This window comes from Phyllobates terribilis, unplaced genomic scaffold (assembly GCF_046119375.1).
Source record: "Phyllobates terribilis strain yellow unplaced genomic scaffold, ASM4611937v1 Scaffold_2__4_contigs__length_985480577, whole genome shotgun sequence".
In the NCBI taxonomy this organism is placed as follows: Eukaryota; Metazoa; Chordata; class Amphibia; order Anura; family Dendrobatidae; genus Phyllobates; species Phyllobates terribilis.
In genome coordinates this window covers 361,669,998-362,524,168 of record NW_027362762.1, presented here as the reverse complement: position 1 = coordinate 362,524,168, position 854,171 = coordinate 361,669,998, and the positions used below count along the sequence as shown (strand labels likewise).

At 43.4% G+C, this 854,171-nt stretch overlaps 1 protein-coding gene across 4 annotated transcripts; it reads right to left on the bottom strand.

Annotated features, from left to right (window-relative positions):
- Nucleotides 1-4,054: 4,054 nt before the first annotated feature.
- On the bottom strand, nucleotides 4,055-811,331 carry ARHGAP6 (Rho GTPase activating protein 6). 4 transcript variants are annotated; one of them, XM_073664706.1, is made up of 13 exons: nucleotides 810,459-811,329; nucleotides 114,482-114,641; nucleotides 76,584-76,655; nucleotides 66,727-66,983; nucleotides 56,777-56,972; nucleotides 53,011-53,066; nucleotides 49,827-49,977; nucleotides 47,091-47,239; nucleotides 41,958-42,137; nucleotides 35,256-35,353; nucleotides 13,785-14,038; nucleotides 9,381-9,464; nucleotides 4,055-8,203 (listed from the first exon to the last, which is right to left on the bottom strand). In XM_073664706.1, exons 1-13 carry the CDS (start codon nucleotides 810,999-811,001, stop codon nucleotides 7,512-7,514), a joined length of 2,892 nt encoding a protein of 963 aa, XP_073520807.1. In that variant the 5' UTR covers nucleotides 811,002-811,329; the 3' UTR covers nucleotides 4,055-7,511. The 4 variants fall into 4 exon arrangements, with proteins under 4 accessions (XP_073520807.1, XP_073520810.1, XP_073520811.1 ...); XM_073664709.1 differs by lacking the exon at nucleotides 810,459-811,329 and adding an exon at nucleotides 349,426-349,642; XM_073664710.1 differs by lacking the exon at nucleotides 810,459-811,329 and adding an exon at nucleotides 141,334-141,775.
- Nucleotides 811,332-854,171: the final 42,840 nt, after the last annotated feature.

Sequence of the window (854,171 nt, the reverse complement as noted above, 5' to 3'; positions counted from 1 at the left end):
GGCTTTTGTAGAATATGTCAATCAAAACTCAAAATGAAATAACAATACAACATACACTGCTCAAAAAAATAAAGGGAACACTCAAATCACACATCCTAGATCTGAATGAATGAAATATTCTCATTGAATACTTTGTTCCGTATGTGCTGACAACAAAATCACACAAAAATTATCAATGAAAATCAAATTTATTAACCAATGGAGGCCCCAAAATTAATGTGGAAAAACACACTACAGGCTGATCCAACTTTGATGTAATGTCCTTAAAACAAGTCAAAATGAGGCTCAGTATTGTGTGTGGCCTCCACGTACCTGTATGACCTCCCTACAACGCCTAGGCATGCTCCTGATGAGGTTGTGGATGGTCTCCTGTGGGATCTCCTCCCAGACCTGGACTAAAGCATCTGCCAACTCCTGGACAGTCTGTGGTGCAACATGATGTTGGTGGATGGAGCGAGACATGATGTCCCAGATCTGCTCAATCGGATTCAGGTCTGGGGAACGGGCGGGCCAGTCCATAGCTTCAATTCCTTCATCTTGCAGGAACTGCTGACACACCCCAGCCACATGAGGTCTGGCATTGTCCTGCATTAGGAGGAACCCAGGGCCAACTGCACCAGCATATGGTCTCACAAGGGGTCTGAGGATCTCATCTCGGTACCTAATGGCAGTCAGGCTACCTCTGGCGAGCACATGGAGGGCTGTACGGCCCTCCAAAGAAATGCCACCCCACACCATTAGTGACCCACTGCCAAACCGGTCATGCTGAAGGATGTTGCAGGCCGCAGATCGCTCTCCACGGCATCTCCAGACTCTGTCACGTCTGTCACATGAAAGCAGGTTCACACTGAGCACATCTGTGAAGAGCACAGGGCGCCAGTGGCGACTTTGCCAATCCTGGTGTTCTGTGGCAAATGCCAGGTGTCCTGCATGGTGTTGGGCTGTGAGCACAACCCCCATCTGTGGACGTCGGGCCCCCATACCACCCTCATGGAGTCGGTTTCTAACCGTTTTTGCAGACACATGCACATTTGTGGCCTGCTTGAGGGCGTCTTGATAATTGCCAATAATTTCCATCTATTGTCTATTCCATTTGCACAACAGCATGTGAAATTGATTGTCAATCAGTGTTGCTTCCTAAGTGGACAGTTTGATTTCACAGAAGTTTGATTTACTTGCAGTTATATTCTGTTGTTTAGGTGTTCCCTTTATTTTTTTCAGCAGTGTATAATGTCAACCATTCGGAAGTCTTCTGCTAACAAATCATTTGACACAGGAAGTAATACATATTCCTCTTCTTTATTGAAGCATTTTTATTTTTGGGGTAACGTGCAGCTTACTAGCATGTGCCCATCATGATTTTCTATGTACAATAGCAGAACGACAGATACACTTTTAAATACTAGTATTTTTCGAGAAACCTATTTGCACAGAAATTCCCTTACAATCCAAGTATACTGTCATGTTCTCTGCTGGAAAAGCCTGACACAAACTGCCCAGCACTGTGTACCAGACGCCCAGCAGCAATGTATACAAAGTACATTACTCACAATGATCAATCTCACAGGATAAAAAGAGATACATATGAAAGCACAATAACCGAGCGGCTTATCACTTCCGTGTTAGAAAGCATACAATGTCAGCACAAACTGAGATATAATCCATATACTGAAACAAATACTATAGTCAAGTATTACTTTACTTTTCTTAAAGGGCGTGAACACTGAAAATGTGTGTTTTTATTATGATTATTTATTGAAATGATTTTTCAATGATAGAAAATGATGGCATAAAGCTGCTATGTGCCTCTTTTTCCCCACTGGATGGATCGCGACTGCTTGGATTCTCAACAATCCTCAGAATGGATGTAAAGTGCACACCATGCAGGAGTAATTGGCAATAGACTACTGTCCCTTTTTTCTGCAGGAACAGCAGGAGGTCCCAGATGTTGGACTTCGCCAATATGAATGTAATGATATATCCTAGCACTGTGCCATAGCATTTTTAAATGAAAATACCCTTTAGACTCTAGAGTCCTTGTATACGTGCTATGTTTTGCTAGACAAGTCCCAAAGTAGGTTGTAGAAAGTGGGGAACATATACAGGTTGACTAACATAAATATCCTCCTAAAACTTTACTTTTATTATATTAGTTTAAAAAAATTCCTAAAAAAAATTGTGTGAATATGCACTAACAAAATATAGCAGTAATTGATGTAAGGATTATCACAGAGGTACCTGATTAGATATAGTCAATACATCAATTCATAATGTGTTCCTTCACTCTCGTCTCATAGTGGACGTCAATGCCCCAGATATAGGGCTTTCTCGTGTCCTTATAAAAATATGACCTGCTCTAAGGTGGTCCTAGTTTACAACTGACCTAGCTGCAATAAATAATGATAATATACCGCATGGGATATAGTGTATGGTTGCACTTACTCACAGACAAGTCCATATAGGGTGCATTAGGGACAGACGACTTGTGAGTGGGGGCGCAAATTGCATATTGTTGTTAGGGTGCCATCCCCTGTGGTCACGTAGGGCCACTCTAGGGGATACCAGGGAAATACAAAAAAACATCTGACTATCCCTTTGGTCTTGTCCTTGAGTAAGTTCAACTATACACTATATCTCATGCGGTATATTATCATCATTATTTATTGCAGCTAGGTCAGATGTAAACTAGGACCACCTTAGAGCAGGTCATATTTGTATAAGGACACGAGAAAGCCCTATATCTGGGGCATTGATGTCCACCATGAGAAGAGAGTGAAGGGACACATTATGAATTGATGGATTGAATATATCTAATCCAGTATCTCTGTGATATAATCCTTACATCAATTACTGCTATATTTTATTAGTGCACATTAACACTATTTTTGTTGGAATTTTTTTAAACCAATATAATAAAAGTAAAATCTTAAGGGGATATTAATGTTAGTCACTTTGATTCATTCTCCTGTAAATATGTAATTTTGGTCAGTTAACATATACAAGTCTCCACATGTGTCTACGGAGATTCAGCATGTCAGCGGCTCTCCATAAAACCAATAATGGCATGAAGTGATTTTTCCTACCAGCATGCCACTCCTAGGGAGAGAACTGCTGATCCCCAGTGATTGAGTGATTTTTTAAATTCCTTTACAGTAGGAAATATACATCATGGTGATGTTAAAGGAAATCTGTCAGTAGATTGTTGCTATGTAATCTGAGTACAGCATGAAGTAGGGGTTAAAACTCGGAATTCAATGATGTGTCACTTATCAAGCTGTTGTTTACTAAAAGTGAAGGTATCACTAGGACATTATCAGTGCTGTGACTAGCTTGCACATGCCTACTGGTCCAACTCGGTCCCATCCTGTGATAATCAGCTTACATCAACTGACAATGTACACAGAGAGCCTGGTGTGGGTGGAACTTGCTTTCTCAGCTCTGCTGCATTCTTCATCTAAAAACTCTGATTGTGTCACAACTGCTGCACCCAGTAATCTAAGTGATACATCATTGGGTTCAGGGTCTCATTGTCTACATCTTGCTGCTCTTAGATGAGGTTGAAAAAACCTGCTGACAGATTCCCTTTAATGTAGAAGTCATATGCGAGTGATTGACCACCAGGGTCACCTGCAGCTAATAAAACAAAAACTCAAAAGATAAGTACTGGAACGGCAAAAAATTTGTAGCCTAAGTTATTTTTACGCACATACAATTTTCAATCAGGATTGGTAGTGAAATGACTGAGGCTGTGGTCATTATATAACACTCTCATTCTTATACTCTTGCATCCCTTGACTGAACTTGATGAACTTTTGCATTTCTCCCACTGCAATAATTATCTATGTATGTATATAATTATGTAATCGCTCATCGGACCATACATTGGTCCACCATATGGCCCATGTCACATCACGTTCCAGAGATATGATATCCCATACATCATTTTATATCAAGAGGCACTGTTGTAATACATCAACCACTAGTCTCTTCCAATCTATTCTGTGACTGGCAATTATTCCTAATTTCTCTACGCCTATCTTCTCCAATTTCCTGATTTTCCTACTTGTAAAAGAGAGATGTAGAAAATAGCTATACTTTGAAGGACTGCACTCCCTGTTATAAAGTTGAGGGATTACCAAATGTCCTTATGTTAAAGGGGTTATCCGGGACTTTTTTTTTTTTTACTTTAGGCTTAAGATCTGTTGTACCCGGATCCGGTTCAGAGCGGTCACTGACCGCTCTTGCAGGCGATTCTACTGCTTCCCGCCCATTGACAGAGCATCTCTTCCTCTTCCAGGCTGCTCTGTCAATGGGGCGTGACTGCCGACATCCTGCTGACTGACAGTTGGCTTCCTGCAGTTAGGCAGCGGGGAACTGGTTGTCAATCAGCATGACATCGGCAGTCACGCCTCATCAACAGAGCAGAGCGGAAGAGAGGCCGCTGCTCTGTCGACGTGATGTCAGCGGAAGCTGCAGAAATGCCGGCCGAAGCAGTCTGTCACCGCTTTGGGCTGGCAGTGGCCTACGGTGGGCAGAACAGGCTGATAGTTAGCAACGCACCTGCCTGTTAGTTCTTAGGCCCATAGTAAAAAAATTAAATAGTGCCAGATAACCCCTTTAGCTTAGTTTGCGCTTTATGCAGTGCTCCTAGGGAAGAACATTATGTATTTCATCTGTAATTCCCTGATATATTAAAAACTCAAAATGAATAAGACTTACAATTTCCAAACTTTGGAACATAAGAATAAAAAAGCAATGCAAATTATAATGCCTCCGGATTGTGAACACTTTGGACTAAAATGGTTACTGTTGAATATTTTTCTATAATGCTATATATAAAGTACCTGCATAATACTGTGCTATATTGTATGTGCAATGAGACATGTATAATATATACATGAACAAGACGACAAAAATACCCAATAGATTACATTTGTCACCACTTAATAAAAAAAAATGCAGTCTGCATGTGAACATTTTATACAGGCCTTACCACAAAAGCTACATGGTTTATGATGCATCAAGCAGTTACCAACTTGCTGTACCTATCACATTAATGCAATGTCATTAAAATCAATCTGCTTGGAAATGAACTTGATCCAGTACCAAAAATCTTATTACAGTAATGGACTATATTGAGACACCAACGCCTATTGTAATAATGGACTATATTGAGACACCAACGCCTGTTGTAAGGATTTACACTTTTTGATAGTTCTGTGGTTTAGAGGCAGCAGACTGCGTTAGTTTTCCAATGACAAAGCTTCCATTCCTGGGCTCAGGAGATTCAGGAATATTGATATCAAAGCCAACATTTTAACTGATTTTAAAGACTTGAATATGTATGACCTTTTCTTAATCTGGCCACATTAGATGGCGGTCAGCAGAACTATCCTTCTGCAGATGGCTACTTTTCCCGATTCCCCCGTATATAGACATGCTTGACTGGGTGCTTCTGTGTTATCAATGAGAGAGCTACTGCAAAAATTACCTGTCAGCAGCTTATCTCTCCGCTTATCAAAAGGATCGGGAGATTGAGATCCAACCTCCTAATCCTTATGTTCCCTGATATAACCTGTCGAGAGAAAGTTGGGAGGCCACCATACACATTGAATGATAGGAAGATCTGCCGAAATCGTAGGCTTTGGACAACTTTAACCTAATGTATTTCCTCTGGGATAGGTCATCATCATCAGATCAGCACCAATTAACATTATGTAGTGACCATGAATGGTACTACAAGATTTCACCCAGAGAAACAGAAAAAGCGTGCAGTACCATTCACTGCCACTACACATTCAGCTGATCACTAGGGCTGTCTGACACCCACTGATCTCATATTGGTAAATCCCTTTAAAATCTGTACATTTATATGGATGCAAATATGGATTCACTTAATACTGCTATGACAACATTAAATCCATAGATTATAGGGGCTAAGTCATTGTCATGGCGTAAACCGCAGAGAAGTGTTGTGCCTGTAACTTAAATTTCACGGGATTAAAATATTATCTTTTTTTTATTTATTATACATGAAGTGTTTCATATAAAAAGAGCTGGAGTTTTATTTATTCTTTGATAACTATTTGGATGGTTCTGTTCTAAATCCCGTCAATCACATCTACACAGCAATGGTGATCACATAGCATGGTGGCAGTATGTAAATGTCATTTAAAAGGGATTTTCTCAATTTTGGATGTTATGCCCTACCTATGGGATAGGGAATAACTCCCTGATCGCTGGGTGTCTAACCGATGGGACCCCAACTGATCCTGAGAACCAGAGCTCTGAAGAGCAGTGTATGAATGGAGCAATGGTTGATCATGTGCAGATCCGCTCCATTCATTGTTAATGGGAAAGCTGGAGGTAATTGAGCGCAGCGCTCGGCTGGTCTTCAGCACTAGAATGAATGAAGAAGATGTGTGCATGATCGGCCACCACTCCATTCACACGAGCCCTGGTTTCTCAGGATTGATGGGGCTCCCAGCGGTCAGACCTCCTACTATCGGGAAATTATCCCCTATCCACTGGATAGCGGATAGTTTCCAAACTAGCGACAACTCCTTTAAGTCAATAAATCATCTTAGAAAAATTCACTAACTTTACATATCCTGTTTGTAAGATAGCCGGTACTGGACAGTAGGCAAAAGCAGTTCTCTTTTAATGACTTGCAATATTTAATATATATATTTCTAATCTACAGTGATTCCAGTTTATTGTTGGGAAACAATACAGGAAACTACACAAGATAAATATATATTTATATATGTATATTTGTATATATTATATATAAGTTGTATTATCACTTTGCTTTCCCACAACAGTGCTCCACAGGCGCGCCTGTAATGTGGCAGCGCAGCCCTGAAGTGGTTAACAATGTTTGCACACAGGACCACTGCTTAAATCCTCCTATAGTAGCAGGCTTGGCCTGAAATCTGACCTACTGATTGAATTGTGTCTATGTACACAGATACAGGAACATGCTTCAGTTATGGTAGTGCCCCACAATATGGCTTCTCTCGTAGCTAACTTTCCAAGCACGGCTTAAAAGAACAGTTCTATTCTTAAGAAATTTCAAAGCACATAAACCAGCTTGTGCATATCTGATATAAAAAAAAGATCCACATGGCAAAACAAGTGCAGTGATGAAAGAAAAAAAATAATATTTTGCTGATTTTTTTTTTCTGTATGTGCCTACAAGTTACATCCCAGTATAAAATATGATTTTTCTTAGGGAATGTATAAGCTATTTGGCCACTAATTGTAGTATTTCTTTAAAAGTCAGTAATCAGAAATACAAGTACTGCATCAATGACAAACTTATTTGCTAGTTGGATACAGAAAATACCAAATGGGTGGTTGGCAGTGATCATATATGAGGCACGGTCCAATTTAAAAAAAAAACCTAAATTTAAAACGTGTAAAAAAATAAAAGGATCACTTTTGATAACACCATTCTTTGTTTCAGTCCTTTAGCAATATCGGCGTTTGTCTTTATTACGTCAGAACCATCATACTAAGGTTTCAGGTAGTGTATCTGGATTATCGGCGGACAGAAGCTCCCATATCTGCCATCTTTCTCTTTGCCATTCTTGCCAGTCTGGATCTGTTAAAGTTTTACTGTTTTGGCTGTTGGCGGGAGATTTTAATGAAGTCTGTCTATTTTGAACAGATTGCTCAGAGGGTTGAGTCCTTCCTAAAGATGTCCCTACGGCCGTCTCAGACCTGGGTAGTCTCCATATGGCCTGTTCAGCTGAAAACACTGGTGAGCGATGTGGCTGTGATGCACCTTGTTTTAAGGAGCCAGGATAGGGTGGAGGAAGCCTTGCTTCATTTCTGTTAATGTCAGGATGCCGTAAATTTAAAGGCGGTGGTCTATTTTGAGTGCAAGTTTTCTGTACATTGTCCTCCGTGACATGTTCTGTACTACTCAAGACCATGTTCTGTTCACATCTAGACCTGTGTTCAAGGTTTCTTCTAGCCGTCTCTGTTTGTGGAGTGCTGCTAACACGTGCCACCGAATTGTGTGGCCGGCCGTCCTGAAGAGCAGTTGAGGTGTGTGTCCTTCGTATATTGAGCTTGTCATTGTCTACTTCTACTGTGGAGTTTTTACACGAAGGCCAATTCGGTGTCAGATTACTTTGTGAAAGTGAATACTGCCCTTGATGTAAGGAACTGCTCTCGTAGATATTCCCATATGAACCTGAAGGAAAAATAAAAAATATATAGTAAAGCATGATAGGTCAGCAATGGCCACACAATGGCACAGACTTCTACATTTAGATCTACAGAGTAGCAGTAAGGCTATGTGCCCACGATGCAGAAATGCTCAGGATTTTTTCCTGAGCGTTTCTGCATCTCCCTGGCAGAAAAAAACGCATGCGGATTGTACATGCGGATTGTACATGCGTTTTTCCTGCCAGGGACAAGCGGAAGTGAAGCGTTCTTCACTTGCATTTCCGCATGCGGGTTGACAAGAGCTTTCCATGCGATTAGCATCACTTGGAAAGTGCTTATCAACTTGGTCACACTATATAAATCCATGCAAACAGCATGGATTTATATAGTGTGACCCCAAAGAATGGTTAAAAATAAAAAAATAAATGTATACTTACCCTCCGATGGCCCCCGGTGTCCTGCTCACTCCGTTCTCCCTTGCCGGCAGCAGTGGATTGAAGGACCTGCCGACGTCAGCGTTGCGTGACCCGTCACATGACTCTGACGTCAGCGCAGGTCCTTCAATCCACCGCGAAGTGCTGGGAAGCGAGGAGGAGCGCAGCGCGGGCCGCCAGAAGGTAAGTATATATTTATTTTTCATTTAATTCTTTTTTTACAGATTTTTTAATGGTACCTGGGTGTGGATGAGACTCTCCTCTCCTCTACACCCGGGTACCATCCGCACATTAGAACGCGCCAATTACGCAAGTACAGATGCACTCTTGCGGAATTGGCACGTTCTAATGCAAGTCAATGGCGGCGAAAACGCAGCACTTCCGCAAAATAATTGGTAGTGCTGCGTTTTTTTCCGCAATGATAATCCCCAGCGGAAATTTCCGCAGCATGTGCACAGCACATGCGGATTATCATTGGGGGACATGGCAGGCCTTCTACCATGCGTTTTTTAAGCGTTTCTGCAGCGTTTTTGCTGCTGCGGAAACGCTTAAAAAACGCATCGTGGGCACACAGCCTAAAAGCTGCTCACCAGAAGTCTCACTTAAGGAGGAGCACCTGACCCCAAGTAACCAGGAAGTAAGAAGTGACTGCATAACTGCAACTTGGGAGTACCCCTTTAATAAGATGGGTTTTATTTATGAAAACGAATGCAGTTTGCTATCCCTTAGTCTATGTGATGACACAACAAGCATCATACTGTGCTCTACCTGTCATTCCTTGATCTTTTGATGCTGATTTTAATGTTGAGTGCCATGTTCCCCATATGTCTAAGTTCTCCTGTGGAATAGAATCTGCAAAAAAAACAACACATAATAATTCTGCAAGTGAAAACACAAAAAAAAACACATTACAATTCAAGAATGAGCAACATTAGGGCTGAATTCACAATTTGCACGTTTTGGCAGATGCGCTAGAAAAACACATAAGCCAAACAAATCTATAGCGCCCCCCCCCCCATTCACTCAATGAATGTCAATAGAGGGTCTATTTGACCTGTTGGGTTAATATATGTTGTTTTAACTTTTTAAACTTTTTTAAATTCTATGGTGTAAGCAGACCCTGAGATGAAACAAGAAAAGAGATACAAATATTAAAGCATTAGGACAGCTAGTTCTATCTTAAAACATATACCAACAAATGTTAAAGAAGCCTTCCCATGAAGTTTTTTTCACTGAATCTGTGCATATAAACTCCAGTGATATCATAAGAAGACAGCAATCATTGGAGAAGGACATCATGGTTGGAAGAATAGAAGGAACAAGGTGAAGAGTAAGACCAGTAACCCAATGGTTTCATACTTTCAAGATAACGGTGGAGAAGACAATGGTGGACTTACTCGTATCTAGGCTTGCACAAGATCGATCATCCTACAGAGTGTTCATCCATCCATCAAGTAGCCATTGCCCAAGATCGAGCTGAAAGCCATTAAAATAAAGTGTATGTAATGTAGTGTGTGTGTTAATATCCAGCGTCGTTCTGCTCCTCTTCTGAATGACATTACTACTTCAGACTCTCTTGGTCACACTGCACTCTGTGGCAGGGGAGTATACTGTATATACACACACACTATATTACATACACATATACACAGATTTAGTGAAAAAAACTTCATGGGAGGGCTTCTTTAATAGATCTAGTAATTATAGGATCTTTATTTGTATGGAATATTTGGATTCGATCAGGCCTTTTTGTTTTTCCAGTATTTTAAAGCAAGAATAAAACTACAGATAGATTTTGATGGCACTATCAAACATATTAAATACCCTGTCCGAAAGTGAAAAATGATAGTATGACCACAACCTTAAATTTAAATATAAGTAAGGAGGGACTTAAAATAAGTTAGGTGTCCATATATAACACTTGAAACGGTCAATCTCCTGGTGCCATATCTTTATGATTGAGACTATTTTAAGGTCATACCTAGAATTGAGCAGATCTTCGCTGGGTTTCCTGAATTTTCCAAAACAATTTCATTTGAGAGAGATATTGCCCTCCTTGTTTATAGTGTGTGAATAAAAAAATGCAGCTTTTAAAGGTGCTGTTACTGCAGTGTATCACTCGATTCACATTCACACTGACTATGTAGGTACTGAACTTCCCTGTATCAATTGAATCTTTGGATTATTATCCACAGACGAAGACTATCATTTCCATTTTCAATCTGCTTCAGCCCGGCAATAGTACACCACAATCAGATTAGACCTTTTTTATATCCTTACGTGGAATGAGCTGTGTGCTCTGATCTCCTACCCCTATGTACAAGCATAAAATGGCTGTCTCCATCTGGCTGGGATAGCCCTCCTGATTGGCTGTACTACAACGATGTGACATCATAGCTGCATGGCATTAACGGGCAACTGGTGAAAAACGTATTTAGCCTCTCGTTGATACTTCAGCAGTGTGAAATGGAGTTGGGCATCTTTTTCTGTTTTGTCAATCCTCGCAAATCAAATCACAAAATGTTTGAACTCTCAAGGACCTGCAAATTTCAAGAAATTCGACTCAAACTCATTACACACAACTTTTTTTTCAGGGAGCATAGCTACAGTATAGGTGGTGCAAAGTTGAAAAAACAAAAAACAAAAGTCAAGGTGCCTAAAAGGGTCCAAAGGCACTTTCTGTCACATTGGAGCACTGTAGTATTACAAATTATGTGGTTGGTGGTAGGTGAGAGGCCTGGGACTTATATATCATTGCAGCCCTGGAGAATTAGGTTAAGTTCACACGTAGCATTTTTGCAACGTTTTTCCGGCTGCGAAAACGCTTGTTAATCGGTCTGCCATGCATAGCAATGCGAATTCGGATGTGCTGTGTACATGATGCGTTAATTAACGGGCTGAATTCACATTGCATTGCAAAACGCATCATGGCCATTTCTAGCGCGATCACACCGCGTATTCGCGGCCATTGATTTACATTGAAACGCAGCAAACCCGCAGGCAAATGTGGATTTGCTGCGTTTCAATTAAATTCAATGGCCGCGAAATGATCGCGATGCGTGTGGTACTCGGGATGAAGAGGAGATTACAACTCCTCTACTCCCGATAACAGCGGGAGCGGCATGGATGGTAGGAGAAGTAGTCTCCTCTTCATCCCGGCTACCACATGTGATAAAAAAAAAAAAGAAAGAAAAAAGTTAAAAATAAAAATTGAATCTCTATACTCACCTGTCCGGCGGCCCCCGGCAGCCGGTGGTACTTACAGGACCTGCTCTGACGTCACATATCAGCTGATGGTCACGACAATACCATGCTGACGTGAAAACCAACCCCATTGCCCCACTCGCCACCGCTACAGGGCAGTGAGAAGAGGCTAAGTGCCAGATTTGGCGCATCTTATGAATGTGCCATTTCTGGGGCTGCTGAGGGGTGATATTAATGGCCGCAGAGGTGGCTAGTATCCATGGCCCCTTCCCTGGCTATTAATATCAGAAGGCAGCTGCCTAGTTTAGCCTTTGCTGGTTCGATTTTATAGGGGAACCCTACGTCAATTTTTTTCTGGGGTCTCCCTGTAATCTAGCCAGTAAAGGCTAAACAAACAGCTGTGGGCTGATATTAATAGCCAGGGAACATTGTCACTAATGGCCCCTTCCCCGGCTACTAATATCAGCCCCCAGCGATCAGCTTTCCCTCTGCTGGATATAAAAATGACGCGGGAGCCCACGCCATTTTGTTTTTTACATTTTCGGCTCTGTGCCCACGATCCAGACATAGCAGCGCTTTGGACGCATATTTTTTGCTGCATCCAAAATGTTGCATTATATATTGAACGCAGGTAAATCCACATGTGTTCACTGAACCATGCGGATTTACCGCATTCAATACTTTCTAGCGGTCAAATTTCTGTTGTGGACACTAGCGACTTCGCACGAGAATTTGACATGCTGCGGTACTGAAAGACGCGCCGCATGTCATTGTCCACGGGTGATTCGCCACCTCTGATGCACGCATAGTGGACATGGGATTTCTAGAGATCCCATCCACTATGCTGTAACATCTGGATGCTGCAGGTTTGATGCTGTATAAACACGCAGCGTCAGACCTGCAGCGGCTCCTGATCGTGGCCACGTACTCAAACTCACCCGCAGCATGTAAATATCTGTAGCGGACACGCCAGTCTCCGCTGCAGATTTTGACCGATTGAAGTGTCATTATATGCAGTGGATTCACATTTACCGACAATAAAATTGCGGCATTAGAACACCGCGTTTTGGACGCAGCAAAAATAAGCTGTGTCCAAAGTGCTGCTGAGTGCTGATCCGAGGGACGTCGCAGCTAACGAACCAGCTGTGAGATGTTATTAATGACCACGGACCATGTTTGCCTAATGGCACCTTCCCAGGCTAAAAATAGCAGCTCACAGCAGCTGCATAAATTACGTGAATAGAAATCCTAATGAAGATTGGGTGAATGGGACTAGCTGACACCTAGCTCTTTGGTTTGGATATGACAAGGAGTCAATCAGACCTTTTCATGACCAAACTTAATTAAAGTAAAGTAAAGAGTTAAATAAATACACAGACACAGTGTAAACACTTTATTTTAATTACAACAAACACATTCTTTAATCATTCAAATTAACCAATATACTCACCCCAGTTCTGTTGGTAATCCAAGGTTTAAGCAATGTCCCACCAAATAACTTTATTTAGCTCCAAAAATCATTCATTGATGTACAAAAACGCATCAAAAACGCATGCATTTTCCCTGCCAAGGAGAAGCAGAAACGCACAGAAAATTTCTGCTTTAAATACGTATCGTCCGCACATAGTCTTAAGGTGCCAGCTCTCCATATTTTAGGAGAATCTCAGGAAGCTAAGACAAACAGTTCTCTGACATGAAAAATGACAGTCATGAGGGCACTTGTAAGCTTTTGTTGCCCAGTACTTTTGTTTAACTGTTATATTTTTGTAATGTCATGCTCTAAACATATTTCCTCCTCAAAGATTATCTTCAGTAGTACTTGTACGCATGGGAACTCCATTGTTCCAATACAATCAGTTTGCATGTATGATGCGGCCTCCCTCCACACCCAACTGGGGTTGCAATGAATGGGTGGATCAGAAAGCACCGCCCGTACACAGCCTGTAAATCTATAAATTTACTACATACCTTTAGGACACCACTGTGCTGAGGCATTTTCCTTGGTCTTGGAGAGTAAATGACTAACTAATGTCTGGTGGTCAGCAGCCTTCAGGATCTTCTCAGAACTATTTTCTTGCCTTGCAGTTGCGGATCGGTCAGACAATACTGGGGAATTATTGTCATATGGAGATAAATCACCACTGGATACTTTATTAGAGTCCGTAGACGAGTGTCGTCCTTCAATGGAAAAAGAACCCTCAGATCTCAACAGTTCTGGACTCCTGTAAGAAAATGATATACTCAGTTACGGATAATCTGTCTTTAGTTCAGGAAGGCAATCATTATAATAAGCTTACATCTCTACATTTTCACTTATAAAATACAATGGATTTTCCAGACACAGAGACTAGGTGCACATGTCATATATTTGGCGCAGATTATATGTGCATGCCTTGGTGCAGAAACTCACCAAAGGAGCAACATAATGGCAGGCCAAGCATTTAGGGTCCCCATTGAAATGGATAAAATCCACACTAAAAAAGTGCATTTTCACAAGAGTAATTGACATGCTATGGATTTTAAAAAAATGCAGCAAAAGCCAGGTTCTGCATACAAAAGCAGCATGTGAATGAGATGTAAGGGGTTCTCCGAGAATAAGCCAAATTGCATCAAACTGCAGATCGTCCTGGTCATGTGATAGTATGGGCTGCAAACTGAAGACATACAGCTCCCAAAACCTGCGTCTCAACTGACAAAAGCTGTATCACACAATCCTTCATTCGGCGGCCAGGAGCATGACTGTGATACATGAAGAAATATATCTCTTCCTCACTGAGCACACAGGGGGCTTTCTCCAGCTTCATCCTCTTCAATATGTATTTGTTTCCAGTTGGGTACAGTCCGTATCTGTTCACTGACAGCTTTATAGCAGGCTGATGGAGGAGATAGAGGAGGAGGACAAGAAGGAGGAGGGGGGGGTGAAGCTGGAGATCTTCTCGGGGAGCACAATGTAGTGTGCTTCTCATATCACTGCCGTGCTCCTGTCCCTGACTGAGGCATGTGTGATACAGCTCTTGGCAGTTGAGACATGCATCTTAGGATCTGTATGTTGTCTTCAGTCTGCAGTCCATACTGACATGGGACTAGGAAGGGCTGCAGTTTGATATATATGAAGGACTCCATTTTATCTAATTCTAGGAGAAACGTTTTAAGGTAAAACTCATCAACTTTTCAGGTACTGTAAAATGCTGTGAATTTTCTATGTGTAAAATCTGCACAAAATAAGCGACGTGTGAACCCAGGCTGAGGGTCTTTTACACAGGGGATGATCTGCCCTTAATGAGCATCACTCAATGAACCTGGTCGCTCGTTTACCTCATTTTAAATTATGAAAAAAAATCACAATATTTTGTAGAAAAGATTGATCATATGGTCCTCTGTATGAAAACCTTTACATTGTTGTTAGCAGCACATCCCCTGCTTCCATTCAGGGACGTATTGCTAAGCAATGATAAGTTTTAGATCAGCGTAAAAGATACAATCAAAGATAACCAAGCTGGTCATTTCCTCGCTGACTATGATGATTGGAAATCATGATTTGATCCTATGATCATTGCCCCATGTAAGAGACCTTTAGGTAATGTAATGTTATGTAAGGTATGCAGCTCTCTGGTCCCTTTTAGTTTACTAATCAGCATTGAGGTTACCCGTTATTTAACAAAGCATATAATATTATTCCTCTAAATAGCCACAAGGGGGCAGGAAAGTACTACAAATTATTCTGAATTTACCTATTGAACAATGGAACACACCATACAGATAGGCATAATACCGCATAACACATTTTACAATACAAAAAAATACTAAGTAAGTTCATGCATTTCAAAGCTGCAGTTATTATTAAACTGTCTCCTTATGGCACTCATTAGACCCAAGTTGACATACAGTATATAAAGCGGACTTTATAATCAAAAACTGTACATTTCACTAAGGAAATACATGAGAAGCTTTCTGAATATTTATGAGGTCTGCAGAAGAGTAATACCAAACAGTTGCAAACTCCTATAAAAAAAATTATATTCTTGTGAAATAAGCAAAAAAAAAAATCAAGAAACTGCTAAAGTACATTATTTTCAGGTCAACAGGAAATCTATGAAAAGCATGGCAATGGCAAGTATTTTTCCAATTAAGAATCTGAAAGACAAACAGTGCTTCGTGGAGGTGTGTTACATAACTATATAGGCACGCGGTGGACATGGAGAGAAGGGGCAAGCCAATCATATCCTGCCATCAAGCTTAATTGCTTGCAGAAAATAAGGAGGAGGAATGCAGTAAGGCTAAAGGCAGCTGATAAAATGGAGGATAAGGGTTGCACATCTTCACCACAGAGGGATAAAACAAGGATTGTTATGACTGACTAGATCTCACAAAAATGCTTTAATGTGGTCCAAAAATAATCTAGCTATGTACAGTATATATAGAGATAGATAAATAGCGAAAATGGCCAGCACATCCTACCTAATGTGAACATGAGTCAACTAAAAAAAAAATCAAACTATAAAAAAGGGTCAAAGTTGCCTCCTAAATTGCTAAGAGTGTTTGCTCTACGATATTTTCGCTGTTTGTTTCTAATTTTCTATTTGGCATGTGCACTCCCTCCCCCATCAGCCTCGGGTGATTTTAAGTAGTTAGCTGAACCACTCCTGACCCATAAATTGTAAGCTTTCAGCCCAGGAGAGGTGACAAAACAGGACAGGGACCCAACAATGAAAGATGCCTTGACGCTGGCTGTGGGCCAATCTATGCGCTAAGTGCTTTCCTTTACTGTAATTTTTCATATTAATATTACAGAATTTTTTTAAAAAAATATTTCATGTGCACATTTTGTAATGCTTTCTCATTTTTCCATTGAGGTAATGCAGTTTCAATGTCTTAGAGCAATCACTCTTAGCAATTTAGGAGGCAACGTTGACCCTTTTTTATAGAGATAGATAAAGCCATGGATAATTTATTGATAGATCAGCGGTGAACAACCTGGTTAGCTGCACAGGGGTCCTGCAGTTAAAGGGGTCCCTGCTACTGCAAAGAAGATATATGTAAAATATAAAAACTTGCCTCAACCAACAGATTTTTGAACAGTCCTTATCTGTTCCATTTTATATATACACTGCTCAAAAAAATAAAGGGAACACTCAAATAACGCATCCTAGATCTGAATGAATGAAATATTCTCATTGAATACTTTGTTCTGTACAAAGTTGAATGTGCTGACAACAAAATCACACAAAAATCATCAATGGAAATCAAATTTATTAACCAATGGAGGCCTGGAATTGGAGTCACCCCCAAAATTAAAGTGGAAAAACACACTACAGGCTGATCCAACTTTGATGTAATGTCCTTAAAACAAGTCAAAATGAGGCTTAGTATTGTCTGTGGCCTCCACGTGCCTGTATGACCTCCCTACAATGCCTGGACATGCTCCTGATGAGGTTGCGGATGGTCTCCTGTGAGATCTCTTCCCAGACCTGGACTAATGCATCCGCCAACTCCTGGACAGTCTGTGGTGCAACGCGACGTTGGTGAATGGAGTGAGACATGATGTCCCAGATGAGCTCAATGGGATTCAGGTCTGGGGAACGGGCAGGCCAGTCCATAGCTTCAATTCCTTCATCTTGCAGGAACTGCTGACACACTCCAGCCACATGAGGTCTGCCATTGTTCTGCATTAGGAGGAACCCAGGGCCAACTGCACCAGCATATGGTCTCACAAGGGGTCTGAGGCTCTCATCTCGGTACCGAATACAGTCAGGCTACCTCTGGCGAGCACATGGAGGGCTGTGCGGCCCTCCAAAGAAATGCCACCCCACACCATTACTGACCCACTGCCAAACCGGTCATGCTGAAGGATGTTGCGGGCAGCAGATTGCTCTCCACGGCATCTCCAGACTCTGTCACGTCTGTCACATGTGCTCAGTGTGAACCTGCTTTCATCTGTGAAGAGCACAGCGCGCCAGTGGCGACTTTGCCAATCCTGATGTTCTGTGGCAAATGTTAAGCATCCTGCACGGTGTTGGGCTGTGAGAACAACCCCCATCTGTGGACATCGGGCCCTCATACCACCCTCATGGAGTCAGTTCCAACCGTTTGTACAGACACATGCACATTTGTGGCCGGCTGGAGGTAATTTTGCAGGGCTCTGGCAGTGCTCCTCCTGTTCCTCCTTGCACAAAGGCGGAGGTAGCGGTCCTGCTGCTGGGTTGTTGCCCTCCTACGGCCTCCTCCACGTTTCCTGGTGTACTGGCCTGTCTCCTGGTAGCGCCTCCAGCCTCTGGACACTACGCTGACAGACACAGCAAACCTCCTTGCCACAACTCGCATTGATGTGCCATCCTGGATGAGTTGCACTACCTGAGCAACTTCTGTGGGTTGTAGAGTCCGTCTCATGCTACCACGAGTGTGAAAGCACAACCAACATTCAAAAGTGACCAAAACATCAGCCAGAAATCATTGGTACTGAGATGTGGTCTGTGGTCCCCACCTGCAGAACTACTCCTTTATTGAGGGTGTCTTGATAATTGCCAATAATCTCCATCTATTGTCTATTCCATTTGCACAACAGCATGTGAAATTGATTGTCAATCAGTGTTGCTTCCTAAGTGGACAGTTTGATTTCACAGAAGTTTGATGTACTTGGAGTTATATTCTGTTGTTTAAGTGTTCCCTTATTTTTTTGAGCTGTTTATATATACAGTACAGACCAAAAGTTTGGACACACCTCATTTAAAGATTTTTCTGTATTTTCATGACTATGAAAATTGTACATTCACACTGAAGGCATCAAAACTATGAATTAACACATGTGGAATTATATATTTAACAAAAAAGTGTGAAAATATGTCTTATATTCTAGGTTCTTCAAAGTAGCCACCTTTTGCTTTGATGACTGCTTTGCACACTCTTGGCATTTTCTTGATGAGCTTCAAGAGGTAGTCACCGGAAATGGTTTTCACTTCACAGGTGCCCTGTCAGGTTTAATAAGTGGGATTTCTTGCCTTATAAATGGGGTTGGGACCATCAGTTGTGTTGCGCAGAAGTCAGGTGGATACACAGCTGATAGTCCTACTGAATAGACTGTTAGAATTTGTATTATGGCAAGAAAAAAGCAGCTAAGTAAAGAAAAACGAGTGGCCACCATTACCTTAAGAAATGAAGGTCAGTCCAAAAAATTGGGAAAACTTTGAAAGTGTCCCCAAAAAACCATCAAGCGCTACAAAGAAACTGGCTCACATGAGGACCGCCCCAGGAAAGGAAGACCAAGAGTCAGGGCTGCCCAAGCCCTATTTCAGGATACTATTAGTATGTTATGAAAAGGAAAAGGATGAATAGGCAGCATTTGCATTAGTGGTAACTAATTTTTGGGTAAACTCAAGAGCAGATATCTATGAAAAGCCAGTGGAAAATATTCTCAAAACATAAGGATCTTGGCTGCAACATGTCCTTAAAGATTCATTGCTTACATTCGCATCTAGACTTTTTTCCACAAAACTGCAAAGTAGTGAGCACGGTGAGAGATTTCACCAAGACATTGTGGCTATGGAGAAAAGATATCAAGGAAAATGGAATCCTTCAATGCTTGCAGATTACTGTTGGACAATTGCAAGAGATGATCCGATGCAGGAGTACAAGAGACAAGCAAAAAAAGAGTTGTCACTGAATGATGACCAAATTTTGTAGTGCAATTTCTGTAACTTTATGATTCGTGTCATGGATACAAAGCTGGGGGAATTCACGCAGATCCCACCACTGTTACTACTTTGCCACAGATGACACTGGAGAGTTCACACAGATCTCACTGCGGCCATCAGTTGTCAAGGAAATGCAACTCCGCTGCCTCCAATCTTCAGGACAATTATGTAACTGGCTGACAAGTGATGGATGAGACCACGGCTGTTTCAACTACTAGGCTGGTTATTGGGGAACTAACAGTGAGCGTATGGTATATACACCTCCGATTCCAACACATGGAATAAACCCACCGTACGGTCACTGCCAGCTCCGCAATAACAAAAAAAATACTAGCGGCTACCACCAATCATTTATACAGGCGGTTTGGACACCCGTTACAGGTAGCGTATGGCTTCAGGGGTACGGTTTACAGAACAAGAAGAACAGTGCTATTAAATATTATATATTTAATCCAGAAAGTTAGGCAGTGTTTATAAAATATATACAAGATGATACAAAATAGGAACAAACAATACGATATATACAATTACATGAAATAAAAAGGAATAACAAAAGAAAACTACTCAACCTGGTCGCGGAAATTGCTCAGACCTTAGCGGAGGGAAGAACTCCGGTTGGGAAAATGGACAGAACCACAGCAAACTATGTCTTTCAAGGACTGACAAATGGCCCAGACCCAAATACTGATTTTTATTAGCTCAAAGTTACGCCCACACACCTCCCCATGATTAGCTAATTTTGGGGTGGATTGTGCATGTGCTGGGACTGTTAGAATTTAAGGAGATCCTCAACTTACAGGATATCTTCGCACCTGAAGGTTCTTGGTAGATATTGACGTCTTATTTCTTATCATGATTTTAACATTACATAGGGATCAAACATCTATTGGATGGTTCGTATAATCTATTAAGATCGTTATCAAGTTGGAGGGGCTCTAGTGGCTCCACGGTGATGTGAATGAATGCGTTCTGTTTGTCCCTCTGCTACAATGCCGAAAATCTATGTCCCATAAATATCGGATCGATACAAAACCCCAATATTCATATCTGGACAATGAAAACACAACTTCTGGACCACTCTCAAAAAAATCCTTTGAACCCAGGATGCTTCTTCCTTGGAGCAAAGGCAGCCTCTGCACTTCTCCTTCCCAGCGTAAACAGATCTCACGGGTTACTGTCTTTCCCTAGCAGATATCCTGTTTTAATCACCTGTCCACGGCAGGAGGTCTCTGCTTCAAATGTTGTTTTAATTAGTTTCTCTCCCCTTAGCTATAATTAATCCCAAAAAGGAAGGTCAGAGTGTCAGCTCTTCTCCAGTGATAGGTAATTTTCTCTCTTCCTCATATGTTCAATGTCTCTGAAGTTGTTTTATGGATTTTAATTTTCCTCTATGACAATTCACAATAATGTTTAGACATGTTTTAGTTATTTGAATTATTGCGAAGTTTCCTCTAAATAAATACCAGAAAATTGGCATAACAAAATATTCTGTATCTTTACATTTTCAAAAATAATAATGTTTCAAAGTACTGAAACTTTTATGCATTAATTATATGTAGCAGTAAAAGGAAAACTCTTTGATATCATAGAAATAAGAGTCAACTCCAAATTTTAATTGTCAGATTTGAATTCAGGAGGTCAAAATCATTAAGAAGTCATAATCATCATTTCAGAACTGAACCTGACAACTTTTAACAATATGTAGAACAGTGTAAGCTTACATAGCAGATTTAACCCTTATACCACCCACCTTATTTTTTCCAAAGTTCTACATGGCAGTTTAGCTGTGATTTAAAAGAAAAGATGCAAACATAATGCCGGGGTGAAGACTATTATTTTCTACCACATGGAGTGATACATTCTGTACAGTTTTATTGTCGCTTAGGGTTTATTATAATCTACTGAGCAGGTTCTTTAGTCTTTGTGACATTTAAGGTGTGTGGGAGTTGTGACTCATTTTATGAAATTACATTAAGCCTACCTGTTGCTACGTTACATGGTGACTATTGGTTGGATGTGGCTCCCGCATTATTGTATGTGCTGCATTCAGAAAGGCTACTGTGCTGCTATGTAGTTTGTCACGAAGCAGTCTGTCGCCTGACCTGTCCATAGATTGTTAGCCCTGCGCGAGCAGTCTGCCCAGTAACAAAAGATAGGAAGGCAAAAACTACATCTAAGACAGTCAAATAGGGAAATAAATGACACATCAATGAATTTCTGGGACAGATGGATGACAGGAGAGAAGGAGACACTGGGATTATCCACAGTCATGGTGCATTAGGATACCTTACTCTCTTACTCACATTTGACATTCTTTCCTGCCATTGCTTTAAATAGAAAATATGCTAAAGTTTCTTAATACTTGAATGCCTTAATTTTCTAATATATTTTGGTGATAAAATGTTGTCCCAGGGAGCTACTTGCTGATGTTACTGTTGGGTCTTATGCAGCTTATTCATATAGACTTCTCTATGGAAGTGGTGTGTTCATCCCGCCTATGGATGCTTATGTGCATTATCAGGCTCAAAGACCAGGCAACAGGGATAGTCTATTTCTTCCTTTAAATGTGCAAGAACAATATCCATCCAGCATCAATTGTGTCTTTGCAGCGGTATCATATTTCTATATCAAAATAAAAAGAATTTTGTAACTACACAGCAAATATACCATTAAAATGTTCCCACAAGGTAAAGTTCTGTGCACTGCTGGGTGAGAGCTGATTAGTATATGTGAAAATTTGTATAAAATGTGATTTCCTTCTTGCGAATGACCTAAAATGGTCCCTGCCATTTTATACAGAAGACTGCATCAGCCAGGGAAGGATTACATAACCTCAGGTGTGGTTGGATGGGCTTGCCCATAATACCATGTTGCTATCACATCACACGATATAGCACAGCCAATCAGGAGGGACTATAATAGCCTCTACAAAAGCAAAGGTAGGGAATGCAGCAGACATTTTGTGATGAATCAGGATAGTGAAAGGATTTCACAGATCCCAGCTTAGAAAAAAGATAGGAAGTGAAAGTTGCAAAATGCTGAACAAGCTGTACAGCTAGAGTGTGACAGCAGAGCTTTGAATGTCATCCGTTTACCCATAAACATATATGCTAAAGTCAATTTAACATAACTAACATGGTGTTTGCATTAAAAAGCTTTAAATGAATATGATACAGTCCTAGGAGACCTCATACACATTTTCAGGGCAAACGAGGCTTTAGAGAAGTTTCAACTCACAGTGAATCAAATTACTGTGAACCGAATTTCCAATTTCGGACAAAATTTGACTAAAAATCTAGCTAATTTGTCTCTAGTCCCAATGCAAAAATCTATAGAATTTTTTTTGAAAGCCTGATAAGGTGACTTACCTCACCCAAAAGCAAACAAATGCAGCTTGTCACACAAAAAAGTATACCAAGATGCAGTCTATCAAACACTCTCCAAAAAGGCCCCATTTGCTGAAGCTTAGAGAGAGCTTATTTTATTTATTGCCTGGGCTGCCACCCCTATGTCCTCTAGGTCTCTAACACTGGAGGTCTGACATCCTGAAGGCGAAACAAGTGGTTACAGGGAAGTGAGCACTATGGTAGTCACACACACCTCCCCTTGATATTATGGATGGATATCTCATTAAGGTAAGAAACTATGACAAATCCTTGTGACATGAAAACCTGAACCTGAAATATAGTAAATTAATGCAGCAATGGGTCTGTCATTACAAGACATTGTACAAAAATATTGTTTCTAAATAACTCTGTGATCAAAAAAAGTATACAAGCTGTCCCACCAGCGACAAGGTGACCCTAAATTGGGACGGTACCTACACTGTCTATATTAAAAACCTTTTTTTGTCTTGTTTGCATTCTGTGCAAATTAAGGGTGTGGCATCCCCTTTGTTGAGCTGATTAGTATATATGTAGCTTACCACCGGCCTAGGTGGTCTGAAGTTGGGACCCGGTCCTATTTGTCTACCCTTTTATATGCATTACTTCAACTTTGATATACAGTAAGGTTTTTAATATAGACAGTGTAGGTACCGTCCCAATTTAGGGTCACCTTGTCGCTGGTAGGATGGCTTGTATACTTTTTTTGATCAAAAATAGTTCACTAAGTACCCTATATTTAATATGCAACTTTGCTTTACATTTATATATAATGATGGTAGGGTATGAGATATATTTTTTGTCTTTTGCAGGTTTTGCTTCTTTTTGCTAGTGTGAACATGCTCCTATTTCTTGCATGTGTACCATCTTAGACCTCAGTTCACATTGCTTGTTTGTTTTTTTTTTGTTTTTTTTAAATAACTCTCTGGTATAATGCTATTCCTTGCAAGTTGTGATGCGCGAAGGTGCTTGAATAAGGGGTTATCCGAGCACGCTCAGCAGCTAACCGAGCATCCTCAGCGTGCTCGCAAAATAGGTTCGCGTTGCAGCGGCTGCATGATTCGTGGCACACATGCAGGAATAGCCTTTCAAACAGCAGCGAATCATGCAGCCGCGGCGACGCAAACCTATTTCGTGAGCACAGCGAAGATACTCAGTTAGCACCTGAGTGTGCTCGGATAACCTCTTATCCAAGCACGTTCGCGCATCACTACTTGCAAGTAATTCATCTGGTGTATGGAGTCTTACTGCCGTGCTTCCTTGAAAAAAGCATGCAAATCAGCTCTCTTCTGATGAAGGAACACTGTTTCTCTAAATAACAAGACCAATGCCCCAAAACTTTCAGTGTACCGGCTCCATGGTGTCACTGTGCTAGCATATGCCACTGTATATTACAGAAGGAAGAGTGAATAGTCATGTATGGTTTATCAAGTTACCTTGAAAGACAATTCTTACAGAGCCTACAAGTAGTATTCAACCCCCTGCAGATTTAGCTGGTTGACACATGCGGAATTAACTTGGCATTGTGACATTTGTACTGTAGATCAGCCTGGAAGTGGGAAATGCACTGCAGCAAATTTTGTTTTTGTTTTGTTTTGTTTTTTAAAAAACGTTAAAAGTTAATTCAGAGAGTCATTTATTATTCAACCCCTCAAACCACAAGAATCCTGTTTGGTCCCCCTAAAGTATTAAGAAGTAGTTCAGGCACCAAGAATAATGAGCTTCACATGTGTGGATTAAAGATCTCTTTTGCCAGCCTTTTCTGACTATTTAAGACCCTCCCCAAACTTGTGAACAGCACTCAGACATGGTCAACATGGCAAAGACAAAGGAGCATTCCAAGGCCATCAGAGACAAGATCGTGGAGGGTCACAAGGCTGGCAAGGGGTACAAAACCCTTTCCAAGGAGTTGGGCCTACCTGTCTCCACTGTTGGGAGCATCATCCGTAAGTGGAAGGCTTATGGAACTACTGTTAGCCTTCCACGGCCTGGACAGCCTTTGAAAGTGTCCTCCCGTGCCGAGGCCAGGCTTGTCCGAAGAGTCAAGGCTAACCCAAGGACAACAAGGAAGGAGCTCCGGGAAGATCTCATGGCAGTGGGGACATTGGTTTCAGTCAATACCATAAGTAACGTACTCCACCGCAATGGTCTCCGTTCCAGACCAGCCTGTATGGTACCTTTACTTTCAAAGCGTCATGTCAAGTCTCGTCTACAGTTTGCTCATGATCACTTGGAGGACTCTGAGACAGACTGGTTCAAGGTTCTATGGTCTGATGAGACCAAGATCGAGATCTTTGGTGCCAACCACACACGTGACGTTTGGAGACTGGATGGCACTGCATACGACCCCAAGAATACCATCCCTACAGTCAAGCATGGTGGTGGCAGCATCATGCTGTGGGGCTGTTTCTCAGCCAAGGGGCCTGGCCATCTGGTCCGCATCCATGGGAAGATGGATAGCACGGCCTACCTGGAGATATTGGCCAAGAACCTCCGCTCCTCCATCAAGGATCTTAAGATGGGTCATAATTTCATCTTCCAACAAGACAACGACCCAAAGCACACAGCCAAGAAAACCAAGGCCTGGTTCAAGAGGGAAAAAGTCAAGGTGTTGGAGTGGCCTAGTCAGTCTCCTGACCTTAACCCAATTGAAAACTTGTGGAAGGAGCTCAAGAATAAAGTCCACATGAGACACCCAAAGAACCTAGATAACTTGGAGAAAATCTGCATGGAGGAGTGGGCCAAGATAACTCCAAAGACCTGTGCCGGCCTGATCAGGTCTTATAAAAGACGAATATTAGCTGTAATTGCAAACAAGGGTTATTCCACAAAATATTAAACATAGGGGTTGTATAATAATTGACCCACACTTTTATGTTTAAAATTTAATAAAATTCAACTGAGCAACATAACTTTTTGGTTTGTAAGATTTATGCTTCTGTTCATAAAACCTACTCTCGTTTGCAGTTTGAAGGCTCTAACTTATTTGCATCTTATCAAACCAGCTAAATCTGCAGGGGGTTGAATACTACTTGTAGGCACTGTATGTGTCACATTGATTTAGAACCTTTATATAGTTAAATATTGTACAGTGTAGCCATTCTTAACTTTAATATTGTTTTATGATTCCTGTAATACTGAATGATTAGAAAAAGCAAGAGGATTTCCAGAAACTGACATAAATAGTCATACAAGAGGAAAAAAGTAACGTTAAAGCTGCTCTCCGAAGCTAGCTTTAGTAAGTTTTCCTGAGAGGCTACTCCTAATATTTCTCACCCAAGAAGCATAACATATTTGCTTTATTTAATAAAAATGTAAAATCTCAACAGACTTCTTACAATTAATTGCGTCCTTTCATTTACAGAATTTGTCTAAATACATGCCATTCCCAAGTTTCTAAATTTCTTTACTCAGAACTCAGTTCTTGACCCCAGTATTCTGGCGTTGTGCCTAGACGTTCATCTGAATCCACCCTTTTTAGAGCTACATCTGCTATTTACTCAGTTCTCTTCAGTCTATGATATCATGCTGTTATTGTATGTACTTTATAAAGTCATGGTTTTCTTTACCATCCGAAGGTCAGTGCAAAGAGGATCAGGATTGCTGGTTGTTGAGACAGGGATGACAGTTTTATGGATATACTTATTTAACAGATATGTCAGCTAAGCACTGCTGCATAGCTATCTGTTGCAGGGGCGGCATACCACTGATGTAGCCGATGCAGCTGCACCGGGGCCCAGAGATGGAGAGAGGCCCTTGCAGGGCGGCTAATAATGAGGGCAGTCTGGCCTGTTTCTCAGAGCCCATGGACAGATTTCCCTAATTATGTGTGGTGAGAAGGGAGCGATCCCTGGAGCTCCGCTGCCTACAGGAGAAAATGGCACCGGAGCGGCAGGAACACGCCCTCTGCTTCCTGCCAGCGCTTTCTTTCTCTGACACAGGCACGCGCGGCTTGATGAGGTCAGCATGCAGCGCGCGCCTGTGTCATTTAAAACGTTGCCAGCGACGACAATGATGCGGGGGAACAGATGGAGAGGTGAATGTTGTGGTTTTTTTTTTACCAGTGCACTGGGTAGAGGACAATGAGTAGTGGTGGGGGAGAACAATGATGGTGGTGGTGGAGAGGACAATGGTGGATGTGGGGGAGAGGTCAATGATAGGAGTGGGGGAGGGGACAATGATGGAGGTGGGGGAGAGGACAATGATGGGGGTGGGGGAGAGGGCAATGATGAGGGGGAGAGGACAATGATGGGGATGGAGAAAAGAATAATGAGGGGGGTGGGGGGAGAGGACATTGAGGGATAAGGGGGAGAGGACAATGAGGGGGGTGTGGGATTGGAATCGGAGTAAGAGGGGCCTATAATGGACTTATGAACTGGGGGAGGAGGAGTAGGCCTTTAGATATGTATGTAAAATGATTTGGGTGGTGGAGAGGGTGCTTAGTCCCTGATAGCATCCTCCCCCATCCCACAATTCATTATGACACTGTCAGGGACTTAAAATGTATTAATGTATTGGGCAGTGGAAGAGGAGAGGGTAAGGTGGCTAGAACACTTTATAATGAATTGAAAGGTGGGAGAAGATGTGTCAGGGACTTGTAATGAATTGGGAGGTAGCAGAGAATGTTAAGTACTTGATAATGTCTTCTCCCAACCTCAAATTCATTATGATGCTACCATGCTATCAAGTACTTATAATGAATGGGAAGGGGGACACAGGACAGGGACCAAGTCTATGTGCACACGTTCAGGATTTGCAGGAGAAATGCTGCATGTCCTAATGTGTTGGCATGAAGAACGCTGCATCAAATACATTTTTTTGACATGCTTTTGTTATGCATTTTCCCCCACTCATTAGTATGGGTGAAATAACACTGCAAGAATTGACATTATGCAGATTTTCATCTGCTGCAAATCTGCAAGGAAAAAAAGCAATGTGTGCATGAGACTTCAGGGATCTTATTCACTTTGCTTGTACTGTAAAACCTTCCGTGTGCACATAGCCTTACAGTTAATTGGGGAGAGTAACAGAGACTGAATAATTTATATTATTGGACGGTGGAGATTATAGTTAATGGGGGGGCACAGTGCAGCTTTTCACTTTAGATTTTGATTATTGCGTGGCTAATAATATATTAATGATGGGGTACATATCGGTATTCAGTTCAGGGGTCGTGACTAGAAGAGGTCTACGTGAAAGTGACCAGATGGAGAAGAATTATTTTAACTGACGGCACACGGGACTCGTAGAATTTTATAGGTTCATTCACACATCCTTGAAAATCACGGATCTGAGAATGAGATCCGTGAGGGTCAGAGAATGTCCTGTTCTAATCTGATTTTGAGGATCAGGATAATACATGCTCTATATGGCTGTAAGAGCGTCAGCACACCAACACTGCATACGGATACAGGAATGTAGCCTTATTTTGTATAGCACTGTCAATTAGTATATAGTGAACTCACATATTATGTATAGCGCCGTCCTTCGTTACATAGTTTCATCTTTTATTATGTATAACACCATCTGTGAAGAACAGGGGTCTTCCGTGGCCGTAATACAACTCAGACAACACAGGGTGAGGGTAAACAAGTGTGGCAATATTTTATTGAACCACCAAATGGACAATAAACACATAGAACAGTCCCAGCAAATACCCAAGATGGTGCAAAATTAGCCTCACCCTTGTGCTGGCCTGCCTGGGAATAGAACAGCAGCAACTTTGGGACTTTCAGGGCCAACTACCTCAACCAGTGGCCCCCCTGCTTTTGGTGGGCCCCCACAGAGAGGAGGTAGCGGCAGGCTTAGGAAGCTGACAGTCCATCGAGGTACAAGGCCAGGAGACTCGAGGGTCCCACCCTGGCCTCTCCGACAGTTTCTATGGGGCCAGATGACCGGCTGGTCCTAATCTGGCTTCTCCGAATGTCTCTATGGGTTTCAGGCGACCGGAGGGTCCCACCTGGCAACCCCAAACAACATATCCATGGGGCCAGGTGACCTCACTATCTCAATCTGGTCTCCCCAAATGTATCCATGGGTTCTCTGATGGTCAATGGAGCAGATCTGTATCCTTCCAGTCAGGGCCGTATACCCTTAGGCCGGAATCATGTTGAATCCAAATCTGTGTCTCTCTGGATCGAGCCATGCTACCAAAGCTGCTGTTCTGACGAGTGTCTCTCCAATTCTCCTTGATTCCTTTTCCAGCAGGATAGAAAAGCCCTTTTTATATTTACATACGTGGTTAAGGTCATCAGTCACAGATCGGAGAGGGGGGGGAGGTGCAGTGCTCAGGTCTCATTGTTTGAACTAATTCCCCTGCTCTTGTAAATAAACTAGTTGACTTTAGTACAATAGGTAATTAGCATATTAAAAACATTATTGTTTCCAAACCAAGAGAAATCAATATTCAGGTTTATACATACTATAGTATGTCTTTCCTGACCAGCCAAAGAAAAACACATACTTTCACAAGTCGACACAAAGATAATAGTGTATTTCTCTTGGCTTAACAAATCTGAACATCTGGCTGATTAAGATAAGAAGTTGTTTCGTCACACCATCCCTTATTATGTACAATCCTCTCTAGTTATATATGGTGCCGTCCTTTATTATATAGCTTCCTCTGCTGTTATGTACAGTACCGTCCCTTACATAGTGTATTTTTGTTATTCACAGTGCCCTCTTTTATTACATAGTCCTCTCTTGTTAGATATAAATATACTGCTGATAAAGCAGCCGGTGACCAGAAGACCAGTCCATCAGCCTCCTCCATTAGAAAAGAAGCTTTCCCATGCTCCATCAGCCGTCACTGCATTATATATCTAACAAGAGAGGGCGCTATGTAATAAAAAACAGGGTGTTATATAATACGATATGTAAGGGACGGTGCTGTACATAACAAGAGATGGCACAGTGTAATAAGGAACGGTAATAAAGGAGACTATGTAAGATATATACACTGTATTATGTATATATTCTGTATATATATTTAAAGGAGAGGATAAGACAAACTATATTAATTAAGCGCACATTCTATTCATATTTGAAAATAATCTTCTGTGTGGTATATGACAACTAGCAAGATGGCGACCGTAGTGTTGCAAGTGTAAAACGCATGCCCGGTGACGTCACGATATGGGCGGACTAAGTTCGCTCCGGTCATGTGACAATACAATGTGGGCCTCATGGGAGACATGCGCAGATTGAATTTTGAGACGCCGAGAATAGCGTGGAGGAAGTAGGAAGTGTGGCCATGCATGATTGCTGCGGGGTGAGTCGCACCCTCATATGTATTATTTATAATTTACACCTGGCACTAATAATTATCAATCAAAGCACTTGTCACTTTATGAGAGTTATGGATCATAATATTGAAGATAATAATGTATTTTCTAAACTTATCACTAAGTATTTAACTTGAACGTTATTTTGAGACATGCACTTTTGCACCCTATGCACTTGAACTCTGCTTGAAAAAGGTTCTGTGAACCGAAACGTTGCCTTTTGGGCTCAATAAAGTCAATTTTTTTCTAAAAAATTATTTGGAGTGCTGCCTTTTGATATACCTTTTTTGATATGCAACAGTTTGGACAGACTGTTTGGAGGCCTGGCACCCATCAGTGAGTAATGATTAAATGGTGCTGTTTTCAACATATACTTATATATATATATATATATATATATATATATATATATATATATATATATACATACATACATATACATACACACACACATATACATATATATATATATATATATATACACACATACACACAGGGTGGTCCAAAAGTAGGTGGACAGAAAATAATAACATTTATTTTGATTTATATATAAAATTATATTTACTAACACAAGCATAACATTGACAATTAAGTTTTATTCTGAACAATAATACAAAAGCCCTTAAATTTTATCAACGCAGGTGCTCAAACTGTTTTCCATTACAATTTGCACAGCTTTGAAGTCTGCCTCTTACGTTTCAACAAACTTTTTGCACAAGTCTCTTTGGGTATTAATTTCTTGAAATGCATCTCTTATGTAATTTTTCAAATCACTGACACATTTTGGTTTTCGACTATAAACTTTGTCCTTGAGTACTCCCCAAAAGAAAAAATCCATTGGGGTCAAGTCTGGTGAATGTGCCGGCCAATCAAGTGGGACTCTTCGGCCAATCCATTTATTAGGAAATGTTTCATCAAGATACTCAGGGACTACTCTTGAATAATGTGGATGGGCCCCATCTTGTTGGAAATAAAGGTCATATGAATTAGGCTGTTGCTGTAACTGGGGAACAACTTGATTCATTAGAATGTCGAGATACTTATCTCCTGTGACTGTTCCATCAAAAAATAAAACACCAAAACTTGAAATACCACCCCAAACATTGACACCAGGCTCATTTAGTTGTTGCTCTATTGTTAAATGCATGTTCTCATTATACCAGTAAACACAATTATGTCTGTTAATATGGCCGGATAATTTGAAAGAAGCTTCATCAATCCACATAATGTTATCTAAAATTACTGGATTTTCTTCAATTTCGTTAAACATAACCTCACTAAATTGTAGCCGCCTGTCTGGATCATCCTCCAATAAACCATGAATTAGACGTGGACGATAAGCTTTAGAACCCAACAGATTTCAGGATTCGCATGATAGAAGCTCATGAAATTCCCAATTCCAAAGAGGCTCTTCTGTGGACGTTTTTGGACTCTGAACAAATGTTTCAGCAACAAGTTGTTTATTATCTTCTGTACAGACTGTTTTGGGTCGACCAGTTTTTGGAGCATTAAGGATTGAGTCAGTGGCATTGAATTTGTCACGAATGCGGTAAATGGTTTGTCTCTTTGGGGCTTGAGTACCAAATGTTTCAACCCAATTTGCTCTAACAGTTACAGCATTTTGAGATTTCCAATACTCTGTTAAAATCCATTTTCTTTGATCTGGCTGATGTTTTGGTCACTTTTGAATGTTGGTTGTGCTTTCACACTCGTGGTAGCATGAGACGGATTCTACAACCCACAGAAATTGCTCAGGTAGTGCAGCTCATCCAGGATGGCACATCAATGCAAGCTGTGGCAAGAAGGTTTGCTGTGTCTGTCAGACTAGTGTCCAGAGGTTGGAGGCGCTACCAGGAGACAGGCCAGTGCACCAGGAGACGTGGAGGGGGCCGTAGGAGGGCAACTACCCAGCAGTAGGACCGATACCTCCGCCTTTGTGCAAGAAGGAACAGGAGGAGCACTGCCAAAGCCCTGCAAAATGACCGCCAGCAGGCTACAAATGTGTATGTGTCTGCACAAACGGTTAGAAACCGACTCCATGAGGGTGGTATGAGGGCCCGACTTCCACAGATGGGGGTTGTGCTCACAGCGCAACACCGTGCAGGACGCTTTGCATTTGCCACAGAACACAAGGATTGGCAGTCGCCACAGATGAAAGCAGGTTCACACTGAGCACATGTGACAGACGTGACAGAGTTTGGAGACGCCGTGGAGAGCGATCGGTTGCCTGCAACATCCTTCAGCATGACCAGTTTTGCAGTGGCTCAGTAATGGTGCGGAGTGGCATTTCTTTGGAGGGCCGCACAGCCCTCAATTTGCTCGCCAGAGGTAGCCTGACTGCCATTAGGTACCGAGATGAGATCCTCAGACCCCTTGTGAGACCATATGCTGGTGCGGTTGGCCCTGGGCTCCTCCTAATGCAGGACAATGCTAGACCTCATGTGGCTGGAGTGTGTCAACAGTTCCTGCAAGATGAAGGCATTGAAGCTATGGACTGGCCCGCCCGTTCCCCAGACCTGAATCCCATTGAGCACATCTGGGACACCATGTCTCGCTCCATCCACCGACGTCACGTTGCACCACAGACTGTCCAGGAGTTGGCGGATGCTTTAGTCCAGGTCTGGGAGGAGATCCCACAGGAGGCCATCCGCATCCTCATCAGGAGCATGCCCAGGCATTGTAGGGAGGTCATACAGGCACGTGGTGGCCACACACAATACTGAGCCTCATTTTGACTTGCTTTAAGGACATTAAATCAAAGTTGGATCAGCCTGTAGTGTGTTTTCCCACTTTAATTTTGGGGGTGACTCCAAATCCAGGCCTCCATTGGTTAATAAATTTGATTTCCATTGATGAATTTTGTGTGATTTTGTTGTCAGCACATTCAACTTTGTACAGAACAAAGTATTCAATGAGAATATTTCATTCATTCAGATCTAGGATGTGTTATTTGAGTGTTCCCTTTATTTTTTTGAGCAGTGTATATTATCACAATGGCTAGAGGAACTTGTCTTGTCTAGCTGTACTAGGTATGTACTCCCTTTTATGTACCCACATATAAAATCGACAGTTTTGCAGCACATATGAGATGCGTAGGTGGCAGAGACCTGTAATAAGGAGTTACAGTATAGAATCTCTGAGTCTTGTTATACGGGTTCTGTCATACACTACAGTGCCTTGAAAAACTATTCATACACCATGAATTTTTCCACATTTTTTCACGTTACACTGACAAACTTAAATGTATTTTATAGGGATTTTACGTGATATACCAACAAAAAGTAGCACATATTTGTGAAGTGTAAAGGAAAAATGATACATGATTTTCTAAATATGTTAATAGTATAAATCTGAAAATTGTGACACACATTTGTATCCCGTCCCAATGAGTCACTACTTCGTAGGACCACCTTTCGTTCCAATTATTGCTTCAAGTCTTTTTGGGTATGTTTCTACCAGCTTTGCACATCTCGAGGATGAAATTATTGCCCATTCTTCTTTGCAAACTAGCTCTACCTCAGTGAGATTGGATGGAGAGCACATGTGAAGAGTAATTTTCAAGCCTAGGCACAGATTCTAAATGCGATTTAGGTCTGGACATTGACCAGGCCATTCAAATACATGAATATGCTTTGATCTATTCTAAACCATTCCATTGTGGCTCTTGCAGTATGTTTAAGGTGGGTGTCCTCCTTGAAGGTGAACCTACGCCCCAATCGCAAGTCTTTTGCCTCTAACAGATTTTCCTACAAGACTGCCCTGTAGTTATCTCCATCCATCTTCCCATCAACTCTGACCAGCTTCCCTGTCCTTGCTGAAGAAAAACATCCCCACCGAATGATGCTGCCACCACCATGGTTGACGGTGGGGAGGGTGTTTTCAGGGTGATGTGCAGAATTAGTTTTCTGCCATACCTAGCATTTTGTATTTATGTCCAAAAGTTCTAGTTTGGTCTCATTTAACCAGAGCACCTTCTTCAACATGCAAGGTGTGTCCACTACATGGCATGTGGAAGAAGGTGCTGAGTTCTAAGAAGCAAGAGACACCTTTTATAGTGGCTCTCAACAATGTCTAAAAAATGGGCGTTTAGAATGGGGAAACTATTTGATTGAAAAGCTCAAAAGGTACTAATAGATGCTATTTCCACATGGACTTAGAAACTCCAAACTAAAATCTGGTTAACACAAAAGTGAATTATTCTTTCAGACCACTTTTTTTTTTCAGCTAAATACAAGCTAAGAATTCATGGCCAAGCCAAGGAGGAAAACTCTCCTTTTGCCAGTGAAGAAGTGTAGAAATGAAGGGAGGTTTCTTCTTCAGGCTGTTACATCACAACCACACAGTCTTGTGAGAAGGAAGAAGAGAATAATGACTGTACCTGTGACATATATAGAATTCTACATTCTAAGTACCTTGGTCAGACCCTCATGATCCTTAGAATGACTGTGTGCAGGACCTTAATTACTCAAGACTTAGGACTGGCATGGGTTCTTGAGGTCAGACCCCCATCAATCATAATACAGTATTACAATAGAATACCTACAGGATTTGCTGGTACTTTTAAAACTTTTTTGCATTTTTTGTACATGTAGTGTTCATTTTGAATCCACTAACTTTAGGATCTAGTTATTATATATTAGTTTTATGACACCAATAGTTCTGATGATGGCATATCACTAACAAACTGGAACAATTCAAACAATATATATAGAAAACTGATATCATTGTAATTATTCTGCAGAGTTTCTTTCAAACTCTAATGAATAATTATTTTGCTCTGCTGTTTGCTACGCAGCAGTTCAAGTATTGCTACACTGGCTGTCACCAGTTTGTACCGCATATAGTTTTTCTACGCTGTCGTAGAGTTCTGTAAATGAGCACTTGGTAGGTCCCAGTGAAAATGACAGAGCAAGATAACTAACTGCATAGAAGTTTTATTCTCTTTCAGTACTTTGGGGGCCCAGTATAAATACACACGTTTTTTTCCTTTTTAGCAGAATGATATGTGTTTAGATGATTAAGCCTTTCTTCTAGAAAACAGACATCAGAAAAGTTCTAAAATAAGCTGTAAACATATTTACTTACGATGACTGAGAAGCTTTTCTTCTAAGTAGATAATCCACTACATCTGGATCAGTTTCTAAAAGGCTAAGGAGAACTTCATTCTGTAAATCAGGAGGCACCTATATTAAAAAAGGATAAAATAAATATATGAGCTTGGACGTAATCCAATACCCAAGCTGACAGTCTCCAACTTTTTTAGAACTGCTTTTCTAAAGGGCCATATATAATTATATTTACTGTATTTTTCGGACTATAAGACGCACTGGACCATAAGACGCACCCCAAATTTTAGGGTGGAAAATAGGAAAAAAATTATTTTTTATAAGATGGGGGTCCGTCTTATAGTCTGAATAGGTATCTTACCTGGGGGGGGCGGTGGAGCTGGGGTCACAGGAGGCAGGGTCCTTCAGGAAGCCGGCAAAAGTGGAGGCATGCTGGTACCTGGTGGGTTGGTGCCCTGGTACCTGGGGGCCTGGTGCCCTGGTACCAGGTTTACTGGGGGCCTGGTGCCCTGGTACCTGGGGTGCTGTTGGCCTGGTGCTGGTGCCTGGCGCTGGGGTGCTGGGGGCCAGGGTGCTGGTGGCCTGGTACCTGGGGTGCTGGGGGCCGGGGTGCTGGTGGTCTGGTGCTGGTGGCCTGGGGTGCTGGGGGCCAGGGTGCTGGTGGCCTGGTACCTGGGGTGCTGGTGGCCTGGTGCAGGTGCTTGGGGGCTTGGTACCTGGGGTGCTGGTACCTGGGGTGCTGGGGGCCAGGGTGCTGGGGGCCTGGTACCTGGGGTGCTGGTGCCTGGGGTGCAGGTGCCTGGTACCTGGGGTGCTGGGGGCCGGTGGCCTGGTCCTGGTGGCCTCGTACCTGGGGTGCTGGGGGGCCTGGTGCTGGTGTATTGCTGTGGTGGTGGAGCGGGATCGCAGGGCGGCGGAGGAAGAAGACGTGAGGCGGGCCGGTATCTGGCAGGGGGCTGGGTCTGGTCGGGTACCGGGGTCGGTGTATTGCTGTGAGCGGAGTTTGCAGAGCAGAGTGAGCGGCTTCTGGTGGCCGCGGCCATCTTTCTGAAGCTGTGCTCTACAGGAGAATGGCCGCCGACCCAGCAGAGCGCATGCGCCGGCTACGGCGGCCATTTTCCTGTAGAGCACAGCTTCAGGAACATGGCCGCGGCCACCGGAAGCCGCTCACTCTGCTCTGCAAACTCCGCTCACAGCAATACACCGGCCCCGGTACCCGGCCAGGCCTGGCCCACCTCACCTCCTCTTCCGCCACCACCCTGCGATCGAGCTCCACCACCACCGGTAAGTTTCATTCAGACCATAAGACGCACCCCCCATTTTCCTTCCAAATTTTGGGGGAAAAAAGTGCGTCTTAAGGTCCGAAAAATATGGTAGTTATGCTTGGATCAATTTTTCCACCTTCTAAAAAGCATTGGAACTTGCTTGCAATATGACACAGATTTTGATATGAAAAACGTGTGAAGAACTATATGTTGTCTAACTGTTTAAGTTTGTGTAATTGAACAAAACAAAAAACAAGTTTTCCCCTACCCATAGAATAAAGGATAACTTGCTGATCCAACAATTGGGTCCCCAATCGATCCTGAGATTTGGACTCTGAAAACCCAGGAAGAGAGCTTTGCAACCCTGATCCAAATGGTGGCTGAGGTGCATATGCTTTGTCTCCACTCTGTTCATTGTCAATGGTACTGCTGAAATTAGCCAAGCTAATTGGCTTTCTCCCAAAAATCTCCATATCCTTTAAGAAGGGCTGTGATTTGATTCTTGCATGCCTGTTAGATATATATTAGGCGTGCTAGAATACCATTACACCATATAATACCGTATCTTATCAAGTACAGAAGCTGGAAATATGCTATTAAATTGTTAGGAGTGTTAATACAGGTTAGGCACTGTTCACATCTCATTTGGAGCCTACATTTAAGGTATGCATTCAGAGGATCTCCCATAGTGTACATCTACTGTAAGACTACAGGAAAAATATAATCTTGGATCTCTTCTTGGATAAGGTCAGATTGGATACATCCACCTGGATGCAACCCTCATTTGGATAACTATATAGACTCATTCAGACATTTCGGAAAATACACCATCTTAGACACAAATAGGAGACAACCATCCAACACCTGCGCCCAGTAGAGAAGGCCCATACAATTTTTGAAAACCAAAAAGAAATCATCATCAAACCTGCAGACAAGAGGGGTGCAATAGTCATGATGAACAAATAAGACTACACGAAGAAAGCACAAAGACAACTCTACTACAAAAAATTGGGGTCTGACACTACACAGTACTATTACAAGGAACTAAACAAATTGTTCTCTTGTCTGCCTGAGACATCCATAAGAGCTGATGACCTTATACCAGAGAGTCCAAGAACAGGGACATTTTATATACTTGCCAAAATCCACAAATCTGGAAATCTAAGAAAACCAATCATTTCATGTGTGGCACCCTTACTGAGCAAGTTTCTGGATAGGTAGAAGGTGTTCTTAAACCCCTGGTAAAGGATACACCCAGCTACATTCAGGACACAACTAACCTAGTGAAAAAATTGGCAGCAATAGGTCTAACACATATTTGCGGTCACGCGCCTACTGCTCCCAGTACCGGAGAATCCTTACACCATGCAGTGCGCGTGATGTGAGGATTCATAGGTCTACAGTCACATAAAGTGAATGCAGGCTTGTAGCCTCAGACTGGACAACCCCTTTAACTACAGCTGTGGTCCCTTCCTTTTGATTATAGCAAGGGGTCCTAGAAGTCAGATCTTTAACAATCATGAAGTTATGGCAAAGCCAAACAATATGCCATCTGGTCTTATCATGGAAAAACCCCTGTCATGATAAAGGACTGGCAAAACAAATGTTAGACCACCATACAGGAATGTTGAACTGTGATAGAAAGGGACAACAAGGAATGTATGGAAACCTGATTGCATGACAGTTGGGAGTACTGTAATTATTACCCTTCTATGACCAGGAAAAATAAGGTTTGGGCTAATGTTTTAGACTATTCTGTTATTTGATTTTTAATTACTGTTCCTTTATGCTCATTTGCAATACTTAGCATGTGATGGGAAACACGAATGTTTTGGCTTCACATCAAAGATACTTGAGTAATGTTTTTCCATTGTTATTATTTCCTGGCTAAAAACATCAGACGAAAAGTAACGAAAAAAGCATTCGGCATTGCTGTGTCAGCAATCCATTAAAGAGGTTGTGTTTAAAATAAAAATGAATACAGCATATTAATATAATTTCATTATTAGGCCATGTTCACACATTCAGTATTTGGTGAGTTTTTACATCAGTATTTGTAAGTCAATATCAGGAGTGGAACAATCAGAGGAAAAGTAGAATAGAAACACGTCACCGCTTCTGTATTTATCACCCACTCCTGGTTTTGGCTTCCAAATAGTGATATAAATATACTGATCGTGGCCTTAGGGCTCCACCAATGTCCCATTGTTGGGCTTGGTCTCATTTCCGAATTTGCTTTGACACAGTGAAGAGATTCCCCCCCCCCCTCCTTGTGTCTGTCATGTGTATAGAAGGGGCTGGGCTAGTCATTATAATGAGCCAGCTCCCTTCATACAGTACACGTCACCAACAGAGGGGGCTGAAGAGAGAGCTGCCGGTCCACAAAACCAGTACGGACAGCAGGACATTGATGCAACCTTGATAATAACAGTATATTAGTAAAATGTATTTTTTTGATTTTCCACACTTCTGAATGACCCCTTAAAGCACTGCCATAAAAGAGTATACCAATCAAGGGCAATTTTCAGGACTTAAGAGCCTTTTACAAAGAGCGATCTTATGAACAATCATTCATACAAACATTAATTCGCAGTCAATTCACAGTGCAAACATGTCCAGCGACAAGGCAAACATGTATTTGCTCATTTCATAATCCACAGCACATCTTCCCAGGTAAATGGGATATGCTATTAATAATCCACTGTACAGGGAGAGTGGGGGGAGACGAAAGATAGAAATTGAAGAGGAATATTACATGGCGATTACTTTATAATAAACAAGGATTCTATGTAAATCTAAAAACTTTATAGTTGTGCAATGTCACTGTGGCAATAGTAATAGATGCATTCCACTCAATAATTGACAAGTAATTTGGAAGCCACTTATATAAATTTAGTACCACTGTCTGATATTCTAGTATAAAGTGGACTTTATAAAATTAAAGGGAATCTGTCAGTAGGATCAATCCTCCCAAGCCATCTATAAGGGCATCTAGGTCATAGAAAGCTGAATAAAATGATAAGTGCTGTGATCTGATGTCTTATCCCAGAGAAATACATGTTTTTCTTATATGTAAATGAGCTTTTCAGGGCTATGGGCCAGACACTGATCTGCATGAGAATCGGCCTCCGTAGCTTATTTTAAATAAAAAGGAGAGTTACCAATGTGAGACACATAATTAATACAGTAGAACTGAACTTTGTCTCCATACAAACACAGAGATGGAAGCTGAAACTGAGAGGAACCTGCAGATGTGTTAGGTATAATCACACACAGCTCTGCAGTGAGATCAGGAGAGCAGAGAGCGGCCATCACACATCACACTGGGAACTCTCCCTTTAATTTATAATAAGCTCTGGAGGCAGATTCTCATGCAGATCAGTTTCCGGCCAATAACATACAGTATAAGAAAAACGTTGATTTCTCTGGACAAAGACACCAGATCACAGATTTCAAGGTATCACTTTATTCATCTTGCTATGACCTACATGCCCATATAGACAGCTTAGGAGGGTTGATCCTACTGACCGATGCCTTTAAGAATTTTATTTTGGCTCCTTTGTGCTAGAAAAGATTATGCCAGATATTTGGCATACCCTACTAACGTTTAGAAACTTACTGCCGCAAAAGGTCAAAAAGTTAAACTTTTCAACTTTTTGATATCAAAGTGTTAAATTTCCCCCAATGTATCCTACAACAGGCCGGGTGGATAAGTCCATCTTGTGAATTACTGTATATTCTGTACAAAGTAGATCCTGAGGAAAGTAGTAGTCAATTTTACTCCTATTAGGGAAAAAATCCTTTCTGGCAATCAGTACAAATAACTTTTGCCAATATCCCATCTCTGGAAATCTATTTTAATCTCTTTTAATATATTATTACTGACTTGAGTGGACTAAAAATATAACCTTTATTAGTTTCAATAAAATTTGCGAGATTCTCAATTCTACCTTATACAAGTCTATCCAGCAGCATTTATTCCCTATAATTGGGGGGTAATTCTATATGTCTCTGATAGCAAAGGCAGTATAGAGTAGCTGATAGAGGAGACAGAGAAAAGTCTCCTACGTTACCAGACTAGCTCTGCCTGTGAACCGCCTGTGCAACTCCGCTCTGCTCCACCAGGTGCTCACGGCTGAGTCTCCTCTGATCCCTAGTGCATTACAACTCTATTACACCCTTTGCTGCAATTTCATCTCTGCTTCATCGTATCCTCTGGATGCCGATTGCTACTATTTTTGCCATTCTGCCACAAAAGCTTCCATTGTTCCATCCGGAGCTCCTTGCTACACCCATGTCACCTGTCAACAAAACTACACAAAAACGGCTCACTAAGGGCTCTAACAATCCACCTCGCCTTGTGAACTATAACATTATTTTAAGGAATTATTGTGTCCTCACTAGAGTGGGTACTAATCAATTAGTGCGACATGGCACATTAGCGCTCACAGTAATCTGTGGCTGCTCTATGGGAGCAGCGAGAACCGCCTCTTACCTGACAATATCTCTGCCTCTTCTGTTGATTAGCTGGCCTAGTGCAAAGTTATCGTTCCAGCACATGAGACGTTGCGCCAGGCCGGCTGATCTAAAGAAGTGCTGCGGATGTCACTAGGTAGGTAGGTGGGTTGTTCTCACGGCTAACATCCACAAATTGCTGTCCAGACTGATGGACTGGGTCATGCAAATCGATTCACATACTTTTCATGTTTATATTTTTGTACACATCAACACTAGTTATTAGAATTTGTTTCAAACTATTTTACTATCATTATAAATGAATAATAATAATAATAAATTATGGTGCTCCATATTATTTATAGGATGGATATTGCTTACATTTTTGGGACTGGGTGGAATTTTTATCATGGTTTTATTAAATGTAGGTAAATCAGTTATGAATATATCAGCATTATTATTTTGTGGATACAATGTCTGGTAATAATGAATGCCGTTTCCATTATGATGCCACATTCACACGTTCAGTATTCGGTCAGTATTTTACCTCAGTATTTGTAAGCTAAAACCAGGAGTGGGTGATAAATACAGAAGTGGTGACGTGTTTCTATTATACTTTTCCGCTGATTGTTCCTCTCCTGGTTTTGGCTTACAAATACTGATGTAAAATACTGACCAAATACTGACTGTGTGAACGTGACCTAAGAGATCACATTTCCATGTAAAATAATGAGCCATATATTTACATATTTTAAAGTTGAATATCTTGTAAAATAAAGCTACTCACCATCTTCTGGGAATCCCATGTTGTTATTTTAAAGTGACCATAACTCAAAGCTAAAATATGTACTAATGAATCTAAACATATGAATAAGCTGCCCTCCTAACATAATAGTATGCAACCAAAATGATGAAAGCTAATTTAATGCTTTAGAAAAACTGCCAGGTTTCCATACACAAACCTTTTTTCACATTTAGGGATGACTAAAGTATTTACTTACCATAAAAAGATTTTCGTAATTTTCAACCATCTTCTGTACCACGGAGATAATGGTCGTACTCTCTTCGGCCCTGGCAGTACTTTGAACTGTAAACTCTTTGTCAGATGACTTCTGCTTGTGCAACAAATTAGGCCCAAAAATTGTTGCCAGGTTTAATGAAGTCATTTTATTCCCAGTAATCTAATAAAAATCACATTAGGTAGATCAGAACATGAACAGAAAGCACAAAATAGAATTTTTATGAGCAACTTTCTTACCTCTAGAGAAGCACAGCCTATTTCTAGGGTTAGTCATATTAAAAAGACATTTAAACAGCTTGAATTTATCTCTCTGTATCTGACATATACACTGCAGGTGTCTATTTACTGTTTAATATAATCTGTAGGGCTCTGCAAATCTAATTCTATATTTTAGTGCAAGGCTGGGGCTATATGGCAACTTTGACCACGGTACCAATCGCTATGTGCCACTAATACATACTGGGATGAAGGAGTTGCAGGAAATCCAAGCAGTTCATATTTTTGCAACTTGGTTGTTGCGCTAGCCTGGAGGCCACGCTAGCCTGGAGGCCGCGCTAGCCTGGAGGCCGCGCTAGCCTGGAGGCCGCGCTAGCCTGGAGGCCGCGCTAGCCTGGAGGTCGCAACGTGACCCCATTCACTTACATTCACTACGATGTAACAGCTGTACAGAGCACTCTTTTGCTGTTCGGAGCCCCAAGTTGCCATGTAGCTCCAGTCAAACTTAAATGCTGAAAAAAAATTCAGCATATTCTCCTAGTCCCTTGTCTGTGTTAATTGCTAATGTCATCAGATACAGTCATGAACAAAAGTGAATACTGTGTAAGACCATACCTGGACATAAACAAAATCTGATCCTTTGAAGGTCTCAAAAATTGTTAAATGCAACCTCAGATGAACAAACACAGATGACAAATAACTGTCATTATTTGTTTAAAAATATTAGGCCTCAATGCGGAAGCCAGTGTGTGAAAAATTAAAGAAGAACTCCCATTAAGTTTTTTATACATTAAATGTGTGTACATACACTGCTCAAAAAAATAAAGGGAACACTTAAACAACAGAATATAACTCCAAGTCCATCAAACTTCTGTGAAATCAAACTGTCCACTTAGGAAGCAACACTGATTGACAATCAATTTCACATGCTGTTGTGCAAATGGAATAGACAATAGATGGAAATTATTGCCAATTATCAAGACACCCTCAATAAAGGAGTGGTTCTGCAGGTGGGGACCACAGACCACATCTCAGTACCAATGCTTTCTGGCTGATGTTTTGGTCACTCTTGAATGTTGGTTGTGCTTTCACACTCGTGGTAGCATGAGGTGGACTCTACAACCCACAGAAGTTGCTCAGGCAGTGCAGCTCATCCAGGATGGCACATCAATGCGAGCTGTGGCAAGAAGGTTTGATGTGTCTGTCAGTGTAGTGTCCAGAGGCTGGAGGCTCTACCAGGAGACAGGCCAGTACACGAGACATAGAGGGGGCCGTAGGGGGGCAACAACCCAGCAGCAGGACAGCTACCTCCGCCTTTGTGCAAGGAGGAAAATAAGTAGCGTTGTTTAAATATACTTTGCCGCATTTGGCATGCGGCCGGAGATGTGTCCCGTGTGGTCTTCGGATGGACAGACCTCCTGGCTGGAGTGAAGTTGGGTACCAGCTGGCAGGTCCCACCCACAGCATCGAGTGGTTATTCCTACACGTTAGGTTCACTCCCCATATTTACGTCACCTGGTCTGCGTCTGAGCGTGTCTCATGACACGCGCACCGGATGTGAGGTTTGCGCGTCACGTCCGGCACTTGCGTTCCGCATATCAGATGTAACTTTGCCGGAACCGGAAGTGACGCGTCCGCGCGATTAGGGAGCGCGGCTGATATAAAAATGACTACAAGCCTATCTGGAAATGGCGCCGCCTCCAGGATAGGCTTGGCGACGGACACCAGGATCACACTGAGTGAGATGACACCCCTTTCTCCCCTGATGAGTTACTGAGGTGATGAAACGCGTTGGGAGTGGTGTTCCACATGTAGTTGGAGGCTGAAGAGGTTTTGATGCCCCACTACAGGGAGCAGTCTTAAGGGAAAAGGCGAGAACCGACTCTGTATACGGTGAGGTTGTTCCATAAGTATGTTTGAAGTGTGAACGCCCACTATAATCATAGAGTATCTGTTAAGGTTCATCAGCGCTGGGACATTCTCTTGACAGCCCCATTAGTCTTTGCCATTAGTCTTGGTTATGGTGGGTTATTTCTGGGTAATATACCGTTAAAATCCTGTATATAACGAGTTTCTAATTAGTGTGGTTATGTACTACCACTGGCAGGCGCTTACCTGATTTTTAGGTCCCAGTGACTTTTTGTATCTCTAATTTTACCTATTTATTCATTAAAGGTTATGTTTTAACCTCTTGCACCACTTTATTTGCTATAAATTTTTTCAAGGAGGAAAATGAGTAGCACTGTCAGAGCCCTGCAAAATTACCTCCAGCAGGCCACAAATGTGCATGTGTCTGCACAAATGGTTAGAAACCGACTCCATGTGGGTGGTATGAGGGCCCGACGTCCAGAGATGGGGGTTGTGCTCACAGTGCAACATTTGCCACAGAACACCAGGATTGGCAAAGTCGCCACTGGCGCCCTGTGCTCTTCACAGATGAAAGCAGGTTCATACTGAGCACATGTGACAGAGTCTGGAGACGCCGTGGAGAGCGATCTGCTGCCTACAACATCCTTCAGCATGACCGGTTTGGCAGTGGGTCAGTAATGGTGTGGAGTGGCATTTCTTTGGAGGTCCGCACAGCCCTCCATGTGCTCGCCAGAGGTAGCCTGACTGCCATTAGGTACCGAGATGAGATCCTCAGTCCCCTTGTGAGACCATATGCTGGTGCAGTTGGCCCTGGGTTCCTCCTAATGCAGGACAATGCCAGACCTCATGTGGCTGGAGTGTGTCAGCAGTTCCAGCAAGATGAAGGCATTGAAGCTATGGACTGGCCCGCCCGTTCCCCAGACCTGAATCCGATTGAGCACATCTGAGACATCATGTCTCGCTCCATCCACCAACGTCACGTTGCACCACAGACTGTCCAGGAGTTGGCGGCTGCTTTAGTCCAGGTCTGGGAGGAGATCCCACAGGAGACCATCTGCAACCTCATCAGGAGCATGCCCAGGCATTGTAGGGAGGTCATACAGGCACGTGGAGGCCACACACAATACTGAGCCTCATTTTGACTTGTTTTAAGGATATTACATCAAAGTTGGATCAGCCTGTAGTGTGTTTTTCCACTTTAATTTTGAGGGTGACTCCAAATCCAGGCCTCCATTGGTTAATAAATTTGATTTCCATTGATGATTTTTGTGTGAATTTGTTGTCAGCACATTCAACTTTGTACAGAACAAAGTATTCAATGAGAATATTTCATTCATTCAGATCTAGGATGTGTTATTTGAGTGTTCCCTTTATTTTTTTGAGCAGTGTATATACATGTAATATAGTGTGAGTGTATTAATATACTCATGTACTGCCACTCTCTCCGGTGTCCAGCGCCATTTTTCTTCTCTTCTCAGTGATGTCACCGCAATTGAGACTAGCCAGCTCACTCTATGCTCTCTGTAAAACAGATTTCCGGCTCACGCAATGTAAGCTTGAGGAGCCTCATTCTAATGGCCTTTAAAGGGGTTTTCCGATGAACAAAGTTAATTTTAATCAACATTTTAATCAATAGATCTTTAAATAATAATAAGTTCCACAATTTGATGTGTTTAATAAAAATGTTCCTGAGCTGAGATAATCTTATAAATGTGCCCCTGCTGTGTAATGGCTGTGTCTGTGCGGGAACATGGTCTGATCATACCACATCTCCTGGGCAGGGGAGGAAGCAAAAGAGTATACAGAGATTACAGCAGGGGATCACAGCTGATTATTTCTTTGAGGATAAACATTGCTTAAAAACAGGCAGCAAAATGTTTTACATCAAAGAAAGAATCGGCTGTGATCTCCTGCTGTAATGTCTGTATACTTTTTTGCTTCCTCCCCTGCCCAGGAGCTGTGGTATGATCAGACCATGTTCCTGTACGGTCAGACACAGCCATTACACAGTACACAGCAGGGGCACATTTATAAGATTATCTCCGCACAGCAAAACTTTTTAACACATCCAATTGTGGAACTTATTATTCCAAGATCTATTAATTAAAATGTACTTCGTTTGCATTACAACCCCTTTAATAAGGGCTGTATTCCCTTCACTGACATCCTGATCTGCACATATACTGGAGTGATTATAGTGCAGTCAGTGTGTAGCGAGTACTGACTGCACACTGCCCAGTGACGGGAAGCAAGTGGCTGCAGGAAGAATATAACTTAATTTTCTCCTTGCACCTGCACTTCACATTAAAAAGCCAAATAGATTAAAAACGGTATATAGCTGCAGATAAACAGTATTTACAGGCAACCATAATGGTTATTTGCTGACACGTTCCCTTTAAAGTGTCACTATCATTATGCTTTCAGCATATCCAACTGTCCTATAAGACTCTTATGATTCATAAAGTCTTAATTACATTTCATATTTTTGGAGAGATATTGAGCCTTGATTGGCCATTCTTTTACACATTTCCTTACAGGGGATGTCCATTACTAGGACAACCCCTTCTCAATCACTGTTTTCAAGAAGTAAAATAATAACACTTACATTCACCTTCGGGCAAATTTATGCGACCCCTGTGGACAATCAGTGGCTGTTTCACTCTCTCTTCCTTTGGATATTACTGACATCCAGAGGAAATGAGAGCTGCGGCTGCTCTCTGGCTTCCTCCGGATGTCTGATTGGTCCGAAGGAGGGGAGAGAGAAGTTGCTGCGTGACATAATGTCACCTGAGCCCCGGGAGAGCCAGTGCCTACACCGCTGGAACAGCGCCCACACCAGAGGTGAGTATAGTTGTTGTTATTTCACTTGAGGAAACATAGTGATTGAGAAGGGGTTATGCGAGTATTGGACAACCCTTTGTTGATTCCTTTTTAATTCGTAAAACCCATTTTTAGTGGCCAAATGTAAAGTCATCTTTATATAATAACAGATTTTTCTTATACAAGCAAGAAAATATTGTTCTCTCACATCTTGCCCTTCTTTATCAGTTGCGTCTTCTGCATGGCTAGCCACAGTAGACAGGAACTGTAACAATCTATGTAGAGTATCACAGTTACAAGGAGGTAGGAGGTAAAGGAGGAGCTGCAAGGCTGCCAGCTGATCTTCAAGATCTAACACTGTAAAGACAGACATAAGTATGGTAAATACATGTACATAAAAAAATGTTCTGTTATTATTGTTCACACAGAAAAAAAAGGATTTGTCACATATACGATCAGCATAATACTACTACTACTAACAGGTAAAGTGAATGAGGCTGAGTGCCCACGATGCGGATTTTATGCATTTCCGCCACGGAAATGCATTAGAATCGCTTGGTAAGAGGTCTGGGATGTATCCCAATGATAATCCACATGTGCTGTGCACATGCTGCGGAAATTTTCACTGCAGATTATCATTGTGGAAGAATCTGCAGCACTACCAATTCGGGCGCGATTTCGCTGACAAATCGTGCCCATTGACTTGCATTGAACTGCATAACATCCGCATGTATACATGCGGATGTTATGCGGTTCAATGCGCGGATGGTAGCCAGATCTGGAGAAGAGGAGACTCTCCTCCAACCCAGGTACCATGGTACAGGCAAGTAAAAAGAGAATAAAGTAAAAAATAAAAAAAAATTATTCATAGTCACCTCTCCGGCGGCCCCCGATCTCCTCCCGGCCGAGTCCTCTCTCTTCGGCGTCCCGCGTTGTACTGGCAGGACCTGCGGTGACGTAATTTAGTCAGCTGGTGGTCACGTGACCACTGACGTCAGCGGTCAGGTGATGGTCACGTGACCATCAGCAGACTAAATGACGTCAGCGCAGGTCCTGCCAGTACACCGTGGGACGCCGAGGAGAGAGGACTTGGCCGGGAGGAGACCGGGGGCTGCCGGAAAGGTGAATATAAGGTTTCTTATTTCTTTTTACTTTTTTAATTCTTTTTTTTACTTTAGATGCAGCATTTGAAGCAGAAATCTCCTCATAAGTTGATCACAAAATATAAATCCATGCCAGTTGCATGGATTTATATTGTGTGACCAACTTGTCTCAAGCCCTTTTCCAAGTGATGCTCAAAATTGCTTGGAAAAAAGCTTGAAAAAAAAGGAATGCATAAACACATGTAAAAACGCTGAAAAAACACATGTAAAATCCGCATGTGTTTTTTCTGCCAAGGAGATGCAGAAATGCTCAAGAAAATTCTGCTTCAAATCTGCATCGTGGGCACATAGCCTAACAATGATTATCTTGTAAAAGGGAATCTCTCACCATGTTTTTGCTGCCCTGTTTGAGAGCAGCACGATGTAGAGGCCGTAGACACTTGGTTTATTACCTGGAAAAAGGCGCCAAAACTAGGTTGTGTGAATCTAAAACCTTGTTATTGACGCGCCCCCTGGGCCGTGGGGTACTCGGCAGCCGGGCCTATGGATGCCGGTATGGGGAATATCACGGTGGCTGACCCGGTCCGTGACCCAGGGCGGTCAGTAAAAAAAGGAATTTATAGGGGATTTGGGAAGTTCGTGACGCCACCTGTGGATTTTTTATTTCATAAATCAATAGTACACATGAAAATAAGCAACTTTGATATACATTATCAGAGAGATCTGCTTCTTTCTCTGCCAGAAGTGATCAGTTATCAAAATTCTCAGTTCTGAGGTAAAATCTGTATTCAGTGAGGACAGACTTTACCATTACGAGATAGGAGATGGCAGAGCTTCCATATACACAGAATCTCATCAGTAGTAGCTGCCATCTCCTCCCTCATGGAATACAGATTTTACCTCAGAATTGAGCATTTTGATAATGACTGATCAATTCTGGCAGAGAAAGAAGCAGATCTCTCTGGTAAGATATATTAAAAGTTGCTTATTTTCACGTGTACTATTGATTTATGAATTACAAATTAAAACGACGGTTACACTTTAAAGGATCTCCCCCTGATAACTTGTTGCCAGGTATCACAGGACGCCTTTAGAACTATTAAGAAATATACACAGTGCTTCAGTAGGTCTTCTTGGTTTTGTCACCACAAAAGGCCCCTACACAATAGTAGGCAGGTGGATTTAATCTTATCGCTGATAGGTGTAAAATAAAAATAATTATATATATACACATACTGTACAATCATGGCCAAAAGTGTTGTCACCCTTGAAATTGTTCCAGAAAATGAAGTATTTCTCCCAGAAAATGATTGCAATTACACATTTTTGTTATACACGTTTATTTCCTTTGTGTGTATTGGAACAAAGGAAATAAGTGTATTGGGTTTGTGTGAAATTATGTCCAATTTGCCTTTTTTTTCTGTTTTTTTGTGTTGTTCCAATACACACAAAAGGAAAGAAACATGACTGTATACACACACATATATATATATATATATATATATATATATATATACACACACACACACACAATATATACAAAGAATGTAAAGAAACAATTGTCAATTTGCTATAACATGTATTAGGCTCTGTTTACATCTGCAACAAAGATTTTTTTTTTCAATCTTGTTGCAAAAAATAGTTTATGCAGTGATATTTTTCTAAAAACAACATGCAGCATGGCAGAAACCAGAAGACTTCATTATAAGTCCGTTGGTTCTATCTCAGGTGCCACTGGTTTTCTGTGTAATGGAGGCCGCAAATCATTGGGGCTATAGTGATAAGCGTGGATGTAAACAGAGCTTTATTTTAATAGTAAGAAGGAACATATAAAATCGTACTTATGGTATGTATAAAAGGCGTGTAAAGTTCTCTGCTCAGAAGCGGATCAGGCATGTCTCTGAGAAATTCCTTTAACAAGGCAGCAACATCATGAACGCTGTGCTCTTCTTCTAGAACTACATCGACACCACGGTCAAACTCTTCACGGAGCTAAAAAGCACAAGAAAATCTTATTATATAAAGTAACTAAACAAGCACACTACAACTTGCTAGAATCTACACAGAGAAAGAAACTACAGCAGCAGCAGATCAGTGATTTTCCATGGTGTAGGCTGCAGAACAAATATTACAAATATTATCAACCCGCGCTAGGAAAACGCCATTGTTTTTCTTTTTAACCCACCCATTCCGGACTTGACCAATTTCCGCTTTTGCTCTTTCGTCCCACCCCAACCCCTTCTTCCAAAAGTCATAACTTTTTTATTTTTCTATTCACATAGACATATGAGGGCATGTTTTTTTGCAAGTAGAGCTGTACTGTTGAGTGACTCCATTCATTTTACAGGAAAAAAAAATCCTAGTGTGGTGAAAATGCAAAAAAACAAAAAACAAAACACAATTCTGACATTGTTTTTTTGAGAATTGCTTTTTCAACATAATTTGTGTGGTACCAATGACCTGGCATCATGATTGTCCAGGTCAGTATGATTACGGCAATACAAAACTTGTCCATTTTCTTATCATTTTTGTACGGAAAAAAAAATGGAAATTTGTAAAAAAATAAAATAAAATTGGGGATTGTGTCGCCATATTCCAATACCTGTAAACTTTTCATTTTTTATTCTATGGAGTCCTGTGAGGTTTTGTTTTTTTGTGGGTCAAGTCAATGTTTTTATTGCTGTTACTTTGGGAGAGTTGTAACATTTGTACAGCATTTTTGCACCATTGCTGAAACCAAAAATATCTAAATTTTGGCATTTTTAATTTTTTTTCTCTGTGCGATTGAGTTAATTTTATATTTTGATAGAGCTGACTTTTATGGACATGATGATATCACATATGTGTATTTTTTTAACATCACTATTTTTAATGGGGGGAAAGAGTGGTGGGTGATTTAAAATGCGTCTGTTAGAGGCAGATGCTGGCTGTGGCATGCAGCCATTATCAGACAGGTCTTGGGTTGCCTCAGCCTATGATCCTGCTACACCTATAAATGTACGTCAGGAAGGGGTCATTTACTACTTGCATTAAGGAAAAATAGGAATAGAGATGATCGAATCTTTTGAAAAATGAATTCACCAGGTTCGACAAATTTTTCACAAAATGTTGATTTGCAGCAAATCAATTTGCCGTGAATAGCAATACAACAATTACAATATTTGACCTGAAAGATGTGAATAACACTCTGAGTTCCCCTAGGACTATATTGAACCTCTTTCAAGGTCATTAACACAAACACAGCCTTGATAATACAACCTAATGGTGACCCGGCAGTAACCAACGGCCCATTTAATAACACCGCTGAACAGAGACTTTTAATGCTATTCAAAATTTTAAAATGGTACAAAAATTATCCCTTTTTTTTATATAGTTTGTGATACGCTATCACAAACTGTTGGTGTAGTTGTTAGAGGTAACTTCACCCTGTTGTGACTGAGATGAGTGATGTGCCTTTCATTGCTTAATGCCCTCCACTTTCTGGAGGCAATTGAGATTATGGTTTGTAGTACTACTGCCCAGACGGTTGATGCCAGTGGTGTTGGTGGTGCTTCTGCTGCTGGTAGTGGCTTCCACATTCTTAGCCATGGTATGAGGTTTTGTTATGCTACCACATCTATTGCCACTGCCACTTTTTCTTTTACCATAAATTTTATAAAACAATATAAATTATCTTTTGTCAATCTTTTCAACCCCAATTATTTAACTTTTCCCAAACAAGCTGCAATATAGATGTGATGTGTACAGATATCAAATTGGACTAGTAAAACAGGTCTTCAAAAGCAGATATAGACAGTTAGATGTCTATATTTTTAAACATTTTTTTCTATTTTTTTAAGCAAAATCCAACCCCATTCCTAAAAATGACGCCATAAAAATTGCTAGATAGATGTATGACCAAAAGCCAGCATTTACAACAGGGTGCTGTAGTGGTGTAAAATTGGTCTACATATGTAAAATTTGTCTAGTAAAACAGAAAATTGTTTGTGGCACACACACTTTGTGAAGTAGAAAGCAGTCAAATTTTGCTGAATTTTCCGCAAAAATAATTATTCCCGCATTCACCAAAGGTATTGCAGATGAAATTCAGAAACACAGTATAGTGGTTTGTGACATGCAAACACACTGTAACTAACACTACTTTCAGATTTATTTTCTGTAAAAAAAATTGTGCAGTCTTGTTGCTGCTTTCAAGCGCATGAAAAATGGAGAAAAAACTTGTAATTGTAATTTAAATGCAGTAGGACATATACCAGAAGCACCATATCACTGATCAATCAAACTGACTCTTGCAGTGCAGCTGGTACCTCTTCTATCTCTCTCTCTCTATTAATTAAATCTCTGCATTATTCACAGACTACTATACTATGTCCATTGTTTTAGGGCTTTCCTGTCCTATCTCTATTGCTGAGCTATGAACTCTGACGTCCTCTCACTATCCTAAAATGAATGCTGCATTCCATGATTAAGCTTTTATGTAGGATATAATATTCCTTCATGATTGGCTGTGCTATTCCATGTGATGCGATTGCTGCAAGGCATTATTGGGAAGCCTAAATGGCCGTACCTAAGATCATGTCAGCCTTCTGTGGGTGATACAATCTTTTGCAATTTATTAAAAGGTGGATGGCATATTTTTATCATTTCTTGTAAAATTAATTGCACATTTCATCAAATTCAACTCAAATTTGACTGCAATGAATCAACTCACTCATCTCTAAATAGAAATATACTTAACATATTGGGGGTAAAAATTTGCATCCATAACTGGTTTTCCCTTTCAATGTAACGTGTAAGATAGGAGTTAGTAGCAGATCAGTGCACTACTAAGCACATATTGATATCGGCTGTATATGCCTAAAAATATCTTTAATACATTTTTACTGCTAATAAAATTGATGATCTCAAATAAAAAAGAAAATATTCTCATCTGATTAACCCAAATGTGAAGTTTATAAAAATATTTTGTATTACTGATCATATTGATGAGCGGTTATAAAAGCGATGTACATAATAATAGCTTACCTGCCGTACTCTCTTTTTGGAACTTCCAACTCTAAAGATCCCTACCGTCTGTAAACCTAAAAGAGAGCATTCTGTAAGTATATTTTTAATTCTGTTAAATTCCTTCTCAAGATTTTAAAACTTTAACACAAAAGCAAAAAATGTGCGCTGTTTAAGGTAAAAACACAGTAGATTAGAACATGTAGTGTTACAAAATTCCATATGGAAATATTCCAATAACAGTAGTTTAGAAGCCCTGTATTTATGGCAGCCTATTGTCTACATCAGAGGTCCCCAACCGCCGGTCCGCGGACCAGGACCGGGCCGTTGGGGTTTTTCAGCCGGTCCGCGGGGAGAGGGGGCCCCTCCAGCCTCCAGCAGGGCCGCCATCAGGGCATGACTGCCCTGACTCCAGTATGGGGCCCGGCCGGTAGGAGCCCCCTCGGAGCCCCCCTCTTGTGCGTCTCTCTCCTCATGGGGCCCCCGGCCGCATGCTAAGCGCCGGGTCCGGGACATCTTAGCGCTGCGCTGCTGCGGCAGCACCTTCATGATTCCCCTGACTTCCGGTCATGTGACGGCGCCGTCACATGGCCGGAAGTCAGGAGAACCTGGTGTCAGCGATTTGGACGAGCGCCAGGATTCTGCAGGGATCGCATGGGGGTAAGTATAACAAGTTTTATTTTTTTTTAAATACAATTAACTAGGAGTGGGGGGAATGGGAGATGCACATGGGGGGAGGGGAGAGATGAGTGATGCACATGGGGGAGGGGAGAGATGAGAGATCCACATGGGGGGGAGGGGAGAGATGAGAGATGCACATGGGGGGAGGGGAGAGATGCACATGGGGGGAGGGGAGAGATGAGAGATGCACATGGGGGGAGGGGAGAGATGAGAGATGCACATGGGAGGGAGGGGAGAGATGAGAGATGCACGGGGGGGTGAGAGATGCACGGGGGGGTGAGAGATGCACGGGGGGGTGAGAGATGCACGGGGGGGTGAGAGATGCACGGGGGGTGGATGAGAGATGCACGGGGGGGTGAGAGATGCACGGGGGGGATGAGAGATGCACGGGGGGGTGAGAGATGCACGGGGGGGATGAGAGATGCACGGAGGGGATGAGAGATGCACGGGGAGTGGATGAGAGATGCACGGGGGTGAGCTGCACATGGGGGGGTGAGAGATGCACATGGGGGGGTTATGTTTACATAACTTTGTTGCCTTATGAAGGGCGGGGGGGGCCCCCAAAAATTTCTTGCACAGGGGCCCACTACAGTCTGTGTCCGCCCCTGGGATGAAGTAAATGCAGCTGAACAGCAGCTGTCAGGACAGCTGCCCTGTCCTGCTGCAGGGCGTGATGGGGCCTCAGTGATGCGGCTCCTGGCACAGCACATTATGTGGGGCTCCTGGCATAGCTCCTGGCGGGGACCTGGTCTACACTATATGATAAGTATGCACTAAACTCCAAATCCCTCCATTACCCCGCCCCCATATGACCAAAGCCCCACCCACCCCACCCCCTCCTTGCTGGGCCATGGAAAAATGATCTTGCTTCAAGCCGGTCCCTGGTGCAAAAAAGGTTGGGGACCACTGGTCTACATTATGTAAAGGTGGAATTCTAGGGAGATAGAAATGCATTCCAATCTACTTACTGTCTAAATCTAAAAAGACACAAACCACTCTCCCTATTTTTATATGTAACTTCATGTGATTTTACTACTTCTCGTTCTGACCTCATGTCATTGCACTGCTGCTGTTATTAAAGGGAATCTGTCACCACTTTGGAGTTATAAGACCTCTACTATGGACATACAGGTTATAGAAAAGTAAATCTATACTTACCTGTATGGCCCATAGTAGAGGTTTGATTGCAGAGAAAAGCACTTTAATCAATTCTATTTTGTATAGGCTTGGCATCCCCCGGACACCAAGCAATCCCCACCTATGTGCTTATTATTCCCCCAAATCCCCGCCTATATGCTTAATTATCATATTCCACCCCTCCCCTGCACGTCACAGGACCCTGTGACAGGCCCTGTGACGTGCACTGTGCTCCCTGACTTCCCGGGCATGCGCAAAGCACCTACTCACATAGAGCGCGCTTTGCTTCATCCCGGCCCAGTCTCTCCGTGCTCTGCGCCGCAGGGTTCTATTGCGCAGGCGCCAGGGAGTCACTGTCCCTTCCTGGCACCTGCGCAATAGAACTCTGCAGCGCAGAGCACAGGCAGACGGGTCCGGGATGAAGCAAAGCGTGCTCTATGTGAGCAGCGCTTTGCGCATGCCCGGTAAATCAGGGAGCACAGTGCATGTCACAGGGCCCTGTGACGTGCAGAGGAGGGAGGGAATATGAGAATTAGGCATATGGGCGGGGATTTAGGGGACTAATAAGCACATAGACGGGGATTGCTTGGCATCCGGGGATTGCTTGATGTCCGGGGGACGCCAAGCCTGTACAAAATAGAATTGATTATTATAGTCTGTGTGCAGGTTTAAAACCTCCCCGCCCCCTTACTCTTGTTCTGCACTACATGTCTGCACCTTCACAGCTTGTATGTGATATGACTTATCATTTCGCTCTCCCTGCTCCACCAGCTCTCACTCCACATTCCTTGACAGGTCATATGCTAGCTGTGAACTTACTGACAGGCAGTACAGAAAGAGAGGGAGCGTGAGGGGATACATCTAACAAGCAAACTGACTGTGATAAGTCTTGTCCAGGGGGCTGGCTTGAGTAATAAGCAGCAAGACACAAGTCACTTATTTCTGAGGGAACATCCCAGAAAGGAGGGGGAGCACACAGATGCAGCAGTCCTCTGATGTGAGGTGACAATAAAAAGTAGTAAAATCACACGAAATTACATATAAAAGCAGGCAGAGTGGTATGAGTCTTTATAACTTTAGACAGAATGTAGATTGAAATACAGTTTTATCTCCCAGGAGTGCCCCTTTTAAATTGGTGGAAGCAAACAAAGAATAAAATGATAACTGTCCTTGTATGTCTTCTGTCGAGACACTTCCATAGCTAAGGAATCATGTAAAATAAAATAAAAATGATCAGGGAAATTTCATTATTCGAATGCAAAACTTTGTCACCATATAGAACTAGAATTTAAAAGATGATGAAACAACTAGAAAATTAAAAATGTCAGATTGTGCGTTAGTATTTTGTGTTAGAATGTGCTAGCATATATTAGCACGTTAGCGGACCAGCCATACGTATCCTTTTAGGCATAAATGAGGCTGTTGAGTTAGGGTCAGGAGACCTGTGGCCAGACTAGACATTGTGGTCTGTAGTCAGATCATGAATGTCAGACTCATGAAATCGGCCTTATATGTATCTTTTTATAACTATAGAATAATCAGCAAATCTTTGATAACATGGCACCAATAAGACTATACTGATGGAGGATTAAAAAAAATATATACTAAAAAAAAGATTTACTAACTAATGTTTATGGTTCTACAATAAAAAGTAATTGCTTATTTTGGGATTGCTTACTAATTTCATTCTTAGTAATGTAATTGCAAGAATGCTTGTGGTGTAATGAAGCAAGCTGTTTATAGTTAGATCTGTCCCATAATAACCAAAGCGTAACGAATTTGCAACAATCAGCCGCTCATGCTAAAAACAGCTAAATAATAACAAATACACATATACTGTATATAGTGGACTAAGAGACCCTGTAAGTATATGACAGCTTTTTCTGAATATTCATTCACAATAGACTGTATTTTACTACTGTACCATTAGTCTTCATGTAACCCCTGGAAACATCAGCCTAACACTTACCATTCTTTTCTAAATGTAGACAGCAGCTGTCCACAAGCCTGGGAACTTGTCTGTAGATAGGGTTCAGACTGAGCTTTTTATCCCTTTCCTTTTCTTTCTTGCTTTGTGCTTCGGCTGGCAAAGACAGCTGTAGCGCCTCTAGGAGTCGAGACTGATTGTCATCAAGATCTGTGATGGAGTCCACAGACATTGCACCCTGCAACACATGAAAATCAGCCTAAATTTATGGCAATAACACAAAACCCTTTTAGTGCTAATACATTGCATTCTGCAATACTCATAGTCTTGTAGCAGAATATGAAAAGTCTTGAGTCCCTCATACATATTAAATGGCTGTCAGACAAACGACGATTCGACTGATCAATCAACCATCAGCCATCTCTGATCCTCTCTCTAACATAGGAGCACTCACTTAGACATATTTACCAGAGGTTTTACTGCGGGAGAACAAAACAATCATCAGTCTAAAATCAGACATGCCCAATCGATATCTCCCTCAACAATCAGTACCATCTGCTTATATTCATTTCAATATCAGGGGGTGCGGCCTGCTCCCGGCTGCAAGTAGCTGTCAGTTTCCTGATAATATCTGCTTGTATTCAGTTCTAGATCATGGGGCGTGGCATACTCCATGATCTAGGAGTGCAGGGAAAGAGATATTATCAGGAGCCTGGCTTCTGCTAGCAGCGAGGGGCAGGCCACGCCCCCTGATATTGGACTGAATACAAGATGGTATCAGGGGGCTGACTGCTGCTAGCAGGGGGGAGCAAGCCACGCCCATACCACGCTCCCCGATATTGGACAGTATACAAGATGGTATCAGGGGGCTGGCTGCTACTAGGAGCCAAGAGCAAGTCACGCCTCCTGATGTGTGACACAAAGTCCCATAAGTGAGGGGGGCACCAAGGAGCAGTTTAAGCGTCACAGAATTACAGCTACTGTGAGGATGGAAAACAGCACTATTCATGTTATCCCAAAAGTTTATGAAGGTATGAATAATTATTTATCTCCCTGGAGTACACCTTTAAATTTGGCACAACAGAGACAAAAACTAGAACTGAACATTCCTCAAAAATTCCCTACAGCAACATTGGAGGAACTGCAGTAATTTCTGGCAAGTACTGGTTGGGACAAAAATCTTCTGATTTCTTCATATGTCTGGCCTGTAGGATAGGGTGGCAAGATGGAAGCCTTTTCTTTCAACAAAAAAAACATCTAAGCCCGGCTATGTTTTTCCTAAAACCAACATCAAGTCTGACAAAATCATGGGGGAAAAAGTGTTTTGGTCTGATGAGACCAAGTTTGAACTTTTTTGCCATAATTCCAAAGAATATGTTTGGCGAAAAGCCAACATTGCGTATCACCAAAAGAACACCATACCTATAATGAAGCATGGTGGAGGCAGCATTGTGCTATTGGGCTGTTTTTCACGAGCTGGAGCTGGAGCTGTAGTCAAGATGGAGGGGAATTAAGAACAGTTCCAAATAATCATTAATTTTATATCAGACTTCTGCTAAAAAGCTGAATATGAAGATGAATTTCACCTTTCAGCACAACGACCTTAAGTATATCCATATCGACAAAACAATGGATTTGTCAGAAGAAGATCAAAGTTTTGGAATGGGCCAGCCAGATCCTATCCTTAAATCCAATTGATAATCTGTGTGTTGATCTGAAGATGGCTGTACACAGGAGATGCCCTCACAATCTGACAGATTTGGAGCGCTACTGCAAGGAAGACTGGGCAAAGATTGCCAAGTCTAGATGTGCTATGCTGATAGGCTCCGACCCAAAAAGACTGAATGCTGTTAAAAAAAATCAAAGGGTACTTCAACAAATTAGTTCAAGGGTATATACATTTATGTAACCATATTATTTTAGTTATCTATTTTTGTTTTTCCAACTGAATTGTACAGATTATGGGTGAGACTAAAGGTGGTAAAAATGCTGAAATAATTTTTCTTGGTAAGGGTGTGTAGACTTTTTACATCCACTGTAACTGTGACCCTGTATTGTATGTAACAACAGCCATTATTCATGCCTATGAGTGAGAACTGTACATCAATGATCAAAGCTCACACATACATATACAGGCTGGTCCAAAAGTAGGTGGACAGAAAGTGTAATAAGGTTATGAAGGGGGAGATTTATCAAACACTAAATTGCAGCCGCCTGTCTGGATCATCCTCCAATAAACCATGAATTAGACGTGGACGATAAGCTTTCCACCCAATAGATTTCAGGATTCGCATGATAGAAGCTCGTGAAATTCCCAATTCCAAAGAGGCTCTTCTGGTGGACGTTTTTGGACTCTGAACAAATGTTTCAGCAACAAGTTGTTTATTATCTTCTGTACAGACTGTTTTGGGTCGACCAGTTTTTGGAGCATTAAGGATTGAGCCAGTGGCATTGAATTTGTCACGAATGCGGTAAATGGTTTGTCTCTTTGGGGCTTGAGTACCAAATGTTTCAACCCAATTAGCTCTAACGGTTTCAGCATTTTGAGATTTCCAATACTCTGTTAAAATCCATTTTCTTTGATCTGTATTTAAATTATTTGCCATTATGTGTTATCTGAATTATCTGAAAAGAAAACAGATTTGGGGGAGATCTTATCTGTGAAAACTAGATCTGTAAAACTGGCTCAGTTGCCCTTAGCAACCAATCAGATTCCACCTTTCATTTTCCAAAGAGTCTGTGAGGAATGAAAAGTGGAATCTGATTGGTTGCTAAGGGCAACTGAACCAGTTTCACTTTACACCATGTTTGATAAATCTCCCCCCTCATAACCTTATTACACTTTCTGTCCACCTACTTTTGGACCACCCTGTAGAGCAGGGTTCCCCAACTCCAGTCCTCAAGGCCCACCAACAGGTCATGTTTTCAGGATTTCCTTAGTATTACACAGGTGATAATTGCATCACCTGCACAGGCAATAATTCCATCACCTGTGTAATACTAAGGAAATCCTGAAAACATGACCTGTTGGTGGGCCTTGAGGACTGGAGTTGGGGAACCCTGCTGTAGAGTACATGCACACATGTGGGTATCATTGAAAAAATGAATTCAGTATTACTATTTACCAGACTGTTTTTTAACGTTGTGTGATGTATTCATCAGTATTGTGCTTTAGGCAGTGCTGGCAACGGAAATACATATATTTCAATGTGTTTTTTGTGTGAGTGAGTTCATTTGTAAACCCTTTTAGACACAGTTTGATGGTAAATGAGGAAGGCGTAGGGCTTGATATGAGTCATCTGCCTTGATTAAGGAAGATAATAGTTGCAATGAATTTTTAAGTTCCAAAATATTCACTGTTTCCCACAGCAAGAAGGAATAATCACAAGCAATGTTTTCTTGGCCAAGTTATGTATTTATTTGATCTGGAACTGAGAATAACTTTGTGGTTTGTTTGTGATGAAATTAAAGGTCCAAGAAACTTGGGAGGGAGATGAGGACCGGCAAACAATTAACTAGAAAAACTGATGTTTGTTCTTACATATAAACAGACTGTGTATTCATTGGATATGGTTATTTTACAGTTTGTAGAAGTAGCAATGATTTCGTTCATCTTGCGTGCTGCAAAGGCTAGTATTAATATTGTACAGTTAATGTATAAATATATGTGTTTCATTGGTTATAAAAGGTCATCCTTTTACATTTTTTTTCTTACAGGAATACAGGTGTAAAATAAAAACAATGATGACACCCTACCTGGGTCAAGCAATGACTCTACGGTGCTTTTCCGATCTTTCTTAATCAGCTTCAGTTGTGACGTTAAGTCTACAGTCACTGCTGCAGCCAATCTCTGAGTTCAGCAACTCTGCATCTGTAGATGGTATGAGCAACTGAGCTTATTGATTGTCTGCAGTGGTGTTATGCTTTGTATTTGTAATGTCACCTGTGCAGCAGATCAACAAAGCCCAGAGCAGTGATGGTGAGGCAGTGTGTACTCTGGGAAGGCGAGTATATCACTGTTTGTTATTTTACTCTTGTGCACACCTATGGGTAAAAAAAAATTGGAAAGGGACAACCTCTTCAAAAAGAATCTGTCACCAGATTTTTGCTATGTAATCTGAGAGCAGCATGATGTAGGCAAAGGGACCCTGATTCCAGTGATGTATCACTTAGTTTACTGGATGCATCAGTTCTGACACAATCAGAGTTTTTAGATTTAGCAATGGAGCAGAGCTAAGAAAGCTAAACCCGAACACACTAGGCTCTTTATGTACATAATCTATTGACAGTAAGCTGCTTATCACAGGAGGGGGCGGAGTTGGACTAGCAGTCACATGCACATTAGACCTTTCAATAATCTACTAGTGATAAAACCTTCACTGTAAGTAAATAACAGCACACTGCTTAATAAATGACACTTAGTAGAATTCAGTGTTTTGACCCCTACCTCATGCTGTCCTCAGATTACATAGCAAAAAACATCCTTTATAGGTAAACTGTTATGTGAAAAAACGCTATTAACCTGCAGGTTAATAGCGTTCTGAGCCTGCTTACTGTCAGCACTCAGACTCCCGCTGCCGGGAGGAAATAAGCTTTATTCCTCCTGGTAACGTTCAGGTTTCAGTCATGGGGGCGGCACCAGCATGGGTTCAGGCACTGACTGATAGCCGGACCTAATGATGAGCGAGCTGTCAGTCACTGCCAGGGGGGCAAGGTTACAGCCGTCACTGTTTATACAAAGAACGGTGACTGAATAGGATAGCCCAAGAATATATATGACGGGTATACCCCTTTGAGTACTGCACTTGATAAGCTGCATAAAGATCCAAGTCATACGAACAGCAGCGACATATCTGTTAACAGCCACTACCAATCTTTAAATCTTTATCAGCTTATTTGAGAGAAAAAAACAAGGACAAAGGCTTGGATCTGCAATTTAATAAAAAAAATAAAAAAAAAACTTTTAATTAGCATAGCTACTAATTATCCCACCAAAAAGATAAAATATATAAAAAAAAATAAATAAATAAAATAAAATGAAAGGGATTTGAGAAGTATGTTATTAAAATGAGCAGAACATCTGACATTGTTCTCTGGTTTCTATCAAGTATGGTAGCAATTAAAAGCTGACAACTGCACTACCTCATCAAGTTCTATTATTTTATTGCTTCAATATGCAAGGCAAACTGTGAAATTGAGGAAATGAATAGAAACTCAAGTGATCGAGCAGAAAAAACAAAGTTAGACTAAATGAGCACAAGATCTGCAGCCATATCCTGGATTCGTGTGATAAGAAATGGCTGATCTTCACGGCACTGCACATTTGACATTGTGCAATAATTTGAGTACATTGCTTCTATTACGACATAATTTAATAAAATAACTCAAAGTTTGGTACTGGATACTATTAGAGGAGATATAGCAATTATCTCCCGATACAGAGGCTTCAGATTTGATCTATCTTTATTTCTTATCTTTCACAATATTTCCCTACCCAACTAATTGGCAACAGATAATATGAAACACTGTAAAAAGCACATTAAAGTTTGCGCAAAAGTTTGAAAGTTATCCCATATCCTATCGCTGAGGGTCCAATCGCTGAGACACCCACCGATCCTGAGAGCTTTAAATATCTTGTGTAAGTGGAGCAAGACTCGATCATCTTACTGTCACTCCATATATTATTGTTGAAGCGTGGAAGACTCCGTCAACTGCGGCACTCCCATTAAGAATGAATGGAGCAGCAGTGTGCATGTTCGAAATAGCTCCCCTCATACGAGGCCATTCAGAGCCCCATTTCTTGGGATTGGTGAGCAATTACAGCCACTCATAGCACTGAGAGTAGTGGCTGAAAGCATAGCACTGACTGACACCCGGTTCTGGACTGCTGCTCAGATGAACTAGCTTGATGGGTCATGCTTACTACCGCCACTCTGAGTGCGGTAAGCGGTCATTGCAATTGCTCCAGGCACACCGGTATGACTGAAAGCCGGCCGCTCCGGGAAAAATACAATTATTTTACTCCCAGGTGCCGCACTTTCAGTACTGCGGCCTGGCATTTTCATGCCGATATTAACTTGAACATTAACCCCAGTCCGCAAGTTAAAAACATTATCCGATCCGATAGGTTCCCTTTAAAGTGGCTATACACTTTCAGTGTCTGAAGAACACTAAGTTACGTGACATCTGTTCCTCCAATACCCTCCATACAGATGCACACTCAGGTTGACTGATTGTGCATGTGTTCTCCATAGGGAATAAGCCTGTGCCAAACACTTATGATGACAAAATATTCCCTAAAAGAACAAAGGATCGGGCACAATGAAATCCAACTTGGCCAATCCATTTTTCCCCAACTTCTGCCATCAGGGGAGATTCATTATTACTCTATACAAATAGGATAGTCAATAACTACCAACATATAAAGCATGTACTTACAAGTTAATTGCTAAAGACATACCTGAACTATATATACCGCCCAGAGAAAAAATAGGTGCATATAGTCTCTTACAATGAATAAATTTTATTGAAGATAAATAATAAAAAAAACATATATATTCACCAGAGAAATGCAATGGAGGACCACATGGTACATCAACATAGTTAAATTCTCTGGTGAATATATATGTTTTTTAATTATTTATCTTCAATAAAATGTATTCATTTTACGATACTATATGCACTTGTTTTTTCTTTGGGCGGAATAAATAGGATAGTCAGATGATCCCGCTGAAATCATTGAGTTTGGCTGATTTTTATATTCATCTGATTTCTTATAAAACAATTTGGGAAGGCACTCACTTGCTGGATGCATTCTTAAACTACTTTCCCATGATGAGCTTTTGGTGCGTTTTTGATGCTGTATATTTTTGCCCAGTCAAAAACGCAGCATCTTACAGTTCCAGCAAAGTGGATGGGATTTATAGAAATCTCATGCCCATTCTGCTTTTTTTTCACTCAGTGTATACTGACTTGTGGTGCGTGTTTCAAATCCGCAGCAAATCAATTTCTCTTGTGGGTACGCTGAGTTTTCTGTGCGGATTTCCCCATAGACTTGCATGAGATGCAGAAAATCCACAGGTAAGAAAAGCACATGCTTTTTAAGTACATATCAAAAATGAATGTAATATGCACTTGAGTATATCAATAAAGTTTTGTCAAAGACAGAAAATATTAAAAACAAAGCAGCTTTATTTAAAGCATGGCACACCAACATAGACAAAAACCGCAGCGTCAAAAAACAAGATAAAAACGCATGTTAAAAAAAACACACAAAAACGCAATGAAAAACCGCAAGTAACCTAATTTAAATAATAGGTGCAGAAATGGTGGAGAAATTCTGCAACATCAAAAAAGCACCAAAAGCTCATTGTGGAAACGTAACTTTATAGGTGCAGATAGGTCCTATTTTGGGTGTAGTAAAGTCCAGTTCAGAATTACAAAGAAAACCCTTTTCACCTTTACCTCTTTCCTTCTCACTTGTTTGATTTATTACTTTCTCCCTCCTTTTAGATGTATTCAGAGAGTTTATGGAGAATTTCTATTTCACTGGCATTGCAGTCTAAGAGGTCTATGTCTTCACATGACTAAACTTGAAACACGATTTTCATATTGGTAAATGATGAGCAAGACATCTTTTATGGCTGTGGATCCACAAAAGTGGTACCATAAAAAGTAAATGAGCAGCCATGCCGTAGTAAAAAAGTGTTACAGTTATCTGCCAACTTGGCATAAAGAGTTCCTGAGTTTTCGTGCCTGGGATTAGCACATCTGTGCAACCATTCATTATTATACGCATACTGTTATCTAAAGGAATAAATATATGACTGATGCTGAGCTTAAGTTTCCACATAGCCATAGTTATTAGGAATTGCTTGTTTCTGATCAAATGTAGCATTAATTGCCAAGTCTAACGACATATATATTTTTTTTATAAACAATAACTATAATATTAGCAATGCTAGTGGGGTCTGCCTACAAATATTTACTGATACATGGACTGCCTTGTTTTGCGAATGTCTGAAAATTATGAACATTGCCAGGACTGAGGCCAGACATTTTCCAAAGTGACTCCTTCGGCTTTATTGAAGTGAATGGCTCCGTCAGGGCTCTGTTGAACATTCCATTGGAATACTGTTTAGGGGATTTTGACCGAAAACCTGAACACTGCTCAGCAGAGAGGACTACATGTTGTGGTAGACTGGCTTACTTGGCTGCTCACAGAGGTAGACACAGAAACATTTCTCATTTGAATCTTCTACTGGTTCATTAAAAGGGTACAGCATAAACCAGTGCAAAGTTCAGCAAAACAAACATGGCCTTTCTGGCATAACGCAAAAACAAAAAATAACATAGCAAAGTCCATATGGCTGCGGGGATCCGCCCGCTCAGGAACACAACAGTAATTAATTTATACTATGAACACAGCTCTGAAGCTCTCGCCTCCAGGCACACCGAACACTGAATGATCCAGAAGGCTGACTATTTACCTTCTGGACCACACCCTGGGGTTGAGATATGGTGATCAGCCTCCCAACCACTCTTCAGCTGTTAACAAAAAAAAAAACAGCCCTTAACATGACCGATTAACCCATTTCAGCACTTCATGTGCGTGAGCATTTTTCCGAGGTTCATATCACTGAAGCAAACAACCTCAGTAATACATATCTCCCCTCCAGTACTTTACCAGTGACCTTGTCACAATGTGTATAAAATATCCTCTATGGGTTGTCTGAAATGTTTATAAACTTCTCGGATAGCAGTAAGTGTAATAAAAATGTAAAAACCCCTGACGTCTCATTTAGTCTGTGTTTACTCATCCTGTACGGATAATGTGCCATCCGATGCATATGACTGCTGCAGTCAACCGTTGGCTTTAGTGGTCTCATGCCATACATGTAGGCATCACTGCTAATGCCAGTGATCGGCAGCAATGGTCACATTCACTTGGACTACATATTGCTGCAGGAAAGTAAACACAGACCGGTGGAGCTTTAAAAGGGGAGATATGATTAATTTATTTTTTTATTTTATTGCATTTTGATGCAGTTTGTGAAGTAAAAAAAAATCTCAGACAACCCCTTAACCAAATGTATTTATGTTTAGATCTTAGGCTAGCTTCTTCGATGTATTGAATCTAGGAGAGGGAAATCTTACATAAAAACTTCTTACGTTTTCTTTTTAGTAAATAGAGAAAATGAGGCCTTTTACAATCAGAACATGCTAGAGGGGTTTAGTAAAACTTGTTATGAAAAACAAAAGAACTTTATATAAAAGGTGACATCAATTATGGTTTAATTCCTGCACAGTGCAGATGAATGTGTATTTTTCCAGTGTGGTATGAATATAAATCTGCATCCCAAAGCCAACCAACCAGCCAACCCACATGACTTTGACAGTTTGAGAATGACCCATGTTATTTTGCAGATACAAATCTATTTCTAAAATATTATGGAATGACATTTTGTTACATTCGGCAGATCTGCAATTTGTAACTTTCGCTGATATGAAATATCTCTAGTGATCAGCGCAAGTGCTCGTTACTCGACTTTGCCTAGGGGGCTCGGGTATGCACCGAGTATCCTGGGTGCTCGAGTGACATGTTCGAGTCCCCGCGGCCGCATGTTTCGCAGCTATTAGACAGCCACAAAACATGCAGGGATTTCACATGCAAGTCAGGAAATCCCCGTATGTTTTGTATCTGTCTCACAGCCGCGAAACATGCTGGCGCGGGGACGGAAACATGTCACTCGAGCACCCAGGATACTCGGTGCATACCCGAGCCCCCTAGGCAAAGTTGAGTAATAAGCACATGAGTTTAACACTAAATATCTCACACAGCATGTGGCATAGACAGAGCAAAATGTAAAACTGAGTATTTAGCAAACAACATTTAGAAAGAAAACTAAAGATATTAGATTATTTTCCTTGTCTGAAATGTATAGTATAATAATGACCCATTGCCAGTCCCATCACCGAACTTGTCAGCTCACCCTCCTGCGTGCGCGCGGCGCTGCCTCCGGTGTGTTGGGAGAAGTGGATTCGTTCGGTGTTTCTGAAGTGGAGCTGAGAGATGAATTACTACTGGAGAGCTCTTTGTTCTGTCTTCTGGATCCAAATGGAAGGATAGATGTTACAAAGTCGGAGACCTCCTTCTGCTCATCTTTTTGAGAATCTTGCTTCAGCTTGTGCGCCCGGTCGTTGGCGATAACTTGTGATAATGCCATACCGAATGCCTGTGGTAAGAATTCTAGAATAACAGAGAAGAATAATTATCACCACGCTGGATATCACTCACACTAATTAAAAACAACAGCTTCTGCTGACACTAGCTTTTACTTTGTGGCATTTTAAAAGCTTTCCAAGTTGACATCTAAAAAACATGAATCCATTAGCTGTTCACAGAGCCCTATATTTATGAATGTATCATTCTACCACTGAATCAAATCTTTTCCAATGAGACTGTCTTTATTGCACTCATACTGCACGATGTAGACTCTGTTCCTGCGCTGTAAAGAGTTATTCTAGTGATATAGATGCAAACATTGAAGGACATTTTAAGACATCGATGTAAACTTCCAACTTTATGTGCTGACATTCTCCACTGAGCCTTACTCCTCTGTCCGTGTGCAGGGATGACATTTCAGGGTCGGCCAGTATGTTTTTTGAGTAAGCTAATGCAAACATTGGGAGGAAATAGAAATTTCATGCACATGTTGCCCCTGTTGAAATTCATACCTAGCCTCACCCCTCCCCCCAGGATATCACAGCATGTATTTCTATGCAGCAGTCACGCCTGGGTCGGGAGAGCCACCGGCCTGTCCAAGCATTGTGTTGCAATCTTTGTCCGAGTCATATGGCCGTCTGACTCTTCCCTATGGCAACAGTGCTATCCAATGAGCGACCATACTTTATATAAATTTCCTAGAATTAAAGATCAGTCACCTGATTTCACATTTTAAAGAAGTACCTTCATATAACTTTTTATTCTTGTCTAAATGATATGTATTATAGTTAATATACTCACTGATCGCCGTCTTCCCTGCTTTCCAGCACCACACAGGTCCTCTTCTCATATTAATAAAATTCTCACTCGCTGAATCACACTGTGCTCTATGTGTGACCCGTCAGTGGCTTTCACAATATAAGTCTATGATCCTCGTTCTGATGCTCCATAGGCTTACACTACAAAAGCGACTTCCGTCTCACACACAAACCCCAGTGTGATCCAACAAGTCAGAATTGCAGTCACGTAAGTGAGAAGAGGAGCTGAAAACCAGTGCTGAAAACTGGGGAAGTATATTAACGCATCTATACTACACACATATTAGAGAGGTTTAGGGAATACCATTTTTTGTGGGAATGCTTTTTTAATTTGAATACATTATTAAATAGAATTTTACGCCACACAAAACTGATGTACTTACTTTGAAAATCTAGGACTGAATCATTTCTTTGTACAGTTTTCCCTCCAGCTACTGCTTGATTCATAACAAATTAGGTCAGGTCAGGTCTAAAATATCTAATTAATGATCTATGTAGATTAGATTTTGAAATCTTGTGACAGAACCCCTATAAAGAAAAATATAAAAAGCTATGCTGGTCTATGGTAAGACTAGTAAAGGTGATTTTGAGTCCTGCCATATGGACACAAGGGTCTACTTGTTTGGATTTTTGCCAGCCTGAGGCTTTTATTCGTCTCTGTTGAGATAACCTGAGTGTTTGGCCATAAGGGATGAGGATTATCTCTGATTTGTTTAAATTTAGGTAAAATTATTGTCAATGTGCTTTCTGTGATAGAAATCGGAGTCTGACCCTCGAGTTTCTGACATGGATATTGTGACGCTGAATCACTACTCATGGGCAAGCCGCGAGACAGGGTAGTCAGGAGGTCCGAGGTCAGATACCAAGAGGGCTAGTAGGACAGAGGGGTAAGACAAAGGTGTGGTAAGGTAACAGTCTAGGGTAAAATGCCAAGAGGGTACGTGAAGACCAAGGAGTACAAAAAACGGATAGTCAGAGGCCAAGTCTGGGGTCAGATACCTGAAGTTAGAGAGCGTCAAAAGCAGAAGGGATAATCCACACGAATAGTCACAACAAATCAGAGGTCAGCAACAAGATCAAGAAGTCAGACACAGCATAAGCACAGACACCAAACTAAGCAAAGCTAGAACTGACACTGGACTGCAGACAGCAACCCAGCTAAATAGCTTGAAAATAATTAAAGACGGGAGGCATCTGGGGAAACGCCCGCAGGCTAAACTAGATTGAGTAGCAGGGCTGTCAATGAAAATACTGACAGCCCAGCATGCCCCAGGATCAGATTGGATGACTGGACCGTCACTCACAAAACCGACAGTCCAGTTCAGATCCCATAGGGCGGCTGAGCTGTCACTCAAGGAGTCCCTAGGCCACAGTCAGATATGAAATCATGACAGATATGCGGTTGATCTGTTGCTGGATGTGCAGCAGATAATGATCTGCATGAGGATTAACACTATTGTCATTGCTTGGGGCTAATCATTGGCTTTTATATGCAGAATCCATTAATATCAGAAACCTGCTACTTAGTAGCTTCCACAATGGCAGTAAAATACGATTGGAGACTTCCGTCTGCACGTGAATGGGGATGGAGAAAACTTGGTCAGGAGGAGCAGCATTGTGATCAGGAAAAGCAGATTTATGTAATAGTTAAACACTATTACTAGCACTATATTATAATTTCCAAGGCTAGACACTGAAGAAAGGCAAACAGCAAAAATAACCAAAATCAGTCAATGCGTATATGAAATGTCTCAAAGTAAAAAAAAATATTAAAATGTGCTATCCTGTAAGCTGGCAATGCTGGAAAGTGTAGGAAACCTATTTAAAGTGGAAGAAAAAAAATGCAGCTATTGCCCAGGATGAGTCAGTCTACCACCACCCATAACGCAGAGATGGGATCTCTACTGTTCTCTCTTGATCCTACAACTTTAAATAGATAGCACTCGTAAATGAAAATTGGACGTCGGAATGAGTCCTTATATTGAATCAACTAAGCTTTTACAGGTGTGTTTGTATAAAAGCTTGTCAATTGTTTCTCACAGCAACCAACAGAACCATGAATGCAACTCTGGAGTATAGATGGTAACTCAGATAAACATGTCAAGATATTTGACCTTTCATGTGGATTAAGCCATTATAAAAATTCAAAAATTGGTGTTCTCAGATGACTAGATTCCTATATTTATGTTTCGTATTTTTTTCTATAACAGCAAAATAAAAGTCCAATTATTTTATTATCACTTTGATTCGATAAGGAATGCAAACCCTAAAGATAAGTTGTAATATCAAAAAACAACATTTAATATGAATTATGCCATATCTACAAAGGCCTTCTGATGATAACTCCCTAAAACGGATCTGAGCAGTGTTGCAGAACATTGAACAGATAATCATAAAATGCCATAATAAAGGGTTATTAAAAAGTATATGACATCATGTAAGTTACTGGAGCAAGAAAAAAAAATCAACAAAACAAATTGCAGGAAAAGGAAGGCTAAAAAGAAGAGTTGAAATCCTGGAAATAACTAGGTTTAACATTTAGTCCTGAAATGGAAATTTAAACTCACTGATCTACAGCAAAACGATTGGTTACTCAAACAAAATAAACAGAACCATTGGTATAGTGATACAACAAGTCTATTTTACATTCCATCATTGATGCTACCAGTAGGAAATATTTTAAAGGGAATCTGTCACTTGACTTTGCTACCACATCCGTAGGGGCAGAGACCCTGATTCCAGCTATGTGTTACTTACAGAGCTGCTTGCTGTTTTGCATATACCAGAATGGGGGAGCATATACCAGGATAGGGGACCAGGATGGGGGAGCATATACCAGGATGGGGAAGCACATACCAGGATAGGGGAAGCATTTACCAGGATGGTGGACCAGGATGGGGGAGCATATACCAGGATGGGGGAGCATATAATAGGATGGCGGACCAGGATAGGGGAGCATTTTATAGGATGGGGAAGCATTTTATAGGATAGAGAAGCATATACCAGGATGGGGGAGCATATAACAGCATGGGGGGGACCACGATTGGGGAGCATATAACAGGATAGGGGACCATATTCCAGGATGAGGACCAGGGTGGGAAACCATATGCCAGGATGGGGGACAAGGAAGGGGGAGCATATACTAGGATAGGGGACTAGGATTGTGGAGCATATAACAGGATAGGGGACCAGGATTTTGGAGCATATGCCAGGATAGGGGACCAAGATTTTGGAGAATATACAAGGATAGGGGACCAGGATGGGGAAGCATGTATCAGGATGAAGGATGTATCAGGATGAAGGATGGGGGGGGGAGCATATACCAGGATGGGGGGGGCATATACCAGGATGGGTGAGCATATATCAGGATGGGAGACCAGGTTGGGAGAGCATATACCAGGATAGGGGACCAGGATGGGGGAGCATATACCAGGATGGGGGAGCATATCCCAGTATGGGGGAGCATATACCCAGGATGGGAGAGCATATACCCAGGATAGGGGACCAGGATGGGAGAGCATATACAAGGATGGGGGATCATATATCAGGATGAGGGAGAATATATCAGGACGGGGGAACAGGATTGGGGAGCATATACCCAGGATGGGAAACCAGGATAGGAGAGCATATACCTGGATGGGGAACCGGGATTGGGGAGCATATACCAGGATAGGGGACCAGGATTGGGGAGCATATACCAGGGTAGGGGACCAGGATGAGGAAGCATATATTAGGATGGGGAACCAGGATGGGGATAGCATATACCAGGATGGGGGCGTATATATCAGGATGGATGGCCAGGATTGGGGAGCATATATCAGGATAGGGGACCAGGATGGGGGACCATATACCAGGATGGAGGAGCAGGATGGGGGAGCATATACCAGGATGGGGGACCAGGATTGGGGAGCATACACATATATATATATACACTGCTCAAAAAAATAAAGGGAACACTCAAATAACACATCCTAGATCTGAATGAATGAAATATTCTCATTGAATACTTGTTCTGCACAAAGTTTAATGTGCCGACAATAAAATCACACAAAAATCATCAATGGAAATCAAATTTATTAACCAATGGAGGCCTGGATTTGGAGTCACCCCCAAAATTAAGTGGAAAAACACACTACAGGCTGATCCAACTTTGATGTAATGTCCTTAAAACAAGTCAAAATGAGGCTCCGTATTGTGTGTGGCCTCCACGTGCCTGTATGACCTCCTTACAATGCCTGGGCATGCTCCTGATGAGGTTGCAGATAGTCTCCTGTGGGATCTCCTCCCAGACCTGATTTTTGTGTGATTTTGTCAGCACATTCAACTTTGTACAGAACAAAGTATTCAATGAGAATATTTCATTCATTCAGATCTAGGATGTGTTATTTGAGTGTTCCCTTTATTTTTTTGAGCAGTGTATATTCCATATACTGGAATCGGAGGTGTATATACCATATGCTCTCTGTGAGTCCCCAATAACTGGCCTACTAGTAGAAACAGCGTCGGCCTCGTCTATCACTCGTCAGTCAATTGCACAATTGTCCTGACGATTGAAGGCAGCGGAGTTGCGTCTCCCTAAAAAATTAGTGGCAGCGGTGGGTTCTGCGTGATTTCTCAGGTGTTCTCCGCGACAGATAAATCGATAGATATGGGATAGATCAATATTAGATAGAGAGATTTATAAATAGATAGATATACTTAATAGATAGATAGATAGATAGATAGATAGATAGACAGATAGATAGACAGATAGATAGACAGATAGATAGACAGATAGATAGATAGATAGACAGATAGATAGACAGATAGATAGACAGATAGATAGACAGATAGATAGACAGATAGATAGACAGATAGATATGTGTATATTTCATACATACACAGTGGGGGAAATAAGTATTTGATCCATTGCTGTTTTTGTAAGTTTGCCCACTGACAAAGACATGAATAGTCTATAATTTTAAGGGTAGGTTAATTTTAACATTGAGAGATAGAATATCCAAAAAAAAATCAAGAAAATCACATTGTGTAAATTAGATATTTTTTTTGCATTTTGCAGTGAGAAATGAGTATTTGATCCCTCTGGAAAACAACACTTAATACTTGGTAGCAAAACCCTTATTGGCAGTCAGACGTTTTTTGTAGTTGATGATGAGATTTTGAGGCTGAAGCTTGGCAACTCGGAGCTTCAACTCCCTCCATAAGTTTTCTATGGGATTAAGGTAATTTAGGCCACTCCATGACCTTACTGTGCTTCTTTTTGAGCCACTCCTTTGTTGCCTTGACTGTATGTTTTGGGTCATTGTCGTGCTGGAAGACCCAGCCACGACCCATCTTCAATGCTCTTACTGAGGGAAGGAGGTTGTTGGCCAGAATCTCGTGTTACATGACCCCATCCATCTTTCCATCAGTACGGTGCAGTCGTCATGTCCCCTTTGCAGAAAAGCATCCCCAAGTATAATGTTTCCCCCACCATGCTTCACGGTTGGGACGATGTTTTTAGTTAGGGTTGTACTTATCCTTCTTCTTCTTCCAAACACGGCGAGTTCAGTTAATGTTAGAACCCTCCTGTTTGTTTTTTCCATCTTGTGTTTTGCGGTCACGTGACCATCTGCCTTTATATTCCAGCTCCGCCTTTTTGGCTGCGCTGGACTTCTGTGTTGTTTGCCTGTTTTGCTAGCCAGGTGCTTCTGTGCCTATCTCTGTCAGTTCGCTTGGTTCTTCTGGGACCTCTAGTACCTTTTTGTCAGTTTATCTTTTTGTTTTCTGCAACAATTTTCTCTGTTCAGGAGGTGTCTCATTTTTGTTCCAGTCCTTAGTTCTTTTAGGGACTCCTTCCCTTTATTCTATAGGTTTTCGTTCAGACTAGCCTAGGACTAAGGCGGGTCCGTTGGCTAGGAACAGGCAGCCCACTACATCGTAGGGATTCAGCTTAGTCTTACTGTAGGGAAAGCTTTCCCCTTCTTTCCTTAGTAATTGTTGCAGATCATAACAGTTAATGCAAAGAGCTCAATTTTTGTCTTATCAGACCACAGCACCTTCTCCCAATAACTCACAGAATCATCCAGGTGTTCATTGGCAAACTTCAGACAGGTCTGCACATGTGCCTTCTTGAGCAGGGAGACCTTGCGGGCACTGCAGGATTTTGTACCTTTAAGGCGTCGTGTGTTACCAATGGTTTTCTTGGTGACTGTGGTCCCAGATGCCTGGAGATCATTAACATGTTCCCCCCGTGTAGTTTTAGGCTGATCTCTCACCTTCCTCATGATCAAGGATACCCCACAAGGTGAGATTTTGCATGGTGCACCACATATATCTATACATATATAAATATTACTATCGTTATTTTTCAATGCTTCAGCTACCCAATTGAAGTTTTTATCAAGCAACTAAAAGTCTTCAGTTTTGAAGCTGAAACATTGTACCTAGATGGGTGAATAAACCTCAAATTTTTTTCACTTGAACCCTTTGAATTCTGCCTCCATTTTCGTTTCTTTTGTACATCCAGAAGACTTTCCTGGCTACAACCCCGGGAGGGATTGCACTACCGACTGGAGACTATTTTGCTATATACAGTATATACACACATGGTCAAAATTGTTGGTACCCCTCGTTTAATGAAAGAAAAACCCACAATGGTCACAGAAATAACTTGAATCTGACAAAAGTAATAATAAATTAAAAATCTATGAAAATGAACAAATCAAAGTCAGATATTGCTTTTCAACCCTGCTTTCACAGAATTTTTAAAAAAAATTAAACTCATGAAATAGACCTGGACAGAAATGATGGTACCCCTGAAAATAATGTGACAAAAGGGACATGTTAAATCAAGTTGTGTCCACTAATTAGCATCACAGGTGTCTACAATCTTGTAATCAGTCAGTGGGCCTGTATATAGGGCTACAGATACTCACTGTGCTGTTTGGTGACATGGTGTGTACTACACTCAACATGGACCAGAGGAAGCAAAGGAAAGAGTTGCCTCAGGAGATTAGAAAGAAAATTATAGACAAGCATGTTAAAGGTAAAGATTATAAGACCATCTCCAAGCACCTTGATGTTCCTGTGACTACAGTTGCAAATATTATTCAGAAATGTAAAATGCATGGGACTGTAGCCAACCTCCCTGGACGTGGCCGCAGGTGGAAAATTGATGACAAATCAAAGAGACGGATAATACGAATGGTAGCAAAACAGCCCAGGATAACTTCTAAAGAGATTAAAGGTGAACTTCAAGCTCAAGGAACATCAGTGTCAGATCGCACCATCCGTCGTTGTTTGATCCAAAGTGGACTTCATGGGAGAAGACCAAGGAGAACACCATTGTTGAAAAAAAATCATAAAAAAGCCAGACTGGAATTTGCCAAATTACATGTTGACAAGCCACAAAGCTTCTGGTAGAATGTCCTATGGACAGATGAGACAAAAATGCAAAAAAGGAAGTTTTTGGCAAGGCACATCAGCTCTATGTTCACAGACAGAAAAATTAAGCATATCAAGAAAAGAACACTGTCCCTACTGTGAAACATGGAGGAGGGAGGCTCTGTTATGTTCTGGGGCTGCTTTGCTGTATCTGGAACAGGGTGTCTTGAATCTCTGCAGGGCACAATGAAATCTCAAGACTATCAAGGGATTCTAGAGAGAAATGTGCTGCCCAGTGTCAGAAAGCTTGGCCTCAGTCGCAGGTAATGGGTCTTGCAACAGGATAATGACCCAAAACACACAGCTAAAAACACCCAAGAATGGCTAAGAGGAAAACATTGGACTATTCTGAAGTGGCCTTCTATGAGCCCTGACCTAAACCCTATTGAGCATCTTTGGAAATAGCTGAAATATGCCGTCTGGAAAAGACAACCTTCAAACACGAGACAACTGGAGCAGTTTGCTCATGAGGAGTGGATCAAAATACCTGTCGAGAGGTGCAGAAGTCTCATTGACAGTTACAGGAATCATTTGATTGCAGTGATTGCCTCAAAAGGTTGTTCAACAAAATATTAAGCTAAGAGTACCATCATTTCTGTCCAGGCCTATTTCATGAGTTAATTTTTTTCAAAAATTCTGTGGAAGCCGGGTTGAAAAGCAATGACTGACTTTCATTTGTTCATTTTCATAGATTTTTAATTTATTATTACTTTTGTCAGATTCAAGTTATTTCTGTGACCATTGTGGCTTTTTCTTTCATTAAACGAGGGGTACCAACAATTTTGACCACTTGTGTAGATATAGGTATATAGATATCAATATCTGGCCATTTATACATATGTGCTGGCTATCATTTGTACTGTTGCATACAGAGTAAGCGTAGTTTTATATTTATTTTCTTAAATCAATTGTACACATGAAAATAAAAAACTGTGTACTATATCCTATATCAGTCCTCCTGGGGTACAATCTGTATTCAGTAAGGACAGACTTTCACATTACTGGGATAGGAGATGATAGTTGGTGCTCATAAAGTTTTATGTAGAGCTATAACATTTGTTTCAGGATAGCAGCAATAGAATTTCTGGGTCTATCTCTAGCTCCTCCCTCCTCTATAGAATTTTAAAAGCACCAACTTTCATCTACTCTCTCAGTAATGGCAAACTTTGTCTCCACTGATTATATATTTGACTCATAAATTGAGAGTGAATGATCAGTCCAAGAGGAGAAAGAAGGAGATTTCTCTGACAAGTTATACTACAAAGTAGCTTTTTATCATCTGTACTATTGATTCATGAAATAAAAATTAAAGTGAACGTTACTCTTAAAATATTTTATTCCGTAGGTGGCAACTTGATTCATATTCAGCATTGTGTTTTACCTTTATCTTTGTTTTTCTCCTTCCCCAAAGAATCCAGTTTCTTTCTTAAAGATTTTTTCCTCTTTTGCCCATCTAAAATAAGAAACACAATATAATTAAGATGTCTTATAAATATTATATGTCAGTTTGATGCAAATTAGAATTGAATGTGTTTATTATTTGTACAGAACATTCCCGATTACATAATATTCTAGGAAATTTATTATTATGGGAAGATGATAATAACAGTGTAAAATCTCTCAGGAATTAAGAACAGTGTTCAAGAATAATTCAGTTCATTTAATATGGCCCCTGTGCCCAAGACTTCCAAGGCTGGAGTCTTTCCGTCCTTCTCTGTTAAAGCATCTTTCCAATGTTTCTTCATCATTTCTAGTAGCGCTGTGTCTCTGGGTACATTGTTAATATGCAATTTGACGGTAAAATTACAATATATTACTATAATACCATAGCTGTTCTTGCAGGATGTGCTTTGTATTGAAATTAATGGAATTGCTAAGATACCGTGTTAGCAGCACTACTACAGAAGCTCCCAGGAGGTTCAGAAATATTTTTAGTATCTTTTCCACAAAAGAAAGACCATGCACTGAATGGTACAACTGATGAATATGCCGTAATAAAAGCATCACTGAAAATACGGCACATGGAAAAGTGTCACCAAATCACGTTTTCAACACATTTAAATAAAGATAAAGTGTACAACCCCTTTAAATCCCCGTAGATGGTATAAATAAGATTTCAGATTGTGGTTTCATTCAATGATTACCAGTCTTCCTTGTACAAGGGTGCTTAAAAAATAGCAGTCGCTAATAGTAATACCCACCTGACTTCTCAACACAGAAAGAGCATGGAATTATTCTGAATTATTTCTCCAACAAAACGATATATAGCTGTAATCAAAATTATCCCCCCTCATTGTAAGGCTATGTGCCCATGTAGCAGATTTGATTCAGAGAGTTTTTGCCTCTCTCTGGCAGATAAAAACGCATGCAGATTTACATGCATTTTTTCTGCCAGAGAGAAGCGTTTTTTCAGCGTTTTTAAATGCGTTTTTTCAAGCACTTTTCCAAGCGATTTTGAGCATCACTTGGAAAAGTGCTTCACAAGTTGGTCACACAATATAAATCCATGCAACTGGCATGGATTTATATTGCGTGGCCCACTTAGATGCTTTAAATGCTGCATCTATAGTAGAAAAAAAAAAAAAAAAAAAACCCGCTCCCAGCAGCGATCCTCTCACCTCAGCGTCCCGCGGTGTACTGACAGGACCTGCGGTAATGTCATTTAGTCAGCTGATGGTCACGCGACCATCACCTGACCAAATGACGTCACCGCAGGTCCTGCAAGTACACCGCAGGACGCCGAGGAGAGAGGACGCGGCCGGGAGGAGACCGGAGAGGTGAGTATACAGGTTTCTTTTATTTTTAACTTTTTATTTCTTTTTTTCACCGCGTGGTATCTGGGATGAAGAGGAGTTGTAGTCTCCTCTTCATCCTGGGTACCACACGCACCGCGATTACGCCGAAAATCCGCGGCCATTGAATTTAATTGAAAAGCAGCAAATCCACATATACCTATGGGTTTGCTGCGTTTCAATGTTCCTCAATGGCCGCAAATTTGCAGCAAAATCGCGGTATGCTGCATTTTGCAACACAATGCGAATTTGGCGCGCTAATTAGCGCATCATGTGCACAGCACATCCGAATTCACATTGTTTTGCATGGCAGACGGTTTTACAAGCGTTTTCGCGGCCGTAAAAACGCTACAAGAACGCTACGTGGGCACATAGCCTAAATCAGGTTTTATTTTTGCAAAATGTACAAACTTTCTGCTGTTTGCAATAAACCAATAACACAAGAACAATTTCAATATCCCAAAACATCTAATATAACAAGTGGTTTCTCCAAATTCAGCACAAAATATAACTTTTAATAATTTCTCTAGTCTCAGAATTCTTCAACCTCTTCATGACAAGTGTGTTTAGTACTTAGCAGGACATCCTTTGGTTGATATGAGCTGCTACAAACATGATTCATAATACTAGTTTCTAGCAGCGTTCCTGAGCAATGGTAGCCCATTAGTCGTAAGTAATGGCCTCCAGTACACTAATATTCTTGGATTGGCAAGCTGCACCCGCCTTCTTCAAATCCCACCATAAATTTTCTATGGGGTTCAAGTCAGGTGGCTGTGATGGTCAATCCAGGATTTTCAAGAACTTCCTTTGAAGCCAAGCTTTGGTGAACTTTCAGGTATGCTTGGGATCATTGCCCCATTGGAAGGTCTAGTGATCCCAAACTTCAGCTTCCTTAAAGAAGACTTGACCTTTTCTCCCAGAATTTCCTGAGGTTTCATTGAATCAATCTTGACATCTACAAGGTACAGATTTCCAGAAACAAAAAAAGCAAAGCACCCCAGAGAATCACTGAGCCACCGCCATGGCATTTTGTCCAGTATTTGAAGAAATCCCGTGTTTTATTAGTGGTGTTGAGGTATATAATTTGTTCTTTTGTGAACGGTTAATTGCAAACAGCAGAAAGTTTGTACATTTTGCTAATAAACCTAATTAACAATGTGGGTCAAATATTGTTTTCAACTGTATCTATCTGCACAAATCCCCCTACTTTATGCAGATCATAGATATATTCAAATTCCCTTTTGCATATTACCCTAGATGCTGCGGCTGCAGCTTTCTATACCTAGGTGAAATATAAAGAGCACTCCTGTGGAGCAGAAATATTATCCACGTATAAGGCCCACTTCCCATCATGTGTTTGCGATTATGTTTAACATATATGCTGGGAAAATCGTCCAACTTATACATTAAAGTACCATACCGAAATTATTTATTACATTTCCCTGGTAGTTTGCCATCATTAATATATGTTCAGGGTATGTATTGAAATACTTACCAGTTGCTGTCTTCTGCACCGCTCCGGTCCTCTCCTGTACCACATGACAGCAGTTGTGACTAGCCGGCTAACTCCAGTGTTTGATGTGTTACGGAAGTCACTTCTCAATGTAAGTCTATGGGAACAAGGCTCTCATACACTTACATTAGGAAAGGAAGTAACGCTTAGCGGTGAGATCCAGCAAAGAAGAGCAGCGGTCACAAGTTGGTGTAGAGGGACCGGAGTAGCACTGGAAATGGCAGAAGACAGCGCCAGCTAAGTATTTGAATGCAAACACTGAACATGCATTAAAGGGAATCTGTCACCAGGTTTTTACAACCTCATCTGAAGAATAATGTAGGAGAAGAGACCCTGATTTCATCTCAATGATGTATCACTTAGTTTACTGGGTGCAGCAGTTGAGACACAATCAGAGTTTTTAGATATAGCATATTGAATAGCTCAGAAAGCTAACCCCAACCACACCACAGCTTTCTATGTACAGTCATGGCCAAAAGTATTGAGAATGAGACAAATAGTAATTTTTCCAAAGTTTACTGCTTCATTTTTTGTAATGGCAATTTGCATATACTCCTGAATGTCAAAGAGTGATCAGCTTAACAGCAATTACTGTACTTGCAAAGTCAATATTTGCCCAGAAAATGAACTTTAACCCCCAAAACACATTTCGACATCATTGCAGTCCTGCCTTAAAAGGAGCAGCTAACATCATTTTAGTGATTGATCCATTAATACAGGTGTGGGTGTTGATGAGGACAGGGCTGGCGATCAATCAGTCATGATTAAGTAAGAATGACATCACTGGACACTTTAAAAGGAGGCTGGTTCTTGGTATCATTGTTTCTCTTCAGTTAACCATGGTTATCTCTAAAGAAACACGTGCAGCCATCATTGCACTGCACAAAAATGGCCTAACAGGGAAGAGTATCGCAGATACAAAGATTGCACCTCAGTCAACAATCTATCGCATCATCAAGAACTTCAAGGAGAGAGCTTCCATTGTTGTCAAAAAGGCTCCAGGGCGCCCAAGAAAGACCAGCAAGCGCCAGGACCGTATCTTAAAACTGTTTCAGCTGCAGGATCGGACTACCAGCAGTGCCGAGCTTGCTCAGGAATGGCAGCAGGCTGGTGTGAGTGCTTCTGCACGCGCTGTGAGGCGGAGACTCTTTGAGCAAGGGCTGGTTTCAAGGAGGGCAGCAAAGAAGCCACTTCTCTTCAGAAAAAACATCAGGGACCGACTGATATTCTGCAAAAGGTACAGGGAGTGGACTGCTGAGGACTGGGGCAAAGTCATTTTCTCTGATGAATCCCCTTTTCGATTGTTTGGGACATCTGGAAAACAGCTTATTCGGAGAAGAAGAGGTGAGCGCTACCACCAGTCTTGTCTCATGCCAACTGTAAAGCATCCTGAAACCATTCATGTGTGGGGTTGCTTCTCAGCCAAGGGAATCGGCTCACTCTCAGTCTTGCCTAAAAACACAGCCATGAATAAAGAATGGTACCAGAATGTCCTCCAAGAGCAACTTCTCCCAACCGTCCAAGAGCAGTTTGGCGCCCAACAATGCCTTTTCCAGCATGATGGAGCACCTTGCCATAAAGCAAAGGTGATAACTAAATGGCTCATGGAACAAAACATAGAGATTTTGGGTCCATGGCCTGGAAACTCCCCAGATCTTAATCCCATTGAGAACTTGTGGTCAATCATCAAGAGACGGGTGGACAAACAAAAACCAACAAATTCTGGCAAAATGCAAGCATTGATTATGCAAAAATGGACTCCTATCAGTCAGGATTTGGTCCAAAAGTTGATTGAGAGCATGCCAGGGAGAATTACAGAGGTCTTGAAGAAGAAGGGGCAACACTGCAAATATTGACTTGCTGCATTAACTCATTCTAACTGTCAATATAACCTATTGGTACTCATAATATGATTGCAATTATATTTCTGTATGTGATATAAACATCAGACAAACACTAATAAAAACCAGAGGCCAGCAGATCATGTGAAAATATAATTTTGGTGTCATTCTCAAAACTTTTGGCCATGACTGTACATTGTACAGTGACAATGAGCTGCTTATCAGATGAGGGGGAGTGGTTGGACTAGGAGGCATGTGAGCTGTAGTCCAGGCAGTAATAATCTCCTGGTGATAAAACACTCATTGTATGTCAACAACAGCATACAGCCTAATAAGTGGCATATCCCTGAAATCTGTGTCTCAGTCCTTACCTCATACTGCCCTCAGATTACACAGCAAAAAACTGCTGACTGATTCCCTTTAATGATAACGAACAAATAGTGAAAATAGAAAAACCTCTAGAATGATGTTTTAAATGCAGGTTGCTACTTATGCATCCATGGCATTCTTCACCCACAGACTACATCCATCCATCATGAGCTTTTCAATATTGGATTAAGCTCCTGGAAATAGAAATCTGCAATTATGTACTTTCTAAGCACAAAGAGAGTTTTGCTTAACAAAAAGGAAAGGAGCTGCCAGCAAATGTGCATTGCCCGATCTTCAGTGTAGTTATGAGATTATTTCCATGGGGCAATATATAACAATAAAGTCCAACCTGACATGTCAACTCCATGGGAGCAAAGAAAAAAATCTTTAGTTGCTAAAGGCCTACCAACAATAAATATTTGTTAAAAGCAGTGCTTTTCTTTTTAGGCTATGCCCTAACATACTGTAAAGTAAATGTGCAATACAAAATCTCAGTAACATTTCTCCAGAGACCCCAGTAGAACCTCCCTAAGGAAAGAAAGACTGAAAAAAAGCAACGTTTCTAAACAACACATGTAGCTGCCTCTACCAGAGAAATCATCTGCCAAATCCAAAGACATTGCCTTCAGGGACTACCTAGAAATCATTATGTGTACATGTGGGGTCTAAAAGACCAAAGAACTGAAATAAACAGTGGACAATTATGGAGTCTTCTAATGTACGAACACACATGTAAATTCTTTCATAGCGCTTATCACAGAATATTTAAAAATATAGTTAGTGCGATAAAAATCTCTTTCAGAACTTTAATATTGAACTTCGGTGGGGTCTAACTCTCGGATCAGTGGACTCTCGGCATTTACAGATCCCCATACACGGACTGTTTCTGGCATGTAAACCATGTCCATCTGTAACTTCCTAACATCATTTCCATATTTTTCATTCACACACACACTGGTATCTAATGTTGAGCCCCTGCCAGAGTTATACCGGTTTAACATTCCTATCTTATTTATTCCCACAGACTATCCATCAAAGAAACATCCTTTTATGCAAGACAACAAAATGAAATGCAGCCTGACAGTTTACACCTGTTACCTGTACTGTAATATATAGAGTTATATGAAAAAGTTTGGGCACCCCTATTAATCTTAAGCTTAATGTTTTATAAAAATTGGTGTTTTTGCAACAGCTATTTCAGTTTGATATATGTAATAACTGTTGGACACAGTAATATTTCTGCCTTGAAATGAGGTTTATTGTACTAACAGGAAATGTGCAATCTGCATTCAAACAAAATTTGACAGGTGCATAAGTATGGGCACCCTTATCATTTTCTTGTTTTAATACTCCTACCTACTTTTTACTGACTTACTAAAGCCCTTTTTTGGGTTTTGTAACCTCATTGAGCTTTGAACTTCATAGCCAGGTGTATGCAATCATGAGAAAAGCTACTTAAAGTGGCCACTTGCAAGTTGTTCTCCTGTTTGAATCTCCTCTGAAGAGTGGCATCATGGGCTCCTCAAAACAACTGTCAAATGATCTGAAAACAAAGATTATTCAACATAGTTGTTCAGGGGAAGGATACAAAAAGCTGTCTCAGAGATTTAACCTGTCAGTTTCCACTGTGAAGAACATAGTAAGGAAATGGAAGAACACAGGGACAGTTCTTGTTAAGGCCAGAAGTGGCAGGCCAAGAAAAACATCAGAAAGGCAGAGAAGAAGAATGGTGAGATCAGTCAAGGACAATCCTCAGACCACCTCCAGAGAGCTGCAGCATCAACTTGCTGCAGATGGTGTCACTGTGCATCGGTCAACTATACAACGCACTTTGCACAAGGAGAAGCTGTATGGGAGAGTGATGCGAAAGAAGCCGTTTCTGCAAGCACGCCACAAACAGAGTCGGCTGAGGTATGCAAAAGCACATTTGGAGAAGCCAATTTCTTTTTGGAGGAAGGTCCTGTGGACTGATGAAACCAAGATTGAGTTGTTTGGTCATACAAAAAGGCGTTATGCATGGCGGCAAAAAAACACAGCATTCCAAGAAAAACACTTGCTACCCACAGTAAAATTTGGTGGAGGTTCCATCATGCTTTGGGGCTGTGTGGCCAATGACGGCACCGGGAATCTTGTTAAAGTTGAGGAACTCATGGATTCCACTCAGTATCAGCAGATTCTTGACAATAATGTTCAAGAATCAGTGACAAAGTTGAAGTTATGCAGGGGATGGATCTTTCAGCAAGACAATGATCCAAAACACCGCTCCAAATCTACTCAGGCATTCATGCAGAGGAACAATTACAATGTTCTGGAATGGCCATCCCAGTCCCCAGACCTGAATATCATTGAACATCTGGGGGATCATTTGAAGAGGGCTGTCCTTGCTCGGCGACCATCAAACATAACTGAACTGGAATTATTTTGTCAAGAGGAATGGTCAAAAATACTTTCATCCAGGATCCAGGAAATCATTAAAAGCTACAGGAAGCGACTAGAGGCTATTATTTTTGCAAAAGGAGGATCTACTAAATATTAATGTCACTTTTCTGGTGAGGTGCCCATACTTATGCACCTGTCCAATTTTGTTTGAATGCAGATTGCACATTTTCTGTTAGTACAATAAACCTCATTTCAAGGCAGAAACATTACTGTGTCCAACAGTTATTACATATATCAAACTGAAATAGCTGTTGCAAAAACACCAATTTTTATAAAACATTAAGCTTAAGATTAATAGGGGTGCCCAAACTTTTTCATATAACTGTATGTGTATGTACGATACAGACCAAAAGTTTGGACACACCTTCTCATTTAAAGCTTTTTCTGTATTTTCAGGACTATAAAAATTGTACATTCACACTGAAGGCATCAAAACTATGAATTAACACATGTGGAATTATATATGTCAGGCAAAATGTATTTTTGTCCTAGTTTTAAAAATGAGAGATGTCTTAAATCTCCACCCCCTGTTCATTTGGAAGAGGCTACATAGAACTTCTCTGCTTTCCCCAAACCAGGAATTTTTATGACCGCCATAAAGCCTCAGCCCAGAGCAAGCATTCTGGTCTAAACTGGAAATTCCCTCCAAGATCCTATTGTCTAACTGTACAAACTTTTAATGTCGATTTTAATAATGCACATGACTGTCACAAACACAGGGACCACATTTTTGAGATGTTCACCTTTTTCCAATTGTGAAGGTGTGGTTTTCATGGCTGGAAGACCACCAGGAACCTGGGAAATGGCGTCTGAGCGTCATAGAGATATCATATTTGATATCCATCTTCATGAATATTGGTGACGGCAAACATGATGTCTCCATCTTGGATGTGGGACACCCCCATACCAAGATATGACATCTGAAGGATTTTCATGTCTTATGCAGCTGGGTGGGTTCACAAAACCGAGCCCCCATGTGAGGTAAGCAACATGGGTGTCTCCTTGAGTTTTGGCCCCTTACTAAAAACCAGAACGGCCATTTTACTTCATTCTTACCCGGGACGTCAGACGCATGCACTCCTCGCTGCGTGGAAGAATCACATTTAATTTCCGGGGATCCGTCCCCCCACAGAATCTGAGACCATCACCTCGTGGCGCAGGTTTTGCTATTATTTACCCCTTTTATTTTAATAACTGTTTCATGCATATATGTAAATTGTCTCTTTTATAATATCTTGTATATCTTTTGTAAACACTGCCCACTTTCGGGAGTAAATCATTATTATTTACCAGCTTCGTTCTTCTTGTCCTATGTCGAGCAAACACGTTCCTCACCCGCTAATTCACGTTACCTAACGGGTACCCGATCCACCTGTTAAGCGATCGGTGGTGGCAGTATACCAGTATTTATGTGATATTGTGGTTTGAGGGTGGCTGGACGGAGGTATATATACGTTCCTGGAAGGAACTGGTGGTATATATATGTCCTGTCACATCACGTGCCACAATAGTCGACATAAATTAGAGCAGCTGCGCCTGTGCTTATCCTCGGTCAATACCGTGTTTGACCAGCAGGATAAGGGGGCGCCAGAGGGCTGCAAGGTCTGACCAAGTGTGTTTTCGTGACAATATACTTAACAAAAAAGTTTGAAACAACGGAAAATATGTCTTATATTCTAGGTTCTTCAAAGTAGCCACCTTTTGGTTTGATGACTGGTTTGCACACTCTTGGCATTCTCTTGAGCTATACATACAGTACAGACTAAAAGTTTGGACACACCTTCTCATTTAAAGATTTTTCTGTATTTTCATGACTATGAAGTTGGACCGTTTAGTTGGACCGTCATTTATTTTTCAACAGGACAATGACCCCAAACACACCTCCAGGCTGTCTAAGGGCTAGTTAACCAAGAAGGAGAGTGATGGGGTGCTACACCAGATGACCTGGCCTCCACAGTCACTAGACCTGAACCCAATCAAAATGGTTTGGGGTGAGCTGGACCGCAGAGTGAAGGCAAAAGGGCCAACAAGTGCTAAGCATCTCTGGGAACTCCTTCAAGATTGTTGGAAGACCATTTCCGGTGACTACCTTTTGAAGCTCATCAAGAGAATGCCAAGAGTGTGCAAAGCAGTTATCAAAGCAAAAGGTGAACTTTGAAGAACCTAGAATATACAACATATTTTCCGTTGTTTCACACTTTTTTGTTAAGTATATAATTCCACATGTGTTAATTCATAGTTTTGATGCCTTCAGTGTGAATGTACAATTTTCAGAGTAATGAAAATACAGAAAAATCTTTAAATGAGAAGGTGTGTTCTATATATATACACACACACACAAATACACAGTAGTGTGAAAAAGTGTTTGCCCCCCTTCCTGATTTCTTATTCTTTTGAATGTTTGTCACACTAAGGCCCACGATGCAGAAATGCTGTGGAGCGTTTCTGCATCTCCCTGGCAGAAAAAACGCATGCAGATTTTACATGCGTATTTTCTGCCAGGTAGAAGCGTTTGTGAAGGGTTCTTCACATACATTTCCGCATGCGTGTTGTCAAGCGCTTTTCCCAGCGATTTTAGCATCACTTGGAAAAGTGCTTGACAACTTGGTTACACTATATAAATCCATGCAAAAGGCATAGATTTATGTTGTGTGACCAAGTTATGATGCTACAAATGAAGCATCAATAGTAAAAAAAGGAATAAAAATGGTGAAAAATAAAACAAAAACATTATACTCACCTTCCGATGGCCCCCGGACTCCTTCTCCGATGCGTCTGGTGTCTTCGGCTGCTTGCGGTGGTATAAAAGGACCTTCCATGACGTCATATAGTCATGTGACAGGTCATGCGACAGCCGAAGTCAGCGGTTGCGTGACCTGTCACATGACTAAATGACGTCATGGAAGGTCCTTTAAATCACCGCGAGCAGCCGAAGAGCCAGCAGCACCGCCGGGAGCAGACAGGGGACCATCAGAAGGTAAGTATATGTTTTTTTTATTTTAATTCTTTTTTAACTACAGGTACTACGGTACCCGGGTCAGGAGGAGAGTCTCCTCTTCTCCAGGTACCATAGGCACATTGAATCGATTAATATCCGCATGTGTACGTGTAGTCATGCGAATGTTATGCGGTCCAATGCAAGTCAATGGCGGCAGCGCAAAATTAATGGTTGTGCTGCAGATTTTTCCACAATGATAATCCGCAGCGGAAATATCCGCAGCATGTGCACAGCACATGCGGATTATCATTGAGAAACATGGCAGACAACCTAACATGCATTTTTAATGCGTTTCGCAGCGGAAATGCAGCCACAGAAATGCATTAAATCTGCATCGTGGGCACGCAGCTTAAATATTTTATGTCACAAAACAAATTTAAATATTAGACAAACATAACAAAAGTAAACACAAAATGCAGTTTTTAAATTAAGGTCTTTATTATTAAGGGAAAAAGAAATCCAAACCTACAGGACCCTGTGTGACAAAGTGATTGACCCCTAAACCTAATAACTGGTTGGGCCACCCTTAGCAGCAATAACTGCAATCAAGCATTTGCAATAACTGGCAATGAGTCTCTTACAACGCTCTGGAGGAATTTTGGCCCACTCATCTTTGCAAAATTGTTGTATTTAGCCTCATTGTAGGGGTTCCAAGCATGAATCGCTTTTTTAGGTCATGCCAAAGCATCTCAATTGGATTAAGGTCAGGACTTTGACTAGGCTACTACAAAGTCTTCATTTTGTTTTTCTTAAGTCATTCAGAGATGGACTTGCTGGTGTATTTTGGATCACTGTCCTGCGGCAAAACCCAAGTGAACTTTAGCTTGAGGTCATGAACAGATGGCTGGACATTCTCCTTCAGGATTTTTTGATAGACAGCAGAATTCATGTTTCCATTTACCACAGGTCCTGAAGCTGCAAAACAGCACCATACCATCACACTACCGCCACCATATTTTACTGTTGGTATGATGCTCCTTTTCTGAAATGCTGTGCTACTTCTTCACCCGATGTAATGGGACATAAACCTTCCAAAAAGTTCAACTTTTGTCTCATCAGTCCACAGAGTATTCTCCCAAAAGTCTTGGCGATCATCAAGAAGTTTTCTGGCAAAACTGAGATGAGCCCTTATGTTCTTTTGCTCAGTAGTGGTTTTCGTCTTGGAACTTTGCCATGCATGCCATTTTTGACCACTCTCTCTCTTATGGTGAAGTCATGAACACTGACCTTAACTGAGGCAAGTAAGGCCTGCAGTTCTTTGTATTTTGTTGAGGGTCTTTTGTGATATCTTGGAGGAGTCGTCGCTGTACTCTTGGGGTAATTTTGGTCGGCCGGCCACTCCTGGGAAGGTTCACCACTGTTCCATGTTTTCGCCATTTCTGCATAATGGCTCTCACTGTGGTACGCTGGAGTCCCAAAGCTTTATAAATGTCTTTAGAACCTTTTCTAGACCGATAGGTCTCTATTATTTTGTTTCTCTGAATTTCTTTGGAGCGCAGCATCATGTCTAGCTTTTGAAGATCTTTTGGTCTATTTTACTTTGTCAGGCAGGTCCTATTTAAGTGATTCCTTGATTGAGAACAGGTGTGGCAGTAATCAGGCCTGTGTTGCTCGGGACATTGAACTAATCTTCCCAAAGATATGATGCACCACAGTTAATTTATATTTTAAGGGAGAGGGAGCAATCACTTTTTCACACAGGGCCCTCTAGGTTTGGATTTCTTTCTCCTTAATAATAAAGGAATTTCAAAACAGCATTTTGTGTTTACTTGTGTTATCTTTGTCTAATATTTAAATTTGTTTTGTGATCTGAAACATTTAAGAAACCAGGAAGGGGGCAAATACTTTTTCACACCATTGTATATATTCGTTTGAAGCCCATGTGTGACTTTAGATCTACAATTTTTTCTGTAAAAGACCACACATTGGCTGCATTATATTATATATTACAAACTACATGACAAGCCAACTCAATGTCATGTGTTACGTAATATATAATATATTACAACCAGTGTGTGGCCATCATCAAACTTCCTCAGATCCTTACCATTGACTATTTTCATGCCACCAACACTTCAAGTTGAAGAACTTACTTGATCTCTTACTACTTAAAGAAGCACTCCCATTAAGTTTTTTATTAATTAAATGTGTGCGTATGTGCATGTAGTATAGTGTGACTGAGTTAATATACTCTCCTACCGCTGCTTTCTCTGGTGTCCAGAGCTGTTCTTCTCTATGCTCTGTGTGTGATCCAGAAGTCTCTATTACAATGTAAGCCTATATAGCCTTGTTCTGACGCTCCATAGGCTTACATGGTAAAAGCTACTTCCGGGTCACGCAGAGTGCAGTGTGACCCAGAGAGTCTGTAGGGCGGTGAGGTCACTGAGAAGAGGAGCAATACGGTGCTGGACACCCGAGATAGTGGAGGTAGATGAGTATATTAATACACACACACATTACAAGAATATATACACAGATTTAATGAATACAAACCTTAATGGTAGTGCTTCTTTAAAATGAACTATTAACTGATATATGCTACACAACCCGTATGAATACAGCCAGATATGAATGACTCTGAAATGCTGTGGCATTCCAGAGTAAAATTTACTTTAAGGCTATGTGCCCACGTTGCATTTATGAAGCAGAAAATTTCTGCTGCATAAATGCAAGTCCTCTCCCGGAAAAACGCATGCGGAATTCCGCACGCGTTTATCGCGCATTTTTCGCGCGTTTATCACGCGTTTTCCGCATGCGGAATTGCCTTGCGTTTTTTATGCATTGGACAAAGGCAATTCCGCTTGCGGAAACGCAAAATTAAATGACATGCTGCGGATTTTTGAACACGGCATAAACGCTGCGGAAAAATCCGCAGCATGTGCATAGAAGTTGCGGAATCCCATTGGGGACCATGGGGTGCGGATATACATGCGTTTTTCAAGCGTTTACGCTGCAGAAATTCCGCAGCATATACGCTTGAAAAATGCTACGTGGGCACACAGCCTAAAGCTGTGCTGTAGACCAGACGAACGTGCGGGTCCCCGGAGGCATCTCCCCGCCCGCTGCCCTGGAGTGACAGGTCTCTGCCTGTGTGAGTGTATACAGTCAAACATACCTGGCTGACATAATGCAGCCAGTGCCTGATACCTGCTGCACGTGGATCATGCAGTATGTATCAGCTGTCAGGTTCACTTTAATATTGTATAGTCCACTCCTTACAATATAACACCATAGACAAGGTTTATTAACTTCACTGTCAGTGGATTAAATGTTTATATATCTCTACATATATACAGTAATTACTCTTTAGTGAAACATCAATTTAATAGTCGTAGTATGAAAGCGAATTGACAACATAAAACAAAGTTTACTTTGTGCTTCAGTTGTCCCTGCTACCATGGAACACAAGCGTCTAATGGAAGATAATTATCAGTTCTGTCTAGAACACACTGTTCACATCACTCATTTTCTGAACTGTCCTATTAGCCTCTTGTATGGTAATGATAGAAACGAACAGAATTAACAACCAAAAATATTCCTATTGCACATAACCTGCCCGGGCCCAATGTAACTATACTACATATTCTTAGGCTATGTGCCCACGTTGCATTTATGAAGCAGAAAATTTCTGCTTCATTTCTGCAAGTCCTCTCCCGGAAAAACGCATGCGGAATTCCGCACGCGTTTATCGCGCATTTTTCGCGCGTTTATCACGCGTTTTCCACATGCGGAATTGCCTTGCGTTTTTTATGCATTGGACAAAGGCAATTCTGCTTGCGGAAACGCAAAATTAAATGACATGCTGCGGATTTTTGAACGCAGCATAAACGCTGCGGAAAAATCCACAGCATGTGCATAGAACTTGCGGAATCCCATTGGGGACCATGGGGTGCGGGTTACCAAGCGTTTTACAAGCGTTTCCGCTGCGGAAATTCCGCATCAAAAACGCTTGAAAAACGCTACGTGGGCACACAGCCTTATAGTAAAATGTAACATTTCTAGTTATCAAATTGCAACAGAAGGAGTTTCTATACTCAAGTAAGGATGTGTGCCCACGATGTGTTTTTAATGTGTTTCTGCAGCTGCGGAAATGCTGCAGAAACGCATTAAAAACGCATGGTAGAAGGGAAGCCATGTTCCCCAATGATAATCTGCATGTGCTGTGCACATGCTGCGGAAATTTCCGCTGCGGATTATCATTGCGGAAAAAAAAGCAGCACTACCAATTATTTTGTGGAAGTGCTGCGTCTTCGCCGCCATTGACTTGCATTAGACCGCATGGATTACGCATCACTGTATATGTAGATGCGTAATCCAAGCGTTCTAATGTGCGGATGGTACCTGGGTGTGGAGGAGAGGAGAGTCTCATCCACACCCAGGTACCATTAAAAAATCTGTAAAAAAAGAATAAAATAAAAAATAAATGTATATTTACCTTCCGACGGCCCACGCAGCGCTCCTGCTTGCTTCCCGGCACTTTGCAGTGGATTGAAGGACCTGCGCTGACGTTAGAGTCATGTGACGGGTCACGCGACGCTGACGTCGGCAGGTCTTTCAATCCACTGCTGCCGGCAGCCGGGACCGAGCAAAACAAGCCAGCGCGGGCCATCGGAGGGTAAGTATATAGCTGCCGGCAGCCGGGACCGAGCAAAACAAGCCAGCGCGGGCCATCGGAGGGTAAGTATATATTTATTTTTTATTTTTTTAACCACTCTCTCGGTCACAGTATATAAATCCATGCCGTTTGCATGGGTTTATATAGTGTGACCTTGTTGTCACAAGCACTTTCCAAGTGATGCTAATCGCTTGGAAAGCGCTTGTCAATCCGCATGCGGTAATGGCAGTGAATAACGCTCCATTTCCGCATGTCCCTGGCAGGAAAACGCATGTACAATCCGCATGCGTTTTTTTCTGCCAGGGAGATGCAGAAACGCTCAGGAAAAAATCCTGAGCATTTCTGCATCGTGGGCACATAGCCTAAGAATTGCATAGTATGAACCTACATGAGGCACCACAAACTTGATGAGCCCTTATTACAGGAGACTGGAATAGATTAATTAACTGTGATGCCGGCTTCCTATATTGCTGTATTTACTATGTAGATATCTCTGGACCCCGACCTCCATTTAGTCTCATTTTCATAGCCTCAATTCACACTCATAATATGCAGCTAACAGCATTTTACATTATGAGTGCACGTACACTGTGTGCAGAATTATTAGGCAAGCTGTATTTTAGAGGATTATTTTTATTATTGATCAACAACTATGTTCTCAATCAACCCAAAAGACTCATAAATATACAAGCTTAATATTTTTGGAAGTTGGAGTGGGTTTTTTTTTAGATTTGGCTATCTTAGGAGGATATCTGTTTGTGCAGATAACTATTACTGTGCAGAATTATTAGGCAACTTAATAAAAACCAAATATAATCCCATCTCACTTGTTTATTTTCACCAGGTAAACCAATATCAGTGCACAAAATTTAGAAATAAAAATTTCTGACACGCCAAAACAAAAACCCCAAAAATTAGTGAAATATAGCCACCTTTCTTTAGGATGACACTCAACAGCCTTCCATCCATAGATTCTATCAGTTGCTTGATCTGTTTTTGATCAACATTGCGTGCAGCAGCCACGACAGCCTCCCAGACACTGTTCTGAGAGGTGTACTGTTTTCCCTCCCTGTAGATCTCACATTTTATGATGGACCACAGGTTCTCTATGGGGTTCAGATCAGGTGAACAAGGAGGCCATGTCATTATTTTTTCTTGTTTTAGACCTTTACTGGCCAGCCATGCTGTGGAGTAGTTGGATGCATGTGATGGAGCATTGTCCTGCATGAAAATCATTTTTTTTTTTAACGATACCGACTTCTTCCTGTACCACTGCTTGAAGAAGTTGTCTTCCAGAAACTGGCAGTAGGTCTGGGAGTTGAGCTTCACTCCATCCTCAACCCGAAAAGGTCCCACAAGTTCATCTTTGATGATACCAGCCCATACCAGTACCCCACCTCCACCTTGCTGGTGTCTGAGTCGGAGTGGAGATCTCTGCCCTTTACAGATCCAGCCTCTGGCCCATCAAAAGTCACTCTCATTTCATCAGTCCATAAAACCTTTGAAAAATCAGTCTTGAGATATTTCTTGGCCCATTCTTGACGTTTTATCTTATGTTTCTTATTCAAAGGTGGTCGTTTTTCAGCCTTCCTTACCTTCGCCATGTCCCTGAGTATCGCACACCTTGTGCTTTTTGATACTCCAGTAATGTTGCAGCTCTGAAATATGGCAAAACTGGTGGCGAATGGCATCTTGGCAGCTTCACGCTTGATTTTCCTCAATTCATGGGCAGTTATTTTGCGCCTTTTTTGGCCAACACGCTTCTTGCGACCCTGTTGGCTATTTGCCATGAAACGCTTGATTGTTCGGTGATCACGCTTCAAAAGTTTGGAAATTTCAAGATTGCTGCATTTTTTTTTGTTTTTTCTTGTCTTATATGTTTTTTAACTGTACTTTTTAATTAAGTGGTGCTGTATGTCTTTTCTATAATAAAATTTCTACAATGTTTTCCATATACTGCCTCTATATTTGATTATTTACTATGCTTGGTGCCTGCTCTACCCTTTGTTTTTTTTCTCGCATCCCTCTGCAAGACAGCTCACAATTTTGGACTTTTCAGAGCCCGTCAAATATCTCTTCTGACTCATTTTGACAAAGGAAAGGAAGTTGCCTAATAATTAAGCACACCTTATATTGGGTGTTGATGTCATTAGTCAACACCCCTCCTCATTACAGAGATGCACATCACCAGATTTACTTAATTGGGAGTTGGCTCTCAAGCCTATGGAGCTTGGAGTAGGACAACATGTATAAAAAGTATCATGTGATCAAAATACTCATTTGCCTAATAATTCTGCACACAGAGTATTTGGGCACATCAATTCGTAAGGTACTTTTCAGGAGTTTTCATATCTTTACATATATAATGCATATCAACAGGTTGTCAAAGATGTTTAAAGGGGCTCATCTTTCAAGAGAGCAAGGATCCCATGCCACATCTACAGAGGATTGAAAAAGTCTAAACACCCTTGTTAATATGCCAAGATTTTGTCATATAAAAAAAAAATAAAATTATACCAAAAAAGAATTATTCGAGAACTTTTTCCACCTTTATTGTCTCTTATAATCTGTACGAATCCATTGAGAAACAAACTGAAATCATTTTGAGAGGGAACATAAAAGTATCAAAACCAAAATAATGTGGTTGCATAAGTATGAACACCCTCTTATAATTGATGATGTGGTTGTGTCCTCCATAAAGTATAATGCACCCCCATAGTCCTCCATAAAGTATAATGCACAGCCCATAGTCATCCATATAGTATAATGCATCCCCCATTGTCCTCCATATAGTATAATGCTCCCCCATAGTCCTCCATAAAGAATAATGCACAGCCCAAAGTCCTCCATAAAGTATAATACACAGCCCAAAGTCCTTGATAAATTATAATGCACAGCCCATAGTCCTCCATAAAGCAAATGCACAGCTCATAGTCATCCATAAAGTATAATGCACAGCTCATAGTCATCGATAAAGTATATTGTACAGCCCATAGTCATCCATAAAGTATAATGCACATCACATAGTTATCAATAACATATAGTGCACAGCCAATAGTCATCCATAAAGTATAGTGCACCTCATAGTCATCCATAAAGTGTAACGCATAGTCCATAGTCCTCCATAAAGTATAATGCGCAGTCCATAGTCATCCATACAGTGTAATGCACAGTCCATAGTCCTCCATAAATTATAATGCACAGCCCATAGTCCTCCATGAATTATAATGCACAGCCCATTTTCATCCATAAAGTGTAATGCACCTCATAGTCATCCATAAAGTGTAATGCACAGTCCATAGTCCTCCATCAATTATAATGTACAGTCCATAGTCCTCCATAAATTATAATGCACAGCCCATAGTCCTCCATAAATTATAATGCACGGCCCATAGTCCTCCATGAATTATAATGCACAGCCCATAGTCATCCATAAAGTGTAATGCACCTCATAGCCATCCATAAAGTGTAATGCACAGTCCATAGTCCTCCATAAAATATAATGCACAGCCCATAGTCCTCCATAAATTAAAATGCACAGCCCATAGTCCTCCATAAAGTATAATGCACAGCCCATAGTCCTCCATAAAGTATAATGCACGGCCCATAGTCCTCCATACAGTATAAAACACAGCCCTTAGTCATCCGTGTAGTAGTAGGGCCACCGCGTACTCACTGATTAAAACTAAGATAATATACAGATAGATTGATATATCTAATATCTTTCTATCATCTCTCTATATCTATACATAAGATTGCTTGATTAGTTTTGTAAACCCATTAAATATTTATCTATCTAGCCATCCATTTACCTATCCATCCATTTATCTATCTATCGCTCTGCCATCTTGATCTGGAACATCGCATGTTCTGATTAAAATCTGTATTCTCACCATCTGACCTTGTTGTGCTGCCATAATTTTGGGGATTTGTATACAAGAGGTTCTGGTGATAACTGTGAGGGCTTTGTACGTATTTTTGCATTAAAAGTGCTGGTTTTAACTATCTATCTAAAAAAAGGTTCACGCTTTAGAACCGAAACGTTGCCACTTTGGGCTAATAAACCACAGTTTTTCGCCATACTTTTCGGTGTGCTGGCTCCAGTTGCTGTTTGTCTGGATGGTTTGGCTTTTGCCAGGGAGGCTCTGCACCCACATTGCTCTGGTGCTGCTCCTGCTTTTCTATCTCTGTCTATTTATACAAAATATCTACATCTTTTTTTCTAGTCATTATATCCAGTACTTACAAGTTCTTACAACAGCACTTTAAGATGATTATCCTTCACTGTGTTTACTTGCCAAATAAATTATATAGGACTGACTGAAAAGAAGAAACAGGTGAACTCTTCTACCAGACTGAAACACTGGCTGGCTAATCTGTCTAAAGCTTGGACTCATTTGCACAGGATTTGCGAAACCTATAAATAACCCCAGAGCATGGGAGCAGGTTCCACTGAGGTAGACCTAATAACGGAGCATGTCTGTCTCTCTTCCACGTCCCAACATGAATGACGATACCTGATCACAGTAAGAGCAGGTAGTTCTTTCAACGAACGAGAACAAAACAGAATACAGAACCTCCAGAATGTTAAAAATTCTAACATGTATCTGAGTGGCATTGCCATTACCATTGCACGTCATAACTAAGGCTTGTTTCCATCAAATGAAGAGGTTTTTCCAGTTAAGTAAAACCTTTTGGTAAACGGTTGGGTTCAGTTACCACGGCTTCCATTTCTAACGGATCCAGCAAGCAAAAAACGGATCTTTTAGAAATAGGAGAACAACAGATGGCTGATTAACAGATCCGTTCTCCATAGACTTTAATGTTAAAAAAACGATCCAGCAGAGATCAGTTTTTGAAAGATGAATTAAAAAGTTGCACAACTTTTTTTGCCAACAAATTTCGGCTAGATCCGTTCTAAAGGATGATTACGGGACGTGTGAACACAGCCTTACAGTTCTAATGAAGTGGAAAGGATTCATATAAATCTCATGCTCACTGTCCATCGCCGTTCCCTTCTTCTTCTAAGTAACTTGATGGCAATTCAGACCCTCCGTATCACAAGGTGCTCTATGCGTGAGCCGGAAGTCTCTTTTACAATGTAAGCCTATACGGTTTCCAGACTCACATTGTAAAAGTCACACCCAGGACACAGAGAGCGCAGGGTGATCCAGAGAGTGGTTCCAAACTTCTAAGCGCTCTTAATCAGTCATAGTGTGCTTATTACACAGATGAAAAATTTGATACTTTTGATTTTATTTTTCCATTAACTAGATATCAATCGTTCACAAAACGACACTAAGGAAATTCAGAATATGCTTCATATTTTTCAGAAAGTTGAATGGGTCAATTCATAAAAGTCTTTATGTCAGTAAAACACTTTGAAAAGTTGCAAAACTTTATGTTCAACTTCGCCTTTGTCATTTTCACACCAGATTTGGCCAACTCAACCAAAATGGGTGGGGCTGAGGAGGAGATGAGCCAGAGTGTGGCTACACCTGATCCTCAGGCTCATTAAAAATGATGACATTTCTTATGCTATAAATGCTACTCCAATCTCTGACAGGAGTAACATTCTGGCAAGGCACACAGAGGCGCAAGCCGCAGCGAAGGTACACCAAATCCATTAAGTGGCATGAGCCTATTAATGAATTAGGTGCGTCATACTCCAGGGATCCCTTCATTAAGTTTGGCGAGCACAATTCAAGTCTTAATGAACTGCCCCATCGTATTACTAACAGAAAAATACAGCACTTTCCAAATACTTGCCAATATAAATGAAGAGCCTCAGTGACCAGACACCTATCACTATTTTTGTGGATAAATAATAAGCTGTTATGATGTGCCAGTAACTTTAAATATATAGGAGCTGTACCGTTTTAATGTTGGTGACACTTATTGGCTTAGTTGTACATTGTCTTTTGTGTGTATTATGCTTAATTCCACTAATATGTTTGGTTTTTATGTAAATAACAAATGTTACTGCCTCATGTAAATAATATAAGAGAATTCAGAAAGATAATTTTAAACATAATACAATATTTTCTTTAAAAGCCCGTCTTTCTCTGATGATATAAATCAGGGGTGTCCAACTTTTTGGCGTCTCTGGGCCATATTGGAAAAAGAAGATTTGTCTTGGGCCACACATTGAGCTTTGCTCACTTGAACATGATTTCACTAAAGGTCCTTCTTCCCTTAGAAACTGTATTGATTATGCAGAACTGACATTATCAGTGTAGTTTCTGATTTTAAGACAGGGGGCCCAGAGAAAAACATCCCACCACACCTTAAGGCACCGTCACACTTAGCGACGCTGCAATGATCCCGACAACGATACGACCTGTCAGGGATCGTTGCTGCGTCGCTATGTGGTCGCTGGTGAGCTGTCAAACAGGCAGGCTCACCAACGATCAGGGGAGCAGCGACATCGTGGAAAGAATCTTTCCACGATGTCCTGCTCCTGGTTACGAGCCTGCTGAAGCAGGAGCAGGCTGGTAACTATGGTAAATATCGGGTTACTAGGGGCACACGCGCACCTAGTAACCTGTTGTTTATCATGGTTACCACTCTGCTACGGTGAGCGGGAGGTTACCGCTCACTTTAGCAGGCTCGTAACCATGATAAACAACGGGTTACTAGGTGCGCGTGTGCCCCTAGTAACCCGATATTTACCATAGTTACCAGCCTGATCGCTGCTCCCACTGGTCACACACAGCGATGTGTGCTGACCAGCGGGAGAGCAACGACCAAAAAATGGTCCAGGACACTTTGCAGCGATCAGCGACCTCACAGCAGGGGCCTGATCGCTGCAAAGTGTCACACATAGCGACATCGCTGGTGAGGTCGCTGTTGCGTCACCAAAACCGTGACACAGCAGCGATCTCGCTATGTGAGACGGGGGCTTTACACTCTGTGGGATCTCACAAAGGGCTCCTTGGGGATGGGGCCCTTGGCAACTAAATAATCCCCCTCTCACTTTCTAATACAGGCCTGGCCTGTGCCCAGCCGTTGGAAGGTCACTGCCAAGGGGGTGATGGGGTCTGTTTGCGGCCTCACCTGAAATGTGCTGCTGATGCATAGGAGGCGCTGCCAAGGTGTAGAAGTTCCCTTAATAATCAAATAAGAATGCTTGCCTGACTTCTAAGCAAGGTTAAACTCCTAATGTTGCAATGGTAAGTTGAAATAGTATTGATAACTGCTTCCTCACCATGTCACCATGAGCACACATAATGTCTGATGGCGTCAGATAACCTGCTAGGAACCACACACCGCCACATGCGAACACAGCAAGAGAGTGTGCGTATGTTTATTCTGATGATATTGCGACATGTGATCACAAAAAACATCTCATATTTTAATTAAGTTTACGATTTTGTGTTGGACAGTATTCATAGCCATCCTGGGCTGCATGTGGCCCCTGTGCGACAGGTTGGACATCCCTGATGTAGAGGATAGTGTCTAATGGATGGATATTGGTCATTCTAAACTACGTAAAAAGGAAGTGAACAGGGACGAGAGAACACCATCATCCAAATCACTAAATCACATAATGAAGTATGTTTAAAATCTGATGCCGCAGTGTTTGAAAATGCTACATAAAGCCTTTTGTGTAGATGACTATATAAGCAGTTATTTACACTTTAAAATGTTAAAAGCCCATGCCATCAATTAGGGGAATGTACTCGGGAGAAGTATAAACACAGAAATGCCAAGTTTATTTTAATACAGAGGAGAAGCCCAGATCTGCATAATAACAGGCCAGATTAGAGGGGTTGTATCAGGTATTAGATTCAGGTATTTACTCAGATATAGGACGGCATGAGAACAGTGAAACTTAACTGTTTAAAGGGAGTCTGTCATCAGGTTCTTGCTTTTTAATCTGAGATCAGCATGAGGTAGGGGCAGAGACCCTTATTCCAACAATGTGTCACTTACTAGGCTGTGTTTTGCTGTTTCAATACAATCAATCTTTTATCAGCAGGAGATTATTACTACCGGACAAGTTGCCTTGTGCTTCCTAGTCCAAACATGCCGCCACCTCCGCTTACAAGCTGCCAATCAGTGGTGTGGCTGTGGTTAGATGCAATTCAATATCTGACCTTTGTTTGATCTGCAGCAGAGAAAACTGTGATTCTTTCACAACTGCTGCACCCAGTAAACTAAGTGATAAATCACTGGAATCAGGGTCACTGTCCCTACATCATGCTGTTGTCAGATTATATAGCAAAACCCTGCTGAAAGATCCCATTTGAAGGAAACATATCAACTGATTTATGCTGCTCGAACCAGCGTGAAACAGATACTGGCTGTGTTATTGCAGCAGTGCATGATCTACACTGACACACTGCAATGTTTCAGAGAAAACCTACTTGGGAAAGTCAGATGATTAGTCCAAGACTGGTTTCCCATTGTCTTCTCCATGCCTCACCCTCCATGACTGACAGATTTTTCACTACACATACACACAAAGAAAGACCTGTTAGTCACCAGGAACGAGGCAAGGATAGGCTGGTGGTGATAGACTTCAAATTAGTCATCTCAGACCTATAGATGGCTTTTCATAGTATATTTTCTGTGAAAAGCCAATAATGCAGCAAGTGCCTGATTCGTGGTACCTGACATTAATTTCATGGTGCGCCCACTGGGGCTGCTGGACATATGCACACATGAACAGGACAATTTTAGCAGCAACATGCATAGTATGTTCTACTGTTCCAAGCAGCTAAGAGTCTAATTTACATAAGTTAGACATAATATCTCATATTTTATTTTTACTAATAAGCTTCAATCAGATGAGAGATCCCTATCCCCATTGAGGAGGACGTCCTCATTTCTCTACTGACTTAGGTAGTATGATAACTAGAAGAACCTTTCCCATGATGACATGACATACATGAACAGCACAATAATTCCTCACCCGGCTAAATAAGTGGAACATAGAAATAGAAGCTGAAGGGGAGAACCTCATTACACACCATCTCATCTGTGTAGGTTCTTCATCCATTAAGATAGTACTAGATCTTATTGTCTCATCATTTGTTTGCATTCATTTTATTGTCAGTGACTGGAAGATTGGAGGATTGGCGTTTCTGCACTAAGTATATTCTCGATGTAACCAAATAAAAAAAAAAAAGTTTTAAGATAGACCTTCCACATATTGCACTGTATGTACTCAGAAAAGTTATTCGAGGTAAAGAGGACTGCAAAACCAATGTTTGCATTTGACACTGCAGTTGAAAACGGGGAAAAAAAATATTTAGATGAGATTTGTTAGATTATTGCTGGTTTATACTTGCTTTCTAAACATTCTGCCAAATAACTTGTATTTGATACTGTAAGTACAGAACACATAAAAATAATACAAAAGATTTTGAGTGCTTATGGAAACTCAATGGACATTTGTATGAGAACAGAGTGTCTTAGCATTCTTCTAGTGGACTGTGGTGGCAAATGTCATATCATATAACAGGTATTCCTACATACTCAATTGGTGTGAATACTGAGAACATGGATTCTACAGATCTTTTTGCCAAACACAGGAGTAGTGTTTCATAGGCCTAGGTGTGTCTAAGTGTGGACCGTAAAACTGCTGCCATATATTTGTTAAGATCCCATGTCTTACTCGTCTTTTTATGCCGTTATTTACCAGATTTCTAGCTCCTAACTACACTTGAGTCCAGTTTAAAATACTAGAAAGGATTTTACAAATGTGTGAAAGACTGTTAAACGAGATGGAACAAAGGTTCCAAGTTAAACTCATTGAACAATGCCAAAAATCTTGTCCGACTAGAGTGGATAGAAATCAAGTGAAAAGGGGTCCCTTCGTACGTTACTCATAGATACTGGTCTATCCTAGATAAGGGTTAGCCAAAGGTGGAGGAATCAAACATCATTTTCTCCCTTGCTTGAGCCGTTATCAATTTGTTGTTAAAATTAGGACAACGGGTTGATGTTTGTTAACAGTATAAAAAATCTGTCCAGCACTTTTTACATTCCCCAAAATGAGGCAATTTTACAATGAAAAAACAATCTCATGTGGGGTAAAGTAGCATATCACCCCCTATCTGGACAGGGAATTCACATTAAAGTTTCTTTATATGTGCGCTATGTCATCAAGTGTCCGCACAGTCTCTCCTATGTTGGGGAGACCACCCAGCAGGTGCAAAAGCGCATCTTGCAACATAAGTTTATATCTTATACTCAATTTATCTACCACTCCCCCACCATTTTGTTCGACAGGTCATATCATATCCCATTGAGATTTTAGGTTCTTGAACCTATACTGAGAAGAGAGGATAATAAACTTAAACTCCTGTAACAAAAGGGAAGCGTTCCGGAGCCGCATCCTCCAGGCTCTTGAAGCTAAGGGTCTCAATAGGGAGGTTTTAATAATCTATTTGGCCACTTTTCTCTCCTACACAAATCGCTAATATCTCACAAAGCCTTACCTCATGTTACTATATGGGTATTATATGTCTCCATTCTATCACATCCTCATCACTTTTATCTCTGTTCTTTTTCTCCAACTATATGTTATCTAAGTTCTTTTATTTCTATTATGTCTCTTTTATGTCATGTTCCCCTTTTTCCTGTGTTACCTACACATTTTCCATCTTTCTCCTGTCATTTGTTAGTTTTGGAGCCCCTATTAGTATAGTAGTTTACTGCTCCAATGGACATCTCCTATATCTGTTTCTAAAGCCCCACTTTATACATAGTAGCGACACTACTTTTATGTGGAAATCTTTTATATGGGTCTTCATAAACCCCTCTTCTAGTGACGCTGTTTCCGGGAGTTATTAAACTCTCCTTCTCAACTCATTGCAATATTTTGCGCCTTTTATAAGAGGAACGCCACAGATCCGCCAACTAGCACATTCCAACAGCAAAGTACTGCTGTATCACAAGTGCTGTTACTGAGTATCTCTATTCCTTACTTGCCTCTTATCTTGCAATCCAGTATTCTTCTTATATTTACTTCCATATATATTTGTTTCAGATCTTTTTCTCACATGTCCTTGGATCCCTCACAATATGATACATTTAACCCAGTAGATATCATGAGATTTGTAGCCCATGTTGAGCCTATACCTTTATTTTAATTATTTTTATTCTTCCTTTGTATGGCAGGATAACAGTATAATACTGAGTTACTGTTACTGAACAAATGTCCGAGTTATGTGTCTGTTCTAGAGTTACCTTGTCTGCCCTTGAGTGTAATCATATTGTGCTTATGCTGATTAGAGATAATTTCCTCTGCATCGCTTATTAATTGGCCTAAAGAATTATATTATGCATACTGCTTCTTACATATGTCTTTTTGGTTTTTTTCTCATTTTGGATTGATGAAGGTCTGATTACACAAGACCGAAATGTCATATGGGTGACTTTGGATTGCTAACTCAATGACTTATACAATATATCCTTTAAGGAGTCGCAAGTTCTTCTGAAAAGACCTGAGTCTTCTCCAGACACCAGCTTCTATGTCCATGTGGCTGCACAGTATAAACCATATCTCCAAGCTGCTGCTAACTGAGCAGGTTAGTAAATATGCATTGTAAGGAGTGAAATCCGAGGTAAAAAACAGTAACATCTCCACAACAAAATGGGCATGCAAAATTTACATTTAGCCTTAAGTTCCCCATTATTTTTTTCTTCACTACATGTGGATGGGATATAAAGAAAACCCCACACTGAGATCATGATCCTGAGATTGTCTTGAACCACAGGGGACCAACAAGTAAGGGGGTCGTTGTAGAGAGCCCAGGTCAAATATTAGTCAGATGAGGTGAAACAAAAAGTAGTAAGAAACCAGTGAGAAGGACAATAATCGACGGTCTAAACCTGGAATGAGACACAGAACCTGGTCAAAGATAATTTCAAAGTATACAATAAGTAGTAATGAAAAGAGCCAGGAAAGGTTTGTACCGAAAGTATCAGGTGCCTTCTGTTTGCCAGGATCGTGTTTAAGGCTGTGTGCCCACGATGCATTTTTTAAGCGTTTCCGCAGCGACAAAAACGCTTAAAAAACGCTTGGTAGAAGGCCTGCCATGTTCCCCAATGATAATCAGCATGTGCTATGCACATGCTGCGGAAATTTCCGCTGCGGAAAGAAACGCAGCACTACCAATTATTTTGCGGAAGCGCGGCGTTTTCGCCACCATTGACTTGCATTGGAACGCATGGATTCCGCATCACTGGATCTGTACATGCAGATTCCATGCGTTTCAATGTGCGGATGGTACCCGGGTCTGGAGAAGAGGAGACTCTCCTCCGGACCCAGGTACCATAGTACCTGTAAAAAAAAGAATAAAATAAAAAATAAACATTATACTTACCTTCTGATGGCCCCCGGTGTCTTTGTCTTAGCTTGCCGGAAGATCGCGGTGGACTCAAGGACCTGCGCTGACGTCAGTTAGTCATGTGACAGGTCACGCGACCGCTGACATCGGTAGGTCCTTTCAGTGTATAGCGAGCTGCCGGCAAGCAGAGACGCATCGAATAAAGACTCCAGAGGCCATCAGAAGGTAAATATATATTTATTTTTTAACATTCCCTCGGTCACACTATATAAATCCATGCCGGTTGCATGGATTTATATAGTGTGACCAAGTTGACAAGCACTTTCCAAGTGATGCTAAAATCGCCTGGAAACCGCTTGTCAACCCGCATGCGGAAATGCATGTGAAGAACGCTTCACATCCGCATGTCCCTGGCAGGAAAAACGCATGTACAATCCGCATGTACAATCCACATGTACAATCCGCATGCGTTTTTTCTGCCAGGGAGATGCAGAAACACTCAGGAAAAAATCCGGAGCATTTCTGCATCGTGGTCACATAGCCTTAATAGCACCCGAGGGTGTCAGTGATAGGTGACGAGAACTGAAATCTGACCCAAAAGGATAGGATTTGCGATACTGAACCTTTGAGATGATGCCATGCTAAAATGGCACTGGGAGAAAAAAATACAGGTTGTACCAATGTATAATGGCTTGAAGTACCCAGGACATGGCGGTGCTGGACTGAGCAATGCACGAAGTCTTTATCCCAGTGCAGATTTAGCCAACGGTCTTAACTGTCCTGTAGATATAGACTGCACCTGTGTCCTATGCCGATGCACTATATGGCATCATTCAGCACACTTATTTAGTCTCTGTTATTACCCTTACAAGAAGGGAAATCTTCCCATATGTTGTTTTGCCATAGTGCCTCCACAGCTAATTTTCTGGTTCTTTTATAAAAACAATTTAAAGTCAGTTGAAAAGTATAGCTAAGAATATAACTTGTATCATGCCATATGTAGGTGTATTATATTTACTTATATATTTTTACTTTATAGACATGGTGACTAATTAGAAGAATATTAAACACCTTCTGCTATCAAGTAATAATGCTCATCTTCATCAAAAGACTTTTTTAAAATGTTAATGTTGTGAACTATATATTCACAATATAGAACAGGGAGGGTAATTATTCACTTTTAAGTTGGTTACTTAACGATTTCATCTTTATCCGCCACTTCGAGCAATTTATTTTGTATTTAATTGAAAATAACAAACGCAGTAAAATTGTTTATTTCAATGAATAATTTGTTTGTATTCATTTTATTGTCTGTGATTTGGCAGCATTTGGTTGAAATGATAAATTAGAACATTGATATTTTGCTTCCTGTGTTTAGTCTATAATGTGGGTTTTACATATTCATTTGTGGATTTTCCTATTCCCACAGTGCTGCACACTATCATTTCCCTTACTCCATGTCATCATGTTCTCTCTTTGACGCAGAGACCCAGAACTATGACGCAACCATTGGTTTTAGAACATTAGAGCAGATGTCAATCATTGCTCATGAGCTGGAGCTCCATCCACAGTTGCATTCTGCACAGTCCCCATTTAGTGCATAGTGATTGGCGAGTGTAATCACGAGCAGGCACTGACTGACAACCAACTCTAAAGCTGAGCCGGCTGTCATTCAGTGCCAGGGGTGCGGTTACAGCCACCGCTCACTATTCACAGAGAGGTGGCTGAAGCCCTGCTGGGTGCACCCCTATGACTGAAACCCCAAGGCTGCTGGGTCATTTCCTCCTGGCAACTTGCCTCTCAGTGTGGGCGCCAGGCAGCTTCGGAGCGCTATTAATCTGCAAATTAAAGCCATATCTGCAGGATAATAGCGCTTTTTTTTTTAATATGACTGGTTCCCTTTAACGCCTTAGTGACCGAGCCAATTTTAACCTTAACGACCAGGCCAAATCTTTGAAATCTGACCAGTGTCACTTCATAGTAAGAACTCTGGAAAGCTTCAACGTATCCCAGAGATTCTAGTCCCAGAGACTATTTTTTCAGGACACATTGTACTTTATGTTAGTGGTAAATTTAGGTCAATATGTTTTGCGTTTATTTGTGAAAAGATTGGAATTTTGGCGAAAATTTTGAAAACTTCGCAATTTTCAAGCTTTCAATCTTTATATCCTTAAACCAGTTAGTCGTGCTGTACAAAATAATTAATACATAACATTTTTCATGTGTCTACTTTACATCTGCACCATTTTTCAATGTTATTTTATTTTGTTAGGATATTAGAAGGGTTAAAAGTTTAGCAACAATTTCCAATTTTTTTCAATAAATTTACAAAACCTGTTTCTTTAGAGACCTATCCAGATTAAAATGGACTTGGCGGGGCCTATATATTGGAAACTCCCCAAAGGTGATACCATTTTAAAAATCTATACTTCAAAACCATTGTCAGGAAAAAAAATTAACCCTTCAGGTTCTACACAGGAATTAATGCAAAGTCGAATGAAAATAAATTGTCATTTTTGCTCTAAAATGTTGCTTTAGGCCCAACTGTTTCACTTTTATAAGGAATAGCACGAGAAAATGGACACCACAATTTGTTATCTAGTTTCTTCTGAGCGCGCTGGTACCCCACTTGTGGTCAGAAAACTCTATTTGGACAAACAACAGGGCTCAGAAGGGAAGGAGCATCATTTCAATTTTGGAACACAAATTTTGCTGAAGTAGATTGCGGGCGCCATGTCACATTTGCACGGCCCTTAAGGCACCCAAACAGCAGAAAACCCATACAAGTGACCCCATTTTGGAAACTACACCCTTCAAGGATTTTATCCAAGAGTATAGCGAGCATTTTGAATTCACATGTAGTACACAGAATTTGATAACATTAGATCGTTATATTTAAAATTTTCATTTTTTTTTCACGAAAATGTTGCTTTAGCCCCAAATTTTTCAATTTTGCAAGAGGTAACATGAAAATGTGGACCCACTTTCTTCTGAGTGTGGCGATACACCACCTGTAGTACAAAAGTTCTGTTTGAACAAACCATAGGGCTTGAAAGGGAAGTAGCACCATTTGAATTTTGGAACACAAGTTTGGCTGAAATAGATTTGATGGCACCATGTAGCATTTGCATGGCCCCTAAGGCACCCAAACAGCAGATAACTTACAACAAGTGACCCCATTTTGGAAGCTACACTCCTCAAGGATTCTAGTCAAAAAATTCTGTTTGAACATACGGCACGGCTCGGAAGGGAAGAAGTGACATTTTGTATTTGGAATGTAAATTTGGCTGGAATAGACTGCAGACACCATGTCTCGTTTGCAGAGCTCCTGAGGCACCAAAACAGCAGAAACCCCCACAAGTGACTGCATTTTGGAAACTAGACCCATCAAGGAATTCATCTAGGGGTGTCTTGAGCTTGTTGAACCTGTAGGTGCTTCACATAACTTTTTAAAATGTGGATGTGAAAACAATAAATTAAGTTCTTTCCGCTAAAATGTTGCTTCAGAACCAAATTTATAATTTTTACAATGGATAATAGGAAAAAATGGACCCCATAATTTTTAACACAATTTTTTCTGAATACTAAGATACTCCATATGTGGTCAAAAACTGCTGTTCAAGCACATAGCAGGGCTCAGAAAGGAAAGATTGCTACTTGATTTTTGGAGGGTGAATTTGTCTGGAATAGATTGTGAATGCCATGTCGCATTTGCAGAGCCCATGACATACCAAAACTGTAGAAAACCCATACAATTGAACCCATTTTGGAAACTAGATCCCTCATGGAATTCATCTAATGGTGTACTGAGCATTTTTAACCTACAGGTGATTCACAAAACTTTATAAAATTTAGATATGAAAAAATAAATTACATTTTTTCCACTAAAATACTGTTTTATCACCAAATTTATCATTTCCACCAGGGGTAATAGGAGAAAATGGACCCCATAATTTGTTATGCAATTTTTTACTGAACATAGCAGTATCCCATATGGCAGGGATCGGATGAGAAGGAGCGCTACTTGGCTTTTAGATTCTGTTTGAATAGATTGCGGGTTCCATTATCTGAGCCTCTGAGGTGCCAGATCAGCAGAAACCCCCACAAGTGACCCCAAATTGGAAACATCACTGCTTAAGTAATTCATCTGGGGGTGTAGTGAGAATTTTGAACCACAGGAGCATCACAGAATTTCATAACATTGGTCATGTGGAAATATAACATTTTAGTGGTAAAAATGTAATTTTCCTATTTACTGCAAATTTGTCAGTTACACAAGGGGTTATTAGGTGAAACTGGACCCCATAATTTATTGCACAATTTCTCCAGAATGCGGTGATGCCCCATATGTCATCAGATGCTACTGTTAGGCTACACTTTAGGGCTGAGAAGGAAGGAGCGCCCCATTTGGCTTTTGGAGAACAGATTTACTACTGTAGAATAGTATGCGGACGATATTTGAGGAACCCCTAAGGTGCCAAAACAGCAGGAAAAAAAATAAAACCGCTGTTTTATTACCATGTGGTAAAAGTGATAAGATCGATTTGCTCTTCGGGTCAATACAATTACAGCGATACCAGATTCATATAGTTTTTTTTATGCTTTGCTGCTTTTACACAATAAAAACAATAATTTTACAAAAATGAATTTGTTTTTGCATTGCCATATTCTGAGAACTGTAACTTTATTTTTTTCCCAAATGATCCATATTAGGGCTTGTTTTTTTACGGGAAGGTTCGGCATTTTTATAAATGCCTTTTTGTTTTACATATGGCTTTTTTTATCAAGTTTCTTAACAACAATTTTTTGTGTGTCAGTATGAAAAAACACATTTTTTTTAAAGTTTTTGCTGTACGGAATAAATAACGTGACAGTTTTAGAGATCCGGATGTGGCGATACCAATTATGTGTACGTTTTTTGTGTTTATCTTTGTTTTATCACAAAGGCTGTGTTATTAGTGACGAAATGGCTTTTTGTGCGGTTTTTTTTTGTCTTTTTTTTTTACTTTTTCACTAAGTCCCCCTGTGGGATATGTATAATTTTTACTCTGATTGCTGGTCTCATGCAGTGCTTATGTACTGCAGTGCCAGAGACCTGTCAGTGACTCACTGACTGTACCAGTGAGACACAGTTAATAGTTTGGTTATCACAGGCCAACATAGCATGGGCTCATCAGATGACCTCAGGATACCATGACAACGATCGGCACCTGCGATTACCATCGCTGGGGGTCGATCCTGCCTTACGGAGTCTTTTGACCCCCTTTTATCCTCTTAGGTACCGCTGTTTGTTACAGTGTTATTTAAGTGGTTAATCAGCCCCGATCAGCTCCAAAACCGCAAGGTGTCAGCTATCATGTACAGCTGTCACCCATGGGAATTGCACACATGGTGGGGGAGGGGCACTATTCCCTTATTCCCGACAGCCATTTTAAAATGGTGATCCGGAATAAAGCCCCTTAAAGACTGCTGTTTTAATGTGTATTAGTGGTCATTAAGGGGTTAAAATAAAAAACTAAGTTTTTACTCATGCACTCTAGGTCCAGTAGTGCCTCTCCACTGCTCTAGTCTATATTGATCGACTGCAGCAGTGGTGTCACATCTACAGCTCTCCTGACCACTGCAGCCAATCACTGAGCTCAGCAGCTTGTGCCATTAATATCCCAGTGCAGCTGATCATAACAAAGATAGCTGGAGAAGCTGTGAGCCTATGAAAAAAAAGGAAGGAGAACAAACCTTTTAAAGGTATAGTAAATCTGTCTCACACTGCACCCTTTAGTATGTAGAAGGGCTTGAATTGGCTTCACACAAATAACATTTCCCTTTGCAGCAAGAGAAAAAATTTCAAAGTAAGAAATTATTCTTTTCATTTTTCATAGGATTAATCTGCAGGTTAATAGAGCACCAATGCTGTCTGGCCGCCTTACTGAAAGCACAGCTACTGGGAGAAGATGAACTGTATTTTTCCCAGTAGCCGCCAGCTTCAGTCATAGAGGCGTCCCCAGCAGGAATAGAGAAATAAAGTAAAGTTTCTCTTGGTAGCTGGGCTTTAGTAAGGCAGCAGGACAACATTGAAACGCTATTAACCTTCAGATTAACCCCATAGCTGCAGGTTAATAACGTTTGGAACCTTACAGGTTCTTTTTAAACAAAGTAAACCTAAGTAAGCAATTACAATTTTTATTTTATGTGACAGGTAAATAACCCAAAGCCTACTCGTGCTTATAATTGCAACTAAATACTTGTCTTGTTATCATTTGATAATTTGATCTCACTCCGCTTCACAGAATTGTGTCTGTGCAAGAACTGTTGATTTTAGGTTGTGCCACATCATCTGTATTTTCAAGTTTGGACCTTGACTAAACTAATGCAAAAGGATAGAGTTTCTTCTGTTTAGGATTATTGTCTTGCTGCAAATCGAGTTTTGAAGAAATATTTGAACATGTTGTTCCAATGCTTCTTATAAAGGGAGTCGGTAGGCACAAATTAACTGTTTAAATCAACCCCACAGGAGCCTCATTCACCTTTGAAGAGGCTAAACAGTAACAGTTAAGTGCTTTTGATCTACCTCTGCCCCCTGCTCCCTGTAAAGCCAGAGCTGTCAACGAAGAGGAGGGTGAAGATAGATGAAAAACAACTAGATTGGATGGTTCACTCACTGTTTGGCCAAGTTCAAGGTATACTCGGGTCCTGCGCTTGATTTTGTGCCAACAGACTCCCTTTAAGAAGCTTGGGAAGAAAATGTTCTTCTATCTCTTCACAAACTGAAACTCAATTTGCAGCAAAACAATAACTCTAAACAGTAGAATATCTATGTTTTTGGATTAGCTTAAATAAAATAAAAGCTGGAAGGGTCAAGGGAAAAGGGAAAAACGATATTTGGTGGGGTTGGGACAATCACAACCCCTTTGTTAGCTTGTTTGAATAGGCTGCTTAGATCCACCAAAAATTATAGGATGCTAAGATGTAAACTTGGAGATAAAGTGGATGTTGCCAGAGATCCAATATACGATGAGAGACAAAAAAAAGTATGGATGCGTTTTTTATTTGTCAATGAATTTCGAGGTATTCATACTTTTTCATTGGGACAAACCACAATGAAGCCATCATTGTGGTTTGTCCTGATGAAGAGGTAAGAATACGTGTTGGCAAATAAAAGTCGCATCCATACTTTTATTGGTCTCTTTTCGTATATTGGATGTCTGGCAGCGCGGATTTACATTTATTTTATCTCCAAGTTTGCATCCTTTAGATTAGCCTAGTCAAAGTCCAAAATTAACAATAGAGAAGACGTGATACAACCTAAAATCAGTAGTTCATGGGTGCAGCAGGTGCCTGTGCTAAGTTTGACCAGTCATTTTGTGCTGCCAGACTCCTGATTTGATGTCAGGTTGTATGGTCTGTAATGGGTTCAGTGGTGGGGATACAAGTTGGCTGGGTTAGAGGTCACAGGTATGGTGCTCACCTCCTGTGCAATGACCCCAGCGCTGTTCGCAGATCGTACTTAGAACAATCTCTCATAAAAGTTAGTGAACATTCCTATTCCTACGGCACATGCGGTTGCTGCAATGCATATATATGAAAGCTGTCAGCAGCTCAGATGCGAGGGTTGCTCCCCTGTAATGCATACCTTGGACACACCTTCTCATTAAAAGATTTTTCAGTATTTTCATGACTATGAAAATTGTACATTCACACTGAAGGCATCAAAACCATGAATTAACCCATGTGGAATTATATACTTAACAAAAAAGTGTGAAACTACTGAAAATATGTCTTATATTCTAGGTTCTTCACAGTAGCCACCTTTTGCTTTGATGACTGCTTTGCACACTCTTGGCATTCTCTTGATGAGCTTCAAGAGGTAGTCATCTGAAATGGTTTTCACTTCACAGGTGTGCCCTGTCAGGTTTAATAAGTAGGATTTCTTGCCTTATAAATGGGGTTGGGACCATCAGTTGTGTTGTGCAGAAGTCTGGTAGATACACAGCTGATAGTCCTACTGAATAGACTGTTAGAATTTGTATTATGGCAAGAAAAAAGCAGCTAAGTAAAGAAAAACGAGTGACCATCATTACTTTAAGAAATGAAGGTCAGTCAGTCCGAAAAATTGGGCAAACTTTGAAAGTGTCCTCAAGTGCAGTTCCAAAAACCATCAAGCGCTATAAAGAAAGTGGCTCACATGAGGACCGCCCCAGGAAAGGAAGACCAAGAGTCACCCCTGCTTCTGAGGATAAGTTTATCCGAGTCACCAGCCTCAGAAATTGCAGGTTAACAGCAGCTCAGATTAGAGACCAGGTCAATGCCACACAGAGTTCTAGAAGCAGACACATCTCTACAACAACTGTTAAGAGAAGACTTTGTGCAGCAGGCCTTCATGGTAAAATAGCTGCTAGGAAACCACTGCTAAGGACAGGCAACAAGCAGAAGAGACTTGTTTGGGCTAAAGAACACAAGGAATGGACATTAGACCAGTGGAAATCTGTGCTTTGGTCTGATGAGTCCAAATTTGAGATCTTTGGTTCCAACCACCGTGTCTTTGTGCGACGCTGAAAAGGTGAACGGATGGACTCTACATGCCTGGTTCCCACCGTGAAGCATGGAGGAGGAGGTGTGATGGTTTGGGGGTGCTTTGCTGGTGACACTGTTGGGGATTTATTCAAAATTGAAGGCATACTGAACCAGCATGGCTACCACAGCATCTTGCAGTGGCATGCTATTCCATTCGGTTTGCGTTTAGTTGGATCATCATTTATTTTTCAACAGGACAATGACCCCAAACACACCTTCAGGCTGTGTAAGGGCTATTTGACCAAGAATGAGAGTGATGGGGTGCTACGCCAGATGACCTGGCCTCCACAGTCACCAGACCTGAACCCAATCGAGATGGTTTGGGGTGAGCTGGACCGCAGAGTGAAGGCAAAAGGGCCAACAAGTGCTAAGCATCTCTGGGAACGCCTTCAAGATTGTTGGAAGACCATTTCCGGTGACTACCTCTTGAAGCTCATCAAGAGAATGCCAAGAGTGTGCAAAGCAGTCATCAAAGCAAAAGGTGGCTACTTTGAAGAACCTAGAATATAAGACATATTTTCAGTTGTTTCACACTTTTTTGTAAAGTATATAATTCCACATGTGTTAATTCATAGTTTTGATGCCTTCAGTGTGAATGTACAATTTTCATAATCATGAAAATACAGAAAAATCTTTAAATGAGGTGTGTCCAAACTTTTGATCTGTACTGTATATCGTATAACAGATCAGAAGCGAGGGTTGCTCCCCTGTAATGTATATACCTGAATGCTGATAACAGCTCAGACAGACAAGTGGGTTGCTCCCCTGTAATGCATATACCGGAAGGCTGTTAACAGGTTAATCACGAGGGTTGCTCCCCTGTAATGCATATATCTGACTGCTGTTAACAGCTCAGATGCGAGGGTTGCTCTCCAGAAATGCATATATCTGAAGGCTGTTAGCAGCTCAGACGTGAGGGTTGCTCCCCTGCAATGCATATATCTGAAAGCTGTTAACGGCAGCTCAGACGCGAGGATTGTTCCCCTGTAATGTATATATCTTTAGGCTGTTAACAGCTCAGACAAGAGGGTTGCTCCCCTGTAATGCATATATCAGAAGGCTGTTAACAGGTCAATCACGAGGGTTGCTCTCCTGTAATGCATATATCTGAAGGCTGTTAACGGCAGCTCAGACGCGAGGATTGCTCCCCTGTAATGCATATATCTGAAGGCTGTTAACAGGTCAATCACGAGGGTTGCTCTCCTGTAATGAATATATCTGAAGGCCGTTAACAGCTCAGACGTGAGGGTTGCTCCCCTGTAATGCATATACCTGAAGGGTGTTACGAGCTCAGATGCGAGGGTTGCTAACCTGTAATGCATAAATCTGAAGGCTGTTAACAGCTCAGACGCGAGGTTTGCTCCCCTGTAATGTATAAATCTGAAGGCTGTTAACGGCAGCTCAGACGCGAGAATTGCTCCCCTGTAATGCATATATCTGAAGGCTGTTAACAGCTCAGACAAGAGTGTTGCTCCCCTGTAATGCAAATATCGGAAGGCTGTTAACAGGTCAATCACGAGTGTTGCTCTCCTGTAATGAATATATCTGAAGGCTGTTAACAGCTCAGATGTGAGGGTTGCTCCCCTGTAATGCATATATCTGACTGCTGTTAACAGCTCAGACGTGATGGCTGCTCCCATGAGCAAGTACAGAGAAATAAAAATGGTACCATGATGAATGAAAATCAGATTAACAGAAAATGAATGTATATGAATATCTAGTTTTAATTAGTAAAATAAAATTAAGATATGTTTTCTTTAACAAATAATGATTAGTGTTACAAATGCTTTGTAAGTAACATAATTAAGCACCAAAAACAGCAGCAATCCAAACATTTACCTTTGGGAATGGTGATCTGACAACCCAAATCAAAATCTTGCTGCAGACGATAAAAGGCAACTTCCTGCAGACGGGCACGCTCCAGTTCAGAAAGACTTTGTATGGGAACAGATTTCAGACGGACAGTTCGGCCAGACATACTGTTCCATGTAAAATCACCCTAATGGCAAATAAAGCAAATATGTATTGTTTAATGTCTTATGCTGCACAAAACACGAGCACAATTCAAAGTATTTGTAACTATTGCAAAAGAAGGCGAGCAACTTGTATTAAAAATGTGTACATTTATTTTACACTGTATATGACCATCTGAACCTTATGTATTATCATGTATCAATGTAAAAGGATCCCACTTGCATATAATTTTTGCCCTACAGTCTGCATAGATGCCGAGATTAAAAAAACAAAGTGTTCTTTAAACATATTCGGAGTAATTTTTTACAGTTATAGTTTTTGCAGAAGACAGTAGCATATGTTGCAGCTTTCTTTTCACGGTATACAACCACAAATACTCAGGGGGTATACTTTTCATGGAAGGCAAACACCAGATGTGTGACAGAGCCTAAATATGTATGTGTAAACACATCATGTCGTAACAGCTAACGATCCCAAGATCTCGGGCTGAATTTTTTTAATTCATGTATATTTGAAACAGTCAGCAATTTTCTCACATGAATAAGAATTGTTTGGCGCAGAGAGCCCCTGGTCAAAAATATTTCCTTGTGAAAGTTGTTGCATTTTTTAATACAAACAAAAAGCCCTGAGCTGTCGTTTTTACTGATACTGATTTTGGGTTAGATAAAATGTTGTTATCACCTCTTATTGCAATGTTGCAGTGGCCAAAATAATGTAATTCTGGCGTTTTGAATTTTTCATCAGTTATGCCGTTATGATCAGATTCATTTACTTTATATTGATTTATATATTGAACTTTTACGAACCATCGATACCAATTATGTGTATTTTTTTTTTTTTGATGGGTCAAAAGGTGGGGGGGGTGAACTTTTGTGATTTTGTTTATTTTTTTCATATTTTTAAAAACTTTTTTTTCCATTTTTTACTGGATTTAATAGTCCCCTTAGGGGACTTGAAACTGTGATCGTCCGATCACTTGTGCACAGCACTGCTATGTATAGAGAAAATCACGATCTCCTATGAACGCCAGGCTGGATTTCAAAGGAGTCTCATAATGACAGACCCCCGGCTGTTATGACAACCCATCGGCACCCCGTGATCACGTCACAGGCTCGCCGATAGGAGCTTGGAACAACGTGCCCTGTACCGGAGCTTATTAAATACTCTGCTCTGTTAAAGGAACATGATGGCTGATTAAATCAGCCATCATGAGCGGAGAAAGATGCGGCTTTTACTTGTATGTCAAAAGTCATGAAGACGTTAATAGAGCTTTATTCTGTAGCATCAGAACCAAGTGGATTTGTCAATAGACTTTAAAATGTCTTTTTTTTTTTAAATGAAGGAAGGCTTCAGTGCACTTTTGTTCCCTAAAACACGTCACTGGAAGTAATTCTTGAACATATGAGTTGGCTACTATTTTAAAAGAGAATGTAATGTACATTACTTAAATATTCTGTGTAATGCAAGTTAAAATTTATTTTTCCTAACATCTTACATACAGGCAAAATTTTCTTTAAAAATATACTCAAAACTTTAGTGTAAGCAGTGAAGCGGACCATTTGTTTAAGTGTTTACATAAAGTATGAGGACTTGCCAGAATTGGGATTGAGATGAGACGCACAATACATGAAAATTATTAGAGTCCGGCACAAGAGATGTTAGAAACCAGAGGCCTCTGTGCACATATATAATGTGTCTACAGAAAGGAATACATTTCCTGTGGTTAATGGAAGAATAACATTCTTGAACTGTGCCCATGTTTTCATATTATTGGACAGTTTAGAAATCTGTGAGAAGCATATTCCGCATGGTAAAAAGTCAGAGTGTTTATCCAAGTCTTCAGCATGTACTGCAACCTACAAATTTCGCACCTAGTAGAAGTAATCTTAACATGAAAACATAGCTTAAACCTCAAAGTACAAGCAATACAGTATGGAAAATAGGAGCACAAAATCTACATTCATAAATTATGTTGCCCTGCCAAATGTAGAAATAGATTCACTACTGTGTATCAGAGGAATCAAGAACCCCGTAACAAAATTTGGACTATACTTAGACAATATTAACCAGAAATCTAGCGAAAAAGAAAAAAAGGCATAGCTTATATCTTTGGGGTAAGAGGCAGAAGCATACAGACATATTACTGTGTAAAGACTAGAGTTGATGAATTTTTTGGAGTGGAATTGTATTGACCTCTAATTTGACCAAAATCTGTATTCTCAAGAATAGGATTCTTTTTGCGGTTTGCTCAGCACAAAGTCAGCAAAGTGCGTCCAGCTGCGGCCACCATTTTCTGAACCATAAAGGTCTAAGCAAACAGTTAAAAAAATAAATGATACCTTACCACTCACCAATCATTGTATTGATGTCATAGGCCTATTCAGAGATTGAATCCAATGCATGAAATGAAGTGGCCAAAGAGGATAGAGGGAGAGAATAAGAAGAGGTGCGGAGGACTGGACGGAAGGCTGCAGGGTTGGCGGGACAGGTGAGCTGGGAGGTCATCTTTATTTACATCTTACATTTATTATGCTCTCGGGTCTGGAATATTTGTTTACATTGAATAATTTTGCTGCTAATTAGAGATGAGGGAACCTGTTCGGGGTTCGAACTGGACAGTTAGTGTCCGATGCTAAACGCCGAAAACGGGCTTTTCCCAGAAGTCTGTTGCAGAAAGAAAGAGAATATTTTCCAGCTATAAAGTTCGGATCCCCATACATTTCAATGGAGTTCGGGTTCTGGTTCAAGTTTGGAAAAAGTTCTAGTACCCCAACCAAATTTTGGACTAAAGATAGGGTCAGGTACCAGAACCCGAACTTCCACGAGTCTGCTCATTCCTACTGCTAATCAAATTTCATTTTTAAAATTTGCATGATTTGCTGAATTTGAATCTTTGCAGATTGGATCATCTCTAGTAATGAAACGTCTACAGCTGGATTACACATGCCGCCTCAATATCCCTAACACTGCTGATTTCTGTATATTGCTTATACAAATGTACATTGAAGCAGCTAAAACTACAAACATTGTCAGACATGGACTCACTTTACAAATAAACAACTGCTCTAATGAATATGAAAAGATTCCAAAATTGGATTAGAGTGTGTCATTATGGAAAACATTACACGTTATTTCAACTTTTATTTATTCAGCAATATAAGCCAAAAACTCTTCGCATGTACAGATGATGAGATGATGAGTTGCTAGACAATATTCCAGAACCCATTTGATACCCTCTAAGCAGGGCTGTGGAGTCGGTGTCCATTTTGGTGGAGTCGGAGTTGGTATAAAAAGGGCTGACTCCAACTCCTAAAACATATAATAAATTGGGTACAGTAGTTCAATGCAGTTTGTGGGGAATATTTTTTCATAAGAATTTGGGAAAGTTATGAAATGTCCTATAAATGTCTGTCCTATTCCTGATCTAAGGGTCTAGACTTTTAGCTGAGATGAATCTGTGCGACACTAAACTTATCACTTAAACATGAGCCATGTATGAGGGAGTCGTGGAGTCGGAGTTGGAGTCGATGTCATTGAAATTGAAGAGTCGGAGGTTTGGCTTACCAACTCCACAGCCCTGACTCTAAGATTTCAATAATTCCTAATTTTATAGAACCATTGATTTAAGTCTTTGTTCATATCTGTGCTAGAAGTCCCTCAGGAAGAGAAAAATGGGATTCATACATGTAATGGTTTCATACAATCCAAAGGACATACTTGAATGAATTAGCAATGAAAGCTTCTAACGGAGCATCCATCACAGATGTGAACTAAGTCGTAATATTGTTTTTATTTTTTTTTCAGTCTACATATTGGTCGTGCTAAGATGAATATAACATATTCAATAAAACATTTATTATTTTAATTTTTCAGGCAACATATGATAGGAAAAGCAATTATTTGCCTGATATGATGGCAAACCATTGAAGATTAGGAAAGGTTTGGGGGCAACCCTTGCATGTTCTTAAAGCATTTGTTCAGCTGTATATAAATTTACAAATTAAACAAAGATAATATATATTAAATTGTAGAAAAATGTTGAATAGTAAATGTATACTTTATTAATTATTATGCATTACACAATATACAGCATCATCATATGCCGTAGCTACTTACAGACATTATGGACACTGTCCCCATTGGGGCTCACAATCTAGATTCATTATGTCTTTGGAGTGTGGGAGCAAACCGGAGAACCTGGAGGAAACCCAAGCAAACAAGGGGAGAAGATACAAACTCCTTGCAGATGTTGTCCTTGGTGGGATTTGAACCCAGGACCCCAGCGCTGCAAGGCTGCAGTGCTAACCACTGAGCAAATAGAAATTGGGAAAGATTTTTTTTTTTTCAACAGAAAAAATGATCTTGAAAGAAGGGAGCGCGATGAACCTTCTCCATGACAACATGAGATTTAGGTCATACATGAAGCTCATGAAACATCAATAATTAAAACAATATTAACAGCCAGAGCCTAAAGCTAAAAGGAGAGCAAATGATTAAAGTTAAACAAAGACGGCATATTTCTCTTTGTATATAAGTCCTGATTAGCAATATTTTGTCAGACTAATGGTCCAGATGTGAGATTATACCAATGTTATAGCACATGATTTATATAATTAGGTCTTTATTTGTAAAGCAGGGCAACAATACTCTAATAATAAGTATAGACCAGTAGATAAATATTAAAGCCACATTAAGGAGTCACATAATTAAAAAGGATAGGAACAGATCTACCAATATTGTCAGCGCGATTTATGAATTTTATTTATCTGCCTCTCCAATAATCTCAGGAACCATTATTATTTCTTATAGGAATAGGAAGTACTGTCTACTTGCTGGAACATTAAACGTTGTTAAAATGGTACTTAAAGGGGTGATCTGAAGGCAAAGCATTTTCCTCCTAACTCCCTATTTATTTTGTCCCATAATCTAAACTATTCTCTAATATACTTACTTTAAACATTTCCTACTATTCCCTAAGTACACAATCTAACTGCTTTTGTATTTTTGTTTCACTACTTCCTGTCTGATGACGATTCGTTTGAGTATCACTCAAACAGAGCATCATCAGGGCGCAGAGGCAGCAGTCACTGTCACGGCCTCTGCCCCCACCTTGACGCTTGTTTCAGGGGCGATGCTGTCCCTGCTGTGTCCCTGGGTATCTCCCCCAGTGCCCTGTGCGATGAGTCCAGCACCCGGTCTTTTGTCTATATAGATGAATAGTAATAATCCGGCAGCAAAGCAGTTTCAGAATACCCCGCAGAGATGAGTGACGTCACCCGCGGGAGTGGCAATAGTCCTCCTGCATGTGGGATATAGTGACACCGCTCTGCTGTCGGCTTATTACTATTCATCTATACAAACAACAGACAGAATGCCATGTTGATCGCACTGGGGGGGGGGGGCACAGCGCACAGGAGAGACTCTGCACAAGGAAACAGCAGGGACCAGCCCCTAAAAAGAGTGTCACTGATGACGCTTCATTTCACGGAGGGAGCAAAGGCTGTGACAGTGACCACAGACTCTACCGCCCTGATGACACTTCGTTTGAGTATCCCAGCATGCACTGGTGATACTCAGATGAATGGTCATCAGACACGAAGTAGAAAAAAAATACAAAAGCTACTAGATAGTGTAGTTAGGCAACAGTAGGACATTTTAAAAGCAAGTACAGAATATTAGAAATAGCTTAGAATTATGGGACTACATAGGGACTTAGGAGAAAAATGCTTTGCCTTCAGACTACCCCTTTAAAAGTAATTATATGTTGCAAGTGATGTCACCTGCAGTTTTTATGAAGAATTTACATGAAAATAATCTATTCAGTTGCCTACTAAATACTTAGAGTTTTTCCACTTTATTTGTGGAAAATAAAATAAGGAAAAAGCATACTTTCCTTCTGGACCGATGCCGTTCCTCTACTTTGAGCATTGTGTCCACTTGCAATCTCTAACATTGTTTATGTCATGTGAGCGCTGAATTGGCCACTGATGGGCTGCATCCTTCATAATCCATCAGCGAACCCCTGATGAAGCACTTGGAGTGGAACGAATGCAGGAGGTAAGTATGGTTTTTTCCTTTTATATTGAGCTCTGTGGGGGCATTCAATACGAGTCACCCAGTAGTGTACAACGCCTTCAAGAATACAGTGTGCATAAGATATAGCAACCCTTAGACAGCAAGAACCAGCACCTACAAAAAGTGATTGAAGCTACAGAAGCTAATGTTTTATCTGTAGAACTAGATGCAATGCCAAGAGCACATCAATATATCATTATGTCATGCCTTGCTCATTCCAATGCCTATGTCTATGTTCGGATTAGCTCAAGAATTCATTATTATGTGTCGTTTTTTTTTATTTATCTCTACTCCTATAAGGAGTAGAGGAGGTAAGTTTGTGCTGGAGGAATTATTTGGCTGCAATCTAAGCATATTTTTTTCAATTCAATTTGGCCAATTGCCCTGAAGAGAGTTGTGCAACTCTCTGCGGTCTGCTAAGACAGTATCCACCTCTTTCTAGCTCTTCAGTGAAAACACAGCCTTTGTAAATAATGTCAGTGACCTCAACGTTTATGGCTATGGGTAAATGAATGGTAACTAGTAACACAGTGACTCCCCTTTCTCTTCAGCCTTATAAATAAAATTTGTATTAATCTCTTTTCTTCACGCACTAATCTTCACTTCTATGCCACCATACACACTATCTGCAGTTTTCAGTGTTTTGGCTTTCTCTCCTTATGGCTAAGCTGTGACTTCCTTTCACTATGCAGATTGACCAGAAAATGGCTGCTGCATTCCCTGCTCGGCTTTTATGAAGTCTATGTACTTGATGTAATCTTCTGCATTGTATAAAATGGTAGCAACCCGTTTAAGTATTTCTTATAAAACAAATCGCTAATTATTGGCTAGGCTCAGAAAATTTCTAAAAATTTTACACGAATTAGCATTAAATTAAATCGCTTATTTCTAGCTGCAATGTATTAACCTGATACCAGTGGTATATCAACCTTCATCCACATTTATTCATTTTCACGTGGAAACCACTTTGATGAACTCTTGAGTTCCTGGACCAAAATATGAGAAAACTGAGCTATGGGATAGTATTTATGAAATTATTTAAAATAATATTTATTCCATTGTTAAACAAATTAGTATAAATAGTCAATTTCTCCTTTATCCATGTATTTTACTGCTATTCAATACTACTATCTATTCTTCCATTATTATCTTTAATTAATAAGCCTATTTCCTAAATGATCTTTAGAACTTGGGCAGATTTAGTAGGGTAACCTATGTAGTGCACTTTTAATTTGAGGAACATTCATACTGTGGAAGGAAAGATAATATCTCTCCGTTTTACTCCTTTTTAGTTCTAGTAGACACATTTGGCAGTTGGAAACAAAACCGGATCCACGTTTCGGACCTGTTGTAATAATTCCATGTGTGTAGGACACCATGACACTTACATCAAAGATCAAAAGCAAGTCTAAGGTCCGATGTGGATTATTATTTATTATGGGTTTCAGATGAGCATTATTTGGAACTATTGAAAATAGTCAAAATCAATGTCTACAAATAAGACTGTTACTGAAAATTATATATGATATTGTGTTTATATTAAAACAAAGAATGGTTTATAACGAAGCAATAAAAACTATGCCAGGTCCATTTTCAGACAGATAAGACCCCCCATAAATACACTAGTAGACACTAGCTCTGTAGAATTAGTGGTATCCAATTCAGGAGACAACCATTTATTCTTAAGAACGCTGTACAATGCTTTGCTTCTTTCAGTAGTCTATAGGAACACTAATGAAGAGGACCCCCGTAGCACATCAGCTGAATTTATAATATAAACTATGCCTTGCCACAAATAAGTATTATATCATCTTTACTATAAAGAACCCGTGGTCCATTTAAAGATGATCTCTCACCAGGTCAAAATGAGGCCAGGTTTTGCTTTTCTTTTCTTCCCAATGTTCGCCTGAATATTTTGTGCTTTGTAAATCCGCCATACGGTCCCAGAGATATGGGCCTTTTTATTCAGTGTAAATTTTTATGGGCTTTACTAAGGGGGCATGGCTCACAGGGTAATAATACAGAGCAGCCTAAGGACACGCCCCCAGAGAACAGTGTAAGCCACGCCTCCTTTGTAGAGACCAGAAAAATTAGCACTATATAAAAAGGCCCATATCTCTGGAACTGCATGGCAGATTTACACACAACACAAATAGAATACTCAGGGGAGCAGCAGGATTAAAAGAAGACCAAAATCTGGCCACTTTTGTTCAGGTCCTCTTTAATTGCAGACAATTTTACACAAACATGCATGATGCACAATAATTAGTAATGCAACTTTTATTTCAGCACTGTAGGAACAAAATTTTCTCTCTAGCGCCACCTATTGGAGTCCATAACGAGAACTACCTAAGTTAGATTTTATTTTTCGCCTAAAAAGCACGTTTATTTGAACTATTTATAAGGGTCACTATCCTCAACGTGACATGATTTATAGTAAAGTTAAACACAGAGAACAGTATCTGACTTGTTTGGATTGCAATTTGCACAAACCCTTAATTTATACAGCTATATTATTTAGACTGCAGATGTTATCTATGTACTTTTCCATACATAGACCTTAATAAGACCCCACACAATAGAAAAGTGGGTGGTCGAACTGTACAGATATAACAGAGTGAATGATTTGTCCAGCAAGGCCATTTACTGTGCATCTGAACTCGCACTGTGTTATATCCTTAAATATATGGCAAAAGAAGGTAGGGCAAAGACAACCATAGTCATAGGAGACCAGAACTGAAATTCTGCAGTACTGAGTATTTTTAATTATGCTAAAGAGTTAATTAGGATGTTAGGAAATTAATAGAGATAGGTCAAAGTATTCGAGTGGAACTGAATTTTACAAAAAAAATATTCTCCAGAGTTTTAATTTTTTTTTGTCATTTGCTCCGAGTGACTAATTAAAAATAGCAGTCAGTTCTTGCCACTATTTTTCTGAATTGTAGAGGGCGATCAAAAGGTTAAAAAAAACAAAAAATCCTAATATTCATCTCACCGCTCATCTGTCCTGGCACCCAGCAGCCTTCAGTGCCCACTGCCCATTGTCCTGTTACGAGGCACTGTGACCTCTGAGGCCTGGTTGCAGCTAGAAGTCCTGGTCTAGAGTGAAAACACTGACTCATGACTGCAGATAGAAGAGCCCCTGAGGACGCATGGCAGGCACCGGTCACTGGAGGCAGCGGAGATGCCGGGAGAGGTAGTTGTGAGCAGGGGCGGGCTGAGCCGGGGGGGCAGTGAGGCATATGCCCCCCGGGCTGGTCACTAAGCAGCTGATTAAGGCCATTGATGGGCCGGTGCTGTTGTAGTTTTTCAGGCCAGCCACATCACAGTGGAGCAGACAGGCCCACCCTGCACCCCGTCTGCTGAAGTAGAGAGAGCTCGGCTGTATCTTCTTACTGCCGGAGAGGAGCCATCTGTGAGTACGAGCTTCAGCTCTCTGTGCGGTGAGGAGATGGCAGGACGCTGCTCACCTGCTCATAAATCCAGGGCCGGGCCCTGTATAGCGTGGGGCCCCGTATAGCGTGGGGCCCCGTATAGCGTGGGGCCCTATATTGCGTCAGCGGCTTCTCTGCTTATTTCGACCCAGATTTATTGCAGGAGTCTGAACTTTCAGGGTCGCTCTGTCAGTCCCCGGTCATCGGCTCCAGCGCCTCCAGATTCACAGGAAAGTTCAGTCTGCTGCAATAAATTTCTGTCCCTATGCTTCAGTGTGACCAGAGACACTGTACAGAATCCTGCACTGGACTGATCAGCCCTGAGCCTGGATACTGGACATCACATGTTATATAGATGGTCCTGTATATACAGTATATCCTGTGCCAGGTGCAGGATTGATCAATTCAGTGCATACTACAATGTATATCTGTGCACATAGTATATCACTATAGTATAAAGAATAATACAGACATCAGCTGTTATACAGTATACACACTGTCATATATCATATACATGCAACGCTGTATATACTGTATAAGGCTGTGTGCCCACTATGCGTTTTTTAAGCAATTCCGCTGCAGAAACGCTTAAAAAACTTATGGTAGAAGGTCTGCCATGTTCCCCAATGATAATCCGCATGTGCTGTGCACATGCTGCTGAAATTTCCGCTGCGGATTATCATTGCGGAAAAAAACGCAGCACTACCAATTATTTTGCAGAAGCACTGTGTTTTCGCCGCCATTGACTTGCATTGGAACGCATGGATTACACATCACTGCATCTGTACATGCGGAATCCATGCGTTTCAATGTGCGGATGGTACCCGGGTTTGGAGAAGAGGAGACTCTCCTCCGGACCCGGGTACCATAGAACCTGTAAAAAAAGGATAAAATAAAAAATAAATATTATATTTACCTTCTGATGGCCCCCGGTGTGCTTGTCTTGGCTTGCCGGCAGCTCGCGGTGGACTGAAGGACCTGCGCTGACGTCATTTAGTCATGTGACAGGTCACGCGACCGCTGAAGTCAGCAGGTCCTTAAATCTGCCGGCAAGCAGGGACAAGGACACCGGGGGCCATCAGAAGGTAAGTATAGATTTTTTTTTTTTTTTTTTTTTTACCATTCTTTTACGGTCACACTATATACAGTAAATCCATGCCGTTTGCATGGATTTATATAGTGTGACCAAGTTGTCAAGCACTTTCCAAGTGATGCTAAAATCGCTTGGAAAGCGCTTGTCAACCCGCATGCGGAAATGCAAGTGAAGAACGCTTCACTTCCGCTTGTCCCTGACAGGAAAAACGCATGTACAATCCGCATGTACAATCCGCATGCGTTTTTTTCTGCCAGGGGAGATGCAGAAATGCTCAGGAAAAAATCCGGAGCATTTCTGCATCGTGGGCACATAGCCTTACAGTATATCAGATGTCCGTCATATAAGTCAAATATTATCCTGTATGTGCTAGGACTTGTGCACACGTTACAGACTGTCACAGATTTTTCTGCACAAATTTGTCACAAAACCTGAAGGGCAAAGTATCTGCAGCATGTAAATTTTTTCAGTGTTTTTGCTTCAGATTTCACCCATACTAATGAGTGGGGGAAATCTGCAATAAAAACACATGTAAAAAATATCACATCAAAAATGTTCCTACTATATGCAGCATTTTTCCTGCCAAGAGATGCAGAAAGGATGCAGAAATTTCTTCACCAAATAGTTAAAGCACCACTCCAGCATTTTTCTTTATTGCATGGCTGGAGTGGTGCTTTAAATGTAAGTTCCCTGCCTCCTGTCTGATACTCACCTGCCGCCTTCATCAGTTTTCGACGCCGCACCCGTCTGTCTCCTGTGAAAAGTGACCTGCCTGCAGCTCCAGTGTTTCACCACTCAATACAAGTCTATGAGAGCCTCGTTCACTCAGACTTTTATTGAGAGCTTTTGAGCGGAGCTTCGGACTTCCAGCCACTCAGAAGCTGCATTCACAAGACGGCGCCGCTGGACCGGAGCGGTGCTGAAAACTGGGGAAGACGCCGGAGGGTAAGTATATGACCGGGGGCAGGGGGCTTACACTTAAAGCTCCACTCCAGTGCTGAAAACAAACAAACGCTGGAGTGGTGCTTAAACGTGGCACATACCCTTATACTTTGTGTACAGACATGAGATGTTATACAGTATACATGTGGCACCCCAGGGTTCTGGTTGCCACAGTGATAGAAATATCACATCTGAGAACAAGTGGGAGGTTCCCTGGTCAGGAGCCCTTGAACATGCAACACCTCCTGTCCCAGACCAGATAGGGGAGGAATCTGCCCTATATGAACTGGATCTGGGGCGGGGTTAGAGGAGAAAGGAGAGAAAGTGAAGCAGAGAGAGAGCAGAGAGTGAAGTTCCAGACACAGGGGAAGCAACAGCTAGGAGCTCTGTAGGAGTAGGAGCTGAGTGCCAGGGACTGGAAGCAGATATTGCTCGTCCTGGCTGAAGACACTACGACCGGACAACGGAGTCCGAGGCTGTGAGGATCTCTAAGTCCAGCAGCAGAAACCAGACGGCAGGGGATTCCAGGTCCTCTGGCCATAGAAGCCCGGAGGCTCAGTCACGAGCAAGGGACCAGCACCGCCATCGTGGAGCGGAGGCTACCAGAAGGCCCCAAGTCACCAGCCATACGGGTGAGCACTACACGGTATACTCAGGGACGTGGGCTACTTCCACTCGCTTACAGCAAGGTAGCCAGGAAGAGTGCAGACAGACGGGGAGGCCTACAACTCCACCTGGCCAGGGGAACTCCTGTTTGTTCACAGACTGACCAGGCCTCTTATGCTAGCCAGTACTCCCGGGAGGGTCTGCCTTATCATCATCAGTAAAGACCCTGAACTGCACTGCAAAGACTCTGAGTCATTCCTGCTGCGCTCGTGCACCATCACCCCCATCATCCACACTCACTGCCCTGAGGCTATACTCCTCCCGTGGGGAGTTGTCCCATCCTCTGCTGTGCACACACCACCAGCCTCAGCGGTCTGCCTCGCAGCGGCGGTACACCCTGACCGCAATCCACAGGTGGCGTAGTCGGACATTAACCTAAAACATATAAAAGACGGCCACTGATTTGACCCCTCTGAGCCACGGGACCGGGTCGCCGCCACGGAGACTACAACCCCCCAGAGACCCGGCTCCGGGTAACCCACACGCGTGCACACACGGCCCAGGGGGCGAGTCATACACACGGTCAGATATATGAATATACAAACAATAATGTTTATCCTGTATAACATCTGATGTCTGTATAACAGTACCATATGCAAGTAATATATTATCCTGTATGTGCTCTTTCACATGTCCTGATATTTCTGGTACTGGAAAAAACAGTACCGGAGATGTCTGTGTATCCGTGTGAGGCAACCATGTGCCGCATCAGGATCACATGTACCGGCACCTGGGAATCAGTGGTACAGTTACAGCTGCTCCCAAGCACCAGGTGATGAAGGCAGCTTTCATCATTGTCTCCTGCCGGCACTGTGATCAGCGCGAAAAAGGGACAATGTTGAGAGTTGTATTCTGCCCCTGCTGTCTACAAGTGTAAAAATAAGAATGAAATAAAAAACTTGCTGAGGAGCAGAGGAGAATGACTAACTGCAGCGAGCGGGCCCCTGAACTGCGCTGAGCTCAGTGAGTGACAGGATACCACTCAGTGAGCTCAGCGCAGTTCAGGGGCCCGCTCGCTGCAGTGAGTCATTCTCTTCTGCTCCTCAGAGTGTGGGGTCGCCTTAAACCACCAATCACACCGAAGAAAAATTGTCGGTTAGATGGATTACAGTGTGAGACACTGGATTATTTCAACTTCGGACAGGTGAGTATAATGTGTTTTTTATTTTATTCTTATGTTTACATCAGGACACAGCCAGAGCAGAATACTACCCTCAAAATTGTCCCTTGCTTGCGGTAATATCAGCGGCGGAAGGGGACAATGATGAGAGATGCCTTCATCACCCGGCGCTTGGGAAAAGAACTAACTGTACCACTGATTCCCAGGCGCCGGTACGTGTGTAAGTGTCTCCAGTATGTGTCAACACTGTCACCACACGTATCGGACACACTGACGTGTGAATGAGGCCTCATACAGACATCAGATTTTATATAGAAGATACTGTATGTGATAGTGTAATATCTGCTGTCTGTCACCAGTATGTGACTGTATACCAGTCACATAATATCCTATATAACATCTGATGTCTGTAAGCAATGTATATCACACACCAGTCACATATTCTCCTGTATGTAATATACTATGTGCACAGACATTAGATATTATATACAGATAATATGTGATGTCTGTAGTCATACTATAATATATACCAGACATATATCCTGTATACTGTATGTGCAATACTGGTATATACAGCATAATAAGTGATTCATATATAATGTACTTTTACCTGTTTTATGTTGTGGAGTTCAGTTGTGACTTGCTTGAGTGAGTGGCAATATTCCTAGTTAACTCTGTGTTACCCCTATACTTGTATGACCACCATTACTCCTGCCATACGTTTTTCTCAGGGGTATAGCACAGCACAGTGTACCTTGTTTCACTACACCTGTAAAACCGTATCCTCTGCCTAAAGCTAGTGATACATAAGCCTAGGTACCACTGACTACTCCAGTGTATGGCTCTGCAGAGCGCTTCCTCTCAATTCCTTCTGTGTTTTTTCTAATGTGCACTCGTTTGGCTGATGCTTAGACTTTAACGAGGACAACCACCTTAAGGTCTGTGCACACGTTGTTTGTGCTGCGTTTTCCCCACGTTTTTGCTGCAAAAAAGGCAGTATTTTACAGTATCAGCAAAGCCATTGAGATATCTGAAATCTCATGCACGCGCTGCTTATTTCTTAATTGCAGATTTGAAGTAGTTTCATATCTGCCGAATGTCCATTCTTTCAGTGTTTTTCATCCATTCCAATAAGTGGGGAAAAAACTGCATCAAAAACGTGTGCGTTTTATGCAGCGGTTTTCTTGTCAATGGACACGTTTTTGGTGCAGAAATGTCTGCAGCAGATACTTAACGTGTGCATATACCCTTAGGTTATGTGCACACGTTCAGGATTTTCAGCAGAAAATTCTGTTGCAAATCCAGGGAAAACGCTGCATAAAATACACTTGTTTTTGCTTAATTTTTTACTTGCATTTTTGTTGCGGATTTTTCCTTACTCATTAGTATGGGTGAAAAAAGCTGCAAGAATTAACATGCTGTAGATTCGAATTTGATGCAAATCTACTAAGAAAAAAATAAGCGACGTGTGCATACACTTTGCTGGGACAGCAAAACGCTGCATATTTTCAGTGACAAATTTATGCTGAAAAAATGCATCAAACACGCAACATGTGCACATGGCCTTAAACAAAATTTGCACCACATTTTTAATTATATCCAGGTCTACTAAAACGAAAGGATATAACTAGAGATGAGCGGATCGATTTGTGGGACTCTGGTTCAGCATTCAGTTCATTGATACCTGGCTGCTAGACGGGAGGCCTGCGAATCTCTTATCTGACATCACTTGTGGGGCGGCACTGGTCTCTGCTCGCTCATTCTTTACTTACAATGTGAACTGACAGTGCGCTCTGTTTCCGGCTCATCACTTCTGACCAGAGTCGGTGAGAGAGCGCATTGTCACTGTGCACTGAGAAGAACAGTGCACAGTGACAGGAATCTACTGAGCATCCATCTGTCGGCGAGTATTAGGGTTTCTTTTATTTTTTCAAGTTAAATTTATAATGCTTTGGGATCTGGAGAAAATATTCACATTAGCAGAGTATAACTTAGATGCTAATCAAACTTCCCCGTAAAATCTGCGTGATGTGGTGTATTTAAATTATTTCAGATCTGCTCATCTTTAGAAATGTAGAAAAGAATGCTTTAAGGAGCATTTGTGAATGAAGTATATGACGCCCTGATTGATTTACAAGCTATGTGAATAAGAGTATTAGTGAGTACTGTGGGTAGGCATACTTACATAGGTTATCCAGCAGTAACATGCATATGTACATAGGCCAGTACTTGTACTAAATCTAAAGTGACAAGGCTCTGACATATTCCCAGTATGCGGAGAGTAACTCCCCCCTAGGTATATTTGGCCACCATTAGCTACTTGCTTTACTTCTGGACCTCTGCCCAATGAATGTTATGTAAATATTTGGTTTATGACATTTGCTAGATGAAGGAGTATTTCTTAATCAGGAGGTCCAGGTCATATATACAGGATGTCAAAAGGAAAGGAGAAGCCCAGAGAGTAATTTTAGTGGATTTAGGAAATACCATCTTCATATAGAACCTGAAAATAAAATAAGCTACAAACAACTAGAGATTGTCCAATTCAGAACTCCTATTTTCATATACTTTTTTTTTGAGAATTTACACAGAAAGGGGGAAGGGGAAGTCCTCTGTTTACTATTAGGATTACTCTAGTGTAAAAATTACAATATTTTAAGATTTTTTTCATAGAGATAGTAGCAAAGAGGATTATAAACAGCAGAAAACAATATATTTAACATAAAATATTCATTTAAAGGCTATGCACACCTTTGCACTCTTTTTATATTGTTCATTTACTATCAAAGTTCACAATTAAGCAACTACCTAAATAGTCTTAGCCAACATTTTCCTACAGTCTAGCTGTCTGTTTTTCAAATGCTAACACAAATGAAGAAGGAGCAGCTGGAAGCGTGCAAACATAATTTTTCTGCTTAGCCAATAGGTGGCGCTACAGTTCTAGTCCTTTTCCTCTCTGAAGAGACTATTTGCATATCTGGTTAGTCAATAAAGGTATCACTCTTACACTACTTTTGTCATTTTTTGACATAAAAGTGTTTACATTAACAAAAATCCACAAACACATGTTCCTGGATATGACAACTCTCTATGCTTTCCCCTAAATTTTCTTAGTGCTAGAGATAACAGCTGGGAGAGGAAGAGGTTCCATGTGGCAGATCAAAGAGTAAGGGGAGCAATCAAGTCATTAGGCAGGGCGGTTGACGGAGGTTGTAGATAGGGAGGAAACTATGTGAGCCTTCATGAGCTTTAGAAAGGAAATCAATTCAGTAATAACGCTGTGCTGATACATGAGACCTAGTGAAGACAGCAGCACCATATAAACTTATATCTCAAATCCAACATGTATTACTAAGAGAAACAGTGTCCCGCAAGGTGTGGAAACACTAAGTGCAACACGAAGGGAAGAGGGGAAGGGAACCCAGACACTAGGGAAAGGGGGAGTGGAGAACTCCTAGGCTGATCTGATATCACCCTGTCTCCCCTAACGTCCCTATATTGGTTCCTCACCAATCGCGGCAAAGGAACCTAAACCCTGTATTTCCCTAGAGCTTGACCCTGGATAGGGAAGGGGGGATGAGTACTAGTCAGTCCCCACTAACAACTAAAGACCACAAGGGAGACAAACACAGGGGAAATAAATTTAGCTTGAGTCGACTTCAGAGAGATTACACCACATGTCCTCCTAGCACCAGAGAGAAACAGACTGAAGTAGCTCCAAGCCTTCAAAGGGAAATATATGAATATCACCGATGCCTCCCTGTAGCAAACAGAAAGTATTTAAACACCCTGGCCTGGGTGTCAATAGCAGGAGGGAGGTAGCCGCTGGGTCCTAGAGTGATACAGATCTAAGAAGGCGTCTGTAATGACAAACGAAGAGATCTTCTGCAAACAACTGCAGGGACACTGTCTGTCACATCTGACACACCCGTAACAGACAGCTCAAGATGAGAAAAGTCCAAACCTAAGAGCAAACAGAAAACCAGGGTTTATGGTTTAATAATTTAAAGTGGTTGTTTTCTTTCAAGTATTATTCATCTTTCACTGCATTTTGTTTAAAAAAACAAACCCTAACTGTACTCACCTTCCCCTAATCCACTGGTATGGCATTGGTCGTCTTCCTGGTGTCACGTCGACAGTGCGGCAGCGGTTCTGAGCTAGTCATTCCATCTACACTGGAATGTCCTGATCAAAACAGCAGAGCTCACTGATTCGTTATGTAAAGGTGTTAAAGGTGACGTCAGAGCCGCAGCCAATACCACGAGCAGCAGCGGAGACTCACCAGTGGACCTGATGAAGGTGACTACAACGTGGTTTGGTTTTATAAAAAACAAAATGCAGCTAGAGACAAATTATTTGAAAGGGAACAACCACTTTAAGATAACCGTTAATATATGCTAGTATCATTTTTTGAAGTTAAAGGTATCCATGGTCTTTTTAAAGAAAATGCCATTTTTGACACTCTCTTTAAAAATGTTATTTTAAAAAAAAAAAAAAAAAAAAACGCAAATTATGCAAAGAGTAATATGCCGGCCTGTATTATATATCGTTGGCTCCATAAATATTTTCACAGTGCCAGAATTTTCAGAATTTAGTCAGAGAATCACCTTAAAGAAACACTCCTCCCATCAAAGTTTTATCCTCTTAATATATTGCAGTCATTATATTATATGGCACTGTGCACTTACAGTTGCTCATTTTGCCTTTCTATACAGCTAATTCTTATGACTCATGTACAGAAAATTGACTATTTCTACATAGAACTTAGAAGGATCCAGCTAGTCAGTTCTTAAAGGGGTTGTCCACTACTTATTATCCTCTCACCCAATGTATCCCCCCGGGGCCCATAAGTGTCTTTGTAATTACCTTCTGTTGCAGGTTCTGCCTGTGAGCGGCGCTATCACTGGCCGCTTACAGGCATCACGTGACCCCGCGCTGACGTCACGACAAGTCCAGGCAGCAGCCGAGGGTCCCTCTTCTGCATTCCACCGGTGGCTGCTGGGTTGTGGGTGGGGTTACCCTGCACGTCACACCCAGCATCCACCGCGCGCTCTCCCTCTCCCCATTCTTTGGGAAAGTGCGCGGTGGATGCTGGGTGTGATGGGGGGAATCACCCCGACTACAGCCCAGCAGCCACCGCGGGGACCCCAGCGCTGAGTCACGCCTCACTTGTCGTGACGTCAGCGTGGGCTAATGTGATGCCTGTGAGCGGCCACCGATAGCACCGCTCACAGGCAGAACATGCAACAGAAGGTAATTACAAACACACTTATGGGCCCCGGGGGGATACATTGGGGGCATAATGAAAAGTTGTGGCCAACTTCTTTAATCAAGTGATGTCATAGACCTAATGGAAAATGAAGAATTTGCTGGGTAGAAAGGCAAAGTGAGCAATTTTAAGTACACAGTGCAATATAATATGGTGACTGCTGTATATTAAGAGGATAAAAAGGTTGATGGGAGGAGGAGGAGGAGTGCTTCTTTAATGATCTAGTGTAGTCTGGAGTTGATTACAAGTGTTGAATTTGCATATGATAACTGTTAATGGAAACTGTCAGACTGTGGTCCAAAGAGGTGTCACAGTAAGTCAACAAGGCCATCATTAGGATGAAGAGAATAAATACAGCCTATCAGAGAAATGGCGGAAAGTTTAGAAATGTTCAAATACACATCATGATACATTCTTAAAATGAAAAGGGTAAAACGGGACACAAGTTCTGTATCACCAAAAAGAGCAGCTCTGTACATCCTATTCAAGTCCAAACGACATGTCTGCTGCAGAAGTCACATGTCTGTGCCAACTGGAAGAAGAATTGAGGGGACAGGCGGGGAAGTTGTGGCTACTCCGCTCAATAGCATTGTTAGGCTGCGTTCACATGTCCGGTACTCATCCGTTAGAATGGATCAGGCAGCAATCCGTTGACAAAAAAGTTATACAGACTGTTCGGCTAAAAAAAACTGATTCAACAGCATCTGCTTTTTTTAACATTGAAGTCTATGAAAAACAGATTCATTAATTAGCCATCCATTTTTCTTTCATTTGAAAAGGATCCATTTTTTACTTACTGGATCAGTTTCAAATGGAACAAAATGAATGACTATTTAACGGATCCATTTTGCATAGACTTCAATGTTAAGAAAACGGATCCAGCTGAAATCAGATTTTTTAGCGGGACAAAAAAAGTTGTGTCTGCAAGGGATTGCTGCTGGATCCGTTCTAACGGATTATTACTGGACATGTGAACACAGCCTTACATGCCTCATCGTTTAGACATTTGAATAGCAGCTGCTCTGTTATCTAAGGTATCTATTGCTTACACACACGTGCGTGCTGAATATACCACGTAATCATACTACTACAAGACTGAGTACAATCTCCCTGCATTTAGCAATAAGCGCTATCAGTAATTTTTTTTTCATATAATACTTTTCAAACTCTCTTAAATGTGGATCCATAACAGTTTCCAATTACCAACAATAATGGACTCCCAATGGCACAAGATTTATTAGCAATGTTAGACCTGCTGTAGATTGCATTAGTCTTGTGGTTGCGAGATGTGTGTGGTCCTAACAATTCTACAGCTATGAGATCATAGCACCATAATTGTAAAACGGAGCGCTGAATAAAAGATGGCCAGAGCTTTTCTTTCCGTAAAGTCAATAGTAAACTTTAGTCAGAGAGATCGGCCCCCAGTATTCCCGAGGTTGGTTGTTCCTTGATGATTATTTAATTGGTATTGTAAACCATAAGTGCAATGTACACTATGCAGTACAGCTACTTCTAAGCATTAAGAATGTTCTTTGAAAAGTAACACTCTCTTTTACTAGAGCCAAGAGTCATCAATCCTATACTTCCACCTTACCTTACCCTTGTAGCCAGAGTTTGTTCTATTATTTTCTCTTGTAATTGTTCCGGGACATGTTAGACTATGTTTTTATATAATTTATGGGTAATTCTTTTCTGAAAAAAATCTTTAAGGATTACTAATAGCAATTTGTAAATATATTAAAGGGATTGTACTTTGTATTCGAATTAATTTTTAACAATTACATTTTAACATTTAAAGCAGACATAGTGTTTTTATTTTTTTAGTTTTATATTTTAATTTTTGTGTTTTTTTATACACTTTTTTTGGGAGCTGTACTGTTGGACACATATTTTCTTCCAGTATGGACTGTATGGAAAGTGCATTAAAATGTGCATGCCTTATGATAGCTGCAATCGAAGAGTTAAAAGGAATCTGTCACCAGGTTTCTACTACCTTATCTGACAGCAGTATAATGTAGAGAAAGAGACCCTGATTCCAGTGATGTATCACTTAGTTTACTGGGTGTAGCAGTTGTGATACAATCAAGAGTTTTTAGACATAGCATTAAAAAGATGATCCTATCACACCCCTGGTTAGCAGCTTTCTGTGTACATTGTATATTGACAGTAAGCTGCTAATCAGTGCTGGGGGCGTGGTTGGACTAGGTCTCACAAGGGCGCCTAGTCCAGCAGTGACAATCTCCTGCTGATAAAACACCTATTGTATTGAAACAACAGCACACAGCCTAATAAGTGACATATCGCTGAAATCAGTGTCACAGCCCCTGCTTCATATGCTGCCCTCAGATTACATAGCAAAAACTAGCTGACAGATTCTAATAGTAAAAAAAAGAAAGTTTCCAGCAAGAGATAGAGCACAGTCCTTCCACATAAGAGTGACAAGGGAGCTGTGTGCTGGGCCTTATCTGTGCACAGAGAATTACTATCCTTCATTTTCTTGGCCCTTAACAGACTTGTCAACTTTCATTAGGTCCCTGTCCTCTGCAGATAATGAAATGACTCATGACTCTGTTCTGGACTGCAAATCTCCAAATAGTTAAAAGAAAAATATGTTTATAATAAAACCCGATTTAAATAATATGTAATTTCTATTAATACTTTGCCTTTTAAGAACCTTTTATGCTTTATTGAACTTTCTTCACTAAATACATACACAACCAATCAATCAGTATAACCTAATAGACTGCAAATGTCATGTAATATACTCAAAAACTGATAATCTGAAACATTGTGGCTGTCTAGAAATTAATAAAGGTAAGAAAGGAAAAAAGTATGTGTTCACATGGAATAATTTGAGTTATTAAAAAAAAATATCTGGAAAGTACTTGAAAAGGGTTAGGCCAAAGGATGCTGAAAGTTACCACTATACTTTTCACAGAATTGAGATGCGGCGTATGTTGTGCCCGGCATCCCGTGAAAATGGACATTTTTGGAGGAGCATTGTAAGCTGCAGTTTGATGGATGTTGTTAACTCAAACAAAGTTTTTTTATTTGAAAATATTACGTTGTAGTTATTTTCTTTCCTATTTTTTTATTTTTCCAAAAAATGTCGCTTAATTGCATGGGATTATTTAATTTTGATAGAGCACACATGTCCACATGCAAACTAAAGAGTCCTGATACACTGATAACTAGTGATAAGGGGACCAATGGGAGCTCAGGTCCTGGTACCCAACCCGAACTTTAGTCTAAAGTTCTGGTATCAAAACTGTATCCGAACTTGAACCAGAACCTGAACCCCATTGAAAAAAATGGGGACCCGAACTTTTTAGTCAGAAAATATTTTTTTCTTCTCTCTCTGCAACTCAGAACATTGCAACGGACTTCCAGGAGAAGACCATGTTTGGCGTTTAGCACCTGGCACTAACTGTTCAGTATGAACCCCAAACTTTTAAGTTTGGGTTCGCTCATCTCTACTGATAATACAAAACCTTATGCAGTCACAAAATAATTAGCAAAAGTCGCAATTTTTATTTTACATAACTTAAAGAAGACCTTCCATTAGATTTTTTAATTCAAACTTTGTACCTTCTCCCATTACCTCTGCTCTGCTGATTCTGGAACAGTTTTCATTTTCTTCGGTGCCCCTCCATTCCAATGGTATGCCCCCAGAAATAAAGAAGCTAATTTTCCCTTCAACTAACTGGCAAATATTACATAACTTCTCTCTGGGTGCGGACGTGTATTGATTGGCCAGCGTCAGGAGAAAAAGCACACAGCCACAGTTCTGTGGTATATGCCCAGTTGGCTAACGGGAACATCTGAATCTTTATTTCTGGGGTGCGGAATGGAGGGACACCGAGGAAAAATAAAAACTGTTCCAGAATCAGTGGCAATGGAAAGAAGCCCTCCGTTTAAATCTAAAACATTTAATGAAAGGTCCTTTTTAACAAATGATAGCCTATCTGTAGCATCAATATCTCATCGGTGGGAGTCCGACATGCCAAGTGAGTGAAAATAAGCTGCAGTACTTGGCAGCAAGCACTAAGCAATGTACAGGGCATCTGCTTTTACATTGCGTATTTGCAGCCTCTGCTGATATCAACTGATTGGTGGGGGCGCCAGGTGTTGGACACCCACCAATCACATATTGGTGACCTATACTATAGATAGGTCATCAATTGTTAAGTTCTGGACAACATCCACAAAGCTTGAACAGTTTTCCAAAAATCTAATAGGAAACACTGCAATGTCCACATGGTTAAGTTGATAGGGACTTATCCAGAGTCAACACTATAATTGATGTAAAGACCCTCCTATAAATGCTAACAAGAATGTGGAGAATAGATCTACATCTATATATTCTATGGTTAATATCAGAAATATCTTTAGATCACTCTTTTTTGCTTCAGTTTAATGTGAAATTGTCTTTTTCCTGCTCATTAATGTAAAAACGTTAACTTTATTCCACCGTGATTCACTGCTGTTACGCAACAACATATGAAGCATTCCAGCGGGGCGGGTTCTCTTCATAGGCACTGTACATCATTGATTTCTTTCAGGAGATTCTGCTATCTTCAAGAACAACTTATCTGTTGGGAAATGGAAGGATCAGACAGAAATCAAGTAACTTACCCCCCATGCAGTACTGGTCCACTGAAGTCTGCACAACAAGGTCTACTGTCTATGGGCAGCCTTACTGAGAACTGCAGTTATAACAGACCAGTAGCCTTCTAATGTCTAGTTTGCAAAGTAACAATCTGCAAATGATCAGTATAATAAAGGGGCACTGTTAAGGTATCCACATTTTTCTGGCTTTCCAGGAAATTTGGACATTATAACTCTTTCAACAGTTAAAACTTCGCATTCTAGTAAATCTGGTGTTGAGAGATTAGAGCCAGAAAATAGACACATATAGAGTTTACAAGAGGATGAACAAAGGATTTAATATAAATAACACCAGAGCCTTACATTGTCAAAAATGGAAAAAGGTAATTGTACAGTGCAGTGAAGAAGGATCAGATAGGGCGCTGGGATGCAGGGAAAGATAAGTAGGTGAAAGGGTGTATTCCGAAATGGAATGAGGGATGGAAAGAAACGATGGATCACCGAAAAGACAGAACATGAAAAAGAATAGCAGTACACAAGGAAAGGATAGGGAAAGGAAAAAGGGGGAGGCATGTACGATGGATTGGGAGGGAAAGAAGGGAGCATAAACCGGAGGAGGGGAAAACAGGAGAACGGGGAAGCTGGGAAACAATGTATCTGATGGGTTGGAATGGCACAATATATAGTATTAACACGTAGAGAGAATAGGATTGTTCCCTGGTCATCACAACGACTATTAATTTCAGCCTGTCTACAACCACCTCCCACTACCTTGTCATCGAGTAAAGGACTTTAGCACAGCCATTATTATTTGCTCTGCCTCTCGCATATTAAAAATATCTATTATAACTAAATGGAACAGAGCACAGTTTGTGCCCTAGGATGTCATTTTACCCCTGACTTTGTAAAACGACAGTTTACAAATATGAAAGTTATATTTGGGAGGGGGGATCACTTTACAGCAATAATCACTTTGATACATTTTTTACTTACGTTCCAAAGAAAGGAAAAGTGAAAAGGAAAGACTAATACTTCTTCTACAATACTGCTGTTTATTTATTTATTGCAGGGTATTTGCTTATTATGTTTCTGTCTTTGGTTTTGTCTGTTTGGTGGCCAGGTGTGAACATGCACTTACATACTGCATGCACACCAATTTATGTCCCAGTTTTTTTAGGTTTTTCTTAATACCTCTTCTTGTATTCCTTCAATGATACATCAAAAACTGCGCCAAACTGCCCTGTGTGAACCTGGCCTAACCAGATAAACAACTTAATTAAGGAAAAGAAAAGTAAAAATAACCCAGAAATCGTGCAGGAATATAGAATGGTTAAGTACATGAACCTAATATATATGAATGTTTTTTATCAGTGGGTCTGACCGTCACTGGAACTTTCAGGGAGAATTTCCCACAATAAAGAAACAACGTGTCTGTTTTGTTGATCAGAGATACAGAACCCTTTGGGAACCGTGGCGTCCATGATACATTCCTAAAGACTGCAGTAGATTGCGGCAGGGATTTCACTATAGAGTAAAATTATCTGTAATTCCTAAGACATACTGCAGAGGATTTCAATTGAAATGCATGTGCTTTGCAGATCTGTGTGTACAGCAGCCAAGTCCGACCGCCAACCCACCACAGCATGATCCCCTAAAATATCACTACAGAATAAGTATAGAAAAATGGAGAAACAACATCAAAAACAGAAACACGGCAAGCTTTTTCCCTGGTATCGATGAATAACACAAAGATGTCATCATTCCTTAAGTGACAGTGTGCCTATAAACAATTGTGATGTAAATTTCACTTAAAAAAAAGCCATAAAATATCTATTGGTCTTTCTAAAAGTAGCATTATATGAAGGTTGTGTAATTTCTAATAGCTGACCGACAATGTGGTCTTGAGATATTAGATATTAAACATTTGCTTTTCCTAAATGTAGCCTTATACTAAGATTACAGGACTATAGAGATTTTGCTCTTGAAAACAAGTTCTCATTGCTGTATGGGGAGTGAAGAGAGGAACGTTTCTTGCACAGTCCGTACCAGTGAGCACAGTAAACTGTTTACCAGACCGCTCGTCTCCAGTGCATTTAATTATAATACTTGAAAGCAGGGTAAATTACGCCACGCAGTTTAATTACACTGTCTTCCTGAATGCTACACTTATATTCCATCAGTGCCCTTCACATGCACTGGTAAATCTGTGTCGGAGATCTTATACAGTCTCATGGAGAATATAAGACCGTGTTGCCAGCACTATTGATAAGGGGCTGCCTAAAAATCAGCTGCATTACGTTTTCATTACCTTCACTCATGACGTGTTCAAGCTGGAAGGAAAACCTATAAAAAGTTATATTTCCTAAGAAAAGCTCGGAAAAGCACAAGTAATCTGCTGAATCAGCACATCTAATCTATCCGTCTGTCCAGGGCTGGTTGTAGGGAGTGGCAAACAGAGCTAATGACCGGATGGCCATAGACTGGACCTCCAAAACCCACTTGAACTTATTCTTCACTCTCCTAGACCACCAGGGTATATACGATATCCAATGCCTAAAATGAAGGGTATTCCCTCAGTAATAAGCATCATCCTTCATTTACTATTGACCCTTTCCCAGCACTAAATCATGGTGGAAAGTGCCTGAAAGCAGCAAGAAATGTACAGTTAATCCTTTCACTACTTTTGACTAACTGGAATAATGGAATAACAGGATGAGAAAAGCTGCCTAAAACTTGAGAGCAGGGTGAGGAGTCCACTTATTGCTCAGAACCCTATTTTCTGAAAAACCTTTTCTATATCTATTTATCTATATGCAAAAAAGCACACTGTAGGAATATTATAAAAGTGAACAAACGTTTAATTTACCATTAGTGCAAAAAAAAAAAAGCAACGTTTCGGTTCCAAAAAGCCTTCGTCAACTTGACAAAGGCTCTTTGGAGCCAAAATGTTGCTTTTTTGCACAAGTGGTAATTTAAAAGTTTGTTCACTTTTTTGATATTCCTACGGGTTACTGGGCTGTAACCTACGGGCTGGTGCTGCCTCATCTTTTGTTCTATCTATCTACATCTATCCATATCTATCTATCCATATATCTATCCATATATCTATCCATATATCTATGTATCTATCCATATATCTATGTATCTATCCATATATCTATCTCTATCAATCCATATATCTATCTATCCATCCATATCTATCCATATATCTATCCATATCTATCTTATATCTATGTATCTATCCATATATCTATCTCTATCTATCTATATCTATCAATCCATTCATCTATCTATACATATACACCCTGTCACAGCTTTTCTTCCAAATGATAAAGTCCAGCTATAAAAATCCTCTTAACACCCCTCTCTGATTTGATAATATAGGTTTGCTCCCAGTGTATGGCTCCTGCTGTGCTAATAGTTCAGACTTATCTCAGAAAACAGCTCCATTGTGCAATGAAAGCCAGCATATCAAGCAAGAATCAAAAGGTAGAAAAATGATTCTCTTACCCATCAACTAAACATGTTTGCTTCTTTCCACTGAATGGCTGTCACACATAATAAGGGATTTAACTGAAATGGTAAAACCACATACACATGTGAAGTCTTCATTCCCAATATGCCACATGCGAGGAGGAAAAAAGCCCATCTGGAGTCATAAATCCCAGGATACTGTCTTGTTTTCTTTCGGGGAGGCAAGATTCACTACTAGGAAAGTATTAGATCTGCGGCTGACTGCAGCTTCCTCCGTTCAGCCATCCTTATTGGAACCAGAAGATCGAAACTTTTCCTAATGGATTCTTCCTCTATTCCATTAAAATAAACGCTGACCTTTAGAGCACTAAAATGAAGATTTTAAGGAAAAACGGAGGAAATTAGAGAGAATCCCGTACATGGGACTCTGCGCCTCTTAGCCGGACTGGAACTGTACAAACTTTCCTTATTAGGAATAGACTAAAGAATGTTGGAAGGCTCGGGGGTTCTTCCCTTTTATTTTGAGCATTTAATGTTTCTTTTACCTTTAACTAGTTACACCCAGAAATGCGGCTTCATAAATTATCTTCTGAACAAATGATTCCTAGATAAACAATGTGAGAGCAACATGGTGTAGAGCAGAGGGAGTTGTCAGTAACCAAAGAAAAGTCTCAATCTCCAATTGAGATCCCCATATGATCAGGAAAGAAAGAAATCCCTAAACTTAAGGAAGATGTTTGCGGCTCCAAAACTGCCTTGTACTGACAATTGAGGACTAACAGTATCCTGTACTACGAGTGGTTAAAATACGCTAAATTGAGCACTCTAGGATGAGGGTTTCTTCAGGAGAAAAGTTTTCACATAGGTTGTGAGCCCTATTGGGGACATGGACTGATATGAATGGTCACAATCTCTGTCCAGTGCTGGGGGACATGTTAACCGCATCTCAGTAAGGAGAAATACACATTTTTTTGATTCTCAATACAATTCGTAGAATTACCAATTCAAGCAGTGCAAACAGCCTCTTCGGAGAGAAAGAGGGCTGGAACTTTAGCGCCACCTTTTGGAAGCAGCAATCCTAAAAGTCAAAAGTGAGCCTTTAACAAGCCTTGCCACATGACTTAGGATGAGAAGTCAAACCAGAACTCTGCTTACAATACAAGCTGTGCACACCATTAGAAAGATCCTTGGACCCAGTGAGGCTGGTATACTTACTTTGAAACTCCATTTTAGAATGGCTTTAATCCTTTTTGAAAAGTAAAGTTCAATAAAAGACACTACTTACACATTATTAAATAGATCTCTTAAACTTACTTTGAATAATCCAAGCCAGGGTCGTTGTACATTCCTGATATTAAATTGTGCATTTTATGGATGCAGCTAAAGACTGAGAGAACTCATGAGTCAAATTGGATCTAGTCTCCACCCATCCAGCCTGACGGACAGCTGCAGCTTGTACTGAGTAGTGTGAGATTTCAGCAGCAGAGAGAAGTGACACTAATAGCGAGACTAGACACAATTCGACTCGTGAGTTCTCTCAGTCTTTAGCTGCACCCATAAAATTCTCAATATAATATCAGGAATGTAAAGCAATCCTGTCTTGGATTTTCAAAGAAAGTCTAAGAGATCTATTTAATAATGTCTTTATTGGTGACAGGTCCACTCTAAACCCCTCTAGCCCTAATTTTAGTGGTTGCTGTTTGTGCAGAGTGCAGCAGCCAAGATGAATTTGTCATAGGCTGCTGCGCTCTTCAAAGGCAGTGACCAAGATGACAAAACTCACATCATACTGAGCTATAATGATGGCTTCTGCCTATGCGGAGCAGCAGATAATGACAAACTCATCTTGACTGCTGTGCTCTGCATTAGAAATCATTGCTTATATAATCTGATGGACATTTACATTATTAGTGTATTTAGCCATTAAAGAGTCATCTCTCCTATATGCCTGTTTAAGAACTTTCTGAAAACTCTGTGTTCCTCTGTTACACTTCCTGGAATATTATAAATACATTTTTGACTGGGTGTTATCATCATCCTTGTCAAAGTGGTGTTTCCCTACATAATCTGCCACTTTTAGTACTGATTAGACAGTGTAAGACTGTGAAGGCACAGACCTTATAGACAAGTGAAATGGTAGCATCCAGTTGTCAACTTATTAAAACTTTTTCGGGAAGAGTAACACAATTCAGAGTTCAAAAACAAAATGCTCCATATTTTTTTTATTTCAGGGAGAATACAAGTATTTATTAATACTGATATGTATGTCCATAGCTACAAGCATTTTTATATAAAAATTAACATTTTATTCATGCAATGTCCCACATACTATATACAGGTCAATTGATACAGTATATCATTATCAATATCCAAAGCATAGTCCCATTTTCCTGGTTGTGGGCCATAAATTCCAAACAATAAGCATAGCTAACCAGTTTTATTGCATTTTATGATTAACTTAATCTAGTTTAGCAACTAGCTGGGAACATTTGCTGTCGATATGTGTTCTGCACTGTTAGTGTAGCAAAGTACGGCCTGTTAATTAGAAAAAGGAGGGGTTCTTGTAAATATATACAGCATTTCAAGAACGTGAACAGTAAATGGAAAAGTTACATATAATTCACTAAATGCTCAAAATCAGGGAGAAACCTATAATACAGCGGAGCCACTTCAAGGGTGCAACAAAAGTAAGTTTATGCCCAGGACTTGGTTCATATAGTTCATTAATGGGCAGGACACACTAAAGCCGAGTAATGTACTTGATGAACACTGGCATTTCATATATCACTCAAAAGTCTGCTGGAGCAAGATGCGCCAAACTCATTAAAGAGAACAAGTCATCAACATATCACCTACTGTTTAAATCAGACTTTATGCCAAGTGTATATTTTATTTAATTGTGCTAATTTTTTTTTATTTTACATATTACAATATGTATTATAATAACTTGAAATCTTGCAATCTTCACACTGGCCACAAGGGCTATTCTAGACTTCTAATTTCTGTTCTTTCAGGAAATCCACATGTACTCTAGCTGTAACAGGCTTCAGAGCCTATCTTTTGTATTGAACAATCTAGTGACAGTGTGCAAAAGTCAATGTGAAGGAAGGGGGAGCAGGGTGAGCTGTGACATTACCTGCTGTGAATGGTAGATCCTGTGTTATCAGTTGTGTATAAAGGTAATAACTGTCAGAATACTGCCTGTAATGACAATGAGGCTTCTGTAAAGTTTTCTCTAAAAAAAGGTAGTAGACTTATAAGACTGCAAGATTTCTAATTTTAAGGTACCATTATATTCAACTGTCTATTACCTACATGTCCATATAGATGGTTTAAGAGGGCTGATCCTACTGACAGATTCCTTTAAATAATAGGTCACGTTATGATGATACACCTCCTTTAAGAAGTGCACACCTCCTAATAAATGAGGTGAAACTTTAGACTGCACACATATCCAGTAACACATAATGGGCAGCACGGTGGCTCAGTGGTTAGCACTGCAGCCTTGCAGCGCTGGGGTCCTGGTTTCAAATCCCACCAAGGACAACATCTGCAAGGAGTTTGTATGTTCTCCCCGTGTTTGTGTGGGTTTCCTCCCACACTCCAAAGACATACTGATAGGGAATCTAGATTGTGAGCCCTGATGGGGACAGTGCTGATAATATCTGTAAAGGGCTGTGGAATTAATGGCGCTATATAAGTGAGTAAAATAAACAATCCATGACATGCTGCTCTGATAAGTCACACCCAATTTTAAACAAGCTGGAATATAAAATGTTAAAAGTTGTACATTATTGGTACATCCACTCATTGAACAAAATGTGAGACTTCTAGACACCCGTCTTTTGGTGTAATAACCTTTTGAATTCCCCCTATGAACTTAAATTCAGAACCTGAAAGCTGGCATTATGTCTGCATGAGATTTCGTTTTCCATCCATGGTGAATGAATATGTAATACATAGCTCATAGTACTGTATATTACACAGTGATTGTCCTCTCTAAGATAGGTAAGGCTTAACCTAGAAGAGTGCAGGCAACTTCTGTTATTTTTTTGGCATTCTCTTGAAACTAAAAAGATCAAATGGAATAGCAGTATTGTATTAGTAACCGCCATACTGATACAATGATCTATATATAATTCTTAAAGGGAATCTGTCACCAGGTTTTTTATATGAAAACTGGGAGCAGCAGGACATAGAGGCAGAGACCCTGATGTCAGCAATGTATCACTTACTGGTCTGCTTGGTGTAGCTTTTATAAAATCACTGTTTTCTCTGCTGCAGATTTACCATTTCTTTAAAATGCTGAACTCTGTATACCCCCGCCCACACCACTGATTGGCAGCTTTCTGTGTACACTTATATAAGGAGGAAGCTGTCAATCAATGGTGGGGGCGGAGATACACCAAGCAGAAGGACTACATGGCACAAGACAACTAGTCCTCTACTGATAATGTAATGCTGATTAATTACTGAATTTATTGAAACTACAATAAGCAGACCAGCAAGTGACATCACTGGAATCAGGGTCCCTGCCCCTACATCATGCTGCTCTCAGATTAAATAGCAAAAACCTGCTAACAGATTCCATTTAAGGCTAGGGTTGCACATCGATTTTGGCTGCTACACACCGAGTTGCTGTGTAGCCTGAGCAAATGGTTTCTTAACAATCATAAAAGAGGATCAGTTATTTAAAGAACACTTGCCCACTGAATGTGCTAGGTTATTATGGCTCAATCCTATTTACTTGAATAGGGCTCAGAGGATCAGTTATTTAAAGAACACTCTTGCCCACTGAATGTGCTTGGTTATTATGGCTCAATCCTATTTACTTGAATAGGGCTCAGAGGATCAGTTATTTAAAGAACACTCTTGCCCACTGAATGTGCTTGGTTATTATGGCTCAATCCTATTTACTTGAATAGGGCTCAGAGGATCAGTTATTTAAAGAACACTGTTGCCCACTGAATGTGCTTGGTTATTATGGCTCAATCCTATTTACTTGAATAGGGCTCAGCTGAAAAACCACACACAACCCAATTAACAAGAGTAATGCTATTTTTAGAAAAAAAAACACAGACCCCTTTTTCCAATCCTTTTTAAAATTTCATAACACTTATGATGAAAATAAAGCATAAGATTAACAGTGGGAAGACGTTAGCCATAAGTAAAAGCTATACTGCATGTGAACCTTTTCAGGAAAGGTCTGTAACATCTCTGCTTTAATTACAAGGGTACAAGTCAGCTGCCAAATAACAGTGCAGTGCTCATATCTGTTCCTGTGGAGCTTCCCGTCCGCTTCCTTTAAAAGCAGTTTCAAATAAATAACGAGGGAATAAAGGCAATGGCTATTTTCATTTGGAAGTATCATTCTTCAGAGATTTTAAATCATTAACACAACGGTGGGATTAGCACTTTTCAGGATTAAAACAGGAGCACATTTCAGTAACGCCAAGAAGGTTTATACTGATAGAAGAAGCAAATGAACTTGACATAAGAAGTTGTCCACATCACAATGAAATCCACTTCACCTGACCTAGCCTATCCCTAATGATTTCTGTATTTGCTTTTGATAACTCAGCTACTGGGTCAGTTTTTAGCATTTATCAAATTCAAATATTTTATAAAACTTAAGAAATGTTCACAACAGACCACATCCAGACCATGGCCCCAAGCATGTAGAGGTGACAACTAGCAATGAGAAGTCTAAAGTATAGTACCTGCTAATGCACCATGTAATCACGATGGAAGAAATCAAAGGAGCCCACCAAGTGCCTGGTACCAGATTGTAGATCTTATATGTGTAATGTAATGGCGGTGGCTCCTTGTGTTATCATTTCTCATCATGTTGTCCCTTTGTTTGTGACTGACAACAGAGAGAAACTTCCCTAATTGCCATGCCTATTGGGGTTGGTATTATAGGCTTGCGCAGTAGAAGTGACCAAGTGATATCGGTTCCACACTATTCCCATTTGCTAACTGGATAAAAGGTTCCAGTCATTTTTTCTGGTGTAGGCCAACCTAAAAACCAATGTCCAAAGCAGGTGGTAGATCAGAACCTCCCCATACTAGACAGAGAATTGTGAAAGATCTCTTGGAGGGTTACCTGGTCCTGGAGCCACATCATCCCATTACAAAGAGGCCCTGGCGAGATGCCTAAAGTTGAAAATTTGTGACCCCATAGCAGCAGGTGTCAGACATTGAGTCAGAGCGTATGCACATTGGTATCAAGGAGAAACACTACTGAGCTAAAGAAATGTGGCAACATTGGATTATAAGATGCACTTTCCCCCCCAGATTGGGGGGGGGGGATGGGGGTGCATCTTATAGACCAAATGTAGCTTACCGGGAGGGTGGCAGCGGCGGCAGGAGTCGGGTGGTACAGCAGGCCCTGGGCTGGGAGGAGTGCGTGTTCGGAGGCGCGATGCTGCACGGCTACGCTGCGAGCCCAGGCAGGTGCTCAGTGGTGCTCGACGCTGCGAGTTCCATCCCAGGCTGCTGGAAGGGGGTGTTTGACAGTGCGGGTGCTCCGCAGACATTTTTTTGACAGCCTAAAGCCCCTGCACTTACATGGTTTCAATGCAGTATTCTCTGGAAAAACAACCGCTGGAGGCAGCGCATGTGCAGATTGAGATCTCGGTACCAAGATTTCGTCTCCTGAGATCTTGGCTTCAGAGATCTCAATCTGCGCAAGTGCCGCTTCCAGCGGCCATTTTCCCGAAGACCGTCACATTGAAACCATGTAAGCGCGGGGGCTCCGGGCTCTCACAAATTGTCAGCAGAGCTTCCGCACCGCCGAACACCCCCTTCTACCAGCCTGGGATGGGACTCGCAGCATCACCCTGCATCGTTGCATCTCCTATAACCCCGCCGCTTGCCCCTTCCCTGCTGGTAAGCTAAATGCGAACTCTAAGGCAGACCCTCATTTGACGCATTCAATTTTTTCCCCTATTTTTCTCCTTAAAATTTGGGGTGCGTCTCATGGTCCGGTGCGTCTTATATTCCGAAAAATACGGTATTTGTCCATCTAGGGAAGAGGCATATTTTGAACTGTATGACTGTGAACCTGTGTGGTTGTTAGGTCATTTGGAATGTATTTATTCTCTTTCATCCTGTAGATTCTTGAAAAACAATTAAGGCTGTTTGTTAGCAACCTTTAGTGGCATGAACTCTTTTTATAGAGACCCCTACTCCTCTAATACCCTCACATTTACTTGTTGTATGCTATGTGAGATATATATTTTTACATATACAAATAGGTCCAGAAATATTTCGACAGTGACACAAGTTTTGTCATTTTAGCTGTTTACCAAAACACATTCAAGATACAGATATAAAATCAATGTGGGTTTAAAGTGCAGACTCTCAGCTTAAATGTGAGGATATTCACATCCTAATTGGAATAAGGGTTTAGGAATTACAGATTTTTAATATGTAGCTGCCCCTTTCTAAGGGGACTAATGGCAATTGGATAATTATCTCAAAATCTCTTAAATGTAGTGCATGGGCTATTCTCTCGTTAATCCATCATCAATTAAGCAGGTGAAAGGTCTGGAGCTGATTCCAGGTGTGGTATTTGCATTTAGAAGATGTTGCTGTGAATTCTCAACATTTGGTCAAAGGAACACTCAATAGAAGTAAAAAAAAGATCATAAGAAATGCATCAGAGAGATGGAAGATATGTTAGGAGTGTCCAAATCAACACTCTGCAAAAAAAAAGTACACTGGTGGGCTCGCGAACTCAAAAAGGTCTGGATGTCATCAGAAGACAACAGTGGTGGATGATTGCAGAATCCTTTCCATGGAGAAGAAAAACCCCTTCACAACATCCACCTAAGTTAAGAACACTCTCCACAAAGTAGGTGTTTCAGTATTCAAGTCTACCATAAAAAGAAGACTTGTTTTTATTGATTTTTAATAGGAGCAAAACATCTCAAAGGAGGAAACCCAGCGTTTGGTGATGTCCATGGCTTCCAGATTTCAGGCAGTCAATGCTTACAAAGGTTTCTATACAAAGTATTACAAATGAACATTTTATTTATGGTAAAGTTAATTTGTCCAATTACTTTTGAGACCCTGAAATGAGGAGGTTTTGTAGAAAAATAGTTAGAATTCATAAATGTTTCAAAGGATATTGTTGTTCAACCCCTTTAATTTAACCTTAAAGTCTCCACTTCAATTGCATCTCAGTTGTTTCATTTTAAATTAAAAATAGTGGCCTACAGAGCCCAAATTATGAAGATTCGGTCTCTGTCCAAATATTTCTGGACCTAACTGTATGTATACTGTATTTATTGGGTTTCTATATGGGATTCGGTATGCCACAAATTGGTGTTTTTTTTCTTTAGCTCTTATGTCGATTTATACTTTATTTTTAATTTGTTTTACATTACTTATGTAATTTTTGTCTTGTTTCGTGCCACAGTTTTGGTCAGAAGAAGGTCCAAATTGGATACAAAGTGTTACTTTCTGGTTTGGATTGCACATGAATAAATAATCTAAATTGATTTTCATAGCGGAGTGCTGAATTCTTTAATCTATGTTTTGTTTTTAAACTTGTTTATTTTTTGGAATAGGTATTTCTTTCTTGGTGGTACTTTGTATTTTGTACTCACTGCTGCTTGTTCTCTGTATATTGCTGCTGCTATGTTGGATTCATCACTGCTTCACATTCAGGACTATGAGTTTTGCACCTTGCGCATTATTTTAATAATGAAATGATTTTTAATAAGTATTTGAAGAATAAGCATGTTAACTGAGCACAATGTTCTTAGACAAAAAGCATAGGATCGTTGAGTGTAACTGTTTCACATTACTTTGCAGACCTTGCGTAATGTTTAATTGGTTTTACATTAAATGTATCTTTCTATAGACATTTTGTAGTGATTCAATAACATTTTGTGATATTCTTCTGTTATATCTGTGTGCGCCATCCATTTACACACGTCTGGTTACTGTTTACTATATTTTAGATGAGTGAACACAAGTATATGCGCACCCCACTAGGCACACTAGTGTTGCTCACCTTCTTTTTTATTTTATTACTGATTTAAAGGGAATCTGTCATTAGGTTTTCTGCTACCTCATCTGAGAACAGCATGATATAGGCAACGAGACCCGGAATCCAGCGATGTATAATGGAGTTTACTGGGTGCAACAGTTGTGACACAATCAAGAGTTTTTACATTTAGCACGTAGTAAAGCTCAACGACCTATCTCCGCCCACATCAGGCTCTTTATGTACATAGTCTATAGAGAGTGAGCTGCTTATCACATCATGGGGCGGAGTCAGACTAGCAGTCTGGTGCACATCAGACCTGGCAATGATAATCTCCTAGTAATAAAACCTAAACAACAGCTTGATAAGTGATACATCGTTGAAATCTGTGTTTCAGCCTCTATCTCTTCCTGTGTTCAGATTACATACCAAAAACCATCATACAGATTCCCTTTAATATTATTTTCTGCCGCTTTTCTACAGGGAGACCCCATGGTGTTGTGAAGTATGCTTTTTCCCAAAGTCGCAATAGACCATGTTGTTGAAAAAAGTACAGGCTAGTAGTTTTGTAAGATCACGGCTCATAGAGAGACAAGTCTAATATCCAGGTCCTGTGGTGTGGCTAGTGCTACAAACACTACTAAACGAAAAGCTTTATATATGCCTGAAAAAAATTCTACAAAAATGCAAAAAACTCTGGCTTTCACATGCATTGAAAAAATGCTTGGAACTGGTCAATGGAATCTTTTTATTATCAGGTAGATGTTTTCTTTGTGATCTTTTAAAAGCATAAGTCTCTAAACCTTTTAGAAGCCACTTTTATATATGACAATAAACAATATAGAGTCACACTTAGCATTAAAGATATATAAAAAAAACAGTTAAGATCATTTTAACGGCTTTCAACCTAAAGTTAACTGCAAGTGATATGGTTTTGACTCTTACATTGATTTCTAGCATTGCTATGACCTTCATGGTGCCACTGCTGCTCAACAGTATCTTCTTCTTCCAACAGTTAAAAGGTTTTTTTTATCAATAGGTGATGGGGAGTTCTTTAAAATGCGAAGAAGTAGCAGGCGACATCAATGTATGACAGGTAAAATAGAAACGGCACCCCCTGTGAGCCTATCAGTGCCTACGAGTCGCTAGTGCAGCAGGGGACTAATTAGATGTAAGGTCTAATATCCTTTAGGGGTTAATTTTGAACCATTAATTCTCACTGGTTATCAAACCCAGATGTGCTTGTCGTGTAGAAAGGATTGCAGCATGCGGACGCCTGGAACCCTACTACAATGCAGAGTATAACGGCAGACTCAGATAATAATAATGATGTGGTGGTTCTTCTTTACAATTCAGGAACACAGTCTGCTATTAAATACAACGTGAATAGAAAATAGAATGAAAGAGGTTATTTAACGTAGCTTCTTTGAATATTAGAAGACACTTTTGTTACCATCTATATTTCATCTGAATTGAAAATTAGATGACATGGTTGTATTCAGTCGATGTTAAAAGATGTTATAAAATATGGATTGTATTCTTGATTGAAAAGATTTTCATCACGACTCACCTAGAATTGAATTTCTAATTATAAGTAGAATGCAGCGGATAATTAAGTTTTACATTGGAAGTAAAGTGTTGTATAAGTTCAGATGTAGATGTGAAGACCCTAATAGGGGGTAAGGTACTACCCTATATGCACACTGCTCTGGTCCTTTCTAGACTCATCTAGTACATTGTTCACATGGCTAAAATCCTAAATTATTGTGCCAATTAAATTAGTTTGGCTAAGACATTGTACTTTGGAATAAAATGTGAATTATAGCTTGCACATGACCGTGTACGGCCAACCCGGGTTCCATAGTTCCGTAAGACCCCTCCCCATCTTACCGACCTCAAGTACCTTAACAAATAAAAACACTGCACCTGTAATTTCTTTGGATAAATTTGGCCACAGCGGCCATTTTATTAACAAACAACATTAACATATAAACATTATTATTCAAATAAATAAGAAGGGAGGGTTCTTGGAGTTAAAAATTAGATCTGGCATAACTAAACTGAAATCGAACCACCGTATTACCCTCAGCCGTCCATCACCAGCTCAAGGGCACCAAACAGCTCCCAGGGTAAAACCCCGTCCAGAGCCCCAAAAACCAAATGCCAGATCACCCCGGTTAATCAAGCCACTGCCTGTAAATTTCCAATAACTTTCCCACCGACACTTCTGTGCCAACTCCAAGAACCCCACCCCCCGCCACAAACGAACAGCCCTGACCACCTCAGGCTCGTGAGCGCCCCAACACTGCCAAAGCCCTCTCAATCCCCTCCTGTATAGATAATGCCCATAAATCAATCCCAATATCGTTCAGGTGCACCCCATCCTTTGCCCAAAAATCACCAACCCCTGCCTCAAGATTAAGATGCCGAACACTTACACCCCCATTTCTACCAACAAAAGCTGCTATGGCTCTATTCAACTTTACTCGTGCCCTATTAATGCCCTTCACTGATCTGGCCTCCCTCCAATTTTTTCTCGGCACAATGTCAGACCAAACCGTCAACACCCCAGGAAAAGATGTCCATAACCTTAAAAAATCAATTCGAATATCCCTCATCAATTCCCTAACTGGCCGAACCCCCAAATCATTCCCCCCCATATGCACCACCAAAATGTCCGGCGCCCGGTCCAAACGAGCCACCTTATGGAATTCAGGCAGCACCCTTCTCCATACCATCCCTCTAAAACCCAGCCACCGGACCACCACTTGCTCTCTGCTAAAACCCAGTTGCCTACCGTTTGGCCTCACATCCGCCCGCAGCGCCCCCCAATGAACGAAAGAGTGTCCAAGAATCCAGACTAATAACGGGACGTCACCTGCAATAAGACAACCAAAAAGGGGGGGTATTCACTTCTGGACAAAATAAAAACCACCATTCCGCATACCTAATGCCGTACATAGGACAGATAACGATCTGAACTCCACCTCCCGATGCGTTTTATCACATCCTTTCCTAAACCCAAACCGTCCGCTTCTGACGCCGCACCGATTCTGAAAGAATGCGACCCGTACACCTCAGGACTAAGGCCCAACTCCCGGATCCCTTTTTTAAATACTGCAATAAATTGAAAACGTGACAAAAACTCTCCGTTTTTATGACACAATAATGGGCCCTTACGTCCCGACCAAACCTGCCAGTAAGCCATTAAACATCTCCTAGGACAAATAAAAGATCCATTAACCTCACCCAATACCACTAGCTTGCCTCTGCCCAATTGATCCATCTTCGCCCTCCTAATCCAAAATTCGATGCCCCCTTTCCGACAGCTCACATCCTCAGCAAACAAACCCCCAACCTTATTCCTACTTGGTGCCACCAACTCACCTAATCTTAGTGCGCCAAAGAACGCCAATGAAAAAGCCAATCTAAACAGTGTGGCTTCAAAAACCGAACAACAGATCTTATCCAACACTAAACCCAACCGCTCTAAAATACTAAAAGTCACCGGTCTTCGTTTATCTAACACTTTACTTCCTCTCCTAAAGCCCCTAAGTGCTTGCTTCACTAAAAACGATTTTGTAACATCTTTTAACCCCTGTAATCTAAAACCGAATGCCAATCCTGCAACAAATTTACCAACTTTTGACACAGACCATCCAATCTCTGCTGCCCTTCCCACAAGAAACAACACCGCCATCTCTCTATCTCCTTCACCTTCCACCACACCCCACTCCAGAATCCAACTTTGCCATACTCGCCACGATGCCTCGTATGATGCCCAGGTCTGCCTCGTAATGGACTCCCTTATTAACCGTCCGGCTCCTCCATAACCAGTTGCCACAAATGCGAAGGGCATTCTTGACCCACGTCCCCTGCCTCTGGTGCTAGCGCCCGAAAACGGTCCCACTGAAAACGAGATAAGGCATCTGCTATAGAATTTTGTACACCTGGAACATGTACCGCTGTAATCCAAGCGTTCAAATTGAGACAACAAAGAACTAGTTCCCTGAGCAGCCTAATAACCGGTGGGGACGAGGCCGACAAGCTGTTGATGACAGACACCACTCCCATGTTATCGCAATGAAACCGAATTCTCCTGTTGGCAAAACACTCCCCCCAAATAGTAACCGCAACAACAATAGGGAACAATTCCAAAAACGCCAGGTTCCTCGTAAGTCCCCTCTCCGTCCACCCAATCGGCCATGCCCCAACACTCCGCCGCCCTTTCCAGTAGGCCCCGTATCCAGCACCTCCCGCAGCATCTGTAAAAATCTCACAATCAAAACTGCTTACAAACTCCTGCTGGATTAATGACCTGCCATTATAGCTTTCCAAAAACAACTTCCAAACCCTCAGGTCCTCCTTGTGTTCCTTATTTAGGCGGATAAAATGATAAGCCCCACGCACTCCTGCTGTGGCGCCCGACAACCTGCGACAAAATATTCTGCCCATTGGCATAATCCTGCATGCAACATTTAAGCGCCCCAACAGCGATTGTAGCTCCCTCAGGGTCACCTTGCGCAACCTCCCGACTCTATCGACCTCCTGCTTGAGCAGACACAATTTATCTTCAGGTAACCGGCACTCCATCCTTTCTGTATCAATAACAATGCCCAAAAAACTTAGGATTGTGCAAGGGCCTTCCGTCTTTTCTTTTGCCAATGGTACGCCAAAATGCTCCGCTACCCACACCATAGTACCTAACAAATTCCTACACAATAACGATTGCGGAGGGCCTATAAACAAAAAATCATCCAAATAATGAATGACTGAATTAACTGATGCCAGGTCCTTCACCACCCATTCCAAAAAGGTACTAAACGTTTCAAACAAAGAACACGAAATTGCACAACCCATTGGCAAACACCTATCCATGTAATATGCCCCATTCCAAAAACAACCTAACAACGGGATGCTATCCGGGTGAACTGGCAGCAACCGAAAAGCCGACTCGATAGCCGTCTTGGCTAGCAACGATCCTGACCCATATCGCCGTACCCATCGCACCGCCGCATCAAATGATGTATATTCAACTGAACATAATTCCTGTGCAATGCCATCATTCACCGAGAGCCCCTTCGGGTACGACAAATGCTGAATCAAACGAAACTTATTCAGCTCTTTTTTGGGAGATAATCACCCTGCTGCTAGGTAATACCCGAAACGGTCCCGCCATCCTGCCCAATTCCACCTCCTTAGCCAACTTCACGCTAACCACATCCGGATGAAGGGAAGCCGACGTCAAATTTTTTAGTGAAAAGGGGACCTCGTGCTCAGGAGGAGGGATTCTAAAACCTTCCAAAAACCCATCCGAAATGACCTTAGCCTTCAACTGATCCGGATACCTACTTAGAAAGGGGGCCATCGCGTGCACCCTCACCGGAGTCAACCCTTTGACCGGTACCCACTGTCGGCTTTCCCTTACCCTTCTTAAAGCATTTTGATGCTCCGTGTGAGCTTCCATTACAATGGGAGCACACGTGTTTGAATTTACAGGAGGTCCCGTACTTGCATTGGCCGTCATTAAATTGCCAGCAAGTTCCCACTTCCTTCTTAGTGCTTTGTGCCCCTTGGTTACCTCCCCCTTGTCCTGCTGATTGGTTACCACTACTGCTGCTCCCGTGAAAGGACTGCCCATACCTCACTGGGGCCATAACCTTCAGCCACAAACCAATGTCCTTTTGATCCCATCTGATCTCAGGGCGGACTGCCTTCCTCTGCCGAAATTGCTCGTCATATCGTAACCATGCCTGACCCCCGTAAGTCCTATGAGCCTCCCCAATAGCATCAAGGTAGCAAAACAAACCCGAACAATTATCAGGAGCTTTTTCTCCAATAACGCTAGCCATTATTGCAAAAGCTTGCAACCAATTGACAAACGTCTGTGGAATCAACCTCCACCTACGCTTCTCTTCTTCCTCTTTTTTACTGTCTTCCTTTTTTCCCTTATCCAGGTTAAACTTTTCCAACGGAAGAAGGGAAAAAATTTCGACATACTCGTCCCGCCAAATTTTTTCTTTAACCTCTTTTTTTAAATGCGCCCCCAATGGCCCCTCAAAGCACACGTATACCTCCCCTTTCGCCCTATCATCCAGTTTTATACTATCCGCATTTTCCTTTTCTGTCTGCACACACACCGACACCCCAGAAGGTGTCCCAGCTGTACACCCCGCCGACCTGGCCGACTCGCTCCCCACCTGCAACAACGCCGGTTGACTAGGTAGCCAAGCCCCCGCCGGTGACAACCCCCTTTGAATGGCCCCCCCGCCGTCTATTCTCGCCAAAATGCGCGACATGCTAACCAACAAATCCCTAAACCCGCTTACATCTGACCCACTACCTCCCCTACCATTTTCCCTGCTGGGCCCAGACACCTGCCTATCACCTAACCCATCCGCTACAGACCCCGCGGGCGACAAACCATACATAGACGCATACTCACGAAGCTGCGCAGGTGCTGTGTCCCCGCCAGCCGTACTCCCCGAGTCCTGATGAGTCCTTGGTTCGTCTTGTTCTTCTCCATAATCCAGTCCGACCGACCCCTGCTGCTCAAGGCCCGCGCCCCTGGCCTCCTCGTCACCAGGGGGGACCCGAGCCCGTGCCGACCTCCCCGCCGTTCGTCCTCCAGTCCTCACCGCCGACCGTGCACCTCCGCGATTTTTAGACCCGGACTCACCAGCCCGATCCGTGTTGGTCCGTGGATAACTGCCAGGCAACTCCGTGCTGCTGCCCGCCGCTCCATCCCTCTGCCTGGAGAAACTTGAGCCAGGCAGCAGGTCCTGGGATTGTTGCTGCCTGCCCGTGTAGCTCCGCTGCTGTCTGCGCCCTCTGGTCTGTCTGGCAGGCACCCCGACAGGAACGTCGCCAGGTGTGCCTGCCGCGCTGGTGTTCCCTCCGTTCCCCGCTGCAGGATTGCCGCCCTTTTTTCTTTTGAATAACCGGCGTCTTGAATCGCCGCTGGATCTTGGAGCGGGGGGTGTGTCCCTGCGCCCGCCGCTCATTGGCTGTGCGTCCCTTTCGTCTGTCTCCGGGGCCGGAAGTGACGTAGTCCCCATTTCCGGTGAGGCCCCGCCCCCCGGATGACGCGTCTGCGGCCCGGGCCTTGCTTCCGGCGCGGCCTGGGCTCTAGTACTGCGGCGCGCCGACGGGGGAGGCCGCACCACGATGAACCGGGGAACTTCAGTCGCGGACCGCGACTCGATGCAGGGGGAGCCCGCAGACCGGCTGGGCGGATTCCTGCCGCGGCGGGCACGCCGGCAGGGGATTCCGCCGGCATGCTCCCCGGACACAGGGTCCCCTGAGGGGCTCCGCAGCCTGCGCCTGCTGCCCGTACCAACCATCTCCAGGGAAAGCCTCTCGGGGGGCCGCGTCCTCCTGGCATTTCTTCCCAAACCCGACGGGGATTCTTCCTCTCCGGCATTCCCCAGAAGTCCGGCCAGCTGGGCCTCAAGCCACCCTCCTTGCCTGGATCTGGCAGTCTCCCTCAGCCTGGCGATAAGGGACTCCACGGACTCCATAATAGCGAGAAGAGTGTCCAAGCAATTAGAAAGGTAAAAATATATATATATATATATTTTTTTTTTTGATCAGTGCTCCAGAACTTCTCTCAATGACTTCTTCCCTGGACTGCCCGTTTTCCCGCACTTTTCCCTATTATACCTCTTCCCCCCTTTACCCCACCCCCATCCAAATGCCAGTCCCTCCAAGCCTATACCCAATCCCGACCATTGGGATTTAAAAATTGCACCCTCCTGGCCAATCCCGGTCATGTGGGGCTTCCTTCTAGGTTCCCATGCCTCCAGCCCCCTTCTTTCTTCACCAGGTAACCAGTACAATGCATCCACTTGTTGTTGAGGGAAGTCATAATTAGTGTTGAGCGAATTTGTTCGGCATTTCAAATTCACGTTTGTGTTCGGGGTTCTGGCTTGTTCGCGCAAAAAAAAAAAAAAATCGGCAGATAACATCTGCGTGACAAATCAGGGATGTTCATGGGCGGACCCGATTTTTTGGCGCGAACAAGCTGGAACCCCGAACAAATTTGCTCAACACTAGTCATAATAAACAAGTACAGTTTGATTTTCCTTTGTTTTCAAATGTACCTGTCATTTTTCCCATGTCCCACTGGAGGAATAAAAGTCGTGCTTATGTCGAAGTTATTTTTTTCTCACAAACTCAAACTTTCATTTGTATGTGCATCTCCTTGAATTCTCCTAGGATATCTTCTCCTGCAATGAGCTCTCTAGGAGGTGTCCATGTAACATTGCTCTTGGTGCCAAATGATGTTACAACTCGAAAAGTAATGAGACCACCCAGAAAAAGAAAGATCTCTTAAAATAATGCTTGCTGAAATGAATTCTATGACCTAATATAAAGGAAAAATGCCTCGACCACCACTGATATCCTATAAGGTTTTCTTTGCTAAAGCGGTATTTTCAAGTTGTGTCTTGAGCAGCTTAGTACTATGTAGTCTCCTTAGTTTCAGGTATTTAGCATGGTGGACTCTTCTCCTTGAGTGACAGTTCTGGTGAATAGTAGAACTGTAACAATAGTAGAACTATAAAGCTCAGCATAAGTTCTGCTATAACACATTCAGCCATTAGTGATTTGTTTTGGCGCTTTAACTGCTATGACTGTATTTTGACATGGATATAACAGGACAACTGAACAAGCACACAGCTTTGGACAGTCAAAGAGCAGAGAGCCGAGGTTAGCAGACCTGCTCTGAAAGCTGTGGGCCTGGTAGTTATAACTGCATCTCTTCAGAAGGTAAGGGGGATTTGGGGGGGGGGGGGTGGACAGTAAGCAGCTAACTACTTTATAGAAATCAATGGGTAGGAGAGAGCTGACTGGGATGGTAAAGGGGTTGTGCAGTCCAAATCAATAAGGGTACACTGCGGGGATTCGCGTTTTCTGATTTGGGACCAGAGGGTATGTAGGAGTTAAACATACTCCCAGCCAGAGCCCGTCTACAGCTGTATGGAGCGAGACCACGCCCCAACTAGTGATGCGGCCGTCCAATGGGTGTGGCCAACTTGAAGGCGTGGCCTCGCTCCATACAAATATATGCAAGCGAGGCCATGCCCACTGATAGGGAGTATGCACAATGCATAGATACCCTCCGGTCCCGACTCAGAAACCAGCGAGTCCCTGCAGCTCACAGTGCATGCGCTGGGGGGATTCATGAATCTGCAGTCACACAGAATTTCTGCAAACTTATGGATTTGGACCGGACAACCCCTTAAAGGGTTAACTCTACTGCGGACTCTCTGTCAACGTCAAGCAAACCTGTTGTTCCAGCGCCAACAATGTATTTGTTTCTGCCAGTCCTGCAGTGATCATTATACCCATCAGCAGGTTTACATTGGCACTAACATGTTTGACGGTGAATGCCCAGTGATTTATGTAATTGTAAAAGGGGGCAATGATACTATTAATGGCAGTAAAGAACATTGATACAAGTATGGAAATGTACCTTTCTTGATGTACTTGGCTATCACCTGCGCCTCCAGTTTGATTACATGAACGCCTCGGTGCGTCAAATCGCGCACAGGAAGTGACGGTTTTGGCGCCAAAAGTGAGCATATAAAACACCACCGATTAATTGAGCATTCAGCACATGTAACTTCCTTATATATCTTTTTCTGGGAAATTTTATTATGCTGTATCCATACAGCGGTCCCTTACCTTCTCATTATTCCCTGATGAGTGATTTACGAAACGCGTAGGGAATGGGAAATATTTTGTGTCATGTGCAATAGGTCCCTGGCCCATCCACTTTATATATGAGATATTGTTTATGGGTAATGTGTGAGTAGTTCCTTCCCCCCACCATCTGTTTATATCTCTCCTTCTGGATGGCACCTCTCTGGATGAAGTAACCAAATAAGTGGGGATCCTCTTGTGCTTTCAGTAAGGCCATACTCCAACCTTTGGTGAGACTGTTCCTTTCTCAGTTATTTATGTCACTGCCTTACAGCCGGGAGCTTGCAATATTGGGCAATTTTACCCTCACCCCCGTGGTTATTGTGACTTTAATGTATGTGTGTTGTTTGTTGGTCTTTTTATGTCTATTTGTCTATTTTTTATTGAGCCTGTGGCCATTTTATTACATTATCATTAAAAGTTATATTTTAATATATCCTATACCATGCTAGATTTACATTGTTATGGATGGTAGTTTTGATTCTATAACACCATGTACTTATGTTAACTATAAGATTTTTTACACTCTAGCATAGTTTTATAGTTTTCGTGATCACAAATATTTAAATCAATGCTAAACTGGGCATAATGAGCAGCGAATTTGACAGAAAGCCACAACTTGTGGGTTTTGGACCAAGTAAATATCATGTTACACAACACAACCATCTTTTGTGCAGGTGCAGCATTCTCACATGAGTAATAACGCAACACATGCAGTAATGTTTGCTGACCTCAACACATGATTGATTGCCCATGACCAGTTAGAGTCCATATGTAACTTGTTGCAGTATTACATTTGCAACATTGTATAACAATGCAGTTAGAAGCGGTGTAATACTTATTATGTATTAGATCTAATGTCATTTTGATTTTTTTTTTTTGTATTTTCTAAATTACTTTTACTAAAGAAGAAGATTTCAAAACAATCCATCTGATGTATTTATAAAATAGTTATTAGCTTGGATATGCTTCTGAATATCAATAGTATCTTAATGCTGCTGGTTATAACCACCCCTATGAATTTTAATCATGTGGTTATAACTGACAAATCTAAAGAGATAGATTGCATAGACATTTTTCAATATATAATATACAGTGGCATGTAAAAAGTTTGGGCACTACTGGTCAAAATTACTGTTATTGTGAACAATTAAGCAAGTAGAAGATGAAATGATCTCTAAAAGGCGTAAAGTTAAAGATGACACATTTCCTTTGTATTTTAGGCAAAAGTATATATATATATAGTAATTTTTTTACATTTTAAAAATTACAAAAAAGAAAATGTGTGATGAAAAAGTTTGGGCACCCTTGGAGATTTGTGTCCTCAGATAACTTTGACCAAGGTTTCAGACCTTAATTAGCCTCATTAGGAAAGGCCAGGTGATGCAAGTTTCCCAGCTTTATAAAAAGCCAGCCTCCTCTAACCTTGTGCCAAAAAACAGCAGCCATTGGTTCTTCTAAGCAGCTGCCTAGCACTCTGAAAATGAAAATGGTGGAGGCCCACAAAGCAGGAGAAGGCTATAAGAAGATAGCAAAGCATTTTAAAGTTGCCCTTTCCTCAGTTTAAAATGTAATTAACAAATGGCAGTTAACAGGAACAGTGGAGGTCAAGATAAGGTCCGGAAGACCAAGCAAAATTTCAGTGAGAGCTGCTTGTATGATTGCTAGAGAGGAAAATCAGAACCCCCTGCAGAAAGATTTAGCAGACTTTGGAGTTGTGGTGCATTGTTCTACTGTTCAGATACACCAGCACAAATATGACCTTCATGGAAGAATCATCAGACAATCATCTTCTGCGTCCTCACCACAAAATTCAGCACCAGAAGTATGCAAAAGAACATATAAACAAGCCTGATGCATTTTGGAAACAAGTCCTGTGGACCAATGAGGTTAAAATAGAACTCTTCGGCCACAATGATCAAATGTATGTGTGGAGAAAAAAGCGCACAGAATTTCAATAATGAACATCTCGCCAACCATTAAGCATGGGGGTGGATCAATCATGCTTTGGGGTTTTGTTGCAGTCAATGGCATGGGGAACATTTCCCAGGTAGAGGGAAGAATGGATTCAATGAAATTTCAACAAATTCTTGATGCAAACATAACACCATCTGTGAAAAAGCTGAAGTTGAAAAGAGGATGGCTTCTACAAATGGAAAATTATCCTAAACACACGTTGAAATCCACAATAGAATACCTCAAAAGACGCAAGCTGAAGGTTTTACAATGGGCCACACAGTCCCCTGATCTGAATATCATTGAAAATCTGTGGTTAGACCTCAAAATAGAAGTGCATGCAAGACGACCCAGGAATCTCACAGAACTGGAAGAATTTTCTAGGGAGGAATGGATGAAAATCCCTCAAATAAGGATTGAAAGACTCTTGGCTGGCTACAAGAAGCATTTATAAGCTGTGATCTTTCAAAAGGAGGTCCTACTATGTACTAACCATGCAGGGTGCCCGAACTTTTACATTGGCCAATTTTCCTTTTTGGTAATTTTTAAAATGTAAAATATGAAAATATATATTTACCCCCTAAAATACAAAGTAAATGTGTCATCTTTAACTTTTAGAGATCATTTCATCTTCAACTTCAACTTGCTTAACTGTTCACAATAACAGTGTTAATTTTGACCAGGGGTGCCCAAACGTTTACATGCCACTGTATGTATATATTCTTACCCCTAAATATCTTACTTTTTTTAGCCTTAAGTCTGTGTGCCCACTATGCTTTTTTTAAGCGTTTCCGCAGCGGCAATTCCATTGCAGAAACGCTTAAAAAATGCTTGGTAGAAGGACTGCCATGTTCCCCAATGATAATCCGCATGTGCTGTGCACATGCTGCGGAAATTTCCGCTGCGGATTATCATTGCGGAAAAATCAGCAGCACTACCAATTATTTTGCGGAATCGTGGCCATTGACTTGCATTGGACCGCATGACATCCGCATCACTGCATCTGCAGATGCGGATACCATGCATTTCAATGTGCGGATGGTACCTGGGTTTGGAGAAGAGGAGACTCTCCTCCGGACCCGGGTACCATAGTACCTGTAAAAAAAAGAATAAAATAAAAAATATACAGTATACTTACCTTCTGATGGCCCCCGGTGTCCTTAGCGATGCGTCCTGGCTGGCCGGCAGCTCGCGATGGTCTAAAAAGGACCAGCCATGACGTCATCTAGTCATGTGATGGGTCACATGACTAAATGACGTCATGGCAGGTCCTTTTAGTCCACCGCAAGCTGCCGGCAAGCCAAGACGCATTGGATAAGGACACCGGGGGCCATCAGAAGGTAAGTATAATATTTATTTTTTACCATTCTTTTACGGTCACACTATATAAATCCATGCCGGTTGCATGGATTTATATAGTGTGACCAAGTTGTCAAGCACTTTCCAAGTGATGCTAAAATCGCTTGTCAACCCACATGCGGAATTGCAAGTGAAGAACGCTTCACATCCGCATGTCCCTGGCAGGAAAAACGCATGTACAATCCGCATGCGTTTTTCTGCCAGGGAGATGCTGAAACCCTCAGGAAAAATCCGGAGCATTTCTGCATCGTGGGCACATAGCCTTAAGGGGCCTTTCTCTACTTCTAAATGGGGCCAGGGTTGGATAACAAAAAAAGCATTGTACTTACTTCCTAGGCGAGCGTAACTCCTCTGCACTCTCGGAGCATCACATGACCACTGCAGCCAATCAGCAGCCACTGATAAACTGCAACGTTCCATCCAAATTGGTTTCTTCCACTTGGAAAGAAGAGATGATCAGCGCCTGCTGATTGGCTGCAGTGGATTGGTGATGTGTTTTCCAGATGTTAACGCAACAAGACAAAGATGTGAGTGAGGAGGAACAGCAACAATCTGGGAACTGAATATATGATTTTTTTTTTTTTTTACTTCACTCCTAGACCATTGAGAAAAACTAGAGGACTTTAGGTAAAAAATTATACACAAGTTTAGTTTTTAGTTTTGATAGCAGTCAGAACTCAAGACATTATGGTATTGAGCTGGAAAATGTATTTAAAGGGGTTGTCCAGTACTTTTAAAAATATGCCAATGTGTTTTAATGATAAATAGAAGGTTCTTTCTAATTACCTCCTGGTGCTGTTTCGGCCTGTGAGCGGAGCTATCGGTGGCCGCTCACAGGCAGCACGTGACCCCCGGCTGCAGCCGGCTCTGACATCCGCTGACGTCATAAGTCCAGGCTGCAGCCGAGGGTTCCTCTTCCGCGTTTCACCGGTGGCTGCTGGGTTGTGGGTGGGGTTACACTCGGCATCCACTGCGCGCTCTCACTGTTCCCATTCATTGGGAAAGCGCACGGTGGATGCTGGGTGTGACGCGGGGAATAACCCCACCCACAACCCAGCAGCCACCGCAGGGACCCCAGCGCTGAGTCACGCCTCACTTGATGTGACGTCAGCGGGGGGTCACGTGCTGCATTTGAGCGGCCACCAATAGCACAGCTCACAGGCAGAAAAACAGCACCAAGAGGTAATTAGAAAGAAGCTTCTATTTATCATTAAAACATTGGCATATTTTTAAAAGTACTGGACAACCCCTTTAAGCATAGAAATTCACTTTACAGTTGTGCTTATGTTTTTATGGGTTTTATATTTCTTTAAAAGAAAAAATGTTACGTGAATTACTGCATTGCATTCATACATAACTGTCCTCATACTTGGACAGTTAGCTAAAGGGGTCTCCACTTCTTAAACTGCCTGACACTGGGTATGATAGACACATCATACTGGGAAGCAATAGAAGTCAAAATGGAAAACCCCTACTGAAGTAATAAAGGAATCATAAATCTAGTGGACTAGTTTAATATTTATTGTATGCATCAATAGCACATATACAGAGAAAACTTATTAACAGACAATATGCACTGTATTAAATCATAATGTCACAACTCTGTTGTCGCATATCCCAGGACCAGGAGCTCCTTCCCTGTCCCTAACGCTAGATGACCCTGTTCCCCGGATTACTTCTGAATTTGAAGACGCTGGGGCCACGTACCTAGTCTGAGCTCCTCAATTCACCCTCAGTCTGTTCCCTTCCCCCACCCAGGGAAGAGTGGAGTAGTAGTGTATTGCAGTACACCAACGACACTAACAAGGTAATACAAACATGGCTAAAGGAAAATACCAATCACCCAAATATATGCACACAAACAACAGAGGTTAACACTGGGGAGTGGAGGATGGGGAAAAACAAAAATAGGAGAAGAGGATTACACACAACAGTCTTAGCTGAAATCCACCAAACACCTTCTCAAATAAACAACTCTCCTCCACACTCCTAGCACCATGCAGCCTAAGCTAGCTCTGGCAATGACTCCAAGCCAAAGCTCAGAATATATAGGAGCGGGAAGTGGCTAACACTGGACAGCTGAGAGCCTAAATGAATGTAAGCTTCCAGGAGCTCACAACTGAGCAGATTAACCCCTGCACTGCTAAAGGAAACCTGCACCATTTAATATGAAGGTGAAAGGCTTCTAGTGAGTGCAGGAGTGGGAGTAATCAGACGGTGTGGTCTTCTGGCTTCTCTTTGTCGCGGTAAACCCATGACACATAAGCTCTGTATATCCGATGATATTGCCTATACAGGACCAAGTCGTTGAGATATATTATCATATTCACAGGCCCGGTCTAACCAGAGCTCTAGTTGGCTCCTGCCATCTACTATGAAAGGTTTTATTGTGTGTATGATGGAGTTTTTTTTTCAGCACCACATAATGCCTGTTAAACTTTGGAAAATATTTAAAATCTATTTACAACTTTAGACATAGTTTCCTATCACATTATTGTTGCAGAGACCACAAAAATATCAAGGGAATTTCATTCACACAGGGTAATTATCCCTAAATATAAAACAAACTGATGGCAAAATAAATTCCATATTTGTCATTGAAATATGCATTTCTACATACCTCTTGAAATATATTTTATTTGATGCTCCTAGTAAAAGGAGACTGAAGGATCAGGAGTCTGTCAAAGTAAGCACAGGTCCTTACAAAGAATGTTGCACTAAGAAGAGCCATACCTTTAGGCCACGGTCCCACTATCAGTATTTGGTCAGATTTCGGTCAGTATTTTTTCTCAGGAGTGGGAGCCAAAACCAGGTGAGGAACAATCAGAGAAAAGGTATAATAGAAACAAGTCACCAATTCTGCATTTATCACCCAATCCTGGTTATGGCTCCCACTCCTGAGAAAAAATACTGACCGAATAATGATAGTGGGGCTGTGACCTAGTTTTAAAATGGTTTTGGAGTAAACCCTCTATAGGTTCATATGCAAATGAACACCATCTATGGGGCCACGCGGCTCGGAGCACATTTCCCCTGACAGTTAATGAGGCTCGTATGCCACCCGAGAATATGCCAATTAGCACAATATCGGCACATGCAGAGAACACATAGGCATCCAATGCCTGTAAAAAGCCTTTCTTCATAAGTGCCGATACTATGGCTTTACTTGAGCCAGTGCTAAAATTATTATCAGAGTTGTTAATTAATGCAGTAGAGGAACGCTGTCTCCAATACTAGAATTCGGATAATAAAACTAAAAGGTATGGCTTTTCTTCGGGCATGGTCCCCCTGTGCTTACTTTCAAATGGATTTCTGACCTGTAAAGAATATCCCTTATATCTGCTGGAGAACACTAGTACTTTTAAACACAATTCATTATTTATCTTAAATGGGTTGTGTAAGATTAGAAAGAGATGCCATCTTTCTTTTAGAAATCGCACCAATCCATTCCGTGTTCTGAGTCTGGTACTGCAGCTCAGCCTCCGTCATGATAAGAAGGCCAACTTTAATATTGGGCTCAGCTCATAGACAAGTGTGCCACTGTTTCTGGGGAAAACCGGGCACAATATTTTATCTTTCACAATGGCTTTGAAGCTTTGAAGATGACGGGGAAAGTTGCTTCGGTAATCTTGTACTCATCCCAAATTATTGCAGATTCAGTTCTTATCGGCAACTACCTTCACAATTCTACAGGTTGCTATGTTCAAATCTATCGGCATCCCCTGCTTGTCTAGAGTAAAGTTTAACAGATTACATACTATTACAGGAATTCAGGTAAATTGTTAGGAATGTCTTAACAAACTTGGCTTTTTACGTATACTATTTCTATTTATGATAACGTTCCTCCGATGCCTAGAGATCATTATCTATCCCTGGATAAAAAAATGTATACAATGAAGCACGTCATTGCCTATTTGCTTAGTTCTAAACGGTCCTCCCTTTATAAATTCTCCCCTTTAATACAGCATAAAAGACAAGTTAAAGGTAATCTGTCACCCGCAAAATGCAAATCAAACAACTTGTATAGGTGTGTAGGGGACTTAAGCTGAGTGCACACTGCAAGATAATCGTGAACGAGCGATGTTAAAACCTCTTGTTTCACGATTATCTCGCCATGAAAACAGGCTGCTGATTACCCGGTGAATGAGCAAAACGCTCGTTCATTGGGTGAAATTAACTTTTGGGCAATGTAAAAAAACACCTTTCTCAGCGGTTCATACGAGACTCACCAGGACTCACACCACCAAGAACTATGGCAGCCTAAGTAATTTAGTATAGATCACTCAGTGCGCATCATTTACCTTGGTCTGTCTTTGTAAACAGGCATTTAAACAACCACTGATTGGTAAAAGTTTAACAATCAGTGGTGGTAACGTTCTGCCGGTCGGTCAATGTAAATGGAACTTTAGCCCCTATAAAAATCATACCTGTAGCACAGATTTTACTTGTTTAGTTGCCAGTAAAAACTATTTCTTATACAAATGAGGGGGCTTCTGTGCACCCTCGGCATGGCCAAGGGCTCAGTACACTTTTACACGCCATCAATTTGCCTGCTCAGTGTAGCGTCGGCGTCCCTGTCTCCTGGTAGGCAGGGACGCTGTTCCCCTCACCTCTCTGCTCCGTGCCCGGCGGCTTCCTCCCGCTCTGCTTGCAGCGCCCGCTCTCCCCTGGTCACTGTGCTTAGGGCGCGCGCGCGCTCCCCCTCTCTTAAAGGGGCCGCGCGCGTCGCCCTAAGGAGTCCCCGGCCAATGGTCGGAGGATCCCTCCATATATAAGGCACCTCCTCCAAAATGGAGGTGCCCGAGCAATGTTGTTGCACTGTTCACTACTCTGCTTCAGCCCTCAGGTCCCGTTTCCAGTTACCTGCCAGTTTGCTGTCTGATTCCTGCCTGTTATCCGCTTACCCATTTGCTAGCCTGAGGTCCGACGGTCTGCCTTCCGACTCCTGTCAGTCTGTCTATCGACCAGCTAACCCGCTCACCTGGGAGCGCTCATCTGCTACCTGCCTGTTAGCCTACCTGGAGGCTCCGCCGTCACGTGCTGTGACCACCTGCCAGTCCAGAGACTCTTGCCCGCTCACCTAGGAGCGCTCATCTGCTACCTGCCCGTTAGCCTACGTGGAGGCTCCGCCGTCACGTGCTGTGACCACCTGCCAGTCCAGAGACTCTTGCCCGCTCACCTGGGAGCGCTCATCTGCTACCTGCCTGTTAGCCTACCTGGAGGCTCCGCCGTCACGTGCCGTGACCACCTGCCAGTCCAGAGACTCTTGCCCGCTCACCTGGGAGCGCTCATCTGCTACCTGCCTGTTAGCCTACCTGGAGGCTCCGCCGTCACATGCTGTGACCACCTGCTTATCCAGAGACTCTCGCCTTCTCACCTGGGAGCACTCATCTGCCTTCTGCCTGCTAGCCTACCTGGAGGCTCAGCCGTCACAGGTCGTACCTGCCCGTTTACCCAGAGACTGTCCCGGTCACTTGCTGAGACCTCCTGCCCGTTTACCCAGAGACTGTCCCGGTCACTTGCCGTGACCTCCTGCCCGTTTACCCAGAGACTGTCCCGGTCACTTGCTGTGACCTCCTGCCCGTTTACCCAGAGACTGTCCCGGTCACTTGCCGTGACCTCCTGCCCGTTTACCCAGAGACTGTCCCGGTCACCTGCTGTGACTGACTGCCTGTCTTCCCTGGTCGCCACCAGCTTCCTTACAAGGACCGCCCCCTTGTATAAGTTGCTCAGAGGTTCCGCCTCCCAGACCCGTTACAGTTTGCTCGGGCCATGGAACAAGGTGGCACCCAAGCTCCCTCGCTCTCGGACCTTTGTCATGAACTGCCCCGCAGAGGTCCCAACAGGAGTCCATCCTGGGTCACCTGCGGAATGTCAATACTCGCCTGGACACTTTGACTGCCCCACCAGCAACCACCGCTAGTGTCATGACTCGCAGCCCGGCTGCTCCGCTGCCCACCAATACCATAGTATCCTGCTCTGGAATCCGGCTTTCTGCACCTCCTCGCTTCGGAGGCGACTCCGCTCAAGCTCGGGGCTTCATTAACCAGTGCACCCTGCACTTTGAACACCAGTCCCACCAGTTTAATTCCGACCGGGCCAACGTAGCCTTCATCATGTCCCATCTCACGGGAGAGGCACTGGCTTGGCTAAATCCTCTATGGGAGAGAGGAGACCCTCTGGTGTCCGACCTGCCAGCCTTTCTCACGGCTTTCCGGAAGGTCTTCGACGAACCCGGACGGAGGACCTCATCCGCCTCATCTCTGCTACGCCTCCATCAAGGGAGTCTCACCGTGGGCCAATATGCCATACGGTTCCGTACCCTTGCTTCGGAGCTGGCCTGGGATAACGACGCCCTGGTGTCCGTCTTCTGGGAGGGTCTGTCCGGCCGTATTAAAGATGAACTCGCCGATCGGGACATTCCTACCACTCTCGACGACTTGATTACACTTGCCACCCGGATTGACATCCGGTTCCAGGAGCGCGCTAGGGAGGTCACCCGTGAGAGGAGGATTCCACGTCTAGTCCCTACCTTCCAGAGACCCGTCACTCCCTCTGTTACTCCCCAGGCACACTCACCTTAGCCTATGCAGGTCGACCAGACCAAGATGGTCAAGACCCGTCAAGACTTACGTCGTGCCGAGGGGAGCTGTTTCTACTGTGGCAGTAAGGAGCACCGGATCCGTTCCTGCCCTGAGAGGTCGGGAAACGCCTGTGTCTAGGATCGCTCAGAGAGGTCGCCCTAGACAAAAGTAAACCCTCTCCATCCCTGATGCTATCTGTTTCTATCTTCTGCGGAGAGAACCGCTATTTTGAACTGGCTCAACTTGACTCTGGAGCTGCTGGAAATCTCATCTCTCAATCCCTGGTAGAAAAATACCACATTCCCACCAAACCTCTGGCCGTACCTTTATCTGTCGCCGCCGTGGATGGGGGTCTCTTACCACATCCCATCCAACTCATCACCGAATCTCTGACTCTACAGGTGGGAATGCTGCATTCTGAGAGCATCTCCTTTCATGTTCTGCCTGGACTCTCTCACACACTATTGCTTGGCCTGCCTTGGCTCCAGAGACATGCACCCGTGCTTGACTGGCAGACCGGAGAGGTCCTTCGCTGGGGACAGGACTGCCATAAGACTTGTCTAGTTCCCGTTCGTCCTGCCCGTCCTTCTCCTACCCCAGCCAATCTGCCCGGTCTTCCGGTTCCCTATTGGTCTTATGCGGATGTCTTCAATAAAAAAGTGGCAGAGACTTTACCTCCTCATAGACCATACGACTGCCCAATCGACCTGATGCCCGGCTCTACTCCTCCCCGTGGGCGAATCTACCCTTTGTCCGCTGCTGAAACCCGGTCCATGTTTGAATATATTGAGGAGAACCTGGCCCGGGGATTTATCCGGAAATCTACCTCCCCGGCGGGAGCAGGCTTCTTCTTTGTCAAAAAGAAGGACGGCTCACTCCGTCCATGTATAGACTATAGAGGCCTAAACCAGATTACTGTGAAGAATAAATACCCCCTTCCGCTTATTCCTTAATTATTTGACCGTCTGAGGGGGGCTAGAATCTTCACCAAACTGGATCTCCGTGGGGCGTATAACCTGGTCCGTATCCGTCAGGGGGTTGAGTGGAAGACGGCATTCAATACCCGGGACGGCCACTATGAGTACCTTGTGATGCCCTTCGGTCTCTGTAACGCTCCTGCCGTCTTTCAAGAGTTGGTCAATGACATCTTCCGTGATCTTCTCTACTCCTGCGTGGTGGTGTACCTGGACGATATCTTGGTCTTCTCTCCGGATCTTCCTACTCATCGGAGGGACGTTCGTCAGGTCCTGCTCAGGCTCAGGCAGAACCACCTTTACGCTAAATATGAGAAGTGCATCTTTGAGCAGACCTCTCTTCCATTTCTGGGCTACATAATCTCTCAGACAGGTCTACAAATGGATCCTGAGAAACTGTCTGCCATCCAGAAGTGGCCCCGACCAGAGGGGTTGAAGGCTATTCAGCGGTTCCTGGGCTTCGCCAACTATTACCGCCCGTTCATACCGCACTTCTCTTCCCGGACCGCCCCTATCTCTGCTCTCACCCGTAAAGGTACGAACCCCAGAGAATGGTCGCCCGAAGCAGAGGAGGCATTTCTTTCCTTAAAACAGGCCTTCCTCTCCGCCTCGGTGCTGCATCGTCCGGACGGCAACAAACAATTCTTCCTAGAAGTTGACGCCTCCTCCTCCGGAGCTGGGGCGGTACTTACCCAAAAATCTTCTTCCGGAAGAAAGGTAACCTGCGTCTTTTTCTCCAAACTTTTCTCCTCTTCTGAGCGCAATTATTCTATAGGAGACCGAGAATTGTTGGCCATTAAGATGGCACTGGAAGAGTGGCGTTACCTGCTCGAGGGGGCTCTCCACCCGGTAATAATTTACACTGACCACAAGAACTTGGCATATCTCCAGAGCGCCCAGAGACTTAACCCGCGCCAAGCCCGGTGGTCTTTGTTTTTTGCCCGCTTTGATTTCATTCTTCATTTTCGTCCGGCTGACAAAAACATCAAAGCTGACGCCCTGTCCCGATCCTTTCTGGTGTCTGATCTTGAGGAGGAGCCTAAACACATCATCGATCCCGCCAGAGTAATGCAGGTAGCCCCCGTGGGCCTAAATCGTCTCCCTCCCGGTAAGACGTTCGTCACGGAGTCCGATCGGGAGAAGATTCTACACTGGGGTCACTCGTCTAAGCTAGCTGGGCACGCCGCTCAGAAAAAGACCCTCCAGCTTATTACCCGGCACTACTGGTGGCCTACCCTGCACAAGGATGTAATTGACTTTGTTTCTGCCTGTGTGTCCTGCGCCCGCAACAAAGTTCCGAGACACCTGCCTGCCGGCCGCCTTCTTCCTCTGCCTGTGCCTGCTGTCCCGTGGCAACATATAGCTATGGACTTCATAACAGATCTCCCCGTCTCTGCCGGTTGTACGGTCATTTGGGTGGTCGCTGACCGCTTTTCCAAAATGGCTCATTTTATTCCCCTGCCAGGCCTCCCGTCTGCTCCCGAGCTAGCTAAAGACTTTATCCGCCACATCTTCCGTCTCCATGGTCTGCCTCTCCACATCGTGTCGGATCGTGGGGTTCAGTTCACCTCACGCTTCTGGAGAGCCACATGTAAACTGCTCGACGTCACCCTGGACTTCTCCTCCGCTTACCACCCACAGTCCAATGGTCAAGTGGAGCGGATCAATCAGAATTTGACCAGTTACCTCCGGCACTTCGTTAATGCCCACCATTCAGACTGGGTGGATCTCCTACCATGGGCCGAGTTCTCTTACAACAATCACGAGAGCGAATCTTCTTCTAAATCCCCGTTTTTTGTAGTCTTCGGTCAGCATCCTCGGATCCCTTTTCCTATCTCCACCTCTGTGGATAACCCGGCCGCGGAATTTCTCGTTAGCAAATTTTCCTCCATTTGGGAGAGTACCCGATCCGCACTCCTTCAGTCGTCCGAGCGGATGAAGAGACACGCCGACAAAAAACGCCTGGATTCCCCACAATTTCATCCCGGAGATAAAGTCTGGCTCTCATCCAAATATGTCCGGCTCAAGATTCCTTCCTATAAGTTAGGGCCTCGGTTCATCGGCCCACTGGAGGTTATCAAACAGATCAACCCGGTGGCCTATAAATTGAAAATCCCGGCCAACTTACGGATCCCTAACTCCTTCCATGTATCTCTTCTCAAACCCGTGGTACTTAACTCCTTTTCCAAGTCTACAGGTACGCCTCCTGCTCCGGTTTCTGCTGAAGACGAGTTTGAGGTAGAGAACATTCTGGCCACCAAAAGGGTAAGAGGAAAGACCTTTTTTCTAATGGATTGGAAGGGGTTTGGTCCTGAGGAGAGAACATGGGAGCCCTGGGAGAACATCCATGCCCCTCTCATTCTTGCTAAATTTCTGTCTGGCCTAAAAAAGGGGGGGCCTAAAGGGGGGGGGGGGTACTGTAGCGTCGGCGTCCCTGCCTCCTGCTAGGCAGGGACGCTGTTCCCCTCACCTCTCTGCTCCGTGCCCGGCGGCTTCCTCCCGCTCTGCTTGAAGCGCCCGCTCTCCCCCGGTCACTGTGCTTAGGGCGCGCGCGCGCTCCCCCTCTCTTAAAGGGGCCGCGCGCGTCGCCCTAAGGAGTCCCCGGCCAATGGCCGGAGGATCCCTCCATATATAAGGCACCTCCTCCAAAATGGAGGTGCCCGAGCAATGTTGTTGCACTGTTCACTACTCTGCTTCAGCCCTCAGGTCCCGTTTCCAGTTACCTGCCAGTTTCCTGCCAGTTTGCTGTCTGATTCCTGCCTGTTATCCGCTTACCCATTTGCTAGCCTGAGGTCCGACGGTCTGCCTTCCGACTCCTGTCAGTCTGTCTATCGACCAGCTAACCCGCTCACCTGGGAGCGCTCATCTGCTACCTGCCTGTTAGCCTACCTGGAGGCTCCGCCGTCACGTGCTGTGACCACCTGCCAGTCCAGAGACTCTTGCCCGCTCACCTGGGAGCGCTCATCTGCTACCTGCCTGTTAGCCTACATGGAGGCTCCGCCGTCACGTGCCGTGACCACCTGCCAGTCCAGAGACTCTTGCCCGCTCACCTGGGAGCGCTCATCTGCTACCTGCCTGTTAGCCTACCTGGAGGCTCCGCCGTCACATGCTGTGACCACCTGCTTATCCAGAGACTCTCGCCTTCTCACCTGGGAGCACTCATCTGCCTTCTGCCTGCTAGCCTACCTGGAGGCTCAGCCGTCACAGGTCGTACCTGCCCGTTTACCCAGAGACTGTCCCGGTCACTTGCTGAGACCTCCTGCCCGTTTACCCAAAGACTGTCCCGGTCACTTGCCGTGACCTCCTGCCCGTTTACCCAGAGACTGTCCCGGTCACTTGCTGTGACCTCCTGCCCGTTTACCCAGAGACTGTCCCGGTCACTTGCCGTGACCTCCTGCCCGTTTACCCAGAGACTATCCCGGTCACCTGCTGTGACTGCCTGCCTGTCTTCCCTGGTCGCCACCCGCTTCCTTACAAGGACCGCCCCCTTGTATAAGTTGCTCAGAGGTTCCGCCTCCCAGACCCGTTACACTCAGTACTATGTAATTTCTTGATGGACAGTGCTCAAGCTTTCATCGCGGACTCCTGTCACGATTTTGCAATGTAACTTAAAGACATGGCTGTAATAGCGCTATAATACTGATTAAATTGATACATTTGGTGAAGAAATAAGCTTTGTGCTTCTTCTGTAATCAGGTTTTGAAGTTTTCTGCTAATTAGAATTTGGTGACCAGGGGCCGGACTGTGCACTGGGTCTTCTCCTCCCTGTCTGTGATTCCAAGACCCCTCTGCAGCCTCAAATCTTTGAGTGACAGGTCACTGCTTTTTCAGCTACCTGTCTCCTCTATTTGATGTCTTGCGCCAGCGCCGTCATTGCCTTGTGTGGCTCGTGCGCAAATTGAGTTCCAAGCTCACTTACGATAAAATGTTGCTGTCATTGCCATGTTACCGCGCATGCACAGTCATTGGTAACAGAGGTCATTGAGCTGAGTACTCAAACAGTGCATGTGCTGCCCACGGCAATGACGGCACCATTTTACTGTAGGTCATCTGGGAACTCAACCTGTGTATGTGCAGTCCACAAAAATAATGGCGGCGCCAAGAGATTTGAAACACGTGAGGCAGGTTAAAGGAAAAGCAGTGACCTGCCATTGACAGACCAGAGGCTGGCAGAGGTGCTGGGGAATCACAGACAGGGATGAGAAGACCCAGTGTACAGTCCGGCCCCGGTGCACCAAAATCTAATTAGCAGAAAACTTCAAATGCTGATTAAAGAAGAACCACAAAGCGGATTTCTTCACCAAAAGTATCAATGTAATCAGTAATACAGCACCACTACAGCCATGTCTTTACTTTTCATTACAAAATTGTACTGACAGGTTCTCTTTAATTGGATCTTCTTGAAAAGAACATCCAAATTCTAATTTAATTACATTGTAAACAGCAAATGGTTAATAGGAAAAGCAATATATATGGTAAGTTTTATTTTTAATGCCATATTTACAGCTAGCACATGGCCTCAAGTGATATTACACTTGTTCTTTGACCTAATTCTTTGGCAAAAAAACACATACTTACAGTTTTGATATAAGCCAGCTCTCGGACTAAGCCAACACTGTACACAAAAACCCACGACAGAAAATAATTGCCCGCAACATAGCCAACGTGTGAAAAGAAGCACTCAGAACTGTTATATTCCAGACCTAGGAACCAGTCACTGACCATGAACTTGTCAAAAGCATTTTCTCAGCTTAATCAAGAAGGAAGGAAAATAGTTATCAATAATTAATTGTAGAATGATAGAATATGCCTTCTGAGGATAAAAAAGAGATCAAGGTGTGTTTTTCCATGGTGGTAAATAGTAAACACTGCTACAATTTCAGTCAGTAATTTAGTTGTTTTTTTTTTTTAAATGTCTGCTACATTATTAAATGGTCATCAATTTGTGACAGATCCAGTGTTAACCTCATAATGACAAGGCCTGAAAGGGCCTTAATGACTGGCCTTTGTTTTCTGCTTTTGCCAAACTGTATTTTTTCATCACTGTTTTGGAGTACTATGCAATTTAAATACTTTTTTTTTTCAGAGCAAATACTGAAAAAAGCAATTTGTGGATTTTTTTTATATATATATTTTTAAAGAGAACCTGACACCTGATTCATGCTGCCTAATTCATGGGCAGCATGTATCATGCACTGGCTGTATGATCTCAGCCAGGTAAGCCAGACTCTGAAATGCTGCAGCGTTTCAATGCAAAATATATTTTAATAGCCACAGGAAACCAATACTGCAATGTAGGCTAGTCGGACAGGCGGGTCCCCAGCGGCGTCTCCCCACCCGCTGCCCTGGAGTGACAGGTCTCTGCATATACACACACATAGGCAAAGACTAGCGATGGGCGAACCCGTGGATGCTCAGGTCCGGGTTCGGACAAACATTAAAAAAAAGGTTCGGCTCGGTTCCAGAACTAGGGGTGGACATATCATTGGTGCTTCCAATGAAAAGGTAGCACCAATGTTAAGGGGGTCCATTTCTACCCCCAAAACAGGGGCAATTTTGCCTTTTTAGGAGTTCTTCGGCTGCAAAGTGGTCATATATTGTTCTTGTACAGGGGCCTTTTTCTGTCTGTGTCCGCCAGTGAGTCCAGAACAGTACCTGAACTCGAAGCTGAACCCAGACCCTATTCAAATGAATGGGAGGCCCGAAGATCCGGTGTTTCCCACGCTGTCATCTATGTGAAAGCGCGAGAAACACTGGCTCTGATTAGCGGTAAGTTCGTTACCGCCGGTCGGAGTGCTGCAGTTCTAACGTCACACAGATGACAAAGTGTGAGCCAGCAACTCTGACAGGCAGTAAAAAGGTTACCGCCGGTCACAGGCACCAGCTGAAGAGAGTACTACTGGTCTCGCTGATAGCAGAGAGAGCAAATGAGACTGATGAGCGTATTCACCAGCCGGCGCCTATGCAATAAATACATTTTTTTTTAAAATGACGTGGGGGGGCTCTTCTATTCTTGGTAACCAGCGCAATAAAAACAGATATCTGTGTGCTGCAGCCCCCAGTGCCAATTCTGGTGCTTTGCCTGGCTCTTCCCACTTGCCCTGGTGCTGTGGAAAGTGGGGTAATAGTTGTGGGGTTGAGGTCATCTGTTTCATGGTCTCTGACATCAAGCCCACGGGTTAGTAACGGAAAGGCGTCTATAAGACACTCCCATTACTAACTAGTCAAATGTAATAAAGACACACACAGAATAAAGTCTTTTAATTGAAATAAACACACAGACTCCTTTATTTGAAATAAAAACTCCCCACCCTCTTTTACCCATTTATTCAACAAAAATAAAAATGCAAAAGTTCTACTCTTTCTGCTGATAATCCATTAATGGCCATGTCCCACACCAATCCGGATGGCTTGAAAAGCGATCACAATCAGTGATGCGACCGCTTTCCACCACAGCCGGAACACACAGCGTGAGAAGCTCTTCTTCTTGTGACCATCGGTAACATTAATGATATCACCGCTGGTCACACATAGTGCTTCTCACGCTCTGCTCAGTGTGAGCCGGCTGGCGTGGAGAGAGGTCTCATCACTGATGTGACTGCTCTCCAAACCATCCGGATCATCGTGGGACATGACCATTAATGGATTATCGGCGGAAAGGTGAGTATAACTTTGCTTTTTTATTTATATTTTTGGTGAATGAATGGGTAAAGGAGGGTTGGGGAGTTTTTATGTCAAATAAAGGAGTCTGTGTATTTATTTCAATTAAAGGATTTTACTCTATCTCGGTCTTTATTACAATATGACTATGGTGTTAGTAATGGAGAGACATCTATAAGACACCCCCATTATCAATTCCTTGGGGTAATAGTTGTGGGGTTGATGTCAGCTTTATAATGTCAGCTGAGAATACAAAGCTGACATCAACCCCACAACTATTACCCCACTTGCCACCGCACCAGAGCAAGTGGTAAGAGCCGAGGCTAAGTGCCAAAATAGGTGCACCTAAAGGATGCGCTATTTCTGGGGCGGCTGAGGGCTGATGTTATTAGTCTGGGAGGGTGCCAATATCCATGGCCCTTTCATAGGCTATTAATATCAGCCTGCAGCTGTCTTTTTAGCCTTTGCTCATTAATAAATATAGGGTGGACCCCACATCATTTTTTTGGGGTGGGGTCTCCCCTATAATAACCAGTAAAGGATAAGCAAACAGCTGTGAGCTGATATTAATAGCCTGGGAGCCTATATGGCAATTGGCCCGTTACCAGAATATTAACATCAGCCCCCAGCCGTCGGCTTTCCCTCAAATTACGGGGGGACCCCACGCCATTTTTTTAATTTTTTTTAATAGGTGAAAGAGGGTGGAGTGTTTATTTCAATTAAAGGACTTTTCTCTGTCGGTATTTTTATTATATTTGACTATGGGGTAAGTAATGGGGGTGTCTTATAGACACCTCTCCATTACTAATCTGTGAGCTTGATGTCAGCTGACATTACAAAGCGGACATCGACCCCCAAATATTACCCTACTGGCCACCACACCAGAGCTGCTCTTTTTAGGCTGGTGGGGCTATGGCCCTTTCCCAGTCTGAGAATATCAGCCCCCAGCTGTCTGCTTTAGCTTGGCTGGTTGTCAAAAATAAGGGGGGCCCCACACTGTTTTATTTTAATTATTTATTTAAATAATTTAAAAAATGGCGTGCAACCCCTCTACTTTTGACAAGCTGCCAACATAAAGCTAACTGCTGGGGCTGCAGCCCACAGCTGTCAGCTTTACTTGCGCTGATCACCAAAAGTCATTTTATTTTTATATTTATTTATTGCATAGGCGCCGGCTGGTGAATACTCTCATCAGCCTCGCCTGCTCTCGCTGCTATCAGCGAGACCAGGTGTAGGATGATGAGAGTAGTACTCTCATCAGCCGATGCTTGTGACCGGCGGTAACCTCTTTACTGTCAGTCAGAGCTGCTGGCTCACACCCTTTCATCTGTCTGACAGCATGGGAAACGTAGTGATCTGACTGGTGGTAACGAACTTATCACCGATCAGAGCCGGTGTTTCTCGCGCTGTCACACAGATGATGGCGTAGGAAAAGCTGGATGTTCGGGCTGCCGAACCCAAACAGTAACATGGACTTCAGGGAGAAGTCCATGTTCGGGGTCCATGCACGGACACTAGAATCACCACAGCGTTTTTGAGTCAAACATACCTGGCTGTGATCATATGGCCAGTGCCTGATATATGCTGCCCACAGATTGGGCAGCATGTTTCAGGTTTCAGGTTTTCTTTAACTGCTCATGTTTCACACTAAACAACCTGTTGAATTAATTTTCTAGGTTATTATTGTTGTAGTTTAGATACCAAACATGTACAGTACAGACCAAAAGTTTGGACACACCTTCTCATTTAAAGATTTCTCTGTATTTTCATGACTTTGAAAATTGTACATTCACACTGAAGGCATCAAAACTATGAATTAACACATGTGGAATTATATACTTAACTAAAAAGTGTGAAACAACTGAAAATATGTCTTATATTTGAGGTTCTTCAAAGTGGCCACCTTTTACTTTGATGACTGCTTTGCACACTCTTGGCATTCTCTTGATGAGCTTCAAGAGGTAGTCACCGGAAATAGTCTTCCAACAATCTTGAAGGAGTTCCCAGAGATGCTTAGCACTTGTTGGCCCTTTTTCCTTCACTCTGCGGTCCAGCTCATCTCAAACCATCTCGAATGGGTTCAGGTCTGGTGACTGTGGAGGCCAGGTCATCTGGCATAGCACCCCATCACTCTCCTTCTTGGTCAAATAGCCCTTACACATCCTGGAGGTGTGTTTGGGGTCATTGTCCTGTTAAAAAATAAATGATGGTCCAACTAAACGCAAACCGGATGGAATAGCATGCCGCTGCAAGATGCTGTGGTAGCCATGCTGGTTCAGTATGCCTTCAATTTTGAATAAATCCCCAACAGTGTCACCCGCAAAGCACCCCCACACTATCACACCTCCTCCTCCATGCTTCACGGTGGGAACCAGGCATGTAGAGTCCATCCGTTCACCTTTTCTGCGTCGCACAAAGACACGGTGGTTGGAACCAAAGATCTCAAATTTGGACTCATCAGACCAAAGCACAGATTTCCACTGGTCTATTGTCCATTCCTTGTGTTCTTTAGCCCAAACAAGTCTCTGCTTGTTGCGTGTCCTTAGCAGTGGTTTCCTAGCAGCTATTTTACCATGAAGGCCTGCTGCACAAAGTCTCCTCTTAACAGTTGTTGAAGAGATGTGTCTGCTGCTAGAACTCTGTGTGGCATTGACCTGGTCACTAATCTGAGCTGCTGTTAACCTGCGATTTCTGAGGCTGGTGGCTCGAATAAACTTATCCTCAGAAGCAGAGGTGACTCTTGGTCTTCCTTTCCTGGGGCGGTCCTCATGTGAGCCAGTTTCTTTGTAGCGCTTGATGGTTTTTGCAACTGCACTTGGGGACACTTTCAAAGTTTTCCCAATTTTTCGCACTGACTGACCTTCATTTCTTAAAGTAATGATGGCCACTCGTTTTTCTTTACTTTAGCTGCTTTTTTCTTGCCATAATACAAATTCTAATTGTCTATTCAGTAGGACTATCAGCTGAGTATCCACCAGACTTCTGCACAACACAACAGATGGTCCCAACCCCATTTATAAGGCAAGAAATCCCACTTATTAAACCTGACAGGGCACACCTGTTAAGTGAAAACCATTTCCGGTGACTACCTCTTGAAGCGCATCAAGAGAATGCCAAGAGTGTGCAAAGCAGTCATCAAAGCAAAAGGTGGCTACTTTGAAGAACCAAGAATATAAGACATATTTTCAGTTGTTTCACACTTTTTTGTTATGTATATAATTCCACATGTGTTAATTCATAGTTTTGATGCCTTCAGTGTGAATGTACAATTTTCATAGTCATGAAAATACAGAAAAATCTTTAAATGAGAAGGTGTGTCCAAACTTTTGGTCTGTACTGTATACATTTTAGTTACTTTTGATTACATGTACATAAAATATATTTTATGTCAAATAAAAATCCTATTTTTTCATATATTATTCTGGTGGGGACAATATACTTTTTATTACTTTATTTGAAGATTTTATATGTATATATTTTTTAAGATTTTGTTGGCAAAAAGATCATCAAAGACCTTTCGAATAAACATTTATTTCTTTATTGATTTTTTCCATTTTAACTAGGGCATACATAAGAGCCCCAATTACAGGGGAAAACAACCCACTGCAGCCACACAGCCCACTGGTTCTGCTAGAACAAAACAGCTCTGCTGTGCAGGCAGACACTTACTGCATGTGCCGATGCTTCTATATACTGCATAGTGTTCATAGAGAAACAGAAAGGAGGTAGATGAAAGATATTTTATGACACTCCTGATTCCATTCAAATGAATGGATCCAGAAGCGGAACATTTTATTTTAGTTTTTATGATCCCAAAACAAATACGGTACTTACTCTCCATGGCACTAATGTAATATGCTTGTTCAGCAGAGAAGACAGGGTTTTGGGCCAGTGGGGTTCTGTTAAGTTGTTTTTTTATCATAGTCCGAAGCAAGTTAAAGGTATCTTGCAATACTGCATTATAAGCCAGTGGGATCTATCAAACCTGTCATGGATTTGTTAAGCAAGAATATGTGATATTAACATTTATAAGCCTTTATTTATCACTCTGTTCAGAACAAAATCTTCCAATGATTACACCAAGAATATCCATAGGATTCCATTCACCAGGCAAATGCCAAAAAGGTGTCATTTAGCAACCATCAGATTTACCTTGCTTTTATAGATTGTGTGGATACTGGAGACATGCCACCGTATGCCTCTCACAGTTGCATATGTCCTAGGCTGCTTTTGGGGGTATACATCAATAAAGTTAGTGGATACAGACCCAAAACAATAATTGATCTTTGAGCTAATATTTACTTGGTATAAAAACAAACTGATCATCAACTTCTGCATGTTCACACCTAAGAAAAATAACAAGGTGTGAGAAGTAGACCGCTGACTTTAAAGTCTGTATTTTATAATAACATAGCCCAGCACTGGAAAAGATACCTAATTACATTAAAAGTAACAGGTTTAAGCTTCTTATGACATGATATGATGATATGATTTAATTAAGGATAATAATAAAATTGCTGACACTTTCTACTAGTAAAAGATGATTGGTTGCTGGTAAAACACAGCTTGATTTAAATTGCACTAGTCTTGACACATTGCATGTATGCCCAATGAATGACAGGAAACTCTACAAGGTAAGAAGCAATTTACACAATATAATATGATCATTAAATAGAACAACTACTATTTAAGTATATTCATCAATTATAAAACAAAATCATTTTGCATATTAAAGGTTGAAGCTTTAACTTTAAGCAGTTCAGGACCAACTATTTGCCCCCTTCCTGACCAGGGATATGTTTTAAGTTTTATCGTACATGTGTTTGTAAAGACTCTAAAAATGGTCATGCATTTTTAAAAATATATATATATTTATTCTTGCTTTTTTTGTTTATTTTTGTATTTATTTCATACACTGTGCTGGTTCAGCATTGTGTATACAATGATCGAGAAGGGAAATATGGCTGTGTCTGATAGCGACTCTCCTCTTCATCACAGCGTCATGATCTCCTGCAAGATGCTTACTCTACAATAACATTTTAGAACGTCAGTGCAGAGTAAAGCGTGGACTGCCCAGATGTTTATAGTCCGTGGGAAGTTCAGAAGCAGTTAAGGAAAACACTGAGAATTATATAAAATATCAGCCTAATATAAAATGATAGGTATTTTCTCTGTTACATGGGTAATCCAATTATACGCTACAATATTCCTACTCTTAATCTCTAACATATTATAAGATGGTAGTTAGGCTTGAACTTATGGATAGACTCCTGGCTAGAAGGGGTTATTAAGTCTTCCAGTCATCACTTTTTGAGATGGCAAAATTCCTTTAATGTCCATAAATAATATGTTGACTATGTAGTCTACTATTCAACCAATTATTTTTCTGTAGAACGATATATCTTGATGTTTATATAACCCTATATTTTATTACCGTAAGAAACTAAATAGAAACATCAATTATACAAGGTGTTGGGATAAACGCTGGTATTGCAGAATAGTTTTCTGACACTGAAAATCTTTGAACTCATAAATAAAAATAATTTCTTTCCCAAAATACATGACATTTTTAAAGTTTAAACAACATATTTAGCACTAGACGACAGCAGACTTTTTATTCATTGTGCCCAATAACAATGGGGAGGTCTGGAAAGCAACCAAAAGGAACTTAAGTCATTGCCAATGTATTTTCTGCACTTCATGCTACAGAGTAGCTCAGGCTGTCATAAAACAAGGAAAATTACTTGATTCCTACAGAGCTCTGTGCTGTGACACTTGTATCTTCTATGGCAGATTTCATACCATACATGGCTGACAGAGCACATCACCTAGTGGTGATTTTAATATCTATATTAAAGTCATTTAAGGGCGAGTTCTCATGTACCTGAATTAGTTTGGTTTTGGTGAGATCAGGCATACTGTTATAGAAAACATTTAAAAGGGTTGTTCCCTTTCAGACGTTTGATGACAAAAAGGATGGCGGTTTGAGACCATGTATTGACTATCGTGAGCTTAATCGCATAACTGTACATAATCAGTACCCTTTCCCACTCATCGCTGACCTCTTTAACAACTGGTGGGGGCAAGTTGGTTTACTAAGCTGGATCTCTGGGGGGCTTACAATCTTGTCCACATCAAGAAGGGGGATGAGTGGAAAACTGCCTTCAATACCCCGGAGGGTCATTATGAGTATTGTGTCATGCCCTTTAGGTTCCGTAATGCTCCGGCTGTGTTTCATATTCTTGAAAATGATATTTTCCATGATCTTTTTGGTATTTGTTTTATTGATTACATTGATGATATCCTCATCTTTTCCAGGGACCTTGCTGCACATAGGGACCATGTGCGCACTATCCTGAAAAGATTGGAGGATCATTATCTTTATATTAAAAAAGAAAAATGTGTTTTTGAAGTGCAAGAGTTGGGGTTTCTGGGACACAGTCACACAGAGTGACTGCAGACTTATCGGTTTGGACCGGACAACCCCTTTAACCTTCTGTTAACTTTGTTTTCATTTTCTAGCTCTCCTTTAGCACCCTACAGCAATACTTGTGGCTTATTATGGTTGACATCCTGAGCTTCCGGCCAGCTTTCCTTCTGAGCCTCTGGACTACATTTCCCAAGTGGCAGAAATGTATTCATGCCACAGCCCTCTTGGCTAATAAAGCTCCATCCTTACACTTAAAATGGATGTATTGCTGCCCACAGTTTCATCTTTCTAACATGCCTTCCACTCCAAATAATATCTGCTATCATGAGACTTCCCGCGGTAAATAATGCTACAGGTGCCAATATTGGCACCAAACAGGCGGAGTCTACTGTAAGGGAATAATGAGTCATATAATGTAGTCATTTACTATAATGTAATATAGCACTCTTGAACCTCCAGCAACCTCCATCCCATCTGGTCAAAGTCATTAGTTTAGAAGTTTGATTGCTCTTTGTGGAACCTGGGCTGCCTCTATGCCAAGGGTCTCAAACTCGGCTGGGTATATGGGCTGCACACGGAAAAAAATTTAATTTGGGGGGCCGCATTCTTTGCAGGACAAAGCAAAATTTTTAGTGATACCATTTTTTTTCTATACACCTTTTGAACATTTTTGCTGTTTTGTTCTATTTTTTATAGCTTGGGTCGTTACGGATGTGGCGATAATAAACGTGCACTTTTTTTGTTTACTTTAGTTTATATATAAAGCAGCATTTTTAGTGGCAAAATATTTTTTCATGCTTTATTTTGAAGTTTTTCTGGCAAAAATCTTGTAGTAATGTGCCCCACCCTGCTTTGCATCTTGTAATGTTCCCCATCTTGTTGTAATATTCCATACTGGTCCCCATCTTGTTGTAATTACTCCCATCCTGGATCCCATATTGTAGAAAGGTGCCAATCCTGGTCCCAATCTTGTAGGAATGTCCTCATCCTAGTCCCCATATTGTAAGAATGTCCCCATACTGGTCGCCATATTGTAAGAATGTCCCCATCTTGTAGTAATGTCCCCATCCTGGTCCCCATATAGTAGGAATGTTCCCATACTGGTCCCCATCTTGTAGGAATGTGCCCATCCTTGTCCACATCTTGTAGTAATGTGCCTATCCTGTTTCCCATATTGTAGGAATGTTCCCATCTTAGTCCCCATCTTGTAGTAATGTCCCCATCCTGGTCCCCATATTGTAGGAAGGTCCCCATCCTGGTCCCCATATTGGAGGAATGTCCCCATCCTGGTCGCCATATTGGAGGAAGGTCCCCATCCTGGAGGAATGTCTCCATCCTGGTCCCCATCTTGTAGGAAGGTACCCATCCTGGTCCCCATGTTGGAGGAATGTCCCCATCCTGGTCCCCATATTATAGGAAGGTCCCCAGCTTGTAGGAAGGTCCCCATCCTGGTCCCCATATTGGAGGAATGTCCCCATCCTGGTCCCCATCTTGTAGGAAGGTCCCATCCTGGTCCCCATATTGGAGGAATGTCCCTTGTGAGGTTCTTCACATCCACATATAAGAAAAAAAAAAAAGATTCTTCTCACCTGTCCTCCGTTCCCTCGGTGTCCTTTCTGCACCTGTGGCCCGCAGGCACCATAGCCCCATTGACGATCGCGGCCCAGGAACTGCCAACAGCTGCACTTTAGTTCAGTGTATTGCCGTGCAGACACCGGCTCTCTGCACAGCAATACCAATGCCAGCCGGTATTACATTGAACTAAAGCGCATCTGTCGGCAGCTCCTGAACCGGGCCGCGATCGGGGTCTATGGTGCCTGCGGGCCGCATGAAGCAGCCTGAAGGCGGGCCGCGTGTTTGAGACCCCTGCTCTATGCTCTACATGTTCTCCACTTCTCCCTATACAAATCCCCAGTCACTCTCAACTTGTGAGGAACAGATGCCACGCCGCTATGTCTTCACCATTCAGGGCACACAGTTCTGAGAGCTACTGGCTGAGCTCAGCCTTCTACATGCTGAGCTGTATTTGACTATTAGGCCATGTTCACATGTTCAGTATTTGGTGAGTTTTATACTTCAGTATTTGTAAGCCAAAATCAGGACTAGGAAAAATATGCAGAAGTGGTGACGTGTTTCTATTATACTTTTCCTCTGACTGTTCCACTCCTGGTTTTGGCTTACAAATATTGATGTGCAATACTGACCAAATACTGAACGTGATCTTAGTCTAAGTTCCATTCAAAGCACAGAAAGGAAATTTTTCTACTCTGTGCTTTGAACAGACAACAGCAGAAAGTAGGGAGATGAAGGTCACTGGACCATGTTACAGTTTAGAAACAGAGCAGAATTTTAAATGCAAGTAAATCATGAAGTTTCTTAATTTCTCCTAGACTTGACAATGTTTACTGTGTGCCCAGAAAATCCATGTAACATGATGACATCCTAAACTGTACATTTAATTGGAACCTTGTAACCATCTAATTAAAGCTGCCCAAAAAACGATAAACTTTAAAGAGTAACTGTTATTTTAATTTTTATTTCATAAATTTATAGTACACATGAAAATAAGAAACTTCGTAATATATCTCATCAGATAAACCTGTTACTTTTTCCTACGGGATTGATATTTCATTCTCAAAATTCGCAATTCATGGGTAAAAATCTGTATTGAGTAAAAACAGACTTTCCCATTACTAAAATAGGAGATTGCTACTGAAAATATTCTAAGTAGAAGAGAGGTGGAGGAGGGAAAATCTCTGTCTCTAGATCCTCCCTTCTCCTACACCTCTGGTCTACATAGGATCTTATCAGTAGCAATTGTCTTCTCCTATCTCAGTAATGGGAAAGTCTGTTTTCACTAAATACAGATTTTAACCACAAATTAGGAAGGTTGAGAATAAAAAAAATCAGTCCCGGACGACAAAGAAGCAGATTACTCTGATAAGATATATTACTAAGCTGCTAATTTTCATGTGTAAAATTGATTTATGAAACGAAAATGTAAATGATGGCTACTCTTAAAAGATCCAGCCGGTGGCCATAGCTTGAGCCCAGACTAGTCTGGCGCCACACCTGGCTGACTCTTTCCAGCCCTGTTGCAGGTAAGTAACATGTCTTTCCTGATGAAAACATGAGGGAGAGACCTGTCAATCACCTCTATCAATGCTGGGAAGAGCCAGCCGGGGGCAGCACTGGATTAGTCTGGCCTCTTGCTATGGTCCACGGCAGAAATGCCGTAGTGTTTCAGAGAAAAACATACCTGGCTACAATTGTCTAGCCAGAATCTTCTTTATGCTGCCCATGGTTTAGACAGCATTAATCAGATCCAAGGGTTCCTTTAAATGCAAGAAAAAGAAGAAGACAAAATAGGAGTGCGCCATGCTGAAGTGCTGAGGATAAGAACCATGGAAGAGTTGGTGGAATCTGCTCACCTGGTGGAGGTGTGCAGGTCGGGTACAACTCTGATGAGAGCAGTAGTGAGGTTGTAGTAGTCATCTAGACTGCTTCTGCTACCGTTAATGCCGACAGAGGGGCTCATTAAAACAATTGCAATTTTTTTTAAATGCAAGAGTCAGAGTCAGATGTTAGAATTTATTGCAGAATGTTATAATAGGGGTTTTCAACGTCTGCAAATCTCCCTCATTCTTCTGGACTATTGTACAAACATAATAGTGAAAAATCGTGAGCGCGAGCAACCTTGACAAGCACATTTCAATTAATTGTATCTATACAATTATATTTGAGGCTTAACAATGCCTGTGGCATTATATACTCTGCCTTTGTTCTTGATATTCTTGATATTCACTTACTAATCACCTGCACACTGGCTAAAAAGAGAAATTATACAGCTATGTATCATAGCATAGAAACAGAGCAGAACACAGAGTTGCACGTGCCTGTGAGCGATAACTGTGTTTATAGTTCGCCTCGGCGCATTGCTTTCTCCAAAATACTTCACCGCCCACTCTTTTCCACATGCTTGCTTCTATAGCAGCTGCACACAGTGACACGTGCATAGCTGTACAGGTGATTCTTCACAGCTACATTTTGAAACAATAAGCAGATTTTTTATGTCATTGTACATACCCCGCCAGTGCCAGTTTCTTTTCAATTACTGAAATAAACTGAAGATAAATTTACAGCTGCAAGTTTGTGTGAAGTTTGTGTTTCCATGGAACTTCAAATGCCATCTCCAAGTTAATGAACCATCCTGTACATTCAGATCTCTGCCCAAAGTGAGAAGTCAGCCGTTTCCATTCCCATTTTTAAGGAAACATTTTTGAGTAAATATGTGTAAATGTGTCATTCCTGACCCTTGTTGAATGCATTGTGAGTCAAGGTCAACATCTGAGACACCCATTAAAGAAGTTGTCCATTACTTTATATTACCCCCCCAAATTATCCCCCCGGGGCCCCTAAGGATTTTTGTAATTAGCTTACGTTGCAGGTTCTGCCTGTGAGCGGCGCTATCCTTGGCCGCTCAGAGGCATCACGTGACCCCGCGTTGACGTCATGACAAGTGAGGCGTGACTCAGCGCTGGGGTCCCCGCGGTGGCTGCTGGGTTGCGGGCAGGGTTACCCCCCGAGTCACACCCAGTATCCACAGCTTGTTTTCCCAATGAATGGGGAGAGGCAGAGCGCGCGCGTGGATGCCGGGTGTGACGTGGGGGGTAACCCCGCCTACAGCCTGGCATCCACCGTGAAATGCAGAAGACAGAGAACCCCGGCTGCTGCCAGCACTTGTCATGACGTCTGCGGATGTCAGCGCCGGCTGCAGCCGGTGGTCACGTAATGCCTGTGAGCGGCCAAGGATAGCGCCGCTCACAGGCAGTATCTGCAACGTAAGGTAACTACAAAAATCCTTAGGGGCCCCAGGGGGATACATTGGGGGAGTAATATAAAGTAATGGACAACTTCTTTAATGTGGTGAGATGACCATGACTGTCTTAAAAACATGCCTGATGTGTGTCTCCTTTGTAAAGGGAATATAAGTATATGTATTTCATCCCAAAACTGATAAGTGCCCTATAAGAGATAGTTATGAAAACCAATGCATAGGAAAAGCAGAGCAGTTTCACATGCCAACCAATCAGATGCCAACTTTAATTCAAAATGGCCTCTGAAGCTTAGCGTTCATACCTGAAAGCAGCTTTCTTCATACAACTCCTCCACTTTTCCTTTGCACTAGTTTTCATATCTTTCCTCCATAATATGTTACATGATAGCAATTATCCTGCTACTGCGACCATTATGATTTTCAGTAAAATGACTAAAGCGCAGAGTAATGACTTACAGATAAGTAAACACGGAAATGATTAGATAAAGGTAATGTGGAAATTGCCTGTTGACCTATGATAATAAGATTTTGTAGTATTAATCCAGTAAACATATTTAACACTATCTGAATCACACTTACAGGTTTACACTAGTCTTGTGACATTATGAAGTCTTGGATTATGTTCACATCACTCCTTGGAGCTGCTTTCTCCCTCCCAGTAAGTTTAAATGATACTATCCTTACTATAAAGTAATTTCAGGCAGACCTGAATATATTAGTAGTAGTAGTAGAAGTAGTAGTAGTAGTAATGTTATTTAGAGAACAAAATACCACTCAAGAGTTAAAAAAATGTGTAAATTAAACAGAAGATAAACATAAATTATGGCCATAACACATTTTCCAAGTTGATCCTTAGTTTACAGAAACCATTTACTCCTCCTTGTCTACAGGGAAATAAGTCAGTCAACAGGAAATCTTGTAGAATTTAGACATTTTTTTCAGTAATTACATTTTGATCCTTCAGTCCTAAAGCAAACTTTTTTTTCCCATTTGTAAATAGCTATAATTTTTTCCTAAGAATCAAAAACAGCAGAACTTTTAACAGCTACAACCCCTGGCAAAAATTATGGAATCACCAGGCTCGGAGGATGTTCATTCAGTTGTTTAATGTTGTTGAAAAAAAGCAGATCACAGACATGGCACAAAACTAAAGTCATTTCAAATGGCAACTTTAGGGCTTTAAGAAACACTAAAAGAAATCAAGATTAAAAATGTGGTATTCAGTAAAGGTAATTTTTTTCAGACCAAGCAGAGGGAAAAAATTATGGAATCACTCAATTCTGAGGAAAAAATTATGGAATCATGTAAAACAAACACCCAAAAGAATACTCCAATACATCACTAGTATTTTGTTGCACCACCTCTGGCTTTGCAGTCTCTGAGGCATGGACTTAATGAGTGACAAACAGTACTCTTCATCAATCTGGCTCGAACTTTCTCTGATTGCTGTTGCCAGATCAGCTTTGCAGGTTGGAGCCTTGTCATGGACCATTTTCTTCAACTTCCACCAAAGATTTTCCATTGGATTGAGATCCGGACTATTTGCAGGCCATGACATTGACCTTATGTGTCTTCTTTCAAGGAATGTTTTCACCGTTTTTGCTCTATGGCAGGATGCATTATCATCTTGAAAAATGATGTCATCATCCCCAAACATCCTTTCAATTGACGAGATAAGAAAACTGTCCAAAATATCAATGTAAACTTGGGCATTTATTGAAGATGTAATGACAGCCATCTCCCCAGTGCCTTTACCTGACATGCAGCTCCATATCATCAATGACTGTGGAAATTTGCATGTCCTCTTCATGCAGTCATCTTTATAAATATCATTGAAACGGCACCAAACAAAAGTTCCAGCATCATCACCTTGCCCAATGCAGATTCGTGATTCATCACTGAATATGACTTTCATCCAGTCATCCACAGTCCACGATTGCTTTTCCTTAGCCCATTGTAACCTTGTTTTTTTCTGTTTAGGTGTTAATGATGGCTTATATTTAGCTTTTCTGTATGTAAATCCCATTTCCTTTAGGCGGTTTCTTACAGTTCGGTCAAAGACATTGACTCCAGTTTCCTCCCATTCGTTCCTCATTTGTTTTGTTGTGCATTTTGTGTTTTGGAGTCATATTGCTTTAAGTTTCCGGTCTTGACGCTTTGATGTCTTCCTTGGTCTACCAGTATGTTTGCCTTTAACAACCTCCCCATGTTGTTTGTATTTGGTCCAGATTTTAGACACAGCTGACTGTGAACAACAAAGATCTTTTGCAACATAAAGTGATGATTTACTTTCTTTTAAGAGTTTGATAATCCTCTCCTTTGTTTCAATTGACATCTCTCGTGTTGGAGCCATGATTCATAATTGCAAAGAGAACTTTGGCACTCCATACATGAAAATATAAGAAATATTATATCTAGACTGATGTCACTTTACAAAATGAAGTTTTTTTGCGCATAATTTGGCCAATTTATGTGTGCCCATCAACCACGACAAGGTCACCTTGATTCATGTCAGTCCACTTGGTGCAACAGCTCTCCAAGGTGTGATCACTCCTTTTTAGATGCAGACTAACGAGCAGATCTAATTTGATGCAGGTGTTAGTTTTGGAAATGAAAATTTACAGGGTGATTCCATAATTTTTCCCTCAGAATTGAGTGATTCCATAATTTTTTCCCTCTGCTTGGTCTGGAAAAAATTACCCTTACTGAGTACCACATTTTTTTTCTTGATTTCTTTTAGTGTTTCTTAAAGCCCTAAAGTTGCCATTTGAAATGACTTTAGTTTTGTGCCATGTCTGTGATCTGCTTTTTTTCAACAACATTAAACAACTGAATGAACATCCTCTGAGCCCAGTAATTCCATAATTTTTGCCAGGGGTTGTATATTATAAAACACATCATGCATAAAGCTCCACGTGATGTTTATCATACACTTACAGTGTAGAATCGTTTTGAGGCTATGTGCCCACGTTGCGGAAATGAAGCGGAAAATTTGCGCTTCATTTCCGCATGTCCTTTCCCGGAAAAACGCATGCGGAATTACGCAAGCGTTTATCGCGCGTTTTCGACATGCGGAATTGCCTTGCGTTTATTCTTGCATTGAAAAGGCAATTCCGCATGCAGAAACGCAAAATTAATTGACATGCTGCGGATTTTTCTGTGCATCAAAAACGCTGCGGAAAAATCCGCAGCATGGGCATAGAACTTGCGGATTCTCATTGGGGACCATGGGGTGCGGATTAACAAGCGTTTTACAAGCGTTTCCGCTGCGGAAATTCCGCATCAGATACGCTTGTAAAATGCTACGTGGGCATATACCCTGATTTTCAATCACTATATTTCCCCCCTTGTAAAATAATAGCAGCTATACTCAACTCTGATGGCGGCAGTGTTCCAGCGGTTTCGGCACTGGCTCTCCCAGGGCTTGCGTGACATAATCATTCTCACCTCCTTCGGATGAAACTGACGAAAGTGAAATATGAACTGCGGCTGCTTTCTAACTTCCTCTGAATGTCAGTAAAATCCGAAGGAGGTGAGAGTGAAATGGCCACTGATTGGCTACAGAGCTCGCGTGACAAAACAATGACACGTGAACTATGGAAGACCAGGTGCACACGTTGCTAGAACGGTGCCGATATCGGAGGTGAGTATTGCTGATATTGTTGTTCGAGTAGTGGTCAACCCCTTTAAGTAATTTTTCAAGAAATTTATTACAAATCAAACAATGCTCAGCTTGCCTCTAGTGACAGCATCAGCATATTTTCATGAATATTTAGGGTTGCTATGTTACCAGCTATAGCAAAAACTCTAATCCAGGATGTGTGAGGAGATAATCAGGCCACCGTTACTTCCTCTTGGACCCTGGGGAGGCTTCCTATACTACAGTACACAGTGTCCACCATATGCCCCCTCCTGGCAGAATGATAGGACTTGTCTGCTACCATTAATTATCAGGCAGTTTACAATCTCCTCAGTAGGGTGGACCTCATACTGACGCTTGTCACAGGCAACGGAGGACACTACTCTTTCATAGTAACCATATATAATATATCACTTAAGCTATGAGAAGACTGTCCAGTGAGGTACTGTCTATAAGTGTTTCATGCTCGTATGTATTCCTAATCCTACATATATTAAATTGCAGGTTCCACCTCATCCCCAGCATCCAGGATTTGTCAATTTAAGTTATGAGGTAGGGAAATAAATGTTTTTTTCTTATATATATATATTTTTTTTTTTTCTTAATTTTTATTTGTTACATATTTTCTCCTGTAAGACATGAGCTGGCTCTGTAGAGCCCAAAATGGCTCTGTAGTGGCCTATTCTCCTTTTTCAATTAAAATAAATGCACATACTTAGCAAAGACCATAGACATGACTGAGACTTGTACAAGTCAGAAGAAATTGGCTATTTTGTCTGCCATTTATCTACAGTTTACGCGCAATGCTACGTTTGCTCCATTATAAGCACAGTGACCTGGACGTGATATAGCTGCAATTAGCTTATTGATCTTTATGATCTTGAATGATGAGATTTTGTCATTTCCTTTTTAAAATGTGCATTTTACCAGATTCAAAACAGATCCTATGTAATGCTTCAATTAATCTAATCATAGAAAATTGTTTTCTCCTTTGGGTATGTCTTTATGAAAATCAACAAAATCTTTTGAACTGGAGTCATTTGGGAGATTTCATCGGTCAGTAATTTATATTAGTCAACATCCCACTTTAGAAAATTAGGAGAATTAGACCCCTTTCATCATCCTATAGGATGACACTACAATTTAAATGTCTGACTCCTCAAAGGAATAATAAGGGCTAGTTTTCACATGTTGCATTTTTTGCTGTTTTTTTCTCTGTGTGTTTTGGCCTCAGAAAAATGCAGCATTATAGTACAGTACCAGCAAAGCAAATGAGTTTTCTGTAATCTCATGTACATGCTGCTCATTTTTCCTTACAGAGTTGAAGCAGTTTCAAATCTGCAGTATGTCAATTCTTTCAGCATTTTTCACCCATTCAAATGCATGGAGGAAAAAAACGCATCAAAAACAAAGACATTTCCTGCCAACATGAATATGTGCTCATACCCTAAACCTAGAAATGACCAATACAAGTAAACAGTGGATAATTTTGCCGACTCCATACGTCAGTAAGCAGAATTTTCGGCATGCTCATGAAAACAGACAACACAGGGATACATTTCCTGCTTATTTGTTTGGCTGGGAAACCAAGTTAAAGGTTTTTGAAATATAATCTGAAAGCAGAATGATGTAGGGGCAGAGACCCTGACTCAGTCACTTACTGGACTGATTGGAACAGTTTGGATAGAATTCCTGTTTTCTCTGTTGTAGATGTAGCAGTGGTCAGAATGCTGAGCTGTGTATGACCCTTCCCCACACCAGTTATTGCCAGCTTTATGTGTACACTGTACATTGACAGCATGCTGCCAATCAGTGGTGGGGTCCGGGATAATTAGGTAAGCCTGACGGTCCAGCAAGGGAATATGGATTAAAGGGAATCTATCAGTAGGATCAACCCTCCTATGCCATCTATATGAGCATTCAGGTTATTTAAAGCTGAAAAAAATGATACCTGGACATCTGTGATCCGATGTCTTATTTCAGAAAAATTCAGGTTTTTCTTATATGTAAATGAGCTGTTTAGGACTATGGGGTGGACACTGATCTGGATGAGACTCTGCCTCCAGAGATTATTGTAAATGAAAGGGGGCATTACCAGTGTGAGACATGTAACTAACACAGAACAGTAGAACTGAACTTTGTATTCTTATATCACTTGCTGCAGCTCTCACAGCTTTGCTGTATGGTAACAATATTACAACCCTGTCTTCCTGTGAGCTGGAAGCTGAGAGGAAGCTGCAGATGTGTCGGGTATAAATCACACACAGCTCTGCAGTGAGGTCAGGAGAGCAGAGAGCGGCCATTACATATCACACTGGTAACTCCCCTTTATGTAAAATAATTTCTGGAGACAGATTCTCAGGGAGATCTATGTCCAGCCCATAGATCTTAATACCTTATTTACATATAAGAAAAACATGGATTTCTCTGGAATATGACATCGTATTACAAATATCAAGGTATCATTTTATTCAGCTACCTATAACCTGCATGCCCATAATGACGGCTTACGAGAGTTGATCCTACTGACCGATTCCCTTTAAATAACAGGATGAGACTTAGCAATCTTTTTCTGATACTGCAAGCAGAGTACAGCAAGGAGGCTTCTTCTGCAGATAGCTATTTTACAGCCAGAAACAAGATGATGAGTAATATGATCTAATATTTGCCAACAAAAAGGCTCATTTGTATTAGTTGTACCTTTCGTGCTTATGCTTTGTCAATTCTAGTTCAAGTATTAGTATAATTGTAATGACAAGTTGCAAAATTCCAATACTTGAATATATCCTGTATTTACTTTAAGATACTGACACCTTTAAAATGGTACCAATCCATGATGAAGCACCAGGTAAGACACTTTATCATGATTATGTACTGTATGTGTACTTCTTATTATATCCTGAATAGTTAGTTAATGAAAATTGAAAAGTAAAGGCCTATGTCAGATTAAATTTTGGCAAACATTCTAGACACCCTGGAAGCATTGCTCATAAGCTAAGTAGGCATCCCCTAAAGGAACAGTATACTTTTGTACAATATATGTAAACAATATTCTGTTTTGTAGTATCCTTCTTATGGCTATGAACCAATGTCTGGATGGCTGAAGAATCCAATGGTTCCCATGTCTTCAATGATTCCACAACAGCTACCACATCCACATGTCAATCCGAAATTACCATCACACCACCCTATATTAATACCTCAACAACCAATGATGCCAATACCTGGCTATCATTCACTGTTTCCCCTTCCACCCTCACAAACCCAACAAATAAATCCAATTTATTTAACAAACCCTGAAAATCAACATCCAACAAACACAAAACCCATGGAACAACTGAAGCCTGACATTTCACACCAACCTGGTCAGCCAAATTTACCAAATCAGCCACAGCCACCACTGGCTGACGAAAGACCCCAAGATCCGTGGCAACCAGAAGGCAAGACTGCATTAGAGGAGCTGGTAAGAATAATTTACCAAAAAGTGCAATCATATTCTAATGATCAGTATGTAAGTGGTAAGATCTATTGCAATAGATTACTTGCTTAGCGTATTATTCTCTGAAGGGAAGGTGACATAATGTAACTTGACGAATATGGTTATGGAATTTTTCAAGCTTATTACAGGAAGATCATGGATATGTCTAAAGCCCTTGAGCAATTACATTCTCAAACAACTAGATATGAAAAATGTCACATAGTCACCGGTAAACACAGACTGTTGGGAATCTCTACTCCAAATTTGTCTGTTACAATAGAAACACAAATTTGGCAATACCATAAAATAACATTGCAGTCCATATGGAAGAAGATGGAAATGCAGATCGAATCCTTTCCCAAGAGCAGATGAGTATCTAGTTATTGAGGAGTTCAGATCTCGGCAGTGTGTTTATATTCTTTACATCCTAAAATAGCAAGGTAATTAAACAAGCACAGGAAATAGTTTTTCGTTAATGTAAAGAACACTCCTCTATGTTACAAGAATGTCTGTAAATTAGTAGGGACTCAAGACATTATCAAGGTCACCGATAATAATTCCACTAATGGCCACTGCACAGATATTTAACCCTAACTTATGATTGGAATTGTACTAAAGATGTCGTAGTAATGCTTATGTTGGATATAGCTGTAGACTCATGATAATAGAATACTCTTCTTAACCAATACCGATGTGTCTTAGACACTTTCTAATACATATCAATAGAACAGTAAAGTTCGGGGTTCGTACCGGACACCTAGTGTCCGATGTTAAACTCTGAACACGGGCTTCTCCCGAAGGTCCGTTTTAGTGTTCGGAGTTCCAGGCAAAGTCCGGGAGGAGAGAGAGAGATATTCGGGTTCTGGTTAAAGTTCGGGTAGAGTTCTGGTACCAGAACAAAACTTTGGACTAAAGTTTGGTTGAACCTGAACTTTCACGTGTCTGCTCATCCCTACGCGTAAACCTAAATGCCATGTACTGTACCTGTAATGACTTTTTCCGAAGTGCATCGATTGGCTTACATTAGGATGCATAAAACTACCCAAAGAAAAATCACATCTCGATGGTGCTAATGTATCAAAAGTTTGTGGATTTAATCCTTTCTAGTGATTAAAAGAGAACCTGTCACCTCCAAACATGCTATTTACTTGCAGATATAGTGATAATCTGCAGGTAAATACAGTTTAAATCAGGTCTGGCAGGTTTACTGGAGCAGCGGCCATCCTTGCATTCGATCGTTTCCAGTCCTCGGGGCAGTGCAATGAGATGTTAACGGTCACCGCTCACTATACAGTGAGCATGATGGAATCTCTCCCCTTCGCATTGATTGACAGCCAGCTCTGTAGTGTATGTGTGCTGAGCAGGCTGTCAATCAATGTGGTGGAGGAGTGATTATAGCTTTGATCACTGTGCAGAGAGTGGGGACTGGAACAGCTCTCTCACTGAAAGCAAGTGACTGCACAAACAACATCATTTCATTGTTTCCCTACAACCACGCTTCGGGAGGTCTGCAAAACAAGGTTTATACGCTATTTACCTGCAGATTACCACTATATTTGCGGATAGGTTTTTTATGTGACAAGTTCCCTTCAAAGCTGGACTCTTGTCAGCAGCTAAGGGCAACACAGTCCTTTTGTTTTTATGGAGAAATGGATACCATACACATTTAATTTAGATTGGGAGCTCAGTGACAATGACATCCGTAAAGTGCTGTGGAAATTAATGGCGCTATATATTTACTTAGAAAATTGGTGATGTGTTCAATACTTATTTCACCCACTGTATGTCGGTATGTTTATATATATCCACATACATATACGGTAGATATATATACACACACATACGTATGGATATAGATATACTGTATATAGGTACATATACACAGCTCAAAAAACTAAAGCGAACACTCAAATAACACATCCTAGATCTGAATGAATGAAATATTCTCATTGAATACTTTGTTCTGTACAAAGTTGAATGTGCTGACAACAAAATCAAACAAAAATCATCAATGGAAATCAAATTTATTAACCAATAAAGGCCTGGATTTGGAGTCACCCCCAAAATTAAAGTGGAAAAACACACTACAGGCTGATCCAACTTTGATGTAATGTCCTTAAAACAAGTCAAAATGAGGCTAGTATTGTCTGTGGCCTCCACGTGCCTGTATGACCTCCCTACAATGCCTGGCATGCTCCTGATGAGGTTGCGGATGGTCTCCTGTGGGATCTCCTCCCAGACCTAGACTAAAGCATCCGCCAACTCCTGGACAGTCTGTGGTGCCACGTGACGTTGGTGGATGGAGCAAGACATGATGTCCCAGATGTGCTCAATCGGATTCCGGTCTGGGGAACGGGCAGGCCAGTCCTTAGCTACAATGCCTTCATCTTGCAGGAACTGCTGACACACTCCAGCCACATGAGGTCTGGCATTGTCCTGCATTAGGAGGAACCCAGGGCCAACCGCACCAGCATATGGTCTCACAAGGGGTCTGAGGATCTCACCTCGGTACCTAATGGCAGTCAGGCTACCTCTGGCAAGCACATGGAGGGCAGTGCGGCCCTCCAAAGAAATGCCACCCCACACCATTACTGACCCACTGCCAAACCGGTCATGCTGAAGAATGTTGCAGGCAGCAGATCGCTCTCCACGGCGTCTTCAGACTCTGTCACATGTGCTCAGTGTGAATCTGCTTTCATCTGTGAAGAGCACAACACGACAGTGGAGACTTTGCCAATCCTGGTGTTCTGTGGCAAATGCCAAGCGTCCTGCACGGTGTTGGGCTGTGAGCACAACCCCCTCATGGAGTCGGTTTCTAACCGTTTGTGCAGACACATGCACATTTGTGGCCTGCTGGAGGTCATTTTGCAGGGCTCTGGCAGTGCTCCTCCTGTTCCTTCTTGCACAAAGGCGGAGGTAGCGCTCCTGCTGCTGGGTTGTTGCCCTCCTACGGCCCCCTCCACATCTCCTGGTGTACTGGCCTGTCTCCTTGTAGCGCCTCCAGCCTCTGGACACTACGCTGACAGACACAGCAAACCTTCTTGCCACAGCTCGCATTGATGTGCCATCCTGGATGAGCTGCACTACCTGAGCAACTTCTGTGGGTTGTAGAGTCTGTCTCATGCTACCACGAGTGTGAAAGCACAACCAACAATTAAAAGTTACCAAAACATCAGCCAGAAAGCATTGGTACTGAGATGTGGTCTGTGTTCCCCACCTGCAGAACCACTCCTTTATTGAGGGTGTCTTGATAATTGCCAATAATTTCCATCTACTGTCTATTCCATTTGCACAACAGCATGTGAAATTGATTGTCAATCAGTGTTGCTTCCATAGTGGACAGCTTGATTTCACAGAAGTTTGATTTACTTGGAGTTATATTCTGTTGTTTAAGTGTTACCTTTATTTTTTTGAGTAGTGTATATAATTTTAGTTTTTTTAGTGAACTAGATCCATATTATTTTGCACAAAAATGATTTTGTAATGGTATGCAGCTGTGTTTCTAATCCTTTTTTCATTTATATTTAGGATTAACTTCCACTGGAACTTGAGGAAACAAAAAACGCAGGAAAGTTCTATTTGTGACATCCTGAATTTATCTTTGAGATTGTTAATATAACTACAGAGAAATATGAGAAAAAGTAAAAATAAAACTAATGTATAAGTATGTAAATCAGGAGCTTGTGTGCAGCTCATTCTTTATCAGCATTTAAATCATTATATTACCATAAATACTTCCTCTGAATTATAGATGATGGAACAATATTCTAGATTTCAATGAAAACAAAACGATCAGCAAGAACATGGTAAAACCAGTGTAGTTGGCACGGGAATTCACCACTTTGGCACATGCAGTACTTTCCAATACTGTTTTTGTTAGCCTTTCCCTTCACATTATGTCCTGGACATGTGGAATACTCTATTTGACCAACGGATTCACAAAAAGCAAGAAAAGTCTTACAGTTTCAACGACATCATTACAAAATGGTCAGTTTTTATAAGGAAAGTTACATTTGGACAGTATAATTTGCTGTATTTGCACATTTTGTACATTAAAGTAGTAGTTCCCCTTAACACAGGCATGTCCAAAGTCCGGCCCGCGGGCCATTTGCGGCCCGCGGTCCGGACTAATAAGGCCCCCAGGTATCCAGCAGCATGTACCTTGCGGCCGCTGCCGCTCTCGTCGCCACCGCCGCTCAGTACTCCGGCGCAGGGAGAAGAGCCGAAATCTCGGACATCGCGAGATTTCGGCTTTCCTTCTCCCTGCGCCGGAGTACTGAGCGGCGGCAACCGGCCAGCCAAGATCTCGCGACGTGCGAGATCTCCAGCCCCCAGGGGTTGTAAGACGTTCAGAGGTCAGATAGGCTGAAGACCTCAGCTTAGTTGTGTAAAATTATATAAATAATATATATATTAAGTTATATATAAGTCCCTGCGCCACCTTACACCTCCAGAAAGGTTAGGCCAGCAGGGCTCTCACACAAGCTTGTGGTAGCAAGCTGTCATACCCTTCATTAACCCCTGACTGCCTGTCACTGTGCTATAATTCCATTATCTGATGTGCGACTGTTGCACAGCTTGCTATTCTCTGCCTGTGTTATAAAGCATATAGCAGTATCTTATTTTTGCTGTTCCACCCTCTGCGCCTTTTAATCTCTCCCCTTCTGGCCAATTTTTATAATGGCAACTACAAATAAGAAACGAAAAGTTGACAGTGAGGGCCGCCGCTTCCAGGACAAGTGGAAAGTAGAATATTTTTTCACTGAAATAAAGAATCACTGTGTTTGTCTGATATGCCAAGAGACCGTTGCTGTTTATAAAGAATTTAATGTCAAGCGACACTATCAGACGAGACATAGCACATACGACAAGCTAACAGGGCACGACCGAAGTGAAAAGTATAAGCAACTTGAAGCTGTTTTATTGTCACAACAGCGATTTTTTACAAGAGCCCGTGAGTCAAATGAAAATGCCACAAAGGCGAGCTATGAGGTGGCAGCGTTAATTGCTAAAAATTGCAAATCTTTTGCAGAGGGTGACTTTATCAAAGAATGTGTTATGAAAATGGTAGAGAATGTCTGTCCCGAGAAGAAGCAAGAGTTTTCCAACATTTGCCTGGCTCGTAACACTGTAGCACGGAGAATTGAAGAAATTTCATCGGATATTAAGAGACAGTTAATGTCAAAAGGAGCTGATTTTGACTTCTTTTCAATAGCCTGTGATGAAAGCACGGACCTATCTGACACGGCTCAGTTGCTGATTTTTTTAAGAGGGGTGGACGATGAAATGAATGTGACTGAAGAGCTACTTGACCTCCAGAGCCTCAAGGATCAAACAAGAGGGAAAGATTTATTTGATTCTGTTAGTTCTGCCATAGATGACATGAAACTGCCTTGGAACAAAGTTACTGGGATTATTACTGATGGGGCACCTGCCATGACTGGTGAACGAAGTGGATTATCAACCCTAATCTGTAACAAGGTGAGCGAAGAAGGAGGCAAAGCTATTAAACTTCATTGCATCATTCATCAACAAGTTCTCTGTGCTAAACATCTCCAATATGATCATGTTATGAAACCGGTACTAAAGACCATTAATTTTATCCGCTCTAAAGCCCTGTGCCACCGCCAGTTTAAACAGTTTCTACTGGATATCCAGGCTGAATATGAAGATGTTTCATATCATAACGATGTAAGATGGCTCAGTCGGGGGTCTGCACTGCAACGTTTCTACTCTCTCAGAAAGGAAATAGGAGAATTCTTGGAAACAAAGGGACAAACGATGCGAGAACTATCTGATCCAATTTGGCTGGCTGATTTGGGGTTTCTAGTCGACCTAACAAAGCATCTGAATGTACTGAACATGAATCTTCAGGGCAAAGATGCAGCGGTGAACCAACTTTATTCACACCTCAAAGCCTTTGGAACAAAGCTGCAACTTTTCCTAAGGCAGTTGTCACAAACACCGCCCAATACCATCCATTTTTCAGCGCTACAGGAAATAATTAACAGTTTTCCACAGGATGATATCCATGCGCAAATAAGCAGGTATGCAGCAGACATCACATCTCTGGCTGGGGAGTTTCAACGGCGCTTTCAAGATTTTGCAGCTATTGAAAAGGAGATCAGCATTTTCTCCTCTCCATTCTCTGTTGACCCCGACAATGCTCCTGATCAGTTGCAGCTCGAGCTCATTGAGCTACATTGTGACAGCGAGTTACGCAGTCGTCATCAACAGCTCTCTCTTGTTAACTTTTACCGCCAACTGGATAAGAGCCGGTTTCAAGAGATTCGAACATTGGCTAAGAAAACCCTGAGCTTGTTTGGCTCAACATATTTGTGTGAGAAGACATTCTCTGTTATGAACTTTAACAAGAACCGCGTGAGGACAAGACTAAGTGACTCTCACCTGCGTGACATTTTGCGCATCAAAACCACGGCCATTGAACCAGACCTAGTCTATGTGCTGCAGTCCAGATCCCAGTTTCACCCTTCACATTAGTGCAGGCTAGTTTCTTTTTTTTAATTGAGATTAATATGTTGTAAAATCTCAATTAATGTCAGTTGGATAGACAGTTATATATTTGAACACATGTATACTTGCTGTTATGTTCCTGTTCACATTTTTTGAACTTATAAGTTGACAGACAACCTTACATTACTTTGTGTAATGTACTTTAAAATGTTCCTGAGATATCTCAGTTTCCTGTTTTTATTATATTAAAGGGGTTGTCCAAGTTCAGAACCCAGACATACCCCCTTTTTCACCCAGGCAGCCCCCCTGCCATGGGCATCAAAGCATCTCATGCTCCGATGTGCTCCCTTGCCCTGTGCTATTTACAATGACACACTGCCGGTAGGAGGCTTCACCGGCTCTAATGTGCAGGCTTTAGCGCTGCTCTAGCTGGTTTACTGGTGATAAAGCCCGCCCATCAGTGCCGGTGACGTCACTGGGCTTTCTGCCAGCCCCGTGGAGAGCCGGGTATGTCACTAGAACTCCAGAAAATGCCTTTCCTCTGCGCAATTTAGTGCAGGGCAAAAGTAGGACATTGGAGCATAAACTGCTTCGATGCTCAAGTCGGGGAGGGGCTTCCTGGGTGAGAATGGGGGTATGTCTGGGTTAACCCCTTTAAGGCAGATTGATTAAACACCTGTTTAGATTTGTCATCCAAGTCACAAAATAAAAAGTATGCCGTTTTCAATAAACTTTGCAAAAAAAGTTTATTTGCATTCATTTTAATGGTCCAAAGAATGTCAAGCAAAATGATCGGCCCTCGCACATGTTCACTTCATCAAATTTGGCACTCTTAGAAAAAAGTTTGGCTTAACAGATTCAGGGTGGTGTAAACAAATATACTCACCTACTGAACTCGTGCCGCTCCTCCACATACTTAACTGACGATCCATTCATCAACTATAGGACTGCCGAATAAAGCCAAGTGCAGCAACTATGCATCATTTTGTTGCTCAAATTAACCCGTATAGCGTATATATCAAAGCATAGAAAATTTCCTTTAATGGGGTATCAATGAGATCTGATAAATGGCAAAAATGTCACATATTTTACATTGGTAGACGAATATTACTATAATTACTATACTTAGGGTAAAGTATATAAAACTCACTTCAGAAAGAAAATTGAAAAACAAAATGTGAGAAGAGTTGTGCAGACCCTCTCCATTCTGCCTGATCTGACATCGGGCTTAAAGGGGTTTCCCCACGAACAAAGTACATTTTAATCAATAGATCTGTGAATAATAACAAGTTGCACAATTGGATGTGTTTAAAAAAAATGTTCCTGTGCTGAGATAATCTTAGAAATGTGCCCCTGCTATGTACTGTGTAATGGCTGTGTCTGACTGTGCAGTAACATGGTCTGATCATACTACATCTACATACTACATCTCCTGGGTGGGGGGGAAGCAAAAGAGAGAGTATATAGACAGGACAGCATGGGATCGCAGCTGATTCTTTCTTTGAAGTAAAATATTGCTCAAAAACAGTCAGGGAAATGCTTTACCTCACAGAAACAATCAGCTGTGATCCCCTGCTGTAATGTCTGTATACTCTTTCACATCCTCCGCTGGCCAAGAGATGTGATATGATCAGACCATGTTCCTGCACGGTGAGATACACAGTCATTACACAGTACATAGCAAGGGCACATATATAAGATTATCTCAGCACAGAAACTTTATATTTTAAAACATCCAGTTGTGGAACTTTTTTTATTCCAAGATCTATTGATTAAAATGAACTTTGTTCGTGGGAAAACCCCTTTAAACAGACACTGTGACAGATGCTAGGAAACCTATACGATGCCTGCCAGGTGACAGATGCTAGGAAACCTGTAGGATGCCTGCCAGGTGACAGATGCTAGGAAACCTATACGATGCCTGCCAGGTGACAGATGCTAGGAAACCTGTAGGATGCCTGCCAGGTGACAGATACTAGGAAACCTATACGATGCCTGCCAGGTGACAGATACTAGGAAACCTGTCTGATGCCTGCCAAGTGACAGATACTAGGAAACCTATACGATACCTGGCAGGTGACAGATACTAGGAAACCTGTATGATGCCTGCCAAGTGACAGATGCTGGGAAACCTGTACGATGCCTGCCAGGTGACAGATGTTAGGAAACCTGTACGATGCCTGCCAGGTGACAGATGCTAGGAAACCTATACGATGCCTGCCAGTTGACAGATGCTAGGAAACCTGTATGATGCTTGCCAGGTGACAGATGCTAGGAAACCTGTGTGATGCCTGCCAGGTGACAAATGCTAGGAAACCTGTGCAATGTCTGGTAGGTGACAGATACTAGGAAACCTGTATGATGCCTGCCAGGTGACATATGCTAGGAAACCTGTGCAACGTCTGGTAGGTGACAGATACTAGGAAAACTGTATGATGCCTGCCATGTGACAGAAGCTAGGAAACCTGTGCGATGCCTGCCAGGTTAAAAATGCTAGGAAACCTGTATGATGCCTGCCAGGTGACAGATGCTAGGAAATCTATACGATGCCTACCAGGTGACAGATGCTAGGAAACCTATACGATGTCTGCCAGGTAACAGATGCTAGGAAACTTATACGATGCCTGCCAGGTGACAGATGCTAGGAAACCTGTAGGATGCCTGCCAGGTGACAGATGCTAGGAAACCAGTACGATGCCTGCCAGGTGACAGACACTAGGAAACCTGTAGGGTGCCTGCCAGGTGACAGATGTTAGTAAACCTGTAGGATGCCTGCCAGGTGACAGATGCTAGGAAACCTGTGCAATGCCTGCCAAGTGACAGATGCTAGGAAACCTATACGATGCCTGCCAGGTGACAGATGCTAGGAAACCTGTAGGATGCCTGCCAGGTGACAGATGCTAGGAAACCTGTAGGATGCCTGCCAGGTGACAGATGCTAGGAAACCTATACGATGCCTGCCAGGTGACAGATGCTAGGAAACCTGTATGATGCTTGCCAGGTGACAGATGCTAGGAAACCTGTGTGATGCCTGCCAGTTGACAGATACTAGGAAACCTGTATGATACCTGCCAGGTGACAGATGCTAGGAAACCAGTACACAATGCCTGCCAGTTGACAGATGCTAGGAAACCTTTATGATAACTGCCAGGTGACAGATGCTAGGAAACCTGTATGATGCTTGCCAGGTGACAGATGCTAGGAAACCTGTGCGATGCCTGCCAGGTGACAAATGCTAGGAAACCTGTGCAATGTCTGGTAGGTGACAGATACTAGGAAACCTGTATGATGCCTGCCAGGTGACAGATGCTAGGAAACCTGTGCAACGTCTGGTAGGTGACAGATACTAGGAAAACTGTATGATGCCTGCCATGTGACAGAAGCTAGGAAACCTATGCGATGCCTGCCAGGTGAAAAATGCTAGGAAACCTGTATGATGCCTGCCAGGTGACAGATGCTAGGAAATCTATACGATGCCTGCCAAGTGACAGATGCTAGGAAACCTATACGATGCCTACCAGGTGACAGATGCTAGGAAACCTATACGATGTCTGCCAGGTGACAGATGCTAGGAAACTTATACGATGCCTGCCAAGTGACAGATGCTAGGAAACCTGTATGATACCTGCCAGGTGACAGATGCTAGGAAACCAGTACACGATGCCTGCCAGTTGACAGATGCTAGGAAACCTGTATGATGACTGCCAGGTGACAGATGCTAGGAAACCTATACGATGCCTGCCAGGTGACAGATGCTAGGAAACCTGTATGATGACTGCCAGGTGACAGATGCTAGGAAACCTGTATGATGCCTGCCAGGTGACAGATGCTAGGAAACCTGTGCGATGCCTGACAGGTGACAGATGCTAGGAAACCTGTATGATGTCTGCCAGGTGACAGATGCTAGGAAACCTGTATGATGCCTGCCAAGTGACAGATGCTAGAAAACCTGTATGATGCCTGCCAGGTGACAGATGCTAGGAAACCTGCATGATGCCTGCCAGGTGACAGATACTAGGAAACCTATAAGATGCCTGACAGGTGACAAAAGCTAGGAAGCTCGTCTTCTGTCCTGCTCTGAGTCCAGGAACTTCTCTCCACGTTCAGTGTCAGATTGGGGTAAGAAAGGGTATAGCTGCTTTAACATGAAATCTGCTGTCACTTTAGTTTTCATCGGAATTTAATGCCATTGAATGTATAATTATATCATAAGATAATAAGTTCTGCATAACACAGTTTATAATATTGATAATGTACCGATCCTAATACTCATCTTCATATTGTTCATATAAATGATACGATATAGACTTTTTTCAGCAGTATATTGGGAACAGCTGGGCATAGATTCCATCTTGCTGGAAGGAGATTATTCAATGCTTCACATCTGGTTGTGGAATGTAACCACGGTGAAGTGCTGCTTGTTTACTGAAAGGGAACGATCTGATCACTTGTGGACTACTGCTCGGAAAGATGTCAATCTGAACTACTTTCACAGACTTCCTGTGTGGAATGCCATTATCATCCAAGGACAAATACTCCGAATGAGCACAATACTGTGCTTTCTACATCTACAATCCTCACCGTTATGTAATCAGATTTCTATCTATTTATCTATCATCTATGTATAGTACTGTGCAAAAATTTTAGGCAGGTGTGGAAAAAGTGCTACAAAGTAAGAATGATTTGAAAAAATATAAAAGTGTTAAGTGTTAATACAACCCTAATTTCAAAAAAAGTTCTGACAATGTGTAAAATTAACTACCCCCCCCAAAGAATGCAATGATTAAGAAATCTCTTATAGGCATATTGTATTCACAACATAACCCAGAACACATCACAAGGTGAAAGTTACACATTTTTCAATTTCATTTAAATAAGTTAAAAATTTATGGCAGCAGCACATCTCAAAAAAGTTGAAACAGGGTTAACAAAATTCACATGACTGTATACAAAAAGAGCATGTTAGAGAGGCAGAGTCTCTCAGAAGTAAACTTGGTCAGATGTTCACCAATCTGTGAATAACAGCGTCTAAATATTGTGGAAGAATTTCGGGAAAATGCTGATCAACATAAAATTGCAAAGACTTTGAATATCCCACCATCTACAGTACATAATAGCATCAAAGGATTCAGAGATTCTGGAGAAATCAATGTGCACAAGGAACAAGGCCGATGGTCAATATTGGATGCTTGTGATCTACAAGCCCTCAGGCGGCACTGCATTAAAAACAGGCATTATTCGTGCAAATCACTGCATGGGCTCAGGAATACTTCCAGAAATCATTGTCTGTGAACACAGTTATTCGTGCAATCCACAAGTGTAAGTTAAAGCTCTACAATGTGATTAAAGAAAAAGCCATATATCAATCACAATCCAGAAGCACTGCTCATTTAAAATGAATTGGAACAAAATGGAAAACTGCTCTGTGGTCAGATGAATCAAAATTTGAAATTCTGTATAGAAACCATGGACGCTGTGTCCTGCAGACTCAAGAGAGGAGGGACCATCCAGCTTGTTATTATCACACAGTTCTAAAGCCAGCATTTCTGATGGTATGGGGTTATTTATTCATTATGCTTTGCTTACATAGCGCTATCATATTCCGCAGCGCTTTACAGACATTATCATCACTGACCCAAATGGGGTTCACAATCTAGATTCCCTATCAGTATGTCTTTTTGTAATGTGGGATTGCTGGATTGCTTTAGTTCCTATGGCAAGGGCATCTTCCATATGAAAAGCACTATCAATGCTGAGGTTTTAGACAACATATGCAACATACATTTTTCTATATTGTTCTATATGCATCCAGACAACTAGAGATGTGCAATTCTATTTATGGAGTATTGAGTTAAGAGTCAATTTTCCTGAAATTTGTGGTTTCACTCAAAATTTAACAAGTTTCGATTTGCAGTTCAAAAAAAAAACTTTGCCCAGCACCGTTTCCCACCCGCTGAAGCATCAGAGAGTGGGCTAACGTAATTTTGCATTACCAGCCCATAATGTCCTGCAGCTATGGCATATTATGACTTATCATACCTTGTGCAATGTAGGTCAGTACCTGGGCCATCTAGCCTATAAAGGGTAAGCTCTTATGGTCAGCGGGGTCCTCTCTCCTCTCCGCCACGTGTATATTCTGAGCAATTACAAGCTTTCCAGTATTGAGAGTTGAGCAAATTTAGTTACCAAAAATCAAATTTATAAGGGAAAACTCATCAAAGTTGGCCAATTCAAAATTTATAAAGATTCACTCTACAGACAATGTCTACCTAAGTGAAGGCCTTCTATAACGTCTATATCAAGAAAGGCTAAGATAATGCTAAACCACATAATGCTTCCATCATAACAGAATAACTTCACAAAAGAAGAGTTGGGGGATGAATTGGCCGCCTTCAGTCCAGACCTTTTAACAACAGAAAACATTTGGCCTATTATGAATTGAAAGATCCAGTAAAGAGGACTCAGAACTGTTGAGGATTTAGAGTCCTAAATCAGAAAAAAATAGGAATAGGACATTATTTTCCAAAATTCAAGCAATTGGTCTCCTCACTTCCAAGGAGTTTACAAACTGCTGTAAAAAGAAGAGGTAATGCTAGACAATTATAGACCTGGGTCTGTCCCAACTTTTTTGAAACATGTTTCTTCCATCGATTTGTAAATGAGTTAACTTTTTCAAATGAAATGGAAAAATGTCTATCTTTGAACTTCTGATATGTGTTAAATGTTCTGTTGCAGATAAAATATGGCTATAAGTAGGGATTAACTGATCCTTTGAAATTTTAACTTTCTGGATTTGCAGAATTTTCTTGAAAAATTAGATTCTCAATATAAGGGAGAGAGGGAGAGAAAAGGAGAGAGAGAAGGGAGAGAGACACAGAGATTTTGATATGTATGTTACACTTACCTAGTGGAATATGGAGATGGACAACGACTCTGCGGTACAAACTGCCAGTCCTGTGCCTGACTTTGCTCCACTGGGAACCACTGATCTCTGATGTAAAGGTATGATAATCTGATATATGCCATAGCTGTAGGGCATTATGGGGAAGGAACATTAACCCGCTCACTGTTGCTTCTCGGGCAAGCTTTTTTTTGTGAATTATAAATCGAATCTCAACGTGTACAAATTTACATTGAACCGCAAATTCAGGTAATTTGATTCAAAATTGATTCTCAACAGATCGATCTGCTCATCTCTAGCTATAAGATTTCCAAATCATTGCACTCTTGTTACATTTTACACAGCATCATAGCCTTTTTTGATATTGGATTGTAGTTTTTCAATTAACAAAATGTGAACTGAATGAACAATAGAAATCAATATTTGGTGTACCCAACCTTTGCCTTCAAAACAGCAACAAATCTTGTAGGTACAGTTACACAATGTCAGGGATTTTGTAGAACTCCTTTTCAAGGAGTTTTAAAACTGGGTACAGAATAGCCAAACTCTTCTACAAAAGTGAGGTTGTAAAAGTGTGTTGCACATCATAGGTTATACACCATGGCAAAACTTTGCACAGCAACAATTCAGAAGGTAGTTATACTACATCAGTGAGGTCTCTCTCAGGCAAAAATATCAAAACAGACTGGGGTTTCAAGATGTGCTCTTCAAGCTCTTTTTAATAAGATCCATAAAATAGGCAACATTGAGAACTGTAGATTCTATGGTTGGCCAAGGAAACTTAACACAGCAAATGACAAACACATCATGCTAACTTCACTTTGAAATCAGAAGATGTCCAGCAGCATAGAACTTGCAGCAACCAGTAGGACTCAGCTACACCCATTTACTGTTCTGGCAAGAAATGGTTTTCAAAGTAGATTTGCAGCCAAAAAAAAAGCATACAATAGACATGGAACGAGGCCAGATGATTAACTGTGCACGAAAACATAGAAACTGGGGAGCAGAAAAATGTCAGCAGGTGCTTTAGACCGAGTTAAAATTTGAAATATTTGGCTGTAACAGGAGGCAGGTTGTTCAAATGAAGTGCTGAGAGTGGTCAGAATAATTAGTGTCTGCAGGCAACAGTGAAGCATGGTGGTCAGGATCAATGGTGTCCTTAATGCTGAGAAATACAGACATGTACTTATTCATCATGGAATACTTTCAGAGAGGCATCTGATTGACTCCAAATTTACTTTTCAGCAGGACAAAAACCCCAAACATAGAGCCAATGTCATTAAGAACTATCTTCAGTGTAAAGAACAAGGAGTCCCACAAGTGATGATATAGTCCCCACAGAACCCTGTACTAAATATCATCAAGTCTGTTTAGGATTACATCAAGAAACAGGAGGATCTGCACATCTTACATTCACAGAAGATCTGTGGTTAATTACCCAAGATGTTTGAACAACCTCCCTGCTGTGATCATTTAACAACTGCGTGCAAATGTACCTAGATGAACTGATGCTGTTTTTAAGACAAAGGATGGGGACATCAATTATTGATTTCACATACAGCTCTTGTTTGTTCATTTTAATAAACTTTATTACTGTTGGAGCAAAAAAAAAAAAAAAACTTGCAGCAGCCTAAACTTTTTCACAATATATGTTATACACTCCTCTGGCTGAAACTGCACAGTGATGTTTGACACCTCCATCATCGCATACTGTACATGCTCACTGTCAGATTTGTTACTGCCGAAGCTGAATACCTATGAAACATTTTTCGGTACAATAGAATAACCCAAAGCACCTAGGATTTCTAATATTATCTTTGCAACACAAATGGAAGACTCTATGTATTCATGATCCTGGATTTCACTGCCAATTAATAAGGGTGATAAATATTGCGCTGCTTTTGTAGGTACTAACCATACTGTATTTATTGCATATTAACAATCTACAAGCTGAAAATTACCTATTGCCCAACCACAATCCTAAACATAAATGTATAATAAATATGATATAACAATGCCATGGGAGACCCTGTGCCAACATTGTTGGAATGGCGCCCGCACCAGAGGGGAGTATTGGTTGCTATTATTTACATGGAGGAATACAGTGATTAAGACAACCCCTTTAATGCAGATATATATTTTTTTTAGAAATATGCAGAGATGACATCTTAAAACCCTCTTACAATCCTTCCAAGTATTTCTCTCACTTGAAAATCTTAACTTTTATCACTGAGAAAAAAACTGAATGTTACATAAAAACAGATGAAAAGCCAAAGTGATAGCGCCTATGTCATCAGGGATGAATAAATCCTTCATCTGACATGTAATAAAGCATTCGTGAATGTAGCTAGCGGGACAGCCTGTACTTTGTTTTCTTAATGACAGAACACGGCACACTATAGCACAAGCACTGGCATGTAGTTGGCATCATGTATTCAGAGGGGGTTAATTAGTACATTGCACAAGTTATAGACAATTACAGGAATATTATAAAGTAAAATTAGACTTTTCTGATATTCAATTTGTAAGGTACATGTCTAAACAAGACAGACACACAGATATTGAAGTCATTGCATGTACAGTATATCTTCCATAGGGAAGAGTGTGCTTAGTGTGTTTATAACCATACAAACCCAAGCTTCAAGTGATAATGGTCTTCTCTCTCGGAAAAAAGTAAAACATAATTGGACAGATTTTTTTTTTACATAATTGACATTAAGGCATATGTATCAGAGAGTAGCTTATGTGGCTATAAACTGTAATAAATGGAGCCATACAGCCAAATTAGGCCTTGTAAATGTTAGACCTTAGAAATGTGAAATCTCAGACAGCATTCTCCCTCTTTACAAGCTTCAAAGGAAACCTATCACGTCGAGAAATGGGTTTTAGCAGCAGATATAGAGGTAATCTGCAGTTAAGTAGTGGTAAAATCCTGCCTGCCTTACTAGAAGCACGGCTACAGGGAGAAAATGAACTTATATCCTCCCTGCAGGTTGGTGCAGGGAGGGTTTAGTCAATGCTCCCTACAATGTAAGCACTCTGTTACCACCCCTGAGCACATTGATTGACAGCCCACTCTGCACACCTACGCTGTACACACATGCTGCAGGCTGTCACTCTTAGTGTCAGGGAATAAGTACAGTGAGCTCACAGTACAGTGTGTGGTACTAGCTCTGTGCACCGCCCCATGACTGAAATTGAGCGAATGCAGGGACGATACAAGTTAATTTTTTGCCTGTAGCTATACTTCTAGTAAGGCAGACAGAGAATTTTAGCTATTTACAAAGCAGATTAACCTCATATCTACAGGGAAATTGTGTTTCCCAACATGACAGGTTTCCTTTCATATGGGATTAATCTGCAGGTTAATAGCGTTATTAACAGAGTTCTGTTTCAGTCACGGGTGCGGTGCTAGTTCAGTCACTTACACAGAGATGCGGCTGTAACAGCACCCCGGCATTGACTGACACTCGCTCTGCATTGGGGCCGGTAGTCTGTCAGGGCCGGGGGCGCAGTTATAGCTGCCGCTCTGTATACTCAGAGTTGTGATCGAACCAGCAACGATGCCACCCCAATGACTGAAACCAGAATACTGCAGGTCGAATAAGGTTCATTTTCTCCCCGCAGCGTTCTGCTAAATGCGGGTACCGGTCAGGTTACTAATGCTATTAACCCCATATCTACAGGTCAATTGCATTTTCTGGTGACAGCTTCCCTTTAAAGAGTTAGGGGCTATTCACATTGTGCACAATGCAGCATCAGTGTTCTTCATAGGCTTTCAATTTCTCTCTTCTTGACCAAAACATTAGCAACCTACTACCTAAAACAATCTAGTATTGATTAGACACTGACACTGATAGTATCTGATGAGACAATTTGACAGCTATTTACTTATATAGCTGGCCAGTGTGTGGATTTCACCAGAGACTCTCGTTCCTCAGATCTACAGATTGTTCTTCCAGCAGTTATGGAGGTTATTTACCATACACAGAAACTAGACGAGTTGGGCATGGTCAACCCTGTGGTATTCCATGTAAATATTTTAAAGAGAGGGCTCTCCTCCCTGAACATCCCGAACTGTAAAATGAACTTCCAGGAGAAGTCCATGTTCGGAGTTCAGCACCGGACCAGTACGAACCCCGAACTTTAGAGTTCGCATTCGCTCATCTCTATTCACCAGTTCTACTGTAATTGTGGTTTTATAAAACTGCATCCACAATCATAGTAAAACATATATTTACATGTGTCAGTAAAGAAATAATACAGCACCCACAGGAAAGAAAGGAGACAACCCCCCAAATCATGAAACCCTTGAACCCTAAAATAAATTGCAAAGGTGGTTAGAAGGTGCTGGGATCTTATGCCGTAGGATCAGGGCCGGTTTTAGAGAAAAGTGGGCCCTAGGCAAAAGTTTAAAGTGAGGCCTCAAATGTTCACATATTGCACCATCTCACACAAACATTTCGGTTGTATTTGTAATGCACATCCCATAGTCCTTCATATTGTATGATGCACACCACATAGTCCTCCATATTGTATTATGCACATCCCATAGTCCTCCATATTGTATGATGCACATCCCATAGTCCTCCATATTGTATGATGCACATCCCATAGTCCTCCATATTGTATGATGCACATCCCATAGTCCTCCATATTGTATGATGCACATCCCGTAGTCCTCCATATTGTATGATGCACATCCCGTAGTCCTCCATATTGTATGATGCACACCCCATAGTATCCTCCATATTGTATGATGCACACCCCATAGTCCTTCATATAGTATAATACATCTCATAGTCCTTGATAGAGCATAATGCAGCCACCCCCCCAGAGTATAATGCAGCCACCCCGCAGAGTTTAATGAAGCCACCCCCAGAGTATAATGCAGCCAGCCCCCCAGAGTATAATGCAGTCACCCCCCCAGAGTATAATGTAGTCACCACCCCAGAGTATGATGCAGCCCTCCAAAGTAAAATACAACCCCCCCATAGAGTATAATTCAGGCCCCTCCATATAGTATAATCCAGGCCCCCCATATAGTATAATCCAGGACCCCCATACAGTATAATGCAGCCCCCCCAGTCCTGTAGTATTATGGCAACCGTGTACTCACTGATATACAAAAAAAATAAATTCATACTCACCTCTCGTCCTCGTTCCCATGTCCGCAGCGCGTCTTAGCAGCTCCACTGCCGGCACATCGTGGCTCGCGATGAAATGACGTCATCGCGCCCGCTGCAGGCAGAGGGGGGAATAATGGAAGAGGGAGAGTCACATGACACTGTCTCCTCCTATATTGCTTTCAACTGTAATGGCATCATAGATGCCGTTACAGTTGAATGCGCAATGTGGAAGGAGGGAGGGCCACGGGCAGCGTGGTTGGGGGCCCCTGGAGGAGTGGGGGCCCTAGGTAGATGCCTAGTTTGCCTGCCCCTAAAGCCGGTCCTGCGTAGGATGTGCAGGTTAAGGTGGTTTGCTATGCCTCATTTCTGTGCATAGTTCTGATTTAATGTTTTTTCTTAGCTAAACCTATAAATTATTTGGGTAAGATTCCAGCCACCATCAGATTTATATTTTATAGCTTTGTTCATGCTGCTCTTTTCAGTCCTAACAGGTGATAAATGAACATGTGTGTTTCTCTTCATTGAACATTGTAAAGGAGAAGAATCACAATTGTCTTCACAGTCTGTGAAAATAGTTTGTCCAGCTTGCATAACCATGAGCAAAGGAATTCCCTGTGAAGTGGATATGCAGATAGAGGCACTTTACTGCCTTCTCTTCTATATTTGTACTGCGAATAGCTTGTGTTCGGCTGGAGAACATTTTCATGGTGTCTTTAAGTAAACAGTCAAGTTCTACATTCCACAATCTTAATTCTTCCTAATGCACTCACAATCATGATAAGAATACTGTATAAATGATTAACGTATTCCACAATTCTCGAGCGTGCAAATCATTTGTATTATCCAGATATATTTATCTTCACTGGAGAACTTCTCAGTCTGTGTCTGTGCAGTCTGAACGGGCTTGTACTCATTGTACAATTCAAAACCCATATATGGGAAAAATGAAATATTTGAAGGTTTCAAATGTGATTTTGGCTTTATTCTGGAATTGCATTACTTTATGTTGCCAGTGTAGATTATTAGATGGTAGGACTGTATATTATATAAACAGGGTTGACTTAAAATGTTACTTTGTTTTCAGCAAACAAAAATAATCTTCCTGTCGTAACCATTCTTTGCAAGCCGATACCAGCTAATATGTATAGGCCTGTACAAAATGTTGTAGACATTACAAGCCAGTAAGATGATACCAAGAGCTGATCTACAGTACATTTTTAGGATGGAGTGCTTTCAAAGGCCATCAATGTAAAAAACCCATAAAGCAAATTTCCAGGTGCCCTGGTCCCCTGAATCCCAAGATGTCCTGACTGTAGAATATTTGCATGGCCACTAATATTTTTAGGTTCAAATTCATCATGTTTCTCTTTGGAATATATTGTGTACCTTGAGTTGCCACATTATTTCTGTAATTCCACAGATCCTTTCAAGAAGCACTTTATCCTTTTGATATATTGCAATCATCATATTATATGGCACTGTGCACTTACAATTGCTCATTTTGCCTTTCTACCCAGCTAATTCTTCTCTTTTCCATTGGGTCTATGACATCACATGATTAAATACTGACTAGCTGTACCCTTCTAAGCTCTATGTAGAAACAGGAGGTCAATTTTTCCTGTATGACTCATCACTGCAAAAGCCCCTGACAGGTGGAAGAGCAGAGCAGCTGAATCAGGAGTTTAAGAGGGGGATGACTCCTGCAGAGAAAAGAGACCTCCTGTTTCTACATACAGTTAAGAAGGATACAGCTATTCTATTTTTTAATACGTGATGTCATAGACCTAATGGAAAAACTAAGAGTTAACTGGTTGGAAAGGGTAGAAAGGCAAAATGAGCAATTGTAATCACATAGTGCCATATAACATGTTGAAAGCTATATATACAGTTATATGAAAAAGTTTGGGCACCCCTATTAATCTTAAGCTTAATGTTTTATAAAAATTGGTGTTTTTGCAACAGCTATTTCATTTTGATATATGTAATAACTGTTGGACACAGTAATGTTTCTGCCTTGAAATGAGGTTTATTGTACTAACAGAAAATGTGCAATCTGCATTCAAACAAAATTTGACAGGTGCATAAGTATGGGCACCTCACCAGAAAAGTGACATTAATATTTAGTAGATCCTCCTTTTGCAAAAATAACAGTCCTCTTCAAATGATCCCACAGATGTTCAATGATATTCAGGTCTGGGGACTGGGATGGACATTCAAGAACATTGTAATTGTTCCTCTGCATGAAGGCCTGAGTAGATTTGGAGCGGTGTTTTGGATCATTGTCTTGCTGAAAGATCCATCCCCTGCTTAACTTCAACTTTATCACTGATTCTTGAACATTATTGTCAAGAATCTGCTGATACTGAGTGGAATCCATGAGTCCCTCAACTTTAACAAGATTCCCGGTGCCGGCATTGGCCACACAGCCCCAAAGCATGATGGAACCTCCATCAAATTTTACTGTGGGTAGCAAGTGATTTTCTTGGAATGCTGTGTTTTTTTGCCACCATGCATAACGCCTTTTTGTATGACCAAACAACTCAATCTTGGGTTTCATCAGTCCACAGGACCTTCTTCCAAAAAGAAATTGGCTTCTCCAAATGTGCTTTTGCATACCTCAGCCGACTCTGTTTGTGCTTGCAGAAACGGCTTCTTTCGCATCACTCTCCCATACAGCTTCTCCTTGTGCAAAGTGCGTTGTATAGTTGACCGATGCACAGTGACACCATCTGCAGCAAGTTGATGCTGCAGCTCTCTGGAGGTGGTCTGAGGATTGTCCTTGACTGATCTCACCATTCTTCTTCTCTGCCTTTTTGATGTTTTTCTTGGCCTGCCACTTCTGGCCTTAACAAGAACTGTCCCTGCGTTCTTCCATTTCCTTACTATGTTCCACACAGTGGAAACTGACAGGTTAAATCTCTGAGACAGCTTTTTGTATCCTTCCCTTGAACAACTATGTTGAATAATCTATGTTGAATAATCTTTGTTTTCAGATCATTTGACAGTTGTTTTGAGGAGCCCATGATGCCACTCTTCAGAGGAGATTCAAACACGAGAACAACTTGCAAGTGGCCATTTTAAGTAGCTTTTCTCATGATTGCATACACCTGGCTATGAAGTTCAAAGCTCAAGGAGGTTACAAAACCAAAAAAAGTGCTTTAGTAAGTCAGTAAAAAGTAGGTAGGAGTATTTAAAACAAGAAAATGATAAGGGTGCCCATACTTATGCACCTGTCAAATTTTGTTTGAATGCAGATTGCACATTTTCTGTTAGTACAATAAACCTCATTTCAAGGCAGAAACATTACTGTGTCCAACAGTTATTACATATATCAAACTGAAATAGCTGTTGCAAAAACACCAATTTTTTTAGGAATATGGCCCCTGATATGCTTGTGCAGAGATTTGCTAGTCCACTTCCTTAAACACATAAATGGCATGAACTGGGACTTATTATTTTTGTGCCATAGACATGATATAAGCCTTTTATTGATGTCTATGAAAACAGAATATGCACCTGCTCCACAGCCGGTAAAATTTTGCTTGCTATTTCTAAAAGGTATATTCAACTGCTCAACCCTTAATATGTTTTTTTTTTCTTAATAAAACAGATGAAAGTGAAAAAAAAGGATTGCATATTTCATCACCTTTTTCAAGGTTACCTATTTTCTAAACTTTGCCCAGTTTTCAGTTTACTGTTACTGCATTCAAGTGAGGGTTAGTTCTAAAGTGATATTATGTTTATGTACCAAATACACCTAAGGTTAAGGAGTGAACCCACTGTGTAGTGAACATATTTGGCTAAAGGTGATTATAAACATTTGAGTCACATTGTCCGAATTTGCTGATTTCTGCAACAATGGTCAACCATCTAATGTGTGTAGGTGTTTTCTGACTCTGACTGCAGATCCCAGGACAAAGAAAGTCTTGGAAGTGATGATATGGCCCCATAGAGCCCTGATCTGAACACCATTGAGTCTCTCTTTGACTATATGAAGAGACAGAAGGATTTGCACAAGCATACGTCCAAACAAGATCTGTGCTTAGTTCTCCAAGATGTTTGGAACAACCTGCTCAACGAGTTCCATCAAAAACTGTCTGCAAGTGTCCTTAGAAGATTTTATGCTTTGATCCTGTTTTGAAGGCAAACAGTGGTCACACCAAATATTAAATTGATTTAGAGGCCTCTATTCACTTTCAATTTTGTGAATTGATAAAAAATAATGAATTAACAAGTCTATGTGAGAAAGGTTTCTTACTTTCAGAATTTTTCCCCCACATGCCTAAAACTTTTTCACAGTTCTGTACAGATGCAAGGTACAGAAATGTAAGTGGTCTTTTAAATCTGAGGTAGGAAAGATAAGAGTTTAATCTGCCCACACATAAATATCAGAGAGGGCAGTGATCAGAAAAAAGGCAAAAACAATCCAATTATAAAAAAACAAATGCTGTAATTTTAAACTAAACAAGAACCAAAGATCAAAGTTGTTCATTGACTCAGCATTAAATAGAGAGAAACCTCTCCAAAACAGCACTTTTTGAAGACTAACCCTGCTCCAGTCAAAATTTCGTGACACAGATTTTCAGTACCACTATATATTATTCATGCTGGATGACTTCTTTGAAGACCTCATCATCTCTAGAAGACAACTTTTGAATGCAATTTGGGTGGTCGTGTGAAACAGGTTTAACTGTTTTTGGACTGTCCTGACCCTTCAAGATAGTGTGCAGAGTATGTTTATATACTGTCCGGGACTCCGGGGCATTGCTATGTGAGAAGACATTAGAGGCTGCACAGCGACATGGAGGGATCTCAGTTTTGACAATAAAAGGCTGCAGTTCATTTTCACTAACAAAATTCCTCTTAAGTCACTCTTCAAATTCAGAAATTCATCCCCCAGAGCAGAATTTTTGGCATAAACCCTGAAGTTTTTGTTGAGTTTATCATATGCATAAGCGACCACAGTGCGACACTGGTCCTTGTGCCATGGTGCTGGATTGAGAAGTATCATGTTCTGATGAGACATTGGCAATTGTTTTTAGTTCTGTGCTTTGCACTGTAGATAGGAAATCGGGATGAGTCATTGTTGCTGGTGGCTTCAGTTCCAGTTTGGTTTGAAAACATTGCGGCAGTGATGAGATATCAAAGAGTAACTGAGAAGCATAGTGAACACATAAAACACATGTGATAATGGACATGCATTAAGCAGAGCTTCTTTTCAAATGCAATTAAACAATTATGAGCAAAGAATTAAGGAAGATGTTACGCAGTATACTTCATGCTTTACATAGTGTCGAAAAAGTACCACAGAAATGCGAAGAGGTCAACATGGACGGAACACAGACATGTTCCCCCCTAATTTTCTTGAATTGGAATTATAGGTACAAGCAAAAAATATTTACAGAGGAATAGAAAAATTGAAAGTGATACTTCTCTTCAGCACCATTTCAGCTTCCCCCTGGTCTGGGTTTACTGATTCTATACTACACACAATAGAAATTGTCCAGAAATCCACCTCAGCCAATCACTGGCAGTAGTAGAGTAGTAGTTGGCTGAGTGAGCATATCCGCTCACTTCTGTTACATTGGGGGTAAAACCAGGAACGCTAAGTATAAAGGCCCACATACCAATTAGTTAGCTGTTGGCCAAATTATCATGTGGTCAACAGCTATTTTCCCTGACACTCCACTCACAGGAACTCTTGGCCAGGGCAATCAGAGTTCCAAAGTGCCAATCCGTCTCTTCCTCAACATCATTTGAATCCCCCATACACATTAGACTGTTGGCCAATATGAGAAAGGAGCAGAGGAGGAGAATGAATGGAGCTCACCACGCTGGGGGGTAATCAATGTTGAAATACATGTGGAGGGTGCCGCTTCTGCTGGTGAGGCACAGCCATAGAGAAGAGGAGAAAGGAAGGAATCCGGTATGACCATCTGATGTTAAAATTCCAGTTTATTCATAAGCAATTAAAAACAGGGATCCAAGGAAACCATGTTAAAACCTGATGCGTTTCCCAAGCAAAGCAGGCACCCTTAGTCATAGGATAACTGTTGGCCAATATGGTCAGGCTAGTTAGGTGGTCTAATCCATTTCAACAATAGATGCCAGATAGTTCCCATCAATTTCAGCGCTGCACATGGCAATTCTGCTCCTACAACCGAATTATAAATAGAAAAGCAACACAAAATATGTCGAACTAGTGACTACTAATACGTTTTAGCAAATTATTTTGTAACAAGGAAAACACTTGTTGACAGTTTTCATTGAGGACTTGGAGGAAATGAGTTTTCACCAGAATCATAGAATAAAATAGATTTCTTTCTGTTTGCAGAAAAGTTAAAAAATGTATTTCTCAGGCTGTTTTGTTGTTTGTTTTCATGTGTTTTCTATTAATTAATTATATAGACTTTACCTAAATCTTGCCCAATGTTAATGGAAGTATTTATAAAGTGCAATACCACATATAGCCTATGAAAAAATATTGTGCTGTTTTGCAAAATAATAATTCCCTGTGGGTTTTTTTTTTTTTGGGGGGGGGGGTGGCAGTTCATATAGTTTTTATACGCCTTGGTATATACAGATACACGAGTAATTTTTGTTATTACTGTATGGGTACCAGTCTTCTGCAGAGTAGCCATTGTTTGTTAATAAAGGTTTTTTATATTGAGTTCATTGCTACTGACTCCTTCTATGACCTAATGTTCGTTTTTTTCTTCTTTGGGCATTTCCCTCTGAATGAGCTGCCATTTATCTGTTCGCAGATACAGTATATGTCAATATAATTATATGTATCACTAATTGCACATGGTAACTCACTTTACAATCTGCATATATTATTGCTCAGCCCAGCGCGTGTTTTAATTAAGTTATCAACTATCCACAGGATAGTTGATAATGCTTGGGGAGGGGACCCCCATTAATTTTTAGAACTGTATTCTCTAGTGCCTAGTTTAAATGGATTGGTGACCACACATGCGCACCTCTGCTCCATTCTTACCCTAGGAGACTGTTAATTAACTGGGACAATAATTTTAATTCCATGAATCTTTAATTCTCTAAATCTTAGATGTCATCTTCAGAGCATTTGTTGTTACATTTGAAAGTTTGTGGAACACTGAAAAAAAGTGTTCTGCTAGGTCATCGATGACTTTCACGTAGAATGCTAAAATGTGCCAAGGAAATTTTTTTTGGGAGTTGGCACAGATTTCAGCTGCAATGTGCGTTTTCTGAAGATACAGCCTTAAATTATTATTGATGTATCTGACACACAACATCAAAGTCTCAGAATGTTAATTGAAAATAAGTCACAGTCTAGGCAAGGCTTAAAAGAGTCCCCTGGCCAGTCATTTAAAAAAGGCTTTGAGAGTGGTAAAAAATTGATATCCAGTCACTGGCTAAGGCAGGATTCACATTAGAAAGGTTGCCAGCAACCAGAACCTTTTTGTTGGATGCTGGGCATGCATTAATTAGCCAAATTATGAGCTAAGCATCTCCATTTCTTATTATCTAGAGAAGTAAAGCAATTCATATTTTATATATTTCATGTTTACATGTTATAGCACTACAGAGTGCAGCTTTATTTGTTAGTTATGTATAGAGATGGCTACTCTTAGTTTGCACCTGTAGACACCAGTTTTCTGTTTGGAACTGACAGTCAGTCTTTTGTTATAAGGCACGCCACTGCTACTGACAGTGACTAGCTGAAAAGCCATTTCTTGTAAGATGAGAGTACAAAGTTGAGGACAGAGGGGACCCAGTAAGTATTAGAATGGGAGTGGTGGGGGAGGTAATTTTTCCTTCTTTCCTTTTATTATTCTATTAAAACAAACAATTGATCAACTGGATAAACCCACTTAAAGGGGTATTCCCAAAAAGTCAATGTAGTCTTTTAATAAAGTACATATACAGTGGGTACGGAAAGTATTCAGACCCCTTTAAATTTTTCACGCTTTGTTTCATTGCAGCCATTTGGTAAATTCTAAAAAGTTCATTTTTTTTTCTTATTAAAGTACACTCTGCTCCCTATCTTGGCTGAAAAAAAACAGAAATGTAGAAATTTTTGCAAATTTATGAAAAAAGAGAAACTGAAATATCACATGGGTCTGTATAAAGGGGCTAAGAGGAGAGATATACTTCAGGATGGACAGTATACAAAGGGCTGACAGGAGAGATATACTACAGGATAAGGCTATATACAAGGGCTAAGATTAGTTGACCTGTGCTTTTTGCCTGCTGCTGAGAGTAATGCGAAACTGCAAATGTTCTCTATTAATGCATATAACAGAGGATTATCTTCTGCCATATCCATCAATAGAACTGTATTTGCAGTTTCACAAAACTGATCTGTCAGCAGACAACAAACACAAATCTGCTCTGATGTTGTGCATGAGAGATGAGCTCTACTAGAACCAGCTAACAATGATGTCAAATCACACTGCAGGCATACTGATGATGTAGATGACAAAAGATAAAATCCGTCAGATAGGGTATTTTATACAGTGCACAGAAGTATAAGGTGAATTCAACATTTTTATCAGCTTGATGATAACTCACAGAAGTGGGGCAAATCACAGGAGAGGAGGAGTCTGCAGCACTGAAGAGAAGCAAGTGCTAGTGGGAAATGTAGTTTTAGCAGATAAGAATAGGACTAGGCCTTCTGCTATATTTAGTTGGATGCACAATTAGGTAGGTAAGGATGAAAAAAGACAAAAGGTCTATGAAAGAATCTTTATGGTGGGTTTAGTCTGTATATTAACAATAAGTATGCATTTACTGAGGTTTGTTTAAAATAATGTGATTGTGGAACTAACCATTTAAGATTTTTCATGGTTATCAATGAAAGGAATATAGCTTTTATGAAGACTGAGAAACATTTCTTACAGTTGTAAACATTCAAAAGATTTTAGCATACGCCAATGTGACATTTTAACTAGATGGTGCTGCCGAAATTGCTCTGTGTCTAAAAAGATTTTCCCTTATGAGTTATATGTATATAATGTATAAACATATGCAAAAGAGTCTCTCTGAAAGAGCAAGTGCCAGGATAATGCAGCCAGGGTACGTCTTCTACAATACAGCTTCTCCCTCTCTTATATGTAGACCAGCTGTTGAATTCATTTGTAACAATACTGCTTCTATAAAATGTTCCTTGACATCACTTTTTCTGACACTTTCCTAATTTTGAAAAGGCTGACGGTGTTCTCTAAGGAATTGCTTCATGCATTCCTTTGCTCTTTAGTATACTTGGACACAGAAACACAATATCTACAAGAACAGAGAGAATCAATTCTAAAGAATTCTAAAGAATTTTGACATACAAGCATCTTGTTAAACACGCCTCAGAACATTTGGAAGGACACCGAGTGAAATGTTTGGATCTGAATTAACAAGAGATTATTGAAGATTCTTCTATTCGCCATTCTTTTCTAATGCAAGAAACACAAGGGCAGGAAAATGAATTAACAAATGCCTTTATTAGCAACACAGATCTTAGTTTGCTTCCTTTTCAAGGCATATCATTCAAAAGAGCTTGTCAACCCTGTGGCAATCACATAACTACATTACGAGCTTCAGAAGACATTAAAGAATCAAGCAGTTAAAGAAAACTGCATTAAACTTTTATAACAATGACATAATCTGTCAACTAGTCTTGTGTTTTATATTTAGATCATATATTGTGTTTTCTTACAAATGTTGGCATCAATGTGTTATATTAGAAAGTAAATGCAGCAGGATAACTGTCGCGTGTACGATACTCCATTATCGCCACTTTTTTTTATAGCACAAACCATCAACAAAAATAACGGATGAAAGAAAGTTTTAAGATATAAGAAAAAAAAGTATTGATAAATGAGCCCCGTTGTCTAAATAATGGCAGAGACACAACTGCATACATTATTTTTAATGGGAATACTGTTACAATTTAGTTATTTTCAGACAGGGGCGCACATAGGAATCATGGGGCCCCATAGCAGAAGTTCTAATTGGGACCCCCCCCCCCCAAAAAAAAATGTAAATAATTGTTGGGGTCACAGAAGATCATATCTTACAACTTTCCAGCCTTTACATAGTAATTTTCCTCCTGCTGAAGTCCTAGATTCCTTTTTCATTGCCCCCATAAAGTATGATGCCAACAAAAGTGCCCCCCCCAAACACAGTATGATACCCCCATGGTGAATTCCTCCACATGCACAGTATAATGACCCTACTTTACCCCACCTCAACTCCCAAGGCAAAGTATCGTGACCCCAACACAGTATGATCTCCCAGCTGTGACCCCCACACAGCCCTCCATACAGTATAATGGCCCTACATACAGTATTATGCACTCGCCATGGTCCTCCACACAGTATAATGCACTCCCCATGGTCCTCCAAGCAGTATAATGAACTCCCTATGGTCCTCCATACAGTATAATGGCCCCACAACTCTCCACACTCCACAGAGTATAATGCACTCGCCATGGTCCTCCACAGAGTATAATGCACTCGCCATGGTCCTGCACAGAGTATAATGCACTCACCATGGTCCTCCACACAGTATAAAACACTCGCCATGGTCCTCCACACAGTATAATGCACACGCAATGGTCCTTCACACAGTATAATGCACTTGTCATGGTCCGCCACACAGTATAAGACACTCGCCATGGTTCTCCACACAGTATAAGACACTCGCCATGGTCCTCCACACAGTATAAGACACTCGCCATGGTCCTCCACACAGTATAAGACACTCGCCATGGTCCTCCACACAGTATAAGACACTCGCCATGGTCCTCCACACAGTATAAGACACTCCCCATGGTCCTCCACACAGTATAATGCACTCCCCATGGTCCTCCACACAGTATAATGCACTCCCCATGGTCCTCCATGCAGTATAATGAACTCCCTATGGTCCTCCACACAGTATATGGTCCCTATGGTCCTCCACACAGTATAATGCACCCCCATAGTCCTCCACACAGTATAATGCACTCCCCATGGTCCTCCACACAGTATAATACACTCTCCATGGTCCTCCACGCAGTTTAATTCACTCCCCATGGTCCTCCACACATCAAAATGCACTCCCCATGGTCCTCAACACAGTATAATGCACCCCATGGTCCTGTACGCAGTATAATGCAGCTCCCTCATAGGGTAAAATGCGGCCCCCACCATAGGGTAAAATGCAGCCCCAGTCCTACAGTATTATCAGTCCACACGGATTTAAAATAAATAAATACATACTTACCGCTCCTCGTTCCCCGCTGTTTCAGTCTCTGCAGCGCGTCTCTCTCACCACCTCAGCAGCTGCCAGCTCCACTGTCTGACACAGCGTGGCGCGTCATCATGCCACTGCATCAGACACAGAGGAAAAATTATAGGAAAGGGAGTGTCATATGATGCTCCCTCCTCCATCATTGATTTCAACCAGGGCGGGCTGCAGGTTTTCGTGAGTCTCAGTGGACCCCGTTAGCACATACCACCATTCATGATGCACAGATACGGCAGAGAAATATCGGTATAGTACACAGGACCCAGGCTGTCCCCTCGTCCTTCACATATGCAAACATGCACACACAGTATGCAGACATGCACACACACAGTACGCAGACATGCACGCACACAGTACGCAGACATGCACGCACACAGTACGCAAACATGCACGCACACAGTACGCAAACATGCACGCACACAGTACGCAAACATGCACGCACACAGTACGCAGACATGCACGCACACAGTATGCAGACATGCGTGCGTACACACACAGTATGAAGATATTAAAGCGCACACACAAAGTATGCAGACATGCGCGCAGACATGCTAGCACACACACACACGGTACACAGACATGCAATCGCATACACAGTACATAGCCTTGCGATCACACACAGTACGCGGATATGCACGCGCACACACAGTACGCAGGCATGCGCACACACAGTACGCAGGCATGTGCACACACAGTACGCAGACATGCGCACACACAGTACGCAGACATGCGCACACAGTACGCAGACATGCGCACACACAGTACGCAGACATGCGCACACACAGTACGCAGACATGCGCACACACAGTACGCAGACATGCGCACACACAGTACGCAGACATGCGCACACACAGTACGCAGACATGCGCACACACAGTACGCAGACATGCGCACACACAGTACGCAGACATGCACACACACAGTACGCAGACATGCACACACACAGTACGCAGACATGCACACACACAGTACGCAGACATGCACACACACAGTACGCAGACATGCACACACACACACAAACACATACACAGATATGTACACATACAGACATACACACATATTTGAACACATTCTTAAAAACACATAAAACAGACAAATATATATACACAGTCATGCACACACACACACACACACACACACACACACACACACACACACAAGACGCATTAGAAATATATTTAAAATGGGGATTGGGGAATCTGGCGACAAGCCTCACTTACCTGCCCCTGGCCTGTCTCCCGTTCAGCTGTGCAGGGCAGCCGGCATGTCTGATGGCCATCACAGACATGGCCCTGGACCATCAAGGGGGCTCGTTCGCTGTCGGGGCCCTGGACCATCAGGGGGGCCTCCTCACCGTCGGGTCCCCTGGACCATCAGGAGGGCCCCCTCACCGTAGAGACCCTGAACCATCAGGGGGGCTCCCTCGCTGTTGGGGCCCATCAGGGGGCCCCTCACAGACGGGGCCCTGGACCATCAGGGGGCCCCTCACAGACGGGGCCCTGGACCATCAGGGTGGTCCCCTCACCGTCAAGGCCCTGGACCATCAGGGGGTTCCCCTCACTGTCTGGGTCCGGGCCGCTCTCCCAGCATCTGTACAGCCAGGACCTCACTCCGGCGCTGCAGCTTGTCTGCCGGCACTTCCCCAGACATAGCCGCGCTGTGTGTGGCTGTGTCTGCTAGTCATTACTACCATACACAGCCACATAGCGCGCAGCTATGTCTGAGGAAGTGCCGGCAGATCAGGGGGGGGCCTGATGCAAGGGTGGCGGGAACCCCGATGTAGGTACATGGTGCAGGCGACTGCTATGGGGCCCCCCGGCTCACGGGCCCCATAGCAGTCACGTGGCCTGCCCCCATTGACGGTACGCCACTGTTTTCTGATACAAAGGCTATAACATTCAACAACATGTATGGGATAAATTATTAACTAATTAAACAGGAAATAGGACTTTATATTACTACAGCAATCACCTTGAGAATATACCATTCTTTGATAATAGCACCTACACAAGAAGTCCTCAGGTGAACTATCAATAGGTAAAGCACAATGGCACAAGATAGAATTATAAAAATCTCTTTATTTAGAAAGAACAATCAAAATTCACATAGGCTGATATAACAAACCCAAGATGGCGCTGCATCAATATGATAGTTTTAAAAATTAATCAGTAACAATGTAACTAAGTTAACAGTTTGGGACACAGTCCTTTGTCCACCCTTATTCACACATTGAGGTAAACTTTGACAAATAGTAAGGTTTTTAATATAAGACAGTGTAGGACTGTCCCAAATGGGTTCACCTTGTCGATGATGGGATAGCTTTTATACTATTTTTGATCAAAAACAGTGTTACTAAGTACGCTATTTTATTTAGATGCCCTTGCTTTTTATTTATTTACAAAAGGGTTTATGTTCATTTTGCTTCTTGTAGTTTTTTTTAAGTTTACATCAAGAATACACCAAAAAATACATTTATCATAAAAAACATTAATGCAAAAGCATATTATACTTCACATTAAGCACCAGTAGCTATCATCAAAAGTGTAGCACACTGCCTAGTAGTACTGTGTATAAAGAGAACCACTGGTAACCAGTAACTATTAACCCCTTAACAACCATGGGTCTTTCTGTTTTTGTGTTTTCATTTTTTGCTCCCCTTCTTCTCAGAGCTAGAACTTTTTTCATTTTTGTTCAATATGGCCGTGTGAGGGCTTATTTTTTGCGGGACGAGTTGTACTTTTAAACGCCATCACTGGTTTTACCATATTGTGTGCTGGAAAGAAAGAAAAAAATTCCAAGTGCAGTGAAACTGCAAAAAAATGCAATTCCACAGTTGTTTTTTGGGTCCTTTTTTTTACCACGTTCACTGATTGCTAAAACTGACCTGCCATTCTTATTCTCCAGGTCATTATGAGTTTGTAGACACCAAACATGTACAGGTTCTTTTTTATTTAAGTAGTGAAAAAAAAATCCAAACTTTGGTAAAAAAAAAAAAAAAAAAAAATAAAATAAAAAAATGACGTAATTTTCCAAGACCCATAGCGTCTCCATTTTTCGAGATCTGGGGCCAGGTGAGGGCTTATTTTTTGCGCGCCTGGCTAACGTTTTTATTGATACTATTTTTGGGTAGATCCAATGTTTTGATCGCCCGTTATTGCATTTTATTGCACTGTTGCAGCGACCAAAAAATTGTAAATCTAGCGTTTAGAATTTTTTTCTCGTTACGCCGTTTACCGATCGGATTAATTCTTCTTTTATATGGATAGATCAGGCGATTCTGAACACTGCGAGACCAAATATGTGTATGTGGGTTTTTTTTTTTAATTATTTTATTTTGAATGGGGCGAAAGGGGGGGTGATTTAAACTTTTATACATAGATTTTTTTTTTATATTTTTAAAAACATTTTTTTTTACACTTTCTGCTTGCTTCTATAGTCTCCATAGAAGACTAGAAGCAGCAGTCGTCTGATTGCTTCTACTGAATACAGGCGATCAGCAGATCGCTTGTATGCAGCAGAAATGCTCACTTGCTATGAGCGCCGACCACTAGGTGGCGCTCATAGCAATTGAGACATGACAACCACAGGCGCCTGCTGCAGACCCTGGGTTGTCATGACCACCCATCGATGACCCGCGATCACGTGACGTGGTCACCGATGGGCGGGGCTTAGGATGCGCTTCCCGGAACCGCAAATTAAATGCCACTGTCAGAGATTGACAGCGGCATTTAACATGTTAACAGCCGTGGGTGGATCGCAATTCCACCCGCGGCTGTTGCGGGCACATGTCAGCTGTAATAATCAGCTGACATTTGCCCGGTTCAGTGCGGGCTCAGCGCCGGAGCCCCGCTGAACCGGCCTTTCCGACCAGGTGCGAACTATTACTGACCTGGTCGGAAAGGGGTTAAAGGGAGTCTGTCAGCGCAAAGTAACTGACCAAACTAACCACAGAAACTCGATACACCCTTGGACCTTTCCACCGTTCTCTTCCTTGATTAAGAGATCTGGTTTTACAGGAACCGAAGGGGGGTAAAGATGAATGGAAAACTAATAGGTGAAAAGCTGCACTGAGCACTTATGTTTTATTGGAATAGTAATTTTGTGCTGACAGACTCTGTTTAACAAGGTATTAAAGAGAGTGTTGGCTTGAACAACCCCTGGCAAAAATTATGGAATCACCAGGCTCGGAAGATGTTCATTCAGTTGTTTAATGTTGTTGAAAAAAAGCAGATCATAGACATGGCACAAAACTAAAGTCATTTCAAATGACAACTTTAGTGCTTTAAGAAACACTAAAAGAAATAAAGATTAAAAATGTGGTACTCAGTAAGGGTAATTTTTCAGATTAAGCAGAGGGAAAAAATTATGCAATCACTCAATTCTGAGGAAAAAAATTATGGAATCATGAAAAACAAACAACCAAAAGAACACTCCAATACATCACTAGTATTTTGTTGCACCACCTCTGGCTTTAATAACAGCTTGCAGTCTCTGAGGCATGGACTTAATGAGTATCAAACAGTACTCTTCATCAATCTGGCTCCAACTTTCTCTGATTGCTGTTGCCAGAACTGCTTTGCAGGTTGGAGCCTTGTCATGGACCATTTTCTTCAACTTCGACCAAAGATTTTCAATTGGATTGAGATCCGGACTATTTGCAGGCCATGACATTGACCTTATGTGTCTTCTTTCAAGGAATGTTTTCACTGTTTTTGCTCTATGGCAGGATGCATTATCATCTTGAAAAATGATGTCATCATCCCCAAACATCCTTTTAATTGATGGGATAAGAAAACTGTCCAAAATATCAATGTATACTTGGGCATTTATTGAAGATGTAATGACAGCCATCTCCCCAGTGCCTTTACCTGACATGCAGGCCCATATCATCAATGACTGTGGAAATTTGCATGTTCTCTTCATGCAGTCAATTTTATAAATCTCATTGGAATGGCACCAAACAAAAGTTCCAGCATCATCACCTTGCCCAATGCAGATTCGCGATTCATCACTGAATATGACTTTCATCCAGTCATCCACAGTCCACGATTGCTTTTCCTTAGCCCATTGTAACCTTGTTTTTTTTCGGTTTAGGTGTTAATGATGGCTTTTGTTTAGCTTTTCTGTATGTAAATCCCATTTCCTTTAGGCGGTTTGTTACAGTTCGGTCACAGACATTGACTCCAGTTTCCTCCCATTCGTTCCTCATTTGTTTTGTTGTGCATTTCCTGTTTTGGAGACATATTGCTTTAAGTTTCCGGTCTTGACGCTTTGATGTCTTCCTTGGTCTACCAGTATATTTGCCTTTAACAACCTTCCCATGTTGTTTGTATTTCGTCCAGATTTTAGACACAGCTGACTAACCAACAACTTCTGCAACATTGCGTGATGATTTACCTTCTTTAAAGAGTTTGATAATCCTCTCCTTTGTTTCAATTGACATCTCTCGTGCTGGTGCCATGATTCATGTCAGTCCACTTGGTGCAACAGCTCTCCAAGGTGTGATCACTCCTTTTTAGATGCAGACTAACGAGCAGATCTAATTTGGTGCAGGTGTTAGTTTTGGAAATGAAAATTTACAGGGTGATTCCATAATTTTTTCCTCAGAATTGAGTGATTCCATAATTTTTTCCCTCTGCTTGGGCTGAAAAAAGTTACCCTTACTGAGTACCACATTTTTTATCTTGATTTCTTTTGGAGTTTCTTAAAGCCATAAAGTTGCCATTTGAAATGACTTTAGTATTGTGCCATGTCTGTGATCTGCTTTTTTTCAACAAGATTAAACAACTGAATGAACATCCTCTGAGCCCGGTGATTCCATAATTTTTGCCAGGGCTTGTAATACTATATTTTGGAGTTTGACCATTTCAGATCTACAGATGGCTATACACATAAGATAATGGTCCGCTAAACACTTGCATATTCCTCTTCTCAACAGCACCATGTAGTTTGACCATTTCAGATCTACAGACTCTCCCATACACAGGAGTGTTTGTTCAGCCAAGCGCTTCTGTGTTCTCTATGACAAAGCCAATGGCTGCTCATCAGCTGGCGGCTAATCTCCAAAAGAACACTGCAATTGGCAGTCTGAAATCGGATAAGTGCGATTGACATTTCCCCCGACCATAAGTCAGATGGCTCCCCCATACACATTAGACCATCGACTGAACCAGTGTTTTGCCATCATTAGGCTAATGTGTATTGGGGTCTTAAGTTTACATCTGTAGTAATGGTTCTGTTCTGTTTCACAAATTCCTTAACCCCTTTAAAGCCCAAGACGTATTAATATGTATCTGCGCCCTGGGCTTTAAGAGCCTGATACGTCACCAGACAGCAGGAAGATATTTTGGTCATGCGCAGTGCATTACCAAAGTATCTTCTGCATCTGCAGCGCTGACAGCCTGTATAGCACAGGGATGGTGCTTCATCCCTGTGCTATAGAGGCGGTCAGAATAAAAAAAAGTGAAAGTCCCATAGTAGGACAAAAAATAAAAGTAAAAAAAGTGTCAGAAAGTGGAAAAAAAAAATTGTAAAAAAAAAATCCACCAAAAATCAAAATATAATGTAGCCATCAATAAATATTATTATGAAAAAAAAAACAATAAATGTACACATATTTGGTATCGCCACGTCTGCAATGACCTGACCTATAAAACTGTCCCACTAGTTAACCCTCGAAGCAAAAAACAATGCTTTATCATCATACCGCCAAACAAAAAATGGAATAACACACTATCAAAAAGACGAATATAAATAAAAATGGTACCGCTGAAAACGTCATCTTGTCCCGCAAAAAACAAGCCACCACACAGCTCCATCAACCGAAAAATAAAAAAGTTATAGCTCTCAGAATAAAGCGATGCAAAAAAAAAATTTTTTCTATAAAATAGCTTTTATTGTGTAAAAGCGCCAAAACATAGAAAAACAATATAAATGTGGTACCGCTGTAAACGTACTGACCCGTAGAATAAAGGTAGCTTATCAATTTTACCACACACGGAACAGCATAAAAAATTTTTAAATAAAACAATTCCTGAATTGTTGGTTTTTGTTCATTCTGCCTCCCAAAAATCGGAATAGAAAGCGATCAAAAATGTCACGTGCCTGAAAATGGCACCAATAAAAGCGTCAACTCATCCCGCAAAAAAGAAGCCATCACATGACTCTGTCGGCCAAAATATGGAAAAATTATAGCTCTCAAAATATGGCGATGCAAAAACTAGATTTTACAAAAAAATGTGTCTTCTAGTGTGTGACAGCTGTCAATCATAAAAATCCAATATGATTCTGGTATCGCTGTAATCGCACCGACCCGAAGAATAAAGTCGTCTTATCACTTACACCGCACGAGGAACGGCGTAAAACATATACTCTCGGGTTAGGGTTGTGCTAGGGTTAGGGTTGGGCTAGGGTTAGGGCTGGGCTAGGGTTACTTTTTTCAAAAGTAAAAAAAAAAAAAAGATGACGATATGGCGACTAGTGTTGAGCGCAAGTGCTCGCTACTTGAGTTTGCATCGGGTGCTCAGGTATGCACTGAGTATCGCGGGTGCTCGAGTGACATGCTCGAGTCTCCCCCCCCATATGCTCAGCGGAGATTGCCTGCCATGCACGAGCGATCCCCGCATGTTTTTTTTGGGCGTCTAATAACCGTGAAACATGCAGGCGGGGACTCGAGCATGTCACGCGAGCACCCGCGATACCTGGTGTATACCCGAGTACCCGATGCAAACTCAAGTAGCGAGCACTTGCGCTCAAGACTAAGGACAACTTATTCAATATGATGACCTAATGTTATCAAATTCTGTGTCATACCTCTGGGTTCAAAATGTTCACTATACCCCTTGATAAAATCCTTGAGGGGTGCAGTTTACAAAATGGGGTCACTTGTGGGGGTTTCCACTATTTAGGCACATCAGGGGCTCTCCAAACGCGACATGGCGTCCGCTCTCGATTCCAGCCAATTTTGCGTTTAAAAAGTCACACAGTGCTCCTTCCCTTCTGAACTCTGCCGTGCGCCCAAACACTGTATTTTCCCCACATATGGGGTATTGGCGTACTCAGGAGAAATTGCACAAAAGTTCGTGGGGTCCATTTTCTCCTCTTACCCTTTTGAAAATAAAAAAATTGGGGCTAAAACATAATTTTTGTGGAAAAAGTTAGATTTTTTTATTTTCACGGCTCCATGTTATAAACTTATGTAAAACACTTTGGGGTTGAGGGTGCTCACCACACATCTAGATAAGTTCCCTGAGGGGTCTAGTTTCCAAAATGGCGTCACTTGTGGGGAGTTTCCACTGTTAAGGCACATCAGGGGCACATCCGCTAATTATTCAAGCAAATTTTACATTTAAAAAGTCAAATGGTGCTCCTTCCCTTCCGAACCCTACCGTATGCCCAAGCAGTGGTTTTCCCCAACATATGGGGTATCTGCTTACTCAGGAGAAATTGCACAATAAACTTCATGGTGCAATTTCTCCTGTTACCCTTATGAAAATGCAAAATTGGGGGCTGAAAAACATTTTTGTGGGAAAAATGTGAAAATTTTATTTTTACGGCTCAATGTTATAAACTTCTGTGAAGCACCTGGGGGTTCAAGGTGCTCACCACACATCTAGATAAGTTCCCTGAGGGGTCTAGTTTCCAAAATGGTGTCACTTGTGGGGGGGTTTCCACTGTTTAGGCACATCAGGAGCTCCCCAAATGCAACATGGCGTCCGCTAATTATTCAAGCAAATTTTACATTCAAAAAGTCAAATGGCGCTCCTTCCCTTCCGAACCCTGCCGTGCGCCCAAACAGTGTTTTTTCCCCACATATGGGGTATCTGCGTGCTCAGGGGAAATTGCACAACAAATTTGGGGGTCCATTTTTTCCTGTTACCCCTGCGAAAATAAAAAAAGTGGGTCTAAAGTAACATTTTTGTGAAAAAAGTTAAATGTTAATTTTTTTCTTCCACATTCCAAAAATTCCTGTGAAGCACCTGAAGGGTTAATAAAGTTCTTGAATGTGGTTTTGAGCACCTTGAGGGGTGCAGTTTTTAGAATGGTGTCACTTTTGGGTATTTTCTGTCATAAAGACCCCTCAAAGTGACTTCAAATGTGATGTGGTCCCTAAAAAAATGGTTTTGTCAATTTTGTTGGAAAAAGGAGAAATCTCTGGTCAACTTTTAACCCTTATAGCTCCCCAATAAAAAAAAAATGTGGTTCCAAAATTGTGCTGATGTAAAGTAGACATGTGGGAAATGTTATTTATTAACTATTTTGTATGACATATCTCTCTGACTTAACGGCATGAAAATAAAAATTTTGAAAATTGCAAAATTTTCTACATTTTCACCAAATTTCCATATTTTTTTTTACAAATAAACGTAAGTGATATCGAAGAAATTTTACCACAATCATGAAGTACAATATGTCAAGAAAAAACAATCTCAGAATAAGGGGGATCCGTTGAAGCTGCTGATCATTCTACAGGCGAGCAAAAAGCTCATTCATAGGGTGAAATGATCTTTTGGTTCAGTCACCTTTTGTTCAATAGTGGGTATAGTTTGTTGAAGACTGAATATTTATCAGCTATTAGGATACATCACATATTCCTTCATCGGTTTGTGAGTGTGAGCAATTAAAAGCACTTTCATGGATAATTGTTGCATTAACATTGAAGGCGTTTTAACTGCTATAGTTTGCAAACCGCGCCAATCTGCATGTCAACACAGCTCAGCCGCAATGTGGTCAGAATCTGTCTGACGCTGGACTTTGAGCGCATTTTGAAGCCATTGCCTTGTGTGCAAAAATATGAGTTGCCCTTGAGTCGAACAACTTATTTATACGTGGGTAGGCTGTACTCACTTAACAGTTCATTACATGTATGAAGCAGAAAAAAAGCTGTTTCCAGGATATGACTTACACAGTGACAACATAATGACAATCTAACATGATGAAGTAGTCCATACCAGCTAATTATTATAAGGTATGTCTAATTTCAAAGAAATCCTACTCTATAAAATCCTCATGTGAAGGAGAGGTATGCTAATGACATGACCAGATGACAGTGTGGGATAGCTATGAATACTGTTATCACTCTACTTTAGCATCTCTAAATTCCAACCGCATCTCCCCAATTACTAATACATACCTATATTCCTTAGCTATCTCAGTTTAGCTTTCTTTATGCTGGCAGATAAATTGTTTTGAAGAAATTAGACATATTTCAGCAAGTACTAGTCATTTAAACATCTTCATAGATGAAGTCTGTTTTCTCTACCCTTGGGCTGCCTTACTTTGACTACAAAGAAATCAGATTTAGTTAAGTGCACTTTAAGTTATATCTAAATTCTAATCTACATTATATACAGTTGTAATGAAAAGTATTCCTTGCCATTGCAAACTAAAGGCACACATAACGAGATCGCTAGCGAGATCGTTATTACGTCACGGTTTTGGGATCGCTGGAGAGTCGTTTCATGATCGCTGGGGAGCTGTCAAACATGCAGAACTTCCCAACGATTTCGGCCGCCCCAGCGATCTAACTAACGATCTCGGCGGTCGTTGGGACGCTTTCACACAGCAGCTATTTCAACAATCCACACCTTGATAGGGACTGTACTGTGTCACAAAGGCGTGCATAAAATTACTTTTCCGCGCCCCCTTATCTCCAATTGGTGGACGCTACTGCGTTCTGATTGGGCGGCCTTGGTTTAACATCGCTACTGCGTCTTCGGTCAGATGGGATCGCTACTGCGTCTCGGTCAGACGGGGACACTGGTGTGTGCATTGTTCCTGTACAGATGTCTATATACATATATATATATATATATATATATATATATATATATATATAGAGATGTAAATGAATGGCCATTTATGTGTATGCATATCTGTATGTTTGAGAGTATGTATGTGTATATATAGTTATCTGTATACGTATGTGTATATGAGTGTGTGTGTATATATTTATGTACTTAAAAATATGTATGAGTACAAGGATGAATCTGTTTACATACGAGTACACGAATGTATATGCGTGTATGTATGTATGTATCTGTATACGCATGTGTATACATATGTATAAATATATATATATATATATATATATATATATATATATATATATATATATGGACTGCTTACTGCGGTGACTACTGCTACTACTGAAAGAATGAGAAACAAAGCTTTTGCATAGTAGAACACACAGTTTATTAGACACATCAGTACAGAAATGTCAGTAGTGTAGGAACATGAGTAGTTGCCCACTATAGGTTCTGATGCTGCCAAGGAACAGCACCAGGACCATTAAAATACTGGCAGTAGTTGTTGCGGCAGGTCTTCGCATCATGGGTGTTTCTGCCATGTCCCACTGGTTGAAGGCCTGCAATTGCAGGATCGTTTGCACGCCATTCACCGAGCTCCACTTCCCCATTGGCTAGGTCCACAGAGTCCACAAAGCCAGGCGGACAGTACGTAATTGCATCACGTCGACGAAGAAAGTTGTGAAGCGTGCAACAGGCCAAAACAACAGAGTCTATTGATTTAAGCTTCATGTTAATTGGCGTGTGAAAAACTCTGAAGCGGTTGGCCAGGACAGCGTGTCAGAAAACATGCTGTGTGGGTGTGTGTGCACGAGACCCCAGAAATATCTGCCCATGCAAAAGCATATATATACAGATAGAAACCAAGCCCTCCCTCCCTGAAGAGCAATGATAGCAGATAATTGGTAAATGTCCTATAACTGAATTAAAAATGGAAACTCATTTGAGACCCCAAACAATACCTACATCGCTAAAGATGTCTGATTTCTTCAAAGTGGAGTCACAGCCGGAGAACGCTGGTGGGATCCGAAAAACAAGGACGCAGTAGCGACCACCAATAGGGGACGAGGGGCGCGGAAAAGTCCAATTTATGCACGCCTACGTGTCAGTTCTGAATCGCTAACGAGGTCGTTGATAAGGTGTCAAATACAGCGATGCACACTGCCCAGCGGGAGCGCAACGACCCAGGAATGGTCCAGGAAGCTTTGTAACGATCAGCGATCTCACAGCAGGGGCCTGATCGTTGTTACCTGTCAGACATAAGATCACTAGCGAGATCGCTATTGCATCACGAAAACCGTGACGCATCAATGATCTCGCTAGCTATCTCGTTATGTGTGATGGGGCCTTAAGTTTTTTAGCAACATTTATAAACTTTCGGCTGTTTGCAATAAACCAAGCAAGAATAATTGATATTGCTGAAGAGAACGAACACAACAAGAGGTTTCTTCAAATTCAGCACAAATGCCACTTTTAATGATTATTTCAGTTACAATTTAATGACTACTTCAGTTACAATTTAATGACTACAGAACTATCCACCCCCTTCTTGACTAATGTCATTATTGAATAGTAGAGAATCTTTTGGCAAATATTACTTGAACCATTTGGCTGGAAATATGGTGCATAGCCAGACACCAGTTTCTAACAGTGTTCCCGCAGAATTGTAGCTTATTCCTCGTGGACAAGGGCCTCCAATTCACTAATATTGCTAGTACTGCAATGACTTTCTTCATGTTCCACCAAAGAATTTTTATGGGGTTCAAGTCCAGCAACTGTGATGACCACTCCAAGTTCTTCTGGACTTGAAACCAAGCCTTAGTGGACTTTGATGTATACCTAGAATCACTGTTTTTTTGACAATGATTCAATGACACTGAAGTTTCAGCTTCCTCACAGAAGTCGTGAAGTATTCCTTGAAGGTCTTCTTGATACTTGCTTGAATCCATCTTGCCTTCCACACGATGCAGATTTTCAGTAGCAGAAAAATCAAAGCAGCCCCAAGGCATCACTGAGCCATCACCAAGCTTCACTGTAGGCAAAGTGTTCTTTTCAGCGCAAGTTTCATTCTTCCACCTGCAGACATATATCTGATCCATGGACTTGAATATACTGGAGCTGACTTTTATTGTGCTTTTGGTTAAGTAGAATTATATGTCTTGGAGTCCAAGCATGAAGACCCTTCAGCATTTAGTATATGTATCACTCTGCAAACTGAAACCTGCTGCCACCAAATCCTTGCCCAGGTTTTTTGGAGTTGCTCAAGCGATTTTGACCACATGCCTCCTAAGGAATCTGGTGGCAGAAGGTGATAGCTTCCTCTTTCTGCCACACCAAGGTAGTGTAGCCAGCATTCTTTTACTTTGAACTTGTGAACTATGCTCCCAACTGTATGTCAAGATACATTCAATTCCATTACTATCTCTTTTTATCCATTTCCACGTTTGTGGGAGTGATCTCTTCTCTTAACTTTTGGGGTCACACTCTTGATAATACAAAAATGTTAATTTATAGGAGGCTATTGCCCATGAGGAATTAATTAAAATTCTTCAGGAACACTGCCAGAAACTGGGGTTTGGCTATGCATCATATTTGCAGCAGGTTATAACAGCCAAAAGGTGCTGTACTATGAACTAAAGATGCTTGTTATGAAGGGGTTGAATAATTCTGAGACGAGACAGCTGTAGTACTAAAAGGGGCATTTTGCATTGGGAGAAACCATTTGTTATATTGATTTATTATGAAAGTTTGTATATTTTGCTAAGAAACCAAATTTGCAATGGGGGTTAAATAAATTTGATTGAAACTGCATATGCAGGTACATATAAACTACAATGGCAGGTCTCTAAGGCTAAGGCCACAGCCCCACTATCAGTATTCGCTCAGTATTTTTTCTCAGGAATGGGAACCAAAACCAGGTGAGGAACAATCAGAGAAAAGGTAGAATAGAAACAAGTCACCAATTCTGCATTTATCATCCACTCCTGGTTTTGGCTCCCACGCTTGAGAAAAAATACTGACCAAATACTGATAGTTAGGCCGTGGCCTAAGATTGTAAAGCTGATGTCACTCATTATAAAACATCCCATTATCAGTTTCTCATGAATGAATAGATGACTCCTACATGCTGTCGAAAATGGGGTTTCATTTTTGTGCTTGATTTCACTTTAAATGACTCATTCGCGCCGGGGCTTGGTGCGTAGGAATTGTACTCCAGCAGATATGCTGCAATAGCAAATTTGAAACTCCCCATGGGATATGCTTGGAAGAGAAAAATATTACGATTACTGCAATAATCTTTAACCATTTTTAGTAAATGCATTTGAATCGAGCCTACGTTTGTACAATGTGAACATATTTAGTAAGCACTTAAGCAGTAAAAACTAAAAAAAATAAATAAATTTAAAAAAGTCATATTGTTCATGTGGAAAATAAGTTACAGTAATAATACTCTAGTGACGCTCGTTCATAAAGCACTTATGTCAAAACGATTTGTATAAACTGAATAAAAGGAATGCTGGTGTCCTCATCTAAGCATTCATCACCATACTTATGTATAACTAGTGACAATTTACCACCAATTTATTTTTTATACAGTTCCAACATATTCATTAGTGCGGCGCACAGATCATTCATATCAGTCACTGAATGTGGATCACTCATATTAGGGCTCGGAATATCATTTTCATACTCCAGATATTCAGATAAACACATTCAGGTAACCCCCTGAAGATGTTACCGTTTCTTAGATTAGTATCTGAGAGCCACAGTCTTGTGTAGCCTAAACAATAAAAAGGACTGGTCTGTTATCCTGTATAATATAGTTTAGTAATTACTTGCATACCCCATTAAAGAAAACCTGTCGGCATTTTGTAACGTAAAGAGATGGCTGTAATGGTGCTGTAACACAGAATAAATTGATTCATTTGGGGAAGAAATCGGCTTTGTGGTTCTTCTGTAATCAGGATTTGAAGTTTTCTGCTAATTAGATTTCGGTGCACAGGGGCCGGACTGTACACTGGGTCTTCTCCTCCCTGTCTCCGATTGCCCATCCCCTCTGCCTGCTTCTGGTCTCTGAATGACTTGTCTCTTTCACCTGAAAAACAGGTCACTGCTGAGATTTCAAACAGAGAAGGCTGGCAGAGACCATCTCATTCACAGACAAGAGGCTGGCAGAGGTGCTGGGGAATCACAGACAGGGAGGAGAAGACCCAGTGCACAGTCCAGCCCCGGTGCACCAAAATCTAATTCGCAGAAAACTTCAAATGCTGATTAAAGAAGAACCACAAAGTGGATTTCTTCATTGAAGGTATCAATGTAATCTGTATAACACTACCATTACAGCCATGCCTTTACTTCACATTAGAAAATCATGCTGACAGGTTCTCCTTAAATATAAGGTCTGGGACATCTTATCTTAGAGTTCTGTATTGGGCTGTTTGCTATTTCTCCTACAAATTATAAGTTGACAACTGGGATGAGGTGGCAGAGTCTGACATTTTTACTTACTCAAAGGTATTTTCCAGTAATCAAACAACGCCTTCTCAACTACTATTTTAGGTAAAATAAAAGCAGACATCCCAACGATATTGGCGCCAACACTCCTAGGGCTCATGTTACATTATTAGGTAACATTATTATGTTACGTGAGCCCTGCAGCCAATCAGCGGCCACTAATAGTCCACTTCACTCTCTATTCCTTTGGACAAAAAAGCCACAGGGGACTCAGCACTGGAATGGCACTAGCTCAGTAGGTGACTACAAGTTGTTTATATATTACATGGGAAATATGGTAATTAAGGGGTTGTCGGAGTAGTGGACTTCTTTAAAGGGAAACTGTCAGTAGCTTTTGCTATGCATTCTGAAACCAGAATGACAGTCAAAGACCCCGAGTCCAGCAATGTGTCACTTACCGGTCAGCTTGATGCAGTTTTGATAAAATAACAGTTTTCTCTGCTGCAAATCTAGAAGTTCTCTGAATGCTGAGCTAGGTATAACCCTTCCCAATCAATGATTGTTAGCTTTCTGTGCACATGATATTGGAGGAAAGCTGCTAATCAGCAGTGGGGGCAGGGTTACACAGAGCAGGAGGGCTACATGGCATGGGACACCTATTCATTTAGTGATGATCTCCTGTTGAGAAAACATTGATTTTATTGAAATTACAACAAGCAGCCCAATAAGTGACACATCACTGGAGTCAGAATCTATGTCCCTACATCATGCTGCTCTCAGATTAAATAGCAAAACCCTGCTGACGGATTTCCTTTAAGTCACAGATACCCATTAGATCATTTAGTTCATTCAATAGCTTTCTCTGTCGTTTTCCCATACACAAGACCGCTCGGCTGAGCGCGCCAGTATTTTCTATGAGTGAGACACTGCCAGATTCCTCTGCCAGATGCTTAACTTGGTCACCAAAAAGGATCAGAGCCACTTTAGTCTAACAGGATTGGTCCTTGTCTACCCTGACATCAGGAGTTCCCCATATACATTGGACTGCAAGAAGATTTTGGCAGGTTTGGTTGATTTCAGTCTCATGTGTATGGGTTCTTTTAGTTCATGTTTACTTACTGATTTTTTATGTTTTTATGTTATACGATTCATCATACTTACAGATGGACAGCGTGATGGGATTATGGGTACTCTGAATAAAAATAATAACAATACTATTAATATATAATTAGAACATTTTTTCATGCAAAGAATAGTCAGGCACATTCTACAGGTTATCTTATTCAATCTGTCCAACACACAGCATGTATAAATACCACCATCTATGCTCACAATGTTATCTCTAAGTCTGTATGAGAAACAAATTAAAGGGATTTTCCACATTTTTATAACCCTTTCCCAACATGGTTAATTTCCTTTTTTTTCTTTTTGTTTTTTTCCTCCCTTTTTCCAAGAGGAGCCATAACTTTTTTATTTTTCTATCCAAATAGACTTGTGAGGGTTTGTTTTTTTGCAGGGCAAGTTGTAATTTTGACAGACGTTATTCATTTTACCACATAGTGTTCTGGAAGAAGGGAAAAAAATTCCAAGTGTGGTGAAATTGCAGAAAAAAAACCCCGCAATTCTGCCATTGTTTTTTGGGAATTGTTTTTACAGAGTACATTGTGTGGTAAAATAACCTGGCAATATGATTTATTCAGAATTGAGTACACAAATCATCAAAGATCCGCTGCAGGCAGCTCACTTTGCAATTGCTGACCAAAACTTCCCAGATGTGCTCAATGGGAGACAAGTCTAGAGACACTGCAGGCCATGGTAGCATTTTATGCACGAGGAGTCTTGCAGAAAAATGAGTAACAAGCAGGGCTGTGGAGTCGGTGTCCATTTTGGTGGAGTCGGAGTTGGTATTAAATGGACCGACTCCAACTCCTAAAATCTATAATAAATTGGGTACAGTAGTTCAATGCAATTTGTGGGGAATACTTTTTCATAAGAATTTGGGAAAGTTATGAAATGTTCTATAAATGTCTGTCCTATTCCTGATCTAAGGGTCTAGGCTTTTAGCTGAGATGAATTTGTGCTACAGTAAATTTATCACTTAAACATGAGCCATGTATGAGGGAGTCGGAGTCGTGGAGTCGGAGTTGGAGTCGGTGTCATGGAAACTGAGTAGTCGGAGGTTTGGCTTACCGACTCCACAGCCTTGGTAACCAGTAGCTTTGCGTTGTCATGTTGAAATACATCTCTTGGGACACTTTCAAGAATAGACTGTATCACTGATTCCACCATCAATTCAATGTATGGGCAAGCTGTTAGTGCACCAATGAAAATTAGAGGGGTCCACTTCCCATACATTATGCCACCCCACACCATAATTCTGAGATTAGGACTATTGTGATGTTCCCTCGTGAAGGTCAATTTATGGCCAGCCAGTCTCCAATCTCCAAGACAAAAACGGGACTTATCGTTGAAAAGGATAGATCTCCATTCCAGCCTCCAATCTCCTTCTGGAGACCATGTAGGAAGTACTACTCTGAGCATTATGGTTTCGGGTGGCATAATGTATAGTAGCAAGTCCCCTCTATTTTTCATTCCAGGTGCATTAACAGCATTACCCATTTGGTCATGAGCCAGTGGTACTGGCATTTCTTTAAAATGTTCCAGGAGCAGGTTTTCAATACAACAACACCAGGCTGCATGTTGCTTGTGCTACTGTGAGCATCCTATGTGGCCTAATTGTGCTACCATGGCCTTTAGCATCTTTGGAGTTATCTCCCATTGAGTATATGTGGCACGTCATTGGTCGGAAATTGCAAAAGGAGCTGCCAGCAGTGGATCTTGAGGATTTGTGTGTCTAAGTGCATTCAGTGTGGCAGAACTGTCCTCAGACATCATTAGTAACCACATTAAAAGCATGCCAAGACGTATAAGTGTATATATATATCTACAAGTTGTGTTTATTCTAGATGCCAAATAAATTGAGATGTTATGAAAATATTGTTTCCATTTCTTCATCATTTACATATCATTAACATATTTATCAATCCTGTGATTTCCATAATTTCACGACTTTTCCTTATTGATGTTTTAATTTTAATGTTGATGAGTGTAATGAAAAGTATACTCATTTTACTGATACCCAGAATGCCTCTTCTAATACTGCACTCTTCCAGATGGACAAGCAAGGGACCATTGTAGTCAATCACTGGCAGGAGGGGTTACATCTTTTTCTGGGATCAGAAAGAATAGGATGTACCAATGTCAGATCTATACATCTTGTTTTGGTCATTCACACTGTTGCAGCAGCCAGATATTCATACTGGCTGGAAGAGGAACCACTGAGAATGTTGAAGGTCCTAAGAAAGTTTAAGGCTATGTGCCCACGATGCAGAAATGAAGCAGAAAATTTCTGCAGCGTTTCTGCATCTCCCTTGCCAGAAAAAACGCATGCAGATTGTGCATGCGTTTATCCTGCAGAATACACGCGTATTCACATGCGTTTATGCATGCGTTTACGCATGCGGACTACAAGCACTTTTCAGGCGATAACATCACTTGGAAAGTGCTTGACAACTAGGTCACACTATATAAATCCATGCAAACAGCATGGATTTATATAGTGTGACCGTAAAAAAATAAAGCTATACTTGTTGTCGCGCTCCTTCCGTTTACCACGTTTACTAAACACGGTCAGTCAGAGTGTGATGTACTTTTGTCACGTTCAGTGAACACGTTCTGTCAGTCACAGTGTGACGTACTTCTGCCACGTTTACTGAACACGTTCTGCCAGTCACAGCGCGCTGAACAGATACTTCTTTACTGAACGTTATCACGATTTACGCTTCCTGTCTTCCAATGGGTCGTAAGCAAAAATACGCCACTGACGATGACAGAAAAGCAGCGGAAGCAGCAAGGAAACGACAACATCGAGAGCAACAGACACCACAAGAAACTGCTGCCACACAAGCCCAGAATGCGGAATCTCACGGAAAATGTCGGCATCAGGAGACACAACACACTGCCGCCAGACAAGCCCAGGATGCGGAATCTCACAGACAACATGGGGAACGGGAGACACCGCAACACGCGCATTCATTGACAGAGCGTGCGGTGGATGCTGGGTGTGACACGATGGGGGATAACTCCGCGGTACGCGGAACAGGAGACCCCTGGCTGCAGCCTCAAATAGTCGTGATGTTAGCGGAAGCAATAGCCGGCTGCAGCCGGGGGAATTACATGGTGGCTGTGTGTGGTCAGCGATGTTGTCACAAGCAGTATTGACAACATGACGTAATTACCAAATTCATTAGGGGACCCGGTGGGATACATTGGGGGGTTAATTTAAAGTAGTGCACAACCCATTTAAAAACACTGCTTCGCTGATTAGTCGCGCCCGGTCGGCCGCATACATATTCTAGAATACCCGATGCCTTAGAATCGGGCCACCGATTAAATAGTTATGGATAACCCTTTAAAAAACAACATTATGTGCAGTGATGGTGTTATTTTTTAAATCATGGGGTGGAAAACTCCACGTAAACACAGATTTTCTGGACATTCCTAATAGGTAAAAACCTAACATCAGTAATTCTATGGCCACTGCTGAGAAGCGGTCATGTATCCATCTGGCCAAAAGAAACATGTACAATGGCGGGGGACCCAGCAGCATAGCAACAGACGTAACAGAAATTGGCAGTAAAGAAAAAACAAAAAGTAAAAAAAGTTACAATTTTCAAAACCTCTCCTCGCTGTTTGTGAGTTATTGTCTACATTTTGAGGCTGAAAATCAATACTGATATTAATCATTGCGATTTCATGTACTGCCTACATTTTCACTAATCATTCAAGTGTGGGAACTATTTAGTCTGTGAATATTTTTGTTTCTGGATTTAAGTGAGAATGTTTCCATAAGTAAATAAGCCAATGGCTGACCGCTACGTTATACAGTTTGTGTGGCCAGTTGTAAAAAGATTGTTTTAGGTCACCTTGCTATTTGCCAAAGAACCAGCTATAGTGCTCTGGACAGAATTTTTTTTTCTAATATTTAAGCCCTTTGGTGCTTTCACACTGTGTTTTGCCATCCGTTTGCTGGTCCTGTCGGGGCTTATGGCCGAACCCCCTGCACAAAATGGGATTCGTGCGCATGCACTGACGGGGCCATATACTATAATGGTGCCGACAGAGACCCCACGGGACCAACAGACAGGTGGCAAAACGCAATGTGAAAGCACCCTTACTGAACTGAATGCAGCGCTGCAAAATGAGTAATACAATAACAGAATTTGTCAAATTAGCAACTGGCAGCTTAAACAATATAATGTATATGGGAGAAATCTGGGATCCCAAAAATTTAGATATGAACTAGTCCAGCCCTCCAGTTTTCCGCAGGAAAGCGGAACTAGAGGTGTCTGGAAGTCACTTACCCTTATATTTAAAAATAAAAAAAAAGATATACGGTAAGTAAAAAACGAATATTAAATAAGCAAAATAAACTACAGAATGTGGTACAATATTAAAAATGTATACCCATAAGAATCATTTATACCAATAAGCATGATTATTATATATTAATTACATCAACCCTGAACAAATTCATGCTGCTATTTTCAAACACTTAGTGGCTGTTTAATCAAAAAGTGGCATAACAGCTTTGGAAAGTCACAATTTTTTTGCGCAGCAAACGGTCGTGCAGAAATGTTGTGACTTATGTTGTTTTTACGCCTTTCAGATCAGTTCTGCTGAATAAGCGGAGCTGTATAGGAGGAGGGGTGGGATGGGCAATTCGTGAGAAGTACCGTCGTTTTTTATGCCTTTTTTTAGCCAGCATCCTCAAATGCAGTAGTTTTTCTGGCACGGCACAAAGTGGTGCACAAGAGGTGTTTAATTAAGTTAGTGGTATCCGTCTCTTAATAAATTAGTTGCCTCTTCAACTCCATCAAGACTGGCTTAGCGCAAGCGTGTAATAATAAGCCAAACATGAAGAACTGGCCCCATAAATTTGAACTATATAGGTGATTTTATTATTTTTACGTATACAATTAACTGCAAAGTCATACTTGATAGGGAATATAGATTTTGAACCCCAATGAGGACAGTAATGAGAGTGTCTACAAAACACTGTGGAATAAGTCGGCGCTACACAAACAAGCTAAAAATTAAAGAAGTTTTACACTACTTTATATTATCCCCCCCCCCCCCAATGTATACCCCCGGGGCCCCTAAGACTTTTTGTAAATACCTTATGTTGCAGATACTGCCTGTGAGCGGCGCTATCGGTGGCCGCTCACAGACATCACGTGACCCCGTGCTGACGACACGACAAGTGAGGCGTGACTCAGCGCTGGGGTCCCCGTCGTGGCTGCTGGGTTGTGGGCGGGATTAACCCCGTGTCACACCCAGTATCCACCGCTAGCTTTCCCAATGAATGTGGAGAGGCAGAGCGTGCAGTGGACGCCGGGTGTGACGTGGGGGGGGGGGTAACCCCGCCCACAGCCTGACAACCACCTGGAAGGCGGAAGACAAAGACCCCCGGCTGCAGCCTGGACTTGTCGTGACATCTGCGGATGTCAGAGCCGGCTGCAGCCGGGGGTCACGTGAAGCCTGTGAGCAGCCAGTGATAGCGCCGCTCACAGGCATTATCTGCAACAGAAGGTATTTACAAAAAGTCTTAGGGTCCCCGAGGGGATACATTGGGCGGTAATATAAAGTAGTGTACAACCCCTTTAAATGAATATTATATCATTCTGATCAGCTTTGATCCTTTTGTGCATTTCAAATATTCGATAATTAAGAAATTGAAATTGCTGTTAAGTATAAACAGGTTTTAATGTTCATATAAACTCCGGTAACTTCTCTAATATACTGTGTAGTCAGGGTAAAGTTACATAACCCCTTCCTTCTTAGAAAGTTATCAATCAGAAAAACATACTAGAAAAAAAAAGGAAATGCCTTTCAGATGAAGTCTACCATAGGAAGCAAATTGCCTAGCATTGTTAAATAGGGTTAAGGAAGGAAGACCTCCATTTATCATTCAAGTTCATATTGTAGACCCACACACTTACAAAGACAACATGCACCAGAAATAGAAACACACGAGTACAACAAGCAAAATGGAAAGTCACTGCATATGGCCACTTTATTGAAAAATGCCCCCTCTACGAAAGAAGAGACTCATTCTTATACATTTATCATGTAGTCTCTCTGTCACCTGTATATGGTTTATACGGAATTCCTATGTATTTTCTATCTCCTGATGATTGAAAACTCAATGTTTCAATTTTACATAAAGTGTTTTTTCCCCAATTAAAACATGTTCAGTACTTGGTTCTTTTTGGAATAATTGTGGGAAATAAAATGTTGCATTGTTTCTAGATACTAGGTGGCTTGGTCCAACTGTCCTATGGAAACAATGAGAACATATTTTGTCCTTTTTTCTTTTGTAGTATACAACAGCTGCAGGCTTGCTCTGTGTAGGGACTGTGTTGAGCGGATAACAGAAAGCGCTGTGTTACATCTTGTTGATACGTGTGTAGTTCCTCACTATACTACATTGTATGACCTTTCTGGTTTGTGTTAGTTCTTTCCGATATTCTCAATGATGTGGATGATGAAGATAATGGTTGCTGTATGTCTCAAGTAAAACCGTTCCTTCTACAATTAGCTGAAGACCGTTGAAGCCTGAAATATGCAGTTTTAGGAATATAAGAAAAATATGTATACTTTTCTGCAATAACAGCATTTTCTGTATATATCCCAGTGTTTCTTTTTTTAATTTCTCGCATTTATTTTTAGGGTGATTTAGTTTACAAAACGCTCAGCTGCCTAAAGTGTGATCATCGTCATTTACCTTAAAAGCAAAAAAATAAACCAAGTCTAAAAACAGCACAAAATTTAGAACACAGCACTTTACATTACAAAGCTGCTGGCATAATAAACATCTTAACAATATTAATTTTATTTCTTATATAAAAGTTAATCTAAAAATCTCCCTTGAAATATTCATGTCTCATGATGAAAGAAAACAGAACATTATTCAACTCTAAAGATAAAAAACCAGGATGGTTATGTAAAAAAAAATACACAAAGGCTATTGTCTTTTGCCATCCTTTTTTTTTTTTCAGTGTGAACAAAATAAATCCATTTTCGTGAAATGTTTTAAGGGTGGGGTCCTACAAAACCTTTTCGCATCACTTGGAAAAGTGCTTGACAACTTGTTCACACTATATAAATCCATGCAACCGGCATGGATTTATAGTAGTGTGACCAAGTTAGTTAAAAAAAAAGAATAAGAATGGTGAAAAAAAATAAAATAATAAAGTTTATACTGTTATGCACATGCCCGGACTGACTGGCGTGTGCGTGTTTAGTGATCCCACTGGACCATGAACCAGAGAGTGCCTGGAGGGGTGTAACTAAGTATCTACCCGATCCGACCAAGGTCGCACGACGGCTAACGACGCCTGTGCACCAGGGAGGAACCGAACAGAGAGACCAGGTGCGACTCCAGGTCAGACCCCGGACACGGCTGTTGACCCACATCGGGGAATACAGGAACAGGCAGGTTAGAGCACAGGCTGGGTAGGGCCCAGTACAGACTAGGAGACGGGTTCAGAGCCGCAGATGCGGTAATCAAGCTGAGTAAAGCGAAACCGCAGGTGCGGTGGACAAGGCTGAGCAGAGCGAAACCGCAGGTGCGGTGGACAAGGCTGAGCAGAGCGAAACCGCAGGTGCGGTGGACAAGGCTGAGCAGAGCGAAACCGCAGGTGCGGTGGACAAGGCTGAGCAGAGCGAAACCGCAGGTGCGGTGGACAAGGCTGAGCAGAGCAAAACCGCAGGTGCGGTGGACAAGGCTGAGCAGAGCAAAACCGCAGGTGCGGTGGACAAGGCTGAGCAGAGCAAAACCGCAGGTGCGGTGGACAAGGCTGAGCAGAGCAAAACCGCAGGTGCGGTGGACAAGGCTGAGCAGAGCAAAACCGCAGGTGCGGTGGACAAGGCTGAGCAGAGCAAAACCGCAGGTGCGGTGGACAAGGCTGAGCAGAGCAAAACCGCAGGTGCGGTGGACAAGGCTGAGCAGAGCGAAACCGCAGGTGCGGTGGACAAGGCTGAGCAGAGCGAAACCGCAGGTGCGGTGGACAAGGCTGAGCAGAGCAAAACCGCAGGTGCGGTGGACAAGGCTGAGCAGAGCAAAACCGCAGGTGCGGTGGACAAGGCTGAGCAGAGCAAAACCGCAGGTGCGGTGGACAAGGCAGAGCACAGCAAAACCGCAGGTGCGGTGGACAAGGCTGGGCAGAGCAAAACCGCAGGTGCGGTGGACAAGGCTGAGCAGAGCAAAACCGCAGGTGCGGTGGACAAGGCTGAACAGAGAAAAACCGCAGGTGCGGTGGACAAGGCTGAGCAAAGCAAAACCGCAGGTGCGGTGGACAAGGCTGAGCAGAGCGAAACCGCAGGTGCGGTGGACAAGGCTGAGCAGAGGGAAACCGTAGGTGCGGTGGACAAGGCAGAGCAGAGCGAAACCACAGGTGCGGTGGACAAGGCTGAGCAGAGCAAAACCGCAGGCACGGTGGACGAGGCTGAGCAGAGCGAAACCGCGAGTGCAGTAAACAAAGCAGAGCAGAGCGGGCAGAAACCGCCAGAGCGGTAAGTAAGACAGAGCAGAGATAAACCACCAAAGCGCTGAGCAAAGACAGAGCAGAGGGGACAGGGCTCTGTTCACACGGAACAGACTGGAAGGGAAAGGCAGAACCAGATACACGCAAGGTACTTGCAAAGAAGTAGCGAGTGGACTCCAAATTCACAAACGGAAGTACAGTGACAACGAGAAGGAGTTAGGTGCAGGTTCAGACTCTACAGAAAAAGAGAGGAAACGGACAAAGAGACAAAACAGGTAACAGGTTAGGAGACAGTTCAGACAGGAACTGTTACTGCAGCGAAATACAAGAAGGAGCCTGGGTATACGGCCCCCAGAGGCAGAAACGAACAGGCTAGGAGCGTGTTCAGACTGGCCTGGAAATACAGCCTCCAGGAAGGCGGACAGACAGGCAAGAAACACAGATAAGAGATCTAGGTATGCGGCCCCTAGAAGGCGGGACGAACAGGCTAGGAGCGTGTTCAGACAGGCCTGGAAATACAGCCTCCAGGAAGGCAGACAGGCAGGAGAAACAGAACAGGACCTGGCACATTCAGAGACAAGGAGCACACTGAATGATAAAGTTGCTCAGGCCTCAGCTTCCACGTGAAGCTGGTATAAATATCCAGTGACAGACAGCAATAGGCTGAGGAAGCATTAGGGGCATGCCCACAGCAGCTACAAGAATCAGGAAGTAACCGGGCCGCCGCCCTAAGCAGTCAGAACAGAGACAAACAGACAGCATGAATAGAAGCCAGGCTAACAGACTGGACTGAAGATCAAGTTTGCGATCTTGCATAGTGAGAGATGGTGCACTATGCAAGCCCGCCACCAGGTATGTTACATATACTCACCTTCTGATGTCTTCCCGGTGTTTTGTCTGCTCCGTCCAGTGTCTTGCACTGCTCGCGGTGGTGTGAAGGACCTGCGGTGACGTCATTGAGCCATGTGATGGGTCACATGACTCAGTGACGTCATGGCAGGTCCTTCACAACAACGCGAACATTGCAAGACATTGGACGGAGCAGACAAAACACCGGGAAGACATCTGAAGGTGAGTATAAACTTTATTTTTTATTTTAAATTCTTTTTTTTTACAGTTTCTATGGTACCCAGGTCTGGATGAGAGTCTCCTCTCACCCAGACTTGGGTACCATCCGCACATTAAAACGCATATAATCTGTGAGTACAAATGTACTGACACGGATTATATGCGTCTCAATACAAGTCAATGGCGGCAATTACGCCGCGCTTCCGCAAAATTAATGGACATGCTGCGGATTTTTGAGCGCAGCATAAACGCTGCGTAAAAAAACGCACCATGGGCATTGAAAGTGCGGCTTGTCATTGGGGACCATGGGGGCAGATTACCAATCGTTTTTGAAGCGTTTATGCTGCGGAAATTCCGCAGCATAAACGCTTGAAAAACGCATCGTGGGCATACAGCCTTACACTCCAAACTCCACTATGGTGAAGACTAAAGAGCTGTCGAAGGACACCAGAAACAAAATTGCAGCCCTGCACCAGGCTGGGAAGACTGAATCTGCAATAGGCAAGCAGCTTGGTGTGAAGAAATCAATTGTGGGAGCAATAATTAGAAAATGGAAGACATACAAAATACTGATAATCTCTCTCGATCTGGGGCTCCACACAAGATCTCACCCCGTGGGGTCAAAATGATCTCAAGAACGGTGAGCAAAAATCCCAGAACCACACGGGGGGACCTAGTGAATGACCTGCAGAGAGCTGGGACCAACGTTACACAGGCTACCATCAGTAACAAACTACTCCGCCAGGGACTCAGATGCTGAGGTGCCAGACGTGTCCCCCTGCTTAAGCAATTACATGTCCGGGCCTGTCTGAAGTTTGCTAGAGAGCATTTGGATGATCCAGAAGAGTATTGGGAGAATGTCATATGGTCAGATGAAACCAAAGTAGAACTGTTTGGTAGAAACACAACTCTGTGTTTGGAGGAGAAAGAATGTTGAGTTGCATCCAAAGAACACCATGCCTACTGTGAAGCATGGGGGTGGTAACATCATGCTTTGGGGCTGTTTCTCTGCCAAGGGACCAGGACGACTGATTCGTGTACATGAAAGAATAAACGGGGCCATGTATCGTGGGATTTTGAGTGCAAACCTCCTTCCATCAGCAAGGGCATTGAAGATGGGTCTTTCAGCATGACAATGATCCCAAGCATACCGCCAGGGCAATGAAGAAGTGGCTTCGTAAGAAGCATTTCAAGGCCCTGGAGTGGCCTAGCCAGTCTCCAGATCTAAACCCTATAGAAAACCTTTGGAGGGAGTTGAAGTCCGTGTTGCCCTTCGACAGCCCCAAAACATCACTGCTCTAGAGGAGATTGCATGGAGGAATGGGCCAACATACCAGCAACCTTGTGAAGACTAACAGAAAATGTTTGACCTCAGTCATTGCCAACAAAGGATATATAACAAAGTATTGAGATGAACTTTTGTAGGTGACCAAATACTTATTTTCCACCAAAATTCGAAAAAAAATTATTTCCAAATCAGACAATGTGCTTTTCAGGATTTGTTTTCACATTTTGTCTCTCATAGTTGAGGTCTACCTATGATGTCAATTACAGGCCTCTCTCATCTTTTGAAGTGGGAGAACTTGCACAATTGGTGGCTGACTAAATACCTTTTTTCCCCACTGTATATTTTCGTAAAAGTTTTAGGCCTCATATTAAATGTCAGCGCTTAGAGTTATCAATGGAGAGACTGCATTGCAGCAGTTGCTAAACTGCACATTGAAACTATTACCCATAGTAGATTGAAGCAATATTAACCCCTTCATGACCTTTGGGTTTTCCGTGGTTTTTTTTTTGCATTTTCTTTTTTTGCTCCTCCTCTTCCCAGAGCCATAACGTTTTTATTTTTTGGTCGATATGGCCATGTGAAAGCTTGTTTTTTGTGGGACGAGTTTTACTTTTGAACAACACCATTGGTTTTACCACATCATGTACTGGAAAACGGGAAAAAAAATTCCAAGTGCGGTCAAATTACAAAAAAGTGCAATTCTACAATTTTTATTTTTTTTTTATCATGTTCACTAAATGTTAAAACTGATCTGCCATTATGATTCTCCAGGTCATTACGAGTTCGCAGATAACAAAGATGTATAGGTTCTTTTTTATTTAAGTGGTGAAAAAAATTCAAGGTTTGTAAAAAAAAAAATGAATTAAAATTTAAAAAAATGGTGCCATATTCCGAGACCCGTAGCGTCTCCATTTTTTGGGATCTGGGGTTCAGTGAGGGCTTATTTTTTGTGCGCCGAGCTGATGTTTTTATTGATACCATTTTGGGATGGATAAAATGTTTTGATTGCCCTTTATTGCATTTTATTGCAATGTTGCAGCGACCATAAAAAAGTAATTCTGGCCTTTAGATTTTTTTTCTCGTTACGCCGTTTACCGATTGGATTAATTCTTTTTATATATTGATAGAATATCAAGATCGGGCGATTCTGAAAGCGGCGATTCCAAATATGTGTATTTTTGTTTTTTTAATTGTTTTATTTTGAATGTGGCAAGAGGGGGGTGATTTGAATTTTTATATTTTTTATATTTAATTTTTTTTTTTTTTTTTTTTATTTTCACTTGCTTCATTAGTCATCTTAGGAGACTTGAAGCTGCGATCATCCGATCGCTTGTGTTATACATAGCAGGGGCGGCGTTCATAGCAGTTCAGCAATGACAACCAAAGGGGTCTCCTGCAGACCACGGGATGTCATTACAACCAATCGGCGCCCCGTGACCATGTGACAGGGGCGTCGATGGGTGAGACTTATGACGCGCTTCTGGTAAGCGCAAGTTAAATGCCGCTGTCAGAGATTGACAGCGGCATTTAACTAGTTAACAGATGCGGGTGGATCCCGATTCTACTTGCGGCCGTTAGGGGCACATGACAGCTGATCAGATGGAAAAGGTGTGCTGGAAAAGGTGCGGGCTCAGTGCCGGAGCTCGCACCAAAGAGGGGGAGGCAAACTATAACGTATCTATACGTCTTGGGTCGTGAAGGTATAACTTGATAGAATATATTTTCATTTTTCAAAACTCACTTTGATCATTTTTTTTAAAGGGAACCTGACAGCCGTTACAAGCTGCCCAATCCACAGGCATCTCCACACCCGCTGCCTTTTAGTGACAGGTCTCTTCCTATACATGCACACAGGGAGAAACCTGTCAGTCACTTCAAATTTAACACATACCTGGCTGAAATTATGCAGCCAGTCTCTGATACATGCTGTAGATCATGTATCAGCTGTCATGAATGAATACTCACATGAAGTCGTATTTGTATATAATCTAAGCACTTAAAATGAATGTATTAGAGTGGGAATGAAGGGTATTTCTCTTAGTTCAGATACCCCAGTGGTAGAGATGGGCAAATTTAATTCTACTCAAATTTGACAAATATCTGAATTCTGAAGAATATGGATTTTTTTAATTCGCTCCACGCAAATTCAGCAAATTGGCGACCACCTGTGGTTGCCATTTTGCTCAACAGTAGAGGACAGACAAAAGTTTAAAAAGTAAAAAAAAATACCTCACTACTCACCTCTCCGGCCACCCCCTCTGCGCTCTGTCCGGTCCTCCTTGCCTCTGCTGCGTGATATCCTGGCCCAGTGTTCACTCTAGGCCAGGTCTTCTGACTTTGAGCAGGCAGCAGATTTTACTGAGCATGCTCCAAGGTCTACTCATCTCCAGAAGGCCTAGAGTGAATAGAGAGGCGAAGCATCGGAGGCACAGAGGACCAGACAGTGGGCGGGTAATAGCAGGGAGGGCCAGAAAGTTAAGCAATGAGATATTTTTTTTACTTTTAAGGTTTTGCCATTCATTTAGTTCTCCAACTGTACCCACTGCTCCTTGCCTACTGTCCGGTCCTCTCTGCTTTCGTCACGTTGCATCTCCAGCCTGGTGTTCACTTTAAACTGGATCTTCCAAATGCAAGCAGGTCCCATAGTTGACTACTGTGCATTCCCCAGGGCGTACTTGCCGGAAATCCTCGTCTAGAATGAACACCAGGCCGAGACTTTGAGCCGCAGGTCCCAGAGGTAACTGCACATGCGTAGTTAAATCTGGGGTCAGCTCGTGGACAAAATCCGCATCCTTTGAGTGAACACCAGATCGGAGATGCGACGCAATGGAGGAGCGGACAGCAGGCAGGGAGTAGCCGGAGAGGTGACCAGAGGGTGAGCACAAGTACTTTTTTTTTTTCATTTTTATATCTTTCATTTATTATGCTCTGGGGTTTTGAGAGACCCCAGAGCATAATGAGGGAAATTAAATTTATGCAGAATAACTTTTCTCCAAGTTGAATTTGTTAGTAAAATTAGCGCAAATTCAAATTTTGTCTGATCTGCTCATTTTTACGTAATGACAATAGAAATTGTAAATAACCACAAAGCCACCATACTGATCGAAAGGGCTCATGGTTTTAAAGGCATAGGCTTGGGACTAACCATGCCCTTTGGCTGTCCTAAGAGAAGCTCTGTTTTGTTTGCACAGGCAATAATGCATTGGAATATAGAAATACTGCACATTTGTGGATTTTTACATCTGCACTGATGGTGAATGAACAATGAGAGAGGCATAAAACAAATGTGTTTCCACATAGACTTGTAAAGTGTGGACTGATTTTTCCCTTTATTCTACGCCTTGTTGATCCTTACAATATAATTAACAAGACCAGAATCTCCACTTACTGCTTCCTGGTAGATTGTTTAGAAAGCAAAATGCTTAAAACAAAGGGTTCACATATAGTAACTAGTCACGTACTGCTGTGAATACATTTAAAGAGTCTTCTCACTACTAGGATATTGATGGCCATTTTGTAGCATAAATCATCAATAAGAGATTGATGGCGGTTCGACATACAGCATATGTCCACCAATCAACTAATCAACTGTCACCAACTCGTGGAGTGGCAAGGGTATGGAATATGTATGTATATTATAATATATCTATCTATCTATCTATCTAGAGTGGTGGCCAAAAGTTTTGGCACCCCTGCAATTCTGACAGATAATACTCAGTTTCTTCCTGAAAATGATTGCAATCACAAATTCTTTGGTATTATTATCTTCATTTAATTTGTCTTCAATGAAAAAACACAAAAAGAATTGTCCTATAGTCAAATTGGATATAATTCCACACCAAACCTAAAAAAGGGGGTGGACAAAAGTATTGGCACTGTTTGAAAAATCATGTGATGCTTCTCTAATTCATGTAATTAACAGCACCTGTAACTTACCTGTGGCACCTAACAGGTGTTGGCAATAACTAAATCACACTTGCAGCCAGTTAACATGGATTAAAGTTGACTCAACCTATGTCCTGTGTCCTTGTGTGTACCACACTGAGCATGGAGAAAAGAAAGAAGACCAAAGAACTGTCTGAGGACTTGAGAAACCAAATTGTGAGGAAGCATGAGCAATCTCAAGGCTACAAGTCCATCTCCAAAGACCTGAATGTTCCTGTGTCTTCCGTGCGCCGTGTCATCACGAAGTTTAAAGCCCATGGCACTGTGGCTAACCTCCCTAGATGTGGACGGAAAAGAAAAATTGACGAGAGATTTCAACGCAAGATTGTGCGGATGGTGGATAAAGAACCTCGACTAACATCCAAACAAGTTCAAGCTGCCCTGCAGTCCGAGGGTACAACAGTGTCAACCCGTACTATCCGTCGGCTTCTAAATGAAAAGGGACTGTATGGTAGGATACCCAGGAAGACCCCACTTCTTACCCCGAGACATAAAAAAGCCAGGCTGGAGTTTGCCAAAACTTACCTGAGAAAGCCTAAAACGTTTTGGAAGAATGTTCTCTGGTCAGATGAGACAAAAGTAGAGCTTTTTGGGAAAAAGCATCAACATAGAGTGTACAGGAAAAAAAAAAGAGGCATTCAAAGAAAAGAACACTGTCCCTACAGTCAAACATAGCGGAGGTTCCCTGATGGTTTGGGGTTGCTTTGCTGCCTCTGACACTGGACTGCTTGACCGTGTGCATGGCATTATGAAGTCTGAAGACTACCAACAAATTTTGAAGCATAATGTAGGGCCCAGTGTGAAAAAGCTGGGTCTCCCTCAGAGGTCATGGGTCTTCCAGCAGGACAATGACCCAAAACACACTTCCAAAAGCACTATAAAATGGTTTGAGAGAAAGCACTGGAGACTTCTAAGGTGGCCAGCAATGAGAACAGACCTGAATCCCATAGAACACCTGTGGAGAGATCTCAAAATGGCAGTTTGGAGAAGGCACCCTTCAAATATCAGGGACCTGGAGCAGTTTGCCAAAGAAGAATGGTCTACAATTCCAGCAGAGCATTGTAAGAAACTCATTGATGGTTACCAGAAGCGGTTGTTCGCAGTTATTTTGGCTAAAGGTTGTGCAACCAAGTGTTAGGCTGAGGGTGCCAATACTTTTGTCTGGCCCATTTTTGGAGTTTTGTGTGAAATGATCAATGATTTGATTTTTGCTTCATTCTCTTTTGTGTTTTTTCCTTGCAAGCAAATTAAATGAAGATAATAATACCAAAGAATTTGTGATTGCAATCATTTTCAGGAAGAAACTGAGTATTATCTGACAGAATTGCAGGGGTGCCAATACTTTTGGCCACCACTGTATCTATATATATATATATATCTAGATATATCTATATCTATCTAGATATATCTATATCTATACACACACATATATATATATACACATACATACAGTATAGACCAAAAGTTTGGACACACATTCTCATTTAAAGATTTTTCTGTATTTTCTTGACTATGGAAATTGTACATTCACACTGAAGGCATCAAAACTATGAATTAACACATGTGGAATTATATACTTAACAAAAAAGTGTGTAACAACTGAAAATATGTCTTATATTCTAGGTTCTTCAAAGTAGCCACCTTTTGCTTTGATGACTGCTTTGTACACTCTTGGCATTCTCTTGATGAGCTTCAAAAGGTAGTCACCGGAAATTGTCTTCCAACAATCTTGAAGGAGTTCCCAGAGATGCTTAGCACTTGTTGGCCCTTTTGCCTTCACTCTGCGGTCCAGCTCACCCCAAACCATCGTTATTGGATTCAGGTCTGGTGACTGTGGAGGCCAGGTCATCTGGCATAGCACCCCTTCACTCTCCTTCTTGGTCAAATAGCCCTTACACAGCCTGGAGGTGTGTTTGGGGTCATTGTCCTGTTGAAAAATAAATGATGGTCCAACTAAACGCAAACCGGATGGAATAGAATGCCACTGCAAGATACTGTGGTAGCCATGCTGGTTCAGTATGCCTTCAATTTTGAATAAATCCCCAACAGTGTCACCAGCAAAGCACCCCCACACCATCACACCTCCTCCTCCATGCTTCACGGTGGGAACCTGGCATGTAGAGTCCATCCGTTCCCCTTTTCTGCGTCGCACAAAGACACGGTGGTTGGAACCAAAGATCTCAAATTTGGACTCATCAGACCAAAGCACAGATTTCCACTGGTCTAATGTCCATTCCTTGTGTTCTTTAGCCCAAACAAGTCTCTTCTGCTTGTTGCCTGTCCTTAGCAGTGGTTTCCTAGCAGCTATTTTACCATGAAGGCCTGCTGCACAAAGTCTCCTCTTAACAGTTGCTGTAGAGATGTGTCTGCTGCTAGAACTCTGTGTGGCATTAACCTGGTCTCTAATCTGAGCTGCTGTTAACCTGCGATTTCTGAGGCTGGTGACTCAGATAAACTTACCCTCAGAAGCAGAGGTGACTCTTGGTCTTCCTTTCCTGGGGCGGTCCTCATGTGAGCCAGTTTCTTTGTAGCGCTTGATGGTTTTTGCAACTGCATTTGGGGACACTTTCAAAGGTTGCCCAATTTTTCGGACTGACTGACCTTCATTTCTTAAAGTAATGATGGCCACTCGTTTTTCTTCACTTAGCTGCTTTTTTCTTGCCATAATACAAATTCTAACAGTCTATTCAGTAGGACTATCAGCTGTGTATCCACCAGACTTCTGCATAACACAACTGATGGTCCCAACCCCATTTATAAGGCACGAAATCTGGCTTATTAAACCTGACAGGGCACACCTGTGAAGTCAAAACCATTTCCGGTGACTACCTCTTGAAGCTCATCAAGAGAATGTCAAGAGTGTGCAAAGCAGTCATCAAAGCAAAAGGTGGCTACTTTGAAGAACCTAGAATATAAGACTTATTTTCAGTTGTTTCATACTTTTTTGTTAAGTATATAATTCCACATGTGTTCATTCATAGTTTTGATGCCTTCAGTGTGAATGTACAATTTCCATAGTCAAGAAAATACTGAAAAATCTTTAAATTGAGAAGGTGTGTCTAAACTTTTGGTCTGTACTGTACATACATACATACACAGTACAGACCAAACGTTTGGACACACCTTCTCATTTAAAGATTTTTCTGTATTTTCATGACTATGAAAATTGTACATTCACACTGAAGGCATCAAAACTATGAATTAACACATGTGGAATTATATACTTAACAAAAAAGTATGAAACAACTGGAAATATGTCTTATATTCTAGGTTCTTCAAAGTAGCCACCTTTTGCTTTGATGACTGCTTTGCACACTCTTGGCATTCTCTTGATGAGCTTCAAGAGGTAGTCACCGGAAATGGTCTTCCAACATTCTTGAAGGAGTTCCCAGAGATGTTTAGCACTTGTTAGCCCTTTTGCCTTCACTCTGCGGTCTAGCTCACCTCAAACCATCTCGATTGGGTTCAGGTCTGGTGACTGTGGAGGCCAGGTTATCTGGCGTAGCACCCCATCACTCTCCTCCTTGGTCAAATAGCCCTTAGACAGCCTGAAGGTGTGTTTGGGGTCATTGTCCTGTTGAAAAATAAATGATGGTCCAACTAAACGCAAACCGGATGGAATAGCATGCTGCTGCAAGATGCTGTGGAAGCCATGCTGGTTCAGTATGCCTTCAATTTTGAATAAATCCCCAACAGTGTCACCAGCAAAGCACCCCCACACCATCACACCTCCTCCTCCATGCTTCACGGTGGGAACCAGGCATGTAGAGTCCATCCGTTCACCTTTTCTGCGTCGCACAAAGACACGGTGATTGGAACCAAAGATCTCAAATTTGGACTCATCAGACCAAAGCACAGATTTCCACTGGTCTAATGTCCATTCCTTGTGTTTTTTAGCCCAAACAAGTCTCTTCTGCTTGTTGCCTGTCCTTAGCAGTGGTTTCCTTGCAGCTATTTTACCATGAAGGGCTGCTGCACAAAGTCTCCTCTTAACAGTTGTTGTAGAGATGTGTCTGCTACTAGAACTCTGTGTGGCATTGACCTGGTCTCTAATCTGAGCTGCTGTCAACCTGCGATTTTGAGGCTGGTAACTCGGATAAACTTATCCTCAGAAGCAGAGGTGACTCTTGGTCTTCCTTTCCAGGGGCGGTCCTCATGTGAGCCAGTTTCTTTGTAGCTCTTGATGGTTTTTGTAACTGCACTTGGGGACACTTTCAAAGTTTTCCCAATTTTTCGCACTGACTGACCTTCATTTCTTAAAGTAATGATGGCCACTCATTTTTCTTTACTTAGAATTTGTATTATGGCAAGAAAAAAAAAAGCTAACAGTCTATTCAGTAGGAGTATCAGCTGTGTATCCACCAGACTTGTGCACAACACAACTGATGGTCCCAACCCCATTGATAAGGCAAGAAATCCCACAAATTAAACCTGATAGGGCACAGCTGTGAAGTGAAAACCATTTCCGGTGACTACCTCTTGAAGCTCATCAAGAGAATGCCAAGAGTGTGCAAAGCAGTCATCAAAGCAAAAGGTGGCTACTTTGAAGAACCTAGAATATAAGACATATTTTCAGTTGTTTCACACTTTTTTGTTAAGTATATAATTCCACATGTGTTAATTCATAGTTTTGATGCCTTCAGAGTGAATGTACAATTTTCATAGTCATGAAAATATAGAAAAATCTTTAAATGAGAAGGGGTGTCCAAACTTTTGGTCTGTACTGTGTATATGTAATAGATATATATATATATGCGCTCTTTCTTCAATTTTCTGGTTGTATCCATAATACAAAACAGTAGTGACAAGTCAGGGGAACAACCGCTTCTATGATACATTTCCATCATACACGTCATTGCGCCTCTGAAGACGGGTGTACGTTTCCTGACTTCATAGGCGCACGGCACATTTCTGGAAGTAGAGAAGACACTTGATCTTCATCTCTTTTGTTGACATCAGGATTCTTCTCTGCTTCAGGACATGCGCCAGGCCAGGAAGTGTATACCCGTCTTCAGAGGCTCAATGACGTGTATAAAAGAAAGTCGTGTGCATGCGAAAGATTTGCAGAGACCTGGAGATGACACCGGCTCATGTAAACCATGTTATCTTGCCCACTGGGGCATTATAACGCACTGAGTGGGATGAATAGTCTGGGGAAACAAACGCCCAATTGACTAGTCAAAAGGTTAATTTGCATATTAAAAACGTACTTTAGAAATACTTTTTCTAAAGATCTGGTAATGTGTCACACACTATAAGGTGACTGTTAAGCAGGGAATTAATATAGGAATATACAAATGTTGATGATTTGGGGGCCATGTGGGACATGTCAGGTTCCCTTTAGATAAAACAAAAATCCAGTGAAATGTCCTCTTTAATCAGCGATCATCCTGAAACATTTACACTGGATAAATATTGTTTTCACCACTAGTGATCCTTCAACGTGTAGACAGAGTAGACACGATCATTATGACCTTGCTGGAAATAGGCTTTTTTCATTGAAATGTTGACAACAATGCAATTTTCAAGCCGCTGAAATGGATTTCATTTTTCTCAGTGAAGCATAGAGAATTAAGCAGAGTGTCACAGGAAATAAGTATTAAAAATACTGTAAAATCCAAAACATAAAGTTGTTTTGTATGGTTGCTAAGCTCTTAGATGTTACTACTGCTGCCACAACATGGGAAAAGAAACTAAGATTAAAGCATAATTATAGAAAGAAAGATAATAGAGATCTGGTGTATGGAGACAAATCATTTCAGGCAGAAAAGAACCGCATACATTTCCTTCTGCAGACCATTCCCCCACTGACGGGCACAGATCAAAAATGGCCCTTGTGCAAGAACAATATATTGGCCCTTTGCAGTCCAATAGCTGATCAATAATCTAAATTTCACCTGCTTTGGAGGTGGAAATGGCCCTCGTACCTCTTGGACCCTTATGCGGCTGCACAGGTTACACCAATTATATGTTCGCCCCTGCATTCTTCCTCACCTGCACAGCCCCACTCTCCTGCTTCTGTCAGTGCCATAAAGTTGAATACAGTGACAGTCAAGCATTTGCACTGATCCACTCAAATTTGATAAGAATCTGCATAACTAATCATATGCTAAATAGTTGCAAGTCAAATTTATGTATGAGACAGCCAAGATGATTGTCTATAAAATGATGGTAGTCTTACGTTTGAAGCAGTAGGGGATGGTGAGATATGGAGCCTGAAAGTCAAAAGTTCCAAAACATTGTTACCCTTTTGCTCATCAGTGTACAACTGTTGAGTTAATTCTAAAAGACCACAGACATATTAGACCATACATGTCAAACTCTGGCCCGTCGGACAAATCTGGCCCGCAGGGTGGTAATATTTGGCCTGCGACACCAGAACCACCACCCCTATGTGTGGCCATTATTCTGTATGGAGGACTATGTGGGGCCATTATTCTATATGGAAGACTATGTGGTGCCCATTATTCTGTATGGAGGACTATGTGGGGCCCAATATACTGTATACTGGTTTGCCCGCGACTTTGTCCAAGTTTTTCATTTTGTCTCTCTGTGTGTTTGAGTTTGACATGCCTGTATTAGACTAATGTCGGCCAGACCTGCCGACATCAATTGGTTTGGTCGGCAGTCCATGGTCGGTAGTCCAATGTGTATAGGGGCACCGGCTGCCTGGTGATTGGGAGAGATGACAATTGCGCATGTCGTCCAATTTTGGACAGTCGATCTCATTGTTTTCCCAGAGATAATTTGCTTTCTAATAGAGAACACAGGAACAATTGGCCAAAGCACCATTAGGCCAAAAGTCATTTAAAGTGAATGGTCAGTTTTAGCCTTTGGCAACAGATCATTCTCATGACTCTACGACAACACTATAATGGTGAGAAGGGAATTTGCTACTGCCCACCCTGGAAAAAGAATGATCATGCATGTTTTCTTTCCCTGACATTTGCCCTTTACGGGAAAGTTAGGAAGCAACCTACATATGGGGATGATTCAATGCATGAGAACAAAAAAATAAACAGGTAAATCCAATCTTTTCTGTACTTGTGAGACTGTGCCTCCACATCAAGCAACTTTTTTTTATGCCTATGGCCAGAATACTGTCTATTGTCCTCTTTACACCACATGCCTAACTTCAGTGGAAATGTGAAAATTACAAGACAAAGCACTGAAAGCAACAAACCCTGAATATTGTTGCATACTGTTCTTTATTTGTTTTCTTGTGTTTCACTGTCAGTATCTATTATTGATGTCCAGGGGAGCCGGTGAATGAAGGGCAGGATTCCACAGCAGCTGATCACGGGGGTCTATAAAGTCTCAGACAGGAAAGGGAGGGCACCCAATATGTTTATCTAAATCTTAACTGAGAGCAAAGCTCACTTTGAAGAATCTGTCTGGAAAGGAAAAGCACATTGTTCTCTTTAATTAAGAGATAGTGAAACTGACCTCGGGGGAATACATTACCATTGAAAAAAAAAATTTTCTTCAATTAAGCTCTTATATTGTATCTGGCTTGGAGCAATTTTCTGAACATGCTATTTACCTGCTGTGAAAATGACATTTCACATAAGCCCTGAAACCAATTCTCAGAATCTGTTCGTTAACAGCTTGTATCTTTTCTGCATTGTCTGAGCAGTCTTTATTGGAAGAGGCCAAAAACGGTTATATACTGTCATTATCCTCAGCCGTCATTAAACCAAAACTTCTCTTGGGAAATGCAAAGTTTTAGAATGGAATTTGCACAACTTTTTTTAATCATATGTATAACTAATGTTAGCCGCACACTGCTTCTTTTTTATTTAAGTCATCTTTTATTGTTGTACATACATTATACGATATAAAACAATAAATAATAAAATGTAATACAAGAAGATTAATAAGCAGATGGAATAGGTTGATTTCCATAAGAGCCCTATTCAACTGAGAAAGCAATGTACATTGAGCATATTGGGGTGATTTATTGGTATGTACGGTGGGTCGGCCTCCCCTAATACAGCATGTTCTTCTAACTTTCCACATAATTACACAATTTTCCATTGGCTGCAGATAAGTTAATAAAGTATTAAAAAAAACATCTTTTATTTTACTAGCCTTCTTACTGTATCTAGCCAACGTTCCTGATTTCTATGAAAAAGAAACAATTACAAAGATCATTTTCCCAATTTTCTTTTGATCAGATTTTAGAAAGATATCCAATGATGATAAATCATTAATCTTTCCTTTTCCAATGCCTTGAATATTGCCTGTTTATGTTGTTTTATAGGAATATTGTAAAAGCTACTCAACATACTAATATACCAAATAAATCAATATACAGTTTGGATATAATGATAAACTTTGTACGCTTTAGTTAAACCCTCCCCACTCCTATACCTGTACGTGGGTTCATTTACACTGTGCAATGAATAGAGATAAACGGCCTCCCATCTGTAAAATGCCGGTTGGCGGTTGTTTAAAAGCCATTTTTTACAGGCCGTCCTGGCTTCAGATGTACAGTGAAGGATCAGTAATAGATCGCTTAGTGCACATAGGTGCTATTGCTCTCGACAGTACGAGTCCTGTTTACACAGAATGATGCGCGGCCGAAAACGATGATCTTTTCTGCAGCGCAGCACAAAAGATCATTTCACCCCACAAACCAGCATTTTGCTTGTTCGTTGTGGGATTGTCACCCTGTTTAGACTGCACAATTTTTGTAAAAAGAGCATTCCTAGGAATAATATTCCTGCCTTGTAAATGGGCTTGAACGTTGGACATTTCCAAGCACCAATGAGGCCACATTTACATAAAGCAGACTTGATGCCTAACTGCCCATCAAATCCTCTGGTATTCACATTAAATGCAAGTGAATTCCATACTTTATACCCCATTCACATGCAGCAGAAGTAATTAACATTAGACAAGCTGGTACATCCACAGCAGAAATCCAAGTGTCAGCCTTAAATTTCTGCCTCAGGTTTTATGAGACCCCATTCACATTAAAGTTGAATGAAATGCATGATTTTGCCAATAACAAATCACACTTGACTGGTTCGATGAAAAAAATGATCAACACTTGTTGCTTCATGGCCAATGAAATCTGTGATGTATATTGGGCCAACATCAACCGATACATTGGATTTGCCATGAGGAAATCCCTACTGTGTACATGTAGCCTTACAGCTGCACCTAATCTCTGGGCAACTACTTGCCTGCAGGTAAGATTGGGCAATATGGTCTAAAATAAAATCATACTTGTATTTAAGCTCACAGACAAATTTAATTCTTAGTCTTAATACCTAAATTTTCTTCTTTTTTTTTTTTTTGCTAATAGGAACTATAAAAAGTTCACTCCGCCGGCATCACAAAGAGTCGCCTATATTAAATGCTTCCACTACTTAGCTATGACTGACTATACTGAAGAAGCTGTCGATCACAGCTGGTGGTGGGAGAAGGAAGCCTGCATGGAAAATATCGGAATTGCTTCATACTTATCATTCATTAAAATGTATCAACTTATTGTGACTTTATTAAGTTTGAATTGATATCATCTTATAAAAAAGCAATTACAAACTATTTCACTGTCAGTCGGACTGGACACGGTAAGGATGATGACAGTCGTTTCAGTTAGGAATGCAGCCATTTCTATACCATATACTCACTGATTCTGTACATTGTTTTTCCAAAAAAAGACTCCCACCATTTTCAGGAATGCTGAGGCACCCAGAGGAAGGAAATATGTATAATGAATTCTTCTCCTACACTCCCTGGATAAAGTAAAGGAATGCAAGATTGATTCTGAAAAGTCAGTACCTCTACCAGGACAGAGCCGGAGGATGAACAAACCATTAACTCTCCTGCTTGGAAATATTTGTAGTGTTGATAGTTCTGTCTTTAAGGGGAATGCCAGCATACGATGCTGATTATCCAGAGAAGCACAATACTGGAGTATGTATGCGAAATATCCTTCATGTCCTGTGAGAGGGGGGCCTTGGATTTGATTTCCAGAACATCCAAAAATGATCCATCAGTGTTATGGGGAAATCAGAGGTGAGGTCAATACTTTAAAGGGGTATTCCCATCTCCAAGATTGTATCCCAATATGTAGTTGGTGTAATAAAAATAATATTAGCAAATACCTCCAATTATAAACGTAGTATAGTTCTTCTGATTCACTTTGTCTCTTTCCTCATGTGCAGGCATTGCAGGACATTAGGTATCCATGGTTATGACCACTGATATAGTGACAGTTAGCTAGTTGCTAGTGGAGATGGGAATACCCCTTTAAACTTATTTTCATGTTCCTTCCAGAGCTTGTCTGCTACTAGTCAACCCCTTCTTAACAGTTAAAGGGAACATAATAAAGTAAAAAAATATATATTTACTTCCCAGACTATCACCAATCCTCTGATGTTAGCACTGTCTCTCCAAGTGGTCACATGATATTGTTATCTCACATGACCACTGCAGTATATCAGAAGTTGTTATGAAGTGGTTATCCATTAGTGGACAACCCCTTTAAAACATTTCTGAATAATCTTTTTTGAATGGTATAATCCATTATCCTGCTGGACCACAGCCAAATTCAATGCTGTTTCAATGAATAGCTGAACTTGGTCTGCAACAATGTGGTAAGTTGTATATATCAAAGTAATAGCCACATGAATGCGAGGACTCATGGCCCAAATACCATGAATACATTGAACTCCTGAATCTTGCAAGGAATAAGCTGGAAATAATAACACCATTTTCACACATAAGACTGGCCATATACATTAGATAGCTGTCAGCCGAACAATGCTTCGGCCGATTGTTTGGCCGACAGACATCTTAGTCGACTCTCTCGTGTCAGAGAGTGCTAGTCCAGACGGGCACTTCTGTGTTCTCTATGACAAAACCTCCAGTTAACACGTCAGCTGATAGCTTATCTCAGGGACAACAATGTGATCAGTAATCTGAAATTGGACATGCGCAATCGACATTTCTCCCAACCATCAGTCAGCCTCATACACATTAGATTATCGGCTGAACACGCTGATACTGGCGGGTTCAGTCAACAGGAGTCTAATGTCTATGGTCACTTTAAGAGATACATTATTGAAAGTAGAGTGCCTAATGCATTCATAGATTGTAAGCTCTTGTGAGCAGGGGCCTCAGATCTCTTGCTTAAATCAGTGAACTTTGCTTTAGGGCTTGTTCACACTTTTTTTTTCACGCATGAAATGTAAAAAAACGCTACAGTTTTCAGCACCAGGAAAATGAATGAGATTTCTGAAATCTCATGCGCATTGTGCTTATTTTGTCCTTAATCATTTGCAGCATGTCAATCCAGCGGTTTTACTGAATTTTTCACCCATTCAAATGAATTGGGAAAAAAAAGGTAAAAACATATTGAGGCTGTGTGCCCACGATGCGTTTTTAATGCGTTTCTGCAGCGTTTTTTGCAGCTGCGGAAACGCATTAAAAACGCATGGTAGGAGGGCAGCAATGTTCCCCAATGATAATCCGCATGTGCTGTGCACATGCTGCGGAAATTTCCGCTGCGGATTATCATTGCGGAAAAAAACGCAGCACTACCAATTATTTTGCGGAAGAGCTTCGTTTTCGCCGCCATTGACTTGCATTAGAACGCGCCAATTCCGCAAGACTGCATCTGTACTTGCGTAATTGGCGCGTTCTAATGTGCGGATGGTACCCGGGTGTAGAGGAGAGGAGAGTCTCCTCCACACCCAGGTACCATAAAAAAAAGAATAAAATAAAAAATAAAGATTATATTCACCTTCCGACGGCCCCCGGACTCCTTCTCTTCGCTTGCTGACAGATCGCGCAGGACTGAAGGACCTGCGCTGACGTCACAGTCATGTGACGGCAGGTCTTTTCAGTACCCCGATCTGACAGCAGCCAGCACAGGAGCGCAGCAAGTCTCGGGGCCATCGGAAGGTAAGTATTAGTTTATTTTTTTTATTTTTAACCACTCTCTCGGGTCACACTATATAAATCCATGCCGTTTGCATGGGTTTATATAGTGTGACATAGTTGTCACAAGCACTTTCCAAGTGATGCTAATCGCTTGGAAAGCGCTTGTCAATCCGCATGCGGAAATGTCAGTGAAGAACGTTTCATTTCCACATGTCCCTGGCAGGAAAACGCATGAACAATCCGCATGTACAATCCGCATGCGTTTTTTCTGCCAGGGAGATGCAGAAACGCTCAGGAAAAAATCCTGAGCATTTCTGCATCGTGGGCACATAGCCTAAAAAGTGTGTGTTTTTTGCAGCATTTTTACCGCCAACACTCTTGTTTTTCGTGATGACAAATCTGCTGCAAACACTCATTGTGTGCAAAATATCTAACATCTGACATTGTTTGTACATGTACCCTCTGAATTGTAAAGTGTTGTGGAATAGGTTCAAGCTACATAAATATCACTAGTAATACACATACTGCTCTTGGCTGCTGTGATATAGGAAGCGATTGTCCAGATTTATACAGTTAATTATCTTATATAGAGTTAAAACTTTTAAAACTTTAAACTACCAGCATCCAATACATATTTTAACAATATCTGTACAAGGGCCGGCCATGTAAAATTTATAATATTGCTGTCTCCTTATGTACAGTGGCTTGCGAAAGTATTCACCCCCTTGGCTTTTTACCTATTTTGTTACATTACAACCTGTGTTTAAATATTTTTGCAATTTGGTGAAGTCAAGTGAACAAAATATAGGCATGAATTACATTTATGAGATCAAATAACTAAAAATTGGCATGTGCATATGTATTCCCCCTTTTGCGATGAAGCCCCTAAAAATTTCTGGTGCAAGCAATTACCTTCATAAATCACATGCTTAGTGAAATGAAGTCCACCAGTGTCCAATCTAAGTGTCACATGATCTGTCAGTATATACACATCTTTTCTGAAAGGCTGCAGAGGCTGCAACGAAGAGGTACAACTAACCAAACAACACCATGAAGACCAAGGAGATCTCCAAACAAGTCAGAGACAAAGTTGTTGAGAAGTACAAGTCAGGGTTGAGTTATAAAGAAAATATCCCAATCTCTGATGATCCCCGGGAGCACCACCAAATCCATTATCATCAAATGGAAAGAACATGGTACCACAACACACTTGCCAAGAGAGGGCCACCCACCAAAACTCTCAGCCCGGGCAAGGAGAGCATTAATCAGAGAGGCAGTAAAAAGAGACCAAAGCTAACCCTGAAGGAGTTGCAGAGCTCCCAAGCAGAGACTGGAGTATCTGTCCATATGACCACAATAAGCCGTACCCTCCATAGAAGTGGTCTTTATGCAAGAGGGGGCAGAAAAAAAGCCTTTACTTACACACAAAAATTGTAAGGCTCATTTAGAGTTTGCCAAAAGAAATGTGGGAGACTCCTCAAATGTATGGAGGAAGGTGCTGTGGTCAGATGAGACCAAAATTGGCACCAAACCAACACAGCTCATCACCACAGGCACACCATCCCCAAAGTGAAACATGGTGGTTGCAGCATCATGCTGGGGGGATGTTTTTCATTGAGGTGAAGATGGATGGTGAGAAATATTCTTGAGCAAAACTTGTTTCAGTTTGTCAGTGATTTGAGACTGGGAAGGAGTTTCACCTTCCAACAAGACAATGACCCAAAGCATACTGCTAAAGCAACACTCGAGTGGTTTAAGGGGGAAATGTGCAAACGTTTTGGAGAGGCCTAGTCAAAGCCCAGATCTAAATCCAACTGAGAATCGGTGGTCAGACTTGAAGATTGCTGTTCACCAGAGGAAACTATATAACCTGAAGGAGCTGGAGCAGTTTTGCCTTGAGGAATGGGCAAAAATCCCAGTGGCAAGATGTAGAAAGCTCAGAGATTTATCCAAAGCAACTTAGTACTTTGTAGAGCCTCCTTTTGTGGCAATTACAGATATGACTTTAGGGGGATGAATAGTTACGCACATTTAAGTTTTCAGTTATTTAGTCCTATTTGTTGCTTGCTTCACAGTAAAAATAAAACCAAAATGTTCACAGTTGTAGGCATATTCTTTACATGAACTGATGCAAATCCTCAAAAAAAAAAAAAAAACTGTGTAATTCCAGGTTGTGAGGTAGCAAAACACGAAAAATGCCAAGAGGGTTTAATACTTTCGCAAGCCACTGTAACAGATAGGCCTTTGGGTCCAATCCAGCATCAGTGTCAGAGTGCAAGCTGCTACTTTCCTCATTAGCTAAACCCCTGATATTATGTCAAAATGTATTCTTATACATTGTTTTCAAAGCGTAAAGGGGATGAAGAAAACTGGATCAAGAATGTCAGGGCAAGACAATATTTATATATAGTTTATTATATTTATCAGTTTTTATAATCAGTTGAGGTATTTTTGCACTGTAGCTTAAAACCTCCGTTTTGCTGTCAGTCAATGTTTTCTCAATGCCAAACCCAGAAGATTAAACACAATTACACCATAAAACATCTGCTGACTGTTTCTTAGGAAATCCATATTTTGAAAAGAAACTATTTCCATTTTGCTACGTTGTGACATGTATTTAAAGACTTTGTGCACTGGGAAGTGTAGAGTGACAACTTGATACATAATGCTGCCTTCGGATTAGCAGTAATTTACTTTTTTCCTTGTTTTTCCAAACAGTTCCTAACAGTGAAGCGGCTTGCTTTTCATGTGGGATGATGACCTTCACTGTGTCTGCTGTGTGGTTATGTGGTCTCTGTGGTTTGGAACCCATTGTTCTGACTGGGATTTTACATTTGACATTTGTGAATCCATGTTCTGTAATACATGTGACTGTACTGATGGGTCTGGGAAGATGACCACATTTAGGACCTCCTACACACAGTGCGATGTTTACGTAGTTATTGGCGCATTTTGTTTAGCTAAGACCAGGAGTGGATCCTAAGTGAAGGTTGTGGAACAGAATTAAAGGGTTTGTCAGGTCCAAATCTGGTCCAGTGCGTCCACTGGGGGGATTCATAAGTCTGCAGTTACACATAATGACTACAGACTTTTCGATTTGGACCGGACAACGCATTTAATCTTTTTTATTTTGAATATTGTCTTAGTTTTGGCCTGACATGTATCAAGACATGTATAACCATTCTAAACATTTTGAAAATTATGTCCTATGCACCCAATGAAATCCTAATTTATCAAAAAAGAACTGTGATAGCAGTGGGAAAAATACCCATTCCTAAGGCGCAATGAAATTCACAAGGATTCCTGCAATTCTGAGAAGTGTGAATTGAAGATATTTTATGCGCTCCATAAACAACATCTCACTAAAATATTTGGAGTTTAGTGATGAAGGTGCTAAGAGCACCACGCTCTAAAAGCATGTCAGCTTTATGTGTTGTATGTGCACTGAATACACACAGTCCAGAACTGAGGAAATTCTTCTGAATTCCTATGACATGCTACTCAGCCGCGTCTCTTTGTTTATTAGCAAAGAGAACTTGTCAGCAGTCACTCAATAAGAAAAATGAAAGGCAGCACTCACCGAATCATAAATAAAAAGTCCTTTATTACTGTGCAAGGGACTTCATAGCATGCGGCAGATATCGGGAGGAACAGAAAAGAGCAGCGCAGAGGACTACGGCAGTTTCGCACCTGCCGATCCTTCTACGGGTCCAAGGTGCGTGTTAGCAGGTTTTTGCTACCTCAGCTGAGAACAGCATAATGTAGGAAAAGAGACTCTGGATCCAATAATGTATCACTTAGAATACTGAGTGCAGCAGTTGTGACACAGAGTTTTCAGATGTAGAATGTAGCAGAGCTGAGAAAGCTAGCCCCGCCTACACTACAGCTTTCTGTGTACATTGTATATTGACAGTAAACTGCTAATCAGTGCTGGGGGCAGAGTTGGACCAGGATTCACATGAGCAACAGTCCAGGCAGTGACAATCTCCTGTTGATAAAACACTCAATGTATTGAAACAACAGCACACAGACCATTAAGTGACATATCGCTGAAATCAGTGTCTCACTCCCTTCCTCGTTCTGCCCTCAGATTACATAGCAAAAACCTGCTTTTAAGGGTTACAATCACTTCAACTGTTCCTCTTTGCCCATAGACATACGCGAAAGACAAAAGTATTGGGACACACTTCTTAGGCCTTATTCACAGCAGCTCCTTTTACAGAGCTCACTGAATTTGAGCCTAGTACTGTAACAGCATTCCAGTGCTGTAACAACGCAGTTCCTGAATGTCTTCCCTCCTAAATATTCCAATATCAACTGTGAGTGGTACTATTGAAAAGTGGAAGCGTTTGGAAACCTAAGCAAGTCAACATTGCATAAAAGTCGCCAAAGTTCTACCGACTCAATAACTGCAGAGTTCCAAACCTGCTCTGGTATTAGCATCAGCATAAAAATTGTGCACCAGCAGCTTCATGCAATCCTTCCATCACCAAGCACAATGACAAGTGTAGGATGAAGTGGTGTAAAGCATGCTGCCGCTGAACTTTGGAGCAGAGGAAAGATGTTCAATGAAGTGACAAATCCCGCTTCTCTAACTGGAAGTCTGATGGAGGAATCTGGGTTTGGCAAATGGCAGGAGTTACCTGCCTGATTGCATGAACTGTGCCAACTGTAATGTTTGGGGAATGATAAATTTTCCACACAGTAATTACTCTCTTCTATTTTTCTCTTGCTCATAAAAGAGTTTATTGTCATAGTGTACTACGTGCAAGTGGTAGGGATAGTGGTAAAGCAGGGGCTGTGGGGAAAATGACTCCAAATTCAGATTGTGTGATACCACAGGAAAAGGAATTTAGTTTTATGGCAGGTAGGATGTCACAGGGCCTCTTAAATCTATATGAAGATCACATGAATGTATAGAATCCAAGAATTCCTTATATATCTAGGCCATTTAATTTTCCCTCGGGCTTATTGTTTTAGAAGTACACACAACATGTAATTGGTGCGATATAATCCGAACCTCACACTTCCGTCTCCAAGACTTCTCTTGTGTTCCGCCAGTTCTCTGGAATGCTCTACCCCAGACGATCCGACTGATGCCTAGCCACCACATCTTCAAGCGCGCTTTAAAAACCCATCTCTTTAAACAAGCTTACCACCTCAACTACTCAATAAACTAACTTTCCCTTGTTCCCTCCTTCTAAATATTATTCTGAATCTGCTCCTCTACTAGTCATCTGTCTCCACACCCTCCATGCACACGATAACTGCACTTGATTTGGATTCCTTCGGTATCCATAGTTACCACTAATATAGTGACAGTTAGTTAGCTAGTTGCTAGTGGTTCTAACCATGGATACCTAAATTCCTGCACATGAGGAAAGAGGCATAGTGAATCAGAAGAACTATACATTTCTAATTGGAAGTATTTGCTAATATTATTGTTAGTACACCTACTACATATTGGCATAGGATCTTGGAGATGGGAATACCCCTTTAAGTCTTCGTCAGTCATTTTTTTTCCAGATTCCAAAAGAGCAAAAGCCCAAATGGAAGACTTTCCCTATGTTAACACATGGCGCTTTTGCAACATTTTATTTGCTGAATTTTTTTTCTGCAGGAAAGAAGCTGTGTTGAAGGCTATGTGCCCACGATGAGGAAATGCTCCGGATTTTTTCCTGAGTGTTTCTGCATCTCCCTGGCAGAAAAAACGCATGCGGATGCCAAACGGCATGGATTTATATACTGTGGCCTTTAAAGAATGGTAAAAAATAAAAAAATAAATCTATACTTACCTTCTGATGGCCCCCGCAGTCTTGCTTCGCTCTGTCCTGGCTGCCGGCAGATCGCGGTACACTACACTGAAGGACCTGCCGTCACAAGACTATGATGTCAGCGCAGGTCCTTCAGTCCACCGCGATCTGCCAGCAAGGGAGGACGAGCGCAGCGGGGGCCATCAGAAGGTAAATATAACATTTATTTTTTATTTTATTCTTTTTTTCACAGGTTCTATGGTACCCGGGTCCAGAGGACAGTCTCCTCTCCTCCACACCCGGGTACCATCCGCACATTGACACGCATGGATTCCGCATGTACAGATGCAGTGATGCATAATCCATGCGTTCCAATGAAAGTCAATGGCGGCGAAAATGCAGCGCTTCCGCAAAATAATTGGTAGTGCTGCGGATTTTTCCGTAATGATAACCCGCAGCAGAAATTTCCGCAGCATGTGCACAGCACATGCAGATTATCATTGGGGAACATGGCAGGCCTTCTACCATGCGTTTTTTAAGCGTTTCTGCAGTGTTTTTGCCGCTGCGGAAACGCTTAAAAAACGCATCGTGGGCACACAGCTTTATAGTACCAGCAAAAGATATTTCTACAATCTCATGCACACACGGCTTTTTTATTTTATCCCGAACTGAATTTATTCACTGCAGCGCTTTTGAAAATCTGCAGCATGTCAATTATTTCAGCGTTTTTGCTGTGCTTTTTACCCATTGAAAGTAATGAGAAACTGTGAAAAATGCTGCAAAAACGCAGCTTAACATTACAAAATCACACAAGTAATCTGCACAAAAAAAAACACCAGAAACACAGCAAAATCACAGCAAATACATGCATGTGAACATAGTCTTAGTACAGTACACAAATACATTGTACAATCAAGGTGCTCCAAAACGCACATTGATGATTTCAAGAGCTAATAGTAAAATTACCCAGACCTGATGACAATAAAGAATCCAATCCTATCCTTATGCAAAAAATGTTCCTGTTGTAATAAATTAAATGAATAGTAGTTCCTGATGTTCCTGGTGAAAAGCCAAAGAACACATTAGATGTTTTAAGCCATTTCTTCAGGTTTATCAATGTCTGGCAGAAACAATAGTTACGAAAGATCTAACCTGTTTAGTAACACAATGTATTCAAGTCATTCTTGCCACATATAAAATAAGTCTTTGTAGGTACATGACTTGATTGGTAATTAGTGTTGAGCATTCCGATACTGAAATATCGGGTATCGGCCGATATTCACTGTATCGGAATTCCGATACTTAATTCCGATACTTTTATAATATCGAATACCGGAATCGGAAGTTCCCATAATGCCTGCGCTCTGCAGTGTCTCTGAAGGATGAAAAGCTGGGTGGCAGCGCTCAGCTGCGATCCAGCTTGTCATCAGAATGCCATCCCAGCGTGGGAGAATTCTCCTGATTGTTTAAAAGCCGGCGGCTTTTAAACAATCACGCAGCCCCATACTGCTTCCCCGCAGCCTCCCACCCCGATCCTCCGCTCCCCTCGCCACCTCCCATCCCGATCGTAAATTAGGACCGGGCGGGGAGCGCAGCACCAAGGAGCGAAGGACCCGGGCGGGGAAGCCGGCAGTGAAAAGACTTCACCGCCGGCTTTCCCGTTCTGTGCTGCGCTTTCCCGCCGGTTATTTCAAATGAACAGCTGAGGTATCAGGTGATGCCGATCAGCTGTTCATTTGAAGTAGCCGCGGTGCCCTCAGAGGGTTCATGTGAGTTCATGCTTGACTGCATGAACTCACATCAACTTTCCCACGGCCGCACAGGTCAGCCTCACCTCCCGGACCCGTCATGATTAGTGTGTGCGGGGTGTGTGTGTGTGCGGGGTGTGTGTGCGGGGTGTGTGTGTGCGGGGTGTGTGTGCGGGTGTGTGCGGTGTGTGTGCGGGTGTGTGCGGGCAGACATAGGCCGATGTGACACTACTACTCCCATCGGCCTATGTCTGTCCCCCGTCCACTCCTGCCAGCAGGATCAGCTCGATGGGAGCAGTAGTTCCCATCAGCCTGATCCTGCTATTTAAATTGCCCTACTGTGTCCCCAATAAATGTTAAATACATGTCATTGGTGGCCAGTGGTTGCCTAAAAGAAATTAGTTCATACATTACCTGTCCCCGCCGATCGCCACCTAAAATAAAGTAAAAAATAAAAAACTACACCTATACTCACCAAGACACCTAATTCCCCGAAGCCATCGATCTCCTGTAATAAAATATAAAATAATAAACCACAACCTTATCCTTACCCCTCCGTAGCAGTCCACGAGTGTCCCACGAAGATCTCCAGTTCAGAGCAGCCACATAGAATGTGACCGCTCTGAACCGCTGCCGCCGCTAGAATGACGGGGCCGTAAGGGTTCACCGGAGTTCAGGCAGCGCTGCTCCGGTTAGCTCCTTTACGGCACTGCTGTATCGTGAGAAATTCCCACGGTACAGCACTGCCGTAAAGGAGGTCTCCGGAGCTGCGCTGCCTGAATGCACTCCGGTGACCTCAGTCAGTGGCTCCCGCTGCCGGGAGCGGACGTGTTCCCGGCAGCGTGAGCTTACAGCAGCCATGCACAGCTGTCACCATCTCCAGATGTGACAGCTGTGCATGGGAGATCAGCGCAGGAACGTGGACAGGTAACTATTTTTTTTTTAGTAAACTAAGAATTAAATAAAATGGTGTTTTATTTCAAATAAATTATTTTTTTCTGGGTGTAGTGTGTTTTTTCTTTTTAACACTTTGTAGGTTAGTAATGGGGGTGTCATATAGACGGCCATCATTACTAACCTGGGCTTCATGGCAGCTGGCGCTGACATGAACCCCACCACTATTACCCCCTGCCACCGCACCAGGGCAGCGTGGAAGAGCGAGGCTAAGTGCCAGAATTGGCGCATCCTATGGATGCGCCATTTCTGGGGCGGCTGACGGCTGGTGTTTCTAGCCTGGGAGGGGGCCAATATTCATGGCACCCTTCCTGAGCTATTAATATCAGCCCCCAGCTGTCTGCCTAGCCTTTGCTAGCTATTAAAATAGAGGGGACCCCACGTCATTTTTTTTTGGGGGGTCCCCCATTTTAATAGCTAGTAAAGGCTAGGTATTCAGCTGGGGGCTGATATTAGTAGCCTGGGAAGCTCCGTGGGTTTTACCCCCTTCCCAGGCTTCAAACATCTGCCCCAGCCGTCTGCTTAACCTCCGCTAGAGACTAAAATTATGGGGGATCCCACGCCATTTTTTTTTTAAATAAATCCTTTATTTTAACACTAAATGACATTTGAGGACTTAATAAAGATGCAGTCCCTAAATTATTATTTATTTTTTAATAAATTTTTCCCAAAACTTTTGACGTGGGCTTCGCCATATTTTTGTATGCCAGCCAGGTACAGCATCCAGCTTCTATGAACGCGCCATTTTCCGGGGCGGCCGCGGACTGCAATTTTCAGCGGGGGGGGGGAGGGCAAAAAGCTTGGGCCTCCCTGCGCTGCAGATTCCATCCCCCAGCTGCCTAGTTGTACCTGGCTGGACACAAAAATAGGGAGAAGCTCCACGTTTTTTTTTTTTTTAATTATTTCATGAAATTCATGGAATAATTAAGAAAAAAAGGGCTTCCCTATATTGTTGTGTCCGGCTAGGTACAAATAGGCAGCTGGTGGTTGGGGGCAGCCCGTTCCTGCCTGCTGTACCTGGCTGGACACAAATATAGTGTGAAGCCCCACGTCAATTTTTTTTTAATTATTTCAGGAAATTCATGAAATAATTAAAAAAAAATTATGTGGGGCTTCGCCCTATAATTGTGTCCAGCCAGGTACAGCAGGCAGGAACGGGCTGCCCCCAACCACCAGCTGCCTATTTGTACCTAGCCGGACACAACAATATAGGGAAGCCCTTTTTTTCTTAATTATTCCATGAATTTCATGAAATAATTAAAAAAAAAAATGTGTGGCGCTTCGCCCTATTTTTGTGTCCAGCCAGGTACAACTAGGCAGCTGGGGGCTGGAATCTGCAGCGCAGGGAGACCCAAGCTTTCTGGGTCCCACCCGCTGCAAATTGCAGTCCGCAGCCGCCCCGGAAAATGGCACGTTCATAGAAGCGCCATCTTCTGGCGCTGTACCCAACTCATCCAGGGCCCTGGTGCGGTGGCTCACTGGGTAATAAAGGGGTTAAGGCCAGCTTGGCATTATCAGCTGGCCCTAAGCCCGAAATTCATGGGGTCACGCCAATATTAGACATGACCGCCATGAATTTCTAGTAAAGTATTTTAAAAAAACACAAACACCCAGAAAAAAGTCCTTTAATTGAAATAAAGACACAATTCTTTATTGTTCTAAATTAAACCATACTTACCGCCACACCCATTCCAGCTGAAGCCAACGATCTCCTGCAATAAAAGTAAAATAATAAAGCAACCTCATCCTTACCTTTCCATGGTTCCCAGGACAGCTTCAGCTCTGCTACATCGAGATGACAGGCTGGACCGCAGCAGAACGCTGCCATCCAGCCTGTCATCCCGCGGACACTGAGAAGCGCAGGCATGCTTGCGCTCCTCAGTGTCTTTCTGTGACGTCATCCAGATGAGCCGAGGTCATGTCCAATGAACTCAGCTCACCTCATGCACGTCACTGACAGCGTGGGAAAATTCTCCTGCACTCAGCGCTTCAGCGTGAGAATTCTCCCACGCTGTCAGTGACGTGCATGAGGTGCGCCGAGTTCATGGGACATGACCTCACCTCATGCACGTCACTGACAGCGTGGGAAAATTCTCACGCTGAAGCGCTGAGTGCAGGAGAATTCTCCCACGCTGTCAGTGACGTACATGAGGTGAGCCGAGTTCATTGTCGGCTCATCTGGATGCCGTCACAGCCAGACACTGAGGAGTGGAAGTATGCCTGCGCTTCTCAGTGTCTGCGGGATGACAGGCTGGATGGCAGCGTTCTGCTGCGGTCCAGCCTGTCATCTCGATGTAGCAGAGCTGGAGCCGTCGTGGGAGCCATGGAAAGGTAAGGATGAGGTTGCTTTATTATTTTTCTTTTATTGCAGGAGATCGTTGGCTTCAGCTGGAATGGGCGTGATGGTAAGTATGGTTTAATTTAGAACAATAAAGAATTGTGTGTTTATTTCAATTAAAGGACTTTTTTCTGGGTGTTTGTGTTTTTTTTAAATACTTTACTAGAAATTCATGGTGGTCATGTCTAATATTGGCGTGACCCCATGAATTTCGGGCTTAGGGCCAGCTGATAATGCCAAGCTGGCCTTAACCCCTTTATTACCCAGTGAGCCACCGCATCAGGGCCCTGGATGAGTTGGGTACAGCGCCAGAAGATGGCGCTTCTATGAACGCGCCATTTTCCGGGGCGGCTGCGGACTGCAATTTGCAGCGGGTGGGGCCCAGAAAGCTTGGGCCTCCCTGCGCTGCAGATTCCAGCCCCCAGCTGCCTAGTTGTACCTGGCTGGACACAAAAATAGGGCGAAGCTCCACGTTTTGTTTTTTTTTTAAATTCATGAAATTCATGGAATAATTCAGAAAAAAAGGGCTTCCCTATATTGTTGTGTCCGGCTAGGTACAAATAGGCTGCTGGTGGTTGGGGGCAGCCCGTTCCTGCCTGCTGTACCTGACTGGACACAAATATAGGGCGAAGCCCCACATCAATTTTTTTAAATTATTTCATGAATTTCCTGAAATGATTTAAAAAAAATTGACGTGGGGCTTCGCACTATATTTGTGTCCAGCCAGGTACAGCAGGCAGGAACGGGCTGCCCCCAACCACCAGCTGCCTATTTGTACCTGGTTGGACACAACAATATAGGGAAGCCCTTTTTTTCTTAATTATTTCATGAATTTCATGAAATAATTAAAAAAAAAAAATACGTGAAGCTTCTCCCTATTTTTGTGTCCAGCCAGGTACAACTAGGCAGCTGGGGGATGGAATCTGCAGCGCAGGGAGGCCCAAGCTTTCTGCCCCCCCCCCCTCCCCCCGCTGAAAATTGCAGTGCGCAGCCACCCCGGAAAATGGCGCGTTCATAGAAGCTGGATGCTGTACCTGGCTGGCATACAAAAATATGGCGAAGCCCACGTCAAAAGTTTTGGGAAAAATTAATTAAAAAATAAATAATAATTTAGGGACTGCATCTTTATTAACTCCTCAAATGTCATTTAGTGTTAAAATAAAGGACTTATTTTAAAAAAAATTGACGTGGGGCTTCGCCCTATATTTGTGTCCAGCCAGGTACAGCAGGCAGGAACAGGCTGCCCCCAACCACCAGCTGCCTATTTGTACCTGGCCGGACACAACAATATAGGGAAGCCCTTTTTTAAAAAAATTATTTCATGAAATAATTAAAAAAAAATTGACGTGGGGCTTCGCACTATATTTGTGTCCAGCCAGGTACAGCAGGCAGGAATGGGCTGCCCCCAACCACCAGCTGCCTATTTGTACCTGGTTGGACACAACAATATAGGGAAGCCCTTTTTTTCTTAATTATTCCATGAATTTCATGAAATAATTTAAAAAAAAAATGCGTGGGGCTTCGCCCTATTTTTGTGCCCAGCCAGATACAACTAGGCAGCTGGGGGCTGGAATCCGCAGCGCAGGGAGACCCAAGCTTTCTGGGCCACCCCCGCTGCAAATTGCAGTCCGCAGCCGCCCCAGAAAATGGCGCGTTCATAGAAGCGCCATCTTCTGGCGCTGTACCCAACTCATCCAGGGCCCTGGTGCGGTGGCTCACTGGGTAATAAAGGGGTTAAGGCCAGCTTGGCATTATCAGCTGGCCCTAAGCCCAAAATTCATGGGGTCACGCCAATATTAGACATGACCACCATGAATTTCTAGTAAAGTATTTAAAAAAACACAACACCCAGAAAAAAGTCCTTTAATTGAAATAAACACACAATTCTTTATTGTTCTAAATTAAACCATACTTACCATCACGCCCATTCCAGCTGAAGCCAACGATCTCCTGCAATAAAAGTAAAATAATAAAGCAACCTCATCCTTACCTTTCCATGGCTCCCACGGACAGCTTCAGCTCTGCTACATCGAGATGACAGGCTGGACCGCAGCAGAACGCTGCCATCCATCCTGTCATCCCGCAGACACTGAGAAGCGCAGGCATACTTCCACTCCTCAGTGTCTGGCTGTGACGGCATCCAGATGAGCCGAGGTCATGTCCAATGAACTCCGCTCACTTCATGTACGTCACTGACAGCGTGGGAAAATTCTCCTGCACTCAGCACTTCAGCGTGAGAATTTTCCCACGCTGTCAGTGACGTGCATGAGGTGAGCTGAGTTCATTGGACATGACCTCACCTCATGTATGTCACTGACAGCGTGGGAGAATTCTCACGCTGAAGCGCTGAGTGCAGGAGAATTTTCCCACGCTGTCAGTGACGTGCATGAGGTGAGCTGAGTTCATTGGACATGAACTCGGCTCATCTGGATGACGTCACAGAGAGACACTGAGGAGCGCAAGCATGCCTGCGCTTCTCAGTGTCTGCGGGATGACAGGCTGGATGGCAGCTTTCTGCTGCGGTCCAGCCTGTCATCTCGATGTAGCAGAGCTGGAGCTGTCCTGGGAACCATCGAAAGGTAAGGATGAGGTTGCTTTATTATTTTTCTTTTATTGCAGGAGATCGTTGGCTTCAGCTGGAATGGGCGTGATGGTAAGTATGGTTTAATTTAGAACAATAAAGAATTGTGTCTTTATTTCAATTAAAGGACTTTACTCTGGGTGTTTGTGTTTTCTTTTAACTTTGACTATGGGGTTAGTAATGGGGGTGTCTTATAGACGCCTCTCCATTACTAACCTGGGCTTGATGTCAGCTGGCATTATAAGCTGACATCAACCCCAACCCTATTACCCCCTGCCACCGCACCAGGGCAGCGTGGAAGAGCGAGGCTAAGTGCCAGAATTGGCGCATCCTATGGATGCGCCATTTCTGGGGCGGCTGACGGCTGGTGTTTCTAGCCTGGGAGGGGGCCAATATTCATGGCACCCTTCCTGGGCTATTAATATCAGCCCCCAGCTGTCTGCCTAGCCTGTGCTAGCTATTAAATTAGGGGGGACCCCACGTCATTTTTTTGGGGGGGTCCCCCATTTTAATAGCTAGTAAAGGCTAGGTATTCAGCTGGGGGCTGATATTAGTAGCCTGGGAAGCTCCGTGGGTATTACCCCCTTCCCAGGCTTCAAACATTTGCCCCAGCTGTCTGCTTAACCTCCGCTAGAGCCTAAAATTAAGGGGAACCCCACGCCAATTTTTTTTTAAATAAATCCTTTATTTTAACACTAAATGACAAGTACAGTAATCAACACTGTCACTGTACTTCATATATATGTGACTGACATGTTTCTATCTATCTAATCTATGTGTGATTCTCTATTCCTTCTATTCTAAATTGTCGGGTACAGATGCTGAATTGCCGGCCGGCTTTCTTAAAGAGACGGTGCACGAAAACACTAATATTTTTTTTAATAAATCCTTTACACTAAATGACAAGTACAGTAAGCAACACTGTCACTGTACTTCATATATATGTGACTGGCATGTTTCTATCTATCTAATCTATGTGTGAAGCTCTATTCTTTCTGTTGTAAATTGTCGGGTACCGGTGAATGCCGCTGATGAATTGCCGGCTTTTCATGTCATTCTACATTATTCTTAGTTGTTTTACTTCATGTAGAATTAACCTACAAGGAAAGAAAGGGTTTATTTTCATTCCGATATTTGTGTCCCATTGACTTGCATTGGTTTCCGGTATCGGAATCGGCGATATCCGATACTTTTTGGGTATCGGCCCGATCCAATCCGATACGATATTTCCTGATATCGGAAGGTATCGCTCAACACTATTGGTAATATTCCCTATGGAGTTTCACATTTATTGCGGACTTTTACACATAATTCTACCATTTCATTGTGTTTTTTTACTTTCTGAACAATCCGAGACACAATAAAATTCACATTTCTCTTGACAAACAGTAAATCAGAAAATGACATTTTTAGAATTGCTTCATTTACATTTTCACAGTGAAAAAGATCTGCTGGGGCTCCAGCACAAAGCATTATGATGAGTGCTTCATAAAGAACCATAATGTATGGGGCACTACTCTATGGGGTACTACTGTACCCCTGTGTGCCTCACATTACATATTGAAGAATGCAAAGGTACTATTAAAAAAATGGTGGCGTTTTCCATCATATGCAGTAAGGCAGTACGTCATCCATACAGTCTCCACGCACACATTCTGCTTTATAAATGGGACCTAAAACTGGTTATTAATCCACAGGTTTATGTAAACTTTCACTAGTTTGCTGCTCCTCTACAGACCGCAATAGGATAGACTTATCAAAACTGTTTTAAAGAAAGACATTTTTTGATCCCTATAGCCACCAATCACAGTCCAGCTTGTTTTACTATAGCTACTTATAAAGTGAAAGCTGAATTCTAATTCGTTGCCATGTTCTACAAAAACGGTTGTTTTTAGACAATTTTGCTAAAACTGCCACAAAGATTTTGTACATTACTGCCCCTCTTCTAAGTTTGTGGAGAGTGACAAGTTGGTGAAAGGAAACTTATAGGCCATGCAATGCTCCTCTGAGAAATTAAATATGCAAATAGAAAGGAAGTAAATGGAGTGTCTCGCTTGGCTTTTATTGTAAGTCAGGTGGCAAGGCTCATTAAAGGGTCGATTTGACTTTTAAAATTGCCACGTCCAATAGGTGGCGCTACAGTTCTCTGATGTATTCTACACTCTCTCTCTTCTAACTCACTTAGCAGGCCTGGATTCACGAGAACACGAGTGGTCTGCTCATAAACAATTTATCTTAAATCAAATGTATTCCATATGTTCACATCATGGTATATGTCATTTACCACAAATGGTGTTGGTATAAACAAAGCAGTCACACACATTACCATATTACAATTCAGATATTCCACAAAACATCAGACGGAATAACATAAGGCATAAGGTTTCCTTTGGATCTGAATGCCAGAACATTATGTCAACCTAGGGCAGGAAACTAGAGGACAGAACAATCGCGTATGCTGCATAAAGCTTCGTTATCTATTTATTGCTTTTTTTTAGTCACTATTTCTTGACCTCTGGAAATCCGTGTTAAAAAGCTAAGCACTGACATTTATAAACTGCTGCTCCACATGTTGTGACTAAGACTGGAAGTTGATTTCCTAAATTAGCGGAAGTAGCAAGTTAGATAAATACATAATGGAATGTACATGATGCAACGAGTGAGAAGCATTATAGGCTGAGGGAATTGATTTATACGTTTTTCTCAATACTTTGAAGGGATTGTCTCAATAAGACAACTGAATACCACATTAAGGTACATGGATGCCAGAAGCCAGAGAAAGATCCTCTACTTGGGGCTCAGTCTATAGACCACATCGAAGAACTTGTCATGGCCATATATTACATGGTCATTGACCGAGCACCATATAATACCAAACTTCCCCTTCGGGAGGTTCTATACAGGGGAATGAATATATGTTTCAGACCACAACGACTTCACAGGGCAATGCTAGCTGACTTACTGTTCTAATGGGAACAGCTGTGCACCTGGAAGGTTAGTTGATATGATATCACCCTTAGGGAAAAAAGTAACCATTGTTTTAACTTTTATTTAATAAATCAGCAACACAAATGAAAATAAGCAACTCTGTAATATATCTTATTAGAGAAATCTGCTTCTTTCTCCTCCTTAATTGATATTTAATTTCATGGATAAAATCTTTAAAAGGTTAGTCCGGCACCTGCTTCTATCTCCACCCTTTGACGACATCTTGTTGCACAGTTAGAAGAGACGGCGCCGGCGATAGAAGCAGAGTATGGGGCTGCGCTCACCTCTTTCGCAGCTTCTATCTCCATTGATCCAGAACCTCTTCAGAGAATAGCAATGCAAGAAACTATAGTAACTGCAGCACTGCCCCGATGACGTCCTGTTCTAAGGGCGATAGACGCTGCGGTGAAGTGAGTGCAGCCCCAGCCTCCTGTGTAGTGCAAGAAGTGAGTGCAGCCCCAGCCTCCTGTGTAGTGCAGGAGGTGAGTGAAGCCCCAAACACCTCTTAAACGAAACATCACAGAAGTGATGTAGAAGAAATACATTTAGGGAATAGCTAGATAGGGAAAAGCATAAAGTATTTTATAATGAAGCTGAGTACAAAAGTGGTTAGGGTGTAAAGATAGATATTTAGAAAAGACAATTTAGGTACTGGATCACCCCTTTAAAATCTGTGTTCAATGTTCACCAAGATAGGAGATAACAGCTGATGCTTCTAAAATTTTATAGAGGGAGGACGAGAAGGCAGGCATAGATATTCTGCTGTAAGTTCTCCTGAAAGAAAAGGTTCATTTCTCAACTTTATGAGCACAAACTGTCATAATCTATCTCAGTAATATAAATATCTGTATTCATTGAAGACAGATTTTATCTGTGAATTAAGAATTTTGAAAATGAATGATCAGTCCAAGAGGAGAAAGAAACAGATTTCTTTGATAAGATATATTACAAAGTTTATAATTTTCACCTGTACCATTCATGTGTATTTATAAAAAGAAAAATGTAAACAATGGTTAAATTGTAATAATTCAACAGTTATATGAACATAGGACTAAACCTGCACTGGGGAATGATTAAAAGGTTTGTACCATGTTCCGAATTCAGGAGCGCACCCGCTTCCCTGTCTGCCAGCTTCCCGCTTGCCAGGGGGTGCTTCTGATTGATTGGCAGTTCAGACCAGTGGCATGGTTGTGCCTGTACTATTAACTCTCCATTGCTGAAAGCATAGGCAGCATCAGGGGCACTATCCAGTAATCCAGCCAGTTTTAGAGAAGCGCTTTCAAGTTCTATATCAAAGAGCTTGTAGGCGATGCACTCCTTGCCCTAGGAGACTGGTCACTTCTGACAGACTGCAGCGGTGGCCAATAACTTTGGCTGTAAACGGTATCATTCAAAATTCCTCCATTCCTCAAAACAGAGTATTTGTAAACAGCGGTAAATTGCAAAGTTACTTGTTTTTATAAGATCTTTGAAATTTTACCATTTAACAAGATGACACAACCCCGTTAGAATGTCTTCAACAGTTCTTACACAGTACATGACGCCCGGTCTGTCCACATAGATAAATTATATAGATGGGGCCATATATAAACAACCCAGCCACCTGCATATTGTATATTTATTTGAAACGTTAAAACTAATTTCATAGGGAAAGTACATGTTGTACATACAATCGGAATATAATGGAAACATTGCAGTCTACATAGAGAAAAACAAACAGGCCACTAATCTCATAATTAACTTTAAATATGAAAAATGGCCAAACAAGCAAGACAGAATAAAGAAGCAAAATGCTGGAAGCGATGAGTAACTGGCTGTCACATTGAAAAATAACACTGTGCTCTGTCGAGGGTAGGGTGAAGTAGCTATAAGGTGAATGATACCATTTTTTCCTCTTAGAGGATAATAAAAATTGCATGAAATTCTTAGTCGTTTTTTAGATCAAACCCAAACAAATATGCATGTAACAAGATGGAACTAAGTCCTGACCCTTCAACAACACAACATACTGATTTTATGCAGATGTATATATAATACATGTCACCTCACCAAATATAGCCAAACTGCAGGAGTACAAATGTAAGGCCACATTCACACATTCAGTATGTGGTCAGTATTTTACATCAGTATCTGTAAGCCAGAACCAGGAGAGGAACAATCAGAGGAAAAGTATAATAGAAACACGTCACCACTTCTGTATTTATCACCCACTCCTGGTTTTGGCTTACAAATACTGAGGTAAAAAATGTGTGAAACATTTTAGACACATCTTCAGGCCTCATTCACACATCTGTGAAAAACGGAACTGGTGTCATCAGTGTTTTCCATCAGAGTGTCACCAGTGTGTCATCTGTGTGGCCATTTTTACTATCAGTGTGTCATCAGTATTTTTCCACGAATGGCTAAAGAAATACAAAGCTTTTCCTGGAAATCTCAGAGGGGCAAACACACCGAAACATATGCCTGCAAATGGAATTTCTGGTTTGGATTCTTATTTAAAATCATGTGGCAAGGCACTTTTCAAGGCCAATATTGCCTTTTAGGATTGCTACCTCCAATAGGTGACACTAGAATTCCAGTTCTCTACCTCACTGAAAAGGCTATTTGAATTGCTGCACGAGGGGTGTTCAATAAGTTATCTACCCCAGTATGTTCTGTCAGTGTTAGGGCTCTTTCATACGTCCGTGTTTTGAGTGAGTACATGTGGTGTCCGTCTCCACACGTACTGGAGGAGACCCTGACATACATAGACCCATTCAAATGAATAGGTCTGTGCACATGTCAGTGTGTTTTCACGGACCGTGTGTCCATGGGCAAAACTCGCTGACATGGCTGTTTTTTACCTGCAGTACAGGCCGCAAAATGTCCCGCATACTTGCACAGTGACGGTGCAAGGATAACATCCATGTGTCATCCGTGTGACACGTACCGGCACCTGATAATCAGCGATACAGTTCGCGCTGTTCCCATGTGCCGGGTGCTGAACGCTGCCCTCATTATTGTCTCCTGCAAGCGCTGAGATCAGCATGAGCAGGGGACAATGTTGACAGTTGTATTTTTCCCCCACTGTGTCCAGCAAGTGTAAAAATAATAAAATAAAAAAACATTATGCTCACCTTTACCTGAAGCCATTGTCCCCTGTAAAAAAGTAAAATAAAAAACAACCATAATACTCACCTGTCTGACACACTGTAATCCATTTGAACGACAATTCTGCATCAGCATCTGCGGTGGCTTGATGCGACCACACACCCTGAGAAGCAGGGGAGAATGACTCGCTGCAGCAAATGCTCCCCTGAACTGCGCTGACCTCTGCTCCTCAGCACGTGCGGTCAAATTGATTTACAGCGTGGGACACTTATTTCATCTTCGGACAGGTGAGTATAAGGATTTTTTTATTTTATTCTTATTTTTACACTAGGAGACAGCGGGAGCAGAATACTACTCTCAACATTGTCCCCTACTGGAGCTGATCGCAGTGCCGGCAAAGGACAATGATGAGGGAAGCAATCAGCACCAGGCACTTGGGAACAGCGCTAACTGTACCGCTGATTCCCAGGCGCCGGTACTTGTGATACTGATATGGCACATGGGCGTCACACATATCATACACACGGACACATGTACACACAGACATAGATATCTCCAGTACTGTTTTTTCCAGTACCAGAAATATCCGGACGTGTGAAAGAGCCCTTAGAGAGCTGAACTTTTTTGTGCATGCTGAGACATGTCTATAGATGCAACAGACACAATGGAGGTTCAGGCTGGCTGATGAAAGCACTGGAAGTGACAGGATGGCAAGTGCAGTACAGTTTCTCTACACAGAAAGTGAGGGATTTGGAGCTTTGTTCCATTATTAAATTCCTTATAAAGGAAGAAAAGGAGCATAAATAAATCCATGAAAAGATGATTGTAGTACATAGTAATGATGAATCTTCCTACTACCAAGGAACGTTTTGGGCCAAGCAGTTTAAATGCGACCCGCATCTTCAGAGGAAATGTGGAGGCCATGTTTTTGGACAATCGTTGGGTCGAAGTCATTGTTGTAGCTTATTACTTGGGTATTTCAGTTGGCATGGTTTCCAGTATCCTTCATGATGTTTTGATAATGTCAAAGGTCAGTTTTCAGTGGGTGCCATGAATGTTGACGCCAAAGCAAAAAAACATGTCGCCAGCAATTTAGCCAAGATAATTTAGACATGCTTAGAGAAAATCTAGGAGACTTCTATTCTTGAATTATTACGGGTGATGAAACATGAGTTCAGCACCATGATCCTGAGACCAAACAAGAGGCCATGCAATGGAATCTTCATTGCCAAAGAAATTTTGTGTCAAGCAGTCAGCTGGAAAGTTCATGGCAACAATTTTTTGGGATACAGAAGGCATTTTATGCTTCAACAATGAAGGCATTAGAAAAAGAAACCCCGAGGGAAGTTGCCGGCAGATGTGTTGCTGCTTCACAGCAAAGCGCCAGCTCACAAGTCTCGCAAATCACGAGCTGCTATCAGGGAATACAGCTTCATGGAGTTTAATCATCCACCCTACAGTCCAGACCTGGCTCCCAGTGATTACTTTCTATTTCGGAACCTAAAGAAATTTCTGCATTGACAATAGTTTCCTAGTGATACTATAGTCAAAGGGGCAATAAGAGGGTTATTGCAGCAGCAAGAAGACTCCTATTCTGAGGGCATACAATCACTGAAGGTAAAGTGGAATAAGTGTGTTGAAGTCAAGGGGGATTACACTTAAAGTAGTGAATTCAATTTTCCCAGAAAATTTTATTTTCATATTCAGGCAGATAATATTGAACACCCCTCATACATGATAATTCATATAGTATTGTCACTAATAGGAAGAACAGGATGTCAGTAAAGCCATAATATTATAAAGTCATTGAAGCACAGCACACAGTGATGTCATAACATGTGGGTGTATTGCACACAATGATGTCATGGAATAGGAATAATGTTATAGAACAAGTATAATTAACATAGTAATATCTGAATAAAAGGATACTAAATACAGAAATGTCACAGAACTAGGTGTAGCATTGCTGGGAAGGACATGGTTAAATCCAAGCTCTGCAGTGTTTGATTAGAAGCACCTGCATGGTTTCTCTAGAAAGCATGAGGCAGATTCATTGTAGGACCAGCCAGGATGTGAGCTGTAGCTGAGAGAGAGACATGATGGGGTCTCCCTGAATGGAGTGACTGAGGAGTCAGTCGGACAGCTGGATGTAGCAGAGGCAAAAGTGTTAGCTTGTGAATGCACAGACTGTGTGCACCAGACTGGATGTGTCTTGGAACTGAGAAAACTCTACACAGGCCATGTATAGAGAACCGCAAGTATCAGTGGTTGGTATGGACAATAGGTGTTTTGTCTGACCGTGCTGGGGCTAGCTCAGCCGTGTATGAGTAGCCAGGGTCAGTTCTGTTTAGAAGGCTAGGGATTTATGTTTATGAGTTTGTTTTTGATGCTGTACATCCTGTGGAAAGCAATAAAAATCTGCACCTGTTTAGACCAAAACTGCATTGCCTGTGTGAACGCAACCTAATGCCTACCAGAGAGAGTGAATCCCTACAATGGATAAAGAAAGCAATGATGTTACAGTACATAAATAAAGAATGGCGTGATATAACAGAACAGGCACAAAAATACAGTGATGTTACAGTACAGGGCTTAAATCAGGGGTCTCAAACACGTGGCCCGCAGGCCGCATGCGGCCCCTCCGGCTGCTTAATGCGGCCCGCAGACACCATAGACCCCGATCGCGGCCCGGTCCAGGAGCCGCCGACATCAGCGCTGTAGTGCAGTGTATTGCCGCGCAGAGACTGGCTCTCTGCACAGCAATACCAATGCCAGCCGCCGGCCTATCAGAGGCCAGCAGCTGACATCTGCATCCTAGCGCAGTGGCGTATGATGTCACTGTCATGCGCAGATGTCAGATGCTGGCCTCTGATAGGCCGGCGGCTGGCATTGGTATTGCTGTGCAGAGAGCCGGTCTCTGCGCGGCAATACACTGCACTACAGCGCTGATGTCGGCGGCTCATGGACCGGGCCGTGATTGTCAAGGGGTCTATTGTGCCTGCATACTGCACGTGCAGAAGGACGCCGAGGGAATGGAGGATAGGTGAGAAGAATCTTTTTTTTTCTCTGTTATGTGTACTATGGGCACCTGGATGGGGGGGGCATTCCTACAAGATGAGGACCAGAATGGGGCATTCCTACAAGATGAGGACCAGGATGGGGCATTCCTACAAGATGAGGACCAGGATGGGGCATTCCTACAAGATGAGGACCAGGATGGGGCATTCCTACAAGATGAGGACCAGGAAGGGGCATTCCTACAAGATGGGGACCAGGATGGGGCATTCCTGCAAGATGGGGACCAGGATGGGGCATTCCTGCAAGATGGGGACCAGGATGGGGCATTCCTACAAGATGGGGACCAGGATGGGGCATTCCTGCAAAATGGGGACCAGGATGGGGCATTACTACAAGATAAGGACCAGGATGGGGCAATTACTACAAGATGAGGACCAGTTCAAAAGGTGTACAGAAAAAAAATGGTATCAGTAAAAATGTCACTTTGTCATGCAAAGAATGCGGCCCGCCAAATTAAATTTTTTTTTCCGTGTGAGGCCCATATACCCAGCTGAGTTTAAGACCCCTGGCTTAAATGGAATGTGTCATTATATAAATCAGGTTTTTGTAGTAAATATATTTTTTAGATATATTTCCTGTTGTTTCAGAAAAAACACAAGTACATTAGCGCAATTAACAGATTCTAAACTCTTATCTTTTGTATTAAAGTATCTAATGAGCATGTGCAAAAGTTATTTTAAAGGAAAGGGAGCAGAGTCAGCTATGACATTGCCTTGTATGGTTAGTGGATCCTATGCTATTAGCTGTGTATAGAGGTGTTTTCTATCATTGTAATCTTGCCTCTGATAATAATGAGCCTGCTGGAAACTCTTCCTGAAAGTATAAATCTAAAATAATCCCAGTGGCCAGTGTGAAGGTTGTAGAAATTCTAAGTTTGCTTATTAATAAAGATTGTGATATAAAAAAACACTTAAATTAAAAATCCAATATTCTCAGACCACAATGTCTGGACTGATTTTTGGTCTCCTCACCTGAATTTTACAGACTTGTAGGCATATGTCCAGCCTCTGATGATAAGGAAACTGATGTAAGGTTTTTTTTAATATTGTGATAAAAAACAAAACAAACGTAATACAAAACCCTGAGTTAAAAAATAAGTTGTTTTGTGACTACTCATTCCATTAAGAATGCAATGATCGTCACAATATAGCAAGGATGAATTCAGTAATGTCACAACACAAGGATAATAAACACCGCAGCATAATATAGCTGATGCACACACGTCACAGAATAGAGGCAAAAGAAGTAATAATGAATAAATGAATGAATGTTTGAGTACAAGGAAAATAAGCAAGGTAATAAAGAGAACGTATTGTACAAGCAAAAATGTCAAAAATGCCAGAACAATATACAATAATATTATATTGCTAAAATTACTGAAATTCCCTTGTGTGGTAGAGTGATACCCTTAGTACCCAGCGCTCACATGTGACTGCAACCTCTGCAACTCCTAGAGTTGAGCCCCTGTAGATTCAGATGGGAACTATTTACCCTATGAGGCACTGCAGGAAAAAACGAAAACTTCCTGCTGGAATACCTGCACCATTTACAGCTGTGAAACACCCCGAGATCATCTTAAAGCATTACGCCACTATTTTTTTATTGATGACCTATCCTAAGGATAGATCATCACTATCAGATCAGTGGGATTCTGACACCCGGTACCCACACTGATCAGCTGTTTTCGGTGCCGGCATTGGCTGGATGTTAGTCATTGCAGAACTGGACAGTACAGCTCTTACCACTGCATAGTGGCCCACTCATATTTTCCCGAAATCGGCGCCAAGAGCAGCTGAACGTAGGGGTGTCGGGTGTTGGACTCTCAGTGATCTGATATAGATGACCTATCCTCGGGAAAGGTCACCAACATAAGAGTAGTGGAGCCAACCTTTAACCTCAAGAAAGCTTTTCAGCAAAAAGAGGTTGTTAACCACTTTATCTTATTCTGTGGTCACAGATTTGCACCTTAACTAGATGGCCCATTATCTCAATAATCAGCCTTCTTCATTTGGCCCGGTTTCCTGCAAAACAGGATTGTCAGGTGACAGGTTTCATCATCGCTGTTCATCTTTGTATTTCTGCCAAGTGTTTTTTTCCTTTCAAATGTTATAGCTAATCCTAATAAAATACATTTTTTAAAAAGTAAAGTGCTGTACACCTTTTATGGATTTATTAAAAGTAATATATAACGTGCGGGGAGGATTATTGGTACAAAGACATTTTTTTATATATATTTTACTCAAGGCTCTGATTTTCTGGAGAAATTTGTTCTTTTTTAGTTGCTTTAATATTTGCACCTTATTCTCTATAAGCTTTGCACCTTTTTTAAAGTTGGCTTAGTCTTCTAAATCTTTTTTTAATTTCCCTCTACAATTTTGCTTACCAGATTTATGAAATTCGACTTTCCAAAATTTTGCAATTTTTTTGGTGCATCTCACTCCAGTCCCTAGCTGGAGTAAGGTCTCTGGTGGATTTTTATTTTGCCACATTTTGAAAACTAATATGCAACATTTTAAAGGACTATGCGTCATTTCTCTACAGAAAAAAAAAAAAAAACGTTTTTTTTTATTTTTATTTTGGACAAAATTAATCAACTCCTTGGGATATTTTGAATGATTCAGTGCAAAAAATGTCAACAAACATCACTAAACAAAAAATAAAAATCACTAAAAAAATAAGCAACTTATGAATAGGCTTTTACTTTGAAAAGTTAAAAGTATGAGTTATACATATCCCCGGGTCAGAGCCTCGTTCCATACACTAGCTACATACCCTCAGTCAGAGCCCGGACAACCCCTTTAAGGCTATATTCACACACTCAGTATTTGGTCAGTATTTTACATCAGTATTTGTAAGCTAAAACCAGGAGTGGGTGATAAATACAGAAGTGGTGACGTGTTTCTATTATACTTTTCCGCTGATTGTTCCTCTCCTGGTTTTGGCTTACAAATACTGAGGTAAAAAACTCACCAAATACTGACAGTGGGGCCGTAGCTTAACTTCCATCACCATAGGATGCCATACTGATCTAAGTGCCATTCACATGAATGGGGCAGCACGGTGGCTCAGTGGTTAGCACTGCAGCCTTGCAGCGCTGGGGTCCTGGGTTCAAATCCCACCAAGGACAACATCTGCAAGGAGTTTGCATGTTCTCCCTGTGTTTGCGTGGGTTTCCTCCCACACTTCAAAGACATACTGATAGGGAGTTTAGATTGTGAGCCCCAATGGGGACAGTGTCGGTAATGTATGTAAAGCGCTGTGGAATATGTTGGAGCTATATAAAAAAAAAAATAAAGATAAAAAAAAAAAAAAGACATGAAGTACAGGCATCTGGGTATTGTAATACAAATATGGACACTAAAATGCAAATGGCATTATGTCCTTCTGTATGAGACCTAATAGAGAAAGATGTTAATTTTCCTTAAAATAATAGGAAAACTTTAAAGTCAATCATTTGCTAAAAAGCTGCTGTATATGTGTGTCCTTTCCTGCCTGAGTATCATTCAGTATCAATCCAGCTCACCCCTCACCTCTCCATAAAGAGTTAGCCTACGTCCCCACAATGAACTTTTGGAGCGTTTTTAACGCTGAATATGTTTGCTGTGTCTTAGGCTAAGTGCCCACGATGCAGAAATGCTGCAGATTTTTTCTGCATCTCCCTGGCAGGAAAAACGCATGCGGATTTTACATGCGTTTTTCCCGCCAGGTAGAAGCGTTTGTCAAGCGTTCTTCACATGCATTTCTGCATGCGGGTTATCAAGCGCTTTTCCAGGCGATTTTAGCATCACTTGGAAAAGTGCTTGACAACTTGTTCACACTATAAAGATCCATGCAACCGGCATGGATTTATATAGTGTGACCAAGTAGTAGTTAAAAAAAAGAATAAAAATGGTAAAAAATAAAGGAGACTGGGGGCCATCAGAAGGTGAGTATATGTTTATTTTTTATTTTAAATTCTATTTTTTACAGGTTCTATGGTACCCAGGTCTGGAGGAGAGTCTCCTCTTCTCCAGACCAGGGTACCATCCGCACATTGAATCGCTTAATATCTGCATGTGTACATGTAGTCATGCGGATATTAAGCGATTCAATGCAAGCCAATGGCGGCAATTACGCTGCGTGTCCGCAAAATTATGCTGCGTATTTTTCCGCAATGATAATCCGCAGCAGAAATTTCCGCAGCATGTGCACAGCACATGCGGATTATCATTGGGGACCATGGGACACGTATTACCAAGCGGTATTTAAGCATTTTGCGTGAGGAAATTCCACGGCAAAAACGCTTGAAAAATGCATAGTGGGCACACAGTCTTACAGTTCCAGCAAAGTGGGTGGGATTTATAGAAATCTCATGCTCACTATGCTTTTTTTCACTCAGTGTAAACTGACCTGTGGTGCGTGTTTCAAATCCACAGCAAGTCTATTTCTCTTGTGGGTACAATGTGTTTACTGTGCAGATTTTCCCCAAAGATTTACATTAAATAATAATAATAATCTTGTTATTTATATAGCACCAACATATTCCGCAGCGCTTTACAATTCAGACAATTTCCAGACATTATCGGCACTGTTCCCATTGGGGCTCACAATCTAAACTCCCTATCAGTATGTCTTTGGAGTGTGGGAGGAAACCAGAGAACCCAGAGGAAACCCACGCAAACACGGGGAGAACATATAAACTCCTTGCAGAGTTGTCCTTGGTGGGATTTGAACTCAGGACCCCAGTGCTGCAAGGCTGCAGTGCTAACCACTGAGCCACCGTGCTGCCCTATTAAATGCAGAAAATCTGCAAGTAAAATACGCACTTGCATTTTTAGCGATATTTCACTGCGGAAACGCAACAAAAATGCATGTAATCCACATCTAAGTATGTTAACAAAGTTCTGTCAAAGCTGAACACCAGGAAATATGAAAAACAAAGGCGCTTTATTTAAAGCATGACAAACCAACTAGAGACGCAGCGTCTAAAACACGATAAAAACGCATGTTAAAAAAAAATCACAATGAAAAACCTCAAGTAACCTAATTTAAATAATAGGTGCAGAAATTCTGCAGCATCAAAAACTCATCGTGGCAACGTAGCCTTACAGGAGATATAACCTGACGCCTCACTGCAAGGTGGGGTTTGAGCTTTTTTTTATATCAGAGTGGATGGTGAGTTCAGGAGGCAGGGGATGAAGTGGCTCATCAGTGGAGAAAGAATCTGATTTATTTGAGAAGATGTATTCCAATGCTTCTTACATTCACGTATACTATTTATGCAAAGTTTGCTGAAACTACAGTGACCATTTAAGACCACATAACAAATTGTTAATTCTTGAACAAATTATGTGAAAAACAGGTTGACATTTAAAAAAGAAAAAATTCAATATAACTACCTAGTCTATATATATATAATCGTCTTATCCCGTCTGTCTGTCTGTGTGTCTGTCTGTCCAGGAAATCCCGCGTCGCTCATTGGTCCGCCAGCGGCCAATCAGCGCCGGGGGATTTCTAAAAAAAGATGGCGGCCGTTAGCGGCTCATCTGCGGGACGGAGCTGAGCGGCGATGCAGCCGGGAGATGACCGGCGCGAGGCGCTCATCTCCCGGCCGGCAACAGCAGAAGGAACCCGACCGCCGGACCCATCTGCGGGACGGAGATGCAGCCGGGAGATAAGCGGCGCGAGGCGCTCATCTCCCGGCCGGTAGCAGCAGAAGGACCGCCGGCGCCGCTGACCTCCATGCAGAAGGGAGGACCGGGGAGCGGCGCTGCGGGTCGGGATACTTCTGCTGCGAGCGCCCGCTATGTCCCGGGTTCTCGCAGCGGAAGTATCCGCACAGGCAGCGCCGCTCTCCCGTCCTCACCAAGACGATTCGATGATTGGTCGCGGTCTTCGGACCCGACCAATCACTGATCTTAGCGCAAAACTTAAACACTATTGTGCTGATTGGTCGCCGACGCTGCCCGCGACCAATCACCGATTTGGGCGCCAAATTTAAATATCGGCCGCGACCAATCACCACAGCGGTGTTTAAATGTGGAGCCAAGATCGGTGATTGGTCGCGGCCGATATTTAAATTTGGCGCCCAAATCGGTGATTGGTCGCAGCCGATATTTAAATTTGGCGCCCAAATCGGTGATTGGTCGCAGACGCTGACCGCGACCAATCAGCACAATAGTGTTTAACTTTGGCGCCAAGATCAGTCATTGGTCGCGGGCCAAGACAGCGACCAATCACCGATTTGTGCGGCAATTTTAAATAGCGTCCGCGACCAATTGGATGTTAGTGCCGCTGCCTGTCCGGATACTTCCGCTGCAAGAACCAGGGACATGAGCGGGCGGTGATTGGTTGCGGCCGATATTTAAATTTGGCGCCCAAATCGGTGATTGGTCGCGGCCGATATTTAAATTTGGCGCCCAAATCGGTGATTGGTCGCGGGCAGCGTCCGCGACCATTCAGCACAGTAGTGTTTAACTTTGGCCACAAAATCAGTGATTGGTCGCGGGCCAAGTCCGCGACCAATCAACGATTTGTGCGGCACATTTAAATAGCGGCCGCGACCAATTGGACCCGCAGCGCCGCTCCCTGGTCCTCCCTTCACGCCCTAGCCGCATGGATGTCAGCGGCGCTGCCTGTGCTGATACTTCCGCTCCGAGAACCCGTGACATGAGCGAGCGCTCGGAGCAGAAGTATCCGGACCCGCAGCGCCGCTCCCCGGTCCTCCCTTCACACCCTAGCCACTGATGTCCCCACAGTATCTGCATGGTGTTACAAAGGTCCGGACATTTGTGTTAAAAATCGCTGATTGGTCGCTGGCGCTGCCTGCGACCAATCACCGATTTGGGCGCCAAATTCAAATATCGGCCGCGACCAATCAGCACAGCGGTGTTTAAATGTGGAGCCAAGATCGGGGATTGGTCGCGGCCGATATTTAAATTTGGCGCCCAAATCGGTGATTGGTCGCGGGCAGCGCCAGCGACCAATCAGCGATTTTTCACACAAATGTCCGGACCTTTGTAACACTATGCGGATACTGTGGAGACATCAGCGGCTAGGGTGTGAAGGGAGGACCGGGGAGCGGCGCTGCGGGTCGGGATACTTCTGCTGCGAGCAGTCGCTCATCTCCCGGCTTCTCGGAGTGGAAGTATCCGCACAGGCAGCGGCGCTCCCCGTTCCTCACTAATACGATTCCGCTCCCCGCTCCTCACCAATAAGATTCGCTGATTGGTCGCGCTCTCCGCACAAGACCAATCAGTGATCTTGGCGCTAAAGTTAAACACCGCTCTGCTGATTGGTCGCGGCCGCTGCCCACGACCAATCACCGATTTGGACGCCACATTTAAATAGAGGCCGCGACCAATCACTGATCTTGCCGCGACATTTAAACACTGCTGTGCTAATTGGTCGCGGACACCAGCCGCGACCAATCAGCGAGCTTGGCGCCAAATTTAAACAACGCTCTGCTCATTGGTCGCGGACGCCAGACGCGTCCAATCAGCGAGATTGGCGCCAAATTTAAACAACGCTCTGCTGATTGATCGCGGTCGCTGGCCGAGATCAATCAGCAGTATTGGCGCAAAATTTAAACCCCACTCTGCTAATTGGTCGCTGGCCGCGACTAATCAGCGATTTTGGTGCCAAATTTAAACACGCTCTCCATTCCTCACTAACACGGTTCGCTGATTGGTTGCGGCCGCCGCCCGTGACCAATCGGCGATTTTGGCGCCAAATTTAAACACCGCTCTGCTGATTGGTCGCGGATGGCGGCCGCGACCAATCAGCCAGATTGGCGCCAAATTTAAACAACGCTCTGCTGATTGGTCGAGGCCGCCGGCCCCGACCAATCAGCGATTTTGGCGCAAAATTTAAACAATTCTCTGCTGATTGGTCGCGGCCGTCAGCCGCGACTAATCAGCGACTTTGGGGCCAAATTTAAACCCCGCTCTGCTGATTGGTCGAGGCCGGCGACCGCGACCAATCAGCAGAGCGGGGTTTAAATTTGGCCCCAAAGTCGCTGATTAGTCGCGGCTGACGGCCGCGACCAATCAGCAGAGAATTGTTTAAATTTTGCGCCAAAATCGCTGATTGGTCGAGGCCGCTGGCCGCGACCAATCAGCAGTATTGGCGCCAAATTTAAACACCACTCTGCTGATTGGTCGTGACTAATCAGCGATTTTGGTGCCAAATTTAAACACGCTCTCCAGTCCTCAGTAACACGGTTCGCTGATTGGTCGCGGCCACCGGCCGCGACCAATCACCAATATTGCCGCCAAATTTAAACACCGCTTTGCTGATTGGTCGCGGTTGCCGAAAGCGACCAATCAGCGATTTTGGCTCAAAATTTAAACACCGCTCTGCTAATTGCGCCCTGTCGGCCGCATACCTATTCTAGAATACTCGATGCATTAGAATCGGGCCACCATCTAGTATATGTAAAAACAGAAATCTTGCAATTTTTTAAAACTGGACACTGTTAGGCAAATACTTCCTGTTCTGACTTTTAGCAGTCACTATCATTACAGGCAGGTTTACAATATATGGATAACCCCTTTTAAATACAGTAGATAACACAGGATCCACCATTCACAATAGGTGATGGTCACAGCTCACATCATCCCCTTTGTGTCATAATGACCTTTGTCCAGATTAGAGTATGGTTAGAAAGCTCTCCTGTATAAGTGAATGAGTGAGGCCGGGGTCACACGAGGGTCTGACACGGCCAAGTGCTATTCGATAAAACATCGTATAACACTCAGCCCAATGTTATACCATAGAGCCATAGAGCAGTGCAGATAAGTAATTATTTTCTCTTGCCAATTCAGCATGATAGAACAATTGCAGCATGCTATGATTGGCAGTGAGACTCGGCTCACACGCTCCTCTACAAGTCTATGGGTGCGCGTGAAACATTGGACTGTACTCTGAGGTCATCGCAGAGCAGCCCGATATATGCCGAGACAGGCAATGGAGGAGATGGAGAAATTACTTCCTCCGTCTCCTCCGCACCTGTGCTGCAATTCTCTCATGTGAGAGGATTGGAGTTCAGAGAACTGACACTCGGCTCACGCTCGCGGCAGAGCTGGAGCCGAGTGTCATTAGCATATTAAAATTGGCTAGCACATTAATGAATGTTATTCAATTCATATGTTTCTTCCTCTGTCCATTTATGAAGCAAACTTGTACTACTGCAGTTATTCTCTTCTTTAGCCCTAATTCCAAAAAATGCCAATCGTGATGCTGATTGATCAAGGAAAAGCAGCAACAGTCATTATTACAGGGGTGGTCTGGCACCTAAATTGTATTTTATAAATATCTATCCTTACAAACTTTTGTAATTTGCTTTATTACACAATGCCTACACTTTTCCTTATCTACTTAATCCCTAAATGTTTTTTTTACCGTACTTCCTGTGACATTTCATTTGAGAGGGGACTCAAAAGGTGACATCACCGGAGGCTGGGGTTACACTCACTCCCTCCAGGTCTGCATGACCCGGAACGTCTTTAGAGTGGTAACGTTACTGATGTCACCGATCTTCAGAGTCGCCTGGTCTCACACAGCACAGCGTGACCCAGAAGTGGCTGTTGGCAAAACCTATGGAACGTCAGAACCAAACTCCATAGGCATTGTACGTCGGATTCGCTGGACTTTGTCGGATTTGCAAGACTACGTCTGACTTGAATGGGAATTTTTTTTTTTCAATAAAGTGATGAACGAGGGAAAGTGTCTTTTTGAGGGAAAGTGTCTTTTTTTATTTTTCTGTGTTTGTGTATGTTGTTTTCAGATTTCCATTTGTGGACTACGTCGGATTCGGTGGACTATGTCGGACCTCCGTGGAATTTTTTTTCTTTTAATAAGGTGGTGAACCAGGGAAAGTGTCAAGTAGTGTTTATTCCAATAACGTAGGTTTTTCCTTTTTATTACTGGATAGTAATGGGGGGAGTCTGATAGACACCTCTCCATTAATTGAACCAGGCATTGATGTCAGCTGTGTTTTTGGACACTTCACAGCAGACACCAACCCGAAGCACCATTACCCTGATTGCCAAAGCACCAGGGCATCTGGAAGAGCCAAGGGGAAGCACCAAAATTGGAGCATCTCATGTGATGCTCCACTTCTGGGACTGCTGCGGGCTGGTATAGGCCCAATAACCATGGACCTTCCCAGCCTGTTATCAGCTCATAGCTGTATGCTTTACCTTTGCAGGTCACAAAAAATGGGGGTGACCACACGTCATTTTTATTTATTTATTAGGTTAATAGAAAACTGTACAATAAGCTCCACATGCAAGGCACTAAAGGGTGCAATTTAATAGTGTGTCGTGGGGCTGTGAAGTTATATATCTGCCGGGTATCTATCTATCTACTATCTTTGCACATCTTTAAAACACATAAAAATCAGTAATTTCTTGTACCATTATTAAAAATGCATTCGTGTCACACGGATGTTACACGGACATGTGAAGATCACTATAGATTTTAATAGGCAAAGAGCAGAAGGATCCAGCGATGCAGGCTGTTAGTCTTGTATTAACAAAATATAGCTTTTATTTGAGCCATTAAAAGAGCAAATTTACTCCATGTTAGCACACTTGGTTACAAATGTGTACAGCTACTTGGAAACAGGACTTATGCGTTTCGACTTTCGCCTTAGTCATGGTCTAACCTCCTAGTCTGAACACAGATCTATATGTCTGAAGGGGTGTAACAGCATAGTAGTTTGATTGGTCAAAAAGAGGACATCATTAAAAGCAAATTAAAGCAACAGATGTACCTGAATACACAATGACACAGTGAATAGAGATAAACTATGACAAGCCTATGCTGGGGGGAAAAAAATACACAAAAAGGGAGTTAATATCCCTTTTTTGGTGTGTGGGTTTTTTTTTTGTTTTTTTTTAAAGGTATACTGTACTTTTAAAAATATGTTCAGTGACATTGGGTTTCCGGATCCCACCTCCGATATTGGAAGCTGTCTCAAGACTCTTTCCTGAGCTGAATGAAAATGATGACTCCCTAAGGATGCCAGTCGTGACTGTGTGGCTACTATTATTTTAAACTGTTTACCAGTGAATTCCAAGGTAGATATACAGTATATACGTAGCAGTGGTATTAAAGTACGTCAAAAAATTATTTTCCTTGTGCATTACTCACCTTGCTACATATGTGCTAAAAGCATTACAAGCAGGCTTCTGTGTTCTCCGGGGACCACAGAGGAGTACATTTACAATACAGCCCACTTTGGAAATGGCATAACAATGCTCATGTATGATTCATATGCAGCAGCCTCTCTGCCCCAATGACTGACGTGGGTGTTATATAATTCCTCAGTACAGACAATAGCAGAAGTCACTTTCTTTTTGCCACTTGTTAATCGCTTTGAATTAGAGAAGAATTTCAAATCAAAGCCAGCATGACGCTTGTACTCCACTATAAGGGCTTGTGCAAACGACCAAATGTTATTTTATGGGGCACATGTCCGATTATTTCTTTGGACAGACTCTGACTCACAGCATGCTTCATTTGGATCCGATATTCGGATCGCACTCGGCCATGCAAGTCAATGAGTTTGTGGAAAAAATTGGACCGCACTCAGATGACATGTGAGTATGGTGTGATTTTCATGGATTTACAGAATGGAAAAGATGGAGACTTCCCCCCCCCCCCATCTTCTCCTCATCCGAGAAAATCGAATCACACTATGATGAAGCTCTGATCAGTGTTTGATCAGAGTGTGATTATCGAATCGATTTTCTCGGATGAGAGAAAATACAGTTGTGTGACCCTAGCCTAAAGCAGTTTATTTGTGTTGTTGAAGGGTTTTCCACAATTAGACAACCCCCTCTTAACTAAAATTAAAAATAAAAATGGCATTCTTGCCTGATGAAATACTAAAAGGCTGCAGCCGATCATCAGCCGCTGATTGCTTGCAGCGGTCATGAGACATAACAATGACCCAGCACTAACATTAGAAGAGACACCGGTTCAGAAGGTATGTGTTTTTTTCATTTTATTATGGATCGTTTGGTTGTTAAGAAGGGGTTGGCCACTAGTGCACAAGGAATCCATCCCAATCCACATGCGGCAGGTCATCTGCCTTTGACACAGTGGACCATGCCCTCTTACTACAGACTCTCTCCTCTCGGCATCACAGACTTGGCCCTATCTTAGATCTCGTCATGCTTAACAGACAGGACATTCAGTCTCTCCCACTCACACACCACCTCCTCATCTCGCCTCCTATCTGTCAGTGTCCCCCAAGGTTCAGTTTTAGGACCCCTGCTCTTCTCCATCTACACCTTTGGCCTGAGACACCTCATAGAGTCTCACGGTTTTCAGTATCACCTCTATGCTGATGACACACAGATCTACCTCTCTGAACCAGATATCACATCTTTACTAACCAAAATCCCACAATGTCTGTCCGCAGTTGACACGCCCCCTGGGGCCGTGGGGTACTCGGTAGCCGGGCCGGTCCTTTTCTGGGGTAGTCACGATGGCAGTGATCCGGTCCGTGGCCCCGGGTGGTCAAATGAAGGAAAAGTGTAATAGTCAATTTTGGGGAATGTATTTGTGACGCCACCCGTGGTATGCGGCTATATGGGGCCACCGCTGCGGTGCAGATCCACTGGAGCTGATGGTGATGCAGCAGAGTTGGTTCAGCTCTCCACAGGCAGAGCTAAGCTCCAGGGCAGTATATGATGAATTGTGGAGGTAGATGTTTTTGGTGCAGTGTAATGCAGGGCTGAGGGCGCAGATAATGACCAGACAACAAATTAATGGCGGTTTCCTCAATCTTTACTTGCGGTTTGTCAGAGCAGACCGGGGCACTGGTACTAGCTGGTGGTGGAGGACCGGGCGGCCTAGAAGCAGTTTGGGAATCCACCATGCCAGGTGGAGTTGTAGGCCTTCCCCTGCGCTATTCTCTTTGGCCCTGCTGCTTAAAGCTATGGTCCGGCCCTCGTTCCTGAGCAAAATGTCTATTTCTCACCTGTATGGCAGGCAGCTCGGGCCTTCCTCAAGTGTCGCTCCTTCGTGGCGGCGCTGGGTCCTAGGATGCTGCTGATCCGCCGGACGTCTGGTGGGGCCAGGAGACCTACAGTCTCCTGCCCTCCGGATTTAGCTGCCGGGCCTTCAGTGCCCGCACAACCACGGACTCCGGTGTCCGATTCCCTTGCGCTTCTCTCTGGGGCGAGCTTGTTCACAGCTCCCTTCCCCAGGTTCTTCCTCGTCTCTCTCCTGTCTCCAACTCTCCTTCAACTAACCTTTTCTAACCCCGCATCCAGCTTCCAATTTAAAGGGGAGGAGCTCCCCTTTCTGGTCTGGAGCCAGGAAAGTATTGGATGCTGGTATACCTGATCAGGGGACCCCTCCTTGCTTCTAGCCATGGCATCACCCCCTGTGAGAGAGGCAATGGCACTGTGGCAACCGGACCCCTGGGGTGCCACACTATCTCATCCTTCTTCTCTGCCAGATTTCTAAAACTTAACATGGATAAAACAGAATTCATCATCTTTCCTCCTTCCCATTCATCCCCTCCATCTGACCTATCTATCAACGTCAATGGCTGTTCACTCTCCCCAGTCCCACAAGCTCGCTGTCTTGGGGTAACCCTGGACTCTGATTTCTCCTTTAAACCACATATCCAAGCCCTTTCCACTTCCTGACGACTCCAACTCAAAAATATTTTCTGGATCCGCACATTCCTCAACCACAAATCTGCAAAAACACTAGTGCACACCCTCATCATCTCCCGCCTCGACTACTGCAACCTCCTGTTCTGGGGCCTCCCTTCCAACTCTCTCGCACCCCTCCAATCTATCCTAAACTCTGCTGCCCAACTAATCTACCTGTCCCCCGGCCTCTACTCTCTGTCAATCCCTTCACTGGCTCCCCATTGCCCAAAGATTACAGTTCAAAACCCTAACCTTGGCATACAAAGCCATCCACAACCTGTCTCCTCCATATATCGGTGACCTAGTCTCCCGGTACATACCTGCATGCAACCTCCGATCCTCACAAGATCTCCTGCTCTACTCCCCTCTTATCTCCTCTTCCCACACTCACATACAAGATTTCTCCTGTGCATCCCCCCTACTCTGGAACTCTCTACCCTAACATATCAGACTCTCGCCTACCGTGGAAAACTTCAAAAGGAGCCTGAAGACTCACCTCTTATGACAAGCCTATAATCTGCAGTAACCCTTGCTCCACCATACCACTGCACGACCAGCTCTACACTCACCTACTGTATCCTCGCTCATCTCTTGTAGATTGTGAGCCCTCGCGGGGAGAGTCCTCTCTCCTCCTGTACCAGTCGTCTTCACGTTTTGTTAAAGATCATTGTAATTGTTTTCGCTATGTATACCCCTTTTTTACATGTAAAGCGCCAATAATAATAATAATAATAATAATAAATACTAATAATATGACTGTATTGCTCTTCTATGTGTGTTATTCAGTAGGGGGTAAATGAGAAACGTTAGATCAGCTCAATGAGAGGCCGGTGGTGTGAAGTGGCGGGGTTATCCACTACACAGGAGTATGGATGCTCAGCAGCCACAATAAAATCTGGAATGTGTTGTCAGCGACACTTTATCCACAATCAATTAAGCTTCTTTAAGAGGGTAATTAAACAAGCATAGCCCAAAGCACAATGGGGGCTCCCTGACAACCAGTTTTACTACTCTGTATAGTATGAGCTCCCTTTAGTTTCCTGTTTGTGTTCCTTTAGGAAACCAAATAGTTCTATCAATATGAAGAAAGCTATGTAAAAATTGGAATATTACTCACTTGTCTTGCAGCGAGGTGAAAAAAGCGTAAGACCTATTATTTATCATACGTAAAAAAGTTGAATTTTCATCAGTGTTTTGTATCCGAATTTCATGCGTATTTGGACAGTGTGTCCACTTTTACCATTCGTGGTTCATCAGTGATTTTCTCGTATACCACCCGAGCGCTGTCCGTGATTTTTCTCGAACACACAGACTTGTATGGATGAATTTTATCCACGATTTAGAAATGGACATGTCTCCGTGATATATTGTGGACAAAAAAATATGGACATGTGAACAGCATTATAGATTATAATGGGCAGATGATCTATCCATGAAAAACAAAGACAGAACATGTAAGGGAAAAATGGATATCTGAATGAGGCTCACCAGTCTAAAGGTATATAGACTATTCTGCGATACACTAAACAGCAGTGCTGGAGGAAGAAAAAGATTCTGCAAGTGTCACACATCAGAATAAATGGCCACCTTGCCATGCCATAAACCTTTGTAACAAGACATGTCTGGGACTAGTAGTACATTCCTTTCCCCTATTATATAACCATTAAGGCAAGCCGATAACTGGTGAACGAGCATTCATCAGAAAGCCAATTCCCAATAAACATGCCGATGATCACCTGATAAAAGAGCAAAGTGCATGTTCGTCCGGTGAATAAATTGTTTATGGTTATGTGTAAAGAACATGAGGATATGTACAATTGTTCTCTTCCCAACAGTATTTGTCAGCTGTCTAAATAGGTCAATAAATAAGCACCGATCGATCTGTATGTAGTCGATCATTGATTGATCACAGGTCTACAAAAAAATTTTTTTTTCAGGTGCCAAGGTTTTTTGAATGGATTTAGGGTATTTTGAGGGTGCTGAATTCAAAAATCCCATTACTTTTGCTGAATTGGTTCTAGTTTCTGAGATAATTCATCCATGAAAATAATGGATTGCCCAAATGTGACTTGAGTGTGACAACAAATGCAATAGCTTTTAATCTGTGTTTTGACTCAATACCAGTGTCTTAGGTAATGAAATATCCTATATAATTATTTTGTATTTCAATTGGTAGGGTTACAATGCTATAAAAGGGACTTTTTGAAGCGAGAATTTTACTGTAATTAACTACTGGATATCTCAGAAACTAGATCCAATCTGGCAAAACCAAAGTCATATTCTTAATTAGCACCACAAACTTAATTTAAAACCGTTCATTTATCTGAATCCTGATTTTATGGGCATTCAGTCAGAATTCCCTGGTGCATTGCAGAAACACAGTGTGGATGTATCATTATACTAAATACAGTATCCTAGAGAGGTTTTCTAGGGACTAAAAACTATTTTTTTAATGCCTCCAACAGCTCCTGTTCTGACACTTACTTGCTCTACGATGGCCTGTTCTTCTTGGTCCTGTTCTTAACACACTAAAAATGGCTGGAAACATCTGGTCAGCCAATCACTGCCTGCAGTGGTAACCCACCTCAGTTTATGATGGGGTTAGCATGTCTTTTTGGCCATTTCCTGTGGGGAGCGGGCAAGCATCAAAATACGACCTCTGGTATTTGTGAAAGTGAATATTGCTACTTCTATTTATTTTATTTTTTGCAGTCTGATGCAATAAAAAATATGTATGAGCTGAATGCAGTAGATAATTTGGAATTATACCAGGTTGGAAAGAATTATGGACCAAACTCTAATCAGAGGTGTTATTTTAAAGCAAACCTGCCAACAGGATTTTGCTAAGTAAACTACAGGCAGTGTAATGTTGAGGCTGCTGCACTGATTAGTATGATACCCGAGGTGAAGAAATCAGTCTTGTGGTTCTTGTGTAATCAGTGTTTGCAGTTCTGAGTTAATGATCTGCTCGTGCTCCGGGGAGAGAGGCTGTAGGCAGGGTCTTATCCTGGTGCTCTAGGCCAGATCAGGAAATAAGAGATGACCACAGGCCGCCCCGAAGCACAAGTATACTCCTCATCATAGAGACAGATAGGGGCGGCCTGTGGGCAGGTCTTTTCTTGCTGATCTGGCCTAGAGCACCAGGATAAGACCCTGCCTACAAGCTCGCCCCGGAGCACGGGCATATCATTAACTCAAAATTGCAACCACTGATTACACAAGAACCACAAGACTGATTTCTTCACCTAAGGTATCATATTAATCAGTGCAGCAGCCTCAACATGACATTGCCTGTAGATTACTTAGCAAAATCGTGATGACAGGTAAACTTTAAGCTCTTGGGTCCCAAATCTTTAATATGGTTCTCCACCAATCATAACCATTAATTTAGTTGTTTTTATGTGGCAGAAAGGCCTTTTGGTCCCCTCAAGCACTAGGGCCCGAATGCGACTGTCACTCTTGACTTGGCTATGTTGGGAACTACGTTCTTCAAGTTTCTCGAGGTTTTGTGTCTCAGCTCACAAAAGTCTGAGCATTGCTAGTCTATATTTTCAATCTGGTTACTCTCCAGGTTTCCTAGCAGGACACTTCCTGTGGACAGATATCTCTAATCTCAATTATTACCTTTTTTTTTCTTATCCTAAACAATACCAAACATAAAAAATGTTTCTTGTTGAAATCCAATGTCGCCTATGTGGAAAGGTCCTTTCACTTTCCTCAACATTGTACCCACAGCCAAAAACTCTACTAAGAATTTACACTTAAATTTGAAGACACAACAAACTGGAAACACATGGCCCAGACGTGACATGTTCTGGAGTTTGAAAGGAAGTCATGGAAATCTCCACTACCCTTCTCATAGACAGCGAGCTGAAGGCTTCAGATAAAGAATGAAATCAGAGCAGGGAACAATGTTTCATTTATCTCTAGTCTGTCAATTTGGTTCCTCAAACCTTTCATCTTCATTTTATTCTGTATTTGTTGCGTTTGGCACACGAAAAGTGAAAACTGTTTCAAGCTACATCTTTTAAAGGAAACAAGAAAGTGTCCCAAGTAAAATAAGAGAGCAAATTAATAAGATAGCCCGGAATAATATAAAAGATAAAAAGAAAGAAAAAATCAAAGATATGAATCAAACTAAAGATATAGTAAAACTGTGGAGGCGTACTGATTTGTATTACTTGTTTTCCTTAGCTGATAAAAATGAGTGACATCATGGCTCATGGCGTCCAAAGCCCCTGATGACACATATGAGGCTGTGGGATGCTGTAGTGCTTTATGGCAAATATATACCACTCCACAGGAGACCAAGAGCAGCAAAGCGTGACATGAACCGTGAAGAACCTGATAATCTCTAGTGCATAGTTGGGCCATGTGTAAAGTTAGCCATAAACATAAGACAGCTGTTGTTTATCAAGAGACAGTTAACAATTTACAAATTATTGTGCCATCTACAGTTTCATTCTGTCCTACCTATAGAGCGTTCACTTTACTAAATGTTTACAGGTAGCCCTTTGTATGGGCTCCAAAAAGAGACAAAACATCACTTTTTGGGCCCTAACCACTTAACGACCTATGATTTGATTATCCGTCATCGGTCGCCTCCCCCTCTTTGGTGAGGTCTCCGGCACTGAGCCCGCATCTTTTCCGGCACAAAACAGCTGATCTGATCAGTTGTCATGTGCCCCTAACAACTGTGGGAGGAATCACGATCCATCAGAGGCTGTTAACAAGTTAATTGCCCACTATTAATCTCCGACAGCGGCATTTAACTTGCGCAAACCGTCCATTGGCACATGATTGCAGGGTACTGATGGCTTGGCATGACAGCCCGGGTCACTGGAGACTCCTTTGATTGTCATTGCTGAAATGCTATGAGCGCTGCCATGTGGACAGCACTCATAGCAGACAAGAACTTTTGTTCACTTATGTGTAACACAGGCGATCAGATGATCACAGCTTCAAGTCTCCTAAGGAGACTATTGAAGTTAGTGAAAAGTAAAAAAAGAAAAAAAAAGTGTTTAAAAATATAAAAGTTTAAATCACCCCCCTTTTGCTCTATTCAAAATAAAACAATTAAAAAAAGAATACACATATTTGGTATTGCCTAGTTCAGAATCGCCCGATGTATCAATATATAAAAATAATTAATCTGATCAGTAAACGGCGTAATAATAAAAATAATCAAAACGCCAGAATTACATTTTTTAGGTCACGACAACATTGCAATAAAATGCAATACCGGGTGATCAAAACATTGTATTTATCCCAAAATGATATGACTAAAAACGGCAGCTGGGTGCGGAAAAAAATAAGCCCTAACCCAGCCCCAGATTCCAAAAAATGGAGACGCTACGGGTCTCGAAAAATGGCACCATTTTTTTCTTTTTTTTTTTTTCCCAAACTTTGGATTTTTTTTTCACCACTTAAATAAAAAAGAACCTATACATGTTTGGTGTCTACAAACTCGTAATGACCTGGAGAATAATAATGGCAGGTCAGTTTTAGCATTTAGTGAAAATGGGAGAAAAAAAAAAAAGTATTGTGGAATTGCACTTTTTTTTGCAATTTCACCACAATTGGAATTTTTTTCCTGTTTTCCAGTACATGATATGGTAAAACCAATGGGGTCGTTCAAAAGCACAACTCACCTCGCAAAAGACAAGCTCTCCCATGGCCATATTGACAGAAAAATAAAAAAAGTTATGGCTCTGGGAAGAAAGGGAGCAAGAAACGAAAATGTAAAAACACACGGTCCGTAAGGGGTTAAAGCACCACTCTAGCATTTTTATCTCACCGCCAGAGTGGTATCACTAATGTCTGTTCCCTGCCTGTAGTTGTTGAGCTGATTGGTATATATGTAGCTTACCACGGGCCTAGGTGGTCTGGAGTTGGGACCCGGTCCTATTTGTCTACCCTTTTATATGCATTACTTCAACTTTGATATACAGTAAGGTTTTTAATATAGGCAGTATAGGTACCGTCCCAATTTAGGGTCACCTTGCCGCTGGTGGGACGGCTTGTATACTTTTTTTGATCAAAAATAGTTCACTAAGTACCCTATATTTATTATGCAACTTTGCTTTACATTTATATATAATTATGGTAGGGTATGAGATATATTTTTGTCTTGTTTCTTTTTTGCTAGTGTGAACATGCCTCTGTTTCTTGTATGTCTGCCATCTTAGACCTCAGTTCACATTGTCTGGTTTTTTGACTTGTTTGCATTCTGTGCAATTTAAGGGTGTGGCATGCCCTTTGTTGAGCTGATTGGTATATATGTAGCTTACCACGGGCCTAGGTGGTCTGGAGTTGGGACCCGGTCCTATTTGTCTACCCTTTTATATGCATTACTTCAACTTTGATATACAGTAAGGTTTTTAATATAGGCAGTATAGGTACCGTCCCAATTTAGGGTCACCTTGCCGCTGGTGGGACGGCTTGTATACTTTTTTTGATCAAAAATAGTTCACTAAGTACCCTATATTTATTATGCAACTTTGCTTTACATTTATATATAATTATGGTAGGGTATGAGATATATTTTTGTCTTGCTTCTTTTTTGCTAGTGTGAACATGCCTCTGTTTCTTGTATGTCTGCCATCTTAGACCTCAGTTCACATTGTCTGGTTTTTTGACTTGTTTGCATTCTGTGCAATTTAAGGGTGTGGCATGCCCTTTGTTGAGCTGATTGGTATATATGTAGCTTACCACGGGCCTAGGTGGTCTGGAGTTGGGACCCGGTCCTATTTGTCTACCCTTTTATATGCATTACTTCAACTTTGATATACAGTAAGGTTTTTAATATAGGCAGTATAGGTACCGTCCCAATTTAGGGTCACCTTGCCGCTGGTGGGACGGCTTGTATACTTTTTTTGATCAAAAATAGTTCACTAAGTACCCTATATTTATTATGCAACTTTGCTTTACATTTATATATAATTATGGTAGGGTATGAGATATATTTTTGTCTTGCTTCTTTTTTGCTAGTGTGAACATGCCTCTGTTTCTTGTATGTCTGCCATCTTAGACCTCAGTTCACATTGTCTGGTTTTTTGACTTGTTTGCATTCTGTGCAATTTAAGGGTGTGGCATGCCCTTTGTTGAGCTGATTGGTATATATGTAGCTTACCACGGGCCTAGGTGGTCTGGAGTTGGGACCCGGTCCTATTTGTCTACCCTTTTATATGCATTACTTCAACTTTGATATACAGTAAGGTTTTTAATATAGGCAGTATAGGTACCGTCCCAATTTAGGGTCACCTTGCCGCTGGTGGGACGGCTTGTATACTTTTTTTGATCAAAAATAGTTCACTAAGTACCCTATATTTATTATGCAACTTTGCTTTACATTTATATATAATTATGGAAGGGTATGAGATATATTTTTGTCTTGCTTCTTTTTTGCTAGTGTGAACATGCCTCTGTTTCTTGTATGTCTGCCATCTTAGACCTCAGTTCACATTGTCTGGTTTTTTGACTTGTTTGCATTCTGTGCAATTTAAGGGTGTGGCATGCCCTTTGTTGAGCTGATTGGTATATATGTAGCTTACCACGGGCCTAGGTGGTCTGGAGTTGGGACCCGGTCCTATTTGTCTACCCTTTTATATGCATTACTTCAACTTTGATATACAGTAAGGTTTTTAATATAGGCAGTATAGGTACCGTCCCAATTTAGGGTCACCTTGCCGCTGGTGGGACGGCTTGTATACTTTTTTTGATCAAAAATAGTTCACTAAGTACCCTATATTTATTATGCAACTTTGCTTTACATTTATATATAATTATGGTAGGGTATGAGATATATTTTTGTCTTGCTTCTTTTTTGCTAGTGTGAACATGCCTCTGTTTCTTGTATGTCTGCCATCTTAGACCTCAGTTCACATTGTCTGGTTTTTTGACTTGTTTGCATTCTGTGCAATTTAAGGGTGTGGCATGCCCTTTGTTGAGCTGATTGGTATATATGTAGCTTACCACGGGCCTAGGTGGTCTGGAGTTGGGACCCGGTCCTATTTGTCTACCCTTTTATATGCATTACTTCAACTTTGATATACAGTAAGGTTTTTAATATAGGCAGTATAGGTACCGTCCCAATTTAGGGTCACCTTGCCGCTGGTGGGACGGCTTGTATACTTTTTTTGATCAAAAATAGTTCACTAAGTACCCTATATTTATTATGCAACTTTGCTTTACATTTATATATAATTATGGTAGGGTATGAGATATATTTTTGTCTTGCTTCTTTTTTGCTAGTGTGAACATGCCTCTGTTTCTTGTATGTCTGCCATCTTAGACCTCAGTTCACATTGTCTGGTTTTTTGACTTGTTTGCATTCTGTGCAATTTAAGGGTGTGGCATGCCCTTTGTTGAGCTGATTGGTATATATGTAGCTTACCACGGGCCTAGGTGGTCTGGAGTTGGGACCCGGTCCTATTTGTCTACCCTTTTATATGAATTACTTCAACTTTGATATACAGTAAGGTTTTTAATATAGGCAGTATAGGTACCGTCCCAATTTAGGGTCACCTTGCCGCTGGTGGGACGGCTTGTATACTTTTTTTGCTCAAAAATAGTTCACTAAGTACCCTATATTTATTATGCAACTTTGCTTTACATTTATATATAATTATGGTAGGGTATGAGATATATTTTTGTCTTGCTTCTTTTTTGCTAGTGTGAACATGCCTCTGTTTCTTGTATGTCTGCCATCTTAGACCTCAGTTCACATTGTCTGGTTTTTTGACTTGTTTGCATTCTGTGCAATTTAAGGGTGTGGCATGCCCTTTGTTGAGCTGATTGGTATATATGTAGCTTACCACGGGCCTAGGTGGTCTGGAGTTGGGACCCGGTCCTATTTGTCTACCCTTTTATATGCATTACTTCAACTTTGATATACAGTAAGGTTTTTAATATAGGCAGTATAGGTACCGTCCCAATTTAGGGTCACCTTGCCGCTGGTGGGACGGCTTGTATACTTTTTTTGCTCAAAAATAGTTCACTAAGTACCCTATATTTATTATGCAACTTTGCTTTACATTTATATATAATTATGGTAGGGTATGAGATATATTTTTGTCTTGCTTCTTTTTTGCTAGTGTGAACATGCCTCTGTTTCTTGTATGTCTGCCATCTTAGACCTCAGTTCACATTGTCTGGTTTTTTGACTTGTTTGCATTCTGTGCAATTTAAGGGTGTGGCATGCCCTTTGTTGAGCTGATTGGTATATATGTAGCTTACCACGGGCCTAGGTGGTCTGGAGTTGGGACCCGGTCCTATTTGTCTACCCTTTTATATGCATTACTTCAACTTTGATATACAGTAAGGTTTTTAATATAGGCAGTATAGGTACCGTCCCAATTTAGGGTCACCTTGCCGCTGGTGGGACGGCTTGTATACTTTTTTTGATCAAAAATAGTTCACTAAGTACCCTATATTTATTATGCAACTTTGCTTTACATTTATATATAATTATGGTAGGGTATGAGATATATTTTTGTCTTGTTTCTTTTTTGCTAGTGTGAACATGCCTCTGTTTCTTGTATGTCTGCCATCTTAGACCTCAGTTCACATTGTCTGGTTTTTTGACTTGTTTGCATTCTGTGCAATTTAAGGGTGTGGCATGCCCTTTGTTGAGCTGATTGGTATATATGTAGCTTACCACGGGCCTAGGTGGTCTGGAGTTGGGACCCGGTCCTATTTGTCTACCCTTTTATATGCATTACTTCAACTTTGATATACAGTAAGGTTTTTAATATAGGCAGTATAGGTACCGTCCCAATTTAGGGTCACCTTGCCGCTGGTGGGACGGCTTGTATACTTTTTTTGATCAAAAATAGTTCACTAAGTACCCTATATTTATTATGCAACTTTGCTTTACATTTATATATAATTATGGTAGGGTATGAGATATATTTTTGTCTTGTTTCTTTTTTGCTAGTGTGAACATGCCTCTGTTTCTTGTATGTCTGCCATCTTAGACCTCAGTTCACATTGTCTGGTTTTTTGACTTGTTTGCATTCTGTGCAATTTAAGGGTGTGGCATGCCCTTTGTTGAGCTGATTGGTATATATGTAGCTTACCACGGGCCTAGGTGGTCTGGAGTTGGGACCCGGTCCTATTTGTCTACCCTTTTATATGCATTACTTCAACTTTGATATACAGTAAGGTTTTTAATATAGGCAGTATAGGTACCGTCCCAATTTAGGGTCACCTTGCCGCTGGTGGGACGGCTTGTATACTTTTTTTGATCAAAAATAGTTCACTAAGTACCCTATATTTATTATGCAACTTTGCTTTACATTTATATATAATTATGGTAGGGTATGAGATATATTTTTGTCTTGCTTCTTTTTTGCTGTAGTTAAATATGTAACATACCTGGCGGCGCCCTTGCATGGTGGTCCATCTCCCACTGTGCAAGAGCGCGCACTTGATCTCCAGTCCAGAATGTCTCTCTGGCTTCCCTCCATGCTGTCTGTTTGTGTCTGTTTCTGCTGCTTAAGGGCGGCGCCCGATCACTTCCTGCTTTTTTGTACCTGCTCTGGGTCACACCCCTTGTGCGTACTCAGCCTATTGCTGTCTGTCACCTGGTATATAACCCAGCTGCTCCAATCAATCCCTGCCTGAGCATTGTGTTTCATTCAGTGTGTGCTTGCACTCTGAAGGTGCCAGGTCCCGTTCTGTGTTCTCTTGTCTGCCTTTCCTGGAGGCTGTATTTCCAGGCCTGTCTGAACACGCTCCTAGCCTGTTCCTCCCGCTTTCTAGGGGCCGATTACCTAGACCCGCTCCTGTATCTTGTCTGTCCTGTCTGAACTCGCTCCTAGCCTGTTCCTCCCGCCATCTAGGGGCCGATTACCTAGACCCGCTCCTGTATCTTGTCTGTCCTGTCTGAACACGCTCCTTGCCTGTTCGTCCCGCCTCTCTGGGGGCTGTATTCCCAGACCCGCTCCTGTATCCCGCTGCAGTGTCGGTCTCTTCCGTACACTCAGTTCCAGTCTGAACTCTCTCCTATCCTTTACCTGTCTTGCCTCTATGTCCGTTCCTTTCCTTTTTCCGCAGAGTCTGAACTTGTACCTAACTCCTGCTTGTTGTCTCTGTACTCCCGTTTGTGTGTTTGTGGTCCACTCGCTACTTCACTGCAAGTACCTTGTGGGTATCTGGCTCTGCCTTACCTTCCTGTCTGTTCCGTGTGAACAGAGCCCTGTCCCCCCTGCTCAGTCTCGCTCCGCTCTGACTCCTTTGCTCACCGCTCCGGCAGCCTCGTCCTGCTCTGCTCTTGCTCGCCGCTCCAGGCGGCCTCGTCCTGCTCTGCTCTTGCTCGCCGCTCCAGGCGGCCTCGTCCTGCTCTGCTCTTGCTCGCCGCTCCAGGCGGCCTCGTCCCGCTCTGCTCTTGCTCGCCGCTCCAGGCGGCCTCGTCCCGCTCTGCTCTTGCTCGCCGCTCCAGGCGGCCTCGTCCTGCTCTGCTCTTGCTCGCCGCTCCAGGCGGCCTCGTCCTGCTCTGCTCTTGCTCGCCGCTCCAGGCGGCCTCGTCCTGCTCTGCTCTTGCTCGCCGCTCCAGGCGGCCTCGTCCTGCTCTGCTCTTGCTCGCCGCTCCAGGCGGCCTCGTCCTGCTCTGCTCTTGCTCGCCGCTCCAGGCGGCCTCGTCCTGCTCTGCTCTTGCTCGCCGCTCCAGGCGGCCTCGTCCTGCTCTGCTCTTGCTCGCCGCTCCAGGCGGCCTCGTCCTGCTCTGCTCTTGCTCGCCGCTCCAGGCGGCCTCGTCCTGCCCTGCTCTTGCTCGCCGCTCCAGGCGGCCTCGTCCTGCCCTGCTCTTGCTCGCCGCTCCAGGCGGCCTCGTCCTGCCCTGCTCTTGCTCGCCGCTCCAGGCGGTCTCGTCCTGCCCTGCTCTTGCTCGCCGCTCCAGGCGGTCTCGTCCTGCCCTGCTCTTGCTCGCCGCTCCAGGCGGTCTCGTCCTGCCCTGCTCTCGCTCACCTCTCTGGGCGGCCTCACTCTGCTTTGTTTGTCTGCCACATCTGCGGTTCTGTTCCAGAGTCCCAGTGTGTACTGGGTCCTATCCCGCCTGTGTTCCTACCTGCTAGTGCCTTCCTGTCTGCACTCTAGCCGTGCTTGCCTGTACCCCCCTGCCTGCATACCCGCCTGCCCGCATACCAGTCGTGCCTGCCTATTCCCACCAGTCTGTGTGCCAGCCTAACCAGTCTGTTCCTGTATTCCCCTGTGTGGGTCAACAGCCGTGTCCGGGGTCTGTCCTGGAGTAGCACCTGGTCCCTCTGCTCGGTTCCTCCTGGGTGTACTGGCGTCGTATGCAGTCGTGCGACCCTGGTCGGATCGGGTGAATACCTAGTTACGCCCCTCCAGGCATTCACTCTCCGGCACGGTCCAGTGGAATCACACGCACACGCCGCTCAGCCCGGGCGTGTGCATTACAGCATGCTCAGGCCATGGTTCCCGTTGAGCCCCACGGCCTTCGCTCTGAGACGTTTTCCAGCGAATACATGCATTAAAAATAAATAAATACAATTTTTTTTTCTCTAGCTGAGTTCCTGGCTATTACGCACCCGTCCAGATGGATCTATCTGCTCTCGTTCCTGCGGATCCGCCACGTTACTATGGGGATCCAAGACAAAGTCGTGCATTTGTGGAGCAATGCATGCTACACTTCAAGTTCTACCCTCTATGTTTTCCCACCGATCGGGTTAAGGTGGCATTCATTATGTCTAACCTAGCGGGTGATGCCTTGGAATGGATCAACCCCCTATGGGAAACACAGGATCCTATCGTCCTGGACATAATGGCCTTCCTGGTGGCCTTTCTAATGGTCTTCGATGATCCTAACCCGGAGGCTCCTGCTGAAGCTTCACTTCCTCATATGCCGGAGCAGCCCCGATGGGTAATGTGTGTGGGTAGAGCAATAGTCCTCCAGCCCAATGAGACTACTGCCCACCCAGAATCCTCACAGGGTGACTACGCTCTCCGGAATACTTCTCCCAACCTCAAGAGGCAGTCCAGACGTGCTAGACGTAGAGGCAAGCCGTCACGCCAGGGTCTGTCCTCCCTGAGACCTCCTGACCCCAACCTTGAAGTCCCTACTGAAGCTTCATCTCCCTGTATCCCGGAGAAGCCCCAACGGGTAATGTGCATGGGTAGTGCACCAGTTCTCCTGCCCGAAGAGACTACTGCCCATCCAGACTCCACACAGGAGAACTTCCTGCACTCGGTATCAGATGCTTCACCCACTTTAACCGGTGTGCATGTCCAAGGATGCTCCGAAGCTGTGATTACCTTAGAGTCTGTGCACCTCTACTACCTGGCGGAGGACCCCCAGTTGCCTCCTGAATCCTCCGGGATACCACTCGATGACAAATGGAGAGAGACTTCTCTACACCTGGTACTCGATACTTTGTCCGCTCCGTCCTGTGAGCCTGACAATGGGTACCCCAAAGTGGTAGTTACCCCCGAGTCTCTACACCCCTCCGACCAGGCGGAGGACCTCCAGTTGTCTCCGGAACCCTTCGGGGTGCTACCTGGTAGCGAAAGGACAGAGACTCTCCTATACTCTGTACCTGATACCTCGCTCGCTTCGTCCAGTGAGTCCAACCTAGTGTACTCTGAAGCAGAGGTTACCCATGAGTCTCTACACCCCTCTGACCAGGCGGAGGACCTCCAGTTGTCTCCAGAACCCTTCGGGGTGCTACCTGGTAGCGAAAGGACAGAGACTCTCCTATACTCTGTACCTGATACCTCGCTCGCTTCGTCCAGTAAGTCCAACCTAGTGTACTCCGAAGCAGAGGTTACTCCCGAGTCTCTACACCCCTCCGACCGGGCGGAGGACCTCCAGTTGTCTCCAGAACCCTTCGGGGTGCCACCTGGTGGTGAATGGACAGAGATTTTCCTATACTCGGTACCCGATACCTCGCCTGCTTCGTCCAGTGAGTCCGACCTAGTGTACTCTGAAGCAGATGTTTTCTCCGAGCCTCTGCACTCTTCTGACCCGGCGGAGGACCTCCAGTTGTTTCCTGAATCCTCCGGGATACCACCAGATAACAAAGAGACAGTGATTTTTCCTCATCCTGTACCTGATAACCCATCTATTTCTTCCTGTGAGCTTGACAAGATGTACCTCGAAGCAGAGTTTACCCCAAAGTCTCTGCTCCCCTCCAACCCGGTGGAGGACTTCCAGTTGTCTCCTGTACCCTCTGGGGTGCCACCTGAAAATATGTGGAGAGAGACTTCCTTGTGTGCTGTTCCTGGTACTCCAACCGTTTCGTCTGTTGCTGAGGATGGCTGGATAGGAGGTAGCATCCTAGCTAACCAGATGAGACCAGTTTTTCCTGTGGACAGTGGGAGTGATCTCCTTAAAGTGAAGGATTGGCCCTCGAATTCCCTGCGGAAGATTCTGGCAGGCCTGAAGAAGAGGGGGCGTAAGGGGGGGGGTACTGTAACATACCTGGCGGCGCCCTTGCATGGTGGTCCATCTCCCACTGTGCAAGAGCGCGCACTTGATCTCCAGTCCAGAATGTCTCTCTGGCTTCCCTCCATGCTGTCTGTTTGTGTCTGTTTCTGCTGCTTAAGGGCGGCGCCCGATCACTTCCTGCTTTTTGTACCTGCTCTGGGTCACACCCCTTGTGCGTCCTCAGCCTATTGCTGTCTGTCACCTGGTATATAACCCAGCTGCTCCAATCAATCCCTGCCTGAGCATTGTGTTTCATTCAGTGTGTGCTTGCACTCTGAAGGTGCCAGGTCCCGTTCTGTGTTCTCTTGTCTGCCTTTCCTGGAGGCTGTATTTCCAGGCCTGTCTGAACATGCTCCTAGCCTGTTCCTCCCGCCTTCTAGGGGCCGATTACCTAGACCCGCTCCTGTATCTTGTCTGTCCTGTCTGAACTCGCTCCTAGCCTGTTCGTCCCGCCTTCTAGGGGCCGATTACCTAGACCCGCTCCTGTATCTTGTCTGTCCTGTCTGAACACGCTCCTTGCCTGTTCGTCCCGCCTCTCTGGGGGCTGTATTCCCAGACCCGCTCCTGTATCCCGCTGCAGTGTCGGTCTCTTCCGTACACTCAGTTCCAGTCTGAACTCTCTCCTATCCTTTACATGTCTTGCCTCTATGTCCGTTCCTTTCCTTTTTCCGCAGAGTCTGAACTTGTACCTAACTCCTGCTTGTTGTCTCTGTACTCCCGTTTGTGTGTTTGTGGTCCACTCGCTACTTCACTGCAAGTACCTTGTGGGTATCTGGCTCTGCCTTTCCCTTCCTGTCTGTTCCGTGTGAACAGAGCCCTGTCCCCCCTGCTCAGTCTCGCTCCGCTCTGCTCTTGCTCGCCGCTCCAGGCGGCCTCGTCCTGCTCTGCTCTTGCTCGCCGCTCCAGGCGGCCTCGTCCTGCTCTGCTCTTGCTCGCCGCTCCAGGCGGCCTCGTCCTGCTCTGCTCTTGCTCGCCGCTCCAGGCGGCCTCGTCCTGCTCTGCTCTTGCTCGCCGCTCCAGGCGGCCTCGTCCTGCTCTGCTCTTGCTCGCCGCTCCAGGCGGCCTCGTCCTGCTCTGCTCTTGCTCGCCGCTCCAGGCGGCCTCGTCCTGCTCTGCTCTTGCTCGCCGCTCCAGGCGGCCTCGTCCTGCTCTGCTCTTGCTCGCCGCTCCAGGCGGCCTCGTCCTGCTCTGCTCTTGCTCGCCGCTCCAGGCGGCCTCGTCCTGCTCTGCTCTTGCTCGCCGCTCCAGGCGGCCTCGTCCTGCTCTGCTCTTGCTCGCCGCTCCAGGCGGTCTCGTCCTGCTCTGCTCTTGCTCGCCGCTCCAGGCGGTCTCGTCCTGCTCTGCTCTTGCTCGCCGCTCCAGGCGGTCTCGTCCTGCTCTGCTCTTGCTCGCCGCTCCAGGCGGTCTCGTCCTGCTCTGCTCTTGCTCGCCGCTCCAGGCGGTCTCGTCCTGCTCTGCTCTTGCTCGCCGCTCCAGGCGGTCTCGTCCTGCTCTGCTCTTGCTCACCGCTCCAGGCGGTCTCGTCCTGCCCTGCTCTCGCTCACCTCTCTGGGCGGCCTCACTCTGCTTTGTTTGTCTGCCACATCTGCGGTTCTGTTCCAGAGTCCCAGTGTGTACTGGGTCCTATCCCGCCTGTGTTCCTACCTGCTAGTGCCTTCCTGTCTGCACTCTAGCCGTGCTTGCCTGTACCCCCCTGCCTGCATACCAGTCGTGCCTGCCTATTCCCACCAGTCTGTGTGCCAGCCTAACCAGTCTGTTCCTGTATTCCCCTGTGTGGATCAACAGCCGTGTCCGGGGTCTGTCCTGGAGTAGCACCTGGTCCCTCTGCTCGGTTCCTCCTGGGTGTACTGGCGTCGTATGCCGTCGTGCGACCCTGGTCGGATCGGGTGAATACCTAGTTACGCCCCTCCAGGCATTCACTCTCCGGCACGGTCCAGTGGAATCACACGCACACGCCGCTCAGCCCGGGCGTGTGCATTACAAAATATTTACAAGTTGCCGTCTTCTGCTGTTTCCGAAGCCACTCTGGTCCCGACCCGCTATCTTATGACAGCAGCTCTTGACTGACAAGAAATCACAACTAATGGTCACAAACCCTTAGGGCTTATTCAGACGTCTGATTTTTGCGTATGAGTGCTATCCATGATTTTCACAGATAGCATTCATACCTGTGTTAGTCAATGGGCCATTCACGAACCGAGAGGTCCACGAAAAATCACGGAGACATGGCCGATTTTGTCCCGAGGGTCGCATCAAAATTGGCAATGCAAGTCAATGGGTCCGTGAAAAAAAATCAGCCCGCACTCAGATAAAATCCGAGTGTGGTCCGATTTTCAGTCAGAATGAAGACAGTGGATAATTTTTTTTTTTCATTTCTCCACGTACGAGAAAATCAGATGACACTGACTACACTGTGATCAAACTCTGATCTGAGTCTAATCAGAATAATCAGTCCGTATTTCTCGTAACTGAAAAAATTGGACTATAAGAAATTCATTCTGGCTCTCATAGACTTACATTGAAAAATGACTTCCGGTCCACCGAGCAAACACTGTACTGACCCAGCTAGTAACAACTAGCAGAAGTCTCACCAAAGCGGTACCAATAGCAGCCAAAGACGGTGGCAGGTAAGTATTCTACTACAGTCAGGGAACATTCGTTATGGATACCAGTCCAACAGTGAAATTAAAAAAGAAAAATGCCGGAGTGGTGACTTAAGCCCACCACAGACAATGTGTTATTTATAATACTGCTATCTTTATATGTGCCTTTTGGCCCCATAAGGTACGAGAACCCAGTATCAAGAGAATGCTGACAAGAGTGGATGCTTTAGATTATGGGATAGCCTGCCGATTTATTCCTCTTCTGCAAAGATGAGAAGTTCAAGCAGAGAAACTGAGCAGAGTCATACAGTGCTGGCCAAAAGTATGGGCACCCCTGCAATTCTGTCAGATAATACTCAGTTTCTTCCTGAAAATGATTGCAATCACAAATTCTTTGGTATTATTCTCTTCATTTAATTTGCTTGCAAGGAAAAAACACAAAAGAGAATGAAGCAAAAATCAAATCATTGATCATTTCACACAAAACTCCAAAAAAGGGCCGGACAAAAGTATTGGCACCCTCAGCCTAATCCTAGGTTGCACAACCTTTATCCAAAATAACTGCGAACAACCGCTTCCGGTAACCATCAATGAGTTTCTTACAATGCTCTGCTGGAATTGTAGACCATTCTTCTTTGGCAAACTGCTCCAGGTCCCTGATATTTGAAGGGTGCCTTCTCCAAACTGCCATTTTGAGATCTCTCCACAGGTGTTCTATGGGATTCAAGTCTGGACTCATTGCTGGCCACCTTAGAAGTCTCCTGTGCTTTCTCTCAAACCATTTTAAGTGTGTTTTGGGTCATTGTCCTGCTGGAAGACCCATGACCTCTGAGGGAGACCCAGCTTTCTCACACTGGGCCCTACATTATGCTGCAAAATTTGTTGGTAGTCTTCAGACTTCATAATGCCATGCACACGGTCAAGCACTCCAGTGCCAGAGGCAGCAAAGCAACCCCAAAACATCAGGGAACCTCCGCCATGTTTGACTGTAGGGACCGTGTTCTTTTCATTGAATGCCTCTTTTTTTTTCCTGTACACTCTATGTTGATGCTTTTTCCCAAAAAGCTCTACTTTTGTCTCATCTGACCAGAGAACATTCTTCCAAAACGTTTTAGACTTTCTCAGGTAAGTTTTGGCAAACTCCAGCCTGGCTTTTCTATGTCTCGGGGTAAGAAGTGGGGTCTTCCTGGGTATCCTACCATACAGTCCCTTTTCATTCAGACGCCGACGGATAGTACGGGTTGACACTGTTGTACCCTCGGACTGCAGGGCAGCATGAACTTGTTTGGATGTTAGTCGAGGTTCTTTATCCACCATCCGCACAATCTTGCGTTGAAACCTCTCGTCAATTTTTCTTTTCCGTCCACATCTAGGGAGGTTAGCCACAGTGCCATGGGCTTTAAACTTCTTGATGACACTGCACACGGAAGACACAGGAACATTCAGGTCTTTGGAGATGGACTTGCAGCCTTGAGATTGCTCATGCTTCCTCACAATTGGGTTTCTCAAGTCCTCAGACAGTTCTTTGGTCTTCTTTCTTTTCTCCATGCTCAATGTGGTACACACAAGGACACAGGACAGAGGTTGAGTCAACTTTAATCCATGTTAACTGGCTGCAAGTGTGATTTAGTTATTGCCAACACCTGTTAGGTGCCACAGGTAAGTTACAGGTGCTGTTAATTACATGAATTAGAGAAGCATCACATGATTTTTCAAAGGGTGCCAATACTTTTGTCCACCCCCTTTTTTAGGTTTGGTGTGGAATTATATCCAATTTGGCTTTAGAACAATTCTTTTTGTGTTTTTTTTTGGATTGAAAACAAATTAAATGAGGAGAATAATACCAAAGAATTTGTGATTGCAATAATTTTCAGGAAGAAACTGAGTATTATCTGACAGAATTGCAGGTGTGCCAATACTTTTGGCCAGCACTGTATGTATACCCACATCTGAATGGTTGATCAAACAGGCACCCCCCTAAGGGGCCCAACTCATAAAAGTGATTTCACCATAAAATTGTCAAAAACACTTTGAAAAGTCACAAAATTTTTGTGCAACACGGAGTTCTGTTAAAATGTTGAGACTTTTGCCGTTCTAACACCAGTTTCATTCCGCTCTGCCAAAATGGTCAGAGCTTGGGAGGAACCTGTCTGGGACGGGACGTGGCTATGTCCACCCATCAAATTAATAAATAGTGCCTGCGTTTCTTATACCATAAATGTTGCTCCAGTCCAGGCTGGCGTAACATTTCTGATAAGGTGCACACCACTAATCAGATGTACTGAATTCATTATGTGGTGTGCACTTCTTAAAGAAGCACTCCTCCCATCAAAGTTTTAATCCTCTTAATATATTGCAATCATATTATATTGCACTGTGCACTTACAATTGCTCATTTTGCCTTTTGTAAGGCAGCGCTAGACATCATAATGGGGGATACTCCCTGCACCGGGTAAATCAAAGCACACCAGCAATGTCCTCCCGGTATTTCACAATGCTGCAGTTTATTGCACTTCATAAACCACAGTTCACCGGGTCCAACTCAGTGGCACGCCGACACACATATACATATAATGTTAACGAGCCAAGTGGCAGACCGGCCCACTTGCTCCAGGTACAGCCTTCAGCAAGGTAATCAGATAGTAATGTCCATATAACACAGGGTATTACCTTTGCCGGGTTTAGCTGTCTCAGTCCATTACTCCGCCACCACTGTGGCTTTGCGGCTTCCCAGGTAGGGGTCTCCAGCCGTCGTTCCTCGAAGACTACTGGTATGTCTTCACTCACATCCAGCCTGCGCCTTTCAGGACTCCTCCGCAAAACCTCTGCCTTCCAAGGCCACTAGCATCCACACAGGATCCAGGCTTTGCCTTTCAGGCACCAGGCTTCACTCGGCCTCACTAGGCCTCTCACAAACGGTGTCCCACACACACGGAGCACAGGCCTCACGCCTCACACCGAAAACCTGTCTCAAATTACCACGGTTTATATATCCTGTGCACACACAGACACATACTGACAGGACCTTGCTGATGTCACAGTCATGTGATCAGTCAGCTGTGTGTATAGGTCCTGTGTGCTGTCCCAGTCATGTGCACAGACCTTTACTGTGCATACAGGACCTGTATGATGTCACAGTCATGTGACCAGTCAGCTGAGGGAAAGGTATATGGTCAGGTAAAACACATCCTAGACCATTACCGTAATGCAAGCACGTCGCTGCATTACACTTTCTACCCAGCTATTTCTTCTCTTTTCTCTGCTCTATGTAGAAAAGGAAAATTGACCTTCTGTTTCTACATAGAGTTTAGAAGGATTCAGCTATTCAGTTTTTAATCATGTGATGTCATAGACCTAATGAAAAATAGAAGAATTAGCTGGGTAGAAAGGCAAAATGAGCAATTGTAAGTACACAGTGCAATATAATATGATGATTGGAATATATTAAGATAAAACCTTCGATGGGAGTGCTTCTTTGATGAATTTGGAGGGTCTTAGTCCTGCACACCCCTCATTATGATTGGTGTATGAAAAGCTAGTCTAACTAACTCAGGTCTTTTTTGTTTAGAGGGGAACATATTAGAATAGGTTTATGAAAATAATATTTTGGCAGAGAAAATTTTATTTTCTTGTTAATACAAAAATTATTCACAACTAGGTGCTATATTTGACTAAAAAATATATTATTTGTCAGATTACAACTTCATACCGGATTACAAAAATCATCCCAAGAAAACTGGCAGAGCAATAATGCAGAATGTAACAGTGTCCTGTCTCCCATGTATTACAGATGTTTGTTGGCATAACATTTTACGCGTCTCTATTTTCCAATATTTTTTCATCTGGAAGCAAAGTTTTTTAATATCTTTACCTTTACATGAACTCTTGATTAACTCTTCCATGAAAATTAGGTCATTGGAAAATTATTGTACTTCCCATAAAAAGTAAATTAACTCTGACCTTCAAGTGCAATACGCTTGGAAGGAGCAGTTTTGGAGGAGATTTATCCAACTGGAATGCGGATCTTCAGGATCATTTGTTCAACTAGTAGATTTGTCAAAATCGGCTATTATGGCTAAGCCCGTTTCTTTTCCAGGAAGGCCTTATGAATGGTGGGAAGAGACATCCCAGTACTAGAGGACCATTAGGTGGCGAAATTAACTTCTACTTTGAGATGCACTGTGATTATCTAGAGATCAGTTGATACAGGTCAAGTGGCTTCATAGTAATAATAATTGTAGTAAGAATTTTATTTATATAGCGCCAACACATTTGGCAACACTTTACAATTAAAGTATATGTGTAATACTTGTAGAACTGGGAGAGATGCACAAACTTTTAACAATAGCTGCACTAAATGTCAAATGAGTATTGTAATAGATTTGGCAAGATTTAATTATAATATGTTCCTAATCAAATGTGCATCAACCTTTGAATGCTAAAGTAGGCTTTACAGGAATATACCCCCCAGAAATCAGGTTTTTGTGGCTCATTGTCTTAATTCCTATCAAATATTGTATAGTACTATGTAGCCTTCTGATGCTTTAAATGGAATCTATCAGCAGGATTTCACACCCCAAACAATTCATATGTGCATTCAAAAAGTTTCAAAGACAAGTCCAGCAATACCTTTAACTAGACAGCCAATTCCTCAGCTGCTGAGAAATCATTGTTTGAACTGATATGCAAATAAGGGTAAAAAGGTTATTTGTAGATCTGAAGCCTCTGTCACTCAAGCTCTATTGTACACCCCCAGCGCTGTCTCCTCCTGCTTGATTGACAGCTCTTTTGCCTGAGGTCACACAACATAGAGGCTGCCAGTCAAGCAGGAGGAGGTGGCGCTGGAGGGGAATAGAGCTGGAGTGACAGATGCTTCAGATCTTTAGATTCATTTTCATATCAATTCAAATGTTGATATTTCAGTAACAGAGGAACGGATGGCCAAAATATTGCTGGACTTGTCTTTGGGAGAGCTACAGTTAGGTCCAAAAATATTTTAAGGCTATGTGCCCACGATGCAGAAATGCTCCGGATTTTTTCCTGAGCGTTTCTGCATCTCCCTGGCAGAAAAAACGCATGCGGATTGTACATATGTTTTTCCTGCCAGGGAGAAGCGGAAGTGAAACGTTCTTCACATGATTTCCGCATGCGGGTTGTCAAGCGCTTTCCAAGCGATTTTAGCATCACTTGGAAAGTGCTTGACAACTTGGTCACACTATATATATTTATATAGTGTGACCGAAAGAATGGTAAAAAATAAATAAATAAATCTATACTTCCCTTCTGATGGCCCCCGGTGTCCTTGCCTTGGCTTGCCAGCAGCTCGTGGTAGACTAAAGGATCTGCCGACGTCAGCGGTCGCGTGACCCATCACATGACTAAATGACGTCACCGCAGGTCCTTTAGTCTACCGCGAGCTCTCGGCAAGCCAGGACAAAGACACTGGGGGCCATCAGAAGGTAAGTATAATTTTTATTTTATATTTTATTCTTTTTTTTTTTTTACAGGTACTATGGTACTCGGGTCCGGAGGAGAGCCTCCTCTTCTCCAAACCCGGGTACGATCCGCACATTGAAACGTATGGATTCCGCATGTACAGATGCAGTGATGCGGATTCCATGCGTTCCAATGCAAGTCAATGGCGGCGAAAACACCGCGCTTCCGCAAAATTAATGGACATGCTGCGGATTTTTTTGCACTGATAATCCGCAGCGGAAATATCCGCAGCATGTGCACAGCACATGCGGATTATCATTGGGGACCATGGGGCAAGTATTACCAAGCGTTTTTCTAGCGTTTTCGCTGCGGAAATTCCGCAGCAAAAACGCTAGAAAATGCATAGTGGGCACACAGCCTAAGAGTATAAGATTTTTTTAAACCTTTTTGATGGCCCTTTACGGTTCAGAAAAATGGAGGCTAAATCTGCACGAAGGCGAATTACAAAAGAAATTAGCATTTTGGCATAAGCAGATCTTTGCAAACTTTGAGCAGAATTCAATTCCACTAAAATATATTTGCTCATCTTTAGTGAGGAGCCCCTATACACATTAGACTGTCGGGTGAACCCGGTGTGTTAGGACGTTAGTCTAATGTCTATGGGGGCCTTTACTCTACGTATTGATCAGAAAGGAGGGATCATGACAAAATGCAGCCTAGATTAAAAGAAAATCCTCAGTATGTTTGTTTTGGCTTTTTAATGCACCAATAAGAAATCGGCTTCTGAATTGTCAGAACATGTAAAATCAGCATATACATCAATCGTACCAGGTATTAACCAGTCACTAGACAGAAGGTTTGTTAAAATTGTCCTTATTGCAACGAATCAAACAATATCTTGTGAGGGAATCTTTCACTTTGCATTTCAGGACTAGCAATCCAGCCAACAATTTCAACAATGCTTCTATTTTACTCTTTAATGACTTCTAATATCCATATAAAAATATTTCACCCTGAAATGTGAAACAGGCGATATAGTCAAACAGTATTATCGGGAATGTGCATATTGTAGATAAGTATTTATTATTGCAACATACAGCAGCCATCATCCATGACTAACTGTAACAATGAAATAGAAATCTAATGAAGAAATGGATATAATGGATAAGATTTTACAAAACTACATCAAAACTATTTTTTTTCTATAGCTTTTAAATAGGATCTTATCCACACTTCTTTTTTTAAAAGGTGACTTAAAATTGAACTGAATTAAGTTTTATTAGGAAATAAATCTAATTAAGCAAATCTACAAAGAAATGTACAACATTGCTTATACATATTATGACAAACCAATACCGACCATTGATTACTAATGGCCCAATAGCTAAAAATACAGTATACAAGGCAAATATATCAAGTCATTAAAAACTGGTATCAGCACTACATGTCATGTTTTAATAATTGAAACATTTAGTTTTTTATTCATCATCATAAAGCCTACCTTAAAACACTTCATTATGAGGATCAAAAACAAATCTGCACATGTAAGGCAAGATGTAAACTTATTCACGTCATGCACTTCTTTATTACCTTCTATTGCAATACTTATGCTGCATTTAGACAGGCCTATTACAGTCATTTTTAAAGGGGTTGTCCAGTCTAAAATGATAAGTCTGCAGGCACTCTACTCTGTGCACTGCGGGGTTTCACCAGTTTCTGGAATGGCGTTTAGTGGACGGGGCATCACTTCACACATTTGTAGTGAGGAAGGCCACGCCCTGTTTAGTGAAGCTCTTGTCCAGTGGGCGTGACCATTCAGTGGGCGCGACCCCGCTCAATACTAGTGTATGAAGAGAGGCCATGCCCACTAGTCGGGCTTTGGCTGGGAGTATGTATAACACATATAGAAAGAAAACCGGTAAATCCCCGCAGAGTATAGAGTACCAATTAAGACCAGACAACCTCTGGATGTCAAAAAAAATGCCTGAATGAGGTAGAAGATTGTCATTCAGTAACAAATCATATTTGTCCAGTAGGAACATCAAAGACGAAGCTAGATTAGAGTAATTATAAGGGAACATATTTATACTAAATCTACAAATTCTTTGGACTCCAATAAATGATTTTGGGACAGTGAAAAAAGCTTCTAGGTGCAAATGCAAAATCTCCAACAGGTTTCCCAACTACCATGCAACTACCAAGACTATTTCGACTTGCCGAGAGCACTTATAAAACGCACAGAATGACCAGTAATAGATCATTCAATGAGCATAGGCAGTCACTGTTCTTGGCATCACATCACACTGTTAATACAGGTAAGATTAAAAATCATCTCACCCAACAAACAAGTGTGTAGCCTGTTTACACGGCACAATCATCGGGAATGCGCGTTCCTGATAATCGTGCAATATAAATGCATCCTTACACATCAGGAGGCTATTATGCAGTGTGACAAGTGCGGGCTGCAATAGTAAATTGCTTGATTTGATAGCGACTGCTAACTAAACATAAAATTACTAAAACTTAAAATGAACTATTAAAAATAGTAGGCATTCATATAAAATATTTCATAACACTGTTTTCTAATGACCTAAATGACTATTCCTGTAGTCCATAAATTGTCCAGATGTGCAACATACACTCAACACTCCACAATGGTGTCTACTGTATAGACAATGTTTTGGCCATTGCCAGTGACCTTTCTCGGAAGAGTGACTGACCCAGTGATTGTTTCATAAATCCCCTTTGTATCATCTGCCTGCTAAACACACAGTTATTTTTATGATGGCATATTGAAGGGGAAGACATCACCAAGAGACAGAAAAGTTAGGTCATTTTCAATGCTACTCCAAGAAGAAATAAAGGAAGAAATTTTACACAAATGGCACATTGGAGTTCATTTATACATGGTATTATGATATTGGAAATTATGGATACAGTTACTATAAATTGAAAAATGGAGGCTTAAAATGCAGTTATTCTACTATCTGGTTATATGTAGAAGGCAAGAAAAACACGTAACGTACAAATAGTGATAGCTACTTTGTCTGCTAAGTACTGGAGGTGCTAAGAACTCACCACTCACTTCTGTCTTCATAGGGAAGGACAGAACATGCTATTGGGGTGCTAGCAGAGGGTATATAAGCTTGCAGTTATTGCTACGTATGGCCAGCTTTACTCTCATTAAGTACACATTGTACACTATAAACTTATGTTTGTTTAGGACTTATTTGTAATGAAGAAAACTTTAAATTAAAAAAAAAAGAACCACTTCAATCCAGCATTTCAGAGAATATATATTTTGAAGATGCGGCCAGAAGACCATATCCGGTGACCAGACCAGTTTGGCACAGCCCCAACCTCCTATCACTACTAGAGGTGACTGATAGGTGTCTTGCCGTGGCAGAGACCTGTCAATCACCTCTAGCAGTGCTGGGAGAAGCCGGCCTGGGGTGGAACCAGACTAGTCTAGTTTTCAGCTATGGTGTTCAGCCGGAACTTTAAAGTATATTCTCTCTGAAAGCCGAGCGTTTCAGAGAAAAACATACCTGCCTTCAATTGTGAAGCCAGGCTTTTGATTCATGATGCCTACAGTTTGCGCGGAATAAATCAGGTGATAGGTTTCCTTTAAAAATGCTACCAAAAAGTAGCTATGGGGGGGCAAAAAAAACCTACCACATGTCCAAATAGCACCACAATAGCATCCTATTACAATAAAACAATCACATATACTTATCAACAGAAACAAGGACATGCTTTTCCCAGTCATCTGTAATCCTGTGCTTGACAGTGCAACTGGCAACGTCAAGCTAGGTCCTAGAGCCTCTGACTGCATCCAACTTGTCTCATTTAACCCGTGACCATTGATCCCTATAAGCTGTGCAATCTGGAGATTACAAAACTAAAACCTTAACTACTGAGAACTGCACTCAGAAAGACTGCTGTTAGCATCGAGCGGTTATTCACTGTGTGCCAAGTGTTCCTTTCCTATTATTGCTAGTATGACAAAGCTTGTGACATCAAGCATAATCGTAGAATTTGCACCAGCTATAATAATTGTGGCCCAAGTACCAGTCTGGAGATTCATTTCCTAGGTTTTTTTCTGATGAGGAACCATCAGTTTGTAAAGAACGAGTTCTGTAAAATGTGTCACTGTCTTTCCGCCTTGGAATAAAAATGATTAGTGCATTCATGATTTGCGTCGTATTCATACTTTTACACTTTTTTAAGGTAACTTTACTTAGCTTCATCTGTGTTTTTTGGGCTGACAATGTGCATGTGGTTTTCCTTATCCAGATGTTTTACCTTAATTCATCATTTGCGACTTCTTGAAACGTTGCAAAATTTTTGTGCAATTTTTCTCCGGGTCTCCACTGGAGAACAAAATCTGCCTAATTTTATTTTCAAATGATTGGAAACTAACTTGTTTGACATTTTAAAGGATGATGTGATAGTCTGCAGTAAAAATTGTAAGTAAGGATGCACAGCCAAAATATAGATGGGTGCTATATCAGTAAGCCAAACTACAGAACAATAAAAAAGAAAAAAAATTCGCTATTCTAGTATTAAATTATCCATTTTTTTTCCTTTGAATGCCAGTATATTGGGTGCCTTTGTTTTCAATTAATTTTGATTTGTGCATAGAAATATTTGAATAAAATTACTTTGTTATAGTTTCAGATTGGCGTGCTGTACTGCTCTTTTCTTATCTTTTTTTTTGCTATAAAAAGTCACAGAAAAAGTAAAAGACAAAAAAAGAGCATATTTGATTTTGTGAAAAAGTCATCAACCTGGGTGCAGAATATTGAAGAATTTTGAGCAGAAAACTGTAACAAATACCACAAGACAAAAAAAGAACAGTCACTTTAAAAAATACAAATTATGAATTGGAGCCTTAGTGGTTGTCTGTAATGTGTTATTAATCTGCACATGAAGGGCTGACCCTTGGGGATAACAGGTGCACAAATGCACATTAGTACCAGGGGCATAACTATGGTGGATGTAGGGGTTTCTTGGGTCCAGACACTTGATCTTAGGGGGGTCTAAAAAGTCCCATTGGTCCATTAAAGACCTGTGAAAGTTGGAGGCTGTATTGGAATTTGGATTGGAGCCATTCAGCTTGAAGTGATGCTACTAATTAGAACCACTGCACAGTAACCCATCAGTTCTGTGAATACATTTGCCTAAGAAAAAAAATCACCAAGGAGATAATTGTTATCAGTTTTGTGTGATTTTTTTTAAAGTTTTAAACGTAGTTATGAATTACCGTATTTTTCGGACTATAAAACGCACTTTGTCCTCCCCAGATTTGAAGGTGAAATGGGGGTGAGTCTTATAGACCTAATGTAGCTTACTGGGGGAGTGGCGGCAGCAGGAGTCGGGCCATACTGCAGGCCCTAGGCTGGGAGGAGGGCATGTTCGGAGGTGCAAGACGCTGCAGAGCTATGCTGCGTATCCCAGACTGGTGCTCGACGCTGCAGGGTGATGCGAGGAGTTCCATCCCAGGATGGTAAAAGGGTAGAAAGGGGTGTTCGGCGGTGTGGAGGCTCCGCCAACATTTTGTGAAAGCCCAGAGCCCCCGCACTTACATGGTTTCAATGTGGTGGTCTCCGTGAAAATGGCAGCTGGAGGCACCGCATGCGAATATTGCGATCTTGGCTCCTGAGATCTCAATCTGCGTATGCAGAATATAAACGTAATGGGAGGAAACCATGAGTGTTACATGTACCCAAAAAGAAACTGCATTTATGGTTCTTTGTTATTTTATAATGTCACTTAATTCCAGGTTACTTACTCTACATGTGAACTACATATACACACGTGGTCAGAATTGTTAGTACCCCTCGTTTAATGAAGGAAAAACCCACAATGGTCACAGAAATAACTTGAATCCGACAAAAGTAATAATAAATTAAAAATCTATGAAAATTAACAAATCAAAGTCAGATATTGCTTTTCAACCCGGCTTTCACAGAATTTTAAAAATAATTCAACTCATGAAATAGGCCTGGACAGAAATTATGGTACCCCTGAAAATAATGTGACAAAAAGGGACATGTTAAATCAAGTGGTGTCCACTAATTAGCATCACAGGTGTCTACAATCTTGTAATCAGTCAGTGGGCCTGTATATAGGGCTACAGATACTCACTGTGCTGTTTGGTGACATGGTGTGTACTACACTCAACATGGACCAGAGGAAGCAAAGGAAAGAGTTGTCTCAGGAGATCAGAAAGAAAATTATAGACAAGCATGTTAAAGGCAAAATTTGTAAGACCATCTCCAAGCAGCTTGATGTTCCTGTGACTACAGTTGCCCATATTATTCAGAAATTTATGATCCATGGGACTGTAGCCAACCTCCCTGGACGTGGCCGTAGGAGGAAAATTGATAACAAATCAAAGAAACGGATAATACGAATGGTAACAAAAGAGCCCAGGAAAACTTCTAAAGAGATTAAAGGTGAACTTCAAGCTCAAGGAACATCAGTGTCAGTTCGCACCATCCGTCGTTGTTTGATCTAAAGTGGACTTCATGGGAAATGACCAAGAAGTACACCATTGTTGAAATAAAAAAAATCATAAAACAGCCAGACTGGATTTTGCCAAACTACATGTTGACAAGCCACAAAGCTTCTGGGAGAATATCCTATGGACAGATGAGACAAAAATGGAAGTTTTTGGCAAGGCACATCAGCTATATTCACAGACGGAAAAATTAAGCATATCAAGAAAAGAACACTATCCTACTGTGAAACATGTAGGAGGCTCTGTTATGTTCGGGGGCTGCTTTTCTGCATCTGGCACAGGGTGTCTTGAATCTGGGCAGGGTATAATGAAATCTCAAGACTATCAAGGGATTCTAGAGAGAAATGTGCTGCCCAGTGTCAGAAAGCTTGGTCTTGGTCGCAGGTCATGGGTCTTGCAACAGGATAATGACCCAAAACACACAGCTAAAAACACCCAAGAATGGCTAAGAGGAAAACATTGGACTATTCTGAAGTGGCCTTCTATGAGCCCTGACCTAAATCCTATTGAGCATCTCTGGAAAGAGCTGAAACATGCCGTCTAGAAAAGGCAACCTTCAAACACAAGACAACTGGAGCAGTTTGCTCATGAGGAGTCAGCCAAAATACCTGTCCAGAGGTGCAGAAGTCTCATTGACAGTTACAGGAATCGTTTGATTGCAATGACCAGTGTTCGTTCATTTGGAGGTTTTAAGACAGTCTTTATGTAATGACCAGTCCAAAGGAATTAAAAGGCAGTGATGGGACTGACAGTGAGGAAATGACGTCAGAATCTAGTATGATACATTTTATTGTTTTTGTCTGAAAATTTAATATATGGGAAATCCAGTAAACACAAGTTCCCATTGTGAGAAGCTGCTCATTAATCGCTGACTTTCCTATGTTCTGCACTTTGGTTCCATACATTGTGTCTTTTGTTTCTTATTTCCCAATCCTTGCCTCTCTCACTTTTCTCATACTGGCTCAGTGTGAACGCTTCTGGATATGACACGACTGATGGTTTATTCACTTCTACATAGACATCCCTGGATGTGCTCTCTTGACAGTCAGCCTTGATACTGTAAAACCATTACGAACACATTTGGCAGAAAAGTTAAACATTTACTTGCTATTATTTTCTTTTTAGAAATACATTTCACCTAAACAGTGTAATGAATTGGTGTGTGACAATCCGTCACTTCCTCCTTCTATTATCACAGATATATGCATGTTGAAAAGCTTGTTCTTATCAACCATGTTATCTTTTCTAGCAGACATGTTAAGAAATGCTCAGAGACAGCGGAAAGCACAAGGGCTATGCCTACCTGCTTTTGTAAATGGACCTTTTCATATTTTCACTTTGTAAGAAACCCATTAGTACATTAGTAACTGGGGGGGAGAGATTAACAATGTCTCCTGTATGAAAGGAGTTTTCCGCCCCTTTCCATAGCTTGTCATACAGCCTCAGTGTGCTATAAACATAATAACCAGCATTACTGTATAATCAGTGTGCATACAGAGATAGATGGCAATCACTGATTAGGACCACCCACTAGACTGGCTTGAATGACCAGTGACTTTAAATGAATAAAATACAAGTTATATTAAATATATTTTCCAGAACTATATGTGCATTTGTATGTATGCATATACAGTGCCTTGAAAAAGTATTCAGACGCAGTGAACTTTTCCACAATTTTTCACATTACACCCACAAACTTAAATATAGTTTATTGGGATTTTATGTGATACCAACACAAAGTAGCAAGTATTTGTGAAGTGTAAAGTAAATGATATATGGATTTCTTATTATTTAAAAAATATAAATCCAAAAATTGTGACGTGCACTTGTATTCAACCCCTTGCAGTCTTATATCCCTAAATAAAATCCTGAGTGACCAATTGCCTTCAGAAGTCACATGTTTAGTAAAGTGAGTCCACCTGTGTGTAATTTATTCTCAGTATAAGTACAGCTGTTCTGGGAAGGTCATTAGGTATCAAGCAGCATCATGAAAACCAACGAACATGCAGGGGACACAGCTAGCACATGGAAGAAGGTGCTCTGGTCAGATGAGACCAAAGTTGAACTTTTTGGGCTAAATGCAATACAATGTGTGTGGCAGAAAACTAACACTGCACATCATCCTGAAAACACCAACCCTACTGACAACCATAGTGGTGGCAGCATCACGCTGTGGGGATGCTTTTCTTCAGCAGGGACAGAGAAGTTGGTCAGAGATGAAGGGAAGATGGATGGAGCTAAATAAAGGGCAATCCTGGAGGAAAACCTGTTAGAGGCTGCAAAAGACTGGAGACTGGGGCGTAGGTTCACCGTCCAGTAGGACAACAACCCTAAACATACTGCCTGAGCTACAATGGAATGGCTTTGATCAAAGCATAGTCATGTGCTTGAAAGGCCCAGTCACAATCCAGACCTAAATCCCATAGAGAATCTGTGGCAAGACTTGAAAATTGCTGTTCACAGACCCTCTCCATTTGATCTCACTGAGCTGGATCTAGTTTGCAATTAGAATGGGAACAAATTTCAGCCTCTAGATGTGCAAAGCTGACAGACACATACCCCAAAAGACATGCAGCTGTAATTGCAGTGAAAGGTGGTCCTACAAAGTATTGAACATATACTTGAGGAAAATCACAAATGGAACCCGCACCCAAAAAAAACACAGCAAAAAAGCAGCAAAAATGTGAAACTTGCATTTTGAACACAAAGTTATTACTGCCAAAACAACAGATTTTGGATGTAGAAAAAAAAAGCTGCAAACACGCTGTGTGTGAACATAGCCGTAAGTGTTCTAATTTTTTTGTCCATATATTGTAGCTGTCAATCACTTATTTGGACCATCTGCATTACCGCTAAGCCCAGGATGAGTAGACATTTCATTGAATAAAATCTAAGTTCTACTGCATTTTTTCCCACAAAAATTTCAATCTGTTCAATTTATCCTGCTCTAGGACATGTCGCAGACAGATTGCACAACCTTTAAGAGCGGACAGGTTCCTTTTCAGCAGAGGTTGAGTTTCACTTTAGGAGGAAAAGACCGCTGCCATATTTACAAAGAAAAGCTTGTCAAGCCACAGACACACTCATGTCAGGGGCAGACACAAACAGCAGCGTGCCCCTCTGCAAGAACAATATATGGGCCCCTTAATCTCCTACCTCAATATATACAGTAGATCATTCCGTTATGTCTTTCTGACAATCACAATAGTGAAAAAACCTGGAGGTCTGAACTGAAACGTAAATTGATGTGCATGCAAAATGTAAATGCATGTTCACACAAGGCCATTAAACAGAGAGAAACCAAAAACAAGAAAAAATACCCAAATAACTGGAAGTAAATGCATAGATCGCACAGTGCAAAAATAATAATAAATAATAAAGGGTATTTAGCTAACATAATTTTGATCAAAATAATGTAAAAGCTATCCCACCACGTCACGGCAATAGTGAGTGACGATATTCAATATCTCAGTCCCTTACATGCAATCTAAGGCCACGTTCACATGTTCAGTATTTGGTCAGTATTTTACATCAGTATTTGTAAGCCAAAATTAAAACTGGGTGACAAATACAGAAGTGGTGACGTGTTTCTATTATACTTTTCCTCTGACTGTTCCACTCCTGATTTTAGCTTACAGATACTGATGTAAAATACTGACCAATTACTGAATGTGTGAACACGACCTAACAGTAGTATGAAGCTGCTTTTAAAGGGGTTGTCCACTACTGGACAACCCCAGCTTAATCAATTCAGGACCAGTTGCAGCCAATGAGCGTCCGGTCCACAGCTTCAGCCTTTACTACGTTGTCAGAGCAAACATCTGACCTGACGGAATATTGATGAGCTGCAGCCAAAAAGCGGCCCATTATTGGCCGCAGCCTACTAGTGAGGCTAAGTGCCCACAATTCAGAAATGCTGATGATTTTTTCTGCATCTCCCTGGCAGGAAAAACGCATGTTCACATGTTAACCAGGGTGTTAACCAGACAAGCAATGTTTTGTAATGCAGCAATTGCTCACCTGATTAAGTTGTGAAAATTCTTAGGCGGCCTCAGTAGGAAAGGATCCAGCTGCTCCTCTGGTTGGCAAATCCAATGATGAAATCAAAAGGTATGGAAAAGCGGATATGCTGGCGGTGGTAAATAAAGATGTCCAGGGAAAGCTTGAAATTGTAGAACAGGTTTTGTGGTTTATTGTCAACGCATTTTGAATTACAACTGACTTCATCAGGAGAACCACAAAAGTGGGCATCTTTTCTAGACATCTTTGTTTATTGAGACACCAGCATATTCACTTTCCCATAGCTTTTGATTTTTAGGTTTCCTTTATGGTCTATTAGTTCTTGAGCAGTTTCTGGAGATATCTTAAGATAAGTATATGCCCTCCTAGGAGGGGCCTTTTTTGCCTGCATGATTACATTATATGCCTACCTTATAACCAGTTGTGCACACATGCAGTGGAATTCTGTTTGTAATATGTCGCTGCTGCTCTGTTCTTTGATTACTGATTGTGGACCTAGTAATATTTAATATTCCTCAATACCCTCTATCTAGTATATAAAAATTTGTTCCACATCCCATATCATGTTGGGAGTGGAGCTGTGGTGTCAAATATAGGCAGAGTAGGTCATCTTTTCTGCCCTTCTTTGATCTGTTCTCCCCTGACAGCCATCTTCCCCGAGCACTGCAGGGCCTGGGTAGGGACTTGTAAGGTGAGTCGACGATGAGCGGGGCGTGCCAATATACAGTAGAGCTTTACATCCGCTGTCAGGTAGGGGCAGTGTTAGGGCAAAGATCAGGCCCTAAGACATATATGACAACTGTCTCTACCAACTCAACTCATCTATCTGTCTAATTAAGTAAATTCTTTATTAGTGGTTGACACCATAATTGTACCTTTGTTTCATATAGAACGTTTTATAGGGATAAATAGGGACCCTCAGGGTCAGTCATCGCGGAGCGGGGGCACCTCTCTCGATCATTAGGGTGCCAACCCCTGCGGTCAGGTAGGGGTAGCTATAGGATCCAAACAGGGACCTAATTAGCTTACTTCTTTCCCCTCATTGGAATGATATTTAGTATCTAACTCGTGTACGTCTATATATGTGTTGATTTTAAAATAATTTTCAATAAAGAGTATTTTTTAGGGGTTCTTACACAAGGGTTTAGTTGTTTAATGGGCCCCTTATGCCATCATTTTTTCTGGTTGTGTTATATTAGTTCTTGACCCTGAATACCAAATGTCTGTTTTCCGCAAGAGCAATGGTAAGAAAGGAGTTTCCAATTTCTGCATGGGCAATATAATCACCGCCTAGCTACAACGAGCTGTAACATTGTACATGTTGCTCTAAGCAGCACTGCATTCATCAACTCTCTCTCCCTTTTTTGTACATTTCTACAGAGCAATCATTGCAAAGGGACAATAACAAATCCTAACAACAATTACCAGGTGTATAAGAGATTTAATGACAAATGTAACATTCAGCGGCATGCCATCCACGTTCATCACCAGTCCTACATTCAACATGACTAGTGATGAGTGAGCGTGCTTGGCACTGCATCGGGGTGCTCGATCGAGTAGCGAGCAGTGGCAAGTACCGCATGGTGCTCGAGTGCTCGGATCCCGGTACGTATATTATCTGAGCAAGGAGCAGAGAGAGAAAGATTTTCTGTCCTCTGGAAAAATGCTCAAGTTTGCCATTCACTTCCATTGTGCTCACTACTCGAGTAGAGCATGTCAGAGCGTCCGACGAACTCAATTCGAGTACTGAGCACTAAAGCATTTCACTGCTCGATCAACACTAAACATGACACATCCCATTTTTCCTGCATGAATCCACAAAGCCAATATAAACAGAGACAAATCCGAAGCCCTTGTGCGGGACGAGGTGATTTCAGTGGCTGTGATTTGTAGGATTCCTTGTTTGCAGAAATAATATTTTTCCTGGGAGGCTGCTCCCAAACTCGCCTCTTACAGGTAGGTACATCTGAGAGCTGACAATGTGCAGCACTGGATGAGCTACAAAGAGTTACCAGGCCGCCTATGATAACAGAAGTCATCAGGGCCAGCGTTCCCAGAGCTTTCATCCAGTAACAAAAGTTCACCACTTTGTTTTGCTACTGATGAACATGTGGAGCAGATGAGCAAGTCTGTTTTTGTACGGACTGGAGTGAGTATCTGTCAGTGCGCTGCAGCAGAAAATCAAGAGGTCTTTTAAGTTCTTATCTATAAATTATCTGCTTCAATCTAGAATGACAACATATAATTACTGCAACCTGACATTCCATAAATGTTTTATATGGGCTTTTTTAAACTTATCCCAAAGACACATCATAAAGGCAACAAAATGATAACCGTTGAAAAAAAGAGTATATATCAATGGGCGAAGAGCACATTGACATTTTACAGGGATACTGTCACTTGTCAACCAGGAGCAAAGATGAGAGAGGAAAATTGCCACAGTATCACTGTCAGGTTGTAGCCAGCTGCAACTTGCCCTAGGACATGCCTTGTGGGGTGGTCCTAGGACATGCCTTGTGGGGTGGTCCCATTACGCCATGCACCTCAGTATTAAATCATGGGTCATAACAAGCTATGATGAGTTTTCAGCATAAGTCATAGTGTATACAAAGCTGTAGCATTAACTCTCCCATTGAAATACATGCGTGCACAATCAAGCAGGCATGAATGTCCAGTATATAAGGGAAGGGAAGTCTGGAGAGATGATCGTTTGACAGACAGTTATATAATGTGTATGAGCACATTAAAGCTGTATAGTTTGCTGCAATATCCTCCTCTGTGGCCTTCCTGCTAACAGTCTCGCACCTCTCCAGTCCATCCTTAACTCTGCTGCCCGACTAATCCAGCTCCCACGTCTCTCCTCTATACTCCTCTGTTGAAATCAAACTGACGTTGAAGGAAAGTTCTAACATTAAAATGTTAAATGGTCCCAGAGAAATTGGCAGGTTGGCCGGATAATAATCTAATGTAATTGTCTTTATGACCGTGTTTATGACAGTGTTGTACCAGTTCTGCGAGGCTTGAGACCAATGTGTCTTCCTCCGCCCAACCTACCACAAGCACTGACCCTCTAACATATCGGAACACATTACTAAACTTTTTTATTTAATTCTTGATTTTACTCACAATGTACACTGCAGGTGATGACTACAACTCCCATTATTGTTGCCTGGCCAGGTTGATCTCAGGGAGATCAGGCAACAATGATATGAGCTGCATTCAGCACCCGGCGCCTGAGAACAGTGCAAACTGTGCTTTTCTCAGGGGTCGATACGTGTGATAATGATGCGACACACGGTTGCCACACATATAAAACACACAGACACGGATATCTCCGGTACTGGTTTTTCCAGTACCGGAAATATCAGGACATGTGAAAGAGGCCTTCTGATCGTTTTGGAGTTTAGCAGCTAATATCAAGTAGTAAGATTATTTACTGTTCATTTCTTGTAACTGTGATACTGGTTAAACACACACCCTGTAGAATTAAAGGAAAAAGAATGTGTAAAAATTGGAAATGTGATGTCAAGCTTTCTGCAGCCAAAAGTGAAGCTTATCGGGTTACTGAAGTGGAGACACATAAAATAACTACATTCAAAGTAAACCACTACAAGAAGACATGTCAACACTGGAAGGATGGAGGGTCAGATCAAACTACTAACCCTGGAAGCTGCTAATTATGTTATTAGGGAAATCCAAGGCTCATTTACTAACAAGTCATTGAGGCTCAAAATATGCAAAAATATCAACCTGGCCAGCTGGTATCTTACTACTGCAAGTTTCATAAAATGAGACCTAATAGCTGTAGAAGTGCATCTGTCCTTTACACGTTTTCAAAGAGAAAATACCTGAAAAACTTGGATGTGAGAGCACACAATATGATGTCTCTTTAGTCCCGCTCATTCATTTTAATGGCCTTAGCAAAGATTATTCACACTAGTGTAATAACAGACTTGTTGAATTGCTCCACATATACAACAGAAGCAAAACATAGTGGTGAACTAGTGTTACTGGATGAAAGCTGTGTGAACATGTACTGATGCCTTGTGCTACCACAGGTAGTTCTTTATATGATGGACATAGTAAATCAGTTTACAAACAGATTTTATTGGATCCTTGTGCAGCCAATTGACTGAAAATAGGACGTACTATTAGATCTCATTAACCCCATGGACTGATAATGGGACCTACATAAACCTACCAAGAAAATGGTTATCATATGTCAAAAGTAATTGTTTTCACATAACTATATTACTTGGCCATATTCATTAGACATATTTTTTAATAAAGACATGAAAAGAGGAATTAAGAAAAAAAAAAAAAATATTCACTGTCATTTCAACAAACTTATGCTCAACCTAGTGACTTAGAAAATTATAAATGACTTCTTTTATCAAAAAAAGTCACTTTCGGCGCCTGCTCTCCTGTCTGTAAAACTGCATGTAACAACAGAAAGATGAGTTTTCAAAATTTGGAAAATGCAGGGCCAAAAAACACCAGTAAGTGTACCAAAACCTATTTAAACACAATATATAGTATGAGGTCTGCAGACCCATGTATTTAATCCTAAATTCTGTTGAAATGATAGGTACATGTTAAAGGTTCTGTACATTCTTGCACTGATTTTCTGCAGAATGGGAAAGCAGTGCAGGAATGAAGCTGCTGTGATAGTTCATGATAGCTAGTGAAGGCATCAGCATCCTGGATTCAGAGAACAAAAGTCCAGCATGTATTACTGACAGGGAGTAAAATATAGAAAAGCTTACAGATCCTTAAAGGGTAATCTTCATTTTAGTTTTTATTTCATAATTCAATAGTACACGTGAAAATAAGCAACTCTGTAATATATCTCTTCAGAGAAATCTGCTTCTTCTCTTCCTGGACTGATTATTCATTCTCAAAATTGCCAATACACAGGTAAAATCTGTATTCAGTAAAGGCAGATTTGTACATAACCAAGATAGGAGATGGCAGTTCTTACTGATAAGATACTATGGAAAGAGGGAGGTGGGAGGAGCTAGAAGCAGAGCTCCTCCCCCTTACTCCCAGCTACATAGAATCTTATTGATTGCAACTGTCATCTACCTTAGGAATGTAAAAATCTGTCTTCATTACAGGTTTTACTTGTGAGTTGGGATTTTTGAGAATAAATGACCAGTTCTGGAAGAAAAAGCAGATTTCTCTGATAAGCTATTACAAAGTTTCCTATTTCCATGTGTACTATTGATTTATGAAATGAACAAATGAGTTCTGAGGTTTTGTGACTTTTATTTATTCATAGTAGTGTTTTTTTTATTACACAAAATTGAATTGTAATTTTTTCAAGTGCCCAGATTTTACAATTCATACCTATAAGTACCAAAAGGGTCAATTTGACCCCATACATAATTGTATTACTTCTGCGATCTTACAGGTCACTTTTTGCAACGTATCTTTAAAGCATGAGTAAGCAAAAGGGTCTGACAAACGACAACATTTTGAAATGTCTTCAGAAGTTATCTGAAAATGAGTCAGAAGAAGAAAATCAGGAACAAATACAGTCTGATGAACAAAATTTTCCTCATAACATTTCTAAAGAATTGGAGTCAAGCAGGAACAGTGATGTAATTGACAATACCGAAGATCATGGAGAGGATGATGGACATCCTACTACATCAACAAGATGTATGGCAAATAAGTTATTTTTATTCCAGAGTCAATACTTTTGAATGGGGGTCAAACTGACCCCTAGTGGTACTTATAGGTATTATGAAACATGCAGTAGTTCTAGTGTTAAACCAGCTGTATCATATTGTTTGTGTTGGTTGTATCACTATGGCTGTCATTGATGCAGTGTTTTATTTTTCTCTTTATTGCCAAAAAGCTAGAATGAGTTTCAGAAGTTCCAGGAAATATTGAATTTATAAATTATATGACCATTTTGAGAGGCATTTTTGGATGTTGCTGCCCTATAATAATCATCTTGCTTTCATTTAATGAAGCTTATAAAGCAACTTTTGGCTGTGACTTTTCATGTCTAATCCCAAAATAAAACCAAGTACATATTATGGAAAGCATCCAATGAAGTGAGAAAGAATAGCAGCACCTGGAAGCCATTGGTGTGGTGTGCATAAGCAATGAAGTTACAGGGTGCCTGAGGGATATGTTAAAATTTGATTGTTAACAAAATTCTTCATAGGATATAAGGAATTTTCTTTCTAGGTATGTGGAAGTGCATGCACCAATTACTACCTTGTAATTCTTTACTTGGCAATTGTAGGAACAGTAGCTAACCTAAACATATCCTAGGAGATTATTAACTAACTCATACAAAATGACTGTACTGTATTCAGAGAAAAAACACACAAAGTACAATGCACAAGAAAATGGCATAAGCAAATGAAATCGGGCAAACTACAACAAACATTAATAAGCGCAAAACAATCCAGGCTCTTCATTGGCATCTGGCACAAGAAGAAATTTTCATTAACGTCAGCATTATGCACCCTGTAACAAACGTCTCTATACATCAGAATAAAGGAAATGGCTCGACTTATGCATTGTACCAGAAGGAAGTGGTTTGCTGGAGCCTGACACTTCAAAATAAAGCACTCTAAACATAACAACCAGAAAGAGTTTCATGTTTTCTGAAAACACACAAATAAGCACAGGCATGCCGCATTCCCTGAGATAATCGAAGACATTCCGCCATGCAACCAGCTATGGGAAAACCCCAAAATAACATTTATTCCGCAGCCCTTTAAAGGGGTTCTCTAAATTTTCTTAACGAGAGGCACTTTAAGCTCTTGGGCACCAGCGCAACAAAATGTAAAAAAGCTCTCATCTATGATATCCACGTATGTGTGAGAGTGGTCTTTGTGCCTCTAAATGCACCAAGGTTCAAGCGCCACTGCTACCACTGCAACCCCTCCAGGAAAGCCCAAGGAGAGGTCAATAATAGACATGTAGCACACTCTTACTTTGTAACTAGGGATGAGCGGACCCATGGAAGTTTGGGTTCTGGTACTCGACCTGAACTTTAGTCCAAAGTTCAGTTCAGGTCCCAGAACTGTACCCAAACCCAAACCCCATTGAAAACAATGGGAACCCAAACTTTTTGGTGGAAAATTCTCTCTCTCCTGGGCTTCCCCGGAACTCCGAACATTGCAACGGACTTCCGGGAGAAATTCATGTTCGGCGTTTAGCACCGGACATTAACATCTCTATTTGTAACACATGTTGGCTTCCAGCTGGAAACTCTTTGGACAGATACATATCTGGACACATTGGCTATAAGAAGCACTGCCCATATGCCTGGGGTCCTTACTGGAGAAAGCATATTTGAAAATTTGACCAAGGTGATTGTACCTGTCAACATTATTCATAAAAATCTGTACCTTTAATACCATTGTCCACTAATGTAGTAGATGCAATTTTTCATCCCATCATCCAAGTTGCAGCACTCATTAGGGTATCTACATACAGAGATGAGACAGATCTCACTTGTTCTTATTTGCACCCACACTATGTATAAATGAATGCATTAAGCAAAATGTACACAGATCTCAACCTAATCCCATCACTTTGATCATCACCATTGTTACTGCATAGAGAGTGATTAGAAGGGGACTTCCATTATGGGAATTGTAGGGATTGCTCCATTTTACACATTCACATATGAAGTAAACATGTCTTTACCGAGTGTAAATGCAGAGCACATAACAATGTCCAGATAATTATCTGTATACCCATCTAATTGTCAATCAGCCTAATGTGCTGCAGGCAAAATGACCATCCCAGTCTCTTGGGAGAACAATTAATGTCTATATACATTTTGTTAAAAGTACATACAACATTGAAAGCTTTGCCAGCTAGTCTTTGCATAATGACAATAAAGTGTAAAGCCATTTAAAGTGAGGACTATACTATAGTCATGAGCTGCCCATTCTTCATAAACACTGAAACATCTGCTTTTGTCATGGAGAGAATGAACTTTTACCTTATGCTAAGTGCAGACAGCAAAAAAATGAAAATAAGATCTTTCCCAATCTTTGTGCCACAGTGATGGGCCACGAGATCTCGGCATGGTTGGTTTTCTGAAATATTCATATCCCGCTGCAGGATTATAAGCGTCATATAAACATTCATACAGAAACATCTTCCATATAACGGTGTTACAAATCTATAGGCGGCATGTTTAATGTGCCTCACAGCGGATATCATTTATGACTTGTCAAATTGCCATATACATTTAAAGACTGCACAAAAATAACCAATAAAATCCGATATGGTATACATTCCAAATTTAAATGATTTATGCTGCGATTTTAGTACCATACATATTGTTACTGAGGTCCCTATTGATGATGTTGCATAAAATATTACTATGCATATAAACAGGTTAGAGCCATTGTTGATCTGTGTGCAAAAATCTTAAACAAATGTAAATAATAAAACTTGTCATATATATACGCCCCCCAAATTATTATTTTGCGTTGTTCCCTCCAGCAGTCCAGTTTATTTACTAGACCATAAAGATGATACGACGACAGTGATGTGACGCAATGTGACCTCACCGCACAGTGATGTGACGCAATGTGACCTCACCGCACAGTGATGTGACGCAATGTGACCTCACCGCACAGTGATGTGACGCAATGTGACCTCACCGCACAGTGATGTGACGCAATGTGACCTCACCGCACAGTGATGTGACGCAATGTGACCTCACCGCACAGTGATGTGACGCAATGTGACCTCACCGCACAGTGATGTGACGCAATGTGACCTCACCGCACAGTGATGTGACGCAATGTGACCTCACCGCACAGTGATGTGACGCAATGTGACCTCACCGCACAGTGATGTGACGCAATGTGACCTCACCGTACAGTGATGTGACGCAATGTGACCTCACCGTACAGTGATGTGACGCAATGTGACCTCACCGTACAGTGATGTGACGCAATGTGACCTCACCGTACAGTGATGTGACGCAATGTGACCTCACCGTACAGTGATGTGACGCAATGTGACCTCACCGTACAGTGATGTGACGCAATGTGACCTCACCGTACAGTGATGTGACGCAATGTGACCTCACCGTACAGTGATGTGACGCAATGTGACCTCACCGTACAGTGATGTGACGCAATGTGACCTCACCGTACAGTGATGTGACGCAATGTGACCTCACCGTACAGTGATGTGACGCAATGTGACCTCACCGTACAGTGATGTGACGCAATGTGACCTCACCGTACAGTGATGTAACGCAATGTGACTTCACCGTACAGTGATGTGACGCAATGTGACCTCACCGTACAGTGATGTAACGCAATGTGACTTCACCGTACAGTGATGTGACGCAATGTCACCTCACCGTACAGTGATGTGACGGAATGTGACCTCACCGTACAGTGATGTGACGGAATGTGACCTCACCGTATAGTGATGTGACGGAATGTGACCTCACCGTATAGTGATGTAATAGAATATGACCTCATCGTGTAGTGATGTAACGGAATGTGACCTCATTGTATAGTGATGTAACGGAATGTGACCTAATCACATGGTGATGTAATGAACTGTGACCTCATTGCACAGTGAGATAACAGAATGTGAGCTCATCATCCCCATTATGTTAGGTCACCAACGAAGAAACGTCACACTGTACTAAGTGTTGGGGCCGTAGGAAGATTAACAGTAAGGAGAGAAGGAAGTTTTTCTCTTTCTAGTTTCAGCAGGTCCCTGGATTGTTAAAAATAAGTCACAGAAAAGTCAAGGGACAAATAAGATCTTGGTCATCCATCACAGTGAGAATGGTATAAATCAACCCCATCTCCATAGAGGTTTTTCAGCTTGAGCCGCCCTGTAGGCAGAGCAGATGTTGTCTATCAGCCCATGCACACATCCTGCTGGGTGACCATCACTGACTGCACTGCAGCCGCACCACAAACTTCACCATCACCTTCTGCTTCCAAAAAAGGCCATGGACTATTAGATTGTATATGGAAGGCAACACAAGGCAAACAAATAAGCATGAGTAGTGAATATCATCCATAGCAAGCATAGTCACTGTATATCACCACACAGTACTAGGTATATAGCAATACACTCAATATAGAAGGAGCATAGTCACTGTATATACAGCAATACACTCAGTATACAAGGAGCATAGCCACTGTATATCATCACACAGTACTAGGTATATAGCAATACACTCAATATAGAAGGCGCACAGTCACTGTATATACAGCAATACACTCAGTATACAAGGAGCATAGCCACTGTATATCATCAGAGTACTAGGTATATAGCAATACACTCAATATAGAAGGAGCATAGTCACTGTATATACAGCAATACACTCAGTATACAAGGAGCATAGCCACTGTACATCATCAGAGTACTAGGTATATAGCAATACACTCAATATAGAAGGAACATAGTCACTGTATATACAGCAATACACTCAGTACACAAGGAGCATAGCCAATGTATATCATCAGAGTACTAGGTATATAGCAATACACTCAATATAGAAGGAGCATAGCCACTGTATATACAGCAATACACTCAGTATACAAGGAGCATAGCCACTGTATATCATCAGAGTACTAGGTATATAGCAATACACTCAATATAGAAGGAGCATAGCCACTGTATATCATCACAGTACTAGTATACAGCAATACACTCAATATAGAAGGAGCATAGTCACTGTATATACAGCAATACACTCAGTATACAAGGAGCATAGCCACTGTATATCATCAGAGTACTAGTATACAGCAATACACTCAATATAGAAGGCAGTGTCTTCTGGACATTATCTTACACTATGTAGCACCCTATGTAGCACTCTATGTAGCACTCTATGTAGCACTCTATGTAGCACTCTATGTAGCACCCTATGTAGCACACTATGTAGCACTCTATGTAGCACTCTATGTAGCACTCTATGTAGCACTCTATGTAGCACACTATGTAGCACACTATGTAGCACACTATGTAGCACACTATGTAGCACACTATGTAGCACACTATGTAGCACACTATGTAGCACCCTATGTAGCACCCTATGTAGCACACTATGTAGCACACTATGTAGCACACTATGTAGCACACTATGTAGCACACTATGTAGCACACTATGTAGCACACTATGTAGCACACTATGTAGCACCCTATGTAGCACCCTATGTAGCACACTATGTAGCACCCTATGTAGCACATGCTGATAGTCTCAGGAGGAGGGGGTCCCACTTCTGGTGAAACACAATGCAACCAGGAAAATGGTGTAAAATGTTAGAGTCTACATTATAATGATCAACAAGTCAAAAAAAAGTCTAAAGTGTGAGTAACAAAGCCTGATGCAATCCATAGACTATAACAGTCTCTGTGCACATGTCTGTGACTGCACCGTCTGCACTGAGAGCAGATTAGTCCCTGACCATCACAAGTCACTTACAGCATAGCACAGCCTCCTGTCACAGAACACCGACTCCCCAAACATCGCGCCCGGAGTCCTCCACAGTCCTCGTCCTCAGAGGAAGAAGTCGCACAAGTATCGCTGCTTCCCACACTGCATCCACATTGTTGTAATCCCACAGCCAGACAGACAGAACGAAGAGGAGTGAGATCAGGCACAGGCGCGGGGCTGGAAGCCGGAATAGCAGAGCTCCACCTAATGGCCAGCACTGGAATCCCAGCAGCAAGCAGCCACAGCTGGGCTGCACTTCATCTGCACTGACACTGCCATGTCCCCAGCAGGAAGGATCTTACCTACCCCATAAATGCTGGTTATAGCCTAGGAGAGTGTTCACACTAGATAGATTCACAGCAAACAGGAGATCACCTTGTGGTTGGATGCTGGGCAACTTTACTTCCTTGTGTGGTAAGAATGACCTGGCACCATGGTTCTCCAGGTCAGTACAATTATGCCAATACCCTACTTGCATAGTTTTTTTTTTGCTATTTAAGAGATGAAAGAAATTTGGAAGTGTGTTAAAATTTTTTAGTTGGTATCGCCATTTTCCAAGACCCATAATGTTTTTATTTTTAGGATCAGTGGAGCTGTGCGAGGGCTTGATTTTTACACGGTAAATTGACAATTTAATTAATACCAAATTGTGATACATTTGAAGTTTTGATCACTTTTTATTTCATTTTTTTAGGGAGTTGTGACCGAAAAAAACGCAATTGTGTCATTTCAATTTTTTTCTTTTTACAATGATTACATGGAAAAATTAATTTTATAGTTTGATAGACCGGACTTTTATGGATGCAGCAATGCCAAATCTGTTTTTTTTATCTTTTTATTTTCACAGAGGAAATGAGGGGGTGATTTGAATTTTTATTTTTTTTATATTTTAAAACTATTTTTATAAATGTTTTTAGTTTACTTTTTAGTCCTCTTAGGTCTTAGGACTCACTTCTGGGTGGGGCTTGTGATACATGTCCGGTCAGCGCATCTTGAATGCCGCTGTCAGAGATTGAGAGCAGCCTTTAATGGTTAATAGACATGAGCAAACCTTTTGATGTTCGGGTTCGTCGACTTTACCTGAACATCAAAAAAAGGTTCGTGTTGGGGCACCTTTACCCGAACACAAACTCAAATTGGGACCCAAGCAACCATAGGAATCTGTGTGTCAGCGCGGGAAACTGGCCCTTGTAACATCGTGCAGGTAACAGCGCTGCCGAATCACGCTGTCAGATGTCAGTGTGATCCCGCAGCTGTGACTATGATCTACGGTAAAAATTCTCACGCAGCGGTGATGCCGTAAGTGAGGTCACCTTGGCTCATCAGTTGATGAACTCCTGTGACCTCTCTCATGGCAGCTCAGCGCTATACACTGACACAGGAGTGATGACACTCCTGTGCCAGTGTGTAGCCAGCTGTTCTGTAGAGCAGTCACATCTGCTGATGTGACTGTTCTACAAGTGAGATCTGCGTGGAACACTGTGGATTATTTCAACACGTCAGACTGATGAGGGATATGGTTGTTTTTTATTTTTTTTTACAGGAGACCAGGGCTTCATTGGAATGGGCGTTAGGTGAGTATTTTTGCTGTTTATTATTTTCTGTTTTTTTCCAGGAGATAATGGTTCCAATGGAATGGGTGTTAGGTGAGTATAACTGTATTTGTTAGGCTATGTGCCCACGATGCAGAAATAAAGCAGAAAATTTCTGCAGCATTTCTGCATCTCCCTGGCAGAAAAAACGCATTCAGATTGTGCATGCGTTTTTCCTGCAGAATACATGCGGAATACATGCGGATTCACATGTGTATCCACATGCGTTAACGCATGTGTTTCCACATGCGGACTGACAAGCACTTTCCAGGCGATAGCATTACTTGGAAAGTGCTTGACAACTAGGTCACACTGTATAAATCCATGCAAACGGCATGGATTTATATAGTGTGACCGTAAAAATAAAAAAATAAAGCTATACTTGCCTCCGATGCCCCGCCGTGTGTGCTGTCGTGCTCGTCCTGGCTTCTTCTGGTTGCCGGGCTCTCGCGAGACAGCCTGCGGTCACATGACCGCGACGTCATCTCAGGTCCTGGAAGATAAGCGCTGCCGGCAAGCAGAGAGAAGCCGCCGGACAGGTGAATATAAACTTTATTTATTATTTTATTATTTTTTATAGGCTGTGTGCCCACGTAGCATTTTTCAAGCGTTTTTGATGCGAAATTTCCGCAGCGGAAACGCTTGTAAAACGCTTGGTAACACGCACCCCATGGTCCCCAATGGGATTCCGCAAGTTCTATGCACATGCTGCGGATTTTTCCGCAGCGTTTATGCTGCGTTCAAAAATCCGCAGCATGTCATTTAATTTTGCGTTTCCGCAAGCAGAATTGCCTTTGTTCAATGCATAAAAAACGCAAGGCAATTCCGCATGTGGAAAACGCGTGATAAACGCGCGATAAACGCGTGCGGAATTCCGCATGCGTTTTTCCGGGAGAGGACTTGCATTTATGCAGCAGAAATTTTCTGCTTCATAAATGCAACGTGGGCACATAGCCTTACAGGTACAATGGTACCCAGGTCTGGATGAGAGTCTTCTCTCCTCCAGACTTGGGTACCATCCGCACATTGAAACGCATATAATCCGCATGTACAAATGTACAGACACGGATTATATGCGTCTCAATGCAAGTCAATGGCGGCAATTCCGCTGCGCTTCCGTAAAATTAATGAACATGCTGCGGATTTATGAGCGCTGCAGAAACGCTGCGGAATAATCCGCAGCATGTGCATTGACATTGCGGAATGCCATTGGGGACCATGGGGTGCGGATTACTCCGCAGCGGAAACGCATGAAAAACACATCGTGGGCACGCAGCCTTATTTTTAAATGAAAAAGAAAAAGTGTATTTTTTTACTTCAAATAAAGGATTATTTTCTTGCTGTGTCTTTATTTCACAAATTTTACTATGCGGTTAGCTTCTCTAATACTAACCTTGGCTTCATGTCAGGTGCCAATGCAAGGCTGAGATGAACCCCAACAATAATTACCCCACTTGCTACCGCATAAGGGCAAGTGGAAAGAGCGAGGCTAAGCGCCCGATTTGGTCTTCCTTTCTTTTTTGATCGTATATCTGCATGACAATGGCAACATTGTCTGGAAGGTTTTGCATCCATCACTATAAATCTCTGGTGCTGTTCCATTTTCTTTTAAATTAGATAGATATATATATGGATAGCGCCACACTCTTCACAGGACCCCACCTGGACCCAGGTATGATTATATCAACTTCCTTGATCATGCTACAATTACACACTGATGTGGATGATTTGTGCATTACTACATATGGGCACAGGGGCGGAACTACCGCCCGTGCAGCCGGTTCATTGAACGGGGGCCCCGAGGGAGAGGGGGCCCCTCCAGCCTCCAGCAGGGCCGCCATCAGGGCATGACTGCCCTGACTCCAGTATGGGGCCCGGCCGGTAGGGCCCCCCTCGGGGGCCCCCCTCTTGTGCGTCTCTCTCCTCATGGGGCCCCCGGCCCCATGCTATGCGCCGGGTCCGGGACATTTCAGCGCTGAGCTGCGCTGTTGCAGCAGCGCCTTCATGATTCCCCTGACTTCCGGTCATGTGACGGTGCCGTCACATGGCCGGAAGTCAGGAGAACCTGCTGTCAGCGATTTGGACGAGCGCCAGGATTCTGCAGGGATCGCATGGGGGTAAGTATAACAAGTTTTATTTTTTTTTAAATACAATTAACTAGGAGTGGAGAGATGGGAGATGCACATGTGTGTGTGTGTGTGTGTGTGTGTGTGTGGGGGGGAGATGGGAGATGCACATGTGTGTGGGGGGGGAGATGGGAGATGCACATGTGTGTGGGGGGGGGATGGGAGATGCACATGTGTGTGTGTGTGTGTGGGGGGGGAGATGGGAGATGCACATGTGTGTGGGGGGGGAGATGGGAGATGCACATGTGTGTGTGGGGGGGGGATGGGAGATGCACATGTGTGTGTGGGGGGAGATGGGAGATGCACATGTGTGTGTGTGGGGGGAGATGGGAGATGCACATGTGTGTGTGGGGGGGAGATGGGAGATGCACATGTGTGTGGGGGGGAGATGGGAGATGCACATGTGTGTGTGTGTGTGGGGGGGGAGATGGGAGATGCACATGTGTGTGTGGGGGGAGATGGGAGATGCACATGTGTGTGTGTGTGTGTGTGGGGGGGAGATGGGAGATGCACATGTGTGGGGGGGGGAGATGGGAGATGCACATGTGGTGGGGTGAGAGAGGTGCACATGTGGTGGAGGGGGATGAGAGAGGGGCACATGTGGGGGAGGGGGACGAGAGAGGGGCACATGTGGGGGAGGGGGTGAGAGATGTGCACATGGGGGGGATGAGAGCTGCACATGGGGGGGTTTGAGAGCTGCACATGGGGGAATTGGTAGTAGGGGGATAATGAGCTGCACATAACGAATGTGGGGTGGGGGAGAGTAAATGATAAATGATGATGGGGTGGGGAGAGCACGGACATGATATAATGAATTGGGGCAGGGGGTGCATGTAAATATTGAATGCGGGGAGCAGGAAGTATAGAGTAGGGGGCGTTGCGGATGCAGGAGTGTGACTGGTAACAAATTGGCGGAAAGAGTAGAGGTTCTAATTAAATTATATATTAAGTGCCTATTTACAGTTAATGGGGGCACAGTGGTGGATTACAATTTATATTTGGAATGGTAGGTTGCATAATAACTAACCATATATTGATGGTGGATGCACGTCTGTATTCAGCTGCGTAATGTAGAAGTTGGGGAATGTGCTCTAGATAACTGTGTTATTTTATGCAGAGACGAGTCCTGGCTGGAAGACGTGATGGCGGTCTGTGCTGGATGAAGGAGAAAAGCGAAGATGAAGGACTTCACCTAGAGACGTCACCGGTGAGTCAGTCTATTACATGTACACTGTGTATAATGTCACTGGTGATCACTGTATTACCTGTACACTGACACTATATACAGAGCTCCTGTGTATAATGTCACTGGTGATCACTGTATTACCTGTACACTGACACTATATACAGAGCTCCTGTGTATAATTTCACTGGTGATCACTGTATTACCTGTACACTGACACTATATACAGAGCTCCTGTGTATAATGTCACTGGTGATCCCTGTATTACCTGTACACTGACACTATATACAGAGCTCCTGTGTATAATGTCACTGATGATCACTGTATTACCTGTACACTATATACAGAGCTCCTGTGTATAATGTCACTGGTGATCACTGTATTACCTGTACACTGACACTATATACAGAGCTCCTGTGTATAATTTCACTGGTGATCACTAGATTACCTGGACACTTACGTTATACATACCATGTATAGAGCTTCCGTGTATAATGACACTTATGGTAATATTAGTAATGTGGTGGTAATATTAGTAATGTAGTGGTAATATGTGGTCTGGTCATGGTGTGGCAGTTTTTCTCCCTTCTGTGTGGTATTATTCGGTCACTATGTTGTGGTAATATGTGGTCTGGTCATGGTGTGGCGGTATTCCCTGTATGTGGTATTATTGGTCATTTAAAAAAAAAATGTATATGACACATTCCCTTAAAGAAAACTAAATAAAAATATATCTAAAAAGAGTATTGGATATTTTAAGAAAATTTTAATAGGTTAGAGTAGGGCCCGGCCAGAAGAGTCTACCTTATCGTGGTGGCGGCTTTAAAAATCTTTTGGCCAAAACAAAAGCTGATGGCTATGTATGTGGCGCCGTCACATGGCCGAACGTCAGGAGAACCTGGTGGCAGCGACGTGGACGAGCGCCAGGATTCTGCAGGGATTGCATGGGGGTAAGTATAACAAGTTTTATTTTTTTTAAATACAATTAATTAACTAGGAGTGGGGGGAATCAGAGATGCACATGGGGGGATGAGAGATGCACATGGGGGGGTGAGAGATGCACATGGGGGGGTGAGAGATGCACATGGGGGGGTGAGAGATGCACATGGGGGGGTTGAGAGATGCACATGGGGGGGTTGAGAGATGCACATGGGGGGGATGAGAGATGCACGGGGGGTGAGAGCTGCACATGGGTGGGATGAGAGCTGCACATGGGGGGTTATGTTTACATAACTTTGTTGCCTTATGAAGGGCAGGGGGGGCCCCACAAAATTTCTTGCACAGGGGCCCACTACAGTCTGTGTCCGCCCCTGTATGGGCATATGTATTGACTTTGAGGACCTTCTATTGGCAACCTATCTCTGGTATACTATAGCCTTACACACTGCTTATCACATATATTTGAGTTGTCCTTATATGTTTCTCATGGTCACAATACTGTTTTTATATATAGCTGAGGCATTATTTTCAGTATTTGCATTTTGCTTCCCTTAGGCACCCCCTGCACCCCATGTACTGTACACTACATCTAATTAAATATATGGTGCTTTTTACATTATATTTACCCAATGCATTGCTGGCTTTTTCCATTAGGTCTTCCATCTCTCTTACCCAACCTATATATACATTGATTTACAGTTATACTGAGGTGTTTCCTGTATTACACTTATTTTAGGCACTACCTGCACTTTATATCCCAACCATCAAACATACAACTTCAATCATGTTCTTGATTTACTTCATCCTGGTGTTTGTCCTGTGGTGATTTTTACTCTGTTTGAACCCCTTGTTGGGTACCATGTCATTTCATTTTTAAACTGTGTGTGTGCGCTCTCTTTTCTTTACCACCATGTAACCACCTGTAATGACAATAAAGGTATTTTAATTATTATCTATGTTCTGACCATTTATTCGGGATCCTTTTTATTGGTTTAGTTCTTCTCTGATTGGTCTATCTGATCTATCCAGCAGATATACATCTATAACTATTTGGATGATCCACTCAAGTAATCATTTGTACAGATATAGATGTTCTACGCCCGGGTGGCAAGCTTTTTTATTGGTCCATGCTCCCCCATCCTGGTCTATGCTCCACCATCCTGGAATATGCTCCCCCATCCTGGTCCATGCCCCCCCCATCCTGGTCTATGCTCTGCCATCCTGGTATATGCCCCCCAACCCTGGTCCCCCGTCCTGGTATATGCTCCCCCCATCCTGGTATATGCTCCCCCCATCCTGGTATATGCTCCCCCCATCCTGGTATATGCTCCCCATCCTGGTATATGTACCCCATCCTGGTCCATGCTCCCCCATGCTCCACCATCCTGGTATATGCTCCCCAATCCTGGTCCCCTATCCTGGTATATGCTTCCCCATCCTGGTCCATGCTCCGCCATCCTGATATATGCTCCCCAATCCTGGTCCCCCATCCTGGTATATGCTCCCCCCATCCTGGTATATGCTCCCCCCATCCTGGAATATGCTCCCCCCATCCTAGTATATGCACCCCATCCTGGTATATGTAACCCATCCTGGTCCATGCTCCGTCATCCTGGTTTATGCTCCCCAATTCTGGTCCCCCAGCCTGGTATATGATCCCCCATCCTGGACCATGCTCCCCCCCATCCTGGAATATGCTCCCCCCATCCTGGTATATGCTCCCCCCCCATCCTGGTATATGCTCCCCCATCCTGGTATATGCTCCCCCATCCTGGTATATGCTCCCCCATCCTGGAATATGCTCCCCCCATCCTGGTATATGCACCCCATCCTGATATATGTACTCCACCCTGGTCCATGCTCCCCCATCCTTGTCCATTCTCCGCCATCCTGGTATATACTCCCCAATCCTGGTCCCTCAGCCTGGTATATGCTCCCCCATCCTAGTCCATGCTCCCCCCATCCTGGAATATTCTCCCCCCCATCCTGGTATATGTACCCCATCCTGGTCCATGCTCCCCCATCCTTGTCCATTCTCCGCCATCCTGGTATATACTCCCCAATCCTGGTCCCTCAGCCTGGTATATGCTCCCCCATCCTAGTCCATGCTCCCCCCATCCTGGAATATGCTCCCCCCATCCTAGTACATGCTCCCCCATCCTGGAATATTTTGCACCCCATCCTGGTCCATCCTCCCCCATCCTGGTCCATCCTCCCCCATCCTGGTCCATGCTCTACCATCCTGGTATATGCTCCCTAATCCTGGTCCCCCAGCCTGGTATATGCTCCCCCATCCTGGTCCATGCTCCCCCACATCCTGGAATATGCTCTCCCACCCCATCCTTGAATATGTTCCCCCCATCCTGGAATATGCTCCCCCCATCCTGGAATATGCTCCCCCCATCCTGGTATATGCACCCCACATCCTGGTTTATGCTCCCCCATCCTGATATATGCTCCCCCATCCTGATATATGCTCCCCCCATCCTGATATATGCTCCCCCCATCCTGGTATATGCACCCCATCCTGGTATATGTAACCCATCATGGTCGATGCTCCCCCATCCTGGTCCATGCTCCGTCATCCTGGTTTATGCTCCCCAATCCTGGTCCCCCAGCCTGGTATATGCTCCCCCAACCTGGTCCATGCTCCCCCATCCTGGACCATGCTCCCTCCATCCTGGTATATGCTCCCCCCATCCTGGAATATGCTCCCCCCATCCTGGAATATGCTCCCCCCCCCATACTGGAATATGCTCCCCCCCCATCCTGGTCTTTCCTCCCCCATCCTGGTCCATGCTCTACCATCCTGGTATATGCTCCCCAATCCTGGTCCCCCATCCTGGTCCATGCTCCTCCATCCTGGACCATGCTCCCCCACATCCTGGAATATGCTCCCCCCATCCTGGTATATGCCCCCCCATCCTGGAATATGCCCCCCCCATCCTGGTATATGCTCCCCACATCCTGGTATATGCTCCCCCATCCTGGTATATGATGTGCCAACCTTGTCCCCCATCCTGGTATATGCTGCCCCAACCTGCTCCCCCATCCTGGTATATGCTCCCCCATCCTGGTATTTGTGCCCCCATCCTAGTATATTCTCTCCCATCCTGGTATATGCTCCCCTCATCCTGGTATTCGTGCCCCCATCATATGTCCCTCCCATCCTGGTATATGCTCCCCCCATCCATTCATAAATGAAATAAAAAAAACACTCCTACTCACCTTTCAATCTTTCCCCTGCAGCGCGTCACCTGGGTTATTTTACTAAAATGGCGCCGGAATCAGCGCCTGTGCATACCACGCTGTCCGGCACCATTTTGTTGGAGACACACTGCAAATGTGTCTTCACTAAAATGGCGCCGGATAGCACGCTATGCGCATGCGTCGATTCCAACGCCACACTCCTCCCCCGGCCTCTGGCCCAAACAGAGGCGCTGCAGCCACACTCCTCCCAGGCAGGTATGTGCTTATGGTGCCGGAGATCGCGGTATGCATACCGTGATCTCAGGCGCCACACTCCTAATCCCTGTCTGGGATGTGGATGTGCTCCTTCTGTCTGGGGCCAGACTGTGCAGGCGCATTGCGCAGGTGCAGTCTATAGAGGCTTTGAATAGACAGATGCATCCCTGGTTACACTGTGTGCAGAATTATTAGGCAAATGAGTATTTTGATCACATGATATTTTTTTATACATGTTGTCCTACTCCAAGCTGCATAGGCTTGAGAGCCAACTCCCAATTAAGTAAATCTGGTGATGTGCATCTCTGTAATGAGGATGGGTGTTGACTAATGACATCAAAACCCTATATAAGGTGTGCTTAATTATTAGGCAACTTCCTTTCCTTTGGCAAAATGGGTCAGAAGAGAGATTTGACGGGCTCTGAAAAGTCCAAAATTGTGAGATGTCTTGCAGAGGCATGCAGCAATCTTGAAATTTCCAAACTTTTGAAGCGTGATCACCGAACAATCAAGCGTTTTATGGCAAATAGCCAACAGGGTCGCAAGAAGTGTGTTGGCCAAAAAAGGCGCAAAATAACTGCCTATGAATTGAGGAAAATCAAGTGTGAAGCTGCCAAGATGCCATTCGCCACCAGTTTTACCATATTTCAGAGCTGCAACGTTACTGGAGTATCAAAAAGCACAAGGTGTACGATACTCAGGGACATGGCCAAGGTAAGGAAGGCTGAAAAACGACCACCTTTGAACAAGAAACATAAGATAAAACGTCAAGAATGGGCCAAGAAATATCTTAAGACTGATTTTTCAAAGGTTTTATGGACTGATGAAATGAGAGTGACTCTTGATGGGCCAGATGGATGGGCCAGAGGCTGGATCATTAAAGGGCAGAGAGCTCCACTCCGACTCAGACGCCAGCAAGGTGGAGGTGGGGTACTGGTATGGGCTCGTATCATCAAGATGAACTTGTGGGACCTTTTCGGGTTGAGGATGGAGTGAAGCTCAACTCCCAGACCTACTGCCAGTTTCTGGAAGACAACTTCTTCAAGCAGTGGTACAGGAAAAAGTCGGTATCGTTCAAGAAAAACATGATTTTCATGCAGGACAATGCTCCATCACATGCATCTGTAGTGCCCCGAGGGTTCGGCCGCTACAGAGGTATTGCATCTCATCCAGATGTGCGATATCTCACTTCCAGGTAAGGATGGAGTGTGGATCAGGACCCTGACACCTGCATGCATTACACCACATTTCCGGGGGGCAGGGCGACCGATATGCTCCAAGTGGTGCACGACAGTCCCTGGCTGGAGTGGGGGGAGGGAACACCGAGGAAGGGGGACCCTGTAGTGCATAGGAGGGAGAGGGCGGTTCCTGGGTGCACTAGAAGGAGGTATAAAAGGTGGGCACCATCTTAGGTCAAGGAGAGTCGGAGTCGGAGTCAGAGAGAAGAAGTGACAGAGTAAGGGCCTCTGCATGGGGTTCTGCTCAACAGGCAGGCCTGAGAGAGCGGCCGAAGCCTGGAGGAAGGAGAAGGAAGGAAGAGGAGCGGAGGAGGCTCCAGGAACAAGGAATGAAGGGACCCCAGGGGTGTGGCCCGGCGAGTCGCCACCGCACGCCCGAATCTACCTGCGTAGGGGGGTCAGGCCAAAGGGGGAGACCGGTCCCCGAAACTAGTGGAGGCGGGGAACTACCTTCAGCTAGAAACCGGAGGCTGTGACATTTTATGTGGCGCAGCCCCTCGCTACACCCGCTAGGAAGGCACCACATAGGGTCAGGGAAACGGAACATACGTTTACCGGAAAAGGCCCGAGACAGCCGGACAGAAACGAGGTCACTGGCGGGGTATGACAGGCCAGAGAAAGGCCACACAAAGGGGGTCCTTTGAAACGCTCCAAAGTTATCTGGGAGTAGACCGAGCCGCTCACCTGGTGAGCACAGTGCGACGCGGGACTTTATGACCAGCTGGAGTAATGTGGATAAAGAACTGTGAGTAAATACCCTAGACTGCATTACAGGACTCTGTGTCGTTACTGCTGCACCCGCGCACCATCACCCCCAACATCCGCATTCGCTGCCCTGAGGCTATACTCCTCCCGTGGGGAGTTATACTATCCTCTGCTGCATCCACAACACCAGCCTCAGTGGCCTGCCCTGCAGCGGCAGTTCACTCTGACCGCAATCCACGGGTGGCGTAGTCGGACATTTAATCACAAAACCCTATAAATAGTCCGCCATTTGGGTTGACCACCCTGAGTCACGGGACCGGAGCCCCGCCACGCAAGGACTACAACCCCCAGCATCCACAAAAGGTCAGTTTCCGGGTATCCCCACACACACACGGCCCAGGGGGCGCGTCACATCCAGCTACTCCACAGCATGGCTGGCCAGTAGAGGTCTAAAAGAAGAAGAAATAATGACATGGCCCCCTTGTTCACCTGATCTGAACCCCATAGAGAACCTGTGGTCCATCATAAAATGTGAGATCTACAGGGAGGGAAAACAGTACACCTCTCGGAACAGTGTCTGGGAGGCTGTGGTGGCTGCTGCACGCAATGTTGATTGAAAACAGATCAAGCAACTGATAGAATCTATGGATGGAAGGCTGTTGAGTGTCATCATAAAGAAAGGTGTCTATATTGATCACTAATTTTTTTGGTTTTGGTTTTTGCATGTCAGAAATGTTTATTTCTAAATTTTGTGCACTGATATTGGTTTACCTGGTGAAAATAAACAAGTGAGATCGGATTATATTTGGTTTTTATTAAGTTGCCTAATAATTCGGCACAGTAATAGTTACCTGCACAAACAGATATCCTCCTAAGATAGCCAAATCTAAAAAAAAAACCACTCCAACTTCCAAAAATATTAAGCTTGGATATTTATGAGTCTCTTGGGTTGATTGAGAACATAGTTGTTGATCAATAATAAAAATAATTCTGCACACAGTGTATATGTGTTTTTAAGAACTTGTGTTCAAATATGAACTTGTGTTCTGTATGTGTACGTATCTGTGTATGTGCGTGTCTGCGTATTGTATGTGCGCATATCTGTGTACCATGTGCATGTGTGTATGTGCGTGCATTTCTGCGTACGGTGTGTGGGTGCATATCTGCGTACTGTGTGAATGTCTGCGTACTGTGTGTACGTACATGTCTGCGTACTGTGTGCATGACTGCGTACTGTGTATGCTTGCATGTCTGCCATCCGTGTGCATGACTGCGTACTGTGTGTGCGTGCATGTCTGCGTACTGTGTGCATGTCTGTGTACTGTGTGTGCGTGCATGTCTACGTACCGTGTGCATGTCTGCGTACTGTGTATGCGTGCATGTCTGCATACCGTGTGCATGACTGCGTACTGTGTGTGCGTGCATGTCTGCGTACTGTGTGCATGTCTGCGTACTGTGTGCATGCATGTCTGTGTACTGTGTGTGCGTGCATGTCTACGTACCGTGTGCATGTCTGCGTACTGTGTATGCGTGCATGTCTGCATACCGTGTGCATGACTGCGTACTGTGTGTGCGTGCATGTCTGCGTACTGTGTGCATGTCTGCGTACTGTGTGCATGCATGTCTGTGTACTGTGTGTGCGTGCATGTCTACGTACCGTGTGCATGACTGCGTACTGTGTGTGTGTGCATGTCTGCGCATGTCTGCCTACTGTGTGTGTGTGTGCATGTCTGCATATGTGAAGGATGAGGTAGCAGGTTGGGCCCTGTGTTGTATACCTATATTTATCCGCTGTATCTGTGCATCATGAATCGTGTATGTGTTAAAGGGGCCCACTTAGACTATGAGACATCCTTCTTTATTCTTCATACCAGGAGGGCAGTACTAGGCTATGTGCACACTGTGCGTTTTTGCTGTGTTTTTCCACGCGAAAATGCACCAAAAACGCTAGATAATCCGTGTGCCAGCTAATGCAATGACAATCCTGAAGTGCTGTGCACATGATCAGGAATTTTCCTGTCAGGATAGTCCTTGCGTTTAAATCTGCAGCATGTCAATTCTTTCTGCGTTTATACAGCGTTTTTCACCCATAGACTTGAATTGAGTCAGTCAAATCCACAGCAAAAACGCAGGTATAAAAATATTTCCGGATTTGCTGCGGATGTTTGCTGCGTATTTGACTGACTCAATACAAGTCAATGAGTCAAAAAAGGGGCAAAAGTGCACAAAGAATTGTCCGCGGGAGATTACTCCTCCCATCATCTGACGGCCGCTCCTGCTGATAACAGCGGGAGCAGGCACGGCTGAGGGGAGAAGTAGTCTCCTCAGCCGGCATCTGTGCGGAGTGTAAAATAAATAAATAAATAAATCAATATTGAAATAAAAAACACCTTTATTCTCACCTGTCCGTCGTACCCCGAATGTACCACGGCGATCCAGTGTGACAGACAGTCATTCTGGATCCAGCTGTAGAAGGTCGCTGCTCTTGGCCTTGCAGACACCTTCTTGATCCTTTCACCATCCTTCTCTCTCTAAGACCCAGCGGTGAGCTCCACTTTCTGCTGCTAATTAACACACCCTTGCTGGACCTTTAATTAACACCCAGTCTCAGCAGAGTATCGCTGGTGATAGAAGTATTTTTCTCTTTTCAGCCTGAAGTTCTAGCAATAGGTTAGTTTCTTCTTGGAGTTCCCTTGTGATCGTTGTCGTGATCGCTCTGGTGTCTTCTCAAAGCTAAGTGTATCCCCTTGTCTGTTTACCTTGTTTGTCTTTAGTTGCAGTGAGGCTGACTAGTGTTCACCCCTTCCCTTCCCTACCTAGGGCCTAGCTCTAAGGTCAATCAGGGATTAGGTATCCTGTTCAGCGATAGGTGAGGAACCTTTTTAGGGACGATAGGGGAGCCAGGGTGTTGTAAGATCTACCTAGGGGTTCCCACTCCCCCTTTCCCTAGTTGCTGGGCTTTCCCCCCTTTTCCCCTCGTCGTATGCTGGATCCTTCCCATACCTAGCATGACACCCAGCAGCCGGCAATACACTGACAGGAGCGCGATCGCTTCCGGTAGTGTATAGTGCTGTGCTGCAGGACTGAGTTCACTGGAGATCTGAGCTGAGAGCTCCTGAGACCTCACTTATGGCAGTGGTGTTGCGTGAGAATTTTCCCACGCAACACTGATGCAGTAAGTGAGGTCACCGGCTCTCTCAGCTGATCATCAGCTGATTGAACTCAAGTGACCTCAGTCCTTCAGCTCCTGTCAGTGTACACAGAGCTGTCTTCTACAACAGTCACATTATCTTATGGATGCGCCAGTTCTGGGTCTGCTGAGAGCTGATATTAGTCTGGGAGGGGGCCAGGATCCATGGCCCTTACCCTGGTTATTAATATCATCTCACAGCTGTCTGCCTAGCCTTTGCTGGTTATATTTTATAGAGGGGCCCTACCTCAATTTTTTCTGGGGTCTCCCTGCAATCTAGCCAGTAAAGGCTAAGCAAACCGCTGTGTGCTGTTATTAATAGCCAGGGAACATTTTTTGGCTAATTGCCCCTTCCCCGGCTACTAATATCAGTTCCCAGCGGTTGGCTTTCCCTCTACTGGTTATGAAAATGATGCGGGAGCCCAGGCCATTTTTTTTATTTTAGGCTATGTGCCCACAATCCGGACTTGACAGCACTTTGGACACAGCATATTTTTGCTGTGTCCAAAACACTGTGTTCTATTGAATGCAGGTATATCCGCATGTGTTCACTGAACCATGTGGATTTACTGCATTCAGTACATTCTAGTGGTCAAATTTCTGTTGCAGAGACTAGAGACTCCGCAAGTGAATTTGACATGCTGCGGTCCTGAAAGACGCGCCGCATGTCAGTGTCCGCAGGTGATCCGCAGCCCCAGATGCACGCATAATGGACATGGGATTTCTAGATGTCCCATCTATTATGCTGTAACATCTGGCCGCTGCAGGTTTGATGCTGCGTAAGCATGCATCTTCAAACCCGCAGCATGTCCTGATCATGGGCACATACCCAAACTCACCCGCAGCATGTCAATTTCTGCAATTTCTGATTCTGACCGATTGAAATGTCATTACATGCGGTGGATCCGCATGTATTGATAAAACAAGCGCGGCATTAGAACACAGCGTTTTGGACTCAGTAAAAATACACTGTGTCCAAAGCGCTGCTGGTTGCTGATCGTGTGGATGTAGCAGCTAACCAAACAGCTGTGAGCTGTTATTAATAGCCAGGAAATATGTTGGCCTAATGCCACCTTCCTAGGCTAAAAATAGCATCTCTCAGCTTAATGGGAATTAATACTAATGGGATTAGGTGTCGCTGACACCAAGCCCTTTGTTTAGTGATGAAGAGGTGTCAACCAAACACCCTCATTATTAAACAAACCTGTAAGTAAAGAGTTAAATAAACACACACACAGAGTAAAACACTTTATTTGAAATACAACAGACACATTCTATAATCATTTAAATTAAGCAATATTCTCACCCCAGGTCCGACGGTAATCCAAAGGTTAAACGATGTCCCAGGTTTTTTTTTCAAATATCTTTAATTAGATCCAAAAAGCTTTCATTGCTGTACAAAACGCATCAAAAAGTATCAAAATCGCGGCAAAACGCGAATTTTTGCTGCAGCTTTTTTGCTGCCAAGAGACGCAGAAACCTTGCAGAAATTTCTGCAATCACATTCTGAACATGTGCACATACCCTTAGGGTTCGTTCCCACAGTCAGAAGCCGCCTGCATCACCGAATCTGTGGAATAGCCGCATGGCTTCCGCCCTTATTATGCAAATGAGCTATGCCAACAAGTGCTAAGCATCTCTGGGAACTCCTTCAAGATTGTTGGAAGACCATTTCCAGTGACTACCTCTTGAAAGTCATCAAGAGAATGCCAAGAGTGTGCAAAGCAGTCATCAAAGCAAAAGGTGGCTACTTTGAAGAACCTAGAATAGAAGACATATTTTCAGTTGTTTCACACTTTTTTGTTAAGTATATAATTCCACATGTGTTAATTCATAGTTTTGATGCCTTCAGTGTGAATGTACAATTTTCAAAGTCATGAAAATACAGAAAAATCTTTAAATGAGAAGGTGTGTCCAAACTTTTGGTCTGTACTGTATGTATATATATATATATACAGCACAAGACCCTTGGATATTATGGTAAGCCACCAGCATCCCCTAATCATGTCATGGGAGCGCCAATAGGTGAATGACGCGACTCCTGTCGGCACGTTATAAATGCCACTTTTTGTCACGCAAGGTGTGAGTGCAACACAGAGAGTCATGCCAGGTGTGAGTGCAACACAGAGGGGAAAAGGAGCCCAGACACTAGGGAAAGGGGGAAGAGGTGACCTCCTAATCTGGACTAGCGTCACCCTGTCTCCCCCTAACGTCCCTATACAGCCTCCGCAGCTGTCGCCTATCATGTGCCTCGCCCTACTTTCCCTGGCGTAAGGCTAAAGCTGGGGGTGGAAGGAGATTAGCACTAGTCAGCCTCCGCTAGCACTCTAAAGACAAAAGGGGAAGACAACACAGGGAAATAATAACTTAGCTTTAGAAGAACTCCAACAGGGCACATGGCCTCAAGACTCCAAAGAGGACGTGATACTGCTTCAGCCAAGTTCCAAGTAGAAATGAGTATAACCGGCGATGCCCACCTAGACACATCAGGTATATATACACCCAGACTAAAGAGAGGTAGTTGCTGGGTCCTAAACACAGCCTCCTATCTAGGCAGCTGTCTGCATTGCCAAATGTGGAGACCTCCTGCAAACCACTGCAGGGCGACTGTCTGTCACCACTGACACACCCTTGACACTTTTAGAGATTGAGAGAGATTGATATTTAACAGGTCAACAAGGAAGCCAATCGGTCATCATCTGCCAGCAAAGATGTCAGCTCAGTTCCATATGTACGTCATATGTTGGTAAGAACTTGGCATTAAATGTTTGACCATTTATTTGAATGACCTCCATGTTAAATTACTTTTCCTCTGCTATAAATTTGCAAATTTTACTTTAATAACTTTAAATCTTTAAACTTAAAATTATCTTTAGTGTAATTTGTTTTCATGTGACATGCGATCATGTTATTTTCTGTACCTATTCTACAAAGCAGGAGCGGAGCTATCATTATAAAGCTATTCTTGGAATAAGGGTATGTTTATGAACACTACTGCAAGTTCTGTATATTTGGTTCACTAGAGAAAAGGAATGTCATATTTTCATGTATATAGGCTTCCTAGAAAAGCTATTTCCTAAATGTTTAGTAACAAAACCTATCTTTTACCAATGCAACATCATGAGTTATGTGCTGGATTAAAGTTACTCAGAAATCCACAGTATCCTGGAGAAATATGCAGTAATACCAGATACTGATATCATTTACTATATATCTGTTGTATAGACAGCGCCGGCTTTATGGGATAAGGACACTTTGCCAATTGGATAGTATTCCACATTAAAACTATTTCGTTAATATATTGCATTACTTATCGTCTGCTGGTTTTTAGTTATAGCCTGTTTTAGTTCAGTGATACAGTTATTTTCTAAGTCTCTCTCTCTTGGCTTTGTGTCTGTCCAAGATCGAATTTACAACAAGCAACGTATAGTAATCCGACCATTGGAAAAATACTTTACTTCATAATGGGAATTTATTAATCGTCTCCGATTGCAACCAGCAAAATTGTTAGAGCAATTCTGGGCTGGCTGTAGCTCAGGACTAGAGCTCAGCGAACGCAAAGTTAAAATTTCGGGATTTGTCCCGTACAGTTAATATCTGGTCGCTAAACGCCGAACACGGACTTCTCCCGGAAGTCCGTTGCAATGTTCAGAGTTCCAGGGGAAGAGAGAGAGATTTTTTTTTTTCAGCTCAAAAGTCTGGTCCCCATTGTTTTCAATGGGGTTCGGGTTCTGGTTTAAGTTTGGTACAGTTCTGGTACCCAAATCAAACTTTGATATAAAGTTTGGGTCAGGTACTAGAACCGGAACTTCCACAGGTCCGCTCATCCCTGCTCAGGACCACTCCAAAATAAGTAAGGCACCCAACTTTTTATGTAGCATAATTCTAAAGTTAACTTAGCTTTTAATGTGAAAGACCCAGTTTGCAATTTCTGAGTATATGCATCTATAGGGAACCTGTCAGCTGCGCTAGCCCCTCTAAACCGCCACCGTGTATCAACTGTGCCCTATTTCTATATTCTAACAAGCTTTTTCATATTGTAAATCAAGTTTTAATCCATGCTCATGTTTCCCAAACTGTGAGGACCAGTTTGACTGGGCGTTGATAATCCGGGAATAATCCCCCATCCAAGTATTCTTCCCAGGTCATGATTGACATGATTTTCATGAGCAATGTCACTGTTGGATATTTGCAAAACTTGCCCATGCTTTCGACATTCTGCATCCCTGAGAATGTGCAAAGAAGCCAGGTGAGCACTGATGATGCCTAGGGAAGCAGAATGTATCGCATCTGCCGACAGTAATAAGGGGGGTCTTCATATTACCACTTTTCACTTTCTGTTACTGTATCCTATATTGAATATTGATTATTGTGAAGGAGATGATCATACTGTATGCTCGCTTTTTTCATATCATATTATCTTGCGTTACGTTCATGTAGCCACAGTCACCATAGCGATGTGATGTTCTTTTTGTGCTCCACTATAGGTTGTGCACTAGAGGAGAATGCGCTGTGGTCAGGTGGCCATGGTTGCTATGACTCTTGAATGCTTTGACCGGAATTGGTCAGCATTCCGGCATCAATGAGTCTTCAGTCATGTGACTGACGTAACAGATGCCTTGCCCTAAGATTGGGCGGCTTTCACCCATGTGCGTGCCTGTCAGATTGATCACTGGCTACCAGCAGGCTCGGACTGGCCCACAGGAGAATAGGAGAATCCTCTGATGGGCCCCATATGCAAGAGTAAATTATTTACCCCCCACATGTGCAGTAGTTGGCAATACATGAATTCGCTATGTACAGACAAAATCAGGATCTCATCATTCATTCAACAAACTGCCTAGTTTATTTTTATATAGAAGCAGAAGTAAATTTGTGAAAGAGGGTAATATAACATTTGCATGAAGCTGAACAGTGGGTCCCTCAAGTCAATGTTACTGGTGGGCCCTTGCCACCCCAGTCCGACACTGGTTACTAGGGTGATGGGGATATCTATTTGCAATTGGGATATTTCTTCTTGCTCCTCCTCTGAACCTTACTGACGCTGCTGTTAGCACTGAGTGTATATTAGATATATTAAATATTTGATGTGATTTATGATTGGAAATTTTGCTCTATTATATCTATATGTGGGTTTGGACATGGGAGATGATATTTATTGCAAATTGTACAGTTTTAATGGATTGATGTTTCTTGATTGATGGGTAGATTGTCCTGGAGGCATTGTTGTAAACCCTGATTGGTGTTTTTCTGATTAGCCATCCTATTTAAACCTGATGTGTTGCTCCATTTTTTGTATGTTTGAAAAAGACCCTATAGATTGAAACGTTGCATCTTATGTATGGCGGAATAAAGATGTTTTGAATCTTCAGCACCTGCTTCTGAGCACTGTCTACTACAATTTTATACATGCTGTATTCAGGTGGGTTCCTTGGGACTTTGGACTTTGCGTCCTTACAGAGGGGAAAATCCTGATCTGCCTTCTGTATACTCAAGAGTGTTGGGAGCAGTTTTTATGCTTCTGAGCTATTACAAATCATGTCAATCATGCCCCAGGGGAATGCTTACAACATGGGATGGAGGATATTCTCCAGGGAAAGCAAGGACTCCCTAGACTAGTCCTCAAAAATTTGCATAATTCCAAAATAGGGATTAAAACTTGACTTTACAATTAAAGAGAAATTGCTTAAGTATAAAAAGTGGCTTTTTACACACTGTAGAAATAGAGGGCACTGGAGACAGCTGTTTAGGGGGGCTAGGGCATCTGTCATGTTACCTTTATACCTTATGCACGTGAATGTTCAATTTTCACACCGTTATTTTCAGGCATAGAATTATTATTATTATTATTATTATTATTATTATTATTATTATTATTATCTTGCCATTTATTCCATGGCGCTTTACATGTGAAAGCGGTATAAATAGCAAAAACAATTACAATAATCTTGAACAATACAGGTCAGTGACTGGTACAGGAGAAGAGAGGACCCTGCCCACGAGGGCTCACAATCTACTAGGGATGGGTGAGGATATGTGAAGCCCAGCTGTGCTTGGTCTCACAAATCCTAGAAGGGTGTATTGAAGGATTCCTCCACAAGAGGCCCCCATATCCATTCACACATCTCCACCTTCCACCTCAGACCACCAGAGAGAGCCCGTTAGGGAGATATAAAAGGGAAGGTGGAGCCAGGCAGCAGTTAGTTGAGTCTAGACTGGAACTGACAGAGAGCAAACCTGTTGAGAGAGTTCCTGCAGTAGAAGCCTGAGAGAGGTCAGTCTGCAGTTCAGCGTGTTCTAGACTCAGTTGTAGCTCAGAGAAGTGAGCTTTAGGTGTGCCGGCGCCATAAAATCGGTGAAGAGCGGCACGCTGCCGTTAGTGTGAGTAGCCTATTGAGGGTCCAAGTAGGCTAAAGGCGAAGAGTAGAGAGTTAGTTCAGAGGGGGCAGAGGAGCTTAACTAGCTCACACCGAAGAAGCAGTTACCGGACACCGGGTCCGAAGCTTGCCGGGATCTCCATGACCCAGTAAGATAAACCGGAATCCCTGGAGACCTACAGGTCCCAGGATCGCTAGGGTGCTGATAAGTACCGGAGCCAGGAGAAACATAGGCCCCGTAGGTCGGGAGCGTGCACTCCAAGAGAAGGCTCTACCACAAGGTCAGCCAGCGCAGGACAGAGACAAAGTTAGGCCTAGCTCCAGGCAGGTCAGAAACTTTTTACGCAACAGCAAGAACCAGGAGGCTCAAAACCTGCTCATTGGGGATGATCCGGACATACACCCTTCACCCTACACTGCTCCGGGGAGTGCCTGAAATTCCACCAGTAAAAGGTACTGAAGTGACTTTTGTGTCCATCCCTGTTCTTGCTCCGACTCGGCTGAGTCTCCTTGTCCTGCATTCCCGTTCTTATACTGCCCTGAGGCCCAGCTCCACCTGTGGGGAGCTATACCATCAAGCTGCCTTATCATCATCCTCAGTGGACTGCGCAGCGCTGGTGATCATCACCAGAAGCCACAGGTGGCGTCACAAACTCTTTTATAAACTTAACAAATCACCAACCCCTTTTAAAAGGAGAGGCCCAGGGTACGGGCCTGGGAGCCGACCACCGCGACATCCCTAAAGGCCAGGCTAAAGGCCCGGGTACCGAGTCATCCCCATCTCCCCCTGGGCTAGTCAGATACAGTAAGTGAGGATACAGCTGGTCAGTATGGTGGAGTGAGGGTTACTGCAGGTTGTAGGCTTGTCGGAAGAGGTGGGTCTTCAGGTGCCTTTTGAATGTTTCAACAGTAGGCGAGAGTCTGATATGTTGGGGTACAGAGTTCCAGAGTAGGGGGGATGCACAGGAGAAATCTTGTATGCGATTGTGGGAAGAGGAGATATGAGGGGAGTAGAGAAGGGGATCTTGTGAGGATTGGAGGTTGCGTGCAGGTATGTACAGAAAGAATAGGTCACAGATGTATGGAGGAGACAAGTTGTGGATGGCTTTGATGCCAAGATTAGGGTTTTGAACTGGAGTCTCTGGGCAATGGGGAGCCAGTGAAGGGACTGACAGAGAGGAGAGGCTGTGGATTTTTCAGGCAGCAGAGTTTAGAATAGATTGGAGGGATGCGAGACTGTTAGAAGGGAGGCCACAGAGCAGGAGGTTGCAGTAGTTGAGGTGGGAAATGATGAGGGCTTGCTCTAGTATTTTTACATGAATTCTGTAGTATTTTATTTCATAATACTTTAATACATTTTGGGGCCCCATATTGTTGATGTAGAGATCAAAATTCTTTGCCTAGATGTAAGTAAAAAAATTACTCTCTGCCTGCAACCATCAGTAGATGGAATTTTAGAGATTAAAGGGAACTCATCATGTCCAATAACGCTATTAACCTGAAGATATGGGGTTAATCTGTCAATTACTAGCTTACCAAAGCTACGCCACCACTGCAATGAAATCCTGGCTAGGAAAGTAACTTTATTCCTCTGGTCAGCCTCCGGCTTTTCGTCATAGGGGTACAGCTAGTACGGCTTCAGTTACCACTCAGTACATAGTGAATGCTGGCTGTAATCACACCCCCTGGCAATGACTGACAAAGTATCAAAGTTAATTTCCTCCCAGTAGCAGGCAGCTTTGGAAAGCTAGTAACCGGCAGATTAACCCTGTATCTGTAGCTTATTAGCATTTTCAGACATGACAGGTTCCCTTTAAATTGCTACATACTTTTAATTATAAACTTCATTGTGTAAATGTTTGCTGTAAGCCTCCAAGCTATTGCTAGTGACTTTCTCTTAGGGAAAATGGATTGTAATAATATGAATAATGCAATATATTTTCAAGTAATACATTTAATATTTAGAAATATTGCAGAATTAGCCAGATTTCAAAGTGTGTGAGCCTATGTACAATATCTATGTATATTTGTTGAATTTGTAAATTTTAAACACTTATTTCATAATATTTCTTTATAGAGACTGGAGCACTATTTTGTTGACCTAAAGATGTGACTCACCTCCCCTCCACATAGACATTAACCCTTTCAGAACCGGGCCATTTTTTTTTATTATTGAACTTTTGTTTTTTTTTTCTTATTACATTTGGTTTCTTTTTTTTTTGGTCCTCATAGAGAAATTGAACCTGCGATCATTCAATCTTTTGTACTAGGTACTGTAAAACTTCAATATTGCAACACATAGTAAAAATAATTATTTCCCCTGAAGCCTAGCATGTGCCTTGGCTAGATACGAGTACTAGGATGGTGACAACAGGGGTCTTCAGCTGCCATAATAACATGTCAGGCACCCTGTAATTTCACCATGGGGGCCAATGGCACACAATTGCTTAGCTACGATTTAAATTCCTTTGTCCAGTTGCTGATGTTAGAGGCAAGAGGGAACTGCTGGCTTCATACACCATAACTCGGATGTATAACAACAACATACGTAGCGGTGCGGGTAGGGATCTGTGGGTAGGGGATAACTTCTAAACTTGAGAACACCCATTTAACTGTAGGTTCCAAATAAGATGTAAAAATGTGCAGTACCCAATGCAGTACATTTCTTAAATCAGTTACAGTAAAGCAATTTTCTGAAATCAACCCAGATTTTGAAAAACCTCTTCAAGTTCTGCTTTCCATTTTACAAGTGTCCATTCATCAGTTTTATAAAACCTTAGTACTGTATTTGATTTAGAAAAGAAAACACCAAAGTGACTTCGAAGCTCAACAGAGGACATACTCTATGTAAAATGACATCATCTCCACATTCCCTAAGGCCATGAACTTGCTTGAAAATGATGAAATGTAACTTCATCCGATTTAATATCCTAATGTATCCCAAGAGCATTATGACAAAACTTCCACCATTACAAAGTACAAATATAATTGTATCAAGTTCATACTTGATCAATAGAGTAATGTGATGTTATGCAAGGACAAAGTAACTTCATGTTCCTAATGTGTGGTACTTAAAGTGTGGGTCATCGATACCTTGTTCTAAAAAAGTTTAAAACTGCAGGGAAAACATGATTAGAACTTCTAGCCTTTGATGGAAACTTGGCAAGACTGCCCTGCTAAAGGTTTCTGGTGCCACATGGGTCTTCTGTAATAGACATGAGATAGAAAGTAAGATGAATCCATTGAAATCACTTAAAAAACAACAGTCCTGGTTTAGAAAAAAAACATCCTCTTGAAAGCTATTTCATCCCTGAACATCACAATGGAAAGGGAGAATTTAGCACAATATTTAAATTCATAAAAAAGAGTCAATGTGGCTGAATAATTAGAAATAACATTAGCAATTCCTCCATTACAGTACAAAATATTTAATCAACCATTTAAGGAACAAAACCAAAAATTATTTTCATGCTCATTTATGTGCGCACTCCTGGTTTTAGCTTACAAATACTGATATAAAATACTGACGAAATACTGATAGTGTGAACGTAGCCTTAGGCTGTGTGCCCATGATGTGGATTTAATGTGTTTCTGCCGCGCCATTTCCGCATGTTAATTTGTCCGCCATGTTTCCCAATGATAATCCGCATGTGCTGTGCACATGCTGCGGAAATTTCCGCTGCGGATTATCATTGCGGAAAAATCCGCAGCACAGCCATTATTTTTGCAGAATCGCGGTGTAAATCACTGCCATTGACTTGCATTGAACCGCATAACATCCGCATGTATACATGTATACATGCGGATGTTATGCGGTTCAATGTGCGGTTGGTACCCGGGTCTGGAGAAGAGGAGACTCTCCTCCAGACCCGAGTACCATTAGTGCGTCCTGTGTCCTCGGTGTGGTGCGGTGGTGTAAAAGGACCTGCGGTGACGTAATTTAGTCATGTGACAGGTCACGCGACCGCCTTCGTCAGCGGTCGCGTGACCTGTCTCATGACTAAATGACATTATGGCAGATCCTTTTACACCACCGCCCCACGCTGAGGACACAGGACGCACCAGAGAGGAGACGGCGGGCCACCAGAAAGGTAAGTATAATGTATTTTTTTTTTTTTTACATTTTAATTGTTTTTTTTACTATTGATGTTGCATTTACAGCGTCATAACTTGGTCACCCAATATAAATCCATGCCAGTTGCATGGATTTATATTGTGTGACCAACTTGTTAAACACTTTTCCAAGTGATACTCAAAATCGCTTGGAAAAGCTCTTGAAAAAACGCATGCGGAAATGCATGCAAAAACTATTAAAAACTGCTTCTCCCTGGCAGAAAAAATGCATGTACAATCCGTTTTTTCTGCCAAGGAGATGCAGAAATACTCAGGAAAATTTCTGCATCGTGGGCACATAGCCTTAAACTGATTCTTTGTTGACAGCAGACAATGAGTGGCTTTCAGAAGTGTCTGCAGCATCTAATTCCCTTTTATTTTCATCAATTTTATTTCTATGTTTTCTGTTTGTACATTACCAATTAGTTAAACTCATATAAAAGGAAGTTGTTTATTTGCTGTATAATTCATAACTTTGTGTAGGGGTCACAGTTCATGAGCGCATTCCATGCCAAATAACCAGGGTTATATATTGGCATTATGCACAATTGCTCATTCATTTATGTCCTGTTGCTTATATACTGTAGGACCAAAATATTCTGTGCTGTACAAAAACCCTATCCTCCTTTAACCCCTTTCCGCCATTGCCAATTTCTGTTTTTGCAATCCCTTTTTTTCCTACCCTTTTTCCAAAAGATACTTGTATACGAGGACTTGTTTTTTTTTGCTGGACGAGTTACACTTTTGAATGACACCGTTCATTTTACCACGATGTACTGGAAAATGGGGGAAAAAAATCCAAGTGCCATGAAATTGCGAAAATAAACAATTCTACATTGTTTTAAGGAAATTGTTTTTAAGAATGATCTGGTATCATGATTGTCCAAGTTAGTAAAATTACAGTGACACCAAACTTGTCCATTTTTTTTCTTATTATTTTAGTGATGGGAGCAAAAATCGAAAATTTGTAAAAACAAAAATTTTATTGTATCCCCAATTTCCAAGACCCATAATGTTTTAATTTTTTGGTCGATGGAGCTATATGACGGTTTGATTTTTTGTGGAGCAAATTGATGTTTTCATTCATACCCTTTTTTGGATAGATATGACGTTTTAATTGTTTCTTACTACAGGTTGGGCCATTTATATGGATACACCTAAATTAAATGGGAATGGTTGGTGATATCAACTTCCTGTTTGTGGCACATTAGTATATGGGAGGGGGAAAACTTTTCCAAATGGGTGGTGACCATGGTGGCCATTTTGAAATTGGCCATTTTGGATCCAAGTTTATTTTTTTCAATTGGAAGAGGGTCATGTGACACATCAAACTTATTGAGAATTTCATAAGAAAAACAATGGTGGGCTTGGTTTTAATGTAACTTTATTCTTTCATGAGTGCTGTGTTCAAAGTGCTGCCCATTGTGTTGGATTGTCATTGCAACCCTCTTCTCCCACTCTTGACACACTGATAGCAACACCGCAGAATAAATGTTAGCACAGGCTTCCAGTGTCCGTTGTTACAGATACTGCACATCTCATATCTTCACAGCATAGACAATTGCCTTCAGATGAGCCCAAAGATAAAAGTCTAAGGGGGTCAGATCGGGAGACCTTGGTGGCCATTCAACTGGCCCACAATGACCAATCCACTTTCCAGGAAACTGTTCATGTAGGAATGCTTGGACCTGACACCCATAATGTGGTGGTGCACCATCTTGTTGGAAAAACTCAGGGAACGTGCCATCTTCAGTGCATAAAGTGGGCAACACATCATCATGTAGAAATTTCTGATATCCAGTGGCATTGAGGTTTACATTGATGAAGAATGGCCCCACTATCTTTGTACCCCATATACCATACCATCAAAATACGAGATGTGCAGCATCTGAAACAACAGAAACTGGAAGTCTGTGCTAGCATTTCTTCTGCGGTGTTGCTATCAGTGTGTCAAGAGTGGGAGAAGAGGGTTGCAAAGACAATCCAACACAATGGGCAGCACTTTGAACACATTTTATAAGTGGTCATAAACTTGTAAAAAACTCATGAAAGAATAATGTTTGAAACCAAGCACACCATTGTTTTTCTTATGAAATTCTCAATAAGTTTGATGTGTCACATGACCCTCTTCCCATTGAAAAAAATAAAGTTGGATCCAAAATGGCCGACTTCAAAATGGCCGCCATGGTCACCATCCATCTGGAAAAGTTTTCTCCCTCCCATATACTAATGTGCCACAAACAGGAAGTTGATATCACCAACCATTTCCATTTAATTTAGGTGTATCCATATAAATGGCCCACCCTGTATATTTTTTTGTAATATAAATTTTGTAATTTTGAATTTTTTTCTCTTTACATTGTTTACTGATTAGGTCAATTAATTCTAGATTTTGATAGATCGAACTTTAATAGACACAGTGTTACCACATTTCTTCCCTGAGGAAAAAAGCAGTGTGCTTTTGAAATGCGTTGGAGTGTCTTGTCTCTCCCCTTGAAAAAGGTGCAGGAAGCACCGAAACATGCGTAGGGGCACTAAACTGGACAGGGAAGCACGCTGAAAAGGTAATTATTACATTGATGTGGTGCAACAGCTAATTATTTCTTAAGTATACAATACTATATGTTCACTACCACTTGCTGTAGCATTGAATCATTGGTTGCGACTATCTGACTTAAGGATCAGCTTTCATGTTGTGCTCCAAGCATCTCTATCTCTTCATAGGAGACCAATAGTCTCAATCACTGTGATAATTTGATCCACGATAATAGATGTGGGGATCACACATGGAACTCTGACATACAGTTAGGTCCATATATATTTGGACAGAGACAACATTTTTCTAATTTTGGTTCTAGACATTACCATAATGAATTTTAAACAAAACAATTCAGATGCAGTTGAAGTTCAGACTTTCAGCTTTCATTTGAGGGTATCCACATTAAAATTGGATTAAGGGTTTGGTCCCTTATGACTCAAAGTGGTGCTTTGTAGGGTTAATGAATTGTGAGACTTTGTGGTCAACAATGAATTGGCTTGTTCGGGATTTTTTGTTTTCCGAAAAATAATATCAGCTGGTTTAACTGATGACCTATAAAAAGGTGTCTTACCGTGTTTCCCCGAAAGTAAGACCCCCCCGAAAGTAAGGCAGGGTGGGGGGTTTCGGGGGGTCCGCCAATGTAGGGCACCCCCCGATTGTAAGGCAGGGTAGCGGGGGGGGGGCCGGGGAATGTAAGGCTGATTCGTCACAGGCTCCCTAGCCGGCTCGCAGCTGATTGGCCGATCAGCCTGTTCGTCACAGGCTCCCTAGCCGGCTCGCAGCTGATTGGCCGATCAGCCTGTTCGTCACAGGCTCCCTAGCCGGCTCGCAGCTGATTGGCCGATCAGCCTGTTCGTCACAGGCTCCCTAGCCGGCTCGCAGCTGATTGGCCGATCAGCCTGTTTGTCACAGGCTCCCTAGCCGGCTCGCAGCTGATTGGCCGATCAGCCTGTTCGTCACAGGCTCCCTAGTCCCTGCTGGCCATCAGCTCGAGTGTGATTGGCCAGTCAGCCGGCTCGCAGCTGATTGGCCGAATCAGCTGCGACGTCACCGCCTGCAGGCTCGCTCCGATTGGTCCAGCTTCCCCGGCATCCGAATCGTCAGCCCGGCACCGCAGAGGAGATCGAAACAGAAGGAAAGTAACGGTAAGTTCCGAAACTCTCTCTGTGTGTGTGTGTGTGTGTGTGTGTGTGTGTATACGATATGTGTACGGTATGTGTATGGGTGCCGTATGGGGCTGTGTGTGTGTGTGTATACGATATGTGTACGGTATGTGTATGGGTGCCGTATGGGGCTGTGTGTGTGTGTGTATACGATATGTGTACGGTATGTGTATGGGTGCCGTATGGGGCTGTGTGTGTGTGTGTGTATACGATATGTGTACGGTATGTGTATGGGTGCCGTATGGGGCTGTGTGTGTGTGTGTGTGTGGTGGCAGAGTGGGGGGCAGAACCACTGTATGGGGAGGCTGCATACTGTTCAGCCTGTTTTTTTTCCCAATGTAAGGCCTCCCCCGAAAGTAAGGCAGGGTGGGACTTTTGGGGGTAAAATTAATGTAAGACAGGGCCTTACTTTCGGGGAAACACGGTATTACCGAGGTGCCACACAAGAAACATCTCATAATGGGTAAAACCAATGAGCTGTCTCAAGACCTTTGCAACCTTATTGTTGCAAAACATACTGATGGCATTGGCTACCGAAGAATTTCCAAACTACTGAAGGTTCCAATGATCAATGTTGGGGCCATAATCCGAAAGTGGAAAAAACATAATTTTGATATAAACTGGCCATTACCAGGTGCAAGAGTTTCCCAACAACCAAGGGCCACTTATGGAGAGCTACAGTAGGACCTGGAATCAGCAGGAACAATTGTTTCAAAGAAAACTATAAGTAACGCACTCAACCTCCATAGCCAATATTCACGCTCACCACAAAAGACTCCATTTCTGAACAAAGAGCATGTTCAAGCTCATTTCAAGTTTGCTCAACAGCAGAAAAGCCTGTGAAATACTGGGAGATTATAGTCTGATCAGATGAGACCAAAATTTAACTCTTTGGATGCCATAATAAACACCATGTTTGGAGGCCAAATGTCACTGAATATCACTAGTAGTGTTAAGCGAGCACTAAAATGCTCGCATGCTCGAAGCTCGGGCCGAGCTCACTGTGATACTCGGGTGCTCGACCCGAGCAACGAGCCCAATGTTAGTCTATGGGAGACCCGAACATTTTTGCGGCGGCTCCCCCGGCAGTCTGTAGAAAGCCTAAAAAGTGCCCAAAACGATAGTGACAGTGCTCAAATGACATGGGGACAGCATGGGGATCGCCCCTGGAAGCATTTCTGACCCCCAGGTCACTGCTGTCAACAACGTGGTCAGAGGTATTAAGCCTCTTTTACAGGCTCACAATAAAACGTTCAAAAACGAAAGTGAAAGTGCTTTCCTGTGAAATATGTTAACCCCTTAACGACCATGGGTCTTTCTGTTTTTGTGTTTTCCTTTTTTGCTCCCCTTCTTCCCAGAGCCAGAACTTTTTTAATTTTCGTTCAATATGGCCATGTGAGGGCTTATTTTTTGCGGGACATGTTGTACTTTTAAACACCGTCACTGGTTTTACCATATCGTGTGCTGGAAAATGGGAAAAAAATTCCAAGTGCAGTGAAACTGCAAAAAAAATGCAATTCCACAGTTGTTTTTTGGGTCCTTTTTTTACCACGTTCACAGATTGCTAAAACTGACCTGCCATCATTATTTTCCAGGTCGTTACGAGTTCATAGACACCAAACATGTATAGGTTCTTTTTTATTTAAGTGGTGAAAAAAAAATCCAAAGCTTGCTAAAAAAAACAAAAAAAATGACATCATTTTCCGAGACCCTTAGCTTCTCCATTTTTCGGGATCTGGGGCCAGGTGAGGGCTTATTTTTTGCGTGCCGGGCTGACATTTTTATTGATACCATTTTGGGGTAGATCCGATGTTTTGATCGCCCGTTATTGCATTTTATTGCAAAGTTGTAGCGACCAAAAAAACGTAATTCGGGCGTTTAAATTTTTTTTCTCGTTACGCCGTTTACTGATTGTATTAATTCTTCTTTTATATTGATAGATCGGGCGATTCTGAATGCGGCGATACCAAATATGTGTATGTGTTTTTTTTTTATATATATATATATATTTTATTTTGAATGGGGCGAAAGGGGGGTGACTTAAACTTTTTTATATATATATATATATATTTTTTTTTAAAAAAACTTTTTTTTTGCAATTTCTGCTTGCTTCTATAGTCTCCAGAGGAGACTAGAAGCAGCAGTTGTCTGATTGCTTCTACTGCAGACAAGCGATGAGCAGATCGCTTGTATGCAGGAGAAATGCTCACTTGCTATGAGCGCTGACCACTAGGTGGCGCTCATAGCAATTGAGACATGACAACCACAGGCGTCTCCTGCAGACCCTGATTTGTCATGCCCATCCATTGGTGACCCGCGATCACGTGACGGGGTCACTGATGGGCGGGGCTTAGGACTCCCGGAAGCGCAAGTTAAATGCCACTGTCAGATATTTAACATGTTAACAGCCGCGGGTGGATTGCGATTCCAATAATCAGCTGATATGTGCTCGCTTCAGTGCGGGCTCACCGCCGGAGCCCCCGCTGAACCGGCCTTCCCGACCCGGTGTGTACTATTACTGACCAGGTCGGAAAGGGGTTAAGGAACATCCTTTCCAGGGTAAAGACTTGTGTATAAGGTAAAATAAATAACCAAAAACAAAAATACTCCTCCACACCTTGGGCTATGTTCACAAGTAGCATTTTTTATGCGTTTTTGCACGTTTGTATTGCTTTCAACCGTGACAAATGCATTCACCGGGAAATGTCATTTTAACATTTTATAACCTTATCTGGCCATGTGCTGTGTGACACATGCATACAGTGCTAAAAAGACATGGGAACAGCATGGGGAAGACCCCTGGAAGCATCTCTGACACCCAGGTTACTGCCTAAAAGTGTGCCCATCAGAAGTGATCCTTGCTGCATCAGAAGATGCAGACTTGCAACTATCCCCGTGCAAGTCCTTGTCCCAGGGCAGTGTTCAATTGTACCTCCCCCATAACTTGCAATACAAGTGCAAGTATGCAGCCTGCCACCCACCCACCCCCAGGCTGCAATACCATACTGCTAGCTTGGTTGCACTTGAAATTAGACCTTTTAGGCATGTGGAGGTGGAATCTGGCCACCACTTCATGGCTGCGTCGGTAGCCTGGTATTCATACTCAGTCCCCAGCCGCCCGGCGGCCGGGTGTCCACACTTGGTCCCCAGCCGCCAGGGGGCGGCCGGGTGTCCATACTCAGTCCCCAGCCGCCCCGCGGCCGGGTGCCCACACACAGTCCCCAGCCGCGTGGGGGTGGCCGGGTGTCCATAAACGGTCCCCAGCCGCCCCTATTTGTCCCGGTGCGCCTTATACACAAGCGCGCATACCAAAACATTACCTGTGCCCTCCCCAGTGCATTTAGTGGGAAGGACAGCCTAACCACAAACACGTGGACAAGTGAATGTGGCCAGGAATGGTCCATCTCACTGACACCTTCACACTGGGTTAATATTGTGGAAGCCGGGACACAGTTGGACACTGGGATGCAACACGTCCTCCAGACATAGAGGATTGCGGGTCCTGGGTCAATCAGGCTTCAACACAAAGTTCAGAAGGTAGACAGCAGCAGTGGTCGGCCTCCTACACAACGAGTAAATTATTCATGATCATGAGGCCATCCAACTCCTTAGCTTTCTGTTCCTTGGAATGCAAGCGCATGTATGTAGTAGCAGCTAGGCCTGAGGTGGTCAGCGTTTTGGGGCATATTCTACCTCCTTCGAGGATTGCTGGATGTTTTCCTGCTACTATCCCAGTTCTATGACTACCGTTAAAACATAGCTTCAGGTGATGAATGATGGATGAGGTGGTGGCAAAGGAGAAAGAGCAGGAGGAACAGGGACCATTCACATCAATATCAGGCCAGCCAACCACACATGTCTTGTAGGATATGTTTCTGTACCAAAAGGAGCGGTTCAGCTACACAGTTATAAGGCATACAGTGAATGCAATGCCTACCAAAAATTTTGAGGCACTCCAATGCCCCTTGGAAGTGACATGGAGGTCAGAGTGCCTTAACTAAACCGTTTTTTCCATTTATAGCAACTGGGTCTCCTGTACACTGTTGGCCAAAGCAGGGAATGGAAGGCTTTCCAAAAATTATTAGGCACTGCAATGCCCCTTGAAACAGACGTGGATTACAGCGTATTAAAAACCTTCTACCCATTATTGGGGAGTGGGTCTCCCTTAGTGTTCGCCTATGCATTGAAAAGCAAAAGCTGACAAAAATTAGGAGGAAATGCAATGCCCATTGCAAGAGTCGCGGAGGTTAGAGGTAATTAAAAACAACATGTCAATGCCCCTTGGAAGAGCTGTGGAGTTCAGAGTGGTTTAACAAGATGGTTTTAATGCCCCTTGGAAGAGTGGTGGAGGTTACAGTGGAATAAAAAGACAATATCAATGCCCCGTGGAAGAGACGTGGAGGTCACAGTAGCTTAACAAGACGGTTTTAATGCCCCTTGGAAGAGTGGTGGAGGTCGCAGTGGAATAAAAAGACAATATCAATGCCCCTTGGAAGAGTGGTGGAGGTTACAGTGGAATAAAAAGACAATATCAACGCCATGTGGAAGAGACGTGGAGGTCACAGTAGCTTAACAAGACGCTTTTAATGCCCCTTGGAAGAGTGGTGGAGGTCGCAGTGGAATAAAAAGACAATACCAATGCCCCTTGGAAGAGTGGTGGAGGTTACAGTGGAATAAAAAGACAATATCAACGCCATGTGGAAGAGACGTGGAGGTCACAGTAGCTTAACAAGACGCTTTTAATGCCCCTTGGAAGAGTGGTGGAGGTCGCAGTGGAATAAAAAGACAATATCAATGCCCCTTGGAAGAGTGGTGGAGGTTACAGTGGAATAAAAAGACAATATCAACGCCATGTGGAAGAGACGTGGAGGTCACAGTAGCTTAACAAGACGATTTTAATGCTCCTTACAAGAGCCATGCAGTACAGCATATTAAAAACATTATTCCCGTTATTGGGGAGTGGGTCTCCCATAGTCTTTGCCTATGCCTTCCAAGCAAAAGCTGCCAAAAATTAGGAAGGGGGAACTTGCAATGTCCCTTACAAGAGCCATGCAGTACAGCATATTAAAAACATTATTCCCATTATTGGGGAGTGGGTCTCCCATAGTCTTTGCCTATGCCTTCCAAGCAAAAGCTGCCAAAAATTAGGACAGAGGAACTTGCAATGCTGGCAACGTGGACCACGGTCACCCTGGTGGTATAGTGGTCGTGGAGGCTGAGGATAAGGAGAAGAGCAAAAAACAGCCGAAATGCGGAAGCGTATACCCATGTGTGGGTGTGAAGCGATGCATGGGAATACACCTCCCGAAATAACACAGTGGATTTGACTTTATGTTACTCTGCTGTCATTTGGTGGTGATGAGAAGTCTGGCCCAATCCAGCCCTTGTTCATTTTGATAAGGGTCAGCTTGTCAGCATTGTCAGTTGACAGGCGAGTGCGCTTATCAGTTATAATTCCCCCAGCGGCACTAAAAACACGCTCCGATAACACGCTAGCGGCAGGGCAGGCCAGGACCTCCAAGGCATACAGAGTGAGTTCATTCCAAGTGTCCAGCTTGGATACCCAATAATTAAAAGGCACAGAGGAATCACGGAGGATGCTGGTACTCCCTCACCATCTTTTGAAACTTTCCACTCCTTGTGAGAGTACCCTGCGCCTCAGGGCCTGTAAGCTGGGCAGGTCTCAGAAAACTGTCCTAGAACATTGACAGTGTTCCGCTGCCTCTGCTGGATTGGAGTTGCGTCTCTCTCGCCTGTATGCCTTAGTTGGGCAACGAACTGTGACCTCTGCCGCTACAGTGTTCAGATGGAAATTTTTTTAATAGTTCTGCAGCAAGGGCCTTCTGGTACTGCCCCATTTTTGTAGACCTCTCCAACTCAGGAATAAGAGAGTGAAAGTTCTCCTTGTAGAGGGGGTCTAAAAGTGTCATCAACCAGTAATGACTGTCACCCAACATTTTGACAATGCGAGGGTCACGGTTAAGGCAGCGTAACATAAAGTCAGCCATGGGTGCCAGACTGGTAACGGGCAAGACTTCCGTGTCCTCACCAAGATGACGACTGATAATGTTGAGCGATCACTAAAATGCTCGGGTGCTCGAAGCTCGGGCCGAGCTTACCGTGATACTCGGGTGCTCGACCCGAGCAACGAGCCCAATGTTAGTCTATGGGAGACCCGAGCATTTTTTGCGGCAGCACCCCCGGCAGTCTGTAGAAAGCCTAAAAAGTGCCCAAAACGATAGTGACAGTGCTCAAAAGACATGGGGGCAGCATGGGGATCGCCCCTGAAAGCATTTCTGACCCCCAGGTCACTGCTGTCAACAACGTGGTCAGAGGTATTAAGCCACTTTTGCGGGCTCACAATAAAACGTTCAAAAACGAAACTGAAACGGTTTTCCTGTGAAATATGTTAAGGAATTTCCTTTCCAGGGTAAAAACTTGTGTATAAGGTAAAATAAATAACCAAAAACAAAAATACTCCTTCACACCTTGGGCTATGTTCACAAGTAGCATTTTTCATGCGTTTTTGCACTTTTGTATTGCTTTCAACCGTGACAAATGCGTTCACCGGGAAATGTCATTTTAACATTTTACAACCTTATCTGGCTATGTGCTGTGTGACACATGCATACAGTGCTGAAAAGACAAGGGATCAGCATGGGGAATGGGGAAGACCCCTGGAAGCATCTCTGATCCCCAGGTCACTGTCTAAATGTGTGCCCATCAGAAGTGATCCTTGCCGCATCAGAAGATGCAGACCTGCAACTATCCCCGTGCAAGTCCTTGTCCCAGGGCAGTGTTCAATTGTACCTCCCCCATTCCTTGCAATGCAAGCGAAAATATGCAGCCAACCACCCACCCACCCGCAGGCTGCAATACCATACTGCTAGCTTTCACTTGAAATGGGGCCTTTTAGTTTGGAGGAGGCCGAAGCTGGCCACTACCTCATGGCCGCTTCGGCAGCGAGGTATCCATACTCTGTCCCCAGCCGCCCGGCGGCCGGGTGTCCACGCTCGGTCCCCAGCCGCCAAGTGGCGGCCAGGTGTCCATACTCGGTCCCCAGCCGCCCTGATTTCTCCCGTCACCTTCCCCCACACATTTCTTAGCCTGGCCTGCTTTAGGGCAGCATTGGACGAGCCCACCAGAGAACCAGACTCCTCCGGTGGGCCCTGGCTTCTCCATCAGGGGAGTTGAGAGTGCCTAGGTGAGGAGCATGATGATGATGATAGAAGTTAGCATCTGCTTTGTTTTCTTGGAATGCAAGCGCATGTATGTAGTAGCGGCTAGGCCTGAGGTGGTCCGCGTTTTGGCGCATATCCTACCTCCTCCGAGGATTGCTGGATGTTTTCCTGCTACTATCCCAGTTCTATGACTCCCGTTAAAACAAAGCTTCAGGTGATAAATGATGGATGAGGTGGTGGCAAAGGAGAAAGAGCAGGAGGAACAGGGACCATTCACATCAATATCAGGCCAGTCAACCAGATATGTCTTGTAGGATATGTTTCTGTAACAAAAGGAGCGGTTCGGCTAAACAGTTATAGGGCATACAGTGAGTGCAATGCCTACCAAAAATTTCGAGCCACTCCAATGCCCCTTGGAAATGACATGGAGGTCAGAGGGCGTTAACTAACCTTTTTTTCGATTTATAGCAACTGGGTCTCCTGTGCACTGTTGGCCTAAGCAGTGAATGGAAGGCTTTCCAAAAATTATGAGGAACTGCAATGCCCCTTACAAGAGCCATGTGTGGCACCCCAGGGGTCTGGTCACCACAGTAATAGAGATATTACGTCGGAGAGCAAGTGGGAGGTTTCCTGGTCAGGATCCCTTAAACATGCAACATCCTCCTGCCCCAGTCCTGGGAGGGGAGAATTCTGCCCTTATAAACTGGATCTGGGGCGGGGTTGAGTGAGTCATAGAACAGTCAGAGTCAGAGTGAGAGCAAGGGAAAGTAACAGCAAGGAGCTCTGTAGGAGCTAGGAGCTAAAGACCAGGGGCTGGAAGCTGAGCAGAGCTCGCCCTGGCAGAAGACAATAGGAACCGGACACAGGAGTCCGAAGCTGTGAGGACTTATATATCCAGCAGCAGGAACCAGCCGGCAGGGGATTTCAGGTCCTCTGGCCATAGAAGCCCGGAGGCTCGGTCACAAGCAAGGGACCAGCACCGCCGTCGTGGAGCGGAGGCTAACAGAAGGCCCCAAGTCACCAGCCATACGGGTGAGCACTACACGGTACACTCCGGGACGTGGGCTACTTCTACCTGCTTACAGCAAGGTAGCCAGGAAGAGTGCAGACAGACGGGGAGGCCTACAACTCCACCTGGCCAGGGGAACTCCTGCTTGCTCACAGACTGACCAGGCCTCTTATGCTAGCCAGTACTCTCGGGAGGATCTAGCTTATAATCATCAGTAAAGACCCTGAACTGCACTGCAAAGACTCTGAGTCGTTCCTGCTGTGCTCGTGCACCATCACCCCCATCATCCACACTCACTGCCCTGAGGCTATACTCCTCCCGAGGGGAGTTATCCCATTCTATGCTGCGCACACAACACCAGCCTCAGCGGTCTGCCTCGCAGCGGTGGTACTCCCTGACCGCAATCCACGGGTGGCGCAGTCGGACAATTAACCTCAAAACCTAAGAAAGAGTGCCACTGGTTTGACCAGCCTGAGCCACGGGACCAGGTCACCGACCCGGAGACTACAGACCCCAGAGACCCGGCACCGGGTATCCCACACACGTGTACACACTGCCCAGGGGGCACGTCACATGCAGTACAGCATATTACAAACATAAGTCCCATTATTGGGGAGTGGGTGTCCCATAGTATTTGCTTATGCCTTGCAAGCAAAAGCTGCCAAAAATTAGGACGGAGCAACTTGCAATGCCCCTTACAAGAGCCATGCAGTACAGCATATTACAAACATAAGTCCCATTATTGGGGAGTGGGTCTCCCATAGTATTTGCTTATGCTTTCCCAGCAAAAGCTGCCAAAAATTAGGACGGAGCAACTTGCAATGCCCCTTACAAGAGCCATGCAGTACAGCATATTACAAACATAAGTCCCATCATTGGGGAGTGGGTCTCCCATAGTATTTGCTTATGCTTTCCCAGCAAAAGCTGCCAAAAATTAGGACGGAGCAACTTGCAATGCCCCTTACAAGAGCCATGCAGTACAGCATATTACAAACATAAGTCCCATTATTGGGGAGTGGGTCTCCCATAGTATTTGCTTATGCTTTCCCAGCAAAAGCTGCCAAAAATTAGGACGGAGCAACTTGCAATGCCCCTTACAAGAGCCATGCAGTACAGCATATTACAAACATAAGTCCCATTATTGGGGAGTGGGTGTCCCATGGTATTTGCTTATGCTTTCCCAGCAAAAGCTGCCAAAAATTAGGACGGAGGAACTTGCAATGCTGGCACCCTGGTGGTATAGTGGTGGTGGAGGCTAAGGATAAGGAGAAGAAGATTAAACAGCCGAAACGAGGAAGCGTATACCCATGTGTGGGTGTGAAGCGGTGCATGTGAATACACCTCCCGAAATAACACAGTGGATTTGACTTTATGTTACTCTGCTGTCATTTGGTGGTGATGAGAAGTCTGGCCCAATCCAGCCCTTGTTCATTTTGATAAGGGTCAGCTTGTCAGCATTGTCAGTTGACAGGCGAGTGCGCTTATCAGTTTTAATTCCCCCAGCGGCACTAAAAACACGCTCCGATAACACGCTAGCGGCAGGGCAGGCCAGGACCTCCAAGGCGTACAGAGCGAGTTCATTCCAAGTGTCCAGCTTGGATACCCAATAATTAAAAGGCACAGAGGAATCACGGAGGACGCTGGTACGATCGGCAAGGTACTCCCTCACCATCTGTTGAAACTTTCCACTCCCTGTGAGAGTACCCCGCGCCTCAGGGCCTGTAAGCTGGGCGGGTGTCAGAAAACTGTCCCAGAACGTTGACAGTGTTCCCCTGCCTCTGCTGGATTGGAGTTGCATCTCTCTCGCCTGTACGCCTTGGTTGGGCAACGAACTGTGACCTCTGCCGCTAGCGTGTTCAGATGGGAATTTTTTTAAGAGTTCTGCAGCAAGGGCCTTCTGGTATTGCCCCATTTTTGTAGACCTCTCCACTAGAGATGAGCGTTGTTCTACTCGAACTGTTCGCCAATCTCAAATTCGAGCTGTTTTGGGCGGTGTTCGAGCCGTTCGGCGAACACGAACAATTTGATAAAAATTCGGCTGTTCGAGGTTATGTTCGATAACTGTTCGTGCACCAAAATCATAACTGGATTTTTTCTCAGTAATGATGAAAATTAATGTTAATACGCAGTTTGAGTGTACAGCGGGGCGGGGGGAGGGGCAGGGGATGGATCTCTGCAGGAACAATGAAGATCTCCATTTTTTTTTCTCTTTCCCGCATTTGCAGTGGGGAGGTGCAATCTGTCAGCCTATCAGCAGCGCACACACGGAGCAAAGTGCTTTTTTCACACAAGCAAGGGCATGTGTCATTGGCAGTGTATGTCACATGTCCTTGCCCTATAAGACCAAGCCATTTTCCCCGTCGCCACCATTTTCTCACTGCTGCAGCTGCGTGTTAGACGGCACCGCTGTTGCTGTGTGCGCTATACCTTGTTAATTTCAAGCCAATTTTCGCACAAATATACAGATAGCTTGGGAGTAGGGAATAGTTGAGATTGCAGTCCTTTTAAGGACTAGGTTACAGCATTTCCTACGACTTTTATCAGGGAGGTCTGTGCTCTTAAATAGATAGGTTGTGGGAGTAAAGACTAATTGTAATTGGAGTCCTTTTCAGGACTAGGTTACATCAGTTCCTATCAGTTTTTGCCAGGCAGGTCTGTGCCAGTGCTGTGCAAGTTTTTTTCACAGCATTTGGCTGAATCTAGCAAAGCTAATCCTTTTTGGCCTATTGCAGAGTGTGTTAGTCAGTGGAGTAGCCTATCTGTGCTGCAAGATATACCACCTGTGTATAGAATACCAATTTTTTTACTGCACCTAGTGAAGTAAAATCTTTGGGGCATAGCATCATTCTATTAGTCCATCTATACAGACCTCCATCAGGTTGCAAATTAAAACTAATTTTTATCTGCATCTACAGTACCTCTGAAAAAATATTTGGGCTTCTAGCTGTGTGTGGGACTTGTTGTATTAGTCCATCTATACTGACCTCCATCAGGTTGCAAACTGAATATAATTTTTTCTGCATCTACCTCTGAAAAAATATTTGGGCTTCTAGCTGTGTGTGGGTCTTGTTCTATTAATCCATCTATACAGACCTCCATCAGGTTGCAAACTGAATATAATTTTTTTCTGCATCTAGCTCTGAAAAAATATTTGGCCTTCTAGCAGTGTGTCGGACTTTCTCTATTAGTCCATCTATACTGACCTCCATCAGGTTGCAAATTAAAAATAATTTGTATCTGCATCTACAGTACCTCTGAAAAAATATTTGGGCTTCTAGCTGTGTGTGGGACTTGTTGTATTAGTCCATCTATACTGACCTCCATCAGGTTGCAAACTGAATATATTTTTTTCTGCATCTAACCCAGCCAATAGTTTTGGCCTAATACCACAGTTTGGCCACTCAGCTCTGCTCGGTTACCATCCATTGTTTTTTTGTGCAAACAACTCCAGAGTTGTGAATTAGTTAACCACCAAAATGAGTGGAAAAAGGCCTGCTGCTGGTGGAAAGGGGAATAGGCGTGTTGGGAAGGGGAAAAAAGGTTGTGTCCGTGGGGTAGGTATTAAAGCAACAGTAACATCTGCAGAAGAAAGACCATCTTCCAGCCAAACTAAAATGTCTACTTCTTTTAGCGGACAATGTGATAAGATCCCTTTCTTACGGCCACGCCAATCGCTACAAATTCCAGATGAGGCACAAAAACAGCAGGTGCTTCAACGGATATCAAGTGCTCCTTTAAGTGGGCTCTCCTCCACATCAACTTCAACATCACAAATACTCCAGTCCTCAAAGGTGTCACCCAAATCGCACTTGCTTCCTCACAGCTCCCAAATCTCCAGCTGCCCGTCTGAGTATGAGGTAGAACAGATGGTTGAGTCTGCAGAGCTGTTTACTCATACTATAGCCTGGGAATCAGAGGTCGACTCCAGCGCTTCTGTGAATCCAGACGAGGAAATGATCTGCACTGATGCCCAGAATCTTTATGAGTCGGATCCAGGACCAGACGCAGAAGGTTCTGACCATAATGTAGACCCTCATTCCCAAACTGTAACTCCTGTTGGTGGAGACAATGAGGAAGACGATGATAAGACTCAAATACCTGATTGGAGCGACAACTTTAGTTTTTTGTCAGGGCAGGAACAGGTTGGCTCTGAGGACGACGGGTGTGATAACGCACAGGGTGATGATGATGAGGTCGGAGATCCCACTTACTGTCAACCCACAGTCAGCCAAGAGATGAGGTCAGCAGAGGAGGTGGAGGAAGATGCTAGTGACGACGAGGTCAGGTTGCGCCTTCCTGGACAGAGACGTAGTACTGGAAGCACGTCAACAACTGCATCCTCAAACACAACTCTGCCTCTCACCACAAGTCGTGGTGGCTCTTCAGGTCGCATGGGTGCTAAGCCTTGCATAGCCTGGGCATTTTTTCAGATCGATAAAGATGACCCAACTCGTGTTATCTGTAACATTTGTCAGCAAAAGCTAAGTAGAGGCCAAAAAATACATAGTTTGAGTACTTCATGCATGAACCGGCACATGGACATGAAGCATAAGTTGCAGTGGGAAGCTCAGTGTGCTACAATGCGGCCTAGCCGGCCGGGCCAACCACCGTCTGCCATATCTTGTGCATCCGCGGCCTCTTCATCCTCTGTGACTGGGGGGACAGCAGTCACACCTGTTTTGGGGCGCAGACCTGCCACCTCTTTACCCGCAACAGCCAGCGTGATTGGCAGGTCATCATTTTCTTTGGAGGTGGTAACAGCAGCTGGTGTTGAGCGCTGTCCGACATCGATAGCACCACCTTTGGATCAAGGCAACCTAACATGTCCGCCTGCATCTTCCTCACAGACCGGCAGTTTGCCGGGGACACCCTTATCAACCCCGTCTAAGCACAATAGCCAGCCCTCGGTCCCTCAGATGTGGACAAGTAAAAGACCATTTCCTCCTAGCCATGAGAAAGCTAAGAGGTTGAATTTCACCATCTGCAAGCTCTTGGCTACAGAAATGCTGCCTTTCCGCCTGGTGGACACAGAGGATTTTCGAGACCTTATGTCCGTCGCAGTGCCCCAGTACCAGATGCCCAGTCGGCACTACTTCTCAAAGAAAGGTGTGCCTGCGCTCCACCAGCATGTCGCACACAACATCACCGCTTCTTTGAGAAACTCTGTGTGTGACAGGGTGCATTTCACCACAGACACTTGGACGAGTAGGCATGGACAGGGGCGTTACATGTCGCTGACTGGGCACTGGGTAACTATGGTGACAGCAGGACAAGGGGCTGCTGTCCAAGTCTTGCCGTCCCCACGAGTTGTGCGTCAATCCTCTTTATGTCAAAGTTCCTCCACTGCTTCTGCCTCCTCAACCTCCTCTCGGTCTTCCACCTGCACCCAAAGCCTGTCTGGTCATGCCACAAGCTTTCTAACTGCGCAGAAGGGATCCTGCACACCTCCTTACTATGCTGGCAGTAGGGCTCAACGTCATCAGGCGGTTTTTACATTGAAATGTCTGGGAAATGTGAGTCACACAGCTGAGGAGTTGTGGTCAGCTCTGGAGAACCAATTTCATGAATGGTTGTCTCCACTGGACCTGAAACCAGGGAAGGCCGTGTGCGACAATGCTGCAAACCTGGGTGCGGCCCTTCGCCGGGGCAATGTCACACACGTGCCTTGTATGGCTCACGTGTTGAACCTGGTTGTCCAGCAATTTTTAGCCCACTATCCCAGACTAGATGGCCTTCTGCAGAGGGCACGGTCGCTGTGTGCTCACTTCCGCCGTTCGCATCCCGCAGCTCAGCGACTTACATCTCTACAGAAGTCGTTGGGCCTGCCACTTCACCGGCTAAAATGCGATGTGCCTACCCGGTGGAATTCAACTCTGCACATGTTGCAGCGACTGTGGCAGCACCGACAAGCCCTGGTGCAATACGTTCTGACGTATAGCCTGGGCCAACGAGATTCAGAGGTGGGGCAAATCACGCTGGAGGAGTGGTCTCAGATCAGGGACCTATGCACCCTTCTGCACAGTTTTGAAATGGCGACGAAGATGTTTAGTGCTGACGATGCCATTATCAGCATGACTATTCCGGTGATTTACATGCTGGAGCACATGTTAAACAGAATTCGGAGTCAGGTGGTGGCACAAGAGGAGGTGGAGGAAGTAGAGGAGGAGGAGTTGTATGCGGAAGGGCTAACATCTGCAAGGTCCAGACGGTCGGCAGCACCAAGGCGGCAGGCATGTGAGGGTGGGGGAGATGATTTTACCAGGGCGCATGGTAGCAGCCAAACTAGTGAGGAAGGTGCAGGAGCCCAGGAAGAAGTGGAGGACGAACTGATGGAAGACTCATCAGATGAGGGAGACCTTGATCACATTTCTGTTGTGCGAGGTTGGGGGGAGAGGACAGAGGAAGGAAGCATGATTGTTACCTCGCCACCAACACAACAGGGACTTGGTGCTCCTGGATGCGCAACACACATGAGTGCCTTCTTGCTGCACTACCTGCAACATGACCCTCGAATTGTGAGAATTAGAAATAATCCTGACTACTGGGTTGCCACACTGTTAGATCCCCGGTACAAAAGTAAATTTGCAGAAATTATTCCTGCCATAGAAAGGGATGCACGCATGCAGGAGTATCAGCAGAGACTGTTGCAGAATCTTACATGTGCTTTTCCACAAAATACCAGTGGTGCACGTAGTGAATCTCACAGTTCCAACTTGCCAACCGTGGGACCGTCAAGTGTTCAGCACTCAAACCGTAACAGAACCACAGTATCTGGTGGTAACATCAATTTTGCGGAATCATTTCACCACTTTTTTAGCCCATCCTTTGCAAGGCCACAGGAGACAAGAAGTCTGACACATAGTCAACGCCTAGAGACGATGGTACAGGAGTATCTCCAAGTAAACATTGAAGCCACGACTGTGTCACTGGACCCTTGCTCTTTTTGGGCTTCCAATCTGGATAAAAGGCTGGAGCTAGCCACTTACGCCTTGGAGATCTTGTCATGCCCCGCAGCCAGCGTTCTGTCTGAACGTGTGTTCAGCGCTGCTGGTGGTGTGCTGACAGATAAGCGCACGCGGCTCTCCACTGATAATGTAGACAGACTCACGTTCATAAAGATGAACAAATCATGGATCCGAAACGACTTTTCTACCCCTGTGTCATCCTGGGGAGAGTAAAAGCTTGATGATTGTTTAAAATCACCCTACCAACCGTTTTAAGCTTTCAAATTACTAATCATGTTTATCTGTATCTTGACTGGAAAATAATTTGGGCTTTGTAGCAGTGTGCAGCACTGATCCTATTAGGCCATCTATAATAAGCTTCACCAGATTTAAAATTAAAAATAATTTTTAGCTGCATCTAGCCCGGAAAATAATTTTGGGGCTCCGAGATGCGCAAGACACATAAGTGCCTTCTTGCTGCACTACCTGCAGCATGACCCTCATATTGTCAGAATTCGAAGTAATCATGACTACTGGGTTGCCACACTCTTAGATCCCCCAAACTTTTCGATCAACCTTTTCATTTTAATAAAGACCAAAAAAATGGTCATTTTTGAAATTATAAGCATTAGCAGGTTGTTAGAAACTGAAATCAAACAGTTTTCAACTCAAAACTTTATTCTAGGTGATGTTACATTTTCACATAGGACCCCTTGTTCGAAAGGAGCTTCTGAACTCTCTCGTCCATTGAATTTGTCAGGTTTTGGATGGTTTCTGCTTCAATTGTTTTGCATGAGGACAGAATACCCTCCCAGAGCTGTTGCTTAGATGTGAACTGCCTCCCGCCATCATAGACACTCCTTTTAATGATGCTCCAAAGGTTCTGAATGGGGTAGAGGTCAGGGGAGCATGGGGGTCACACCATAAGTTTGTCCCCTTTTATGCCCATATCAGCCAGAGATGCAGATGTTTTATGTGCAGCATGAGATGGTGCATTATCATGCAGAAAAATGATCTTGCTGTGAAATACACGGTTCTTCTTCTTGAACCATGGCAGGAAGTGCTGTTTGAGAAAATCCACATACATTATGGAGTTCATCTTTAGCGCCTTCAGGGATCCTAAAGGGGCCGACAATCTCTCTCCCCATGATTCCAGCCCAAAACATTACTCCACCTCCTCCTTGTTGGCGCTGTAGCCGTGTTTGCGTGGGGTGTCCATCAACCAGCCATCCTCCACTCCATCCATCTGGACCATCGAGCGCTGCACGGCACTCATCCGTGAACAAAACAGTTTTGAAATCAGTCTTCATGTAATGTTTGGCCCACTGGAGCCGTTTCTGCTTGTGTGAAGTGGATAGAGGAGGTCGACAGGATGGCGTATGCACAGCTGCAAACCTCTGAAGGACCCTGCATCTTGTTGTTCGGGGGACGTTGGAGGCACAAGCAGCTTCAAAAACTTGTCTGCTGCTATGACAAGGCTTTTTTGCCGCTGCTCTTTCAACCTGACGTAATTGCCTGTAGGAAAGAGTCCTCAATTTGCCCTTATCAGCACGCACACGTGTGTACTGTGAATCAGCTACATACTTCTTGATTGCCAAGACACTTCATCCTGATCATCGCACAATGTTGATTGTAGTCATGCCTTGACCTAAACACTCCACAATTTGTTGCTTCTCAGCAGCCGACACATCCTTTTTCTTTCCCATTTTGGCAGAAAATGTAGGCTGCTGAATAATGTGAGAGAGCCTTCTTAAGTAGTCTTGCCTTTCATTGGACACACCTGCCAAACTAATTAGCACTGGTGTCTGCAATTGCTTACAGTGATATAAAGAGCCCTGACACACATCACCATCAATGAGTTTAACTGACAAACAAACAAATTCTTCCCTTATCACTCCTAAACACTTTTTGCATAATAATTTGGAACACAGTGTACATGTGCTTTTCCACAAAACACCAGTGGTTCACGTAGTGAATCTTACAGTTCTAACTTGCCAACCGTGGTCTGTATGGAGTTGTTCAATAAAGGGCCCAAAATTAAGATAACATAGATGGGAGAGGTCTCTATGAATAGGAATTCCTAAGTATTTGATACCCTGTGAGGGCCAGGCAAAGGGAAAGTTGGACTGGATGGAATCCTATATGGATTTGGGGAGGGAGACATCGAGGGCCTCAGACTTCGCTGCATTGATTTTAAAATTTGACCATGTAACAAAGTGATCTATTTCAGCCATAACAGCATGGATGGATATATGTGATTGAGTGATATATACTAGGACATCATCAGCAAATAGAGAGCACTTGTACTCGGTGCCTCCCACCTCAATCCACCTAATATTGGGGTTATGGCGAATTGATGAGAGCAGGTGCTCCGTCACTAGGATGTATAAGAGAGGGGACAGAGAACATCCCTGCCTTGTCCCATTGGTGATTGTGAAAGGTGATGAAAATGTTCTGACGCGCCCCCTGGGCCTTGGGACACCCGGAGCCGGACCCTTTTTGGTGGATGCTGGTGGTTGTAGTCTCCGTGGCGGCAACCCGGTTCCGTGGCTCAGGGCGGTCAAACCAGTGGCGGAACTATTTATGTGGTTTTGATGTTTAAATGTCCGACTACGCCACCCGTGGATTGCGGTCAGAGTGAACCGCCGCTCCAGGGCAGACCGCTGAGGCTGGTGTTGTGGGTGCAGCAGAGCGTAGCATAACTCCCCACGGGAGGAGTATAGCCTCAGGGCAGTGTATGCGGAGGATGGGGGTGATGGTGCAGGGCAGCAGCAGTAATGACACGGAGTCAGTGATGCAGTCCAGGGCCTTTACTCACAGTTCTTATTATCCAGACCACGTCTGCAGGTAACGGCTGCCCACGTCGTACTGTGCTCACCAGGTGAGGGGCTCAGACAACTCCCAGATAACTTTGGAGCGCTTCACAGGACCCCCTTTGTGTGTCCTTTGTCTGGCCTTTCTTACCAACCCTTCTGTCCGGCTGCCTCGGGCCTCCTCTTGGTAAACTTGGCGCCAGTTTCCCTGACCCTATGTGGTGCCTTCCTAGCGGGTGTAGCGAGGGGCTGCGCCACATAAAATGTCACAGCCTCCTGTTTCTAGCTGAGGGTCGTTTCCTGCCTCCACTAGTTTCGGGGACCGGTCTCCCCCTTTGGCCTGACCCCTCCACGCAGGTGGATTCTGGCTTGCGGTGGCGACTCGCCCGTCCGCACCCCTGAGATCCCTTCGTTCCTCGTTCCTGGAGCCTTCTCCGCTCCTCTTCCTTCCTTCTCCCTCTTCCAGGCCTGGGCCTCTGTTACTAGGCCCGCCTCCGGAGCAGAGCTCATGCAGAGCCCCTGCTCCCTGCCACTTCTGCTCAGACTTCTCTGCACTGAACTAAGATGGTGCCCACCTTTTATACTCCCTTCTCAATGCACCCAGGAACTGCTTCCTCCCTGCTCCTGCACTACAGGGTTCCCCTTCCTCAGTGTTCCCTCCCCCCACTCCAGCCAGGGACAGGGACTGTCGTGCCCATCTCAGGGGCATATTGGTCGCCCTGCCCCACGGCAATGTGGTGTAATGCATGCAGGTGTCGGGTCCTGATCCACACTACATCCTTACCTGAGAGTGAGATATCACACCTCTGGGTGAGGTGCAATACCTCTGTAGCAACCGAGCCCTCAGGGTGCTACAGTTCCATTTATCTTCAGCCTAGGTGACGTATTGCGATACAGGGCCGTGATTTTGGCTATAAAAGGGTCCCCTAGACCCCTACCCCAAGCTTTTTAAGAGAATCATATATGGCGTGCCAGGAGACTCTATGGAATACTTTCTCAGCATCCAACGAGAGTATCTAATTACAAATTTTTAACTGCATCTAGCCCAGGAAATACTTTGTGCCTAGTAGCAGGGTCTGCTAGTCAGCGGATTATCCTGGCTGTTAAGCAAGCTACACCACCTGTAGTTTGGACACTTCATTTTTTCAAAGGAAATGCTTCGGGACCACGGGATACTCAGTGAAGAGCATCAGGAGGCACCCCAAGGCATAGGGGCTGGGACTGGCAGTAGGATGCCTTGCGGTGGACAGCCGAGCTCGATCCTTATAAAAGCTTTTTAACTTCAGCAGCTTTAGTGGACGCTACTGGAGCTGGAATTACGCGGCTGCTGGCATGAGACTTGCCCTCCAATAGATCCTTGTAAATGGATTTAAAGTGTATTCATTCAAATTAGAGAGACAATTTAAATTAAAAAGCTTAGAGCTGCCTCCACCACAGGGGGGCTCGCTCGACCCACCAGCGGACAGGCACCAGTATTGGGAGAGGGGGGCTGGCCATCAGGGTTCACCGCGGCTCTGGCACAAACCCGGCGACACGGAGGTGGCACGGGCAGGAGCGGACTGGCCGTGTCGGCTTCTCACTTTTTGGATTTTAGAAGGGCATGACATGCCTATATCTGTGTCTCCCCCTCCTTTTACTCCTCCACCTCTTTTATTTTCGCATGACTATATGTACTTGTCACTTTTCCATGTGTTAGTTATGTCTTCTGAGCAGTTTGTCAGCTTTTGGACACCTTTGAAGGTGTTTTCTATGTGTTTCTATGTGTTTTTGTTTGCCTGCCATTGGTTTTAACGGTGTTCGAAGGTGTTCGTCGAACAGTTCGACGAACAGTTCGGCGAACACACGGGTGTTCGACGAACCGAACTCGAACACTACGGGGGTGGCTCAACACTACTCTCCACCTCAGGAATAAGAGAGTGAAAGTTCTCCTTGTAGCGGCGGTCTACAAGTGTCACCAACCAGTAATGACTGTCACCCAACATTTTGACAACGCGAGGGTCACGGTTAAGGCAGCGTAACATAAAGTCAGCCATGGGTGCCAGACTGGTAACGGGCAAGATTTCCGTGTCCTCACCAAGATGACGACTGACCATGCTCTCCTCCTCCTCCTCCTCTTCCCCCCCCCCCCTGTCCTCAGGCCACCCACGCTGAACCGACGGTATGACACTTGTACAGGTACTACCGTATACAACGCATGATAGCAGCTCCTGTTCTTCCTCCTCCTCCTCCTCTCCCTCATTGTCCCCCAATGCACGTTGGAATGAGATGAGGCTGGACTGTGTGTAATCGCCCGCTACGGCTTCTTGATCCATCTCATCATACTCTGGCTGCAATGCCTCCTCTTTAATTCTCTGCAGAGAGCGTTGCAAAAGACAGACAAGTGGGATGCTGACACTAATGATGGCGTCATCGCCACTCACCATCTTGGTGGCCTCCTCAAAGTTTGTCAGGATGGTACATATGTCAGACATCCAGGTCCACTCCTGAGGTCTTATGTGTGGAGTCTGACCTGAATATCGACGGCCTTGTTGCAGCTGGTACTCCACAACTGCTCTCTTCTGCTCACAAATCCTTTGCAACATGTGGAGGGTAGAGTTCCAACGTGTGGGGACATCACGCACCAGTCGGTGTGCCGGAAGCTGCAAACGCTGCTGCAACACAGCAAGGGCGGCGGAAGCTGTAGCCGACTTGCGAAAATGAGCTGACAGGCGGCGTACTTTCACGAGCAGATCTGGCAACTCGGGGTACGATTTAAGAAACCGCTGAACCACGAGGTTAAGCACATGAGCCAGACATGGTACATGTGTGATCTCACCTCGCCTCAGAGCCGCCACCAGGTTACGGCCATTGTCGCACACGACCATGCCGGGATGTAGGTTCAGCGGTCTCAGCCACAGATCTGCCTGCTCTTTCACAGCTGTCCACAACTCACAAGCAGTGTGAGGTTTATCACCTAAGCTTATGAGTTTCAGCACAGCCTGTTGCCGCTTGGCGGAGGCAGTACTGCAGTGCTTCCAGCTTGTAACTGATGTGGTGATATCTGAGATGGAGGCTGAACATGAGGAGGAGGAGGAGGATGCGCAGGAGCTGTACACTGTGGGGGCAACTCTGACTGACATAGGGCCCGCAATCCTCGGTGTGGGGAGGATGTGTTCCGTCCCAAGGTCCGACTGGGTCCCGGCTTCCACTATGTTTACCCATTGTGCCGTCAGAGAGATGTACCGTCCCTGGCCACAAGCACTTGTCCACGTGTCCGTTGTCAGGTGGACTCTCCCAGTAACTGCGTTGTTGAGGGCACGGCAGATGCTTTGGGACACGTGCTTGTGTAGTGCGGGGATGGCACACCGGGCAAAATAGTGTCGGCTGGGGACCGAGTACAGAGGGACGGCCACCGCCATAAGATTGCGGAAGGATTCCGTCTCCACCAGCCTAAAAGGCAGCATTTCCAATGCAAGCAGTCGTGAAATGTGCGTATTTAGGACTGTGGCCTGTGGGGCGTTAGCTGCGAATTTCCGCTTTCGTTCAAAGGTCTAGGATATGGACAATTGAACGCTGCGGTGGGACGTGGACGTGGACGTTGATGCTGTTTCTTGAGAAACTGCCATAACAAGTGAAGACTGAGAGGAGGGGGCATCTTTACATGCAGTATGGACAGGGGATTGCCTTGCACACACAACAGAGGGTTCTATTGCACGCACAACAGTGGAAGAAGCAGTGGTGACACCCGCTGACACTGGTCGCGGACCCTGGGTTTCGCCCCACAAAGTCGGGTGCTTTGCTGCCATGTGCTTGATCATGCTGGTGGTGGTCAGGCTGGTAGTTTTGTCACCCCTGCTGATGCTGGCATGGAAGGTGGAACATATGGCCTTTTTGGGGTTATCAGCAGAGTCTTTAAAAAAATTCCAGACTCTGGAAGACCTACCGCTTGCACTGGCAACGTCCCTCGTGTTGGTGTTACGGGGAATGGTTGCCTGCCTTCTGACTGCGGCCACCACACTGCTTCTTCCTGCCTGTTGGGGTACTCTGCCTCCCTCCCCCTGTGTGCTGCTGGCCTCACTCTGCATGTCCTAGATCATCCACCACCTCCTTCTCTTCCACTTGCGCACCACGATCCTCCTCCTCACTTCCTGGCAATTGTGTCTCGTCATCGTCCACCTCTTGTGACAGATTGCCAACGTCGACTTCCTGTGGCCGTGGCTGTTCAAATATTTGGGCATCGCAACATGGGATCTCCTCTTCCACCACTTCAAGCGTATCAGGCGAGGGGCCCAAATATGGAAATGTGTAACATACCTGGCGGCGTCCTTGCATAGTGGTCCATCTCCCACTGTGCAGGAGCGCGCACTTGATCTCCTGTCCAGAATGTCTCTCTGGCTTCCCTCCATGCTGTCTGTTTGTGTCTGTCTCTGCTGCTTAAGGGCGGCGCCCGATCACTTCCTGCTTTTTGTACCTGCTGTGGGTCACACCCCTTGTGCGTCCTCAGCCTATTGCTGTCTGACACTTGGTATATAGCTCAGCAGCTCCCTTCTATCCCTGCCTGAGCATAGTGTTTTCCTTCAGTGTGTGTTTGCACTCTGAAGGTGCCAGGTCCCGTCTTTGTTTCCTTGTCTGCCTTTCCTGGAGGCTGTATTTCCAGGCCTGTCTGAACTTAGTCCTGTATGTCTCCTGCTTTGCGGTATTAGTTCCCGTGTCTGAACTGAGTCCTTTCTGTGTATCTTGTCTGTCCTGTCTGAACACGCTCCTAGCCTGTTCCTCCCGCCTTCTAGGGGCCGATTACCTAGACCCGCTCCTGTATCTTGTCTGTCCTGTCTGAACACGCTCCTTGCCTGTTCGTCCCGCCTCTCTGGGGGCAGTATTCCCAGACCCGCTCCTGTATCCCGCTGGAGTGTCGGTCTCCTCCGTACACTCAGTTCCAGTCTGAACTCTCTCCTATCCTTTACCTGTTTTTCCTCTATGTCCGTTCCCTTCCTTTTTCTGCAGAGTCTGAACTCGTACCTAACTCCTGCCTGTTGTCTCTGTACTCCCGTTTGTGAGTTTGTGGTCCACTCGCTACTTCACTGCAAGTACCCTGTGGGTGTCTGGCTCTGTCTTTCCCTTCCTGTCTGTTCCGTGTGAACAGAGTCCTGTCCTGCCCTGTTTCTGCCCGCTGCTCCGGCAGTCCTGTCCTGCCCTGCTTCTGCCCGCTGCTCCGGCAGTCCTGTCCTGCCCTGCTTCTGCCCGCTGCTCCGGCAGTCCTGTCCTGCCCAGCTTCTGCCCGCTGCTCCGGCAGTCCTGTCCTGCCCTGCTTCTGCCCACTGCTCCGGCAGTCCTGTCCTGCCCTGCTTCTGCCCGCTGCTCCGGCAGTCCTGTCCTGCCCTGCTTCTGCCCGCTGCTCCGGCAGTCCTGTCCTGCCCTGCTTCTGCCCGCTGCTCCGGCAGTCCTGTCCTGCCCTGCTTCTGCCCGCTGCTCCGGCAGTCCTGTCCTGCCCTGCCTGTACCCTTCTGCCTGTATTGTTCCTGAGTCCCGGTGTGTACTGGGTCCTATCCCGCCTGTGTTCCTACCTGCTAGTGCCTCCCTGTCTGCACTCTTGCTGTGCTTGCCTATACCCCCCTGCCTGCTTACCCGCCTGCCTGCATACCAGTCGTGCCTGCCTATACCCACCAGTCAGTGTGCCAGCCTACCAGTCTGTTCCTGTATTCCCCTGTGTGGGTCAACAGCCGTGTCCGGGGTCTGTCCTGGAGTAGCACCTGGTCCCTCTGCTCGGTTCCTCCTTGGTGCACTGGCGTCGTATGCCGTCGTGCGACCCTGGTCGGATCGGGTGAATACCTAGTTATGCCCCTCCAGGCATTCACTCTCCGGCACGGTCCAGTGGAATCACTACCAATCACACGCACACGCCGCTTAGCCCGGGCGTGTGCATAACAAAATGGACCAGTGAACAGCTCTTCAGAGTGTCCAAGTGTGGGATCACTTGCTGTCTGACGACACTCGGCATGGTGGGAGGAAGGAGCATCAGGGTGAGGAGGAGTATGCGGTCGAGACTCACGGCTACTAAGAGTTGACCGTGTGGAAGACAGACCGGAGGTGGTGGTGCCCAGGTAACTGGAAGTATTGTCTGCTATCCAATTAATAACCTGTTCACACTGATCAGTTCTCAATACTGGTGTTGTTCTGTCCTTCCCTAGTAATTCGGTCAAGAAGTGGGAGCGAGAAGATGTGGCTGTTGGTTATGGCACATTTTCACCTTGGCCACGGCCCTGTCCTCTGCACGAACCATCACCAGAACGTCCACTTCCACGTCCCTTGCCACGCGCCTTGCCCATTGTAAATGAAGTAAAATAGCTCACACTTGCACTATCAATGGAAAAAGGGTAATAAAGAGTAGATTAGAACCGTGGAAGAGGAAAACCACAGTTATTGTTTACTGGGGTATACCACACTTTTTTAAATAGAGATATTTGCGGCTGAACAGTGAGCGACACACTCAAAATGCTTTTTTTTTAGATACCAAAGGCCTAAAACTGGATAGTACAGCGATTGACCCGTGGAACTGCGAAACCACACTGGGATGTTGGGCCTACACAAGACTATTTTCAACAGATATATTTTTGTGTCACAACAGTCAGGAGACACTACTGTTTTTCTTTACGGAAAAAACTACCAAAACCTGAATAATATAGATTTTTTTCCGTGGAACAGCAAAACCACAGTTATAATTTACTCGTGTATACAAGGCTTTTTAAAATATATATATATTTGCAGCTGAACAGTGAGCGACACACTCAAACTGTTTTTTTTTAGATACAAATGGCCCAAAAGTGGATAATACAGAGGTTTGTACCGTGTAACTGCAAAACCACACTTGTATTTCTCGGGCCTACACCAGACTATTTTCAACAGATATATTTGTGTCTGAAAAATCAGGGAGACACTATTTTTTTTTTTTACAGCAAAAAATGCAAAAAGCAGGATAATAGAGATTTTTTACCGTGGAACAGCAAAAGCACACTTCTGTCTCTCTGGCCTACACCAGACTATTTTCAACAGATATATTTGTGCCTGAAAAATCAGGGAGACACTATTATTATTTTTATACAGCAAAAAATGCCAAAAACAGGATAATAGAGATGTTTTACCGTGGAACATCAAAACCACAGTAATAATTTACTGGTGTATACCAGGCTTTTTAAAATATATATATATTTGCGGCTGAACAGTGAGCGACACACTCAAACTGTTTTTTTTAGATACAAATGGCCCAAAAGTGGATAATACAGAGGTTTGTACCGTGGAACTGCAAAACCACACTTGTATTTCTCGGGCCTACACCAGACTATTTTCAACAGATATATTTGTGTCTGAAAAATCAGGGAGACACTATTTTTTTTTTTTTTACAGCAAAAAATGCAAAAAGCAGGATAATAGAGATTTTTTACCGTGGAACAGCAAAAGCACACTTCTGTCTCTCTGGCCTACACCAGACTATTTTCAACAGATATATTTGTGTCTGAAAAATCAGGGAGACACTTATTATTTTTATACAGCAAAAAATGCCAAAAACAGGATAATAGAGATGTTTTACCGTGGAACATCAAAACCACAGTAATAATTTACTGGTGTATACCAGGCTTTTTAAAATATATATATATATATATTTGCGGCTGAACAGTGAGCGACGCACTCAAACTGTTTTTTTTAGATACAAATGGCCCATAGAACTGCAAAACCACACTTCTATTTCTCTGGCCTACACCAGACTATTTTCAACAGATATATTTGTGTCTGAAAAATCAGAGGCACACTTTTTAAAAGGTTAATAAGATGGGTATTTGTACATTGCGAAGGAGGAAAAAAAAAAGAGGATTTAGATAAAAAAAAGGGATTTTTCCTGGCCCCCGGGACCTGGAGCTAAGTCCAGCAATTTCAGCAACAGGAGCAGCACACAGGACTGTAATGCAGCGTTTGCTGGTATAACCACTGCGTCTCCTATACAGCCTGCCTGCCTGATATACCTGGGATGGATATTAGTCCTGAGAAGGACTGTTTGTTTGATCTGGCAGCCTTTACAGACCCTACACTAACTATTTTGCAGGATATATCTCTCCCTAAATCAGCAGCGCTGTCCCTACACTGTTTGATCCGGAGCGACTGTGTCCAAGATGGCGGTGCCCGGTTTTAAATACTCGAGGTGACTCTGTGCGGCCAGCCAATCACTGTAATGCCCACAAACAACATGGCTGCGGCATTACAGTGACTGGCTGGCAATCCTTGCATGTTCATTGGCTCTGTAAAGAGCGCCAAACATGCAGGGCGGAGACCCGAGCTCCCGCCCGAGTAACCCGGAAATGCTCGGTGCTCGCCGAACATCCCGAGTAGCGTGATGCTCGGGCGAGTACCGAGCAGTGTCGAGCATGTTCGCTCAGCACTAATCACTAGTGATGAGCGAGCGTGCTCATTTAAAGGGTTAAACGAGCACGCTCGCTCATCACTACATATCACCCCAAAAACACCATACCAACAGTGAAGTTAGGATGTGAGAACATTATAGTGTGGGGCTGATTTTCAGCATACGGCACTGGCAAATTTCATATCATTGAAGGAAGGATGAATATACAAATGTAAAAAGACATTATTGATAAAAATCTTCTGCCATCTAACACGATGATGAAGATGAAACAAAGATGGATATATCTGCCTGATGATAATCCCAAACACACAGCCAAGGAAACTCTCAATTGGTTTCAGAGTAAAAAAATTAAGTTGCTAGAATGGGTCAGCCAATCACCTGACCTGAATCCAATAGAAAATGTACGGAAGGAACTAACGCTCAGAGTTCATAGGATGAACGCACATAACCATCAGGATTTGACGAGTGATTGTGAGGCAGAATGGGCCAAAATCACATCTGAGCAATGCATGCGACTAGATTCTCCATACAGGAGGCACCTTGAAGCTGTCATCACCAACAAATGCTTTTGTACAAAGTATTAAATAAATTTCAGTAAGAGTGTTCAATACTTTTTCCCTGTGTCATTTTTCATTATTGCACATAACTTATGGACATCTACAGTTTGATTTCTTGGCCTGTGTGCATTGGATGGGTTGTTACCGACACCTGGTGAGAATTTCATGTCAACAGCACCTTTAGAAATACATATACTTAGAAAATTGGGGATGTGTTCAATACTTATTTTACCTGCTATATATGTATATACACAATATATACATATACTGTGTGTATATATATATATATATATATATATATATATATATATATATATATATATATATATATATATATATATATATATATATATATATATATATATATATATATATATATATATATAAAACATATATTGTAGGGGGTTCATGCTCTCGGGTGCTTGCTTGGAAAAAAAAGCCACAGGGTTTTTATACCATAAACATAAGATCCCTAGGCTTGTCCAGGTGCTAAGTAAACAATATAGACCCTGACTACACGGCTCAGCTAGTCTCAGTTTGGTCACACAAAACAGCTATTGTCCATATCAGCCAGTGATACTTGCAGTTTGGTGCACATGGCCGGTGCAGTCTCTTCTCAGAGAGATACTGGGTTGTCTCTCTCCAGCTCCAACACAAATTAGCCTTTTCAGCTTCCCAAGCAGACTGACCAGTGAACACATGGCCTGGTTCATCATAGCTATCCAGCTGCACATAATCAGAATGTGTAGTGTGAGGATTTAAACCTAGCCTACTTTGCTTTCCTACAATATATTATTATTAGTCTCTATTACTTGAATGAGATTGAGTTGCTATCAAAAACTGTACTAGTAAAGCTACAATCAAATGCATGCCACAGTACTCATTGGACCACTCATTGGCATCTTCATTGAGCTCATCAGTGAGATTCTTTTCTTAAATAGGACCCTAAGGGTATATCATCATAATGTTTTTTGAGGCATTAAAAAATGACAGGTTTTCTAGATAAAACTACTTCAGGAAACTTCTGAATCAGTTCCTTCTTTGGGGAAATTTTTAAAGAGTTTAAGCAATTCATAAAATAGTTTTGAAGAGTTTTTCAAGTGTCTTTAGAGAGTATTTTCCTGAAGCTTTTTTTCAGCCCTTTGATTGGAAAGTGCCCATTTTGGAGCATTTACTATCAGGATACGCTTCAAAGAAGTCACATGTACTCTTTTCTCCCACAAGATGTTTTTTCCAAACCTGAAGTGGAAGGATTTTTTTGAGTGACCATTCAGTTATCTTTTGGACTGAACCTGCTCCGAAAGATTCCTCAAAATACTCCGTGTGCACATATTCTTATATTCTGTGCAGTTGTTCTATTTGAAAGAATCACATAAGGTCACTGTACTGAGCTTCAGGTTAATTGAAATACTTGTGATGAAGCCTTTTTTTTGGATAACTGTTTATAATGCCAAGCACTGTGCTAGCATTTGATCCTTTCCTAATCTATTATAATACTGTGTGGTTTGTTTATCCGTGGATAAATGGACAACAATAATAGCACTGTGTTTCTATCCCTTTTGGAGCTTAACCCATGAACAGTGGAATTCCAAGTGCCTTGTGTGATGCCATGAGAGGTGACAGGACTAGTGTTGAGCCACCCCCGTAGTGTTCGAGTTCGGTTCGGTTCGTCGAACACCCGTGTGTTCGCCGAACTGTTCGTCGAACTGTTCGTCGAACACCGTTAAAACCAATGGCAGGCAAACAAAAACACATAGAAACACATAGAAAACACCTTCAAAGGTGTCCAAAAGCTGACAAACTGCTCAGAAGACATAACTAACACATGGAAAAGTGACAAGTACATATAGTCATGCGAAAATAAAAGAGGTGGAGGAGTAAAAGGAGGGGGAGACACAGATATAGGCATGTCATGCCCTTCTAAAATCCAAAAAGTGAGAAGCCGACACGGCCAGTCCGCTCCTGCCCGTGCCACCTCCGTGTCGCCGGGTTTGTGCCAGAGCCGCGGTGAACCCTGATGGCCAGCCCCCCTCTCCCAATACTGGTGCCTGTCCGCTGGTGGGTCGAGCGAGCCCCCCTGTGGTGGAGGCAGCTCTAAGCTTTTTAATTTAAATTGTCTCTCTAATTTGAATGAATACACTTTAAATCCATTTACAAGGATCTATTGGAGGGCAAGTCTCATGCCAGCAGCCGCGTAATTCCAGCTCCAGTAGCGTCTACTAAAGCTGCTGCAGTTAAAAAGCTTTTATAAGGATCGAGCTCGGCTGTCCACCGCAAGGCATCCTACTGCCAGTCCCAGCCCCTATGCCTTGGGGTGCCTCCTGATGCTCTTCACTGAGTATCCCGTGGTCCCGAAGCATTTCCTTTGAAAAAATGAAGTGTCCAAACTACAGGTGGTGTAGCTTGCTTAACAGCCGGGATAATCCGCTGACTAGCAGACCCTGCTACTAGGCACAAAGTATTTCCTGGGCTAGATGCAGTTAAAAATTTGTAATTGGATACTCTCGTTGGATGCTGAGAAAGCATTCCATAGAGTCTCCTGGCACGCCATATATGATTCTCTTAAAAAGCTTGGGGTAGGGGTCTAGGGGACCCTTTTATAGCCAAAATCACGGCCCTGTATCGCAATACGTCACCTAGGCTGAAGATAAATGGAACTGTAGCACCCTGAGGGCTCGGTTGCTACAGAGGTATTGCACCTCACCCAGAGGTGTGATATCTCACTCTCAGGTAAGGATGTAGTGTGGATCAGGACCCGACACCTGCATGTATTACACCACATTGCCGTGGGGCAGGGCGACCAATATGCCCCTGAGATGGGCACGACAGTCCCTGTCCCTGGCTGGAGTGGGGGGAGGGAACACTGAGGAAGGGGAACCCTGTAGTGCAGGAGCAGGGAGGAAGCAGTTCCTGGGTGCATTGAGAAGGGAGTATAAAAGGTGGGCACCATCTTAGTTCAGTGCAGAGAAGTCTGAGCAGAAGTGGCAGGGAGCAGGGGCTCTGCATGAGCTCTGCTCCGGAGGCGGGCCTAGTAACAGAGGCCCAGGCCTGGAAGAGGGAGAAGGAAGGAAGAGGAGCGGAGAAGGCTCCAGGAACGAGGAACAAAGGGATCTCAGGGGTGCGGACGGGCGAGTCGCCACCGCACGCCAGAATCCACCTGCGTGGAGGGGTCAGGCCAAAGGGGGAGACCGGTCCCCGAAACTAGTGAAGGCAGGAAACGACCCTCAGCTAGAAACAGGAGGCTGTGACATTTTATGTGGCGCAGCCCCTCGCTACACCCGCTAGGAAGGCACCACATAGGGTCAGGGAAACTGGCGCCAAGTTTACCAAGAGGAGGCCCGAGGCAGCCGGACAGAAGGGTTGGTAAGAAAGGCCAGACAAAGGACACACAAAGGGGGTCCTGTGAAGCGCTCCAAAGTTATCTGGGAGTTGTCTGAGCCCCTCACCTGGTGAGCACAGTACGACGTGGGCAGCCGTTACCTGCAGACGTGGTCTGGATAATAAGAACTGTGAGTAAAGGCCCTGGACTGCATCACTGACTCCGTGTCATTACTGCTGCTGCCCTGCACCATCACCCCCATCCTCCGCATACACTGCCCTGAGGCTATACTCCTCCCGTGGGGAGTTATGCTACGCTCTGCTGCACCCACAACACCAGCCTCAGCGGTCTGCCCTGGAGCGGCGGTTCACTCTGACCGCAATCCACGGGTGGCGTAGTCGGACATTTAAACATCAAAACCACATAAATAGTTCCGCCACTGGTTTGACCGCCCTGAGCCACGGAACCGGGTCGCCGCCACGGAGACTACAACCACCAGCATCCACCAAAAAGGGTCCGGCTCCGGGTGTCCCAAGGCCCAGGGGGCGCGTCAGAACATTTTCATCACCTTTCACAATCACCAATGGGACAAGGCAGGGATGTTCTCTGTCCCCTCTCTTATACATCCTAGTGTCGGAGCACCTGCTCTCATCAATTCGCCATAACCCCAATATTAGGTGGATTGAGGTGGGAGGCACCGAGTACAAGTGCTCTCTATTTGCTGATGATGTCCTAGTATATATCACTCAATCACATATATCCATCCATGCTGTTATGGCTGAAATAGATCACTTTGTTACATGGTCAAATTTTAAAATCAATGCAGCGAAGTCTGAGGCCCTCGATGTCTCCCTCCCCAAATCCATATAGGATTCCATCCAGTCCAACTTTCCCTTTGCCTGGCCCTCACAGGGTATCAAATACTTAGGAATTCCTATTCATAGTGACCTCTCCCATCTATGTTATCTTAATTTTGGGCCCTTTATTGAACAACTCCATACAGACCACGGTTGGCAAGTTAGAACTGTAAGATTCACTACGTGAACCACTGGTGTTTTGTGGAAAAGCACATGTACACTGTGTTCCAAATTATTATGCAAAAAGTGTTTAGGAGTGATAAGGGAAGAATTTGTTTGTTTGTCAGTTAAACTCATTGATGGTGATGTGTGTCAGGGCTCTTTATATCACTGTAAGCAATTGCAGACACCAGTGCTAATTAGTTTGGCAGGTGTGTCCAATGAAAGGCAAGACTACTTAAGAAGGCTCTCTCACATTATTCAGCAGCCTACATTTTCTGCCAAAATGGGAAAGAAAAAGGATGTGTCGGCTGCTGAGAAGCAACAAATTGTGGAGTGTTTAGGTCAAGGCATGACTACAATCAACATTGTGCGATGATCAGGATGAAGTGTCTTGGCAATCAAGAAGTATGTAGCTGATTCACAGTACACACGTGTGCGTGCTGATAAGGGCAAATTGAGGACTCTTTCCTACAGGCAATTACGTCAGGTTGAAAGAGCAGCGGCAAAAAAGCCTTGTCATAGCAGCAGACAAGTTTTTGAAGCTGCTTGTGCCTCCAACGTCCCCCGAACAACAAGATGCAGGGTCCTTCAGAGGTTTGCAGCTGTGCATACGCCATCCTGTCGACCTCCTCTATCCACTTCACACAAGCAGAAACGGCTCCAGTGGGCCAAACATTACATGAAGACTGATTTCAAAACTGTTTTGTTCACGGATGAGTGCCGTGCAGCGCTCGATGGTCCAGATGGATGGAGTGGAGGATGGCTGGTTGATGGACACCCCACGCAAACACGGCTACAGCGCCAACAAGGAGGAGGTGGAGTAATGTTTTGGGCTGGAATCATGGGGAGAGAGATTGTCGGCCCCTTTAGGATCCCTGAAGGCGCTAAAGATGAACTCCATAATGTATGTGGATTTTCTCAAACAGCACTTCCTGCCATGGTTCAAGAAGAAGAACCGTGTATTTCACAGCAAGATCATTTTTCTGCATGATAATGCACCATCTCATGCTGCACATAAAACATCTGCATCTCTGGCTGATATGGGCATAAAAGGGGACAAACTTATGGTGTGACCCCCATGCTCCCCTGACCTCTACCCCATTCAGAACCTTTGGAGCATCATTAAAAGGAGTGTCTATGATGGCGGGAGGCAGTTCACATCTAAGCAACAGCTCTGGGAGGGTATTCTGTCCTCATGCAAAACAATTGAAGCAGAAACCATCCAAAACCTGACAAATTCAATGGACGAGAGAGTTCAGAAGCTCCTTTCGAACAAGGGGTCCTATGTGAAAATGTAACATCACCTAGAATAAAGTTTTGAGTTGAAAACTGTTTGATTTCAGTTTCTAACAACCTGCTAATGCTTATAATTTCAAAAATGACCATTTTTTTGGTCTTTATTAAAATGAAAAGGTTGATCGAAAAGTTTGGGGGATCTAAGAGTGTGGCAACCCAGTAGTCATGATTACTTCGAATTCTGACAATATGAGGGTCATGCTGCAGGTAGTGCAGCAAGAAGGCACTTATGTGTCTTGCGCATCTCGGAGCCCCAAAATTATTTTCCGGGCTAGATGCAGCTAAAAATTATTTTTAATTTTAAATCTGGTGGAGCTTATTATAGATGGCCTAATAGGATCAGTGCTGCACACTGCTACAAAGCCCAAATTATTTTCCAGTCAAGATACAGATAAACATGATTAGTAATTTGAAAGCTTAAAACGGTTGGTAGGGTGATTTTAAACAATCATCAAGCTTTTACTCTCCCCAGGATGACACAGGGGTAGAAAAGTCGTTTCGGATCCATGATTTGTTCATCTTTATGAACGTGAGTCTGTCTACATTATCAGTGGAGAGCCGCGTGCGCTTATCTGTCAGCACACCACCAGCAGCGCTGAACACACGTTCAGACAGAACGCTGGCTGCGGGGCATGACAAGATCTCCAAGGCGTAAGTGGCTAGCTCCGGCCTTTTATCCAGATTGGAAGCCCAAAAGGAGCAAGGGTCCAGTGACACAGTCGTGGCTTCAATGTTTACTTGGAGATACTCCTGTACCATCGTCTCTCGGCGTTGACTATGTGTCAGACTTCTTGTCTCCTGTGGCCTTGCAAAGGATGGGCTAAAAAAGTGGTGAAATGATTCCGCAAAATTGATGTTACCACCAGATACTGTGGTTCTGTTACGGTTTGAGTGCTGAACACTTGACGGTCCCACGGTTGGCAAGTTGGAACTGTGAGATTCACTACGTGCACCACTGGTATTTTGTGGAAAAGCACATGTAAGATTCTGCAACAGTCTCTGCTGATACTCCTGCATGCGTGCATCCCTTTCTATGGCAGGAATAATTTCTGCAAATTTACTTTTGTACCGGGGATCTAACAGTGTGGCAACCCAGTAGTCAGGATTATTTCTAATTCTCACAATTCGAGGGTCATGTTGCAGGTAGTGCAGCAAGAAGGCACTCATGTGTGTTGCGCATCCAGGAGCACCAAGTCCCTGTTGTGTTGGTGGCGAGGTAACAATCATGCTTCCTTCCTCTGTCCTCTCCCCCCAACCTCGCACAACAGAAATGTGATCAAGGTCTCCCTCATCTGATGAGTCTTCCATCAGTTCGTCCTCCACTTCTTCCTGGGCTCCTGCACCTTCCTCACTAGTTTGGCTGCTACCATGCGCCCTGGTAAAACCATCTCCCCCACCCTCACATGCCTGCCGCCTTGGTGCTGCCGACCGTCTGGACCTTGCAGATGTTAGCCCTTCCGCATACAACTCCTCCTCCTCTACTTCCTCCACCTCCTCTTGTGCCACCACCTGACTCCGAATTCTGTTTAACATGTGCTCCAGCATGTAAATCACCGGAATAGTCATGCTGATAATGGCATCGTCAGCACTAAACATCTTCGTCGCCATTTCAAAACTGTGCAGAAGGGTGCATAGGTCCCTGATCTGAGACCACTCCTCCAGCGTGATTTGCCCCACCTCTGAATCTCGTTGGCCCAGGCTATACGTCAGAACGTATTGCACCAGGGCTTGTCGGTGCTGCCACAGTCGCTGCAACATGTGCAGAGTTGAATTCCACCGGGTAGGCACATCGCATTTTAGCCGGTGAAGTGGCAGGCCCAACGACTTCTGTAGAGATGTAAGTCGCTGAACTGCGGGATGCGAACGGCGGAAGTGAGCACACAGCAACCGTGCCCTCTGCAGAAGGCCATCTAGTCTGGGATAGTGGGCTAAAAATTGCTGGACAACCAGGTTCAACACGTGAGCCATACAAGGCACGTGTGTGACATTGCCCCGGCGAAGGGCCGCACCCAGGTTTGCAGCATTGTCGCACACGGCCTTCCCTGGTTTCAGGTCCAGTGGAGACAACCATTCATGAAATTGGTTCTCCAGAGCTGACCACAACTCCTCAGCTGTGTGACTCACATTTCCCAGACATTTCAATGTAAAAACCGCCTGATGACGTTGAGCCCTACTGCCAGCATAGTAAGGAGGTGTGCAGGATCCCTTCTGCGCAGTTAGAAAGCTTGTGGCATGACCAGACAGGCTTTGGGTGCAGGTGGAAGACCGAGAGGAGGTTGAGGAGGCAGAAGCAGTGGAGGAACTTTGACATAAAGAGGATTGACGCACAACTCGTGGGGACGGCAAGACTTGGACAGCAGCCCCTTGTCCTGCTGTCACCATAGTTACCCAGTGCCCAGTCAGCGACAGGTAACGCCCCTGTCCATGCCTACTCGTCCAAGTGTCTGTGGTGAAATGCACCCTGTCACACACAGAGTTTCTCAAAGAAGCGGTGATGTTGTGTGCGACATGCTGGTGGAGCGCAGGCACACCTTTCTTTGAGAAGTAGTGCCGACTGGGCATCTGGTACTGGGGCACTGCGACGGACATAAGGTCTCGAAAATCCTCTGTGTCCACCAGGCGGAAAGGCAGCATTTCTGTAGCCAAGAGCTTGCAGATGGTGAAATTCAACCTCTTAGCTTTCTCATGGCTAGGAGGAAATGGTCTTTTACTTGTCCACATCTGAGGGACCGAGGGCTGGCTATTGTGCTTAGACGGGGTTGATAAGGGTGTCCCCGGCAAACTGCCGGTCTGTGAGGAAGATGCAGGCGGACATGTTAGGTTGCCTTGATCCAAAGGTGGTGCTATCGATGTCGGACAGCGCTCAACACCAGCTGCTGTTACCACCTCCAAAGAAAATGATGACCTGCCAATCACGCTGGCTGTTGCGGGTAAAGAGGTGGCAGGTCTGCGCCCCAAAACAGGTGTGACTGCTGTCCCCCCAGTCACAGAGGATGAAGAGGCCGCGGATGCACAAGATATGGCAGACGGTGGTTGGCCCGGCCGGCTAGGCCGCATTGTAGCACACTGAGCTTCCCACTGCAACTTATGCTTCATGTCCATGTGCCGGTTCATGCATGAAGTACTCAAACTATGTATTTTTTGGCCTCTACTTAGCTTTTGCTGACAAATGTTACAGATAACACGAGTTGGGTCATCTTTATCGATCTGAAAAAATGCCCAGGCTATGCAAGGCTTAGCACCCATGCGACCTGAAGAGCCACCACGACTTGTGGTGAGAGGCAGAGTTGTGTTTGAGGATGCAGTTGTTGACGTGCTTCCAGTACTACGTCTCTGTCCAGGAAGGCGCAACCTGACCTCGTCGTCACTAGCATCTTCCTCCACCTCCTCTGCTGACCTCATCTCTTGGCTGACTGTGGGTTGACAGTAAGTGGGATCTCCGACCTCATCATCATCACCCTGTGCGTTATCACACCCGTCGTCCTCAGAGCCAACCTGTTCCTGCCCTGACAAAAAACTAAAGTTGTCGCTCCAATCAGGTATTTGAGTCTTATCATCGTCTTCCTCATTGTCTCCACCAACAGGAGTTACAGTTTGGGAATGAGGGTCTACATTATGGTCAGAACCTTCTGCGTCTGGTCCTGGATCCGACTCATAAAGATTCTGGGCATCAGTGCAGATCATTTCCTCGTCTGGATTCACAGAAGCGCTGGAGTCGACCTCTGATTCCCAGGCTATAGTATGAGTAAACAGCTCTGCAGACTCAACCATCTGTTCTACCTCATACTCAGACGGGCAGCTGGAGATTTGGGAGCTGTGAGGAAGCAAGTGCGATTTGGGTGACACCTTTGAGGACTGGAGTATTTGTGATGTTGAAGTTGATGTGGAGGAGAGCCCACTTAAAGGAGCACTTGATATCCGTTGAAGCACCTGCTGTTTTTGTGCCTCATCTGGAATTTGTAGCGATTGGCGTGGCCGTAAGAAAGGGATCTTATCACATTGTCCGCTAAAAGAAGTAGACATTTTAGTTTGGCTGGAAGATGGTCTTTCTTCTGCAGATGTTACTGTTGCTTTAACACCTACCCCACGGACACAACCTTTTTTCCCCTTCCCAACACGCCTATTCCCCTTTCCACCAGCAGCAGGCCTTTTTCCACTCATTTTGGTGGTTAACTAATTCACAACTCTGGAGTTGTTTGCACAAAAAAACAATGGATGGTAACCGAGCAGAGCTGAGTGGCCAAACTGTGGTATTAGGCCAAAACTATTGGGTGGGTTAGATGCAGAAAAAAATATATTCAGTTTGCAACCTGATGGAGGTCAGTATAGATGGACTAATAGAGAAAGTCCGACACACTGCTACAAGGCCAAATATTTTTTCAGAGGTAGATGCAGAAAAAAATTATATTCAGTTTGCAACCTGATGGAGGTCAGTATAGATGGATTAATAGAACAAGACCCACACACAGCTAGAAGCCCAATATTTTTTCAGAGGTAGATGCAGAAAAAAATATATTCAGTTTGCAACCTGATGGAGGTCCGTATAGATGGACTAATACAACAAGTCCCACACACAGCTAGAAGCCCATATATTTTTTCAGAGGTACTGTAGATGCAGATAAAAATTAGTTTTAATTTGCAACCTGATGGAGGTCAGTATAGATGGACTAATACAACAAGTCCCACACACAGCTAGAAGCCCAAATATTTTTTCAGAGGTACTGTAGATGCAGATACAAATTATTTTTAATTTGCAACCTGATGGAGGTCAGTATAGATGGACTAATACAACAAGTCCCACACACAGCTAGAAGCCCAAATATTTTTTCAGAGGTAGATGCAGAAAAAAATATATTCAGTTTGCAACCTGATGGAGGTCAGTATAGATGGACTAATACAACAAGTCCCACACATAGCTAGAAGCCCAAATATTTTTTCAGAGGTACTGTAGATGCAGATACAAATTATTTTTAATTCGCAACCTGATGGACGTCAGTATAGATGGACTAATACAACAAGTCCCACACACAGCTAGAAGCCCAAATATTTTTTCAGAGGTACTGTAGATGCAGATACAAATTATTTTTAATTTGCAACCTGATGGAGGTCAGTATAGATGGACTAATAGAACAAGTCCCACACACAGCTAGAAGCCCAAATATTTTTTCAGAGGTAGATGCAGAAAAAAATATATTCAGTTTGCAACCTGATGGAGGTCAGTATAGATGGACTAATACAACAAGTCCCACACACAGCTAGAAGCCCAAATATTTTTTCAGAGGTACTGTAGATGCAGATACAAATTATTTTTAATTTGCAACCTGATGGAGGTCAGTATAGATGGACTAATAGAACAAGTCCCACACACAGCTAGAAGCCCAAATATTTTTTCAGAGCTAGATGCAGATAAAAATTATTTTTAATTTGCAACCTGATGGAGGTCAGTATAGATGGACTAATAGAGAAAGTCCGACACACTGCTAGAAGTCCAAATATTTTTTCAGAGCTAGATGCAGAAAAAAATTATATTCAGTTTGCAACCTGATGGAGGTCAGTATAGATGGATTAATAGAACAAGACCCACACACAGCTAGAAGCCCAATATTTTTTCAGAGGTAGATGCAGAAAAAAATATATTCAGTTTGCAACCTGATGGAGGTCAGTATAGATGGACTAATACAACAAGTCCCACACACAGCTAGAAGCCCAAATATTTTTTCAGAGGTACTGTAGATGCAGATACAAATTATTTTTAATTTGCAACCTGATGGAGGTCAGTATAGATGGACTAATACAACAAGTCCCACACACAGCTAGAAGCCCAAATATTTTTTCAGAGGTAGATGCAGAAAAAAATATATTCAGTTTGCAACCTGATGGAGGTCAGTATAGATGGACTAATACAACAAGTCCCACACACAGCTAGAAGCCCATATATTTTTTCAGAGGTACTGTAGATGCAGATAAAAATTAGTTTTAATTTGCAACCTGATGGAGGTCAGTATAGATGGACTAATACAACAAGTCCCACACACAGCTAGAAGCCCAAATATTTTTTCAGAGGTACTGTAGATGCAGATACAAATTATTTTTAATTTGCAACCTGATGGAGGTCAGTATAGATGGACTAATACAACAAGTCCCACACACAGCTAGAAGCCCAAATATTTTTTCAGAGGTAGATGCAGAAAAAAATATATTCAGTTTGCAACCTGATGGAGGTCAGTATAGATGGACTAATACAACAAGTCCCACACACAGCTAGAAGCCCAAATATTTTTTCAGAGGTACTGTAGATGCAGATACAAATTATTTTTAATTTGCAACCTGATGGACGTCAGTATAGATGGACTAATACAACAAGTCCCACACACAGCTAGAAGCCCAAATATTTTTTCAGAGGTACTGTAGATGCAGATACAAATTATTTTTAATTTGCAACCTGATGGAGGTCAGTATAGATGGACTAATACAACAAGTCCCACACACAGCTAGAAGCCCAAATATTTTTTCAGAGGTAGATGCAGAAAAAAATATATTCAGTTTGCAACCTGATGGAGGTCAGTATAGATGGACTAATACAACAAGTCCCACACACAGCTAGAAGCCCAAATATTTTTTCAGAGGTACTGTAGATGCAGATACAAATTATTTTTAATTTGCAACCTGATGGAGGTCAGTATAGATGGACTAATAGAACAAGTCCCACACACAGCTAGAAGCCCAAATATTTTTTCAGAGCTAGATGCAGATAAAAATTATTTTTAATTTGCAACCTGATGGAGGTCAGTATAGATGGACTAATAGAGAAAGTCCGACACACTGCTAGAAGTCCAAATATTTTTTCAGAGCTAGATGCAGAAAAAAATTATATTCAGTTTGCAACCTGATGGAGGTCAGTATAGATGGATTAATAGAACAAGACCCACACACAGCTAGAAGCCCAATATTTTTTCAGAGGTAGATGCAGAAAAAAATATATTCAGTTTGCAACCTGATGGAGGTCAGTATAGATGGACTAATACAACAAGTCCCACACACAGCTAGAAGCCCAAATATTTTTTCAGAGGTACTGTAGATGCAGATACAAATTATTTTTAATTTGCAACCTGATGGAGGTCAGTATAGATGGACTAATAGAGAAAGTCCCACACACTGCTAGAAGGCCAAATATTTTTTCAGAGCTAGATGCAGAAAAAAATTATATTCAGTTTGTAACCTGATGGAGGTCAGTATAGATGGACTAATAGAGAAAGTCCCACACACTGCTAGAAGGCCACATATTTTTTCAGAGGTAGATGCAGAAAAAAATATATTCAGTTTGCAACCTGATGGAGGTCTGTATAGATGGATTAATAGAACAAGTCCCACACACAGCTAGAAGCCCAATATTTTTTCAGAGGTAGATGCAGAAAAAAATATATTCAGTTTGCAACCTGATGGAGGTCAGTATAGATGGACTAATACAACAAGTCCCACACACAGCTAGAAGCCCAAATATTTTTTCAGAGGTACTGTAGATGCAGATACAAATTATTTTTAATTTGCAACCTGATGGAGGTCAGTATAGATGGACTAATACAACAAGTCCCACACACAGCTAGAAGCCCAAATATTTTTTCAGAGGTAGATGCAGAAAAAAATATATTCAGTTTGCAACCTGATGGAGGTCAGTATAGATGGACTAATACAACAAGTCCCACACACAGCTAGTAGCCCAAATATTTTTTCAGAGGTACTGTAGATGCAGATAAAAATTATTTTTAATTTGCAACCTGATGGAGGTCAGTATAGATGGACTAATACAACAAGTCCCACACACAGCTAGAAGCCCAAATATTTTTTCAGAGGTACTGTAGATGCAGATACAAATTATTTTTAATTTGCAACCTGATGGAGGTCAGTATAGATGGACTAATAGAGAAAGTCCGACACACTGCTAGAAGGCCAAATATTTTTTCAGAGCTAGATGTAGAAAAAAATTATATTCAGTTTGCAACCTGATGGAGGTCAGTATAGATGGATTAATAGAACAAGACCCACACACAGCTAGAAGCCCAAATATTTTTTCAGAGGTAGATGCAGAAAAAAATATATTCAGTTTGCAACCTGATGGAGGTCAGTATAGATGGACTAATACAACAAGTCCCACACACAGCTAGAAGCCCAAATATTTTTTCAGAGGTACTGTAGATGCAGATAAAAATTAGTTTTAATTTGCAACCTGATGGAGGTCAGTATAGATGGACTAATAGAATGATGCTATGCCCAAAAGATTTTACTTCACTAGGTGCAGTAAAAAAATTGGTATTCTATACACAGGTGGTATATCTTGCAGCACAGATAGGCTACTCCACTGACTAACACACTCTGCAATAGGCCAAAAAGGATTAGCTTTGCTAGATTCAGCCAAATGCTGTGAAAAAAACTTGCACAGCACTGGCACAGACCTGCCTGGCAAAAACTGATAGGAACTGATGTAACCTAGTCCTGAAAAGGACTCCAATTACAATTAGTCTTTACTCCCACAACCTATCTATTTAAGAGCACAGACCTCCCTGATAAAAGTCGTAGGAAATGCTGTAACCTAGTCCTTAAAAGGACTGCAATCACAACTATTCCCTACTCCCAAGCTATCTGTATATTTGTGCGAAAATTGGCTTGAAATTAACAAGGTATAGCGCACACAGCAACAGCGGTGCCGTCTAACACGCAGCTGCAGCAGTGAGAAAATGGTGGCGACGGGGAAAATGGCTTGGTCTTATAGGGCAAGGACATGTGACATACACTGCCAATGACACATGCCCTTGCTTGTGTGAAAAAAAGCACTTTGCTCCGTGTGTGCGCTGCTGATAGGCTGACAGATTGCACCTCCCCACTGCAAATGCGGGAAAGAGAAAAAAAAATGGAGATCTTCATTGTTCCTGCAGAGATCCATCCCCTGCCCCTGCCCCCACCCCGCTGTACACTCAAACTGCGTATTAACATTAATTTTCATCATTACTGAGAAAAAATCCAGTTATGATTTTGGTGCACGAACAGTTATCGAACATAACCTCGAACAGCCGAATTTTTCTCAAATCGTTCGTGTTCGCCGAACGGCTCGAACACCGCCCAAAACAGCTCGAATTTGAGATTGGCGAACAGTTCGAGTAGAACAACGCTCCTCTCTAGACAGGACATTTCTAGTACAAAAAAAAGCTCACCTAAATGTTTTTTCATGAGCAAAGCAATTCTTAATTTACTATTGCAATGCTAAATTACAGTATTTCTCAACTATAATCCAGTTGCCACATTTAAAGAGGACCATTCACAATATTTTTTAATTTAATCTATCAGTAAGAAGTTTATATGCAAATTTCTCTTTCAAGCAATGGGTCTTTAACAGGGCTTACTCTCTGGAGGTGTCTACTTTTTGCTTTGTCAGACGTTTCCCAATCGTGCAAGCAGTGAATGTGATCGTAAGAGCAGCGTTTGTCACATACCAAACTTTGGACGATCTATCACAGTTATCGGTGAATTATTCTCCAATACTTGGGATAATTCCAGAGATTTGTATGGAATAAAGGCTGCTCCCATGGTCATCTTCACTGCTCAAACAATGCAGTTCTCCTCCTCTACCGATGCTGTAATGATATTACAGTGCAGCTCTCCTCCTCTACCGGTGCTGTAATGATATTACAGTGCAGCTCTCCTCCTCTACCGGTGCTGTAATCATATTACAGTGCAGCTCTCCTCCTCTACCGGTGCTCTAATGATATTACAGTGCAGCTCTCCTCCTCTACCGGTGCTGTAATGATATTACAGTGCAGCTCTCCTCCTCTACTGGTGCTGTAATGATATTACAGTACAGCTCTCCTCCTCTACTGGTGTTGTAATGATATTACAGTGCAGCTCTCCTCCTCTACCGGTGTTGTAATCATATTACAGTGCAGCTCTCCTCCTCTACCGGTGCTTTAATGATATTACAGTGCAGCTCTCCTCCTCTACCGGTGCTCTAATGATATTACAGTGCAGCTCTCCTCCTCTACTGGTGCTGTAATGATATTACAGTGCAGCTCTCCTCCTCTACCGGTGTTGTAATGATATTACAGTGCAGCTCTCCTCCTCTACCGGTGCTGTAATCATATTACAGTGCAGCTCTCCTCCTCTACCGGTGTTGTAATGATATTACAGTGCAGCTCTCCTCCTCTACCGGTGCTGTAATGATATTACAGTGCAGCTCTCCTCCTCTACCGGTGTTGAAATGATATTACAGTGCAGCTCTCCTCCTCTACCGGTGTTGAAATGATATTACAGTGCAGCTCTCCTCCTCTACCGGTGTTGAAATGATATTACAGTGCAGCTCTCCTCCTCTACCGGTGTTGAAATATTACAGTGCAGCTCTCCTCCTCTACCGGTGCTGTGATGATATTACAGTGCAGCTCTCCTCCTCTACCGGTGCTGTGATGATATTACAGTGCAGCTCTCCTCCTCTACCGGTGCTGTGATGATATTACAGTGCAGCTCTCCTCCTCTACCGGTGTTGTAATGATATTACAGTGCAGCTCTCCTCCTCTACCGGTGCTGTAATCATATTACAGTGCAGCTCTCCTCCTCTACCGGTGTTGTAATGATATTACAGTGCAGCTCTCCTCCTCTACCGGTGTTGTAATGATATTACAGTGCAGCTCTCCTCCTCTACCGGTGTTGTAATGATATTACAGTGCAGCTCTCCTCCTCTACCGGTGCTGTAATGATATTACAGTGCAGCTCTCCTCCTCTACCGGTGTTGTAATGATATTACAGTGCAGCTCTCCTCCTCTACCGGTGCTGTAATCATATTACAGTGCAGCTCTCCTCCTCTACCGGTGCTTTAATGATATTACAGTGCAGCTCTCCTCCTCTACTGGTGCTGTAATGATATTACAGTGCAGCTCTCCTCCTCTACCGGTGTTGAAATGATATTACAGTGCAGCTCTCCTCCTCTACCGGTGTTGAAATGATATTACAGTGCAGCTCTCCTCCTCTACCGGTGTTGAAATGATATTACAGTGCAGCTCTCCTCCTCTACCGGTGTTGAAATGATATTACAGTGCAGCTCTCCTCCTCTACCGGTGCTGTGATGATATTACAGTGCAGCTCTCCTCCTCTACCGGTGCTGTAATGATATTACAGTGCAGCTCTCCTCCTCTACCGGTGTTGTAATGATATTACAGTGCAGCTCTCCTCCTCTACCGGTGTTGTAATGATATTACAGTGCAGGTCTCCTCCTCTCCCAGCTAATAACAGTTAAGTGCAATGAGTAAGGAGATCTCAGTGTGATAGGTTTAGACACAATCTCACCAAATTAAGCTGAAAATGTCTATTCTAACCATCTCTCTGGGCAATTGCTTTTTTTTCCTGTTTGACTGCTTTTTTAAAATTGGGCAATATCATACAAGTGAAACAGTTTATGCCCACAGAGAATTATCTCTGTTAAGGCCCCCTTAGTTGAAAAATAAATTTGCATATAGACATCAAAAGTCCAGATCACCGCAAGGCTGTGGGAAAAATAAAAATTCTTTTAATCAACCTCTTTTCCCTTTTTACTGATATTCACAGTTTTAATTAAAGAATATCTTGAAAATTCATCTTTAACCACTTCGCGCCAGAGCCTGTTTTTGCCTTCGTGACCGGGCCAATTTTTTCAATTCTGACCACTGTCACTTTATGAGGTAATTACTCTGGAACGCTTCAACGGATCCACCTGATTCTGAGATATTTTTTTGTGACATATTGTACTTCATGATATTGGTAAAATTTCTTCGATATCACTTGCATTTATTTGTGAAAAAATCGGAAATTTGGCGAAAATTTTGAAAATTTTGCAATTTTCAAACTTTGAATTTTCATACCCTTTAATCAGAGAGATATGTCACACAAAATAGTTAATGAATAACATTTCCCACATGTCTACTTCACATCAGCACAATTTTGGAACCAAAATTTTTTTCTGTTAGGAAGCTATAAGGGTTAAAAGTTGACCAGCGATTTCTCATTTTTACAACAAAATTTAGAAAAACATTTTTTTAGGGACCACATCTTATTTGAAGTGACTTTGAGGAGCCTTTATGACAGAAAATACCCAAAAGTGATACCATTCTAAAAACTGCACCCCTCAAGGTGCTCAAAACCACATTCAAGAAGTTTATTAACCCTTCAGGTGCTTCACAGGAATTTTTGGAATGTGGAAGAAAACAATGAACATTTAACTTTTTTTCACAAAACTGCTACTTTAGCCTCAAATTTTTAATTTTCACAAGGGCAGCCAGAAAAAATGGACCCCAAAATGTGTTGTGCAATTTCTCCTGAGCACGATGATACCCCATATGTGGTGCAAAGCCACTGCTTGGGCGCACGGCATGGCTCGGAAGGTAAGGAGCGCCATTTGACTTTTGGAAAGGAAATTTGACTGGAATCGATAGCGGACGCCATGTTGCATTTGGAGAGCCCCTGAGGTGCCTAAACAGAGGAAACCCCCAACAAGTCACCCCATTTTGGAAACTAGACCCCTCAAGGAACTTATCTAGATGTGTGGTGAGCACCTTGAACCCCCAGGGGCTTCACACAATTTTATAATGTTGAAGGGTGAAAATAAAAAAACACATTTTTATCACAAAACTGCTACTTTAGCCTCAAATTTTTAATTTTCACAAGGGCAGCCAGAAAAAATGGACCCCAAAATGTGTTGTGCAATTTCTCCTGAGCACGCTGATACCCCATATGTGGTGCAAAGCCACTGTTTGGGCGCACGGCATGGCTCGGAAGGTAAGGAGCGCCATTTGACTTTTGGAATGGAAATTTGACTGGAATCGATAGCGGACGCCATGTTGCATTTGGAGAGCCCCTGAGGTGCCTAAACAGAGGATACCCCCAACAAGTCACCCCATTTTGGAAACTAGACCCCTCAAGGAACTTATCTAGATGTGTGGTGAGCACCTTGAACTCCCAGGGGCTTCACACAATTTTATAATGTTGAAGGGTGAAAATAAAAAAACACATTTTTAACACAAAACTGCTACTTTAGCCTCAAATTTTTAATTTTCACAAGGGCAGCCAGAAAAAATGGACCCCAAAATGTGTTGTGCAATTTCTCCTGAGCACGCTGATACCCCATATGTGGTGCAAAGCCACTGTTTGGGCGCACGGCATGGCTCGGAAGGTAAGGAGCGCCATTTGACTTTTGGAATGGAAATTTGACTGGAATCGATAGCGGACGCCATGTTGCATTTGGAGAGCCCCTGAGGTGCCTAAACAGAGGAAACCCCCAACAAGTCACCCCATTTTGGAAACTAGACCCCTCAAGGAACTTATCTAGATGTGTGGTGAGCACCTTGAACCCCCAGGGGCTTCACACAATTTTATAATGTTGAAGGGTGAAAATAAAAAAACACATTTTTAACACAAAACTGCTACTTTAGCCTCAAATTTTTAATTTTCACAAGGGCAGCCAGAAAAAATGGACCCCAAAATGTGTTGTGCAATTTCTCCTGAGCACGATGATACCCCATATGTGGTGCAAAGCCACTGTTTGGGCGCACGGCATGGCTCGGAAGGTAAGGAGCGCCATTTGACTTTTGGAATGGAAATTTGACTGGAATGGATAGCGGACGCCATGTTGCATTTGGAGAGCCCCTGAGGTGCCTAAACAGAGGAAACCCACAACAAGTGACCGAATTTTACAATCTACTCCTCTATATAAATTAATCTAGTGGTGGGAAAATAAGTAGGTAAATGGTCACTAAACCCATAGATGAATTCCCACAGAGGTGTCATTTCCATAATGGGGTCACTTCAGGGGGGATTATGCTGTTCTGGCACTTTTCAGAGTACCAGAGCTAAAGAATCCCCCCTGAAGTGACCCCATTTTGGAAATGACACCCCTCTGGGAATTCATCTATGGGTTTAGTGACCATTTTAACTCGATGGATGATTTCAGAAACAAGCACGCAATGGAAGGTTTAGATTCTGGAGAACCCCCCCTGGAAATTAAGTGAGCTCTACTCGAATATGTCATTCACTAAATGAACCAAATGTTTGAATGACAAATTGGGATACATTTTTACAGTTTAAAAACGTGGTTCTGTGTGGTAGATTTTAAAGCAGTCAGTGACGCATAAGGCTGGCAATGATGGGCATTGTGGGCAATAGTAGCGGGTATCACGCCTCATTCCTCTCTTAGTACATACACGACATCTTTTCTGGGGGTTCCTTCTTGTTTCCGTTGCTGGAATAAGTGCAATAAAATGTCGCTCAGTGAGTCTTTTCACATCCTCAGATTCTAATGGATGAGCGGGGCTAACACTTTGGAAGACAAGATTTTCAATGACCTTTTCTTGATAATCAAGAAGAGGATCTGAATTTCCTGCTTTTTTGTACAACACAAAAGAATTGTATGTGGCCACCTGAAACAAATAGATAACCAACTTTTTATACCAGGTATAGGACTTTCTTGATACCTGGTATGGCTGTAGAACCTGGTCTGCAAGGTCCACACCCCCCATGTGTTTGTTGTAGTCAATGACTGACACAGGTTTTTGCTTCGGAGTGGTGGATCCTAGTTCTACAGTGGCCCTTGTGGCATCTGTGTGGATCGAGCTGAGGACAAAAATATCCCTCTTATCCCTATATTTCAGGGCAAGCAGCTCTCCGTTGCGTACAGCCCCTGACTGCCCCTTTTGGAACTTTTGGTTGACCAATGGTTGTGGAAACCCCTGACGGTTTTTACGGATGGTCCCACAAGCCCCGATGTTGTGTTCAACCAGACTTTTAAATAGGGGTATGCTGGTGTAATAATTGTCCACATATAGATTGTAGCCTTTTTGAAAAAATGGACTTATCAGCTCCCAAACAATTTTTGCAGATGTCCCCAGATAAGTAGGGCATCCTGGTGGGTTTAGTTGGCTGTCTTTCCCCTCATATATGCGGAAAGCGGATGTGTATCCGGTTGAACTTTCGCACATTTTATAGATCTTTATTCCAAACCTTGCCCTTTTAGATGGGATAAATTGCTTGAGGTGCAGTCTTCCTTTGAATTTTACAAGGGACTCATCTATAGAAATATTTTGTGTTGGGGTGTAGAGGCTTAAGAATTTTTCTGTCAAATTTTCAATGATGGGTCTAATTTTATATAACCTGTCATGTTCTGGGGCATTTCTGGGCAGGCATTGACTATTGTCGTTAAAATGCCAAAACCGCATGAGCATTTCATAACGGGTCCTAGGCAGAATGACTGAAAACATAGGGGTGGCTTGAACAGGGTGGTTGGACCAGTAGGATCGAATGCTCGGTTTTTTAACAAGCCCCATGGCAAATGTAAGTCCTAAAAATTTTTTTATTTCCGGGACATTAGTTGGTGTCCATAAATTTGCCCTAGCATAGTAAGATCGGGGATTCTGGCTTATGAATTGGGATGCATATAAATTTGTTTGCACGACAATATGCTCTAGCAAGCTGTCTGTAAAAAACAAATTAAAAAAATGAATTGGTCCAAAATCTTCCACCTCCACATTTATACCAGGAGTGGCGTTGAAATCAGGGCTGAATGGAGCAGCCGAATCCGAAGCCTCCCATCTGGGAAATGCTAGATCATGTGGCAAAGCCCCTTGTACACTGGCGTGCACCAATTCACTAGTAGCAGGGACAGCGCTTGTACTGGGCAGTGTTCCCTGATTTGGAGACGTTTCTCCAGTAGCGCTATTTGCCCCTATTGTTGTACTGGTCCTTGGGCTTGAGGATGGACCAGAATCACTGCTCATTTCTGAGCTCTCAGTGTCGCCGCTACTAAAGCCCTCAAAATCCACATCGCCATCTGAGATTGCGCTGTCATCAGTGTCAGAACACAGCAGGGCATACACCTCCTCTGCGGTATAAGTCTGACGGGCCATTTTATTTTTAGATTTTTTGACTGGACTGAACGGACCGGACTGAACGGACGGGACTGATCTGACAGGACTGACTGACCTGACAGGACTGACTGACTGATCTGACAGGACTGACTGACTGACAGATCTGACAGGACTGACTGACTGACAGATCTGACAGGACTGACTGACTGGACTGATCTGACAGGACTGACTGACTGGACTGATCTGACAGGACTGACTGACAGGACTGACTGACTGACAGATCTGACAGGACTGACTAACTGACAGATCTGACTGACTGACTGATCTGACAGGACTGACTGACTGATCTGACAGGACTGACTGACTGATCTGACAGGACTGACTGACTGATAGATCTGACAGGACTGACTGACTGATAGATCTGACAGGACTGACTGACTGACAGATCTGACAGGACTGATCTGACAGGACTGACTGATCTGACAGACTCACGAACCCTAACTCTTACTTTCTTTTTTATTTTATTTTTTTTTTACTTTCACAGTGGCAAGACTGACACAGCTCTTGTCACACTGTTTCTCCTCTGCTCTCTCACTGAGATCGGAGGAGAAACAGTGTATTTATCAGGCAGATCGCCCGGGAAAGTTTGTTGCTAAAACAAACTTCCCTGGTGATCTCTCTGATTGGCTGGTGTGACGCTGACATCATCGAGACCTGAGCCAATCAGGTCTCAATGATGTCAGAGGTCACAGCACCGGGATCCCCGCCGCTCCTGAGGTATGTGGGGGGTCCCGATCGCCGACCACCAGCTGTTACTATCTTTTAAATGCCGTGATCGCTATGGATCGCGGCATCTAGAAGATAGGAACAGGTTAACATCATGGGGACCTGATCCATTCAGGTCCCCATGATGCCACATGTCAGAGCTATCGCTCTGAACCGGTACCGCAGCGCTAGCAGGACCCTGGGGGTCCTGAGCGCTGCGGGACCACCCACCGTTTTTAAACGTCGGCGCTGCACAGAGCCCGGGCAGCGCCGACGTTTATGTACAGTGGGCGGTCCTGAACCGGTTAAGAGGAATGAGAATTTCATTGTTTAGTTAGGGTCACACGACTGTTTTTCTCTGATCTGAGATAATTGGACTGATTATGCCAATCACACTCTGATAAAACTGATCAGAGTGTGGTCTGATTTTCTCGGATGTGGAGAATAAAAAAAAAAATCTCCATCTTCTCAATTCTGCCAGTTGGTGAAAATGGGACGGGCACTTGGATATCATCCGAGTGCCGTCCAATTTGTTCAACACACCCATAGACATAAATGGCCGAGTGCGATCTGATAATCAGATGCAACTCATGCATGCTGCGATTGTTTTCCTCATACCACTCCAGTAGGAGGAAAGCAATTGGACATGTGCACGGCCCCATAGAAAAACATGGCGACGAGTGCTATCTGTCAAAAGGACGGATAGCACTCGCTCGATTTTTACGGTTGTCTGCACAAGCCCTTTCTGTGTGTTAGTCTGATACCAACAATACATCCAAATATTTACAATAGATATGATATTTCCTAAGAACATCATGTGCTAAAAGGATTGTACTGCTCTAGTCATATTCTGTACAATGAAATGTTTCCTTCTGTACATTTAAAACTAGAGAAATATCAATAGGCTCTCTCTAACTGACCATAACTTAGAGAAAACCCAACTCTCTAAAACTCTTTTAAAAGCCAACTCTAAAATACTTTTTTGAATATAATTTTGGGTTGTCATCTCAAAAAGGGTTCAATATTCTGTACAGTAGCATACCACCAACAACAGTGTGCTATTGGACATGTGAGTTTGAGGGGTTGCTGTCGAACAGCCTTGCTCCCCTGCCCAGCATCTCAATTTTAATGGTATTTGCATTGTCTAGGTGTGGAGATAGTTGCATACAATGGTAGGAGATGGGAGCCATCATCTCTCTGCTTCACCATTAAACTTATGTAGCTGTGTCTCATGCCAACAGGCATCACTTGATTACACCACAGCACACATCAGAGCAGTGCATCATGGGAGTGAGAGTAGGTGAGTATTTTTTTTATTTGGTCTGTCAGCACATATGTTGGAGGGCCCTGTGGGGCTTCATACTGTGTGTGGGGGTATTATACTGTATTGGGCCTACTCTGGAGGGTTCATACAGTTTGGGGGTCACTGTAGGGGTATCATGCTGTGTTGGGGGGCATTGTGAGGACATCATAATGTGCTGGTAAGCACTGTGTGGAATCATATTGTGTTGGGGGCACTGTGGAGGGCATGATACCATGCTGGAGCAAATGTGAGGGCATCATACTTTGCTGTGATTACCATACTGTGCATTTGGGGGTAATGTGGGTGAAAATTTGGTGGTAAAATTCACTATGGAGGCATTATACTGTAGAATGGGTAGACAAGCCGAGTCCGTAACAGGAGAGTCAAAAGAGAAAAGCACCTTGGCTGAGAACTAGAGGTGAACTGTTAACTAGAAACAAAACTGAGGCAATGTGTGGAGGGAAGAGCTGCCTAATATATGCCCTGCTGGCAGGGAATAAGCCAGGCAAGCCAAACTCTGCAGCACACAGTTTTAAATTCCTGCATAGTTTTGCCGCGCCTCACTATAGCTGAGGGGAGACTCTCCAGCAACAAATAATGCAGCAGACATGGAAGTGTTTGCAAGGAAGCTCAGGGAGATGGTCATAAACTGGGAGGAGCAGAACAGCGCACGCAGTGAGTAGGACGGCGCTTACTAACCGTGCGAGACATCAGAGTGACAGTCTGGAGCTGTATATGCAAAAAATTATCAGGAAGAATTGAAAATACATCAAAACATACAATTAGTGAAATTTATAAAGCTAAATACAGCATGCAAAAATTCTGGCTTAATTTGTGCCAAAAATTGTGACTTTAGCTTGCACCACATGCGTTGCGTTATATGTTTTAGCCACTTTTTCTAACTTGCTCAACAAAGTGGTGTGGCTTAGAGAAAAGGGTCTGGCCTAGAAATGAACACCAATTAGTACAGAGAAGCAAATGGAGGAACCAGTTTAGTAATAATGGACAAATACTGGCGTTTGATGATCACCTACCATTAGTATAATTAAATAGAGGATTGTTCAGCTCTTATACTTAACCAATGGGTTCAAAAGTGGGGGTGCAATATGCAACATGTGCAGTGAGTCCCAAAGTCCACAGTCTAGGCTTGGTGATATAGGCTTTGTTTGTGAAAAAAGTGGAGTTAAAAAATTGGAGTTGAAAGCAGAAGTTCAACACTGGTAAGTACTTAATTTTTCCCTATCTTTTATTATTTTTGACTATTTTATTTGTTTGAATAATGTATAGCAGGATTGGAGGTTTCCTACAGTACGTAGCCTGAAATATGTATGCACAACTGGAGCAGAAGTTACTGGGTGAATACTGGTTTGGCAGTTGTGAGCATATTGCCCTCCTGGAACTTCATATTAGAGTTTTGGAACAGTAAAATGCAACTTTTAGGTCAATTGACAATCTTGAAAGGAGCAAGCTTCTTATTGAATAAGCACTTAATGAGGTAGACATGGGGGCTGGATAAGTGCATCAGGAGGAGCAGGCCACAGAGTCAGCTGCCGGCATGAATAGTCATCACGCTGGGTCGACACTAAGAGGTCATGTCAGAGACAAAATCAGAAAGAAAGGTGGAAAATTAGAAAAACACAACAAAAGCAAGGAATAGTGCTATGGCCAGTTAAACAGAACTTAGTGACTGGCAGTGGAAGTCAGAGCTTCAGGGGTTTAAATAGCTCACAGCTCTCCCAGGACAAAAATGTACCCCATAGCTCTCTGATTTAGAGGCACCAAAAGTTACAGGAATAAAACTGGATTGCTGATGTCATGTGTCGCCAGCACCAAAGTGGCCAAAGCAGAAAAGAAGGCATAGGAACCTCCACAACCAGGAGCTGGTCACTGTAAGAACCGTCAATGTATTAATGTACATGTATAAAATTATTACTCTTAATGTTCGATTAACACTTGCGATCAGGAGGGAAAGACTTGTTCTTTAGAAAAGACTGGATCATGCATTATGGATATATCCCTTTGCTCATTCCTTGGTTGAACTTCACGGACATGTTTTTTTTTGTAGTGTGTAGTCTGCTGCAAAGTAGGTTATCATTCTGGTGCTCTTCCTTCAAAAGGGGAGACTAAAGTGCCTCATTGATAACAGGCTTTTCATCATGTTCATTTTATTTTTAAAAGTCACAATATGTACTCCATTAGTAATGCAGAACATGGTGTATTTCCAGAGCAGTGGACTTGAATCCTTGGAAGTTGGATGTTGGTTCATTGACGTAAGGCTCAGCAGCTGGAGCTAACCACAAGTCAGTTCCACAGAAACTATTGTTCCAGGTGAGAACACAGGCCTGAGGCCGAATATAATTTGCGTTGGGAGCCGTGATGTCACTAGAACAGTCTGATTGTACTGTAGTTTCATACTCAGTAACAGTCTTCTGACTATGTGAGGTCATTGGTGTTAGTAACTACATCATTCCCTTTATTTTATCTTGTGGGTTGAGGTTATTTTTGCATTAGCAGCTTTAAAGCAGGGAACAGGGTGGTCAAAGTCTGGTCAGATTCACCTTCGTAAGATCGCTAATGTAGTAAACAGTGAATAGAAATAATGATTGCAGTTTCTTCCCTTGGCGACTATTTCTTCCCAGTAGTTTTGTAAAACTAAAATACTTATTGTTACTTTTTCACTGTAAAGAAATTATTAGTTATGTCTGTTCACACATTTAATTCAAGCTTAACATTCTGGAACATTCCAGATGTGCTGCAAAAAAAATAAAAATAAAATACCAGTACACAATATACATTAATTCAGTTGATGTTATAATGTAACCATTTCTATGATTGTCACATTAACCTGAACACTGCAGAAAAATAACAAAATGTCATTTACATGTGTAGCCCTGGAGCGACTGGATTCAGTGCTTGATAAAAACCAGATCTAACTTCCCCGTTTGCCAGAAGATTAATAGCCATTCTATTCTAAGGAAAAAAACCTGCTATGAACTCATGTTAAAAGAATGCATTAAAGAAAAATAGTTTTTGCTATTCAGGTAACATGGCCAAGGGTCAATTGTAGATACTCTTGTTGACATGTGGAAATGACTGTTACTTAAAGAGAATATACGGTATGTGAATTACTTGACATATATCAAAGACATTTAAAGGGAAACTATCAAATGAAAAAAATGCTATTGACCTGCAGATATGGGGTTAATCTGCAGGTCAATAGCGTTCCGAACATGCCCACTTTAAGCCGCTGAAAGGAAATTAAATTTATTCCTCCTATCAGCGTTTGGATTCAGTCATGGGGGTGGCACCGATGCAGCTTCAGTCACTGCTCTGCGTATAGAGAGCATTGGCTGTAATTGCTCCCCTGGCCCTGACTAACAGCAGATAAGAATTAAAGGCTGCTGTCAGTTAGCCTGTCAGTTATCCTGTCAGTTAGCTGTCAGTTATCCTGAATGATTACTGAACCCGCGCCGGCCCCTCCCTCATGACTGGAAGAGCGAGCCTGCCGGTAGGAATAAAGTTCATTTCCTTCCGGTGCCGGGCAGGTTCAGAACGTTATTAGTCTCAGATTAAGCCCGTATCTTTAGGTTAATAGCGTTTTTTCACGTGACAGGTTCTCTTTAAAGAAACATGCCAATATGGATAACTGGTGTACAGTTTTTATACCTTACGTGTGGCACCAACTTTGTGGATTACTTTGTGCAGCTTTGTGGATTACTCATGTCTCATAAAGTGCCTCCAGGCTCCAAGTCAGGCATATACATGAGGCCATTTTCATCCAGGGAAGTTGATATACAAAGGCCAATTCATCAAGACTGGTATTTTAAACTTTAGTTTCGGCTAAAGTACATTTCTGTAATATTTTATGCCATTTTTGTGGTGTAAATTTTAATGAATTTGTTGGGCTGCCCCTCACCACACTCCTCTAGTTAAGTTCTACCCACTTTCCAAAAAGTTGATGTAGCTGGTGTAAAAAGCAAAAGCAGCACATTTTTGCTCAACGATGGTATTTTGCTCAACATTTTTGTTTGTCACATCTCAAACTTTCATGCCATTTATGTGCTGCAAACTATTTAATGAACTGACCCCAAAGAGTTTTTTGAGCATTGTGATCAATAGGGGGGTAAAATTGAAAATAAAATAAAAAAATATAAATAAAAACTCCTTTCGGCTTTGTGTTTTCTAGGTTGCAGTTTATAGTCTACAGTGACATCACATTGCTGCTTTATCCAATGGTTTCTGCTGGATGCCATTTTTCTATAGTCCTTCACCACGCTACAAGAAGTCCCTAAAATATTGTTAGATATTGTTCCTGATTCATCATTGTTGTTTCTCCAATTTTCTGGAGAAGGATAATTTTTTCCTTTTTACTAGCTTTAGTATTTGCACCTGAACTTCTATAGATTTTTGCTCCACTTTTTAAGATGTCTTTCTGTTTTTTTTTTTCATCAACAACATTGCTCATCTATATTTTTTAGACAGATTCATGAAATGCGACTTTTGTCAAATGTCTCATTTTTTGGCACATCTCACTCCAGTCCCTGCCTGGTGGCCTGGAGTAATGTTTCTGGTCTGGATACGTTTTCAATGTGGCGCATTAAAGCGACTTTTCAAAGGATTTACAACTTTTGGTGCTGTAAAGTCACAAAAACAGGTTGAATTAAAAAATAGAGTATTTTTTTTACTTTGCAACGAATTCATGAACCATTTTGAAGAATTTGGCGCAAATAACATCCGTGAATATCACAATACCAAAAAGTAAAACTGATTTCAATAAATCGCAAATGATGAATCGGGTCCATTGTGTGGTGCTCCTCATAAAGCTTAAGCAGGCATTTCTAACTAACTGATTTAGTTTTACAGTCAGATTTATCTATTGGACTGGAAATTCTTAAATGACCAGTTCCTATATTTTACATTGACAAGTAACAATTAAAGGTTCAGGTCTACTAAATTTGAAACACAAGTGAGTGCTTTATGAAAGGACATACCTAATCATTAACAGGGGTATATGAAGAATGCTTCCTTAGCGCAACCATTATTTTTGTCATAAAATATAACCTTGTCATTCAACTGTATACCTTTATCAGTTATTTATCAGCCATTTAGACTGCAAAAATGTCCTCCAGTAAATACATTTAACAGTTAATAGATGGCTTTTGGAAAAGTAATGAACTAATATGAATTTCATAAAATGCAGTTTCAGAATATTAAAGAGGTTGTACAGGTTATGAGAACATGACTGCTTTCTTTAAGAAATAGCACTAGACTTGTTCACAGGTTGTTCATGGTATAGCTGCTGAACTCCAGTGACCTCAGTTGAACTGACACAAACCACGGACAAGTGTGACAATGTTTCTGGAAAAATCCAGTCATGTTTTTTTAACCCTGTTTATCCCCTTTAAGGAAAATGCTTTGTTTCAAAGAAAGAACCACTATGAATTCCAGAACTCTTAGGTGAATGATTTCCCATACTTGCCTTTACTGTGCCTTTAGACTGTAAATTTGTTGCTAATTGTATTAACATCAACAGCTAGAGGAAATAATTACATTACAGCCAGAAAACTGTTGGTCATCTTTCACGCCCTGTAACAGAGCGTATTCGGTAAATGGCTTTTGTAAGACACTCTAATGACTAGCTGCCATTCAAGGGCCTTAATCACAGATGCATAGAATCACATTGAGTGGCAAGTTTTCTGGACAAATCTCATGTAATAACTAGAGATGAGCGTTGTTCTACTCGAACTGTTCGCCAATCTCAAATTCGAGCTGTTTTGGGCGGTGTTCGAGCCGGTCGGCGAACACGAACAATTTGAGAAAAATTCGGCTGTTCGAGGTTATGTTCGATAACTGTTCGTGCACCAAAATCATAACTGGATTTTTTCTCAGTAATGATGAAAATTAATGTTAATACGCAGTTTGAGTGTACAGCGGGGCGGGGGGAGGGGCAGGGGATGGATCTCTGCAGGAACAATGAAGATCTCCATTTTTTTTTCTCTTTCCCGCATTTGCAGTGGGGAGGTGCAATCTGTCAGCCTATCAGCAGCGCACACACGGAGCGAAGTGCTTTTTTTCACACAAGCAAGGGCATGTGTGATTGGCAGTGTATGTCACATGTCCTTGCCCTATAAGACCAAGCCATTTTCCCCGTCGCCACCATTTTCTCACTGCTGCAGCTGCGTGTTAGACGGCACCGCTGTTGCTGTGTGCGCTATACCTTGTTAATTTCAAGCCAATTTTCGCACAAATATACAGATAGCTTGGGAGTAGGGAATAGTTGTGATTGCAGTCCTTTTAAGGACTAGGTTACAGCATTTCCTACGACTTTTATCAAGCAGGTCTGTGCTCTTAAATAGATAGATTGTGGGAGTAAAGACTAATTGTAATTGGAGTCCTTTTCAGGACTAGGTTACATCAGTTCCTATCAGTTTTTGCCAGGCAGGTCTGTGCCAGTGCTGTGCAAGTTTTTTTCACAGCATTTGGCTGAATCTAGCAAAGCTAATCCTTTTTGGCCTATTGCAGAGTGTGTTAGTCAGTGGAGTAGCCTATCTGTGTTGCAAGATATACCACCTGTGTATAGAATACCAATTTTTTTACTGCACCTAGTGAAGTAAAATCTTTTGGGCATAGCATCATTCTATTAGTCCATCTATACTGACCTCCATCAGGTTGCAAATTAAAAATAATTTTTATCTGCATCTAGCTCTGAAAAAATATTTGGGCTTCTAGCAGTGTGTGGGACTTGGTCTATTAGTCCATCTATACTGACCTCCATCAGGTTGCAAATTAAAAATAATTTTTTTCTTCATTTATCTCTGAAAAAATATTTGGGCTTCTAGCAGCGTGTGGGACTTGTTCTATTAGTCCATCTATACTGACCTCCATCAGGTTGCAAATTAAAAATAATTTTTTTCTGCATCTAGCTCTGAAAAAATATTTGGGCTTCTAGCAGTGTGTGGGACTTGGTCTATTAGTCCATCTATACTGACCTCCATCAGGTTGCAAATTAAAAATCATTTTTTTCTGCATCTAGCTCTGAAAAAATATTTGGGCTTCTAGCAGTGTGTGGGACTTGGTCTATTAGTCCATCTATACTGACCTCCATCAGGTTGCAAATTGAATAAAAAAATTTTCTGCATCTAGCTCTGAAAAAATATTTGGGCTTCTAGCGGTGTGTGGGACTTGGTCTATTAGTCCATCTATACTGACCTCCATCAGGTTGCAAATTAAAAATAATTTTTTTCTGCATCTAGCTCTGAAAAAATATTTGGGCTTCTAGCAGTGTGTGGGACTTGGTCTATTAGTCCATCTATACTGACCTCCATCAGGTTGCAAATTAAAAATAATTTTTTTCTTCATTTAGCTCTGAAAAAATATTTGGGCTTCTAGCAGTGTGTGGGACTTGGTCTATTAGTCCATCTATACTGACCTCCATCAGGTTGCAAATTAAAAATAATTTTTTTCTTCATTTATCTCTGAAAAAATATTTGGGCTTCTAGCAGCGTGTGGGACTTGTTCTATTAGTCCATCTATACTGACCTCCATCAGGTTGCAAATTAAAAATAATTTTTTTCTGCATCTAGCTCTGAAAAAATATTTGGGCTTCTAGCAGTGTGTGGGACTTGGTCTATTAGTCCATCTATACTGACCTCCATCAGGTTGCAAATTAAAAATAATTTTTTTCTTCATTTATCTCTGAAAAAATATTTGGGCTTCTAGCAGCGTGTGGGACTTGTTCTATTAGTCCATCTATACTGACCTCCATCAGGTTGCAAATTAAAAATAATTTTTTTCTGCATCTAGCTCTGAAAAAATATTTGGGCTTCTAGCAGTGTGTGGGACTTGGTCTATTAGTCCATCTATACTGACCTCCATCAGGTTGCAAATTAAAAATAATTTTTTTCTTCATTTAGCTCTGAAAAAATATTTGGGCTTCTAGCAGTGTGTGGGACTTGTTCTATTAGTAGTTCTATACTGACCTCCAGCAGGTTGCAAATTGAATATAATTTTTTTCTGCATCTAGCTCTGAAATAATATTTGGGCTTCTAGCAGTGTGTGGGACTTGGTCTATTAGTCCATCTATACTGACCTCCATCAGGTTGCAAATTGAATATAATTTTTTTCTGCATCTAACCCAGCCAATAGTTTTGGCCTAATACCACAGTTTGGCCACTCAGCTCTGCTCGGTTCCCATCCATTGTTTTTTTGTGCAAACAACTCCAGAGTTGTGAATTAGTTAACCACCAGAATGAGTGGAAAAAGGCCTGCTGCTGGTGGAAAGGGGAATAGGCGTGTTGGGAAGGGAAAAAAAGGTTGTGTCCGTGGGGTAGGTGTTAAAGCAACAGTAACATCTGCAGAAGAAAGACCATCTTCCAGCCAAACTAAAATGTCTACTTCTTTTAGCGGACAATGTGATAAGATCCCTTTCTTACGGCCACGCCAATCGCTACAAATTCCAGATGAGGCACAAAAGCAGCAGGTGCTTCAACGGATATCAAGTGCTCCTTTAAGTGGGCTCTCCTCCACATCAACTTCAACATCACAAATACTCCAGTCCTCAAAGGTGTCACCCAAATCACACTTGCTTCCTCACAGCTCCCAAATCTCCAGCTGCCCGTCTGAGTATGAGGTAGAACAGATGGTTGAGTCTGCAGAGCTGTTTACTCATACTATAGCCTGGGAATCAGAGGTCGACTCCAGCGCTTCTGTGAATCCAGACGAGGAAATGATCTGCACTGATGCCCAGAATCTTTATGAGTCGGATCCAGGACCAGACGCAGAAGGTTCTGACCATAATGTAGACCCTCATTCCCAAACTGTAACTCCTGTTGGTGCAGACAATGAGGAAGACGATGATAAGACTCAAATACCTGATTGGAGCGACAACTTTAGTTTTTTGTCAGGGCAGGAACAGGTTGGCTCTGAGGACGACGGGTGTGATAACGCACAGGGTGATGATGATGAGGTCGGAGATCCCACTTACTGTCAACCCACAGTCAGCCAAGAGATGAGGTCAGCAGAGGAGGTGGAGGAAGATGCTAGTGACGACGAGGTCAGGTTGCGCCTTCCTGGACAGAGACGTAGTACTGGAAGCACGTCAACAACTGCATCCTCAAACACAACTCTGCCTCTCACCACAAGTCGTGGTGGCTCTTCAGGTCGCATGGGTGCTAAGCCTTGCATAGCCTGGGCATTTTTTCAGATCGATAAAGATGACCCAACTCGTGTTATCTGTAACATTTGTCAGCAAAAGCTAAGTAGAGGCCAAAAAATACATAGTTTGAGTACTTCATGCATGAACCGGCACATGGACATGAAGCATAAGTTGCAGTGGGAAGCTCAGTGTGCTACAATGCGGCCTAGCCGGCCGGGCCAACCACCGTCTGCCATATCTTGTGCATCCGCGGCCTCTTCATCCTCTGTGACTGGGGGGACAGCAGTCACACCTGTTTTGGGGCGCAGACCTGCCAACTCTTTACCCGCAACAGCCAGCGTGATTGGCAGGTCATCATTTTCTTTGGAGGTGGTAACACCAGCTGGTCTTGAGCGCTGTCCGACATCGATAGCACCACCTTTGGATCAAGGCAACCTAACATGTCCGCCTGCATCTTCCTCACAGACCGGCAGTTTGCCGGGGACACCCTTATCAACCCCGTCTAAGCACAATAGCCAGCCCTCGGTCCCTCAGATGTGGACAAGTAAAAGACCATTTCCTCCTAGCCATGAGAAAGCTAAGAGGTTGAATTTCACCATCTGCAAGCTCTTGGCTACAGAAATGCTGCCTTTCCGCCTGGTGGACACAGAGGATTTTCGAGACCTTATGTCCGTCGCAGTGCCCCAGTACCAGATGCCCAGTCGGCACTACTTCTCAAAGAAAGGTGTGCCTGCGCTCCACCAGCATGTCGCACACAACATCACCGCTTCTTTGAGAAACTCTGTGTGTGACAGGGTGCATTTCACCACAGACACTTGGACGAGTAGGCATGGACAGGGACGTTACATGTCGCCGACGGGGCACTGGGTAACTATGGTGACAGCAGGACAAGGGGCTGCTGTCCAAGTCTTGCCATCCCCACGAGTTGTGCGTCAATCCTCTTTATCTCAAAGTTCCTCCACTGCTTCTGCCTTCTCAACCTCCTCTCGGTCCTCCACCTGCACCCAAAGCCTGTCTTGTAATGCCACCCGCTTTCTAACTGCGCAGAAGGGATCCTGCACACCTCCTTACTATGCTGGCAGCAGGGCTCAACGTCATCAGGCGGTTTTTACTTTGAAATGTCTGGGAAATGTGAGTCACACAGCTGAGGAGTTGTGGTCAGCTCTGGAGAACCAGTTTCATGAATGGTTGTCTCCACTGGACCTGAAACCAGGGAAGGCCGTGTGCGACAATGCTGCAAACCTGGGTGCGGTCCTTCGCCGGGCAATGTCACACACGTGCCTTGTATGGCTCACGTGTTGAACCTGGTTGTCCAGCAATTTTTAGCCCACTATCCCAGACTAGATGGCCTTCTGCAGAGGGCACGGTCGCTGTGTGCTCACTTCCGCCGTTCGCATCCCGCAGTTCAGCGACTTACATCTCTACAGAAGTCGTTGGGCCTGCCACTTCACCGGCTAAAATGCGATGTGCCTACCCGGTGGAATTCAACTCTGCACATGTTGCAGCGACTGTGGCAGCACCGACAAGCCCTGGTGCAATACGTTCTGACGTATAGCCTGGGCCAACGAGATTCAGAGGTGGGGCAAATCACGCTGGAGGAGTGGTCTCAGATCAGGGACCTATGCACCCTTCTGCACAGTTTTGAAATGGCGACGAAGATGTTTAGTGCTAACGATGCCATTATCAGCATGACTATTCCGGTGATTTACATGCTGGAGCACATGTTAAACAGAATTCGGAGTCAGGTGGTGGCACAAGAGGAGGTGGAGGAAGTAGAGGAGGAGGAGTTGTATGCGGAAGGGCTAACATCTGCAAGGTCCAGACGGTCGGCAGCACCAATGCGGCAGGCATGTGAGGGTGGGGGAGATGATTTTACCAGGGCGCATGGTAGCAGCCAAACTAGTGAGGAAGGTGCAGGAGCCCAGGAAGAAGTGGAGGACGAACTGATGGAAGACTCATCAGATGAGGGAGACCTTGATCACATTTCTGTTGTGCGAGGTTGGGGGGAGAGGACAGAGGAAGGAAGCATGATTGTTACCTCGCCACCAACACAACAGGGACTTGGTGCTCCTGGATGCGCAACACACATGAGTGCCTTCTTGCTGCACTACCTGCAACTTGACCCTCGAATTGTGAGAATTAGAAATAATCCTGACTACTGGGTTGCCACACTGTTAGATCCCCGGTACAAAAGTAAATTTGCAGAAATTATTCCTGCCATAGAAAGGGATGCACGCATGCAGGAGTATCAGCAGAGACTGTTGCAGAATCTTACATGTGCTTTTCCACAAAATACCAGTGGTGCACGTAGTGAATCTCACAGTTCCAACTTGCCAACCGTGGGACCGTCAAGTGTTCAGCACTCAAACCGTAACAGAACCACAGTATCTGCTGGTAACATCAATTTTGCGGAATCATTTCACCACTTTTTTAGCCCATCCTTTGCAAGGCCACAGGAGACAAGAAGTCTGACACATAGTCAACGCCTAGAGACGATGGTACAGGAGTATCTCCAAGTAAACATTGAAGCCACGACTGTTTCACTGGACCCTTGCTCTTTTTGGGCTTCCAATCTGGATAAATGGCCGGAGCTAGCCACTTACGCCTTGGAGATCTTGTCATGCCCCGCAGCCAGCGTTCTGTCTGAACGTGTGTTCAGCGCTGCTGGTGGTGTGCTGACAGATAAGCGCACGCGGCTCTCCACTGATAATGTAGACAGACTCACGTTCATAAAGATGAACAAATCATGGATCCGAAACGACTTTTCTACCCGTGTCATCCTGGGGAGAGTAAAAGCTTGATGATTGGTTAAAATCACCCTACCAACCGTTTTAAGCTTTCAAATTACTAATCATGTTTATCTGTATCTTGACTGGAAAATAATTTGGGCTTTGTAGCAGTGTGCAGCACTGATCCTATTAGGCCATCTATAATAAGCTTCACCAGATTTAAAATTAAAAATAATTTTTAGCTGCATCTAGCCCGGAAAATAATTTTGGGGCTCCGAGATGCGCAAGACACATAAGTGCCTTCTTGCTGCACTACCTGCAGCATGACCCTCATATTGTCAGAATTCGAAGTAATCATGACTACTGGGTTGCCACAGTCTTAGATCCCCCAAACTTTTCGATCAACCTTTTCATTTTAATAAAGACCAAAAAAATGGTCATTTTTGAAATTATAAGCATTAGCAGGTTGTTAGAAACTGAAATCAAACAGTTTTCAACTCAAAACTTTATTCTAGGTGATGTTACATTTTCACATAGGACCCCTTGTTCGAAAGGAGCTTCTGAACTCTCTCGTCCATTGAATTTGTCAGGTTTTGGATGGTTTCTGCTTCAATTGTTTTGCATGATGACAGAATACCCTCCTAGAGCTGTTGCTTAGATGTGAACTGCCTCCCGCCATCATAGACACTCCTTTTAATGATGCTCCAAAGGTTCTGAATGGGGTAGAGGTCAGGGGAGCATGGGGGTCACACCATAAGTTTGTCCCCTTTTATGCCCATATCAGCCAGAGATGCAGATGTTTTATGTGCAGCATGAGATGGTGCATTATCATGCAGAAAAATGATCTTGCTGTGAAATACACGGTTCTTCTTCTTGAACCATGGCAGGAAGTGCTGTTTGAGAAAATCCACATACATTATGGAGTTCATCTTTAGGGCCTTCAGGGATTCTAAAGGGGCCGACAATCTCTCTCCCCATGATTCCAGCCCAAAACATTACTCCACCTCCTCCTTGTTGGCGCTGTAGCCGTGTTTGCGTGGGGTGTCCATCAACCAGCCATCCTCCACTCCATTCATCTGGACCATCGAGCGCTGCACGGCACTCATCCGTGAACAAAACAGTTTTGAAATCAGTCTTCATGTAATGTTTGGCCCACTGGAGCCGTTTCTGCTTGTGTGAAGTGGATAGAGGAGGTCGACAGGATGGCGTATGCACAGCTGCAAACCTCTGAAGGACCCTGCATCTTGTTGTTCGGGGGACGTTGGAGGCACAAGCAGCTTCAAAAACTTGTCTGCTGCTATGACAAGGCTTTTTTGCCGCTGCTCTTTCAACCTGACGTAATTGCCTGTAGGAAAGAGTCCTCAATTTGCCCTTATCAGCACGCACACGTGTGTACTGTGAATCAGCTACATACTTCTTGATTGCCAAGACACTTCATCCTGATCATCGCACAATGTTGATTGTAGTCATGCCTTGACCTAAACACTCCACAATTTGTTGCTTCTCAGCAGCCGACACATCCTTTTTCTTTCCCATTTTGGCAGAAAATGTAGGCTGCTTAATAATGTGAGAGAGCCTTGTTAAGTAGTCTTGCCTTTCATTGGACACACCTGCCAAACTAATTAGCACAGGTGTCTGCAATTGCTTACAGTGATATAAAGAGCCCTGACACACATCACCATTAATGAGTTTAACTGACAAACAAACAAATTCTTCCCTTATCACTCCTAAACACTTTTTGCATAATAATTTGGAACGCGGTGTACATGTGCTTTTCCACAAAACACCAGTGGTTCACGTAGTGAATCTTACAGTTCTAACTTGCCAACCGTGGTCTGTATGGAATTGTTCAATAAAGGGCCCAAAATTAAGATAACATAGATGGGAGAGGTCTCTATGAATAGGAATTCCTAAGTATTTGATACCCTGTGAGGGCCAGGCAAAGGGAAAGTTGGACTGGATGGAATCCTATATGGATTTAGGGAGGGAGACATCGAGGGCCTCAGACTTCGCTGCATTGATTTTAAAATTTTACCATGTAACAAAGTGATCTATTTCAGCCATAACAGCAGGGATGGATATATGTGATTGAGTGATATATACTAGGACATCATCAGCAAATAGAGAGCACTTGTACTTGGTGCCTCCCACCTCAATCCACCTAATATTGGGGTTATGGCGAATTGATGAGAGCAGGTGCTCCGTCACTAGGATGTATAAGAGAGGGGACAGAGGACATCCCTGCCTTGTCCCATTGGTGATTGTGAAAGGTGATGAAAATGTTCTGACGCACCCCCTGGGCCTTGGGACACCCGGAGCCGGACCCTTTTTGGTGGATGCTCGTGGTTGTAGTCTTCGTGGCGGCGATCCGGTTCCGTGGCTCAGGGCGGTCAAACCAGTGGCGGAACTATTTATGTAGTTTTGATGTTTAAATGTCCGACTACGCCACCCGTGGATTGCGGTCAGAGTGAACCGCCGCTACAGGGCAGACCGCTAAGGCTGGTGTTGTGGGTGCAGCAGAGCGTAGCATAACTCCCCAAGAGGAGTATAGCCTCAGGGCCGTGTATGCGGAGGATTGGGGTGATGGTGCAGGGCAGCAGCAGTAACGACACGGAGTCAGTGATGCAGTTCAGGGCCTTTACTCACAGTTCTTATTATCCAGACCACGTCTGCAGGTAACGGCTGCCCACGTCGTACTGTGCTCACCAGATGAGGGGCTCAGACAACTCCCAGATAACTTTGGAGCGCTTCACAGGACCCCCTTTGTGTGTCCTTTGTCTGGCCTTTCTTACCAACACTTCTGTCCGGCTGCCTCGGGCCTCCTCTTGGTAAACTTGGCGCCAGTTTCCCTGACCCTATGTGGTGCCTTCCTAGCGGGTGGAGCAAGGGGCTGCGCCACATAAAATGTCAGAGCCTCCGGTTTCTAGCTGAGGGTCGTTTCCTGCCTCCACTAGTTCGGGGACCGGTCTCCCCCTTTGGCCTGACCCCTCCACGCAGGTGGATTCGGGCGTGCGGTGGCGACTCGCCCGTCCGCACCCCTGGGATCCCTTCATTCCTCGTTCCTGGAGCCTTCTCCGCTCCTCTTCCTTCCTTCTCCCTCTTGCAGGCCTGGGCCTCTGTTACTAGGCCCGCCTCCGGAGCAGAGCTCATGCAGAGCCCCTGGTCCCTGCCACTTCTGCTCAGACTTCTCTGCACTGAACTAAGATGGTGCCCACCTTTTATACTCCCTTCTCAATGCACCCAGGAACTGCTTCCTCCCTGCTCCTGCACTGCAGGGTTCCCCTTCCTCAGTGTTCCCTCCCCCCACTCCAGCCAGGGACAGGGACTGTCGTGCCCATCTCAGGGGCATATTGGTCGCCCTGCCCCACGGCAATGTGGTGTAATGCATGCAGGTGTCGGGTCCTGATCCACACTCCATCCTTATCTGAGAGTGAGATATCACACCTCTGGGTGAGGTGCAATACGTCTGTAGCAACCGAGCCCTCGGTGCTACAGTTCCATTTATCTTCAGCCTAGGTGACGTATTGTGATACAGGGCCATGATTTTGGCTATAAAAGGGTCCCCTAGACCCCTACCCCAAGCTTTTTAAGAGAATCATATATGGCGTGCCAGGAGACTCTATGGAATGCTTTCTCAGCATCCAACGAGAGTATCTACTTACAAATTTTTAACTGCATCTAGCCCAGGAAATACTTTGTGCCTAGTAGCAGTGTCTGCTAGTCAGCGGATTATCCCGGCTGTTAAGCAAGCTACACCACCTGTAGTTTGGACACTTAATTTTTTCAAAGGAAATGCTTCGGGACCACGGGATACTCAGTGAAGAGCATCAGGAGGCACCCCAAGGCATAGGGGCTGGGACTGGCACTAGGATGCCTTGCGGTGGACAGCCGAGCTCGATCCTTATAAAAGCTTTTTAACTGCAGCAGCTTTAGTGGACGCTACTGGAGCTGGAATTACGCGGCTGCTGGCATGAGACTTGCCCTCCAATAGATCCTTGTAAATGGATTTAAAGTGTATTCATTCAAATTAGAGGGACAATTTAAATTAAAAAGCTTAGAGCTGCCTCCACCACAGGGGGGCTCTCTCGACCCACCAGCGGACAGGCACCAGTATTGGGAGAGGGGGGCTGGCCGTCAGGGTTCACCGCGGCTCTGGCACAAACCCGGCGACACGGAGGTGGCACGGGCAGGAGCGGACTGGCCGTCTCGGCTTCTCACTTTTTGGATTTTAGAAGGGCATGACATGCCTATATCTGTGTCTCCCCCTCCTTTTACTCCTCCACCTCTTTTCTTTTCGCATGACTATATGTACTTGTCACTTTTCCATGTGTTAGTTATGTCTTCTGAGCAGTTTGTCAGCTTTTGGACACCTTTGAAGGTGTTTTCTATGTGTTTCTATGTGTTTTTGTTTGCCTGCCATTGGTTTTAACGGTGTTCGAAGGTGTTCGACGAACAGTTCGGCGAACACACGGGTGTTCGACGAACCGAACCGAACTCGAACACTACGGGGGTGGCTCAACACTAGTAATAACCTCCACTCAATCCTGTGTTCTCATTGCTCAAACCTAGTGACAGAATGTCTACCCTACATTATTAAAAAAAGCAGATCATCACCACAATGGAGTCCCATACTACCAACACCATCGTACCACCTTTTACATTTTCACTAGTTATGCCACCATGAATGTACAGTAAGGCAATGCCAGAACCAGAATTATATCAGCACCTAGTTGTTCACACCAGTTTGCCTCCCACACAGAACTAAACATTATATTGTGCCAGATGCATATCAGTGTCTATTAATTAGTCCCAAACACATTGGCCCTATTTTAGCAAAGAAATTACGCCAGAATTCTGCCATAAATCGCTTTGAAAAGTCTCAAATTTTTGTGCAACACATAGATGTGCAAAAATTTAGCAACTTAGAGTTTTCACAACAGTTTCACCTAGTTCCACCAAAATGGGCAAAGCAGGGGTGGGACGTGGCTGGAAAAGAGGCGTGACACCAGAGCTCATCTAATTCATAACGACCTGTGGTGTACCTTGTGCCAGAAATCTGACTCCAGTCTGACACCAATAATCAAATGCGCCTGATTCATTTAAAGCCATGCACCTCTCAATGGATCAGGTTCCTCTCTCTAACTCCACCATGCTCCCTCATCAAGACCGATGAGAATAAGGATGGTCTTGATGAATCGGGGCCATAATGTTCATCTACAACATATTCTCTGAACACATACCAGCCACACTGAACCTATGATACAATTCACTAATCCTCTAATAGGAAGTTACATGTAAGCAGCCACCTTCACCTTCAGTACCTATCTATTCCTGATCACGCGTCACAAAATAAGTGAAAAAGAAAGGATCTCAGATGTGTACCAGAATCCAATCCTGGCTCACACAATGCTTTTGACATGGGGATAGTTATTCAGGATTCGCATGAAAAAACACAAGCCAAAAGCAGCTCTTAAATCTCCTTGTTGGCACCCTCTTCTTGTAACTGTGAAATGAATCATCCAATAGAAAGAGAATACATGTATATTAATTTTACAGAATTAGGAACTATAACAAATGTAAAAAGTTTACTTTTTTATATGAATAGTGAATGTGAAGCCCCTTAGGCTATGTTCACATGTGTAAAAGTTATTTTCATTTTTGGATCCGATTTGGGATGACAAAAAAACAGGAAGAAAATAATCCTGCACAGGATCCATTCATTTGACACAGAAGCGACATAAATTATCCTCCGTTTGATTGCAATCCAGCCACAATCTTTTTTTAGCTGGATGAAAAAATGTGGTCTGCACAACTTTTTTGTTCAGACAAAAAATGGATAGCAACTGGATTAATTTTTTTAAAATTGATGTCTATGGTGAAACAGATCATAACGGATGATCATCTGTTAACCCCTTTGTGACCTTGGGTTTTCCGTTTTTGCGTTTTCGTTTTTTTGCTTTTTGCTCCCTGCCTTCCCAGAGCCATAACTTTTTTATATTTTGGTCAATATGGACATATGAGGGCTTGTTTTTTGCAGGATGAGTTGTACTTTTGAAAGACATCATTGGTTTTAGCATATCGTGTACTGGAAATGGGAAAAAAATCAAAGTGCGGTGAAATTGCAAAGACAGTGCAATTCCATAATTGTCTTTTTTTTTTTTTCTTTCCACGTTCACTGGATGCTAAAACTGACCTCCCATTATGATTCTTCAGGTCTTTAAAAGTTCGTAGACACCAAACATGTATAGGTTCTTTTTTATTTAAGTGGTGAAAAAAGAATCCAAAGTTTGCACAAAAAAAATGGCACCATTTTCCTGAGACCCGTAGCATCTCCATTTTTCGGGATCTGGGGCCGGGTGAGGGCTTATTTTTTGTGTGCCGAGCTGATGTTTTAATTGATACCATTTTGGGATAGATTTTATGTTTTGATCGCCTGTTATTGCATTATATTGCAATGTTGTGGCGACCAAAAAAACGTAATTCTGGCGTTTTGATTTTTTTTCTCGTTATGCTGTTTACCGATCAGATTACTTCTTTTTATATATTCATAGATCTGGCGATTCTGAAAGTGGCGATACTAAATATGTGTATATTTGATTTATTTTTATTGTTTTATTTTGAATCTGGAGAAAAGGGGGGTGATTTGAACTTTTATATTTTATAAATGTAACATTTTTTTTAATTTTTTTTTTTTACTTTACACATGCTTCAATAGTCTCCATGGGAGACTGGAAGCTGCGAATCGCCTGTGCTATACACAGCAGGGCTCGAGCCTAATGTGTGTAGCTAAAGTGCTCAACTACTATGAGCGCCGACTGCTGAGTGGTACAGTACAAAAATGTGAACCAGTGCTCAATAAGAAAGGTTTGGTCTCATCAATTCTTCAGACTCTGTGGTTCCAGATCTTATCAGCAAGAAGTAAGGCCTTAAGGTCATCTAGCATTTACACAGGGGGGATTTGTTTCTCTCTCTGTTAATTTGGAGTACCCTGTCATGCCTCTGTATTGCTCCTGCCCTCACAAGGGCAGTCCCCATATGTTGCCTAGATATTACCCCATAAGCATAAAGCCTCCCAACAAATATGTGATCTCATATCTCATGAGAAACAAATCCCCCCTGTGTGAATGCTAGATGACCTTACGGTCTTACTTCTGCCGATAAGATCTGGAACCACAGAGTCTGAAGAATTGATGAGACCAAACCTTTCTTATTGAGCACTGGTTCACATTTTTGCACTGTACCACTCTGTACTTTTATTGTCTGTGACATTTGTGGCCTTATGTCTTATGTCCTTTTTATTACATATCATTAAAAGTTATGTTTTAAATATTGATTTTCATTTCTCCCTGCTGAAATTATATTGTCTATACTGAGAGGTTCACATATAGATACAAATACCATATGGTTGCTTGTTTTGGAATTTTCTTCACCAGTCAGTTCTCTCAGTCGGCAATCATCTTAGTAAACTCATGTTTTCTTCTTCAGTATGCATTTACTTCATGGCTCAGACCTGCAGATTAACTCTTTATTTGCTGTAAGCATAGCAAAGGCCATGTGCCCACGATACAGAAATGCTCCGGATTTTTCCTGAGCGTTTCTGCATCTCCCTGGCAGAAAAAAAACGCATGTGGATTGTACATGCGGATTGTACATGCATTTTGCCTGCCAGGGACAACGGATGTGAAGCGTTATTCACATGCATTTCCGCATGTGGGTTGACAAGCGCTTTCCAAGCAATTTTAGCATCACTTGGAAAGTGCTTGTCAATTTGGTCACACTACATAAATCCATGCAAATGGCATGGATTTATATACTGTGACCTTAAAGAATGGTTAAAAATAAAAAAATAATTCTATACTTACCTTCCGATGGCCCCCGCAGTCTTACTTCGCTCTGTCCTGGCTGCCGGCAGCTCGCGGTATACTGCACTGAAGGTCCTGTCATCACATGACTATGATGTCAGCACAGGTCCTTCAGTCCATCGTGATCTGCCGGCATGGGAGGACTAGCGCACCGCGGGCCATCAGAAGGTAAATATAACATTTATTTTTTATTTTATTCTTTTTTTCACAGGTTCTATGGTACCCGGGTCTGGAGGAGAGTCTCTTCTCCTCCACACCCGGGTACCATCCGCACATTGAAACGCATGGAATGCGCATCTACAGATGCAGTGATGCAGAATCCATGCGTTTCAATGCAAGTCAATGGTGGCGAAAACGCAGCACTTCCGCAAAAAATTGGTAGTGCTGCGTTTTTTTCCGCAATGATAATCCGCAGCGGAAATTTCCGCAGCATGTGCACAGCTCATGCGGATTATCATTGGGGAACATAGAAGACCTTCTACCATGAGTTTTTTAAGCGTTTCTGCAGCGTTTTTGCCGCTGCGGAAAAGCTTAAAAAACGCATCGTGGGCACACAGCCAAACTCTTTTTGGGAGCTCTTCAAACTATAAATGCTGCCGCAACAGAGTATATCTACTCTATAGTCAAGTTTGCCTGTTCATCACGCTACCAACTATATCTTGTTTGCTAAGTAACCCTTCATCTGCTGTAAGCATAATGAACTTTTCTCTGTATCTGTTCATTCAATGTACATGCAGGCCGACAGTCCTGCCCACTCTGTCATTTTCGGTCCATGTTGCTCTCCTTGACCAATGCCTTAGAGAATCCACCTCATCACGTGAGCCCTTAACATTTGGTCGGGTAAGCATGGTTAACATTACATTTTTACTCTGTATTCTAAATTACTTTAGATGCATACAGATGCTTACCCGTACCTATTAAAATCACTCACATTAATGATGTCTAAAAATACATCCACAGTTTTATCTGGGTGAATAAACCACTAGAAATAAAAAAAATATATAATCTACAGTATGTCACTGCAAGGAATAGTCTGGGCTGATATTCCTATCAGGAAGAACACTATGGATACTCCTCACAGATATACTTACAATATAATTTAATTTTAATTTCCCTTTACTCCCACCCTGGAGTGTGATGCTGTGAAAGCTGTGTCTAAAAGGTGTGTCAGTTTTGTGGCTGAGCCTCTATCCATGCTTAGACAATGGTCTCTTGATTTTTATGTTATTTGTAGACTTTCTTGTCAAGAGCACTTTACTCTTATCATGCAAATAACTTTTTAATAATATTTTTTTGCTGTTCTCTCTTTTCATAGTGCTTCAGTGTTGTTTTTTTACTATATGCTGGATTTCTTGATAACATATTTGCATGCATTTTTTTAAATTTGGAAATGTTTTTTTTTCATATCACAATCTGTATTAAAACAAAATTCTAAATGTTGCAATTTTCATACTGGCCACATAGGCTATTTTACACTCATATTTTGTATCTTTTCGGGAAGAGTTTTCAGCAGCTTCATTATCATCTCAGGCAGAATGTCAGGTAAAACCAGCTATACACAGAATCCACCAATCATAATAGGAAATGTCATAGCAGGTGATGTCATAGCTTTCCCTGCCTGCACAATGACTTTTGCACATGCTCAGTAGATGTTCCAATATAAAAGATAGTGTCTGAGTCAATGTATTGCTGCTAATGTACATCTGGATTTCCTGAAACAGGAAGCATGAGTAATAGCTCCACTGCTAGTGAAACATTTGCAAGATTTCTAATTTTTATTTTTAATACAAATCACAATATTTATAAAAACATTGCCATTTTTTTTTAAAAACTACATTTAACACAAAACTTGATTTAAACAGTAGGTCTGATGACACATACCATTTAAGTGGCTGTCTTAGCATGCAATGCAAAATGTATATTTTTGTGCAAAATGTAAGCATGATCCCTGGATGGGAAAATTTACACTATGGCCAGATATAACATTCTTCTTTAAAGATAATTTGTTAGTAACATCAGTGCCCCCCATACTGCATATATGGGCAGAGCAGTTAATACCTAATTTGCATATGAATTTAAATGCTGATTTCTGGAGAATGCAGAATCAGAAGAAATAAAGGTGTCATTGGATTTATATTTCAAAGACCTGCATGACCATAAATGTGGTTTAGGTAGTTTATCTAATTGATATATTCCCATTAATACAATCTATTTGAAACCAAGAAAAAAATATTCAAAATGTTAAAACTTTGTGCAGATTATATGCAGAGATATGACATAGGGTTTATGTAAAGACAGCCATTTGGTTCTTACATTTTGTTTTTTTTTTCACAGTAAAATGTTATTTAGTAACAAAAAGCTGAAATAAAAGTTGGGAGCTCGTAGTGACTCTCTGCATAAAGCTTGTAAAATATCGCTTCACTGTAAACTGTTTAGAATTGAAATTCCTTTGAAAATGCTAATTCCATCATGACGTTAGTGAATTTGCTTTTATGAGATTGTGAACCATTTTCTTTTTAAACAGTCCTCTGTCTCTAAATCTCTGTAGTCATCAGAGTATGTTACTTTCCTGTCCAGTAAACAGACCGAGGACGAACAGCTAAAAGCAGTGGTTTTGGTTCAACATCAAATGCCAAAGTGTTTATGTCTTACACGATTTTTACGAAACGGAAATTTATGGTGTTTGCCAGGTAGAAGAAACCTTTTTCACTTCATTGCCAAATTGTTATTGTGTTCATCCAGGAAATGACAACATTGAAATCTACAGCGGAGTGAAGATCATCTCCACCAAGGTTCAACATCCACAAAGTGGTTTAGATCAGGGTTCCCCAACTCCAGTCCTCAAGGCCCACCAACAGGTCATGTTTTCAGGATTTCCTTAGTATTGCACAGGTGATAATTCCATCATCAGCACAGGCAATAGTTACATCACCTGTGCAATACTAAGGAAATCCTGAAAACATGACCTGTTGGTGGGCCTTGAGGACTGGAGTTGGGGAACCCTGGTTTAGATCATTTATTATAAACTACGCTTGTGCTACAGTTACAGGCAGTCTCCAGATTAAGAACTAGATATGTTTGGTAGCTTTCTTCATAACCCGAATATGTATGTAAGTTGGGGCAGGGCTGGGAAAAAAAACTAACAATCAATGAGTGATCGCTCCCACCACCCCGCTGCTCGCCCCCTGCCATCTGATCCTTTTCTTTTTACCATTGTGTGCCGCATAGCTGGCCTATTAACTATACACCAGGACTTTCAGCCGTGTACTGGCCTCAGAGGTCACGAGCTTATGACACTCAGAGGCCTCCAGGTCCTGGACGATGTGACGGAAAGAAGAGAACTTGACATCAAGCACCGGGGCGGTCAAAGTTTTTTTAAACCAATACTTGCCTCTCCAACCACCCCATACTCGCCATACAGTCCTCTTCGTTCTGTCATTGGGTGTGCCACATCATTCTTTATACTGATAGTTACAACCTTAGGATGCTCAGTGAGCTGTGGTCGGAAGTCCTGGTCTATATTGAAGAAGCCAGAGGTGCGTGACTTTGGAAGATGAAGAATATACAGAATGCAGAGAGGTAAGCAGTAGTGTTGAGCCACCCCTGTAGTGTTCGAGTTCGGTTCGGTTCGTCGAACACCCTTGTGCTCGTCGAACTGTTCGTCGAACACCTTCGAACACCGTTAAAACCAATGGCAGGCAAACAAAAACACATAGAAACACATAGAAAACACCTTCAAAGGTGTCCAAAAGCTGACAAACTGCTCAGAAGACATAGCTAACACATGGAAAAGTGACAAGTACATATAGTCATGCGAAAAGAAAAGAGGTGGAGGAGTAAAAGGAGGGGGAGACACAGATATAGGCATGTCATGCCCTTCTAAAATCCAAAAAGTGAGAAGCCGACACGGCCAGTCCGTTCCTGCCCGTGCCACCTCCGTTTGTGCCAGAGCCGCGGTGGACCCTGACGGCCAGCCCCCCTCTCCCAATACTGGTGCCTGTCCGCTGGTGGGTCGAGCGAGCCCCCCTGTGGTGGAGGCAGCTCTAAGCTTTTTAATTTAAATTGTCTCTCTAATTTGAATGAATACACTTTAAATCCTTTTACAAGGATCTATTGAAGGGCAAGTCTCATGCCAGCAGCCGCGTAATTCCAGCTCCAGTAGCGTCCACTAAAGCTGCTGCAGTTAAAAAGCTTTCATAAGGATCGAGCTCGGCTGTCCACCGCAAGGCATCCTACCGCCAGTTCCAGCCCCTATGCTTTGGGGTGCCTCCTGATGCTCTTCACTGAGTATCCCGTGGTCCCGAAGCATTTCCTTTGAAAAAATTAAGTGTCCAAACTACAGGTGGTGTAGCTTGCTTAACAGCTGGGATAATCCGCTGACTAGCAGACACTGCTACTAGGCACAAAGTATTTCCTGGGCTAGATGCAGTTAAAAATTTGTAATTAGATACTCTCATTGGATGCTGAGAAAGCATTCCATAGAGTCTCCTGGCACGCCATGTATTATTCTCTTAAAAAGCTTGGGGTAGGGGTCTAGGGGACCCTTTTATAGCCAAAATCACAGCCCTGTATCGCAATGCGTCACCTAGGCTGAAGATAAATGGAACTGTAGCACCCCGAGGGCTCGGTTGCTGCAGAGGTATTGCACCTCACCCAGAGGTGTGATATCTCACTCTCAGGTAAGGATGGAGTGTGGATCAGGACCCCGACACCTGCATGCATTACACCACATTGCCGTGGGGCAGGGCGACCGATATGCCCCTGAGATGGGCACAACAGTCCCTGTCCCTGGTTGGAGTGGGGGGGAGGGAACACTGAGGAAGGGGAACCCTATAGTGCAGGAGCAGGGAGGAAGCAGTTCTTGGGTGCATTGAGAAGGGAGTATAAAAGGTGGGCACCATCTTAGTTCAGTGCAGAGAAGTCTGAGCAGAAGTGACAGGGAGCAGGGGCTCTGCATGAGCTCTGCTCCAGAGGCGGGCCTAGTAACAGAGGCCCAGGCCTGGAAGAGGGAGAAGGAAGGAAGAGGAGCGGAGAAGGCTCCAGGAACGAGGAACGAAGGGATCCCAGGGGTGTGGACGGGCGAGTCGCATCCGCACGCCCGAATCCACCTGCGTGGAGGGGTCAGGCCAAAGGGGGAGACCGGTCCCCGAAACTAGTGGAGGCGGGAAACGACCCTCAGCTAGAAACCGGAGGCTGTGACATTTTATGTGGCGCAACCCCTCGCTACATCCGCTAGGAGGGCAGCACATAGGGTCAGGGAAACTGGCGCCAAATTTACCAAGAGGAGGCCCGAGGCAGCCGGACAGAAGGGTTGGTAAGAAAGGCCAAACAAAGTACACACAAAGGGGGTCCTGTGAAGCGCTCCAAAGTTATCTGGGAGTTGTCTGAGCCCCTCACCTGGTGAGCACAGTACGACGTGGACAGCCGTTACCTGCAGAAGTGGTCTGGATAATAAGAACTGTGAGTAAAGGCCCTGGACTGCATCACTGACTCCGTGTCGTTACTGCTGCTGCCCTGCACCATCACCCCCATCCTCCGCATACACTGCCCTGAGGCTATACTCCTCCCGTGGGGAGTTATGCTACGCTCTGCTGCACCCACAACACCAGCCTCAGCGGTCTGCCCTGCAGCGGCGGTTCACTCTGACCGCAATCCAAAGGTGGCGTAGTCGGACATTTAAACATCAAAACCACATAAATAGTTCCGCCACTGGTTTGACCACCCTGAGCCACGGAAACGGGTCGCCGCCACGGAGACCACAACCACCAGCATCCACCAAAAAGGGTCCAGCTCCAGATGACCCAAGGCCCAGGGGGCGCGTCAGAACATTTTCATCACCTTTCATAATCACCAATGGGACAAGGCAGGGATGTCCTCTGTCCCCTCTCTTATACATCCTAGTGACGGAGCACCTGCTCTCATCAATTCGCCATAACCCCAATATTAGGTGGATTGAGGTGTGAGGCACCGAGTACAAGTGCTCTCTATTTGCTGATGATGTCCTAGTATATATCACTCAATCACATATATCCATCCCTGCTGTTATGGCTGAAATAGATCACTTTGTTACATGGTCAAATTTTAAAATCAATACAGCGAAGTCTGAGGCCCTCGATGTCTCCCTCCCCAAATCCATACAGGATTCCATCCAGTCCAACTTTCCCTTTGCCTGGCCCTCACAGGGTATCAAATTCTTAGGAATTCCTATTCATAGAGACCTCTCCCGTGTATGTTATCTTAATTTTGGGCTCTTTATTGAACAACTCCATACAGACCACGGTTGGCAAGTTAGAACTGTAAGATTCACTACGTGAACCACTGGTGTTTTGTGGAAAAGCACATGTACACTGTGTTCCAAATTATTATGCAAAAAGTGTTTAGGAGTGATAAGGGAAGAATTTGTTTGTTTGTCAGTTAAACTCATTGATGGTGATGTGTGTCAGGGCTCTTTATATCACTGTAAGCAATTGCAGACACCTGTGCTAATTAGTTTGGCAGGTGTGTCCAAAGAACGGCAAGACTACTTAAGAAGGCTGTCCCACATTATTAAGCAGCCTACATTTTCTGCCAAAATGGGAAAGAAAAAGGATGTGTCAGCTGCTGAGAAGCAACAAATTGTGGAGTGTTTAGGTCAAGGCATGACTACAATCAACATTGTGTGATGATCAGGATGAAGTGTCTTGGCAATCAAGAAGTATGTAGCTGATTCACAGTACACACGTGTGCGTGCTGATAAAGGCAAATTGAGGACTCTTTCCTACAGGCAATTACGTCAGGTTAAAAGAGCAGCGGCAAAAAAGCCTTGTCATAGCAGCAGACAAGTTTTTGAAGCTGCTGGTGCCTCCAACGTCCCCCGAACAACAAGATGCAGAGTCCTTCAGAGGTTTGCAGCTGTGCGTACGCCATCCTGTCGACCTCCTCTATCCACTGCACACAAGCAGAAACGGCTCCAGTGGGCCAAACATTACATGAAGACTGATTTCATAACTGTTTTGTTCACGGATGAGTGCCGTGCAACGCTCGATGGTCCAGATGGATGGAGTGGAGGATGGCTGGTTGATGGACACCCCACGCAAACACGGCTACAGCACCAACAAGGAGGAGGTGGAGTAATGTTTTGGGCTGGAATCATGGGGAGAGAGATTGTCAGCCCCTTTAGGATCCCTGAAGGGGTAAAGATGAACTCCATAATGTATGTGGAGTTTCTCAAACAGCACTTCCTGCCATGGTTCAAGAAGAAGAACCGTGTATTCCGCAGCAAGATCATTTTCATGCATGATAATGCACCATCTCATGCTGCACATAAAACATCTGCATCTCTGGCTGATATGGGCATAAAAGGGGACAAACTTATGGTGTGACCCCCATGCTCCCCTGACCTCTACCCCATTCAGAACCTTTGGAGCATCATTAAAAGGAGTGTCTATGATGGCGGGAGGCAGTTCACATCTAAGCAACAGCTCTTGGAGGGTATTCTGTCCTCATGCAAAACAATTGAAGCAGAAACCATCCAAAACCTGACAAATTCAATGGACAAGAGAGTTCTGAAGCTCCTTTCGAACAAGGGGTCCTATGTGCAAATGTAACATCACCTAGAATAAAGTTTTGAGTTGAAAACTGTTTGATTTCAGTTTCTAATAACCTGCTAATGCTTATAATTTCAAAAATGACCATTTTTTTGGTCTTTATTAAAATGAAAAGGTTGATCGAAGAGTGTGGGGGATCTAAGAGTGTGGCAACCCAGTAGTCATGATTACTTCGAATTCTGACAATCTGAGGGTCATGTTGCAGGTAGTGCAGCAAGAAGGCACTTATGTGTCTTGCGCATCTCGGAGCCCCAAAATTATTTTCCGGGCTAGATGCAGCTAAAAATTATTAGTAATTTTAAATCTGGTGGAGCTTAGTATAGATGGCCTAATAGAATCAGTACTGCACACTGCTACAAAGCCCAAATAATTTTCCAGCCAAGATACAGATAAACATGATTAGTAATTTGAAAGCTTAAAACGGTTGGTGAGGTGATTTTAACCAATCATCAAGCTTTTACTCTCCCCAGGATGACACAGGGGTAGAAAAGTCGTTTCGGATCCATGATTTGTTCATCTTTATGAATGTGAGTCTGTCTACATTATCAGTGGAGAGCCGCGTGCGCTTATCTGTCAGCACACCACCAGCAGCGCTGAACACACGTTCAGACAGAACGCTGGCTGCGGGGCATGACAAGATCTCCAAGGCGTAAGTGGCGAGCTCCGGCCATTTATCCAGATTGGAAGCCCAAAAAGAGCAAGGGTCCAGTGACACAGTCATGGCTTCAATGTTTACTTGAAGATACTCCTGTACCATCGTCTCTAGGCGTTGACTATGTGTCAGACTTCTTGTCTCCTGTGGCCTTGCAAAGGATGAGCTAAAAAAGTGGTGAAATGATTCCGCAAAATTGAAGTTACCAGCAGATACTGTGTTTCTGTTACGGTTTGAGTGCTGAACACTCGATGGTCCCACGGTTGGCAAGTTGGAACTGTGAGATTCACTACGTGCACCACTGGTGTTTTGTGGAAAAGCACATGTAAGATTCTGCAACAGTCTCTGCTGATACTCCTGCATGCGTGCATCCCTTTCTATGGCAGGAATTATTTCTGCAAATTTACTTTTGTACCGGGGATCTAACAGTGTGGCAACCCAGTAGTCAGGATTATTTCTAATTCTCCCAATTCGAGGGTCATGTTGCAGGTAGTGCAGCAAGAAGGCACTCATGTGTCTTGCGCATCCAGGAGCACCAAGTCCCTGTTGTGTTGGTGCCGAGGTAACCATCATGCTTCCTTCCTCTGTCCTCTCCCCCCAACCTCGCACAACAGAAATGTGATCAAGGTCTCCCTCATCTGATGAGTCTTCCATCAGTTCGTCCTCCACTTCTTCCTGGGCTCCTGCACCTTCCTCACTAGTTTGGCTGCTACCATGCACCCTGGTAAAACCATCTCCCCCACCCTCACATGCCTGCCGCCTTGGTGCTGCCGACCGTCTGGACCTTGCAGATGTTAGTCCTTACGCATACAACTCCTCCTCCTCTACTTCCTCCACCTCCTCTTGTGCCACCACCTGACTCCGAATTCTGTTTAACATGTGCTCCAGCATGTAAATCACCGGAATAGTCATGCTGATAATGGCATCGTCACCACTAAACATCTTCGTCACCATTTCAAAACTGTGCAGAAGGGTGCATAGGTCCCTTATCTGAGACCACTCCTCCAGCGTGAATTGCCCCACCTCTGGATCCCGTTGGCCCAGGCTATACGTCAGAACGTATTGCACCAGGGCTTGTCGGTGCTGCCACAGTCGCTGCAACATGTGCAGAGTTGAATTCCACCGGGTAGGCACATCGCATTTTAGCCGGTGAAGTGGCAGGCCCAAGAACTTCTGTAGAGATGTAAGTCGCTGAGCTGTGGGATGCGAACGGCGGAAGTGAGCACACAGCGACCGTGCCCTCTGCAGAAGGCCATCTAGTCCGGGATAGTGGGCTAAAAATTGCTGGACAACCAGGTTCAACACGTGAGCCATACAAGGCACGTGTGTGACATTGCCCCGGCGAAGGGCCACACCCAGGTTTGCAGCATTGTCGCACACGGCCTTCCCTGGTTTCAGGTCCAGTGGAGACAGCCATTCATGAAATTGGTTCTCCAGAGCTGACCACAACTCCTCATCTGTGTGACTCACATTTCCCAGACATTTCAAAGTAAAAACCGCCTGATGACGTTGAGCCCTACTGCCAGCATAGTAAGGAGGTGTGCAGGATCCCTTCTGCGCAGTTAGAAAGCTTGTGGCATGACCAGACAGGCTTTGGGTGCAGGTGGAGGACCGAGAGGAGGTTGAGGAGGCAGAAGCAGTGGAGGAACTTTGACATAAAGAGGATTGACGCACAACTCGTGGGGACGGCAAGACTTGGACAGCAGCCCCTTGTCCTGCTGTCACCATAGTTACCCAGTGCCCAGTCAGCAACATGTAACGCCCCTGTCCATGCCTACTCGTCCAAGTGTCTGTGGTGAAATGCACCCTGTCACACACAGAGTTTCTCAAAGAAGCGGTGATGTTGTGTGCGACATGCTGGTGGAGCGCAGGCACACCTTCCTTTGAGAAGTAGTGCTGACTGGGCATCTGGTACTGGGGCACTGCGACGGACATAAGGTCTCGAAAATCCTCTGTGTCCACCAGGCGGAAAGGCAGCATTTCTGTAGCCAAGAGCTTGCAGATGGTGAAATTCAACCTCTTAGCTTTCTCATGGCTAGGAGGAAATGGTCTTTTACTTGTCCTCATCTGAGGGACTGAGGGCTGGCTATTGTGCTTAGACGGGGTTGATAAGGGTGTCCCCGGCAAACTGCCGGTCTGTGAGGAATATGCAGGCGGACATGTTAGGTTGCCTTGATCCAAAGGTGGTGCTATCGATGTCGGACAGCGCTCAACACCAGCTGGTGTTACCACCTCCAAAGAAAATGATGACCTGCCAATCACGCTGGCTGTTGCGGGTAAAGAGGTGGCAGGTCTGCGTCCCAAAACAGGTGTGACTGCTGTCCCCCCAGTCACAGAGGATGAAGAGGCCGCAGATGCACAAGATGGGGCAGACGGTGGTTGGCCCGGCCGGCTAGGCCACATTGTAGCACAGTGAGCTTCCCACTGCAACTTATGCTTCATGTCCATGTGCCGGTTCATGCATGAAGTACTCAAACTATGTATTTTCTGGCCTCTACTTAGCTTTTGTTGACAAATGTTACAGATAACACGAGTTGGGTTATCTTTATCGATCTGAAAAAATGCCCAGGCTATGCAAGGCTTAGCACCCATGCGACCTGAAGTGTCACCACGACTTGTGGTCAGAGGCAGAGTTGTGTTTGAGGATGCAGTTGTTGACGTGCTTCCAGTACTACGTCTCTGTCCAGGAAGGCGCAACCTGACCTCGTCGTCACTAGCATCCTCCTCAACCTCCTTTGCTGACCTCATCTCTTGGCTGACTGTGGGTTGACAGTAAGTGGGATCTCCAACCTCATCATCACCCTGTGTTATCACACCCGTCGTCCTCAGAGCCAACCTGTTCCTGCCCTGACAAAAAACTAAAGTTGTCGCTCCAATCAGGTATTTGAGTCTCATCATCGTCTTCCTCATTGTCTCCACCAACAGGAGTTACAGTTTGGGAATGAGGGTCTACATTATGGTCAGAACCTTCTGCGTCTGGTCCTGGATCCGACTCATAAAGATTCTGGGCATCAGTGCAGATCATTTCCTCGTCTGGATTCACAGAAGCGCTGGAGCCGACCTCTGATTCCCAGGCTATAGTATGAGTAAACAGCTCTGCAGACTCAACCATCTGTTCTACCTCATACTCAGACGGGCAGCTGGAGATTTGGGAGCTGTAAAGAAGCAAGTGCGATTGGGGTGACACCTCTGAGGACTGGAGTATTTGTGATGTTGAAGTTGATGTGGAGGAGAGCCCACTTAAAGGAGCACTTGATATCCGTTGAAGCACCTGCTGTTTTTGTGCCTCATCTGGAATTTGTAGCGATTGGCGTGGCCGTAAGAAAGGGATCTTATCACATTGTCCGCTAAAAGAAGTAGACATTTTAGTTTTGCTGGACAGACAGGGCAATCTGTCACAAAGACCGGGATCGCCGAACGGTGTGCTGCCTCCCTGGCGCTCGAGTCCGGCACATCGCGGATCGGGTTGACAGGTTACTGGGTGGGGCTGGCGAAGACCCAGCGGTCATGGTCCACATCGGCACCAATGACAAAGTGAGTGGTAGATGGAGGGTCCTTAAAAATGATTTCAGGGACCTAGGTAGGAAGCTTAGGGCAAGGACCTCCAAGGTAGTTTTCTCAGAAATACTACCAATCCCGCGAGCCACACAGGAGCGCCAACGGGAAGTTAGGGAGGTGAATAAGTGGCTAAAGAGTTGGTGCAAGGCAGAAGGATTTGGGTTCATGGAGAACTGGGCCGACTTCGCGGTCGGCTACAGACTCTAACGTAGGGATGGGCTGCACCTCAATGGGGAGCGTGCAGCGGTGCTGGGGAAGAAGATGGCTAATAGGTTGGAGGAGTTTTTAAACTAGAGACTTGGGGGGAAACCAAGGAAGTAGGTGGGATGTGAGGCAAGCAAGGGGGAAGGGGAGAAGTGAATATAATGAGGGTGGAGAGGGGGGTGGGGATAGTACAGTTAGATCGTTAGAGAAGAATAGGATGCTAAATAACCCCAAAGTTTTATCTTGCATGCTGACCAACGCAAGAAGCCTGACCAATAAGGCGGATGAGCTGCGGGCGCTTATATCGGAGGAGAGGTATGACATCGTAGGTATAACAGAGACTTGGCTAGACGATAGCTACGACTAGGCGGTAAATTTATTAGATTATAGTTTATTTAGAAGGGACCGGAAACAGGGGAAAGGCGGAGGAGTCTGCTTATATGTAAAGTCATATCTAAAACCCAGACTAAGGGAAGATATAGGAGAGGGAGAAGAGGGGGTCGAGTCCATGTGGGTAGAGATAGAGGGGGCAAAAAATAATAATAAAATATTACTGGGGGTCTGCTATAAGCCACCAAATATAACAGAGGAGAATGAGAATCTGCTATTAGGACAAATAGACAAAGTAGCAAAACATAATGAAGTGATTGTAATGGGGGATTTCAACTACCTGGATATTGACTGGGAAACAGAAACCTGTAGATCTCAGAAAGGAAAAAGGTTCTTGACAAATATTAAGGATAATTATCTTTCCCAACTAGTGCAGGAACCAACGAGAGGGAAGGCCGTGTTGGACTTAATATTGACTAATAGGCCTGATAGAATAACTGAGGTACAGATAAGGGGGCACCTAGGTAATAGCGATCATAATATTATCGACTTCAAAATGCCCTTCAGTAGGGTTATCAATAAGGGAACAACAAAAACATTAAACTTTAGGAGGGCGAAGTTTGATCAGCTGATAGAAAACCTTCAACTTATTGACTGGGACAAAGTACTTAATCAATGGAATACGAATAGTAAATGGGAAACCTTCAAAAGAATTCTGAATACTCAGTGCGAGAGGTATATACCGTATGGGAATAAAAGGGCCAGAAATAAGAGGAAACCAATATGGTTGAACAAGAACGTAAAAGGGGCGTTAAATAGCAAAAAGGCATTCAAGAGATTAAAACAGGAAAACAGTAAGGAGGCACTAATGTGTTACAAGGAAAAAATGAGAACCTGTAAAAAACAAATAAAAATAGCGAAGGAGGAAACAGAGAAGCGTATTGCTAGGGAAAGTAGATCAAATCCCAAACTGTTCTTTACGTATATAAATAGTAAAAGGATTAAATCGGATAATATTAGACCGATAAAAAGTGAGGAAGGCAAAATCATAGAGAAATATGAGGATAAAGCTAATCTATTAAATAATTTTTTTTCGACAACTTTCACAAAGGAAATAGAACTAACAGGAGAAATGAGAAGTGACAAGCTTAATCCTCCACTAAGTATGAGTAATATAACCCAAGTTGAGGTACAGAAACGCCTCAGTAACATTAAAATAAACAAATCACCAGGACCTGATGGCATACACCCACAGGTACTAAGGGAGCTAAGTAATGTGATAGACAGACCGTTATATCTTATATTTAAGGACTCTGTTGAGACTGGGTCTGTACCACTTGATTGGCGACAGGCGACTGTAGTGCCAATATTCAAAAAGGGAGCGAAAAGTAACGCCGGAAACTATCGGCCGGTGAGTCTGACGTCCGTTGTGGGCAAAATTTTTGAAAGCTTCATTAAAGAGGCAATTACGGAGCATCTTGATGCTAATAATCTTTTAATCCTGAACCAACATGGATTCATGAGGAATCGCTCCTGCCAAACAAACCTGATTGACTTCTACGAGGAGGTTAGCTCTCGATTAGATCAGGGGGAACCAGTGGATGTCGTGTATCTCGACTTCTCAAAAGCGTTCGATAGCGTGCCACATAATAGGTTGGTATACAAAATGAGAATGATGGGGCTGGGGGAAAATGTCTGCAAGTGGGTAGCAAACTGGCTAAGTGATAGAAGGCAGAGGGTGGTTATAAATGGAATATACTCAGATTGGGTAAGCGTCACTAGTGGGGTACCACAGGGGTATGTACTAGGCCCAATGTTATTTAATATCTTTATTAACGACATAGTCAACGGGATAAATAGTAAAATATCAATATTTGCAGATGACACAAAGTTATGTAAAACAATTAATACAAAAGAGGACAGTGCAGACCTACAGAGGGATTTGGATAAGCTGGCTAGGTGGAGCATTAAATGGCAAATGAGGTTTAACGAGGAGAAATGTAAGGTCATACATATGGGAAGGAAAAATGGAAGTCACCAGTACTCACTGAATGGGAAATCATTGGGGAATTCAGAGATGGAGAAGGACTTGGGCATCTTGATTAATAGCAAACTAAATTGGAGTGCCCAAAGTCAGGCCGCTGCTCTAAGGGCAAACAGGGTAATGGGATGTATCAGAAGAGGTATAGCAGCAAAGGATGAGAACATTGTTCTTCCACTGTACAAAGCACTGGTCAGACCACACTTGGAATACTGTGCTCAGTTATGGGCCCCAATATATAGAAAGGATATAAATGAGCTTGAAAAGGTACAAAGGAGGGCAACAAAATTAATAAAGGGAATGGAGGGACTGCAATACCCAGAGAGGTTGGCAAAACTAGGACTATTCAGCCTGGAAAAGAGAAGGTTGAGGGGGGACATAATAAATGTGTACAAATATGTTAGGGGACAGTATAGAGATCTTGCCCGGGATTTGTTCAAAAGGAGGGATATTACGGTAACAAGAGGGCATTCACTAAGACTGGAAGAGAAAAGGTTTCAGCACCAGCATAGGAAGGGGTACTTTACGGTAAGAGCAGTGAGAATATGGAATTCGCTGAGTGAGGAGACGGTAATGTCAGATTCACTACACCAGTTCAAGCGGGGACTGGATGCATTTCTAGATACCAGGCAGATTTCAGCGTATACTTAAAAATAAAATAAAATAGTAGGTTGATACAGGGATTTATTCTGACTGCTGGTTTCAGAGTCGGGAGGGAATTTTTCCTCAGGTGAAGATTGGCTAAATCATTTGGGGTTTTTGCCCTCCTCTGGATCAACTTTAGCAATTACAGAACTAACAGGTCGAACTTGATGGACGCAAGTCTTTATTCGGCTTTACTAACTATGTTACTATGTAAGATGGTCTTTCTTCTGCAGATGTTACTGTTGCTTTAACACCTACTCCACGGACACAACCTTTTTTCCCCTTCCCAACATGCCTATTCCCCTTTCCACCAGCAGCAGGCCTTTTTCCACTCATTTTGGTGGTTAACTAATTCACAACTCTGGAGTTGATTGCACAAAAAAACAATGGATGGGAACCGAGCAGAGCTGAGTGGCCAAACTGTGGTATTAGGCCCAAACTATTGTCTGGGTTAGATGCAGAAAAAAATTATATTCAGTTTGCAACCTGATGGAGGTCAGTATAGATGGACTAATAGAACAAGTCCCACACACTGCTAGAAGGCCAAATATTTTTTCAGAGGTAGATGCAGAAAAAAATTATATTCAATTTGCAACCTGATGGAGGTCAGTATAGATGGACTAATAGAACAAGTCCCACACACAGCTAGAAGCCCAAATATTTTTTCAGAGGTAGATGCAGAAAAAAATTATATTCAATTTGCAACCTGATGGAGGTCAGTATAGATGGACTAATAGAACAAGTCCCACACACTGCTAGAAGGCCAAATATTTTTTCAGAGCTAGATGCAGAAAAATATTATATTCAATTTGCAACCTGATGGAGGTCAGTATAGATGTACTAATAGAACAAGTCCCACACACAGCTAGAAGCCCAAATATTTTTTCAGAGGTAGATGCAGAAAAAAAATATATTCAATTTGCAACCTGATGGAGGTCAGTATAGATGGACTAATAGAACAAGTCCCACACACTGCTAGAAGGCCAAATATTTTTTCAGAGCTAGATGCAGAAAAATATTATATTCAATTTGCAACCTGATGGAGGTCAGTATAGATGGACTAATAGAACAAGTCCCACACACAACTAGAAGCCCAAATATTTTTTCAGAGATAGATGCAGAAAAAAACTATATTCAGTTTGCAACCTGATGGAGGTCAGTATAGATGGACTAATAGAACAAGTCCCACACACTGCTAGAAGCCCAAATATTTTTTCAGAGCTAGATGCAGAAAAAAAATATATTCAATTTGCAACGTGATGGAGGTCAGTATAGATGGACTAATAGAACAAGTCCCACACACTGCTAGAAGGCCAAATATTTTTTCAGAGCTAGATGCAGAAAAATATTATATTCAATTTGCAACCTGATGGAGGTCAGTATAGATGGACTAATAGAACAAGTCCCACACACTGCTAGAAGGCCAAATATTTTTTCAGAGGTAGATGCAGAAAAAAATTATATTCAATTTGCAACCTGATGGAGGTCAGTATAGATGGACTAATAGAACAAGTCCCACACACAGCTAGAAGCCCAAATATTTTTTCAGAGGTAGATGCAGAAAAAAATTATATTCAATTTGCAACCTGATGGAGGTCAGTATAGATGGACTAATAGAACAAGTCCCACACACTGCTAGAAGCCCAAATATTTTTTCAGAGATAGATGCAGAAAAAAATTATTTTCAGTTTGCAACCTGATGGAGGTCAGTATAGATGGACTAATAGAACAAGTCCCACACACTGCTAGAAGCCCAAATATTTTTTCAGAGCTAGATGCAGAAAAAAATTATATTCAATTTGCAACGTGATGGAGGTCAGTATAGATGGACTAATAAAACAAGTCCCACACACTGCTAGAAGGCCAAATATTTTTTCAGAGCTAGATGCAGAAAAATATTATATTCAATTTGCAACCTGATGGAGGTCAGTATAGATGGACTAATAGAACAAGTCCCACACACTGCTAGAAGCCCAAATATTTTTTCAGAGCTAGATGCTGAAAAATATTATATTCAATCTGCAACCTGATGGAGGTCAGTATAGATGGACTAATAGAACAAGTCACACACACTGCTAGAAGGCCAAATATTTTTTCAGAGCTAGATGCAGAAAAATATTATATTCAATTTGCAACCTGATGGAGGTCAGTATAGATGGACTAATAGAACAAGTCCCACACACTGCTAGAAGCCCAAATATTTTTTCAGAGCTAGATGCTGAAAAATATTATATTTAATCTGCAACCTGATGGAGGTCAGTATAGATGGACTAATAGAACAAGTCCCACACACTGCTAGAAGGCCAAATATTTTTTCAGAGGTAGATGCAGAAAAAAATTATATTCAATTTGCAACCTGATGGAGGTCAGTATAGATGGACTAATAGAACAAGTCCCACACACAGCTAGAAGCCCAAATATTTTTTCAGAGGTAGATGCAGAAAAAAATTATATTCAATTTGCAACCTGATGGAGGTCAGTATAGATGGACTAATAGAACAAGTCCCACACACTGCTAGAAGCCCAAATATTTTTTCAGAGATAGATGCAGAAAAAATTATATTCAGTTTGCAACCTGATGGTGGTCAGTATAGATGGACTAATAGAACAAGTCCCACACACTGCTAGAAGCCCAAATATTTTTTCAGAGCTAGATGCAGAAAAAAATTATATTCAATTTGCAACGTGATGGAGGTCAGTATAGATGGACTAATAGAACAAGTCCCACACACTGCTAGAAGGCCAAATATTTTTTCAGAGCTAGATGCAGAAAAATATTATATTCAATTTGCAACCTGATGGAGGTCAGTATAGATGGACTAATAGAACAAGTCCCACACACTGCTAGAAGGCCAAATATTTTTTCAGAGGTAGATGCAGAAAAAAATTATATTCAATTTGCAACCTGATGGAGGTCAGTATAGATGGACTAATAGAACAAGTCCCACACACTGCTAGAAGCCCAAATATTTTTTCAGAGCTAGATGCTGAAAAATATTATATTCAATCTGCAACCTGATGGAGGTCAGTATAGATGGACTAATAGAACAAGTCCCACACACTGCTAGAAGGCCAAATATTTTTTCAGAGCTAGATGCAGAAAAATATTATATTCAATTTGCAACCTGATGGAGGTCAGTATAGATGGACTAATAGAACAAGTCCCACACACAGCTAGAAGCCCAAATATTTTTTCAGAGGTAGATGCAGAAAAAAATTATATTCAGTTTGCAACCTGATGGAGGTCAGTATAGATGGACTAATAGAACAAGTCCCACACACAGCTAGAAGCCCAAATATTTTTTTAGAGGTAGATGCAGAAAAAAATTATATTCAGTTTGCAACCTGATGGAGGTCAGTATAGATGGACTAATAGAACAAGTCCCACACACAGCTAGAAGCCCAAATATTTTTTCAGAGGTAGATGCAGAAAAAAATTATATTCAGTTTGCAACCTGATGGAGGTCAGTATAGATGGACTAATAGAACAAGTCCTACACACAGCTAGAAGCCCAAATATTTTTTCAGAGCTAGATGCAGAAAAAAATTAAATTCAATTTGCAACCTGATGGAGGTCAGTATAGATGGACTAATAGAACAAGTCATACACACTGCTAGAAGGCCAAATATTTTTTCAGAGCTAGATGCAGAAAAATATTATATTCAATTTGCAACCTGATGGAGGTCAGTATAGATGGACTAATAGAACAAGTCCTACACACTGCTAGAAGGCCAAATATTTTTTCAGAGCTAGATGCAGAAAAAAATTATATTCAATTTGCAACCTGATGGAGGTCAGTATAGATGGACTAATAGAACAAGTCCCACACACAGCTAGAAGCCCAAATATTTTTTCAGAGGTAGATGCAGAAAAAAATTATATTCAATTTGCAACCTGATGGAGGTCAGTATAGATGGACTAATAGAATGATGCTATGCCCAAAAGGTTTTACTTCACTAGGTGCAGTAAAAAAATTGGTATTCTATACACAGGTGGTATATCTTGCAACACAGATAGGCTACTCCACTGACTAACACACTCTGCAATAGGCCAAAAAGGATTAGCTTTGCTAGATTTAGCCAAATGCTGTAAAAAAAACTTGCACAGCACTGGCACAAACCTGCCTGGCAAAAGCTGATAGTAACTGATCTAACTTAGTCCTGAAAAGGACTGCAATTACAATTAGTCTTTACTCCCAACCTATCTATTTAAGAGCACAGACCTGCCTGATAAAAGTCGTAGGAAATGCTGTAACCTAGTCCTTAAAAGGACTGCAATCACAACTATTCCCTACTCCCAAGCTATCTGTAGATTTGTGCGAAAATTGGCTTGAAATTTACAAGGTATAGCGCACACAGCAACAGCGGTGCCGTCTAACACGCAGCTGCAGCAGTGAGAAAATGGTGGCGACGGGGAAAATGACTGGGTCTTATAGGGCAAGGACATGTGACATACACTGCCAATGACACATGCCCTTGCTTGTGTGGAAAAAAGCACTTCGCTCCGTGTGTGCGCTGCTGATAGGCTGACAGATTGCACCTCCCCACTGTAAATGCGGGAAAGAGAAAAAAAAATGGAGATCTTCATTATTCCTGCAGAGATCCATCCCCTGCCCCTCCCCCCACCCCGCTGTACACTCAAACTGCGTATTAACATTAATTTTCATCATTACTGAGAAAAAATCCAGTTATGATTTTGGTGCACGAACAGTTATCGAACATAACCTCGCACAGCCGAATTTTCTTTCAAATCGTTCGGGTTCGCCGAACGGCTCGAACACCGCCCAATACAGCTCGAATTTGAGATTGGCGAACAGTTCAAGTCGAACACCGCTCATCTCTAGTAAGCAGTGAGGTGAGTTTTTTCTTTTGAACGTCCGACATTCGTGACTAGGAATCGTACGTCAATCAGATATTCGTAAGATGAGAACTGCCTAAATTTACTGTTTGCCCGATATTCCCTACTGGCACCATTTTGAAATGTATAAATAAAAAATAATAAAAACATGGTTTTATGTCACCGTATTTTGAAAGTCATAATATTTTTATATTCTATTGATAGAGTTGTAAGGATTTATTTTTTTGTGGACCGGGCTATTCACTAGTACCATTTTGGGGTACATACAGCTGTTGGAACACTTTATATTCTAGCTTTCTTTGGGGGGGGGGGGAGGCAGGACAAACAACAAGAGTAATTCTGGCATTGTTTTTTACATGATTCACAATAGTGATTAGGAGGTGCGGACACAAACAAAAGAGGTCCCCTGTGCAAGAACATTATATGGGCCCTTGACAGTTCATCATAATGCACAATTCCACTTACTTTGGGGCCACTGTTCGGCTGCACAAGTTGCACCATTGCTATGTCCACTCCTGGTAGTTAGATATCATAGACAATTTTCTATTGTTTACAATTTTAAACATAATACGTTGTTTTTGTATATTTTATGATTATATTATTGATTTTTGTCCAAACTGTGGATTTTACCATGCAATTATTTGATCACTTGTATTATACACTGAAAACTTCTGTATTGCAGTTTTTTATGCCTATCAAACATCCTAAATGAAATCCTATTAGAACTAAAAAGGCAGACATGGCGGTCCTTGCTAGGACCCTGCTGCTATAGTAAATCATCGACACCCCACAGGAGGAACACCTAAGTGCTTAAATACCACGGTCACTTTTGACCACTTTGGGTCTCCGTCTGATCCCTACAGTGATTGTGTGAGCACAGTCCATGTGCTAGTGTGATTATTATGAGGTAGATGTATGGCATTTTGTTGGAACTACCTCGCAATGATGATTTACACATCTTCACTGATTAAGGGGTTAATTGTTATATTCACATTAAAACTTAAAGAAATAGCTGCCACATGCGGATCATGTGGATGTGCTTTACATATACTTTTAATACGGAATTTGAGACAAAATTCTTACAGATCAAAGCGGTATATCAACGTATTTGTAATTGAATATTTATAGCATCAATGTATTAATATTTTTTAGCTCAATGATTTGTTTCAAACATCTGGAATATTTACCACTTTTAGAGAGTTCTGACATCTGCAAATATATGCTGGATTCTACATTTTTTATTTTACACCTAACCAATACAGTCTGGTTTTAGTGAGTGATTTTTTTTCTAAATACGGCCGATAAACTGGAACTGCATTGGCAGCATTAATTGAAGTCTGAATATGTAAGAATTTGTTGCTTTGTATTAAGAGGATATTGGCTGTACAACAAAAGAATTCTTAATTTGACAAACGAATACAATTGTACTCTGTCCAACACTGAACTAGCACTGCTCGAAATTAATATCAGCCATTACTTGTAGTGCTTTGTGATTTTATTTAGTGACAATTTATACTAACATTTTAGAATTGGCTAAAGAAGAGATCAGCTAACAATGAAGTTCTTTTAATATTAAACAAATTGCAGTAAACACTCAAACAATTCATTTTTATGTTCGGCTTGCGGGAAATGCTTTTTGATGATGGAATCAGTATTTAGGTCACAATCCAGGACGACTTAACAGAAAACTACAATACATTTATTATTTATTTCTATATAATTTATACAAGGTCGACATTTCAATGAGACTAAGTTTACATGTATCACTGTCTATACTGAGACTTTCAGCCAAGTCTCTCCATCCCAAGCACATGTCACACAGGGCATTATTGTATTTGAGCCTTTATTAGTACAATTTTTTGGTGTTTTTCTCCTGTTTTTTATTTGCACCTTATTCTTTCCTTATTCTTTGTGCCTTTTTTAACATCTATTTTATATGTATTTGCCTGTTTGCTTTTCTCTTCTTATGCTTGTTAGCTTGTTATTGGGGGCAAAGTTTGGGGTTTCCATATGTTTTTGGCTGATTAATCAATTGTGACTCTTTTAAAAAGTTGCAAAATATTTGAGCAAATCTACTCCAGTTCCCCCATGAGTGATTTTATGCATATCTGAAATGTTTTGTGTCAACGAATACCACAAGAAAAAGAAAGAATAGTAACTTAAAAAAAAGTGCAAATGATGAATTTGGCCCTTAGTCTAGGGTTAATTTGACTAGGTGGCGGTAAATCAAAGGTAGAATATATAAATTTCAGGCAGATGATAGGGCTGGTCACTAAGTTGACATGCGATACTGTTTCATGATAAACTTAAGTTCCCCATACCCATTAAAGAAAAGTCAGTCAAGACCAATTTTGGTGAGACTGACTCACCATGAATGTATATGGGATCCTCCCAACTCTCCTTTGAGCAAAAAATTGGAGGAAAGAATGATCAGAAATGACAAATTTTATCATCCAATCAGCTCTCAGTGGAGATAAAAGCAATGTAGGCACTGTTCGTGTTCACCTGACAGCTTTAAATATGGCTTGCATAAAGAGACTTGACATTGGCTACTCCACTTTTCATATCCCAGGGGTTGCCTTCACCCTTTAACCCTTTTACAGGGATTTAGACTTAACAGGGACCCCATAGGCTGGAGCCACAGACTTAGCTGCTGTTCAGTGGTACAAGATGAAGGCAACAAGGGTCACTACAGGAGGTCAATGCCAAAAGGTGACTTCAGTGACAAAATCGGAAAGAAAGCAGATTGTCAAACTTCAAGCCAAGGTCAGAAAATCGGATAAATCAGGATGAAACAACAGGAGCAGAAAACAGACCTATCAACCAGATAGCAGAACTATTGACTGGTAGAGGAAGTCAGAGCTACAAGGGTTTAAATAGCTGACATCCCTACCTAGGGCTTTCAGGAAAGAGTGATCAAATCTAGACCAAAATTAACCCCATAGCTTCCTGATTAAGCAGCACCGAAAGTCGCAGGGAAAAAAACAGGACTGTAGCTGGCATGTGTCTTCGGCAATAAAGGCACACCCCTGCATAGCGGCCAAAGCTGAAATAGAGAGGAGACAAATTGACACTGATGTTACAATAATCGACTACCATAGGTGTATGGTGGCACGCTTACTCCCTCACCCTTCTGATAACAAGTGCATGTGTATGGAGAGATTGGGAGTGATTGCTGTCCATTTTAAGAGTGTGTGGCGACAGCTTTCCAAGGCGTGTGGACTGTCATGATGTAATGTTTTAGTACCCAATCAATATATGTCCAAACCATAATGGAGGTGAAATATGTCACTCATATATTTATAAAATGGAGTAGTTTGTGCCAGATATTTAGGGTTCTCATTTCATCTCTGTCACTCCATATTTATTAAACAACCTTTTAAACATGGCCATACAGTTGAAAAAGTTTGGGCACCCCTATTAATCTTAAGCTTAATGTTTTATAAAAATTGGTGTTTTTGCAACAGCTATTTCAGTTTGATATATGCAATAACTGTTGGATACAGTAATATCTCTGCCTTGAAATGAGGTTTATTGTACTAACAGAAAATGTGCAATCTGCATTCAAACAAAATTTGACAGGTGCATAAGTATGGGCACCCTTATCATTTTCTTGTTTTAAATACTCCTATCTACTTTTTACTGACTTACTAGAGCCCTTTTTTTGGTTTTGTAACCTCATTGAGCTTTGAACTTCATAGCCAGGTGTATGCAATCATGAGAAAAGCTATTTAAAGTGGCCACTTGCAAGTTGTTCTCCTGTTTGAATCTCCTCTGAAGAGTGGCATCATGGGCTCCTCAAAACAACTGTCAAATGATCTGAAAACAAAGATTATTCAACATAGTTGTTCAGGGGAAGGATACAAAAAGCTGTCTCAGAGATTTAACCTGTCAGTTTCCACTGTGAGGAACATAGTAAGGAAATGGTAGAACGCTGGGACAGTTCTTGTTAAGGCCAGAAGTGGCAGGCCAAGAAAACCATCAGAAGAAGAATGGTGAGATCAGTCAAGGACAATCCTCAGACCACCTCCAGAGAGCTGCATCAACTTGCTGCAGATGGTGTCACTGTGCATCGGTCAACTATACAACGCACTTTGCACAAGGAGAAGCTGTATGGGAGAGTGATGCGAAAGAAGCCATTTCTGCAAGCACGCCATAAACAGAGTCGGCTGAGGTATGCAAAAGCACATTTGGAGAAGCCAATTTATTTTTGGAAGAAGGTCCTGTGGACTGATGAAACCAAGATTGAGTTGTTTGGTCATACAAAAAGGCATTATGCATGGCGGCAAAAAAACACAGCATTCCAAGAAAAACACTTGCTACCCACAGTAAAATTTGGTGGAGGTTCCATCATGCTTTGGGGCTGTGTGGCCAATGCCGGCACCGGGAATCTTGTTAAAGTTGAGGGACGCATGGATTCCACTCAGTATCAGCAGATTCTTGACAATAATGTTCAAGAATCAGTGACAAAGTTGAAGTTACACAGGGGATGGATCTTTCAGCAAGACAATGATCCAAAACACCGCTCCAAATCTACTCAGGCATTCATGCAGAGGAACAATTACAATGTTCTGGAATGGCCATCCCAGTCCCAAGACCTGAATATCATTGAACATCTGTGGGATCATTTGAAGAGGGCTGTCCATGCTCAGCGACCATCAAACTTAACTGAACTGGAATTGTTTTGTAAAGAGGAATGGTCAAAAATACCTTCATTCAGGATCCAGGAAATCATTAAAAGCTACAGGAAGCGACTAGAGGCTGTTATTTTTGCAAAAGGAGAATCTACTAAATATTAATGTCACTTTTCTGGTGAGGTGCCCATACTTATGCACCTGTCAAATTTTGTTTGAATGCAGATTGCACATTTTCTGTTAGTACAATAAACCTCATTTCAAGGCAGAAACATTACTGTGTCCAACAGTTATTACATATATGAAACTGAAATAGCTGTTGCAAAAACACCAATTTTTATAAAACATTAAGCTTAAGATTAATAGGGGTGCCCAAACTTTTTAATATAACTGTACACTTCTCAAGTTAGAAAAGAGTCTGAGACCAATATGTCAAATGTCGCAAGTCAATGCAAAAGTCTGCGCAAATTGGTATATTTCCCAATGTTACCAAAAAGCAGAAGACAAAAGCTATATGATAAAATGAGTGTAACATAAATGTTTCATGTCTTTTTTAAGACTATGGTCTGCCTTGAAAAATCAGCTTTTTCTGCCTTTTAGGCACACATTCATTCATAAATATGTTGTACTTTATACTGCAAAGTTAACTACACTCCCATTTTATCATTATTTTTAAGTTTTGGCATAGATACATAGAAATGGTGTAAAAAAAATGGTGTAAAAGATTGATACATTTTGCTTAGATATTTGCAAAATTAAATCATTTTGTAAAAAATGCAATGATAAATGTCCCCCCAGTTAGCTTCCCCCCCAAAAAAAATTGCTTCTGTGGGAGTATATCTCCATATAAACACAAAGCCTGTATAGCAAAATACGGAGACTGTGAGGTTGTTTTACTGCCATACAATCTCTGCGCGTGACCCTGCTATGAGCATGGGATAAAATATGAATTATGTGATATACTGCCTCTATTAGGCTTGATCAACATTTGATAAATGGATTTAATCATTATCATACTAATTAACATTATTTTTTTTCCTTTGCCAAAGCTAAAAGCAAACTAACATTCATGCTTTTTCAACCATCAAACAATGGAAAAAATAGTTATTAAATAAATTATAGTATGAGAAAGTAAGCTTGCTAATGACTGGCTGAGGACATTTTCACTTTTTGTTGCCATAGCATTTAATATTATTCTTTATAATGTTCTTTTCAAGCTGAAAGTTAAGAAAAACACGATGTAGGCATGAAATGCATTCATGGCTTTTAGTTAAATTCAGCACAGCAGGACTTTAAATCCAAGTAGAAATTAGAATGCATATGTAGGATGACTTCATACAGTGATATAGTCAAGATCTCAATTGATATAATATTAGGTCTTGGCTAGATCTAGTTGTGCTGTACAGTTCATGCGTCACCTTCCTTCAGGATGTCTTTACAAATGCCAAAGTAAGCAGGTATTTGCAAAGAAATCCAAAGTGTCTTCTAATTGCTGCATTATATTAATGGCTTGAACTAATGCACTCTGTTCTAAATTGTGGTTGACAGATATCACTTGGTCTGGCAGGGGGGAACACAATAAAGAACTATAAAAGAATGTGGGGTTTTGTGTGAATACATTGGGTTGGGGTAAGAATACTTTAAAGGCAATGCTTCTCATGTGATGCCTGCTTTACCACTGATAATTCATGAAGCGCCAAGCCAGCAGCTCTACCATTAGCAGTGGTTGTGCTTGAGGAAAAGACACTGACCCGACAGTACTGCAGCGATGACCTCAGCACAGACAAATAGAGACGTAAAGGGATTTGCTGCAAATGTGTTTTTATTTCGATCCCGCACCAAATTGGAGAGACAGATATAGTCCAACATTTCGACCTCTGTTGGGTCTTTATCAAGGACATCTGTATTGGGAATAGCCAGGTATGTGTGGGATACAGAGCCCATGTCATGTCATGGGCTTCATATCTCCAACATACCCAGCTACTATCCGTACAGATGTCATTGATAAAAACCCAACAGAGGTCGAAACGTTGGCCTACATTTGTCACCTCAATTTGATGCTAGATCTTAATAAAAACACATTTGCAGCAAATACCTTTACGTGTCTGTTAGTCACCCTTGAGTTGTCAGGACTGGAGTAAATTTTTGTATTAGTTTACCCAATTTTGGGGCACAAATTATAGTGAATGTACTCAGCCATTTTGCCTACCACCTAAGCTTCAAAAAGTTGTTGGAGTTGGCCATAATTAGATTCAAATTTCCAAAAATCTCAAAATATTTTGAGAATTTTTGAGAGTTTTGGGGATCATTCTAGTCTTCACCAGAGACCCACTCACAAAGGTTTCTACTTAATTGGGCTGATTCACATCAGATTCTCAGAAGAGATATGACAGCACTGAAGCATGGTGGGGTGGGCATGTGGTAGTCAAGAATAAGAAATAGGTGGTCAGTGAGACATAGGCCAAATCTGAAGAGGCATACTGATGGTGATAAATCCAAGCAGCGAGGCAAAAGAACCCAGACAAAAATCACAGGTCAAATACAGGCAAGATGTAGAACAGACTCACAATCAAGAAGCAGAATACAGGGGTGTCAACTCATGTTCAGGCCAGGGGCTGGATACCATATAGCTAGAAATAGATTTGCCATGGCAACATGGCTTAGTCAGTGAGTAGCAGTGATGGAATGGATCAATATTTAATTTTATCTTGTAAAAAGATAATTCATATGTGTATATTTTAAAGGAAACAAGCTTCTGCTGCTCTTCTACTGGTTTGATTTAACAAGATTTGATACTACCATTAAAGGGATCATCTTCAAACTGCAGCCAAGCTATTATAGCTGCATCAAACCCAGGTTTTTAAACATCGGTTTGGGAAGACTTGGTCGAACTGCATAAAATATATAGAAAGAATGTCACCTGTAATAAAAGAATATCACCCATTTCCCCCATAGATCTGAGACATTACAAGATGCATCCATGGGAACAGTATAGAATTTGGACCAGGAGATTAGGAAGACCTGGTTATATAGATCTGTTCAGCACTCATGGAAGGAATGTATTCTGAGGCAATGTCAGAGATCATTGCCCTCAAGGAAATACCTACATACTGCCCACTCAGTAGCATCTATAATTAATGCCTGGATCTGCATGCAGTTGGTTGTTGCAAGGATTTATCCTGCTTAGCCTTTAAGACAAAACTAAAAGTCCTCCTTATAAGCTTCTAGCTGCTTAAACGTTTGTGTCTATCTAGCTTCAATTGCTTCTATGTGTGGATAATAAACTGTGTGCCTTCCTCTGACAATCTCAAATGCAATTAGTTCTAGACTGGAGCACAGACAGCTTTTATATGGGGTATTATGAGTGAGATGAAGAAAAATTCTATTACAAAAATGACCATCCAATATCAATCCACCATATTTGTAGTGGTCAGAAAAAAAGGGAATTGACAGAGATGCAAATAACATGACCTTTACAAAATATTGACTATCTATCTATCTAGATCTATATATCTAAGTCTGTATGCCCACTATGCGTTTTTTAAGCGTTTCCGCAGCGGCAATTCCGCCGCAGAAATGCTTAAAAAATGCTTGGTAGATGGTCTGCAATGTTCCCCAATGATAATCCGCATGTGCTGTGCACATGCTGCGGAAATTTCCGCTGCGGATTATCACTGCGGAAAAATCCACAGCACTGCCAATTATTTTGCGTAATCGCGGCGTTTTTGCCGCCATTGACTTGCATTGAATCGCTTAATATCCGCATCACTGCATGTGCACATGCGGATATTGAGCGATTCAATGTGCGGATGGTACCCGGGTCTGGAGAAGAGGAGACTCTCATCCAGGCCCGGGTACCATAATACCTGTAAAAAAAAAGATTTTAAAATAAAAAATAAACATTATACTCACCTTCTGATGGCCCCCGGTCTCCTTAGCGATGCGTCCTGGCTCCCCGGCAGCTCGTGATGGTCTAAAAGGACCTTTCATGACGTCATTTAGTCATGTGACAGGTCATGCGACTGCCGACGTCAGCGGTCGTGTGACCTGTCACATGACTAAATGATGTCATGGAAGGTCCTTTTAGACCACCGCGAGCCGCCCAACACACCGGACGCATCGGAGGAGACCGGGGGCCATCGGAAGGTGAATATAATGTTTATTTTTTATTTTTTACCATTCTTTTACTATTAACTTGGTCACACTATATAAATCCATGCCGGTTGCATGGATTTATATAGTGTGACCAAGTTGTCAAGCACTTTTCCAAGTGATGCTAACATCACTTGGAAAAGCGTTTGACAACCCGCATGCGAAATCGCATGTGAAAAAATGCTTCACTTACGCTTCTACCTGGCAGGAAAAACTCATGTATTCGTTTTTTCTGCCAGGGAGATGCAGAAACGCTCAGGAAAAATCCGGAGCATTTCTGCAACGTGGGCACATAGCCTAAGGCATACCAAACATTTTCAATGAATTATTTTATTTTTTTTATAGCAGTTTGAAAATAAAATATGTCAATGGTACATAAGCTGGAAAAACAGTGGCTCTGTGAAATATCTTTGTGAGTCATGTCAGTCTTCTGCTTATAGTACATCATAGATTAATATTTTATGTAAATATCTTAGTGAGTGGGAAGGAGGCAGTAAGTAAGGAACATCCCTTGTCTAAACACTTATAGCAGCATGTCAATGTTTACAGCTCGGCTTCCCGCAGTAATCAAAACTAGCCACACTCTTCACCAGACATATATCCAATTCAATGATTTAGATGGAATGTGTTTAGCTAAAAGTGATGATGTAAACAGATCAAGGTGAATTCAGTGACTGTTTTGATGGGAACGCTCATCATGCTTGGAAGTAATCCACTGACATTACATCTAACTAATGAAATTAAAATTGTTTTCCAATTTTTTTTCACCCCTCAAGACTCCTAAGGTCAGAGAGTTTTTGTGTGTTGTTTTTTTTTATTAGCCTTTGAAAAGTTTCAATATATATAAGTTTCCATTATATTATTATGCTTCATTTTCTCCCAAACTCAATGCTGAAAGTGCTGTTTTAACTGCCTTGTTCATTCACTTAAAGTAGCTGATTTGAACTGCAGCTGTACCAAAAATAGGTACTCCATTGTTAGCTTCTCTGCTCCCCTCTTTCAAGCTCAGACAATATTTATAAACACATTTCTCATCTGGAGAGGAACAAAGAAGCTCAAACAAATATTGATTATTTTCTACAGTTGCAGCGAATTGTGCCAATTTTTGTTAAGAAATACAAATCTCCTAATAAATTTGCCACATTTTGAACTGCTGTGAAGTCAGAAGATATCATCTATACCGGATGCGCCAGCAATGCACTTGCAAGCCTAATTTGCATATGGATAAAACAAGAATTTTGATACAACAGAGCGTCAGATCCCATCCTCAGGTTTTAAAGAGAAATTCTCCTTTAAATAAAAATAGAAATTTTCATTATAAAAAAACATTTTTTTTTCAGAAAATACAGTAATAATCTTAAAATTGAAAATAAATTATTATTAATAATTTAATTAAACCAGCTTTTAGAGTTACAATTTTGCTGTTAGATGCTGATAACATAATTCAAAACTAATGTCCAATATTGCGGCACTTTCACGCTTGCAAAAATGTCTGCCATAACAAAAAAATGAAAATAACTCAGTATGTAATGAAAGTACAGTATATTTATTTACCAAGCTACTGTTTTAGTAGTAAACAGTTAACAGTCTGATTCTTTGTATGTAAGAAATAGGGTCGATCCGAAATTATATTTTGCCTGGGAAAATAAATTGAAATGGCATCAAAGTGCAATATAAGTAAGCAGTGAATAAATGTAATTCTCTAATTGATTTTTGAGGTTTGATTTTACAGTATTCATTCATTTTTATTTAATTCACTTAGGAAAATTGAACATGCAATCGTTTGGTCGCTTATACTATATACTGGAATACAATATTATTGTAATGCACACGCCCAGGCTGAGCGGCGTGTGCGTGTGATTCCACTGGACCGTGCCGGAGAGTGAATGCCAGGAGGGGGTAACTAGGAATTCACCCGATCCGACCAGGGTCGCACGACGGCATACGACGCCAGTGCACCAAGGAGGAACCGAGCAGAGGGACCAGGTGCTACTCCAGGACAGACTCCGGACACGGCTGTTGACCCACACAGGGGAATACAGGAACAGACTGGTTAGGCTGGCACACAGACTGGTGGGTATAGGCAGGCACGACTGGTATGCAGGCAGGCGGGTATGCAGGCAGGGGGGTACAGGCAAGCACGGCTAGAGTGCAGACAGGGAGGCGCTAGCAGGTAGGAACACAGGCGGGATAGGACCCAGTACACACAGGGACTCAGGAACAGAACCACAGATGTGGCGGACAAACACAGCAGAGTGAGGCCGCCCAGAGAGGCGAGCAAGAGCAGGGCAGGACGAGACCGCCTAGAGCGGCGAGCGAGAGTAGAGCAGGACGAGGCCGCCCGGAGCGGCGAGCAAGAGCAGAGCAGGACGAGGCTGCCCGGAGCGGTGAGCAAGAGCAGAGCAGGACGAGGCCGCCCGGAGCGGCGAGCAAGAGCAGAGCAGGACGAGGCCACCCGGAGCGGCGAGCAAGAGCAGAGCAGGACGAGGCCGTCCGGAGCGGCGAGCAAGAGCAGAGCAGGACGAGGCCGCCTAGAGCGGCGAGCAAGAGCAGAGCAGGCTAGAACCGCCGGAGCGGTGAGCAAAGGCAGAGCAGGCTAGAACCGCCGGAGCGGTGAGCAAAGGCAGAGCAGGCTAGAACCGCCGGAGCGGTGAGCAAAGGCAGAGCAGGCTAGAACCGCCGGAGCTGTGAGCAAAAGTAGAGCAGGCTAGAACCGCCGGAGCGGTGAGCAAAGGCAGAGCAGGCTAGAACCGCCGGAGCGGTGAGCAAAGGCAGAGCAGGCTAGAACCGCCGGAGCGGTGAGCAAAGGCAGAGCAGGCTAGAACCGCCGGAGCGGTGAGCAAAGGCAGAGCAGGCTAGAACCGCCGGAGCGGTGAGCAAAGGCAGAGCAGGGGGGACAGGGCTCTGTTCACACGGAACAGACAGGAAGGGAAAGGCAGAACCAGATACCCACAGGGTACTTGCAGTGAAGTAGCGAGTGGACCACAGTGACAACGAGCAGGAGTTAGGTATGAGTTCAGACTCTGCAGAAAAAGGAAAGGTACGGACATAGAGAAACACGGGAAAACAGGCTAGAAGAGTATACAGACAAGAACAGACACAGTAGCAAGATACAGGAGCGGGTCTAGGAATGCAGCCCCTAGAAGGCGGGAGGAACAGGCCAGGAGCGTGTTCAGACAGGACAGACAAGATACAGGAGCAGGTCTAGGTAATCGGCCCCTAGAAGGTGGGAGGAACAGGCTAGGAGCGTGTTCAGACAGGCCTGGAAATACAGCCTCCAGGATAGGCAGACAAGAGAACACGGAAGGGGACCTGGCACATTCAGAGTGAAAGCCCACACTGAATGAAACACAATGCTCAGGCATGGGTTAATTGGAGCAGCTGGTTTAAATACCAGGTGACAGACAGCAATAGGCTGAGGACGCACAAGGGGTGTGCCTGCAGCAGGTACAAAAAACAGGAAGTGATCGGGCGCCGCCCTTAAGCAGCAGCACACAGAAGCAAACAGACAGCATGGAGGGAAGCCAGAGAGACATTCTGGACTGGAGATCAAGTGCGCGCTCTTGCACAGTGGGAGATGGAGCACTATGCAAGGACGCCACCAGGTAAGTTACAATTATTACAGTATATAGGACAACTACCTGTCTGCTATGAAGTAATACAACACAAAACTCATCATTAGTGCAAGTGTACCTCACCAGAACCACCATTAGCACATTAATACTGCACCAGAACCATCATCAATACATGAATACAGCACTAGAACCATCATTAGTGCATGAAAGAAGCAGCAGAATCATATCAGTACACAAAGACATTACCAAAACCATTATCAGTATATAAATACAACAGCAACATCATCAGTACATGAATACATCAGCAATACCATTATCGGTCCATGAATACATCACCGGAACCATTATCAGTACAGTACATGAATACATCACCAAAATCACCTTCAGTACATGAGAATAGCACCAAAAGCATCATAATTACATGAACGCATCACCAATGCCAACATTAGTTCATCAATACAGAACCAGAAGTACCATCAATACATAAATACAGCACAAGGACCATCATCAATACATGAATATAACACCTGAACCATCTTTGGTACATGAATGCGGCACCATAACTATCACCAGTACATGAATACATCACCAAAACCATCATCAGTACATGAATACATCAACAGAATCATCATCAGTACATAATTACAGCACTAGTATCACAATGAATACATGAATACAACACCACCATTAACATTAGTACATAAGTACAGAACCGTTACTATCATCGGTACACGAATACAGCACCAGAACCATTATCAGGACATAAATATATTACCAAAGCCATCATCATGAATACATCACCAAAAACAACATGAGTACATGAATTGATGTATTCATGAGCCATCATCAGTACATGGATAAAGCACCAGAATCATCATCAGTACAGGTGTACATCACCAGAACTATAATTCGTATATGAATACAATACCCTAACTATCTTAAATACATTAATACATCATCAGAACCATCATCAGTACATTGATACATCACCAGAAACCATCACCAGTATCTGTATATAACACCAGAATCATCATCAGTATATGAATACATCACAGAACCTATCATCAGTGCATGAATGCAACACCATAACCATCATCAGTATTTGAATACCACATCAAACCATCATCAGTACATGAATGCATCATCATAGTCAACACCAGTACATGTATAGAACACAAGAATCATTATCAGTACATGAATAAAGCACAAAAACTACCATCAGTACATGAATACAGCACCAGCACCAACATCAGCACATGAATACAAAAGCAGAACCACCATCAGTGCATGAATACATAATCAAAACCATCATCAGGATAGGATACATCAGCAGTATATGAATAAATCACCAGAACCACTTTAGTACATAAATGCATCATCACAGCCACAATCAGTACAAGAATACATTACCTGAACCACATTGGTACATGAATACATCACCAGACCCACTTTCAGTAGATAAATACAGCACCTGAATCACCTCAGTACATGAATATATCACCAGAAACACTATTAATACAAGAATACATTACCAAAACCACCATCTATACATAAATACAGCACCGCAATCACCGTCTGTACTTGAATACAGCGCCACCGTCTTCAGTAGCACAATACGGTGCCCTTATAAACGATGATCACCACACTCTCCGTCCTTATAAACTATTACCGCCACACTTTCTACTCTAATGAACAATAACCTACACACCATCTCCACTTTACACTGTGTCCTATTCACTGTTTCTCTGCACGCTGTTCACATTTCCACACTGCCCTTCTTCACAATGTATCATCACAGTGTCCACCCATGTTGCCACTACTCAATACAAACTCCTCACTTTACCCATTCTGCATACTGTGCCCTGTTTCACACTGTCCCCTAAAACTGTTTCCCCTCTTGCTGTCCCTATCTTTACACTGCCCCCACAAATTATCCCTCTTCATATTGTACCCCTTTTCACACACACCCCATTTATACTGTGCCCCCTCTCATACTTCTCCCCCTTCTGTATAATATGTGCATCACATTTTGCTCTTCAACTAACCAACTACAATCAAAATTCCACCACACACTTATCTTCCCATTATCTTCACAGCCTCTCTGGTGCAGCAGTGACATCAGGAGTGTGATCAGGTGATGTAATACCACTTATGAACATTGCCTGAACCCGAGAAGTGCCGACATGCCACTCATATCTTCAATAGTATTCGAGTCTGAATGCAGGGAGCTGTTGGTCTCCGAGCCGGCTGTCAGTTTAACACCTGGTTCAGGGAATGTCCGAATCCCACTCTTGTAGACCAGCACAATTCCACCCCCTGTGAGACACATCGAACCGCGCACTGAAGGCGAGCTGCTCACTTTTTTGTTTTAAGCAGTTTATGGAAAATATTTCTATGGATAGGTTTAGATTTAGGACAAGAAAATTTCAATTTATTTTCAATACTTGCACAATACTAGAAAACGGTATGTGCTTCAAATAGGATGGAGAATGTAGACATCAAAGCTTCTGTGAAAATCTGCAGTCTGGAAGAAATTAGATTGTATTTCTGTCTCACATTCTGTTTAGGATTTTTTAAATTATTTCACTTGAATATGGTCAAAAGAACAGTTTGTTTATTTTTTGAGGTGACTTTTCTGTCTACCAGCGGTTGCAAAGAAAGGGTGAAATCAATGGAAATGAAGTGCTAATGGTTTACTTTGTTTTTTTTTTTCAGGAAATAAATATTTGCATTTCATCTTTTTGCATAAACGCTTAATGATGTACAATATAGGAGATAATCAAATGTTAAAACAGTACACAGATCTACCATTGTAGGGATTTATTCACACCATGTAATGAGTAATCTTTGTAAGAGATCATTTTTACTTTCTTTACTGTGACGGGATTTAATTCTGGTATTTATTCAATAGATGCCAAAGCCTTCCTGATGTTCGCAGTTATGTCGTGTGCAAAATTTATAGGAAACAATTGGCCAATTATATATTTAAATTTACATATTTAGCTTTAGAGACTATTATTTATATACATGACTTTTAGATAAAAATACACAACTTCATTTTGAAATGTAATACCATATTTGAATAAAACAGTATATGATTTTAATGATATATCTTTTAGGGCCTCTGCATACGCAACAACACCATGCATGGATCTTGGCACACGGGTCCCTACAATCATACATTAGGGAGCTGTAGTCTAATGGAAAATATATAATTATATTGTTATGGCTCCTTATCAATGGGTTGGGTCATGTACATACAGTAGTTGTTGGTTAACAAAAAAAAATAACGTATAGTACCACGTTTAGACAACGTCGTAATAACCGCAATGGTTTTTATAGTGGCCATCTTAGTAATGTTCCTAAGACCATTAATTTATCATTTGGTAAATCACCTTTGGTGAAAAACATACTCTTATGATACAGGATAAACCGGGGATAAATCCTTTATCATGACAGGTCAATATCTATTATCATGCAATAGATATAAATATGTTCCTAAAATATAGGATTCATTGATTAATTAGATGTCATTTATATGCTTAAAAAGTTAAAACGAAATGAATAAGAAAATATTATAAAAATCATTCATTACTGTTGATTCAAGAAAACCAATATTGCATTCAGTTTAGTTCTTTATGTATGATTCATATCCTTCTGCTATATATAGAGACTGAAAGTCAAGTCAAAAGTTAAACAGTCTCGTATTAAATTACTTTTCAAACTTAAAGAATAAAATGTGAATGATTTTGTTATTTTAAGTTTTTTTTTATTTAACTCATTCATCCAGAGGAAAGCTAATAACTGCAGTGATCGAGCATGCGCACGACACATGCTTGCCTACATAAACCTAACATTTCCATCTCAGTGTTTGGTACTGACATAACTCCCAGACAGGCTTATGTCTCTTAGAGAGGAGTTCACATTGGTAGGGTCCTGGTATGACGAGAAAAGCCTTAACGTGGCTACCAGGTACACATGAATTGGCCAATTTATGCGCTAATATTTCTCATTTATTTCTATTTTCTAGAGCAGTAATGCTATTCACATTTCATATATTTCATGTTCGCATACTTGGAATTACAGTGTGCTGCTTTGTTAGTTATATATGGAGGTAGCTGCTCCTAGTAAGCACCTGTACACACCTATTTCTTGTTTTGGAAGTGCCAGAGAGTTTTTTCTGTTTCTATAACTCCCAGACAGCACGCTCGTTCTTTTTGTGTTACGGTTAACTTAAATCTTTACTTCACTCCCTATATTCAGTCATTCACAAGGTCATGTCATACTCTTCAAAAAGATCTCCAGAATCCTCTTTTTTCTTACCATAGAGGCAGCAGAAAATCTTGTCAGTCTGATTCATTCTTGCATTATTGCAACTTGCTTCTCATTGATTTGTCACTAACTTTCCCTGTCCAATCTACACTGAATGGATCAGCCGTACTAAACCTTCTGTCCACTCGCTCTTGTGATGTCTCCACTCTCTGTCAGTCACTGTACTGGTTGCCAGAGATGAGAAAATTGATTTGATGCAAGTCAAATTCATGACTCATTTTAGGAGATTCCTTGCTCCCGGGGAATTGCTAATAATATGTGATTCGCTTTGTGCAAATCGACACAAAAATGCCCCTGCCATTTTACATTTTGCAGAAGATTTCATCAGCCACAGAAGTTTCACATGATCTCTGGCACAGCTGCGTGGACTTCCCCAAAATATCTTGTATCTAGCTATCATATCAACAGGAAAAAACCTAAAGAAATGAACTGGGATATAAATTGGTGCGCATGCAGCATGTCAGTGCATGTTCATACTGGCCAGTAAACTGAAAAAAACAAAGACAGAAATATAATAAGCAAATTCCCTGCAGTAAATAAATAAACAGTAATAGTGATTGAAAACAACATAGAGTACTTAGTTAACATAATTTTGATAAAAAAAAATGCAAAAGCCATCCCACCACTTCACGGTGACCCTAGTCAGGATGGTCCTAAAGCCCCCGTCTCACATAGCGAGATCGCTAGCGAGATCGCTGCTGAGTCTCGGTTTTTGTGACGCAACAGCGACCTCACCAGTGATGTCGCTATGTGTGACACTTTGCAGCGAACAGGCCCCTGCTGTGAGGTCGCTGATCGCTGCAGAATGTCCTGGACCTTTTTTTGGTCTTTGCCCTCCCGCTGGTCAGCACACATCGCTGTGTGTGACCAGCGGGACCAGCGATCAGGCTGGTAACCATGATAAACAGCGGGTTACTAGGGGCGCACGCGCACTTAGTAACCCGCTGTTTATCATGGTTACCACTCTGCTACGGTGAGCGGTAACCTCCCACTCACTGTAGCAGAGTGGTAACCATGATAAACAACGGGTTACTAGGAGCGCGTGTGCCCCTAGTAACCCGATGTTTACCATAGTTACCAGCCTGCTCCTGCTTCAGCAGGCTGGTAACCAGGAGCAGGACATCGTGGAAAGATTCTTTCCACGATGTCACTGCTCCCTTGATCGTTGGTGAGCCTGCCTGTTTGACAGCTCACCAGCGACCACATAGCGATGCAGCAACGATCCCTGACAGGTCGTATCGTTGTCGGGATCGCTGTAGCGTCGCTAAGTGTGACGGGGCCTTTACTCTAATATTTAAAACCTTATTGTTTGTCAAGTGACATGCATGTGGATAAGGGCTGAGAAAGACTGAACCCAGCTAGTAGATACACAGACATGGGAAACAGCATAAATAGAATGTCCAGCTCAAGGAAAAGGCAGGCCACACCTTTATATTCACATGGTGCAAGTGTAGCGCCCGAGGGTTCGGCCGCTACAGGGGTATTGCACCTCAGACCGGAGGTGTGATATTCCACTCCCGGGTAAGGATGGAGTATGGACCAGGGCTCAGTTAGCTGCATACAGCACACACACCCCATTTCCGAGGGACAGCTCAACGGTGCTCCCACTAGACAGAAGTGCAGGCACGACCGACTATGTCCCTGCCTGGAGTGGGGAGGGGGGTGGAACACCCAGTGCTGTAGGGGCAGATAGGGGTTGGTTCCTGAGCGTAGGAAGGAGCCCATTGGTTGCTGGTCACCTGGGCTCATGGTCAGAGGGAGGTATAAAAGGTGGGCACCATCTTAGCTCTAGGAGAGAAGAGAAGTTCGTCCAGTCAGAGGAGAAGACCGGGAGTGGAGGCTCTGTAGGAGCTCCACTCAGGAGCGGGCCTAGAGAGAGGTCGGAGAAGAGAGAGAGAGGAGGTGAAAGGGAGCTGTGATTAAGTCTCATCCCAGCTCCACGAGAAAGGAACAGAAAGGAACAGAGAAAGAGAAGAAGAGACAGAGAAACAGAGGGGCTCAGGAACAAGAAGGTGGAAGGGACCCTAAGAACCCACGAGAATCCAGGGTGAAGGGTCAGGCAGATTAAGGGTACCGGATCCCAAGTTGGTGGAGGAGAAACTACCCTCAGCCAAAGACCGGTCGTCGTGATCATCTATTGGTGCGACACCTCATCAAACCTGCTAGGAAGGCACCATAAAGGACAGCGGGGAACGGGGCCCACGTGTAACCGCACAAGTCCGCGGTAGCTGGACAAAAGTGGGTCACTGGTGAGGCAGGCCAGAGAAAGGATTAAAGGGGGTCCTGTGCCATGCTCCTGAACTGCCTGGGAGTTGACCGAGCCCCACACCTGGTGGACGCAGCACGGCTTGGGCGGTCACTGCTGACAGAAGTGACCCGGAACAAATGAACTGTGAGTAAAGACCCTGGACTGTAACTTGTTGTCTGTGTGCTCCTTCGCGCCTCCAGCACTACCGGTACTGGGACTCTCACCACCATCACTCCCACCATCCACTACACTGCCCTGGGGCCGCACTCTTCCCATGGGGAGTCACACCATCCCAGCTGCACACGTCATCGGCCCCAGCGGACTGCCTTGCAGCCGCGGTTCCTAATAACCGCAATCCACGGGTGGCGTAGTCGGACATTATCTGAAGCACGTAGCAGACTACCATTGGTCTGACCACCCTGAGCCGCGGGACCTGGTTGCCACTACTACCCCCATCGTTCCCCTATCGCCCAGATCCGCGTGCCCCACGGCCCAGGGGGCGAGTCAGCTTTGGCGTAGTCGGCAGGATTTCGTGCCCGCTAACAACGGGTACTGCGCGCCTGAAAAGAGACTGTTTCACTGTAGTAAAGATGGCGCCCGCCCTAGAAGAACGAGCGCCATAATGTGCGCGCCAAAAGACCACAGGAGGCCACCTCCCATCGTGGGCTGGGTCCCAGAATGGCGCCAAAGAGGAAGCCCGCCCCCAACAACCATGAGCACGGCTGTGGAAATGTCCGTCAACGTGGGGGGGCTGCCCCTGAGAGTGATTGTCAGCAGAATGCCCCAGGACCACCCCCCATGGGGGCGGAAAGAGAAGAAAACTGCGGGGCAGGGGGTGGTCTGGATCAGTCCAGACAGACCGCACCCGGGGATGGACGCCCTCAGCAGCACCAGCCTCCTGGCCCGAAGCCTGCTGCAGGCCGAACCGCTTTGCAGCCTAGCAGAAGTCCTAGCGCAGCTCCCCAGAGACCCGGAGCGTGCGCAAGCTGCACTGGAGGACCTGGAGCGGAGGATGGTCTGGGCGCAGCGAGGTGCACTCACCGAGTGGAGAGAGGAACTGGCCCGGCAGGCCGAGACCCACCAGGGACAGGCCTCAACCGCACCCCGGGGTTTGCCTGCCTCTGAGGACGGCGCAGGAGGAGAGAGGACCGGAGGCGACGCCGCGGAGGGAGCCATGAGGACTGAGGCAAGTGAAGGGGACGTCACCACCCCAAGCCCAGCACCCGCAAGCCTGCCCCAGCCTCCCGTCGCAGCACCAGAAGCCCCACTCGCGGCACCTGTTGCCGCGCCGCCACTGCTCCCAGCTAGGCCTCAAGCGGCGAGCGCCGCGGCCGCGCCCCGCCCGGTGCCACGCCCCTTGACCCCGGGCGCCGTAAAGCAGGAAGCATCATCGGCCCGATCGCAATGCCTGGATGACCCGGGCGCCATCGCTAAGCCTGCGCCCCTGTCCCGGATGGGACTGCCACCTAGCGCAGCCAAAAGACCCCCGGCCTGGTCGCAAGGCCGAGTGCCCCCGGGCGCTGCTCCCAGATCAGGTCCCCCCACTATACCATCACTGGGAGTGGACCTATTGGCACATCATACCGGTCCAGATGGACTGCCGCTGGAGTGGCCGGCGGAAGTGACCGGCAATCAGCCATGGAAGGCCCAGCCCCCGTGCGAGCCTCTGATACCGGCTCCAGAACCCGTAGAGGTCACCCTACCCCCACTGGAGGACGTTCAATTTGCGTGGGACCCCACCAGCGAGAACTTGATGGGGTTCTCTTAAGAGACCCGGGCAGACGCGGTCCGTCGTCTGGAGGCCTGTCATCAGCAACTGGCGACCTTTGAGCGGGAGCGACGAGAGAGACGCGTCAGAGAGGAACGGCTCCAGGCCCAGAGTGCTGAACAAAAACGTAAGGCCCGCCAAGACCCCCAAGCAGCCTGTGGTCCCCGAATCACCGGGACCATAGTCAAATTCCACATGGAGAACGGCTGGGGCTTTATCAGGGGCCCAGAAACCGCAGGCGACGTCTTTGTGACCCGCAGGGACGTTGAGAGTCATCTACCTGAGGGACATCGTGGCCGTGACTTGTATCCTGGTGATGTGGTCGCCTTTACCCGCCACGTAGGTGCAAAAGGACCATACGCCCTCCATGTTCATCGGCTCACCGAGGAGGAGCTACAACACCGTGGCTATGAGGAGAGCCAAGAGGACCCGGACAGGTCTGAAGAACCATATGAGGAGGAAGAAGGAGCATATGGAGGACACCGCTACTAGTAAGCAGCAAAGTACCTGTGTACATAGTTACCCGTCAGGGTACAGAGAACTGATTACTGTTAAGAGACTGTTACCTGTGTGCCCCTCATCCCCTACCAGGCTGAGGACTGTGAGCAGCCATTCCCTTCCCAAAACTGGCCGAGGACTGAGAGCAGTCAATCCCTTGTATATAGTTGCGCTTCCTAAAGCGCCCCCTACTGGTTTTATAAAAAGACTACCACGTCTACCTCGGGACAGCAAGTCCCTCGTGTTTACAAGTTTGCCAAAGTTCCTGCGCTTACAAGAAGAGTGCACACCTGGTCGCAAGTTGCACAGCCGCCAGGATCCAAGAATGTGTTGTAAAAATGTTTTCCTGCAAATGTTTTATATGAAAAGTTTTTATATGCTGCTAGATAGTAATGTGAATGTTTTCTAATAGTGTTTATATGTCAAAAGAGTTCCAGAAGTATTAGTAAGCGTTTTATAATAGTGTGACAAGAAAAGAAAAGCGTTTCCCATAAAGGGAATTGAACCATGTTGCCTGTTTTCTGATGTGAAAAGTTTTAAAAAAGTTTGCATGTCCTGTAATTAACTGTTTTTGCTCTTTTCCAGCCTGAGGACGTGCTGTGCTTTACCAGGGGGGAATGTAGCGCCCCGAGGGTTCGGCCGCTACAGGGGTATTGCACCTCAGACCAGAGGTGTGATATTCCACTCCCGGGTAAGGATGGAGTATGGACCAGGGCTCAGTTAGCTGCATACAGCACACACACCCCATTTCCGAGGGACAGCTCAACGGTGCTCCCACTAGACAGAAGTGCAGGCACGACCAACTATGTCCCTGCCTGGAGTGGGGAGGGGGGTGGAACACCCAGTGCTGTAGGGGCAGATAGGGGTTGGTTCCTGAGCGTAGGAAGGAGCCCATTGGTTGCTGGTCACCTGGGCTCATGGTCAGAGGGAGGTATAAAAGGTGGGCACCATCTTAGATCGAGGTTCGTTCGTTCAGTCAGAGGAGAAGACCGGGAGTGGAGGCTCTGTAGGAGCTCCACTCAGGAGCGGGCCTAGAGAGAGGCCGGAGAAGAGAGAGAGAGGAGGTGAAAGGGAGCTGTGATTAAGTCTCATCCCAGCTCCACGAGAAAGGAACAGAAAGGAACAGAGAAAGAGAAGAAGAGACAGAGAAGCAGAGGGGCTCAGGAACAAGAAGGTGGAAGGGACCCTAAGAACCCACGAGAATCCAGGGTGAAGGGTCAGGCAGATTAAGGGTACCGGATCCCAAGTTGGTGGAGGAGAAACTACCCTCAGCCAAAGACCGGTCGTCGTGATCATCTATTGGTGTGACACCTCATCAAACCTGCTAGGAAGGCGCCATAAAGGACAGCGGGGAACGGGGCCCACGTTTAACCGCACAAGTCCGCGGTAGCTGGACAAAAGTGGGTCACTGGTGAGGCAGGCCAGAGAAAGGATTAAAGGGGGTCCTGTGCCATGCTCCTGAACTGCCTGGGAGTTGACCGAGCCCCACACCTGGTGGACGCAGCACGGCTTGGGCGGTCACTGCTGACAGAAGTGACCCGGAACAAATGAACTATCAGTAAAGACCCTGGACTGTAACTTGTTGTCTGTGTGCTCCTTCGCGCCTCCAGCACTACCGGTACTGGGACTCTCACCACCATCACTCCCACCATCCACTACACTGCCCTGGGGCCGCACTCTTCCCGTGGGGAGTCACACTATCGCAGCTGCACACGTCATCGGCCCCAGCGGCCTGCCTTGCAGCGGCGGTTCCTAATAACCGCAATCCACGGGTGGCGTAGTCGGACATTATCTGAAGCACGTAGCAGACTACCATTGGTCTGACCACCCTGAGCCGCGGGACCGGGTTGCCACTACTACCCCCATCGTTCCCCTATCGCCCGGATCCGCGTGCCCCATGGCCCAGGGGGCGAGTCACAAGCAAACTGAAAAAAAAAAGAAATGAACTGTGATATAAATTGGTGTGCATGTAGCATGTAAGTGTATGTTCACACATGCACTATTGCTGTTTATGTATTTACTGCAGGGTATTTGCTTATTATGTTTCTGTCTTTCTTTTTTTCTGTTTACCAGCCAGTGTGATAGTGACACGGTAAGTTTCAGTCAGTGTTTTTTTACAATCCTCCTTCTACATTGATGTAGCAGATTTTATTATTTATCCAGGGGATTAGTATGTTATTTCACAACTTATGCCAGTTGATTACTAGATGAGGTCAACCATAAGCCTTTGTACTCAGAAGACATTTAACCAAAAGAGATGCATTACTCAAATGCCTAGCTGTATTGGTGGCTTTGTCAGTTGTTGTGGTTGGTGTACTGGCAGGTGAGGTGGCAGTGGCACTCTGAATCAGGACAAATCTAGAGTTTGAAGCACTCGGGTGGGGTGTGGTAAGGGTCAAAGAGCTATGAACATTTCCCACACTGAGGGTCCGTGATGATGATGATTTTGTGGTGGACAAGACATGGTGGTAGTGTCAGCAATAAAGAGCATAACCAATGTTCAACCAAAAGATCCTCCAATTGTGAATCAGCTTCTTCTGCAGTAAGCTCGAAACTAGGTGATGTCAACTGCTGTTGCAGGAGGAGACTCAACAACAGCTCTGGTGGTGGTCATGCTGATGGCAAGTCTTGTGCTGGCTTCCTGGGTGTGGGAATTATTTTCCGTGTTGCCAGAGTACTAATGTATTGCAGGGTGCAGACTGTATAGAAAAACTGGAAGAATGATTGTCTGGAGAATAAAAGATGACTTCTACAATGAGTCCCGTGTTATGCCAACAGTAAAGCATCCTGAGACCATTCATGTGTGGCTTTGTTTTTCATTCCAAAGAAGTGGGCTCACTCACAATTTTGCTCAAGAACATTGCCATTATTAAAGAATGGTATCTAAACATTTTCCAAGAGCAATTTCTCCTAACGATTTACATGGCACCCCTAATCCCTATCCTGGTATGCATGGCACAGCTATCCCCATCCTGGTATGCCTGGCATACCTCCATCCTGGTATGCATGGAACCCCTCAATCCTGGTATGCATGGCACCCCTCATCCCTGTCCTGGTATGCATGGCACCCCTAATCCCTATCCTGGTATGCATGGCACCCCTCATCCCTGTCCTGATATGCATGGCACCCCTCATCCCTGTCCTGGTATGCATGGCACCCCTAATCCCTATCCTGGCATGCATGGCACCCCTAATCCCTATCCTAGTATGCATGGCACAGCAATCCACATCCTGGTATGCATGGCACAGCAATTCCCATCCTGGTATGCATGGCACCCCTCATCCCTATCCTGATATGCATGCCACCCCTCATCCCTGTCCTGGTATGCATGGCACCCCTCATCCCTGTCCTGGTATGCATGGCACCCCTAATCCCCATCCTGGTATGCATGGCACCCCTAATCCCCATCCTGGTATGCATGGCACCCCTAATGCCTATCCTGGTATGCATGGCACCCCTAATCCCTATCCTGGTATTCATGGCACCCCTAATCCCTATCCTGGTATGCATGGTACCCCTCATCCCTATCCTGGTATGCATGGTACCCCTCATCCCTATCCTGGTATGCATGGCACCCCTAATCCCTATCCTGGTATGCATGGCACCCCTAATCCCTATCCTGCGCGGCTCACAAGGAGAGATCAGCTGCCGGAAGTCACTGCTCCCCAGGCCGGGACTGTGTACGCGGGGAGATGTGACTAATGCTGCTTAATAGCCTGCACACAGTGTAGCCGCGCTGCGGATCCTGCTGCTGCCGGCCTATCGCGTGTGCCAGCTTATTAAAGGGCATGAATATTCACCCCCCATGGGCGTGGAGAGAGGTTGAATATTCATGCCCTTTAACAGCGGGCACAGGCGATTCCGGCAGCAGCAGGAGCCACGCTACGGCTACACTGTGTGCTGCTATTAAGGAGCATGAATATTCAGTGCTCCCCACGCCCATGGGTGTGGGGAGCAGTGAATATTCATTTTCTTTAGCAGCGAGGACAGTGTAGGCGACAGTGTAGGCTGCAGCGGGCGGCTGCTGCCTCCTGTGCCCCGCTCCCCCACCGCTCCCGCTCTCCCCCCCCACCCCATATATATATATACCCCCCCAACATTCGGACTATAAGACGCACCCCCCATTTTCCTTCAAAATTTTGGAGGAAAAAAGTGCGTCTTCTAGTCCGAAAAATGCGGTAGTTATGTCATGGCCAGATCCATCCACTAATTAATAGAAACACCTACACTACCGTTCAAAAGTTTGGGGTCATTTAGAAATGTCATTATTTTTGAAAGAAAAGCACATTTTTTTTCAATGAAGCTAACATTAAATGAATCAGAAATACACTCTATACATTGTTAATGTGGTAAATGACTATTCTAGCTGCAAACGTCTTGTTTTTATTGCAATATCTACATAGGTGTATAGAGGCCCATTTCCAACAACCACCACTCCAGTGTTTTAATGGTACATTGTGTTTGCTAACTGTGTAAGAAGGCTAATGGATGTTTAGAAAACCCTAGAAAACCCTTGCACAAGTATGTTAGCCCAGCTGAAAACGGTTTGGCTGTTTTCAGAAGCTATAAAATTTGAGCTAGTTGAGAATCTGGAGCATTACATTTGTTTGTTCTATGAAACTCTCAAAATGGCCAGAAAAAGAGAACTTTCATGTGAAACTCGACAGTCTATTCTTGTTCTTAGAAATGAAGGCTATTCCATGAAAGAAATTGCCGAGAAACTGAAGATTTCCTACAACTGTGTGTACTACTCCCTTCAGAGGAGAGCACAAACAGGTTCTACCAGAGTAGAAAGAGAAGTGGGAGGCCCTGCTGCACAACTGAGCAACAAGACAAGTACATTAGAGTCTCTAATTTGAGAAATCGACGCCTCACAGCTCCTCAACTGGCAGCTTCATTAAATAGTACACGCAAAATGCCAGTGTCAACGTCTACAGTGAAGAGGTGAATCCGGGATGCTGGCCTTTAGGGCAAAGTGGCAAAGAAAAAGCCATATCTGAGACTGGCTAAAAAAAAAGGAAAAGATTAATATGGGCGAAAGAGCACAGACATTGGACAGAGGAAGATTGGAAAAAAGTTTTATGGACAGATGAATCAAAGTTTGAGGTGTTTGGATCACACAGAAGAACATTTGTGAAATGCAGAACAACTGAAAAGATGCTGGAAGAGTGCCTGACGCCATCTGTCAAGCATGGTGGAGGTAATGTGATGGTCTGGGGTTGCTTTGGTGCTGGTAAAGTGGGAGATTTGTACAAGGTAAATGGGATTTTGAATAAGGAAGGCTATCACTCCATTTTGCAACACCATGCCATACCCTGTGGACAGCGCTTGATTGGAGCCAATTTCATCCTACAACAGGACAATGACCCAAAACACACCTCCAAATTATGCATGAACTATTTAGGGAAGAAGCAGGCAGCTGGTATTCTATCTGTAATGGATTGGCCAGCGCAGTCACCAGATCTCAACCCCATTGAGCTGTTGTGGGAGCAGCTTGACCGTATGGTACTCAAAAAGTGCCCATCAAGCCAATCCAACTTGTGGGAAGGGCTTCAGGAAGCATGGGGGGAAATTTCTCAAGATTACCTCAGCAAATTAAGAGCTAGAATGCCAAAGGTCTGCAATGCTGTAATTGCTGCAAAGGGAGCATTCTTTGACGAAAGCAAAGTTTGAAGGAGAAAATTATTCTTTCAAATAAAAATCATTATTTCTAACCTTGTCAATGTCTGGACTATATTTTCTAATCATTTTACAACTCATTTGATAAATAAAAGTATGAGTTTTCATGGAAAACACAAAATTGTCTGGATGACCCCAAATTTTTGAACGGTAGTGTGTGCAGCAGGTGTTTAGGAGAAAATGAGTTGAAGAGAAAGCAGGACAGTTTAAATGAAAACATTAAAACAATTATGGTAGATTTATCATAAATGTCACAAATTAAGAGAGACTGTATCAGACAATATTATACTGTACATAGGTGGCATGACAATGCACTAAAATAGCAACCATTTAACAAAACCACAATAATGTAGAATTAGGTCATATTGTTATTTATCTCATTAGGAAAGCATTACATACTTGAGATGAGAAGTATCACCCACCATGTTGCAGAATGCAATGCCCAGACATAGCCAAAATATTCCTTTTAACCACATGCACACCCACGAATGTGAGTCTTTAAATTACCTGTGGTGCAGATTTATTATTGCAAATTGCAAGCCTCTAATGTAATTAAATACATGACATATGCAGTGTTGCAGTTAATGTATTGTCTGTGGTTGTGAGTCTCATAAATGAGAACAGAGGTGAAAGAGGAAGCAACCAGCATATGTTTCAATTCTTAATAGACCCCTGCACAGAAAATTTTAGTCATTCTCCTGGACTTTCAGGCAGTGACTCAATGGTCTGCCTGATCACAAAAGACTAAGAAGAATAATTTTTGGACTGTTTTCTAATTTTAAAAAGCATGAAAGTCTGTCAATGTGCTGTGCTATTAAATGAGCTGTTTATTACTATATGGTGATGTCACGTTAAGATTACTAAGGCAGTGTTTGTGCTAAGAAAACGCTTGAAAAGGGGTTGGGTACAGTCTTAGAAGACTCCTGAGTGTTGCACATATGTTGATGTGAATCAAGTTTTTGGGAAAAATTCAATGCAGCCAGCAAACTTGAATTTCAAAAGATTTGATAATTTTTACTTGTTGCCTATAGTATATGATATAAATTTATCATTCTCACCCACAAAGCTATTCACACTGGTGCGCAACCCTACATTTCTTGCCCCTTTATCTTCTAACATCCTATCTGTGCTCTCCGTACTGCTTATGACCAAAGATCAATATCATCTGTAATCCAAAGCTGTCACTCCCATCTTCAACAATTTTCTTGAGCTGCACCAGCTTCATAGAATGCACTATACCAGGCAATCATGTTTATTCCCAGTCTCCAGTTTTAACTTTTCGACAATTTTCATACAAACTCATCACTTCTTTCAACACTTTCCGCCACTTCCTAAGCATTTAGTAGCACATCATATCTGTACATAAACATGTACTGGCTGATGACTAGTGCATTCAGTTTTATATGAACTGTTTCAAACAAAAGATGACAGGAGCAAACAACACAAGCACTTTTTACCTGTTGTGTCACCTTTCTTCACATAGATGGTCCCTTCACTTGTTTGAATTGTTGATTAGTTTATTACTATGTATTATCTGATATTGTTTGAACTTGTACCTTTTGACTAGTACATCAGTGAAATATGTTGGTGCTATATAAATTAAGATATTCCCATTATTTGCGCTGCTGCTCTTCAATCTTATATCTTATCACTGATTTATACATGAGTGCACATTTTGTATCCAGATCAAGAACACCAGGAATGCTTTTTTTAACCACTCTCAACAGTTTACAAAGCTTTAAAGGGAACCTGTTACATCCCTTTTCGATATTAAACTGACTCCAATTTCTTCTTAGTGATGCAATGTGTATCACTAACATGGACTCCTCAAGCAAAACTTCTCACTATTTATCTCAAAAAACACCTTTTATCCTTAGGTGCGCAAGTGTGGAATTTACTGGGCGATTGTGGTGACATTAAGGCAGTCCAGGCAATCAATTAGGCTGCGATGGGCGTGAATAATTTGAATAGGACCGTGACTGATCGTGACTGGAAGGATAGAAAGCGCCACCCCTATGACTGAAAGAGAAGGTATGTGATGCAATCACCTAAGGGTAAAAAGTGTTTTTTTTTTTAGATATATAGTGGGAAGTTTTGCTTGAGAAAAACATGCCAGTGATGTACATTGCATCACTAGCAAGACATTTGGAGCAGCTTAATATCGAAAAAGTATGTGACAGGTTCCCTTTAAGGAGTGGCAGCAAGATTTTTATCATTAACAATCTAAGTGTACTGCATAGCTGTAGTAACTCTAAATCTGCTCCAGCTCCTAGGGAATTCTTCACAAGAAAAAGTTTTTTTTCAGTTGTGCCTAAGTTATATATATCAGTCTGGAGACACTGACATCTGGATGATTTACATAGCAATGAAGAAGTAAAACACAACATTATAACAGCACAATTCTGCCCTCTAGGGTCATTTAGTACAAAATATTTTTTCCACATAGCAAAACACATAAAAGGGTTATTCTAGTAATTGGGTCGCTAGGTAAAACAAATAATAGACTTTGCATTTAATTGAGAGACATTTTTCAGAAAGAGAAACTTATGTGTCCAGTGACACATAAGTCCTGGGGCCATTGGTGTGTTCTTTGCATACTAAAATGCTGTGTAAATCTAATATCAATCAATAGAGTTCTAATGTTGGGTAAAACAGATGGCAAGCTCAGAATTAAAAATCTCTGCAATTCCTCACACTTTTCTCTTGGATCACTTTTGCAGATGAGCAGATCAATCCACTGCAGTTCGAATTTGAGTCTAATTTCCTAAAACTCTCTGGTCTTTGTGACTTCGTACAATTAGCAATTCGATTCTCAACGATTATCACATGGTCCATCAAAGCCACTTTAAAAGATGAGGGCTGACCAAACAGCGCCATTTTAGTATTTTGCAGATAAGGAAAAGGAGATCAGAGCGCACACCTAGGGAAAGGAGATCAGAGCGCACGCACAGAGTTAGAAAAGGCCTAAGGACACTGTCCCACTATCAGTATTTGGTCAGTATTAGGCCAGTATTTTTTCTCAGGAGCCAAAACCAGGTGAAGAACAATCAGAGAAAAGGTATAATAAAAAGAAGTCAACAATTCTGCATTTATCACCCACTCCTGGTTTTGGCTCCCACTCCTGAGAAAAAATACTGACCGAATACTGACCAAATACTGATAGTGGGGCCGTGGCCTAAAACTGATTGTGGTGTACTACTACACAGCTGAAGCACATGAACAATTGGTGTGATAGTCTCGATTTATGAATAATAATGCAAAGATTTAAATGATAGGGAAGTGCTGAACCTGTATGGTCACTCAATGTGACTGTGAATTGATTGATTTGTAATATACCGCATCACAGCATCTTTAGAACAGCATTTTTTATTTAATTCTTCCTTTTCACAAAATCATGAAACCCAAGCTGTGTTTCCAGGAATTTTATACAAAAGAAAAATCTTCACAATACAGAAATTGAGACACAACTGTCTACAACGCAAAGTGTGTGTCTGTTGAATTTTGATTTTTTTTTTATTTTGCATACTTCCTTGCAGTAATCCAATTTTTAACTCATACACGCCACCAGAAAGGCAGGCATCTTCCCCCAAATAGAGATGATTTTTGGGCTGTTTTAAAATCAAAGTTGCATAAAAAGTCTGATACTGCAGAGTGTTGTTAAAAGGGAGCCTGTCATGTAACCAACCTTCCTGGTGCCTGCACTGAGAGCCCCATTGCCAGGAGGAAATTAACTTTATTTTTGTGTCTTTTTTCATATATATATATATATATATATATATATATATATATATATATATATATATTTTTTTTTTTTTTACACAGCAAAAGGCAATATTGCTAAAAAAAGCAGCTATTTGGTTGCAAAATGTAAAATATGATGCTCTATTTGTCATATATATTTATATACAGTGGGAAAATATTCAGACCCCTTTAAATTTTTCACAAGGAAATGGACAGCATGTGACTTAAGTATGAGTGTCTGAGCAAAGGGTTTGAATACTTATGACCATGTGAAATTTCAGTTTTTCTTTTTTAATACATTTGCAAAAATTTCTACATTTCTGTTTTTTTTCAGTCAAGATGGGGTGCAGAGTGTACTTTAATGAGAAAAAAAATGAACTTTTTAGAATTTACCAAATGGCTGCAATGAAACAAAGAGTGAAAAATTTAAGGGGATCTGATTATTTTCCGCACCCACTGTATATATATATATATATATATATATATATATATATATATATATATACATATATACAGTGGGGGAAATAAGTATTTGATCCTTTGCTGTTTTTGTAAGTTTGCCCACTGACAAAAACATGAACAGACTATAATTTTAAGGGTAGGTTAATTTTAACATTGAGAGGTAAAATATCCCCCCCCAAAAAAATCAAGAAAATCACATTGTATAAATTAGATAATTTTTTTTTGCATTTTGCAAAAAAAGGGGTTTTCCAGTTTCAGAAAACCCCTGATGTAGTTTGTTTTTGTTATGATTGTGCAACAACTCACATGGGAAAATAGGTAAAACACTAAAAAATGCAACTGATCCAGCCGGTTCCTGTACAGACTAGAGATTCTGACCCCACAGTTCCTAGTGGTTGTTATGTGGGCTGGAATAGCCCTAACAACAGAATAAACATTGCAGCTAGGACCTTTGCTTCCTGAAAGGCTGTTGAGCGCTTCATGTTCCTCCTAAGGAGCTGGAGAGGCGAGCAGAGTGCAATTTACCTACTGAAGGGAAGGAGTGCTGAGAAAGAAAGAGATCCCAGAGTGAGTTAAAACAAACCACAAAATACAAAATGAAAAGATAAGGTACATACTGCTAGAGAGTATGCCGCCTACTTCCTAAACAAGAAAAAAAAGATAGGTGCAGGGTGAAAAGCATAATCAGCAGAGAGATAAACCCTAACAGGTCTTTCACTGACTGGCATAACCAACTGCAGTATTGTTGGACATCCAAATGAGAATATCAGGGGGAAAGTATATGTAACTGCACCCGTAAGGTGATTGGGCAGACAAATGAATAAACAAAAATACCTGTCACTCTAAAAGACTAAAGCAAGGATATCAGACAATAAACACACAGAGAAAAGGTGTAACTGCTGTGGCTCAACGGATAGAGAAGCCGCTCACAAAGCACAGGCTCTAGGGTTCAAATCAAGATGCATGACAGTTTTAAAACAAACTGTTCTAAATTCATCATTCCTGCATCTGGCACCAAATTTCCAACACTACTCCTAGTGTCTGTTATTGTCTGCAGCTCTGACATCATATTAACAGCACTGCAGCCAGTAAGTGAGCTCAGCAGCTCTACCTGAGTAGGCTGCCTGAGCCACTCAGAGCCGCTGAGCTCACTGATTGGCTGCAGTGCTGTCAACATGATGTCCCCACTGTTGACACTGGGTGCAGCAACAGAGACTCAGTGCTGGATTCAGGGAGGGTGAATAAAAACAAAAAACAAACAAGCCACAAATGGGTTTTCTGAAACTGGAAAATACCTAAGACTTGGTAAGTTGATGTTTAAATCTGGATTTCGTGTCAGTGACTGGGCTTATGACCCTGACTTCTATCATGATCTTTTGTTTAAATCAGGTTTTCATGCTACTTGTATTTTCTCTTTTTTGAAATTTTTTTTCTTCATATGGTGATCTTTATTAAAAAACAAATAAATTACTTAATGATTTTGCAATATCCACACTGGGGCCTTTTTAGACCCTAACATGCTGTATATTCAGGAAATAACACATGGGCATTAGCCACCATGAACTGACTTTGTCGCTATCCTTTGTAATGAAACTTCTAAATCTAATGAGCGTGTACAAGGAAGGAAAGAAGAGCAGAGTCAGCTGTGATTGGTTGATCAGCTGTGTTACATGTTATTGTAATCCTGTCTCTGATGATAAAGAACCTGCTGAAAACTCTTCCAGAAAGGACAGGACGTATGAGTCTTAAAAGTCCCAGTGGCCACAATGAAAGTTCTAAGATTTCTAATTTCGTTTTTTTAATAAATATTGTGATATAAAAAAAAGCATTGCCATGTAACACAAAAACCTGATTTAAGTAATAGATCATTTTCTGATGATAACTTCTCTGTAAGTCTTTTGCCAACTGAACTTGGAAATAGGCAGACTGTACTTCACTAGTCTTTGTACCGCCAAACAGCCTATTAGAGCTATTGTCTGCAGCAAACTGTATTACTTCTTGGCAAAAAAACTCTGATAATGAAAGAAAATCTCTTTACTAGCCAGAATAAAACAATTCCTCAATGGGTCAGTTTCGGCATTAGTAATGACCATTATACTTCATCAACATTTCAGTCCGCAATTTTTTTTGTAGCGGTAATAACTGGCAAAACATAAAATTCATTGGATAGACATTGGACCTTTAATGCCAAGTTAACACGTCACGGATTTGTCGCAGCAATTTACAATACAAGTAAATGTATTTTTTAAAAGCCTGAATATTAAAGCATAATCTGCAGCATGCTTATTATCATTACTCAATTTTTACCCTATCCAACGCTTAGTAAATAGAGCAGGGAGAAATCTACAGCCAAATCCGCAATAAAATTCACATGAGTAACTGTGTTCATTGCGGATTTGTAACCCTTGACCCTATTTGTAATCCCTATGCCAGGGGTAGAGCATCAATATGTGATTTCTAGACAATGCCTTTAAGAATATATAGCATGTTTTAGTTAAAAGTGGGAAATTGAAAGTAGCAGACACCATAAAATTATGTCCTAGATTACACTTGATTAACACAGAATGCAAAGGTTCTGATGTACAAGAATTCATAAAAGAGTTAAATATGTATTCAAACGCTCCTCCTACTTACAAAGCTTTCTACAATGCTACTTTAATCTCAATTTAGCAGCCCCCTTATGCTGTTCTCTTTGCCACTGACCTACAACTCTCAGTTTTCTTAGTACTTCTTTCGAGAAGCCATTGTTTCGAACTCACTGACTCAGGTTCCTCAGTTTTAGGCATGCCTTAAAAATTAATTCTTCAAGATGTCTATGTCACAAAACCATATTCCATGGCCCATATACAATCTGATTTTTAGCCTCTGCTTGATACGTCTGTTGCAATACATCAGGGGTCCTCAAACTTTTTAAACAGGGGGCCAGTTCACAATCCCTCAGACCATTGGAGGGCGGGAATATAGTTTTTTTTAAAAAATTCCTATGCACACTGCACATATCTTATTTTGAAGTAAAAAAAAACAATACAGGAACAAATAGAATATTTAAAATGAAGAACAAGTAAAGTTAAATCAACCGGTATTTCAATAGGTAGGTAACTGTACCCAATAGGCAGCATAGGTCCCCAATAGGCAGGTAAATGTACCCAATAGGCAGCATAGGTCCCCAATAGGCAGGTAAATATCCCCAATAGGCAGGTAAATGTCCCCAATAGGCAGGTAAATATCCCCAATAGGCAGCATAGGTCCCCAATAGGCAGCATAGGTCCCCAATAGGCAGCATAGGTCCCCAATGGGCATGTAAATGTTCCCAATAGGCAGGCTGTTTCCCCCTTATAATGCCATATGCAGTCTGTTCCCCTCTTATAATGCCCCATGCAGGCTGTTCCCCCCTTATAATGCCCCATGCTGGATGCCACCCCCCATATAATGCCCCATGCAGGATGTCCCTTTCTCACACCATATAATGCCCCATGCAAGATATCACTCCCCTGTCTTTATAATGCCCCATGTAGAATGCCCCTTTCCCCCCCATATAATGCCCCATGCAGGATGTCACCCCCCATATCATGCCCCATGCAGGATGTCACCCCCCATATAATGCCCCATGCAGGATGTCACCCCCCATATAATGCCCCATGCAGGATATCACTCCCCTGTCTTTATAATGCCCCATGCAGCATGTCACCCCCCATATTATGCCCCATGCAGCATGTCACCCCCCCATATAATGCCCCATGCAGCATGTCACCCCCCCATATAATGCCCCATGCAGCATGTCACCCCCCCATATTATGCCCCATGCAGCATGTCACCCCCCCATATTATGCCCCATGCAGCATGTCACCCCCCCATATTATGCCCCATGCAGCATGTCACCCCCCCATATTATGCCCCATGCAGCATGTCACCCCCCCATATTATGCCCCATGCAGCATGTCACCCCCCCATATTATGCCCCATGCAGCATGTCACCCCCCCATATTATGCCCCATGTAGCATGTCACCCCCCCATATTATGCCCCATGCAGCATGTCACCCCCCCATATTATGCCCCATGCAGCATGTCACCCCCCCATATTATGCCCCATGCAGCATGTCACCCCCCCATATTATGCCCCATGCAGCATGTCACCCCCCCATATTATGCCCCATGCAGGATGTCCCTTTCCCCCCATATAATGTCCCATGCAGGATGTCCCTTTCCCCCCCATATCATGCCCCATGCAGGATGTCACCCCCCCCCATATTATACCCCTTGCAGAATGTCACCCCCCATATAATGACCTATGCCTCCATACATTAAAAAAAAAATCTAATACTCACCTCACTTCTCACTTGCTTCCGCTGCCACTGCTCTACTCTGGTCTGGACTCCAGCGTCGCGGCGGCGTTGTCCTGCTCTGCGCTGCCTGTGACGGCACTTGGGAGGGCGCGGTGTAAAGACGTCACCGCGCCCTCTGACCTGAGACGTCACAGGAAGCGCAGAGCAGGAAGACAGCGGATCTGCGGAGGCACGGGGAGAGGTAAGTATCCTCCTGCCGGGGCCCTGAGCAAGCGGGGGGAAGGGCGGGCAATGGCACCGCTCTCCTCTCCTCCGCCCATAGCCCGGCGGGCCAGATAAAAGTCCTCCGCGGGCCGCATGTGGCCCGCGGGTCGTAGTTTGAGGACCCCTGCAATACATTGTTCTTTATATCCATGATGGCTCAGATGCTGGCTGGGTTTGGGGGCTTTTGTAACTGTATTTATATTACCCTGGACAACAAAAGGCACTGGTCCCTTTGTGAGAGGGTGGACATGAGTCATGTCCTCTTAAAGAAGATGTCGTGGCAAGTGTACTAAAATTGTTATATTGTATGGTTAAAGTTGATGCATATGATAAAGTATTTTATCCCTATGGCCGGTCTGTGTCTGTCAGGGTCCTGCTGGGTTAAATGGCAAGACCGTCCCCATGGAGTGTAGGAGGTTAACCTTATAGGGGGAAACCAGTGGGAAGGCTATAGGGAAATAGGAAGTAGGTAGTGTTGAAGTAGCTGAGTATGGAATAGGCTGTGTGCTGGAGAGGACGTGACAGAAAGAGGAACGGTTAATTGGGTGTGGCACTACAAGGCTCACCATGGAAAGAAGCTAGTTAAAGAGCCAGCAGGACATCTCGGGCAAGTTGGGACCCCTGCAGAAAAGGAAAGCTGATAAGTCCAGGAAAAGTACAGTCCAGCGGAAACGGAGGACCTTAGGAAAAAGTGGCGCCATGCTATTGTGAGGTGTGCGTGAAGAATGTCTGCTCCACTCCCCTATCGAACTGTACTGTTTTAATAAACTTGTGTATGTTTGAGTCATCTGAAAAACTGTTGTTTTCAGGTACGGCCATTAGATGGCAGCAGAGATGCTGTTTAAGATTACATTACCTTTATGGTACTTGGGGGCACATAGAGGGTTAACTTAGGATGGGCCGGGCTCAGTGACAAGTGGGAACTGAGGGATCTCTGGGAGTTTAGTTTCAGCCATCTTAGTTCAGTAGTTGTCCAGGGACAGTGAAGAGTGGAGACGTGTCAGGAGGACACAGGAACAAGTACAACAGAGGGTGTGTGTGTGGTTCAGTGAAAAAGGAAGCAAGTGTTCTCAGCAAAACGACAGTGCGACAGTGTTCACTCGGACACAGGCAAGTTGGGGACCTACAGTGGGGAAGAGACGTTTTGAGGAACCTTTCTAAGAGAGGTGGAGGGAAGCGCCCTAGTGCTGGATAGGCCCGAGAGCTGCAGTCAGATGGACGGAGACAGCAAGGTCTGGGCACGAATAGGAAGAAGATAGTGGGAGAAGCTCCCTTACTTCGGTTCCCTAGGAAAGATTGGTCTGAGTGCAGTTTCACGGCGAAACACATTGACCCGGGTGGCGCTGCATTAGCAATATGGAGGTCCTCTGCCTAAACTGTGAATTGCCAGTAACGTTTGCCGCAAGTATTGTGCCGTCGCCAGCAACCGCCAAGAACGTGCCTCTGCTTGGTGCAGAAGTGAATAAGTGTAATTCCTGCTATCCTTTGTATGCTGATTGTTTGACAAGCAAAATAGACTTGGTTTTTATCAAACTGTCCGGTCTCCTCCTTCTGAAGGCTGAAAGAGTGGACACCCGGGACGGCGGATCAGAAGTGAGTATGGAGGCTCCCTCCACAGAATCACCACAGCACACACACACCCAGGGATTCTCAGAGTCCCCATTGTCTGTAGCGGGCCAGGGTGAAGATCCAAACACTGAAACTGACGTGCCACTCGCCACCGACTACCACCCTGCCCCCCCGTTACACTATGAGTACTTCAACAGGGAGCTTAGTCTCAATGGGCAGTCCCTGTGACTGACATAGCTAAAGACTCCGGGTACTGAGATCATAGCACGTGGAGCCATATGATCCTACCCCTAAGAAAACACAGGCAATTAAAACATCTCCCCATGTCCCATGTGGTACCTGTTTCCGGGAACAAAGTGTAGACTGTAACTTTGAGAATGGAGTCGGTGTATTGTGTGGAAGAAGGAGAAAGAGAATGTATAACCTGTAATCCCCTATTCACCAGTTTGGCCAAATATAAAATGGACATTGTTTTTAAGTACAGGTCTGGCTTATTGAATGAAACGGTTAACGGGAGCGGGAGTGCACTGAATGCAATGGAACCGACGATGGACCAGCAGATCCAGGTGTAATGTCGCGCACACCCACCAATAACACAAAATTTCCTGTAGCTGGCACTGACGTGGAAATGGCGGCCCACTCACAAGTCTACCGCTGGGGGGGGGGCAGTTTACACCTTGGATAAAATTAGGATCTTGAACATTGTACATTTGTATTAAAAAGTAGCCTGTTTAGTAAAAAAAAACATAAAGAACTACAAATAGTATAAAGTAGCTAAAGAAAATTGTACTCACCTGTTCAACCCAATGCCAATCCAGAGCAAATGCCACAGCAGTCCCCAGTCAGTCTTTGATTTGCAAACTACCAGCAATGATGTGCCATGGCAGCATGTAATAACCGCAACCAATCAATGTCAGTAAGGATAGCATGCGACCACGGAGACTGACTGCAGCCATCTTGTATCAGTGCAGTACATCTTTACTGGAAACGTTTAAACAAAGGCTTGTGGGGGAAGGGTTTCTGCACTCTATCAGCAGGGGTTGAAGAAGTGAGAAGTGTTTTTTTACTATTTCAGGATTTTTTTCCAACATCACATTTCAAGGGAATCTATCACCAGGTTTTTGATACCTAATCTGAGAGCTACATAATGTATAGACAGAGACCCTGACTCCAGTGATGTGTCAGTTACTGTGCTGCTTGCTTATAAATTGAGGACTAGAAAACCTGCTGCCATGTAGTCCTCCATAGTCATTAGCTATGCATAATCCAGCCCCCCACCACTGATTGACAGCTTCCTGCCTGTGTACAGTGTTCACAGAAATCAGTGATGTGGGCAGGGTCATACAGAGCTCAGCAGTCAGAGAACTGGTAGATCTACAGTAGATAATTTTTTTTTAATTAATACTGGAGCACAAAATAAATTAAATAATACATTGGTGGAGTCAGGGTCTATGCCTCTACATTATGCTGTTACATGTGGAAGTAAAAACCTGGTGACAGATTTCTTTTAGGAGCATTTGGATAGGAACAACTCTCTATGTGTTCAACTTTTTAATATTCTTTTGTAAAGTATTGCAGAATTGGGGATGTATAGATAAAATTGGTAGTATTAATCATTGGCAGAATAATATTTGTTGCATTTGTCTGAACTGCAGTCTCCAGATCCAAGTCAGTGCAGTCCGTTGGATCCTACTAGGAAATGTTTTGGCTGCATCTTTGATAGACAACTTTCTGACTACCAAGCGGATTATGTAAGGACAGAGGGACCCATGATCACATTGCAAACCTGAGGTGGATCACAGAAAATAAGAGGGAGTGCCAGAAGATGCTGTAACTGTGCTTCATTGATTAAACCATAGCTTTTGATAGGAAGAAGTGATGTTCCAGCGTCAGGATATAATTAAAACTTTCAGGTTTATTGTGGAAAAATCTAAAAACATCACCATAGGTCACCAACCCAAGCCAGATTATGCGTTACAGCAAACGCGTTTCAGACCTACGTCTTTAACCATTGCTGGAGCATCACTTCTTCCATTTGGATTCCTGACGCACAGCTGGTTCTGAGCATCGGATTACCATGTGGGTGAGCTGACACAGTTCGTCTGTTTTTTCTCTTTGCCCATAGATTTTGATAGTTTTGAACATGATAAGCTTTGGAAAGCATGGAGTATGGTTGGAGTGCCAGCATACCTGATTAATTTAATCAGGTCACTCTACAATGATCAAGAATCTAGCATATGAACCGAGTATTGAGATACAAAATGGTTCAAAATCAAAAAGGGCCCAAGACAACGATACATTGCCTCTTCCTTTCTTTTCAATCTCTATGCAGAAGTAAATATGAGGAAACTGGACTTACATGAATCAAGTCTTGTGAGGAAAATAGGACCGTCATCAATCTGAGAAATGTAGATGATACAACCCTGCTGGCAGAGAGAGAATGACCTGAAGAAGTTGATGAAGTTGAAAGAAAATAGAGATGAAGGGCCTTTACCTGAACAGCAAGAAAACCAATATCATAACTACCACAAATGAGGCTGTCCACAGAAAGATCAACAATGAAGAAATATAAGTTGTTGACAGGTTCATTTTACTTGGATCCCAGTGAGGGTTGGACATCAGAAGTCAAGCGTTGATAATCATTGGGGCGTGTAGCCATAATGAGCCTTGATCAAATATAGAAGTGCAAGTCTGTCTCAGTCACCGTCAAACAAAAACTGATCAATTCACTTCAGTTGCATTCCCAACTGTGTCGAATGGCTGTAAGATGTGGACATTCATGAAAGTAGATGGAAAAAAAATGATGACTTTGAGATGTGGTGCTGGAGAAGACTTCTATGAGGCCCAAGGACTTCTAAAATCACCAGATATCTCTGGAAGGTAAAATCACCAGACAGAAACTGACCTATGTAGGGCATGGCAAATACACCAAAATGGCAAAGCCATTTGGAATGGTCAGTGGCAACAGAAAATGGGAGGCCAAGTCCCGATAGCTGAATACCATCAAGAATAACACAGCAATGCACATCAAGCAATTAAAAGAATCCGTGAAAAACAGGGAAGCACGGTAAGAACTGGCCTACAGAGTATTCAGTGGTAAATTCACTAGAAAGGGAGATGCCAGTTGGCATGGTCAGTGGCAAAAGAAAATAGGAGACCACGGCCAGATGGCTGAATACCATCAGTAATGACACGGGAATGCACATCAAGAAATTAATAAAAGCCATGAAAAAAACGAAGCATGGTGAGAACCGACCTACACAGTATTCTTAAGGTCGGACACAACTAAATGGATAAAATCTGAATATTAATCAGATTATTAAAAAAATCAAGCAAGTGAGCACTGGTTTCCAACTACAGAGGTGAAAACACACATGACGAATCTACTCTTTTCACCTCTATAGCAAATATTAAAATTGTGAGTCCGAAGTCTGTAATCATTGGAGCATATATGTAAACCAGCCTGTGTTTTTCTATGCTTGAGGGTGTCTTCACTTTAGAATAATACGCAGGATCACTTCCCAACACATCAATGAAATAGTTAAGTCTTTTCAGCATTCCTTTCAGGCTGAGGTCATTTAATGGAAACTGTATGTTAGGAATTTACTGCTAAAGAAGCAATTCTCAGATTTACATCTCCAGCTACAAATGTGCACTGATTTGTATCATGCACTTACAGACAGGCTTAGAGGGAGGCACTGCTAGGTTTAGAATAAGAGGCAAGTACAGACTGTAGTTCTAGGACCCTTTAAACAATATATCCTCGTTTCATAATTTTTAGCTTTAAAGTAAAATATTTGAAGTTTTATACACTCTATAGGCATGCACTCAAGTAATTCAATATTATAATTCTTCAATAAAACTTGGATACATTAAAAGTGCATTATTTCATAATAGAACTGTAGAAACATTTGCTAAGGATCCAGGACTAATGCCGACTCCAGAACAAAATCCAAGATTTATTTTAAAGAAGTTAAAAAGTCCATGCATGGAACCCGATCAACTTGGCTTAGACTGAGTTCTCCTTGAGTTCTTCTGTGGGTTTCATCAAGTCTTTCTTACGCTTCCTCTTATATAACTGCAGATTATACATAATGAAAATTACATAAAATATATCATCGCAAATAACCACCGTAAATAGTAAAAAGGTTATTTTATTATAAGTTCATGTTACAAGCATGCAGTTGTAGAATTTGTTTTGTAACACAATAGGTACCAATAGTATGTCACAGAGCTGAAATATATACACATTGATAATAAATATATACCGACAATGATAACAAGCATACACATTAATACAACAGCAACCTTCCCTTACATTTAGCCAGTGATGGGATTGTATCCCTTCCTGTTAGAATAGCTAGACCTTAAGGGAACCTGTCATGTCCCCAAATGCTACTATCCTGCAGATATGGGGTTAATCTGCATGTTAACAGCACTCAAACCTTACTGAAAGCCCGGCTACCGGAAAAGGTGAACTTTAATCCCTTTTGGAAGCCGCCTGCTTTCAGTCATAGAGACGTACATGGAGCGGCTACAGTCACAGTGAGTGTACTATGTCACCATGCCCTGGTATTTTGATTGATATCTCACTCTACACAGAGCGAGTTGTCAATCAAAGTTCAGGGGCGTGCTTACAGACACAATGCTGTGAGCTGTGCTTGAAGCCGCTCTGTGCATGCCTCTATGATTAAAAGCCGGCAGCTCCTGGGAGGATAAAAGTGAACTTTCTCCCAGTATCTACAATTTCAGCATGATGGCCACTGCAATGGAACTCTATTTACCTGCAGATAAACCCTATATCTGCAGGTTAATTACATTTGGGGACATGACAGGTTTCCTTTATTTTAATGAAAGTATTTTCTTGCTTGATATAATGCGATCTAATCCTGTCCTTGGCTCTAAATATAGAACTTTTCCTAGTTATAATATATCATTGTGTACATGGGTGCAATACAACTTGTAGGACCTCTGTATTTAGAGCTCAGGACTGTAGTAGATCCCATTATATCAAATCATAAAAGACATCACTAAAATAAGATCTACCTACTCTAATATCAAGGGAATTGACCCTGTCAGTGGTCTTTGGAGAGGCAAAATGATCATGACCAAGCAGACAGCGTCAGGGGGCAATTTTCAGTTGCATGTCTTTCTCGGATGCACAATCAGCCATAATATATTACCATGCAGAAAAACACCGTCTCCCCGGACCCAACCACTATACAGCTGGCAGTCCACTTAGAGGCTGGCAACTGACGTCAGCATGCCTGTCACGGGCGACTTGTCACGTTACTGCCATGAACCGCCCGACCCCTTGTGCCAACTGTGGTGGATAAAGAGGACGCTACTCTCCACGGAAGCAAAGACAAGTGAATGCAATCATTTATTTATTTTTATTTTTTTCTATGTGTTGGAGAATAGGATGGGGGACATTATTACAGGATGGAGACCAGGATGGTAGACATAATTATAGGATGACAGACTTTATTATAGCATGGGGGAAATTATTATACTACTATAAGTTGGGAGACATTATTAGAGGATGGGGCCATTATTACAAGATGGGAGCAAGGACAGGGGACATTATTACAGAAGGGGCCAGGACGAGGGACATTATTACAGGATAGGGAACATTGTAACTGAATTGTGGCCTGAATGGAAGACATTATTACAGAATGGGTGACATTATTACAGGATGGGCTTCAGGATGAAGGACATTATTACAGGAAGTGACATTATTACAGGATAGAGACAAGGACGGAAAACATTGTTAGAGGATAGGGGTCAGGATGGGAGACATTATTGCAGGACAGGGGACATTATTACAGGGGCCCATGTACATGACCAACATGCTGATAGGTAGTAGAATAACTGCGCCATACCACAGCGTCTGAATACGCTCCACTTATACAGCACTGCCATCTGACAGTCCTATCCACTTTATATACAGCAATCAGTTCTGATAAAGGTCTGAAAAAGACCGAAATGTTATACTATATGGATTGCCAATAAATCTATGTCACTTTTATTCAAATTTGAGTGGCAAGTTATTGACTTACAGGTTGGAACCCTACTTGGGCACCTTAGATATTCACCAGGAGTGCCGTATAGTTTTTCTTTATCAACCTGCTGATGGGGACCCAGATCCAAATTTTTCACCGGACCTATAGAAAATTAGTTATGCTACGGGGTCCTTGCCACTAAATATAGAGCTTTTGCAATACACCATGGACCCTAAGTGTATTTTTCTTCGTATTGAGATCTCGGCACTGAGATCTCGTCTCCCGAGATCTCAATCTGAGCACGTGCTGCCCCCGGTGGCCATTTTCCCGGAGTCCACCGCATAGGACAGTATGGAAGGTGGGGGGCTCCAGCTTCCACAAAATGTCGATGGAGCCCCCGCACCACCGGACACCTCCAGCAGAACTTGACAGACAGCATGGGGCATGCAGCCATCTCCCGATTCCTGCCTCTGAACACCCCGTTTTGCCTCCACAGAATCTCCTGCCTCAGCCAGTTGCAACCCTGGGACCCCGCTCTACCAACACCGCCCGCCCCTTCCCAGGTAAGCTGATTATAATACGCAATGGTTTATTAAAAAACATTTTTCCTATTTTCCTGTGTCTTATGAACCGGTGTGTCTTATAATCCGCAAAAGCCCTATGGACATTAATGACTTTAATGGGTGCATGTTCAGTCCATGAAGAACATGGATTGTACATGTTCTTGAAAAATGGACACTTGAATCAGTCCTTACCACTTTACAGTGTAGCCACGGTCATGAGCACATTTTCCTTGATTCTGCCTTGAAGAAAAAAATATTCAAGGTATCTATAGTATAACAAAGAAAAATCCTTTTACCCTAATGCATATATTGTATAATTGGTGAACATACGCTTTACATTCATACTATTCCACTTGAGTACGTCACCCCACATTACAATATTTCACTCCAGTAATCTGATTCTTGGCTGACCTATTTTTTACCTGCTTACTACTATGATGTAAGATACTATATAGGATCTGTCTTTTATATCATAGTATACATTTTCTCTGTTCCCTTTTATGACCCTCAGATAGACCCACGCTAAGCAAATTCATCTCATATTGGGTAAACATCTATGCAATTTTTCATTATCCTAACATTTCCCTAAAATTTTGTTTTCCTTAAAATTTTGTTTCCAGCAATATATTTGATAGCGTGACCAGCCATCAAGTTCTGATCCCAGTTAAGAATCCATAGTCCATTTTCATGTTGGTTTCCTCCATAGACAAGAAGTATTAGTTTCCAGAGCTTCAAGCTATTCCCAGGTCACTAACTACCTGTGTTTATTCGGGAGAAGGATGTACAGGAAAAGGATATCAAGGCTTTATATTTCTTCATGTTAGCTCACAGGTTCTCAGTAAAACACATTTTACTGCATAGTATATTATAAAATGACAAACTGACATTGTCCAAACCCATTGATTTCTTGGATGAGTCACAGATAAAACAGTAAAAGCACTTATTAAGAAAACAAAAGGGCCAAACATTGTAGAGTCGACTTGTTGGCAAAAAAAAATAAATTGGATTTATTGCAGAGATATTATTGCTGTACATCTCATCATTCACATACTGGAGGCTGCTCAATAAACCATAATAACACTACTTTGGCATCTTTGCAGAAAAAAATATGTCATAAAGCTTCATGGGAGCTTACAAATGAAAAACTCAACATTATGACCACTATGATACTTTGCTTCACGATATAGCTTTCCAAGGATTAGACACAATAGCAAATAATTTATTTATGAGTTCAAGCCTTAATACACCCATGCACCCAAATATTAGAAAGTGATTTCAGTGCTCTATCGCACGTTTGAGCATCATTTTCCGTGGTCTGCCATATTCCTACTTAGCAGAAGACCCAACTGTACAGTGACTGTGGTCAGCACTAGTGTGGGATCTGTTGGTCAAATGTACCAATAGTCATTGTAAAGGTGTTCATGCTCAAATACAGATCTATTAACAGAGCATATTCTGAACTGTGCAAATAATATATGTCAAACCGCAAGGTGATGTGTATGTCACATATAAAGTAGAAGATAAACTGGACATATATTTGCTAGAAGATGAATGGCATTCGGAAGAATTATGAGCCCAAAAAAAGAAACACCGAACATGTGGTGATAAAGAAGGTCACAGCTAGACAATGACGTGAAAGTAAAAAAACCTTTATTTATCAAACAGTTGGTTAGATGATGGCACTGTAGAAAACGTGTGCCCACACTTAGATAAAACAATCATAATAAATACAGCTTAATTTTAAACAGTAATATGAACGATTAAAACCCTGGACCACAGTGAAAAAGGGGCCACAAGAAGAAAAAGGGATGAAGCAGGACATGTGGCATGTATAAGTACAGTGAATAGCAAAAGGGTAACAATGTAACAATGCAGTGACAAGAATTTGCATAACTAATCATATGCTAAATAGTTGCAAGTCAATTTTATGTATGAGATAGCCAAGATAATTGTCTATAAAATGATGATAGTCTCACATTCAAAGCATTAGTGGATGGTGAGATATGGAGCCTGAAAGTCATAAGTTCAAAACATTGTTACCCTTTTGCTCGTCACGGTATAAATATATGTGTAGATATATATACCAAGTAATTGGTATCCAAGAGAGTAACAAACAGTCGTGAGAACTAATTAACTGAGAATATAACGTAGTAAAAAAATTATTTAGAATAAATAATACAAATAGGTAGTGCTATTAGCTGGTATATTGGATACGAAAAGTGCTATAAGATTCTACAAATAGGAATCAAATGTCAGAATACAGTCAGTAATGAAATCTTGCAAGTGCTATAAGATTCTACAAATAGGAATCAAATGTCAGAATACAGTCAGTAATAAAATCTTGCAGCTGTATAAGCCAAATATAAACAACACATCAAATACTATACCTTTCAGGTATATAGCGATTGGTACAAAAGGCTATATGGAAGAAAGAAGCCCAAGCACATCCCAATCAGATAGCATTGTAATAGAGCTGTTACAGTGGATCATGAGTAATAATACAGAAGGCAGCCATGCAAGATAGATATTAGACAATATATAATAGTAACAATACCTTAATGGTCCAGGAGAGCAAGTGTGGCGCACACCCCGACGTGTGTTTCGGAATACTCTTGATGAAGGATACTGACTGTATTCTGACATTTGGTTCCTATTTGTAAAATCTTATAGCACTTTCCGTATATATATAATATGGTATGGTGGCCACACCCAAGCTTATTATTGTTATAAAAGCCTATTTTAACTTGTGAAACTATGGAAAGTGCTTATCTTTATTACAATTATGATAGGCCCATCTTGTTATATATAAGACAATGATCTGCAGATTTTTATAGATATTGCTAAATATTAGAGATCTATGGAGCTTTTGAAATTCAAATGCACCAACTTCAACAAATTTTTTCCCCTAAACTTGTTTAACTTTGAATAAATGTTCACGAATCTCAACCTGGAAAGCTTGTAATTACTTGGAACATATATGTGGGGAGAAGAGAGGGCGAGAACCCCGCTGACCATAAGAGCTTACAGGCGCAAGTGAGTGGACACCGCTAACCATGCACTCACCTGGCGAGAGAGGACCCCGCTGGCCATAAGAGCTTTGACTCTACAGAATAGAGAGGGACTTACCCAGTGACTTTGGATATGAACGAAAACTCATACAAACCATAATTTATAAGATGTCATAGTTACAGGGCATCATAGGCAGGCTTGAGCAACAACACAAATTGACGTCAGCCTGCTCTCTGATGCTTATATTATATGATATACGTGTGGGGGTCAGTGCGAGTGGTTTCCATTTGGCACAAACCTCATGGGAATAGGGCATTCTCCCCCCTGTTTGCACTGAGTACTTTATCACTATCTCCACTGCCACATGTGCGGAGCAAATTGCACGAGGCACCTTACTCAGAATACCAACATGATTCATCTAATCTAAGTCTCTCTTATTAAGCATTCATATTAAATTATCTGAATTTATAGGGTATGTGGCTCCTGATGAACCGATTAGCAGTAGAAATGTGCCCGCGTCGAGCGATACATGCCTGCATCTGTACTTGAACTTAGCAGTGTAGTTGTGGGGTTGGTCTATTTGCAATTCTGATCTTGTCCCTATGAATAGGAGGGTCCAAGGATACCTCCATACTATATTTATGATTGATATCCTCTTGAGCATCTGGGCCATTAAGATAATTGACCGTTAGGAAATGAGTACTCAATAATTTCCTATTTTTTTATTTACCACACCTGTACACTGCAGGTACAGTGGTGGTGGCCAATTTGTCTTGGGGATTGAATGGTGATTACCCTCTTTCGTCCCTTTACACTGATAATTGACTCCCATCACTCCACCTAATCAGAGACTTATAGGGTCCTTTAGGGCGAGCCGATGAGTAGCGGAGGCGTCATTTGCATTCAAGAGGGTACCAACCTCCGCTGTGAGGTAGGGACCGATTAGGGGTCAGCTTAGGTCGTTGCCCCTTCCCCACTTTATAATAATCTCTTTTTGGGCTGAGAATACTTTACAACCTTTTTAATTTCTTTTGGTGTTTTTAGTTTGTTTTTTTGAGGGTTAGTTAAATTTGAATTTTTAATGATACCAATAAACATAAATTTTAGGTGTATTTTTTCGGTGAAATTGTTTAACCATACACTCACCTGGCGAGAGAGGACCCCGCTGGCCATAAGAGCTTTGACTCTACAGAATAGAGAGAGAGACTTATCTAGTGACTTTGGAGATGAAAAAAAAACTCATACAAACCCTAATTTAAAAGATGTCATAGCCACAGGGCATTGTGGGCAGGCTTGAGGAACAATAGAAATTGACATTAGTCCGCTTTCTGATGCTTCATCAGTGTGGGAAATGGTGCAAAGCAATTTTTTTTACAAATTGAATCTCAAAATGTTCACATTTGTGTGAAACTGTGAATTTTAGAACATTCAACTTGAACTTGATCCTCAGCAGATTGATCCGTTTATCTGTATTGAATATGTATGCTACTATTATTTTCAACTTCATCTGAAAAAAGAAGGCGATGCACTGAGAGAAATGAGATTTTATAGAGCAAAGTTCCCAAAAGTGCCAAACGGTGTCCAATGCTCTAATCTATTGTGCTGAGAAGAACCTGATTTATCTAATGGCTCTAAGACGTTTTTTCTCGATATTTGTATGGAATACTGGTGTCTACTTCTCTGAAGGGTCCTTTGACAATAAGAGGACTACAAAAAGTTCACCAAACCCTTAACAATCAGCTGGAAACCTGGCAGTAAGTGGTCATTTTCCCTGCACAACCACCATAACTGAAATTCAGCAGAGCACAGTTTTTATTGAAATCAATGGTTTTCTGCGTAGTGCAGGTTAGAAGGTGTCAGCCGCAGTTCTAGGCATTCTTTGCAACCACTCTCCACTTTAGTCAACAGATTAGTATCTTAAACAGATTATTCCATGTAATTAATTCTATGGGTTTGTAAACCAGATAACCACTTTAGAAAAGAGTGATATGTTTCTAGAAATGTTCATTATTTCAGACCCTTATAAAATGTAAAGACCTTTCATTATTATTGGTCTAAAATTAAAAATAAATAATCAATATCAATAGTTGAATTAAATTTGTTGCTCTTAGTTCACTCATATTATAGAAAAACTGGTCACAGAGTAAAGCTAATAAGAAAATTGGGTCTTGGAATGGAAGCCAATAATTAAAGTAAATACCATATCAGTTCTCTTCTCACTTTCCAGATTGTTTTAAGAAAGCTTATAGCACAATTAAAATAAACATGGTTGTCCTAAACATAGCCGGCAGGATTTATTGAGATAATGATCACTACTTTTCTGGCAACTGTTACTGGAAAACAACTGGCTGCGATACATCAATATGCTTTGAAGCAACCAAGAATCATTGCATAGACAAATTCATTAAAATAAAAGCACCTGAGACTTTTGTATACACTGAAATACAGTGTACTACAAAATCCAACTCTGTCTTTCAAATATGAAATATTCAAAAAGTTGTCATTATCTTATCTTTTGGAAATCTGTGCAAACATTGACGTTTTCTGTCCTTTATGTAGGGAAAAACACAGACTTGAAAACCATATGAACCTCCACAACAGACAGCTTGAAAACTTGTGACATACAAAACAATTAAGTCTTAAAGGAAAATTATCGTCAGAAAATGACCCATTGTTTAAATAAGGTTTTTCTGTTAAATGTGCTTTAAAAAATGTTGGTTATTGTTTTTTTTTTATATATCACAAAATGTATTAAAAATAAAACATAAAAATAGAATTCTTACAATTTTTACATTGGCCATTTTTTTTTTTTTTTAATACTTTAGCGTCTTATTGTTTCCGGAAATAATACACATACATATTCAGGAAATAACACATGTACATATTCAGGAAATAACACGTGTACATAGTCACAATGGTTGGATCCCGACCCTATTTTATGTTTTGAAGTATCTAATGAGCCTGTGGAAAGGTCATTGTGAAGAGAGGGGGAGCAGTTTCAGCTGTGACATTGCCAGTGATGAATGGTTGATCTTGTGCTACCAGTTCTGTATAGAGGTATCACAAGTCATTGTAATCTTGCAGCTAATAACATGAAACTTTCATTAAAACTGTTCCTGAAAGGACAGGAAATGCGAGACTAAAAAAGCCGCAGTGAGCAGTGTCAAAACTGTACGATTACTAATTTTTTTAAAACAAAATACATGTAACACATAAACTTGATTAACACAATAGTTTCTTTTTTTATGATATCTTCCCTATAATCAACGTTTCTGAAGGTCTATAACTGGTACTTTCCTTTTTCGAGCACAGACAACGATAGGAAGTTAAAATGTCAAATGCTTAAAAAACCTCAAAGAAAACCCATGAAATATGACTTGAGTATCAACTAAAGAAACCCATCTGTGGACAGCAAGAGCCATTTAACACAATGGACACTGATTTTTCCAGCAAAAATCCAACATAATAGCGACACTTGTTTGGATGATATCCGAGTAAAGTTTCAAGGCAGCATTTACATTGTTTGAAACAATGGAAGGAAGAATAATATACTTAATATACCAATAATTCACAGTTGAATTTAGAGTAGACATCAGGTGGTCATAAATGGTTTTAGTGCTGCCTCATAACTTTTTTGTGTTTTCTTTTAAAGTTACCTCCCACATCATACCCCAGGCATAGAATTTACTGTCTATGGCAATAAAGTGTTCTCCATTTTTGACACGTGTCAAGACTATATAGTCTAATCCAGGTGTGAAGATGAAAGTATCTAGACATTTTAAAAGGCTACTGTAAGATTTACAGTGGAGTTTGAAAGTTTGCAAAATCTTCTGAATTTTCCATATTTTTAGCTAAATTTGACCTAAAACTGCATTAGATTTTCATACAAGTCCTAAAAGGAAAGAGAGCAAAAAAAGCAAATAAGTAAAAAATTAGACTTTCTCATTTTTTAAATGATGAAAATGATCCAATATTACCTTTGAGTGAAAAAAGTATGGTGTTTTCAATCAATGGGAGGATAATCAGTTGTGAGTAGGCAACCTGTTTTATTTAAAGAATAGGAATCTGTCAACGGCTGATTTTCACATGTTTGTGGAAATGTATTATTTCATACACAAAGGAGATTTCTGGGGACCTCAGAAGAAGAGTTGTCGATGGTCATAAGGCTGTAAAAGGTTACAAATACAATACAGATTGTGTACAAATGGAGGAAATTCAAGAATATTATTACTCTCCTCAGGAGTGGTTGGCCTACAAAGTCAACTCCAAGAGCAATCTGTGAGGTCACAAAGGACCCCAAGATACCTTGTAATGGCTTCTCTAAAATTAACTAATGTTAATGTTCATGAGTGCACCATGAGGAAGACACTGAACAACTATGATGTGCGTGGCATGATTGATAAGGAAAAGCCACTATTCTCCAAAAAAACAAACAATGCTGCCTATGTGCAGTTTGATAAAAATCCCCTGGACAAGACAGAAGTTAATTGGAACAATGTTTTGAGAGTGGATCAGACCAAAATGAAGCTTTTTGATTTAAATAAAAAGCGTTGTGTTTGGTGAAAGAAAAACACTGCATTAGGCTATGTGCGCACGATCAGCATTTCTGCATCTCCTTGGCAGGAAAAACGCTGCAGAAAAACAGTGCGATTTTGCAGCGTTTTTAAAGCGTTTTTGTACATCAATGAATGTTTTTGGAGCGAAATAAAGTTATTTGGTGGGACATTGCTTAAATCCTTGGATTACCGTCAGAACTGGGGTGAGTATACATGCTGCTGCAGGAGGTCACTGGGGTTCATCAGCTGAAAATCAGCTGATCAGCCCCGGTGAACTTACCACCATGGGAACGTTCTTGAGAATGTTCCCACGGTGAGGTCACGTGAGCAATCAGCTGATCGATCACGCAACCGCAGACCTTGGCAGCACAGTATACTGCCGGCCGCCGGGAGGAGAGGATTTCCGGGGACCACGAGGACACCGTGGGCCGCCGGACAGGTGAGTATAAAAGTTTTTTTTAGTTTTACTTTTTTTTTCTTTTTTTAACCGCTTGGTAGCCGGGTTGGCTGAGGAGAACTACCACTCTCGCTGTTATCAGCGGGAGCGATGGTCGGATGAGAGGAGTTGTAGTCCTCCTCTCCTGACCCGGGTACCACCCGCACCGAGTTTCCGCCGCGGATTCACGCCTATTGGCTTTAATTGAAATGCAGTAAATCAGCAGATATAAATATTATACCTGTGGTTTTGCTGCGGTTCAATTCAAGTCAATGGGCATGAATTCGTGGCAGAAACGCCCAAACGATGGCCATGCTGCATTTTTTTCCGCAATGGTAATCCTGAACAGAAATTTCTGCACCATATGCACAGCACATCAGGATTACCATTGCTATAGCTGGCAGACCTATTAACAAGCATTTTCACAGTGTTTCCGCAGCGGAAAAACTGCAGCGAAAAAACGCATCAAAAACGCTTAGTGTGCACATACCCACAATGAGCTTTTGGTAAGTTTCTGATGTTACAGATTTTCTGCAGCATTTCTGCACATTTTGAGTAAATTAAATTACTTGCGCTTTTTCATTGTGTTTTTTTAATGTGTTTTCTTTTACATTAACATTTTTGATGCTGCATTTTTTTTTCTCTCTTCTTGGTATGTCATGTTTTAAATAAAGCTGATTTGATTTTGAGTTTACGATCCAGCACTAGATGAATAAAAAATCCAACTTTATTCAAATGTCATTAAAAAAACATTACATAAAAACCGCAGGATCCAGGGCAGGATGCTCACATGTCCTGGATCTTGCTGTTTTTATCTAAGGTTTTTTAATGACATTTGAAGAAAGTTGTATTTTTTATTTATCTGGTTCTGGATCATAAACTCACAATTTTCCTGGTTCACCGTGGACACTGGCCTTGAAGATCCATGCAACCTAACTTGGAACCATCAAACATTTTTATGGCATAGTGGTGAGCTGATATACTTTTCCCTTTTTTCTTTATGCTTTGTTCTTGATACTGTCTGTTTTTTTTTGATTTGGCAAAACTTTATTGATATAGTTATGTGCTGATTATATGCGTTTTTGATGCGTTTTCTGAAACATGTGCATTTTCTACCTGCAGTTTATTTTCTGCATCTAATTCAAGTCTTTTGGAAAAATCATCACATAAAACTTAGTGTAACCGCAAGAGAAAATGACTTATTGTGGATTTGAAACACACTCCATAGGTCAGTTTACACTAGGTAAAAACAAGCACAGTGGGCGTGAGATTTCTATAAATCCCATCTACTTGTGCTAGAACTATAGGATGCTGCATTTTTTACGCAGTTAAAATACACATTGACAAAAACTGTCCAAAAACTCACCATGGGCACACAGCCTTACAGTATATAAACCTTATACTATCTGTAAAACTAAATGGTGGTAGAATCATGGTTTGGGCATATTGGGCATAAATTAGGGCGGTTTATTCTCATTGATTAAACAGTTAATTTTAAACTGTATCAGAAAATTTTAGAAAATGTTAGGACATCTGTCTATGAGTTGAATTTCAAGAGAATGTGGGTGAGACAATGATGCAAACACACAAGGTCTACATAAGAATGGTTAGATAAAAATAAAGTAAAAGTTTTGGAATGATGAAGTCAAACGTCTGACCTTAATCCTACAGAAGGATCATAAGTGAGCACTCTATGGGAGAAAACCCTCCAACATAACAAAGTCAAAGCTAGTTTGGAAGGAGCAATAGGCTAAAATTTCTCCAATCAAGGATTAATCAAAAATTACTAGAAAAGTTTATATTCCGTTATTTGTGCACAAGAGGGGTCACACCACATACTTTTGCCTCTCACAAACTATTGGATCAATTTTTTTCATTTAAACAAAATGAAAAGTCTAATGTGTTTGATTAATTTGTTTCATTTGGTCCTCTTTATTTACCTTTATGACTTGTGTGAGAATCTGATGTAGTTTGAGGTCAAATTTATGCAGAAATATGGACATTTATGAAGGGTTCATAAACTTTCAAGAAGCATTATAGAAACCACAAAGGTATCATCAAACATTTTTCATTTACCCTAATGTATGATCAAAAGAAGGACAATTCCTTAACATACCTTTTGACTAACTATCGGTATGTTACCTTATAAACTCAGTTGCAATAATTTATTATTATTATTTATTATTATTATTTATTTATATAGCACCGTTGATTCCATGGTGCTGTACATAAGAAGGGGTTACATGCAAAATACAGATATCACTTACAGTAGACAAACTAACAATGATAGACTGGTACAGAGGGAAGAGGACCCTGCCCTTGCGGGCTTACATTCTACAGGAACGGGGAAGGAGATAGTAGGTTGGGGGAGTTGCAGTAGCTCCGGTGTTGTTGAGGTGGCAGCAAGCAAGGTCATGGCAAGCTGTAAGCTTGATTGAAGAGATGGGTTTTCAGGTTCCGTCTGAAGGATCCAAGTGTGGCGGATATTCGGACGTGTTGAGGCAATGAATTCCATAGGATGGGGGATATTCGGGAGAAATCTTGAAGGCGATTGGGTGAGGAACGAATAAGTGTGGAGGAGAGAAGGAGGTCTTGGGAGGACCAGAGATTACGTAAGGGAATGTATCGGGAGATTAGTTCATAGATGTACGGAGTAGAGAGGTTATGGATGGCTTTGTAGGTCAGTGTTAGTAGTTTGAACTGGATACGCTGGGCAATTGGGAGCCAGTGAAGGCATTTGCAAAGGGAGTTAGCAGAGGAATAGCGAGGCGAGAGATGGACCAGTCGCGCAGCAGAGTTAAGGATAGACTGGAGCGGTGCAAGAGTGTTAGCAGGTAGGCCACAGAGGAGGATGTTGCAGTAGTTGAGGCAGGAGATGATGAGGGCATGCACAAGCAGTTTAGTGGATTGAGGGTTGAGGAAAGGACGGATTCTGGAAATATTTTTGAGCTGAAGGCAACAGGTGGTGGCGAGAGCTTGGATGTGTTAGAACCCTCCTGTTTGTTTTTTCCATCTTGTGTTTTGCGGTCACGTGACCATCTGCCTTTATATTCCAGCTCTGCCCTTTTGGCTGTGCTGGACTTCAGTGTTTGACTGTTTTGCTAGCCAGGTGCTTCTGTGCCTATCTCTGTCAGTTCGCTTGGTCCTTCTGGGACCTCTAGTACCTTTCTGTCAGTTTATCTTTTGTGTTCTGCAACAACTTTCTCTGTTCAGGAGGTGTCCCATTTTTTGTTCCAGTCCTTAGTTCTTTTAGGGACCCCTTTCCTTTATGCATTAGGTCTTCGTTCAGACTAGCCTAGGACTAAGGCGGGTCTGTTCGCAAGGAACAGGCAGCCCGCTACATCGTAGGGATTCAGCTTAGTCTTACTGTAGGGATAGCTTTCCCCTTCTTTCCTTAGTACTTGTTGCAGATCATAACAGGATGTGGGGTTTGAAGGACAGCTCAGAGTCAAGGGTTATTCCGAGGCAGCGGATTGCCGGTACAGGGGAAAGTGTGATGTCATTTATTGTGATAGAAAGATCAGGTGGGGAAGATATGTGAGATTGGGAAAAGATAATGAGTTCAGTTTCGTCCACATTGAGCTTGAGGAAGAAGGAGGATATGGCTGCTAGACATGCTGGGATTCTGGACAGCAGACGTCTGGGCCAGAGAGGTAGATCTGGGTGTTATGAGCATACAGATGGTACTGGAAGCCATGGGATTTTATGAGCTGTCCCAGGCCAAGGGTATAGATTGAGAAGAGTAGGGGTCCTAGCACAGAGCCTTTAGGAACTCCAACAGAGAGGGCGCAGGGTGAGGAGGTAGTGTGGGAGTGGGAGACGCTAAATGTGCGGTTAGAAAGGTATGAGGAGAGCTAAGATAGGGCAAGGTCTTTGATGCTGAAGGAAGAGAGGATCTGTAGTAGGAGGCAGTGGTCAACTGTATCGAAAGCAGAGGACAGATCAAGAAGAAGGAGTACAGAGAATTGTCTGTTAGCTTTGGCTGTAAGTCATTGGTGATTTTGGTAAGGGCAGTTTTGGTATAATGGTGAGGGCGGAAACCGGATTGTCGGTTGTCGAAGAGAGAGTTAGATGAGAAGTGGGAGGAAAGTTCAGTGTGAACGTGTTGCTCAAGTTGTTTGGAGGCAAATGGGAGAAGCGATATGGGGCAGTAACTGGACAAGGCAGTTGGGTCGAGGGATGGCTTTTTGAGGATGGGCGTGATTGTGGCATGTTTGAATGCAGCGGGGAAGGTACCAGAAGTTAGTGATAGGTTGAAGAGATGGGTTAGGGATAGGATGAGTGTGAGGCTGAGGTTGGGGAGGAGGTGGGATGGGGTCGAGTGCACAAGTGGTGAGGTGTGATTTGGAGAGGAGACAAGTAAGGTCTCCTTCCGTGATGTTGGGAAGGAAGGTTATGGAGGAAGGGAAATGGTGTGGAAAACAAAGGGGTTGTGGTGCTCGGACAGTAAAGACTTGCCGTATTTGGTCAATCTTGTTTTTGAAGTGTGTGGCAAACTCCTCAGCAGAGATGATGGACGTTGGAGGGGGCAGTGGAGGGCAGAGGAGAGAGTTAAAAGTGTTGAATAGCTATTTGGGGATAGGGAAGATATGAAGGTTGTGAAGTAGGCCTGTTTAGCAGAGGTGAGTGCTGATTTGAATGCGAGCGTTGCTTGTTTGAATGCAGTGAAGTCACCTTGCGAATGTGTTTTCTTCCAACGCCACTCCGCAACCCTGGACACTTATCGAAGCTGCTTAGTGAGGTTGTTGTTTCAGGGTTGCCTGTTGACTCGTCGCGCTCTGCCATGCACAAGAGGGGTGACCAAGTCAATAGCTGATGCAAGAGTGGCATTGTAGAAAGCAGTGGCGCTGTCTGTGTCGTGGAGTGAAGATATGGATGTCAATGGTAGAATAGAGTCAGAGAGTGTGTGAATGTCTAGATGTGCAAGGTTTCTGCGGAAGTGTGCTAGTTGCTGGACATGGGTGACAGGTGAGGAGGACAGGGATGAGAAAGTGAGTAGATGGTGGTCAGATAGAGGTAGGAGGGAGGTTATGAGGTTAGATAGGGAGCAGAGTCGGGTGAAGATGAGGTCTAGTGTGTGTCCGTCTGTGCGGGTGGGTCCAAAGAGAAAGAGGTTTGCATTTCAAGTTTCCAAAACACATGTGAGCTGATAATGGGGCAAGGCCCATGCTTGCCAACTTTTACCTCTGGCTGTCCGGGACACTTATGTGTGAAGCTTGCGAATCATGACAGTGATTTTGTTTTTGACCAATGATAAGGTTGGTCATGCCATAGGTGCAACCTGTGCAGCTGTACAGGGCTCAAGAGGTAAAGGGGCCCACTTCCACCTCCAAAGCAGCACGCAGCGTTTTGCTACCCATCTGAGAGCAATATGATGTAGGAGTAGAGACCCTGATTCCAGTAATGCGTCAATTATTGGGTTGCATGCTGTTATTTTGATAAAAAAATACTGTTTTCTTGCAGTAGATCTACCAGTTCTCCGAATGCTGAGCTCTGTATAACCCCACCCACAACAGTGATTGACAGATTTCTGTGTACACTGTGCATAGGCAGAAAACTGCCAATCACTAGTGGGGGTGTGGTTATACATACCTTACGAATATGGAGGACTACATGGCACCAATTTTACTTTGTCTTGTATAATCTCCTGCTGATCAAACATGATTTTATCAAAACTACAGTAAGCAGCCCAGTAAGTGACACATCGCTAGAATCAGTGTCTCTCTCTCTACATCATGCTGATTCCCTTTAAAAAAAACTCCACGTAAAAGTCTAATGACATGCTAACTGCTTACCGGTCTTCACAATTTTTAAAATGATCCTGTAGAATTAATACTCATTCCAGTTAGTGTCTCTTTGAATAGTTAAAAATCTCTCCGTCTCTTTCCCTTGGTGATATACTTTAAACACTTTCAGTTATTCAGCAGTATTTCTGGCATAGACTAAATACTCGCAGACTGCGGTAACAGTGTTATTGTATGGGAGCCTCCATTCACAGAGTCAGCACTTTTGGACAATCTTACTATTCTTGTGGTTTTGGAGTATATCACAAATGGCCTTAGAGGTCAACTAAATATTATCATACTTAACTGAAAATAAGCCGTCCATTCTTAAGACAGTAAGAACAAATACCCTCAGATATTATCACTAATAAAGAACATCCATGAGGGTTTACATATAGATCCGCTCCGTTTATTATGGCGCAGCACAGATCTGTCAACTCAGGGCTTTTTTTGTGAGTTTAAGGGCAAAGATAAAATATTGAACCACATACATGGAGAGCTAAATTGACATACAGTACAGACCAAAAGTTTGGACACACCTTCTCATTTAAAGATTTTTCTGTATTTTCATGACTATGAAAATTGTACATTCACACTGAAGGCATCAAAACTATGAATTAACACATGTGGAATTATATACTTAACAAAAAAGTGTGAAACAACTGAAAATATGTCTTATATTCTAGGTTCTTCAAAGTAGCCACCTTTTGCTTTGATGACTGCTTTGCACAGTCTTGGCATTCTCTTGATGAGCTTCAAGAGGTAGTCACCGGAAATGGTCTTCCAACAATCTTGAAGGAGTTGCCAGAGATGCTTAGCATTTGTTGGCCATTTTGCCTTCACTCTGCGGTCCAGCTCACCCCAAACCATCTCGATTGGGCTCAGGTCTGGTGACTGTGGAGGCCAGGTCATCTGGCGTAGCACCCCATCACTCTCATGCTTGGTCAAATAGCCCTTACACAGCCTGGAGGTGTGTTTGGGGTCATTGTCCTGTTGAAAAATAAATGATGGTCCAACTAAACGCAAACCGGATGGAATAGCATGCCGCTGCAAGATGCTGTGGTAGCCATGCTGGTTCAGTATGCCTTCAATTTTGAATAAATCCCCAACAGTGTCACTAGCAAAGCACCACCACACCATCACACCTCCTCCTCCATGCTTCACAGTGGGAACCAGGCATGTAGAGTCCATCCGTTCACCTTTTCTGCGTCGCAAAATGACACGGTAGTTGGAACCAAAGATCTCAAATTTGGACTCATCAGACCAAAGCACAGATTTCCACTGGTCTATTGTCCATTCCTTGTGTTCTTTAGCCCAAACAAGTCTCTTCTGCTTGTTGCCTGTCCTTAGCACTGGTTTCCTAGCAGCTATTTTACCATGAAGGCCTGCTGCACAAAGTCTCCTCTTAACAGTTGTTGTAGAGATGTGTCTTCTGCTAGAACTCTGTGTGGCATTGACCTGGTCTCTAATCTGTGCTGCTGTTATCCTGCGATTTCTGAGGCTGGTGACTCAGATAAACTTATCCTCAGAAGCAGAGGTGACTCTTGGTCTTCCTTTCCTGGGGCGGTCCTCATGTGAGCCAGTTTCTTTGTAGCGCTTGATGGTTTTTGCAACTGCACTTGGGGACACTTTCAAAGTTTTCCCAATTTTTCGCACTGACTGACCTTCATTTCTTAAAGTAATGATGGCCACTCATTTTTCTTTACTTAGCTGCTTTTATCTTGCCATAATACAAATTCTAACAGTCTATTCAGTAGGACTATCAGCTGTGTATCCACCAGACTTCTGCACAACACAACTGATGGTCCCAACCCCATTTATAAGGCAAGAAATCCCATTTATTAAACCTGACAGGGCACACCTGTGAAGTGAAAACCATTTCCGGTGACTACCTCTTGAAGCTCATCAAGAGAATGCCAAGAGTGTGCAAAGCAGTCATCAAAGCAAAAGGTGGCTACTTTGAAGAACCTAGAATATAAGACATATTTTCAGTTGTTTCACACTTTTTTGTTAAGTATATAATTCCACATGTGTTAATTCATAGTTTTGATGCCTTCAGTGTGAATGTACAATTTTCATAGTCATGAAAATAAAGAAAAATCTTTAAATGAGAAGGTATGTCCAAACTTTTGGTCTGTACTGTATCTGCTGAACTTCTTATCCTGCCAAATACTATTTCCATGACAGAGCAACCCCACTTTAGTAGTACATTATTATATATTTCATTACATGGGACGTAGTTGGGGTTGGTAGTTTTGAATGGGCATGTACCATAGGTTTATGACTGTTTGGGGCCCGAACAAGCCACCTTGCTTTGGCCAGAGTATTTTGACCCAGGGCTAGGACAGATAATTGATATTTTTCTGCAAGTGAAGGAAAGTCCAGGTACGCCTTTACATTTACATCAACAGTATAATTTTGCCATGTACTTTATTCCCATTTCCCTGCAGTTCTTTGCATTCCCATGACATGATTGGATCTTTCGAAATTCTAATTTGCCTGGTTTGCCAAATCTTCACCAAAAATTTGATTTCCGTTGAATAAATTTGAGAAGCCTGCATGGCTGTGCCTAAAGCCATTAGCCTACGCTCTGAGTCTTTAGCAATGTGTGAAATTAGGCTAGGCATTTTTTTTGGCCGACCATTTGAATTCTTGGGGGCTTGCGGATTTCAGAAAATTGGACTTGAAGTTGATCTCCTGTGGATTGATCCGCTTATTTCAATCATTAAGTAATTTTTGCCTTTCATAATGATTGATAGAAACTGGGCATGGCAATTATTTGTGTGTTGTAATTCATATGTTCATTTGCAATTACATTACTAGAAGGAATAATGTAAATTATAAGAAATAGTTGGTAGCCAGAGGAACAGTGAATAATTATGCAACATATATATACATTTATATAGTTTACATATATCAGGAATTTCTCATGTATGTGTTTACAGTCCCATTAAAGTGAATAGGCAATTCCCATGACTGACGTCTTGAGTCAACCACAGGGTTTTATTCTGGGAACCCACCTTCCATCCACACAGCACATGTAAAAATCTTCTGTAACCTCAAGAGGGAGTGGGTTCTTAAAGGGAACCTGTCACATAGATAATGCTATTAACCCGCAGATATAGCCAGCAGCTCCTGGGAGGAATAAAGTTCATTTCCTCCCAGGAGCCGCACTTTTAGAATGGGCACATTTCTAACTCTATTAACCTGTAGATTAACACAATATCTGCAGGTTAGTAGCGTTATCGCTGTGACAGGTTCCCTTTAAGCTAAGTATATTAGATGAGGTGCCATCCTGTCTTTTTATAGTTTCTGGTTCTGGCTTATATCCTAAGTCATGTGATGAGGCTCGTTAAAGGGTCACTATTGACTTGTAGGATTGCTACTTCCTGTAGGTGGCACTAGAGTTCTGGTCCTCTTCCTCTCTGAAGAGACAATTTGCATATTTCCCAGAGGAGCATGGCGGCTTTAAAAGTCTCCTCACCGTGACATGCTTAACATGTCGCTCTCCGCAAGGAGAAATGTTACCCCTTAGATACTGGTCTGACGCCTCTCACCCAGCCAAACCAGAACTCACACTTTGCACTGACGAGGGGCAGTACCCCGAAGCACAATGTCTGCAAATTGAGTTTCTGGTTCTGGCTTATATCCTAAGTCATGTGATGAGGCTCGTTAAAGGGTCACTATTGACTTTTAGCATTGCTACTTCCTGTAGGTGGCACTAGAGTTCTGGTCCTCTTCCTCTCTGAAGAGACAATTTGCATATTTCCCAGAGGAGTATTGCGGCTTTAAAAGTCTCCTAACCGTGACACACTTAACATGTTGCTCTCCGCAATGAGAAATGTTACCCCTTGGATACCGGTCTGACGCCTCTCACCCAGCCAAACCAGAACTCACACTTTGCACTCACGAGGGGCAGTACCCCGAAACACAATGTCTGCAAATTGAGTTTCTGGTTCTTATATCCTAAGTCATGTGATAAGGCTTGTAAAAGAGTCAGGATTTACTTTTAGGATTGCTACTTCCTGTAGGTGGCACTAGAGTTCTGGTCCTCTTCCTCTCTGAAGAGACAATTTGTATATTTAATACTGAAAGATGCCAGGCATTGACCTCAGTAGCCCCTCAAGGATTTTTTTTCACCTACCCTAGGTAAAATTATGTAATGTGGTACATCTAGAAGGTTGGCAAAATGACTATAATCAGTCGTAAAGGTGGAGAGAATATGTTCCACCTCTTTTATAGACACATACACTTTAACAGTCTGTCCAGATTGTTTGTGTGGCTAAATTATGTGTAGATCCATTTAGTAGTCAACCATTACAAGTCAACACATGTAAAATGCTGAAAAGAACATTTATGTGCTATTGGATCATAATCCTAGTGCAGTTGCCATTGTTTCAAAACAGCTATATATGCGCCAACGAAAAAAATCTACTCCTTTTTGTAGCAACTAGAGTAAATATGTTTGTTATGAGCTTTGAAACCATTGATCTCATCATCCTGAAGTGTACGAAATGCTAGGTCACAATGGGGGCAAGCTGTTTTGTAATTGTTTTTGGAAAGCTTCTTCATAGTCTAATGTTGCAGTTCCATTGAACAGCCAAAAGAGTGCTGGGAGGAGTAAGCAAGGGTTTATTAAAGCATTTAGTGGTAAACCCCTTTTTAATCTTCTCAAGAACTTTGTAGAAAAATATTGTATTGGCATGCAACTTGGCAAATACACAGTGATGCTTTAGCTTCCTAAGTGTTTTCTTATAGCATTACCAGGTACCTGGGCGTGATCAGTGTTGTTCACTGTTGGTAATCCTGTGTTTATTTTTAAAAAGGGTTAATATTTTCTAAAAAAAAATGAACTAGAGAAGCAGTGATTCTTTCCCTTGCTCTTGAGTTAGGTCAGTGTTGGTTTATTCTGCATGATGTTTTTGGACAAAAGATAAAGGATTATGCCAAATGGTATTTTGCCAGCACTAAGCTCTTTCACTTGTAAGTGAAGGACCAGGGTCAGCTACATTTTAGTGTTCAAATAGTCATGTACATATACATTTTTTAGTATTCATTTTTATCTTCTAAAATGTTGACATTTTAAAAGTATCTGAGAGAAATTTAGACACGAAAATGTAAATGGAAATTGCCTATGAGGTGCTTTCTCATACATTAACTGGAGAAAAATTCCCAAAAATTGTGGGTAAATGCATGTGTTCAGTTATTTGATGTGGATTTTCTGGGCATATTTGGGTGTGGAAAATCTGCAGCATAAATACAGGACCAGCTCAAGTAGATCAGATGTCAATTCTTTCTGCATATTTAATTTGCAGATTTTACTCTTTGCGATGCATAGGGCGGAATCCATCGCAAATCCGCAGCAAAATCTGCATGCAAGGGTAAATTCCCATACTGTGGATTTTGTTACAGAAATTTCTGGGACTAAAAATTGTTTACTTTCTACTGAATGGAGGTCAGTGGGACACGTGGCCACACCAAAGACTTGTGCAGTAACTTTTTTAGGATCTCCCAAAATTCTCAACTGGTCATTATTACATGGGCTGAGGCTCAAGTAGCATTCTGATAGTGACCATGTCAGGATCAAACCCTAAGGCCACGGCCCCACTATGGTCAGCATTCGGTCAGTATTTTTTCTCAGGAGTGGGAGCCAAAACCAGGTGAGGAACAATCAGAGAAAAGGTATAATAGAAACAAGTCACCAATTCTGCATTTATCACCCACTCCTGGTTTTGGCTCCCACTACTGAGAAAAAATACTGACCGAATACTGACAAAGGGGCCGTGGCCTAAACCTCCATTCCCAAGATGAGTATTTGGTGAGATTTTGCAGATATTGTTGGTGCATTTTTTTTTACATGCTTTTGTATTGAAAATTTGATGCTGTGGTTTTCGTCTTTTTTTGGTATATCGTGTTTTAAATAAAGCTGCTTTGCTTTTAATATTTCCTGGTATTTAGCTTTGACAAAACTTTATTGGTACAGTCATGTGTGGATTGCAAACTTTTTTAGTGCATTTCCGCAAGCGCACTAAAAACACACATGCGGTTTTACGGCATGTAATGCAATTTTATTGGGAATTTCCACACATAAAGCTCAGCTTACCCACAAATGAAAGTGACATGTTGTGCATTTCAAAAATGCACAGCAGGTTAGGTTAGACAACCCCTATAATAATCTTACGTAAAAGTTGTAGAAGAACTGAACATAAATAAACACAGTAATATATGTACACTTCTTTTGATCAGGTATCAGAGAGATCACACTCACACTATGTTACCCAACAACCAAGATGCTCAGACCTCACCCTCCAAGTCTTTTCCACACAAATACTCCAAATATGTAGCCTTCAACTTAGACCTTGTCTCACCAGATACACAGTCAACTACTATCCCAGGACTGTAACTCTAGGCAATATCTCAGATATACAAAGCTACCAGATGTCTATTATAGTCCCAGTGAGCCCAAGTAATTCTTTCAACCCATCTACGAGTCCCAAATTTAGCATTTTCCTAAAAGACCTTGCCTTTCTCATCCACACTGATTTCCCTGATTTTTCAGACTGATTTTCCAGATTTATTCCCACAGCCCCAGTAGACCTACAGAGCTAACCACATTGAAAAGGGATACACCTCAACCATCTCCAATAAGGATGCTCCTGAGGGTGGAGTCGGGCCCTAATGCTGAGCTGCTGTCAGTCAGTGCCAAGGGTGTGCTTACAGCCGCCACTGTATACACAGAGCGGTGACTGAACCCGCGCTTGCACCACCCTAATGACTGAACGCCGAACACTGCCGGGAGGAATAAAGTTAATTTCCTCCTGGCAGCGGGGCTCTAAGTGCAGGTGCAGGGCAGGTTCAGAATGCTATATCTGTAGGAAGCTACGCGAAACGCGCATCAGGGCTGCAGTCTGGCTGGGTGGTTACCTGTGTTCCTATGGGTAAGTCTTTCACTGCACTTACTGTCTTGGTATGACCGTCTGGACTTCTCTCCTTGCCACTTAGGCCTTCAGTCCATAATATATGACTCTCTTGTACTTGCACTATTGATTTGACTTATTGATTGTGCGATCCTTTATGTTAGGCTGGTCAATTCTTACCCTATGGGGGACCCATCCATAATTGCCATTTCTGCATCGTGTTTTTCCTACCCCGTTTGATCTATTGTTATACGTGATATATGTGATTTTAAGTTTTCTATTAATAAAGATTATCTTATATACTTATAACTGCTTTTGAGGGTTTTATACTACACTTTTTGTAGGTTCTATATCTGTAGGTTAATAGCGTTTTTTCACGTGACAGGTTCCCTTTAAGTGCACAGTGTAGTAAAGGACTACACTTTGGACAATATGCATATCGACAATGAACTCCGATGTACGGTATATGAAGATAAGCTTTCTATAAAATATAAATGTAACTAGAGTTGAAAGTACATAATCACTGGCCATAAATAATGAGAAAAACCTTAAACCTGCAGCCCACATCTCACTAAATAACACATGGGGGCTTTTTAGATACACTCGCCTACATTGTCCCTGATAATCTAGGCCAATATTTTACTATACGATTAAAAGTGAGATCATGTTCATATCATGTTCATCAGAGGTAAAGCTTGATGCATTGCCAGATGTAGTGTAGTCGATGTGCCTAAATCTCTTAAAGACTTTAAGCTAAGGAGAAGCCTACGCTATTCTAAAAACCAAGATATCATCTTGCCAGAAACGGGTTGAGGTTGCTTAGATGAATGGTATCCAGATATAACTTTCCAGATATTACACTAAAATATTTTGCTAGCAAAAAAGTTCATAAAGTATCCACAGTCTTTCTTGAATGCAGATTATTCTTATTTTTTTCCACTGAACTTACATACAGTTGTTACCCATAGTAGGAAAATGAAGTAAATGGGTCGGCAAGTACAGCACAGTAATAATCTAGAACAATGAAGGACTTGATGTATGAGTCTACTCTATAATACTTAATAGATTCTTCTGGTGAGACGTATTCCAGGTTTATAAATAAAGCTTAAGCTATGTATATTTTGATTTATGACTTTCCCTTTGAAAGTGACATTTTACATGAGTGATGTGTATTTAAATAGCTATAGAGTTATGCTCGAGGGCATATATTTGTGGGGTTTGTACATGTAGCAGTTACACCTCAGGTGCCCTGGTGCCTGAGGGGACTATGAGACACTCTGCCACGTAAGTACACTCCAGTATTATCAATGGTGCATGTTCGGCTGGGGCATGTTACCAATTTTCCATTACATTCAAGGAGCTACAAGTTACACGCCTGACTCTAATTACTAGCGCTATAAGTAAAGCAAGTCAGAGGAGTAACATTAGGAAATTGTTTTATAAATATTTTAATCAATTTTGAATGTAGTTGTTCATAAATATTAGTAAAACATTGTGAGCAACCAGAGATGAACAAATCGATTTCCAGGACTCTGGTCCAGTGGCCACATCAGAAGTCTGTGGCCACCGGAAGGGAGCCATGAGAACTGCCTCATACCTGCTAGCATCCCCTGAGCCTCCTCTGATTAGTAGGCTTGACGTGATGTCATGCGCATGTCTCACTGCACTCAATAGTGGTGTCGGATGTTGCAGCAGGTGGGAGGATGTTCACAGTGCTCCTGTTTGGCGGCCACAGATTACTGACATGGCTGCTGGACCAGGGTCCTGTGAATCTATTCACTCATCTCTACAAGTAACCCAAAATATCTTAATGATTTCATGATTAATCAATAATTAAGGACCGATCAATGATCACACTAATTTAAATTTTCCCTAGAAGCGAATCTGTCACATTGTAAATGTGGCACCCCAGGAGTCCAGTTGCCACATCGGCATTGCCTCCCTCACAGGGGGTGATGCCATGCCTGGAAGCAAGGAGGGGTCCCCTTATCAGGTAACACCAGCATCCAACACTTTTCCTGGCTCCAGACCAGAAGGGGGAGCTCTAACCCGGTTTCAGGGGAGCTTCCCCCTTCTGTTACCAGTGCCCCGGACTGCATCATCAAACATCACGCTCAGTCCTGCACCTCAACATCCACAATCCCCTACATAAACCGTACCGGTAGCCCTGGGCTCCCGCTTTACTCGTGGGGAGCAAATCCATCCCAACTGAGTCACCAACGGCCCCAGTGGTCTCTTTCAGCGGCGGCCACCTGTAGCCGCATACCACTGGTGGCATCACAAAACTTTTCCCCTAAATAAACTGTCCTTTTTATTGACCGCTCAGGGCCCCGTGGTCATGCCCCCGTGACTATCCCAAGGAACGGACCAACCCGGTTGCGAGTACCCCACGGTCCTAGGGGGCACATCATAAACAAAGCCCAATCTGCAGGCAGCACACTACAGAGCAGGTACTACACAGTGCCTGACTTTTATATTTGCACACACACTGACCCAGAGATAGCCCGTTCTGCCGTAAGATGATCTTTCTTGGCTCAGAGAAGTCATGGACTACTCCTGGGGCAATTCTTCTACTTCCTGTGATGTCATGTAGACAGAGCAGTTCCTTCTCTCCAATTCTGCTCTGTTAATGGAGCATCACTATCAATGTGATGTTGATTGACCAACAACTCCTAGCTGTGTTAGCCGAGCTGGCTGTCAATGTACATGACATCAGGTGTGTCCGCTCCATGGGCAGAGCAGAACCGGAAGAGAAGAAACTGCACTTTCCATGTGACATCACAGGAAGTAGGGGCATCACTGCCAGGAGAAGAATGTGACTGCCCTGAACCAGGCACTGCAGAACAAACAGGTAGTTTGCAACTACACACCTTGTCAAAATTGTGGGTACCCCTCGTTTAATCAAAGAAAAACCCAGAATGGTCACAGAAATAACTTGAATCTGACAAAAGTAATAATAAATTAAAAATCTATGAAAATGAACAAGTCAAAGTGAGACATTGCTTTTCAACCCTTCTTCCACAGAATTAAAAAAAAAATTAAACTCATGAAATAGGCCTGGACAGAAATGATGGTACCCCTGAAAATAATGTGACAAAAGGACATATTAAATCAAGTTGTGTCCACTAATTAGCATCACAGGTGTCCACAATCTTGTAATCAGTCAGTGGGCCTGTATATAGGGCTACAGATACTCACTGTGCTGTTTGGTGACATGGTGTATACCACATTCAACATGGACCAGAGGAAACAAAGGAAAGAGTTGTCTCAGGAGATTAGAAAGAGAATTATAGACAAGCATGTTAAAGGTAAAGGTTATAAGACCATCTCCAAGCAACTTGATGTTCCTGTGACTACAATTGCACATATTATTCAGAAATTTAAGATCCATGGGACTGTAGCCAACCTCCCTGGACGTGGCCGCAGGAGGAAAATTGATGACAAATCAAAGAGATGGATAATACGAATGGTGACAAAAGAGCCCAGGATAACTTCTAAAGATAATTAAAGGTGAGCTTCAAGCTCAAGGAACATCAGTGTCAGATTGCACCATCCGTCGTTGTTTGATCTAAAATGGACTTCATGGGAAACGACCAAGGAGAACACCATTGTTGAAAAAAATCATAAAAAAGCCAGACTGGAATTTGCCAAGCTACATGTTGACAAGCCACAAAGCTTCTGGGAGAATGTCCTATGGACAGATGAGACAAAAATGGAAGTTTTTGGCAAGGCACATCAGCTCTATGTTCACAGACGGAAAAATGAAGCATATCAAGAAAAGAACACTGTCCCTACTGTGAAACATGGAGGAGGCTCTGTTATGTTCTGGGGCTGCTTTGCTGCATCTGGCACAGGGTGTCTTGAATCTGTGCATGGTACAATGAAATCTCAAGACAATCAATTGATTCTAGAGAGGAATGTGCTGCCCACTGTCAAAAAGCTTGGTCTCAATCGCAGGTCATGGGTCTTGCAACAGAATAATGACCCAAAACACACAGCAAAAAACACCAAAGAAAGGCTAAGATGAAAACATTGGACTATTCTGAAGTGGCCTTCTATGAGCCCTACCAAAATGCTAATGAGCATCTTTGGAAAGAGCTGAAACATGCAGTCTGGAAAAGGCAACCTTCACACACGAGACAACTAGAGCAGTTTGCTCATGAAGAGTGAGCCAAAATACCTGTTGAGAGGTGCAGAAGTCTCATTGACAGTTACAGGAATCGTTGGATTGCAGTGATTGCCTCAAAAGGTTGTTCAACAAAATATTAAGTTAAGAGTACCATCATTTCTGTCCAGGCCTATTTCATGAGTTTCATTTTTTTTAAATTCTGTGGAAGGAGGGTTGAAAAGCAATGTCTGACACTCATTTGTTCATTTTCATAGATTTTTAATTTATTATTACTTTTGTCAGATTTTGTGACCATTGTGGGTTTTTCTTTCATTAAATGAGGGGTACCAACAATTTTGACCACGTGTGTATGTGTTGATCAGTGCTTAGCTCCATGGAAAAAAAATAAGTCCTAGAAAAACGTTTAACTGACTCAGCAGCCATGTCTTCAGAATTTATATCTGATAGTTAACTTCTGGACTGGGATATAGTAGTCCTATGGGAGCAGCAGAGGCCTGCCATGAAATACACCCTTTCTGTGGTTTCAACACTATATGGCTTTCCAAATGCTGATAGACCTTAAAATATCAGCATTCCTCAAAATGTAAAGAATACTGAAGAAGTAAGAGGAAGAGAAAAATTCATCTATTTACTACCATGCGACGTTGAAGAATAAGACACCTGTTCTCTTAATTATGCGTGCACGGATTTAATATAAATAAAGCAGTGAATGGGTCTCTTGTATCTAGTAAATTGCACTTCTGTAGAATATATTAAAAAACAACAAAAACAAATATTTTGCTTGGTTTGTCATCAGCAGGACACATTGGTGGTTATTCATCTGATTATGATAATACCCGCAGGATAAGCATCATCATAAAACTAAAGGATTTCACTCCACACTATCCCAACACATAATTACGAGGTTGTGGTAAATGCTCATGCAATGACTATATTAGTTCTTATCGCAGCTTTTCATAGCAAGCCCTAAAGCATGCATTGATCATTTAGTAATTAATTCATTTTAGTTAGTAATACATAGTACATACAATGCATGTACAGACAAGGAAAAATTGTTGGTACCCTTCTGTTAAAGGGAGAAAAACACACAATGGTCACTGAAATAACATGAAACTGAGAAAAATCATTTCTATTTTACTTTACTAAATATCAACTTATAAAAATCAGATATTGCTTTTGAAATGTGGTTAAACAGAAAATTTATAAAACACAACCCAACGAAAATGGCTTGGACAAAAATTTTTGTACCCTTAACTTAATAATTGGTTGCACAACCTTGTAACTCTCAATGAGACTTCAGCACCTGTCCTTATGTATTTATGTCTACTCTTCATGAGCAAACTTCTACTGCTGTCACAGTTTGGAAGGGTGCTTTCTCCAGATTGCATGTTTCAGCTCCGTCCATAGATGTTCAATAGGATTTAGATCAGGGCTCATACAAGACCACTTCAGAATACTCCAATGGTTTGCTCATAGCCATTCTTGGATGATTTTAGCTGTGTTTTGTGTCATTAGACTTAGACCAAACTTTTTGACACTGGACAACGCATTTAGCTCCAGAATACATTTATAGTCTTCAGAGATCATTGTACCCAGCGCAGATTCAAGAAACTGTGTGCCTGATGTAGCAAAGTGGCCCCAAAACATAAATGAGCCTCCTTCATGCTTCACAGAAGGTACAATGTTCTTTTCTTTGTATGCTTCATTTTTTCCTTCTGTGAACATAGAGCTGATATGACTTGCTAAAAAGCTCCAGTTTTGTCTCATCTGTCCAAAGGACATTGTCCCAGATGCTTTGTGGCAGGTCAATATGCATGTTGTCAAATTCCAGTCTTGCTTTTTTATGACTTGCTTTCAATTGTGGTTTCCTTCTCGGTTGTCTTCCATGAAGTCAACTTTGGCCAAGACAACGACATATGGTGCGATCTGCCACCGATGTACCTTGACCTCAGAGTTCACCTCTCATCTCTTTGGAAGTTGTTCTGGGCTCTTTGGTTACCATTTGTGTTATCTGTCTCTTCAACTTGTCATCAATTTTACTCTTGCAACCATGTTCAAAGAGGTTGGCTATAGTCCCATAGACCTTAAACTTCTGAATAATATTTGCAGCTGTAGTCACAGGAACATTGCTTCTCGGATTTTTGACTAAGATCAAGTACATTATCATTTGAAAAGTTCATTATGGCATGGGTCGCCCTATAGATCCATATATTACACACACAGGGTACGGTGTGCTGGGAATTACGCCGGGTGGCATATATAGTCATCCTGTGGAAACCTTGACCCTCTAAGATTAACGCCATTAGATGGGGTTTAGTTTGAAAGCCCAAGTTGCACAATGGTCCAGGAGTGGTGACCCTGGGGTGCCTAAACTCACAGGGCATGGTATATCCATTGAGTTTTATGGAACATTTGCACAGTACTCCTCTTTCACACTTATTTGAGCTCACACCCTTAATCCAGGCCCTCTGGCAAGGATAGGAGAATTTTAACATTTCCCGGCAGGCAGTCTGGTCAGTTTTATACTTTGAACACCTACTACTTTTTATTCCAATTGTTTTTCACCGTATGTCACTTTTTTGCACGTTTCCAGCATCAGGGACTTATCTGGATGCGGTTCTTTTATTGTTCCCTCCTGAATGTTCTAGGGGGGGGAGTGTGTGACAATCAGGTTCCGCTCTCCCCTGCAAAACCCCAAAAATCGCCTCCTTCGGGAGATTAGCGAGTCTATATTGGCTCCTGGAGACTACCCTGGTGGATGCCGGGAGCATGATTTGGACTTTCACTGAGCTTTGGCTAAAGGGAGCCACTAGTCCCGGTCCCTCGCTGTGGCCTTCTGGCTCGGAGGAATAGGGAATGGCTTATTGGGGGTCCTCCTCCTTTCAGAGTGGGTAGCGATAGACAGCATCCTTGTGCATTGTTTTTTTGTGGCACCATCACATTTTTCACAGCACTTGGAAGAAGAGAGCTTGATCTCGGGCGTAAAAAGAAACACAGGAAAATCAAGCTGTTTGGAGATGGTCTTATAGAATTTACCTTTAACATGTTTAGCTATAACTTTTTTGTAATCTGGGAAAACTTTCTCCTTAACTTTTTTTTGATCCATGTTTAGTGTTGTATACACCATGATATCAAACAGCAAACTGACTACTTTTCACCCGTTAAACAGACAGACTGACTATTATGCTAATTACTGGACATACCTTAGTTTAATATGTCCGTATAGTCAAATTATTTTCAATCTTTTCTAGGGGTACCATTGTTTTCCTTTGCTTGTTTTTTCTTTTAATTTTTCTGTTGATCGACAATTTAAAAGCAATGTCTGATTTTCATTAGTTGATATTCAGTAAAGTTAAGTTGAAAATTATTTTTGGAAATTTCAAGTTATTTCAAGGACTGATGTTTTATTTTTTACTTTAACAGAAGGGTACCAACAATTTTGTCCACGTCTGTATATCTACCAATCAAAGATTGAAAATTAAGAATAGAGATCAGCAGATCGACTCGTGAAGGATCTAGTTTGAATCAGATTACCTGAAATTAGTAGCTTGATATGAATTTGAACATATTGAGAATAAAAAAAACAACTTGCCCAGCCCCATTTCCCACATTACTAAAGCATCAGTGAGAGAGTTACCATCATTTTACATTGCCGCATGGTCCTCCCCATAATGTCCTGCAGGTATGCTATCTTACAGATTGTCATACCTTGTACAGTGTCGGTCAGTACCTGCAGTACCTGGGCTATCTGAGATCATTGGTTCCCAGTGGAGCACAGCAGGGTAAGGCCACGGCCCCACTATCAGTATTTGGTCAGTATTCGGTCAGTATTTTTTCTCTGGAGTGGGAGCCGAAACCAGGACTGGGTGATAAATGCAGATTTGGTGACTTGTTTCTATTATAATGTCCTGCAGGTATGCTATCTTACAGATTGTCATACCTTGTACAGTGTCGGTCAGTACCTGCAGTACCTGGGCTATCTGAGATCATTGGTTCCCAGTGGAGCACAGCAGGGTAAGGCCACGGCCCCACTATCAGTATTTGGTCAGTATTCGGTCAGTATTTTTTCTCTGGAGTGGGAGCCGAAACCAGGACTGGGTGATAAATGCAGATTTGGTGACTTGTTTCTATTATACCTTTTCTCTGATTGTTCCTCATCTGGTTTTGGCTCCCACTCCTGAGAAAAAATACAGACGAATACAGACCAAATACTGACCAAATACTGATAGTGGGGCCGTGACTTAAGTTTCTCTTCTGTAGAGTGTAAATACTTATGATCAGCAGTGTCCTCTATCTCTCTCTCCTGTAGAGTGTAAGCTCTTTTGGTCTGCAGGGTTCTCTCTGTTGCCTGTAGAGTGTAAGCTTTTATGGCCAGAGAGATCTTCTTTCTCTCACTTGTAAAGTATAAGCTTTTACAGTCAGCATGGTTCTCTCCTCTTCCTCACGTGTATTTTCTGAGCAATTACAAGCTTTTCAATATTGAGATTTACGCAAATTTATTCACAAATCAAATTTTTTCCGGAAAATGTAGTCAATGAAATTGGATTAAGAATATAATTTTTTTTTATTGAAAAGCTAGAAAAGATCCTTATGTGTACAGAAAGATCAACAAACTTTCTGAGCCTTGATGAGTGTCATTTTGAGCAGCTAAAGTTGGCTATGAAAAGTTAGATACTTGCCAAGCTCCAAAAAGAGGACTGTCTGACAGATTCTACACCTGATTTCTCCTTTTCTAGAACTTAATCAAATAATCATATTACTTATGCATTAGGTGAGGATTCAGCTGATTGGATCCTAAAAATATGTCATTAATATGAATGGGGTATCATATTCGGATGCCACTGTAGCAATAAGTCAGTTTGTGAAATTTGTTCTCTAAATATTTGATGATCAACTGTGAGTAGTATTATTCAAAGTGGAAGCATTTAGGAACCAAATCAACTCAGCCATTAAGGGGCAGATCATGTAAAGTTACAGAGCAGGGGTCACCAAGTGGTGACGTCCATACTGCATAAAAGTCACCAGCGCTGCTGACTCTTTAACTGCGTACTCTGAAGCTCCTCTGATATTAACATCAGCACAAACACTGTGAGCCGAGAGCTGTATGGCATGGGTTTGCATTGTGGAGCAACTGCATACAAGCCTTTCACTACCAAACACACTGGCAAGCGTCAAAGTGAGTTTTGTAAAGGATGCAGCCACTGAACTCTGGAGCAATGAAAATATGCTCTGTGGAGTGAAGAATCATGCTTTTTGTATCTGGCAGTCTGATTGAAGTGTCTAGGTTTGGCAAGTGACATGAGAATGTTACCTTCCTGACTGCATTGTGCCAAATGAGAAGTTTGGTAGAGGAACAATAATATCTAGGGTTGTTTTTCAGTGGTTGTCAAAGGACCTTACAGTTCTATGGGAAACCTGATTTGTAGAAGAAAGAAGCAATAGATACACTCCGATATCGAAAAGTAGCCCCAAGACTCAATAGACTGCTAGTCAAATACTATTGCAGCATATATAGCAGACTTAAAATATAACTTTTAATATATTCCTTAAAAGAACAATATAATTAAATTTAAGACACACACAAAACACATATATTAGAATAGCTCTTAACCCCGGTATGGGAGAGGTGATAACAATAGTTATACAGTTCAGGGGCAATATCCGTTTCCCAATTCACTTCACCTAACCAACAAAATACTCCTGTTTAGAGATAATACTGTATAATCATAAGGTGAAAAAGTGAAAAAAAGGAAAGTCTCACCAGTCCGGCAGCATGGGTCGTCCCATCCAAAGACACCGGACTCGCCTGGATGGTCATCAATGACTGACCCTATCAGACACTATATCAGAGGCTGACCCTAGGACCCCAAGACTTCCGCCCTTACAAGGGCACTCCACAGCTGACCCTCAAAAAGACCCTCAAAAAGACAAAGCACCATTGTCTTTTTTTATACCCTGATGGAGGGGTACCATACCCTACATCTTTGAAACTTTTTGTGCCAATCCCCTGATGAATCACCCGATGTTGAGGAAACGCGTCGGGAGGCACGTATTAGGGTTATCTCAGGGCTGACTAGTAATTGAGGGTCAGCTGTGGACTGCCCTTGTAAGGGCGGGAGTTTTGGGGCCCCAGGGTCAGCCTGTGATATAGGGTCTGATAGGGTCAGTCATTGATGACCATCCAGGCGAGTCCGGTGTCTTTGGATGGGATGACCCATGCTGTGGGACTGGTGAGACTGTTCCTTTTTTTTCACTTTTTCACCTTATGATTATACAGTATTATCTCTAAACAGGAATATTTTGTTGGTTAGGTGAAGTGAATTGGGAAACGGATATTGCCCCGGAACTGTATAACTATTGTTATCACCTCTCACATAAGGGCTGCTGTTAAGGGCTATTCTAATATACGTGTTTTGTGTGTGTCTTAAATTTAATTCTATTGTTCTTTTAAGGAATATATTAAAACTTATATTTTAAGTCTGCTATATATGCTGCAATAATAAAAATGAAACCTGATTTGTCACCAAGATCAGCACAAAAAATGTGCGTCAAGATGTTCATGGCATGGGTTTCCACATTCGAGGAGTAGCATATGAGTTATACAACACCTAGCACAATGCAAAGCATCAGATGGAGTGCTGTACATCACACTGCCACTTGGTACTGGAGCGTGTATTCTGGGAAATAATTCTTGAGATTCATCCATGAGACTTCTCTATCTGGAAGTGTGATGAATGAGTCTGGGTTTGGTGAGTGTTAGGATAAAGTTACCTGAATGACTACTGTAAACTTTTGTGGTGTCACACCGGTAACTCGCACGCCTTCCCAGTGCCATCCGACTCACTGTGGTCACCGATCTGCTTTCCCTCATGTCAGTCCATCGCTGCATTGCCTCTTACAGCACTCTCAGCACTGCTGCATCTTCCTGCTGTCTCCACCTGGCTATAGGGAGGCACTGCCAGTCTCTGTAGGAATTTAACCCTGCTTTGTCCTGCAGAGTTTAGCTTTCCTGGCCTATCCCCTGCCAGCAGTTGATATATTAGGCAGCTCCTCAGTCCACTCTTTGCCTGAGCTTTTGTTCAGTTTGCAGTTCGCATCTACTTCCCAGTCAAGGTCTTTCCTAGTTGTCGCTTCCGTTACCGACCTGGCTAGTTACCTCGTTTCATCTGTTCTCTTCGCTCCTTTGCATTCTAATCTTGTGCTGCCTGCCCTGACCTTGGACTGTCTCACTATGAGTCTGCCTGTGTCCTCTGTACCTCGCATCCCTGCCTTTACCCTTTGGGCAGCTGCTGCAAGCCCAGGTACTGCCCTGGAGTGGCACCTGGTGGCTAACCTAATGGTTCAAGCCTAGTCAAGACCAGATAGCCACTTAGTCACACTCCTATAGTGTAAACCCGGCCAGTGGTACAGTGGATCTGACGCGCCCCCTGGGCCAGTGCTGTTTGGGGGATACCCGGAGCCGGATCAGATGGGGGTTGTAGTCTCCGAGTGGCGGCGACCCGGTCCGTGCCCAGGGTGTCAAACTCAGTGTGTGGCAGTCTTTACAGATGTTATTAGTTGTTCTTAGTGTCGACTACGCCACCCGTTGATTTGCGGTCAAAAGGCCGCCGCTGCAGAAGGGTCCGCTGAGGCTGGTGGTATGTGTGCAGCTGTGGTAGTATAACCCCCAACGGGAGGGGTATAGCCTCAGGGGGTCAGATGTAGAGGATGGTGGTTGTGAAGGTGCAGGATGATCAAGCAAGAAGACTCAGAGTCGGGCTGTGCAGTTCAGGGGTTTTTACTTACGGGTGTTCTTATGGTCACTCTGGCCTGAAGCGACCACCCGAGCCGTGCTGCGTCCACCAGGTCCTGGACTCGGCCAACCCCCAAGCAATTCTGGAGCGTGGTCCTGAGCTCCTTTCTGACTGTCCTTTCTACTGGCCGTTCCCACCAGGGATCCACTTATGTCCGGCTCCCTCGGGTCTCTTGTTGGTCAAGCCTCCTCTGGGCTCCCTGACCCTATGCTTGGTATGCCTTTCTAGTGGATTTGGTGAGGGTCGTGGCAGATCCTGCCCACGACCTCCGGTTCCTGGCTAAGGTGTGCTTTTCTCTCTGCCAGCTTGGGATCCGGTACCCTGGGTGCCAACCCTTCACCCTGCTGTTTGTATTCTGGGGTCTTGGGGTTCCTTCTTCTTCTCTCTGGGTCCTTCTGACTCCTCTCTCTCTCTCAGACTTGGCCTTGGAGCTGGGCCCAGCCGGAACCACAACTCCCTGTCAGCCCTTCTGGCTGAGCTTCTCTGCTCTGCTCCTCAGGCTAAACTCTGACAGACTGACCCTGATCTAAGATGGTGCCCACCTTATATACTCCCTCTATGTGTGAGCTCAGGTGACTAGCACCCAATGAGCTCCTAGCCTTACCCAGACTGCTCCCCCTATCTGCCCCTACACTACTGGGATGTTCCACCCCCCTCCCACTCCAGCCAGGGACAGACACTGTCGTACCTGCACATATACTGGTGGGAGTACCGTCGGTCTGTCCCCCGGAAATGGGATGTATGTAGTGTATGCAGCTATCTGAGCTCAGTCCCACACTCCATCCTTACCCGGGAGTGGAATACCACACCTCTGGCTTGAGGTGTAATACCCCTGTAGCAGCCGAGTCCTCAGGGTGCTACAGATCCACATGCACAACCATTACAGATGGAGAAAAAATAATGCTGCTGATCGGATTTTTATGGGCTGGATTTGGACCTTTAGTGCTACTGAGAGGAAAACCTGATTAGTTACCAATATCAGCGCAAAAATTGTGCACCATGAGCTTCATGACATGGATTTCCATAGCCGAGCAGTTGCATTCCAGCCTTACATTGCCAAGCATAATGGTAATGCTTTAGATCGCGTGGTGTAAAGCACCTCTACTGGACTCTGGAGAAATTAAAACATGTTTTTCAGGAATTGACCAAGGCCCCTTCGTTCCAGTGAAATGAAACTATATTGTTTGAGTGTAGCAAGACATTCTGGACAATTGTATGCTTCAATATATGTGGAAACAGTTAGGGAAAAACCCATTTCTGTTTTAGCCTGACTGTCCTTCTTGTGCACAAAGCAAGGTCCATAAAGGCATCGTTGGGTGAGTTTGATGCGGAAGAACTTGACTGCCCCCACAGAGCCCTAACCTCATCCATATTGGACTTTGAAAAGTTGAGTGGAAATTATGACCCAGGCCCTCTAGTCCAACATCAGTGCCTGATCTCACAAATGCACTCCTGAATACATGGACAAAAATCACACAGAAACACTTCAAAATGTTGTACAATGCCTTTCCAGGAGGTCTACTAGTCATTGTTGCACTGCTAACCCAGCAGTCAGTCAGTGCCAGGGGTGTGGTTGCAGCTGCCACTCACTATCTACTGAGCAGTGACTAAAGCCGTGCTTCTATGACTGAAAGCCGGAGGCTGCTGGGAGTAATAAAGTTAGTTTTCTCCCTGCAGCCGGGCTTTCAATGTAGGGGCCACACAGCTTTAGAACATGATTAACCTGCAGATTAACCCTATATCTGCTGGTTAATTGTGTTTCTTGACATGACAGGTTCCCTTTGAGGCCTTTACTAGCTAGCCAAGCAGTGCAGTACTTTGGTGCCTGTGATGGAGCATTGTCCGGCATAAAAATTATGGTTTTTGTGTAAGATGCAGACATTTTCCTGTACCACTGATTAAAAAAAAGTGTCTGCTAAAAACTGGCAGAGGGTTTGGTAGTTGAGTCCATCTTCAACCCATAAAGGTTCAACTAGCTCATCATTAATAATACCAACCCATAGCAGTACCGCATGTCCAACTTGCTGGCGTCTAAGTTGAAGGGGAGGTCTGTGCCCATTACTGATCCAGTCACAGGCCCATCCATCTGGTCCATCAAAAGTCACTCTCATCAGTCCATAAAACCCTTGAAAACTCTGTCTTTTGATATTTTTTGTCCTAGTGTTGACATTTCAATTTATGTATCAGTCAGTGGTGGTCGAGATTCAGCCTTCTTTACCTTGGCCATGTCACTGAACACTGAACGCATTGTACTTCTGGGCACTGTTGCAGTTGTGGAATATGAAAGCACTATAGGATAATAGGTTCCAGGTCGCATGACATTGATTCTTCTCAAATTTTTGGCAGTTAATGTGCGTCTTTACTTCTCAACATGTTTTTTTGCAATCCTTTTGACTATTTGTAGCAAAACCTTTGATGGTTCTGTGATCACGCCACAGTATATTAGCAATTTCAAGAGTGCTGCCTCCCTGTGTAAGACTTTTAATAATTATTTTACTTTTCAGAGGCAGATAAATCTATTTTTTTGACCATTTTACCTGATGAAAACAAGCTGCTTAATAATTCTGCACACCTTGATAAAGGGAGTTGATATCCTTATATGACAACCTCTCACATTACACAAATGCACATCACCTCATCTGCTTTATCCAATAATCCTTCGAGGTTTTACAGATAGGAGTTGGAAAATCTGCATAAAAATGATGGTATGGTCAAGATAATCATTTGCCCAATAATTGTGCACACAGTGTACATATAATACATTTATACACAAAGTTGAGCAACTTTGTAAATGCATTATATTACTGATCCAAAACTCTATTCATAACTCTGTGTATTGCCAGAAAACTTGTCCGCAGACACCCAACTAACAACATAGCTCCTTTAATGCAAAGAAAAAATGTAATGCAAAGCCTCAGAGGCTCCAAAATGGACAGAAAAAAATAGTATGGCATATTTTGCTATTTTTCGGGTAAAATGAAATAAAACACAATGGATCAACGTTTGTTTGTATTCTGTATTCTAGTGTTCTGTTACTCTTCCTAGAAATCGCGGAGTAAATTGACAGCAAGTTTGTATTATTCCTCTTCTCCATAGGGATAGTCTCTAGTTCGTAAAATCTGTATGGATATAGAATGCTGAAAACGAGAATGACAACATGTAATTTATTCATAACTGTTCAGGAAAAATAATAGAGGAATAGTCCAATGCAGAGTTCTAAAAAAATGTTCAAGAATTGTTACTTCATGGTAACTATATATTTACTAAATGCCAAAAGGGCTGATGGCTCTAAAAAGACCTATGTACTAAATGATACTGCCCTGCTATAATGTATAGTGCAGCTCTGTGCCTGGTGTGCACTACGTCACCCACACTGATGAGTTTGTATGGTGTGTGATGTCTAACATCAATACTCCATCACTTTCTAGGAAACTGCTTGGATTGAGAAGCATTTGGCTGCTGTACTGGATAGGTAGACAAAACAAGTAAATGCATTAGTGAAAAATGTTCAGTATTTTCATACAAAATAACAATCAGAAAGTGAAAATTACTGGAAATAGACACAATGGAATAATAATAATATGAATAATAGTAAGTTGAATATAATAATAATAATAATAATAATAAGTTGTATAGCAGAATAATAAATGTAATAAGTTGAATTGAGAAGTAATTGATGATTATGTGTTAATTTCCCCCTCTGTATATAGCATAAAACACTGCACAGTAACCTTTTTATTAGACCATAACTTTCTTTTTTTTCCGCTCATCTCATTTACACTAAGCTGAGTTGAAAAATCAAAGCACATTATTATAACAAATATGATTATTAATACTGCAACTACTAATACATTAAATAAGGGTTACATATGGAAGGTGCTGAAAATCCTGGCTACGGTTCCTTTTTCATGAAGTTCATAAAAGAAACAATTACTCCCTCTTGTGGTCTTTTGGGCAAATTACAGACTTCTTGAAGTGTCAAAAACTCAAAAACTAAACATTTCTGATTTAATAATTTGCAATGTGCACACAACGTTTAATGTGCACATCTGAAATATAACATGGTAATTACGACAGAAATACTCATGCTTATGGGAGTAGGAGCTGATCTGCAGTACCAGGGAGCAGCCACTACACAGTGTATGGAATAGTAATATTCGGCTCTATACACTGTTTACAGACAGGTGTCGCACCCCCACCAATCTGATATTAATGATTTTTTTCTTAATGATAGGTCATTAGTATGATAGCATTGGACAACCTTTTTAAGTGCAATTGATATGTTCTTGACTATAGAAATATACTGTATGTTCATTGACCTAATAATTATACTAGAACCCAGGCATCTTTATTTATTACAATATATATCTGAAAGGTTCAGAAATTACTTATTTGCTCAGCACATGACTTATCACCTCCATGTGTAGAGTAACATGTAGAGTTATTAACTGAAATTAATATGTTTGTTAATAGGTAAGTAATAAAAGTGTCTTTTGTGACCTTAAGGAAACTGAACAGCAGAGAACTTTCCTGGTCGTGTTCCAATGCATCATAACCCCAGGGTAAGGAAGCATTTGCTGTGTCAATCTTCCTTATTTTGACAATGCTTCCTATACTTTGACTTTTACAACCAAAGCGATCGAGCCTGTGGGCAATTCACATAAATACACAGCCAAGAAAACACCAGTGCTGTAATATAGGGACTCTACCATGAATTGTTTCTTTATGTTGGAGCACCTGTTATTCACCCTTATCATACCTACTGAACCTGGGGTACTAGACTGGATTGTCAGTCCTCTTCCTCCAATGTAATTTGTTCACTTGCCAGAGTAATGGCAGTTCATACAATATACAGTTGAAACCAGACGCTTACATACACTATATAAAAAGACACATATCCATGTTTTTCTCAATATCTGACATGAAATCAGAATAAACCTTTCCCGTTTTAGGTCAATTAGGATTGCCATAATTTTTAATATTTGCCAAATGGCAGAATAATGAGAGAGAATGTTTTAAGGCATTTTTATTACTTACTGCAAAGTCAAAAGTTTATATACACTAACATTATTATGCCTTTATACAATTCTGGACTGCCCATATGATGATGTCATGTGTTTGGAAGCTTCTGATAGTTTTTTTTGGCAACATTTGAGTTAACTAGAGACACACCTGTGGATGTGTTTTAATGCACACCTGAAACACACTGCTTCTTTGTGTAGCATCATGAGAAAGTCTAAAGAAATCAGTCAAGATATCAGGAAGAGAATTGTGGACTTGCACAAGTCTGGCTCATCCTTGGGTATAATTTCAAGATACCTGAAAGTGCCTCGTTCATCTGTACAAACAATTATATTCAAGAACAAACAAGATGGGAATGTCCAGCCATCATACCACTAAGGAAGGAGACAGGTTCTGTGTCCCAGAGATGAACGTGCTTTGGTCTGACATGTGCATACCAACCCAAGGACAAAAGCAAAAGCCCTTGTGAAGATGATGGCGGAAGCTGGTAAGATTGGGTCAATATTCACAGTGAAATGAGTACTGTATCAACATGGGCTGAAAGGCCACTCTGTTAGGAAGAAGCCATTACTTCAAAAGAAACATAAAAAAGACAGATTAATGTTTGCAAATGCACACAGAAACACAGACCTTAATTTTTGCAGACATGTCCTGTGTAGTGATGAGCGAGTATGTTTTGTTAACCCTTTCGCCGAGTATGCTAGGGCGAGCACCGAGTAGTTACAGCTGCTCGGTGTTATGTTTGAATCACTCCCTTGTGCATGATTTGCGACTGTTTGACAGCTTTAATACATGTGAGGAATGTCTATTTCTTACACATTCGCCACATGTATTAAAGCTGTCAAACAGTCGCAAATCATGCACATGGGAGTGATTCAAACATAACACCGAGCAGCTGTAAATACTCGGTGCTCACCCGAGCATACTCGGCGAAAGGATTAACAAAACACACTAGCTCATCACTAGTCCTGTGGTCTGATGAAACTAAAATTGAACTTTTTGGCAGTGATGAGCGAGCATGCTCACTACTGCTCGAGATGCTCGGCGCTCGCCGAGTATTTCCGGGGTTGCTCGGCGGGAGCTCGGGTCCCCTCCCTGCATGTTTGGCGCTCTTTACAGAGCCAATGAACATGCAGGGATTGCCTGCCACTCACTGTAATGTTGCAGCCATGTTGGTTGTGGCATTACAGTGATTGGCTGGCCGCACAGCGTTATCAGGTCTATATCAGACCTGGCGCCGCCGTGCTCGTCACAGTTACTCTGGAATCAGACAGTGTAGGGAGAGGTGTGTCACGCCAGGTGTGAGTGAAGCACAGAAGGGAAAGGGAGCCCAGACACTAGGGAAAGGGGGAAGAGGTGACTTCCTAATCTGGACTAGCGTCACCCTGTCTCCCCCTAACGTCCCTATACAGCCTCCGCAGCTGTCGCCGATCACGTGCCTCACCCTACTATCGCTGGTGTAAGGCTATAGCTGGGGGTGGAAGGAGATGAGCACTAGTCAACTTCTGATAGCACTCTAAAGACAAAAGGGGAAGACAACACAGGGGAAAAACAACTTAGCTTTAGAAGAAACTCCAACAGGACACACGGCCTCAAGACTCCAGAGAGGACGTGATGCTGCTTCAGCCAAGTTCCAACTAAAAATGAGTATAACCGGTGACGCCCAGGTATATATACACCCAGGCCAGAGGGAGGTAGTCGCTGGGTCCTAAAGACAGCCTCCTTCCTAGGCAGCTGACTGCATTGCCAAATGTGGAGATCTCCTGCAAACCACTGCAGGACGACTGTCTGTCACCTCTAACTCACCCGTGACAAGGTCCTGCTGAGTTAGGGATAGATTTTGCTTGTTTATTAGGTAGTATATGTAGAACTGTAGTATATTACACATATCCATCTCAACAAACAGTCCTTCTGAGGACTAATCCATCTACAGAAATATTAGGCAGGCAGGTAGAGTATATAGCATACTGCAGTGCACATAGCACAAGAGGCTCCATTCCAGTTTTGTCTGCTGCTGCTACTGTTAGACATTTCTAGACATAGGCCCAGGTCTCAAGGGCCAGGAAAAATTTTTTTTTGGATCTTAATCCTCATTATTTGCTTAAAAAACAATCCAGAGAACACCGTTTTTCTGCGCCATTTGCTTGATGGCACTGCAGAATACAGACAGGTCCTTTTCATATTACCGCGCTAAAAATCCAACTATTTAAAACTGGTTTGTCCGTCACACGGATCACATACAGTACAAACCAAAAGTTTGGACACACCTTCTCATTTAAAGATTTTTCTGTATTTTCATGACTTTGAAAATTGTACATTCACACTGAAGGCATCAAAACTATGAATTAACACATGTGGAATTATATATTTAACAAAAAAGTGTGAAACAACTGAAAATATGTCTTATATTCTAGGTTCTTCAAAGTAGCCACCTTTTGCTTTGATGACTGCTTTGCACACTCTTGGCATTCTCTTGATGAGCTTCAAGAGGTAGTCACCGGAAATGGTTTTCACTTCACAGGTGTGCCCTGTCAGGTTTAATAAGTGGGATTTCTTGCCTTATAAATGGGGTTGGGACCATCAGTTGTGTTGTGCAGAAGTCAGGTGGATACACAGCTGATAGTCCTACTGAATAGACTGTTAGAATTTGTATTATGGCAAGAAAAAGGCAGCTAAGTAAAGAAAAACGAGTGGCCATTAGTGTTGAGCGAGTATGTTCTATTAACCCTTTCGCCGAGTATGCTCAGGCCGAGCTCCGAGTATTTACGGCTGCTCGGTGATATGCTTGAATCACTCCCGTGTGCATGATTTGCAACTGTTTGACAGTTTTACTACATGTGAGGAATGTGTAAGAAATAGACATTCCTCACATGTAATAAAACTGTCAAACAGTTGCAAATCATGCACACGGGAGCGATTCAAACATATCACCGAGCAGCTGTAAATACTCGGAGCTCGGCCTGAGCATACTCGGACAGAACATATTCGCTCAACCCTAGTGGCCATCATTACTTTAAGAAATGAAGGTCAGTCCGAAAAATTGGGCAAACTTTGAATGTGTCCCCAAGTGCAGTTGCAAAAACCATCAAGCGCTACAAAGAAACTGGTTCACATGAGGACCGCCCCAGGAAAGGAAGACCAAGAGTCACCTCTGCTTCTGAGGATAAGTTTATCCGAGACACCAGCCGCAGAAATCGCAGGTTAACAGCAGCTCAGATTAGAGACCAGGTCAATGCCACACAGAGTTCTAGTAGCAGACACATCTCTACAACAACTGTTAAGAGGAGACTTTGTGCAGCAGGTCTTCATGGTAAAATAGCTGCTAGGAAACCACTGCTAAGGACAGGCAGCAAGCAGAAGAGACTTGTTTGGGCTAAAGAACACAAGGAATGGACATTAGACCAGTGGAAATATGTGCTTTGGTCTGATGAGTCCAAATTTGAGATCTTTGGTTCCAACCACCGTGTCTTTGTGCGACGCAGAAAAGGTGAACGGATGGACTCTACATGCCTGGTTCCCACCGTGAAGCATGGAGGAGGAGGTGTGATGGTGTGGGAGTGCTTTGCTGGTGACACTGTTGGGGATTTATTCAAAATTGAAGGCATACTGAACCAGCATGGCTACCACAGCATCTTGCAGCAGCATGCTATTCCATCTGGTTTGCGTTTAGTTGGACCATCATTTATTTTTCAACAGGACTATGACCCCAAACACACCTCCAGGCTGTGTAATGGCTATTTTACCAAGAAGGAGAGTGATGGGGTGCTACGCCAGATGACCTGACCTCCACAGTCACCAGACCTGAACCCAATAGAGATGGTTTGGGGTGAGCTGGACCGTAGAGTGAAGGCAAAAGGGCCAACAAGTGCTAAGCATCTCTGAGAACTCCTTCAAGATTGTTGGAAGACCTTTTCCGGTGACTACCTCTTGAAGCTCATCAAGAGAATGCCAAGAGTGTGCAAAGCAGTCATCAAAGCAAAAGGTGGCTACTTTGAAGAACTTAGAATATAAGACATATTTTCGGTTGTTTCACACTTTTTTGTTAAGTATATAATTCCACATGTGTTAATTCATTGTTTTGATGCCTTCAGTGTGAATGTACAATTTTCAAAGTCATGAAAATACAGAAAAATCTTTAAATGAGAAGGTGTGTCCAAACTTTTGGTCTGTACTGTATAATTGCGCTGAAAATACTGCCATTTTTAGCCTCCATTAAAAATTTGCTTCAGTGTGTCAGTGAAGCTATTGACACCAGCTTGCTGTTCAAAATAGTTACCTACAGGCCAGGAATTTAAAACTGTGTTTTCTCCATCACACGGATCACATATACGTTTTCAGAAAATACTGCCATTTCTGACCTCCATTAAAAATTTGTTTCAGTGTGTCAGTGAAGCAATTGACACCAGTTTACTGTTCAAAATAGTTACCTACAGGCCAGGTAATTAAAACTGTGGTTTGTCCGTCACACGGATCACATATACGTTTTCAGAAAATACTGCCATTTCTGACCTACATTAAAAAAAATTTCAGTGTGTCAGTGAAGCAATTGACACCAATTTGCTGTTCAAAATAGTTACCTACAGGCCAGGTATTTAAAATTGTGGTTTGTCGGTCACACGGATCACATATACGTTTTCAAGAAATACTGCCATTTCTGGCCTCCATTAAAAATCTGTTTCAGTGTGTCAGTGAAGCTATTGACACCAGTTTGCTGTTCAAAATAGTTACCTTTAGGCCAGGTATTTAAAACTGTGTTTTCTCTGTCACACGGATCACATACACATTTTCAGAAAATACTGCCATTTCTGGCCTCCATTAAAAAAAAATTTCAGTGTGTCAGTGAAGCAATTGACACCAGTTTGGTGTTCAAAATAGTTACCTACAGGCCAGGTAATTAAAACTGTGGTTTGTCCGTCACACGGATCACATATAAGTTTGCTTCAAATTCAGTCATTTGTAGTGTGCGTGGAAGATATTGTCCCCCATTTAAAATAGGCAAGGCACGTGGCAAGGGACGGGGAACTGGATGTGATGGTGATGGTGCATGCAGAGGCCGAGGCCGTGGGCAAGCTGAAATTGTGCCACAACAAACACCCACATCTTCTCGATCGACCTTCCTGTCCCAATTAATAGGGGACCGCAGAACACCACTATTTAACACAGAGCAGTGTGAAAAGGTTATTGCTTGGATAGCAGATAATGCTTCCAGTCACTTAGCCACCACCACCACCTTGTCTTCCACACGATGAAGTCTGAGTAGCTGTGAGTCTGGACCGCATATTCCTCACCCTGAACCTCCTTCCTCCCACCATGCCGAGTGCCCAGAGACATCTGATCCCACACTTGGACACTCCAAAGAGCTGTTCACTTTTCCATTTATAGATTTGGGCCTCTCGCCCGGTCCACTTAAAGCAGGGCAAGAGGAGAACGCGTGTAGCGATGCCCAAATATTTGAGCAGCCACGGTCACACGAAGGCAATGGTGGGAAAGTTTCACAAGAGGTGGACGATGGTGAGACACAATTGCCAGAAAGTCAGGAGGAGGACTAGAGTGCGGACGTGGAAGACGAGGTGGTAACTGACCCAACCTGGCAGGAGGACATGCAGAGGGAGGACCGCTGCACATGGAAGTTGCCAGTACAACTGTTAGGTCTTCCTGAGTCTGGTTATTTTTTAAAGACTCTGCCGATAACCCCAAAAAGGTCATTTGCACCACCTGCCAGCATCAGCAGGGGTGACAAAACTACCAGCCTGACCATCACCAGCATGATCAGGCACATGGCAACAAAGCACCCGACTTTGTGGGCCAAACTCCAGGGTCCAGGAACAATGTCTGCGGGTGGCACCACTGCTTCTTCCACTGTTGTGCATTCAAGCTAAACCTCGGTCCATGGTGCATGCGAAGATGCCTCCTGCCTGCACATGTCATTGCACACTCTCAAGTAGCATCATCAGAAAGCACGTCCACGTCCTTGACCCAGCGCAGCGTTCAGTTGTCCATACCCCAATCCTTGGAAAGCAAGCGCAAATACGCAGCCAACGCCCCACAGGCCACACTATTAAATTCCCATATTTCGAAACTGCTTGCGCTAGAAATGTTGCCTTTTAGGCTCGTGGAGAAGGAAGCATTCCGTAACCTGATGGCCGCGACCGTCCCTCGGTACTCGGTCCCCAGCCGCCACTATTTCTCCCAGCATGCCGTCCCCGCATTACATAAGCACATGTCCCAAAACATTAGCCATGCCCTCAACAACGCAGTTACCGGGAAAGTCCACCTAACGACGGACACGTGGACAAGTGCTTGTGGGCAGGGACGGTACATCTCGCTGACAGAACACTGGGTTAATGTAGCACCCTGAGGATTCGGCTGCTACAGGGGTATTGCACCTCAACCCAGAGGTGTGATATTCCACTCCCGGGTAAGGATGGAGTGTGGAACTGAGCTCGGTAGGCTGCATGCACTACACACATCCCATTTCCGGGGAACAGACCAACGGTACTCCCACTTAGAAATGTGCAGGTACGACCGAGTCTGTTCCTGGCTGGAGTGGGAGGGGGGTGGTACATCCCAAGTAGTGTAGGGGCAGATAGGGGGAGCAGCCTGGGTAAAGATAGGAGCTCATTGGGTGCTGGTCACCTGAGCTCACACATAGAGGGTGTATATAAGGTGGGCACCATCAAAGAACAGGGTCAGTTGCAGAGAGAAAGTCAGCGAGCAGAGGAGAAGAGAGACCCAGAGTGAGAGAGGAGAAAGAGAGACCCAGAGGGGGAAACAGAAGAGAGGACTCTAAGAACCCAAATTAAATCCCCGGGTGAAGAGTCGGCATCAGGGTACCGGAACCCAAGCTGGTGGGGGCAAAAACACTCCCCAGCCAGAGACCGGAGGCCGTGGGCAGCGTCTGCCACGGCCACCCACCACATCCACCACGAAGGCATACCACGTGGAGGGTCAGGGAACCCAAGGCCAAGGGTCTCCCAACAGAAGGCCCGAGGGAGCTGGACCTGGGTGGATCAGTAGTGGGGACGGCCAGAGAAAGGACAGAAGGAGAGCTCAGGGTCACGCTCCGGACTTATTTGGGGGTTGGCTGGATCCAGAACCTGGTGGACGCAGCACGGCTCGGGAGGTCACTCGAAGCTGGAGTGACCGGAACATCAGCAGTGAGTAAACATCCTAAACTGCATAACCCGACTCTGTCTCTGATTGCCGTCTACACTGCATCACCACAACCCCCATCCTCTGCACCTGATCCCCCTGAGGCTATACCCCACCCGTTGGGGGTTATACCATCAAAAGCTGCACCTACACCATCAGCCTCAGCGGACCCTGCTGCAGCGGCGGCCATAGTGACCGCAATACAACGGGTGGCGTAGTCGACATTAAGAACTTATTAACATCTGTAGGACTGCCACATACAACTGAGTTTGACACCCTGGGCACGGACCGGGTCACAGCCACTCGGAAGACTACAACTCCCATCTGATCCGGCTCCGGATATTCCCCCTAAAGAATATGGCCCAGGGGGCGCGTCAACTTTGGCGTAGTCGGCAGGATTACGTGCCCGCAACACCCGGGTACTGCGTGCCTGAAGAAAAGTGCAAGTTTACCTCAAAAAGAAGTCTCCTGCCGGTTCCGGAGGGTCCCCGCCATCGGACCCCATCACCAGTCGATTCCAGCCGGTTGTCCGCCATTAACCGCGTTTTCCCGCCATCTGCAGAGTTTCCCGCCACTGGGAAGCGATTCCCGCCATTTCCAAAGGTTTCCCGCCTTGGAAGAGCGGACGCCATTATGGGCGTGCCAGAGGGTGGTGAGAGGCCACCTCCCATCGTGGGCCAGGACCGAAAATGGCGCCAAAAGTGGAAACCGCCCCCACCAACAGAGACTGTGATGCTAGAGGTGTCTGTCAGCGTGAAAGAACAGCCCCTGGAGCTGACAATCACCAAGTGGCCCCGGGACCGCCCTCGAGGTGGGAGAAGACGAAAGGAGAGAACAAAGATGGGTGCCGCCTGGAGGAGTCTAGAGCGAGCGCACCCGGAGGCAAGAAGCCTGGAGAAGAGTATCGGAGGAGCTTACCCGGAGATGGCGAGAAAGCAGAGCAGCACCGGCCCGTTGGCCAGGAGCCTGCTAGAAACAGAGGAGGGAGAGCAGAGCAGCACCGGCCCGCTGGCCAGGAGCCTGCTAGAGACAACAGTAAGAGAGCAGAGCAGCACCGACCCGTTGGTCAGGAGCCTGCTGGAAACAACGACCCCACTAGGCCTAGTGGAGGTCCTAGCACAGCTCCCCCGAGACCGGGAGTGTGCACAGACCGCTCTGGAGGGCCTCGCAAGGAGGATGGCCCGGGTGCAGCGAGAGACGTTGGCGGAGTGGAGCCGTGAGATGGCCCAGCAGACCGAGACCTGTCAGCGGAGCACGCCACCCGAGACGAGGAGACAGACCGCCTCTGAGGATGGCGCGGGAGGATTGAAGGCCGGAGACGGCGCCGAGAAGGGAGCCGAACGAGTGGAGGCAGGTAAAGGGGACGTCTATACCCCAAACCGGGAAACCGCGTACCTGCCCCAGCTCCCCGTCGCAGAGCCCGAAGTCTATCCTGCCGTGCCCGTCGCTGCAACGTCACCGCCACCGACTAGGCCTCAAACGGGAGCCGCGACCCCTGTGACGTCACACGCCTCGACCCCGAGCGTGACCAAGCAGGAAGTACCACCAGCCTGGTCGCAAGGCCTAGTACCCCCGGGCGCCGCAATACCAACAGCGCCCCCTACCTTCGCGGAGCCCCCGGCCTGGTCGCAGGGCCAAGTAGCCCAGGGCGCCGCCGTCCTTACGGTGCCCTTCACCTTCCAGATACCCCAGGCCTGGCCGCAAGGCCCGGGCAACCCGGGCGCTACCACCACCGCGCCCATAAGACCAAGAGTGCCGCATCTGGGAGAGGACCTGTACGCCCAGCATACGTGCCCGGATGGGCAGCCATTTATAAGGCCACCGGAGTTCCACCATCCCCGACTCCGGAGAGAGAGACCCCTGGATGAACCCCTGATCCCGGCTCCAAAACCCGTCAAGAGGATCTCGCCCCCGCTAGCGGAAGCGCAGTTTGAGTGGGACCCCACCAGAGAAGATCTTATGGGGTTCACTCAAGAGACTCGGGCAGCTGCAGCGGAGCGTGCTGAGTGCTGCCGCCAACAGCTCGAGGACTTCGAGAGGGAGCGGAGAGAGAGGCGGGTCCGGGAACAGCAAGCTCAAATAAGGAGCGCGGAGCAGAAGAGCCGGGCCAGGAGAGACCCCCGTGCAGCGCATAGTCCCCGCACCACCGGGACTGTGATTAAGTTTAACATGCAGCATGGGTGGGGCTTCATCCGAGACCACCACACCAGAGGCGACGTCTTTGTGACCAGGAGAGACGTTGAGTCCCACCTACCGGAGGGACACAGAGGTCGTGACCTTTACATCGGGGACGAGGTCACCTTCACCCGGCACAAGTGTGCCAAAGGTCCCTACGCCCTCCATGTGCATCGCCTGACGGAGGAAGAGCTGCGGTGTGAGGAGGAAGAGCAAGAGGACCCGGACGGGTCTGAAACTAGAGCCAAAGGTAACCATAAAGCAAGAGCAGGAGGACGCCGTCGCTAAGGACAGCGAAGCAGAAGCTGTATATAGTTGCCCGTCGGGGCACAGTAAACTGAAACCGTGAACTGAAACAGTAAACTGAAACTGAAACTGTTGTTGCTAATATAGTCCCCGTTGGGACCAGCAAGTGTGAACTGTTTACCCGTTTTTCCCATAATCCCACTGACCGAGGACTGAGAGCGGTCATTCCTTTCCCATTACCTGGCCGAGGACTGAGAGCGGCCACACTGTCCCTTGTACATAGTTGCGCTTCCTAAAGCGCCCCCTACTGGTTTTACTGTAAAACCACCTTAAGGAAAGGAACTGTCGCACTTTACCCGGTCACACGTTGCACAGTGACCGGAGGAGGAGCCAGAGGCGACGAGAATGTTTTATATATATATAATGTTTTATATGTTTTATATGTTTATGCAAAAATTTGTATGTTTTTGGTGTTTTGTCTTACAGCCCGAGGACGTGCTGTGATTTACCAGGGGGGAATGTAGCACCCTGAGGATTCGGCTGCTACAGGGGTATTGCACCTCAACCCAGAGGTGTGATATTCCACTCCCGGGTAAGGATGGAGTGTGGAACTGAGCTCGGTAGGCTGCATGCACTACACACATCCCATTTCCGGGGAACAGACCAACGGTACTCCCACTTAGAAATGTGCAGGTACGACCGAGTCTGTTCCTGGCTGGAGTGGGAGGGGGGTGGTACATCCCAAGTAGTGTAGGGGCAGATAGGGGGAGCAGCCTGGGTAAAGATAGGAGCTCATTGGGTGCTGGTCACCTGAGCTCACACATAGAGGGTGTATATAAGGTGGGCACCATCAAAGAACAGGGTCAGTTGCAGAGAGAAAGTCAGCGAGCAGAGGAGAAGAGAGACCCAGAGTGAGAGAGGAGAAAGAGAGACCCAGAGGGGGAAACAGAAGAGAGGACTCTAAGAACCCAAATTAAATCCCCGGGTGAAGAGTCGGCATCAGGGTACCGGAACCCAAGCTGGTGGGGGCAAAAACACTCCCCAGCCAGAGACCGGAGGCCGTGGGCAGCGTCTGCCACGGCCACCCACCACATCCACCACGAAGGCATACCACGTGGAGGGTCAGGGAACCCAAGGCCAAGGGTCTCCCAACAGAAGGCCCGAGGGAGCTGGACCTGGGTGGATCAGTAGTGGGGACGGCCAGAGAAAGGACAGAAGGAGAGCTCAGGGTCACGCTCCGGACTTATTTGGGGGTTGGCTGGATCCAGAACCTGGTGGACGCAGCACGGCTCGGGAGGTCACTCGAAGCTGGAGTGACCGGAACATCAGCAGTGAGTAAACATCCTAAACTGCATAACCCGACTCTGTCTCTGATTGCCGTCTACACTGCATCACCACAACCCCCATCCTCTGCACCTGATCCCCCTGAGGCTATACCCCACCCGTTGGGGGTTATACCATCAAAAGCTGCACCTACACCATCAGCCTCAGCGGACCCTGCTGCAGCGGCGGCCATAGTGACCGCAATACAACGGGTGGCGTAGTCGACATTAAGAACTTATTAACATCTGTAGGACTGCCACATACAACTGAGTTTGACACCCTGGGCACGGACCGGGTCACAGCCACTCGGAAGACTACAACTCCCATCTGATCCGGCTCCGGATTTTCCCCCTAAAGAATATGGCCCAGGGGGCGCGTCATTAACATAGTGGAAGCCAGGACCTAGTCGGACCTTGGAACGGAACACGTCACAGTCACAGTTCGTTGGACAACCAAGGACTACAGGCGAGAGAGACACAACTCCAATCCAGCACGGGCAAGGGAACACTGTCAATGTTCTGGAAAAATTTTCTCAGCCCCTCTCATGGCACAGGCCCTGAGGCGCGGGGTACTCTCACAAGGAGTGCAAAATTTGGGAAGATGCTGATAGAGTACCTTGATGACTGTACCAACATCCTCCGTGATTCCTCTGTGCCTTATAATTATTGGGTATCCAAGCTGGATACGTGGAATGAACTGGCTCTCTACGCCTTGGAGGTCCTGGCCTGCCCTGCCGCTAGCGTTTTATCATAGTGGGTTTTTAGTGCCACTGGTGGAATTATAACTGATTAGCGCATCCGCCTGTCAACTGAAAATGCTAACAGTCTGACTCTTATAAAAATGAACAAGGGCTGGATTGGGCCAGACTTCTCAACACCACCGAATGATAGCAGCGTAACATAAGCTCAAATCCAGAGTCTTTTTTGGGAGGTGTATTCCCATGCACCTTTTCACACCCACACATGGGTATACGCTTCCTGATTTTGGCTATTTGCTCTTGTCCTCCTCCTTCTCCTCCTTCTCATCCTCCACCACCATATCACCAGGGTGACCGTAGTCCGTGATGCAACACCCACATAATTTTTTTAAAGGGTATTTATTATGCCCGTAAAAATTTTTTTTATACAGTATGTTCATGTATACCCCCCAGGGGTAAATGTTTGTCAGCCCATACACTTAGTGCATGGGCATTACAAGTATAGGAGGCCCGCTCCTTTCTAATGGGAACATTTTTTTATGAGGCTCTTCTCCACGTCTCTTCCAAGGGGCATTGGAGTGCCTCCCAATTTTTGGCAGCTCTTGCGTTCACTGCATAGGCCAACACTATGGGAGACCCACTTCCTAATAATGGTAATATTGTTTTCAGGAGGCCCTCTGACCTCCACATCTCTTCCAAGCAGCATTGGAGTACCTACCAATTTTTGGCAACCCTTGCATTCACTGCATAGGCAAACACAATGGGAAACCCACTTCCTAATAATGGGAACATTGTTTTCAGGAGTCCCTCTGACCTCCACGTCTCTTCCAAGGGGCATTGGAGTACTTCCAAATTTTTGGCAACCCTTGCATTCACTGCATAGGCCATCACTATGTGAGACCCACTTCCTAATAATGGGAACATTTTTTCATGAGGCCCTCTACGTCTCTTCCAAGGGGCATTGGAGTGCCTCCCAATTTTTGGCAACCCTTGCATTCACTGCATAGGCAAACACAATTGGAAACCCACTTCCTACTATGAGATCATTGTTTTCAGGAGGCCCTCTGACCTCCACGTCTTTTCCAAGGGGCATTGGAGTGCCTCCCAATTTTTGGCAACCCTTGCATTCACTGCATAGGCAAACACAATTGGAAACCCACTTCCTACTATGAGATCATTGTTTTCAGGAGGCCCTCTGACCTCCACGTCTTTTCCAAGGGCCATTGGAGTGCCTACAAATTTTTGGCAACCCTTGCATTCACTGCATAGGCCAACACTATGGGAGACCCACTTCCTAATTATGGGAACATTGTTTTCAGGAGGCCCTCCTCTAAGTCTCTTCAAAGGGGTATTGGGGTGCGTCCAAATTTTCAAAGGGGTATTGGGGTGCGTCCAAATTTTGGGCAGCCCTGCCACTCACTGCATACGCAATAACAGTATAGGAGACCCACTCTTTAGTAATGGGAACAACAAAGCCTAGCCGGCTGATGGCTCTCTAAGAATAGTGATGGCCAACTGCTGGCCCTTTAAGAATAGTAAAGGCCGCCTGATGGCCCTATAAAAATAGGCTTTGTGCCTTTCAGAGTCCCTCCTTCATAAATGAAACAGGATGTGTCTGATCATGTATCACACACCACATGGCCAAATAAGGTTGTAAAATGTTAAAATGACATTTCCCGGTGAATGCATTTGTCACGGTTGAAAGCAATGCAAAAGTGCAAGACCGTATTAAAAACGCTACGTGTTAACATAGCCCAAGGTGTGGAGAAGTATTTTTGTTTTTGGTTATTTATTTTGCCTTATATACAAGTCATTACTCTGGAAAGGATGTTCCTTAAAATATTTCCCAGGAAAATCCATTTTGGTTTCGTTTTTGTATGTTTTATTGTGAGTCCGTAAAAGTGGCGTAATACCTCTGACAACATTGTTGACAGCAGTGGCCTGGAAGTCAGAAGTGCTTCCAGGGGACTTCCCCATGCTGTTCTCATGCCATTTGAGCACTGTTTCCATCGATTTGGGCAATTTTTAGGCCCTCTGCAGACCGTCGAGGGGAGCCACCTGAAAAATGCTTGAGTTTCCCATAGACTTACATTAGGCTCGTTGCTCGGGTCGAGCACCCGACTATTCCAATGTGCTCGACCCAAGCAATGAGGACGTGAGCATTTTAACCCCTTAAGCCCCGCGGGTGGTTTGCACGTTAATGACCGGGCCAATTTTTACAATTCTGACCACTGTCACTTTATGAGGTAATTACTCTGGAACGCTTCAACGGATCCCCCTGATTCTGAGATTGTTTTTTCGTGACGTATTGTACTTCATGATTGTGGAAAAATTTCTTCGATATCACTTGCGTTTATTTGTGAAAAAAATGGAAATTTGGCGAAAATTTTGAAAATTTTGCAATTTTCAAAATTTGAATTTTTAAGCCCTGAAATCAGAGCGATATGTCACACAAAAGAGTTAAAAAATAACATTTCCCACATGTCTACTTTACATCAGCACAATTTTGGAACCAAAATTTTTTTTTGTTAGGGAGCTATAAGGGTTAAAAGTTGACCAGCGATTTCTCATTTTTCCAACAAAATTTACAAAACCATTTTTTTAGGGACCACATCATATTTGAAGTCACTTTGAGAGGTCTTTATGACAGAAAATACCCAAAAGTGAAACCACTCTAAAAACTGCACCCCTCAAGGTGCTCAAAACCACATTCAAGAACTTTATTAACCCTTCAGGTGCTTCATAGGGATTTTTTGAATGTGGAAGAAAAAAATGAACATTTAACTTTTTTCACAAAAATGTTACTTTAGACCCAATTTTTTTTATTTTCACAGGGGTAACAAGAAAAAATGGACCGCAAAATTTGTTGTGCAATTTCCCCTGGGCACGCAGATACCCAATATTTGGGGAAAAAACACTGTTTGGGCGCACTGTAGGGCTCGGAAGGGAAGGAGCGCCATTTGACTTTTTGATTGTAAAATTTGCTTGAATAATTAGCGGACACGATGTTGCGTTTAGAGAGCCCCTGTGTGCCCAAACATTGGAGCTCCCCCACAAGTGACCCCATTTTGGAAACTAGACCCCCCAAGGCACCTATCTAGATGCATAGTGAGCAGTTGCAACCCCCAGGTGCTTCACAAATTGATTCGTAAAAATGAAAAAGTGAAAAAAAAAAACACTTTTTCATTGTTACGAATCAATTTGTGAAGCACCTGGGGGATCCAACTGCTCACTATGCATCTAGATAGGTGCCTTGGGGGGTCTAGTTTCCAAAATGGGGTCACTTGTGGGGGAGCTCCAATGTTTGGGCACACAGGGACTCTCTAAATGCAACATGGTATCCGCTAACAAATTGAATGGAAATCGGCTCAAATTGTTAGCGGACACCACATTGCGTTTGGAGAGCCCCTCTGTGCCCAAACTTTGGAGCTCCCCCACAAGTGACCCCATTTTGGAAACTAGACCCCCCAAGGCACCTTTCTAGATGCATAGTGAGCATTTGGAACCCCCAGGTGCTTCACAAATTGATTCGTAATAATTGAAAAGTGAAAAAAAAAACACTTTTTCATTTTTACGAATCAATTTGTGAAGCACCTAGGGGTTCCAAGTGCTCACTATGCATCTAGATAGGTGCCTTGGGGGGTCTAGTTTCAAAAATGGGGTCACTTGTGGGGGAGCTCCAATGTTTGGGCACACAGGGACTCTCTAAATGCAACATGGTATCCGCTAACAAATTGAATGGAAAATCGGCTCAAATTGTTAGCGGACACCACATTGCGTTTGGAGAGCCCCTCTGTGCCCAAACTTTGGAGCTCCCCCACAAGTAACCCCATTTTGGAAACTAGACCCCCCAAGGCACCTTTCTAGATGCATAGTGAGCACTTGGAACCCCCAGGTGCTTCACAAATTGATTCGTAATAATGAAAAAGTGAAAAAAAAAACACTTTCATTTTTACGAATCAATTTGTGAAGCACCTGGGGGTTCCAAGTGCTCACTATGCATCTAGAAAGGTGCCTTGGGGGGTCTAGTTTCCAAAATGGGGTCACTTGTGGGGGAGCTCCAAAGTTTGGGCACAGAGGGGCTCTCCAAACGCAATGTGGTGTCCGCTAACAATTTGAGCCGATTTTCCATTCAATTTGTTAGCGGATACCATGTTGCATTTAGAGAGTCCTTGCGTGCCCAAACATTGGAGCTCCCCCACAAGTGACCCCATTTTGGAAACTAGACCCCCCAAGGCACCTATCTAGATTCATAGTGAGCACTTGGAACCCCAGGTGCTTCACAAATTGATTCATAAAAATGAAAAAGTGTTTTTTTTTTCACTTTTTCATTTTTACGAATCAATTTGTGAAGCACCTGGGGGTTCCAAGTGTTCACTATGCATCTAGAAAGGTGCCTTGGGGGGTCTAGTTTCCAAAATGGGGTCACTTGTGGGGGAGCTCCAAAGTTTGGGCACAGAGGGGCTCTCCAAACGCAATGTGGTGTCCGCTAACAATTTGAGCCGATTTTCCATTCAATTTGTTAGCGGATACCATGTTGCATTTAGAGAGTCCCTGCGTGCCCAAACATTGGAGCTCCCCCACAAGTGACCCCATTTTGGAAACTAGACCCCCCAAGGCACCTATCTAGATTCATAGTGAGCACTTGGAACCCCAGGTGCTTCACAAATTGATTCATAAAAATGAAAAAGTGTTTTTTTTTTCACTTTTTCATTTTTACGAATCAATTTGTGAAGCACCTGGGGATTCCAAGTGCTCACTATGCATCTAGATAGGTGCCTTGGGGGGTCTAGTTTCCAAAATGGGGTCACTTGTGGGGGAGCTCCAATGTTTGGGCACACAGGGGCTCTCCAAACACAACATGGCGTCCGCTAACAATTTGAGCCGATTTTCCAATCAATTTGTTAGCGGACACCATGTCGCGTTTGGAGAGCCCGTGATGTGCCTAAACAGTGGAGCTCCCCCACAAGTGTCCCCATTTTGGAAACTATACCCCTCAAGGATTTTATTAAGGTGTATAGTGAACATTTTGAACCCAGAGGTACGGCACAGAATTTGTTTACATTAGGTCATCATATTGAATAAGTTGTCATTATTCTTGAGCTCAAGTGCTCGCTACTTGAGTTTGCATCGGGTACTCAGGTATGCACCATGTACAGCGTGTGCTCGAGTGACATGCTCGAGTCCCTGCTCTGCATGTTTCACGGTTATTAGACACCCAAAAAAAAACATGCGGGGATCGCTCGTGCATGGCAGGCAATCCCCGTAAAGTTTTTTGGCCGCGAAGCATATGGGGCAGAGACTCGAGCATGTCACTCAAATACCCACGATACTCAATGCATACCAGAGCACCCGATGCAAACTCAAGTAGCGAGCACTTGCTCTCAACACTAGTCGCCATATCGTCATCTTTTTTTCTTACTTTTGAAAAAAATCCCAACCCCAGCCCTAACCCTAGCACAACCCTAGCCCCAGCACAACCCTAGCCCCAGTACAACCCTAGCCCCAGCACAACCCTAGCCCCAGCACAACCCTAGCCCCAAACCCAGCCCTAACCCTAGCCCAATCCTAACCCAAGAGTTTATTTTTGACGCCGTTCCTTGTGCGGTATAAGTGATTAGACGACTTTATTCTTCGGGTCGGTGTGATTACAGCAATGCCAGAATCATATGGGGTTTTTATGACTGACAGCTGTTACACACTAAAAGACGCATTTTTTGTAAAATCTAGTTTTTGCATCGCCATATTTTGAGAGCAATAATTTTTCCAGATTTTGGCAGACAGTCATGTGACGGCTCGTTTTTTGCGGGATGACTTGACGTTGTTATTGGTGCCATTTTCAGGCACGTGACATTTTTTGATCGCTTTCTATTCCGATTTTTGGGAGGCAGAATAAACAAAAACCAACAATTCAGGAATTGTTTTTTTTTTTTTATTATTCTGTTCCGCGTGTGGTAAAATTGATGAGGTAGCTTTATTCTTCGGGTCAGTACGTTTACAGCAGTACCACATTTGTATCATTTTTATATGTTTTGGCGCTTATACACAACAAAAGCTATTTTATAGAAAAAAATATTTTTTAGTATCGCTTTATTCTGAGAGCTATAACTTTTTTATTTTTCAGCTGATGGAGCTGTATGGTGGCTTGTTTTTTGCGAGACGAGATGACGTTTTCAGCGGTATCATTTTTATTTATATGCGTCTTTTTGATCGTGTGTTATTCCACTTTTTGTTTGGCGGTATGGTGATAAAGCATTGTTTTTTGCTTCGTTTTTTTTTTTTTTTTTTTACCGTGTTCACTGAAGGGGTTAACTAGTGGGACAGTTTTATAGGTCAGGTTTTTCTGGACGCAGCAATACCAAATATGTGTACTTTTATTGTTTTTTTTTTATTTTTTTTATAATAATATTTATTGATGGGTACATTATATTTTTATTTTTGGTGTATTATTTTTTTATTTTTTTATAATATTTTTGCACATTTTTTTTTTTTTTTCCACTTTCACACAGTTTATACACTTTATTACTTTGTCCCACTCTGGGACTTTCACTTTTTTTTTTCTGATCGCCTGCATGGCACAGGAATGGAGCACCATCCCTATGCCATGAAGGCTGTCAGAAATGCACAGTGTGAAGATTGCTTGGAGATGCACTGCGCATGTCCAAGCAATCTTCCTGCTCTCTGGTGACCCGGATGTTGTCATGACGACCCGATGGCAACACCCGGGAAGCCTTTGCAGACTGCGCTGGAAGCCGGAAGAGGAGGTGAGTATCGCCGATCACCTCCCCTTGCCCCCGCAATGCCGCGATCGACTTCGATCGCAGCATCGCGGGGGTTAATGTGCTGGGAGCGGTGCAGGACCGCTCCCTGCACATAGTACCGGGTGTCAGCTGTGACAATCAGCTGACACCCGGCGGCGATCGCGCCCGCACAGCCTGTGGCCAAGAGGCTAAGTGCACTGTTGTGCCTGCTGGTTTTGCCTGCCCCTCCTTCATTTGTGATTGACAGCAATGAATTGCCTGAGCTTGCCCATGCAACCACTGCTGTCAATCACCGGTAATGGAAGCAGGGACATGAAAAAACAGTGGGTGGAATAGTGCACTGAGCCTTTAAGCTTCAAACTTTAGTTTCTGCAGAATAGAGGCAGTAATTAGAACACAAAAGGTGCGATTTTGTTTATACTTACAGTTTGGACTGTATAACTTTAATTCTCCATGTCAACACGATTATGACGATAATAAATTTATATAGATTTTTTATATATATATTAGTGCTTATAAAAATAAAAATCAGTTTGTTTTGCTGTTTGTTGCCATTTGACACTAAGTCCTATAGTTTTATTTTTCCTGTCAATGGAATATTATAGTGGTGAGATTTTTAATCATGTCATTTTGGGGTATATATGACCTTTTGATCACTTTTCATCCCATTTTTATGTGAAGGGAGGTGACAACAAAATGCAATTCAGGTGTTTTTAAATTTATTTTACCTTAAATATTTCAAAAGATCAAACTTTTATGGATGAGTTATACCAAATATGCTTCTTTTTTATTACTCTGATTGGAAAAAGGGGGATGATTCTAACTTTTATTTTATTTACATTTAAAAGTTTCTCACATTTTTTTCACATTTTTAGTTCCCCCTAGGGGACCTGATTCTGTGATCATTTGATCGCTTATACTATATACTTTAGTATGTTGTCATATGGTGGAAAATACTATTTCCTCCAGGAAAGGACTGATCACCAGCAAAGTGCTAGGCTTCATAAGAGTGTCAAGATGATAGGAACTCTAGTAGCCCCCCTGCTGCCAATAGGTGAGTAAACAAGTTCCCTTTCTCCAGATTTCACTGGTAATGAATGACCGCAGCATTTAAGTGGTTAAACAGCATTGATCGGTGCCAGCTCTCTCTTGCTATTGTTGGCTGTATATAATAGAAGGAACCATTTGTCCAACTGAGTGGGTGGAGTTGATCATATACTATATCTGAATGGGGATGTGGACACAGCGTTCAGACCTGATAGGATTTAGCCTGTTTTGCTATTTTGTTCACTTGCTGGTCCATAGAAATTCACCAAAATAGAATCACAAACCTGGTGAATTAAGTCATCATTGCATCCCAATGGACGGAGAATCAATGAAACGCAAATCAGGAAATGATTTACCTCTACTCTTGCCCAAAGCCTGAAGTTTACTTCAAACTTAATATTGTTACTTATCATCCATGTAATTATTTTCTCTGTATGTTCAGCTGCCTAGATAATGGAGGAGGATTCAGTTGTTACTAAAGGCTTAATCTGCATGATGAGGACATAGCTGCATCTAAAGGGTTAATCTGCAAGAGAAGGAAACATTTGCCTGTAAAGTGTTAACCTGAATTTCTCTCTACATGCTGTACACAGATAGCCATTACAGAATATTGAGAATGTTATGAATTGATCATCTTACTTAAAGAGAAACCATACATTCAAGGCAATGTTGTACACTTTTCAAAACTCAGTAACACCCGAACCTGTTTAGTGCCGTATAGAGATAAGTCTGATGGTCTCATCAGTGATTGGACAGTGTTAGGCTACGTTCACACCACCATATTTTTGGTCTGAGTGCTGTCCGTGAAAAAAAACGACATCACATAGACATCAATAAGACAAATGTTATTCAATTGGGTTGTTCAGATTACCGTTCATTTACTCTGACCAAATGTTCGTATGAAAATATTTCAGCATGCACTAGTATATTCTGAGAGCAGAAAAAAAGAAAAAATCGGCACCAAAAATCTCAAAAGCACTGGTGTATAATTAATTACCTGCCACACAGTATATTGCAAACTGGTACTCCGATATCTCGGGTGCAAACCTGGTGAAAACAGTTGCCAGACAAGTCCATGTAAAAAGAAAAAAAAGGTTGCATTCACCGTCCCTTTAAAAGTCCTTTATTGCATTACAACTAAAAACATGCAGGCAGGGGAACGAAGTGGATCAAAGTCGGACGACGGCCATTTCGGTCCTCCTGCACTTCAACGGGTCCCAAAGTCAAGGTTTTTTTTTTCTTCTTACATGGCCTAGTATATTCCGTATTTCAGATGAGAATCAACTTATTAAAGTCTATGGGTGTGCAAAAAAATAGGATCCCCTACAGAGTATCTGATTCTTATGGATACATGGCTATTGTTAACACAAGAAACGGTATTTGGTCTTATAAATTTTATTCACCACTGGTGTATAAAAACGGATGCCGTACAGATGGCATACGGATGAAAAAAACAAACACTTTTTTTTTGTGATGAAAATCGGACGAGTTTTTATACACTCGTGTGAACATAGCACTAGAATATATATGGGGCAAGGCGACTGTACAAGGAGAATGGCAGCATGCAGTTTTCCATTTATTCATACATTTCCCAAAGGAATAACAGAGGAACAGCAGAATACATGCTTCAGAATTGATTAGATCATAGGTATTTACTACAGCAGGAGAGATGACATATTCTCTTTACATATGAGCACAAAGCAGAGATAAAACATTGCCTAAACAATTAAATATTCTGTAATTGACCAGGCTTCATAAATCTCCCCGTGGTTTCTTGCACTAAATATCTGTTGTAATGTTATTAGTGGCGACCATAGACTGTTTCATTACATAATCACAGAGTCAGTGTATTCACATTACAGACGTTCCAACTCTCTGTACACTTCTCTGGAGAACTCTGTGGGTGGAAGCAGATGCTGGAATTTTAATAAAACACATGAAGTATAAAACAAATGTGTAATATGTCTGCTGATATCAAATAATCTATAGCACTAAGACCTTGTAGGAAAAAGAAAGTGCAGAAGTACATGTACGCAGCATGCTTGTCATTTGCTCAGCATCGCATGCTATAAAATAAATACTATATCAAACGGATAAGCAATGTGTATTTTTCCAATTGTCAAGCAAATCCATAGCAATATAAACTCATCTGCTAACAATCATCCCTATGTAATGATGCCTGAATTGTGCTAATTTATTGATACAGAAGATGTCAAACATAAACATAGATCTGTAGTAAAAATATAGATAAGCAACAGCCATGTGGAGTATGTAAAAACAGCAAAAGTGTTGACTGATGTTTGTGACTACACAATTTCCTTTCCCTGCAGTGTTTACACTATTTACATAGAAAATTAGGGAAAAAACAGAAATTCCTGTTGTAAATGTGTTTATGGCAGACTCCTTTGTAGATAATTTATGTCTATGCTGCTGCCAAAGAGATATAGGGGCTAAATAATAGCAATTACCAAGTGATTTCCAAATCCCCATATCCTCTTTATGATCGCCTGTAGTGCGGGGTAGCAGCCATGGGCGAGGCACTCGTCTACATGAAAGTGTGGGTCCTGGCTGGGTGTGTGGATTTGTGCTGTGAGGGCTCTGTGGCCATGCAGGCTGTGGATAGCTGTTGGTGTGGGCTGGCCAGGACCATAGTTTCCATAGTTCAATAAAGGAGACCGTAGTTCAAAAATAAAGTCTTTACTGAACGATAGCTTGTCAAAGATCATATACAATGGATAATGGGCACAAAATCTTATGGTCGTTTTGTCTACGGCGTAAAGTTTTTTCTTTCACAGCATATCTTTCCTCTGTAGTTCTACTCCAGGGCTTTACAGACACTTTGTTCCGTCCTACGTTGCCACAACCTAGCCTGAACACCACAGTCCTGATCAGCAAGTCTCTCTACTCACTGAGCGGTTCTGGGTCCTATTTCTTCCACTACTGGGGCCTTGTATCTATCACTCAGGACTAACACTAGTCCCACGAACTTAGTCCTGTTTAGGCCTGTTACCTTTGGCATTAGAAGCTTGGGGGTTCGTGACTTGGCATCGTCCACACAGACCCTTCTCCGGAAGGCCACTATGACTAGTCAGTCACTTTTCCTCAGGATTTCACGTCTCCTCTTCCCATTGATCACCCTTTTGGCAGCACTTCTCACTAGCACTCCACACTCAAACTCCCTAATTACAGGAAGCAGTCACTTACCCTAACACTAAGCCCTTCCCATCATGGACAAGTCCAAAACATTAACTCTATTTTACCCTAAATGTCACTACATAAACTACAGTCAACTATCTATCCCTAAACTACCTGTCTTATACACTATTCCTTATAATGTACAACACTAACATTACCTATAACACATTATACTATACTTATCACAATATATACAAAGATGCATGACATACACATTACAATACAACACAACACAATTGGTGTCTTCATGGGTAGAAACACTGCGGCACAATCCACCACCTGTACACACCTGTAGTCACTCATTCTATAGAATAATTGGTGGCATGTGGATATGGAACAGTGGAGACAGCAGAAGATGGAGGCTTATACCCAATGCGGTATACAAGCCAAAAACGGAGCTGCATCTGCTCTGATGGACTCAGCCTGTTTATGGCAGTGACGTAGCATGGGTTGCCAGTGCCTGGAATTATACAAAAACGTTGCTCCCCTTAACCTGTGGACTGTTATAATACCCTGAGTCCTTTCCACTAGTCTAGAATCCGAAGCCCTTTTTGCTCAAGTCCATGTATTGTATTTTAAGAAAATACTGAAGTATTGATATTAAGGCTAAGTTCCCATTTCCGTACATTCCGTTAGTCTGGTCTGTTTAGAGGTACAAACAGAATTCAAGGCAAAAATATCCATTAGTATCAGTTATGCAAACAATGGCAGAAGGGTCCCATTAATTATTATTTAGTCTGTTTGGGTTCCATTTTTATGGCAGTTTTCGGAACATAATAAAAAGTTTTGCCTGCAGGACTTTTTCGTGTTCTAAAGCCAGGTTCACATGAGTGTATAAAAAAATAAAAATATTGTCTATAGTCTTCACTCTTAGGGCCCGATTTATTATTGCAATTGTGCCTGCTTTTTGTCAAGTTTTTAGTGTTTTGAGTCTTTTTTGCTTGTGCCATATTAATGTTTTCATTTGCACCTGTTTTCAAGACTCTGTAATCACCTGTGTTTTTTTACCTGTCATTGTGGCAAGTTTATGGTTTAGAGATGTGTTCACCTCATTCATCATTTGTGATTTTTGGAAAAGTTGCAAAATTTGTCATAAGTGTAGTCCGGTCACCACCTTTAGTAATTTTATGTACACCAGATGTTTGGCACAAATTTTGCACCATTTTGCAAATTGTCTCTTCAGAGAGGAAGAGGACTAGAACTCTAGTGCCACCTATAGGAAGCAGCAATTCTATAAGTCAATATTGACTCTTCAAGGAGCCTTATCACATGACTTAGGATAATAGCCAAAAACAGAATCTCAATTTGCAGACACTTTTTTTGGGGTACTGCTCTTCGTCAGTGCAAAGTGTGAGATATAGTTTGGCTGAGTGAGAGGCGTCTGACCGGTATGCCAAACCATATCTCACACTTTGCATTGAAAAGGGGCAGTACCCCAAAACACAGTGTCTGCAAATTGAGATTTTGGTTTTGGCTATTATCCTAAGTCATGTGATAAGGCTCCTTGAAGAGTCAATATTGACTTTTAGGATTGCTACTTCCTATAGGTGGCACTAGAGTTCTAGTTCTCTTCCTCTCTGAAGAGACAATTTGCATATTTCCCAGAGGAGCATTGTGGCTTAAAAGTCTCCTCACCGTGACATGCTTAACATGTCACTCTCCGCAAGGAGAAATGTTACCCCTTGGGCACCATTTTGCAAAACACTAAAAAAAAAATCACAAAAAGGCTTAAAACAAAAATAAAGAACAATTTATACTTTGTACAAAATTCAAAAATTGGATGTACCGTTTTGAAGAATTTGGCGAGAAAGACAGCAATGAATGCCACAAGACAAAAAAGAATACTGACTTAAAAAAATACATATGATGAATAGTCTTTCTTCAGTAAGAGCTGCATAGCCTTTCATACAGTATTTTTGTGCTCTCTGCCCCTTGTCCCTTTCATGCTACACTACTAATCTACGTACTACATGGTTGGCTATTAATTTGAAGTAATCGCATTTAATGATTCATATCTGGGTTGGCTGATTGCTAGGGGTGTCGGAAACCAGATCCACGGAAATCAACTGATTACTGAATCAGTTTATGAAAGAAGTTATCTACAAGAGACAACCCTTAAACTACAGATGCGCAAAAAGATATGTACCCCCTTGGCAGAAGAACCAGCACCAGTACTCGGATGCCGGCATCCTGGGCACCTCTTACGATTACTCGGATACAGCAGCGTCATCATCATTGGGTGTCTGGTGTAACATAAAACTCTAACTTTGCTAAAACAACTAGGATCGGAGTTGGCACTGATTCCTGCCATCTAACCCATTCAAGTACATGTTATTACTCAAAGATTTGGAGAATGAAAAGGCCACAGTTCTGCAGTTTTTGCTGCTCCTCACCAAGCGCAGAACTGCAGCGCAGCTCCATTCAAGTGACTGGAGTAATGCTGTTAAAAATTAGCCATGCATTTCAAATCCCATATAACCTCTGCATTTATCCCAACCTTATCTGCCCTGTGTGAATGAGGCTGTAGGAAGAGATATATCTGGCATCACATTTTTTTGTTCTTAATCAATTTCCTATGAAACAGGGCAGGATTGTTAATATTAAACTTCATGTCTGTCATCGGTTTCAGTCTTTTTTATCGACTTGTTCCAAACAAACTATTTAGCTAAATGTTTGGATATTTTTATAAGAAAATTTAGCATATGTTGCATTATATATAATATGAATAAATGAAACATTAAATCAAATATTGGAACACAAATGTTTACTATATAAATTTACATGATTAATTTTTAGACTTTGGAATTCAACAATGAAGGATCATTTTAATAAGTTTGAGATGTGCTGGCATTGTTCCTGCTAGAATAGGGGCTAAAAGATTTATTGTTGGCAATAATCACAAAGCTGTCAACAAGTAAAGTGATTGTGTTATGATTGCCTTTCCATTTATAGACTCGAAAACTTTTGTTGGCAAATACATCATTGAGAAGTATGGAAACATTTGTTGTGTTATTTTTTTCCTTTTCAAAATCATCATGAAAACTGTGCACTGTATAATCTGATCCCACATGGAGACTGAAGGCTTTTTGGACTTCCTTACTCAGCATCTGAAATTCTTTTTCAGTGCATTCAGAGCTTTTGAAGACTGCAACATCCAGGTACCAGAAAAAGAGTCATATGGCAAGTAAAAAAGACTTTTTCTATGACTAAATGTACTACAAAGATTAAATAACCCTTATTGATTCCTGAAAAAAATGTAATGAACAAGGAAATTAAAACCACATTTAAGCATTATGAAAATTAGAAAACACAAGATGTGGTTTAAAATAAACTGTGGATCTGAAATATATACAATATAATTTATATATATATATTTTTCTGGTTAGCCACTAAAGGTATCACTCCAAGAATACTTTTGTAATTTTTGGGCATAAAAGTATTTACATCGATTTTTCTTGTTAACATGGTACCACAATATAACTTTGTATTGTACATCATGAAAATGGAAGATACCCCAATGTACTGATCACAGATGGATCTGAAATATATAAAATTTAATTTATAAATATATATATTTTTTCTGGTTATCCAATAAAGGTATCACTCCGAGAATACGTGTCATTTTTGGGCATAAAAGTATTTACAAAAGAAACTCTAATATTTCTAGATCAACATTTAAGACTTCACTTAGTTATGTATATATTATCTACTCAGCAGAGAATGATTAAGATGTTTATATACAGTATCCCTTATGCCACCAATGTAAACAAGCAAACCCTATTATTATTTAAATCAGGGGTGGGGAGCCTGGCAGACCACAGTGCTCGGGCTGGCAGCCGTGTTTTGCCATCTGCCGGCCCTTTAAATCCCTCTTGCACTGGGAGCACTACTGAACACTTCATCCACATACATTGAAAGATTACGTGCTGGCCAGTGCCAGTGTCAGAACGTACTTTGTGGGTGGCGTTACCGCTTGATGTACCCCCTTCCCACAAATGAAGACAGAAGCAGCAGCCACAGGAGACATTGGGGCTGGGGCTACGGTATAATCACAGGAGATATTGGGGCTGGGGTATGATCACAGGAGACATTGGGGCTGGGGCTGTGGTATAATCACAGGAGACATTGGGGCTGGGGTATGATCACAGGAGACATTGGGGCTGGGGCTGCGGTATAAGCACAGGAGACATTGGGGCTGGGGCTGCGGTATAAGCACAGGAGACATTGGGGCTGGTGTATGATCACAAGAGACATTGGGGCTGGGGCTGTGGTATAATCACAGGAGACATTGGGGCTGGGGTATGATCACAGGAGACATTGGGGTGGGGGCTGAGGTATAAGCACAGGAGACATTGGGGCTGGGGCTGTGGTATAATCACAGGAGACATTGGGGCAGGGGTATGATCACAGGAGACATTGGGGCTGGGGCTGTGGCACAAGCACAGGAGACATTGCGGCTGGGGTATAATCACAGGAGACATTGGGGCTGGGGTATGATAACAGGAGATATTGGGGCTGGGGTATGATCACAGGAGACATTGGGGCTGGGGCTGAGGTATAAGCACAGGAGACATTGGGGCTGGAGCTGAGGTGTAAGCACAGGAGACATTTGGGCTGGAGCTGAGATATAAGCACAGGAGACATTGGGGCTGGGGCTGAGGTATAAGAACAGGAGACATTGGGGCTGGGGCTGAGGTATAAGCGCAGGAGACATTGCGGCTGGAGCTGAGGTATAAGCACAGGAGACATTGGGGCTGGGGCTTCGGTATAAGCACAGGAGACATTGGGGCTGAGGTATAAGCACAGGAGACATTGGGGCTGGAGCTGAGGTATAAGCACAGGAGACATTGGGGCTGGGGCTTCGGTATAAGCACAGGAGACATTGGGGCTGAGGTATAAGCACAGGAGACATTGGGGCTGGAGCTGAGGTATGAGCACAGGAGACATTGGGGCTGGAGCTGAGGTATAAGTGGGGCACCCCAGAGAGTCCGGTTGCCACAGTGGTATTGCCTCCTTCAAAAGAGGTACTGCCATGCCTGGAAGCAAGCAGGGGTCCTTTTAGTCAGGTACACTACACATGCAACACATTCCTGGCACCAGACCAGCAAGGGGAGTCCCCTCCCCTTGGCAACTGGGATATGGGGGTATGATCACAGGAGACATTGGGGCTGGGGCTGTGGTATAATCACAGGAGACATTGGGGCTGGGGCTGAGGTATAAGCACAGGAGACAATGAGGCTGGGTCTGCAGTATGATCACAGGAGACATTGGGGCTGGGGCTGCGGTATAAGCACAGGAGACATTGGGGCTGGGGTATGATCACAGGAAACATTGGGTCTGCGGTATAAGCACAGGAGACATTGAGGCTAGGTCTGCAGTATGATCACAGGAGACATTAGGGCTGGGGCTGCGGTATTAGCACAGGAGACATTGGGGCTGAAGTATGATCACAGGAGACATTGGGGCTGGGGCTGCGGTAAAGGCACAGGAGACATTGGGGCTGGGGTATGAACACATGAGACATTGGGGCTGTGGCTGCGGTATAATCACAGGAGTCATTGGGGTTGGGGTATGATCAAAGGAGACATTGGGGCTGGGGCTGTGGTATAAGCACCGGAGATATTGGGGCTGGAGCTGAGGTATAAGTGGGGCACCCCAGAGAGTCCGGTTGCCACAGTGGTATTGCCTCCTTCAAAAGAGGTACTGCCATGCCTGGAAGCAAGCAGGGGTCCTTTTAGTCAGGTACACTACACATGCAACACATTCCTGGCACCAGACCAGCAAGGGGAGTCCCCTCCCCTTGGCAACTGGGATATGGGGGTATGATCACAGGAGACATTGGGGCTGGGGCTGTGGTATAATCACAGGAGACATTGGGGCTGGGGCTGAGGTATAAGCACAGGAGACAATGAGGCTGGGTCTGCAGTATGATCACAGGAGACATTGGGGCTGGGGCTGCGGTATAAGCACAGGAGACATTGGGGCTGGGGTATGATCACAGGAAACATTGGGTCTGCGGTATAAGCACAGGAGACATTGAGGCTAGGTCTGCAGTATGATCACAGGAGACATTAGGGCTGGGGCTGCGGTATTAGCACAGGAGACATTGGGGCTGAAGTATGATCACAGGAGACATTGGGGCTGGGGCTGCGGTAAAGGCACAGGAGACATTGGGGCTGGGGTATGAACACAGGAGACATTGGGGCTGTGGCTGCGGTATAATCACAGGAGTCATTGGGGTTGGGGTATGATCAAAGGAGACATTGGGGCTGGGGCTGTGGTATAAGCACCGGAGATATTGGGGCTGTGATATAATCACAGGAGACATTGGGGCTGGGGCTGCAGTATAAGCACAGGAGACATTGAGGCTGGGGCTGCGGTATAAGCACAGGAGACATTGTGGCTGAGGCTGCAGTATGATCACAGGAGACATCGAGGCTGCAGTATAAGCACAGGAGACATTGGGGCTGGGGCTGCAGTATGATCACAGGAGACATTGGGGCTGGGACTGCGGTATAAGCACAGGAGACATTGGGGCTGGGGTATGATCACAGGAGACATTGGGGCTGGGGCTGCAGTATAATCACAGGAGACATTGGGGCTGGGGCTGTGGTATAATCGCAGGAGATATTCGGGCTGGGGCTGCAGTATAATGTAACAGTAACAGTAGTGCTGTTGCTTTAAAAGCATTCAGCAACTATTAGAAGTAACACAAGCACATGAGACAGGAAGTGCTGTGCTCCAGAAGCATCCAGCAACTAGAGGGGTTAACACAGTCACAGGAGAAGGGGAGTGTGTTAGCACAACCCCAGGGGGGTTGTTTACTGTCTGTCTGGAACCAAAGAGAAAGGTGGTGTGTGTGTTCTGCATCTGACAGGAGTGCCCCTGCAAGTGAAAAGGATTCAAGTCAGGAGTGAAGCTAAGCACAGATCAGGTAGAGTTCCTGAACTTGCAGTGCAGAGTATTGTCAAGCAGAAAGATAAGGACTGTAAGAAATGGTGTCACAGGGATCATCCCCTCAGCAAACCCTCCCCCCCTCCTCCATCTCACTGTGCTATAATGAATGCTGTGTTCATTAATGTGTCTTTGCATTAGAACTGTGCTGTCCTGTACTACTGGGAAGACTGTAAACTGCTGTGGTGCTAAGGAAACTGTACTGTTTGTCACTGGAGCCTGTAGCTCATAAGACTTAACTTGCACTGGCTGTGTAGCTTCTTATTAAATTTTACTGTTCTACCGCTCATGAGGACTCTTGTCACGTGTGTCTGGTCAGCAAGTGAAACAATCTACGTGTCTGTGCCTGAGGGTCAATACCCCTGTGTGCCTAAGAGAAGCTGCAGCACATGGTCCATGGTCGCCCTGAGTAACGTTTCCCCCAGGATTCCAAAGAATTCATGTAACCTGTCTCGCCCCTATCTGAACCTAGCGGCGTGCATGTAACAATAAGCACAGGAGACATTGAGGCTGGGGCTGCAGTATAAGCAAAGGAGACATTGGGGCTGGGGCTGCGATATAACCACAGGAGACATTGGGGCTGGGGCTGCGGTATAAGCACAGGAGACATTGGGGCTGGGGCTGCAGTATAAGCACAGGAGATATTGGGGCTGTGGTATAAGCACAGGAGACATTGGGACTGGGGCTGCGGTATAAGCACAGGAGATATTGGGGCTGGGGCTGCAGTATAAGCACAGGAGATATTGGGGCTGCGGTATAAGCACAGGAGACATTGGGGCTGGGGCTGCGGTATAAGCACAGGAGACATTGGGGCTGGGGTATGATCACAGGAGATATTGGGGCTGGGGCTGCGGTATAAGTACAGGAGACATTGGGGCTGCGGTATAGGTACAGGAGACATTGGGGCTGGGGTATGATCACAGGAGACATTGGGGCTGGGGCTACGGTATAAGCACAGGAGACATTGTGGCTGGGGTATGATCACAGAAGACATTGGGGCTGGGGCTGCGGTATAAGTACAGGAGACATTGGGGCTGGGGCTGTGGTATAAGCACAGGAGACATTGCGGCTGGGGTATGATCACAGGAGACATTGGGGCTGGGGCTACGGTATAAGCACAGGAGACATTGGGGCTGGGGTATGATCACAGGAGACATTGGGGCTGGGGCTGCAGTATAATCACAGGAGATATTGGGGCTGGGGTATGATCACAGGAGACATTGGGGCTGGGGCTGTGGTATAATCACAGGAGACATTGGGGCTAGGGCTAGGGTATGATCACTGGAGACATTGGGGCTGGGGCTGCGGTATAAGCACAGGAGACATTGGGGCTGGGGCTGTGGTATAAGCACAGGAGACATTGGGGCTGGGGCTGCGGTATGACCACAATAGATATTGGAGCAGGGGTTGCGGTATCATCACAGCGATGTGCTCCCGCCCCACATGTGACACCCAGCTGCGCTTGGTATCACAGATCCTGGAAGAGTGCATTGATGGATTCCTCCACAAGAGGCCCCCATAACCATTCACATATCTCCACCTTCCACCTCAGACCATCAGAGGGAGCCCGTTAGGGATAGATAAATAGGGAAGGTGGAGCCAGGCAGAAGTCAGTCTAGACTGGAGTCGACAGAGAGCAAACCTGTTGAGAGAGTTCCTGCAGTAAAGAAGCCTGAGAGAGGTTAGTCTGCAGTGGAGCACAGTCCAGACTCAGTTGTAGCTCAGAGAAGTGAGCTTAGGTGTGCCGGCGCCATAAGATCGGTGAAGCGCGGCTAGCTGCTGTTAGTGTGAGCAGCCTAGTGAGGGCCCGAGTAGGCCGAAGGCGAGTGGAGGGTTGGTACATAGGGGGCTGAGGAGCTTAACTGGCTCACCCCGAAGCAGTTACCGGACACCGGGTCCGAAGTTTACCAGGATCTCTATGACCCAGTAAGATATAACCAGAATCCATGGAGAACTACAAGTTCCAGGATCGCTAAAGTGCTGATACGTAACAGAGCCACGAGACACATAGGCCCGTAGCTGAGGTGCGTGTACTCCAAGGAAAGGCCCTACCACAAGGTCAGCCGGCGCAGGACAGAGACAAAGTTAGGCCTAGCTCCAGGCAGGTCAGAAACTTACTACGATGAAGCAAGAAGCAGGAGGCCCAAAACCCGCTCATTGGGGAGGGTCCTGACGTGCACTCTTCACCCTACAGCGCTCCGGGACGTGCCTGAATTTCCATCAGTAAAAGGTACTGAAGTGACTATCGTGTCTGTCCCTGTTCTTGCTCAGACCCGGCTGGGTCTCGTCTGTCCTGCATACCCCATCAAACACTGCCCTGAGGCCTAGCTCCACCTGTGGGGAGCTATACCATCAAGCTGCCTTATCACCGGCCTTAGTGGACTGCGCAGCGCTGGTGATTCTCACCAGAAGCCACAGGTGGCGTCACGAACTCTTTCTTAAAATTAACAAATATCCACCCTTTTAAAGAGAGACCCCAGGGTACGGGCCCGGGAGCCGACCATCGCGACATCCTTAAGGCTAAAGGCCCGGGTAACCGAGTAATCCCGATCCCCTGGGCGAGTCACACACACAAAGACACAGCAGCCCAAATGTCTCATGTGATTATACCACAGCCCCAGCCCCAATATTCATGAAGTCCTCCAGGTTTAACCAGATTTAACCCATCTTCATTACTACAATTCAGCGATGTCCACATCTACATTAGGATTTGTTAGCCATTTCAAGTTTTGTTCACCTTGTAATATAGGAGCTTAAATCTTAAATCTCTTACTGAGAACGGAGATTTTGTCCACAGTCACCCATTCTCTGGACATAAGAGCCGAGAGGGGTTTCTCTACTTTGTAAGCCCAATGCTCCCTAAACATGGAGTGATGGTCTTCCCTCTGGACAGTCTTCAGAGCTTCGGACTGGATTGCCAAATGAGTCTAGGGGCCATATCCAGATAAAATACCATTAAGTTGCTTTTGATTGATAGCTCCTAATTCTCCTATAAATGGATGCCTATGGAGACAGGAGAGGCCTAAAATAAATTCAAGGGAAAGTTGACTGTAATAGAAATTAAACAAATATTTAATTTACTGAATACAAGTATGCACATGGTTTGTCACCAAAATAACAACATTTCTAGTAGCGGGAGGACTACCAGAAGACATTTTAGTGATGCAGTCTTCTTGACAATAGATAAAAAAACATTTATTCAGAAGGGACAAGTCAGATGATATTTTTTTTCCAATTGCTCAGAAGTTCAGAAACGAGTTCAGAGCCGCAGATGCGGTAAACAAACAGAGCAAAGCGAAACCGCAGACGCGGTAGACAAGGCTGAGCAGAGCGAAACCGCAGACGCGGTGGACAAGGCTGAGCAGAGCGAAACCGCAGACGCGGTGGACAAGGCTGAGCAGAGCGAAACCGCAGACGCGGTGGACAAGGCTGAGCAGAGCGAAACCGCAGACGCGGTGGACAAGGCTTAGCAGAGCGAAACCGCAGACGCGGTGGACAAGGCTGAGCAGAGCGAAACCGCAGACGCGGTGGACAAGGCTGAGCAGAGCGAAACCGCAGACGCGGTGGACAAGGCTGAGCAGAGCGAAACCGCAGACGCGGTGGACAAGGCTGAGCAGAGCGAAACCGCAGACGCGGTGGACAAGGAGGAGCAGAGCGAAACCGCAGACACGGTGGACAAGACTGAGCAGAGCGAAACCGCAGACGCGGTGGACAAGGCTGAGATAAATCGTCGAAGAGGTAAACAAAGACAAAGCAAAAGGGATAGGGCTCTGTTCACACGGAACAGACTGGAAAAGAAAAGCAGAACCAGATAAAAACAAGGTACTTGCAAAGAAGTAGCGAAAGGACTCCAATTCACAAACGGAAGTACAATGACAACGAGTAGAAGTTAGGTGCAGGTTCAGACTCTACCGAAAAAGGGAGCAAACGGACATAAAGACAAAACAGGCAAGAAGCTAGGAGACAGTTCAGACAAGAACAGTTACTGCAACAAAATGCAGGAACGAGCCTAGGTAAAGCCAAGTGCTGGTTCAGACACTGCAGAAAAAGGGAGAAAACGGACATAAAGACAAAACAGGTAAGAAACTAGGAGACAGTTCAGACAAGAACAGTTACTGCAACAAAATGCAGGAACGAGCCTAGGTAAAGCCAAGCGCTGGTTCAGACACTGCAGAAAAAGGGAACAAACGGACATAAAGACAAAACAGGTAGGAAGCTAGGAGACAGTTCAGACAGGAACTGTACTGCAACAAATACAGGAGCGAGTCTGGGTATGCGGCCCCCAGAGGGCGAGACAAACAGGCTAGGAGCGTGTTCAGACAGGCCTGGAAATACAGCCTCCAGGAAGGCAGAGAGACAGCTGGCTAGAGTGCACAGACAGGACACAGTTCAGACACGGGAACTGATACCGTAAGGCAGGAAACATAGACAGGACCTGGCATGTCAGCGACCAGAAGCCAACTGACAGAACAAGATGCTCAGGCATGGATTCCAAGAAGCAGCTGGTTTAAATACCAGGTGACAGACAGCAATAGGCTGAGGACGCATTAGGGGTGAGTCTGCAGCAGCTACAAGAATCAGGAAGTTCGGCGGGCGTCGCCCTAAACAGCAAGAGCAAAGCAAAGCAGACAACATGGAAAGAAGCCAGAGTGGCAGTCTGGACTGGAGATCAAGTGCGCGCTCTTGCACAGTGGGAGATGGACCACTATGCAAGGACGCTGCCAGGTATGTTACATGTGGCCTCTCAGGCTCATTGCGCCTGAAGTTTCTCACTTTTCAAAGTTTGTACTTTCTGGGGGGTTTTCATCACAATTTTTTATTTTGCTTATTTTATGAATGAATAATACAAAGTTTGTGGATATTTCGTAGATGTAAGTATGATTTTTTTTACAAATAAGTAGGGTTTTCTTACAAATAAGAAGGTTTTCTTAGAAATAGCCTCTCAGGCACATTGCAGATCACAACTTTCCATCCTTTACATAGTAATTTTCCTCCTGCTGAAGTCTTAGATTCCTCTTTAATTGCCCCATAAAGTGTGATGCCAACAAAAGTGTCCCCCAAACACAGTATGATACCCCCATGGTGCATTCCTCCACATACACAGTATGATGACCCTACTGTATCCCACCTCAACTACCAGGGCAATGTATGCTGAACCCAAGACAGTATGACCCCCCAACTGTGACCCTCACACAGTCCTCCATACAGTATAATGGGCCTATATACAGTATAATGGCCCCCACACAAATCTTCACACTACACAGAGTATAATGCACTCCCCTTGGTACTCCACACAGTATAAGACACTCCCCATAGTCCTCCACACAGTATAATGGACTCCCCATGGTCCTCCACACAATACAAGACACTTACCAAGGTCCTCCACACAGTATAAGACTCTCGCCATGGTCATCCACACAGTAAAAAACACTCCTCATGGTCCTCCACACAGTATAATACACTCCCCATGGTCCTCCACACAGTATAATGCACTCCCCATGGTCCTCAACTCAGTATAATGCACTCCTCATGGTCTTGAAAGCAGTATAATGCACTCCCCATTAGGTAAAATGCAGCCTCCACCATAGGGTAAAAATGCGGCCCCCCACCATAAGGTAAAATGCAGCTCCCCCATAGGGTAAATTGCAGCCCCAGTCCTCCAGTATTATCAGTAATCAATGATTTAAAATAAATAAATAAATACAAACTTAACGCTCCTCGTTCCCCGCTGCTTCAGTCTCTGCAGCGCGTCTCTCTCACCACCTCAGCAGCTGCCAGCTCCACTGTCTGACACAGCGTGGCGCGTCATCATGCCACTGTGTCAGACGCAGAGGAGGAATGATGGGAAAGGGAGTGTCACATGACGCTCCCTCCTCCATCATAGCTTTCAACTAGGGCTGGCTCCAGGTTTTCGTGGGCCCCAAACAAAAGAGTGTCAGTCGGCCCCTTTAACAGATACCACGATTCATGATGCACAGATACGGCGGAGAAATATAGGTGTACAACACAGGGCCAAGCCTACCCCTCATCCTTCACATATACAAACATGCATGCACACACAGTACGCAGACATGCACACACACAGTACGCAGACATGCACACACACAGTACGCAGACATGCACCCACACACACAGTACGCAGACATACGCTCACACACAGTACACAGACATACGCTCACACACAGTACACAGACATACGCACACACAGTACGCAGACATACGCACACACACAGTACGCTGACATATGCACACACAGTACGCAGACATGCATGCACACGGTAAGCAGACATGCACGCACACACACAGTATACAAACATACAGACATGCACATGTTACACAGATATGCACACATAGAATACGCAGACATGCACATACACAAACAGATATACAGATACGTGCACATACAGGCATACATACATATTTGTCCCGTCTAGCTCCTGATGTGGCAGTGCAGGGCCGCCGGCGTGTCTGCCATCACAGACATGGCCCTGGACTATCAGGGGACCCACTCGCCGTCGGGGCCCTGCACCATCAGTGGTTAAGTCTCACATGCCGCTCCAGTCTAATGGGAAGAAAAGCTCCACATTCTGCCTATTGGGTCCTAGCAGTTGGACCCTCTCCAATCAATATGTTATCAGTTATCCTGTGGAGAGGTGATTACTTTTTTTCACCGGAGAACCCCTGTAAGTGCATCTCTGCGTTCCAAGTATTTAATTTCTAATGGAAATAAAGAATCTTCTAATTAATATCAGAGAAAACAAATGACCGCCACACACAGCAAACCAGTATACCAAGACCAATACCACATACAAGGGTGAAATACCTCCACACCATGACCAGACCAAATATTTGCAGCATATAGCAACACAGTAATACCACATACAAGGGACAAATACCTCCACACCTCGACCAGACCACATATTACCACATGCAAGGGACAAAATCCCACCACACCATTACCAGACTACATGACATTATACACAGGAGCTTTGTATATAGTGTCAGTGTACAGGTAATTCAGTGATCACCAGTGTCATTATACACAATAGCTCTGTATATAGTGTGCAGGTAATACAGTGATCACCAGTGACATTATGCACAGAAGCTCTGTATATAGTGTATAGTGTGTAAGTAGTAGAAGGATCACTAGTAGTGTTGAGCCACCCCCGTAGTGTTCGAGTTCGGTTCGGTTCGTCGAACACCCGTGTGTTCGCCGAACTGTTCGTCGAACTGTTCGTCGAACACCTTCGAACACCGTTAAAACCAATGGCAGGCAAACAAAAACACATAGAAACACATAGAAAACACCTTCAAAGGTGTCCAAAAGCTGACAAACTGCTCAGAAGACACAACTAACACATGGAAAAGTGACAGGTACATATAGTCATGCGAAAAGAAAAGAGGTGGAGGAGTAAAAGGAGGGGGAGACACAGATATAGGCATGTCATGCCCTTCTAAAATCCAAAAAGTGAGAAGCCGACACGTTCAGTCCGCTCCTGCCCGTGCCACCTCCGCGTCGCCGGGTTTGTGCCAGAGCCGCGGTGAACCCTGACGGCCAGCCCCCCTCTCCCAATACTGGTGCCTATCCGCTGGTGGGTCGAGCGAGCCCCCCTGTGGTGGAGGAAGCTCTAAGCTTTTTAATTTAAATTGTCTCTCTAATTTGAATGAATACACTTTAAATCCATTTACAAGGATCTATTGGAGGGCAAGTCTCATGCCAGCAGCCGCGTAATTCCAGCTCCAGTAGCGTCCACTAAAGCTGCTGCAGTTAAAAAGCTTTTATAAGGATCGAGCTCGGCTGTCCACCGCAAGGCATCCTACTGCCAGTCCCAGCCCCTATGCCTTGGGGTGCCTCCTGATGCTCTTCACTGAGTATCCCGTGGTCCCGAAGCATTTCCTTTGAAAAAATTAAGTGTCCAAACTACAGGTGGTGTAGCTTGCTTAACAGCCGGGATAATCCGCTGACTAGCAGACACTGCTACTAGGCACAAAGTATTTCCTGGGCTAGATGCAGTTAAAAATTTGTAATTAGATACTCTCGTTGGATGCTGAGAAAGCATTCCATAGAGTCTCCTGGCACGCCATATATGATTCTCTTAAAAAGCTTGGGGTAGGGGTCTAGGGGACCCTTTTATAGCCAAAATCACGGCCCTGTATCGCAATACGTCACCTAGGCTGAAGATAAATGGAACTGTAGCACCCTGAGGGCTCGGTTGCTACAGAGGTATTGCACCTCACCCAGAGGTGTGATATCTCACTCTCAGGTAAGGATGTAGTGTGGATCAGGACCCGACACCTGCATGCATTACACCACATTGCCGTGGGGCAGGGCGACCAATATGCCCCTGAGATGGGCACGACAGTCCCTGTCCCTGGCTGGAGTGGGGGGAGGGAACACTGAGGAAGGGGAACCCTGTAGTGCAGGAGCAGGGAGGAAGCAGTTCCTGGGTGCATTGAGAAGGGAGTATAAAAGGTGGGCACCATCTTAGTTCAGTGCAGAGAAGTCTGAGCAGAAGTGGCAGGGAGCAGGGGCTCTGCATGAGCTCTGCTCCGGAGGCGGGCCTAGTAACAGAGGCCCAGGCCTGGAAGAGGGAGAAGGAAGGAAGAGGAGCGGAGAAGGCTCCAGGAACGAGGAACGAAGGGATCCCAGGGGTGCGGACAGGCGAGTCGCCACCGCACGCCCGAATCCACCTGCGTGGAGGGGTCAGGCCAAAGGGGGAGACCGGTCCCCGAAACTAGTGGAGGCAGGAAATGACCCTCAGCTAGAAACAGGAGGCTGTGACATTTTATGTGGCGCAGCCCCTCGCTACACCCGCTAGGAAGGCACCACATAGGGTCAGGGAAACTGGCGCCAAGTTTACCAAGAGGAGGCCCGAGGCAGCCGGACAGAAGGGTTGGTAAGAAAGGCCAGACAAAGGACACACAAAGGGGGTCCTGTGAAGCGCTCCAAAGTTATCTGGGAGTTGTCTGAGCCCCTCACCTGGTGAGCACAGTACGACGTGGGCAGCCGTTACCTGCAGACGTGGTCTGGATAATAAGAACTGTGAGTAAAGGCCCTGGACTGCATCACTGACTCCGTGTCGTTACTGCTGCTGCCCTGCACCATCACCCCCATCCTCCGCATACACTGCCCTGAGGCTATACTCCTCCCGTGGGGAGTTATGCTACGCTCTGCTGCACCCACAACACCAGCCTCAGCGGTCTGCCCTGGAGCGGCGGTTCACTCTGACCGCAATTCACGGGTGGCGTAGTCGGACATTTAAACATCAAAACCACATAAATAGTTCCGCCACTGGTTTGACCGCCCTGAGCCACGGAACCGGGTCGCCGCCACGGAGACTACAACCACCAGCATCCACCAAAAAGGGTCCGGCTCCGGGTGTCCCAAGGCCCAGGGGGCGCGTCAGAACATTTTCATCACCTTTCACAATCACCAATGGGACAAGGCAGGGATGTTCTCTGTCCCCTCTCTTATACATCCTAGTGACGGAGCACCTGCTCTCATCAATTCGCCATAACCCCAATATTAGGTGGATTGAGGTGGGAGGCACCGAGTACAAGTGCTCTCTATTTGCTGATGATGTCCTAGTATATATCACTCAATCACATATATCCATCCATGCTGTTATGGCTGAAATAGATCACTTTGTTACATGGTCAAATTTTAAAATCAATGCAGCGAAGTCTGAGGCCCTCGATGTCTCCCTCCCCAAATCCATATAGGATTCCATCCAGTCCAACTTTCCCTTTGCCTGGCCCTCACAGGGTATCAAATACTTAGTAATTCCTATTCATAGAGACCTCTCCCATCTATGTTATCTTAATTTTGGGCCCTTTATTGAACAACTCCATACAGACCACGGTTGGCAAGTTAGAACTGTAAGATTCACTACGTGAACCACTGGTGTTTTGTGGAAAAGCACATGTACACTGTGTTCCAAATTATTATGCAAAAAGTGTTTAGGAGTGATAAGGGAAGAATTTGTTTGTTTGTCAGTTAAACTCATTGATGGTGATGTGTGTCAGGGCTCTTTATATCACTGTAAGCAATTGCAGACACCTGTGCTAATTAGTTTGGCAGGTGTGTCCAATGAAAGGCAAGACTACTTAAGAAGGCTGTCTCACATTGTTAAGCAGCCTACATTTTCTGCCAAAATGGGAAAGAAAAAGGATGCGTCGGCTGCTGAGAAGCAACAAATTGTGGAGTGTTTAGGTCAAGGCATGACTACAATCAACATTGTGCGATGATCAGGATGAAGTGTCTTGGCAATCAAGAAGTATTTAGCTGATTCACAGTACACACGTGTGCGTGCTGATAAGGGCAAATTGAGGACTCTTTCCTACAGGCAATTACGTGAGGTTGAAAGAGCAGCGGCAAAAAAGCCTTGTCATAGCAGCAGACAAGTTTTTGAAGCTGCTGGTGCCTCCAACGTCCCCCGAACAACAAGATGCAGGGTCCTTCAGAGGTTTGCAGCTGTGCATACGCCATCCTGTCGACCTCCTCTATCCACTTCACACAAGCAGAAACGGCTCCAGTGGGCCAAACATTACATGAAGACTGATTTCAAAACTGTTTTGTTCACGGATGAGTGCCGTGCAGCGCTCGATGGTCCAGATGGATGGAGTGGAGGATGGCTGGTTGATGGACACCCCACGCAAACACGGCTACAGCGCCAACAAGGAGGAGGTGGAGTAATGTTTTGGGCTGGAATCATGGGGAGAGAGATTGTCGGCCCCTTTAGGATCCCTGAAGGCGCTAAAGATGAACTCCATAATGTATGTGGATTTTCTCAAACAGCACTTCCTGCCATGGTTCAAGAAGAAGAACCGTGTATTTCACAGCAAGATCATTTTTTTGCATGATAATGCACCATCTCATGCTGCACATAAAACATCTGCATCTCTGGCTGATATGGGCATAAAAGGGGACAAACTTATGGTGTGACCCCCCATGCTCCCCTGACCTCTACCCCATTCAGAACCTTTGGAGCATCATTAAAAGGAGTGTCTATGATGGCGGGAGGCAGTTCACATCTAAGCAACAGCTCTGGGAGGGTATTCTGTCCTCATGCAAAACAATTGAAGCAGAAACCATCCAAAACCTGACAAATTCAATGGACGAGAGAGTTCAGAAGCTCCTTTTGAACAAGGGGTCCTATGTGAAAATGTAACATCACCTAGAATAAAGTTTTGAGTTGAAAACTGTTTGATTTCAGTTTCTAACAACCTGCTAATGCTTATAATTTCAAAAATGACCATTTTTTTGGTCTTTATTAAAATGAAAAGGTTGATCGAAAAGTTTGGGGGATCTAAGAGTGTGGCAACCCAGTAGTCATGATTACTTCGAATTCTGACAATATGAGGGTCATGCTGCAGGTAGTGCAGCAAGAAGGCACTTATGTGTCTTGCGCATCTCGGAGCCCCAAAATTATTTTCCGGGCTAGATGCAGCTAAAAATTATTATTAATTTTAAATCTGGTGAAGCTTTAGTATAGATGGCCTAATAGGATCAGTGCTGCACACTGCTACAAAGCCCAAATTATTTTCCAGTCAAGATACAGATAAACATGATTAGTAATTTTAAATCTGGTGGAGCTTATTATAGATGGCCTAATAGAATCAGTGCTGCACACTGCTACAAAGTCCAAATTATTTTCCAGCCAAGATACAGATAAACATGATTAGTAATTTGAAAGCTTAAAACGGTTGGTAGGGTGATTTTAACCAATCATCAAGCTTTTACTCTCCCCAGGATGACACAGGGGTAGAAAAGTCGTTTCGGATCCATGATTTGTTCATCTTTATGAACGTGAGTCTGTCTACATTATCAGTGGAGAGCCGCGTGCGCTTATCTGTCAGCACACCACCAGCAGCGCTGAACACACGTTCAGACAGAACGCTGGCTGCGGGGCATGACAAGATCTCCAAGGCGTAAGTGGCTAGCTCCGGCCATTTATCCAGATTGGAAGCCCAAAAAGAGCAAGGGTCCAGTGACACAGTCATGGCTTCAATGTTTACTTGGAGATACTCCTGTACCATCGTCTCTAGGCGTTGACTATGTGTCAGACTTCTTGTCTCCTGTGGCCTTGCAAAGGATGGGCTAAAAAAGTGGTGAAATGATTCCGCAAAATTGATGTTACCAGCAGATACTGTGGTTCTGTTACGGTTTGAGTGCTGAACACTTGACGGTCCCACGGTTGGCAAGTTGGAACTGTGAGATTCACTACGTGCACCACTGGTATTTTGTGGAAAAGCACATGTAAGATTCTGCAACAGTCTCTGCTGATACTCCTGCATGCGTGCATCCCTTTCTATGGCAGGAATAATTTCTGCAAATTTACTTTTGTACCGGGGATCTAACAGTGTGGCAACCCAGTAGTCAGGATTATTTCTAATTCTCACAATTCGAGGGTCATGTTGCAGGTAGTGCAGCAAGAAGGCACTCATGTGTGTTGCGCATCCAGGAGCACCAAGTCCCTGTTGTGTTGGTGGCGAGGTAACAATCATGCTTCCTTCCTCTGTCCTCTCCCCCCAACCTCGCACAACAGAAATGTGATCAAGGTCTCCCTCATCTGATGAGTCTTCCATCAGTTCGTCCTCCACTTCTTCCTGGGCTCCTGCACCTTCCTCACTAGTTTGGCTGCTACCATGCGCCCTGGTAAAACCATCTACCCCACCCTCACATGCCTGCCGCCTTGGTGCTGCCGACCGTCTGGACCTTGCAGATGTTAGCCCTTCCGCATACAACTCCTCCTTCTCTACTTCCTCCAACTCCTCTTGTGCCACCACCTGACTCCGAATTCTGTTTAACATGTGCTCCAGCATGTAAATCACCGGAATAGTCATGCTGATAATGGCATCGTCAGCACTAAACATCTTCGTCGCCATTTCAAAACTGTGCAGAAGGGTGCATAGGTCCCTGATCTGAGACCACTCCTCCAGCGTGATTTGCCCCACCTCTGGATCTCGTTGGCCCAGGCTATACGTCAGAACGTATTGCACCAGGGCTTGTCGGTGCTGCCACAGTCGCTGCAACATGTGCAGAGTTGAATTCCACCGGGTAGGCACATCGCATTTTAGCCGGTGAAGTGGCAGGCCCAACGACTTCTGTAGAGATGTAAGTCGCTGAGCTGCGGGATGCGAACGGCGGAAGTGAGCACACAGCGACCGTGCCCTCTGCAGAAGGCCATCTAGTCTGGGATAGTGGGCTAAAAATTGCTGGACAACCAGGTTCAACACGTGAGCCATACAAGGCACGTGTGTGACATTGCCTCGGCGAAGGGCCGCACCCAGGTTTGCAGCATTGTCGCACACGGCCTTCCCTGGTTTCAGGTCCAGTGGAGACAACCATTCATGAAATTGGTTCTCCAGAGCTGACCACAACTCCTCAGCTGTGTGACTCACATTTCCCAGACATTTCAATGTAAAAACCGCCTGATGACGTTGGGCCCTACTGCCAGCATAGTAAGGAGGTGTGCAGGATCCCTTCTGCGCAGTTAGAAAGCTTGTGGCATGACCAGACAGGCTTTGGGTGCAGGTGGAAGACCGAGAGGAGGTTGAGGAGGCAGAAGCAGTGGAGGAACTTTGACATAAAGAGGATTGACGCACAACTCGTGGGGACGGCAAGACTTGGACAGCAGCCCCTTGTCCTGCTGTCACCATAGTTACCCAGTGCCCAGTCAGCGACATGTAACGCCCCTGTCCATGCCTACTCGTCCAAGTGTCTGTGGTGAAATGCACCCTGTCACACACAGAGTTTCTCAAAGAAGCGGTGATGTTGTGTGCGACATGCTGGTGGAGCGCAGGCACACCTTTCTTTGAGAAGTAGTGCCGACTGGGCATCTGGTACTGGGGCACTGCGACGGACATAAGGTCTCGAAAATCCTCTGTGTCCACCAGGCGGAAAGGCAGCATTTCTGTAGCCAAGAGCTTGCAGATGGTGAAATTCAACCTCTTAGCTTTCTCATGGCTAGGAGGAAATGGTCTTTTACTTGTCCACATCTGAGGGACCGAGGGCTGGCTATTGTGCTTAGACGGGGTTGATAAGGGTGTCCCCGGCAAACTGCCGGTCTGTGAGGAAGATGCAGGCGGACATGTTAGGTTGCCTTGATCCAAAGGTGGTGCTATCGATGTCGGACAGCGCTCAACACCAGCTGGTGTTACCACCTCCAAAGAAAATGATGACCTGCCAATCACGCTGGCTGTTGCGGGTAAAGAGGTGGCAGGTCTGTGCCCCAAAACAGGTGTGACTGCTGTCCCCCCAGTCATAGAGGATGAAGAGGCCGCGGATGCACAAGATATGGCAGACGGTGGTTGGCCCGGCCGGCTAGGCCACATTGTAGCACACTGAGCTTCCCACTGCAACTTATGCTTCATGTCCATGTGCCGGTTCATGCATGAAGTACTCAAACTATGTATTTTTTGGCCTCTACTTAGCTTTTGCTGACAAATGTTACAGATAACACGAGTTGGGTCATCTTTATCGATCTGAAAAAATGCCCAGGCTATGCCAGGCTTAGCACCCATGCGACCTGAAGAGCCACCACGACTTGTGGTGAGAGGCAGAGTTGTGTTTGAGGATGCAGTTGTTGACGTGCTTCCAGTACTACGTCTCTGTCCAGGAAGGCGCAACCTGACCTCGTCGTCACTAGCATCTTCCTCCACCTCCTCTGCTGACCTCATCTCTTGGCTGACTGTGGGTTGACAGTAAGTGGGATCTCCAACCTCATCATCATCACCCTGTGCGTTATCACACCCGTCGTCCTCAGAGCCAACCTGTTCCTGCCCTGACAAAAAACTAAAGTTGTCGCTCCAATCAGGTATTTGAGTCTTATCATCGTCTTCCTCATTGTCTCCACCAACAGGAGTTACAGTTTGGGAATGAGGGTCTACATTATGGTCAGAACCTTCTGCGTCTGGTCCTGGATCTGACTCATAAAGATTCTGGGCATCAGTGCAGATCATTTCCTCGTCTGGATTCACAGAAGCGCTGGAGTCGACCTCTGATTCCCAGGCTATAGTATGAGTAAACAGCTCTGCAGACTCAACCATCTGTTCTAACTCATACTCAGACGGGCAGCTGGAGATTTGGGAGCTGTGAGGAAGCAAGTGCGATTGGGGTGACACCTTTGAGGACTGGAGTATTTGTGATGTTGAAGTTGATGTGGAGGAGAGCCCACTTAAAGGAGCACTTGATATCCGTTGAAGCACCTGCTGTTTTTGTGCCTCATCTGGAATTTGTAGCGATTGGCGTGGCCGTAAGAAAGGGATCTTATCACATTGTCCGCTAAAAGAAGTAGACATTTTAGTTTGGCTGGAAGATGGTCTTTCTTCTGCAGATGTTACTGTTGCTTTAACACCTACCCCACGGACACAACCTTTTTTCCCCTTCCCAACATGCCTATTCCCCTTTCCACCAGCAGCAGGCCTTTTTCCACTCATTTTGGTGGTTAACTAATTCACAACTCTGGAGTTGTTTGCACAAAAAAACAATCGATGGGAACCGAGCAGAGCTGAGTGGCCAAACTGTGGTATTAGGCCAAAACTATTGGCTGGGTTAGATGCAGAAAAAAATTATATTCAATTTGCAACCTGATGGAGGTCAGTATAGATGGACTAATAGAACAAGTCCCACACACAGCTAGAAGGCCAAATATTTTTTCAGAGGTAGATGCAGAAATTTTTTTTATTCAGTTTGCAACCTGATGGAGGTCTGTATACATGGATTAATAGAACAAGTCCCACACACAGCTACAAGCCCAATATTTTTTCAGAGGTAGATGCAGAAAAAAAATATATTCAGTTTGCAACCTGATGGAGGTCAGTATAGATGGACTAATAGAGAAAGTCCCACACACTGCTAGAAGGCCAAATATTTTTTCAGAGCTAGATGCAGACAAAAAATTATTTTGAATTTGCAACCTGATGGAGGTCAGTATAGGTGGACTAATAGAACAAGTCCCACACACTGCTAGAAGGCCAAATATTTTTTCAGAGCTAGATGCAGAAAAAAATTATATTCAGTTTGCAACCTGATGGAGGTCTGTATAGATGGATTAATAGAACAAGTCCCACACACAGCTAGAAGCCCAAATATTTTTTCAGAGGTAGGTGCAGATAAAAATTATTTTTAATTTGCAACCTGATGGAGGTCAGTATAGATGGACTAATAGAGAAAGTCCCACACACTGCTAGAAGGCCAAATATTTTTTCAGAGCTAGATGCAGATAAAAATTATTTTTAATTTGCAACCTGATGGAGGTCAGTATAGATGGACTAATAGAATAAGTCCCACACACAGCTAGAAGCCCAAATATTTTTTCAGAGGTACTGTAGATGCAGATAAAAATTATTTTTAATTTGCAACCTGATGGAGGTCAGTATAGATGGACTAATAGAGAAAGTCCCACACACTGCTAGAAGGCCAAATATTTTTTCAGAGCTAGATGCAGATAAAAATTATATTCAATTTGCAACCTGATGGAGGTCAGTATAGATGGACTAATAGAGAAAGTCCCACACACTGCTAGAAGGCCAAATATTTTTTCAGAGCTAGATGCAGATAAAAATGATATTCAATTTGCAACCTGATGGAGGTCAGTATAGATGGACTAATAGAACAAGTCCCACACACAGCTAGAAGCCCAAATATTTTTTCAGAGGTACTGTAGATGCAGATAAAAATTATTTTTAATTTGCAACCTGATGGAGGTCAGTATAGATGGACTAATAGAGAAAGTCCCACACACTGCTAGAAGGCCAAATATTTTTTCAGAGCTAGATGCAGATAAAAATTATATTCAATTTGCAACCTGATGGAGGTCAGTATAGATGGACTAATAGAGAAAGTCCCACACACTGCTAGAAGGCCAAATATTTTTTCAGAGCTAGATGCAGATAAAAATTATTTTCAATTTGCAACCTGATGGAGGTCAGTATAGATGGACTAATAGAACAAGTCCCACACACAGCTAGAAGCCCAAATATTTTTTCAGAGGTACTGTAGATGCAGATAAAAATTATTTTTAATTTGCAACCTGATGGAGGTCAGTATAGATGAACTAATAGAGAAAGTCCCACACACTGCTAGAAGGCCAAATATTTTTTCAGAGCTAGATGCAGATAAAAATTATTTTTAATTTGCAACCTGATGGAGGTCAGTATAGATGGACTAATAGAGAAAGTCCCACACACTGCTAGAAGGCCAAATATTTTTTCAGAGCTAGATGCAGATAAAAATTATATTCAATTTGCAACCTGATGGAGGTCAGTATAGATGGACTAATAGAACAAGTCCCACACACAGCTAGAAGCCCAAATATTTTTTCAGAGGTACTGTAGATGCAGATAAAATTTATTTTTAATTTGCAACCTGATGGAGGTCAGTATAGATGGACTAATACAACAAGTTCCACACACAGCTAGAAGCCCAATATTTTTTCAGAGGTAGATGCAGAAAAAAATATATTCAGTTTGCAGCCTGATGGAGGTCAGTATAGATGGAGTAATAGAACAAGTCCCACACACAGCTAGAAGCCCAAATATTTTTTCAGAGGTAGATGCAGATAAAAATTATTTTTAATTTGCAACCTGATGGAGGTCAGTATAGATGGACTAATAGAGAAAGTCCCACACACTGCTAGAAGGCCAAATATTTTTTCAGAGCTAGATGCAGATAAAAATTATATTCAATTTGCAACCTGATGGAGGTCAGTATAGATGGACTAATAGAGAAAGTCCCACACACTGCTAGAAGGCCAAATATTTTTTCAGAGCTAGATGCAGATAAAAATGATATTCAATTTGCAACCTGATGGAGGTCAGTATAGATGGACTAATAGAACAAGTCCCACACACAGCTAGAAGCCCAAATATTTTTTCAGAGGTACTGTAGATGCAGATAAAAATTATTTTTAATTTGCAACCTGATGGAGGTCAGTATAGATGGACTAATAGAGAAAGTCCCACACACTGCTAGAAGGCCAAATATTTTTTCAGAGCTAGATGCAGAAAAAAATTATATTCAGTTTGCAACCTGATGGAGGTCAGTATAGATGGACTAATAGAGAAAGTCCCACACACTGCTAGAAGGCCACATATTTTTTCAGAGGCAGATGCAGAAAAAAATATATTCAGTTTGCAACCTGATGGAGGTCTGTATAGATGGATTAATAGAACAAGTCCCACACACAGCTAGAAGCCCAATATTTTTTCAGAGGTAGATGCAGAAAAAAATATATTCAGTTTGCAACCTGATGGAGGTCAGTATAGATGGACTAATACAACAAGTCCCACATACAGCTAGAAGCCCAATATTTTTTCAGAGGTAGATGCAGAAAAAAATATATTCAGTTTGCAACCTGATGGAGGTCTGTATAGATGGATTAATAGAACAAGTCCCACACACAGCTAGAAGCCCAATATTTTTTCAGAGGTAGATGCAGAAAAAATTATATTCAGTTTGCAACCTGATGGAGGTCAGTATAGATGAACTAATACAACAAGTCCCACACACTGCTAGAAGCCCAATATTTTTTCAGAGGTAGATGCAGAAAAAAATATATTCAGTTTGCAACCTGATGGAGGTCTGTATAGATGGATTAATAGAACAAGTCCCACACACAGCTAGAAGCCCAATATTTTTTCAGAGGTAGATGCAGAAAAAAATATATTCAGTTTGCAACCTGATGGAGGTCAGCATAGATGGACTAATACAACAAGTCCCACACACAGCTAGAAGCCCAATATTTTTTCAGAGCTAGATGCAGAAAAAAATTATATTCAATTTGCAACCTGATGGAGGTCAGTATAGATGGACTAATAGAATGATGCTATGCCCAAAAGATTTTACTTCACTAGGTGCAGTAAAAAAATTGGTATTCTATACACAGGTGGTATATCTTGCAACACAGATAGGCTACTCCACTGACTAACACACTCTGCAATAGGCCAAAAAGGATTAGCTTTGCTAGATTCAGCCAAATGCTGTGAAAAAAACTTGCACAGCACTGGCACAGACCTGCCTGGCAAAAACTGATAGGAACTGATGTAACCTAGTCCTGAAAAGGACTCCAATTACAATTAGTCTTTACTCCCACAATCTATCTATTTAAGAGCACAGACCTGCCTGATAAAAGTCGTAGGAAATGCTGTAACCTAGTCCTTAAAAGGACTGCAATCACAACTATTCCCTACTCCCAAGCTATCTGTAGATTTGTGCGAAAATTGGCTTGAAATTAACAAGGTATAGCGCACACAGCAACAGCGGTGCCGTCTAACACGCAGCTGCAACAGTGAGAAAATGGTGGCGACGGGGAAAATGGCTTGGTCTTATAGGGCAAGGACATGTAACATACACTGCCAATGACACATGCCCTTGCTTGTGTGAAAAAAAGCACACTTCGCTCCATGTGTGCGCTGCTGATAGGCTGACAGATTGCACCTCCCCACTGTAAATGTGGGAAAGAGAAAAAAAAAATGGAGATCTTCATTGTTCCTGCAGAGATCCATCCCCTGCCCCTCCCCCCACCCCGCTGTACACTCAAACTGCGTATTAACATTAATTTTCATCATTACTGAGAAAAAATCCAGGTATGATTTTGGTGCACGAACAGTTATCGAACATAACCTCGAACAGCCGAATTTTTCTCAAATTGTTCATGTTCGCCGAACGGCTCGAACACCGCCCAAAACAGCTCGAATTTGAGATTGGCGAACAGTTCGAGTAGAACAATGCTCATCTCTAATCACTAGCAATATTATACACAGGAGCTCTGTATATAGTGTACAGGTAATACAGTGAACACCAGTGACTTTATACACAGGAGCCCTGTATATAGTGTCAGTGTACAGGAAATACAGTGATCACCAGTGACATTATACACATGAGCTCTGTATATAGTGTCAGTATACAGGTAATACAGTGATCACCGGTTACATTATACACATGAGCTCTGTATATAGTGTATAGTGTACAGGTAATACAGTGATCACCAGTGACATTATACACAGGAGCTCTGTATATAGTGTATAGTGTGCAGGTAGTACAGGGATCACTAGTGACATTATACACAGGACGTCTGTATATAGTGTCAGTGTACAGGTAATACAGTGATCACCAGTGACATTATACACAGAAGCTCTGTATATAGTGTCAGTGTAGAGGTAATACAGTGATCACCAGTGACATTATACACAGAAGCTCTGTATATAGTGTCAGTGTACAAGTAATACAGTGATCACTGGTGACATTGCACACAGGAGCTCTGTATATAGTGTAAAGTGTACAGATAGTACAGTGATCACCAGTGACATTATACACAGGAGCTCTGTATATAGTGTATAGTGTGAAGGTAGTACAGGGATCACTAGTGACCTTAAAAAAAACAGGAGCTTTGTATATAGTGTGCATGTAATACAGTGATCACTAGTGACATTATACAAAGGAGCTCTGTATAATGTATAGTGTATGTGTACATGTAAAACACTGACTAACCAGTAACGTCTCTAGGTGAAGGCATTCATCTTTGCTTTTCTACTTCATCTGGCACAGACCGCCATCACTTCTTCCAGGCAGAACTCATCTCTGCAGAAAATAACACACAGTAATCAGTAACTGATCTCTTTTAGATCACATTCCCCACTTTTTCCCTAACTTCTACATTACGCCAGAAGAAGAAAAAAGGTACATAGTGCCGCCCTGCACAGTAATAGGACCCCCTTTTTTTCCCCTCCATGGAAAATAATTTTCTAAAAAGTAAATTATCTGACAGTAGTAATAATGTCCCTAATTGGACCCTAAAAAGTAATTATTTTCCCCACTTGCCACTATAAACTAATAATGTATGTTCCTCATTCTGGCCCCCAAACAGTAATTAAGTCCCTCATCCTTACCCCCTTTATTTAATAATGTGCCCCAGCCTGGCCCCCCTATGTCTCTTGTCTAGCCTGGACCCCATATCTGCATCCTGGCCCACAGATCTCCATCCTGGCCCCAATTTGTGCATCCGGGCCCCCATATGTCCCTTGTCCAGCCTAGCCCCCATATGTCCCTTGTCCAGCCTGACCCCCATATATCCCTTGTCCAGGAGGGCCCCCATGTCCCTTGTCCAGCCTGGCCCCCATATGTCCCTGGCCCCCAGAAATCTATCCTGGCCCCTATGTCCCTTGTACAGCCTGGCCCCCATATGTCCCTTGTCCTGGCCCCCAGATATCTATCCTGGACCCATTTGTCCTTTGTCCAGCCTGGCCCCATATGTCCCTTGTCCAGCCTGGCCCCATATGTCCAGCGTGGCCCCCATATGCCCCTTGTCCAACCTGGCCCCCATATGTCCCTTGTCCAGCCTGTCCTCCATATGTCCCTTGTCCTTGACCCCATATATCTATATTGGCCCCATATGTCCCTTATGCAGCCTGGCCACATATGTCAAGCCTAGCCACCATATGTCCCTTGTCCAGCCTGGCCCCCATATGTCTAGCCTGACCTCCATATGTTCAGCCTGGCCCCCATATGTTCCTTGTCCTGGTCTCCATATATCCATCCTGGCCCCCATATCTCTTGTCCTGCCCTCCATATATCCACCTTGGCCCCCATATCCCTTGTCCTGGCCCCCCTTATATCCACCCAGGACCCCATAACCCTTGTCCTGGCCCCCCAAATATCCACCCTGGTCCCCATATCCCTTGTCCCGCCCCCCCATAAGGCCATCCTGGCCCCCATATGTCCCTTGCCCTGGCCCCCACACCATGCCGCATCCACAGAAGGAAAAAAAAAAGATTCCTCTTATCTTCCTGCGCTCCCGGCGCCACGCGGGGTCCTCCTCTATAGATCCGGCGTGCTAATGTTAAAATGGCCGCCGACTTAGCAGAGATCGGCGGCTGATGTGAGTACACCTGTCGCAGCCGGCGCATGACAGTGACATCATACGCCGGCGACATTAGACGCACAATCATTAGTGCTCATCGGGACAAGCGCCGCGGCGGTTCAGGTAATGTGCGTTCCTGCACATACTCTGCCCGTGCTTTTAAAGGGCTCGTACCCCTTAAAACAGAAGGCTTTTTTAAAATTCTTCTTCTTCCCCCTCTCCTCTGCAGCAAGGGCGCACCAGGGAATTCCCCGATACCATGCCAGGCCAGTCCAACGCTGGCAGAGGAGGAAACAGAAGAGAATATACAGACATTACAGCATGGGATCACAGCTGATTATTTTTTGTGAGGCAAAATATTTCACTGCCTGTTTTTAAACAATGTTTTACTTCAAAGAAAAGGAAGAAAGGAGGTTTGGTACCGTGTTAGCCAGTTGAAAAAAGATTGCTCAGTGGAAAAGCAATATAATCTTGTAGTTATGTAGGAATCTGCTCCAGAGACAGTGAGGGCACCAGGCCCATGATCTTACATGGATATTGGGACCATAAAACTTTCACACCACTAATCCAATCCAATTAAGGACTCACTCTCCAAGCTCAGTTTGTTTGTTTATTTAAATGTAATTTATTATGCCATACATCTGGTCTTCCTTTTTTTTTCCTTTCCCCTTTTTTTTCTTTCTTTGTGTGCATATATTTGTTTCTTCATATACCTTGTGTCTGTAATGTCTGTATATTCTTTTGCTTCCTCCCATGCCCAGGATCTGTGGTATGATCAGACAGTGTTCCTGTATGGTCAGACACAGCCATTACACAGTACACAGCAGGGACACATTTATAACATTATCTCAGCACAGGAACATTTTATTTAACACATCAAATTGTGGGACTTATTATTATTCAAAGATCTATTGATTAAAATGAACTTTTGTTCGTAGGAAAACCCCTTTACGTTTTTTTCCTAATTTTAATTTTAAGAATTGTTATGTTCTGAAAATTGGATGCTATTTGGTGGTAGTTGTGAAATTTGGGTACTTTTTTTTATTACGTTTATGGATATTAAATGTTTTTTTTTTAAACCTGATTTTGTGTACTCTCTTTTAATAAATCCCTATGAAGGTCACTGATTACTTTTAGAGCCCAGAAATTTAGATAATTAGATATTATAAGTGGTTTTCTAACCTGCGCCTGAACTCGGGAGTGCCAGAGATGTGCCTGACCCAGAGTTAAATACCTTTGAAAAATCACTAAGCACCTCTGATTCTGCAGGATTTTCTGTTTTGTGCTACATCACTTTATTGCAGATTTGTTGCTTTTTGAGGGCGCTATGTGAAATCTCTGTTTGCAGTTCAACTGGGCAATTCTTCAGAGTTTTCTCTGGTGCGTGCTTAATGCAACTAATAAGCACGCAATTCAAAAAAACCTCACAGTGGAACGTATTACTCCTAATTTAGAAAAAAACTGAAAAAAAAGAGATAAAGGTAGCGAACTGTTAGAACAGTAAAAAACTAAATGGAGGTGGAAATTTGGGGACTTTATACAAAATATTTCCTAGGTCCCATTAAAATTCTAGATCTAATAGCAGTAAGGGTGGAGAATTTCCCAATTTGTAGTACTCCTCATGTAAGGGACATAAGAGAAAGGTTTTCTTTTAGGACATTGACACAAAAGCCTGTGATTAAGGGTTTCTCTACCTGAAACTAGTTGTTTTATCTACTACCTTGGCATTTTAAATTCACCAACTGGAGTGTTTTCCATTCAAACCAATAAAGAAGAGTTTTTGGGATTTTCGTGGAGCTGGATTTTTCTGAATTTCTTTTTCTGTAAAGAACCACAAGTTGAAGACCAATAGCATTTCTCCATTTCTCCATTTACAAACTCTCCATTATAGAAATGTACAACGTGATACCACACTGCTATCAGCCTAATACTGGCCATGGACATGTAACAAAACTCGACTTCAGCATGCTCGCTGATGATCTTATATGTGCAATTTACAGTATAATAAAAGGAAACGGGGAAAAGGATTATTCTTATTGGATTTTCCTTTAGTTGCATTGGAGAAGTGTCTGCCAGATGAATCTACCTATTTGCTCAGTAAAATGAGCATGTACATTCGAACAAGCCACGTTTATTGAAGGGGTCAAATCTTATCTATGTAGCCAGTCCTATCTTGGTTCATTAGCTTGGGGTATGCTAAGCAGTAAATGATAATCTTAGTTTTTGACTGATGCTTATATCGAAGCTGTCATGCTTCCATTCACTGACTGGTGCGCTCGTGATTTTGTGTGATTATACATAAAAGACAATCTAAACAAGCACAACTGCAGTGTAAAGCATGAGGACGAGGCAGGGCAGTAGCCTAAACCTGGGATGAAAAGCAAATGTATTTTAGGTTTCTTCAGTCATGTATTAGCTTATGCTTCCAAAGCGATCATAGCTGTGCCCCAAGGGAGCAGAGCTAATACGCAACCAAGAAGGTAAACATTAACGGTACATACATAGCCACACACATATCATTGTTTGACCTAGAACTGGATTCCTGAATTATTATCAATTTGAGAATTTTCTATTTACAGGGAAGGATAAAATAAGTTCAGAAAATGTAATTCTGCATTAAAAATTGTGCTTTATTGTGATTTAATTGTAATTTTAAATAAATATTATTCCATAGTTCAAACAAAAATAAATAACCCCAATGTAAAGGAATGTGGAAATTCGCTATTCCCTTCTAAGGCTGTCTTTAAAGGTTTCAGTTATTCTGTCCCTGGGAGTTTCCCAATGGATTCATTACAATTAGTAAACAATTTGTGGCACTCATGTTTGCATTCTGTTAAGTTTACTTTGAATGTCATTACAAAATTACATCCCAGACTATTTATCAGGGCTGTGGAGTCGGTAAGCCACAGTTGCGACTCCGACTCCTGGATTTTATCAGGTTCCGACTCCGACTCCGGCTCCGACTCCGACTCCTTCATAAATGGCCAATTTGTAACAATAAATTTACTGTTGTAAAATATTAACATCGTGCTTATTCAGTTTCTCACCATGATATAAGTAATCAGACCACTTAGAGCAAAAACTATATTTATTAGAATACAATTAGAATATAGCAAATAACTTTTATAAACTTTTCTAAACTCTTGTAAGTAAATATGCAATAAACACTGTTATGCAGTTATTAAGAAGAAATCTATAAATTTGTCCTCAGAAAAAGTATTGCCTCTGTCAGATCCTCCTTCATGGATGCCCTCAAATCTGATCTAATTATTTTGAGAGCAGAGAACAACCTCTCTGCACTAACTTGGGTTGGTGGCAAAGTAGTAACCACTCGGGCAACATCTCTGACAATGTCAGGATACAGAGGAATCCCTTGTTGCACTGTTATTTTTGATGAACGGTCAAATGTCTCAATTTCTTTCAGTGCACATGAAAAATTCTGCTGAAATGTACTGGCTGTGTTCTTTGATGGGGATGACTCTTCTTCTACGCGGGAACGCTTTGCACGGTCCTTGTGATCCAAATATTTTTCGAAATTAAATTCTTGATCAGTTGATGATGAGGGTGAAGATGTGGCAGGACGACCAAATTCTTCTTGTTCCTCCTGACTGTTCTGCAACCCTTTCATCCTTACTGCTATTTCAAACAGAGCTTCTTTTCCTTTAGTTAGCTGTTGATCATCTAGAAGAATCCGATGCATTGGGTCTACATAAACAGCTGCCAAAAGAATGTTATTTTGTAATAGTAGCTCCTCTCTCAGTTTCATTGATGTAGCAATGCCACTTGCAATTAACCCTCCTCTTTGGGACAGGCGAAACATCAGGTTCTTCCACTCCTTTAAGAAAATACCTGTAGTTAAGTCCTCTGCTTGTAATTTTTTAGTCACTGTAAATGGGTGCTCTAGCAATTTTTCCAGCTCAGTCACCTGATTCCACTGACTTTCATTTAGCATCAGTTGAGGGTTAGCCATGTCTACAAGAAAGGTTTTCAGTTCAACCAAGCGCTGAAGTACTGCCCCATCGTGTGGCTTGATCAATAATTGCCCCTTTTCCAGCACGTCTCTTCAAAATTGAGTCAACTTTAGGGGTTCTGGCAACAGTAGCCAATTTTCTCACCTTGCCAATCAGTGCAGCAGCATGTCCTTCTTGCAGACTGTCTCTTATAGCCAGCTGTAGCGTATGCACAACACAGCGCATGTGATGAATGAAAGAACGTATTGACACAGTTTCAACAAGATCATCTAAACTATCATGTTGCTGTTCATCTGAAGCAACTTCAGTTTGCTCCTCAGTTACAATACTGTGTTCCTCTATTTCAAACATTTCTGTGTCTGTGGACCCAGAATGTTCTTCTAGCTGCTGGTCACCATCATTACTCTCATTCATTAGCTTAATAGTACTTATCATATTTCAAGCATTGTCAGTTACGACAGAAAGAACTTGCTCTTTTTTAGGTTCATAGTCTTGCAGAACCTTTTCCACCAAGACCTGGAGAAACTCACTGGTGTGATGAGCTTTGGTGTCTTTTACTGCCAATGTCTTGGTAACTATTTCATTTTTGTCACAAACAAATCGGACATTGATGGCAAAATAGTTCACTCTGTGACATGTGCAGGCATCCATTTTAAGAAACGGAAAGCGTCCCTTGAGAATTTTTTTAAGTTCTTCCTTTTGTTTAAAAGCTTCTTTGATTACTAACTTTCTAATACTCTCTCTCTCCAGAGAAACACCAAGCTTGCGGGCCATTTCCCCATTCAGACACATAAAAGCTGGTCGTGAAAATAATGAAATAGGCACACTATCCTTTACAGCAAGCTCTATGATCTGTTTTTTAAATGTATCTACTGTCATTGTCACAGTAACTTTGTCACTGACAAAATATCTTGCAACTGATGGCTGCAAAGTTCTCTGCTCCTTTGTTTGGTTGGAAGAGCTGGGCACTGGTTCATTGGTTTGGATGCAGTCTTTCTCATCCACTGCTTTCAGTACTTCTGGATGAAAGCGCTATAAATGTCTCTTTAGATTAGAAGCTCTGGTAGGAGCATTTTTATCTTTGCCTGAATATGCACTGATCTTGGCTTCACAGCATTTGTTTTCGTCTGGATCATTTGTCATACACTGACAGACATAATGTTCTCTATCTTGAGTGATGGTGAAATGTTCAAATACAGCTGATTTAATGTGACGCTTCTTTGACATTCTCAGGCTTTTAATTCTGCATTCACAATCCAAATGACAATTGTTTTTCCTAAAAACAATTGTACAAAATTATTGCCAGGTCGTACAACTGATATAGTGGTCAGTAATACTGTTATTCCTCATGTACTCACAGTTAACTGATGCAAAGTTTGTTGAAAGGATAATACTTCTTACAGTCTTCCTCTTCTGAGTAGCAGCTGTGAGATGCTTGGAAGACGCACACCTAGTAAACATCTAGTCTAGAGGAGGAGCTTTACTACTAAGAATTTGCAACACATTTTCACTTTCAGTTTCATACATTGTAAGTAGGGGGATTGGGGCAGCATGAGGTTAACCAAGTATAAGATTAGATAAGGGCAGTGGAGAACAGTGACACACAAGAAGTAAGAAATGTCTCTATCTCCAGCAGAACTGCTTATCACTGTTGTTCATAGTTAGATAGAACATATATATTTGAGTAACATTTATAAAATTCATATGAAAGTTCAATTATGAAATATTAATAAATTTTTTTTAAAGCTGGAGTCGGAGTCGGTACATTTCTACCGACTCCGACTCCAACCAAAACTAACTCCGACTCCACAGCCCTGCTATTTATATGTACATATACACTTCCGCTTTCCTCTTTAAAGAGAATACCTTTAAGAATGGAGAGAGAATATTCAAACCAAAAAGAGAAATCTAGACATATTGCCTAATGTTCTTCATGCATGTTTTCCTAAAGGCTCATCTAGACAGAGCCATTTCAGCCCATTAACAAGCGCTGTTCGACTATATACAAATCAATCATAGTGTAATCAAAATCTCCAATATTGTACTTATCAGTAAAGCCATATAAAGATTGTTTTGAACTAGAAGTGATTGTGAGAAGAATAGATCTCTGTGAAAATGATCCCGATGCAATTTGTATTATGTCTGAATCCCTGTGGCAGCCAATATGTTAAAGGGAATCTGTCAGTAGGATCACCCCTCCTAATCCATCTATATGGGCATGTAGATCATAGGAAGTGGAATAAAATGATACCTTGATATCTGCGATCTGATATCTTATTCCTGAGTAATCCAAATCTTTCTTAATATGTAAATGAGCTGTTAACATCTATGGACCGGATACAGATCTCCTGGAGAATCTGCCCCCAGAGCTTATTTTAAATGAAAAGGGGCCATTACCAGTGTGAGACATGTATATTAGGAGAGCAGGCTGTCAGTCATTACACTCGCACTGGTAACGCCCCCCCTTTAATTTAAAATAAGTTCTGGCAGCAAATTCTCAGGGAGACCAATTCTCATAGCTCTTAACAGCTCATTTACATATTTTTAAAAAATGTGGATTGCTCTGGGATAAAACATCAGTTTGCAGATATCAAGGTATTATTTTATAGAGCTTCCTAGGACCGACATGCTCATATAGACGGCTTAGGAGGGATGATCCTCCTCGCACATACATACATGGCGTACCATACTGGTGTGTGTCCCCTGTACAATCACTAGCATGGGATTCTTTTTCTCGCACAATGCTTTAATTCAATATACCAAAAATCAAATGTGTGTGTGAAAATCTTCAATCATGCAATATATTGGCTTTTCATTAATTCTGTATATGCAAACTATGTGAATGGATTAAAATGCACATCTTTGGGGACCACATTACCAATAATTACGGAAAATGATTATATTAAATATCATCACAGCTAATTAAAAATAATTTTCTAACAAAAAAACAAGCAAGCAACGCCAGAAAATATTGGCCACTTCCTGGAATGTAACCACGCATTTTCCATCTATCCTGCATGAGAAAAGAAAAACAAGACTTGCAATCGGAGCTGGCAAAAATAATCTGTGCATTAGATATTTTTTTATATTGTTTGGCAGAAAAAAATTCTTTATTAATTAGGGAACACAAAGGATAAGTTCCATTTGACTATTTGCATTGTATGCCGTACTGATGCTGATCGGTGTGTACAGAGCCCAAGCAGAGGCACACCAAGTCTCTACAGCTCTGTATCACACAGTTAGGATATTGATGCCATTTTATGAAAAATTTCTCGGCTGCAGCAATTATGTCTCTAATATGACATTGGATGGCATATTAGATGAAGCATGCCACATTTCTTTTTCAGACTCGGGCTCTACCTTTGTGTGAAATTGGAGCGGTACAAGGTACACTATGAGTTCAAAGAAGTCTAGAACTCCGAACAACTCAGAGGTTGCACAAGACTGTAATACGGTAGTGTGCATGAGCCTTAAGTGTCATTCCAATACAACCTATTAGAATAATTATTGCTATAAATATTCATCAGCAGTCTAAATAATAAAATTAATATTTAGAGTAAGTACACACATTGCTGATTTCACCTGCAGCAAATTCTGCAAGCAAAATATTTTAAAAGTAAAAAGGAAAAGTAACCTATACAACCATAGAATATACTTACCTTTGCAGGACATTCCTACAAGGGAACCCCCCTTATAGTCTTGGTGCATCATGGGTCTCTGTGGTGATATTTTGTAACATGTGACCGGTGCCACCACAGCCTCTGATTGGCTGTAGTAGTCACATGGGATGGAACATCATCAGAGAAGGCCTAGATGCATAGAGAACAGCATGGGAGCACTGCTAAGAGTCGACGAATCACAAGAAGAGTTTTGTTTAACTTTTTTTTGTTTCTTTTAAAAGTTTTCCGCATCTAATGTAAGTCTATGAGGAAAATCTGCACATAAAACTCAGTGTACCTGAAAAAGAAATTAAAATGTTGTGGATTTCAAGCACGCACCATAGGTCAGTTTACGCTGAGTAAAATAAAGAACAGAGAGCATGAGATTTCTATAAATCCCATCCACTTTGCTGGAACTGTAAGATGCTGCGGTTTTGACACAGCAGAAATACGCAGCATCAAAAATTCACCAAAAGCTCATCATGGGAACACAGCCTAAAGCTCCATTTTCAAAACATCTATCAAATTGAGGAGACAATTGTAAATTAGGCTTCCGCATGGCAATTTTATGGCTTAGTGCAATTTTGTGCATAATTGCAGTGACAGGCTTTTGCTGTTTTCATTTGCCTAAATGGTGCAAAAATGTTTTAAATTTAACCTTCAGATACTGGCCATTTTCTTAACGGTAGCTTCTGAATCATGAGGTTGTTCCGCATTCTACAAGATTAAATTAGTTGTCCAAAATCACAAAAATGTGCCAAAAGGGAAAAAATGGAGAAGATGCCAAAAATACCAGTACGCACTAGATAAAACCATTGCCATTTGTTTGAGTGGCTCTTTGCAGCAATCACATGGAATCTACACTCATGACGGCTACAGGAAACCCATCGTATGTAAGACAACACATGATCACTGCATGGAGGTAAGCAAAAGTCAGTGGAGAACCCTGGAGTAACAGAGGGTGTTATCAGGTGAGTATAGGCTATTTCATGCCATTTCTTCCCTCTGGGTAATTTTTTTGCAATCTTGGAAAGCAGCAAGAACCTCTGAGACAGATTCTCGAACCATAATTTAAAGGTATTATGGTTACTTCTGACATCTGATTTTGTGCTATTTGTGCCAACTTCGGCATCTTTTACATGCTGAACCATCTGTCAGAAAGTGCTGGGGGCACGGTTACAGCCGAGACTCACTATGTTACTGAGCGGTGACAGAAGCCAGGCGCCAGCCCCACCTCTAAGACTGAAAGCTAGAGTGCAGGGGCTCTCAGTGCAGGCGTCGGGAAGCTTCAGAATGCTATTAACCTGCAGATTAAGCCCATATCTGCAGGTTAATAGTATTCTTTTTTTCAGGACAGGTTCCCTTAAATTGTGGGGCAGTAGGATACGTAGAAATGGGAATTTATGTTCACATAGCTGTACTGTTTTACCTTCCAGGGTGTCCCCATCCTTTCACAGTATCCAGGTTTGTCGTGAAGCACATCCTGCACCTTTAAGAGTATTACATATCTGTTGTGTTTGTGTAATATCATTTGATTTGCTGTTCTTTGATATCTCCCATGCATTTTTTAACATTTAACCCCCTACAAAAACCACTACTTGTTAAGTTATATCAATCTCATCTCTTATGAGTGTGTACAGAGCATGGATAAGAGGTTTCCCGAGTCGACCCTTAGCAAGAGACAAAGAAACTCCTGCATTCCCCCAGATCTAGCAAGATTTGGGTGGAGGCACTGCACCATATTGAGATGAGAACTAGAAGACACCCTGCCCACAGAGGCGGCTAAAAGGGATGTTACATAAGTAAGTACAGTAGCTTGTAGATCTGAAAATTAGATACGTACGATTACTTGATATCATTATAGATAACAAAAGACATAGATACTAGTTTTTACTTTTGAAGTTAGCCACACAACTTGGAGCTGATTTCTCAAACTGTTTTTCCTAGTGAACATACAAATATCACATGCCAAACACCATATTTATGAAGCCTGTGCATCACTTTCTCCTTTCACAAATGGGAAAACTAAACCGAGTTTTGACAAACATTATTGAATACAGTATGTATCTCCATAGGCCTTTGATGACACTCAAATTATCATAAACTGCCAGTGGGAGAGCAAATGCAATATCACAAGTCTTTCCTCATTAGAAAAGTCATTAGCCATACGCTGCTTTGATTGTATGCCATGTTAAAGGCTTATGCTATCTAAACTGTACAAAAGCCAAGAAATACATGACTAGAAAGTTGAAAGACTTAAAAATGGTACAGCTTAACAACAAATGGAATAGCAGCGCGGTATAATTATCCAACAAATTGAATTTGCATCCAGATCAGGCTTCACAAACACGATCCGAAACCCCTCCTAGTATTGATCTTTGACATAAACTGGGGATATTGTTTTATTTCAGAGGAGAACATAGGCCAAGATATGTTTTACAAATACATGTCTGTGAAAAGGCACTGCATCCTCCAACATCTACACAACCTGCACCCGGGAGAGGTGATGAAATCAATTCCTGAAGCTGCAGGACTCTCGAGCAGCTTTGCCACTGGTGTAATACACAGAAATGTGGAACTGCACAATGAATAGTGGAGGGAATACCCTGAAAGCATCCAGATCCATGGCCTAATTTGGACCTCCTGATGGCATACACTGCATTCCTTTCTCCAGATCAGGCTGGTGTACCAATCCACCACTGCTAGTGATGTGTGCAGAGTGACTATACAAGTTGATCGAACAATCCACCCCACCTGTATTGGGCCCTAAAGCACCATCACTAGATCTACTGTGGCAGCCACTTCCCAGACACTGGCTGTCATAACAATGTCACACAGCCCCTCCACTTTGATTATCTATATTTGAGAGGCCACCAACCCTGCATATATGGGATATATGGGTACCCCTACTTTCTGACCTAAAAGCTGACCAACCTAGATGTTTAGCAATGTCGACCAACAGGATGATTTTGTTAAGAGGAAGTGTAGCGCCCCGAGGGTTCGGCCGCTACAGGGGTATTGCACCTCAGACCAGAGGTGTGATATTCCACTCCCGGGTAAGGATGGAGTATGGACCAGGGCTCAGTTAGCTGCATACAGCACACACACCCCATTTCCGAGGGACAGCTCAACGGTGCTCCCACTAGACAGAAATGCAGGCACAACCGACTATGTCCCTGCCTGGAGTGGGGAGGGGGGTGGAACACCCAGTGCTGTAGGGGCAGATAGGGGTTGGTTCCTGAGCATAGGAAGGAGCCCATTGGTTGCTGGTCACCTGGGCTCATGGTCAGAGGGAGGTATAAAAGGTGGGCACCATCTTAGATCTAGGTTCGTTCGTTCAGTCAGAGGAGAAGACCGGGAGTGGAGGCTCTGTAGGAGCTCCACTCAGGAGCGGGCCTAGAGAGAGGCCGGAGAAGAGAGAGAGAGGAGGTGAAAGGGAGCTGTGATTAAGTCTCATCCCAGCTCCACGAGAAAGGAACAGGAAGGAACGGAAAGGGAGAAGAAGAGACAGAGAAACAGAAGGGCTCAGGAACAAGAAGGTGGAAGGGACCCTAAGAACCCACGAGAATCCAGGGTGAAGGGTCAGGCAGATTAAGGGTACCGGATCCCAAGTTGGTGGAGGAGAAACTACCCTCAGCCAAAGACCGGTCGTCGTGATCATCTATTGGTGCGACACCTCATCAAACCTGCTAGGAAGGCACCATATAGGACAGCGGAGGACGAGGCCCACGTTTAACCGCACAAGTCCGCGGTAGCTGGACAAAAGTGGGTCACTGGTGAGGCAGGCCAGAGAAAGGATTAAAGGGGGTCCTGTGCCATGCTCCTGAACTGCCTGGGAGTTGACCGAGCCCCACACCTGGTGGACGCAGCACGGCTTGGGCGGTCACTGCTGACAGAAGTGACCCGGAACAAATGAACTGTGAGTAAAGACCCTGGACTGTAACCTGTTGTCTGTGTGCTCCTTCGCGCCTCCAGCACTACCGGTACTGGGACTCTCACCACCATCACTCCCACCATCCACAACACTGCCCTGGGGCCGCACTCTTCCCGTGGGGAGTCACACCATTCCAGCTGCATTCATCATCAGCCCCAGCGGACTGCCTTGCAGCGGCGGTTCCTAATAACCACAATCCACGGGTGGCGTAGTCGGACATTATCTGAAGCACGTAGCAGACTATCATTGGTCTCACCACCCTGAGCTGCGGGACCGGGCCGCCACTACTACCCCCATTGTTCCCCTATCGCCCGGATCCGCATGCCCCATGGCCCAGGGGGCGAGTCAGCTTTGGCGTAGTCGGCAGGATTTCGTGCCCGCTAACCACGGGTACTGCGCGCCTGAAAAGAGACTGTTTCATTGTACTAAAGATGGCGCCCGCCCCAGAAGAACGAGCGCCATAATGTGCGCGCCAAAAGACCACAGGAGGCCGCCTCCCATCGTGGGCCGGGTCCCAGAATGGCGCCAAAGAGGAAGCCCGCCCCCAACAACCATGAGCACGGCTGTGGAAATGTCCGTCAACGTGGGGGGGCTGCCCCTGAGAGTGATTGTCAGCAGAATGCCCCATGACCACCCCCCATGGGGGCGGAAAGAGAAGAAAACTGCGGGGCAGGGGGTGGTCTGGATCAGTCCAGACAGACCGCACCCGGGGATGGACGCCCTCAGCAGCACCAGCCTCCTGGCCCGAAGCCTGCTGCAGGCCGAACCGCTCTGCAGCCTAGCAGAGGTCCTAGCACAGCTCCCCAGAGACCCGGAGCGTGCGCAAGCTGCACTGGAGGACCTGGAGCGGAGGATGGTCCGGGCGCAGCGAGGTGCACTCACCGAGTGGAGACAGGAACTGGCCCGGCAGGCCGAGACCCACCAGCGACAGGCCTCAACCGCAACCGCACCCCGGGGTTTGCCTGCCTCTGAGGACGGCGCAGGAGGAGAGAGGACCGGAGGCGGCGCCGCAGAGGGAGCCACGAGGACTGAGGCAAGTGAAGGGGACGTCACCACCAAGCCCAGCAACCACAAGCCTGCCCCAGCCTCCCGTCGCGGCACCCGAAGCCCCACTCACCGCACCTGTTGCCGCGCCGCCACTGCTCCCAGCTAGGCCTCAAGCGGCGAGCACCGCGGCCACGCCCCACCCAGCGCCACGCCCCTTGACCCCGGGCGCTGTAAAGCAGGAAGCATCATCGGCCCGGCCGCAAGGCCTGGATGACCCGGGCGCCATTGCTAAGCCTGCGCCCCTGTCCCGGATGGGACTGCCACCTAGCGCAGCCAAAAGACCCCCGGCCTGGTTGCAAGGCCGAGTTCCCCCGGGCGCCGCTCCCAGATCAGGTCCCCCCACTATACCATCGCTGGGCGTGGACCTATTGGCACATCATACCGGTCCGGATGGACTGCCGCTGGAGTGGCCGGCGGAAGTGACCGGCAATCAGCCATGGAAGGCCCAGCCCCTGCGCAAGCCTCTGATACCGGCTCCAGAACCCGTAGAGGTCACCCTACCCCCACTGGAGGACGTCCAATTTGCGTGGGACCCCACCAGCGAGAACTTGATGGGGTTCTCTCAAGAGACCCGGGCAGACGCGGTCCGTCGTCTGGAGGCCTGTCATCAGCAACTGGCGACCTTTGAGCGGGAGCGACGAGAGAGACGCGTCAGAGAGGAACGGCTCCAGGCCCAGAGTGCTGAACAAAAACGCAAGGCCCGCCAAGACCCCCGAGCAGCCCGTGGTCCCCGAATCACCGGGACCATAGTCAAATTCCACATGGAGAAGGGCTGGGGGTTCATCAGGGGCCCAGAAACCGCAGGCGACGTCTTTGTGACCCGCAGGGACGTTGAGAGTCATCTACCTGAGGGACATCGTGGCCGTGACTTGTACCCTGGTGATGTGGTCGCCTTTACCCGCCACGTAGGCGCAAAAGGACCGTACGCCCTACATGTTCATCGGCTCACTGAGGAGGAGCTACAACACCGCGGCTATGAGGAGAGCCAAGAGGACCCGGACGGGTCTGAAGAACCATATGAGGAGGAAGAAGGAGCATATGGAGGACACCGCTACTAGTAAGTGGCAGAAGCATGTGTGTAAATAGTTACCCGTCGGGGTAAAAGAACTGTTTCCAGAGAGTGTGTGGTCCCCGTTGGGACTGTTAAGAGACTGTTACCTGTGTGCCCCTCATCCCCTACCAGGCTGAGGACTGTGAGCAGCCATTCCCTTCCCAAAACTGGCCGAGGACTGAGAGCGGTCAATCCCTTGTATATAGTTGCGCTTCCTAAAGCGCCCCCTACTGGTTTTATAAAAAGACTACCACGTCTACCTCGGGATAGCAAGTCCCTCGTGTTTACAAGTTTGCCAAAGTTCCTGCACTTACAAGAAGAGTGCACACCTGGTCGCAAGTTGCACCGCCGCCAGGATCCAAGAATGTGTTGTAAAAATGTTTTCCTGCAAATGTTTTATATGAAAAGTTTTTATATGCTGCTAGATAGTAATGTGAATGTTTTCTAATAGTGTTTATATGTCAAAAGAGTTCCAGAAGTATTAGTAAGCATTTTATAATAGTGTGACAAGAAAAGAAAAGCGTTTCCCATAAAGGGAATTGAACCATGTTGCCTGTTTTCTGATGTGAAAAGTTTTAAAAAGTTTGCATGTCCTGTAATTAACTGTTTTTGCTCTTTTCCAGCCCGAGGACGTGCTGTGCTTTACCAGGGGGGAATGTAGCGCCCCGAGGGTTCGGCCGCTACAGGGGTATTGCACCTTAGACCAGAGGTGTGATATTCCACTCCCGGGTAAGGATGGAGTATGGACCAGGGCTCAGTTAGCTGCATACAGCACACACACCCCATTTCCGAGGGACAGCTCAACGGTGCTCCCACTAGACAGAAGTGCAGGCACGACCGACTATGTCCCTGCCTGGAGTGGGGAGGGGGGTGGAACACCCAGTGCTGTAGGGGCAGATAGGGGTTGGTTCCTGAGCATAGGAAGGAGCCCATTGGTTGCTGGTCACCTGGGCTCATGGTCAGAGGGAGGTATAAAAGGTGGGCACCATCTTAGATCTAGGTTCGTTCGTTCAGTCAGAGGAGAAGACCGGGAGTGGAGGCTCTGTAGGAACTCCACTCAGGAGCGGGCCTAGAGAGAGGCCGAGGAAGAGAGAGAGAGGAGGTGAAAGGGAGCTGTGATTAAGTCTCATCCCAGCTCCACGAGAAAGGAACAGAAAGGAACAGAGAAAGAGAAGAAGAGACAGAGAAACAGAGGGGCTCAGGAACAAGAAGGTGGAAGGGACCCTAAGAACCCACGAGAATCCAGGGTGAAGGGTCAGGCAGATTAAGGGTACCGGATCCCAAGTTGGTGGAGGAGAAACTACCCTCAGCCAAAGACCGGTCGTCGTGATCATCTATTAGTGCGACACCTCATCAAACCTGCTAGGAAGGCACCATATAGGACAGCGGAGGACGGGGCCCACGTTTAACCGTACAAGTCCGCAGTAGGGGGTCCTGTGCCATGCTCCTGAACTGTCTGGGAGTTGACCGAGCCCCACACCTGGTGGACGCAGCACGGCTTGGGCGGTCACTGCTGACAGAAGTGACCCGGAACAAATGAACTGTGAGTAAAGACCCTGGACTGTAACTTGTTGTCTGTGTGCTCCTTCGCGTCTCCAGCACTACCGGTACTGGGACTCTCACCACCATCACTCCCACCATCCACTACACTGCCCTGGGGCCGCACTCTTCCCGTGGGGAGTCACACCATTCCAGCTGCATTCATCATCAGCCCCAGCGGACTGCCTTGCAGCAGCGGTTCCTAATAGCCGCAATCCACGGGTGGCGTAGTCGGACATTATCTGACCACCCTGAGCCGCGGGACCGGGCCACCACTACTACCCCCATTGTTCCCCTATCGCCCGGATCCGCGTGCCCCACGGGCCAGGGGGCGAGTCAGAAGGCCCTATAGCAACTCAAATGCCTGGAGCAGCCAGCACTGAGGATGAAGATTAGAGAGAATTTACATGGCTATGGGCCCTCTGATAAATTTTCAGAGAACTCTTGCTGATTAGACCCCTCCACATGACTAATGGTTGTGTAAATATTGGAGACACTGAGCTAATCAGCCATAGGAATGTTCCTAAAGGCCCAAACCACATTTTAGAGTAATTAGGCTGCGTGCCCACTATGCATTTTTCAAGCGTTTTTGCCGAGGAATTTCCGCAGCGAAAACGCTTAAAAAACGCTTGGTAATACATGCCCCATGGTCTCCAATGATAATCCGCATGTGCTGTGCACATGCTGCGGAAATTTCCACTGTGGATTATCATTGCGGAAAAATACGTAGTATGTCCATTAATTTTGCGGACACGCAGTGTAATCGTCGCCATTGACTTGCATTTAATCACTTAATATCATGACTACATGTGCACATGCGGATATTAAGCGATTCAATGTGCGGATGGTACCTGGGTCTGGAGAAGAGGAGACTCTCCTCCAGACCCGGGTACCATATTACCTGTTAAAAAAAAGAATTTTAAATAAAAAATTAACATTATACTTACCTTCTGATGGCCCCCAGTCTCCTGTACGGTGCGTCCTGGCTCCCCGGCGGCTCGCGATGGTGTAAAAGGACCTTCCATGACGTCATTTAGTCATGTGACAGGTCACGCGACGGCTGACGACGGCGGTCGCGTGACCTGTCACATGACTAAATGACGTCATGGATGGTCCTTTTACACCATCGTGAGCCGCCCAAGACACCGGACGCACCGGATAAAAAAGACCGGGGGTCATCAGAAGGTGAGTATAATTTTTTTTTTTTACCATTTTTATTCTTTTTTTAACTATTAACTTGGTCGCACTATATAAATCCATGCCGGTTGATGCTAAAAGCGCTTGGAAAATCGCTTGATAATCCAAATGCGAAAATGCATGCAAAAACGATTGACAAACGCTTCTACCTGGCAGGAGAAACGCATGTAAAATCCGCATGCGTTTTTCCTGCCAGGGAGATGCAGAAAAAATCCGGAGCATTTCTGCTTCGTGGGCACTAGGCCTAAGAGTAGAGTAATGTGAGAGTAGTTTGCTTTGAGTCACCTGCAGATTGCAGATATAGCAGTTAATTCTGAAAGATTTGTAGCCAGGATTTTACCTGCATACCCTCTCGTAGGGGACCTGCTATGAATACCCACAAGGGAGCCACTCGATAGGAATGTGGATGAAGCACGAGAAGTAAATGATTGGAGTGTTACTCCACTATATTGTTCTATTAAAACATCTTATTTATTTAAATAAATAGTATGTGTTATGCACACGCCCGGGCTGACTGGCGTGTGCGTGATTTAGTGATTCCACTGTGCCATGAACCGGAGAGTGCCTGGAGGGGCGTAACTAAGTATCAACCCGATCCGACCCAGGTCGCACGCCGGCTATGATGCCGTGCACCAGGGAGGAACCGAGCAGAGGGACCAGGTACCACTCCAGGTCAGACCCCGGACATGGCTGTTGACCCACACCGGGGAATACAGGAGCAGGCAGGTTAGAGCACAGGCTGGGTAGGGTCCAGTACAGACAGGGAGACGGGTTCAGAGCCGCAGATGCGGTAATCAAGCAGAGTAAAGCGAAACTGCAGGTTCGGTGGACAAGGCCGAGCAGAGCGAAACCGCAGGTGCGATGGACAAGGCTCAGCAGAGCTAAACCGCAGGTGCGGTGGACAACGCTGAGCAGAGCAAAACCGCAGGTGTGGTGGACAAGGCTGAGCAGAGCAAAACCACAGGTGCGGTGGACAATGCTGAGCAGAGCAAAACCGCAGGTGCGGTGGACAAGGCTGAGCAGAGCAAAACCGCAGGTGCGGTGGACAAGGCTGAGCAGAGCGAAACCGCAGATGCGGTGGACAAGGCAGAGCAGAGCGAAACCGCAGATGCGGTGGACAAGGCTGAGCAGAGCGAAACTGCAGATGCGGTGGCAAGGCTAAGCAGAGCGAAACCGCAGATGCGGTGGACAAGGCTGAGCAGAGCGAAACCGCAGATGCGGTGGCGCAGATGCGGTGGACAAGGCAGAGCAGAGCGAAACCGCAGATGCGGTGGACAAGGCAGAGCAGAGCGAAACCGCAGAAGAGGTAAGCAAGGCAGAGCAGAGATAAACCGCAAAAGCGGTGAGCAAGGACAGAGCAGAGAGGACAGAGCTCTGTTCACACGGAACAGACTGGAAGGGAAAGGCAGAACCAGATACACGCAAGGTACTTGCAAAGAAGTAGCAAGTGGACTCTAAACTCACAAACGGAAGTACAGCGACAACAAGTAGGAGTTAGGTGCAGGTTCAGACTCTGCAGAAAACGAGAGGAAACGAACATAGAGACAAAACAGGTAACAGGTTAGGAGACAGTTCAGACAGGAACTGTTACTGCAATGAAATATAGGAACGAGCCTAGGTATAGCCAAGTGCTGGTTCAGAAACTGCAGCAAAAGGGAGGAAACGGACATAGAGACAAAACAGGTAACAGGTTAGGAGACAGTTCAGACAGGAACTGTTACTGCAACGAAATACAGGAACGAGCCTAGGTATAGCCAAGTGCTGGTTCAGAAACTGAAGCAAAATGGAGGAAACGGACATAGAGCCAAAACAGGTAACAGGTTAGAAGACAGTTCAGACAGGAACTGTTACTGCAACGAAATACAGGAACGAGCCTGGGTATACGGCCCCCAGAGGCAGAAACTAACAGGCTAGGAGTGTGTACAGACTGGTCTGGAAATACAGCCCCAGGAAGGCGGACAGACAGGCAAGAAAACACAGATAAAAGATCTAGGTATGCGGCCCCTAGAAGGCGGGACGAACAGGCTAGGAGCATGTTCAGACTGGCCTGGAAATACAGCCTCCAGGAAGGCGGACAAACAGGCAAGAAAACACAGATAAAAGATCTAGGTATGCGGCCCCTAGAAGGCGGGACGGACAGGCTAAGAGCGTGTTCAGACTGGCTTGGAAATACAGCCTCCAGAAAGGCGGACAGACAGGCTAAGGTACAGTTCAGACAGGAACTGCTACTGAAAGAGATACAGGAGCCAGTCTGGGAATTCAGTCCCCAGAGTGGCGGAAACAGACAAGAACAAAACAGGACCTGGCACATTCAGAATCAAGGAGCACACTGAATGAAAGCGTTGCTCAGGCACCAGCTTCCAGGTGACAGACAGCAATAGGCTGAGGATGCATCAGGGGTGTGCCCACAGCAGCTACAAGAAACAGGAAGTAACCGGGCCGCCGCCCTAGACAGTCAGAACAGAGACAAACAGACAGCATGAATAGAAGCCCGGCTAGCAGACTGGACCAAAGATCAAGTTTGCGATCTTGCATAGTGAGAGATGGTGCACCATGCAAGCCCGCCACAAGGTATGTTACAGTATGAACAGCATAGGCCAGTGTCACGCCCACACATTTGCGATTTCCTCTGTTGTCGGTTGCTTGAGAGAACAGTTGTTTGCTACCACCATCTTGGGAGGCAGGTTTCTACATGGTATCACAATACAACCATTCTCTGCCCCCTGATACATTTTTAAATGTGTGCACTGGGGAGTGTATGAAATTACCAACATATAGAAGTAACATCTGTCTTTCTCATTGTTGATTAATACACCGTATAAGGGAATTTTGAATGTAGATCTCGTGTTCAGGATCCTTAGCATTATACAGATAGCTTAATAGTTTGAATGAGCATGGTGTAATGCTTTATATCACCTATGTAATTGCTGCAGGAAAAAGTAACACTGCCAGGTTTCCCACAGATCACATATGAACATTGGTGTCCCAGCAAAAGAACATTTGTGAACAGCTAATTGTTAAAATACCCTTCTATCAGGTAAGAACCGTCCAAAGTGCAAAACCCCTTTATTCTGTCTTTCGGTTTTGCATAATGGGAAAAACCTTGAGCATCCACCCCACCAATAAAAACACATACCATGGTCCCAAGTTGGAATTGAACTTTATGACCTAATATTACTAGATACTTGTTACTTGATACTTTTACTAGATACAGCTATCGAAAGATCCGGGATCAGGGGCACCTACCCTGTCCCTAATGCTAGGGGGTGCCCTAGCTCACCCTATTCCTCAGGATACCTCTGAAGGTGAGGATGCCAGGGCCTCTGCCCTCGCCCTACCACCTGAATAAGCCGTCTGTCTGTTCATCTTCCCCACCCATGGAACAGGGGCGCTACTGTGCACCATAGTACACTAACCTGACGAGAAGGGCAACACAGACACGGGTAAACAGAAAAACTCCAGGCATACAAAATATTCACTCACATATAACAAAGGAATGAACCGGGGTGTGAAGGTAAAAGAATTAATCAAAGTAGAGAAGGTTAAGGGATAATCACGCATGCAAACCAAACAACAGTCACTGATTACACCTCCAACTCTCCTTCTCACTACAACTCCTCTCCCTCCGTTAGCCATGCAGCAAAAGCTAGCTCTGACAAGGATTAGTATCAGAGCCCAGATTATAAAGGGAAAAGGAGTAGCTGACCAAGCTCAGCTGTGAACACAGGGATTTCCAACATGGCCGTTTAACCCCTGTTCTGCCAGAAGAAAATAAACACATTTAAAATGACTGAGAAGTGCTTCTTCTCAGAGCTGGAGTAGGAGCCATCCAACGCTGTGGCCCTCTGACTCCACACTGCCACGGTAACCCCGTGACAATATTGTAGTCCTGCTAGCATTTGTTATTTACTTTATTCACTTTTGTAGCGTTACTAATTCCACAGCACTTTATAGACATTATCATCGCTGTCCCCATTGGGGCTCTCAATCTAAGCTCCCTATCAGTATGTCTTTAGAGTGGGGGAGCAAACTGGAGAACCCAGAGGAAACCCATGCAAACACAGGGAGAAGATACAAACTCCTGACAGACATTGTCTTAAGTGGGATTTGAACCCAGGACATCATCTCTGCATTAGATTAGATTATATGAAAATGTAAGGAATCTTAGAATGGCAACAACTTCTGCAAGAACCTTTTTTTTTCCAGTCCTCATATAAAAACACTCAAACATAGATAAGAGAAAAATAAACCCAATCTATCCATTTGTCTGAAATTTAAAGAAGTTGTCCACTACTAGAACAGCTACTTCTCATACCCCACGCTTGGCCCCGATAAAATAAAAAAGCTTATACTCACCTCCTATTCTTGTGTCGTTCCCGCTCTCCCAGGGTTTCCATACTGTTGTTGTGACGCGTGACCCTGGCGCCCAATCAGCGCTGGTGTCACTGTCCTCGCCTCCTGTCGAATTGTACATGAAGAGGAAGTCAGAGATTAGCGGTAGCCTGGACTTCCTCTTCATTTTCAATTTGTCCAAAAGCGGGGACAGTGACGCCAGCGCTGATTGGGTGCTGGAGTCACGTGTCACAACATCAGCATGGGAGCCCCAAGGAGAGCGAGTGCCGACATTGTGGCAATGGCGACAGTACGGGAGGTGAGTATAGGCTTTTTTATTTTATTGGGGCCAAGTATTTAGTTCAAGAAGGGGTTGTCCAAGTAGTGAACAACCCCTTTAACTATAGCTGTTGAATTCTCTAAAATTAGAAACATTGATATGCAGGAAAATTGTGAAAACATTGTTTTTATGTTTTTTCACTTCATGTGTGATAATTTCATTCCACATAATGTTTTTTAGGTAATGAAGATCATCCGTGATATTGTTTTAACCACTTCGCGCCAGAGCCTGTTTTTGCCTTCTTGACCAGGCCAATTTTTTCAATTTTGACCACTGTCACTTTATGAAGTAATTACTCTGGAACACTTCAACGGATTCCCCTGATTCTGAGAATGTTTTTTCGTGACATATTGTACTTCATGATAGTGGTAAAATTTCTTCGATATCACTTGTGTTTATTTGTGAAAAAATCTGAAATTTGGCAAAATTTTGAAAATTTTGCAATTTTCAAACTTTGAATTTTCATGCCCTTAAATCAGAGAGATATGTCACACAAAATAGTTAATAAATAACATTTCCCACATGTCTACTTTACATCAGCACAATTTTGGAACCAAAGTTTTTTTTTGTTAGGAAGCTATAAGGGTAAAAAGTTGACCAGCGATTTCTCATTTTTCCAACAAAATTTACAAAAACATTTTTTTAGGGACCACATCTTATTTGAAGTGACTTTGAGGGGCCTTTATGACAAAAAATACCCAAAAGTGACACCATTCTAAAAACTTCACCCCTCAAGGTGCTCAAAACCACATTCAAGAAGTTTATTAACCCTTCAGGTGTTTCACGGGAATTTTTGGAATGCGGAAGAAAACAATGAACATTTAACTTTTGTTCACAAAAATGTTACTTTAGACCCAATTTTTTTATTTTCACAAGGGTAACAGGAAAAAATAGAATACACAATTTGTAGTGCAATTTCTCATTAGCACGCTGATGCCCCATATGTGAGGGAAAACCACTATTTGGTCGCACTGCAGGGTTCACATTTCACATTTTTCCCACAAAAACATTTTTCATCCCTTAATATTACATTATCATAAGGGTAATAGAATACATTGCACCATGAAGTTTGTTGTGCAATTTCTCCAGAACACGGCGATACCCAATTTGTGGAGGAAAACCACTGTTTGGGCGCATGGCAGGGTTTGGAAGGGAAGGAGCGCTATTTGACTTTTTGAATCTAAAATTTGCTTGAATAATTAGTGGACGCCATGTTGCATTTGGGGAACCCCTGATGTGCATAAACAGTGGAAACCCCCCACAAGTGACACCATTTTGGAAACTAGACCCCTTAGGCAACTTGTCTAGATGTGTGGTGAGCACCTTGCACCCCCAGGTACTTCGCAGAAGTTTATAATATTGAGCCGTGAAATAAAATTTTCACATTTTTCCCACAAAAAATGTTTTTCATCCCCTAATTTTGCATTATCATAAGGATAACAGGAGAAATTGCACCATGAAATTGGTTGTGCAATTTCTCCTGAGTACGCCGATAGCCCATATGTGAGGGAAAACCACTGCTTTGGTGTACGGCAGGGTTTGGAAGAGAAAGGAGCGCTATGTTGGCTGGGATAGGTTGCAGACACCATGTCATATTGTCGCTGACATGCCGAAACAGCAGAAACCCCCACAAGTGACCCCACTTTGTAAACTACACCTCTCAAGGAATTCATCTAGTGAAGTAGTGAGTATTTTTTAATTTTTACATTTATACCATTGGGCAGTGAAGAAAACATAATTGTATTTTTACCACAAAAAATGTTTTACCCTCAGATTTTACATTTTCACAAAGGGCAATGGGTAAAAATGGTGCCGAAATGTCACACAATTTCTTCTAAAAGTGGCAATACCCCATAAGTGGCTGTATCGTACCGCTTAGCCATATGGCGAGATCTGGGAGGGACGGAGCGCTATTTGACAATTGGAGAACAAATTATTGTAGATTAGGCATTTGCATTTGGGAGCACAAAATTTTCTGAATTTCTTTTGGGGGTCAAGGGCCATTTCGCTTTTCCAGAGCCATTTTGCTACCAGCAACTTGGAAGTCCCTTATATTTTTAACAGATGACGGACCTGAGTGGGGACTAGCTTTTTTTGAGGACCGAGTTGAAGCTTTTATTGGGAACTTTTTACGTAACATTTATCCGGCGCTCTAGGCTGAGCACTTACATCGGGGTTTCCATCTAAATTTCCAAGTGATGTAATTCAGATGAAACCCCTGCAGGATCCATTCACTATAATGAGGCAGCAGAGTTACTCTGGACTCCGTCTGGCCTCTCTTTAGCGGTGTCCTTTTTTTCAGAAGTGCACAAAACTGTGGCCAACCGCACTTTTATGCACGCCTAAAAAAAATGACACCGTAGGATCACAGGCCAGATGGCATCCACAGTGCCTATATCTGCCTCATTACAGGGAATCTTCCGTCATGGGTTCCGTCTGAATCACGTATTTCAGAGATTTACACGGAAACTCTGGTGTAAGTGCTCAGCGCAGAGCGCAGGATAAATGTGAGCAGAGCCTTACTGCGATCTTTGGGAGACATAATAAACAAATCAGTAGCAGGTGAAGAATTGGTTTTATTTATTTTTTACGCCATTCATCGTGCAGTATAAGTGATGAGATTACTTTATTCTTCGGGTCGGTGCGATTACAGAGATACCAGATTTATATCGGGTTTTTATGACTGACAGCTGTCACACACTAAAAGACGCTTTTTTTTGCAAAATCTAGTCTTTGCATCGCCATATTTTGAGAGCTATAATTTTTCCATATTTCGGCCGACAGAGTCATGTGATGGCTTGTTTTTTGCGGGACGAGTTGACATTTTTATTGGTATCATTTTTGGGTACGTAACATTTTTTGATCGCTTTCTATTCCGTTTTTTGGGAGGTAAAATTAACAAAAACCAACAATTCAGGAATTGTTTTTTGAGTTTTTTTTTTTATGCCGTTCTGCGTGTGGTAAAAGTGATAAGGCAGCATCATTCTTCGGGTCAATACGTTTACAGCGATACTACACTTACTGTATATTTTTTTTATGTTTTGGCGCTTTTACACTATAAACCAATTTAATAGAAAAAATATTTTTTTTGCATCACTTTATTCTGAGAGCTATAACTTTTTTATTGTTTGGCTGATGGAGCTGTATAGCGGCTTTTTTTTGCGGAACGAGATAACATTTTCAGCGGTACCATTTTTATTTCCATTTTGCTCTTTGATCGCATTTTTTTCCACTATTTGTTTGGCGATATGATGAAAAAGCATAGTTTTTTGCTCCATTTTTTATTTATTTTTATTACGGTGTGCTCAGAAGGAGTTAATTAGTGTGACAGTTTTATAGATCGGGTTGTTTCGGATGCGGCGATACCAAATATGTGTACTCTTTTTGTTTTTGCAAAAATATACGGATTTATTGGTTTAATATTTTATTTATTTATTTTTATTTATTTTGTGATTTTTTTAAACAGTTTGAAAGCATTTTTTAGACTTTCTTTTTACATTTTTACTTAGTCCTGTATGGGACATTAATTTTTATTTTTCTAATCACTGTTCTCATGCAATGCAATAGACATTGCATGATAACTTTGCTGACAGTTTCACACTGTCTGTCTCCTGCTGGACTCAGCTGCAGCCTGAGCTCAGCAGGACACCATATATGGCAGATTTGGAGGCGGTCATGTCACCTCCAACTACCATGACAACGGCAGGTCCTGGAAGGCATCAGGGGGCCGTTGGAGAGGTAAGTGGATGACCCCCTCTCCTCTCACTATCTTCTATATGCCGTGATCACTATAGATCGCGGCATATAGAAGATAACAAAGGGTTAACATCATTGGGACCTGATCCAATCAGGTCCCAATGATGTCCCCTGTCAGCGCTGTCGCTCTGAGCCGCAACCGCAGCACTTTCAGGACCCTGGGGGTCCTGAGGGCTGCGGTACCACCGACCGTTCATAAACATCGGTGCTGCACAGAGCCCAGGCAGCGCCGACGTTTATGTACAGTGGGCGGTCGGGAAGCGGTTAAATGTCTAACTGTAGAGGTCAGAAATAGCTTCTAGTTTTAGAAAATTATCACTTAATCTCTACAAAATTTTCTATGTTGTCTCATATTTACAAAATCAATATAGGAACTCTTACTCATGAGTCAAGATGATCACATTGAAATTTCCTGCAAGAATTGCAGAACAATTACCGGTATACTATTTTTTCCAGGCCAGAAATTATTATTAATAATAAAATAAAACTTTATTTGACAATGTATAAACTCTTCATACTCCAAATGAATATTAGGGAATTTGTTGGAAACAATTGGAAACACAGACATAGTTAATAGGAGAGCAAAAATGGTTCAAATTTGTAACTGACTTGATAAAAATGAGATGACATTAAACTTAATTCCAAAAAATTGCAACAGATTTCTTTTTTTATTTTTATCAATTTTAAGCAATTTTAACCACTTTTGCTAACTTAAATTAATGAATATCCGCATACTTACAACACTTGATAAATCTGTAATACTGCTAATACTTTGTTAGGCCACCTTCACATGTCAGTGTTTTGAGTACATGTGGCATGTGTTTTTTTCATGGATGTCACACGTACCCATTATAACCTATGCTGCTGTCTGTTTTTTACCAACAGCACGGATGATAATACAAATCTATGTGTCATGTAAGATACGTACTTCACATGGATGGCATCCTTGTGCTGTATGTGTTTAACATTGCAAACTATAAGAGAAGTCTTTTTCTTTTGCCATACTGGAGAAACACTGATGGCACACTGATGACACACTGATCCAAAACACTGATGACACCACTACTGTTTTTCCGGCATCAGTTTTAGACGGATGAGTGTGCAAAGCAGTCATCAAAGCAAAGGGTGGCTACTTTGAAGAACCTAGAATATAAGACATATTTTCAGTTGTTTCACACTTTTTTGTTAAGTATATAATTCCACATGTGTTAATTCATAGTTTTGATGCCTTCAGTGTGAATGTACAATTTTCATAGTAAGGAAAATACAGAAAAATCTTTAAATGAGAAGGTGTGTCCAAACTTTTGGTCTGTACTGTATGTACTTAATCAGCTCAGTTTTCAATAGAAAAGTGCATGCGCTCCCCACCTCTTAAAGGGGTAGCACGCGCACTCCTGATGTGTCTTCAGCCAATAGCTGGGAGACGCTATGTATTTAAGACACCTTACCCTGTAGGGAGGTGCCTGAGCAACATTAAAGTTTAGTTAGTCTGCAAGCTGCTAAGTCTGTTGTCAGGTCCCTGTTCCTGTACCTGTTCTATTCTCAGAATGTGAACCAGTTCTGTCTTTCTGAACATGCCTAGTCTGAACCAGTACCTGTTACCATCCTGTCAAACACCTGTAACAGTATCTGCAATGTCAGAACCAGTACCAATGTCCATCGAGTCTGTTAATCCAGAATCCGCACTGTCTGAACCTGCACCAGTGTCCTGTCCGTGATCCTGACGCTTTAGTGAAAACCAGGTAGCTGCTTAGCCATGCCCCTCCAGGGTAAGCCTGGACCATGGCGCAGTGGTTTCACGATCCACCAGCGTGACACCTTTGCTATAGCAGATCTGGCAAGTTAAAATTTAACATACTTTATCCTTTTTTTCCCCCAAAATCTGCATTCAGAGGAGACCCAAGAAATCGCCATACACTACAAAGTCACTGGTAGAATACTGGAGCGGAGATACGTTTCACTTAGAATATTAGATTTAGTGATGTGAAACATGGAAGTTTTTCTCCTGCATGGTAGGTGCAGAGAGGGTTAATCAGCCATGTTTAAAGAACATGTGTTATGAGAACAACCATAGAGCGAGCAGGATGTTTGTTATGATAGGCTACAAGCACTAAGGAAAGACAGGAGATCTGTCCCTACAATAGAACTAAGCTAGATCCCTACGATGTAATGGGGAACCTGATCCTGCAATCAGACCCGCTAAAGTCCTCAGCTAGTCTGAACGAAGACCTATAGATGTGAGGGAGGGATCCCTACAAGAACTAGGTACTGGGAGAAAGATGGACACCTCCTAGCAGAAATTGTAGCAGTAAAAAGACAAACACACAACATAGAACATAAAGGTCAAAAGACCTAGCTAAACTGACTGAGAAAGGTTACAAAGCACCTGGCTAGCTTAAGAGTAGAAATTACAATGAAGTCCAGCATGGCCAGAAGGGTGGAGCAGGATTAAATAGGCAAAAAGGTCATGTGACCAGCGAAATAGAACTCTCCTGTTAGGTTTTTTCTAACAGTACCCCCTCTTCTAAGAGGATCCTCCGGATCCCCTAGGCCCAGGCTTATCCGGAAACCTCTTGTGAAACGCTCTGACAAGTTTGGAAGCAGAAACATCATCCGCCCTCACCCATGAGTTATCCTCGGGACAGAAACCCTTCCAAGCGACGAGATACTGCAAACTCCCCCTATACCGTCTAGAATTAAGGATGCGGGAAATTTCATATTCCCCGTCCTCCACCACCGGAGGAACAGTGGCAGTGGCGTCTCTATCTGATACATCAGCTTTTTTTAATAGAGAAACATAAAACACCGGATTAATCTTCCAGGAGGTAGGAACCTCCAACCTAACAGCAGATTGGTTAACTACCTAACGCACCTTAAAGGGCCCTACAAACTTGGGACCCAATTTTTTAGAAGGAATCCTCAACCGCAGATTCTTAGAGGACAACCAAACCATGTCACCAACCGTAAACAAAACCTCTTGACGTTTCCTGTCAAAGTACCTCTTAGATTTTTTGTTAGCCTCCTGAAGATTACCATGCACATCCGTCCAAACTCTCTCCAAATCACCAGAAAAACTCTCCTCCTCAGGCACAGCCGATACCAATTTGGAGAATGACCCAAAAGACGGATGTCTCCCAGAACATCAAAAAAAAGGCGAACACCCAGCAGAAGAGGATGTATGGTTGTTAAGAGCAAATTCAGCAAGCGGCAGAAACTCAGACCACCCCTCTTGATTGTCTGCCACAAAACAACGCAAGAACTGCTCAACATCCTGATTCTTCCTTTCTGTCTGGCCATTAGACTCAGGATGATATCCAGATGAAAACGACAAATGAACTCCCAACCTGTCACAAAAGGCACGCCAAAAACGAGCCACGAACTGAGGTCCCCTATCAGAAACAATGTCAGTAGGAACACCATGGAGTCTGACAATTTCCTTGACAAAGGCCTTAGCGAGTGTCTTAGCGCAGGGCAGTTTGATGAAGGGAACCCAGTGACACATCTTGCTAAAACGGTTCACGAACACCCAGATGACCGTGAAACCCTCAGAGGAGGGAAGGTCAGTAATAAAGTCCATAGCCAGATGTGTCCAAGGTGCACTAGGAACCTACAGAGGGCAAAGCAACCCCGCAGCAGGAGTATGAGAAGACTTAGATCTAGCACACACAGTACATTGACGCACCCACTTAATGACTTCCTTCTGCCATCCAGGCCACCAAAAACTGCGACCCACAAGTCTCTTGGTCTCAGAAATTCCTGGATGACCTGCCAACCGAGACTCATGACACTCAACAAACAAATCTCTCCTAAAGGTCCTAGGCACAAACAACCTCCCATGGGGAGTGTTAGATGGGGCATTCTCCTGTGCTTTAAGAATCTCATCTTCCAAAATGGAGTCCAATGCAGCAATCACAACACCTTCTTGTAAAATGCTCTCCTCCTCCTCAGCACCGACCACGGGAGAAAAGCTGCGAGACAACGCATCAGCTTTAACATTCTTGGTACCCGGGATGTAAGTAACGGAAAAATTAAACCGCGAAAAAAAAAGTGCCCACCTAGCCTGACGGGCATTCAAGCGCTTGGCAGCATCAAGATAGATCAGGTTTTTATGATCAGTGAAAACCTGAATGGGAAATTCAGCACCTTCCAAGAGATGACGCCAGTGTTCAAATGTGAGTTTACTCGCCAGCAATTCCCGATTACCAATATCGTAATTAAGTTCAGTCTCAGAAAATTTTTTTGAAAAAAAGGCACAGGGATGTACTCCATCCTTGTTTTCCTGAGACAACACCGCACCGACCCCCACAGAAGAAGCATCAACTTCAACCAAAAACGGCTTAGTCACATCAGGCTGCATAAGGATGGGGGCAGAGCTGAACCTCTCCTTTAGAAACACAAACGCTTCAATGGCCACTGTAGTCCACTGAACCGTATTAGCACCTTTCCTGGTGAGATCGGTCAGTGGTTTAACAATAATAGAAAAATTTTTCATGAATTTTCTGTAATAATTGGCGAAACCCAAAAACCTCTGTATCGATTTCAAACCAATAGGCCTAGGCCATTCCTGCACAGCTTGAACTTTCACCGGGTCCATCTCAAAGCCCTCGCTGGAGATAATGTAGCCCAAAAAACGAATTCTCTCTACAGCGAACTCACATTTCTCTAGCTTAGCAAAAAGCGAATTGTCAATTAATAACTGTAATACCTCACGTACGCTCCGCCAATGAGACTCCAGATCAGGCGAATAAATCAAAATGTCATCCAAATACACAACCACATTTTTGCCGATCAAAGGTCTAAGGATGTCATTAATAAGATTCTGAAAAAATGCTGGTGCATTGGTAAGACCAAAAGGCATAACCAGATTCTCAAAATGACCCACAGGAGTGTTAAAAGCAGTCTTCCATTCATCACCCTCCTTCATGCGCAACAAATTGTATGCCCCCCCGGAGATCAATTTTAGAGAACCACTTGGCCCCCACTAACTGGTTAAACAAGTCAGGAATCAATGGCAGTGGGTAGGGATTACGTACAGTAATTTTATTAATCTCGCGAAAGTCCAGACAAGGACGTAAACCCCCGTCCTTTTGTTTAACAAAAAAAAATCCAACAGCCACAGGTGACTTAGAGGGTCTGATATGACCGGCGGCCAAGCTCGTCTGTATGTATTCCTCCAAAGCCTTTCTCTCAGGAATAGTAAGATTAAATAAACGACTTTTAGGAAGAGTCGCTCCAGGGACAAATTCAATGGTACAATCATAGTCTCTATGGGGAGGCAAAATTTGCGACTCCTCCTCAGAAAAAACTTTCCAAAAATCCTGAATAGGTACAGGTAATTCCCCTTTATCCACAGCAGCAATGCGCCCGTTACAACACTTGTCATAACACTTCGGGCTCCAGGACTTAATTTCATTAGTAGACCAATCCAGTACAGGATTGTGCAATTTTAACCAGGGTAACCACAAAATTACTGGAGAAGGCAAATTATTTAATACTACCAAATCCAAATTTTCTTTGTGAATACCATTAATAGTGAGGGGAAAATCATAAACCTTGTGAGTAACACATTTCAAGGGAGAGCCATCGACAGAAACCACGGCAATAGGGGATGACAAAGGTTTAGGTTTTAATTTAAGTTTTTCCAAGAATCCCCCATCAATCACATTCAGAGTAGAACCACAATCTACAAATACCCGAAATTCAATTAATTCTTCCTGAGCTGCAGTAGTAGCAGAAAGAAATACCCCCTTAGTGTTTAAACAGGCTATACGGGTGTAACTGACCTTTTTTTTTTCTTTGTTCATACGAAGCACACAGTTCTTAATGAAATGGTCAGATTTTCCGCAATAAAAGCACAAACCTTCAGAAAACCTGCGGTCTTTTTCCTGAGAGCGGGGTGACATCGCCCCAATCTCCATCGGCTCTCCAATGTCAGTACAGACCCTCTCAAGACTAGGAGCTGACATGGCAAAGGATTTACTCTCATTAACCCTTGCACGCAGTCTCCTGTCCACCCGTATAGCTAATTGCATTGCCTCCTGCAAGTTTCCAGGTGTAGGATAAGCAATAAGCAGATCCTTAACCCTTTCACCTAGACTAGCAAGAAACAAACTTTTCAGAGTTGAATCGTTCCACCCCACCTGAGCAGACCACCGACGGAAGTTAGTACAATAATTTTCCACATTACCTGATCCCTGTCTCAAAAGTCTCAATTCCGTCTCAGCTGATGAGACACGATCAGGATCATCATACAACAACCCCAAAGCAGAAAAAAAACTATCCACTGATCTAAAGCACGGATCACTAGGTTGGAGAGAAAAGGCCCATCCCTGAGGTTCTTTGCGCAAAAGGGACATTATGAACCCTATGCGCTGTGATTCATCACCAGAGGATCTGGGTCTCAAACGAAAATACAATAAACAAGCATTTTTAAAGGAAAAAAAATCTTGTTGTTCACCAAAAAATAAATCAGGCAATCGTACCTTTGGCTCCACAAAATGCGCTCCAGAACAGCTACTCACGTGTTGTTGGAGCTCGGCCACCTCCAGAGAGAGTCCCTGCAGGCGTTGAGCCAAATCCTGAACCGACACCATGATGGAAACTGGAGGTCTTTTCTTAGAGATATTTTTGGGCTGGACTTACTGTTATGATAGGCTACAAGCACTAAGGAAAGACAGGAGATCTGTCACTACAATAGAACTAAGCTAGATCCCTACGATGTAACGGGGAACCTGATCCTGCGATCAGACCCGCTAAAGTCCTCAGCTAGTCTGAACGAAGACCTATAGATGTGAGGGAGGGATCCCTACAAGAACTAGGGACTGGGAGAAAGATGGACACCTCCTAGCAGAAATTGTAGCAGTAAAAAGACAAACACACAACATAGAACATAAAGGTCAAAAGACCTAGCTAAACTGACTGAGAAAGGTTACAAAGCACCTGGCTAGCTTAAGAGTAGAAATTACAATGAAGTCCAGCATGGCCAGAAGGGCGGAGCAGGATTAAATAGGCAAAAAGGTCATGTGACCAGCAAAATAGAAAAAAACCTAACAGGAGAGTTCTAGCAATGTTGTTCTCCATATCGCCACCTCAGGGTGTGGTCTGGGCTATAAATATCCAGCCTTTTGAATCAGGTGTGGTTCAGTATCTAGAGAGGCTTCCTCCAGAGAGGAGCTTGCACGTGTTGGGCTAAACCTGAACCATGTGATTAACCCTGAGTGGCCAGACCCCGGCCGATATACGGACAGTGCTGTATGTTTTTTTCTTGTTTTTGTTTTGCCATTATTCTGAATGGGCTGTATTTACTTTATGGACTCCTGGGTGGTTTATGACATGTTTTAATAAACCAACCCGAAATTTAAAGAAACAGTGTTCCATGTCTACCTCCATGTACAGCAAAGTAAGCTGCTTTACCACAATACACATATTATATATTATATAATCATAAGGTTCCAATAAATCGACAGGTTCAGACTAATTTCATCTAATATATATGGTCACCTTTAGTTTGCCTGAGATTTCATTTGTACAGTTTTGAAAGCTTTTTGCTTTTACAACTATGCTCTAACAGTAGAGAATTAAAAATACTTTAATATTTTGATTTTGAAATCAGAAATATGTAATAGCTAGCAAATAGGCAAGGCTTTAAATGCTACTAAGCAGTATTTTCCAGCTCCTTCCTGCATACCCTTACAGACCGGGCATGCTTGACATAGTAGTGCTGCAACATCCACAGTTTGGAGATACTCCTCTATATATTTTTATATATTTATTTATTTCACTCACTTATATAGCGCCTTTAATTCCACAGCACTCTACATACATTATTGGCACTGTCCCCATTGGGTCTCACAATCTACATTCCCTATTAGTATGTCTTTGGAGTGTGGGAGGAAACCAGAAAACCTGGAGGAAACCCACACACACGGGGAGAACATACAAACTCCTTGCAGATGTTGTCCTTGGTGGGATTTAAACCCAGGACCCCAGCGTTGCAAAGCAACAGTGCTACCCACTGAGCCACCACGCTGTTATATAGAGCGTTAATAAATATTTATGATTAAAATTCCCCCAAAATATCCTGCTACGTGAAAGTCAGATAAAGCAATGATGTTTACAAATATACATAAAAAACAGCAACCATATCCAGCATTAGCATCATATTCGTTAATTTGGCTTGGTAGTTTCAAGCCTTGGGAGATCAAGGTCATTAGCGCTTCATTTAAGAATACCTTATGTTTCAGTTAACATGTGATATAAACATAGTCAAATTTGACAAAGCTTACACCATTATTATGTGCACTATTTGAGTGCAAATAGATGGGTATCTTATTTTTAATAGGTTTCTCTATGCATGTTATTTGGATTTCATGCTTTGTAATAGACCAATATGAAGGAAAGATGAGCTGGGATATATCAATGCATGAAAGCAAAGAAGCAAACGTGGTACTGGAAACCTACTTTGCTTGTTCTGCATTGGACACGACCTCAATCTACACATTTAGATATTATTATGCTTATGAAATAAATATTCCAAACCTTTTTGCCAGCATTAGCGGCACCACACTTTGACCACTGGGGTCTCTCAAATCCAGTAATCCATAATCATCAAGCACACATAGGCAATGCAGAAGTGAATGAAACATGATTGTTCCTTCATATTCATTTTGAAGCAACACCACAAATTTCTTTCCATTTTGGAAACTTGTATTATTATGTTTAGTCCGTTATATCAGTGGTCGGCATTCTGTGCTTAGGAAGCTACAACTCCCGTTATCTGTCAGGATGTAGAGTTTACAAGGGCTGAATATCTACAGGCGAAAGATCAATCATGTGGTTGATACAGTTTGAAACAGCTGACTTATTCACTAACACTACAGGGTATGTGATGTGACCTGCAATTTTATGATTAAGCACAAGGGGGCGCATTCTGTCTAAATCACTGAACAATGGTTATAATACTACACTTTACAGCATATGACCAATTTTTCTATTAACATGTATTGTTTATATAACATTTTTGTTTAAGGACTCTATAGTTTTACGATGTAAGACTCAAGTAGCAGAACAGGCAGCGTTCTTTCTAGATATATGATAAAACAAATGTTGGATAGCAGACATTGAGGGTCATGTACAGTAGACTCCTTATATGAAACAGATATGTCCATAGGAAATAAGAAGAAACACAATGAAACAAATCGTCCATGTACATTGTAATTGTATCAAAATAATATCAACATTTGTACTTACATAGTATACATTGCATGTTGTGTTTCTCTGAATCTCAAGATTCACATAAGTTAGGTTTCTACGTTTTCTTATTTTATTAATTTTAGAAACATTTTACTGCTACACTGTTGGGTTGAATCCCATCCACTGCCCAGCTAATGACACTGATTATATATTATGCTTATTCATTGTTATTGATCTAACTAAACCTGATAATGACAACAGAAAAGACAAAAAAAGACAAATGTGGGGACATTTTGAATGGAAATCAACAACAGTACAACAGTAGCACCTTTTTTTAGGTGGATATCTTTGGATTACCAATGTGAACCTGCAGAGCACCCCTTTCTGGTTTCCAAAATAAAATTTTGTAAAGTGGATCCATATATTTCACTTAATGGGGTTGCCTACACACTGGACTACCTCTTCTAAATTGCGTAAAGAGGACCTTTAACCAGTTTGAGCATGTTAAAGGGAATCTGTCATCAGGTTTTTCCTTTATAATCTGAAGACAGCAGAAGATAGAGGCTGAAACACAGAATTCAGTGATGTGTCACTTGTCAAAGTGCATGCTGTTGTTTACTGACTGTGAATGATTTATCACTAAGAGATTAACATTGCCGGACTAGTCCGGCAACTAAGCACCTCACTGTCTATAGACTTTGTACATGGAGAGCCTGGTGTGGGCGGGGTTAGCTTTATCAGCTCTGCTTCACTCTAAATCTAAAAGCTCTGATTGTGTCAGAACGGCTGCACCCAGTAATCTAAGTGATACATCATTGGATTCAGCTTCTCTTTGTCTACATCAGGCTGCTCTAAGATGAGGTAGCAAAAACTTGCTGACAGATTCCCATTAACTTGGCCACATTGTACAAGAGTGGCTGCAAAGTTGAGTAAAACGTCGTTTTTACTTTTAATTTCTTATCACTGTTTCAGAGATATTATCTTGTTAAGTTTATATTCTAACTTCTACTAAGACCAGGGGGGCAGGCAGTTACTTTTTCCCCTGAATGATGTTGACCAATCATAAACAAGAGGTGTTATGAAGGTGAAAAAAAAGAACATGCCCCCAGAGAATGTCAGACTCTGCTTACTCTTTGTGAGACATGTAATGACACAGCTCTGCTCTCCTCAATGATCTCACTGCTGGCCTTTAATGTGATTACAAGCTGGGAAGGGGAATGGAGCAGGGCTTTGTAACATTACAAATACGTTTTGCACATCTTATTTCACATCAGTCAATGTTGAGGAGAGGTAATAGAGCAGAGCTGTGTGTCATTACAAACACCTCTTGCAGCTCTCATTTTAGGGCAGCCAGTATGGTGGAGTGTGAGTAAAGCAAAGCTGACAGTGTTGTGATAGGAGTGCTGCAAGAGGTATTTGTAATGGCATACAGCTGTGCCAACCCCAATTGTATTGTATGCAAAACCAGTGAGGAGAGAGCAGGGCTGTGTGTCAATACATGTCTCACACAGAGAAAGCTGGGTCTGCAATTCTCTGAGGTCCTTTTTTCCTCTGCATGACACCTCCTTCTTATGATTGGTTAATGTTATGCAGTAGAAAATGTAAGAAGAATGTCTACTAATAATTCCTTGGTCTTAGCAAAAAATGTATATGCTATAAACTTTACAAGATAATATCTGTACAACTGAGATGAGAAATTAAAAAATAGGAACAATGTTTTTTTCAGCTCTGCAGCCACTATTCCATGATGTGGCCAGTTTAACATGCTCATACTGGTGAAATGTCCTCTGTTAAGGAAATCTGTCAAGTTGAAAATGGTATCGGACCTGCAGGCAGGATGTTATAGAGCCGAGGAACTGATCATATTGATAGACATTTTCATGAGAAAAGTTTTAATAAAACTTGTATTTTATTCATTGAAATCCTTGGTGTTGTATGCACCCGAGTGCAGTGGTCGGTCCTACTCAGTGATTAACAGTCTGTGCATGCAAAATAGCTGTCAATCACTGAGTAGGACCACCCACTGGACTCATATAAATACAAATAACAGGGATTTCAGTGAATAAAACACAAGTTATAGTGAATCAAACCTATAAATGCTTCTGCTATTTTTTCTTCTCTATACAATGATGTCCACAGATCGGACTGCATATACAATGTAACATGTTCCCTTTAAGTGCCTCGCTTAAAAATAAAAAAAAACATACAGTATACTTATAACCTAATGGTAATGTGACATTGCTATGTCACATGACTGCTGCAGCCAATCACTGGACATTTGCTCTGTGAAGGCTACAGTTGATGAGCAGCCATATGACGGTCAGGATTCACACTGCAGGAGCGGCGACCCTCTGGCAGCTAATTATACAGTACACAAAAATAATATGCTGGTGTGAAAAAAATTCTGCAAAGTAAGAATTCTTCAAAAATACAAGTGTTAATAGTTTATTTTTATCAATTAACAAAATGTAAAGTGAATGAATAAAAGAAAAAAGTAATCAAATTAATTTTTGGACTGACCACCCTTTGCCTTCAAAACAGCATCAACGCTTTCATTCTTCTAGTACACTAGCTTGCAGTTTTTGAAGGAACTCGGCAAGGAGGTTGTTCCAAACACCTTGAAAAACCACAGATATTCTTTGATTATAAGCTTGGACAAATCCTTCTGTCTGTCTTTGGATATAAGGCTACACAAACTCGATGATGTTGAGATCAGGGCTCTGTGGGGGCCATATACTCACTTCTGGGAATCCTTATTCTTTAAACTGAAGAAACTTCTTAACAACATTGGCAGGATGTTTGTAGTCACATTATTACTGCAGAATAAAATTTGGAACCAATCAGACTCCTCACTTATGGTATTGCACTAGATGGTGGCCGATTCTAACGCATCGGGTATTCTAGAATATGTATGAATCCGACGCCAATTCGCGGCCGGACTGCGCTCGTTGCTGGTTGGTGGCGGCCGCGACCAATCAGGACAGCGGTGTTTTAAATTTCGCGCCAATATCGCTGATTGGTCGCGGCCGGTGTTAGTGAGGACCGGGGAGCGGCGCTGCCTGTGCGGGTACTTCCGCTGCGAGCAGCCGGGAGATGACCGGCTAGCGCCGGTCATCTCCCGGCTGCATCGCCGCTGACCTCCATGCGGCTACCGTCGGGAAATCAGCGGCTAGGGATGCTGATCTTCCGACGGCAAGTGTGAAGGGAGGACCGGGGAGCGGCGCCGCCTAGGCCGCTGGTCGGGGTACTTCTGCTGCGAGCAGCCAGGAGATGACCGGCTAGCACCAGTCATCTCCCGGCTGCATAGCCGCTGACCTCCGTGCAGCACATGAGCCGCTAACGGCCGCCATCTTGTTCTGAAATCCCGCGTCACTGATTGGCCGCGGCTGTACCAATCAGCGACGCGGGATTTCCTGGACGGACAGACAGACGGGATAAGCCGATTATATAGTAGATGAGGGATAATTACAAAATTGTTGTCTGCCTTAATGTATTTTCATACAGTATGTGCGTTTGGAGGATATTAAATTAATAGATGGATATTCTCTGCTTGAGGTCCTACTCTAACAGCCAAAGCAGAGTACTATGAGGGTCTCTCACACTGGTGCACCTAACATGTTTCTAGTTTGCAAGGGTAATGTAGTGACTCGATGTAAGGGAAAAAAATGTTGTGATTTATCAGAGCATGCCACCTTCTTCCACTGTTCCATGTGCCTGTTCTAATGATCTTGTGTCCATTGTACATGTTTTTGGAAACGAGTCTGAAGGGGCAATTTTACCGGTTTGCGACTACACAGCCCCATATGTCGCCAGATGCACTATGTGTTCTGACACCTTTCTATTATAGCCAACAATAGCTTTACTTAGAAATTTTTGCTAACGCAGCACTTCTGTAGAATTTGACAAGACAGGCAATTCACTATTCTATTATCCTTTTTTAGAACACTTTTGGTAGATGCTGCATATCTGGAACATCCAACAATACATTCCATTTTAGAGATTACTCGACTCAGTCTAGCCACCAAAATTTGCGCTGAGCCTGCATCTTTCATGGCATATGACACCGGTTTTGCTTAGCTGTTAAGTGCCTCTAACAGCCGAGGATGGAATCGCGATCCATCCGCGGCTGTTAACATGTTAAATACTGCTGTCAATCTCTGTGGCATTTAACTCGTGCCTGGTGGAAGAGCATCACAAGACACGCCCCTGTGATTGCTGGTGTGACTGTTGTAGAAGTGACCCAGATCGTTGTGGGACACTGTGGATTATGACATCACGGTGGACAGGTGAGGGATATGGTTGTTTTTTTATTTTTGGTTTCTTACAGGAGACGAGGACATCAGGGATCAGGCGTTAAAACCTTGTAGAATTTTATTTAAAATAAAAGACTTTATTCAGGCCGTGTCTTTATTTCAAAAACTTTACTACGCCTCATAGATGCCCTCCATTACTAACCTGGGCTTCATGTCAGCCGCCAATACAAGGCTGACATGTACACCAACCCTGTTACCCCTCTTGCCACCACACCACCAGGACAAGTGGGAAAAGCAGAGGCTAAGCACCAGATTTGGTGCATCTTATGGATGCGCCATTTCTGGGGCCAATGAGAGGTGATATTATTAGCCTCAGAGGGGGCCAGGATCCATAAACCCTTCCTTGACTATTAATATAAGCCCGCAGCTGTCTGCTTAGCCTTTACTGGTTAGATTTTATAGGGGGACAGTATGTAAATTTTTTTCTGGGGTCCCCCTGTAATCTAGCCAGTAAAGACTAAGCAAACAGCTGTGGGCTGTTATTAATAGCCAGGGAACATCTTTGGCTAATGGCCCCTTCCCCGGTTAGTAATATCAGCTCCCAGTGGTTGGCTTTCCCATACCATTTTTTTTCATTTGAATTAAATAAATATTAGGCTATGTACCCACGATTCGAATGTAGCAGCGCTTTGGACGCAGCATATTTTTGCTGCGTCCAAAATGCTACATTCTATTGAACGCAGGTAAATCCGCATGTGTTCACTGAACCATGTGGATTTACCACATTCAATACATTATAGTGGTCAAATTTCTGTTATGGAGACTAGCGACTCCGCAAGTGAATTTGACATGCTGCAGTCCTGAAAGACGCGCCGCATGTCAGTGTCCGCAGGTGATCCTCAGCCTCAGATGCATGCATAGTGGACATAGGATTTCTAGAAATCCAATCCACTATGCTGTCAAATCTGGTCGCTGCAGGTTTGAGGCTGCATAATCAAGCAGCGTCAAACCCGCAGGATTTCCTGATCATGGCCACATACCCAAACTCACTCGCAACATGTCAATTTCTGTAGTGGAGATGTAGATTTTGACTAGTGATGGGCGAGCACTAAAATGCTTGGGTGCATGATGCCCGGGTCGAGCATATTGGAATACTCGGGTGATCGACCCAAGCAACGAGCCCAATGTAAGTCTATGGGAAACTCGAGCATTTTTCAGGCGGCTCCCCCCAGCGGTCTGCAGAGGGCCTAAAAATTGCCCAAATCGATGGGAACAGTGCTCAAATGACATGGGAACAGCATGGGGAAGACCCCTGGAAGCATTTATGAATCCCAGGTCACTTTTGTCAACAACGTTGTCAGAGGTATTAGGACACTTTTACGGACTCACAATAAAACATACAAAAACTGGGAAATATGTTAAGGAACATCCTTTCCAGGATAATGACTTGTATATAAAGCAAAATAAATAACCAAAAACAAAAATACTCGTCCACACCTTGGGCTATGTTCACACTTAGTGTTTTTGATGCGTTTTTGCACTTTTGCATTGCTTTCAACAGTGACAAATGCATTCACCAGGAAATGTCATTTTAACATTTTACAACTTTATCTGGTCATGTGATGTTTGAGATATCATCAGACACAGCATGTTTCATTTATGAAGGAGGTACTCTGAAAGTAACAAAGCCTATTTTTATAGGGCCATCAGGCGGCCATTACTATTCTTAAAGGGCCAGCAGTTGGCCCTCACTATTCTTAGAGAGCCATCAGCCGGCTATGTTTCATTTTTCCCATTATTAAAGAGTGGGTCTCCTATACTGTTATTGCTTATGCAGTGAATGGCAGGGTTGCCCAAAATTTGGACGCACCCCAATACCCCTTTGAAGAGACTTAGAGGAGGGCCTCCTGAAAACAATGTTCCCATTATTAGGAAGTAAGTCTCTCATTGTGTTTGCCTTTGCAGTGAATGCAAGGGTTGCCAAAAATTTGGAGGCACTCCAATGCCCCTTTGTGGAGACGTGGAGGTCAGAGGGCCTCCTGAAAACAATGTTCCCATTATTAGGAAGTGGGTCTTCCAATTGTGTTTGGCTATGCAGTGAATGCAAGGGTTGCCAAAAATTTGGAGGCACTCCAATGCCCCTTGGAAGAGATGTGGAGGTCAGAGGGCCTCCTGAAAACAATGTTCTCATTATTAGGAAGTGGGTCTCCCATAGTGTTGGCCTATGCAGTGAATGCAAGGGCTGCCAAAAATTGGGAGGCACTCCAATGCCCCTTGGAAGAGACGTAGAGGAGGGCCTCCTGAAAAAAAATGTTCCCATTATTAGGAAGTGGGTCTCCCACAGTGTTGGCCTATGCAGTGAATGCAAGGGCTGCCAAAAATTGGGAGGCACTCCAATGCCCCTTGGAAGAGACGTGGAGGAGGGCATCATAAAAAATTTTCCCATTAGAAAGGAATGGGTCTCCTATACTTGTAATGCCCATGCACTAAGTGTATGGGCTGACAAACATTTACCCCTGGGGGGTATACATGCACATGTATAATTTTTTTTTTACGGGCATCATAAACACCCTTTAAAAAAATTATGTGGGTGTTGCATCACGGACCACGGTCACCCTGGTGATATGGTGGTGGAGGATGAGGAGAAGGAGGAGCACAAGAGAAAAAAGCCAAAATCAGGAAGCGTATACCCATGTGTGGGTGTGAAGAGGTGCATGGGAATACACCTCCCAAAAAAAAGACACTGAATTTGAGTTTATGTTACGCTGCTATCATTCGGTGGTGTTGAGAAGTCTGGCCCAATCCAGCCTTTGCTCATTTTTATAAGAGTCAGCCTGTCAGCATTTTCAGTTGACAGGCGGATGAGCTTATCAGTTATAATTCCACCAGCGGCACTAAAAACCCGCTCTGATAAAATGCTAACGGCAGGGCAGGCCAGGACCTCCAAGGCGTAGAGAGCCAGTTCATTCCACGTGTCCAGCTTGGATACCCAATAATTAAAAGGCACAGAGGAATCACGGAGGACATTGGTACGGTTGGCAAGGTACTCCCTCAGCATCTTCCCAAACTTTGCACTCCTAGTGAGAGTACCCCACGCCTCAGGGCCTGTGCCATGGGAGGGGTTGAGAAAATTCTCCCAGAACTTTGACAGTGTTCCCCTGCCTCTGCTGTATTGAAGTTGTGTCTCTCTCGCCTGTACTCCTTGGTTGTCCAACGAACTGTGACCTCTGCCACCAGCGTTTTCAGATGGGAATTTTTTTAATAGTTCCGCAACAAGGGCCTTCTGGTACTGCCCCATTTTTGTAGACCTGTGCACCTCAGGAATAAGAGATATAAAGTTCTCCTTGATGTGTGGATCTAGACGTGTCACCAACCAGTAATGAGTGTCACCCAAAATTTTGAGAATGCAAGGGTCATGGGAAAGGCAGCATAACATAAACTCAGCCATTCGTGCCAGACTGCTAACAGGCAAGACTTCCGTGTCCTCTCCAAGAGGACGACTGACCATGCTCTCCTCCTCCTCTGTGTCCTCAGGCCATCCATGCTGAACAGACGGTATGACAGTTGTGCATGTAGTACCGTCTATAGCGCATGAAACTAGCTCCTGTTCTTCCTCTTCCTCCTCCTCTTCCTCATTGTCACCCAATCCACGTTGGAATGAGATGAGACTGGGCTGTGTGTAATCACCCTGTATGGTTCCTTGCTCCATCTCATCATGCTCCGCCTGCAATGCATCCTCTTTGATTGTGAGCAGAGAGCGTTTCAGAAGACAGAGAAGCGGGAAGGTGACGCTAATTACGGCATCATCGCCGCTCACCATCTTGGTGGAGTCCTCAAAGTTTTGGAGGATGGTACATATGTCTGACATCCATGTCCACTCCTGAGGTCTTATGTGTGGTGGAGTCTGAACTGAATACCGATGGCCTTGTTGATGCTGGTACTCAACAACTGCCCTCTTCTGCTAACAAATCCTTCCCAACATCTGCAGTGTAGAGTTCCAAAGCGTGGGGATATCACACACCAGTCTGTGAGCTGGAAGCTGCAAATGCTGCTCAAACACTGCAAGGGCGGCGAAAGCTGTAGGTGACTTTCTAAAATGGGCACACAGGTGGCGTACTTTAAGAAGCAGATCTGGCAGCTCCGGGTAGGATTTGAGAAACTGCTGAACCACGAGGTTAAGCACATGGGCCAGGCATGGTATGTGTGTGAGCTTGCCTCAGAGCTGCCGCCAGGTTCCAGCCATTGTCACACACGGCCATGCCTGGCTGTAGGTTCAGCGGTGTGAGCCACAGATCTGCCTGCTCTTTCAGAGCTGTCCACAACTCTTCAGCATTGTGCAGTTTGTCACCTAAGCATATTAGCTTCAGCACAGCCTGTTGCCGCTTGGCCAAAGCAGTGCTGCAGTGCTTCCAGCTTGTGACTGATGTGGTCATTTCGGAGATGGAGGCTGAAGAGGAGGAGGAGGCTGAGGAGGATGAGGTGCAGGAGCTGTAGACTGTGGGGACAACCCTGATTGACCTAGGGGCCACAATCCTTGGCGTCGGGAGGATGTGTTCCATCCCAAGGTCCGACTGGGTCCCGGGTTCCACTATGTTAACTCAGTGTACCGTCAGCGAGATGTATCGTCCCTGCCCACAAGCACTTGTCCACGTGTCCGTGGATAGGTGGAATTTCCTGGTAACTGCGTTGCTGAGGGCACGGCTAATGTTTTGGGACACGTGCTTGTGTAATGTGGGGACAGCACAGCAGGAGAAATAGTGGCAGCTGGAGACCGAGTACCGAGGGACGGCCGCCGCCATCAGGTTGTGGAATGCTTCCGTCTCCAGGAGCCTAAAAGGCAACATTTCAAGCGCAAGCAGTCGTGAAATGTGGGAATTTAGTAGTGTGGCCTGTGGGCCGTTGGCTGCGTATTTGCACTTGCGTTCCAAGGACTGAAGTATGGACAACTGAACACTGCGCTGGGACAAGGACGTGGACGTGCTTCCTGATACTGCTACTTGAGAGTGTGCAATGACAGGTGTAGGGCAGGAGGCATCTTCACATGCACTATGGACAGGGGATTGGCTTGCATGCACAACAACGGAAGAAGCAAAGGTGCCACCCGCAGACACTGTTACTGGACCCTGGGGTTCGGCCCACAAAGTCGGGTGCTTTGCTGCCATGTGCCTGATCATGCTGGTGGTGGTCAGGCTGCTAGTTTTGCCATCCCTGCTAATTCTGGCCTGGTGAAAATGGCCTTTTTGGGGTTATCGGCATAGTCTTTAAAAAACAACCAGACTCGGGAAGACCTAACAGTTGTACTGGCAACTTCCTTCGTGTTGGTGTTACTGGGAATGGTTGCCTGCCTTCTGTCTGCGGCCACCACGCTGCTTCTTTCTGCCTGTTGGGGTACTCTGCCTCCCTCCCCCTGTGTGCTGCTGTCCTCGCTCTGCATGTCCTCCTGCCAGGTTGGGTCAGTTACTATATCATCCACCACCTCATCTTCCACTTCCGCAGCCTGGTCCTCCTCCTGACTTTCTGGCAATTGTGTCTCATCATCGTCCACCTTTTGTGACACTTTCTCACTGTCGCCTTCGTGTGACTGTGGCTGCTCAAATATTTGGGCATCGCTACATGCGATCTCCTCTTGCCCCACTTCAAGTAGACTGGGAAAGAGGCCCGAATCTATGAAGGGAAAAGTGAACAGCTCTTCGGAGTGTCGAAATGTGGGATCAGTTGTCTCCGGGCTCTCGACATGGTGGGAGGAAGGAGGATCAGGGTGGGGAATATGCAGTCCAGACTCATGGCTACTGAGACTTGACCGTGTGGAAGACAGGGTGGTGGTGGTGGCAAAGTCACTGGAAGCATTATCCTCTATCCAACCAACAACCTTTGGACACTGCTCTGGGTTCAATAGTGGTGTGCTGCGATCCCCTAGGAATTGGGACAGGAAGGTCAGGCGAGAAGATGTGGGTGTTTGTTGTGGCACAATTTCAGCTTGCCCACGGCCTCGGCCTCTGCATGCACCATCACCATCACCATCATGTCCAGTTCCCCGTCCCTTGCCACGTGCCATGCCCATTTTTAATGAAGGACAATATCTTCCACGCTCACTACAAATGGCTGAATTTGGAACGAAGTTGTATGTAATCCGTGTGACGGAGAAACCACAGATTTAAATACCTGGCCTGTAGGTAACTATTTTGAACAGCAAACCGGTGTCCAAAACTTTGCTGACACACTAAAAAAAAATTAGAATGGAGGCCAGAAATGACAAAATTTTCAGAAAACGTATATGTGATCCGTGTGACGGACAAACCACAGTTTTAAATACCTGGCCTGTAGGTAACTATTTTGAACAGCAAACTTGTGTCAAAAACTTTGCTGACACACTGAAATTTTTTTTTAATGGAGGCCAAAAATGGCAGTATTTTCAATGCAATTATATGTGATCTGTGTGAAGGAAAAACCACAGTTTTAAATAGCTGGATTTTTAGCGCTGTAATATGGAAAGGACCTGGCTGTATTCTGCAGTTCCAACAAGCAAATGGTGCAGAAAATGGTCTTCTCTGGATTGCTTTTTAAGCAAATAATGAGGATTAAGATCCAAAAAAAAATATTCCTGGCTCCTGAGACGTGGGCCTTTGTCTAGAAATGTCTAACAGCAGCAGAAGGCAGAACTGGAATGGAGCCTCTTGTGCTTTATGCACTGCAGTCTGCTATATACACTGCCTGCCTGATATCTCTGCAGATGAATTAGTCCGCAGAAGGACTGTTTGCTGAGATGGATATGTGTAATGTACTTGTTTTCTCCCTACACTACCTAATACACAACCAAATCTCTCCCTAGCTCAGCAGCACCTCTCCCTACACTGCCTGATTGCGGAGTAGACTGACGAGCACATAGGCGCCAGGTCTGATATAGACCTGATGACGATGTGCAGCCAGCCAATCACTGTAATGCCACAACCAACATGGCTGTGGTATTAAAGTGAGTGGCAGGCAATCCCTGCATGTTCATTGGCTCTGTAAAGAGCGCCAAACATGCAGGGAGGGGACCCGGGCATCCGCCCAAGCATCTCGCAAGTAATCGGCGAGCTTCGAGCATCTCGAGTACGGAGATGCTCGGGTGAGTACCGAGTACTTGCGAGTATGCTCACTCATCACTAATTTTGACCAATTGAAATGTCATTACATGCGCTGGATCCGCATGTACTGACAAAACAAGGGCGTCATTAGAACACAGCATTTTGGACTCAGTGAAAATACGCTGCATCCAAAGCGCTGCTAGTTGATGATCGTGGGGATGTAGCGGCTAACCAAACAGCTGTGAGCTGTTAACAATAGCCAGGGAATCCTTCCTAGACTAAAAATAGCAGCTCTCAGCTGCCTCAGAAATGACATGAATGGGATTAGTGTTTATGGGATTAGGTGTCGCTGACACTAAGCCCTTTGTTTAGTGATGAAGAGGTGTCAACCAGACACTCTCATTACTAAACCTGTAAGCTGTAAGGAATGAATTAAATAAACACACACACAGAGTAAAACACTTTGAAATAAAACAGGCACATTCTTTAATCATTTAAATTAACCAATATACTCACCCCAGGTCCGACGGTAATCCAAGGGTTAAAGCCATGTCCCAGGTTTCTTTTTTCCAATATCTTTATTTAGCTCCAAAAAGCATTCATTGCTGTACAAAAACGGATAAAAAATGCATCAAAAAATGCACCAAAATTGCGGCAAAACGTGCATTTTTGCTGCAGCGTTTTCCAGCCAAGAGATGCAAAAACTTTGCCAAAATTTCTGCAATCGAATTCTGAATGTGCGCACATTCCTTAAAGTTCAGGCTAATTGATGTATATTATTAATTCTTTTAAAAACATTTAATAAAAGAAATTCCCATTGGAAAAAAAACTGAATAGGAGTAAATAGGGAGCACACTTTTAATTAACTGTTAAAGCAGAAAGAGTCATATTCTAACATGCAGATTTGCATTGCGATGCGGGTAAGGGCAGAAGTAATTGCACAAGTCAGTGTATGAATACTTAAACTTAATTAAAATGAGTTACTACACGTTCAGTGACCATTAGAAGAAAAAACACAACTACATGGTGAATTTCTACAAATTCTAAATATAGAAACACCAAACAATTGAAGGCCTTTAAAGCTTTCACATACCAATGTCTCCGACATGATGTACCGCACTGCAGTAGTTAATGTTACAGATTGTAAATACTATATATAGTCAGAATCTCTGTTCTGTTTCAACATTATTCTTATATTTCCCCATCTATTAAATTCTAAAATAAATTATCAAGTGCTCCAGCAATAAACCTACCTAAGGGTATGTGCACACGTCAAGTATTTGGTGCAGAAATTTTTGCACCATTTCTGCATCTCTTCACAGGAAAAATGCAGCGTAGTGTACGTGCTTTTTTGGTGGGTTTTTGATGCATTTTTTACATGTGTTTTTGGTGCCGATTTTTCCCCACTCATTAGTATGAGTAAGATCTGCAGCACAAATGTTGAAAGACTTGATCAGCTGCAGATTTAAATCTGCAAGTCAAATATAAGCAACATGTGTATGAGGCTTCTGGATTCTCATTCACTTTGCTGGCATGAGGAAACCATTCAGGTTTTGTGACAAATCTGCACAGAAAAAAAGCGACGCATCTGCAGTGTGTGCACAGGTCCTTATAGTACATTGACATTCATCAATAATTTCCCTTGTGTAATATTGTAATGTATTTTTACTTCAATAGTTCTTTGGCTAGCGTAAATGAGACCATAATATTCAAGTACAATCTCAGAGGTGACATATTTCCCAGGCATAACTACTGATTACAATTTTAAAATATCTTATTATTTGGATTTTATTAGAAATTGTGCACTGTTTGGCTTTTACATTATCTTTTTTTTTCTTGGCAGCATGGTGGCTCAGTGGTTAACACTGTTACTTTGCAGCGCTGGGGTCCTGTGTTCAAATTCCACCAAGGACAACGTCTGTAAGGAGTCTGTATGTTCTCTCCACGTTTGCGCGAGTTTACTCCCACACTCCAAGACATACTGATAGGAAATTTAGATTGTGAGCCCCAAAGAGGACAGCGATGCTGATGTCTGTAAAGCGTCGTGGAATAAGATGCCGGGCAGATAATATTGAGGGCAATCTGGCCTGCTTCTCAGAGCCCGAAGCTCCGGGGGTCCCATGGCCAAATTGCCCTCATCCTGTGCGGTGGGCAGGAAGCAATCCCTGCAGCTCCGCTGCTGACAGGAGAAAATGGAGGGATCCATCCTCGGCTTCTGCCCGGTGCTTCCTCCCTGATGTTGGCAGCTTGATGACGTCATCATGCAGCGCACGCCTGGGTCAGGGAGAAAATTGCCAGAAACGAGGAGATGCTGCAGGGGAGCATTCTGAGAGGTAAGTTGTGTTTTTTTTTAACTGAAATGCTGTGGAGAGTAACAGGAGAATGAGGGGAGGTGGGGAGAGCAATGATGAGGACGGTGGGGATGGGGAGAGCAATGATGGGGCTGATGGGGCTGGGAAGAGCAATGATAGGGATGGTGGGGATTGGGAGAGCAATGAAGGGGCTGGGGAGAGCAATAATGGAGCTGGGGAGAGCAATAATGGGGCTGGGGAGAGCAATAATGGGGCTGGGGAGAGCAATGATGGAGGTGGGAGAGAACAATGATGGGGATGGGGAGAGCAATAATGGGAATGGTGGGGATGGTGAGAGCAATGATGAGGATAGGGAGAGTAATGATGGGGCTGGGGATAGCAATGATGAGGAAGGGGAGAGCAATGATGGGGATGGTGGGAATATGGAGAGCAATGATGGGGATGTGGCGATGGGGAGAGCAATGATAGGGCTGTTGGGGCTGAGGGGAGCAATGATAGGGCTGATGGGGCTGGGGAGAGCAATGATAGGGCTGGGGAGAGCAATGTTAGGGATGGTGGGGTGGGAGAGTGCAATGATGGGGGTGGGGAGAGCAATAATGGGGATGGTGGGGCTTGGGAGAGCAAAGATGGGGCTGATGGGGCTGGGGAGAGCAATGATGGAGATGGTGGCAATGGGGAGAGCAATGATGAGGATAGTGGGTCTGGGAGAGCAATGATTGGGATGGTGGGGATGGGGAGAGCAATGATGGGGATTGGGAGAGCAATTATGGGGCTGGGCAGAGCAATGATGGGGATGGGGAGAGCAATGATGAGGATGGGGAGAGCAATGATGGGGCTGGGGAGAACAATAATGGGTCTGGGGAGAACAATAATGGGGCTGGGGAGAGCAATGCTGGATGTGGGATTGAGCAATGATGGGGATGGGGAAAGCAATGATGGGGATAGTGTGGATGGGGAGAGCAATGATGGGGATGGTGGGGCTGGGGAGAGCAATAATGGGGATGGTGGGGCTGGGGAGAGCAATGATGGGGATGGGGAGAGCAATGATGGGGATGATGAGGATGGGGAGAGCAATGATTGAGCTGGGAACAGCAATGATGGGGAAGCAATGATGGGGATGGGGAGAGCAATGATGGAGGAGCTGGGAGAGAGCAATGATGGGGTGCTGGAAGAGAGCAATGATGAAGATGCTGGGAGAGAGCAATGACGGGGTACTGGGAGAGAGCAATGATGGGGTACTGGGAGAGAGCAATGACGGAGGTGCTTGGAAACAGCAATGCTGTGGGTGCTGGGACAGCAATGATGGGGGTGCTGGGAGAGAGCAATGATGGGGGTGCTGGGAGAGAGCAATGATGGGGGTTCTGGGAGAGAGCAATGATGGGGGGTGCTGGGAGAGAGCAATGTTGGGGATGCTGGGAGAGAGCGATGACGGGCGTGCTGGGAGAGAGCAATGATTGGGGTGCTGGGACAGAGAAATGATGCGGGATTCACTTTGCTTTTACTGTGAAGCCTTGTATGTTTTCCGTATGCACATAGCCTTACGTTAATTGAGGAGAGTCACAGAGACTGAATAATTTATATTATTGGCCGGTGGAGATTATAGTTAATGGGGGGCACAGTGCTGCTTATCACTTTATATTTTGATTAGTAGGTGGCTAATAGTATATTAATGGGGGGGGTACATATCTGTAGTCAGGGGTGCAGTGCAGGTGAAACGCATGTATATATACACTATATGTGACCTTGTTATTTTTAGGGCTTTGTGACAAGACAAGTCGTGGCTGGGAGATGTCGACATGAAAGTCTGACCCGACGGAGAAGAAGCAGCAGAAACCGTGGCTCTGATCAGATGAGACGTCAGCGGTAAGTACCTGGATGTAAAAATTATTCTATATCTGCACTGTGTGACTTGGAGTGATAATGTTATCTGTAAAATCCCTTAGGCTGCATTCTCACATTTGTGTGAAATGTCCGTGTGCTGTCAGATTTTTTTATTGGATGGTCCATGGACTCGTAGAGTTTTATAGATCCATTCACACATCCATGAAAATCACGGATCTGAGAATGAGATCCATGAGGGTCAGAGAATGTCCTATTCTGATCCGATTTTGAGGATTAGAATAGGACATGTTCAATGCGTCTGTAAGCACACCGACACTGCACACAGATGCAGGAATGTAGCCGTATTATGTATAGCTTACTCCCTTAGTATATAGTGTACTCATTTATTATGTATAGTGCCATCCTTAGTTATATAGTTTCATCTTTTATTATGTATAACACCCTCCTTTTTTACGTACCATCCTCTCTAGCTCTAGGGGTTCACAGTTGGGGGATCATACTGAGTTGGGGTCAGCATACTTTGCCCTGGGAGTTGAAGTGGGTTACAGAAGGGTCATTATACTGTGCATGTGGAGGAATTCACTATGGGTGTATCATACTGTTTTTGGGGGCACTTTTGTTGTCATCACACTTTATGGGGGCAATGAAAGAGGAATCTAGGACTTTAGCAGGAGGAAAATTATTATGTAAAGGATGGAAAGTTGTGAGATCTGCTCCTCTGTGACCCCCACAATTATTTACATTTTTTTTTGGGGGGGGGGGCCCAATTATAACTTCTGCAATGGGGCCCCATGATTCCTATGTACACCCCTGCATGAACTATAAAACCAGAGCATTATAATAATCTTATTTTTCATGTTTGTCATAAAGTGTTGGTGAAAAAGATCAACAGGAAAAAAGGCATTCTGAATATTATTGATGCAAATGATGAATGTGATAATAAGAAGAAACATATTGACTGGACACTGCTGCAAGGACAAAGTCAGTGTAGCAAGAAAGTGCCAGAGAGAAAGCAAGATCTTGGATATTTAACAACTGGGACACAGAAATAGGAACAAGAGGTTTGTGTATTCAAAAGTTGTTATTAGAGATTAGCAATTCTGTTCTTGGGCCAATTCACTAAATACCCTCGATGTGATTTCATTTCCAGACTTTTGTTTATCGCTTCATTTTAAATATATCCAAAAATACCCTTGGAAAAATGACAAGGTGAAGAGAGAGGAGCTTACACGGAACAGAAATCAACAGTTTTGTTATGATTTTATGAAAGGGAAAAAAGTCCTCAAACCTGAGGATTAAAGGTAGGGAAAGTAATTCAGAGGAATCATCAAAGTCATTGGGGCAGATTTATCAATCCTGTGCAATAGAAAGATAGTGCAAGCTTAGACTAGACTGTGGTAAAATGGACTTTTATGGCAATGGCTCATGGGTTGGCTTACGCTTTTACCTCTATCTTTTGGTGCACATTTTCACATTTTAAGGCACACCATTCCAGTTAGGCTGCCGCTGACCCTCTTTACACCATGCAATTTTTCTGAGTAAAATAAAAACAGCCTAAAACCAGGTTCAGCCAAAGTCGAGGCATAATGAAAATACACTGCTCAAAAAAATGAAGGGAACACTTAAACAACAGAATATAACTCCAAGTAAATCAAACTTCTGTGAAATCAAACTGTCCACTTAGGAAGCAACATTGATTGACAATCAATTTCACATGCTGTTGTGCAAATGGAATAGACAATGGATGGAGATTATTGGCAATTATCAAGACACCCTCAATAAAGGAGTGGTTCTGCAGGTGGGGACCACAGACCACATCTCAGTACCAATGCTTTCTGGCTGATGTTTTGGTCACTTTTGAATGTTGGTTGTGCCTTCACACTCGTGGTAGCATGAGACGGACTCTACAACCCACAGAAGTTGCTCAGGTAGTGCAGCTCATCCAGGATAGCACATCAATGCGAGCTGTGGCAAGAAGATTTGCTGTGTCTGTCAGCGTAGTGTCCAGAGGCTGGAGGTGCTACCAGGAGACAGGCCAGTACACCAGGAGATGTGGAGGGGGCCGTAGGGGGGGCAACAACCCAGCAGCAGGACCGCTACCTCCGCCTTTGTGCAAGGAGGAACAGGAGGAGCACTGGCAGAGCCCTGCAAAATGACCTCCAACAGGCCACAAATGTGCATGTGTCTGCACAAACGGTTAGAAACCGACTGCATGAGGGTGGTATGAGGGCCCGACGTCCACAGATGGGGGTTGTGCTCACAGCCCAACACCGTGCAGGACGCTTGGCATTTGCCACAGAACACCAGGATTGGCAAAGTCGCCGCTGGCGCCCTGTGCTCTACACAGATGAAAGCAGGTTCACACTGTGCACATGTGACAGACGTGACAGAGTCTGGAGACGCCGTGGAGAGCGATCTGCTGCCTGCAACATCCTTCAGCATGACCGGTTTGGCAGTGGGTCAGTAATGGTGTGGGGTGGCATTTCTTTGGAGGGCCGCACAGCCCCCCATGTGCTCGCCAGAGGTAGCCTGACTGCCATTAGGTACCGAGATGAGATCCTCAGACCCCTTGTGAGACCATATGCTGGTGCAGTTGGCCCTGGGTTCCTCCTAATGCAGGACAATGCCAGACCTCATGTGGCTGGAGTGTGTCAGCAGTTCCTGCAAGATGAAGGCATTGAAGCTATGGACTGGCCCGCCCGTTCCCCAAACCTGAATCCGATTGAGCACATCAGGGACATCATGTCTCGCTCCATCCACCAATGTCGCGTTGCACCACAGACTGTCCAGAAGTTGGCGGATGCTTTAGTCCAGGTCTGGGAGGAGATCCCACAGGAGACCATCCGCAACCTCATCAGGAGCATGCCCAGGCGTTGTAGGGAGGTCATACAGGCACGTGGTGGCCACACACAATACTGAGCCTCATTTTGACTTGTTTTAAGGACATTACATCAAAGTTGGATCAGCCTGTAGTGTGTTTTTCCACTTTAATTTTGGGGGTGACTCCAACTCCAGGCCCCCATTGGTTAATAAATTTGATTTTCATTGATGATTTTTGTGTGATTTTGTTGTCAGCACATTCAACTTTGTACAGAACAAAGTATTCAATAAGAATATTTCATTCATTCGGCTCTCGGATGTGTTATTGGAGTGTTCCCTTTATTTTTTTGAGCAGTGTAGTTCATCTGTGTAATTTCTCTTGCACAATGCAGACAGAAGTAGCTGCAGAAGATGAAGAAGCCATTTTGCCATTTTGAAATTTCATTGCAGTGATTCTCTTTTATCACTGATATGCATTAAACAAAGGATTGGATAAAGTCATTTCAGAAAGTTCTCATATTACTTTGACATAACACCCATGTTTATGATGAGCCATTAGAGATCAGTGGATCAATTCAATGGAAATGAAATTTGTGTAGCATTTTTAGGAATTTGCTGAACCTGGAGATTTGAAACAGTTTACAATTCACCGCCTTTTTATATATTTCAGAAGACTGCATCAGTGAGAGAAGGATCACATGAGCTCAGGCTTGGCCTGCGGGGCTTTCCCTTAATGACTTGCAGCTATCACATTATATGGTATAGCACAGCCAACTATGAGGTACTATCATAGTCTGTATAAAAGCTGAAGCAGGAAATGCAGCAGCCATTTTGTGGTGAATTTGGATAGTGAAAGGACATCACAGCTCACAGCTTAGACATGGAAATCAGGAGAGAAAGAAAAAAATCCCTTAATAAATTGATAGATTTGTTTGTGACAGGAAGATTAATATTGTGTTAAAAAAAGAGAATAATGTAGATTTAATTGATAGGGAAAGAGATTTGAGAGAAAATTGAGTCTGCAAGGCAGGGCAAGAAAGTGGCACATTACTGGCAGGTCTCCTGCAATTCAATTACATATTTTTTGTATTAGCAGAAGCAAACCACCAATATTGCTGAAAGAAAAAAACACTCTTTGACTGCCTCACAAAGTGTACATGTCACAAAGAGTACCAGTGATTTTGATGAACACCTGTTTTATTAGTTTCATTTGAGGTACGTACATGCCACACCAATATTGGGACCTATAGCCTCTGTTTTTTGGGGTATTTACATAGCATTTCTTGATTGTTCCTTTTTGGGACGGAAGGAATTATGGTAAAAGAAAAAGTGGCAATGGCAATGGACGGTTAATGAAAAAGAAAAAAAAATACCACTGCAAATGACAATAAAAATGTGGGAGTCACAAGAAGTAGCGCAACCTTAACCGGAAGAAGCTAAACAGGCAGTAGTACTACTGAATACAGCTCACAACTGTTCTCCTTTACCTCCAGCAAGAATATTAGTGGGGAGGAAGTGGAGGACGTTAAGGATCTTAAGGCACATCATTTATCTCAGTTACAGCATGACAATGTTACCTCTGATAGTGATGGGGCGGAGAAGATGGAGGACATGACAACTTGCACTGTTGTTGTTGGCAGTATTTACGCTGAAAGCTGTGGTTGTAGGGGCATTGGTTGTGGCAGCCAAAGTGTGAGTGACACTCTACATCAGGGCAGATCTAAAATTGTGAACCAGAAAGGAGTATGGGGTTTGTGTGCTATGGCTGCTTTTTTATCCCAGTCTGACCCTGACTATTGTACTTGTTTTTGTACTATTACTCATTTTGGGGAGCACCTAAGACTGCTGGTCTAAGACATTCAATAGAGCTGTCTTTAAGAAACACATAGAAATACCATTAGGGCTTGCTCAGGCTGCCGTATAGCCAGCGTATAACTCGGCAATCCGATGTTTCATTATATAGCACATGCTTCAATGTTATACTGAGGAGGAGTGCTGACTAGCATTTATTTTCTCGTTTATTGCTGCATGTTGCGATTGGCAGCATATATTGGATGGCGCGCACCCGTACAAGTCTATGGGTGCATGCAAAACATTGAACTGCACTCGGATGTCATCCGAGTGCAGTGCGATTACCACGAATGCCAGTAATGGAGAAATTACTTTTTCTATCTCCTTGGCACCTGTGCTGCAATTCTCTCATGCAAGAGAATCGGAGCACAGTAAAATAACACTCGGCACACGCTCGCAGCAGACTTTGAGTTGAGTGTTATAAGCGTATCGCATCGGATGCTATACGCTAATGTGACCCCGGCCTTAAAGGAGTTTTCTCATCTTTTTTTTAGTAGCACATCGCTCTTTAGCCTTCTGACTTCCAGCTTCCCAGAAGGCAGTGTGCTCGTGATTGACTGACAGTTAAGACCAGCAGTATGGTTGTGCCCCAAAGATAGTGTCATCCTCTGCTTTGCCTCTGCAGCACTGGAGGAGTGCAGTTGCACTGAAGCTCCAAATCCTGAGATCCTGCCTGCTCCAGAGCAGAGTTTACAAGTTCTATAGCAAAGAGCTTGGTAAGTGCTGCGCTCCTTGCCTAGGAGACCAGTTGCTGCTGATAGACCGAGGCAGTAGCTGGTAATCTCCTATGCAAGGAGCAGTAAACTGTAAAATTAAAAATTACTCCATTGTTGAGAACAAAGAGGATTTTTAATAACAAAATTGAAAAAGTGAACAGGTAATCAGAAGATTGGTTATCACAGTAAAGCAGTGTGCATGGATTTTGGGTACACTTAGTGTTTTGGTGGAAGAACAAGTGTGTAGATCTGTTGTCTGTATGTGAAAGGTCCGTTTATCAGTTAAGCCAAGCTGTATTTCATGATGCTGGAGTGAACCTAAACCATCAGTACATTTCAGCTGGTATTGAAGAACAGAGTTTAGCCTGAACGGAAATGACTCTAATAGACTGAAGATCTGGAAAGACTTTGAGGTCTGGCATAGCTAAATCACTTTTCTGATAAGCCATAAGATACAGACTTAGGAACTAAGAGTTGCTTCCTGGAAAATAGCATCTTTTTTATTTAGTTGCAATAGTTAAACCTCTTAAATAGATTATAATGCCTTTCAAAGCATATTACATGTACTTAAATAGATACTAAAATAATGATGCATGCTTTGAGAACAGACGAAAAACTCCCCATATACGTAAGTGCCAATGCCTTTGGCATCATTTTTTTTATATTTACTCTATGTTTTAAATAGATAAAACATGATATTTATTATTAGCCTTGAATAGAAGGACTGTTTTAATATAAATGGATTGGCCCTTCCCTAAGAGAAAAAATATTTTAATAAGTGGCAACCAAACCAAGGAACATTTAAAATAAGAGACACTGTGTAAAAGCTGGAAAAATCCAACGTGTACACAAAATGGGGACAACCACCTGACACCCCAGGTCTCTCCCATGTTATTTCGAATGATCAGTAACAGTGTTGTCAACCATACAGAAATTCCTGGACAGTTGGTGAACATAGGGCACTTTTTTTCCCCTGTCCACAAAAATGTTTTGATGCAACCTTCGCTTTTCTGAAGCTGGAAAGACTTGTACAGATTTTTATGACTGTAATTATCACCCTTTTACAGTTCACAGGTAATGCAGCTAATGTATTCATATAGTATTTATGATCTGTAGATATGTATCACTTTTAATCTTTAATGATTTATTATGGTAATCTAATATGTCCTCTAAGATGGCCACCGGACAGGTCCTTGAGGGGAGATATGTATCATCGAGGTTGGAAGCTTTGGTGATGTAAACCCAGGAAAGCAGACTCCAGCACATATAGTGCTGAGAGAGATAATAGGGCATATCAGGGCTGGGTTTTAAGAGCAGTCAAAGAGAAGGGTGGGACTGGCTGCTCACATATCCCCACACCGGGGGTGTGGTATTGCAAATAAAATGGAGATCAGTTGTCTCATTCAGTGTGTGTCTGGAGTTAAGTGTTTTCTAAAGCACACTAACCTGAGGGAGCGAACCCGCACTATGTTATGGACTATTTATTTTCTGTTTTCACTCTGTGCCGGAAAAGTCTGTCTTTTTTTTTCTTTGCTTATGCTGAGTGGTTTATGAAGTTTTTTAATAACCCAGCCTGGACATTTTGATGGAACCGCTTGCTGTGCCTACCTCATCTGCAGCTGAGTGACTAAAACCCCCCTGTCTGTTAAAAAAAGTTGTCTGTCTGTGATTTTTTGAGAAGCAAAATAAAAAATAAAGCTGTCAACTCTGATCAGTAAATGAGCCAACTAATTATGTAACATCCAAGCCCTGTCTTCAGAGATGTCAATCAAACCATACTGGGTGGGATCAGAGCGTGACCAACTTGACTTGACTCCCAAACATGTCTACCTCATTGACTGCAGTTTGCATGGGCATTAAACTTTTTTTTTTTTTTTCACCAAAATGAAGCATCTGCTTAGATAAAGAAAGCACGGAGGCAAAGTGGCAGCAGTATGGGGGTCAAAAAGCATCTGACAGATTTATTTTAATTACTTTGTTTTTACGTAACTGTTACATAACTGCACCTATTATATGTAACATAACTATTGATATAGAGTGAGAACTTTTACAATTAGAACTTGGCTAATATGCCTAATCTAATATGCAGAGTAAATACTGAGAAGAAGCAATGTGTTGACCACTAGAAGTAACCTTTCAGAAGGTCTCTATTTGACACCCATTAGGAGATATGCCTAAGTCATGTTTAACATTCTAATGTGGGTGCAGTGAAGCAAATTAACATCTCCAAGTCACAGCTTTGATGCCTGTCCTCATACATTAACATGTTGTTCAAACCGGTTAACCTCTCTGAGCAATGTTTGTCACAAGGTAATAGGTATTAATCACATCCGTGTGACCTGTGTCTTACTGAAGTTGAACTAAGGCACGATGAGGATATAAGACCCCTTACGACCAGCATTTTAATCTTTTTCGGTGGTCATTAAGAGGTTAAATTAAGTTGCTTTATTTTATACTTCCAGGTATTTGGCTTTGACAAAATTTATTGATGCAGTCAGTGGATTACATGTGGATTACGCACTAAAAACACATGCGTATTTTATCTGTGGATTTTCCGCATGTAATGCAATCCACACTTAAGACTCAGCGTACACTCAAGAGATATTGACATATTAAGGTCAACATTAAAATAAAAGCCCAGTTGGCATGATACTTCTATAAATCCCATCCACTTTGCTGCAACTGAAGAGACGCTGCTTTTTGCGCTCAGTGAAATAGTGCAGCATCCAGATATTCATTGTGGTAACTTAGGATAAAATTTTCAAGGGAAGCGCTCCGGCTGTTGGTGTCACTCTAGTGTTCAAAGTAACCACCTTCAGTACTGCCCGATGGTGTCACCTGCTCTGATGAAGGATCACACAAAGATCCTGCATCGTTGGATTTTTGTATCTTCCTATGCACACCACTAGACATCACTGAATTTATTTGGAATAGGAAAAGGAGTCGTATTGGAGGCTCCACTTTGTCTTTGGCAACATATCACATCTACCAAGTAAGGGCAGCTATATACTATGGCTATTTTATAGAGATTAGTGGTTTCACGCAAGGTGTGGGAAAGACTTAGTGAAACACAAAGGGAAGAGGGAAAGGGAGCCCAGACTCTAGGGAAAGGGGGGAAGTGGAGACCTCCTAGGTTGATCTAGCGTCACCCTGTCCCCCCTAACGTCCCTGTATTGGCTCTTCACCAATCGCCGCACGCGTGCCTCGCCCTGTCTTTCCCTGGTATATGGCTAAGGCTAGGGAAGGGAGGAGATGAGCACTAGTCGATCTCCACTAAACACTATAGACAACAAGGGTAGACAAACAGGGGGGGGATTGCTTAGCCTTAGACGACTCCAGCCAAATGCGCACACATCCTCAAGCTCCAGAGAGGACGAAGTACTTCTCTTGCTAAAGCCTTCACAAGTTGTAATGAATATTGCCGGCACCTCCCTCTGAAACACAGCAGGTATTTATACCGCCAGGCAGGGTGTTAATTAGCCAGAGAAAGGTAGCCGCTGGGTCCTAGAGACAGCCTCTAAGAAGATGTCTATAATGCCAAACATAGAGATCTCCTGCAACCAACTGCAGGGTGATCACCTCTGACACACCCGTGACAAGTGGCTTATGGTTGCAGTTTTATTTATAACATTGGTGTTATGTGAGAGTTCCTACATCATTATTTGGGTATTTTTCGATTTAGTTTTTATTTGAGTGGTTGGCTGGAGCAAATACAGTTGCGCAAGAGTATAATAATACACAATTACTGGTTTTTATATGATTTTTTTTTCATTAACTTTTTCCCACAGAGGCCAATTTTATTTTTTGTGCATTTGTTTTTTCCTTTATAATTTCAATAGCCATAACTTTTTTATTTTTTCGTCGATTTAGCTTTATGTGGGCTTATTTTTTGCATTTTGATTGACAGCTTTAACTTTATCATATAATGTATTGAAAAATGGAAAAAATCAAAGTGCACTGAAATGAGGAAAAAATGAAATTCTGTCTTTGTTTTTTGGGTTTTGTTTGTATCTTGAGCATTATTCAGTAAGAGTTACATGGCAACATGATTTTCCAACTCATTACAATTATGGCAAAAAGCAAGATTGCTAAGTTTTTAAGTGGAAATTGCAAAGCATAGACAACATAGCTTGAATCACAGCTGAATCAAGCAGCACGGTGGCTCGGTGGTTAAAACTGGAGCATTGCAGGGCTGGGGGCCTGGGTTCAAATCCCACCAAGGATAATATCTGCAAGGCGTTTGTATGTTCTCCCCGTGTTTGTGGAGGTTTCCTCTGGGTTCTCTGGTTTCCTCCCACACTCCAAACACATACTGATAGGGAATGTAGATTGTGAGCCCCAATGGGGACAGTGCTGATGTTCTCTGTGAAGAGGTGTGGAATTAATGGCTCTATATAAGTGAGTAAAATAAATAAATTAATTAATTAATTGTCCTTGTAATGATATTTGTTCACCCATAAATAGATGAGAAATTATATCACCCTTAATGACAGAACTATACTGTGCTCATGACATATAGGAACAGTTAGAATTTTTCCTTTTCAAAGCAACAAAATTGCCAGGAATGAAATAAAATAATGAAATAACATACTTAACTTGTAAATTCACCTTTTGCTTCAGTGCTGTCACCCCAGAGGTCCAGCTGATCTTTGGGCTATGAATACGTCATCACTGCAGCCAATCACTGCCCTTAAGACTACGTTCACACGATGAGTATTTGGTAGGTTGCAGGTTTTCAGTCTCATCTCTACGCCTATTAGCTAAATTAGTTTACTTGCATTTTTTCATTACGTTTTTAGTGTGTTTTTTTTCATATGCGTTTTTAGCACATTTTTGACGCGTACCAGCAAGAGAAATTGACGTGTTGGGGATTTCAAACACATTCTACAGGTCAGCTTACACAGTGTAAAAAAGCATAATGGGGTATTTCTATAAATTCCATCCATTCTGCTGGAACGGTAAGATGCATTTGTGCATTTTTTGCTCTACGATGATACGCAACATCGAAAATCATTGTGGGAACTTAACCTTAGTGGTGAAAACTTTATGTACTGCTGAAGACAGTGATTGCCTGCATCAGTCATGTACACATGTTTGGCATGTCATTATTTCAGGACAGTTAACAAAGACCGATAGCGCCATTAGAGTGGTCATGTAGGAGCATAAGTGTATTTACCAGATGAGTATTAGTTATTTTGCTGTTTTATCACTTTTCATGCTTTGAAGCAATTATTTAAAAAATCATGGACAAAAAACAGGGAACCTGTCAGTCGAATAATGCTGCCCAAATCCCAGGCAGCATGAATCTAAGCCTGGCTGCACAACTGCAACCAGGTATGTTCTTCTCTGAAATGCTCCAGAGTTTGAAGAGCATGTTGGGGACCATATGTAGAGAGGAGACTAGCCCGGTGATACCCCTGGTTGGCTTCTCCCCGCATCGCTCCAGGTGACTGACAGGTCTCTTGCTATGGACAAACCTGACAATCAATTCGGTTAGTGCGGAAAGAAGTCAACTGGAGAAATGGCACCGCACTAGTCCTGTGGTTTGGGAAACATGAATTGACTGCCAGGTTCCCTTTAAGCCTTTTTAGTAAAAACTTTTTAAAGGAATATAATGATAGATAGGTTCCACTGTTAATTAATTTATGTATTCATTATTTTGTTTTAACTTCATGGACAAAAACAGCAAAAAAAATGAAATCAGAATAAAATGTTAAAAATCTGCCAAGTTACAAATACTGGAACCAGTTTAGCATTTCTGAAGTTAATCTTACTTGAAGAAGAGGTTTTGTTTTCGGACTCCCTGGCACTTATTGCTTTGTTGTTGCTACTTGTTTCAGGGCTAAATTAAAACCATCAATTCAGAAATATTTTCAATTCTAGACAACCAGTAAATAGTTCCGTAATAGAGGTTCCCTGTTCTATGAAAAAGTATTCATACCCTTCCTTTAAAGATGTTCCAGGTTTTTGCATTTGTCACAGTGATTTAGTGATTTCTTTTGCATTTTAAAATAACTTAGAAAACATAAGTATATACTGCACTTATGGTATTTTGGAAAAACACGGGTTTCAATCTTATTTTGAGGTGTTCATAATCAGTTCTATGCTTCTGGGACCCCATCAAACCATAGTGAGAGCCATTAAATCTGGATAAATAAATATCTAAGGAGCCTTCTCCCAAAAACATTCCAAGAGCAAAGCCACAGTTCTTCCAGTGTATCACAACACATCCCAGAAGAATAATCAGGACTGCAGACCTTTAGCATTACCTAAGGTCAGGGTTCATGACTTCACAATATGAAATTCATGGGAGAATAACAGGGAGGAAACCACTACTATCAAAGAGTATCATCATTATGTTGTTTTAAAACTTACAAAACTCCATTTTCTTGCATTTCCTTTTTCTCGTAACAATTTTTTTTAAAACTTGAGATTATAATCGGATAGCTGGAGATTATAATAGGATATATAACTACAATTAAAAGTAATACAGCAATGTTCTCCTATTCTGAGCCTGCATTATAAGGATATTCATCTAGTTTTTGAATGCCAGTAAACATGAAAATATAGAAAACTTCTACAACAAACATAATACAGAGAGCAATTATATAATATGTCTACATGATTGTATACCACCTAAGAGAAACTTCAGCAGGCACATGAAATCCTTCCTATCAACCTTTAACCCAACCCGTATAACAGTGTTTCCACTATTTCCCCATTGCCAAATAATAACTATGAGGGGTGCAGAGGCAACAGTTGTATGTGGAACCTGGTGCTTAAGGGTGATGAACAGATCCTCTGTGACATAAGAATTATAAATGGCTCTATAAGTCGCTCTCTTGCAGATTTTTCAATGGGGCTCAGGAGCTCCAAGGTGCATAAGTGTCTCAGGTCACCTCAAACTTGTTGATAAGAGTATAATTCTGCCATTCAATTATAGAAATCACCGTCTTCCGGCAGTAGCAACAAGTCCCATAGTGCCCTGCCCAGGCCTTACATGGTGAGGTGTAGCAGATTACCTCTGGCAAGAATCTATGGTTGTATATATACATATCTTTCCAAATTGGGATCAGCGAGAAGCAAAGTAGAGACAAAGGCACACGAGAAGAGAGGCTGTACACCATAGCTATGCAGCAGCATACATGTCACAGGCACTTTCTCCCCAATTAATATTTTAATGATCAGTCTGCACAAACAGCTATTATCAAGACAAAAAAAGTTTTGGGACTTATGTTCTATTATCCCAGTTAATCCAGTAAAGATTGTGTAATCTGTTTCCCACCTTAATGTGCAGCGGTATCCATGCCAGTCGATAATCAAATGTCTTATTGCTAGATGTGACCATTTATGAAGGTCAATTTAGCCATGAACATAGGAAGATGGGTCAGTGACTAAAGTATATGCATATGAATTATACAACAAGCAAATTAAGCAGTTGGTAGTTTCTCAAGATATTGTACTGCCAAAGATTCTTGATCTGTTAAATCTGATCACATGTTGAAATATTTTTTTACCTATTGATCAGTATTTTTCCTGGGATGCACTGGGTATACAAGATGTAGTTGGAATTCTGCAGGCATGATTAAGAAGCTTTAAGTGAAAGAAAACTGGATACTGGAAAAGCTAAAGTGCTGATTTTCTATAAGAGATCGGTTGGCATAGCAGTTACCTGGCTCTCTAACTCCCCAGTCTAACATATCATTTATCTATAACATTTCCAAGCCCAAAACTGCTAACAAAATAATCATGTCTGTGCTACAAACTTCTCATAGACACCTGCCAGAAGAAAAAATAATAAACACGAGGATACCATGCACAAGTCATTATTCTGTATGAAAGTCATCCTTTTAAAACGTATATGGTGCAGAAATTTTCCAAGAAAGAAATAAGATATGTATTGAAGGATTCCTTTCACATACCACATGTAATATTCCTTGTGTTCATACTGTCAAAAAATACAAGACTTGATTGCTCGAATGACCACTGCTTTAATGCTCTGCTTCTTTACTATTTTGGAAGTATTGATAGTTGTTTAAAGGGAAACTTTGTAAGTAATCATGATGTCTGATGTGTGACATTAATTTGCATGTGATCAGAGGAAAATTGCAGATTTAAATTTTTTTTCAGATTTTTTTTATGTAGTATACAAATCACTCCTTTATTTGAACTGCTGAAATATTATACCAAGCTCACAGTCACCCTCTTTCTCCTAGGCAATACTTAGAAACCGATTCATTAAGAATGGCAATGCTCACACCTCTTAGTACATACCTCTTAATGGAGTGTCTGACAAGTGGCGTGCACCTACGTGCGCCTTGCCAGTAATCTTACTCCAATAAACTACTGGCATAAGATTTCTGGTGTAAGGTACACCACAGCTCACCATGAATTAGACAATCTGTGGCATCTTGTCCCGGTCCCGACCCAGCAACCAAAAGGACCAATCTAGGGGTAATAGCTTTGACAAAAAGAACTTTCATGATCATTTAAAAGGGTATCTCCCAAAAAATCTGGTTCCCAGTTACTCAATGTTAGGAATTACGGCTCTTCCTCAGCCGAAAACAACCAGAGAATAAATTCAGGATGGCATGTTATAATCAAAGTAATGATTTACAAGCACTCTCAGGGTTTTTGGCCTTTATGCAGAGGCATAAAAAAGAGCAGTATTTCAGCATCATTTTTATTTGATGTTTTAAGACACAAATACATCTAATCTGGTACATAGAGAGGTAAGAGTGCCTGTACGCAGACTGGGTCTATAACAACTCTATTCACGTATTTAATTGGTATAACAGATATAACAAACAACAAAATGAAGTAGTTGACAGTATGTCTTATATCTCATTGAAGCCATCATGGATAATTAATGCATTTATATCTATGCTAGAAGTCCTGGCATCTTGTTGTTCTACCTCCATATAATGCTTCATTTGTGCTATTAGTTTCATAATGGGGGGGATATTGGGGTCTAGCCAATGTTTTAGGAGCTGTTTTTTCGCCAATATAAGCCAGGTATGTAGTAGCTTGGGGGGACTCCCTATTAATTTGTTAGGGTTGTTTATGTTAGTCCAAACATGGAGAAAGGACATATACTGGTCCCTATGTGGTGTTAATCATGTCAGCTACCTGGTCCCAATAGGAAACCGATGCAGGACAGGACCAAAGGCCGTGTAGGAGGTCAGAGTGTGGATATTGGCATTTGGGGCATGCAATTAGTCTATTAGAAAGTGACTCTTTTACTGGTAGATTAAAGGCGTATATTGCACCATGCATGATTTTGAACTGAGTTTCTCTCTACGACTCATTTATAATATGTTTCCTGAATAACCTCCAACCCGTTCTAATCTTCTCGGGGATATCTACATCATCAAATTGTTGTTTCCAGTACTTAACAAAGGTATTTGGGTGTGTTTCCACAAGGTTAGGTTTCATTGATGAATATAGTGTAGATATTGAGGGGGTTCCCATTGGAGATGACAGGATATTATCCAGTTCATTTCGGGAAGTTTCAAAGGTAACATCTCTTAAGTTAGCCATGACGGAGAGTTTGATCTGTTCATATTGGAAATAGTGCTGTGGGGGTAGTCCATATTTTCCTAAAGTTTCTGCACATGTTAGCCATCTCTGTTCAATTGGGTGAAGAAGGTGAGATATGTTCACACCTGCTTGTTGCCATTTTCTAAAGAATTTATTTTCACTACCTTGGGGGAATTCTGGGTTGTGCCACAACGGAAAGTGTTTTGAGATTCTGAATGAAAGACCATATTTTTTCCTGACTGCTTTCCATGTAGAGATAGTATCTCTAAAGATCACTGATTTCTTGATTACTAAGGGTAGCGAGGTAAAACGTGAGTGGAGGAGAGCTGTTAATTTGTAGGGGGATGCATAGTCAGAATCTAGCAAGTAGTCCGAATATGTATGTCTTTTATAAAGCCAATCTATTATATATCGAAAAAGGCAAGCTAGGTTGTAATTTCTAATGCATGGAAAGTTGATGCCTCCCTCTTTCTTGGAGGCTATCAGTTTATTCATACTAATTCTAGGACGTTTTCCCTTCCAGATGAACTGACTAAAAGCTCTATTGAGTATAGTAACATCTGAGTGTTTTAAAAGTAATGGTAAGGTTTGTAGATGATACATGAGCTTTGCCGTACTTATCATCTTCACCAAGTGTGCCCTACCCATAAAGGATAAGGGTAGATCTTGCCAGGTCTTTAGCTGATTAATAATTTCCTTAATAAAAAGAACAGTATTGTCACAGTTCAAGCAGTAACTCACAATTGGAGATTAGTTTAGAAATTTAAAATTAAAATCAAAGACATCGTAAGCACCATTGATAAATTGCAAATAAGCCAATGAAAGCTCTCACTATATAAATGTTCTCACAGACTAATCCAATTGGAGTAATGTTAAAAATTAACTTTTATTTGTGTTGTTTAAAATCTTGTGTTTTTAAAAATTATTAATTCTGAATATCTCTATTTTGGACTGCAATCCAAAATTTTTGTTTGTACTGTTTGCACTGCGTTATTCTCCCATAGTGCGATTTAAATTATTTCTAGTTAGGATCCATTTAGCCTTAGCCATTAGGGATCGTCAATGCCCGCGGCTATTAGTAATATCTCTTTTTCTTATGAGTTGCATTAGGTTCAATAGTCTTTAGATCCTTAAATTGTGGATCTCTGTTCCTATGTCAATCCTATAAGTGTTGTTTCTGATGGTAGGAAGCTTGTTTGCCGCCTGACACAGGTACATTAGTTTTACACTCTGCTGTTGGAGTTTTATCCCCCTACAATGGCACGGCTTTCTTTGGTCTTCAGTCCAATAAACTATCTGTTAGCCCAATGCGTTTCATCATTAATTTGTCAGACTGCTATGATTATCAGGGGCTCACAATCTATGATGTTTTTTGTATATATGATGCCACGATATGTTTCAGATAAACTTATCGGCAGGGTTGCCGGCCGCAATAATTTAAATCGCACTATGGGAGAATAACGCAGTGCGAACAGTACAAACAAAAAACTTTGGATTGCAGTCCAAAATAGAGATATTCAGATTTAATAATTTTTAAAAACACAAGATCTTAAACAACACAAATAAAAGTACATTTTTAACATTACTCCAGTTGGATTACTCTGTGAAAACTTTGAAATTATTCTGGAGTATAACCACAGAATAGTACTAAGCAGTGAAGTCACTATATAAATGTTGTTCAGTGTTTTTCTGGGACTATCCTTAACCCCTTTACAGCCTGGGGCGTAATAGTACGCACCAGGCTGTCGCCCCCTGTTCAGCACGGGCTCCGGCGCTGAGCCCACATTGAACTGGGCACATGTCAGCTGAATTATACAGCTGACATGTGCCCCCAACAGCCGTGGGTGGAATCGCGATCCACCCGTGGTTGTTAACATGTGAAATGATGCGGCATTTAACAGTGCCACGCCGGAAGTGTATCACTTACCCCGCCCATCGGTGACCCCGTCTCACGTGATCGCGGGTCACTGATGGGTGGGCATGACAACCTGGGTCTGCAGCAGACTACAGTGGTTGTCATGTACTGATCGCTATGAGCGCCACCTAGTGGTCGGCGCTCATAGCACAGGAACATTTCTGCTTCATAGAGGTGATCTGCTGATCATCTCTATGTAGCAAAGGCGATCGGACAGTTGCAGCTTCTAGTCTCCTATGGAGACTATAGAAGCAAGCAAAAAGTGTAAAAAATGTTTTTAAAAATATAAAAAAAATATAAAAGTTTAAATCATCCCCCTTTCTCCCCATTCGAAATAAAATAATAAAAAAAAAAACCACATGCACATATTTGATATTCCCGCGTTCAGAATCGCCCGATCTATCAATATAAAAATAGAATTAATCCGATCGGTAAACGGTGTAACAAGAAAAAAATTCTAAACGCCAGAATTACGTTTTTTTTGGTCGCCGCAACCTTGCAATAAAATGCAATAACGGGCGATTGAAACATCGGATCTACCCAAAAATGGTATCAATAAAAACTTCAGCTTGGCGCGCAAAAAATAAGCCCTTACTCGGCCCCAGATCCCGAAAAATGGAGACGCTACGGGTCTTGGAAAATGGACCTTTTTTTTTTTTTTTTTTAGCAAACTTTTGATTTTTATTTCACCACTTAAATAAAAAAGAACCTATACATGTTTGGTATCTACGAGCTCATAATGACCTGGAGAATAATAATGATGGGTCAGTTTTAGCATTCAGTGAACGTATTAAAAAAAACAAAAAAAAAAACCATCTGTGGTATTGCACTTTTTTTGCAATTTCACCCCACTTGGAATTTTTTTTCCTGTTTTCCCGTACATGAGATGGTAAAACCAGTAATGTCAATCAAAAGTACAACTCGTCCCGCAAAAAATAAGCCCTCACACGGCCATATTGGCCAAAAAATAAAAACGCGATGGCTCTGGGAACAAGGGGAGCAAAAAATGAAAATGCAAAAACGGAAAATCCCAGGGTCCTTAAGGGGTTAACATACGTTATCAATGTTTAACCAGTGCGAGCATACTCGGCGAAAGGGTTAACAAAACATACTCGCTCATCACTAATCTGCATCTATATGTTTTGAGTAATTGAAATTTTAGCACATTCCATCCTACAGAACATCTTCAATTTTGTTACATTGATGTGCTTTCTCCCATGAAGGTCTGTATTTTGACGTGGCTGTTCCCAAACTTTAACTTGATTCCTCTTTGACCATTCTCTTGTAGAATCATTTGTGTGCTTTTAGTTGTTGTCTTGCTGCATAACCTACATGCTCAAGAGATTCAGCTCATGAATAAATGTCCTGAAAATATTCTTTAGAATTTTCTGGTATAATTCAGAATTCATTGTTCCATTAAAGATGACAAGGTGTCCAGGCCCAGATTTCCAAAACATGTCCAAATATTGATACTACCGCCAGTGTTTGGCCATGGCCCCACTATCAGTATTTGGTCAGTATTCGGTCAGTATTTTTCTCAGGATTGGGAGCCAAAACCAGGTGAGGAACAATCAGAGAAAAGGTATGATAGAAACAAGTCACCAATTCTGCATTTATCACCCACTCCTGGTTTTGGCTCCCACTCCTGAGAAAAAAATACTGACCGAATACTGACCAAATACTGATAGTTGGGCCGTGACCTTTCACAGATGGTTTTCTAAAAATTTCCTATCTCATGTGCATAAATAACTTTTTTTTTTCTGAGGTCCTCAAAAATCTCCTTTGTTTGTACCATGATACACTTCCACAAACGTGTTATAAAGGTCAGACTTTGATAGATGCCAGGACTTTAAATAAAACGGGTTGCCCACTCAAACTTGATTGTAATCCTATTGATTGAACAAACCAGACTCTACAGTAGTTTCATTTTCAAATTAATTGCTAATCTTAAAGGTTCACAGTTTTGAAACTTACAGACGTGAAATTGGATCATTTCCATCAATAAAAAAAATGACAAAGTCTAATATTTTTTAACTAATTTATTATTTTTTTTTTTTTAGCTACTTTTATGACTTGTGTGAAAACCTGATGTAGTTTTAGGTCAAATGCATGCAGAAATATGGAAAAATCACAAACTTTCAAGGACCATATCACAAAAAAAGTTGTGATTCATGGAACTCGTCAATAATACAGCGAAAACAAAAATGGTCTATCATAAAGGCCAAAACTGACTGTGACATCAACGTGTTAAAGATATATATTATATCAATTTATATTATTTATTTCTTCTGCATATAAGGAAATGGTCTAGCCTGGGCCCCAAGGACACAACTATATTTTTTTCATCACTGCATTCAGGAGGCTATATCTTTTATTTTTGTGTTGACATAGGTAAACATGTGCTTATTTTTATGTGGGAAGAGCTGTATTTTTTTAAAGGGAACCTGTCAGCTACAAAACACTATTTGCCTGAAGATATACTTGTAATCTGCAAGTAAATAGCATTTTAAACATGTTAGGCTATATTATTGGAAGCACTGATACAAGGAGAAAGTGACATGCTATTCTCCCTGCAGCCACTTGCTTATTGGGGCAGTGCAGGGGCTGTAACAGTCACTGCTTTCTAATCAGCATGTCGGTGTACTCTGTGTACAGACATGACTGTTAACCCCTTTACAACCCAAGGTCTTTTGCACGTTAATGACCAGGCCAATTTTTACAATTCTGACCACTGTCACTTTATGAGGTAATTACTCTGGAATGCTTCAACGGATCCCCCTGATTCTGAGACTGTTTTTTTCGTGACATATTGTACTTCATGATAGTGGTAAAATTTCTTTGATATCACTTGCATTTATTTGTGAAAAAAATGGAAATTTGGCGAAAATTATGAAAATTTAGCAATTTTCAAAATTTGAATTTTCATGCCCTTAAATCAGAGAGATGTCACACAAAATAGTTAATAAATAACATTTCCCACGTGTCTACTTTACATCAGCACAATTTTGGAACCAAAATTTTTTTTTATTGGGGAGCTATAAGGGTTAAAAGTTGACCAGCGATTTCTCATTTTTACACCAAAATTTATAAAACCATTTTTTTAGGGACCACATCATATTTAAAGTCACTTTGAGGGGTCTTTATGACAGAAAATACCCAAAAGTGACACCATTCTAAAAACTGCTCCCCTCAAGGTGCTCAAAACCACATTCAAGAACTTTATTAACCCTTCAGGTGCTTCACAGGAATTTTTGGAATGTGGAAGAAAAAAATTAACATTTAACTTTTTTCACAAAAATGTTAATTTAGACCCAATTTTTTTTATTTTCGCAGGGGTAAAAGGAAAAAATGGACCCCAAAATTTGTTGTGCAGTTTCTCCTGAGTAAGCAGATACCCCATATGTGGGGGAAAACCACTGTTTGGGCGCACGGCAGGGTTCGGAAGGGAAGGAGCACCATTTGACTTTTTGAATGTAAAATTTGCTTGAATAATTAGCGGCGCCATGTTGCATTTGGGGAGCACCTGATGTGCCTAAACAGTGGAAACCCCCCACAAGTGACACTATTTTGGAAACTAGACCCCTCAGGGAACTTATCTAGATGTGTGGTGAGCACCTTAAACCCCCAGGTGCTTCACAGAAGTTTATAACATTGAAGAGTAAAAATAAAATTTTCACATTTTTCCCACAAAAATGTTTTTCAGCCCCCAGTTTTACATTTTCATAAGGGTAACAAAAGAAATTGCACTATGCAGTTTGTTGTGAAATTTCTCCTGAGTTAGCAGATACACCATATGTGGGGGAAAACCACTGTTTGGGCGTGGCAGGGTTCGGAAGGGAATAATTAGCGGATGTGCCCCTGATGTGCCTAAACAGTGGAAACCCCCCACAAGTGACACCATTTTGGAAACTAGACCCCTCAGGGAACTTATCTAGATGTGTGGTGAGCACCTTGAACCCCCAAGTCCTTTACAGAAGTTTATAAGATGGAGCCGTGAAAATAAAAAAATCAAACTTTTTCCACAAAAATGATGTTTTAGCCCCAATTTTTTTATTTTCACAAGGGTAAGAGGAGAAAATGGACCCCAAAAACTTTTGTGCAATTTCTCCTGAGTACGCCAATACCCCATATGTGGGGAAAATACAGTGTTTGGGCGCACGGCAGAGTTCAGAAGGGAATCAGCACTGTGTGACTTTTTGAACGAAAAATCGGTTGGAATCGAGAGCGGACACCATGTCGTGTTTGGAGAGCCCCTGATGTGCCTAAATAGTTGAAACCCCCCACAAGTGACCCCATTTTGGAAACTACACCCCTCAAGGATTTTATCAAGGGGTATAGTGAACATTTTGAACCCAGAGGTACGACACAGAATTTGATGACATTAGGTCATCATATTGAATAAGTTGTCATTAGTCTTGAGCGCAAGTGCTCACTACTTGAGTTTGCATCGGGTACTCAGGTATGCACCATGTATCATGGGTGCTCAAGTGAAATGCTCGAGTCCCCGCCTGCATGTTTCACGGTTATTAGACACCCCCAAAAAAACATGCGGGGATCACTCGTGCATGGCAGGCAATCCACGCAAGGTTTCTTTGGCAGCGAAGCATATGGGCGGAGACTCGAGCACCCGCGATACTCAATGCATACCCGAGCACCCGATGCAAACTCAAGTAGCGAGCACTTGCATTCAACACTAGTTCCCATATCGTCATCTTTTTTTTTTACTTTTGAAAAAAAAAACCAACCCTAACCCCAACCTTAACCCCAACCCCAGCCCTAGCATTTCTTTTTTACGCCGTTCCTAGTGCGGTATAAGTGATTGGACGACCTTATTCTTCGGGTCGGTGCGACTACAGAGATACCAGAATCATATCGGGTTTTTATGATTGACAGCTGTCACACACTAAAAGACACATATTTTGTAAAATCTAGTTATTGCATCGCCATATTTTGAGAGCTATAATTTTTCCATATTTTGGCCGACAGAGTCATGTGACGGCTTGTTTTTTTGCGGGATGAGTTGAAGTTTTTATTGGTGCCATTTTCAGGCACGTGACATTTTTTGATCGCTTTCTATTCCAGCTTTTGGGAGGCAGAATAAACAAAAACCAACAATTCAGGAATTGTTTTTTTTTTTAAATTTTTTATTCTACTCCGCGTGTGCTAAAATTGATAAGGCAGCTTTATTCTTCGGGTCAGTACGTTTACAGCGGTACCACATTTATATTGTTTTTCTATGTTTTGGCGCTTTTACACAATAAAAGCTATTTTATAGAAAAAAATATTTTTTTGCATCGCTTTATTCTGAGAGCTATAACTTTTTGATTTTTCGTATGATGGAGCTGTATGGTAGCTTGTTTTTTGTGGGACAAGATGACGTTTTCAGCGGTACCATTTTTATTTATATTCGTCTTTTTGATCGCGTGTTACTCCATTTTTTGTTTGGCGGTATGATGATAAAGCATTGTTTTTTGCTTCGTTTTTTTTTTTTTTTACCGTGTTCACTGAAGGGGTTAACTAGTGGGACAGTTTTATAGGTCAGGTCGTTACGGACGCGGCGATACCAAATATGTGTACTTTTATTGTTTTTTTTTGTTTTTTCATAATATTTATTGATGGGTACATTATATTTTTATTTTTGGTGGATTATTTTTATTTTATTTTTTTTTTATATTTTTACAATTTTTTTTTTACTTTTTTTTTCACTTTCTGAAAGTTTTTTTATTTTGTCCCACTCTGGGACTTTCACTTTTTTTATTCTGATCGCCTGCATAGCATAGGGATGGAGCACCATCCCTGTGCCATGCAGGCAGTCAGCGATGCACAGTGAGAAGATTGTTTGGTCATGCACTACGCATGACCAAACAATCTTCCTGCTGTCTGGTGACCCGGATGTTGTCATGACGACATCGGGTCATCATGGCAACACCCGGGAAGCCGCGGCAGACAGCGCTGGAAGCCGGAAGAGGAGGTGAGTATTGCGATCACCTCCCCTTAGCTCCGCAATGCTGCGATCAACTTCAATTGCAGCATTGCGGGGGTTAATGTGCCGGGAGCGGTGCGGGATTGCTCCCTGCACAAAGTACCGGGTGTCAGCTGTGACAATCAGCTGACACCCGTCGGCGATCGTGCCCGCACAGCCTGTGTACGTGCGCGATCGCGATGACGTACTAATACGGGTCAGGCTCTTAAGTCCCAGGGCACAAACACGTATTAGTACATCATGGGCTTTAAAGGGGTTAATCAAGGTGCAGGGGGACCGATCACTGACTGTAACCACCCCAACCCTAACCCTAACACAACCCTAATTGCAACCTTAACTCCAACCCTAACTGCAAAGAATATAAAAAAATAAAAATATATATATTTTATAATTTTTATCTAACTAAAGTGATGACAAAGAGGGATTTGATTTACTTATTTTTGACTTTTGATCACTGTGATAGGGTCTATCACAATGATCAAAAGGAACCAATAGGAAAAATTCCCTATTGTTGGCGGGTACCAGTCGTCAGATCTCGGCGGGTGCACTGTGCATGCGCCCACCATTTTTTTTTTCGGGAAGATGATGCAGAGGGCCAGGGGATGGAGCAGGAGGGACCATTGGATGGCGAAGGTACCGGGGGACTTAGAGGACATGACGCGCCGCCTGGGCTGTGGGGTACTCGGTAGCCGGGCCGGTCGGTGCTAAGGATGTCACGGTGGCAGTGACCCAGTCCGTGACCCAGGGCGGTGAATTAAAGGGAAAGTAAAAAGGGAATAAAGTTTTTAGAGATAATGTTCGTGACGCCACCCTTTGGTATGCGGCTATATGGGGCCGCCGCTGCGGTGCAGGTCCACTGGAGCTGATGGTGACGAAGCAGTGTTGGTTCAGCTCTCCACAGGCAGAGCTTAGACAGATCCAGGGCTGGAAATGATAAATTGCCTGAGGTAGATGTTGCTGGTGCTGTGTAGTGTAGGGCTGGTGATGGTGCAGCAATTATTCAAGGACACAGTGGGGTGCAGTCTTCAGGTTTTACTCACAGTTTTTCAATTCTCCAGGTTACAATGGCCAGTATGTAACCTCCCACGTCGTCCTGTGTCCTCCGGGGTAGGGGGTTCAGCAATCTCTCAAGTATCTCATGAGTACTTAAATGGGACCCCGTTCTATGTACCTTTCCAGGTCGTCTCACTGCACTGGCTCTCGCCCTCCTGCCCTGCTCCTCACAATCAGTGTCCCAAGCCAGTGGCCTCGGGCCTTGTCGGGCAACGTGCAGTCCCCTGGACCCTATGCGGCCACCTTTTCGGCGATGTGATTGTGGATGTTGGCTGCAGCACCTTGAAAATACAGCAGCCTCTGGTTGTCTAGCTGAGCCTGGTTGTTCTCCACTAGTTAGGGGCCGGTCCCCTTCTGCGGCCTGATCCCTCCATGTCAGCGTGAATTCGGGCGCACAGGTGGCCTCTGCACTCGCCATGCCCCTGGGATCCCCTCTGTTCCTCCTGGAGCCCTTCTCACTGCTCCTCTCTTCTCTCTTTCCTTCTCCTGGGCCTCTCTCACCAGGCCCTGCTCCTTTCTCCACTCCTCCTGAGCGGAGCTCCTTCTGAGCTCCCACTTAAAACTGTCTGTCTCTCTTCTGTACTGACCTCCTTCTAGATGGTTCCCCTCCTTCTTATACTCTTCCTGACGGTGCTCCCCTGACCTACTTCCTCCACCCACACCCACTACATGGTTCCACCCTCCAGCTAGGTACCAGGGACTGTGCTCTCCCTTAGAAGCAATCTCGCCCTTCCCTACTGAAGTGGAGTGTGTTGGATGCGGGTATGTGGGTCCAAGGTAATACTCCCTCCTTACCTGAGAGTGGGGTACCACACCTCTGAGTGAGATGCAGTATCCCTGTGGCGACTGAACCCGCAGGGGTGCCACAGACATAATTTCTCTATCCTCTGACATGTATATCATGTCAGAACAGAGAGAAATGATTTTAACAGAGGGCACAATGTTGTTCCCGTGATCGTCATTATTCAGTAAATAAAGGCAATCACGTGATCAGGGACTGGAAAATCTGTCCCTGATCATGTTTTCCAGAGATTTTCCAACTCTGAGGGGTGCTATACCCATATTCCCGTTCGCCGTTTTAAAACGGCAATAAGGGAATAAGGCCTCTTAACGGTCGCTGTTTTAATGCATATCGGCGGTTGTTAAGAAGTTAATGGCATCGTATTTTTTCTTTTTACTATAACTGTATATGAGTTTTTTTGTGGTACTACTTGTACAATATTGTGGCAAGAATGCACACTGGCACGTCAATCATTGTCTATGAAACTGGTGAAGATGGCAAAGCACTTCTCTCCATTATTATCAACACTTATACAGACATTGAATGCAGAGGCAAAGCGGGTGGGTGGCCAGCTGCTCCATTCAGCTCCTCCTGGATGCGGTCTTGAGGCCACAGGAGAAAAGGGAACCAGTCTAACAATTGTCTGCCACAAGTTTTGGAGACTGGAATACACCTTTAGGGTGTATAAATAATTGGTCCCATTCTCATCCAGAAATGTGGGACGATTTTTTCTCACTTGTCATTTGTGTGCTGTCCGTATGCAGTCCGTCAATCATTTACAAGACCATTTACAGTTTCCTAAGCTACAGAACTGTAATGTATCAGTACAAATCAGATGTCATACTGATGGTCTGTATGGCATGGGATTTTTTTCGCCAACTGAGTTAAATCGCAGATGAGAAAAAATACGCAGATGAATAACATTGGTCCGAGTCCAATCTGATTTTTTATCAGATTGCTCTAGTCTGATTTATATGCAAGCGTGAGCGAACCATTAAAGAGGATTTTAACGATTAGAAAACACATTGCTCCCTTCTTCTAAAATCAGCATCACCTCTATCTGAAAGTTATGTTTGGTATCGAAGCTAAGCACCATTCACTTTAATCAAGGTGAGCTGCAATACCAGACTCTTCTTGTACAAACATACTTCTGTTTTTGGGAAAAAAGAAGCTTTTTATTTTTTTTAAATCCTGGACAACCCATTTAAGACTTCCCCGTAATATCAAACACTAAAACAGTATTTTATCACCTTTATTTAGACATCAGCATTTCAACAAACGGCCACATATTAATCAATTAAAATAAATTACATGAATTGTGTGAAGTGCAATATGAGGAATTAGACTTACTCCTGAACACGTAAAGTGTGGAAATTCAGCAGAGCCAAAAATAACCCAAAGAAATACGGCACAGTGACAGCAGAGGCATTCCATGTGCAGCCCTGGACCACATAAGGAATGCTAAGCAGCCAACTTATTGTTGTAAGGCATCATGGGACCAGATGTTATTGCACTCTAGTGGCAGCACATGCAACTGAATTCAAAATTGTTTGTCTGTTTTTTGTTAGATTTACAGAATATTAAACAACTGTCATGACTGTTGTCAAATTACATAAACCCTTTAAAGGACCGAGCGAGCCACTTTGTACATTAATGACCGAGCATCATTTTTCAAATCTGACCAGTGTCACTTTATGAGGTAATAACACTGGAACGCTTCAACAGATCCCACTGATTCTGAGACTGTTTTTTTGAGACATATTGTACTACGTGATAGTGGTAAAATTTGTTCGATATGACTTGTGCTAATTTGTGAAAATATTGGAAATTTGCCAAAAATTTGGAAAATTTTACAATTTTCAAACTTTTAATTCTTATGCCCTTAAACCAGAGAGTGACGTCACACAAAATAGTTCATAAATAACATTTAGCACATGTCTACTTTACATCAGCACAGTTTTTGAACATAATTTTTTTCTTGTTAGGAAGTTAGAAAGGTTAAAAGTTGATCAGCAATTTCTCATTTTTTCCAACAAAACCATTTTTTTAGGGACCACATCACATTTGAATTGACTTTGGAGGGCCTATATGACAGAAAATATCCAAAAGTAACACCATCCTAAAAACTGCACCCCTCAATGTCCTCAAAATCACATTCAAGAAGTTTATTAACCATTCAAGTACTTCACAGAAATTAATGCAATGAGGAAGGAAAAAATTTTACTTTTTTCCACAAAAATTTTACTTTTGCCCCAAATTTTTTATTTTCACAAAGGTAACAGAAAAAAATGAACCTCAAAATTTGTTGTCCAATTTCTACTGAGTACGCCGATACACCATATGCGGGGGAAAACTACCGTTTGGACGCATGGCAGGGTTTGGAAGGCAAGGACCACCATTTGACTTTTTGAACTCAAAAATGTCTGGGATTGAGAGCGGATGCCTTGTTGCTTTGGAGAGCCACTGATGTGCCAATTGAAACCCCCCACAAGTGACCAGACTTCGAAAACTAGACCACTCAAGGAATGTATGTAGATGTGTGATGAGCACCTCGAACCCTCAGGTGCTTCACAGAGTTTATAACAGAGAGCCGTGAAAATAAAAAATCTAATTTTTCCCACAAAAATGTTCTTTTAGCCCCAATTTTTTTATTTTTACAAGGGTAACATGAGAAAATGGACCCCAAAATTTGATGTGCAATTTCTCTTGAGTATGTTGATACCCCATATGTGGGGGAAAACTACTGTTTGGGCGCATGGCAGGGCTTGGAAGGGAAAGAGCACCATTTGACTTTTTGAACGCAAAAATGGATGGGATCGAGAGCGGATGCCATGTCACTGTTGGAGAGCCCCTGATGTGCCTAAACAGTGGAAAGTGACCCCATTTCGGAAACTAGACCACTTAACGAATGTATCTAGATGTGTGGTGAGCACCGTGAACTCCCAGGTGCTTCACAGAGTTTATAACATAAAGCCATGGAAATAAAAAATCTAATTTTTCCCACAAAAATGATCTTTTAGCCCCAATTTTTATATTTTCACAAGGGTAACAGGACAAAAATTAACCCCAAAATTTGTAGTGCAATTTCTCCTGAGTGCGAAAATACTCTATATGTGGTCAAAAACTACTTTTGAGGTACAGTGCAAAGCTCAGAAGGGAAGAAGCGCCATACTGGAGTTCAGATTTTGCTGAAATGGTTTGAGGGTGGCATATCCCATTGGCAGAGCCCCTGATGTGCCAGAACAGCAGAAACCCCCTATAAGTGACATCATTTTACAAACCACACCTCTGAATGAGGTGCAGTGATCATATTGACACCACAGGTGTGTCACAGAATTTTTTTTCACTATTAGGCAGTGAAGAAAAAATAATTACATTTTTACCACAAAAATTTTATTTTAGCCCCAGATTTTACATTTCACATGGGAAAATGAGTATAAATGACACCAAAATTTCTCACACATTTTCTGCTCAACGTTAAAATATCCCATATGTGGCTTTAATGTACTGCTTAGCCACACGACGAGACGCAGAATAGAAGGAGCTCTATTTTACGCCTGGTTTGCAGATTTTCCTATAATAGTTTACAGACGCCATATACAGAGCCCCTTAGTGCTAGAAGAGCAGGATACCCCCCTCAAGTGACCCCACTTATATTATATTTAATTATACCACTGCCATACATGTGGACGCTAAATGTGGTTTAGGCACACTATGGGGTTCAGAAGGGAGGAGGGCATTTAGATTTCGGAGCTCAGAATTTGCTAAATTTCATTTGGGGGTGAGGAGCTATAGCGCTTTTTCAGAGCCTTTGTGCTACCAGTAAAGTGGAAGCCCCCTATATGTCCATTACCAGATGACGATGGACCTGAGTGGGGACTTTTGGGGGGATTGAGTGGAAGCTTTTGTTGGGAACATTTTACAAAATATTTTGGATCATATTTATCCAGCGCTCTAGGCTAAGCACTTGCATCGGGGTTTCCATCTAAATCTCCAAATGACTTAATTCATATGAAACCCCTGAGGGATCCATTCACTATAATGAGGCAGCAAAGTTACTTTGGACTCCGTCTGGCCTCTGTTCAGTGGTATCCTTCTTTTCAGAAGTGCAAAAAACTCTCCATCTGCCTCATTATAGAGAATCATTTCAGACATTTTCACAGAAACCCTGGTGTAAGTGCTCAGCACAGAGAACTGGATAAATGTGAGCCAAGCCTTACTGTGATCTTTGGGAGGCAGAATGAACCAATCAGTAATAGGTCAAGAATTGGTTTTATTTATTTTTTACACCGTTCCACATGCGGTATAATTGATTAAATTAATTTATTCTTCGGGTCGGTGCAGTTACAGCGATACCAGATCTATATAGTTTTTAACGTTTGGCTGCTGTCACACACTAAAAGGCTATGTTCATGTGACACCCCAGGGGTCTGGTTGTCACAGTGATAGAGATATTACGTCTGAGAGCAGGTGGGAGGTCCTTTGGTCAGGGATCCTGTGCATGCCACACCTCCTGCCCAGCCTTGGGAGGGGAAGAACTTCCCCTGTATAAACCCGGGGCTGAGGCAGGGTGAGGGAGTCCAGGAAGAGTAGAGACAAGAGCAGCATAGGAAGCAGCAGAGTCACAAGGAGTCAGGGGCTGGCAGCCAAAGAGCTCGCCCTGACTAAGAAGATTCTTTACCGGACCCGGAGTCCGAGGCTGTGGGGACTAACTTCTACCCAGCAGCAGAATCCGTCAGGCAGGGGATTTCAGGTCCCCTGGCCCAGAAGCCCGAAGGCCCGGTCACACGCGTGGGACCAGCACCGCCATCGTGGAGCGGAAGCCATTAGAAGGCCCCGAGTCACCGGCCATACGGGTGAGCACCACACGGTACACTCAGGGACGTGGGCTACTTACATCAGCTTCTAGCAAGGTAGCCAGAAGAGTACAGTCAGCTTGGGAGGCCTACAACTACGCCTGGCCAGGGGAGATCCCATCTGCTCAAGGACTGACCAGGCCCCGTTCGCTAGCAAGTACTCCGGGAGGGTCTATCGTTGTTACCAGTAAAGACCCTGAACGCTACCATACCGTCTCTGAGTGGTTCCTGCTACCCCCATCATCCACGTCGGCTGCCCTGAGGCCATACCCCTCCCGTTGGGGGTTATACTATCACGCTGCACCATCCTTCCACCGGCCTCAGCGGTCTGCCCTGCAGCAGCAGCCCCCTGGCTGCATTCAACGGGTGGCGTAGTCATCAACCATTTTCTACCGCTAACAGACTGCCGTCCAGTTTGACTCCCTGGGCACGGACCGGGTCACCGCCACGAGACTACAACCCTAAACAGATCCGGCTCCGGGTAAGCTCCCGCGTGCGCAACGCAGCGCGACACAGGCCCAGGGGCGCGTCAACTTTGGCGTAGTCGGCAGGATCACGTGCCCGCAACCACCGGGTACTGCGTGCCTGAAAAGCAAAGACTGTTCAAACTTACCAGTGGTGAAGATTCCCGCCATCCGGCGCCATCTTCAGCCTTCTTCCCGCCATCGGTGAAGTTTCCCGCCATCCGGCGCCATCTTCAGCCTTCTTCCCGCCATCCGTGGAGTTTTCCCGCCATTGGACGCCATCTTGAGGACGCCGCGCGGGAAGAAGAGGGGCGTGGACTCCGAAAGCGCGCGAGAACTGAAGCCCCGCCTCACGTCCGGACGTTGCGTAAGGTCCTGGAAGGAGCCCAGCAGACGCCGACGTCACAGGAGCGCGACGGAAGGTCCTCAACCCTGACGATCCACTGCGGAGCCGCGGCCTACGGAACAGGATCATCGCAAGGTAGGCCACGGTCCACTAGGGGGGAGGAAGATGTCGGATACGGAGGAGAGCTCCACTGCCTCAACCCCCGCCAGCGCTACCGCTGTTGCAGTTATGCCCTTCACCATGCCCTATATCCCGGGAGCAGCTTGGCTACCCCAGTACTCAGGGGAGTCACATACCCTGCATGACTTTAGAGAAAAGCTGGATAGCCTCTTCCAGGTGTACCCCCTCACAGAAGAGCAAAAAGTGAGCATCCTGGTGGCCCAACTAACTGGGGCAGCCAAAAGGGAAGTAAAATCCTGGCCACCTGGGAGGAAGACTGTCGCAGGGATACTAACCCGGCTGAAGGACACCTTTGATACCCGCACCTCAGCCGAGATTAAACTTAGATTCTACGGGTGCAAGCAGCGAGCGCATGAGAGTATAAGGGACTATGCACTCAACCTACAAGAGGCCCTGAGGGCCATTAAGCAGACCGACCCTAATGGAGTGGGAAACGAGGACAGGCTGTTGACCGAACAATTTATAGAGGGTTTATATTGCAATGCCCACCGCACCCAGTTGCGGGCAATGGCCTTACAGGACCCTCATCTAGAATTTGCACAGTTCAAGGACAGAGCCATCCGGGTGCTCCGAGAACCGGCACCAGGTGGCGTTGTGACCCACAGACGCCCCACTACCACTTACTACCAGGAGGCGGCGCCCTTGTCAGCAGGGCCTGTGGGAGCTGATGCGCAGGCTTTGGACAATGACCCGGCTCCAGACCTACACCATCAGGTCCAAGAGCTAGCTAAAAGCGTTGCTGCGCTAACCCGAACTGTGCAGTCTTTACAGGTTTCCACTCCAGGGAAGATCCAGCTGGCATCCGGACCGGAGGACATCCCGTGGCGTCGACCAAGGAGGACCCCACCGGCCAGAGGAAGACCCAGTGACCGATACAGCGAGGACGGACGACCCATCTGCCGCCGCTGCAATCAACCCGGACATATGGAAAGGTACTGTTCTTTAAACGGGCACAACCTGGGGTAGAGGGCCAACCCCCAGGAAAAAGATCACCAGGCCCATCGAACTGGCGCGACAGATATGTGGGAGGACGTCCAGTCTTGCCTGTGGTACTGGATGGCATTCCCATGAGTGCCCTACTGGACACCGGGTCACAGGTCACCACCATCCCGTACGTGCTCTTCAAGCAGTACTGGAATGACTCGGATATTACCCGCTACCCTGACGACGACTTGAGTATCATCGCCAGCAATGGTCAGCCCGTGCCACAGATCGGATTTAAAGAGGTGACCATCAAAATTGGTAGAGTCGAACTGGCCGCACAGGGACTGATCATTGTAGATATTGACAAACATGAGAGTCACCCAAAAATAACTCTAGGAACTAATGTAATTGAAAATTGTCTTGCAGAAGTGATTTTCCTTTTACAGCAGGTTGCCAAGAATGCCAGCTCCGGCGAGCAGCGGGTGCTCCAGAAAGAGATCCGGGCACTGATGCAACGGCAACAAGTGGAACTCTCCGGCGGTGAGATTGGTAGCGTAAGAATGTGTGACCCTTTTCCTATTGCCATGCCCCCAAAAAGTGAAATGATGATTTGGTGCCGGGCAGCTATTGGTCTGAGAGGTAGAGATTACCAGGCAATGGTAGAACCAGTTTACTCAGACAGTAGGCCCACCATTTTGACAGCACGGGGGGTGGTCAATGTACGCCATGGGAGGGTGCCCGTTCGCATAATAAATATCGGGGAGAGGGAAGTGTACCTGCCCCGGTATGCCACGCTAGCCAAATTATATACCACTAATCAAAATTCTATACAATCTGTGGAACCCTTGCCTCCATCTCACCCGGAGGAAGGTAACGGCTCTAAGAAAGACATGGAGGACTGGTGTCAGCAACTACATCTGGGTACTGACTCCACTCCCTCACACCAGAAACAAGGAGTCTATCGGGTGGTTCAAGAGTATGAGAGAGTGTTTAGTAAACACCCGTTAGACTTCGGGCGAGTCAAGGGGGTAGAACACCGCATCCCCACGGGAGATCATCCTCCCATAAAAGAGAGGTATCGACCCGTACCCCCTGCACATTACCAACACGCCAAGGGGATGCTTAGAGACATGAAGGAGGCTGGGGTAATCCGGGATAGCTGTAGCCCCTGGGCAGCCCCACTAGTTTTAGTCAAAAAGAAAGACAACACCATGAGGATGTGTGTAGATTACCGGAAAATCAACCGTATCACACACAAGGATGCGTACCCCTTACCAAGGATAGAGGAGTCATTGGCTGCTTTAAGATCTGCTAACTTCTTCTCTACCTTGGATCTCACTAGCGGGTACTGGCAGGTTCCTGTAGCAGAGGCGGACCGGGAGAAGACCGCATTCACCACCCCGATGGGACTTAGCGAGTTCACCTGCATGCCGTTCGGACTCTGCAACGCCCCAGGAACCTTCCAACGATTAATGGAGTGCTGTCTGGGCCACAGAAACTTCGAGACGGTCCTGTTGTACCTGGACGATGTCATCGTATACTCCAAAACTTATGAGGACCACCTGAAACACCTGGCGGAGGTGTTCGAAGCTCTGGCGAGTTACGGCCTAAAGGTGAAACCCTCCAAGTGTCACCTCCTGAAACCAAAGGTGCAATACCTGGGACACGTGGTGAGCGCTGACGGAGTGGCTCCCGACCCCGATAAGATCACCGCAATCAAAGGATGGCCAAGCCCTTCCAGCGTAAAAGAAGTGCGGCAGTTCCTCGGGTTGGTAGGCTACTACCGAAGGTTTATTCCCGGTTTCACCAAAAAGGCAGCACCTATGCAGGACCTCCTGATAGGCCAGTCCCGGAAGGCCAAGAACCAGAAGCCGCCCTTCAAATGGGAAGAGCTGGAAGAAGAGTCCTTCCGCCAGCTGAAGATGGCCCTCACGGGGGACGAAATCCTGGTGTACCCGGATTATAGCCAGCCCTTTATCCTCTACACCGACGCCAGTAACATCGGGCTAGGAGCCGTACTGTCCCAGATCCAGCAGGGGAAGGAACGAGTAATCGCCTACGCCAGCCGAAAACTGCGACCCACCGAAAGGAACCCCGAGAATTACAGCTCATTTAAGTTAGAGTTCCTGGCCGTAGTATGGGCAATCACTGAGCGCTTTAAGCATTACCTCGCTTCTTCCCGGTTCACCGTGTACACGGATAACAACCCGCTGACACACCTGGACACGGCAAGACTCGGTGCCCTGGAGCAGAGGTGGATGGCCCATCTGTCCAACTACGAGTTCACAATTAAATACCGGGCAGGACGCTCCAATACCAACGCGGACGCCCTGTCCAGGATGCCCAACCTGCCGGACGGAGGAGAAGATCCGGAGGGACTGGAAGAAGTTGAACTCCCTGCGTTCCACCGTCATGGGACTATCCAGTATTCCCACCGGGTAAGGAGTAAGCAGGCTGCTACGTTGAACCCCTTACCTCACTACAACTGGGCGGAAACGCAAGACAGCGACCCTGCCGTCCGACTGGTGAAGGAGATGCTGACTCGCCCGGAGGTTAGCCTGGAATCAGACGCTCCAGAGGAAGCCAAACAACTATGGGCAGAGAAGAGTCGACTGTTCCTTTACAAGGGGAAGTTGTGCCGCAGAATGGTTAACTCCAGGACGCATGAACTACTCTGGCAAGTAGTGGTGCCACGAAGAGACGCAGCCATGGTGATGGAGGCATACCACGACGGAGCTGGACACTTCGGGTGGAAAAAGCTGGAGTTCCTGCTGCGCGAGCGGTTCCACTGGGTAGGCATGAGGGGAACCATCGAGAAGTGGTGCAGAGACTGTGGCCCGTGCAATCTGAGAAGGAAGGACCGGGCCAGCCAGAAGACTCCCCTGCAGTCCATCGTCACCCGGCAACCGTTGGAACTGGTAGCCTTGGATCATGTAAAACTGACCCCCAGCGGAAGTGGCTACGTCTACGCGTTAACCATCGTGGATCATTACTCCCGGTTTCTGGTTGTCGTCCCCGTCAAGGACTTAACGGCTCGAACAGCAGCTAGAGCCTTCCAGCAGCACTTTTGCCGTCCACACGGGTACCCGGACCAAGTGCTGACGGACCAGGGACCTGCCTTTGAAGCGGAGGTCTTCCAGGAATTCTGCAATCTGTATGGCTGCCGGAAGATAAGGACGACACCCTACCATCCGCAAACTAATGGACTTTGTGAGAAAATGAACCAGGTGGTAATGGATCTTCTAAAAACGTTGCCCCTGGAAGAACGCAGTCTGTGGCCTGAGAAGTTGCCCGATCTGGTGGACCTATACAACCACATCCCGGTAGGTTCCACCAACTGTACCCCGGCTTACCTAATGAGGGCAAGACCTGGTAAGTTACCTGTTGACCTGGAAATGGGAGTCCTGACGCCCGAGGACACTTCAGCAGAAACAGACTGGGACACAGAGAGGCAGCAGCAGTACCGGAAAGTACAGGAGAGCGTGGAGCGAAGTCTCTGTCAGGCTAGGGAAAGACAAGAGAAGACTTACAACCAGTATGCTCCCGCTGTTCCCCTGGTACCCGGAGAGCAGGTCTTGAAGAGGAAGAGACGGCTCCACAAGTTGGACGACCAGTGGGAGAAGGACCCGTACACCGTACTGCCCTCAAGCCACGAGAACCCGAAGGTCTGTACCATCAGTAAAGACGGAGGGGAAACCACAGCCATTGTATCCCGGGACCACCTGAAGAAGTGCCCCGAACAACTGAGGAACCCTGAGGAGGAACAGGAAGACCATCGACCCGTGGAAGAAAGGGAAGATATGGTTAGTACCGTGCTCGGGGACTTCCCTCGGTCTTGGACTCAAGTCAATGGTGCAGTTGTGGTACCCTTACTCACCTTCCTCCAACCATCATCCCAAGAACCTACGGAGCAACAGGTAGAGCTGGAAGAGCAGCCGGTCCAGGAGGCAGAAGACTCCACCCAAGCGGAACAGGAGAATCCACCCTCTGCTTATAGTGAGCCTGCCGTACCCCTAGTGAGACAAAGAGCCGGTAGACAGCTGCCCAGTTTACCCTTGACAGCTCCTACACCCTGTAGTTCAGGGCCAAACAGTCAGCTCCGTAGGTCCACTAGGGCCACTAGAGGCCAGTTACCCGCACGTTGGAGGATCTAAATGTTTAAGTTGTTTTACAATGTTTACCTGTTTATTGTTGCTTGTGTGTAATTTTGTGTTTCTAGTTGTTTTTAGGAGTCTTCGGTGGATTTACCGGGAATCCTTTGTATATAGTTGGAGCGTAACCCAGGATGGACTAGAGACTGTTAAGGACTCGGGGTAGGACAGACCCCTACCTGGTTACGTCTCCCTGTGTTGGTGAAATGGACACCTTTGCTTTTCTTCAAAGACTGCACCCGGTTGCGGACATCCGTGACCATCTTATTGTGTTTCCTTATTGTATTTTATTGTTCTTTGATATACCTTGTTATATTTTTCTAAAAAGTGTTTAGTCCCGGAGTACTAAATTTCACTAGGGGGGAGTGTGACACCCCAGGGGTCTGGTTGTCACAGTGATAGAGATATTACGTCTGAGAGCAGGTGGGAGGTCCTTTGGTCAGGGATCCTGTGCATGCCACACCTCCTGCCCAGCCTTGGGAGGGGAAGAACTTCCCCTGTATAAACCCGGGGCTGAGGCAGGGTGAGGGAGTCCAGGAAGAGTAGAGACAAGAGCAGCATAGGAAGCAGCAGAGTCACAAGGAGTCAGGGGCTGGCAGCCAAAGAGCTCGCCCTGACTAAGAAGATTCTTTACCGGACCCGGAGTCCGAGGCTGTGGGGACTAACTTCTACCCAGCAGCAGAATCCGTCAGGCAGGGGATTTCAGGTCCCCTGGCCCAGAAGCCCGAAGGCCCGGTCACACGCGTGGGACCAGCACCGCCATCGTGGAGCGGAAGCCATTAGAAGGCCCCGAGTCACCGGCCATACGGGTGAGCACCACACGGTACACTCAGGGACGTGGGCTACTTACATCAGCTTCTAGCAAGGTAGCCAGAAGAGTACAGTCAGCTTGGGAGGCCTACAACTACGCCTGGCCAGGGGAGATCCCATCTGCTCAAGGACTGACCAGGCCCCGTTCGCTAGCAAGTACTCCGGGAGGGTCTATCGTTGTTACCAGTAAAGACCCTGAACGCTACCATACCGTCTCTGAGTGGTTCCTGCTACCCCCATCATCCACGTCGGCTGCCCTGAGGCCATACCCCTCCCGTTGGGGGTTATACTATCACGCTGCACCATCCTTCCACCGGCCTCAGCGGTCTGCCCTGCAGCAGCAGCCCCCTGGCTGCATTCAACGGGTGGCGTAGTCATCAACCATTTTCTACCGCTAACAGACTGCCGTCCAGTTTGACTCCCTGGGCACGGACCGGGTCACCGCCACGAGACTACAACCCTAAACAGATCCGGCTCCGGGTAAGCTCCCGCGTGCGCAACGCAGCGCGACACAGGCCCAGGGGCGCGTCATTCACACACCATGTTTTTTTATGCAGATTTTTATGCACATTTTCAGCTGCCTTTTGCAATACCAGCAGAGTCTATGAGAAATCAAAATTCTCTGTTCACACATCATGTTTTTTTTTTGTTCAGGATTTTGTGCCTTGCATGTTTTTTTGGAAAATAGAACATGTCACTTCTTTCAGCATTTTTTCAGTGTTTTTTCACCCATAGGAAATGTGTTTTTTTTCAGCGTTTTTGATGTCAAAATAGAGTGGGGTTCTTTTTTTCACAAAACTTTATGTACATGCATAAAAAGAGACATAAAGACAGTGAAAAAAACCCTTAAAAAATGCACCAAAAATGCATCAAAAAAGCATAAAACTGCAAGAAAAATCCTGAACAAAATGCCCTTTAAGATTAGGTTTCATAGCAGATATTTTTGACGCAAAAAAACCCATGATGTGTGAACATAGCCTTAAAGATTCTTTTTTTTTGCAAAATCTAGTTCTCCCATTGCCATATTTTGAGAGCTATAATTTTTCTATATTTCTTCTGACAGAGTCATGTGAGGGCTTGTTTTTTGCTAGACGAGTTGACGTTTTTATTGGTAACATTTTCAGGCATATAATAATTCTTGATCACTTTCTATTCTGATTTTTGGGAGGCAAACCTGTCAGGAATTGTTTTTTGGGTTTATTTTTTTATACTGTTCACCATGTGGTAAAATTGATAAGACAGCTTTATTCCTCTGATCAGTACGATTACATCAATACCACATTTATATAATTTCTTTATGTTTTGACAATAAAAACTTTTATAGAAAAATAATGATTTTTGTATAGCTGTATTCTGAGAGCTATAACTTTTTAATTTTTCCACTGATGGAGCTGTATTGCAGCTTGTTTTTGTGGACAAGATGAAGTTTTCAGCGATATAATTTTTGTTTACATTCCTCTTTTTGATCGCATTTTATTCCACTTTTTTCCAGCAGTATGATGAGAACTATAGTTTGCCACATTCTTTTTTCTTTACAGCGTTCATTGAAGGGGTTAACTAGTGTGACAATTTTATAGATTGGGTCGTTCCAGACGCGCGATACTAAACGTGTACTTTTTTGGTTTATTTTTTATTTTTTTAAATGTAAGGGTATGTGCACACGATCAGTAATCGCTGCGGATTGGACACAGCACACTTGCGCTGTGTGCAATCCGCAGCGGCCAGATGTTACAGCATAGTAGATGGGATTTCAAGAAATCCCATGTCCACTATGCGTCTTTGTGCACCTGCGGATCACCCGTGGACACGGACATGCAGCGAGTCTTTACAGACTGCAGCATCTCAATTTCTCTTGCGGAGACACTAGTCTCCGCAAGAGAAATTATATCACTGTAATATATAGGATGCGGTGAATCCGCATGTGTTCAATGAACACATATGGATTCACCTGCGTGCAGCGCTTTGGACGCAGCATAAAGTATCCTGCGTTTAAAGCACTACCAATACCGACCATGTGCACATACCCTAAATGTGTATCTTTGGTGAAATATTTGTATTTTTTTTTTTTTATTTTGTAGTTTTTTTAAAAATATTTTTACAATTTTTTTTTTAAAACTTTTTTAACTAAGTGTCGTCTGTGGGACTTTCACTTTTTTTTAAAAGATAATGTATGTTACAGCCAGGACCTGCCTCTAGTAATTACCTTGTTAAATGCTGCTATCAGACTCTGAAAGCGATATTTAGCACATGCCAGCGTGTGGGTGTGTCATTCCAAGTGCCCGTTGGCGCCCCCATGACGTGATCATGGGTCACAATGGGTTGCTTTGACAGCTGGGGGTCTGTTGAAGGAGGTCTTTGGCCGGGCTTCAAACCGAAATTGTGATTTTTACTATATGCAGCAATGCTGTGGCATCGCTATATATAGCACAAGCTATATCAGACAATTGCAGCTTCAACTCCCCTAAGGGGACTAACAAATACAGTGAAAAGTAAAAAAATGTTTTAAAACATATAAAAAAAAAACAATAATAGTTCGGCCACAGAATATGATGTGGCGGGCATTACAGAAACCTGGTTTGACGAAAGTCATGACTGGGTGACAAATGTAGAAGGTTACACTACATTTAGAAAGGACAGGAAAGACAAAAAAGATGGATGGGTGTGTGTTTTTGTTAAATCCAATTTAAGGCAATAATGGAAAGTTGCTAATTGGAGTTTACTACAAGCCTCCTAATATAGCTGAACAGGTAGAGGATGAAATGCTGCAACAAATTAAAAAGGCAGCAAATAATAATAGGGTCCTTAATATGTTTTTTTTTTTACTATCCAGACATTCAATGGGACATAGAATCTTCTGGTTGTGCTAAAAGCTGCAAATCTGCAGTTCAAGACAATTACCTCTCTCAGCTGGTAGATAAGCCAACCAGAGGAGATCTGCTGGATCTGGTCTTGTCAAATAGACCAGATACAATTTCAGATCTACAGGTCGGAGAGCATTTGGGGTGCAGTGACCATGATATGGTAAGTTTCAATGTAATAATCAATAAAAATTTCAAAAGGGAAATAAAAAAAAATGGAACTTTAGGAAACTGATTTCAACAATTAAGAGAAGAGCTTAATCGTGTAGACTGGGACCATGTCATGGTAACTAGAGATAACGAACATAAATGGGGCAGGTTTAAGGATATACTACTAGAATCCTGTAGAAAACTTATACCCTCTGGTAAAAAAAATGTCCAGGAATAAAAAAGAAACCATTATGGATAAATAAGACAGTACAAAGTTTAATAAGACATAAACAAAGGGCATTCAAAATCGTAACGGTCGAGAATCCAGAAATAGCATTTCAAACGTATAAAGATCTCAATAAGAAATGTAAAAAAGAAATCAAGCTAGCAAAGTTATCTACAGAAAAATAAATCGCCAGCTACATTAAAATAAATCCCAAATTTTTTTATAAATACATCAATGCCAAAAAGAAATTAACAGATGTTATTGACCCCTTAAAAAATGATAATAACAAGATTTTTATAGAGGACAAAGAAAAGGCTGAGATATTAAACAGGCACTTCAATGAACTGACTGTCCCAGGGATCATTCAACAAGGCAAAAATCAAAGTTCACCTCCTGATATAACTAGTTTAACAAAAGAAGAAGTATGCCTGCATATGAGCAAATTAAACATTGACAAATCCCCCGGCCCAGATGGCATTCATCCATGGATACTGAGGGAATTGAGCTCAGTAATTGACAGACCAATGTATCTCATATTCTTAGACTCTCTTGTAACAGGGTTAGTGCCACAGGATTAAAAACTGTAGACAAAAAAAAATTAAGGATGCCAAAATTATGGTTTTTTTTGGTCACTGCAATTCCACAAAAAATGCTGTAACAAGTGATCAAAACATCTATCCCAAAATGGCATCAATAAAAAAGTTGTCTCTTCCTGCAAAAAATAAGACATCATACAGCTCAATCGACTGAAAAATAAAAATGTTACGGGTCTCGGAAAATGTAAACACAACCCAAACATTTTTTTCTTCTGCAAGCTTCTGATTTTTTTTCACCATTAAAATAATAAAAAAAAACTGGACATGTTGGGTATCACCGTAATCATACTGATGAGCAGAATCATATTGCAAGGTCATTCTTACCACAAAATGTACACCGTAAAAACAATTCCCAAAAAACAATGTCAGAATTGCGATTTTCACAATCTCTCCCCATTTGGAATTTTTTTCCAGTTTTCTAGTACACGATGTGGTAAAATCAATGGTGTCATTCAAAAGTACCCGTCTCGCAAAAAACAATCCTTCAAATGTCTATATGGACAGAAAAATATAAAAGTTACGACTCTGGGAAAAAGGAGACTCTAAAATGGAAATTGGCCCCTTCGTGAAGGGGTTAATAAAAAAAGCTTATATAGTGCACACAGTGCTGTTTTTATCACATTATTTTTAACATTTCCCAGTAAAACCAACAGGAAGCTTATTCAAAGAGTATTTGAAGCATTTGTTTTTTATTTGAATTTGAATGTACAGTTATAATGTAAATGTTTGTGAAAGGTCCTCTATAAATGCTGGGTACATTCTAGTTAATTTTGCTCTACTTGGACATTATACTTATTATCAAAGTGGGCACCATTATTTAGATGAGAATTTTAATTAATAAGAAATCTCTAGGTTGGCACTATGATTTTTGAGGGTACTTCAGATAGACACTATTATAAATGTACACAAAGACTGGAAGCAGCACATTCATGCCATTGAAAGTGCCAGATAACCTAAAACCACACAACTTTAGAAGTTTCTTGTCTCTTATCAAAGTTCATATGAGAACATTAAGTATTGCAATAAATGACATTTAAGTTATATATATTACAGTTGCAATCAAAATTGTACAGCCACCATGCTGCAAACATGATGTATAGCCAGACACCAGCTTCTGGCAGTGTTTCAGAGGAATTTTAGCCCGTCTGTGATGTGCAATGGCTTCCAGTTCACTAATATTCCTTGGTTGTCAAGAAAGTAGTCCAAAATGTTATCAGAAGAGAATATTGCCTTATACAAGAAAGGCAAAGGAAACAAAAAGATAGATATTAAAGGTATTGAATGTCCCTAAAGATAAAAACAGAAGTATAGTTTGTAAGTTCAAAGTTATGGGAACACTGGCGCCTTGCAGCTATGGCATCTTATGGATTATCATCATATCTTGCACAGAGAGGTTAGTACCTCGGCCATCACAGATCAGCAGTTCCAGTGGAGCATGGTTTGTACAGCAGAGTTGTTTTCCATCTCCAAAGACACTAGTTGAGTCTCTCTCTTGTAGAGTGTAAGCTGGTCAGCAGGGCCCTCTTCCTCTCTCTCTCTCTTGTAGAGTGTAAGCCCTTATGGTCAGCAGGGTCCTCTTCCTCTCTCTCTCTTGTAGAGTGTAAGTCCTTATGGTCAGTGGAATTTTCTCGCTCTCTCGCCTGGAGGGTGTAAGATCTTATGGTCAGTAGAGTCCTACCTCTCTCTTCTGCCTGTAAAGTGAAAGCTCCTGTGGTTAGTGGGATCCTCTCTCTCTCCTCTCCCCCATGTGTATTTTTTGAGCAATTACAAGTTTTCCAGTATTGAGATACACGCAAGGTAATTTGCTGCAAATCAATTTTATTTTTTTGGGGGGGGGGTTTGCCGAAGTCAATTCAAATTTCAAAATATTTGCTCATCTCTACTGACTACATTATGTAGATGGAAAGAGGAAGCTATCATTAGATGCCACCAGATTCCTAAGGAGAAAGGTGGTCAAAAGTCCTCAAGTAACTGCAAAAGGCCTGCAACAAAATTTTTAGGCAGCAGGCAATGAGGTTTGCACAGTAAGGCTCGTAGTAAACCATATCTGCCAATATCTCAGATGGGGCGGGACTTCAAAATTGAGGAAGATATCCTCAGCTGAAGTCAGGTCAGTCTATGCAGCATGGTGATGTCTCCTGCTCATACACACTGCGATCATCTAGATTCTCCTTGTGGGAGGTTATTGCTTTCTACAATATTACATACACATATACATTAATTCTCTGCTTTCCTTGAAGTCTGGTCAGTGATTCAAACGCATAACTTTGTGCATTAGCCTATATAGTAGTAGAAAAGGTGGGATAGATTAACTATAAAGTACACAGACCAGGGAAAAGGAAGCCCTTTCCCATATATTTTGGCAACTTGCTAAAACCCTGGAAGAACCCACTAGAAACCCCAGTCAGAAGCTAGCATTCTGGATGTCAAAGTAGCAGGAAATTTGTCACCTACTCAATGACAACACAACACAGCTAGAAATTAGTACCAAAAAAGAGGGGCAAGGTCTTGGAGTTACCAGGTCACACTTGTATCATCAAACATGAGCCTCTCACTGTTGTCAATTTAAAGCCCTGTAGAATTCCTGACCATGCCCCCTCACAAAATCAGTTTTGATAAAGTGCCACCCTGTAGACACTGGCAGATGGTGCCCAGCCCTCAGCTTTGGGCAGAGTGGGAGGATAAGTAGAAATACCAGGTAGGCTATGGTTAAATCATAGCTCTGCAGGCTTTGATTAGTGCATCTGGCTAGCTCTGCATGTAAACAGGCTAGGTATTCATCTAAATCAGTCAGCTGGGGAAGCTGAGCAGACTGGAGGTGTCTTGGAGTGAAAGACAGGCCAGAATTACTCTTTGAGATGAGTCTGCACAGGCCATGTGCAGAGAACTACAAGTATCAGTGGTTACTATGGACGATAGCTGTTTTGTTTGACTGAGCTGGGATTAGCTCAGCCATTTATTAGTTGCGAGAGTCCACTCTGCTTAGATAGCACCTGGACAAGCCTAGGGATTTATGTTTTTGATTTTGGTTTGGTGCTGTGCAACCTTTGGAAAGCAATAAAACTGCATGTGTTTGGACCAAAACTGCATTGTCTGTGTGAACGCTACCTAATGTCTACCTACCTGTGAAAATTAATTCCTATAGTATATATATCCCTACAGTATATATATCCCTACATATATATATATATATATATATATATATACAGTATATATATATACAGTACAAACCAAAAGTTTGGACACACCTTCTCATTTAAAGATTTTTCTGTATTTTCATGACTATGAAAATTGTACATTCACACTGAAGGCATCAAAACTATGAATTAACACATGTGGAATTATATATTTAACAAAAAGTGTGAAACAACTGAAAATATGTCTTATATTCTAGGTTCTTCAAAGTAGCCACCTTTTGCTTTGATGACTGTGAAGCGCCCCTGGGCCTGAGTCGCGCAGCGTTGCGCACGCGGGAGCCTACCCGGAGCCGGATCTGATAGGGGTAGTAGTCTCGTGGCGGTGACCCGGTCCGTGCCCAGGGAGTCAAGCTGAGTGGCAGTCTTTAGCAGAAGATGGTACGGTGTTCGACTATGCCACCCGTTGAATGCGGCTATGAAGCCGCCGCTGCAGGGCAGACCGCTGAGGCCGGTGGTAAGGTCGTGCAGCGTAGCTGGTAGAACCCCCAACGGGAGGGGTATGGCCTCAGGGCAACCGACGTGTTTGAAGGGGGTAGCAGGAACCACTCAGAGACGGTGCGGTGTAGTTCTGGGTCTTTACTGGTGACAAAGTGGACCCTCCCGGAGTACTGGCTAGCGATCGGGGCCTAGTCAGTCCGTGAGCTGATGGGATCTCCCCTGGCCAGGCGGAGTTGTAGGCCTCCCCAACTAATCGTACTCTTCTGGCTACCTTGCTAGAGGCTGATAAAAGTAGCCCACGTCCCTGAGTGTACCGTGTGGTGCTCACCCGTATGGCCGGTGACTCGGGGCCTTTTGGTAGCTTCCGCTCCACGTCGCGGTGCTGGTCCCTTGCGTGTGACCGTGCCTTCGGGTTTCTTGGCCAGAGGACCTGAAATCCCCTGCCGGGCGGTTTCTGCTGCTGGGTAAGGATTAGTCCCCACAGCCTCGGACTCCGGGTCCGGTAAGAATTCTTCAATCAGGGCGAGCTCTACAGCTTCCAGCCCTGACCTCTTTTAGCACAGCTCCCACAGAGCTCCTGATCTTTTTTTCCCTATAGCTGCTCCACTACAGACCAGACTGTGTCTCTGTCTGTGTTCTCTCACTCTACTCCTAACCCTGCCTCAGCCCCAGCTTTATATAGGGGAAGTTCTTCCCCTCCCAGGACTGGGCAGGAGGTGTGGCATGTATAGGATGTCTGACCAGGAAACCTCCCACCTGCTCACAGACGTAATATTGCTATCACTGTGGGAACCAGACCCCTGGGGTGCCACATTCCCCCCTAGTGAAATTTAGTACTCCGGGACTAAACATATTTTTGTAAAACATAACAAGTAAAAACAGAAACAGTACAATAAAGAAAAACACATTAGGATGGTCACGGCATGTCCGCAACCGGGTGGAGTCTTTGAAGAAAATAAAGGTGTTCATTTCACCAAGAGACCGGGAGCCGTAACCAGGTAGGGGTCTGTCCTACCCCGAGTCCTTAACAGTCTTTAGTCCATTCCTGGTTACGCTCCAACATATGTACAAAGGATTCCGGATAATCCACAAACGACACCTATAGAATAACTAAAAATACACAATTATTTACAGGTAACAGAAAACAGGTAAATACAAATAAACAGTCTAAACACTTAGATCCTCCAACGTACGGGTAACTGGCCTCTAGTGGCTCTAGTGGACCTACGGAGCTGACTGACTGGTCCTGAGCTACCAGGTGTAGGAGCTGTCAAAGGTAAACTGGGCACCTGTCTACGGGCTCTTTGGCTCACTAGGGGTACGGCAGGCTCACTATAAGCAGAGGGTTGATCCTCCTGGTCTGCTTGTGTGGGGTCCTCTGCCTCCTGGACCGGCTGCTCTTCCAGCTCTACCTGTTTCTCCGTAGGTACTTGAAATGCTGGTTGGAGGAAGGTGAGGACGGGTACCACAACTGCACCATTGACTTGAGTCCAAGACCGAGGGAAGTCTCCGAGCACAGTACTAACCATATCTTCCCTTTCCTCTGCGGGTCCAGGGTCTTCTTGTTCTTCTTCAGGGCTTCGTAGCTGTTCGGGACACTTCTTCAGGTGATCTCGGGATACAATGGCTGTGGTTTCTCCACCATCCTTACTGATTATGCAGACTTTCGGGTTCTCATGGCTTGAGGGTAGTACGGTGTACGGGTCCTTCTCCCACTGGTCGTCCAACTTGTGGAGGCGTCTCTTCCTCTTCAAGACCTGCTCTCCAGGTACCAGGGGAACAGCGGGAGCATACTGGTTGTAAGTCTTCTCCTGTCTTTCTCTAGCTTGACAGAGACTTCGCTCCACGCTCTCCTGTACTTTCCGGTACTGCTGCTGCCTTTCTGTGTCCCAGTCTGCTTCTGGTGAAGTGTCCTCGGGTGTCAGGACTCCCATCTCCAGATCAACAGGAAGCTTACCAGGTCTTGCTCTCATTAGGTAAGCCGGGGTACAGTTGGTTGAACCTACCGGGATGTGGTTGTATAGGTCCACCAGATCAGGCAGTTTCTCAGGCCACAGACTGCGTTCCTCCAGGGGCAATGTTTTCAGAAGATCTATCACCACCTGGTTCATTTTCTCGCAGAGCCCATTGGTTTGCGGATGATAGGGTGTTGTTCTTATCTTCCGGCAGCCATACAGAGTACAAAACTCCTGGAAGACTTCCGCTTCAAAGGCAGGTCCCTGGTCCGTCAGCACCTGCTCCGGGTATCCGTGTGGACGGCAGAAGTGCTGCTGGAAGGCTCTAGCTGCTGTTTGAGCCGTTAAGTCCTTGACCGGGACCACCACCAGGAACCGGGAGTAATGATCTACGATTGTGAGGGCGTAGACATACCCAGATCTGCTTGGAGCCAGTTTCACATGGTCCAGGGCTACTAGTTCCAGTGGCTGTCGGGTGATGATGGGCTGCAAGGGAGTCTTCTGGCTGGCACGGTCCTTCCTTCTTAGGTGGCACGGTCCACAGTCTCTGCACCACCTCTTGATGGTTCCCCTCATGCCTACCCAGTGGAACCGCCCACGCAGCAGGAACTCCAGCTTCTTCCACCCGAAGTGCCCAGCTCCGTCGTGGTATGCCTCCAGCACCATAGCCGCGTCTCTTCTTGGCACCACTACTTGCCAGATCAGTTCATGCGTCCGGGAGTTAACCATTCTGCGGCACAACTTCCCCTTGTAAAGGAACAGTCGACTCTTCTCAATCCACAGTTGCTTGGCCTCCTCCGGAGCGTCTGGGTCAAGGCGGGCATCTGGCTGAGTCAGCATCTCCTTCACCAGTCGGACGGCGGGGTCACTGTCTTGCGTTTCCGCCCAGTTGTAATGAGGTAAGGGGTTGAACGTAGCGGATTGCTTACTCCTTACACGGTGGGAATACTGGATAGTCCCATGCCGGTGGAACGCGGGAAGTTCAACCTCCTCCAGTTCCTCTGGATCTTCCCCCACGTCCGGTAGGTTTGGCATTCTGGACAAGGCATCCGCGTTGGTATTGGAGCGTCCTGCCCGGTATTTGATTGTGAACTCAAAGTTGAACAGGCGGGCCATCCATCTCTGCTCCAGGGCACCGAGTCTTGCTGTGTCCAGGTGTGTAAACGGGTTGTTATCCGTGTACACGGTGAACCGGGAAGAGGCGAGGTAGTGCTTAAAGCGTTCGGTGACTGCCCACACCACTGCCAGGAACTCTAGCTTGAATGAGCTGTAATTCTCAGGGTTTCTTTCGGTGGGTCGCAGTTTTCGGCTGGCGTAAGCAATTACTCGTTCTTTCCCCTGCTGGATCTGGGACAGTACGGCTCCTAGCCCGATGTTACTTGCGTCGGTGTAGAGGATAAAGGGCTGGCTGTAATCCGGGTACGCCAGGATTTCATCCCCCGTGAGGGCCATCTTCAGCTGGCGGAAGGACTCTTCTTCCAGCTTCTCCCATCTGAAGGGTGGCTTCTGGTTCTTGGCCTTCCTGGACTGGCCTATCAGGAGGTCCTGCATAGGAGCTGCCTTTTTGGTGAAACAGGGAATGAATCTTCGGTAGTAGCCTACCAACCCGAGGAACTGCCGCACTTCCTTTACACTGGAGGGGCTTGGCCATTCCTTAATTGCGGTGATCTTATCAGGGTCGGGAGCCACTCCGTCAGCACTCACCACGTGTCCCAGGTACTGCACCTTTGGTTTCAGGAGGTGACACTTGGAGGGTTTCACCTTTAGGCCGTAGTTTGCCAGGGCTTCGAACACTTCTGCCAGGTGTTTCAGGTGGTCCTCGTAGGTTTTGGAGTAGACGATGACATCGTCCAGGTATAACAGGACCGTCTCAAAGTTTCGGTGTCCCAGACAGCATTCTATCAATCGTTGGAAGGTTCCTGGTGCGTTGCAGAGTCCGAACGGCATGCAGGTAAACTCGCTAAGTCCCATCGGGGTGGTGAATGCGGTCTTCTCCCGGTCCGCCTCTGCTACAGGAACCTGCCAGTACCCGCTAGTGAGATCCAAAGTAGAGAAGAAGTTAGCAGATTTTAAAGCAGCCAAAGACTCCTCTATCCTTGGTAAGGGGTACGCATCTTTGTGTGTGATACGGTTGATTTTCCGGTAATCTACACACATTCTCATGGTGTTGTCTTTCTTTTTAACCAAGACTAGTGGAGCTGCCCAGGGGCTACAGCTATCCCTGATTACCCCAGCCTCCTTCATGTCTCTAAGCATCCCCTTGGCGTGTTGGTAGTGTGCAGGGGGTACGGGTCGGTATCTCTCCTTTATGGGAGGATGGTCTCCCGTGGGGATGTGGTGTTCTACCCCCTTTACTCGCCCGAAGTCTAACGGGTGTTTACTAAACACTCTCTTGTACTCTTGAACCACCCGATAGACTCCCTGTTTCTGGTGTGAGGGAGTGGAGTCAGTACCCAAATGTAGTTGCTGACACCAGTCCTCTATTGTTTTCTTAGAGCCGTTACCTTCCTCTGGTTGAGATGGAGGCAAGGGTTCCACGGCCTGTACAGAATTCTGGTTTATGGTGAACAATTTAGCTAGCGTGGCATACCGGGGCAGGTGTACTTCTCTCTTCCCAATGTTTATTATGCGAACGGGCACCCTCCCATGGCGTACATCAACCACCCCCCGTGCTGTCAAAATGGTGGGCCTACTGTCTGAGTAGACGGGTTCTACCATTGCTTGGTAGTCTCTACCTCTTAGACCAATAGCTGCCCGGCACCAAATCATCATTTCACTTTTTGGGGGCATGGCAATAGGGAAAGGGTCACACATTCTCACGCTTCCAATCTCACCACCGGAGAGTTCCACCTGTTGCCGTCGCATCAGTGCCCGGATCTCTTTTTGGAGCACTCGCTGCTGGCCGGAGCTGGCGTTCTTGGCAACCTACTGTAAAATGAAAATCACCTCTGCAAGACAATTTTCAATCACATTAATTCCTAGCGTTATCTTTGGGTGACTCTCGCGCTTGTCAATGTCTACAATGATCAGTCCCTGTGCTGCCAGTTCGACTCTACCGATTTTAATGGTCACCTCTTTGAATCCGATCTGTGGCACGGGTTGACCATTGCTGGCGATGATACTCAAGTCGTCGTTAGGGTAGCGGGTTATATCCGAGTCATTCCAGTACTGCTTAAAGAGCACGTACGGGATGGTGGTGACCTGTGACCCGGTGTCAAGTAGGGCACTCATAGGAATGCCATCCAGTACCACAGGCAAGACTGGACGTCCTCCCACATATTTGTCACGCCAGTTTGATGGGCCTGGTGATCTTATTCCTGGGGGTTGGCCCTCTACCCCAGGTTGTGCCAGTTTAAAGGACAGTACCTTGCCATATGTCCGGGTTGATTGCAGCGGCGGCAGATGGGTTGTCCGTCTCGTTGTATCGGTCGCTGGGTCTTCCTCTGGCCGGTGGGGTCCTCCTTGGTCGACGCCACGGGATGTCCTCCGGTCCGGATGCCAGCTGGATCTTCCCTGGAGCAGAAACCTGTAACGACTGCACAGTTCGGGTTAGCGCAGCAACGCTTTTAGCTAGCTCTTGGACCTGATGGTGCAGGTCTGGAGCCGGGTCATTGTTCAAAGCCTGCGCATCAGCCCCCACAGGCCCTGCCGACAAGGGCGCCGCCTCCTGGTGGTAAGCGGTAGTAGGGCGCCTGTGGGTCACAACGCCACCCGGTGCCGGTTCTCGGAGCACCCGGATGGCTCTGTCCTTGAACTGTGCAAAGTCCAGATGAGGATCCTGTAAGGCCATTGCCCGCAACTGGGTTCGGTGGGCATTGCAATATAGTCCCTCTATAAATTGTTCGGTCAACAGCCTGTCCTCGTTTCCCACGCCGTCAGGGTCGGTCTGCTTAATGGCTCTCAGGGCCTCTTGTAGGTTTAAAGCATAGTCTCTTATACTCTCATGTGCTCGCTGTTTGCACCCGTAGAATCTAAGCTTAATCTCGGCTGAGGTGCGGGTATCAAAGGTGTCCTTCAGCCGGGTTAATATCCCTGTGACAGTCCTCCTCCCAGGTGGCCAGGACTTTACCTCCCTTTGGGCTGCCCCGGTTAGTTGGGCCACCAGGATGCTCACTTTTTGCTCTTCTGTGAGGGGGTACACCTGGAAGAGGCTATCCAGCTTTTCTCTAAAGTCATTCAGGGTATGTGACTCCCCTGAGTACTGGGGTAGCCAGGCTGCCCCTGGGATATAGGGCATCGTGAAATGCATGACCGCAGCAGCGGTGGCGCTGGCGGTGGCTGCGGCAGTGAAGCTCTCCTCCGTACCCGACATCTTCCTCCCCCCTAGTGGACCGTGGCCTACCTTGCGATGATCCTCTTCCGTAGGCCGCGGCTCCGCAGTGGATCGTCAGGGTCGAAGACCTTCCGTCGCGCTCCTGTGACGTCGGCGTCTGCTGGGTTCCTTCCAGGACCTTACGCAACGTCCGGACGTGAGGCGGGGCTTCAGTTCTCGCGGGCTTTTCGGAGTCCACGCCCCTCTTCTTCCCGCGCGGCGCCCTCAAGATGGCGCCCAATGGCGGGAAAACTCCACGGATGGCGGGAAGAAGGCAGAAGATGGCGTCGGATGGCGGGAATCTTCACCACAGGTAAGTTTAAAAGTCTCTTTTTCAGGCGCGCAGTACCCGGTGGTTGCGGGCACGGAATCCTGCCGACTACGCCAAAAGTTGACGCACCCCTGGGCCTGAGTCGCGCAGCGTTGCGCACGCGGGAGCCTACCCGGAGCCGGATCTGATAGGGGTAATAGTCTCGTGGCGGTGACCCGGTCCGTGCCCAGGGAGTCAAGCTGAGTGGCAGTCTTTAGCAGAAGATGGTACGGTGTTCGACTACGCCACCCGTTGAATGCGGCTATGAAGCCGCCGCTGCAGGGCAGACCGCTGAGGCCGGTGGTAAGGTCGTGCAGCGTAGCTGGTAGAACCCCCAACTGGAGGGGTATGGCCTCAGGGCAACCGACGTGTTTGAAGGGGGTAGCAGGAACCACTCAGAGACGGTGCGGTGTAGTTCTGGGTCTTTACTGGTGACAAAGTGGACCCTCCCGGAGTACTGGCTAGCGATCGGGGCCTGGTCAGTCCGTGAGCTGATGGGATCTCCCCTGGCCAGGCGGAGTTGTAGGCCTCCCCAACTAATCGTACTCTTCTGGCTACCTTGCTAGAGGCTGATAAAAGTAGCCCACGTCCCTGAGTGTACCGTGTGGTGCTCACCCGTATGGCCAGTGACTCGGGGCCTTTTGGTAGCTTCCGCTCCACGTCGCGGTGCTGGTCCCTTGCGTGTGACCGTGCCTTCGGGTTTCTTGGCCAGAGGACCTGAAATCCCCTGCCGGGCGGTTTCTGCTGCTGGGTAAGGATTAGTCCCCACAGCCTCGGACTCCGGGTCCGGTAAGAATTCTTCAATCAGGGCGAGCTCTACAGCTTCCAGCCCTGACCTCTTTTAGCACAGCTCCCACAGAGCTCCTGATCTTTCTTTCCCTATAGCTGCTCCACTACAGACCAGACTGTGTCTCTGTCTGTGTTCTCTCACTCTACTCCTAACCCTGCCTCAGCCCCAGCTTTATATAGGGGAAGTTCTTCCCCTCCCAGGACTGGGCAGGAGGTGTGGCATGCATAGGATGTCTGACCAGGAAACCTCTCACCTGCTCACAGACGTAATATTGCTATCACTGTGGGAACCAGACCCCTGTGGTGCCACAACTGCTTTGCACACTCTTGGCATTCTCTTGATGAGCTTCAAGAGGTAGTCACCGGAAATGGTTTTCACTTCACAGGTGTGCCCTGTCAGGTTTAATAAGTGGGATTTCTTGCCCTATAAATGGGGTTGGGACCATCAGTTGTGTTGTGCAGAAGTCTGGTGGATACACAGCTGATAGTCCTACTGAATAGACTGTTAGCTGATTTTTTCTTGCCATAATACAAATTCTAAGTAAAGAAAAACACACTTTTGATAAATAGATAAATAGGGGCCAAGAAGTGTGACGATGCCTGTATGGCAGTATACATTCATTTTCATGCATATATTACACCACTGAACAGTCTGTTTTCTTAGGTCGAAGATGTAAAGGAAAAACCACAAATAAGAAACCTCTATCAACTAGTGTTTAGCTCTATAAACAAATGTTCGCTTGGGAAGAATTGTTTCTGATTAATTACCAAGATAATAGTTGAATAAAAAAAAACAGCATAAGGCTCAATGCCATAATGCTCAGGTTCACCACAGGCCGTACAAGTCTGTTCCCATTACATTTAGCAGGGACATTTGTTATGCTGTGGTTACCATAAGCAAACTACTATAGTCCTGGAGAGCCTGGATTCCACTTTCCTTCTAACTGGATAACCATGCAATAAATAATGTCAGATGAAATAGTGAAATATTAATAAAGCTAGTTAGTGAATTACAGAGCGGCTATCTGGTGCTTCTAAGCCAGTGATGAATAGTTCTTCCGTAATGTAGCTAATCCAGCCTTACTAACAAATGACATTGTGCCGTACCCTAGGAGAACACAGGCCTGACAGTGTTAATTCCTGCTAACACTCACTCTATGTAGATCTGGAAAAGGTTTTCTGGAGTGTTAATATTATCATCTCACCCAAGCCTTAGTCCCTTAAAACAATAATCAGAGTTTAATTCTCACGCGAATTCTTAGCCCATTTATCTTTTGCAGTCATGAAAATTATATTACTTTTAGCAGACACAAAGGCCCTGATTCTTTTCTGTATTTATTACTTCTTTTTATCTATTTTTTGGGGGGGGTTTACCTATTTTTCACTTTCTTCTTATTCTTCTTTTAAAGTGCACATTTTAAAAGTCTATTTTACATGTGTTTGCCTAGTTTTTTTTATGTACTTCATTGTGGGCGAGTTTTTCAGCTGATTCAGCAATTGTGATTTTTTTTTAAGTCGAAAATTTTTTGAGCACATGTACTCCAGTCCCACCTGGAGTGATTGTGTGAATGTTCAAAATCTTTCCAGAACTTAAGTGACATTTTAGAAGAACATGTGAGTTTTTACACTAAAAGTAACAAAATAAAGAGCATTTTTCATTTTGTGTATACCACAAAACAAAAAATGAAAAGTGACTTGAAACCACCCCCCCCCCCAAATTATGAATTGGGCCAAAAAGCCTGTTAGATGTAAAAAAAAACAAAATAGCAAACAAATGATAGAAAAATGTGATTGTGCAATGTCAACCCCTTCTGGTTATCACAAATGCTCAAACATTCCCCAGGGTCAGTGATCCACTTACGGAGGGCCATATCAGAATATTGGGCTTGATACAGAAAGTGCACAAGCAAAATGTAGCTTTTCTTTGCCTTCAGTTGCTATCATTTATCAGCTACCTTTTTATAGAGCTAAGGCCCAATTCATTATTGCATTTGCGCCTATTTTTTTGTCGAATAGTTGGTGTTTTGTGCCTTGTTTTTGGATGCACCAAATTAATCTTTTCATTTGCCTGTTTTGTTTAATTTTAGTCCACTAATTTGGACGGAGTTTAGGGTTTTCGATTGTTTTACGCATTAAAACTTTTCAAAAAGTCACAAAATTTGTTGTAAAGGAACTCCAGTCCCTCATGGAGTGATTTTATATACACAAGAATTTTTGGCGGCTCTTCTGCAGGAGATTATTCTTCACTGTTTTTATAGTCTATGGGACCTAAATTGATTAAGAAGGCATTGTCGAGTAGTGGACAAACCTGTGAAGGAATCAGAAGGATCAATGCTTGAAAAAATTAGCATGACACTGACTTCAGAACATGATTTTATAGGGGTTGTCTGCTATTGGGTAATCCTTTATAAATGACCCCAGATTACTGCAGAAAATAAAAAAAATGTATACTTACCTCCCGGGTTGGCAGTATTCCTTAGCTCTCAGCCCTGTATAACTTGCAGGGGCGGATCAAGGGTAGCCAGAGCCCCAGGTAGTTTAGAGTCATGGTCCCCCCAGCACCCACTGTATTACGTGACATGTTATATGATATTATTGGGAGGTCATGTGACAGGTTACGTGATAAACACACATGTGATCTGGTGCACATCTGTAGACGCCAATTTTTTTCCCTTACGTACAGTGCTATACACAACAGTAGAGGATACTATGTAATAAGGGATGGGGCTATACATAACAATAGAGGATATTATGTAATAAGGAGCGGAGCTATACATAACAAGAGGTATGCTATGGAAGAAGGGAAAAAATTTCCCTTATGTACAACACTGAACATAATAAGAGAAAACTCTATATACTAAGGGACGGCGCTTTACTTAAAAAGGAAGATTCTTTTACAAACAAAAGTATTACTCCAATCATCTCTCTGCAAACAAATCTGCATTTACACTGAAAGATAATCGTTGAAGAAGCGTTCTTATGATGTATCCTTTCAGTGTGAAAAGGCTGCCGATCACCAGATGAATGAGCAAAACACTTGTTCAACAGGTTGAGATTCTCATTTGGCTATTATTCCTAAGTCACATTGCAAGACTCGTTAAAGGGTCGATTGTGACTTGTAGGATTGTTGCTTCCAATAGGTGGCGCTATAGAGTTCAAGTCCTCTTCATCTCTGAAGAGGCAATTTGCATGTTCATCAGGTGAAATGATTTATTGTGCAGCACAAAAGATCATTGTCCTCTGTAAACAGGACTCGCACTACCGAGAACAATGATTGTGGTTTACCGATCAGTAGTGTTTAGTGCCATTGATCACCCCATGTAAACCTTTGAATGGTGCAGATACAGGATAAATATTTGCAGCTAGTAACTTACCGCTCATGTGTCATCTGATTAAAGCCATTTTCTTTGCTTCTTCTCCATCTTGTCAAACCTTCTTGCCTAAAGCCGTGATGTGGTCACTGCAGAATTTGCTGCACTGTTCACCGCGCCCCTAAAAATAAAAACGTCACATGTACAGTTATATGAAAAAGTTTGGGCACCCCTATTAATCTTAAGCTTATTGTTTTATAAAAATTGGTGTTTTTGCAACAGCTATTTCAGTTTGATATATGTAATAACTGTTGGACACAGTAATGTTTCTGCCTTGAAATGAGGTTTATTGTACTAACAGAAAATGTGCAATCTGCATTCAAACAAAATTTGACAGGTGCATAAGTATGGGCACCTCACCAGAAAAGTGACATTAATATTTAGTAGATCCTCCTTTTGCAAAAATAACAGCCTCTAGTCGCTTCCTGTAGCTTTTAATGAGTTCCTGGAACCTGGATGAAGGTATTTTTGACCATTCCTCTTTACAAAACAATTCCAGTTCAGTTAAGTTTGATGGTCGCAGAGCATGGACAGCCCTCTTCAAATGATCCCACAGATGTTCAATGATATTCAGGTCTGGGGACTGGGATGGCCATTCCAGAACATTGTCATTGTTCCTCTGCATGAACGCCTGAGTAGATTTGGAGCGGTGTTTTGGATCATTGTCTTGCTGAAAGATCCATCCCCTGCGTAACTTCAACTTTATCACTGATTCTTGAACATTATTGTCAAGAATCTGCTGATACTGAGTGGAATCCATGCGTCCCTCAACTTTAACAAGATTCCCGGTGCCGGCATTGGCCACACAGCCCCAAAGCATGATGGAACCTCCACCAAATTTTACTGTGGGTAGCAAGTGTTTTTCTTGGAATGCTGTGTTTTTTTGCCGCCATGCATAACGCCTTTTTGTATGACCAAACAACTCAATCTTGGTTTCATCAGTCCACAGGACCTTCCTCCAAAAAGAAATTGGCTTCTCCAAATGTGCTTTTGCATACCTCAGCCGACTCTGTTTGTGGCGTGCTTGCAGAAACGGCTTCTTTCGCATCACTCTCCCATACAGCTTCTCCTTGTGCAAAGTGCGTTGTATAGTTGACCGATGCACAGTGACACCATCTGCAGCAAGTTGATGCTGCAGCTCTCTGGAGGTGGTCTGAGGATTGTCCTTGACTGATCTCACCATTCTTCTTTTCTGCCTTTCTGATGTTTTTCTTGGCCTGCCACTTCTGGCCTTAACAAGAACTGTCCCTGTGTTCTTCCATTTCCTTACTATGTTCCTCACAGTGGAAACTGACAGGTTAAATCACTGAGACAGCTTTTTGTATCCTTCCCCTGAACAACTATGTTGAATAATCTTTGTTTTCAGATCATTTGACAGTTGTTTTGAGGAGCCCATGATGCCACTCTTCAGAGGAGATTCAAAGAGGAGAACAACTTGCAAGTGGCCACTTTAAGTAGCTTTTCTCATGATTGCATACACCTGGCTATGAAGTTCAAAGCTCAATGAGGTTACAAAACAAAAAAAAGTGCTTTAGTAAGTCAGTAAAAAGTAGGTAGGAGTATTTAAAACAAGAAAATGATAAGGGTGCCCATACTTATGCACCTGTCAAATTTTGTTTGAATGCAGATTGCACATTTTCTGTTAGTACAATAAACCTCATTTCAAGGCAGAAACATTACTCTGTCCAACAGTTATTACATATATGAAACTGAAATAGCTGTTGCAAAAACACCAATTTTTATAAAACATTAAGCTTAAGATTAATAGGGGTGCCCAAACTTTTTCATATAACTGTATATGTTCCTCATTATGTATATACATTTGTTTCCTGAAAAAATAATCCCCAACATTGCGCCGCTGAATACAGACATGCACCCACTATTAATATATAATTAGCCATTGTGCAACCCTCCATTCAAAATATCAATAAATAAACCACCACTGTGCCCCCCACTAACTACATTTAGTCACTGCGCTCTTTCCTCCAACAGCCAGTCACTCTCCTGTGTCCTCAATCCCCAACTGTGCTTCTCCCACTCCCTAATTCATTATAATTACATGTCCTCTCCCCAATTCATTCTAATATATACCCCAAAATTAAAATGACATACCCCCAATTCATATGGTTACATACCCCCCAATTCATTATAATAACATACTGCCAATTAAGTATGCAATGTCCTCTTATACACCCCCACCACCAAATAATTATAATGCAATATCTTCTCACCTATTACCCACCCCAATTCATAATATACGGTGCTCTCACCCATTCCCATCCCAATTCATTATATCATACCGTGCTCTCACCCATCCCCATCCCAATTCATTATAACATACTGTGCTCTCACCCATCCCCATCCCAATTCATTATAATATACTGTGCTCTCACCCATCCCCATCCCAATTCATTATAATATACTGTGCTCTCACCCATCCCCATCCCAATTCATTATAACATACTGTGCTCTCACCCATCCCCATCCCAATTCATTATAATATACTGTGCTCTCACCCATCCCCATCCCAATTCATTATAATATACTGTGCTCTCATCCACCCCCATCCCAATTCATTATAATATACTGTGCTCTCATCCACCCCCATCCCAATTCATTATAACATACTGTGCTCTCACCCATCCCCATCCCAATTCATTATATCATACTGTGCTCTCGTCCACCCCCATCCCAATTCATTATAATATACTGTGCTCTCACCCATCCCCATCCCAATTCATTATATCATACTGTGCTCTCATCCACCCCCATCCCAATTCATTATAGCATACTGTGCTCTCACCCATTTCCATCCCAATTCATTATAACATACTGTGCTCTCACCCATTTCCATCCCAATTCATTATAACATACTGTGCTCTCACCCATTTCCATCCCAATTCATTATAACATACTGTGCTCTCACCCATCCCCCATCCCAATTCATTATAACATACTGTGCTCTCATCCACCCCCATCCCAATTCATTATAACATACTGTGCTCTCACCCATCCCCATCCCAATTCATTATATCATACTGTGCTCTCACCCATCCCCCATCCCAATTCATTATAACATACTGTGCTCTCACCCATTTCCATCCCAATTCATTATAACATACTGTGCTCTCACCCATCCCCCATCCCAATTCATTATAACATACTGTGCTCTCACCCATCCCCATCCCAATTCATTATATCATACTGTGCTCTCATCCACCCCCATCCCAATTCATTATAGCATACTGTGCTCTCACCCATCCCCATCCCAATTCATTATAACATACTGTGCTCTCACCCATCCCCATCCCAATTCATTATATCATACTGTGCTCTCACCCATCCCCCATCCCAATTCATTATAACATACTGTGCTCTCACCCATTTCCATCCCAATTCATTATAACATACTGTGCTCTCACCCATCCCCCATCCCAATTCATTATAACATACTGTGCTCTCACCCATCCCCCATCCCAATTCATTATAACATACTGTGCTCTCACCCATCCCCATCCCAATTCATTATAACATACTGTGCTCTCACCCATCCCCCATCCCAATTCATTATAACATACTGTGCTCTCACCCATTTCCATCCCAATTCATTATAACATACTGTGCTCTCACCCATCCCCCATCCCAATTCATTATAACATACTGTGCTCTCACCCATCCCCCATCCCAATTCATTATAACATACTGTGCTCTCACCCATTTCCATCCCAATTCATTATAACATACTGTGCTCTCACCCATCCCCCATCCCAATTCATTATAACATACTGTGCTCTCACCCATCCCCCATCCCAATTCATTATAACATACTGTGCTCTCACCCATCCCCCATCCCAATTCATTATATCATACTGTGCTCTCACCCATCCCCCATCCCAATTCATTATAGCATACTGTGCTTTCACCCATCCCCCACCCAATTCATTATAACATACTGTGTTTCCTTCCTCTTCTTGCCGGCATATACATGATAAACGACGTCGCATGATGACATCATTGCTCCGGCTGAGTCATAGAGAAGGCGACGGGCTGCAGCTACACTCCATTTCCATTGACGACTGCTAAGCAACAGGAACCCTCCCTGCTGGAGATAAGCGATGCCCATGGTGGCACACAAATTATTATAATGAGGGCAATCTGGCCATGGGGCTTGGGCCTGGGGGAATAGCCCAGATTTCTCTCATTATAATCCGCCTAAGTAGATCGGTGGCCATGTAACATTGTTTATATCACAAGTAAAGTAACCAATCAGGCTCTAGTCTACACAGATAATCTTGATGGTGAATTGTCTTTATGCGACATTAACATTTTTCCATCTAGAGAGTACTATTTTTTAAGTATTTCTGAATGACCACATTCAGTGTCGACATCGGCTGGTGATCCTGTACCAGTTGTCCATTGCCAGAGTTTCCATAAGTGGTCAATTTTGACAATGTCTAACAGTAATAAGGAAAGCAATCAGACATGCTGAATACATACTGTACATCAAGGTAAGTAATAAGATGTTTAGAGAGAAATGAAATACAATAAGGAGAAGATGAAATGAAGGAGAATGGTCGATAATGAAATTGGCGACTCTGGACAAATTCAAGGCAGTGAAAATAAATTGAAATGAACATGTAATGACAGATTACGTGCAATAAATGAAATGTGATTAAAGAGTAATATAGCTGGAAATAGTTTAAGGGATGGATAGCAAAGATATATCAGATGAGGTTGAAGGTAACACAGTCAAAGCAAATCAGCCTGAAAAAGAGAAATGTGAAATGATAAAGTGACTTTACAAGAAAATGAAGGAATTAAATGCCATAAGAATGGGAGAGTGATAGAAATATAAAAAAAAAAATAAAACAAAATAACTACAATAAGGAGGTAATTATGAATTGTATTAAAAAAGATTTAAAAATCTGGCGTAACTCAGAAAAATGACATTTTAGACACTAAGTATTCAAGCAGCAGTAAATAGACTGAGGGTCCACTGACAAGTTAATATTCTTGGGGTCCGGTAGACTGCACTCTGCTGTAGTTGAAGGAAACAAGGATTCGGGCTTCCAAATGAAGATTATTTTACTTATGTAGTTTTTGTATAAAGACTGACAATGTAATCACTAGTAGCATAATTCATCATTCACACACATGACTGGTGGACCATAATTCTACACGCTTCCAGCACTTTTCCATTGTGTATTTTACTGGGTCATGTTGTGCCTTATTTTTTGCAATTTGATACAGGTCACTGGGGAGCTTTGCTGTTAACCATGATTATACTGTGTACACTTGTTTCCTGACTTGTCAGATATGTCTTCACTTTAGCTGTCCTTAAACAGCAACCGTCATTTTAATTTATATTTCAGAAATCATTTGAACAAATGAAAATAACTTTGTAATATATATTATCAGAGATTGGCTTATTTCTCTTCCTGGACTGATCATTCTCAATATTCTCAATTCACAGGCAAAATCTGCCTTGAGAGGATACAGACTTTCCTATTACTAAGAGAGGAGATGGCAGTTGGTGCTCATAAATGTCTATGGAGAGAGGAGGAGGAGGAAGGAGCTAGCGTCAGTCTCAGACATTCTGCTGTAAGTTCTCAGGAAGTAACAGTTACAGTTTCAAAATGAAAAAGAATGCACTATTTAGTAAAATATTCAGTTTACTCACCACATACACTGTATGTAAATTATCTTGCTGGCGTCAAGGAGGCTTGACCTTTGGCAGAAGAGTCAAGTTCTCCATGTCCTATGCCCACCTAATATGAATTGACTGATATCTCAGAGGACAGGATATGTCATCTGAAGCCCATCCAAAATCGCTTTTTTGAAATGCTACCAGCTAGAGATGAGAGGAGCTGACAAAATTCGCATTTGCCAATTCATGGTGATTTTCCCATAAAATTCAATTCACTGCAAAGTTATTCTCAGCAAATTGCATTTCCCTTATTATGTTCTGGGGTCTCTCCAGACGCCAGAGCATAATAAATGTAAGATGTAAAAAAATGTATACAATTCACCATCTACTTTACCGCTCGTTGCCTGCCATCCAGACCTCAAGAGCCGCTTCTTCTTTAGCCCTTCGCAAGCTGCATCCCCTGTTTTGTTCACTCTAGGCTTAGTCTTCCATCTACGACCAGGCCTCAGAAGTCACTGTATGTCGCACATAAGTGATGTCACGACATGTGACACTACGTGATGTCCGAGGCATGGTCGTAGATGGAAGTCCCAACCTAAATTGAACAGGCCAGAGCTACAATGTTAGAAAGAAGAGGTTCTGAGGACAGAGCAGCAGGCATCGAGCATCAGAGGGGCTGGACAGGTGAGTGGTGAAATGAGTATATGTTTGGTTTGTTGTTTTTTTTAACTTTTGCCAACTGTCTACAGTTTTGCAAAATAGAGGCCATTTTGCTGAATCTGCGTAAAACGAATTTTCAAAAGTACATATTGTATTCCCCAAAATGCAGCTTTTTTGTATATTCGAGTGGAGTTCAATTCCACTTGCCTAAATTGACTCATCTCTAGTATTAGTGCATGCAGCGTGTCCATAAAGCATGTGCATTACTGTGTGAAAGAAAGACAGCAGCATCTATGGTGACTGAGCTGCTTATTTTCCAAAATTCTGTTCATAATATAATATACAAAGAAAACTTTAAGACCTAATGTAAAAGCTACTGGAGGTTTAGTAGTGAAAATTCTACTAACAGGTTCCCTTTAAAATGTAATATTAAAAGCCAGGATAATTATAAGAAGACAAACATATTTAATATGCACTTGATTAATAAAAGCCATCTGTAAAAATAAGCCCCCATATTTCACAGTTTGAAGGTTCAATTGAGGGTCAAAGATATAACTTACTAGATGTCAAATTTAGAAAGATCATACTTAGAAAATCCCCCCAGAGAAATCCCATCTTTAGATTATTAAACCCTAATGAATTTTGCTCAACATCTGATTATAATTTGTCGCTATTTTAATACTTTTCTCATACTTTTTTTTATTATTATGGGAAAAGTACAATTTAGAGGGAACATTATCTTTGTATATTAATACACTTATTGGAACAAGTACAACACTCATTTTGAAGAGAGCCCTTTAAATGTCACTAAATATAACTAGTTATGTCTAATGGCTTTTATTTATGTATGCCTTTAATTAGTTACTTGGACTATTTAATCGCTTTGCTCTATATACTTCAATACTGAAGAATTGCGATATATGGTGTAAATGGAGGTCTTATAAGAGGCTTAACCTGTGGCTGACAGCTGTGGGGGCCTTCAGCAGATTTTCAGCTGCCATGATAACCCATCAGTTCGATCGCAAGGAACCCATTGGAGCTGGTGACAGCTCCATTTAACTGCCGCTGTCAGAGATTGATAGAAGCATCTAAATAGTGAACAGCAGTGACTGGAGCTTAGCTCAGACTGCTGCTGTTAGAATCAGAAAATGGTATGTAACACAACCGGCATCTGCCACAAGTGGAACAGGTTCAGCTCCTGTATCCACTACTCACATCCCTGACCCGGTCACTGACGGATATATCTGTCATTGGGAGTTAAGTGAGTTTTCAAGGCTCAGCTGAAATTTCTGCAGTCCCTATATGTGACAGCAGATTGCTGAATCCTCACAGTGTACAACATGTATGCTGTCAGGATTCCCCTAAATTTCCAGCTTAATCAGGCCAGTGTGTGATGGCAAGTCAGCGATTTGCATTCTAATGGTAAAAGTTTAACTAGCTGTTCATACGCATCTCTCAATATTCTACTAGAAGTTTTGACTCAGTAGGGCTTATTGCATTACTGCATACAAGCAAGTAGAGGTGTTTTTTTCACTGATTTATGCAGACATAAAAATTGAGCCATTTCTCGATATGTTCCATTTTTGGATATTTTCTCACTTTGAAGTATTGCTGTAATAAAGTGGCATAAAGAAAGACTTCTGATGACGTTCAATGAAATGAATATTTCACTTACCCAGTGGAATCTGGAGATGGAAACTGAGTCTGTCGTACAGACTGAAAGCCTTGTGCCCGATTGTGTTCCACTGGATATGCTGATCTCTGACTGACCACCAATGTACAATGTATGATAATTCCATAGATGTCTCAGCTGCAGATAGCCCGCACAACCCCTCACTGGTGCTTTGTCAGTGTGGGAAATGGTGCCAGGCAAGTTTTTTAACAAATTTTTGCAAATCAAACCACAAAGTGTTTAAATTCGTTTACAACCACAAAGTTCAAGAAATTCAACTCAAACTCCATCTTCAGCTGATCGATCCACTCAAATCTACTTTTTACCTAAACTAACAAAAGAACCAGCATGTTACATTGTACTGATGGTAGTATCTATTGAAACCTGGACACTCAGCACCCAAAGAGGAGGAATAAAACTGATAAACCATGTCTGGCTAGAATAAAAAAGACCCAACAAAACATAAAAGTAAAATAGGACCTGTCACACATGAAGAATACTCCACATTCTGACCCTTCCATCAACCAAATGATGGATTTTGGTTCACAGAGGCAACATATATGATGTTCTTAGTAATCATTTTATAATTTCCATCGTATTTGTTATCTAACACCTTGATGAGAGCCAAAAGGTGACATATAGCCATCGTGCTTATATTTTCATCCACTGCAATATTTCTGAATAGTAATTGAATAATATCTGCTCTTCCATTAGTTCACTCTTATGCCCCATACAGATTAATGTAAGTCAAATCTGTCAATTTCAGCCAACCATGTTATGTCTATTGGGCCTTTTAAATTTATTTATTTGACTAGCTTATATATCACTATTATTTCCACAGCGCTTTACAGACATCAATATCACTGTCCCCATTGGGGCTCACATTCTAAATTCCCAATCAGTATGTCCTGTAGAAGGAAAGTACCTGCAAGAAACACATACGAGCATGGGAAGAACATACAAACACCTTGCAGATGTTATCCTTGATGGGATTTGAACCCAGGACCCCGGGCGCAGCAAAGCAACAATGCAAAGCAACAATGCTAACCACTGAATTACTGCGCTGCCCTATTTAAATTAAAAAAATGTCTCTACCCATACAGAACACATCCATGCCTGGTCAAACCAAGCATGCATGTGCATGGGAAAATCAAAAGAAATAGCCGTGGGCCAAGTGAGAAACAGCTTTTGGTGCTTTTTATATTTAAAGTTATTTTTTGTTAGCTTTATTAACATCTTTTTTTTTCAACTTTAACTAATTTTATATACTTCTACTTTTATTATCTGAATTTAAGCCATCACGTATGCACATGGCACTTTTTTTACTGTATTTTGAGATGTCATATATCAAAGTATACCATAATGTTTGCCTGTAGCCGCCACTAGGGGGAGCTTAGGTTTCTAACGCATACAGTTTATTCATTGAGCTGAATAATAAAACAGTATGCAGGAAGCTCTGAAGCTCCTTCTAGTGGTGACCTTAGGAAGCCGCCATTTTATGATAGAAATCTAGTATAATAGGAACAAAACTCTGATCACTATGAAGATATATTTAGAAGTTTAACAAGAAGAACATTTTGAAATCTAAAATGACACAGTGGACATTGACTTCAAGCAACCTTCTGCAGCATTGGAAATAGCATTCTCCTACATGATGCTTAATATATTGCTAAATATGTTGCTGAAATTGGCAACCTGTCAGATAAAAAGATAACATTTTCTTTCCATCTCCATTTATTTTTCTAATAATTCAAATGTAAACTTAAGTGATATAACATTCTCCATCCAAATCCTAGCAACGCTATAAAACCAGTTTATTAAGTTCAAATAACAAGCAATTAATTTGAGCCCCTACTTGTGGTATTAAATATGTTTATAATTCGGCTCACATGTTTGTGTGATTTGTGGAATATTTAGATTATCAGTAGTCTTTGAGGTCAGTGCGCTTTGATCTTATTCACCATATTCATAAAACGATCTCGGGCCCGTTCTAAAAGTCTCTTGAAACAGCAGAAATGGACTATTTTAATGGAGTGTCTCGACTGCCTTGAAAGTAGTGTGACATATACGCACAAAACATGCATTTTACCTTTTATGGACAGGCTGATATTGGAAAAATGTAGAGGAAGGAATTCTCAAACATTACTAGAGATTGACGGCTTCAGCCAGGCTGCGTAAACACGAGGGATACAGTCTAGGATGCAAAACATGCAAACAGCACATGCACAATACAGTATACTTGGTAAGACACCATTAATATGTTAGGTATATTGAACAGCGCTTTCCATTACTCTTAATGGTATCTGACGTAAGGTTTTAATATTCTTTCTTTTTGTTATATAGTTTACCTATACACAAAAGCCCTACTAATCCAGGAATACAGTGGCTCCATGATGTTAATGGGCTGTCATAATAAATCATTACGGTTAACAAAAGAGGTAAATGCTGTGGAGCCTCCATCACCTAAGAACCTCCGCAATCACGTCAGGATGATTGAGAGTGGATCCCTATTTAGACACCGTATTGGTCTGTTATATGTATCTGTATTTTTATCATTTGGGCACAGGATAACAGTTTTAAAATTACTATTACTGCATTTATAATATTTTAATATAGTAAAATATACATTTTTTTCTAATATTTTCCAATCTCAGTATAGCTTAGCTGTGCAATTTCATGTTTTATCTGCCAAAGTTATTCTTTATCTCTTCTACCCAAGACCTTTCTCAAACCTTGATCCAGCAAAAGTAGCTATACTATCAGCTTTCTGCCCCGGCATCTTTTCCACATATTATTGCTGGTTTCCTATAAATGACTACTCTTTTTCCATAAACTTACTAACTAAAGCAGCACTCTAGCGTTTTTTTTATTGCAGCGCTAGAGTGGTGCTACTAATTTAAGTCCCCTGCTGCCCCTAGTATTATACTTACCAGCCGCCGTCTTCATCTTTTATCAGCGCCGTTCCGGTCGGCCTCCTGCAGGTTGTGACCTGCCGGATCGCTTCAGTGTTTGCTGGGCGATTCAGAAGTCATAATAACTCATCAAATGGGAACAAAGAAGCTCTGAAAATTCACATCTCCTGTCCATGGCCAGAGAGCACTGGGTTGCACGCGAGAGCACGGGGTTGTGTGAAGCAATCCGCTCATCTCTACTACCTACTATGGACAACTACTCTCCTTATCAGAGCAATGATATAACATATTCCTTGGTGTCCTAATTATCACTAGCTGCACTCCTATGTGTATGTGAATATTGAACTCGTAACATTTGTTGAATCTATTGACTGACCTTCACAATTATTGTTTCTATTACCTACAGTAATGTGGTATATAGTATATTTGTACACCAGCAGCAGTTACATTTTCATTTACAGTGTTCATGTAGGTAATGCATGTATACTAAAGGATAATAACAGATGGAAGCAGAGAATCCCACATTCATACACAGACAGTATTCAGAATGATTACATGGTAGAAGCAAATAATTTGCCTTAATCACAGATGGAAACTTGAATAAACGAGCCTCTGTAATGAAACCACATACAACATAACAAAGAGATAATTTAATAAAAAGGAACAGGATATCGGAAAAGTCCTTAATATTTTTAATTCTCTCCCATTATTTTATATAATCTTGTATAAAACAGGTAAATAGATACGTGTGACTGCAATCATTTGTGTTTTGTTGTAGAAATGCCATGTGGTGACGTATCAGAAGACGGCTATAATCAAATCCATCAGACTTCTACATACATAAACCATCCGGCTACTTAGAGTTCTCTTCTTGCCATCTGACTGCGAAGAAGAACCGTAAGGTGAAATGGAGGGCACAAAAGGGGAAATCATTCTTTGTTGTGCACATCAATCAGACTTCAGCTTCCATTTTCTTAACCCTACTGGAAAAAAATAAACATGAGCTCTTTCTATGAGTCAGTTTTTTACAAAAGAATCAGAGTTCCCATATCTGACTCAGCTGTTTAGTCTACGATACATTTATATACAGTACAAACCAAAAGTTTGGACACACCTTCTCATTTAAAGATTTTTCTGTATTTTCATGACTATGAAAATTGTACATTCACACTGAAGGCATCAAAACTATGAATTAACAGATGTGGAATTATATACTTAACAAAAAAGTGTGAAACAACTGAAAATATGTCTTATATTCTAGGTTCTTCAAAGTAGCCACCTTTTGCTTTGATGACTGCTTTGCACACTCTTGGCATTCTCTTGATGAGCTTCAAGAGGTAGTCACTGGAAATGGTTTTCACTTCACAGGTGTGCCCTGTCAAGTTTAATAAGTGGGATTTCTTGCCTTATAAATGGGGTTGGGACCATCAGTTGTGTTGTGCAGAAGTCTGGTGGATACACAGCTGACAGTCCTACTGAATAGACTGTTAGAATTTGTATTATGGCAAGAAAAAAGCAGCTAAGTAAAGAAAAACGAGTGGCCATCATTACTTTAAGAAATGAAGGTCAGTCAGTCCGAAAAATTGGGCAAACTTTGAATGTGTCTCCAAGTGCAGTTGCAAAAACCATCAAGCGCTACAAAGAAACTGGCTCACATGAGGACCGCCCCAGGAAAGGAAGACCAAGAGTCACCTCTGCTTCTGAGGATAAGTTTATCCGAGTCACCAGCCTCAGAAATCGCAGGTTAACAGCAGCTCAGATTAGAGACCAGGTCAATGCCACACAGAGTTCTAGCAGCAGACACATCTCTTCAACAACTGTTAAGAGGAGACTTTGTGCAGCAGGCCTTCATGGTAATATAGCTGCTAGGAAACCACTGCTAAGGACAGGCAACAAGCAGAAGAGACTTGTTTGGGCTAAAGAACACAAGGAATGGACATTAGACCAGTGGAAATCTGTGCTTTGGTCTGACGAGTCCAAATTTGAGATCTTTGGTTCCAACCACCGTGTCTTTGTGCGACGCAGAAAAGGTGAACGGATGGACTCTACATGTCTGGTTCCCACTGTGAAGCATGGAGGTGGAGGTGTGATGGTGTGGGGGTGCTTTGCTTGTGATACTGTTGGGGATTTATTCAAAATTGAAGGCATAATGAACCAGCATGGCTACCACAGCATCTTGCAGCAGCATGCTATTCCATCCAGTTTGCGTTTAGTTGGACCATCATTTATTTTTCAACAGGACTATGACCCCAAACACACCTCTAGGCTGTGTAAGGGCTATTTGACCAAGAAGGAGAGTGATGGGGTGCTACGCCAGATGACCTGGCCTCCACAGTCACCAGACCTGAACCCAATCGAGATGGTTTGGGGTGAGCTGGACCGCAGAGTGAAGGCAAAAGGGCCAACAATTGCTAAGCATCTCTGGGAACTCCTTCAAGATTGTTGGAAGACCATTTCCAGTAACTACCTCTTGAAGTTCATCAAGAGAATGCCAAGAGTGTGCAAAGCAGTCATCAAAGCAAAAGGTGGCTACTTTGAAGAACCTATAATATAAGACATATTTTCAGTTGTTTCACACTTTTTTGTTAAGTATATAATTCCACACATGTTAATTCATAGTTTTGATGCCTTCAGTGTGAATGTACAATTTTCAAAGTCATGAAAATACAGAAAAATCTTTAAATGAGAAGGTGTGTCCAAACTTTTGGTCTGTACTGTACATCAGTAATTTCTCCCATTAATTGTATTAGTAATGGTACTTGGAAAGCATTATTTTTCTGCTATTGTAGACCAGCCACAGAAATAACTAAAAAGCAAAGATTTTTAAAAGGCAAAGCGATTTTCCCTGAAGAATAGAGATGAGCAAACCCGAACTGTAAAGTTCGGAGTTAATACCGAACACCTAATGTCCGATGCTGTACTTCGAACCTGGACTTCTCCTGGAAGTCTGTTTTACAGTTCGAGAGTTCAGGAAGGAGAGAGAGAGATTTTCCAGCACCAAAGTTTGGTCCCCATTGATCTCAATGGGGTTCGGGTTCAGGTTCAAGCTTGGGTAGAGTTCTGATACCTGAACCGAACTTTGGACTAAAGTTCTTTCGAACCCGATGAACCCAAACTTCCACGGGTCAGCTCATCCCTACTGAAGAACATTTACAATAGAAGCCATTATAATATATCGATGTTGCTTATGGTATGAATGTCCCACTGATTACTGTTCGATTTCTGGGATCTCCACCAATCCTCAAAACTGGTTATGGCTATGTTTCATCAATGTTGCATTTCACAGACTAATCACTTACACAAATAGGGGACATGACTAGATCTTTGTTCTGCCCTGACTCTTGTCTGCATTGTGGATAGGTGCACTAGTTACAGCTGCAATTAACATTATTTAAAGTGATTCTGAGAGCTGATTCATGCCGCCTGAACAGTGTGAATCAGACACGGGCTCCATTATTGCAACTGTGTAAATTTACCTCTGAAATATTGCTTCTCCACACCTTCCACATCCTGTTTCCTTGGACTGACAGGTCTCTCCCTATTGTTAGAAACCTCCTGTTGGTGTTTTGCGGTCACGCAACCATCTGCCTTTATATTCCAGCTCCGCCCTTTTGGCTGTGCTGGACTTCAGTGTTTGACTGCTTCTCTAGCCAGGTGCTTCGGTGCCTTTCTCTGTCAGTTCTCTTGGTCCTTCTGGGACCTCTAGTACCTTTTTGTCAGTTTGTCTTTGTGTTCTGCAACAACTTCTCTGTTTAGGATGTGTCCCATTTTTGTCCCAGTCCCTAGTTCTTTTAGGGACCCCTCCCCTTATGCTATAGGTCTTTGTTCAGACTAGCAGCGGACATAGGCGGGTCTGTTCATTAGGAACAGGCAGCCCGCTACATCGTAGGGATTCAGCTTAGTCTTACTGTAGGGACAGCTTTCCCCTATCTTTCCTTAGTACTTGTTGCAGATCATAACCGTAAGTCCAGCCCAAAAAAACTAAAAGGAAAGAAATTCGGGGATCAGTATGGTTTCCGTCCAGGATTTGGCTCACCGCTTGCAGGGATTGTCTCTGGAGGTGGCCGAGCTACAGCAACATGTGAATAGCTGTTCTGGAGTGCATTTTGTGGAATCCAAGGTAGGACTGCCTGATGTTTTTTATGGTAAACAGCAAGATTTTTTTTCCTTTAAAAATGCTTGTTTGTTATATTTTTGTTTGAGACCAAGGTCCTCTGGGAATGAATCACAGCGCATTGGTTTTATTATGTCACTTTTGCGCAATGAACAACAGGGGTGGGCCTTTTCTCTCCAACCTAATGATCCATGCTTAAGGTCTGTAGAAGAATTTTTTCTGCTATGGGTCTATTATATGACGATCCTGATAGAATCTCATCTGCTGAGGCAGAACTCAGGCGTTTGAATCAGGGGTCAGGTGATGTTGAAAATTATTGCACACACTTCAGAAGATGGGCTTCAGAAGTCTTATGGAATGATCCTGCTCTGAAATGTTTATTTCTTGCTGGTCTGAGTGAAAGGGTTAAGGATCTGCTAATTGCATTCCCTGCACCTGAAACTCTGCAGGATGCCATGCAATTAGCTGTTCGTGTGGACAGGAGGCTGAGGTTCAGGCTGAATGAGGTAAAGACTCCTGTAATGTCAGGTCCTAGTCCCCAGAAAATCTGCTCAGACGGCGGAGAACCGATGGAGGTTGGGGTGATGTCACTCCGCTCTCAGGAAAGAGACCGGAGGTTCGCTGAGGGATTGTGTCTTTATTGTGGTAAAGCTGACCATTTGATTAAGTATTGTGAGCTTTGTTTAAGTAAACAAAAAAAAAAGGTCAGGTACGCCCGTATTGCATGTTTACGCTCTGCAGGAGTATTTCTTTCTGGGAGTACTACTTTGCAGGGAGATTTGATTGAATTTCAGGTATTTGTGGATTGTGGTTCAACACTTAATGTGATTGATAAAGGGTTTTTGGAAAAACTTAACTTGAAATCCAAACCTTTGTCATCACATATTTCTGTGATTGCAATTGATAACACGCCCTTGAAATGTATTACTCACAAGGTTGCTGCATTTCCTCTCACTATCAATGGAGTTCACCAAGAAATTTTGGACTTGGTTGTATTAGATAATTTACCCTCTCCGGTTGTTCTAGGATTGCCTTGGTTAAAACTACACAATCCTTTACTGGACTGGTCTACTAATGTGATTAAGTCTTGGAGTCCGAAGTGCTATGATAAATGTTGTAATGGTCGCATTGCGGCTGTGGAAAAAGGGCAATTACCTGTACCTATTCAAGATTTTTGGAGGGTTTTTTCAGAGGAGGAGTCACAAGTTTTACCTCCTCATAGGGATTATGATTGCGCCATTGAGTTTGTTCCGGGAGCTACTCTTCCGAAGAGTCGCTTGTTTAATCTGACTATCCCTGAAAGAAAGGCCTTGGAGGAATACATACAGACTAGCCTGGCTGCTGGTCACATTAGACCTTCTAAGTCGCCTGTGGCAGTTGGATTTTTCTTTGTTAAAAAAAAGGACGGGGGTTTAAGTCCATGTCTGGATTTTCATGAAATTAATAAGATTACTGTACGCAATTCCTACCCATTTCCGTTAATTCCTGACTTGTTTAACCAGTTAGTGGGGGCCAAGTGGTTCTCTAAAATTGATCTCCGGTGGGCATACAATTTGTTACGAGTGAAGGAGGGTGATGAATGGAAAACTGCTTTTAACACTCCGGTAGGTCATTTTGAGAATCTGGTGATGCCTTTTGGTCTTACCAATGCACCTGCATTTTTTCAGAACCTTATTAATGACATCCTGAGACCTTTGATTGGTAAGAATGTGGTTGTGTATTTGGATGACATTTTGATTTATTCACCAAATCTCGAGTCCCATTGGCAGAGTGTACGTGAAGTTTTGCAGTTATTGAGTGATAATTCACTCTTTGCTAAGCTGGAGAAATGTGAGTTCGCTGTGCAGAAAATTAGTTTTTTGGGCTACATTGTCTCCAGCGAGGGCTTTGAGATGGACACTGTGAAGGTTCAGGCTGTGCGGGAATGGCCTATTGGTTTGAAATCTATACAGAGATTTTTGGGTTTTGCCAATTAGTACAGGAAATTCATTAAGAATTTTTCTGTAATTGTTAAACCTCTAACCAATCTCACCAGGAAAGGTGCGAATACGGTCCAGTGGACTACTGAGGCTATTGAAGCGTTTAAGTATCTCAAAGAGAGGTTCAGTTCTGCCCTTATCCTTATGCAGCCTGATGAGACCAAGCCTTTTTTGGTCGAGGTCGATGCTTCATCGGTGGGGGTCAGAGCAGTTTTGTCTCAGGAGAACAGGGATGAAGTACATCCTTGTGCCTTCTTTTCGAAAAAAAATTCGGAAACCGAACTGAATTATGATGTTGAAAATCGGGAGTTGCTGGCTATTAAACTTGCGTTTGAACATTGGCGTAATTTTTTGGAAGACGCTAGATTTCCTATTCAGGTTTTCACAGATCATAAGAATTTGATCTATCTGGATGCTGCCAAGCGCTTGAATGCCCGTCAAGCTAGGTGGGCACTTTTTTTATTCTCGGTTTAATTTTTCTGTTACCTATATCCCTGGTACTAAGAATGTTAAAGCCGATGCTTTATCTCGCAGCTTCTCTCCTATGGTCGGTGCCGAAGAGGAGGAGAGCATTTTACAGAAAGGAGTTGTGGTGGTGGCATTGGACTCCATTTTGGAGGATGGGATTCTGAAAGCTCAAGGTGATGCTCCATCTAGCACTCCCCATGGGAGGTTGTTCGTGCCTAGAACCTTTAGGAGAGATTTGTTTGTGGAGTGTCATGAGTCTCGGTTGGCAGGTCATCCAGGAATTTCTGAGACTAAGAGACTTATCAGTCGCAGTTTTTGGTGGCCTGGATGGCAGAAAGAAGTCATCAAGTGGGTGCGTCAATGTACTGTGTGTGCTAGGTCAAAGGCTTCACATACTCCTGCTGCGGGGTTGCTTTGCCCTCTGGAGGTTCCTAGTGCGCCTTGGACGCATCTCACAATGGATTTTATTACTGATCTTCCCGTGTCCAAGGGTTTTACTGTCATCTGGGTGGTCGTGGACCGTTTTAGTAAGATGTGTCATTTGGTTCCATTCATTAAGTTTCCCTGCGCCAAGACACTCGCTAAGGCGTTTGTTAAGGAGATTGTCAAGCTTCATGGCGTTCCCACGGATATTGTTTCTGATAGAGGACCTCAGTTTGTGGCTCGCTTTTGGCGTGCTTTTTGTGACAGGTTGGGAGTCCATTTGTTATTTTCGTCTGGGTATCATCCTGAGTCTAATGGACAGACTGAAAGAAAGAACCAGGATGTAGAACAGTTTTTGCGTTGTTTTGTGGCGGACAATAAAGAGGTGTGGTCTGAGTTTCTGTCTCTCGCGCAATTTGCTCTTAACAATCATACATCCTCTTCTGCTGGGTGTACTCCTGTTTTTTGTTGTACGGGGAGACATCCGTCTTTTGGTTCGTTCTCCAAATTGGGGTCGGCGGTGCTGGAGGAGGAGTATTTTTCTGGTGATTTGGAGAGAGTTTGGACTAATGTACATTGCAACCTTCAAGAGGCTAACAAGAAGTCCAAGAAGTATTTTGACAGGAAACGTAAAGAGGTTTTGTTTACTGTGGGTGACATGGTTTGGTTGTCCTCAAAGAACCTGCGGTTGAGGATTCCCTCTAAAAAACTGGGTCCTAAGTTTGTGGGTCCATTTAAAGTGCTTCAGATTGTTAACCCGTCTGCTGTTAGGTTGGATGTCCCTACTTACTGGAAGATTAATCCTGTGTTTCATGTTTCCTTGTTGAAAAAGGCTGATGTGTGAGATAGGGATGCCACTGTCACAGTTCCTCCTGTGGTGGAAGACGGCGAATATGAAATTTCTCGTATCTTGAATTCTAGATGGCATAGAGGGAGATTACAGTATCTTGTCTCCTGGAAGGGTTTCGGTCCCGAAGACAACTCCTGGGTAAGGACGGATGATGTCTCTGCTCCTAGGCTTGTTAAAGCTTTCCACAAGAGGTTTCTGGATAGGCCTGGGCCTGGAGGATCCGGAGGATCCTCATAAAAGAGGGGGTACTGTTAGAATCCTCCTGTTGTTTTTTTTTCCATCTTGTGTTTTGCGGTCACGTGACCATCTGCCTTTATATTCCAGCTCCGCCCTTTTGGCTGTGCTGGACTTCAGTGTTTGACTGTTTCTCTAGCCAGTTGCTTCGGTGCCTTTCTCTGTCAGTTCTCTTGGTCCTTCTGGGACCTCTAGTACCTTTTTGTCAGTTTGTCTTTTTGTGTTCGACAACAACTTCTCTGTTTAGGAGGTGTCCCATTTTTGTCCCAGTCCTTAGTTCTTTTAGGGACCCCTCCCCTTATGCTATAGGTCTTCGTTCAGACTAGCCGAGGACATAGGTGGGTCTGTTCACTAGGAACAGGCAGCCTGCTACATCATAGGAATTCAGCTTAGTCTTACTGTAGGGACAGCTTTCCCCTATCTTTCCTTAGTACTTGTTGCAGATCATAACACCTATGGCCACTGCCCCACTATCAGTATTTGGTCAGTATTTTTACTCAGGAGTGGAACCAAAACCAGGAGTGGGTGGTAAATGCAGAATTAGTGCACTTCTTTCTATTATACCTTTTCTCTGATTGTTCCTCACATGGTTTTGGCTCCCACTCCTGAGAGAAAATACTGACCGAATATTGACCAAATACTGATAGTGAGGCCATGGCCTATGGGTGTGTATAGCAAGACATCTATCATAGTAGGGGAGAGGGGTAAGCTGCTTGGGCCAGTCATCAAAGATGCATGGTTCCTATCTGGCCACTAAAAGTAACTTTTCTCTTAAACTGTGCAGTGTTTCAGAATAAAACATACATAACTGCAAGAATGCAACCAGTTTCTAATTCATGCTGTTCTGTCAGGTTTCCCTTAAGCATGGTTGCAAGTTTAGTGATATGTAGTGTTGAGCGATACCTTCCGATATCAGGAAATATCGTATTGGATTGGATCGGGCCGATACCCAAAAAGTATCGGATATCGCCGATTCCGATACCGGAAACCAATGCAAGTCAATGGGACACAAATATCGGAATGAAAATAAACCCTTTCTTTCCTTGTAGGTTAATTCTACATGAAGTAAAACAACTAAGAATAATGTAGAATGACATGAAAAGCCGGCAATTCAGCAGCGGCATTCTCCGGTACCCGACAATTTACAACAGAAAGAATAGAGCTTCACACATAGATTAGATAGATAGAAACATGTCAGTCACATATATATGAAGTACAGTGACAGTGTTGCTTACTGTACTTGTCATTTAGTGTAAAGGATTTATTTAAAAAAATATTAGTGTTTTCATGCACCGTCTCTTTAAGAAAGCCGGCCGGCAATTCAGCATCTGTACCCGACAATTTAGAATAGAAAGAATAGAGAATCACACATAGATTAGATAGATAGAAACATGTCAGTCACATATATATGAAGTACAGTGATAGTGTTGATTACTGTACTTGTCATTTAGTGTTAAAATAAAGGATTTATTTAAAAAAAAATTGGCGTGGGGTTCCCCTTAATTTTAGGCTCTAGCGGAGGTTAAGCAGACAGCTGGGGCAAATGTTTGAAGCCTGGGAAGGGGGTAATACCCACGGAGCTTCCCAGGCTACTAATATCAGCCCCCAGCTGAATACCTAGCCTTTACTAGCTATTAAAATGGGGGAACCCCCCCAAAAAAATAACGTGGGGTCCCCCCTAATTTAATAGCTAGCACAGGCTAGGCAGACAGCTGGGGGCTGATATTAATAGCCCAGGAAGGGTGCCATGAATATTGGCCCCCTCCCAGGCTAGAAACACCAGCCGTCAGCCGCCCCAGAAATGGCGCATCCATAGGATGCGCCAATTCTGGCACTTAGCCTCGCTCTTCCACGCTGCCCTGGTGCGGTGGCAGGGGGTAATAGGGTTGGGGTTGATGTCAGCTTATAATGCCAGCTGACATCAAGCCCAGGTTAGTAATGGAGAGGCGTCTATAAGACACCCCCATTACTAACCCCATAGTCAAAGTTAAAGAAAAACACAAACACCCAGAATAAAGTCCTTTAATTGAAATAAAGACACAATCCTTTATTGTTCTAAATTAAACCATACTTACCATCACGCCCATTCCAGCTGAAGCCAACGATCTCCTGCAATAAAAGTAAAATAATAAAGCAACCTCATCCTTACCTTTCCATGGTTCCCACGACAGCTTCAGCTCTGCTACATCGAGATGACAGGCTGGACCGCAGCAGAACGCTGCCATCCAGCCTGTCATCCCGCAGACACTGAGAAGCGCAGGCATGCTTGCGCTCCTCAGTGTCTCTCTGTGACGTCATCCAGATGAGCCGAGTTCATGTCCAATGAACTCAGCTCACCTCATGCACGTCACTGACAGCGTGGGAAAATTCTCACGCTGAAGTGCTGAGTGCAGGAGAATTTTCCCACGCTGTCAGTGACGTACATGAGGTGAGCTGAGTTCATTGGACATGACCTCGGCTCATCTGGATGCCGTCACAGCCAGACACTGAGGAGTGGAAGTATGCCTGCGCTTCTCAGTGTCTGCGGGATGACAGGATGGATGGCAGCGTTCTGCTGCGGTCCAGCCTGTCATCTCGATGTAGCAGAGCTGAAGCTGTCGTGGGAGCCATGGAAAGGTAAGGATGATGTTGCTTTATTATTTTACTTTTATTGCAGGAGATCGTTGGCTTCAGCTGGAATGGGCGTGACGGTAAGTATGGTTTAATTTAGAACAATAAAGAATTGTGTGTTTATTTCAATTAAAGGACTTTATTCTGGGTGTTGTGTTTTTTTTAAATACTTTACTAGAAATTCATGGTGGTCATGTCTAATATTGGCGTGACCCCATGAATTTCGGGCTTAGGGCCAGCTGATAATGCCAAGCTGGCCTTAACCCCTTTATTACCCAGTGAGCCACCGCACCAGGGCCCTGGATGAGTTGGGTACAGCGCCAGAAGATGGCGCTTCTATGAACGCGCCATTTTCTGGGGCGGCTGCGGACTGCAATTTGCAGCGGGGGTGGCCCAGAAAGCTTGGGCCTCCCTGCGCTGCGGATTCCAGCCCCCAGCTGCCTAGTTGTATCTGGCTGGGCACAAAAATAGGGCGAAGCCCCACGCATTTTTTTTTTAAATTATTTCATGAAATTCATGGAATAATTAAGAAAAAAAGGGCTTCCCTATATTGTTGTGTCCAACCAGGTACAAATAGGCAGCTGGTGGTTGGGGGCAGCCCGTTCCTGCCTGCTGTACCTGGCTGGACACAAATATAGTGCGAAGCCCCACGTCAATTTTTTTTAAATTATTTCATGAAATAATTTTTTTAAAAAAGGGCTTCCCTATATTGTTGTGTCCGGCCAGGTACAAATAGGCAGCTGGTGGTTGGGGGCAGCCTGTTCCTGCCTGCTGTACCTGGCTGGACACAAATATAGGGCGAAGCCCCACGTCAATTTTTTTTAAAATAAATCCTTTATTTTAACACTAAATGACATTTGAGGAGTTAATAAAGATGCAGTCCCTAAATTATTATTTATTTTTTAATTAATTTTTCCCAAAACTTTTGACGTGGGCTTCGCCATATTTTTGTATGCCAGCCAGGTACAGCATCCAGCTTCTATGAACGCGCCATTTTCCGGGGCGGCTGCGGACTGCAATTTTCAGCGGGGGGGGGGGGGGGCAGAAAGCTTGGGCCTCCCTGCACTGCAGATTCCATCCCCCAGCTGCCTAGTTGTACCTGGCTGGACACAAAAATAGGGAGAAGCTTCAAGTATTTTTTTTTTTTAATTATTTCATGAAATTCATGAAATAATTAAGAAAAAAAGGGCTTCCCTATATTGTTGTGTCCAACCAGGTACAAATAGGCAGCTGGTGGTTGGGGGCAGCCCGTTCCTGCCTGCTGTACCTGGCTGGACACAAATATAGTGCGAAGCCCCACGTCAATTTTTTTTAAATCATTTCAAGAAATTCATGAAATAATTAAAAAAAATTGATGTGGGGCTTCGCCCTATATTTGTGTCCAGTCAAGTACAGCAGGCAGGAACGGGCTGCCCCCAACCACCAGCTGCCTATTTGTACCTGGTTGGACACAACAATATAGGGAAGCCCTTTTTTTCTTAATTATTCCATGAATTTCATGAAATAATTAAAAAAAACAAAACGTGGAGCTTCTCCCTATTTTTGTGTCCAGCCAGGTACAACTAGGCAGCTGGGGGATGGAATCTGCAGCGCAGGGAGGCCCAAGCTTTCTGCCCCCCGCTGAAAATTGCAGTCCGCAGCCGCCCCGGAAAATGGCGCGTTCATAGAAGCTGGATGCTGTACCTGGCTGGCATACAAAAATATGGCGAAGCCCACGTCAAAAGTTTTGGGAAAAATTAATTAAAAAATAAATAATAATTTAGGGACTGCATCTTTATTAACTCCTCAAATGTCATTTAGTGTTAAAATAATGGATTTATTTAAAAAAAAAAATGGCGTGGGATCCCCCATAATTTTAGTCTCTAGCGGAGGTTAAGCAGACGGCTGGGGCAGATGTTTGAAGCCTGGGAAGGGGGTAAAACCCACGGAGCTTCCCAGGCTACTAATATCAGCCCCCAGCTGAATACCTAGCCCTTACTAGCTATTAAAATGGGGGACCCCCCCCAAAAAAATGACGTGGGGTCCCCCCTATTTTAATAGCTAGCAAAGGCTAGGCAGACAGCTGGGGGCTGATATTAATAGCCCAGGAAGGGTGCCATGAATATTGGCCCCCTCCCAGGCTAGAAACACCAGTCGTCAGCCGCCCCAGAAATGGCGCATCCATAGGATGCGCCAACTCTGGCACTTAGCCTCGCTCTTCCACGCTGGCCTGGTGCGGTGGCAGGGGGTAATAGTGGTGGGGTTCATGTCAGCGCCAGCTGCCATGAAGCCCAGGTTAGTAATGATGGGCATCTATAAGACACCCCCATTACTAACCTACAAAGTGTTAAAAAGAAAAAACACACACTACACCCAGAAAAAAATAATTTATTTGAAATAAAACACACAATTTTATTTAATTCTTAGTTTACTAAAAATAATAGTTACCTGTCCACGTTCCTGCGCTGATCTCCCATGCACAGCTGTCACATCTGGAGATGGTGACAGCTGTGCATGGCTGCTGTAAGCTCACGCTGCCGGGAACACGTCCGCTCCCGGCAGCGGGAGCCACTGACTGAGGTCACCGGAGTGCATTCAGTCAGCGCAGCTCCGGAGACCTCCTTTACGGCACTGCTGTACCGTGGGAATTTCTCACTATACAGCAGGGCCGTAAAGCAGCTAACCGGAGCAGCGCTGCCTGAACTCCGGTGAACCCGCTTATGCTGTCATTCTAGCGGCGGCAGCGGTTCAGAGCGGTCACATTCTATGTGGCTGCTCTGAACTGGAGATCTTCGTGGGACACTCGTGGACTACTACGGAGGGGTAAGGATAAGGTTGTGGTTTATTATTTTATATTTTATTACAGGAGATCGATGGCTTCGGGGAATTAGGTGTCTTGGTGAGTATAGGTGTAGTTATTTATTTTTTACTTTATTTTAGGTGGCGATCGGCCGGGACAGGTAATGTATGAACTAATTTCTTTTAGGTAACCACTGGCCACCAATGACATGTATCTAACATTTATTGGGGACACAGTAGGGCAATTTAAATAGCAGGATCAGTCTGATGGGAACTACTGCTCCCATCGAGCTGATCCTGCTGGCAGGAGTGGACGGGGGACAGACATAGGCCGATGGGAGTAGTAGTGTCACATCGGCCTATGTCTGCCTGCACGCACACACACCGCACACACCCGCACACATCGCACAGACACCCCGCACACACACCCCGCACACATCGCACAGACACCGTGCACACCCGCACAAACATCGCGCACACACCCCGCACACACACCCCGCACACACACTAATCATGACGGGTCTGGGAGGTGAGGCTGACCTGTGCGGCCGTGGGAAAGTTCATGTGAGTTCATGCAGTCAAGCATGAACTCACATGAACCCTCTGAGGGCAACGCGGCGACTTCAAATGAACAGCTGATCGGCATCACCTGATACCTCAGCTGTTCATTTGAAATAACCGGCGGGAAAGCGCAGAACAGAACGGGAAAGCCGGCGGTGAAGTCTTTTCACTGCCGGCTTCCCCGCCCGGGTCCTTCACTCCCCGCTCCTTGGAGCTGCGCTCCCCGCCCGGTCCTAACTTACGATCGGGATGGGAGGTGGCGAGGGGAGCGGAGGATCGGGGTGGAAGGCTGCGGGGAAGCAGTATGGGGCTGTGTGATTGTTTAAAAGCCTGCGGCTTTTTACCGCCCGCCGGCTTTTAAACAATCAGGAGAATTCTCCCACGCTGGGATGGCATTCTGATGACAGGCTGGATCGCGCTGCCATCCAACTTGTCATCCTTCACAGACACTACAGAGCGCAGGCATTATGGGAACTTCCGATTCCGGTATCCGATATTGTAAAAGTATCGGAATTAAGTATCGGAATTCCGATACCGCGAATATCGGCCGATACCCGATATTACAGTATCGGAATGCTCAACACTAGTGATATGCATTCAAACTTCACAATCAACAAAACCTTATCTAAACCAGGTATCTGATGTGTTATATGTCAAACACACCTGATGCAACTAATAAAGCCCTTGATTCGTGGTATCAAATGTGCTTAAAACAAGAATGGTTTTGCAAATATGTACTCTATGAGGGATTCTATTTAGGGGTTGGTAATTAAACCCCCATTCCGTTAATTAGTCATTAACAGTTGCATTTTATGTTGACTTTGAAGAGACCGTTTGTTATATTAGTTGTGTTAAACTATTTAAATTGTTCTTGTTTGATTGTGCAGTCCATTGTGCACTTGGTCAGCATAATTGTGCAGTCTGTTGTGCACTTGGTCAGCATAATTGTGTAGTCTGTTGTGCACTTGGTCAGCATGATTGTGCAGTTTATTGTGCTCTTATTCAGCATGATTGAGCAGTCCGTTCTGCACTTGGTCAGCACAATTTAGCAGTTTATTGTGCTCTTGTTCAGCATGATTGTGCAGTCCGTTCTGCACTTGTTCGGCATAATTTAGCAGTTCGTTGTGCACTTCGTCAGCATGATTGTGCAGTTCATTGTGCACTTGGTCAGCATAATTTAGCAATTCGTTGCGCACTTGGTCAGCATGATTGTCCACTTGGTCAGTCTGATGACTAAAAACACATTTGTCAGACTGTAGACTTAGCTGGGGCCCCACTCTCTTTTTCTATGGCTGCTTCATCTTAATGTAGTCCACATTGGGTTTTCCGAGTAACCCATCAAATTCCTTTCACATTATTCATCACCCAAGGTCTTTTAAGGCTGACCCAGATAGATATGTGTTGCAAGCTTTCCATTAAGCCACCATGTGAATTTCTTGACTTTGCCTCACCATCTATTTCTCTAAGCTGTCTAATGATCTCTTAAACAAGCAGGAGTTTGCTGATCATCTATCTGCATTTATTTTTTGGCTTAGACCTGTGGATAACCCTTTGTTTGCTAACGGCATCCAAATGGTTTTCTGTATACATATACAGTGCTTAGCATAAAAAAGTACACCCCCTTTGAAAAGTAAGACCTGAATCAAAATTTCACTCAATTCAAGTACAATTTACAAAATTTTGACGACTTAGTTTTGTAGGACATTTTTTTAACCCATAACATGAAATTAAGATTAATAATATTACTTTCATTACAAAATCTTCAGTTTTACTCAAATTAGTTCATGCAAAAATGAGTACACCTCAAATCAAAAATAAGTACATCTAGTATTTTGTATGACCGCCATGATTTTTAAGGGTAGCACTAAGTCTTCTAGGTAAAGAATGAACAAGCTGGTGACATATTGCAAGATCTACAAGTATCTTTTTCCATTCTTCAAGAATGACCTCTTTTAGAGAATGAATGCTGACTGGAGAGTGATGGTCAACTTGTCTCTTCAGAACTCCCCATAGGTGTTCGATTGGGTTCAGTTCAGGAAACAAACTGTTTTGGATCATTGTCATGTTATAAAAGTGCACGTCTACAAAGACCAAGCAGTGATGGTAGTGAAGTGACCGCGGGCAAGGCCGCGCGTTGGTATCTATGATCTGGCCCAGCAAGATCCCCACACACAGACTCTGTCTTGATAACCGTATCTTTACTTGTATACATTTTTAACATAGCAGAACATAATAAATGACAACCGTAAATGTTCACAGCAATAATGTGTACTTATAAGCTGACCCTCACTGTCCCTACTCACACATTACCAGTCCTTTACTCCAGAAGGATGTGTCCCCCGTCGCAGGCCTGTCTGTCTTTGCAGGAAGGCGTCCCAGCCGAAGAAAAAAAAACAGGAACAACAAATTTCGCTGAAAGGAAGGAATACTTCGGCCTCTCGCCAGAGGTCCCGCTTACAGTCTCTCTGATCCGGACAGCAGCTCTTGTGGATTCCCTTGTGTAGTCCACACTCCAGTAGTGGGGAGTGTAACAGCTGAATCCTTCAGCAGTGCGGAAGCTGGGGAAAGCTCTGAGGAAAAGATATCAGATAACAGCAGCCACGTTGAGAGTATCCTCTAAGGCACACACGAGGACCTGCACACCGTCCTGGTTCTTTTCACAGACTCTCTCAGACTCTCCGCGTGCTTTTTCCTGCTTCTCACTCTGGTCACGTGACTCTCTAGGGCGGGACACAGGAGACTCAGTCTTTTTCTCTGTCATCACACCCTGCGCAGGTGCAACCTCTGGCCACAAGGTGGCAACACCATCCTGCGTAATCATTTCTGTCACAGGCTCTAGCTCAATTATCACGGAACAGCCAGAGCCTGCCAGCTCACTACACGCCCCCCCACTCAAAGGTTGGCAGTCCCTGTCAACGACCGGCTCCAGGGCGGCGATGGCTGTGGATGTGACAGGGGGCGGCTGGGAAGAGGGCCAGACATATTGGTCTCTGTAGGACTGTCCTGGAGGTACCCCTGCAGTGGTCCTCGTTGTCCGCCTAACGGGTTGGATCCCCTCTCTCCGATCAGTCACCCCACTCTCTTTCCCAGTCAACATGTCAGTAGAGGAGGTAATCGGTTCAAGTGCGTCAGTCAGACGGACAGGGGTAGGCATGCATTCAATCTCTACATCCCCGGGGTCGGTGTCTCCGACAGTATTAGTGATATCCATCTCTCTAGGTATCACAGTAGGGGAGTCAGGCTGGGAACGGCAGGGGCGCAACATATTACGGTGCAAAGTTCGGATGCTGCCGCTGTCTTCGCCCTGCACTCGATAGACGGGGCCACCGGGGTACGGCTGTCCAATTACTCGATAGACTTCGGTCTCCCACTTGGGCCGGAGTTTCCCTTGCGGTTTCTTTATACGGACTAGGATCAGTTGATCTACATTCAGTGAGTCCTCTTGTACCGGAAGTGGGTCAGCGTGCACTTGATCCTGGATTTGTCGGCCTACTAGCCGGTAGACAGTCTCCATTCTCTAACGATGTGTTTGTAGCCAGGAAGGATAGGTATCACAGGTATCTTCTTCGGAGCTAGACAGTTGCAACTCATGGATGTCTTTGCCTGGACGGCCAAAGAGAAAGGTGTATGGGGTGTATCCGGTGACGGAATGGACTTGATTATTATAGGCCCACAGCAGTTCTGGGAGGAATCGAGGCCAGTCGGGCTTTTTGTCTTCAGCCAGTGTCCGGATCAGTTGTAAGAGGGTCCGGTTAAAGCGTTCACACGCGCCATTCCCTTGTGGATGGTAAGGGGTGGTCCTGGACTTCTTGATTCCATACATCCGTTGGAGTTCTTCAATGACTCGCCCTTCGAAACAAGCCCCCTGATCAGAGTGTAGCCGCTCCGGACACCCGTAGACCCGAACGAATTGCTGACAGATGGCCTGTGCAGCTGATTCGGCAGTCTGATCCCTGGTAGCAACAGTGACAGCGAATTTCGTGAAGTGGTCCACCATCACCAGACAGTACTGGTAGCCACTATTCGCAGTTCGGATCAACAGATAGTCCACCATCAACAGCTCGAGGGGCCTCGACGTCTTAATAGTCTGGACGGGGGCACGCTGCTCCGCGGACTTGTGGAATTCACAGGTACGGCATTCTTGACAGATGTTTTCAACCAGCTTACGGAGCCCCGGACAAAAAATGAACTGCTGGGTCCACCGGAGGGTCTTGTCTATGCCGAAGTGGCCGTTCCTCCTCTGAGCTTCGCCCACCATCTCATGGGCCAACTGCACTGGGACGACAATCTGCAAACACTCCTCCATTATATGGGATAAAAGGGCCCTGCGATACAGGACTCCATCTTTTACGATCAGCCGATCCCATTGGGCAAGCAGAGCCAAGGCTCCGGTCGATAGTCGGGCTCTCACTTCGGAGGGCGGTTTCTCTTGTTTATTCACATACTGTTTCAGTAAGATGTGCTCGGGATCTCGATCTTGAAGCTTGGCCCATTCTTGCTGGGACAGGGGAGATCCCACCACGGCTTCAATCCCTCCTACCGCATACTGGCGGCTATCTTCTATTTGCTTTGCGAGCCAGGCAAAGTCAGGCATCTCATCTTCCTCCAACTCTTCATCCCGGTCCCCCACTGGCGGGGATGATGTCACTCTAGACAGGCTGTCAGCATTCTGATTCTCGTTCCCCGCTCTGTATTTAATTTTGTACTGGAATCTAGAGAGCCTGGCCATCCAGCGCTGTTCCATTGCCCCTAGTTTGGCATTCTCTAGGTGGGCAAGAGGATTGTTGTCCGTCATGACCAGCACCTCCGCTCCTGTCAGATAGCCGGCAAATTTCTCCGTCATAGCCCAAGTCAGAGCCAAGAGTTCCAAGCGGAAGGAGCTGTAGTTGACTGGATTATTTTCGGTATCACGGAGAGACCTACTGGCATAGGCTATCATGCGTTCTTTATTATCTTGAACTTGAGAGAGGACCGCCCCTAGACCTTGAAGGCTGGCGTCGGCGTGCAACTGAAACGGTAATGTGTAATCTGCATACGCCAGAACAGGGGGTGATGTTAGAGCAGCCTTAAGTGCCTGAAAGGATTTTTCTCGGTCAGGCCCCCAACTGATGCGTCGTCCTCTGGGACTGTTCGCGGTCCCTCGGAGAACCTCATGCAGTGGTTCAGCAAGCCGAGCAAAGTCCTTGACAAACCGACGGTAGTAGCCTGCCAGCCCCAGAAAAGCCCGGACTTCTTTGACGGTAGTTGGCTGCGGCCACTCTTGAACGGCTGCTATCTTCTCCGGAGAGGGCTGGACACCTTCGGCCGAGATCCGGTGACCCAAGTAGTCGATTTCCTGCTGGAACAGACGGCACTTGCTGGGCTTCAACTTCAAGCCGTGTCCGCTCAAGCGCTGGAACACTTGGCCAAGCTTGTGAAGATGATCCTCGAAGGTGGCGGAGTATACAACGATGTCGTCAAGGTATATCAGCGTAAACTCAAAGTTAAAGTCTCCCAGACAGCGTTCCATCAGTCTCTGAAAGGTCCCTGGTGCGTTATTCAAGCCGAACGGCATCCGGTCGAACTCATACAGGCCCATGAGAAGGATGAAGGTGGTCTTTTCCCTGTCCTTCTCACTCATTGGAACCTGCCAATATCCACTGGCCAGGTCTAGGGATGAAAAATATTTGGCCTTCTTCCGGGCGGTCAGTGACTCTTCGATCCGAGGAAGTGGATATGAGTCCCGGATAGTGCAAGCGTTCAGCCTACGGTAGTCTACGCAAAATCTCAGGGAACCATCTTTCTTTTTGACTATCACCACGGGTGCAGCCCACGGGCTCTGGCTTTCACGTACCACTCCGGCGTGTAGCATGGATTCTAATAGGCTTTTCACTTCCTGGTATTGTTGAGGTGGTATCTGCCGGTATCTCTCGCGGATAGGGGGGGTATCGCCCGTGGGTATCTCGTGCTGGATACTGGTGGTACACCCAAAGTCTGTGTCATGCTTTGCAAAGGAGTCTTGGTGTTCCCGTAGGAGTTCCTCCACTTGAGGCACTTCTTGTTTGGTGTATTGGGACGTGTCTAGCTGTACTTTTTCCCGTAGTTTTCGCCCAATGTCTTCATCGTCTACTTGAGCGTTTATGGCTGAGACGGTTACCGTCCAGTCGCCTTCTGTAGATGGGGTGAATTTTAGGGGTCCAATGGGATTCACTTCCGTGGGTAGAGCATATACCTGGGCAAGTTGAGTGCCGGCTTCAAGGGCTAGGCCTACGTCTGCGGTGTTGTTTAGCCTGACAGGGACTCCCCCGTTCCTCTCGACGGCTAGAGTGCGAGCAACTAGTAGGTTTAGCTTACCCCCACTTGGGGTCCTCAGCTCGATCAACACTTCAACCCCCTCAAGTTGTTGGTGGGTGTTAAGGGGTAAGAAAATGACTGTCTCTTTTTCAGCGGGCAAAGTAATCCGGGTACAGTGTGGCACCGTAATGGCGGCTAGGGGTAGTTGTTCCTCTGCCATCTGTTGAAGTCCAACGGTTCGGATTATGCGCTGGAACGCCAGACGAGTCGGCTTATGTTTGGTGACTTTCTGCCAGTATTTGGGTCCTTTTCATGTCAACAGCATAAGATCTAGGTCTTTCAAGATGTTCATTCCAACTATCACTGGGGTCTCGGAGCCGAAACCTTCCTTGACGATGACGATCCCTCGTTTCCCTAAGTCCTGTCCGCAGGCCTTTGTGTCCATCCAAGCAACTCCGGTCACTGGAATGGGTAGATTATTAGCCGCAATAATCTTAATGGCGGTGTCTGGGTCACAAGCAGTTCTTGGTTTGAGGTAATTTTCGTAAAACTGTTCAGAGATCGTGGTCACTTGTGACCCGGTGTCCATCAGTCCCTGTACGGCAATTCCTTCCAGGACAACTTCAAGTGTCGGGCTATTCGAGGCAAGAGCACTCCGCCTTCGGCTCTGTTTTTCCACACCCCTCTCTTTGGCCTCCCCTGCTGCGCGAGCCTCAGCTGCAGGGGTGTCTAGTTTAACGGCGGCCATTGTGGTGAGGCCCGGCGTGGTAGCTCTGCTTGTGGATATGGCTGGGGTTCCATTCGCTGGTCTGATCGAAATTCCCTTCGCTGGGGTGACTGAGGGTTTGTTCGTTGGTGCGACTGAGGTTTTTGCGGAGGGAAGTGTTGAGGACAACGATTTGCCCTATGGCGAGGATCACCGCATGACCAACACTGTCCCACGGGACGACTAGGCTGTCTTCGCTGGTCTCCCTGTCGGTCTAATGTTAACTGTAATACCTGTTTCTGTAAGGCTGCTACCATCTGTTTCAGGTTTTCTGTGTCACTGTTCGGATTTTTAATGTCAGATATGGATCTGCACGCAGCACCTGGAATCCCCACATCCATGACGGGTTCCCTTGCACGTTCTATGGCTTCCTGTTTGACTTCAGCAAAAGTAAGAGTCGGCAGCATCCGGATCAAGTCCTGTAACGTGCGGTTAAGATACTGGTCTCTCAGTCCTATTACAAATTGGTCTCTCAGTATCAGGTCACGAGGAGCCATACCAGCTAGTTGTTCCCCTTATCCACAGGCTTGTTCAAGGAGTACCTGAAGGGCGTTCGCATATTGGGGAATATCCTCCCATTCAAGCTGCGTCCGTCTAAAGAACATGTGTCGCAGTGTTCCCTGGTATGTGGTCGGCCCATAGGTGTTCTCCAGCACCCGCACCAAATCATCCACTGTACGCTGGCCCCTGACCGTCTTCAGTCTGACTGTCGTCCATGCCTCCCCCTCTAGCGTCAGTACCGCCATTTCTGCCAAGGTCTTAGGGTCAATATTATACATTTCCCCCAGTATCCGGACTTGTTCCGCCCACTCTGGTACAGGGTAGTTTCGTCCGCCAAATTTCCTGACCTGATTCACAATAGACACCGGTGGGGCTTTTTGACTGTACACGTGGCCTGGGTGGGAATCTTGTTGGTCACAGATCCTGCCGACTACGCCAGATGAAGTGACCGCGGGCAAGGCCGCGCGTTTGTATCTATGATCTGGCCCAGCAAGATCCCCACACACAGACTCTATCTTGATAACCGTATCTTTACTTGTATACATTTTTAACATAGCAGAACACAATAAATGACAACCGTAAATGTTCACAGCAATAACGTGTACTTATAAGCTGACCCTCACTGTCCCTACTCACACGTTACCAGTCCTTTACTCCAGAAGGATGTGTCCCCCGTCGCAGGCCTGTCTGTCTTTGTAGGAAGGCGTCCCAGCCGAAGAAAAAAAAAACAGGAACAACAAATTTCGCTGAAAGGAAGGAATACTTCGGCCTCTCGCCAGAGGTCCCGCTTACAGTCTCTCTGATCCGGATAGCAGCTCTTGTGGATTCCCTTGTGTAGTCCACACTCCAGTAGTGGGGAGTGTAACAGCTGAATCCTTCAGCAGTGCGGAAGCTGGGGAAAGCTCTGAGGAAAAGATGTCAGATAACAGCAGCCACGTTGAGAGTATCCTCTAAGGCACACACGAGGACCTGCACACTGTCCTGGTTCTTTTCACAGACTCTCACAGACTCTCCGCGTGCTTTTTCCTGCTTCTCACTCTGGTCACATGACTCTCTAGGGCGGGACACAGGAGACTCAGTCTTTTTCTGTCATCACACCCTGCGCAGGTGCAACCTCTGGCCACAAGGTGGCAACACCATCCTGCGTAATCATTTCTGTCACAGGCTCTATCTCAATTATCACAGAACAGCCAGAGCCTGCCAGCTCACTACAGTAGCATCTTCTTTTTCAATAGAGAATAGTTCATCTGTGATTTCATGATACCATCAATGAAATGTAGCCCGTCAGGCACCAGGAGCACTCATGCAGGCCCACATAAGGACACTGTCACCACTATTTTTAACCCCAATGAAATCACTGTGGGAAAACAGAGTGCACCAGACCATAGGGTGATACTTTTATAAAAAGATATATTACATCCAGGTAATCTGCTCACCTGCTCACACAACTCCTGTGAAAGCACTATAAGGCTGAGTTCACACGATGCGTTTTTCATGCGTTTCCGCGGCGTTTTTGCAGTTGCGTAAATGCCGCGGAAATGCATTAAAAATGCATGGTAGAAGGGCAGCAATGTTCCCCAATTGAAATCCGCATGTGCTGTGCCCATGATGCGGATTTTTCCGCAGCGTTTACGCTGCGGTCAAAAATCCGCAGCATGTCAATTAATTTTGCGGAAATGCTGCTCTTTTGCCGCCATTGACTTGCATTAGACCGCATGGAATCCGCATCACTGTATATGTTGATGCGCTTTTCATGCGGTCTAATGTGCGGATGGTACCCGGGTGTGGATGAGAGGACTCGCATCCAGACCCAGGTACCATTAAAAAAAAAAGAATAAAATAAAAAATATATATATTCTCACCTTCTGACGGCCCCCGCTGCATCCTGCTGGCTTCCCGGGCACTTCGCGGATGAATGAAGGACCTTCGCTGACGTCAGAGTCATGTGACGGGTCACGTGACGCTGACGTCGGAAGGTCCTAAAGTCTTCACTGCCGGCAGCCGGGACCGATGAAGCAGGACACCGGGGGCCATCAGAGGGTAAAGTATATATTTATTTTTTGACATTCACACTATATAAATCCATGTCGGTTGCATGGATTTATATAGTGTAAAGTTGACAAGCACTTTCCAAGTGATGCTAAAATCGCTTGGGAAGCGCTTGTCAACCCGCATGCGGAAATGAAAGTGAAGAACGCTTCATTTCCGCATGTCCCTGGCAGGAAACCGCATGTACAATCCGCATGCGTTTTTTCCTGCCAGAGAGATGCAAAAACGCTCAGGAAAAAATCCTGAGCATTTCTGCATCATGTGCACATACCCTAACGGTTGCTGCTGCCCTGTGGCTGGGGGATGAACTCCACCAGGATGATTGAAGGATAAGATAATTCATGGATTTGGGCAGCGCTAACCGAAATGATGATCCTTGATCCAATATATAAAGAAGCGTTTAATTCCACAAAGTGTTTCCACGCCAGGCTGATATCTTTCTCGAGTGTAAAAACCAAAGCGCTGTGGAATAAAAAACGCTTCTTTATATATTAGATCAAGGATAGTCATTCCAGATAGCGCAGCCCAAAACCATATTTAATTGATAAATCACAAATATGTGTAAGGGAAAACGCTATCTATTATGAAGGTAATGTTGGATTATCGTAGCTAAGGGAGGAATATTACAGAAAGGTTAACTGTTTTTATAAAAATCCTATGCATAAAGCTCAGCAACTTAAGGCATCTTAGCTAGGAATTAAAAAAAATTAAAGACTTTTACTTATTTTCTTAAGATTTTATCTCTAAATCTTTCTTAAATCCTACCAAAATAAGTCCTGAAATCATCTTAATCTGTTCTTGGAATTAATTAGATCTTGATTTGTTTAACATTCAGTAAACATTTGTTGGGGGCAAATAAAGTTAATCACATCAATGTGAAAAAGTAAAAAATGTTTTATCTAACGATAAAGGATTATTTCAAGCAAAAAGGAATCTCATGCACCATTGTTATATTTCTGTGCTTATCTCGTTTCGGCCTCCCACAAAGTCAACTAGCAATGAATCCAAGGCACCAGATTTGTAGTCTTCTTTTTAAAAAAATAGCTTTTATTCCATCCTTTAAAACATAAAGTACAATGTTTTGGCCACAACCGGTCTTTATCAAGCAAATACAGAAAGGGTATAAAATGCAGCTATTGCAAACAGTACCATCTTAAAGTCAATGATACAACACAAGTGATGGGCTTTACCTCTTCCTCAGAGCCCAACCCCTTTATCATGGCAACTCTCAATACTAACAAAAAAAAACATGATAAAAACAAAATGTAAAAAATATCCACATTATAATTATTGCATAGGCATATCTATCAGGTCCTATTCACACAATGTGTACAGACCTCACAAAATAATATCTCTAACCAAAAGTAAAATGTTACAGGTAAAGCCATATAGTGTTATATATAGTGTCAGATTACCATCCCCCTCAGCTGTCAACAAAAATCCCCATAGTATCCAGTAATTGTGGGTAGTACAAACCAGGTGGTGCAAGGTAATGAGATGTAATAGTAGCGCAGAGCAGAATAAAACATTTTTTTTTCAATTTTGCATTTTCATTAATAGATATTAGCAAACAAAGTATTTTTCACCTAATGAGTACAAGTGGGTGTTATACAGTTTTCACTGGGGGTGTGTACTTCTCCCTGTATTATACTGACCAATCATAAACAGGCAGCAATACAGCAGAAAAAGAAAACACCCCCACAATAGCTTAGAGCAGGTTTCTCAGTGTGTCAGAAGTAATGGTACAGCCCTGACCTCCTGCTTGAGTCAGTGTGGGGTGAGGGGCAGTGCAGCTGAGTTTAGCTGTGTCATATTAAAAAAACCCTTCTATGAGATCTCCACCTCTCATAGCAAGGTCGCCTCTGCAATATTGCCCTTTTTCCCACACTGCCTGTTTGGAGATGTGTCAGTAATCACACTTATGGTGTGCTCAACTTGTATTTGTTTGCTTAGCAGTGAGGTCAGAACAGGGTGTCATTACATCTCACACAGGAGTAGTCTAAATCACACTGTGTGACACATAATGACAGCCTGATCTCACTGCAGAGCGATTACAAGTTGCTTGAGCACAGCCAACAAAAATGTGATTAAATATCACACACTGAGAAACCTGCTTTAGGCTATGTTGGGGGGGCGTGTTTTTTTCTGCTGTGTGGTTGCCTGTTTATGATTGGTCAGCAATGCATCATACAAGAAGAAGAAGTATACGCCCCCAGTGTCTGGAAGGTTGACTCAAAAAGTTGACTCATTAGGTGACAAATGTGTTGTATGTTAATATCTCCAAAACAGAGAAGCAAAATAAAAAAAAATATTTTATTCTGCACTGTACTCAGAAAATTGACTCATTACAGTTCTGGTCTCCGGTGTATAAGAAAGACATAGCTGAACTAGAGCGGGTGCAGTGAAGAGCGACCAAGGTTATTAGAGGACTGGGGGGTCTGCAATACCAAGACAGGTTATTACACTTGGGGTTATTTACTGTGGAAAAACGAAGGCTTAGGGGTGATCTTATTACTATGTACAAGTATATGAGGGGACAGTACAAAGACCTTTCTACTGATCTTTTTACTCTGAGGCCAGAGACGGGGATAAGGGGGCATCTTCTTCGTCTGGAGGAAAGAAGGTTTAATCATAATCATAGACGCGGATTCTTTACTGTAAGAGCAGTGAGACTATGGAGCTCTCTGCCGCATGATGTTGTAATGAGTGATTCACTTAAGAAGGGCCTGGATGCCTTTCTTGAAAAGTATAATATTACAGGTTATATATACTAGATTCCTTGATAGGTCGTTGATCCAGGGAACTAGTCTGATTGTCGTATGGAGTCGGGAAGGAATTAGAGCTTAGTGTTTGCCACAGGGTTTTTTTTTTGCCTTCCTCTGGATCAACATGTTAGGCTATGGGTTGAACTAGATGGACTTAGTCTTCCTTCAACCTTAAAAACTATGTTACTATGTATTAGGTGACAAATATTTTGTATGGTAATATCTCCACAACGGAGAGACAACATAACATTTTTTTTATTCTGCACTGCAGCCACTATTGCATATTGTGTCCAGTTTAACATGAAAAAAATGGTGAAAGGTCCTCTTTAACAAACTTGTCCATGTCTACTGTCCATAAAAACCTTGAAGAGGTTTTCCCAGCATCCACATTTATCTTTTAAATGGGTTGACATACCCCCATTAACACTGTAAAGCCTGTAGAGTGTAGTATTAGTAATAGTAGCCCACTCAAAGTAGTATACCATTATTCACACAAGCAGGGCCGGCTCCAGGTTTTTCTGGGCCCTGGGCGAAAGACTCTCAGTGGGCCCTTTTAACACATACACGATTCATGATGCACAGATACTGCAGAGAAATATATATATAGTACACAGGGCCCAGCCTGCCCCCTCATCCTTCACATATGCAGACACGCGCACACACACGGTACGCAGACATATGCACGCACACACGGTACGCAGACATATGCACGCACGCACACACGGTACGCAGACATATGCACGCACGCACACACGGTACGCAGACATATGCACGCACGCACACACGGTACGCAGACATATGCACGCACACACACGGTACGCAGACATATGCACGCACACACACGGTACGCAGACATATGCACGCACACTCGGTACGCAGACATATGCACGCACACACGGTACGCAGACATATGCACGCACACACGGTATGCAGACATATGCACGCACACACGGTACGCAGACATATGCACGCACACATGGTACGCAGACATATGCACGCATACACGGTACGCAGACATATGCACGCACACACGGTACGCAGACATATGCACGCACACACGGTACACAGACATATGCACGCACCCACGGTACGCAGACATATGCACGCACCCACGGTACGCAGACATATGCACGCACACACACACGGTACGCAGACATATGCACGCACACACACACGGTACGCAGACATATGCACGCACACACACACGGTAGGCAGACATATGCACGCACACACACACACGGTACGCAGACATATGCACGCACACACGGTACACAGACATATGCACGCACACACGGTACACAGACATATGCACGCACACACGGTACACAGATATATGCACGCAAACACGGTACGCAGACATATGCACGCACACACACACGGTACGCAGACATATGCACGCACACACGGTACACAGACACATGCACGCACACACGGTACACAGGCATATGCACGCACACACGGTACACAGACATATGCACGCACACACGGTACACAGACATATGCACGCACACACGGTACGCAGACATATGCACGCACACACGGTACGCAGACATATGCACGCACACACGGTACGCAGACATATGCACGCACACACGGTACACAGACATATGCACGCACACACGGTACACAGACATATGCACGCACACACGGTACACAGATATATGCACGCACACACGGTAAGCAGACACATCCACGCACACACGGTACACAGACATATGCACGCAAACACGGTACACAGACATATGCACGCACACACGGTACGCAGACATATGCACGCACACACGGTACGCAGACATATGCACGCACACACGGTACGCAGACATATGCACGCACACACGGTACACAGACATATGCACGCACACACGGTACACAGATATATGCACGCACACACGGTAAGCAGACACATCCACGCACACACGGTACACAGACATATGCACGCACACACGGTACACAGACATATGCACGCACACACGGTACGCAGACATATGCACGCACACACGGTACGCAGACATATGCACGCACACACGGTACGCAGACATATGCACGCACACACGGTACGCAGACATATGCACGCACACACGGTACACAGACATATGCACGCACACACGGTACACAGACACATGCACGCACACACGGTAAGCAGACACATGCACGCACACACGGTACACAGACATATGCACGCACACACGGTACGCAGATATGTACACAGACATATACACATTTTTACACAAATTCTTAAAGACAAATATAAAACAGACAAATGTATATACACAGTCATACACACTGACATTCACATACATGCACTCACACAGACCCATTACAAATATTTTTAATATGGGGATTGAGGAAGCCTCACTCACCTGTCCCCGGTCCAGTGTCCTGTCCAGCAGCTCCTCAGGTATGGGGCAGTGCAGGGCCCCCGGCGTGTCACAGACTTCATGGCCCTGGAACATCAGAGGGGCCCACTTGCGGTCTTGTCCGTGCCGCTCCCCCCCATCTGTGCAGGACCTCCGCTCCGACGGTGTCTGATTGCCGGCACTCCCCCCAGACATGGCCGCACGCTGTGCGGCTGTGTCTGCTAGCAATGACGCGGCAGGGGCGACACACAAGCACAATTAAAGGTGCAGTGCCGTCGACCCTGCCGCGTCATTACTAGCAGACACAGCCTGACAGCGCGCGGCCATGTCTGAGGGGAGTGCCGGCAATCAAGCAGCGCCTGCGTCCCTGAACAGGTGCCGAGGAAGCGGCCAGGTCCCCGACAGTGAGTGAGCGGTGGGCCCCTCTGATTTTCCAGGGCCCCGGCACTTGCCCGGGTACGCCGGGTGCTGACGCCGGCCCTGCACACAAGGTACTAAGCCAGTGGTCCCCAACCTTTTTTGCACCAGGGACCGGCTTGAAGCAAGATCATTTTTCCATGGCCCAGCAAGGAGGGGGTGGGGTGGGTGGGGCTTTGGTCATATGGGGGCGGGGTAATGGAGGGATTTGGAGTTTAGTGCATACTTATCATATAGTGTAGACCAGGTCCCCGCCAGGAGCTATGCCAGGAGCCCCACATAATGTGCTGTGCCAGGAGCCGCATCACTGAGGCCCCATCACGCCCTGCAGCAGGACAGGGCAGCTGTCCTGACAGCTGCTGTTCAGCTGCATTTACTTCATCCCAGGGGCGGACACAGACTGTAGTGGGCCCCTGTGCAAGAAATTTTTGGGGGCCCCCCCCGCCCTTCATAAGGCAACAAAGTTATGTAAACATAACCCCCCCATGTGCATCTCTCACCCCCCCATGTGCAGCTCACCCCCGTGCATCTCTCATCCCCCTCCGTGCATCTCTCATCCCCCTCCGTGCATCTCTCATCCACCCCCCGTGCATCTCTCATCCCCTCCGTGCATCTCTCATCCCCCCGTGCATCTCTCATCCACCCCCCGTGCATCTCTCATCCACCCCCCGTGCATCTCTCATCCACCCCCCGTGCATCTCTCATCCACCCCCCGTGCATCTCTCATCCACCCCCCGTGCATCTCTCACCCCCCCGTGCATCTCTCATCTCTCCCCTCCCTCCCATGTGCATCTCTCATCTCTCCCCTCCCCCCATGTGCATCTCTCATCTCTCCCCTCCCCCCATGTGCATCTCTCATCTCTCCCCTCCCCCCATGTGGATCTCTCATCTCTCCCCTCCCCCCCATGTGCATCTCTCATCTCTCCCCTCCCCCCCATGTGGATCTCTCATCTCTCCCCTCCCCCCCATGTGGATCTCTCATCTCTCCCCTCCCCCATGTGCATCTCTCATCTCTCCCCTCCCCCCCATGTGGATCTCTCATCTCTCCCCTCCCCCATGTGCATCTCTCATCTCTCCCCTCCCCCCATGTGCATCTCCCATTCCCCCCACTCCTAGTTAATTGTATTTAAAAAAAAATAAAACTTGTTATACTTACCCCCATGCGATCCCTGCAGAATCCTGGTGCTCGTCCAAATCGCTGACACCAGGTTCTCCTGACTTCCGGCCATGTGACGGCGCCGTCACATGACCGGAAGTCAGGGGAATCATGAAGGTGCTGCCGCAGCAGCGCAGCGCTAAGATGTCCCGGACCCGGCGCTTAGCATGCGGCCGGGGGCCCCATGAGGAGAGAGACGCACAAGAGGGGGGCTCCGAGGGGGCTCCTACCGGCCGGGCCCCATACTGGAGTCAGGGCAGTCATGCCCTGATGGCGGCCCTGCTGGAGGGGCCCCCTCTCCCCGCGGACCGGCTGAAAAACCCCAACGGCCCGGTCCTGGTCCGCGGACCGGCGGTTGGGGACCTCTGTACTAAGCAACCAATTTTTTTTGCCTTGGGCATACTGTATACAGCAGCTTGTTAATTTCCATGCAGCAACAGTATAGATTTTTTTATACGACTCTGAAACTAAACTACAAACTGAAACGTTATCATTTTATAGCTTAGGAGAAAAAAAGATCCAGATTTTGCTTTGTTCATAAAACTTTTTCTCCAGAAGCAATTAAAAAAACTTTGATCTGTAAGTTGCTTATGTGTTTCTCTCCCCATGATGGATCTTTTTTCCTTTATGGTAGATGATCCCAGTGCCGGCTGAGGCTTTGTTCTGTGCACTGCAGCGGCATCTGATAAGTGGGGAGCTTATCGTCAATTTTATATTTCTGTGTATATTATTATATACTGTATAGCCACTGGTAATTGAGGTGGATATGATGATGATGCAATTAAATAATATTCCCTTTTTTCTGTAACTATGACTGAAGTTCATTTTGCAATTTTTCACATTAAATTAAAGCTTGAAAAAAAAATATTCTCATAAGCCTTCAGCAATTTTCCCAAACACAATAGCAAATATTTTCAGACTAACGGGAAACATGTCATGTAATTTGTGAGCTGAAGGAAGCAATTTTCTGTTTTTTTTTTTTTTAAATCAGTTGTCTTCTCTTTTTAAAGAGGTTTTCCCATCATATAAAGTGATGGCATGCGGCTTGGATACACAATCATTCTATAATCATTGGGGGGTCTGCCCTCTGGGACCCTTAGAGATCATGCGAATGAAGAGAACAGCATCTTCCCTGTTTTTATCCTGTATAGCAGTGTGTCAGGTGGCTGGGCAAAGGACATTTAGGCTATGTTCACACATGTTGGGTTTTTTTATGTCACAAATCTGCAGCAAAACTGATCTATGGCAGGAAATCATCTGCGTGAAAAACGCAGGTTTTGCTGCTTTTTTGATGCGTTTTTTCAGCAGTTTTTACACTGTCCTTCTATCTCTATTTATGCATGTACATAAAGTTCTGTGAAAAAAAAATAACCCCATTCTATTTTGCCATCAAAAACGCTGATACAAATTTTGGAGCGCTTTTGATGCATTTTTTCAGTGTTTTTTTCACCACACATTACTTCCTATGGGTGAAAAAACTGAAAAAACGTTGAAAGAAGTGACATGCTCTATTTTACAAAAACCCAACCAAGGCACAAAATACGCAACAACAAAAAAACATGATGTATGAACAGAGAATTCTGGCTTCTCATAGAATTTGCTGGTACTGCAAAACACAGCTGAAAAGTTGCATAAAAATCTGCAGCAAAAAACGCTGAAAAACACTTTTATGGCGGTTCTATGTTAAATAAAATTTACCAATAGTTTATACAAAAAAGATGTTCTCATTTATCCAGGGCTGTGGAGTCGGTAAGCCACAGTTGCGACTCCGACTCCTGGATTTTATCAGGTTCCGACTCCGGCTCCGACTCCTTCATAAATGGCCAATTCGTAACAATAAATTTACTGTTGTAAAATATTAACATCGTGCTTATTCAGTTTCTCACCATCATATAAGTAATCAGACCACTTAGAGCAAAAACTATATTTATTAGAATACAATTAGAATATAGCAAATAACTTTTATAAACTTTTCTAAACTCTTGTAAGTAAATATGCAATAAACACTGTTATGCAGTTAATAAGAAGAAATCTATAAATTTGTCCTCAGAAAAAGTATTGCCTCTGTCAGATCTTCCTTCATGGATGCCCTCAAATCTGATCTAATTATTTTGACAGCAGAGAACAACCTCTCTACACTAACTTGGGTTGGTGGCAAAGCAGTAACCACTCGGGCAACATCTCTGACAATGTCAGGATACAGAGGAATCGCTTGTTGCACTGTTATTTTTGATGAACGGTCAAATTTCTCAATTTCTTTCAGTGCACATGAAAAATTCTGCTGAAATGTTCTGGCTGTGTTCTTTGATGGGGATGACTCTTCTTCTACGCGGGAACGCTTTGCACGGTCCTTGTGATCCAAATATTTTTCGAAATTAAAATCTTCATCAGTTGATGATGAGGGTGAAGATGTGGCAGGACGACCAAATTCTTCTTGTTCCTCCTGACTGTTCTGCAACCCTTTCATCCTTACTGCTATTTCAAACAGAGCTTCTTTTCCTTTAGTTAGCTGTTGATCATCTAGAAGAATCCGATACATTGGGTCTACATAAACAGCTGCCAAAAGAATGTTATTTTGTAATAGTAGCTCCTCTCTCCGTTTCATTGATGTAGCAATGCCACTTGCAATTAACCCTCCTCTTTGGGACAGGCGAAACATCAGGTTCTTCCACTCCTTTAAAAAATACCTGGAGTTAAGTCCTCTGCTTGTAATTTTTTAGTCACTGTAAATGGGTGCTCTAGCAATTTTTCCAGCTCAGTCACCTGATTCCACTGACTTTCATTTAGCGTCAGTTGAGGGTTAGCCATGTCTACAAGAAAGGTTTTCAGTTCAACCAAGCGCTGAATCATTAAGTAAGTACTGCCCCATCGTGTGGCTTGATCAATAATTGCCCCTTTTCCAGCACGTCTCTTCAAAATTGAGTCAACTTTAGGGGTTCTGGCAACAGTAGCCAATTTTCTCACCTTGCCAATCAGTGCAGCAGCATGTCCTTCTTGCAGACTGTCTCTTATAGCCAGCTGTAGCGTATGCACAACACAGCGCATGTGATGAATGAAAGAACGTATTGACACCGTTTCAACAAGATCATCTAAACTATCATGTTGCTGTTCATCTGAAGCAACTTCAGTTTGCTCCTCAGTTACAATACTGTGTTCCTCTATTTCAAACATTTCTGTGTCTGTGGACCCAGAATGTTCTTCTAGCTGCTGGTCACCATCATTACTCTCATTCATTAGCTTAACAGTACTTATCATATTTGAAGCATTGTCAGTTACGACAGAAAGAACTTGCTCTTTTTTAGGTTCATAGTCTTGCAGAACCTTTTCCACCAAGACCTGGAGAAACTCACTGGTGTGATGAGCTTTGGTGTCTTTTACTGCCAATGTCTTGGTAACTATTTCATTTTTGTCACAAACAAATCGGACATTGATGGCAAAATAGTTCACTCTGTGACGTGTGCAGGCATCAATTTTAAGAAACAGAAAGCGTCCCTTGAGAGTTTTTTTAAGTTCTTCCTTTTGTTTAAAAGCTTCTTCGATTACTAATTTTCTAATACTCTCTCTCTCCAGAGAAACACCAAGCTTGCGGGCCATTTCCCCATTCAGACACATAAAAGCTGGTCGTGAAAATAATGAAATAGGCACACTATCCTTTACAACAAGCTCTATGATCTGTTTTTTAAATGTATCTACTGTCATTGTCACAGTAACTTTGTCACTGACAAAATATTTTGCAACTGATGGCTGCAAAGTTTTCTGCTCCTTTGTTTGGCTGGAAGAACTGGGCACTGGTTCATTGGTTTGGATGCAGTCTTTCTCATCCACTGCTTTCAGTACTTCTGGATGAAAGCGCTGTAAATGTCTCTTTAGATTAGAAGCTCTGGTAGGAGCATTTTTATCTTTGCCTGAATATGCACTGATCTTGGCTTCACAGCATTTGTTTTCATCTGGATCATTTGTCATACACTGACAGACATAATGTTTTCTATCTTGAGTGATGGTGAAATGTTCAAATACAGCTGATTTAATGTGACGCTTCTTTGACATTCCCAGGTTTTTAATTCTGCATTCACAATCCAAATGACAATTGTTTTTCCTAAAAACAATTGTACAAAATTATTGCCAGGTCGTACAACTGATATAGTGGTCAGTAATACTGTTATTCCTCATGTACTCACAGTTAACTGATGCAAAGTTTGTTGAAAGGATAATACTTCTTACAGTCTTCCTCTTCTGAGTAGCAGTTGTGAGATGCTTGGAAGACGCACACCTAGTAAACATCTAGTCTAGAGGAGGAGCTTTACTACTAAGAATTTGCAACACATTTTCACTTTCAGTTTCATACATTGTAAGTAGGGGGGTTGGGGCAGCATGAGGTTAACCAAGTATAAGATTAGATAAGGGCAGTGGAGAACAGTGACACAAAATAAGTAAGAAATGTCTCTATCTCCAGCAGAACTGCTTATCACTGTTGTTCATAGTTTGATAGAACATATATATTTGAGTAACATTTATAAAATTCATATGAAAGTTCAATTATGAAATATTAATACATTTTTTTTAAAGCTGGAGTCGGAGTCTGTACATTTCTACCGACTCCGACTCCAACCAAAACTAACTCCGACTCCGACTCCATGACTCCGACTCCACAGCCCTGCATTTATCTATTAAAGTAGACAAATACTGTGTGAATACTAGCCCTCTTAGCAGTTTGCAATCCTGGGGCTTTAAACGTATCTCGTGGCTATTTCTCCTGACATCATAAATATGCATGTTCACCTTCCCTGTTTATTTCAATGGGAAGAGGCTACTAATCTGATGTCACACTCCTCTGGAATTGGCTGATTTCCCATTGGAACAAAATGTCAGAAATTGTAACAAAAAAAAAAAAATCACTTTTTCCAAGCATCTGTCACTGAGGGGCAGTAATAAGATACACATACACACTACATGGACAAAAGTATTGGGACACACCTCTTAATCACTTAATTCAGTTTTTTTCAGTCAGTCCCATTGCTACAGATGTGTAAAATCCAGCACTTAGCCATTCAGTCTGCTTTCACTAACATTTGTAGAAAAAAAATTCTATAAAGATTTCACTGAATTTGAGCCTGCTTCAGTAATGGGATGACACCAGTGTATAGATGAGTCTGAAATATTTCTCTATCAGCTGTAAATAATACTGATAAATAAATGATGAGGTGCATAGTGTGTAAAGGTCCCCCACGCTCAACTAACTCAATAACTACACGGTTCCAAACTTCCTCTTTCATTAACATTCACACAAAACTATCCACCAGGGGCTTCAGAGTATGGGTTTGAATGGTGACTAGCTGAATGAAAGCCTTACATCACCAAGCACAATGCCAAGTGTCAGATCAAGTGGTGTAAAGCATGTGACACCATTGAAGCAGTGGAAACATGTTCTGTGGTGTGATGAATCTCTAACTGGCAGTACTTGGTGTGGAAACACTTGCTTGATCAGCACAAAAGCCCTGACCTCAACCACATTGAACACCTTTGAGATGAACTAGAATGGAGATTTTGAGCCAGGCCCTCTCAGTCCACATCAGTGTCTGACCTCTGGAGGAATGGTAAAAAACTATCACAGACACACTCCTAAATAAAGCCTTCCCAGAAGACTGGAAGTTGTAAAAGGTGCAAAGGGATGGACAAATTCTATATTAATGCCTATGGATTTAGAATGGGATGTCAGTTGTAAGAAAGCACTGTCAGTGGAAGACTGACAGCTCTTTAAAGGGCTTCCATAGACAGGCTGTACAAAAGCCAATCCATCTACCAGGTCCTACAGGAACACTGGCCTTCACCCTTTAACACTATACAGAGATCTGGACTTACACAGGACCTCCTAGGTTGCATCTGCTGGCTAGTGGAGAGGGCTGGAATAAAATATTCAGAATGCCTGGTCAGAATTAGGAAGTCAGGTTCAGGAATGAAATCGAGAGGTAGTCGGGTAGTCAAAACACAAACCATGGTAAAGGATGGAACAAACAAATTGAGTCAGAGTAGAGTAGCAGGTGAGAACAAGAGTAAGTATAACCTATAACTGGCAGTCAGTGACTGACTGCGGGAGTTTTAAATAGGGAAGAGACAAACACACACATATCTCCCAGCATATAGATAATTAATTACACTGATGACCAGCCCTCTGCTGCAAAACATACTGTAGATGAAGTCCCAGCTATTCAAAAGTTAAACTGAAACCCTTTACTGCTGCCCAGCGAAATGACTTGCAGCAAAGGCAGGGGTACTAGGAGCATGTTCAGACACGGATGTTATGGTTCCAATATGAAAGCCCTATGCAAGACTGTCCACAATATATAAATACACATGGCAATCATCACAATGTAAAAGCACAGAAAAATGTTTATTCCAATATTTGTAAATTCCCTGAAGTACCACTTGACGTAATGGTGATATTAAGAGTAAAGCATGTCAATGCCAGCAATATGTCAAGATCAGTATTAATGACCTAAGAGATCTCAAACTCTTCATTGTAAAATGAAGGATAATATCTCTCAAAAGTGCAGATTAAACAATTGTCTAAATTTCAATATCGTTCATGTCGGTAGAAATGAGTTTGGCAAACCATCTGGCATCTGCTTTGTGGCAGGTTATAACCTGAGGCAAAATGTAAATAATAAATATATTGAAAAAATATCTTGCCATACTATTTTCTTTTCATCCAAATAGGTTCAAACTTCTCGATTAATTTCCTAAAATTCTTATAAGTCGAGCAATGTTTTCCTGATACAGAGCTCCAAATCACCTGCATCAATATAGATTTCCATTATTGTACACTGGCCCGCTGCAGCCGCCACTGAAGCAGCTGAGTGAGTACCAAATCCTACAGTCCTAATGGGGACAGTGCCGATAATGTCTGTAAAGCGCTGTGAAATTAATTGCCCTATATAAGTGAATAAAATAAATAAATGTGAGAGCTTATATTAATACCTCATCAAGCTGATTATACTTACAGGGTGGGCCATTTATATGGATACACCTAAATTAAATGGGAATGGTTGGTGATTTCAACTTCCTGTTTGTGGCACATAAGTATATGGGAGGGGGGAAACTTTTCCAGATTGGTGACCATGGCGGCCATTTTGAAGTCGGTCATTTTGGATCCAACTTTATTTTTTTCAATGGGAAGAGGGTCATGTGACACATCAAACTTATTGAGAATTTCATAAGAAAAACAAATGGTGTGCTAGGTTTTACCGTAACTTTATTCTTTCATGAGTTCTTTACAAGTTTATGACCACTTGTAAAAATGTGTTCAAAGTTCTGCCCATTGTGTTGGATTGTCAATGCAACCCTCTTCTCCCACTCTTGACACACTAATAGCACCACCACATAAGAAATGCTAGCACAGGCTTCCAGCATCCGTTGTTTCAGATGCTGCACACCAGATCACCTGTATGTAGCAGAAATGGTCCTGTGCTATGAGCGCCGACCACCAGGTGGCGCTCATAGCGACCAGCTCATGACAACCACTGGAGTCTGCTGCAGACCCAGGGTTGTCATGACGCGCCCCTGGGCCTACTTGGTGTAGCGTTGCGCACGCGGGGACTACCCGGAGCCGGGCCTGTTGGGGGTAGTAGTCTCGTGGCGGTGACCCGGTCCGTGCCCAGGGAGTCAAACTGTGTGGCTGAGTATTAGCAGTAGATGTTGGACGACTACGCCACCCGTTGAATGCAGCTATGGAGCTGCCGCTGCAGGGCAGACCGCTGAGGCAGGTGGTACGATTGTGCAGCGTAGATGGTATAACCCCCAACGGGAGGGGTATGGCCTCAGGGCAGCCGACGTGGATGATGGGGGTAGCAGGAACCACTCAGACGATGCGGTGTAGTTCAGGGTCTTTACTGATGATAAAGATAGACCCTCCTGGAGTACTGGCTAGCGATCGGGGCCTGGTCAGTCTTTGAGCAGATGGGATTTCCCCTGGCCAGGCGGAGTTGTAGGCTTCCCCAACTAATTGTACTCTTCTGGCTACCTTGCTAGAGGCGGGTAAAAGTAGCCCACGTCCCTGAGTGTACCGTGTGGTGCTCACCCATATGGCCGGTGACTCGGGGCCTTCTGGTAGCTTCCGCTCCACGACGGCGGTGCTGGTCCCACGCGTGTGACCGTGCCTTCGGGTTTCTTGGCCAGAGGACCTGAAATCCCCTGCCGGTCGGTTTCTGCTGCTGGGTAAGGATTCGTCCCCACAGCCTCGGACTCCGGGTCCGGTGATAATTCTTCAATCAGGGCGAGCTCTACAGCTGCCAGCCCCTGATTCCTTATAGCACTGCTCCCACTGAGCTCCTGATCTTTCTTTCCTATAGCTGCTCCTCTCCAGACCAGACTATGTCTCTGTCTGGGACTCCTCTTCTCCTCTTCTTAACTTCCTAACCCTGCCTCAGCCCCAGTTTTATATAGGGGAAGTTATTCCCCTCCCAGGACTGGGCAGGAGGTGTGGCATGCATAGGATTCCTGACCAAGAGACCTCCCACCTGCTCTCAGACGTAATATTGCTATTACTGTGGAAACCAGACCCCTGGGGTGCCACAGTCATGCCCACCCATCGGTGACCCACGATCACATGAGGGGTCATCGATGGGTGGGGTAAGTGACGCGCTTCCAGCGCGGCGATATTACGTGCCGCTGTCAGAGATTGACAGCGGCATTTAACATGTTAACAGCCGTGGGTGGATCGCGATTCCACCCGTGGCTGTTGGGGGCACATGTCAGCTGTAATAATCAGCTGACATGTGCCCGGTTCAGTGCGGGCTCAGCACCGGAGCCCTCACTGAACCATGGGGTTACAGCCTGTGCGTATAAATATGGCACAGACTGTAAAGGGGTTTTAAACTGTCCAAGGCAGGTTTATTCAGACTTCAGAAACCACACTTTCAAAGTAAACAAAGCACAGCCTTGTCTGGCACAAAGTAACAAACCAAAAAAATAAACAGTCCACACAGTGCTGCAGGTTCGCCCGCTCACAGTCAGTGTCCTTTAGAACAGACACGCCAGAGGTCTCCATGCCTCCAGCTTCAAACACTGAATGAGACACTCGTTTTCCATTTTATTTACAAGAAGCACGCCCTGGGGTGGGGATATTTGAGCAGCCATTCCCTCCCATCTCTTATGACTGCTTGTAAAAACCGGCCCTGATACGCTCTATTAAACCTCTCAGCACTACGTTTGATGTAACATGCTTTTCCCGGGTTTACATCACCGAAGCTACTAACCTCGGTGATACATATCTACCCTCAGTGACCTGTCCGGCGGCCATCTTGCAGGGCTCACAATCTAATTTATCTATCAGTATGTCTTTGGAGTGTGGGAAGAAATCGGAGAACCCGAAGGAAACCCACACAAACACTGGATAGGCCTTGTGAGCTGTCAAAGACCAGAGGCTAGTGATACGCAGGGAAAAAGGAGAGAGCACGGCAGAGCTAGAAGTGCAGTGCCTGCCCCGCTGCACTTGTGATTAAATCTTGAAGGATGGATTTCTCAAAAATGTACCAACAAAATTCTACAAACAATGTATTATGTACAATAAAAAATTATATTGTGGTACTGTGTTAGCCAGGAAAATCGATGTAAATTCTTTTATGCCCAAAAACGACAAAAGTATTCTCGGAGTGATACCTTTATTGGCTAACCAGAAAAAATATATTTGCAAGCTTTCAGAGCACAGGGGCTCCTTCAGGCAGGATTACAAAGGAAATAATAAGACAAGAGCACAACATTTAAGAGATATTACAACAGGACATTTGATCATGAGGTGTAAGGGGTTATGCCTCCTAATTTGATTTCCTTGGCTTTGCTATGGTTCTTACTCGTGTCTCAGAATTTATACAAAAAACAAAAAGAGAGTCTGCATAAAACTGCATTATGGACCTTTATCACGTAGAGGCATAAAATAAAAAATGAAAAAGTAAATGAGCAACACAAACTGTTTCTAAATTACAACCAGAGTACTAGACAAGAAGATGAATGTGAGTTCCCACCATCATGGCTTTCGTATACCATGAGATTAAGTCAACCATACTTCATTACACAGAGACCAAGAGGAAGATTGTTGTTATTACTGTAAGCTAAAATATATATTGTTTTCTGCATGCTGTACAGTGTATATGAGAAAAAAAACATTAACTAAAGTTTTTCTTTTATGGTTAAAGAGTCTTAAATAATGACGTTCTGAAACAAATATTCTCAAGGGGGTTATCTCATGAAAAAGGTAAATCATAAAGCATCTGCTACAGGTGCAATGCCTCGATGGCTGAGCTCTTCTCGGCAAAATTATCTGTTTGCTGAGGAATTTGTTAAACTCTGAAAAATTAAGTCTGCACTGTTGTTCTATTTGACAGTTTCCATAAATTAGCCCCTGTGGGCTTGAAGCGTTTCTATGGTGTCAGATGACTTTTCAATGCAAGCAGTGAGTAATACTATTCTTGGCCATTATATGACTTATATGGTGAATTTTTCACTAGTTTCTTCCTCAACAGATTCGGTCTCTTAAGTTTAGTTGTCTCTGAGCTTCTCTTTACTCCCACTGTCCCTCCCCATAAACTTCAATGGGCAGCTCTGATCTGATCCCTCAGGATTTAGGATCCATTGAGATGGAGAATAAGTTACCTTAAAGACAAAGAAGAAGATTTCTCTAAGAAGATATATTCAAAAATCTCTTAAATTTACCGACTAGCTTCTCATCCATTTCTCTTTATTTGCTTGAGAGTGAAGCGAAGGAGAAGCTAGTCAGTCACATGATCTACCCTTTGAGCTGGAAACGATGGGAATCCTGACAGTGTGCACACTACACACCATCATGATTCGGCAATCTGGAGTCACATAGAGTAACTATAGAAGTTTATGTAGAGCCCGTAAAAACTCTTTAATATACCGTATTTTTTGGACTATAAGAAGCACGGGACCATAAGACGCACCTAGGTTTTAGAGGAGGAAAATAGAAAAAAAATTTAAGCAAAAAATGTGGTCATGATGCCCTGTTATGGGGGAGGTGGTCTGCTGCTGACACTGGTATAGCGGTAATGTCCTCCAATTCTGCTAATATCCTCCATCCTGGCATATATGACCCCTCCTTACTGTTATACGTGGCTCCCATCCCCATCCTGGTATGCATGGCACCCCTCATTCCCATCCTGATATGCATGGCACCCCAATCTACCATCCTGGTATGCATGGCATCCCAATCCCCCATCCTGGTATGCATGGCACCCCTCATCCTCATCCTGGTATGCATGGCACCCCTCATCCCCATCCAGGTATGCATGGCACCCCTCATCCCCATCCTGGTATGCATGGCACCCCTGATCCCCATCCTGGTATGCATGGCACCCCCTCATCCCCATCCTGGTATGCATGGCACCCCTCATCCTGGTATGCATGGCACCCCTCATCCTGGTTGCATGGCACCACTCATCCTGGTATGCATGGCACCCCTCATCCAAGTATGCATGGCCCCCCTCGTCCTGGTATGCATGTCACCCCTCATCCCTCTTCCTGGTATGCATGGCACCCCTCATCCAGGAATGCATGGCCCCCCCTCATCCTGGTATGCATGGCACCCTTCATCTCTCATCCTGGTATGCATGGCCCCCCTCATCCCTCTTCCTGTTATGTATGGCATCCCTTATCCCTCTTCCTGGTGTGCATGACCACCCTCATCCCTCTTCCTGGTATGTGTGGCCCCCCTCATCCCTCTTCCTGATATGCTTGGCACCCCCCATCCCATGCTGCACACAAAAAAATAAACACTTCTACTCACCTGTCTTCCCTGTGTACCAGCGCTGTGTCCTGCTCTGCTGCCAGCACTGATCTCACAGTGTGAGTCACGCATGGCATCACTGCCATATGCCCTCACACTGTGAGTTGCTGTGTCGGAAGAGTCACTGCTCCCCATTGCTCTCCCTATTAGTGCTCACACTGTACCGCAGCGCTGCTCCTGCTGCGGCCAGTGGTCTGTGTGCCCACTATTAAAGTGCATGAATTGTCACTACAACCCATGGGACCGCCGGCTGCTGCAGGAGCCGCACTGCAGTACAGTGTGAGCGCTATTAAGGATAAAAAATATTCACTGCTCTCCACGCCCATGGGTGTGGGGAGCAGTGAATATTTATTTTCTTTAGTAGCGGGCACAGTGTAGGCTGCAGCAGGTGGTTCCTGCCTCCTGTGCCCGCTCCCCCACAACACCCACCACCCACAGCCACTGTGACGCCCAGCTGCGCTTGGTATCACAGATCCTGGAAGAGTGCATTGATGGATTCCTCCACAAGAGGCCCCCATAAACATTCACACATCTCCACCTTCCACCTCAGACCAGCAGAGGGAGCCCATTAGGAATATAAATAGGGAAGGTGGAGCGAGGCAGTCTAGTCTGTTGAGAGAGTTCCTGCAGTAGAGAAGCCTGAGAGAGGTCAGTCTGCAGTGGCGCACAGTCCAGACTCAGTTGTAGCTCAGAATAGTGAGCTTTAGGTGTGCCGGAGCCATAAGATCGGTGAAGCGCGGCAAGCTGCCGTTACTTTGAGTAGCCTAGTGAGGGCCCGAGTAGGCCGAAGGCGAGTGGAGAGTTAGTACATAGGGGGCAGAGGAGCTTAACTAGCTCACCCCGAAGAATTTACCGGACACCGGGTCCGAAGCTTACCGGGATCTCTATGACCCAGTAAGGCATAACCGGAATCCCTGGAGAACTACAGGTCCCAGGATCGCTAAAGTGCTGATACGTAACAGAGCCGGGAGACACAGGCCCCGCAAGCTGAGGAGCGTGTACTCCAAGAAAAGGCCCTACCACAAGGTCAGCCAGCGCAGGACAGAGACAAAGTTAGGCCTAGCTCCAGGCAGGTCAGAAACTTACTACGCAGAGGCAAGAAACATGAGGCCCTACACCCGCTCATTGGGGAGGATCCTGATATGCACCCTTCACCCTACAGTGCTCCGGGATGTGCCTGAATTTCCATCAGTAAAAGGTACTGAAGTGACTATCGTGTCTGTCCCTGTTCTTGCTCTGACCCGGCTGGGTCTCGCCTGTCCTGCATCCCCTGCATACGCTGCCCTGAGGCCTTGCTCCACCTGTGGGGAGCTATACCATCGAGCTGCCTTATCACCGGCCTCAGTGGACTGCTGCAGCGCTGGTGCTTCTCACCAGATACCACAGGTGGCGTCACAAACTCTCATAAAACTAATAAACAATTATCCACCCTTTTAAAGAGTGACCCCAGGGTACGGGCCCGGGAGCCGACCACAGCGACATCTCCAAGGCAAAGGCCCGGGTACCGAGTCATCCCCATCCCCTGGGCTAGTCACCACCATATATAGTCCATATACATTTGGACTATAAGACGCACCCCCCACTTTCCTCCAAAATTTTGGAGGAAAAAAAGTGCGTCTTATAGTCTGAAAATACGATATAAAAATGATTGCTAGCTAAGAAATGGCATCCGCCAAGGCATCCATCGACATATACATTTTTTCTTCATATTTCTTTAACATATTGAGGCTTACATCTAGGAAATTCAGAATATGTCCGGTTCAGAGACATATTAAAGGAAATTAGTCACCAGATTTTGCCACCGAGTCAGGAGCATAATGTAGAGACAGAGACTCTGATTTCAGAAATGTATAACAACTGCTTGCTGTAGTTTTGATAAAATCACTGTTTTATAATCAGGAGGTTATCACTCCATAACCCTGGCTTCACCACTGTTTGCCAGCTTTCTGCCTATGTAAAGTGTACATAGAAAGCTGCCATACATAGTGTGTGGGCGTGTATGGGGGGGTTGTTATACAGAGCTCAGCATTCAGAGAACTGGCAGATTTGCACAGATAAAACTGTGATTTTATCAAAACTGCAGCAATCAGCCCAGTAAGTGATACATCACTGGAATTGGGGTCTCTATCCCTACATCATACTGCTCTCAGATGGAGAAGCAAAAACCTGGTGACAGATTCCCTTTAAAGGGAACCTGTCACCAGATTTTTCCCATAAAAAGTAGGGCCAGCACCTGTAAGCCCTATATGACAGTACTCTAGAATGTTGTATATATGTCCCTCTGGTCCCTTCTCTGATGACACTTCGTTTGAGTATCACAGCATGCTCTGGGAATCTCAAAAGGAGCGTAATCACACAGAAAATAGTAAAAAACTAGAATAGTTAAATAGTGAGCTAGGGAACACTAGTGAATTTTTAATACAAGTACATTAGAAAATAGCTTGCATTATGGAATTTAGGAGGAAATTTAGTTTGACTTCAGACCACCCCTTTAAGGTCTGGTATTTTATACTGTTTATAGACCAGTGGTCCTAATGCTGTGAACTGTTCAGGGGTTCACAAGTGCAATATGTTCTTATACACTAATTGCAAGTGTGTATTTATTTCAGTGGTGGCAAAGGATGTAAATAATTATGATATCGTACTAATACATTTCAGCCAAGTAAAACATTGGCCAGTTTAGAGGAAGTACAGCTAATTAGCATGCTGATATGTGATGCTAATTTGAATGACTTTACATTTGGATATAGTGTAATTTATCAGATTGATCTACACCCATGGCCTGGGATGATTTAATCAGGCAAACAGAGTAAATGTACCATAACTCTTTTTTCTTTTACACTAAGATATTTTTAATATTCTTTGGAATGGCTGCAACCAAAACACAAATTAAACATAATAAAGTGAATGTCTTTAAATGCGTGGTTACGTACACTGTTCTTTAGCAGCTCTTAAACTTCTGCGCTCCTGGGAAACACAGCATAGATTTATTTATGGGCCTGTGTCTCTAGTTGGCCACAGCAGTATGACATCTGCTCAATACTGATATTGACTAGTAATACAGTTATATGAAAAAGTTTGGGCACCCCTATTAATCTTAAGCTTAATGTTTTATAAAAATTGGTGTTTTTGCAACAGCTATTTCAGTTTGATATATGTAATAACTGTTGGAGACAGTAATGTTTCTGCCTTGAAATGAGGTTTATTGGATCATTTGAAGAGGGCTGTCCATGCTCGGCGACCATCAAACTTATCTGAACTGGAATTGTTTTGTAAAGAGGAATGGTCAAAAATACCTTCATCCAGGATCCAGGAACTCATTAAAAGCTACAGGAAGCGACTAGAGGCTGTTATTTTTGCAAAAGGAGGATCTACTAAATATTAATGTCACTTTTCTGGTGAGGTGCCCATACTTATGCACCTGTCAAATTTTGTTTGAATGCAGATTGCACATTTTCTGTTAGTACAATAAACCTCATTTCAAGGCAGAAACATTACTGTGTCCAACAGTTATTACATATATCAAACTGAAATAGCTGTTGCAAAAACACCAATTTTTATAAAACATTAAGCTTAAGATTAATAGGGGTGCCCAAACTTTTTCATATAACTGTATGTAAGTGTTATGTACATATTTATTAATCAGATTATTGTTCTAAAAATTAGGGGCCTTATGAATGGGGTTCAATTCAAATCTCTACTAAGAAATTCTAGCAGAGATCCAAAGAACTTTCTACTTCACGTCAATAGTGAATACTTGTCTACAGTCCACTCTAAGATATACCGTATGTTTCACTGAGATGGTTGCACTAATGCATCATATTAGCAGCTGTCTAATGTACCTACCAACCAAAAATCAGATCTTTCCATCCAGGGTAGTAAGATGTGCCATGAAATGATACCATATATATGGTTTAATGCATTACAGGAGCTATGTCAACTTGGACACATACAAGAAATATACAAAGAGTAAAACTAGTGAGCAATGCTAGTGCAAACAACTGAATAGGTTAAGTGAATAGCAGAATATGAAGGACTCCATATATTTTTATAGAACGTCAACAGCTTACATCTATTCAGTGGGTGCCTTCAGATAGGCAGAAATTCCCATCTACCTGTCTTAATTCACATTAACAGAGTTGTGTGTAGATGCACAAACTATGATTGCATAGTGACACACTTAACAAGCTTGTACGGGCTTATGATCTACTGGATCGGTCATCAATGTTTGATTGATGGAGGTCGGACACAGCATTTTTTAATTTCGCTTACTTATATAGCGCCCTTAATTCCACAGCGCTTTACAGACATTATCATCACTGTCCCCATTGGGGCTCACAATCTCAATTCCCTATCAGTATGTCTTTGGAGTGTGGGCGGAAACCAGAGAACCTGGCGCATGTCCACCAATTATCTGTTATCAGCTCAAGTGGCTGCCGGAGGTAAACAATGAACGTAGCTGGAACAGCAGAGCTCCATTCATTATGTAGTCGCTATTCCCAAGATCTGCAGCTTATCTACTATTGAAGTGAATAGGAGCTGTGCTCAATTCTCAGCAGGGACCACAACAAAGTGCAAAGAGCTGTGCTGCACACTCCGTGAACTATTCACGGTGGGGTACGAGTGATGGACCCCCAGCAATCTCCTATTATTGAGACCTATCCTATGGATACTATGTATAAAATAAAAAAAGGAGAAATAAGCTCACCATCCTGTGGTCACATTCAATTTTTGGCCAGATATGTATCCTTAAATTTGGTTGTGATGCTGGAGTTTTCCACAAATGTGTTTGCATTTCTAGAACTATCCTAGGGATGTCATCAATATTATAAGACTGGACAATCCCTTTAAAGAAGACCATTGATCAATAAAAAAAAAAAAAAACTGCTTCACTTCATACACTGTTAAAGAGCAGGCCAATGACGTCTGGCGTGGCCAAGCAAGCTTTCTCATAATGCTATCACAGCACTTGGTGTAGCGCAGCCATTCAGGGAGACTTTTAAAGCCAGCACCATTTTGAGCTTTTACAGTGTAGGGTTCAGTTTTAGGCCCCCTTCTCTTCTCTCTATGCACCACCCCTATTGGACAAATCATCAGAAGATTTCGTTTCCAGTACCATTTATGCTGATGATGCCCAGTTATAGACATCTCGTCCTGACATGACCCCCGCATTTCTACAAAATACCAATGATTGTCAGCTGTGTCTCACATTATTCCTTATTAGTGATGATCGGTACTCGCCCAGGCATCTCACTGCTCGACATGCTTGGCGCTCGGCGAGTATTTCCGGGATGCTCGGACGGGAGCTCGGGTCCCCTCACTGCATGTTTGGCGCTCTTTAGAAAGCCAATGAACAAGCAGGGATTGCTTGCCACGCACTGTAATGCCGTAGCCATGTTGGTTGTGGCATTACAGTGATTGGCTGGCCGCACAACATCATTAGGTGTATATAAGACCGGGTGCCGCCATGCTCGCCAGTCTACTCCACAATCAGGCAGAGTAGGGCGAGGTGCTGTGGAGCTAGGGAGAGAATTGGTGGTGTAATAGTTAAATATAGGTATTCCACACTAAGATATATAGCCATCTGAACTAACAGTCCTTCTGAGGACTAATCCAGCTGCATATATTAATCCTGATAGAAGGAGTTAGGCAGACAGGCAGGGTTTGTGGCAGTGTATACAGCACAATAGGGTCCATTGCACGTTCTGTCTGCTGCTGCTGTTACAGATATCTATTTAGGCCTACATATCCAGGGTAATTTTCTTTTTTTGCTCTTAATCCTGATTATTTGCTTAAAAAGCAATTCAGTACATCATTTTACCTCTCCATTTGCTTGTTAGCAGAATACAGGCAGTTTTTTTGATTATATTTGCATTACTGTATTGTGGAAGCAGAGAAACGTTTCCATGATCACACGTGATACCATATTGCTGCCATAATAATACAGACATTTTGTGGAGCGTGACAAATCTACTACATAATCGGCTTATCTCGTCTGTCTGTCCGTCCAGGAAATCCCGCGTCGCTGATTGGTCTGGCCGCGGCCAATCAGCGATGCGGGATTTCAGAACAAGTCGGGAGATAGCAGGGCTGACTCCGCCCATGTGGTCATGTGACTCACCAACTGCCCATGACGTACTGAACATGTTCTGTCAGTCACACTGTGTGATGTACTTCTGTCACATTTACTGAACACGTTCTGTCAGTCACAGTGCGACATAGTTCAGTCACGTTTACTAAACACGGTCAGTCAGAGTGTGACGTACTTCTGTCACATTTCATTCACCGTGGTACGTGGAACAGGAGACCCCTGGCTGCAGCTGCAAATAGTCGTGATGTAAGCGGAAGCAAGAGCCGGCTGCAGCCGGGGGAATTACGTGCTGGCTGTGTGTGGTCAGCGATGTTGCCTGCCACAAGCAGTATTGGCAACATGACGTAATTACAAAATTCATTAGGGGCCCCAAGGGGATATGACGCACCCCTGGGCCTGTGTCGCACAGCGTTGCGCATGCAGGAGCTTACCCGGAGCCGGATCTGTTGAGGGTTGTAGTCTCGTGGCGGTGACCCGGTCCGTGCCCAGGGAGTCAGACTAAGTGGCATTGTATTAGCGGTAGATGTTGGACGACTACGCCACCCGTTGAATGCAGCGAAGGAGCTGCCGCTGCAGGGCAGACCGCTGAGGCCGGTGGTAGGATTGTGCAGCGTGATAGTATCACCCCCAACGGGAGGGGTATGGCCTCAGGGCAGCCGACGTGGATGATGGGGGTAGCAGGAACCACTCGGAGACGGTACGGTGTAGTTCAGGGTCTTTACTGGTGACAAAGATAGACCCTCCCGGAGTACTGGCTAGCGATTGGGGCCTGGTCAGTCCTTGAGCAGATGGGATCTCCCCTGGCCAGGCGGAGTTGTAGGCCTCCCAAACTAACTGTACTCTTCTGGCTACCTTGCTAGAGGCGGGTATAAGTAGCCCACTTCCCTGAGTGTACCGTGTGGTGCTCACCCGTATGGCCGGTGACTCGGGGCCTTCTAGTAGCTTCCGCTCCACGACGGCGGTGCTGGTCCCATGCGTGTGACCGTGCCTTCGGGTTTCTTGGCCAGAGGACCTGAAATCCCCTGCCTGACGGATTCTGCTGCTGGGTAGGAGTTAGTCCCCACAGCCTCGGACTCCGGGTCCGGTAAGAAATCTTCTCAGTCAGGGCGAGCTCTGCAGCTGCCAGCCCCTGACTCCTTGTAACACTGCTCCCACAGAGCTCCTGTTGTTTCTTCCCATAGCTGCTTCTCTTCTCTGTCTCTACTTCTGGCATGGCCCAGGAGCTGGGCCCAGCCGGAGCCACAGCTCCCTGTCAGCCCTCCTGGCTGAACTCTCCCTCTGAACTCTCTAACCCTGCCTCAGCCCCAGGTTTATATAGGGGAAGTTCTTCCCCTCCCAGGACTGGGCAGGAGGTGTGGCATGCATAGGATTCCTGACCAAGAGACCTCCCACCTGCTCTCAGACATAACATTGCTGTTACTGTGGAAACCAGACCCCTGGGGTGCCACATTCCCCCCTAGGGAAATTTAGTACTCCGGGACTAAACATATTTTTAGAAAAACATAACAAGGTATAAACAATAATAATACAATAAGAAAAACACATAAAGATGGTTACGGCGTGTCCGCAACCGGGTGCAGTCTTTGAAGAAAAGTAAGGTGTCCATTTCACCAAAACAGGGAGACGTAACCAGGTAGGGGTCTGTCCTGCCCCGAGTCCTTAACAGTCTTTAGTCCATTCCTGGGTTACGCTCCAACCATGTACAAAGGATTCCCGGTAAATCCACCAAAGACTCCCATAAATTACTAGAAACACATAATTATTTACAGGATATGGCCGCTCTCAGTCCTCGGCCAGTGGGGATAAGGAATGGCTGCTCACAGTCCTCAGCCTGGTTTAAGATAGGGGCACATGGGGAACAATTCACTAATCCCAACGGGGACCATATTTTAATTAGCAGCAGTCCTTGTACCCTTACGGGTAACTATTTACAGCTCTTTATTCACGCTACTTCCCTTCAGTAGCTATGTCCTCTTTGTGCTCCCTCCTGAGGGTAGTCCTCAGACCCGTCCGGGTCCTCTTGGCTTTCCTCGTATTGGTAGAAATGCAGCTCCTCCTCGGTTAGCTGGGTTAGTATCTCTGCGACAGTCCTCCTCCCAGGTGGCCAGGACTTTACCTCCCTTTGGGCTGCCCCGGTTAATTGGGCCACCAGGATGCTCACTTTTTGCTCCTCTGTGAGGGGGTACACCTGGAAGAGGCTATCCAGCTTTTCTCTAAAGTCATGCAGGGTATGTGACTCCCCTGAGTACTGGGGTAGCCAGGCTGCCCCCGGGATATAGGGCATGGTGAAAGGCATGACCGCAACAGCGGTGGCGCTGGCGGGGGTTGAAGCGGTGAAGCTCTCCTCCGTATCCGACATCCTTCTCCCCCCTAGTGGACCGTGGCCTACCTTGCGATGATCCTCTTCCGTAGGCCGCGGCTCCGCAGTGGATCGTCAGGGTTGAGGACCTTCCGTCGCGCTCCTGTGACGTCGGCGTCTGCTGGGCTCCTTCCAGGACCTTACGCAACGTCCGGACGTGAGGCGGGGCTTCAGTTCTCGCGCGCTTTCGGAGTCCACGCCCCTCTTCTTCCCGCGCGGCGTCCTCAAGATGGCGTCCAATGGCGGGAAAACTCCACGTATGGCGGGAAGAAGGCCGAAGATGGCGCCGGATGGCGGGAAAACTCCACCGATGGCGGGAAGGAAGCGGAAGATGGTACCGGATGGCGGGAATCTTCACCACAGGTAAGTTTGAACAGTCTTTTTCAGGCACACAGTACCCGGTGGTTGCGGGCACGAGATCCTGCCGACTACGCCAAAAGTTGACGCACCCCTGGGCCTGTGTCGCACAGCGTTGCGCATGCAGGAGCTTACCCGGAGCCGGATCTGTTGAGGGTTGTAGTCTCGTGGCGGTGACCCGGTCCGTGCCCAGGGAGTCAGACTAAGTGGCGTTGTATTAGCGGTAGATGTTGGACGACTACGCCACCCGTTGAATGCAGCGAAGGAGCTGCCGCTGCAGGGCAGACCGCTGAGGCCAGTGGTAGGATTGTGCAGCGTGATAGTATCACCCCCAACGGGAGGGGTATGGCCTCAGGGCAGCCGACGTGGATGATGGGGGTAGCAGGAACCACTCGGAGACGGTACGGTGTAGTTCAGGGTCTTTACTGGTGACAAAGATAGACCCTCCCGGAGTACTGGCTAGCGATTGGGGCCTGGTCAGTCCTTGAGCAGATGGGATCTCCCCTGGCCAGGCGGAGTTGTAGGCCTCCCAAACTAACTGTACTCTTCTGGCTACCTTGCTAGAGGCGGGTATAAGTAGCCCACGTCCCTGAGTGTACCGTGTGGTGCTCACCCGTATGGCCGGTGACTCGGGGCCTTCTAGTAGCTTCCGCTCCACGACGGCGGTGCTGGTCCCATGCGTGTGACCGTGCCTTCGGGTTTCTTGGCCAGAGGACCTGAAATCCCCTGCCTGACGGATTCTGCTGCTGGGTAGGAGTTAGTCCCCACAGCCTCGGACTCCGGGTCCGGTAAGAAATCTTCTCAGTCAGGGCGAGCTCTGCAGCTGCCAGCCCCTGACTCCTTGTAACACTGCTCCCACAGAGCTCCTGTTGTTTCTTCCCATAGCTGCTTCTCTTCTCTGTCTCTACTTCTGGCATGGCCCAGGAGCTGGGCCCAGCCGGAGCCACAGCTCCCTGTCAGCCCTCCTGGCTGAACTCTCCCTCTGAACTCTCTAACCCTGCCTCAGCCCCAGGTTTATATAGGGGAAGTACTTCCCCTCCCAGGACTGGGCAGGAGGTTGGGCATGCATAGGATTCCTGACCAAGAGACCTCCCACCTGCTCTCAGACATAACATTGCTGTTACCGTGGAAACCAGACCCCTGGGGTGCCACAGATACATTGGGGGGTTAATTTAAAGTAGTGCACAACCCATTTAAACACTGCTTCGCTGATTAGTCGCGCCCGGTCGGCCACATACATATTCTAGAATACCCGATGCGTTAGAATCGGGCCACCATCTAGTATATTGAATATGTGTTCAAACCTATTCACAGTTGGTCTCTGACAAATACCATACTATTAAGCGATTGCCTGAAACCGTGGCAATCAGACGTGATCCCATATGACTGCCGTAATAATACAGAAATTTTTGGAAACGTGTCAGATATCACACTACAGGGTGGACTATTTATATGGATACACCTAAATTAAATGGGAATGGTTGGTGATATCAACTTCCTGTTTGTGGTACATTAGTATATGGGAGGGAGAAAACTTTTCCAGATGGTTGGTGACCATGGTGGCCATTTTGAAGTCGGCCATTTTGGATCCAACTTTATTTTTTTCAAAGGGAAGAGGGTCACGTGACACATCAAACTTATTGAGAATTTCATAAGAAAAACAATGGTATGCTTGGTTTTAATGCAACTTTATTCTTTCATGACTTTTTTACAAGTTTATGACCACTTATAAAATGTGTTCAAAGTGCTGCCCATTGTGTTGGATTGTCTATGAAACCCTCTTCTCCCACTCTTGACACACTGATAGCAACACCGCAGAAGAAATGCTAGCACAGGCTTCCAGTATCCGTTGTTTCAGATGCTGCACATCTGGTATCTTGATGGTATGGTGTGGTATATGGGATACAAAGATAGTGAGATCATTCTTCATCAATGGAAACCTCAATGCCACTGGATATCGTAAATTGCTACATGATGATGTGTTGCCCTCTTTATGCACTGAAGATGGCACGTTCCCTGAGTTTTTCCAACAAGATGGTGCACCACCACATTATGGGTGTGAGGTCCGAGCATTCCTACATGAACAGTTTCCTGGAAAGTGGATTGGTCATCGTGGGCCAATCTGACCCCCTTAGACTTTTATCTTTGGGGTCATCTGAAGGCAATTGTCTATACTGTGAGGATACGAGATGTGCAGCATCTGAAACAATGGATAGTGGAAGCCTGTGCTAACATTTCTTCTGCGGTGTTGCGGTGGGAGGCTTGGCATGCATGTACAACAGGGAAGAGGCAGTGGTGTCACTCGCAGAAACTGTTTCTGGACCCTGGCGTTCGGCCCATTGACTTCATCATCCACCACCTCGTCTTCCACTTCTGCACCCTGGTCCTCCTCCTGACTTTCTGTCCATTGTGTCTCATCATCATCCACCTCTTGCAACAGTAACTGCACTTTCCCACCGTCACCTTTGGGTGACCATGGCTGCTCAAATATTTGGGCATCGCTACATGCGATCTTCTGTTGCTCTGCTTGAAGCGGGCCGGGTGAGAGGCACAAATCTATAAATGGAAAAGTGAACAGCTCTTGGGGTAACCCTGGAATCTCTCCCTCAAACCACATATCCAAGCTCTTTTCACTTCCGAGCGGACCGAGCAAGAGGCCAGAATCTATAAATGGAAAGATGAACAAAATAGTTTTTCGGCGTGTCCAAGTGTGGGATCAGTTGTGTCAGGGCACTCGGAATGGTGGGAGGAAGGAGGATCAGGGTGAGGAATATTCCAACTCCAAGTTAAAAATATCTCCCAGATCCGCACATTCTTCAACCACGAATCTGCAAAAACACTAGTGCACGCCTTCATCATCTCCCGCCTCAACCACTGCAACCTCCTGCTCTGTGGCCTCCCTTCCATCACTCTCGCACCCCTCCAATCTATCCTAAACTCTGCTAATCCACCTGTTCCTCCGCTATTCCCCGTCCTCTCCGCTCTGTCAATCCCTTCACTGGCTCCCCATTGCTCAGAGACTCCAGTTCAAAACCCTAACCATGGCATACAAAGCCATCCACAACCTGTCTCCTCCATATATCTGTGACCTAGTCTCCCGGTACATACCTGCACGCAGCCTCCGATCCTCAAAAGATCTCCTTCTCTACTCCCCTCTTATCTCCTCTTCCCACAATTGCATACAAGATTTCTCCCATGCATCCCCCCTACTCTGGAACTCTCACCTACTGTTGAAACCTTCAAAAGGAACCTGAAGACCCACCTCTTCCAACAAGCATACAACCTGCAGTAAACCTCAGTCCACCATACCACTGCACAACCAGCTCTACCCTCCCCTACTTTATCCTCACCCATCCCCTGTAGACTGTGAGCCCTCGTGGGCAGGGTCCTCTCCTCTCCTGTACCAGTCACTGTCACATTTTTGTTCAAGATTATTGTAGCTGTTTTTGCGATGTATACCCCTTTTTCACATGTAAAGCGCCATGGAATAAATGGTGCTAAAGTAGTAATAATAATGTGGTCCAGAATCACGGCTACTAAGACTGGACCATGTGGAAGACAGGGTGGTGGTGGTTGCAAACTGGCTGGAAGCATTATCTGCTATCCAACCAACAGCCTTTTCCCACTGTTCTGACTTCAAGAGTGGTGTTCCGCGGCCCCCTAGAAATTGGGACAGGATGATAGCTCGACATGATGTGGGTGTTTGTTGTGCCCTCTTAGCAGGCACGGTTTCATCTTGCCCACGGCCTCGGCCTTTGCGTGCACCATCACCATTAAGTCCACTTCCCAGTCCCTTGCCATGAGCCTTGACCATTTTAAATGCAGTTTAATATTTGTCACGTTGCCAAAAATGTCTGTATTATTACTGCAGTAATATAGAATCATGTCTGATGACCACAGTTTTAGGCAGTGACCTGGGAGTCAGAGATGTTTCCAGGGGTCTTCCGCATGCTGTTCCCATTTCTTTTCAGCACTGTATGGATGTGTCTGATCATGTCTTACACACCACATGGCCTGATAAGGTAGTAAAATGTTAAAATTACATTTACCGGTGAATGTATTTTTCACCGTTGAAAGCAATGCAAAAGTGCAAAAACGCATCAAAAATGCTACGTGTGAACACAGCCCAAGGTGTGGAGGATCATTTTTGGTTTTTGGTTATTTATTTTGCCTTATAAACATGTCATTACCCTGGAAAGGATGTTCCTTACTATTTTTCCCAGGAAAATCCATTTTGGTTTAGTTTTTGTATGTTTTATTGTGAGCCCATAAAAGTGGCGTCATACTCTGACAACATTGTTCACAGCAGTGACCTGGGAGTCAGAGATACTTTCAGGGGTCTTCCTTATGCTATTCCTATGTCATTTGAACACTGTTTCCATCGATTTGGGCAATTTTTAGGCCCCCTGCAGACCTCCGGGGGAAGGTGTGGGGCGGAAAAATGCTCAAGTTTCCCATAGACTTACATTGAGCTCGTTGCTCGGGTCAAGCACCGGAGCATTCCAATTTGCTCAACCCGAGCAACGAGCACCCGAGCATTTTAGTGCTCACTCATCACTATTTCTTATATCTAAAGGTGAATCTTTCCAAAACTGAATGCCTTGTATTTTCATCCCCTACTAACATACATATACTCAATATTGCCTTTTTTCAGTGGTTGGTTCTTCCATTACTTAGAGCTTTCCTTTACTACTTATATCCAATCTCTTACTTGCTCATGTCACCTGCACCTCAAAAACATCTCAAGAATTTGACGTTTTCTTACATTTCACTCTGCCAAAACTCTTACTGTTGCTCAATTTTTGCCTGGACTACTGCAAATCTTCTAATTGGTCTCGCTCTTACTGGCGAATCGTGAACTGAATCTCAAAGTGTTCAAACTCTAATTAAAGTATACATTTCAGGAAATTTGACTTGAACTCGATCCTCCCTAAAATGAGTAAAATGATCTGCTCTTCTCTAATTGGAAGAGATGAAGTCAGTCTTTCCACATAGAAGATATGAAGACATGGGGCCAGAGGATATGGAGGGCCAATTTTAAAGCAAGCTGTGTGTGACGTTAGTCACTACTCACGGACAAGCTGTGAGACTTGAATAGTCAAGAGGTCTGGGGTCAGATACCAAGAGGGCTCCTCATATACAAATGTGTTAGACAAAAGGCGTAGTCAGGTCACAGTCCAGAGTCAGAATTCCAAGGTCAGAGTGGGTCATGACAAAAGGGGTAATACAAATGGGTAGTCAATAGACGAATCCAGGGTCCAGCAATAAAAGGGCAGAATGTCAGAATTCAGAACACAAGGCACAGAGGATAAGCCACACAGAACTGAAAGCTACAACTGCCAGCCATCTGGGACAGACAGGTCAGTTAAGTACCTGGGCAGTCACCTGGAATAGGAAACACCTGAAAGAGCTCAGCATCTCCCAGTTCCAGATTGGACAGCTGAGCTATCACTGAAAACATTGACAGCTCAGCACGCCCCCGCACTAGATTGGATGACTAAGCTGTTAATCAAAATACCAACAGCTCAACTCGCCTCTGCACTAGATTGGATGACTGAGCTGTCAGTTACTGTGTCCAAGATATACTTAGTGGAGCAATCGTGACAGTACCCCCTCTTCTAGGGGGGCTACCAGACCCCCGGGTTTCCTAGGGAATTTCAGATGGAAGGCCGTGACTAATCGATCGACCTTTGCATCTCAAGCTGGAACCCAGGATCTCTCCTCGGGTCCCCATTCCCTCCATTGGATGAGATATTGGATATTGGAGGGAAATTGAGACCCTACAAGAATCCACAATCCAAACCACCATCAACCAAAACCGGAGGAGATGGGGATGTGGGAGACATTGCCGAAGGGATAAACGCCTTTAATATGGATTTATGGAACAAAATTAGGGATAAGAAGGGATGAAGGAAGCTTTAATCTAAAAGCCACCAGATTGACCACCTCCATAATCTCATATGAACAAATATACTTTGGGCGCAACTTCACCGACGGCACTTTAAGTTTAATATTTGTAGATGGCAACCAGACCCTATCACCAATTTTAAAGACAGGACCCACCGAACGTTTTCTATTCGCCTTCCATTTTTGGCAAATCTGAGAGGCTTCAATATTCTTTTGAATCTCCCTCCAAACACCCCCAAGTCTCTGTACAGTGACCTCCACACCAGGACATTGAGAAAGATTATGTCCTGACACCAGTGCTAGTGTCAGGACGTACCTTGTGGGAGGAGTTAGCGTGTGATTAGTGATGAGCGAGCATGCTCGCCAGTCGCCACTGCTCGGTACTCGCCCCAGCATCTCAGTACTCGAGATGCTCGGAGCTCGCCTAGTACTTGCGCGATGCTCGGGTGGGAGTTCGGGTCCCCGTCCTGCATGTTTGGCGCTATTTAGAGGACCAATCATGCAGGGATTGTCTGCCACTCACTGTAATGTCACAGCCATGGTGGTTGTGGCATTACAGTGATTGCCCAAATCGATGGGAACAGTGATCACAGTGAAACATGAAAAGCGAGCAATTCATCATCTCAATGCCATCCCAGCGTGAGAGAATTCTCCTGCTCAAGCGGTGACGTCATTTGCCGGTACCGCATGCGCAGGAGACTTCTCCCACGCTGTCAGTGACGTGCATGAAGTGAGCTGAGTTCATTGGACATGAACTGGGCTCATCTGGATGCTGTCACAGCGAGACACTGAGGAGCTTCACTGAGGAGCTTCTCAGTGTCTGCGGCATGGCAAGCTGGATGGCAGCGTTCTGCTGCGATCCAGCCTGTCATGTCAATGTAGCAGAGCTGAAGCCGTCCTGGGAACCATGGAAAGGTAACGATGAGGTTGGTTTATTATTTTACTTTTATTGCAGGAGATCGTTGGCTTCAGCTGCAATGGGCGTGACGGTAAGTAGAGTTTAATTTAGAACATTAAAGTATTGTGTCTTTATTTCAATTAAAGGATTTTATTCTGAGTGTTGGTGTTTTTTTTTAACTTTCACTATGGGGTTAGTAATGGGGGTGTCTTATAGACGCCTCTCCATTACTAACCTGGGCTTGATGTCAGCTGGCATTATAAGCTGACATCAACCCCAGCCCTATTACCCCACTGCCACCGATACAGGGCAGTGGGAAGAGCGAGGTTAAGTGCCAGAATTGGCGCATCCTATGGATGCGCCATTTCTGGGGGGGCTGACGGCTGGTGTTTCTAGCCTGGGAGGGGGCCAATATTCATGGCACCCTTCCTGGGCTATTAATATCAGCCCCCAGCTGTCAGCCTAGCCTTTGCTAGCTATTAAAAAAGGGGGGACCCCACGTCATTTTTTTTTGGGTCCCCCATTTTAATAGCTGGTAAAGGCTAGGTATTCAGCTGGGGGCTGATATTAGTAGCCTGGGAAGCTCTGTGGGTATTACCCCCTTCCCAGGCTTCAAACATCTGCCCCAGCCATCTGCTTAACCTCCACTAGAGTCTAAAATTACGGGGAACCCCACGCCAATTTTTTTTTAATAAATCCTTTATTTTAACACTAAATAACAAGTACAGTAACCAACACTGTCACTGTACTTATATATGTGACTGACATGTTTCTATCTATCTAATCTATGTGTGATGCTCTATTCTTTCTGTTCTAAATTGTCGGCTACCGGTGTATGCCGCTGATGAATTGCTGGCCGGCTTTTTTAAAGAGAAGGGTGCATGAAAATCAGAGGGCACTAGTGTGTTCCAAGTGCCCTATGTTTTTCATGCACCCTCCTATATACCCTGCCTGCCTGTCTGCCTATTTATTTTGCCTGCCTGACGTTTAATTGAGCACTGTTCCCATCGATTTGGGCAATTTTTGACCTTCTGCAGACCGCTGGGGGAAACCGCCAGAAAAATGCTCGAGTTTCCCATAGACTTACATTAGGCTCGTTGCTCGGGTCGAGCACCCAAGTATTCCAATGTGCTCGACCCGAGCTTCGAGCACCCGAGCATTTTAGTGCTCAGTCACTACATGTAATTTTTACGGCCCCTGTATGAATATCTAAAAAGTCCTAGGTAGAAAAAAGCTTCCCCACCCCTGCCTTACAATATGATAAATAACAACCAGGAGAGTGTCTCTTCATTAGATAACCTTGACAATGGAACAAAATGAGCCTGTTTGTTGAATCAGTCAACCACCACCCAGATAGCAGTTTTCCCACCCGACAGAGGCAAATCCATGATGAAGTCCATAGTCTTTTTGAAATTGACAATGGAGCCAATTTCCCGGCCGGTTACAAAAGACTTTAGCGCATGCGCAGACTTCACAAGTGGATTCAAAATATTTAATATCATTATGCATGGACAGCCACAAAAAAACTATAGCAATGGCTTTCCGCGTAGCTGTGACCCCAGGATGACCACTCAGGACGGAATCATGAAACTCCTGTCACAGATTCAATCTTAGATACACAGACACAAATAATTTGGACTCTGGAGTAGGGGAAGGTCACTCAAAGCACCGACAGCTCAGCACGTCCCCACACTAGATTGGATGACTGAGCTGTCACTCACTTCATCCAAGACACACTAAGCAGTGGAATCGTGACACTGTGTTCTTGGGTCTACGAGCCATGGTGATAGGCGCACTGGAAGTGGTAATAGCACTCTGAACCAGGGTAAATCTTGAGATGGGGATCAAGTCAGGAATTAAGGAGCTCATACCATTTCCCAAACAGATGTCAGTTGTAGATCTATGTAAAAAAAATGGAAACAGTGTTTCATAGGACAAAACATTGGTGTATTAGGGTGAAATGTGTGATGCCCTTTCACCCCCCCTTTTGTCGGTTCTCACCTTGTGATGTATTAGGAACAAAACACCTAATAATGCCTTTATTAATATCCCTGGTGGTTGCTGCTTCTTTCTACTGGTATGGTCTGATGACTGAATTCCAAATCAAACAAGGTAATTTGAGGGTGATGGTCACTGCATTATATATATCCAATAGCTTGTGCTCCACTTGGGTAAATGTTAGAATTTTTTTATTGAAATGTCTATTCGTCTTGGTGGTCACGCCAACTCCTTCCTCAGGACAATTTAAAAACTTGCTCCAAGAAGGAGCTGGTGCAGCCCCGAAATGCATACACATGCCAATAAAATTAATTGTAATATTTACCCACGTGGACTACAAGCTAATAAATAAAGCTTGACAACTAGCACCCTCAATTTACCTTGTTTGATTTGGATTTCCTACACAAAGGCAACTATCAGCTGAATCTGGGATGACGGTCTGAGATGTGTTGGCCTCAGCAATACATAGCACCACACTGTGTGAAAAAGCCATGGTTTCTTGTGTTTGTACCGCCTGTGTTTACACACCAGCAAAGCAGATATCTTCCCCTAAAAGGGGATAATTTTTGGACTGTTTCTACAATTTAAGAAGTGTAACAAGTCTGATACAGCAGATTTTTGCTAAATAGCCTGTTAGTTAATGGTTACCATCTGTTTTCCCCTAGCCACATAGATTAAGGTCACTTTAACTTTAATAAGGCTGTATTAAAGAGCTCAAAAGAGGTTCAATACAGTCATAGGAGACCTCCAAGTGTTAGACACCTGTTTTCAGGGAAGTTAGAGGCTTTGCTGTATTGTGATTTGTGGCAAATTTATTTACTGCAGATATATTTTTTTAAATTTGGCAAAACCAGCTAATTCAAATTTCAAATGGTTCAATCATCTTTACTGGTTAGACAGTGAAAGAGCATATACACACAAAACTCATTGATAAGGGGAATGATAACAGGCAGTTGTCAATTTATTTTTACATTTGCAGGAAAAAAAAACATTAGAATGGCACAATGTACAGGACTAAGAATTTTTATTGTATGGGGAAGTACGTTTTTGTGGCGCCCCTGCGGGTTCAGTCGTCACAGAGGTACTGCATCTCACCCAGAGGTGTGGTATCTCACTCTCAGGTAAGGAAGGAGTACTGCCCGGAACCCTAACACCTGCATCCAACACTACATTGCTCCAGACCAGCAGGAGGGGCAAGATGCGCTGCTCCTCTGCTGAGCCCTGTCCCTGGCTGGAGTGGGGGGAACCAAGAGAGAGGGAACCATGTGGTGGGTGTGGGAGGAAGGAGTTTAGGGGAGCACTTCAGCAGGTGTATAAGAAGGGATGGAACCATCTAGAAGGGTTCCAGTCAGAGGAGGACAGTGAGTGGGAGCACGAGCTCTACAGGAGCTCTGCTCAGAAGAGCAGGCCTAGTGAGAGGCCCAGGAGGTGAGACTGACTGAAGAGAGGAGAGGAGCAGAAAGGAAGGCTCCAGAAGGAAAGAGGGGATCCTAGGGGTACGGGAAGTGCTGGAGGCCACCCGTACATCTGAATCTACCAGGACATGGAGGGATCAAGCCGCAGAGGGGACCGGCCCCTAACTAGTGAGAACTGCAACGTTCAGCTAGAAACCGGAGGCTTCTGTACTTTTAGGGTGCAGTTGCGACAGCCACAATTGCATTGCCAAAAAGGTGGCCACAGAGGGTTCAGAGGACTGCGGGTCATCCGACAAGATCCAAGGCTACCGGCTTGGGACACTGATTGTAAGGCGCAGGGCAGGAGGGTGAGAGCCCGCACAGGAAGACGACTGAGAAAGGCACACAGAAAGGGGTCCCGTTAAGTGCTCTTGAATTACCTGAGGGATTGCTGAACTCCTTCCTTGGTGAACACAGGACGACGTGGGCGGTTATAATCCGGAAACAACTGTGAGTAAACCCTGAAGACTGCACCCCACTGTCTTTGTGTATTATTGCTGCGCCATCATCCCCCTGCACCATACTGCACAACAACATCTACCTCATACAACATCTACACTGCCCTGGAGCTAAGCTCTACCTGTGGAGAGCTAAACCAACTCTGCTGCATTAACAACAGCTCCAGAGGACCTGCTCCGCAGCGGCGGCTCCCTTTAGCCACATACCACAGGTGGCGTCACGAACATTAAACTATAAAAACTATAATCCCCTTTTATTGACCGCCCTGGGTCACGGACCGGGTCACTGCCACTGTGACATCCCCTGCACCGACCGGCCCGGCACCGAGTACCCCACGGCCCAGGGGGCGCGTCAACTTGGCGTCACAAACGGGATTCACGAAGCCCGGTAAAACCGGGTCCTGTGTGCCACATTTTTACTAAAACAGACATGTCAAATGAGCTGGCAGGACCTATTTAACGTGCACTGATCTTATGGCAGATGTTCTTTCCACTTCAATAGATTTCTAGTGAAGTTTTTCTAAAGGTAAAATGTTTACAAACTGTTCAAGAATAAAAATAAATGTTATGCGCCAAGTCAACACTTGCAGAATCAATGTTTCAAGAAAGTACACCTAATCCTGAGTAATGTGTTCCCAATTTCATTTATCATAATCAGTGGACAGAATTAAGAAAATGTAAGCACAATGACAGATAGTGAATAAAGCTAACAGTATAATAAATGTATATAGCACATTGTTATTAATCATGGTCTAGGCTACAGTAGTTGGGAAGAATAACTGATCTTCCTAAGTCTTTTTTAATGTTAGAACAGCTTTAATATATGTCATGACAACACTTAGCATGGTAAATATATATTTTTTGTAATATAAAATTACAATGACGTAGGGCAATAAACACTTGAAAGTAAAAGTTTCAAAGAAAACCAATAGACTGCTTAAGGAGGTTGTCTGGGACTTTTTTTTTTCTAAGGGCCTACAACCTACAAACTAACAGGCAGGTAGTTACTAACCAAGGCAACTACCTTCCTGTGGTTCCTGATGCCAGCACAGTGGAGTCACCGAATGCTCCTGCCGGCAATTCAGCTGCTCCAAGTCAACAGAGCAGCTCTTCTTCTTCCTGACTGCTTTATCAACAGGGCGTGACTGCAAATGTCATACTGATTGACAGTCAGCTTCCCACAATTAGGCAGTGGGGAGCCTGCTGTCAATCAGCATGACATTGACAGTCACGCCTCGTCAACAAAGCAGAGCAAATGAGAAGCTGCTGCTCTGTCGACGTGACGTTCTGTAACGGCAGAGATCGTCACTGGGTACAACAAGCAAGAAGTTAGCAACTTCCTGCCTGTTAGTTCTTAGACACAATGTTAAAAAAAATAGTTTTGGATAACTCTTTTAAAGAGGCACTTTCACTGGATTTTTTGCATTTAAACTAATTACTTCCTCCAATGTGTGCTTCTCCATTGATTCTGTAACAGTTTTTCTTTTTTTGTGCCCCTCTTTCAAAGTTATGTCTTACCAGGAATAACAAGGGCCCGATCTGCAAATACTTTTTTCAAACAACTAGGCATACACCAGAGTACTTTTATGTTGACGTTGGCTTTTTCTCCTCTATGATTTTGGCCAATAAAAACACGGCTGTGTCATATAATAGAAAGAGACACAGATAAGGTCACAGCTGCAGCCTGGCTCAGCATCTTCTTACTCTACCGGGACCATGTCCCTTCCATATGTGGTTTGATTGGCCAGCATCATGGAGGAGAAAAAGCAAACTCCCAGAGTTCTGCAGCATACGCCCAGTTGGTTGAAGGGAAAATTTGCATATTAGGCTCTCTTTATTAAAAGGGGAGAATAACTATGGAACAGAGGAGCATAGAAAAAAAATACTGTTCCAGACAACGTGTACCAGAGGCAACTGGAGGAGGTATTCGTTTAAATTAAAATATCAATTGAAAAGTCCTCTTTAAATCACAAGTACTAGCTAAACTTTACTTAATCTATGAAAATGGTGAGATTTTATTGATATTAATAATTTCATTTCTTAACCACTACATCATATGTAATAACACTGTTCTTCCAAACTGCCGCCTCCAACAACAAAAAAGAAATGTTTTAATCATTCATTTTCTACTTATGTACTGCCACATATGATGTTGGTATTAGGAGTGACATATGGGCCTATGGCCCAGGTCCCCCATATTTCTAACCATCCATGAGGATAGGGCTACTTGGAACATTCTGAGAGCGTAATGGAAAAACATAAACTGAAGTAAATAATGGATTAAAGAAGTACTCCGATCAAATTTTTTATCCTCCTAATATGTTGGAATCACCATATTATATTGCACTGTGTACTTACAATTTCTCATTTTGCCTTTCTACCCAGCTAATTCTTCTCTTTTCCATTAGCACTATGACATCACGTGATTAAAATCTAACTAGCTAAATCTTTCTAAGCCCTATGTAGAAGCAGGAGGTCTCTTTTCCCTGCATGAGTCATCACTGCAAAAGTCCCTGACAGGGAAAGGAGGGAGCAGCTGGGTCAGGAGTTGAAGAGGGGAAGATACATACAGGGAAAAGAGACTTACTGTTTCAACACATAGCAGAGAAAAGAGAATAATTAACTGGGTAGAAAAGCAAAATGAGCAATTGTAAGTACACAGTGTCATATAATATGATGAATGTAATATATTAAGAGGTCAAAAACTTAGATGGGAGTGCTTCTTTTATACTGACTTTTTTTAAGATCTTTTTAAGGCACCTAACAATAGTGGCTGTATGATTATTCACCTAAAGAGCAAAGCTGCCAGTACTAGTATCCTTATCCATTCCTTGTCTATATCTCTGTATGTGAGGCTAGAATTAGCTTTTATGTTTGTCAAAAGCAGTATTGGATCTCTCTAAAACCAGTTACATGTAGGAAAACAGTAATATTTTTATTGTTCTAATCTCCATTACAAACCATAAAAGGTCATTCCAAGGTTAAGCTTTGCTTACATGTGCATTGACTTAAAAATAGACGTCTAACATTGGGAAAAGTTTCCCACTCTACTTGAATACTTTGAAGACTTGAATCAGAAAATCTCAAAAGTTCAAATATGTGTACAAAAATATACCATATGTATAGATAGATAGATACACAGATTGATACATACATAGATAGATTGACAGACAGATGGACCTACAGATAGATGTTAATAATTATTAGATAAAAAGGCTTAGGAAGGCTTCTCACTCCATCTGTGCTCCGTGTACTTTCATTTTTAATGTAATGGAGTTACAAGTATACTGTAAAGTGAGAACATCTGGATCACTTTGCTTTCAGCACTTATTACATTCTTAAACCAATGAAACAGATTATAATCTACAAGAAACTAAGCCACTGGCATCAAAAAGATTTACAGCTAGCTACAAAAATGAAGCAAATGAGCTTCAATAAGCGGGCACTGGAGGTCTTCTTTAAATGGAGTCCACCAAAACTTTTTTGCCTAGCAAACTGCTTACTGCGCTATATATTTTACATCACATAAAAACAAGCTTAAGCATGCTTACAATGCCGTCCATCCATGTAGCATAAATCCTGCGCTGTGCTAGCAAGTGTTCATTGTGGGTCGCCTTAATTTTTTTTGCCGTTATGTTACTAAAATCTCCCCAATCCCTCCTCTTTGGTCTACGATTCCTCTTTGTCATATGCATTCTATGGTGTAGGGGGGCTCCGTTTTCTGCGATACATAACAGAGTCAACAGTGATGTGTCAGCTCTATACTATGAAGAATCGTTCAGGTAGCTTGGAGTTTAGTGTTAGGTTTTTAGGCCTGGGCTAAATGATGCGTTTAGAGGAAAGATGTCATTCTTTTTATAAAATTAGAAATTTGTGTGACTGAATACAACTGAAACAAATTCCAAGGTGCTAAAAATTTTAATTACTGATAATAAAGTGCAACATAAGTTGGAAAAAGTTGGCATGAATTGAGTTCCATCATACAAAGTCACAGAACCAGCTTCTGCCTATTGACAGTTAGCCCTCGCCTTGATATGAATCCATTAAACTAATTAGTACTTAAAAGAACAGTGTTCTCACAGTCTTTGGATATTAAATCTAAGGACATTTTATAGAGAAATCAATAAATTGCTTGAATCACATGAGGACAGGATGTTTCTGAGAACAGTACATGTTGTTACAGATGGTATCAGTAGCGGATATATATAATTCTTTCCTAGACCTTTAGCTATCAATATTGTTCTCGAAACAAAATCATTTCCATTAGCTAAAGCATCCACTTAGAAGGTCAGTGAATTTCTTGCACACACATACATATGCACACACATACATATACACACATTATATATATACAGTACAGACCAAAAGTTTGGACACACCTTCTCATTTAAAGATTTTTCTGTATTTTCATGACTATGAAAATTGTACATTCACACTGAAGGCATCAAAACTATGAATTAACACATGTGTGTAACATACCTGGCGGCGTCCTTGCATGGTGGTCCATCTCCCACTGTGCAAGAGGGTGCACTTGATCTCCTGTCCAGAATGTCTCTCTGGCTTCCCTCCATGCTGTCTGTTTGTGTCTGTTTCTGCTGCTTAAGGGCGGTGCCCGATCACTTCCTGCCTTTTGTACCTGCTGTGGGTCACACCCCTTGTGCGTCCTCAGCCTATTGCTGTCTGTCACTTGGTATATAGCTCAGCAGCTCCCTTCTATCCCGGCCTGAGCATAGTGTTTCCTTCAGTGTGTGCTTGCACTCTGAAGGTGCCAGGTCCCGTCTCTTGTCTCCTGCTTTTTGTATCAGCTCCCGTGTCTGAACTGTGTCCTGTATGTCTCCTGCTTTGCGGTATCAGCTCCCGTGTCTGAACTGAGTCCTGTATGTCTCCTGCTTTGCGGTATCAGCTCCCGTGTCTGAACTGACTCCTTTCTGTGTTCTCTTGTCTGTCCTGTCTGAACACGCTCCTAGCCTGTTCCTCTCGCCTTCTAGTGGCCGATTTCCTAGACCCGCTCCTGTGTCTGGTCTGTCCTGTCTGAACACGCTCCTTGCCTGTTCGTTCCGCCTCTCTGGGGGCCGTATTCCCAGACCCGCTCCTGTATCCCTCTGCAGTGTCGGTCTCCTCCGTACACTCAGTTCCAGTCTGAACTCTCTCCTGTCCTTTACCTGTTTTGCCTCTATGTCCGTTCCCTTCCTTTTTCTGCAGAGTCTGAACTCGTACCTAACTCCTGCTTGTTGTCTCTGCAAGTACTGTGTGAGTATCTGGCTCTGTCTTTCCCTTCCTGTCTGTTCCGTGTGAACAGAGCCCTGTCCTCCCTGCTCAGCCTTGTCTGCACTCTAGCTGTGCTTGCCTGTAACCCTCTGCCTGTATTGTTCCTGTGTCCCGGTGTGTACTGGGTCCTATCCCGCCTGTGTTCCTACCTGCTAGTGCCTCCCTGTCTGCACTCTAGCTGTGCTTGCCTTTACCCCCCTGCCTGCATACCCGCCTGCCTGCATACCAGTCGTGCCTGCCTATACCCTCCAGTCTGTGTGCCAGCCTACCAGCCTGTTCCTGTAATCCCCTGTGTGGGTCAACAGCCGTGTCCGGGGTCTGTCCTGTAGTAGCACCTGGTCCCTCTGCTCGGTTCCTCCTTGGTTCACTGGCGTCGTATGACGTCGTGCGACCCTGGTCGGATCGGGTGAATACTTAGTCACGCCCCTCCAGGCATTCACTCTCCGGCACGGTCCAGTGGAATCACTACCAATCACACGCACACGCCGCTTAGCCCGGGCGTGTGCATAACAGCATGCTCAGGCCATGGTTCCCGTTGAGCCCCACGGCCTTCGCTCTTTGAGAAGTTTTTCCAGCGAATACATGCATTAAAATAAAATAAATAAATTTTTTTCCCCCTTTAGCTGAGTTCCAGGCAAGTTACGCACCCGTCCAGATGGATCTATCAGCCCTCGTTCCTGCGGATCCGCCACGTTACTATGGGGATCCAAGACAGTGTCGTGCATTTGTGGAGCAATGCATGCTACACTTTAAGGCCTACCCTCTCTATTTTCCTTCCGATTGGGCTAAAGTGGCCTTTATGATTGACTACCTAGCGGGTGATGCCTTGAAATGGGTCACCCCCCTATGGGAAGCATGGGATCCTGTCATCCTTGACCTGCAGGCCTTCCTGGTGGCCTTTCGTATGGTCTTCGAGGACCCTAACTCTGAAGCCCCTGCTGAAGCTTCACTTCCCAATATCCCGGAGCAGCCCCGACGGGTAATGTGTGTGGGTAGCGCAATAGTCCTCCAGCCCAATGAGACTACTGCCCACCCAGAATCCTCACAGGGTGACTACGCTTTCCGGAATACTTCTCTCAACCTCAAGAGGCAGTCCAGACGTGCTAGACTTAGAGGCAAGCCGTCACGCCAGGGTCTGTCCTCCCTGAGACCTCCTGACCCCAACCTTGAAGTCCCTACTGAAGCTTCATCTCCCTGTATCCCGGAGAAACCCCAATGGGTAATGTGCGTGGGTAGTGCACCAGTTCTCCTGGCCGAAGAGACTTCTGCCCATCCAGACTCCACACAGGAGAACTTCCTGCACCCGGCATCAGATGCTTCTTTCTCTTTAACCGGTGTGCATGTCCAAGGATGCTCCAAAGCTGTGGTTACCTCAGAGTCTGTGCACCTCTACTACCTGGCGGAGGATCCCCTGTTGCCTCCTGAACCCTCCGGGATACCACTCGATGACAAATGGAGAGAGACTTCTCTACACCCGGTACTCAATACTTTGTCCGCTTCGTCCTGTGAGCCTGACAATGGGTACCCCAAAGTGGTAGTTACCTCCGAGTCTCTACACCCCTCCGACCAGGCGGAGGATCTCCAGTTGTCTCCTGAACCCTTCGGGGTGCTACCTGGTAGCGAAAGGACTGAGACTCTCCTATACTCTGTACCTGATACCTCGCTCGCTTCGTCCAGTGAGTCCAACTTAGTGTACTCCGAAGCAGAGGTTACTCCTGAGTCTCTACACCCCTCCGACCAGGCGGAGGACCTCCAGTTGTGTTCAGAATCCTTCGGGGTGCCACCTGGTGGTGAATGGACAGAGACTTTCCTATATCCTGGATCTGATACCTCGCTTGCTTCGTCCAGTGAGTCCGACCTAGTGTACTCTGAAGCAGAGGTTACCCGTGAGTCTCTACACCCCTCTGACCAGGCGGAGGACCGCCAGCTGTCTCCAGAACCCTTCGGGGTGCCACCTGGTGGTGAATGGACAGAGACTTTCCTATACTCGGTACCCGATACCTCGCCTGCTTCCTCCAGTGAGTCCGACCTAGTGTACTCTGAAGCAGAGGTTACCCGTGAGTCTCTACACCCCTCTGACCAGGCGGAGGACCGCCAGCTGTCTCCAGAACCCTTCGGGGTGCCACCTGGTGGTGAATGGACAGAGACTTTCCTATACTCGGTACCCGATACCTCGCCTGCTTCCTCCAGTGAGTCCGACCTAGTGTACTCTGAAGCAGTTGTTTTCTCTGAACCTCTGCACTCTTCTGACCCGGCGGAGGACCTCCAGTTGTTTCCTGAATCCTCCGGGATACCACTAGATAACAAAGAGACAGTGACTTTTCCTCATTATGTACCTGATAACCCGTCTATTTCTTCCTGTGAGCTTGACAAGATGTACCTCGAAGCAGAGATTACCCTTAAGTCTCTGTCCCCCTCCAACCCAGTGAACGACTGGTCCTCGAATTCCCTGCGGAAGATTCTGGCAGGCCTGAAGAAGAGGGGGCGTAAGGGGGGGGGTACTGTAACATACCTGGCGGCGTCCTTGCATGGTGGTCCATCTCCCACTGTGCAAGAGGGCGCACTTGATCTCCTGTCCAGAATGTCTCTCTGGCTTCCCTCCATGCTGTCTGTTTGTGTCTGTTTCTGCTGCTTAAGGGCGGTGCCCGATCACTTCCTGCCTTTTGTACCTGCTGTGGGTCACACCCCTTGTGCGTCCTCAGCCTATTGCTGTCTGTCACTTGGTATATAGCTCAGCAGCTCCCTTCTATCCCGGCCTGAGCATAGTGTTTCCTTCAGTGTGTGCTTGCACTCTGAAGGTGCCAGGTCCCGTCTCTTGTCTCCTGCTTTTTGTATCAGCTCCCGTGTCTGAACTGTGTCCTGTATGTCTCCTGCTTTGCGGTATCAGCTCCCGTGTCTGAACTGAGTCCTGTATGTCTCCTGCTTTGCGGTATCAGCTCCCGTGTCTGAACTGACTCCTTTCTGTGTTCTCTTGTCTGTCCTGTCTGAACACGCTCCTAGCCTGTTCCTCTCGCCTTCTAGTGGCCGATTTCCTAGACCCGCTCCTGTGTCTGGTCTGTCCTGTCTGAACACGCTCCTTGCCTGTTCGTTCCGCCTCTCTGGGGGCCGTATTCCCAGACCCGCTCCTGTATCCCTCTGCAGTGTCGGTCTCCTCCGTACACTCAGTTCCAGTCTGAACTCTCTCCTGTCCTTTACCTGTTTTGCCTCTATGTCCGTTCCCTTCCTTTTTCTGCAGAGTCTGAACTCGTACCTAACTCCTGCTTGTTGTCTCTGCAAGTACTGTGTGAGTATCTGGCTCTGTCTTTCCCTTCCTGTCTGTTCCGTGTGAACAGAGCCCTGTCCTCCCTGCTCAGCCTTGTCTGCACTCTAGCTGTGCTTGCCTGTAACCCTCTGCCTGTATTGTTCCTGTGTCCCGGTGTGTACTGGGTCCTATCCCGCCTGTGTTCCTACCTGCTAGTGCCTCCCTGTCTGCACTCTAGCTGTGCTTGCCTTTACCCCCCTGCCTGCATACCCGCCTGCCTGCATACCAGTCGTGCCTGCCTATACCCTCCAGTCTGTGTGCCAGCCTACCAGCCTGTTCCTGTAATCCCCTGTGTGGGTCAACAGCCGTGTCCGGGGTCTGTCCTGGAGTAGCACCTGGTCCCTCTGCTCGGTTCCTCCTTGGTGCACTGGCGTCGTATGCCGTCGTGCGACCCTGGTCGGATCGGGTGAATACTTAGTCACGCCCCTCCAGGCATTCACTCTCCGGCACGGTCCAGTGGAATCACTACCAATCACACGCACACGCCGCTTAGCCCGGGCGTGTGCATAACAGCGTGGAATTATATACTTAACAAAAAAGTGTGAAACAACTGAAAATATGTCTTATATTCTAGGATCTTCAAAGTAGCCACCTTTTGCTTTGATGACTGCTTTGCACACTCTTGGCATTCTCTTGATGAGCTTCAAGAGGTAGTCACCGGAAATGGTTTTCACTTCACAGGTGTGCCCTGTCAGGTTTAATAAGTGGGATTTCTTGCCTTATAAATGGAGTTGGGACCATCAGTTGTGTTGTGCAGAAGTCAGGTGGATACACAGCTGATAGTCCTAATGAATAGACTGTTAGAATTTGTATTATGGCAAGAAAAAAGCAGCTAAGTAAAGAAAAACGACTGGCCATCATTACTTTAAGAAATGAAGGTCAGTCAGTCCGAAAAATTGGGCAAACTTTGAATGTGTCCCCAAGTGCAGTTGCAAAAACCATCAAGCGCTACAAAGAAACTGGCTCACATGAGGACCGCCCCAGGAAAGGAAGACCAAGAGTCACCTCTGCTTATGAGGATAAGTTTATCCGAGTCACCAGCCTCAGAAATCGCAGGTTAACAGCAGCTCAGATTAGAGACCAGGTCAATGCCACACAGAGTTCTAGCAGCAGACACATCTCTACAACAATTGTTAAGAGGAGACTTTGTGCAGCAGGCCTTCATGGTAAAATAGCTGCTAGGAAACCACTGCTATGGACAGGCAACAAGCAGAAGAGACTTGTTTGGGCTAAAGAACACAAGGAATGGACATTAGACCAGTGGAAATCTGTGCTTTGGTCTGATGAGTCCAAATTTGAGATCTTTGGTTCCAACCACTGTGTCTTTGTGCGACGCAGAAAAGGTGAACGGATGGACTCTACATGCCTGGTTCCCACTGTGAAGCATGGAGGAGGAGGTGTGATGATGTGGGGGAGCTTTGCTGGTGACACTGTTGGGGATTTATTCAAAATTGAAGGCATACTGAACCCGCATGGCTACCACAGCATCTTGCAGCGGCATGCTATTCCATCCAGTTTGCGTCTAGTTGAACCATCATTTATTTTTCAACAGGATAATGACCCCAAACACACCTCCAGGCTGTGTAAGGGCTATTTGACCAAGAAGGAGAGTGATGGGGTGCTACGCCGGATGACCTAGCCTCCACAATCACCAGACCTGAACCCAATCGAGATGGTTTGGGGTGAGCTGGACCGCAGAGTGAAGGCAAAAGGGCCAACAAGTGCTAAGCATCTCTGGGAACTCCTTCAAGATTGTTGGAAGACCATTTCCGGTGACTACCTCTTGAAGCTCATAAAGAGAATGCCAAGAGTGTGCAAAGCAGTCATCAAAGCAAAAGGTGGCTACTTTGAAGAACCTAGAATATAAGACATATTTTCAGTTGTTTCACACTTTTTTGTTAAGTATATAATTCCACATGTGTTAATTCATAGTTTTGATGCCTTCAGTGTGAATGTAAAATTTTCATAGTCATGAAAATACAGAAAAATCTTTAAATGAGGAGTGTCCAAACTTTTGGTCTGTACTGTATATATATATATATATATATATATATATATATATATATATATATATATATATGTATGTATATATATATATATATATATATATATATATATATATATATATATATATATATACACACACATATATATATACAACCCCTGGCAAAAATTATGGAATCACCGGGCTCGGAGGATGTTCATTCAGTTGTTTAATGTTGTTGAAAAAAAGCAGATCACAAATGGCAACTTTATGGCTTTAAGAAACACTAAAAGAAATCAAGATAAAAAATGTGGTACTCAGTAAGGGTAATTTTTTTCAGACCAAGCAGAGGGAAAAAATTATGGAATCACTCAATTCTGAGGAAAAAATTATGGAATCATGAAAAACAAACTCACAAAAGAACACTTCAATACATCACTAGTATTTTGTTGCACCACCTCTGGCTTTAATAACAGCTTGAGGCATGGACTTAATGAGTAACAAACAGTACTCTTCATCAATCTGGCTCCAACTTTCTCTGATTGCTGTTGCCAGATCAGCTTTGCAGATTGGAGCCTTGTCATGGACCATTTTCTTCAACTTCCACCAAAGATTTTCAATTGGATTGAGATCCGGACTATTTGCAGGCTATGACATTAACCTTATGTGTCTTCTTTCAAGGAATGTTTTCACAGTTTTTGCTCTATGGCAGGATGCATTATCATCTTGAAAAATGATGTCATCATCCCCAAACATCCTTTCAATTGATGGGATAAGAAAACTGTCCAAAATATCAATGTAAACTTGGGCATTTATTGAAGATGTAATGACAGCCATCTCCCCAGTGCCTTTACCTGACATAAAGCCCCATATCGTCAATGACTGTGTAAATTTGCATGTCCTCTTCATGCAGTCATCTTTATAAATCTCATTGGAACGGCACCAAACAAAAGTTCCAGCATCATCACCTTGCCCAATGCAGATTCGCGATTCTTCACTGAATGTGACTTTCATCCAGTCATCCACAGTCCATGATTGCTTTTCCTTAGCCCATTGTAACCTTGTTTTTTTCGGTTTAGATGTTAATGATGCTTATGCTTAGCTTTTCTGTATGTAAATCCCATTTACTTTAGGCGGTTTCTTACAGTTCGGTCACAGACATTGACTCCAGTTTCCTCCCATTTCCTCCCATTTCCAGTTCCTCATTTGTTTTGTTGTGCATTTCCTGTTTTAGAGACATATTGCTTTAAGTTTCCGGTCTAGACGCTTTGATGTCTTCCTTGGTCTACCAGTATGTTTGCGTTTAACAACCTTCCCATGTTTTTGTATTTGGTCCAGATTTTAGACACAGCTGTGAACAACCAACATCTTTTGCAACATTGCATGATGATTTACCTTCTTTTAAGAGTTTGATAATTCTCTCCTTTGTTTCAATTGACATCTCTCGTGTTGGAGCCATTATTCATGTCAGTCCACTTGGTGCAACAGCTCTCCAAGGTGTGATCACTCCTTTTTAGATGAAGACTAATGAGCAGATCTAATTTGATGCAGGTGTTAGTTTTGGAAATGAAAATATACAGGGTGATTCCATAATTTTTTCCTCAGAATTGAGTGATTCCATAATTTTTTCCCTCTGCTTGGTCTGAAAAAAATTACCCTTACTGAGTACCACATTTTTTATTTTGATTTCTTTTAGTGTTTCTTAAAGCCCTAACGTTGCCATTTGAAATTACTTTAGTTTTGTGCCATGTTTGTGATCTCCTTTTTTTCAACAACATTAAACAACTGAATGAACATCCTCTGAGCCCGGTGATTCCATAATTTTTGCCAGGGGTTGTATACACACACACATGTATGTACCACAATTTTCTATATGTATGTCTGTATTTAGTGTCTGTATAAATCAAGCAAAGCAAAAAGGAACAAGACGAAGAGGAAGACCAACAACCCGATGACTTAATACAATTAAAATAATGGTGGAGAAGACCTTGGTGGACCTATCTAGGCTTGCACAAGATTGATCCTCCTACAGAGCATTCATCCATGAAGTTGCCATGGCTCAAGATCAAGCCGAAGGCTGCTGTTAAATATTAAATACAATAAATCAAGCCGTTCTCTGTTATTTTGGATTTAGGTAAAATAAGTGTTAATCGAACAAAGAAGTATCAAAAGCAACTTCAGACTTGTGACATGTAAGAAGGAATTTAACCTCTGGAAACACGAATCCTCAGCCAATTCCATTTTATAATGTATAGGAGTGCATGATTCCATATTAATTTCATTGAGCTTTATTTGGCTGAACATTTCAGCTTATAAATCGTAAGGACTGAAAAAGAATTTTCCACAAAGTCGATGCTATACAGTAAATCTTACTGTGGATTCAGTGAATGGGGGAAAAAATAAAAGCCGATACGTCACATATCAATATTTTCTCATCATTCAAGCAGTGCATAAAGATAAAAGTGGTGTTATTCACAAAAAAAAACACTAACAAATTGACTTTACAATAAGGCATTATACAAAAAAAAAATCAAAGATAAGAAAGTTCCTGTGGAAAAAAAGGTAAAGATGTTTTCAATTATGTTCTGGCTGCTGCATGAGATGGCCAGGATATGCAGGATAAATAAAGATTTTTTTTTTTTAGAAAGAAGTAGGAAAAAATTATTCTCAATCAATGCCTGTCTGGCATAAAATTCTAAGGAAACCAGGGAGTTTCTTCTTCGGAAGTACATTACAAGTTATTACATCCACAGTAGCAAATCACATATCTGATCTGTAAATGTTTTCCCTAATAAATTATTGCGTTTTTTTTAGGTAATTTATATCACTTTTATACTCATATACTGTTTTGAATAAAGATTACATTTTAATACAATATTTGTCCAAACGTAATTATAAGGAATTAAACTATCCCTTCAGCACCAGCCATTGCTAACAAAAGCATAAAATCAAGGGGTACAATCTTTATAGACCATCATTGTCAATAGTAGAACTCATACTGAAGAGCTCAGAAACTTGAAATATGGCGCTGTCATACGAAGTCACCTTTGCTATAAGTCACTTCATGAATTTTATGACCTGTGGGATCCTCCAAGGTCAACGTTAAGTGCTATTATTGTGACGTGAAAGCCTCAACCACAAACCACTAGTCCACGCCAAGTCGGTCCACCGAGTACTGAAGTGTGAAAAAATCAGATGACCACTAGAGTAGTGGAGGAATGAATTAACTAACACTATGTGGCAGTCTAATGAGCAAATCTAGATTTGTCAGAAGCCCGGAAAAAGGCTATCTTACTGCAATATATAGTGCCTATTACAAAGAGAGATAATGGTATGAGGCTGTCTTCTTATTTCATGTTAGGAATATTGTCAATGCTACAGCCAACATAATATTTTACATTTTTAGCTTTGTGACAATGAATGACTTTATTGTAAGGCTATGTGCCCACGATGCAGAAATGCTCCCTATTTTTCCCTGAGCGTTTCTGCATCTCCCTGGTAGAAAAAACACATGCAGATTGTACATGCATTTTTCCTGCCAGGGACATGCGGAAGTGAAGCGTTCTTCACATGCATTTCCGCATGCGGGTTGGCAAGCGCTTTCCAAGCGATTTTAGCATCACTTGGAAAGTGCTTGTCAACTTGGTCACACGGCATGGATTTATATAGTGTGACCGAAAGAATGGTAAAAAATAAAAAAATAAATCTATACTTACCTTCCAATGGCCCCCGCAGTCTTACTTCGCTCTGTCCTGGTTTGCCGGCAGCTCACGGTACACTACACTGAAGGACCTGCCGTCACATGACTATGACGTCAGCGCAGGTCCTTCAGTCCACCGTGAGCTGCCGGCAGGGTAGGACAAGCGCACCTTGGGCCATCAGAAGATAAATATAATATTTATTTTATTCGTCTTCTTACAGGTTCTATGGTACCCTGGTCCAGAGGAGAGTCTCCTCTTCTCCAAACCCGGGTACCATCCGCACATTGAAATGCATGGATTCCGCATGTACAGATGCAGTGATGCATAATCCATGCGTTCCAATGCAAGTCAATGGCGGCGCTAACGCAGCGCTTCCGCAAAATAACAGGTAGTGCTGCGTTTTTTCCCGCAATGATAATCCGCAGCGGAAATTTCCGCAGCATGTGCACAGCACATGCGGATTATCATTGGGGAACATGGCAGGCCTTCTACCATGCGTTTTTTAAGCGCTTTTGCAGCGTTTTTGCCGCTGTGGAAACGCATCGTGGGCACACAGCCCAAATATTTTCATTGTGTGCAGACATACGTACCTAATGTAATCTAAAAAAATGGTGAACACAACCTTAATCTGCTTTTGACATTGCAATATTTTCAGCCACAGTATAATAGAGATTTGTCATCTTTCTAATAAATATAATGTATATTTAGAATGAGTCTGATGTAATCATAGAATGAAAATGTAAGCGGTGCTAATCTGGCTGCAATATGCAATCAGCATAAGTTTACAAACATTGGTCTCTTTTGGGAATCTACCCATGGGTCCCACAACCACTGACCGGTTATTTAAAAAAAAAACGTTTCTAATCACTTGGGCCCCTATCCATCAAGACCTGCAATTTTCTTGATGTCTTTTATGAAGGGTGTGGTAGAGTCAGATGCTACTGATTCATGAAAATGTGCACAGCTCTTCATGAATCTGGAATGTCTGACAAGTAGCTGGCGCCTCCATGCGCTACGCCAGAAATCTTACTCCAGTCAAGTAATGAAGTGAGATTTCTGGCATAAGGAACGTCACAGCTCATCCTGAATTAGACAAGTGGTGACACTGCGTTGTGCCCTCGATCACCCCTCCTCCCCTGAGCTCCACTTATTTTGTCAGAGTTGGGAGAGATTACCGGTAAAACTCCAAAAGTTTTAAAATTTTGGTGCAACTCAGAGTTGTGCCTAAATTTTGCGACTTCTCAAAGCCTTTAGGCCAGAAATCTGGAGTGAAAGCTTCAATGAATCACGGCCTTGCTTTTGGATCCTCTATTGAGAGCATTCACACTTATCAGTGTGCTCATTGGACCCACTATCTACCCTTTATCTGCCCCTTTACAACTATATAACGCTCTTTCATATGTGCTAACTCATTAGAACTATAGGTTTTTTAATATACTTTCATTACCTGTGCTTCTTCTCTGAGCGCATCTGGGGGATATTTTGTTGACATCCAGGCACTACTATCCACTTTGTTAAGTCCCATCCACCCATCTTCTCGGCACAGGAATCAGACATAAGAGGAGCATATCAATCTGTTCTTGACAGCGGAGGAACTGTCTTGAAATAATTGTGTGTCTGAGCATGCAAGCTAATATGACAGACTTCACTGTCCTCTACACTGATGCTGCCTATGTTTTGAAATGCCAGCGCCTTCAACTGACAAACTTCTGTGATGTGCTTGTCATGTGAAAGGTCCAACAACGGCGTTCTAAAGCATTTGCAGGGTCAGTGCAGAGGACAGAGAATTGTGTCGTCTTAGCTTGCATACAGACTTTGCTGAAGGTTTGAAACACCGTCCATTTTAATTGACAAGCGCTGTGATGTGCATGTCATAAGAAAGTACATTGCGGCACTTTTTAATATAAGTGGCTGGCGCTTGCACACCAAAGCATCTTCAGGCCCCCCATACACATTGGATTAAGGTTAGTGGGATCTGTGATTTCACTAGGGTCAGCCAATCATTTGATGTGAGTGGGTGGGGATGTCCCAACTATCCCCTGGTGTTACGATACTGGTGTAGTACTGCTGGAAACCAGTGGCCGAAGGAGCACAAGCAGGAGCGGCAAGCGGTAGTAGAAGTTCTTTGAGATATCAAGGAGTTGTAGGAAAAAATCCGTAGATTAATTAGAACAGTCTGGGTACGAATGTTCATGACCTGGAGACTGAAAGTACGCTAACAGCTAGACACAATACTCAAGCAATGAGTGAGAGATCCATGTGGCTTTAAGTAAGCCTAAACAGGAAACAAGATGGATTCCATAGATTCCGAATCCACCATCTTGATAAAGGGCAATTGCAGAGCACAACAGCAGCCTCCAGTGGTAAGGAGTGACACTGCAGCATAATTATTAAAGTGAACAATAGCAGCCACTAGTGGTCAAACTGTAGATGGGCAACAGAAATCCAGACACCCGGCAGATAACATGAACATCTCCCGATCGTTCATGTGGATGGGGAAGGTAAGAAGTGATTAGTTTAATGTAAACGGGCACTTTTAGAGAACTAGTTGTCCATAGGAAGACTTAGACTACTTTTGTACAGCAGGTTAACTGAACCGGAACTTTTAAATACTATGGGCAAAAAGATCAATTACTTTGAACCAGAAACATCAGAAAATGAAGGAACTTTGTTTGCACTGTTGCTCTAATATATATTCTAAAGAGTGCTTTACTTGGAGTGTAAATCAAATACACATTGACTTTACCCCTTTATTGGCTTGTATACTTTAAAGGAAGAATGTACAACATCCATGCAAATGCTGCACTTGATTGGAATCCAACTGAGGATCCCAGCACTGCGAAGCAGCAACACAAACTATTGCGCTACTGTGCTGTGTAGTGTATGGTGTTTGGATGGATTCAGTTCTGTTCTTACTTTCCCTTTAATCTATTTACCCCAATGACATCCAATAATAAAAAATCAATCACTGAATTTTGATTAACTGAACTATAGAAAAATTACACATTTCTAGCTAACAATATGGAATGCTCATAAACAATCCATTTCCTAAAGGGTAACCTATAAAAAAAATAAAAGTTTTAAAAACAAAACTTTTTAGGAACGGAAAATACATTACCAAATGGAGCAAAACTATTTACAGATCACAAGAAAAGTAAATGTAAAATGGAATAGATTTCAGAACATTTTTTTCTCATTTGCCATCACAAAATGCCAGAAAAAGAAAACAGATGATAAAATAAGGATTGAATAATGCTAGAAAACTATTTTAAAATGTTCTCTGCACTAAATATGTCCTCACATTTAAGTGCTCCTAGCTATAAACATAAAATTGGGGATATAATGCCTTCCTGTGGTGTTGCAGTCATGCCACTTGAATAATTAAATATACCGGCAGAACATGATAGAACACAATACAAGTCATAATCTAAGTACATCCTGCCAATTATGTCGAGTAGTCATGTATAACTGCTAACATATACCCTGAGATATACCAAGAATTTGCAAACCCAGGCACAGACATTAGAAACATACACAGAAATAGTAACATACTCAATAATAACAATTAATTAAAAATATTATTCCCATTAAGATCCACTGAACATTGTAACACAAACATCTGAAAAAATTGAAACTTATATCCACATCAAAATTTGACATATAACTCCATTCAGGATGCCCATACAGTATTTTCTGCCTTCTACAGCAATTCTTTTTGTTTTTTCATCACTGTGAATAGAGATATACAATTTAAAAAAAAAAATAAAAAAAAAATTCTATTAATTCTGCCATATGATGGCTTGTTTTTTTTCCGGATGAGTTAGTAATGGTACCAGTATATAATGTATTCAAAAATTGTGTTTTTTATTAAAGGGGATAATGGAAAAAAAGCCCTCAATATTTTGGTTTAGATTTTAGGGCTATATTTATGCAGCATTAATCATACAGTATAAATGATAAAACTGCGGGTTAGTTTGATTATAATGATACCAAACTTACTGTATATTGTTTTGTATGTTTTACTATTAATATAGTTCAATTTTATATAGTTTTTTATATTTATTTTTTATATTTATCATTTTTATATTCTATTGTATTATATAGTTTTTTGTCATCCTAATAGTAAAAATAAATAATAATTTCATTTTATGTTATCATATTCTGAGAGCAATAGCTTTTTGGAGGTGGGATGAACTAAAAACAGTAATTAATGTATAAGACGATTATTGTGCATAGTAAACGTTAAACATTTTTATTGTTTGGGTCATTATGAGCATATCAATGGCAATTATAAGTTAGTCTTTCTTTTTATTTCTTTATTTTTACACAGAAAAGCAATGTGTAAAAGAAAAATTACCTTTTTCTAATTTTTTTATGAAACATAAAAACCTAATACTTGCAGAACTTAATATATTCACCAAGACGGTAGACCTGAGGAGCTTTAATTGTCAACCTGCTGCCGTTCAAATCAAACATGTCTGTTACTCAGCTCTCCTGGGTTTAGCATCAGGACTTACTTCCTTCTCCTATGGCAGACTCTCTCTGCACCAGTCCATGCCAGGTTATTTTGGTAACCCAGTAAACATCTCTGACATAATTACAAATAGCCTTTTAAGGCTAGCTTAGGCAGATGACCGCTGCCTGAGTATTCAGGAAATTTTAGCATTCAGCTTCCATATGCTTATGCTAGAATTTGCCTCATCCACCTGAAGACTCTGCTATAGCAAGGTGACTAATTATCAACCTAGGAACTGCCGTTTCCAGCATCTAACTTGTATGTCCTGGCTCATTCCTGTGAATATTGGTGCTGTTCACACTTTAGTATCTTCAAGGAAGGTACCTTATAATGAACTCATACCTTTTTATACTGATGTTCTTCGCAAATTTGTCTCTGGAAGCAAAGTGCCTTATAATGAATTAATTTATGCTAATATTCACGCTGTTCACACATTGGTCTCTGCAAGCAAGGAACCTCATAAAGAACTCAACTGTTTATACTGGTGTTGTTTACACTCTTTTCTTTCAAATTAAAGTACTTTACTAACAAATGTATCTCTTCTAATAATGGTGCTGTTCACACATGTACCTCTGTAAGCAGAGTACCTTATAAAAAATTCATCTCTATTAATACTTTACTACTATCCTGCAGTTCACCATATTCCTGCTACAAGCTGCTGATTGCATGCATCTCTGCTATTATTCAAATCCCTGCTGAAGTTCCAGATTGCACACATCCTGGTTTTACATCATCTGGTGCTTCCTGCTCTGTTTACCTGTTTGCTGTCCTGCATATCTTGCTGTCCTGGTCCTTGCTGATCTACGTGCCATCTGTCAAGATCCACTCCTTTGCACCATCGTCTCCAGTGCATGCTGCTCATCCTATAGTTTAGAAACTCCACCTCACCAGGTGAGGTAAGCCTTTAACAATGGCAAAACTTTGGCCACGGTTTAGATACCACAGTTATCACAAATTGCAAATCATCACATACTATCCTCAACCTTTAAACAAGCAGCACATAAATGTTTTAAAATCAGGATTTTGAAAAGTCAATAATTTAAAAAGGTGTTCCCTTCATAGAATGTAATATGGTATCACTAAGATATGCTAAAACAATATAATTGTTAGAGGTTTGATCCTTGGTACTATCACCATTCCCAAAGGAACAGTTGCTCCTTTCATTTTTTTTTTTGTAAAGTGCTGTTCCTGTCTATTTAGTGGTCAATAAACTGTAACACAGTTTTGTACAATGGATTTTTTTGAGATTTTCCAAATTTTGGCTAAAATAGAATTTAAATCTACCCTAAGGCAAGCAAGTTATTTGTCCTGCAACAGTCTCTATAATACAGGTATATGGATGGCTGGAGTCTGCCGTAATACAAACTCTTTCCTTTATAAGCTATTTATTTCCATGATTACCAAATGCCCTAATAGGGCATATGAATATGGGTTGTCTCCTTGGGACAATCATTTTAATTCACTCCCAGTTTCAAACATACATGCTTTTTTATCAGTGGCATAACGTACGGTATGTCTTAAGGAAATTGACTTAAACCTTAGAAATGAACATCTCTCCTTTTGAAATCTATTTACAGCTCCACTTGAGACCTTGGGGATCTAATGTTGCGCTCTTGGGGAAAGGCTACATTTCTTCATCTGGGATTCTGGAATCTTTAAACAATGAAAAACATCACAAACCTTCACTGTACTGTCCAAATGTTATAGTATAGTTTGTGGTATTTAAAAAAGTCACTTTACACACTGCACCACATAGTTCTGCATTTTACAGGGCATGCTATTCTTGGCCTATGTATATATCTAAAAACATGTAAAAAGCTCATACCTACTGGTTTTATTGCAACTAGGACAAAATAATATGGCCCAGATTCATCATTAGTATTTTTTTAAAGTCAATTTTCTTTTTTTGTCTTGTATTAGTTACCATTCTTGATGCCAAATTCTTCAAAATGGCGACGTGATCCCTGAATTTGGCGCCAAGCTTTTTTTTTTCTGTCTTGAATTGTTTTTGTGATTTTTCGACCTAAAAAAGTTACATGATTTTCAAAATGCCACACAAAATTGTGTTAAAATAAAGGCGTAGTCAAAAATATACCAGGAGGGGACTGTGGAGTGGAGTTGAGCCAAGTTGTGAAACTTTTTAAAAAGTTGAAATTGATGAATCAGGCGAAAACATCTGGAATCGTTAAACTTTGCCCACAAAGCAGAAAATCCAAAAAAAACAGGAGAGCACATATGAAATAGACTTAAAAAAAGGTGCAAATAGAATAATGAATTGGGTGCAAATGGAAAAAAGGCATAAAACTAGACATAAAAACAGGCACAAAGGCAATGAAGAATAGAAGCCTATGACTGTCTTAGACCAAATTGCTATCTGAAAAGAACAGAGTTAAACGGTGCACCAGCATGGTAAATTATGTGTATTTGCATTTATCAAATTAATTGTTTTCATATGATAAAGTGTTGCCCTTGGACAGAAAAACAGTAATCAGAAGAACCTAAATCTGCAATGACTACTGCATCCTTGCCTGAATTTTTCATATGCTATATAAGTGCAATATTAACAATAACAAGTCACCTGCCTAATATTTTGTAGATAGTGTGCCAATATGCCCTTTTGTAGCACTAAATTAGGTCTGGCCCATTGAAGCATGGATTCCATCAGACCTGTGAAGGTGTCCTGTGGTATATGACACTAATATGTCAGCCCCAGATTCTTTAAAGGGGTCGTCCCACGAACGAAGTTAACTTTAATCAATAGATCTTGGAATGAAAATAAGTTCCACAATAGGATGTGTTAAAAAAATGTTCTTGAGAACATGTGCTGAGATAATGTTATAAATGTGCCCCTGCTGTGTACTGTGTAATGGCTGTGTCTGACCGTACAGGAACATGGTCTGATCATATCACATCTCCTGGACAGGGGAGGATGCAAAATAGTATACAGATAGGACAGATGCTGGTTTCCCTGCTTATTTAAAAAAACAACAACTTGTTTTACCTCACAGAAAGAATCAGCTGTGATCCCATGCTATAGTATCTGTATACTTTTTTGCTTCCTCCCTGTCCAGGAGATGTGGTATTGACGCGCCCCCTGGGACATATTCCTTTTTGAGGGGAATACCCGGCACCGGATCAGATGGGGGGTTGTAGTCTCCGAGCGGCTGTGACCCGGTCCCGTGCCCAGGGCGTCAAGCTCAGTGTGATGTGGCAGTTCTATAGATGTTGCTAAAGTTCTTTTGTGTCGACTACGCCACCCGTTGTGATGCGGTCACTGTGGCCGCCGCTGCAGCAGGGTCCGCTGAGGCTGATGGTGGATGCGCAGCTTGGTGGGATCACCCCCAACGGGAGGGGTATAGCCTCAGAGGGGACAGGCGCAGAGGATGGGGGTTGTGGTGGTGCGGTGCAGCCGGCAATGAAGACAGACTCGGGTTGTGCAGTTAAGGGTGTTTACTTACTGCAGATGTTGTACTGGTCACTCCAGCTGCTAGTGACCACCCGAGCCGTGCTGCGTCCACCAGGTCCTGGATCCAGCCAACCCCCAAACAAGTCCGGAGCGTGGCCCTGAGCTCTCCCTCTGTCCTTTCTTCAGCCGTCCCCACCAGTGATTCACCTAGGTCCAGCTCCCTCGGGCCTTCTGTTGGGACACCCTTGGCCCTGGGTTCCCTGACCCTTCACGTGGTGTGCCTTCGGGGTGAATGTGGTGGGTGACCGTGGCAAACGCTGCCCACGATCTCCGGTCTCTGGCTAGGGATTGTTTTTGCCCCCACCAGCTTGGGTTCCGGTACCCTTTTGCTGACTCCTCACCCGGTGCTCTAATTTGGGTTCTTGGGTCCCTTCTGTTTTCCCCTCTGGGTACTCCTTCTTTGCTCCTCTCTCACTCAGGGTCTCTCTCTTGCTGCAGGCTGACTTCCTCTCTGCTTGCTGTCTGCTCCTCTGCAGCTGTCTTGCTCTCTGCGCCTGACTTGTTCTCTGCATCTGACCCTGATTCTAGTTGGTGCCCACCTTATATATCCCTCTATGTGTGAGCTCAGGTGACCAGCACCCAATGAGCTCCTATCACTACCCAGACTGCTCCCCCTATCTGCCCCTACACTACATGGGATGTACCACCCCCCTCCCACTCCAGCCAGGAACAGGCTCGGTTGTACCTGCACATTTCTAAGTGGGAGTACCGTCGGCCTGCTCCTCTGAAATGGGATGTATGTAGTGCATGCAGTCTATCTGAGCTCAGTTCCACACTCCATCCTTACCCGGGAGTGGAATATCACACCTCTGGGTTGAGGTGCAATACTCCTGTAGCAGCCGAATCCTCAGGGTGCTACAGTATGATCAGACCTTGTTCCTGTACAGTCAGACACAGCCATTACACAGTAAACAGCAGGGGCACATTTAGAAAATTATCTCCGCACAGGAACATTTTTTAACTCATCCAATTCTCAGATCTATAAATAAAACAGTACTTTGTTCATAGGACAATCCCTTTAAGTCTCGTGAGGTGGGGTTACCATAGATTAATAATAGTAATTTTATGTATATAGCGCCAACATATTCCGCAGCACTTTACAATTATGCGGGGACATGTACAGACAATAAAAACAATACAAAGTAACACATAGTTCACCAGTTACTGGAAGAGTGAGGGCCCTGCACGCAAACTTACGATCTATAAGGAAATAGATTGAACTTGTTTTTTTTGCACACATTCCAAACATGCACAATTAAAGAGAGATTTGGGGACTTTGGAGACCAAGTCCTAACCTTGAACGGTTTGTCATCTTCCTCAAGCCATTCTTTAAACAATTTTTGAGTGCTACGGGACACTCAGTACTGTTGCCATTAAGGTTTGTATTTGGTTTGAAATAATGTAAAGGTAAGTGGCACGTGTCAAAGTAACATCCACATAAATGAAAAGACAAAGCCTCCAGCAGAACATTTCCCAGAGCTTCTTCCCTTAGTGCATCCTGGTGCCGTCTCTACCCCGGATAAGTGGAATATATGCCCTCAACTGTACAAGTGATGTAAAATATAGCGAGATTCAACGGACCAGTCAACCTTTTACAATTACTCAAAGGTCTAGTCCTAATGTTCACATTCCTAATGTAGGTGCAGTCAGCAATAGACAAGAGTCAGCAAGAGCACTCAGACAAGTCTGCTGCTAAGCGATATGCCACCTTTCTACCATAGTCAGCATAACATTTCTCACCAAATTGTCCTACTTTAGCCCCACTGTTTGATTGTAAAAGACTGCTAAGGATATAGAGGAGATCCAGCTCAAGATGGAGTAAAAAAATTCTAGACTTTAATGGGGTGCGTTAAAATAGTGATTTCTGGTGCAGCTTAAATAGTGCACCTACATTTCTGGTGCAGCTTAAATAGTGCACCTAGATTTCTGGTACAGCTTAAATAGTTTGAAGTTCCAGGTGAACTATGAGACAAGGAGGTACCGTATTTTTCAGACTATAAGATGCACTTTTTTCCTCCAAAATTTTGGAGGAAAATGGGGGGTGAGTCTTATAGTCCGAATGTTGGTGGGGGTGTATATATATGTGGGGTATGGGGGGAGCGGTAGCGGTGGAGGAGCGGGAAACAGGAGGCAACAGCCGCCCGCTGCAGCTTATACTGTCCCCGCTGCTAAAGAAAATGAATATTCACTGCTCCCCACGCCCATGGGGCGCGGGGAGCACTGAATATTCATGCTCCTTAATAGAGGCACACAGTGTAGCCGCGCTGCGGCTCCTGCCGGAATCGCCTGTGCCCGCTGTTAAAGGGTATGAATATTCAACCTCTCTCCACGCCCATGAGTGTGGGGAGGGGGTGAATATTCATGCCCTTTAATGAGCGGGCACACGAGTTAGCCGGCAGCAGCAGGAGCCGCAGCGCGGCTACACTGTGTGCCGGCTATTAAGCAGCATGAAGTTACTGCTCCCGACGCACACAGTCCTGGCGTGGGGAGCAGTGACTTCCGGAAGCTGATCTCTCCTTGTGAGCCAAGCATGGCAGTGACGTCATGCGCGGCTCACATGGAGAGATCAGTGCAGGCAGACAGGACGCAGCGCTGGAGGAGAGAAGAAAGGTGAATAGGAGTGTTTATTTTTTTATGTGCAGCATGATAGGGATGAGGGGGACCATGCATACTAGGATGGGGATTAGGGGTGCCATGCATATCAGGATAGAGATTAGGGGGGACATGCATACCAGGATAGGGATTAGGGCTGCCATGTATACCAGGATAGGGATTAGGGATGACATGCATACCAGGATAGGGATTAGGGGTGCGATGCATACCAGGACAGGGATGAGGGGTGCCATGCATACCAGGACAGGGATGAGGGGTGCCATGCATGCAAGGACAGGGATGAGGGGTGCCATGCATACCAGGATAGGGATGAGGGGTGCCATGCATATCAGGATGGGGATTGCTGTGCCATGCATACCAGGACAGGGATTAGGGGTGCCATGCATACCAGGATAGGGATGAGGGGTGCCATGCATACCAGGACAGGGATGAGGGGTGCCATGCATACCAGGATAGGGATGAGGGGTGCCATGCACACCAGGACAGGGATGAGGGGTGCCATGCATACCAGGATAGGGATGAGGGGTGCCATGCACACCAGGATAGGGATTAGGGGTGCCATGCATACCAGGATGGGGATTAGGGGTGCCATGCATACCAAGATATGGATGAGGGGTGCCTTGCATACCAGGACAGGGATGAGGGGTGCCATGCATACCAGGGTGGAGGGGTCCCATGCATACCAGAATGGAGGGATGCCAGGCATACCAGGATGGGGATGGGGGCCACATATAAAAGGAAGGGGGGGCATATATACCAGGATGGGGGATATTGTCAGAATTGGGGGACATTACCCCTATACCAGTGTCAGCAGAAGACCCCCTGCCCCTTAAAAGTGCATCATGACCACATTTTTTGCTTACATTTTTTTATTTTATTTTCCTCCTCTAAAACCTAGGTGCGTATTATGGTCCGGTGCGTCTTATAGTCCGAAAAATACGGTAATCCATACTGTGGCTCTTCAGTGAAATGAATGCATGGAATAGTTCAATCAATTGCTGATTTAACTGATAGGGATATAGAGAAGATCTAGCTCTAAGGGTTTGATGTCTATTGCAGTAGCTATGTTCCAGGCTCCGGAGAACGTCTTGCTGCATTGGTGAGCTGACTTTTTCCCTTTTTTTGTTACTATTGTAAAAGACAGGTTATCTTTCCCTTCCTATTTGCCAGGTCACCATTTGTATTCCATTTGAACTCTTGGTAGGTTAGTCATTACAGTTTGGCAGTAATCAATGTCAATCATTTCCCATTTTCCTTACAGTTTACTTGCTGCCAGACTGTCTAGTCTAGGGTCTGTTTATATGGACCACTCAGTGGCATCAAACGACCACTGATCGGTAAGCCTTTATTGATTGCTGGTTGTTTAACAGCCTTTTTACACAGACAGACCGCAGTAAATGATGCACACTGAGTGATCTGCGATAGATCGCTGCACATAGGCTGCCCTTGTTCTTGGCAGAGCGAGTCCTGGTTACACAGGATGATGCACCATGGAGAAGGTTGAAAGGATCATTTCACACCATAAATTAGTGTTTTGCTCGTTTATTGTGTGATTGGCAGTCAGTTTACACTGAAAGAGTTATTGTGAATGAGTATTCTTTATAACGCTTGTTTCACAGAACTTTTCAGTGTAAATTCAGCTCATTTTATGCAGTCTAAAAGACTTGGTAAGTAAATCTTCCCCACTGTGTCTGTTCCGACATGTGCTGTATACTCTTTTGTACACTTTATTCTTCATAATATACTCTTTAATCCTGATAAAGTTGATTTAGGATTCAAGCATTGTTACAGAATTTAACTCCTAGAAAAGTTATTAAGGTAAAACACTGGTGGAAGCTGAGCAAACAAACAAGTTACTGAAAGCCCTGGGCACATTGAGCTAATCCAATCATTTTAAAGTGAGTGGTAGCAAGCAGTGTTCATTAATAATACATCAACCCTGAAATTAAAGAGCATCTCTACATTGTTTCTTAGCAAGTTTATTAGACAGATTTCATCCCACACACTTTTACCTGCTGCTTATCAAAGCAATACAACTACAATTTGACTGCCAAAAAAACACAAATCCTCAACAAGGATGCGGCTTTATTCAAGTAATTCTAAAAACAGGAATTAAGCTGTCCACATAGTCCAATATTTCTGGCTAATCAGTCAATAGCGCTAACATCAGGGATAAGTAGTAATTTCTAAGCCCAGAGACTCCTACAGCCCAAGATGTCTGCCTGCTATAGTCTTCTATTTTCTTATTGAGTGATTGAGTGAATGTTGCTGTTTGGTCCCAAATCACTTTACAACTTTTAACAACATTATACAAAATGACAAAAGATCCTGCTTACATGGGACAATTTTGTCATGCATGCAATATTCTTAAGGGGAACCTCTCAACTGATTCATGCTGCCCAAACAAGGGCAGCATGAATCATTGCCCAGAGGGCTTTTTCCAGCACCACTCTGGGTGATTGATAGGTCATTCGCTTTTGAAGAGACCCATCAATTACTTGCTGGGGCGCTGGGAGAAGCCAGGCGAGGGTAGCACCGGACTAGTCTTGTCTCTGGGCGAAGTACAGTATCTCAAATCAAAGACATCTCATTCTGAAAAACTACAAATCTGACCTATGTTGTAAGAAAAGACTGTTTTTTTCTCAATATTCAATAGAAAAGACATATTTCTGCCAGCAGCCTCTTGGATTGGCGACATGCTTCATGTTCATATTTGGAGAGTCCTGCTGAGCAAAAGATGGTTTGTGTATCACTTCAAAAGACAAATGCTGCTGTGAAGGGGCCGCATAGTCAATGTTGCTATTAAGATAGTGCCCTTGTTCTTTTCACAACCTACACACATTACATGCGTAAAACAGAATTGGTGGTGTTTATGTCTCTGGAAATGCTGCAGAATTCCACTTGTCCTTGAAGATTTAGCAATTCTGCCAAAAGGATCTCTTACCTTTCCCATAACTTGGAGAGCAATAATAAAGGGAGCTGGACAGCAGCTACATTTTCCTCCAGGATGTATTTCTGCCGAATACATTACATTGGAGGTTCCAGAATCGAGCTGGGTAATTATTTTCTATAAAATCTGGCCCATGAATTTAAAAGAGAACCTATCAGTTATTGTATTTTTACAACTCTATCCCAAGTTGTATGAAAACTGTTTTCAAATTATACATTTCTAGCATTTTTCAAACAGTGGTCATTCTTGACATCCCCAAATATTTTACAAACATCCCATGGACTTTGTCTGGATTTAAAGTAGTTGTGGAGGCTTGGGGTTCAAGTCTGCAGTCCTTCTATATGACTGCAGACTTGTGAAGCCACACAGCGCACAGTGAACACTGTCAGGATTCTCCAGTTCCCGCACTGGGAGAAAGTGGTCATGTGACCGCAAGTATCTTATATGCATACTTCTGGCCACATTTCGACTAGACGTGGTCGGCTCACTTAATTCACTTGTATTAAGCAAGGTCGCGCACGTCGGCACGTGACTGCATGTAAGCAAATTGCATACTTGTGGTCACATGCTCGCCCACTGCCAGCACCTGAAAATCCTGACACCATGCAATATCCTCACTGTGAGGATTCACAAGTCTGCAGTCACAGAGAGTATGGATGGACTGTTTACTAAGCTCAGCAAAAAGATTCGCAGGACCCTGGTCTGGCATCCATGTCGAGCATCTGTTGCAGCCGGACAATGGCAGTTCGAACTTCCATGGTAGGTGCTCAAATGCAGCACTCTGGTCACCTCTTGAGATTACTAGGCCTGCTCAACATCATAAATATATAGAGTGAATTTACAATTCAGACATTACAGAGTTACACATAGTTCCCCTATTCACACAAGAGGAGTGAGGGCCTTGCTCACAAGCTTAGTATCTATGAGGAAATAGGGATGACATAAAAGGTAAAAACTGCTTATTTAGTATGGTCCAGCCATCTTTTATAATAAATAAAGGTATTCATGTAAAGCTGTACATACTGGTCACCAGACAATATCTGTATACTTCCAGATACAAGATGCTATTGAGTGCACAGAGCGTGCGGCAAATTGATGAAATAAAAGGACAAGGTTATGAAGACAAATGTGAGAAGGGAGGAAGTTATAAAAGTTGGATCAGTGAAGCGATGCGATAGGCCTACCTAAATAGATGTGTTTTTAAGGGCCCACCTAAAATCATGAACACTGGGAATTAACCTCATTTACTAAGGTAGCGCATTTCAGAGAAGTGGTGCAAAATAAGAGAAGTCTTGAACATAGGAGTGGGAGGTTCGGATTATCAAGGATGCTATTCTTAAACTATTGGTCAAACGAAGACAGTAGACAGAGATGAGGGAGGAGATATGGGACGGTGCAGCACTATGGAGAGCTTTCTAGTTGAATTTATGTTGCATTCTATGTTGGATGGGCAATTAGAGAAGTGACTGGCACAGGGTGAAGGTATCGGTGTACTCATTGTACAGAAATAGGAGCCTGGTGATAGTGTTTGGAGTAGGTTGTGGAGGGAAGAGTTTATTAAGAGAAGGACTGATTAGACGAGTTACAGTAGTGAAGATAGCAATGAATCAAAGTGGATGCTTAAGGCTATGTGCCCACGATGCAGAAATGCTCTGGATTTTTTCCTGAGCGTTTCTGCATCTCCCTGGCAGAAAAAAAGCATGCGGATTGTACATGCGGATTGTACATGCAAATTGTACATGCGAATTGTACATGCGTTTTCCTGCCAGGGACAAGCGGATGTGAAGCGTTCTTCACATGCATTTCCGCATGGAGGTTGACAAGAGCTTTCCAAGCGATTTTAGCATCACTTGGAAAGTGCTTGTCAACTTGGTCACACTATATAAATCCATGCAAACGGCATGGATTTATATACTGTGACCTTAAAGAATGGTAAAAAATAAATAAATAAATCTATACTTACTTTCCAATGGCCCCCGCAGTCTTGCTTCGCTCCGTCCTGGCTTGCCGGCAGCTCGCGGTACACTACACTGAGGGACCTGCCGTCACATGACTAAATGACGTCACCGCAGGTCCTTCAGTCCACCGCGATCTGCCGGCAAGTGAAGACAAGGAGACCGGGGGCCATCAGAAGGTAAGTATAATGTATATTTTTTATTTTATTCTTTTTTTTACAGGTTCTATGGTACCCGGGTCCGGAGGAGAGTCTCCTGTCCTCCAGACCCGGGTACCATCCGCACATTGAAACGCATGTAATCCGCATGTACAGATCCAGTGATGCAGAATCCAAGCGTTCCAATGAAAGTCAATGGCGGCGAAAACGCAGCGCTTCCGCAAAATAATTGGTAGTGCTGCTGATAACCCGCAGCGGAAATTTCCGCAGCATGTGCACAGCACATGCGGATTATTATTGGGGAACATGGCAGACCCTCTACCAAGCATTTTTTAAGCATTTCTGCAGCATTTTTGCAGCGCGGAAACGCTTAAAAAACGCATCGTGGGCACAAAGCCTAAGAGTTTTTACAGTTTCCATGGTAAAAAAGGGCAGAATCTGGAGATGTTTTTGAGATGCAGGTAACATCAGTGTGTGAGTGATTGGGTATATTGTATGAAAGTCAGATACCATCACAAGAGAGCAGGCGTGCTGCCTGGGAGTTATGGTGGTACCACATACAGAGATGGAAATATTAGATTTAGGAAGGTTAGTGAAGGGAAGAAAAACAAGAAGTCAAAATTTGTTAGAGACAAAGGACAATGAACTGTATTTTGTTATGTATTATTTAAACCAATACTGGAGTGTCTACTGAGAACTTCACATAGCAAATTGTTGTCTTGCTGTCAAATTATTATTTTTTTAACCGGCAGCAAAAAAAAAAAAATTTGGGTTGAGCATCAAGGCCACTTCTCCTAAGTCTTGCACATGAGGTCATTAGGTAGTCTTTAAGGGCTCCGGCAAATATATATTTTTCAAATTATTACTAACATATAACTTATAACATCACAGGACTAGCTTCACATTGCATGACTAGCTTCATAACGTATTCTGCAGGGCCTATTATGGTGATATGCGTTTTAGCATTTTTTTATTGATTAGGCCAAAACATTTAAAATAATATTACAAAATCACAACCAAACACTATAAACTGTCTATAAATACAGCTATATTGGGAAATTCCCAGAATTGTAAAAAATGAGAGATACAAGCTATTCAAATAGTAATACCCAATTCAAGTGTGATATAGTCAAACAGTATGAAGGTAGTTTTCAGCTAATGTTTATGATAAAATAACATATACATCATTGCAGCAGTCTATGTTTAATTCCATTTTATGTACTCACATAAATAAGCCATAAAAATATTACATCGTTTAATCTCACACTAAATCCATATAATGTCTCAGATCCACTGTACCATACATTATATGCTAGTACAATAATACGTAATACTGAGTATACGCAGTAGTGGCCACTTCAGAAAATCTGTTTTATCTGCATGGCATAATCACAACCCTTTATTTGTGCTACTATAACAACCTTTGCAGAACACTTGGGATTTTCTACCATCAGCTGAAAACAAATGGAATTTTCTTTGAGGGTTTTCTTTTGCATATTGTACTCTGTGTAGTTTTAGAGTTCCTTTATAGATCCATAGGATAGGCAGTAGGATAGGTCATTGAATCTTTATAGGACCATCACAGATAGCTAAGCATTGTACTTGGCCATCTCTTGTAGTTCCTAAAGCCCCCATGCACAACAGAAAGCTGTCAGTTGTTGATTGTTCCCCATATACTGGAATGCTCGGCTCATCTGATGGCGGCTTATCTCTTGGAAAACCAAAGGATCAGCCATCGATCATTTGATGTGCTCTATCCTTCTCCCTGCCAACATCAACTGTCAGGAAAGAGTCAGTAGGCCCCCATAGACATTAGACTGACAACCAATATCAGAGGGATAGGCAAAATGTTAGCCTAATGTGGCCTTCTGACTCTGAATAGAGCAGCAAAGCACATACACAATCACAAGTACGTTGGTTCAGGAAATCGAAGAGGAACTCAGAGGTCAAATGCCAACTGATTTAATAAGTAATAACTTATTATAACTAGTAAAACCATTTAAACTGTAAAATATGCTGCTAATAATTCAAAATGTGCAATACATGATCAAATGAAAGATGAAAAACCAATAAGGACAAAAAAAACTGCAACATTACAAAAAAAGAAGTGTGCGGCTATAAACTGGCTCAGTTAGCAATTCCTAAATATCAGAGATTAGGATGAAAACCTATTCATTCTTGACCAGTCTGCAGTACAGTTAAAAGGGAAGTTCCATCTAAGACATTTACGGGATATCCATAACTGTTGCTTTAACTCCCATAAAAGTGAAATGGAGGGAGTCACAGACATACTGTACACGGCCACTTCTCAATTCATTCCTTACATAAATGCAATGAGGCTGGGAACCTGGGATCTGGAGATAGGGGCATCTATCAGACAATTATGACATCTCCTGTGGATATACCATAAGTGTTTGAAGTTGGAAGACCCCTTTAAACCCCTTTGAATAAATAGAAAACATAGAATTTTTTCCAACAAAAGCTGCACGCCCATATTGTTTATGCCTAGCTTTGAGACTGCTGACAGTCTGCCTTTGAGGGGATGATAAGAAACACATTTCACTCACTCACAGTAGACAGATATATCTAGCACATATGCTATCAACTGGTATGAACCTCAGAACTTCCTGCTTGGCATTCAGCCACAAACTGGGATATTTTGCATAGGTTTGCACTAGGAAGTAATGTAATGCACCTTCAATCTTTTCCCAACCCAAACCTTAAGGAATCCAAAACATAAGGTCATCCAGGACAATGTATATCCACTAAGACAAAAGGTTCCACCCTTTTCATGTGGAAAATCAAATCTCTATAACTATCATACCATACATGTACCTAAATATATAATTAAACCTTAAATATTGGCAATAGAAACTCAAAAATGACATTAATGATCATAATAAGTAAGGGTTGACTTCTTTACATACTGTGATCCTGTCCATAAATTATTTGTATAGTAATGTTAAACCACTCTTACCTCACATTTCCAAATGATATATGACTGACTTATCTGGTTCTGCACTTTTTTCTGCTGTAGCCACTTTCTAGGTGAGAAGATACTGTTGGTGCTACCACTAGGGGTTAGAGCCAGAGGGCTACGAGCCAGGAAGGGCAGGTCCCAGGCAGTGTTCCTCTTGATTCCCTTAATATCGTAGTCGAAGTGGAAGCTCGTAGAGGGAGATTTTTCTAGTGGTGTCGTCGGGGTGGAAAAAGAACCATGAGGCACATTTTTTTGTTTGAGTCGCATAGACCTAGATGCGGATAGGTAATCAGCTGATGTTATAGCCATGCTTCCCGACATAGGATAACTTTCTGCCTCTCTCCATTTGCTCGCATGCAGTGGTGTACCATTACTGGAGTTTTCCTGTAGTGCAGGTGCTTGTTCATCTCCTTCGCTGTGGTAATTCCGAATAATTGCAGGATCCAAGCTGCGGGTTTGGCGTAGTCGACTTTTAGAGAGGGTTTTCGCTGTTGGGGATGAGCATGAGAATACGCTGTTCAACAAGTTTTGTGCCGACATCTTTTTTTGTTTGTTTTGCTCTTCTTCGTCGTCTTTCTGAGAAGTAAAGCTTTCACACTCCACTCTGGGGAACTGCAGCCTCCACAGATGTCCTGTCAGATGAGAGCAATGCCAGCAGGCTTCAAGTGAGATTATTCCATCGTGTCCTCCCAGAACAGCATGCTTTCCATAAAGTCTACATCTAATGAACAACTACGACTATGAATACAGAAGCAGCACAGAACTGTTCGGCTTTTCCCCTGTTTGGAAATCCTCAGTCACATTCCTTCATTCATTTTTATAAGCCTCAGAGCAAGAATCCTTCAGGAGAGCTCGTTTACTAAGGATAAGAAGGGGAGGGAAGGACAGAAAGGAGCTAGGATTCTGTCTACTAGCTCTCCAGCCACTCCTCCCAGCATTACTCCAGCAGTCAGCTGTGCTGTGACCTCTCCTCATTTACCTGTATGCTATATTCCATAGTGGCAGTCTATCATAGTAGAAATCTACGACGTTTGCACTACGGATGGATTACTGACAAAATACCCTATTACATTGTGAAATTCTGAATCCCAGTAGCATGTAAAAAATCTCCTTTATCCTCTTCCCGACATGGCGATCTTCCTTTTTATGTACTTGAGTTTTTTCCTCCCTTTCTTCCAAGAGCCATAACTTTTTTATTTTTCTATTTACATAGACAGATGAGTGTCTTATTTGCGTAACAGGTTGTAGTTTTGAATGACACCTTCCATTTTTTTCCACTCAATGTAGTGGAAAACAGGAGAAAAAAATCCAAATACTGTGAAATTACGAAAAAATTCCATAATTTCTGGGGGTTTTTTGTTTATGCAAAATTCACCTACACCTTCTCGCCTACTTGTTTTCCATCAATTTTCATCCTCATCCCTCTTCTTTGATTGACAGCTTTGTTTTCATAGGGCCAGAGAAGAGTGGAGATATCACCCCAAAAACACCATGCTAGCAGTGAAGTTTGGAGGTGGGAACATCATGGTGTGGGGCCGTTTTTCAGCATATGGCACTGGTAAACTTCATATAATTGAAGGAAGGAAGGATAAAGGACAAATTTACAGAGACTTTCTTGATATACAGTGCATTGTGAAAGTATTTGGCCCCCTTCAACTTTTCTACCTTTTGCCACATTTCTGGCTTCAAACATAAAGATATAAAATTCTAATTTTTTTGGGAAGAATCAACAACAAGTGGGACACAATCGTGAAGTGGAATGAAATTGATTTTATATTTTAAACTTTTTTAACAAATTAAAAACTGAAAAGTGGGGCGTACAATATTATTCAGCCCCCTTGAGTTAATACTTTGTAGCGCCACTTTTTGCTGCGATTACAGCTACAAGTCGCTTGGGGTATGTCTCTATCAGTTTTGCACATCGAGAGGCTGAAATTCTTGCCCATTCTTCCTTGCAAAACAGCTCGAGCTCAGTGAGGTTGGATGGAGAGCGTTTGTGAACAGCAGTTTTCAGCTCTTTCCACAGATTCTCGATTGGATTCAGGTCTGGATACGTTTATTTTTGAACCATTCCATTGTAGATTTTGCTTTATGTTTGGGATCATTGTCTTGTTGGAAGATAAATCTCCATCCCAGTCTCAGGTCTTTTGCAGACACCAACAGGTTTTCTTCCAGAATGGTCCTGTATTTGGCTCCGTCCATCTTCCCATCAATTTTAACCATCTTCCCTGTCACTGCTGAAGGAAAGCAGGCCCAAACCATAATGCTGACACCATCATGTTTGACACTGGGGATGGTGTTTTAAAGGTGATGAGCTGTGTTGCTTTTACGCCAAACATATTGTTTTGCATTGTGGCCAAAAAGTTCGATTTTGGTTTCATCTGACCAGAGCACCTTATTCCACATGTTTGGTGTGTCTCCCAGGTGGCTTGCGGCAAACTTCAAATTAGACTTTTTATGGATATCTTTGAGAAATGGCTTTCTTCTTCCCACTCTTCCATAAAGGCCAGATTTGTGCAGTGTATGACTGATTCTTGTCCTATGGACAGACTCTCCCACCTCAGCTGTAGATCTCCGCAATTCATCCAGAGTGATCATGGGCCTTTTGGCTGCATCTCTGATCAGTCATCTCCTTGTTTAAGATGAAAGTTTAGAGGGACGGCCGGGTCTTGGTAGATTTGCAGTGGTCTGATACTCCTTCTATTTCAATATGATCGCTTGCACAGTGCTCCTTGAGATGTTTAAAACTTGGGAAATCTTTTTGTATCCAAATCTGGCTTTAAACTTCGCCACAACAGTATCTCGGACCTGCCTGGTGTGTTCCTTGGTCTTCAGGATGCTCTCTGCACTTGAAACAGAACCCTGAGACTATCACAGAGCAGGTGCATTTATACGGAGACTTGATTAAACACAGGTGGATTCTATTTATCATTTCCAGTCATTTAGGACAACATTGGATCATTCAGAGATCCTCACTGAACTTCTGGAGTGAGTTTGCTGCACTGGAAGTAAAGGGGCCGAATAATATTGTACGTCTCACTTTTGAGTTTTTAATTTTTTTAAAAAGTTTAAAATATCCAATAAATTTCGTTCCTCTTCACGATTGTGTCCCACTTGTTGTTCATTCTTCCCCCCCAAAAAATTTTTTTATATCTTTATATTTGAAGCCAGAAATGTGGCAAAAGGTAGAAAAGTTCAAGGGGGCCAAATACTTTCACAATGCACTGTATATTAGTGTTGAGCCACCCCCGTAGTGTTCGAGTTCGGTTCGGTTCGTCGAACACCCGTGTGTTCGCCGAACTGTTCGTCGAACTGTTCGTCGAACACCTTCGAACACCGTTAAAACCAATGGCAGGCAAACAAAAACACATAGAAACACATAGAAAACACCTTCAAAGGTGTCCAAAAGCTGACAAACTGCTCAGAAGACACAACTAACACATGGAAAAGTGACAAGTACATATAGTCATGCGAAAAGAAAAGAGGTGGAGGAGTAAAAGGAGGGGGAGACACAGATATAGGCATGTCATGCCCTTCTAAAATCCAAAAAGTGAGAAGCCGACACGTTCAGTCCGCTCCTGCCCGTGCCACCTCCGCGTCGCCGGGTTTGTGCCAGAGCCGCGGTGAACCCTGACGGCCAGCCCCCCTCTCCCAATACTGGTGCCTGTCCGCTGGTGGGTCGAGCGAGCCCCCCTGTGGTGGAGGCAGCTCTAAGCTTTTTAATTTAAATTGTCTCTCTAATTTGAATGAATACACTTTAAATCCATTTACAAGGATCTATTGGAGGGCAAGTCTCATGCCAGCAGCCGCGTAATTCCAGCTCCAGTAGCGTCCACTAAAGCTGCTGCAGTTAAAAAGCTTTTATAAGGATCGAGCTCGGCTGTCCACCGCAAGGCATCCTACTGCCAGTCCCAGCCCCTATGCCTTGGGGTGCCTCCTGATGCTCTTCACTGAGTATCCCGTGGTCCCGAAGCATTTCCTTTGAAAAAATTAAGTGTCCAAACTACAGGTGGTGTAGCTTGCTTAACAGCCGGGATAATCCGCTGACTAGCAGACACTGCTACTAGGCACAAAGTATTTCCTGGGCTAGATGCAGTTAAAAATTTGTAATTAGATACTCTCGTTGGATGCTGAGAAAGCATTCCATAGAGTCTCCTGGCACGCCATATATGATTCTCTTAAAAAGCTTGGGGTAGGGGTCTAGGGGACCCTTTTATAGCCAAAATCACGGCCCTGTATCGCAATACGTCACCTAGGCTGAAGATAAATGGAACTGTAGCACCCTGAGGGCTCGGTTGCTACAGAGGTATTGCACCTCACCCAGAGGTGTGATATCTCACTCTCAGGTAAGGATGTAGTGTGGATCAGGACCCGACACCTGCATGCATTACACCACATTGCCGTGGGGCAGGGCGACCAATATGCCCCTGAGATGGGCACGACAGTCCCTGTCCCTGGCTGGAGTGGGGGGAGGGAACACTGAGGAAGGGGAACCCTGTAGTGCAGGAGCAGGGAGGAAGCAGTTCCTGGGTGCATTGAGAAGGGAGTATAAAAGGTGGGCACCATCTTAGTTCAGTGCAGAGAAGTCTGAGCAGAAGTGGCAGGGAGCAGGGGCTCTGCATGAGCTCTGCTCCGGAGGCGGGCCTAGTAACAGAGGCCCAGGCCTGGAAGAGGGAGAAGGAAGGAAGAGGAGCGGAGAAAGCTCCAGGAATGAGGAACGAAGGGATCCCAGGGGTGCGGACGGGCGAGTCGCCACCGCACGCCCGAATCCACCTGCGTGGAGGGGTCAGGCCAAAGGGGGAGACCGGTCCCCGAAATTAGTGGAGGCAGGAAACGACCCTCAGCTAGAAACAGGAGGCTGTGACATTTTATGTGGCGCAGCCCCTCGCTACACCCGCTAGGAAGGCACCACATAGGGTCAGGGAAACTGGCGCCAAGTTTACCAAGAGGAGGCCCGAGGCAGCCGGACAGAAGGGTTGGTAAGAAAGGCCAGACAAAGGACACACAAAGGGGGTGCTGTGAAGCGCTCCAAAGTTATCTGGGAGTTGTCTGAGCCCCTCACCTGGTGAGCACAGTACGACGTGGGCAGCCGTTACCTGCAGACGTGGTCTGGATAATAAGAACTTTGAGTAAAGGCCCTGGACTGCATCACTGACTCCGTGTCGTTACTGCTGCTGCCCTGCACCATCACCCCCATCCTCCGCATACACTGCCCTGAGGCTATACTCCTCCCGTGGGGAGTTATGCTACGCTCTGCTGCACCCACAACACCAGCCTCAGCGGTCTGCCCTGGAGTGGCGGTTCACTCTGACCGCAATCCACGGGTGGCGTAGTCGGACATTTAAACATCAAAACCACATAAATAGTTCCGCCACTGGTTTGACCGCCCTGAGCCACGGAACCGGGTCGCCGCCACGGAGACTACAACCACCAGCATCCACCAAAAAGGGTCCGGCTCCGGGTGTCCCAAGGCCCAGGGGGCGCGTCAGAACATTTTCATCACCTTTCACAATCACCAATGGGACAAGGCAGGGATGTTCTCTGTCCCCTCTCTTATACATCCTAGTGACGGAGCACCTGCTCTCATCAATTCGCCATAACCCCAATATTAGGTGGATTGAGGTGGGAGGCACCGAGTACAAGTGCTCTCTATTTGCTGATGATGTCCTAGTATATATCACTCAATCACATATATCCATCCATGCTGTTATGGCTGAAATAGATCACTTTGTTACATGGTCAAATTTTAAAATCAATGCAGCGAAGTCTGAGGCCCTCGATGTCTCCCTCCCCAAATCCATATAGGAATCCATCCAGTCCAACTTTCCCTTTGCCTGGCCCTCACAGGGTATCAAATACTTAGGAATGCCTATTCATAGAGACCTCTCCCATCTATGTTATCTTAATTTTGGGCCCTTTATTGAACAACTCCATACAGACCACGGTTGGCAAGTTAGAACTGTAAGATTCACTACGTGAACCACTGGTGTTTTGTGGAAAAGCACATGTACACTGTGTTCCAAATTATTATGCAAAAAGTGTTTAGGAGTGATAAGGGAAGAATTTGTTTGTTTGTCAGTTAAACTCATTGATGGTGATGTGTGTCAGGGCTCTTTATATCACTGTAAGCAATTGCAGACACCTGTGCTAATTAGTTTGGCAGGTGTGTCCAATGAAAGGCAAGACTACTTAAGAAGGCTGTCTCACATTATTAAGCAGCCTACATTTTCTGCCAAAATGGGAAAGAAAAAGGATGTGTCGGCTGCTGAGAAGCAACAAATTGTGGAGTGTTTAGGTCAAGGCATGACTACAATCAACATTGTGCGATGATCAGGATGAAGTGTCTTGGCAATCAAGAAGTATGTAGCTGATTCACAGTACACACGTGTGCGTGCTGATAAGGGCAAATTGAGGACTCTTTCCTACAGGCAATTACGTCAGGTTGAAAGAGCAGCGGCAAAAAAGCCTTGTCATAGCAGCAGACAAGTTTTTGAAGCTGCTGGTGCCTCCAACGTCCCCCGAACAACAAGATGCAGGGTCCTTCAGAGGTTTGCAGCTGTGCATACGCCATCCTGTCGACCTCCTCTATCCACTTCACACAAGCAGAAACGGCTCCAGTGGGCCAAACATTACATGAAGACTGATTTCAAAACTGTTTTGTTCACGGATGAGTGCCGTGCAGCGCTCGATGGTCCAGATGGATGGAGTGGAGGATGGCTGGTTGATGGACACCCCACGCAAACACGGCTACAGCGCCAACAAGGAGGAGGTGGAGTAATGTTTTGGGCTGGAATCATGGGGAGAGAGATTGTCGGCCCCTTTAGGATCCCTGAAGGCGCTAAAGATGAACTCCATAATGTATGTGTATTTTCTCAAACAGCACTTCCTGCCATGGTTCAAGAAGAAGAACCGTGTATTTCACAGCAAGATCATTTTTTTGCATGATAATGCACCATCTCATGCTGCACATAAAACATCTGCATCTCTGGCTGATATGGGCATAAAAGGGGACAAACTTATGGTGTGACCCCCATGCTCCCCTGACCTCTACCCCATTCAGAACCTTTGGAGCATCATTAAAAGGAGTGTCTATGATGGCGGGAGGCAGTTCACATCTAAGCAACAGCTCTGGGAGGGTATTCTGTCCTCATGCAAAACAATTGAAGCAGAAACCATCCAAAACCTGACAAATTCAATGGACGAGAGAGTTCAGAAGCTCCTTTTGAACAAGGGGTCCTATGTGAAAATGTAACATCACCTAGAATAAAGTTTTGAGTTGAAAACTGTTTGATTTCAGTTTCTAACAACCTGCTAATGCTTATAATTTCAAAAATGACAATTTTTTTGGTCTTTATTAAAATGAAAAGGTTGATCGAAAAGTTTGGGGGATCTAAGAGTGTGGCAACCCAGTAGTCATGATTACTTCGAATTCTGACAATATGAGGGTCATGCTGCAGGTAGTGCAGCAAGAAGGCACTTATGTGTCTTGCGCATCTCGGAGCCCCAAAATTATTTTCCGGGCTAGATGCAGCTAAAAATTATTATTAATTTTAAATCTGGTGAAGCTTTAGTATAGATGGCCTAATAGGATCAGTGCTGCACACTGCTACAAAGCCCAAATTATTTTCCAGTCAAGATACAGATAAACATGATTAGTAATTTTAAATCTGGTGGAGCTTATTATAGATGGCCTAATAGAATCAGTGCTGCACACTGCTACAAAGCCCAAATTATTTTCCAGCCAAGATACAGATAAACATGATTAGTAATTTGAAAGCTTAAAACGGTTGGTAGAGTGATTTTAACCAATCATCAAGCTTTTACTCTCCCCAGGATGACACAGGTGTAGAAAAGTCGTTTCGGATCCATGATTTGTTCATCTTTATGAACGTGAGTCTGTCTACATTATCAGTGGAGAGCCGCGTGCGCTTATCTGTCAGCACACCACCAGCAGCGCTGAACACACGTTCAGACAGAACGCTGGCTGCGGGGCATGACAAGATCTCCAAGGCGTAAGTGGCTAGCTCCGGCCATTTATCCAGATTGGAAGCCCAAAAAGAGCAAGGGTCCAGTGACACAGTCGTGGCTTCAATGTTTACTTGGAGATACTCCTGTACCATCGTCTCTAGGCGTTGACTATGTGTCAGACTTCTTGTCTCCTGTGGCCTTGCAAAGGATGGGCTAAAAAAGTGGTGAAATGATTCCGCAAAATTGATGTTACCAGCAGATACTGTGGTTCTGTTACGGTTTGAGTGCTGAACACTTGACGGTCCCACGGTTGGCAAGTTGGAACTGTGAGATTCACTACGTGCACCACTGGTATTTTGTGGAAAAGCACATGTAAGATTCTGCAACAGTCTCTGCTGATACTCCTGCATGCGTGCATCCCTTTCTATGGCAGGAATAATTTCTGCAAATTTACTTTTGTACCGGGGATCTAACAGTGTGGCAACCCAGTAGTCAGGATTATTTCTAATTCTCACAATTCGAGGGTCATGTTGCAGGTAGTGCAGCAAGAAGGCACTCATGTGTGTTGCGCATCCAGGAGCACCAAGTCCCTGTTGTGTTGGTGGCGAGGTAACAATCATGCTTCCTTCCTCTGTCCTCTCCCCCCAACCTCGCACAACAGAAATGTGATCAAGGTCTCCCTCATCTGATGAGTCTTCCATCAGTTCGTCCTCCACTTCTTCCTGGGCTCCTGCACCTTCCTCACTAGTTTGGCTGCTACCATGCGCCCTGGTAAAATCATCTCCCCCACCCTCACATGCATGCCGCCTTGGTGCTGCCGACCGTCTGGACCTTGCAGATGTTAGCCCTTCCGCATACAACTCCTCCTCCTCTACTTCCTCCACCTCCTCTTGTGCCACCACCTGACTCCGAATTCTGTTTAACATGTGCTCCAGCATGTAAATCACCGGAATAGTCATGCTGATAATGGCATCGTCAGCACTAAACATCTTTGTCGCCATTTCAAAACTGTGCAGAAGGGTGCATAGGTCCCTGATCTGAGACCACTCCTCCAGCGTGATTTGCCCCACCTCTGGATCTCGTTGGCCCAGGCTATACGTCAGAACGTATTGCACCAGGGCTTGTCGGTGCTGCCACAGTCGCTGCAACATGTGCAGAGTTGAATTCCACCGGGTAGGCACATCGCATTTTAGCCGGTGAAGTGGCAGGCCCAACGACTTCTGTAGAGATGTAAGTCGCTGAGCTGCGGGATGCGAACGGCGGAAGTGAGCACACAGCGACCGTGCCCTCTGCAGAAGGCCATCTAGTCTGGGATAGTGGGCTAAAAATTGCTGGACAACCAGGTTCAACACGTGAGCCATACAAGGCACGTGTGTGACATTGCCCCGGCGAAGGGCCGCACCCAGGTTTGCAGCATTGTCGCACACGGCCTTCCCTGGTTTCAGGTCCAGTGGAGACAACCATTCATGAAATTGGTTCTCCAGAGCTGACCACAACTCCTCAGCTGTGTGACTCACATTTCCCAGACATTTCAATGTAAAAACCGCCTGATGACGTTGAGCCCTACTGCCAGCATAGTAAGGAGGTGTGCAGGATCCCTTCTGCGCAGTTAGAAAGCTTGTGGCATGACCAGACAGGCTTTGGGTGCAGGTGGAAGACCGAGAGGAGGTTGAAGAGGCAGAAGCAGTGGAGGAACTTTGACATAAAGAGGATTGACGCACAACTCGTGGGGACGGCAAGACTTGGACAGCAGCCCCTTGTCCTGCTGTCACCATAGTTACCCAGTGCCCAGTCAGCGACATGTAACGCCCCTGTCCATGCCTACTCGTCCAAGTGTCTGTGGTGAAATGCACCCTGTCACACACAGAGTTTCTCAAAGAAGCGGTGATGTTGTGTGCGACATGCTGGTGGAGCGCAGGCACACCTTTCTTTGAGAAGTAGTGCCGACTGGGCATCTGGTACTGGGGCACTGCGATGGACATAAGGTCTCGAAAATCCTCTGTGTCCACCAGGCGGAAAGGCAGCATTTCTGTAGCCAAGAGCTTGCAGATGGTGAAATTCAACCTCTTAGCTTTCTCATGGCTAGGAGGAAATGGTCTTTTACTTGTCCACATCTGAGGGACCGAGGGCTGGCTATTGTGCTTAGACGGGGTTGATAAGGGTGTCCCCGGCAAACTGCCGGTCTGTGAGGAAGATGCAGGCGGACATGTTAGGTTGCCTTGATCCAAAGGTGGTGCTATCGATGTCGGACAGCGCTCAACACTAGTGTTGAGCCACCCCCGTAGTGTTCGGGTTCGGTTCGGTTCGTCGAACACCGGGATGTTCGAGGAACTGTTCGTCGAACTGTTCGTCGAACACCTTAGAACACCGTCGAACACCGTTAAAACCAATGGCAGGCAAACAAAAACACATAGAAACACATAGAAAACACCTGCAAAGGTGTCCAAAAGCTGACAAACTGCTCAGAAGACACTCTCTTTAAAAAAGCCGGCCGGCAAATTCAGCAGCGGCATACACCGGTACCCGACAATTTAGACAAGAAGGAATAGAGCATCACACATAGATTAGATAGATAGAAACATGTCAGTCACACATATAAGAAGCACAGTGACAGTGTTGGTTACTGCACTTGTCATTTAGTGTAAAGGATTTATTAAAAAAAATATTAGTGTTTTCGTGCACCGTCTCTTTAAAAAAGCCGGCCGGCAATTCAGCAGCGGTACCCGACAATTTATAACAGACAGAATAGAGCTTTACACATAGATTAGATAGATAGAAACATGTCAGTCACATATATAATAAGTACAGTGATAGTGTTGCTTACTGTACTTGTCATTTAGTGTAAAGGATTTATTTAAAAAAATAATAGTGTTTTCATGCACCGTCTCTTTAAAAAAGCCGGCCGGCAATTCAGCATCGGTACCCGACAATTTAGAACAGAAAGATAGAGCATCACACATAGATTAGATAGAAACATGTCAGTCACATATATATGAAGTACAGTGATAGTGTTGGTTACTGTACTTGTCATTTAGTATTAAAATAAAGGATTTATTATTAAAAAAATTGGCGTGGGGTTCCCCTTAATTTTAGGCTCTAGCGGAGGTTAAGCAGACGGCTGGGGCAGATGTTTGAAGCCTGGGAAGGGGGTAATACCCACGGAGCTTCCCAGGCTACTAATATCAGCCCCCAGCTGAATACATAGCCTTTACTAGCTATTAAAATGGGGGACCCCCCAAAAAAAATGATGTGGGGTCCCCCCTAATTTAATAGCTAGCAAAGGCTAGGCAGACAGCTGGGGGCTGATATTAATAGCCCAGGAAGGGAGCCATGAATATTGGCCCCCTCCCAGGCTAGAAACACCAGCCGTCAGCCGCCCCAGAAATGGCGCATTCATAGGATGCGCCAATTCTGGCACTTAGCCTCGCTCTTCCACGCTGCCCTGGTGCGGTGGCAGGGGGTAATAGGGTTGGGGTTGATGTCAGCTTATAATGCCAGCTGACATCAAGCCCAGGTTAGTAATGGAGAGGCGTCTATAAGACACCCCCATTACTAACCCCATAGTCAAAGTTAAAAGAAACACAAACACCCAGAATAAAGTCCTTTAATTGAAATAAAGACACAATCCTTTATTGTTCTAAATTAAACCATACTTACCATCACGCCCATTCCAGCTGAAGCCAACGATCTCCTGCAATAAAAGAAAAATAATAAACCAACCTCATCCTTACCTTTCCATGGCTCCCACGACAGCTTCAGCTCTGCTACATCGAGATGACAGGCTGGACCGCAGCAGAACGCTGCCATCCAGCCTGTCATCCCGCAGACACTGAGAAGCGCAGGCTTGCTTGCGCTGCTCAGCGTCTCTCTGTGACGACATCCAGATGAGCCGAGTTCATGTCCAATGAACTCGGCTCACCTCATGCACGTCACTGACAGCGTGGGAAAATTCTCACGCTGAAGCGCTGATTGCAGGAGAATTTTCCCACGCTGTCAGTGACGTGCAGGAGGTGAGCTGAGTTCATTGGACATGAGCTCACCTCATGCACATCACTGACAGCGTGGGAGAATTCTCCTGCACTCAGCACTTCAGCGGGAGAATTTTCCCACGCTGTCAGTGACGTGCAGGAGGTGAGCTGAGTTCATTGGACATGAGCTCACCTTATGCAAGTCACTGACAGCGTGGGAGAATTCTCCTGCACTCACCGCTTCAGCTTGAGAATTTTCCCACGCTGTCAGTGACGTGCATGAGGTGAGCCGAGTTCATTGGACATGACCTCGGCTCATCTGGATGTCGTCACAGAGAGACGCTGAGCAGCGCAAGCAAGCCTGCGCTTCTCAGTGTCTGCGGGATGAGAGGCTGGATGGCAGCGTTCTGCTGCGGTCCAGCCTGTCATCTCGATGTAGCAGAGCTGAAGCTGTCATGGGAACCATGGAAAGGTAAGGATGAGGTTGCTTTATTATTTTTCTTTTATTGCAGGAGATCGTTGGCTTCAGCTGGAATGGGCGTGACGGTAAGTATGGTTTAATTTAGAACAATAAAGGATTGTGTCTTTATTTCAATTAAAGGACTTTATTCTGGGTGTTTGTGCTTTTTTTAACTTTGACTATGGGGTTAGTAATGGGGGTGTCTTATAGACGCCTCTCCATTACTAACCTGGGCTTGATGTCAGCTGGCATTATAAGCTGACATCAACCCCAACCCTATTACCCCCTGCCACCGCACCAGGGCAGCGTGGAAGAGCGAGGCTAAGTGCCAGAATTGGCGCATCCTATGAATGCGCCATTTCTGGGGCGGCTGACGGCTGGTGTTTCTAGCCTGGGAGGGGGCCAATATTCATGGCTCCCTTCCTGGGCTATTAATATCAGCCCCCAGCTGTCTGCCTAGCCTTTGCTAGCTATTAAAATAGGGGGGACCCCACGTCATTTTTTTTGGGGGGTCCCCCATTTTAATAGCTAGTAAAGGCTATGTATTCAGCTGGGGGCTGATATTAGTAGCCTGGGAAGCTCCGTGGGTATTACCCCCTTCCCAGGCTTCAAACATCTGCCCCAGCCGTCTGCTTAACCTCCGCTAGAGCCTAAAATTAAGGGGAACCCCACGCCAATTTTTTTAATAATAAATCCTTTATTTTAATACTAAATGACAAGTACAGTAAGCAGCACTATCACTGTACTTCGTATATATGTGGCTGACATGTTTCTATCTATCTAATCTATGTGTGAAGCTCTATTCTGTCTGTTATAAATTGTCGGGTACAGCTGCTGAATTGCCGGCCGGCTTTTTTAAAGAGACGGTGCATGAAAACACTATTATTTTTTTTGATAAATCCTTTACGCTAAATGACAAGTACAGTAAGCAGCACTGTCACTGTACTTCTTATATATGTGACTGACATGTTTCTATCTATCTAATCTATGTGTGAAGCTCTATTCTTTCTGTTATAAATTCTCGGGTACCGGTGTATGCCGCTGCTGAATTGCCGGCTTTTCATGTTTCACTGTTGGCACTGTTCCCATCGATTTGGGCAATCACTGTAATGCCACAACCACCATGGCTGTGGCATTACAGTGAGTGGCAGAGAATCCCTGCATGATTGGTGCTCTAAATAGCGCCAGACATGCAGGACACGCTTTTGGTGCACGAACAGTTATCGAACATAACCTCGAACAGCCGAATTTTTTGCAAATCGTTCGGGTTCGTCGAACAACTCGAACACCGCCCAAAACAGCTCGAATTTGAGATTGGCGAACAGTTCTAGTCGAACACCGCTCATCTCTACTCAACACCAGCTGGTGTTACCACCTCCAAAGAAAATGATGACCTGCCAATCACGCTGGCTGTTGCGGGTAAAGAGGTGGCAGGTCTGCGCCCCAAAACAGGTGTGACTGCTGTCCCCCCAGTCACAGAGGATGAAGAGGCCGCGGATGCACAAGATATGGCAGACGGTGGTTGGCCCGGCCGGCTAGGCCGCATTGTAGCACACTGAGCTTCCCACTGCAACTTATGCTTCATGTCCATGTGCCGGTTCATGCATGAAGTACTCAAACTATGTATTTTTTGGCCTCTACTTAGCTTTTGCTGACAAATGTTACAGATAACACGAGTTGGGTCATCTTTATCGATCTGAAAAAATGCCCAGGCTATGCAAGGCTTAGCACCCATGCGACCTGAAGAGCCACCACGACTTGTGGTGAGAGGCAGAGTTGTGTTTGAGGATGCAGTTGTTGACGTGCTTCCAGTACTACGTCTCTGTCCAGGAAGGCGCAACCTGACCTCGTCGTCACTAGCATCTTCCTCCACCTCCTCTGCTGACCTCATCTCTTGGCTGACTGTGGGTTGACAGTAAGTGGGATCTCCAACCTCATCATCATCACCCTGTGCGTTATCACACCCGTCGTCCTCAGAGCCAACCTGTTCCTGCCCTGACAAAAAACTAAAGTTGTCGCTCCAATCAGGTATTTGAGTCTTATCATCGTCTTCCTCATTGTCTCCACCAACAGGAGTTACAGTTTGGGAATGAGGGTCTACATTATGGTCAGAACCTTCTGCGTCTGGTCCTGGATCCGACTCATAAAGATTCTGGGCATCAGTGCAGATCATTTCCTCGTCTGGATTCACAGAAGCGCTGGAGTCGACCTCTGATTCCCAGGCTATAGTATGAGTAAACAGCTCTGCAGACTCAACCATCTGTTCTACCTCATACTCAGACGGGCAGCTGGAGATTTGGGAGCTGTGAGGAAGCAAGTGCGATTGGGGTGACACCTTTGAGGACTGGAGTATTTGTGATGTTGAAGTTGATGTGGAGGAGAGCCCACTTAAAGGAGCACTTGATATCCGTTGAAGCACCTGCTGTTTTTGTGCCTCATCTGGAATTTGTAGCGATTGGCGTGGCCGTAAGAAAGGGATCTTATCACATTGTCCGCTAAAAGAAGTAGACATTTTAGTTTGGCTGGAAGATGGTCTTTCTTCTGCAGATGTTACTGTTGCTTTAACACCTACCCCACGGACACAACCTTTTTTCCCCTTCCCAACACGCCTATTCCCCTTTCCACCAGCAGCAGGCCTTTTTCCACTCATTTTGGTGGTTAACTAATTCACAACTCTGGAGTTGTTTGCCCAAAAAAACAATGGATGGGAACCGAGCAGAGCTGAGTGGCCAAACTGTGGTATTAGGCCAAAACTATTGGCTGGGTTAGATGCAGAAAAAAATTATATTCAATTTGCAACCTGATGGAGGTCAGTATAGATGGACTAATAGAACAAGTCCCACACACAGCTAGAAGCCCAAATATTTTTTCAGAGGTAGATGCAGAAAATTTTTTCATTCAGTTTGCAACCTGATGGAGGTCTGTATAGATGGATTAATATAACAAGTCCCACACACAGCTACAAGCCCAATATTTTTTCAGAGGTAGATGCAGAAAAAAAATATATTCAGTTTGCAACCTGATGGAGGTCAGTATAGATGGACTAATAGAGAAAGTCCCACACACTGCTAGAAGGCCAAATATTTTTTCAGAGCTAGATGCAGACAAAAAATTATTTTGAATTTGCAACCTGATGGAGGTCAGTATAGGTGGACTAATAGAACAAGTCCCACACACTGCTAGAAGGCCAAATATTTTTTCAGAGCTAGATGCAGAAAAAAATTATATTCAGTTTGCAACCTGATGGAGGTCTGTATAGATGGATTAATAGAACAAGTCCCACACACAGCTAGAAGCCCAATATTTTTTCAGAGGTAGATGCAGAAAAAAATATATTCAGTTTGCAACCTGATGGAGGTCAGTATAGATGGACTAATACAACAAGTCCCACACACAGCTAGAAGCCCAATATTTTTTCAGAGCTAGATGCAGAAAAAAATTATATTCAATTTGCAACCTGATGAAGGTCAGTATAGATGGACTAATAGAATGATGCTATGCCCAAAAGATTTTACTTCACTAGGTGCAGTAAAAAAATTGGTATTCTATACACAGGTGGTATATCTTGCAACACAGATAGGCTACTCCACTGACTAACACACTCTGCAATAGGCCAAAAAGGATTAGCTTTGCTAGATTCAGCCAAATGCTGTGAAAAAAACTTGCACAGCACTGGCACAGACCTGCCTGGCAAAAACTGATAGGAACTGATGTAACCTAGTCCTGAAAAGGACTCCAATTACAATTAGTCTTTACTCCGACAACCTATCTATTTAAGAGCACAGACCTGCCTGATAAAAGTCATAGGAAATGCTGTAACCTAGTCCTTAAAAGGACTGCAATCACAACTATTCCCTACTCCCAAGCTATCTGTAGATTTGTGCGAAAATTGGCTTGAAATTAACAAGGTATAGCGCACACAGCAACAGCGGTGCCATCTAACACGCAGCTGCAGCAGTGAGAAAATGGTGGTGACGGGGAAAATGGCTTGGTCTTATAGGGCAAGGACATGTGACATACACTGCCAATGACACATGCCCTTGCTTGTGTGAAAAAAAGCACTTCGCTCTGTGTGTGCGCTGCTGATAGGCTGACAGATTGCACCTCCCCACTGTAAATGCGGGAAAGAGAAAAAAAAATGGAGATCTTCATTGTTCCTGCAGAGATCCATCCCCTGCCCCTCCCCCCACCCCGCTGTACACTCAAACTGCGTATTAACATTAATTTTCATCATTACTGAGAAAAAATCCAGTTATGATTTTGGTGCACGAACAGTTATCGAACATAACCTCGAACAGCCAAATTTTTCTCAAATTGTTCGTGTTCGCCGAACGGCTCGAACACCGCCCAAAACAGCTCGAATTTGAGATTGGTGAACAGTTCGAGTAGAACAACGCTCATCTCTACTGTATATCTGCCGCCTACTACCAGGATGATGAAGATGAAATGAGGGTGGACATTTCAGCAAGACAATGATCCTAAACGCACAGCCAAGGAAACTCTCAATTGGTTTCAGAGAAAGAAAATAAAGCTGCTAGAATGACCCAGCCAATCACCTGACCTGAATCAAATAGAAAATTTATGGAAGGAACTAAAGCTCAGAGTTTACAGAAGGAGCAACGGAACCTTCAGGATTTGAAGAGTGTTTGTGTGGAAGAATGAGCCAAAATCACACTTGAGCAATGCATGCGACTAGTTTCTCCATACATAGTTTCTCTCACCTGACGTGCTTAACACGTCACTCTCCGCAAAGAGAAATATTAGCCCGAGATATCGGTCTGACGCCTCTCATCCAGCCAAACCAGAACTCACACTTTGCACTGACGAGGGACAGTACCCCGAAACATAGTGTCTGCAAATTGAGTTTGTGGTCTTGGCTTTTTATCCTAAGTCATATGATAAGGCTCGTTAAAGGGTCACTATTGACTTTTAGGATTGCTACTTCCTTTAGGTGGCACTAGAGTTCTAGTTCTCTTCCTATCTGAAGAGACAATTTGCATATTTCCCAGAGGAGCATTGCAGCTTTAAAAGTCTCCTCACCTGACGTGCTTAACACATCACTCTCTGCAAGGAGAAATATTACCCCTAGATACCGGTCTGACACCTCTCATCCAGCCAAACAAGAACTCACACTTTGCACTGACGAGGGGCAGTACCCCGAAACACAGTGTCTGCAAATTGAGTTTCTGGTCTTGGCTTTTTATTCTAAGTCATGTGATAAAGCTCGTTAAAGGGTCACTATTGACTTTTAGGATTGCTACTTCCTGTAGGTGGCACTAGAGTTCTAGTCCTCTTCCTCTCTGAAGAGACAATTTCAATACAAGAGGCATCTTGAAGCTGTCATCACTAACAAAAGTTACATATAACTTAATTTATGGACATCTATGCTTTGATTTCTTTGCCTATGTGGATGGATGGGTTTTTACTGACATCTGGTGAGAATTTCATGTTAATAGCACCTTTAGACATATATTTACTTAGAAAATTGGTGACGTGTTTAAAGGGAATCTGTCAGGTTTTTGATATGTAATCTGAAGACAGCAGGAGACAGAGGCTGAAACACAGATTTCAGGGATGTGTCACTTGTCAAAGTGCGTGCTGTTGTTTATTAACTGTGAATGATTTATCACTAAGAGATTAACATTGCTGGAGTAGTTAGTCTGGCAATGCCCCCTCCTGTGATCAGCACCTCACTGTTTATGCACTTTGTACATAGAGAGCCTGGTGTGGGTGGAGTTAGCTTTCTCACCTCTGCTTCATTCTAAATCTAAAATCTCTGATTGTGTCACAACCAGTAAACTAAGTGATACATCATTGGGTTCAGGGTCTCTTTGCCTACATCATGCTGCTTTCAGATGAGGTAGCAAAAAATCTGCTGACAGATTCCCTTTAATACTTATTTCACCCCCTGTATACAGCTTAAAGAGAGACCAGCCACTGCTGACAGACCTTTTAACAACAAGTACATTCCAAAGTTGCTTGTTTTTATAAACACTTTGCAATTTTTCCCTTTTTTGACACTGAGAATAATCTTTTAAAGGAGTTTTGTGAGTTCATTAATAATTTGACTGGGGTGCCAAAAAAATACACAAAATAAGTGAAGACCTATAATACACCCCTCACCATTCTAGCGTCATAGCTCCAGTGCTCCCTAAATGTCTTTGTTTACTGTGCTAGAACAATGATGCCTCTGATCAGCAACATGATCATTGTCGTCATTCACTGACCTCACCGTTGTTCAGCTGAAGACAGTAAGTGATGATGATGTCTGCAAAGAGATATGGAGTTAATGGCACTAGAGAAGTGAGTAAAATAAAGAAAATACATAATTGGCTGCATCTGTCTTTTGGGTAACCCTCACTGCAATACAATAAGCAAAGAACAGTGAATGAAGCTCTGTTAGGGTGAACACTTTGGTATGTTTACTAGTTGCCTGCTCCTGGTCTAATGGATATGATGAAGTGCATGCAAGAAAGAATAACATCAGACACACACAGTCGGATGTAAGCTCTCCTTGATCAGCTATGGCAGAGCTCCAAGTGTCTTTATTCAACCCGAACAAAGACTTATATAAACTGTAAATAGGGGCTCGGTTAACCCTAAAATGGGAGTAACCAGATATATTCATTGGTTAGTCCATGGGCAGATCCATGAGGTCATCAGGGGGCGTGATCCATGAGGTCATAAGGGGGCGTGGTCCATGAGGTCATCAGGGGGCGTACTCCATGAGGTCATCAGTGTGGGCTGGTCCATGAGGTCATCAGGGGGCGTAGTCCATGAGGTCATCATGGTAGGTTGGTCCATGAGGTCATCAGGTGGCATAGTCCATGCAATGTGTCGCTCTGTGGTTGGTTAGTTCTTCTATAGAATGCAGCTTCCTCCCAGAACAGAGCATGGTGTGATGAAATGGCAGCCATCTTTTGATCTAAACAACCTTATGTAAGGTGAAATAATACACTTTGTGAGTCTTTTCTCTCAATCTCCTATGTCTTGAGGTTAATTAAGTATTTGAGCCTATGGCTCTCCTCAACAGCACCAGTGCTGGAAATTTCAGGTGAGTGATGGGTCTATATTATGCCATTACGCAAACCTATTTTTTTTACAGTGGAAAATTTCTTTAAATGAGGGTAACCAATTTACTGTAATCACTAAACAGGCTTCTCTAAGATAAGAAACATTAGTAAGTAAGTGATATTGAAAAGAGAAGGCATGTTGCTTTTCATTGATAAAAAACATTTAAGGCCCCTATGCGCAGAAAAAATAATGTCATCAGGACTCGTCACCCAAGGGGACCACCCGACTCTGTCTCGACAGATGATGTAGAGAGAGGTAAGGATTCAGCATGTCTAATTTCCTTTTTCTAGGCAAGATAAGCTTTTCATAGAGAACACAGGAGCCAAGCACTTCTATGTATGGAGTCGGATGAGATGGCTGCCTGCTGAATGATTGGCTGGACCATTATTCAGCCGAAAATTATCGGGGGGCAATTGTCAGAAACTCCTCAAGTCAGCGATTTGGGGACAATTTAGTGGGAGCAGATGATACGCAAACAGTTCTTTGGTCATCCCATAGTGTCCTAAAATAAAAAAATAAAAAATTCTCCAGCAGTTAATGTAGTGAAGGAGCTTCTGTGACATAATAAGCAGTTTGCTATCTCATACTTAGAGTAGCGACAGATAAAGTGGCATGTCATTCAAGGGGGAAGGGGCCATGAGTATGAGTCACTATTACAGATAGGGATTAGCTAAATTGTCACTAAATGTCTTCTTTGCAGTTTTCACAACAAAATCTAAGTATGAAACTAACAATATATTACCAGTCTATTTTATTATACTATTACTCGGTTTTATGACTAATAATAATATTGGGTCCTATTTGGCATAGCCACTTGTGTTTACTATAGATAACTGTGTCTGTTACATCTCCAGACTGATTGTGGCTGACCATTGACTTGAGTATAACAGTGCACACCAGATTTAACCATCAGCACTTTATTTTTACTAGGAAAGTCAATACTATTAGCTTTCTACCACCCTGGAGTGAAGAGGTGACAGTAACACCGTCTTGTTCATAATGACTGCAGGTTACATGAATATATCTCAAATTATAAATGCGTAAAGGTGTAGACGATGAGAACTGGAGCTGAACATAGGAGGAAATTAATATATATATATATACAGTACAGACCAAAAGTTTGGACACACGTTCTCATTTAAAGATTTTTCTATGTTTTCATGACTATGAAAATTGTACATTCACACTGAAGGCATCAAAACTATGAATTAACACATGTGGAATTATATACTTAACAAAAAAGTGTGAAACAACTGAAAATATGTCTTATATTCTAGGTTCTTCAAAGTAGCCACCTTTTGCTTTGATGACTGCTTTGCACACTCTTGGCATTCTCTTGATGAGCTTCAAGAGGTAGTCACCTGAAATGGTCTTCCAACAATCTTGAAGGAGTTCCCAGAGATGCTTAGCACTTGTTGGCCCTTTTGCCTTCACTCTGCGGTCCAGCTCACTCCAAGCCATCTCGATTGGGTTCAGGTCTGGTTACTGTGGAGGCCAGGTCATCTGGCGTAGACCCCATCACTCTCCTTCTTGGTCAAATAGCACTTACACAGCCTGGAGGTGTGTTTGGGGTCATTGTCCTGTTGAAAAATAAATGATGGTCCAACTAAACGCAAACCGGATGGAATAGCATGCAGCTGCAAGATGCTGTGGTAGCCATGCTGGTTCAGTATGCCTTCAATTTTGAATAAATCACCAAAAGTGTCACCAGCAAAGCACCCCCACACCATCACACCTCCTCCTCCATGCTTCACGGTGGAAACCAGGCATGTAGAGTCCATCCGTTCACCTTTTCTGCGTCGCACAAAGACACGGTGGTTGGAACCAAAGATCTCAAATTTGGACTCATCAGACCAAAGCACAGATTTCCACTGGTCTAATGTCCATTCCTTGTGTTATTTAGCCCAAACAAGTGTCTTCTGCTTGTTGCCTGTCCTTAGCAATGGTTTCCTAGCAGCTATTTTACCATGAAGGCCTGCGGCACAAAGTCTCCTCTTAACAGTTGTTGTAGAGATGTGTCTGCTGCTAGAACTCTGTGTGGCATTGACCTGGTCTCTAATCTTAGCTGCTGTTAACCTGCGATTTCTGAGGCTGGTGACTCAGATAAACTTCTCCTCAGAAGCAGAGGTGACTCTTGGTCTTCCTTTCCTGGGGCGGTCCTCATTTGAGCCAGTTTCTTTGTAGCGCTTGATGGTTTTTGCAACTGCACTTGGGGACACTTTCAAAGTTTGCCCAATTTTTCGGACTGACTGACCTTCATTTCTTAAAGTAATGATGGCTACTCGTTTTTCTTTACTTAGCTGCTTTTTTCTTGCCATAAAACAAATTCTAACAGTCTATTCAGTAGGACTATCAGCTGTGTATCCACCAGACTTCTGCACAACACAACTGATGGTCCCAACCCCATTTATAAGGCAAGAAATCCCACTTATTAAACCTGACAGGGCACACCTGTGAAGTGAAAACCATTTCCGGTGACTACCTCTTGAAGCTCATCAAAAGAATGCCAAGAGTGTGCAAAGCAGTCATCAAAGCAAAAGGTGGCTACTTTGAAGAACCTATAATATAAGACATATTTTCAGTTGTTTCACACTTTTTTGTTAAGTATATAATTCCACATGTGTTAATTCATAGTTTTGATGCCTTCAGAGTAAATGTACAATTTTCATAGTCATGAAAATACAGAAAAATCTTTAAATGAGAAGGTGTGTCCAAACTTTTGGTCTGTACTGTATATATATATATATATATATATATATATATAAATACAGGTGCATCTCACTAAATTAGAATATCATCAAAAAGTTAATTTATTTCAGTTCTTCAATACAAAAAGTGAAACTCATATATTATATAGAGTCATTACAAACAGAATGATCTATTTCAAGTGTTTATTTGTGTTAATGTTGATGATTATGGCCTACAGCCAATGAAAACACAAAAGTCATTGTTTCAGTAAATTAAAATAATTAACAAAAAACACCTGCAAAGGCTTCCTAAGTGTTTAAAAAGGTCCCTTAGTCTGATTCAGTAGGCTCCACAATCATGGGGAAGACTGCTGACTTGACAGATGTCCAGAAGGCAATAAACACTTGAAATAGATCACTCTGTTTGTAATGACTCTATATAATATATGAGTTTCACTTTTTGTATTGAAGAACTGCAATAAATTAACTTTTTGATGATATTCTAATTTAGTGAGATGCACCTGTATATGTGTATATATATATTATATATATTTATATATAATATATATACTGTACACACACACACACACACACATACACACAGATATAGAAATATATATATATATATATATATATATATATATATATATATATATATACACATACACACACATTCCTGCCACAACTCAGCTTATATAATTGACGGATGATCATGGGTATGTAAAATTTTGGTTTATGAAAATTGTTTAAAATCCAATGACTGATTATTAGGTTTTCTTATGAACCTGATTTAAAAAAACACTTCTATTTTTAACCTTCACATATGGGTTTTGCACAAAATGCGTGTGAAATTACGTACAAGCGAGATGAACAAGAAAATCTTTATTGTAGCCAAAAACGTACACAATATTATACAGAAAAATTCATTTTGCAACTTTGCTGGAAATTAATTCTTGTGCCTTTTCCTTTTCTCTTCAAAGCTTCTCTTGCTACCTTTTCTCTTATAGGAGGCCTGCGGATCTTCTCTGTGAACTATCCAGCAGTAGTTCCCCATCATGTTGACGTTCCATCTGCCTTGGTATCGTTGTTCCATCTCCTTGATATACTGATGAAATCTTTCTTCTTGCTCTTCGCTAACAGCACCAAGGTTTTCAGTAAAGTAGTCCAAATGGGAATGTAAAAAAATCTAACTTCAAATTCATCAGACAACCCAAGGCTTTGAAACGTTTCAGCATGTTCTTCATGATGGACTTAAATTTTTAATCTTTGTTGTTAACTAGAAATTTCTTCACAACTTCTTTAAAAGAATCTCAAGCCCTTTCCTCAACAACTTTCATTTTTGTTTTTAACACGTCATCCTTCATATCCAGCCCCCAAAAATGCCTTCCTTCAGTTTTGCTTCATACAGTCCTTGAAATTTGGTACACAGGTACTTAAAAGGCTCTCCTTCTTTCGATAGAGCTTTCATAAATTGCTTCATCAGTCCAAGCTTAATGTGGAGTAGTGGCAGGAGAACTTTAGTGGGATCAACTAAACTTTCCGCAACTATGTTCTTGAGTCCAGGTTGCAAAGATGTTCACATTGGCCAACTTTTTTGACTCCAGTGATGAGTCCTATCCTGGCTGTCCCATCACACAAAAAGCATGGGCATTTGCCCGAGAGGCAAAGAGAGACTTTCAGATCACTACATATTGATCATCCTTGATCCTTGTAGTTAAGTTTCTTGAGAATAAAGTCTAAATTCTCATAGTTTTCCTTCAAGTGCACAGAATGCCCTCCAAGAACTGAAGCATACTTGCTGACATTGTGCAGTAGCACAGCTTTCAGACTTTTTTTTGGATGAATCAATAAAGAGTCCCCACTGATTCACATTGTACTCAATATTACATTTTTCCATCAGCCCAGGAACATCACTGCACTACACTAGAGCACGGTCTTGAGAAAAGTATGGAAGGAATTCCTTTTCTCTGCTTTTGTACCATGAAAAACAGGTACCAGGAGCAAGCAGGTTCTTTTCCTTTAGTTTGGAGCCTAAAAGTTCTGCCGAATGTTTAGGAAGGTCCAGGTTCTGATGACTAAATCATTTAATTTGAGCGGTGAAAAAAGATGTAGCTCGTTGGGACTAGCGTCAAAGCCTTCGTCAGAATCCTGCTCTTCATGTTCTGTTCTGAATAGGAGGTCCAAGTATATAATTTCCTTCTTATTTTTAAGGTTAAATCCCTCCACGTTGCACGTACAAAATTAGCATGAATTTTCAGTTCCCACCAGATCACAGGCACACCAAAACGAAAGCTCCCTTTCTTCCCTTTACACCACTGTCGTAGTTCATCAACACAAACAGAAGACACTACATGTGGAGCTCACGACTTGTCCTGATCACCTAGTTTTACACCAACGTAAGCATAGTACACTTTTCTAGCGAAGTCTGTAATGTTCCTCCGTTGTTTCTTCACTACAAAACAACCGCAAATGTAGCAAAAGTTTTCGGGTGAATTACGACACCCCCTTGTAGCCATTTTGATCACGTTGTTAACCCCTTAAGCCCCGCGGGTGGTTTGCACGTTAATGACCGGGCCAATTTTTACAATTCTGACCACTGTCACTTTATGAGGTAATTACTCTGGAAAGCTTCAACGGATCCCCCTGATTCTGAGATTGTTTTTTCGTGACATATTGTACTTCATGATTGTGGAAAAATTTCTTCGATATCACTTGCGTTTATTTGTGAAAAAAATGGAAATTTGGCGAAAATTTTGAAAATTTTGCAATTTTCAAAATTTTAATTTTTAAGCCCTGAAATCAGAGCGATATGTCACACAAAAGAGTTAATAAATAACATTTCCCACATGTCTACTTTACATCAGCACAATTTTGGAACCAAAATTTTTTTTTGTTAGGGAGCTATAAGGGTTAAAAGTTGACCAGCGATTTCTCATTTTTCCAACAAAATTTACAAAACCATTTTTTTAGGGACCACATCACATTTGAAGTCACTTTGAGAGGTCTTTATGACAGAAAATACCCAAAAGTGACACCATTCTAAAAACTGCACCCCTCAAGGTGCTCAAAACCACATTCAAGAACTTTATTAACCCTTCAGGTGCTTCATAGGAATTTTTTGAATGTGGAAGAAAAAAATGAACATTTAACTTTTTTCACAAAAATGTTACTTTAGACCCAATTTTTTTTATTTTCACAGCGGTAACAAGAAAAAATGGACAGCAAAATTTGTTGTGCAATTTCCCCTGGGCACGCAGATACCCAATATTTGGGGAAAAAACACTGTTTGGGCGCACTGTAGGGCTCGGAAGGGAAGGACGCCATTTGACTTTTTGATTGTAAAATTTGCTTGAATAATTAGCGGACACCATGTTGCGTTTAGAGAGCCCCTGTGTGCCCAAACATTGGAGCTCCCCCACAAGTGACCCCATTTTGGAAACTATACCCCCCAAGGCACCTATCTAGATGCATAGTGAGCAGTTGCAACCCCCAGGTGCTTCACAAATTGATTCGTAAAAATGAAAAAGTGAAAAAAACAACACTTTTTCATTGTTACGAATCAATTTGTGAAGCACCTGGGGGTTCCAACTGCTCACTATGCATCTAGATAGGTGCCTTGGGGGGTCTAGTTTCCAAAATGGGGTCACTTGTGGGGGAGCTCCAATGTTTGGGCACAAAGGGGCTCTCTAAATGCAACATGGTGTCCGCTAACAATTTGAGCCGATTTTCCATTCAATTTGTTAGCAGACACCATGTTGCATTTGGAGTGTCCCTGTGTGCCCAAACATTGGAGCTCCCCCACAAGTGACCCCATTTTGGAAACTAGACCCCCCAAGGCACCTATCTAGATGCATAGTGAGCAGTTGGAACCCCCAGGTGCTTCACAAATTGATTCGTAACAATGAAAAAGTGTTTTTTTTTTCACTTTTTCATTTTTATGAATCAATTTGTGAAGCACCTGGGGGTTACAACTGCTCACTATGCATCTAGATAGGTGCCTTGGGGGGTCTAGTTTCCAAAATGGGGTCACTTGTGGGGGAGCTCCAATGTTTGGGCACACAGGGACACTCCAAATGCAACATGGTGTCTGCTAACAAATTGAATGGAAAATCGGCTCAAATTGTTAGCGGACACCATGTTGCATTTAGAGAGCCCCTTTGTGCCCAAACATTGGAGCTCCCCCACAAGTGACCCCATTTAGGAAACTAGACCCCCCAAGGCACCTATCTAGATGCATAGTGAGCAGTTGGAACCCCCAGGTGCTTCACAAATTGATTCGTAACAATGAAAAAGTGTTTTTTTTTCACTTTTTCATTTTTACGAATCAATTTGTGAAGCACCTGGGGGTTCCAACTGCTCACTATGCATCTAGATAGGTGCCTTGGGGGGTCTAGTTTCCAAAATGGGGTCACTTGTGGGGGAGCTCCAATGTTTGGGCACACAGGGACACTCCAAATGCAACATGGTGTCTGCTAACAAATTGAATGGAAAATCGGCTCAAATTGTTAGCGGACACCATGTTGCATTTAGAGAGCCCCTTTGTGCCCAAACATTGGAGCTCCCCCACAAGTGACCCCATTTTGGAAACTAGACCCCTCAAGGCACCTATCTAGATGCATAGTGAGCAGTTGGAACCCCCAGGTGCTTCACAAATTGATTCGTAACAATGAAAAAGTGTTTTTTTTTCACTTTTTCATTTTTACGAATCAATTTGTGAAGCACCTGGGGGTTGCAACTGCTCACTATGCATCTAGATAGGTGCCTTGGGGGGTCTAGTTTCCAAAATGGGGTCACTTGTGGGGGAGCTCCAATGTTTGGGCACACAGGGACACTCCAAATGCAACATGGTGTCTGCTAACAAATTGAATGGAAAATCGGCTCAAATTGTTAGCGGACACCATGTTGCATTTAGAGAGCCCCTTTGTGCCCAAACATTGGAGCTCCCCCACAAGTGACCCCATTTTGGAAACTAGACCCCTCAAGGCACCTATCAGATGCATAGTGAGCAGTTGGAACCCCAAGGTGCTTCACAAATTGATTCGTAACAATGAAAAAGTGTTTTTTTTTCACTTTTTCATTTTTACGAATCAATTTGTGAAGCACCTGGGGGTTGCAACTGCTCACTATGCATCTAGATAGGTGCCTTGGGGGGTCTAGTTTCCAAAATGGGGTCACTTGTGGGGGAGCTCCAATGTTTGGGCACACAGGGACACTCCAAATGCAACATGGTGTCTGCTAACAAATTGAATGGAAAATCGGCTCAAATTGTTAGCAGACACCATGTTGCATTTAGAGAGCCCCTTTGTGCCCAAACATTGGAGCTCCCCCACAAGTGACCCCATTTTGGAAACTAGACCCCCCAAGGCACCTATCTAGATGCATAGTGAGGAGTTGGAACCCCTAGGTGCTTCACAAATTGATTCGTAACAATGAAAAAGTGTTTTTTTTTTTCACTTTTTCATTTTTACAAATCAATTTGTGAAGCACCTGGGGGTTGCAACTGCTCACTATGCATCTAGATAGGTGCCTTGGGGGGTCTAGTTTCCAAAATGGGGTCATTTGTGGGGGAGCTCCAATGTTTGGGCACACAGGGACTCTTCAAATGCAACATGGTATCCGCTAACAAATTGTCGGCTCAAATTGTTAGCGGACACTATGTTGGGTTTAGAGAGCCCCTGTGTGCCCAAACATTGGAGCTCCCCCACAATTGACCCCATTTTGGAAACTAGACCCCCCAAGGCACCTATCTAGATGCATAGTAAGCAGTTGGAACCCCCAGGTGCTTCACAAATTGATTCGTAAAAATGAAAAAGTGAAAAAAAAAAACACTTTTTCATTTTTATGAATCAATTTGTGAAGCACCTGGGGGTTCCAACTGCTCACTATGCATCTAGATAGGTGCCTTGTGGGGTCTAGTTTCCAAAATGGGGTCACTTGTGGGGGAGCTCCAATGTTTGGGCACACAAGGACTCTTCAAATGCAATATGGTATCCGCTAACAAATTGTCGGCTCAAATTGTTAGCGGACACCATGTTGGGTTTAGAGAGCCCCTGTGTGCCCAAACATTGGAGCTCCCCCACAAGTGACCCCATTTTGGAAACTAGACCCCCCAAGGCACCTATCTAGATGCATAGTGAGCACTTGGAACCCCCAGGTGCTTCACAAATTGATTCGTAAAAATGAAAAAGTGGAAAAAAAAATACTTTTCCATTTTTACGAATCAATTTGTGAAGCACCTAGGGGTTCCAAGTGCTCACTATGCATCTAGATAGGTGCCTTGGGGGGTCTAGTTTCCAAAATGGGGTCACTTGTGGGGGAGCTCCAATGTTTGGGCACAGAGGGGCTCTCCAAACACAACATGGTGTCCGCTAAGAATTTGAGCCGACAATTTTTTAGCGGATACCATGTTGCATTTGAAGAGTCCCTGTGTGCCCAAACATTGGAGCTCCCCCACAAGTGACCCCATTTTGGAAACTAGATCCCCCAGGGAACTTATATAGATGTGTGGTGAGCCCATTGAACCCCCAGGTGCCTCACAGAAAATCATAATGTTGACTTGTGAAAATAAAAAAAAAACATTTTTTCCACAAAAATGCAAAAAAAAATATTTTCACAAGGGTACCAGGAGAAATTGCACCCCATAAGTTGTTGTGCAATTTCTCCTGAGTACTCATATACCCCATGTGATGGAAAAAACTACTGTTTGGGCGCATGTAAGGGCTCGGAAGGGAAGGAGTGACGCTTTTGAATGCAGACTTTGATGGAATGGTCTGCTGGCGTCATGTCATGTTCTCAGAGCCCTTGATGTGCCTAAACAGTGAAATGCCTAACAAGTGCCCCCTTTTTGGTAGTGTTAGTTGATTTTTGAATTTTGTAATGTAGTGTTATACATCAGTTGTGTAGGACAATCTGACGAACACTACACAACTGACGTATGACAACCTGACGAACACTACTTCAGCTGTGCAGTGTTCTTCAGGTTGTCATACGTCAGAAATTAATTCAATAGTCTATCGAAGTATGGTACCCTTTGAAGCAGTGTTTCATACACAGGCCAGGTTTGTCGGGGCAGGTGTCACATTGGTAAATGGTGTCCTTGCGTATTCCCCTTCGGTAACATACTCGGCACCTCTTTTGCGACTTTCCTTTTTTTCCGCTGTGAGGGATCTGCCCTGGGAAATGCTGGCCTGGTACAATTCTTGGTCCTTCAATTCCAGAAGTACTTGGGCCCGCTCTGTCACCGCTGCCAAATATCAGGGCCTTGATAACTGTTTCCTGAAACTGAAGATACGACGCAGAAGTCTGGCCAGCACATCGTGACAGAAGGAAAGCGTTGTGCATTGCCATCTGTACAATGTGCACGGCCAGCTTCTTGTACCACACTCTGGCCTTTCTCAAAGCACTGTATGGCTGGAGGACTTGATCAGAGAGATCAACTCCCCCCATGTACTTGTTGTACCCCACTACACAGTCTGGTTTGACGACCTGTGTAGTGGAACCTCGTACAGTGCTGAGTGTGCTGCCATCACCATGTATGGTGGTCAAGAAAAGGACATCCCTTTTGTCCTTGTACTTGACCATCAACAGGTGGTCGCTACATTGGGCTCTGCTCTCACCTCTTTTGAGCAGCTGCCCAATTAGCGTCTTTGGGAGGCCTTTCTGAATTTTGCGGACAGTACCGCAGGCTGCGGTACATCGCGCAGAGAGGGACTGGAAGAGCGGGATACTTGTATAAAAGTTATCCACGTAGAGGTGATAACCTTTATCAAGCAGTGGGTGCACCAAGTCCCACACAATTTTCCCACTCACTCCCAGAACAGGGGGGCATTCAGGGGGTTCAATCCGGGAGTCCTTCCCTTCATAAACTCTAAACTTGTGAGTGTATCCTGAGGTACTCTCACAAAGTTTATACAGCTTGATCCCATACCTTGCCCTCTTACTGGGCAGGTACTGCCGGAATCCAAGCCGCCCCTTAAAAGAAATTAAGGACTCATCCACACAGATGTTCCTTTGGGGCACGTACACTTCACCAAACTTGTTGTTGAAGTGTTTGATGACCGGCCGAACTTTGAAAAGACGATCAAAGTTCGGGTCATCGCGTGCAGGACACCTTGCATTATCTTGGTAATGCAAGAACTTGTAGATGGCCTGAAAACGTGTCCGGGGCGTGACCATTCGGAACACTGGAGTGTTATACAAAACGTCAACACTCCAGTATTGCCGAAGCTCGGGCTTCTTCAAGATCCCCATAAGAAGGACCAAGCCCCAAAACTTCATCATTTCTACTGCGTCTACAGGAGACCAGTTAGAAAATGATGAAGAGGGGTTTTGTTCTAAAAATTGATGAGCGTATAAATTAGTTTGGCCCACCATGAGGTTTATAAAATCCTCAGAGAAAAAGACTTTGAAAAAGTCTATTTCTGTGAGGCCGGTGGTGTCAAACTTGATTCCTGATTCCGCTACGAAATCAGGAATCAGCGGCTCATAATTTTCAGGGGGCGAAGTCCATATAGGCTCAGTAGTGGGGGGCGCTGGAACATCTCTCCTGCGACGACGGCGGGACGGGCCAGCAGAACCTGAGGAAGAGGAGGAAGAAGAGAAGGAGGAAGACGACGAGGAGTCAGAAAAATAAAGAAATGTGGGATCCTCACCCTCACTGTCAGTGTCGGAGGCAAGAATAGCGTATGCCTCCTCCGCTGAATACTGAGTTTGGGATCAGCCGGACATTGTTTGTTATGTATGTGGTGCGTGTGTGTCAATACTTTGAGAGTGTGTGTGTCAGTACTTTATTTAGAGTGTGTGGAAAAAGGAAATACTGTATGTGGTGCAAACAGCGAGCACGAGTGTGGATTGGTGAACTATGCCACCGATCAATACTCGGCGGCTGCTGGATGTGCGCACAAATGTGTGGGGAGTGGGAAGAGGGGAATTGGGTTGGATGAGGGGAGATCAGATTACTTACCAAAGTCCCCTCTGTTCTTCTTTCAGGACCGGGAGCCCGGAGCAGGAGCCCGGCGCTGGTGACCGGGAGCCCGGCGCTGGTGACCGGGAGCCTGGAGCAGGAAGACGGGAGCCCGGAGCAGGAGACTGGCGCTGGTGACCGGGAGCCCGGCGCTGGTGACCGGGAGCCCGGAGCAGGAAGACGGGAGCCCGGAGCAGGAGACTGGCGCTGGTGACCGGGAGCCCGGCGCTGGTGACCGGGAGCCCGGAGCAGGAAGACGGGAGCCCGGAGCAGGAAGACGGGAGCCCGGAGCAGGAGACTGGCGCTGGTGACTGGGAGCCCGGAGCAGGAGACCGGGAGCCCGGCGCTGGTGACCGGGAGCCCGGAGCAGGAAGACGGGAGCCCGGAGCAGGAAGACCGGGGGCCCGGAGCAGGAGACCGGGGGCCCGGAGCAGGAGACCGGGGGCCCGGAGCAGGAGACCGGGAACCCGGAGCAGGAGACCGGTACTGGAGCTGGAGATCAGAAGCAAAAGAATTAACAGGGACACTGGGGTGAGGCGGATTGGGGTGGGAAGCGGGGTAAAAAGACAGGGGAGTGGGAAGAGGGGTAAAAAGACAGGGGAGTGGGAAGAGGGGGATTGGGGTGGATGAGGAGAGATCAGAGATGGACTTACCAAAGGGTCAGCAGGACTGGAGCAGAAGACCCAGAGCAGGAGACCGGGAGCCCGGAGCAGGAGACCGGGAGCCCGGTGTAGGAGACCAGGAGCCCGGTGCAGGAGACCAGGAGCCCGGCGCTGGTGACCGGGAGCCCGAAGCTGGTGACCGGGAGCCCGGCGCAGGAGCCCGGAGCAGGAGCCCGGGAGCAGGAGACCGGTACTGGAGCTGGAGATCAGAAGCAAAAGAATTAACAGGGACACTGGGGTGAGGCGGATTGGGGTGGGAAGGGGGGTAAAAAGACAGGGGAGTGGGAAGAGGGGTAAAAAGACAGGGGAGTGGGAAGAGGGGGATTGGGGTGGATGAGGGGAGATCAGAGATAGACTTACCAAAGGGTCAGCAGGACTGGAACAGAAGACCCAGAGCAGGAGACCAGGAACCCGGTGCAGGAGACCAGGAGCCCGGTGCAGGAGACCAGGAGCCCGGTGCAGGAGACCAGGAGCCCGGAGCAGGAGACCGGTACTGGAGCTGGAGATCAGAAGCAAAAGAATTAACAGGGACACTGGGGTGAGGCGGATTGGGGTGGGAAGGGGGGTAAAAAGACAGGGGAGTGGGAAGAGGGGTAAAAAGACAGGGGAGTGGGAAGAGGGGGATTGGGGTGGATGAGGGGAGATCAGAGATGGACTTACCAAAGGGTCAGCAGGACTGGAACAGAAGACCCAGAGCAGGAGACCGGGAGCCCGGCGCTGGTGACCAGGAGCCCGGCGCTGGTGACCGGGAGTGGAGCTGGAGATTCGGACCAGAGCTGGAGACCGCTGCAGGATGCAGAAAAAAAGGTTACGGGGGTAAAAAGAGGGGGGAGGGGGGATTGGGGTGGATGAGGGGAGAACAGACTTACCAAAGTCATCTCTGCAGGATCAGCAGCAGGCTCTGGAGCAGGAACCACAGCAGGTCAGGAGCAGAAGATCCAGGAGCTGGAGCACAAGATCCAGGACGCTGGAACAGAAGATCCAGGAGCAGCAGCAGCAGCAGCGACTGGAACAGTGAGAAGATGGTCTTGTGGTGTCACAGAATATTCTGTGGCACTACAAGGCCCAGCACAGACACATCAGATGTGATCGCTCTGTAGAAATCCTCACCAAATGTGAGGGTCTGCAGGGCGGTCACAGGGTGATGATGGGGTGGTGACAGGTGGAGGTAATCTGATTGGAGCAATCATTGTTGACATTGATCGCTCCAATCAGAGTACCTGAATACAGGTGACCAGGCGGTCACAGGGAGGTGTCACCCCTCTGTGACCCCCTGTAGTGCATGTTGTGCCCCAGCCATCTGATTGGTGACGCTGATTGCACCAATCAGATATGGCTGGAGCAGAGCACGCACCACAGGGGGTCACAGAGAGGTGACACTTCCTTGTGACCGCCGGTCACCTGTATTCAGGTACTCTGATTGGAGCGATCAATCAGAGCAGTCTGGGGGCTTGAATAACATTACAGGGGGTCATGGGGCGGTGACAGGCAGGTCACAAGCCGGTCACCGCCCCATGACCGCCCTGTCACCGCGCGGTCACGCTACGATCGGTGAGAACGATGTGATCGGCGATCGCACCGATCATAGCAGTCCGGGGCCAGGGCTGGGGTGTCCTATCAACATCCTAGGATCGGTGCTCATAGGAGCACCGATCCTAGGCTGCAGATCACTGTTTCCGGCAATCACATTGCCGGAAACAGTGAGAAATGCTGTGATTGGCTGTTCAGATTTGAACAGCCAATCACAGCGATCGCTGGTGCGGGGGGGCGGCGACAGCCCCCGGGATGATGACGCCATCTAACAGGAGGTAGGATGGCACCGTAACTTTAATGCTGTCACCGCGACTTAAGTCGCGGTGCCGCATTAAAGATATGACGTACTAATACGGGTCTGGCTCTTAAGTCCCAGGGCACAGACACGTATTAGTACGGCAAATGTTGTTAAGGGGTTAAAAACAGAAGCTTAATCCACCACAAGCACTAAATATTGAAAGGAATCGTGGTAAGCACACCACCACACTCTTATGAACTCTGTCTAAAAGAAAATCTGCATTCGCTCCCCATAGTAACCAATCACAGTGAAGCTCACAGTTCTTATACTGCTGAGGTAAAATGAAAGCTGTGCTCTGATTGGTTGCTATGAACACCATCATACTGTTATGAACTGTGACTAAAAAAATCTGGCTTTACTGCCCATAACAACCAATCACAGAGCAGCTTTCATTTCTTATACTGCTGAGGTAAAATGAACTATATGCTATGATTGGATGCTATGGACACCACCACACTCTTTGGAAGCTGGGTTAAGAAAATCTTCTCAGCCGACCGCAGCCAATCGCAGCACAGCGTCCTTTAATTTCTATCTCACCTAATGACACCAAAATCATCCACTAAAGGTTACACAAAGGGGTCAAAGTATGGTGCAATGAAAAGCCTATGAAGTCAGTGTTTGTGAAAAAACTGTACGAGATGGAATTTTTTCAGTGATCGAAACTATATAAAAATCACCTCTTACTTTTCAAACAATTTTATTTTTGCAAACCTGTGTTACAGATGATCACCCATCAGACTATTACTTATTGGCAATATTTTTTGTCATAGTATCCAATTGTCTTTGTAAAGATGTACTAATGATCTAATTTAGATGTGCACTGGCAGACTATAAATTCACTTCTGAATTTAGTGTAGGAATTCGCAAGTATGAGGACCCTTGATGTGGGCTGCGAGCTTGCGTATTTTGGCCAAACTATCAACCAATACCTCGCATTTTATACATCTTTTCATGCCATATTTTTCTATTTTTTATGCCTAGAGTATGCTGCGTTCATAGTGCTGACAGTACTGATCGTGTGCACATAGCCTTCATGTTCAATCCATTCGAAGGGGGCACGTGAGCCCCGGGGAGAGAGAGTGCCGACATCGTGGAAACGACACCGGCACGAGAGGTGAGTTTAGGTTTTCTTATTTTATTGGGGCCAAACATTTAGTTCAAGAAGGGCTTGTCCTAGTAGTGGACAACCACTTTAACCATCACTGAGATTTAAGAAAATTAACAAAACATGATAATCTCTTCACCTACAGTCAAATTTCCAGGTGAGAAAAGATCATTCTGTCGGGAAATCTCTGTTCTTGTGCCAGGAGTTATGTACCTTTTTGGATAATAAAAACTAAAATGAAATGATCCAATACAGGATCCATTTGTTTTAACGGAGACAGAAATGTCCTAACGTGTCTTCCGTTTGACTGCAATCTAGTTGCAATCCATTTTTTAAGCTGGATGAAAAAATAGTTTGCCACGTTTTTGTTTGGTCTAAGAAAAACAAAAGCATTCATTTTTTTCACATTGAAGTCTATGGGAAACCGATCATACTGGATGGTTATTACCTGTTACCTCATCTACTAGTTGATCCGTTTTTCTTTAGCACGGCACATGGCCCAGAACACAAGACACCCGTCTTGTAAAAATGGATCCATTACAAACGGAACAAAAACGGATGGAACGTGTAAACCAAAGTGTCAGTTTCTAAATGGATGCTAGATTTTTAAAGATGGATCCATTAAAAAACGGAAAGTTTAGCTTTCATTTTGCTTCATTTGTAGTAGATCTAGCTTTTTTTTTATTTCAATTTCCGATATAAATGGATGACAACTGGACATGTCGGGCGTCTTCAGGTACTGCAGTGTGTTATTATACCTCGTACAAACAGATAATGAATGACATTACATAACGTTACACACTTCATGAGCACTCAGCACTTACAGGGGTTTCAGAAACAATCAGCACTTTACTGACCATTCCCAGGTCCTGAATTTACTTTTCCGCCATTGTTCACAGTATCATCCTATTGCCTGCAGCACTGATGTCACATTGACAACGCTGCAACTAATCACTGAACACAGTAGCTCTGAGCAGCTCATGCTGTTGACTCAGACTGAGCTGCTGAGCTCACTCCACAGCGGCAGAGACTCCGTCCTGGACCTGGGGAGGGTGAGTAAAGTCCAATTAGTTTTTTAATATAAACTGATAGTGTGAACAAGGGTTTTTTGAAACTGGAAAACCCCTTTAAAGTAAGTGATACTTTTCTGGACCTGCTATCACCTTTCATGTCATTAGTGTAAGGAAATAATTACAGGGAGTGGAATATCCCGAGATGAATTTCACTTGTAGCTGAACTAAAAGCTCAATACAAACAAATAAAGGAACGTGCACATTTCACATATCTGGCACTGAAGAAACTCAGCGCTGAAGTCTCATTTATCAAATGAGGTAATGCAGAGAGGGACTCTGTTTAGTGTCCAGCTCCGATTTGAAAAGCACCAAGGTGTATGATCACCCTCTAGTGGCTATTTTATGAAGTCCAAATTGCAAAATGTTTATAAAATGTGTTAATTAGGGGGATATCAATGTAATGTTAAAAAAGTTTTCTACTACGTAATTGAGCTCTTCCGGCCGGCACCAAGAACGGCTGATCGGCGGAGGGGCCAGGTGTCGCACCCCCACCAATCAGACATGATGATCTATCCTTAGGATAAGCCATCAATGTTAAAGTGGTGGACCTCTTTAACATGACTTAAAGGGGTTGACCACTACTGGGCACCCATATTAATGGCCCACAGGTGCTACAAATTTTTTTAAAATTCTATTCTTCTCTCCCAAACTAGCTTAGTTCTGTGTGCCCCGTCAGTCTCCTGACATAAATGATGACTGGCTGCAGTTTTCACATTTTTGTCCAAGCAGATGAAGCACTCTCTATCAAACTCTCATCATTGCCTGTTAATAAAGCAATAAGGGGGGATTTATTAAAGCAGGTCACGCATATGCAACAGCTGTTGACTCTGAATTTTCTCCAGAGTCCATCATAGACAAGATCGTTTGGCTCAGTGAAAGCAGAGAAAGTCACTGTCAGACAGCACATGCGGCAGCTTATCTCCTGGAGACCAAAAGGGTCTACACTGCCCAATCCTTATCTCCCCAACATAATTAGATTATCGACTGAGCTCGGCGATATCAATATGCAGATATGTGATAAAGTTTATCACTTTTTCCCTCTAAAATTGCAACAAATAGCTTAAAGAGCAACAGTTATTATATTTATTTTTTTCATAAATCAATAGTACATGTGAAAATTGATGCTGTAATATATGTGCTATCAGATTTTTAATCGGACAGCACACGGACAACACACTGACCCATGATATTGAATAAGCTGTTCAGATGAATGATCAATTTATTTTTTCAGTCCTACTAAGGGCTCGTTCACACGACCGTATTTTCGGTACAAGTCGAATCCGTTAAGAAAATGGATCGCATTCGAACAAATGTTATTCAATAAGGCAATGCAGACGATTTTTTCATAATATGCACGAGTTTCCTCCAGAAATCAGATGAGACTCACCCGTTCAAGTCTATGGGTGTGTAAAAGAAAAAAACATGCACTACTTTCGGCCGCGGTCACACGAGCGTATGTTTTCTCGTGAGAGAGAATCGGACTGATTATGTAAATGACACTTGGCTCAAACTCTGCTGCGAGCGTGAGCTGAGTGTCAGTGCTTCATGCTCTTATCCTCTCGCATGAGAGAATTGCAGCACAGGCGCAGAGGAGACAGAGAAAGTAATTTCTCCATCTCCTCCATTGCCAGCATCTGCAGTAATCGGACTGCACTTTAATGGAATGAAGTCCGATGTTTCACTCGCTCTCATAGACTTGTATGGTTAAGTGCGACCTGATTCTAGGATGAACTCGCAGCATGCAATGATTATTTTCTCACGCCGAATCAGCATGAGAAAATAATCGCTGATCTGAGCTGCCCCACAGAATAACATTGTGGCTGGTGTTATCCAATAAAACATCGTATAGCACTCGGCCGCGTTATACGCTCGTGTGAACGAGATCTCTTCAGAGACTCAGATGAGACTCACCCATTCAAGTCTATGGTTGTGTAAAAAAACTGGATCCCACATGGAACCTCCGAGTGGTGTCCGATTTTTACGGAAATATTTGTATTATAAATCTAGGAAACTGTATTTGATTATTTACATTTTTTGACAGTTGTATGAAAAGGGATTGCACACGGAAGTCACGCAGACATCACACGGATGTTACATGACCGTAAAAAATGGACACAAAAGAAAATCGGATGTAAACTAGCAAAAAATGATCCAAGTTTTCTGGATGAAAGCCAGCCAGCCTAAGGCTATGTGCACACGTAGCGTTTTTGATGCGTTTTTCGAGGCAGTTTTTAGCCGTGGAAACGCAGCGAAAATGCTATGTAATCTGTCTGCCAGGTATTGCAATGGTAATCCTGATGTGCTGTGCACAGGATGTGGAAATTTCCGCTCAGGATTACCACTGTGGAAAAAACCGCAGCATGTCCATTGTGCACGCGTTTCCGCCGCAAATTCACTCCCATTGACTTTAATTGAACCGCAGCAAATCCGCAGGTATAATATTTATACCTGCGGATTTGCTGCATTTCAATTAAAGCCAATGGGCACGAATTCCCGGCGGAAACGTGCTGCGGGTGGTACCTGGGTTGGCAGAGGAGGACTACTACTCCTCTCATCTGATAACAGCGAGAGCGGCGCGGTTGAGGGGAGCAGTAGTCTCCTCAGCCGAGCCGTCGTGCCCACGGTAGTAAAAATATATATAAAAAAGTAAAAATAAAAAAAAACACTATACTCACCTGTACGGTGCCCACTGGTGTCCTCCTGGTTCCCGGTGATGTCTTCAGCCCGGCGGCTGGTGGTACACTGCTGGGCGCGCGCTCGCTCCTGGCAGTGTACTGTGCTGCCAGGACCTGCGCTCACGTGACTTCACCGTGGGAACATTCTCAAGAATGTTCCCACCAGTACTGGTGGTGAACTCACCGTGGCTGATCAGCTGATCTTCAGCTGATGAACCCCAGTGACCTCACTCCAGCAGCAATGTATACTGACAGGAGTGATTACACTCCTGTCAGTTTACATTGCTGTCTTTTACAACAGTGACATCAGTGATTGCTAATATCACTGCTGTAGAAGTTGCCCGGATCGCCGAGGGACAATCATTGGCGGTATTTGTGGACTGCGTCGTAACGGCGGACAGGTGAAGGATATGGTAGTTTGTTTTTTTTACAGTAGATCAAGGGATTCAGGGACTGAGAGAATAATACATTTTTTTTTTAAAACTGTGTTTTTTATTTCATTAAAATACTTTATTCTGGTCATGTATTTATTAAAAAAGCTGCGACCACTTTACTACGCAGTTAGTAATGGAGGCGCCTTATAGACGCCCTCCATTACTAACCTGGGCTTCACGTCAGCCGCCAATACAAGGCTAACGTGAACCCCAACCCCATTACCTCACTCACCACCGCTACAGGGTAGTGGGAAAAGCGGAGGCTAAGCGCCAGATTTGGCGCATCTTATGGATGCACCATTTCTGGGACTGGTGAGGGGTGATATTATTAGCTGCGGAGGGGGCTAGTATCCATGGCCCCTTCCCTGGCTATTAATATCAGCCCGCAGTTGTCAGTTTAGCCTTTTCTGGTTAGATTTTATAGGGGGACCCTACGTCAATTTTTTTCTGGGGTCCCCCTGTAATCTAGCAAGTAAAGGCTAAGCAAACAGCTGTGGGCTGATATTAATAGCAAGGGAACATTGTTGGCTAATGGCCCCTTCCCCGGCTACTAATATCAGCCCCCAGCGGTTGGCTTTCCCTCTGCTGGTTTTAAAAATGATGCGGGAGCCCATGCCATTTTTTTTTTTAATTTTAGGCTCTGTGCCCCCGATCCGGACGTAGCAGAGCTTTGGACGCATATTTTTTGCTGCGTCCAAAACGTTGCATTCTATGGAATGCAGGTAAATCCACATGTGTTCATTGAACCATTTACCGCATAATACCACATAACGCAAATACATCCATATTTACCGCATTCTATACTTTCCAGTGTTCAAATTTCTGTTGCGGAGACTAGCAACTCCGCAAGAGAATTTGACATGCTGCGGTCCTGAAAGACGTGCCGCATGTCAGTGTCTGCGGGTGATTTTCAGCCTCTGATGCACGTATAGTGGACATGGGATTTCTAGAGATCCCATCCACTATGCTGTAACATCCCTCTGATGCACGCATAGTGGACATGGGATTTCTAGAGATCCCATCAACTATGCTGTAACATCTGGACACTGCGGTTTGAAGCTGTATAAACAAGCAGCGTCAAACCTGCAGCGGCTCCTGATCGTGGCCACATACCCAAACTCACCCGCAGCATGTCAATTTCTGTAGCGGACACGCTAGTCTCCGCTGCAGATTTTGACCGATTGAAGTGTCATTATATGCAGTGGATTCACATGTACCGACAACAAAAGTGCGGCATTAGAACACAGCATTTTGGACGCAGCAAAAATATGCTGTGTCCAAAGCACTGCTTGTTGCTGTTCGTGGTGACGTAGCGGCTAATGCAACAGCTGTGAGCTGTTATAATAGCCGGGGACCATGTTTGCCTAATGGCACCTTCTTAGGCTAAAAATAGCAGCTCACAACTGCCCAAGAAATTACATGAATAGAAAAGCTAATGAAGATTGGGTGAATGGGATTAGCTGACACCTAGCTCTTTTGTTTGGTTATGACAAGGTGTCAATCAAACCCTTTCATCACCAAACCTAATTAAAGTAAAGTAAAGAGTTAAATAAACACACAGACACAGAGTAAACACTTTATTTGAAATACAACAGACGCATTCTTTAATCATTTAAATTAACCAATATACTCACTCCAGTTCTGACGGTAATCCAAGGGTTAAAGCAATGTCCCACCAAATAACTTTATTTAGCTCCAAAAAGCATTCATTGATGTACAAAAACGCTTTAAAAAACGCATCAAAAAACGCGGCAAAAACGCACGGTTTTTCCGCAGCGTTTTTCCTGCCAAGGAGATGCAGAAACGCTCAGGAAAATTCTGCTTCAAATCCTGAATGTGCGCACATAACCTAACTCTAGTTTGTTTGTCTGTATTACCCCACTACTTATCTTGACTAAGGCTAGATTCACACAAGCGTGGGAGTGTTAGTCTAGGGTCACACAACATTTTTCTCCACATCCGAGAATATTGGAGCTTTGACTAGAGTTTGATCAGAGTGTGACCCGATTTTCTAGTAGGTGGAGAGAAAAAAAAAGTTTCTCCACCTTCTCTATAATGTCAGTCTGTAAAAATTGGTCCAATTTTTTCCACAGACCCAGAGAGTTGAATTCTTTGAGGCATATTGTGCACAGCCCCATAGAATAACATGGGGACGAGTGCTATCTGTCAAAATGACGTCATCGCGCCATTGCATCAGAGGCAGAGGGGGAATGATGGGAGCGGAAGCGTCACATGACACTCCCTCCTCCATCATTGCTTTCAACTGTATCGGCATCTATGCTGCCAATACAGTTGAACACGCGATGTGGGGGAGGGAGGGTGGCGCTGGCGCCGACCCCCTCTGACTCACGGGCCCCATAGCGGCCGTGTGGTGTGCTGCTATTAGAGGCACACCACTGGCTGGGGACCCCTGGGAGAGTGGGGGACCTAGGCAGATGCCTAGTCTGCTTGCCCCTAATGCCGGCCCTGCACTCTGGACACATTGGGCCCCACATTGTACTGCACCAGGAGGAGCTCAGGGCCCACTGCAACAGTATAAAAGGAGACAATGGCTCTGAGGATTTAATTCCGGTAGCTAACAACAGTAAGATTGACTATCATGTGGAGATTTGTATGACCCCGGAAGGCTATGCTTTTGCAGTCCATCACTGACTCACCACTTATCTGTGGTATTATTTGTTGAAAGCCAATCGAGCTGCATGGTGCCCACTTGTGAGCAGAGATGGCACTACTGGACATCAAGCTCGTATGCCACCCTCATGGATTCTGTTTCTGACAGTTTGCTCTGAACTATACACACCAGTAGCCTGCTGGAGGTCATTTTGGATAGCACTTTAAGTATTCCCCCTGTTCCTCCTTGCACAAAGGAGCAGATACCAATCCTGCTGCTTTGTTGAAGTCCTTCTACAGCCCTGTCCAGCTCTCCTCATGCAACAGTCTGTATCCTTGTGTTTTCTCTATGTTCTTGAGACTGCCCTAGGAGACAAACCTTTTTGCAACGGTGGCTGACTCACTCGTGCATTGAGGAGGTGCATTGAGCTCCAGACAAGAAGAGGAAGAGGAGGAGCCTGTTGGTGCTGGGAGTTTGTGCTACTGTAGGAGCTGGGAAGGAGGGAAAAACATCTCCAGGACTTTTTCATCTGACCCCTTCCCAGCTACAGAGAGAGCACGTGACCGGAAGTGAGAGCGCGCGCGGGGTGCGAGCACGTGGGCTGTGGTGTGGCTGTGGTGAGCGGCGTGCGGCGAGGTCCGACTCGGCTCGCGGCCCTCCGGCGAGGGAGCCAGGCGGAGGTGACCGAGTGGACCGGTAGGAGGCGACCGGAGGGACGAGCGCAAGAGAGCGCTGTGATAGCGTGCAGCGCCGGCCGGCGGAGGGCGCCAGGTGGTGGTGACCAGGAGGTGACTAGGAGGACCGGTAAGAGGCGACCGGAGGGGCGAGCGCGCTGTGATAGCGTGCAGCGTCCCTAGAGGAGGTGAGTGAGGGGCAGGAGGCCGCGATAAGCGGCCCTACTGAACCCGAGTGTGTACTGTACTGTATTGTATTTGTATTGTAATTGTATTATATTTAAGTGCTCCCCCCCCCGGCCTTATTTAAATTAATCCCCTGTCCATACTTGATCGATCTCCCCCCTATCCATATTTAATACAACTCCCCCGGCCATCTTTAGTGATCCCCCAGTCCATATTTAATTGATCACCCCCCGTCCATATTTAAATTGATCCCCTGATCACCCCCCGTCCATATTTAACTGATCCCCCTGACCACATTTAAATTGACCCCCCGTCCTCATTTAATTGATCCCCCAACCACCCCCGTCCATATTAAATTGATCCCCCCGACCACATTTAACTGATCGATCCCCCCCAGCCCATAATCAATTGATCCCCCTTGTCCATATTTAATAGATTCCCCATGTCCACTTTTACTGATCCCCAGTCCCTATTTATTTGCCTTATCCCCATCCATATTTAATTAACCCCATGTCCATAATTAATTGATTGATTCCCCAGTCCACAATTAATTATTTCCCCAGTCCATATTTATTGATCCCCAGTCCATAGTTAATTGACACACCGTCCATACTTAATTAATCCACCTGACCTACTTAGCTGATTCCCCCGTCCATACTTGATACTTAATTGATCCCCCGTCCATACTTAACTGATCCCCCGCCGATATCTAATTGATACACTTGCACATCCCTAATTGATCCCCGTCCATACACCTATATATAAATAATTGTGTTTTGTACTTGTATATATATACTGACTGTATCCCCATATTTAGAATGACGTCCATGTTGGCCGGAGCCGTGCAGTGTACATCTTGCGCAATGTATGCATTCCGTGAGCAACCGCTCGAGGATCCATACTGCTGCGAGAGATGTGAGCATATCGTGCACTTGGAAGCCCAAATTCTGGATCTAAGTGCTCAGATAGCGATACTGAGGAGCATCGACAACATGGAACGGAGTTTGCTGCTCACCGAGCAGACACTCAATGGGTCAATACTGAGGGTGGAGCATAGAGGGGAAGTGCAGGCTGAACAGGCAGGGAGCTGGATAACAGTTAGGAGGGATAGAGGGAAGAAGTATAGGAAGGCTGGTTCAGAACAGGCATTATTGGAGCACGACGGATCCTCTGACCGCCGGGAGAGTGTATGCTCCAGTAATGAGGGGGAGGGGGGAAGTGTAGGGCAGGCAAGACAGGTTCTGGTAGTGGGTGACTCTATTATTAGGGGGACAGACAGGACAATCTGTCACAAAGACCGGGATCGCCGAATGGTGTGCTGCCTCCCTGGCGCTCGAGTC

What these genes read in the sequence shown, in the direction of transcription:
- ARHGAP6 (XM_073664706.1), bottom strand. Translation starts at nt 811,001, where the DNA reads ATGTCGGCACAAAACTTGTTGAACAGCGTATTCTCATGCTCATCCCCA. An exon ending in TCTACATTTAGAAAAGAATG is followed by an intron (nt 53,067 to 56,776) that starts GTAAGTGTTAGG and finishes GCTCTCTTTTAG; the next exon opens with GTTTACAGACGGTAGGGATC. An exon ending in AAAAGATCAAGGAATGACAG is followed by an intron (nt 8,204 to 9,380) that starts GTAGAGCACAGT and finishes TTTTTCCTTCAG; the next exon opens with GTTCATATGGGAATATCTAC.